The sequence below is a fragment of the Muscardinus avellanarius genome (genome assembly GCF_963383645.1).
Source record: "Muscardinus avellanarius genome assembly, chromosome: 5".
Classification (NCBI taxonomy): Eukaryota; Metazoa; Chordata; class Mammalia; order Rodentia; family Gliridae; genus Muscardinus; species Muscardinus avellanarius.
The window spans coordinates 46360753-47360358 of NC_137790.1; the positions used below are offsets into that span (position 1 = coordinate 46360753).

The window sequence follows — 999606 nt, forward strand, 5'->3', positions numbered from 1 at the left end:
TTCCAAGAAGCACCCTTAATGAACGTGTTAAGTTTAGCTTGAAAGCATTCCTCCCTCCTCTGGCTCCTTTGCCTGTTTAGTCGCCTCCCTCAAGGAGCAGCAGAGGGGTTTTCGTTGTCCACTAACCCCCTCTAGCGCCGAACCCGCAGCATCCTCGCTGCTGCTGCCTAAGAGAGCGCGCCGTCTGCGCCAAGCTCAGGGGCGCTCGCAGCTCCCGGCTCAGGCGCTGCCTCCGCGCCCACCTTGGCAGCAGGGCGAGAGCTTGGGGGCTGCAGGCGTTAAGACCCTCCAGATCAGAACTCTGGTTACCCTGACTCGGAAGCAGGGACCCGCCCTCAGCAGCCTGAGCCCGGGCTTCCAGCGAGCAGGTGCTTGGAGAGGGCACCTCGCCCGGGAGCGCGGTCCATCAATCGAGCTTTGGGCGCAGCTGTGTGAGGCCCTAGAGCCGGTCGGAGCGCGCACTCCGACGTCGCCCACTGAGCTGGCTCTTAAAGCCCCCGGGATCCCAGCACCAGCGCTTGGAAGATGCTCTTGACCTCTATGGGGGAGTCACCACCGCACGGCGACGCAAAGACCTCGGCGATGCCCGGAGCCAGGCACCCGCCGGCTTGCAACCCGATGTGACTACCCTCGGCGGCTGCTTCCTCCCTCCCTTCTCTTTCCAAGGACTCGAAGCAAAAGAGGAGTCCCCAAAGCTGAGACCCCTGCCCAAGTGGGCAAGTTTGGGAGACCACTGCTACTGCCCAGCTCTGCCCCAGCCAAAAGCATCGGCCCACCTCCCTCATCCCCTCCAGCGGCGGAAATGTGCTCCAGCGACGGGAGGCGGTGTCGGGAGCGGATGAGTCTTAAAACGATCTGAGATGCGCCGCGAAATGGGGGGCTAAGTGCTTGGGGGACCAAGTGGGGCCTCGGAGATGCTCGGAAAGCGGCCGCTAAGGCAGGGGCGCGGCACCAAAGAGCAGAGTTGGAAGTGCCTGCGAGAGTAGGAGGTGGGGTGGACGCCACGCAGGCAGGCGAGGGGCCGAGGGCTCATTAAGCGGCTGCACGGACCCCAGGCGGCCCCTCCAACCCACCCCATTCTCCAGGTTTTCCCGACATCAGCCGGAGGAAAGTTCTCCCGTCCCCAGCATCTCTTGACAGCTGCTGCACCTTCTCTGTTCTAGCCTCTGCAAGTGTCCACTTCAGTCCGGAGAGGCGCTCAGGCCGCCTGAACTGCCTGCTCCACCTGGCCACCCCCCCACCCCATCCCCGCCGCGAGGCGCCCCCCCCCGCCCTTACTCCCCTCCCCCAAACCACAGCCCGAGCTCGCTCCTGCGTGCGCGCTCTCCGGGGCCCAAGTGAATAGTCCTCGCGCGAGCGGGACACCGTGGTGGATGCAATTCCCCCCGCCTCCAGCCGCCGGGAGCTCCCCTGCGCCGCAGGCAGCGTCCTCCTCCGAAGCAGCGGCACCTGCACCTGGGCAGCCTGGACCCTCGTGCCCTGCTCCCGGGGCCTCGCGCGGGGGGCGTCCCGGGACTTCCCCTGCGGGCCGGGTGGAGGAGGAGGAGGAGGAAGAAGACGACGACGTGGACCAGGACCCCCGCCCCAACCAGAACACCTGGCTGCGCTGTTGCTACTTCTTAAGGGGGAGAAGAGAGCCAGGAAGAGTCATGGGGGGCTGCGAAGTCCAGGAATTTCTTTGGCAATTTGGATTCTTCTTGCCTCTACTGACTGCTTGGCCGGGTGACTGCAGTCACGTCTCCAGCAACCAAGGTAAGGAAGGGAGGAGGCTGAGAAGCAGGAGGGGGCAGGAGCAGTAGGGTGTTTTGAGGACCGGTGCACTGGTCCTCTTGCAGGTAACTTCATCCTGGGGTCAGCTTTTCTGGACTGGGCACTTGAGTGGGTCGAAGATGTTCCTTAACTAGAGCGCCCACCCTTTCTACACTGCCCTGGCCCTGGGGCCCCACCAGCTATGATGCCTGCTGCTTCCACATTTCTTTAAACAGAGCCATGAGCATCAACAGCACGTGGGTCCCTTCGCAGGTGGCCCCAGGACTGCTAACCCCCTGCACAGTTCTCCAGCGGAGGTCAGGCTTCTCCGCCACGCAGCCTGAATAGAGACTTCTTGGCTTTGGGCTTTCACTTATAAAAGGGTAACATGTGGATTCAACCCCATGCCTTTTTAAAAAGCAGTTCGCTCCAGCTGTACCTTGTGACCATTTATCAACCTTTTGCCTTCAGTAACTCTGGGTCGCCCCACCCAGCCTCAGCCCCCAAACCCTTCTGCATCCAGACCATTGAATATAGATTTGTTTGAAATTATTCCTAGACCAGATGGCTCACAGACCTGTGCTGTAGTTTCTGTTTCTGTGGAGAGTACACTCTTATCTACTTAGGTGTGAATTTCGAAGTCTTAAAGATCATATTCATAAAGTCAAGTCGCTGTCATATTTTGAAGGACTTTGTTTCCGTGGTTAAAGCGTTAAAGAGATAGTTAATAGTATGTGAAAAGTAATACAAAACCCTTAACATATTTGAGCACGTTCTTTTCTTCCATTCAAACAAACCTTATGAAATGTATGTATTTGAATTTCTTCCATGAATATTTAAAGATCCGTACAAAGCATCACCTGTGTGTATATATATATATATATATATATATATATATATATATATATATATACCCTTAGACTAAGTATTAAACAACCATAAGAGTTTCCCACCATGTACTTTCGTAGATGCTTCCATGGGCTGTAACAATAACCAACGTGTCACCTGCTATGTGACACTCTTCTAGAGACTTCAAACGTGAAACAGTTTCTGGTCAATTATAGTTCCCACTTTACATATAAGGCCTAGGTTTAAGGGGCGCAAAATAATTTGCAGATATAGAAATGTAGGTCAGACGACTTAAAAGCACACTTTTGTGTGAAGGGAAGTAGTTTAAGAGAGAAAACAAATAAAACAAGACAGCCTTTTTTTGTCATAAACATATATAACCGTTTAATTTGGTAATAAAATGACCAGTCAGAATCAATGTTCAGCTGTTTTTACTTATGAAATTGGTGTCTTGACACGTTTTTCTAATTATTAGTTTTACCTGACAGAATGAAATTACAAATGCATGTTTGAATTTGGGAACCAGACAACTCCCATGTCTTTTAAGATCTATCACGTAATGAGTGACAGCTGTAGTGTCATGTGCTTCAATGATGGTGTAAAACTTACACTACATTCCACATTTATTTTCAAGAACCATTGGCATTAACTATTGAAGGGTCAGTTACTTTGTCCCTGTGAAAATAGAAAATTATTAAAATAACACATAATTGCTTACTTGACCTTGTTTAGGAGAGAAAAATTAATAATTGCAAAGTTTGACACATATTTTATGCTGTTATCTATGGATGCTAAGATGATGCTTATTTTCTGAATGAAATTTACTATAAGTTTTAAAGTTATTCTTGTGTAAGAATTTTCCTAAGTAGTTAATTTATTTAGTACCTATGATACATCAACAACTATCCTAGTTCCTGAGTTGACTAATATGAGACACATATATGAATTTCCAGGTGATTAAGGTGCCATTCTACAAAACTGTATCATGCTAAATATGATATTCCAGATATTTACATTAAATTTAAGAGCCTAGTGATGTTGTTAACATCTTCCAGTAATTTAGCTTATTTAATGACTTATCCTACTATTTAACAGTGTTTTCCCTAAAATAAATACCAAACACATGTGATTTATTTATTTTTGGCATAATTTTAGCTAATAGGTTTCAGTTTTTCCATCAGTTAAATAGGATCATTAAACTTTTCTACTAAAACTCTTAATTTGAATTTGTATTGATATACCCAAAACACAAGTTATACCTAAGAATAGACATGGATTAAATAGTCTTCAAATGATATATTGGGTAAAATCTAGGTTAATCTCCAAAACAAAAGTATAAAGTATGATAAGATTTTATCAGCCACAAATTATTGTTTAATACTTTGACAGCCTAAACTTATACTGACTAAAAATTTTACTCCAAAATAAATTAGATAATTTTAAAATAATGAAATCATAAACAAATGGTTAATAAAATATTAACCTTTTGAATGTTATTCTTTGAACACTTTAGGGATATTTTCTTTATTTATAATGTCATAAGCTGATAACAAAGCACAGTTTTTGAACATCAAAATCATGGGACATTACAAGATTATTTCAGTTAGCATGGAATGATAAATGTAAAAATAAATTTAATTTTTCTACAAATAAAAATAAATATTTGTATGAATAATGTTTAGTTTTAAGAAAATATATCATAACTTTCATTAATGTTTTATTTTTAATTATTTTGTTGAGAGTAAAATTCCATATTTTATATAACTTTCTTGATTAGAGACATTTACAAAGTAAGATTTGTAGCACTACATGACTTTTTCTACAAAATTATATAAACTTTTTAATGGCTGAAAAGAATATATTTACCCCATTTACCCTTCTCCCCACTACCATCTTCAGTTTCCCATACCTAGGCAAGGTCAAATAATGATAATGCCAAAAAAATGTGAACTACAATCTTCTTTTAATATGGAGTAATTTGACTCCAGGAATAATCTCTCCTCTTTTTTTTTTTTTTTTTGACTAACTATAAAGACAAAAAAGTCATTGTGATTCTTTTTATTACCCCAACTTTTTTTGAATCAATCAGAAAGTAATGGTGCTTCCTAAATCACTTTATCTCATTAAACAGAAACATAATTGATATTTAAATCTCTCATATTTTATTATTTTCCTATATTTAAAGCCACAGAATTCATTAGATGTTTTTAATTATTTTAAATCTGAATTTTATCTGTTCAAAATATATAACACTTGATTTCTGTACTGTTGAATATAAGAGTCTTGCTAAACATTTAAGTTAACCATGTATATCAATTATAATGCTTAGTAGACACTAGGGCTCCATTAATTCAAAGATTACTTCCCTTGTACAAAGACTACTTTAGAGCATAAGTGAATTGATATGTCTCTTAAGATGTGGCTTGTGTTTATAAACATATAAATTATATTAAAAATAATTCATTATGTCAAAGTATATTTTGGGTACATGAGTCTAATGAACTTATTTTATTAGCAATATTAGGCAAATTATTTTTCCCAGACAATTCAGTAAAAAACAAAGTAAACAAGTAAAATGGTAGTGAAACTAACTTCTTTCATTGCATTTATTGATTTTAATAACTTGGCTGCAAAATCAACTAAGTTGAAGGTAAATACACATGAACAAATCTATGCATAAAAATACCTACTTACAAAATTCATGGCCAAAACTGGTCAAATGACTATAAGAATTTTTTTTAATCATAAGATTAAATATTACTGTTGTTAGAAATGCATAAAATAAGGAAAATTTAAGAATACTTGAACTTTAAAAACAAAATATGAAATTGTTTTATATTGAAAATATTTAGTGTTGCTACTTTTATATAATACAACTTAGAATGTAATTTTATTTTATACTTAAAAGTTAAGTCATTTTAAAGTTAGTTTGATTTGCATCCAAAAGTACAAAGATAAAGCATTTTTATACAGGTTCAGCAGTGACCATTTCACTATTTGTTCTGGGTTTGAAATAAAACTATACATAAAGCCTACTTTTTGTACAGAAATTATACAATGTTCATTAAAGTTTTCTGTTTCAAATCACAAGTGTCTTAAAAGAATATTACAAAAACTAATATATTACACATGCACAAGGCACTTTTATATAGACATTTTAATGAAGAAACATTATATACATAATAGTACGAGATAAATTAATGGCTAAACTGAATATTTTTATTTAATTAAGAAAGTAATTAGAAAAACAGCATAAAAGTATTTTCTTTACTAACCATGGTTAGTAAAAACAAGTATCATAGACATTATAAATTTTTCCAATTTTTCACTATCAACTCTCTCTATAACATAATCTTATTATCCACCTGAATTTCTTTCTCCCTCCCTTTCACCTCTCACAAAGGCACAAAAGTACTTCTAACTACATGTTCTATTTTTTCACGGTGAAAATACAGATCCTGCTTTATACCATGCATAAAACAAATCTCAAGAATAATAGAAGTCTCATTATTACTTTCCTTGTGATTGTAGTGATGATTGAGATTAACATATAGTCAAACAGTTAAAACAGGTTCAATTTATCCTATGTACATAGTCATGTAATCTATGTACATAGTCATGTAATCTAAAGTCAAACAGAAATATTAAATTGCTAATTTATCCATAGTGCTATATTAAATGTATTTATGCCTCATTTATCTTTGTACTTTTGTTATTATTTTATTGAATATTACTTTCTAGAATATAAAATTTAGATGATGGAGAAAAAGGAAAGGTATGTAGGTATGTTCTGCACCCTCATTGAGCTAGGGAAAGTAAATAAAACAACACTATTTGTGGAAATTCTATGGAAAATTTTGACAAAAGTAGAATGAGAAAGATAGAGAGATATAGTGTGTTAAATGGGACAGTTAGAAAGGTCTCTATGAGGGTGGGGTGATCTTAAGCCAGACTCTCAGGGAAAAGAAGGAGTTAATTGCTCAAAGTAGCTAGAAATGTCTTAGAGGGAGAAGGCAATGGCCTTGCAGAGAAGTGAGCTTGACATATTAGAAGAATTCACATACTGATCAAGGAAGAGAATTACAGTAAGTGAAGTTGGACAGATAGCAAACAGATTCCATGGAGTAGACCAAAAAAAAAGCTACAGTACTTATTAGAGTTTTTACATCATTCCATGCCAAAAGTGAAGCTAGTGGAAGATTTTGACCAGAGGATTTAAATAAACAGTTTTACTAATTTTAAGAATACTGCGGCAGTGAGCAAAGAAGTGATTGAGAAATAGGAAGAACACAATACATACTCTGCTGTGGTTGTTTAGGAAAATAGTTAACAGTGGTCTGGCCTAGAGTGGTGGGCGGGGGAAAAATCAGGGAGACCGAAGATTTATATTGCATTTAGGATTTATGGGACTCTTTTGTCCCAATAGAAAAATAGATGTAGATATTCAGCATTCTTATCATTTTCTTTTCAAGGAGCTGAAACACATGTGCTATTTTCTGCCATTGAAATGAGTCTTACCATATAATAATTGATAGTTTATGGGATAAGAGGAAGGGGGCAGAACAAATAAATAGCAGGTTGTGACATCCATTTCTCATTTCTTTAAATGTGCATTGTACATAATGCACCTTCTTATTAGATCAAGAAAAGTGATTTATTAAAGCTTTTCTAGTGTCATAGCTTTCCACCTATGTGGTTTTTGTTGTTGTTGTTGGAGTAGATGATAGGCAAGCAGGTAGGGACATTTTCACAATCCAATGTAGTAATCCAAGAAAATCTAGTTTTAGTTAATAAAGAGAAAAATTTGAGTGGTTGCAAATATACTTATTCATCTCTGTTGTGATCAAATTGTTATTATAAAATATAATTGATTTTGAATATAAAATAGCTGTTTTTCAGATCTTTTCTATTAGTTTTCTTCCTTCATTTATTTTAAGTGAAGAGAAGTAAATAAATATTCAGAAAGTTTATGAGACCTAAAGATTTAAATTAAAGATATATGATATTATGTTGGGGGTAGGGCCAAGGGAAGAAAGCTATAGACTTATAAATGGCACAATAGTAAACATCACACGGTTTAGAATTTCCCTGACCTGTTATTTACTTTTTGTTGCCTTTTGATGATAAGTGAAATTAATTATTATATAGAAGCATAAACATTTCTAACTTAAATTATACTCCTATATTCTTCATATATATTTAGATAATTCATACTTTAGAGAGACTTCATTTAAACAATTCTACATATATTTAAATATATATTCAAATGTAGTAAATCTTACATTTTCACGCTTTCAAAATGTTCTGGGAAATATCTTTATAATTGTTCCCTTTAAATAAACATCAGGGATTTTTATGGAATATACAGTTTCAGTCTTCAGTTATAAATATCCTAAAACTAAATGAAAACTTTTATTATTATAAACAGATATTTATTGATGTCTGTTCCATGCTGGGCAGTATATCTCCTATATATTAAGATTCAAGAAGAATTTTACCTCTAAGAATATCTTAACTAGTGTAGTTTACATTCTGTTTCTTTTCACAAAACAGAAGAATTTTACCTCTAAGAATATCTTAACTAGTGTAGTTTACATTCTGTTTCTTTTCACAAAACCAAATCAATAATCAGGTAGGAAATCTTTTAAAACATATATGATATATGATAATATATACCAATACTGATAATCAAGCTTTAATATTTAATCAATATCTAATTGAATAGTGAAGCTAATATTTGTGTGACTTTTATTTAAAAATAGTATCTTTTATTGTATTTCAGTTCAAAGTTAAAAATGAGGTGTTCAATAATCACCTATTATATACTTGGCATCGTGCTAGCTACTGAAGCTATGATGATGATTATCATTACAACGGCTGAATATTAGTCAGCTCTGTTATTATTTTATATATTTAAGAAATGTATATTTACATTTCAATTCCTTGTTTTTGTAAGGTAAAGAATATTTTAGTAAATGGTATTGCATGGTAGAAAAGTGTAAAAAATGCTATTCGTTTTATATTCCTTATTTATAATTACTTCACAAAAGTCTGACACCCTTAATTTTTGATAAGTAGACGTTTTGCTTAATTGTATGAATAGAAAATGTAGAAATATGCATTTTACAAATGTACAGTGTGTACAAAAACGAATATTTACCACGCTTAATGACTTTGTATAGACTGACATATGAAGTGAACTTTTGTTGAGGGATATGAGACTAGCCTATCCTAGTATTTTTATTTAAGGAAGGTTAATCAGTAAACATAATAATTTCTGTAAGTTTCTAGTTTTAAACACCACTATGCATATGATTTAACTGAGCTTTGGAGCAAGGAATGATGAAAGTATGTGTGCTTTCAACCCATTTCCTGAAAAATACATACAACTATGTTCCCAGGGGCTGATAAGTCCTCCAAACCATTTCCATTTGGTGACTTGGTGAATATGGTTGAAAATGATTCCTCTTCTTCCTATTGAAAAATTTCAGGTGTGAAAATCTTACTTTTTGATCATAGGAGATACATTAGAAAATGGATGCTAAGGAGATAGAACTATTATTTTGTTCTTGTAATGTTATATAATGTTGTAGATATCCGAAGCTGTTAAGAATTGACATAAGTAAATATATATAATTTGTTTGCTAGGTTAATTTTCTAAAAATGTAACAGAGTAGGTGTGTTCTTTTAAGTGACTTACCATATTATGATACTTGGTTTTATTTGTGGTATTAAAAAAGTATTGCAAAAGGATACACATTCTTATGAAAATACAGAGTATAACATCTAGAATAATGAAAATATCTGCATTTAGTATTAAAATAACCATCATTTAAAAATTATAGAAGCCCGGAGTGGTGGCGCATGCTTGTAATCCCCACGCTTGGGAGGCGGAGACAGGAGGGTCGTGCAGGTTCAAAGCCAGCCTCTCTGGATTAAGAGACCCTGTTTCCAAATAAAAATATAAAAATAGGTCTGGAAGTGTAGTCCAGAGGTAGAAGGGTTTCCAGGAACCCCAGTACCACCAAAAAGTAATTAAAAAATTAAAATTATAGAAATGTACCCAACTATGGTAATTGAATTAAGTATATTTTAAGCAAGTTACTAAAGAAAAATATTTTGTGACAAAGGCATTGTGTTTGTGTATATTCTAAATAAGAAATATTGAAGGATAATTGAAATAATTGCCTTTAAATTTGAGTTGAATTCTGCCTTGATGATAATTTTTGCTTTTTAAGAGAAATACATATTTTGCTTTTAATGTTGCTATAATAATTTGATATTACTAAATATAATTTAAATCAAGTATTTAGAGAATATTTCTAGATTCCAATAAATGAGTTATCATTAGAAAAGTATCTCAATACTGATGTTGATTTTTAAATATAATGCAGTGGATAAGTAGCAATAAACATACCAAAAGTCAAAGAAAAATCAAGGTAAGAGAAAAGATGAATCACAATGCTGTCTTTGAAGAAAGCTAGCTGGTTAGAGTCTTTTTTGAGATCATATATATATATATATATATATATATTGAATACTCTGATTTCTCTCCCTTGATCTCTGCAAGTATAGAAGTGTCTGTTCAGTAAGATATGCATACCCATGTTTATAGCAGCACAATTCGTAATAGTCTAAATATGAAACCAGTCTAGTTCTCCATCAACAGATGAATAAATTGCAGAATTATGGGAAATACACACAATAGAATTCTACTCAGCTATAAAGAAGAACAAAATCATGTCATTCACAAAAAGATGGAAAGACCTGGAGAACAGCATTGTTAGGTGAGATCAGCCAAGCACAGAAAGAGAAGGGACATATGTTTTCTCTAATATGCCCAAACTAGGGAGCATTGGGGATACCAGAGGGACTCCAGATAATGGAGGGGAAACCTCAGCAAAGCTAGAATGGAAGGATAGGAGAGGAAGAAGGCTGAGGTTAATTAATGGAGGAGCTACATTTGATTATGTGTAAAATTATGAATGTAACATGGTCAACCAGGACACTCACTGTTGGGAGGGGGGAAGGGGAAGGGAGGGGAAGAGCACCAAGCCCTGTCTGAATGGGTGGCATTTTCAATATGATCCACATAAATGTAAAAAAGTAGTGTCTGTTGATGAAAATAATCTTTTTTAAAACAATTTTTAAAAAAGGGCACAAACTTATAAGAATCATATCAATTTCCAAAATTAAATCTACATTTTGGTCCACTTGTGAACAATTGGTACAGTGGCTAAATAAAAACCAAACACTCTCATACCCAGAAAATTTTTACGTACTAGAATAATTAATAAAGAAAATCACTATAATTTTGGCTATATTATACATGAAATTAATGAAGGAACAATTAGAAATCTTAATTTTGTCTAAAAAACATAAGAACTTTGTGTATAATGCTATTGTATAGCATTTTACTTAGCACAGTTTAAAAACTAAGAAAAAAGTTACATGTTCCAATTTTATTTTGTGATATTAGATCACACAGGTACATAGAATATAATGACATCATCTTAGTGTTTTACTATAATTACTTTTACAAATTAGAGAAAATGTGGCATACCTAGCTAATTAAGTAGCACTTTGCTCAGTCATTTAATAAAAATTACATATGTGAAACCTTTATACTTTTCACTAGTTTATGACCAAAAATACTTTAATGGATGCATTTTTTAGATTTTCCATAATCAAATTAACCCAATTCTAGAAATTCTATCAACCCTTAAAATTAAGTAAATTTTAACATGTTTTTATTATAAGGTTCTCTAAATTATACTTCTTTATTGAAATATACAATTATGTTTGGGTTTTTGTTTCTTTTAATTTTTACTGCTTAGATATTAAGATTCAGTTCTTAATTTCTATAATTTGTATACTTCTCTAAAATTTTCAAACTCATTCAATCATAAGAGAACATTCATCTACTTTTAAGATAAAATATATTGACACCATGTTTTTTTTTTTTTATTGTTCTGGGTACAGGAAATACAAAAGCAGATCATAGTCCTCAACTTCTGAAAATTCAAAATTTAGCGAATGAGGCTATTTATATGATATTAAATAACTATGTGCATTTAGTTTTTCTATAGACTCTAAATAAAGTATACAGAGCTGAAAATTACCATGCTTAGATTCTATGAATGAATATATGATAATACTGAGAATAAATATTCACTCAGTATATTGATCATGACTGCATACATACTGGACATGGAGTTGTGTGACTGCTAGAAATAAAACTGTTGCTCTACTCTATAGACACTGTTATGAAATTGAAGAGTATACCTAACATCAGCATACTAGTAATATCACAAAGATAAAATGAAGTAAAAGAAAATAAATCTCCAACAAATAGGAAACAAGTTAATTGTAGGAAGTTAATGAGTCTCACATTTATCAGGATGTATCATTGTGAATACCTGAAAATAATAACAGTTAAATGAATAACTTCTTTGGAGACTTCAATTTTTAAGTAGATATTAATTTTTCTGCATTTCAGTATTACAACTTATTCTATATTTACAGATGAAAATAAATATCCAAAATATAACTTCTTTGATCATAGAATTTATAAGTATACAGGATGATTTTGCTGTTTTTTTAAAGTTTTCATTATATTCTTTAAAAATACTATAATTAATGATAGGCTGCCTTTAAAAATATATTCTAAAAAGCCAGGGATGGAGTCGGGTGTGGTGATGCACACTTGTAATCCTAGCACTTGGGAGGTTGAGACAGGAGGATTGCAGTTTGAGGACAGCCTCAGCTACTTAAGCCTTTTACAACTCAGTGAGACACTGTTTCAAAAGAAAGAATAAAATTAGGGCTGGGGGTATAGTTTGGAGATAGAATGACCCTGAGTTCCATCCTCAGTACCTCAAAACAAACAACCAAAAACACAGACCAAGGATGTACACCTCTAACTACCTGGGAAGCTGAGACAGGAGGATCACAGCTTCAAGACCAGTTTCAGCAACTTAGTGGGACCCTATCTCAAAAATTTTAAAAAGGGGGTTCTGGGATTATAGTTTTAAGGGTAGAAAGCCTCTGGGTTCAATCTTCAGTACCAAAAATAAATAAAATATAGAAGTACAAAATCTAAAATTTTAATAGATTAAAATAGCCCAGGTTATAAGTTTAGATGGATATAAATATGACAATATTGATGTGGTTTATGGTCTGTGTATATTTAAATATTTCTTTGAGCTGTTACTTGCTACCTCCTATAAAGTTGAATTTTTTATTGCAATTTTCTTTTTTCTACTTTTTATTACCAGCATTTCAGAACTTTGAAATTGAAATTGCTGGTTTTCTTTAATATTTGTCTTTATAAATTAGCTGAATTACTGTTAATAGTTCTTATATTTTATATTTGAAAATTGTGCCTCTACAAGCAATAGAAGTAGAAAGTGTTGCCAAAACTTGGTATTTTTAAACAGAAAAATCAATAGCAGATTACCCATGATTAGCTGTTGACATTTAAATTTGTACATTTAGAATGTCAAAAAGCACTGAGAACTATCAATCTAGTTCTTAAATTAAACTAATATTACCATAATTGAATCTAACATCCTATGGCTCTCCCCTTCTCTCATAAAAAAGATTATACTTTTAAAAAAATTATTTAAAATCTTTTGATAGATCTGATGAAATTTAAATATTTTGAATTAAAAAATTTATGGATCTGCTGGTAAACTATTGGCTTCTTAATCACTCAACATGAATCTAGGTTTGTTCCTATTACTCTGCTTTGGTTTGTTTTTTATTCCTAGGAGTAGAACTGGGGGGCATTCTACCTCTGAGAGATACCCTTTTCATTTTTATTTTGAAACAGGGTCTGGCTAAGTTGCTGAGATTGGATTCAGACCTGTGATCCTTCTGTCTCAGCATCCCAAATACTAGAATTACAGGCATGAGTTACTATACTCAGCAGTTAGTTCTTGTTTTTAGAACACCTTAGTATAGGCATTATTTCAAAAATTTAAAACTAAATATTTAAGCGGGGCGTGGTGGTGTATGATTGTAATCCCAAGTGCTTGGAAGGCCGAGACAGGAGAATTACATAGGTTCGAAGCTAGCCTCAACTACTTAGTGAGGCTCTCAGCAACTTAGTAAGACCCTGTTTCCAAATAAAGTATAAAATAGGTCTGGGAATATAGCCTGGAGGTACAAAGCCTCTGGGTTCCACCCCCAGTACCACACACACACACACAAAAAAAAAAAACCCCACTAAATATTTAAGATTTAATTGGTATATTTCTCCCCCATTTAATCATTATGCAGTATCTAGAATATGGTTTATTGCTATGCAATAAAATTATTTTAATTCTTCAGAGTATATGTAAAAATAATTTTATATCATAGTACATTATTAACAGAACCTGACTTACAACTAGACTTTATTAAATTGAAGATCATCTTTTTAGTTTGATTTAATTCTAAAATGTTATGGTTTTATATATATCTAAGACACACACAACACTCAGTGATGTGGATCCCAGCGCTCGTTTCTAATTTCCATACCTGAACATTCTCTTCACATAGCCCCAGATTCTATAAATAGAATCTATAAAACTAAGGGAAAACCACTCATTTCCTGATTACTATCCTTGTCGAGGTAAATTCATTTTGCAAATCTGAGATTAGCCTGTTCAGTACAGTTGCCTTTGACTTTGCAATTAAAATGTGAACTTGTAGCCCAGTGCTAAGGGCATAATTTATAATTCTAGTACTGAGGAGTCTGATACAGAGGGATTGCAAGTTTGAGGACAATCTGGGCCATACCTGAAAATAAAAAAAGAAAAGAATATAAAATATTTTAATGCAAAGGAAATATTTTATTTGGCTATTTTTAAATCTCTGTTAACTATCCTTAAATAAAACTTACTACCTTTTGTATCTTATTTTAGATTTCTTTATATATTTGTAACTAGTAACCAGGTAATTCCAAATATTTTTCTTAACTTCTTTATATACTAGATACATGTGGCATATTAATCCCAAATATTTTCTCAAGTTGTTTGAAATTTTCTTTTTATTGTTTGATGTCAAGATGGGCCTCAAGTTTTGCACTCAATATTCTTTCCCATCTGAGTTTTACTTCAGAAGTGGCAAGCATAGATTAATCCATAAGTAAATGATGAATAAAGTACCTATTTAACAATCACTGTAAAAGTTTATGTACTATTGATAAGCTTCCTGGCAAGAGATCAGTTGTAGAATTACAGCTAATGGAAAATATCCTTAATTGGGGTTTTTCACCTTCCAATTTAAATATAAATCAACCCAAATATACTTATGTAATTTCTACATGAACAAGAATAACTGACATTTTCCTAGTTAGAGGTAAAAGAGAGAAAGAGGAAAAGCAGGCTCAAGCCAACGTGGATCATATACCATAAGGATTGAGGCCAGCACAAAACAGGTGTATGCTACTTTAATGCTGGTATTTGTTGATCTTGAACTTCCCTACACATATACATTCTTCTAATATTGCACAGTTTAGAAAATCTTATCCTTGAGTTGAAAAAACTAGAAAATAGTTGAAATGGATTGAAAATCGGGTAAGAAATTAGTATGAATCTTCACATGAAAGCAAATCTCTCTCCCCAGATTTTATTCCTCAAAATTTACTCCATTGTTGGGCCTGGTGGAACACACTTGTAATCCCAGCATTTGGGACGCTGAGACAAAAGCACTGCAGTTTGCTGACAGTCTCAGCTACTTAGTGAGGTCCTTTGCAACTCAGTGAGACCCTCTTTCAAAATAAAAATTAAAAAAAAAATAAGGCTGGAGTGTAGCTCTGAAGTAGAATACTTCTGGGTTCCAAACCTGGTAACACACACACACACACACACACACACACACACACACACACACACACTACTACATCTACATCAGAGTAGGAATTAGGAATTTACAATTTTGTGGATGATCTGTATTGGCCCCTTATTTAAATTTTTGAGGTTTTTTAAATTTGTTTTTGTGCTGTCGATTGAACCAAAGGCCTGTGCAACCTAAGCATGTACTTTACTGCTGAGCTACATACATCTAGCCTGATATTCAAAGATTTTTTTTTAATGTGTAGAACTTTTTTACATTCATTTAATTGTATTTCCCAGTTACGGCTTCGGGTTAGCAAAATATGCCTTGAAGGATGTATTGACAACAAACATTTCTTTTGAAGAGGTAAAGTGTTCTAGAAAGCAATTAAGCAGAATGTTGAAACATGTTCATACACTTGGATCTATTACTTCCACTTTTATGAATTTAAATTTAAGAGAAATGACAGGGAAGAGACAGGCCAAGATTTATTTACAAGCATTCTTATTGCAGCCAATTTACAAAGTGGAAATACTGGAACCAAGGTAAATACTTCCAAATAGCAAAATCTTTTTAGATATCTTTTGAAAAAAATAAATGTCTTGGTTGAGAGCATATACCTTAATAAAAATGACCAAAGTCGTCCTTGTGAAACAAGTGTAAGAACTTCTTTCTATTTTTTATTTTATTTTATTTTATTTTGAAAGGACATGAAAGCTCACTGAACAACAATGAAAGAAGGCTTATGAGATGACATTATGATGGAGATTCAGAGACTGCTTTAGAGCAGCCAGAAACAGCGTCACAATGATGAGGATTATCCTTAAAGTTGAGGTTGTTTGGAGACTAGAAGTATAATTCCTACCTCATCATATTAACTTGGAAACTTTGCTATCCTTTTATACTCTGGAAAAATAAGAATTTAGAAAATAAGAGTAAGCATTCTCTAAGGAAAGATATGTTGAATCCATGTCTCCCTAAAAAATTCCTCAAGATATCAAATATTTAGCTAAGTTGAGTTCTATAATGACATTGACCTGTTTTTTGTAGGCAACTCACAATAGCATCTGGGTCAGGAATTCTGTTCCCATCTGGTGCTGAGCTTCTCATCTTTTACAAAGAGCTGCCATGGATCTAACTTATGTGACAGCATCCCCACAGCTAATTTACAGACAGTAAAGAAACTGGGTTAGGAAAAGGATCCCTACATCTTTTCATAAGCTCTAGACTCATATTTATTGGCTTTGTTTTGGAGACTGGAAGTTATCCCAGACCAATTCTATAATGATTATGAAAGGGCATACTGGCTTGCTGACCAAGCATCACATACTTCAATGGAGACTGATAAAGTATGTTGTCAATAATATTTAATACTTTTGCCTAAAATTTATGAAGTTGTTTTATATTATTTGATGAGAGTAGGAAAGGATCATTGGTTTTACCTTCAGCAAACTTACAAAGGTAATAAACTTTACATAGTACAGAGGAAGGGAAGTCCACTAAATACAGTCAACTCATTTTAGAGATGAAACTGGAACATAGAGAATAAGGCATCACTATAGAGTTAGATAACGAGAAGCAGAGTCAGGATCCAAATTGTAGGTAATAGGTTACTCTCTGAAATCTGTGTTTTCAACCATCGCTTAATATTCCCTTTCTCATAAAGTTGTACTAGAAATAGCTGGATTGATAGTCCAAACTGTACCTAAATCTCAGTGGAAAAGTGGGACTGTCATTTCATTGTGCTCCTGTTTTTTATACCCATGTTTCTAGCAGCATAATTCACAATAGTCAAACTGTGGGACCAACCTTGGTGTCCATCAATAGATGAATCCAGTACAAAATTATGGGATAGACACACAGTGTTGTTTCTACTCAACAGTAAAGGAAAGAACTATGAAATTTGCAGAAAAATAGAGAGACCTAAAACATTATATTAAGTGAGACACTATGGTAAGTTATATTTTCTCTCATATCCTTTCTTTCATATGCAGAAGCTAAGGAGTCATTGAATAATCAGGATTTAAAAAGAGGACTTTAGATAATGGAGGAGAAACTCCAGTGGAGCAAGGGAAGTAGTCTTGGGAGGGTAGTGAGGGAGGGAGAGGGAAATTAATGAAGGAAGCACATCACTGACATTATGTACACATGTGGGAATACTAATACCAATGTCAACATCTTGTAGAGGGGAGTGTGCAGTGAGAGGAATCCAAGGGAAAACCCACCAAGTGCTGTGTACACATATGTCCATATCCATATAAGTTACATTATTATGTGAGACGATAATGCACCAATAAATGTATAAAAATTATCTTAAAAATATTGGCGTTCAACAAATAATGATTGTTTATATATAGGCCATTTAAATGCTTATTAAATGCTTATGAATATAATGAACAGTACTTGGAACTGTATTTGAGGTAAATTTTTGTTTATTTTGTGTTGCTAATTTTTTTTTTTTTTTTTTTGGTGGTGGTACTGGTTTTCCTGGAAGCCCTTCTAACTCTGGGCTACACTCCCAGACCTACTTTTTTTAATATTTTTATTTGGAAACAGGGTCTCCAAAGCCAGCGCACGTGGCTGGCTTCAAACCTGTGTGATCCTCCTGTCTCCGCCTCCCAAGCGCGGGGATTACAAGCGTGCGCCACCATGCCCGGCTTAATTTATTTTAAGTTTTATATTTAGCTTGCATGGCTCTTACTGAAGTTCTTATAACCTTTTAGGAATTTGTTTATATTATTTTAGTGCTATCTTTCTACATCTTTGCTTGCTCACACCCAATCTAAATGCTATTTTCTCTAAACTTTAACTTCTCTCACTAGAGTGCAGAGGTTCCCAAAATTCTAAGTATTTTGTTTTGGTGCTATCAAAAAATGTTTAACTTTAAAAAGTGTGTACATTTTTATATTTTCTACTGTATTTCAGGTCATAATACATTAACTTTTCCAAATATAACTCACTTGAGGCTAGGTAAACCAGTCCTAATTTAAGTTCAGAATAAATAAATAGCACTGGGTCTTTGTGCATACAGAAGCTATTTCTTTGAAAAACACATACTCGTTTTATAGTCAGCAGCCTTTGCCATTAAAAGCATGTGTAAAAAATATATCTCCAGATGATGGAGGATTTGATACACTAGGAAAACCAGAAAAACTCAAATGCTTTTCAATTATGTATATTAATTTAATTTTACCTAAAGTAGATAAGTAGCATACATTATTATTCTTATTTTGTAATGGAATTTGTATGAAATGTTAAGATACTTGCCAAAGCTGATTGGATAAATTAATATAATAGAAAAAATTACTTTTAAGTCTGTTATTCCTTAAATAGCTTCTAAAAATTTATAAACTTTTAAACATCAAACCTATATTTCTTATACATGACAATCTGTTTTATGTAAATTGAATATTATTTGGAAACATATTTGTAAATATCATTTTCTTGGATTACATATTGGCCATTTTAATCAGAAATTAATAGTTACTTTTTAAGTAATATTTTTTCATGTTAATAAGGTATATATTATTTTATGGCTATAAGGCCATTTCTTACATGTATTTTTGTTTAGCACCTGTTTCCTTGCCATTTTTTGGAGATATATTAAATATTTTAGGCACTGTCTATACTATTTTGATTAATGACCAATAACAAAACCTTATATGCTAATGAGAAACCATACAGTTTAAATTAGTCCCTGAACCTATTCTTTGTGGGCTCAATTTGGCTATAACATAACAACAACCAAGTCTTATTTTCTATAAAGATTGCTATAGAATTTGTTTAGGAGACATATTCCTGAGGCCTAATCCAACCTGTTGGATTAAGTGTGTCTAAAATAGTACTTAAGGTTTATAATTTTTAATCAACTTCTTATGTTTACTGACTTAAACATCACATCTATAGTAATTAAAATTTTTGCAAGTAATAGGACTTGAAGCTATCTAACAGAAGCTGAAAATAATTTTACTTATATGATATTGGGTTATTTCCAGAATCAAAGAGACTGACTCCTAGAAAACCAACTTTGGAAAGGATGGAAATCAGAGAAGCACCTGGGATCCAAGCATCATGAAATCATCATTAGTCTCTTTGGACTAAATTGGTTTCATATGTTTTTTTCCTGCATTTCTCAGCTGAAAATATCAGTCCTGTAAGAAAAAAATTGACTATTCTTTATTGACTCATGTATACCACCATCATTAAAAAAGTAGGGCCCCCTTTATCAACAAACATACTGTTGCTGGATTCTATGTGGGACAAATAATCCCTCAAAAATGCTATCAGCAGTGGAATATCACAATTGAAATGGATAAACCCAGTATATATCTAATTAGTCAACACATAATATAACCATAGAGATAACTTCTTTTACAATTATAAAATATCAGTTAAGAAGTAGAACATATGACTTTGTCTACTTAACATTCTGTAGATTTTCCTGGCTCAGCCCAGAAAAAGTAGGCATAATTTTGCTCTATGCTCAATAGAATATTAGCAATAGAGGATATATTTAATAATAGAATCATGAACCTGTCTTCCCAAAAGATAACATATATTTGCTTTTCCCCAAGTACAATTTTAAACACTCTTTGTAACTCTTATTCTGCAGTATAGAAGATAAAGAAACATGTAAGAAATCTGTATGTCTAATATTTCATTTACAAGAATATTGACTTTAAGTATATGGCTTATGCTCTCTCAAAAATCTCAGTACATTCAAAATATGGTGCAATATTCTGGATATTGGCATTTGCCTGGTTAATATGAGAAAATTTGTGCTACAAAATAGTATGCCCAATATTGATTCAGATTCAACACACATTTATTATGCTTTTAAAAATAAATTGATTCCTAAACTATGGAAAAAATCAATATGCTTCTAAGCCTTCTATTTTAAAAATATCTAGTAACTGGCATTTTAAGGATCCTGGATTTTAAGATTGCCAATTTTTCCTATGAAAAATGAAAAGAGAAGATTATTTACCCATAGGTCACTTTCCCGCAAATAGTTGCCTATATAAACTCTTATTAACTACGTGTTCTTGAGTGCTTACTCTGTTAGGCTGTAATCAATTATGTAATTCTTACAGCAACCTTTAAAGTAGATACAATTATTATCATGTTAATTTCGTAGGTAGGGAAATCAGGACACAAAATCAGTAACTTGGCCAAAAGTTTACATTTACTAGTCACATCATCTTATGAGTTGAATTGTGTACAATTTTTACGTGTAAGCAGAAAACACCACTATCTCAGAATACGACCTAATTTAGAAGGTTGTTGCAGATAGAATTAGATAAGATTTATATTTGAGTGGGCTTTTTATAAAAAATGAAAAATTTTGGATGCAGACATATAAACACAAGAGAGTGCTGTGTGAGATGAAGGTGTATACTAAAGTTATGCATTGACAAGCCAAGAAACTCCAAAGACTGCCAACAACCTGAAGGTAGGAAAGAAGCAGGAAACAGGTGCTCCCTCAGAGGCCACAGAAGGCACCAAATCTGCCCAAAGCCCCATCTCCAGCTTCTAGAACTGCAAAACAACAAATTTATATTCTTCTAAACCACTGTCTGTGATATCTTTTAAGGGATTGGCAGGAATCCAATATATAGAGAAAGAGCTTGGATCTAGGCATTACAGCTCTGAGGCATTTATACTTAATGAATATACTATATTCTACTAAGGGTTGGAGAAATTAAGTAAATACATGAATTCTCAAGATGTGAAAGAGGTCTAGTTTAAGAAAGATAATCCAGATTAAGATAGGGAACATTTTCCCCTGGAGTTTGAAGTGCTTCTTCAAATTGGTGTTGTGTGGGAAAGGGAATAAAGTACAGATTCTGTATCCTTAGCTGAAATTCTTGGGACAAATCCAGATTTTGGACTTTTATGGCTTTTGGAAAATTTACATACATACAATGAGATATTTTAGAAATGGGATTCAAGTCTAAAGCTAAAACTTATTTATGATATATATATATGTATATCTTATACACTTACCCTGAAGTTAATTTTATACAATAAAAATAGTTTCATAAGGGGTGCTCAACTTATTTTCCTTTCCTTTAACATTCATGAATTGACTTACAACCAGACAAAGCTAAAACAAAAAAGACTAACTGCTGCTAAATATGACTGGAGAAATAATTACCTGAGAATTTATCAATCATAAATTTGTATACATTAATATGAGTTTATTTAAATGTCAAAAAGAAGCTGGGCATGGTGGCGTATGCTTGTATTCCCAGCATTTGGGAGGCTGAGACAGGAGGATCACGGTTCACAGACAGACTCAGCTATTACTTAGGCCCTTTGCAACTCAGTGAGACCCTGTTTCAAAATGAAGAATAAATAGCCGGGCATGGTGGCCCACACTTGTAATCCCTGCTCTTGGGAAGCAGAGACAGGAGGATCGCGCAGGTTCGAAGCCAGCCTCACTGGCTTAGGAGATCCTGTTTCCAAATTAAAAAAATATATATAAAAAATAGGTATGGGAGTGTATCCCAGAGGTAGAGGGTTTCTAGGAACACCAGTAACACCAAAAAACCATATATTTAGAGCTGGGGATGTAGCTTGGAGGTAGAATGCCCCTGGGTTCCATCCATACTACCATGAAAAAAAAATGTCAAAAAGAAAGTGTCTGCCTTAATAAATCTCTGGAGGAAGAAAGATTATCCCAAGAAATCTTTTATCCTGTTTAAATGATGACCATTTACATATCCTTCAGTTGTCTGAGGACATAAATTTTGTATACACCCAGACTTTGAATACTAGTGCATTAAGGCAGGGATTGGGGAGAGAACAACATTGTTTTTCTAACACAGACACTATAATGGGAAATCTGCCAGACCTTCTGTCCATGGCTTTTTCTAGATGGAACAAGCAGCTGTGTAACTTAAGTTTCTTGTGCTCAAGAATAAATAGGAGGATAGGAAAAAGAAGAGTTAGAAATAAGGAGGGATTACTTAGAAGGGATAGAGATAGCTCAATTCTGCATAATTTAGAGGCAAGAAAGAAAAGCTTGAGATGTCAGAGTTGTTCTGAATTGAAAAAAAAATAGCTTTAAGCCTAGTAGTCCTGATTTCTTTTCCTTTGACCTATATGGAGTGATTAAAATGAGTTCCGGAGAAATTTCTATTTAGATCTAAATAAAAGTAGTGACTTATAAAAAAGGGATATCTTACTATTTAAGTTTGGTAAGTAAAGTACTTGGTTTGTATCGCTGTATATTTCTTATTGTTTCATCCCCTTCAGAGCTGCATAATCAAATAGGCCTGGGACTGAATCCTAAACCTGTTCCTTATTAAGAATGAGATTCTTAGAGGATATCTTAACATATTGGCTTTTCTTTAATTTTTTTTAAAAAGTAGCTGAAAGGGCACTATTAACTTCTGTTTTGAGAGCTTATAGGTAGAATATATGTAGAGACACCTAGCTATACAACACTAATCACAGTAATATAATAGCATACTTTAATCAAATATTACTAAATTTTGGCATTTAGTGTGCTAGTTCAGTCTTGACATATGAACTAAGGTCGTATTGTTCCAGCTCAACAAATGCAAATATCTGAGAATTAGACAGTTTTAGTAATTTATTCAAGGCACCAAGGACTTTTGGAATAAAAATTAGATATCTACCTATCTTTGAAATTTTCTGATAAAACATGTATCAAATATTTTATTATTTATAAAATATCAATTATATTATAAATTTTATTTATACATTATATTTTTAAAATATATTGATTATATTATTTAAAAAGTCTATTTACAAAATATTTATAAATTGTTGTTTTGTTTCTGAATTTCATTTCTCCATGAACGTATTATCTAGTAGGGACAATTGAATGTGTAGCCCATGTAGGTGTGGTGGGTGATGGAATTATGTACAAGTTAGCAAAAACTTCAGAGGACGGTGTGGTCATATTTACTGACAGGCATCATAAAAGACTTTGTATGGAAAGTGAAGCATGAGATGAGGGTTATAACATGAGGGTTAGCTATTAATTCAGTTACAAATCACTCTAGACAGAGTGTGTATCAAGTACAAAAAATTGGGAAAAAGTATAGGATAGCATTTGGGGAGTTCATGTTAAACAGTTGGAAACAGAAAAAGACTGTAAAAACAAGTAGGGCAGAAGATGCAGTAGGAGACCCAGACAAGATATGAAAACTTTGAGCACTATGATAAGAGCTCTATGCAGAGAAGCCAGAGGTTTTCAACAATAACTCTACAGTGATATCATTAAAGGAATTTTTAAAAATTATCCATACTTGGGTTTGACCCATAAGTAACTTTATAAGCATTATTCGCAGAAGATTTTGGATATTACCTAATTCTTTTTAAAAATTAGCTATAAGCTTATAGTAGTCTCTTAATAAGTATTTATTGATTGACCTCAGTAGTTAGCTTTTGCTGATTGTTACAGTTACTTCAACATTTAGTTATTTCTGTTAGTGTTGTGAAGGAAATATTTTGACATTATTGAAATATTATACTGTTATGAGGATGAAGTAGAGTTCCAAAAACAGCAAAGTGATATATTGATGCTTATTAATGATTTGCTGATAAGTAGCCAAAGAATGCATTTTTTGTTGAGCAATACATTTTCTTCTCTTCTATGCCTCTGTGATGGCCTTAGCAAAAGGCACACTAATTGCATTTTTCTTGATCTTGAAGATAAAATACAGTCTAGTAATTTCCCTATTTCTCCCTCTAATAGAAAATGATAATATCACATAATTTTGTTTCATTTTGTTGCTTTATACAGATTTAAATCTATCATGAGTGTTTTAAAGGCAGAAGAGAAAAAAAACTATTCTAAAATTATTATCTGTTATATGTAAACAATATTTAAGTATGTTATTCTTAGATCATTCAAAGATAAAAGAAAAATAGCTCACTAAGACAAACCAAAAGTCAATTATTGACACATAGTACAAATTATGCGATAACCTTACATAGACCTATTAGCAAACTACTTTATTATAACATTATCTCTTTGTCTCCATATTACCAAAATATATATTATTTCTGAGATGTCTTATTCACTTACATGAATATTATAATTCCATATAAGGTAGAAAATAGATTTTCATTTCAATCAATCCATTTTGCTAATAACTCCTAAATAGCTGAGAACAGGTCATTTACTACTTTAAATAAAATTTCCCTAGCATATATGGGATAAACCATGTTATACACTTTCTAAAATAAGATGAGTAGCGATCTTTGACAAGAAAAGTTATTCAAAGAATATTGTCCAGAATTCTACATTGTCATCGGGAAAATAAGTACTTGTTTAAAAATCCATCTCATATTCTCTTTGGTATATTAAAAAGGAAACTACTCTGAAATAAAATCTAAAAACTGTATGTGTAGAAGTCTATCACTGTTTGAGATGTGTCACATGTGACAAATATCTTTCATTCTGTGATTTTTTTCTATGAACAGGACCTTCGTGTATTCCCTTCTCTCATTGCCTCAGTTTGCAAAATGTACTTTTCTTAGTCATGTACAGGTGCATGAATAACTATAATACAAAATAATTTAGACCATTAATGTTAACCCAAACTTTGCTAACTTGTTGAAATCATAGAAAAGCATATGAAGAAGCTTAAAGAAGCAATAAATCTTTTCCCCAGGCAGGCACCAGAAAAACTAAATAGGTTTCCTGGCTGACACAGGTCTTTTTGTGACCTCAGGCAAATATTTTAATCTCCTTGAGCCATGCTTTGCACCTTGGTAAAGTAATTCTTGAAAGTTCCACTTTGCAGGGTTGTAGTAATGGAATATTGTTTGTCAAAATGTTTTGAAGTTTGTGAAGTGCTACACAATTGTATTATTTCATTTAGTTTCACAGCAGTGCCGGAACTTCTTTACACATTGCCGATCAAGTCATTTAATCATTCATTCCACATTTACTGAACAAACATTAATTGAATTCCAGACACTGTGATTCATCTTAGCATTAAAACAAGAGCCATTCTGCCTCTCTCTTGAGTCAAAAAGGAGAAGAAAAAAATAAAGGAGAGACTGAAAGGCAAGCAGGCAGTCTATCTAGCTTGTCACAGGAGAAGAGTCAGCTATGTGAGGCGATGTCCCGGGAGTTTCCAAACAGGGAAATCCACCTCAGGACTAGCAGGGTCCTCAGCTTATGAGACAGAAAAGAATTTCAGCATACTCTAGCTAGCCATATACACAGAAGTTTATTTATGAGAGTAAGAAATACATATTCAAAGGAAAATGAAAGCTATCTCAAGAGGAAGAGAACTGTTGGGGACTTACTGCTATCCTTGTAAATGAAACATGGAGGGGGAGGGTGTGGGAATGTATGTGAGGGGACCTCAGTCTGGCAGTGGAGAGGTAGCTTCTGGTGGCTGAGTGATCTGCTTGCCTTTAGGGTTCTCAGGCCCATCAAGTCCTCCCTTATCTGATCCATAGAAAGTTAGAGTCTCTGAATACTGGGTTTCTCAAGATGTCTGTCTTGCTAACAACACACCAAGCAATTGTTGCTTTTTGTTATTGTTACTGTTCTTGTTGTTAACTCCAGGATTTACATATTTTCCAGGAATTTGAGTGATACTCGGGTCTGGGGATGAGCATTGCTTTGGAGAATAAAGGTTGAGGAACTTTAATACCAGGTTCTTATATAAAGTTATATTTTACTTCTCCCTCCCACCTGTCTCCTTTCTACCTATGTATTTTTTCTATCCTACATCAATCTGAGTAGCAGGTCTCACTGAGGATGTGCCCATATGCAGGGGATAGGTTTTCCAGCCGTAGCATCTGTCAGTGTGTTCTAGCCTCTACTACCAAGATAAACACTCTGGTCCTGAGTTCTCAAATTTCAGTAGCTCAAAAAGGGAAAATGAAATCTACTGTTCTACAGAGATTGCACAAATTTTACCCAGTCTTCTACCCAAGAAGATGCAATTATTATGTCCCTTTTAATGAATGAGAACAAGAAGACTCAGATAAGTAATGTATGCAAAATCATTCAGATAGGACAAGAGCAAAGTGAAGACAACACTGGCCAGTAAAATGGGGAGGCCAAGAGGGTGCATTGATAAAAGGTCAGGGGATGAAGGTGACTTTTCATAGTGGCTGTCATATGGAAAATGTGTTCTTCAGAGCCAGGTGTGATGGCACATGCTTGTAATTCTAGCATTTGGGAGGCTGAGACAAGAGGATCACAGATTCACAGCCAGCCTCAGCTACTTAGTGAAGTCCCCTGCAACTTAGTGAAACCATGTTTCAAAATAAAGAATGAAATACAGGGCTGAGGGTTTAGCTGGTGGTAGAATGCCCCCATGTTCAACTTACATTCCAACAGACAAGAAGGACTTCTCTAACTGAAAACATGGGGTAGAGAAATAAGATAACTAACTATTATAATTCAGTGTGGTAATTACTCTCACTGGTCCACAGGATTTTCTGGAAGATGGAGAAATGTGGTGACTACCTGGGGAAGGCACAAAAGGCTTTTCCAGGAGACAGTGCTGCTACAAAGGCTTCAGTGGCATTGTGTACAAGGATGGAGAGGCAGCAGGGAGGGCCTCTTCCAAAAACAGGAGAGGTCATTTCAGGAAATAGAGTAAAAGGACTTGGCATGTCTCTGAAAGTGCACCTGATTTGGTATGGATGTCATTTGATGGGACAGGAGAAACTGGAGATGGGGTCTCAGGTCAGAATTTTTCAATAATGTTTTACATTTGGACCCTTCTTACTATTAAAAATATCTTTAGTACCTTTCAATTACAGCCCATTTTTTTTGGTATAATATGACAACTTTGGAGAAAGGCATGTGGTTATTATTAAAACATCACAAAATTAAAGATAAAATATAAGAAACGTTCATTTTAAAATTAATATACATTTAAAGTAATTAAGGAATATTTTTCAATAATTGAAATAAATATATCTTTTCAGTAAATATATATTTATCTTATATGTAATAAAATTTTTTAATATTTTGATATTTGTAATGTATAAAACATGCACTAAACCTCTTAGTGATTCAAATTCATGGTATTTATATTCTAGTTCTAAATTATCAAATATTTTTTTTCAATTACTTATCTGGAAATAATGAATTTTGATATTGTAAGCCATCTTCCTCCAAATAAGTGGTTAATTGCATATAATTTCACTGTATTTATATTTAGTATAACTTTCCATCCATAGTTTTCCTGCTTCCCACATTAATTAGTGACTCTGGTTAGATTTTTTTTTAACTTCACACTCTATTTTTATTTTTTTCATGTAAATGTTTTTTTCTGATTTTATTATTTTTTTGGGTTAAGAAATAACTTTATTATTATTTTTTTATAAGTGGAACATATTGAAAGTGGTTTACATTTAGATTGTACTTCATGCCCTTCCCGCTCCATTTCCCTTTCCCCCTCCCAACAGAGATTGTCTAGGTTAACCATGTTATATTTATACTATTACACATATTCGTTTGTAGCTTCTCCATTGAACAACCTCAGCTTTCTTCTTCTCCTATCTTTCCATTCAAGCTTTGCTGAGATTTCCCCTCCATAATCTGGTGTCCCTCTGGTATTACCACTACTCCCTAGCTTGGACATATTAGATAAAACATATGACCCTTCTCTTTCTGTGCTTGACTAATCTCACTTAACATAATGTTCTCCAGTTCCTTCTATCTTCTTGCAAATGCTATTATTTTATTCTTCTTTATAGCTGAATAGGACTCCATTGTGTGTATTTCCCATAATTTTGCAATCCATTCATCCATTGATGGAGATCTAGGTTGGTTCCATATTTTTGCTATTACAAACTGTGCAGCTATGAACATGGGTACGCATATGTTAATGTAGTTTTCTGATTTCAACCCCTTTGGAAAGATACCCAAGAGTGGTATAGCTGGATCAAATGGTGGATCTATTCCCAGTTTTTTAAGGAATTTCTATACGGATCTCCATAGTGGCTGAACAACTTTGCACTCCCACCAACAGTGTAAAAGAGTTCCTCTTTCCCACATCCTCACCAGCAGTTGTTGTTTGATTTCTTTATACTTGCCACTCTGATTGGTGTTAGATGGAATCTTAGCGTAGTTTTGACTTGCATCTATCTCCCTGATGGCTAGTGATGTTGAACATCTTTTCATGTATCTATTGGCCATTTGTATCTCTTCTTTTGTGAAATGTCTATTCATTTCAGTTGCCCATTTCTTGATTGGGTTATTAGTTTTGCTAGTGTAGAGTCTTTTGAGCTCTTTCTATATTCTGGACATTAGCCCCCTATCAGAGTCGTGGCTGGTAAAGATCTTATCCCATTCAGTAGGCTTGCTCTTTAGGTTCTTGATGGTTTCCTTTGATGAGAAGAAACATTTTAGTTTGAAGAGATCCCACTTATTAATTCTTGCTTTAATTTCCTGTGCTTTGGAAGTCTTAATGAGAAAGTTACTCCCTGTACCTATATGTTGGAATGCAGATCCTATGCCTTTCTCTAATAACTTCACAGTCTCTGGTCTAATTTCTAAGTTTTTGATCCATCTCAAGTTGATTCCTGTGCATGGTGAGAAGTAAGGATCCAACTTTCTACAAATGGATAGCCAGTTCTCCCAGCACCATTTGTTGAAAAGGCTGTCTTTTCTCCAGCGTATGAGTTTGGCCCCTTTGTCAAAGATCAGTTGACTATAGATGTGTGGGTTTGTTTCTGTATCTTCTGTTCCACTGGCCAGTCTACCTGTTGTTGTGTCAATACCATGCTGTTTTTACTACTATTGCTCTATAGTATAATTTGAAGTCTGGGATTGCTATGCCTCCTGCCTGGTTCTTGTTGCTGAGAATTGCTTTGGCTAATCTGGGTCTTAGATATTTAATGCTCATTAAAAATGAACAGTTTCACCTGGCGCCTGGACCAGGCTGACTAAGTGCTCACTTTATCTCTACTTACATTAATCTGTATCCCTATGACTTCCTTTTTTTTTTTTGTGCAGGTCTAGGGATGGAACCCAGAGGCATTTGACCTCTGAGCTACACCCCTTGCCCTATTTTTTATTCTTTATTTTGAAACAGGATCTCACTGAGTTGCAGAGGGGCTCACTAAGTAGCTAAGGCTGTCCAAGAACCGTGATTCTCCTATCTCAGCCTCCCAAATGCTGGGGGATTACAAGTGTGCGCCACCACGCCCGGCTCTATGAGTTATGTTTTAAAAGCACAAGATTTTTTTTGTTGTTGTTATAGAGTCGTTTGTTTTTGGTATGCCTTTTGTGTGTGCATCTTTAGCAAGGCCTAAAAAGACATATAGTGTCTGTAACATTCAGCACACCTGAGAGAAAAAGAGAGATCCAGACAGGGTGAGCAGGTTGAAAGGGGCAGGTCAGGGGACCCCACTCTTAGGTGAAGCCCAGCTGGGCAATGGCCCACAGCTTTTATTAAAGCACAAGTTTTTTTAATATTCTTATGTATTGATCTAAAATTTATAAATTGGAAATAAAATTAAAATTTCATTTTTGTAATTTAATACTTACTATTCCCTAGAAACCCAAGAGTTTTTAACAGACTCCAGTTGGGCGATAGTATTAAAGTTGATTAGATACCATTAATAGGTATTGAGAAATAAATAGCTAATATATTAATAGTATACAATGCTTTCTCTGAAAAAATAGGAAAGTGCAATGGTGAGTAGTCTCAGAAGTGTCATTTTAAAAATAGTTGTGAATAATTCCTCAACTAAGAATGAGGAAACAGAGATTTCTAAGAGGGTGCTGGTGTGTGCCTATAGTCTCAGCTACACAGTCCACTAAGATGGGAGGATGGCTTAAGCCCAGGAATTTTACAGCAGTCTGAACAATACAGATCATATTTATTTATTTATTTATTTATTTAGGTAGTAATGGGGTTTCTGGAAACCCTTCTGCCTCCGGGCTACACTCCCAGACCTATTTTTTATACCTTTTTATTTGGAAACAGGGTCTCTTAAGCCAGCACAGCTGGCTTCGAACCTGCACAATCCTCCTGTCTCCATTTTCCAAGCACGGGGATTATAAGCGTGCGCCGCCACGCCCAGCAGTTATCAGTAATTTAAAAAGTTGCATTTTATATGTTTGGGCTTTGTACCGGTATCACTTTATGGTGTCTTCAAGTAAACAAACATGCAATATGCTAGCTTTGTAGCAACAACTAGGAGAATAAATGAAGGAAAAGATTTCCAAAAATACTTGTAAGTTTAAGAAAGATTTGGCGAGTTGATCCTAATGATTATGTGGGTTGTTTATTATAGGCACTTACTCCTGGTTTAGTAGGAAGATGACAAATATTTCTGTTTTAGTTTTTCCAAGTGATTTATTCTGACCACAGAATGAACAGGGTTGGAGAAGGCAGGAATTGATAATGAGAGGTCATTTAGGTCACTAGTGTCATTAATCTAGGAAGGAAGAGTGATTTACTCAAGAACAGTGATAGTGAATAGCACTGAGTATCTGTACTGAGAGGGTTTTGCAGTGGCCCTGAAGTGTTTCAGTTCAGAGGTAATGTGTGAGAATTAGCTCTCATTTCAATGGCAGAACTAATCACAGTCTGGGCCCAACCACCCAGCTATAAGACATACAATTTTCCACATGTCTGTGCCTGGAATTTGTAGATATGTATATACTTTGTGAGGAGTGAGAATGATATCCTTCATTTGACCATCTGGTCACCAGATAACCAACTTATTTGCCTCTTGTTGGCAAAATACACATTGGAAATGATTAGAGGTATCTATAACATATCTTCCCTTGCTCTGTTCAGAATTACTCCTTTTTCCCTTGACTCTTGATTACTATAAGATCATCTGAGCCTCTGCAAAGTTATAAACAACTCATATAGAACACTGAAAAGTCTATTTTTATTCTGGACCTTGGACCCATTATTGTAAATAAGAGTGATAGCAACAGCATTTTAGTGATCTGAACAAAAGCAAGAGTAGCACTGGTAGTAGAGAAAAGACTGGGGCAGCTTGCTGGCTGCCAGCTGCCTGGGTTTGGTGGTGTGAATTCTCCCTGACTCAAATGTGATGCTTCATATGGTTGAAGGTGTGATATAAAATGGGCAGGGAAAAGCACAAATTCAATGCAGTGATAAAACTGAACCCTGATTATTGGACAGAGTCTTGAGTTGAAACAGAAATTGGAACCTGATAAAGCTGAGTCATTACAGTGAATGTTTAGGAGAGGAGATTGGAATGTGCTTCATTTGGCCTCACTGTTGCAAACAAATAAATTGACAATATAGAATTAAAAATACATTTGTGTTTCAAAGTTACAAGGAAATCTATCAGAACTTTAAACATAAAAATAAAACTTAGAGCATTAATTCATACTGTTTGTACAGTATGAATTAATTTACCAAACTTTCTAATTTACCAAACTCATGGTGGAATTGAATTTTCTAGCTGCCTTTATGTAAGTGAGGTCATGGAAATAGCCTAGCCATGGAGTTCAGATCAGAAACAGTGCACATCTTCCACTAAATGTAACATGACACTCTGTAGGGGCTCATTTTACCTCTTTCTTGGTGACTACCAATGATCAACTCAATGCCTTCTCATTCAGCTCTAGTTTCTGAGTAACTACCTGTCAACCACAGTAGAAAAGTCATTTCTGATAGAAATCAGGACCTTTAGTTTTAAGCCATTTAAACTGCCCCCTACACACACAACATACCTTGCCTATTTCGTATACCTAACAGTACGTATTTGAAAACTCATTGATCACTTTAATATCACATTTAAGAGCTTGTTTCATGATGTACTAATCTGCATTTCTTTATGAGGGCAGTTTAGCACCAGATGCTGCCAGCACTGCCTTGCGAACAATAAAGTCTGTTCTTAGCACCACCACTGAATTTAATTCTGTCTGTGCTCTTACCATCACTCATTCCAGATTAAAAGTCTTGGGCTGGAACATTCTAGTGTGTACTCTTATATCATGCAATTGGGTTACAGCTGCCAAGAAGCCAGGAAGAGGAAATGCATGTCCTCCTTCAGATCCTCCTGCAAAAAGCAGCCTCCCATCTATCCTGAGATCTCTCCCTAAAGGGAAGATAGGATACAGGCAAAGGCACCCCTCCAGGCCTGAGGTCTTAGGCAAAAAAAAAATGTCATCTCTGAAAATTTTCAAGTTTTACTTTATTTTTAGTTGACAAAAATAATATGCATTTATGGAACACTGTGATATTTCAATACATGGATACATTGTGGGATGATCAAATCAGTCTATCACCTCAAATATTTATCATTTATTTGTAGTAAGGACATTTTTTTTTACTCTATTTTATATTCGGGTCTAGGGATGGAACCCAGGGGCATTTGACCTCCGAGCTACACCCCCTGCCCAATATTTTATTCTTTATTTTGAAACCGGGTCTCACTGAGTTGCAGGGGTCTCACTAGGTAGCTGAGGCTGTCCGTGAACCGCGATCCTCCTATCTCAGCCTCCCGAATGCTGGGATTACAAGCGTGTGCCACCACGCCCGGCTATAGTAAGAACATTTTTAATCCATCATCTCAGCTATTTTTTCATTGGTCCATTGTAATTATACATGATAGTGAGGTTCAGAGTAACAAATACATAGGTGCTACAGTATTTGTTGTTGTTGTTTTTCTTTCTGTTTCTCACCTTGACTCCCACCCACAGATACCCTTTACATCAATACAAGTAACCTCATATATTATAGGCAGATTATCTGAATATATAACATAATCAAATCTTCACATCTTTCCTTCCTCACCTCTCTCTTTAGAGTCTGCTTCTCAATTCCATTAGTGTCTCTCTTTCATTTACCTAAGATCTTGTTTTCCAGTTTCTCTCTAACTTCCACATATGAATAAAAACATATGGCCATTCATTTTCTATGACAGGCTAATCTCACTAAGCATAGTTTTCTTGAGTTTCCTACATTTTTCTACAAATGACATAATTTTGTTATGTTTTATGGCTGAGTAGAATTCCATCGTGTGTACATACCATAATTTTGTAATCCTTCTTTTTACTGATGGATAACTAAGCTGATTCCATAATTTGGCTATTGTGAATTGTGCTGTCATAAACATCGAAATTAGTACATCCCTATAGTAATATAATTACAATTCCGTTGTCTGTGTCTTATGGTGACTCTATTTCCAGTCTTTTTAGGAGCCTCCATAACAACTGTGCTAATTTGCAATTCCATCAAAAGCGTTTAATAATTCCTATTTCCCCATTTCCTCCTCAAAATTTATTATCTGTATTCTTGATAACTTTCCTTCTAATTGGAGTTAGAGTCTCAGTGTTATTTTGACTTGCATTTTCATTATTGTTAATAATGTTGAATGAATATACATGTACGTGCATATAGATATAGGCCAGTTTTATTTCATTTTTAACTATAGTCATCATGCTATGCAGTAGAACTTGAATTCTTCCTGGCTACTATTTTACACCTATTGACTAATTTTACCTCTTTCCCCATCTGTATCACCCCTAACCCCAGCATTTGGTATCACTTTTCTTCTCTTTACTTTTATGAATATTACACGTTTAGATTCCACAAAGCAGTGAAATCATGCAGGATGTGTATCTCTCAGCTTGGCTTATTTCACTGACTGTAATTTTCTCCAGTTCATAATATTGCTACAAATGATAGAATTTCCTGTTTTTGAAAGGCTGAATAGTATCCCACTGTATACTACATTTTCCAAATCCATTCCCTTGTTGATAATCTCTTAGGTGTTGTCATAATTTTGCTACAGTGAATAATACTGCAGTGAACACAGGAATGCAGGCATCTCTTAATATACTTAATTTATCAGGCTCATACAAAACTAAAAATTAAATAAATGCAGAACTCCATGCCAACCTCAGGGTGAATTAGTAAAGATTATATTTTCAAGAACCAAGATTGCACCTACTAAATCAAGAAAAGTGTTAACTCCCGTTTTACTGGCCCTTTATGTTTTGTAATCAGTGTGGGAGGAAAAGGATGAGAGCTGTCTTTTATGATGACAGAAAAATAAACTGATACTGCTCTTCAGATAATTATATTAGGTTTCTACAAAGTATGGCTACCCCCTTTAGCCTCTAATTGTTTCTTCAGCACTATATCTTAACTATAACCTTACAAACAGGCTCATTAAATTTAGATTAAAATACATCCTAAATTTAAACTTTATGATAACATTCTTCAAGTAATTAATCCATTACATATGGTGATAGGTAGTAAGACCTTTGAGAGTTTATTGTATCTAAACAGTTTTTAGTTTTTTCTTTTAGAAAATCTTTAATAGTATTCAGATCTCTCATTCCTAGTGCATACACTTTCAATATAAAGGATAATTCTTCAGAAAAACAAATCCAGCACTGTCAAATTCTCTAGTTTGGATTGTTACAGCACAATCATTTTTCTTTAAAATCTTGGGTTGAGAGTGTTTTGTTTTTCATGTAGTGGCTATTTATTCTTGATTTATATTTTAAAATATCTGTATTGGCTTTTCTCTGAGCTGCAATTTTCAACGTAGTGCTTTGAAAATTGGGAAAATAAAAAAAATCATTGTGGTATTCTACTATAACCAACATGAAAAAACAGACATGCATACTTTTATCATACAAAACTCCTTTTGAGCATCTATGTCTAGGTGAAGGATTTTATTTATAATAATTGAGACACATCCTCCAATGTTGCCAACTTCTCAGCAAAACTGTTAGTCCTTGGGTTATTATTACTCTTTTATATTGTCTAATACAAATATAATGTAGAAAAATGAATTGAATGGAGTCATCTTGATCAAGTTGTACTCATTACTTTATCTATTAACCAGAATGTTTGTTTAGAAACTTTCAAAACAAAGGAATCAGGATTTAGTTTGCGCTATAATTTTTGAGCTTTAAAATGACGCAATTGCATTTATTTATTTATTTATTTATTTATTTATTTATTTTTATGTGGAACATATTAAAAATGGCATACATTCACACTGTGCTTGGTGCCCTCTCACCCCCTACTTCCCCTTGTCTGTTCCCAACAATGAGTGTCCAGGTTGACCATGCTACATTCATACTTTTACACATATTTGAATGTAGCTCTTCCATTAAGCAACCTCAGCCTTCTTCCTCTCCTATCCTTCCTTTCTATCTTTCCTGAGTTTTTCCCTCCATTATCTGGAGTTCCTCTGGTGTTCCCTAATACTCCCTAGTTTAGGCATATTAGAGAAGACATATGCCCCTTCTCTTTTTGTGCCTGGCTAATCTCACTTAACATAATGCTCCCAAGGTCTTTCCAGCTTCTTGCAAATGACATGATCTTCTTCTTCTTTATAGCTGAGTAGAATTCCACTGTATGTATTTCCTATAATTTTGCAATCCATTAAATCTGTTGAAGGAGACCTAGGTTGGTTCCATATTTTGAGTATTAAAAATTGTGCTGCTATGAACATGGGTATGCATATGTTACTGTAGTTTTCTGATTTCAAGCCCTTTGGAAAAAATACCCAGGAGTGGTATAGCTGGATCATAATTAGTGATATATATATATATATATATATATATATATATATATATATATATATAGTATTTTTTTTTTGCGGGTATGCGGATGGAAACCAGGGGCATTTTACCTCCAAGCTACAGCCCCTGCCCCATTTTTTATTCTTTTTATTTTGAAACCGGGTCTCATTGAGTTGCAGAGGGCCTCACTAAGTAGCTGAGGTTGTCCTCAAATTGTGATCCTCAGGTCTCAGCCCCCCGAATGCTGGGATTACAAGCGTGCACCACCACGCCCGGCTCTAGTGCTATGTTTTTAACAAAAAATATTTGGGGTTTTGATAGTTGAGAGAGTATTTGAAGACCTAAAATAACTGTATGACATACGCTGCTTGAAACATGTTTATTTAAATAACACTCAAATTATAGATTAGAAAGCTTTATAAAACTCTTTCACAGGAGTCAGACTTAGGAAAAGAAGGATATCTGTTAAACTTGTGAAGTAATTCTGTCAGTGAGGTGGTAGTGAACACTAGCAATAGTAGTAATGGTGGTTAGCCAGAAGAACTCATGAGCTGCTTTCACTAGCAAGGGAAATTCAGCCATAAGTTTTTAAAATAAAAAGCCTGTATTTAAAATAGAAGCAAGGAAGCTGGTTAGGATACTTACTCAAACAGCCATCTCAATGTTGGCAACCTTGCAGCATATGTGTTGTGGCTATAAATATACCTTGGATTAGCTATTGTTTAAAGGATACCATCAAGAAAGGTTTATTTTAGAAAATATAATTACTAATAGTAAAAATAAATATTAAGAATTAGTCACCTATCCTACTTGTACTTTACAGTATTTTTAAAAATAACATACCAGTATTGCTTAACAGATTTGCTTTATTTGAATATATTTATATTTATATAAAATATGCAAAATGTGTTGCAACCATAAAAATTCTTTCCCACTGAATCCTTCTTTGCTTGGACCTGGGCCATTTGTGGCCCCATAGTACAGGCATAGTTCTTTGAGGCTGAAGGGAAGGAGTAGCCTTGAATGAATAGAATAATATCAAGTATCTTTAAAACTATTAGAGACAGCATCAGCTCACCATTGATTCTGCTGTTAGGTTAATCTTATTCATACTAATCTTTAGGCTCTCCTTTTCATAACACCAAATCCTCATGATTTTCTCAAACTTTATGTCCCAGTATTTAACTTATATCTATAAATTCAACCCCTAATCACCTACCTGTTCAAACTTCTGTCCACGTCAAGTTCAAAGTCTCCTGTACTGCGTGTTACAACTGCACTTAAACCGTCTTTGATCCTGTGAATAGATGAAAAAGTATGTGTCATGCATTTTTCCTTTGTCCTTCTAAGTTATTTATATGTCCAATGAGAATAGCCTCTGGATATATATGCTAGACATTCTGTGGCATTCATTGCATTTGCAACCCAAAGATATAGGTCTTGCTGTGTTTGGCTTATCTTACAGAGATGCCAATTATGATGAAGCATTATAAATAGAGTTTACTTAGGTATAATAAAATGTGTCTAAAGGAAAACGAAAAGAATATGATAAATAAATTTTTCTTTAAAGATTTAATTTTTAAAAAATTGTCTAATTATTCTAATTCATCCTAAATTATCTTTATATATGTTTATTCTTTTTTATATACTAAAACAAACTTGCTCTTATTGATTTATTTAATTTTAAGGTATGAACTGAGTTTTAATTAGCTAGTTGTGCCCTGATTTTTTATAAAAATGGTAAAACTCAGATAAAATATAAAATTGTCATGATTTAGTTAGGATTAGATAAATATGAATACTTTCAGTAATCAGTTATAGTGTACGGATGATGGTAATTTCAACAGAACTTGTCCCATAGAGGCAAACAATATAAAATAGTACTCACAGGGAAGAGGTCAGAAGCATTAGGCATCAAAACAGGTAGCAAGAAAGAGGGAATACCAGCTGAAATAAAAATTCAGCCAGGATGATTTCAACAAGACATAATTATATTTAAAAGAAGCTCAAATCCAATTCATCTAGTCTATTTGAGACTAAGTGACCAAGTGAAGTACAAATCATGGAGTAAGGCCAAATCTAAAAAAGGGTAGGTAAATAATTAAAATATACTCTATAATATACTCTACATTCTACAAAGATGCATTTATTTGTCATGTGACTTTTGTTTGTATCCAGCTAGAATGCAGTCAACTCCACACATCTATCACTTCATTAATGTGTTTCTCCTGATGTCAGTCCATATATTTTGGTGATTGTCCTCAATAGATTTTGCTAAAGGTGTGTGTGTGTGTGTGTGTGTGTGTGTGTGTGTTCTTTGTTCTGTTTGTCTTGTACCTTGATAGCCGTCAATGAATTCTAATGATAAATTTCTAATTTTCACCTGCATCAAGAACTAATATATTAGTATATCAACACTAGATAAGTCTTCCTTGATTTGGTTTTCTAGAAGAAGGGAACTTAACAAATTTCTGTATGTATGTATGTATGTATGTGTATATATATATATATATATAATATATATATATATATATATATATATATATATATATATATATATTTTTTTTTTTTTTTTTTGGTGGTACTGGGGTTCCTGGAAACCCTTCTAACTCTGGGATACATACCAAGATACCTTTCTTTTTTATATTCTTATTTGGAAACAGAGTCTCTTAAGCCAGCGAGGCTAGCTTCAAACCTGTGTGATCCTCTTGTCTCTGCCTCCCAAGTGAGGGGATTACAAGTGTGCGTCACCATGCCTGGCCAAATTTCTGTATATTTTTAAAAGATCATAGGCTAAGGATATTTTTTGCATAAAGGCTAAGATTTCCTGGTAAACTAAATTCTATAGTATCTTTCTCCTGATTCAGAACTAACTTCCAGTTGTAGTTCCAATTCAACGATATATTATGGCATTCAGGAATGGTTAGCTGACTTGGCATAAGTGGTGATGAGATGTTAGAATGTTTGAAGTACGGATGAACCCACACATTTTACTTAATATTTAATAGTAAAATGATAGGATAGCAATTTTTTGATTTATGAGTATTTGAAGAAGACAAAACAAAACCTACATCTACTGAAGTGTTTTTCAGTCTTGTGATATATGAGTTAATAAAATAATATTTAAAATAAAACAAGAAGAAATAAAAAATATAAAGTGAAATCCAAGGAAAGTTATTTTATGAAACTTGGTTTTATTTCTTTATGTGCTGGCTCCTGAGATAAACTGTATTTTGATTGTAAATAGCAGAAAAATTGAAAGCCACTGACCCATGGCAATAGTCTCAAAATGTAACTCACAAAAATATTTCCAAAGAAGTTTGTTTAAAGAGATATGAATTAATAGAAAAAAGTTAGGAAATATACATACTCCTTGTTTCCTCCTATATAATGCTAATTCAGCAAGAATGATATGAGATCATCTTTCCTTTATTAGCCAACATTTCTGATGACAGTAATGCAGATGATCATGTGTGACAATCTGAAAGATCAATGTTCTTGTAGAAATAGAAGAAAGTAACTATGAGCCTAAACTTTCTTTAGAAACAAGTAAAATATCCTCTCTCCTAATTTTTTATTATTCAAATTATTTTATTGGCTAAATATATTTGGATAAAATAAGATAGAATGAAGTTATTAAATAATTTTGTCCATTTGATAATGTGGAAGTGATGTATAGTCTCCCTTCAGTAACTTGATGAATTGAATTAATTAACCCATCCAGATTTTCCACATCATTTAAACAAAAACCGAACTTAGAATAAACCAATACAGGATTATTTTTTGTATTGGATGTTTCCATGAACACATCTTGTATCTCTGACTGAAAGGCAGTTAGGTGTTACTGTATCTGTAGCTAGAAATGGAAGCAGTCCATTCATAGATCCTATCCAGACTGCTCCTGGGTCTCACATTTAATTGTTGCTTCTTTTTTTTTTTTCTTCTTGTGGTTATGAAAGTGTCAGTGGAAGTATGTTGACTTTCGTGTCTGAGCTGTCCAGTATCTGTCTTTCTCCTTTGATCTTGGTGCATCTCCCTCAGGGTGGGCAACAGCATCCGCTTTTCTATCCAACAGTACATGCTAACTGCTATGTCTCAAAAGCCTGGTTTCTCTGTCATTTTTCTCCCAAATCTACTGTAGATTTACTACAAACCTATTGTTAATATAATCTGTTTTTAATATTTTATATTGTATGAAAAAGCAGTGTGGTAAACACCTGCAATCCCAGTACTTGTGAGACTGAGACAGGAGGGTTGCAAGTTTGAGGCAAGTGTGCAGTAACCAAGGAAGAACCTGTTTTAATAAAAAAAGAACCTGCTTCAAAATTAAAAGGGTTGGGGATGTAGGCCAGAAGTAGAAGCCCCCTGAGTTCAATCCCCAGTACCATATAAACACACAAAATTCAATGCTTAATCTTGGTTATTAATAAGTATGTTAACTAGGTTCTATGTATTATAAAAATTATATCTGACTTATGATAAATGGTTTAAAATGCCTAGGTATCAACCTGAAGTAGTCAGAAATTTCTTATATCTATTATCCTCTCACTTTTGCATTTGAAGAAAGATAAGTGTAAAATAATTTTGGACATTTACCAAAACATGGATTGTCACATTTGTTTCTTTCTCTAAGATATTATGAAATTACCCAGTGAAAACTGTGGAATTCCCCCAAAACAAGGCACTTAATATACTTTTCAGCAGTGGCACATGCTTATAATCCCAATACTTGGGAGGCTGAGACTCTCAGCAATGTAGTGAAACCCTGTTTCCAAATAAAATATAAAATATAAAATAGGTCTGGGAGTGTAGCCCAGAGGTAGAAAGTCCCTGGGTTCCATTCCTAGTAATATATATATATATATATATATATATATATATATATATATATATATATATATATATTCCTAGTAATATATATATGATTTTAAATATGGTTATGCAAAATAGATTAATTCTTTTCAGAAAACATGCTTATAGAATTGTTTTAACATGCTATGCTTAAAGAAATATGTAAGTATAAAAATTTGAGATTAGGAAAGAAAAAATTCTTGAATCATAAGTATAATATTTAACAAGATCATTTTAACAAGTTATTAATGCTAAATATATTAAATTATAAATTATATAAAATAATTATTTACATAATTCTGGATACATGAGACCTGATTACGCTTGTAGAATCCAAAATTCGGTTTCAAAGTTATTTCCAGTCACTCACAATATTATTTGGGTGGGGAATATAGGAGTAAGTAGAATTAAAGGGCCATGTTGGTTTATTCCATAGATACTGTTATTTGAGATAGCTATTGTACTAAATGCCAATGTGAAGAATATGAAAATTTGGGGAATGTTTTTATGTTCTTTTTTATTTATTAAAAAAAATTTATTGGTGCATTGTAGCCATGCATCTTACTGGGATAAAAGATGGTGGAGTCATACATGCACACATCACCCAATTAGTCCTTAACCAATTAATATATTCATTTATTGCACATAGGCTTGCAATAAAAACTAATCACCTTTCAAGATGATGGTATGTTTACATGTATATTGGTGTACATTCACGTCTATATATATTTCATCAAATTAATGGTCAGGTTTTACTTCATTTTTAATGTGCTATAATACAATAATGAAATTATACTGTGTATAAAAATTCTAAATGGGTAATAACAATACTAGATTATGCTTTTAATTATTTTTAATATTTTTTCTTTAAAATATTTTTGTCAAGTCCAACTGTTTCTACAAAAACTCAAGAAAACATGAAATAAAAAATTGTGGAAACTATTAGTGATCACATCAATTGTTATAAAAATATTTAATCCTTCATATTTTTTAAGTTTTATTTGGTAATTTGATGTACTTGGCTATGTTATATATTAATAAATTAATTTTTAAAATGTGTTTATGAATTCCTTTGAGATTGGGTACATTGGCTGTGCTTATAATCTTAAAAAAAAAAAAAGACTTTTTTTGTCCAGTATGTATTGCATGCATTTTCCTTATTTTTAAATTGTGTGGATAGTTTATTTCTTGTAAAATTTTCTAAGGCTTATAATTTAGCTTAAACACACTACAATATTAATTTCTAGACATTTAAAAATGATATAACTTTAATTTTTGCTTTTGGGGGCTATATAACACACAGTAACTGCTTTTCCCAGTACAATCTGGAAAAAAATGAAAATTTCCTAGGGGAAAATATGTGCTTATCAAAAGTTAGAGCTGTCTTCTTAAGAAACCTTCAAAGCTGAAGTAAATAAGACATGAAGTTTAGCTTCCTAGCAGGCTTTAATTCAGAAATTGCTGACTGAATACAAATGTCCATAGCTTTCTGTCATAAGATTTGTTCATTACCTTAGTCCAGTCAAACATATTAGGTGTGAAATATACAATTCATAGGTAATGCCTTAAAAAAGTGTCAGCTTAAATTTTTTATTCAGTAGAAGTGTGGCTGACTCTGGTTCAGTATATATTCATTTCACACTGTGGGAGATTAGGCAGTAAAATGGTACTGCTTATAGAATCTGCTTAACTTAAAAGCAAATTTTATGATGTTTTATTTCTAAAATTTAAATATTATTAAAGTAATTATTGTGTTGTTTTTATATCAGGATATGATTCATATAAAACCATGTAAACGTTTAAGTCTTGTTGTGTTAAATTTTTATAGCTCCTTATTACATCTTTCAGGCAGGAATCAAATAGCGTACAGAATACCTCTAAAATCTCCTGTCTCAGAAATCACATTTTCCTTTCATTCTTGTGCACAGAAGACTGTATTCTTGTGTTCTATTTCTCGTACTTTTCTACTTTCTTGTTCTCTGGTCAATCACAAGATCAGAGAGGCATCAAACATAGTTTTTAGGTACTTGGGCTTTATTGTCGTCGTTAAGTTAAAATGCTTTTCTGCCTTTTACTGATTTTGATTCCTATATTTTAACCTCTTCAAGATTTAAGTTTTTTATCTGTAATATTGGGATAGCAATTAGATTTTTAGTTGTAATAAATGTACAATAAATTATAAATAATTTAGAATCTACCGTGAATGCAAAGTATATTTAGCAAAGTATTCAACAGATAGAAATTATTCCAAACATGTCAGGTAAATTTATTATAAAAATACAGGATTTACCCCCATTAAAATATATGACTACAATGCACCAATATAAAAGATACAGGATTTAAAACTGAGACTGTTAAATTTGGCTAAAATTCAAAGGCCATGGCCAATATATAGATGCCAGTAATTGCAAATCTAAAAGTTAGGAACTTGGCAATTTCCAGGATAGCTTTTAGTCAAATATTTTTAAAACCTATCTGTCCATCATTAGAGATGTCCATTTTTGGTTATCACTAGTGACTGAGGTTGGGAAATTTGGAAGAAATTTTGTTTTGTGGGAAATAGGAATGTTTTAGCATCTAAGACTTCAAAAGGATGACTCAGAAGTTAATCTTTAACTGCAGGGACCTAAGGACAGTGAGAAAGGCTGTGACTAGATGTCCTGAGAAAACACAGTAGAGAAAGAAGAGTGACAGTGTCTGGGAATCAGAGGGTCGTATTCTATATTCTATATGTGGAGAATAAGAATGAGACTGTACTGGATCCTTTTAGAAAGAATTTTGTCTTCAAAGCTCCCTTGACTTCCTGGTATTGTGTGATTTAGGAGCTAAGGAAGAAGTTGAAAACCACTATCCTGTGAAGGCACTGTTTTCTTCAGAATTGAGAAGTTACTAGCAGGAGAACTTTCTTAAAATGATAACATAAGGGAAAATCATTTTGGGCCATCTTCTAGTCTCAGAAAGCACCCAAACTAGGTCAAGACAGAACAAGTCTTGAAAACTGTACCCCTATCTACTTAATCACTCACTGTATCTGCTTGATTTTTACTGATTCAGTAAGAGTAGGTGGAAGTGGTAGAGAGTGAGGAGAATCTGAGCACATATTCCTTCCATACGGCAGGCTTCCAAACCTTAAGCAAAATCAGATTGGTGAAGGTAAGAACTAATTGCAAATTTATGTAGGTTATTTTCTTGAACTAAATATTCTAAATTTTTGAAGTGGCACATTTTATGGCTATAAAGGCATATTAATACTAAGGCCTGAATGCCGGGTGTGGTGGCACACACTTGTAATCCTTGCACTTAGGAGGCTAAAACAGGAGGATCGCACAAGTTCGAAGCCAGCCTCAGCTACTTAGTGAGGCTCTCAGCAACTTAGTGAGACCCTGTTTCCAAATAAAACATAAAAATGGGTCTGGGAGTATAGCTTGGAGGTAGAAAGCCTCTGGGTTCCACCCCCAGTACCACCAAAAAAAACCAAAAAACAAAAAACTACAGCCTGAGATGTCTATTGAACCATGGAATAAAAGTAGATCATAGACATTTTTTGAAGGGAGAGTAGCAGAAATATAAAATATACATAAAATAAATGACCAGATAAAAATCTGTAAAAATAATATTAATTCCAAGCTCTTTCAATAAGAATCACAAAAATAAAACCATATATTCCCACCCAGGCGTTGTGACACACATCTGCAATCCCAACATTCTGGAGGCTGAGACCAGAGGATAGTGGTTTGCGGACAGCTTCAGCTACTTAGTGAGGCCCTGTGCAACTTAGACCCTGTTTCAAAATAGAGAATAAAAAATAGGGTAGGGGGGTGTATCTTGGAGGTCGAATGCCCCTGGGCTCCATCCCCTAACCTGCAAAAAAGAAAAAAAAAATATATATATATTAAAAACTTTATGATAAAATATATATACAAATTTATGTAATATGATAGGAATAATGCATTATAGTGAACACTTTGGAGTTTATCTAAAGCAATTACAGTACTGATTTGCTAGAAATGCTATTTCTTCTCAACATGTGTTTAATACTACACAAAGAGAGTGTTCATTGAAGTTTAATCTTCTGGACCAGATGAATTGAAAATCGGGTCTTAAAGTCACTCAGTTTCACAAGTGTAAGCAGGTTTCTAGATGTTTTTTTAGTTGCTTTGTTTCTCACAATTTTATGGAGAGTACTCTTAATTACTTTTTGAAGTATCTGACTCATTTACCAAAAGAGTCTCTTAATTCAACCTGTATTGTTCTTTATTGCTTGTTGCCCTCTGCTCCACATTTATTTGAGTGCTTTGGGTAGTTCTTAGGCTTCTAGTGTCTGTGTTCAGTAGGTGATCATCAAAGGTTAGGAGGAGGAGGTGGAAGTAGTTATCTGCCCTGTTGGTATTTTTCACATTAGTAGCTTCCTTAGCTGGGACTAGGGACTTAAGCAGAATCATTCATTTCATAGGTTTTCCTTACAGTTGCTTTATGAATTTCTTCAAGTAGCTAAACTTTTTAAGATAATATCACCTATTTCCCTGTAAATAAGATGACTATAATAGAGAATATACCAGATAATTATTACTGTCCCCATGGTCATAGTATCCTGTGTCTTGCAGATTATTGTCATTTTGGCTTCCTCACTCAGAAAACAGAGGACACTTTATTCAGTAATAATGTGAAATCTTGGCTCCACAGGGGCTCCTATACTTTCCTAAATGTGCAACTCACTCCTCTAAGGAACAAAAGCATATCATCAAAATTTATAACTGTATCTCAAAGCAATAATAAGTGTGAAGATGTATGAATATTTTCTTTCCTGAGGTTTCAATATATTCAATATCTAATAAAAGTACCTTTACCAAAAAAGTTTAAATATATATGAAAACTCAACCAGATTTGAACTCAGTAAAAGATATTATTCTGCCCACTTCAAGATGAAAGTGTCGGATCAGTAGGATCCCTATATAGAACTTAAAAGATGTGGTAACCACTTCTGTAGCCCTTTGTAAATGCTTTTAAATGTTTTTCCATGTTCATTTTCTTAGTCATTCTTCAAACTTAGTTGCCATAATGTATTGACTATTTTCTATGTCAAGAGCATCACCTGATTTAGTTTATTCTAGATAAATGTTTCTCACTCTTCATAGAGTCTTTTTCTTATATTTGAAGTTTCCATGGGTGTATGTTTGCAGTGTAGTGTTCATAGATAGATAGATAGTTAGACAAATTATTTCCCTGAGTTCCCATTAAAATATATCTTGCTCACATTTTTAAAGCACCCATATTTTGTTTTGCTTTGAACATTTTTTCTTCCCCTATGGTCAGAATTTCAAAATTGTAATTGTGGTTTCTTGTCGGTCGCAGTGACGACTCTTACACGATCTTCCTCAAGCAGTTTTATTACCCCAGGTTCTTGTACAGTTCCCGTAGATCTTCTCCATCTTCTTCTCCCATCACTCCACCAACCCTCTTAGCTCTCCCGCTAGGGCATGCGCACTTTTTAACCTTCTCCTGGGCGGGCAGGTGGTAGCACGAGGCGCTGCGTCACTAATCATCCGTAAGGCGCCTGATAGGGCTCACTGCGCAGGCTCAGGGCACCGCCAGCCTCGTGAGCCTCGTGACTTGGCTGCAAGCCCAGGCGCCATCTTGAGTCCATGCTGACAACAAGCCTGGGTGCCACCTCGGTCCTGCCGAGTGGGCCCCGACATATCTCCCTTTTTGTTTTATTAAAATAAGGCTCGGGATCGTGCCTGTCTTAGGTTGCCGACCCTCAAGGACCATTCTTACCCGTCATTGGGAGAACAATAGCATGATTGTTTCCCTGTCTTAGGTTGAAAGGTCCCGGGGACGATCTTACCCGTCACTGACTACCGATCCAGCATACTGAGCCATACATGGGGAGATAAGCCAGCTTCAAGGGCTGCCATAGCTTGCACCAATATGCGCTGTTGTTGAAGTGTGCGTTGTCGAGTTCGCCTGATATATCCAACCATGAAACATCATGCTACCACCAGCAAGAATGCCCAGAACGCCATGCCACCCCAGTCTTTTAAAAAACCCAATGTTCCATGTATCAAGTCCATCCATTGTTGTACTGCGGCGACTTCTACGCGGGTAGAATTAATTGCAGCGATGGACGCTCGTAGCTCAATCATGGTGTGTTCAAATTCATGGCTCCAAGTCCCCAGAAGCATCTTGCTTAATTGACGAGACAAATTGCCTGTATGGGAGAAATTTACTGCACATACGTTATATATATAGTCCAGATAATTGAGCTTACTGAGCCATGCCAGCAGCCACATGTGAGGATAGAGCATTCATAGTGGCTGCAATAACTGCCACGGCCACAGAGGCCACAATTACAGCAATAAGAGCAGAAATTCCAAAGTCTCCAAGGGTGCATAGAAGCATAGCAGAAAGTCAGAAAACAGGTATCAATAAAACAACCTAAACTATCATTAACCAAGGTAAAGGAAGAGGGAAAGTAGAAATAATTCCCCAAAGATCTTAAAGAAAACAACTCATCTCTACGGTACCGAGCAGCAGTTTCTTCCTTAGGAAACTTAACACAGAGCATATCTTCTAACATATATGCAAAAAACAAAAAACTTATTTTTTGACCCATTGTATATTTTTATAACTCTTACGTTAGGAACTAATCTTCTGACCTATCCTTTATTACTATTTACACATTAGGCGCCTTCATTTTCTATCTTAGTTTCTTTCTTCATTTTCTAAGTTTTTTTCCAGCTAACCTCAGGTGTCTTCCATCTATGGTGGCGGATTAGGAGAGGGAGGGGGAGGAGCGGAAGGTTTAGGGCGTTTCATTTTTTCTATGAATTCTAACAGAGCTTCTTCCTTCTTAGAAATCTCGCTTTCAAATTTTCTAAAATGGCTGCTTTCACTTTAGCAACCTTAGACCTTTTCGTCGCAACACCTGCGAACCTTCACAGCGCTGTCCCTCGCTTATCCGCGAGCCTTGCTTATCCGCGAGCCTTATTTACTTCTACACCCCTATCATCGCAACACCTGCGAACCTTCACAGCGCTGTCCCTCGCTTATCCGCGAGCCTCGCTTATCCGCGAGCCTTATTTACTCCTAACTTGTCGAATCAGGACCAGCCCGATTCTCTAACTTGCTTACACTAAAAAATATCCTCCTTAATGGAGCCCCCTGTTGATCGGGGAAAATAACCCTCCGTAAACGGAGCCTCCTCCTCCCTTTTCGGAGTCAAAGGAGTACTTACCAGCCAGCTGCCCTGGACTGCCGAGGTTCTGATCAAAGCGAAGGTCCCCGTACGGGCCACCACTTGTCGGTCGCAGTGACGACTCTTACACGATCTTCCTCAAGCAGTTTTATTACCCCAGGTTCTTGTACAGTTCCCGTAGATCTTCTCCATCTTCTTCTCCCATCACTCCACCAACCCTCTTAGCTCTCCCGCTAGGGCATGCGCGCTTTTTAACCTTCTCCTGGGCGGGCAGGTGGTAGCACGAGGCGCTGCGTCACTAATCATCCGTAAGGCGCCTGATAGGGCTCACTGCGCAGGCTCAGGGCACCGCCAGCCTCGTGAGCCTCGTGACTTGGCTGCAAGCCCAGGCGCCATCTTGAGTCCATGCTGACAACAAGCCTGGGTGCCACCTCGGTCCTGCCGAGTGGGCCCCGACAGTTTCTTCCAGTGCTTTAACTGTGCTCTATTAATTTCCTTTGGCACAATCTCATATTAGAGTATAGGTATTTCACATACATTTTTTAGTCACTTCTTGCTTTTGGACTGCTGGATGTGTGATCATAGATCTTTGGCTTCTCCTTCTCAAATGTACTATTCTCATTGTTTTTCAGCTACTGAAAGTATACCACATTTTTTGTTTTATCTTAATGGTTCATTTTTGCCAACATTTCCAGTCACTTACTAACTTCTGAATTATTTTATGTAATTTATATATACATCTATATGTAGTTATTATATATTTAGTTGTTTAAAATTACTCAACTACTTATTTTTAGGTCTATTCAACTATTTGTATTTTGAAAAGAAAATTTTATATTTTAGTTGCAGGTTTAGGTTCACAGCAAAATTGAGAGAGTTTTATTTACTTATTGAGCACTTAATCCTAGAGAAAAGTATGGTGTTAGAAAATAATAGTCTGGCCTTCAAGGATTTCAGTCTATAGTAGAACTGTTACAAAAAGAAATGCATATATCATAGTAAAGTAAAATAATTACTCAGTGAATTAGTGCATGCAGTTTTATTTATTTTTTTATTTTTATTTTTTGCAGTACTAGGAGTAGAACCCAGGGACATTCTATCTCTGAGCTACACCCCTGGTCCTATTATTTATTCTTTATATTTTTTGAAACAGTGTCTCAATGAGTTTTAAAGGGCCTCACTAAATAGCTGAAGCTGTCCATGAACCATGATCCTCTGGTCTCTGTCTCCTGCATGCTATGATTACAAGTGTGCACCACCACACCAGGCCAATGCATGCAGTTTTAAATAAAGCATAAAAGTAAGACCTTCTAAATCATTTGAGGATAAACTAAGGAAGGCTCTTTAAGAAATAAAAAAAAATAAAAAAGAGAAATTGCGTGTAGGCAAATTCAATGGCAGGGAGCAAAGAGATTTTAGTTTCAGAATGGTGAAGGGAACACTGAGTTGAAAATAACTATTTCTTATTTCATGTCTTCTATAATTTATTTGTATGTAATTCATGTCATGAATTTGACAGCGATATGTACATAGTTCAATTCTGCTGAATAATTCCTTTCTTTATCCATGTATCTGAAGTCTAAATTAGATTCATAGCACTTCTCATAATATGTAATTATATATTTATTTTATACTTTCTTCATATTATTTTTTTATATTTCTTTACCCTGAAGGCAGTATCTTTGTTTATATTGATTCAACTTTATTATCAGAACCCATTCTGTCTCCTTTATTTTTGTGTGTATATTTATGTAGAAGAAGGAACAAATTCAATTCCTATATACATATATGTGAAGGCACAGATTTATATTTTGGGTGATATTTGGAAAATTTTATAATTAAGAGGAATTTAAAGGCAAAATACAAAATTCTGAACAAAAGACAGAGGAATCAATTTTTTGTTTTAGGCTGTCCAGTGATGCTGCAATGGGTTCAGTAGGATGAATAGTACCAAAGGACTACCGTCTTGGTGAAAGACAAAAATAGGTAGAGGATTAAAAAATGGAAAGGAAGGTGGTTTAGAAAGTTTAATGTACTCATCCTTTTTTTTTTTTTTTTTTTTTTTTGGTGGTACTGGGGTTCCTGGAAGCCCTTCTACCTCCGGGCTACACTCCCAGACCTCCTATTTTTTACATTTTCATTTTGGAAACAGGGTCTCCTAAACCAGCATGCACGGCTGGCTTCGAACCTGCGCGATCCTCCTGTCTCTGCCTCCCAAGCGCGGGGATTACAAGCGTGCGCCACCACGCCCGGCTTAATGTACTCATTCTTTATTGCTGCTCAAAGATATTACCACACTTAGCATCTTTCACAACACAAATTTATTTTTATAGTTTTATAAGTCAGAAGTTTGATCTGAATCTCCCTAGACAAAAAGAAATTTGTTGGTGGGACTGTGGTCCTTTCTGTAGATGCTTCAGGAGAATTATTTTCTTGCAAACTTGGTTCAATATTCAAATTCAGTTTGTTTTTGCTCTGTAACTGCATATTCATAAGTTTCTAGAATTAATACATAAACAACTTGAGGGAGGGTTTATTTTGCCTATAATATCCAATATGTAAACAAATTTATTACAAATGGTGAAGGATGAGTTAGGGATGACACTATGTCATGAATATGCCTTCTCCAAAATTTATGTATTGCAAATGTGATAGTATTGGGAGGTAGAACCTAGAAGAGGTACTTAGGTTATGAAGGCTCTTCCATTGTGAATGGGGTTAGGTGCCCTTCTGAAGGTCTTGACTAAAGTGGTTGGTTTTCTCTTGCCATTTCACATCTTCTGCTGTGTAAGAACATCAAAATACGGTTCTTACTAAACAGCCATACCTTGATATTAGAGTTTCCAATCTCCATAACTATGGAAATAAATTTCTTTTCCCCATAAATTTGCTAATCACTGGTATTATCTTTCAGTAGCATAAAATGTACTATGAAAAGATGGATGGAGCCTGGTATGGTGGCACACGCTTGTAATCCCAGCATTTGGGAGGCTGAGACAGGAGAATCATGATTGATTTGTGGCTAGCCTCAGCTACTTAGTGAGGCCATATGAAACTCAGTGAGACCCTGTTTCAAAATAAAGAAGAAAAAAATAGGGCTGGGGGGTGTAGCTTAGAGACAGAATGTCCCAGGATTCCATCCTCAGACTGCAAAATAAATAAATAAATAAATAAATAAATAAATAAATAAATAAGATGTAATAGAGGTTCAGAATTTGAGGACGAGGATTTGGCAGATGCTGTGTTCAAGTCACTGAAATAAAATTAAGAAGTGAGGTCCATTTGATATAACAGTGAGCTCAGATGTAGACATGTGTTAACTTGAGGAGACTTTGAGGTAAGATGATGCTGCTTTGGAGGTTGATAGCACTTAAGTAATAGTTGAATCCACCATGCTGATAAATTTTCTATATGGAGGCATTAAAAAACAGAAAATACATAAAGAATATGCAATGTACATATGGCAGTTTTAGAGTATAGGATGAAATAAAATTATTGATATAAAAGAAAACTATTACTGTTAAGATAAATTGCTCAGGAAATATTTTTATAAATGATAAACATCAATGATTTTAAGGTTTAAAACTATTTTTATTTTGATCAAAATGAAATGAGAAATGTGGAATATTTATATTAGTAAAGGGTAATCTAAAACAAAGGTAATCTGGTAAATCATCTGTGAGATTCATGCATAAAAGTTTATATTCTTACCCAAGTCATGGGGCATGATTAGAAAATGTCATTTTTGTCCTGATTTAATGCCATATACAAATATGTATATAATTGAGACTTTTAATTCACATGTAAGGATCCTGCTTGGAAAAATAATATGCACTACTTTATAATAGAAGTAAATGCAAACATTGAAACGAATTTCAAAGAATCAAAATTTGACTTTGCAATATTCATTCAATAAAGGTGGGGTGTGACTATGGACACTATAATGTATCTTGTAAATAGTGTTTGGAATGCCAAAATTATACCTTACAATTAGGTATTTGTTTGTTTGTTTGTTTATTTATTTGGTTGTGTGTTTGTGGTACTGGGGTTTCTGGAAACCCTTCTACCTCCGGGCTACACTCCCAGACCTATTTTATATTTTTATTTGGAAACAGGGTCTCTTAAGCCAGCGTGTCTGGCTTCAAACCTGCTCGATCCTCCTGTCTTCGCCTCCCAAGCGTGGGGATTACAAGTGTTCACCACCATACCCGGCACAATTGAGTATATTTAATAAGCAATTTAAGTAAAAAAAAACTTCTTAATGCTTCTTTATCACTTTCAAAACTGAGAACTTTAAAATGGGTAGATAAATTTCTTTCTTTCTTAAGAGCGATGAAGAGCATTTTTTTAAAAATCAAAAACAGGGTCACTTCTTTCCTGTAATTTAATACTCTTAAAGAAATCTTTGATCTAAAATTTGGTTTCTTAAATGAATTTGCCTGCAGGAAAAGAAATTCCCTGAAAAAAATAATAAGTGAATAAATCCTCCTTCTCATTTATAAATTTGCCTTCTGAATCCCTGATTAGCAAGAGTCAGTCTTCTAATGGAGGATGACTCCCTCATCGAGATATAATACTGAGCTCCATTATCATGAAAGCTGAGGATTTCACCAAGAGTTTCTCAGCATGAGCCATTTCTTCTCCTTATCCAAGGTTCTATGTAATCAATAAATTAAGAAAGTTGATCAATGCTTTATGAATGCCTAAATCTGCTTTCTTATGCTTAATTAGACTTGAAAAAAACCAAGTTGAATAAAGTATTTTCCAATTGCCTAAATGTTAAAATGTCATTATCATTTCTGTTGGATTCAGTTTATTGCAAAGGATCTTGGTAATGAAACAATTTGATAAGAGTTCTTAACGACTTGCCTTCCCTATGGGTAATGATAATAACAGAATTTTTTATTTTATTTTTATGCAAATAATAAAGCTTCCATCTGTCATTTTCCTGTGTACTGAAGTAATACTGATCCTGGCATGGGTCACATTTGTAAATGTTTCATTTATGAGCCATTCCTCCTCCTGACTCCTCTGCTGCATTGAACTATACTGGAAAAAAAATGCACTGTCTTGTAGTTCCTGTGCCTCTCAATTTGGCATTACATTTGTTCTGACATTTCTTCAATGGATTCCAGCAGGAAGTTGTTCCACAATTTTCTCATGCCTTTATTTATCAAATAATTTTGCTAAAAGCTTTTTAATGTGTATATGATATGACAACTGGTTGTCTTAAGTATTTTATTTAAGCATTCATATTTTCCTTCTAATATTTCTTGTTATAGACATTCTGTCCCACAGGCAAAATTACTTACCACATTTTGCAGTACCATTCAATTTAGTTATTCAGAAGACTATACACATCTTTTAAGCAGTCAAGGATGTAGAAATTGTGGGGAAAATGTTAGGAAATTAGAATTTTATTTAAATTATTATTTAAATTATTCTTTTGTAGCATTTCTCCAGAATGCATAATATTTTATGAATAGATTATCGAGTTTCATGACCTGATAACCACATTTTATGAGCAGTTGGCTGTGAACTATGAGTGTACATGAACAGACTTAGTTGCTTTAGAAAACTCTTCAGTATTGGCAATTTGACTCCACCTGTTTTAGAAACTAATGCAGCTGGTATGGATAGTAGTTATGGAATCAATTGAAGAGCCTAGATGGGGAAATATAAGAAAACTGTGTTGTGCTTAGATTTCTATTGAAGACTCCTTGAATAGATCAATCATCAAGTGAAAGGCAGAGGAAGAGGCAATTCTGACCCATGACTTAACTAAACTTTTGATAGTTCCTCTAACTTTTATAACCCCTACCAACCCCAAGTAGAGTAACTAACACAGTTATCACAGCTAACAAACTGATATTTATTGAGAAATGGATCAAGTAGATACTTAACACTTAGAAAATTATTTGGAGTAGAACAGAGGACCTTTCAACAATTAGGATAAGATTTATGGCTTGACCAAAACTACACAAACAGACAAAAGCAGGGCCATGTATAACATACAAGATAGACATAGAAGATAAAATCTAAATAGTATCAGTTCTTGTCTAAATTCTTGAGACGTGACAAAAATGAGAGATTATGGTTTCGATAATCATTTCATGTATATTTTTATAAAAATTGCTTTAGTGTGATTTTATATCATCCAAAAATTTCTATAATCAATTCATATTTAAATAAATAAATATAGCAGAATAGGGAGAAATGAATATTCATAAGCACACTTCTGTGCTGTTTTAGTTATATTGTTTTCTTCATATGATGGATGCTTTCAGTAGGGTTGCCAGTAAGATGAGGAAAATCAGTAAGATGAGGAAAATTGGAACATTGTTCACAGACAGAGATGAGGATAGATGCAAAGGATTCAAGCTGAGAGTGAGAAGCCTGAGAGTACTCCATACCAAAACGTCTGGTAGCACATAGGAGCATAAAAGAGGGGTCCAAAAGGTGCAACAGATGTGTATCTTACAGCTCATTCTGTGCTCAAAATACATATTTATTTTTAACGGTGCTGGGGATTGAATTCAAAGACATTATAACACTGATCTACAATCCCAGCAATTTTTTTATTTTTAACTATAATCTCACAAAGTTGTTGACGGCCTTTCTAAGATGCTGGGGCTGACCTAGAACCTGTGATTGTTCTCTTTCAGCCACCCAAGTACTGAGATTATAGGCATATGCTACCATGTTGGGTTTGACTTTATTTTTTCCTAGACACTGCTTTGTCTATTAATTTTGTCTCAGAGAGATCATACCTAAATAGACCTTGCCCATCTCTATGATAAACTAACCCATGGCCATTTATATTTCAAGTACCTGGTTTCTTACTTATTCTGCACTGCTTTTTCAATAGTTTGTTAAAAATATTTTATTTTTTCTTGAAGAGGAGGTTCCTGACTATACCTCCCTTCAATTGACTTTACTCATTCATTCTTGTATTTTAGGCAACATATATACATACTCACACACACACACACACACACACACACACACACACACACACACACTTACACATAGTCTTTGACCCTGAGGAATTTACACTTTCTTGGTAGAATTAATATCAATAATTATGGTATTTTGATTTTACTATGTTTCAAGGGACATGATTTTGTCCTTTTAGAGTTGTTTAATATGTATATATTTCAAAACTATGACAACACTGTTAAAGATCTTATTTCTGATGACTAAAATTTGGATTTTAACAAGATTGACTTCTAAAAATGTTCAATTCATTTCTTTAAATCTTCTATGTAAAATACACTCTTCAGAAAAAAAAATTAATAGACATTTCTTGTACTAGAGATTATTTTGGAGAGTATTTTACAGGTAGAGAGTTATTATTTCCCATCTCTGACTCCTGGGATGCATTCTACAATCTCTTCAGTCCTTAACACTTCTATAGAAACTGAGATAAGTGGTCAAATTATGTACAGTTTTGATGGTGATGTCGATGTGAAATTGGATGTCTGCCCTTTTAGAATAGCAATTTCTACACAGTCTACTAATCTAGCTGCAGCTTTTCTTTGTCTGCACTTCTAAATAAGGGCATTTTAATCTGTTCTGCTATTTACATGTTTGAATAAACTATTCTAGAAGAGTTGACACAAAATCCTAATAGTGGAAAAAATAAAATGACAATCACTACTTCTCAAAGGTAGACATCACATTTTATAAACTGTCAATACCATACAGTGTCTTAGTATAGAGTCTTAAATATAACAGATTCAATAAATACTGATTTAAATGATATCAAAATATTTTGTGAATATTTTATAATAATATCAAGTAATATTTCTGGATTATTTTTCTTTATTGAGGAAAGTTAAAATTTATTTCCATTAAGTTCATGCAAGTAAAAGAAATAGAAAAAAATCAATTTTCAAGGAGAAAAATCCCATTTATTTATGTAATTCTTTCTTAAATTCAAATAAAAATTATTTTTTTCTGAATTCAAACCCACTATTGTTTCTTTTTAAAGAAAATGATTGACTAGGCTTTTTATGCTTTTTATTATACAAAAATGGTTTTACATTGAAACAACCATTATGTTTTAGATAGGACTTTGAATTAAATAGTCCTAATCTCTTTTACCAGAGGTATAAAAACAATGATTTAAGTGTATTTTAGAGCTTAAGTTTCATAATATTCTTTTAAAACATTGGAGATAATCCAAAGCTCATGAAAGACTAGTGTGAAATGTAAGAAAAGGATAGAACTAGAAAGACAGGAGGCATATTTGATGCTGTGGAACCATTGGGGAACAGGTTCAATGGACTCAGCTAAATGGGGCAACTCTACATGAAATATGAGAAACTCAGGACATATATTCATTATATCATAAGACTGAATAATCTATGACTAAACCCAAATGGTACGTTCTATATATTTAAATTTGTTTGATTAAAAGAAATATGATACAAATTCTAAACCATGGGATCTAATATATTTATATGTTTGACTGATAAGACATCAAAATAGAAAAAGTATATATTGCTATTGACTAGGAACTTGCCATATTTTCTGTCCTTTTATTATTTTCTAGCCATAGAGATAACAGAATCTTTTGATGGACAAGAACTACTTTCAGGGTGTTACTGAATAGTTTAACGACCTTGTTCAGGTAACCAAGAGTGAACTTGTAGAGAACTGACCTTTTGATAGATCATATCCACACTCTGCTTCTAGAGCCTCTATGTAAGTGTTGACAATGATAAACAAGTAAATTGTATCAAGCAGGATAAGCAAATTAAAAGATGTAAAAGTGAATATCAACATTACTAGTTATATTTAAATCAATTATTAACTACTGTTACTTAGATAAGGATTTCAGTGGCAGATCCTGCTATACATTATAACTTATAACAGCAAACGTATTCAGTTGACTTGATTTATCCTCAAATACACTCATTAGGTAGGATATTATTTAGCTTGGATTTCTTGTCCTTTTTATAATTTATAGCTTATTTTCACATCAGAACTAAAAAAGAAGTGTTTTGTTTTACAGAAGGGATAGAAACATTCCTTCTGGAAAAATATATCATTTTCTAATGGAGCAGAAAAGACTAAACCAATATACTTCTAGAACTGATCAACAATTTCAGGCAAATATCAGGATACAAAATCTATAGCCTTTCTATACGCCGACCATTAATTCACTGACTAAAAAAGAAACCCATAGAACAATTACATTCATGATATCCTCAAAAACAATATACCTATGAATAAACATAACCAAGGAGGTAAAAGACCTCTACAATTAAAATTATAAAACACTAGAGAAGGAAATTGAAGATCATAAAATGTGGAAAGATCTTTTTGTTCTTGCATAGACAGAATAAATATTAACAGAATGGTTATTCTACCAAAAGTGATCTACAGAATCAATGCAATCCTTATCAAAATATCAAAGACATTTTTCACAGATCTAGAAAAATCAGTCCAAAATTTCCTATGGAGAAACAAAAGACCCAGAATAGCCAAAACAATTCTCAGCAATAAGAACCATAGAGGAGGCATCACAATTCTTGACTTCAAATTATACTACAGGGATACAGTAATTTAAAAAAATAGCATGGTGTTGGCACAAAAAGAGACAAACAGACCAATAGAATATAATAGAAGATGCAGAAACAAATTCACACACTTACAGATAATTGATTTAAAGAACATTGCTAAATACATACACTGGAGAAAAGAGCCTTTTCAACAAATGTTATTGGAAAAACGGGTCATCCATTTGTAGAAAATGAAATTAAATCCCTACCTCCTACCCTGAACAATAGTCTACTTGAGATGAATTAGACCTGGGAATGAGACCAGTAACTTTGACCTTACTGGAGGAGAAAATAATCTCAACACTCCAACATATAGGCAGAGGTCAAATATTCCTCAATAGGACCCTAAAATCTCAGGAAATGAAAACAAGGCTGAATAAATGAAATGGCATTAAATTTAAAAGTTTCTGCTCATCAGAAAAAATCATAAAGAGACTAAAGAGAGACTCTGCAAAATTAAATGAAATTTTTGTCATCTATTCTTCTGATAGAGGAATAATATCTAGAATGTGCAAAGTACATAAAAAGACAACATTTAAAAAATTTCAATAAAGAAATGGACAGTTGATCTAAATAGATACTTCACAAAATAAGAAATACAAATGGCCAATAAATACATGACAATTTTTCAACATCATTAGCAACCAGGGAAATACAAATTAAAACTCTCTTGAGATTCCAGAATGACAATCATCAAGAAATCATACAACAATAAATGCTGGGGAGGATGTGGAGAAATTATAACTCTTCTACACAGTTGGTGGGATTGCAAATTAATATGGCTGGAGTGGAGAACATCGTGAATATTCCTCAGAAATCTGGAAATAAATCTATTTTACCACTCATGGGTATATTTTCCAAAGACTGAAATAAAAAATATCATAGTACTATAATAGATAAATAGTAATATATATGTCCATATATACATATTTATTGTAGCACAATTCACAAGAGCCAAATTATGGAACCAACCTAGATGTCCATCAAGAGATGAGTGGATAACAAAATTATGGAATATACACACAATGGAATTCTACTCAGCAATAAAGAACAAAATGATGTCGTTTTCAGGAAAATGGATAAATCTGTTATGTTAAGTGAGATTAGCCAGTAACAGAATGTAAAGGGTCGTATATTTTACTCATAGGTGGATGCTAGGGAGAGTCAGGATACCCAATGGAATCAGTTAATGGAGGAGAAACTTGAATGGAGCAAGGAGAGTGCTCTAGGGGAACGTGGGGTAAGGAAATACCAATAAAGGAATAATTTTCCTCCATCAGTATTATGTACATATATGAGAATACCAATGCCAACCTCAATATCCTGTATAGGGAAGGGGGAAGTGGAGAAGGGCCAAGAGAAAGCCCACCAAGTGGCATATGCATGTATGTCGCTATCACTGTGCACTACATTATGATGTGAGATTCTAAAGAACAAAAATGTATGGAAAAAGAAAAAGAAAAAATTGTCATTTGCAAGGAAAAAATACTTGGTTAGTCAGTGTAAAAGCATTGAAACAGCCGGGCGTGGTGGCGCACGCTTGTAATCCCCGCACTTGGGAGGCAGAGACGGGAGGATCGCGCAGGTTCGAAGCCAGCCTCGCGCGCTGGCTTAGGAGACCGTTTCCAAATAAAAATGTAAAAATAGGTCTGGGAGTGCAGCCCGGAGATAGAAGGGCTTCCAGGAACCCCAGTACCACCAAAAAAAAAAAAAAAAAAAAAGCATTGAAACAATATAACATTCAAATAGACTGTTTCTAAAAATTAATGCATAAAAAGGTTCATTTTGATTATAAATTTGTAATTTAAAATATTATTATATCTTGTCATGATATTAGATATATTTCTTTTGTTGTTTTTTCAGAACTAATGAGAGGTGGCAGGAAGTCTTTTAGTAGAACCTAGAATATCATAATGCTCTACTACTGTTTTATTACTGAGTGATTTAGAAACTTTCCTTGTTAGGCTTTCAAGTCTCTAACTTGAATGATTCTATGAAAAATATGTTCTCTTTTTATTTTCTTCTTTTTTTTTGGTGTGTGTGTGTGTGTGTGTGTGTGTGTGTGTGTGTGTGTGTATGGGCTCATGAACATGCATCTGTTACACTCTCACAATCTGAGCTTTAAAGAATATTAAAAAATTCTAGTACTCAGTTCACACACCATTAACTTGAATTTTCAAATCAAAATTATTCTAAAAGAAATATTATTCTAAAATAATAATTTCTCAGTGAGTTAATTTACTTCTTGTTTAATTTTTCAAAATCTTATATAAATAAAATCTCTTTTTATTGTTTCATTTGAATAATGATACATTATATACTATAAATCAATACACTAATTGTTTTTAAACTATCATCCCAAAATTTACTACAAGTGACAAAGATGATAAATTATTGAAAGGCAAAAATTAATCTTGAGCTTTTAAATGTTAGGTACTCATTCTTACACATTTAACCCGATATCATCAAAGTTCTCTTTATTGCTTAAGATTTTCTTTGAGAATACAATGACATTTTTTATAATTTCCAAATAATGAGTAAAGTTAATACTAAAATATTAAAATATTTTTTTAAAAAAGTGGAATATACGAGTAAATTTATCAAAAAATTAGTAGAAAAGTTGCTGTAATTTCTAAATGTATTCTATGAGTTAAGCTGTTTATTAAGCACAGTACATACTTTCAGAAGTTTGTTTTGATATCATCAGCCTAATTATTTTTGGCTCATCAAAATTCTCATTTACTATGACATAAATAACTTTTCAATTGTACTCTTTAAATAAGTAATATATGTTAATATTTCTATTTAAAAATGTCATTAAACTTATACTGAAGAAGTATTGTTTTTTTTTAACTAGGGTTAATATCAATATTTTCTTGCTAATGTGTTTACAGTAATTTTGCACTTTGGTAAGGACTAGATAACTTTTGTTTAAGGCCAGTAGGAGGAGCTCTCACCTTGCTGGGTTCAATGTAATTAGAGTGCCTGGAAAACCTGAATTTGTGGGGGTTTTGTACATGAAACAAATAATAAAATTAAGATATTTACTACATATAATGGCATTAAAATATTAAAAATATTCAGTTTCATTTGAATATCAATGCATCATTCACTTTCTAAAATGAAAATTTAAAATATTATTTTTCTTAGGATTTTTAAAGTTATGATTGCAGTATAATAAAAACAAAAATATTAAGTAAATCTTGCATCTGTAAGCTACCAAAAACAAGTAGTCCTTCTAAAATATGTATGTTGTAGGAGTATGTGTGTGTATGTGCATACATATATACATATATATTTGAAGTGAATATACTTCACAGTTTTCAATTATAAATATCAAAAAGCAGCTGAAATATGTTTTAGAAAGAATAGTAATTATTTTAACTAATTAGTTCAACTATTGGCTATAATTTTATGTTTGATTCATCAAAAGGAAATCTCTGGTGTTAACTTTCAGTACATGGCAGGAATTTTTGAGCACTATCAAATTAGCCCCTTATTTGAATTTCTTCATTTGTAGATAGTACCTTTGAATTTTCTATACAAATATCTGATAAGGAATCTATACTCAAACTTCAAAAGATTTAAAATATATAAAGAAAATTGTAATGTTTATCTGCAGAATTAAGATAAATAATAAACGGATTTTTATATTTGAAGTTAAAATGGTTGGGATAAATGCAATACTATTAAAAAGTTTTTGAGCCTGGTGTTTAAGAATCATTCTCCTTGACTGTAATAAATATTTATCACTTTGTGATTTCAAGAAAAATTCAGTATTTTTCCCTATACCTCATTATTATCTATAAATTGAATGTTAATAAAAATCATTGGGTCTCTATGCAAAATATGTCAGAAACTCTTGTAGCTCATAAACAGAAAAAATCCAATAATTTTTTTTTTTTTTTTTGGTGGTACTGGGGTTCCTGGAAGCCCTTCTACCTCCGGGCTACACTCCCAGACCTATTTTTACATTTTCATTTTGAAAACAGGGTCTCCTGATCCAGCGCACGTGGCTGGCTTCGAACCTGCGTGATCCTCTTGTCTCCGCCTCCCAAACGCGGGGATTACAAGCGTGCGCCACCACGCCCGGCCCAATAAAATTTTGAAAAAGTACTTAATGCATATTTCTGAAAAAAAAAAAAACATCAAAATGGCTAACAGTATACAAAAAGTGCTGCACATCACTAACCTTCAGGGGTATGTAAATCAAAACCATAGTAAGATATCAGAATGCACCTGTTAGGGTGCATTAAAAGTCAAAAGAAAAAAAAAAGTGTTGGCAAATATGTAAAGAAAAGAGAACCAAGTTTTACTGTTAGTGGGAATTTAAATTTACTCAGCTATTATGGAAAATAATAGGGATTCTTCTCAAAAAATTCAAAACAAAATCACCATATAATCTAGCAATTCTACTTCTGAATCCAAATCAGGTCCTTGAGAGTTATCTGCACTCCCATATTTATTTCATCATTATTCAAAATAGACCAAGTACGGAAACAATGTAAATGTTTCTCAAGGAATAAGAACATAAATTATGGTATATGCCTACAGTGAAATATGAGTCTACCTAGAAAAGAAGAAAATCGTGCTATATTAACAACATGGATAGACTTGGAGGGTATTATACTAGGTGAAAATAAACCAGTCACAAAATGATAAATCCCACATGAATCCATTTAGATGAGCTCCAAACAGATTCATAAAAACTGAAGAATAGTGGTTGGCAGGGCCTGAGGGGAATATAAAATGGGAAGATGCATTTTTTATTTTTATTTTGAAATAGGGCCTTCTAGATTAATGAGAATCTTATTATTTGCCGAGACCGAGACTGTCCTCAATCCTGCAATTCTCCTGTCTCAGCCACCACACCCAGCTCTAAATATCTTGTTTTTTTTTTTTTTTTTTTTGGTGGTACTGAGGTCCCTGGAAACCCTCATACCTCTGCGCTACACTCCCAGACCTATTTTATACATTTTATTTGGAAACAGGGTCTCTTGAGCCAGCACGACTGGCTCCCAGCCTGCACAATCCTCCTGTCTCAGCCTCCCAAGCGCGGGGATTACAAGTGTGCGCCACCACCCCCAGCTCTCTAAATATCTATTTTTAAGGCCAAATAGACCTATGGCACTGTTTGGAGATGCCTTGAAGAAAAGTGTATTAAGAAAGTCCTTACTAACTTACTACCTTGAGTATGAACTGGTATTGTCGTTTTCTCCACCTTTTAGAGAAAGAATGACATATTTAAGAAATATGAATATGTTGGATAAATATTAAACTTGAGTGCCCCAAAGAAAGAGATTATATACTTCTATAAAAATACTTCTGTATTTTTAATAGTAAACCCCCAAAATGTAAAGGACATTCATTTAATAAGATAAACTTATTTTTCAGCATTTATTATGGTGAAATATTGAGCTTTTTCTCTAATATGTGAGATTATTTTTGTTACATTGAATGAATCCAGATGTCATTGTACCTGTACCCTCCACTGCATTTTTATCTATTATTTCTGCTACTTCTAATATAGAGTAAATTAAACTATAAAGAAAACCTCTTAAAAAGCTCTAGCCCTTTATCATGCCTTTTATTTCTTTTTCTGGTGTTAGCAGACATAAAAAACCATTAGTTAAATATATCAATTAATTAGCAGTAGCAAATTGTATAACCTAATTCAGTCATTCCTTCTTCATTTATTAACTGGAATATTTCCATAAGAGAAATGTCCTTCATTAACTATTTTGTTATGCAAAAGTAGTTCATGTAGAGAAAGCAAAATAATGTGTTTTACTTTTTTCAGTTTATTTTCCAGTTTTAATATAATGCTTTTATAGCATTTTACAAAAGTTAGAACTAGGTATAACTACAGATGCATGGATTTAAACATGTTTGAAGTGTCTCGGTTCTTTACTGTCATTATCCTTGTGTATGGCCTAATTATTTATATTTCACTGTGGAAGCCTAGTGGAAGTTCATTCCTAATTGCTTTTGTTGTGTTCAAAGTGGACACTTCCCTACTTTCTGATAATATGGCTGTGAAGCACCACCAGCAGAGTTGGCTGACAAATAATAAAAATTAAAATTAATGAAACCTGACTCTGATAAAGCTATGAAATATAACCTACCAGGAAAAAAAAAGATACAGGAAATAAGGGAGTATTTTGTCTTATGGTCAGTTAAAAAAAAACCTAGAATGTGGGATAAAATTATCTGTTATTTTTTTCTTGTTTTTCTAACAAATCAATTTCACCTGATAATAAAAGTAATTGATTAGTATTAAAGGGAAATGCACATCAAAACAACAATGAGATATTATTGAACACATGCTCAAATAATTTAAAAACGAGCTAATACCAGGATCTGATATATTGGAGACATTATAAAACTATACATTCAGCTATTGAAGATGTAAAACTCCATAGGCATTTTGGAATCCAATTTGATTCTTTCTTTTTAGAAAATAAACCTTTTCTATATAAGCTTATAACCCGAACTCCTACTTATTTCTTCTAAAGTAATGAAGATATAGAGTCATATAAAATTCTGCGCATGAAAGTTTTTAGTGGCTTCATATATAATGTGCTCAGCTAGAAATAGCAAAGATGTCCATCAGCTAGGAAATTCTATGTAGTGGAATTATTTTCAGCAATCAAAATGAACTGGCTGTTAATCCATGGAGTAACAAAGATGGATCTCAGATCTCAGATGCATTGTACTAAATGAAATGACCCAGGCTAAAAAAAAAAAAATTGTGTCATTTGCAAAAAAAAAAAAAAAAGAAAAGAAAAGAAAAGATGAATCTGCAAAACATTCTATTAAGCTGTTGCAGGAAGCTAGGTACCCAAAAGACAGTGGCTAGAGTTGAGTAGTGTGTTACTTTATTAGTTGGTGAAGGCTCAGAAGCAAAGCTTTTGATCTGAGCCCAGAAATAAGAGCATTTTATATATTAGATCATCTAATTTTAGAAGGAACAGGTAAGCAAGAATCTTGTTTTGTTTCTAGTGTGAGCAAGATGCAGAACAATTTTCAGTACATTGCTTCTCTCTTTTTCAATCTGTTCTGTGCCTTATCTTGTGGGCTGCCTGAGGAGGCTCTGCTTTTTAATTTCTAAGGGGGCCTATAAAGTAGCTTCAAGGACCTAGAGAAGTTTAGAGAAACGTCAGGACCTAACTGGGCTCCTGTCTTAGAATAGCTTCAAGAGTCAAGTAGGGCTCCTGCCTCAAAGTGAGATCAGCCAATCATAGAAAGTGAAAGGTCATATATTTTTTCTCATATTTGGAAGCTGGAGAAAAATTGGGATAAAAAAGGTACTTATGATCATAGAGAAGAAACTCCAGTGAAGTGAGGAAGGTGATCTAGGAGAAGCTGAAGACTGGGGAGGAAGAATTAGTGAATGAATCACTTCCATTGATAGTATGTACACATGTGAGAATACTAATGCCAATCTCAGTATTCTCTATGGGGAAGGGATAGCGTGGGGAGGGAACTGGGGAAAGCTCATCAAGTGTTGTGTGCATGTATGTCACTATCACTGTGAACTACATTATGATGTGAGATTATAACACACCAATAAAAGCATAAATAAAAAAAAACCAAAAAGCCGCCTGCCACATGATTTCAACATTTGATATTCAGGAAAAAAGCAGTATTATAGGGACAAAAATTAGTGGTTTCCAGAGGATGGGATGGAAAAGGGATATACTATAAAAAAAAGAGTTAAAAGAAACATTTGGGAGATAATGGAAATAATTTTAAGGTGATTCTAGCCATTGTTATTATATGGATGTTAAGGTTCATCAGATTTCATGGAAATTTGAATTCTAAAAGGTTGAGTGTTACAAGTAAAACATTCTTCAGTATGATTAGATGAAAATATATAATTGGAGAATATAAATGTACTCATACTTTTGTTTCTGACTTTGTTAAATTAAGACAATATGAAATATTAAACATGACTTGATATTTGATAACTTTAAGGAAATATTTATATTAATTAAGATATTGTTATATCAAATATTTGTTTTAGCAATAAAAGCTTAAATTTTTATGGATAAAATTATAAAATTACCAGAATTTGTTTAAATATTCCAGTTGGAGAGAAGTAAGTATAGATAGATGATAAAAGATCTATTACAAATTAGTAATAAAGCTGGTGAGAAGTATATGAGGGTTCATTAAACATTTTTCTTTTTTTAAAATGGTTGAAAATATCAACAATAGAAATTAATTAGAAATGTATAGCTTAGTTTTACTAATGTATATTTTGTGTATAAATTTTAGCCATACTTAAATAATATTCTGATAAAATAAGCACATAAAGTTTGAAATTTACATAAAGCCAGAAATTTTATGATAGTTTCATATTTTAAAATGTATTAGTAAAATGTATCACAGTGATTGAACTAAGTATAACCATAGAATTCTTACGATAGACACTAACGAGCAGATGCCCAATGACATAACTCAATGTCATTATTTCTTTAAAGTTAAAAACAAAACCTTAAGGTATGTGGGTGACCATTGAGTAAGTCTAAAGAAGAAACTGAAATAAAAATTTACCAGCAACAGTTAAAAATACATAAAAATACAATAAATAAAAACAAAACCTATTTTGGAAAAAGAAATGAAGTTAAGCAGGAGATGCCAAAGCATTGTTTCTCAGAGTGATGTTCATTTGTTACTGACATCTTGGGGTCTAGAAAGTAATAATTAACAATATAGATCAGTGGAATCTTGAACAGTATATTTTTTCCTGTTGGAAACAGGTCAGGTCATATACTCTTCTCAGTTGATTTCCATCTTTCTTTTTTTTTTTTTTTTTTTTTTTGGTGGTACTGGAGATGGAATTGTTCTACCTCTGGGCTACACTCCCAGACCTATTTTATATTTTATTTGGAAACAGGGTCTCTTAAGCCAGCACAGCTGGCTTCAAACCTGTGTGATATTCCTGTCTCCGCCTCTCAAGTGTGGGGATTAAAAGTGTGTACCACCACGCCCGGCTCTTTCTGCTGTCTATAATTGTTTTTATATTTCCACTTTTCAAAATAATCCCCACTCTTATTTCCCACTCCAGAAATGGAAAATGGGTTGATGTAATACTCATAGCTCGGTTTCTTTTAGATGCTGTTGTGAAATAATAGCAAAAGCCGGGTATGGTGGCACACACTTGTAATCCCAGTACTTAAGCAGCAGAAACAGAAGGGTCATAGGTTCGTGGCCAAACTCAGCTACTTATTGAGGCCCTCAGCAACTTAGACCCTGTTTCAAAATAAAGAATAAAAATAGGGCTTGGAATGTAGTATGGAGGTAGAATGCCCCAGTAATGCAAAAAATAAATAAATAAATAAATAAAATAAAGCAGCAAACTGTTTCTATCACATCTGATTGAATACCAACCCTCATCCTGGTGTAGCTCAAATTTTATCTTTTCTATAGTGGTGCATGGATTTTATTTTTTAATTTTTTTATTAGTGCATTGTAGTCATACATCTTAATAGGAGAAAAGACTTGTGTAGACATACATGCACACATCACTCGATAAGCCTTTACCCACACCATTCCCTCCCCATACCTGCTTCCCATGCTTCACTTATTGATTGATTTTGATAGGTTTGTTTAAGTACATCACGAGCTTTAGAGTGTTTCTCTTTTCCACTCTCCCATCTGCTCAGTTAGGCCATCTTATTTGTTCCTCTATAGGATCTCCTTTTTTATCTAGAGTTCTTCCTGGTACCCATTTCTCCCTATCTTTTGCATAATAGGGATATCATTTGATTTCTTATTTTTTGTGACTAAGTAATCTCATTTAGCATAATGTCCTCCAGTTTCATCCATTTTCCTGTAAACAATGTAATTGTGTTTTTCTTTATGACTGAGTAAAATACCACTGTGGACATATCCCACAGTTTTGTAATCCATTCATCTGTTGATGGACATCTTGGCTGGTTCCATAGTTTGGCTATGGTGAATTGTGCAGCTATGAACATAGAGACACATGCATTAGTTTGGTAGTTTGGTTTCATTTCTTTTGGGTAGATACCCACAAGTGGTATTGCTGGATCAAATTGTAAATTTGTTCCCATTCTTCTGAGAATCCTCCATATATTTTTCCAAATTTGAAATCCCACCAACAATGTTTTATTTTTATTTTTTTTCAATAAGATGGTACCAGAAGGGATTTTATTTATAAACAGGGCCCTATCTCTTATTTCAGTGGGATGTCGATCTTTTTTAAGTACATGTGGGAGAGGAATGGAATGAAAATATATATTAAAAAAAAGGATAGAGGGAATAGTTTTGAGTTCCCACTTCTCCACATCCACGCCAGCATTTGTTGTGTTATGAATGGTTGCCATTCTAGCTGGAGTTAGGTGAAATTTCAGTGTAGTTTTGATTTGCATCTCTCTTATTGCCAATGATGTTGAGCATTTTTTCATGCATTTATTGGCCATTTGAATTTCTTCTTTTATGAAATGTCTATTTAATTCAATTGCCAATTTTTTGATTGGGTTATTTGCTTTCTTAGTGCTGTTTCTTGAGTTTTCTGTATATTCCAGATATTATTTCTCTATCTGAGGAATAGGTGCCAAAAATCTTCACCCATTCTGTTGGCTCTCAATTGAGGTTCTTCATAGTTTTCTTTGATGTACAGAAGCTCTTCAGTTTCATGGAATCCCATTTTTGATTCGTCTTTTAGTTTCTTGTGCCTTTGGGATCTTGTTGAGAAAGTTTTTATCTGTGCCTATGTGTTGCAGTGTTGGACCTATTCTCTCTTCAAGGAGGCTCTGGTCTTTTTTCCAGTGTATGTTTTTGGCCCCTTTGTCAAAAATCAATTGGCTATAAGTTTGTGGATTTGTGTCTGAGTCTTCTATTCTGCTCCATTGGTCTATGTATCTGTTTCTGTGCCAGTTACATGCAGTTTTTATTAAAATTGATTTGTAATATATTTTAAAGTCAGGTATTGTTTATTCCTCCTGCATGTTTTTTGATGCTGAGAACTACTTTGGCTATTTTGGTTTTTTGTTGTTCCAAATGAATTTAAGGACTGATTTTTCTATGTCTGTGAGAAATTATCTTGGTAATTTTATGTTTTCTGTACAGCCCTTAAAACTGCCTTTCCAGCGTTAGCCTGAGTTATTTGCAGGATTGCTATATAGTCATTGGTTTTAGACTTTAAAAGAACATTATCTTATTTTTTTACATGCCTGCCTTTTTTTTACCATATTTTGAAATATATATGTGGGTAGAGAAAAGAGACAAATAATTTTATTTTTGTTTTTGCTTCCTTTAAAAATTATTATACCACCTAATATATGTAGTAATAAAATATGGTGGTTTATTAAAAATAAATTGTTTTCATACTTTGCTGATTATATATAAGGATACTTAATCATTTAAAATCAAAATATAGAAGCTTTATTTAATACAGTTACTTTTATTTAGTGTATTATAAAGTATAAAATAAAGGAAATGATCAACGATGGTTATCTTATTAGTTTTAAGATTTATTATTACATTTAAATTATTTTCAATTATTTATTTCAATGCTATTCAGCATTTTAAAATTAAGATACTTTATGCATTTTGTCATTGCTTAATATTATTATTTACTAATTTATATTTATATATGAAAGCATTTTAGTAATAATGCAAACTAAAGCTAATGTGATGAGTAATAGTAAAGGTCGGTGATATTAATGATTTAAATAATATTAGTTTATATTTGCATCAGTTGAGAAATTTATGTAAGTTTTATCTATTTAATTCCAGTTGTGTTGCTTGATACAACAACTGTGCTGGGAGAGCTAGGATGGAAAACATATCCATTAAATGGGGTAAGTTTAAATACCTTTAAAAATTTTTCATTCTTGTTAGGTTTTTAGGGTCTCTCATAAGAGTGAAGGAACAGTAGATTTTTTGTCTCTATTTAAATGGATTTTGGATTATAATTTAAGTTCTATAGAAAAAAACAAAACACAGTTAATTTGGCAATCATTGGGAATAATATATAAATATCCATTCATTTAAATTTAAAACACTTTTTAATTTTGTGTTTTATACAAAGTAATATTACAGTTATCCCATATATATTTTTTCTTCAGAAATAAAATTCTATGTGTAATTCCAAAATACATTATATATAAGTCAAATTTGATAATTGTATGTATATTTCCATAAAAACTTTGAATATTATAATAATATACTAATATTAACAGCTTTGTTTTTATTGAAAATATGAATCTACTAAAGCAGTATATGTTTTGTGAACTTGGTAAAAAATGTGTCATGATTAATTTTTTGTTCATTGGAAATAGTTGCTTTGAAAGCATATTAAAATGTATAATTTATAAAACATAATTTTTCAGATACCAATATTTAGCTGTGTTTGTAGTTGAACTTTTTATGTTTTGATCCGTTTTGTATTATTTTAACATTGAAACATGTTTTTCTATACCTTTTGTTGATATTAAGCTAACATAAAAGGGTGGTTTGTGAAGATTTTAAAATTTTTTATACTTAAATTTAGCTTTTCTTTTTTACTCAGAAATTATATTCTCTCATTCATCATAATCTTTGTTGATCTTCTTCTATACATTATTTTTACTGCTATATCTTACTTTTAATCTAAAAGAAATAATTAACCCAAAGATGTTTTTATCTTTTGTGAACATGTCACATATTGCTAATTGATTTTGACATTTCTTATCAAAAGTTATCCATTAAATATTCCCTTTTAACTAAAAAAAAAACCCTTACATATTGTTAGATCTTTATTTCTTTACTTAATATCCTAGTTTCTTCTTTGGATGTGTTTCTTTTTGATTCCTTGATTCTTCATTAATTTTTTATTTATTCTAATAGAGCTTTCATCAAACTATTTCTGAGAAATGTTTCCAAAAGTAAAATGTCCTCATCCTATTATTTCCATAAAAATTATTAAATATTAGCATTGAGCTAAACTCTTGAGTTAGTATCTGTTAGTTGGATATTAGGTATGTCATATTTGTATATAAGAATTAAGTAAAAGTTTTTATAGAATACCCTTCCAAGGAATATGTTTTTCTTTCTCTTTATCTCTCTTTCTCTCTCTCTATGTATGTATGTATGTATGTATGTATATATATATATGTATATATATATGTGTGTGTGTGTATGTGTGTATATATGTATATAAATGTATATATGAGAGTATATATATATGTATATATGAGAGTATATGTATATATATATTTACTTCAGCAAAAACAAAATAACTTCAAGCACTTACTCAATTATTAAGTAATTTAGAATCCCCTTTTCCCTTTTCTCAATTATCTGAAGAAAAAAAAAAACCTAGAAACATCCTATGACTGGTCTCATTTATCTAAGAATCACGGAAGGAACAGATATTGTGGCTGTGCTCTAGGTATTGTTTGGCTCGATTAAACTTTATTTCAAAGAAAACTGATTACCAGGAGATGCAAAGGCTTAGAGTGTCACACATGAGATTGCTGCTATCATTTTAGTAATGATTTTTGTCGTAGGTGTTATTAAATGGAATATTCTCTACTTATGATTTGTTATTATGAAAGGAGAGGACAGGAGAATTGACTGGAATAGAGTAATCTATCTCATATATTTCTAGTCACCAGAAGCTTCCCTAAACATTTCGCATTTTAATTTCAAAATAGCCCTTTGAGATATGTCCTAATTTAGTCAGAGAATCTCAGTCTTAAAAAAAGAGTAAGAAACAAAATATTACTAGGTATTATAATAAAAGCGAAATTGCTAGTGATGGATTCTCTTTCAAAACCAGACATTTCTGACTCTAAAGATTTTTTATTTACCATACTACAGCTAGTTAAAGAACACTGAAAACTGAAGCGTCAAAGATGTGTGCACTATCTTTTTTAGATTCCTTTTTTCCCTTTCTAAATATACTACTAGTATAAGATTTGCATTTCAGATAGCACATCAAGATTACCAAAAAGAGACAACAAGGAGTGGAAAGAGAATAATATACTTCCAAATAAATATAAAAGAAAACGTAGATAATGAAAACCTGGTTATGATTTTTTGAATATTTGCCACATACTAAACTTTGCTAAAGATCCTTTGCTTACATCAATTGTATAAATCAAGTATAATTTATCCATATTGATAGATGTAGAAATTAAGACTCAGGTGCATTCAATCACTTTCACAAGGACACAAAGTCAGGGAGTACAAAAGAAGTCCAAAGCCAAGCATATTCTACTCTTGATATTTATGGATGGCCATTTTACAGCTAGCTGCCTTTTATTTCTTACAGGAGTCTACTAGGTAACAGTAAAGGCTGATGACCAATATACTAGACTATGAAGAGAAAATAACATGTGGATCCCAACATTAAAGAGAAAATTAAATACTTACCTATCTTGAAATACTAAAGTTGGCATGAACTATAGTACTCATAATCTACATATGACATTACTCATAATCTACATATTACTCATAATCTAAATATGGCAATTACATAGACTGTGATTACTTATAATTATATAGATCATGATTATATAACTCACATTAGTTAATTATAATTATCATATTATATATAACTATTATATATATAATATTTAATATGATAATTATGATTCACTATATTATTATGCTATATCATATTATATAATGATTATATTATATTAATAATTAAGTAATTATTAATAATTATATAACTCAATTATAGATAGATTGTGATTACTCATAATCTACATATTACTAATATTCTACATATGGCAATTATAATAAGTAAGAATACTTAAAACTGGAAGCACATGGACATATTTTATATAGCAAATCAAAGGGAAATGGAAAATGGATACAACACATTCGTTTTAAATAAAACATGTAATTTAAATTCTTCTTAAATGAAGAGAATGAATTAATAACAACAAAGAAGTTTTGCTTCATGCTATTTATAGTCTAAAGTAAGTAAGGCCTTTGAATACAGGCTTCTGAAACTCTCAAGATTAAACATAATTTTCATAGTGATGTTGGTAAATAACCTATAAGATCCATGTGAACCATTTATCAGTTTATAACATTTAAATCATTCATAGCTATTTGTTAATATTACATATAACCATTTATTAAATGTATTTATTTTATTTTTAAATTTTATTGGTGCATTGAAGTCATAGATCTTAACGGGGTACAAGATGGTAGAGGCAAACATGTACACATCACTCATTTAACCCTTCCCCAATTCCCACCCCATTCCCTTTCCCTCCCTCCTTCTCATATTTGGCATACTGATTGACTTTGATATGGAGTGAATGCACATCAAGTACATTAGGGAATTTCCTTCTTCCATACCGTCCCCCTCAGTTCAGTCACCTTAATTGCTTATCTACAGTATCTCATTCTTCGTCTAGAGTTCCTTCTATGACCCATTTTCTCCCTAGCTTTATCATATTAGAGAAAGCATGCAATTTTTTAATTTTAGTGACCCATCAATCTCATTAAAGATAGTGTTCTCCAGTTCCATCCATTTCCCCACAAATGATGTAATTTTATTCTTCTTTATGGCTGATTAAAATTCCTTTGTGTCCATATCCCATAGTTTTGTAATTCATTCATCTGTTGAGGGACATCTTGTCTGATTCCATAATTTGGCAATTGTGAATTGTGTGGCTGTGAACATAAATATACATGCATTAGTTTGGTATTTTGGTTTTCATTATTTTGGGTAGATATCCAGAAGTGGTATTGCTGGGTCATATGGTAGGTTTGTTCTTATTCTTGGGAGGGTGTTTCATACTGTTTTCCAAAGTGGTTGCATTAATTTGCAATCCCATCAACAATGTATTAGAGTTCCCAGTTCCCCATATTCTTGTATCATTTATTGTTGTTTGTGTTTTGAATGATTGAATAATTGGAGCTAAGTGAAATCTCAGGGTAGTTTTGATTTGCATCTCTCTGGTTATTAATAATGTTGAGCACTTTTTCATATATGCTTTGGTCATTTGAAATATATTTATTTTAAATTACATTTTTCAAGTTCTCAGTTTTATTTAGTCATGCTAATTTGAATGGCTAGTTTTAATAAAATTTTCAGGTGATATCTAGTTAGTCTTATAAATATCTTATGGATAAAAAAGATAACTAGATTATGTAGTTTTAAACTTGTGCCAAATTATATCTAATATTTGTGTGAGTAATGTATTTCTTAGGAATAATTTTTTAAATTGAAAGTATTTTCTTTCTGTAATTCTATCAGCTTGGCTCCCTTCTTCCCTCTCTCCTTCCCTACCTCCGATTCTCTCCCTCTGTATGTCTCTCTCTCTCTTAAAATTGTCATTAGACCAGTAGCATTATGTTGATTCAGCCATAAAAGTAGGCAACGTGGCATGCCTGTGAACAGAATCTCTTGTGGTCATTTGAGTGAGAGGTGAGTGTTCTTGTGGAGAAAACTGAAAATGGATAGTCTAGAGCTAATGGTATTTTAGGCTTGAGAATTGGTAATAGAATATACAAATTTTCTGAAACAATTACTTGTGTAAAAGTTTAATTATAATTCATTTTTAAGCATTGTTGGTAATTCATTCCATCCTACTTCCATTTTATACTTCTCTGTGCCATGTTCCCTATCATGTGCTTAGAATAGATTTTCTATGACCAGGCAGGTTTTTACCATAGAAATCATATGCTGCATCATAAGAAAGTATCTTAATGTAGTCTTGTGTAAGGTTTTATAGAAAAACATTAAGTGAAGAGAGAAAATTTTAATGTCTTAGTTAACCTAGATAATGCATATTTCAGTTCCAAACAGTAAAAATAAAAATAAAATATTTTTGAATTTACTTAAATAAAAATTACAGAAGTTTTCTTTTGTCTAATACAATAATGTAGATCCTTGGAAGTGAAAGACACTTTAGAAAATTGAAAATAAAAAATGTTTAAAATATAGGTGACATGGTATTTTACTATATTGAGAATAAAATGAAATTGAATGAGTTTATTTGTATAGAGGTTGGAGACTTTTTTTAGAAAATATTGGATGCATTAGAGAGTTTAGGAACCAGTAGTCATCAAATCTTAAACCTGTGCTCTGTCCAGTGTTAAGAAATTCATGTCTACATAATGCAAAACTCTAAGAAATATATCCTATGAGTCTATTTTATTCTATATCTGTCAATTTAATACACTAAAAATAATGATGATTTAGCAAAATAGCTAACACAATCCCATGTAATCAACAGAGAATTATCATGAATAAGTTTTTTGTGTGTAGCACTTAAAGCTATAAATAAATACTGAAAAAGTATTTTCACAGACACTGTGTATAGGCAAATGTTCTTGCTTTTCTATTTGCTAATAACTAATAATTGTTTAATCCTAAATCTTTATAAAACTAAAGAACCTATTTTAGTTTTTAAAATCTGGAAGTAAGACAATTTGTTTTAAAGAAGTCATACCATTCTAAGGCCTAGGAAAACAACCTTACAAAACCACTGCAAAAAAGTAAATATGTACAGAATAAATTAAAATATATCTCTCCTGGGCTTGTTCTTGTAATCTAAAAATGAATGAAAAAAGTATATACGTGTTTTTGAAATGTTAACTCTCATCCTTACCCCTTGTATTGTTTTTTCAAACTTGTTTTAATTTTAGACAGTATATAAAATTATAAATGAACATAAAGTATAGTTATAAGAGGACCCGAGGTTAAACATATCATTTGAAATTCTCAATACCCATTACGGTCTGTGCCACTTTATTGCCACACATCAGTGGGCATGTCATAGTAGAGTGGCTTTGCTCAGTATTAACTCTGAGTGATGATATGTAATGGCTATAAAACTGAAAAATAAAAGAATTTTCACAACATAAAAATGTAATTTCATGATAGAACCCTATTTTATTTCTATTGAGCTTTAGTAATTGTGTGTGTGTGTGTGTGTGTGTGTGTGTGTGTGTGTGTGTTTAATTTAATAGCCAGGTATTTAGCTTTTTAGTTTTTATACTATAATTAAAAAGACAACTAGCTTTGTTTGGAAAACCACATACTGGTTATTAAGAGTAATTATATATGAACAAAACCTGGTAATTATAAAATATAGTTATTTGTAATATTCTATAAGGTACTATTTAATCTATACTTAAATTTACATATGCCATTGTACTTAATGTTGATATAAAGGACATTTTTGGCGCACACTACTGGGATTGACCCCAGGTACATTTTACATTTTACTTCTGAGTATACCTGCGATTCTTTGTGTTTCAGAACATGGTCTAAGTTGCTGAGGGATCACTAAATTTCTTTAAATAGTTTTATAAATTATGATTTTACTTATCTTTGATAACTTTTTATTATATTGAAGTTAATTTATAATTTTTTTAAACTTCCTCTTTACATCGGTCTCTATTGGCATCTGTAAGCTTGCATTTTCAAGTCGATTCTATCTAAAAATAAATCAACCTTTTATGGCTTTGTTTGCAAAACATTATTGTCATTATTCATTACAAATAAATACAGAAAGGCTTCAGAGATTTTCTATAGTTTTTATCTGAGGTAGTGGACCGTAATAATCTCAAGAGTTCCTAAAAAGTTAGTTTCTCCAATTTTGACTTCATAGAAAGACCACGTAAATTGCTGCCCCCAGAATATTTAAATTATTAACATGTTATTAGTGGATAATGAGAGGTACACTTATGCATTTTATATTCTTTTCATTTAATCTTAATAATGTCTATATAAAGTAAATATTTTTCACCATGTTACAGATGTAATATGATACAAGTTTCAAAACCTTCCAAAGTTTATGGTAACATTAACTGTGGGAGCAGGTATTAAAAATCGGGGCCATCTCGCCGGGCATGGTGGTGCACACTTGTAATCCCTGCGCTTGGGAGGCAGAGACAGGAGGATCACGCAGGTTCAAAGCCAGACATGCTGGCTTAAGAGACCCTGTTTCCAAATAAAAAAAAAAGTATAAAAATAGGTCTGGGAGTGTAACCCCGAGGTAGAGGGGTTTCCAGGAACCCCAGTACACACACACACACACACACACACACACACACACACACACACACACGCAAAAAAAAAAAAATCCCAAATCCAGGACTTTTACTCATTATAGGATATTTATAAGAATGGATTTACATCAACAATGATTGATGCTATTGAAGGTATAAAGTATCTTGTAAGACTGATCAGGTTCAGGCTTAATCTAGTTAGTCTTTTTAGAAAGACATACTTTTTGTATAAGATAATACATGGTTGTTGAAAAGTACTAAAAAAGTTAACTCATCATTAAAACAAAAGGATATTTCACAGCAAAATGTGGTTAACTATTATATACACAGTTATTAGTGTAGTAAAATATTCGATCCATGTTTACATTGTTTTGATAGTTGTTTTGCTTAGAGAAGAACTTAAGTATTTCTTTTGTGTGTCTTAGTTTTATTTTTGGGGCTTTGTATATGGTAACTATGACTTTTGTTTTTTTGAATTTTTATTTTTTATCTGGATCATATTGAAAATGTTATACATTCAGACCGCTCTTGGTGCCCTCTCCTCCCCCCACTTCCCATTCCTCCACTCCCAACAACCTGCTTGATCCTCCTGTCTTCACCTCCCAAGTGGAGGAATTACAAGTGTGCACCACCATGCCCAGCATAAAACCATTCAGTATATTTTCTAACCAGCTACCTGTCACTTCTCTCATATGTATTTTCATAGATGACTAAACTAATCAGATTTTCCATTTAGCCATTTAGAGCTTCTAATTTAAGAACACAGAGGAAATGGAAATTAGAAACCTCTGCAGTAAAGACATATCGAAAGATAAATGTAGAAGGGTTAGATGAAGGGGACTATCATAAACCAATCATGTGCTAATTAACAGCTCTGTAAGAGAAAAAAAGTAGTTAAAGAATACTATTCAGTAGTAAGAGGAGAGCATACCAGTTTTGAGGAAAGAAAAGATTGGGGCATTAGCTATCTCTAGAGCAAACTGTGTTTCTGCTGTATGTCCAGACCCACTTCTTAGGTATTCTTAAAGTGATTACTCTGATTTTTATCTTAAAGAACATTCCCATGAATTAAACCATCACATGGTACTCTGTAAGTACATATAGAGGTGTTATGTGTCAAGTTTTATTTTTTTATTTTTTTGGTGGTACTGGGGTTCCTGGAAGCCCTTCTACCTCTGGGCTACACTCCCAGGCCTATTTTACATTTTTATTTAGAAACAGGGCGCGGCTGGCTTCGAACCTGCACGATCCTCCTGTCTCTGCCTCTCAACCGTGGGGATTACAAGCGTGCACCACCACGCCCGGCTTATGTGTCAAATTTTAAAAAGTGAATTCTCTTAACTTAGATTGTTAGATTATAAATGCAGATTGTAGTGCTAAAAAATGAATAATGGTAGTAATTACAAGAAGTGAAACAGTGGCTTTATTTTGGGAAAAGCAGGAAACCTGAACAAGCCATGGAAGGTAGAATTTCCTTGAGGAGAACATGGAGATACAAACCATCTAGAGATGCTGCCTTCTTTTACAAACTCCTGCACAGATAAATGATCTCCCCTGAAGGAAGCCATGTGGTAAAACAGGTGAATGAATATGCATAGTTTATTGGAGTCTATAAATTTAAAAAATATTTAATAACTAAGGAACTGTAATTTGTGTCACTCCTCTCTGCTATCTCAGAATAACCCTTCCCCTAAAACATCCTCTGCAAAGAAAATGGATTGCTAGCATATTTTTCATTAGTTGAAAGAGCATGTAATAGATAATGATGAAATTAATTCTTGGTTAAGGAAGAGAAGTATTGGGAACTCAAGCAATAGTGATTTAAAAAATTAGATGTGTTTTCTGATGATTGTGAATATGTAATTAGCCTCATATTCTTTGGCCAGCTGAAAGTATATAAATATGGAATTCTTTGTTTCCAGTATCTCTGCTATTCTTTAATAGTCTTGATAATGTTTTCCCATAAACAAGTACTTTTAAGAAAATATGGCTTCTTTAAGCCAAATTTCCTTAATTTATATAACATAATGTCTTTAATTTCCTCTCTCCCTCTTTTCCTCCCTTCCTTCCTATACTGAAGATTAAACCAAAGGGTGCTTTACCAATAAACTACATTCCTAGAACTTCTTATTTTTATTTTGAGATAGATCTCACTAAGTTGCCCAGGGTGGCCTCGAACTTATGACCTTTACGTTTCAGTCTACCAAGTACTGAGATGACAGACATACACTAATATGCCTAGCTTAATATAGTTTTTTTTAAATAATTCTTTTTATACTGCTACTCACATACCTTTATCTTCAAGTATCTACTTCCAAGGGAATTTTCAAGTTCATTTTTATTTCTAACAAGGTTCTATATTATAAAATTCTAAGCTAAAACTCTGGTTTTATCACCGAGTTTTAATTATTTAAATTTAATTATTGAAATATTAGTGAATTATTTCATTTATAAATAAATATTTATTATTTTGTTATTGTTGTTGTTGGTACTGGGGTCTCTGGAAACCCTTCTACCTCCGGGCTACAATCCCAGACCTATTTTATATTTTTATTTGGAAACAAGGTCTCTTAAGCCAGCGCGGCTGGCTTCGAACCTGCGCGATCCTCCTGTCTCCGCCTCCCAAGCGCGGAGATTACAAGCATGCGCCACCACACCTGGCTAATAATTCTATATTTAAATTAAAAGCAAAGATGTACAAATACACTAAGAGATTATTAGTAAAAGACTAAACAACCATATAAGACATGTTAGATTTGATATTTTACTAAATTTAACTATTTACTAGTTTAAGTGATCGATTTATTCTTAAGTTCCAAGGGCAATCATATGTTGTTGGTTCTGCCTCTTAAAGCTCTTTCAGTCTCTATCACTAGTTTCACCTATTACTCTATCATTATTTTGGCACTTCATTATTCTCTAAATCACCATGATATTTTTTCTTAAGTTTTCACTTATTTTAAATTTCTCTCCAGCTCCTTCCTTCATTCTTTCCAATACGTCTCTTACTCAGTTTCCAAAACGTATCTTTTAAACTGATGGCGTAACTGCATCCATGCCCCTATCCCTGTATACCCTCCTCCCCTTACCTCCCGCTGGCTAACAGCTGCCTTTTTCTTATGACATCCTTGAAGGTCAGCCATATCATTTCCAGCTTTTCCAAAGCTGTTAGTTTCTTCCATGTGAGTTGCTTCTTATTTATGGACATAGGATTATGTTGCTGAGTCTGTTGAAAAAGATTTATTTATACTTCCAATGAGGCAATGAGTCTATCTGGAAAGGCCTCTTCTCTCTGTATCTCTCTTTCTTTTCTTATTTCAATTTTTGCTTTCTCCTATTGGTCTTTAAAGATATGGAACATTCTTTCTGTTTTCTCAAAGTCCTATACTATGAAGGTAAAATTTTAAACAGTTTTCTTTGAACACCTGAATTTAGTACTTATCATTGCATTTATCTCACACTATTGAAATATCTGTCTCTTACTAGATTGTGAATATTTGGGGTAATAGACGGTTTTATCTCTGCTAGTTATACAGCATAATGACTGCCATTTGACCGATGCTTAATAGTCAAATAGATATATATATATATATATACACACAATTAATGCTATTTTAGATAAGAGAGAGAGAAACAGAGAGAAGAGGCCTTTCCAGATAGACTCAGCAACATAATCCTATGTCCATAAATAAGAAGCAACTCACATGGAAGAAACTAACAGCTTTGGAAAAGGTGGAAATGATATGGCTGACCTTCAAGGATGTCTTAAGAAAAAAAGGCAGCTGTTAGCTGTTAGTAAGGGGAGGAGGGTTTACAGGGATAGGGGCATGGATGCAGTTACACCATCAGTTTAAAAGATACTTTTGGAAACTGAGTAAGAGACGTATTGGAAACAATAAAGAAAGGAGCTGGAGAGAGATTTATAATAAAGGCTGCTTTGTGGCTCTTACTGGAGCTGGAACAATTTGGTATTACTTTGGGGCAGAATTAGCTGTAAAAAAAAAGGCTGAAAAATTGAACTGAGTTTTTATTCATCATTTGTCTTGAGTATATGTAAAACAATTATATATTTGCTTTGAATTTTGTATTTTAGACACTCCAGTTTGTTTTCTCATTATCAATACACTTACTACAATTGAAGTTCAAAGGTTGAAGGGAAAGGTATTTACCTGAAAAATAAAAAGACTATAAAAAGCTTATAAGCTATTTAAGTAATACCAATAAAGGCATAATACACTTTCAACGAATTAATGACCATTTAGAAGAGTTGATGATCTGAATCACATTTGGGAAATATTAACCCCAAAAGGTCATTAATTCTGCACCTTGTTATTAAGATGAGATTAAAAAGTATACCATATGGAAATTTGATGGTTGATAGATGGACTGCAAATTTTAGAGAATTTATACTAACCAGTCAAGCTTTCAAAAAGCCTAGGTCAGCGTTAAATGCTAAATAGGTTTTCAAAATCAGTATTCCATGCAATTAGTATTTTGAAGTAATGTACCATAGTAAGCAACTTGGCTCTTAAAATGGTTTAACTTTGTTTTATTTTAGCTATGCAAAACTTGTTAGCGAGTAAATGTAATGCTTAAATTAATTTTATCTCCCCCATAATTAAGAAGCAATACATACAAAATATTTTTGTAAAATTAGTCTTTCAAGTAGCTGTATGAAACTGGGATTTTTGAGTGCCTGTTTGTGTCTGTGTCTATAAATGTGTGTGTGTGTGTGTGTGTGTGTGTGTGTGTGTGTGTGTGTGGGTGCACACACATTTATTTTCCTTGAATTTTTATGGAACCCATGGATCATAATTTTTCAAGGTAGAATTAAAACTGTATTGTTGAATTAGACATCTCAATTTAATGTTTTAATTTAATCAAATCTATGCTTACTTTAGATACAATGCTTTCTAGTGCATATTAGAAAAGATTTATTTATACTTCCAATGAGGCATTGTTCTAAGAAATTTTCACATTATAATATATAGTGAAGAAATATGTAAGTCCAACATCTTATACTTCTTTTTATTCCTTATATTGAGAAGTACTCTATTCACTGTTTGGATGATTATAAGCCCTAGTTTGACTTAAACAGTCCTGGTTTATTTCTGTTGCCCTAGAATAACTATCAATTATGTCATAATCATTTTAAAAGTATAAAATGACTCTTAGGAGGGAGAAGATGCACATAGATCACTCTGTTCTTTGTCCAGACTTGACATATAATTTCTCAATGGGCTTCAACCAGAAATAGGCATGTGTCAGTTTCCATCAAAAAGAGTCAGACATGGAGAGTTTATGGAATAATCTGTGAGTTCATTTGTCTGTAGAACTTCAGCCTAATTTCAGAATTCTCTTTTAATTTTACAACTCAAGGGTTTTTCTTGGTTGCATTTCATTCTCCTTAAAAAATTTCAAATGACTTCCTTAAGATAAATGTTTGAACCTTTCAGTCTATCCCCTATATTTCTTAACAGCTCTTAATTAAAAGAATTTTTAATTCTTTGTCTCTTCTAGATAAATCAGGATAAATTGTTAATATTATATTTCAGTATATATCCTAAAATACTAATCACTCTTTTCCCAATCTACTATTTAGCCCTAACCTGCGTTTTGTTCCAGTTGATGTGTATACATGTATGAAATTCCATTTGGGTTTGGGTAAATTCTGTTTGTGTGTGTGTGTGTGTGTGTGTGTGTGTGTGTGTGTGTGTGTGTGTATGAGAGAGAAAGAGAGCGCGCATGAGCGAGAGCGCGGGAGCGAGAGAGATGCTGATGATTAAATTTAGGGACATTTATCTCCGAGTTACACCTCCAGACCTATTTTACTTTTTGTTATGGAGATAGATTCTTACTGTGTTACTGAGGATCTCACTAAGTACTGAGGCTAGCCTTTAACTGTGGACTCTCCTTTCTCAGCTTTCCAAATACTGAAATCCAGGCATGCACCAACACACCAAGCTCCAAACTTGTAATGTTTCTGACTGATTCTGCTTTCTATCATTCTATCATCTCCTTTTTTGCTTAATTTCACTCTGTGCCCCATTTATATTATTTTTATAAATTAGTTTTTTATAATTTTTATCATTTACATTTTAAATGTACTTATTAATCTATTCAGAAGCAGGGTGAAATACTTTTCATTTGTGTTTACTTTATATTCGATTACTGATTCACTTACTCACATCCCTCTCAGATTTCTTCAGCTTGGTTAAGGCTGTAGCTGTCAAGTTAGGTCTGTAGACTGCTCAGCACCTATTGTTTGCTTGTTTTTATATTTTTTGCATGTGCTAAAGTAAGGAAATTATATAGAAAGTCAGGCTTCTTACAGCTGTCAGGATCACAGGAAGGATATTTTTTAGTTTGTTGACCTACTGGAAAAATTAAAACTACTTTTTGTGAGTCTTGGTCTTTCTTTCACCAAAGTCTCTTTCATCTTGTGGCATTAAGTTCTTTATCACTGTGTACCTGTGTTACTTTTTTCTCTAATAATTTATTATTTTATTTTTATCCTAGGTTTGTAATTTTTATTTTGTGGTTTTGTCTTTTATCATTTTTTGGGAAAAAAGAAAGGCCATCAAACAAGGTATTATACCACAACCATTATGGGAAATTATTAGATAGAGGACCTTTTATCTACCTCTTAATATTTGCAAATTTTTAATTTATTAGAGTCAGATATTACAAGGCCTACTCTTAAATTTGTAGAACCAGTCTTCTTACAAAACAGTATTCAAGTATATGCTAAAAAGAAGGCTGGAGATACTTCAATTAGTCATTAACTAGCTATCACAAAATTAGCTCAGCTCTTTCCCCAAATATTGTTATAGCATTTGAGGAACTAAGTCATTTTGAAAATATGTTTTAATTTTAATATAATCAAGAAATAGTAAGATTGTTTTAATTTTTTATTGGTGTACTGTAGTTGTACATCTTAATGGAGTACAAGATGGTGGAGGCATACATCCACACATCACCCAATTAGCCATTACCCAATTCCCACCCCATTCCCTTTCCCCTCCCTCCTTCTCATGTTTGGCTTAGGGATTGAATTTGATATGTTTGTTAATGTACATTCTGTACATTAGAGAATTTCCCTCTTCCCCCTCCCATTGAGGAGATAGAATAGGATGTAGGCAGATAGGGAAGAGGCCTTGGTAGAAAAAACTTAATTTCCTGAGGGGCGAAGAATCCTAATTATCTTCCAAGGCTCCTAAAAGAGATCAGTTCTTCCAAGGTTCAGAGATAAGAACGACCAAAATTTCATAAAACCATCTGTTTATTAATCAACCAACCCAGGATGCATCACTGGAGCAAGTCTGACGCTCCTACTGAAAGGAGACCCTTCAAAGGACATGCAAATGACATTCCTACTGAAAGGAGACCCATCAAAGGACATGCAAATACCCTATGCAAATTTTGAGAGCTGTGTCCCAAACTCCAAGCAATAGAGGACATGCATATATATATATATATATATATATATATATATATATATACACACACACCTAGAGCAGTCACCAGGATGGTTACCCTCTCTGGGAACCCCTCCCTGTTGGGGAGCTTCTCTCTCTCTTGCAGGTCATGTTAGCTTTGAGAGAAGGTGGAGTGCAACTAAAGGTACTTGGCCCGGGCTACACTCGGGTAGTGACCTGAAAGCCTCTGCTGGACATCAAGGCCGACCAGGGCCCCTAGGGGTGACCTGCACTTCCTTTCTGGCAGATCACATGGACTTTGGGAGAAAGCAGCTTGCAACTGAAGGCCCTTGGCCCGGGCAACACTCGGGTAGTGACCTGAAGGCAGCTGCTGGACATCAAAAGTTCTGACAGCCCTTAGGGGTGTTCGGCCACTTTTCCCTATTCCCTGCTGCTTCCAATAAACCTTTTACTCCCCTTCCTGCAGTCTGCGGGTGTCATTCTTTGCTCGCCGCAAACAAGAATACAGTAAGGAAACTCCGAGTTTCTTCTCAAGAAACTCTGTTTCATCTTAAGGAAACGCCATGTTTCTTCTCAAGAAACCCCGTTTCACCATCACTCTCAATCAGGTCACATTATTTGCTCATCAGTAGTAAGGTATTTTTTTAATTAGTACATAGTAGTCATACATCTTAATGGAAAACAAGATAGTAGAGTTATATGTGTGAATATCACCTATTTAGTCCTTCCCTCCTTTCCATCCTGAAGTAAAATTTTTAGAAACATTTTATTATTATTCCCTGCTAACATCATCATATTTCAATGCACATTTCTACAAATATCAGTTGGTCTTTAGCAACAATAACCTATTTTACATTTTTATATGAAGCTTTGGGCTTGAACACATATACACACGTACATAAACACACACAAATACACACACACTCCCATGCACATGCACACAAAGCATTCATCAATATTCTTGATACTGAGGAATGATCTTGCTATCTATATATTAACAGACCAAATTTCTTCTTACAGCTACTATTTGCTTATTATCTTACTCGTTTTCAAGCAGATCTTGGTAAGAATCATCACCTTACTACACAGAGTAGTGGCAGAGCATGTGCTGTCTTTTGTTTTTGACTCTTCAGGTTTGCATTGAGGAAGTAGAGATGTTATTCACTCACAAAAATATATATATTCCTTACATATTCTCATTCCTGGGATGTCTTTTATATTCAGAGATTCACTCTCTTTTAGAAAGACTTTCTGTTTACAGTGCCCTTAAGATGTACTCTTCTGCCGCCTGTTCCTTCTGTATTAAACTAAATACTTAATTTTTCCCTGAGTAGATATTAACAAAAATAAACAGGAATGCTAGTACAATACATATATAGAGACAATAGCAAAATAAAGAGGGGTGCTAATAACTAAGATTAATGTAAAATTTAGTGACTTCCTTTATGTGATTTTTTCAAATGGATTCATAATTTATAATTATTTTAATGCATTTAATGACATTGTGAATCATTGTAATGGAAAGCTTCACAGCAAATCTCAGCATTTGAGGACATACAAATTTAATCATTTCTCCTTTGCCCATAAAAAATATCATATGATGGAATAAACTAGTTCTCATTGGTGAGATAACTATGCTAACATTTAGTCCCAGAAGATATTTCTCAAAAAAAATTTTTTTGTGTGTGGTACTGGGGGTGGAACCCAGAGGCTTTCTACCTCTGGGCTATACTCCCAGACCTATTTTATATTTTATTTGGAAACAGGGTCTCACTAAGTTACTGATAGCCTCACTAAGTAGCTGAGACTGGCTTTGAACCTGTGCAATCCTCCTGTCTCAGCCTTCCAAGTGCAGGGATTACAAACGTGTGCCACCATGCCTGGCTTACAAAACATAAATTTTAAATGCCACAATATCAGGATTTCAAATCTTAAAAATGAATAAAAAGAACATTAATTTTATAATGTTTTGCACTACTTGGATTTTAAAGAATTAATGCTGCAGTTGTGTATTTTGAAGTAAATATTGCTAAGAATAAAATCATTTATGAATACTGATGATACATAGTTGAAATTTATCCCTCATATGGTTTAATACTTAAAGTGAATTACAGCCTTTCATATTAGAAAATAACTGAGACAATTAACCTATCAGCAGAAAGAGCTTATGTAGCTCACAGTCTGAAGGTTCCAGTCAAATACTGGGATGTCCCATTCTTTTGTGTCTATGGTTAGTAGGTTGTGGGGCAAACCACAAACCATTGTGAGCCAGCAAACAGGAAAATAATGAAATCAGACTCTTTATTTCCCATGAGGGCATGCCCCCACTGATCTATAGACCTCATATAAGGCCCTACTTCCTAAAGTTCCACAGTGCATCAGTGCTATCCTGGAAACCAAGCCTTTATTTAGCTCAGAAATTTAGCTGGGAGACACTTACTAAGCCATAGAACATATGTCTATCTTTTAATACATATTATTCAAGCTACTTAAGCTACTTTAAAAATATTAAGTCAATGGTCTCTGCATGCATAGTTTTGAATAATTGTGTCATAATTTACAAAATTGTTGTGGGGAGCTAAGGATAAGAAACAGATTTGTAATGAAATGGAAAAAACATTGATAGAAAAAAATCTGTATTGATCAGTATAATAAAGAATAACTTAGCAACCTTAGCAAAACTTTCCAGTGTTATTCACTTTCTGTTACTGGAACAAATTACATGAGATAATCAACTTATAAGGAAGAAAGATGTATTTTGGCTCATGGTTTCAGAGATTTCAGTCCATGGTTGCTAAAGTCTTTTGCTTTGGGCTCATGGTGAAGGAGGGCTTTATGATGGGAGTACATGGCTGAGGAAACTGCTCACTCAAGTAGACAGGAAACAAAGAAAAAGAAAAGAGGGGGCTCTCAATATCCTCCAATTCCTGAAGGACATTCTACCAGGGACCCAAATTCTTCCCAGTAGGTCTTATCTACTACAGTTTCCACCAACTCCAAATATCACTCAGATTAAGGACCAAACACTTAACAATGAAATTTTTGGGAATATTGAAGATGAATTCTTCATTCCCACACTACAACTATTATCTCATTTGCGTAATCAGTTATTATTTGAAATAACAAAAGATTATTTCATTCTCAGTGTTTTCCATTCATAGATGATTTGAGTGATATGACCAATGATTTTTGCATATATATATATATATATATATGAAGTTTTGTAGATTATTTCAAAAACTGATTATATATAGCTTAAGGTATAACCTAATCATGAGGTATTATATGTACAACATTATGTATTATGTTATATATTAATTTTTTTGGCTGCTTTGATAAATTATAACAGTGTGGTAGTTAAGAAAATAGGAATTCAAGCCTGGCGTGGTGGCACACGCTTGTAATCCCAGCATTCGGGAGGCTGAGACCAGAGGATCGTGGTTCGCAGACAGCCTCAGCTACTTAGTGAGGCCCTCTGCAACTCAGTGAGACCCAGATTCAAAATAAAGAATAAAAATAGGGCAGGGAGTGTAGCTAGGAGGTAGAATGCCCCTGGGTTCCATCCCCAGAAACGCAAAAAAAAAAAAAAAAAAAAATAGGAATTCATTTTCTCACAGATCTAGAAGCCAAAACTCTGAAATTCTGAAATTAAGCTCTGGACTAGGCCACGCTTCCTCTTAAAGCCCTAGAAAGGTATCCTGTTTTTTCCTTCCAAATTTCTGGTATTTTTTAGATCTTCATCATCCTTTGGCTTATAGTTTCATCAATCTACTTTGGGTCTCTGACTTCAAATGATCATATACTCTGTGTAGGTATCTCTGTTTCACAAGGACTTCTTATAAGAACACTAGTTATTCCAGTTAGGGTCTCCTCTAATTCATTATAATCTTGATTACATCTGCGAAAATGCCTTTTCAAAATAAGGTCACACTTACATGCTCTAAGTGAATACTAAATTTTGTGTGACACTACTTTACCGCTGCATGTCAGAATATTAATTTTCATAGTGTTATAAAATTTAAACTCATCATTTAAAGTAGAGCAAGGTGACAATCAAATATAGCCTGAATCAGTGTGAAGTTGATACATTTATTTAGTGTCTGTCTTTTTTTCAATGTTAACACTTGATCTTCTGAGTAAACTTATTCTCATAAAGGAGTACGAAAATTACCAAAGCTAAGGACAGTTAAATATATAAGCATTAGTTTAATAATCTGTGTGTGTGTGTGTGTATGTTGCTGTGTGTATATATGCATGCGTGCTATTGAAATGATTGCTCCATGTCTGTCTTTTAGTATTTTATTATAATGCAGTATGTTGTGGTGCTACTTTTAATGAAATATGAAGAAATGCTACTAAATTCAACATACAAAAGAAAAAGTGAATCAGGAAAAATGGTGTCTATGGAACACAGCCTATCTCAGTAGCTGTAACAAAAGAAAACTACCTACTGAGAAGGCAGCTCCTTGGCAAGAAAAACAGTGAAGATACATGTGAATAAAAACACAAAAGATGGAATAACAGCAGAATAAAACCCAGTAGACAGAACACAAGATAGCAAAAAGCCCCTTCACACACCTGACCTGGTGAACACCATCCCTGTGGAGGCCCATGCCATCTTGGGCCACGTGCCTGAGCTGCAACCATGGGCTCTGTGGCCCCAGGAAACCCTCAGCAAGGAAGCCATGGACTTGAGGTGAAGTAAGTGGAGGCAGAACTCCAATATCTTAAGTGATCACCACCTTGCTTCAGGGACAAAAAAGAAAAAAAGATCAAATAGCCCATGGGCTCATCAGAATCCAGCACCTACAGCAACACACTGTGCCCTCCAGAAACCTTGGCCTGCAGAACAGTAAAATTAACTGTGTTTCTCAGCAGAAGAACTCTCAGAACACCTTCAGGGACCCTGATTCTGAGATCTGACAGTCCACCCCTAAAGTAGTCATGTTATAACTACAGAGACACAGGAGAGCCCCAGAGTGCCCAGAGTGCAATACCCACTCAGGATCATAGGGGGTCACACCAAGATTACAATGAGTACCCTCCACCAGCATGAGTAGGAATATGCAAACCCAGTGCCAGAAAGTGCAGAAGCCTGCAGGACTTACATAGAACCCATTTACAGTGACACTTGTCACCCTGAGACCTAAAGCACAGAGTGATGAGAGGTATGAGAAAGGGGCAGGCACCTCTGTGCCAGCTCTGACAGTAACACTGAGTCTCAAACATTGCAGGAGACCCAAAAGTGGGGCTGTAAATTGACAATAAGTTACCATGCAAATGAGAGATATTGGAACATGCTCCAGAACCTGCTATAATGAACAGATATAAAATGGTTGAAAGTATCCATGCAGATCAGGAGGACTGCAGAAGTTAAGTTGGCACTTTATTTGTATATCTGCCTTATTGTTTTCTATTGTTGTTATTTTGTTTAGTTTTGTTTTTGATTTGCTATGTGGTCAATGTTATTTGGTTGATTGTTTTGTTGTTTATTGCATGTTTATTGCTTACTCCCCATTCCTTTTATAACCTTCCTCCTTCTCTTCTCTCAAAACAATTTTCTGTATCCTTGTCTTATATTTATTCTATTTTATATCACTATACCTAACTACACTAACTACAAGACTCTTACTATATATTCACTATCTCTTATCTCAACCAGATACTAACTTGTTATACTTAAACTCTTATTCAGCTCAATCACATTCTCTACTTTGCCCGATTCTTGTACCCATCATTCCAGCTCCTCCCTCTCAACTAAGAATTAACTTTAAAAACAGTACTACTTCCCCTTGCATAAACTTCTTGTCACCTCTAAATTCCTATGGCAAAGATTGGATCAGAGAGATGACACAATGGAAAGAACTGACAGACATTAAAGATAAATTAATCACAGTGATAGGAGGAAACTCTCAACAGCACACACATCAAGGTTTAAAAAATGTATAGGTCACAACTATTCTGCTCACACCTGAGGTGACTTTTAATAAAGGTAGTGACAGACAAAATACCTGACCTTAACACCTGAAAACTATCACCACCACCATAGCAGTAGGCAGAGAAACTCAGTATTGATGATCTACAAGTAAAACAACAGTGAAGTGATAGTAGACACAGCCTTCAGGGTTGATATCAAAGTGTGAGTGGCAGTTGGAACCATTTCTTCCAACAGCAATCTGAATCAGAACCTATTCACAACTCACAAAGAGAAAGAAGATGACAAGACAACAGAAACACAAACCCAGGAATTCTGAAAATATGAAAATGAGAAACAGTGAAGTATCAATAAATTCCCACAACTCAACAAAGGAAATAGCCAATATTTATCTACAAGAAATACAAGAAAGATAATTCTGAATTATTATCTTCATTATGATGAAAAGCTACACAGTAAGTATACAGAAAATGAAAGAGGAAATTTAAACCTTAAGGAATAATCAAAAAGACACCTGGAATAAAATGAACAAGTCAATAAAAATGAATATGGCAATAGAAAGAAATTTTGGTAAGATTATATGAAATGGAGCCGGGCATGGTGGCACACACTTGTAATCCCCGCACTTGGGAGGCTGAGACAGGAGGATCACACAGGTTTGAAGCCAGCCTCAGCTGGCTTAAGAGACTCTGTTTCCAAATAAAATATAAAATAGGTCTGGGAGTATAGCCTGTAGGTAGAAGACCTCTGGGTTCTAGTACCACCAAAAAAAAAAAAAAAGACTATATGAAATGGGAAACAACATCAGTGCTAGAAGACATTTCATTCAAAACCCAAAGCATAGTCAACAAAACTAAAGAAAACTATATACTAAATGGACCTAATAGACATTTACAGAATATTTCAATCAGTAACATCTGAATACACATTCTTTTCAACTGCCTATGAAACCTTCTTCAAAATAGATCACATCTTGGATCACGAAACAAGTACTAGGAAATTCAAAAGATGTAATAACATTCCCTGTATCTTTTCAAATCACAACAGAATGAAAGTAGAAATCACCAACAGATCTTTACCAGCTATCCCTCTGATAGAGGGCTAGTATCCACAATATATAAAGAGCTTTAAATACTTTACACTAGACAAATAACACAATCAAAAATGGGCAACTGAATTAAATAGGCACTTCACAAAAGAAGAGATAACATGAAAAAATGTTCAATATCATTAACAATCAGGAAGATGCAAATAAAAAGTACACTGAGATTCCATATAACCCCAATCAGAGTATCAAGCACAAAAAAAGTCAAATAAGAATAAATGTTGGCAAGGTTGTAGGGAAATAGAAACTTTTCTACACTATTGTTGGGAGTGCAAACTAGTTCAAGCACTGTGAAGATCAGTGTTGAGATTTCTTAGAAAACTGGGAATGGATTCACCATGTGATCTGGCTATACCACTCCTGGGTACCTTTCCAAAGGGGTTGAAATCAAAGAACTACAGTAACATATGCATAGCCATGTTCATAGCAGCACAATTCACAGTAGCCAAACTATGGAACCAAAGTAGGTGTTCATCAACAGATGAGTGAATTATAAAATTATGAGAAATACACACAATGAAAATCTACTCAGCACAAAAAAGAAAACAAAAATTATGTAATTCATAAAAGATGGAAAGACCTGGAGAACATTATGTTAAGTGAGATTAGCCAAGCACAGAAAGAGAAGGGACATATGTTTTCTCTAATATGCTCAAGCTAGGGAGCATCTGAGATACCAGAGGGACTCAAGATAATGAAGGGGATCCTCAGTTGATGCAGGAAGGAAGAGTAAGGGAGGGAGAATTATTTGGTTCATTGATTGAAATGCTATCTGTGATTACATGTATATATGTGAATATACCAGTGTCAATCTGGGTACTTGGTATTGGGAGGGAGGGAAATGAGGCAGAGAGGGCACTAAGTTAAATGAGATTTATGTCATTGTCAACATGATGGACATTATGATGTGAGACTATAATGTACCAATTTTAAAAAATAGGAATAAAATTATTTGGAAAATTTGTATTTTTAATCTTAAGAAGTAAACTTAATTCTCAATTTAATTATACCCTTCAATAGCCCTTTTATGGCAGTTGAAAATTTTCTGAAATAATTTAAATGTTTAATAATTTTCCATTATTGCCTAGTGATCTTATATGCTTTTCCTACTATGAGGCATAGGACTGCTCTCTACTTCAAATAGTGATAAATTAGAACACATTATTATCCAATATGGTTCCTCTTGAGAATAAAGTTGGTACTGTTGATAATTACAGTGGGGAAAATGAATAGAAACAGAATATTCAGTTCTGATGGCTATTTATTTATTGATCTTTTATTGGCATTTGGAACAATTGCTCCTCTTACATGCTTCAACATAGAAAAAATAATGAGAAGATATAACCTCTTTAGTCATAGCTAATGTCTCACAGTCACTGAGCAAAGAAGTAAAGTTCTAATTCAATGAGATGACTTTGCAAATTGGTATTATCTATTCATTAAATCCCACAGAGGGAGAGACTACATGTGTAATTTGAAGAAAAATGTGAAGGCTATTGTGCATTTAATTTAAATTTACATAATGAATTCAGTATTTTTCTGGCACACATGTCTTTTTCATATCAGCTCCCTGGATCACTACAGATGAAATTAAGTGGGACTGAAAAATCATAAGAATATCATGAAAGAATTCTGAAGGTATACTTAATTTAAAGTAATTCTTTTACCAGGGTGAAACTTCTTTGTAGGAAAAGAATCAGGATTTTTAATGAAATTCTTAGCTCTAAATAACTTCAAATTCAGTTTTTCAAGATCATTTTATTGATCATTATTTAGAAAGAATTACATGGAAAATAATTATTTCAGTGATATGTTTTTGAAGTTGTAACTATAAGAAAAATAAAAAATCAAAATAAAGAAAAGAAATAAGAGAACAACAAATATATAAGAAATAGGAAAGAAACAGAGCAGGCATGTGAGGAACAAAGAATTTGGTTGTAACAGAAAGCTTGAAAATAAGTATTTGATTTCACAAAATCATCATTAACTACAGAATATGACTCAATAAGTTTGCATGGAATGCTTTGGCCACAGAAATATGATCTAGGATATCTCAATGCAATTAATCATCTTGTTCCTCTCTGTCAGTCATGAAACCTCAAAGACTGATTTCAAAGTATTGTTATAAGAGGGAGAATGAAGCAGGTGTGGTGGTGCATGCTTGTAGTCCCAGTACTTGGGAGACTGAGACAGTAGGATTGCAGGTTCACAGCCAGCCTCAGCTACTTAGTGAGGCCTTCTGCAACTTAATCAGATGCTGTTTCAAAATAAAGAATAAAATATAGTATTGGGGTATAGCTTGGAGGTAGAATGCCCCCCCAGATTCAACCCCCAGTACCACAAAAACACAGAGGGAGAACATGAGGAAAGTCTAAAAACAGTTAATGATGTCATTGCTGACCCTTGTAGGTATTTACAAAGCCTACATGTGTAAATTAAAAAAATGAGAACAACTAGAATACCTGTGAATTTCCTCATTATGAATCTTTGACCCAAAATACATTAACATAGCACACCACAGGTTAAATAGAAACTTTATTTCCTGGCTCAGTAGAAAGTAGCGATCGCCATTGGCTCTAGATCCACCTTTCTCTAGGAGAAAAAAAGAGCTAATGTAATTTTTGTTGCATTGGTTTGATTTTGATAACTGGAAACAGCATGCAAGGAGAGAATACAATTTGTAGATATTGAGGTCTTCTGAAAGAAAAACAGTTATATTTTTTAATCAATTTATGAGACTCATCAGCTGGGGATTTCTGAAGCTCTTTGATCTATGCATTGTTTTGTGTTTTTTTTTTTTTTTTCCAGATCTGGGGATGGAACCCAGGCACATTCGACCTCCAAGCTACACTCTCTCTGCCCTATTTTTTATTCTATATTTTTGAAACAGGGTCTCACTAAATTGCAGAGGGCCTCACTAAGTAGCTGAGGCTGCCTGCGTTCCGCAATCCTCTGGTCTCAGCCTCCCGAATGCTGGGATTACAAGCATGGGCCACCACATCAGACTTGACTTATGCGTTTTAAATTAATACTAGTTTAGTAATGTGATGAGAAGAAGTCCAAAGCATTTGACCATTTAAACTTAATCCTAAACAGTGCATATACAGGCAGTCAAAAATGGTGAAATAGGTAGACTTATATGTACAGATTTGAGAAGATAGTGATTATGTATATAAAGTAGAATGAAGAAAAATATACCATGACTGTATGAAATAACCTTATTTTGCAAAAGCAATACCTACAGAAAATATTGGAAACACATAGATATGTGAGATATGTAGCAGGGAATGGTGGTGCTCCCTTGTAATCCAGGTATTTGGAAGACTAAGACAGGAGGATCAGGTTTACATCCAGCCTCAACCACTTAAGCCCTTTGTAAATCAGTGAGACCCTGTTTCAAATTAAAGAATAAAAAGGAATAGGGCTGGGGTGTAGCTTGGAAGTAGAATACCCCCTGAATTCCATCCCAAGTACCTAAAAAAAATGATATGTATATAACCAAATAAGATTTGTCTTGTAGTTCATGATAATACTATAATTCAATTATATCTTATATTCAGGATTGAATTGAAATCATTTAGAGAAAAGATATATTTGAATTTTTTTACTTTATATCTATATTTTCCTTTCTTTCTTTTTTTCTTTTTTTTTTTGAAGATTTAAAGAAGTTTATTAGAAAGATAAAAATACAGAAAATAGAAATACAGCTCCATACCAGACTGGCATGGAGGGGTGACTCAAAATGAATACTCTTTCTTTTCTTTTCTCTTTCTTTCTTTCTTTCTTTCTTTCTTTCTTTCTTTCTTTCTTTCTTTCTTTCTCTTGTTTGCAGTACTGGGGATGGAACCCTGGAACATTCTAATTCTGATAGATGCCCTATTTTTATTTTTTATTTTAAAACAGCGTCTCGCTGAGTTGCAAAGGATCTCATTAAGTAGCTGAGGCTTACTGTGAACCACAATCCTCCTGTCTCAGCCTTATGAATGCTGGTATTACAAGCATGTGCCACCATGCCTAGCACTATATTCTTTTCCAAAAAGTAATAGAATTATTAAAACAAAAAATATTAAAATTATTTTAGTTAGGAAAAAATAAAATCACATGGTTTATAACAAATCCACTATGAAGGGACCATGCTGTCTTGTGTGGCAACTGGGTAAGAATTGTGTTTTGGTTCTTTTTTAAATCTAAGAACACAAGTTTCTATTTGAGTCTACTTGATCTTTAATAATTTTGAACATTGAGAAGATATTTGCAGAAAGTTATTTTTTAAAAATATGCCAGTTTTAGCTATTCAGGATGATCAACCCTCCCCAGGTAATTCAGGAATAATTTTGTTTTATTTCATTAATTCATTTTATTTTTGCTGAACTCAGAATGGAATCCAGGGACATTCTATCTTTGAGCTACACCCCCAGCCCTATTTTTTAATTTTTAATTTTAAAATAGGATCTCACTGAGTTGCAAAGGGCCTCACTAAGTAATTGAGGCTGGCCATAAACTGAGATCCTCCTGTCTCAGCCTCCCAAATGCTGGGATTACAAGTGTGTGCCACCACACTCACCTCTGGAATAATTTTAAATGGGAAAAAGTTTCCCCAAAATATTAAAAAAAAACTGTAAAAGTTAAAGGGATGTAAATATATATATATATATCAGTAACTGCAGAAAAATACTTTTATTCTAAGACTGGGATAAAAAACAAACAGGTGATTATATGGAGATCTATGGCAGAATACTCTATTGACATTTCTTCAGACCCTCTTTTTTCTGCAAGTAGAACCCACACACTCACAGAAGCTATAGGAATCCTAGTATCCAGAATCTCGCCTCTGCTTGTGGACTCATCTCGACCACATGTGAGATGTGCTGGAGCCCATGTCTCACTTGCTGGTGCAAAAATTCCTGAGTAGGAGCCGGTGAGCACTGGGTTCCTGAACTGTTTAATTACTGCTTCAAGTCTGCCATGGCCAGAAGCAAAAGAAGGAAGAAAATGCCTTTCTCCTCTGGCTTTATAAGAAATAGTTTATTGAAGCACAGCAGTTCCTTTATTTATATATGATTTTCTTGCTTTAAATTTGTATAGGATTAAAATAATTTCTAATGGCATATTAGGATAATCTCTGAGTACAGAAATACACTTGTGGTTTCTAAATGAGGTAGGGTATTCTTTTATAGTTCAATATTTCAAAGAAATCAAAATGAGAACACTTTGATTTTTTTTACCAAAAATTTAGTTTTTAAAGTAACTCACAAAAAAAAAACAATAAGCTGCCTGTGATAACATAAATATTTGCAGTACTCTTTTTAGAATTAAAAACTATCAACTCATTTTGTATATGACATTAACTGTATAACTTGAAATAAATTCAGATTATAGATAAATACAAACAAATTTCTCTAGAAAATTGAGATTCAGAGAAATTGTAAGTTAGAGAAATGGTGCGTATGTATATCCATCCTATTTCACATGGGCAACCATATCTACACTGATCCTTTGTCAAAAGTATTGACTACTTGACTTAAATGGAGCAAATATTATGGTTTATGAAAACATGTTAAATTAAGCACGATTAGCCACCAAATCATCTAGATTAAAAATTCTCAACAAGAGTGCATTAAAAACAGTTTATCCTCTTAATTAAAATACTTTGTGGATCCCTCTTTGAAAAACACAGATAAAGCAGCGCATGGTGACACCTGCTTGTAATCCCATTATTGGGGAGATTGAGACAGGAGGATCACAGGCTCATAGTCAGCCTCAGCTATTTAGTGAGACCTTGCTTCAACATAAAGAATACAAAATAGGCTGGAGATGTAGCTCAGAGGTAGAATGCCCCTGGGTTCAATCCCAGTATGGCAAATAATCAACAAACAAATGGTGGTTTGGGGAGGGAGGGATAGAGAGAATTAATGAAGAAAACACTTCCATTGACATTAGATACGTATATGAAAATACTCAGGACAATCTAAGTATCCTGTATGGGGAAGGAGAGAATGCTAAGAGTAGCTGGAAAAAAAACTCACCAAGTGTTGTGTGCATATTGTCACTATCACTAGGAACTACATTATTTTATTTTTTTGGTGGTACTGGGGTTCCTGGAAACCCTTCTATCTCTGGGCTAGGAACTACCTTATGATAAGAGACTATAATGCATCAAAAAAAGTATAAAAAATGAAAAGGTACAGAATGAATTTGTAGATATTTTTCTTGATTTCAAAAGAATGCTATTTCTAATTCTGATATACAGGATGTTGATATGTGTAAAGCTTCTAGCATGTATGAAAAGTAGCTATAATAGACATGACAAGCCATGCGTGTAGGCACAGGCTTGTAATCCTGGCGCTTGGGAGGCGGAGACAGGAGGATCGCGCTGGTTCGGAGCCAGCCGCGCTGGCTTAGAGACCCTGTTTCCAAATTTAAAAAAAAAAGAGAGAGAGAGAGAGAGAGAGAGAGAGAGAGAGAGAGAGAGAGAGAGAGAGAGAGATGACAACTGCTGGGAATGGTAGCACACCCCTATAATTCTAGTATTTGGGAGGCTGAGACAGGAGGATTGATTGCAGGTTCATGTCCAGTCTCAACAACTTAGTGAGGCCCTCCACAACATAGTGAGACCGTGTTTCAAAATAAAAAAAAAAATAAAATAGCGTCACGATATAGCTCAGAGGTAAAATGTCCCTGGGTTCAATCTTCATTACCATAGAAAAGAAAGAAAAACTATATTTCACTTGTTACATTAAAATTTTAAACAAATAATATTAAAAAGGGCATTAAACTCAGAGTTTTATTCATGCTGATAGCCATTGTGTATGTTAAAAACAAATAGAGTACAGAAATTAAAAAACTGACAGCAGCTGCATGTTCTTTCATGGTATTGCTATTTATGAGAATCTTGACAAGAAAATGAAAAATTTTCATGTGTGATTTACTAAGATGCGAATTGCTTAGTGTGTTCATCAGCTTTTTGTGACTGTGACTAAAATATCTGACAATAACAAGTCAGAGGAGAAAATATTTTGGCTCGCCATTTGAAATTTAGTTCATGATTGGACAGCTTTAAGGCAAAAACATTACTTTAGCAAAGCATGGCAGACAAGCTGTTCAGATAATGACATCTGGAAAGGGGAGAGAAAGAAAAAGAAGAAGGAGAAGGAGGAGGAGGACAAGGAGAAGGAGGAGGAAGAAAGAAAGAGGGGGGAGAAGAAAGAAAGAAAAGAAAGAAAGGAAGGAAGGAAGGAAGGAAGGAAGGAAGAAAGAAAGAAAGAAAGAAAGAAAGAAAGAAAGAAAGAAAGAAAGAAAGAAAGAAAGAAAGAGGAAGGAAGGAAGGAGGGAGGGAGGACAGGAGGGATTGGGGACAAATGTAGTCCCCAGGGCCAAACTCCTATTAACCTATATCCTCTAGTCATAACCCACCTCTGAACCTTGCTAAATTGGGGACCACACTTTCAAAACATGAACTTGGGTGGGGACAGCTTAAATCCAAACTATAATGCCTGGTATTTAAAAAATTTTATTCTTTTAATTTATTATATATATGTGTGTGTGTGTGTGTGTGTGTGTGTGTGTGTGTGTGTGTGTGTGTGTGTGGTGAGGATGGAACTCAGGGGCTTTTCTACCACTGGGCTATTCTCCCAGACCTATTTTATACTTTATTGGAAACAGGGTCTCACTAAGTTGCTGAGAGCCTCACTAAGTAGCTGCGGCTGTCTTTGAACCTGTGTGATCCTCTTGTCTCAGCCTTCCAAACGCTGGGATTACATGCGTGTGCCACCACTCCTGGCCATGTTATTTAAAATTTGAAAGAGGAAAAACATAAAAATGGCTTCAGAATACAAAGTATATCCTTCATTGAACATATTTAGATAATTCATATAGTTTAAATTATAGATGTTTTGTGGTGAATTATGCTTGTTAAAAAATTCTTTCTTCCTCTATAAAGATCCACCTTTATAGAAATATTTTGTATTAAATTAATATAAAATGGTTAAAGATCTTTAAAGAAATATTTTGTATTAAATTAATAGAAAATTGTTAAAGATAGCAAATGTTGCTCTATTGTTTGACATTTTTCTTGTAATGTTAATGTTAAGAACAATTAGTCTGAGCTTGTTGTTACTTATTCCATAGCCCTTAATCTTAGCATTCTGAATTCTTCAATTATGTGTGCAAATAAATATTTTTTAAAATCCATTGTAAAATTATATCTACTGCAAAGAAAATAGATACGAAATTAAATTAAAAATTATAAATGTGATCTAAACTAAGTATTATAAAATTTTATAGCACTGAATTCTGAAGTGGTTGATATGCCTGAATTGATATTGCTTATGTTTTGTCACTTTTAGAAAAGCTGGTAAGTTGTAGAAAAAAATGTATAACTTAAGATCACTAATTTTTTTAAAAGTTAATTTTAAAATTTTTTATTTTTATGTAGATCACATTGAAAATATCATACATTCAGACTGTACTTGATGCCCTCTCCCCCAATTCTCCCGTCTCATTCCCCCCTTTCCAACAATGAGTATCCAAGTTGACCATGCTACGTTTATACTTTTAACATATTGGAATGTAGCTCCTCCTTTGAGGTGCTGGGGATGGAACCCAGGGACATTCTACCTCTGAACTATACCTCCTTTTTCTCTTTCTTTCTATTTATTTATGTATGTATTTATTTATTTATTTATTTATTTATTTATTTATTTATTTATTTTTGCTGGTCTGGGGATGGAACCCAGGGGCATTCAACCTCTGTGCTATACTCCTTCCTTCCTTCCTTCCTTTCTTCCTTCCTTCCTTCCTTCCTTCCTTCCTTCCTTCCTTCCTTCGTGGGGTTGGGTGTGGAACCCAGGGGTATTCAACATTCGAGCTACACCTCTGCCCTACTTTTTATTCTTTACTTTGAAACAGGGTCTCACTAAGTTGTGGAGGACCTCACTAAGTACCTGAGGCTGTCCTCGAATCATGATTCTCCAGTTTCAGCCTTCTGAATGCTAGGATTACAAGGGTATGCCACGACGGGGTGCTCCTTCTTTATTTTAATACAGGGTCTCATTGAATTGCAGAAGTTGTCAATAAGTAGCCAAGGCTGGTGGTGAACCATGATCCTCTTGTCTCACCCTTCCAAATGCTGGGATTACAAGCATGCGTCACCATGGTCAGCTTTAAGATCATTAATTATTCTTGTTAGATTTTTCTTGCTGTTGTAGTGATTGCCAAGAATAATGATCTCTACATATGGTAGTAAATTTTGTGCTAATTTTTCATACATCTTGTAAATATAGTCAAATCTTTTTTTATATATATTTTTAAACTTTAATTTTGTTTTATACAAGTTAAACATGTCTAGAGGAGACATAGAAAATTCAAACATGCAAACTGAAAAGAAATGAAATTATTTGCAATTTCACTACCAAGAGATGACTACTTTTAACAAAATAACCTTAGTTCTTGTCTAGATTATGTATTTGTATGCAGATGTTTGATAAACAATTGAACAAAAAATACTCATATTTATTTGATAATAATTTATTATCACTATAAATATTTCATATTTATAGGCTAACACAGTACTTTCATAATTCTACTTTTACTAAAATTATAGAATCTACCATACTGCAGTTTAGCATAGCAAATTTTTATTATCGACATTTTATATTTTAAAACTAAATTAATTTTTGTTGACAGGTAGTATTTGTACATTTTTTGAGGCATGGTATGTCGTTCTGATTTATATACTTATTGGGTAATAATCAACTCAAGATATATCTGTCACCTTAAACTTCTTTATTTTTTGCACTACTGGGGATGGAACAGGGGCATTCCACCTCCAAGATAGACCCCAACCCTTTTTTAAATTCTTTTTTTTTCTTTTTTTTTATTGGTGCACTGTATTCATACATCATAGTGGGATAAAAACTTTTGTAGACATACATGCACACATCGCCCAGTTAGCCCCCACCCGATCCCCACCCCATTCTCTCCCCATCCCTCCTTCCCATGCTTGGCTTAGTGGTTGACATCTAGTATTATAGCAATTTATCCAAAATTAAAAATGATAATCTCACATAACAGTTTCATTTGTCTGATACCAAGCTTTTGATGACTTAAAGATAACATTTCAATATTTATTTTTGCTTTCTTTCTTACCAGAGAATATTTTTATTCTATTTTTTAGGTGAAACTATCATATATTTATATATTTATTTTTCAGAAAAAAAATCTATCCTAATATGGAATATGGATTCTAGATACCCAAAACGATCTTGAAAAAGAACAAAGCTAGAAGATATATATTTTCTGATTTCAAACCATATAAAGCTACAATAATTGAAACAGTGTAGTACTGTTCTAAAGGCAGATATATAAACCATTGGAGTTAAATACAAGCCTAGAGCTAAATTCTTCCCTATATTGTCAAGTTATTTTTGACAAGGTTTCAAATCTTTTAAACATAGCAAATTTATAGGCAACAAGAATAATAAATTTTATAATAGTTTAAACATTGTATAATTCATAATTTAAACTTTATTAATTAGAATAACTTTGTAAGTTTATTTCTAATCATTGTAGAAATGTGTGAGTGCAAAAGCACTTGTATTTATATATTTTTTTTCATAGTTTAGACTCCAAATCATGAAAACAACCTTTTATACAAAAAATTGTCTTGACATCTTACTAGATCTGAATTAATAGGAGTGCTAAGTGCAGATCATATTGAGAAATAAGTGGAAAATTTAATGAACTAGTAAAAATCTTTTTCTTTTGTTCATTTTTTGAAAAACAGAATTATCCAGATTCATTTATCAAAAATTTGCTAAGTATACTAGCAAGAGAACAAAGTGGGAGATAACTTCTGTCCCCCCTACTTTCTCTTTCTCTTTCTTTTTCTCTCTCTTTCTCTCTCTTCTCCCTCTCCTTTCCTCTCTTCTCCTCTTGTCTTCCTTCTCTTCCTTTCCCTTCCCATCCCCTCTTCTCTCTCTCTCTTTTGTTTTTACTTTTCTCTCTGCTACTCCTGCAGTATTAGATTTCCTCTGTGTTCTGAGACCAACACTGTATGTAAAGTGGCTCAAGTGTCAGCCACCATTGGTAAGTTTTGCTTAAACACAAGCTTTTCTCTTTCTTGGTTCTTAGTTTGTTTACTCTTGGAAGCCTGTTCTTCATACTCAAACACCTACTCACAATTCATCAATGCATTCTTGTCCCACTTATTCACACATTTAGTATCTGGACACTCTTTCAACAAGAAAACTCATTGGATCACAGCTATTTTAGTTCAGACACCCTGCCATGCCTTGTCATAGATTATTTAAAATAACTCTGTGTCTTTGCATCTTTGTCTCCAGTTTCCAGCCACAACATTTATTTTTGTTTTAATTTGTTGTTGTTGTTCATGTAGGTCCATTATCAGCAGCACTTATTCCACACTAGGTGACTTAGGATCACCATTGAATAAGAGGCTAAAAACTCTTTAAGATTATCTTGTTCTCTAGAAAGTTAAAATTTAAAAAGAAAAAAGTAGTGCAGAATATGAATCATTGAAAGTAAATGGATGAAGCCAGAACATGAGGAAGAATGGAAGTATGAGAAAGGACACAAGTTCTTTAAGGATAAGTTATGGAGCTAAGCTTGCATCACAAAATAAAGATTTCTAGACAGTCTCTGGAATTTGAGAGGAAGGAATTGGGTATTAAGAAAATATTAATGGAATAAAGTAGGCTGGCTCCTGAGTTGGCATTTATAAATAGTGATTCCCTACCATTTTTTGTTCTACATTCTTAATAAAATAAATATTATGGGAGTTCACAATGAAATGAGCAGAAATTAAAGGAATACAAAACTATCAGTAATGGGCATGTGTTTGTTTTCTATTATGCCTCTAAGTAACATGTGTTTATCATGTGAAATTTTTACTTGAACAAAAGTCCAATGATTTACTTGATTATAAATATTTTAAATTTCCCCAAATAAGTATTTTACCTTATTTATTTATTTGTTTGTTTATTTGTTTATTTATATCTTCCTTATGCTGATCATGTTCAAGGGACAGTAATAGGTGTTATTTATTATATATACCTGAAAAATTTTACTTTTATTCTTCTGAATTATTCTGATTATCTATTAATTATAATGGTAGAAAAAGAAGCAAATATTTATTTACTTTCAATGTCTCGGAGCTATTTCTAAAATCTTACCTATTGTTAATAAATAACTAGAGATAAAGTCTTTTGATTTTTTTCTTCTGATGCTTGATAACTGCCTTAGTTTCACTTTTCTGTTTGCAGGCATAGTATCTTCTGTATGAATTTTGTTCATATTGATCATTTCAATATCTGTAGTATTTAGTAAAAGATGTCAAGTTAGAAAAGAGAGATATTTTATTGCTTTAAATTTTACTTTCAGTAATTAATAATTATTTTTATCAGTTTTAATTTATCCATTAGTTCCTCACCAAACTCACATGTACTTTTCATAAGGTGAAAAAAAGATACAATGAGCTGGGCATGGGGGCACATGCTTGTAGTTATAGCATTTGGGAGGCTGAGACAAGGAGGATCATGTTTTGAGGACAAACTCCAGCTATTTAGTGAGGCCCTTTGTAACTCAGTGAGACCCTGTTTCAAAATAAAAGAATAAAAAGTAGGGCTGGGGGTGTAGTTCAGAGGTAGAATGTCTCTGGGTTCAATCCCCATTGCTCCAAAAAAAGAAAAAAAAAAGATACAACTTGTCTTAAATCACTCCAGACTTCCCAAACCAAGTCATGAGAGCCAGAAGGGCTTGGAGTAACATATTCCAAACTCTGAAAGAAAACAACTTCCAGCCAAAAATTTCCTACCCAGCAAAACTTTCTATCAAATTAGATGGAGAAATAAGAAGCTTCCATGACAAACAGAAACTGAAGGAATTTTTGTCTTCAAAACCAGCACTAGAGAAAATACTCAAAGAGATTAACTACAAAGAAGAAATAGGTAACACACACCAGAACCAGAGAAACAAGAGTTTCCATCCAACAGTCAACTAAGATTGGTTATCTGTGGAGATTCATTACTTATGTTAGTCTTTTACCTATCTCTAAATGGTATTGTTTGCCTTTATTGTTGTTAATTTTTAGGATTTCTAGTTGGAATATAAATATACCTTCAGATATAGCATTTGGAAATATTTTATCCCATTCTATTAGTAACTGTTAACTCTGTTTACATTGTCTTTGGCTATACAATATTTTTTTTTTTTTAGGGAGTTTGTATACTCTTCTGTTGCCTGTGCCATTGAAATCATATCCAAGAAATCACTGCCAATTTCAGTGTTGTGAGGTTTTATGACCCAGATTTTCTCCTAAAAGTTCATAGTCTTAAGATTTATATTTAGATCTTTTATCTATTTTGAGTTAATATTTGTATATGGGATTAGGTAAGGGTCCAACTTTATTCTTTTCCATGTAATTATTATGTCTCAACAATATTTAGTTAAAATATTATTATTTCTACCACCAAATGTTCGTGGAAACCTTGTCAAAAACAACTTGACAATATAGGGAAGAATTTAGCTCTAGGCTTGTATTTAACTCCAATGGTTTATATATCTGCCTTTAGAACAGTACTACACTGTTTCAATTATTGTAGCTTTATATGGTTTGAAATCAGAAAATATATATCTTCTAGCTTTGTTCTTTTTCAAGATCGTTTTGGGTATCTAGAGTCCATATTCCATATTAGGATAGAGTTTTTCTGAAAAATTAATATATAAATATATGATAGTTTCACCTAAAAAAATAGAAAAAAATATTCTCTGTTAAGAAAGAAAGTAAAAAGAAATATTGAAATGTTATCTTTAAGTCATCAAAAGCTTGGTATCAGACAAATGAAACTGTTATGTGAGATTATCATTTTTAATTTTGGATGAATTGCTATAATACTAGATGTCAACCACTAAGCCAAGCATGGGAAGGAGGGATGGGAAGAGAATGGGGTGGGGATCGGGTGGGGGCTGACTGGGAAAAGTGTGCATGTATGTCTACAAAAGTTTTTATCCCACTATGATGTATAAATACAGTGCACCAATAAAAAAAAATAATAAATAAATAAATGAATAAAATTTTTGAGTTTATGCTATCATCCAAACAAAAAGGTGAGATCAGCTTTTTCTGTATTTTTTCATATGAATCTGTACGTATTTTTTATTTTTTTTTATTTTTATTTTTTTGGTGGTACTGGGGTTCCTGTAAGCCCTTCTACCTCCGGGCTACACTCCCAGACCTATTTTTACATTTTTATTTGGAAACAGGGTCTCCTAAGCCAGCACGCGAGGCTGGCTTCGATTCTGCGCGATCCTCCTGTCTCTGCCTCCCAAGCGCGGGGATTATAAGCGTGCGCCACCACGCCCAGCTGTACGTATTTTTAAATGTCATTTTATCCACAGGTAAATAAAACTAAGTCCTATTTTTCTATTCATATAAAAATAAGACTGAATAATCACAAATTTTTGCGAAATTTTTAAAGTATTTCACCAAAGACTTATTATGAATATCATACTTTATGGGCTTGGATGGCTTGGTTAGTTTTTATCTAAGGTCAGGGTGGTAAAATTATATTTCTCAGTTTGTTTTTCATTCAGACTTTATCAGTTTTCATGGGGTGTTTCTTGTGCTAAAAAAAAAATCTAGCCATTGCTAACTCAGTAGGTCTATGAATTACCATGGCATTACAGGGTAACAGTGTGAGAGTTGGTTGACTGAGAGAATTGTTGCACAGAGAAGGAAGTAGTAAATATCTGATTTCCTTTTAATTTTTTTTCAAAATAGAAAACAATTTTCTCTCTTTGCCTGTTATTGTAAACTGTTGATGACTTTGAAAGCAAAAGCTATTTGGATTTATTTGGAGGCACTGTAAGATGAAAGGATTCTCCTAATCTAGTTTTAAGGATATGACTTCATGAGAATTAATCTGCTATGAACCCAGACGTACAGTTTTCAGAGCTTTATAAAGTAATTGAAGTAGTTGGGAAAGATAGAAAACAGGAGTTGAAGGTTTCTTTTGCTTCTATTGATTCAATTAGTGAGAAATAGTCTCTAGGGGTTTGGCAGCAGATAAAAAGAGATGGAGACACAGATCTTTGATGGCAGATATGATGTTTTTTCATGTTAATTGAGCTGGCTATTTTTGCTCTAGTTTTGTCTTAAAAATAAACAAATATGTTTCAAGAAAGAGATAGATGTATTAACTCGTATAGAATTGGTTTTTAAACTAATAGGGTATACAAGAGTTATTTGAGCATATTTCTCAGATAATTGAGGGAACAAAATTCATATTAATTTCATAAATTGGTCCAGTAGTAGACTCAGTCATTGAGATAGTTTTTAAAATAAGTACCAGTGAAAAAATGCTGGCAAAAATAAAGAAAAAGAAAAATTTACTATGAGGCTTATTTAACAAATATCTTTAACACTGATTTGTTTGGTTTTTATCCTTTTCTGTTATCTTCTTATAGAAGCTGGGACTCACAATATCCAACCATGAGATATTAAACTCACTGTACAAAGTATATATGTTAGTAATAAAAAATCAAAAATTTGTGGTTTTACCTACTGAACTTGTTTATATATTGTCTTTTTTAAAGAAGAATATGTGACAACTGATCATTAGACTATGAAATTTTCAGTGTAATTTTTTTTATAATTTTGAAACTATTGTTGAAATAACTTGAAACATTTTCACTATTGTATTTTACAAAAGAACTTTCAATGTAATTTATGTTGAAGATAGTCAATCAAAATATATGTGTATGTGTATGTACATCTGTGTGTATGTGCGTGTGCATGTGCGTGTGTGTGTGTGTGTGTGTATGTGTGTGTGTGTGTGTGTGTGTGTAATGAATGAATAAGTGAACCCAAAAGACAAAAAAATTTCAGGGGTTGAATAACCTCATAATTATATTATTATAATTATTAAATCTACTTTCTTTTTTAAACTTTTTTTTGTGGTACTGGGGATGGAACTTGCGGGCTTTTCTATCTCTGGGTTAAACTCTCAGACTGATTTTAAAATTTTTGGAAACTGGGTCTCACTAAATTGCTGAGAGCCTCACTAAGTAGCTGAGGCTGGCTTCAAACCTGGATGATCCTCCTGTCTCAGCCTCCCAAGATCTGGGATTACAAGCGTGCACCACCAGGCCTGGCTTAAAAGTTCAACTTTCTTAACACACAAATCTAGATGGAGTTGTAAATTTTGGGTTTGCTCCTATTTTTATGCTTGACCTTGAGCAAGGTCATGTGTGTGCTCAGGCCTATATTTCCTTAGCCATATAGTGTGAGTTGGCCTAGATGCAATCTAAGCCTCTGCTTCTCCCTTGGTGATATGAGCAGCCTATTCATGCTTGCACAGTCTCATAAACAGCTTATTAATGAATGAAGGTTTCCAGTCATTCTTACAATGATGTGAATATTATGATGCGTAATATCAGCCAGTCTCAGAAAGTCAAGACATGAATGTTTTTTCTTATATATGGAAGCTAGAGAGAGAATAGAAATCAAACAGGACCATAGATAATTGAGAAGAATGAGCAGTAGACTACTGGAAGGAGATGGATGTAGGAAAGTGGGGAGTAGGGAAAGAAGAACTGATAAAAGACACAGCTCAAATTATGCTGTGTCTATGAAAATATTACTACCAACATCACGATTATGTTCAGGAAGAGATAGGATAGTATGGTGGGATCTGAAGAGGAACTCATCAAGACCTGCATACACGTTAATTTGTATGCCCTTGCACCTCACTATGATGTACAATTGCAATACACCAATAAAAGTATTAAAAATAAATTAAAATATATATTTATAAATTCTGCAGTGTTTAAAATTGTACCAGGCAGGTTCTGGACATATTCATATACATTTTTGTAGATGTAGTATACAGGACTGGACAAGGCACTGTATTATGGCTATATTTTTAAAATAACAAAATGTACCTAATTGCTCTGTTACCAAATTTGTGAGTTTGTCTCAGTATCTTCTCTAACAATAATATATAGCTTCAGTTTGACCACTTCCTAACATTTTATCACCACTATCTTAGTCCCAGTCTAGCAGTAGCTGGATAATGGATTCTTCTTCTATTTCTTCTCCTTACTATACACAGTAGCCACAACATTCCTTTAAATTGTTTTGCTCAGAACCTCCAATAGCTTCTTTTAACTCTCAGAGCAAAATTCAAAGGACTTACATGTTTCATAGAAGGTTCCAATTGACAAGGCCTGTGATCCCCTATGTTATTGGTTCTGATCCAACCATACCACCTTTCTTTTCTTGAACTTTCTTTAACCTTATTATGTTCTTTATCTTAGATATCCCTTGGGTTCTTCTCACTTCATTAAATACTTTGGTCAAATATATCTTTGGAAAAGGATTTACTCAACCTGTCTAAAATAACCTTCCAAATTTATCATTCTCTCTTTATCCATTTTATTTTATTTTATTTTATTTTATTTTATTTTATTTTATATTTCAGTACTGGGGATTGAACCCAGAGACATTCTATCTTAGAGCTACATCCCCAACCCTATGTTTTATTCTTTATTTTGAAGCAAGGTCTCACAAAGTTGGGAAGGGCCTCACTAAGTAGCTGGGACTGGCTACAAACCTGTAATTTCCTTGTTTCAGCCTCCTAAGTACTGGAATTATAAATGTATGTCACCGTGCACAGCCTTTATTCTTTTCTTGAAAACACTAATTTTTATTTTCCATAACAATGTAAGCTCCATGAAGTCTACCTTGTTTACCAGTGTATAAAGAATTCCTGATACAATTTGGAGTACAACTTTCATTGATGATTGAAAGATATCCTTTTTTACTTACATAATCTTATTTATATATTGCATTTACATTTTGTAAGGTTGAGTGCCTTATTAATTTTTTGGCATATTTGAAAAAATGAAATGGTGAAATTTTGACTTTTATTTGTAAAAATCAAGTTGTATTTAGAGAGGGATTATTGATAGCTACTATATTAAAATGTTACCATATAAGTATTCAAAATATATATTTGGAAGTACTATTTATTATATATAGGTTTTCTATTAAATCTAAGGAATATATATTAGAACCATAAGAGTTAAAATATTAGGAATTTGTATATTATTGAAGATTTCTATTTTGTAGAGTAAGAAACTTGATATTATTTTTATTTGTTCAAATTATTCTTTTAGTATTTAAAGATTCTATAAGTCCATCTGAATCTTTTTCATGTGAATCTCACTTAAATGAAAGAATATGGTCATTTTTCATGTGGATGGCTTTCACTTATGAACACATTTTAATAACAATTGTATATATGTAGTACAATATAAAAACTACACATTAACTTTGAGTTAGCAATTTGAGTTTGCATGTGCTTATGAAATAGATCATGGAATGTGATCTTTCGTGGTAATGCTAGAAATTCATTTCTTAAAGCAAAATACATAGAAATAATAAAATACATGTTTAATATTTGTTCAAGCATAGTGCTGGGCAAGTTCTTTTTTGTTTCATTTTACTTAAACTTTCTATATTTTAAAATTATTTTAATTTTTATGATATGCTTTTGCTGGTGAATTATAGTCTCACATGATCATGTAAAATATGTTGGCAGTGACATGCATGCACACAATGATTGGTGCTCCCCCTCCCCTACCTCTCCATTTTTCTCCTTTGCAATAAAGAGTACTGAAAATGATTTTGGTGTATTCCCTTATGTACACATAGTCAATGGTAGTATTTCTGTAAAATCAACCTCAGTCTTCCCCCTCTCTTTCCCTTATACCACGTGCCTGGCTCCACTGAGATTTCTCCTCCATAGTCTGGAGTCCCTCTGATATCTTATTACTCTCTGGCTTACACATTTTAGAAAAAACATATGACTATTCACTTTCTCTGACTGGCTAATCTCACTTTACATAATGTTTTCCGGGTTCTTCTATTTTCTTCAAATGAAATAATTCTGTTCTTTATTGCTGAGTAGAATTCCATTATGTGTATTTTCCATAATTTTGTAATCCATCCATCTGTTGATAGACACCATGGTGGTTCCATAATTTGGCTATTGTGAACTATGCTGCTATAAAGATGGGTTTGACAATTGAGTTGAATAGACACATCACAAAAGAAGAGATAAAATGGCATAGATACATGAAGGAGGAGGGAGAAAGACCAAAAGAATACATGAAAAATGTTCAGCATTATTAGCAATCAGGGAGAGTCCAATCAAAACTACACTGAGGTTCAATCTAACCCCAATCATAAAGGCAGTCATCAAGAAGTCAAATTACAATAGATGTTGGTGAGGATGTGGGGAAATAGGAACTCTTCCACAATGTTGGAATTGCAAATTAGTTCAGCTAATGTGGAGATCAGTGTAGAGATTCCTCAGAGAGCTGAGAATGGATCCACCATATAATCTGGCTACACTACTCCTGCGTATTTTTAAAAAATATTTTAATAAAAATAAAACATTTCAAAATAAAAGATTAATGTTACTATGTTACTATGACATGAATTAATCTATGTTCTTATAATTGTTGGCTCTATTTATAACTTGAATAAGTTTTCTAATGTTAAAATTAATATATTTTAAAAAGAATACATTTTAGTATACCTATATCAATATATAAATAAATTCTATTTTTATATTTTTGATATTATTTTACTAAAATTTTTATTTTCCTACATTCTATTACCTTTTATTTATTGAATATAAGCTGTCTTAATTTGATGCCTCAGAAATGGATAATACAAGAAATATGAACAAAATCCACCATCTTAAATAAGTTCAGATAATTTTTGAATGGAATGGAATATAAGTAAATGAAGTATTCTTCAACATATGAAGATTCACTTTCTCAAAATTCTGTTCATTTTTAGCATCACCATTACTCTTTGTGGCTTCAGTCTCCTCTATATCTCATTTTAAAGTCTTAATTTCTAACTTCAACTTGTCATTATATTCATCATTATATAATATTATTATTTTTTACCCATCATTATTATATATCATTGCCATAATTCTATGCATGTAGTGTAAAATTCAGTTGCCCCATACAGAGTTCTGTCATGTGGAAGTAAATAAATGAATAAAATGGCAATCTGAGAAACTCAGGATTCAATTTTCAGTCAATAATGAAAACAACAGCCATATGTCAAGAAATTTATACCCTTGGAGGGGGTATTGAACAGTAAACAGGAAATTTCATATTATTATGTAAGCGTATTTCTTTGAAAAATAATAGATACCGTGAAATATTAGGGTAATCACCTATTCCAACCACAGAGGTTATGAAAACTTTTTAGCCAATATAGTATATAAGGCCTGAAGAATGAGTGAGAGTCAGCCAGGCAAAAAGTAGACAGGCAAAAGTTTATTCAACATATTTAAAGGTCTAGAAGTGGAAGAGAGACAGAGAGAGAGAGAGATAAAATAACTAATAGAAACAGAGCAAGGTTTAATGTACCAGTGGTCTGGTTTGTGAGTGAGGGAGAAGCAGTGCAAAGTGAAAATAAACCCAGGTACAATGGCTCACACTTGTAATCTCGGCATTTGGAAGGCTGAGAAAGGAGGATAACGATTTAAGAACAGCCTCAGCTACTTAGTGAGGCCCTTTAAATCTCAGTGAGAGACCATGTTTCACAATGAAGAATAAAAAATAGGGCTGGGAGCATAGCTCAGAGGTAGAATGCCCCTGGGTTCCCTCCCATTACCACACATACAAAAAAAAGGTGAAACTGAACATCTCCAAGGGTTATGAAATTTCTACGGGTGCAGGCCCAGCTTCATTTTCACTTCCAAAGTTTTATCAAGGAGAAACTACTTTAATTTCTAAAACTTGATCACCTCTCCTTTACATATTTTCTTCTTAGTCTTTGTGCTTCACCTTCAGAATAATAATGCAGTAACAGATTCCAAGATTAACTGACTGAGTCTACCTCCTGCATCATAAATCCTCAGATAGTAGGAGAGGTGATGCTGTCTGAGGTATTGCTAACTTGTCAGAATTTGTCTCTATGTATTTTATCTATCTATCTATCTATCTATCTATCTATCTATCTATTAATTTATGCAGTACTGGAGATAGAACTCAGGGGCATTCTACCTCCGAGCTATACCCCTAGTCCTATTTTTATTCTTTCTTTTGAAACAGCTCACTGAGTTGCAAAGAACCTCACTAAAGTAGCTGAGGAAGTCCACAAACCATGATCCACCAGTCTCAGCCTCCCAAATGCCGGAATTACAAACATGTGCCACCATGTGCGGCTGTCTCAGTGTTGTTGATATGGTGCAGGCTCAATATGTTTGTATTGAATGAATAATCTACAGACATCTAATTACTATAAATAAGACCCTGTTCAAGATTAACAAAAGTTTAGCTCAAAATAATGAAAAATTATTTCTGATTTTAACCACTTTCTCATTCATCACCCTATGAACACGTTTAACAAACATCTATGGGGGGTCTTACTATACCTATTATTATGATGGAAACTATGGAAGACAAGTGACATGATGTGTGAATTATAAATATTTTTAAGTAATGGCTATAATTCAAGCAAAGTGTATAATTGAAGTACAATCAGAAAAAAATAACATACATAGCTAAAGATACAGATATATGTTTAAATATCTATACATCTATATATATATATATATATATATATATATATTTCTTATACAAGTTTTTAAAATTTTTTCATTTTTTTCATTTTTTTTTCTTTTTTTTTTTGGTGGTACTGGGGTTCCTGGAAGCCCTTCTACCTCCGGGCTACACTCCCAGACATATATATATATATATATATATATATATATATATATATATATATATATATATATATATATTTGAAACAGGGTCTCTAAAGCCAGCGCGGCTGGCTTCGAACCTGAGCGATCCTCCTGTCTCTGCCTCCCAAGCGCGGGGATTACAAGCGTGTGCCACCACGTCTGGCCCTATAGCTACTTTTTTGCTATTCATAAACATCTACTTAGTTTTCTTGACTATTAATGAATGCTTCTCTATTTAGAAAGGTTTTAACTCAAATAAAAATGATTTTTTTTAAGTTAGAAAATTGAATGAGTTTAGACAACCACTAGTAGTATTCTTATTTTAAAATATATCATGTTAATCTAGGAGTTGTGGCACACACTTGTAATCCCAGCATTCAGGAAGCTGAGACAGGAGGATGGTGGTTCATGGACAACCTCATCTACATAGTGAGGCCTTCTGCAACTCAGTGAGACCCTGTTTCAAAATAAAGAATAAAAAATAGGGCAGGGGGTGTAGCTCAGAGGTTGAATTCACCTGGATTCCATCCCTAGACCTGCAAAAAAAAAAAGAAGAATAAATAAATAATATATCATGCTAGTTATAAAAAACCACCAATGTATTTGTAAAAGTACCTCAATTTAAATGAAATATATGTAAAATATTGGCTTTATAATTCAATATTGCACTGAAATTTTTCTAACAAAAATTTTGTCAACTGTTGAGGTTACAGGCTGTGCTTAGTAAAGAGTGTGAGTTTCAGATAGACTTAGTAAAATTTGGTTCAGTATATTAATATACTAGTTCATTATCTTTGCAAGAACTAAATGGCAGCATGTTTAGTAGGAAAAGTAAAGTTTAATAGAGAAATCTCTATCGAAAATGATGCAGTAGTTGGAAAAATAAAACAGCATCGAGAAAATTTTCATGTTTGTCATTTAAATTTATGGACATAACTATTCTAGAATAAAATTAATTACAGTAAATTTTACCCTCACACTCTTTTTTCCTAATAAAATAAAATTAATAAAATCAACAAGCATGTGTTTGAATAATATAAATTCACATGTGGGGTTAGGGAGAAGAGATTTAGTAGCTTTTTTCAATTTAACAAAATTATACATTTTGATTCATTTTTAATATTTTATTTTACTTGGTCTACTTTTTCTGTTTATCCCACCCCACTCTTGTTCACTTCCTTAAACATTCAGATTTATTATTAAAATACAGAAAAATCTAGCAATGTTATGTGGCACACTCTTATAATGCCAGCTACTTGGGAGACAAAGGCATCAAGATCTCAAGTTGAAGGCAAGCCTGGGCAATTTAGAGAGACCCTCTGTCAAAATAAAATGAAAAAAAAAAAAAAGACTGCATATATAGCTCAGTTGTAGAGCACTTTCCTAGCATGTGCAAGATCCTGAGATCAGTTTCCAATAAAATACACATACACATACATACACTAAAATAACAAAGGACAAAATATGTCAGCGTTTACACAAAACAGAATTTAGACTGATAATTTGCTAAATAATTTTGTGTAGTATTACTTTAATTTAAATACAGGCATTATTATATCCAAATGCTTATTAAACAAAGCATAGACTTTTTAAAAATATACTTTTTATTAAATTGTAATTATGGATCATATTGGTGAAAAGTGATAAAAACATACACGCACATAGCACTTGGTGTGTTTCCCTCTGAATCACAATCTGCTCCTGTGCTCCCTACATGTTAGTGAGATTGATGGTAATCGCTTTATATAAAGATACAGCATTATTTGAACTCTTTCCTTCCTCAATCCTTTTTTTCCCTTACCACCTACATCCTCAAAGTCCCTTCCAATGTTCTCCTAACTTCCCTCCTCATTTATCTGAAGTCCTTTTTATTTCCTGTTTTTCTTTAACTTCCAGATATGAGAGAACGCATAAACCTTGACTTTCTATTTTTTTTATTCAGTATAAACATTTTAACTATCATTTATTTATTTTCCTTACAGGTACTTAGGAGTGTGTGTCACGTATTCAAAGTTTACCTTAGAAATAGCACCATAACCAAAACACTTGCATGAGAACGCTTTCCCCACAGCCCTCAGTCTCACTTCAGAAGCGGGGACTCATCACAGTCAACCTCATCAGGCCCATTCTCACTTTTTTCTGATGAAACCAAATCGGATTAAACCAAAATACTCCTTCTATGCATAAGGGCCTAACCATTTCCTCCATAGCTTACTCTGAAACAGAGGAGCTTGTGTGCCTTAGACTTAGGGAAAGTGTGTCTTTACTAGAATGTACAGGGATAAAAGAGTAAGTTTTATGTAGAGTTCTCCCCATCTGTATTTGATTTATAGAGCTGAGTTTGGTTAAAGAGTGCAATTGCAGATAGCATGTATGTAGGAAAGTCGTTCAATGTCCTTCTTCCTCTCTTTGTTCTCACTTCTGCTGCCAGGTGCAGTCCCGTGTGTTCTTTGCTGGGGCAACTAAGAGTATCTGTAATAGTGACCTCTAAATATAAGAAACGGTCATGTTTTGTGAGAAGATAATTTTGGAATCCACTTAAAGTGAAGCTTTATCACATGGTCCCAGATCTCACAGTACCCGAGTACCACAATGAGAACTCTTATTTTTAAGCCACATGCTTTAGTCTGAACCGTGTAGTGGCTGTTCCTAGGGTGCTTGTGCCTGCCTGGTTCACATGCGAGTAGTAAGATTCTGTTACACTATCTGTGTCTGTAACTTATTTTTCAGCCTCAATTGGGTTTGGTTTTAGACAAAAAACCTTGACTTTCTGAGAATGGCTGATCTCATTGAGCATAATATTCTCTAGGTCCATCCATTTTCCTGCGAGTAACATGATTTTGTTCTTCTTTAAGAAATGGGCTTTTTAAAGATTAAACTACTGTGTAGAAATGAGATATCTCACGTTTAAAGGAAATATAAGAAAAATAATTTAAAATGTACTGGCAATGAACAGTATGATTTAATATAAGACAAAATACCACACATTCAAATACTTGCTTCTTTTATCTTTTATATTCCTTTATTCATATATGTTAATTATTTATATTTTAATATTACAGACTTTATGGATCATGCTTACATTTTTTGTAAGTGGTCCATAAAGTAATTTAGTCTATCTATACTAGAAGAAAACCATTATTCCATCGCGGAAGCTATAATATTACAGGCTAAATGTGTGGACATGGTAGCAGGTTTATTTGTCTTGAATTGAAATGTAGAATAAATTTGAGAAACACCTATTGTTTACCCACCATTCTGGATATATTTTTAAATTTACTTCTTGCAGGAATTTTATTGTTTATCTTATTGTATAGATAAGAAAACAAGTTTATTATGTCTATGAAAATGACTTCTGTAACACCAGCACCTCTTTTAGAGAGTTAGAATTTAAATGAAAATGTCTCTTACTCTATACATGTTTATTTATTTGGTGCTGCATAGACCTCTCATATGAGGTTGATAATGTAGCAATCACAGCAAAAGTGGTATTAATTACAGTGATAGCAGACACTTATTGTGCTTACTGTGTTTCTGATACTGTTCCTAGCACTTTATATACAAAAACACTGTTTAATTGGAAAAATAACTCTGTTAAATATATATTATTTTATTCCAGTTTTACAAAAATAAGGAAAAATATGAGTAATTAAAGGAGCATATGAATATATACACACACACATATATGGAGAGAGAGAGAGAGAGAGAGAGAGAGAGAGAGACTCTATGTATATCAGTGATTCCAGAGATGCAAATTGGAAAAATGTAGTACTTTAATCAAACAAAACTTGAAACATATTTTCTATTTTGATATGTTGTTTTAAATATATGTCTTCATTCAATAATTTATTATTTAAAATGCTACACATCAAGCCATATGAAGTCAAATACTAACATATTCAATTCCTAAATAAAGTGAAAATAAAGAATATACCTTTTTGTATTCATAGATTGTATGAGAATGTATGGACATAGTTGAGTTTTCTGGTTCCAAAGATACTTAAAATGAGTAAATAAGTATATATATTGATTTAGGATCTTGGGACAGTTCCTTTGGAGAGCAATCCGCATCATAAACAGGCTTCTGACTATTGTTAGAAGAGAGTAGTGATCCAGATCTGTGAAAGTAAAGGAGACTGATGACAAAATTATAATTTTCAAAATTGCAAATACAAGGAGAAACTGACTTCTAATTTTTTATTTTTATTCATGAATTGTAGTAATACATCTTAATGGAGTACAGGATGGTAGAGGATGACATGCACCATCACTTGTATATTTCTTCCCCAATTTTCTACCAGTTTCCTCTACCTTTCCTTTCATCTCATATTTGGCTTAGTGATTGATATGTTTGTGAATGTACCTTATGTACATTAGGTAATTTTCTTCTTCCCCTTCTTATCCCCCTAAGTTAGATAACCTTATTTGCTCATCTATAATTTCTCCTTTTTCATCTAGCATTCCTCTTATGATCCATTTTCTCCCTAGCTTCCACATATTAGAGGAGCATTCAATTTTTTACTTTATGTGACTGACAAATGCCATTTGGCATAATGTTCACTAGTTCAATTCATTTCCTTGTAAATGACATACTTTTTTTCTTTATGTTTAAGTAAAATTCCATTATGCCCATATCCCATAATTTTGTAATCCATTCATTTGCTGATGGACATTGTTGCTGGTTCCATAGTTTGGCAATGGTGACTTGTGCAGCTATGCACATAGATAAACATGCATTAGTTTGGTAGTTAGTTTGGTTTCCATTGTTTTGAGTAGAGACCCGGAAGTGGTATTGCTAGATCGTATGGTAAGTTCATTTCCACTCTTGTGAGGATCCTCCATACTGTTTTCCAAAGTGGTTGCATTAATTTTCAATATCATCAAAACAGTATTATATTTCCCATTTATCCACATCCTTGCTAGTATTTGTTGTTGTTTGTGTTTTGAATGATTGCCATTCTAGTTGGAGTTAGGTGAAATCTCAGGGTAATTTTGATTTTCATCTCTCTGATTGCTAATGATGTCGAGCATTTTTCATATATTTATTGGCCATTGAATTTTTCTTTTGTTAAGTGTCTATTTAGTTCACTTGCCCAACAAATGATGTTGGTAAAACTAGTTAAAACTAGTTTCTATGAAGAAACGTGGAAATAAACTCCACCTTCTCACCCTGCAGAAGAGTCAATTCAAGATGGATCAAAGACTTAGAAATTAGACCAGAGACCTTGAGGCTCTTTGAAGAGGGCATAGGTCCAACACTGCAACACATAGGCATAGTTAAAAACTTTATCAAAAAGACCTCAAAGGCAGATCTGTAAGTGGCATTGCATTAAACTGAATAGTTTCTGTACAGCAAAGGAAACTATCAAGAATGTCAACAGAGAGCTGACAAAATGGGGAAAAAAATTTGACACCAACTCCTCTGATAGAGGACTAATATCTAGAATATACAGATAACTCAAAAAACCAGCACTAAGGAAACAAATAACCCAATCTATCCTTTTTTCTATTTCATTCTTTTATCATCTCTCCCCTTCCACAGTCCCCTAATAGTGCCTGCCCCCCTCTCTATCCTAGTTCCGACATATGAGAAAAAAAATATATGGCACTTATCTTTCTGAATCTGGCTTATTTCACTTAACATGATATCATTGTTTCAGCTCAGTCTATCTGTTTTTCTGCAAAAGGCATGATTTCATTCTTCTTTATGGCTAAATTACACTGCCATTGTGAGTATTTTTTATCCACTTATCTGCTGATGGACACTTAGGATGATTACATTTCTTGGCTACTCCTAATAGTGCTGCAATGAACAAGGATACGCAGCTCTCTCTATTGTATGATGATTTTATTTCTTCAGATAAATACACAGGAGTGGTACAGTTGGATCATATTTTCAGTTTCTTGAGTAAAGTGCATAATGTGTTGCATAGTAGCCATACTGTTTCATTGGTGCCTAATAATGACATGGAATAGTGAGTCTTATTGTGGCCATTCCTACATGGACATAACATAACTTGATCAGTTTCAATTCCCAGTACTTCCTCTTGCCTACTCTTCCTCCTTTCCCCCTGGATCCCTTCTTCTTCCATATGGGTCTTACTCCTATTTTCATGAGATACGCCCTTTTCTTTCTTTTTATTTTTAGCTTTCAATGAGAGAAAACATATGACCCTTAACTTTCTGCATCTGCCTTATTTCATTTTACATGATGCTCTTCAGTTCCATCAATTTCCCTGCAAAGGACACAACTTTGTTTTTTTATGGCTGAGTAAAACTTAATTGCTTACCACATTTTCTTTATTCATCTGTTGATGAGCAACTAGGCTGGTTCTATGAATTGGTTATTTTGAATCGCACTGCTATAAACATGGAAGTGGCGAGGATCTCTACAGTGTTTACCTTAATTCTTATGGATAAATACCAAGAAGTAACATAGCTGGATCATGTGACAATACTACTACTAGTCATTTCAGGAGCCACCATACTGTTTCCATAGTGACTGTACTAATTTACATTGCTACTAACACTGTTTAAAAGCTCCTTTATCATCACATTATTAACAGCATTTATTGTTATTTTTTTATTTTGGAGGGGTACTGGGAATTAAAACCAAAAGAATTCCACCTCCAACATACATGCTAAGTTTTTTTTTTATTTTTTTATTGAAATAGGGTCAACATGATCATCTTGTTATTTGTATTCTGATGATTGCCAGTCTAACTAGAGTGAGCAAAATTTCTGTGCAGTTTTCAATTTTATTTTTCTGAGAGTTAAAGATGCTGGACAATTTTTTTTCATGTAATTGTTGTTCAGTTTTTCAAATACAGGCAGATATTTTTTTTTCTGCAGAACTCCTTAGTTTTCCCATACAGTGTTTTCCATTGTAGACAAGTACACACATACACATACATACAAACACACACACACAGATTTATGTTTTTAAAATAAAAAATATTACTTGTCTTTAGTATTTCATATTTTAATTATTCTAGTGTTCTTTTCCCCTCCTATCAGTTTAGCAGTTATGGCCTTCTATATTATTTTGATGGCCCAATCATCATTGCAATTTTAGGATATAGACATTGGAGTGCAAAAGATTATAATTTTTGATACTTTTTACTGAATTGACACATATGCAGAATGTTAAATTTACTTTGAAAAGAATAAGCAACTAATGCCATAACTTTCCAACTAGATAAAATTACTTTAGTTTTAATATTAAACATTTGTACTCTAATGTTATTTAAAATGAAAGATATTATTTTATATAATTAGTTTTAAGATTGAAGAGTTGAGTTGTGCCAGGCATGGTGGCATACACTTGTAATCCCAGCATTTGGGAGGCTGAGACAGGAGGATCCGGGTTTGCAGACAGCCTTAGCTTCTACTTAGTGAGACCCTCTGCAACTCAATGAGATCTTGTTTCAAAATAAAGAATAGAAAATAGGGCTGGGGATGTAGCTCAGAGGTAGAATGCCCCTGGGTTCCATACTCAATACCGCAAAAAAAAAAAAAAAAAAAAAAAAAGAATATGACAAAGACTCTTATCATGCAGTTTTAATTTTACCCTAATAAGAAAAATGTTTATAACTATGAAACTTAAATTACTTATCATTGTATTAATAGGACTGCCATATTTTATGTAATGAGTAGCTCAGAAAGAAGAAAGATAGGTCAGAATGTACAAAGTTTATTATTTTGGAACATTAAGCACCACTGAATATTTTTGTAGTTAGGCATACATTTTCTTAATTTTTATAAAATAGTAATTTCAAAATTATTTACCCTTTTTAGGTATACTTTACTCCAGTCCATTTTATCAGTCTTTGACTATATACTTAGTGGTTATAAATGTTTATTTATGATTAAGTAATATGATTGATGTTGTCATTTAATAAAATTAAATAATATTTATTTATAATTAAATATGTATATACATAGATTTTAACTTGTGTGCTCAGGATAGCAAAACAAGCATAGTGTTGGACAGTATAATAAATGACTTGTGATTCATTATGTTATTTCACGTTCTTTTATACTTAGATTTCTGAATAATAAATATGTATTTTATGAGAGAAAATTCTTTATGTTCTAATAATACAAAATGGACTTAACATATTTGAAAATGAAATTTTAAAGTAAATCCAAATACATAAGTGAAATATTACTTTCATAAAATATTCATGTTATAATTTTTATGAGGCAAATTTTATAGCTAACATATAACAAATCTAAATTGTTCCTCACTCACTCTTCTGCATTATTCATAAACAATGGGCAAAAAAGTATACAGCCGTTGTTCAATAAGTGTGAAATTGAAAAGGTTTAATCTTTGCTAGGTTGTAGAATCTTATTTTTCATTAATGTCAGCAGTAAATAGTATCACTTATTAGGGTACTATTTTACAACCCAAGGAAAATATAGTGTCATTAATTTCAAAATTCTAGAATATTTTGGGGAACAATGTAACCTTATACATGGAAGTTTGAGGGCAAGAATTAAATTTATATATCTGTACATAAAATATATAACAAATGAAGTTTCAAGAAGAATTCAATTAAAATTCTGACAGGATAATAGATTTCATATAAATTCATAAATGCACATTAATATTGTCTATAAAAAGTTGTCTCTTTCAAAAAAAGGACTCCTTTAGTCACTTCATTTAATTCAGCTTTAAGGAATTTTTTTTTTTTTTGTAGTACTAGAGTTGGAAACCAGGGGCTTTTTACCTCCAGGCTATACTCCCACACCTATTTTATACTTTATTTGGAAACAGGGTCTCATTAAGTTGCTGAGAGCCTCCCTAAGTAGCTGAGGCTGGTTTCGAACCTGTGCGATCCTTCTGTCTCAGCCTCCCAAGTGCGGGATTACAAGAGTGCGCCACCATGCCCGGCCTTAGCTTTAAGGAATTAAAAAAAAAATCAATTTTAATAAAAGAAACCATCTTTTTCAATATGCTGAGGAAAGGATTATAATTTACTATAATAATTTTTAGGTTTTGGATACTATTTAAAGTTTCATAGATATGAAAAATCTATGCCTTGGGCAAAAGTAGACATGAGTGTCCATTTCTAATAACAGTTTTCTTAATATTTCTTGTTTTGACAAATCACTTTTTTTGTGGTGGTACTGGGGTTCCTGGAAACCCTTCTACCTCCGGGCTACACTCCCAGACCTATTTTTATACATTTTAAATTTGGAAACAGGGTCTCTAAAGTCAGCGCGGCTGACTTGGAACCTGCATGATCCTTCTGTCTCTGCCTCCCAAGCACGGGGATTCCAAGCATGCGCCACCACGCCCAGCTCATCAAATCACTTCTGAGGCTCTGTATACTAGTAAGTATATTTTGGACTTTTTATTATTTACAATTCTGTTTAGCTCAAGTATTATTCTACTTTATGGGAGAATAAAAGAAGTGTCTACATATCATCATGCATTTCTAAAAGTATATATGAAATTTGTAAAGGTCTCCTTTGTCAAATACCCACTTATTTTACGCAGTTATCATTAAGATTCCATTTTTAGGTAGTTAAATAAAACGTAAAACTATCATGTGTCTAAGACACAAAAATAATAGAAGAATATATTACTTTCAGGTAGGAAAGACTTCTTAAAGAGTATTCACAATACTTCATAAATCCAGTAGTAAAGAGAAAACCAAAGTCATTTTCTTTTCTAATCATAACAAATGATTGTTGGAGGAGAATATTAACAACATTTATGAGGACTAGATTTTAAATGTGAATTTTATTAATTTTCATATGAATTTTTATTTTCAGTGACTTTTTTACAATAATAAAAATATTTAATTTAAAATTTATAATAAAATTATTAAAAGAGAAAAAGTGTAAAAGGAAAAGAATTTAACCAGGCGTGGTGGCGCACACTTGTTATCCCAGAATTCGAGAGGCTGAAACCGGAGGACTGAGGTTTGCGGACAGCTTCAGCTACTTAGTGAGCCCCTCTGCAACTTAGTTAGACCGTTTCAAAATAAAGAATAAAAATAGGGCAGGGGATGTGGCTCGGAGTTCAAATGCCCCTGGGTTCCATTCCCAGACCCTCAAAAAATAAAAAGTATGAGAATTTAAGGATATAATTCTTATATACTTATTAGAAAAATAAACGTTCACTGTAGTAAAGAAAGTAAAAATGTGCTAACTAAAACATGGGTTCACATAAGTATTGTCTTAATTAAGATTTATTTACTGAATGCTTACTTAGTGCTTAAATGCTAGTGTTAAATGTCTCGTGGCCAATTAAATTCTATTTACAAAAGTAAGCAAACTAGGAAGCATATTTTTATTTATTTTTATCATTTATTTATTTTTTTTATTTTTATTTTTTGCAGGTCTGGGGATGGAACCCAGACCTGCCCTATTTTTTTTTTATTCTTATTTTAAAACAGGGTCTCAATGACTTGCAGGGGCCTCACTAAGTAGCTGAGGCTGTCCAAGAACCATGATCCTCTCTTCTCAGCCTCCCAAATACTGGGATTACAAGCATGTGCCACCATGCCCAGCTTACATATTTTTATTTAAATAAAATATCCTTGTGATTATTTGTACATCTTTCTTTTGTAATTTAATTATTTTAGTACCTTTGGAAAGAACTTTTTATTTGATGTTCTTAAGTGTGTTTATCTACATATTTATTATGGATATTGATTTTAGGAGGTGTATATGTGTATATATATATATATATTTGAGTATTTAGGGGAAGACCCTATTTTACTTAAGTATATAAAGCTTAATAAAATAATTAAGCATTAAAATTAGTGATTTTCCCTTGTCTAAATAAAAATTTAAATAACTGGAATTTTCAGACATAGTAGAAAAGTGGTCTGATTTATATAGTCTTTTAGAAGAACACAATTATATTTAATTTAAGATGTTATGGATTACTGAAAGACACTAATTTCCTCTTTAAAAATTTTTATTGGTGCATTGTAGTTATATATCTTAATGGAGTACAAGATGTTAGAGTCATTCACCACACATCACTAATTTAAGCCCTTCCCCAATTCCCACCCCATTCCCTACCCCTCCCTCATTTTCATGTTTGGTTTAGTGAAATGTTTGTGAATGTACATCATGTACATAATTTTAAGTCATCTTCGTACATTTTTTTCTTTATTTGTGATTGGGGTTTAAACCCATGGACTCAGACATACTAGTTGCATTACTGAGTCACCTCTTTAGCTCAGTCTATACTTTTTAATGCCACTAGTTAATTGTATTAAAAATAGTCAGTTTTAATATATCAACTCAACAATAATATCATTGCTTAGCTTGGGGGGGGTGGTACACGCATATAATCCCAGTATTCCAGAGGCTGAGACAGGATATCTTGGTTCACAGAAAGCCTTAGCTACTTAGTGAGGCCCTTTGCAATTCAGTGAGACCCTATTTCAAAATAAAAAAATAAAATATAGTTCTGGGGGTATAGCTTGGAAGTAATGTGACCCTGGGTTCTATCCCCAGTACTGCAAAAAAAAAAAAAATCACTGTTTATACCTATTACACTTTAGGACTAAGGAGTATGCATATCATTTAATCTAGAGCAATATCTAGGGGAATACTACACACAATTCCAGTTCAGTGGTGGTATCACACCATATTTTAATTGTCTTTCATGATCAACAGTATAATATTATTTTCTATCAGTAAATAAAATCATGTGGTATTTAGCAATTATTTTTCTTTTTCAGATCATATCCATATGGTTATTGAGAAGTGAATTAGCAAACAACAAAAGTGATTTTATGTTTACTGATTATAACATTATTTAAAAATATGTTTGATTATATATTTTCACATTTAAGTAATGAATTTTAATGCTAATAACTTTTCTCCTGAAATATGTAAAAATCCTTATGATTGCCATGAGTTGTCCATGGTTAATATTTTAATGACTTCATAAAGATCTTCAAGTAGAATTTAAAAATACTAAATGAGTTGTTTTTCAGACTTGATTTTAAAATTCAAATAAATGTGATAACTTTTAATGCACTTTATATTTGTGATAGCATAGAAGTTTGTTTAATGAGGATTTTCTTAAACAAGATTATGACAATATAAGCATCAAAAATAGTAACTAAAGTTGACAGTAACATGTTAACTATTCTAAATTTCATGAATCTAATTTTGAGAGAGCATCTAATTTTTTATATTGTCTATTATACTAAGTCCTTGCTCTGGATATTTTTAATTAAAGGGTAGAAATAAGCATTTATGTTCATTTTCCAATAGAAAGTCTATTTTTCAGCACCTAATGATTCTAGTTGATGAGGAACAGATTTCTATTACAGAAAAAAATACTCCTATTAAAAAGAGGCAGAATGATAAATCTAGAAATCCCCATTTTCAACACCTAATGAAACAATCAATACAACAAGAATTATCATAGGCAAATAAAGCCACTAAATGAAATATTTATGAAAAATGCCTAAATAAAATAAAAGATAATTAAATGGAAGATATAGAATTTGATTCACTATATAAGTAAATTTTAAACTAGCCTGCATTAAATAATCTGTTTCTCGTTTTTAGTTATGAAAATTGCATTGTGGTTATATAGAAAACTATCCTTACTTTTCAAAGAGACCAACTAAAATATTTCTAATTAAAATGTTATGTCTAATATATACTTTAAAATACTTCAAATGGCAAAAACAGATATTTGTAGTTATTAAATGTGAAAAATGCAATTCATTTAACTTTATAGCTTTCTTTATTCATACTGTTTTGATGGAATCTTTTAAAAATCAAATATTTAAAAATAACAACAAATGCTGGTGAGCATATGGGGAAAGAGGAACTCTTTTACACTGTTAGTGGGAGTGCAAACTAGTTCAGCCACTATGGAGATCTGTGTGGAGATTCCTTAGAAAACTAGGAATAGATCCACCATATGATTCAGCTCTACCACTCATGGGTATTGTTCCAAAGGGGTTGAAATCAGAGAGCTACAGCAACATATGCATACCTATGTTCATAGCAGCACAATTCATAATAGTCAAAACATGGAACCAACCCAGGTCCCCATCAACAGATGAATGGATTGCAAAATTATGGGAAATGCATACAATGCAATTCTATTCAGCTATAAAGAAGAACAAAATCATGTCATTTGCAAGAAGATGGAAAGTCCTGTAGAGCATTATGGTAAGTGAGATCAGCCAAGCACAGAATGAGAAGGGACATATGTTTCAACTAATATGCCCAAACTAGGGAGCATAATGGGGATACCAGAGGGACTCCAGATATTGGAAAGGAAACCTCAGCAAAGTTTGAATAGAAAGATAGGAGAGGAGGAAGGCTGAACTTGATTAATGAGGGTCCACATCCGAATATGTGTAAATGTATGAATATGGTATGGTTACCCTGGACAATCATTGGTGGGAGGTGGGGAAGGGAAAATGGAAGTGGTTGGGAGAGGACCCCAAGTACAGTTTAAATGTATACCATTTATTTTCAATAAAAATATGTATAAAAAATAAAAATAATCTAAAACAAAAAATAAACAGCATTATAAAGTACATGTTATTACTTTAACAAAAGTCTATAAAAAGGACTATTTTCTTAATACTCAATATGTTAACATTACTTAAATTACACAAATTAAAAATTATGAAAGAATGATACCCTATATAATCTGTAGGATGTAAAATAAATTAAATTGCCTTAGCACTTTTCTTTATACCAATATTTAATTATTATATTTCTAGTTTCAAAAGTTGCAGACCTTCATTATGCACCATTTGTTAATAATTTCAGCTAAATTGTTTGTAAAAACTTTAAATATATTCATACTTTCAGAGTACAATTTGCCATGGGTAAATATCTAAATAGAAAATAGCTCAGCTTTTAGGATTTTAAAATTTAACTTTGCTTTTCAAAGCTCTCCAAATAAAATTATCCATGTTATAACAGAACTCTCTTGAAGCTGTCTTGTTTAATTAACACCTTACAAGAAGTGGGAAAGTAAGAAATATTCAGAATCAAGTTGAAAATCATTATAAAAGTTTGAGGCAGTTTAAGACATATTAAAATTTCTTAGAATCTCTAAGTTATTAAATTACAAAGCTACTGGATAAGTTTGTGAGTATATTTTTAACTTAAATTTAGAGAAAAGCAAAACATATGAATCATATCTAGTTGTAGATGGAGAAGTCCGTGGAGATAAGAATGTGGCTGTTTATTGAGCCAGAATAAACAATAGTGTGATGATCATCCTGTTAAGTAATTGGAAACTAACAGATTGTATTACTAATTATTTGTAAGAAATGCCTTTGTTGCTATAATATTTTATAACAATTTTTAACAATTGTTGAAAAGGCTCTGTAGTAATTTGAGTTGTTAGTAATTTAATGTATAGAACAGAGAAATTTAAGTATAAATCATCTTATTTACTAATATTTTACCAAATATTAACAAAATCATGGCGTTTCTCTTTTGTATACCCTCCAATTCTAAATACACAAACATACTCTCTTTTCTTGATGGTTTAATTTTTTTTTAAATAGCTCTGGTCTTTTAATGAACTTATAAATTTGAATTTATGTTTTACCTGTCTGGGTTTTGGAACTGATCCTGTAAGACTAACACTTGTAAAACTAATACCTGTAAGACTAATATTAGCCAATTTAATATATTAGAAATGTTTTTATAATGTTTTGCTTGTTATTTGATCATTGGAATTGACCATTATTATTTCTTTTTCATAAATTATCTGATAATATCTGTTAACAGTTCTCAAAATTTCTCCATTCTCCTTATATGTTAGATGTATCTCACATTTGTCTGAACTTATTATTCATTAGCTGAAATTTTCATCCTTTTAGGTAGATTCTACAGCAAGAAAAAATACAGTACAGTATTCATCAGAGATCTTGAAAAAAGAATGGCATATGCCAAAATAATGTTTTAAAATGTATTTATAAAATGTATACAAAAGATGCAAAAACTATACTATAGACTTCATTTTTTTGTTTTTTAACACTAAGAATAGAACTCAGGGGCATTCTACGCCTGTGATACACCCCCAGCCCTTTTTTTTTTTTTTATTCTTTACTTTTAAAAAGTTCTCACTAAGTTGCAGAAGGCTTCACTAATTATCTGAGGACGTCCATGAACTGCGATCCTTCTGTCTCAGCCTCCCAAGTACTGGGATTACAAGTGTGCACCGCCACACCCAGCCATAAATATTATTTTATTCAATGTATATTAACACTTCTCAAGAATTATTTTAAAGTTATTATCATCATTTTAACTCCATTCTTTAAATGCTCACATAAGTCAAATCTCTGATGTACCTCAGTATTCAATTCTGTTAATTCAGCAATAGCCTACTCTTCCAATAACCTCATTCCTTTGTAGCCATTCAAAAAATGGCTCATCCTAGTTTTCAGTTTGTTTTTAAAAAGCCAGCGATACTTTTAGTTAAAATTCCCCATGTCCATAGTTAAATGAAAAACACTACTGCCTCTTATATTACTTTGAATTTACTGAGAATTTACTATGTGGGCTTCTCTTTGATGAAATTTTAGAAAATTGTGGTCATTATTTTAAATTTATTTTCATAATTTTATTGGCCCATTAGCCTCACAATATAACATAGTTCAGAGTGATAGCGCCAAACCTGAACACAGTACTTGATGGGCATTCCCCAAGCTCTCTCCCCACTCCACCATTTTTCCATATAAAATATTGAGATTGGCATTGATGTTCCCATATGTGTATATAAGTGGAAGTATTTTCTTCATTAATTCTCCCCCCTCACTTTCCTATATGAGAGAAAATATATGACCCTTCACTTTCTGAGACTTTCTAATCTCACTCAACATAGTAATCTCAAGACCTATCCATTTTCCTGCAAATGAGATTTTATTCTTTTTTATAGCTGAATAGAATTCCATCATGTGTAATTCTATAATTTTGTGATCTGTTGAAAGACAGCTGGATTGGTATCATATTTTGGCCATTATGACTTGTGATGGTATAAACATGAGTATGCATGTATTACTATTATAATCCAATTTCAGTCCCTTTGAAAAGAAACCCAGGAGTGATATTATTTTTAAAATAATATTTAAGCCACAGTTTTTTTTTCTTTTGTTGAGATTCTAAATACCTGTGTGCAAATCATCTTTAATCTGGTCCCAGGTCACTGAGATTCTCTTTTTCTTTTTTATTTCCTCATTCTACTATGGTGTGGATGATCTTATTAACTTGTATTTTAGGTTCACTAATCTTTTACTTTCTATTTTTCACAGTATGGGTTTTTTTTTGTTTGTTTGTTTGTTTGTTTTGTTTTGTTTTGGTGGTACTGGGCGTAGAACCCAGAGGCTTTCTACCTCCGGGCTATACTCCCAGACCTATTTTATATTTTTATTTGGAAACAGGGTCTCACTAAGTTGCTGAGAGCCTCACTAAGCAGCTGAGGCTGGCTTTGAACCTGTGCGATCCTCCTGTCTCAGCCTCCCAAATGCAGGGATTACAAGCATGCGCCACCATGCTTGGCTTCCCAGTATGTTTTTTTATATCAACTAATGGATGTTTTGTTTCAGTTGTTGCCTTGATCTGCTCTAGAATATTCTTTGTTTTTTGTTTATTTTGTGTTGCTTTGTTTTGAGGTACAATTTTTATATTCTGGAATCCTTTTTATCATTTATTATAGTCATTTTATGAATTTTTAAGAGATTTATTAATTATTTTAAATCCTCTCCACTTTACTTCACAATTGTTATTTGTTTTAATTAACACATTTTTTACTTTAAACTGGGTCACATTTCTTCTCATATTTTATAATTTGTATTGTATCTTAGACACATGAATACTATATTTTAGAGACTCTGAATATTATAATTTTCCCCTTTTGAGTTTTCTTTTTAATATGCTATTTATTTACTCACAGATCACTTTGGTGTTTTAGACACTTGGGTTTAAATTTCCTTAGGGAATTTTTAGTTTATTTTGGTTTGTTATTTAGTTGTAGAGATAATCATTTAGTCTGGGAACAAGTTTTTATTCCTAAAACATGGCTCTTCTGATATGTCAGTGAAAAACCAGAAAGTTTACAAAGCCTCAAGTTAGCTGGGCTTTAAACTGTGAATTCCTGTCTTCCATAGTGTAGGGTGCTAAAATCCATCTTAAACTCTTTTAGAATTTCAGCTATTTTTCCCTAGGCTACTTTTATTTTCATCTAGCACAAAAACAATTTGACTCAGGTAAGGACTGAGGGTATAGATATGCAGCTTTGGGTTCACCTTTCTCTGGCTCCTCCTTTACAATCCATGCTCTGCACCTATTTTTCATGTGCCCAAAAGTTTAATCTCTGATTCCTCAGGACAAAAATCAATAACACTGCAACTTTATGCTGGAGTCTTTTTTTTTTTTCCTTCTCTTCCATCCACTGCCCTCTCCTGCATTGTAGACAAGAGCGTGTGAACCCACAGTTAGCGCACGGAAATAAGTGTCTTTCAAGCACTCTCATTTTTTCCCATCCCCAGAGTATATTCTCATAGTTAGCAAAAAAAATATATCTAGCCATATGTAAGTGATTATATCACTATTGGAAGCTGAAAATATCTGTGTAGTCTCTTCTTCCGCTCTTTACAAAAAATTAATATCTAATAATACACTTAAAACCATAAAGTTGTATAATACTTCAATCTCAGCTTCCCACCTGCTGCTATTACAGGTGTGTGTCCATGCACCTGGCCTTTACTTATATCTTCATTTGAATTTTTTCTTTCTAGTAAATTATATCTTTAATATCATGCCAGAAGTTTAATTTTAGAATCTTTTATTTTTGCTTTATGTTTAGGTCACAAACATAGTTAGTTTGCCTGTAGTTCAAAGGAGTTATTATTCTATGATGTTATATCTAAATAAGGAAGTTTTCTGGTTGAAGGGGTATTGTTGCACTATTACCACCTGCTCCTAATGGGGAGTAGAGCAATTGATGAGTGATTAGCATCCTTTCATTCCTAGGTTTAAGGACATAGCCCTGTTTATACCTCTTGAAAGCATCTCAAAATCAAGAAGCCCTTGGATTTAGCCAGGCCCATTATTAAACTAATAAGAGCTACAGTACACTGGATTTGAATATTACTTTTTTGACATCACAGTATTTGTAGTGCCTCTCTCTGGGCAAAATAATTTTGTCCTCCCCAAACCCAAATGTTGAAACCCAAACCATAATTTGATGACACTGGAATAGGGGGCATTTGAGAAGTAATTAGGTGATGAAAGTACAGTCCTCATAAATGGTATTAATGCTACTGTAAGAAGATACATGAGGGTATTTCCACACTCTCGCTCGCTCTCGTGTTTTTTTTTTTGTTTCTCTCTCTCTCTCTCTCTCTCTCTCTCTCTCTCTCTCTCTCTCTCTCTCTCTCTCTCTTTCTCTCATCTGCCATGATGTGAGTATACAATTAGAAGATGGCTATTTGCAAACCAGAAAGTTTCCTCACCAGACCTAAATCTTCAAGTGTCTTTATCATGGATGTCTAGCCTTCAGAACTATGACTATGAAAGCCGGGCGTGGTGGCCCACGCTTGTAATCCCTGCGCTTGGGAGGCAGAGACGGAGGATCGCGCTGGTTCGGAGCCAGCCTCTCTGACTTAAGAGACCCTGTTTCCAAATAAAAAATATAAAATAGGTCTGAGAGTGTAGCCCGGAGATATAAGGGCTTCCAGGAAACCCAGTACCACACACACACACACACACACACACACACACACACACACACACACAGAACTATGACTATGAGAAATATTGTTTAAGCCACCCAGTCTATAGTATTATATCTGTATAAACTAATATAGAAAATGATACTGAGAAATGGGAAAATGGGAAAATGCTGTGATAAATATACAGATATAGTGGATTTGGAATTAGGTAATGCATAGATGCAAAAAAGTATTGGAATATGAAAGAATAATTCAGCATTTCTACAAAGGTATATTTAAAGGTATTTTTGTGAGGAATCAGGAAAAATGATCTATTGGAAAAGCCCATATTTTCTTATTGTACATAAATAATGTATAAATAATTCTGTACATAAATAATAATGTACAGAATTTTGGTAGAAATGCAGACTGAAGCACCATTCTAATGAGGTCTCTGATAGAAATGAGAAATATGTTTAGGGCAGTGGCAAAAAGGCAATCCTTATTATTAGGTGACAAATAACTTGGTTGAATTATGTTCAGGTTCTGAACATAATTTTGTTTTGTGAAAAGCAGAACTTGCAAGTTATGAAATTGGATTTTTTTTTTTTTTTGCTGAGGAAATTTCTAAGTAAGATTTTGAAAGTTCCTTTTGACTCCTTATTGGAAAATGTGAATAGAAATAAACATATTAAAAGTGAAATTTTTAAGCAAATGGAACTAGAACTCAAAGATTTGGAAAATTGTCAGCCCATCTATAATAGAGTTAGACAGCCTGATCAGAAGAGGATTCCAAGGTTGTACTGATCTCCATTTGATAAGGAGATTAGTCACAGATCCAGTCAGCCATCTTACCAAGGGCAGTAATAGAAATTGAATCATACCAGCAGAAACATTGTCATTTTTGACTAAAAGAAAAAAAAATGGAACAGGATGAGGGAAGGCTTAGAATGTGTACTGTTCTACACACACATACACACACACACACACACACACACACACACACACACACACCAGTAGCCCAAAGGCAATGCTAAGATCACCATCACAGGATGACAGCCTCCAAATGAAGTTACATAGAGCCATCAAGGTATGACCCTTGTCCAAAAGGAAGCTGAGTTATGAAGAGGGCCACACCACTGTGTAGAGAGCATGCTGCTGATCCCTGGGTGTGATCACTTAAGGAGTCCCTGCAACACTTAACATCAAACCAAGAGGGATTATCTCACAACTTTAAATCCCACTGAGTTTTCTTGACTTGGTTTTCAACTTAGGATGTCCCCTTCCCCCCTTTCTTCCTAGTTCTCGCTTTTGGAGTGGAAATGCCTATGTCACGCCTGTCACCCATCATGTTTTAGACACATAACTTTGATTTCACAAGTTTGCAACTGATAAATATCCCCTCAGAAAAAATACATCCAGTTTTCCAGGCCTGGTTGGGCATGCTTGTAATCCAAGTATTTGGGAGGCTGAGACAGTAGGATTATGGTTCAAGGACAGCCTCAGCTACTACTTAGTGAGGCCCTTTGTAACTCAGTGGAACCCTGTTTCAAAATAAAGAATACAAAGTAGGGCTAGGGGTACAGCTTGGAGGTAGAATGCCCCTGCGTTCCATCCCCAGTACTGCAGAAAAAGAAAACACATCCAGTTTTATGTGTGTCTGGTTTAGATACTATTTAGATGTGGTATTGGACTTTATACATTAGAATTGATGCTGAAACAATTTAAGACTATAGGAGTTATTAAGATCAAACGAATATATTCCCATGCAAGAAGGACATGCATTTTTAGAATCCATGGGTGAAATGTAGATTAAATGGGTTTCCCTACAATTTATATGGTTGTAGCCTAATATCTATTGTGACAGTATTTGAAGATGAGGCTTACAGGAGGTAATTAGTTCATGAAAATGGAATCCTCGTGATTGAGTTTTTAATCTATGTGCTTGCATTTTGTCCTTGGGCATCTGAGGATATTAGAGAAAATGGCTATCTGAAAACCAAAAGAAATGCCCTCATCAGATAATGGCTTTGCCCTTGATCTGAGAATTCTCAGCGATTAAAACTCTGAGAAATAAACAGTTGTTTTTTAAGCCACCCAATTTATGGTAGTCAGTTATTGCAAGCCAACTGAGACACCATGTTGTTTTTCTGTCATAGTATTTTAGCATAACTACCTATTACATTTTTCATGGTAAGGCAATGCAATCTAAAGTGTACGCTGCAGAGAGATATCCTATGAAGTGTTTTACCAAAAAGAGGAGCATATAGCGCAGCATTCCCAGTAGGTACTTGTCTGAGATTGTACTTCTATTACAAAATACTATAGACTTGGTGATTTACAAACCACAGGCATTTGCTTCTCTCAGTTCTGGAGGCTGAAAGCCTGAGATAAAGGTCCATGATCAAGTTCTGGTCATCATAGTCAGGGGTTGATGACGGTCTTCTTCTGTGTTGTACCATCACATGTTGGAAAAGCAATGGGGCTCTCAGAAGCCCTTTAAAAAAAAAAGCACCAGTCCCTTTTATGAAATCTCCATATTTATGACATAATTCCTTGCAAGAAATGCCCACCTTCTAATGTTACCACATTGAAGTTTAGATTATTGGTCTATGAATCTGAATAGTATCTGTGGGGAAAATCAAACTTTCAATATTTTGCAATGTTTCCAGGTCAAAGTGATATTGTAAAGGTTCTGAATGTTTTTAATTATGAAACTAATCTAATACATACACACATACAGCATTTACATTTGAGTTTCTCAGGTTTTTCAAAATTTACTTCACCAAATCATTCTCCTTGATTATTGTTTCTGCCCTTTGCTAAAAGATTATTTTTGTATGGTGCTATTAAATTCAAGTTGATTTCACCCCTTCACATAATTTATCAGTTGTCTTTTATTGATTCTTCAGTGCCCTCCACTATCACTGTAACCTTAAAGCACTTCAGTAACAGCTAATTGCATTAATCTTTCTATCTAGAAACATCTGCATTTAAGAATGTTCATGAGATTGCTCTCATTCTTTTGACTCCTTGTGCTTGAGATACTGATACGCTTAGAAGATTTCACCTCCCTTCCTTTAAACTGCAATTCATACTCCTCGAGAACATTGTCTTAAACTCCCTAAAGAAATTTTATATATTTAATTATTTTCATATATTATTATACATATGTGTTTTATCTACTGATTTGGCATAATTACCCTAAAAGGAAAGTGAATATTCATGTACTACTATGTCATTTTTCTCCTGCTTACTCTGTTCAGACTGTTATAGTAAATTCTCAGAAGGTGATATATATATATATATATATATATATATATATATATATATATATATATATATATATACAACAAACACAATTTATTTCTGATGTTTTTTGGAGGCTTGGAAACTTTAAGTTCAAGGCATGGGCGGTCTTGGTGACTGGCAAGGGCCTGCTTTTCATTCATACATAAATGTTGTATCCACTGTGTCTTCACATAGTAAAAAACACAAGGATGTCTCTGGAGTCTCCTTTAATAAGGGCGCTACGTCTATTCATGTCAGATCTACCCTCATGACCAAATAACCTCTCAAAGACTATTTGAACAGTCTGAACATGATTGCATTGGTGGGCAGATTCCAACATATTTTGGAAGAAAATCTACATTCAGATTATTGAAGCACCTCCAGTTTTGTAGAATCTATATTTAGTGCTTAAGTCATGAAGGTGAAGTTTGCACTAATATAAGCCAACTCTAAAACATGTTTTATTTACTTATTATATCTCTAAAAGTTTTCCCATGTACTGTTGTGTTCTTTTGTTAGACAACAATATTTTTGTTTCCTTTTTTAGTTTTCATCTACATTTTGTTCTTTATAATCTTTTGAATTCTGCTTTCCTGTAAAAACTGACAATATATTGGGCAGAAATTTAAGAGATCTCTGTTAAAAATCAACTAATATTTAGAGTTATTTGTGTTTTAACTATGATCTTTTCATGTTTGAATGGAACCTTAATTTATAGATAACTTTATAGAGAAATATATATAACTTTTGTAGACAAGTTGGAAATTATGTTCAAAAGTTTGTATTTGCTTAACATAACAATTTAAGATATCACATTCTGTATGTAGGGTTTTGGTCACTACCACCTGTCCCTGACTACATTTTTAGTTTAGTAAGCTTCCTGATTGTATCATGTAAAATTAATTTTCTTTAAATGTTTACTACAATTTAAAGAAAATTTACTTTAGAAGTTTCTGTCATTAAATTACAAGTCTTGTCCTGGTAATATCATATTATCTTTAAAAAGCCATTAATATACTCTCTACTTCAAAATGTAAAATATAATTTTTGTTTTAATTGGTTATTCACAGGGAAAAATAAATTTTCAGGTATTTAATCCACAAAGAAATTTCTTTGTAAGTAGAATGCTTCACTTTGGATCTTTTTTTTAACGTTATAGGTCTGGAGGAGAGTGTCAACTTTTATCAGATTTTCATCTATTGCAAAATTTGTATTATTCCAATTTTTAGAGTTTTTTCTTAACGATCAGTTTTGGTTTAATCTTATTCTCTCATATTATTAAAAACCAACACTCTAGATAAAGAAGGAGATCCTATAGAGGAGCATTAAGGTGACCTAACTGAGAGGATGGGAGGAGGGAAGAGGGAAACTCTCTAAAACACATGATATACTTAAACATATCAAAGTCAATCACTAAGCCAAGCATGGGAAGGGGATGGGGAGGGAATTGGGTGGGGATTGGTAAGGGCTAATTGGGTGATGTGTGCATGTATGTCTACACAAGTCTTTTATTCCATTAAGATATATGACTACAATGCACCAATAAAAACTTTATAAAAAAAACAACACATTTGGGATTTCTAAGTTTAGTTGTAAATTATCACTTTCACTAGTGATAATTTTTTTTACAATAAAATTTTAAGCATATATTTTATTAATCATGGTTTGAAATAATCAAGTCTAAAACTTTCAAATTTTTAGAGAAAATATGTAAAGCAATCATAGATCTTTATAAGTTTTGTGGTTTGATAAATAACTACATATTGACTGCAATTTTTCTTTATATATGACTGCCAAAATCAAATGGTAAGTGTGTATAGGAATATTTATAAAAATTAGAATCAAATTATTTTATGTTTTCAAATATTAGTAAAATTTATACAAAATTATAAGAGGAGAAATTTCAGAAGGCAAATTAAATTGAAATAAGTATTAGTGAATTAAGGGAATCACATAATTCAGATGTTCCTAACAGGTTATTAATCATAAAATTGAAAACATAGTTTAGGAAAAAATGCATTTTAAATATAATAGCTTTAAGTGATTATCTTTGCTCCTAGCATTACAAAATATTCTTTATTTTCTGTGTTTTTAATATATTGGTATCAAAAAGAAATTGATTCAAAATATAAGGATTCAGATAATATTGGTTTTCTATTGTTTACTCAAGCCATGTACAAGTATTAAGGGCCTAGTCACCATAAGAACATTTAGTGGAAACAGTTTTGTCACCTTCTTCTTTTAGATATTTATTACCATGTTCTTGTCACTAAAACTGATGAAAATACTCATATTAATACCATTTTTATGTATTCCAGAAAAAATACTATGAGCAAATCATCAATAGCTTAACTACCTGTCACATCGTAAATATTGGGTAGAAATACTAAGTTCAAGTATTTCGTTATTACTTATACTAGTTATGTGAGCAAAATAAAAACTTGCAGTATTTCACAATATAATATTTTTTCAGTAAATATTAATTAGCTATATTTGAATTTTCAAAATATATGAGACATATGTTTATACATAGGATATATATGTAAACGCATTTATATGTATAAAATATTCTCTATAGTATATGTGAGAATAATTACTATGAGATAATTTATTTTTATTTTTTAGATTATATAAGAGCATATAATATTTAAATTTTTAAATCCAACCTACAAAGATAGCATATCAAAAGTTCAAGATTGTCCTGAAGCATCATTTCATTTCACATAAAGAATATAATACTAAATAGTTCAGTTTTTTTAATCAAAATTGTATCTATGGATGTGTACTTCTAAGAAATCATTTTATTTAATTAACACATGCACATTTTCAAATACATTAACTTGAATTAATGATGTAATTTTATTTATCTTGAGGATACTGTTAACTTGACAAGGGAGGAGTCATTAGTGAAAAATGAATATTTAATGTCATACCATATAGCACCTTCACCATACAAAGTTGCTAAAACAATATGGAAAAAACCTCCTAAGGAAAATTTGATATAGCTTTCCTATGCTTTTCCAGACCTATTTTCAACACTGCTAAAAGGGGGGAAATTCAAGAAGGCACTGAAGAGACCGCCTCACCAGACCCCGATGTTACTTCTCCTCTGGATGTACTTGCTGCAGCTCCATAGGAGCCAGGTTGGAAAAGTTTCTAGGAAAACAGCATATTCATGTATAACATATTTTTTAAGTAGAAAGATTCTTTTTCTATGGCAGTTTGTCTTTTTAGGCCCCAGCATTGAGTACATTAGAAAGTCCACATTTCAGTTTTAACATTTGATTTTTTGTAATATCAATGAAAACGTTTGACTTTTTAAAAATGTTTGAAATTAAATGGTTTTAAAGCATGCAGATTTAACTAATTAAAAACTTCATGTGTCTATTTGATTAAAAAAAACCTTTAAGAAAAGAATATCAAGCTGTTATGAATTCATTATGATAGACTATGAAGCTAAATTATAAATTTTTATCAAAAATTTTATCTCTTTTCTGTATACTATATAAATAACAGCAGCTAAGTACTAAAATTCTCTTTTCACTATACCCTAAGTTCAAGGATGCTTATAATATTGCTTTTAGTTTTGAGTTTAAAAGTAATAAATATCCATATGTTGTTTGTTTTCTAAGTTTGAGAGAACTCTGAAGATAAAACTAGGGGATTGGCATTGAAAGAACATTTCTCTTATAATTTATGTTTTATTTATTTTTAATATTTTTGTTTGTGGACATTATATGGCCTTTTTCTCAATTCAAAATCTCAGTTTCATACTTGTATACATTGGAAAATACAACAAATTTCTATCCAGAATATTAAAATGTATTGCGATGAAGATGAATGATAGCCATTTTGTGAAAAGACTTTGCACATAATAATCATGAGTATAAATATAATTATTTAGGTCACATAAAATTAAATTATTTAACAATATAATCTCCTAGAAATAACAAACTTATAAACATTAAAATATTTTAAAAATTGACTATAGAGACATAATTTCAAAACTAATGAATGCAGTTAATTTTTTTGTTTGTTTTTTTGTTGGTACTGGGGTTCCTGGAAACCTTTCTACCTCTGGGCTACACTCCCAGACCTATTTTATACTTTTTTAATTTGGAAACAGGTTTTCTTAAGCCAGCGCTGCTGTCTTCGAACCTGCGCGATCCTTCTGTCTCTGCCTCCCAAGCTCAGGGATTACAAGCGTGCGCCACCACGCCCAGCTTGAATGCAGTTAATTTTTAAGTAAAAAATCTCAATAGTATCTCTATTTTGAATTTTGAAATAATAGGTGAATACAAAATGAGAATTATCTTTGCATTTATAAAATCTGTTAAAACAATAATAGTCTACATATTAAATTAATGAAAGTGGTGTTTTAAAAGCTTAATATATTTGAGCATATAAAATGTGTATTAATCTATACTTTATTTATTGCCTTTATATATTTACATTCTTACTGTAATTATTGTATTAAGGGGATATGTTTGTATTAGTCATTCCTTTAACAAGAGAGGTAACCAAATTTCATGCCATTGATATTTCTGTCTCCCATGAACCCCAAGAAATTGACTTTCAAATATTAATTTCATATAAAGTTTGTTGCTAGAACTAACTGTACAAAAGTAGTCATTGAAAGCAAGTACTTGGCTAAAAAATGCTTTATTGACTTGTTTCAAAATAGGTCATTTTTATAACATTTCTGTTAATTTAGAGATGTTTGTGAGTCCATCTACCTGCAATCCTTAAATCAGCTTTGGCAAATGTGGATACTCTTAATATTCTAAGAGAGTGTTGGTGTAGATATACCTGGAATGGTTAGAAAGGTTATCCAAATAGTATTTTAACATTCTGATAATATTGTGTTGCAGTAATCCTTAATGAGACTAAAATGTTCATTTTTGAGATTTAGTAAACATAAAGTAAATAAGAACATTGGATTCATTTAATGAAACATCACTGACAAATTCTAAGTTTTAGCATGGTATGAATTTCTGAAATTAAAAAGAAGCAACAACTGTAAGAGAGAGGTACAAACGAACACAGATTTCTAATAGGTTGAGATATATAAGAACTAACTTCACCAACCTGTTAATCAGTAAAAATTTTGAATTGATGTGTTAAACTTTTTTTTTTCTAATAAGAAAAACCCACCATACATAGTTCAGCTTTGGGGGTAATGACATATGAAAATTAGTTAGAGTGCCCCAAACATCTCCCATTGAATACAGCAAATCTCCAAGAAAGCTGTTTGAAAGGGTTATAGTCCCTTAGAAACAGTCTAGTGGATAACAGATAATTTAGTTTAGCCCATTCATTTTGTCTCATAATATAGACTATGTCTGTCTGTCTGTATGTGTATGTATAAGTGTGTATGTGTGCACATATATTTGTATGTATATAATACATGCAGCTGGGAGTTTGGGAATATATAAAAACATTTGTATGTACACAGAATTTTTTTTTTTTTTTGGTGGTACTGGGGTTACTGGAAGCCCTTCTACCTCTGGGCTACACTCCCAGACCTATTTTTACATTTTTATTTGGAAACAGGGTCTCCTAAGCCAGCACGTGCAGCTGGCTTGGAACCTGCGCGATCCTCCTGTCTCTGCCTCCCAAGCGCGGGGATTACAAGCGTGCGCTACCACGCCCGGCCACAGAATGGTTTTAAATATTTTAGTTAAAAGGCTAGCAGCCCGCGTTATTATATAAGTAAAGAAACTGTAAAAATTATTCATGAAAGGAAATTATGGTTTTAACAAGAGTGAATTTAAGATTTTAGATATTATCACTAAACTGAAAGATAAAGTACTTAATTTGTGATACATATTATATCAGCAATGTTTTACGTCATTGCATTATAGCCATCAGTCCGTAAACATGATGTGATATTTTTGTTCCTTTTTAGTTACCACATTTTTCTTTATAAAATTTCCTAAGAAATCATCTGTGTATTGTCTCCATGTAAAAATTATCTGTACTTTTCATCTTCTCTCAGAAAATCACTCCAGTAAGACTTTTGTCCACTATTATACCAAACCATCTGAAAGTCACCTGTAATGCTAATTGTCATAATAAGAAGTCAAATTTAGCCTTCATTATATCAGTAGCCTTTATCACATGCAAATCTACTTCTACTTAAAACAGTTATGTCACTTGTATCCTCTCACTTTATTTAATGTTTGTCTCCTACCTTTTCTTTACCTTATTTCTCCTCCAGGAACCAGAACATTAAACCTTATGTTGTCCTTTATGCTTTATGTGATCTTATTCAGTCTGAATTTTTAAATTATATTATTGAATCTTAAATGTGTATTTCCAGACTTGACTTTTATTCTGAATCCAAACTTTGATACCAAGAATTGTACTTATTATGTGGGAAATCTATCAGGTATTTTATCCAATATAAACAAAATTAACCGACCCATATTAACCTGATCTTTTCTCAGCCTTCATAGTTTTACAGAAGAGAAATACCAGGCTCCCATAACTTTATACAATAAATCATATTTTACTCGATTTCACTTTTTCAAAAACTCTACACAATTAACAACATATTTTTTATGACTTTGCTTTTAAAACCATTCCTAATTTGATCATGTTTTAATACCATCATTATTATTACCCAGATCCAGGATACCATCATCTTTCCCCTGGATTAATAAAATGTCCTTATTAGTGGTACTTCTGATTTCGTACCCACCATGCTACTCAGTTATCTATTTCCGGCATATACCTTTGCTGCTCAGTATGAAATCCAGAGAGATAGATTCCCTGAAATGAAGTATTCTTCATTCATATTTGCACTGCCTGAATTGTACAGCCAGGAAAATTTAATGCTCAGCTAATTTATATATGACCAAGCTAATGCAGACTCTAGAAGCCATATATTGAAGATATAGTAGGTTTTAAACTTAAATCAGTAACATATATTACTAGCTCTAAAAAACAAAAACAGACCTTTTGACTCTTTTGGGTCATTTAACTTTTATACTTATTTTCCTCATCTTTAAAATAAGTAAAATATACCTTCATAGATTGTGGGAGTTTTTTGAGAGTTAAGTAAAATTCATTGTAAATATTTATTACGGCACACAAATTCCATTACAGATTTGTAGCTTTAATTAATTAAATAATAAAAATATATAAATATATAATTAATAATGAAATTAGTAGATTTAGGTTGAAAATATGTTATAAAGATCACAGAAAAGTGAGATGAAACAAATATATTATTGACAAGTCACTTTAATTCTAGAATACAGGAAAATATTATAGCCTTCAAATATATATATAAAAAGGAAGAAATTTAGCAAAACTATATACTAAATCATCATGTTCTCATAACATTATTTAAGAGTTTTTTTTAAATGCATTTTTGGAGCATTCTTACATTCACAGCAATATGGAGCAGAAAGTAAAGAGATTCCCTATATATCCATAACCTCACCATGCACAACTTTCCCCATTTTAAAATTCACCATTAGAGTTATACATTTGTTGCCACCACTGAACCTATTTTGACATATCAATATCACTCAGAATCCTAATTTTCCTTTAGGATCCACTGCACTGTATGTGTTTGGAGAAATATAATGCCTTGTTTCCACCATCATAGCATCATATTGAGTAGGTTCATTGTCCTAAAAAATTTTCTATGCTTTGGCCCTTCATGCTCCCTCCTGCTTAACCGGGAAACTGCTATTATTTTTTATTTTCTGTCCCACAATTTTTCCTCTTGCAGAATGTCATGCAATTAGAATTATACAGTGGCTGCCTTTTCAACTTATTTTCTTTCATTTAGTAATATGCAGTTCAATTTTCTCTATGTTTTTAAATGACTCGGTACCTCATTTCTATTTTGGCACTGAATAATATTCTCTTGAAATTTTTAAAAACTAGAAACCTGTACAGGTTTTGGATATTTTTCCAACCATTTTTAATTGAATATGAGGGGAAAAAATTGGAAACTTTGTTTGCACTGTGAGAAAATGTAAATGTGTCTTTCTATATATATATTTCAAAATGGACCATTTTATACATCAGTGATTTTATAGATACTTCATTTGCTTCTGCATGCCCTGTAATTGATTAATAAACACACTCTTGCTTGTCAGATATCACTTAATGGAAAGGAAAGTTCTTGGTGACAACTCAGCCTTTACTCTCTTATGGTTCGTGTCTGACCTTGGTATAATTTTTTTATCTTAAAATATAGAGATTATTTCTTGCACATAAGTTTAAATAATATATTAAGTTATATGGCAGATACAAAATAAGTGAGAATCTGGCTAGGTTACTATTTGTTGAACCAAATACATATACCTAATTTTAAAGATGGTTTACTATGTAATAACCATCTTTAACCACTGGTTATAATACAATAATAAATACAATATTGGTAATTAGCCAATATTGTTATACCAGAGAATTAGAATAAGGCGTAAAAGATTAAGGGGCTGCAGATCAGATGGGTTTGCTGAATAGACACTGCACTCACCCAGTGACACTCTTTTGACTCTGTGCATCCTGAGTGGGCAGGATATTTGAAAGCCATACTTTGGAGTCTCCTAATACCCTGTTGCCTGTTTTCATATATAGTGTTTTCTGTATACGCTCTATATCCTTTCTCATAATGGAAAATAAACTTGGTGTCAATGAAGCCTTTGCCTTCTGTTACATTTGATTGTCAAATCAAATCCAAAAATAATATTAATGTATTTATAAATGTATGCCAAGTACATGTTACACAAGAATATGGCAAGTTATTGATTCATGGGAACTGTAGGAAGTTCCTGTGAATGTAATTCTCCTATAGAATGTAACTGAATTTATTAAAATGAAGATAATTTAAAACAAAAATAGTTACTGGTTATAACAGTTATGCAGTGAATAGGAAAGCACTGTAATTCATCCATTTAGAATGAGATATGATTCAAAGCTATGCTTCTTTATTTACTATATGTGTAATTTAGGATGCATTAGGGAACAAATCTATGCCTAAGTTTTTTATTTGTAAAGTTAGGTTAATAATTAATGGCTTTATTAGAGTGTTTTGAAAATTAAATGAGATATTTTTGAGAATGCATATAACATTGCTATATAAGTTTACTATTATTATACAAAATTAAATTTCTAGAAATAATAGGAATTTTAACTCAATGATATAGGATCAAAATAGATAATAATTTCAATAATCAATAACTACAAAAAGGAAAGACAAGAGGTATTTGGGGACGTTGTTTTATTCCTGAAACATTTATCTAAAAACAAATACAAATAAGATTTAGATTAAATTTATTTACTTTCTCTGACTGTTATTTGAATATATTTTTGCCAGTTTGTTTGATTTTACCACTTTTCCTCTAAAGTGCAAGCTCACTACCTCTGGGACATCATGTCTATGGCTACCATGGTCATAGACGGTTCAGACTGTGAGCCTTTATAGAAAAAAATATTTTCTACAGGCCAGAACTTTAATCTGAGACCAGCACCATCCTAATTTCTGAAAAGTCAAGTCTTATCATTAAACCCTTTGCATCTTCCAGTTCAAAAGCTTTAGCATGAAGCCCTTTGTGTCCTTCATTTCTCTTAAAATTTATCCTTTCATTTAATGTCTTCCCAGTAATAAAGTTCTGTTAAGAACACCTCAAGTTTAAAACCTTCAGTGAGTTCTAGGTCTTCCAAATTACTGTGACTGGCAAAGGTTAAATATGTTAGTGGGGACCTGGCTTATGACTGATTTTTCATTTCATAGCCTTTCGTTCCATATTAACCTTATGCTCCAAACACAACACCCATTTTAATATCCTGTGAGCAAAATTTCTCATGTGCTTTTTTTTTTATACCCGCTAGAGTGTGTCATTTTCTAGTTCTTGGTCTGACCTCAAATATTTAGTTCAAATTCAGATTCTTTGCCCTATTCTACAAAGCCTGTGACTTCCTATGTAGATGGTCACAGATATTCCAGAGAACCCTGTGTAAAAATCTGTTGTAACCTCTGTTGCCCTCGCTGTTCTGAGGTGCACTGAATCATGTCTCTCTCGCCTTTATAAGGATGTACTTCTGTGAAGTCAAAGATTGTCTTTTTCTTCGTTGCAAAATATTAGTTCATGGAAAAATGACTGTGGTAATTGGATTTTTAAAATTAAAACAACTGAACAATGGAAGTTCAAGAAAAATGCATTATCATTATTTACAGGTAGTAATCTACCTGAGATTTTCTAACTCCTTCATAGCTAACTATTTGTCATCTTTGGAGTCTTCTGATTCTATAAAATCAATTTTCAGTATTAACTGTTTTAGTTCATATGTCCAAGGTCAGTTTTATCCACTTACTAATTTTATAAATCTGTATTACTACACAGATGTTATAATTGTCATTCTCCATATTGATAATGTTATTTTATGCCAATGCCTAATATGTTGAGCTACATCTTTATTATTAAATCTTCAGATATTTCTGTTGAAATTAATGATTTAAGAGGTATGGTAGTTGTTAAATAATTTTTTAAAATAATTTATCCCAATTTTGTTAATTTACTTTTTGTTACTACTTATAAACTATATTTTGGTGACAACTCTTGGACTTTATTTATTGATATTTTACTAATATTTATTTTTGGTAGTGATGTTATGAGAGTAAAAATATTCATTCCTTATTACTTAATTGCTTTATGTTTCAAATCTCATTTTTATGAAAAAATAACTGAGAAATCTTCTGATAGAAGACAACTTTTTCCTGAATGGTCAATATTATTTTTATAACCAAGACACTACTTCTATTCTTTTATAGTACTATTTTAATATATGACTTGAATTTCTTTTTTTTACATACCTTATCATATTTGTGACAAAAATATCAAAATATGCCTGTGAGTTTTATTATCTTTCACGTTATCTGATAAGTGGGTAATATTTATAAGTACTCAATGCTCCCTATTTTAATATATTTTATTGGTGCATTGCAGTTACACATCTTAATGGAGTACAAGATGGTAGAGGCATACATGCACACTTACTGGTGCAGGGTAGTCACATATCATAATGTAGCTCTGAGAAATAGAGACATATGTACACACAGTACTTGGTAAACTTACCTCCAGTTCCTCCTCAACCCCATGTATGATTAGTGCTTGTTAGTAAAAATGTATATAATTCATTTGCTTAGAGAATTCAGGTATTTAACAGATAATCCCTGACATGAAGATGCATGTGATGTAATTTACCTGACGTAGTCATGATAAGTGCCATGGTCTTTAGGAAGGAAGAAAGATAAGAGTCAAAGAGAACTGACAATGCCAAAGAGAGTATTATATACTTGTATTGATCTAAGGGCAAAGAAGTAGGTAGCCAGATTTTTGGTAATACTATCCCTTCTAATCACCAAAGCTGGCTATTCATCTCCTTGTTCCATGATGCACCAGGAAGACTGTCATCATTAAGCACACATACTTTACCCATGCATCCCACAAGGTATGCTTTTGTGACCTGGCACTTCTGAATGGCCTCATAAGCATACTTAGCACAGTACTTGGCAAAGAACAGATAGGCTTTCTAAATTTATTTTTTATTACCCAGTGTCAGGGACAATTTTTGAATCCAGGAATTTTTGTTTCTCAATAGCCTATTTTATCCACCATACCATGATGCTAAAAAGGTTTCTTATGCTGCTTGTTTTAATAATCAAATATATTATTTTTCAAAGAGTGATAAATTGCATTTGGAAATTTAATTAGTATTCATATCTTTGAAAAATAAAGATGATATGATTTATATTTCTAATAATTCAGTCAGTAGTGAAGAGTTCTATTTAGAAATTCATTTAGTATTTATAGTATTGAAAATTACAAGTCATTGATCTGAATTAAATTAACTTCTGATTCCAAAGCTCATCATACTTATTATTATCTCTTCTTTCTTCTAGTGAGATATGCTTGTGAGACTGTATAAAAATTGGACAAATAAACTGGATGCAGTGGTGTATACTTGTAATCTCAGTACTTGAAAGTTTGAGACTGTAGGACTGCAGATTTGTGGCCAATAGTGCCAAATAACTTACAACAAACTTGTTTCAAAATAAAACATAAAATAGGGCTGGGGATATAGCTCAGTGGTAGAGTACTTCTGAGTTCAACCCCCAATATTAAAAAAAGAAAAAAATTACACAAGTAATACATGCTATCATACTCTGATAATACCAAAATCCATGCAGTCAAGTATAATGTTTCTGGCTCCTGCTAACTTTCTTAGAAGGAGAAACTTTGTATCTATTTTTCTTTTCAGGCCATTGTTAAAAAAAAATTGTACAAGCTCTACACATTTTTTCTGCTGTTAAAACATGATATCTATTTCTCCAGACCTCTTTTTTAAAAAATAAAAATGGAGCACATGTACACATTTTTTTGCCGACTTCTTTTATCTCACCTGACAATATATCACAGACAACCTTCCATATCAGCACGTGCTAATCTATCTCATTCTTGACATTCTCTCCCTTTCTCTTCTATCCCATACCCAAACCATTAACAAATCATGTCCAACCGACCTTAAGATCTATCTAGGATCACACCTACCCAGTATAACAGCTGTCCTAATTCAGAATCTCTCTCCTTTCACCTGATGTCTTAACTGATGTCCATTCCTCTCTTGCCTTCTTCAATCTATTACCCAGACAGCAACCTGAATGACCCACTTAAAATGTAAGCCAGATCTTGTCATTCCTCATGACAAAACCCTACAGTGGTTTGAAATCTTATTAAGAGTAAAAGCCCAAATCCTCTGGATAGCCTGCCAGGGCCTGAGTGATTTTACCTCCCCAACTATGTCTTTGAATTTGGTTCTCATCACTCTCACCTTTGCATGCGTAGCTCTAGTGCATGGATTCTTTCTCATTTCTCAAATAAACCGTGCTTGCTCTTAGCCTATGTCCTTTGATCTTACCATTTCCTCTTCCTTTTGATTTTTTCTAGATTTCTTTTTGGCTGGCACCTCAGGTTTCAAATATCACCACATCAGAGAAATGCTCCCTGATTATCTCCTGTACATGAACACCTCCCTCATTCCCTCACACTTACCTTTTCTCACTGAATGTTTCTTATATAGATTTTTATTGCCAATTCTTTATGAATCTTTTCTATTTTCTTTCTTGGCAAGCTATCTCAAAATAAAATCCCATAAAAACAGATAATGTGTCATATTTTCACTGATGTGCACTCTATTTCAAGGACCCTGTTTTGTGTAAAACTGTTCCTTAATAAATATATTTTGAGAATTTTTAAATGATTTGAACAATTAAGAAGCTATGTTAATTTATATGATATTTGTATAAATATAAACATTTATCAGTTGCTCTAATGTAGATATCACCTTTGTTTCTAATTTTTCATTATTAGAAATACTAAGTGAACATTATTGTGATATATTTTATAGAACATATCTTTAATAGTTAATATACTGTATCAAATAATATAAGAGATATAAATTTGATATGTGCTAACAAGATGCCCTCCAAAAAAGTGAATCATATTTGTCTTTAAAGTACTATTTTTTATCCATGGATAGCATGTATATCCTATAACTATTCAGAATTATATGTATTTTAACATACATTTTATTGGTATATATCTATAGGTATGCTATTAATGCTCCTTATCATTTTTCAGTTCATATAAAAGTAATATTTTTAGTCTTCAGTAACATATCTCCCAGAGAAGCAAAAGGAATAATTTTTAGATGTAAAATTTTTCAATAATATTGTAGAAGTTAGGTTTATTTTATACACTTTTGTATTTCTCATGTTTTTCTATTATTCATCTATGTAAATTTCAAGATTAATTTCCAAAAAATTCATAATCTCTTTTTTAATCCAGGGGCATTATACATCAGAGCTATATTCCCAGAACCTTTATTTATTTATTTTTATTTTGAGACAGTTTTTCTGTGTGGCTGGTTATCCTGCTAAGTTGTTGAGGTTGTTAAGGCTGGCCTTAAACCTGTGATTCTCCTGTCTCAGCTTCCCAAGCATTGTGATTACAAGTGTGCACCACAGTACTCAACTGGAATCTATGATCTTTAAAAACCAAGTTGCACTAATTCATTGCAGAAGTAGATAAAACTTGTAAAAATATGGTGTTGTTGTTAGTTTTTGTTGAAAAATATTTATTTTGGCATCACAAATGGAATTCAATAACCAAAAAAAAGTATAATGAACAAAACTCATTTTGATTATTCATGTCACTTATTCCAACATTTCTTACCTTTTCATGCATTATGCTAAAGACTTTTTCAGATGAATGCATTTTAATTAAAACAGTTAGTTGAAAAGTGTTACTCATATGTAAGAGCAAATACAAATTATGGTTTGTGTGATATAAAAATGCTTGAAAAATCAGCAGAGGAATGATTTACTGGTTGCTGTATGCAATAAAAATGTTTAAAACACATCTTTTCCATACTTACACAAATCAATATTCAATAGAAATGGAGTAAACATGTCTTTTAGCTCAGCAAATATTTCAGCAGCTCTATATCAGAAAGGTTGTTAAACTGAAAAGCGTTCCATAGTATAGAAAGAACATGAGCAGAAAATTTATAACGCAATTTAATACTTCCAAATCTCTTTGCTAGTATCTTTTTGAGTTTTCTAAACTACCCTAAACATTGAGAAATGGATTAGAGAATGGTAATTATAAGAAAACCCTCCTTTTATATTCTGAAAGGTTATTCTGAAACTATTAGTAAGGAGCACATAGGAGATAGCATCTACTTCAGATGAGTGAATTACAAAGTTTAAGTGTGCTTATGCAGAGATTGAACTAACTAAACAACTGCTAACAGTTTTCTTTCAAATAGAAACAAATGTTGTACTTACTCCACAGCTGGAATAAAACTATCATAGTGTCCAGATACCAAAAGGAAATCTGAACACTCAGTTGATGTTTTTATTCTTTCTGAGTGTTACAATATTGGAATGAAGATAAAATATGTATAAATATCACACATTACAAATTTAGAATTCCATAAACATTCTTTCTACAACCTAGAAGATACATTTTATAATGACCTGGATACATTGATAAAGCAGAAGAATTGTCATTTTTTTTTCCTCAGGAAGGCACTGAAATAAAATTTAATACAAGTGGGAAAAAGTTGCATAAAGCACAGTACAGAAAAGCAAAATTAAAAAACAGAAAACATCTGAACCACAGTGATGAGAAATTTGGAAATTGGATGAAGTAAATGACTTAAGAAATTGAAGTATCTTGATCAGAGTAGAAATAAATAAGCAAAATATTTTGAAAACTTAAAAATAAGTGAATGTGAATAAGGAGTCTGATGAGATGTGGATAATGGTAATACATTAACAATGGTAAATCACAACATATAACTTCTAAGTGGGAATATGGTGTTACATATCTATAATAAACATAGTTGAAAGGCTGAGACAAGAGGACTTCAGGTTCAAGGATAGCCTCAGCAACTAGTGTTATTCTCAGTAACCTATGAAGACCCTGTTTCAGAAGAAAAGCTTTTTTAAAAAGGCTAGGGTATAGTTCAGAGGTAAAATGTCTTTTAATCCAACCCACAGAAACAACAATGACAACAACAACAAAACCATGTAAGACCCAAAATGGAAGGAGGTTCGTGAAGTTGTGGAATATTTGAGTAATACAAAAAGGAGAAAAATTGAATGTTGACCATGTGGGATGGCCAAAACATATTAAATAGGTGGTTCAATATTTTGAAAATTAAAACCAAATAAAGATACAAAATATGGGTTCTAATATTTAGAAACATTTTCATATAAACAGAAGCATGCTTTATTATATTCAAAAAATACTATCCTATTTTGGATTGTTGAGAACCTGTAACTGGAATGCATCAGAGACCAAGAGCATCTTGTAACTGACAAGTGTAATGGGAGTTATTAAATTTCAGTCTCTTGTTGATTCTTGTCAACCTAACAAATATCACTGTTATAATAAAATCCTTGAGACTAAATAACCAAGTCACTGTGTAATTCTCAGTAGTTAAGAAAGTAAGGAAATTGAAAAAGGTAATAATTTATTTATGTTAATTACTAATTACTCTACATAAAGAGAGGTATTCTAAAGACAAACATGCATGATAAGATTTTCCTCAAAGATGAACTATTAGGACAGAAGAAGAGACAATGTAGTAAAATGAGAGCTCACAACAGTTACGTACTCTAGGTCTCTGAAGTCTCACAAGTGCGATGGTGTAGCTTTGCTCTCTGTTACAGGATAATGTGACTCCACTCTTCTTTTGACATTGGACTATTTCTCCAAGCTCCAATGTCATGATTCTATTGATATATCTGACTTTCAGTTTATTTGCTAGTTCTTTGATTTTAGGATGTGATACTCAACTTCTCTAAGACTCAACCTTCTCGTATATTAAATATGGATTACAATATTACCTATCTAAATTTTGTGAGGACTACCAGTGTCATTTTATGCAAAGTCTTTATTGTAGTAGATAATGTTATTCAATAAATAGATTACTTATATTGATCTGCATAGGTATTAATTTTGATGTTGAAATATTTATTAATTTTTCTTGTACTGGTTACTTGCATGGCATTCTAACTCTTTTGTAGTGGGAGAGAATGATGGTAATGAATTATTACCATGAAATATACAATTGTTTATTATTTCTGTGGCTAAATTTTACAGCCTTCAATTTCATATTGGTAATTTACCCCCAAACGTTGTCTGTCTTATGTTTATAAAGGTTACTTTTTGTTCACTATGATGGAAAATTAGAAATCAAGAATGGCAGTAGTGGTTTTGTTTCGGGGAGGGGGGTAATAGTAGTAGTTCCAGTAAGAGATGAAGATGGGTTGAACTAAATTTTAAGAAACTCAGATAGGAAAAAAAGAATGTATGTTGCATATGTATAGGAAGCAAACCTAATAAGACCAGCAGATGAATATGTACCAGATATAAGGGCAAAAAGTTAATGAAGGTTCTCTTAGAGACTTTGGCCTTGGCCATCAGGAAAACTGTGGCAGTATTTGCTAAATGAGTAAGACTAGTAGAAGAAAATAAGGTGGATAGATAGAATCAAGAGAACTGTTACAGCTTCTTGAAATTGAAGTGCATCCTTTGTTTATTCTCCTACCACCTCCTCATATGCCCACCACTGTCTTCCCCTGGACAACCTATCTCACTTCACTGAGTTTTCTCTCCCATTATGTATAGTTTGTCTAGTATTTTGATTCCACTCTAGCTTCTGCATGTGAGAAAAAATATGTGATCCTTCACTTTCTACAGTTGGCTAATGTCACTTAACAAAATGTTCTTTAGTTCCATCCATTTCCTTTCAAATGACATAATTTTATCCCTTTATGTCTGAGTATAATTGGCAATATGTACATATCCCATGTTTTTGTAATTCTTCATCTGCTAATAGACACCTAGGTTGGTTCCATAATCCGGCTATTGTTGATTGTTCTGCTGTAAACATGGATATTCATGTACTGCAATAATGTTATAATTTTGGTCTCTCTGTAAAGATACCCAGAAATTATAAAGCTGAATCATATTGTACATCCAGTCCCAATTTTTTAGTTATCGCTAAACTGATCTCCATAGAAACTGTAATAATTTGCAATCCTATCAAAAGAGTATAGAAGTATTTACTAGCCATTAGTATTTCATCTTTGGGGATGTGTCCATTTAGTTCACTTGCCCTTTTTTTTTATTTAGTTGTCTGGTTTTGGGTAAGTTTTTTGTATATTCTTAAGTGCCTGAGGTTTTGTATATTCTTAAGTACCTGGAGGATGAAACCCAGGGGTGTTTGACCTCTTAGCTACACCCCTGCCCAATTTTTTATTCTTTATTTTGAAACCAGATCTCACTGAGTTGCAGAGGTCTCACTAAGTAGCTGAGACTGTCCGCAAACTGCGATCCTCTTGTCTCAGCCTCCCGAATGCTGGGATTACAAGCGTGCGCCACCACACCCAGCTTTGTATATTCTAGACATAAGTCCTCTGTGGGAGAATAGCTGTCAACGATCTCCTTTTCTGTTGACTCTCTATTTAGTTTCTTGATTTTATTTTTCTACCCAGAAGATATTTAATAAATTTTTGTTATTAATAACTCTTGTTTTAATTTATTCTACTTTGGGTTCTTTCTGTATTTATACATTGGGGTATTGGACATATACCCTTCTATGGTAGCTTCAAAGTCTCTAGTCAACTTTGCAGATATTTGATCTATCTCAAGTTGAGTCCCATGTAGAGTGATAAATAAGAACTCAATAACATTTTACTACAAGTGGATAACCAGTTTTCCCAACATCATTTGTTGAAAAGCCTCCGTTTTCTTCAACATATGTGTTTGACACTTTTGTCAAAAATCAATTGGCCTTACATTTGTGTATTTGTTTCTATACCTTCTATTCTGTTACATTTGTCTATGTTTTTATGCTAATATCATGTAGTTTTTATTACTATAGCTTGTAGTGTGATTTAAATTCAAATATTGTTATGCTTCCTGCATGGTTTTTATTGCTGAAAATTTCTGTAATTATTTTGAGTCTTTCCATTTTCAATTTAGGACTGATTTTTCTAGCTTTGTGAAGAACGACATCAATATTATTATACATATTACACTGAGTCTGTAGATCACTTTCGGAAGAATAGCTGCTTTGATAATATATATTCTGCCTATCCAAGGACATAGGATATATTTCCATCTTTTAAAATCTTCAATTTCTTTTATTTGTGTTTTATAATTTTCATTATAGAGGTATCTTACCTCTTTGGTTAGATTTATTCCAAGGTACTTTTTTGTTGTATTTGAGGTTATTATGAATGGAATTATTTTCTAGATGTTGTTTTCACTGGATACATGGTTGTTGTACATAAAAGCCACTGCTTGTTGTAGAATGATTTTGTGTCCTTCTTCTTTGCTAAATTTGTTCATCAGCTCTAGGCTTTTGCTTAAGGTTTTTGGGTCTTTAAAATTATGTCATCCACAAATAGAGATGATTTCTGTTTCCATTTTTATTTGTATTAAATTTACTTCCTTATCTTGCCCAGGCTAGAATCTTGCATACTATATTGAAAAGGAGTGGCATCTTTGTCTTGTTCCTAATCTTTTTTTTTGGTGGTACTGGGGTTCCTGGAAGTCCTTCTACCTCCAGCTACACTCCCATGGGCTACACTCCCAGACCTATCTTATACTTTTTTTAAATTTGGAAACAGGGTCTCTTAAGCCAGCAAGGCTGGCTTTGAACCTACGCAATCCTCCTGTCTCTGCCTCCCAAGCGCTGGGATTACAAGCGCACGCCACCACACCTGGCTGTCTTATTCCTAATTTTAAAGCGAATTCCCACAGTTTTTTTCCATTCAATATGATTTTGGCTTTGAGAATATTTTGTATTCTCTTAAAATATATTGAGAGAATTCCCTTCTATTTTTAGATGAATGCATGTCGGATTGTTTCAAGTGCTTTTTAGCATCTATTAAAATACTAATATAATTTTTCTCTTAATTGTAATCATGTGGTAAATTACATATTTTGATTTATACATGAAGAACCAGCTTTGAATCCATGGAATTGGCTATGATGTATAGTTTTCTTGATATGATTTTAATGTACATCACTAGTACTTTGGTTAAAATTTCTGCATCAGATTAATCAAGGATAATGTACAGTAATTTTGTTTTTTGAGGTATCTACTTGATTTTGATATTAAGGTGATGCTCATTTTATAAAAGGAGTTTGGAAGGTTTCCATCTCTATTTCACAGAATAATTTGTAAACTTTTTGTTTAATTATTCTGCAAAGATTTTGTAGAATTTAGATAGAAATTCTTATCCATTTTGTTTTTCCTTAATATATAAGGAAATTTTCTGATTTTAATTTTCTTTCTCTTCCCTTCTTCTTCTTCTTCTTCTTCTTCTTCTTCTTCTTCTTCTTCTTCCTCCTCCTCCTCCTCCTCCTCCTCCTCCTCCTCCTCCTCCTCCTCTTCTTCTTCTTTTCTCTCTCTCTCTCTCTCTCTCTCTCTCTCTCTCTCTCTCTGTCTCTCTCTCTCTCTCTCTCTCTCTCTCTCTCTCTCTCTCTCTGTTTTTTTTTTTTTTTTTTGCAGTACCAGGGATGAAACCCAGGGGCATTATACCTCTGAGCCACACCCCCACCCCTAATATTTTAGTCTTTTTTTATTTTTGAAACAGGGTCTCACTGAGTTGCAAAGGGCCTCACTAAGTAACTGAGGCTTTCCACAAACCTTGATCCTCTGGTCTCAGCTTTCTGAGAAAATGTTCATTCTGGCATTTTCTGCAGATCTGTATTGGTGATCACTACTTCTGAGTTATGTAAGTTTATTGTTTCCTCATTGGTCTTTATTCTTATGTCAAGATTCTTAGTATTGTGTCTCTATTAGTATCCTTTTACTCTTTGTATATATATCCTATGTCTATTAATTGTTCCTTAAGGATACATCCTATGTTGGGAATTCATTGAGGATGGATATATATCAAGCAACAGTATGATTGGATGTAGGCTTTTATACTCTGGCCCAGTCTCAGGAATACCAGAGACAAATATTTTCAGCCTAAGTCGGGCTGGCTGAGATTTAATGTTGTAGGGACACCACTGATGTTCTAGTGTTTGCAATCACATAAAACACTATAAACTTCTAGCTTTTAGCTTCCATGATCAAAGGGCCTAAAGCTCAGCGGAATCAGAGATTCTGAGATTCTGAGTTTCTGAGTCTATCTAAAAAATTATGTAAGTTCTGTCAACCACTGGCCTCAATGGTTACCACCAGGTCCATAATCTGTTAGCTCAGAGAGATTATAATGATTCCAATTTTTAGTGTGACTATTTGAGTCAAACTGCCCCCAGAACACTGCTTCTGCTCTAACAACTATGCTCATTTAATACCCTGCTCACCTCAGCCTCCCTGCTGGGAGGGTCCAAATTCTACATGGGAGAGAGTATACTGTTCTGAGCCTGGGACATATGTGGCTGAGTTATGTCAATCCTCAGACACCACTGCTAATGATCCTTTGGTCATCACTGGAGACAGGAGCAGGTAGACTTCTGACTCTAGGTCTTACTTGAGTGTCTTTAGAAACTGTCTGCTAATTAATGTTTCTGCATTGTTGAGCTGTACATCCCACCCCCAAATTTAAAGAGATGGTTTGCAAACTCACAAACCTCACACTTCTATTCCTTACTTGTGAGTTTCTGCATCCACACAGGCTTCTGCTGAGATGTTGTATAAAGTCATGGTTTTAATGAGATCAAGTGAATCCCTGTGATTCCCTGCAGGAAAGATTTATAGTTTCTTGGTCCTGATGAGGTAAACTGCTGCCACAGGGGTTCTCTGTGCAGTTTTGTTGGGTGGCCTGGAGATTCTTCATGATCTTGATGAAGTCAATTGTAGCAACTTGGGTTCTTTTAGGAACTTTTGGTCCTTCCTGTAAGTGTGGAGCATGGAACTCAAAACAACTTTAGGAACTCATAAAAAATTAATTCAGTCATACTAATTGTATAAAGCATGGAATATACTATCAGGAACTTAATAAAGCAACTTGTTTGGACATGCCAGTATATAGTTCAAACTAATGCATATGTGCTGCAGTTAATAATGGACCCTTATGTCATGAGCAACTACCACAGGTCCTAAGAATCATAAATTATATTTTTATGGTTTGGGTGAACCCACCTTCTGTTCTTTTCCTTAGCCAATATAGAAATGATGAGCAAGGACAACCTTTAACTACAATGCTTGAACAAATATTTATGACAGACACTAAAATAGAAAGAGAAGGGAGGGGGAAGCATCATTTCAGCATGATGAAGAGCTTGAAACTGAGACTTTACTATTTCTGGAAAACTCTGATCTTAAATAGGACCTCTGTTGACTTTCTTATCTGGGTTGTTAGGCCAATGGAGCAATAGTTTACTTTTCTAGCCAATGCAGGTACAGAGAGGCTGCCCCACATACCAAGATTGTGTCACAGAGAAAAGAAATAGGGAAACACTGAGGGGTAGCAGTGCATATAATCCCTCTGCTTAAATGTAGAAAAAGTGGTTTTATCTTTTTTGCATTCTTGCTTTCTTCTCTGTACAGGAACAGGCCAGTCTTTCATCACAAATCCAGGTTTTGCTTCATATGAAGACACATTTCTTTTAGTTGACCTATTAAAAGAATCTTTTAGGTTTCACAGTTTGTAACTTTCTCCTTTTAATTTTTTATGGTACTGTAGATGGAACTCAGGGGCTTTCTACATCCAGGCTACCCTCCCATACCTATTTTATATTTTACTTTAAAACAGGATCTTATTAAAGTGCTGACAGCTTCCCTAAGTTGCTGAGGCTGGCTTTGAACCTGTGCAGTCCTCCTGTCTCAGCCTCCCAACTACTAGGATTACAAGCATCCACTGCCATGTCTAGCTTCTAACTTTCTTATCTTGTTTCCATGATGTGTGGAACAAACTCAACTGTGAAAGAAGCTACTTGATTTAATATTTTCTTCTTTGCAGTACTGAGAATTGAATCCAGGAGCATTCTACTTCTGAGCTGCACCTCCATCCCTATTTTTTTATTGTTTATTTTGAAACAGGGTCTTACTAAGTTGTGGAAGGCAACCCTAAGTAGCTGAGGCTGGCCACCAGCCTGCACTCTTCCTGTCTCAAACTTAGAAGTATAAGATGTTTTAACCGTTTCAATGCCTGGTCTCCTTACAGTTTTAATGACACTGTGGGCTCTTTTCCTTGACTAAAATAGATTTTGAATTGGGCAATTAAAACTAATAGCTCAGTTACAGCTTCAAAAATATTTATTCCAAAGTCAGTGAGAAACAGAAAGGAACGAGAAAAGCAGCATGCCTGGAAGGCATGGTGGAGAGGCTGAAAATGGAATTTTGCCTCCCTTCTACAACCCTAGATCTTAAATACAGTTTCCTTATTAGTATGTTCTTTGAGCATTAGCAAAACAATAGGTTAGCAACTTATTTCTTATGTAGGTGGTACATTTTTGTCCCCAAACAATATACTAAGAACAGGGGTTAATAATCTATCTTTTTCTACCTCTGTTCTATTGGGTTATATCAGTGGCCTATTAATTATTGATGCTTTGAAGTAAAACATGGGGCTTACATTTTGTATACCAAGGCTGGTTTCAAAGAAGAAGAGAGAAACAGAGACACTAAATGCAGCCCAGTGCAGCTGTGTGTAATTTTTAAGAGCAAGGCATGAGGCTCTTGCTACCTTTATGGCTTTAAAATGTGCCAGGCAGAGTCAATGTGATCATAGAGCTTTTGATTTTGCTTTTATATATTTTTAGGGGTAGAGAATTTGTTTCTATGTAATTTTAAGGCTAAATACTCTGTCTTTAAATTCTTACTATAGGTTAACATCACGAAAAAGGAGAGGGAAGGGTGAGTTTTTAAGTAAAACAGGCAAAGTTGTATTTTTCTCTGCCAAAGTGCCTTCATAGCATCCTGACTCTGACTGTATTTTGCATTTTTATTGAAAATCAATACCAGAGCAGTTTTTCAGTACCAGCATATTTTTTTTGGATAGGACATGGTATAAAATTAGCTACCTATTACCAAATTATCCCTGAAATCTTCTATTAACTTGCTTACACCTGTAGGCAATAGAATATAGGCATCATGATTAACCTAAATGTTTCTGTTCTTAAATGGGGCTATGTGGAGCCCAAGTCTTGAGTCTGCATGAAAGTATCCTGTTTTGTAGTAATTAGACCATCCAATACCCCACATCACCACAATCATGAACATACAAAGATCTCCAATAAATGTTCATTTTAGGTTCCATTTTCAGTGGCATCTGGAGCTTAGTAACTTCAGTGCTGTTGGAGCAAATATTTCTACAAGTTTTAATAGGTATGACTCAAACATGAATATAAGCAACTAAGGATCCAAAGAGAGGTGGGCTTAATAGAATCTCACTGTAAATTTTTTTAGCTAAGTTTTAAATATAGCCACTTTTATCACACAAGCAACATTTTTCATAAGCTTTATCCTCAATGGACATTTTGTGATGTTATTCAAACCTTTAAAGACTTGGTTTAAACTGATTTTATCTTAGTCTTTATTACAATATTAGGATAAAATTTACTTTATTATACAATATGGTTTCTTATCCTAAAATATTCTTTTTAATACTTTCTTACCGAAATCTTCTCATACTCATATACCTTTTACATTTCTTTTTCTTTCTACATATGGTTCATTTCTGTCTTATATTCTTGCTTGACTTTACATTTTCAACAATTTAATAGATTTTCTGGCAAAATAAGAAACAAATAAAAATCATACATCCTAGCTTTACAGTGACCTGGACTTTAAAAATCTACCATATTTCTTTTTAAATATTTATATTTTATATGGGACAGACTGTAATAACAAGTATTCATATAGCCCTATCTTAGCACAGATAACAAAATAAGAAAAGGGGAGCTTAAGGGATTTTTTTGGGGGGGTTCTTTTTTGTTGTTGTTTTTGTGTTTTTCTCTTTTAGAGAATTTCTGAACCTAAATTACTAAAAAGGAATAAGACAAGTGAACTTAACCCTAAGAGTAGGCTAAATCATGAGTAAAAAAGTGTTTAATATGTCCTGAACAGTAACTTTAAAAGAGGATTTGGGGCCAAAGTCAAAAGAAAATGTGGAGTATCTGGCACCTATGCTCATGATGAATCATACAAATTCCTCCCACATTTAGGGTTCAAGGTTCTTCAGTTTTGAACCAGGTGGTAGAAGCTTGAAGAGATGATTCTGGGGCCTATCATTGGGAACATGTGGTTGCTGACCTCAGATTCCTATAAATCTAGGACAATCGGGCTTCCAGTTGTCCCCCTTATACTATGAGCAAGGCCTTAAAAGAAATTTATGTTCTTGGAGGCATTCACATCTGAAATGCCCTGGCTTTCCAAACCTGAAACACACTTGCACCTGAATTCCTATGGGACTGTTGATTATATGTACAGTAGACAGAACTTTTCTGCAGTGTTTCTCTATGTTTTCCATTTCTCATGTCTCTGTTATAATAAAAACAAAATGACAGCCTAACTTAGTTGATCCAAAAGTATATTGTTCTGGTTCTACCATCAGTTTTTGAAATTTTCCTTTTACATCAGATGTAGATTAAATCAGAACTTTATTTCAAAAGATGGCCTTCAATTTTATTGATTCTGAGGTCAAATAATAAATTTAACTATGGCTTTCATCAGTCTTGATAGGAAGGTCATTGGGGTGTTCATTTGGGTCTTAATGTATGCCTGCTAACTGCCAATATACCTTAGCTTTTTTAGTCCTTTCAGGTATACAATATAAATAATACTTGTTTTCCACCTCTTGAGCTCCCTGATAAATGCTCATGGATGTTAATGTTTGGTCTAAGAATAACTGTATGTTCCTAAAAATGAGGTCAAATAAGGAGATAAGTAACTCAAAGACTTGCACATATCTGTCATGATAAGCCATGTAACTCCTAAGTCTCTTTTGATCTTTTTAAGCTTGAACCATGAGAATGTTTTGTGTGTAATCTATGGACCAATTATTTTTTTCTATTGTGACCAAATAGAACATTCCTCTGGGTATCAGGAGAAGCTCCTCAGTTGCTTAGTTTCTGTGACTCTTATGGTTTTGTCATATTGTTTTGTTGAAGTTAATTGGTCTCTGTGCTCTGCCTTAACTGTCACCACGTAAACTGTCTCAACTCTGTAATTTTTAAATAAATTTGGATGGGTATGGAGGTAAAAGAATAATTGAATATACTGCTGTGATCCCATCTAAGTGAGACAGAGTGTGCTTACTGGTTTGTAATGGGGAGGTTTTCCCTTCCCAACATGCCCTAGCATTGTACTCTATGAGAGAGATTGAACTTCAGCCAGGAGTGGGTATGCTATGAACCTGTCATGGGCTTCATGAGTCCGGATCATGATGGCCCACCAGGAAAGTCAACTTATAAGCATAAGGATTTTATACTCTTGCCTCTGCCTTGGTTTATCTTTTTCTGCCTATTTTATTTAAATATCATTAGCTTAGTATTCTTACATTTTATATTTTGGAAGTCCTGTATATTTTGGAAGTACAATTATCTAAAACACTCTAGTCGATATATAGCAGAAAACACAGAAAATTTCTTAATAAAAGGTAAAGTTTTGCTCTCTTGGCTTGTTTTTGATAAAATTTTACCAAAAGCAGATTAATATCTTTAAGAAAACCAAGTTGTTTTTAAAAATAGAACCAATGCATTTAATGCAACTCTTGGAAAACCCTTTAAGTAATTTATCTTTATTGTAATTATATTACATAAATTTTAGGCTATAAATTTATAGAGTAACCAGATTAAAAATAGATAGTTGTTTCTTACAAAGCAATCATACAAAATTAAATATTTACCCAAACCCTGATTTTTAGTGGCCTTTGTTGTCTTTTGATAAAGACTCAAAAACAAAGTCATTTGTCAATATTGTTTTCCTATATACGGACAATTTAGAAGTCTATTTAAGCAACTAAAATGTTATGCTAGATCCTAAGAAACCAAAAGTATTTAAAGCATTAATTGTATTTTTCACTTACCTAATTTAAAAGTTATTGATTATTGAAAAATCGAGACATCAGATAAACAGCATTGGTGTCTCAAAACATTTTTCTGCCAAAGAAAGCCTTTAAAAATAAACATTGCATTTGGAAACATCTTATAAAGTCAAATATACTCTTGATTGACCATACTTAGTAAAAAAAAGGCATGTGTTAATAATTTTGAGTACATTTTTACATTAATTTCATGAACAAGTCTTAAATTTACACAGTTGTTAGATTTATTTAAGTCACATAAAATCAGAGGCATTTGATTTTATGTTTTTTTTTTAACTTGTATGACCACTCATTCATTCTGATGCTACTTTGTGGTACTATGATGACAATATACAAATTCATAAAACATACAACATCAACAGGTAAAGGACAAGAGAGTTGCATGTTTTATATGTAACATATATATGTAACTTCACATATATTAACTTACATATGTAACTTCTGAGTGAAATCAGATCTAGACCTCTTAGAAACTAAACATATCATGTCATTGAAATGAGGAAAACCTGTACAGTTGATAATGCATCTTCTATTTACCAGACAGAAGATTAAAACTTGAATAGCCACTGAGTAAAGAAAGGAGGGAAAAAACCGACAGTTTAAGAGAACAAAATTAAATAAAAACAGATTTTTAAAAAATCTATGAGCTCAAGAAATGGAAAAAAAGGAAAAAAGGCCAACTTTGTAGTAATTAAAAGCTATATATTACTGTATATATGTCTTATTTTTTTCTTCTTGTCAGAGAGAGGTTAGATTTCAGAGCCCTAGGATCCTAGAATTGGCTTTTAAAGTGTAAGAAAATGAACCATCTTAAATAATATATGGTAAAATTTACAAGCAGGAAAGGGATAAATGTAATTCAATATTTAATTGAATAAGGTTATTAGAGATATAATTACATAGTATTAAAATTATTTGAATTAAAGTGAACAAATCAGTCATTTAAGTATATTCACAACAACACATGGTTTATTTTCATAATGCTAAGAAGGACACTCTGCCCATTAACAACTAGTCTGTACTAACACATAGTTGGCCCTAGGAAAAAACTTGTCTGCTTTTTATTTATTTAGGTTTGACAGTTCCTGACACTTCATATAAATGGAATAGTATATGTGGGCTTTTGTTCCTGGATTCTACTTAGCACAATGTTTTCAAGATTAATCTATGCAGCTAAATTTATTTTTATTTATTTAGGATATTTTAGTAATGCATTCAATTGTCAAATACTATTAAACTGCACTTCATTTATTTATTCTTTATTTAATGGACATTTGTACTTAAAACATTTGCCTAGTATGAGTAATCCTACTGTGTATATTAATGTAGAAGTCCTTGTGTCTTTTACCTTCAAGAGAATTTATGCTTTACATTATTTTGAGTATATATTTAGAGTGGAATAATGGGTCATATGATAATAGGATGTTTAACATTTTGAAGAACTACCACATTATTTTTTACAGTGGTTGTACCATTTTCCATTCTTACCACCATTGTGTGAGAAACTCATCACCCATGATCTCTTATTATTACCACTTGCTATTATTTATATTTTATTGGTCTTATATACATCATAAAGTAGTAAATAGTGACAGTGACATACATGCACACAGCACTGAATGGGCTTTCCCCTTAGGTTTCTCCCTACTCCTCCTTCCTCATACATGATATTCAGATTGGCATTGGCATTCTCAGCTATGTAAATAATGTCCATTGAAGTATTTATTTTGTTGATTCTCCCTCTCCTAGCTTCACTGAGATTTATCTTTCATTATTTAAAGTTTTGTTTGTATTATTATGCCCTATCTTCTGCACATGAGAGAAACATATGGCTCTTTATTTTTCATGTCTGCCTATTTTACTTAACATAATGTTTTCATGGTCCATCCATTTTTCAAAAGATTACATAATTTTGTTCTTTTTTAGTGAATAGAATTACCATAGATTTGTAGGAATCCCCAAATTATATGGTATACCATAATTTTGTAATTCATTCATCTGTTGATGGGAACCTAGATTGATTTTATAATTTGACAATTGTAAACTGTGCTGTTACAACATGAATATGCATGTATTACTGTGTCATTCTGATTTCAGTCCTTTTGGAAAGATACCCATGAGTGGTATAGCTGGATCATATGGTGGATCAATTCCCAATTTTCTGAGTTATCTTCACATTGATATTCATAACAGTTTTACTAATTTGCAATCCCACCAAGAGTTATAATCATTCCTTTCTCCACATCATTGCCAGCATTTCTTCCATTTAACTCCAGTTAGAATGTCAATAATTAAGAAGTCAAACAATACTTATTTTGTTTATAAGTATCCCGTCATATATGGAGGTATTTTATATTTTTGGCTTTGGTTTATGCTTTCCTAATGGCAAAAATACTGAGAAATTTGTGTATGATCATTAATTATTTGTCTATTTTTTAAGAAATATCTACTTATATTGCTTTGCCAATTTTTAAATTGAGTTATAAATTATACTTTATTGTCTAGTTGGCAGCCAACTTACATATACACTGATTACAAGTCCCTTATTAGAGATACCATTAGCAAATATTTTCTCTCATTCTGTGACTTGTTTCTTTCTACAGGGTATTATTTACAGCACAAATATTTTTATCTACATTATACAAAACCTATGGTTTTTATAGCGTTTTAGCTAACAATGCTACATTATTTAATGAATAGTTCAAAGTGAGAAATATTTATTTCTACATTTTCTTTTCAGATTTTTATAGCTATAGGCCTTTTATTTAATCCTATAAACTACTCTGCATTAATATTTATGTATGGTGTACAAAGAGTGTCTGTCTTTGTTCTTTTTCATGTGGACATCTAGTTAGTCTAATATGTATGCTTTGCAGAAATAAGTGTATTTACTCATAAATCAGAAAAGCAAGCAACCCCCCAAACAAATAAAAACATACATTTATGGAAAAATTGAGGAAGTTTTATTTAATATATGGTTTTCTGAACTGAGAATGTATAAAAAGAAATATCACAAGAAAATGATAAAAATAACATAATTATTTTATTTTTCTTGATAGTACACATTGCAGAGAGTAAGCATATAACCCTGACAAATCATAAAAGTGCAACCAAGCCGAGTGTGGTGGCGCACACTTGTAATCCCCGCGCTTAGGAGGCGGAGACAGGAGGATCATGCAGGTTCCAAGCCAGCCTCGCTGGCTTAAGAGACCCTGTTTCCAAATAAAAATATAAAAAATAGGTGTCTGGGAGTGTAGCCCGGGGGTAAAAGGGTTTTCAGGAACTCCAGTACCACCAAAAAAAATTGCAACTAATGACTTGAGAGGGTCTGATAGCCCAAGGCTTGTGAATGGGCATTTGTAAACTGATTCTCTAGTGTCTGTTAGGTAAGGACGACTCTGAGGTGTGTGTTAAGTTTATGAACTTGTGGTATATGAAAACTGGTGCACGGTAAGAGTAGTCTAGGACAGTGATACCAAAGAGTTAGAGCAAACAGCCTGCGCTGTCTTGAAATTCCTTGGTTTTGTAGGTACACCAGTGCCCTCATTTGCTTCTCATCTATTCCATATCTGAGAACATGATCTGCTCGCTGGCGTCTGCCACACATCCTGTGTCAGTGCCACTGGCTGTTGTTCAAGTTTCGCTGTTCATTTTGAGATTTAATGAAATTATACTCTCCTCCCTCCTATGATTTAGTTTAATATTTTACCTTTAATATCCCCAAATCTCATCATTTATATTGAAACTAGGGAGTAGTTTGAAAGCAAAATCTTATTGCAACTATCAGATCTGGTCTATAAAGCATATCCAAGACTATTTTTCAAGATGAGTGTTCTTATCTCTATTTTTTTCTGTTTTTTCCTTTGTGTTCCCCCCCTCCCTCCCTCCCTCCCTCTCTCTCTCTCTCTCTCTCTCTCTCTCTCTCTCTCTCTCTCTCTCTCTTTCTCTCTCTCTCTTCATCCCTCCCTCCCTCCCTCCCTCCCTCCTACCTGCTCTTCTTCCCTCCCCTTTGTCTTTCTCTCTCTTTCTCTTTCTGGAAGATTTTATTTTTTAGAATGATCACAGGATCACTGCATTATTTAATGCTATTTAATAAATCCATCCTGGCACATTCTCTCTATTGGAACTTTTTATCACTTTATCAAAACTTTATTTTTTAATTTATTTTTAGTTTTTATTTATTTTTTTTCTCAATGTCTGGGGATGGAACACAGGGGCACTCGACCTCCGAGTTACACCCCCTGCCCTGTTTTTTATTCTTTATTTTGAAACAGGGTCTCAGTAAGTTGCAGAGGGCCTCACTATGGAGCTGAGGCTGTCCATGAACCCCAATCCTCCAGTCTCAGCCTCCCAAATGCTGGGATTACAAGCATGTACCACCATGCCAGGCTCTTTTCAAAACTTTAAATCAGAATTTTTTTTTTACTCTAGATTATCACCTTTTTTCTCCTATGCTTTGAAAATATGTCTTAATGGTGTGTTATCACTGTGTCTGTTGCCATAAAATTCTAAATCATTGGATTATAGAGCCTATTAGTCAAATATTTATCTGCCTTATTATTTACCTGTTGCCCTGTTATCCTGAGATCCATTCCTAAGTATGTTTCCCACTCTTGTCTTTACGTATTAGACAGAACATGGAGTCCTTTTGATGAATCATCCTTTCTCTCCAAATGAGGGTGCAATCTCTTATCTCCAAATAAGTTGAGTTACACTGAGAATTGACTCTAGTTATTGGCTTTGAAATCTTAAGGGAGAGAGAAAAGACAGCTTGAAAGGGACAAATAATATTTTGCCAGGGATAAGACTTAAGTGTTCCCTTTGAATATTCTGAGGGCAAAGAAAGTTTTCTGATCCTCCAGAAAATATGGGGAAGCTACTTTTGCTTAGCGAAATTCAGGAATTTACATCTCAAATGTATCCACCTATGTTCATTGTAGAACTTAAATCTTTCACTGATTATTTCTGGTTTTAATGTAGTTAATTCACTGTGGCTGCAAATTTATCCTCATCTACACTTTGGTTCATTGTAGTCAGATCCTGGTCTTGTTCTGCATGCCTAACTACTCTTTTGCCACAAACGATTACTGTTTTTATAAATGATATTATTGACACCTCATAATTCAAACCATATTATGAATTGGAGCTTGGCTCAGTAAAGTATATAATTGTCATTTTTTCATTGCATAGGTGCCATTTAGCACTAACATTGACCATTGACCTTTGCTATCACAAGATAACTTTTCTTATTTATGTTACATACTCAAATTTTATCCTTCCAAATATGTAATATAGCCATATGCTATGAGTAAGAATGTTAGCAAATGCAATATTTTAGGATGTCAGGGTTTATCACTATCTCACCACCAGCAGTGACATCTTTGTGGCTGTATTGATGATGCATAATACAAGTAGGGGGAGCATGTGTTTTGTATAATCATTTTTATACCAACTGATTCAGTTTTAGGTCCCCCATAAGCTGCTACTGGGACAATATTTTGGTATTTCATTCATAAAATGCAGAGGACATAGGTTGGGGAGGGGAAGTTATATAGAAAGAGTATGCTGTTAGCAATAAAGGGCACTTTATTGAGCAGCTTAATATCGTGGGTCACTGGAGCTTAATCCCAACAAGACATTCAGAGAAATTCTATAAAACATGTTTCCTATGCTAAATTCTATGAGATATTTATTGATAAATTCTTTCCATGGAGGATTAATTCCTTAGCACTGGTGACCTATACACAGAAAAGCCTCCTGTAGTTTGAGATCAGCCTATGTGTATAGGGTTGATGTCAGGGCATTCTGAAGGATGTGAGAGTACATGCAGAGCTCTGTCAGCATCTGCTGTAGGGAAGAATTGAAACTAAAGTGATCTGATGCCAGATCTTGGAGAACACTGAGTACTATTTATGCAAGGCTCTAGACCTGTTTTTCTCAAGGGCATGTATTTAACTGTCAAAGAGTTGTGTTTTGAGAAATTTATGCTGGTGTGGCATGTGGTATGTAAAACAGGATGGCGAGCAGAAACTGAAGTGAAAGAGAGAGGGCACAACATAAAGATCTTTCTATTTACGGTTCTGGCTGGGGCCTGCTCCCAGTCCACACACTAGCTTTGTTTTTAAAAGGCCAGCATGTGGAGCATACTCTAGCAATCATTTCAGATGAAGAGTTCCAATTCCCCAAATAACCGAGAGTTTAGAATGGAGGCACGAATTCCCCAGGTTGCTTTCCAAGGTTCAATATAAGAAATCTTTAGACTTAAGTTTGTTGTTTCAGTTAAAACAAATTAACCTCAAACTGATAGAAAATTTCTCATATGGAGAAAAGGAAATTTGTTTTTGCCTACATTTTTTAGTCTATTATACTGTTCAGTCACCTCTCTGTGTCCTTTAACACTATTTAGTAATTCATCATTTTCAGTGGCTGCTTACCAAAGAAAAAGGAACAGAAATTAGGTAAGCAATAAAAAAGGAAGAAGTTTTAAGCCTACTTAGAAATAGAGAATATTTTTTATGAGTTAAGTGCTAACCTAGTAATTGTTTCATTATCTTACAATTCTCACATAAATCACCAATAGACACATTTCAAAGTAGAATAACTGAGATCCACACCCTCTCTTAACACAAAATTTAATCCCCTACAAATCCTTACCAACCTCTGATTCTGGGACTAATACTCAAAAACCATTGTTTACTCTCTCAATGTTGAGAACTTTGATACTGGGACAGTCTACCTTCTTTATGTTTGAAAAAATTTCTACTAGTGTTTTCATTAATTAACAAAATCTACTGAAAAAATTTTATAGGGTGTGGCTGTTTGTCAGATATGCTTGCGTATTTCACAGTATAGACAACTTGAGTTCATTTCCAGAAAATTTATTGTGTGTCATGTAGTGGGCTTCTTTCAGTTTTCTCAGGCTTATTAAGAAAAAGTAAAAAGATATGCCAAGACACAAAGCAGCAGGAAAACATGTGATCTTTGGCATCTCTGCTATCAGTGTTTGTAAAAATTAATAGCAGCATCTTTGTTAAGTGGCATATACAAAACTTTAACTTTGGATAAAATAATACCATCCTTTCCTCAGTAAAGCATTTTTTTTCTCAGCTTTCCAAGTATAAGAGGAAGCTCAAGCATTTCAAGGAACTCTTCCATTTCTCCAAATATCTAGTATGATTTATTCATGTGTAATAAGATCCAGTCTGACTTGTTGCTATTAGAAGAGGCCCAAAGTCCTAATCACAGCTACCTGTTAAAATTTATGGCTTAGTTCAGTTTTTTCTTATTATTATTTATTAGTGAAAATTTTCTCTTGCTTTTGTTATTTATTTAATATTACTACCTACTCACATTCCTCGTCTTTCATGTGTTCTTCTATATTTGATTTTAAAATTTTTATCATGTATATATTCTTAAACAATGAAAAATCTGGGGAAAATATATGTTATTTTGGCTTTTATAAATGGCATTGTACTATAGATCTCATTTTTATTGTTACATTTTTATCAGCTTCATATTTTAAGATCTGTCTTTGCTGCTGGATATACATTTTCTCTGATCACTAGGGAATATGTATTATTTCACTGTCTGTTTTCACCATATATTATTTATTTTAGTTATTACCTTGAACTTCTACTTATCACAAAACATGCTATGATGAATATACTTATACATTTCCAGTTATGAATTATTTATCTTGAGTATATGCATCAGTAAGTGTATGCATGCATGTATATATATATATATATATAATATATACATTTTTCTTTTTTTATTGGCACAATGTAATATCACATCATAATGTAAATTATGTGACAATTACATACATGTGCATGCTCTTGGTGCCCTCCTCCCCATTTCTCTTCTTCCCAATAATGAGTACCCAGATTGATATTGGTATATATTCACATGTATACACATAGTCTATGGTAGTATTTCTTTTTTTGTGTGTGGTAATGGGAGTGGAACCCAAGGGCTTTTCTACCTCTGGGCTGTACTTCCAGACCTATTTTATACTTTATTTGGAAACAGAGTCTCACTAAGTTGTTGAGAGCTTCACACAGTAGCTGAGGCTGGCTTCAAACCTGAGTGATCCTCCTGTCTCAGCCTCCCAAGTGCTGGAGAAAAGACCCACTTGTAGAAAAATGGAAATAAATTCTTACCACTCACCCTGCACAGAAATAAACCCAAGATGGGTCAAAGACCTGGAATTTAGACCAGAATCTATGAAGCTGTTAGAAGAGGGCATAGGTTCAACACTTCAACATATAGACACAGGTAGAAATTTCTTCAACAAGACTTTCAAACTCAAGTAATTAATACAAAAATTAATCAGTGTGATAACATCATTTGCTCATTAAAGGAAATCATCAAGAGTCTAAAGAGAAAACCTACAGAATGAAAGAAGATATTTACCAGCTATCTCTGACAGAGGTATCTAGAATATATAAAAAAAAATAAAAATCTTTACACTAGAAAAACAAATCAAGTAATGTCAACTAAATTGAATAGACATTTTACAAAAGAGGAGAGATATGCATTCTTAATTTATTTCTCCCTTAAAGATTGCTTTCTATAATATCTGCAGGCATAAACTCTCATCAATACTCTTTGAAATTTCATACTTAACTACATTCCTAAAAAAACTTGAAAAAAATTTTTTTCCAAATTTTCTAGACTAATTATTCAAAAATTTTATTCCAGTGTTGTTTCTGTTGCTTTAAATGTGTCTGTGAATCTTTTTATATAGCCAGTCTATGTTGTCTTTCTTCTTTTTATAATTGTTCTTTCATATTTTTAGTACTTTTTAATCTTTTTTATTGGTATATTGTAGTTATTCCTCTTATTGTGGTACAAGATGGTAGAGGTATACATTGCACGTCACTCATTTAGCCTTTTCCATTTTCCACCTAATGCCCTTCCCCCTCCTTCCTTCTCATGTTTGATTTAGTGATTGACTTTGATATGTGTGTGACTATTGGTGTTGCTATCATTTTATTACTGATTTGCAAGAACTCCTTAAGTAGTGTAGACATTTTTTCTGTATAACTATTAACAATACAACAAGCATATCTAAATTTGTTATCTATCAATTTTGTCCATTGTGCACTTTGCTTAGTAGATACCCTTAATTTTGATATAATCAAATTCACTAGGATTTTTTTTTTGCACTTCAGGTTTTCATTGAAGTTTTTCTCAGCCCTAGGTGGTAGACATTTATTCACACTATGAATTAAGTTTATATTTGTACCTTTCATACTTTGATTATATGACTTTGAGGATAAGCCTTAATATACAGCATTTTCTGAGATCCAGTTTTATTTTTCTTCATATAGTGAAACAGCTTTTCTACTGATCAGTCCAAAATTTGCACCATAAGTTTCATTTGTCTTTTGTCTTTTGTGCAAGCACACACTATTTTATTACTACAGAATTATAATATATTGTAATTCCAGTAGAACAAGTCATTTATGATTTTTAAAAATAGCTTAGGTATTCCAGAAATTGTATATTTTTGGAAATTCTAGAACAAGTAAACTGAGATTAAAAAAATATTTAATTAGCCAAGTATGGTGGTCCATGGCTATAATTACAGTACTTGGGAAGATGGATCAGGAGGATCATATCTTGGAAGCCAGCCTGGGCAATATTTAGAAAGCCTGTCTCAAAATAAATTTTAAAAGGGGGATGGGGATGTAGTTTAGTTTTAAGATATCTCTGGGTTCAGTCCTCAGTACCCTTCCCACAAAATTATTAAAATTAAATCCTTTTATTTACTATTTTCTCTTTCATTGATTCATTATAATTATATGTTATAATGAAATATAGAGTTATAGGAGCATACATGCACACACATACCTAATGAAGCATTCTATCTGGGTTCCATCTTCTCTTCCCTCTCTTACACATGACTCTAAAATTAACATTGATAATTTAATATGCATATATAGCATTATTTCTTTGTGTTTCGATACCTTCCTCCTCCTATTTCCATCTATCACTCCATTGGAGTATCTGTTTTTCTGAGGTTTTTTTTTTCTCATTTTCTATCTAACTTTCACATATGAGAGAAAACATACAATTATTCACTTTTTGAGACTGACTAATCTCACATATAATATTCTTAAATTCTATCCATCTTTTTGTGTAAATGTAGGGAAACTTGTACCCCTTAAAAATTAATGTATCCCATACCATCATTACAGATAATAGCAATCCATCAAGTGGGCTTCCATTTGTTCAGAAGTCTTGTGAAATAGACAACATTAATATTTCACTTCAGCTGGCAAAACACAGATGTAAGTCCACAGGGTCCTGTCAGGCTCTACAAAGCAGAGAATAGAAAAAAAAATGCCTTTGAAGCTGAGAGACAGTGACTTAATGATGGCTTATATAAGAACTTACGGTTTCTCAAAAGTTTTTTTGAATTCATATAAGTCTATCTGTTTAAAATGTAGAGTATTTAAATATCTTCTTGCAAATTAATTCAAGTCATATTTTATTGCTTTTAGTTTTTATTAGGGAGAAATCTAAGGGTTTTTTGTTGTTTTTGTAGTAAATAAAATTACTATGTACCATTGGAATTGTACAAAAATTTTAGAATTAATTAGGGATAATTTAAGTTTTCTGAGTTTTAAAACTGTCTTTTAATGAATTATATGGTTACATATGTAATATAGATGTCATTCCTTGCCTAAGTATAAAATTAGAATAGCTTAAAAATTTATATATCATAAAGAAAAAGAAAATTCACTGCCTATTTGTTCTTTGAGAAATAATGACTCATTTTCGATTTTTAAAAGATTGTCCCTCAGTTCTGTATGTGCATCCATATTTTCTCCTCAGTGTGCACACAGTGTTTTTACCTATAAATAATACCATATTATATAGGTACATATGTATATATGTGTATGTATATATATAATAAATTAAATATGTGTAATTTTAGATAACATATGACATGTATAATAAAAATATTTTTTCAAATTTAGAATTATAGTTTTCCCAATTTTATAAGCCAGTTTTCCTCTTTAGAGTATATCATAATTTTTAAGCCTTTGAATAATATTTTCAAATCTTTATGAATGAATGGCATTTTTGTCATTTTCTTATTTCATAGTTTTTTTTTATCTGTTTTATGATAAAATTGTGGAAGTGGTATTACTAGATTGGCATCTTAAATACCATTTAAGAATTCTTAAATATGTTCTGAGATTGTATTATTGGAACCAGATATCATGTATGATATTTTTTCAAGTAGTACTGTTTTCCCTTTTCTTTCAAATATTTTTAACCACAATTTGTGTAGTGTGTGTGTGTGTGTGTGTATGTGTGTGTGAAACACTATTGGATTTTTTGTGTGCCTCCACACAAAAAGTAGTATGGAGACACACAAAAAAGTGGTGTTAAATATACTGAATGAATTTGACATTCTTAAAAAGATTTTGGAAAGAGTGTATCCATAGGTAATATATGTGTTTTAGCTGAATTTTGTTTAAGATCCAGAAATATTTCTTCCTTAAAATACAGGTATTTATCTGGAGTCCCTGTGTAAAAGAATGACTATACCATGGCTAACCTGGACACTCTTTGTTGGGGGGGTGGGGGAGGGAACCAAGCACAGTCCAAATGTATACCATGTTCAATATGTTCCAGATATAAAAATAAATAACTGGCAGCAAAAAATATAGGTATTTAGCAATTAGTATTTGATAACTCCCATATTTCTTCTGACTTCTGTCATGAGTTGCTGTCATACAAGCCTTCTATTTTGTATGCTAGTTTACTGTATTTTCCTTTCTTGTCATTCTTTCTTTCTAAAATTCTTTTTATATTACATTCAATTTTATTTCTACTTTTTCATACTTTATTTCTAATTTTTTTTAAGTTGGCCTTTTAATGCGGTGACCAAAATACATAACATGAACAATTTAGAGAAAGACAAGTTTATTTTGACTCCAAATTTTACAGGTTTCAGTGCAAGGACACCTGGCTTTAATTGCTTTAGGCCTCTAATGAGGCAGAATATCATGGTGGGAAGGCACAATACAGAAAAGCTGCTCACACCATAGCAGCAAAGGAGAGGGAGATGGGGGAAGAAAGAGGAAGAAGAAAGGTGGAGAAGAAGCGAGGGTGGGTAGTGTTAGGAGTGAGATGATTTTAGAGAACATGTCCTCAGTGTCTAGCTTTCGTCAACCGTGCCCCAACTGCCTACACCATGATAATTCAACAGTCCATTCAGTGATCAGTAGATTAATCTACCACTGAAGTGAGATCCGTTATGATACAATCTGCATCCAAAAACTCTACCTTCAGACATCTCTGCAAGAACCAAGCCTTCAATAAATAAACCTTTTAAGAAAATTCTAAATTCAAACCAAAAATATACTCATTTTTCTAAAAACTGTTACATTTTGTTTAAATGGTTGTTAAAAATATTGACTCTTTTAAGCATATGTTCTATACTTGAGGTATATATTAGAAATATTATTGATTTAATATGTAAGTTTCTTCAGTGTGGAACCCATATCTATTTAGTAAATTTAACACTTAGCTTAATTGCATGCCCTTTTAATTTTCAACTACTTAAAATGTACATTACTTTATTATTGGATTTAACGGTATGCTCTAAATTGAATTTTAATTTTGATCTTTCATAAAGAAAACATCAGCAAATACACAAATATCAACAGATGCATAGTTTTCATGTATTTTGAGAGTGACTATACATAAAAGCTATTATAAAAATTTTTGATTAATGTTCAGTACTGATTCATTGATTAAAGATTCATTTATTAAGAATATTGTATTAATCACAGTTTATATGATAATTAGTATCCAATAATTTTATTCTCTTACAAAAAATGTAAGCACAAACTAACAAAGGATATTGGTTTCACATAATGTATTTCAATGAGGAAAGATTTTTGTTCTCAATATGAGCTTAAAACTCTATGATAAATTATAAGGCATTTTATTGCTATGCTAACAACTATTTAGTTTATTATTCTGTGGAATATAATGTTAGATATTCAAGGATAGTTTTTTTGAAGTCTGCAAAATGAATGGTTGTTAAGGTTTGTTACTGAGTCTCAAATATTCTTTTTCTTTTTTTTTTTTTTTTTTCTGTAAGAAAGACTAATGAGTCAGGCATGGTGCCACAAGCTGTAATTCCAAAATTTGGGAGGCAGAGACAGAAAGATTGAAATTTCACGACCAGCCTTAATAGCATAGTGAGATCTTCAGAACTTAATGAAGCCCTGATTCAAAATAAAAATGAGCTGGGCGTGGTGGCAGATGCTTGTAATCCCCGCGCTTGGGAGGCCGAGACAGGATGATAGCACTGGTTCGAAGCCAGCCTGGCTGGCTTAAGAGACCCTGTTTCCAAATAAAAACATAAAATTGGTCTGGGAGTGAAGCTCAGAGGTAGAAGGGTTTCCAGGAACCCCAGTACAACCAAAAAAATAATAATAATAAAAAATAAAAATAAAATAAATTTAAAAAAATATATATATATATTGTTAGTAGTATAATTTTGAAGGTAGAATGTCCCTAGGTTCAATCCTGAGTACCAAAAAGGAAAAATAAAAATGTGAAACTTTTTCTAAAAGTTGTTTGAAACAGGGTAAGTTTATTATAGTATAAATGTATAATTATTTTTATTAATTTTATATAATATAGTACATATCAGCTTTACATATCAGCTTTACATTGGGTAATTAATAATTTATAAGATTAAAAATAGACTGCAGAGGAAATCCTCAGTTATGTCAGTAGTTAGTAGGTAAGAATCCTCAGGGTTTAATCTCCAGAAGTAAAACACAAAACAATCATGAAGATATATTTTTTAAAAAAATTAAGTCAACCTACATTACACAGTGAAACATCAATGCAATATTAGTGGACCAGAATATAATCTAAAATGTGGAGAATTATTTTCTTATTTTATTTTATTTTTTACTTATTTATATTTTGGTGGTACTGGGGTTCCTGGAAGCCCTTCTACCTCTGGGAGACACTCCCAGACCTATTTTTAACTTTTTTATTTTTAGAAACAGGGTCTCTTAAGCCAGCGTGGCTGGATTCGAACCAGCGTGATCCCCCTGTCTCCGCCTCCCAAGCGCGGGGATTACAAGCGTGCGCCACCACGCCCGGCTTATTTTCTTATTTTAAAAATTGTTTACAAATTAATTTTACATATATGTTTGTAATCAATCATGTTTGACAGATTTCTGCATGAAGATTGTTCTGCCCATACTGACATTCCACCAATACTTTTCTTGTTGTGGCCCTCAAGGACTTTTCTGTTAACAAATCAAGCATACTTCAAGCTCTTTATTTAATACATTTTTCAACAATATTTAACATGCTTCCGTGTTTTCCTTAAATAATCATTTGCTCCTATAAAATGTACAGAGCATCACAGCCTCAGAACTTTCATCTCTCAGTTTGAGTTTTACTTGTACAGTTTGCATATTCATTTATTTCATACTTAATGTTTGCAAGTATTAACAATTCATACTTTAATGTACTTGAATAGTATACCTTTTAGTTAAAATAGAAAGTTAATTAAAGTTAGAGCTATGAACTTCATTAGTAATTAGAGCAAAGATAGATGATCTGCCTGAATCTGTTAAGTAGTCCTTTTTTTATTATTAATGTCCTTCTCTATTAAATGCTACCTTCTAAGCAGCCTGGAGATTACATCATCCCTGTTCATTCTCTGCCCTGATGCAGACTCATATTATTAATACCATTTTCTCCATCTTGAAAACACATGTGCACAGACACAGACACACACACAAAAGGCAGAATTCTAAATTTAAATACTAATATTAAAAAATCATCTGCACTAGGATAATGCCCAGTGAGTCAGCTGATGTATTCAGTCTTCTGCCAAGTAGTCTGAATTATCTGTAATTAGCTAAGTCACTCTGATATGTTTAAATAAGATGCTAATTACAATATTTCTGTAATTTACATGTCTCTCAAAAATGTGATATTTATTTATTATTTATTTATTTATTTACTTACTTATTTTGAGGGTCTGGGGATGGAACCAAGAGGCATTCAACCTCCGAGCTACACCCCTGCCCTATTTTTTATTTTTTATTTTGAAACAGGGTCTCACTAACTTGTGTAGGGCCTCACTAAATAGCTGAGGCTGTCTGTGAACCATGATCTTCTGGTATCAGCCTCCCAAATGCTGGGATTACAAGTGTGCACATTTGCCACCATGCCTGGCTGATATTTATTGGTTTTTATTGGTACATTGTAATCATACATTTTGATAAAGTTTAGGTAATCGAGATAGATATGTACATGGCATTCATTGTATTCTCAGTTTCTACCCACTCCCTTCCCCTTTTCTCCTTACTGTGATCAGCATAGTGATTGCTTTGATAAGTTTGTATGGGTACATCATGTCCATGAAGATATTTCCCTCCTTTCCTCTCCCCCCCTCAGATAGGTCATTTTCCTCTCTCAACTCAGTTTTCTCCTTTAGAGTCTTTTCCACATCCCAATTTCTCCCTAACTTCTACATATGAAGGAGAACATCTAACCCATGCTTATATATTGAAATTTGATCCTTCAGGAAGCTATGTGCTCTCTGGTCTAATTTCCAGGTATTTGATCTATCTTATCTTGAATTGACTCCTGTGCAGAGTGATAAAATGAGTTTTATTTTGAAAACAATTTGTTAAAGAGGATATTTCTTTTTCTAGTGTATGTTTTTGGACCCTTTGTGAAAATTCATTTGGCTCTAAGTGTTTGTGTGTGTGTGTGTGTGTGTGTGTGTGTGTGTGTGTGTGTGTGTGTGTGTGTTGAGTCTTCTATTCCGCTCCATTCATCTCTGTATCTGCTTTAGGGCCACTACTGTGATGATTTTATTATGGTGGCTAAGTAGTATAGTTTAAAGTGAGGTATTGCTGAGCATGGTGGTGCACACTTGTAATCCCAGCATATAGGAGGCTGAGACAGGAGAATCAAAGTTCATGGACAGCCTAAGCTACTACTTAAGTAAGACCCTTTGCAACTCAGTGAGACCCTGTTTTAAAATAATAAGAAATAGGGCTAGGGGTGTTGTTTGAAGGTAGAATGCCCCTGGGTTTCATTCCCAATACTAAAATAATAATAATAATAATAATAATAATAATAATAATAATAATGATGATGATGATGATGATGTCAGGTATTGTGAAGCCTCCTGCATGGTTCTCAATTATGAGAATTTTTTTTGTTTTTGCTGTTGTTTCCAATGAGTTTAAGCAATGGTTTCCCTATATCTGTGAATAATGAGTTTGGTATTTGTGTGTGTGTATGTGTGTGTGTGTGTGTGTGTTTTGTGTACTGGGCATAAAACCCAGGGGCATTTCCCCTCTGGGATACAATCCTAAACCTATTTTATATTTTATTTGAAAACACGGCCTTACTAAGTTACTGAGAGCCTCATTAAGTAACTGTGCCTGGCTTCAAATCTGCACAATCCTCATTTCTTGGCCTCCCAAGTACTGTGATTACAAGCTTGGGCCATCACAACCAATTGACCTTAGTATTTTAATAGTTATTGCATTGAATCTGTAGATTATTTTGGAATAATGGCTATTTTGATGATACATATTCTGCCTGTCAAAGAGTATGGGAGGTCCTTTCACCTTCTAAGATCTACTTCAATTTCACTATTAAATGTTTTATAATTTTTCTTTTAGAGGTCTTTTAACTACTTGGTTAGGCTGTGGTGACTTTTGCAGCTATGAACATAGAAATGCATGGATTAGTTTGGTAGTTTGGTCTGCTTTCTTTTGGATAGATACCCAGAAATTGTATTGCTGGGTCACCTTCTCACCCTGCACAAGAGTCAATTCAAGATGGATCAAAGACTTGGAAACTATACCAGAGACTTTGAGGCTCCTTGAAAAGGGAATAGGTCCAACACTGCAACACATTGGCACAGATAAAAATTTTCTCACCAAGACCCCAAAGGCAAAAGAAACTAAAAGGCGAATCAATATGTGAGACTGCATGAAACTGAAGCACTTCTGTTCAGCAAAGGAAAGTACCAAGATACACAACAGAGAGCTAACAGAATGGTAAAAGACTTTTGCCACCTATTCCTCAGATAGAGGACTAATATCTAGAATATACAGAGAGCTCAAGAAACTCAACACCAAAAAAGCAAATAATCCAATAAAGAATTGGGAAAGTGAACTTAATAGATACTTCACAAAAGAAGAAATTCAAATGGCCAATAAATGCATGAAAAAACGTTCAGCATCATTGTCAATCAGAGAGATGAAAATCAAAACCACCCTGAGATTTCACCTATTCCACCTAGAATGGCAATCATTCAAAACACAAACAACAAATGCTGGCAAGGATGTGGAGAAGTGGGAACCCTAAAACATTGTTAGTGGGATTAAAAACTAGTGCAGCCACTTTGGAAAACAGTATGGAGGATCCTCAGAAGAATGGGAACAAATCATTAGTTTTGTTTATGGGGTGAATTATGAGTAAAGCTTTTATTATTTTCAACTAACTTTACATCCATGGAATAAACCAAACTTACTCATGGTGTATAGTTTTTTGTTGTTTTGTGTGTGTGTGTGTGTGTGTGTGTGTGTGTGTGTGTGTTTGAATTTGCATCACTAACATTTTGTAAAGAAGTTTTGTATTTAAGTTCATATTGGTGTATTGTTGTTTTATTTTCTTGAGCTCTCTTTATTCAATTTTGGTATTAATGTGATGGTACCCTTTTAGGATGTCTTTGGAGATTCCTGTCTCTTTCAATTTCATGGAATAAATTGAGAAGTATTGAGAATAGATCTCCTATAAAGTTTTATAAAATTTGCCTGAGAAACTATGTGGACCTGGGCTTTTCTTTTATTTGTAGATTCCTTATTGATGCTTCAGTCTTTTTGATTGTTGTTGGTCAGTTTAAATTTTCTATATCTTCATGATTAAATTTAGAAAGTTTGTGTCTAGAAATTTATCAAAATTTCTTTTAGGTATTCTATTTTATGAGCATATACTTTTTCAAAGTAGTTTCTGATAATCCTCTGAAATTCTTCATTACAGTAATATCATATTTTACATATGTTATTAGGTCTCTTATTTTATGAATTTTGGCTGGATCTCTGTCTTTTGCTTAGATTGCCTGATGTATCTATTTTTTGAGAAACCAACTTGTGATTTTGTTTGTTTTTAGTTTTGAAATCTACTTCATTGATTTCTGCTCTGATTTTAATGTTTTTATGTCTTCTACTGCCTTTGAGATTAGACTGTTACTGGTTTTAAAATACTTTGAGGTGTGTCATTAGGTTATTTATTTGGTGATTTTTTTGTTCATATGTAAGCACTCACTGCAAGGAATTTTCTGCTTAGAACTACCTTCAAAGTGTTCCAGAGACTTTGATATTTTGTGTCTCTAATTTCATTTGTTTCTAAGAATTTATTACTTTCTTTCATTATTTCTTCTATGATCCCTTCCTTATTCAACACTGTGGTTAGTGTTCAATCTCCATGTAATTATGAATTTTCTCTGGGCCAATATATACTTGATTTCTAATACTGTTTTTATATGATCTGAAAAGATACAAGCAATGTCTTGTCACGTACTTGGAATTTGCTGGTGCTTGCTTTATGGCCCAGGGCATGGTCTCTTCTGGAGAACATTCCATAAACAGCTAAGTAAAATGTAAATTCAGCTTTAGTTGGGTCGAATATTTTTTATGTCTAGGAGGTTCATTTGTTTGATAGTATTTCATAGGTCTGATACATCTTTACTAATTTTTTATAAGATCAATCCAGTGGTATGAGAGAAGTGTTATAGTCTCCAAATATTATTGTATTGTAACCTATATGAAGCTTACTATTATGAAAAATGTGTTTTATAAAAGTGGTGGCACCAATGTTTGGGACATAAATATTGTTTATAATTATATCTTCTTGCTGGATTTTTCTTCGTAGTCTCTCTGATAAGCTTAGGCTTGAAGTCTATTTTGTCTGATATAAGTGTTGCTACCCCTGCTTGTCTTTAAGTTCCATTATCACGGATTACCTTGTTCTACTCTTCAAGTTTAGTTTTTATCTTTACTTATAAAATATCTTCTAGCAGATAGTCTATAGATTAGTATATATTTATGTCTTTTGCTCTTTTGCTTGGGGATTTATGGCCATTAGGACTCAGTGGTATTATTTGAAATAATTTTTTTATATTTCACATGGTTTTTATTTTTTTTACTTTTATTGGTGCATTGTACTCATACATCTTAATGAAGTACAAGATGGTGAGGCATACATGCACATATCACCCAATTAGCACTTACCCAATTCACACCTCATTTTCTCCTACTCTGTCCTCATGTTTGGCTTAGTGATTGATTTTAATATGTTTGTTATGAACATGAACATTAGAAAATTTCCCTCTTTCTCTCTCTCAACCTCTCAGGTCACCTTATTTGTTCATCTATAGTATCTCCTTCTTTGTCTGGAGTTCCTCCTGTCATCCATTTTCTTTCTGGCTTTTGCATATTAGGGAGAGCATCACATTTCTTATTTTCTGTGACTGACTAATCTCACTTAGCATAATGTCCTCCAGTTACACCATTTCCCTGTAAATGATGTAATTGTGTTTTTCTTTATGGCTGAGTCAAATTCCATTGTATATATATATCCCACAGTTTTGTAATTCATTCATCTGTTGATGGAATTTTTGGCTAGTTCCATAGTTTGGCAATGGTGAATTGTGCTTTTTCAACATCTATTGAAATGATCATGTGAGTTTCTTTGGTTCTGTTTATGTGATGAATTACATGGATTGACTTTTTGTGTGTTGAACCACCCTTGCATCCCTGGAATGAACCCTACTTGGTCATGGTGTATGAATTTCTTGATTTTTTTTCAGATCTGGGGATGGAACCTAGGGACATTTGAATCCTGCCCTAGTTTTTATTCTTTACTTTGAAACAGGGTCTCACTAAGTTGCGGAGGAACTTACAAGTAGCTGAGGCTGTCTGTGAACCATGATCCTCCAGTCTCAGCCTCTCAAATGCTGTGATTACAAGTTTGCATCACCATGCCCAGCCTTTGATGTGGTTTTGAATGGGTGCTGCTAGTATTTTGTTTAGCAGTTTTGCATCCAAGTTCATCAATTATATTGTCCTGTAGTTTTCCTGCCTTGAGATGTCTTTGTAGAGTTTTGGTTTAATGTGATGTTGGCTTCATAGAATGTATTTGGGAGAAACTTGTTTCTTTCTATTTCATTAAATAGATTGGTATTAGCTCTTCTATAAAGGTTTTATAAAATCCACTTGGGAAACCATCTGATCCTGTGCTTTTCTTTAATGGTAGGCTCTTTATTGCTATTTCAATCTCTTTGATTGCTATTGGTTGGTTTAAATTTGTTTTATCTTTTTGATTTAGTTTATGAAAGTTGGATTTATCAAGAAAGTTGTAAAATTCTTCCAGATTTTCCATTTTGATGAAATATAATTTTACAAAGTATTTTCTGATAATCCTCTGAATTTCTATACTGTTGGTAGTAATATCTCCTTTTTCATCTCTTTCTTCATAATTTGGGTTAATTCTCTATTTTCTTTTTTTGTTAAGTTGGCTAATGGTTTATCTCTCTTATTAATTTTTTTGAGAAACCAGCTTGTGATTTTGTTGATTTTGGTATTTTTTTTATCCTCTACTTTGTTGATTTTTGTCTGATTTAATAATTTTCTGCCTTCTACTGGCTTTGGGATTAGACTCTTCCTGTTTTACAAAGGTTTTCTGACGTGCTATTAGGTTATTATTATTTATTTTTTTTTTTTTTGGTGATTTTCTGTTCTTTTATGTGGGCACTCAATGCTATGAATTTTCTTCTTAATACTGCCTTCAAAGTGTCCCAGAGGTTTTTATATGTTATATTTCTTTTTGTTGTTGTTGTTGTTGTTTCTAGAAATTTCTTGATTTAACCCCTTATTTCTTCTATGACCCATTCCTAATTAAGCATTGTGGTATTCAGTCTCCACTTGTTTGTGTGGTTTCTCTGGGTCTTCTTATACTTGATTTTTAGTTTCATTCCATTATGTTTTAAAATATACATGTTAGTATGCCACATATTTTGAATTTGCTAATTTCAACTTTGTGGCGTAGAATGTGATATATTTTGGAGAAGGTTCTGTGAACTCTGCTTTAGTAGGGTGGAATATTCTATATGTTTCTAATATGTCCATTTCATTGATGGTGTTCTTTAGGTCTGAGAATTTTTTTTTTTTTGTGGTGGTACTAGGGTTCCTAGAAACCCTTCTATATAATATAATAAAAAATATAATATATATATATATATATATATATATATATATATATATATATATATATATATATTGGAAACAGGGTCTCTTAAAGCCAGCAAGGCTGGCTTCAAAACTACGCGATCCCCGTGTCTCTGCCTCCCAAGCATGGTAATTACAAGCATGCACTACCAGGCCTGGCTCTGAAAAATCTTTATTGAACTTTTGTCTAGAAGATCAATCTAAGAGTGTTAGAGGTGTGTTGAAGTCTCCCAGTAATATTGGGACTTATGTGTGACTTAAGGTCCCAAAGAAGTTGTTTTATGAAAGTAGCTACACCTGTGTTTGGGGTATAAATATGGACTATCCTTATTTCTTCTTGATGGATTGTCCTTTTTATCAGTTAAAAAAAAAATGACCTGCTTTGCCTCTTCTAATAAGTCTAACTTGTCTGATATCATCGTTGCCACTCCTGCTTGTGTTTGAGTTCTGTTGGCATGGATTGCTTTGCTCCAGCCCTTTAATTTTAGTTTGTGACTATCTTTACTTGTGAGGTGTGTTTCTTGCAGGCAGCAGATAGATAGATTTGGGGTTTTAATACATTTTGCCACCTTATGTTTTCTTATTGGATAGTTGAGGCCATTTATGTTCATTGTGATTATTGAGAGATGCTTTTTAATTCCTAACATAATGAGATTTAGTTTCTTTTTGAGGTAGTGCTTGTTTTTCTTCTTGGCTTAGTTGTTTATTGGGTGGAAATTTTTGTTTCTCCAGTTTTTGTGTGCATTACTTATTTATTCTTTGCATATAATTTCTTTGAGTATTTTCTCTAGTGTTGGCTTGGAAGACATAAATTTCTCCAGCTTCTGTTTGTCCTGAAATATTTTTTAATTTCCCCATTTAATTTGAGAGATAGTTTTGCTGGGTAGGAAATTTTTGGCTTCATGTTGTTTTCTTTCAGAATTTGGAATATGCTACTCCAGGCCCTTCTGAATTTTATTACTTGGTTTGGAAGTCTGAAGTGATTCTAATTTGTTTGCCTCTGAATGTCACTTAGTTTTTTTTGTTGTTGTTGTTGTTGTTTTTTTTTTTTGCCTTTAAGATTCTCTCCTGAGATAAATATACCAAAAGCAGCAAATACAAATTTCTGAAATCATGGCTTTTACGTTGGTCAGTTTGAATATTATGTGGCCTGGTGAAGCTTTTCTCTAATCTTGTATAAAGGGGGTTCTACAACTTTCCTTTACCTGTGTATTGATTTCTTGTTCTATGTTTGGAAAAATTTCAGATATTACTTCCTTGAAAAACTTGCTGATCCCTTTGGTTTCACTTTCTATTCCCTTGTCTATGCCAATTATTCTTAGGTTAGCTCTTGTAAAATGTCCAATATATGCTGTCAAAATTATTTTCTAAGTTATATACTATGCATTTGTTTTTGGCATGATCATCTTCTAGGAGAAAGATTCTATTCTTCATGTGATCTAATTGATTGTTTATAATTTGAATTGATGCCTTTTCTTTGATGATTGCATCCGTTATTTCTTTCTCTAAATTCTTTTTGAAAGTCTTGTTTTATTTCAACAATTACATTCCTGATTTGACCTTCTGGAGATCTTTTTGATTATATGTTGTCAAGTTCTATTATTGTGGGATTGTGGGAGCTCATCGCTTTCTTGTTATTTTTCCTATTTATGATTTCAGAAGTTTATATTTGTTTCTTTTTGGTAATTTCTCTCAGTCTCTAGATGTCAGCTAGTATATCCAAGGGTACCTTGTGTTGTATTCTACAATGAAGATTAAGTGAGAAAGGAAGTGAAGTCATAAATGCAAGAATAGGGTAAATCCATAGAAAGGATCAAATAGAACAAGAGTATGAGTTTGGTAAGTTAGTATATAGTAGAGAGTGAATATTTAGTATTATTCTAATATTTAGAGGCACTGAATATTTAGTAGTGTTCTAATAACCAATGGATAGTTTTTAGAATAGTTGTATACAGTGGATTTAATACAAGACAAAGAAAAGGAGAAAGAAAAAAGAAGAAAAAATGGATGGAGAGAAGAGAGTAGGAATGTACAATGGAAGAAGGGTGTTACTGAGCACTGGTCTGGATCTCTTGAGGGTGAGGTGAGCTCAGCCACCACTGCTGTAAGTTGTAGCCGGTGCTTGTACAGAGGAACTAATGGCTTACAATTCAAATAATCGGCAGCTGTTTACTATAATACCTTGGTTGTTTTTCTGTTTGTCTCTGGAGTTGTGAGCAGTGAGGCAAGTGGTGAGGTGGGGAGGTTTCTTTTATGGTGTTGTTGAGTGCTGCTCTGGATCTCTGGAGACCATGGGATGAGCTCGGCCACCACTGCTGGAAGTAGTAGCCAGTGTTTCCAGAGAAGAAACTGATGGCTTACAATTCTGATGATCTGCAGCTGCTTACTTCAGGTCCTTGGTTGTTTTCCTGTTTATCTCTGGAGTCAGGTGCAATGAGGCAAGATGACACCACCTTAGCACCCACAGTCACAAGGTGGGCAGGAATTCTTTCTGCTCTCTGATTTGTCTCCTAGCCTATATTTCCTGCTGCCTTTGTTCCTTTCAATATAGTGGTGTTTTCTGGCTTTTGTAAGAATACTGTTTTTAAGGCAATGAAGATTGGGTGTCAGCAGAACTGATATGTGCTGCTTCTCTCAATTTGAGAAATAATTTCTGAAAACTAACATTTTTAGTTGTAAATTATAGTTGAGGTAGTGTTTGTTAGTTTTTGGTTTAGCTGTTAATTGGATGAAAATCATTGTTTCTTTATTTCAGAGATATTTATATCCTTTGTAATTTATCTCTTTGAGTATTTTCTCTAGTGTTGGTTTGGATGACATACATTCTTTTATCTTCTGTTTGTTATTGAAGATTTTTATTTCTCCATCAGATTTAAAAGATATATTTGCTTGGTAGAGGAGTCTTGGCTGGAAGTTGTTTTCTTTCAATGTTTGAAATTTGTCATTCCAGGCCCTCTAGCTTTCATGACCTGATTTGATAAGTCAGGGGTAATTCTTATTGGTTTTTATCTGAATAACACTTGTCCTTTTACTCTTATTTAATTTAAAATTCTCTCCTTTGTCTCAATATCAATCAATTTGATTATTATATGACATACTAAATCTTTTATCTTATTTTGTCTCTTTCAGGTTTTTTATGTTTTCTCTACCTGTGTGTTGGCCTAATTTTATTTGTCTGAAAATTTTTCTGGTACTAATTCTCTAAAAAGATTTTTTCTTTGGTTTTGGCTTTTGGCCTTCTTCTAGGCCAATTTCTCTTAGATGTCCAACTCATGCTATAGAATTGATTTCTCTAAATTATATACTATGCATTTATTTTTGGAGTGGTCATCTAAGTGTAAGATTTTTTTCATGTGGTCTAGTCTACCATTTTTAGTTTGCATTGATGTCTGATTTTCAATTATTTTATCCTTCCATTTTTCAATTTCTTTTTGATTCTTTTCAAGGTATCAAGTTCTTTGTTGATTTGATCTTTTACTTCATCCAGGCTCTTTCTTGACTATTTTATTTTTACCATATTTTTATCTGTTATTTTTATTTATACATTTTACTTTTTGTTGGTGCATTGATTTTATATATAGCAATGTAGTACAAGATGATAGAAACATACATGCACACATTACTCATGTAGCCCTTACCCAATTTCCATCCCATTCCCTCCCCCCTTCCTGCTTCTTATGTTTGGCTTAGTGATTGACTTTGATATGTTTGTGAATGTACATCATGTACATTAGGGAATTTACCTTTGATTTTCTGTATTTCTGCTATTGAAGTTCTAAATTCTATTTCTAGTATTCAACTCTGTGTTGGTACAGTTTCTGTTAGGTGAGATTGTGGGAATTCATTGATTCCTCACTATTTTTCTTTCAATTATTTCAAGCTTCTTAGGTTTATATCTTTGCTACTTCTGATAGTTATTTTTTGCTCTGTGGGTTTCCTATGTCTAATATCTATCCTTTAATAGTATCATATTCTGGAGACAGATATTAACTTCAGGGTATACCTTAAAAGTGAATAGCCTCTACCATAGGAGTACTACTGAATTTCTGATAATAATTTATTATTCTTTACTACTGATTTTTGAGTTTGTGTCCTGTATCACCCCATTGTTGGTCTACCTCTAGATCAACAGTACTAGTTGCAGTTATTCCAGGAGACCTGTGTGTCACCTTTAAATTCAGAGCAAACTCAGAGGTATGAGCAGGGCAGTTGGTACCCTGTGTATTATTAAAATTCAGTGTGTGCAGACTGTTAGAAGGTTCTGTCAGAGCCGGGCGTGGTGGTGCATGCTTGTAATCCTCACGCTTGGGAAGCTAAGACAGGAGGATCATGTAGGTTCAAAGCCACCCTCAGCTGGCTTAAGAGACCTTGTTTCCAAATAAAATATAAAATAAGTCTGGGAATGTAGGCTAGAGGTAGAAGGTCCCTGGGTTCTGTCCCAAGTACCATCAAAAAAAAAAAAAAAAAAAAAAAAAGAACGTTCTATCAGCTATGATTAGTTTCTTTCTTAGTATTTGGCAGTTATTTCTGGTGACTCAGCTATTTGGACCAACTTCAGCAATAAGGACTTAGAGGAGTCAATTGATATATACAATTGTATTGTATTAAATGGTGAAAGTTGAGAGAGGATGAAGGGACTAAAGGATATAATAATAGGGTAAGTTAGAAATTAAATCAAGTAGAATAAGAGTTTGTTTTATCATTTGTTTTATCATTTTATCATTGTGTCCCTGGGGACCCCCATTAGGGTCCCGGACACAATTTCCCTCAAACCACAGAAAGATAAAAAGTGTGGGTTCTTGTCCTGAGCTAAGTATAAATATACATTAGCCTGGACTCTTGCTTAAGATTTAAAGAAGTTTATTAAAAAGATAGAAATACAGAATACAGTTACAGCCCCATACCATTCAAGACTGGCATGGGGGGGGAGGGGTTCAAACAAATTCACCAAAGATACAACATGTAGACCATTCTTATAACCAGCCTGACCAGATCTGTAGCACGTCCTTTGATATGTAGATGTGTTGCCATAGCTCTAACCCAGGCTCTGTCTCCAACCCAGCTAGAACTGCTTCCTCTGGGACAGGGGGGTAGCTCTGTCTCTGGCACAGACCCCCACACCTTTTGTTACACTCCCAAAATGTATTAAGTAGCTTCTCCAGAATCTGGGATTTTCTCACATCCTTGAGGAACTTTGCCTATCTTTAAAAATGTAAAAAAGCCCTTTTTCCTGAAGCTCCTGGCTTTCTTTACTACAAAGATGTATCTTAAAATTGGAAATCTTTCCCAATACTGGTACATTAATACATTTTGAAACCTCTTCCTAATACTGGTACAGTTTGAGTATAGTTAGGTGATATATAGTAAAAATTAGAGAATGTAAAAATAAAGGAGCATTCTTGTAGCCTCTAGAATATTAAAGTATAGTAATAGAAAATGGATTTAATGCAAGGCACTGGCAGACAAGTTCATTAGGAATCGGACAGACAAAACAGATCACAGGCAGTCTCTTGCTTGTTCACAGCAAGAAGAGAGAAAGAGCAGGTGTGGTGGTGCACGCTTGTAATCCCCACGCTTGGGAGGCTGAGACAGGCGGATCACACAGGTTCGAGGCCAGCCTCAGCTACTTAGTGAAGCTCTCAGCAACTTAGTGAGACCCTGTTTCCAAATAAAATATATTTAAAAAAAATAGGTCTGGGAGTGTAGCGTGGCAGTAGAAAGCCTCTGTGTTCTACCCCCTTTACCACCAAAACAAAAAGAAAAGGAAAAAAATATATAAAGTAATCTTAGGTGTTGCTTAATTGGGAATGAATAAAAGTGTCTCACTGAGAAAGAGCTAATTTCCCTTGTGGCTTTGGATGTTCCCTTGCTATTCCCCCCCACCCCCCGCCCTTGGGGCTTGCTTAAGAGATGTGAAAACTGTTCCAAAGCTCTGTTTCAAGCCTGCTCTCCTGCTCCCCTGCTCCACCTTTCTCCTACTTTGCTTAGGAGGCAAATTAGGAGATACAGGGAGGGGCTGGCCCTTGTTGGTTGCTAGGAGGGGGATTTTCAAGGCTGGACTTTGGGAGTGTGTCTCAGGGTACTTACTCAGCATTCACTAGCGTCCAGGAGATAGGAAGGAGAACACACAAGAGGGTTAAAAAAAATACTACAAATATACAACTTAAGAGCAGCAACATCAAACAAAGAAACATACAGAACAAAAAAGGAAAAGAGAAAAGAAAAATAATAAAACAACAATAAAAACAAACTCTTGCAGTTGGTCTGTGTAGCCCTCTTGGGTCTGAGTAGATGCTGATTAACGTCTAATTATTGCAGTAGCAGTAGGTTCTTGAGCATGATTCACACATTCTGGGAAACCTAGAGAAAAAGAATCAGTTTGCAGGCCCAAAGCCCTGTCTTTTGTAGTGAGTCCCTGGCCCGGTGTCTCTGCTCTGATTCCAAGTGCTGGGCCCTAGGGCGAGCATCCAAAGGCAGATATGGGACTCCATGGTCTCCACAGAGACTGCTGCGTTGGTCTGTAGCTTTCCATCCTGTGTATTCCTCAGAGTTTCATGTGTAGTGTGCTGCCATAGTCTGCTTTTATTCCCACCTTCTTTTTATGGTCTCTTTTTTAGTTTCCCCATGAGGCAACTACATTCACCTCCCTGAAAATTGTGCCTTCACCTCTACACTGGATGGGCAGTGAAACGAGGGTTGGGAAAGACAGAGAAGTGGATGTAGCCGTCCGTCTCTGTCCTGTCCTTGCAGGGCTGTGTTCTGTGGCTTGTGATCTTGATATCTGTGAAGTAGGCCTCAGGTTGCTGATCATAAGACTGTTCAGGTCTTCCAAAGCTCTGCTGTTCAGCAAGGTGGATCCACAGCACATGCTATTGTTCTCCTATCTTCATTTTGTTGCTGTTTTACTTTATTCCTATATTTGTATTAATAATGCATAAATGATTAATGGACAGGCATCACCAACTTGACTGACCTATCTTAGCTATCTTGTGGGGAAGGACTTTCTATATTATCCAACTTAATGATTATTTATAATTCAAATTGTTATATTGGATACCAAATTTATACACAATGAACCTAACTTATACAAATTATCCATTATATCTTTATAAAACAAACAATGTCACATATTTCAACTTTTAAATATTTGCCCAAGATGCTTGCTGGGTTTAGAAGCAAAGAGATAACAGGAAAAAAATAAAAGAGAAGGATCTGTGTGGTTGACCATCGTTGATGCTTTCCTAATGGCCAGAGTTCTCATACTGATGTAAAAAAAAAAAAAATACATTCTAAAGAGTACTGAGAAAATACCCAGTTTTCATAAATTTCTTTCCCCTTAAGTATCCGCATTAATAAATCTTAGAGTCCATATACAATACCATAACATGTGAGTTATGTAATATACATATATGAAAGGACAGATCATATAGCAAAGGGCTTAACAGTTCCGGCAATGTTATTCAGCCTCTCTTTTCAGTTTTATTGACCTCGACATGTGTACACATGTTTCACATGCCTGGAAACAAAATACAAAATCTTGCTGTATGCCTACAATGATAATAATTTATTTTCCCACTGGATATTTAATGGTGGCCTTGTAGGTATTTTTGAGTTTCTCTCTGTTTCGTTTCTAGCTCCCATTAAGTCTGAGATGTGGAATTTTGCTCAGTTTGGAGCTCTGCAAGACAAAATAGAGACAGGCTCATGCAAGTGCCCTGACTTTGTCACCATATTCCTTTCTCTCCCTTGTATATGTCATCAACATGTGACATTGCTAATCTTGACCTATAAATGGTTAATTAAGTATTCAATCTTTCTATTATTTATTTTCACATTCAACAAAATCAAGAACTTACTATGATTCTAGAGTTATATTCCCCTGATAATAGGGATACAGAAATGAAAAAGGCAAAGTGCTTACCTTCATAGAGCTTGAATTCTACTTACATTTATTTCAGATTAAAACCTTCATATGAATGATTATGACTATACAAATAGTTTTTGTGTCAAATCTTTTCTTTGTAAATACAAATGAATCAATTTCTTTAGTTCTTTCAGCCATAAGATCAATATGATATACTGTATTTTCTTTACCATACAAAATACAATTAAAATGGATTATGAAAATATTCTGTTTTCTATATTCATTAAGTCCTATGATACCTAGTATAGTACTCATATTTTATACATCTCTTATTATAAAAATTCCATTTATATTTGAAGGTGATATGTTTAGTATCTTATTCACTAGTTAAATAAAATTTTAAATTTTGATAATACCATTTAATGCGTTTGGACATGTAGAAGATAGACACTATTGAAAATGTTTTAATCTTTATGGATATTTGAAAGCTTTTAAAATGGTGCTTATCATTTCTTCTTAGTGGAAATTATTTTTATTGCTATAATATTTTGGTCCTATTACAGAAAAATATCCACCCAAAGTAATAAATTTATTTGTAAAACTTACATAGTCTCAGCAGTTGTCTTCTAGATATACCACTGAATTCATACCTTTTTAAATTAAATATCTTTGTAGTGCTAATAAAAAAGTTTTATGTTTGCCCAAAGTGAAATAGAAATGTATCTGCACATGATACATTTTGCTTCTTGTTTTATTATCCGAAACTAGTTATCATTTAAATGCAGAGCCTTCACTTTTCTGCTGCAAAAACAGATTTATGTTATTAACTACATGCCTAGCAGCAGAATTCGGAGCACTAATTTTCTAAGTTCATGTCAGTATATTGACTCAAAGTGAATATTTAAATGGCTGTGAGGAAAATATCACATTAGAATACGAAGCCCCTTTTAAAAGCTCTACTTTTATAGAAAATATGAGAGGCATATGCTTAATAAATTAAGCCACTACAAAGTTACATAACAAAATGCCTGTATACATTCAGCAACTGTAGTTAATTTGGCTTATACAAGATGAGAAAAAGAATATTTGGAATGAATACAATATATATCATTTTATCAAATGAAAGCTTCTCTTGATTCTCAAGCATTCTTAAAATGAAAGTGAAGATTTCCTTCTTTTCTTCATTTCCTATTTCCTTTTAAATTTAGTTATCTGAGAATGATTACCTATAGTCACTAGTTAAACTACAAAATATTTGAGAACAAGTTTTATCTTATTTTTTTAATTGGTGCACTGTATTCATACATCATAATGGGATAAAACACTTGTGTAGACATACATGCACACATCACCCAGTTAGCCTCTACCCAATCCTCACCCCATTCCCTCCCGATCCCTCCTTCCCATGCTTGGCTTAGTGGTTGACATCTAATATTATAGCAATTTATCCAAAATTAACAATGATAATCTCACATACCAGATTCATTTGTCTGATATCAAACTTTTGATCACTTAGAGATAACATTTCAGTATTTCTTTTTGCTTTCTTTCTTACCAGAGGATATTTTTTTAAAGGTAAAACTATCGTACATTTTTTAAGAAAAAAATCTATCCTAACATGAAATATGAACTCTACCCAAAACAATCTCGAAAAAGAACAAAGCTAGAAGATGTACATTTTCTGATTTCAAACCTTATAGAGCTACAATAATTGAAACAGTGTAGTACTGCTATAAAGGCAGATATATAAACCAGTGGAGTAAAATAAAAAGCCTAGAAATAAATTCTTCCATATATGGTCAAGTTATTTTTGCAAAGTTTCTAAGAACATTTGATGAAGGAAATAATAATCTTTTCACTAAATATTGTTGAAAAATAATAATTACATGAAAAAGAATAAAATTGGACCCTTACCTAACACCATATACAAATATTAACTCAAAATAAATTAAAGACCTAAATGTAAATCTTAAGACTATAAACTTTTAGAAGAAAACCTGGGTCATGACACTTCACAACATTGAAATTGGCAGTGATTTCTTGGATATGATTTCAAAGGCACAGGCAACCAAAGAATAAACAAACTTCCTAAAAAATAAAAAAAAAAATTGTACATCCAAATATAATGTAAACAGAGTTAAAAGTTACTGATAGAATGGGATAAAATATTTCCAAATGCTATATCTGAAGGTATATTAATATTCCAAATAGAGATCCTAAAAATTAGCAACAATAAAAGCAAACAATACAATTTAGAAATACAATTTAGAAATACAATTTAGAAATAGGTAAAAGACTGAAATAAATAATAAATCTCCAAAGATTTTAACCTATAAACATATGAATATATTCTTCTTTGCTTAGTTGTCTGCTGGATGAAAAATCTTGTTTCTCTGGTTCTGGTGTGTATTAACTATTTCTTCTTTGTAGTTAATCTCTTTGAGTATTTTCTCTAGCACGGGTTTTGAAGACATAAATTCCTTCAGTTTCTGTTTGTCATGGAAGCTTTTTATTTCCCCATCTAATTTGATAGATAGTTTTGCTGGGTAGGAAATTTTTGGCTGGAAGTTGTTTTCTTTCAGAGTTCGGAATATGTTACTCCATGCCCTTCTGGCTTTCATGACTTGGTTTGGGAAGTCTGGATTTTCCTCCTCTATTCTGGATTTTCATCCTCTAGTCTGGATTTTCCTCCTCTATTCCAATTATTCTTAGGTTAGCTCTCTTAAAATGGGCCCATATTTCTTCAATGTCAGATTCTTGCTATCTGATTTCTTTTCTAAGTTATAAATTATGCAATTGTTTTTGGAGTGATCATCTTCTAGGAGCGAGAGTCTATTCTCCATGTGGTCTAATCGATTGTTTATATTTTGAATTGAGGCCTTTACCTCAATGATTGAAGGCTTCCTTTATTTCTTTTAGACTCTCTCTAAATTCTTTACAAAAGTCCTGTATTATTTCTACAGTTATATTCCTGATTTGCTCTTCTGGAGTTCTCTGAATTTCTGTGTTATTGGGTTCTGATAATATGGGGTTGTGGGCATTCATTTCTCTATTGTTGTTCCTCTTTCTGATGATTCAGAATTTTGTGCCTTCCCTGGGTCCCTACGACTTCACTTATTGTGCTATCTCGAGTCTATTGTAATCTCAGCCGCCACTACTCCTTTACTGGGTTGTATCACAAAGTCTCCTACCCAGGAAGTTCATTGAGGCTACATGAGACCGTGGGGGTGCCAGGCTAAGTGTTTTCCCATGGGGAGCTGTGACTAGGGTGTGGTATCTCTACTCCTTCACTGGGTTGGACTGCAAAGTATCTGACCCAAGGAGATTATCAAAGCCGTGCAAGTCCCTGGGAATGCAGTACAGGGATTTCTCCTTTAAGGGCCACAATTTTACTCATGATTATTGTGCGTGCAAATCTGGAGCTGTGGTGGGGTGCAGTGAACTTGCTGTAGCTGCTGGCAATATGGTAGTGTTGTCACGCTCTTGGCCGTGAGGCTGGCATATTTCTTTTCTGGTTTTGAGCTCCATTCTGAGTCCCTGGAAGGCGTGATGAGCTTTGCCACTGGGAGTTTTAGGAGTTCTTTGAGCTAAAAGAACTGCTGAATTATACCGAATGATCCACAGCTACTCACTTCAGCTCCTTGTTTACCTTTCCTCTCTGGATCCTGGTGCTGTTGAGAACAAGTTTTAAAGAAAATTGGAATAATAATTATAAATTTATCATGACTTTGTTATTCTTTCTTTGTTATTTTTAACCTAAATTTAGATCAATGGTTATTGGTAATAATTGAAAAATAAACCATTTTATTGCCATATTAGTTAATTATCTGCCTATGTAACAATAGACAATTTAGAAAGTTATTTGGTCTTGTGAATTTATGTTTTGTAAAAGATAGTTTCTTATAAACTATTTCCTTTGCATAGCCCCTTCATGCATATATGTATCACAACCACATTTTGAGTAATATAAAACAAAAAGAATTGTTACACATATTTCTTTATTTGGAATCTGATACAAATGGAGGCATAAATAAATTCAAGACTTAATAATGTTGATCCTAAGGTAAATAGTACAAAGAATTTTACTCAGCAATAAAAAGAACAAAATAATGTCATTCCCAAGAAGATGGAAATACCTGGAGAACATTATGTTAAATGAGATCAGCTAAGCACAGAAAGAGAAGGGACATATGTCTTCTCCAATATGCCCAAACTAGGGAGTAGTAGGAATACCAGAGTGACTCCAGATAATGGAAGGGAAACCTCAGCAAAGCTAGAATGGAAGGGTAGGAGAGGAAGAAGGTTGAGGTTGATTAATGGAGGAGCTACATTTGAGTATGTGTAAAAGTATGAATGTAACATGGTCAACCATGTTGGGACCAACCATTGTTGGGAGAAGAGGAAAGGGGAAGTGGGAGGGGGGAGAGCACCAAGCACTGTCTGAATGTATGCCATTTTTAGTATGATACATGTAAAAAAAAAAAGCATTATATTAATAAAAATAAAGGATAGATAAAAGTGAAGAGAGGAAAGAGATTTACCATACTTATAAATAAGTACTTATTCATTTAGGAAAGAAAGGTAAAAATACTTCTCTGTAATATCTCCTACTTCAAGGCTATTATAATGCCTCTTGCACTATTCCCTACTTTCAGTACATAGAATCTCAGATTTTTACTGATTTTTTCTTTCTATTCTTTCTCCCCCTTTGAATCAGACTATACCTGCAGCTGTGTAGTGTCCCAGGTTATTTAACTTCTGATTCCCTCCTCCTCACTTTCAAGAGATACAGAGGCAAGCATAGTAGTCAGAGAGTAACTGATTTTTTTTTTCTGTACCTAAAGTTTTCAGGACTTATTACTGACCTTTGAAAATACATTAGGGTTTTCTTTCTTTTTTTTTTTTTAAGCCAGCACGGCTGGCTTCGACCCTGTGCGATGCACCTGTTTCCACCTCCCAAACGCAGGCCTTACAAGCATGCACCACCACACCCAGTTACATTACAGTTTTCAACAGTCAGTTTTATTTTGAGAAACAAACTATCTACTTACATCTTAAAATTTCTAAGTTTGTTTTGAAATCAATGTCTTTATTTCAGTTGAATTCTCAAGATTTTCAAAAGGAAAAGGTATAAATTTGAGATATTTACTTTAGGGCTTTGGATATATAGGTCAATTTACCCATATATCATCCAAACAGTCTATGCCTAGAAAGGTTATGTGATTGCCTTATTTTATTCTCTGAGAAAAGAAAGCTGTCTTATTCTTCAATGACTGTTAGTTTCCTTGAAAATTCATTTTCTTGTTTTATCTTCCTAAGCCCAAAAGGAATTCAGCTTTTTGGCCTAGTTTATTTAGCTTTCTATGGAAACAAAACTTTATATGTGGGTGGAGATGGATTTTTAAAGAACCCTCAGGCATAAATGGACTAAGAAGTAAGTGCTCAAAGCTCTTATACCTCCATCACTTCTAGCAAATGTTCACATCGAATAGGAATTCAAGAAGATCTTCAGTATAAAATCATTCTTATTCCCATTAAAGCACCAAGTTACATGCATATATTTTGGCAAATTATTCCATGTATCATATACATTTATATATAGTGAGTGAAAATTGCTACCCCTATTTAAAACAAACATACTTATAACTTGTTTTCTTGCTGTGAAATATTTATATGTACATAAACCTGGTAATTGTAGAAATTATAGGGTGAAAATAAGCAAACCTTTCATTAGTTCTTTTATTAAGTAGTTCAATTCTGTAAGCTGCTTGCTTTTATATAATAAGCACTGCACCAAAATAGCCCAATTCTTTCATTAGATTTTCTTTTTTCTTCTAATATCTTATATTTTTAGTAATAAATATAAAATGTTCCACCAACATGTAATATACAAAATATCTCAGTAAAGTAAAAATAAAATTATATTTCCTTCTGCAGTATAGACCATTTGGAAACTATAGCTTTTTTATAGCCTTCATGAGTAAAACAAAATTTATTTTTTCTTATGATTATTTTATGAGTTGCTTTCTTTGGATTGAGGAGTGGACATATGAATTACAGGTGATGAATGGATGTTTTGTCTCTTGCAGTGCCTTGCTTGATGAAGACACTACAAGAATTTGTCTTAGCACAAATTTGCTGTCCTTCAAAGGTTTTTCAGGGAGAACGTTTTAAGCCATATGACTAATTTATTCTAAGAATGTATATTTTGGATGTGGTATGATATAGTTACTCTGTCCACCGGAAAATAAATAGAAGAAGGCTTGGAAAAATGTAGTGTGCTTGCAAGTCTCAGAGAGAAAGTAAAAATATGATATGAAAGACCACAGACCTTTAGGTCAGCCTTGAAAGGAGACTTCTGAGGGAAGGCAAGGCAGGGCAGATTAAACACCTACAGATGACTAGTTTAAATAATTCCTTTGTGCTCCAAGTGTAATCTCTAAGTGCCTGACACCCAGCCTTAGGTGATTTGGGGAAGGGGATATACAGGTGCTATATGAGAACTGAAAGGAGGTGTTTAGGATTTAGACTCCAGACTAGCAGATTTGCTTATGAAAAGCATGCTTCAGGCCCAGCCTTCTGTTGTTTAAGAGTCTGTCACTCTTGGTAATGGCAGTTTTTCCATCTTCTCAACTTTCTCCAGAAAATTTTTGTAAGATCACTTAATACAGAAAATAAAGTTACAAGACTTATTTCTAGCCCTTAGAGCATCATTGGACAATTGCTTTAATTTATATTAGTTGGTTTTCTTTCAGGTATCATGAAAATGAAGATATCTGTCTTACTTTTTTGAACTGATGAGGTCCAAATGAGTTTAAATTTTGTATAGTAAGTTCACTGTATGAACAGTTTTCTCAGTAGTCATTACATACAAGGTAACAGTGTAGAATGTGGAAGAATTCCTTGGAGTACAACTCAGTATTACTTAATGAAATCTCATTGAACACAAAACTAGAAATTTATTAAAAAAAAACTGTTTATTCAATCACTTTGAAACTTATATATCTATTCCTTGATCTAAAGAAAGTGCTCATAAGATAGCCATAAGACAGAAGTAGTACTCTGTAGTTTTCCTCCTGGCCATAAAAAGACAAATAATTTGCAAAATATTCTCTGCAAAAATACGAATGATTTGTTTTGCCTTACTGAGCATTTTTCTTCATTGTATACTGGTGGCTTATTTTATAAGTGTGTTAAATGTATCTTTATCACTGTGACAAAACACCTAGATGACCCACTTGTAAGGAGGAAAGTTTTATTTTGGCTCCATTTTAGAGGCTTAAGTCCATGGTAACTGGCTCTGGTTGCCCTTGGGTCTGGAGTGGCATAGTACATCATGTATGAGTGTGTGATGGAGGGTCTACTCACCTCATGACAGTCAGGAAGCAAAGAAAGAGAGAGAGGAAGGATCTGGATGTCCTAATATCTTCTTCCAGGACAGCCCCTCACTGATAAAACTTCCTTCCAGTAAGCTCTACCTTTAACAGTTTTTACCATCAAACAAGATTCACAGTGTTATTTCATGAGGTAAAAGTTTTTAATGTAAATATTTACATGAGCCGGGCATGGTGATGCCCACTTGTAATCCCTGCACTTGGGAGGTGGTTACAGGAGGATTGAGCAGGTTTGAAGCCAGTCTCACTGGCTTAAGACGCCCTGTTTCCAAATTAAAAAAAAATATATAAAAATAGGTCTGGGAGTGTAGCCTGGTGGTAGAAGGGCTTCCAGGAACCCCCGTACCACACACACAAAAAATTACATTAGCCACCTTCTGATGATGTAGAACCAAGAAAGTTTTGGAATATTTCATTTAACTGTGTTATTAAAAAGCAATTAAGAATTTTCACATTCCAAACTGAATTTTTTATTACTACCATCATTAAACCCAGGAAAGGCAAACATGCTCTGTGTGTAGAGCTCTACATGGTCTTGCCCCATATCTTCTCAAACTTCAGTCCTTTCATGAAGCTGAGGAATGAGGAGATTTGCCTCTTCAATCCTATGCTTTCCTTTTATACTATACCATAGGCATTAGAGATTCCATAATTTTTTGTTCAAATGGGCTCAAGTGTGCTTTCATTAACTCCACAGCTTTTTGTTGGGATCTTCCTCCAATAGATGGCTGGGCACTGGTATGTTCAACTCAAGTTGAATGAAGGAACAAAGTTGGCAGCTTTTTGGGGCACTATAGGGGCACCACCTGTATGTGAAGGACAATGTGCTCATGTCTATGCATAAGTGAAGCCTCCCAACAGTAAGAGATAGACGAGAGTCAGGGAATGAAACAGAAAAAAGCAGCATTGAAGGTTAGGAGCTGACTCTCAATGGACCCCACACACTTCTTTGCAGTTCTAAAGAGTACAAATATTTACATATGAACTTGGCTTCCCAGCTGATTATGAAGTTGTATTTACAAAGTAAAAAATAAAGCATATTTAAAGTTTTATTTTACTTAAAAATTATCATGTACGCAGGCATGATGGCACATGCTTGTAATAGCAGCATTTGGGAGGCTGAGACAGGAGGATCATGGTTAGCAGACAGCCTCAGCTACTTAGTGAGGACCTTTGTAACTCAATGAGACCCTATTTTAAAATAAAGGATAAAAAAATAGGGCTGGGCGTGTTGTTCAGCGGTAGAATGCTTCTGGATTCCATTCCCAGTAACACACACACACACACACACACACACACACACACACACACACACACAGTATTTAGGCACAGTATTTGAGCCCTGGACTAACATTTTTGCCTTGGTCTTCCAATTTATGCCAAATTCATTTATATACTTAAAATTATAACTAAAAGATTGTATACTATATTAACATACATATATGTACATATAAATTTATTATTTTCAAAGAAAACATTATACCTATAATATATAATTTTTATAAAAAACTTATAAGAATATTATTCCTAAAATATAGTACAATTCCTATATATACTGAAATTAACTTTTATAATAATTTTATAGAGTTTTACATTTGTGCCAATCTTGAATTTATATTCTTCATTTAGGGAATCAGATTCAAGTTTTAAAATCTAATATATATTACTTCCTCTATTTTTGGTTAAGATGAAATTTAGCAATTGATCTGTTTTGTTTGCTTTAGTTCCTGAGTCCAATTTTAATTTCTTTTTAATAGAAAAAAGACTCTCATTCATGAGAGAAGAAATAATATTGTTCCTCAAACATCACAAATTTAACAAAAATGATCCACCATGTTAATATCTTTGTGCATTGTATTTGAGAATTTTCTTGTGTGATTTTTCTCCAGTCTCTGCTCTTCCTCTTAATATTTTTCTAACCCAAAATATTTTAAAGCAGTATAATAAATTTATAAACTCTTACCAAACAAAAGGCAATTTTTCATATTTTATGTAAATTAATTTCAAATTTAAAAATTTTTTTTCTTTTATTTTTGCGGGTCTAGGATAGACCCAGAGGCAATAGACTTCTGAGCTACACCCCTTGCCCTATGTTTTATTCTTTATTTTGAAACAGGGTCTTACTAAGTTTTGGAGGGCCTAAGTAGCTGAGGCTGTCGGAGAACTGCAGTCCTCCTGTCTCAGACTCCTGAATGCTAGGATTACAAGCATACACCACCATGCTCGGCTAAAAGTTGGTTGTTTGATGCACATGTTATTATTTTTTGTTAATATGAAGAAATACGTTCTGGAGGTATTAAAAGTTAATTATTCAAATAGAATTTAAAGGTAATATACCTTTATACTCCTATATGGAAGAATGGAGGATGTTGTATAAGCAATAATTACATATACTTCCTGGGAAATAAAGTTTGATCAGCAATCTATCTAAAATAATAAAAATAATAAATGAGGACTTTGGAAGTTCTGTATATAAAGTGTTGGGAATTTTGCTCATTGGTCTTGATAGTTCTCAGATTTTATTATTATATTATGTCATATATCTTTTGTGTGTGTGTGGAACTAGGGATAGAACCCAGGGCTTTCTACCTCTGGGCTATACCCTCAGCCCTATTTTATCATTTGTTTGGATACAGCATCTCACTAAGTTGCTGAGAGCCTCATTAAGTAGCTGAGGCTGGCTTCGAACCTGTGCGATCCTCCTGTCTCAGTCTCCCAAGCGCTGGGATTACAAGTGTACGCCACCACACCTGGCCCATCATATATCTTAATATTATCTTGCTTCATAGATATATTTGTAATGATTAGTTTACAGTCTTAATCAGCTATGAGAGCATTGGTTTGCTTTTAATTTAAATGTAAAAGTAACATAAGATCCATGATAGGCTAAGATCAAAAGCATTTAGATGAGTAATTTCATATAAGTCGATTACCCCTGATGAACAATGGACATATTTTGTAAAATTATATCCACATTGGAAAGGAACTCATTTTTCTAGAGAATATACTCTGAATTTCAGGGAAGCTACTTACAAATGAATTTTTAAGATAAAGATTGTATTTAAGTTTCCTTGAAGGATAATTCAATTATTTGTAGAAATTTACAGCACATAATTAAAAGTGCTTAGTGCCCCAACAGTCCTACATGCTGAAGAAAGTAGTCATTCTTTTGGAAACTGTACTAATTGAAATTCAACCAGCTTTGATTAAGTGACTCTCTATAACCAATTAAAATGAGAAACTGCAAACAGAATGTGTTAAATAATCTTATTATAAATCACTGAAGTATGGTATCAAGAAATAGAGCTTTTATTCACTCTAAGAAGTGGTTAATCATTTCCAGTATACTCTAATAGAAATGATAAACTCAGATGAATGTCAGGTTTTTTTTTTCAAAAAGAATATAAAGATACTAGAATGTCTTCTTATTTATTGAAAATTCTGTTATGTGCAGTCTGAATTCACAGTAGAGATATATGCAGTAGAAAACACATAAATAAATACTCATAATACCAATTGATTTCAGATATTTTATTAAATTTATTTTTAAAAAGGTAAAGGAGTTTTCCAAACAATTTAGTGGCAGAATGTTTGTATGTAACACTCAGGAATCAAGTTAGTCTAGTGATCTGCCTCCAAGTAAAAGCCAGAGTGCTTAAGATATTTATAAGTACTGGTGGCTTAGCCTCTGACTTTCTTTTTACCTAGTGTGCTTACAGGGCCCAGTCAGTATTCCTCAGTATATCCTTTAGTGCCTTTCATGTTTGAATTCTCTCTTCCATACTGCTTCCTTAAAACTCTTCCTCTTCATATTTGTGCCACTTATCTCCATTATACTTTCTACCATATTATTTTCTTTAGTCACTTTTGCAGTTATTGTCTTCACACTTTAGAGTAAGCTCCAGAAAAGGCAGGGATGTTGTTCACTAACTGCTGTACTTTCGTGTAAATCTGAAGTTGTCTCTTTTCTCTCAAGATAAGCATGTAAATATTTAATTGAATACCGATAAACATAGTACAGTCTATGGCAAATTGGGTATAAGGACAGATGGGAAAACAAAGTGCATGTTTCATCATGTGTAGTTATTTTAATCAGTGGCTATTATTTTGTGTTCTTTTACTGTGCCAAGAACTATTTTAACTACTTTGTGTGTGTGCGTGCACACACACAGAAACACACATTTTGGGGGGCAGTACTGGGTATGAAACCCAGGGGCATTCTACCTCTGAACTACACCCTCAGCCCTATTTTTTTTTTATTCTTTATTTTAAAACAAGATCTCACTGAGTTGCAAAGGGCCTCATTAAGTAGGTGAGGCTTATAGAACCGCAATCAGCCTCAAATGCCGAGAGGACAAACCTGCGCCACCACGCCCGGCTTACTTTACATATATTTAAATAGTTTATGCTTACAGAAATTTTATGCAGCAGGTAATATTATCAGATCCATTTTACAATTGAGGAAATTAGAGATATTAAAATTAAGTTGCATTAGGTCATGTAATTATGATATGTATAAAAGCAAGATTCAAACCAAGATAGCTGATGCCAAAAATCATATTCTTAACCAAAGGGTTATGTATAAAATGTATGGCATTGTTGCTTTGAATAGCTTCATTTTCATCTTTTTCTTTTGTAATTTGGAAGCAATTTGGAAGTAATAATTTCTGCTTAATCATTGCCATTTTACAATCACTTAATTAATTTTTACTTCTTTTTGCAGTGGGATGCCATCACTGAAATGGATGAACACAACAGGCCCATTCACACTTACCAGGTTTGCAATGTAATGGAACCAAACCAAAACAACTGGCTTCGTACAAATTGGATCTCCCGGGATGCAGCTCAGAAAATTTATGTGGAAATGAAATTCACGCTGAGGGATTGTAACAGCATTCCATGGGTCTTGGGAACCTGCAAAGAGACATTTAATTTGTATTATATGGAATCAGATGAGTCTCATTCAATTAAATTCAAGCCAAGTCAGTATACAAAGATCGACACAATTGCAGCTGATGAGAGTTTTACCCAAATGGATTTGGGTGATCGCATCCTCAAACTCAACACTGAAATTCGTGAAGTGGGGCCTATAGAAAGAAAGGGATTTTATCTGGCTTTTCAAGACATTGGGGCTTGCATTGCCTTGGTTTCTGTTCGTGTTTTCTACAAAAAGTGCCCCTTCACTGTACGAAACTTGGCCATGTTTCCTGATACCATCCCAAGGGTTGACTCTTCCTCTTTGGTTGAAGTTCGGGGCTCTTGTGTGAAGAGTGCAGAAGAGCGTGACACTCCTAAACTGTACTGTGGAGCTGATGGAGATTGGCTGGTTCCTCTCGGAAGGTGTATCTGCAGTATGGGGTATGAAGAAATTGAGGGTTCTTGCCATGGTAAGAAAAAAAAAACATTTAAATAATTTATCAGGCATTTAAATGAGTTTTGAAAGTGTGTTCTGCGATCATTTTCAAATAAGTTTTTAGGTGTGGTTTCTCATAATCGTGGAAGAAATAGACTTCTGTAAGAAATTCTGACTATTTTATCTTCTTGGGAAAGGTATGTCATATTGCTTTTAGTAAAAGTTAAATGCTATGAGTTGCTCTATTCACTTAATTATTATAAAGGAAAGCATCAACAGCAGCAACAAAAGCAGTGAGGATTCACAATAGTCATTTGCCTGCAGTTCATGCTATGATGATTTAGAAACACTGACATTTAAAGATAGCTTCAAAATAATCATTTAATTTATATTGAAGTATAACAAATGAATAGTATTTAAGTGAAACTATATTTAAGCAAATAAAAAATCTTGTATGTTTTATTTGAAAAATATATACATTATACACATTTATATGTTTATAAGTTTAGGAATTTTATGGCTTAATTTGTCTTTTGCTACTACTAAGTACAATTTCCAGGAATATAACACATTTGCTTTTTATTTTACTAACAATATTTGTGTAAGATCTAATTAGTAAGAAATATTAACACTACACAATGCTAGTTAAGTTTAAAGCTATTTCTTTAGCAGACATATGACCATGAAGTAACTATAATTTTCAATATGAAACATTTATCCTTTTTTGTTCATTATAAAGATTAAATATAATAATTATATCCATTTAAAATTGTATATGCTCTTAGTAAAAATCAACTGTTCATTCAAACACAATATTTGGGTTCAGGAATCTTACTCCAAACATAGATCTAGAAATAAAGTTACTTTTTGAGTAAACAGCAATTACAGATATTTGTCTCTCAGTGTAAAATATTTATAGAGTTTTTTTCTATAGCATGCTATTGAATTAATTGACTTTGAGGCTACATTCAGACTCATTAAATTGTATAAGCAAAATAAATACAAAAAGATCCATGCATCCACAAAAGAGTCATAGGTGCTATACATGAACTTTTAAAAGGTTTTATCTGCTTATGGAATGCTGTGCCTTGACTTTTGAAGAGTAAGTTAGATGCTCCACTATTTTTATGGCACTGACCAGAAGACCAAAGTCACCAATTATGATTAAAGGTTTCATCCTTATTTCTGTGCCTTAGAAATTCTTTAACTTTTTGGCAAAGGAGATTTGGGAAAATTGATAAACAGCATCAGTTTATCCAGAAATTTGCTTGTCTGTCTTATGTGTCATTGGCTCTATTATTTTTATCTGTTTGCAGAAACTTGGGGGTGTGGGCAAAAGTACAATGTACAAAATATACAAATGTACAAAATCATAGTTTTGGAGAAACTGGAAGAATTAAGCTTGAATCTTATGTCCATGGCTTAGTATCTTTAAAATCAGTTCCCTTATCTATAAAATAGTTATTGTAATCAAGATAAAGTACATGGCAGACTTTATGGTTTCAATTAAACAAAAATTGCTATTTATAAACAAAATGAAAGTCAGAATGGACCTGGAGACTTTTTTTTTTCTTTGGTGGTACTGGGGATGGAACTCTTCTACCTCCGGGCTACACTCCCAGATATATTTTATATTTTTATTTGGAAACAAGGTCTCTTAAACCAGCAAGGCTGTCTTCAAACCTACGTGATCCTCCTATCTCTGCCTTCCAAGCGCGGGAATTACAAGCGTGCGCCACCATGCCCAGCTTATGTGTTTCTTCTTGATGTTTTGTATGTCTCTTTCTTTCCTTTGTAATAAATTTTTACTATTGTTTCTGTTGATAATTATAAAAATGTTATAGCAAATTCTCTGAGTTGCACATACATAAGTGTCAAATTGATAGGAATGAACCATAGATCAAATAGTAATGTGACTACATGTATATTGGGAAAATAAAAAATGGTGTCATATAATATATATATATATATATATATATATATATATATATATATATATATATAATCATATCCTTTCTTCATTTTTTAAAACAATTTAAACTATTGATGTTTGATATATTTCAAAACACCCACTCCACTTTAATCTTTGGTAGGTTATAGAGATAACTAAAAACATACATTAGGGCACATTTTTCATTTTTCATATTTCCAAACACCCACTCCAATTTATATTTGGTAGGTTAGAGATAAATACAAATATAAATTAGGGAACATTTTTTGTTTAACTATTAGACAAAACAACACAAAATTTACTAGCTTAAAACCACAATAATGTAGTGTGCAATAGTAGCTAGGCTTAATGTTGAACAGAGGTTTTTTAAAACGCTGAATTCTGCTGAGCGCTTGACTGGCCCTGGAGTATGCAAGATGACCTCTCATGTCCTGGGCCTTTCTCTTAATGGACTTATATTCTTAAAGAACATGACCCGTGCTTTTCTACAGTATAAGAAAAAGGGAGAATGAAGTAAAATCAGGAGAAAGGAACCTTCATAGCCATAGCTACATCCCCTCTAGATCCAGAGGATGAAAAGAATAAAAAGAGAAGGGAATGTTCTTCACACACAAAGAACATATAAGACAGAGTCAAAATGATTCAAAAGCATTCTCCCATTCCAAAAGGGTCTACTGTCATGCTGAAATTCATCTTGTATTGTCAGAAACCCATACTAAAGGGATAGGGGATGTTCTCTGATTTAGCCCAGATTTCCTCTCTGGAGTTGGTTATCTTTGGCTTCTGGCTCCATCACTGGTCTCTCAGCAATTCTGTCATCCTCCTGATTTATTAGAATTGCCAGTGTTCCAGTTGATAATTTCAACAACTGTGTAGAAACCTCCATAGTTTTATCAACAGCATTAAGAGGTGTTCAACATCATTAACAATCAAAGAGATGCAAATCAAAACTACCTTGAGATTTCACTCTACTCCAATTAGAAGGGCAATTATTAAAAACAGAAAACAACAACAAATGCTGGTGAGGATTAGAGAAGTATAAACACTAATATGTTGTTGGTAGAATTGCAAATTAATGTAACCACTTTGTAAAACGTATAGAGGATTCTCAAAAGAATGGAAAAGAGTCTACCATATTATCCATACCACTTTTTGGTATCTACCTAAAAGAATGGAAATAAAACTACCAAAGTAATGCATGCATATCTATGTTCATAGCCACACAATTCACAATTATCAAACTATGGAACCAGCCAAGATGTCCATCAACAGATGATTGGATTACAAAACTATGGGATATGTACACAATAGAATTTTAATCAGCTATAAAGAATAACAATTGTGTCATTTGAAGGAAAATGTATGGAACTGTAGAACATTCTGCTAAGTTAAATTAGTCAGTCACAAAAAGTAAAAAAAATAAAAAAATCAATTATCTCCCTAATATGCAGAAGCTAGGGAGGAAAGGGTCATAGGAGAAACTCAATAAAGTGAAATCATAAATGAACAAATAAGGTGACTGAGCTGAGGAGGATGGAAAGAGGGAAGAGGGAAATTTTGTAAACTTCAGGATGTACATTTACATATTAAAGTCAATCACTAAGTCAAACATGAAAAGCAGGAAGAGGGGAGGGAATGGGATTGAAATTGGGGAAACGCTAAATGAGTGTGATGTGTGCTGTATGCCTCTACCATCTTGTACTCCATTAAGATGTATGACTATAATCCACCAATAAGAAAAAAATATTTTCTCTCTCTGCCAGATTATCATAGCAATCTTCTCACCAGTTATTCCTTATATTACATGGGTTATTGACCTTTTATTTTCCCCATAGGAATATATTTTCTGATCTTCCATATTTTACTCACATTCTTGCTACCCTTCCATTTTCCACAGTCAATTTAGTCCCATAGCAAATGTCACATATTTAAACTTTTCTTATGGCAGTACTCTACATCTGGACTTGTTGGTTCCTTTGTAATTATTTAAGGTTTAACTAGTCTTTATATATAATGTTCCATTCAGATATTTGAGGCCCTAAAATGGCTTCTTGTCTACATCCTAATAGCAATTTTAGTATGTTTCGTTGCAGTAAATTATTCTGCTGTTTTTCCTATGTTGTGTATCCATGGAAAGTAGTTTATTCCAAGTGGCATCCAAGGGATTTTGAAATTTGGCTGTGTCTTGTTCTTTCATTAACCTTGGCATACTTTATCTGCTATTTTGTTTGTATTACTTCTAAATATTTTATTTTTTAACAGTTTGCTTTTTATATTTGATCAGCACCCTCTTCTTTCTTTTTCTGTTATGGAATTCCATTCATCTTTCAAGGTCAAGCATAAATGTCATTTATAAGTTTTCACAAGTTTAATCCTTCCTTCTCTTTTCTGTTCCACAGGTGGGTTTTTTTTTGTTACTATTTATTTGTCTCATGACAGCTGTTAGATGAAAGAAAGATATTTAAAAATTACATGTGGCCAGGCATGGTTGCACACACTTGTATTTGGGAGGCTAAAACAAGAGGATCTTCAGGTTATATACCAGCTTCGGCAATGTAGCAAAACTCTCTGAAACCTAATGAGACCCTGTTTCAAACAAAAACTAAAAAGAACCAGAGTATAACTTGGAGGTAGAACACCCCTGGGTTCAATCTCCAGTAACACACACACACACACACACACACACACACACACACACACAATTACATATATAAGGATAAGAAAGGGTAAGAAGCTGATGTGAGTGGTCACTGGGTGATGATCAATGAGGTCTGCTGAGTAAAAGTAGAATATATCAAGATGCACAGGTAAAGTGTTTCTCTTAATTTCTGTGAAATAGGATAGTTTGCTTTAGTGGGGGTTGCCATATTTTAAATATGAAAGGCCTTAGAAAGTACTGATATGCATCATTTTATGAGTCACTACCATAAATTACTGAGAATGGAAATGTTCTGGAGCCAAATATTAGTAACTAATAAGAGATTGAAAAGGGAAACACAGATATTTCTCCATTTGGCCTATGAACATTCTCCCTCCTTTCCTTCCTTCCCCCTCCCTTCCTTTCTTTTCTTCCCTTCCTCCTAACTTCCTTCCCTGCTTTTCTTATCTCTATCAAACCCAAAGCAGAAGAGCTCTGTCCCTCATTATTCAGGACCCTGTTTGCCTGTATTTTCTTTCTGTAGTCTGACATGGGTACTGTTAGAACAGTCTTGACACATTCTCTCTGAAATACAGGCTGCTGAAAAATGATAGAGGAAAATGTATAAGTTTATGTTGGTAGTTACTGTTAAAGATGATAAAATAGAGTCGGCGTGGTGGCACACGCTTGTAATCCCCGTGCTTGGGAGGCTGAGACAGGAGGATCGCACAGGTTCAAAGCCAGCCTCGCTGGATTAGGAGACCCTGCTTCCAAATAAAAAAATATAAAAAATAGGTCTGGGAGTGTAGCCCGGAGGTAGAAGGGTTTCCAGGAACCCCAGTGCCATGCACAAAAAAAGAAGATGATAAAATAAAAAAAGTATGTGAGTGTTTGGTTATTTTCATAACTTATTTGAATGAATTTGAGCACTCCTAGCTTTCTATATGACCAAGATGCAATAAGGTGATTTAGAATAGAATAATCTCATATCTATGTGTATTATTCATATCTATAAAAGATTTATATTTACTTGTATTTAAATTTTTTGTAAGATTGTATCCTAAAAGTTATATTACTGAAATTTTGAATTTCTTATTCCCTTGTTCATACAGTTGCTAAAGTATACCTAGATCTGAAATATAGAAGCACTAAAGAGTGAAGAATTCTTATTCTTGCTTTATAAATCAAGTTTAAAAGGATGGAAACATTATTTTCATCACACACTTGATAAAATATAAAACCAAGCACAAGCATTTTAACTTCTTTTATTATACACAATAAGCAGTTTCCTAACCGTGGCTTAAATATCAACTATTTTTCATAACTATATTAATTTTATTTCATAAGCTCCTAGTTGAGACTGTCGTATTGGGCATTTTGATGTTATGGATATAATTTTAATTGTCTTAATTTATTTTACTTGATGTCAGTTTTTTCTAAAGATTTGAATTAAAGATAAAGTTGATATTTAAAATACTAATTTGTATCAAATAGTCTTTTACGTCATATATCTAAGACTATTTTAACACTTTTTAAGAAATAACTGAAAACAACATGCAAAATTTAATGCCATTTTTATTCAGTTGTACAAGTTCTGAAATGACATGAATGCTAATGAGCCCATCTTCCACATTTTAGTATAAATCTTATTAAAGTAGCTGCATCCACAACATAGAGATACCAGTTTTAATTTAGAATTTTAGACTGTTGGGGATACATACATACTCAAAGGATACTTTCATTTTCTCTAAATATGATATGCTATAATTAAACAAAATAACATTTGGCTATGGAAATTAAAGTTCTGAAAAAATTTTTAGAAACATTTATTTTCCCTCTGGTGCAGCTTTAAGAGTCAAGAGGTAAGGATGGTGGTGCTTCTCAGACCATTGCATTATTGTTAACAGAGGTGGGATATCCAGGGCCTTTGGTGACTTAGCTATTGATCTGATCTCCTGAAGAGTACTGTTATTAAGGCTTCCTGGCACAGTTCCTCTGCTGCAGTTCAGAAACGTTTATACTCAGAGTTTATGATCTTTCGTCTAATCATGTTATCAGAGATGGCTGTGGAAGAAGAAAGCAAAAGGAAATTGGAGATACCAGGATTTGCAGGCATTAAATAATGGGGTCTGAGGACATGATGGAAAGCTGAAAGGTAAGATTGGGATCAGGAAAAAAAAAAAAATAAAGGGCCAACTTACCGGCCCAAATAGTATTTTCACTTTCGAAAGGTTTTCACACAGTAAATATAAACTCTTGCAATATAACCTTCGATTCCAAACAAAGCTGTGTTTTTGTGTGTTTGAAGCAATTCCAGGCTTTCATCTGGCTTAAGGAAGAATATGAAATCAAGAAGCTTCCAGGAGTCCAAAAATAGAATGCATTATTTTTAAGCAAGACAGTAAAGGTGAATAATTATATTATACCACATTCTTTGACACAAACTAAAAAAGTGAGTAAAAATATAAACTGGCTTGAAATGGAAATATTTAGGAAGTTACTTAAACTATATTTGACATGAATTTTATTCCCTATATTCCTCAGCTGGCTTGAAAACTATAAGCTATATTTTTATTGTAGCTATTCTTAAATTTAAAATAAATTCAGCACATAAATTTTTACAAAGGTATAAACTGACATACTATCCCATCCACTGAAATTGCTACTTTTCTTCTGAATGCTGCCTAAAGTTTAATTCTACCTTTCAAACAAACAATACAAGCAGTATTATGAAGTCAATACTTATATGTAGTCAGTCAGATTACTGTTTTAATGCTTATTATCTTTTCTATGATTATCTCTTTCTTTTGGAATAAAATACTATTTTCCCCGAAGAATATTCTTTGGTAGTTCTGTTTGTAAGGTTTATGAATGGTTAATCTCTATCTTAAATAGATATCTAAAAATATGTTTAGGGCTGGAGTATTGTTCAGGATAGAGCATAAATGGAGGTCCTGGGACCAGTTTTCAGAACCACAAGAAAGATAATATTTTGAGTTTTTCTATTTGATATTTCTAGAATTATTTTTTGTTGTTCTTGTACTGGGGTTCCTGGAAGCCCTTCTACCTCCGGACTATACTCCCAGACCAGTTTTTATATTTTCATTTAGAAACAGGGTCTCTTAAGCCAGCCTGCGCAATCCTCCTGTCTCCGACTCCCAAGCATGGGGATTACAAGCGTGCGCCACCACACCGGCCTCTAGAATTCTTATTAGATTCATTGAAAGACATCCAATCTATCCTTCAAACTTTAAATCTGTCCTTTCCTGAAATCCTATTTTGAAAGATTCAACCTCAATGCCAATTTCCAATTTAATGTAGTTTAATATTTGTGTTAATTAAAAGTTTATCTCATCTATTGGATTTTTGAAATTTTTAATTTTCAGTTTTTTACTTACTTATTTCTGCATACTTTATTTCATAATTTCTTTTTCTCTTTTATGATTGTTATTGCTTAACAGATTTTTAAATCAAATTTATTTGGGGCCTAAAGTAATCTCATAATTTTTTATTCTGCTGGCTATATTTCTAAGCATTGTGTCCATTATGAGCATTAGTAGTATAGCTTATAAGCTGTGTTATGTGGAGATTTCAAATTTCTTTGTTTTCTGTATATTTTTTTTTGTTGTACTGGGATTAAACCCAGGGACATTCTACTTCTGAGCTATACCCCCACCCCTATTTTTAATTTTAAATTTTTTGAAACAGGGTCTCACTAAGTTGCTGAAGGCCTCATTAAGTACCTGAGGCTAGCTGTGAATCAGTGATCCTCCTGTCTCAAACTACCAAGTACTGGGATTATAAATATGTGCCACCATAACCAGCTGTCTTATTTTTTCAATTTGGTAATTTTGTATCAGCAATGACCTAGTTAACTGAGGTCTTAAGTAGACAAAAACAAAACAATGCCTAAGAAATGCACTACCATATTCATGTTAGTATTTCTGGTTGACAGGTAACTACAGAGTGATTTGGGAATCCAGACTTCTTGCATTTAGTAAAGCAGCCATTCACTAGAGCTCGGCAGGTATGAGCTCAGAGCTCACAGGAGGTGCATGTCTTCTCATTCAATTCCCATTTAAAGAGGCATATATTAATTTTCTATCACAGACCAAGACTAAAAACAATCATATGGCCACATCTGGCTGTTAATAAGAGTTGTTGGAATGTTGTTCAGTGGAATATTTTTATTTATTTTTTATCCTGATTATGAGGAATAAATTCTGATAACCAGTTAGTATTTTCAGACTGAGCTTTGTGTAAACTATTGGTTTTAGAATGAGTCTCAATAAATCAGGAATATAGTATTTCTGAAAATGTTAGTCTCAGTTTTAAAGGGAACTAGAGTAGTGATAAATTTAAAAGAATGGAGATTCCCAGATTCCAGTTGCTCTGTACAAGAACTAGCATCACATAAAGAAGCATACAGTGGCAACAATTGATGGTAACTTTGGAAGCATAAAAACAAGCTCTGTTTTATCGTCCACAGTAGACAAGGAAAAGCATGATTTATTTCTATTTTTTGACAGTATTTAAAGTGACTGCTATAAAAAGTCATGAAGATCTCTTGAAAGATGAAAACCCTGTTATATTGGGCAGAGATAAACAACCATTGTCTTAGATGGAAATCTTTAAATAAAATAACAGTATTGTTGATCTTTTTCTTAAAATGACTAATATCCTTATTTCTTTGTTTTATTTTTATTGTTGCTTTAAAGTTAACTGCTATACAGATTTTTTTTATTCTACTGCAATGAAGAAGCCTATGTTATTTCTATCTATGCTGGCTAAATATTTAAATTAATCAAATATAAAGATCAATTTGTAAAAATTTATAGTAGCAATAAGGATGGATTATGTAAGAGTTTTTTTCATTTACAGTAATAATTGCATTATGACCAAGAGTTTAAATAAACTCTTTTAAAATTCAATTTATTTGAATGTTTTCACATTAATTATAAGTTGTTAAAGTAAGCTAATTTGCCATGCATAGGAAGTAATATACTTAATTATATAATTTTCAAAATTTCTCTATAAAATAAAGAGTACACATACATATTACATAAGCAAATTCATGAGAATTATTATACCTTTTTAAAAATTCTTTGTGTTTATTGAGGTGATCATTAAATTACCCTACTTATCTATTCATGAGTATTATAATATATTTGATTAAATACATATTTTGATCTTGATGGAAAGTACTATGCTATGTTACATATTTTCCATAAAGTATTAAAAATCAAAATTAAAATATTCTATCTAATTCAATGAATTATAGATTTGTACTAGTGATATAAAGAATAGAATAATAAATATAATATTGAGTTTTTGAATATGAAGTTTAGATTTTTAAAAGATATAAATATTAATTAAGAATAATAAAATAATCACACCCATAATACTTACTGCTTTTGTCAATTTGAACTCAGTAGAAATTATTTAAAATTTTATATGAAATAATAAATGGGATGAAATATAGCAGATTATTTATTAAAATAGAATAATATCACAGGCTGATATTAATATTTATTCAAGAGAAAAATATTAAAATATGCAATATTACTACTTAAAAAGAAATATGTATTAATATTTCTTAGTAGGGAGAAAACTAGATTAAATTATATGATATAGTTAAATTATGATAAACATGATAAACTATATATAAATAATGGAGAGAAAAGATATATTTTTTAATTTTCTTTTTTTTTTTTTTTTTTTTTTTTTTGGTGGTACTGGGGTTCCTGGAAGCCCTTCTACCTCCGGGCTACACTCCCAGACCTATTTTATATTTTTGAAACAGGGTCTCTTACGCCAGCGCGGCTGGCTTCGAACCTGCGCGATCCTCCAGTCTCCGCCTCCCAAGCGCGGGGATTACAAGCGTGCGCCACCACGCCCGGCTAATTTTCTTAATTTTAAGTGGCTCTTCCTAGTGGTTAAGATTTGGGAGGGGCAATGTTAATTTGGATATAGGAAAAGTACTGCCTCTTCTTATTAAGCCCCAAAGAAGTTACTGTCAAAACTGAAATGAATTCTCTTTAGAATGTGGAAAATTAGCATCCACTGTGCAAGGATATGTCAGAAGGCAAAAGATGTCCTTCAGAGGATTTAGTGTTACAGTAAAATGATGCCTAAGGCAAAATTTTAACAAAAAGGTACTAATTTGTAGGACACAAATTGGGGTTTTTATGGTGGCTTACAACTGTGATAAAAAGTAATATTTAAAAAATAACAGGGAAAAACATTACTAAAATACTAAAAATTAAATGTGTAGCCAAATTTGTTTTTATCTATTTATTTTTTATTAATAAGTCATCACCCCTGGTATTTAATATATATTATGATCAATTTAAGGCAAATTTGGGATTATGTTATATCATTATTATATCTGAGGTTGGTATATTATAGCTTGCTTACCAATCCTAATTGTTTTTATAATTAAGGGTTTTGAAACACAGCCAAGTCCATTTGTTTATATATTGTCTCCCTTATCCTTAAAACAATAGCAGAGTTGAGTAGCCCTGTGGAAGACCATGTGGCCTATGAGGTTTGAAGTATTTACTATTTCATTCTTTATAGTTAATGTTTATGGACCCTTGTCCTTTGGGCAAAATAATGTGAATTGGAAAATTCAAACAAGTTCAACCAACTTGATATTTTTTACCAGTCATTTGTATGAGGCATTTTGACATTTAAACATATAATAAAATTCAAAGTAGGAATACTGTCCTCAAAGTTGTTTTTTTTTTTTTTTTTTTTTTTTGTGGGTCTGGGGATGGAACCCAGGGGCATTCGACCTCTGAGGTACAGCCCCTGCCCTATATTTTATTCTTTATTTTGAAACCGGGTCTCACTGAGTTGCAGAGGGCCTCACCAAGTAGCTGAGGCTGTCCGCAAACTGCGATCCTCCTGTCTCAGCCTCCTGAATGCTGGGATTACAAGAGTGTGCCACCACGCCCAGCCAAAGTTATTTTTTTTATACATTCATTTATTAAAACATCTGTGCTTAACAAATAAAATTTCAGAAGCATTCGATAAAGGATTGCATAGTTGTCCATTAAGAGAATCTGAGAGAAAAGATCATATTGGAAAAAAAAAATTGTGAGAGTACATGTGTATATGGGGTGTGTGTGTGTGTGTGTGTGTGTGTGTGTGTGTGTGTGTTTCCATTGGGGATGATTAGTCTGGTGTTAGCTATTGATTTAGAAGACCTTTCTCAAGAACTCTCTTTAGTACTAGTTAATTATCTCCTGTAATATCTTGAAGATTTTCTCTTCAAAACACTAAAAATATCCGGCATGGTGGCCATGCTCATAATCCCAGCATTTGGGAGGTGGAAACCTGAGGACAGTAGTTGTGGTCAGCCTCAGCTAATCAGCGAGGCCCTTCACAACTCACTGAGACTCTTTCAAAAAACAAGACTAAAAATAGGGCTGGTGTGTAGCTGGGAGGTAGAATAACCCTGGGTTCCATATCTGGTACCACACACACACACACACACAAAAAAAAAAAAAAAAAAAAAAAAAACTAAAAATATATTGGTTACAAAAATTGGTGAAGTAATAGTTTATATTCTTTGTAAAAGTATGTACAGAAATATATGATAAATAACAGTCAGGATATCTTTTTGTTAAAAATTATAAGAAAGCATATTTTACATGAAGCGGACTCAAATTTCAGAAATGTCTATTTTAAGTTTAGATTGAATTTCAATAATGCAGGAAAAGTGTTTATTAAGATGTGGTGTGGGATTAGCAAATATATGAATTACTATTTATTGTCATAGTCTATGTCAAAGAATTACACACAGATCTTGCCGCACCATAATTTTTAAATACGTGTGTGATTTTTATGTCACCTACATAGAGGTCATGACTTTACATACTTTCCTTGTTATATTATAAAACAAATTTAATGTGAGAATTCTTTGAAGCTTTCCCCAAGTTGATAACTTTAAATATATTTTATAAAGATATTTCTAAAATAAGCACTGTCTTGTACTGCTTAAGGGGTAAATAAGGACCTTTGTTTCAGCCAAAACTGTTTATTTCAGATTATATACATGCTATGTGAAATGCTCTATTTATGTGTAAGAGTTTTTTTAATTTTTATTGGTGAATTATAATCATACATCTTAATGGATTATTTTTTGGTTTGTGTGTTCAGCAATGCCCCCTTACAGAATGTATTTTTACATTCTCATATGCTTCCTTTTCTCTTTCTCTATCACGAATCCCTTTATTTTTGCACTTTGAAGAAAATAAGCTGAATAGTAAATATTTTATCATTATTTTTATTTACGTATTTAAAGTGTTACTAGTGTAGAGTTAAAATAGTCTGTGGAATATTGATTTTATTTTTTAATTCTTATACATTTCATTTTTATATATGTAAAGAATAAACTATGTGAACATATATAAGTGTATGTAATGTACCTATAGAATAAACTACATGAACACACCCATATATATAGTATATATCTGTATTTTCTCAAGTAAATATTTGAGAAAAATAATGAGACATCTAAACTTAAACCAATTTTGTACGACTGGGATGTAGCTCAGTGGTAGAGTGCTTGACTAGCCTTTACAAGACCCAGACTTAAGCCCTAGTACCACACATACACACACACACACACAAAAATAATAGTGTTCATGGTGGATATTTCTATCTCAGCTTAAAAAGGATCAGTCTACCCATGCTGTTCTCAATTTGTATAGTTTTATTCTTCAAACAAAAGATTGATCCTTCCTTCCTTCCTTCCTTCCTTCCTTCCTTCCTTCCTTCCTTCCTTCTTTCATCCCATCTTCATGTGGCCTGGGATAAATATGCAAATATAGTTTGAAAGAAATAGAATAAATAATTATAAAACATGACTCTTCTTCCACTGAGATTCTTTCATAAGTGTGAATACATGGCATTCTTTAAAAAAGGAGTATTATCTTTGAACAGATATTTGTGACACTCATTTAATTTAATGATCTGCTTAATAAATGGTAAATTGTAATCATTATACCTACAATGAAACATTGTGGAGAGTTCAACATTGGAATGTCTCTTTTAATTAATATTGCTTCAAGGGACTGATGGTCAAAGTATGTAATAATTCCTAAAGGAGAAATCAGTGCTTTTTGAGAGAATTCTTTTTTTTTTTTTTTTTTTTTTGGTGGTTTTGGGGTTCCTGGAAGCCCTTCTACCTCCGGGCTACACTCCCAGACCTATTTTTATATTTTGATTTGGAAACAGGGTCTTTTGAGCCAGTGCAGCTGGCTTCGAACCTGTACGATCCTCCTGTTTCTGCCACCACGCCCAGTGAGAGAATTCTTTTTAATGTAATAAAAATGAATGTTTATTTATTAACTTCAAAGTAGTGATAGAATGGTAGAATTTAATGAAAATGCATTAATTTTGCTGTGACAGGATAACTGTTCCCAGTCAGCATTTTAGAGTTTCCCTTATAAGTATTCATAAGCATGGCGAAAGTGTTAATTCTAATTAAAATCATCTCAGTATTAGACTTAATAAACCCTCCAAGGATGTTAAGTAAACCTTAAAATATTGACAAAAAGTTATTAAGAAAATAATTACCCAAACATGGAATTATGGTTGGTCAGCATTTTCACAGAAAATTATGAATTAAAATTAGGAGTAAATACTCATGTTAAAAAGGAAAACAACATGATACAGCAAAGGTATTATATAAAATGTGCCCCAGGACCCTGTGTGACTCTCAGCTCCTGAGAGTGTTCCTATATTTGTTGAGCTCACAAAAGGTGGTGATTTATTATCATTAATTTTAGAAACATAAAATTTTGCTAATATAAGATCTATAGAGAGTAAAATTTTTGAATTAAGGAAAATGATTGAAGGGAATTCAACACCTTCACGTTCTATTTTAGAAAGGTTTCAGTTACTACCTGACCTTGCTGTACTTATACCATAGGCTAACTTCCAGCTTCGTTATTTCACTGTCCATTCTTTCTGAAGAAAAATCAACATCTTCATTAATCTTAAAATTTCAAAGTAGCGAATAAAATAAATATTGAGGATGTATACTATGCTAAAGGGGCTTCTTATAGATTTGGGTGTTCTAAGGTGTTTCGGTCTGTAGTGGTTCACATTACAAATACACTATTTTGACATGAGATAATGTAGGTCCAGTAATAAAAAGAGTATAAGGGAAACCAATTAGGATTGGACTGTGTTGTAAAGATACCTTTGCTGTATCATGTTGTTTTCCTTTTTAACATGAGTATTTACTCCTAATTTTAATTATTTTCTATATTTTCAACAGAATCTATCTGAATCAACATTTTAAAATTTTCTCTACATGCTATTAAATTTATTAATTTTCAAGTATCTTGTTTTGGTCATGGTTACTTGATATTAATTTTCCATTGGGGTTTATTTTCATACTCCATTTTAAAGATATCTTACCTGCAATACATTAATTTTTTGCAGTGCTAGCAGATTGAACCAGAACCTTACACATACTACATAAGTGGTGTACGAGTTAATTATTTTTTAAATATATTAATAATGATGAAATATGCTAACACATTTTCATGTAGCTATAATTTATCCACATGGCTAGGAGAAGTTCCTTCAGTGTGTATTTTCTTTCTCTGAAACATCTTGTTCTGCATAGGAGTTGATGCTCCGTGAGCCTGATTAATAGCATTTCTCATTTTGAGTCCCCAATTGCTGGTTAGAGTTATGGAATTCTTTACTTTCTATCCTTGTTAGGATTGTTTTGATCCTTTATCTATGCTTCAATAGGCGTAGAAACTCAGTCAGCCTGTTTTATCTTCGACATAAATTTTCTTTGATATTCCATTGGCTTCATATTTTTTAATAAAATATTAACTTATGGCCATGGCTTAGTATCTCTCTGCTCCTGCCATCACCATTCCTTTGTGCACACACATTAGTTGTGTCTTTTCATCTTTTATAAAGTATTTGTATTTGGCTCCATTTTTTGACCTCACATATGTTTAATCACCTGTATAAAGGTCCTGTCTTGCAGGAGATTAGAGTTTCAACCTCTGCATTTTTTTTTTTTTTTTTTTTTTTGGTGGCAGCTTTAGATCTAGAACAGCTTTCCTTCTTCCCTGACATGCAGGTCATCACATGCTGATGTCTTTTTATTATCTCACTTCCAATATCACTTCTTTAAAAAGTTTTTCCTTGACTATGGTCTACTCCAAGGTAATGTAACTCTATGGGACAAAACACTTGCCTGATTCTGCTCCCTTATCATTAAGATGTAGACATCTACCATCTTGTACCCCATTAAGATGAATGATTACAATGCACCAATCAAAACTGAATAAAAATAATAAATAAATAAAAAGTAAGGAGATTATTAAACAAAATATTGGCCTTGGAACTTATGAAGCATTGAGAAAATATTTTTAATGAATATAGGCACTCTATATGCTGTTTTATAGGTATAATCATTTCTGGGTATTCCTTAGACTTTAACAAAGCACTTTTGTTCCATTTTCCAAATATAGAAGCTAGAACTTTATGATCTAGCTTATTATCCACAAAGACAGAACACAATAATGTTATTCTAAATATATCACAGAATAGGATAATTTCTTGATGAATTACATGTCATTATCTTAATAGATTAATAGCATTTTCATTTTTTCCAATAATTGCCCCCAGCTATGTTATAATGGAATTTCTCTTTTCTCTAACTAAGAAGCAACTTTCTTGACTCTTTCTTGGATAGATGCCATAACTTCTTAGCAACTTAGGATATTAGTTTATTCTATTGCTTATTCATTTTAAAATGTCAGCCTCAAATTTCACTCAAAGCTGTTTCTACATTTACCATCTGTGATGACAGCTCTTGTAGCTTCAAGAGTTCTATGGTGTGGGTGGGCTTCTAGATACCTCTGTTCTCATACATATAGATGCCAGCTCCATCCATGAGCGACAAGAGCAGGTGAATTTATTCTTGACCTGACTCAATGAGATCAGACTCTTCTTTATTCTTTCTGTAGACCATTTCTGCTTGTCAGAATGATACGCACTTTTCATGTCCTCTGTTTGACTGGCCTCCCACAATGTCTCTATTCTCCCATTCTGTGTATGTGCTTTTGGTTAAGATCTCTTTGTTCTTTATTGAAACTCAACAAAGAATGATGTTAGGGTATCTTCACCTTGTAGTTTCACTTGAGTGAGTAGAGCAGGTGAGCTTAAGCTCCTCAGCCTTATTCATGTCCATCTGACCTGAGAAATTCATAGCTTTGCTTCTTCATAAAGTAGGAAGGCAGCTTACCAGAGCTCCTTATCTCTGTTCTTCCATTTCTTTATCATGTACATTGTTGTCATACCTGAGCAGCCGTGAGGCATCTGTGAGTCCAATGGCTCATCATAGAAGAGATCGATCTGATTTAACAAACTGAAGAAGATATCATGTTAGTTAGTGTACCTGAAATAACCAACTTATGAGGATGAAAGTTTTATTTATTTTTCTTATTTATTTGTTTGTTTTTATTGGTTCATTGCTGTCATATATCTTAACTAAGTACAAGATGGTAGAGGCGTACATGTACACCTCACTCTTTAGCCCTACTGTAATTCCCACCCCATTTCTTCCCCCTTCCCTTCTCAGAATCTCAGAATTATGACTTCAGAGGTTCCAATCCATGGTGCCTGTGCCCTTTTGTTTTGGGTTCATAGAAAATTATGTCAACAGCACAGGACAGAGAAGGCTTCTCACTTAATAGCAGCCAGGAAGCAACAAAAGAAAGGGAAGAAGGAAGCCAGGAGTCCCTATATCCCCCATAAAAGCACACCCAGGGTGACCCAACTTACTTCCACTAGGCCCCAGCTTCTAAAGGTTCCACATCTCCCAGTGGCCCCCTGTGCTGGCAACCAACCCTTTAATTCATGGGCCTATGGTAAAGATTCCAAATAAAAACTACAGCAGACATTTTAGGCAACTCTAAATATAACAAAAATTATTTGACCAAACTTCACTTTATGTCACCCTTAGGACCAGTCTCACTCATTGCTTATTATTGCCATGTTGACTGAGAATCCTGATAAATAGTTCTTCGAGTTAACTTGCCCTAGGTATTACAATTGTTCAGTGTAGATTTCAAGAAGTGTTTAAATTCAGCTTGGGCCTTTGTTGAAATTGCTAAGCTATGAGATGATTCCCACTCAACATTAAGCTACAGTGGCATTTTACAGCATAAGGCATCCAGTACAAATCTCACCTAAAATTGAATTTTATATGAAAACATTTTCTTCTTTTTCAATTTTATTTTAATAGCATAGCCATTCATAATCAAGTGCTGTGAGATTAAATTATGTCAAGTATTTTCAAGACATTTTTATGATACTAGGGATTGAACCCAGAGGCATTCTACTTCTGAGCTCCACCCTCAGCCCTATTTTATTCTTTATTGTGTAAAAAAAGATCTGACTAAGTTGTGGGGGCCTCACTAAGTAACTGAGGCTGGCCGTGAACCCCTGATCCTCCTGTATCAACCTCCCAAGTACTGGGATTACAAGTGTGTGCCACCACCTTTTCAATTTCTAATTTTTATATATTTTAATGTTTTAATTACACTCTAATTTTATTTTTCCATCTATTTTTCAAACTAAAAATGTATTTCCCAGAAAAAATTTTACCTAACCATAACCCTATTTAGATTTCAAGCATTTTATTTTTATACTGTTCATTTTAATCTTTATATCTGTCTTCTACAACTTGTCAGTCATATTCTGATTTTACTGCTATATCTATTTGCTTGGTGAAATGTTGAATATAATATAAGCTATTAGGAATAAAAACTCTTTCAGGAAAAATACATCTTTTAATTTTATATCCTATAGACTTTAGAAATAAAATCTTATATTTTTAACCAGATTACTCATAATATTTTTACAATTATTTCTATGTATAACCACACAGATAAAAATGTCAAATAGAGAAATCTCACTTTCTCTAATGAAGAGATATAAAATTTAGTTATGCATAGAGACAAATATTACCTTGAGTAAAGATTATCTTTATGATTAGCAGAATGAATCTTTTGTAACACTTATACCTAATACCCTACAAATAAATTTTATGCATTTTAATAGAGGTGATATGTTGCATTTGATCACATTGTATTTGGAGATGAAATGGCAAAGTGTATCCCTCTTAGAGTTCATGGTCTTTGTCATTTTTTAATGTGTTTTTTATTGGCACATTATAGTCTCACACCATAATTTAAATCATGTTGACAATGACAAACGTGTACATGGCACTGGGAGTTCCCTCCACCTCTCCATTTCCCCCCTTCCCAATATAGAGTACTGAGATTAACGTTGGTATATTTACATATGAACACAAAGTCGATGGTAATTATGAACCTCAACCTTCCTGCTTTTCTTTCCTTAGACCACCTCCCTGGCTCCCCTGAGGTTTCTCCTCCATTATTTGGAATCCCTCTTGTATCACAATTAATCCCTAGCTTGTGCACATAGGAGAAAATATATGATTATTTTCTGTCTGTATCTCTTTCTCTATCTTTTAGAGCAGTTTCTCATGAGAAGATCTGGTCACTTCATTTCACATTCTTTTAGAACAATAATTTGCATATCAAAGTCCAGATACAAATAAACATACTCTGTGGTCCCATCTGTTGATCTCACTCTACTGAGACCTAGAATATGAATAAGGCAATAGGTTGTAAAGACAGTTTAGTTTTTCAGATACATACCAATTTCTACCAAGTTGCAAAATATACAAATATTTGCTGTATATTTAAATTATTACTTATTTTAAATAACAGATAAAATATTTTTCCAAGTTATGGGAAGGTATGGTAAGATGTGATTAGAAGGTCTTTATTGCAGCTTGCTATAATGTCATATACAGAACATTGTCATTTTATGACTATCAGTGGAAATCATTTTAAAAAATCAATTTTTAATCTTTAGAATTAACACACATGTTCTGGCATATTTTATATCGAACTGAAAAGAAAATTTTTCTAAAAATAAATACTTTACATTAATTAAACAAAATTTGAGCAATGCATGGAGTGAGCACAGAGATCTTTGTTGTTTGTTTTTTATTATTTAAGAAGCGAGATTTAAAATCTGAATACAGAAGAAAATATAATCCAAATTCTCAAAATCATGCAATTAAGAAAAATGTTTACATGATTCACTTAAATCACATCAATATGAGCCAAGATAGTATAATGATTGTCTCTGCAACAAAGAGTTATCATTCATATATCTGCTCCCTTATTGGTCCTAGCTACTTTTCTTCCCATTTTAGTGAAATATTGTTTTAAGTAAATCTTGATACTGTTTTGTTTCATTTATGCAAATACCTAAAATAAAACAAAAACATGATTTATGGTTTTTTAAGTCATTGCAGAGTGTAAGTAATTTTCTTTAGCAATAAAACCATGTATGGAGTTGTGATTTTATTGAAAGTTTTGCTTCTGTAGGTATAATTTCAAGAAGAAAACTGTCAAGACAGATTGGCTGAGCTGAAAGCTAAGTTTTCCCAGTTATAAAACAGGCTGTTGAACAAGGCAGAAGAGATAGTAGTACTTAAATTGTGAGGATTTTGTTAGGATTAAATGAGATAATCTATCTAGAGGATTAGAATATTACTTTTTACCATGTAAACACTCACCATTATTATGCAAAATTTTATAATCTTTTTAAAAGTTGTAATTTAAAATAGTACTAAGGAAGAGATGAGAGGAAGAGGAAGAAAGAGGGAGGGGAGGGAGAGAGAGAGAAAAAAGAGAGAGAAAAGACTTGGAAGGAAAGAAGGAGTGAGAAAGGGGGAGATAGAAATTAAGAGAGTTGAAGCCAGGCATCATGGCCCATACCTCTACTCCCATCACTTGAGAGACTGAGACACGGTTAGTTTTGAGGCTAGCCTTGGAAACTTAGTGGAACCCTTAGCAACTTTATAAGACTCTATTTAATAATAACAACAACAACAATAATAATAATAATAATAATAATTAATAGGGTAGAGGTATAGCTATGTTGTAAAATGTCCTGAGTTCAATCTCCAGTACCAAAAAATAAAATAATTTTTAAAATATTTACGGAGTGGAGTGGGGATTAATGTAAGGATTAATTTAAAAATATAATTGCAGTATAAGTTTGAAAATGGATAGAAGAAGTTAGGTCTGGTGGTGCACACTTGTAATCCCAGTATTTGGGAGGCTGACACAGTAGGATCACAGGTTCATGGACAGCCTCAGCTACTTAGGCCCTCCACAACTTAGTGAGACCCTGTTTTAAAATAAAGAATAAAAAATAGGGCTAGGGTATAGCTCTGAGAGGGAATGCCCCTAGGATCCATTCCCAATACCACACAAACACAAAAAAGAAAATGAATACAAATTTTTATATTTATCTTTGACCAGTGAATGTACTCATTGTCCTGAAGAATACTGGTCTCCAAAGAATTTCGGCTATTTTTAGTTATATTAAGAATTGGCATTGGCATGAATAAAAATTAACAGGTTAATGAAACCTATCTCTTAAAATAAGTGAATCTAGTTACTTCTTTAATGATCCCAAACCAAACCTTCTAATGCTTTATAATGTCTCAGTTGCTCTTAGAACTGTCAGAAAATAGCTTTTGTCCCAGAGGTATACCGCCTTTAAAGAAAGTCTATTTTTATTAACATCCCTTTGTGGCTATAAGTAGTATTCTGTGGTTGAAGTAAAATATTTTGCTGATGACCCCTTTCTAGTAGTTCTTAATCAAGAAAGATTTGCCCCAGATGCAGATTTCTCTCCTTTTAGATTTATTGCTATTTGCCACAATCTTGTCCCTTAAGTGGAATCAGTTGTCTGTAATTCCCATTACTCATCGGTGGCCAAACTTTCTCTTGTTACTGTCTAGCATTTAAATATGTGTAGCAACAGTTCAGAATTTTTATAATTTTTTTTTTGGTATTTCAAATGTGGAAAACATGAAAAAATGAGAATATATAAAGGTTAGAATTAAATCAAGCTGTGATCAAAGGAATGCAGAGAGATGAAAGTTGAAGATTGGATTAGATTTTTAAGTTAAAAGCTATATAAAGGACAAATCTAAATTGCATTTTTTTTTTACTCCTAGGGCAAACTTGTAATACTTCCTTATCCATTTTAAATAAGGGTTCTTCATTTGCAAAATGTAATAATACTTCTGCATTATGACTAATGAGAAGATTGATTGAGATGATATAAATATTGAGAATAGTGTCTGGAAATAATATGAACTCAATAAATGCCTTCTTTTCCTTTTTATTCTTTAATATGTAGAGTGATGAGCATGAATATCAAATTAGGATATTTCAGTTGTGTTTACTTAAAACATTCAAGAAGATTATCTGTGACACAAAGGTTAGCTGTGGGATATCCTTTCTTTCTCTCACTCTCTAAGGAAGAAAATTTTAAAAATTGATTATTTTCCTTTAACAACAGAATAAAATGCTATTTCTTGTTTTTATTAGTACATTTTAATTGAATAATGAGTTACATTATGGTATATTTTACTGCATTATTTATAGTAAAAGTGTTCCAAGAATGTGATGTTAAAGTGATTCTAAATATAAGAAAATTTGTTGATTGCCAGGCGTCGTGGCATATGCTTATAATCCAAAAGCTGAGATAGGGCCGGGCATGGTGGCACACACTTGTAATCCCTGCTCTTGGGAGGCGGAAACAGGAGGATCACGCTGGTTTGAAGCCAGCCGCACTGGCTTAAGAGACCCTAGTTCAAAAATATAAAATAGGTCTAGGAGTATAGCCCGGGGTTAGAAGGGCTTCTCAGAACCCCAGTACCACCAAAACAAACAAACAAACAAAAAAACTGAGATAGGAGGATCATGGTTTGTAGACAGTCTCAGCTAAAAATACTAGCAACACACATTCAAAATCACATAAATCACATCAAGAAAAACATACACATCCATGTAATTCATCATATAAACAGAAACAAAGAAAATCATTACATGATCATTTCAATAGACATTGAAAAAAGCATTTGACAAAATCCAAGATTCATTTATGCTAAAAGCACTGCAGAGACTTGGAATAGAAAAAACATACCTCAACACCATAAAGGTAATCTACAATTATCCCACAGCCAAAATCATTTTAAATGGGGAAAATTTTTGAGAATTTCCCTTAAAAACAGGAACAAGAGAAGCAAGTCCATTATCACCACTACTCTTCAATATAGTACTTGAGACTCTAGCCAGAGAAATAAGGTAAAAAAGGAAATAAAAGGAGTACAAATAGAAAAAGAAGAACTCAAACTTTCACTATTTGCAAATGACATGAAATTATGTTTAGAAGACCCAAGAAACTCAACCAAAAGGCTTAGAGAACTGAACAAGAAATTCAGCAAAGTATCTGGAAATAAAATCAATCTTAAAAAATCAGAAGCTTTGCTCTGCACCAACCATAAATCTGCTGAAAAAAGAAATTCAGAAAATATTTCCACTCAGGAATTTCCACGAAAAATAAAATTCTTAGGAATAAACTTAACCAAGGAGGTAAGAGACCTCTACAAAGAAAATTATAAAACATTGAAAAAAGAAATCGAAGATCTTAGAAGATAGAAAGATCTTCCATGTTCATGGATAAGCAGAATAAATATCATCAAAATGGCTATACTTCCAAAAGTTATCTACAGATTCAATGCAACACCCATTAAATTACCAAGATCATTCCTCACAGACATAGAAAAATAAGTCCTTAAATTCATTTGGAACAACAACAACAACGATGAAACAAAACAAAACAAAACAAAACAAACAGAATAGCCAAAGTAGTTCTCAGCAACAAAATTGATGCAAAAGGAATCACAATACCTGTCTTTCTGCTACAAAGTCATAGTAATAAAAACAGCATGATACTGGCACAAAAAACAGATACATAGACCAATGGAGCAGAATAGAAGACCCAGAAACAAATCCACACACTTACAGCCAATTGATTTTTGACAAAGGGACCAAAAACATACACTGAAAAAAAAAAAAGATAGCTTGTTCAACAAATGGTGTTGGCAAATTTGGTTAAGTATGTGCATAAAAATGGAAATAAATCCCACTTTCTCACCCTTGTACAAGGATCAATTCAAGATGGATCAAAGACTTGGAAATTAGGCGGAGACCTTGAGGCTCCTTGAAGAGTGCATAGGTCCAACACTGTAACGAATAGGCACAGATTTAAAACTTTTTCAACAAGACCCCAAAGGCACAAGAAACTAAAAGACAATTCAATACATGGGAATGCATGAAACTGAAGAGCTTCTGTACAGCAAAGGAAACTATTACAAACCTTAACCGACAGCCAACAGAATGGGGGAAGATTTTTGCCACCTACTCCTCTGATAGAAAACTAATATGTAGAATATACAGAGAACTCAAGTAACTCATCACTAGGAAAACAAATAACCCAATCAAAAATGGGTAAGTGAATTAAATAGACACTTCACAAAGGAAGAAATTCAAATGGCCAATAAATGCATGAAAAAAATGCTCAACATCATTAGCAATCAGAGAGATGCAAATCAAAATTACCCTGATATTTCACTTACCTGCAACTAAAATGGCAATCATTCAGAATGCAAACAACATCAAATGCTGGAGAGGATGTGGAAAAGTGGGAATTCTACAACATTGTAGGTCAGAATCAAATTAATGTAACCACTTTGGAAAACAGTATGGAGGATCCTCAGAAGAATGGGAATGAACTTACCATTTGATCCAGCAATACTGCTTCTGGGTATCTACCCAAAGAAAGGAAACCAAACTACCAAACTAATGCATGTATATCTATGTTTATAGCTGCACAATTTACCATTGCCAAACTATGGAGCCAGCCAAGATATCCATCAATAGATGAATGGATTACAAAACTGTGGGATATGTACACAAAATATTTAGAGATCACTAAAGAGAAAATAAATAAAAACAAATTCTGAATTTAACCAGGAAAAATGGTAGCAATATGGTGGTACCTGGCTGATTAACAGTAGGATAATGTTAAGCATGAGAAAATATGTAAAGTTATTTACTGTCCTTGAACACTCCATTTAGTATAATGCAAGTAGTTGGACCATCTGAATCTCCAGAAAAAATTGCTTTTATTAGATTCTCTTTCAATTTCAACATCATCAAATGTGTTATTTTGAAGGTATTATCCCTTCAAAACCTCTAGGAATAAATACTTCTAGGAATAAATTGTTATTTAAAACAAGTATAATTCAGTTGTATCTCAGCAGATCATTTTTTTGAATTTTCCTTTATCTGATAGCTTAAAATCATACATGTTTAGCTATTATTTTATTAGATTGTGTATGCCAGTTGTTTTCAAAGTAGCATACAGTCAACTAAAACTATTATGCACCACATACTGAGCATTGATTTTAGTTTTTCAATTGACTGTTCATCAAACTATAATATGCAAAACAGTTAGATAATGAGATCCTCTTGCAGTTTTCTGGAAACTCAGAGCAGCTAAATTTTATTCACCCATTTTAGAAACTTCCTTTGCCATAAGGTTAGAGTGGTGAAAATCTTTTTGGAAGAAATAAATTTACTGCTATGGTTTCACATTCAATTTTATTTCCAGAATATAATTCCAGGCTGCTACGAACAACTTAAAAGTAACTGTAAATTCTACTGTTTTCAGCATTTTGTTCCTTATTTCTCTTCCAATTAAGATTTAAATTTTCTTTAAGTATCATTTTTAAAGTGAAATCTTGTTACAAAACAGCTAAACAGTTCTTTATATAGTATAATTCATATAGGTCAGCAGCTTCCCTGTTTTCTCCCTAAGAAGGGCACACACAGTCTTGCATGTCCAGTTATTTTGTTGTCTTCTCTTTTTGATTGATTTCCACCTACCTTTCTCTTGTCTTCTTTTTCTTATTCCATGGCATGCACTTTACCTTTGCAGCAGATCAAGTACCTCAGCAGGATGCTTTGTAGATAAAATTTCTCTTTTGTACAGAACACAAAGTAAGCTCTGTTGGTTAAAAACTTACAGATACTAGGACTTTCTATAAATGTCCTTTTCTTATTATTACCTTTGTTAAAATCTCCCAAGTGTACTTGAAATACCAATATTGTATTCCAGTATTTTAAATATTTATTATTCCTTGATTCTTTGGTATTCAGCATTTGATCCATGTATCTATGACAGTGCCTAAGATTTCATTTTTAAAAAATGCATGGATTTATTAAAGTGAATGAATTGTATATTAGTGATAAAAATGTTATGATTTTGGACAGTGTTATTTTAGTGTTAAAATTGCAAGACTTTTTAAGCATATTGCATACTATAAAATAATTTTAAATTATCAATTCATTTGTAAAGATGATTTTTTTTCAACTGCTTTCAGGTCTCCACTTTTGGAGTTATGCTTTTCTTTTTGAGTAACTTAATAATATATCTGAAGTTTTGTACATTTGTTATAACAAAACATATTGTAGATTTTTATTAAATCCTCTTTATTTATCATTATTATTATATTGAGGACTGAATAAGTTCCCTCTCATTTATATTGAATTCAAATTATCAATGTGATAGTATTTGGAGGTGTGGACTTTGAGAAAGTCATGTAGGCAGAACTTTCATAAATGTGAATAGTATTCTTATAAAAGAGAACAGAGAAAGTTCCTTTGTACTTCCTACCATTTGAAGACATAGGAAGAAGATTGCATCTATGAACCTAGATAAAACCCCTCACCAGAAACTGAAACAGTTAGTACTTTGACATAGAACATCCAAGCTTGAGAAATGTGAAAAGCAAATTTTTTTGTAGACCACATTGTTTATGATATTTTTGTTATAGCAACTCAAACATATAGAATGGTTTAAAAATAAAATATTAATTATAAAATTTTCTTAAAAAATACTACTCTTATAGTCTATTTGTACTGCTCTAATGAACTAACTGAGACTGGGTAATGTATAAAAAAACAAAAATGTATGAATACATAGTTCTGGAAACCAAGAATTTTAAAAGCAAGATGCAGGTAGATTGAGTTGTCTGGTGAAAACTTTATCTTTCAGAGAAGAGGACCCTGAGACCTCATGATGGAAAACAGAAGGGAAGCTAGCTGCAGAAATCTGTGTGAAATATTTTATAAGAGCCTTAAACACCTTGAAGAAGGAGGAGACTTCATTGCCCAATCATCTCTTAGAGGCCACACCTCATAATATTATCATGTTAGAAACCTTTATTTTGAGAACTCATTTAAACCATAGGCCATTCTCATATATTGAGATATTTTTGCGTGTGCTCTCTCTCTTCTCCTTCCCCTCCCTCCTTCTTCCTCCTCCTCCTCCTCCTCCTCCTTCTTCTACTACTACTTCTTCTTCTTCTTCTTCTTCTTCTTCTTCTTCTTCTTCTTCTTCTTCTTCTTCTTCTTCTTCTTCTTCTTCTTCTTCTTCTTCTTCTTCTTCTTCTTCTTCTTCTTCTTCTTCTTCTTCTCATGAAAGTTATATCCTAGCCAGGTATAATAGCATACACCATTAACCCAGTACAAGGGAGACTGAGTCAGGAGGATCACAGGATCAAGACCAGCAATTTAGTAAGATTCCCAAAAATTTGCAAGACTGTTTCAAAACATAAAATTAAAAAAGTGGAAAGGGCTTAAAGCTCAAAGGTGGAACACCCTTGAGTTCAATCTGCAGTACCACTAAAAAAATATAGCCTAAAAACATAATCATTTTCCATGTATGGAATGAGATAAATGGGTCTATTTTACCAGTGGTAGTAATTAGTAACACAGAATCTAGTATCAAGTTGGGCTAGCATGAGTTCAAATCCAGTTGTGCTGCTTTTTGTTTATGTTCTTCAGGAAGACAAAAATTATATGGCATTTTTACTCTGTATCTTTTTAAATCTATTAAATATGAATGACAATAGTGTAAATTCCATTAGACTATAGGAAAAACTAAATGTGCAATTACTGTCAAAGTTTTTAGCATAATAAGAAGCATGTAGTAAGCTCCAAATGGATAATAGTCAATATTATCCCCATTATTAATATGGTGGTATTCTTCAAGATGAGCACAACCAAATCATTTATTAAAAATTAAGCCATAGCCAGGTGTTGTGGTGCATGCCTATAATCCCAGTACTTGCACAGGTTCGAAGCCAGCCGCAGCTACTTAGTGAGCCTCTCAGCAACATAGTGAGACCCTGTTTCTAAATAAGATATAAAATAGGTCTGGAAGTATAGCCCAGAGATAGAAAGCCTCTGAGTTCTATCCCTAGTTTCACACACACACACACACACGCGCACACACACACACACACACACACACACACACACAGATACACACAAATAAATAAAGCCATAGCCAAGCATTGTGGTACGTGCCTATAATCCCATTAATTGGAAGACTGAGTCAGGAAGATTGCAGGGTCAAGGCCAGCCTCAGAAACATAGTGAGACCATCAGTGGCTTATTGAGACCCTGTATTAAAATGAAAAATAAAATATAGGAATGTAGCTCAGAGGTAGGAAGCCCTAGGGTTCAATCTCCAGTACCATAAAATCAAACAAACAAACAAACAAAAAACCCTAAGTTATGAGTATTTTGACATTTTAATCTTTCTGGTTATTTCCATATATTAGGTTCAAAAGATGTCTATGGTAACTGATTCAGTTGCTTTTGTCTATAATTCTTTGCTTCTGTTTGAGTACCTTTGTAAACATAAGCAATGTTAAATTGAGAGAAGGCTTGATTTTAGATTGACAATCTTGGATTCCATTCTGAGCAGTACCATTTCTTGAAGTTCTCTCTTGAATTATTCAAATAATATTTGACATTTAATTACATTGTTATAGAGATCATATTCTTATTAGATATTATTATCATTAAATGACACTATATATGTAATGGTAATGATACTTTAGGTATCTTTGCAATATTTCTTTACTGATGAAGTGTTATATCCTTCAAAGGAGATTATTGGCTATAAATGGATCTTGGTTAACTCGTTCTTTAAGAACTTCTCTTGACTAAAAGATGTCAGGGACATAATCTGCCCCTACAGTAGCTTGAGAAGACCACAAATTTTACAGACTGATATGGAGTTTCAAAGGGCCAGATACCTTCCCTTAATTACAAACAAACAAACAACAACAACAACAACTCTGTACAACAACAACAACAACAACTCTGTGATGTAATTTGTATTCTATTGTTTGTGTGAAATTCTTCTAACTAGAATCAGAGTGTCAAGCATAAAGAAGTGAAATAACAAAGGCTGGTAAGGATGCGGGGAAATACAAACTCTTTTATACTGTTGGTGGGAGTGCAAACTAGTTCAGCTGCCATACAGATCAGTATGGAGATTCCTTAGAAGACTGGGAATGGACCCACCATATGATCTGGCTGTACTACTCCTCAGTATCTTTCCAAAGGGGTTGAAGTCAGAGACCTACAGTAAAATATGCATACCCATATCCATAGGAGCATAATTTGCAATATCCAAAATATGGAGCCAAGCTAAATCTCCATCATCAGAAGAATGGATTGCAAAACTATGGGAAATACACATAATGCAATTCTACTCAGCAATAAAGAAGAACGAAATTATGTCTTTCACAAGAGGAGGAAAACCTGAAGAACATTATGTTAAGTAAGATCAGCCAGGCACAGAAAGATCAGGGACATATGTTTTCTCTCATATGCTCAAACTAGGGAGTATTAGGGATACCAGATGGACCCCAGATAATGGAGGGGAAACCTCAGCAAAGCTAGAATGGAAGGGTAGGAGATGAAGAAGGCTGAGGTTGATTAATGGAGGAGCTACATTCGAATATGTGTATAAGTGTGAATGTAGCATGGTTAACCTGGACACTCATTGATGGGGGAGCAAGCGGGGGGGGGGCAACAAACAAGTACTGTGTGAGTGTATGCCATTGCCAAATGATCCATGTTATGATGTGAAACTATAGTGTACCAATGAAATAAAAAACAAAAAAAGTATTCATAGAAATAAAAAAATTCAACTAAAGCTAGAATCTGAGCCTATTTCCTGTTTCACTTCTTTTGGTCTGTTCTAATTTTTTCTCTTTCCCATCTTCAATGATATATCACACGTTTCTGAATCCCTTTCTTAGTCATTGTTTCTGGAAATTATATCTATATATCTACATATATATGTAGATATGTATGTATGTGTATATATATATATATATATATATATATATAATGCATGTATTTGCATATAATAAAATGCTTTGGCATAATAGTAAAGAGATTTAGCTAGATAATTTAATACATAATTGAGTATTGGAAAATTTTAAAAATACCTCAAAAACTGAGATTTTTAAGTTTTCTTTAATTGACAAAAACTCTGCATTTATGGTATAAAATAATATTTTAGCCAAGTATGGTGGCACATGCTTTTAATCCCAGCATTTGGGAGGCGGAGACAGGAGGATTGCAATTCACAGACAGCCTCAGGTACTTAGTGAAGCCCTTTGCAACTCAGTGAGAACCTGCTTCAAAATAAAGAATAAAAAATAGGATTGATAGTGTAGCTCAGAGACAGAATGACAGTGGGTTCCATCCATAGGCTGCAAAAAAAGTAAAAATGAAATGAAATTATAAATTATGCTAATAAATCTAGGCATTGCCTCAAATGCTTTCTTATTTTTATAATAATAATGCTTAAAATTTCAGCTATTATTAACATACTAAATGGGCAAACTTTATGTGTATTCATTAAAAATTATAACAAAATAAAAACCTGTATTTAAGCAAACTAGATGCTGGATTTCTTAACAAAATGAAAGTACCTACCATGTGACAGATCTGTACTAGTTACAGAGAATAAAATGACTAGCAAGACAAACATGGCCCCTATACTTAAAGACCTTATATTTCAATGGGCTATATATATATATACACACCCACACACAAATACAAAATACTAATAGAAAAATCACTACAAGTCTTTGAAATATCTATAAAGCATTAAAATTTTAAAGCAAAGTATAACTAGATAACTAAACTTAAGATATACAAGGTATTCTTTATTATAAATATGCCAGATTGTCTGAAATCTGAAGAATTTAAAGAGGATATTGACAGAGAATAACAGCAGAAAATATAATTGTGTGCAAAGGCCTTTATGTAACGTATTTTTGCAAGATAATACCAGTGTGCCAGGAGTAAAGTAAGTAATGTTGAGAATAGAAAGAGATAAAGTCAGAAAGACAAGAAAGGATAAGATCACACAAAATTGATTATATGCCATGCTAGGGAGTTTAGATTTTGCTACATGCGATGAGAAGCCACTAAAGGATTGCAAATGGAGGAAATGGGGAGTAATAAGATTTGATACGATGATAGCAAATCAATCAGAAGAGGCAATAAAGGAAGCAAGGAAACAAGTTAGGTTATTGTCCAAAACTGGGTGAAAGATCACATTGGACAGAGAAAGAGTAGTGACCATAGAAGATGTTTCTAAGAGTAGGACTGGGAAGTGATTTAAACTTACATAGGAAGAGAAAATGGGAAGAAGCAAGGATATAAGAGCAAAAATTGGTGAAAAAATGTTTTGTTTTGTTTTTGGAGTAAAAAAAAAGAGTTTGTAGGCAAATTAAATGTGAAATGTAGTGGGACAGTAAGATGAGTTATATATAATAACCTAGATAGGGTAGAAATATTTAATAGTGTGCAGCATAGACATAGTCTTTGAAACTTGAGAATCAATGCTGCCCCCTTAGGGAGGGAGTACAGAGAATTAGAATATGGCCTATGATTCTACACATAAGTTGGCAAATAGAAGCGTTTAGAAAAAAATTATAGAGAATAGTTATTAAAGACGGGGAGATAGACTATGAAAGACAAAAGAGTAACAATTCAAATTTATCAAATATATTCAGCTACATTGAATGCTGCACAAAAGTCAATTAAAATTAAATTTGGCAATGCTCCATTGGTGGTGTAATTTACAGGAATTTTATGACCTTGAAATAAAATGTGGATTGTAGTAGAGACACAAGGAGCTTGGAATAGATTGAAGAATGAATGAGGAATGAAGAAATGCACATAGTCTTCATAGGAAAATTATGGAGAGAGTAAATAGAATAAAATATAAGAGTTATGGAAACATTTTCTTTTTAACTGGGAGATCGCAAAATCGTAGTGATGTGTTTTGTTTCGTTTTTACTTCTAAGTTTTTTCAATAACTTGTATTTTAACTTTTGGTTTCAAATATCCTGAAGAAATAAGATGGTTTTTAAATACACATCAATTACATGTAAAACTTACATGTAACAGGTGGTAAACAGTTAAGAAAAAAAATAGTGGCAACTTTTGCTGCAAGTTCACAGTTTTTAATCTTGACTGCTTTATTGCAGCCAAGGGACACTTTGAAGTAAGCTGTTAGGCAGTAAGTCCTTGTAATATAATTGGACACTGAGCAAATTGCAGTCTCAAAGTGAACCCTTATAACCTTTATACTACAAAGTTCAATAAAACTGCAGAAGACAATGAAGAGGAAACATGGCTCAGAACAAAAAAAGAAAATAGAACAATCTAATCTTGATTTGTCTGCCTTTTGTTTGAGAAGTACTAGAGACTACAGTAGGACATCTACTAATTACAGTGCTAATAAGAATGATCCTACTTATTGTATGTGCATTTATCAAAACGATTCTTTATTTCCATTTGAAATAGTATATTTAAGTATATTCAACTCTTATTTTCATATAATATCCATTTATGTCTCAAATTTAGAGAGATTATAATTGAAATATATTCATCAAAGAGCAATAGCATATAATATGAATTCTTATATGGGCCCGGGATTAACATCCTAAGTATAGATCATATTTTATAACATCCAACAACCTCATTATACTGAAATATTTATCAGAATAGGCTATTAAAATAAGAAATAAACACAAGATAATATAACTTGATTAAAGTATGCAAACCATTTTCAATTTATCATGGCCTTTGCTATGGAGATAAAATAGCTCATTATAAATTCTTCATGTTAGGGGAATTTACACTCCTTGGAGTGTTTTTCATATTATTATCTCAACTATCTTTCTCTGATCAATCCAAATTGATTTTAGCATAGCTATAATGATCCAAGAATTCATACTATCCCCGGAGATGATTTCTGAAGTAAAATAATTTGATTCCTTGGCTATGTCAAATCCTCAAGAGATGATATATTTTATAATCAGTAAAACCAAAGAAGTGATGCTATTGTTTACTATGATTTGGGGGAAATGAATTAACTATTTTATTTCTGTCTTACCTGTGATTTATGTATGCCCATGAATTCAAAATTTTACATATTACTGATAAGTATTTTGTTAACTCTGATGTTTGATATTTAATGCTGACACTTTTGAAAGGAATATTACACCAAAGGACCTATTTACTAAAGAACTGTAATGACCTTAATTTTCCTCCTCCTCTAATTACTTCTTTCTATTTTTGCTTATTTATAAAAGGTTAAGATGAATTGGCATTTCATTTTTTTTTCTTTGCTCTATATCAAGGCTCCAGACAAAAGCATCCAAGTTGATTTGACCAATGGAACAGCTTTCTTTTTATTCTTACATTTGTTACATATATTTTTCTTTAACACTTTTACCCCTTACAATTGTATTGTACTGACACTTAACCATTAAATCTTTGAAATCAAATACTCTTCCTGGTTCTTTAAAACAACCGTATTCTTTTCTTTCAGTGTCTGGGGTTTGCAAATATAACTGAAAATTTTGAGTCTATTGAGCACTATTCAAAAAGCCCTGACTGTTTTCTTGTACTAATGTATGTATAATGGTGTAATGTGTATTAAGTCATTTGCAAGAATTTTGCCTTGTTTTTCACTCAGACAAATGTCTCCTACAAAAGAGTGTAGGAGACTTCAGTGACTGCTCTCAAACATGCATTGTCATAGCTACTGTTTAATAATGGATCCTTGCTTTTTTGATCATAGAGTGAGCTGGTACTTTACGTATCTGGAGACAAAATTTAGTGCCTCTGGACTTATAGGTAGCTTAGCTATCCAGGGTGTAATATCAAGGTTCTAAGTAACTTTGCTGAGTTGGTGTATGCTATAATTTGTACCTTGGATGCACCCCAAAGTCATACATGTGTTGAAGGGTGGAGAAGTGGGGGAGCCTTTAAAAAATTGGGTCTTCTGGGAGACCAAAAAGTCACTGGGGGTATGTGCACTTGAAGAAGCTTTCTCCTTGCTCTCTTTTGTTTCCTGGACATGGAGGTGTAGTCTTGTTCCCCCACACACTCCTAGAATAATGGTGTTTTGGTCAACATTCTGAACACCACAACCCAATACCTGAGACACAAAAAACTAGAGGAAGGAGATTTATTTGTGCATAGTTCTGGATATTTTCAGTTTATGTTAGAACAATTTCCAAGCAGGAATTGGTGCTGCAGGTCCTAAAGGCATAATTATGAGGATCAGAGAGAAAGAGGGAGCTTCTTATCAGCTTATGGCTTCATGGCAAAGCAGGAGAGAGAGTAGCCTGCCTGGAAACACTGTCCCTAACCAACATCTCCAGGGACCCCTCCAAAGCAACCAAGCCCTGCATCCAACAAGGCTACCTTTTCTACTAGGTGCATTATGGCAGAAATTTTAAATCTAAACCATAATAGATGTGCTGTCTCTCCATAGGCCCAAATGACGGGATTAATTAAACATCGAATAAGACCTCCAAATCAGTGAGCTAAAATACACCTGATTTTTTGATAAGTTGGTTATCTCAAATATTCCTTATGGTGATGGAGACTGGAACAGTATAGCTCTCATTTCAATCTCTATTAATTTTTGAAATTTTACATCATCTTAATCCCACCCTTGAAGCAGTTTGCCTGTTAATAGTGATCATTACAGCGATTACACATTCCCATGTCTCAGATCTCTGTAGGACTGGAAAGCAATGCTAGGTGGATATCTCCTTGCAGGTCTGTCCTTGGTTCTGGCTATTAGAAAACTCACTCCACTTTCAAGTGGGTGCGGCTACTCTGCAGGAGGAGTTTTGAATCTCAGTGTAGACACCGAGTAGAAAGGCAGCACTTAGCTACATCCAAATTGGAGCAATAAGATCAGACATACTGCCCTTTGTACAATAAGATCAAACTAAAATCTTGACAACCCTCTTCCTGCTCAGATTCTCTCCAGCTGGCAGTCTAGAGCCTGGTGTGATGACTTGCCCTACTAGTGTAGCTACCTGCAAGTTTGATCTCAGCAGGTGAGCCCTTAGAGCAGACAGTAGGTTGCAGAAGTTAACTGTGATAGCAGAAGAGCAAAGTGAAGCAGCTTCTGCCATTGTAACCACGCAGTTACCTTATTAAGCAGATCTATCTATCTGTCCTTTTTCATCTATCCATGTAAAGTGTTTTTCCATAAGATAATATTAAAGAGATTTTGCAAGATAAAATAAATCACCATAAATCATTAGAAAGTTTTTCAGGAAGATGGCAACCAAGAAAAGCGGAGCTTAAGAGCCCCGCTAACAACCAATCTCCAGTACCACAAAATCGGCGCCTTTCATAGCCAGAAAACACCATCATCAGAGAAACAAAAAAATCACCAGGCTCCAGAGAGAAAGCGGACTGAGAACAGAGCTCAGAGCCACAGAGGAGATACACTGGCCTCACGCCTGAGGACGCGGCAGCAGCGCCATACTGCCAGCGGCAGCGGCGAGTTCACCGGACGGCTACAGCAAGCCGAGGTGAGCCGCTGCGGAACAGCCAGGTAGGATTTTTCAGCTCAGGGAACATCTAAAGCTCCCAGTGGCTGAGCTAGCACACGATGCAAGGACTCAGAGTGGAACTCAAAACCAAGAAGAAATAAGCCAGCCTCACGGCCGAGGGCATAGCAGCGGCGCTATATTGCCACCAGCGGCAGCAGCAGCGAATTCAACAAGTCCAATACAGCTACATCTGCGAACCAAAGAACAGTGAGTCAAATTGTGGGCCCCAGAGGAGAAATCCCAGTACTGTACTCCCTGGGACTTGACCCAGTCAGTGGGGGAGTGGCGGTGGCAGAGATATCACACCATAGGAGAACGTGCAACCTGGCACCCCCCATAGTCTAAAGCAGCCTCTATCGAATCTTTGGGTCAGAGACTCTGTGATACAACCCAGTAAAGGAGTAGTGGGGTCTGAGATACTATAGACTCGAGATCCAGAGCACCTTAAGTGAAGTCATAGTGACCCAAGGGAAGAACCCAGAGAAGGCACAAACTTCAGAAATCATGGGAAAGAGGAATAACACTGGAGCAATGAATGCCCACAACCCCACAACATCAGAACCCGATAAAACAGAAAATCAGAGATTTCTAGAAGATCAAATCAGGAAAATAACTGTAGAAATATTAGAGGTGCTTCGAAAAGAACTCAGAGAGAGCCAAAAAGAGATAAAGGATGCAATTAATGAAGTAAAGGCCTCAATTCAAAGCACAAACAACTGATTAGACCACATGGAGAACAGAATCTCGCTCTTAGAAGATGATCATTCCAAAAATGAACGCATGGTTTCTAATCTAGAAAAAAATATCCAACAGCAGGAATCTGACATTGAAGAAATATGGGCCCATTTTAAGAGAGCTAACCTAAGAATAATTGGAATAGAGGAGGGAAAAGAAAGTGATACCAAAGGGATCAACAATCTCTTCAAGGAAGTAATAGCAGAAAAGTTTCCAAACATAGAGCAAGAGGTTGATACACAGGTCCAGGAAACTTATAGAACTCCCTTTAGACAGGATCGGAGAAGAGGATCCCCATGCCACATAATTTTCAAAATGACCAATGTGGAAGCCAAGCAGAGAATCTTAAAGGCAACAAAAACAAAGGGCCAAGTGACATTCAGAGGCAAACCAATTAGAATCACTCCAGACTTCCCAAACCAAGTCATGAGAGCCAGAAGGGCTTGGAGTAACATATTCCAAACTCTGAAAGAAAACAACTTCCAGCCAAAAATTTTCTACCCAGCAAAAGTTTCTATCAAATTAGATGGAAAAATAAGAAGCTTCCATGACAAACAGAAATTAAAGGAATTTATGTCTTCAAAACCAGCACTAGAGAAAATACTCAAAGAGATTAACTACAAAGAAGAAGTAGGTAACACACACCAGAACCAGAGAAACAAGATTTTCCATCCAACAGACAACTAAGATTGGTTATCTGTGGAGATTCATTATTTATGTTAGTCTTTTACCTATCTCTAAATTGTATTGTTTGCCTTTATTGTTGTTAATTTTTAGGATTTCTAGTTGGAATATTAATATACCTTCAGATATAGCATTAGGAAATATTTTATCCAATTCTATTAGTAACTTTTAACTCTGTTTACATTGTCTTTGGATATACAATATTTTTTTTTTTTTTAGGGAGTTTGTATACTCTTCTGTTGCCTGTGCCATTGAAATCATATCCAAGAAATCACTGCCAATTTCAATGTTGTGAGGTTTTATGACCCAGACTTTCTTCTAAAAGTTTATAGTCTTAAGATTTATATTTAGGTCTTTTATCTATTTTGAGTTAATACTTGTATATGGGATTAGGTAAGGGTCCAATTTTATTCTCTTCCATGTAATTATTATTTTTCAACAATATTTAGTTAAAAGATTATTATTTCCACCACCAAATGTTCGTGGAAACCTTGTCAAAAATAACTTGACAATATAGGGAAGAGTTTAGCTCTAGGCTTGTATTTAACTCTAATGTTTTATATATCTGCCTTTAGAACAGTACTACACTGTTTCAATTATTGTAGCTTTATATGGTTTGAAATCAGAAAATATATGTCTTCTAGCTTTGTTCTTTTTCAAGGTCATTGTGGGTATCTAGAGTCCATATTCCATATTAGGATAGATTTTTTTTCTGAAAAATAAATATATAAATATATGATAGTTTCACCTAAAATAAATAGAAAAAAATATTTTCTGGTAAGAAAGAAAGCAAAAAGAAATATTGAAATGTTATCTTTAAGTCATCAAAAGCTTGGTATCAGACAAATGAAACTGTTATGTGAGATTATCATTTTTAATTTTGGATAAATTGCTATAATACTAGATGTCAATCACTAAGCCAAGCATGGGAAGGAGGAATGGGGAGGGAATAGGGTGGGGATCGGGTAGGGGCTGACTGGGCGATGTGTGCATGTATGTCTACAAAAGTTTGTATCCCACTATGATGTATGAATACAGTGCACCAATTAAAAAAAATAAAAAAATAAAAAAGAAAGTTTTTCAGAATTTATCTAATACTGAGATTTTAAGCAAATATGTCACTGATAAATTAACTGAGTAGGAGTTTCACATGTAAATGAGATCTCTCAGTCTTATTTAACATAATGTTCTCAAGGTGCTTTTTGTTGCAAATAGTAAGATTTGTATCTTTATATAAGGCTGCAAAATATTTGTATATATATATATATTATATATTATAATATGTGAAATATATATATGTATATATACAATGTATGTAATTTGTTATTAAGAATGATACAAAAGTATAGATAAATATAGTATAAAATTCTAAAATGTTTAACTTTGTTTTCTGATTAAAGAGAATATATAAGCCTTATAGAAGTTTTATAAAATAAAGACTAGTGTTAAAACACTACTAGCCGGGCATGGTGGTGCATACTTGTAATCCCAGCATTTGAGAGGCTGAGACCAGAGGATTGCGGTTCACAGACAGCCTCAGCTACTTAGTGAGGCCCTCTGCAAGTCAGTGAGACCTGGTTTCAAAATAAAGAATAAAAAATAGGGCTGGGGGTGTAGCTCAAAGGTAGAATGCCGCTGGGTTCCAACCCCAAAACCACAAAAACAAAAACAACAACAAAAACACTATTAGCTGGGCATGTTGGTGCATGTGTGTAATCCCAGTACTTGGGAGGCTGAGACAGGAAGATTTGGGTTTGCAGCCAGTCTCAATTAGGGAGGCACTCTGCAACTTAGTTCAACCTGTTTCAAAATGAGGAATAAGAAATCAGGCTAGTAGTATAGCTCAGCTGTACTATGCCTCTGGATTCAATCCCCACCACCACCTCCCAATAAACACTATTAATTATAGTTCCATTACACATAGAATACCTTATTTTTCTATACATTTTTGGAATAGTTGTAATTTTTAAATAGCTATGTGTTTATCAGAAGTATGTGACTACTTCCCTTCTTAAAAGAAGCTGTACTTCTGAGTACAGCTGTAGGCATGTGGTTATTTGTAGTGGTGGAAATTTGTGGACATTGTTTTTTTAATTGCTATCATTTTCACAATGCAATATGAAACAAGGAAATGAACTAAAAGAGGTCATAGGTTGAGTGTAAAAACAGAATGTATAATAGACATTGAGGCATTTGGGAATAAATAAGAATATGAAGCATAGTGTGCTATCTGAGAAGCATTCAAGAAATATTCAAGGCAGAAAATCCCTACTGTATTATAAGTTCCTCCATTAATTATAAAAGGAGGGATTCCTGGTATTTAGCTTATATAGCTGATATTAATATTAAACATACACAAGAGTAGCAAAAGCAAGACATTTTTTCTGTTTGAACAATGACATTACAGACCTAAATAAAACAGAATACAGAATATAACACATATAAAAAGTAGCCTAGCCTGGCTTGTTGGCTTTATCCCAGGGATCTAATATATTTTTAACCTATCATCCTTTGAAGTGATTCATCACCATATCAGATTAAAGGAGGCATATGATCATCTCAATAGATGCAGGACAATCCTTTGACAAATTTCAACATCTTTATTTTGAAATAAAGGTCGATAGCAATATAGAAAGAAATGTTCTTAACCTAATAAAGGACAGATTTCTAAAACCTACTTTATGGTGGAAGTTGTGATGAATGGAAGGATGTGACAAGATGTCCATATGGCTACTTTGTTGAACATTTTGATCTAGGCCCTCATTTTTTATTTTTTATTTTTTGGTGGTACTGGGGTTCCTGGAAACCCTTCTACCTCTGGGCTCCACTCTCAGACACCTATTTTTTATATTTGTTTAAGTTGGAAACAGGGTCTCTTAAGCCAGCACAGCTGGCTTCGAACCTATGCAATCCTCCTGTCTCCGCCTCCCAACTGTGAGGTTTACAAGCATGTGCCACCACACCCGGCTAGGCCCTCATTTTAAGGATGGAAAAAAACAATCTAAGATTGAAAATAAAATAAGATTGTCTATAGAGAAACTCCTAGATAATGACCATTAAGCTACACAATTCAGTAAGAAAGCTCAGCAGTATCACTGAACATAATTAATTTACAAAAGCCAGTGGTCATATTTATATCTACAACAAGAAAGTAGAAGAAAGTATAGTTGAAAATAGATTTTATTTCTCATGTTATCAAAAACTATTCTGGTCCAAGAAAAAGATTAAACAAGTCCTTCAAATATTTTTAAATAATTAGAAATTTTTATTGAAGGTCAAAAAAAAAAAAACAACCAAACTAAATTGCCTTTTTAATAGATGAGAAAATTTTTTACTCTAAATATGTCATTACTGTTGATAAACTCTCAAACAATTTGTCTATATGAGTATTTCAGTTCATAATTTGCATTGCATTGTTTTTCCTAATCTGCTTTGTTTACAAAATCCATATGCAACACATCATAGATACTCTATTTCCAAAGTGTTTTACATATTTGATTTTAATATTAGGATCTAATTGACCTATTTTTGAATTCCATACAGTATGATTATATGATATATATGGCTTTCTTAAATAAGATTAACCAAGAAATATTAAATAAAAATATTTATCCTATTTCCCTGAATTTTCAAAAATTTTAAGTAACGAGAAACCAGAAGAAATAAATTAAAAATGCTATACACGATCTGATTTACATTATTTGTATCACACATCACATGCCTGAAAGCTAGAGATAAGAAAACCTTGCACAGATTATTTTAAAGTTTAAATCTGCAGTGTAGTATGCTTGGAATATAACTGATATTTGTAAAAAAAAAATAATAGGATGGGTTATTAAGTAATTGTTTTATATCACTAAAATGAACAACCAGGGACCATTGAAAACATAATTTCATGAAAAGTAAATCATATGTAAGTAACTGAATTTTCCTTTTGATGAGTTTCTTGAGAAGAGCTGTAGTCCACGTCAATTTCAGTGAGACATTTGACATTCACTCGCACCGGCACTATCGACAAAGGAAGCTCTAGTATTGTTGAATAATGGATCAATGTCTACTTTAATGGAATTCTCTAATGTATAGTATGGAGCTCCACTCACAGAAAAATTGTGCTAGTTTGATCAATAGAGTTGATAAAGATATAAAATTTATTTTGATAAAATCAAGAAGAATGCAAGTATGGAAAATATAGATAATGCAATCAAATAAATACAGTGACTGCTTAAGATAAAAATATTTTTGACATTCCAGATAATGAGCTCATAAACTAATAAGAGAGCTCTGACAAGCATATCTAATTTTGCTATGGTCAAATATGTCATGAGGAGAAAATTGTTTTAGGCAATGGAAAAATCTTACTATGTAATAATTGAGCAGTGGCTTCAGGGAGAACTTGTTTTTTAGCAGAGGTTAGAGTGGAGCTTACTTCAGGTGGAGGATACTGCGTGTGAGCAAAGACACAGAGGTGAGAAATTGGGAGGCATTCATCAATGGCTTGAGTTTGATGATTGTTACGGTTTGAGATGATATGGTTTTGGGGAAACTGTCCCCGGGGACAGTTAGCATCCCAGACACAATTTTCCTCAAACCACAACAAAACACAAAAACAGAAAAACCACGGGTTCTTGTCCTGAGATAAGGTAAATACACATTAGCTCAGACTCTTGCCGAAGATTTAAAGAAGTTTATTTAAAAGATAGAAATACAGAAGACAAAAGAAGTTTATTAAAAATATAGGAATACAGAAGACAGTTAAAGCCCCATGCCATTCAGAAATGGCACGGAGGTGGGGGGGGGGTTAGAGCGAATGAACCAAAAATCCATGCATGCCCAGTGTTCTTATTCTGACCAAGTCTGCTGCAGGTCCTTTGATATGTAGATATGCTGCCCTATCTCTAGCCCAGGTATCTGTTGTGTCTCCATCTCAGCCAGGTCTGCCCCTTCTCTAGCAGGGACTGGGGGTGTTTGTCTTTGGCACAGACCCCCACACCTTCTGTTACATTCCAAAACATGTTAAGTTGCTTCTCTGGAGTCTGGAATTTCCTCCCATCCTTGAGGAATTCTGCCTCTCTTTAGAAATGTAAAAAAACCCTAGGCTTCTTCTATTATTTTGCTAATTATCCATGGAAAAATCTGCAGGCCCTCTACCAACAGCCTCTGGCTTTCTTCACTACAAATGATATATTTTGTAAATTGGAAATCTTTCCCAATACTGGTACATTAATACATTTTGAAACCTCTTCCCAACACTGGTACAATGATGAGATATCATATTTAAAGATGATTGAATGACATGTTGTAAAGTTTGGGCTTTATTTGTTAAACAGAGGCATAGTACATAAAGTAACATAAAACTTATTCTTGAAGCAGAATATATTATGCAGTGGATTAGTGAGAGACTTCATGAGAAAGAGTAATTTAAAAATATATTATTATTACTACTACTAATATTATTATTACCAAGCTATGACATTGGTAGTAGATGGGATTCATGTAGGAAAAACTGAAAGGGTCCCATCATTAGAATTCTAATATTGGTACACAGAGAAATAATTCATTTGATGAATATTAATTCATTGGGTGTTAATGAATATAATATTATGAAGAAAATCATGCAAAACATGCAACACTCTCTACTTTTTTTTTCTTTTGGTGGTACGAGGGGTGGAACCCAGGGGCCTTCTACTTCTGGGCTACACTCCCAGACCTATTTTATATTTTTATTTGGAAACAGGGTCTCTTAAGCCAGCGAAGGGTAGCTTCGAATCAGCGCCATCCTCCTGTCTCAGCCTCCAAGTACAGGGATTACAAACGTGCACCACCATGTCTGGCTAAAACTCCCTACATTTTAAAATCTTACAGTGGGGAAGAAAGATGAGAGGTAAACAAAAGACACAAATGGGACTTATAATAAATCATGAGATAATTGCTGCAGAGAAACCCAAAGTAGGGAAGAGGGAAAAGGGAAGTGTGTGTGTGTGTGTGTGTGTGTGTGTGTGTGTGTGTGTGTGTGTATGTATGCATGTGCCCAGGGAGACAGAAGAGTCTGCCATTTTACATAAGATGACTAGAAAATACCTCATTGTGAAGGTGATATTTGAGTGAAGATAAGATGGAGATGAGGAAGCAGGGTTCTTGGATGTCTTGGAAACAGTTTTTCCTGATAGAAGTGTTTAAAACAAATGCCCAGAGGCAAACACTAAGATTTTGAAGAACCTCAGAAGCAGTGCAGTTAGGAGGATTGAGTGTATAGGACACAAGTTCAGAGAGGTGCCCAGGAGCCACCTCCTATGTAAGTCCAGCACAAGGGCTTTGGTTTTCATCCAGTGAGAGACAGGAGACATCAGAGAGCTTTGATCAGAGAAGTGTCATGATCTGACCCATAGGTGAACAGGATTGCTGCAACTACTGTGCTGAAAATTGGTTGAAAAGAGGAAAGTGGACACAGGGTGACCTGTTAGGAGGTACTAGTCAGTACATTGGAACAATGAAACATTATTCTGGCAGTCTAAAATGGAGTGCATATGGCTATTAATTTGGTTACTCATAAAGAAATTAGGGGGAAAAAACAGATTTTTGCTAAGTGTAATATTGCAGGTATTGGTTCATGTTAAATTTTAAGTACAGATCATTCTTTCAAATAGATTTAGTAATGCTTTCAAGTAGATTTATTAATCTGTGCTTTTAAGTAATTGGCACTCATAGCTTATAAAAGAATACACAAATTATTTGGAAAATATGCTTAGTAAAAATTCATTAAAATTTCAAAAAAGAAAAAGCTAAAATTATTGAGGGTAAGAAAAGGTAACCATCTTTAAATAATTTGAAAGCAATCAGAAAAGGATAAATGTTATAATTTATTGTCTTAGTCTTTCTTTTGTTGAGGGACCTGGGGCACTGAACAAAGACCCAAGCATTGTGTCCAGGCAGGCTCAGTCAGCTTTGGGGCTCAGCATCACAGGACATTTCAAAGAAAGAACCTTCCAAGTACATGTCAGATCCATATGAGACCAAGACAAGAGAAACTGGATATGAACGCAAATGTTTTCAAGGGGACTTTACTACAGAAAAATTTTAAAACAAAAAGTGTGAAGCAAACATTCCAGAAGTAATTCACATACCAATTAGTACCCATAAGAACATTTTATAGACTCATGTGCTACGTGTGACATTTGGGTTGGGATGTATGTCAGGAAGAAAGTTAAAAGAAAAGTCAGTACTAAGCCTAGGAGAGAGTATGAATGCTAAAATGTCAGTTGCATAATAGGAAGCCCATGTTTTCCTGGAATGGATTGTGTTGCCTTCTGAAGCTTAAAATTACTGGTAACCTAAAATGGAGATGTGCCCATGAGAAAGACTTTACATATTTATTCAAGCAAGGTTAAGAAAACAGATTTAATGATTTCTGTATTATTCTGCAATTTGAAAAATATATGCTATTTCTTATATTGAACACAAAAATTGCCTGTGATATTAGCCTCCATTTTGATCCTCTATTTGTTTATTTTATCTGTAACTTCTCATAGACTTCCAAGAAACTAAAAGATTGCCAATCACTTGTTGAACATGACCCATGTGGAGAACTTCAATATGAAATCATCATATTAATGATCATCATAGGAATAGTGCAGACTTTAAAATGTAATTCCTAGAATAACCTTGGAAATCACTCAATGAATTTATGTACTAATATAGAACTTGAATTTACTTAGCTAAGTTATGAAAAAATATTTTTGAACAAGGCTTCTATTGATTAAAAATATGGATCTTGTCAGAAAGAATAAGTTTATCCAGAAAACATGTCTTAGCATATTATTTCAGACAAGCTTGTCAGGACCCAGAGAGAATTGTAAAATTGAGAATGGCAATATCTACTAGAGGCAATTTGTGGGCTAATTAATAAGCTATGAATTACTTACTCATCTATCCCTAAATAGTCTTAATATTTTTTAAATTATTTCTGACAGAAATATCTCAGAAACAACCGTTGGGACATGCACAGTTTGTATAGTGATACCAGAGATCTGCCTATTTTTTCTTAAAAAATTGAGCAAAAAATTTATTAGCTGTGGGTGAGGGGTACACACTTATAATCTCAGTACTTGGGAGGCTAAAACAGAATAATTGCAAATTTGAGGCCACCCTGGACAACTTAGTGAGACTGTTGAAAGAGAAAGGAAACTTTGGGGAGCGGTGCAGCACCCCTGAATTCAATTTCTAGAACCACATACACATACACAAAAAAGAAGTATTTATTAATTCTCTTCTATAAGGAACCATAGTATGTTTGTTTACAAGTAGCGTGGGTTTTCTTAGTGCTTAAGCCCTATCTCCTGTTCTCCAGAAAACTGCAATTTTATCAGATGAAGTAAAGTTGTAAATAATAATTTTAATGCAAGACACTATATATTCTGTGCCATAGCTGTGATATGCATGTGTACAAAGCCTGATATGCATGTTGCCTATATCGGAGTATCATGGAATTTTTTGTAAGTATTAATATTCCTTCACTTCATACAATCTAGAACCAGGGAAAGAAAAAAAAAATCTGTGAGTACAATTTAGGCATTTGTATTGTTAAAGCTTATTTGCTATTAGACTTAGTATTTCAACATTATGCTATGAGTGCTACAGTAGTTCTCTGGAGGGGAGATCATTTCCAGTTAATTCAGCAGTTCTCAGAATGAACACAGGAATTAGTTGGTAAGCTTTAATGATGTTTAGGTCTTGCCCTCAGAGTTCTGGTGTAATTGTTCCAGAATACAGCTTGATTACTGGTATTATTCAAAGCCAAACATAATAGATGAGTCTACATAGTCTATTTATAAGACATTCATAGCCAGGTGTGATGGCATACACCTGTAATCCCAGTATTTGGGAGGCTGATACAAGAAGAACACAGGTTTGAGGACAGTCTTAGAAATATAATGATATTCTCAACAACTTAGTGAAGCCCTGTCTCAAACTAAAAAAATAAATAAATAAATAAAAATAAAAAATAAAAAGGGCTGGGACTATAGCTCAGAAGAAAAATGCCCCTGTGTTTGATATCCAGTACCAAAAAATAAAAAGACCATTCATAATATTATATATGTGAATATGTATGTCTCTTTTCACTAGCCATGATGAACTATATAAAAACTCCCAAATGATGAAAATTAAAGTAATGCTAACAATCAACATATATTTTGTTATGTGCCAAGTATACATTTATTTAATCCCCATAATAACTATAAATTGAGTGTGATTATCATCTTCATTTTATTTATTTATTTATTTATTTATTTATTTATTTATTTATTTTTGCAGGTCTGGGGATGGAACCTAGGGACATTTGACCTCTGAGATACTCCCCATATCCTATTTTTTATTCTTTTCGTTTGAAACAAGGTCTCAGTAAGTTCCTGATGGCCACACTAAGTAGCTGAGGCTGTCTGCAAACTTCGATCCTCCGGGTTCAGCCTCCTAAATGCTGGAATTACAAGCGTGTGCCACCACACCAGGCTTATCATCCTCATTTTAGATTAAGTACAGAACTTTGGTGACTTTCCTAACCATACCCAACTACTAAGTGACAAAACTGTAATTGGAATCAAATCATATGGCTTTAGATAAGACACACTCAATACTATTTTATCTATACATATGCTCTAGCTCTCCCCAGATGCTTTCTTCATATTATCTAACTATGTCATAAGTGTTTTCATTGCCTTGAAATACTTTCCTCCACCCTCTTGTATGATAATTTTACCAACGTCTATTTTGTTGCTCGAATTTGATCTTTATAGGATGTCCTCCTTACCTTTTTACTATAAGAAGAGATACTTCTATTATAGGAGCTGTGAGAGGCTTTCAATACTTTTTAGAGTGTGACTCAAATTAGTGTGTGTGTTTATTGAGGGAAGAGATTGTTCTGCATGATTTTTGTAGCTGCCTTAATAGTGTGTGGAGTTTAGTTGCCCCTTAATCTATGTTGACTAAATGAAGGCTATATCATTGAGTGTATTCAATAATGAAAACAAAGATGTGTTTCAGTCTTTGAAATAAGTTAATTTGATTGAAATGGTTAGGAGGTAATTGAGACACAAGGGGGACTTTAGATAATGTAAGAGAAATTCCGGTGGAGCAAGGGAGGTGGTCTAGGGGAGGGTGGGGGACAGAGAAATTTAATGAAGGAAATTGATATTATGTACATATGTGAGAATGCCAGTGCCAATCTTAATATCTTGTAGAGGAAAAAAGAGGAGAGTGGTTACGGAGCTAGGGGAAAGCCTACCAAGTGTTGTGTGCATGTAAGCCACTATCATTATGAGCTACATTATGGTGTTAGACTATGATACACCAATAAAGGTATAAAAAATGAGGTCAAGCCAAAAATGTGTTAGAAGCCATTATAAAGCTGCTTCAATTTCCTGATTGCAGATAGGATTTCATTTGAAGATAGAAAAGGATTATCAAAGATTTTAGGTAAAGAAATCACATAATACATCTGGTTTTCACCAGAAGAATTTAGTAAACCCAAGGAGATTTTCTGGGTAATCCTATAAATAACCCTTTACTCCCCATACATCCTGGATGCAATGTCATCTCTGTCCAGAAAGGTTTGCCTTCATCTAACCAAAGATATACAGTGAACTGAAGTTGAGGCATAGATATAAAGAAAATGTTAAGGATGAAGGGGCTGTGGTAAGCACAGATTCAATAGTTTAGCTAAAGGTAAAATGAGTTTCATGTGCTTCAGCCAGAAATTTAGGGTACATGTTGTAAAAGAAATAAGAATATTTCAGAATGTAAGCCAGGAAATCTGTCCAGATCAAAGGCTCATTTGTCGTTGAGACTGTGTGAGAGGGAGGGAGGGCACCTGGAGGTTTAACAGACTCTTATGTTCCTGGTTACATTGCAATGGGCCTTGTCTGAAGGTGAAACTGGCAGTACTGTGTAAGAGAGTCAAGAACAAGGATTGGCAAATAGGAGCTCTAAGAATTATTTATTCAATTCTAAGTGCTTGGAAAAGTCATCATATGTGGATATTTAAAAAGTTAAATTTAAGAGACCATGAATAAGGTTTTATTGAAACACATTCATGCTTATTCACTTAAGTATATGCTAAGGCTGTTTAGATTGTGCTGAGAGGCAGAGATGAGAATTTCAAGAGAGGCACATAGACGTCAAAGCACCAAGTGTTATTGGGCCATTTACTGCTGAGGCTTGACGAAAGCATAGGGATTCACTAAGAACCTTCTCTAGCGTGTTACAGCAAACTCTGAATGAATTCATGGGAATATTTTTATCATGAAGCCCTATTAAGTTGAATCTGCCAAAGCCAATGTTATTTCAGGGAGACGAGGCCAAGGGTATAGAAGAGTGGGATATTGCAGTAAGGCTAGTGGTAGACATCTGCATTAGTCTCGTCTGGAGAAAGACTAGCGAGATGAATTGAGCAAAGCCATAAGATGGAAACAGTGACTGGGGACTGTGCTGGTACAAAGGGAGAGCCCCTGAGGGAGCCAGAGTCAACAAGACTTAAGAAGGGATAGGAATTTTACCTTAGTAGGCACTTGCTAAATGATGACTCAGTTGATAAAAGTAGATCTGACCAAACAATGTTGAAATCTAGGAAACCAAGGAAAGTAAGGAACCAAGAACCCAGAAAGGTGAGGCAAGACTGGACACGTTCCGTGTGGTCTCAGGCTGGGCTGCTAGCAGCAGTCAGCCTTAACATGAGCCACTGTTAACTATGCCACTTGCATTAGTAAGGCATTCAGTGTACTTCTGCGTATTTTATTTATATCCCTTACACTAATAGTGTATGTGATAGTATGTTGGTCAGACATCATGCATACATTTTACATATATCCAAAGTGGTGATAATTAATGACTCTCTACAGAGGAACATTTGAAATGTGACTAAAAAGGGCTTAAACTAAATACCTAATTTTCATAAGTCCCTTTCAAGGCCCTATATTTTTAGCCTAAAGAAAGCCCCAAATAATATAATTTTAAGACTAAGAAATCCCTTATGTTTCACTAACTTAGGTGGTACTGGATGAATCTGTAACCTAAAATCCAGTATTCTTTCTTATAATAATAGCCCTCAGACCACGAGCTGCCTTTTTTCTTTTTTCCTTTTATAGATAAGTGCTAAGTGTTAACCACTTCTTCTGGGGCTTACCCTACAAAAGATAACAAAGTTCTGAACAATGGCAGATGGAAAAAACATAGAGAGTGAGTACAGCAGATGTATATAGCTTTTTAAAGAAAAACACATTAGGAAAACGACCTGAAACTTTAAAAAAAGACATTCTTTTTTCTTTTTTTTTTTTTTTTTTTTTTTGGTGGTGGTACTGGGGTCCCTGGAAGCCCTTCTACCTCCAGGCTATACTCCCAGACCTATTTTTTTATATTTTTATTTGGAAATAGTCTCTTATGCCAGCACAGCTGGCTTCGAACCTGCGCGATCCTCCTATCTCCGCCTCCCAAGCGCGGGGATTACAAGTGTGCGCCACCATGCCCAGCTAAAAAGAGACATTCTAATAAAACCTGAAAGTTTAATATTTCTTTATAACCATTTGTTATATATGGTTGGCTAAAACTGGGTTTCCATTTAATCTCTCATATTCACAAATACATGATTGTTATGAGGTACTGAAAATATTAGTTATAAAGAAAATATATTGAGCTTTAGTGGCAATGAGGGGCAATCCTATTTCACCTTCATGCATTTTTTCCTCTTAAAATAATATGTGCATAATTATAGAATTATTATGGCACAAAATATGAAATACAGTCAATAAACTGATCTATTTTTTTACTTGCAAACAGAGACTCACTAAGTTGCTGAGAGCCTCACTAAGTAGCTGAGGCTGGCTTCAAACCTGTGAGATCCTCCTGTCTCAGCCTCCCAAGCGTGGGGATTACAAGCGTGCACCACCAAGCCTGGCCAATAAAATGATTTAAACAACTCCTTAAATGATATTAATAAGTAACATTTACTTTTGAATAACTGTTTCACTAAGCAACAAAATAAAAAGAAACTGCATTTTTATTTTTAAAAACACCTTGGATATACCAACATTAATTATGTTTTGCATCAGGAATGTCACCCAGAAAAGCTTATGTGTTGGCAATGCATCAATGTTGAAGATGACATACTTGAATCAGGGGGACTCTGACCTCAGCAGTGAATTAATCTACTAATACATTAAAGATTTGAATGGAAATAACTAGGTAGTTTGGGTAGGGGTGGAGAAATAGGTCAATGAGGAGTGTGGCCTTGGAGTGTATTGGTCCCAGTCCCTTCTCCTTTGGCTTTCTATTGCTTTGTTCTGACATATGCTGAGCAGCTTTATTCTACTACACCATACTACCACAATACTTCTGCATTGGAGTTAGGGGACCATAAACTGAAACCTCTGAAACATTGAGTCCAAGTCCTTGTTTTTTCTCTTCTAATTTGCTCTTTTCATATATTTTGATCAAGATAATTTAAAGCTAACTAACAAAATAATCAGAAAAGGTATTATTCTACAACAATATATTAATCAAGAAATATATAATGATTAAGAAATCTATAATCCCCAGTAAAATAAAATCTTTTTGATTTTTGCCCAATACTTATAATTTAATTTAACCTCTTTTTATGGAAATGATGACTTTGTGTGTGTGCTTAAAATTTCTATGGTTTTTATTTTTTTATTAGTGCATTGTATTTATACATCATAATGGGGTAAAAAAAAACTTGTGTAGACTTAAATGCACACATCACCCAGCCAGCCCCCACCCAGTCCCCAACTCAGTCCCTTCCCACCCCTCCCTCCCATGCTTGTTTTAGTGGTTGACTTCGATATAAATAACTACGTCATACACTTTAAAGAGTTTCCCTCTCCCTACCTCCCATCTTCACAGTTAGGCTGCCTTATTTGCTCCTCTATAGGATCTCCTTTTTCACCTGTAGTTCCTCTTATGACCCCTTTCACCCTAGCTTTCACATATTAGGGGAAGCATCCAATTCCTTACTTTTTGAGACTGACTAATCTCGCTTAGCAAAATATCCTCAAGATCCATCCATTTCCCTGAAAATACCGCAATTGTATTTTTTTATGACTGAGTAAAATTCCATTGTGTACATATCCCACAGTTTTGTAATCCATTCATCTGTTGATGGACATCTCGGATGGTAACACAGTTTGGCTATGGTGAATTGTGCAGCTATGAACATAGATACACATGCATTAGTTTGATAGTTTGGTTTCCTTTCTTTTGGGTAGATACCCAGAAGTGGTATTGCTGGATCAAATGGTAGATTTGTTCCCATTCTTCTGAGGATTCTCCATACTGTTTTCCAAAGTGGTTATACTAATTTGCAATCCCACAAACAATGTTTTAGAGTTCCCACTTCTCCACATCCATCCCAGCATTTGTTGTTGTTTTTGTTTTGATTGATTGCCATTCTAGTTGGAGTTAGGTGAAATCTCACAGTAGTTTTGATTTGCATCTCTCTGATTGCCTATGATGTTGAGCATTTCTTCATGCATTTATTGGCCATTTGAATTTTTTCTTTCATGAAGTGTCTATTTAGTTCGCTTGCCCATTTTTTGATTGGATGATTTGTTTTTTTAGTGTTAAGTTTCTTGAGTTCTCTGTATATTCTAGATATTAGTCCTCTATCAGAGGGGAAGGTGGCAAAAATCTTCTCCCATTCTGTTGGCTCTTGATTGAGGTTCTTGACAGTTTCCTTTGCTGAACAGAAGCTCTTCAATTTCATGCAATACCATGCATCGATTCATCTTTTAGTTTGCTGTGCCTTTGGGGTCTTCTTGAGAAAGTTTTTATCTGTGCCTATGTGTTGCAGTGTTGGACCTTTGCCTTCTTCAAGGAGTCTCAAGGTCTCTGGTCTAATTTCCAGGTCTTTGATCCATCTTGAATTGAATCTTGTGCAGGGTGAGAAAGTGGGATTAATATCCAATTTTCTGCATATAGTTAACCAGTTTTGCCAACCCCATTTGTTGAATAGGCTATCTTTTTTCCAGTGTATATTTTTGGCCCCTTTGTAAAAAATCAATTGGCTGAAATTGTGTGGACTTGTTTCTGGGTCTTCTATTCTGCTCCATTGTTCTATGTATCTGTTTTTGTGCCAGTACCATGCTGTTTTTATTACAATGCTCTGTAGTATAGTTTAAAGTTTGGTATTGTGATTCCTCCTGCATGGTTTTTGTTGCTGAGAACTACTTTGGCTATTCTGGGCCTTTTGTTATTCCAAATAAATGTAAGGACTGATTTTTTTTTATGTCTGTGAGGAATGATCTTGGTAGTTTAATGGGCATTGCATTGAGTCTGTAGATCACTTTTGGAAGGATGGCCATTTTAATAATATTTATTTTGCCCATCCATGAACCTAGAAGATCTTTCCATCTTCTAAGATCTTCTTTGATTTATTTTTTCAAATTTTTATAATTTGCTTTGTAGAAATCTTTTACCTCCTTCGTTAAGTTTATTCCTAAGTATTTTTTTGTGTGTGAGTGATCCTGAGTGGAAGCGTTTTCTGAATTTAGAAGTTCTTTGTTTAATTTTTTATTGGTGTTTTGAAGCCATATGGTTTAATGGGTTGCAGGATGGTAGAGGCATACATGCACACATCACTCACTTAGCTTTTCCCAAATTCCCTGCCTATTCCCTTCCCCTTTCCTCCTCATGTTTGGCTTACTGATAGACTTTGATATGTTTATGAAGGTACTTGTAGATACTTTTCCTCATAAAAAAGAAAATTTTGTAAGGCTAATAATACCTTTATTTCCTCTTCCTACACTTTTTATTATTTTATTTTGTTTTATGCTATTTTGGTGGTACTGGGGTTCCTGGAAGCCCTTCTACCTCTGGGCTACACTCCCAGACCTATTTTATATTTTTATTTGGAAACAGGGTCTCTTAAGCCAGCGCAGCTGGCTTTGAACCTGCATGATCCTCCTGTCTCTGCCTCCCAAATGCCACTTTTCATTATTTTTCACTTTACCTTTTTTTTTTTAATTGCCACTTTCAGCCAGGTGTTGTGGTCCATGCTTGTTATCCCAATACTTGGGAGGCTGAGACAAGAGAATCACATAGGTTCGAAGCCAGCCTTACTTACTGAGGCTCTTTGACTCAATAAGACTCTGTTTCCAAATAAAAATTTTAAAATAGGTCTAGGAGTGTAGCCTGGAAGTAGAAGGTACTGGGTTTCATCCCCAGTACCACATAAAATAATATGCCACTTTAGAAACAAACAATGTTGATGCTGCTTAGGTATATTTTTGAAAAATTGACTCTAAATAACATACGCTTTCATGGTTATAAGTAGTGAAGTGGGATCTGGGCCAACACATTTAGCTTACTTTTTCCTACAAAATATTGCAGACTAAGTCTTTAAAAGAACCACACCAGAAATATAGTCAAGGGCAACCTGCATCCGAATGATTTGGGTTGCTTATTAAAAATGAAAGTTTTTGTCCTAGACAAAACCTACTGAACTTGTACCTCTGAGGATGTAGAGTGGGAATATGCATTTTTAAAAGGCCTCGCAAGTGATTCTTATTCACATTAAAGTTTGAGTACACAGGCTTATACATAGCTTTCCTTATTTTAATTCATAAGAGTATTGCAAAAAATAAAATAATATCTGTCATCCATAGAGGAAACATGTAAAAATTTAGCTTAAAAACCTTTTCTAATTAAGATTCATGAGTGGAAGCAGTTTGTTTATAGAAATACTTTTCCCTGGATCATTAATTTTTAGAAAGGTTTATAATCTTTCAGGAGTCAGATTTATCAGGAAATACACAAGTGCTTGCTGACTGGTACTAAAATGAACAGCTGAGCGCATGAGTGTGGTAAGAGACATTAAGAAAACAGAATGGTTGTTATATAAAATGTAATGTTGGGGAAAAACTGTCCTCCAGGCATCTATTTTCTTATAACACACTTGAGAATGATTTTTTATAACAGTAACTCATATATGCAGATTTTTGACATTATAACTATTTTAAATAGCATTCACACATTTTTCTTTGCACTCCTTTGTTTTCTTTATATATATGTGTGTGTGTTTGTGTGTGGTGTGTGTGTGTGTGTGTGTATTTATTTATTTATTTATTTATTTGCCATGCTGAAGATAAAACCCACAGTATTGTACAAGTAAGACAAATGTGCTGTCATTGAGCATATCACCAGCTCTGATTTTTTTTAAAATAAAAATAATATATTTTCAGAGAGAAAACAATAATGAAAATGTTCATACTTAAAACATGTTTCTTTTTTGCATATATATATATTTATTTATTGGTGCATTGTAGTCATACATCACAATGGAATACAAGACTTGCGAGTATATACAAGCACACATCATCCAATTAACCTTTATCCAATCCCCATTCTGTTTCCTCCCCCTACCTCTATCCCATGCTTGATTGGTGATTAATTTTGATACATTTGTTTATGTACATCATGAGTTTTAAAGAGATTCTATCCTCCCCCATCCCATCCCCTCTGATTGGTCACCTTAATTGCTCCTCTATAGGACCCTTTCTTCAACTAGATCTCTTCCTATTACCTATTTCTTCCTAGTTTTGGCATATTAGGGAAACCATCTGTTTTTTTATTTTCTGTGTTATTTCTCTGTGTATGCTGCATTGCAAGTTCCAATCCCACTCTTGAAGGCCCCAGCACTGGACTGGCCACCAGGCAGACTCTGATCCCAGCCTCCCTGACTATAGCACCGACCTTGCCTCATGGCAGGCCCCATCCCAGCCTTACTGGTCCTGGCACCAGCCGCACCCCTCTGAAGGCTCTGATCCCAGTCTCAGAGGCTCCAGCACTGGCCTTGCCTCATGGTAGGCTCCAATGCCAGCCTCCCTGGCCCAGGGACCAGCCTGAACACTTGGCATGCTCCAATCCTGACCTCGGAGGTCCCAGCACCAGCTTTGCTTCATGGCGGGCTCTAATCCTGACCTTGCTGGCCCCAGCACCAGCCTCACCCCTTGACAGGCTCCGATCCTGGCCTCGCTGGTCTCGGCATCAGCCTATCTCCTCAGCAAGCTCTGATCCCAGCCTTAGAGGCTCCAGCACCAGCCTTGCCTCACGGCAGGCTCCTATCCTGGCCTCGCTGGTCCCGGCACAGGCCTAACCCCTCAGCAGGCTCTGATCCCAGCCTCGGTGGCCCCAGCACCAGCCTAACCCCTCAGCAGGCTCCGATCCCGGCCTTAGAGGCCCCAGCACTGGCCTTACCTCACAGCAGCCTCCTATCCCTGCCTTGCTGGCCCTGGCACAGGCCTAATCCCTCAGCAGGCTCTGATCCTGGCCTCGGTGGCCTGACACCAGCCTAACCGCTCAGCAGGCTCTGATCCCAGCCTCGGAGGCCCCAGGACCAACCTTGCCTCACGGCAGGCTCCTATCCTGAGCTTGCTGGTCCCAGCACAGGCTTAACCCCTAGGCAAGCTCCAATCCTGGTCTCAGAGGCCCCAGAACCAGCCTTGCCTCACAGCAGGCTCCATTCCTGGCCTCGATGGCCCCAGTACCAGCCTAACTCCTCAGCAGGCTCTGATCCTGGCCTTGGAGGGCCCAGCAAGCCTTGCCTCATGGTGGGCTCCAATTCTGGCCTCGCTGGCCCCGGCACCGGCCTCACCCCTCTGCAGGCTCTGATCCTGGCTTCAGAGTCCCTAGCACTGGCCTTGCCTCACGGTAGGCTCCGATCTCGGCCTCACTGGCCCTGGCACCAGCCTCACCCCTGAGCAGTCTCCGATCTCATCCTTGGAGGTCCCAGAACCTGCCTTGTCTCACGGCAGATTCTGATCCCTGACTTGCTGGCCCCAGCACCAGCTTAACCCCTCAGCAGGCTCCGATCCTGGCCTTGGAGGCCACAGCACTGTCCTTGCCTCATGGCAGGCTCCTATCCAGGCCTCACTGTTTATGGCACAGGCCTGACCCCTTAGCAGGCTCCGATCCCAGCCTACATGGCCCTGGCACTGGCCTATCCGCTCAGGAGGCTCATATCCTGGCCTCAGAGTCCCTGGCACCGGCCTTGCTATGCATCGGGCTCTGGTCTCTGTCACTTTGAGCAGGTCATCTACAGATATTCCTCTTTCTTTCTTTCTTTCTTTCTTTCTTTCTTTCTTTCTTTCTTTCGTGGTACTGGGGTTCCTGGAAACCCCTCTACCTCTGGGCTACACTCCCAGAGACTTGGCTCTTTTCTTTTTTTTAATATCTACTTTATTTGGAAAGAAGGTCTCTTAAGCCAGCGACTCTGACCTCGAACCAGCGTGATCCTCCTGTCTCTGCCTCCCAAGGGCTGGGATTACAAGTGCATTCTTCTATTTTTTTATTTTAATATGAGAAAGCAGAGCATTGTTTTTGCAAAAGCTGGGACCCCAAATACCTAGTGGCAGTAAATTTTGTCTTCCCTTCAAAGGCAGAGGTTCACAGCTTCACTTAAGAAAGTGGGCTCTGCTCTTCCACGTGCACCCTGGGCTCTCACTCTGTGGTGAAGACTGCGGTGGCATGAGGGCTGATGACTCCCAGAACATTCAGCCTGTAGGCCCATTCTAGCTATGCAGGGCTCCCTCTGATACCCCCCAAGCCCTTTTGCCACTTAGCATGTTGTCCAGTCTTCTCGAGCATGTGTCACAGAAGGAGCCAGTCTACTTTTGGGGAGATCTTCTCGAAAGCTCAAGATGGACTGGGCTGGATTTGTCTGCCCCTCCAAATTCTACCTTTGGGACAATTTCTTCAAGAGATCAAGTTGGGTTGAATCCGATGTCTGCCTCTCCAAAATAATAGCCTCCACCTCTGCTGCTAGCACCAGCACCAGGGCCTTTGCACTGCCACATAGCCACACTCCTGCTCCACTGCTCTGCAGGCTCTGCCGCTCCGCTGCTCCACTGGTGCTGCCACGCCATTGGCATCGCCATGGGGCCGCCTTCCGCCTGGTTCTATGCTGAGCTCCCTCCCCACATGCTGTGATGTCCAGAATTCCTGAGCCTGTATGACAGGAGCAGTCTCCCTTCATGGGGATTTCTCCTCCCAATAGTTCCAGGTGAATTGGATAGAGTTTGTATGCATACCCTGAATCCTGGCTGCCGCCACCACCATCTTGGTCCCTCTCCAATATTATTTATTTATTTATTTATTTATTTATTTTTGATGGGGTTGTGAGATCAAGCACTCAGCAGCAATGAATTTTATCTGCCTTCCAAGAGCGGAGGCCCACAGGCTCACTGCAAAGAGCAGGATCTGCTGTTCTTGGTGCACAGTGGCCCCCAGTATAGCAAAGGAGCATGGCAGCCAGGCAAGCTGAGTTCCCGGGACTTGCGGCTGGGCTCCTCACCCAGCACCGCTTGGCTCTCTCCACCACACCTGGATCATTTTTCTCACAAGATATGATGTTGAGTCCCCAGCATGCATGGCTGAAGTGGTCTTTCCTCCAATCCCTTCTGGAATGATCCTCCAAAAATTGCTTTTCTTGCATGGCTGGCACCTCCTCATCATCTTGCTTCCAATTCTGCCATTATCCACTCTCTCTCCTGTATTTTAGATAGGAAGTTGTGGCTAGAAGTGTCTCCTTAAGTTGTCCCAATCCAATATTAAACCAAAATCTGGTATCCAGGGTTTTCCCGAGGAAAGCTTATCTTTATTGGCGACCATGGCCACCGTCATCTTAACCTCTCCTTAAAGCATATTTCAAAGGGCAAAATTAAGCTATTTTAAAAAACTTATTTTTGCATTTTTAATTTTTGAAATTTTGATCTGATATAGAATTTTTTGTTAATTCACAATTTATTAAATTTTATATGCAATTTAAAATATATTTATCTTTACATATTCTGTACCTATTATTATTAATACTTTATTCTGGAAAATATATTTATTTCACTATCCTGAATACCATATTTTCAGTACCTTTATTATTGAAAAAATTAAGACTAACTTTACCTAAAATTAATGAAACACTATTCATTTAATAAATAATATCATTAGAATAAATAGGGTAGCATTTCAACCTATCTCAAGTTCATTTGACTATTTGACTATGGTATAATCCAATGTGCCTTAAATAGTCACAGTGAACACCTGTTATCCAACACACTTTCTTTTTTTTTTTTTTTTCAATACTGAGGAATTGAACCCAGGGGCACAAAATCTCACCAAATTGTAGAAGGCCTCACTAAGTAGTTGGGGCTGGACGCAAACCTCTGATCTTCCTGTCTCAGCCTCCCAAGGACTGGGATTACAAGCATGCACCACTATGCCAGGCCCCAACACACTTTTTTAAAAAAAATATTTTTACTGGTGCATTGTAGTCATACATCTTAATGATATTAAAGATGGTGGAGACATACATTCACACATCACCCAATTCACCCAACACACTTTTAATAGTACCCCTTCATTCTTAAATATCCTGATTTAGATAATAAATTACTTGCTGATCCTAAATATTATGTTGTTATGTAAAGGCCCATTCTTCCATTCAGGAGTTCCCATGAATCCTTCCTTTCTTTACCATCGCATGATAGGTGGCAGCAGTAGCATCCCAAGAGTTGAGAGAAAGAGCTTTTCCAATTTGACTTCTCTCTCAGTTTGGAGATATTTGTGCTCTAAGTCTTACTATCTCTTAGTGGCTCTTAATTCTTTCATTGCATAAAATCTTCCTGAACATAGAAAAATATCAAGTAAATCTTTGCTCTTAAAATATCAGTAAACAGAGTATTGCTTGTCCTTGGACTCAGACTTCCCAGAGCCCTATTTCAATAGTGCAAGTGAATATCAAATAGTGGATATGTTCAGAACAGTGATTGAGATCTTAGATTGTGATGCTAAATAGACCTGGGTTTGAAGTCTGATATTTTCATTTAAACTTCAATTTATCTGTAAAATTGGAATATAAAAGTCCCTACTTTCTTTCCTTATACTATTGTGAAGTTTGGTTGAATTAAGAAATTTATTGCTGTACATTAATATAGTTTTTATTATTTTGATTGCTAACACAACTACAAGTATTCTTACTTCTTATAGATAAATTGTACTCTTCTAATGGAAACGTTTGAAAAAATATTTTAAGGACAGAAAGAATATATGTAGTCACTCTCCTTGTCTGTTGCCTTATTATAAGTACAAAAATTACAGAATGTTATAAAAACATTATTGCATCCAGGCAACAAATCATACTGATATAAACTAGAAAAAAATATAAAGGTATGTATGATTTTGCTTTAATCTGGATGCCAAGAATATTTCATTACAAGCACATGTGTCTATTATCCTCCCTATTCTTTCTCCATATATTTAATTATTAAAATTGCTAACTCTGAGAACTCATTACTCTATCTACCTAATGAAGCAGGTATTAGGGCAAGTTCTTTTTGCCAGTTCATATCACTGGTCTCACCTGGGTTCATTGATGTAGGTATATACATTAAGAAGATGGCCTTGAAACTGTGTTAAGCTCCTAAAGTTGGAATTTCTCTACTTATCTGTGTGGACTTTCCTCTTGAATGAGCTTTAACATGGTGATGACAGTGTTTCAAGTGAACAAACCGCACTGTGGAAGAATACTCAACTCTGCTTGGGTCACCTTTGATAGTCTCACATCAAGTCAAAGCACATTATCTACCAAACCCAGTCACTGTACAAGGGGAAAACACAGGATAAAAGCATCAGGAGAGTTGATTATTGAATATCAATAATATAAGCAGCTACCACAAATATTATAAGCATAGTCATTTAAAAATGCTTTTATTAGTGCATTGCAGTTACGCATCATAGTGAGGTTTAATGTGCTGTAAACATAACTGCACACAGCCACCTTGGAATATTTCCTTCCACATCTACAAATTCTCTCCACTCCTCCCACATGTTAGTATAATTGATAGTAATACGTTCATTTATTGTTATAGTAATATTTTAACTGTTTTCTTCCTCAATTCCCCCCTTTTTTTTTCTCCCTTTCTCCCCCAATCCCTTTCCAGTATTCCACAGGTCTCCACATTATGTAACAGTTTTTATGTTTTCTATTTTCTCTCTAGCTTCCACATATGAGAAAACACATACAACTCTTGACTTTCTGAGACTGGCCAATTTTGATGGAAAGGGTGTACTCCTAGTTCTTTGTACAGGGATATGTTGGATACTCTTTATAGCTAGGCTACATATTCTTTCTTCAACTTTAGGCATGAAAGAACTTCCTGTTTTATTTCTTAGAACATAGGGTAATGAGTACTATTGTAATGAAACCTTAACTTAGATTTTGATTCCTTACCATTGATAAGCAATAAAGTTTCTATCTCTGTACCAAAATAAGATGAATAATTTTGTTTTATATTTTTCTTTTATTTATTATATGTTGTACTCTCATTTTTTCCTAAATAGGGATATTGACTTATCTATGGATTTTCTATTTTAATATAAGAAATATTTTATCACTTTTATTTGCAAGAAAATGAGAATAATATATTGTGTTCACTTGCATGGCAAAGAAAAATTGGCAATCAATGACATTCTAAAATATAGCAATCTTTATTTTCTTTTAAATTAACATTTAAAATATTAATATATTTTACTATTAAAATATTGTCAGATATACATGTACAAAAGTATGCATGGATATATTTGTAATATACATTAATAAGGTGCAATATATATATATATATATATATATATATATATATATATATTGTGTGTGTGTGTGTGTGTGTGTGTGTGTGTGTATGCATATAACTCACATGTACCTTATACTTGGAACATAAAGTAGTATAATCAAGAGTAAGAAATTCTTACTAAATCCTTTTAACAATTATTTTCAGTAGAGGTATTCAAGTGATCAAGAGAATTTTTAATCAGTATTTTAATTTCTCATTTATAAAGGACAAACAAGTAATAATGGATTTTTCCTAATAATTTTTAGCCGGCAGCTTGGCTTTTAAAATTATTTAAAAATCTATGAATCAATTCTACTGATTAAAGAGTGATCTAATTCTGGTTGATTGAGAAAGTCTTCCTAATGACTTATGTCAGTAAGATTATTTTTATATTTTCATATATGAAGCAATTTCTCAAACAACACAAAAGCCTCAGAATAATGCTGGAGGGAAAATGTCTCTCTGATCTCAACTGAAAGCTCGCCTTCAGAGCCTGTGTTTTTTATTCTATAACTGGGGCAGTGGGAAGTGGACGTGGATTATCTCTGCCTGAACAGTAGAGTGTTTAGATCAAACACCAAGAATAGGAGATAAGGAAAAAGACAAGCCTCCAGTAAAATATACAAAAGCAAAACAAATAGAGAATACAAAAAAAAAAAAAAAAACTATTGTTTCATGAATGTAGGAGCAAAAAGAGTAATCTGAGAAGAAAGGAAAGCAAATGCACACCTCTAAGTATCTGATTTTTAGAGTCATTGAACCTGGTATCTGAAAATCAAATTTTTCTTCCCAAATGACTTTACAATAGTGGTCTATGCAAAATAAAAGCAGCTGCCTCATAGGAAAACACACTTATTTTACTTGTATTTGAAAATGTTTTCTTTGGAAAGCAAACCTCAGACCCCATAGGGCAATCCAGTCTCTTGGGGAAGTTAACACACATTGCAATTCCTTCAAGATTCTTGACTCCTATAGTGCTTTAAACTTCTCATTTTCTTAAACTTCTTATTTTTTCCAGCTATATCTTCATCAAGAATATTGTGATGCCTGGGCAAAGGAAAATCCACTTGTTACTCACAAGTCATTACCAATATCTATGTATTTATGAAAACTATAAGAAAATTAGCTCATCACAAATAGGCTCATTTTTCATTTAAATGACATGACTGTTGAGAGTTTTATTGCTAATCAAGAATTTAGCACCACATTTATTATAGATTTACCCCCAAATAATTTAAAATAATTAGATTGTAATAAATATTCCTATAATTTAAGTTTATTTATTTAGTATCATGAGACAGATGAATCTGTTAAGTGTATCTATGGTAAAATAAGAAATAACGTTTATTGAACACTTCTGTGTTCAAAACATTAGATCCAGTGATTTCATTATTTCATCCATTCCTCTCCTAGATATTATCCCCCTGATGTAGAAAAGAAAACTGAGGTTAAATAACCAGTATAGCATTGGTCTCTACATTTGAGTTAATCTTTTTAAATACCTTATCATATCTTGTAGCTATAATTTAAGGAAACTAAGGAATTACATAGCACATATACAGAACAAAGTAATTTTTTCACCTCATCAAATGAACCTATACTAAAAAATAATATTTAATTAACATAGTGCTTCCCCAATAGATATTTTTTTGGTGGTACTGGGGTTCCTGGAAGCCCTTCATCCTCTGGGCTATACTCCCAGACCCATTTATACTTTTTTTTATTTGGAACCAGGGTCTCTTCAGCCAGCACAGCTGGCTTTGAACCTGCATGATCCTCTTGTCTCCACCTCCCAAGCATGGGGATTACAAGCATGTGCCACCATGCCCAGCACATAGATTCCCAATAGATTTTTAAAAACCTATTTATGACTCATTTAGATAACACAAACAGGTGAAGAAAATTCAATGAATTTCTTATTTTATTCTTAGATGAACACCTTCAAATAATTAGTTAATTGATATCCTGCATTATTAAACAATGTCAGATAACATGTAGTCCAAGGGCCTAATTAATAAACCCTTTAATAGAAACCATGGTATATAAATTCAGAAAATGTTGGCTTGGGTCAAATAGCAATTTCATTAAAATGAAGGGTTGCAAAATGTTAGTAATAGATGATAGACAACTGTGTAAAGAGGTAGTTAAAGATTTTCTTATTTAAAAAAACCCAACCAACAAAGGTATGCTGATGGGGATTGGATGTGGTCTGTGGGCTCCTTGACAAGTGGAGGTAGACAGGAGTCAGAGATAGAACAAGGATTTGATGGAAATGGGAGCTATATAAATTCCATTTTTAAGGAGAGAAGAGGAAATGAAAAGGAGAGTTTTGGGGGAAGAAAACAGACAAAATAAAGTTGTATGAACCATTATTAATCTCACCAACATGTATGGGGAGTGAGGAAGGAGGAGGAGGCAGTATGGAGAGGGGAACACACTAATAAATAATGTACGTATATGTAAATGCATCACTTTGAATCTCACAATGATGCATAATTTCAGTTCAACAGTGGAAAAATTAAAGACATTTCTTGACTCACCGAGAGTGGTTGAACATTCCTGAAATCCTAAGATTTGAGAGATTAAGTCAGGAGGATTGCAAACGCAAGACTATTTTCAGCAATTTAGGCCCTCAGCAACCCAATGAAACTCTGTTTCAAAAATTAAATAAATAAATGAAAAGGACTGGAGGTGTAGCTTTGAGATAGGATGCCCTTGGGTTATATCACTTTAGAATTTGCTAATGTGTTCTTGATAGCCTAAAAGTTTTCATCTATTTTTCTTTTTTTTTTTTTTTTCCTTTTTGGAGTGGTTGAAAGAAAGGCAAACTCCCTTTTCCCACTACATTTGTTTTACTTTGACTACTGCCTCAGATTTCCTAACTTCATTGATCTGTTCTTCTTCCAGAAAGCAAATAAAAGGGAAAAGGGAAAAGTCTAAAATAAATTATTTTTTTTCATATTTATATACTGCTCTAACCAATTCAGGTGACGTATATTTAGGTTTTGAAATTTTTCTGCCAATAGAATATTTATATCTAGTATGAAAATTAGTATCTTGAGCTTCAACGGTCAAAAAATTGTTAAATAATGGGTCTTTATAGGAAGTATAATATTCATAATAGTTTAAAATATGCAAACAGTGCACAAGGAGATTTATAGGCAATAAAATTATTCTAAGCCAGAACAAAACTTCCCTGATCTTTAAAAGGATTTAGCTATTAATTTTTAAATGCTGAACATAGTTGACATTTCAAATTGAATTGTTACTGAAGTAATCACATCAAATCTCTTGGCTAAATGTTCAAAGTAGAGTCCATGAAATATGCATGTTGCCAAATCAAGGCAAAACCTTCCTCGGAATGCATGATTTCAAAAAATAAAATAAATATTAGATGCTTTCCTTGGTGGTAAGATGCATTTACTCTTCAAATAAATTTTGAGTATGAGAAAGGAAATCAAGGGACTTATTATAATGTTGATTTTATAATTCGACTATTGTGTATCCATTGTTTATGAGAAGTAATTTTCAAAATTATAAGACTAAATGTCTGACATTAAGATACTATGTGATAGTTAATATCCTGAAAATACACTATTTTAAGACAATATTTCATATCACAACACTCTTCCAAGGCAAATATCCCAAGGTGTATAATAAGTATCATTATTGTTACAGTAAATCAGTTTATAGGGCACAAGGGGCAAATTTTTATAATTTTGTTTCATTGTAATTGTGTGTGGCTGTCTTTTAATTTATTCAGAAAATATGATGTATTTGTTTATATTAGTAACTATGAAGTCTTTTAAAATAAGTTTTTATAAAAGTTACTTGATTTTCTTAAAATAATCAAATCCAAATAATAATCAAATGCAAATAATATGTATGAAACAGATGTTTAAAACCATATTATTATTACTTAATGACTGATTATTGAGATAATATCTAAAACTACTTTGCATTTAAGTTTATAATACTCTTTTCTATGTTAATATTACCTTTATTTATGAGATTATAAATACTCATAATAAGTTTTCAATATTTACTGAGTAAATGAATAAGATGTCTTTTTATAAATCTATTGTTTCCTTAAGTAATATAAAGGAGGTATGCCTAGGGGATTTATTTTTCTTGTTAATTTTTAGTGATGTGTTGTTTCTAATCCACAGTGTTTCTTCATCTCCCATCAGCTGAGTGGTGCATTTGATGAGGCCTGTTTTTCAGACACTTCTATCAGTAGGATCTCCTGTATAGAACCTACACAGAAAAAAAAATATATATATATAACATTTACAAAGCAATTCCAAAAGTGCACATTTTATCATGAAAACTAGAGATAAAAACTGCACAACATATAAATTAAATGAACTTTTTAGATATTCGAGAATCTAAAAGTCATTTATACTGTTGACTTCAGTTGTAAAATAGACCTTATGTCCTGGGATTTCTAGGTTTTAGGAACCTTAGGGAACAGAAGAGTCTCATAAAAATATTTTCAGGCAAGTTCTACAGAAGACACACTAGTTCCAAATGGGATGAGTTGCCATTGATAAAATTCAAAAGAAGCAGAAGTTTATCTTATCAAAACAGATGCCTGTGACTACCACCTTTTCCAGCCTTTTGCAATAATCTGCCTCATTGGCTTCATTCCCCACCCTCACACAATAAATATGGAGTCAGTTAATTCAGAGACTACAAAGATTTCAGAATATAGATTATTTACTTTCAAGTATATGGTTTTTATTTTTTGTTTTAATGAAGCTAGTCCAAAAATCAAGCATTTACATATGATTTCTCAGTGTTTCTTCAAGTAAACCCACGCTAGTGCGAGAGAAGAAAGGACTTACACAGAAATGATTAAAAAGTAGAGTCATCCTGATAATGCACATTGATCTGAAATGGCAGGTGGAGTACAAAGGCAGAGGCCAAGTTTAAGAGCTTAATACATGAAGAGGGGAAACTTGCCTTTATTTTTCTGCACTGAAATTTCTTGTAATGGTGTTAGAATTCATTCGGGATTATTAAGTTTTCCCTCAGTTATATTCTGTAAATAATGGCAAAGTTTAGAAGCATTTATTATTGTGTTTATGCTTCCTGCAGGGTCCATTTGCCTTAGACAAGAATCTAAATAGTGTATTTTACCTCTTAAACTTACATTATAGAATCACTGAATATAAAAATTGTTCAAATATTTATTCAGTCTGTATCATGCAGTAGATACTGTGTTGTTTCAGGAATACAAAGGTGATAAGACACAATTCATGTTGTAAGGAGCTTCAGATTCAAGTAGAGAAAACTACTGTTTTCCATTGCATTCATTTTAATTTCAAAATAGTAAAATTATTATAATTGATAAATAAAAGATGAACATCAGCATCTGGTGCTGAAAGAGAAGTTTTGTTAAAGTAAAAAGTTAGATATCAGACTGGGCATGCTGGCACATGACTCTAATCCCACTGCTTGGGAATCTGAGAAAGGAGAATTGAAGATCTGAGGGCAGCCTCAGCAATTTAGTGAGATCCTTAGTAACTTAATGAGACCCTGTTTCAAAATTTAAAAATATATGAATATCATGTTCGGAGAAGGAGCTGGGGGAAAGCTCACCAAGTACTATGTGTATGTATACTCTACCATTCAAGTACATTATGATGGGAGACTACAATGTACCAATAAAACATAGTTTGCTTTATTAAAGAGTTGGGGATGTTGCTCAGTGGTAGAATGCCTCTGGGTTCAATCCCCAGTACAAGATAAAATTTGTATCAGTAGAATATAGGTAATTGTTTAAGAAGTTATTAAGGTTAAAATTATCCATGAACAAAATATATTCAGAAGAGAAACAATGGTGGGAAAGAAAGGGAGCCCATAAAGGTGTGAGAGAACCCAGGCCCCACAGCATAAGCAAACCAAGAGAAGTGTGCAGCACTATAGAAACATGGAATATAAAGAATCAGCAAGGTAAATTAGAATGAGCACTAAAAATAAGACACCTATAACTGTGCCAGTTGCATTAATCTTTGAGAGGGCCATTTCTCCAACAAGGGGACTGGGTTGTGTGGGAAGGAAGAAGGCTGGTTGCCACAGTGTGTCAAGAAGAGAGACATTAGTGGCATCCACTCAATAAAGAGTTTGAGATAAGGAAGTTTCTTTGTTGTTGTTGTGGTTTGTTTAATGGTAGAAGAATTGCAGTCAAGTATTTTTATAAGCTGGTGAGAAAATAGAGTGAAAAAAGAAATGGAAAACTCTAAGTTAGGACAGAGAAGTTTGGAACATGGTAGAGTATGAGCAGAGGTGTTCAGTGAAGAAGGAAATTGAGGGGTCTCTCCCTCTGAGCTGGAGGACACTAGAAACATAATGTTATGAGCAACTCTGGAGGTAAATAGTAAAGCTAAGTGAGGTTTATAACATGACAGGGAATGGAAGGATGATAATAGAGGCTTATAGAATTATAAAAGGAAACTAAAAGTTTGAAGTAAATCCATAAGAATAAAAAGTTAACAAGTCAGAGATGAATAAGTGTCTTTACTAGAAGCACCTAGAAAATGAATATATGGATTTCCACTTTATTTTGTGTGTATTCATATATATGTGGTAATGGAGATTAAACCTAGAAACATTCCATCTCTGAACCAGACCTTCAGCCATATTTTATTTTTTATTTTGAAACAGAGTCTCACTAAGTCACTGACATTGACCTTGCATTTGTGATCTTCCTATCTTAGCTTCCCAAGTACTGGGATTATAGGCCTGTACCACCATACCTGGTTTCATTCTCACTATGAGCAGTCTGCATTGTACTAGTATTGGGAAGAGGTTTTAAAATTTATTAGTGTATCAATATTGGGAAAGAAGTCCAATTTTAAAACTATATCTTCTTTACTAAGAAAGCCAGGGCTAGCTAACAGGAAGAAGGAGACTTGTAATTTACATTTTAAAAGAGAAAGAAGGCTGGAGCCAGAGATGGGAGGAAATCCCAGATTCTGGAGAAACAAGTTCACACATCTGGGGGGATGGAACAAAAGGTGGTCAGAGATGAGGTTGCCCCCCCTTCTGGGGCAGATCAGCCTGGAGACAGCAGAACCAGGGCTGGAGATAAGGGGTAGCATTATCTCCAGATCAAAGGATCTGCCGGGACTTGGTCTGAATAAAACACTGTAACTATCTCTATATTTCTATCTTTTTAATAAACTTCTTTAAATCTTCAGCAGCTATCCAAGTGATGAATATTTATTCTTAGCTTAGGATAAGAAGCCACAGTTTTTCTGTTTGTCTGTTTGTGTGGTGGTGGTGGGGGAATTACTTCTCCCCACACACACACCACGCACATTTCACCCGCCACATGCATGGGAAAGGAAATACTTCTTGCCTAAAAATAAAGAGGTCAGAGTTTTCAGAAATATGGACACAAACACACACACACACACACACACACACACACACACACACACACACACTGTACAGACTAGATGTTTATGTCCCCCTAGATTCATAGTTTGAAATTCTAAGCCCAGTTTGATGGTTTTAAAAGTGGGGCTTTGCATAAAGAAATCAAACAACAACAAATGCTGGTGAGAATGTGGGGAAAGAGGAACTCTTTTACACTGTTGGTGGGAATGCAAAGTAGTTCAGCCATAATGAAGATCAGTGTGGAGATTCCGTAGAAAACTGGGAATAGATCCACCATTTGATACAGCTACTCCACTCCTGGGTATCTTTACAAAGGTTGAAATCAGAGAACTACATTAACATATGCATACCCATGTTCATAGCAGCACAGTTTGTAATAGCCAAAATATGAAACCAACCTAGATCTCCATCAACAGATGAATGGATCGCAAAATTATGGGAAATGTTGCGGGGGGTGGGGGGAAGGTGCGTGGTGTGTGCGTGGGGAGAATTAATTCCCCCACCACCACCACACACACAGACAAACAGAAAAACCGTGGATTCTTGTCCTAAGCTAAGAATAAGTATTCATCGCTTGGACAGCTGCTGAAGATTTAAAGAAGTTTATTAGGAAGATAGAAATACAGAAAATAGAAATACAGCCCCATGCCAAGATGGCATGAGGGGATGACTTGAATGAGTACACCAAAGGGCTTACACGTGGACTTGGCCTTTTATATCCATGACCTCCATCTTGTTACGTGACTCTGACATAGTGAAAGTCCCTGTAAGATACCTACCCTAGCAAGGTGTGGTGAGGTGTCTCCTTTTATAAAGGGCAAGGTCAAACCCTGCCCCATCCCCCGTAGATCATGTAGATCTGTCTTTAGAAAGAGGAAGCCCTAGCTCTCCTCTATTGACTTGTTAAGTACTTTGAGCTAGGTTGATTTACACTGGAATAGCTGCCTGTTGTTAGGCCAAAACCAACTCCTTTCTTTATCCATGTCTGTCTCCATTTTGACACAACTATTTAGAAATATACCAATTATTTTTTTTTGAAATATATTAATAATCAGAGCTTTCCCAAATCTTCTTAGGTCATTCCCCATACTGGCACAGGAAGTACACACAATGAAATTCTATTCAGCTATAAAGAAGAATAAAATAATAGCATTTGCAAGAAGATGGAAGGAACTGGAGAACATTATGTTAAATGAGATTAGTCAAGCACAGAAAGAGAAGGGACATGTTTACTATAATATGCCCAAGTTAGGGAGCAGTGGTAATACCAGAGGGACTCCAGATGATGGGGGGGAAATCTCAGCAAAGCTTAAATGGAAGGATACTAGAGGAAGAAAGATGAGGTTGCTCAATTAAGGGGCTACATCCAAATATGTGTAATAGTATAAATATAACATGGTTAACCTGGACAATTTTTATTGGGAGGGGGGAAGGGAAATGGGGGAAGAGAGCATGAAGCACAATCTAAATATACACCATTTTCAATATGTTCCACTTATAAATAAAATAAAATATGAGAAAAAAAAGAAAGTGGGGCTTTGAAAGATAAAGAAGTCATTAAGATGTGCCTTCATGATGGGATTGCTGCCCTTAATATACGGACACAAAAGAGCTCTTTCACCCTCTTTCCACCATAGATGGACAGGAAAAGTCCTCAGTCTGAAATGTGGAAGAAAACTCTTGCCAGAAGCCAACTATACTAACACACTAATTTCCAGAAGTATGGAAAATAAATTTCTGTTGCTTTAAGCCACCAGTTTATGGTTCTTTGTTATAGCAGCACAGATTGACCAACACATGCGCAAGTTTCATGCATTATTTTGGTATGCACTTAATGTCAGAAAAATGAAAAGCCCCACTTCTTTTCTTTCAGTTCTGGGAGTTGAATCGAGAGCCCTATACATGCTTGGAATGCTATCTACCTCTGAATTATGTCCTCCTCAGCTTAGAGACATAATTTTATTTTTATTGATGCATTGTAGTCATACATCTTAATGGGGTGCAAGATGGCAGAGGCATACATGTACACATCACTTACATTTCAAAGTTAGGATAAATTTACATTTTGAAAATTTCTGACTTATTTGGAAAGAACTTCTGATTTTTCATTGGAAATAACTCCATGTAAATATTTCCGTCAAAAACATCTATTTGACAGTCTAATGATATAGCATTTAATAGCTGTAACCCAATAAAGTGTTTCTGGCAAAATTAACACATATTTTGAATTAAATACAATGTCAAACATTCAGCTTTTATATTGTTTACTCTTAGAGTTTGTACACTTAAATGATTTACTAATGGACTATGTTTAATGGATATTAAATCTTAGAATTCAACATATAATTAAACAAGAAAATTGATGAGGGAAGTACCTACTAAAATATATTTTCTATTTATAATATAATTATGGTGTTTCCAGAAATTTGACTGGCTTCTGTTTCTCCATCATATCTGGCTGTTTTATGCCTCATGGTCATACTTTTGCTCTTTCCTGTGCTTGGGATGTTCTGCCATGGTTGTTGTATGACTGACTGTTCTCAGGAAAACTTCCATTGACTCTAAATCTAAAAGAGCTTTCCTCCTACTCCACTACTCAGTCACTCGGAGTGACTAATTTTCTTCAGAGTTTTTTACCATTAATCAAGATTATCTCTGTCATCTATTTGCTTGTTGTTCATATCCCCAACTTGTAATTCTACAAGGGCAGGGACTAAGTGTGTGGAGCATAGTCCTCTCTATAAAATGTTGCCTAGATAATGAATGAGCAATATTTTACAATGGGAAGTGTACTTGACTCTACACATTAGAACATGTAACATTATCCTAAATATGGTAATTGTAGATGGGAAGTTGTGAGAACCATCAACAGTCAGAGAATCTTAACTTGGCATCTTTATGTACTGGTTTGTCTGCGTCAGTTGTGAGACACATGAAAAGCAATGTATGACTTATAATATCAGGATTTATAGTTATTTTTTAAAATATTGTAGAGCTAACATTTTATCTAAAATGTCTCTCACATATTTCTGTATGGAGCAAAAGAGGTGTCATACATAATCAGTAAAGCATCCGTGACTTTCTTAGGGAAGGTTAATATGGCAATGGTATTGAACTTCTTAGTGTTTTAACTCGAGTTTTTTTTTAATTTTGTAAAAGATGCGTATGTGTTTATGCAAGTGCTTTGTGCATTATAGAAACATCTTCCATATGTGCCAAAGTAGAAAGCAATTTGAAAGCAGTAAAGTTACATGTGTTGAGAAATGGGTGTTTGGGGAAGGCTCAGTCATGTAAGGTATAATTTTAAGAAGAGAGAGAAGACATTCTATATGTCTGGATGCCTGCAGTGCCTTGTACATGCCTAATATCATGCATATGATCTCAAAATTATCTGAAAAATAAAATATTTAATGAAGTAGACAAATAGTATGATGTAATTAGCATAACGAGGCCCTAGAAGATACTTTCCATCAATGGAAAGGATTAACATTGTTAGTTTAGACTTTCTCAGGCTAATTGTAGTGATCATTATCCCCAAAGTACCCCTTGTTTTACTTAGGCATCTTCCACCAGAAAAGTAAAAATGGGTTCCCTATTCCCTAGTGCTTAAAAAGAAGGTGGGGGCACTTTCCTAGCCAGTGTTGTGTTTATTACAATCAAGGCCACTTTTTTCCAACTTCATATTTTCATCACTGTTTTTTTTTTCAGGTTTGAAAATTTTTCACTAATTACCTTTCTTTTTATACAATAAATATAGCTAAAGTAATTGTTGTTATTTATAGGTGTGTGCCTTTTCAGCATTTAGAGACTGTTATAGGTTGAATTGTGACCTCCAGAAAGGTATCAAAGTCTTATTTATATATACTTTTATTGGTGTACTATAATCATACATTATATTGAGGTTTAGTGTGATAAAACATTCATGTACATAGATATTAAAAATCTTAATCCCCTGTATATATAAGTATGACATTTTTTAAACTAATATCTTTGAAGATAATCAGAGTTAAGATGAGGTCATTAGGGTTTGTCCTAATAAAGTATAACTAATAGAAACGGGGACTTCAAGCCCAGATACAAAGAGGGAGAATAGTGAAAAGAAATGGCGGTATCTATAAGCCAAGGAATTAGGAGGGAGTTATGGGACAGATTCTTCTGCAAGCCCCCAGAAGGAATCTTCCTATGTATGTCTTGATTTTGGAATTTTTGATTCCAGAACAGTGAAATAATATTATTCTACTTTTAAGTCAACCAGTTCATTATATTTTTTTTCTGCAGCAGCATTTGGAAATTAATTTCAGGAGAGAGACTAATTGAGAAACACAGGTTAGATAATAACTGATTACAATAATTTAAACACATGCAGTCAGTATCAGGGCATAAAAGAACAAAAAAGATATCTTTATTAATGATAAAAGTAACCTGAAAATCACTTATTTTTATACAAACCTTTATTGACAATTTTGAAAAGAATTAAAAAATGCAATTTGCTCACTACTTCTGTGGACTTTTGTCTGAGTGTCAACTGTTGTCAAACACTTCTTAATTTAACCTTAGATTTTCCCATTAGGCATGGTACAGATCAGCTCTTGAATTAGCTATGGATTTTTTCCCAGGTTCAGGAGCCTACTGCGAGGTGCGTTTTGCTCACAGCATGTGGGTCTTCCACTCCAGGCTTCAGATTAACTTCAACATCAAAAGCTCTGTAACTCTTGCAGAGCGAAGAGGCTTCTCCTATTTATCCTATCTTCTTTTTCTTTTTTTTTTTTTTAATAAGGAGAAACTGCTTTCTATTTTACATATAGCAGTCCAAACCATATGCAACTTAGGTTTACAGTAAAATAAAAAAGATGATATAAAACTGTTCTAAAATAAATATTATACCTATTGGTACATGATAGTCTCGCATCACAATGTGGTTCCCAGTGATAGTGACACACACGCACACAGCACTCGGTGGGATTCCCCCAGCTCCCTACTCACTCCCCCGTACAGGAAATCGAGGTTGACACTGGTGTTCTCGCATATGCATATAATATCAGTGGAAGTGATTCATTCCTTCGCTGATCCTCTCTCCTTCTCCTTCCCTTAGACCACCTCTTGGTTCAACTGCAGTTTGTCCTCCATTATCTGAAGCCCCTCTGCTATCCTGATTACTCTTTAGCTTCCACATCTGCAAGAGACATATGGCTCTTCACTTTCTTGCTGGTCAAAGTCATATGTCGCCAAAAATGTCTTTATTGCTAGGAGTGATGGCGCATATCTGTAATCTCAGGATTTGGAGGACTGAGGCAGGAGAATCTCAGTTTCCAGGCCAGCCTCAGCACCTTAGCAGGACTCTCAGAAACATAGTGAGATGCTGTTTCTAAAAGGTATTTCCAAGGGCTATGGATGCTGAGGGTCTAGGTCAGAGGGAGAATGTCCCAAGGCTACATCCTCACTAACATAAGAAAAACTTTATTGAATGATGTTATAACCACTTTTTTAATTTTCTCAAAGGCAAATTTCATTTGAAAGTTACCCATTCATTTTTTGCCTGAATATTTACAAAGACTGTTAAGCAAGAGGGGTTGAAGAAAAATATGTACAATTATTTTCTTTAAATCATGGGTGCCCCAAATATCTTTTCCACTTAATCTGGGATTTCCTACCATTAAAATGGATCTTTGTCTTGAAGGTAAGTTTTTGTTGGGAGACACAAGAATTAAAGGAAAGATAAAAGCTAACTTATTTGATCTTATTATTTCACTTCCTACATTCACAGTATTAGATCACTTACCAGGAAGGAGTACATATATATAGTCCAAGTGCAAGAGAGACAGCTCCCTCTTACTAATACTGGAAAGGAACTTCAGACATTTTATCAATATGTGAATACTGCTTTATTACATTTACACAACTATTCTTCTTCCTGTGTTAGAAAGATATTACTTAGTTCACATAGTAAAAACCTTGTCACATAATTTCTCTTACTATGTCGGCAACCAGTCTAACTTTTTAAAAGTAATTAAAACTTTGATGAGCAGAAACTTATTTGTTTGATGCCATTCTACTTGTTAATTCTTGCTTTAATTTCCTGCATTTTGCAGGTCTTGTTGAGGAAGTTACTGCCTGTTTCTCTATGTTGTAGTGTTGAGTCTATACCCTCCTCTAATAACTTCACAGCCCCAGGTTTAATTTCTAAGTCTGATCCATTTTGAGTTGATTCCTCTACATGATGAGAGGCAAGGATTTATTTAGTTCCATCTTTCTTTTCTTTTTTTTTTTTTTTTTTTGGTGGTACCGGGGTTCCTAGTAGTCCTTTTACCTCTGGGCTACACTCCCAGACCTATTTTATACTTCTTTATTTTTGGAAACAGTGTCTCTTAAGCCAGCGTGGCTGACTTCAAACCTGTGTGATCCTCCTGTCTCCACCTCCCAAGCGCGGGGATTACAAGCCTGCACCACCACGCCCGGCTTAGTTCCATCTTTCTACAAATGGATAGTTAGTTCTCCAACACCATTTTTTGAAAAAGCTGTCATTTTTCCATCATACGAGTTTGGCCCCTTTGTCAAAAATCAATTAACTCTAAGTGTGTGGGTTTGTTTCTGTATCTTTTATTCTGTTCCATTGGTCTGTATGCCTGTTGTTATGCCAATACCATGCTGTCTTTTACTACTATTGCTCTATAGTATAATTTGAAGTCAGGGATTCTAATCCCTCCTTCCTGGTTCTTATTGTTGAGGATTGCTTTGGCTATTCTGGGTCTTTTCTTTCTCCATATAAAGTTCATGACTGATTTCTGTAGGTCTATGAAGAATGTTGTTGATATTTTCATATAAATTGCATTGAATCTGTAGATTACTTTTGGCAGATATTTATTCTGCCTATCCATGAGCAAAAGAATCTTTCCATCTTCCAAGGTATTCAGTTTCTTTTTTTAATGTTTTATAGTTTCTATACCACTCCTGGGATTCTTTACAAAAGGGGTTTAATCCAGAGAAGTATAGTAACATATGCATACCCATGTTCATAGCAGCACAATTCATAATAGCCAAAATATGGAACCAACCTAGGTCTCCATCAACAGAAGCATGGATTGCAAAATTATGGGAAATAAACACAATGGAATTCTGCTCAACTATAAAAAAAACAAAATCATGGCAGAAGATGGAACCACCTGGAGAACACTATGTTAAGTAAGATCAGCCAAGCACGGAAAGAGAAGGGACATATGTTTTCTCTAATATGCCCAAACTAGAGACTATTAGGAATACTATTAGGAATATAGGGACTCTAGATAATGGAGGGGAAACCTCAGCAAAGCTAGAATGGAAGGGTAGGAGATGAAGAAGGCTGATGTTGATTAATGGAGGAGCTACATTCGAATATGTATAAAAGTATGAATGTAGCATGGTCAACCTGGACACTCATTGTTAGGATGGGGGTAGGGGAAGTGGGGGGAGGAGAGGGCACCAAGCACAGTCTAAATGTATGACATTTTCAATATGATCCACATAAAAATAAATAAAAATACATATCAAGACAAATATATACTCTTATTGTCCTCTAGAAAAACTTTAGAATGTGTTTTCTTAATAAAAATTGAAACAGTTTATATAAAATTGTGGACGTTGTTATATGATTTGTTAAAAAACTTTCTGAGAAAGTCTATGCACATATAAACATATAAGAGGTTATTCCTATTTTTAACTAACAGATAAGCATACTTTCCTTTGTTAAAACTGTAAATTGTAGTTTTTAAACAAAATGTATGAAAATTTACAAAAAACTAGAATCTCATGGATGGGTTCATTTACATTTATTTGAATCCTGGCAAAACTTTATGTTTTCAACATGTTAATTGGCCATTTATATTCTTTATTTATGAATTGCCTCTTTATGCCCTTTATTTCCCTTTTACTCATTAAAACTATTTTATAAAAATATGTTATTTTTCTTACAAATCAAAGAATATTATAAATATATTTCAACTTGAATCCTTTTTTATACATTTACAATCTGAGGGCACCCTCATTTATTTTGCCAGTCTTCCTATTTATGAGAAATTCAATTCTTTCCTTGCTTCCTTGTTTCCTTCCTTCCTTCCTTCTTTCCTTCCTTCCTTCCTTCCTTCCATCTGTCCTCCTTTTCTGCTTTCTCTCTCTCACTTCTTCTCTCTCTTTCTCTTCTTTTTTTTACTTTTGTCTATCCCTAGTATAAAAATCAATACACTTACATTGGAAAAGAAAAAAATTTGAAGAGGTTGAAATTACACAGAATAGAAGAGAGAAGGGCAATGGTAAAATTTGAACAGATGGCATATGGCACATGTTTCGTATTTATGTGTATTTTGCATGTTTGAAACTTTTGCTCATTTAAAAATGAAGAATATTCATATATATGTATGTGTATACACACACACACACACATATATATATATATATATATATATATATATGAGAAACTGGATATGCATAGATGATAGGTAGGAAGGTAGGTAGATAGATAAATCATATGTTCAAAGTATTTTCTAGTGCCAGGTGTGGTAGTGCACGCTTGTAATCCCTGGGCTTGGGAGGCGGAGACAGGAGGATCGCGCAGGTTCGAAGCCAGCTGTGCTGGCTTAAGAGACCCTGTTTCCAATTAAAAAATATAAAATGGGTCTGGGAGTGTAGCCTGGAGGAAGAAGGGTTTCCAGGAACCCCAGTACCACCATGTATGTATGTATGGTATGTATGTACCACCATGTATATATATATATATCCTAGTTTTTCACTTGAACCTTGCATTTTGTGAGTTATACTTTACTACCCCAATAATTTATTATGGGGCTTCTAGGTGTTATATTACACTTTATTATTTTATTGTTTTATTTCTTCACTGCCTTACTTTTTTTTTTTTTGTATTGGGGATGGAATCCAGGGGCATTCTACCTCCGACCTAGAACCCCAGCCTTGATTTTGTTGTTGTTCCTTATTTTGAAACAGGGTCTCACTGAATTGCAAAGGGCCTCACTAAGTAGCTGAGACTGTCCGTGAACCATGATTGTCCTGTCTCAGCCTCCCAAATGCTGTGATCACATGCCCGGCTCACTGCCTTACTTTAAAAAAATATATATATTTTTTGGTTCATTGAATTATTACACAATAGTGGGATTCAGAGCCATACATTCATATATGCACATGACATTATTTGGCCCATTTCTTTCCCTTATTTCTCCTTCCATTTCCCCTACCCCCTCTCTCTCTACCCCTCTTTTATGGGTTGCTGTCATAATTTTCATGAGGTCTCTTTTCTTTGTTTCTCTCTAGCTTCCACATATGAAAACACATGTGATGCATCCCATTTTTAAAGACAACATTTTATGCTTATCTTTCAGAAAATCTATGGTACTCTCTTTCTTAAAATTTCCTACTCCTGAATAAATTCTTAAGATTTTTCAACTTAATAGCAATCATTGTGAAAAGTATACTTTCCCTGACATCATGTATATTGCATAGTACATTTCTCCTTTGTTATTTTTATTACAGTCAATAAAGTTATTAATTTACTAGTACTTATGTGTCACATTTTAAAAGATAATAGAACTTTCCAGTGAGTGTCTGTGTTAATACTGCAATTAATAAAATAGTGTGACCTTCCCAGACATTGCTATAAAATGTATGACAAAACTGTGGTACTGGAAATGATAATGGTATAACTCAAGCCACTACTGCTCAGTTTGGGGTTGCAAGGGAAAGAGTGAATGGCAAGATAGATATTGAAGCCATTTTATATATTGGTGTTTTATTCATCAGGGCAATTAAAAAAAAATCCCACTGGAGAAATAAGTGGTTTTCCGCTTGTAAATCCAGACAGTTCTCTCAAGTACAGAAAGCCACTCAAGCAGGGATAAAAATATTCTCTTAAACTGTAAATTTAATAATACTCAGTATTTATACATAAAATATACATGTCCTGGACACATATGATATTTCACACATATTGTTTTGCTGATATGGATATTTCCTTGTTTAGAAATTTATATACTTTTATATTGAGATAGATAGATGGATACACACACACACACACACACACACACACACGGAAAAATGGGTAATTACATGTCATTTGTTTCATTTTTTTGACATATAAACTTAATTTGAGCATTTGTGACAGAACACAAAGACATATGCTTATATTTTTTCATAATTATAATTACAGCACAAGGTAGAAAACAGACTAAGAAACTGTGACCTGCTATTCTATAAAAACTAAACTGTCTTGGTGTAGTCCTGTGACTACTATTTTTATTAAAAGTGGAGGTATTCTGACATAGTTTTGTTTTCCTCAGAAAAGTGTCCTTATACTATGTAGAAATAAAACATTTTTGGCAAATTGGCACTGAAGAGAGAATGTGGGAAGCACTATGCAGGATATTTTTGCTCTAATCAGAAGCTTAAAACATGTCAATGCACAATAAATGAATATACTGAAATTAGTGACAATCCGGCGAAAATTTTAAGATATCTTTCAAATATCATAAGAACACTTAGAAAAAATGATAACTTTGTATAGAGTTGAATGTTTTAGCATGTAAAGGGCTTTTCTAATTTTTAAAAATATTATCTTCCCAATAGAAAAATTAAGCAGATGAAACACACCAAGTGCTATTGTACAGGAATGTTTCTATCATTCTGGACTTTATTGAGACGTATAATTACAATGCACCAAGAAAAGTACATTTAATAAAGAAAAACCGAGCAAAGACAAAGACAATTCAAATAACATAAAAATATAAATAGCTGACTGTTGAGTTAAGTGAGATTTGTCAGGCACAGAAAGCGAAGGGCCATATGTTTTCTCTCATATGTAGAAGCTCGAGGATACAGGAAGAATTTTAGATAATGGAGGAGAAACTCGGGCGAGGGTCTGGGCTATGGGAAGAAAGAAACATTGGAGGAGACACCTCCATGGACATTACTTGCTTATGTTAGAATCCCAATACAGATCTTGTATGGTAAAGGGGGTCCGTGGGGAGGGAGCTGGGGGAACCTCATCAGCTGCTCCATGCATGTATGTCAACATCTCTAGGAACTGATTATAACGTGAGAGTGTAATGCACCAATAAAGTACTTTAAAAAGGATAAACATGACAAGTATAATAAAATGTTCAATTGCTGTGATCAAATATAACATTCCAGTGTGACAGCTGTTTCTCACTATCAAGCTAATGCATATTTAAGAAGTGATTTTATATTTTTTTCTGGACAGAGTAGACTAAAATGGACACACTTGAACACTTAAAAGGCAAATGTACATTAAAATAACCATATCGGGACAGAATTTGATATTATAGCAGGAGACCTTCAAAGTGCATACATATCAACCATGTGAGTCCACTTCTATTCTAAGGATATACATAATCATAGAAGTTAGAACTTAAGTTTATCATAATATAGAACAAGAAAAAATAGAATAAATGACATGTCAAATGTGAAATTTTCATCAAAATTTGAATACACTATAATAAGTTATTCATATATAATTTGTAATCATAATTTTAAATATTAAGAAAAACTTATTTATCTTGATAAAATGATTTAAGAAATAAAATTTAAATATCAACTTAAAATTATTTTTAAAACTTTACTCAAATATTCTGAAAGAAAGTATACTAAAATATTAAGCTTTTTATCTTTGTGTATTAGAAACTCATAAAATTTTATAGTTACAAAATTAGTGTACTTTATTTGAATATCTTTTTTTTTTTTTTGGTGGTACTGGGGTTCCTGGAACCCCTTCTACCTCCAGGCTACACTCCCAGACCCATTTTTATTTTTATTTGGAAACAGGTTCTCTTAAGCCAAGCAGGCTGGCTTCGAACAAGCAAGATCCTCCTGTCTCTGCCTCCCAAGTGCGGGGATTACAGGCGTGTGCCACCATGCCCGGCCTTATTTAAATATCTTAATCTTCCTTTTGAGCTAACTTCTAGTTTTACTTTAGTTTTTATTGACTATAAGAACTGTTAAAATTTGAGGACTAAATGATACTTTTATGCATGTATATATCATGTACTGATCAAATTGGAGTAAATATAGGTTTTCAAAATGCTGTGTTTTAGCTGTTTTGAAATACACAACACATTATTGTTAAATATAATAACCCTACTCTGCAATAAGATACCATAACATATTCCTCCTACCTAACTGTAACTTTATCCCACTGACTAATCTGTCCCACCCATCTGCCAATAGTAGTAACAGCTCTTATACTCTGTGTAGCTATGGGACCAGCTTCCTTAGGTTCTGTAGATAAATGTGATCACACAGTTCTTGTCTTTCTGTGTCTGTGTTATTCTATTCAACACATATCCTCCAGTTTTATCCATGTTGTGACAAATGTTAAGACTTTATTTTTTGTGGCCCAACAGCATTGCATTAGCCATAAACATTATTGCATTTATTTTTGTGGCTATACATTTTCTTTATTCATTCAAATGTTGATGTGTATTTAGGTTGCTTCCATGTCTTTATTCTCATAAATAGTACTGGTATAAATATGGCGCTACAGATATCTCCTTCATGTTGATTGTATTTCCTTTTGGTAAGTACCCAGTGATGGGCTTGCTGGATCATATGGTAGTTTTATTTTTACCTTTTAGAGAAACATTGATGCTATTTTCTATAAGGGCTATACTAATTTATATCTATACTAACAGTGTGTAAGAGTTCCCTTTTCTCCACATCCTTACCATCCTTTTTTATGATAATAAAAATGAGAAAATATCATTGTAGTTGTTTTACATTTGCTTAATGACCAATACTCCTCTTTGACAATTTCTATTCAGATTTTCAGATCAATTTTTATTTGGATCATTTTTGTTTTGCAATTGAGTTGTCTTGCTTCTATGTTCTTCATAGTAACCCTATATTCTCTTTATCAGATTATAGTTTACAGTTATTTTCTCCTGTAGGTTGTCTTTTTTCTCAGTTGATTATTTCCATTTCTGTGAAGAAGGTTAGCTGTAATCCCATTACTCTATTTTTGCTTTTGTTGCTATGCTTTTGAGATCTTATCAAATAAATCCTTGCCCAGACCAATGTCTAAGACTGCCCCATGTTTTTATCAAGTGATTTTTATCATTTCAGGTTTTATATTTAAGTTTTTAATCTATTTTGAGTTGACATTTGTATATGGTGAGAGATGCAGGGATTGTTTCATTCTTTATTCTGCAAGCTGGCCACTCAATTCTCCTTGCACATTTATTTAAAGGGATAAACTTTCCCCCAATGTGTGTTCTTACATCTTTATTGAGAATAAGTTGGTTGTAGATGTGTGGCTTTATTTCTGGGTTATTTTATTCCCCTGTTCTGTATGCCTGTTTTTTGAACATGTGACCATACAATATTTTTGACAAATAAAAAATACATTTATTGCATGCAATATGATGTTATGAAATATAAATACATTATCAGTGGCTCTCTTGAGCTAATTAACAAATGAACTATCTCAAATATTTATCATTTTTGTGGTATAAACACTTAAAATATTTTAGCAATTGTGATTTTCTTCATATTTTATCAATTTTATATTTCTACTTTTCAAAAATTAGCATATATTATTTTTAATCTTTGAACTATACAAGGCACTATTATGAAAGATTATAAATCAAAATAGTATTTACACATGTAGAAAGAAAAATATGCCAAACAGCCTGTCATTTATTTCATTTTGCTTTCCTATTACGTATGTATTATGATTATTTTATGAATATTTTGTGTTAAAATGATAACAACCATTAAATATAAATTGGTTTTTGCCATTCTGAAAGTTGCTTTCCAAATCAGTTTGTCAGTTGTGGCATATTTTCTTCCCTGCTTTCATCCATTCATATCACATGTATTAATATATTTCCCAGACAAATTGTTCCTTTACTGTGTTCATTGAGAAAATTGGTATTAAATTTCAAGACCATCAATCTGTTGCCATTCACATTAGTATAACACTCTATTGTTTGTGCTATTAATTTTTTTTTAGAAACTGCCACTCACCACTTATAATAGGTGATCATGCATGCCATGCCCATAAAATAAAAATGCCCAGAAAAATTTACTCTCATCTCTGTCCTAGGGTACAATCAGTATAGAATATTTGTTTTTTTTTTTCATTTTTCTTCTTAATCTGCCACTTCACACCATTACATTTATTCAGTATTCACCCAAACTCGTTTTCCTATACTTAAAAAACGATGTGTTAAGTATTAAAAGTTCAGAGACCTTTAACTATATGTTGAGAGTAGTCTTGTAAAATTTAACAAAAATTCTCATAGCCTCATATTTCTTGTCCCATTAAAAATATGTGATTCAGAAATACTTCATTTATATAATAAAGTTAAATATACATGTTTATAGGTAATACTGATTCACACATTTTATGAAAGTCTTCCTTTTATTAGTTCCAGGGCATGAACCTTGTGTGGTAGATACCAGTAACTCTATAGTGACTGACAGTGTTCTGTGTACTCAGTGTTAGTGGCGATAGCAGGATCAATATGCAATATAGAGACAGTTAGCATAGAAATCATTTATATATCACACTTTCTTAGCTCAAACATTTATTTAGCTGAGCATTACATAGACTACCTATTAGTCTACAGATATAATTTTAAAAATATCTTAGGAACCTTAGCAACATACTTCATGGTTGGACTGATTATACAGAAATACTTTCAGAACTTTGAAGTTCTGTAAGTAATTCCAGCTTACCATGAAAATATTTTAAGATCAGAAGATGCATGATTACTTCAAAATATTCTACTCTGAAACAACTTGCAGTGATAATTTATAACTTTATCCTATACTTGACTTAATATCACCAAGTAAATAAAAATCTAATAAGGAAATGTTTCTTATGCCAAAATGCAATTTACACAAGTTATATGCATGGCTGTCATGTGGAGGCTTATTGCAGTCTTTAAACATTATTACGTTAATATCAAACTTTAGGAAATATTCTTTTTCATGTCAAATCTAACTTTGCTTCTCTAAAAATCATGAGCGATGAGGTTGAAGAACTTTGACCAACTGAGTCATAAAATTTATATCCAACTCAAAGTAATGCTGCTATAAACATAAATTGACAAAGCACAGGGCCAACATGTTCATGCACAGTGATTTGCTGATAAAATGGCTGCATGTGACCTTAAGCAAGTTACTTTGGAGGTACTGAAGAGCATCCAGTTGTCTCTGATTTATGCTTTATGTGAATTAGATATTACTGAGTCTCTTTTACAGCCTAATCTCATATATTTTAAAAGTTTACACTTCATATAACTTAAAATTGTATGCAATCCAATTTACTATACTCAAATAAAATAGACTAAGAATATAAGTTAAGTGGAATTTGTTGTTTTGGTTTCCTTTACACATTAATGATCAATTCGCAGAAACAAATTTGAACGTTGATTTGATTTTTACTTTTAGTTCAAAATACACTTTTCATCTTTCTTTAGTTATCTAGAATATTTTTAAACCTCAATATAATAAAATGAGAAGTATTTGAAATTGATGAAGTAAAATGAACAATTCCCATTTGAGAGCTATTTCTATGTTATCATAAACTAATATTATTTTAACTTTTTCTAGATATTATTAGATTAATAAAAATCATTACATAATCTTAAACTCTTGAGTTATAATATTGTCCTCATGCTAAAACTCTAAACTTTTGGGGCTTAACAAAGGCATCATCTCCTTTAGTATTTATACTTAATTATAGTTTAGATATGTGCTGAACAAGTATTCCTCAAGTTGTAGTTTACTTGATTATACTTACTAAAAAAATGATTGGAAATTCATTGATTTTATAGAATTTGGAATTTTTTTCAAGTAATCTTCTTTCCCCCACCCTTACAAAATTTAGCCCATTCACAAAGCTGTTAGTTTCCTTTCCAAAATTAATTCCAAATCCAACTCTCCAAGTTGGCTTTCTTTTTTCTTTAAATTTGTATTGGTTCAATGTAGTCATATGGTAGAGAGAAATACATGCACACATCACTCAATTAGCCCTTACCCAACTCCCACCCCATTTCTTCCCTATTCTTCCTTCCCATGCTTGTTTTAGTTATTGAATTTGATATATTTGTTTAAATACATCATGTGATTTAGAAAGCCAGCCATAGTGGTGCATGCTTATAATCCCAGCATTTGGAAGTCTGAGAAATGAGGATCACAGGTTCACAGCCAGCTTCAGCTACTTAGTGAGGCCCTATTCCAAATAAAGAATAAAAAATAGGGCTGGGGGTGTAAAAGGCCGCTGGGTTCAATCCCCAGCACCACCACCAAAAGAACAAAGAATTTGAAATTTTAAAGTAACATAAACATTAATGTCTTTATGTAGTATATCAAGTTATTAATAAAGTTTTACAATATTAAATTTATTGTACCACTTAAAAATGGAATTTTTAAAAATTTATATAATATACTAAAAGATACAAATATGTATACCTACACATATATAAATATATGCAGTGATGTTTTAATTTTATATTATTGAATTATTTATTAAATTATTAAATAGTATGCAATTATTAGTAGAAAAGTAGAATTCATCCTACTTTTTTTTAGAATCTCTAAAAAACATGTCTAATATAGTCTGAAAATTACTTGTGTTTGCTTTTCCTATTTTGTTTGATTTGTTTCTGGAATGTGTTCACAGTATGTTCTCCCCTATACAGCAGATCCAGAGGTGACACTTTTAGGCTATGACCCTATCTAATAAGGACTATGGATTAATGTACTGATAGCTGAATGGATTTCTGGGAAGTTGTCATAGTTACAGAGAACAGGTCACTAGAGGTATACCACTGAAGAGTTTACCTCCTCTCCTCTCTCTCCCTCTCCCTCTCCCTCTCCCTCTCCCTCTCCCTCTCCCTCTCTCTCAATCTCTTTTTCTGGCTGTCATGAGCTGAGCCATTTTCCTCTGCTATACCCTTCTATCATGATGCTCTGCCTCACCTCAGATCCAGAGAAATCAGGCTGACCATGGACTGAATTTTCTGGAACTCTGAGCTAAAATAAATGTTTCTTCCTCTAAGCTGTTATTCCCAAGTATGTTGATCATAGAAACACAAATCTGACTAACTCCTACAGATACATCACAAGTAGCCTTGCCTTCTTTCTACGAACTGTACCTGCAGGACAGAAGTTAAACTGCCTAAAGCATACCTAGACTGTGCTAGAAAAAGACCTGAATTGTTAGAAGGGCAAAAATTATTTTGGCCCTAGGTGAAGTGGATGTCTAGAAACTAAAAAGAAAAGCTGTGGGGAAGGTTCTCTATATAGAGTCTCCTCTGTTCTTAAACTGAAACAGACAAATTGCATCCATATTTCTGAAGCAGGTGGATGTCTGTAGACCGAACCTTAAGTTTTGTGGCTTAGGATAGGATCAAAGGTCTTCTTTTTATTAAATTTAACCTGAGAGTTGACATGTTAATTAGCTTTAGAAGATAAAAATTTCAGTTGAACTGAAAGTTTATCTCATCTTCACAATTTTCAGAATATTTAAAAAGACAGATACATTTTGGTTATCAAAGAGGAGAGAAACAATAAACGAGGCAGATGGGTATTTAAAACCATCTTTAACTGATCTAGACAACCCAAAATGAAAAGGAATGAGTTATTGTCTACCGGAGTCAAGTGTTGCAAACTCACTGTAAGGGACTGGATAGTACATGGAATGTGTAAATTGCCTCCTCAATTAAAGCCTTGTCTCCAATAAGAGTAGCGAGTGGCCAATTACCTCTCTCTGTTCCTCAGACCAGAGAGGTTTAGCTGACAGAGAATCAGAGTTCTGGTAATGTGTCTCTGTACTGTTTGATATAATCATTCTTTTTTTAGTGGTGCATTATAGTCATACATCTTACTGAAGTGCAAGATGGTAGAGGCATCATGCACCCATCACTTGTTCTTGGTATATATGTTTAATTTATTAAGTTCTGACAGATCCAAAGCAGTTAATAAATCTTATTTTTTCATTTTTCATTAAAATATATTTTCAGTTTCAGAAACATATGCAGAGATATTAAGTTGCTTGATTTTTATTAAGTCACAAAATTACTGGAAGCCTCAGGATTCAAGCTAAAGTTTTTTTGTTTTGGTTTGGTTTGGTGGTACTGGGGGTGGAACCCAGAGGCTTTCTCCTTCAGAGCTATACTCCCAGACCTATTTTTTATATTTTATTTGGAAACACGGTCACATTAAGTTGCTGAGAGCCTCACTAAGTAGCTGAGGCTGGCTTCGAACCTGTTCAATCCTCCTGCCTTATACTCCCAAGCGCTGGAATTACAAGTGTGTCCCACCATACCTGGCTTAAAGTTTTATCTAGCTCTAAATTCATACTGAAATTCTAGCCATTATGAACTTGATGGGCAATTAATAAAAAATCAAGTGTTTTGGTTTTTTTTTACAAATTTTGAGAAAGTATTCTCCATGAAAGGTTATTATGGAGGGCATATTATGCCTCTATTGTTAGATCTCTAGAACTGTTCTGTGCCTGAAAGCTGTCTCATCTCTGGAGAGGTATGCTTGAACTCTGTCTCCATGGCTGGGATGTGCTTTCAGGTTTTATAATTCTCTGCTAATCCTACTTCTCATGCATCCTTATCAATCTGATGATACAAATGTCCTAGAGCATACTATGTATTTGACGTTTCCATTCTCTTTGCCTCAGCTTTCCCTCCACCTTCTTTTCTTCTTCTCTTCTGGATTATTTCCTACTATGATTGCAAATCATGCCTGGGAAAGAACTGTGTTTTTCCCTTCCTTTTGTGCCCCTGAATTCCCACAAATGCTAAGCACTAGGTATAGCCACTGGTGCCTTTTCTGTCTTAAGTCCCAGCATTTCATATAAAAAGGGTCCTAGTTTAAACAGTAAGTTTGACTCACCAGACACTATGGAAGTTTGAGAGTAGGGTTACTGGTGGTTTAGCACAGCATATTTCTTCCTTCATTCCTCCCTTCCTTCTTTCCTTCCTTATTGACTGATTGATTGATTGATTGTATTGGAAGTGGAACCCAGGGGCTTTTCTACTCCCAGCCCTATTTGTACTTTATTTAGAAACAGGGTCTCACTAAGTTGCTGAGAGCCTCACTAAGTAGCTGAGGCTGGCTTTGAAACTGTGCAATCCTCCTGTCTCAGCCTCCCAAGCACTGAGATTACAAGCGTGCACCAGCTTAACACAGCATATTTCTAAAGGTAGTATTCAATATACTTTGAATACTACTTTTTTTTTAATAAGGCACTGAATAGATACTAGCTTTAGAAAAGCACCAGAATCCTTACTGCTATCCTTTAGGCAAAGATCTTTTGACAGCTCTTAGAAACGATAAGATATAGAAACCAGGATAGAGACTACTGTTGTAGAAAAGCTTTTCATAGTCTAATGACCTGTGGGGCAATACCAGTTAGACCTAGCTAACTATAAGGCCCAAGTGTTATATGTCTAAAAAACAAACAAAAAAGTAAATACTTTTGTGAAAAATGATAAATACTAAGCTTATTAATAATACTCTATTTTCATTGTTGGCTTTAATAACTATTAAAATTTATAAGTGAAAATGGTACCTGGGTCAACAATCTAAGTTCTTATTTTCTCTCATCTTTTTGTCCCATGAAAGCATCTCCACAAATCTAAATTTATGCAAACTTAGCTTTACCTTTTATGTCCCTCCTCAAAATGTAGAGAACTCCAGAGTCTTAGAAATCTGTTATGTTCTACTTTTATATATAATTTTCAAGGAACTTCCTAAATAAATTAAAATCAAAACTATTATAGACCAGTTTTTCTCTATATCTGAGTGTCAGTATCCCCAAACTCTTTGGTAATGGGTATAGTCGTGAGATCTTCTATCATTGTTCTTATAGCTCCAAGCAAGGCCAGCTTCCATCCTAGGGAGCTTTAGAAGTGAAAAAGGATTTCTCCAGAACATTTCGGTGAACCTATCAAAGTATAAACACTTAGAGAGCTAAGATATACATAAATTTTATGACCTGTCTAGCTTCAAACACAGCTGGAAAACTGATGCAAGGTTGGTATAATTTAAAACATACAGGGTACTACAATGCACCAATTTAAAAAAAAACACAGGGGATTACTTTTACTACTTTCTGAATAAGGAACAGAGCAATATAAATTATATTAAAATTTTGTGTTATGTATTTAATTGCTGAGTAGTATGCTGCAATTGATATTTTAAGTACTAGTTTAATACAATTATATTTAATTATTATAATTGCTATTCATATGTCTTAATAGAGAAATATCGAGGGTCCTTTTATACTGAGTTACTATATCTCCTTCATGCTGGAAAACAAAATAGAAACTTTACCTTCATTTAGTTGAACAAAGCTATGTGCTGCTTTAGGTATTTCCAGATGAAATAAGTAACTAATTCTTTTATCATTTTAGTTAAGTTTTTAGAAAAAGATATTTTATAAAAATGATGTAAAAAGCCTTTGGAATTATAAAAATAGAAATATTGCACAATCTTTTTATGTGAATTATAGCTTCATATATTTCATTTATTTGTGGATTACACTATAAATTTATATCCTTTTTTTCTTCTGAAGGGTATTAGAGTGTAAAGAAAAGGGTTACTAGACATTGTGATTTTTTTTACTCTTAATTATAATGTGTGACAATATATTCAGCTCAGTTAAGTGTGTAAATTATATCACCTATAAGATTTGAGAATTCAATAAATTGAAGGGAAAAGGCAATCTACAGAAACTAAAAGCAAATTTTAATTTATTGCCTCATTTGACCCAAGTTTAATTTGTTTATATTTCACAAGGGAAACATCTGTGTATTATGTTCTCTTTGATATAATACATAGAAATCTGAAATACTGTATTTCAGCTTGGGTAATGGAGTCATTACCTCAATTTTAAACATTCTGTACCTGAAATTGGGATTCCTAATAGACTCCTTGGCTAAACAATTTACCACAAATAAAAACAACTTCCAGAAACTTAGAGACTTGAGATTTAGTTTTTAAGATTACTTTTTTAGACAATTTAGGGAATATAACTCAGAGAAATTATAAAAATCATATTTTTAGAACCAATAAAAACACAAAAATATATGTTGTAGAGAATAAAGGAGATATTTAACATCAGCCTAGAGCTACTAATAATTATAATATCTACCATTGATGGTATATTTAGCAAATGCTCTCATTTGCCAAAGACTTTAAATGTATTGTTATATTTAATGTCACAGAATACCTGTGATTAAGACATTATTCCACCCTCCTGGTTTTACTGGGACAAATAGGCCCAAGATAACACTGCCTTAAGATAACTGGGCTAGATATCTTCCCATCACGATCAATTTTCAGACAGGAGAGTGATTTTGAAAACAAGTTTTATTTTATGTTTCCTGTAAAAATATATTAAAAATTATTTGATAGCTTTTGCTATTAGAACCCAGGCAATAAGTATTTCCAAAGCATTAAAAATGACTTGAATAGAAACAGATATTCAGATAACAGTATCAAAAGTAAACAGTAACTTTTAATTACTTTTCATTCTCATCATATTCCTGTCATAAGAACTATTTTCTCATTTTTTGAATGGCAGAACAAGCAAGCGACAGTTTAACGTCAGTTGTCATTGTCTCCTGAAGATTGCGTTGTCAAGTTAGTTTAACTTCAAATCAAAGTTTAGAAACATTAGTGCTAGGCAGCTATTTATCTTGAATTTATAACATTTCTCAGTCATTAAAATCTGTTTATTTCTTTGAAGTTTCAATGATTGAAGAATAAACAAGAAATAGAGGAAAATGTCAAGTGTATCTTATTCTGATTAGTTTATAATTGTAACGTTCTTGCTTTACCACGTAAACTATTATTTTAGCTCTCACATTTTAAAAGATTTCAATATTTTCACAGGAAAAGTTTGTAGAAAAGTAAGAAAAGAGGAAAGCTAAGATTTGAAGTAATTGAAAAGTGTAAGCCAGGCACCGTGATGCACACCTGTAATTCCAGTACTTGAGAAGCTGAGATGGGAGAATCTGTGTTCAAGGCCAGCCTCAGAAACTTAGTGAGACCATCAGCAGCTCAGGGAGACTGTGTTTTAAAGTAAAACATAATAAGGGTTGAGTGCATAGTTCAACCTTGTATTCAATCTTCAGTACCAAAACAATAACAATAAAGAAAAAGTGTTGCCTTCACTAGATAAATGTGATAAAATAAATGTGATACAATAAGAAGTGTTCTCATTGGCTTTGGGTAAGGGAACCTGATATGTAGATCTGACTGTTTGTCCTACCCAGGTGTTAAGTGAGGTTGTGAATATGATCTGTAAATTAGAAGTGTTGTTTTTCATATATGTAAAAAACTGGAGAAATTATCCATACTACCTATGATTATTTTGAGATTTTAAAAATCCAATAAGAGAAAAGGGCTGCCATTAAAATCACTAAATACCCAAAAAGTAGATTTGTTTGTTCAGTTGTTGTTGTTGTTGTTGTTGTTGTTGGTTGTTGTGGGAGCTTTTTGTGTGTGGTACTGGAGATTGAACTCAAGGGGTGGTCTATCTCCAAGCTACACCCCAGCACTATTTTATTTTTTAAAGGTCTTCCTAATTTGCAGAGAGCCTCACTGAGTTGTTGATTTCGGCTTCAAACCTGAGATCCTCTTGTTACATATTCTTTTTTAGCCAAAATCATTTTCTTAACAAAAGTTAAGAATTTTTAATAGAAAAAATACCCGCGATAACATTTTGCTTTCTCTTGTCAAAATTTGTAACTTCAGATGATAATGTGGATCATTATTCAGATTCTTCTTAGATTAATGAAATACCTGGGTTTTGCTAGTCATTTTATTCTTAAAATAATACAGCATTTTCTAAACTTTTCATCTCTATGTCACCAAGTGACTAAGTTTTAGCCAACAGAATATGAGGGAAAGTGATTCGTGTAACTTCTGGGATATATCCTGAGAACAATGATTCCCAAATTTTACTGGTATATCACTACCACTTGAAGAACTTATTTAAATTAGGATGGCAAATAAATAAATAAATAAATAAGTACGATGGCTGGGTTCCATAGCTTCAGATTCAGTAAGTCTACAGGGGGACTTGAAAATATGAGTTTCTATTAAACTCTCAAATGGTGTTGCTGCTGCTGATCTAGAGACTACCTTAAAGACCCTGCCTTCTTGTTTTTCCTTCCCTTGTAATGTTGGGAACATGACTATGAAAGCTCTCAATGCATCTGAAGCCAAGAAATTTAGGACCTTGGTCTAGAGATGGTGGATAAGATATAGTGCTGAGTAACAAATACATAATTTATTGTATGGTAATTAAAATGCATATGTTTAGATTTCAATGAATTTTAATAATTCAGTTATTTCTCATTTTATTCCTCCAAATTTATTTTATGTGTATCTGAATATATAAAATGTGTTTGTGAAATAAATATATATAAATGTATATTAGTATATATAAAATATATATTATATATAAATAAAATGTGTATATATATATATATTCTGTATTTGTGAAACCTGCATGTCTATTTATCTGAATATATATATATATATTTACCTGAATATATAAAAATATATTTGTGAAACCTGTATGTCTATTTTAGGCTATATATATCCTGAAGTTGAGCACCAGGCTTTTTGTAGCAAGGATATATTTAGAACAGTTTAGAATTGCATTACTGTGTACATATATATTTTCTATCCATAAGCATTTCATAGCAGAATATAAACATGTTCAAGAGTAATGAGATTTACTGACTTCATAAGTATTGAGAGCGCTTGGCCTTCCACCTCATGCCTTACGATTTTTCTAAAGCACTAAATATTACTCAAAAGGAGAATATAACCTATCATGAGTTATGCTGACCTGGGCATTTAAATTCTCAGTGAGACATGCAAAATAAAATCAGTATATTCAGGTATTTGTTACTAAAAGCTAAGATTAGTGGTAAAATGCTGCCCTCTTTTACATGCTTTTAAAGTTTAATCTGAAGATGCTTACATAATTAAATGCTAGTTTTAATTAAAAATTGAAAACAATGTTGGTGCCTAATATAAGGAAAGTAAATAAGTTTTAGTTTTAGTATTCAAATTTAGACCAATATTGAGAACAACATCACTATAGTTTGGATCTTGAATGTCCCCAAAATGTACATGTGTTGAAATCTTACTTTCATGCTCTCTGCAGTTCTGCAGAGTGGAAGTCTTTAATAGGTGGAGCCTAATGAAAAGTCTTAGGTCATTGGGGGAATGCCCTTGAGAGGATAATTGAACCTGAGTTCCTAGGAAAGGGTTATTTTGCATTTGTTGTGAGATGAATGAATCTCCTTCATTGCCTATTCCCACCATGATGTACTGTGCATCCACAGGCCCAAAGGGGTCCAATTGGTCATGAACTGAAGCTTCCAAAATTTACACAAATAAACCTTTCTTTTTTGTAAGCTATTTTATTTCAGAGTACTAGAAAGCTAACTAGTACAAGCATACATATCAAAATCATTATTATCTATTAGCAAATTTTAGATTTAACTCAACAACTCATATCTACTGCTTTTCTACTTGGAGCTAAGTGAAATTAGTCATTCACAAAAAACAGAAAATCAGTTGCTTTCGCTAATGTGTGAAAACTAGGGAGAAAATGGGTCAGAGGAGGAACTCTAGAAAAAGGAGGAGATACTATAAAGGGGCAAATAAAGTGACCTGAGAATATATACAATCCTAATCATTTAAATAAAAATTTGGAATGATTAGAAAAATTTTCAATTTTCAATTTCATTCCACTAACATTTTTCACTAAAACCATAGTATTTTAATGTTATAAAAATACAAAATGCAGTTTAAGAATCTAAAAGAACATTTAAATACAAATATTGCATGCTAAAGTTACATTTTTTAACTTTTTTTTTTTTTTTTTTTGGTGGTACTGGGGTTCCTGGAAGCCCTTCTATCTCCGGGCTACACTCCCAGACCTATTTTTACATTTTTATTTGGAAACAGGGTTTCCTAAGCCAGCGCGTGCGGCTGGCTTTGAACCTGCGCGATCCTCCTGTCTCTGCCTCCCAAGCGCGGGGATTACAAGCGTGCGCCACCACGCCCGGCTCATTTTTTTAACTTTTTATTGCTGCATTATAGTCACACATCTTAATGGAGTACAAGATGGTGGAGGCATACATGCACATATCAACCCATTAGCCCTAAGCCAATTCCTGCCCCATTCCCTCCCCTTCCATCCTTCTCATACTTGGCTTAGTAATTTACTTTAATATGTTTGTTAATGTACATCATGAACCTTAGATAATTTCCCTCTTCCATCCCCTCAGGTCACCTTATTTTCATCTATAGTATCGCCTCCTCCTTCTAGAGTTCCTCCTCTGACCCATTTTTGCCCTAGCTTTCACATATTAGTGAAAGCATCCAATGTTTTGTTTTTTTGTGACCGACTAATCTCACTTAGCATAATTTTCTCCAGTTCCATCCATTTTCCTATAAATGATATAATTGTGTTTTCTTTATGGCAGAGTAAAATTCCATTGTGTACATATCCCATAGTTTTGTTGTAATCCATTCATTGCTGATGGACATCTTGACTGGTTCCATAGTTTGTGAATTGTGCAGCTATGAACATAGATACAAATGCATTAGTTTGGTAGTTTGGTTTCCATTCTGGGGTTAGATTCTAAGAAGTGGTATTGGTGGATCATATGGTAAGTTCATTCCCGTTCTTCTGAGGATCCTCCATACAGTTTTCCAAAGAACTATCTCAAAATTAATTTATTTTTGTTTCTTTTTTATAATAAAATCATCATGTGACAATTTTAGCATAATTATATGTAACGATTATTTGATGAAAATTCATATCTTTACTGTCAAAGTAAAAGATTCTCTGTTTATCTTATGTAAAATAATTTTTTAAATTAATTTATGAGTTAAATTTAAATGCTAAGAAATTTTCCCGGCATGTTAGTCACATAGTAGATAAATCAGAAGAATGTTTTCAGTTAATATATAAGTAGTTATTAAATAACATGTAAATCGTGGCACTGATGTAATATTAACAATACCACACTTCTCCTTTTAAACCAAAGTTTTGTAAGTACACATTAAATATAACATACACGTTAAATGGAGCAATTTGAATTTGAGAAACTTATGTCATGAGATCAGATGATAGTAATAACAATCACTTGGTATTAGGATATACCAAGCCTTCATCTCAGCAATTTTTTTTTTTTTTTTTTTTTTTTTTGGTGGTGGTACTGGGGATGGAACCCTTCTTCCTCCAGGCTACACTCCCAGACCTATGTTTTAATATTTTATTTGGAAACAGCGTCTCTTAAGCCAGCAAGCCTGGCTTCCAACCTGCGCAATCCTCCTGTCTCAGCCTCCCAAGCACAGGGATTACAAGAGTGTGCCACCATGCCCGGCTTTCATCTCAGCATTTTAATTGGAGTTATCAGAGCTCTCCTAACAGCTTTTTGAGGTGGCACCATCAATGTTTACATTTTATGGATAAGGATACTGCAGCAGAGGAAGCTAAACTAAGGTCACATCACTAGCAAGCAGGAGGAGTTGAACCAAGTCTGGTATCTTCTTTGCCGCTTCCTCAGGTCTCCTTTCCAGACCTAAACATAACTAAACAATTCAACTTATTTTTGTGTCTGATTATTTCAGATTATTTGAATGTTATCCCACTTTTAGAACTATTGAAAATAGTAAATTTAACTTGCTGATTTAACTTTTAATTCATAGGATACTTAAATCTCCCTGCTTCTTTATATAACCCTCTCATGTGTACCATCTGAGTAAGTCCCACAATGCATGGGATAAACAAAACAGTTCCAGGTAAAGCATGGAAAGATATATTAAAGCAAAGAGGTCTATGTAGATTTGACATGTGAATTAGTTGATGCCATATGGCCAAGAGTTAAAGCATAATAGTTTGTATTACATAAAATGTCTTGGTTTAACTTATGAAAAAAAAGTTGGATTATTTCTAGGATCTCTTTGACAAAGAAGGAAGGAAGATGGGAAAGGATAATGCTTTTTGTTAGAAATCTACAATAAAAGAGCTGGGTATCTGAAGCATATTGTAGCCTTCATCATAATTTACAATAGTACAATCTCTATGTCTAGCAGGAGAAAAGAAATATAATTGTCATGCTGTCCTGCCTACCACTGATGAATGTGTTTGCTGTTGTTTGAGGACTGCTAACAAATTGGTGGCTTTGGCTGTCAGCATTACTCTCAGAGAGCAGTTCTATTATATCCTCATTAACATAATGATAAAATTAACATTAAGAAACTACATTCAGTAAGAATTTATGAGATTCTGTGCAATTAAGCATGTAACAATATGGGCAGAAATTTAGCAGAAGGCTGTGTAATAATAAAAATTGTTAAAAAAAATAGTATAATTGTAGAAGTAGTCAGTGACCTGAGACTTTAGACTGTTGATTAGTGGCTTGTTGATATGTTAATGTGAAGTAATTATTCCAGTGAATTGAAGCTTAAAGTCAACATGTTTATTCATTAATTAGGTTTAAGCCTTCTTATTGTTAATCACTGTTGGGGTATCTATTTTCAGCAGACTGATCCACAGCTTTCCCATCATGCTCTGCCAACCATAAAATTCAAACATTTTTTCCCTTGCCAATTTTCTAATTTTTAAATAGGACACACTTTTTTGATCATTTTAAATCATTTTTAAAAATTTTTTATTGGTGCATTGTAGTCATACATCTTAGTGGAATAAAAGATGGTATAGACATACGTGCACACATCACCCAATTTTAAATCTTAAGCACTATTTTCTTTAAATTTAAGGACTAATTTTGTCATAAATTTGTTTACTATTTCATGTAATATTAAGTATTCCCAAGTATTTTCACATTTCTCTCTATAAATTTATTTACTAAAGGATTATATCTTCCGTAGGAAGAGAGAAAGGCTGAATAATGGGAATTGAACCCAAGGGCATTGTGCCACTGAGTTATACACCCAGCCCTTTTTATTTTGAAACAGGGTCTCCCTAAGTTACCACATACTGGCATGAAACCTATGATCCTCCTGTCTCAGCCTTACAAATACTGAGATTGCAGCTGTGCACCACCACACATGGCTATGATTATTAATAAGTAGCTCTTAGTAACCAATAGTACATTGCATCAGAAACAAAACTGTGTTCAGAAATTCCTCTTCTTTTAGCCGGGTGTGGTGGCGCATTCTTGTAATCCCTGTGCTTGGGAGGCTGAGACAGGAGGATCAAAGCCAGCCTCAGCTACTTAGTGAGGCTCTCAGTAACGTAGTAAGACCCTGTTCCCAAATAAAAATATAAAATAGGTCTAGGAGTATAGCCCAGAGGTAGAAAGCCTCTGGGTTCCACCCCCAGTACCACCAAGAAAGAAAGAAAGAAAGAAAGAAAGTCCTCTTCTTTTGCCTGTCATGTTTGTGCATGCCTGTAATCCAGTATTTGGGAAGCTGAGAAAGGAGGATCATGGTTTATGGACAGCCTCAGCTACTTAATGAGGCCCTTCACAACTTTGTGAGACCCTGTTTCAAAATAATGAATAAAAATAGGGCTGGGGTTGTAGCTCATAGGTATAATGCCCCTGGATTCAATAACCAGTACTGCAAAAAGAAAAAAAGAAAAAAAAAAGAAATTCCCCCTTTCCTCTTTCTATTGGTCATCAATCTGAATACACTTTTATAAAATGCTTTGCATTTGTGTGAATCATATGACTGACCTTTGGGAAATGAAATATTGAGAAAACCAATATATGCCTCTTTGAGGTTTATACCATGGTAAGCTTCCACTCTTATTGGTAGTTTTTTATTTTTCCATCTTTTTCCTCCCATGCACCCTGATAAAAATCCAGGGGAAAAATCCCAAACTCCTGTGCTATGGAGAAACAAAAGATGGAAGTAGCCCAGATCATTGAATGATCATAGAAAATGGAGTCCCATTTCTATCTACATTGAATTATGAAATGATGAGAAATAGGCATATTAAACATTTATGATTTTGTATTTGCTAAAATCATTGTAAATACATTGACAGATATATATGAGAATGGTAAAACATTAACTGTTGAAGGAAGTTATGAATAAACAGGTTTGCCAAGAGTATATATGGATGTTTTTGTAAATGGCAATTTAAACATCATATAGAACACCATAGTGCACAGTGGGGTCACTATTATATGGGCCAAAGCAACTGTACTCTAAATACAAGAAAAACTAGCAAAAGAGGAAATTAATTGTTTAAATCAGTTTTTCACTCCAGGTTTTAATTTTATGTCTCTAATCCTAATATGATAAACATTATAAATAGACATATAGCAATCAAATCACACACTGTATATAGATGGCACACCTATAGCATAGTGGTTGGTAACTGTGTTTAAACAATTGTGATGAACATAAGTAATAGTTCAGAGGTAAGTTATTTGAAGGATGCTATAGCTGGTCAGTGGGAATCAGAGAAGATAACAGAAGTTACCAAAGGCATATGCTGCAAATACTTTACCTTTACTGCAAAATCTTTGTGAGTTATTACTCTGACCATTCTAAAAATTATATAAGTATTTATTTTTCATTTTTATTGGAGATGAAAATTCATATGTTTGAGACATTATTCTTTGTATTTATTTCTCCACAATCTGTCCTAATACTCATCCCTTTCTGAATATTGTTTTGAGGAAAGTAGTGAGATTTGTTTCCAAATAAAAAGGAATAAAAATAGGTCTGGGCATGTAGCCTGTAGGTAGAAGGGTTTCCAGGAACCCCAGTACCACCAAAAAATAAAATAAAATAAAAAATAAATAATTCTTTATTCCTAAATAGAGAAACACAGAAAATAAATGTAGTACCCAGAAATAAAAATGAATTAATCATGAACTTTGAAAATATCTAGTCTAACTGTATTATTTTACATAAAGTATACAGAGACATTGTATGTCACTTTTAAAATGTCATAATTGGTGAACATAGAATCAAATGCAAACATATCAATGTAATAAACCAAGCATGAGAAGGAGGGAGGAGGAGGGAATGGAGTGGGAACTGGGTAAGGGATAAATGGGTGATATGTGCATGTATGTCTCCACATCTTGCATCCCATTAAGATGTATGGATACAAGGCACCAATAAAAAATTTAAAATAAATAAAATAGAAATCTTTAAAAGAAAATCTTACAAATTATCTACAATAATTTTTTGCTATTTCTAAAATTAATTTATGATTTCATAAAAGGATAAAAATCAGTTGACAGAAATTATCTTCCTTAGTTTTATTGTGAAAGATTAGTTAATATGGTACCCTCATCCTATTTGTATTTTGTTGGAATGTAGGTCTTCAATCAGCCATATCTTCATTCAGATCATTCAGATCCAGCTCCGTCACCTCACTCATTATGAATAGAAAAATAGCCTAATTACTCTAAATCTCAGTTTCTTCTCAATTGATGAGGAACTATTATCTCCCTATTGGTAGTCTTTATTTCCTTTCGTTTGGCTTCTCAATTTGTTTGGTCAATAAAAGTTACTAGAAGTGAGATTTGGAACTTCAATGTGTACACCATCAGAAGCTGGGCCATTATTCCTGCGTCTCTTGGGACTTGGAACTCTCTGAGGCATTAAGCCACCAAACAAGAGGCTCTCATATTCCTAGCCCTATATATTGGAAAGGGGGCCTATAGATAGTTCTTTCAACAGCCCCAGATGAGCCTTTTATTACAGTCATCCACATCAGGACTTGGGATATGTGAGTGAAGCAGTCATGGATTCTGTAGCCAGGTCTCTCCGTATCAGAAACTATCACAGGGATAGCCACAGATATCCATGTTACGTTAGCAAGCATCTCAACTGAGTCCTCTTCAAATTCCCCACCAATGAAACTGTGAGATACTAAGAAAAAAGCATATAGAACTTTCAAACATTAGAACTTTACTTAAATGTGAGTTTTTAAAAGTATCTGTCTACTGAAAGAAAGGAAATGGAGAGGCGTAAGTTCCCTAAGTGCTGTGTGCCTGTATACTATCATTTTCAACATGATTTACATTATGATGTGAGGCTATAATGCACCAATAAAAGAAAAAAGAAAAAAAGAAAAAAATCTGCCTCAAGTTAAAAAAAATGATATCTACATCAAGTAAATGTGGAAATGTTTTAAGAAGTTAATGGGCATATTAATTTGCTTATTTAGGGTGATTATTCTCATGTCACTAAACAGCTTAGTATAGTAGAGAGTTACTGATCTGCCTCAGTGTATCCAATATTACTGAAAAAGTATTCAAGACTATAGCACACTCAATAAGACTCAAACTTTTTTCTGTGGCTTTCAAATCCTCTGAATATCCCAAGCCTTACTTCCAAGTTCATAGGCATGTTCTTATAACAGTAATTTAAATGTTAGAATAGTTCTCAATAGTTTAAAATGGTTTCAAATATTTCTAAATCCAATTGTGAGCATGGCCTGTTTAGAAAGGGAGGGAAAGAAAGAAGGAAAACCCTTATAATGGAAATAAAACATGTTCTATCCTTGTGATCTGGCAACAGAATTACCAAACACTTGAACATTCCTTTAGAAGCCTAAATCACCAGAAAGAATGGGTTTTTTAAGAGAGCATAAAAACTTAAGATTTTGGTGTGTACAGTCATATCTCCTTACAATGAAACTTTTTCCAATAATGAAGTACATTAAATGTGTACTTTTATTGGTTCATCGTAATTATACATTATAGTGAGTTTCAAAGTGATACAAACTTACCTGCCCACAACCCTTGATATAATTTTCTCTAGATACCATCCCACTGCCTCCCCCTCCTCATACATATTAGAGATGCTGGTCATGGCACCTTTATATATGGTCATAACATTGTTCAAACTGTTTCCTTCCTCTTTTCTTTTTCTTTCCCCACCTCCTCCAACGCCCTCCTTCTATTCTCCTAGTCTCTCTCTTCATTCATCTTAAGTTCCTTTTCTTCCCTGTTTTCTCTCCAGCTTCCAGAAATGAAATAAAACATTGACTTTCTGTGTTTGATTGATCTCAGTGTAATATTCTCTAGTTCTCTTCATTTCTCTGAAAATGGCATGATTTTGTTAATGAAGACAAAGCAAACTTCTGCTGATGAGGATGAGAATCTCACTTATGCCTCAGAATTCATTTGGAGACCTACCTTCTTAATTTGTTGAGATGCCAGCTCTTCCATCTGCAGCTCTCTCTATGTTTTAGGAACTCTTACAATTGTGCATTGTTTAATGACAAAGTTGTGTCTGTGAAGTGTATCATCAGCCAATTTTATGATTGTGGGAATATCATAAAGTATACTTAAATGAACCAAGAAAGCTACAGTATCACTAAGCTGTATAATTGTACAGTATTACCTTATTATATGCAGCCAATAACTGATCAGAAAACATTTTAGATAATACATAACTAGATATAAAATATAATAAGTCAAATATAGAAACAGAAATTAGATTAGTGGTTGTTTAGGGGAATGGAGAGTGATTATAATGGGTATAAGATTTCTTTTGGGAATAATGATAATGTACCAAAATTAGATTTGGGGGATGATTAAACAAATTTATAAATATACTAAAAGCTATTAAATACTGATTATACAATTAATTGAGTGAGCTTTGTGGTATGTTACTCATATTTTTATATAGCTCTTAGAAATAAATAAATTTAAAATGTCTACATGTTGATTAAATCATTTGTTTACTGAAATATTTTAGAACTTCTATGCCAAGACATGGTTGGTCAGTCTCTCTCTCTCTCTCTCTCTCCTCTCTCTCTCTCTCTCTATCATTTTTTCAATACTGGGGATTGAACTCAGGAGAATTCTACTTCTATCTCTGAGCTACATCTCCGGCCCTATTTCTCATTCTTTATTTTGAAACAGTGTCTCACTACATTGCAGTAAATTTATAAAAAGAGGTAATATTTGAATTTTCCCTTAGGTATTACAAGTATTTTCCCACAGGCTAAAAAATGGTGGGAGAAGAAGAGATAAGATCATAAAGGTAAGAAGTCTGAAAAAGTAATAGCTTTGTGAGATTACAATGCAAGCAGAAGACTGGAGAGAGTCATGGTGTTAGGCCATAGTGCTAGGTGGAATCTTTTTTTATGAAAAAGGGGAATCATGGGTGACTTTTAAATATTTGTGGATATATTTATTTGAGGATGCATGTACATATATGTGTATAGGTATGTATACATATAATATATACTTATTATAATATATAATGAATGCATGTATTAAAATCACAGGGTATCCCATAAATATATACGATTTTTAAATAATTTTATTTTTAAAAAGAAGAAAAAGATGAAAAGAATCAGATTGTTTTCTGAAATCTCTTTGTGACAATGAAAAGGATATATTAGAAAGAGAGGAAATTAAATATATGGAATAGAACAAGCCTGAGGATCTTATTAGAGTCTTTTCATAAGGATACAGCAGTTAGATTTGCACAATTTTTCAAAAGTACAAGACTTGATTCACCAAAGCTGTGTCTAGGACATGTCATTCAAGTGTCTGGTATTAAAGTATTCTAGTTTAGCTAGGTCATCAGGGTGATATTACTGAAACAAAACAAAATAAAAAACATTGTAAAAATGTTATCTTCCTATCTTATTATTATTATTTTTTTTTGGTGGTATGGGGTTCCTGGAAGCCATTTTACCTTAAGGCTACACTCCCAGACCTAAAATATATTTTATATTTGGAAACAGGGTCTCTTAAGCCAGCGTGGCTGGCTTTGAACCTGCACGACCCTCCTGTTTCCACCTCCCAAGCACGGGGATTACAAGTGTGCGCCACCACACCCGGCTTATCTTCCTATCTTCTACATTGTGGTCATTTTAGGTACTCAAATGTTAAATGAATGAATGAATGGATGGATGGATGAAATGATTGAACCTGAAAACACTATCCTCCTTCCATGCTTTGAAAACCCCTATATATTAATATTATAATTTTTACAAGTGAACATTCACAAATGACACTTTCATTGAGTAGTATTTTATAGTGGCTCAACAAATGGATTGTAATAAAACTGCAGCCTCCTCTGGCCTTTACAAACTAGTTTGTACCTAAGGTCCCTGCTGCTATACCTGTTCTTTTCCATAACTGAGTCATCCTGGGTGATAGCTATAGGTATGAACATTTTTATCCACCATTTCCCTCTTCATGTTGTTTTCCTGCTGTCTACGGAATCAAGTCTATACAACTCTACTGTTATTCAAACTTCTTTCATAACCAGAGACTGTTGTCTCTATCTAGCTCTAGCTCCCATAAAGATACTTCTTTGTGACTCACTGTACCCATTGCCCCTCCCATATACAGATTATTCTAACTCTTGTTTAGATATTTTTGATTATATTATTTCTGTTCTGGAATGGACAGAGCAGATCTTAATCAGAGACCATCTCATGTCCATAATATTTTCTTGACTCTGTTCGAATAAGAAGGCCAACTCTCTAGAGAGCAAATATAGAACTGACCTTGTTATTTATCACTTACTAAATGTTATCTTCTGTTGATCTTCATTCTCTTTCTCTGCTTTATTTGCTAAATTGAGTAATAAAACTCTTTTGGCCTAAGTGCATCTTCTAGTCCTCAGAGGTCACTTATATTGACAAAATTATATGTTGGAAATTTTAAACATTTTATTTTAAAGCTAAGTCTTTGGTTTTCAAATAAAGCTACATGATACTTTTCTAAGTTCCAGAACTGTTATTGTACATAAGAGACCTAAGTTTCCTTCACTAAATTTGGCCTCATTCAAAACATAGCAGGATACCTTTTCTTGTCTCTGAAACCTTTATAATTCTAGCTGACACATCTTAGATCATGCAGGGCAAGCCTAGGTAAATTGCATGCTATGTAAAAGCTGCCATGGTGTTAACCACCACAGGAAGTGGTAGGATCTGAGTGTTAGTGGAAAGTCAGTGGAGAGCTCAGTAGGAAGGTGGACACATGAAAACAATATGCTGGTTATTATCCGTAGTTAAAACCAAGTGTGTGGCAAGTGTTTCCATTTAAAAATCAATCAATGAATTCCAAAATTTCTTAGTCAGCATAAATCATTGATATTTGTAGGTTTTATTCACTCCAGTTCTAGTATGGGATTAGTTAAAAATGGCACTGAAAAGATTTAAGTAAATTACATAAACTTTATTGAATTTATAGACCATGTACATCCTAATTTTTAAAAATGACCACATAGCCAAGAAAGAAAGACAGCACACTGGAAATGAGCACAGTGTTTAGCCCCAAAACATAATACTTTATTATATTAAAATATAGACTCCATTCATCTGTTGATGGACATCTTGGCTGGTTCCATATTTTGGCAATTGTGAATTGAACAGCTATGAACATAGATATGCATGCATTAGTTTGGTATCGTGGTTTCCTTTCTTTTGAGTAGATACCCAGAAGTGGTATTGCTGGATCATGTGGTAGGTTCATTCCCATTTTTCTGAGGATTTTTTTTACTGTTTTCCAAAGTGGTTGCATTAATTTGCAATCCCACCAACAATGCCCACGATGTATTATTGTTTCCACTTCTTCATATCCTCGCCAGCATTAGTTGTTGTTTGTGTTTTGAATGATTGCCATTCTAGTTGGAATTAGGGGAAATCTCAGGGTAGTCTTGATTTGCATCTCCCATATTGCTAATGTTGTTCAGCATTTTTTCATATACTTATTGAGCATTTGAATTTCTTCTTTTGTGAAGTGTCTATTTAGTTCACTTACTCATTTTTTATTGGGTTATTTGTTTTCTTGGGGCTGATTTTCTTGAGTTCTATGTATATTCTATATATTAGATATATGAATAGATTACAAAACTACGGGATATGTACATAATGCTATTTTACTCAGCCATAAAGATGAAGAAAATTTGTTACTTACAGATAAGAGGATGGAACTAAAGAACATTATGCTAATTGAGATTAGTCAGTCAAAAAAGTAAGAAATTGATGCTCTCCCTAATATGTGGAAGCTAGAAAGAAAGTGTGTCATAGGAGGAACTCTAGACAAAGAATGAGAATCTATAGATGAACAAATAAGGCATCCTAACTGAGGGAGAGAGGAGAGGGAGAGGTAAATTCCTTAATATACATGATGTACACTCAGAAACAGAAGCCAATCAGTAAGCCAAACATGAGAAGGAGGGAGAGGGAAGATTTGGGGAGTGAATTAGATAAAGGCTAAATGAGTAATATGTGCATGTATGCCTTCATTATCTTATACCCCATTACGATGTGTGACTACAATGCACCAATAGAAAATACAAAAAATATAGATTCATGAGGTGAAGGAACTAACTTTTTAACTGACCTCCCAGTTCTTATACCTCTGGCAGAAGCTACTGCTTGAAAGAATAGAGGCAACGAACTTGCCTTCTTACAAGGAAGCCTGTCTTATTTTTTAATAGTTTTGCTTTACTGGGTAAGGTAAACATTAGCATGCTAGGGTATGTCTGTCCCACCGATTGTCCTCTTTAAGATTTTGAGCTCACATCCAAATATTCTGTTATGTTTTGGAAATGTCCAGGAGTTGACATGGAAGTATTCTAAGGATGCCTTTGACAGCTACCATGTTACATTCAAGATTCTCCACTCTTGCTGTGACTTCCCATAGGGAAGTTCAAGGCTGTGCTAGACACCACATGTAGGAGAGATTCCAATAGCATTTATAAGACTTGGAGGGCTGAGCAGAGAGCTACCAGAATAACATACAGCAAGCCATCCTCATAGCTACTCTTTTGTTCTATAGTATTTGAATCACTCCTTTGTAATTATTGATGTGTTCATAAGCTTTTCCCATTTTTTGTATAAGATGCCTGAAAGCAAGAACCATCATTTATTTTATTTGTACTACAAATATTTGTTGAATGAATGAGCAACTCTAAAAAATTTTTCCCTCAGACAAAATTATGCAATATTTGCTTTTATTTGTGTATTTTTCTAGAAGAGGCTGCCTTATCAAAAATAAAAGATGGATCTCTGTGCTTCTGCCTTATATGCATCAGTAACTAAAATTTATGATGAAAACCTTTAAAACTTAGGTAGAATTCATATTAGAGTTTTAAGTTAGTTTCATTTTAAAATAAGATTATCTCATGTGGGCTTAGTTAAGCGCAGTGCAACAAGAAAAAAATAATACTCCATGTCCAGGGAAAGAACAGGTGTGCTTACTAGGGCCTCAAACATACAGCTTCAGCCAGGCATGGTGACACACGCTTATAATCCTAGCGCTTGGGAGGCTGAGACAGTAGGATCCCACAGGTTCGAAGACAGCCTCAACTACTTAGTGAGGCTCTCAGCAACTTAGTGATACACTGTTTCCAAATAAAATATAAAATAGGTCTGGAAGTGTAGCTCAGAGGGCCCTGGGTTTCAGGGCCCCTGGGTTCTATCCCTCATACCACAAAAAACAAACAACAAACAAACAAACAAACAAACCAAAAAGATACTTGCAAAAATAATTGTTAGTAACTCTACTTGATGTAAAACCAAATATATTAAAACCTGCTACTTCTTCAGCTTTTATAAAAATAGTCTTGTGTTTGTTCATCTTTACTCATGTACTGGAGTAAGCTAGGGAAAAATCATGAGAAGCAGAGACCTTGGAAATTGTCAAGATGTTCCAATTCATTTGTTCATTAACTGCAGAATATGTGTCAATAAGGTACCAGAAGAGGTGCCAACAGCAGTGAACAGGACAGAAAAATGCTATTGACTGTGAAGTTTATGTTCGAGTGAAGGAAATACAAAATGTTACAATTACTTAAATCATTACTGATAAATTGTGATAACTATAAAAATGATCCGACATCAGCTAAATGACTCCAACCAAAATAATCAACAAGGCTGGAGTGGGCAGGGTATAGGGAAGGCATCCATCCTGTCAAGAAATAGATAAATTGAAAAAAAATTTCTGAGATATTGAGGATCATTGAAATATTCTTTACTACATTTCTTGCCTCTTGAGAAATTGAAAAATGAAATAACTTGTTAAAAATCTTTAACTATAGTATTTAGATACTTTGTATAGTCATTGAATTTTAATATGACCCAGTGAAAAATGTTAGATTATTTTCATTCATAGGGATAAAGTAATTAAAACAGTTGTAGTGAGGATGGATGACAGGCACAAATTACATAGCCATTGCACTTTGTCTAATCAGATTACTTCCCTGATGGTAGCTTACCATTTGCACAACTCTCTCTGAGGAGAAATTTCAGGTAACAGCACATGGTCACATAGCTAAATTGTAATCGGAAATCAAACTGGGCTCTGTTTAATTGTTGTATCTGATTCACTTATTGAAAAATTATTTTTCTTCCTAAACTTTTTTTTCCAGATCTCATTCATTATTGTTGTTATTGTTTCAATTTATAAGCCCAGAAATGAAGGGCTATAAACCCTAGATTTTAAAAAATGAGGAAATTGAAATACAGATCATACAACTGGCTCATCATCTGAAATTACACATGTGTTGACATAATTTGTAGGAATTATTACAACATACGTAATTATTAAAATATTTATATTGAAACAAGTATTCTAGTGAGGAGACATTTTTTTTTTCTGGAAATTTTCTTACTGGAGGTATTAAGGAGAAAAGTTTGAAGAGAACTGTAGATATAAAAATGATACCACATTGTAAGCATTTCCCCTCCCCCTCTCTTTCTTGATTAAGAGTGTTACAGTGCATTTGCAACTCTCAGTGAAACCTGCACCAAACTCAGCCAGGAATCAAGGTTCTAATTTATACACCCAGAGGTTTCTGTCATGTATAGACTCAGGTTATTTTCAGCAGAAGCAATAATCCATTTACAAATGTGGAATTCTAATGTGAGAATAAAATTGGTCTTTATTCATGAATTTCTTATTTGCATGTTATAAAATATATTCTGTGAATTGAGTTTTCAAGATCTGTTATTGTGTTCATTTGTTGTGAGTGAATTTTTTAAAAATTGTATTTGACATGTACCTAGTTAAGTACTTGTTTTCAGCTTTTAGCATAATAAGCAATATGTGCTATCATAGCTTCAATTTTCCTGCCAACTAGAGAGTGACAGCTGTGTGGCAATATGTAATGCATATTTTCATCTACAGATAAATTGGAAGGAAGGAAAAACAGCTTCTGGGTGGGCAGGTCAACATCATTTAAATGAATCGTTAAAATTTTATTTTTCCCTAGAAACAAAAATGTAATTGCTTTTTTGGTTAGATGCACACTGAAAGACCTTATTTATATTATTGTAACATATTTTCTCTCAATTTACAACTTTCCCAAGATCCTTTGGATTTTTTTCATTTTTGTTGCTTTTCTTCATTCAAACACTGTGCACTTACTTCTGTGTAAAGCTCCACAGAATTTGCAGAAATGTTATCCCTGAAGGACAGAATTGTTCAGTACGTAGCATTATAAGAAAGACCAGTCTATTCCACATTCATCTGATTGGCAAGAAGGGAATTGAAGCTAAGTAGACTGCCACTTAAGGAAGATTCTAGTGTTCACCTTGATTGAGGGAATGTTACAGCCCTGGGTTCAGTATTTTAAATGTACCATATTTTAACTTCATTTCAAAGTAAAATAAGAAATGTCATTTTCTTATTACTCTTTTATGTGTTATAATTTTACGCTTTACCATAAATTATAACATAGTCATCCACTTTGAACATGGCTTAAAAATGCCCTTAACTATATTCCCAAACTGTGTTCCAGGGCGGTTGCTTGAAATTTAAAATTCACTTAACAATATATGGTTACAGCATTCAGTTGCTGATTGGCAAAAAATTGCAAACAAGAATAAATCTCTTTTGTGCCCTGCTCTCGGGTTTGCTTGTATAAAAATGATATTTTGATATTTTGTGTGCTTGCATGTCTTTATTTTGAAACTAGAACAACATATATAGTTTTTTGATACTCTGAAAATTGTACTTTGTACTGGTATGATGTCATTTGTAATTAAAAGAGTATTACTGAAATAAATTTGTTATCACGAATGACGTATAATATTTAGGCCTATCAGATGAATAGTATCTGGGAACATTATAGATGAGCCAAATAAAGAGGAGACAAAAATATGAATGCTATTTCTTCAGAGATCATTTAGGATTTGAGAATTTTATTAAAGATAATAGTTTTTGTTGTCCATTAAATACATGAACAAGTTATTATCTTTGTATGTGAAGTTAAATCAGCATAATCTCACATTCTGGTTACAGAAATACACTATTAGGAAATTTCTTCCAGCCTAGTTTGATGACTTAATAAATATGTTGGACCTTCTTTTTTTGGCCTAGAATATTTCATAAGACTTTCTTGAAAAAACTCAAATGTGGATCTGTTTTACATATTCTTAGTGTAGGCCCTTTTGTCCCCCCCCCCCCTACTATCTTTCTCTTTGTAGTACTGGGGATTGAACCCAGGGACATTCTACTTCCTAGATACATCTCCAGCCCTATTCTATTTTTATTTTGAAACAGGGTCTGCTAGGTTGAAAAGAGTCTCACTACTTGTTGAGGCTGACCTACAACCTGCAATCCTCCTGTCTAGGCCTCCCAAGTAAGGTTACAGACATGTGCCACTCCACCCAGCTTTTTCCCTTCTAGTTTGTACCATGGAGATAAATTTCTGTCTCCCCCATGTCATTTCCATTACAGTAACTGGTAGAATTACATAAGAATTTATCTGTCCAGTCATACCTGGGACCTTATGAGTTCAACACCCAGGTAGTATTTCTAGTTTATTGTTCTTTCAGCATACTTGACTTAATTTGAGTTATTCATTTGAAAAACAGCTTTCAGCTGGAGTTGCTATGTTACCTGACAGCCTTCTTAGTGACTCCTTCTGCTTCCTTTAAACCCAGGTTGACAACTTCTACAAAGGCTACCTAGTGATTATATTTCATGTTATCTTGGACAAAAAGAGTTAACTCTGTTTTAAAATTTTCAGTAAGAATAATGACCCATAAATTTGTTCTTCACTATTAATTTATAAAAAATAAAAGCTGAGTATGCTGTTGCACACTTGTAATACCAGTACTTGGGAGGAAAATTGCAGATTCTAGACCAGCAGCAGCAGGAACTTAGTGAGGCCTTGAGAAACCTAGTGAGATCCAGGTTCCAAAAGAAACATAAATGTAGCTGGGGCTTTTGCTCAGAGGTAGAATGCCTCTGGGTTCAATTACCAATGCAAAAGAAGAGAAAACACCCAATATTTTATGCATTTCTAAAGTTATAGGAGATATAACAGGGAATATAAGAACTTTATTTTAATTTTAGGCTAATTCTATATATTCTCTGACCTGAAATACTATGGGAATATTGCTATTTTTGCTTGGAGTATCTTGAAACAGATGTCCAGTCCCCAGTCGCTATGAGGAAGGAATTACTACCTCTATCATATCAGCTGTTGCTATCAATGCTGATCATTCAGAATATATGAATAAACACTGAATGTAGAGAAAATAGTGTAAAGACAGAGGACCTGCTTCATAAATAGGGCCTTTTCCTCCTCATGTCTCCATTCAGGCCCTTGCTAAAGCTTAACCATATTTAGGAGACGTTGCCACATCAACTACATCTAATAATGATTCTTTAATAATTATTATAATTAGTTTACATGGAGAAGGTTCCATGAGCAACTGAGAAAAATGTGAACTCTGCTGTATTTGGGTGGAATATTCTCTGTCTAATAGGTCCACTTGGTTTATATGAAAAGAAACCTGAAATCTCAACATGTCTTTAACAACTAAAATAAATTGTGATGGGCAATTTTACTATTTGTAAATATTTTTAATTTTACCAGGAAATATGACTGCCTTACTATAATATTAGATTTGCTTGACTAATACTCTTACCATTGTTCCATCACTATCAAATCTTCTCACATGTAAGAGCATCTGCCAGACCGGGCGTGGTGGAGCACACTTGTAATCCCCGCGTTTGGGAGGCAGAGACAGGAGGATCGCGCAGGTTCGAAGCCAGCCGCGCGCTGGCTTAGAAGACCCTGTTTCCAAATAAAAATGTAAAAATAGGGGTCTGGGATTGTAGCTCGGAGGTAGAAGGGCTTCCAGGAACCTTGGTACCACCAAAAATAAAAAATAAAAATAAATAAATAAATAAAAATTAAGAGCATCTGCCTATATTACCATCAGTACTGTTTTATTTTACAATTTCAGAGTTTTGATGATTCTAAGCTTGCTATCATTTTGTTTTCAAATAGCCTTTTCCTATAGTAAATATAAATAAATGATAATTAAATAAAATCCAAATAAACTATAGTCATGAGGCTCCTATAGTTGCCTATTTAAGGCATTGTTAACACTTTATTAGAACAGTATGGATTTTTTTTCTCTCCACTAATTCTTACTATGAATCCACTCACTTATTCAGAAACCATTTTGAGCCTCTAATGTATGTAGAGGATAAAAACATTAATAAGTTGATTTCTTTTTTCTTGTAAAATTTTAACAAGTATTGTGGAAGCCATTTACTTGTAAGCAGATCTAATGCACTTGGTTAAATGATTTCTCACATGGTGAAAAGTCATGTTGTGAGCTTTAAAATTAGAACTAATTCCTGACATGGATTTACAGGATCTTAAGTTAGTTAATGAGTCATATTTTAACTAATCCTTTATAAACAAAACTATATCTGATTTGCATCAGAAATGTGGATGCAAAAGCCTTCCAATCTAGCTAGAAAATAGTCTTCATGATTGGTAGCAGAATATGATAAGGAAAAAACTTAAAGCCAGATAACAAAGGACTTTAAAATAATTTTATTCTGTATTTAATAGATACCTACTTAAGGATTTTTGTTTGTTTTATTTTTGAGAAAGTGACTGAATCACATTATTATCTTAGAAAGGCAGTTTTAGCCATATTATTTGGATAGACTATCAATTGAATATTATTAATACTGATATTATCATCAATAAAATCATGTAATGTATAATCAAATAAATATATAATATAATCAAGAATATTATTAACATCAACATTATATAAGACAGATTATTAACAGAAGCCCAAATAATCCATGAATGAAAGTGTCTAAATAAGAACAAGGTAAGGAAAACTAAAAGAAATAATACTAAGTGGATGGAAAAAATGCATGACAGGAGAGGTGAGGAATTATTTCAGTGAATAGTGTTGGAGTAGCTGACATAGGTGAAGAGGACTTTTAAACAGAATCACTCTTATATTAATTGCCTGAAGAGAAATCACACACATATCACCATCATGTATGTATGTATGTGGTCTAGTTGCAACAGATGATAATTATTTAAATTGTTATTGTTTGGGTCCAAAAGCAGATAAATCAGCATTTGAACTTTTATTCTTAGTATTATTTAATATCTAAAAAGGTATTCTTTTATAGTAAAAGCATATATGGAGAAAGCAAGCAAGTAAAATATACAAAAACTAAAAAAATAAGAGGCTATTTTTATAGGAAACTATTTTTAAAACACTGGTCAATTTTGAATATTTTGTTTTCAGTTAAAGGTTTATGCTGTTTTTTTTCCTTCCCCTAATTTTTGAGTTAAAATTCACAAGTAAAAGTCTGTATTTTTTTTTTAGAGTGCGCTATTTACACATGGCATTGTGAACTCTACCAAAGTAAGGAAAATTAACATATCTACCACTTCACATAGTCTTTTTGATATTTCCATGATAAGAAATTTAAGAACCATTCTCTTTGCAATTAAATAAAGAATTAGTAACTTTAGTCACCATGTTGTACAATAAGTATCAAAAATATATTCATCCTAACTAAAACATGGTATCCTTTGTCTAACATATTACCATTTGGCTTCTTTGCCTAGGACATGGCAACTACCATTCTATTATTTCTATGAGTCACACTGGGTTTTTTTTGTGTGTGTGTCTGTGTGCTACTGAACATGGAACCTAGGGGCATTCTTTCTCTGAGTTATACCTTCCAATACTATTTTTATTATTTTAATTTTTAAATTAGAACTTACTAATTTGCATATGGCTTCATTAAGTTGCTGAGGCTGGCCTTGAACCTGTAGTCTTCCTGTCGCATTCTCCCACATACTGGGATTACAAGTGTGCAAACATCATGCCCAGTTCTGACTTTTAAAATATTTTATGTATTTTATTACTTTCCACATACAAGTGAAACCACATTACATTCATGTTTCATGCCTAGCTTATTTTGCTTAGCACAATGTCCTCCATATTCACCAATATTATTGTTAATAATAAGATTTCCTTTTTATAAGACTAAATAATATTCTTCATAGATATATGTTTATGATTGTCAGTCTATGCACATATAGACTGTGTGTGCATAGACTCATTATATGTGCATTGATGTACATATAGACTAACTGTATCATGGCTTTTTGTGAAGAGCAATAAAAATACACTGGATTTTACATATCTCTTTGATGTATTGACTTCATTTTATTTTGATATATACCCATAAATAGGATTGTTGAATCATATAGTAGTTTTATTTTCCTTTTTAAAGAACTTTCATACAGTTTTTCATAGTGGCTATATCAGATTCCATTCTCACTGTTGTAGGAGACTTCCGATATGTCTATATCTTTGCCAGCACTTATCTTTTGTTTTTTTTTTTAAGATACAAGCCATCCAAACAGGTATGAAGTGATATCTCATTTTGTTTTAACTTCACTTCCCAGATGATTAGTGATTTTGAACATTTTCTTATGCCTGTTGGCCATTTATACTTCTTTAGAAAATAATTTTTTAGGTCTTTTGACCCCTGTGTACTTGGGTTATTGGTTTACTTGATATGTTAGACAGCTTTCTATTACTGTGATAACTTACCTAAAATCATCAAGACAAGTTTGTTTTGACTCGCAGTTTTGCAGGTTTCACTCTGTGGTTGGTTGTTTTGGGGATTGAGGTCAGAACAGCATGGCAGGAACTCATGGTGAGATACAGCTGTTCATCTCAGGATATCTCAAAATTAAAAGAGATGTGGAAGAAGAGGGTAGGGTCTCAATATCCCCTCAAAGGGCACCCCCAAATAATCTAACTTCCCTCTATAGATCTCACCTTCTAAGGATTCCACCATTGCCAAATAGCACCACATGCTGGTTACCAAGCATTTAGCACATTGTCTTTATGGAACATTCATAAAACCATAGCGGTTGTTTTGAGTTAATTGAGTTTCTTATATATTTTATATATTAATGTTTCATCAAATCGATGGTTTGTGATAGTTTTCTCTCATCCTGTAGGTTGCATTTTCACTCTTGATGGTTTCCTTTTCTGTATAGAAGCTGTTTAGTTTGATATAATCCCATTTCTCTATTTTGCTTCTGTTGCTATGATTTTGGAGTACTTTCCAGACAGAACCATTGCCTGCACCAATGTCAGGAATGTTTCCTCATATTTTCTTTCCTATAGCTTTGCAGATTCAGATCTTACAGTTAAGTCTTTAATCCATTTTGAGATGATATTTGGGTATGGGATGAGATCAGAATCTACTTTTATTCTTCTGCAGATAAATATTCAGTTTTTCTAAGCATAATTTATTGGAGAGTGTTTTCCCCGTTGTTTATTCTTGGCATATTTAAGATTCACTGACAGAAAATGTATAGATTTATTTATTTATTATTTTTAATTGGTGCATTGTATTCATACATCTTAATGGGATGCAAGATGGTGGGGACATACATGCACACATCACTCAATCAGCCCTTACCCAGTTCCCACCCCATTCTCTCCCGGTGCCTCCTTCTCATGTTTTTCTTAATGATTGACATTGATATGTTTGTTAAAGTATATCATGTGCATTAGAGAATTTCCCTCTTTTCCCCCTTCTATCCCTTATAAAATAAGATTGCCTTATTTGCTCATGTATAGAATCTCCCTGTTGTATAGACTCTAGTTACACCAGTGCCATGCTGTTTTGATTACTATAGCTTTGAATCAAATACATCTAAATCCAAGATTTCCTATGCCTGAAATTAAATTGATCATAAGGAGAAAGCAAATATGAGATGAATGGTACAGCATAATTACTTTATTATTAAAAGTAAAACAATAGCCAGGCGTGGTGGCACAAGCTTGTAATCCCTGCTCTTGGGAGGTGAAGACAGGAGGATCGCACAGGTTCAAAGCCAGCCTCGCTAAGAGACCCTGTTTCCAAATAAAAATATTAAAAATAGGTGTCTGGGAGTGTAGCCTGGAAGTAGAAGGGTTTCCAGGAACCCCAGTACCACCAAAAAAAGAAAAAGTAAAACAAAATATATTTTTATATATTGTGGATAGTTACTTAGCATGCAAAGACCCATGTACTTTTATTATTATATTCTATTCTTTGTATTTGGCACAATGTAAGAATACAATGAGTATCAATTTTAAAATTCCCAGTGAAAGGATAAGAAATTACATTTTAAAAATCACCTCATGGTCTTTAAATGCTATATCAAATAATAAAACTGTTAACTGTTTCAATTATTTGATTTGAATTAAATAATTATATGAATATACTGGATTAAGATTTAATTTCAATTTATTAAAGCCAGAGAAATTTTATATATGAAGGATTATTTCAAAGTCTTTTGATTTTTTGAAACTTACTTTAGAGTATCCATCAAGTTCTAATTCAGAGTACTCTCTAGCTCATTCTTTAATATTGTTTGATTACTTTTATCAAAACTGTGCCTTCTAGTTCAGTTCTCAAGGCCTTTTATTCATAAATACTTAGGAATCAGTGATTTTTTAAAATTATATCTTAAATTCTGCTGCATCAAATTAACTAATTCCTGTGACCAGTACATTTAAAAATATTAAGTTTATTTTTAAACCCCAAGGACTGGAAATTCTGTATTTTTTGGTACATCCCAATATAAAGATCTTATTCAACATAAATTTTTTATGTACTCCTTTTCTATAAATCTTTTGGCAAATGATTCCCAGTTTTCTCATCATATTTATTTTAATCTGAGTACATGCTAGGATCTAACTTTATAAGGTAGGTCCCATATGTTTTAAAATCACAGCCATGGTTTATACTTCTATTTTCAGATTTTATACCTATGATCTTGATAAAATTGTTTAAATTTTCTTACTTTCAATTTTCTATCTGTAAAAATGGTACTAAAATCAGATATAACAGTTGTAAAGATAAAATAAAAAGCTTCTAAAATACGAAGACGAGCAAATAAAGTAAAATAACTGAAGGTGGAAGAGTGAAATTTCCTAATGTATATGAACATACATTCATAAACATATCAAAGCCAATCAGTAAGCCAAGCAAGAGAAGGAGGTGAGGGGGCAGGAATGGGGTAGAAACTGGGGAAGGCCCAAATAAGTGATGTGTGCATGTATGCCTCTACCATTTTGTACTCCATTAAAATGTATGCCTACGGCCAACGAGGCCGGCAGCGGAGCCTGCCGTGAGGCATGACCAGTGCTGGGGCCTCCGAGGCCGGGATCGGAGCCTGCCGAGGGGTTAGGCCGGTGCTGGGGCCAGTGAGGCCGGCATCGGAGCCTGCCTTGAGGCAAGGCTGGTACTGGGGCCTCCAAATCCATGATCGGAGCCTGCCAAGGGGTTAGGCCGGTGCTGGGGCCAGCGAGGCCGGCATCGGAGCCTGCCTTGAGGCAAGGCCGGTACTGGGGCCTCTGAGGCCAGGATAAGAGCCTGCCGAGGGGTTAGGCCAGTGCTGGGGCCAGCGAGGCCGGCATCGGAGCCTGCCTTGAGGCTAGGCTGGTGCTGGGGCCTCCGAGGCTGGGATTGGAATCCTGCCAAGGGGTTAGACCGGTGCAGGGGCCAATGGCCAGCATCGGAGCCTGGCGTGAGGCAAGTTCACTCCTGCGGCCTCCAAGGTCGGGACCAAAGCCAGCTTAGGGGTTAGACCAGTTCAGGGGCCAGCGAGACTAGAACTGGGGCCTCCCATGAGGCAAGGCCGCTGCTTGAGCCAGCGAGGTCTGGATCAGTCCACTGAGTAGCCAGGCCACTACTGGGACCATCAAGAGTGGGATTGGTACTTGCAACGCAGCATGCACAGAGAAATATCGCAGAAAATATAAATCAGACGCTTCTCTTAATCAGCAATAACTAGGAGGAAAAGGGCAACAGGAAGAGGTTGAGCTATAGAAAGGGCCCTATAGTGAAGCAACTAATGTGACCAATCAGAGGGTATGTAATACTGGAGGACGGAGCCTCTTTAAAATGCAGGAGGTACATAAACAAATGTATCAAAGTAAATCACCAAAGAAGTGTGGGATGGAGGGAGGGGGAGGGGATGGGATGGGGGCTGGAGGAGGGCTAATTGGATGATGTGTGCTTGTATATCCTCTCAAGTCTTGTACTCCAATGTGATTGATATATGACTACAATGCACCAATTTAAAAAATAAATTAATTTAAAAAAATGTATGCCTACAATGCACCGATTAAAAATTAAATATAAGAAAATAAATAAAATATCAAGTACAGTATTCTTGCTGTTTAACATATTTTTTATTTTCTTACTTGTGATGGTTATTGACAGGTTAATACCATCTTCTCAAGTATTCTATATACTACTAAGTGATCCAAAGATTGCATTAATTTTTTGGGTCTCTTTGAACTATTTACTCACAAGAAGCTAGCAAGAAAAATGTAACTCATTTTATGCAAGAAATCCTGGCCTTAATATCAATATCAAACATAATACATTTTAATGTTATTTGTAGTATAATGATTCGTGTTAGAATGTGCCTGTGGCTGCTTGTTAAGAAAACTTTTAGCACTTTATTCAGTTACTGCATTGCCAGGTTCCCAAAAGTGTCTTTTGTCTATTTGATAACACCGCCCCCCAATCAATGCTAAAACATTGAAACTAAATAGCTATGGTGTAGAGTTAGAAGTATAGCTTGGTCATAAAGTGCTCACCTATCATGTACCAGGCATGGGTTTGGTTTCCACCACCACCCAAACAAAACACAAAGAATTGCAAAGCAGGAATGGGCAGACTCAAACCAGGCAACTAAGAATAAATGCACCCCTCGAATCCAACCACTTCCAAAGCATCTGGTGTTACCAAGATCTAACAGACATTTCTCTAGCTGAATGTTGCCTGCAAAGTCATGTGAGGGGAAACTCTCAAATGCCTTCCTGCAAAACATGGAGTGATTGTTCCTGTTGATGTATCTCAGTGCAAGTCAGAAGGACCCATCACCTAGTTGGCTCCTGACAGACTGCAGATCCTCATTAAGGCCTCATAAATAACTAAAGCCAGACCTAAGTCTTAATGGGGTAACAAACTCAAAGCCACAGAAACTTAATGTGTCATCTGCATGAACAGACCTAAAATCTAGAGTAATCCAGCAGTTGTAACGAAGAAAAGAAAAAGAAAGAAGAATGGAATTGAAAGAGATTGGGGGGAAATAAAGCAGGAGGACTCTGAGTGATCATTATGAGTGAAGTACTTTTGCATTTCCTATGTAAATGGAGTTGTTCAGTTTCATGGGCCAAAACAGATCGAATGTATATACAGTTAGCCATGTTTTTGTTTTATTTTATTTTTGTACCATAGTGTGAAAGGGGGCCAAAGAGCATTTAATGTCAGATAGCTTATGGAAAACCCATTGGAAATAATTATTTATTCACCATTCCTTTACAAAACTCTTGAAAAATAATTTATTTATAGTAGCATGTAATTATACTCAGAACCAATATGAAAATCAGTCTTAAAGAACAACCCCTTGATTGCCATGATAATATACTACTGTAACTCCAGTACTTGGGGGGGCTAAAACAAGAGGATCACTGATTAATTTTGAAACTCAGTTTCAAAATTTAAAAAAAAATTAAAGCCGGGCGTGGTGGCGCACGCTTGTAATCCCCGCGCTTGGGAGGCAGAGACAGGAGGATCGCGCAGGTTGGAAGCTAGCCGCGCGCGCTGGCTTAGGAGACCCTGTTTCCAAATAAAAATGTAAAAATAGGTCTGGGAGTGTAACCCGGAGGTAGAAGGGCTTCCAGGAACCCCAGTACCACAAAAAAAAAAAAAAAAAAATTGGCTTGGAGGAAGTTTGGCTTGGAGGAAGAACACCCCTGGGATGAATCCCCAGTTTTGAATGCTGAGACAAATTTTCTCAATTCCAAAATTACAGCCTCATTTCTTCTTTCATTATTTCCCAAGGTCTAGTGATAAAACCACTGGCCCCCATGGAGTTCTTGTTACACTGGGATGTAATTTAAAAAGTGGGTTGGCTAAGGGTTTATCAATCTTGTCAATCGTTTTGAAGAATCATTTTTTTTAATTTGGTTGATCTCTTGTATTATGTTTTAGTTCTCTATTTTCTTGATTTCTAGTCTGATTTTACTAACTCCTGCTTTCTACTAGCTTTAGGGATAGTCTCTTCCTGTTTTATAAAGGTGTTGAGGTTTGTCATTAAGTCATTATTTGGTGACTTTATGTTTTTCTTATGTGGACACTCAGTATTATAATTTTTCTCTTAATACCTTCAGCTGGGTGTGTTGGTACATGCTTGTAATCCCAGTACTTGGGAGGCTGAGAGAAGAGGGTCACATTTTCGAGGACAGTGGCAGCAATAATGAGACTCTCATCTCTATGGAGACTCTTTTTCAAAATAAAAATAGTTCTATGGCTATAGAATCCCCAATAATGTGAGCATGTGCATGCACACACACACACACACACACACACACACACACACACACAAACACACACAGTGTGTGTGCTTCAAAGTGTCCCATAACGCCTGGCGTGGTGGCGCACGCTTGTAATCCCCGCGCTTGGGAGGCCGAGACAGGAGGATCGCGCAGGTTCGAAGCCATCCGCGCTGGTTTAAGAGACCCTGTTTCCAAATAAAAATATAAAAATAGGTCTGGGAGTGTAGCCCAGAAGTATAAGGGGGCTTCCAGGAACCCCAGTACCACCAAAAATAAATAAATAAATAAATAAATAAATAAATAAATAAATAAATAAATAAATAAATAAATAAATACAACAAAGTGTCCCATAAATTTTGGTATATTTTGTGTATATTGTGTCTCTATTTTCTAATCCTATGATTCTTTAAATATCTTGCTTTATTTTTTCTATGATCCAGTCCTCACTCAAAAGTGTATCATTTTGTTTCTGTGTTCATGTAATTTTTTTTTGGTCTTCTTGTGGTTGATTTCTACTTTCAACTCATTATGATCTGAAAAGTTGCAAGGAATTATATTTTTTGAATTTGCTATGTGGCCCAGAACAGGGTATATTTTAGAAAAAGTTTTCATGAAAAGCTGAGAAGAATGAGTATTCAACTGTTTTTGGTTCAGATATTCTGTATATGTCTATTAGGTCCATTTGATTTGTAATTTTCCTTAGCTCTGAAGAGTATATATATAGTTTTGGTGATCAATCTAGTGGTATGAACAGTGTGTCGAAGTCTCTCAATATTACTTTATTGGGATCTATTTGAGATCCAATATTTCAAAGAGTTTCTTTTATAAAAGTGAGTGAACCTATACCTATATTTGGGGCACAAGTGTTACTATTATCATTATATCATTTTTGGATTATTTCTTTTATTAGTAAGAAGTCACCTGCTTTGTCTTTTCTAACAAACTTTACATAAAGTTTACTTTGTTGGATATAAAATTTACTACCTCTGCTTGTTTATGGTCTTCATTTATGTGAAATATTTTCAATCCTTTCACTTTTAGCCTATGAACATCTTGCATGTAAGATGAGTTTCTTACAAGTAGCACATAGTTGTATTATGTTCTTCAATTGACATCGCCAGTCTATGCCTTTTAGTTGGGGAGTTTAGACCTTGCTATTCAATTTTATAATTGAGAGATTATTTTTTGTCATTTTAAATTTTATTTTCTGTTTGATAGTATTATATCTTTCTCACTTACTTGCTCATTTGTGGAATTATCTTATTTTGTGTATTTTATTTCTTTAATTATTTTCTCTGGTGCTGGCTTTGTAGTTATGAATTCTTTTAGTTTCTGCTTATCTTGGATGGCTTTTATAACACACTGACTCTATGACTGATATGTAAATATAAAATTATTAGTTCCTTTATTTTGTAAACCAAAATAATAGAACTTTAAGCATTCTAGCATCTTAAAATATAAATGTGACTGGTTCAGAGCCAGCCTCACTGGCTTAAGAGACTCTGTTTCCACATAAAAATGTTAAAAAATATGTCTGGGAGTGTAGCCTGTGGGAGTGTATACCGGAGGTAGAAGGGCTTCCAGGAACCCCAGTACTACCAAAAAAAATAAAATAAAATAAATAAATAAAATAAAATATAAATGTGAGCATGTTATATTTTGTTTCTTCCAGATAGTTACAATGTAAGCAAAAATAAGCTACATTAAATATATGAAATAATTTATCCAATAGTTATAAATACTTCATCTTAAATGCATTTGTTTGGAATTTATAAACAAAAAAAGCATATTCAGAAAAATATCATGCCAAGATCACACATTTATTGAGAGAAAAAAATGAGTTAAGCCAAAGTCAATACTGTTTTCAATATAATAAAATGCTTCAAATGAAAAAATATTTTCCTTTCCCTTTATCCACTGATCTTTAAAGTCTGAAGCATGTTGATCTCACTCAACTTCACAATACTCTAAGGAAGTAGTTTCCAGTGACTATAATTTTTTCTTTTTTATATTTTTCATGTTACTTATTTTTTATTGTTGGTGATTTTTATTTATACAGTATAATAAAGTTAAAAGTAAAAAAAGTAAACATTCAGATGATACTTGATGTGTGTCCCTCTAAATTCTACCCCATTTTCTTTCCCTCCGAATTGTTAAGGTTAGTATTAATAACTTTGTATGTGGCCGGGTGTGGTGGCGCACCCTTGTAATTCCTGTGCTTGGGAGGCAGAGACAGGAGGATCGCGCTGGATCGGAGCCAGCCTCGCTGGCTTTAGAGACTCTATTTCCACATAAAAATGTTTAAAAAATAGGTCTGGGAGCGTAGGCTGTGGGAGTGTATACCGGAGGTAGAAGGGCTTCCAGGAACCCAGTACCACCAAAAAAAAAAAAAAAAAAAAAAAAAAAAAAACTTTGTATGTGTACCTAGCCCTATTTGAACTATTTTCTTAATCAATTTTTCTTCCTTCCCTACCTCCCTGCCCTATTCCCTTCTTTTATTCTACTGGTATCTTGCCTCATTTATCTAAAGTTTCTTTGTTTCCTCGTGTATTTCTAACTCCCATATATGGTAGAGAACATATAACCCTACGTATTATGATACCAGCTAATCCCACTTAGCATAATATTATGTAGTTCTGTCCATTTTCCTACAAATGACATAATTTTGTTTTTCTCTATGGCTGAGTAAAACCTCATTGTGTGTATACACCGCAGTTTTGTGCTATATTCATCTATCGATAGGCACCTGTACCAGTTTCACTATTGAACTACTATGAAGTGTGCTGCTATAATCATGGATATGCAGTTATAACTATAATAAAACAGTAAAGAAAAAAATTAAAGATCTTAGAAGATGGAAATACCTCAAATGTTCTTAGATAAGCAGAATAAATATTATCAAAATGTCCACAATACTAAAAGCAAGCTATATATTTAGCACAATCTCTGTCAAAACTCCTATGTTATTCTTCACAGAGTTAGAGAAAAACAATTATAAAATTCATATGGAAAAACAAAAGATCCTGAAATAGTCAAAGCAATTCTTTGCAATAAGAATCATTCTGGAGGCATCACAATACCTGATCCCAAATTAGACTACAGAGCTATAGTAATCAAAACAGCATGGTATTGACAGAAAAAAGACACAGAGTCTAATAGAATAGAAGACAAATAAATCTTCACACTAATAGCCATTTCATTTTTGACAAAGATATCAAAAACAGAAACTGGAGAAAAGACAGCCTTTTCAACAGAAGGTGTTGGAAAACTTGTTATCCATATGTAAAAAAAATAAAATTAAACCCCAATTTTCACTCTGTACAAGATTCAACTCAAGAAGGATAAAAGACCTAAAAATTATGCCAGAGACTATAGTTACTTAAAGAGGGCATAGGATCTACTCTTATAATAGATCCTATAACATATAGGTATAATTACACAATATAGGTAGAGACTTCCTCAATCAGATATCCAAAACTCAGAATATAACAATGAGAATCAATAAATGTGATGACAGTGAATTTAAAAGCTTTTGTGCAGAAAAGAAAACAAGCATGGGAAGAGAGAGCCTACAAAGTCAGAGAATTTCTTTGCTGCCTACTTCTCTAATAGAGGACTAATATATAGAACATAAAAATAACTAAAAAGAAAATTTAATACTAACAAAACAAATAACCTAATTAGAAAGGTCCATTTATTCCTAATATACATGTTGTTCATTCATAAACATATCAAAATTACTCAGTAATCCAAACATGTAAAGGAAATATGGGGGAGGAGATGGGATAGGAATTGGGGAAAGGCTAAATACGTGATATGTGCATGTATGCTCCTGCCATCTTGTAAACCATTAAGATGTATGACTATAATGCATGAATAAAAATGTAAAAAATGGTCATTTGGATATTTTTCCAAAAAATAAATATAAATAACCAATAAATAAATAAAATAATCTCCAACAACATTAGCAAATATGGAAATTCAAGTCAAAATTACACTAAGATTCTATCTCTAGTTAGAATGGCAATTATTAATAATACAAGCCATAATATAAATTCTGGACAGGATTTGGGGAAATAGGAACCATAATACACTGTTGCTGAGATTTCAGTTTGAGTTTTCCTCAGAAGACTGGAAATGGAACCACCAGTCTTCAGCTCTAGCACTCCTGGATATCTTTTCAAAGCACTTACTGAGATTCTAACCCCTCAGAGAATCTCATACAAACTATGTAAACTTGTTCTAAAATACATAACAAATGAACATTGAGGAGCCAGATTAAAGCAGTGGAAGCTGTCTGTGGTGCAATTCTAAGATTATCAGTAAAATGTTACTGAGAATAAGTTTAGCTAGAAAAAATTGACTTGCAGGGCTACTTTTATATGTAGCTTGCAGTTTAATTTCATTTTCATGTCTCTTGGGGAAGGAGAAGTGAATTAGTGAACCTAATCAGTGATTAGGTTCATCTCTAACTCTCATGGCACATTGTATAAATTTCTGCTTCCAGGTGGATCCATTTGGGCAACATGTTGTATAACTTCCAAATTCAAGTGCAAACTGGTTTTATAGTCCCATTTACCCCTTGGCTGGGTGCTACATCAGGGAGACCTTGCTCAAAAGCAAACTCTTTAAGAAGCAACACTAGCTTCTTGGCGAGTTTTTTGAAACTAAAATTTGGGAGATTTGGGACCTGATTCTAAAAGGTTTTGGAACCAGTTTAATAGAAAAGTTTCAGTTTTACTGATAGTTTTATGCTATTTATGGCTGCAATCCAGTATAGGAAATATAAGATGACTTGCAACCAGTGCCTCATTTATTCCCGTAAAGCAAAATAATTTGATCTAGCTCTAAAATAATGCTGGACTATATTGAAGAACATCAAATCAACAGCCTGTTTAGCTCTTTAAATTGAGTGGGATGCTTTGGCATTTTTATTTGACCCTGAGCATACATTAACTATTTTCAGGAAATTTATAATCATTTGATGCTTAAAGGTATTACTATATATTTCTTTATTAGCTATTTATTCAATGAGACTATGTTATATTAAGAAATAAACGTGTCTATAGATATGTTCTAAATAACAAGTAGAATAATTTGCTAGTACTTGCCTTAGGTTATAATCAAGACATTTATTATAATATAAATGTGAATCTATGACCGGGGGACAGGAACCGGGGTCCTCTCCCTTTAAAACTCTTCACAGCTGCTTATCTGACTTTGTGTTTGATAGATAAATTATCTTGAAATTTGTGTCTTTGTACTTAACAATAACCATCTCTCCTAACATAGTCATAAAAAGTCTATGAGCTTCATTTGAATTTACCCATATATTTTAGAAACCAGATTATTTTAATGGATTTCAGAATCACCTGCTGTTATACATTATGTTGGTTTTGTAAGCATGGAAATCTATTGATTTTATGTGTTCCAATTTTCTACTGAGTGGTTAATCCTTTTATAAAACAAAATGTATTTTAGAGGAAAGAAAGAAAATACTACAAATATTTTTAGGCTGATAAGATTTTCCTGGCATCAGAGAAATTGAATGATTCATTATGAGCCTGTACACATTGAATTGGTGAACACTAAGCAATGACAAAAGTTGAAATATTGTAAGAGATTGAATCATCCAGAGAATATTATTACCAAGTGTCTTAAAAGTCACTTAGGAACAGCATTAATTGCATGGAATTCTTATATAACTGCCTATGAAAGTGGAGAATCCATAATCTGATTATATGATTAAAATATGATGTTCTTATATGAATATATGTATTTTACCTATCTATAGATACAGCCACATTTTATAACAATACTAGGAATGATAATATTTGGTGATGAAATACTTGATAAAACTTATAACTCCTATTTATAGCTCTTATACAAACCATAGTTCTTATTTATATGCAGATTTTCCCAGAATATTACTTTATCTGATTGTGAAATGATTATAATATATGCTAAGTCTAAGGTTTATCAAAAAGCATACTAATGTATGTAATTTTTATTTTATCATTTATCCAAGGATAAATGAAAATCGCAAATTAGATGCAAATCCACAATAATTTTTAGCAATTAAAAACTGTACAGTAGTAGCACATGTAGCTGATATCATTAGTTCCACTAGTACTTGGGTTACATTAAAGCATTCTTCTCTTTAAAATTTTAATAATATCTTTAAATATGTATATGTGTCACAAAATATGCTCCCCTAGTTAATTTTTCACATATAGCATAGTCCAGCTTTTCATCTTTATTTTCTGTATACTAATACTTAGGTTCACATAGCCTTAGGTAACATTTCTGTCTTGTCTGTATAATGTGCAGTTTTATTGCCATTAGCACCTGTCCTTCCCATAAATTTCATAACATATGAAGGATAGTTCAAACCACTGAGATAATACTTCAGAAAATTGAAAGTGGGAACATACAAAGTATGTTAGGTGCCTGTAAGTTACAGAAATGTTAAATAAGTAGAGTTGGGGCATGGCCGCCTTTTTCAGGCATGAACTTAATGACTAGGTCAGAAGGGAAAACAGTCTTCAGAGAATAGCAAAATTAGTTGAACTTGTAGGGAGAAAGGGTCAAAGACCATGTGTATTAGAGCAATGGTATAACAGAGTTATCTTATTATAACTCACAGCAACCTATTGCTAGATTTTCAAAAACTTTTGCAAGTTAGTTGACTTAAAGTGGTAGTTTGAGAACAGCCAGAGGCATATATTTAGACTGTGGAACTGGAGCTTAGCCAATAATGCAAGTGTGGATCTTCCTGTTCCTGAGAGTTGGTTGTTATATATTTAGCAATTTATACTGCCAGAAAGCGAGACCCCTAACAACTACCTAATTTCCAGCTTCAAATCTTTGAGAACTAGCAAAGCATTATTTCTATGGAATGAATTCTCAGCCTTCGTAAACCCTGCATTTATGTAAATTTCACTTAGTTGCCATAAAAGTTAACTAATTGCCATGATTCGAATCAATAAAATTAAAAAATAAGGAACTGGGGTTGTTAATAATCATATTCATGTGAAATATGTACCTTAGTCTCCATTTTTTTATTGACCCTATGGAATTTATACTCAGTTCTAACTAACATTAAATGTTAACTATGTTGGGACCATGGTGAGACTTTTCTTTCCACATGCATTTCAGTGTTAATCTGATCACCAATTAAAAAAAAAAAAATTAGGCTGGGCGTGGTGGCGCACGCTTGTAATCCCTGAGCTTGGGAGGCAGAGACAGAAGGATCGCACTGGTTCAGAGCCAGCCTCGCTGGCTTAAGAGACCCTGTTTCCAAATTTTAAAATATATATAAAATAGGTCTGGAAGTGTAGCCTTGAGGTAGAATGGCTTCCAGGAACCCCAGTGCCCCCCCCAAAAAAAATTAGGGTGAAATGGGAAAAGACAATAAAAGTACTATCTTGAGAAATAGTCGATATTCAATTTTTTTTAATTCTGTGCTTTTAAATACAGAGCTGTGTCCAGTCTCTACCATCAAAGACATAAGAAATTGGTTTTGATCAATTGGAGAATTAGACTGCAATGAGAGTCAGAGTAAAGAAGGAGGGAAGGAGGGAAGGAGGGAGGGAGAGGGGGGAGAGAGAGACACACACACAGAGAGAGAGAGAGAGAGAGAGAGAGAGAGAGAGAGAGAGAGAGAGAGAGATAATGAATGAGAAAATGAGAACAAATAATAAAGAATAATGTTAATGTTAACCAGGTAACCATGATTGTTTTTCTGGACTTTCCTAGTTTTGATTTCACATCATTTCTTTGAGTATCTTTCAGAATAAGATTAATAAATATCTTATCAGAGATTATTTTTAATTGGCTGATTAAATTTTTAATTCAGTTTTTGTGAAAAACACAATGAATAATTACTACAAATGGTATTTTTCAATGATTCGAGATCTTATGGCTTAAATGACTTTCTTACTATCTTATGTTACCATTTTATTTTTGTAGAAAAATAAACTAGTTGTTTTTAGATTGTATAAAACCATTTGTCACACATACTTCATTCAACTGCCAAGTAAGGGGGTGACTATTTGGGTTAACAAAGTGACTTTATCCATAGATAAAATGCAAACACAAACAAATATACCTTCTTATATCTTGAAGAGAGGAGGTAGTTCTGCAGCTTGGATGAAGGCTCCCACTCGCCCATAGAAACAAAGAGGTAGTGGCCCTAACTCCCTTGATTTAATTTTCAAAGGATTGCCCCTGAGTCCTTGAGAAAGACAGGCATTTGTGGATTATAAAGCTGAAAAAAAGATGCATTTATTTTTTTATTGAACCCAGGGACATTCTTCCTCCAAACTATACCCTCAGCTTTAATTTATCGTATTTTATTATTTTTATTGTTACATTGTAGTCATACATTTTAATGGAGTAAAAGATGGCAGAGACATACATGCACACATCACTCATTTAGCCCTTCCCCAATTCCCACTTCATTCCCCCCTCCCTCCTTCTCAGGTTTGGCTTAGAGATTGACTTTGATATGTTTGTTAATATAGATCGTGATCATTAGAGAATTTCTCTCTTTTCTCCTCCCATCCCCTCAGTTAGGTCACCTTGTTTGCTCATCTATAGTAACTCCTTCTTCCTCTAGAGTTCCTCCTATGACCCATTTTCTCCCTAGCTTTTGCATATTAGGGAGAGCATCCAATTTCTTATTTTTTGTAACTGATTAATCTCACTTAGCATAATGCCCTCCAATTTCATCCATTTCCCTATAAATAACATACTTTTCTTCTTCTTCATGGCTGAATAAAATTCCATTGTCTACATATCCCATAGTTTTGTCATTCATTCATCTATTGATGGACATCTTGGCTGTTTCTATATTTTGGCAATTGTGAATTGTGCAGCCAAGAACATAGATATGCATGCATTAGTTTGGTAGTTTGATTTTTACTATGGAAAAAAGTATGGAGGATCCTCAGAAGAATGGGAACAAAGCTGCCATTTAATTCAACAATACCACTTCTGGCTATTTACTCAAAAGAATGGAAACCAAACTACAAATTATTTTAAACAGACTCATTGTTGGAAACTATTTTGAGATTAGGCAACCATTCTTCCTTTCCTCCATTCTCCCTGTTCCATTTCTACCTCAGCTAGCTATTGGATACACATAAAGTATAAAATTCAGGGAGCATGAGAGACATTTGCAAAAATGAATGCTTAAACCCAGGAGTTACTGAAGTCTATGACTGCTACAGGCTCTATTTCCCCTGTCTTTATTGACCTCAGAAATTTTAAGCTTAGATATCGAATACCAGAAAGAGATATTTTCAGTTCCAGTTGTATCTTTCAACTGGCTTGAAGAACCTTTACTAAAATACAGATACTGACCCACTTTTTCAAGACTTTTATAAATCTTAATTGGGAGTATCTTGACCCTTGAGTGCCAAATGAATGATTTTACCTCATAATGAGAAGTCCAGAAGTACTATTTAGAGAAATGCAGGCTGTCATAAAGGACTCTTACAAAATGACATGCCTTTGGGCTTTCAACTTTAAAGACAGAAGAATCCAGCATCCTGTTTGTTTTGTGTTTATTTATAAAATGCCACCAGAAGAGATCATTATTTTCCTCCTTGAACTAAAAGTCTAATGATGTTTTGGGGCAAGTGTTAACCTTTAGCTGAGAAAGCATTTATCTGGAATATATATTGAAACATGCTTCCATCGATTGCTTCTGGCATATTGCATAAAGAGCAGAACATAGGATTCTATAGAAGAAATGGATCCGATTCAGCAAGACTAGGTTATTGTTAGTTATACTAAAATGCAAGTGAAATGTTCTACTACCATATAAATAAAAATATTTCGAAAAATTTAAGATTATATCTGTTTTCACTATGTATGTTTTGGATTTATTTTTCCCAGACATGTAAGAATAGACAAGTATTCATCAGGGTGAAACATAGTACTATATATAAGTTTATCTTTCTAGCTCATAAACATTTAAGGCACAGATCTGGGGTGGTGGTACATACCTCTTATCATAGTACTTAGGAGGCTAAAACAGGAAGATTGAAGTTTGAGGCCAGTGTCTGGAATTGAGGAAGACTTTCAGAAACTTAGCAAGACCTTGTTTCAAAATAAAAAAATAAATAGGGCTAGAAGTATAGCTTGGACGTTGAATGTTCCTGGGCTTAATACCCAGTACACCTCCAAAATTAAGGCAGGTTACTTTATGGCATCTTAATCTTTCTTTTTATATGTGTGTGTTCTGAAAGATTTTTATTTATAAAAATGGGCAGCCTAATGGATATGTACTATTATATAATGCATCTTAAATTTCCCAAAGTTTACCTTCAAGTAGTAGCATACTAGATTGTACTTCCCAAATAAATAGAAAAACAATGATAAACCCTTATGATTATGTGGATAAATATATACATGATTAAAGTAAAATCAATGTTTTCAGACAGTGGTACTCAAAGAGATAAGGAAAGTGTGAATTATTAATGGAGTCAAAGACTGCTGACCAAATAGTCCAGAAAATGGTCTCAGATACACACAAGTCTTTCAGTGAATTTCAAACTCAGTGTTCAGATTGTTTTAGAGTGTTATCACTTCATTCATAATAAGGACATGAGTAAATGCTACTGGTGTAATTCAGACGACTAAAAAGTGGCTTTAATAAGAGGCAAATATCCCACTCTGCTTTGGTTTAGTGAATTGATTATAAAATAATATTTATTCAAGATCGACCTGCAAGCAAGTTTGTATCCTAAGGTTGTGATTACAGGGCAGAAGCCTATCTTGATACAGGTATAGGATTTCCTACTGCTTAGAGACAACTCTTAGAGCCTTCACAGAAATGTTGGGCTCTCAAACTTTTGAAAATGCACTTCACTTTTCTCCCTTGCCCCAGGCTTGAGATGCAGTGATTTAGAGCTGGTGGCCACATTCACAAAATTGTTACTCCTTCCTGATTTTTATCACCAGGTGACTGGAGTTCCCTTGTCCCAGAATCCTCAGAACAATGCTGGCAGCTTGGAACTCAGCCCAGGAAAACTAACTCCAGGTGTGAGGCTGCAGCCTGCATTCCCCCAGAGATGAAGAAAACAGTAATTTTCCCACTTTTCTAAACAGCTGTTTCAGTCCAAAAGCAAGCAAAATACAAATATAAAATTCATTCAAGATTGCTTTTTTCCCCCCGCACAATGCAACTACAAAACGTCTCCCAAATAATTATATAAAGTAGCACAGTAAGGAATAATTTACTATCACATCAACACTAAACAGCTTTATCCTAGGAATTTAGATATGCTACATCAAAAGGTAGCAAATTATTTCTCATTAAACTCATATAAGTGCTACTCGGTTTTTTATGAACTGTACATCTGTTCAGCCATGTAGTCTGTAATAAGTAAGGGTGAAAATGTAGAGCCTTCACCTGTCAAAAATGTGTATGCAATAACAGAGGACAACCAAATTAAATCTTTCAGAACTGAAATGAGCCTGTAAAGCGGGTTCTGCTGATACTTAACTGACCAGTATTTACTGAAAATCTCTTCACTAACAGCATTACAAAGAGGATGGGCTGGCATGTTGGCACAGGCCTATAATCCTAGCTACTCAGGAGGCCCAGGCAAGAGCATCACAAGTTCAAGGCCAGCAGGGCAACTATCAAGAACCTGTCTCAAAGTAAAAAAAAAAAAAAAAAAAGGGTGAGGGGCAAGGATATAACTCAATGGAAGAACAGGAGAAATTTGTTTCTTCATCTATCTTAGGTTTCGGCTAAGACCCCTATAACAGAGATAGATTAATAGAAGAAAAGCATACATGCTTATTTAATAAGTTTTAGTTGGCACAGAGGTCTACTTAAGTAAATGAAGACTTCAATAAATAAGCAAATATTTTATACTAAATTAGATGAAGAATAGACAGTAATGGAGAAATGCCACTATACAAAGAGGGTATAATTTAATGTTGATAAACTTGGGAAAGCTTACCAAGGCCTGATCGCTCTTCTGTGGGTTCCTGTGTCTTCAGAGATAAGCATGTCTCTTTTTTCCAAGCAAAGAGTATCCACCTCTCAAGGGAGGGTCCTAAGATCTGCTTGAGGGCACAAGAAATCCTGTTTCATGACTTGCTTCAAGGGAGAAGTGAAATCGGAGAGATAAAAGTGATCTTACTTGTGCTTTTTCCTTAGGTTTCTTCAATTTAAAATATGCATTTTTTCCAATGTGCTTAATTCAGGGGTAGACTATACTGAATCCCATCAGGACAATTCCATAATGTTCTTGATAAAAGGGTTATGACATTCTTTAATTTAATCTGCTTCTGTGTCAACCTCTTGAGATATAATACTTAAAAATTACTTTGTTGGATTAAAAACATTCTGAACTACAAAGGCTAAAAATAATCTTTTTATATGAATTTTTTCTTTTATTATTTCTCCTATTACCTGAGTAATATGTCCCTATTTTAATTATCTGGCTATAATTATTTAGAAATCAGCTCCTTTGTATGCAAAATTAGAATAGTAAATTCTGTGCTCTGTGCAGTACCATTAAAAACTAAATGTTTCTGATACTTGTAGAAAAATACTAAATCAAATTTTTATTTAAGACTATACCAATAACTATAAGGATTACTTCAATAAGGTTTCAAAAATTTCTGAATGACTAATATTTTCTAACTATCTGAAATTCTATTTTTGTCATTCTTCAAAAATCAGTTAAAATATGCCCATTATCTTAAATAGACTTCATGAATTATAAAATTTCCATTCACATATATCACATATATCTATTTTCTAACCCATTGATATATCATTTCATTTTGACAAATTCTTTTAGCCACTTTCATTTCAATGTGCACATTAATTTATCTGACATTATAGGAACATTAAGCACTGTAGACATGAATCATTCCATGACTACATAAAGCTTCTCATAAAATAAAAACTGTATCTATTGTAGAATATGTCTACTATATATGAAACTTAGAAGTTAAAAGTATTTCATTAATTCTCCCATAATTTGCCCTTGTTATAGATAAACTACATTTTGGTCCTCCTGAGAAGAGCTAAATTTATTTCTTTTCTTTTCTTTTCTTTTCTTTTTTTGTGGTGGTACTGGGGTTCCTGGAAGCCATGCTACCTCTGGGATACACTCCCAGACCTATTTTATATTTTGAAACAGGGTCTCTTAAGCCAGCCCTGCTGGCTTCGATCTTGTGCGAACCTCCTGTCTCTGCCTCCCAAGCACGGGGATTACAAGCGTGCGCCACCACGCCCGGCTAAATTTATTTCTGAGAGGATAGTTTACTGTAAAAGTTTATTACTGTTATACTTATTATAACCATTCATATGGCATCTAATTTACACAAAGTAATCTGTAATTACTCAATAGTTAATTCCTATACATTGTATAAGTAGAAGTCAATAGTTAGTTGATTTGCACTGCAAAACCTTAATAATGTAAAGGCAACTTAAAATTGCCATAATAGAGAATTAAAATAACTACTCTTTTTTAAAAAGTATTATGAAAATTAATTCCCAATTGTATGCTTTGCTTGATTTTTGGACATGATTCACATAAAATATACAGGAGTTCCTTTTATACAGTGCACATGGTTGTATTTATAAATATTAGTAAGAGTAGTAATATATTTATGGGTTTATATAGAAATTCATTGACAGATGATAGATAATAGATTTATAATACACACTTGGAAATATCCCCAAATCCATAAATATAGAAGTAGATCAAGGTTTACTTAGAACATTTCTTAGTCATTATAATAATTAAACTACAACAATAATAATGTAAAATAGTTGAAACACTGAGATTCCAATATATATTTCTTAGTAAAATGATAATCTAATTAGTATTAAAATATTTAATAATTCAAGAATTTTTATTATAATTATTTTTTGCATAGAAATTTATCCCATCCAAGAGAGGATAATGAATATATACATGACCTTACTCTCAAATGGATGCTAAAATAACCTAACTAGATGCCTTGGGTTTTTATCGAGGAAATTTGCCAGGGTATTGGCAGCCAAAGGGGAAGATCAGAAAAATTTCCACTCAGTCAAGGCATGTGGAATAATGAATATTTTTCTTTTGTTTCACTGTTACTACTAAAAATAATAAGCAAGTAAAGCTATTATTTTCAACAAAGTGTGTGGTTTTCTGCTTGCACGTTAGTATACAACCTATGTGTTAGCAAATCATTCAGAATAGTTATAAATAGCCTCTGGTGGTTTTAATCATAATTTAAATGAACTACCATGTTAAAACAAAACAGGTAGTTTTCCACTAAAGATTAGAAAGGGAAAAAGTGATATTAAGCAAAAACCTGAATAAAACCTGTAAATTATGTGGTGGTTGAATCACACATTACCCATATGTGAAAAACCCATGAATACCATTTTACCAATCAAAGAAACTAGCCCTCAAGTTACTTTGATAGTAATAAAAATATTCTGATCTAGATATTATAGAGTTTAAATCTTTGCTTTGCAAAGCATTCATTATCCACTTTGAAATCAATGAACATATTCATTGATTCAAAAAAACAAGTACTTGATGAGCACTTGCTATGTGCCAGTAATTGTTTTAGGATCTTGAGTTAACACATGCAGTACTTTTCAAGAGAAGTACTCAGCATTGATTAAAGTGTTACATATAAAATTCTATCATACTTTAATTACTTAATTTTGGGGTAATCCAAATTATGGATAGCAGAAAACTGTGAAGTCTTTCATTCAATCTTTCTTAACATGTTAGTCTCTCTATATGAAGTCCTGTATTGTATTCAGTCCTGTATTAGTTTAAGGACTTACTGACATGTTATCTTTCTTATATCTATACTTGCTAAATTTCCTCCCTGAAGTAGTATCCTCTAAAATCACAGTGTGCTTTGGAGGGCTTAACACATTAAGCTATTGTCTTTTGTCCCTATGATCCCTAAAATAATAATTTATCAGATAACATTACCATTAGCTAACAAAGAATAAAAACTGAGCAAAGGGACATTTGTAGAATTTATAAGATCACTAGAAAAATGTAAGTTTGAGTGGAAAGTTGTCATCAAAGGAAATAGATAGAAACTCTAAGTAAACCAACAATAATACATGTGTACACTCTCCTAGAAATAGGATCACTACTAAATTGAATGCATTAATATAACAGATTATTGGCTCTGGAATACATTATTCTTTAATCACTCAAGTTAAATTTTTTTCCACTTTTAGAATACAACAACATTATAAAATGTCATATATTCATATGTACATATCGTATAATTTTAAAATAAAACATTAAATGATTTTCTAAGTAGTGATAGAATGGAAAATAAAAGGTAATGGGTATACGTAAAGGCTTCCAGTGATTGGTAAGGGTTGAGATTCGTTTTCAAAGACATTAGGCACCTACTCTAGAAGCATGTCAACTGATGGGAGTGAGTAGCCAGACTAAAATGCCTTAAAAACAGAGATGGATATAGTAGGGAAGGGATTTATGTCAAGTCTGGCATAGTATATGGTTCCCTGTGTTTTTCATGCCATAATAATTGGTAGAAAATAATTGCTCAAACCTAAGTGATAAGTTTCATTCTGATGAGTGAATCATTTTTAAAAGACTTGAAAATAAGTTTGTACAACATAGTTATCACTAGATTTTTCAGATAAATTTTATCACATCGACTTTGTCTGCTTTCCTATAAAAAATCAGAATTTTCATTAAATATTAAAGTACAATTAACAAAAGCATTTACAATAACTCTGGAAGCCATAAGTACTTATAATCTAGAGTTAAGAGATAGTTACAATTCTGAAATATGACTACGGCTAATATGCAGAGAGTAATAATGTTTCTAGTAAAATATGAATGTACAGACTAGGAATGGGAAATTACATCCTTGATATTCTTCATACTTGGAGTGGCATAATGGCATTCCCTTCTAAAATTTATATTAACATTTCAATGTTAATTATTGATATTTAATAGTAAAAAATGATGAGAATACTATTTAAATGTCCATGCCTCCTAGTGATAATGTCAAAATGTCTTCTCCAATAATGAGTTTAATTTGTTCCTGAGAGGAAATTCTAAGTTTTATCATTTTAAGCATATCAACATAATTCAAGCTGTTGATTTCATAGTAGATTAATGATACTGAATATGGTATATAAAATTCTATTAGCAACTCAGAGGGTGATTTCAGAAAACTAACCTCATATTTGAAATAAAAAAAATTGCTTTTGCCTTTGTTTTCCTGAAATTAAAAAGAAAGCCACATAAATAAAACACAGTGCAGAAAATTAATATGAAGTCAGATATCACTTAAAACAAATAGTGACTTAAGGTGAAGTTTATACTTAATATTCATTATACTCAGTAGACAAATGAGGTTATCCAACTGAATAAAATATTTTATCAACATAAAAATGGAGATTCAATATACTGTTTCTGAGGTTATGTATTTAGACTACATATTTGATATTGTTTCAGATAGAATTGTTTTTGAAACCTTAATAAGACATATATGTGATTTGTTGTAGATAAACATTAGAATAATGAAGGGCGTGCTTTAAAAAGTACTGATTTGTATTCCTCACCCTTAAAAGACTCTGAGGTAGATGATTTTATGAGTGTTTGGCAAAATGGTTTATTTGAGTTTTTGCCAAGGTGATTTGTGAGTCTAGATACAGTTGCAAACAATTGAGAGATAGCAAGTTTTATCTATTCTGAAATATGAAAAAATTCCAAGATGTTAATTTAAAATTTGATATTAAAACAACTACCCAAGTCATCTTTTAAAACAATTATTCTCCTTAATACTTTTATGCTCGCCGGGTGTGGTGGCACATGTTTGTAATCCCGTGCTTGGGAGGCAGAGACAGGAGGATCGCTCAGGTTCAAAGCCAGCCGCGCTGGCTTAAGAGACCCTGTTTCCAAATAAAAATATAAAAATAGATCTGGGAGTGTAGCCTGGAAATAGAAGGGCTTCCAGGAACCCCAGAACCACCAAAAAAATTTTTTTAAATACTTTTATGCTCATGTTTGATGATTAAAAGGTAAAATATATTTCAAGTTAGGAAAAAATTATAAGAAAAATGTAAAATATTCTCCATTCTGTTGGTTCTCAGTTGAGGTTCTTGATAGTTCCCTTTGCTTTACAGAAGCTCTTTAGTTTCATGCAATCCCATGTATTAACTTGCCTTTTAGTTTCTTTTGCCTTTTGGGTCTTGAGAAAGTTTTAATCTGTGCCTATGTGTTGCAGGGTTGGACTTATACCCTCTTCAAGGGCCTCAAGGTCTCTGGTCTAATTTCCAAGTCTTTTATCCAACTTCATTTGACTCTTGAACAGGGTGAGAAAGTGAGATTTATTTTCATGTTTATGCATACATACAGAGAACTCAAGAAACTCAACACTAAGAAAACAAATAACCTAATAAAAAATGGGCACGTCAATTAAATAGACATTTCATAAAGAAACTCAAATGGCCAATAAATGCATGAAAAAAGCTCAACATCCTTAGCACTCAGAATGATGCAAATCAAAACTATGCTGAGATTTACCTAACTCCAACTAGAATGGCAATCATTCAAAACACAAAAAACAAATGCTGGCGAGGATGTGGAGAAGTGGGAACTCTAAAACATTGTTGGTGGGATTGCAAATTAGTGCAACCACTTTTGAAAACAGTATGGAGGATCCTCAGAAGAATGAGAACAAATGTACTACTTGGTCCAGTAATACCACTTCTGGGTATCTACCCAAAATAAAGGAAATCAAACTACCAAACTAATGCATGTGTATCTATGTTCATAGCTGCACAATGCACCATTGCCAAACTATGGAACCAGCCAAGATGTTCATCAAAAGACGAATGGATTACAAAACTGCAGGATATGTACACAATAAATTTTATTCAGCCATAAAGAAAAACACAATTACATCACTTACAGGGAAATAGATGGAACTGGAGGACATTATGGTAAGTGAAATTAGTCATTCACAAAAAAATAAGAAATAGATGCTTTCCCTAATATGTGAAAGTTAGGGAGAAATGGGTAACAGGAGAAACTCTAGATAAATAAGGAGATTCTATAGATGAGCAAATTAGGTGACCTAACTTAAAGAATGGGAGGGTGGAAGAAGGAAATTCTCTAAAGCCTCTAATGTACTTAAACAAACATATCAAAGTTAATCACTAAGACAAGCATGGGCGGGAGCAGTGGGGAGGGAGTGGGGTGGGAATTGGGTAGGGGGTAATTGGATGATGTGTGCATATATGTCTCCACCATCTTTTATCCCATTCAGATGTATTACTACAATGCAGTAACAAAAATTTAAAAAGTAATATGCATTAATATTATGAAAATATTCAAATAATAATTCCAAATTTACTGATTTTATATATTTGGTTAAAAAGAAACTAAGTAGTAGAATACAATCAGAATAAATGAAAATAAAAACTTCAAGTGATAGCACTGAATACATGTTTGTAGTCTAATCAGATTTTATTGGTGTGTTGTAGTCATAGATCTTAATGTGGTAGAGGATGGCAGAGGCATATTTGCATATATCACTCCTGTAGCCCTTCTCCGATTCTCTCCCCATGTCTTCCCTCTCCCTCCTGATCATTTTTAGCCTAGTGAATGACATAATATGTTTGTGAATGCACATCATATACTCTATGAAATTTCTTTCTTATCCCTCATTTCTTCCTCAGTTAGGTTGCCTTATTTGCTTGTCTATAGTTTCTCCTTGTTTAGAGTTCCTCCTATGACCCGTCTTCTCCTTACCTTATCCATATTAGAAGAATATCCAATTGTTTACTTGTGACTGACTAATCTCTCTTAGCATAATGTTCTCCAGTTCCATCAATGCAAATGAAATAATTTTTTATGGATGAATAAAATTTAATTATGTACATATCACATAGTTTTGTTTTGTTTTGTTTCTCTTTTGGTGGTACTGGGGTTCCTGGAAACCCTTCTACCTCTGGGCCTACATTCCCAGACCTATTTTATATATATTTTTTTATTTGGAAACAGGGTCTCTTAAACCAGCGAAACTGGCTTCTAACCAGCGTGATCTTCCTGTCTCTGCCTCCCAAGCGCGGCGATTATAAGCGTGCCACCACGCCAGCCATATCTCATAGTTTTGTAATGCATTCACCTACTGATGCATATCTTGGCTAGTTCCATAGTTTAGCAATTGTGAATTGTGTGGCCAAGAACATAGACACGTGTGATAATCATTTTAATTTAAAAGTCCTTTCCTGAAAATTGAAGTAAGAGGCACTGTACCTCCAAGCTACACCTCAACCTATTTTTTGTTGTTTCTTAGGGAACAAGGTCTCACTAGGTTCCTGAGAGTCTCACTGATTTGCTGAGGCTGTTATTAAACCTGTGATAATTCTCTCATCCTCCCAAGTACTGAGATTAAAAGCATACGCCACTATGCCCAGCTAAACGTATATAAGTTAAATAATTTTAAAGAAAGCTAAACACATTAATCAAAATTTTAAACTTGTCATATTTATTATTTTATAAAGTATGAATTTTAAATGTTTAAGCAGATATTTAAGAAAAAACAAAGTATGAATGATGTTATATTTACTGACTTTAAAATTCTTTAGCATTATAGCATTGTATTTGAGATAAATATGTTCATCTTTATAGCTTTTAATATTACCAAAATAAAAATTACAAATATATTCTAATCTTGCATGGATTTAGTTGGTCCAAAGTTATTTTTGACTATATGCAGCAAGTTGAATAAACAGAAAAGATAAGTCTTGACTTTATCTTTGTATTTCATAAGAAATTGAGTGTGAAATAAGTAGTTCTATTTTTTCCTAAATTCAGCAGGGAGTGTAGACATGATTGGAAGAAAAACTTTACCCTCTAAATTCTACATTTGATAGCTTGGTCTGTGAGATAAACCAACAACAGGTAAATTCAGAGATGAAAAGGTGAAGAAAATATATTAATTATTATTATATGCAGGGGGTCATCACGAGAAGAAAAGTGGTATTCCAAAAATTCAATAATCATTGAAAACTGATGAACAGTCTTAATAGAAAAAAGGAAGGAAGAAGAGTACTACCTAGAAGAAGTAAATTACTTTTAAAATAGATGAATGGCCCTTAGAAGAACAGATGAGAGAGATTATTGTATGAGAAAGTTTGAGTGTACTGTCAATTTCTGGTCTCCTTTCCAGTGATAAGCAACAATCTTCCCTGGTAGATGAAACTCCCAGGGAGGAGATTTATGGCTATAAATTTTATTTTGGAGAATCTGTGTTTAGGCAGATAAGGGGAGTTCAGATATACCTTATTTCCTACTCAAAATAATCAGTGTACCAAAGTGGCATGTTTGAGTTGACATATATTCAGATGTTGACAAACAAATTATAAATAAAACAAATTATAAATAAAACAAATTTATAATTTTATTTATAATTTGACAAACAAATTATAAATAAAAAACTTGAAAATACATGCATATTTGTGTTATTCAGCTATATTTTAACAACTCAAAGATATAGCACAATGGCACAAAAGTTGAATTTTTCAATAACAAAACTATGAATTTGAGAAAATCAGGAATCTATTCAAGGCTATACATTTCAGATCCAGCTGGGCTTTCTAATCCTAGAGTCTCAAACCTTACTTGTTATATCTAAGCACACAACCAAATATGCCACTTATGTTTTATACATCATTATCTGAATATTTTAAAAATTCTACTTCAAAAAATCCTAGTGACACACAAATAAGATGATGTACTCAATTAAGATACTAATTACTTAATGTATGTTATATAATGTGCATCTATATGTCAACTTTTATTCATTCATTTTTAAAATATTTAATAAGCACTTTAAGAGTCTGTTAGAGCCATGTCCCTCAAACTTAAATTATAATTGTCACCCACAAATCTTATTAAATTACAGATTTTGATCCATAATATCTCTACTGTGACTAGAGATTTTTACATTGCTAACAAGCTCCTAGGTGATAACAACATACTGATTGCTATGCCTTATCTAGAGTGTGAAGGTCTAAAAGTACACATTAACTAGCAAGCTGAAACCACAACAGAAAGCTGTGAGTGGTAAGAATAAAATGAGGTTATAAATAAATAATAAATAAATAAAATTAATAATAAAATGAGCACTGACATATCTCAGTGCTGCAACAGATAGAGCCTGGAACCCCAAGCAAGGTAGCATACGTATCTATACTTAACATTTCTACCTAAAATTTGAGGGTGTGTGGAATGGAAACCTTCGAAAACAAACTGAATAGGACATAAAATGTATCTTTAATTTCATATTCATTTTAGCTTTTCTTAAATTTTATTTGGTAAGTAAAATCAAACAATAGACATAGCCGAGCGTGGTGGCGCATGCTTGTAATCCCCGCGCTTAGGAGGCAGAAACAGGAGGATCGCGCAGGTTCAAAGCCAGCCGCTCGCGCTGGCTTAGGAGACCCTGTTTCCAAATAAAAATGGAGAAATAGGTCTGGGAGTGTAGCCCGGAGGTAGAAGGGCTTCCAGGAACCCCAGCACCACCAAAAAAAAAAAAAAAAAAAAAAAAAAAAAAAAAATAGACATATATACATTGAAATATAACTCTTTCATTTAAAACTTTTAACACATGTAGAAGCTTACTGTAATTTTTCTGCACCTGTTTTTTTGACTGTATCTTAGAAATCTTCATCAGCAGCAAATATAACCTTCATTTTCCTACATCTTAAGAAGTGTTAACACAAAAGCATCATGTTCAATAAATGTTTTCTAGATACTCTCATATTGAACACTCTCTTTGATCCAACTGGGTTTTGTTTTTCTATTTCTTAAAGATAATTTTAATATTAAAAATGTGCTCTTAAACGTTTATGGCTACTTTTCTTTTTTCTTATCTACTTTTATGTCTCCTTGTTTTTTCCAGTACTAACTTTAACATAACTATTTAGCTTTTGGAAATGACAACAGTAAAGGAAACATTTTAATGTGCTTTGATAATTTCCTATTTTATTACCACTTGTTCTTATTTTTACATAGGGGAAACAATTTTAATCAATTTTCATTAAAAAATTGTCAATTCTCAATCAGTTATAAAACTCTAGTACATGCACCTTTGATGTTATGTCAAAGAATGTTTATTGAAGAATTCTTTGTGTGGTGTATATACTGGAGGTTGAAACCAGGGGTGTTCTTTCTCAGATACACCCTCAGCCTTTTTGATTTTTTTTTTATTTTGAATCAGGATCTCACTAAATTGCTGAGGTTGGCCATGAATCTGTGATCTTCCTGTCTCAGCTTTCCAAGTACTAGGATAAGAGGTAACTGCCACCATGCCTGGTTGAAGGATTTGTTCATAAATGTGAAGATTGCATAGTGATAACTGACATATATATATATATATATATATATATATATATATATATATATATACATCCAACAAAATGAGTTTGTATTTCTACAGAAATGAGTTTGTATTTCTACAGAATAATATTGTGGGTACAAATCTTAGTCTAAAAAGAATAGCAAATGTATCATATAAGGAGTAGAGCACTTTCCACCAATTTCAACAATGATTTGGTTACAAAATTCCTTATTTAATATATTGTCTATATTCATCTGTATTCATTTTCCTTCATTAATTTTTGCATTTTAAATATTTTGTTTCATTATAATATTAGAAAATGAGTTTCCAGTGGAAAGTGATAAATACACTGAAATATTCCTATTTAAAACCAAATATTTGGCATATTCTTTAATTGTTCCTTTCAAATTATCCCAAATAGACATCCTGTCAAATATTATTTTAGAAATATATATTTTACCAACCTGTTTGTAAAGCTGACATTGTTGACGGTCTCTCCTCTTTGAGTCTCCTTTGAAATTTTGTAGCCTCCTTCCTAGGGTCTCTATAAAGTTCTCTTGGCTTTTCTCTACACATGTTCATCATTCATTATTGCCATGCTTTTCTCTCTAGTTTGCCTCTGCCCATCAATGAAATGTGGGAGTTCTAACAGCCACCTTCTTTTCCCATTCTCTATGCTATTGGAGGGTATCATTCAGATTATTGTTTCCAATATCATCTATCTGACAATGTCTCCCAAAATGTATCTGTAACCAACTCCCTTCAGCTCCATTTCCAATGATCCCCATTCTATTATTCATCTATAGGTAGTATCTTTAAACTCAGGCATCTCTAACTCAAACTGTTCAAAATGAAAATTATTTTCCTATCTACCCACTCTTCACCTCTTGCTTCTTGGTAGTCCTCATCTTAGGCAGCTCACAACAGGAGCCATCTTATCAAACAGGCAGATTAAAAAGTTATACCTCCTGTCCCCCTACTCTCTTATTTTTCACATTCAACTTTATGTATGTGGTACCTTTCTTTATAAACTCTGCCCCACTGCTAGTTCATAGTGTTACTATTTTGTCTTGATTTAATAAATTTTCTAATTCTTCCCTTTTAATTACTTTTTCCTTTAGTTCACTATCTACATTACCAAAAGATACTCTTTATAAGTCGTAAATAAAGTTTTAAAAGAAATGAAAAACATTTGCAATATGTGAAGTGATTTTTTGTTCTTTAAAATTAAAAATTCAATAAACGTACAAATGTAAATCTTATTTGTTATGCTCTTACTTCAAATCAATAGAGAAAGATAATTTCTCTTGACTTTTCTCATCCTCACTTTAATCAAATCCAAAAGACACTGGCAGAGCATACAGGAATCATATATTGTAGCCACACACACACATACACACACACACACACACACAAAATTGTTTTCTTTGCATAAATCCCCACCCACCCCTAGTAAAAAAAAGAAAAAAAGTGAGCCTGCAAAATTTATCTTGAATGTTAACTCACCAGCCTGAGCCGAAGACTTTTACATTGGTTTCTGACATAGTGAAGTGCAGGTAATATGTATAAAGGTAATGAGGTATATTGAAGTGCATTCAGTTCTTTTATAGTCATGCGCATCTGTCTATGTGGGCTTTATGGCCTAAGCAGATCTCTAATATTAACCTCCACACAGCTCCTCATATGCACTAGATAATTTTATGTCTACTTGACTTTTTTCACTTTCTGGATTATGACCTTTGAGAAAACAAACGTCATCTTTTATTTCTGTATCTTTTTTATAAAACACAATGCTAGGCACAATTTGAAATTAAATGAATGCTTATTTTTTAATGAAAGAATCTCAGTCTGATTACATTCTTAATACAAAACTATTTAACTCATAGAAAAATTACTAACAAATCCTTATGAAAGTACTCCTCTTTTGTAAACGTGTTTTATTATTTAAGTAGTTATGCAGCCATTATGCATAGGCCTGCATAAATTGATAGGATTAAAAGGCAATTGTGCAAGCCCAATTGGAAGAGGTTCTATAAGATACCCAATTATTATTCTCCAAAACAGTCAAGGACATAAAAATCTCAGAAAGACTAAAAACTTCACAGACCAGGGGAGACATGACAACTAAGTGCAATGTATAATACCTCAATTTTATCTTTGAAAAGGAACTAGAAAACTTATACAAACACAGGCTAGAATCTAGTTAATAGTAATTTGCTAATGTCACATTTCTAGTTGTGACAAGTGTAGTATGGTAATACAAGATGTTCACATTGTGGAAAAGTAGAGACTGATATTTTAAACTCTCTGTACTAATTCTAAATTTATTCCAAATGAAAACCTTATTTGCAGAAATGCAATTATGATTTAACAAATTAATTTCTGGTTAATGTAGCAAAATATGATATTCGAAGCAGTATTGGCACTTCAGAGATAGTTACAATAAAAATGTACTAAAATTTTTTTAAATTCATATTTCTTTAAGGATTTTAATAAAAATTTAGATTATTAAGATGCACAATTCCTTGAAATAAATACTATGTGCATAAGATTTATTTTAAATTGAGATCCAAATGCTTTCATGATCACATATTACTCTATTAATGATGTATTTTACATGCAAATTTGAAATAATTACATGATTTGATAAAAATTTTTTCATTTTTTATTGGTGCATTGCAGTCATACATCTTAATGGGATAAAAGACTTGTGTAGATATACATACACACATCACCCAATTATCCCTTACCCGATCCCTACCCTATTCTCTCTCCATCCCTTCTTCCCATGCTTAGCTTAGTGATTGACTTTTATATGTGTGTTTAAGTACATTATGTTCTTTAGAGAGTTTCCTTCTTCCACCCTCCCATCCCCTCAGTTAGGTTGCCTTATTTGTTCCTCTATAGGATCTCCTTCTTCATCTAGAGTTCTCCTGTTACCCATTTCTCCTTAGCTTTAACATATTAAGGAAAGCATTTGATTTCTTGTTTTGTATGTGTGGGACTAACTAATCTCACTTACCATAATGTCCTCCAGTTCCATCTATTTCCCTGTAAATAATGTAATTGTGGGGTTTTTTATGGCTGAGTAAAATTCCATTGTGTACATATCCCACAGTTTTGTAATCCATTTATCTGTTGATGGACATCTTGGCTGGTTCCATAGTTTGGCTATGGTGAATTGTGCAGCTATGAATATAGATATGCATGAATTAGCTTGGTAGTTTGGTTTCCTTTCTTTTGGATACATACCTAGAAGTGTTATTGCTGGATCAAATGGTAAATTTGTTCTCATTCTTTTGAGGATCCTCCATACTGTTTTCCAACGTGGTTGCACTAATTTGCAATCCCACCAACAATGTTTTAGAGTTCCCACTTCTCCACATTCTTGCCAGCATTTATGTAGAACTCTGACCTTGAAATCAACAGAAATATATGTTTATTTTTGTCTACCTGAATACCAGGTCCAATTTCATATTTTTTACTTTAAAATCCCTCACAGCAAAATATGTTTTAGCAATTGATTTTTTTATCTTAACAAAAATGAAACATTCTATTTCTTGGTATCAGGGGACATATTTGAGGAGTGGGCAAGCATACATTTGTTTTTCTTTTTTATTAATGTTTTGCTGGAGGGCAAATGTTGGTGTAGCCACTTTTATTTTTTTACCCCTCTTACTAAAAGCTCCTGTAGGAAAATTCTGTGCATAGATTTCTTTGATGGTTTTTTTCATCTTTATCACCTGCTGTGACTTTGACAGTCAGACTGGCAGTAGGAGACAGAAATAAAAGAAGAAGGCTTAGAGAAATGTTATAGCTTCATGCTGTGAATTTAGAAGATGACAGGGTTTTCTGGCTTGCTTCCTATGGCCCATGACTAAAAGAAGAACTGTCACCAGGTTACAGTGCTAAGGGGAAGTAATGAGAACATATTTTCTCATGCAGGCTACCTAGAGGACTTTGATGCACATAGCCCGCCCAAGTCAATTTGAATCTCTGAGACTAAAAATTGCTGTGGCTGGATCCAAAAACACATGGTTGGAAATAAAGATCAGCAATCCTCTGTGTAGAGTTTTCATACAGTAGTCATGTAAGAAGCCTTTATTAATGATAATGGCATGCAAATTTGCCATTCTACAATAATCTGTCAGTTTGTCTGATTTATTTTAGCTAATGTATTCCTTTAAAATGATGAAATCACTGAGGTGGATTTGACCTTCCTGTATTTCTTTAGAAAGATAGAATTCTAACATTTTCATTTTGTTAGCCAAAAAGAGATTGCATTTTTACTAATGAGACTGTGTATTAGCTGATGATTTTCTAATTGGTGAACTGAAGGATTGCTTTCATGTAGAGTTCATCATTTGAAATATCTTAAGCTTACAACAAATCTATAGAAATGTGTAAAAGTAAAATCACTTAAAGTAGCAGTGATGAAGAATTATCCTTTGGTGGTTTTAAAAGTCACATTTTAAATTATCTTAAAGATGTACTTATTTTAAGTGAGATTTGGTAAATTTTTAAAGTGGTACCTAATAATGCTCTGTCTTTAAGATAAATAGGATTTCAACAGACATGTAGTGAATTTTTTTTTTTTTTTTTTTTTTTTTTTTTTGGTGGCACTGGGGTTCCTGGAAGCCCTTCTACCTCCGGGCTACACTTCCAGACCTATTTTTATGCTTTTTTATTTTTGGAAACAGGGTCTCTTAAACCAGCATGGCTGGCTTCGAACCAGCATGATTCTCCTGTCTCCGCCTCCCAAGCGTGGGTTACAAGTGTGCGCCACCACGCCTGGCTGACATGTAGTGAATCTTGATAATTTTGTTTAAATGACATTCAAATTATGTTTGGAAAAACAAATTCTACAATTTCATGGAAACACATATATAAGTTCACGCATATTTAGCTGTATATTATAAAAATGGAATGTTATTCATTACATATTATCATATAAAAATAATTTTAATTATGAAAATGTAAAATAGATACCTCTCGCGTTCACAATTTTACCCTAGTTCAGTATCCTTAGCATAAAAATCTGAACTCTTAAATTTCTCAAAATCCGTAACTTTTGAATTGTGACATGATGTTACAAGTAGAAAGTTTCACACCTTACCTTGCATAATGGAACCCAATCAAAACAGTAGGGCATTAAATTATATTGTATGAAATGATCTCACATATGCACATAGCTGTGCAAAAAACATAAATGAATTTTATTTTAAGATTTTGTTCCCAGCTTTGAGACATCCCATTATATATATGTAAACATTCCACCTGCTTAAAATATCTAAAATACTTGTAGCCCATGCATTTTAGATAAGAGATACTCAAACTGTAGTGGGCTTCATAGAACTCATTGAAAGATGTTGTACCCACAATCGCAGTTTATTTAGTCAAAAGATACAGATTAAAGATAGATTAAAGAAGAGCTTAGAGTGGTCTTATGAACTAAAAAGTTGTGTTTTGCTAATTCATACATTGAAGCCCTGACCCCCACTGATACATACATGATTTTACAGCATGTGTCCTTTGGAGTAATTAGTTTATGAGAATAGCATTCTCATGAATGGAGTTAATGGCATGATAAAAGAGACCCTGGAGTTCTTTCCCAATTTCTACCATGTGAAGTAATGGTGGTAATTCATCCAATCTGAAAACCAGATATAGTGCCCTTGCCAGATGCTTAAGCTGTCAGCTACTTGGTCTTGGCCTTCCCAGACACCTGAACAAAGAGAAAGAAATATTTGTTGATTTAGACATTCAGTGTTTGATATTCTGCCATTCCAGTCTGAACTCACTAAGACAAAATCTAGGAGGATTCCAAATGTGGAGTTTCCACTTATTCTCTTCCTGTCAAGACAGCACTGCTAATCAGTGTGGGATGGTACACAGAGTATCACCAACTAAAGCAGCTCACACAAGTCTCTATTTCCAGGGTTTACACCATTGCTCTGTCACACAGGTGTGACTGATGCTATGGTTTGAATGTGTGTTTCTTCCAGTTCAGATTGAAACGCAAACTCTATTGTGGTGGTATTAAGAGCTGGGGTCTTTGTGAATTAATTTTTATATAAAATATAAATGAATTTCATTTAATTCCTATACTTAAGAAAAGTTCATTGTTAAGTTCTGATTTGTGATATATTTTTGTAAAAATTTAGCATTTTCTTTTTAGATTAAGATGAAGTTTGGCTTAGATGCTGTGAAATAATTATCCTTTATACTAGTGTTGAAAAGAGGTAATATAACAAGAAATTTTCTCCTGCTGTAGATAAATATTTGATCTTTAGACTAAATAAAAATACAAAAGCTTGCCATGATTAGTGATTGCTTGATGGGATTTTTACTAACCCCTTCTAATTCAGTCCTTCACTATTGGAAGATAAGTTTCTATGGTCTTATGTTTCTATGCATCTTGAAAGCTGCCTTTGTTTTGAGCTATCTTTCAAATATGCATTATATCTAATAGCTTTGGACTAAAGAGATAGTGGCTCCCTCTGGAGCAAAAGGCAGATTTGCTTACTTTTCAGTAAAATTAAGTTAGTATTTAATTCAAGGGCAGAGTTGAGACAAACTTACTACCTGTTTTAAAAAAATATTCAAATTTCAAGTTTGTCGTTCCTTTTCTGTGAGGAATTGGGAGCAGAAAAAAAAAAAAAATGCTGGTATTCTGGCTACCTCTCCAGCCAGGAGTAAGACAGTCCTTTGTCTTTGCTCCAAGAGTTTCTTGTCTCCTGCCAACACCCTGGAAATTGCTAAAGGCTAATATGTAAGGTTTACAGTAGAATGAATCTCAGCCCCTTTACAGACCTTGATGCTCACTTCCCCTTCCTTTGCCTAAAGTAAAAAAAAAAAGTTTTAATATGTTCTCTAATTTCAAACTTGTTTAATCCATCCTAAGGTGCCACAATCTGATTATTTACTTCTATGCTCAGCTTTGACCTAAATCTCATAGTTCCCCATTATGTGCTGATTGAGGTACAGGTTCTAATTCACTGACTTTTTCACATATAAAAAATTTTGAAGTATTTACTACCTACTTTCTAGGTGTTTGAGATGTGGTTGAGAAAGTAATTATGAACCGACTCCCATGAGTTTAGGGAGAATTGCAATACTTGAAGCTGGAATTCTCCAGTATCAGCTTCCTTATCTAAATTTGCACTGTTTCCTTCAAAGAATCAGTATCCCAGCAACTGGGATTGGGTCCTTAAATAGATACCATTATTTTCCAACTTTGTGCTTCTATTCATCCTTATTCCTGAAATACTATACTTCTGGATCTCCACCTACAGAAAAATGATATCCATGGTATACAGCCCTATATAATTTCTTCATAAATAAATTTTTCTCTTTTAACTCATTTAAAAGTGTGTGTGTGTGTGTGTGTGTGTGTGTGTTACCGTGGATTAAACCCAGAAGCATTCTACCTCTGAGGTATACCTGAAGACCCAATTCATTTTTTCCTTTTGAAGCTGGGTCTCACTAAGTTGCTGAGAGTCTCACTAAATTGATGAGGATCGCTGCAAATATGCAATCCTCCTGTCTCAGTCTCCCAAATACTGCGATTACAAATGTGCCCCACTATGCCCGGAGAGAAGTAACCTTTTAATTTATCTCTTTTCAATTGGCACATACTCATATTGTAATCATTAAGTACATTCATGTGTCTGGTACCATGATAATAGATACTGAAGGAAACAGAAAATATTTTGTGTGCTCTTTATGCCTTGCAAAGCATTCTACTTAGGAAGTGCTCAACAAAATTGGAATAAATAAAAAAAATACAGATATGAAAAGAATCCCAAATCTCATTAAGCAAGCCACATCTTTTCAAAATTATTATCATCTGCCAGCCACATGCAATTCATAGATCCTGATTCTTCCCTCAGACCTGGCCATTTGAGCATCAGCACACACAATCAGCACACAGCTGGTGTTCTAAATTTAGCACTGTCTAGGTTTTCCTAGCCTCATCTTTTAAACCTAAATAACCATTGTAATTAGATTTTGTTCCTCACTGAGAGGCTACGGAGCTCCTTAGAAGTAGCAACCTGAAACATATCAATATAATCAAATTATCTTTGCATAAAAATATAATACTAAGATTATTTTATTTCCTTTTAAATCAATGTAATAACTATAGGCTTGATATCACTACTAAAATTACTATTATTTTTTATCAAAAATAATCTATAACTTTGTTTTTACATTAATAGTGTATAACATTCTTATAATATTTAATAATAGTAATTTTTCTTGAATAAATAAAATATATTGAGTGCCTACTATTTGTCAAACATTATGCTAGATGTTATGGATTGGGAGACTATGGTTTGGGGAAGCCATTCCCTGGAAACCCCTGCTAGGGTCCCGGACACACTTACCTCAACCCATAACAAAACCCAAAATGGCCCCAAACAGAAGGAAAAAATGTGGATTCTTGTCCTAAGCTAAGAATAAATATGCATAGCTTGGACAGTTGCTGAAGATTTAAAGAAGTTTATTATAAAAGTATAAATACAAAAAATAGAAATACAGCCCCATGCCAAAATGGCATGGAGGTGGGGGGGGGGGTGACTCGAAATGAATACACCCAAGGGATTACACGTGGACTCAGCCTTTTATACCCATGACCTCCATCTTGTTTGTGTGACTCTGACGTAGTAAAAGTACCTCCCCTTAACTCTGAAAGGTACCTCCCCCAATAATGTGTGGCAAGGTGTCTCCTTTCATGAAGGTTGACCCCTCCTACCATTTTAGCTTATCCAATCATGTAGATCTGTCTTTCTTTAAAGGCCTAGTTCTCCTCAACTAAGATCTGTCTTTAGATAGAGACAGGCCTAGTTCTCCTTTCCTATTGACTGGTTAATTGCTTTGAGCTAGGTTAATTTACATTGGAATAGCTGCCTGTTTTAGGCAGAAATCAAGTCCTTTCTTTACCCATGTCTGCAGCCATTTTGACACAACTATTTTTGAAATATATTAATAATCAGAGCTTTCTCAAATCTTCCTAGGCCATTCCCAATACTGGCACACTAGATGTTTCAGAACTCATAGTAACTCCAAAAGGTAGATATTATTTTCATGCATAGTGTGGGAAGAGAAATTTCAGTGTGGAAATGTTACATAATTTACCTAGTAAAATAAATTACCTTTAAGATTAATAATGATAATTATTTGAGAAGCAGGATGTTAAGAAGTTAAGAATAGGGCTTTATTTGGGTAAAAAATTTATGGTACTTTTTTACCATAACTTTGTTTTAGCAAGTGTATTTCCTGACAGGAGAAGTAAAGAAAAGTTAATATTAACACATTGTCATTATTTTTTTCAAGGTGTTGGAATCAGTAATGGAAAGTAATAATAAAATTTATATTAGCAGGTAGAGCTGAAATTTAGAAGTAGCTATTTCTCCTTAATATTCTATAAGAAAAATGATTTAGGTGGGAAACTTGATTATAGAAAAATCATTTCCATAAATAATAAACTAATATTAGCTATCCCATTCTTGAACAATATATATCCAATATTTTATATGACTAATTTTGAATACTTGAGAAGAAAGTAAGAAATATTACAAAAGTAATATTAAAGTGTATAGAATAGCAGCACTAAAATATTCTCTCTAGTTTTGACTAGAGAAAGGTTATCTATGTACTGGTAAAATTAGATTTTTATCATCTTCACCATGCATTCAAGGCCTACACCATATTTGCTATCCTTTATTTTAGTTTCACTATACAATTAATATATTCTCAAGTCTATCCATGAGAAGAATGGTTTTAATGATTACTTTTTTCTATATAAATACTTCATTGCCCATTTCTGTTTCTTAATAATAAGAAGGCAAAGAGGAGAGCCAACATACTGTCTCTTTCTCCCCAGATTAGATAAAGTTTGAGTATGCATAAATTAAGTTTTGCAATATAAAGGCAATTCTTGGGCAGCACTTGTTCACTATGTTCTATGAATTCCCTTCTATTATTACTTCATCTGCCTTGTATTTTATGAGGCTACCAAGACGTTTTGCTGATGGTTTTGGAAACTCTAATAAAAAAAAAATTCTATCACCTAATGATCATTCTAAAAATCGAAATAGGTACTGGTACCAAATGAGAAGTGGAGAGGAGTGACCCTGTTACCTACCTAGTAATATTATAAACTAATTAACTCTATGATAGAAAAATAGAGATTTTTAATTAATGCACAACACAGATACAGCCTTGTTAATTTGGTAGCTATTTTCAATATTCTTTATGTATACTATTCTTGATAAAAAGGCAATGTATATGATTTCTAAGAACAGAATCAACATGTATCATTCATATATTATAGTTTTTCTTCTAAGTACTTGTCAGGCATGACATAACTGTAAATAAAGTAGTAAACAAATTATGATTGAATGTGGAGATTCTTCTCTGGGACATGGGAGGGAGAGACTGAAAATGGAATCACCCGACAGCTGCCTGATGAGCAGCTGCCCTGAAATGAAAGCATGGACAGTTGCCTGATGAGCAACTGACAAATTTATTCTCTAAAACTAGGATTCTTATACCCCTTTCCAACTAAGTTAAGTATTACATTTTCATGGGAAAAAACAAACATCACAATGCCAATGGGAATGCTAGAGATTAGGGAGGATGTCATAAGTCACTAAGATACAGTCATCAAAAGAAACTAACAAATCAACAAATGTAGGGCTGGGGGAGGCCAGAGCAGCTCATTAAAGAATTAGGATAAGCTCCCTCAATCACTGGGAGCCTTGAGGTGAATTCCGGAGGGACTGGAGTTCTGCCTAGAGTCTTGGGGAAGTCTGACCTTTCGCCAGCCCCCCTTCTAACTCCTTCAGAATCTTTCATTCCTCACGCTTTGTCCATGTCTTCCGTCAATTGAATAAATAGCTTAACCCCCACACACACAAAATCATCTATTTCTTTCATTTCACTCCATGCAATGAAATTACTCCTCGTCATCATTCAACTTTGTGTTTTATTGGTTATTATAATAGAAAATCAATTGGTGCCTTTGAAAAGTTTTCTGAGCAAAAAACATAAATCAATTTTCAAAAGACTGTAAAATATACATTTAAATTAGGAACCTAGGAAGGACCCCACTTTCAATCATAAATGGTAGTTGATAAATGTTTGTCGAACACAAATCTCAGTAATAGAGTTCAAAGGGTAAAACGAAAGTAGTTACCTGAAGAAATTTTTCTTACTTAAAATTTTTTTTTCTGGTAGAAACTGTAAAAAAACCTTAGGAACAGAAAGAAATATTATATTAAAAAAACATGATGTAATGTACCTCAGATATGCATATAAGTATTAAAATTAGAATGTTTTATTGTGAAAATTAAAAAAGCATAATGACTATTCTCTTGCAAAAGCCATTTTTAGGACAATACACATTTTGAACAGGAAATATCTTTCCATTTTTGATTAATTATTTAATGATTAAGCTATACTTTAACTAAAGCTAAAGTATAATGAGCCATCATATCATTAAATATTCAAACTTTGATGGGAAGTGACATTTAAATTGTCAAATACTGAAAAATATATAGTCTTATTGTCTAAATATTAGTGAATAAAGTTTAGTATTGTTTTTTCCTTTAAGCATACATATTTTTCTTTTTTTTTTTTGTTGCTATGTTTTGAACCTAGAGTGTCACATATGCTAAATAAGTAGTCTACCTCTGAATTACACTCCCAGCCCCAAATGTCATATTTCTTTGTCTTTCTTCTCTCTCTCTCTCTCTGTCTGTCTGTCTGTCTGTCTGTCTAACAGAATCCTACTTTGTTCTTCGTTGCACAGACTGGCCTCAAACTTAAATTACTTCTTTGCCTTAGCCTCTCAAGTTGCTGGGGCTACAAGTGTGGCTTACCACATACATCCTATCTATATTTATATGCACCTTTTAAATTTTCTCATTGATAGAGAAGTTATACAATATGAAAAATTCTATATAGCACAATTAATCAAATATTAGTTATAAATACTACTGCCATTTTATCAGATATCAATTGTTCCTAGCAATTTTATTTATTTATTTATTTATTTATTTATTTATTTATTTATTTATTTATTTATTTGGTGGTACTGGGGTTCCTGGAAGCCCTTCTGGGCTACACTCTCAGACCTATTTTTTTTTTAGTATTTTTATTTGGAAACAGGGTCTCTTAAGCCAGCAAAGCTGGCTTTGAACCTGTGCGATCTTCCTGTCTCTGCATCCCAAGCACGGGGTTTACAAGCATGTACCTCCACGACCGGCCCTAGCAATTTTAAGTAAAAAAATATTTAGATAACTATGCTTTTGATCCTCTTTGAAATCTTTTTGTATTTTTAAATTTTATTTTAATTGACAAATAATTTTACATATTATATAAATTGATACAAATGTGGTATTTTATATATGCATACATTATGAAATTATTAAATCAAAATAATTAAAACAACTATTACCTCATATGAACCTTTATAATACACTCTTAAAATTTTGAAATGTCTTTTACATTATTACAAACTATGCTATGCAGTTAGCCTAAAAACTTAATTTCTTGTTTAATTAAAATGTTGAGCTATTTACCCAACATCTCCCCTTCCACAAAATTTAAAATTCTTACTGCTGTTAACTTTTAATATTTATAGTAAAACATTACTGTGAACATTTAACTCACTCATTGTTTTGAAAAGATTGGCTATACATTCAAGAACAAACCCCAGTGAAAACCCTCAATTATATTACAGAGCTAATTGAAGTGTCATAAGTTTTCTCTCGTATGTGGAATCTAGGGAGTATCTTAGCTAGGAAAGGTAAGGACTTTAAAAAATGGAAGAGAAACCTTAGTAAGCATTGGCGGTGGCACAGGGGAGCTTGGTGTTTGATAGGAGGGAAAATCAACGAAAAAAACATTGCCACTGAAGGTATGTACATATGTAAAATCACCAGAGTCAATCTCAATATCCTATATACAGAAGGAATAAGAATGGGGAAGGAGTGGGGGCAGCTTGTCAGGCACAGTGTGCATGTATTTACCCATCACTATGAACTGTATAATTATGTGAGATTGCAGTAGACCAGTAAAAGTACAATAAATAATAAAATATAAAATATTAAGAATTCACAATCCTCTAGACTCCCAGTTTATGGGACATAGTCTTAAAATTACATTGGATGAAAAATATTATAGGCATTTAAATTATTTCAGGCAATTTAACTAAAATATATATGTCATTTATTAGCCCACATTTGATTATCTAAATTGCATGATAATACAAGGAAACCAACAAAGCTTTATAAAGATGCTCTTCTAATTGCAATGTAATTACCTCTCAATAACTGAATGGTAATTTTAAAATATGTTAAGTGAAAAATTTATATAATATACCAAACCTACCAAACAATATATATTAGCAACACAATATTTTTAGAGGACTGCTTATTTTATGATCACATAGCTGACTGGGAGCTATGGCTTGCAGCAACTACCTGCCATTGCAAGGGAGAACTCATATTACATATCAATAACCTGGGGAAAGATTAAATTAAAAAATTAAAATGTAGAAATAGGATTTCTTTCTTTCTTTCTTTCTTTCTTTCTTTCTTTCTTTCTTTCTTTCTTTCTTTCTTTCTTTGTACTTGGGTTTCTGGAAAACCCTTCTACCTCTGGTCTACACTCCCAGACCTATTTTTAATATATATTTTTATTTGGAAACAGGGTCTCTTAAACCAGTGAGGCTGGTTTTGAACCTGCGCGATCCTCCTGTCTCCGCCTCCCAAGGGCAGGGATTACAAGAGTGCGCCACCATGCCTGGCTTAGAAGTAGTATTTCTATTGAATATGCATTAGTGTTGCATCATTATAAAGTTAAAAGTCAATTGTAAGTTAAAACATCATAATCTGGGTTACTTCTATGTACAATGTAAGGGAAAGAGGGTTATATTTTATTGTACTCTTCTGTATGTTTTCCAGGGAATTTTAATACTTTCAAACTTTTGTATTACTATTAAGTTGTTTTTTTTTTTGTTGTTGTTGTTGTTCGGTGGTACTGGGGTTCCTGGAATCCATTCTACCTCCAGGCTACACTCCCAGACCTATTTTTTATATTTTTATTTGGAAGCAGGGTCTCTTAAGCCAGCACGGCTGGCTTAGAACCTGCGCGATCCTCCTGTCTCTGCCTCCCAAGCGAGTGGATTACAAGCGTGCACCACCACGCCCAGCTACTACTATTAAGTTTTAAAATAGCTAATCAGAAATTGGAAGACCAAACTTTGTATCTTAAATGAGAACATTGTTCCTTAAATTGTTTTAAAATGTCCAGAAAAGCAGCATTGGGGAAAATATTCCAACTATTTCTGCATTTATAATACTTGTTATGATTTGAATCTGGAATATCATCTCAGAAAGCTCATGTGTTAGCAATTCAGCAACACAAGAGGTGAAAAAATTGAATCACAAGGGACCTAACATCATTACGCGATTGATTAATCCACTGATGGATTAAAAGTTTGAATAGATATAATAGTTTGAATTGATGTAAATAGATTGACTATTTGGATATTTTGAATATATTTATATGCATATTTGTGTGTATGTGTTTGTGTGTGTTTCTCAGCTACTACAGCTGAATACCTGACCTAATTGTTTTCTCTGCCATGCTCTGCAAACATGATGTTTCTTAGAGCCAGCTTAACCTGGGTTGAACCTCTGAAATTGTGAACCAAAATAAACCTTTCTTCCTCTAAATTATTTTTGTTAAGTATTTTGGTCACAGGGATTCACAATGTACATTGTAAAAATTGGTAAGGAGAATTGGGGTTGTTGCTATGACTAACCTCACCATTTGGTTCAGAATCCTTTGAAATTTGTTTGCAGCAAGTATTTGGAAATGTTTGGGATGCAGGCTGGGTGGTGTTTGGATTGTTGTAAAGCAGAGCTTAATGGAAGATTCTTTTGGGAGCTCTGAAGATGGAAATGGCAATAGGAAAGTGGAAAGAAAAGGCTCTGCTTATGGAATTTCAGATAGACATAGGGACTCTGTTGAGAATTGGACCAGAGGCCATTTGTGTTACATTGTGGCAAACAAATTGTTTGCATTTTACCCAAGACCTAAGACTTTCTGTTAGGAGGTATGTAAATATGATGGAACCATTAATCTGGTAGAGGAAATTTCAAGGCAGAACAGCATTCAGTCAATGGTTTTAGTCTTGCTGTTGGTTGTTAGGCTGGCTTAGTGGAAGAATCTGGAGCAAGAAAAATTGAAACAAATAAATGAAAAAAAAATTTAATTAACAGAAAACTATGTAAAACTCAGGTCCCAATATCTCAGAATAAGGATCATCATGCCATATCATTTTCATACTTAAAATCTCTCTGCCTCATCCACTATTCTTTCTTCAAGATGGAGAAATTTTTCTACCTTGAAGTCCTCATGTGAACTGATTGGGGCCACCTGAATAAACAGTTTAAGATATTATTTTATTATATGAACTTTTGGGGACAAGGGGTAAAATGTTATGATTTAGATCTGGAATGATTTTTAATTGTCATTCAAGGTAAAATTGTCATAATTTCCAAGGATCAGAGCATCAACATCTTTGGCATGTCATTATTCTGCTAAATTCTTAGTATAATACATATTTAACATTATTTTATTAGCTGTGTAAATGGAGATAAAATAATCTTGAAAATTAAAGTGATACTTGTTAGAGTCAAGGGATTATTCATGTCTTTTAATCAGTGTCATGGGTTTGATTTTAAATCTGATAAGAAGGCTGGAAAGAAAGATGACATTCATTTTAAAGGGCCAGAGCTGAAATAGGTACCATGTTGAAGATTCATTCTTAAAACTTGGGAGGTGGAGACAGCAGGATCACGCAGGTTCAGGGCCAGCCTTGCTGGCTTAAGATACCCTGCCCTGTTTCCAAATAAAAAATATAAAATAGGTCTGGGAGTATAGCCCGGAGGTAGAAGGGTTCTATCCCTAGTACCACCAAAAAAAAAAAAAAAAAGATATAACTGAATGTTGAATGTTTATAAGATGTCCCCAAAATGTAATTTAATAGAAGTACTGTTAATTAAGCAGATTAACATAAACATGTCATGTGTTGACTGATAATTTATGTTCATCCCCATTTAAAATAACACTGAGTAACATAATGAAAAACATGATAGAACTGAGTAGCTGAGATTTAATTAACTAAAAATGTTAATAAAACTTTGTTAGCAAATTTATGTCATGTGAAAGTGCACTTTTTAATTTACAACACAGGCGCATTTGCTTTCAAATAGTTTTTAGTAAATCTAGTATTAACATAAATTATGTATGCATGATATTTTGTTATGTAATGAAGAAAAGGCTAATTGTACTTCTTACAATACAAGAACATTGCTTGTTTTACCCTTAGCTGCTTTTAATGTCTCTTTAATATTGTTGTGTTTGAAGAAAGGACCATGTCCATTTGAATAGATATCTCAGTGTTTAGAAATTCAGCCCTATGGTCACACATATTTGAATTATATTTTTAATAAAGGTTAAAACGTAACATTAAATAAAAAATTAGACATCAAATTTCAGAAGAAAATTTATGCTGTGTTTAATATTTAGATCAGCAACTTTTAGAGTTATCACTATTCTTGTTTTAAAAACAATTATCGCTGGGCATGGTGGCGCAGGCTTGTAATTCCCATGCTTGGGAGGTGGAGAAAGGAGGATCGGATCGCGCAGGTTCATAGCCAGTCTCGCTGGTTTAAGAGACCCTATTTCCAAACAAAAATATAAAAATAGGTCTGGGAGTGTAGCCTGGAGGTAGAAGGGCTTCCAGGAATCCCAGTACCACCAAAAAAAATTATCATAAGGCAAGATGATAACAAGCTTAGAGCCAGGTTGGGCAACTTAGTAAGACCCTACCTCAAAATAAAAATTTGCAAAAGACCAGGAGATGTAGCCCAGTGGTAGATTACTTGCCTAGTATTTGTAAAGCCCTATGTTTATTCCTAATAATTAAAAAATGAAGATAAAAAGTAATTAAATAAATATGTTGATGAAAAGTAGAGGTTATATTTAGGAGTATAAAATATCTTACCTCTCTTGCAGTGGATCTGAAAGCTTCAGTATACATGAAGTAATCCTTAGAGTTAATTGATAAAGGGTTAAGTTTTAAAATGTACATTAAATTCTGCAATCTTAATCCCTTAGTCTAATTTCATGTAACTTTGTAAAAAATTATTTCTCAGTTGCAAGTTGAATATAAAATTCACATTTTAACATGTTAATTCCTCCACACTTGCTCCACCCTACTGCTTCAAACATGCTTGTTGTTGCCTTCCTATACACAGGAGGGTAGAGCAAAGTTAACCAGTTTATGGGGAATGGAGCGGTGTGTTTATTTTTCCAGTTGAATCTTTTGTGTTCATGCTGTTGTCCCTTGCTGCACTTCCACATTCCTTTTCTGTGTTTCCTTCCTTCGAGGCATCAACTAGACGCCAAGACATTTCCTCAAGTGTCTCCTGACTTCTCAAAAAAAAAAAAAAAATAAATAAATAAATAAATATATAACCTCCCAGTTTCTTAAATCTCAAAGGAATTTGGCTAAATTTTACCTCAGAAATTTATAGAGTATTATAGTATTCCCAACATCAGATTGCATATATTTGAAAAATGAGTACCAACAGTGTTTCTTCTGTAGGGTATACATATTGCCTTGCACTTAACAGGATATGCAATAAGGTTTTCTTAAGTTTAATTAATTAATATTACTGGTTGGTAAGCTGCAGGTTACATTAAGTTCATGGAACAAAGAAAATCAGAGCAAATATATCTATAATACTTGGCTCTAGAAAGAAATGAAAAATGTATGAGCCTGGTAATGAGCAGAGAAGTAAGGTGTAGGGACTGAAGTAAGGAAGACTAAAAGTGTATAGAATCAGCATGACTCTCCCAGTTGAGTTTTTGTGAAAGGTAATGAAGCTTTAATTAGCATAGACAAGCCCCATTGTGTGGGACAAATTATACAGAAAGTAGTACATAAAGGAGCTTCATATTGGAAGTTGGAGTGGTATTATCTTTTGATGATTAATGATTTATTTGAAAATATATTTTGAAGTGTTCAATAAAATTTGCATCATGTCTATACAGAACAAGTCTTCAATGCTGTCTGACAGTATGCTTGGTTTCAAGTTAAAAGGCAACTGCAAGACTGGATTTCTGCAGACCTACAAAATATGAGAAACTATTTTTTCCCATTTAGAATAGGTTTGCCTTTTACGGGACCTCTATGTTACTTAATATTGAATTCGAGCAATTGTCTTACAGTAGAAAGCAATTACTCTCCCAAAGGAAGTTTTAAATTTAATGGAACAAGCATTTGGTAATACCATCTGTTGTTATTATATGCAAATATATGTGCTGCTATGAAGGACACCAGATATGGTTCTTAGTTCTGAATATTCTAAGAAATCAATTTTACTAAAAATAATTTTATAGTCTTATAAATGATAATAATTAGCAAGATGCCTATGATTTTACTCTTTATAGGTAGTAAAAAAAAAAACCTAAAACATGTTCTGTTTTTTTATAAGTTGACAAATATTTTTGAGTATTTGTTTCTTTGCAGGACATTGGGAAGGATTCTACCAGTGATCTTATATATGCTGAGTAGATGATTTATAAAAATAAAATTAAAATAGAAAACAAAATTGTTCTGTCATGATTAACAAAATGCATATTTATTCATTTTCAGCAATTGTTTTCAAATCATTGTTTTCAAAGGAATTTTTAGAAGTATATCGAATGAGAATGCAGTTCCAGGACTGCCATGAACAGTCATTTAGGCTGCAGATTGCTTAACTCCAGGGTCCCCATATTTCTCAGTATGGAACAAGTAGTTTTACAGTAACAAGGACCTCCAAATCAGAGTGAATTATCAAAGCAACATTTTGTTTCTTTCTCATACTCGATGACTACAGCTGATAAGCTTCTCCTCTATTCAATGTCACCTTCATGCCAGGCTCTTAGTTGAAGAAGAATCCTCTATTATGCATTTCTATTCATGACAAAAGGAGGAAAATAAAGCAAAGCAAAACTTACCCAGGTTCCTAATGTTCACATTCAGAAACATTATAATAACTTCAGATAATATTTTATTAGAGAAAGTAATTCAAATCCTACTGCATGCATGAATAAATATACTTTTTTCACAGGATAGGCCTTGGGATTTGGGCAAACAATAATACAACCCACTATAGGCATCATTCATAAGTAGTTAAATAGCTCTATGTACCCTTGTTAATACAATCTAGTGTTTCACAAGACCAAACTTCATCTCTTTCAAAGGTCCCCATCACCTATCTCTTTCCACTAGTCTCTTCCGATTACAGGTTACACCACCCCAACACTGCCAGAATGAAAACCTAACCTCCAACACATGAACCCTTGGGAGATAAACTATACCAAACCATAGTATCATTTAGGTTTCATAATGCAATTGCCCTAGGTGAGATACATTCTGTACATTTGTATTAAATCAGTATACTATATTCTGTGCTTGATTGAATTAGAAGGAAGAAAAATTTGGACTGGATAAAAGATAGTTTCAATAAAAAAAATAAAAGCATAGAACTCTTTCCTTAGAAGATTAATTTTCTGTATGTAAATAATTTTATTTGTATATTATAATTATATATTATAAATTATATGTAAGCATAGTGAGATTCAAGATTATACTTTCGTATGTGCACACATCACTTGGTGTGTTACTCTCCACATCCTTCCCCACTTCCTCCTTCTTCCTCCCCTTACATGTTAATGAGATTGGTAGTGGTACCTTCATCTATGAACATAATATTATTGGAACTTTCCCTTCTTCAAGCTTCATATTTTCTCTCCTCTCCTCCCTCCCACAGTGTTCTTCCACTATTCTAATAGTCATTTTCCTCATTTATCTGAAGTCTGATTTTCTCTCTAGCTTCTATGTATGAGAGAAAATATATGATCTTTAACTTTCTGAGACTAAATAAACTCACTATAGTTCTAACTATTTTCCTACAAACAACATAATTTCATGTCCTTCTTTATGGGTGAGTAAAATTTCATGATGTAGATATACCACATATTCTTTGTCTATCTGTTGATGGAAACCAGGGTTGGTTCCATAAATTTACTATTGTGAATTATGTTGCTATAAGTATGAATATAAATGTAAAATATATTATTATTATCTTAATTCTTTTAGAAAAGTGCTGAGGAAGAGTGTAGACAGTTCTTATGGTGGTTCTATTCCTAATCTTTTGAAAAACATTCATACATATCCCCATAGTTGTCCTAGTTTATGATTCCTCCACCAGTGTGTAGAAATTTTCATTTCCTTGTGCTCTACTATACATTTATTAGTATTTGCATTCTTGATTATTTCATTCTTGATGATTTCATTCTAACCAAATTAAGTGAAATTTTAGTTTAATTTGATTTGCATTTACCCAATTGGTTTTTGAAATTTTTTCTTCTATTTGTTGTTTATTTGTGTTTCTTTTTAATATAATTGTCTAATTAGTTCAATTCTCTGTTTTAATTAGGTTATTTGTTTTTTGGATTCTTACATTTTGGGGTATTATATATATTCTGGATATCAGTCCTCTAATAAAGAAGTATCTGATAAAGATTTTCATCTATTATGTAATTTTTCTTTTATTTTTTATTGGTGCATTGTAGTCATACATCTTAATGGGATAAAAGACTTGTGGAGACATGCATGCACACATCACCCAATTAGCCCTTAATGGATCCCCATCCCATTCCTTCCCCATCCCTCATACCCATGCTAGGCTTAGTGACTGACTTTGATATGTTTAAGTACATCATGTGCTTTAAAGAGTTTCCCTCTTCCCTCCTCCCATATTATGTAAATCTTCTTTTAATACTCTTGATTGTTTCTATTTCTTTTTTTCATAATTTATTGGTGCAATGCAAATTAACCTCATACTAAAATTCCATTTGTTCCAAACATATATTCACACATCTCTTTGCGTATTTGTCTCCACAAACCTCTCCATACCTTCCTTTCTTCACACGATTTAGTGAGATTGCTTATAACACATTCACATATAGCCATATTGTTATTTAACCTGTTTTCTATTCATGTTCTTCTACTCTCAACCCCCTGCAACTACTCCACCTGTCTTTGCATTAAATTTTCTCACGTTTCTTATTTTCTCTCTATATGTATATGCATATCTATATGTATATATGTATATGTATATATATCTATATCTATATGTATCTCTATATATGTATATGTATATATATATATGTATATGTATATATATCTATATGTATATATATCTATATGTATATGTATATCTATATGTATATGTATATACATATACATATTCTTTCTGTATATGAAAGAAACCTTATGACCCTTGACTTTCTGAGACTGAATAATCTCACTTAGCATTATATTCTCATGTTTCATCACTTCTTGCAAATGAAAAGATTTTGTTCATCTTTATGGATGAGAAAAATTTCATTGATATATATACCACCTTTTCTTTGTATGGTTATCTGTTGATGGATAGCCAGATTGGTTTCATAATTCGGCTATTGTGAATTGTGGTGCTAATGACATATAGATGCAGGTATTACTATAATATTATTATTTTTAGAAAATGCCAAGGAGTCATATAGATAGATCACATGTTGGTTCCATTCTTAGATTTTTTTCCTTTCTTTCTTTCTTTCTTTCTTTCTTTCTTTCTTTCTTTCTTTCTTTCTTTCTTTCTTTCTTTCTTTCTTTCGGCACTGGAGATGGAACCCAGGGGCATTCTACCTCCAAGCTACACCCCCAGCCCTATTTTTTATTCTTTATTTTGAAACAGGGTCTCACTGAGTTGAAAAGGGCTTCACTAAGTAGGTGAGGCTGGCTGTGAATCGCATTCCTCCTGTATCAGCTGCCCAAATGCTGGGATAACAAGCATGTGCCACCACACCTAGCTTCCTTTCCTAAATTTTGAGGAAGCTCCATTTGATTTCCATAATGGTTGCATTAATTTACAATTCTGCCAACAGTATATAAGAGTTCTTCTCCACCCACATCATAACTGCATTTTGTTGTTATTTGTATTTCTGATGTTTAGCATTCTAATTGGAGTTAAGTGAAATGTTGGTGTGCTTTTGATTTACAGTTTCCTTATTTCTAGTTATGCTGAACATTTTTTCATGTATTTACTGAACAATTATATTTCTTCTTTTGAGAATTGTCTATTCACTTCTGTTTCCAATTTTTATTTGGATTGTTTTATTTTTAGTGTTTTCATTTTTTTTAGTTCTTTACATGTTCTAGATATTAGTTCTCCATTAGATTACTTGTCAAAGATTTCCCAACATTCAGTGGGCTCTCTCTTTAAGATCGTGATTGTTTCCTTTACTGGGCAGAAACTTTCTAATTTAATGCAATTCCATGTATGATTCTCAATTTTAATTTCTTGAGTTTTGGGAGTCTTATAGAGTAAGTCTCCACTAGTGTTTATATGTTGGAGTGAGTTGGTCCTATGGTTTCTCTGGTAATTGCTAAGTTTTTTATCTAAATTTTATGTCTTGATTCATTTTCAGTTAAATGTAATACAGATGAGTGATAGGGATAATTTCAGTGCCATATATATTATATATTATATTACATTAAAAATATATATGCTATATACACAGCACCGTTTGTTGAAGAGGCTCTTTCCTTTCTCTGAAATATGTTTTGGCTCCTTCATTAGAAATAAATGATATAAATGGTCAAATTTGTGTCTATATATTCTCTTCCATTCGACAATGGAATAGAATGTGTCTGTTTATCTGCCAGTACCATGATGCTTTTGTTACTATAGCTCTGTGATATATTTTTATTTATTTATTTGTTTATTTATTTATTTATTTATTTTATTAGTGCTACGGGGGTTCCTGGAAACCCTTCTACCTCCAGGCTACACTCCTAGACCTATTTTATATATTTTTTTATTTGGAAACAGGGTCTCTTGCTGGCTCCGAACCAGCGCGATCCACCTGTCTCCGCCTCCCAAGCGCAGGGATTACAAGCGTGCGCCACCACGCCCGGCTCTGTGATATAATTTTAGACCAGATATATGATTGATTCCTTTTCTGTGCAGAAGATTTTTTAATTTGATATCACACTATTTATTGATTCTCAATTTTATTTAATAAACTTTTGAGATATGATTATGGAAATCTATTGCTAGCTACATATTGGAGAGATTATCTTTTATATACCACTATTTTAAAGTGAAATGCAAAGAAAACACACATTGTATCTAATCAAATTATTTCTCAAAGTTCTGTAGTTGGTACAGCCTTGTCATAATGAAGCCATATTTTTATTTCACTTAGATTCTAATTTTTATATTTGGACCTTCATGTACATTTATTTTGTTTTAGTTTAACTTTTTTTTTGTGGTACTGGGGGTGGAACCCAGAGGCTTTCTACCTCCAGGCTATACTCCTGGACCTCTTTTTTTTATATTTTATTTGGAAACAGGGTCTCACTAAGTTGCTGAAAGCCTCACTAAGTAGCTGAGGCTGGCTTCGAACCCGTGCGATCCTCCTGTCTCAGCCTCCCAAGTGCGGGGATTACAAGCGTGCGCCACCACGCCCGGCCTTAGTTTAACTTTTAACTTTACTATAAAATACTTGGATTTTTAAACTTTTGTTTAAAAATAATTACTATAATTTAACGAATATTGAGTTAGACACAATTTTATTTGAAGTTCACAACTTTGAATATTAATAAAAACCTACTCAACTGATAACTGTTTTTTAAGATATGTCAAATGTGATTATTTTGTATTAGACTTTAAAGAATAAATGGTCTTCATTGAGATGCTTTACGTAAAGAAGCTTAATTTACCCATGTCATATTAGTGTATAATCTATTTAAAGTCAACTGTACTATTTCTTAGTAATTTATTCTAACAGATAATAGGTTTTGGACATCATCATATTTTGAGGCTTAAGCTCCTTAAAAGAAAGAGATAACTCACCACTTCCAATATTAGTTCCATAGCATTAATTTTAATGCTATGAAGTTTAATTACTTATTTAAGATTACACAAATTAAGACATTTAAGCTTTATCTAACCCTGTGATTTCATAATTAGCAATGTTTAAAAATAGTTTGGAGGCTTTCATATAACTCTATTTGGAAGGATTTAATATAGAGAATTCACTTCTGGGTCATTCTTAAATAGAGTCAGTCATTCTGTTTTCTTTCACAAAATGACAAATATTTTAAAATAATTACTGTTATAGTTTTTGATAGGATTAGGGGTATTGTTTTGTATATATTTATTATAAAAGGATAATATTTTATTGTGTTTCAAAATAACATATTTAGAAATTCTGATATCCATGTTCTCAAATGATATTCTTTATTCTGATGCACTTATTTTTAGAATATATCAAGTAGCATCTTATATTTGTGTATGCTTATTATACATAGCTATTTTTCTGTGACATATCAGAGACTCTTATACTCTCTAAAGTGTCTAAGAGTTTTTCCTTCTGCTTTGAAATAAATTGTTTCTTAATTAGAGCTCAAGATGATGTTGTTTGTGTTTGTTTAGTAATTAGTTTAGTGGTCAGCTCAGTGGAATGCTCACATTTTCAAGCCCTCAAATTGCATTCAGTGCAAAATCACATGTGCTGAGGCTGGATATATAGACAAGTGGTAGTTTAGAAAATATACATGAAGCAATAGCCACTTCTTTTCTACTTTATATTCAGTCTGAAAAATACACTATTTCAGTGCAGTAGCCAGCAGAATTATCTTTGATGTTGACATAATTTAGCTCTTTTATATTTTCTCACACTTCCCTCTTACTATTTTTACTTCTTTTCCCCATCTAGTTGAAACATCACTGGTGGGGTGTGTGTGTGTGTGTGTGTGTGTGTGTGTGTGTGTAAACAGGGTTCCATTATATTTCTTTAGATGATTATTATTGCCTTTGTTTTATAGACTAATTTTCTAATATCGTCCCATGTCACCTACAGGTTCATAGAAACATGGCAAGACTAACATGTTTTCATTGGTGCTTATTCATACTTTGGTGATTCATAGAAGAGAGTCACTTATGTATTAGGTTTCTTCTTTAGTCTTTCTTCTTATTCATAGATATTATAAACCTGTATGTATTTATCTATGATAAATTGTATATGCAATGAAGAATTTAGATATAAGCAAGGAAGCAATAATTTTAAGAATAAACAACCGGAGGATTGCGGTTCGCGGACAGCCTCAGCTACTTAGTGAGGCTCTTTGCAACTCAGTAGGACCCGGTTTCAAAATAAAGAATAAAAAATAGGGCAGGGGGTGTAGCTCAGAGGTTGTAATGCTCCTGGGTTCCATCCCCAGACCCACACACAGTAAAAAAAAGAACAAGATAAGCCAGGTACATGCTTATAGTTCCACGTATCTGTGAAGCTAAGTAGGGAAGCTCACTTGAGTCCACAAGATCAAGAGAAGCCTGGTGTAAGGTTGGAATTTAGAATGCTCTTATCCAGCCCTTATGGAAACAAGGTAGCAACCATGGAACTGGAGCTTGGTTGCCAAGGTGGGGTCCCTAGGGGTGTGGTCTTGGGATTATATACCCTTTCTTATCCCCGTCCCGCATATCTTCCCCTTGATAACCATGATGTGAGAGCAGAGCCTTGCTTTCTCAGCCTCTCTTCTTCTTGTTCCCATTCCCTGAGCTCTACATATGTAAAGCAACATGATATTGACTGAAACTCTAAGATCTCTAAAGAATTGTGAGCTAATAAGTTTTCTTTCCTGTAAGTTATGTTGTCAGTTATCTTAGATTGTAACACTGAGAATTTTGACCAAGACACCTAAGAAACAGTATTATGACTATAGCATGTCCATTGAAGATCTCATGCATTACTGTTCATTAATTGATCCACTGAATAATGGCATCATCCATATACTTTCCTAGTGCTCAAATGAGCAATTAAATTATATAACCAAACTTGTAGTTTCAGGTAATCAAGGATATTCACATTTTTTGTGTATGTTACTTGGTAACTGGACCAAGGGGTATTCTACTTCCCAGCTCTTTAATTTATTTATTTATTTCATTTGGAAGCAGGGTCTCACCAAGTTGCCAAGCACTGTTCTAAAACCTGGAATCCTCCTTTCTCAGCCTTCCAATAATGATATTACAGGCATGTACCACTGTGCTGGCAAGAATATTTACATTTTTATTGGGCAAACAGTATGCTATTCATGATTCTGACCTTGGGTTATAAGGGATCCCAAAAGTGATTCATGGCTAGCAACAACAGAATTATTTCATGAGGTCACAGTTGTCCATAGGATGTGATTTTATGTCTTAATCTGACTTGCTATATTTTGTCCTCTTCTATTACTTCTCATGCCATATACCTATCAGTATAATAAATGTGTTTTGAAATGTCTTAGAGGTTTGAATATAGGCTTACATTTGGACAAGTTAAATAACCTACTGGTAATAATAATTGTAAAATAACAAAGTTCTTTTGATACATACTTTTATTGTATTAGTCAGGGTTCTGTAGAAAGAAAGACTTGGTAGGTACATAGGTAAGGAGGGAGGGAGGTATAGGTAGAGATTATGTACCTTTATGAGAGTAGGTTAAGGGAGTCAGTTTATGTGATTATAGGGGTGGAGCAGAGCTATAATAGGCCACCTGTCAGCTGGGATTTCTGTAGTATGGCTCAGATCAATTTTTAAGACCTGAGAAACTAGGATGTTAATGGAATAAGCCCAAGATTGCATAGGGCAGAGAGCCTATGTTGTTCAGAAGAAGAGTATGTTGCAGGTTCATAAGACAAAGACCAATTCACCTTGGCTGCTTTTTATTTTATCTGTGCTACCAGTAATTTGGGTAATATCCTTTCCTGTTTAGTCCACTCATACTCAACATATCAGTCTCTTCTGAAAACACTCTCACAGACAAACCCCAAAATAATGCTTTACCAGATCTTTAGAAATTTCTTAACCCACTCAAGTTGGCATCTAAAACTAAGCATCACAAATATTATTTTTTTTCTTTTAACAATTTTATTGAACATAAATAGTATACATTTAACCAAATTTGGTGCCCTCTCCCCCTCACCCCTGTTTTCCCTTCCCCCCCTCCCACCGATGGTTGTCCAGGTTAACCATGTCATATTCATAATTTTACACATATTCAGATGTAGACCCTTATTAATCAAGATCAGCCTTCCTCCTCTCCTATTTTTCCATTCAAACTTTGCTGGTATTTCCCCTCCATTATCTAGAGTCCCACTGGTATCCTCTGTGTTTCCTAGTTTGGGCATATTAGAGGAAACATATGTACCTTCTCCTTCTGTGCTTGGCTGATCTCACTTAACATAATGTTCTCCAGGGCTTTCCATTTTCTTGCAAATGATATAATTTTGTTCTTCTTTATGGCTGAATAGAATTCCATTGTGTGTATTTCCCAGAGTTTTGCTCTCCATTCATCTGTTGATGGAGATCTGGGTTGGTTCCATATTTTGGCTATTACAAATTGTGCTGCTATGAACATGGGTATGTATACGTTGCTGTATTCTCTGAATTCAAGATACCCAGGAGTAGTATAGCTGGATCATATGGTGGATCTATTCCCACCTTTCTTAGGAATCTCCACACAGATCTCCATAGTGGCTGAACTAGTTTGCATTCCCACCAACATTGTAAGAGAGTTCCTCTTTCCCCACATCCTCGCCAGCATTTGTTGTTGTTTGATTTCTTTATGCTTGCCACTCTGGGGTTCGATGGAATCTCACTGTAGTTTTGATTTGCATCTCCCTGATGGCCAATGATGTAGAACATCTTTTCATGTATCTATTGGCCCTTTGTATCTCTTCTTTTGTGAAGTGTCTATTTAGTTCATTTGCCCATTTCTTGATTGGGTTGTTTGTTTTGCTAGTGTAGAGTCTTTTGAGCTCTTTGTATATTCTGGATATTAGCCCCCTTTCAGAATGGTGGCTGGTAAAGATCTTTTCCCATTCTGTAGGCTTCTTCTTTAGGTTATTGATAGTTTCCTTTGATGAAAAGAAACTTTTTAGTTTGATGCTATCCCACTTGTTTATTCTTGCTTTAATTTCCTGAGCTTTGGAGGTTTTGTTGAGAAAGTTACTGCCTGTGCCAATATGTTGTAGTGTTGAACCTACTAACTTCACAGTCTCAGGCCTAAAAGTGACATACTAGCATATTTTGGAAGTATAGCTGACTTTAAATGTTTCCAAATATCAGCTTTATAGGTATATAACAAATATAAGCTGAAGAATAAAAGGAAAGTTTTCTTTTCTAGACACATCCCAAAGTTCAGACAAATGTGGAAAAATGTTAAATTTTTAAAAAATAATCAGACATCCTTGTATATGATTACAAATTTAGTATTGTGAGTGTGAGAAGATAGGAAAATCCCAGGTTCAGGATGAGCTTCATCAGCTTAGTGAGACTCTTATCAACCTAGCTAGACCCTGTTTCAAACCTAAAAAGCAGTAAAATGGGGTGGGGGGTGTAGCTCAGAGGTAAAATGTCTCTGAGTTCAGTCCCAAGCAACAAACACACACATGTACATGCACAAACACAATGAAATAATGTGAAATAATAGCAGTCAATAAAAAAGAGGCCATTGGACAAAGAATTGAATTTTTAAATGGATAATTTGGATTTAATCCTAAAATTTATCAGGAGAACAGAGTGAGAATATTTTGGGGAAACTACAGTGAATTATTGTATCAAGGAGCACATTAATTGTAGTCACTATAGCTATTTCCAACAAATTTCCTTGTGCTGCTTATCTTTATAAAATCATCAATCTTCTCTTTCAAACAAATAAAATCTATAATTTATGAGGTAAAAATAGTTAGTTGATTTAAATGTGGAAATTTTTAATTATTAACCATCTTGCCATGTGTCACATGTGACAAATTTAAATGCAAGCATGTAATGTGTGGAAAATTTCCCAGCTTTTTACTTTTCATTTTTTATAGACACTGCTTAGTTTGTGAAGTGAAGTAGAAAGCTGCCATGCACAATAATTACTGCTTCACTTTGATGAGTTTGTTCTAAAAAGTATTCAGGTAATAGAGAACTGATTCATTGAGGATAGATAGATATGATATTTTTAACATTGATGAATTAAACTTTATAAATTTAAAGTTATCTAAAATAATTCATTCATAACTAGAAAATGTGGTGAATTGATGTTGACAGTGAACCCCACGCATTGGTTGATGATCCTTTTCAAAAAGGGAAATGGAAAAGCTTGGTTTGTGGCATGTCAGCAGTTCTACTTTAGGCAACCTACAGCTTTTCCTCTTGCATATCACCTTTCTTTGCATACATAGTGGATATGCCCAGAAGCTGTCCCTGTGCTTTCTGACCTCTGGACATTGCCAAGAGCAGACACTTGACAATGCTGGACCATTCTTTCTTTAAATGGAAACTTGAGATGAAGAAGTGTAACTTCAGAAGGTAGTTGAAGATAAATTATGCTGGTGGCCGTACCCTAGAGAAGGCCTCTGCTATAAAGGTCCTCATGAGGAAACATGGCACATAACCTTTGGGAAGCTATCTAATATAGCCCAGTGGGTTTTATTTTTAAATTGCATACAATGTTTACTTTTCATTTTGCCTCTTTGGCCTATTAATTCATTAATGCATCTTTCTAATTTAATCTCATGAAACAGTAATTTTTCTGAGGCAAATAACTGATTCTCATTGATATTCTCTGAAAATATTAACTTTTTACTCTTATTGATTATAATTATACAATTATAAAATTATTGTGATAGACATATAAAACTATGCTTATCTAAAGAAAAATAATACTTAAAATTTAAATAACACAGAATTGTCAAATTCTGGATATTATAGATTCCTTCTCATTGATTGGCTCTTCAGAACTCAGGAGGTTAAGATGGGAAGATTAAGTTCAAGACCAGCATGAGCAACATAGTGATACCCTGTCTCAAAATAGACTAGAAAGGGCTAGGAGTGAGATTGGGAGTGGGGCTCAGTGGTCAATCAGTTGTCTAGAATATAGTAGTTCCCAAGTTCAACTCGAAGAAGAAGAAGAAGAAGAAGAAGAAGAAGAAGAAGAAGAAGAAGAAGAAGAAGAAGAAGAAGAAGAAGAAGAAGAAGTAAAAGAAGGAGGAAGAGGAGGAGAAAGAAGAGGGTGAGGAGGAAGGACAGCTCTGATTTTTTATTGTTAGCATATCATTGTATTCCACTGGGTCGTAAACAGTAATTTGCAGGATTAACCAGGGTGATAGAATTGAATCTAGTTTTGTAGAATACATCAGGGAATCAGTCTAGTTTCAACAAACCCTAGTGCTTTTGTATAGAAGAAAGTGGCCCCCAGGAAGTTTGGTCCAGAAGAAAGTGACTTTAGGTGTGTTAACATTTCCTACTTTGACATAAAATGTATGTTTTCTATAAAGCCAATTTTACATTAATACCAAAACCAAACAAAGACAGTTCAAGAAAAGAGATCTATAAGCCTATATCTTTGATGAATTTGGATGCAAAACTGCTAAACAAAATATTAGCAACAAACATTCAAAAACACATAAAGAAAATCATACATCACGACCAGGTAGGGTTCATCTCAGGGATGCAAGGCTGATTCAACATACAAAAATCAATTCATGTAATTCATCATATAAACAGAACCAAAGACAAAAATCACATGATCATTTTGATAGATGCTGAAAAAGCATTTGATAAAATCCAACATCCATTTATGATAAAAGCACTGTTGAGAATCGGGATAGAAGGAACATATCTCAACATCATAAAGGCAATCTACAATAAGCCCACAGCCAATCATACTAAATGTTTTCTAAAGTACTTTTATAAGAGGAAAGACTCAATTTTAAGTAAGAAAATTTGAATTATGTAAAGGGACAAACATGAAGCCATACCCTTTGTTTTCCTAAAATTGTGCAACTGCCTGGAATTTTAAAGCCAGAGGGACTGAAGACAAAAATGTACAATGAAAATGTTTAAACCAGCCAGGCATGGTGGCATATGTCTTTAATAATGGTATTCAAGAAGATGAAACCAGAGGACCACATGCTTCAGACTAGCAACTTTCAGAGACTCTATTTCAAAATAAAACAAAATGTTTTTTATAAAAAGGGCTACAGGTGTATCTCAGGGATTAAACCCTACCTCTGATATTCTTCCACATTACCCATCCCCAAAGCACATACAGTTTAAATATGGCTGATTGACCTGTGTTTTCTTCCTTTTTAATGGAAGCAAAAACATTAATTTTAAATCTAGTTCAACTTACAAGACTGTTTCAAAATAAAAATAAAATAGGGTTGGGGGTATATCTCAGAGGCAGAACACCTCTAGGTTCAGTCCCCAGTACCACAAAAAAATAACTGTCAATGCTATATAGTAATACAAAGGAACACAATACAATACATGCTACAACAAAACACAAAAAATAAATATTATGAAAAATGAAAGGAGGGAAACACAAAACACTGTATATTTATGGTTCTATTTATATAAAATTTCCAGATGGATTGTTTGCAGGTTATTTAAATCTGAGAATCATATCTAAGTTTCTGATTCTAATCCACTAATCCACACATGCCACAAATACAGGGAATATTTGTTGATGATACACTGATTGTGGTGAGCACTGTCTTTTAAAGTTACTTTCCGACACACCTATAATACATAGCATCAAAATTAAGAAATCAACATTAAGAAATATAACCATCTTCTCTACAGACTTTATTCAGATTTTGCTGACTGTCCCAGAATGTTCTCTGTAGGTTCTGGATTTGATCCAGGATTGTAGACTTCATGGATCTTGGGTTTTCTTCAGTATGGAGCAGTTCCTCAGCCTTTCTCTGTATTTAATAGCATGGCATTTTGAAGATAAACTAGTTTCTTTGTGAAATATTCTTTGGTTTGATTTTGCCTGATGTGTCTTTGTAATCTATACATTTTGGGAAATTCTGTGTTCTTCTCAGTGTATCTAAATAGAAGCCATGTGATGTCAGTTTGAATAAATGTGGTGACAGAAAAGAAATAAATATACTTCATTTTTTTAACTTGAGTTTCAAATTTTACAGTGTTTCTTATTTCTAAATTTTAAATAAAAAGGAGAGTGTTCATATTATTTATTTAATTTTCATTTTATAATGCTTTGTGCATTACAATTCACAAAGACTTTTAACATGTTCAATATTTTCATTTCTATGCTGTGATCATTAACACAGCATGTGTAAATACAATAATTCCCCATCTGTAAGGTTTAAATTCTGAGGTTTTATTTATTTGAGATCAAACAACTTTGACTCAAAAGTATTAATAGGAAATTTCAAAAGTAAACATTTCCCAATGGATTGTGTTGTGTTTTTTTTGTTGTTGTTTATTTGTCTTCTGGTGTGTGTGTGTCTGTGTGTGTGTGTGTGTGTGTGTGTGTGAGAGAGAGAGAGAGAGAGAGAGAGAGAGAGAGAGAGAGAGACAGAGAGAGACAGAGAGAGACAGAGAGACAGACAGAGAGAGAGACAGAGAGAGAAATAGAGAGACAGAGAGACAGAAAGACAGAGCAAAGGAATTGAACCCAGGGTCTCATGCAAATATCCTAAATCCTAACACTGAGCCACATTCCCAACCCTATTCATAAAGTTTAAACTGTACAACATGGTGATATCTTCTACTGTTCTACCCCAGCCTGTCTCGGATGTGAACCAGTTTGTCCAGCATATTAATACATATTCATACTGATAATGCTACCTGTCCTGTGGCAGTTAAGAGAGACTTCATTCACATAGCTCTCATTATAGTATATTGTTATGATTATTCTATTTCAGTGTTAGTTATTGTTAACTTTACAGTGTGCCTAACCCATAACTTAAACTTTATTAAAGGTGTGTGTGTATAGAAAAAATGTAGTACATATAGGATATAGTACTAACTACTTTCAGGCAGCCAGTGAGGGTCCTGGAACATATCCTTTGTATATAATAAGGGGTTGCTATATCTGAAACTGGAGTAAAAATCTTAATATCTATAATTAGTATGACTGCATTTACAGCTAAAAATTAAAGCAGATGAGAAAGCTATGTTTTCTGGACTGACTATATTTTATGAGTTTAAACAACATAATGTCAGAACTCTTAATGGAAGTCTTTCACATATGCAATTTGAAACTAAAACAAAATAATTTATCTTTAAAGGTTATTCATAATTTTTGCTAATTCACGTGAAAAATGGCAATTTTCTGCAGTTTTATTTTGTCGATATTTTTTGTCTTTTTAAAATGACAAAATTAATGTCCTTACTATATAATTTTAAAGGATTAGAAGTTATCACAGTCTTGATATTGTGTGTGTGTGTGTGTGTGTGTGTGTGTGTGTGTGTGTGTGTGTGTACATGCACAGAACTGGGTGTTTTCTTGGCAATAACTTCAGGTCAAATTTTGTCAAGTCAGCATTATAAATTTGTTCAGACTCCAAATTTCCTTTTTTATTAAATTAAGCAGTCAACATGTGATACGATCAATGAATTTTACAAAAACTGATATGCCTTTAGCAGCACTCCAGTAGGGAAAAAAGTGGCTCAATTCTGTGTAACAGTTTAAGATGAATCAAAATTTGGTCTTCTCAAAATAGTATAATGCTTTCTCTGTTTACCTGAAGATTTAAATTTATTTTTTGTGTACATGTGCAGTAGAGATGGAACCAGTACATGGAGATGGAACCCAGGGGCATTCTATCTCTGGCCTACACTCCCAACTCTTTTTATTTTGAAGTAGAGTCTTGCTAAATTACTGTGCACTGGCCTCAGGTCTTTGATTTTTCTTCCATGTGCTGAGATTATAAACATTCATCATTATGCCTGGGTTGAAAATCATTCTCTAAAAATAATACTATATGTAGATATAGTTTTATAGGTAAACTTGTAAAATATATAATGGAAATAAATTTGTATACCTTTATTTTGGAATAGAGAGAGATTTTTTGCCATGATATTTTCTAAATTCAACTCAATGGTTTTTATTTCTATTTTTAATATTTTTAGATTAGGAATATCACTCAAAAAAAAGAGGTAATCAGGATTTGTTTTAATACAATGGCTACTAACAATGTGATATGTTTTCAGAAGAAGGTGGTTTTCCTTGATCCGTAGGTTGTACACACTGGAGGTAACACCTCCATTGGCACTGTTCCCTCCACCCATGGCAGAGCCTTTCTTCCCCCAATATGCTCCACAGCCATATTTGATAGCAGATGTTTGGAAACATGCCACCTTTGGGAGCTAAGCAGACCTATCAACTTGCTTTCTAACTATAAAATTTAGGACTAAAAAGTTTTTTTCTTTTAAAGTTTTTAACTCGTCTATTCCTGACTGGTGACCTTCATATAATTCATAGCTTCAAAAACTTTGTTTTTTGTCTTTGTATCTGTTAGTTCTAATCTGTTCAATGTGTCAATATACAGACTCAAAAATTCTGTTGAGCTATGCTTTTCTCAACTTAACTACAAGTACCTTGATCTCTTTAGGCTTCTTGGGAAATCCAGCCTTTAGAATATTTTCCAGAAGACTTGTCTAACAGGTTTTAGAGGGTCCCAAATTTTAATCCCTGAATCTTTGTTGTGTAAGGCATTTGTCAATAGGCAGAAATGAGAAGCAGTTGATTCTTTTCAACCCAACTAGACAAACATTTTCAGATTTTATTTGTTATAGCAGCAGCATATTGTCATTACCTATTTCTAGAATGTCTTATACCTTAGTTCTATTTATGATAACAACTCAAAATTTCAGTGGTGGCTTGCAACAAGTTTTACTTTTTATTACATTATGCATTAGATATGGGGCTTAGCCATTTGCCTTTTTTTCATTCCATAAATGCATTTTGAAGTATCTCTTTTTTTCTGGGACCTATTGATATGTGACAGAGGGAAAGAGAAATGGTAGAAGGATATAATGGCTCTCAAAACTTCTACCTTAAAATGCCATGCATAATTTCAATGTCTATTATATGTGCAAGACACAAGATCAAGCCTTAATGTCAATGAATTGGTAGGTTGGGAGAAGTGTAGTCCTTTTGTAATTTTGTAGTAATGGATTATAATGATGGTGTTTTTTTTTTAGGGTCTGGGGATGGAACCCATGGGCATTCAATCTCTGAGCTACACCCCCTGCCCTATTTTTTTAATTCTTTATTTTGAAACCAGGTCCCACTGAGTTGCAAAGGGCCTCACTAAGTAGCTGAGGCTGTCCAAGAACTGCCATCCTCTGGTCTCAGCCTCCCAAACACTGGGATTACAAGTGTGCACCACCATGCCCGGCTATGATACAATTTTTTAATCACTTCCTAGAGTATAGAAGTGAGTGCAAATAAAAACAAAAGTTTGATGCCATTTTATATGTTTCTAATTTGCAAAAGGCCAAAATGTTTATTGTGCCAAATATGTTTGAAAATGTGAGAAAATAGAAAATCTTATTCCTTGCTTTTGAAACTATTAATTGTTATAAATTATTAGAGAAACATTTGACAGTAGGCAGTAAATTTAACAGGTATATAGTTTGTCATATAGAAATTTTGAATTTTCTAGTAAAGTTTTGTACATGTATATCTCAGAGTATACAAAAGAAGGTTCATCACAGAATCATTGGTAACCTGATTAGTTTAAGAAAGTGAAAATGAACAAACAAAATGAAATTGATAAATTACTAATTTATGTTTGAGTATTTTCATATGATGAGAAGCTAAATATCAGTTGAAATTAATAAAGCTGCATCTGCATGCATCTGAATAATTTTTTATAATTATAGTGCTAAAAACCAATTTCAAAAATATATGTATACAGTAATTTTATGCATAAAACATGATACTTGTCATATACTTATATATAGTTATAAAAGCAAAGACAAAAATAAAATCAATCAAGCTGAGAAGAGGTAGCAGAAGAAATAAAATGGAATGATTCATTAGTATCATTAACATTCTTTTAGCAAGAAACAGACATGCTAAACTGTTAGTATGGAGAAATGTTTCCACTTGTTACACCTGGAATATGTAACATTTATTGTATGTTTGAAATATTTCTCGTGTAAAAATCAAATAATGAGAATAAGTTATATGAATTAAAGTAAATTCATACAATGTATTCAATCTATATTTGGCAATAAAATGTCTCCAACAAATAAAATGTTAGAGAAAAATGTATAAGGAATTGCATGTTGATTTCTAACAGCACTCAACATAAATGGTCACACATAAGTTTATAAATGTATAGGAAAACATCTGAATAAATATAGACTGGATAATACCAGTGGCTGCTCAAGATGACTAGACTGAGATTAGGTAGGAAAGAAAGTGACATTTCCTTTATATTGTATTAATTTTAAAAATAGTGTTATTTATTATTATCTGTTATTTTTGTTATAAAAATAAAATAATTGAGTACTAAAAGCTCAGCAGTAGTGAGCATTATCTGTCACCATAACTTTATTGCATTCTCTTTGATTGAGGATTATGTTAAAAAAACTCTTCTATAAGGTATCCATAAAGTCTGAAAACATAAATATTATATCAACAATGTCTGCTTGTGAAAAATAAAATATTATATCTGTGTTTTTAGACTTTTTTTTAACACTTTATGATGCTAGAAAGTATGAGTAAAGATCATCAATAACCCAAAATGCTATTTAATTACTTTTTTTTTAATTGCTTAAGAAACATACCTTGGAAAACACTGCATTCTGAGATAATATTTTTACTTATGGAAGACAGTGAGTAGTGAAGTTAAAATAAAGACACTATAATTTTTAGTCATTTTCTACAAAATAATGTTTTTTAAATATTTTGAGAATTTATGTTTCTATTTTTGATTAAAAATGAATAAAGCAATGTAGAAAAGAATCCAAGTTATAGCTTTGTAGAAAGTTAAATGTAGCCTCTGAGATGTCCTGTGTCTCTAGCTCCCCACTTTTTACTGCAGAGTTCTTTCATTGTAGCTTTTATATGCTCAAGACTTTGAAGATTGGTCATTATTATTTTTGATCCAAGGAAAGCTTAGGAACTATCCTAGGCTCACTATTCTCCATTTGAAATTTTAAGTTGGTGTATGTCCTCTACTTACTTCAGAAACTAGCTGCTACCACATAAAGTGTTTCCGCTTTTACAATACAAAAAGGATTTTTTAAGTGCATGCAGATCCTCTGATAATGCTGTGTTCTGTTCTAAGAGTTTATGATTTTATACTTCAGTAGAGCTCCTTTTCCTTTGGATGGGAGTGTATATTGCAGTGGAAGAGGATCTTATTACTACTGAAGGAATATACTAGATTCTCTGTAAGATGATCAAGCACTGCATCTAAACAATGGATACTTGAGAAAGATAATGAGCAGAGTCAATAGTACTGCCTAAATCAGAAGACTTTTAGAGTGTGAATGAGGACATTACTATTGTGGAAGAAACAGTATACCACAACAACCCTATACAATCATGGGTCATTTAATGACCAGGATACAGAGAACTGTTGTGTTTAGGTGATTTCACTATTGTATGAATATTTATGTCAACCTTTATATCTGGCATTTTGGGGAGGAGGAGGTGGTTGATACTGAGGATTAAATCCAAGGGCATTTTACCACTGAGCTATATCCCCATATCCCCAGCCTTTTTTATTTATTTATTTTGATTTTGAAACAAGGTCCCTGTTGACCTCAAACTTGCAATCCTGCCTCAGCCTCTTAAGTAGTTGGGATTACAAATGTGTGCCCTGGGCCTGATTTAAACTTGGCCTCTTGAGGTAGTCAAGGTACATGGTAAACACAATTGTGTAAGACTGCTATCAGTACAACATACCATACATTTTTACAGCAAGTTTTTTTTTTGTGTGTGTGTGTGTGTGTGTCTGTATGTATGTGTGTGTGTGTGTGTGTGTGTGTGTGTGTGTGTGTGTGTGCTGCTAAGGATTGAACCCAGAAGTATTCTACTTCAAAGTTATATATCCAAACCAATTTTAATTTTTATTTTGAAAAAGGGTCTAAGTTGCAGAAGGTTTCACTAAATTAATGAAGCTGGGCTGAAAACTGCAATCCTAATGTCTCAGTCTCCCAAATACTGGTGTTACAAGCATGTACCAGTTTAAACCCAGCTTAAATGTTTTTATAAGTAGAAGCAACACATTCTAAGATAATGATTTAAAGTGCAGTATACTAAATATACAAACAAGTATTAAATCATCTATTATCATTATTAAGTATTATGTACTGTACAAAATTATATGTCCATACTTTTACACAACTGGAAGTACAGTATTTGTGTACACAAACATGTAAGTAACATATGCCATGACCCTGGACATGCCTGTGCCATGACCCTGGACATGCCTGAGTAATAGGCATTTTTCAGCTTTATAATAATTTTATGAGACCACTAGAGTGTATATTGAATCATTGCCTTATATTTCTTTCTTTTTTTTGGTACTGGGGATGGAACACAGGGGCAGTCTACCTTCAAGCTACATGCCCTATCCTATTTTTAGTCTTTATATTTTTTGAAATAGGGTCTCACTGAGTTGCAACGGGCCTTACTAAGTAGCTGAGGTTGTCTGCAAACCACAATCCTATGGTCCCCATCTCTTTAATGCTGGGATTACAAGGATATATATATACCACCATGCCCAGCAACTCATATATTCTTATTTGGCATATATGACTGTACTTTTAGCAGGTATTGCTCTAATATACCCTTCTTGTACTCTTATTTGAGAATCCATTGACTCAACTTGCAATTGCCAACACATTTAACTGCTAGTACTATTATGTTTTCCATGAAGAATTTTTTTCTAGTAGATGAATTTCTACTTTATGGGCAATTATTATCACCCAAGAGCAGTCATGAGTAGTAAGAAAATGGTAAATAAATACCTCAACTTTCTCACTTGATTAGGTGAGATAATTCTGAGCTGCATTTTCTTTTTCTTTTCTTTTCTTTTCTTCTTCTTTCTTTCTTTCTTTCTTTCTTTCTTTCTTTCTTTCTTTCTTTCTTTTTTTCTTTTTCTGTACTGGGAATAGAACCCAGAGTCACCTCTGAGTTACACCCACAGCCCTATTTTTTATTCTTTATTTTGAAACAGGGTCTCACTAAGTTGCAGAGGGCCTCACTAAGTGGCTGAGACTGATCATAAATCTGAGATCCTCCTATTTCAGCCTCCTGATTACTGGGATTACAAGCATGCACCAATATCCCTGCTTGAGCTGTATTTTCTATTCTTGTTTTTGTAATTTCCCATTAGGATTAAACTTTAGTTCCTTATAATTATAACTGATTTGGAATGATTCTTTCTATGCTTTCTTCACTGCCTCCTCTCATCTTCCCCTCCACCCACCCAGGACTCTTTATCACTTCAAATAATAAATATACTGAATTTATATCCAGAGTCAACATCAGAAAGAATCCAAATTGAAAACAATATTGTCTCTTTTTTCTATACGCCTTCTCAAATCAGTTTGTAAAGGATTTGATTGTAGTACAAAATGAGACAAAGTAAGACACTGGAACTTTTCCAGTACAGTATACTTTCAAGGTATTCAAGTATTCGGAAACATTAATGGAGCCATAATATCTCATTAAATATCTATTTGTGATTAAGTCCACATGGTTCTCTTATTTATATATAGCACATATTTAATTCTGGATTTAGCTTTGCCCCTAGTTCTTATGTGTTTGCTATTCCAACTTCTTGCATCTAAATTGTAGCCCAGTAGTTACAGAACCGCAACCCAGCTCCACTATTGCCATGTCTGCATAGGATGTGATATAAATAGAACTGCAGTTTGCTCAGCAGCATCACCAGACTACCTAAGGGAATAAGGTAGAACTAGTGAGCACTTGGCTTTGGCCCCTTTAATTCTTGATATTTTCATTTAGCCAAGGAATAAAAAACAAAGTTAATAAAATACAGATTCTGTTACTGTTTCTTTCCTTTGCCTAATTCTATTCTTAAAATAGAAATACTTTTCATTAAAAATGTATAGTGGAAAATTTTTATTCTTAATTTTTTAAGTTTTTCTAATGTTAATTTATATCTAGAAATTTTCCATTTTTATGGGGTACCATACAGTAGTTTGAAGAGACTTTTAGAGAGATGGTGACCCAGGGAAGCAGCACAATTCAGTCTTGCTGACACTCAATTTCTATCACCATGAAAACGGCATCTTGTCAAGGTAAAGAGACCAGCATAAAATTGAACAAAGCAACAAAACTTGAAAGGGAGCAGAAACAAAGCTAGAAGGGAGAACAGAGGACACAAAAATGCCTTACGTGCCTCCAACAGCTGAGGCCCCAGAGGCTACATTTTCACCATCTTGCCTAACCATACTGAGACTGCTGGTGCTGTGGCCTCCAGGGACTCCTAGCGAAATAGCCAAGGACTTAAGGGGAAGTAAGTGGCTCATTGAAATGTTAAGCAGTTGGTTCCCCACCCATTTTGGTTCTCGACCCATTTTTCCACACTGATACTACTGCCACAAAATCCCAGCTAGAGCTTGCAGCAGCAGCACCAGAGTGGTGCTTGCTCACCAATACCATAAGCAATCTAGCTGTCCACACCAGATATGACACAGCACGGCTAGCAGTAGACTCTCAGGATATGAGACTTTGCAGTTCTCTCTGGTGAAGGTGAAAGTAGACTCTGCTAGCCTCCATGGCAGAGGCATGGATAAGCAAAGAGCTCTCAGGGTTATTAGGGCAAAAAGGCCTATATTATACAGGGTGCCGAGACTTAGTTGGGCCTCCAAAGATCTCCACAGACCAAGCAATCATGATGACCAGGGAAAAGACAGACCAACCCAGCCCTATCTTTGGAGAATACAGACTCCAGCATATATACTGGATCTGGTCCCAGAAGAACTGGCTGACTACAAAGATGGGAAAAGACACAAGCTCAGGTGTGGAAAGCGTGGAGACCCATGCTTATACTAGAACTAGCTCCAGGGATATGGGACATAGGTATAGACTGAGAGAGTCTCAGAGACAGGCCTTTTTTGAGGCTTGCAGAGAGAGAGAGAGATCCTGGTGGCACTCATAGTCTACACATACAAAAAGAAACACCATGCCAGTGTCCCAATCATTGAGAAAGATCAAAAAGTGGAGCTACAAACTGACATCATTACTATAGGTTGCAGAGCAAATGACAGTGCTTGGAACATGATAATAAAGAATGTGAACTTAAAATGGCTAAAAGAGTCCATGCAGATGCAGTAGGACCACAGATGATAAGTCTGCTCAGTATTCATATAGTTGTAGGACTGTTTCATTTTACTGTTGTTTTGCTTTTAGTTTTTTGGGTATATGTGCCATTTGTTTGCTTTTTCCCCACCCCTTTTACAAACTTCTTACGTCTTTCATATATACTCTTTTCTCCCCATCCCTTTTTTCTTTTCTTTTCTTTTTTTATTTTTTTGGTCTTGTATTAAATCCAAGTCATACCACAATAACTAAATATTCTACATCGGTTACTAGAATCAGTCTGAATGTATGCCATTTTTAATATGATTCAAATAAAAATAAAAATAAACTACTTAAAAATAAAATAAAATTTAAAGTATATAAAAATAAAACAAGTAACCTAAAAATAATAGGCATAAAAGAGATAGTAGAAGGTGAAACTAAAGATATCAGCAATCATTTCAAAGAAGTAATATCAGAAAATTATCAGAAACTTAGATATATAGGTTCTATACACAGGTATAGGAAATATATAGAACCCTCTTTAGACAAGATCAGAGGAAAGGCTCACCACAACATGAAATAGTCAAGCTGACTAAGATAGAGGCCAAGGAGAGAATCTTAAAAGTGACAAAAGCAAAAGTGAAGCCAGGCAAAATGGCACAATCTTGTGATTCCAGTATTTGGGAGGCTAAGACAGGAAAACTGCGGTTCACAGACAGCCTCAGCTATTACTTAGCGAGGCTCTTTGCAACTCAGTGAGAACCTGATTCAAGCTAAAAAATAAAAAATAGGGCTGGGGTGTAGGGGTGTAGTTTGGAAGTAGAATGCTTCTGGTTTCCATCCCCAGTACCAAAAAAAAAAAAAAAAAAAAAAAGAAGACCAAGTGATATTCAGAGGCAAACCAATCAGAATCACTCCAGACTTTACAAACTGAATAGTGAAAGCCAGGAGGGCCTGATTTTCCAAACTCTGAAAGAATACAACTTGCAGCCAAATTTTCTTTTTTTTCTTTTTTTTTTTTTTTTGGTGGTGGTACTGGGGTTCCTGGAAGCCCTTCTACCTCCGGGCTACACTCCCAGACCTACTTTTTATACTTTTTTATTTGGAAACAGGGTCTCCTAAGCCAGCGCGCGCGGCTGGCTTTGAACCTGCGTGATCCTCCTGTCTCCGCCTCCCAAGCGCACGGATTAAAAGCATGCGCCACCACGCCCGGCACAGCCAAATTTTCTACCCAGAAAAAAATGCCTCTCAAATTTGATAGAGAAATAAAAATCTTCTATGACAAACAGAAGCTAAAATAATTTATGTCTTCCAAACCAGCACTAGAGAAAAGTCTCAAAGTTACAAAGAAATATGTAATAAATGCCAGAACAAAAGAAACAATCATTTCCATAAAACAAACAGCTATACAAAGAAAAACAAATACTACCTCAAATAGAAGTTAAAACTCAAAATATTATAAATTAAAAATAATCTTTCAATAATCATGCTGAATATAAATGGTCTCAACTCCCCAATAAAGAGAAATAAGGTAGCAAGGTGGATTAACTTCTATATGCTGCCAGAAACATACCTATATGTGTCTATATGCAAGAAACATACCTTAAAAGTAAAGATACTCACAAACTAAAGGTGAAAGGCTAGAACAAGGTAAATTAGTGGGAATTGGGGAGAAGCTGATGTGTGCACATATGCCTCTCCCATCTTGTACCCCGTTAAAACGTATGACTATAATGCACCAATAAAATAATATTTTGTTACATGTATACAATGTGTAATTCTCCAATCTATGTAAATTTATCTATTTCCTCAAACATCTTTCCTTTCTTTATTATTAAAGTATTCAAACAAAGACTTAACACTGAAACCTCAATTTCTTAATACTCTTCATATATAAGTGAAAAAAATATTGAGGCCAAAAATTTTTCTTTATTTTGCTGGCTAGAAAGTTTGTTTTTATGAATATGTACTTTCCTTCCTCTTTACTGATGACAGAGTCAGGCAGGTTAGGAATTTACTCAGACTACCCTCTCTATTCACACCTTCCCCATTTGACTCGCAAATATATGATTCTGGTTCTCTGAGTGGATTTACTTATTAACACTTGCAGTGGCCAAGCAGGACACCCAGAGGCATAAAAGCACCAGTGTTGTTAACACATGAGTCAAGAAGAAGAAAAAGAGAATTCTCCTGGTTCCTTCTCCTCCTTAGCCATTAACATAGGTATTTTCTGGAGAAAATAGCATAATAATGAATTTTTCAATTAATATTATTAAATCTGTGATTAGCTACAGCTAGAAGTTATGGCTGACTTTTAATAAAAAGGAATATACAGGAAAGAAATTAGTTTGTCATTAGCCTGGTTATTATTTTTCATAAACTCATTTTTAAATATAAGAACAGACTTATAGGAAATATTAATACACTATTATGGTTCTTCTTATACCTGAATGTGTAATATAATAACTTGTCGAACATTAGAAACTCCTCCTTACCTCTTCCAGAGATTTTTTTTAATGAACACGGCTAAAGTGAACCATAATTTTAGCATCAATAATTTTCAGTTGATCTGTGCCTCAAAATGGGAACCATTTGCTAGAGAAATATAGCATTTTGTAATGGATAGAGTATTGGAATTAAAAGAAGAAAATCTGAGTTCTGAGTGCGGGGATTATAAGCGTGAGCCACCACACCCGGCTGTATATATAAGTTTTTAGCCGGGTGTGGTGGCGCACGCTTGTAATCCCCGCGCTTGGGAGGTGGAGACAGGAGGATCCCTCAGGTTCAAAGCCAGCCGTGCTGGTTTAAGAGACCCTGTTTCCAAATTAAAAAAAAAAAAAAAAGTATATAAGTATAGGTCTGAGTGTGTAGCCCAGAGTTGTAGAAGGGTTTCCAGGAATTCCAGTACCACCAAAGAGAATATGGTTATAGTTATAACCAAACTCTCTCTTTCTGCTCTGAGAACCTGGAGTTCTATTTATCTCCTCTCAAAAAAGTAAGGTTTGATTTCAGACATTCAAATATACTTTAAAATGTAAGAAATTAAATATGAATCTGATATTATCTTTGATCTCAAGCAATTAAGGAATTTGTGAACTGGTGCTAGAGACTGGAAATATCTACAGTTAATGTGAATATTAATTAGTTAATACCAGAAAATCAGATGATAGCAGAAGGAAATTACTATTTATTTATTTATTTTTTGGTGGTACTGGGGTCCCTGAAAACTCTTCTACCTCCAGGCTACACTCCCTGACCTATTTTATACTTTTTTTTTAAATTTGGAAACAGGGTCTCTTAAGCCAGCGAGGCTGGCTTTGAAACAGCGCGATCCTCCTGTCTCCACCTCCCAAGCGCGGGGATTATAAGCGTGCACCACCACACCCGGCGGAAATTACCTTTTAAATAGAAAAAAATCTCTATCTCAGAAAGAAACTAATTTGATCTTAAGCTCAAATAGGCTTGTTCAAGTCCAACAAGCAGCGTTTGCAAGGGCTCTGGAGTACAGAGGACATAGGGTATGTGGGGGACAAAAACTGAATTAAGGTGGTCACTGATTGATAAAATAAACTAAAAATTAAAAGGGCCTCCAGGAGCCAACTGGGAAGGGTCTTAAATACCAGTAACTTATTCATTTATAAGAAGAATAATAAAAGTTTGATAGTTGCATTTTACATTTTGTGAAGTATTTCCCATGTGCTCTCTAGGCTCCTTCCTCCGTCATTGCTATGGGGAGGTTTTAATTGATAAGATCAGGAATCAAACTCAAGCCTGAATAAAGAATCCATAAAGTCTTTCTAAACCATCACACCATACTGCTTCAGGCTCTTCACATATAGAGTAATAAGAAATTCTTTCCACCTTATAAATTTACTGTGATTGATTGAATGAGATGGAGCATGTATGATGTTTCACTGCATGTTTGATACATATTAAGTGCTCAGTAAATTATATATTTCTGTCTTGTGGTGCTGTCAATCTGGCAGCCTCCCTGCCTATGTTCCCTCCAGCAATGCAAGGCTTGCAGAGTCAGCATTTTTTATCTGTGGTGCTTAGTTACAATCCTGATTGACAGTCTCTATTGCTCATATTTGTAGTACAATTTCTCAGTCCTCTCACTCAATTTAACTCATATATTTGTACTGAAAGCTACCAGTGCTCAACAGACCATGTAGGTGGCCCTACATAAGGTGGAAAACAATGAAGAAGATTAATATAGCATACACTTCATTCTACAAGCTTGCAATCCAATAATCGGGAATACATTTATACATAAACATCTATTACAACGCCAGTATAGATATAGCTTTGATTGCCTGTTGGAGGCCAGAGAAGAGGAAGATGTGAAATCTGATGCAGTTTATTTTATAATTAGGCCTTAGCATAATGACTAGTTTAAGTTGTAATCATTTGGCAATAAGCCAAGGTACTTAGGTTCAGAGATTACACATAAATTGTAATTAGACTACATCTTAGGAAATAATGGAAAAGATCTAATTATGCAGTTTGTGAGTTTTGTTTATCTTTTAATAACCACACAACACAAAAACTAATTTACCAGTCATACATATGTACTGCATTTTAATATAAGTGTGTTCAACATATCAAAATATATTTAATAGAATTTAATAAGTGAAAATGTCATTTTCTCAAATAACTTTCCAAGAAGTAACCCTTGTCAGTTGATTTACTATCTCTTCACTCAATTCACTGAAGGACTTTATTTATCAAACATATATATGAAAATGACAACAGTGAAAAAATCATCTTAGTTTTTGGATCAGCATTATTTCTTCAGATTTAAACAGAAAGATTTTGATTTCTTTTTATTGCTATAGGTAATGTAGAAAAATTGAAAGTTACTAAAATCTGACTCTTAATTGAGGTGCTCTTATGCTCCATGCAATTTATGCTAATTGGCAGATTCAAATGATCTTTACAATGAATGAAATGCACAGCCAATATTTCTTTATCAAAGAAAAGCAAACATATCTACAAATTATCATACTTGACTAGGAAATTCACTTGAAAGAAGAGCCTACAGAAAGCAAAGTCCTTTTCAGTCTTAAATGACCTTTTTCTGAGTTAAAGAAACAAATTTCTACACTCTTACATAATGTTGAGATATTATAATTAAACTACTTGCGTCTTGCATTACACTATGCTGCCTCAGTGTTCTCATCTCTAATGAAGTACTATATATTGAGTGAAGCTAAATCTGGCTTCCAACTTTAATTAAGAAAGTGCTGTTACATGCAGCAACACACAGGCCTTCCATTTCCCAATGCCCAGTGAAGACATAAATTCCTCACTGCCTGAATTAGTACTGCCACACGGGTGAATAAGGACCAGAATCCTCATCACCAACCCATAATTTTGATTGCTTATTCTTGGCAAGATACTCTATCTAGGCACTGTAATGGGTATACACATAACCAAATACGCTGATGATGTTGCTTTTACATCTGAGGTTTCCTTGCAAGCAAAAGGAGGCATGAAGAGATAACAGCACGATGGAAAGAACAGCATTTTATGAAGTAAGAAATAATTCTGAACAAACAAAGATATAAATGATAGAACTCTTATCTACTCTTCCTGCAATCATCACTTTAATGGTGCTAAAATACTCTCCTTCTCTGAATAAAGATCATGTTTATAGTAGAGCAAAGAGGAAACTATTGAAATTCATGATCCTCCAGAAGAAATGTGAGGTCCAAGCTCTGGTGGGAACATACTGAGGAAGTCTTGGATGAATAATAATAGGGTATATATCTTTTTTAGTGAGTAATAATAATATACTGAAAAGTGAGCTAGAAGATTACACTAATGTTGACCCTAAGAGTCTCATTCACTCACTAAACAAATACTGAAAAAAAAAAAATCTTATGCCATCATCTGTCTATGCACCAGGGGTAAGTTCTAAGAGTGATGTTGTCTGCTTCCAAAAATTGAAATAAAAATAAATTTTAAAAGTGAATTTAAATTATAATAATAGTATGATAAAATTAGATAATATTATGTGATAATGATAGAGACTGACTGGTTAGGGGATCATTCCAAAGGCACAGACTTTGTTAGGGTAATCTAAAAAGAGCATGAAAGACAGTGTGACTGAAAGAGTATGTAAAAGGAGGGATTGGAGAGGTAGTCACGGGGTTTATCTTATATAACTGACATTTAGGCCACATAAGGAATTTGGATTTTATTTCAAATGCAATTCTAGAAGATAGAGAATTTAAACAGTGATGTAGAGGTGCTATGGAGCCTTATGCCTTTTAAATGTTCACTTATATATTGAAAAGATCACTCTGTCTATAATGTCAAAACTATGTTGTAAGGTGGTTGGGAATAATTCAGTTAAGAAATGATGGCAAGGGAGACTTGGCATCAGCAGGGAAGATGGCTATGAAGAGACACATTTAACATCTCTTTTGGAATTAGAGCCACAGAGCAAATTGCCTCCTGGAGACAAAGTTAGAAGAGTGAATAAGACTTTTGATATCAGTATAGAAAATTCATAACAGTGAAGAAGTTTTACAAAACAAAATATTATACTCAAGTTTGAACAAAATCACTGTGCCCCTGCTCCAGAAATACTACAGATAGCTCTAGTTGGGTACTTCAAGGAAAATAAAAGAGATCAGAGAAATGAAAAGTTTAAAAAAAATTTTAATAGGCCAAGATCTATGAAATAACTGTAGTATTAAAATAGAAAAAAGAAAGATACAGGGAGCCATAAATCTCAAGTTATAAACCCAACTATGCCACTAACCCAACATATAGTTCTGAAGGATGAGCGTTATCTCTCTAAAGTTTTCTCTTCATTTTTTTAAAAAAGGCATGTTATGAAAGATCCTCTCTATCATCACTACCAGCCTAAAAGTTTTGTGAACTCTATTAGTCTTTTGCTTTTGAAAACTAATGCATGGTAAAGGATATACAACTACTTTCTAAGTATTTAAAATTTATATAACATAATTTCTAAATAATTTTATTTAATAAGAAATTAGAAATTTAGAAATGTCTAGAGTTTCGGAAAATAAATTTATTCATGTGAAACAATAATTATTTTTAGAGGGAATAGTGAAATTATGAAATACTGGACTTATATATTGATATAGTTACCTATTTGTCATGTAATAATTAATTTTCTAGGTACTGGGATATAAGAAATATAATATCTTGACATGGATAAAATAATGTCAAAATAAGTCATTTCTTAGCACTTACTATGGCCTACGTCCTAAGTGCTATAGAAATATTAATTCTAAAAATATTCCATAATATGAATGATACTTTAAGAACCATTTCCCTGATGAGAAAATGAGACACAGAAAAACTAAGCTAAACACCTTGCCTGAGACCACATAAATAATAAAAGGATGTTCCAAATTTTGAATAAGGGCTATCTGTGGTCTCTGGATTGTATCTGAGACTAATGAAAGAAAAAAAATGTATTCTTTATGTGAGAATTTAACAGAGAGAAGCAGTTCTTGGAGTTTTATGATAAATTATTCTAAATTATCATGAGTAAAAAATAATGGTATTCAATCTCATAGAAAGGAATCATGGAGAAATACAAAGGGAAATTCATAAATCAAAGATTTTTATGCACTTAGCAGAGTTGCTTTAGTAAACTGGGCGTGCAGCACAGGTTTGTTGAATAATTTCACAATAGAATAGGTTTCAAGACGATTGATTCACTTGTAATAGGCACTTTGTTTATTAATCATTAAACCATTTGATAAAAGTGATTTAAAATATAGTATTCCTAAAGGATAAAAAGAAAAGGGGAGAAATATATCTTAGATAAATTTTATAATAAGATACCAGGCTTATATTTTCATTAAAAGTATACATAAAACTTGGGCAGTTATAGGCAAGTAACTTATAAATCTTGGGCTTACTTCAATCAAGGAATGAATTTACAACAAAATTGAATTATCTTGTTTCAAGCACTTTTTTTCTACTGAATTGAAAGATGTTTAAAGGACTTTATCTTTCATACCAATTTTTACTACAAAGAAAACCAACACAATGTGTATTTTTCTCTGTTTTGTTTGTTTGATTTACTGTGAGGAAATATATAATATAAAAATATAAAATGAATATTAACGCAAACAGTTTAAAACTTAAACATAATTATGTTACATATTAAGTGCTTTTTGATTACATAAGAGAGAATACATTTTACTAAATGTACTTGTCACATTATACTACACTTTAAACTTCATTATTTTATTTGTATACTATAGTCATACATCCTAACAGTGTACAAGATTATTTTAATAGACACTAAAATATCATTCAATAAAACTGAACACCAATCATTCTGAAAGCACTAAAGAGAATCAGAATAGAAGTAACATACCTCAATACCAAAAATGCAATATTAGTATAGGCTCACAACCAACATCTTATTAAATGGGGAAAAACTGTGAGATTCCCCCCTAAAGTCATGAACGAGGCAAGGATGTCCATTATTATCACCACTTCTTTTTAACATAGTACTTGAGACTCAGCACAGCAATAAGGCAAGGGAAGGAAATCAAAGGAGTACAAATAGGAAAGAAAGAACTAAAACCATCCCTATTTGTAGATAACATGATACTTTACATAGAAGACCCAACAAACTCAACCAAAAGGCTTATAGAACTGATAAACAAATTCAACAAAGTATCTTGATAAAAAATCAATCTTAAAAAATCAAAAGCTTTCCTGTATGGCAACCATATATCCACTGAACAAAAAATCCAGGAAACTCTTCTACTCACAATATCCCACAAAAAGTGAAATGCTTTGGAATAAACCTAACCAAGGAGATAAAAGACCTCTGCAAGGAAAACTATAAAACATTAAAAAAAAAGAAATCAAAGAAGACTTTAGGAGATGAAAAGTTCTTCCATGCTCTTGGATAGGAAAAATAAATATCATCAAATGGCCATTTTACCAAAGTGATCTACAGATGTATTATAATTTTTATTAAATTACCAAGATCATTTTTCACAGACATAGAAAACTCTGTCCTTAAATTTGTTTGGAACAATAAAAAATTCAAAATAGCCAAAGTAGTTCACAGCAACTGGATTCATGCATGCAGGAGGCTTCCCAATACCTGACTTCAAACTATTCTACAAAGCCATAGTAATAAAAACAGAAAGTCGGGCATGGTGGCACACGCTTGTAATCCCAGCATTCGGGAGGCTGAGACCGGAGGATTGCAGTTCGCAGACAGCCTCAGCTACTTAGTGAAGTTCTCTGCAAATCAGTGAGACCCGGTTTCAAAATAAAGAATAAAAAATAGGGCACGGGGTGTAACTCAGAGGTCAAATGCCCCGGGTTCCATCCCCAGACCCGCAAAAACAAACAAACAAACAAACACAGAATGGTAGTGGCTCCAAAAAGACACATAGACCAATGGAGCAGAATAGAAGACTCAGAAACAAATTTGCATACTTAACAGCCAATTGATTTTTGACAAAGGGGCCAAAAATATACACTGGAAAAAAAGATAGCCTCTTCAACAAATGGAGTTGGCAGAACTGGTTAACCATATGCAGAAAAATGGAAATAAACATAAATTTCTCACCCTACACAATAGTCAATTCAAGATGGATCAAAGACTTGGAAATCAGACCAGAGACCTTGTAGAGGGCATTATGTCCAACACTTTAACACATAGGCACAGGTAAACTCTCTCAATAAGACCCCAAAGGCACAAGAAACTAAAAGGTAATTCTATACATAGAGTTGCATTACACGGAAGAGCTTCTGTACAGCAAAATAAACTATCAAGAATCTCAAAAAAGAGCCAACAGAATGGCAAAAAATTTTTTCACCTGCTCCTCAGATATAAACTATCCAGAATATACAAAAACTTCAAGAAACTAACAGCTTAAAAAACAAATAACCCAATAAAAATAATGGACAAGTGAACTTGATGTACACTTTACAAAGAAGAAATTCAAATGACCAGTAAATGTTTGAAAAATGGTCAATATCATTAGAATCAGAGAGATGCAAATTAGAACTACCCTGAGATTTTACCTAACTCCAGTTAGAATGGCAGTCATTCAAAACACAAACAACAACAAATGCTGGAGAGGATGTGGAGAAGTAGGAACTCTAATACATTGTCGGTAGGATTGCAAATTAGTGCAGTCACTTTGGAAAACAGTAAGGAGGATCTACAGAAGAATGGGAATGGACTTACCATATGATCCAGCAATAGTAAAAACCAAACTACCAAACTAATGCATATGTACCTATTTTCATAGCCACAAAATTCACAATTGCCCCATTATAAATCCCATTATTTTGAAAATGACAGTTTATAATATACATGATTTTAGTAAGTCATTCCAAATATATTGACAACTAATTTGGTTATATGATTTCTTTTGTTGGTATTGTTAAATGTTGGTGGCTGATTGACTTAAAACTTAGAGGGTTAATCTTTAATCATTGCTTATAACAAGCTAAGCACCACTCTAAATACATTACATAAATTATTCTTTATCTTAACAGGTAGGTACTATTTTCATCTCTATTTTATAGTAGAACAAATTCAGACTTGTTTGGATTGCATGACAGCTTAGGCAATACAGTTTAACCAATAGAATTTGAGTTTAAGATTTTTGCATCAAAAGCCTCAAATGTTTTCTACGATGATTGTCAATATCCTTAAGATTATTAGATATATTTACTGATTTTGTTTAACCTTCACTTTAAGTTTATCTTGATTTTTTATGAGTCTATTTAAATGTAACTTTTGGTACTAGAGATTGAATACAGGCTAATTCTACCTCTGATCAATATTCCTAGCCCTTTTTATTTTGTTTTTTGGTTTTTTTATGTAATGGCTGTAGTAATCAGTTTATTATTTACTTTTTATTTTGAATCAGGGTCTAAGTTGTGGAAGCTTGCCTTGAACTTATGATCCTCTTCTCTCAACCTCCCAAACACTATTAGTATACTGCGGTTCCTGGAAACACGTCTACCTCCGGGCTACACTCCAAACACCTATTTTTTTTTATATATTTTTATTTGGAAACAGGGTCTTTTAAGCCAATGAGGCTGGCTTCAAACCTGTGCGATCCTCCTGTCTCCGCCTCCCAAACACAGGGATTAGGAGTGTGCGCCACCACGCTCGGCAAGTTAAATACTTTTATAAAATATTTCTCTTTGTTATGTCATTTGTTCTTCAACCTGGCCTTCTTTTTGTGACACAAAAATAATATTTTAAAATTTTGTATTGGCACATTGTAGTAAATTTGATATACTAAATAAATTTACTAAATAAATTGGTACACTTAATAAACATGACACGCTATCACCAGACATAATTATATATTAACTTTTCCATTCTCAAAACCTTCTGTGTTTTTTAGTATACATATGACATTATTTGGGTCATCACTTGAAAGTCTTGCTAACTGTACTGCCACTGACTATATTGTGTATCTTTTTTGCCATCAACTCTTTATTTTATCTGTGTTGATTTCTTCTTTGTATATAGAAACTTGTGATACACAGTTCCATTTCCAGATATTTTTTGCTTACTCTAATTTTCACTTTCCAACAAAAGGTCCAGTTAAAGTGCCACAATTCTAGACTAAAAAGCCAACTTCAGCTATTCTATCATAAAATAATGTGTTCCTTCTAAAATTCCAGGCATGAATTTTCTATAACACTCATGATTAATCACACAGTACCAATATTATTATATAACATGAGGTTTATACTTACTACCTCTTAAGGACTTGATTCTTATAAGACCTGTACAGCCTACCTTTCTATTATAATCTAGTGAATAATAATTATGGTTAATTACACATTTATAATATTATTTCACTTGAAACTAATCAAAATGATCATACTTGAAAAAGCACTATTAGCTAAACCATTTCTGCATTAACACCATTATCTTTACTAATTATCCAGCTTATAAATGTGCAGAAAAGAAAAATTACATATACATTCAAATTAAAACATGCAAACAGGAGACAGATATATTCATCAATGTGACAATATGAGGCAAATTTTCTCAAATTGCAGGCATCCACATAAAAGTGTATACATTTACACATTTTTTAAAAATATTCAGAACTTTAATATGCTATTTTTGATATTGAATAAAGTAAAAAGTCATAATACTTCTAGCTTTCCTTTACTTGTGTTCTTGCCTTCTTAAATAAGCTTGTCTCAGAATGTAATTTAGCAAACTTGATTGAATATAAAATTTTTTTAATAAGTAAAGTGTACCTAAGATCAATAATTTACTTATTCATTTAGCAAATACTTACAAAGCCCCTAATATTGCTAAGAACTGTGTTAGAATATAAGAATTTTAATACAAAGATTGTTTCTCATCAGTCTGGTGTTGAAGTGGTATGCTCTGACCCACATAAAATAATCAGATATCTGTATAATGAAGGCACATGCCATGTGCAGTTGGAAAGGAGAGGACAGACAAAATGGTCTATGTTGATAATTCAATTGCTTTTGTCCAATAGCTTGTTTCTTCCATACTTATTAGAGTATGTCCCAGTTTAAGAAAAATATGCAAATATATAATATAGATTAATTACAGTGTTTGGAGTGGCATAAAAAGAAGTCAGCCAAGAATTCCTCTTCTGTGTTTAAAATACTTAGGCATGTATGGACATATATAAAAAGATTTACACAAAATTTTATATGTATACCACTTCCAATTAATGAGATGGATGTATAACTCTGTAACAGAAAATGGTATCTATTTTTCCAAGTTTTACATTAGAAACAGTTATTACAGGCTCATGAAATGCTATACCTGATTTTGCAGAAGAGCTCCTGCTTTCCTTGGAAATTAGATTATCCAAGCACCAGCTCACAGATGATTTGCCTCCTTATAAAAGTCATTCAGAAATTCAGGTTCAGGCCAATAGCATTAATATGTAAAATGGCTCTGTGTGTGTGTAACTACATATAAGCCAAGTTAAGAAACTATATTCTTATCAGACACATCTCATCTGTAAAGCCTGCATGTCCTAGGTTCTGCTGATTACACACCTACAGAGCTACTGCAAGCAATGATTAGAAGTTCTGAATCTTGAGTGTCTGCTGTTACTGCAACCAGGATTTCACCCTTGAAGGTGCCCTTGTGATTCATGAGAATCCATCCTATACAAACCATGCTGGATCAGTATGTGAATCTAGATATATTACACTGTTTCAGGTTATTGCAATTTAGTATTTATTTATAAAACATTTCAAAAATGTAGAACAAAAATTTGAAAGCTATTTTAAAATATAAATGAAAAATAATATATGAATTATTATTTTGGTAATTCTGTGGCTTGCTCATATAGCATCTCAGAGCTCATATAGCACCGTTGTTTCCTCATTTGTGAAATAAGCATCTTAATACCAACATCATTGGCTATTTGCAAGACTTTAGTAGGATAATTCATATAGAACAATGATTTTGTCCACTAATTGGGCAACGAATGATTATTTTTGCCAATATGCTAAATAACTCTCATTAAGAATTAAATTTTTTGCTTTTATTACTCAGGGAAAATTTATAGAGTACAATTCAATAATATTTACCTTAGTCTCTGTACCTTCAGCTATAAAAATGCCAAAAATCCATGACAGTGGGACACTCACAGTTATCAAAGTGCAGATGTATTGTAAGTTTGTTGCAAAGCCAGAAAAATCATGATGTAGAACTTGAACAGTGATGGGTTTGGTTAAAATGTTAAAATCATGCATTCAGTTTACTTCTTCAATTCTTAGTTGAAGGATAAAATATCTTGCTTTCTTTTCCTGTAAAACAATGTGGCCACATAAATTGTTTTAGTAAAGTAAAAGCAATGTCCCAAGCATACCAGATTCAAGAGGAGGAAACATAGACCTAATTTCTTTGTGAGACATCATCAGTTTTGGAAAGTACTGTTGATGCCATTTTTAGAAAACACAGTTTCCACAGTATATTACTTAGTACTATGTAACTTCAGTTTCCTAATATGATGCTAGACATCCTTTTGACCACATTTTCATTCTACATTTATTAATCCTTTTCAACAATACCTATTCATCGTCATACTCCATTGGGATTGATATAGCAAATTATCATAAACCAGGTGGCTTAAACCATAGAAAGGTATTTCTTAGAAATCTAACAGTTGGGAAGTCCACCATCCAGGTGATAGCAGATCTGGTGTCTGCTGAAAGCACTCTTCCTATCCTCACATGGAAGAGAGAAGAGAGTTCTGGCTCCATCACCCCATTCTATGGGCACGAATCCTATTGGTGGTTGCACCATCCTCATAACTTATTCACCTTCCAAAGGCCTCACTGCCAAATACCATCAGACTTTGGATGTTGGTTTCAACATAGGATTTTGTAGGAGAAATAAAACTATTTGTAATGTAAGTGCTACCGTTTACCATAGCACTTACATTACAAATGAGAAAGAAGATGCACAAAAAAAAATTAATCTGCCTGAAGCAAGAGCTAGTAAAATACAGAAACAGACATCAAAGGCATGCAATCTAGTTTCAAAGGCCATGTTCCTTATTTTTCTTTGTAATTATTTTCATAAGAATAACCAAAACATCATATAAAATGCTTGTTAATGTCAACTTACCTGGGTGTGTCAGTGCCTGTATATGACATCCATGTTCATTTTATAAATTAATGTATTAAAACATTAATAAGAAAAACAGAACTGTATGTAATTTATAGTTTGATATCCCCTCTTTATCTAATCAAGCTTAAACCCTCACTGCTAGTCTGAGATCTATCAAAGTGCTGTCTTTTTTAAGTTCTTTTTCTTTGGTATGTTAAATAAAATCAGTTCCACCTAAGTTTTAGAGCAAGCCCCTGGAGTTGATGACAAACTTATGAAATTGCTTTCTCAATCTCCAATCTTACTTCTCCAGAGTGCTTCTGGTTTTTCTGAGTTTCCTCTTTGATATCTTTTTGGTAGAAGGCTGAGGCATTATTTATTCTGCTGTGCACTTCTGCCATTTGATTCACGTCCAGGACCAAGTGAGACAAATGCAGAGAAAAAAAAATGCAGTGGAGTTGAGTGGACCCTCTGACAACCTTAGTTTCAGGGAGGAGAGAAGGTTTTCCTCCAAACCAGTGTTGGCTCCTGTGGGCTGCTATCACTGGCCAACACCAACACCCTGTAATTAAGAGCTGGGCAGGAAATAAGGAGAAAAGAAAAAAGAAAGTCGAGATATTTTGAGCATCAGAAATTTTAATTCCCACTCCTACGCAAAATAAGTAGGCTTGTCCTTGAGCTCTGTCTGTGACCTGATGTCCCACTTTCCAGTTTTAGTTAATTCAGTCCAACGTGGGGGTGGGCAGGGAAAGGGAAAATAGGGAGATAAGGATGTGAACTCATCACCAGCTCAGTGGTACTTCACAGTTTAGTCTTCAGTCTGCCTTCATAAATTTACTTTTCAGAGTCCTCACATAGCTGCTGGGTGTATTCTGCTCAGATTTATAGTTAAATAGGAGAAAGAGAGTATAATATATTTTCCAGAACCAGAGACCTTTCCTCTGATATTTTTGTATGAAGTCATATTCTGCACTGTATTTCTGAAGATCTAGTGGTTTTACTGTTTGCTTGTTCAGGAGAAAGTTTATCGGAGCCAGGCATGGTGGCGCACACTTTAATCCCAGCATTCCGGAGACTGAGACCATGGGATTGTGGTTCATGGACAGCCTAAGCTACTTAGTGAGGCCTTTTGCAACTCAGTGAGATCCTGCTTCAAAATGAAAAGAATAAAAACATAGGGCAGGGGGTGTGGCTTGGAGGTCAAAAGCATTGGCTTCCATCCCCAGACCCACAAAAAAATAATAAAAAAGAGAAAGTTTACCTTAAATGTGTGTGTGTGTGTGTGTGTAGAAAGAAATTATAATTAATAACAGTATACTTTTATATACATTATCTCATATTGTCTTTACAGTGTTCTCCCACGTTCCAGGAATATTAGGATGGCTTTTTTAAAAGTATAACATACAAGCTTATTATTTATTCACTCATATTTTGTGTCTAAATTTTCTCTTCTATTGTTTTATATAGATTATTCTGAGAAAACAAAAATACTGATATGTACTTACCCTTAAATTTTAGAGAGCTTTTCAATTTCTCAATGGTTTCCGACTTCTTTATTCAACTGGAAGTAAATTTATCTTTCAAAATTGTGCATTAACATATAGGAAAGTAATAAGAGACACTGCCTTTGACAATATCTTACATTGTTTATATTCTAATGTTTTAAGAAATGATGGAGATCACAAATTTTAATGATAAATTATGAGGTTCATATAAACTTGCAGTCTATAGAACACAAATAAGGGAAAGGCATTCATTATATTAATGTCAGTTCCTGGGAAACAGATGCAATTTAATGTTTCATCAAAGGTGAGAACTGTACAGCCTGATATGCCAGCTAGGATTACTCATGAGCTTTTGTCTTCTAGGTCTGTTAGTAAAAGTAAGTTTAAAAAACACTGTTAGGAATATCAAACCTAGCCATTTAATTTTAAAAATAACGTATGTATAGAACCGATTATACATCTTTCAACAATTTTTTTTGTTTTTTTGTTTTTTTGTTTTTTTGGTGGTACTGGGGGTGGAACCCAGAGGCTTTCTACCTCCGGGCTATACTCCTAGACCTTTTTTTTATATTTTATTTGGAAACAGGGTCTCACTAAGTTGCTGAAAGCCTCACTAAGTAGCTGGGGCTGGCTTCGAACCTATGCTATCCTCCTGTCTCAGCCTCCCAAGCGCGGGGATTATAAGCATGCGCCACCATGCCTGGCCTCAACATTTGTTTTAGAAGAGGTATAGTTTTTGTTTGTATGTGTGTCTGAGTGTGTAATGAAAGAACTCTTCAACTATTTCAATCAATACTTCAATTTTCTGACTTCATTTTTTTAGGACAAAAAAATTTCAAACATCTGTAAAGGAAATTGTATTGTAAAATATGTACTTCATTGTATTGGTGATATTTTCATCTCTATAAAACACATTGTGGCCGGGCATGGTGGCGCACGCTTGTAATCCCCATGCTTGGGAGACAGAGACAGGAGGATTGCGCAGGTTCATAGTCAGCCTCGCTGGCTTAAGAGACCCTGTTTCCAAATAAATTAAAAATATAAAATAGGTCTAGGAGTTTAGCCCTGAGGTAGAAGGGCTTCCAGGAACCCCGGTACCACCACCAAAAATAAAAAATAAAAAAAATAAAAAATAAAACACATTATGTGTATCTTTAATACTGATAAAATTTTACTTTGAAAAAAATATATATATACATATATACACACACACATATATATATAGCATCTTTGTTGTTTTAAGCAATCACCTAAGGGTCCTCAAACTATTAACATAGTTTTAAAATGGAAAAATATTTATTTTGACTCAAATTATCTACTATATACTTTTTGAGAATGTGTGTTGTGTTTTATAAATTCACCATTTTAATTAATTAATTTACTTATTAATTTATGTATTTTGCAGAACTGGGAATTGAACCCAGGGGCATTCTACCTCCAAGCTACACCCCTAGCCCTGATATTTTTTTTTTTTATTCTTTATTTTAAAACAAGGTCTCACTGAGTTGCAAATGGCTTCACTGAGTAGTAGCTGAGGCTGTCTGAAAACTCTGATCCTCCTGTCTCAGCCTCTCAAATGCTGGGATTACAAACATGCACTATCATGCCTGGCTTATCAACTCACTATTTTTAAAGGCACTATATTTAATATTATAGTATTTTGGGTACTTTAATCAGTAGGTGCAATGCAATGCAAAAATCAATACATTTCACAACTTTTTCACAACAAAGGATCTTATAATTTATTGTTCTCAACTGAATTTACTCACTCCAATTATATAATGAGTTTAGTAAGAATTTTTTTAAGTTTGTTAAAAGTAATTGGCTGAACATGCCTGTTTCTATCTTCATTCATTTAGGATATGTCACTAACAACACTAAGGATGTATAGAAGGCTTCCCTAAGAAGGAAAAGCAAGGGGTAGAAAAGGTTAACATATCACTAGAAGTTCAGAAAATAAGAATCAAATGGAGGAATGATAACTCACTAGTAATTTAACTTATATGACTACTTTAAGAGACAAAAGCACTTTTTCATTGGGCTTTTTTGGGGGGTATATACCAAGAAATGGAATTGCTCTGCCAAATAGTATGTCTGTGTTTATTTATAGTAATACTTCCAAAGAGTTATCCAGAGTATTAGCAATAATATAAACTTCCCCAGCAACAGGTGAGAATTCATGTTGCTCTATATGTTCACCAACAATTATATTTCTCTTTCGCCTTGGACATTGATGTTATACTATTGCATTGTGTTTTGAAGTATGTCCTTAAAGCATGTCCTTGATAAATATAGTAAATAGGGAAAAGATATTATGAGAAAAGCAATGAGAAATACAATTAGAATTTAGATTGACTCAGCAATCTGATTTTTACTTGTTTCCAGAATGGGTTAATAAATATACCAGGAGAAAAGCTGCCAAATACATGACAAAACCATTTTTTAAAACATGAGACAACAAGCAATAGAGATAATAAATAAAAAAGAGTTCTATTACTGTCTTGAGAAAAACTTTAGGCTATAGCACAGAGAGGAAGAACAATGACAGTATTTGGCAGACTCCCTTCCATAGATTGAGAAGACAGATCTGAGAGTCCAGAAAGGTAAGCAGCCCAATTTCACAAATACAGAGTTATAAGAGAGATAACAATACTGTTCTGAAAAAGAACTTCACAGAACTACCTAGGTTCTCTGTGAGTATTTATTTGAATTTTGCTAATAAACTAACGATAGAGATAAAAGGGATCACAAAACTATGCATTTATTCTAAAACAGCATAAAGATGTAATTGGGACAAGTAAAACATAAATATCAAGATAAATTTAACACCTATCTATATCAATAATCATTTAAGTGTAAATAATCTAAAAATCCCTATTAAAGGGCACAGGTTGACAGACTGAATTAAAAACAAACAAAAAACAAGACCCAGCTAGGCATGGTGGTGCATTCTTATAATTCTAGCATCTGGAAGGTTGAGACAGGAGGATAGTGGTTTGCAGACAGCCTCAGCTACTTAATGAGGCCCTTTGCAACGCAGTGAGACTCTGTTTCAAAGTAAAAGATTAAAAAATAGGGCTGGGAGTGTAGCTTGGAGGAAGAATGCCATTGGGTTCCACCCCCAGTATTGCAGGGGAAAAAAAGACCCAGGTATATGGTAGAGGCATATATGCACACATCACCCAATTAGCCCTTTCCCAATTCCCACTCCATTCCCTCCTTTTCCCTCCCTCTCATCCTTGGCTTAGTGATTGACCTTGATATGCCTATCTCCAGATTGTGAAAATCATGGGAACTTGAGGTAAAAAAAATAGTTACAAGCAATAATGGTAAGAGCTAAACAGGTATAGATTGTATATTGTGAACATATGCTATGTAAACGCCTGGATGTATGTATTTCTAACATTTTTATCACCAGAATTGTGTCTGGTTGTGTGTGTGTGTGTGTGTGTGTGTGTGTGTGTGTGTGTGTTTGCATGTACAGTAGCCAGAATGTCCAAATTCATATGCATAATTTTAAATGTAAATTTGATTTTTACATGACCAGTTCACTTTGTAATATTAATCATTTTTTAAATATTTATTTTATTTTTTTTAATTTATTTTTATTGGTGCATTGTAATCATATATCACATTGGAATACAAGACTTGAGAGGATATACAAGCACACATCATCCAATTAGCCCTCATCCAGCCCTCATCACATTCCCTCACCCTCCCTAGATCCCATGCTTGTTTGATGATTAACTTTGATACATTTGTTTATGTACCTCCTGCATTTTAAAGAGGCTCCATCCTCCCCTATTCCATACCCTCTGATTGGTCACCTTAATTACCTCACTATAGGGCCTTTCTATAGCTCAGCCTCTTCCTGTTGCCCCTTTCTTCCTAGTTATTGCTGATTAGGGAAGCATCTGATTTTTCTTTTCTGTGATATTTCTCTGTGCATGCTGCGTTGCAAGTACCAATCCCACTCTTGATGGCCCCAGTAGTGGCCTGGCTACCCGGTGGACTGATCCAGACCTCCCTGGCTCAAGCAGCGGCCTTGCCTCATGGGAGGCCACGATTCTGGTCTCCCTGGCCCCTACACAGGCCTAACCCCTCAACTGGCTCCGATCCCGGCCTCGGTGGCCCCAGCACCGGCCTAGCCTCAAGGCAGGCTCTGATGTCGGCTGCTTGCCCCGACACCGACCTAACCCCTCGGCAGGCTCCGATCACGGCCTCGGAGGCCCCAGCTCTGGCCTTGCCTCACTGCAGGATCCGATCCCAGCCTTGCTGGCCTCGGCAACGGCCTAACCCCTTTGCAGGCTCCAGTCCCGGCCTTGGAGGCCTCAGTAGCGGCCTTGCCTCACAGAAGGCTCCAATCCTGGCCTCGCTGGCCCCCGTACCAGCCTAACCCCTCAGCAGGCTCCGATCCCGGCCTCGGAGGCCCCAGCACCAGCCTAACTCCTCGGCAGGCTCCGATCCCGGCCTTGGAGGCCTCAGTAGCAGCCTTGCCTCACGGAAGGCTCTGATGCTGGAATATTAATCATTTTAAGCCACAGTTTAATAATTTTCTAGAAACTAACTTCTTTTATCCATTATTTATAGTGTAGTAATTCATAAAGGAGAAAAACTACAAAAGTACAGCAAGAAATAAGCTATGATCACATTGTGCTATGAATAGACATGTATCATTCTCTGTAGATATTTAATTATCAGATTATTCATATACTAGTCTACTTAATTAATCATGTATATACTGAATACCTGCTGTATAGCAACACTAAGCTTTATTCCAACCTGCTCCTTTGGAGCTTATATCCATTAAGAAAGTTTTTGCCAATCAATGACAAATATAGAAAAGACACAGATGTTTTGAACAATAAATTAGTCTAGGAGGTCAGATATAGCTTTCCAGGTGTGAGACTTGGAAGATTACTAGGAGTTAACAAGATGAGGGTGTTATGGGGTGGTGATAGAAGAGATTTTCAAAAGTTTGAAAGGCTCAAGGCAGAAGAGCATGGCTAATTCAGAGAAATTAAAAGAGTCTACAGCTCAGTCATTGCCAAATTCTCAGGAGTTCATAATGCCTAGCACTCTTCTAAGCCCTGGAGATGTACTCAGTAACTGACACATCAAAAGTCACTGCTTAAAATAGCATATATATAGCATATATTCTAGTGGGACCTGGTTTTTAAAAATGAATGTGTTATGTGTCAGCTTTTCCTAAAATATTTGGAGGCAAGGAAAACAAGGGGAGTTTCATATAGAATGCCATAGTATAAATGGGGCAGCAATTTCAGTTTGAAAAGGGGATCAAGAAAGAAAGGACCCTTTGACATAGTGACATTTGAACAACGACTTGATGTAAGTAGGAAGAAGAAGATGGAGTAGCTACCTGGGGAAGAGTAAGCAATGAAGGCCTTTGGAGGAAGCCTGCTTGGTGCTAAGCAAGTAAGAACATTCTAAAAGGAAGTGGCATGTTATCTGAAAACTTGTCAAATAAGACATTATGTAAATTCTTGTTTTAGATGCCAAAAATAATTAAGTGGATGGTAACAGTGTTTGGCAGTACAAGAATTATGTTACAAGTATTAGAATTATATAAAACAAGAGTGGTTATGGATGGAACTTGAATTCCTGATAAAAGGAAGAAAGTATTTAGCTTTTGTCTAAGTGTGTGGAACAGGAAGTGGTCTAGGGAAGAGTGGTGGCAAGAAGAGGAATTATTGAAGGCAACACTCCTTTGATGTTGTATACATATATGAGAATGCCAGTGCCAATCTCAATACCCTGTATGGGGAAGTGGGGAGTGGGGAGGAAATTGAAGGAAATCCTACTGAGTGCTGTGTGCATGTATATTATTATTATATAAACTCCATTATGATGTGAGACTATAATGCATCAAGAAAAGCATTAAAATAATAATATTTAAATTTATTTAAAATAGCATTGGAATACTCAAGATGCAAATACCACATTTGGATTTACTCATCTCTACAAATGACCAATTTATTAGATTTTTAAATATTGTAATGTCATTTTATTTACATTTCTAGGCAGGTTCAACTGTTAAACATTGACAAGTGAATAAAGATGTACTCAAAATTAAGTTGAATTGTATAATTATATAGAAATTTTTAATGATAAAATACAAATAAGTTTGTTTTATTGTCTCATGGGCATTGTCTAATTTAATTTTATTTTTCATTGTCTAATCATTTAAAATACTTTTATTCCTGCATTATAGACTCACACAATAATGAAGTTCATACTGCTGGTGACATATATGCACACAGCTTTTCTCCAGTTCCCTCGCCTTTCCCCTTCCTCTTCCCCACACATGATATTGACTTGACATTGGTATTCTCACATATGTACGTAATTAATGTCAATGGAGGTGATTCATTAATTGATCCTCCTTTTCCCTCTGACCCTAGAACATCTCTGTGGCTCCATTAGCATTTCTTCCTCATTATCTGAAGTCTCTTTGGTAATCTGATTACTCCTTAGCTTCAGCCTATGAGAGTAAACATATGACCCTTCACTTTCTGTGACTTGATAACGTCACTTAATACTATGTTCTCCAGGTCCATCTATTTTTCTCCAAATGCTGTAATTCTGTTCTTTATTGTCAAGTAGATTTTTGTTGGGTAGTAGTCCAATAATTTTGTGATTCATCTGTTTATTGATATCTAGCTTGATTATATAATTTGGCTACTGTGAATTTTGCCACTACAAATGTCAATATGAATGTATTACTCTAATATTCTGACTTTAGTCTCTTTAAAAATATACCCAGGAGAGGGATAGCTGTACCATAATTTTTAACTATTATCAGTTTTCTGAGTAATCTCCACACTGATATCCATGATAAATTGTCTTATAATTACTCTAAGTTAAAGTTTTGCAATTCTGCACTTTTAAAGTATACTTTAATTATGTAAACACCATCAGGATTAATTATGTATTATTTTGGGGGGGTACGGGGGATGGAACCCAGAGGCATTCTTCCTCCAAGCTCTACCCCCAGCCCTATTTTTTTTATTATTCTTTATTTTGAAACAGGGTTTCACTGAGTTGCAAAGGGCCTCATTAAGTAGCTGAGGCTGGCTGCTAACTGGGATCTTCCTGTTTCAGCCTCCCAAATGCTGTGATTATAAGAGTGTACCACCATGCATGGCTATTTATGTATTATTTTTATACTCTGAATTTTCACAAGTTTAGGGAAATATTTTTATTGTGTCTCTTTTTTATATTATTGACCATATAGTTCTACTTTATTAGCAAGTTAGAGAAGAAACTCTTAAAATTCATGTACCAGCACTCTTCATTGATATTGATAGTGAATAATTTCTTAATAATAATATATTGTTCAGAATTAATAATTTTTCCTTACTTGAATTATTAGATAATTTATAAAAATATTATAAAAGCAAAATTGCACCATAAAATACAGTTCTAACATGTACAATATAAAATTTAACTACCAACAAATGTGTCAAAGACATACCTGAACCAAACTGGGATTTTGTCCTTGAATACTCAGAAGGACTGTAGGATGAAATGGAATGTAAACATAATTTGAACAGTGTTAATCAGTGTTATTTAATGATATCACCCCACACTACACAAAACCATCTCTTTCACCACTAGTTATGGCCATATGTACACATATGCAGGTTAGCACTGATATTTTGCATGTGTGTTCATGATTGCATGTGAGTGCATATGTTTATGTGCCTGAGGCATACTTTTAAAATTAGCAGGAGGCATCATAATCCATGATTTAAAATTATAATACAGAGCAATAGTAGTAAAACAGCATGGTACTGGCACAACAACAGGCATATAGAACAATGGAAGATAATAGTAGATACAGAAACAAATCCACACACTTACAATTGTTCTTTGACAAAGGGGCCAAATTCATATGCTGGAGAAAAGACAGACTTTTCAGTAAATGGTGCGGGAAGAGCTGGCTATCCATTTGTAGAAAGATGGAACTAAATCTTTACCTCTCACCATGCACAGGAATCAACTTGAGATAGATCAAAGACATGGAAATTAGATCAGAGACTGTGAAGCTATTAGAGGAGAGCATAGGATCAACATTCCAACATATAGGAACAGGCAGTAACTTCCTCAACAAGACCTCCAAAGTGCAGGAAATTAAAGCAAGAATTAACAAGTGGGATGGCATCAAACAAAAAAGTTTCTGCTCATCAAAGGAAACCATCAAGAACCTAAAGAGAACGCCTATAGAATGGGAGACCTTTACCAGCCACGACTCTGATAGAGGGCTAATATCCAGAATATACAAAGAGCTCAAAAGACTCTACATTAGCAAAACAAATAACCCAATCAAGAAATGAACAACTGAATTGAATAGACACTTCACAAAAGAAGAGATACAAATGGCCAATAGATACACAAAAAATGTTCAACATTATATAACATAGGGAGATACAAATCAACACTACCCTGCAATTCCATCTAGTCCCAATCAGAGTGGCAAGCATAAAAAAGTCCAATAACCACAGATGCTGGTGAGGATGTGGGGAAAGAGGAACTCTTTTTATACTGTTGGTAGGAGTGCAAACTAGTTCAGCCACTATGGAGATCAGTGTAGATATTCCTTAGAAAACTGGGAATGGATCAACCACATGATCCGGCTATACCACTCCAGGGTATTTTTTCAAAGGTATTGAAATCAGAGAACTACAATAACATATGCATACCCATCTTCATTGGAGCACAATTTTCAATAGCCAAAATGTGGAAACAACCTAGGTCTCCATCAATAGATGAATAGATTGCAAAATGATGAGAAATATACACAATGGAATTCTACTCAGCAATCAAGAACAAAATCATGTCATTTGCAAGAAGATGGAAAGACCTGGAGAACACTATGTTAAGTGAGATCAGCCAAGCACAGAAAGAGAAGGGACATGTTTTCTCCAATATGCTCAAACTAGGGATACCAGAGGGACTCCTGATAATGGAGGAGAAACCTCAGCAAACCTAGAAAGGAAGGGTAGGAGATGAAGAAGGCTGAAGTTGATGAACTGGAGGAATTACATTTGCATATGTGTGTAACTGTGAATGTAGCATAATCAACCTGGACACTCATTGTTTGCAGGAAGGAGAGGGGAAGCAGGGGGAAGGCGCCAGCACTGTGTGGATGTATGCCATTTTCAGTATGATCCACATAAAAATTTAAAAAATTAAAAGTATATATAAGTTAAAATATGTTGTACAAAAAACAACCATAGCAATAACAAAATCTAATTCTTTTCCTTGTTTTTATAGCTTGCAGACCAGGATTCTATAAAGCATTTGCTGGAAACACAAAGTGTTCTAAATGCCCTCCACACAGCTTAACGTACAAGGAAGCAACTTCAGTCTGTCAGTGTGAAAAGGGTTACTTCCGAGCTGAAAAAGACCCACCTTCTATGGCATGTACCAGTAAGTCTATATATTTTGGATTTGGAAATCCTGTTTTCAATTCCTTTTGGTCCATGTATTTTATATTTTAAACTAAGTAAATATATAAAGTCCTCTACCTTCAATATCATTTGTTTTTTATTAAGAAGAAAGCTCATTGTTTTCTGCATAATGGCTTTTTAAATGCTTCTAAAGAATATATTTCCTCAAAACTATTCTGATCCGTAATGTACAAATAGCAGAATTGGTAGAAACTCTGAACATTTTCTTTAACCAAAATTTACCTTTAAGAAATAACAGCAGCTTAAAATTAAATATGAAGTTATAAATAAAAACTTCTGTTCTTTGCTTTGACTATTTTAAGGCACATGAGTCTAGGAATATAAAATTTACTGTGTGAGGAGCCTAGAGCAGCAAAGTTCCAGTCTCTTAGCAATGGTCATTAAGAGAAGGTATTTTGGATTAATACACATTTTATCTCACTTTCCTTCTGATTTTTTGGTTTGGAGCAATAGAATATTAGATCAAAATGTGAAGATGATTTACTTTAGTGCATTCACCCATATTGTAAAGTATGTTTTCTTTTTTAAATTCAAGTGTTGTGAAATACCTATGATACTGAGCTCTTACTGGGTCCTTTTCTTAAGGAGTTAAAGAATGAAATTCACAGATACCAGGAAAGTGAAAGTAAGAAGTTTATTCTAAAAGAGAAAGCGAACAGAGGGGTAGATCAACTCTAGATGCCTTGGCAGACTCTGGAGTCCAGCAGGACCTTCTAATACTGCTCAAATGTAGCCAAGGCTAAGCACCATCAAAGGCACATCATCTTTTCTCAGAGTTTACTCTATTCACGAAAAAGAAGGAAACAAAAAGGCAGATCACACCTGGGAACCTTAGCAAACTTTAGAATCCAATGGGGCCTTCTGGCACTGCCCAAGTGTAGTCCAGGCCACACACGGTCAATTTCACATTGCCTTTCTCTAAAAAACAATCAATCCACCAAAGAGAGTAACACCAATAAAGCTCCTAGGCCAGAAAGGGTCCTGAGAGGGTAGACAATATTGGTGTCTAGCCTGGGTCTTTATATATGTTTAAAGCACTTTTTATAGACATTAACCAATGAAGAAAGTCCCCATTTTTCATTTTTTCTTTCTTGACTTAATTTGTCATCTATGACTGTTAATTTCTCAAAGTCATGACGTTGTTCTGTATGTTTGTTCCCTGGTCTATACATGGAAACATTTCATGGGTTTATGATTGGTACACATAGATATTTAGTTCTTGACACATTGTCTCTACTTCACATTTAATTGTTTGTGTTTAAGTCTGATGAATAACACAAAAATACCTTTTTTCTTGGGGGGGCAGTATCTGAATAATTTTTTTTCTTAACCTTTATTTCCTGGGAATCTTTTTCCCTCACTGCCTGTCCAATAACTAATTCCTCACCTATATATTTAAAAAATAAAAGTGAATATATTAATACATTGCTGAGGTAGACAAGAGTAAAATGTCACCCCTTAGTTATAAAATTTTTGTTAAAAATCATAAACAAGATGTTTTTGTGAAAATTTGCCCTTCTCAGTGATGAGCTGGTACCAAAATCTTGTTTCTTTTGTGTAATTTCATAGAAGCAAAAATAGGTTGAGAATGACATAGTATCACGTATTCCTTAGACAGTGATAAAATTACTCCATTTTTTAAAATTTTTTTATGGTATTAGGGATGAAACCCAGGGGCCTTCTACCTCCAGGCTACACTCCCAAACCTATTTTATATTTTATTTAGAAACAGGGTCTCACTAAGCTGCTGAGAGCCTCACTAAGTAGCTGAGGCTGGCTTCAAACCTGCACGCTCATCCTGTCTCAGCCTTTCAAGTACTGGGATTACATGTGTGCCATTACGCCCGGCTAAACTACTCCATTTTTATTTATCTTTTTTTTGTGTGTGGGTCTGGGGATGGTACCCAGGGGCATTCGACCTCCAAGATATATATAATAAACAATATGCCCTATTGTTTATTCTTTATTTTGAAACAGGGTCCCACTAAGTTCCAGAGGATCTCACTAAGTAGCTGAGGCTTGGCCTCCCGAATGCTGGGATTACAAGCGTGCGCCACCACACCCAGCTAAACTACACTGTTTTTAACTTTGATGAGTCCACTCATAGATTTGATTTGTCTCCCTTACTACCAATTTTATTTTACAATATTTTTATGGAACATACTTAATGAAAATGCAACACATTCATTAGTGAATATAATTTTTACTCTATAAATGCTGACTATAATCTATTAAAAATTACAATTTATAAAATTAGTACTTAGATTTCTTCCTAAGAATATGTTTTAAGTACCTAAGTAGGAAAATGAAGATTCTGCATATTAGTTATCAGTTATGAAATAGTAGTAACATTAAAAAATTGCCACTAATATACATATGTAAGCCTTCTTATGTATTTAATTTATATTACTACATTGTTCTGTATATGATATTCAGATTAGAAAGATGGTATTATTTCAAATAGCTGTAGTCTTGCCAGGCAGATATCCCTCAAAACCTGTATAAAAGAGTGAGCAAAGCTTCCTGAGTAAGAGGAGCTCCTCTTTTTTATTTTCTTTGGAAGCAATAAATCGACAACTGATAAATTAAGGGTATAAACTGGTTCCCATCAGTTTAGCAGAGTATGTAGCTAAAAGGACATATTGTTTGGAGTGTGAACTAGCTAAGGATATAATATGCAGTGAAATAAGACTCATGAATCTGATAAACAAGTCATTGTATCATGGGAAGATTGATTCTGTGAAGAGTCCAAAGAGTTCCCCCACAAAGAATCTATCTCAGGACCAACAAGGTTCTTGGTTTATGTGACAGGAAAGAATTTCAGCATGCCCCAGTCAGAAACATAGACAGAGGTTTATTTAGGAAGGTAGGAAATACATATTCAAGGAAGAATGAAGATTTATCAAGATGGAGATACATATTGGGAGTCTATGGCTCTTCTTTTAAAAGAAACATAGGGAAGGGTGGGGATGGAAGGGTGTGTGAGGATGATGTCAGTCTGGCAGTCTCTAGGCAGTTTCTGCCAGTCATCCTGAGGGTCCTTGGGCTGATCGAGATCTCCATTACCAGATTAATAGATAAACTAGAAAGTTCCCTAAATTATAAGCTCTTCAATATATCATACTTGTCTCATTAACCATCCACAGGGCAAATATAGCTTCTTTTAGTTAACTCTAGGATTAATATATTCCCAGGAATTTAGAATAGGGAGACCTGGGAAAGATAAAAGTTGAGGAGCTTTATTATAATGTTCATATATCAAAGTTATATTTTCTTTCTCTTTCCTATCTCGCTCCTTTCTATTTATTTCTTCTCTTTTACATCATTTAGATCAGATATTTAGATGTGTTCTTCCTTGTATTTCCTTAATTTAATAATTTACATTAAAAATTACACTTTAAAAATGCTAGTCTGCCTTGGTTAGATTAAGTGGAAGCAGAGAAAAGTTTAATTCTGTCATCTTTTGGCAGAGCTTTTAGACAGGGAACAATGTGTCACTGTTGCTGTTGAAAAGAAAAAAACAATTTCCTCTCTACTTATCATAGTTCTTAGTTTTGGCATGTCCTTGTACCAAAAGATAGGTTAACAAGAGAAAAGCAAAGGTTTATTAGCTTGTATATGTGTGGAATACACAGAGAATGAGTAAATATCAAGGAAATGGATTTGAGCTCAGGCTTAAACACCTTTTTCAAGTGAAATGCAGAAAGAAGGGTATATTGGGAGTGAAAGTATGTGGGAGGGAGGACTCAGGAAAAGTAAGGGAAATGAAGTCAATCTGGAATGCAGGTTTAAGTCAGAGCCTTCTTTATGATTAAAGTCTCGTGATGTAGTTACCTTCTCTTCCTCAGAAGACAAAAACCCTTGGAAATGGAAATTTCCTTTATGTATGTATAGTTCCCTTAGGAAAGGAAAATTTTGTTTTTGGAGTTTCACCTCTATCTGAAATTTTTCTAAACAGTCATCACAAAGAAACCTTTTTATGCCAGTAGGGCATATTTTGAAGTGGTTTAGGTAGTCTCTTAAAATCGTCACTATTGGAGGGTTGACTTAGTCAGTTCCTGAATTCCGCCACAGGAAAAATCTCCTTAGCCGGGCATGGTAGTGCAGGCTTGTAATCCCCACTTCTTTGGGGTCTTCTTTCCTTTGTTTAGTAGATATTTCTTAGTGTACTAGAAAGTACACCAGCTTTTAGAGCCATACTATCTGAGAGTGAATCCTGGTGCTTACTAGCTATACAAGGTTGAGTACATTAATCTCTCTTGACCTCAGTTGCACCATCTGTAGTGATAACACAGTGTGTATTGCTGTGATGATGGTTAAGCTAGTTAATATTTGAAAAGCACTAAAAAACAGTGCATAGCAAATGACACATAAATGATTTTTAAAGAAAATTGCTATTTTAAAACTTATATTAAAAGATTTGCTGGTAAGTTGTTCAGCTATTACTCAATGTTGATACTATTATGCTGTGACCACAGATTCTACCATTTATCATCCTACCACCTGAATGCCATTCTACACCCACATATATACACACACATATGTGTACACACACAAACACTTGCACATTGACTTGTTAAGACCTTTCAATAAAATGTGTCAAATCATGCATCTCTGAGCCTATCTGGTAGCAGTAATGTTTTATAAATTTTCCTGTGACTAGTGCAGGTAGAATTGTTACCATATAGAGGCAAGAGGCTAGGCCTTATTGTTCAAGCTCCACAAATATGGATAGTCAAAACTGGCAGAAAAATAAAGGTTTTATTAAAAACCAGCTTTGAAGGAAGATATAAGAAACAATTTTTTTCAAATTTCCATCTTCTAAGAACTAAAGGGCAAAGAAAGCTCTTGTATGAGAAAAGGCCACAGATGGAACAAAAGGTAAGAAATACACTGATGTAGATCTCCTTTAGCCAGAGAACTATCAATCCCAGCTTCCTGGGCTTCCCATAGGCCTCAGCCCATCAGCCTTTATTCTCATTCTAAAAAAAAATGCAGAAAAAAATGTTATCAAGATGTTCAGAAATTAAAACTATTTGGAGCTGTAATTCTCAGTATGAGGAAGTTATCTTTAATTTCAGAGGTAGTCTGTTTCACCAACAGACCCTATGAGTTATTAATAAATACAGAAAAAGCAAGGATCATAAGTTCCAAAACATAATGGTTCCTAAAGAAGTATTAGATTGTTATAAAGAAATTAAGAAAAATGATAAATTAGGAAGTCACTGAACGATTAGACTTAAGAAGACCATGGTAAGCACAGAAAGATGCAGAATTTTTTAAGCTAAGAATCCAGCCAGCTGTTAGTCATTTCTGGTTTTTATTTAATTGTAAACAGTAGACACACTCTAACCGACACAAATCCCTTTACTTCAAGACCCTGTGTCTCTATAAAATCTTCATTCTTTGTTCTTTTTCTAATAGAATACTATCTAAAAATCAGAATTTGGATCAAGAAACAATAAAGTCTAACACTTTCTGTTGTTTCTGTTGATGCTAGATATTTAAAACAATGCTTTCAGAGAGGCTTCAAGAAGGCTAAAAGTAAGCATTATTTTCCTGGTACCAGTTACAGGTAGATAAGTAACAAAGCCTTTTGGGTGTATGAGATGTTGATTTGTTTGTTTTTGTTTTGAATGGACTAAAACATAGGAAGTGGCTGGCCAAAACATTTGGCTAATAAATGGCCTACTAGAGAAAGATTTTATACATAGGTACAGTATGTGATTTTATTATAGTTGGTATGACTTTAAGAACTCTAAGAAGCCCTGTTACTTACTCCCTTCCTCAAAACAACTCCAAATTTCCTGGTGCAATAGGGCATGTGATTTCACCATAAAAATTTTTATGATCTCTTTGGGTTTGTAGATATAAGTGCCTTTTTCATTTCATAATCTTGTATGTGATTTATTGACATAACGATTTAAAGGGCTTCCAAATGGCTACAGGCTGAAAAATAAATGTCTTATATACAAAGAAAATTATAGTGGGTGATCTTTTCATTTAGACTTCTGTTTGTCAGAAGTAAATTTCTATAGCATCATAAAAGAGACACATATTTTAAAGAAGCTCAGCAAGGTAGATTTTACTGTTTGAATAAAGGGATCCCGCCACCAGTGAGCCAGGTGTGCAGGAACAGCATGGTGGGACTTCTATACACTTTATTTTCAGTGTGGAGCTTCTGTGTTTTGTTCCTATTGATGGAAACAGCTTCACAATCCCTACACCATTGGCTGAAGGGAATGCCACAGGAGAGGATGGCACTCACAATTTCTAGGAAATGCTCTCTTTAAACAAATGCAAGCACACACAAGATTACACCACAGCAGTTTTACAAAATGGAGCCTATGTCAAGCTATTCCTTTGATAGAAAATATCTAATTATACTTTCACAATTCTTCCCTCTTCTTTTTATACACTGCTACTGTTTTCCTCAAATTACATTAGCATATGATAACTTTTGCTACCCAAGGGTATCATCAACTTCAATATTCTCAGCTAAGTCATATCTACAGCAAGGTGATTTTCCTAGATCATCATTTTGGTGGTTGTTTAGCTGTTCTTGATGGCATCTCGGGTATAGGTGACAAATCTCTGTTGATTGTAATATAATTTAGTTTACAAAAAAAAAAAACCAACCCAAAACATAAAAATGACAAACACAGCATACAATTTAGCATAACACACATACAACTTAACATATTGGCTACTACTACCTTGTCCATTAGAACTAATAATTGCTTATAAAAGTTATTTATAGCTGTCTCTTGTTCTCACATATTTGGTAAAGCTGTCTATAAATCAAGCATCTCTGTTTACGTGTCTAGTCGTCTTAGGCCTATAAAACCTTAAGAGAAATAGATTTAATGTCAGATCATCTTATAAGGACTCCAGAAGTACAGCTGTTTCTTTATACCTGAGAATAGCACACTTAGTTTTAGTTATAATTTCCTGCTGGGTGTTCAAGACCAAGTGGTTAGCCCAATGTTGGGTAAATATAAATGATAAAATTTTTACGGTTAAGTTCAGTGAAGGCCTCTCAGGGTTACTTTTAGAGAATCTGTGAGGCTTTTCCTCTTCCTTTTGTGACATCTGCTAGGATGGGTCATAGTCTTGCTGAACATTTGCTTCCCTTGAATCATAGAGGACATTTTCCTGTCCAGTGGTCCTCCTTTATGCAGAGTGTGTGCTGGTGGCTCCCATTCTATGGAACCTTCATGATATTCCTGTTTTGGGAGATCGATTGACTCACTGGCATTACAGGCTTCTTAGTAATGTCTTCCCCTGGGATTAACTTAATATTTCCTGGGATTAACTTAATATTGGTGGGCTAAGGAAAAATATTGGCTATTTTCTTCTTAGCTCTTATTTTCTGATTATTTTCCAAGTCTTAGTTGTTAAGCACTAAGATGGTCATTTTCACCAATTCTTCTTAATAAATTGGGGTCAATATTATGGCCTATTTTTAAGGTAATATCTATCAAAGTATTGTTTAAATTATTCAGTTGAAAATATGAAAAAAACTAGTAGGGACAAAACAAATACAGTTTATAGAGTAGTTTTGATAATATTTGATGACATGAAGAAATTTTCTTTTAAATTTTAATATATATTCTACAAATTTTAGCCAGAACATGATTTTAAACGCCAAGTGTTTCATTGACTCTAATTATCTTTCCTTGAAGATGATCATAATACAATTTAGAAATACAAAAATATAAACCTTAAAAATATATCACTCTCACAATTTGTGTTTAGAGGACATCATCTGGGTATAGTTTTCTCTTACAATTTTCATTTTGAAAGGTATTTAGGAAGCACAAATATATTTAACTTACAAAGAAGGCTGTACTACTTAATATCATAGTATGTAGAAGTTAGCATATATCTTAACAATAACCTTACTATTGGAGTAAAATTTAGTATTTGTGGCTCAGTAAATAACTATATTTACAAATTTGTGTAGGTCAATAGCAATGACAAAAATATCAGTGAACAGCTTTAGGTCTTTAATAAGTTTAGAGAACAGTAATAATAGTAAAAAATAAGCTTATTACTTGATAGACAGTTGTACAATAATATCAGTCAAAGCAAATAAACCAGGTCATAAATGCAGGGGCTTTTTATTTTTTCCCATATTTTATTTATAAATGTAACATATTGAAATGGTGTACATTTAGATTGTGCTTCATGCCCTCTCCTCCCATTTCCCTTCTCCCCTCCCAATAAAGAGTGTCCAGGTTAACCATGTTATATTTATACTATTATACATATTTGGATGTAGCTCCTCCATTAAACAACCTCAGCTTTCTTCCTCTCCTATCCTTCCATTCATGCTTTGCTGAGATTTCCCCTCCATCATCTGGAGTCCCTCTGGTATTACCACTACTCCCTAGCTTGGGCATATTATAGAAAACATATGTCCCTTCTCTTTCTGTGCTTGACTAATCTCACTTAACATAATGTTCTCCAGTTCATTCTATCTTCTTGCAAATACTATTATTTTATTCTTCTTTATAGATGAATAGAATTCCATTGTGTGTATTTCCCATAATTTTGCATCAATTCATCTGTTGATGGAGATATAAGTTGGTTCCATATTTTGGCTATTACAAACTGTGCTGCTATGAACATGGGTATGCATATGTTAATGTAGTTCTCTGATTTCAACCCCTTTGGAAAGATACCCAGGAGTGGTATAGCCAGATCAAATGGTAGATCTATTCCCAGTTTTCTAAAGAATCTCCACACTGATCTCCAAAGTGGCTGAACTACTTTGCACTCCCACCAACATCCTCGCCAGCAATTATTGTTGTTTGATTTCTTTATGCTTGCCACTCTGACTGGTGTTAGATGGAATCTCAGTGTAGTTTTGATTTGCATCTCCCTGATGGCTAGTGATGTTGAACATCTTTTCATGTATCTATTGGCCATTTGTATCTCTTCTTTTGTGAAGTGTCTATTCAATTAATTTGCCCATTTCTTGATTGGGTTATTTGTTTTGCTAGTGTAGAGTCTTTTGAGCTCTTTGTGTATTCTGGACATTAGCCCCCCTATCAGAGTGGTGGCTGGTAAAGATCTTCTTCCATTCTGTAGGCTTCTTCTTTAGGTTCTTGATGGTTTCCTTTGATGAGAAGAAACTTTTTAGTTTGAAGAGATCCCACTTATTAATTATTGCTTCAATTTCCTGTGCTTTGGAAGTCTTATTGAGAAAGTAACTCCCTGTGCCTATATGTTGGAGTGTAGATCCTATGCCTTTCTCTAATAACTTCACAGTCTCTGGTCTAATTTCTAAGTCTTAGATCCATCTCCAGTTGATTCCTTGCAGTTGCTTTTTAATGATACTAAACCCATAATGACAGAAGTTTTAGTAACAACATATTATATGATTAAGGTACAAATGCAATGCACATTGCATAAAGGGATCACTTATTGGTTAGCTTATATATATATATAAAATTCATACACTCTTTTTTTTTTTTTTACAGGTCTGGGGATGGAACCCAGGGGCATTCGACCTCCGAGCTACACCCCCTGCCCTATTTTTTATTCTTTACTTTGAAACAGGGTCTCACTGAGTTGTAGAGGACCTCACTAAGTAGCTAAGGCTGTCAGTGAATAACGATCCTCCTGTCTCAGCCTCCCAAATGCCGGGATTACAAGTGTGCGCCACCACACCCAGCTCTCATACACTCTTAACATTAGAAGATTTACGAAACATTTAGATGAACCACAGATACCTAGCATATTTAGCTCTCATATGTATACATATCTAATCACAGATATATTGGGTGCCAAATATGACAACCCAAATTTATATTTGTTCATTTAGCCTGTTTAAGGTACAGATACTTAAACCTTGATTTTGCTAAGAGATAGCTTTTGAAGTAATCAAACAGTAAACACAAGAGTTTATCTTGATAAAAATCTTTCCATTTGAACAAGTTTTTCTTAATTGCCATTAAGAGCATAGAATGTCAGGTATAGGAATGCCAGGTATGGTGGTGCATGCTTGTAATCCCAGCATTTGAGAGGCTAGACAGGAAGATCGCAGTTTGCGTACAGCCTCGACTACTTAATGAGGCCCTTTGCAACTCAGTGAGAACCTGTTTCAAAATAAAGAATAAAAAAATAGGGATAGGAGTATAGCTGTGATGTAGAATGCCCTGAGTACCATTCCTAGGAACCCCCCCCAAAAGCATAGGAAATTATCTTAATAAAAAGTGCCAGATTCTTATTCTCTAAGCTATTTTTTATAAATTGTTACCAAGAGCAGAGTAATGTCTTAAGAAAACATAATTACTTTAAACATATAATCAATGCATCAAATGTGACTTAAAAAATCTTTAGTAAGCCAGGCGTGGTAGCGCACGCTTGTAATTCCTGCACTTGGGAGGCAGAGACAGGAGGATCGTGCTGGTTCAAAGCCAGCCACGCTGGCTTATGAGACCCTGTTTCAAAAATATAAAATAGGTCTGGGAGTGTAGCCCAGAGGTAGAAGGGCTTCCAAGAACCCAAGTACCACAAAAAAAAAAAATCTTTAGTAATTCCTCATACTAACAAATACATCCTTTTATTTATTGGGTTCTTATATTTAAAGCAATCCTTATAGATTTTTTTTGTTATTAAGGTCATTTTTATTATGGTAAGATAAACAGGACAACCACTCTGGAGATCAGTCCTTATCTAGCTTTGTTTTCAGGGAAATTCTGAAATTATTTGAAATTTGAAATTTGAAATTATTCTTCAGTTTTTAGAAGTGTTTGAGTTTATCCATTCTTCTTTTAATGTTTAGTAAAATTTATCTCTGAATTTAGATCCTTGGATAGAAGATTTTATATTATTGATTCAATTTCCTTTAGAGTAATATATATATATATATATATATATATATATATATATATATACATACACACACACATAGTATGTATATTCCTTGTAGATACACAACCTCTGCCTTTGAGGTATCTTGCATGTATCATCAAGGTATAACAAATGATATGTGTTAACACCCTAGTATCAACCCCCTATTTTTCTGAGTTTCTTGAACTTGGATGCTGCTTCTTCCTCTGGCCAGGCCCCTTTCAGAAAAGCTTTAACCTTTGGGTTCCACATTTGTTAGGCATCTTAAGATGCCCTCGTTATTTCCATACAACCCTCACCCTAGGATATGCCAAAGACCACAAAAAGTGCTCAGGTAACTTTCTATGTCACTTTCTTCCCATTGGGTTGCATGCAGTTACCTGATTGCCATGGGGTAAGCAAGGGTGCTTCTCCCAGGATGACCATTTTGCTTTCCACTCAAGAACTGTCAGCCTAGGAATGGTGGTATTTCCTGTCTTGAGGCTGCCAGCAACTCATCAGTGGGACATGTCTCCCCGAAAAGAAATCCCTATGATTCCTCTGGTCTTTTTTTTTTTTTCTCATACAGGCCATCAAATTGTCAGAAATAAATTTCTATGGAGTTGTAAAAAAAAAAAAGATACATATTTGAAGGCAAGCTCAGCAAAGTGAATTCTACTTTGTACAAAAAGGGTTCCTGCCACCAGTGAGTCATGTGTGCTGAAACAACATAGCAAAAAACTTCTGGGTGTTTTGTTTTCAGTATGGGACCACTGTGCTTTGCTCCTATTGGTGGGAACATAGTCTCACAATCTTTATATTGGCTCTGGGAGATGCCACAAGAGAGTTTGGCACTCACAAGTTCCAGATAATGCTATCTGTAGAAAAATATAAGCACTTGTAAGATTAAATAATGGCAATTTTACAAAATGGAGCCTCAGTCAAGCTATTTCTTTGATAGTAAAGATATAATTATAGTCACATATTTTAGGCCTGGATATTATCGATAATTTACTCTTATAACTTGTTGTTTATACTAACTTCCTTATAATGTCTACTGTACATTCAAATTTCTATTAAATTTATCCAGTTCAATTTTTCTCTCTTCTAAATCAAGTGCCTTGGAAAAACAGTTTTCTGGGACTGTGGCTACTTTCCACATCTTATTTTCTTTTTAAGTTAGTATATTTATCTTCCTGCTGCTCAGTCTACTGCAATTCAATGTTTGTTCTGCATCTTCAAGTAAAATGTATAAGAAAAATTCACCGATGATCTTCATTGCCATTTTGTACTAGAAACTGTTTTCATCTTCTATCCATGTTTTAACTACACAACATTGCAATCTCTATTTCCTCCTCCTAATTTTCTTTCTTTCTTTTTTTTTTTTTGTGGTACTGGGGGTGGAACTCAGAGACTTTTTATCTCTGGGCTATACTCCCAGACCTATTTTATATTTTTATAATTTGAAAACAGGTTCTCACTAAGTTGCTGAGAGCCTCACTATGTAGCTGGCTTCGAACCTGTGCGATCCTCCTGTCTCATCCTCCCAAAGCACGGGGATTACAAGCGTGCAACACCACGTCCAGCTTCATCCTCCTAATTTTCTGACCAATTTCTTATTTTTTTTTTTTTGCCATTAGTGCTTTCTCTTCTGTGAAATGTTAAATTTCCTCATGTTTCTTTTTTGACATTTGTCTTGTCACATGTTCTCATTCCCTTTCATAGTTTCAAATGTTATCTGTGGATAGATGATGCTTATATTTTTATCTCTATCCCAGTCCCTTTTCCTGTGATCCAAAGTCTTCTGGCCACCTGATCATGGGATGAGACAACCTGTGTATCCCATCGGAACCTTGACAGCATCTCAGTCTTTATATCACTAAACTCTCTTTGTTTACTAGGTTTTTGCACTTAAAAGTTACAAAGCTTGTTTTCATCTTGTGACTCGAAATGCTCTTCTCCCTGTAAAATGTATTATGCTATTTTCTTTTTGCTATTCAAGATCCAATATCAGCTCTTAGACCACCCTTCCAAAAATAAAATCCATCCCACTTACTCTTTTTTATGTCATCAAATCTAATGATGTATGGAGTTTATGAGTCTTTGAAAGCCCCTGGTTTATTTCCATACTTGATTCTTCATTGTCACTCTACCCATACTAGACTTCAAAGGCCATGAGGTCATGAATATTCTTTCTCTCCTTCATCTTCACCACTCATAAAAGTAGCTGGCATATAGTGAACGCTAAATATTTGATGAATGATAAAGCTAATAATTTCAAGCTCAAACTCCCAAAGCCAAAACCAATTTTATTACTTTCTATGTTGACTTGCTCATCCACCCTTATTTATTTTTCCTTAACCCAATAAATCCTCATTGACTCAGACTTCTATAAAACAAACCCTAATATAATCCCTGCCCCTGCCCCTGCCCTGACATTTTCTATCAGTTCTAGTTTTTAATATTTATTCTACCTGTTCCTTTACGTCAATTCCTAACCCAACTTTAGTTACGGCCTTTTACTATCCTTTGGAATAATTCAATCTCCTGGAAAGTCCTCTTCCTTTTAGTTTACCATCTCTCCCAATTATTATATAGTATTTTATTTCAAGCAAAAATAACAGCAAAAAAAAGAAAAAAACAAAACAAACCTTGATTATAGACCCTCATAGTCACTCAGAGCCAAATACTAGTCAACTAAATAGTATCTCAATTCGAGAGTGTCAAGGCTTGGCTTATTATCTTCCCCTGTAATTTTAGCTACTTTAGGATCTCGAAAATGATCTGAATATTGACTTATACCAATATACTTGTACATTTGATCCTAGTTGATTTTTTTTAAAATAACAAGTTATATTTATTTTGCATAAACTGTAGGATATATAAAAGAAATTAGGAGTAAGAAATTTAACATGAAATGTTTTCTCTGATGTTGTAGTATATTCGATACAGTCTTAAATTTATTTCTCAGGTGACTCATTATGTATGTTCTGTACTTTAAAGGTTCAGCTGTGGAGAACACTCTGCACTATCAGGTCTTGGTCAATTAGGACTGCTTCTGAGAGCAGTTCAGAGCACAGGAGACCCTGATGCTTGCCAAAAAGTCTGTTATCAAAATAACTGCCTAAGCCTTTTCTAGGCCAAAAGGCAAAATACTAAGTTTGGAGAAACAAAGTAGGAAAATAAAAGTTTCTTTAAAAAAAAGGTACTCATGAAGCAGAAAAGGCTGACCTTGACAGGATGGAGAGAGATAAAATAAGGGTCTAACAGTTGGGTGAATAAGAGGTTAGGAAAAAAAAAGGTAATTTCATGATCTTAGCACTTTTACTTTGATATTTCTCATGTATTTAAATGAATAGAGAATCTTTAAGCTACTACTATATAGGTGTTGGGCAGTAACTAATTTAAAAAAATGATTATGTTGCTTAAAAAAATCCCAAATGTATACCAATAAGGATTTATTTTGTTTTGTTTTAATCTTTCAAACATGTCATCAAATACCTCATGATTAAAAACAGTTTCTTGCAGCCGGGCTTGGTGGTGCATGCTTATAATCCCAGTGTTTGGGAAGCTGAGACAGGAGAATCGGATTTGTGGCCAGCCTCAGCTAGTTAGTGAGACCCTCTGTAACTTAGTGAGACCCTGTTTCAAAATAAAAAATAAAACATCAGGCTGGGGGTGCAGCTTGGAGTTAGAATGCCCCTGTGTTCAATCCCCAGAACCAGAACCAAAACAAAAACAGTGTCTTGCAACTTCATTCTTAAAACACAGGCAAATAGCATGTCTTTGTCCTTGGTATACAATGACAGTGATCATGAGGAAAGCATAAAACTTCAATTTACTTTTGCTCTAAAGCTAACATTGTAAAGCATGGCTTGTTTATTGCTGGAATAATTGGCCGCTTCAGAAAGTCATTATTCTCTCACTCCTATTTTGAGTAGAATAAATAGTGGTGGAGGTGCAGCAGGAGAGTTCTTTCCTCTTTTCAACTGCTCTATTCAGGTCTCCGACTTCTCGTCAGAGACTCACAATCCATATGCCCCTGCTCTGTTATTATTTCTGTGGTTTTTTTCCCCATCTCTCTCTCTCTCTCTCTCTCTCCTAAACTCATATTTTGCATGGGGAAAGCATTCTGCTTCCTTGATTGTTCATCTCACAACTGAAATTCAAAAGCACAACTGATTGGTTAGGTGACTCATTGTAAACAAAATGTAGGATCCATAATTTGGCAGAGGCCAGAAAGGCAGAAGTTGCAAAAATGGATTTTATTATCTCTAGCGGAATGTGTTATATTTTGCATTTCTCTTATTATAGAAAGTAACTCTAAATATTCACTCAGTATGTCACAATGCTCTATTTTTAAAATTAAAATGACCCTAGACGACTGAATAGACACCAACATGGAATGACTCATCATTCTCTCAATACAGATCTCTAATATCACGTGCCATTTGAGTTTCCTAGAGTTCCCCAAAACAATTACTTTAATTTTTATTCCAGCATAAGTTCTCTTACAAAATTATCTGACAAAGTTTTCTTGATGAGAATAAATATCAAGAGGACATCTGCTGATATTGGAGAATGGACATAGCACTTGTTGCCAGTGTGCACTTGTTTCTGTCCTCTCTGTCGACACTTGGGGAGAATTGTCCCACTCAGAACTATCTACCTGCATATAACACACCATTTGCCAAGAACACATCCTCAATTTTTTAGAGACTTGCAATTATCTTTACAGTTTTATGCATATTATTGTCTTGCAGTACTGTGGATTTAACCCAGGGACATTGTACCTCTGAACTACAAACCAAGGCCTATTGTTTTCCTTTCTCTCTCTCTCTCTCTCTCTCTCTCTCTCTCTCTCTCTCTCTCTCTCTCTCTCTCTCTCTCTCTGTACTGGGATTGAACCCAGAGGCATTCTATCTCAAAGCTATACCTGCAACCTTATTTAATTTTTTTATTTTGAAACACAGTTTTACTAAGTTGCAGAGGGTCTCACAAGTTGCTGAGGCTGACTACCAACCTGTAATCCTCCTATCTCAGCCTCCCAAGTACTGGAATTATAAGCATGGATCACCACTGCCAGCTATGTTATGCATTTGAGAAAGGTTTATCAGTTTGCTTTAATCCATTGTTTTGTACCTTACCAAATTATGAAAGTGCTTTTATCTTTTTATATGTATATTTTATTTTTAATGAAAGCTTATTTAAAAGTAATTAGCTCAAACACAGAAAACACTATGTTTAGATATGGCTTTTTCTGGTATTATGCTTAACTCAAAAGACCTACAGCCAGATACTCATTTTTTTAACTGATATTTTGTTGTGGTTTTTACTTTTGTATTTTTTCCTTACTCTTGTTTCTTTCTTTATTTTTATTTTTTATTTTTTGGTGATGTTGTATGGGGGCTGAACCCAGGGGCATTATATGTCTAAGCTACACCTCCACTCCTTTTTTTGATGTTTAGTCTTTAAACAGGGTCTTGCCAGGTTGTTGAGATTCTTGCTACATTGCAGAGGCTGTCCTCAGACTTGCGATCTGCCTGTCTTATCCTTCCAAGTGCTGGGGATGCAGGGATGTACCATTAGACCCAACTTCTTTTTTACTCTTGATCTGAACAGCTACAACACATTTCTATAATTCTTACAATTGGTTATTCTGTGGTTTGCATTAATTATGTTTTTATTTTTCCCTGTATTGATAAGGATAGTTGATAACTACTCTTTTTTCTTTACATGTAGGCTTTATTTTTATGTGGAACATATTGAAAATGACATACATTCAGACTGTGCTTGGTGCCTTCTCCCCCCCCCCCCACTTCCCTTCCCGCCCCTCCCAACAATGTGTGTCCAGGTTGACCATGCTATATTCATACTTTTACACATATTCAGATGTAGCTCCTTCATTAATCAACCTCAGGCTTCTTCCTTTCCTATCCTTCCATTCTAGCTTTGCTGAGATTTCCCCTCCATTATCTGGAGTCCCTCTGGTGTCCCCAGTGTCCCCTAATTTAGACATATTAGAGAAAACATATGTCCCTTTTCTTTCTGTGCCTGGCTGATCTCTCTTAACATTATTTTCTTCAGGCCTTCCCATCTTCTTGCGAATGACCTGATTTTGTTCTTCTTTATAGCTGAGTAGAATTTTTCCAAGATATAATTAGGTCTATGCTCTACTACATAGAAATTTGGAAATGTAAATAATTATATTCCAATTTTTCTCATGTCCAAAGAACTATATTTTGAGAATTTTTTCTTTCTAATATGTAATTGGTAGAGAGAGATGGTAGTTGTCCATTATGTTGTGTTTATTAATTTCAGTTTTCATAATATACACATTCTCTTTCACTTCAAATTATTTTCATATTATGTAGATCTACATTTACTCAGTAACATCAGGCTCTTTTAAATATCAAAATTTTAATGAATGGATGTGTGCATGTATGACTCTACCAGCTTGTACCTCATTAATGTATGACTACAATGCACCAATAAAAATTTTTTAAAAAGCAATTCACCTGTTTCATACAAAAAATTTAAAGCACTCTGCTTTCTAGTATTTTATAAAAATGTGTGCTATTTAAAACATAATCCTTAAAGGACTGCATAAAACCACATGTTCTAGTCATTACCTCAGTTAAAGCACATATTACCTTTGGATCAATCAAGAACAACATAGATATTTGAATATAAATGCAAAAACTTTATATATGTATATAACTTACTAAGATTATGAGGTTATTCATAACTAGTTTAAGGGTTGTGGTGATTTAATGAAAATAATGTGAAATATTAAATATGCTCTGTAGAGTTAGCTGTATATTCTGAACACAGCCATAAAGGTTTTGAAGTGATCATTTCAGTTCTATCTTTGGACAAGCAGGGGATTGTCACAAAGGGAACAAACAACACCTAAATATAAATATGTAAAATGGACAGGAATTTTTCCATAGAGGAAAAAGAAGATAGAAGCAATTCTGGAATAAATTGCATGTAAAAAGTTTTAAAGGCTAAGGAATGGACCAAGGTCTGGTTATGAATACGTGTACTAAAAGCTGAGAATTTTGTTTTTTATTCTAGGAAAGAATGGTACTTGATCTTTTTTATTATGTATAATTTCTATAATTATAAATTTTAGAAATAATAGAAAATATAAAAATAAGTATTTCAATCCTCAGTCATGGAACTAGGAGAAAATTAATTTGCATTAAGTTTAATTTTAGGCAATAGTTTAGTAATTGGAAGTAAGTTCAAGAACTAGAGATAATGAGAATTAATCTCTTTTGTATCCAAAGAATATGGAGTACTTATACTGCTGAATTTTAAAGAAGATTTATTTTGAAATTTTGTTTTTATTTATTTTTTGGTGGTCTTAGGGCTCGAACACAGTGCCTTGCAAAGTGCTATGCAAGTACTATGCAGTACTATGCAAGTGCTCTACCACTGAGCCACATCCCCAGCCCCCAAAATTTAAATTTAAATTTCTCTTATGTATTTAAATTATTTAAATGCTATCCAGTAAGATTAGCTTAAGGTATCTTTTGTAGAAAGGCAATGATGCTTAAAAAAATTGTGTGTTTTTAAATTCTGCTCTTGAAAATAGTTCAAAATACAAAAACTATAAAAGACAGGTTTTAATATTTATTTACCAGTCTTTTTTGTCTATGGAAGAGTACAATATTTTAGAGGTTAAAAAATGTCTAAACATAATATGACTAGAGACCATCTGACCACTAAAGAACTGCATGACCTCCACATAATTATTTTACTTTTTTGGAACTCAGTTTTTATTCACAATGAATTGATAGAGTTCTTTCACTGTGCAGTACTAGAGTTTCAGTTTTGTGATTAAATGTCGTCTGTTTCCAAATGGACATATATTTAATTAAAAATAAGCTTACAAGTAAAGCAACAAGTTGTTTAGAGAAAAAAGAAAACAAAATTTTGTTTATGAATCTTCCTATAAAATGCCCTTTAAAAAATATTACACACCACTTTGTGAGGTGGTGGTGCATGCCTGTAATTGCAGTACTTGGGAAGTTAAAACAGGAGGATTGCAGGTTCAAGGCCAGCCTCAATAATGTAGCAAAGCTTTGAGCATGTTGGTGAGACCTATTTCCTAATAACAAATAAAAATATAAAAAGGGCTGGGAGTGTATATCAGAAGTAAGACTTCTGATAATTTGATCCTCAGCACCAAAAAAAGGAAAAACAAAAAAGTCTACCCAAGAAAGATATTAGATAACAATATGATTATACATAAAAGCTAATATTAATAGTAAACATGCCAAGGATGATGAAACTTCTAGATTATGTCCTAATTATATCTATAGGTCAATCTGAAAACTTATATTTTAGTATAATATTAATAGCAAAGAATACATTTTTTAAATTTTGTACTAGTATATTTATCATTTAAAAAATAATATAATCTTTTTTTTTTTTTGCGGGTCTGGTGATGGAACCCAGGGGTATTTGACCTCCAAGCTACCCCCCCCTCGCCCTATATTTTATTCTTTATTTTGAAACAGGGTCTCACTAAGTTGCAGAGGGCCTCACTAAGTAGCTGAGGCTGTCCACCAACCAGGATCCTCCAGTCTTAGTCTCCCAAATGCTGGGATTACAAGCATGGGTCACCATGCCTAGCTTAATATAATCTTAATTATTTGACAAAATTCTTACTTATTCACATATTAACTCTATTGCTGTAAGTGTGGACATTTCTAGATGGTTCATTATGTTATTTTAATGTCCTCGCCACAGGTTAACAATGAATGACATTCTTACTTATAAACTCATAAACATGAATAAATTTGCTTTCTGTTAGTCAAGTATACTACATTCCTCATTCTCTCTTAATGAAGATAACCTAAGAACTGGTAAAAATATAATTTAATAAGCAATACTCTACGTGACTTGATATCCTCAGGTCAAAGTTTCTTTGTTCTTAAAGTTAAAAATACATCTGCAAAATATCATTATCAATGGAGTTAATATGTGAATAGTCACTCTTTAGTCAATATGAAAAATCCAACTAGGCCTGCTGTGATCGCAGTACTTGGGAATCTGAGTCAGGAAGATCACAAATTTGAGGACAGCCTCAGCAATGTAGTAAGACTTTCAGCAACCTATCAAGGACCCTGTTTCAAAGAAAGGGCTAACGGTGTAGCTCAGAGGTAGAATGTCCCTGGGTTCATCCCCAGTAACACACACACACACACACACACACACACACACACACACACACACACACACACCTCTATTATTTAGTCAACCCTTTTCTGATTTTAAGTATGAAGTATTAATCTCTGTACTTGATGCAATAACTAAACTATGAACCTTAGGCTTGCTGTACTTCTGTGTCACTCTTTGTTTAAGGGTATACTGCAGAATTCTAGTATTCCTCTGGGTGCTTTTTTGGGCAGTAAGATTTTATGAACAAATGTGGGGGAAATGCTAGAGTCAACAATGTGAAGCAATTTTGTTATTTTTGTCTCAGTATCAATCTGCCAGAATAATCTTATTTGAGTCCAGAACTCATTTTTCTTTGCTATTTCATGGGTCTGGAGAAATTATACAGAGATATTTTGAAATAGACAATTATGTTTAAAACAATTTACATATAAAACTTAAAATGAAATAAATGAAACATCATACCTTCTGTGCCCTCTGCTATGCAGAGAGGAAGAGGGAGACCTGAGTTGGTGGAGGCTTTCTTGAAAACAGAGGAGTTTGCAATAGGCTTCTCCTAAGTTTTAATATTATAGAACTTTATATTTTAGAAGTGTACAGTGTGAAGGGAAAGCCAGATTGAAGTAAAAGAACTGTTTTTAAAAGAAGATTAAATTGTGAAAGAGCTAGGAGAAAGAAAGTTGTAATTCTTAATGTAAGGTTCATTATATAATGAACTTGAAAATTGCTAGTTACATGTCGGAATAATTGCCATTTTCTTGTAAAGTTAGTCTGGAGGGTAAAGAGTAAAGATTGCTTTACTTCTATGTGAATTATTTGTTTTCTTCAAAGAAAAGAAAATCAACATGGGGAACTCCCTGAGACTCTCCTGCAAGAGTGCATTGCTGCCAACTTACTTTCTCAATGTGTCACATACTCTTTGTATAATTTATAAATGATAACAAAGCAATCAGGCCACATTCATAAAAGCCCAGTGACATATAATTTAGTTGAATCTAAGGATTAGAATCAATTGTCTCTCTTTGTTCCGAGTTCTAAATCTTAGTAAATGATTCACTGCATGTCATTACAGCTTAATATTTGCATGAAATCACAGTTTAGCTGGCATAATTTAACAGCAATTAAAAAGCTATTTAATCGTCACGTAAATTGGTATGAGAGCCCTTGAGTAAGAAGGGTGTTGGTATTATTTTTTCTTTTTTAAGTATCTCCAGGCAGAGATATATACCTGTAGACACCCATAACATAATTGATAACATTATTCCTAGTTATGGAGGTATAATTTAATAATAATTCATGTTTTCAACTATAAGAGAAAAAACAACAATATGAATATGCCATCCTGTAGGAAGGCATTATTATAATTATGATAATGAATTTTATCTACCAGACATAAGTCTAGGTAGAAGATAAAAAGCTCACATTTATAATCACCTGCATATTTTCTTGCCTGAGGACAGATGTTCTCTAAATGCTTTAAAACATGAGCTGGCATAAATCAAGGCACCTAAGCGTCTTTTAGAAAAATTTTCTGCTATGTCTCTAAGTCTAGCTATAGGTGACGTGAACCGGTAGCTGAGGAGCCTACCCTCTGGGTCGCTCATATCAGCACTGGCAAACCAAAACCGGAAGAGAGATGATAACTCCTCTTAACCTCTCAAGTCCCAAGTTTTTATGTCTGCAAACATGATAAATATTCATGATAAATATAAATAAAACATGATAAATATTCAAATATTATTTCGAAATTACCTTTTATGCTATATTTGTTATGTTTTCATAGATGTTCTTCACCTGGGATAACGGGACAAAATGGTTTAGTATCTCAAAAACCAATGTGCAGCCGGGCATGGTGGCGCACGTTTGTACTCCCCGCACTTGGGAGGTTGAGACAGGAGGATCGCACAGGTTCGAAGCCAGCCTCAGCTACTTAGTGAGGCTCTTAGCAACTTAGTGAGACCGTGTTTCCAAATAAAATATAAAAATAGGTCTGGGAGTGTAGCCCGGAGGTAGAAAGCCCTTTGGTTCCACTTCTAGTACCACCAAAAAAAAAAAAAAAAATGTGAAGGTATGTAGGTTTATGACTAATACTACACTACACTGGTACTGTATACTATATAACAAATTTCACTGCCATTTCTCTGTTCCCACTCATACCATTCAACACACTACAGGCCAGAATGTACTTTTTAAACCATATCACTTCCATGCATAAAATCTGTTTCTTCCTGTTGTACACAGATGAAATTTCAAATTCAATTAAATGAGATTAGTCGTCCTGCCTAGTCTAGCTTCCACCTTGATTATTTTAAGATTTTTTTGACTAAAAACTCCTTGTTTTAACTACAGTATTTTCCCATCCCTCTGCATACCCTCATGACCTTAACAAGACTTCCTCCAAAAGTAGAGGTCCTACTCATCATTCATCAGCTCCTGTCCTTTCATTTTTATGATTATATTCATTATAATGTTTAATTTTATTTATTTGCATATGTTTACCTAGCCATTATACTGCAATGCAAGTAATAAGAACATAGAAATCATATTTACCACATTTCCCACTATAGGCCTAATAGGCAGCAGGGTATCTACCTCACAGTAGTCACTAAATGAAATATTTATTTATGAAGGAGTGTAGTATAAAATTCAAAAGATACCTACATCAAAGCTTTATGTTTCAAAGAAATTCCTTACCACTTTCTAAGCATATTTTCTTGGTAATAGAAATTTAAGATACCTTGGTTATATTTCTTAAACAAAACCATCTAAATTATGGCAGAAATGCTGTTTGATCAGATACTTGGACAACAATTTATTTTTCAAAATAGCTTATCATAAGCATTGGTCTCCTACTGTATGTATTCCTTGGTATTTCACATATACCACTTTGCACAGTGCATGGTACCATCAAGGTAATATTTGTTCAGTGACTAATATAAAAACAAGATTTGAAAGAATGACATAAATGTAAAGGATTTTTGGCACATTTTTAAAAGGCTGAGCTGATGAAAGGCTCTGAAGTGTTTTATGTTATGTGATCGGTACAAAAAAACCAGTGGTAAAAAAGATGTTCCCCCAATCCTAAGAAACAATTTGATTTATTCAACTTTCATGATAGGATAATTTTGTGATTTTTTTTAGGGACATGTTTACTCATGTTTAGTAAATTTGATCTAAAGAAAACTCTAATGACAATGACTATATGTTATGTGTAATTTCATATTATCCCTATCATGTAACGTTTCTATTCTTCAAATTGGCAAGGTGGTATTTAAAGATATTTTCCCTCCAATTTTTATCTCTCTTTCTTCTCTAAATTATCTGCCCTCTCGCCAGGTGTGGTGGCACACACTTGTAAACCCCGCACTTGGGAGGTGGAGACAGGAGGATCCGTGTAGGTCGAAGTCAGCCTCACTGGCTTAAGAGGTCCTGTTTCCAAATAAAAATATAAAATAGATCTGGGAGTGTAGCCTGGAGGTAGAAGGGTTTCCAGGAACCCCAGTACCACCAAAAAAAAAAAAAAAATTATCTGCCCACTCTAAATCTGTGGTCAGATTCTCGACCTTTAGGAAATACAGTCTTAGTGATTTTCTTCTTCTACACACCAATCATAGTAAGCAGAGTATGAAGACAGAATGACTGGAAACGATGTGTTATGTAAATGATGTTACTATTGTTCAAATTTTGAAGATGACAGTGAATTTAAATACTTGTATTATATATTCTTTAGAAAATTTAAGAAGCATAGTTATATATCTTTTAGAGATCTACTGACTTTGACATTCTGTATTGGAATTCATACAACCAATAGTTAAAATATAGACTGTTTTAACCCCCTAAAGACTCCTTCCTCACTAGACTTAATTAAATATTTTAATATGTTTTTATGAATCCCATAAGAAAAAGAGATCAAATATAAAAGACCAACAAATATTTATTGATGAAGCTTTCAATGTAGCACCATGATTCATTGTCCTATACATGTACAATTGTTTTTCAATTGCTTTTCTCTAGGGCCACCTTCAGCTCCTAGGAATGTGGTTTTTAACATCAATGAAACAGCTCTTATTTTGGAATGGAGCCCACCAAGTGACACAGGAGGGAGAAAAGATCTCACATACAGTGTAATCTGTAAGAAATGTGGCTTAGACACCAGCCAGTGTGAGGACTGTGGTGGAGGACTCCGATTCATCCCAAGACATACTGGCCTGATCAACAATTCTGTGATAGTCCTTGACTTTGTATCTCACGTGAATTACACCTTTGAAATAGAAGCCATGAACGGAGTTTCTGAGTTGAGTTTTTCTCCCAAGCCATTCACAGCCATTACAGTGACCACGGATCAAGATGGTAAGTTCCACTGCTGTTCTCTCAAAACAGACTCGTAATTCCTCCTTCTGTATAGTATACCCAATGGGCCAGTATTCACCCCACCTCTAGTGCAAACCGTATGTGCTATGCACTACAGACATGACATTTTGGATTTCGTTCTTGTTTATTCCCAATGTGTAGAAAGACATTTTTATATACTAGTGCAGTTAATATGATAAAATGCTTCTCCCTAATGAATATGTATTTGTATTTTAATAATCATATACAAGTATCTCTTAATGAGTATGTCCATATTACTTAACAGTGAATGAGAGCCATAAATAAAATGTTGACAAATAAATTGAATTTAAATTGCCCCTCTTATGGTGCCATCCCTTTTCTATAACAAGTAAAGCAAAGAGTAAGAAGTTATTTTAATCATAACTCATGTCTGTACTGTAAAAGCGTACCAGCCAGCAGGCTTAACTGGTCCATTCTAAAAAATCAATGATACACACACATATACACAGAAATGTATGCAAATGCAATTTGTTGCAGTTTGTGAAAAGTGAAGTGTCTTTAAAAATACAATAAATTCAGTTAAGGGTTCCCCTTATAACATTATAAATTTTGTTATGATATAGTCAGGTACCAATACTATTATAATTTTTGTAAGTATATACTCTATTTTTATCATTCTTTTTTATCGGAGCACTATAGTCTCACATCATAATGTGGATCACGTTGACAATGGCATATATTCACATGGCACTTTGTGTCTTTCCCTATTCTCTCTTTAAATGTCCTATAACATAATTATATTGCAGAACATGATGCAGAAAAAGATGCAGAAATTGAAAACAATTTCTTTTGAGAAGTGTTTATAAATTATATGGATATACAAGCGATTGCCTTACAACAAAAAGCATTATAAATGGGCCTAGAGATAATAGATCAGTGGTAGGGTGCTTGCCTAGCATGTGAAAGGCCCTGGGTTCAATTTCTAGTACCACCCAAATGAGAAAGTTTTATAAATGAACACATACATAGAATACACATTTATAAAGATAAAACTATTTTTATATACCAAATTAGTTTGCTTAGGCAGCCATTACAAATATTACATAGAGGATAAACATTCATCTCCTCATGTTCTGTAGGCTAAAAGCCAAGACAATATATCGGCAAGGTTGATTTCATTATGCTGACTGTTTTCTTGGCTTATAGATAGCTATCATCTTCAGTGTCCTCACACAGACTTTCCTTTTTGTACTGTCTCCTAATATTCTCTATTTACAAAGATACCCTTTGAAGTCCTCTCTCCAAAGATAGTCAACATTCTGAGGTACTCTGGGTTAGCACTTCAAAATATAATTTTAAAAGGAGATACAATTCATCTCATAAGAAAAACTAGGGTAGCATGAAGTGATATTTAAAATAAAAGTATTTTCCCCATTCAAGATAATGTTGGCTTTGGGTTTGCAGTATATTGCCTTGATGATGTTGAAGTACTTTCCTTCTATCCCAATTTTTTGCAGTGTTTTTAACATAAATGGGTGTTGGATTTTGTCGAATGCTTTTTCAGCATCTATTGCTATGATGATGTGGTTTTTGTTCTTGGTTCTATTTATGTGGTGAATAACATGTATTGATTTGCGTATGTTGAACCAGCCTTGTTTTTCTGGGATGAAACCGACTTGGTCATGATGTATTATTCTCTTGATATAGTTTTGAATGCGTATAGCTAGTATTTTGTTTAGAATTTTTGCATCTATGTTCATAAAGGATATTGGTCTGTAGTTTTCCTTTCTTGAGGTATCTTTATTTGGTTTGGGGATTAATGTGATACTGGCCTCATAGAAGGAATTTGGAAGAGTTCCTTCTCTTTCAATTTCCCGGAACATGTTATGAAGTATTGGTATTAGTTGTTCACTGAAGGTTTTGTAGAATTCAGCTGGGAACCCATCTGGGCCTGGGCTTTCCTTTGGTGGAAGAATTTTTATTGCCATTTCTATTTCTTTGGTTGTTATTGGTTGGTTTAGGCTTGCTATGTACTCTTGGTTGAGTGTAGGAAGGTTAACTGTGCTTAGAAATCTGTCAATTTCATCCAGGTTTTCAAATCTATTGGAGTATAAATTTTTAAAGTAGTTTCTGATAATATTTTGAGTTTCTTCACTATCAGTGGTGATATCTCCTTTGTCATTTCTAATTTTGATAATTTGAGTTGATTCTCTTTTTCTTTTGGTTAGGTTGGCCAGGGGTTTATCAATTCTATTAATCTTTTCAAAGAACCAACTTTTTGTTTTATTGATTCTTTGAATTGTTTTTTGTTCTCTATTTCATTTATTTCTGCCCTAATTTTGATGATTTCTTGCCTTCTGCTGGCTTTGGGCAAGAATTTCAGCTACAGTCAGGAACAAGACAAGGATGCCCACTATCACCACTCCTTTTCAATATAGTCCTTGAGACTCTTGCTGCAGCAATCAGACAAGAGAAGGAAATCAAAGGAATCCACATAGGAAGAGAGGAAGTAAAACTATCCTTATTCACAGATGACATGATCCTTTATCTGGAAGACCCAAAGAACTCAACCAAAAGACTTCTGGAGCTGATCGACAAATTCAGCAAAGTCGCAGGTTACAAAATCAACCTAAAGAAATCAGTGGCCTTTCTTTATGCCAACAACGAATCCACAATGAAAGAAACAAAAACAACAATTCCATTCACTATAACCTCAAAACCAATAAAATACCTAGGAATAAACCTAACCCAAGATGTAAAAGACCTCTACAACAAAAACTATAAAACATTAAAGAAAGAAATAGAAGAAGACCTTAGAAGATGGAAAGATCTCCCGTGCTCATGAATAGGCAGAATAAATATCATCAAAATGGCCATTCTGCCAAAACTGATCTATAGGTTCAATGCAATTCCCATTAAAATACCAGTGACATTCTTCAGAGACCTAGAAAAATCAATCATGAACTTCATATGGAGAAGGAAAAGACCTAGAATAGCAAAAGCAATTCTCAATAACAAGAAACACGCAGGAGGCATTACAATCCCAGACTTCAAACTATACTATAGAGCAATAGTAGTAAAAACAGCATGGTACTGGCACAATAACATATACTGACCAGTGGATTAGAATAGAAGATACAGAAACAAACCCACACATCTTTAGTCAATTAATCTTTGACAAAGGGGCCAAACACATACGCTGGAGAAAAGACAGCCTTTTCAACAAGTGGTGCTGGGAGAACTGGCTAACCATTTGTATAAAAATGAATCTAAACCCCTATATCTCACCTAACACAGGAATCAACTCAAAATGGATTAAAGACTTAGAAATTAGACCTGAGACGGTGAAGTTAGTAGAGGAAAACATAGGTTCAACACTACAACATATTGGCACAGGCAGTAACTTTCTCAACAAAACCCCCAAAGCTCAGGAAATTAAAGCAAGAATAAACAAGTGGGATAACATCAAACTAAAAAGTTTCTTCTCATCAAAGGAAACTATCAATAACCTAAAGAGGAAGCCTACAGAATGGGAAAGGATCTTTACCAGCCACCATTCTGATAGTGGGCTAATATCCAGAGTATACAAAGAGCTCAAAAGGCTCTACACTAGCAAAACAAACAACCCAATCAAGAAATGGGCAAATGAACTAAATAGACACTTCACAAAAGAAGAGATACAAAGGGCTAATAGATACATGAAAAGATGTTCTTTATCACTGGCCATCAGGGAGATGCAAATCAAAACTACACTGAGATTCCATCTAACACCAGTCAGAGTAGCAAGTATAAAGAAATCAAACAACAACAAATGCTGGCAAGGATGTGGGGAAAGAGGAACTCTTTTACACTGTTGGTGGGAGTGCAAACTAGTTTAGCCACTATGGAGATCTGTGTGGAGATTCCTGAGAAAGTTGGGAATAGATCCACCATATGATCCAGCTATACCACTCCTAGGTATCTTTCTAAAGGGGTTGCATTCAGAGAAATACAGCAACATATGCATACCTATGTTCATAGCAGCACAATTTGTAATAGCCAAAATATGGAACCAACCCAGATCACCATCAACAGATGAATGGATAGCAAAACTGTGGGAAATACACACAATGGAATTCTATTCAGCCATAAAGAAGAACAAAATTATATCATTTGCAAGAAGATGGAAAGCCCTGGAGAGCATCATGTTAAGTGAGATCAGCCAAGCACAGAAGGAGAAGATACACATGTTTCCTCTAATATGCCCAAACTAGAAAACACAAAGGATACCAGTAGGACCCCAGATATTAGAGGGGAAATAGTAGCTAAGTTTTAATGGAAAGATAGGAGAGGAGAAAGGCCGATCTTGATTAATGAGGGTCTACACCTGGACATGTGTAAAATTATGAATAAGACATGGTTAACCTGGACAACCATTGGTGGGGGGGAGGGGGAGAAAAAGGGGGCGGGGGGGAGAGGGCACCAAATATAAAAGAATAAAAAAAAAATAAAAAAAATAAAAACTTTTTCCATAAACCAAAAAAATAAAATAAAATAAAAGTATTTTAATACTTTTAATATTAAAATACAACTCAACATTTAAATGAACAACTGTCCATACATGCAACTTTAGACACTATGTTAATTGAAAAAGTTAATCTCAAAGAGATGCATAGTGTAAGATTATAGAACCTTGTGAAAAATAACATAATCAAGTCAGGCTTGGTGGCACACGCTTGTAATCCCTGTGCTTGGGAGGCTGAGACAGGAGGATCACGCAGGTTCGAAGCCACCCTCAGCTACTTAGTGAGGCTCTCAGCAACTTAATGAGACCCCATTTCCAAATAAAATATACAAAAATAGAGCTGGGAGTATAGCCAGGATGTAAAAAGCCTCTGGGTTCCACTCCCAGTACCAGCAAAAAAAAATAAATTATAATAATAACATAATCAAAGAGGTGGAGAATAGTGATTGCTTGGAGTTTGGGATGTGGGAGAAACAAAGATGGCTATTAAGAGGTAACAGGAAGGAAACCGGTGGCAATTATACAATTGTAGCTCTTGATTTTGGTGGCAGTTGCATGAAGCTCTATAGTTTATTAAATGCACAGAGTTGCACACACACAGGTACATAATAGCATGTAGATTCCTCTAATGTCAGCTTTCAGTTTTCCTGTTGTATTATAGTTATGCAAATAGTTAACATTTGGAAAGGCTAGGAAAAGAATATGGATATTATTTTGGTACTTTTTAATAAGTTTTTGAAAACCTGTAATTACTTCAAATTACAAAGTTAAAAAATCATTTTAAACCTACAAAATGTATAGGAAAATACTTTAAAATTCTATTACGTGCTTGTATGGAATGGATGTAAATATTGAACTCAAATTTTATATTTGCTGATAATCTGAAAAATTATCTCTAATAAGTAGACCAAATTAGCCAGGAATGCTGGTGTACACTTGTAATCTCAATACTTGAGGGGCTAAGATGGATATTGCAGATTTGAGACCAGCTTCATTCAGCAATTTTGCAAGACCTCAGCAACCTAGTAAAACCCTATTTCAAATTAAAAAAAAATTAGATAGGGATGAAGATATATCTCAGGGATAGAATGCCCCTAGATTCAATCTCCAGTACCACACACACACACACACACACACACACGCACGCAAGAAAAGTATTTTTCAATTATAATTGAATTTTTCAATTGTAATTAGTATTTACTAATTAATTTTTTCTTCAGTTAAAAAATAGCTCTACATAATAGCATTTGCTTTATGGTCATTCAAAATTGAATTTCGATTTTTTCTATTTTCCCCCTTTCTCCTTCAGTAGGAAAAAAGTTCTTATCAAATCTGTCAACATTGAAAAGCAAATTAGGCTCTTCTGTTATTCTTTGCTTTAGGAGATTACTTGTGAAGCTTTTAATTGCTGCCAATTGATCCAAACATATAAGCCATTGTAACTATTTTTAGTTGTAGGATAAGAATAAATGTATTTGGGAATAAAACAAATATTTTTAAAGAGATATAAATATACATAATTCATTAATATGTTATAGCAGCCTTTTTCCTAGGATTATGAAATAGTATATTTAATCTACTTTCAATTTATCAGAAGAACAGACTATAAGTTGTTTTTCAATCTTAAAATGAGATAATTTATTAAAAGTATATAACTATATATAAAAAAAGATCTGTAAAGCCAGGCATGGTGGCACACGCTTGTAATCCTCATGCTTGGGAGGCGGAGACAGGAGGATCGCGATGGATTGGAGCCAGCTGTGCTGGCTTACGAGACCCTGTTTCCAAATAAAAAGTATAAAATAGGTCTGGGAGTGTAGCCCGGAGGTAGAAGGGCTTACAGAAACCCCAGTACCACACACACACACACACACACACACACACACACACACACACACACACACAAGACATATTAATTTGAAATGCAATATGGTATCTACATATTGTATCTATTCATTCTATAAGGATATTATTAAGTAGTCCTTACTAATACATCTTCATTGAAGAATAATAAAAACACTTTTGTCTTTTTTTCAATTATTTATTTATTTATTTATTTATTTACTTGCTTTCTTATTGGCTCATTGTAGTCATACATCTTAATGGAGTACCAGATGGTAGAGGATACATACCAAATCACTCATTTAGCCCTTCCCCAATTTCCACCCCAGTCCCTCCCCTCTCCCTCCTTCTTATGTTTGGCTTAGTGATTGACTTTGATATGCTAATTTGAATATATCTTAGAAATAAGTAGTAACTAATAATTTAAGTACATTTAAATTTTATTTGAAAGTAAAATGTTCAGCTGAACTAAAATATTACCATGCGTATGATTAATAAAAGAGTATAGCCAGCCTTACATATGAACAACTACCTTCAGGGCATATTTTAAGAGAACAAAAAGGCTCTCTCTCTTTCTCTCTCTCTCTGAACCTAAAATTGTCCAAGTTAGAGAATCACATCTGTGAAAATGTAAGTCCCTATAATGATTTAGATTTAGTACATCCCCCTAGCCCTCATAAACACAAGGTAGCAATGTTGGAAGCAGGGCTTATTTCTAAAGAGTGGTCCCTGGGGAGGTGGCATTGAGGATTATATAAAGACCTTTCTCCCCTCCTCTCTCTGCATCTGGCCTCCGTGATGAGAGAAGAGGTTTCCATGCCATCTTTCTCTCTCTGATTTCTGCTGCCATGCCCTGAGCTTCAGGCCCTGGTCTCACATGTACTGAACCCCTAATCTTCAAAAATATGTGAGCAAATAAGTGTTTCTTTTTCTTAATCATGTGGCCATTTACTGTGGATTAAAGTAGTGCAAATATCAAGGCAGTGTTCAAGGCAAGAGAATCATAATAATTTAATCTATGAACATATCAAATATTCTTCCATATTCAAAGTGGTCAGAGCCTAGTATTGAATTAAAAAATGTTTATAAAAACTAAGTGTTTTAGAACTAAACTTCAGCTGTCATCTTTGAGTATTTACCTTATGATAATTTTACAGCTACAAATAGAAGAAGGAATTTCCTATCACTTATTCTTAGAACATCTTTGGGAATACTCTTTCAAGTGAAGAGACCCACTTCCTATAGTTATTTGATAATAACTATATGTAATAATATTACAATTTCATTGGATTAAGGGGGTCATGATAAAATGTGTTTGCTTTTTTATCTGTAGCTACCTATCAATAATTGATATTAAAACAGACATTAATAAGTGCTATTCATAAATTATCAATTTAGTGACCTCTTATGAACCTTAAAGTCTGATGGGAAAGTCAATAAATAATTTCTCAGAAATGTAACTAGTATTGCTGGGCATGCTGGAGCATGCTTGTAATCTCAACATTTGGGAGGCTACAACAGGAGGATGGTGGTTCTTGGACAGTCTCAGTTACTTAGGCCCTTTGCAACTCAGTGAAACCATAAAGAAAAAAATAGGACTGGGGGTATAGCTTAGAGGTAGAATGCCCCTGGGTTCCACCCCCATTACCACACACACACAAAAAAAGCAATTAGTATTGTGTAAGACTAGTTCAGGAGAAACCTATGATACTCTTAAAGCTAGAGAATCTTCCAAAGAAAGTAACATTTAGATTAAGTACTGTTTTGATGAATAGAATGTGGTTAGGCAAAAAGAAAAGAATATTGAATAGAAGGAAGGAACCAAAGGAAGGAACCAAATACTACACACACACACACACACACACACACACACACACACACATTATATATATGTGTGTGTGTGTGTGTGTGTGTGTGTGTGTGTGTGTGTGTGTGTGTGTAGTATTTCACAGGTACAGCAATTATGAGAAGGAATTGCAGTTTCTCTAACAATTAGAAATATGGGTGGGTGTCTGTAAAATAGTTGGGAAAGGTAGGAAATCAGCCACTTTTTAAAAGATTCTGATACATTGCCAAGGCTGCCATGAGGTCATAGTTATAGTCATGAGGCCATACTTGTACAAGTACAGAAATAAAATGTTAGAGACCAAAAAACATAGGTAATTGTATATGTGTATACAATATGAAGCATGAAACCAGAGAAGTTTATATTGGTTTGCCTTTTATTTCAAATATATATTTTCTCATATTAAGAAAAATGAAGAAAGCTGAATTTAAAAGTCTTGACTTGTGGGCTGTGTTTACAAGTAAACACGTGTAAAAATATAAATAAGAGAAAAAAATTCTTTCCAAATCACTTAGAACCACTTATATATAGTTAGGAAAAATGTTCCTTGATTATTCTGATTTCAGTTGGATAAATAAGATTATAGATTAAGACTATGACTCTCATAATTAAAAATATTTTCAATAAATCTTAATTAACAAACTTCCCCAAATCATAAGAGCTGTATTTGTAATCTTCTTTTTTTTCTATACTTTATTTAAATGGGCTTGAAAGGTATTTCATTTAGAATGAAAAACATGAAAGCAACACCTAAAAGACATTTGGTTTTAATCTTCAGTGTATGATAAGAAAACTAAGGTGTGTAGTGCAGTAAAAAGTAATCATTCGGTTAGTAAACAGTAAAGGCAAATGTTAATCATGGATGGTCAAGCTGAAACAAATTATGTTTGTAGAAATCCTGACATGTGCAAAAACCTTTAAGGACCATGTTCAAAGTGAAAGACATGCTAAATCACAAACTAATTCTGCTGATATATGCTAAAGGGTATTTAAAGCAATTATTGTCAAATGCAAGTTGTCTGACTCATTGGATTCTTAAAATAATACAACATCCCTATTTCTGCCCTTGGGTGACTATTCTTTGTAGGTCTAACTTAGGCTTATGTTCTAATTGCAGATTTCATATATGTGTGCTTTCAGCAATAATTAATTGAAACAACATTAAAAATAGATTAAAATCCACAAAAGTCTCCTTAGGTTTATAAACTTGATATGACTTTTTGATTTACAGTTAACTATATTTTAGAAATACAGTTTATTTCAAATGCCAAACATTAATGTGTTGTTGGAGGAAGGAAATAGGGACACTGTAAACATTCATCAATCTTTATATCTGTATTTAATATACTTATCTTTCAATAACTCAAGAGTCCTCGTTGTTTTGAAATTTTGATAGAAAATATTATTTTATAAGGCCCTTTGCAACTCTATGCAAAGTAAAAAAATCAGTGTGAAAACTTTTAATGCCCACTAAAAATATTACTGAATATAAGGCAGTAAAATGTAAAGTTTTGTTTTGTGTTTTAAAATAGGCTACAACCATACTTTTACTTAATGGAAGGTCTCTTCTATTTTCCTTTTTCACATTTCTTATACAGAAACAAATTATATATTCAAAACCTACAGTTACCTAATATTGAAGTATAATATTTTCCTATCTTCTCAGGAAAACTATTGCTTCCCTAAAAAACACACTGAATGTTTTATTTATGGAAGGTAATTGAAATGTCAGTCTACTCAATCATTACTAAATAACTTTAAAGTTCTACCAAATATTAAATTATAATAAAATATAGGTATTTGTGATTTTAATTTTACTCCAATGGAATATAAAATTATTTTCAATTCTAGCAGCATTTTTAATCATGGATTTTTGAATATCTGAATGAATGATTAAAAGAAGAACTAGGTTTTAGAAATTAATTTGCTGAGAATTGATGGTCAGTACAAGCTCCCAGTAAGTAGCGGTGGAATTGAACAACTTCTCCAAACTGTTGTGTTATTATTTCAATGGAATATAATCATTTTTAATAATTTGCCTTCCCAACCATATGTAAGCTCTTTAAAGACAAAAATGATTTGTTGTAAGAATAACCAGCAATCTCCACCTATGTTGTCCATAAAAATACATCTCTGTGGACTGCATGAATAAAAATTGAAGATGACACAAGGGAATTTTTCATTCATCTAATTGACTCCAAAATATTTATTAAAAATTTTTATATACCAGAAACTGTTCTATGTTCTAGAGATATAACATTACAAGAGAAAAATAAAGTTAACAGCATCTCTGCTTCCATAAACATTATATTTTTATGTCAGATTGTGATATGTTCCATGAAGAAATACTAAGTAGAGTAAGAGATTTGAAAGTTTAAAGGAAGGAAGGGGTATGTAAGGAAACCAAAACTACCTCTCTTGAAAACGTGATATTAAGCTGATCATAAATTGAGGAGAAAATCCTTTGAATGTATTGAATATATTTCTTTTATATATTCCAGGCAGTGAACAATAAACAAGGCAAAGCCATAGATTTAAAAAGAAGTATGATAAAAATGGAAATTAATGAGGAAGTATTATTGTATATCTAATCTCTGGCATGTAATGAATTTTATGTTCATTAAATCCTCTAGAGCTATACCTATGTAATTTTCATTAAAAGGTTTTAATCAATAGAAAACTATTTCTTAAAATAGCAATAATACTCTTTTCTTGGTGATCATGCTTTGCTAAAGAAACATGTTTAATACAAATTGGATGTGAAACCATTCATTTTTAGTGTCATTAGGTGTGTTCTCTGAGGAATTATCATTTGCACATTTGGCAGAAAAGATGACTAAGTATTTTCTTTTCTTTATAATAATAAGACCATATTGCTATTTTGATTTCTCTATTACTCTAATAAATATTTAATGGAATTTATCTGTACACATAGAATAATAGCTGTAATGAGAGATTCATAAAAATGCTTTCAGTCTTGTAAAAGTGAACCTGATCTTCAGATGCTTAACTAAAATGAAGATAAAATGTATAATTATATTCTGCATAATTTATAAATATCATATGCAGTAAGGCTCTACTTTATGGTTTGACAAAACTCTAACAAATTGGTAAGCCCAATTTGAATGCAACTTTTTGTTTTGAAAGTGGAAGCCTATCTGAATTTTTTTCCTAAACTCTGCTGCCAAACCAATTGATTAATTTGAATAACTGATTCATATGTAGTTATTATTCAATACTGGATTTTAATATTTTTTGAGCCGGGCGTGGTTGCTCATGCTTGTAATCCCTGCGCTTGGGAGGCTGAGACAGGAGGATCGCACAGGTTCAAAGCCAGCCTCAGCTACTTAGTGAGGCTCTCATAAACCTAATGAGACCCTGTTTCCAAATAAAATATAATAGGTCTTGGAGTATAACCTGGAGGTAGAAAGCCTCTGGGTTCTACCCCAGTTCTACCATAAAAAAAAAAAAATTTTTTTGAAATATATTCTAAAAGTTTCTACTACTTCAAAGTAATTTTTAACAAGGATTGGAAGCACAGTAATGTTTAAGAATAAAGCAAAAAGTTTTATAAGGTTGACAGATTATATTAAGTAATATGATATTTGACTATTATTAAAAATTAAAAATACTGCATTTCTTTTTATCTTTTGTAGTGAGATTAAAGCCAGAGCATTCTCCCTCAGAGCTACAGCCCCAGCCCTTTATTTTTTTTCAAATTTGATAAAAATTTTCATTGAGTTTCAGAGGGTTTGGCTTAATTACTAAAAATGGCCCCAAGCCTATAATCTTCCTGTCTCAGCCTCTCAAATACTAAGATTACAGGCATATGTCAACATGCCCAGAAAAAAAAATTTCCTTATGCTTAACAAATACTTTCATTTTAATGATTAAAAACATAATTGTCTACCTTTTATTCTAACTTAAATTCCATATAGCATCTTTATATTAAATAGTATTTTTTTCAATCCATGTCTTCCTCAGCACTTTTCTCTTTGGAGTGGATTCTAAAAAAGTTGGTTCCAGCTACATAATATATGATGCACAGTGAAAAATTAGAAAACAGGACCTTTTTTTTTTTTCAAAAAGCAAGGAAAAATGGTCATACATAAATACTAAAATATAAAGCTCTTTATGCTATATCTCTCTCAATTTGTCATAGTACTTTTTATTTTCCATCTGATGTCCTTCTAGGTAAAGAAAAAGCAAAATTTTAGATTATTAGAATAAACTCTACCATTCATCTCTAAACTTTTCAATGCCAGTTTTAAGTGCAAATGTAAGAACATTTAACTAAGACACAAAATAATGGAAATCACATAATTCTTTTTTTCCCCTGTGGTCACCCTCACACCCATATGGAGCCTCCAAGGTTATCTCAAGTGGGCAAGAATAGAGAAAATAAGCCAGACTCAGAGAGGTTGAAACCAGGAAGAAAGAATCCCTCCAGGCATTGAGCCCACCCAGGAAGTACTCCCTCTGCCCAAAGACTACTTGAATAGCAGAATAAAGGGTCCCAGGTTCATGGGCCTTGCCTCTTGACTCCAGGGACATTTTAAACTCAGATGAGAGACACCAATGGTCTTTATTAAACATTTAAAAATAATCTTATACCGGGCGTGGTGGCGCACACTTGTAATCCCCGCACTTGGGAGGTGGAGACAGGAGGATCGCGCTGGTTCGGAGCCAGCCTCGCTGTCTTAGGAGACCCTGTTTCCAAATAAAAAAATATAAAATAGGTCTGGAACTGTAGCCCGGGTGTAGAAGGGCTTCCAGGAACCCCAGTACCACCACACACACACACACACACACACACACACACACACACACACACAAAAAATCTTTGCTAGGTGCATGCTTGTAATTCCCATACTTGGGAGGCTGAGTCAGGAGGATTGTAGGTTAACAACCAACTTCAGCTACTTAGTGAGGCCTCTGCAACTTAATGAGACCCTTTTTCAAAATAAAAAAGAATAAAAATAGGGCTGGCGTGTAGCTCAGAGGTAGGATGATTTAACCCCAGGACCGCAAAAAAAAGGGAAAAAAAATCTTTATTGATAAAAGTTTAGAAAAAAAAAAACTTGGCACTGAATCTTATAATCCATTTACTTCAAAGTCTTTGTGAAAGAATTAAATGAAGGAAATATTTTTAGAAGATATAAAAGCCAAATACACAAAAGCAGTACTGGTACACATAGAACTCTAACTGAATTCCTCTTTACTGCCCAAAAGGATATAGGCTTTTTTCTTATTAAGTCCTTGTCTATGGAATTAAAACTCAACAGACTATAGAAGGGTAGGCATAGAAGGATAAAGATTTATTTAAACCAAGGGATGATAGAAGACAAAAACAGCTCTCCCCACACAGTAGGAACAGATCCTGTGAAGACAGTAATCTTTGAAGCTCTTGGGAGGTGAGCTTTTATCCCTTACTATGAATCCACACATGTGCTTTAGTGTTTGGTCAGAATTGGGTCAGTTTCAGTCTTTAATTTAGATCTTTATTCCAAAGGTCACTGGGTTCTTTAATCTCCTGTTTCCAGCCATATGTTCCCTCATCCTTTTTTTTTTTTTCTCATCACTCTTGAGGTTGAAGTTTTATATTCACCTGTAGTATTGCTTGTTTCTGATCTTTATACAGATGGCCTCTTTTAACCCTTCCTGGACCCAGGTCATCTGCCCTGCCTCAGAACCAGAAGACATATATTTTTAGTTTGTTGAAACTAGTTTTACTTTTATCTACAATACTTTTTTATGTTTTTTATTATTTACTTATTTATTTGTGGAACATCTAATTTTGATGAGATATTTTATAGGCTATAGGAATATATAAAGAGCAAATAAATTATTGCCTTTAAGCAGCTGATGGTACAGTGGAAGACAGACAATGAATAACAAGCAAATGTGGTCCAGATACAGAACCTATAGACAGAACAGGAACAAAGAAAGGGAATGCTTGAAATGAATAATCAATTATTTTAATCTAAATTCTTCTAGCTGCTGATAAAAAATATTCCTCTTGCAATTAATGAATATAATTCTCTAGTCTTGCCCATCTACCTACCTTTACTTCAGATCTTTTTTCTTTCCCAACAGTCTCTATATATCTTCCCTTGAAACTGCTGTTTATCCACATGAGTCAGATGAGAGGCTTTCCTTTAGTAAGACATAACATTTGTAGAGCAAAGATGGTTACACACCCAGACCCACATTTCCATTTAGACATACCAGGTCAAGCAGCCCAACCTATAGCCTTCCAATAGTGTTCACTTTCCACATTTTTATTTTTCCCACTAGAAACAGTGAGCGACCCTTTACACCAACCAGTATAAAGTAATAAATGAATGAACATTGTTATTTTACTTATTTATTTTTATGAAAGAAAATCTAGTTGTCTGACCACACATGTATTCTGTTAGGCAGTGAGCAAAACTTTATTTAGGACAGATCAAAAACAAACACAATTTGAAATGTGATTCTGTAATTTGTTTAAAAATTACTCTGATTATTTTGACTTTGTAATAGACCTAAGAATAGATTTCCTGAGAGTATTGATACCTTTGTGCTCAGTGATATGTATATTGATAAAATAGAATTCAGAATTCCCTAAAACAGAAAAGTCAGGTTTTTCCCTCAAAATAATTATAATGTAACTCATTGAAGTTATGTTCATTTTTAAAGTATCAATCAGCCTATATAAGTAATCTTTATTAAAGTAAAGAATATTTCAAGGACCATAAGCACATTAATAATATGTGAATAGAAATGTAATTTTCTTAACCTCTAATTTTTTCTTTAAAAATATATTTCACTCTTTTTCTGAATCACTAAATTTCTAAAATATCTATTGTTTTTTACTTTATAATGCTCAGGTGAGTGGATGCCCACCTATCTTAAGATTTCTTATATAAATAGATATATGTATATATGTATCTAATCAGTATTGGGGATTAAACCCAAGGACATTCTAATTTTGTGCTACACTTCCAACCCTTATTATTTTAAATTTTTTATTATTTATTTTTTGTCATCCAGGGACCTCTAACTCTGGGCTACACCCCCAACCTATTTTTTTATATTTTATTTTGAAATGGGATCTCACTAAGTTGCTGACAGCCTCACCAAGTAGCTGAGGTTGCCTTTGAACTTGTGCGATCTTCCTGTCTCAGCCTCCCAAGTATTGGGAAGTATTGGGATTACAAGCGTGTGCCACCACATCTGGCTTTTTTTTTTTTTTTTTTTTGAAACAGGATCTTGCTAAGTTGTTGCAGATCTTGTTAAGTTCCTGAGGGGCTGGCCTCAAACCTGTAATCCTCTTGTATCAGCCTCCCAATGTAGTAGAATCACAGGTGTGTACCACCACACCCGGCTTTAAATTGCATTTTGAAAAATTTGTTAAATAGTTGTATTGCATAAGTTATACTTAATATTTTATTTACTTTTCATTAAGTAAATACCTTTATCCATTATGCGTAACATTTCCACAGAGTTTTAGAAATTAGTAATAGTTTCTTCATTCTGTTTTTATTAAAATAAATGTCTATTGTGCTTAGAAGTTTTGAATATTTAAAATGTAACACTACTGATTTTATTTATCAGTTTTATAAGATGTGAGATACTTCTATTAAGAAGAGAACAATTAAACTCTATCTGAAATGCTAATTAATCATATATTTAAATTTTAACTATAACCGATGTGCATAATTATTTCCTAAAATAATTTTCCATCATCTGAATTTTATTATCCTAACTGCTGCCAAGTCACATTAGTTTTACACTCCTATTATAAAGTAATAATTTTTATATGCTTAAAAGAATTTCAGGAGTTTGCAGAGTTCAGTTAGTAAGCATCAGGTGGATGCACATGTAGTACCCTTTTCAAGTAAATATTATTTTTATTATGTTTCAAAGATCTCTAAAGACTATGTCTAGTCCTAGTGTGTCATTTAACTGATTATTTCAGGATGGCCTTCCAAATGTCTTACTAAAAATTGTCTCCTTCCAGTGAAAATGTTAGCCTATTTAAAAGGTAAATTGAAACAAAAAAATGCATTTTAGGAAAATGAAGATCATTTTCTTTGCATCATCACTCAGGCAGGAAGACTGAGTAAAACATTCTAGTTAGATCATTTCTACTCCTTCCTTCCTTCCTTCCTTCCTTCCTTCCTTCCTTCCTTCCTTCCATTTGTGCATTATGGTCATGCATCTTAATGGAGTACAAGATGGAAGAGGCATACATGCACACATCACTTTTAGCCCTTCCCCATTCTCACTCCCCTCCTTCCTTCTCATTTTTGGCTTAGTCATTGACTTTGATATGTTTGTGAATGTGCATCATGTATATTTGGGAATTTCCTTCTTTCCTCTTACTCCCTTCAATTAGGTAGCCTTATTTGCTATGGAACCAGCCAAAATTCCTACTTATTTCTAATTTGTGAGTTTATCATCAAAAGCCCAACCTTATTCAGTCTTCTCCAATTCTGTATTCCTGGTAGACTGTACAGTTTTAGGCATCCATCAATAGATTAATTCATTTGATTGATTGAAAGCTGAGTAGAATACTAGGAGGCAAAACCTACCTGGAAAAAGTAAGGCATGGGGCTCTGCCCTGGGAAGATTCATCCCCCTGGCCCCTCTTGCAGTCTCTCTACTTTCTGGCTGCTATGAACTGAACAACTTTCCTCCACCAAGCTCTTCTACCATATTATTTCTGTCTTGGAGCCAGCTGACCATGGATTGAACCTCTGAAACAGTGAACAAAAGCAAATATCTTCTTTTCAAAGATGTTCTTCTCAAATATTTTTGTCACAGTGTTGAAAATATGGACTAACATAGGCAGTATGACAGCAGGTTTATATACTGCTTTAAAAAAATCAGTGTATTGCATGTTTTGAAAATATCAACTTCTTTCTAGAATAACAAAGAATGTTCCCTTAAACCATGAATTGAAATTATTTAATTATTAATATTAAAAGAGAAATTGAGCTGGAATATTTCCAGAGAGCTTTACCTTAAAAGAAGAATAGCATTTGTATTGATTTACAAGGTGGTTTTAACCTTGGGATTATGAAAAATGCAGTAAGAATAAATTTCCAATTTTTGTTTCTGCTGGAATACTAATAATGCCAAATCCTTTGTGTCCTGTGTCCGTATCTTCAGTGATTTGAGATTTTGACCCCTGTCAGGGTTTGCTCATAAAGTTATAGAATCATGATCATTCAGTTTAGGAGTTTTTTTTTTTTTTTTTTTGCAGTGTTAAGGTCCAGGCCTTAGTTGCAATATTATATTCTGCATCTTCTAATAGGAGCAATATGCTGAAAGAAGTGTTTTGAGTATCAATGATGAAAATTACCAAAAGGAGAAGCTTTCTCTGAAGTGTTGTTATTTTAAGGAAGGCTTGGCAAAAAATAGTTTCCATGTGGGAACAAATTTACATAGCACCATTGCAAGATGCAGTTTTGATAGTGATTTATAAACAGCCATTGGAGTGGAATGCCAGTTGTCTTCCCAAAGCAGAGTCTCTGAGCACAAAGCACTTTTGGGTCAACCCATAGGATTTTAACTGCAGGGTGCACAGTTATAAACCTTTTTTCATTGATCTGAGTTGTTGAATTCTTAACTGTAGCTTCTTTTCCCTTTGATTTTGAAATCCATAAATTCCAGTCACAGCATTTAGGAACTAAAATTATTGGCACAGGAATTTAAATGAAGAGCGATAAATCAAGGCTGCCAGTGGCTACTGCCTCAGCCAGATGCAGACACCACAACCACAGTTTCTAATAGCCTTGCATGCCTAATTCCAAATTAAGTGTGACAAATTAAGGAGGAAGTTAATTACTGTCTTGGAACAAATAGTCTGCTATTGATTGGAAAGGGTATCATAGAACTATGTTTTACCTTTACAGAAAACCCAGAGGAAATACTAGAAAATAGAGATGGTCTAATAACAATTAGTCCATGTAAAAATACATAAATAAAAATAAGGGATAGCAAAACTATGGGAAATACACACAATGAAATTCTATTCAGCCATAAAGAAGAACAAAATTATATCATTTGAAAGAAGATGGAAAGCCCTGGAGAACATTATGTTAAGTGAGATCAGCCAAGCACAGAAGAAGAAGATACATATGTTTCCTCTAATATGCCCAAACTAGGAAACACAAAGAATACCAGAGGGACTCCAGATATTGAAGGGGAAATACTAGCTAAGTTTGGATGGTAAGATAGGAGAGGAGGAAGGCCGGTCTTGATTAATAAGGGTCTACACTTGAACATGTGTAAAATTATGAATAAGACATGGTTAACCTGGACAACCATTGGTGGGGGGGGGAGGGAAAATGGGGGCGGGGGGGGGAGAGGGCACCAAATATAGTGTAAATGTATACTATTTATGTTCAATAAAAAATTGTTATAATAAAAAAAAATAAATTCCTAGCTCAAAAAAAATAAAAAAAAATAAGGGAGAATTTATTATGCATCTAGTTGTTTGAGTCCAGTATATGAAAAGGGGGCTGTCTCTGAGATTAGTCTAAAAATACAGAAAACTGAATTAGCAGAGTATTAGAACCTTGGTTCCTATATAGTGAATCAAGGAAGTGAGAGCCTTAGCTGCTGGCCAGGTATAAGCTGCCTGTCAAGTCTTCTGGAAAATGAACTAGAATGAATAGTGTAGGTGAATATGACCTTAAACACCTGGAGTTGATATAAATCACAAAATTCTTAAATAGTCCCTCTTTCTTTTTCTGTGCTATCTCCATGACCCCTATTGTCTTCAGACATTTATAGGACAATGGCTTATTCTTTGACTTCCTTTGATATATTGAGTTGTAGTGGTATTTGAGGACATTATTTCAAGAAAAAACTTGTTCTCTGGAGTTCACATGAATCTTAGGGAAGATATCCTTCACCCTTCACTTGCTTGCTAGGATAAAGTTACCATGTGCCTGTTACTTATTTTTTCTTCCAAACACTTATATTAAACCTAAGACAAACTAACTCCAAAGTGATGTTACTATTAATATTTTCAAGCTATGGAATCTGAAGTAGAATAAAACTCAGTAAAATGCCAAGATGACCCATCTAAGATATAGAGAAACCAAAATTTGTAACTAGACAGTCTGGTCCAGAAGTTTGAGCTTTAAACCAGCAGGACAACTTTTGGAAACCTGGGCTGAGAGAAAGCAGCATTTTTTTTATTTATAAAATTATTCAGTTTCAAATTGTTAACATCAACCTCATTTCTCCTTTAACTGATAAAAACCAGAAATATACCTTAGTCAGAAAATGAAGAATAAACACAAGTTTAAGAGTCCTTTTATCAGACTCTACCAAAGTTGTGGAGAGTCACCATAGTAAATTTATTGATTTCACCATGGCTTCTAAGCTGTTCTTGATGTAAATATGTGGGCCTTGCCAGCCTCTCACTACAGTGTCCTGCCTGAAGTGGAGGAGACTAAAAATACAAGGAGGATATTAAAACTCACAATCATCCTCTGTTCTTATAAAGAAAAACAATTCTTCTTAGTGCTTTCATTAATCTTAGTTTTAACTTTGAAACAAATGTTTTTGTTCTTCATTAATATATTTTAATATAAGGACAATTTTAAATTAAAAGGTTATATTTAATTAAGGGAAACTTCAAGTTTTAAGTATATATATTCCCAAGTATATCATTACCCATATATAGATATATTGGTCAGTTCTAAAGGAATGATATTTGATACAATCCCACCACTCTACCTAGTCTTGTGGGGTTTTGTTTTATCTTTTGCTGTTGCCCAAATACTCCAGCCATGTTACTGCTGCAAGGTTTCTGTCCATTTTCTCCTTCTTCAAGTCTTTTCTTAAATGCTACTATGTCAAAGAAATACTGATGCTCACTTTATTAATTTATTTTTAATTTTCGGTGTGATTAGACTTATTTGTAAGTAGATATAAAGATAAGAATTTATGTGTTTCTAATATACTTTTATTGGTACATTCTAATTATATATCATAATGAGGTTCAGAGTGATAGGAACATACATGCACACAGCACTTCCTCCCAGATCCCACTCTACTTCCTCCACTTCCCTGTACATGTTATTGAAATTGGCATTGATAAATTGGCATATGCACATAGAGTTATTGGAAGTATTTTCACCATTCTTAACTCCAATCCCTGCCTTCTTTTTATTATATTATTACTTTCTAATCTACTCTTGTATGTAATCTCTGCCCCATACCAAATGTAATGTGAATTCTGTATCTGCAAAGAATTCTGTCATGCTTATGAAATAACCAAGTTTTTATAAAATAACCAAGTTTATACTTAGACACCCAATACCTATTTGTTGAATACAGGAATGGAAAGTACATTAAGTTAATATTACTTAAACTTCATCATTTCATGATAATATTAATAATTTTCTACTTAGGTAATCTAAGTATGTTTATAACTTAGAATTAATATAAAATAACTAACATTTCAAGTATCTCTTTTGACATTTTAATTCTACGCAATTATTAAATGCAAATGCTTTGCATTTATTTTAATGGTAATAACTACTAAACAGTATCAACTGTTGCTAATTAATGAATTGCTTAGTCATTATGTGTTGCTATAACAAAATACCTGAGACTAAGAACTTTTTGAAGGTAAGAAGTTTAATTTGGCTCACAGTATTGAAGGTTAGATTTGGAGATAGCATCTGGTATGGTCCTCAGGTATCCTCAGAGTTGTCATACTGCATCATGTAGCAGGAGAATGTGCAAGATCTGCAAGCAGCATATGGGAAAGATCTCATGGCTACAGAGAAAGAAGAGAGACCAGGCTTGATCTTTTACAAAAGCCCCCTCTTATGGGAACCAATCCACTCCGGTGAGACCTAACCCACTCTGAAAGAATATCAATGATCCCTTCATGAAGATGTTCATGACACAATCGCTTCCCACTAGTTTCCACCTGTTAATCTTCTTACCTCCATGTTTCAATACTGTACATTGGAGCTGGGCAGGGTGGCTCAGGCTTGTAATCCCCATGCTTGGGAGGCGGAGACAGGAGGATTGCGCTGGTTCAAAGCCAGCTTCGCTGGCTTAAGAGATCCTGTTTCCAAAAATATAAAAAGTAGGTCTGGGAGGGTATCCCAGAGGTAGAAGGGTTCCATCCCCAGTACCACAAAAAAAAAAAAGAGAAGAATTTAAAGATATCACAGCCAATTTAAATAGTTCTCACTTCAAAATTATAAATCAAATTAATTGTATATTCTCAAAGTTCAATATAGTGCCTACCACATAAATGTGTCCATAAATTTTTACAAAGTCAATGAATACATGGTTAAGTAAATAAATGCATTTTAAAATTAAATTTTTATAATTTTGAACAAGAGGTTTTCTAATTAAAGAATATATATATATATATATATATATATATATATATATATATATATGTAATATTTGCAAACAAATGTATTCACAGAACAACTACTTTTCTTTTAATAACTTACTAAAAATACCTAACAACAAAAAACCATGTTGTTGTACTTAGGAAATAGCTTCAATAAAGAATTTAATAATTTAAATTTATTTACATGTTTGTAAAATATGTAGAGTGAAAGCATTTTAAGTGCAAATATCAAAGTCATTTTAAGTGTAATTATAACTCATAATTCTTGTAAGAAGAAAATTCTTATAAGAAGAAAAACTGTGACATATAGGATGTGTTCTTAGGGGAGCAAAATGTAGTGCATGGCCAGGAAGCTAAAGGTCTATAGCTCCTGGTTCTCATTATAATTTTTTTTTCAGAAATTTGGGTGGAACTGGGAATCATTATAGCCTTCTCTTCTAAAACTATTTAATGACATAAACAGGACACGCCTAATATTTATTTCAACTGAGATGACAATCCTATGTAAGAGCATGTCAGAACTCTATTATGTTCCCCAAGAATCTCACATTTTCTATAAAAAGACATTATGTATTTTTAGCTGTGCAGGCAACATATTTTCTATCATACTTCTCAGCACTTGGCTTGCAACATAAAAGTAGCCCTAGAAAATACATAGGTGAATGAGCAAGGCTGTGTTCTAGTAAGATTTGACAATAGGCATGGGGCAAGATCTGACCCGGGGGTCAAGTTGGCCAACTTCTGCCCTAGGAAATATACCCTTTTATTTTTAGTTAAAGAAATGAAATGTCTTTGATTGATTTGCCTGTACCATAAAATTTGAAGAAAGTAAAAGAAAAGTTCTCCAAAGAACTAGGATGCTTTTTTCTCCTTTAAAACTTGACAGTTTGAAATAGAGAGCTGATAATTTTGCTTTTAAGAAGTCTAAATAGGGCGGAAGAAGGACACTTATAGAGCTTTTAGTTTTATAAAAAAAAAAGTGTGAGGCATTATAATCTTAACAAACTAAGATGAAAGTGGAAGTACTATCTATTTTTATTTAAATGAATAAATATAATTCAAATAATGTGAATTAAATGAGTTTTCTCCTGTTTAGGGTTTCTTTAGAAGACAAACAATACAAAACTCAATTAAATTTAATAAGTATAGCCAGGCGTGGTGGCGCACACTTGTATTCCCAGAATTTGGGAGGCTGAAACAGGAGGATCACAGTTCGCAGCTAGCCTGAGCTACTTACTTAGTGAGGGCCTTCGCAACTCAGTGAGACCCTGTTTCAAAATAGAGAATGAAAAATATAGTTGGGGTATAGCTCAGAGGTAGAATGTCACTGGGTTCCATCCCCAGTACCTCAAAACAAAAATTTAATAAGCATAATAAAATGTTAATATTTCAAGATAAGAGGAATTATTTTCACGTAAGCTTTACATACAGAAGTCCCATATTTAAGATTCATATCTTTATATATATAATTTATAATGTATATAATTTATCCATTATATGGAGCTTTATCCATACAGTAATTTTCTTAACCTTGTATTAAGGAACTACATATATTATTAGAAAACTAGTTCAACATGTTGCAAAAGTATCAGATAAATATAAAAGAAAAAGGAGATTTAAGAATTGGATATTTGGCTTTATTTTTAAAAGATGCACCTGTATAAAAATAAAAAATAAGCATTTCACCCAATTTTCCATAAAATTATTTACATATAGATAGTCACTTATGTAGAAGATAAATTTATATTCCACTCTCCAATAGAAATAAATAGAAATAAAGAGGTTGTGTCATAAAATAGATTAAAAAATGGAACCGTTTCAAAATGTATGCAATGTTTTGTAGCTGTAGTGATTTTTTATTTTAATGTTCCAACATGAGCTTAATTTTCTCTTAAGTAAAAATTAATTTGCTACTATTTTTTACTACTATTTTGTAAAATTTTTTATTTCAATTGTGAATATTGGTTTTTATACCTGTGAACCTTCCATTGATTTGAAAAAGTAATTAAACAAAAACTATTTCACAAGCCAGTTGAAACAAATATAGCTTAATATCAATCTTATTCACTTTCCATATCTTTTATAGACTCTATATTGGTGAAAAATCTTTTAATGGCTTTTATGAGCACAAAGTACATTGGTCCTCTGTGGTCAGAAATACTTTCTTGCATCCACTAAAATATAGAAATATAATCCAATTTAGAACCTGCTTTCATAATGTCTGTCAAAATCTAACCCCTATTAGAGTAATAGTTTAAGATCAATAGAAGGAAGGAAGGAAATAAAAGTATTATTCACCGCATCTTTTCTCAGTAGTATATGCCATGAAATAGACCTTCAAATAAATGTTGGTGGACTGGCTAAATGAATAAATAAATGAGAAAATCTTGATTATATTTATTCTTTCCATTTCATACTTTAAGTTTGAAGTTCACTTTAGCTTAGAAAGTTTTGTATTTTATTCCCCCAATCCAAATGGAACAAGATAGCAATATTGAAACTTATCAAACTTAAGCACAATAAATTTAGGGAAGTCTTAGCACAAGAAGGAGTTGCACAAGTATCCCTTTACTCTTTTAAACAACAACAACAACAACAACAACAACAACAACAACAACACTCTCCAAACATGTCTTTATTTCCTGAGCAATAGAGAATTTTCCAGGTAATTATGTCTAAAGATTCTGAAAATAAAGAGATGTAACTAATTCTACCAATTAGTGATATACTGGGCTTAAAGAAAACTATGGAATATAAACACAATGAAATTTACTCAGCCATAAAGAAGAACAAAATTATGCCATTTGCAGGAAAATGGATGGAAGTGGAGAAAATTATGCTAAGTGAGATTAGTCAGTCATAAAAAGTAAAAATTTGAATGTTTTCCTTTATCTAAAAAAGCTGGGGAGAAAAAGGGTCATACGTGGAGCTCTAGATGAAGAAGGAGAAATCATAGATGAGCAAATAAGTGACCTAACTAATGGAGATGAGAGGGGAGAGAGGAAAATTTCCTAATAAGCATAATGTACACTCACAAACTTTCAAATTAATCACTAAGCCAAACAGGAAAGGAGGGAGAGAGAAGGGAATGGAGTGGGAATTGGAGAAGGCTAAATGAGTGATGTGTGCATGTATGCCTCTGCTATCTTGTACCTCATTGAGATGTATAACAATGTTCAAAAACAAAAATAAACAAAAAAACAGTTCCTTAAATAAAGAGGAGTGTATTTCTCATATAACAAAAACAGATGGGACCTTGCTTGAGGTAGTAGAACTATTTATTTATAATTCAGGGATTTTGAATTCTTCTATATTTCTAATTAATTGGACAAAGAATGCCTGCTCTTTTTCTCCTGAATGCAAGGATAACAGCTGCTATTTATAAGAAAGAATAACCCTACATTGGATTTAGTAGTAGTAGTTTTGTGCTGCAACATTAGGCATAAAGATGCATCCAGGACAAAAGGTAACTCTTTAATTGATCATGTATTGCAGGGTTTTTTTTTTTTTTGGAAAAAAATTTCTGAAAATATGTTTTAAACATTTTAGGTTGAATAATGAACTTATGAGTTAATAAAGAGATGCCTTGAGGATTATATATGTTTTAACATAGTAAGCTGTCTTTCTAAAAAATGGTTCCCTTGAGTTCAATCAGATCTAGATAGGTGAGTAAAAAATCTTATAAGTTACCAGAAATAGAAAACAGAAACAACAAAGAAGATAGTCACCAGTTGGTCCTAAAACAACCCAAACACTCACACAGATTCAAATATCTCCCCATTTCCATGGCTTATCTCAGGAGCTGTAAGGATGATCAGCATAGCTTAAACCCCAATATAGTAGAAGGTCCTGTGCCTCACTAAGCTTATGATCTAGAATAGAGAACAGTCTTTCTACCAAGAGAGAGACCTCCACATCATTCTCAGAGTGATCATACTTACCTGCTTATCAGCAGCTTAGAGGACCCAACCCTATCTAAAATACTGAATGGGGATAAGCACTGGGGGAGGAAATGAAATAATGGAAGGAATGACAGGAGAGGTCTTGCAACCATAGATTCCTCAGGGACTCCTGATAGGGGGTGTGAGTCAGAGAGCTGAGGAGCACTCCAGGAGCCCCTCATTGTGTTTGGCTGTGGTGTGTGCTAAACATTACCAATAGTCACTAGCTCACAGTGCAGCCAAGCCTAAGTATACCTCTCCTCCACTTTGTTGACCATCCAGTGTTTGGTCCCAGAAATAACCACAGGGTGACTAGTAATTAGAAGTAAGATAATAAGTAGTATTCTAGTTTGATTTAACCTGAAGAAACTGAAGGCAGTTTCCCCATAGGATCTGTCAGTTTCATACAGAACTTTGCCATAGTTCTTGGGGGAACTAGATCCAGGAGAATGGTCTTCAACCAGAGGCCCCAAGTGCCTGGGGTAGCCAACTAAAGAGATCAAATAATAAATCTTTGACCTTTGGAAGACTGGGCATATAGCTGATAACCATTCTGCCTGAGCCAAAGGTTTTCTCTAGTTTGAGTTCAACCTTCTTTTATTTACTTATAAACAGTAATATATCTATGGCTTCACTCTTTATAGTTTCAGTTACTTACTGTCAGGTACAATCTGTAAATTCTAAAGTAAAAACTCCAGAAATAAAGTTTGTAAATTTTAAATTGCATAACATCCCAAGTAGTATAATTCCTTGTATTATACCACTCCCTTCCACTGAAGACATGGATCAACTTTTAACCAGTGTATCCATGCTGTATATACTACTTTCCCATTAGTCACTTAGTAACCTTGGTCAGTAGATCCACTGTGGGAGTATCATAATACTTATTTTAATGTAAGCTTTAGATGACTACCTAACACTACAACATAATGCTTGTGACATTCACCTCACTTTATCTCATCCTATCATCGTTGCGTTTTCTCATTTTATCGAAGTAGAAGGGTGAGTATAGTACAAAAATATATTTTGAGAGGGCATATTCACCTAAATTTAAATTTAGTTATAGCATATTATTATTGCTATATTTTAATAATCTTTTACTTTTTTATAATTTATAAGTTAAACATTATCATAGAAATGTATGTATAAAAGAAAGTGTGTGTGTGTGTGTGTGTGTGTGTGTGTGTTTGTGTTATCCACAGTTTTAAGCATCCACTGGGAATCTTGAAAACATCTCTCAGATAAGGAAGTGTACTACTACATACATAATATGAGATACTGGCATGAACAAAATACCGTGTTGTTCTACAAGGGCTATTTGATTACCTATCACTATCTTGCATAGTGCATTTAGTGAGTATTTGTCCTTACTAAATTGTGTCATAGTGTACACAATACAATAGAAGTCAGTAGTCAAGGAGAGGTTTATGCCATCTTTTACAGTGCATGCATGCTGATGCTTTGTCTGAGGACACAGCAAAGTGGAACCAAATGTCTCTTTTTTGACAAGGTATCTCAGGCAGCCTTTTGATGTGTCAGCAATATGGGACATTCCAATTCAGAGTGTGATTTTGCACAAACGTCTGACAACTATAATTTCTCCAAAATAATGACTCATCCAAGGACAACAGAAGTTCTTTAGCCCAGTGCTGCCCCGCAGAGGAATAAATGATCTTAGAAAGCACATGTCATTACTTTCAGGGAATAGTCAGTGTGAGAATCTGTAGTTGTATAAAATAAGTATCTGCTAAACAATGAGTTATATGACAGGGGATAGATATTCCATGGATGGACTGTTAGGTATTATTATCAGTTTTTAAGGTCTGCATCTAGTTTAATAATTCATATTTGAGATAAGCTTTCTGCATGGGATAATAGGCACCTGTGGAATTGAACCTCACTGAGAGTATCATTCTCAAATACAATCCTTTGAAGGCAAGTAACCCCATCAGGATGGCAGTATGATACATATGGAATATATATTTTTGGAGGAAATACTCTGTATATACAGATGATAGATCCAACAATGTTTCATATCTCCTCTGACCAATACCCCTGTATCTTTGACAATGTTTTGTCAATCAAGATACCATCATATATTCTGAAGAGAAAAAGAAAGAAGTTAATAGTTTCTCTACCAGTTGCTCAATTCCTATGATTAGAGGTGTTCTTTTTCTACTACCTGTGGTACTGGTTGTCCATCTTTTACAGTCTAAGCTATCTGTGTCATTTCTATGTCTTTTGCCTCAGTCCTTCAATCTAGAAAGGGATGTCACACCCTGCAAAAACTTAACATATACAATACCATTGCCAACCAAAATGCTCCTGCCCTCATTAGAAGGACTGCAGTATTCCTTGGTCTCATTACCCATCCCTGCAAGATCACATATAAGGTAGATACTTAGAAGAAATATTACTTCTAGATTAGAGTTACAAGGTGCTGTCTAGGATAATATGATGTCAAGAACCACAAAACACCCCCAAGATGGAAATGAAAACAAAGAATGATTGGGTATACTGAGATTAGGAATTTTCACATGCAGCCTAATTAGACAACTATCTGGTTCATCTCTACTTTTACCAAGCTCATTATTTCTCAACATACACTACAGTGTCATATTTCCCTTGCAGTAGAGTACAATGTTTATGTCAATACTTCCAGAGTCAGGTAGGGATACCACCCTATTAACAAGTTATCTTGGTGTTTTTTCTTCCATGGCTTTTCGAATTAGCCATTCTATTGTTGGATGGTTTCATTCACCTTTGGGTGATACATGGAAAGCTCACTAAATATCATGAGAACATATTCATTATGTGCTTATTGGGAACTAGATGATATTTCTTGGTCAAAGTTCCATATATTATCTAAAGACATAAATTTTTTCAGGGGCAGCTATGATAGTTCCAACATTTACATGTCAAACTGGAGTGGGCATACTGTGATATGAGTTAAGTGTCAACAGCAGTGAGGTGGCAATAGCTTAGGGCCAGTCAATATTCCATACCCAGGTATGTCCCAGTCCTTGGCTATAGGTACCAGTTTTCATCTCTGAATAATGTGGATGCTTTGGCAAGAATCAAAGAATTATGCTTGTGTTTTAGGTTTTGCATCTTCTAGGATCATTCTTAAAGTTCATCTCATAATCAAGAGTTGCCAAGTGTATCTTCTAGGGTCATCCTTAAAGTAGAAAATAGCCTTGGCACATTCTTGATTATGAGATGGACTTCTATGCTCATTCTACTGATGTTGTCCATGTAAATTATTACTAATCAAACACAAATTTGATAATAATTATTACTAAAGTTTGATCACTATGAGAACTTTATTTATTTTAAAAGGCCTCTTATCGTGAGTATCCACACTAGTGATTTGTCTCTCTGACAGCAACCTGCTGCAATAGCTCTTGTCTCCAAACAAGAGATCCCTTAATAGTCTAGTAATTCAGTTGCCATTTTCCTGACCAGATTGGTAGACCATTGATAAAGTTTCTTGAGTTATGAAACTATAACAAGGAATGGTTGCGAATGTGGTCTCTATGGCTATACCACAGAACATAATTTGACCTGTAGCACTTGGTGTAGGCATACTATTCTTGTCTAGCTTATCAAAATAGATGAGATGGTACCATATCCCAGTAGATACTATATGGCTATAGTTTCACAGAGCCATCAGTAAATGTGACACACTCCTGTGGTTTGTGTATATTAGTATGAATCCCAGGGTGCATGTGCTGGAAACATGATCACAATTGTGACACTATAGGTATATTATAAAACTTCTGAGAGGCAGAACCTTACAAAGGTGATTAGGTCATTGAGGGCCTTCCCTTCAAAAAGTTTCAGGTATTTTGCTATAGCAACAGACTAATATATCTATTGATGAGGCACGTCTTTGCTTGTATTTTTGCTTTTTATTTTGGTGTTATGTGTTGAACTCAGGGTCTTCTTAGACAAGTATCCCACCATTGAACTACCTTCCTGGCCTCTGTAGGAAAATCATTGAATCTTAGGATCCAGTTAGCCAAGTGAGGGATGGGGGATCAAAACATTCCATATAAGTTATTTGATCTTTTTTTGGCAAGGGAGTCCATGGAGCCTACTAAATCCTTATAGTCTTGATTGGGCACCATCTTGGTTTTTGAGAATTTTAATGATTGAACTTTGTTGATTATATCCAATATTTAGAAGTTATATTCATGAGCACCCAAGCAAGAATGAGTATTTTAGGTCATATATTGTACTTCAGCCATGAAACACTTACTACTAGTAGTGCCTAATAGCAAACAATGAGCTGGCATTTGAAAGATTTGTATCGAATGACTACATCAGGCAATTTATGTGTCCAGAATCCAAGGAGCCCGAATATATAAGGTTTGGTTGTTTATTTTAATGGAATCCAATCATCATGTATGGAGGTTTGGGGCATATGAAGCTACATGGAGCTAACAGTTTCCAAGAACTGCAAATCCTTCTTGGCTTGAAGTCCCCAAACTAGGCCAAAGCACTTTGTTTTTTAAAACTTGCTGCTACAAAGGCTCCATGTAAAATGAGTGACTCTGCATGTCTAAGGGGCCAAGAGAATATCCAGCTAGGGTGCATGATATCTTTAGTGCTCAAAGAGACCCACTAGTTGTCAAAAATAATTTTTATTAATGGTGCCATCTGGGCCAAAAACAATTATCTAACTATGTGATACTTTTTGGCTTCCCACTCAAGAGGATTCTAGAGATTAGCTGTGCTTTGTCCTGGACTTTAATTGTTGCATCAGTGACTGAATGTAGAACCATGGCCACAGGTTTTTAGTATACAATTTCATCAGGATATTTTCAATGTAGTAATGGATGACAGAACTTTTGGGTGTACTTGGGTTGGTTAAATGTCAAACTCTACATACTAGATGCATATTCCAGGAGAATCAATGTACTCTAAAGAGACATGTTTAAAGAGTATGGCAGAAAGCTTTATGTGCTCACAAGAGTCCTAATCCTCATATCACAAAGATTTCAAGAAAAAGACCTCAGCTAAGTCAAAAGCAGTATACAGTTTTCCGGATGGGTTGTTGATATCTTAATAATGATAATAATATCATGCACCCAAGGGTTGAATCTGTATTTGTTGGAGTATAAACCCCTTGAGGCAGCAATGGTATTCAGTACAAATGTGACCAAAATGACAATAGCTGATATATACTTGGTGGTAGCAATGGTTACCAGCTCCCAGAATGACCAGAAAGGGACCCAGTTACCAACATGTGCATCTTCTTTTCTAACTACACCCCTAACCTTAACTATTCAAAAATCACTATTTTTTTAAATCAACAATATGATGTCACTTGGGTAATCTTGTCTACCAATCCTCAAATTATCTGTACTTCACCATGTTCCCCCTTCTCCTAGAGCTGGAGCATATGGGTGCTGTTCCCCTGAAGAGACTTGAAGATTTTGGCCCCACTTATAATTGAGTTTGTAAGGAGACTGACATTAACAAAAAAGCCAGGGAAGTTCTTGAAGATTCTTCTCTTTGTTTGTCCAGGCTTGTAATTGGACCCATAATTCACTCTGTTATCTAAGCCCAGATGACGATACATTTTGGCCACTTATTGTTTCTTTTGTCTTGGAATGAGACTTACAGGGCAACAACACAAGACTGTATATCCTTCCAGTCTTGTGAGCCCTTCATTGATCAAAGACTTGACTTGTAATCTAGTTGGGCCTCTGTTGACTATTTGGCTGGAAAAGGTTCTTCATAGAAATTAAATCTTTATTAATTTTGCATATGCTTTATTTATAAAAGAGCCATGTTGCAAGTCGAGTGAAAGTGCGTCCTGCAAACTCCGATTGGTATTTTCATTTCTCCTTTCACTGTAGCTTCCAGTTTGGGGATTTTCACATGTCAGGCCTTCTTCTTATAGAGGCTTATATTATTATCATTCAGTCATTTCTTCATTTTCACCTCTTAGATGATGCATTAGAGTTTTTCTACCACCTCACCCACTTTCATGCCAGGGGAGAATCATCCACTAAGGAGACCCATTCTTTAGTGTTTCAAACACAGCTTGGGACAGGTTAGTCTTATCTCTAGTCTGTCTGGAGTCAGAGGCACCATACAAGAATCTACACCCTTAGCTCAGAAGTCCATGATCACCTTTTATATGGTTTCCCAGGATGGGGTGTTACATTTAGGAAATTCTTTCTCTATGATGTATATTTATCTTATATTTTCAGCCACCCAGACCAACAGTGGCATTAATTTTTCTTCTTTCTTGGACCTCTAAGTTGTCCTAGTTGGGGAAGCAGAAATATATAACACATATAAGTCAGTGATTAGATTTTGCAGACTATGCCATTCTACCCTAGACAGTTGGATCTGTAAAGCACTCCTCAAAAAGGAAAACATACCCATCCAGGAAGCACAATATTTGTCTGGGTTTTTTCATATCTGCCCCTTGAATTTTTCTTCTTTGTCTCAGAAAATGACCTCATTTTCAGCAGTCTTGTTTTGAGCTACACCTTTGGAGGTTTAACACTGGATGAAACAGGCCATATTGGAGATATGCAAGCCCCTGGAAGTAGCTGGAACATCTGACATCTGGATCCCTTATTTTTTCTAACATGCAATCTGTGAGACACCATGAGAATTAATCAAGGATGTGAAAATGGCTGGGAGGAAGGGTTTATTTATACTCTTGTATAGTTTCTACTTCCTCTTTCTCAGCCCTTACACATTGTTCCAGATTATACCTACTAAAAAGGATATTGTCCTTCTTATTTATTCCTATGAGGCAAGAGAGAGGCCAGCACGTTAGTCAGCCATCAAATATCAGGGAGCCTGCAGTATCCTGGGGGATTGGGGCTGACAAGCCTTTATATTTATACCATGACTTGGTGTGTTCCATTGATGATCCTGCTCAATTCACCATGCTGTTGAGCAAAACACTGTGAAAAGGTTGTCAATTCCAGTGGAAGTTTTTAAGTACCTAAAAGATAACAAAGATTATTCCTATGCCAACCACAAGGAACAGCAGTCCATATACTTTTGCTCATTGTATCAGTTTCAGTTACCAAGAAAAACAACACAGTCTAGCACTGGATGGAGCAATTCTTTATTCAAATAGAAGAGAGCTTGACTAAGATCACTTCTACTAGTGGGCATAGGTCTCCCATAGCCAGAGTGTTCTTCCCAGAAGCTGATGTAAGGCAATTGGCCTGCAGCAGAAGGACCTGGACCCCTGGTATGAAATAATGAAAGCTGGGAGCATGCCTGAGGACCATTAGTGCACATGCTTAACAGAACATAGGAAAATACTTGAGTCTTAAGCAAGAAAATATAATCACACACAAAGAAATAGGTCCATACAGACTGTGAAGGATCTTTATCTCTCAGTAAAGAGGCATTACAGACTAAAGGCTCATTCCTCTCTATCTGAGAAGGAGTGAATGTCTATGTCCTTGGGCAGCTGGTTCCCAACAATAATAATCCATGTTGCATCTATAAAACTCCTCAGTGGATCTCTTTCAGGATTTTAGGATATTTATAGAATAGTCAAGTCACAAAATGACAAAATACAAATTATTGAGTCAGAAAAGGACCAGACATCCATTCTTGTTTTTAGAATTACCTCCAATATATTCTAAAAATATTTGTTCAGAAAAGGAAGCCATCTTCTTCTACCATATTAGAATCCCTTCTGTGCCAGAACTGCTATTTTATAAGAAATGGATACTTTAACCGTATGACTAGCTTGTAGCTCTATGAAAAAACTCTAAGCCATCCTAAGCATCTTTTGAGTGCTGTCAGATTGCTCAAGTGAAGAGAATAAGGAACTTATAACACAAAGCAGGTCAGAGCAGAGGAAGTGTAAATTAAAATCAGGTAAGGTTTAAGCAAAATGAAAGACCACTTTACAAGAAAGTCCAAATCTAGTTATAAAATATATATAGGCAGGAAGCCAAGCAGAGAATCAATGAAAACTGGTTATGATCAAGGTGGACTCAAGGATAGAATAATAAAGAAAAGAATAAATGTTTAACAGTGATTTTTACTGAAGACATGAGTGGCATTTTTCCTTCTAAATTTTCTTCGGAGAGAAAAGAGATTAGATCAAGCATTGTCCAACTCATGGTTATTGTTAATCCTATTAAAGAACAGAAGTAACTAAAAGTAAATTATATTTGCCCAAGGAGGATAAGCAAGCAAACAAAGAGTGAAACAAAATATACATGTTAAGATTCAATGATATTTGAATAACTGCCATCTGCATGGCCTTTATCAAGATGCTTCATTGCTCTGATCTTTCACTCTTCATTTAATAACAGTGTTCTTACTGTGGATGCTTATAAAATAGCATCCCACACGTTAACAGAACCCCATCTGTGCCAGAACTGTTATTTTATAAATGAAATGATTAGATGAAGTTATATTCACGATCTCTTCTAGCACATTTATTATTTTTAGGACCTCAGGAATCAATAATCTGAAAATTTTTATAGGGTTGATTCTATCAAATATAAATGCTCCTAACTATTTTCATTTTTATACTTTCATCATCTATCTCCTTTTAAGGTCAAGTTCTATTATACCCCCCAAAATATTCTGGAATTTAATCTCAAAGGCATAGTTTTGAGTTAGATCACTATCACCCTTTGATATACAATCATGAACATATTAAATATGTCTTACAAGATAAACAATTTGACAGTTTTACAATTTCAAGCAATATATCTAACGTTTGATACAGTTCATATTTGTCAATTTTTCCTTAGAATACTAGAGAGATTTTGTCCTTTATGTTTTTTATGTACTCATAATTTAGTCATTTTGGAAATTGCTGTATTACTTTTAACTAAGTATTTTAGCAGATAATACTAAGACGTCATAACTAAAACAAGGGAACATTTTGCTTATAATCTGTAAAGATATGATCTAAATTTCAATAATTAATTCTCAGACAGAGTGTACTTGTGTGTGTTTTAAGTCACTACTTTATTAGAATCATTCATTTAAATACAATTTTATCTTCTCTAGAGGAAAGGAATACATATGTCAAAGAGAAGGATGGATCTCATTTTAATTTGTATTTTATTTTGCATTCACTTTATTTTACTTGAATGCATTTTTTCTTCTTCTTTAAGTAAATTCATTTTGCATATTGCTAAGGGAGAGAAAATCCTCGATCTCCTAATCAAATGTGCCAGTTGCTTTCAATAAATTTCTCATTCTGCTTCCAATCATAATCATCAAAACTATAGAAACTTGTATAGGATACCCCGAGATAAGCCTGAAGAAATTGAAATTATAAGGCAAATGACACCAGCTGAAGTTGATATCAACACCATCCTTATTATAATGCATTACACTTATTTAGTTCTTTGTGTGGACAAGATATACTTACAAAGTCTTTATTTATATTAATACATGTTATCTTCACAACATACCTGAGTGGGGGAAAAGTTGTTATGCTCATTTTGTAGGTAAAGTATTGAGGCAGGAAAGAGATTTATAAAGTATACTTTTATCTGTGCACTGTAACCATACCTCATATTGAATTTTAGTATTGTTTAGGTCAACATTCTCACTGCTGTAATCTAAAATGACTGACCATGCAACTTATAGGAAAATTTATATGCTCACAGTTTTTGGAGAATTAGAGGTTCAATTCATGTCGGGCTGGATCTGTAGAGCTCTTAAGAGAAAAAAAGCAAAAGGGCTCTGCTCTGCACATCATGGAGTCCAGAGGCAGAGAGGGAGCAGGGGGAGGATGGACCATATAATTCTTAAGACCACACCCACAGGAGTCCCACCTTAGCAATTAAGCATCTCTTCCATTATTGTTTCTGTGAATACTAGGGGAACAACTTCAATACAAATGCACATAGCACTCAGTTCATTTTTATCTGGTCTCTACCCTTCTTTTTCTTTCTTTTTCTTTTTTTTTCTTTTTTTTGGGGGGTGGTGGTACTAGGGGTAGAACCCAGAGGCTTTCTACCTCTGGGCTATACTCCCAGCCCTATTTTATATTTTATTTGGAAACAGTCTCACTAACTTGCTGAGAGCCTCACTAAGTAGCTGAGGCTGGCTTCGAACCTGTGCGATCTTCCTGTCTCAGCCTCCCAAGCACAGGGATTACAAGCATGCACCACCACGCCTAGCTTCTTGTTTTTCTTATCCATTCATAATATTGAAATTGGTATTGACAGCTTCATGAAAGCACATAGAATCATGTGAATAGTTCCTTTTATCACGTCTCTATTGTCTCTCTCCAAATCCCCTTTCCACTATTCTAGTGGCATCGTTTCTCATTTATTTGAAGTCTCTTTGTTTCTCAGTTTCTCTCTACCTTCTAGATATGAGAGAAAGCACATGACCCTTCACTTTCTGAGACTGGCTAACCTCATTTAGCATAATATTCTTAAGTTATATTTATATTCCTGTATATTGCATAATTTTGTTTGATTTTATGGCACAAAAAATTTTTAATGAGTCAGAGTTCTAGCAAAAACCGGGTTGTATACATGAAGAGAGTTAACTAAAAATAATTTACTTAAGGAACTGCCCATAGAGGGAACTGTTATGAAAGGCTAAGAGAACCAGCAGAAATGGAGAAGTACCAGGGCTTGGCATAATGTGAAATATTGCCTTCTGCAGCCTGAGGGAGAAAGGAAGAGAAACTTTTACAGAACACTGAAACTAAAACATAAAAGGTAAAAAAAATAAAATAAAAACAGAAAAATATAGCTCCTGACACACATTGTAGAGGCAAAAATGGAGCAACAGGGAAAATACACATAGGTGTCTATTGTTTAGCCTCATGCTCAGGATTCTCATTAAGTCAAACCCACCTGGAACAAAGAGGGCAAGGTAACTCAAGTGTTATAAGCCACAGGTGGCTGCCTTCTGGGGCGTCTAACAGAACATAGAAATATGGAGAAAGGATACAAGAGACATTATTTTGTTCTTCTTGATATATTACATATATATACACACATACACATACATACATATGTATGTATTCCACAATTTTGTAGTCCATTCATCTGTTGATGGTCACCTAAGTTTTTTCAATAATTTGGCTATTGTGAACTGTGTTGTTCTGAGGATAGATATGCATATATTACTGTAATTATCTGATTTTAGTCTCTTGGGAAAGATATATAGGAGCATTATAGCTGGATTATATTGTGGATCCATTCGCAGTTTTTGAGAAATATTTGCAATGATCTTCATAATGGTTACAGTGATTTGTAATCTCACTAACAGTGTAGAATAATTCCAATTTCCTTGCATCCGTGCTAGCATTTATTGTTGACTTCTTGATAATTGCCATTCTAATTAGAGTTAGATAAAAATCTCACTGTTGTTTTGATTTGTATCACCCTGATTGCTAGTGATTTTTAACACTTTTTTCAGCTCTATATTGGTTATTTGTATCTCTTCTTCTGTAAAGTGTCTATTTAGTTCAAGTCCCCACTTCTATATTTGGTTAATGTAAATATTTTGGTTAATGTAAATATTTTAAATTATTTTTCTATTCTAGATATTATTCTTTTATCAGAAGTATAGCTGGCAAAGATCTTCTGTTCTGTAGGCTTTCTCTTTAGACTCTCACTTTCTTTTATGAGCAGAAACTTTTTAGGTTAATGCCATTTTACTTATTAATCCTTCTTTTAATATCCTGAGCTTTGGAGGTCTTATTGAGGAAGTTTTTACATGTTGGACCTATGCCTTCCTCTGGTAGCTTCAAAGTCTCTAGTCTAATTTAAAGGCCATTGATCTATCTTGAATTGACTCTTGAACAGGGTGAGAGGTAAAGATTTAATTTCATTTTTCTGCAGAAAAAATGGATGGATCTGGAGCACATTATATGAAGGGAGATTAGCCAGTCAGAGAAAGTGAAAGGTCATATAAAAAAATGAAGGTCTTATATAAGAACACTAGAGAGGAATCAGGATACCAGAGGAACCTCAAATAATGTAAAAGAAACTCCAGTGGATCCAGGGAGGTGGTGTAATAGCAGGGGAGAAGAGGAAGGATCAATGAAAGTATCACTACCATTGACATTATGCATGTATTTGAGAATGCCATATCAGTCTCAATACGCTGTATGGAGAAGGGGGGTTGATGGGTAATAGCAGGGAAGCCTACCAATTTTCATGTTTGATTTATTATCTTTATCATAATATACTTTTATTATAATATACTTTTATTACATAATATACTTTTATTATATAATATACTTTTATTATAAAAATCTAACATAAATGAGGAAAAATAATGCCAAGAATTTCTCAGAACTTGGGTTGGCTTACTATCAATATTAAAAGTTACTTTAATACTTGACACTCCATTTTATCTGCTTCAATTAAAAACCGCAATGAATTCCAACAATAATTATTAACTAGAAGAAGAGAAAAATAACTATGGTTGTGCATGTATGTCACTATCACTATGAATGACATTATGATGTGAGAATACAATATACCAATAAAAGTATGAAAAGGAAAGATGCAAGGGAATCAACCTAATTAGTTATCTTAGTTACAGATAACTGATAAGTGGAGAAACTAGGATTAAGATTGTATTCTAAGAACCTGTCTGCTATGACATCCTTTCTTTCAGTACCATTACAACAGTTTGAGCAAACAAATCACCTCAGGGACCTTCATGTGTTCCAAGAAATTGTTGACCAAAGAAATTGCTTGCCTGTAATACAAAATAATCGTACTTCTTTTTCAGTGTTCTCAAACTGATGTTTATACCTTTGCAGTTCTTACTACCAAATATATCTTAAAACCTTTTCCAGAAATTGCAGCTTCGAGACTTTCACAGAATTTCTCTTTGTACCCTATATTACTTACTTGTCTTTCTAACACCTTTGAAGCCCTGCTAAGACACAGCAGATGAGTTCAGTTACTATGCCTTTTATGGAGAAACAGGCTTTGTTAATTTGGTTTCTGGTTTACTTTTGCTTTTGACAGTTCTTAGCTACTATATTATACTACATTCTCAGTGTAGAACTGCTTTAGGATGAAAACTAGAAAAAAAAATTAAAGAACAGAATAAAACAGGAAAACATACTTCACTGGCCAATTTATGGGACCAATTTGAGAAACAAAAAAATAATGATGAAGTATATTTTTACCCACCAAATAAAAATCAATGGCTCTTTACTGTGTGTACTGTGTGTATGTTTGTGTGTGTATTAGTGTGTGTGTGTGTGTGTGTGTGTGTGTGTGTGTGTGTGTGTTATTGAGAATTCAGCCTAAGGCCTTTCTTCTCCAAGCTATACCCCAGCCTTTTTGCTTTCTTTTTTTATTTTCAATAGGGTCTCATTAGGTTGCTAAGAGTCTCAATAAATTGCTAAAACTGCTCTGGAACCTGTGATGTTTCTGTGTCAACTTCTCAAATACTGGAATTGGGAGCATGTGTCACCATTTACTGCTCTTTTATCATTAAATAAAGATATCTTTAAATAAAAGGAGATTTTTATAATAGAAAGCTTCCCAGAAGGTTTGAAGCAGCCATTTTAGAAGAATATCTGAGTAGTTTTCTGCTTCTTTATCTCTATCTAAAGAGTTTTCCGAACACCAAGTGTCTATCAGCATTAGACTCTTCATGAAAAGATCAGAGAATGAATACAAGCCCTGTTAATGTAGAATACATTTGTATTATTTGATAATTTTATTAAATAATTATATATGTGGTTTTACATGCTTTCTAATTAAAAGAGAAATTTATTCAAGGAAAATTTTCTTTGCTTAACAATTTGTCAACTTATATATAGGTTTCTTGAAACCAAGAATAGAAATGATTGTCTCATTATTGTACTCTGTGCCTAAGTTAGAAAAAAAAGCTTTGTATTAACATATTTCATGAGAAGCAAATGGTCCTTAGGGACCAGCATGGTGAAGTGAACTTAGTCAATAATAGATTGCATGGCTTTGTTTAATTTATTAGCCACCTGTTCCATTCTTACACAATAATAAAAAATGAGGATTCTATTACCACATAGGCATATTTTATATTATGAATATTCAGATGAACATTTCAAATCAGATAAAACCTCAAGAGGTGAATTTAGGGATTAACAACATTCATAACTTTTAAGATTAGTTACAATTTTTCATGTTTGATTTATTATCTTTATCATAATATACTTTTATTATAAAATCTAACATAAATGAGGAAAAATAATGCCAAGAATTTCTCAGAACTTGGGTTGGCTTACTATCAATATTAAAAGTTACTTTAATACTTGACACTCCATTTTATCTGGTTCAATTAAAAACTGCAATGAATTCCAACAATAATTTTTAACTAGAAGAAGAGAAAAATAACTATGGTTGTCCTGGATAAGGAACAGTGTGTCAGACCTCACTTTTGACTTTCATGTAAGCCACCCTACCCTAGTCACTTAGAGTACACTCACCATACAGATAATTACTCATACTTTCCCTTCATCAAATAGGAACACACTTTCACACCCAAATGTGGAGGCCAGTGGATCAACCTAGGCAAGTCAAGGACATATTTGTGGTAACATATCAAATAGTTGTCAAGCACACGACTGGATCTCTGGTTACTTATTTTGTAAATTGTAAGTACCAGGAGATCTAAAATTTTGTCCCAGATTCAGGACCATTCATGAATTTGAATTAGCTCCAACTATTCAGAGCTCAGAGACAGTATATTTGAAGCAGGACCTTACATTTTTAAAGCATGACAGAAGGAAATTGAAAGGCAAAAACAAGTAATGTCATACCTCTGAATTTACCTTGACGTGTGGGATTTGCCTCCTGAGATTCTCCATGATATTGTATACTATCACGCCCTAAAGTGATGAGTGTCCTTCGATGAAGCTCCACTGAAAACAGTGCTTCTTGAATCCTCTGATTCCCTATACCCAAGATGTCTGAAAGCTAAGCCATCCTGCCCTGCTTTTGAGAGTTTTGTTGCCTGCTTATTTGGTTTAAATAGTAATTCTAGGAATAAGTCTCATTCTGGCAATAACCAGTTCAGTATTTCATCCTATTGTTTGGAGATTATCAGATCTTGGCAGGGTGTGTAAGGGAGTGAGAGGGAGAGAGGAAAAAGGAGGAAGAACAAGAGGGGAAGGAGGAGAGAGAAAAGTGAGAGGAGGAAGGAGAGAGAATGAGAATGTCAAATGTTGGATTAGGAACATTTGAGCATGTTAGCATGTTTCAGCTTTACATATGTTTAATTTTCTCTAATTCATAATTCAGAATGTTCTTTTATACTAGTCCTCAAATGCTTACTTGTTTTCTAGCATTTAGTTACATGATAACTATGAATTCAGAATGCTGACTAGCAGTATTTTGTCATTACCTCTTTGATTCTTGAGAATTTAATATTAATACATTTGTTAAGCAAACATAGACTCATTTATTTCTCAAAAAATACTATGAAACAGTTATTATATTTTTTATATTAAAGGGAAAAGAACTGAGGTAGAAAAGAATAGTTTGTTCATCACAGTCAATCACTTGTACATGTTGGAAGCAGGTTTCAAACCAGGCAGTTGGGCACTGAGATGACACTGTTAGCCATTTCAATACATTGTTTTCATGTTTCATCAATTTTCTTTTTTTGGTGGTACTGGGGTTCCTAGAAACCCTTCTACCTCCAGGCTACACTCCCAGACACGTTATTTTTTTATGTTTTTATTTGGAAACAGGGTCTCTTAAACCAGCGAGGCTGGCTTTGAACCTGCACGATCCTCCTGTCTCCACCTCCCAAGCGCGGGGATTACAAGCGTGGGCCAACATGCCCGGCTCATCAAAAATTTTATATCTTCTTCCATGTAATCAAAATGTGATAAAGTATATATGAAATCAATGAAATATTTTATAATAATATATTTGTTTAGATGACTAAATAGTTTACTGTAAAACATTAGCCAAAATGTCATTCTGCATTTTGACTGTTAATTATACCATGAATCAGGTATTTCTTCTGATATATTATTGATCATCAAGCATATGTCGAGCTACATGTTATCTCATTTTAATCATACTTGAAGCTACCTCATCTAACAGACAAAGAACATAGGAATTACAATAAATACTTATACTATCTAGTATAAATGAAGAAATAGTACCTTGTATATGCACAATACTCTCATGAATAAATTTTATTTCCTTTTTTCAACTGAGAGACTTTAAAAAGAGAACTGGGCTTCTTGGTTTCAATTTTATGCTGAAATTTGAAGTAGTTGTCCAGTTCACATGCGTCAATTTTCTGCCAATTTAAGGTCATATTTCCTTTTTCTAAAGTATTTCAGAATAAGGAGCACTGAGAATTTGGGGGCTATTTTTTGTCAAGAATGTGCAATTTAATAATTCTTTTTACAAAAAATTATGTTTTACATTTTTAAATTTTTTATTCTCCAACACTATCCTGAAAGTAAGAAAAATAAACAAAATGTATTGTCATATTAAATATTAAAATAAAGAGTAACACTTGTTTCAACTCCACTGTATATTATGTCCACAGAAATGGTCCAAAAGGCATATATATATATATATATATATATATATTTTTTTTTTTTTTTTTTTTTGGTGGTACTGAGGGTGGAACCCAGGGGCTTTCTACCTCCAGGCTATACTCCCACCCTTTTATATTTTTTATTTGGAAACAGGGTCTCACTAGGTTGCTGAGAGCCTCACTAAGTAGCTGAGGCTGTCTTCGAACCTGTGCAATCCTCCTGTCTCAGCCTCCCAAGTGCAGGGATTACAAGCATGCGCCACCACGGCTGGCAAGGCACTAATATTTTTAAACAGATATTTTATTAAGTAATGGCATTTTTTTTTATGGTACTGGGGTTCCTAGAAACACTTCTACCTCCAGGCTACACTCCCAGACCTATTTTATACTTTTTTTAAACTTTGGAAACAGAGTCTCTTAAGCTGGCTTCAAACCCGCATGATCCTCCTGTCTCCACCTCTCAAGCAATGGGATTATAAGCGTGTGACACCAAGCCCCGCAAGTAATGGCATTTTTAACACAGGTGTTTCATTTTAGTCTCTGTCAAAAGTGAAAGCTTTGTTTAAATGATATATATTGTATTGTCATAGAAAATATTATATTTGGTTTATAACATTAATTATAAATACCAACATTTTAAAAATAAGATGTCAGAAATGTCACCAAACTTTTTACCTCCACAGTAGTTTGGTAGGCAGTTTGATATTTGCCTAGAAAATTAGAGACTTAGTCAGCAAGTCCTGTTACCTAATATATATTTTTTCAAGAAAGCATATTAATTTTTTCATTGAAGAGGTAAGATGATTCTTTATGCTTCTCTGTACTTAATGGAAACATTGATAACTTTAGTATAAACAATATTATAGACTCAGTAAAAGTAATTATCCACTTTATATAGCTTTTCATTAGCTATATACCATAAATTATATAATTGGATTGCCAGAAAATAATTACATATGGCAAAATGTTAGAATCTTTATGTGATAAAAATTGACTTTAATAGAATTTAATGTTGAAGTCAGGGAATATTTACTCAAGTAATGAAATCAAGAGATGGCAAGAAGAGAGCTAAAGAGAGAGAGAATTAATTACTAAAGAAATTAGCATAAAGAAGTAGAATAATTTCATACTAAAACACTTATAAAAGTACAATTTAAAATATTTTGATGTTGGGAAGTTAAGCATTATAAAGATAATATGATCTGAATTAATTGAGAATTACAATGTAATCCTAATCCAAATCTAAAGGGAACATTGTTTAAAATATAGAAAATTAACTGTGAAATCTCCCTGGAATAATGTCACAGGGTAGGAGAGGCTAATACAATTTTTATGAGGAAAGATATAGAAAGAACTTACATATATAATTTGTATTTTTATGTATGCATATATATTTTCACACACATGCTTTTCTGTACTTAATGGAAACATTGAGAATTTTAGTGTAGACTATTATACCATATATATGTATATGAATGTATATATGTACCTATACATAAATATGTTTATGAATTGTATATGTGTGTATGTATGTATGTATGTATATATATATATATATATATATATATATATATATATATTCAAAAATAAAATACAAACATAGTGTATTATCAGATTATTAGTCAGGGTTCTCCAGAGAAACAGAACAAATAGAAAACATGTAGAGATAAATGTAAATATAGGTACAAATAAAAATGAATGACAGGAGGGAGGGAATGATTCACATGGTATGGAGGCTGAGAAACCTCACAGCAGGCCATCAGCACCTGGAGGCCCTAGGGAAGTGAGTCAAGTGGCTCAATCCACATCTGAAAGCCTGACTGCCTAAAAGCCAAAGGCCTGAGAACTTTGAGCGCTATGTGTGCATATCCTCGGGCCCAAAGACTGGAGAATCTAGAGTTTGGAGATCCAAGGGCCAAAGAAGAATGTCTCAGCTTAAAAAAAAAAAAAAGAAAAGAAAAGAAAAAAAGGAATGATTTGCCTTTTCTCTGCCTTTTATTCTATTTGGGCTCTAGCTGATTGAATGGCCCTTGCTTTCTTTGAGGGCAGATCTTTTCCAGTCTATGAACTCATGTGCCATTCTTTTCTGGAAACTCCTCACAAACACACTGTGAAATAATGTTTTTCCAGATCTCAATTCTATTAATCTAGTCAAGTTAACTTCTAAAATATCACAAATAGGAGAAAAAAAAAAAAAACCTATCAGTGAAAACATAGTCTCAGGCCCATTTATTTATAAGAAGATAATAAATGAAAAAGTACTAAAAATTGATAGGAAGGTTAATATTATCTTGAATATATTGTAAGAATCTAAAAACTATTTTGGGATAATCACGTTAGATTTCTACCTTGTACCTTTTGCTTAATCAAATTCTGATGGATTGCTCACCTGATCAATTTTTCTAGGCTATGGTGCTCAGTTCTTTAGATAACATCTATCTAGATGTTGATGTGAACATATTTTTAAAACATGCAAATCGGTAGACCTTAAGTAAAAGAAATTACCCTTAATAGTGAAGTTGTTAAGATCAAAGGCTCAAGTTTACTGAGGAAGGACTAGTCCTTATCACTTTATATGGAAAGCCTGCCTAAATTTTCAGCTTGTTCCCCTGGAGAATCTGAAATCAAAATTACAACATTAGTTTTATCCTGAATTTCCAGCTTGCTGTTCTGCGTTGCATATTTTTGAGCTCCATATTTTATAGGCCATACTCATACGAGTAATTCCTTTTTCATTTTTTAAAATTAAATTTACATTTAACTTAAATATAAAATTATACACATTAGTTAAATAATGTAATATTTTTACACATGTATACTGTTTAATGTGTAAATTAGTATAAATAATATCTTCTAAAATATCAATAATTTCTTTGTGGTAAAATTTTTCAAATTTCTTTCTTCTAGCTGTTTATAATATATTACCTGTTAGTATTATCTCTAGTCACTCTACTAGAAAAGAGTACACCAGAACTTCTTTTCCCTTTAAATTATAACTACAACTTCTTTCTCATTAATTCATTTTACTCAATTCCTTCTTTTTACTCTACTAACGTCTGGTAACCACCGTCTATTCTCAACTTCGATGAGATCAGCTTTCTTAGATTTCACATGTGTGAGATCATGTGAGACTTCTCTTTCTTTAACTTTTAGCATAATTATCTCCAGTTTCATCTGTATTTTTTTCAAAGGACAGGAGCTCATTCCTTTTAATGTTAAATAGTATTCCATGGTGTCTATGTGCCACATTTTATTTATTCATACATAATTTGGTGAACACTTAAGATTTTTTTTCAGTTTCTTGGGTACTGTGAGAGTAGAGCAATAAAAGTGGAAGAACAGATGTTTCTTCAACATTCTGATATTTCATTTCTTTTAAATTCTAACCAGTAGTGGGATTTCTGAACCGTATGTTAATATTATTCTATTTGTTGTATCTTCACTATGTTCTTTCTTTTGATTTGCAAAAGGACTTTGGTTTTATATAACCCCATTTGTTTTTGCTACTGTTTCTTGTGTTTTGGGGATCTTGTTCAAAAAATATTTGCCCATTTTAAATTTGTTAAACGTTTTCCTGACATTTTCTTCTAGTTTTCTCACAGTATAATGTCTTAGATTTAATTCTTGAAAGTATTTTTAGTTTATTTTTTTTACTAGTGAGAGATAGGGGTCTAGTTTCATTCTTCTGCTTGTAAGATTTCCAATTTTCTCATAACCATTTATTGAATATTTTCTTTTTTTCTAACATTATTTTTAGCAACTTGGTTAGAAATCTGTAGATGTCTGTGGACTTATGGGCTTATGTCTCTGTTGTGTTCTGATCCACTAGTCTATTTGTGTATTTGATTTTTATGACATTTGGTTTACTACAGTTTTTTAGTATATTCTGACGTCAGTACAAGGGCTCATAATTTGTTCCTTTTGCTTGAGATGGCTTTTATTATTTGAGTTTCTTTGTGCTTCCATATAAATTTTAGGATTGTTTTCATTTTTCTAGCTCTATGAAGAATGCATTGGTATTTTGATATGGATTGCAATGTATCTGGAAACACTTGGGTAGTATGAACATTTTAATTATATTGATTCTTCAAATCAATGAACCCTGGATGTCATGATTGAATCATAAAGAACTAGAAAACCTGAACAAAAAAGTAACAAGTAATGATATGAATTGGTAATAAAAGTCTCCTGTCAAAGAAAAGTTCAAGAACAGGTGGTTTTACTGTTGAGTTCTACCAAATATTTGAAGAATAACTAATACCAATTTTCCTTAAGTTATTCCAAAACAAGGAGGAATTTTTCCAGACATTCTATGAAGCTAACAATATCCTCATGCCAAAACAGATAAGGACACAATTAAAAAAGAAAACGTGAAGACAATAACTTTGATGGATATAGATTAAAGAATCTTCAACAAAATTTAGCAAGCTGAATTCATAGCATATTATAATGATTTTTCATTATAATCAAGAAACATTTATCCCAGGAATGCAGGATGGTTCAACCTATTCAGATCAATACAAATAATATATCATATCAATAGTGTGAACTGATGCCTTAAAATTTCTCTCAATTTTGTTGGGGTTATGTCCCAATAAACCAATTTTAAGTTGAAAAGTTCAAAGCAAAAAAGCTTTATTTTTTCTTTTTTTATTGGTGCATTATAATCATACATCTAAATGGGGTACAAGATACTAGAGGCATACATGCACATATCACTCATTTAGTTAGCCCTTCTTCAATTCCCACCCCATTCTCTCCCCCCTTTCTCCATCTCATGTTTAGCTTATTGAAATGGAAACAATACATTTAATAGACCTAATTTACTTGACATCATTATATAGCTTAGCTGACTTTAAACGTGATCAGAGCTCTTTTTTACCACTGTAATTTTAAAACAGCATAAGTTAGAACATTGCAAGTTGAAGACTATATGTATTTGGTATACTATTTTAAAACATAATATACAGAAAATACAAATCTAACATTTTTAAAACATTTTCACTGCAACTCTATATATCATGCATTTTTCTTACTAATATTTATTGACTAAAATTAGCACCAATAATATATTAAAATAGTCAATATTTAATTATATCTTAATTAAACATAAAATTAAATGTTTAAAATATAATTCACTCATTTAGTTTTTTTATTTTGCAGAATAAACTATATTAAGGTATTAAGTTTATATAAAGAATATTACTTGAAATAATTCCACCATTTTTAAAGCAGTTATTTAAACCATATATGTAGAATTGAAGACTTATATGTTAAATATGTCCACAATTTGGAGAAGAGAGACTTGTCATAATAAAAAAAGAGTCTCTAAAAAATGTACCTTCCTATTTTACTGGTCATATCCAACTGTTCTTCCATCTCTTGTACTTTACAAACTAATAATACTAAGTAAACTCATAGTTTCTTCAAACACCATGTTGTATCTACTTCACATATCTGTTCTCTGTGCACAGAATTCCTTTCTTCTTCATACTCCTCTGACAACTCCCTTTTACCTTTTTTATAATCGAACTCAAGCTTTACTTCTTCACTAAAACACATACAATAAAATTAATACTCATTCTCTATATTTTCTATACTATTTTTTTTATGTGTGGTACTGGGGTTTCTGGAAGCCCTTCTACCTCTGGGCTACACGCCCAGGCCTATTTATATTTTTATTTGGAAACAGGGTCTCTTAAGCCAGCGCGGCTGGCTTCGAACCTGCGCGATCCTCCTGTCTCTGCCTCCCAAGTGCAGGCATTACAAGCATGTGCCACCATGCCCAGCCTTATATTTTCTATACTATTAAGATTTCTGCTTTGTAAAATATTTTTGTTTTATAATTATCTGTCTATTGGACTGACTGCAATATTAAAAATTGATTGTGATTTTTCATTATTTGAGCACTCAATCCACCCAGGTATGGCACATCATATATACTCAAGGAATAATTTTTAATCTAAACTTAACTCTAGAGCTCAATAGTTGGATAAGTTTAAACTCATGAGATCAGGCAGAAGTGGTAGTTATATACAAATTAACTTTGTGATTATTTTTAATATATATGAGTCTAAATAAATATGCACTATCCTTCAACATTTTGCTTTTTTTTATTTTGTATGAGGTGATTCAAAACTAAACTGATGTAAAATAGCAAAGACAACATGGTCCCTGAATGTTTGATTTGTAGGTTTAATATTTATTTTGTATATACTTTTGGAAAGTTTTGTTACTTGCAAAAATTGAGTTAATATATAAAATGCATGAAATACTTTAAATATTATCCATAACTTGAACACAGAATTTATTTGTGCTTCTGAACCATTAACTGTATATCATATGTGGAATAGAAACTTAAAATAGCATTTAAATAATTTTTTTGGTGCTACTGGGGATATCCCAGCTACACCTTCGATCTCCGAGCTACACTCCAAGACCTATTTTATATTTTTATTTGGAAACAGGGTCGCTTAAGCCAGCGATGCTGGCTTTGAGCCTGCACAATCCTCCTGTCTCTGCCTCCCAAGCACAGGGATTACAAGCGTGCGCCACCACGCCCAGCTAAATAATTTTTTTAACAACCAGTAATCATAACTTATTGAGAGAAACACTGGGAAATTTACTGTTTACTTGTGATAAAAATTATGGCCAGGCTTTCTTAGTTTCCTAGTATATGGGATTGGCACAATATTGTACAAACATCTTTAGAAGACTGAAATGTATTAAATCCATAGTATAAATTTGTTGACTTCAAAAATAAATATAAATTATTTAGTAAAAGTTGATCATCTGTAATTGAAAATTTCAAAATCTCAACTGCTTCAAAATCTAAAATATTTTTAGGACCAACAAGTCATCACAGTGAAAAATTCTATATCATTAACTTGTTTCATATACAACTTATTTAAAATATTAATTAAAACCATATACAGGCTATGTATATTAGGTAAGAATAAAACACAAATCAATTTTGTGTTTAGATTTGGGCAGCTATTCAAAAATTTATAATATCTGAAATTCAAAACACTTATTTTTATTTATTTTTATTTATTTATTTTGTTTTTGCAATACTGGGGATTGAACCCAGGAGCATTAAATTACCTCCAAGCTACATCCTCAGTCCTATTTTTTATTCTTTATTTAAAACAAGTTCTCATTGAGTTGCAAAGGGCCTTTCACTAAGTAGCTGAGATTGCCCGTGAACCATGATCCTCCTGTCTCAGCCTCCCAAATGCTGGGATTACAAGTGTACGTCACCACACCCAACTCAAAACCCTTCTAGTTCCAATCATTTTGGATAGGAGATAGTCAATTAGGAAGAAAAAGTGATATAATGCACTGCTAAAAAATTAATAAATTCAAAATAAAATAGTAAAAAATAGTAAGTAAACGTGAGTGTTCATCCTTAAATAAGAAAGTATAAAACTATGATACAAAAATAGCTTAATGGACTTAAAATATTTTTGTAATAGTGATCAAATGTTTGTTGCGTATACTCTGAAAATAGCTACTGAATTAATTTAAAAATTGCTATTTTTTGGTAATATTTTCAAGGTTTCCTATGTGTTTCTTTTAATTTAGTCCCAGAGCTACTACACTAATTGGAAGATAAATTTTAATACTAAGAAAATTATATAATCAGCAATCATAGATAGAAAGAGACCCTGGGGAAATCTCTAATAAAATTTATGATGAACAAATAAAATCCTTCCAGTGACTACTTTTGCAATTTTAAACAATAAAACAAAATAAAAGATAGTACTTTTAAAAGTCATTGATTTAACTTTTTCCAGTAACCAGAAGTTATCGAATTACCAAATAATAACATCACAATATGCTTTTATAGATCATTATTTAGTCCAAAGATTCCTTTTAAATGTTCACAAAGCTAAAAGGCTCATTATGTAACTTTTTTGCTTAAAATATTTCAGTGGCTGTTTATTTCAGGACAAAACCAAATTCCAAAACTCTCACCAAATGGCTGTCCCTCAGTCCCTCTTTTACTGTCTGGGCTTTCCTATAGTTTGAGACAGAGAAATATTTAATTTAGACCAATTAGTAACACTACATTTGCCTCTGGGTGTTTAATTAAAAGGGAAGCATCACATGACTCAGTTAAAGCTAGAAATTATTAATTCTAGTGAGAAAGATCTGTTGAAATCTAAAATAGGCCAAATGTTAAGCCTCTTGTGTGAAATAGCCAGGTTATGAATGCAAAAGTTCTTAAAGAAAAGTAGGCGTTATTTCAATAAGCACACAAATGATAAGAAAGGAAAAGGCCTATTGCTGAGATGGAGAACATTTTAGCATTCTAAATAGATCAAGCCAGCCACAACATTCTCTTAAGACAAAATCTAATCCACAGTATGGCCCTAACTCTCTTCAATTCCCTAAAAGCTGAGTGACATGCAAAAACCACAGCAAGTCTGAAGTCAGCAGAGGTCAGTTCATGAGGTTGGAAGAAAAGTGGTGGCCATCTTCATAACATTGATGTGCCAGAAGGTGATAGAGAAAATGCTGATACAGAAGAGCTGCAGCAAATTATTGAGAAGACCTAGCCAAGGTAGAGGGTGAATTTGGAGATGGTAAACAGATTTAAAATGTAATTGAATAGCTTTGTCCTGGAAGGATGTTTCATCTAGAACTTTCAAAGTTATGCAGTCAATGCCTGACATCAGCATTTCAGAGGACAGGCTTTTTTTTTTATTATTATTATTGTTGTTAGGAGCTTTCATTTTAGGATCTAATGAAGCTGGTGACTCTTGTATGTCGGGGGAGGGAAAAGAGGATTCAGGGAACAAAACCTATGATGTTGTACATGCTGAGCAAGTGCTCTACCACCAAACTATATCCCAGTCCCAGTTAGTGATTGTTAGTTGAAGCCAATGATGATTTACCATTCTGAAAATTCTAGGACCTGTAATTCTTATAACAAAGCTAATAATCTGCTGCCCTGTAAGTGGAAGAAGAGAACCTAGATGACAGAACCTCTGTTTACAACATGGCTTACTTAATATTGTAAGCCTAATGTTTGGCTCCTAATGCTTAGAAAAAAATTGACTCCGTTCAAAATATTATTCATTGGCAATGCACCTGGTCACCGAAGATCTCTGGTACAGATATACAATGAAATTAGTGCTTTTACACCTGCCAATCCAACATATGTTTTATAGCCAATGGATCAAGAAGAAATTTCAACTCTCAAGTCTTAAATATTTCAAAAATACAATTCCTAAGGCTGTAGATGCCATAGGTAGAGAAAATCTTTCGGAAAGGAATTAGCTTCCAGATGTCTTTAAAAACAATCATGATTAGTGGCAGAAGGTCAAAATGTGAACATTAACAAGGATTTGGAATAAGTTCATTTCAGTCCTCATGAATGATGTGAAGACTTTCAAGACTTCCAAGGAGGAAGTAACTAAAAATGTGATAGATATAGAAAGAGCATTAGAAATGGAACTTGAAGATGTGGCTAAGTTGTTACATCTCATTATTCAACATTTAACATATGAGGAGTTGCTTCTTTTGGATAAGCAAAAAAGGTAGATTTTAAAAGTGGAATCTACTCCTGGTGAAGATAGTATGAGCATTATTGAGATAACAACAAAATATTTACGTATTTAATTATTTATATATTTAATATGGCATAAATTTAGTTGCTAAAATAGTGGCAAGGATTGATAAGAATGACTGCAATTTTGAAAGTTCTCCTGTAGGTAAAAATTGATCCCTCTTCTTCCCTCATATCCCTTTCAATTAGGTCACCTTATTTTCTCACCTAAGGTTTCTCTTTCTTCATCTAGAGTTCCTCCTATAACTATTTTTTCTTCCTAGCTTCCACACATGACATAAATTCACAAACATCAGTCAATCACTGAGCCAAACATGAGAAGAATGGAGGGGGAGGAATGGGGTAGAAAGTGGGGAAAGGCTAGATGAGTGATGTGTGCACGTATGCCTTGACCATCTTGTACCTCATTAAGATGTATGACTATATGATTAAAATGCTCCAATAAAATATCTATAAAATAGCATTGGATGCTACAGAAAAGATTTTCATGAAAGGATGAGTCTATCTATATGGCAAACTTTGTTGATGTCTTGGTGCACACTTGTAATCCCAGCATTTGGGAGGCTGAGACCTGAGGATCCTGGTTCGCAGACAGCCTCAGCTACTTAGTGAGGCCCTCCATAACTTAGTGAGATGCTGTTTCAAAATAAAATAAAATAAAAAAATAGGACAGGGTGTGTAGCTTGGAGTTTGAATGCCTCTAGGATAAAAAAAAAGAAACCATCACAGCTTGCTTTTCTTATCTATCACCATAACCAATCAGCAACCGTCATCACTGAGGGAAGATCCATAACCAAAAATATAACAAATTGTTGTAGATTATCATTAACATTTTTTCACAATGAAGTATATTTTAGAGTTGATGTTGTGACTCAATAACAAAATGTTTGTCAAGCATGCATAGGGCACAGGACTCAATCCCCAGAATCAGAATCACCAAAAATAATTTTAGTTATGTCATGTACAATATTTTTTTAGATATAATGCTATGGTATAGTTAATAAGCTATGCTATAATGTAAAATAGCTTTTGTGTGTATTGGGAAAGAAAAATGTTCACAGATCATATTTTATTATAAAGTTTTATTTATTGTGGTGATCAGAAATCAAATCTGCAGTATCTCCAAGGTATGATTTTAATTTGAATCATCATTTTAGTGATACTTTTACCATAAGCAAAATGATATCCATTAGCTGCTGCGGCTGGTGGTGTACACTTGTAATCCCAGTACTTGGAAGGCTGATACAGGAGTATTGCAGGTTCAGAGCCAGCCTTAGCTACTTGGGCAACTTAATGAGAACTTGTTTCAAAATAAAGAATAAAAAGTAGGTCTGGGGGTGTATCTCAGAGGTAGATTATGCCGGGATTCAATTGCCAGTATATATATATATATATATAACAATGCTACAAAATGTTGGTTGGTATTTTGTCTTATTTTTTAGAGATACAAAGCTGCTTCTACACTATTTACTGGAAAATATTTTTTTCTTTATAATTGCATTGTAAACATGAAAGAAATTCATATGGTTTGATTGCATTTTATCTCTACTTTGTTTCATTAATTTACTTGTCTTTCCATATGCCATAAAATATTAACTTCATTACTGTAGCTTTATTATAACTTTTGAAAGCTTGAGGAAGATTTAGAAGCAAATTTTTGCTCTTTTTTTCCCTAAGATTTGGCTCTAAGATTTTTTGTAATTTTATATTTATTTTAAAATAAGCTTGTCAATTTCAACAAAAACAAAACAGAACAGAACAAAAACCCACTGGAATATAGAGTAAGAATACATTGACTTATAAATTAATTTAGAGAGAATTAACATCTCAACAATTAATCTAATCATATACTTTGACTTCTATTTCTGCTTTTTCTTTTAATTATTGAGCGAGATGGGTTCAAATTTTCAACTATGATTGTTAATCTATCTCCTGTTTTATTTCTGTTGTTTTTGCTTCATGAATTTTGAACTAATGCAATTATTTCCATACATATTTATGATTTCTCTGGCTTCTATTTTTTCTGTGGCTTCGTGATATATTCATACTCATTATTTTTTAGATCCATATTCACTTGTCACTTAATAATCTTAATATTTATTTTGCCTTATATAGATACAGCACCCCATTTTCTTATAGTTTTATGCTTTTTATTCTTTTACTTTTAATCTCTTTGTATTTAAAGTGTCCCTCATATAAACATCATATGAGTGTTATATTTTTAAGCAGTCTAATAATATCTGACCTTTGAATGGAATACTTAGATTATATATTTTATGTAACTAAGATATAAGAACCGGGCATGGTGGTGTACACTTGTAATCCCCGCTCTTGAGAGGCTGAGACAGGAGGATCACACCAGTTCTAAGCCAGCCTCAGCTACTTAGGCTCGCAGCAACTTAGTGAGAGTCTGTTTCCAAATAAAGTATAAAAAATAGGTCTGGGAGTATAGCCCAGAGGTAGAAGATAGAAAAGACCCTGGATTCCACTCCCAGTACCACACACACACAAATAAAAGATATAAGAGAATTTGAGTTCTATTCACACTGTATTCTATTTATTCCTTCTTTATCCCTCTTCTTTTCTGTCTTCTTGTCTTTTTGTCTTCTTTTTAAATAATGAGGTATTTTATTTTATTTTGATATTATATATATATATATATAATAACAATATATATAATATATATTTATATATTTTTGTTTGTTTGTTTGTTTTTTGGTGGTACTGGTGTTCCTGGAAGCCCGAAGCCCTTCTCCCTCCGGGCTACACTTCCAGACCTATCTCTTAAGCCAGGGAGGCTGGCTCCAAACCAGCGTGATCCTCCTGTCTTCGCCTCCCAAGTACGGGGATTACAAGTGTGCGCCACCATGCCTGGCTTGAACTATTTTTTTACTTTATAACTAATTACAGAAATTAGAATTTACTTCTTTAACATATCACAACACATGTCCAAAAACTATACCACTACATTATGAATGTAATAATTAGTCTTAATTTTGTCCATTGCATTATTGTCACCATAAATATTTCATACATACACATACATGCATATATGTGCATACACAAAGCCATGTTATTTTTATGTTACATTATATTTTAATAATCATTATTATTGTAGAGAAACATTTTAGTTGATCTTATAGTTATTTTTGTATTTATATCCTCTAGAAATTTTGATTGTTTCCTTAAGATTGATTTCCATTTGGAATTACTTCTTTTAGTAAAAAATACTTTTCTTAATTGTTCTTAGTATTACATCTTTACTGCTGACAAATGTTTAAATCTTCTAGTATGAATATCTTTCTATTCTTCACTTGGAAAAAATAATTTCCTAGTTGTATAATTCTTATAATTCTTTATTAAGTTTTTCTTCTCAACGTTAAAGACATTTCATTATTTTCTACTTCAGTATATTCTGATGCAAAGTAAACTAATAAGCCATTAATGTCTCTTCTGTAGGTTTGTTTTTTCTTAAGGGTATAGTCATTATTTTTTCCTTTGAATTTGATTTCATAAATACAAATATTTTACTTTGGAATGGGTTTGTTCTTGTCCTACTTAGGGATTGTGAACTTTTTGGATCAGTGGGTTAAAATTTTTATAAATTTTGAAAAATTGATGGCTGCTATATTCTGTATTTCTTCCCAATTTTCTTTTCTCTTCTTTGTCTTTAATTGCACATGCTAAGGTAGTTGGTTGTGGTTCACAGATCTTTAACACTGTTGATTGAATATTGTCATCATTGTCTTACTCATTTTCACTATCGACTTTGGTTTTTATGATGTCTATGATTCATCTTTAATTTCATTAACTGTCCTTTTCCTTTATCCAGTATGCATTAAGAGCCAATATATGTTCACTTTATGTACTAGATTTTTAGGTATAAAAATTTCATTCTCTCTGTTATTCTTACCCTATCCTCCTGTTCCCTTCCATCTCTCTATTTCCATTTAATATTTATACCTGTGTCACTCATTTCTGTTACAATGTGTGTGCATATTACGAATAGCTCTTTCTAGAGATTTACCTGAAAACTTGAATGCCTGGGCCATTGTGCTTTGCTTCTCTTCATTTTTTTCTCTTAATTATGGACCATGTCTTTCTGCTTTCCATAGATTACTATTTTTAATTACGTGTAAAACATCATTTTAATGCTTTTATTCTTGCGTGGAAAATTCCTTTTGTCTTTCTGACAGTAAGTGTGAAGGGTGAATTCACTGATCGTTTTAATAATTAAACTGAATGGATCATAAGTTTAGAAGTGGAATTCAGCACTCCTGCAACATCGTTTTGTCCTTAGAGTACTCCAATACTAGGAACACTCTCTAGTTTACAGCACAGTGCTTGTCTTCTAAGCTTACCATTTAGCAAAACATTCCCATAAAGGAATCCACAAACAAGAATATCAAGCCTGAATAAAAAGCCCCTCACACGTTTCAGCTTACCATGCCAGGTAATATAAGGCTGTTAAAATTTTGCTTGCTTTTTCCATTGTCTAAATAAGGTTCCTCTCTCTGTGGCACGCTTGTGTCTCCACCTACTATGCAAACAAGCTAAGTCCCACGGATTATATATACATACATGCGAATGTATATACATATATATTAATATATGATATATGAATATATACATATATGTCATATATATGTATATAATTCCGTTGGCCATTGATTTCGACTCACCTTGACTCACCTTGCAAGTACTTGTCAACTTTTGATATGTAGTGTTTATGTACTTCCTCGTGCCCTACAGCATATCAGTGGCCTTACATAAAACTATTAAAAATGCATTCCTTTTGTTTACCTTACATTTTCTCATTATTATACTGAGAGTGATGGCTTTTATGACAGTCCATATCTGACTGCAAGTGGCATATGCATTCAAAATCATGATTAATATGGTTCAGAGTAGCATTACTTCTCTCTTCATTTTTAAATGGTACATGCTTTATGAGACTTTTTCTTCACCTTTTTCAAGCTAGTATCAATATTATGGTTTTTAGTCCTATTTTCCTACCCAAAATTACAAATCCCAGGATTCTACTTGAATGTTATTCTTTTCTAACCATTTTAGTCTTCCAAATGGTATTGTTTATATTCAGAATTTTCCACCTGCAAATTGAAATTTAAAAATATCAAAACCTTATGCTCAGACAATTGTGAGAATTTCTCTCCCTTTTATACATTCAAGTATTCATCTTTATAATATTTCTATTAATGTATGATATACAGTGGAGGCTCCTAACTTAATGTATAGTTGTGTACTATAACTGTCATGATTTGGACATGCAGTATGTCCTCATGTATTAATATTCAGAGTTGATACAATTAAGTCATGATTATTGCAATCTCATTATTGGATAACCATTGTTATAGATTTACTGTGTATAAGCAGAATTAATGGGTCAGTGGCGGTGTGGAATTGGGCATTATATGTGGTCTCTCCCCTCTGTACATTTTCATGCTTTTGGCCTCCATGATGTGAGAGCAGAACTCTTGCTCTCTCTGCTTCTTGATGCAACAGCCTGAGCTCTACTGATGCCATTCTAACATGGAATGAAACTCTGAAATCTCCAGAACTGTGACCAAATAAATCTTCCTTCCTCTAAATTGTATGGTCAGTTGGTTTGGATTACAATTGTGAGAATTCTGATTGAGACAATAACATTCTTTTTTTCCAGTCTTAACATTATTTCTCTAGTATTCAATCATTTAAACAACAAACGGACAATAAAAAATATAGTGACTAACCTTATTCCATAGTATCATTACTACCATTTAAAATATTTACTTATGTACCTGGGAGGCTGAGATAAAAGGATGGCAAGGTTAAGACCAATCTCAGCAATTAGCCAGGCCTTCAGCAACTTGGAGACCCTGTTTCAAAATAAAAAATAAAATAGGGTTGGTGTATAGCTTGGAGGTAGAATCCTCCTCATTTCTATCTCATAAAAGTATTTACTCATTTATTTTTATATCTTAATTAAGAATTGTTTATAATTATGGGTTATAATACAATGTTTTAATCTGCATAAATGCATTATAGAATCATTCAAGCTAATTGACATATTTATCACCTCACTGACATTTTTTACTGTTGTAAAAATACTAAAATTCTATTTCTTTGGCAATTTTAAAATGTTCATTATTTTTTTAAATAAAATTGTTGTATTTATTTTCTTTTTAGCTTTTTATCGGTGCATTGTAGTCATATATCATTTATTTATCTATTACTTTATTTATTGTGGTATTAGGGATTTAACCCAGGGATATTCTACCTCCAAGCTACACCCTCAGCCCAATTTTTTTAAATTTTTTATTTTGAAAATGGGTCTTACTAAATTGTGAAAAGCCTCACTATGTAGCTGAGACTGGGCACAAACTTTTGATCCTCCTATCTTACCCCGCCAAGTACTGGGATAACAAGGGTATGCCACCACATCCGGCCGTAGTCATACATATTAATGGAGTATAAGATGTTAGAGTCATACATATGCACATCAGTCATTTAGCCCTTCCCCAATTCCCATCACATTCCCTCTCCCCTCCCTCCTTCTCATGTTTGGCTTACTGAATGACTTTGATATGTTTGTTAGTGTACATCATGTACTTTAGGAAATTTCCCTCTCTTCCCTCCATTGTTACTAAGTGGGGTACACATATGCAAAAACTTAGTCTTATAGAACTCCAGGAAATTTTTTCCCTCTTTTTACAGCTTTCCTTTCACTTTTTTTTTGTATTTGCCTTTATATTTTGTGTTGCTATACGATCAACATTGTTTTGTTACATATATAAATGAGGTTGTGCTGTATTTCTTTTTCTGTCTTACTTTGCCTAGTAAAATGCCCTCCAGTTCAATTTATGTTGTTACAAATGACAAAATTTCTTTCCTGTTTAAGGCAACATAGCATTCAATTGTGTGTGTGTGTGTGTGTGTGTGTATAAAATTGTATATATATTAAAATACAATACATTTTATTGTATATATAAGTATATATAAACACATTCCCTTTTTTCTAAACAAGTTATTTTATTTATTTTAGTCTGATAGAAAAAATTATATGTATTTATCATATAATGATATTTTGATGTATATGTACATTGTTTAGTCTAGGCACTTAGAAAATGTACTGTCTCATATAGTTAACATTTTTTGTTAGAACATTTAACAAAATCCATTATCTTTGCATGTTTTCATAGACACGATATATCATCATTAACCATAATCACCATGCTGTTCAGTACATTCCTTGAACTTATTCTTCCCATCCTATCATATGATCCACAATTCCATTATTGATTATACATCCAAAGGAAACAAAATAAGTATCTCAAAAAGACATCAGCAATGGCGTATTTCTGGCTGTTCACATTAACCATAATTTGAAATCAAACTAGGTGTTCATTAGTCAATGATTCCATAGGAAAAACGGGGTATATATATATATATATATATATATATATATATATGCAATGAAATATTATTTAGCCATAAAATTAAGAGTCCTGTCATTTTCAACAATGTAGACAACCTGGAATATATTATGTTAATGTACACACAGATAAGTACCACATAATCTCGTTCATATGTGTAATCTAAAAATGTTAATCTTATAGAAATAGAGAATAGAATTATGGTTACTAGAGTTTGAGGTAGTTAGAAGGTAGAAGAATATTGGCCAAAGAATATATGTGCCACATTTTCTTTACCCATTTATGCATTTTGTTATTAGAGTCATAAGTATATAAACTACTTATTAACAGAAAAGGCCTATAGAGTCATTTATTCTTGCACACTCCCACATTAAGGCCACGGTGTGCCCTGATCTTCAGTACTCTGAGGCCTCTCAGGGCATGTTGTCTAGATCATCTGCCAGAACCTGGCAATATTTTTATCTTTTATGTCCTCTGTCTGCTCAATAACCATTGTGGGATCTTACAGAATCATTGATTCTACATAGTGGTTTCTTACAAATTCAACCTTATTATCCAGGAGTTCTCAGTTTTCTACCTTCTTTGTCAGTGTCTGCTTTCCTCTACACCACAAAGCATTGATGACAAAGGCTGTTTTCCACCACTCGTCAACATTGTTATCGAGTACTTGCAAAATGTGCAGGGATTTCCCAAGGAGACACAGCAACAGAGGTTGTAGGTGTATGCATTTATCTCTTAATGGACCCATTTCTCCACATTCTCACCTATATTTTCTTTCATTCATCTTCTAAATAATAGCCATTCTAGCAATGAGATGGTATCTCATTGTGGTTTTAATTTTATTTTCCCTGATGTCAAAAATCAATTGGCTGTAAGTGTATAGATTTGTTTTTGAATCCTTTATCCTGCTCCATTTGTTTATGTATCTTTTTTTGGGCCAGTACAATGTTGTTTTTATTAGTATGGCTTTGTATTATACTTTAAAGTCAGGTATTTTGATTCCTCCATCATGGTTTTTGTTGCTGAGAATTACTTTGGCTATTCTGGGTTTTTTTTTGTTGTTGTTGTTGTTCCAAATGAATTTAAGGACTGATTTTTCTATGTCTGTAAGAAATAACTTTGGTAATTTAATAGGTATTGCATTGAATCAGTAGGTCATTTTTGAAAGAATGGCCATTTTGATGAAATTTATTCTGCTTATCCATGAATATGGAAGATCTTTCCATCTTCTAAAGGTTTTCTTTGCTTTCTTTTTTTAATGTTTTATTATTTTCTTTGTAGAGGTTTTTTACCTCTGGTTAGGCTTATTCCTAAGTATTTTAGATATTTGAATAGCTGATCGACAGCTCTAACCATCTGTTGGCCATTTGTATGTCTTCTTTGAGAAATGACTGTTCAAATGTGTCACCTATCTTTTAATCTGGTTATTTGTTTTCTTTTATTTGTATAATTTTATTATTAGACCTTATCAGGTATATGTTTTATAAATACTTTCTTTAAATCCATAAGTTATCTTTATTCAAATAATTAGTTTATTTGCTTTGCAGAAGTCTTTTTGTTTGACAAAATCCTATTCATGTACTTGTGCTTTTGCTGTCTTTGCTTTTGGAATCCAATATATGAAATCATTGTCTAGACCAATGTCATGGAACATTATGCTTAAAACTTTCACCTATTCTTATTTCATTTTTACAGAGTATGAAATAAGGTTATAATTTTATTCTTCTGTGAGTATATAACCAATTTTTCCAACACTATTTACTGAAGAGACTGTCCTTGCCTATTATGTATTCTTAGAATGTTTTTCAAAAAGCAATTTACTATAAATACTTAGGCTTATTTCTATCTTATTCCAGTGAATGATGTGTCTGATTTTATACCAGTGCCATACTTTTTTGATTACAGTAGATTTATAATATATTTTAAATTGGATAGTGTGATGTCTCCAGCTTTGTTCTTTTTCAATCAAAATTTCTTTGCTTATTTGACTGTTATTCTTATGCTATTTTCAATGGTTCTCTCTCAGATGGGATGACTTTTATACATTTTCACTATTCTCAGAAAAAGGACTGTAAACAAGAGATGAAACTTACTCTGTCATAAGTTTTATGGCTGATGATAAAGGATGATAGATGAAAGAAGTATATTTTGCCTTTGTTGGGAGGCAAAATATACACGTATAATGTATATGTTATATAATACAATTCCATTTGTACATAATGTGTTATAAAACAAGCATTATAACCTGGAGAAGAATAACAGTAGTGAAAAGTAATATGCACAAAATAATGTAGAACAAAATGAAACTTTGGTAGATAGTAAGCTGTTAAACCATTTATTAACCCTATAAAATATTTGTTAGCTCCATTTCCTAAGTTAGAAAACTAAGGTTAACACACTGGAATTGAGGTTCATACATACTTACTGTGGAAAATTCCAAGGCCAGTATTTACAAAAGACCTTATTTCACATCTTGTAATTTTTTCCACCATCATTTGCACCTTTCTGTAAGTCTTTATAAAATTTAAATATGAAATAGAAACATAATGCTATTCTATTATTATCTCATTAAACTGAGAAATATTTAATCTGATTCTACATTAAAATGCTTATGAAAATTTATTTGTTTAAATATTAACTAATATAAATAATGATTTTCAGGCAGTGTTTATAACTCTTAATTATTTTAGTTATATTCTCTAAATGGTTTAAAAATAATATAACATTACAATTCATTAAGTTCTATCAATATATTCCCCTCTGGATTTGGGGAAGTACTGAGTTGTTCTCCTAACAGGCTCTTTTATGTAAACCAAAATAACCAGATTAAGAATCATATAATAATTGAGCCAAAATTTCTATAGGTTTTCTAAGAAAAAAAGCTAATATAAACAACTGACTGCTTTCACATTCAGTTTTCTAATATTAAAGAAAAAATCTTAAGATAAAAACACTCTCTAATTGGATACACTGTTATGCATGGCATCCACCTTTATTCCAAAAACAGCAAAAGATAAATAATACATAATGTTCCAGTCACAAGGACAACCTCACAAGTAATGTACCTTTCCAATGGTTGCTGTATTTTCTAAAGTATTCTGTGTTATTTATTCTGATGTTCTTCCTAAAAGCATAATGTTATAATTAAAGTCCTGGTGCTATAAAGTATATTTTATGATTGACCTCCATATAATCCTTAATCATGAATGTACTTGTAATCAACTCAATATCAAATTGTAATACTTAAAACAATAATTCATATGTATGTTATAAACTCAAATAATAGAGTTGCCTAGTCAGGACAGACAAAAAAGAAAAGAAAAAACAGTGACCAAGATTGCCTGAGTAGCAGTGCCATCCCTATTGTGGTTTTCTGCAGCATGAACTTATCTCTAAAAACAGACCAAAAGGGAGCTGGATGTGGTGTGACACATGCTTGTAACCTTAGTCCTGGGGAGACTGAGACAGGAAGACAGCAGGTTTGTGGCCAGCCTCAGCTACTTAAGGAGGCCCTCTGTAACTTAATGAAACCCTTTTTTCAAAATAAAGAATAAAGAATAGGGATGGGGGTGTAGCGCAGAGGTAGAATGTCCCAGGTATTAATCCCCAGGGGGGAAAAAAAGATAAAACGTAAGCTTGAGGAAAGAAATAGATCAAATAATATTTTATGTTCTTACACCAAGGCATCAACTACCAATCTCACTAACTTGTGCTTGGAGAGATAAATGAGGAGTAGAGTGGGATGTGGGGTAAAATACACCAAGTTAATCCATGTGTGGGGCACAAGTTGTAATCCCAGCATTTGGGAGGCTGAGACAAGAGAATCCAAATTTGCTGACAGCCTCACCTACTTAGGAGGCCCTTTGCAACTCAGTGAGACCCTTTTCAAAATAAAGAAGAAAAAAAGAAGGGCTGGTGGGTGTAGCTCAAATGTAGAATGCCCCTGGGTTCCATCCCCAGTACCTAAAAAAAAAAATATACACTAAGTGAATTATGCATATATATATATATATATATATATATGTGTGTGTGTGTGTGTGTGTGTGTGTGTGTGTGTGTGTGTGTATAACTGTATCTCTTTAAGTCTCAATTTGCTCTATAATTACAATACACTAAAAAATTATTTTTTAAAAAACGAGACCAACCTGCAGGGCATGGTAGCTTATGCTTTTGTAATCCCAGCATTCAGGAGGCTGAGACAGAAGGATTGCACTTCAGGCCAGCCGCAGCTACTTAGTGAGGCCCTTTGCAACTTAGCGAGACCCTGTTTTAAAATAAATAATAAACAACAGGGCTGGAGTTGTGGCTTGGAGGTAGAATGCCCTGGGTTCCAGCCCCAGTACTGCAAAGAGAGAGAGAGAGAGAAAGAGAAAGAGAAGGAGAAAGGGGAGGGAGGGGAGGGAGGGGAGGGAGGAGAGAGAGAGAGGCCCCCAACACAATTCCTGATGTCATAGGTTAAAAACCACCAAAATTGATGAGTTTTGCAAAACTCTCTACCGCACTGAATTTTTCTAAGATTTCAGTTACTAAAAATACTACAGAGCTATAAGCCAACATTTCCCTCTCATGTATAACCCAGCCACATAGATGTTTTAAACAAACTACCACAGGTTATTAAAAAATGTATTTCCCTATAATTCTGAAGCTATTTAAAAATTGATCTGTAATTATAATAGTAGGGTAACAAAATTTCATCTGGATGGTATAAGTTTTATGATCATTTCTCTTTACTTTTCTTAAATAGATTTTTCAGAATGAACTGATTGACTAGATTATTTTAAAAACTTATAATTTTGGGGTCCTTTTATATTCATCATTATGCATGTAGTTCTTTTTTTAATAAAGTATGCCCTCATCAAACTAAATTCTATACCCATCTCAGCTCTTCCTAATGCACAATATTTGATATTCATCCAAAGAATCCTCCAGGACACATAGAAGCAGGTGATGGTGGTGGGAGATAAGATAATTAGGAACAGAAGCTGCTGGCTTCTCCAGGGTTCCTAGAGCTTCCCTGCTGGTGTCCCCATGCACAAGGCAGAGAGGAATGACAAGGCACAGAGTCCGAGGGAAACCCAGAGTGTGATTCACTTAGAAACTCAAGAACATTCACACACACACACAGCACTTGGTGAGCCTCCCCCAGCTCTTACCCTGCTCCTCCCCTTTCCTGTACATCATATTGTGATTGGCATTGGTAATTTTGTATATATACATGAGTCAGTTGAAGTGCTTCCTTCATCAGATCTTCCCCCCACCACTTGCCTCCTTCCCTTAGATCCCCTCCATCACTCCACTGGTATTCCTGTCTTTGTCTATAGTTTCTTTTGTATCACAGTTACCCCCTAACTTCTTGTTTGGGAGGAATATATACATCTACAGAACAACCACAGGTTCCATCTAAGCAAAATCCTGTCACCATGAAGCATTATGATGTTAATGTCCTGAAGGATGCAAAGACAACTCAAGAGATCATATTCTATGGAAAGTTTATGAAATATTCATCAGAAGGTATTATTATTCCATTTGAGTGATGAAGAAATGTCAGCTTAGGCCATTCAGTGGATTTGCTTAAAATTAGCAATTTTGAGATAATAGATCCAACTATATACCTAAGATCTCGTAATCTTAATTTACTTAACTCATTCTCTTACTGCCTTTATTCTGGTTGGAACTCGGCTTTTGATGTCTATCCAATGAAGTCTGTTTCCTTTCACATTGGTCTTGAGAAATATATTTTAATCACTGTCTCCCCTTCTTGCTATATTCTGGCTTCACAGCGGACCTAAACTCTACTTAAGGTCTTCTAAAGTCACCATTTTGCTAATCTAATGGGCATTTTCAGCCCCTACTTTAGTTGTTGAAAATTAAATTATCACTTGCCTTCTTTTCACAAGGAGAGAGAAAAAATTTCTTCTCCCCCAGAATGCACACTCCTGTTCAACTGCACAGACCCCCAAGATCATATTTTTGTAGGAAAGCTGGGAAAGGACCCAGAACAGTTTGTGATTCTCTGGAGTATCAGTGGTGAATAACACTCCTTTGGACCAAAGAGATATTTTGCTTTTTCTAGGCTTAGAATCCTAACAGATTTCTGACCTTGAAGGGGCAACTTATTTACCACATCCTTCTCTAATCTCAGGAGGAAGAAAAAAAGTATGAATTTAATTATATCCTTGTCAAGAGGTAATTCCATCTCAAAAATTAATTTTCAGTGCTTTGGAGTTATTGCACATTTAAAAATATTGTCACACAAAAAAACACGAGTGGCCTGTCACAAACATTATGAAACTATTGACCTTACATAGCTTCATCTGCACAACTATTGATTTTTTTCTGCCTTTATTTTGACATTTCATATGATTTCATCTAAGATTCATCACTGTGGAAATGTCAGGTTTAAGGGTGTGCTTTTATTGTTTGGGAAGAGCAATCTCAGAAATGGTTTACTACTTATCTATTAGAGGCAGTAGGCTGGAGTCATCAATGTTGAAATGACTTCAGCATCCAGTTATCATGCTTATTTTTTCCAGAGGTTTCCAGATTGCTCCCCCCACACACTGAGAAATAAATTGGGTTGTCACTTTGGGTTTTAGATGCCAATAATTCCTTAACTGGGCTTTATAACACTAAACCTATGACTACTTTAATTTGAGAACATCCTGGGATATGTATGGTACAATTAACTCTACACAGTTTCTGTTACTTGGGAAAGTGATGGGGATACTAACATACTTCACAAAAATGATTACTCAGGATAGCAAAAAATCTGTACTTCAGTGAAATTTCTTATTTAGGTGTTTTGTCTAGATTTTCAAAGTATAGATTCAATGTTGTCTTGCCTCCTCCCTCTCCACTACAGGAGAAGACCAGTGAAGTTTTAAATATTCTAAATAGGATCTCTGACTAAAATATCTGAAAACATGTGTCTGGTTTTTACTTAGTTGACTTATTTTTGTTTGTTTGTTGTTTTTGGTGGTACTGGGGTTACTGGAAACCCTTCTACCTCTGGGCTATACTCCCAGACACCTACTTTTTATATTTTTATTTAGAAACAAGGTCTCTTAAGCCAGCATGGCTGGCTCTTGTCTCAGCCTCCCAAGCGCGGGAATTACAAGCATGAGCCACCATGCCCAGCTACTTAATTGACTTTTTTAAATGACATTTGCAGTTTGTTTTAAAAACAGCAACAAGAAAAACTTGATTTGAATGGTGAATAACTTATGCATAAATAGATTGGCTTTTATGCATACAATAGTTGAAAGGAGTCAACAAAATATTTGTGCTTCTGTAATCTAGTTCCAAACTAGCCAACAATATGTAAAAATTATATCTCCTGGCATGCTACAGACTACCTAATTTGTGAGGCTCAGTTCACAAATTAACAAAATGAAAATTTGGAGTCCTTTGTTAAAAGTACTGGGAATTCCAAAATAAAGAAAGCAAACAGAAAGTACAGTGCTCTTATAAGCATGAAGCTCCTTATGACTGTACAGGTTGCCAGACCAGACTGAGCTATCTCTAGGTCCTAGCCAGAAAAGGGAAACTTTCTAATTCCATGTGCTAATGAGGAAGAATTGACTTCCAAACACTACTGTTTCCCTTCTAAAGAAAGCAATTTTAAACAGATAATCCATTCACAGATTCACTAAAATACCACTAGCTAAATAAAATTGAAAGATTTGTGAATGCTAATCTGTGCAAAAAACATTTTTCTGGGAGATTTGAAAAATATTTTAAGCTTTGTATTCCACTAGCTAAAATTAAGATAAGAGACAATAAATTTTACTCAATAATTCTTTGCTAACATTTCTCACTGATGGAAGGCAAATCTAGACACTTCAACTATCTTTCCATCTTTCAGAAGATTTGCAGAAAAAAAGGAATATTGATGAAAAGGACATTACACACAGGTGGCCTTTTGAAGTTGCCTGCCCTTCTCAAAATGACATAATTTTTCATGGCAGATAATAAAGTTGAAAAGGAGGATTGAGGAAGGAAACAGTTCAAATAACTTTATGTCCATATATGAAGGCATCATTACTAATCTCACAAACATGTGGGGGGAGGGGCAGTGGGGTGGAAAATAGATGGGAAAACACCCAGTAATATAATGTGTGCATGCTTGTTCTCATACCACTTTGAATCTCATGATAATGTATAAACGCATAGCAGCCAATAAAGAATAAAAAAAAAGAAAGGATGATTTGGATTTAATCTTCTCAACCACTATATACCAAAGCAGTAATTATTTAGTTCAAAGGGCATAAAGCATTGTAAAAAATTTATACTTCATTTACTAATAAAATACTTTTATTGATTGCAAAAAAAATTTTACTTGAAGCAACATTATGCTATAAAGTACATGGGAGAATTATTTTGTATGATTCTTGAGTTCTAATTTGCAATGATTTATAACCAAGTGACTATACTGAAGTCCAATTACATTTTAGTGGCATTTTTCTTTTAATTGAATGGAGAAAACTGAGACTTTTTATTAAAAATCTTTAATATTTTAATTATGGTATTTGATTCAGTGAATAACAATTTCCCTAATGAGAGCTGCCCTACATAATGACATTGCTCAGTGTATTATTTAACTAATCAGTTTTTTCCTTCATCCTGTGCATTTACTACTTTTTTACATATTCAAATCAGATGATCTTATGCTAGCATATGTATTAATGTTAATTTAAGTTATTAAGGTAGGTGACAAAGAAAATTAGACCCCTCAGAGGATCATCTTCTCCTATTTTTTAAAGCTTTCAAGAACCGCTTATATAAGTTTGTATAAACTACTTCACATGCCAGGAATAATTTTCTAAGCATTTAATCATGCTATAAAAAATGTTTGTGACATAAAGTATGTCTCACAAAATGAATTCAAATAATAAATATTGTTTTAGAAAGAAATTTTGCCTCAACTTTGAAATATAATTTTGACTATAAAATTATGAGAAAAATATTTTAATAAGTTCATTCTTGAGAATAAATTTATTCTAACAAAAGAGGAAACACAAATTAGGAAAAACACATATGCATTACTTGTGAGAGGAAAAAATAAATAACCAGGTGAAAAAACCTTCAAAGAGACCGATACGCATTGTTTCGAATAAAGCTCTTTTACTTGGGAATGAGAAATGAATATAGGGGGGAAAGAAAATTGATTAGTTTCTATGTCAAATGGTTACATTTATACAGATCAGTGCCCAGATCTTCTTCTATCATGGGGCTTTTAAAAGAAAAACGCTATGGCTGCAAAACTTATGAAATATTTAAGATCTTTAATATTCTCTAGAAGGCAAAGATCTAGAAGATTGTCCTCCAAAGCATGTATTTAATTCCATACCCAAAACCCCACATAAAAATAGATACTTTAAGAGGTCTGATAAAAATTGCAAAACAAATGGTCTCTGTTGACTTTAAGCAGAATAAAACAGGAAAGAAAATAAAAGCATTTCCACAGTAGTACCACAGGGAAAAGGAAGCACATTTTGAAAGTACAAGAGGAATTACAAATACTAATATTTTAGTGGAAATATAAAAAGCTGAGTTAACTTAAGAAACAGTATAGCAACTAAGAATTACCTCTAAAAATAATGAATTTCAATAGATAGATGGAAATTGTAAATCTGAGGTTGCTTCCCATTTACTCAGTCTATGAACTGGAGCCATTTTTCTTTGTGGATAATGTAGGTTCTGTTGGTTGAATGCCCTTCCATTGTTTTTCCGAGAGCCTCGGGAGTTCCTAAGAAATTCTACTCCAGTTCCATTGTACTTTTCCAAACCTTATTTTTTACTCTGTCCCCTCACACTCTTTTTCTTGTGCTTTTTCCTCACTCTCTGCGCATATAGATTGCCATTTTCCAACTTTGCAGGCAGGCTTATCCCTGGCATATATTTCAAAGGGCAAGTCAAATGCTACCTGTAATTCCAGATTTTTCCTAAACTCTCCCAGAGCAGGATCCCCTTTCTTCTGAATGTACACATTCATGTAGTGTCAGTTTTCACCTCTAAGGACACATTTCTGCCTTCTAACTTCGTTACAAATGTCTTTTTATCTGCCACCAGATTCTAAGATCTTTGGAGGAAAAATAGGTAAGGAATTTGTGCTGATGTATAAATGCATTTTGCACATGCGCACTCATTAAGCGTTTAATAGATAAGTCAAATGTGAGTGTAATTTTTACAGTCCTGTTTTTTACCTCACGACACCCAATTCTGAATGTTGATATTCATGGTTAACTACACTACTCTAGAAATAGAACGGCTGGGTGTAAGTTTTTATTCTCACTGCCTGTGTCTCAGTTTTGTTTACCTGAGAATAATTATATAGGGATCACATGAGGAATTAAATAGATTAGCCATTCCATCCATGTGCTAGGAGAATGTTGAGATGTACTGGAGATTCGGTGGTTTAAACATGAGAAACACATTCCTCATAGTTCGGAGGCTGGAAGTGCAAGATCCAGGTGTGCTCAGGGTTGGTCTCCTCTGAGGGCTCACTGGGGTTTGCACATGGCCACCTTCTTGCTATGTCCTCCCGTGGTCTTTCTCCTGCACATCCCTGACAACTCCCCATGTAAAGAAATGTTCTTTTCTCTTCCCCTCCTAATGTTCTCATTTTAACTTAACCACCTGTTTAAAGGTCCTGCCGCCAAACACAGTCCCAGTCTGAGTTCCTGGCATCTGGGGCTTCAACACATAGATGAGGGAGGTACCAAAGAGCCTATGGCATCACGCAAAGTGCTTGAAACACTCCTAGCTGCAGCACACCCACTCAGCCGGTCCAGTGATGCTGACAGTGGTGTTTCTCTCACTTCAGAATTGTTCCTTGTGGCTTCTGATTGTGTGTGTGTGTGTGTGTGTGTGTGTGTGTGTGTGTGCACGTGCACACATGTTTTGCTGAAGACTGAACACAGGAGCATTTTACCTCTAGAGTATACCCCCAGCCTCGTGTTATTTTTTATTTAGAAACAGGGTCTCGCTAAGTTGCTGAGGATGGTATTGAAGCTGTGCTGCTCCTGCCTCAAGGCCTCCCAAGTACTGGGGTTACAAGTGTCTGCCACCAGACCTGGCAGTTTCTGATAAATTTTGGTATTCTCATCTTATTCTGCCAGTGAATACTTAAGTTTTCTTATAATCTAAATTTAAATCCACATTCTCATCTTTATCTCCCCATCTGCATATTTACCTCAAAAACAATTTTCTCTGTCATTCTATCAACTTTAAATCTTTCATTCTTTGATCACTTGAGGGGAATTTTAAATGTGTAAAACCCTCTCATGTCCTCTCCTCAGTATATTAAAACCTTTATTCCATGTTGTTTACATTGAAAAACATTTATTATTCTAGAATAAATCATAAGATAGGCATAATTGCTGTAGGAGAAATCTAAGCAGTTTGATAGAAATGTATATATTATATATATATATATATATATATTTTTTTTTTTTTTTTTTGGCGGGTGTGGGGATGGAACCCAGGGGCATTCAACCTTTGAGCTACACCCCCCTGCCCTATTTTTTTATTCTTTATTTTAGGTTCTCACTAAGTTGCCGAGGGCCTCACTAAGTAGCTGAGGCTGTCCACGAACCGCGATCCTCCTGTTTCAGCCTCCGGAATGCCGAGATTACAAGCATGCGCCACCATGCCCAGCTTGAAATGTATATTAGATACGATATATATCACACACAGATATGAGAAACACAGTATGAGAACAACTGTTATGGATCTGAGATAAAAGTAAAATACTGAGAGTAATTTGGTCCCAAAGTGCCTATATTCAGAATAATTTGCCATTGTTAGAGAAACCCATATGGCACAAACATTGGAAAAAAATAAATTCATAAGCATATTATAACCTAGAAATATTCATATAAATTCTGTTCAATTATAATACCAGTATCCAAAAGTCTAGTGACAGATTTTTACTTTATGGATGATTAGGGAAAGGCAACTGCTTCCTATAGATTTTTTAAAAATCTTATGTAATATTAGAGTGCTCTGGCTTTGAATTTTTTTTCTTATTTTCAGCAAATTGCATTAAATATTATAAATTTCACATTCTTACTCTGAATGAATTGTTCCTGACTCCAACTAGCTTAGTAGTGAGAAAACAAGGAGATAAAAGGACTTAATCAGAAAAATAATCATACCAGGATATAAAAATTATCCCATCTGCAGAGATTTAACTGCCCTCAGCCCATTCGTGGGGAAAATGGAATTAGAGACATTCCCTTAGAAACCACTTGGAACTTAAGGAGCTTAAACTTTTATAACTTCAGGCAGAAATGTGTGCTCTTTACAGAAGTTTTAGCATTTTAGTCTTCAGCCAAGCAAACAGTCTTGTTAGAAATTGGAAAGCACATATCGTGAAACAGTAAAAGCCTTTCCCACAGCAAAGGACAAAACAATTTTAAACAAAATGTGGAAATGCTAGAATAGTGGAAGAAAGCACTTGAGATCTGATGAAATTTATAAGGAAGATGATTTGCCTCATTGCATATCCTCTGGAATTAAATGTGAGAAATGTCTTAATTTGCATTAAAACTACCTAGCCTGTGCACTGATGCTCCTTAGCACAGCATTGTGTAGAAAAGCTTTATGTATTCAGAGAACAGCTTACATCAATAATTTTCCAATTATGGAGTAGCTTCTCAGTAGAAAGTGTGAAGTTCAATCTTCCATATACTCTGAACAAATCTCTTGCCAGTGAAACTATCAGCTTTTGTTTTATGAGGAAGATTGACCCTGGGAGTTATTCTTTATTTTGAAACAGGGTCCCAGTAAGTTGCGGAGGGCTGCACTAAGTAGCTGAGGCTGTCCGCGAACCATGATTCTCCAGTCTCAGCCTCCCGAATGCTGGGTTTATAAGTATGCGCCACCACACCCGGCTTTAAGCTTTCTTAAGTGCAATTTTTTCTGCAGAAAAAAAAAGATGGTTGACCGGCAATTGCTTTCTCTGAAATGCATTAGCAGTTTCACTTTGCACATATTCACATAAGTAAGGATTTTGTTCTTAAAAGTTATATTTTGATTCATGAACATGAAGTGAGTTAGAATGTAAATGCATATGAATTGTTTTATTTTCCATGCAGTATGCTATAGTATAAACAGAGAAATAACTGATGAATACAAGGCTTTCCAAGTTCACTTTATAAATATTTATTAATTAATCCTTAAAGTTGTACATTCATGTACATGATTAGATAAAAAGTGCCTTTATAAAATCATAACTGCATTTTTCAAATAAAAAATATTTCCTGAGAGTAGTCTTGATTTATCATTTTAATGGATATTTTTATGAAAATAATTTGTAGATACACATGCAGTTGCAAGAAATAATACAGAGAACTTTTATATATTGTCTTGTTTACAGTTAATGATAACATTTACAAAGTTATAATATCACAAGCAAGATATTGTATTCATATAATTCATTCACATTATTCAGCTTTCCCCTCTTGTACTTTATTTTTGTGTATTGGTTTCTATATACCTTTATTACACGTGAATATTTGTGAATCAGGATATTGAACAATACAAACACCATAAGGATCTCTTATGATGCCTTTTTGAGATTTAATTTTTATTAGTGTATTGTCATTATACATCACAGTGATAACCTTCATACTTGCACACAACCTCACTCTTTTCACTTTTTGTACTCACATTGCTCTCTCCCTTCTCTCATGTTCATAATCACTGGCAAACATTAATACATATGCCATTTCTAAATTTTGTTTTTAAAAATAAATTATACAGTATCTAACCTTTTGAGGTTTGCTTTTTTTTTACTCGACATAATTCTCTGGATATTCATTCAGGTTGTATCCGTATTACATTCATTTTTATTGCTGTATGGTATTCCAAGGTATGGACATAACCCATTTTTTTAACCATACATGTGTCAAAGAACATCTTAGTTGATTATATTTTTAGTTACATATAAATCTGCTAGATACACTTAATTATTGTTTTTATTATACTTTCGTTGCTACATTGAAATTATACATCATAGCGAGGTTCAAAGTCATATCAACAAACATGCACAGGTCTTGGTGTGCTTCCCTTCGGGTCACACCCCCCTTATCCATTACCCATCCTTCCCCCTACCTCATAGTGAGATTGGCAGTGATACCATCATACATCAACACAACATAATTTGAATAGTTTCTTTTATCAGTTCTTCTTTTTCCCCTACCCACTTTCCTTCTCTTATCCCCTTCCACTATTCTACTGGTCACTCTCTTACATAAACATAAGTTTTTATGTTTCTGGAATAAATGCCCAGAGGGCAGCTTTGTAGGTCTTATGGTAATTCCATATAAGAAACTCTCAAGTTGGTATCCAGAGTACCTGTACCATTTTACATTCCCACAGGCAGAATACAAATCGTCTAGTCTCTCTGCATGATTTCCAGCATTCAGAATCATCACTATTTTTTCTTTGAAACATGACATTAGGTGCGCTATTATATCTCATTGTGGGTCTAATTTGCATCCTCCTGATGGCTGATGATGTTGAGCACCATTTTCTGGTTACATTTGCCATCTGTATGACACTTAGGCCAAATCTCCTTTCATGTCATTTTCATATTTTCTAATTGATTATTTGGTTTTTTCCTGTTGAGTTTTGAGAATACTTTGCATATTCTAAACACTACTTGTCATTAATGTGGTTTAGAAATATTTTCTCCCACTCTATAGGTTATCTTTTCATCCTGAACACATGGGCTTTCAGAGCAAAAGCTTTTCGTTTTGTTGAGGTTTGACTTAATCAATTTACTTTTTGGATGAAACCTTGGTGTCAAGTATAAGAATTCATTGCTGAGTGCTAGACCCCAATGTTTTTTCTACTTTGATTTTCTTCTAGAATTTTTGTTTATATTCTACATTTAAATACATCTACTTAATATTAAATCTGTAGTTCATTTAGAATTGGTATTGAATTCATGGAAAGATTCAGTTTCTTGCCTTTGGATGTCTACTTGTTTGAGCATCATTTATCAAAAAGATTATACTATGTATATACCTTTCCCACTCAATTGCCTTTCAGCTTTTGTCAACAATCACTAAGGAGCCTCGCGTGGTGGTGCACAGTTGTAAACCCAGCATTTGGGAGGCTGAAGAGGATCCCAGTTAGTGGACAGCTTCAGCTACTTAGTGAGGCCCTTTGCAACCCAGTGAGACTCTGTTTCAAATAAAGGATAAAACAAATAGGGCTGGGTGTGGCTTGGATGTAGAATGCCCCTGGGTTCCATTCCCAGTACCGAAAAAAAAAAAAGAAAAAAGAAAAGAAAATTCAGTTGGGGCCAGGTGTGGTGGTACATTCCTATCATCTCAGTATACCAGCGGCTGATAAAGGAGGATCACAAATTTAAGGACAGCTTCAACAACATTCTCAGCCACCTAAAATGACCCTTTTTAAAATTAAACAAGGCTTGTGCTGTAGCTTGAAATAGAGTACCCCTAGATTAAATGCCCAGTACCACATATCCAAAAATAAATGAATAAATAAATTAGTGAAATTTATAAGAGATACTGGTTTTGTTTTTGTCTATGGTTTTTGCTTAGTTTTTGTATTTGGATAAGACTGGCATTAGTTGATAAGTGTTCCATTCTCTTCTGGAAGATATATTTTTCTGGAAGAGGGTATATACAATTATTAGTTTTTGAATCTTGGGTAGCATTCTTCAGTGAAACTATTTGAGTCTGACTAATTCTATCTCAGAGATTTCTTTTTTCAGCAATGGGGATTAAACCCAGGGGTATTTTATTTCCAAGCCACCCCCGAGCCCTACTATTTTTTTCTTTATATTGAAACAGAGTCTCACGAAATTGTGGAGGGCCTCACTAAGTTGCTTAGGCTGGCTGTAAAGAGGCTGAGGAAGGCTGCAAACCTGCAATCCTCCTGTCTCAGCCTCACAATTACTGGGATTACAAGCATGTGCCACCATGCCTGTCTCAGTGGGTATTTATGTATTTATCTATGTATTTATGTATTTATGTATGTATTTATTTATTTATTTACGGATCTGGGGATGGAACCCAGGGGCATTCAACCTCTGAGCTACACCCCCTGCTCTATGTTTTATTCTTTATTTTGAAACAGGGCCTCACTAAGTTACGGATGGCCTCACTAAGTAGCTGAAGCTGGCTGTGAACCGTGATCCTCCAGTCTCAGTCTCCCAAATGCTGGGATTACAAGCGTGCGCCACCACACCCGGCTGGGTTTTTTAATTAAAAATTCATCCTCTTTAATTGTAAATAAAATTGTTTGTTTTATTTTAGCTGAGATTTAGTAATGTATGAGTTTTAAGGATTGACTCCGTTTTTTCTAAGTTTTTAAATTAATAATTTATCAGCTTTTCAGATAAATAGGTTTTGCTTAAGTTATTTTTCTATTGATTTCCGGGTTTTTGTTATCTCTTATTGATCTTTAATTGATTCTCATTGTGGTTAAATAATGTAATTTATGTGACTTCAGTTCATTTAAATTTGTTGACATTTATTTTATGGACAGTAAATTAGTCTATCTTTGTGAATGGTCTACGGGCATTAGACAGTTCAGGTTGCTATAACAAGATACCATGAAATGAGTGGCTTAAACAGCAGACATTACTTTTTCAGTTATAAAGGCTGAGAATTGTATATGTGTCTGAGAGGGGGGGAGAGGGAGAGGGAGAGAGGAGAGAGGAGAGAGGAGAGAGGAGAGAAGAGGAGAGAGAGAGAGAGACAGACAGACAGACTAGGGATTGAACTCAGGAGTGTTCTATCTCTGATCTGTAACCCTAACCTTATTTTTTTATATGAAATGGTCTCACAAAGTTGCCAGGGCTGGCCTCAAACTTGTAATTCTCCTCTCTCACTATCTCAGCCACTCAAGTACTAAAGACTGAGAATACTATAAACAAGATTCTAACATATTTCCTGATGAAGGCTCACTACATGTATAATGGATGGATGCTTTCTCTATGTAACCTCATGTGGCAAAAAGAAAAAAAAAAGTAAATGAAAGAAGGAAGGAAGGAAGGAAGGAAGGAAACAAGTCCTATGTGGTCTCTCTTCTTGTAAAAGTAGTAATTGTATCTTAAGGACTCCAAATTCATGATCTCATAAAAACCTAATTACAGGCTAGATGTGGTGGTGCACTGTTTTAATCTCAGTCCTTTGGAGGCTGAGACAGAAGGATCATGGTTTGCGGACAGCCTCAGCTACGTAGAGAGGCACTCTGCAACTTAGTGAGAGCCTGTTTCAAAAATAAAGAATAAAAAATAGAACTGGGATGTAGCTCAGTGATAAAAATGCTCCTAAATAAATAAACTAAAACCTACCCACAAAAGATTCCATTTCAAATATCATAATACTGGAGTCAGGGCAGGACTTCAATACATGAAACTTTGAAAAAACAATTCACCCCAAAACATTTCAGTCTTGGTCTCCTAAAATGTATGTGCTCTCACATGCAATCTAGAAGCCTTTCATCCCATAAGCCCTTCAAGTCTTAAGGTCATTCCAGACTAAACTCTAAAGTTTAGGCTCCAAAAGCTCATCTAAATATCATCTAAATTAGATATGGGAACAATTCCTGATACAGTTATACCTAAAGCAAAATTTCTCTTCTACTATGAACCCAAACAACCAGACCAAAACATAATGGTGGGGCTGGCAGAGAATTTGCACTCCCATTCCAAAAAGGAGACCAAGAAAGAAAGAAATAATGTTGGGGCATAAAAACCTAGCACAGCAAGTTCTGTTAGACCTTAAGTCTAATCCTCTTTGGTTTGATATTCTTCATTGGAGGCCCACTAGGTTTAGTAATATCATCTCATGGCTCAGAGGGGATAATATTTCCTCCAGTTGCCACTAAAATATTCCTCATTTCCCCCCTAAGACTCCACCATAATAGCTTTTAGCCTCCACATTTTTACCAATATGTTTTGAATGTGTCCTCTCTAAATTACAAATGATGCAGATGTACTGTTATTAAGAAGTAAGGCACAGTGGGTCAACCCTTCCACTTGTGTTGAATGAAACCTTGCCCATACCATTGCTTCCTGCTGGCATGGTAGTCTTGTCTTTTGACAAGAGTTTGGAATGGGAGTCTTGTCACAGGTAAAGGCAGCCTCCCCCTGTCCCAGGCCTATGTCCTTTGAGCCTGTGTTTTCAATGGCAGCACTAGTTATTTCAAACTTGCCTTTGGGTTTCTTATCCATCATCTTGAAGGTAGTGCACATTAGTTTGAAGCCAAATAATTATATAGTGTGTCTTGTAGAATCTAAGATATCCAACATTCTTCCTTTATTCTCTCCCACTCTCTGATTTATTTTCAGTTTAAACAAGGAGATATCCACTGGTACCATTACATCTGGCCACTGCTGAAATAGCTGAAAAATTCATGAGTTGCCTCTTTGATTTCTCTATGAAGTTATTTCTTGGATATACCCTTCATCTTATCTTTAGAGCAACTCATTGGTTTGCTATTGTTGTTATTTAAATATTATAGTTAGGCTTTGAATATTCTAAATATGTAAGTTTTGCTGCCTTTTTGTGTAACAGTTCTGTTCTCAATTATGTCTCTCTTTGCATTTTGAGAGTCAGAAGAAAGCAAGACACGGGATTGATATTTTCTCTGGAAATCTTCTCAGATATATCAAATTTTATCCTTCACAAGTTTTGGCTTCCACAAAACACTAAAAGATCAACTCATTTCAGCCAAGACCTTTGTGACTGTCAAATAAGGATTTCCTTTCTTCCTTTCTGTTAAGATATTACTCACTTCCCACTGAAACTTCACCAGGATGGCCTTTCATGTCCACATTTTTTGCTTCTATGCTCTGAATGTGTCTCCTGTAAATTAAAGATGTTACCAATGTGATGGTAAGACTTTTTTTTTACATTTTGTATCGCATTATTTTATTTTCATAATATTGAGTTTGCTCTATATGTATTTATTTGCAAGTTTATGATATAACAATGCAATACAATTAACAAATTTTTAGGTAGAAACTATTTTTATCAATATAGTAGTTTGAGTATATACATGTAATATTAGATACAAATTACCAAAAATTAGTAAGAGGTGATCTGGGCCTTGAAGGCGCTTCTATATAGCCAAAGTCACATAAGTAGAAGGTTTTATGTACTGTTTAGCTAGATTCTTTTTCTGCCATGTGAGGATATTTACTTTGTTTTTCTTGTCCTTTCTGCCTTCTGCTGTGTGAGGATGCAAAAAGACATCTGCTACTAGAAAATTCATTCTGGTGCCTTGATCTTGAACTTCTCAGCCTCCATAACTGTGAGATAATTAAGTTTCTATTGTTTATAAATTACCCAATCTCAGCCAGGTGTGGTGGTGCATGCTTGTAATCCCAGCATTCAAGAGGCTGAGATAGGAGAGTTGGGGATAGCCTCAGCTACTTAGTGAAGCCCTTTGCAACTCAGTGAGACCCTGTTTCAAAATAATAAAAAAAAAAAACAGGACTGGGGGTGCAGCTCGAAGGTAGAATGCCCCTGGTTTCCATCCTCAGTACCACAGAAAAAGAAAAAGAATAAATTACTCAATCTCAAATATTTTGCTATAGCAGCACAAATGGACTAATATATCTAACCAACATTTTGCTCATAAATATTTATGTATTCTCTAAGAAGATATAAATTTATTTTATAGCTCTTGGTTTTTTTCTTTTGATCCATTAGCAGAATCGCCTGTCCCTTTATGGCAGTATCAGTTTTTTTGTTTTCCTGTTATGTACCTCAAACTCTTTTCTGACTCTACCCATTACTAAGTTTCCAAAGGTGCTTTTTTAAAATTTGTTTTAATAGCATTTTGCATCTTGAACTTGGTTTCTAAGTCTGTTCACACTGCTATAGCCAAATCCACACTTCGATATCTTAAATAAAATTTATTTCACACAGTTCTGGAGACGGCAAAATGCAAAAGCAAAGTGCCAAAAGATTTGGTTCTTGGTGAGGAACGTCTTCCTCTCTTACTGATGGCCACCACTCCTCTCTTCTTTCTTGTTTTAGGGAGGTATCAATACAACCTTCTCTGATGACTTCTTACAGGGGCCACTAATCATATCATGAGGATCCTATCCCCATGTCCTCCTCAAAATATAACTACTTCATGAAAGCCCCATCTTCAAATATCATCTCATTGAGGGTTACAACTTCAGCATATAAATTTATTGGGGTCACAATTCTGTACATAGGAGGGCAATGCTTGAATAAGTAGAGTATTCTGCTTTCTTTAGGTAGAATGTTCTCTAGATATCTCCAAGTGAGTTTTAATAACCGATTTATATAAAAAAAAGGCAAAACTTAAAAATGTGTCTCTAGTTTTGTCCATGATGGACATTGGCCCTAGTTTGATATAGAACTTACATATGCCTCTATAAATTATATGATTTTAACAAATGTCAGATGGGTCAAAGCATTCTCCTATGGAAATTTATTTTTATTTTTCTGCCTATTCTTCCTGAAGTACTTATAAATATTTTATTTTTAGACAACAAGAGAAAGATCCAGGGACCACAATTTTCTTGTGTTTTTATAAATTTTGTCCAAGAGAGGTTAATGTCTCAGAGATAAATTAATACATTATCTATTTCATATAATACCCATGTTATATGCAGAAAAATTCATGCACTAAATCTAAATATGTTTCTCATTGCCATATACACAAGAGTCAAGGCCCATACATTTCACTGCGGTGTAGGAAATCATTTGTTTTTTTCTTCATAGATTAACTAGTAAATGAGTAAGTTGAACCATTATTATAGAAGCCAACCACAATCCATATATTAAATAAAAGTAGTGAAATGATATTTAACAAAATTTCTCATTATACAACATTCTTTCCATATATCTTATGCTAGAATAGCTCAAGCTTAAAAAAATTATAAAACACAAAGAGAGGGTTCCATATTATGCCTCATTTTGATCACAGGTTGATGAATTTCATTGGCATTCCAGATAATAAAGACATATTGCAATGTTCTACTTTAACCATCATGTGATATACTTGATCTCTCACTTAATATAAAGTAAATTTTCACATTCTTCAAAGTCACTACTCATTTCAAAAGAAGATAGTCAAATAGTAAATTACACATTTAAAGACTTAAGTCACCTTAATATTTTTTTTACTAGCCCCACATAATGTTTATCTTAAGGAGTGCTAAATTTAATTGACCTGACCCATTTACTGTCCTTCTATTTTTTTAATCACCCACACCTTGCTTTTTTTCCACTTTCACTAGGATAAGCACTGAAAATAAATTAAATCCTGCTTTTTTTCATGCCAAAGCTTATGTGGGAGTTATTTTCAAGAAGCGCAACCAAAGAAATGTGACAAAACAACATGTATTAGTATAATCACTTTTAGGCATTTGTTTATTGTTGGTAACGTACAATTTTTCCACTTATAAATAAATGATGAAACTATCTCTTAGGAATGCCAGTGTACTAATCTTGAAGTATAACTGAAGAAATGAATCTGTTAGTTCAGAAAACTTCACCAATTGCCTTCTAATATCATGAGATCCCAAACCTTAAAATGGATGTATTACTAAAGTAAAAATGGGAATTTTTGCTGACAAACTAATAGATGTATCCAAGAAATCATATTTATATTGTGACATTTTATCAAGTCTTTCTTTGACCTTCAAAGAGGACTTGGTTTCTTATGTGTGAATATGTTCTTTATCTTCAGAGAGCATAGGAATCTAAGAAACAAGGGGATTCAAGGATGAGTTGCATAAAGAGAAGGGTCAGATGAAAAGGGAGATTCAAGGATGACTTGATATTTGAGTTGAACAACTCACTGTGTAGATGGCACAGCTATTTTAGAAGCTTGGGCATATTTATACAGGGACAATTAGTTGTATCTTGTCCTGACTAATTTTAGAAGTCTTTCAAATTTCAAAGGGATGATAGTACATATTCTTTTTTATTTCTGAGCTTGGAGCTCAGTAGAGAGACCAGAACTGGGGAAATCTAAAGAAATTTCAGATAATAGTTGTTCTTGTTCTTGTTTCCCAAAAACAAGTAAAACCTATTAGACTTTGACAGTACATCCCCAATAATCTTCTGACCACACAACCCTTCTACATTGTACAAATCTACATGAATACTCATCCTGGACCCTATTCCAGGCAGACCCATACCTGGGTCACAGTCACAATGTCTGATTATAGTAAATATACACTTAAAGATTAATAAATTAAGATGAGCATAATATTTCTTTCATCACAAGCCTGAAGTCTGTGGTGCCTATGAGAAACCCTTTGGCACCTGTGAGGTCTCTGAGATGTCTCCTTACCCCAAATTCTGTCCACTCAGATCATGTGATGACCTTTTTGTTTAATTTATATCGATCACTCTTAAAGTACATGCTTGAACTCCAAATATGTTCAACTGTGTCCTTGCCCTGAGGTCACCAGACTTCTGTTTCAACTCAAATCATTCTCCAAATCTCAGAAATCAGTGCTACCAAACCCATTATAGCCAACTCCAAGTATCACCACAGCCTACAAATAGCAGAAGACTTGCAAACACACAGCATACACTTGCCCAGTTTTCATATTCATCAAATCCCTTGAGAAACTGTGGTTTGAGGTCAGAATGTACCTTGTATCCCCAAAAGCTTCTGTGGTTAGTATTACTTTGCTTGTAGATGATGATTGAATTACAGAAAAAAAGAAGGCAGGAATTCATGAAAGGACACTGGAGCAGTTCACATAATCAAGAAGATTTCTCCTGGAAATGAGTCATCTCCAGGGACCTCCAGGATTGCAACCAGGAGCTCAGTGGTCCCTATGATTGCTTCTCCATCTTATCTTCTGTTATTTTCCTCATCCACTCTCTAACATTATGCACGGTCTCTTTCCAAGCAGGTAGAAACATGGCTATTTATCAGTCCAGTCTTGATTTATTTCTGCTTAATGCTGTCAGATTATTGATTGTCTTGACTTGGGTTATATATGTACTGCTATACCAATATTTTCAGGGGATAAAGTAATGGAATGGTCATTCTAGCCAGTCCAATATGAATAAAGTTAGGTGGTGCTGTTATGTGAGGAATGGGGTCAGGTATACTGGACAGATACATACACTAGACATCATTAAAGTTCCAAAATGATTCGTGATCAAACTTCTATCAGATCCATCACAGCTCATGGAAGACTGCCATAGCCTGGTGTTCAGTCCAAATCAGATTTCTATTTCTTCTTCACTCCTTCATACTCTCTCTCTCTCTTTAAAGTCCTTTTAGACTATCCTGGAGAGAAGAAAGTTAAATGTATCTAAGCATCCCCTGTATCATTATAATATCTTACAGTAGTAATAGATGAAGTATTTAACAGTGCCAGATTTGATATCAGAATAATCTTAGTTTATATACTGAATCCTTCACTTACTGCCTGATGATCTCAGACATGACCCTGTGTCTTTGTAAAACTAAGATAGTAATAGCTACCTTATGATAATTGTAAGGATTAAAATATATAAGAGCTTTGTTTAGGACTTAGGATGAAATCAACCTGTGTTGTTATCAGTCCAGACTACAGGACTGTAGAAATAGCTACACATATTGTAGAGGTCATCAGCCAGTTGCGGTGAGCTCCTCGGACATCCTACAGCTTATGACCCTTCCTGGAAAAAAGCATCTCAAATCTTGAACTATGTGGCAAAGACTTAGAGGAGAACAGGTGGCCATCACTGATGCTGCAGAAGGGCACACAGTATAATGGAACTCTGGTAGTCTAGCTCCTATTGAGCTAAGGAACAAACCTCCTTTCTGCCAAGAAAGGTCACAAGCTGGGCCAATGCCAGCTGGCTTGTCACAATTTTTCGGATCTCTGTGAAACAATGATAACCTAAATATATTTATTTTTCAAAATGAAAGTTTAAAACAAATAAAAAGCTTATAGGATGGATATTTATACTTTATTAAGGACAAGGGCAACAAAAGATATAGCTCTTATTTCACACAATGCAGCATGAAGGATTTAGGCCAAATATTGAGAGGAATTTTCCAATACTGCAAATTACTTTTCAGGCAGTTCCTGAGCAGAAGCCTCTGCAGAGTGAGGTGTCCTTTGGCCTTTGTACTTGCCCACCCACCCACAGGTGGATTAATTGCTGCCACTATCTTTGAAGCTCTGTCAGTTGGGATGTGAGCTGGTAAAACTTCAGCTAAGAAGGGTCAGGCTGGCTGGGCAGGAGTGGGAGGTCTGCTTTATGAAAAGGTTCAGTGAAATCACCCAGGACTCAGATTCTTTCTCTCTAACTAATATTCTCATCTTGATGGCATTTAGACTTGGGCTTTTCAGGCACTTAGGCTAACCAAGAATCTTTAGTCATCACATCTCATTCGAACGTCCCTAAGCATGGAAGAGTAACAACAGTGTTCTTCTCATAGGTTAATCAGCTCAGACTGCCATGACAAAGTATTACAGCCCAGGGGGCATGAACAGCAAACATTTTTTTTCTCACACTTCTGAAGGCCGGACATTCATCATCAAGGTGCCAGAAATCTTGGTTTCTGATGAGGGTTCTCTTTCTGACTAGTAGACATTAACGTTTTGGCTGCATTATCACCTTTCCACTATGTTAGGATGGAAAGTGAGAGAGCATTGGTCTCTCTTGTTCTCCTACGAAGCACCAACCTACTGGATTAGGGCCCACCTATTACCTACTTTACCTTTATTAAGGCCTTATAGGACCTATCTCTAAGTACAGTCATACTGAAGTTTGGGGTTTCAATAAATGAATTTTGGAAGAGACACAATGCAACCCATAAAATTTACTCTTATCTATCTTAAAGCATAAAAAATTTCTCAGAAGCCTTAAGCTGACTCCCCTTCCCACTGATAAAAAAATAAAATAAAATTGCAACACCTGTTTCCCCAGCAGAGGTAGAGTGGGTTTAGCCTCCTTTTAAACACCTGAACACCCAAGTAGTGAATTAAATCTGCCTTTGTTAGTGAGGAAGAATGAGACAGTGTCTATGTGGAGGCAGCCAACAACACTGGGCACCCTGGATATCATGAAAAACAACTCAGACCTTCAATAGGTTCTGTGAATTTAAACGTAAAGCAAGAGAAGGCACTAAGAAACAAAAGAAGAGGTAAGGGCCAACTCAGTGCTGGAGACTCTTGTCTTGCTACGGTGTTGTGCTTGTGCTTTCTGACAAAAATAGCAAGATATTCACCATCAAATTTAAATATGTATTAAGTTATATATGATGGTTATATAATTTAATGTTTTATGTATAATTTATTTTTATGTATATTCTTATAGCATTTGATTACATGAATTAAAAGCTTTCACTTGCTTTGATCATACAGTAAAGATTAATTTTAAGAGATATATGCTCTTTCTCAAAGTAACTTCCTGAATTTCATGCATTCATATATTTATTTTAACACAAGAGAATAATTTTTCCCTATTATATTACTGAAAAAGAATTCCATCGACAGAGATGACAGAGATTGTATTTGGGACCTGGATACATTAAAGATATTCTAAGGTTTCTGGAAGAGAATGATAGCCAAATATAGAGAGAAACATAGAAAAGAAAAATAAATGATTGCAAAGGTAACCATGGCTCTTTCACAAATTTGCCTAAAATTAATATTAGGCCAAGAGCAAATATATATTTTCTTCCTTCCTTCTACTTTCTAATCCACACAGCTCTGTCTTCACAGATCACAAATCAGAGCAAATGTGGCTTATATGTATACTTATGGTTAAATACATATTATCTGTTAATTCCAATTTTTAAATAAAATTAAGATATAGCTTACATATAGTAAAATTCAAACAATTTTATGGTTTGGTGAGTTTTGACAAATATGTAGAGTTGTATAGGCAGAAACACAATCAAGATATAGAATGCTGTTATCAACTGAAATAAATTTTCTTGCGTCCCTTTGCAGTCACCCTTCTGCTCTTAACCCAGCATTGGCATCTAATTCTTCCTGTATAGTTTGATTTCTGCTTGTATAGCTTTGACTTTTCAAGAAGGTTCTATGAATAGAATCATAATGCCCATTTCTAGAACAGACTATAATACCATTTAGTTATTTTTAATAAATTTAATAATTTTATTTTAATTTATTTTAATATTTTAATTCATTTTTATTATTTTATGACTACATGAGATTGTAGTTATACATCTTAATGGGCTACAAGATGGTAGAAGCACACATGCACACATCACTCACTTAGCCCTTCCCCAATTCCCACCCCATTCCCTCCCCCTCCCTCCTTCTCACATTTGGCTTAGTGATCAACTCTGATACGTTTGTGAATGTACGTCATGTGCATTAGGGAAATTGCCTCTTCCACCCTCCCGTCCTCCTCAGGTCACCTTATTTGCTCATCTATGGTTTCTCCTTCTTTGTCTAGATTTCCTTTCAGATTTATTTTTCTGGACTGAAGGTTTATATTCCAAAAAGTTTCATGTATTTCAGTTTTAACTTAATGTGGCAGAGCTCTCATGAGATCTCATGAGCTCCATCTATGAGGGGACACAAGAGAACTTGCTTTGTTTCTTGATTTATCTGTTCTCTGCCATGGAAGGATATAATGTAATAATATTCATCTGAAAACCAAGAAAGGAGCCTAACCATATCCCCAATTAGTGGGCATCTTGATCTCATATTTCCAGCTCTGAAAATATCAGAAACAAACATTGTGGCCTGGCCTGGTGGCACACATTTGTAATTCCAGTACTTGGGTAGGTAAGACAGGAGGATCGCACAATTTTTAACTTAGTGAGGCTCTCAGCAACTTAATAAGACCCTGTTTCCAAATAAAGTATAAAATAGGTCTGGGAGTTAACCCTGAGGTAGAAAGCCCCTGAGTTCTATCGACAGTATCACAAAAAGAGAAACAAATGCTTTGTGTATGTTGTGTAAATGACCAAGTCCATGATGTGCTGGGACTGAGACATAAATTTGTAACAAGAAGTGGGACACTATTATAACAAATATCTAACAAGGTGATAGCAGCTTTGAACTGACTGGTGGACAGAGATCTATGCTACAAAGAGAAAATATTTCTACAAAGAGAATTTAAAAATGTCCAGAAAGAAAAGAGAAAAGCTGTAGATAAGGCTTCTGTCTTCTTAGATAATACACAAATAATCATGGACAGAATGTTAATTGAAACATGGTGGATAAAGGCCACTCTACAAAGGTCTAAGGCAGAGAAGAGAGACATATTGAAAACTGAAGGAAGGTAAAATTTTATTTTCATGGACAAATGACTGTGCAAATTGCTTCCCACCATGTGAGGATATAGGAGAGTGGTCATCCGAAAACCAGAAAGAGCGTCTTTATCTGGACACCAGATCTGCCAATTTCTTGACTTCAGACTTTTCAGCTTCTAGAACTGTGAAAAATGAGCCACCGAATTATCTTACAGGGTGACTTTATTATTTTGTGTTCTCGTTAGCAACACATAAGATTTCTAGTTGCTCCATGTCATTGTTAGCATTTTTTTTATTGTAATCCGTCTAGTAGTTGTGTAGTGGCATATCCTGATCATTTTAATTTTCATTTTCTAATGACTAATAGTGTTATAAAAAACAACTTAAAACTAGTTTGCAAAGAATATTATAGACTTTGTAGAAAAGTTAGGGAGGGAGAAAAAGTGGAAGGGAGGTGTGTTTAGAGTAAATATTAGAATCCTTATTGTTTACAAAGGTCAAGTGGAAGAGTGAGGAAAGGCAAGAGAGAAGACTGGTGAGAAAAAAAAAGCTACAGCCAGCATATGTACTATTTGTTAAATATTTCACTTGTACATAAAACCAAAGATTTTCCCAAATAAAATGAAGTGTTAGTTTTCCATTGTCTTTTTAACTTTAACCATTCTAGTAGTTGTGTAGTGGCATATCCTTATCATTTCAATTTGCTTTCTCTAATGACTAATCGTGTTATAAAAAACAACCTTAAAAAGCCGGGCGTGGTGGAGCACGCTTGTAATCCCCACGCTTGGGAGGCGGAGACAGGAGGATCGCACAGGTTTGAAGCCAGCTTCAGTTACTTAGTGAGGCTCTCAGCAACTTAATGAGACCCTGTTTCCAAATAAAATATAAATAGGTCTGGGAGTATAGCCCGGAGTAGAAAAGCCCCTGGGTCCCACCCTTAGTACCACCAAAAAAAAAAAAAAAAAACTTAAAAAAAACAGCTTATGAAGTATATTATGGATTTTGTAGAAAAGATAGGGAGGGAGAAAAAGTGGACTGCATTAAAATACTTGATCACCTTAAAAAGAGGAAAGTTTTTTGGGGGGACTTTCACTTTGGGGATTTCAATCTATAATTGGATGACTGCTTTACTTTTGGCCTCTGTCAAGGCACTTTGTCACAGCCAATGCAGGAACACACAGCAGAGGAAACTGTTCACCTCATGGTGGCCACAAAACAGAGAGACAGGAAAGAGCCAGGGTCCAATAGTGCCTTTACACATGGACCTTTGAGGGACATTCTAGATCAAAACTACAACAGGCAAATAAATGTACGCTCTGAATGTTATTTGCATAAATTTTGACAGTGTGACACTTAGAATACTACTTACTAGATGCTTTGACAGATATTTGGAGGTCAAAGAAAACTGCTTACAAGTTGACATCATGGGTCAGGACATAATCATGAGAAAATCAAGATGCCAGCCAGGAGCAAGGAAGCAGCAGGAGTGACCTCATGCTGATAATGAGGTACTTCACTAAGAATCTTTTATTTCTAGCTCCTTTTCTTTGTACCTTGATAAATTTTTCAATGTACAAGAGCTCCCTATACATGGATGAATAACAGCTCACATTTTCTAGGTGGGACCCAGAAATGTGACGGGACCCCATGTTGTTTACCAAGAATAGACTTATGTCAAATGTGCTAACCTCTCTAGTCATTCATAAGATATTGACTAGATCAACTTCAGTATCCCCATGAATACAAGTTAATAACTGTTAAAAGCAGATATGGGATAATTATTTTATGTTTAGCACTATATCCTGAATGTTAAATATTTAAGTAAATGAACAAATATGAATACATATATATCACAGCATAGATTTGACTCATGAAGTATTAATAATTTTATGAGATTAAAAATAGGCATCGTTGTGGCTTATGGATCATCTTTTTAGTAGTGATATCTGCTTAGAATGTTAAGTAACTAAAAGAAAAATGATAGAAGTATGTTTCTCAAAATATTGATGGATTTTATTGATATCTCAATACTTACTGACATTATGACAGAAGATCATAATCCTTCTCAAGACTATTATGAAGAGATTTTCACAATTGTATTATTGGTTAAATCTTAGTCCTTATTATATTTTTCACTTCTACCCCTCCATTATGAAAATCCATATTGCTTGCGAAAAACTAGAATAGGTTTTTATATTTTTCTTTTCATTTTTAGAGGTTTGGGGACTTCTTCTTAATCTATTCTCTTCACTAAGAATTCACTAATAATTCTCTTACCTTATCCAGCTTATCAACCAGAGAGTGTTAATATCCTTAACATGCTTGTTTGTTCTTCTCTTTAAACTTTGAGTCAATGTATTAAGAATTCCAAGATGCACAGTTTTGTTTTTTATTTTAACATTATAGCAGGCTTGTATAAGAGTAATTAGCATTGAAAAGACATTTAAATTTATAGAAATCTAAGTCAAAAATCTTAGCCATGAAACCCAAAGAAAAAGGAAGTTAAAAATCAAAGTTGTAAAAGGAAACAAAGAGCCAGACATGGTGATGTACTCTGTTAACCCAATACTTTGAAAGCTGAGCCGTGGGCATCTCAGTTTCGAGACCAGTCTCAGTAGGTTAGTAAAAACCTCAGTATCTAGAAAGATCCCAACAAAAGAAAAAGGTGGAGGGACTTGAAATGTATCTCAGAGGTAAAATTCTCCTAGGTTCAACCTGAAGAAAGAAAGAAAGAAAGAAAGAAAGAAAGAAAGAAAGAAAGAAAGAAAGAAAGAAAGAAAGAAAGAAAGAAAGAAAGACAATAGTATCTTTAATATAGAAGGTAATATATATTTTATTTATATATCTTTAATATAGAAGTTTATCACTCTAAGCAGTACAGGAATGATAAGGTGATCCTAAGACCCAGGCTATTTTTCTGATCACTCTTTTTATTTCATTTTTTCTTTTATTTATAAGTGAAACATATTGAAAATGGTATACATTTAGACTGTGCTTGGTGCCCTCTCCCCTCTCCCCCAACCCCCTCCCCCACAATTATGAGTGCCCAGATTAACCATGCTATATTCATACTTTTACTCATATTTGGATGTAGCTCTTCCATTAATCAACTTCATGACTTCCATCTCCAAATTCACAGTGGTTACTCCAGCTCCTACCATTCTACACAGTAATAAGGGGGAAAAAAAAAAAGGAGAGTCTGCAAAATAAAGTCTTCTCTTTTAAAAATATGACCCAAATTTTCTGTCAGATTTGTTGACATTTCTTACAATATCTATTCACAAGGCTATATAAAAATAAAAAAGAGACTAGAAATATAGTCTTTAGCTGGGATGTAAAATGTCTGTCCTATATTTGTATTATTGTCAAAAAAGGAAGAATAATAATTGAAGTTATTATTCTTCACACAGTTGTCTCTGATCACACCATCCAACTGCACAAATAAAATACTGAGAAGTCACCTTGACCACTTTCACAGGCATCCCTGTCTCAGGGAGTCAACCCATTCCAAACTCCTTGAGATTTTATCACTTGTATTTCACCTTCTAGTTTCTCTGTTCTACTCTTTCTTGTCCAAATTACCAGTAGTTCCCTCATGACGGGTAAAGTATCTTCAAAATGTATTTTCATGTATCTTCTGTACTCTCTACAGTGAGTTTTGAATATTTCATTCAGATATACTTATTGTTCCAAAATTCATATGTGTTCATATTATCAATTAGTACTATTTTTTAGACAAAATGAAGTATTAAAGCTCTACTAGGGTAAGAACTATATTTGGCTTTGATCATCAATACCTCTTTAATTCCTAACAGAGTAAATATACTATAAACATTGTTAATGAATTTAATAAATACAATTATTTAGTAGATTTAAAAAAATACATTAAACACAATAATTCTTAGATAATACAGTTTTAGAGTCCAATGTATATATAGACAGGAGGTGAAAAAATAGACAGGAGGTGATGGAATAGACCTGGCAAGACTTTCAGGTTTAGACTGGTATATAATTTTACTAAATCAACAATTGTCAGAAATCATTAAGATACCTTAATAAATTAGTTAAACATTTTAGTAGCTTCTGATAGCTCTTTTCTTTTTTCTTTTTTTTTTCTTTTTCTTTTTTTTTTTTTTTTTTTTTTTTTTGGTGGTACTGGGGTTCCTGGAAGCCCTTCTACCTCCGGGCTACACTCCCAGAACTATTTTTTTTAATAATTTTGAAACAGGGTCTCGTAAGCCAGCGTGGCTGGCTTTGAACCTGCGCGATCCTCCTGTCTCCGCCTCCCAAGAGTGGGAATTACAAGCTTGCACCACCGTGCCCGGCCTGATGGCTCTTTTCTAGCAATACTCCTTTTGTACTTCTTGTCAAGATAGTTTATGTACATTAACATTTATATAGTACTTACCTGAATACTGAAGCATTTTACCATCACTGCTTTGTACATCCTTAAATTTTACCTTGGTATAAAATTTAGTTATTAAAATACCTCTACAATTTATTATATAACAAACTTTCATTTTATTATTATAATTATTTTAATAAAATTAATAAACATTATTTTAAACTTATTTTCTATGAAGACTTTAGTTTTGGAAAGCATTCAAGTTCCATGACATATAAAGAAAGTAATATCAAATTTCAGGCTTCGGGGTACAGCAAAATCCAATTATGTGAATGATGCTTTAACAATTTTAATCTCCTGGTGTCTACTTTTTCTCTTCACATTAATCTACAACCCCTCATGCATACCAGTGTCTGCATCATCAACCAATATTTATTGATGCAAAAATAATGAGCATTGTACAAAACAATAGGAAGTCAAAATGATATATAATACCTTCCACAATGTACTTACATTACAGTTTTATATATTTATATTTCCTTTGTGGTTTTAGAGTTGTATAAAAATAAGTAAGGAGTCACGGAGAGAAAACATAAAAATTGTGGTAGACACAATTGTTCGCCTACCGCAAAACATTATTTTTTTCTTTACCATCATAAACCCACTTGGTTTAAGTAGCAATTTTCTCAACCCCAAGGGAAGGTATCATTTTTACCCCCAAATAATACATTAATGAGACTTTCTAAGCAATAAAGTCTTCATTGAGCAGGACCCTTATAAAAATAGCATGTTTGTTGTTCTTGACGCCCACAACTCAAATTCAACATTATGTCCCATCAGTGTGATAACCATTAAAAAAAGAAAGAAGGAAAAAGAAAAACTCCCAAGAGTGACCGAGTACACACTGGGGAGAAATATTTTAGAAATAATAGTCTAAATTAATCATAATTCTGTCCTCTTTGCCAATTTCCAATCTACCCACAACCATGTGGCATAGTTCTTACTGATAATATGCCAAGGCAATTCTTACAGGTTGCTCCTGGGAAGTTTTATTTCCTAACAAAAAAACAACATAACAAGTGACAAGCCTTGTCTTGTCACTTCTACTCTTCCAGCTTTGGGTGTAATTAAAGTATGAAATATCTTTAATGTTAGCAGTGACTATCTTATACTTCTAAAGTAAAATGCCTGATCATAAAATGTCTGCATGTTGAGAATAGTGGAGCAAAATAAAATTTTCTAAACCTGTGAATACATTGTTGAATGGCTGAAGCAAGCTAGGAAGATATGTAAAGGTTTTTATTGTGTGAATTTTAATTAGCCAAGTCATCAGTTACAGCACATGAACTTAACATAGAATGGTTTGAAGACTGATCCAATGCATTTTGCATGTTAAACACTTTTTTTTGGTGGTGGTACTGGGGTTCCTGGAAGCCCTTCTACCTCCGGGCTACACTCCCAGACCTATTTTATTTTTTGGAAACAGGGTCTCTTAAGCCAGCACGGCTGGCTTCAAACCTGCGTGACGCTCCAGTCTCTGCCTCCCAAGAGCGGGGATTACAAGAGTGCGCCACCACACCTGGCTTAAACACTTTTTAATAAACCTAAATTTTAGAATATTATTCAAATATTGTGGTCTCAAGAAAAAAATATAAAAATGCCACAATAAAAAGAAGACAAATTAGCAGAATTTATATTAATTCTTTATGAAAATAATATTTTTGTATACAGTAGATAGAGCTTAAAGTAGACTTGAGAGAACGCTTCAGCATAATGTAGTCCAGTCACCAACATTTGCTTCAATATTTGTAGCAGTATTTTCAAAAGGCACAGATTCAAAATGAACACTTGCATGATCTAGAACTTACCTCTAAGACATACCATTCAAAAAAAATTTTTTTTTTGGTGGTACTTAGGTTCCAGGAAGTCCTTCTATCTCCGGGCTACACTCCCAGACCTACCTTTTCTTTTATTTTTGGAAACAGGGTCTCTTTAGCCAGCGCAGCTGGCTTCGAACCTGAGCGATCCTCCTGTCTCTGCCTCCCAAGCGCGGGGATTACAAGCGTGCGCCAACACGCCCGGCTTCCATTCAATTTTTGGACAGCTTTCATCATAGAAAATGTGTCTTGTGTCCATCTCAAATCAGGCTCCCTATTGTTTCTTCTGTATTGTTTCTTTGATTGAAGCTCTAAAGAAAAAATAGAACTGTTTTTCCTGCTAGCAGGGTTGAATTATCCGTGGTTAACCATAGGAAGGAAAAGATAACCTATGTGAGAAATAGAAATGCAGGGTGTCAGAGAATTCCAACCATGCATAGAGTCCTTGCTGAATGACCTTGTACATCTCTTGCTAAGTTTGTTTGGTGTTCATCCTTTGTTTGCCCTTTTAATATAATTAAACCTTTCATCCTCAAGTTCTAAAATTGGACAACACACTGCATATGTTCATACCTATTTCACTTGGTAACAAAACAAAACAAAAAGAAAAAAGTGGCAGCCGTCCATCCTGCTGTTCCTGCCAAAGTGCATTGAAAGATAGAGTGGATTGAACGATGCTAGTTAATACAGTGGGAAACAGCTGGGAGAACTCACTTTGCATGCTCTCATAGCTCTTATGCAATTATTTCAAATTTTAAAAATAGACTGTGGCCAAATTTCAACTCAGAGGTGACATGAGTCAAGGTATTTAGTGCTTATAAAACAGTGACTAAACATGCATTTGAACAAATCTTAAATTCTGAGCAATGTGCATGAAATTTTCAACTGAAAGTAATTCTGTTTTGTTATACTGTCATTTGTTTCTTATAGTAGGCCACTATTAGCAAACTGAGAGGGATGCAGTTCAACTATTGTCAATTTATATAAAAACTGAGGGTTGAACTTTTATTATGTACATTCTTTTGGAAAAATAAACACTGAAGCAAATTATTAATAATAAGTGTATGCAAAACCATTTCATTCTTGATGTGACCCCTTTTCAAGGAAAAATGGAGGCAACTTACTTTAATTCAAAATTAAAAAGAGAAATGAATATTTAACTGCAAGTAATTTAAGTCACTGTTCAATTATTAGAAGATAAGTTTTAATCATTATAAATAATTTTATGTTGACTTAATTATTTCTATAAATAATTTAAAATAATAGAAAGTAATAGAAAGAAACTGTGTATTTGTGTATGTGTGTGTGTTAACCCATAAATAATAGAAATAAATTTTGTTTGGGGAGTACTGAGATTGAACATATTATTTTTTCTTTATTTTTCATTATTGAAAATACATTGGTTGCACTGAAAATAAGTACACATAAGTACACAGACATTTCATTTACTACACACATTTAATGAATGTACAAAAAATCTAAATAGCTTTATACTGTGATTCTTTTTCTAAGTTATTATAGTTACTTTCCAGCTTCAAATTTGGTGACAAATTCTCCACACGAAGTGTCAAGTTATCATATCTTCAAATGCTAATAAGCTGTTACTTACGTCTCACAATTTTATGTCATATACATTGTATATGTAAATTGCCCATCCTTCCTAGCACATTAAACAAAATGACTAAGAGAACTGGTATGCTATGGCCAAACATGTTCGAAAGCACATACAACTCTATCAGGGCAATGACTAAGGAGTGGTTTTATTTAGGAAACAATTCTACTAAAAAAAAAAAACATGGAATACAATATAAAATAGTCAAGGCACTAAATGGATGACTGAGACTCTGAATTGCTTTTTGGTATGCTTTGTATTATGGAATATAAGACCTCTGAGCACCTCTACCATCTTGTACTCCATTAAGATGTATCCCTACAATGTGTCAGTAAAAAACTCAATAAAATAAAGCAATATGTGACAAATTAGGCAATAAGAGGGTCTTAGCATGTAAATATCAAAACAGATGGTCAAATGACCAAGAGTTAAAAAAAATTGGCAAAATATCAGTAGCTAAAGTGACAGTATAGAAAGATTTAGCATGTTATTGGGCATTTCTGTATGTAGAAGAACTTTTAATGCTTACTAATAAAACCTATAAGTGTGAATAATAAAATAAGAACTTTCTTGAGAAAAAATATCTTGTTTGAAAATTAGAAGTTTTCTGCTCCCCACAAGTGTGACTGTTCTTTAATTGAATAGAAGTTTTGATTATAGGACTCTAACCTCATATTGTAGAAATCCCACCAAATTAAAAATGAAAAGCGACCAGAAAAAAAAATTTCCTTAAAATGCCAAAGAATATGAGGTTATTTATTCACTATTTAATAATTGCTTAAATATTATTTTTATATAGTTCCCAATTATGTGAAGTTCTTTGACTAATTCTGACTAGATGATCTGTTATGTTGTATAGCTCTTTTATTAAATTTCTGGGATGTAAAATAATTTATTTCAAATATAGCAGGCTAAAGCAATACATAAATATTTTCCCCAAGTATCAGTAGTCCAGACACAGCTTACCTGGATCTTCTGCTCAGGGACTCTCATGGTTGAAGTAAAAGTATTGGCTGGTTAGTTTTCTTCTGTGGAGCTGAGGGTTTTCTTCCAAACTCATATGGTTGCTAGAAGAACTCAGTTCCTAAGTTCCTGTTAGGTAAAGTGCTAAGGTGCTCACTGTCTTGAAGTTTCTGCTCAACTCCTAGAAGCCCTCAGAGTCTCTGACATGTGGCCCCTCAGGAGCTGAGCTGTTTCATAGCATGGCTGCTTACTACTGCTGCAGCTGGTAAAAGAGGAGTTTTGTGTAACTCAATGTAATCATGGCAGGACATCTTATCAAGTTTACTGCATCCTGTTGACAAGAAGTAATTCACCTGGGAAACCAAGAAGACCTTATATAAGTGAGAAGAGACACTAGTTGAATTGGGTAGGGGGATCCAGAGAGGGAGATGGGAACGAGATAGGGAAATCTGATGCTGAAAACTATTCAAATAATTTTTTGTTCATAAACGAAGCTATATGTATTGGTGTAAAGACTAGCTGTGGAAGAGACAGGAGAGAGGTGGCAACCAGAGAGAAACACGTAAGGAATGATGCCTTCAAGTATGTATTTGTCACAGTGATGTATAATAACAATGCACCAATTTTTTTAAAAATGCAAGTAAATTACTCGTTCTGTCCTTCATAAGGGTAGAGGGATTAGAGAAGGTTATAAGAAGGTAGGGTTACTGCAGAATAAGGCCTACTAAGCTATTAAAAACTAAGTCTGAATGATGTTTTCAGTAGTGGGTTAATGTATTTAAAAATGAAATACACATTTGTGTATTTGATGATTTGAGGTGCTGTTTCAGATCATAGCAGTCCATTTTTAATGTACTAAAGCTAGTTTAGTAATTTTTATATGTACTTGCCTTACTTTGACTTATATTGATATTTTAGAGATTTTAAGTAGAAAACATTTTAGTGAAAAATATGCCTAAGCATAAAAGATTGATAATTTATATGGAATCTTTAACCAACAATATATACATATTTTATTAAAGAATAGTACTGGAAATCATCTTATTACAGTAAGATATTTATAACATAAAATGTCTCATCTTAGCCATTTTAAGTGTTCAGTGGCATTAAATGTATTCATAATGTTATACAACTAAATAAACCATTAATTTTCATACCTATTTTTAACTTGAAGACTGAAATTTTATAGCTATTTAATACTACCTTATTGTCTTGCATCCCTATTTCCTGGCAGCCACCATTTAATTTGTCTCTAAGATTTTGACAATTCTTAGAATTCAAATAAGTGCAATGATACACTAATTGTCTTTTTATGACTGGCTTATTACACTTAGCCTAATGTTTTAGAGATTTGTTTATGTTGTAGCATATGTTAGAATTTCCAATGTCTTATTTGATTTCTGCCATGATATAAAAAAAATAGCACAAACTGGGTAATATGTAAACAGGAGCTGTTCAATTTTACATTCCCACTAACAGTGTACTTCACAACTTCACCAACTCTCATTATTTTAAAGTAATACATTTAATTGGGCCTTAAAACATTATCAAAAGATAGTATTGATAGAATAAGAAAGGAAGACATAGACTAACAAAAAGACATTTATATTACCTATATGATACAAAGCTGCATATTTCTCTACAAATAGGCAAAAAGGTAGAAGTCATAATACAGAGTTGGAAAGTTTCAAGAAAACATTATAAAATTCAAATGATGTTTAAAGAATGATATTTGCTTTTGTTTACCATCCATCCCTCCACACCCCAGGACATCAATCCTGTGCTGGAATATCCAGAAAGATTAACACATTCTTACACATTTTAATAATAGTAGTAGAATCAAATCAAATATGTTGTCCTGAGTCAGTATAAAATAATATGCTTCTACAAGATTATATATACAAACATGTAATATATAAACATGATGGCAATCTTTCAATTCAAATAGGTAAAGATATAAAAGTGATGGGATCAAAATCTATATAAGTATGAATACAAATAGAGAAATCAACAATGCATTTATTACTCTAACCCTGATATAGTCAGACAAAAGGTAAACCCCTGAAACTGTGCAAGGTACATTTAAATAAGTTTCATGAAGCTCTTATTCATATTGAGTAATAAACATTTTGTCAAATAAGTGGTAGGGGCAGAAAATTAAATGGTTTTAAAAGTGATGAGTGATAAACCTATTAAATGTTACTAAGAAAAACATGTATAAATAAACTTTCAAGTTAAAGTAAGCAAAAGTGATCCATTCCACATGAGAGCAGGTAACTTGTGGCAATTAATCATGACACAATAATTGAGTAGAACAGTTGTGTTTTTTAGATATATACCAGCCACAGAGAGCCATTTAAATTCAAATAAATTAAAATGGTATACAATAAAAATTTATCTCTTCTAATGCAACCTACATATTTTAAGCTTCTAATATCTGAGCATGACAAGTGATTTCTGTATTGTATAGCATTGTTTATGTAACATTTTCATTATCACACAAAGTTTTACTGTCCAATGCCAATAAGATGACCAGGGATGCTAAATTTCTCCTGTTTCTTAGATAAAAATTCAAAAAGGAATGGTATAAGTTATAGCTCTTTACAAGACAAATCGTGGATATTATACATGGCTTCCCAAGCTCAATTTAATAGGAAAAGAATATCCCATGCAATGTAAAATGTTTCCTCATGAGAAATAAGTGAGGAGAGTTCTATGCTACAGCACCTCAGAAAAGTACTTTATGTAGTAGATCACATTAGAGAGTCACAAAACAATATGTATTAGTATATTTTAAAAGATACTGCAAAATCTATATAGTAAATATTACTTAACTTTATTTTTTAAATTTTTTATTAGTGCATTGTATTTATACATCATAATGGGATAAAAAAAATCTTGTATAGACATACATGCACTCATTGGCTAGTTGGTGCCTACCCAATCCCCACCCCATTCCCTCTCCATCCCTCCTTTCCATGCTTGGCTTAGTGATTGACATCAATATGTTTTTTAAGTACATCATGTGCTTTAGAGAGCTTCCCTCTTCCCCCTTCCAAACCCTTCACTTAGGTTGATTTATTTGCTCCTCTATAGGATCTCCTTTTTCATCTAGAGTTCCCCCTATGACACATATCTCCTTAGCTTTCACATATTGGGGAAATCATTCAATTTCTTATTTTTTGTGACTGACTATTCTCACTTAGCATAATGTCCTCCAGATCCATCCATTTCCCTGAAAGTGATTAATTGTGTTTTTATGGCTGAGTAAAATTCCATTGTGTACATATCTCACAGTTTTATAATCATCTCTTGATGGACATCTTGGCTGGTTCCATAGTTTGGCTATGGTGAATTGTGCAACTATGAACAAAGATACACATGCATTAGTTTGGTAGTTTTGTTTCCTTTCTTTTGGGTAGATACCCAGAAAAGGTATTGCTAGATCAAATGGTAAATTTGTTCTCATTCTTCTGAGGATTCCCCATACAGTCTTCCAAAGTGGTTGCCCTACTTTGCAGTCCCACCAACAATGTATTAGAGTTTCCACTTCTCCACATCCTTGCCAGCATTTGTCGTTGTTTGTGTTTTGAATGATTGCCATTCTAGTTGGAGTTGGGTGAAATCTCAGGGTGGTTTTGATTTGAATATCTCTGATTGCCAATTATGTTGATATTTTTATGAGTGGCTTATTACACTTAACATAATGTCTTAGAGATTTGTTTATGTTGTAGCATATGTTAGAATTTCCAATGTCTTATTTGATTTCTGCCATGAGCCCTTACCTAATGTTGTAAATAAAATTTAACTCATAATAAATAAAAGAAATACTTAAAACTATAAAAGTATTAGACCTGTGTATCTTCAAAGAGCCTCAAGGTCTCTGGTCTAATTTCCAAGTTTTTAATCCATCTTGAATTGACTCTTGTATAGGGTGAGAAAGTGGGATTTATTTCCATTTTCTGCATATGTTTCTCATTAAGTTGAGGAGGGCCTTCCTAAATTGGTTCTCACAAAGGTGAGGTTCTCACTAAGTTAAGGAGAGCCTTCCTAGATTCTGACAAAGTTAGCAATCTCCTTTGTTAGCCTCCAATGTTCTTGAATTCCAATTGTGCACTACCATACTCACTCTTTTGTCCATTTTTTTTCTTTTTCTAGTTGTCCTCTTAACTTGAAATTCAGATCAGAGAATTTGCAGCTCCTTAAAAAGGCATAGGTCCAACACTTGAACACATAGGCACAAGAAAAAACTTTCTCAACAAGACCCCAGAGTCACGAAACTAAAAGGTGGATTAATATGTGGGATTGCATTAAACTGAAGAGCTTCTGTACAGCAAAGGAAACTAAGAAACTTAACAGAGAGTCAACAGACTGGGAGAAAAATTTTGCCAACTCTTCCTCCATTAGAGGACTAATATCTGTAATATACAGAGAACTCAAGAAACTGAGCACTAAGAAAACAAACAACCCAATCAAACAATGGGCAAGTGAACTAAATAGACATTTCACAAAAGAAGAAATTCAAATGGCCAATACCTGTATAAAAAATGCTCAACATGATTAGCAATCAGAGAGATGCAAATCAAAACTACCCTGAGATTTCACCTAACTTCATTAGTTTGTTTCTATTCCACTACTACACTGTTCTGATTACCATAGCAGTGCAGTCAATTTAGAAATTACAAAGTGTTAGTATGCAGCATTGTATTTCTTTTGTGCGATTATATTGAAAATTTGGCATCTTTGAAAATCCATATAGAATAAGGTTTGCTTTTCTTTTTTTTCTTTTTTTTTCTTTTTATTTTTTTTGGCGGTACTGGGGTTCCTGGAAGCCCTTCTACCTCCAGGCTACACTCCCAGACCTATTTTATATTTTATTTGGAAACAGGGTCTCTTAAGCCAGCGCGGCTGGCTTAGAACCTGCGCGATCCTCCTGTCTCCACCTCCCAAGCGCGGGGATTCCAAGTGTGCGCCACCACACCTGGCTTAGGATAAGGTTTGCTATTTCTGAAAAAAGAACCATTGGGATTTGATAGAGAGTGCATTGAATCTATAGATGCTTTGGGCAGTAGATTTGGCCCTTCTCATTTATATACACGGGTTCTATCTTCTCAGAAATATTTTACTTCCTTGCTAGAGTTAATTTGTGAAAAAGTTGATATAAAAATTATTTTTGTTATTTCTGTTTCTAATTGATTATTTTTAGTATACAGGAATTCAGTGTATATTTGTGTATTGACAAAATATACTAAAACCTTGCTTTGTTGAATGTTTGTAGTTGTTCTAACAAGTATTTTGTGGAATTTTTTTTATTTTATTGGTGCACTCTAGTCTCCCATTATAATGTAGATCAGGTTGACAGTGACATCTATTCACACAGTACTTGGTGCCCTCCCCCCTTGGTTCCCCTTTTCCTTCCCACCCAACACTGAGTGTCCAGGCTAACAATGTTATATTCACATGTATACATATATTCAAATGTAGCTTTTCCATTATTTAACCTCAGCCATCTTCTTCCCCTACCCTTTCTTTCTGGCTTTGCTCAGGTTTCCCATCCATTATCTGAAGTCTCTCTGATATCTCTAATATTCCCTAGCTTGAGCATATTAGAGAATGTTTCTTCTCTTTCTGTGCTTGGCTGATCTCACTTAACATAGTGTTCTCTAGGTCTTTCCATCTTCTTGTGAATAACATGATTTTGTTCTTCTTTATTGCTGAGTAGAATTCCATTGTGTGCATTTCCCATAATTTTGCAATTCATTCATCTGTTGATGGAGATCTAAGTTGGTTCCATATATTGGCTATTGCAAGTTATGCTGCTATGAACATGGGAATGCATATGTTACTGTAGTGCTCTGATTTTTACCCATTTGGAAAGATGTCCAGGGGTGATATAGCTGGATCCATTCCCAGTTTTCTAAGAAATAGTCACACTGATCTCCATAGTGGTTGAACTAATTTGCACTCCCACCAACAGTGTAAAAGAATTCCTATTCTTAGTCTGATGTGATTCTATTTATTTATTTATTCTATTTATTTATTCTATTTATTTATTCTGTTCTTTTGTGGTTTTATAAAAGAAAAAAATTGCCTATACTGATGTTTTGCAGTGATATCTGTATGCATTCTCTGAGAAGTTTATAGTTTCAGGTCTTACAATTAGGAATTTAATCCACTTTGAATTTTTTTTAAATTTTCATTGATGCATTGTACACATACATCTTAATAGAGTACAAGATGGTAGAGGGATACATGTGCACATCTCTCATTTGGCCCTTCCCCAATTCTGTAATATACCTGAAGTTCATTCACAAACATATCAAAGTCAATCACTAAGCCAAACATGAGAAGGAGTGTGGGGAAAGGGAATGAATTTTTTTAAAACAGAATGTAGAGTAGAGATAAATTTAAATCTTCATATGGACATCCAGTTTATCTAGCATCATTTTTGAAGGCTCTGTTTTTTATATAATATATATTTTGAGGTATTATCAAATCAAATATTAGTTGGCTATAGATGTTTGGGTTTGTTTATGGGATTTCTATCCAATTCTATTATTCTATGTGTCTTCTTTTATGTCAGTGCCATGCTGACTGTTGCTATATCTTTTTCCTGTACATAGAACAGTTTCCTCTGATAGTCTACTATTAGTTATATAAATTTACTATTGTTACATCTTCCTATATATTGTTCTGTTTTGTCTCTTAAAATGTATTTTGACTTAAAGACTATTTGGTCTAATATTAATATAGCCACCCCTCCTGTCTTTTGATTACTATTTGTATAAAATATTTTTTTCAACTTTTCATTTCCCATTTATTTGTATCTTCGAATATAAGTTAATCTCTTGTGAAGAGCATATATAGTTGGCTTTGTGTTTATTCTGCCAATCTATCTTTTGATTGGATAGTTTATTCAAGTTACATTTAAAGCAATTACTATCAAGATGGACTTATTACTCTCATTTTCTGTTTATTTATGCCATGTAGCCTTTTTTGTACTTCTTTTCCATATTATAGTCATTTGTACTTCATTAAATACTGATAGTACAATTTTTTAATTATTTTCCCACTTTCTTATTTTTATAGTCTATAGCCATTTTTATGGTTACCAGGGAATTATATTTAACATCTTGAAGTTATAAAAAATTAATTGTAGTTCATACAATGATAACTTAATAACATATAATCTTTGCGCCATTACAGCTTTATCCCTACTTTCTTTCAGATATTGATGTCACAAAATTATATCATTATTCATTATATACCTGAAAACATAAAAATAACTCTTTGAATTGCATTGGTATCTAATTACACAGAAATCAAAATATGAATTTATAGAAAAACTACCAATAATAGTAGATTTTAGAGTGATATTTTATTATGTTAATTACTTTTATCATACAGAAAACAAAAGTGCTAAAAACCATTAGACAATAATACTTGCTTTTATAATTATGTGTTTTCCTTTATCAAGATTTTCTTCATATGGCTTCTAGTTAATGACTAATGTTCATTTCACTCTGCAAAATTCCAAGGATCTTGTCTTGCTGGGAAGATACAATAGCAATAATTTGGCTCTGATTTTGTCATCTGGAAATTAACTAATTTCTTAATTTTTTTCTTACTTTGAAGGAAAGTTTAAAATTTTTTAATGATCTTATTGAGCATCCATCGGATTTGATGAGTGCTTCTCTTCTGCTATACTTAAGATTCTCCTTGTTTTCTGAAAATTTGCTTATAATCTGAATACTTCTTTTAAAAAAAACTCTTGGGACTATATTTAGCTTCTTGGATGTTTGAATGCATGTCTTTTATCAAATTTGGAAGGTATTTAGTCTTTAGTTCTTCAACTACCATTTCTTCTCCTTTCATTGTCTCTTCTCATTCTAGTACTCCCACAACAGTTATATCCACCTGTTTGAAGCTGTTCCACAGTTCAGGCAGGCTATATTCACTTTTCTCCAATCTTTAGATTTTCTGTTCCACAAACTTCATAATTTCATTAATCCTACTTTCAAATTTACTAATCTCTTATTCAAAAATTTTTAAATTCCCTTGCAAATTTTTTATTTCATTTATAGTACTTTTCAGATACAGAATTTATTTTTGATTTAAGATTTTATATATCTTTATTGATTTTTCCACTTTATTCATATATTATTTTTACTTACTTTGGCACCTTTAGACATTGACATCTTACTGCAGTTCTTTGAATAACTTGAAGATGTTTTAGAGTCTTCCTCCAGTACATATACCAGCAGGTTTTATTTTTTATTTCCTTGGACATAGTGCGCTCTTCTCTCTCCCTCTCTCTCTCTCTCTCTCTCTCTCTCTCTCTCTCTCTCTCTCTGTCTGTCTCTCTCTCTGTCTCTCTCTCCCTTCTCCCTCTCTTCCTCTCTCCATATATATAGATATAGATATGCATTTGCATTATAGTCTCACATCACAGTGTAATTCACAGTGACAATGGCATACAACACAACACTTGGTGGCTTTCCCTCGGTTCCATCCCCATCCCCCCTTCTCCATACAATATATTGACACTGCATTGGTATTCTCACATATGGACATAATGTCAGTGAAAATGTTTTCTTAATTAATTTCCCACTCCAACTCCTTCCCCCAAACCACTTCTCTCACTCCACTGGAATCTCCCCCCCATTATCCAAAGTCCCTCTTGTGTCTTGATTACTCTCTGGCTTCCACACATGAGAGTAAACATATGACCCTTCACTTTCTGTGACTGGTTAACTGAACTTAACATAACATTCTCCAGGTCCAACCATTTTCCTTCAACTAACATAACTTTTTCTTTTTGATTGCTGCATAGAATCCCATTGTGTGTATCTCCCATAATTTTGTAATTCATTCATCTGATGGACACCTGAGTTTGTTCCATAATTTGGCTATTATGTGTTGTGCTGCTACAAACATGAATATGCATGTATTACTATAATATTCTGATTTCAATCTCTTTGGAAAAATAGCCAGGAGTGCTATAGCTGGATCATATGTTGGATTAATTCTTAGTTTTCTGAAGAAATTGCACACTAATATCCATAGCAGCTGAACTAATTTGCAATCCCATCAACAGTCTAGAAGAGTTCCTATTTTCCCACACCCTCACCAGCATTTATTGTTGTTTGACTTCTTGTTTTCATGAATTCATTTATTCACCTTTCAAAGAGTTCATACTTTTTTTTTTTTTTTTTTGGTGGTACTGGGATTCATGGAAGCCCTTCTACAGACCTATTTTTAATTTTTGGAACAGGGTCTCTTAAGCCAGCATGGCTGGCTTTGAACCTACATGATCCTCCTGTCTCTGCCTCCCAAGCACGGGGATTACAAGCATACGCCACCACGCCTGGCGTAGAGTTCATACATTTTTTTATGTGCCATGCTATGTTATAGTTGAAAACTGGATTTTTGAATCTAATATTGCAGTAACCCTGCAAATCAGATTCTTCTTCTGTCCCAAGGTTTATAGCTCTCATTGTTTGTTTCTAGGTTTTAATAATTGTAGATTTTTTTATGTGCCAAGAAAGAACCCAAGGTATAAAATTAAGTCTTCTAGGCCTTTTCTGAGACTATGCATTTCTCTAGGAATATATTGTCATGTTCTAATTTTCCCTGTATATAGGTTTAATTTTAAATGTTTCCTTTCTTAATGTTAGGCTCTCAGAGAAGAGAAAAAGGATGAATAAAATGAATAAAATGAGTGCCATTCCTTTAAATATTCCAGAAGTCTTTTCATCCAGGAGGATCATTTGGCCTATCCCTCTGTGACCAAACTCAGCAATGGTCAATTGTGTACAGACCACTGATTTGGGAGGACAGGGTTCTTTTTGATCCCCATAGGCCCCCGCAAGCTGCCTGCATGATGCTCCAGAAGTAAGGATACAGCTGTTTGCTACAGGGCCATGAATGGTGACTGTTTGCTGCGGCTTTGCTAATTGACAGGAATTAACTGCAATTCATTCTGCTAATCTTCCCTTAAATGTTGCAATATTTCATTAAACTCCAGAGTTCCCACATGGTTACATCAGAAATATGTTTCTAGAATACCTGTGGTTTAGGTGGCACTTCCTATCGTATCATCTTCCTAGAATCCTCTGTATATTAATAATTTTCTTATCTTCTCATAAATTTGATGAAAGCAGATTATGAATGTTAACAAAGAATTTATTCAAATAAAATAAACTTGGTCAGACATTGTTCAGTATTTTGAAAACATTTTGTGTGTGGTTAGAATCAAATTTTTTTTATTTTCCTTTTTTAACTTTTCTGTGTGGCTGTTAGAAAGGGTCAGGTCATTTTTCTCTTTTACATCATGAACCTAATAAGATTATAACCACATGTATTTTGCGCTACTTAACTGAATTTAAGCTACACTTGATTGATAGAACTCGAGACAATAATATGTATTGGAAAAAATAATGTATATAACTAACTTAAATCAGAGAAATTTAATAAAGAGGACATCATCATCTCTGATAGTATGACCTGTATTATAAGAGGATGAATAATTATGCCAACAAAAATATTTGCCAATCTTTACCATCTGATTTTTAATCCAGGCTCTGACTACTCATCCAGTGTTCACAGAAAATCATTCTGTGCATGCTTATGCCAGCCCTATTAACTCAATGAAGCTCACAGAGGAAAGTGTCTCTGTAGGACCTATTGCTAAGCTCCTTTCCATAACGATGTACCTTTTTGAGTTGTTTTCTCAGGACTATTATTGTGATGCACCGTGCTGTGTTTCCTCCAATGGAGAACAAGGAATGCTTTGTGGTTACACATCTAAGAACACCCTCATTTTTTGTTCTCTTTTTTGTAAACAGTACAGAAATTTATAGGTATGCATCATTTGTGGCACAAACTAGACAGTCTGCCTCATTAATGTGTGATTCTAGAGTAGCTATGACTATCAATAAGAAACTGTGTTAAATAAATGACTTTGTTTTTTTCACCTGCTAGGCAATAATAGCATCCCCAAAGTAATCTTGGTCTAACAGCTTGAGTCTTTTGCAAAAACGATTAAGTGATCAATTCTTTTTAACATTAAGGGGCAAACTTTAGTGCTGTACAGGATGCCAGGTGCAGAAACAGTTGCCATGGATAACAGAAATTTAATATAAACCATGCAATTTAACTTGGATACCCACTAAGAGATTTTGTAAAATTCATTACGCTATGCCTGAAAGAAATGAAGCAGTATGACTAAAGAAAATCAGGAAGTTGATTTAAAAATGTCTTTATTCAAGCTGGGCGTGGTACCACAAACTTGTAATCCCAGTGCTTGGGAGGTTGAGACAGGAGGATCGCATAGGTTCGAAGCCAGCCTCAGTTACTTAGGCTCTCAGCAACTTAGTGAGACCCTGTTTCCAGATGAAGTATAAAATAAGTCTCGAAGTATAGCCTGGAGGTAGAAAAGCCCCTGGGTTCCACACCAAGTACCACAAAAAAATAATAAAAGTGTTTTATTCATTCAGAAAATGTTTCTTGAACATCTAAGATATACCACATGGTGCTAAGCACGGAAGATAAATGTGTAATTAAGGCCTACATGCTCATTGTGTTCAGGAAACCTATGGAAATCATATACTTTCTCTGCCTTTTGCTGAACTGAGTGCACAGTTAAGTGCACAACCCATTATTTATTTAATATTTAGTAGAAAATATGTTAGAGTACTTCATGTTTAATGGCAACAAATAACTGCCTTTCATTTTCACAAAAATTAATGGTTCTGAAAACTTCAGATTGATTTTGATAGAGATTGACATGTTTAAATTTTTTGTTCAATATTGCCAATCGACCTGCTTATGAGCACATCCAAATGTATTGTTTTTTTTTTTGGTTTTTTTTTTTTTTTTTTTTTTTTTTTTTTTGGTGGTACTGGGGTTCCTGGAAACCCTTCTACCTCCGGGTTACACTTCCAGACCTATTTTATACTTTTTTTATTTGGAAACAGGGTCTCTTAAGCCAGCGAGGCTGGCTTCGAACATGCGCAATTACAAGCATGCGCCACCACGCCCGGCCACATCCAAATGTATTGTAAAAGAATTACTTTAAATCATGTAATTATGATAAAAAAAATCAAAATATATTCAACTCAGAAGTTTTCATTATTTGAATTAAAACCCTTCATATATAATATTTAGGAAATGAGAAAGTTATGGTTTCTAAAAGATCTAATTATTGGTTCATATTTATTTCTTCTTTACACATTTTGAGGCTAAATAGTAATTTAGGAATATAATTTGTTTATAAGGTTTATAGACTGATAAGATTTAATTTTTAACCACTTATGATTTTTCCCTTTAATTCTTTAACCTTAATACTATGTGTTAAAGTCAGTTATGTGTACCTTACTTTATGTTATTTTATAAAAAACATAGAGCAACAAGAACCCCATGGGTTAATTGAATCCACAGTCAAGCATTCACACCTTAATTAACTTGAAGGAAAGTCTATTGAAGTATGCAAACTACTGAGTCAAGGTGTCAATTTCATTTTTATTTTAATCAGATGGTCCAATCTGTGCACGTGTGCTTATGGTCCTGATTAATAAAGTGGAAGAATGTGCAAGATGATTAAGATTGTGATAATGCTTTTGAAAAAATAAAACAAAGCCTAGATTTAAAAAGAAAGTAACTTAATTACTTCGTAGGATTCAAAGGGAATTCATTGCAGTTACGTTTTGTAGATATTTGCCTTTTATGTAAGTGAGTTCATTTAGTATTGTAGGTAATTTGGAAATGTTAATCTTTAAGGTTAAGGCTCTCTACAGACTGTAGTATTTCTTAAATATTAGATGCAAGTTCTTTTTAACAGAAAGCATCAAATGCTATAAATATGCCGCAATGCCCCTGCAATATATGCCAGAAAATTATCAAGATACAAAGAAAATTAAATTATTTCTACAAGTTATCCAATCTTATTTTTCTATAATCATAACAAAGTTTCAAATACAAAACTAAAGCATAGGCTTTGGGGACAAACATTAGCCTAGGAATCAGGAAAATGAGGATTATAGATCTCACAACTTCCTTCTGATCTGTTATCGCATTATAAGTTGATTAATTAACTTCAAGTCACTTTTAGCATGAAAATCTGCAGTTGAGAGTAGCATATAAACTTTTTTCAATTTTTTATATTTATACATTTCAGAATAAAGAAAAAAATTAAAAATTAAAAACAAAGAGAATTACAAATAAACTTAATATGTAATTGAAATACTAAAGATAAAAATGAAAGATATAAATATATTCACATTTTAAAGATTACTGAGGCAAATTGCTCTTTCTTAAAATTTGTGTTAAAATCCTAGTCATAAACATCTTTTTTAAAACTTCTACAATATAAGATTAAAGCTAGACTTACTTTAAAGGTATTCCTTTATTAGCAATAAAGAGATTGTTCTAAAACAATTGAAGATCCAATGGTAGATGAATCTGAGATTCAATAATGTTGTATTTTATTTCTGCTAACACTACCCTGTAATCATCATTAGCATTAAAAAAAATATATGATAGGAAAAAGCCAGGCATGGTGGCACAAGTCTGTAATCCCAATACTTGGGAAACTGAAACAGAAAGATGTAGGAATCTAGGACAGTCTCAGCAATTTAGCGGGACTCTCAACAATCTAATGAGACCCTGTTTCAAAACAAAAATAAGCCGGGTTTGGTGGCACACGCTTGTAACCCCAGCATTCAGGAGGCTGAGACTGGAGGATTGCAGTTCACAGACAGCCTCAGCTACTTAGTGAGGCCCTTTGCAACTTAGTGAGACCCTGTTTCAAAATAAATAATAAAAAATAGGGCAGAGGGTCTAGCTCAGAGGTCAAACGTCCCTGGGTTCCATCCCCAGACCCGCAGAAAAAATAAAAAATAAAAAATAGAGAGGGCTGGGGGTTTATCTCAAAGGTGTCCCCTAGTTCAATCACCATACTAAAACAACAAAATTAAATAAATATGAGAAGATATTGAAATAATATTTCAATAGATTATACTTTTTACTTCTCTATTTTTAAATAAAAGGTTACTTTGGGTTTGTGGGGGTTTTGTTTGTTTGTTTGTTTGTTTGTTTGTTTTTCCCTGTCAGAACTGTTTTGTTTTGATCACCCTTAGGTGAAGGGCTTTTTTTTTTCCACACTGTTTTTCAACAACTATATTTTGCAAAACAAAAAAGATATTAAGCTATGTGGGGGAAAAGATGCATTCACTTTTTGCAGTAAAACTCTAAATTGCTATAATCTTGACTCAAATGGTACCATTGTAACATAAAAAAATTTTCCCTTCACAATAGTTAGAGTAACTTACCTAAAATTTAGCAGAATAAATACAAATCAGTCTAAGAAGATTCAGTTCAGTTTTGCTATTTTGATTTTAATTAAAAGATCACATTGATTACAGCTTTCACTATAGAAACTCCATATTCTAATCTATCAATTCTCTGCCTTTTGATGGAAATCTAGATATTCCTATTTTTCTGATCTCCTAGTATTATAGGCAGGTTACTCCCCTATATGTTAATGAAAGCAATATGTGAGGTAGAAAATTTTCTTAATTAGCTAAGTAATTCAGCAAAACTTTACTCAACATGTACTGTGCACCAGGCAGTATCATGGTACTGATATTAATGTCTGAATAAATCTAATAGGTAATGGTTCACATTTTTTACTAGAGAATATTTAAAGTGGTGGGCCCTTATGCTTTTTTAAATTAATAATTGTATTTATATTTTAATGGAAATTTATATTTTTAATGGAAAGTACACCAAGGCAATATATATATACATGTTTGGAAATGCTATATCTGAGTAGGCTTCTTATAAATAGAGTAACTAAACTCTGATATAAATGAAAAGCACATTACCATAGAATTTACCACTATTTTAATTTCTCTCTCTTTTTTTTTGCTCAGTACTTTATGAAAAGAAAGTGAGTGTAGCAATAAACTGATGAAATAGAGAACAAAACCAAAAAAAAAGAGTTTATGTTTAGAAAAATTAAAACAATGGACTATGATTATATAATTATGTAGAAAATGAAAGCACTGGAGTCAGAAACCTGGGGCCAGTGCTACCTCTCACTATTGGTTGAAACTGTATAGACTTAAATTTCTTGAGTTCATTGAACTTCCTCTCTGTCCCTGTGAAATAAAAGAAACTGGCATTTACTAAGCACATACTCCAGGAGGAGATATATTACCAATTCCATTTTACAGATGAGGAAATGATGGCCAACCAAGTGTAGTATCTGTAAGACAGAATGATCATAAGTTCAAGGCCAGCCTCAGCAACTTAGCAAGACCCTGTTTAAAACATTTAAAAAAGGTGTTGGGAATGTAGCACGGAGAAAGAATATATTTGGGTTCAATCCTCAATACTGAAGGAGGAGAAGGAGGAGAAGGAGCAGGAAGAGAAGAGGAGGAAGAAGAGGAGAAGGAGGAGGAAGAAGAGAAGAAGGAAGAGGAGGAGGAGGAGGAGGAAGAGGAGGAGGAGGAGGAGGAGGAGGAAGAGGAGGAGGAGGAGGAGGAGGAAGAGGAGGAGGAGGAAGAGAGGAGGAAGAGGAGGAGGAGGAAGAGGAGGAGGAGGAGGAAAGAAATTTGGCAAATAATGTAGGAATCTGTCTAGAGTTACCCAGCTAATAAACAGAAACCCTGACTTTAGAACCAATTTAGTGAATTTCAGAATTCACTATATTAACCCACTATATTAACCTACTAATGTTGTTGTTGTTTTTTTTTTTTGAGGTTACATTACACAAGAGATAATAAAAATGAAGGAGCATTGCAATCTATAGTGTTATACAAAGTATAATAATATAGTTTAATCATTAAAGAGTGAATGATTGACACTTTTTATGTGTGTTATGTAGGGGTGTACACTCATTTGTTAAGTATAGTTTGACCTCTTACCTTAGTTAAAACTAGGTCATAATTCTCAGACCTGGCCAAGAAAGCAGCTGTATTGGAGAACGGTCCTGGCATTTATTCCCTTCTTGCCTGGTTATTTTTGACTGGCTTTGTCCCCAGTGGTTCCTTTTCGAGCAGCTTCTCTCTGAGACTATTTCCTTTGGCTTTCTGGTTAACTACATAAGCTCTTCCCGTAAGCCCAAGTTATTAAAAATTTTTTTGTTTTGTTTTGGCTTGGGTTTTTTTTTTTTTTGCTTTGTTTTGTTGTACTTTTCTGATGTTATCCCTGTGATTTTCCTGCACTTTACCTACACCTTTGTAAGCCGTCTTTTATAATGCTTTCTAATTTATCCCAGTTTGATTATACCATATGTTTCCCATTGGTAACCTAGTTGGTATATTATGCTTGTTCTTAGCAGCCTTTTGGGAGGTTTCAGATAACTTTGGCAGGTTTATACAATTAACTAAAAAGTGCCTGTGCCAAAGAAGAACAATTAAAATATCCCATATAAAAGTTTGTTTCGGTAATCTTCATTAAAAAATCAATACATTAAAAATGTAGGAGTCCCAAAGTATAAAGTAGTATAGCATGCATAACTGCTTTTTTCCAACTTACTTTCTTATATAACATAGCATTCCTTTCACTCCTCTTAAATAATTCATATGTACTTTCACAAATTCAATGTGCTGACTTCAAAGCTCAAAATTTACATGTTCTTTGTTTGACAATATTACCATATGTTGGTAAACACTGAACCCATCTGGAATATTTCAAGCCTCTCTCTCTAATATCATAGAGATTCAGATAACAGACACTATGTATTTTTATAAAACAGTTATCAGTTAATATCTGTAAAAAATATTTCTGTGATCTTCATTGTGTTTTGTTATTTGAAAAATAAAACAGAATATTATACACTGAGATTAAAATAACAAATGCATAATTTCTGCTTTTGCTAAGATATTATATGCCGATAATTCTTAGACATATTTAGTTATATATATGTATATATATTGAATATTTCAAAAGAAGTTGACAAGATTTCATTATATACAAATTTACTATTTTTTAAATATTAATGTTTATTCATAGATAAGTAGCATTCTTGCATGAATCATATTGTATATTAATTGATTTCTTTATTTTATGCAGTACATACATACCAAAAAATATGCTTATTGGATTTATATTCGTCAGCTTGTTTCAATAGTAATATTTCTTTTCAATTAACCAATTAATTAAATGAAATAAGATAATGAATCAAAAAAGTAAAATATAAAAGGCTTTGAACATAAAAATATATTCTATAAGATATATAAAAATAGAATATAAAGGCCTTTAAATAACTCCACCGACCAGTTAACCTCCTTAAAATTTTCTAGAAAGCCATGTAGGCACATTCATTGGTTAATTTATTAAACATAGGATCTATTAGTTGTTTATTTTATACAAGGTACAATCCCAGGTGCTTGGGGAAACAACACTGTGGGTGTGGAAAACATACAAAAAAAAAAAGTAAATAGAGTATTTACTCATTATGATTACTACTATAAGGAAAATAATCTGTTATGAGAGGTAGATTACTTATTTTAGAGGTAATATTCCCTTAAAAATAGATATTTAAAATATTATTTGAATAGTGAGAATCACATTCCCAAAATGAGAAAAAAAAAAGCATATGCAATGGTCTTAAACTGGGAAAAGAGTTGTCCATATCTCCATAGAGAACATTTGTAGCCCGATAGATGAAAAGATGGAACAAGGTGACATGAAATAGTGATGGAGTCTGGAGGTCCTGGGAGCAAAAGCATGCAGCTATTTATATTTTAATCATTTTTCAAGATACAGGACATAGTCAAATATGAGGAGATAATAAGTAAATTACCCATTTAAAAATGAGTCTGCAAATGTGTGGAGAACTGGTCAAGTGTGAAAGAAAAGGGATGTTAAAAGACTTTTTATTTTATTTATTTTTATTGTTTTTAATTTTATGTGTATCATATTGAAATTGGCATACATTCAGACTATACTTGGTGCCCTCTCCTGCCCTCCTCTTCCCCTTCCCCCTCCCAACAATGACTGTCCAGGTTGACCATGCTACATTTACTTTGACACATATTCAAATGTAGCTCCTCCATTAATCAACCTCAGCCTTATTTGTTTCCTACCATTCCATTTCATCTTTGATGAGGTTGCCCCTCCATTATCTGGATTCCCTCTGACTTTTCTTAGTTCAGTTAAGAGGAACAGTAAGCTGAGCATGGAGGTACACACCTGTAATCCCAGTACTAAGAAGGTGAGACAGGAGGATCCCAGGTTTGAGGACAGCCTTATTAAATTAGCAAGACCCTGTTTCAAAATAAAAAAAATAAAAAGACATAGGGGTATAGCTCAGAAGTAGAATAGGCTTGGGTTCAATCCCCAGTACCAAAAGAAAGAGAAGAGAAAGAGAGGAAGGAGAGGGGAGAGAGGAAAAGAAGATTGGAAAGGTGGTTTGAAATGGTTTGACAGCAATGGAAGTAGATATAAGTGGATGGAGTCTAATAAATTTCAAAAATAGACATGAGCAGACTTGCTGACAAATGTTGAATTTGTAGAGTAAAGGAAAATGGAGGAGTGATGGTTGGCTCCCATATTTCTGGCTCTATCCACTGAGTCAATTTTGTTTGCAGTTAGTATGAGAGAGAATACAGAAGCACCAGGAGTTGCTGACCTGGCTCAGGTGGGTGGATCAGCTTCTTGTATTATTCTGTTATGGTTGGCATCTTGCCTTCCATTGTTGGCTCCTTGGACTTCCTTCTTTTGTGTGATACAGGATCTTACTGATTGATACAGTGAAACATAGCCTGGAGGCAATATAACTTCTCTGACTTCTTTATACTACTTATATACTGATAACTAATTTAAGTCTTTTATATATTTTGTGAGTCATAAAAATATGTAGACCTATAATTTACAGTTATTTCTCATGTTTGAGGGTTTGTTACCTTTATTTTCAGGTTGTTAGTATTTAAAAAGAATAAAAATTTTTATTTTCTATTTTTTCCTATAAAGATATTGGCTTTATCAAAGCAAAAATCATATATAACATTTTAGTCCTTATAATGCAGAATGAAATAGGAAACAAGTAACTTTTTGTTGTTTTAGAATTTAAAGCAAAACATTAGTGATCCTTTTACCCATCACACTCCCTTTGTTTTTAGCCACACAGAATTTGCAGCTAGTATGACAGCAATTCAAGCCAAATTGGTGTCTATAGCTTATAATTTACTACTTATTATAATGGAGTGGCACAAAAACAGAGACTTCTGTTGCTTCCATTTGTAAAGGTGATTTTATTCTGCTATGGACTATTTTCCATCTCAAAACTCAATTCAACCTGAAAATTAATACAAAAGGACATAGCGTTTCTTCATTTATTCATTTATCTAACATATTAAAAATGCTATTTGCCAAACTTAAGAACATAAATATGAATATGAAGTCCTGTCCTGCCCTAATCAGCTCAAAACAGCATAAGCCCAACAAATATGTCTGATATTTTTCCTGCTAATCATAAACATCGCTGCTGCATTCTGGATATATCCAGCAAGTTAAATATACTTTATAATATATACATCCTTTAAGATCTAAATCTATATAAAAGTGAACTTTCAAAGTCTTGTAAGACAATACTTGTTAAGTTTATACTAATACCCGACATTAGATGAAATACTATGTAATCTCAAGAGAAGAAGGAAAATGCATAGTGGATATTATATATTAAAGAGTTTATTTGATTTTATCAGCTTTAACATGAAAGTTTGTCCAACTCCATACAGAATGACTGATAGACATTCTCTAGCACTTACCCTGTGCTAAGCATTATGCTATATGAATTATAAATGTGACCTGATTTATATCTTTGAAGCAATATTATAAGGCTGCAATTATATTTCCAATTTTTCATAGGAGAATCTGGAGTTCAGAGATTTTTGACTAAGTTGTGCAAGATCATGTAGCTAATGAGAGATGTAGCTAAAATGTAAGGCAAAGCATGCCTGATTCCAGTATATTATAAGCCTCCTGATTTATTTTCTCCCTTGGTGCTTGGGAATTCTAATTCATTTTATTTCTGTGATCATGAGAAAAGAGTGGGAGATTAAATCTGGTCTCTTCTATAGCTGAATTTTGTTGTAAACATGTTTAATTCATGCAAAAAGATCTACATTCATTGAAGGGATTCATGGGACCTAAAACATTTTAATCATAAATACCAAAACCAGAATAGAATAGCATTTTAGCTAATATATTTTATGGTAGAAATATAGTAGTTCAAGCTTTATGTCAATTTCTTTTTGACTGTGTTACTGGGGATGGAACCCAGGGGTATTATACCTCTGAGCTACACCCCCAGGCCTATTTTTTATTCTTTTTATTTTTTGAAACAAGGTCTCACTGAGTTGTGAAGGGCCTGCCTAATTACCTGAGGCTGTCTGTGAACCAGGATCTTCCAGTCTCTGCCTCCCAAATGCTGGGATTACAAGTTTGAGCCACCATGCCCAGCCTTTACGTAGATTTTAAAATTCATTCCTTAAAAATAAGTATATGTAGCTGAGCAGGGCACTACAAACTTGTAATCCCAGTCCTTAGGAGCCTGAGATGGGAGGATCACAAGTTTACAACCATCCATAGCTACTTAGTGAGACTCCCTGCAATTTAGTGAGAACACACACACAAAAATATAAAACAAAAAAAGCATTTGTAAACTGGGCGTGGTGGTACACTCCTGTAATGCCAGCTACTCAGGAGACTGAGACAGGAAGATCACAATCTTGAGACCAACGTGGGCGATTTGGTGAGACTCTGTCACAAAGAAAATATAAAAAGTGGTGTAGCACAGTGGTAGAGCATTTGCCTCGTATTTGTGAGGCCCTGCATTCCACCTCCAGTCAATCCATATCGATTGGTTTAATCACTTTAGAGAACAAGGGGGTATAAAGATACGTATATCCTTCCCATAATCCCGCAGTTCTACTTTCAGATTCATTCTTCAATTGAATGCCCACATGTGGCCAAGAACATGTGGGCAAGAATGTTCAATGCATATATTTATCTTAATAACAATAATTTTGAAAGAACCTACATTGTTAAAGGAGTAAGCAATTATTGGTATGCTTACATAATAAATATTTTACAGAGCTTAAAGTAGATGAACCAGATGTATATTTATTTACAGATAAATTTGGAAGTTAGAAAATATACAACTGGATTAAATATTTAATAAACTAATATGATTCATTTAAGTAAAATTTAAAAGCATTCCAAACAAAATTTTATCATATGAAGAGAATTTAACTAAGGAGGTCATACAAGGGACTCTTACCTGGTAATTTTTTAACTATACAAAATCTTATGTAAACCAAATTTTTCAAATTTTCTTACTTGTTAATGGTAGGTACTGAAACATATGTTCATTTGCATTAATGTAATTTTGTTTGCTGTATGGAATTTCATAATATGCAGAATGTTTGCACTTGAAATTCTCTTTTTAAGATTTTTTATTATTTACATTACAAAATAGATTGACCTTTACATTTTTGTTAATAATTCTTGTTTAAAAATATAATTATAGAATGGAGAGTATATCCACAACCCCTCTGCTTCAAAATACATTTTAATATGCAGTGGCTATAGTAACATTAAGTAAAACCTTCTGAATGATATATATTTTCATTTATATCCCTTTTGAATTTTAAAAAATGTGCCTTATCTATGATCTCATATTTCTACAATTCAGTCTTGTGGCTTCAGATTACTGACAAATTATCACAACAGTATTCTGTGAAAAAAAATAATGATATTCCTTTTTACAATGTGTCCAGTAGTTGAAAATTTGTAAGTTCCTGGGTACTGTGATTATACCTACTTTTTTGTTAATAAGGAAAAAAAGTCAATATAAAAGATGAAGTGAAACAAGAATATTATTTCACAAATCTTTTACTTTTGAAGTCAAAAAATTTATCTCAGAATTTCTTGTTATTTCAAGTCATCAACCACAATGTCAGTAACTATTTGGCCTTTTGAAAGGTAGTATCAGCAATACAAAGTATTGCTTTTGGGAATTATAATGTGATTTTGAATTTCAGAGTTCAGTTTGAAAAGAAAACTTCATTTGATTCTGAAGTTATCTTGTAAGGCTATCTTGCTTTATATTAAACCTCATATAGAGTAATAAATAAATTGTAAAAGCCATGAATTATCTCCATTATGTTCAAACTATTTCTTCAAAATATTTATATTCTGCCGGGCATGGTGGTGCACACTTGTAATCCCAACATTCGGAAGGCTGAGACTGGAGGATCAGGGTTCTCAGACAGCTTCATCTACTTAGTGAGGCCCTCTGCAACTTCGTGAGACCCTATTTCAAAATAAAGAATAAAGAATAGGGCAGGGATGTAGCTTGGAGGTCAAATGCCCCTTGGATCCATCCCAGACCCGGAAAAATATATATTTCTTTGCTTTTTTTTTAATGTCATTTGTATTCTTGGTTTAATATGTAAAATTGTTGAAAAATCTTTTTTTTTTTTTTTGGTGGTAAAGGGGTTCCTGGAAACCCTTCTAAGTCAGGGCTACACTCCCAGACACCTATTTTTTTATATTTTTATTTGAAAACAGGGTCTCTTAAGCCAGCAAGGCTGGCTTCGAAAATGCGTGATCCTCCTATCTCTGCCTCCCAAGCGCGGGGATTACAAGAATGTGCCACCACACCCAGCAAAAAATCATTTAGAGGATACATTTGTTGGGTATATAATATTTAAAGCAAAAAAAAATTTATGGTTTTTTAATAAGAATTGGTTTGATCTCTTGGGAAAAAAGTGTAAAGTGAGAAAAATACATTTTATTGTATACAAAGTGAAAGATATATGAACTATTTAGAGACATCAGAAAAGCAAATCATGACGAAAATAATAAAAATTGACATAAAAGGAAATAACATATAGTAATATCAAAGTAAACCAATAGTATAGTCAAAAAATTACAAAGCTAATCTAATACTTTTAGCATTAGGAAAGTTATTTACATAATGAAGCAAATGTTCATGGGAGAAAACAACTCCAGCACACTGACTGCCTCTTTAGAAAGAATCCAGAATATGGAACCAACCCAGGTCTCCATCCACAGATGAATAGATTGCAAAATTATGGGAAATACACACAATAGAATTCTATTCAGCTATAAAGAAGGACAAAATCATGGCATTTTCCAGAAGATTGAAAGATCTGGAGAACATTATGTTAAGTGAGATCAGTCAAGCACAGAAAGAGAAGGGACATAAGTTTTCTCTAATATGCCCATACTAGGGAGCATTGGGGATTCCAGAGAGGCTCCAGATAATGGAGGGGAAATCTCAGCAAAGACAGAATGGAAGGATAGGAGAAGAAGAAGGCTGAGTTTAATTAATGGAGGAGATACATCAGAATATATGTAAAAGTATGAATATAGCATGGTTAATCTGGACACTCATTGATAGGGGTAAGGGGAATGAGGGGGGAGCACCAAGCACAGTTTAAATTTATACAATTTTCAATATGTTTCACTTTAAATAAAAGTAAAAAAAAAGAAAAATGAAACCAAGTAAAATAAATAAATAAATAAATAAATAAATAAATAAATAAATAAATTAGTGAGATAGTAAAAAGAAATGTGTGGTCAGTGACCAGTATTCCAGGTATCCAAAATATGTGGATTCCTCAGTAGTGGTCAAGAAGAGGACAAAAGACTTGTGTTTGCTTTACAAGATAAAATAGGAAGGTTACCCAGGCTGTCATCATGTCAGATTCCAAAATGCCCATGGGACTGGGTTTGTGTTGTAATCAAAAGAAACCATAAATTGAACCATGTTGTCTTTGCTCGAGGGGGCACGGGGCAGGGGAGGGGGGGAATCCAGAAGAGTTCGGAGGCCTTGACTAAATATAGATCTGAAGTAATCCAACCTCCAATATCTGATTTGTCTAAAAAATTAAAAGATATTCTGCATTCATATTTTATCACCATGATCTGTAAAATGTTTTATTTGTTTGGATATAAGCCAATTAAAATATCGTAGAACTCTGGAAAAGGATATAATGTTGGTAATTGTGAGACATCTCAGACAGTAAGACAGATATACATGGGCAAACAGAGAACAAATACAGCATATCAACTCTTCTTAGGAAACATCCAGTAGAGTATAGAAGCTATAATTACATATATGTGCATGTATGTCTCTACCATCTTGTATGACTACAATATACCAAAAAAAATTTTAAATTCAATAAAATAATTACATACATATATTCCAATTAATTTTAAAATTTATCTTGTATGTTTTGTGATAGAAATGAAATCACTGAAAATGGAGAAAATATTATTAGAATTATACGTACCTAGAATAAACCCTAGAGTATGTAGAAGTGGCTCCCTATATATAAACTTATTCACCTTCTGCAAATACCAACCACTTTTAGAAATGCATATATACTCATATAGCTATATGCACAAAAATGTGTACACATAAGGTAAGGAGACTCATGGTCTGCCCACTAACATTTGTACCCTTCAAATACATCAGGCACTGAGAGGAAAGATGTGGCATGAGACTTTTATATAGAAAAAGTTTCATTTCTTACAGGAAGAAAATGAAAGCAGTTTGAGAAACCCAATAGATACTTATCTACTTAAAGTAAGAAAACTCATATAAAAACATATTTCAATTAAAAGGTTAATAAATATCATTGATATTATGATTACAAAGCCAACTTTCTTCAAATAGATGCATTTTCTCTTCAATCTAATCAACTATTATTTGAAGACTGTGGCATTTTACTTCTAACCTTTATAATTAATATTAGATGACATTAGCTTCAATGTTGTGTAAAAATTCCATTTTTAAAAGCTTTCTAATCTTTCAAAATATTTTATCAAATAAAAAATCAGTAGAACTATATCTGAGCACATTTGAGCTAAAATACATATTATACATATTTCTCAAAATATAACAATTTAAAAATTTTTTGAAAAGACTAGTTAGCATAATAATTATGAGTTGACTATTTCTTATTGGTTCCCAGTATAGTAGAAACAAAGCTAGTTATTATATACAGATTATCTTATTAAATTCCCCATAAAAATTCTGCTAGTTAAGTGCTGTTAGCATTCCCAATTTATAGATGGAGAAATAAAATATAGAAAAAGTAAGCAAATCACTAAGAGTTAAGCTGTTAAACCAAAGTCAAGGAAGTCTAATTTCATATTTGACTTAAAAATATCTGAATTATACACCATTATTAAGCAGGCCATTTCATACTTATTGAAAAGAGAAGTTAAAAAGACCCATACCCTCCTTTCACTGAGTCCCTGTGTCCTATTCAAAAGGACAGTCACATGTATATGCAAAACGATCTTCTAAGTCTCAGCAAGTGAGACTATGATCAGGGTTAGAGGTTTTGCTGACCTGTGTATCTGTCACATACAAAGGCAACATTTTGTGAAAATTTGGAAATGTTCTATGAGTTATGGTTATTTTTTGCTTGACCAACTGAAGATTCCTTCACCATTAAGGACCCAAGGGACTGCTTAATATGAGACCTAGAATTGGAAGCATTTAATTAAGAAAGCATTCCTCCCTCATTTAAATAAACAAAATTAAGTTGTTCATTACTTTATTGTTATTTTTCCTATAGATTTGTATTGAAACAAAAGGAATATTTACTTTGAAGTAAAAGAATGCAGAGTCTAATTTTATACAGCACGGATATCTATCATGTTAACTATTGAGAAATGCACATTTTGAATGAACTATTGTATGGATGATGAGCATGTTTGAAATGAAAGTCTGAAAAGTATATTAGCAAAAGATTTAAATTACAGTAACTGATTTTGACATCCCCAGTAAATGCCAAGAAACATAGCGTTTATAGCAGGTTCATGGAAATGTTCAGATAAAATATTCATGAATTTCTACTAAAAGAAAAGCCTCTTATGGACTTGTTTGACAGAGAATGACCTTTGCTTCAATAAGTTCCCATCTTTGCTGTAACTTAGTGTTTAGATGCTCTGCTTAGATGAATAAAACATAGCATTTTGTTCTTTGTGTATTCTAGTATATGTGATAATTAATAGAAAAGAAGACTTTGAAGCATTAAAATGAAGTAAATGGGTTTTAAAAAAAAGCTTTAAGGAATCATTGAAGATCAATTTCCCAGCAGGATATTTGTCAAAGCAATTAGGATCCACCCTGACTTGGGCATACCCTGTAGTGCTCAACTGATATGCTCTTTCAAATAACTATAAAGATCTTTTTAACTTTAGTGATCTGTCCTAGCCATACAGTCTGCCACTTGATGATTTATACAAAGATAGATCAGTGATTCAGTTACATACATAAAAATATTTTATGAGTATAAAATCAGTGAAATACACAACTTTCAATATCATTAAATCAGAGAAGGAGAAATTGGATAATATTCAAGCTTTTATATTCTACAAATGCAGTCTAGGTTTAATTTAAGTATTCATGTTTCTAATTTTAGTTATCATATTACTTGAGAAAATGTATGTACTCTAGTATATTCAGAGAATAGTAGTAATTAAGGTATATGTGAAATCAAGCAACTGTTTACAAAAGATTTCAGTTGAAAAAGACTACTATCCAACTATAGCCTTCTAGTAAATTATGTACCATATGCTCCAAATCAACTGAAGCATTAGCCTTTGAGGTCAATGGATACCTGTGATGATGACCTGGCCCGGAGTTAGGAGTTTATGTTGTGATATTGAGAGATGAATCCATACCTTTGTGTGTTGATGTAGAAATAAACAGTTGACTCACTAAAGATATTCAATTATTTAATGATACTTATTTAATTATTTGATGAGAAATTTGCTTTTGATATGGATGACATGGCAGCGTGTCCTTCAACAAGGAGTAATTGAACACCTGTGATGGTCAGGTTCCTGTCACTGTAACAAAATACCTGGGAAAAGTAACCTAAACAGTGGAAATATTTATTTTGGATTAAAGTTTCAGGGGCTTCAGTCTATGGTTACATAGCCCCAGCCTATGCGCTGCTGGCAAGGCAGAATATCAGGGCAGGGAGCACAGGATGAGCAAACTTGCTCACCCTATGGTGGCCAAGAAGCAGAAAGAGGGAGAGAGGGCAGGGTGCCCAATATGCCCTTAAATCACATGCCCCTGTGACATACAGCCTCCCATTAGGCCATACGTCCTCCTTTTCACCACCTCCCAATATTCTGTTAAGCTGTGAATCCATTAACAGACTAATCCATTAATTAGATTAGACCTCCATTATCTATTCACCTCCCAGAATCCCCACTTTCTGACAACTGCTGAATTGAGGACCTAACCTTCAACGCACAAGCTTTTGAAGGACATTTCAGATGCAAACTATAACAACCCTTATTGTGAGAATTATTTCTATCTTATGCCCAAACTCTCTGTCACATACTAAACACATCCAGAAACTTTGGAAGAACACTTTCTGTATTTGGTTTTTATGTATTTATAGAATTAAAATGCATAAAATGCCAAATTCATATCATTAATATTGTTCATTAAAAATATGTACACTAAATATTGCAGTCTAAAATATTGGAATGGTGTCTAGCATTTTCAACTAAAAATCTGCTACTATTCAAACTAGTAAAACTACTGTCAAGTACCAGTGGATGACATAAGAGTAGTTTAGGTTCACTAATGTACAGTTAACATGATTTGAAAAATTCCAATAAACCATATGAGTTTAAATAAATGTCTAGATTTCCTTGAATTATCTTCTAGATCAGCATTCCCTAAAGAATTTCTGTAGAAGACTAGTTCCATGACATGCTTTTCAAATAGTAATTCATTGGTCAACAAAGGGAATGTATATGCTATAGTGCTATTTTCCCCATTGACAAAGCAGAGGATGACATTAAAGTCTCCAATTATCCCTTCAATAAGGATACATTTGGCATTTTTCAATCTAGTATTTTTTTTACAAAATGTACTTAAATGCAATACCTTTAAGTTGTACAACATTTATTAAAAATCCTATTCAACTAAATTTCTGGAAGAAGGATTTCCAAAGAAACAAAAACATTTACCAGACAGTCAAGGTTTAAAATCATTTTTAGGAAATATCGATTAAATTGTTTTCATATGTGAAGAAACAAGTTTATTTCTATGTGAGTTTTTTGTATGTTGAATATCTAATCTTGTTATGTATTTGTGGTATTGACTATTATAAAATATTCTGTAGGAATGCATGAAATGGCACTTTTATGACCATTACAATGTTTATTAAAGGTTGCTTTTTGTCAACAATTATAATAATTGCCAACTATTTAGACTGCTTGCAGTCAGGAATTAAGTTCTTTAAATGAACTGATATACTTTTAAATGAAATAATGCACTTATTCCTTACAAAAATTCTGAGTGGTGAATATTACTCCTTCCATTTTTAGAAGATGAAATTGAAGAAAATTGATTATAGCCACATGGCCAGCGATTAGCAGAGCTGGATTTAAACCCATGTAGCCTAGCTCCAAAATCCATGTGTTTAATGGCAATATCATGCTGCCTTATAACCTGAAAAATTGTGTCAATACCCTCCTGATCTTCCTGCCATCCTACCCTCTGCCTCCTCAGGGTGGCCAGGGTACCTCAGTGAAGAGAAAGACTGGTCTTTTATTTTTTATTGGTACATTATAGATTCACATCCTAATGTGTATTATATTGACAATGGCATACATTCAGACATTGCTTCATATCTTCCCCTCCTGCTTCCCTTCCTACCTCCCATCAATGAGTGTCCAGGTTGACCATTCTACATTCATACTTATGCACATATTTGAATGTAGCTCCTCCATTAATCAACCTCAGCCTTTTTCCTCTTCTACCCTTTCTTTCTAGCTTTGATGAGGTTTTTCCTCCATAAGCTGAAGTCCCTCTGGTATTCCTAATGCTCCTTAGTTTGAGCATATTAGAGAAAACATATGTCCCTTCTCTTTCTTTGCTTGGCTAGATTCACTTGACATAATGTTCTCCAGTACTTTCCATCTTCTTGAGAATGACATGAGTTTGTTCTTCTTTATTGCTGAGTAGAATTCCATTGTGTGTATTTACCATAATGGTCTTATTTTAAACATTTGAAGTACTTTCTAGTCCTTCTGACACTTGTATGCCAACAGTGTTGGTAGTCAATACAAACTCTTGAGCCAAAGTCATTTAGGACAAACTTTTCAAATATGATGGTAATATTTCATCCCAAAGTAGTATTCCAGCATTCTGAGAATTTATAAGCATGGTACCATTAAAAGATTTTTGTTTTGTTTTAGGTAACAGGAAACAAGAACATAACATTTCCCATTTAGGTGGTAATTAGAGTAACTTGGCTTTACTTAGCAAATTTCAAACTTAATTTGAAGATAGAATACCTACTACAAGGCATGAGTATCACCATTGAGAGATAAAGCATGTGTTGGATTTTCTCATGAAAATTTCTGAGCCATCAGAACTATCCTCAGTAATAGACACTGGAGTCTTGTCCCTTGCGTGGAAACTGGTGGGGAAAAAAGACTTCTCTGCTACCCTCCTGCTTCAGTGATTCAGGGCCTGCAGATTGAATTGACAAAAGATAGACTAGCATGAGAAAAGACAAAATTTTGTTCATACTTATACACAGAAAAAATGTTCACAGAAAAAAAAATGTGACTCAAGAAGGGTTGGTTAGAATCTGGGAGCTACCTGCCAACTTAACAAAGGATGGGGGAGGAAATCATGACCCTCATGGGAAAACAAATGACTTCTATGAAAGATAAATGGGCTCTTCAGAGGATAGATGGGAGATATGAGAGTTCTGTGACAAGTCTGTTTAGATGATTTCTTATCCTGGTGCTGACTTCTCCCTGGTGGCAGGAGTCAGCCTTTGGTTGTTAAACTCCTGGGGAGGGGATTTATGACAGTTGAATTCTTTTGGAAGCTTTTGATTTTTAGGCAGATAAGGTTAATTTGGGGGGATAAATTTAATTAGGCGAGAGAGGGTATAAATCAAACTCTTCACAGGATTCCACATCCTTTAAAAATTCAACCAGACCAGACAGAGGAGCATGTGGTATATGGTTATAGCTACTGGGAAGGCTGAGGCAGGAGGACCCTTTGTGCCCAGTTGTTCAAGTCAACATAGCCCAACCCTGCCTCTTAAATCAAATAAAATATGCAACCAAACAAACTCAGCTGTACAAGGAATTCAATGCAGACAGACAGGCACTGAAGTAAAGAAAGTGATATGAGATAAGAATATTCTCAGTTTTTATGAAGCTTAGCTCTATGCCAGGAAACATCTTTGTTGGCATTAGGAAAAGAAAATGTTCAGAAGTAGAGGTCATTTCTTTGTAGGTATGTGATGTAGGCCAATTTTGAGTCTGATAGCCACTTAATTTTAAGCAAATATTTGGCTTCCCTGAGAAGCAAAGCAACTAAATTCTGCAAATATAAATCAAAGACAAATATGTACCAACTAGTGTATAAATAGTTAAAAAAAAAAAACCCTGACCACTGATTGAAATTGACCTACGAAGTCAAAACAGAAGACTGTGATAATAATTCTAGTAGAGATCAATAATACTTGAATTCAGGACAGTTTTTAAAATAGTTAAACAATTTATAGCATAGATGTTGCCACAGGACCTCAATATTTTGCCTAAATTGACATGGAATTCCTGTGCCTCAGGGTTCTTCCAGCATCAGCTAGAAGAGAGCTGGCAGTAAAGGACTGACATGGCCCGATGGTATATGCTTACTGAATATCAGTAGAGTACACTTAAAAATTTCAGGATTTTTTGTTTTCTAGTCGTCTCTTATACCTGATGTAATAGAATTTAAATATTCTAAAATTGTGTGCTCTTGAATTACAAATTTTTAAATTAACAATTTTTCATATATATCATGCAAGTAACTTGTTATGTTACTTTGAAAGAAACAAACATTTCTTGATTGCAAAAACTCACCTTGCAAATTCATGGACTAACAAAACTAAATTGAGATTTGGCCACATGCTTAATCCTCGAAATACAATTTATAATATATCAGCCTTACCATGTTAATCAAAGTATGCATTTTGGGTGAGTTATGAAAATCTGGCAAGATTCACAATATTATTTATTATGAATAATAATTAGAGCATAAATATTTTAATTCCACTAATAACTATTAATTGGCTTGTTAACAAAGTAGTCAAAAATCAGGAAAAAGAAGGTGTAGCATATGTGCTGGATGCCTTTGAAGCTACTGGGATAACATGAAATAGAAATTATGAGCTAACAGCCAATATGAAAAAATCACAAGCTTCCTCCCTGTGTGCAGCCAGTGATTTGTAAACAAAAATTACTAACAAGAGAAAAGGAGAGGGAAGCATAGAGCTCAACCAGGTGTTACTTTATGTCCATGATTTACTCTTCTGTTTGATCAATGATGAAAACAAAATTGCCCGTATCCTGGGGAAGCCCAAATGTTCCCAGGCAGCTGGGGGAGCCCCTGGCTACTTGTTCTACACAAAGAGTATTGCTATTGAGGAAGAATCAAGATTTATTCCTTTTGGCTTTAACCAGAAGCAACACCAATGAACTTGCTGTTGAATCCTATTATTTCTTTAGTGAGAGAACCAAAGCAGGTTTGCAGTTCCATTTCTGCGGATTTGGCAGTAATACTTGTGCCTTCCTAAGTCAGCAGGACAGCATCATTTGACAATCTCTCCAGTCCCCAGCAGTATAAATACATTCTCCCCTTTTGTACCTTCTGGGCTCGAATTCACTCTCACTGTATTGTGTCTTTACCTTTCCTTCTCCCCAAAATAATGGAAATAAAGGTGCCAAACATTCAGCTTTTAAACATTTTACAGATCCATTACATAAAACCTTAAAATAATCAGCTGAATATAAAATAACATTATATGTAAAGTCTGAGACTAAGCTGTTATATTGTATAAAACCTATGGAATCCAGAAAAAAAAATTGCCAATTAGAATTTTAATGATTGATGATATTAAACAAGCAAGGGAGAGTGAGATCTCATGGGGCAGTGTCAGACTGGAATGACAAGATTGAGTTGAGAACCAGTGGAAAGGCCAATGAAAGCTACCTGGTGTGTCTGTGGCACTATATCACATCCTGTAGGAAGTTCAGAGCTTTTGTGTACTATGACTGCTGGAGTAGAGATTGAAAGAAATAAGCCTAGATTTGAGTCTGCAAATTGTCATGTTCACAAAGGGTAGATCTTTTCCAGTTTGATTCAAATGTGTCATCTTTATAAAACAGTAATTGTACTCACAGTTACTGTATATGTGAGGCAACTTATCTATGAGAAAGAGCATAGGAAGTTGAAAAGTGCAGTCCTGGGTGTGTGTGTGTGTGTGTGTGTGTGTGTATGAATGAATATATTCATATATATATGAATATATATATATATATGAATATATAGTATATTTTATAAAGAAGAAGAGCAACAACTTCAGGTAATGGCAATCAATTGTTTGAGGTCATGAGGAATAAATCAATAAATGTTCTACAGGTTCAGACATTAAATTCAGTTTTATCCAGGATGATCAAAGAAGTCTTAAGCTAGTCTAGTCCTCTGTCTTAAGGGAGAAAAAGGTAATTGGTGCTATTTTATTTCATAGCATGAATGGAAGTTCTTTAAATGCGGACTCTTCTAAAAGGCCCAAGGTTATTCAAAAGTTGTTTGACAGCCCCAAAAATAAATGAAAATTTTCATGTCTTTTCATACACCTTAAAAGTCCAATAGCAAAAGAACTCTCTTTCAAGACACTCAGTAAATGCATATATAACACAAGTTTAATTTTTTTATTTATTGGTTCATTGTAATAATATATCATCATGAGGTACAGAATGGTAGAGACCTACATGAACACATCACACTGAAAGACCCCCGCCAAGGGGAGACCCTCAATCAGCCTCGGGATAAGCGACATCAAGTACACACGAGAGACTACGTCCTTGATGCAATGAGCAAAAAGGTTTATTAAGGAGCCAGTGCACTGGGGCCGACTCGTATCTCACTTAAGAGCAGAGGAGTTCGGCCCCGAGCGACTGAAACTGAGGGTATTTATAGGGAAAAGACCACTAGTTAGGGGGATTTGGGTCAGATTGCATGCGTTTACAGAACATTACAGAATCATTTGAAAAGTACATTCTGTAGTCAAGTGTTAGATAAGATACCACATGTAGTCATCAGGTTCCCGGCACAGGGCGCGCTGACCCGGTCAGTATAGATAAGATGCTAGGTAGGTTCCTGGAACAGGGTGGGCTTATTGCATATTTCTCATTCTTGAGCCTATACTTCTTAAGCTGCAGTAAAAAATATTTTTCTTTTAACTATTAGCTGGCTGCTAGGGGCTTATAATTTTTCTTTTAAAATGGAGCCTTTCAACACATTTAGCCCTTCCCCAATTCCTACCCCACTCTCTCTCCCCTCCCTCCTTCTTGAGTTTGGCTTAGTGACTGACTTTGATAAATTTGTGACAAAATAAAGTCATTTTTCATGGAAATAGATGGAAATGGGAGACATTATGCCAGTCACAAAAAGTGAAAAGTCAGATGTTCTCTCCCTTATATGCAGAAGCCAGGGAGAAACTGGACACAGGAAGAACTCTAAACAAAGAAGGAGAAATCTTAGATGAGTAATAAAGGTGACCTGAAGGGGTAGGGTGTGTGAAAGAGGGAGAATTAATGAAGGAAATATTTCCACTTATGTACATATCTGAGAATGCCAGTATCAAGGGGAGAGTGGAAAGGGAGCCAGGGGAAAGCTCACCAAGTGCTATGTGCATGTAAATCACCATCACTATGAATTACATTATGATGTGAGATTATAATGAACATATAAAAGTATAAAAATATAAAAGTTAAAAAGTTGTATTAATAAGAAACTGGGAATAATCACTTGTTAACACAATTTAAAAATAATTACTGATTTGACACTTATAACATTTGTTTGTTCTTGTTATACCTAGTTTTACTGAGCTAGCATGATTAATCACTACCAATTAACAGTATGGTGCTAATTAATTCACACATGTAAATATGACTACATAGCCAATTTAGAGGTATTTGCTATTTTTATAAAATGGAATCATAGCTTAAATTATTTTGTGACTTGTGTGTCACTTTACATATTATACTTACTTTCTTATGCCTATACATGTAATCGTTATATAAATGCATAGATTTCTTTTAGATGTAAAAACTAAAGTTCCTCAAATGAATTTCTTTTATTTATTTTTCCCCAATCCCTCGTCTATCCCTTCTTCTCATGTGTGGCTTAGAGACTGACTTTGATATGTTTGTGGATGTACATCATGTATATTAGGGAATTTTCCTCTTCCTCACTCCTATCGTCCTTTGTTAGATCACCTTATTTTCTCATCTATGGTTTCTCCTTCTTCGTCTAGAGTACTTCTTATTACCTTTTTTCTCCCCAGCAACCTGAACCTGGGTTGTTCTACCTTTGAGCTACACCCCCACCCCTTTATTATTTTTTATTTTGAAACAGGTCTCCCTAAGTTGTGGAGGGCCCAGATTGCTAAAGCTCATCTTGAACCTATGATCCTTGTGTCTCACCCTCCCAAGTACTGATATTATTGGGCTCCCTCACCATGCCCAGTTGTACACAAACCTCTTTCAAATGTATAGATTTTTTAAAAAGTGAATGTACAACCTTATCCACTAATTATGCTATAATATTTTAATGAATTATATTTCCTTAAACTTCACTTAGTTGTTTATATTAGTTGATTTTAGCCACTCATAAATTAGTTTTTAGTCACATTTACAAAAATGTCCTCTTTTTGATAGCATTTAAGTAGCTCATTTTTTTCTAGAGCTAAACCTTGTAACCTTTTGTTCAAAAATCTGCTAAAGTTGAGGTTATAAAGCATATTTGAAAATAATTAATATATTTACAAATTCAAAATCTATTACAATTTTTCTATATAATTCACATAATGATGCAGGTCAAATAATAAGCACTTTTAGTTGGTAGAATTAGTAGAAACCAGTCATCTTGATTTTAATTTTAATATAATGAAACATTATAAGTAATTTATTTAAAGTTGCCATGGAAATGAAAAAATTCTAGAATTTTCTCAGTGGCTGAATCAACTTTTTGAGTTTTAGGAAATAGCCGATGCTAAATTCTTTGAAAGTACTGATATAACATGAATTCTTTTTTTTTTAATTATTGTTGTTTTTATTTATTTATTTTTTTATTTTTTAATTAATTTATTTATTTTTATTGGTGCACTGTATTCATACATCATAGTAGGATACATACTTTTGTAGACATACATGCACACTTTTCCCAGTCAGCCCCAACCCAATCCCCACCCCATTCTCTCCCTATCCCTCCCTCCCATGCTTGGCTTAGTAGTTGACATCTAGTATTATGGCAATTTATCTAAAATTAAAAATGATAATCTCACATAACAATTTCATTTGTCTGATACCAAGCTTTTGATGACTTAAAGATAACATTTCAATATTTCTTTTTGCTTTCTTTCTTACCAGAGAATATTTTTTTTCTATTTTTTAGGTGAAACTATCATATATTTATATATTTATTTTTCAGAAAAAAAATCTATCCTAATATGGAATATGGACTCTAGATACCAAAAACGATCTTGAAAAAGAACAAAGCTAGAAGATATAGATTTTCTGATTTCAAACCATATAAAGCTACAATAATTGAAACAGTGTAGTACTATTCTAAAGGCAGATATATAAACCATTGGAGTTAAATAAAAGCCTAGAGCTAAATTCTTCCCTATATTGTCAAGTTATTTTTGACAAGGTTTCCACAAACATTTGGTGGTGGAAATATTAATCTTTTAACTAAATATTGTTAAAAATAATAATTACATGGAAAAGAATAAAATTGGACCCTTACCTAATCCCATATACAAATATTAACTCAAAATAGATAATAGACCTAAATATAAATCTTAAGACTATAAACTTTTAGGAGAAAATCTGGGTCATTAAACCTCACAACATTGAAATTGGCAGTGATTTCTTGGTTATGATTTCAATGGCACAGGCAACAGAGAAGTATACAAACTCCCTAAAAAATAAAAAAAAATTGTATATCCAAAGACAATGTAAACAGAGTTAACAGTTACTAATAGAATGGGATAAAATCTTTCCAAATGCTATATCTGAAGGTATATTAATATTCCAACTAGAAATCCTAGAAACTAACAACAATAAAGGCAAACAATACCCTTTAGAGATAGGTAAAAGACTAACATAAATAATGAATCTCCACAGATAACCAATCTTAGTTGTCTGTTGGATGGAAAATCTTGTTTCTCTAGTTCTGGAGTGTGTTACCTATTTCTTCTTTGTAGTTAATCTCTTTGAGTATTTTCTCTAGTGCTGGTTTTGAAGACATAAATTCCTTCAGTTTCTGTTTGTCATGGAAGCTTCTTATTTCTCCATCTAATTTGATAGAAAGTTTTGCTGGGTAGGAAATTTTTGGCTGGAAGTTGTTTTCTTTCAGAGTTTGGAATATGTTATTCCAAGCCCTTCTGGCTTTCATAACTTGGTTTGGGAAGTCTGGAGTGATTCTAATTGGTTTGCCTCTGAATGTCACTTGGCCCTTTGCTTTTGTTGCCTTTAAGATTCTCTGCTTGGCTTCCACATTGGTCATTTTGACAATTATGTGGCGTGGGGATCCTCTTCTCCGATCCTGTCTAAAGGGAGTTCTATAAGTTTCCTGGACCTATGTATCGACCTCTTGCTCTATGTCTGGAAAATTTTCTGCTATTGCTTCCTTGAAGAGCTTGTTGATCCCTTTGGTTTCACTTTCTTTTCCCTCCTCTATTCCAATTATTCTTAGGTTAGCTCTCTTAAAATGGGCCCATATTTCTTCAATATCAGATTCCTGCTGTCACATATTTTTTTCTAGATTAGAAACTATGAGTTCATTTTTGGATTGCTCATCTTCTAAGAGCGAGATTCTGTTCTCCATGTGTTCTAATCGGTTGTTTGTGCTTTGAATTGAGGCCTTTATTTCATTAATTGCATCCTTTATCTCTTTTTGACTCTGAGTTCTTTTCGAAGCACCTCTATTATTTCTACAGTTATTTTCGTGATTTGATCTTCTAGAAATCTCTGATTTTCAGTTTTATCGGGTTCTGATGTTGTGGGGTTGTGGGCATTTATTGCTCCAGTATTATTCCTCTTTCCCATGATTTCGGATGTTTGTGCCTTCTCTGGGTTCTTCCCTTGGGTCACTATGACTTCACTTAAGGTGTTCTGGATCTCGAGTCAGTAGTATCTCAGACCCCACTACTCCTTTACTGGGTTGTAGCACAGAGTCTCTGACCCAGAGAGTCGTTAGAGGCTGCTTTAGACTGTGGGGGGTGCCAGGTTGCACGTTCTCCTATGATGTGATATCTCTGCCACCGCCCCTCCCCCACTGGGTCAAGTCCCAGGGAGTACAGTACTGGGATTTCTTCTCTGTGGCCCGCAATTTGACTCACTGTTCTTGAGTACGCAGATGTAGCTGTACTGGCCTCGCTGAATTCGGTGCTGCTGCCGCCGGTGGCAATATGGCGCCGCTGCTACGCCCTCGGCTCTGGGTCTGGTGTTTTTCTTCTTGGTTTTGATTTCCACTCTGAATCCCTGCAGCGTGTGCTGAGCTCGGCCACTGGGAGCTTTAGATACTCTCTGCGCGGAGAAATCCCGCCTGGCTGTTCCGCAGTGGCTCACCTCGGCTTGCTGTAGCCGTCCCGTGAATTCGCCGGTGCCGCCGGCAGTATGGCGCTGCTGCCGCGTCTGCCGCGTCCTCGGGCGCGAGGCCGGTTATCTCCTCTGTGGCTCTGTTCTCAGTCCGCTTTCTCTCTGGAGCCTGGTGATTTTTTGTTTCACTGGTGATGGTGTTTTCTGGCTATGAAAGGCGCTGATTTTGTGGTAATGGAGATTGGTTGTTAGCGGGGCTCTTAAGCCCCGCTTTTCTCGGTCACCATCTTCCCGGAAGTCACATGAATTCTTTTGACAGGAACTTGACAGATAATAATAAGGTCAGCAAAATCTCAGACTGGTCTAATTAGAAGATACTTTTTTTCGATTTTGTTTCAAAGAAAGTGCATTTTATAGTTTCTAGTTTCTGTCATATAGACAGTTTTTTTTTTAATGTGTCTGGAACTAAATAATGGTAAGAAAAGGTATGGTATAAATTACTGAAAACAGAAGCTTAAATACAATTTTAAAAGTAAGCATACTAAATCAGCCAATCATGACACCAATAAAAAAAAATTAAGGCATGGATTATGCTGAAAAGAAATTTGATGATAGCTTGTCAGGTCTTACTTCCTATAATTAAGTGCTGACTGCACTGTCATTTTTACTCATCATTAATAAAGTGATTTTTCACTGTGGCCACCACAGGCAGTGAGAGTTTTCTGTGCCAGTATTTCCACACACTTCTCACTAATGTCAAGCTACCACTTAGCATCATGTTAGCATTGCAGGAGAAAGCAAGAAGAGTGACCCAATTTTATGTTATACTATGCTAATACTGCCTTAACAAAGACCTTTGAAATTCAAAGATAAGGGCTTTAAAAATATTAGACCACTATTAATTCTTAGGAAAAACTTCAATACCATATTACTTGTGATTTAGAGTGATATTAATCAGGAAAAGGAAAAGAATCTCCTTTTTCTAATAAGGCAGAGGAGTGAGACACCTGACAGTTATAGGCCAAATAAAGAAAATGTGTAGGTCCAGAATACCCAAAGTATATTTTTATGGTACTAGGGATTGAATCCAGGATCATTTTACCTTTGAGATACATCCCAAACGCATTTTATTTAAAAAAAAAAAAAAAAAACAGGCTTTCACTATGTTGCTGAGGCTGGCCTTGAACCTGTGATCCTCCTGTCAAAACCTCCCAGGTACTGAGATTACAAACTTGGTCCACCACTTCTGGCTCCCAAAATATTTTTTATAAAGAAACAGATTGAGTACTTTCCACCAAGTAATAAGTACATAAATAAGTTATAGATATTTTTCTCACTGACAGATACTTGTTCTTTAAATTTTGCCACTTTCTCTAATCAAATCATTTATTTCAAATTAATATCTTTATGGATTTGTCAGTTGATAAATTAACAAACCATGATGTCATGTACTGATTATAAATGTCTTAATATTTCTGTAACAAATGACCTATTTATATTACATTTCTAGATGTTAGAAAATCAAAATGAGTTTATAGGAATAAAATCAGAGTGTTAGGATCTGGTTCCTTCTTGAGGGACCCCAGGACATACCCATTCCTTCCATCTTCCCGCCTCTAAGGGCTGCCAGCCTTGGCTCCTGACCCTTTTGGCTCTTCTTTATAAGGTTATTTCATTACACTGGGCATACCCCAAAACTCCAGTTTAATCTCCCCACCTCAAAATCCTAAAGTTAATGAAAACTGCAAAGTCCCCATGTCAAAGAACATTCACAGATGTGGGGGACTGCAGTGTGGTATCTTGGGGCCATTATTCAGTGCACTACATGTGCCATATGGATTATCATACCACAGTGTTATTATTCTTAGATATAAAAAAAAGAAACTAGAAAGAACATAAAATTAAGTACCAACCGTGCTGTATATAAGTCTCATGTGTGTATTTCAAGCCCAGAACAAAGTTTCAAGAACATGGGAAAAGTAGATAACAATATATATTACCACTAAAATCTTATTATAAAAAATGACATGAAAATAAAATACATGAACTATTGTTAGAATGTGTGTGTGTTTTTGTGTGTAAAACAAAATCTTTAATACTTGAAAAACAAAATACAAATCAGAAATTATTTGAAGCATGGTTTCAGGTTTCAAAAAATGTCATATCACATGAAAAGCATGTATCATATTACTAAAATTTCACAAGTAGTATTATGGCTTTGATTATAATATCTCTCCCCTAGTATACACAGGAAGTATACACAGGAAGAAGTATACACAGGAAGAAACATTATTACATGTTCTTGCTTTGCAGATCCATCTATTCCTTCACTAGCAATAAAACATTAAAAAAAATCAAATAGTCTTCAAATTCTGTTCTGATTTTCAATCCTAGCTTATATTATGTATTACAGTATCATTTTTATTAACATTTCATTTTATCATGGATTATATTTTCTTTTAACTGCATGTGTACAATCAGATGCACACACACAGAGGCTATTTATTTATTTATTTATTTGGTTTTTGTGTGTTTGTGATTCTGGGGATTGAACCCGGGGACATTCTTCTTCTAAGCTACACCACTAGCCATATTTTTTATTCTTTGTTTTGAAACAGGGTCTCACTAAGTTGTAGAGGTCCTCACTAAGTAGCTGAGCCTAGCTGCAAACCTATAATCCTCCTGTCTCAGCCTGTCAAGTAGTGGAATCAGAAGCACCTGGCTTTTTTTCATGAGATTTTATTGGTGAATTATATGTTCACATCATAATGTAATCATGTTGACTGTGACATACATGCACATAGCAACTCATAAAGCCCCCCCAGCCCCCCATTTCCACCCTTTTCCAATACAGAGTACTGAGAATAACGTCGTTATGTTCACATATGTATACATGGTCGATGGTAATATTTCCATTAATGAATCGCAGTCATGCTCCTTCCCTTCCCTTAGACCACCACCCTGGCTCCACTGAGATTTCTCCTCCATTATCTGGAGTCCCACACAGAGGGTATTTTTGCATTGATTTTAAAAAAAGATAAATGGTTTCTAAGGTCAATTCTAATGCTAAAATTCTACTGTTTAGCATTCACTGCTAGTATTTTTATTGTCAGAAAAAATGTATAGGAGTATGGTCTCTTTCATTCACTCTCCTTAATATGCATTCACACATACACACACACACACACACACACACTGCACATATCCTAATGCGTCAACCTTAAAGTGTGTAGTATGCTCAATTGGTGACTGAAAATTTATAGCATTTAATATTTTTAGAGAAATATATTACCTCATATCCCATATCATAAATCCTGATTAAGCCAGGCGTGGTGGCACATGCTTGTAATCCCCGCGCTTGGGAGGCGGAGACAGGAGGATGGCGCTGGTTGGAAGCCAGCCTCGCTGGCTTAAGAGACCCTGTTTCCAAAAATTTTTAAAAAAAGTATAAAATAGGTCTGGGAGTATAGCCCAGAGGTAGAAGGGCTTCCAGGAACCCCATTACCACCAAAATAAATAAATAAATAAATAAATAAATAATCTTGATTAAAATTTCAATGTAAGTTATATTAATAATAAATCACAGTATGATTTCTGGATAATAGCAAAAGAAAACAAAAACAGATTCAAGAAAAGAGGGTTATTGTGTGATATTGTTTCATTCTTTGCTTCCAGTTTGGGACATCAATTTTAAACTTGAACATATCACAACAGTAAATTAGGGTTAATTTTGAAGAAACTGCAACAATGTTAATTTTTAAATTCTCTCTTGACATTCTGAGTTAATATTAAAATTCACCTAACCACATTCTCATTAAGCAATTGCTCAACTTTTCTGAGCTTCATTTTGCTTATCTTTAAAATGAGACAACCATTATCACAGAGATATATGAAATCAAATACAATATGCAGGGTATATAGTATTTTAATACATAATAAACTGTAATCTGTAGGCAATAAAAAAACTATAATAATTCACACTTTCTTCAGGTATTTCCACATTAGTTTAAGGAAACCAGGCTCCTTACTCCCAAGATCTCTTTTGTTAGATAATTACCCTATGTACTTTTTTCTAAATTTCATTGCATAGTGAACTATTTTAAATAGTGAACTATTTGAAATTCCACAAATTAAGTGACCAAAAAGGCTTGTACTACAAACATTTTCAAGAATGTGGTAAACTAATCAACAGTTGTATTGTTCATAGGTCAAAGCTAAGATTTTGAAGGCTTAAGAAAAGATGTTTAACATAAATTCAATTCTACTGAAAGCTATGCTGATATTTTAATCAGCCTCTGAACTGAAAAATTTTAGAAGATATTATTTCTTGGTCTATTTCTTTCTCTTTCCTGTTACTCAGTGCTGGGGATTACAGGCCCTCAAGCATGTCAGACAAATGTTCTATCATTGAACTATACCTCAGCCCTCTCTGATTTTTTAAAATTAAAAGTAAATAAATAGTTCCCCTTATGTTTCCTTTTTCTCATATGGGTGAATTAAATAATAAGCTGTATTTTCTGCTTTATATCCAGGAGTAAAGCATTGTTATCACAATATGGCAGATGTTATCTAAGCTTGAGTCATTAATAAAACATATTTATTAAACATTCAAAACAATCCTTGTCCTTTCATATATTGAAGCCTCAATTTAAAACAAAATTCTGTATAGATTCAGCTTTTGTGAAATTGGAAATACAGTATTAGAGGGTTTATGTGAAACTATATATCATTTCTCACTTCCTTAGCTTTAATTCACAAACTGTTCAAAATATGTGCTCAAGTATATTGATTAAGCTCTTTTCAAAAGAAATGTCAGTTTTTCAAAACTAGGCTAGGGAAGTGGTGGAGCAATATGTAGCATGGCTCAGAAAATTAAAATTATATGTAACAATTTTCTCAGTATTAAGTTAGCAAGTTGAAATTTTGCATAAATTTTGAGTATTCTAGTAGAAAAATATTGTAAACTCCCATATTCAATATAAGAAAAATAATTTAAGTATCAATATAATTTAATATTTATCCATTATTTCAGAGACTATATGAAAAGAAATAACATTTAGGATATATCATACTTATAGTCCCCAAGCTTGGGAGGCAGAGACAGGAGGATCGCACAGGTTCGAAGCCAGCTGGCTTAAGAGAGACCCTGTTTCCAAATAAAAATATAAAAAATAGGTCTGGGAGTGTAGCCTGGAGGTAGAAGGGCTTCCAGGAACCCCAGTACCAATAACAATAACAATAATAATAATAATAATTAAAATAATGCATATTTAACAACTATATACAATATGGACATTTATATATGAAAGAAATGTACAAAAGTGAAGAGAATTTAGTGCTTAAAATGTTTTTCCCACATGCCTATGTCTAAGTGAAGAATATATAGGTTATAAATCAGATTTTTTAATCTTTATTTTATAAGAAGTGTAGGATTTTACTTATAAAATTTAGGTGGTATCTTTCACAATGAATTGTACATTAGAAAATTTAGAATAGAAAAGTAGCATCTATATTTTACTTGGTTGTTATTCTATTGCTAAGATAATGTTATATAGTTAACTAAGGTAGCTTTGATAACATTTCAATGTCATTAAAATGTCACAGGAACTATATAAAAGAAACAATCCTTGCATTGATTAACAATAATTATTGTAAATACAAAGAATATCCTACAAAGCTCATAAAGTACTAAAATATCTTGAGGGAAAATAAAAGCCTATAATGATCTTAAATTGTATATGCTTTTCCCCCTATGTTCAGTGTGTATGTGTGTGTGTGTGTGTGTGTGTGTGTGTGTGTGTGTGTACAGAACCAAGTATATTGGACTTCATAACTCAAGCCTAATGCCAATTTAAGAAACAATATCCTTCTCTGATAAGACAAAGATGATGAATTCTGGCTGTTGTTCTTGGAATATTTTATTTTTCCTATATTCCTTAGTAGTGTTCTCTCTGTGTTTTAATGCCTTGTTTAGTTTGAATGGAGCACAAAAACTGAATAATCCTAAAGTTTTTATTAATCTGTCATAGTTGTTTTCCTCCTTAATAAGAATTATGTTTTCTTGGGAGATAAATATTAAAGAAAGAATTATGGGAAATGATTCCTGACTATTAATTCTTAGTCATTTCTTTCTTTCAGCACCCTCTCTGATAGGCATGGTAAGGAAGGACTGGGCATCTCAAAACAGCATTGCCCTTTCATGGCAAGCACCTGCTTTTCCCAATGGAGCCATTCTGGACTACGAGATCAAGTACTATGAAAAAGTAGGTCTTATTTGGAGATTTCTAACAAACTAAATCTACATATATATCCATAAATTTATATGTCAAGCATATTGTTATACTTTATTACCTTAAACCAAATTTTTACTAACCTCATACTTAACTTTCTTTGAATCCTCTTTGCCTTATTACCATAATTATAATTTCTTAACCATTTTATATTTTATGAAAGATTAAAGTTGAAGATGCCAAATGTTCTTTTCTGTATGACATACTCTAGGGCATCTTACAATACTATGAGCAATAATAATGCCTTCAGCCTCTACCTTGGTTGCTATAAGATTGGTTCTAAAATTCACTAGAGAAGAAATAGTAAAAGTTAACTGCTACAACCTAAAACAAGTATATAGCACATATCCTTTGTCAGTGAGTTTAAAATTCCTGTCCACTATGATTCGGAAAATATGTCTAAAGTAATAAATGAAAATTGCTAATGAATTAAATATTTTTTAGCATTCAGGTCAGGTATTTTATAAGAAGCCAGCAAGATAAATTTGGTTGACAAATCAATTAATACTAATTTTCTTTTTTGCCACTTAAAATCATTCTCAATTATTTTAATTCCCCAAATTATTTACTTCCTTAATTACATTGAACTCACATTTTTCATTTTTTATTTTTTTTGTGGTACTGGGGTTCCTGGAAGCCCTTCTACCTCCGGGCTACGCTCCCAGACCTATTTTTATATTTTTTTGAAACAGGGTCTCTTACTCCAGCGCGGCTGGCTTCGAACCTGCGCGATCCTCCTGTCTCCACCTCCCAAGCGCGGGGATTACAAGCGTGCGCCACCACGCCCGGCGAACTCACATTTTTTTCATTATGGTTTTCCCTCATAATCTCCACTATTATGATATTCTGGGTCTATATATTATAGCCTATCACATAGTCAAATTTGAAATGTCTCATTACATTAATATTACTTTTAGACTATTGACAAAGCAATATTAAAATTTAAAAAATTAATGTGTAAGTCATATAATTTCCAGTGGTTTACCTAATAAGTAATAATGTCTTACATTTCTTTAACTTAATATAAATGAAGGATTATAGGGAAGTTTATACTTTTCTTCTGAAATTTTGATATTTGAGTAAGCTAAATTAAATTGACAATAGATTAGGAGAAGAAAATGATCTATATTTTTAAGAAGCATGTGTGTGCAGAAGTTATTTACAAAGTATGAAATTAAAGAAGGACCAGATGACTGAGACTTAAATATTCTCTTCATAGGGGTGAGAGTGGGAAATGTAGAAAATTCCAAAGAAGTAGGAAATTATTTTATATGAAAAACAAGTGGATCTGAATGACAGAGGAGAACCTGGGACAAAGTTCCTCTGGTCTCCACATGTGGAGTTAACTTTCAGTCTCTTCCTCTGTGGTGGGAGTTGAGCTTTGTCCTCCTTGGTAAATGAAATTTCAGTAGAAAGATTGCAGGTTATTGGAAGATTCTGTCTTTAGGTGGCTCACAGTTCTCAGAGAAGCTCTTCCTGTGTTTGCTGTTTCTCGGGTGACCTCAGTTTCAAGTCTAAGGCTGCAAATCTGTGGTATTATTGTCTGATCCCCAAAAGAAGCATCATGAATAATTTTAGGTTTCCTTTAAAAAATACATAGGGCAAAATTATGGGAAATACGCACAATGGAATTCTATCCAGCTCTAAAGAAGAATAAAAGAATAGCATTTGCAAGAAGATGGAAAGAACTGGAGAACATTATGTTAAGTGAGATTAGTCAAGCACAGAAAGAGAAGGGGCATACAATTTCTCTAATATGCCCAAACTAGGGAGTATTAGGAATACCAGAGGGACTCCAGATGATGGAGGGAAAACCTCAGCATAGCATGAATGGAAGGATAGGAGAAGAAGAAAGCTCAGGTTGTTCAATGGAGGAGCTACATACGAATATGTGTAATAGTATAAATATAACATGGTTAACCTAGACAATCTCTGTTGGGAGGGGGGAAGGAAAATGGGGGTAGGGGGAAGAGCACAAAGCACAATCTAAATGTACACCATTTTCAATATGTTCCACTTATAAAAATATAGGGTTAAGGACCACTTTTACCTGCATTTCAAAAATATATATATATTATATTTTATGTATTTATATATATTATATATTTATATATATATTTACATATATACATATATACGTATATATGTGTGTGTGTATATATATATATATATATATATATATATATATATATAATAATCAAAGGGAGACATGGAGCCATCCCTTTATTCTACTGTTTCTGAGTAAATGTATTGGACTGAGGGGGAGGTGACTCTTTAGCAAGGTTAGATCCATTTTGGGCACTCTAGTAATTTTAGCAGCACATAGTTAATGTAAGTAACATTATCATTAGCTGATATGGATAAATCCATGGTTTAAGTAAAGAAGAATTTACTTAGTTTAAATTGGATTGCAGAATCTACTCATTAGCCAGGCCTTCTTGTGCTCAAAAATCAGTGTGGCTAGCCTTTCAAATGTCACAGCTAATAGTATGCTGTCACAAGAAAAAATATATTTTATGTCCACTAGATTATATTAATATTCATGTACTCAAAATATATGATTATCAAAATGCATTGCACCCATTTATATAAAAAAACTTTAGAGCTAAAGTATTTCTCTGTTTTATAAGTATATTCTGTTATGTTTCACACACAGAAAAATAACTAAATTTTTTTCTATTTCATATGTTTGAGAACAAAAAACATATACAATATTTTCAAATGAAATCATATAGATCCAAAAAAAGATAAACATACTCATCTGGTTAGATGTTTGAAAATTAGGAAGATGCTAAAAGATAGTAATTAACAAAAAAGAAGAAATTGGATGCTTTCCCTAATATTCAAAAGTTAGGTGCTTCCCCTAATCAGCAAAAACTAGGAGGAAAGGGGCAACAGGAAGTAATCACCAAACAAGCATGGGATGGAGGGAGGGGGAGGGAATAGGATGGGAGCTGGATGAGGGCTAATTGGATGATGGGTGCTTGTATATCCTCTCAAGTCTTGTATTCCAGTGTGATATATGATTACAATGCACCAATTAAAAAATAAATAAATAAATTTTAAAAAATTAAAATTTTTTTTTTTTTAAAGTTAGGGAGAAGTGGGTAACAGGAGGAACTCTAGATGAAGGAGATCCTATAAAGAAGCAAATACTGCGACATACATGAGGAGATGGGAGGGGAGAAGAGGGAAAATCTCTAAAGCACATGATGTACTTAAACATATCAAAGTCCATCATTAGGCCAAGCAAGGGAAGGAGGGGTGGGGAGGATATCAGGTAGGGGTTGAGTAAGGACTAATTGGGTGATGTATGCATGTATGTCTACACAAGTCTTTTATCCAATTAAGATGTATGACTACGGTGCACTACTAACACTTTAAAAAACAAAAATTTTTTGGAGCATTCTTTTCAAGAAATAAATTTATAACCACTAAATTGGATAATCTCTTTAACCTAAAAATCTAGCACTTAATTCTAATATTTCTCAAAATAAATAAAAATTTTGCATAAAAGATACTACCACATCTTGAAGGAGCTATGAGCCCTTCAATATATGTGGATGTTAACAACCACAAAAGTGGTTTTACCCTCAATATCTTAATGCAAATAATGACCTCACACATGATGTTTACTTATATAATGTCTATTATAAGATTTTCAGATGAGTAGAAATATATTTTTTAAAAATAAATAAGTTACTTCACAAGATTTAGTAAACTGAGTTTATTATTCACATTAAATTCCAGTTTGAAATAGTATAGAAAAAATATTTATGACTGTTCTACTATACATATAAGTAAAATAGTTTATTTTATTTTTTTTAGCCAAATAAAATACACATAGTACTGTGTTAAGGAGTTGAAAATACTTTGGTTTAAAATGTATCTTTTATTTGTTTAAATAAAAATTTAAAACAAATCATAAAATTAGTAATCAACATAATTTCCATGTTACTCTCAGCTGTGCATTTTTTGTCTTTAGAATGTTGTTTTAGTGGTGGAATTATAGTTATCAAGGTATTTATAATCTAGTTATAGAGTTATATAGAGATAATTATAAATATGTAAGTATTAAGATATATAGATATATAGTTATAAATATAATAAATAGTTATAGAGGTATTATAGGTGGGGTGGTGCATACCTGTCCTCCTAGTACTTAAGAGTCTGAGACAGGAAGATCACAAGTTCAAAGCCAACGTGTGGTAAATTAGTAAGTCCTACTTAATATAATATATATATATACATATATATACATATATGTGTATATTATATGTGTAATATATATGTTTATTTTGTATGAAAATGGCAGTGACCCAGTGGAAATAGATGAAACATGCATTCGGGAGATAAATATTTCTAATTCACGTTCTGACTCTTATTTATGTTCGTGCCCAGGAAAAAGTCAATGAATCCCCTTGTATCTCAAATATCCCACTTACAAAAGGTAAATAAAGATACCAATGTTTTCATTGGATGATTAAAGATTCATCATAAACAGATCTAAAGATGAAAAGCACTGAGCATCATTTCAGCAAGCACTGGGAAAACATGGAGTGTATAGTGCAACCTAGAACCAGGAAACAATACCATAGAAGGTGTGTACAAGCTAAGTAAAAAATAATTTTCCATACAAAAATAAATGTGAGTCGGGCGTGGTGGCGCACGCTTGTAATCCCTGCACTTGGGAAGCGGAGACAGGAGGATTGTGCAGGTTTGAAGCCAGCTGCGCTGGTTTAAGAGACCCTGTTTCCAATTAAAATATAAAAAAAAATTGGTCTGGGACTGTAGCCCAGAGGTAGAAGGGTTTCCAGGAACCCCAGTACCACCAGATAGATAGATAGATAGATAGATAGATAGATAGATAGATAGATAGATAGATGTGATATGTGTAGGCAAACAAAGATGTTGCAATATCAAAACCTTTCCAAAATAATTAACAGTATTAACATTTTACGTGTTAACACTTCAGATTTAAAGTATATTCTTATATATCTGCCATCTATAATATGATTTCTTTTTCTGAGCATATTTTATAAGTAATAATCAGGATAGTCTAAAATTGAACTCATTTAAAAATTTTATTTTATGTTATTAAGAACTTAAATATCATTCAGTAAGATAAGTAGGATACAGAAAAAATATATATGCATATGATCCCATTTTTAGAATACAAATATTCCCTCATATGTGTATATTTGGGTATGATTATATAAATAATAAAAATACAGTATAGAATAGGATATATACCAGGTTGTTTCAAGAACTATTATTTGGAGTGGGGTAGAAGTACTCAAGGACAGAAAAGAGATAGGGAAGAAGCAAACACAGATAAATATAGGTGGATAAACGGATAAGTGGATGGGTGGGTGGGTGGATGGATGGATGGATGGATGGATGTTAAATAGCTGAGGCTGGCAAGAATCTGTAATTCTCCTGTCTCAACTCCCAAGTATTATTGGGATTACAAGCGTGCACCACCACACCCGGCTAGTTCTTTCAATATTCTGATCACAATGTTTATTCGCTAAGAAATTTCAAAACTTCTCTCTTACCTTCTGAACTTTTACCACAATTACTCTTAATGCTTTATTTACAGAAATCTAGGCTTTTCTCAGCGTGATCCTTAAAATTATTCCGACCTCTACCCATTACTCAATTCTACAACCATTTCTACATTTCCAAGTACTTGTTATAACAACAACCTCTCTCTTGGAACTAGTTTTCCATCTCAATACATTTTGTGCATCTGTAACAGAATACCTGAAAGTGGGAAAATTATTAAAAAGAGGAATTGATTTATCTTAGTTCTGAAGAGTAGAAAGTCCAAAATCAAGGTACTGGCAGACTCGGTGTCTAGTAAAGGCCCAGTCTCCACTTTGTAGATGGTGCTTTGAGTGCTCTCAGCAGAGAAAATACTGCTCTTCACGTGTCAAAAATCTGGAGGGACAATGAAAGGACAAGATGGGTCTGAACTTTCCTATTTGTGACATCACTCAGTAACCCCACCCATGGGAATGCAATCCTCACAGTCTAAAATCATCTGAAGGGTCCCATTCCTTTATACTGCTATAATGACAATTAAATTTCAACATGGGTTTTGGAAGAAATTATTATTCAAACCGCTGCATCTTTCCCTTACCTCTAATCCCCCTGCTCTCTTATTTAACCTGTTTTGTGCACATTATTAACTTTGCTTTTCCTCTTTGTTTTTCTTTATTTTTCTTTTCTCTTCTTTTTCTCTTCTTCTTATAACCAAGATAATCTTCTTTCTCTTGTTTCATTGTTCTTTCATCATCTCTTAGTATATTCATGATGCTTTAATAAAATGCCATAAACTATGTAGTTTATGAAAAAATTATTTTGCACAATTTATGAGACTGGGAAGTCCACGATCATGATGCTGGCAGGTTTGGTGTCTGATGAGGACTCACTTTCTTATTCACAGACCCCTGCCTTCTCATTCTTTCCTCACAAAGCAGAAGGAAAGGAGTTTTCTGGAATTCTTTTATCGGGACACTGATCCCCTTCATGTGGGCTCTAATCCCAGGCCTGGTAACCTCTGTAAGATTCCACATTATCGTATTATATCTTTAGTTATTATTTCAGCATATGAATCATGGGGTGGCACACATTCAGCCTATAACAGTTATTTTATCAAAATTAGTCTTGATTAGTTATATATGTTTGTATCAGACCTTGCCACTAGTTATAAATTCCTCTCAATCACATTCTTTCTGAATTAATAAACTACTCTCATTGTGCAGAACTCATTTGTGTGAAATTGCAAAGTCACTCAGTCATTGTAAAATTACACTTAACAATTAAAAATAAAGAAAAAGAATGAATGCTTCGCGGCTTTCTGCTTCTACCTGTTTGTAAAAAAAGAGTCAGAATGATGCCCATCAGCTGAAAGAGCATTCTGTTCATTAGTAGAATGCGAGTTCACAAACGCAGGGATTTCATTTGTACACCATCATACACCCAGCACACAGAAATGCACACAGCCATAAATAATAGACAACAATTATTCACCAGCTCTATGCCAGATACTTTTAAGTGTTTCTTGATCCATATAACCCAGATAAGAGCCATTTAAGAAAAGTCTAGTTACTCTTCCCATTCTACAGATGAAGAGGTAAGGCAAAGGAGTCAATGTGACTTCACCAAGATCACATAGCTTGTAAGAATTTTTTTTTTATTTAATAGCTGTTCATGATACCTTGGATCACAATGCATGTCCCAGAAAATGAGGGCTTTCTGCTGATGCTTATTTTCTATCTTCCCTGAGGCCAAACACTTCATTACTCTCTGATGCCCTTTTGCATCTGTAAAATGGTAGCAATAAAACATACCTATCTCACCAGGGTGTTGTACAGCTCCACTAATTACCAACTGGTAGCTCATTTTGCAAGCATGAATCCCCCACAATGGTTCATTATTCTTGCATTGAGTATTTAAAGACACTGTGACTAGTAACTCCTTTTCCTTAAAGTACCCTTTTTAATTTTACCACAGTCAGCAGTTTCTTAGATTTTTGTTTAGGAAAACTCATCATGACAAGAGAAACATTTCTCATATTCATGCAGTTAATAATTATCTACATAAAATACTGACTTAATATAACTTGCTATCATTTCACCTATACCATAGATTCTAGAAATGGCTTTCTATGAGCTTTCATTAAAAATATATAATTTCATGACACTGAGAACAGTATATTATTAAAAGGTGATAAGATTTGTGGAAAGAATTTTATTATGGGAAATATTTTTATCACCTATCAGGGATAATTCAAAGCAGCCTCTTTTGAGAGAAGGTTGAAGTCTTGGTGTCCTTTATTAAAGTCACACACTCCTCAAGATTACACTTAGCACAACGTCTCTTTTTTATTTCTTTCCCTTCTTATTCAACTTTCTCAAGGTAGTCTTTTCCCAGATAAAAATTCAATAAATATCCCTCATTTTTATGAGCATATGTAATCTGTAAATATGTATGTTTGAATAAAAATAAATGAAACAAATATAGCAATAGTCAACATAAAAAATACCCTTCCTTCTGGAATGAAGATTTATATAGATTCCTTACTTTCCTTTGTTCTACTTCCTTCATTTAGGTGTGTGCCCAAAGAAAAAAGAGAATTTTCTCTTCATTTCTAGGCATGCTACTCTTCACTCTATCCATGATTTAACTACAGAAACATATATTCTTCATTGTCTGCATCCTTCTTTCCCTATAATCATCTAATTCATACGTTTGTATAAATCTTAATGTAAACTTGCATTAAAACCTGAATGTAGTTTTTATATGCAAATTTAAGAGAAGTGTGATTGAGGAAAGTGCACATAGACCATATGCATCCCATAGAAACCCTTATGAAATGCAGATTATAATTTGAAGGGGCAGTTGAGCTTGGTGCTAGAATGTGATTTTGCATTTCTGATGTGCACGGAAGTCACTTGAGGTGCATGTCTCTAGAGACTCTGCCTTTCCATTGCCATACTTAGTTGTGGAAGAAGGGAAAAATAATCACCACCCTCTAAACATACATGTGAATTTATATGCCCAGGCCATATCTTTATAACTAGTAAAGACCTCTGTAGACGTTACATGATTTATATGATATCAGAATTAATACACACTCAAAATAGCTTTAAAGAAAATACAGTAAAGTACCCACTCACTTTCAGATAAAATTGAGTGTTTCCAATAGAATCAACATATTCTTGAGAGCTGGGATAGGAAATTTTATATTCTTCTTTTTTCTATCATTCTTATTTGTTGTGATGTCCACTGCAGAGAAATTGTATATGAGCATTTGGTACTAATTAAAACAACATTGCCTGAAAGAAAATGGCCAATGAGGGAATTTACTGATATGAGCACTCATTATAAGATTTCATTCCAAATATCCATGTTGTGCAGCAAGTATCACTCTCTCTGTGGATGTCAGTCTAGCATAGTGAGCCCAGGAAGTCCCTGTGATGGTGCTAGGAGCAAAGATTCTCTGTTAGTAGGGCTTGTATAGGGCTAGTCCTATACCACTGTGGCATCTGTGTGATATGAATATATCAAAATAGAAAGAAATTTAAAACATGTTTACACTATTGCATCAAGTGTAATGTCAGCAAAAACATGTTACAAATGTCTAGTAGTTACTCTAGCTCTGAATTCTCTTCAATTTTATAAAAGTTATATTAACCTTAATTGGATTTGAAGAATATTTAAAATTATACAAGCTGGTTTTAGTATATTGAAGATTTGTTATATCTGAGAAATGAAAAATTAAAACTGATAAAACTAAGCCCTCTGAATAAATTTCATTAAAATATTTGAATATATTGTAAGAGAAATGAAATATCTCTTTTTTCCATGGCTAGACTCATAATAAAAGACAAGTTTTACATGATGTGGAAGCTTAAGATACAAAGACCCATACAAAGAGGGAGACCTGTGTATTTTTATCACTAGGCTTGATGAAGAGCAAACAGTAATGCAAAAGTATGTTTGGACAAATGTGGTAATAAACTGAAGACAACTTAGCAGGACTTGTTTGCTTAAATTCTGCCCTGTGTCTCTGTGTCTTCAGAGATAAGGATGCTCATTTCTTTGGAGTCTAGGCAGGGCATCTCTCAAATGAGGGTCTCACGACCTACTTCAGGGAAGAAGAGCAGAAGATCATAGACTGACCTTCCTTCTTTTGTTGTTTACTCAAATGCCAAGATGTCATATTTCAGAATAGCATGCCCTGAACTCCTTCAATGTTTAAATTTGTAGACTGAAATAAAGGTTATAAACATAATGAGTATCAAAAGTTTTTGTTTTGGTTTCTGAGAAAAATAGTTTTGTATATAGATAGGTAAGTTTACCCATTAATTACACTTCTGCTACTTGCTATATTTCAATCAGCTCTAAACTCCACATTTAATTCAACTTAATAAGCTAATATGTTAATCAACTGCTCCATATTCCTAGACATGCATTTCTTAAATTGCTTCCTCATCACTTCCTTGAATTCCATGTCTTTTTTATTTGTTTGAGGTTAGAATCAATAAACTAAATTGTTTTCCAATTCTGAAATTCAGTGATTGCAGAATCTGATTTTTTTATTGTGCATTGTTTCACTTTGCAAGGTGATAGATAATAAGTAAGAGTAAGGAAAGAAGAAAAGATTGCATATTTTAATAAAAATGCCATATATATATATATGAATTTAAAGATAGAAGAGAAATTCAATTTTCCCAGCAATCTGGAAATATCCAGTAAAATTTTACCACAAGGTTTTGAATTTCTGAAAAAAAGAAGAAATGATCAGGCAATTTTTTTTCTTTTTTTAATTGGTGCATTGCAGTCATACATCTTAATGGTATACAAAATGGTAGAGGCATTCATGCACACATCACTCATTTAGCCCTGCCCAATTCTCATCTCATTTCCTCCCCCTCCTCCTTCTCATGTATGGTTTAGTGATTGACTTTGATATGTTTGAGAGTATACATCATGTGCATTAGGAAATTTCCCTCTTTCCTCCTCCCATCACTCCCAGTAGGCCTTCTTATTTGCTCATCTATGATTTCTCATTCTACATCTATGTTCCTCCTATGATCCATTTTCTCCCTAGCTTCTGCATATTAGGAAGAGCATCTAATTTTTTACTTTTATTTTTATTTTTATTTTTATTTTTTTGGTGGTACTGGGGTTCCTGGAAACCCTTCTACCCTCCAGGCTTCACTCCCAGACCTATTTTATATTTTTATTTGGAAACAGGGTCTCTTAAGCCAGCAAGGCTGGCTTCGAACCAGAGTGATCATTCTATCTCCACCTCCCTAGAAGGGGAATTACAAGCATGCGCCACCACGCTCGGCCTTTAATTTTTTACATTTTAGACTGACTAATCCCACTTAGCATAACACTCTCCAGTTCCATCCATTTCCCTGCAAATGATATAATTTTGTTATTCTTTAAGGCTAAGTAAAATGAAAATTACAAACAACAAATGCTGGCGAGGTTGTGGAGAAATGGGAACTCTAGTATATTGTTGGTGGTATTGCAAATTAGTGCAATCACTTTGGAAAACAGTATGGAGGATCCTCAGAAGAATGGGAATGAACCTACTATATGATCCAGCAACACCACTTCTGGGTACCTAACTCAAAAGAAAGGAAACCAAACTACCAAACTAATACATGCGTATCTATGTTCATAGCTACACAATTCACTATTGCCAAACTATGAAACCAGCCACAATGTTCATCAATGGATTAATGGATTACAAAACTATGAGATCAGATTAGTGGGGGGGGGGGTGCTGGAGGTAGAATCTAGGGGTTTTTCTACCTCTGGGCTATACTCCCAGACCTATTTTATACTTTATTTGACAGAGTCTCACTAAGTTGCTAAGAGCCTCACTAAATAGCATAGGCTGTCTTCAAACCTGTGGAATCCTCCTGTTTCAGCCTCCTAAATGCTGAGATTACAAGCATGCACCACCATGCCCAGCAAGATTAGATTATTTTAAAATAACTAATTACATAAATCTCTACCTCATTTTAAAGAATATTTGTGGTTTGGAGAAAATTAATGCAATGTAACAAATAGTTTGAGGAATAAAACTTATACCATCTGAGAATTAAATTATCAGGAGGTCACAATGCTCTTTTAAGTGGGTAGTTGGTAGAATAACAGAAACTGGCCAGGCATGGTGGTGCACGCTTGTAATCCCCGCGCTTGGGAGACAGAGACAGGAGGATCGTGCAGGTATGAAGCCCGCCCTACTGGTTTAAGAGACCTGTTTCCAAATAAAAATATAAAAAATAGGTCTGCGAGTGTAGCCTGGAGATAGAAAGGCTTCCCGGAACCCCAGTACCACACACACACACACACACACACACACAGAATAACAGAAACTGTTAGAGTAAAGCATTTGAGTTAATGCATACCAAGAATCAGCCTTAGCTTGGAGTATGCAAAATTAACAGTTTTCTATTTTATATTCATTTTTTAGAGAAAAATATCATATCCAACTTTCATTAAATTCCTGGTCTACTTTGGTGAAAAATAAACAAGCCACAACTTTTTTATTACTATAACATTGCTATGAATTTAAATTATTATTTGCCTTCAAAAAATCTATTTTTCCATGAATAGAAAATGCACAGGTATCACTGTTAGTTTTGAAAGCCAAATCTGTAAAACAAGCATCTAACTTTCTGTCCCAAAGTAATGAAAGAGTAAGGAATACTATGTAGTTCCTAAAGGTTCATCTTCTAGCCGGGTGTGGTGGCGCACGCTTGTAATCCCCGCGCTTGGGAGGCGGAGACAGGAGGATCGCGCAGGTTCCAAGCCAGCCGTGATGGCTTAAGAGACCCTGTTTCCAAATAAAAATATAAAAAAAAAAATAGATCTGGGAGTATAGCCCAGAAGTAGAAGGGTTTCCAGGAACCCCAATACCACCAAGAAAAAAAAGGTTCATCTTCTAATCTATTTATTATATTTTTAAATATGAATTTTATGATAGCATCTGCAACTAGATTATGTTATTTAACAATTAGCGAGTTTCCCCCTGTTTTGGAGTCTCACGAAAATGCTGACTTGACCATTGTACACAGAAAAAAGAAAGATTCGCTCATTTCAACCACAAGTAAAGACACAACTATATACTTTTGCCTATTTTAAACAATTACTATTCAGGGCCAGAAGTACAGAAGTATTTCTCAGTTCACACATATTTAAGTTCATAAATCTAAGCTTACGAATATCAATGCATAAATTTACTTCTTTTGACACTGTTGCTATTCTCCATAGTCACTTAATCAATCAGTCTATAAATTAAACAAAAATGCATTTATTTCTTCTGAGGATTTTGAAGCTCATGATTGCATGAAAAATTGTGAGTAGTTTAAGAGATTTCTTGAAAAAGGTGAGATGGCTCTATACAGAGTCACATTGCATGGCTCCACTTTTCTTTGGGAATATTTTAGAAAATTCTAATAGGGAAAATATAGTGCATACAGAGACTAAAGCAGTGTAGCAACTTTCCTTTGTAATCAATCAGAAATTTAGTTGGGTATCCTCACTCTATGTCCTTTTCCAATATATACTTTTTTTTTTCTGGATGTTCTGCCAAGAAAACTAGATACAGACCATGGGCCATGTCTAATACAAATATGTAGTATTCACGTCTGACTTCTGTACAGACCGAAGGCAGAGATATGGTTCATTTTACTCACTGGACCCCACCTAAAATGCTCTCTGAGCGGATGGACAAGTGATTAATTCTACTTGTGTGGAAGAGAAATCACAAAGAAATCTAATGAATATAAGCTTGTTACAAGACTGAGTTTAGGAGATTTTTAAAAACATTTCTTGATTTAATTAATGACCAGTGACATAAATATTCTGGGTTAAACTTCTCAGGACAGCTGTAAAAGAGAAACAGATAAAGGATTAAATAGAAAACTGTGGTCAATTTTTTTTTATTTTAATATATTTTTATTGGTGCATTGCAGTCAAACATCACAATGGAATACAAGACTTGTGAGGGTATACAAGCATACATCATCCAATTAGCCCTTATCCTGTCCCTGTCCCATTCCCTTCCCCTCCCTCGATCCCAAGCTTGATTTGGTGATTAACTTTGATTCATTTGTTTACGTACATCATGCGTTTTAAAGAGATTCCATCTTCCCTCATCCCATCTCCTCTTATTGGTCACCTTGATTGCTCTTCCACAGGGCCCTTTCTTCAACTAGCTCTCCTCCCATTACCCATTTCTTCCAAGTTTTTGCATATTAGGGAAAGCATCTGATTTTCTATTTTCCATGATGTTTCTATGTGTATGCCATATTGCAAGTTCCATTCCCACTCCTGAAGGCCCCGCTGCTGGCCTTGACCACTGGTAGACTCTGATCCTGGCCTCTGGCTCCAGCAATGGCCTTGCCTTATGGCAGGCCTCGATCCCTGCCCTGCTGACTCCTGCTCCGGCCTCACCCCTCAGGAAGCTCTGATCCTTTCTTCAGAGGCCCCAGCACCAGACTTGCCTCACAGCAGGCTACAATCCTGGACTCCCTGGCCCTGGGATCAACCTCACCCCTCGTCTGGCTCCGTTTCCAACCTCAGAGGCCCCAACACTGGCCTTGTCTCACGGCAGGCTTCAATACCAGCATGCTGGCCCAGTCTCCAGCCTCGGCCCTCGGCAGACTCCAATCCCAGCTTCAGAGGCCTTAACTGTGTCCTTGCCTCACAGCGGGCCCCAATCCTGACCAGGCTGGTCCCAGCACTGGCCTCACTCCTCAGCAGGCTCCAATCCAGGCCTCCGAGGCCCCAGCACCAGCCTTGCCTCACGGCAGGCCACAGTCCCAGCCAATAAATACTTTTTTGAAAGATGTGTATACATGTTTAAATTTTCAACTTTAAAGCACAATTTCTAATATGTTCCATACTTTTAAAATCATATAATGTTATAAAAATAAAACATTTTAATAAAAAATTATCTTAAGATATATGTGAATACCTCTTTGCCTCTGCTATCTGACTCAGTTTGAAAATTTTATCTACCAAGGAGAAGTTTAATTTTCAAGGTTTGTAAATAAGCAGATTGTGGAAACTTGCCATGTTGTAGCACAGGAACCTTTGTTTACTGCAAGTCCAAGATCAGATTTTGTTGGATAAATTAAAACTAGAATAAAAAATGAGTTATAAACTAAAAATGTTTGCATATTTCAAGTCATTGAATCTAATTTTCTGATTTTAAATGAAAGTATAGAACTAAGCCTTGGAGCTAAAACTTAAATTGTGAAAAAGATAAAAATAAGAATAGTGCTGAGTACATTTCACCAGTATTAACTCATTTTAAGACAAGCTAATTAGTTGCTAGCTAATTGAGAAACATCCTCTTACTTCATGATCACCACTCAAATTTTAACTACCAATTGGCAGCCTAATAAGAAATTATAAAATATATTTAGATATTGATAGAACATTTAAAGTATCTGGACTAATTGCTTATTCATTTTTTCATTTGTATATCATTTAATTTTGGTGGGTGTTTAATCAATTCACATTGATATTTATGAAATAAAGTATCTGACACATAAGAACAAAATGCACTATAAATGAAAATAATGAATCAACTGAAATAAATAACACTTAGCTGGATCACTTTACTATCAAGTATTTTTTCACTTAGCAAAAGGATCTCTTTACTTTTTATTTTTTACTTTTTAAATTTTTTATTGGTTCATTGTAGTCATACATCTTAATGGGATAAAAGATGGTGGAGACATACATGCATATATCACCCAATTAGCCCTTACCCAGTTCCCGCCCCATTCCCTCTCCCTCCCTCCTTCTCATGCTTTGCTTAGTGATTGACTTTGATATATTTGTTAAAGTACATTGTGTGCATTAGAGAATTTCCCTCTTCTACTTCCATCCCTTCAAGTTGCCTTATTTGCTCCTCGATAGGATCTCCTTCTTCATATAGAGTTCCTCCTATGATACATTTCTCCCTAGCTTTCACATATTAGGGAAAGCATACAATTTCTTATTTTTTGTGACTAATATCACTTAGCATAAGGTCCTCCAGTTTCATCCATTTTCCTGTAAATTATGTAATTGTGTTTTTCTTTATGGCTGAGTAAATTTCCATTGCATACATATCAAACAGTTTTGTGATCCATTCATCTGTTGATGGACATCTTGGCTGGTTCCATAGTTTGGCAATAGTGAATTGTGCAGCTATGAACATAAATACACATGCATTAGTTCAGTAGTTTTGTTTCCTTTCTTTTGGGTAGATATCCAGAAGTGGCATTGCTGGATCAAATGGTAAGTTTGTTCCCATTCTTCGGAGAATCCTCCATAATGTTTCCAAAGTGGTTGCACTAATTTGCAATCCCACCAACAATTTATTAGAGTTCCCACTACTCCACATCCTTGCTAGCATTTGTTGTTGTTTGTGTTTTGATTGATTGCCATTCTAGTTGGAGTTAGGTGAAATTTCAGGGTAGTTTTGATTTGCATATCTCTGATTGCCAATGATGTTGAGCATTTTTTTCATGCATTTATTGGTCATTTGAAGTTCTTCTTTTGTGAAGTGTCTAGTTTACTTGCCCATTTTTTAATTAGGTTATTTGTTTTCTTAGTGTTGAGTTTCTCAAGTTCTCTGTATATTCTAGATATTAGTCCTCTATCAGAGAAGTAGTTGCCAAAAGTCTTCTCCTATTCTTTTGGCTCTCAGTTGATAGTTTTATTTGCCGTACAGAAGCTCTTCAGTTTTGTGCAATCCCACATATTGATTGGCCTTCTAATTTCTTGTGCCTTTGGGGTCCTGTTGAGAAAGTTTTTATCTGTGCCTATGTGTTGCAATGTTGAAGCTATCAACTCCTATCACAAAGCTTGGGCAAGCCTTCAAAGTTCTTTTTGCTTCAATTTGTGCCATCCTATTTAAAAATGGTGTTACTACACATTACTGTTAAGCTTTTTAACTCTTTGAGAATCAAAAGAAGTAATCATCTAACTATAGTAGATTTTGACAGAATTTGGCTAGAACTCAAGCTTTAATACTAATTTACTGTATAATGATAGACAACTAGTTTTATTCTCCTAAATTTTAATCTTCTCATCTATTAGGAGAGAATGGATATAAACTGGATAAGCCATGAAAAAGAATAAGCTAAATTAAACTTCCAAATATAAATCATTTCACTTGTTGCATGTAATATATAGTAATCACTTAGTAATCTGTTAACATTGGTATTAGCATCAATATAGATATCAGCTTTGGTTTTAATATGTTTAAACAGTCACACAGAGGGTTGTTTAATTTTTGTCACCAAAATAGAATGGAATTTTATGCCAGCTGAAGGCATGGTTATTAAACAGAATTCTTGATATTCTATTGATTATATAGTAATTAATCAAATTGATATTTATTCACTTATATTTCAAATTTAGAGCAGAATCAATACATTTAAAATACCAATCCACTTCAATATTAGCCAATTAATAGCATACTATAATGTTATTTTATTGCCACTGAAGTTTTAGGTAAGTATAGGATAACATTCTAATTTGAAATAGCATAATCAGCTTATTAAAGTATGAAATAGTAAATTTTATGAACTATAAAATATTTAAAATTCAAATAATACACACAAAAATATCCTTACAAATTAGATATATACAAAAGTACAATAATGTGACCACAAGAACTATGTTTTTCAAGTATATATTATGCATAATGATGACAACACAGACTGTATTTTGCTTTGTTTTAGGATCCTCCTTCTTTATTAAGTTTTATGTAGGAGAACAGTTAATGATGTGTGATATTTTACTTATTTTGGAAAATTTTATTGCTAAATCATCACTTTTATTGGGCTAAGTTACTGTAATATGTCTACCTCTTAATATCTTACTTCATGCCTTTCTTCTTCTTCCTTCATGTTCCTGTAAGGCTAGAGAAGACTGTGCAGGGGATACATGATAGACAGACCTTGTTTTCCCCTCACTTTCCCTTTTTCAATAGCACCTTTGCTCTCTATTAATCATTCATAGAAATAGAGATATATAGAAACCACAAAACATATATATTTGGAAGCTAGACCCAGAGCAATTGGGATTGACCAGGAATAATAGTGTGTGATATTGGCTAAGACCACAGGACAGGTGTATCTATACAAAACCAGTGGTCTTACAGAAAGATAAGGGACATATGTTTTCTCTAATATGTTCAAGCTAGGGAGTAGTGGTAATACCAGAGGGATTCCAGATGATGGAGGGGAAATCTGCTGTGGTCTTCTAATGTTCTTCTATAAAAAATGAACTGCATATTTTCCTCATTTACAGATCAACTCTAATAGTTTTCTATTGTTATACAGCCAATTATGCCAAAACTTAGTCACTTAACACATTTATATATTGTCTCACAAAATTATCTGAGGATAAGGAATCCAGAAGTAGACTAGCTAGATAGGGTGTTTTTTTGTTGTTGGGTTTGGTTTTGGTTTTGGCGTGTGTGAGGGAGGGATACTGGATATTGAGCCCAAGGACTCTCTACCTTTTACCTATCCCACATGCCTTTATATTTTCTTTATTTTAAAACAGGGTTTCTGCATCAAACCTGTGATCCTACTGATGCAGTCTCCCAAGTTCTGGGATTACAGGCAACTGCATGTGAGTAGTTAGATATCTGACCTAGAATCTCCCACAGGTTTTCAGCCAAGCTGTTGTGGGATGTAGTCAGTTGAAATCTTAAAGGCAGGAAAATCTTTTCTCAAGCTCACTCAGTGACTATAGACAAGAAACTTCTTCAAAGAGTCAAGTGGGCCTAAAAGACCACAGCTGTAGTACTTTTTATAATATAATCTTAGAAGCTACCATTGCTTTAGTTATATCCCATGGGTCACACAGATCAACCCTGGTATAATGTGAGAGATAAATACCAGATAGTAGGATCACTGGGATCAGTCTTAGAGGCTAATCACCATACTTGGTTTATGAGCAGAATCTCTGGTGCTTTGATTTGACTTAAACAGGAAGACTTTTTATATATAACTATTGATATACCCATGATTTCTATAAATACTCGAGGTAGTTCAATAATAGGAGTATTTCATTTTTAATTACCCTGGAAGATTGAAATAGTTGTCCAGAATTCATCCTTATAACTTTGATATCACACATAATATATCTGTTTATTTCCAAATAACTATATCACATCATTTAAATAGCCCATGTAGGTTTTTCTTCTCTAAACATAAAAGTAAAACAACCTGCCTAAATTTTCAGTTAAGCTCCTCCACACATGTGACTCATTATAAAGTTAAACAGAAAAACTTACATTTTGAATCTCATATTAATCTCTAAGGATTTATATCACTTTGACTCTTGCAAAACCTTAATTTTTAATAGAGTATAAGGGACCTCATGAAAGCAAAATTTCTTGATTTCACACAAAATAAACCAACTTTATTAACAATAGGAGTCCTCTCTCCCTCTCTAATTATTCATAAATAACAAATATATAGGAAAGGGAAAATGTTCTATAAATATGAAACATTGAATTTATAAAAATTTATTAAACTTGATTATATAAACCAACATAGTATCTTCTGAGGGTCATAAAAATAACATATTTGAGCTTTTTCCAAATCAATACAAATATATCAAAAGTGCTGTGATACATAGTTGTATAAGGAGATGTGAGTAGATTAATAGATCAATTAATAGCTGGAAGAAACCAAAAAATAACAGGAATCTGTGTGTGTGTGTGTGTGTGTGTGTGTGTGTGTGTGTGTGTGTGTGACACACAGAGAGAGAGAGAGAGAGAGAGAGAGAGAGAGGAGACAAGAGAGAGAGAGAGAGAGAGAGAGAGAGAGAGAGAGAGAGAGTAAAAGAAACATTTAAATCCTTAATATAAGCCAGGTATAGTGGCACAGGCCAATGATTCCAGTATTTAGGAGGCTGAGACAGAGTATCACAGGTAGGAGATCACCCTTAGCAACTTAGAAAGACCCTATTTCAAAAGAAAAAGTAAAGGAGGTCTGGGGTTTAGCTTGGAGGTATAACACTCCTTGATATATACCCTAGTACCACAATAAACAAATAAATAAGTAAATAAATAAATAAATACTAAATATGTATATTTAGTTCAACTCTTTCTTTTAAAAATAATGATAAGAAGTAATTGGGTAATGTGTACATGTATGCCTCTATCATCTTCTACCACACTAAGATATATGACTATAATACACCAATAAAAAGCTTAAAATATAAATAAAAATAATGGTAGAATTAATGTCGAGTTTTGAAATATGAAATTAAATAAAAAAGCCATTTCCCATGAAATTGCTATCTAAATTTGTATTACCCACTATATTCAAATAAATGTCTTAATAAAGGGATTGGTGAACACTGAGATATTTCCCTTCTGCAATCAGTTCTCTGAACTTGGTGAGGTTTGGCTCTTCTCTAATTGTTAATCAGTACCTCTCTTTAAAAAGAAAGCTTCTTTTAGAAAATGCCTGACTGTCCTAATTTAGAGAGGTACTTAACATCCTCAAGAAATGCATCAGAACTTCAAAATTTAGGAAAGAAAATAATTACTACGAAAGCACTCTGGGAGTTAAACTATTATAGCAAAATGCTCCTAGCTTATTCCCACATAGTAAGTGAAGTGTAGTAAGTTGCTTCATTTCCCGGCTCTGCTATTATTATCCTTCTTCCTCAAGGGGAGACTTAAGAATCTTAGAGTCTCAAATGAGGAGGAGAAAAACCTAAGTCTGTGTTCTGCTTTAAATAAGGAGAAATAATTATGAGGCTTCTTTGACCAAATACAATTTTTGCCTTAAAGAGGGAAGCAAGGCCCCTTGCAACAGCCATTATTAATGACACTGATATAATTACAATTTGACAAAAGGAAATCTACCCAGAAAAAAAATCAATTATAAACCACCAAATGTTCCTTGGACTTTTTGAGAGGTTCTATGACTATTGTCTCTCATGACCTCTCCATTAAGAGACTGGTTGGCTATACTCCTAATGGGTGCCTTCAATAATTTACAGGGGATTTCTAAGCTTTTGTATTTCATATTAAAATGGTTGTTAGAGTAATTCCTGATTATCTTTATTCTTGCAGAACAGAAGGGTCACTCTGGGGAAAATAGGGTAATCTAGATGGCTCTACTTAAAAAGTAACACAAAATTCTTTGCCATTAGACCCATTTGTCATAGAGATATTGATCTTCATAAAGTGAAGAAAACTATGTATGATAATTCCATTATAACTGAAAAAATTACAGAAATATGCTAATCAAAATGGTCATTAAGAGTAGGTCTCTAATGGAAGATTTGAGCAGCTGCACTGGTCAACTTCTCTGTGTCTAACCTTGTCACACCCCAGTCCTCTTAACATTAGTCTCCTCTTAACATTAGTCAATGAGTGTCCTGTCATAGTCATATGATATTAACTAGTCTCTAGATCTGAGTGGTATTTCATAATCCTGTCTTAACTATTCCTTTGGCACCTTGACGATGGTTAAGTTTTCTAAAAGGAGATAGAGCTGAAAGCAAAATTGAAATTAGTAGAAAGTCTCCTAGGCAAGATCCATGTTGAGGTTAGGATGTGAATTTGTGAAAGGATCAACATATATAAACTATGAATGCTCACTATATTTATTCTTTGATTTAAAATCTATACCGGGCTTTTGGCAAACTTTGTAGACAAGATGTGTTTTTCTTGGTTTGATTTTTTTTTTTTTTTTTTTTTTTGGTGGTAGTACTGGGGTTCCTGGAAGCCCTTCTACCTCGGGGCTACACTCCCAGACCTATTTTATACTTTTTTAAAGTTGGAAACAGGGTCTCTTAAGGCGGCACAGCTGGCTTTGAACCTGTGTGATCCTCCTGTTTCCGCCTCCCAAGCGCAGGGATTACAAGCCTGCGCCACCATGCAGGCTTCTTGCTTTTATTAGAAGAACGTGTTCAGGAATTTGTCTTTGAACTGAATAAAATCCAGGATTTGTAGGAAATTCATTTAAGAAATTTACTTGAAGCAGAACACACAATGATCACTTCAAATCACATTCATGTACAGAGTCAGAATTTCTATCCCTTTGTTAAATTAAATGATCAGAAACAAAGTGTCTACAACACATTACCTGAGCTGTTTTAAAAAATATTTCAGCACATTGAAATTCAAAAATATACTTGTATTCTGCCTTCTGAAAGAGTGGTTGAAGTTATTTTCTGCTGATTCATTCAATAGCCTTTATTTTAAAACAGTTCAGTTTTCCTACTTGGGTTTTGTGCAAATAGAAATATACTTCTCTAGTTCTATAGTCAAGCATCTTCTTAAAAAAATAAAATTATACTTCTTAATTCTTTCTGATAATAAGAATTTTTAAAGCTTTTTTCCGAAATATTGTCATCTGTAGAATAGATATTTAAAATAGCTACTCATTTTATTGATATAAATGAACACTTTATCTTATGTTAATATTTTGTTTTAATATAAAAAAACAAAAGAATAAAGATAGGAAGGCAATGAGATTAGAAGCTAAAGTGTAGTAAATGCCTAGTGTGTGCTTGCTTTTGAAGTACAAATTTTTGTTACTGATCTGACAGAACATTTAAAATCCTTTCCCTCAGACCATTCAGCCCCTTGAAAATTAAATCCAGATTCATTTGCAATATTATATTAAAATTTAGAGTGAAATGTATTTCTGTAATAAAAATCCTTTGTGGATGAAACTGTAAATAATTTAAAAGATGGCACATTTTCATTTTGGGCTCAGGTACTAACCCATGATGATGAGATGTTTAATATTAACAACTGTAGCAAAAGGGAAGAGAAAAGGACACAAGTGTGAAAAAATCAAAGCAGAAAGGAATTTGGCAAGTTTAAGAAAGAGACAGTACACTGCAGCTGGGTAGAGGAAGTAAGGCATGAGAGGTGAGGCTGACACAGTGGACAGAGGAGAGCCAGCACACCATTCTTCTTTCTCTTTAGGCAAATATTTATGCATATATATGATGCATCTCTATTTATGTCTATTTTTTTAGCACCATAGATATATGTAAAACTTGTGCAGTGCTTTATTATTTTGGGTTCAATATGCTTGGATTATAATTAATTCTTTAAAATGACTTGCATTCCATGATTACTGAAGACTTTCAGGTCTTTCGCTAATGCCACTTTGTTTTTATTTCATTAATGCATTTTAACTTTTGGCTATTTTTATCTATTCTGTCACCCAGGAAAATAATCAGTTTTCTACTCCTATTCACTTATTATTTTAAATCTTTAAAACAAAACAGGGGTTTATTTAGTTCATTAGTTAAGAATTTAATACTTTCATTGGTATATTATAGTCTCACATCATAATGTAGTATATAGTAATAATGACATACATGCACACAGCCCTTGTTGAGCTTTCCCCGGCTCTCTTTACTCCCTCCTATTCTACATACAGAGAATTGTGATTTGCACTGGTATTCTTTTATTGATTCTCCCTCTCCCTACCCTCCCCTAGACCACCTCCCTGACTCCACTGGAATTTCTCCTCCATTATCAGAAGTGCTTCTGGTATCCTAATTATCTTCCACATATAAGAGGAAGTAGAGAATTTTACAAATATCTTTAAAATTTTGGAAATCATAAAACAGCACATTTGATTAATAAATTTTATTTCACAAAATATTTAATTCAAAATGAGTTCTTGAAGTTGCATTATTTCAAAAATAAGCATTCCATGGAATATATGTATATGAACAAATATATACCTTAAAATAATGATAAGCCAAGCATGATAGAGCATGCTTGTAATCCCAGCATTTGGGAGGCTGAGACAAGAGGATCCAGGTTTGCTGGACAGCCTCAGCTACTTAGTGAGGTCCTTTGCAACTCAATGAGACCCTGTTTCAAAGTAAATAATAAAAAATAGGGATGGGAGTGTAGCTCTGAGGTCAAATGCCCCTGGGTTTCATCCCTAGTACCACAAAAATTTATAATCCTTATATATTCTTCAATACAGTTTTATTTTATCTTAAACATACATGTCATTTACTAAATAAATAAGATTTTACAGGGATGAAAAGAACTGCAAGTTACTGTAGCCTTCACTCTCACCATGCTTCTCTCCCCACTTTGGGCTGTGGGTCTTCTTGGGGTCATATTTGATGTGTCTTTCCATCCCCAGTAACTAGCACTGCACCTGCCACAGTGTAATCTTTCTACAAAAATTGAGAAATAAGCCAGGTGCAGTAAACTGCACTTGTACTCAAGAAGATGAAATAGGAGAATTTCAGGCTAGAGACCAGCCTCACCAATTGAGCTAGACCCTAAGCAACTTAGCAGACTCTATTTCAAAATAAAAATTGAAATATGTATGTGAGTATATATCAGCGTTATTATGCCCCTGGGTTCCATCCCCAGTGCCAAAAATTTAAAAAATAATAATACGAGGAGGAAGAGAGGAGGGAATGGGGTGGGAATTGGGTAAGGCTAAACGACTGATGTGTTTGTGTGCCTCAACTATCTTATACTCCATTAAGATGTATGACCACAATGCGCCTATAAAAATTAAAATAAAAGGATGTATGTACAACATAGAGTATTATGCATCAGGTGGAAGCAATAATTTGTGCAATGGAATTTTACTCACCCATAAAGAAGAGCAAAATTATGTAATTTGCAGGAAACATGAGATTAGCAAGTCTCAGAAGGTGAATAATTATGTTTTCTCTTATATATGAAAGGTAGAGAAAAATTAAGTTCCAAAGGAGACTTTATATAAATAGTAGAGATTTTAGTATAGTGAAGGGGGTTAGGAGCAGGAATAGTGGGGACAGAGACACAATGAGGATGACATATGTGTTGTTTGCATATATGAAATTATCAAAGCCAATATCAATGGAGTGTATGAGAAGGGGGAGAGATTAGGGTGGGACCCGAGGGAAATACACTGAGGGTAGAGTACATGTAGATTCCTATTACTTTATAACTCAGTATGATATATAATTCCAGTGCACAAATAAAAGTAAAAAAAAATATATAATAAAAATTGAGGTATAAATAATCGTATTAATGAGTTTGTTATTTTCCAATTTTTCAGAACAAATTTTCCTTCCTTTTTCTTATTATTTTTATTGAAAAACAAAATGCTGTGCCACTCTGTCTTCTTGAAAGAAAGTGACTTTTTATTTTCTAAAATGATGCCAGACTAGGAATTTTGAAAAGTTCATCCTTTGAAATATGGCTAGATATAGACAAGTTGTACTCCTGGGAGAAATTTTAGTTTCCTAAAAACCAAAGCAAAATTTCAAGATTCAGAAACCCAGGGCCTGAGACATTAAAGAACCATGCACAGCACAGGTACAAGTATGTCTGGAAAGTGTAAAATTAAAATTAATACCATCATGAAAGTAAGAGAGTCAAAAATAAGCAGACTGGAGAAAATGGACCTTTGAAAGTTGAATGGTCACTTTATATAGGTATATACACATATGTGTGTGCATTTGTCATACATATTCTAAAATATGATACCAATAAACATAATAAAAGGAGACATTTAGTAAACTGAAATATATCTGAAAATTTTGCCCAGCCTTCAGCGTCTGTGCAACTAAAAAGAAAATTGAAAGAGAAAGAGAGTTCTGGAGGATAGATTAAGACTTCACAAGAACTGGAGTGGTGTGTGTGAGTGTGTGTGTGTGTGTGTGTGTGTGTGTGTGTGGTGCATGTTTCATTGAGGATTAACTCAGGATCATTTTGCCTCTGAGCTACAACTCCAAACATATTTTTTTATATTTAAAATGATGTTTCACTAAGTTAACATACGCTGGCTTCTAACCTTCGATCCTCCTTCCTCATCCTCCCCAGTACTCGCTATGTATACTCACTGAGCTGCTTTTTAGGAAGGAAAAATTAAAAACAATACATTAATAATGGCTGTAAACTTTCTTGAAAGGGAGGATTTACAAATTATACAATATCAAAATGGGAAAAATAAGAAACTAGAAACTTTAAACTAGAATTACAGAATAAAAAAAGATACAGAGAAAGGGACAGTTTTAAATTTAGATATATAGAAGAGACTACTGGCAAAGGAATGGCAGACTTTAAGTAGACTTCTCAGCACAACTGTGAACAGGCAACTGAAAAGCATTACCTTCAGGTTTTTTTTTTTTATGGATAGAGAACATTTGTCAACCCAGAAATATCTATGCCAAATAAATGTTTTCAAGAATAAAGATAAAATAAAAACATTCAGATTAAGCAAAAAGAGAGAATTTGCCACTCAAAGACCTAATATAAAGGAACAAGCTTTAGTAACAAGGAAAACAATTCCAAAAGAAAAGCATAAAAATAAAGAAATAAGATAATAAACAAGTACATAAATCTGAAAAACTATTTTTGTATAAAACAATATATATTTTTAGCTGGGCATGGTGGCTTACGCTTGTAATCCCCGAACTTGGGAGGCAGAGACATGAGGATCCTGTAGGTTCGAGCCAGCCTCGCTGGCTTGAGAGACCCTGTTTCCAAATAAAAATATAAAAAATAGGTGTCTGGGAGTGTAGCCCGGAGGTAGAAGGGTTTCCAGGAACCCCAGTACCACCACTATATATATACCACTATATATATATATATATATATATTTTTTTTTTTTTAAACACAGCATGCATAGTAGTATAGTTTGGATGACTGTCCACAAAAGCTTCATATGTAAAGCCTTGGTCATTTCAATAGATGCTGAAAAAAGTACTTGACAAAATCTAACACCCATTCATGCTAAAAGCACTGCAGGAATCAGAATAATAAAATCAAGTACCTAGAGTGACCTCATGGAAGTCAAATCACAAATAATTTATTTTACAAAAGGAGCAACTAAAATATCATATAATATAGGCTATCTTAGGAAATAATTCATTCACTGAAATGAGGTTATTAAATTTTATTGGACAGGTACACACACACACACACACACTATATATATATATATATATATATATATATATATATATATATGTATGTATATATATATGACTTGTCTTGTATATATGTATTTATGTAATGTACATCTTTTCTTGTAAAAATCCTTAAAGATTAGATTTTACCAAAGAATTAATTTCCAAGTACATATTATGTCTAGCACATATTTGATTTTTATTCAGAATAGCTATATAATTCTTTTGGATGGGCATATTTAAAATAAGAAGACTAAATTCATTACTTTAGAAGAATGTAGTTTAAATGAACATCTCTTCATAAAGCATTCATATTGGATACTCTTTAAAATGCATTTGTCTTAATGGTTTCAAAATGTCCTTCCTCACTACTTTTGTAAGGAAGGCTGAGTTAACAACCATTATTATGTACTCCTTACTGAGCTGTTAATAGCTTTACAGTCTTTCAAAGAATACACCTGCTGCTCATAAAAACATTTATGTTGCTACAAAATTTGGCTGTGTTTTAGTATCATATATTTGCAGTGACCTTGTAGAATACATACTGCTCTAATTTTTTAGAGAAAATAAAAACAAGAATAAAAGCCATCTATACTCATTTAATTGAGTATATCAATGGAAGATGTAAAAATAATTTGATTGTTATAAGGGTGATATTTTAAAAAGAGTTTTTCATTAAAAGTTTTTAATTTCTTGGTAAATTTCTTTGGTAAATTGAGTTGGTTTAGATTTTTGATTTTGAAAGTTTGTTATCTCTCTCTCTCTCTCTCTCTCTCTCTCTCTCTCTCTCTCTCTCTCTCTCTCTCTCTCTCTCTCTCTCTCTCTCTCTCCTTATCTATCTATATAGATAGAGAGAATTAATGAAGCCTATTATGAAAAAATGCAAAATTTTATCTAAAGACATATTCTACATTTTTATGGTTGAATAGTTGAATATTATCCAAATTAATTGTTTTGGGATGTTTCAGTTGACAAAAGCAAATTTCTTCCAATATCTGTGTTTGATCCTTTCAGTTTCCTTGAAAGGAAGGTGATCAGTGTAATAATTATTTCTATTTGTCCCTTAATACTTGTGATTCTGTGGATAAACTGCAGCAGGTGAACAGATTATATATTTCCTATCTATTTTAGTTATGCCTGAATGTATATATCTATGCATAATGTAATATATGTATATATTTAAATATATATAACTCATATTAGCTACAACGCCTTGGTTATTTCCTATTTAGTAAATTATACATGATAATATTTTAACTTAGCATGTTCAATAATTTTATATTTTAAAAAGTCAACCATATAGTCTATCTGATAATTTGGTTCAATCATTGGTTAGCTTAGGAGTGAAAATTTTTTATTGCTGCCCTTTTTTTTTTTTTTTTTGGTAGTACTGAGGGTGGAACCCAGGGACTTTCCTACCACTGGGTTATACCCTGAGACCTATTTTATATTTTATTTTGAAACAGGGTCTCACTAAGTTGCTGAGAGCTTCACTAAGTAGCTGAGTCTGGCTTCGACCTTGTGAGATTCTCCTGCCTCAGCCTCCCAAGTGCAGGGATTACAAGTGTGTGCCACCATGCCCAGTTTGCTGCCCATCTTTAACACAGAGGTAGCTGTGTCAGATACATGGTCCCCTTTAGCTTCTGAACATGCAGTATTCTACATCATCCTGTTATGTCAGTGAGGGCTAGATTAATAATAGTTAACCATCCATGCCTGCAAGTACAAGTAGTTGCCTGAGACAAAAATTGATAACTTTAAAGAAGAACCTGCCATCTGAAGAAAAATCTTGATATTAATGTCTCACCTACATACAGACCTTAACTAGAAAATTACCTAATATGCAAAATGTCTGGACATTTGACTGATTTATTTTAATTTTCCTGCCATGGAATTTAAAAGATGAAAATTTTTGTGGCTCTAATTTTTTGACATGAGATTATAAAAATGAAAATTTTGATAGTTTTCAGAAATTAAATTATCAAGTAACCAATGCAATTTCCACACACTACTCAAAATATAGCTCATTATTAAAAATAGCAGATATTTTCACCACCAACAAAGACATCTGTTTAATTACATTAATAACAGCAACAATAAATATTCTGTCTTACATTTGAAGAGAATGCTCCAGCTTAGAAATCACTTCCTATGCATTGCTATGTGATGTATCACAATGCCTTGGGGTAGAAGGTCCAAGGTTTTATGTTGATTTCTTTTCAGAGAATGCTTGAGCTCAGTTGCAAGATGACTTGCTCAATTTCATCTGTCTTGTGAGTCTCAAAAGGACTTTTTTTTCCTGAATTCCAATCCAGCATTGAAAACAGTAAGGCTACTCAGTTTGTCAGTAAATAAAGATTATATTTTTGGAAACTATAAGAGAGTCAGAAATTTTAAATCATTGAGAAGTGCATAGTCTCTTCTTTTGCATTGGTATCCTCCTAAAATCACAAGATAGAAAAACTAAAATAGAAGTGCAAATAAAAGATATTATTTTAGATTATTCTTTCCCATTTGCCTGAGTACAGATAAATAATTTTAATTTCTGTGTAAAAGTATAAGAATTTTTACAAATTAGCCTCTTATCTTACATGGTTAGTATTTAAAACAAACTCGAGATACCTGGAGAAGCTGGGCACAGTAAGACGCTGGGTCCCGGGCAGGGGTCGCGTGGGGCACGCCAGCCGGGGCCCAGGTCACGGGTCTGGGCCCCGGGCCGGACTGTGCTTAGCATGCCAGACCCCTGGAGAAACCGGGCCCAGTACCCTGGGTCCCGGGCAGGGGTCGCGCAGGGCATGCCAGCCAGGACCCGGGCGCGGGACTCTGGGCCCCGGGCCAGACCATGCATAACACGCCAGACCTCTGGAGAAACCGGGCCCAATAAGACCCTGGGTCCCGGGCAGGGGTCGGGCGGGGCACGCTGGACCCCGGAACAGCTGGGGCCTGGGTCACAGGACTCTGGGTCCCAGGCGGAGTAGTGCGGAGCACGCTGGACTCATGGGGAAACTGACCAAGTCACAGTGCTACTGAGTGCTCGATCCCACTACCTCCTCAAACCACATATACTGTCTTCTCTTATTAAAAAAAAGAAAAAGAAAAAGAAAAAGAAAAAATATCTAAGAGGGGTTAAGAAGGCCGTGGCGGATGCCAAGACACTGGAGATGCAGACAAAACTTATCCAAATGCACTGGAACTTATGGAAAAATTCCCCATGAAGGAGGACTGCCATTTCTCTATATTGTTAAGAATCTTGGACATCACCTGTAAGGAGAGAGTTTAGCGGAGACAAAGGAGAAAGGCGGTGTTGAAAGCGGTCTCCGCAATTGCAATGAAGATTTGTATTCAGGAGAAGCAGAAATCGGATCCTACCAACCTTATTTTTTTGGAGAAATTACACCAAATGTCAAATGCTACCATCACGCATGCTTAGGAACACTGGACAATATTCAGAGTGGAAAAAGAGCTTGGGAAGGATTTGAAATGTTGGAGGCAGTAGCAATGGCAGTGGCCAGTACTCAGGGGAGGCAGAGATCTGATTGTTGCATTACACCTGGAACCTTTGAAATAATAACCCCAGAGGCAGAATGCTACCACCACGCACCCTCGAGAACGTGGGACAATTGGTTGGGTGAAGAGGGTGCTTAGATTCAAGCCTGCCGAGGGGTGAGGCTGGCGACAGACACAGCAAAGCTGGGATTGGAGCCTGTCATGAGGCAAGGCTGGTGCTGGAGCTTCGAGACAGTGATCAGAGCCTGCTGAGGGGTTAGGCTGATGCTGGGGCCAGTGAGGCCGGGATCAGAGCCTGCCATGAGGCAAGGCCTGTGCTGGGGCCTTCAAGGCCGGGATAGGAGCCTGCCGAGGGGTTAGGCCGGTGCCAGGGCCAGCAAGGCCAGGATCGGAGCTCACCATGAGGAAAGGCTGGTGCTGGGGCCTCCGAGGCCTGGATTGGAGCCTGCTGAGGGGTTAGGCCAGTGCCGGGGCCAGCAGCCGGCATCGGAGCTTTCCGTGAGGCAAGGCCGCTACTGAGGCCTCTGAGGCCTGGATCGGAGCCTGCCAAGGGGTTAGGCCGGTGCTAGGGCCAGCGAGGCCGGCGTTGGAGTCTGCAATGAGGCACGGCCGGTGCTGGGGCCTCTGAGGCCAGGATAAGAGCCTGCTGAGGGGTTAGGCCAGTGCCAGGGCCAATGGCCGGCATGGGAGCCTGCCGTGAGGCAAGGCCACGACTGAGGCCTCTGAGGCCAGGATCGGAGCCTCCCAAGCGGTTAGACCGGTGCTGGGGCCAGCAAGGCCGGCATCGGAGCCTTCCATGAGGCAAGGCTGCTACTGAGGCCTCTGAGGCTGGATCGGAGCCTGCCAAGGGGTTAGACCGGGGCTGGGGCCAGCGAGGCCGGGATCGGAGCCTGCCATGAGGCTAGGCCCGTGCTAGGGCCCCCGAGGCCATGATCAGAGCCTGCCGAGGGGTTAGGCCGGTGCCGGGGCCAATGGCCTGCATTGGAGCCGGCCATGAGGTAAGGCCACTACTGGGACTTCCAAGGCCAGGATCGGAGCCAGCTGAGGGGTTAGGCTGGTGTCGGGGCCAGCGAGACCAGAGTTGGGGCCTCCCATGAGGCAAGGCCGCTGCTTGAGCCAGCGATGTCTGGATCAGTCCTCCGGGTAGCCAGACCACTACTGGGCCGTCAAGAGTGGGATCGGTACTTTCAATGCGGCATGCATGGAGAAATATTGCAGAAAATAAAAATCAGATGCTTCCCCTAATCAACAAAAACGAGGAGGAAAGGGGCAAAAGGAAGAGGTTGATCTATAGAAAGGGCCCTATAGTGAAGCAACTAAGGTGACCAATCAGAGGGTATGGAATAGGGAAGGATGGAGCCTCTTTAAAACAAAGTTAATCACCAAACAAGCATGGGATTGAGGGAGGGTGAGGGAATGGGATGGGGGCTGGATGAGGGCTAATTGGATGATGTGTGCTTGTATATCCTCTCATGTCTTGTACTCCAATGTGATATATGATTACAATGCACCAATTAAAAAATAAAATAAAATAATAAAAATAAAAACATAAAACAAACTCAAAATCTCATGAATGTTTTTATTTATTATTTTTATTGGTGCATTGTAGTCATACATCTTAATGAAATAAAAGACTTGTGGAGACATTGATGCACACATCACCCAATTAGCCCTTACCCAAATCATATCCCATTCCCTCCCCATCCCTCCTACCCATGCTTGGCTTAGTGATTGACTTTGATAGGTTTGTTTAAGTACATCATGTGCTCATGAAACCTTACCAAAATGCAATCTATATAAATCTTTCTTGGATTATTTTAAATTTCAGTTTCTTATTTTTTAAAATTTTTATTGGTGCATTATAGTCATACATCTTAATGGAGTACAAGATGGTAAAGTCATATATGTTGCATCACTCATTTAGCCCTTCTTCAGTTCCCCCCAAATCCCTCCCTGTCCCTCCTTCTCACGTTTGTCTTAGTGATTGACTCTGATATGTTTGTGAAGGTACATCATGTACTTTAGGGAATTTCCCTTTTCCCCCCGGCCATCACCCTCAGTTTGGCCTTTTTATTTTTTCATCTATGGTTTCTTCTCTTTTGTCTAGAGTTACTCCTATGACTTTTACTCCTTAGTTTCCAAATATTGGGGGGAATATTCAATTTCTTATATTTCATGACTGACTAATCTCACTTAAAATAACATTTTCCACTTCCATTCATTTTCCATTAAATGAAATAATTTTGTTCTTCAAGTATTCCTCTGATAGAGGGGTAACATCTAGAATATAGAGAGAATTCAAGAAACTCAGCAGTAAGAAAACAAATAGCCCATTAAAAAAAATGGGCAGGTGACAAGAATAAGAAAAGGATTTCCATTATCACCACTTCTCTTCAATATACTACTCGAGACTCTGGTCAGAGCAATAAGGCAAGAAAAGAAATTCAAAGGAGTACAAGTAGGAAAAGGGGAACTCAAACTTTCATTATTTGCAGATGACATGACACTATACTTAAAAGAACCAGAAAACTCAACCAAAAGGCTTCTAGAACTGATCAACAAATTCAGCAAAGTTCTGGATACAAAATCAATCTTAAAAAATCAAGTTTTTCTGTACACCAAACATCAATCCACTGCAAAAGAAATTCAGAAAATACTTACACTCAGGATTTCCCACAAAAAATAAAATACTTAGAAATAAAATTACCCAAGGAGGTAAAAAGACCTCTACAAAGAAAATTATAAAACAATTGTAAAACATTGAAAAAAGAAATCAAAGAAGATCTCAGAAGATGGAAAGATCTTCCATGATCATGGAGAGGCAGAATAAATACTATCAAAATGGCCATATTTCCAAAAGTGATCTACAGATTCAATGCAATGCCCATTAAATTACCAAGATCATTCCTCACAGACATAGAAAAATCAGACCTTAAGTTCATTTGGAACAACAATAAACCCAGAATAGTCAAAGTAGTTCTCAGCAACAAAATCCATGCAGGAGGAAGTACAATACCTGACTTTAAACTATACTACAAATCTATTGTAATAAAAACAGCATGGTAGTGGCAAAAAAAAATACAGATATATAGACCAATGGAGCAGAATAGAAGACTCAGAAACAAATCCATACACTTACAGACAATTAGTTTTTTATGAAGGGGCCATAAACATACACTGGAATAAAGATAGCCTGTTTAACAAATGGTGTTGGCAAAACTGGTTAACCATATGCAGAAAAGTGGAAATAAATCCCAATTTCTCACCCTTCATAAGAGTCAATTCAAGATGGATCAAAGACTTGGAAATTAGACCAGAGACCTTGAGGCTCCTTGAAGAAGGCATAGGATCAACACTGCAACACATAGGCACAGATAAACACTTTCTCAATAAGACCTCAAAGGCATTAGAAACTAAAAAGTGAATCAATATGTGGGATTGCATGAAACTAAGGAGCTTCTGTACAGCAAAGGAAACCGTCAAGAACGTTAACTGAGATCCAATAGAATAGAAGATTTTTGCCACCTACTCCTCTGATAGAGGACTAATACCTAGAATATACAGAGAATTTAAGAAACTCAGCACTAAGAAAACAAATAAAGCAATCAAAAAATGAGCAAGTGAACTAAATAGACACTTCACAAAAGAAGAAATTCAAATGGCCAATAAATGTATGTAGAAATTCTCAACATCTTTGGCAACCAAAGAGATGTAAATCAAAACTACCCTGAGATTTCACCTAACTCCAACTAAAATAGCAATCATTCAAAACACAAACAAAAAATGCTGGCAAGGATGTGGAGAAGTGGGAACTCTAAAACATTGTTGGTGGGATTGCAAATTAGTGCAACCACTTTGGAAACCAGTATGCAGGATCCTCTGAAAAATGGGAACAAATTTACCATTTGATCCAGCAATATCAATTCTGGGTATCTACCCAAAAGAAAGGAAACCAAACTACCAAACTAATGCATGCATATCTATGTTCATAGCTGCACAGTTCACCATTGCAAAACTATGGAACCAGACAAGATGTCCATCAACAGATGAATGGATTATAAAACTGTGGGATGGGTATACAATAGAATTTCACTCAGCCATAAAAAACACAATTATATTATTTTCAGGAAAATTAATGGAGCTGAGGACCTTATGCTAAGTGAAATTAGTCAGTCACTAACAAAGAAGAAATTGGATGCTTTCCCTAATGTGTGAAAGCTACAGAGAAATGGATAACAGGAGGAACTCTAGATGAAGAAGGAGATTCTATAGAGGAACAAAAAAGGTGACCTAACTGAGGGGATGAGTGTGGGAAGAAGCAAACTCTCTAAAGCAAATGATGTACTTAAATATATCAAAGTCAATCACTAACCCAAGAACAGCAACGAGGGATGGGGAGGGAATGGGGTGGGGATCCGGTAAGGGCTAATTGGGTGATGTGTGGATGTATGTTTACACAAGTCTCTTATCCCATTAAGATGTATGACTACAATTCATCAATAAAAATTTTAAAAATGGGCAAGTGAACTAGATTGACACTTCACAAAAAAATTCAAATGGTCAATAAATGTATGAAAGAAATGCTCAACATCATTAGCAATCAGAGATGCAAATCAAAACCCTGGGATTTTACCTCACTCCAACAAGAATGTCAGTCACTAAAAACTCAAAAACAAGTGCTCTCCAGGATGTGGAGAAGTGGGAATTCTCATATATTATTGGTGAAATGGGAATGAACTTACCATATGATCCAGCAATACCACTTCTGGGTATTTACCCAAAAGAATAAATACCAAACTACCAGACTAATGCATGCATATCTATGTTCATAACCCCATAATTCACAATTGCCAAACTATGGAACCAGCCAACATGTCCATCAATAGATGAATGGATTACAATACTATGGGTATGTACACAATGGAATTTAACTCAGTCATAAAGAACAAAATAACATCAGTTTCTCATATTATGATTAGGATTGTGGCTTATTTCTGTGTAAAGAATCTTACTGTTTTATTCATATCTGCCCTTTGTCAAACTATTAAAAGGGGAGTATGGGGCCAGGCGTGGTGATGCATGCTTGTAATCCCTGCACTTGGGAGGCGGAGACAGGAGGATCACGCAGATTCGAAGCCAGCCTGGATTGCTTAAGAGACCCTGTTTCCAAATAAAATATGAAAAAATAGGTCTGGGAGTATAGCCCAGAGGTAGAAGGGTTCCATTCCCAATACCACCAAAAAAAAACGGAGGGGTATGAAATTTAGATATTTAGTATATAACATTCTTAGTAACAGTTGTATGTTTCATATTATTACTTGATGTTGAAGTCTATGCAGTGTATGGAGTTTGAATCCATAGTTAAGCTCTTCAACTAACTTGAGTGAATTTTCTTTGCTTTTTTATGTACCTCAGTTGTGTCATCTGTAAGACCTACATCAAACAGTAGCATTAAGAGTTTTATGGATATTAGAAATGCTTATTTTTTACAACCTAGAAAACTGTATGGAAATGCCTTGAAAACAATTTAACACTATGTTTTATTTATACTTTTAGTTTATTTATTTTAGTTTAGTTATTTTGACTAATTTAACTAAAACTTCAGGCTAAAAAGTCATAAATCCTTCAAAAGTATTCAATAACTGGAGTATTTATGTTATTTTTTTTAAGTCCTGGGGATTGAACCCAGGAACATTCTACCTCTGAGCTACACCCTCAGCCCTATTTTTTTTTTAATTCTTTATTTTTTAACAGGGTCTCACTAAGTTGCAGAATACCTCACTAAGTAGCTCAGGCTGGCTATGAACTTAAAAACCTCCTGTCTCAGCCTCCCAAGTACTGGGATTACAAGCCTGAATGACTATACCTTGCTTGATTTTTTGTGTGTTTTATGAGAAAATATCAACTGCCAATATAGTGACAGAAATTTGAATTAACTATTTCTTATTATAGTTGGAGACTATGAAATATAGGTGCTTAATTTATTTGTTCCATTTATCTATTACTGCATAACAAACCACCTGAAATGTACTGACATAAAAATAATAATTTATAAGTTTTATATCTCATTAATATGAATCAGTTATTTGAGCAGGCTATAGCAGGCTCAGCTAATCTCTGTGGCACAGTCTGGGACCTCAGCTGGGATCATAGAAAATTGACTAGGGGCTAGCTAGACATCATTTTACTCTCTTCTCCTCCCCTCACTCCCTCCTTTTCTCTTCCTTTTTCTTTCTCTCTTTCTATCTTCTTATCTTTCTTTCCACCAAGTCCCCTTCCCTTCTTCCAACATCACTTTTCTCTCTTCTTCTCCCTACTATGCCTTGTCTCCATCTCACTCTCTCCAAGGCTTCTTAACATGTCTATCCTGGGTTTCCCCATAGCTGAACAGTGTAAGGCTATTTATACTTCTTAGATTACGGCACAGAGCTCCAACAAAAAAAAAAGTAGCAAGTGCATTTTCTTAGAGGCGTGGGAAAGGACTGGTAACACATCACTTTCATCCTATTTGTCAAACTGTCACAGACTAAACCAGATTCAAAGGAAGGGGACACAGACTAGAGACTTCAATGGGTGGAGTGTAACAGAGTTTGAATCATCTTTATTTTCCTACACTAGCTTATTTTTGAACTTCATTTTAGTAAATTATTTTTTAGTTTCTACTTTTACTAATTTAAAAATATTTTTTTCAGTACTGGGTTAAAGCAAATTCACTGAGTTTGAATATGTGAGAAGGATAGGAAGGAGAGTAAAATTCCCTAATGTACATTATATACATTCACAAACATATCAGAGTCAACCACTAACCCAAACATGAGTAACAGTTAGGGGGAGGAAAATGGGATAAAAATTGGGAAAGAGCTAAATGAGTGATGTTTGCATGTATACCTCTACCTTCTTGTAACCCATTAAGATGTATGACTACAATGCACCAACAAAAAATTAATTAAAAATAAAACTTAAATTTCTATTTTAATAACTTTGTACTTAGAAATATTGTAGCATAAAAGATATTAAATGTTAATCATAAAATATTAGTTTATAAGAATGAATCAAAGGAAAAATAAATTAAAAAGTAGTGAAAATTGCTAGGCATGGTTGCACACACCTATAATCTCAGTACTTGAAATACTGAGACAGGAGGATAACAGGTTTGAGGCCAGCTTCAGCAACTTAGCAAGACCTTGTTTCAAAAAATCAAAAGGGCTGGGTTTGTAGCTTAGAGGTAGAACATTTCTTGGCTCAATCCCCAGCACACACACAAAAGAATAAAAAAAGCAGTAAAAAGAAAGAAAAACTATAAAGTTTTTCATAACTTTGAATATGAACTATATATCATATTTTCCCATGTATTTATAACAAAATAATTACACATATCAAATTATCCAAATTTGAGAATAAGGAGATTTTCATGTATTCAAGCAAAAAAAAATATATTGCTACCATCTCACACCTCTCAGTGTTTAAAATTGATAACTTCTATGACCACTGCAAAGAGAATTCTTCATTGTAGCAGAAATAAATATCTTTTATGTAAAACCTAACTGATTAATCATAAGTAATTTTCTTTCCAATTTGATTTCAAAACCAATTTACATGTCTGAGCAAATGTTTACTGTTTAATAATAATACAGATTAATATAATCTTTCTAGAAAATAACCTTGGGTTGATTTGAATCCATGTACTTGCATTTAAAACTACTTGTAGTTATGTACATATTTAAATGTTCCTTTGATTTCCAAAACCAACATCTAGACTAGAAAATCTTTTGTGGTGTGGGTGTAGTCTTCAGAAAATTGTCAATTATTACAATTTTTTATTATACTCTCTCACTAATAAGATATTCATTCTGTTTCCAGTTACAGCAGCTTGGTAAGTCTATGTTTACTTTATTATAACTCAAGATACTCATTTCATAGACTCTAAATAAATTCAAAATCAATAGGTGAGCTACATCATCACCTGAAAATATTGGGTGATTTACAGTGTAAGAGAACACTTTCCAAGTCAAGATCATATTACTTAAAATATTTAAAATCTCATTTGTGTGAAGGAGGGATGCATTTCGCTTAAATTTGTAGCTTTGTAGATCAATTTTGCCAGTTATCTTTGTTTTAGTTTTGAACAATTTAACTGTATCTGTTATCAGATCACAATTAATACTCATAAGAATATTTAAAAAGATAGAATTTCACCATGGCAACCAAATGTATTTAAGTAGGAAAGTTATAAATAAAAAATAAATCTTAGAAAGTTTTATTCCCTTGCTCTGTGTAAGGTTGGGCAATTCTTATGCTTGTATTTTTTTTTTTTTTTGGTGGCACTGGGGTTCCTGGAAGCCCTTCTACCTCCGGGCTACACTCCCAGACCTATTTTTATATTTTTATTTGGAAACAGGGTCTCTTAAGCCAGCGAGGCTGGCTCTGAACCAGCGCGATCCTCCTGTCTCCTCCTCCCAAGCGTGGGGATTACAAGCGTGCGCTACCATGCCCGGCATGCTTGTATATTTAAATAAATTTCTACTTTATTTTCAGTTCAAAATATAGCTCATACATCAAGATGCATTGTAGCTGATTTAGACATTTTTAAGACTTTACCTGTGTTTGCATCTTCTAGGATTGTTCTGTGGTTACTTTTCTGCAAAAACAAATGAACCCATTTAAAACTATTTGGTACTGAAATGAATAGTCACTTCTTAAAAGAAGAAATAAAGATGGCTAACAAATACAGAAAAGAATGTTTAGTGTTAATAACAATTGGGGTAAACAAAGATTTAGAAAGAGAAAAGTTCAAATAACATTCATACACGAAGATTTCATTATGGTCTCACTGACAGGTGTAGGGAAGGAAAAGGGTTGGGGGCAAGTATATGGAGAGAAATAGACTAAGTAATATGTGCATGTATATTTTATCACATTTAATCATGCTATGATCTATAATCATATTACACTAATAAAAATATAAATAAATGCATATGTTCTCCTATTTTATTAGCATTGTCTCCTATTCTAAAGACAATTCTACCCATTTTTGCCTTCCTTATCATTTACTATAATTTTGTCAGAAAATCTAACAATGAAGAGACACTTGGAGACAAGTTCAACTGCAATTAATGCATTTATTTATTTTTAAATATTTATTCTCTATCATTTTATCTATCCTATAATCCAATTACCATGATGATAAGAACACTACATATTTTTCAATAACAGGGCTTGAAGCCCAAACAGTTTTATTTATATTTTCAAACAATGAAGTTACCCAGGTTGACATTGAAACTATGAATTTTCTATTTCAGCCTCCCATGTAGATGGGTTTATAAGCATGTGCTACAGTTGCCCACTATGTTATTTTCTAAACTATACTATTTTTTCTAATTTTACTTTTTCATTTTTTTACAAAGTATAAAAATACTTTTATGTTTAACTCATTTACATTAATCAGAAGTCAAATATTTTTCTTAAGGTAAAATTTTCAAATTGCAATAATCATGTAATCTAATTAAAGCAAATTTTATAGAATTATAATGTTCTTCTGTACAGTAAATTTCTAAAAAACTTAGAAGGTTTATGTTTGGCCTGTTACAATTTGAAATCTTTTTATTTTTATGTGGATAATATTGAAAATGGCATACATCCAGACAGTGCTGGTGCTCTCCCTCCCTTGCTTCCCCTTTCCCCACAACAATGAGTGTCCAGGTTGAACATGCTACAGTCATACTTTTACACATATTCGAATGTAGCTCCTCCATTAATCAGCCTCACCCTTCTTCCTCTCCTACCCTTCCAATCTGACTTTGCTAAGATTTTCCCTCTATTATCTGAAGTCCCTCTGGTATCCCCAATACTCCCTAGTTTGGGTATAGTAGAGAAAACATATGGCCCTTCTTTTTCTGTGCTTGGCTAATCTCACTTAACATAAAGTTCTCCAGGTCTTTTCATCTTCTTGCTAATGACATAATTTTGTTCTTTTGTATTTCTGAGTAGAATTCCATTGTGCATATTTCCCATAATTTTGCAATCCATTCATCTATTGATGGAGATCTAGGTTGGTTCCATATTTTCACTATTAAGAATTGTGCTGCTATGAGCATGGGTATGCATATGTTACTGTAGTTCTCTGATTTCAACCCCTTTGGAAAAGTGATATACAGATTAAATGCAATTTCTATAAAAATACCAATAACCCTCTTTGTAGACATAGAAAAATCAGTAATGAATTTTTATATGGAGAAAGAAAAGACCCAGATTAGCTAAAGCATTTCTCAACAATAAGAACCATGCAGGAGGCATCACAATCCCTTACTTCAAATTATACTACAGAGCAATAGTAGTAAAAATAGCATGGTATTGGCACAACAAGAGGCATACCAACCAATGGAAGAGAATAGAAGATACAGAAACAAACCCACACACCTATAGTCAATTGATCTTTGATAAAGGGGACAGATTTATACACTGGAAAAAAGACAGCCTTTTCAACAAATGGTGCTGGGAGAACTGGCTATCCATTTGTAGAAAGATAGAACTAAATCCTTACCTCTCGCTGTGCATAGGAATCAACTTGAGATGGATCAAACACTTAGAAATTACACCAGAGACTGATGTTATTAGAGGAGGGGACATAGGCTCAACACTCCAACATATAGGCACCAGCAGTAACTTTCTCAAGAAGACCTCCAAAGCACAGGAAATTAAAGCAAGAATTAACAAGTGGAGTCGCATGTGGTGCCTCACGCTTGTAATCCCAGCATTTGGGAGGCTGAGACCAGAGGATGGTGGTTCCTGGACAGCCTCAGCTACTTAGTGAGACCCTTCAAAACTCAGTGGGACCCAGTTTCAAACTAAAGAATAAAAATTTGGGGAAGGGGGTGTAGCTTGGAGGTCAAATGCCTCTGGTTTCCAGCCCCAGATCCCGCCCCCCCCCAAAAAAAAAAGAATTAACAAGAGGGATGGCATCAATCTAAAAAGTTTCTGCTCAGCCGGGTGTGGTGGCACACCCTTGTAATCCCTGCACTTGGGAGGCAGAGACAGAAGGATCGCGCAGGTTTGAAGCCAGCTGCGCTGGCTTAAGAGACCCTGTTTCCAATTTAAAAAGTATAAAAATGGGTTTGGGAGTGTAGCCTGGAGGTAGAAGGGTTTCCAGGAACCCCAGGACCACCAAAAAATAAATAAATAAAGTTTCTGCTCATCAAGGGAAAACCATCAAGAACCTAAAGAGAAAGCCTACAGAATGGGAGATCTTTACCAGCCACCACTCAGATAGAGGGCTAATATCCAGAATATACAAAGAGCTCAAAAGACTCTACACTAGCAAAACAAATAACCCAATCAAGAAATGGGCAACTAAATTGAATAGACACTTCACAAAAGAAGAGATACAAATGGCCAATAGATACATGAAAAAATATTTAACATAATTAGCCATCAGGGAGATGCAAATCAAAACTACTAAAATTCCATCTAACCCCAATCAGAGTGGCAAGCATAAAGAAATCAAATAGTAACAAATACTGGAGAGGATGTGGGGAAAGAGGAACTCTTTTACACTGTTGGTGGGAGTGCAAACTAGTTCAACCACTATGGAGATCAGTGTGGAGGTTCCTTAGAAAACTGGGAATGGATCCACCATATGATCCGGCTATACCTTTTTACAGTTTACATTCAATAGTGTGGTCAAATTCACCACAGACCATCCCATTCTGTCATGTTGTTGCAATGATATAACTTTGAAAATGTTCAGTTTGATATTGGCAATACGACTTATACTAAAGAAAGCCATCATATATGTATTAATATTTCCAAAGATATTTATTAGTTTTTCGTTCTATGGCATTCATTGCTAACATGCTAATTGTTATAGTAAATGTATTTTACCTGGCCTTTATTTTGCAATTTTATAGATTGACCTAATTTGACTAGGGATTTTTAAACTTTTCTAAAACTATTTAACCTAAACTTAATATAATCTTCAAATATTCTTATAAAAATTTAATTTTCCTTTTGATTTCACTTCTTTTTAGATAAAATAATTTATTTATTGTCAATAGTCCAGTAAATATATGTATTGTTTTGCTGTTGTGTTCTTTGATATTTGATTTTTCTACTTTTTCTATTGATATTCTTAGCATCAAATTTACATGATTTTAAAATTATGATAAATTACCCAAAACTTTAAGAAATGACAAATATAAAGTTGTTGCTTCTTTATAATGTACCTTTAAGAAATATTTTTGAAGCATTTTTGGAATGGAAAAACTTCCTTTAGAGACAAGTATTTAGCTTTAAACATTTCATTTTTACTTGAACGCATTTATAAATATGTATAGAGTGGTAGCTCACAGAAGAAAAATCAATATCCCATCTATATGAAGGTAGGTTACATGAAGACAGATGAGAAAGTTAAAGCTGAATATATACCACGAATATATACTAAAGGATATATCAGAACAAATCTTGTTTTTTTTCAAATGCATACGATTTTATAAAATATCTTTCAGCAAGTAAAATCTTGGACATTCTCCATAATGTTTCTAAGAAAACAAATTGACTATTTGACATAATATTGTTGCTTTTTTATTATGGAAGTAGTATCAATCAACAAACAAAAACAATATTTCTCACCTTTCATTTGGATTATCATTAGTTTATGCAAATAATTTCAGATTGTGATAACCATATTTAAGAATTTAAAACTAAACTTATGGAGCAAGTAATTTCTTTATTAAATCATTTGGATGATATAAGAGCCTACATGATGCTAGGCCTAGGCATACTGTTTTAAGCAGTAGAAATATAAAGGCTGATTGGTAAGCAAAATACGTATATATTTTTAAAAAGACCTTTCACAGCATCTGCAAGATTGCTTCAAAGCATAAACCTATCATTGTCCTGGTTTAAGTGTACTACCTATAGATAATTGCTTCTAAAAAATAATGCTATATTATATGTCTGCTGGAGCCAATATAAGGGTTTTATCCATTATTTTTTTTTCATCTTTCCAACAAGCCTGGCCCTTTGAGGTGGCTATAACCATCCCAATTTTCATAGATGACCTAACTACAAATAGGATTACCCAGGTCTTATTCTAGGAACAGAATATTCTAAAGGTCACACTATAATAATTCGACCATTTACCTAACAGCAAATGTAACCACTATTTTACACAGCTAATTGTTTACATCTAGGTGATCTGTTTTGTGAAAATTATTAATGCTTTATTTCAGATCCGTTTTTTTCTGCCATCAGGTATACCGTGTGCCATCTCCTACTATTGCTCAATGTTGAATCTTCAGGGAATGCATTTAATTTTCATTTTAGGTGAAACAAGTTGAATATTGGAAGAACTATATCAAGAAATCATGTCAAAGTGATTTGGGGTTGTCTCCTATTTTGGATTACTGAGGATAATCAAGAGTTGATTGTAGTAAATTATAGACATAGCATACTAAATGATACTTCTCCACAAGTGCAGTCAGAAAGTATTTGTGTGTTTAAAACAGCTACTTATGTATTTTTCTTACTTATGCATATTTTTGAATTTTTGTCATAGTAGTGGCTAATTTTTGTCTAAGGAAAACATTTCAGAGCACCCTTTCCACTAGTTTAGACCACTCTACCAATGAACCTTTCCCTTCTCAAATAATTCCTTATAGATTTTAATGAAAGAGAAAAAAATGAATATTGGTTTTCAGCAACAAAACCATCTGTGACTGTTATTATGGATCTAAGTATCCAGAATTCGAGGCAGAGTAGAACCTCTCAGTCTCAGGAAGGCAGGAGCCAAGAAAACTGAAATTATTCAGATTCCATGCAGTTTTTCCTGAAGCTCCTCATCATGGATTCAGTCACCAACAAGAAATCTACAGTTATTCAAGCTTGCTTTCATCTCTGGGACAATGGCCACCCATCATTCCCTGTTGGGGATACATGAAGATCTGATTGCAGGAGAATTCTTGTGAGCTGGAAACCATCCAGCTTGGGCCCCTACATTGGAAGAGCAGTTTCAGAGTCCATTCCCAATGAAATGTGGCCAGGATTGTACTATATATGTCCTATATCAAATGGTTTAGGATCTCCTTTGTGTATATCAATCAACAGACATTTACCAAATACTAGCCATGCATTCATCTCTCTTTTGCTTTTTATTTTGCTTTTTTGCTTTCCTTTGTCTTTTGTGGGAAATATAGATAAATTTTTAGGAAAATTGTCATCTTTGTGGAGTTATGTATCGAATATATTTAAAAAAACTAAATGAAAGATGAGATGTTATAAAATCAAGTGCAAAAGGTTTATTAGAATAAAAAATATAGAAATTATTTTATTTAAAATACTTACATTTGCTGGGCGTGGTGGCGCACGCTTGTAATCCCCGCGCTTGGGAAGCAGAGACAGGAGGATCATGCAGTTTCGAAGCCAGCCGTGCTGGCTTTAAGAGACCCTGTTTCCAAATAAAAAGTATAAGATAGGTCTGGCAGTGTCGCCTGGCAGTAGAAGGGCTTCCAGGAACCCCAGTACCACCAAAAAAAAAAAAAAAAAAAAAAAAAAAAAAAAAAAAAAAAAAAAAAACTTACATTTTCCATTTCCCTATCCTATTATATAATTACTTTATAATATTAAAATACCAGTCTTATATACATCTTTATAGAATTTTAATCTAATTTTCTCCAGCTGGCCTTGAACCTCTGATCCTCTTGTCTCAACCTCCCAAGTACTAAAATTAGAGAAATGTGCCACCATGCCTGATTGATTTTTCAAATTTTATGTTTGTAGGCTACATGACTTTTGTTTTTCTTCTAGCAAAAAATATCCTCCAGCAAATGATACAGGATATTCTAAATTTGGTTTTAATTTATTTCTGAAAGAAAAGTTTTGAAAATATCTTCACAGTCTCTATCATTTATTATTTGACAAATGAGTGGTGATGAGAGTAGAGAGAAAGGAAGAGTGAGAAAGAAGACACAGAAATATAGGGAAAAAAGAAAATAGAAAATCAAAGTTAACCTTAGCAGGTCCATTAATGTTCACTTTTAACATTATTTTTCCCCTCAGGCTATCTATATGTTTAATCTTGTTCAATGGAGATTGATTCAAAGAGAAAGAAAAAGGGAAAGGAAAAATAAAACAATGATTCAGATAACAGTACTAAATATTAATAGTTCTTTCACCTGTTCTGATAGTTTAAACTTGGTATTAGTTGAAGCCAAGAAATTACCTTCTTTCATGAAAAATTTTAAAAGAATCTTTTGAGTTTTATCAAGTTTTGTTCTTAGGATGACCTAATATCAAAAGAAAATAAAAATAAAGGTATTTTGCATGAATGCATTAACTTTATCTTTAGAATATCAAGTTAAAACCTCTGCCGATGTGAATACTACTTCCAATTGAGAACTATTTATATAAATGTATTCTAATTCTTAGCCAACAAATAATTCCTCTAATGTACATATGCTATGTTCATTTAAAGTTTTATCTAATGTCCAAATGCTTAATATAGCTTGTAAAATTTACTTTGGCTAAAAGTCGAATACATAGGCATATGTGTTCTGGACACCATCTGAGGATAGTGAAAACACAACATTGTGGAAGGAAGCCCCTGACTAGTTTTACTATTTGCTTTGGTAATTTGCTTATTCTTTCTGGGCCAGATGCATTTAATGTAGATGGGAATATAATATCAGGTGTCCTTTTTGTTTCAGAATTTTTTATGAGAATTACATAAAGAATGTAAACACATCACAGAATTAATAATTACATGAATAATTGCAGAAAGAGTATAAAACAATTTTTAAATTGTAAAGTGGTACATAAACAATAATACTGATAATAGATTCAATTCTTATGTCTGTTATATAGGTATTTTTTATTGCATATGTATGTATATACTTGTATAAATATTACTATATTTAATCTAAGTAATTTTATATATTAAAATACAAAATTAAGCAAAGAGATGACACCTTTTAGAAGTCCCGCTAGATTCAAGGACTTAAAAGAAAGCAAGCCAGCTAAAAGATGACCACTGATGCTATTCTACCGAATCTATTCCCATAAATGGGAACGAAATATCTGAACGAGAGGGAAGAATGATGAGACCAGTTCACAGCAGGAAAGAGGAAGCCTACACATCTGATAGAAAAAGAATAATGGAACTCAATTGAAAAGTAGAAGTTTGGTGATGATATAAGCTAAACATATTAGAGTGCCTTAGAACCTCACAAATAGTAAGAGTTCAATGGATGTCTACAAAATAAAAAAATTTCCTAGATGAGTAAATCCAAGTCTGGAAGATGACTTGCCAAGGTACTTAATAAAAGCCGAATCACGATGGTGTCCAGGAGCTCTCTGACCCAGAATGCTCCCCGTGTTGCCTGCCATGGGGTCGAGCATCATTACCACTGACTGTAGAGTCACTGCAGTCAGCATGACTGTGTACCTGAGCCTGTTTCTTTTCTTTTCAGTTAAGCTAGGAATTTCAAATAAAATGCTAAAGGATCCACACTCTAGTAAGCCTATCTTTTTTGCTTACCGTGAAAAGTTGGCACTTACAGATGATAAAGTTAAATTCAGTTTTATAGGTAAATGAAAAATTCAGAGTCACAGTAATAGATTCCCAGCAGCTTGATCCTCAGCACCTGGGAAGGGGCAGTGCCTAAGTGTAAGCTCCAGGATGTTCTCATGGGAAGGGAACTGTAAGTAAATGTCAGCATCTCTAGAAAACAATGCATGCCCTGTTGACGATGCCCTGTATTCACATTACTTGGTTCTAAACTATTTTTCAAATGTGGATTTGAACCAGTGAAATACAAAGCATAATGTATATTTTATTTTAGGAAATTATATGCATAACAGTATATTAAAGTTGACTGAGCCTAGATGTGTTTTGCCATAATTGGTGCTATATTTTGTGTTTCTCCAAGAAAAAGTAATGCAAACTACTTCCCTTGCAGCCAGAGAACATTATTGCAGTGCTGTCAGTGTTCAGGACCTAGGAGCATCCTCTGTACCATCCACAGCTCAGTTTGCTCCACTGACCATGGGGTTAAGTTTTGAAGCTACATTTTATGTCAGTAGTTTATTTCCTGACAACCTGTCCTGACCCAGAAAGGTTTTCAAGTGACAATCCTGGAAATGCCACAAAGAATTTTTAAAAATCATAGTCGTGGAAATTAGTAGATACTTAGAACTGGTAGATAATACATCATATAAAAACACACAGATATAACCACCAGGGTCATTTAGTATGAAATTGGTAAACTGTAACTCTATATCTGAATCAATAGACTGATAGTAAGTTAAGCATGAAACATAAGAATAGGAGACAACATAATTAACAAAAGAAAGAAGGAAGGGAAATAATTTATAATTAAAGCAGGTATTAAATGTAATAAGTGACAAAAACAGTAGTGAGGAAAGCAAAGCCAAATTGGGTTCAAATCTCTAGAAAGCTTAGTCATGAAAATAAAATACAAAAATAAATAATATTAATAACGAGAAGAGGGATTTTACTACAGATTCAGCACAGATGAAAAACATACCAGAGAATTCTATGAAGCTTGGAATGTATTACCGAGCAGAGTTAATAACATACCTATCATACAACGAGCAATTTTGTTATCATACAAACTTGTGCTTTAAACTTCAGACAAGCATGCACACATAGCCTGTTTAAACATGTTCAGAAACCAGCCTGCCAGGATGAGTAAAGAGATCTAATTGGCTCTGTGCAAAGCACCGTCTCTGCCTACTGACAGCTACTTTGAATTGGAGTTGATGTGTCAGCAGAAAGGCAATTAGCCATAACTCTGAGATAACAGTGCCTTAGACTTGCCGTGGATGAAAGCTAACTGGTTTCACAAGTGCTTAAAAATATTAGGAGAGAGGGTGGCTAGGTACCATGAGAGGAAATCATGAGAGAAAATCTTTCTGAGCTCTCTTTTGCAAGAGACTAGCAAGCAGCAAGATATAAGACAGGCAAGAGCAATGCTGTTGGTGGTGGAAGGCCAGGCTGAAGAATCATTACAGCACACTTTCGCCTGGGGAATTTTTATTCAAGGAATTTGACCACAAATATACTATGTATGAGACAGAAAAATTCTAAAACTTGCCTACAAAAAAAGTGTCCTTTACTCTCAACAACATATTCCCCCTTTACTCTGTAGGAAATTACTATTCTCTATGTTTTGGTAAAGCAATTAAGATATGATGTACAATGATTATGGGGCATTTCTAAGGGTCAAATTTGAATCTGCAATTTATTTCTTTATAATTCTTCTCTCATTCATCTCTTTATATTTTGAAGCACAACTCAAAATACACTGTAACTCTTGTGTTGCAGAAAATTTTGTGAAAGGTAGATCTCCTCTTACATATGAGATTGAAAAATCCAAATCTCCTGAAAATTTCTACTAGAAACAATATAATTTCTGCTAGTAGTCCACAAACATTTTATTATACATAATGGGGGTTTTAATCTCCTTAGTTATAAAGGTCTTGATACTAGCAAGCTCCTTGTTTCAATCCTTAGCAAATGATTGTAGATACCAGTGATTTATAGACATTGTTTAATTTCGTTGGACATTTTGCTAGGTGGATAGATATTTACTTACATTCTAATCTCAAAATTACCAAGGGATATATACAAGTTTCAGTTTTTAGTGTTGTATTTTTATTTAAAATATTGCTCTCATTCGTGCTTTTTTCCTTTGTAGTTCATGTTTAATAAACACTTTTACTACTTGGAGTTTAGATGGCAGATTCAATTCCTCAGACACAGAATAACCATATAACATATAAAGTTCTGACAAATAAGGCTATAAAGTTTAAAAATTATCCTTAAGGAAGATTTTTTGAAAGTAGTTTAAAGGAAATAATTTCCATAGTTCTATATCTTAAAGTATCACCAAAAATAAATAAGAATTCCATGAAGGTTTGCCCATTCTCTGTATGTGTATTTTTTATAACTTTGTTAGCCTGAAATGTCTCCCTAACAGCAGTGCTTTGCAGTCAAACCATGAATAACCATAAATAAAATCTCTGTAGGAATATCATAGAATTTAGGTATAAAATGAGTGATTAAGTTAGTGACTTTGAAATTAATTTTTATCCCTAAAAATTTCAACATTCAGATTTGTGAAAAAAATATATAAATTAAAATTCTGACCTAGTTTGACCTGTGAATTTAGAAGAGTTGTCCATACAAATATAGACATAGACTATCTCTTATCCAAAATTCTTGGTACCAGAAATATTTCAAATTTTGGATTTTTCATGATTTTGGACTATTTACTTAAAGCTAAAATTTATTGATAAGTAAACCTTACACATATAGCTTAAAGGTAATGTTGTATGATATTTTTAGTGCACCTGCATTTTGCTTGCAACACATCAAATGAGGTTGAATGTGGAATTTTCTACTTGCCAAATCACATGGACGCTCAAAAAGTTTTGGTTTTGGAGAATTTTAGATTTGGGACTTTCAGATTAAAGCTACTCAACCTATACAGTTTTTTTTTTCAGATATCCTACTAAATTATTATATAATTATTAAGTGACAACTTCATAATATAAAAACAGTTTTAAATTTAATTTGTATTCATCACTACCCCGAACAAGAACAGGTAAACTGAACTATGCTCTTTTGAAGTGATGGCCAAGAAAGCCCACTTAAAAGACCTTGATTAACTAGATCCATCAGAACATGCTGGCAAATCCATCTCTCATTAGTGAGGTGAAATAGTTTAGCAGGTAACACTGAACACTGAACTGGATACTGAAAACCAAGCATCCATCCCTGCCTCTGATCCTGCAGATGTGGTTAAGTCTTAACAAACCTTTCTATGTTTTCAATATTGCTACATGGGAAAATTATTTTAAAATCCACCTCAAAATTACTATGTGCTTAAAAACAAGGGCAGTATGCCGGAGATAAATTAGTTTTCCCCTGCAAGAGAAAAAGTTCACCAGTTCATTTCTTAAAAGTTGACTCCACTTCGGGTATATCTACTCTGGAATCACAGATTTACAGATCAAAACAGTTGGTTTTTGGATAAAAAGATTCAAACTTCAAAAACAATGTGTTTTTTTTTTTATTTTCTCCATGGGTCTACGCATGGATAGTGCCTGCATTTTGGCCCTGCGTGTGGGTTGAAGTGAGTAGCAGCACTAGATCTCCCCACAGTTGCTCCTTGCGCTCTGCTGGCATGGTCTGATCTGATTGTACCTCTATGGGCCACCTGCCATTCTGTGTAAATTAGCTTTTATACCACCACCGTTCCTTAGAGCTGTACCAGCAGCCTAAATCACTAACAGCCCATGCGCATATTATGTAAGATGAATCATCTTCCCAACTAAATTTCCAAATCAGGACCATGTCATATGCATCATAATGATGAATGGCTAAAATCTAAATTATGGAAAACCAGGCTTTTACTTTTTTGTAATCAATATTTTTGATATCCAGAGCATTTCTTCCTCAGTTTGACTTTGGACTAACTCTAGGAAATGGTGGGGTCATGCTGCCTCATTCTTTCTCTTCTTTTCTGCCCACCAGGAGCATGAGCAGCTCACCTACTCCTCCACGAGGTCCAAAGCCCCCAGTGTCATCATCACAGGTCTCAAGCCAGCCACCAAGTATGTATTTCATATCCGAGTGAGGACCGCAACAGGATACAGCGGCTACAGTCAGAAGTTTGAATTTGAAACAGGAGATGAAAGTAAGTTTTATACAAGGATATAAAGTATGATATTAATTTAGGACTATACTAGTTTGACCTGATATTTGAAAAGCAGGTGTTCCAATTTTTTAATAGCCTCTCCAAGTGGAATTCTGTAAATATGCACACAGTCGTTTGAGAGAATATTTTGGTGCTATCATTAAATACTTCCATGAGTTGCCTAGCTGCATCACAACTGTAATGTGGCCCAAGCGTGTCCATTTATGCGGAATTCATCATTCAAGCTTTTACACACAGTTTCAATAGGTGAGTTTAGCCTACTTGTGTGCCAATCCTGGCATCACATCGTAATACTAATGAAATCTTGAAAGAGATTAAAGCCGTGATTTTAGCAGTTAGTTCAAATTGTGCAGATTTGGCTTGTAATCTCAGGTCAATAAAAACAGTGGTCAAGAGACACATTCCACCAAAATGTACATTTTAAGTTTAAATATAGATGCATTGGCTTCATTAGAACTCACATTAATTCCAAAGCCTCCACATAGAGAAAACCAAAATGGAAGAGGAAGGGAGTGTTGTATCCCAACTTCATGCCAGCCAGGCTATTTCACTCATTCTAAACCTAGCTCTACTACTGAATTAATTTTACTCTCAGAAATCCATCTTTCCACTGTTTTTGTCAGGAAAATAAGGATAAATTTTCTATGCACCTCTATGGGAAAAGGTCCAAATATCATCATCTGATCCTATCACTGTTAAAATTTTATGTTTATGCACTAATTCAAGAATAGAAAATTTACCAAATTTGTTTTGTTTATCAATTTTTTGTTTTGTTTTTCAGTGCTGGGGATGAAACTCAGAGGCATTCCACCTCTGAGCTACACCCCTAGCCCTATTTTCTATTCTTTATTTTTGAAACAGGGTCTCACGGAGTTGCAAAGTCCTAACTAAGTAGCTAAGGCTGTCTGTGAACCTCAATCCTCCTGTCTCAGCCTCCCAAATGCTTGGATTACAAGTGTGCACCACCACGCCTGGCCCCAAAGTAATTTTGATAAACAACAGTAGTTTAGTGAGCCCCTAATCGATGGGAAATTTTATGAAGTATTTCACAAGACTTACCTCACTGAAACCTTTCAATATTCAAAGAGACGAGTACTATTTTCCTAATTTTACTCATAAGAAACAGAAGGTTAAGGAATTGAGCTATTTTTTCAAATCCATGTAGCTGGAAAGAAACTAAGCTAAAATTTGAAACCCAGGGTTATCTTCTTCTAATAACTTACCTATTAACTCCACCATCCTGCCAAGTCTTATCATTGGCATTGTTATAAAATACATAGAAAGATCCTGAAATAGGCGACAATTTATCTAGTTTATCACTCCCTGAAAGGGAAACCACTTCAAATAATATGACAGAAGAAATGTTTTTTCTTGTTGTTGTTATATTGATTACCAATATTGATCCAAATATATGTCTTGGTTAAAATTATATCTATCTAAAATGTGGGAAAGCAGTGGCCTATTTTGTTGACAAGGAATCCAGTTTACGGAGAGAGAGTAAACTACTGAGTGAAATGAATACTTATAACCTGTATGCTCAATATCAGTGTTAGTCATTTATATGCCTGTGGGAAAATAGTGACTTCTCAAGCTAGAGATTAAATTGCTAAAAGTAGACGGTAATGATTTCAAAGCTGACCTCTACAATAAAGTCAATATTACAATATCAAAGAAGTGTTTCTACTGTGTCCTACTCACTTTTTTCCCCTAACCAATTGTCAAGCCTTAGACAAAGTCTAAAGCAAAGACAGTCCATCCAAGGAGACTTTGGTCTAAGAAAGAATCAAGTCATTGTTGTCTTTTTCAGGCTGTTTTTAATGTTTTTTAGACTTTTTTTTTTTCTTTTGGTGATAATGGGGATTGAAACAAAGGGCATTTTGCCCCTGAGTCATACCCCCAGCCCATTTTATTTTGTAGTTTGAAGAATGGTCTCGCTAGGTTGTTGGTGAGGGCCTTATTAAATTGCTGTGGCTGATCTTGAACCTGTGATCCTCCTATCTCAGTTTCCCAAGAACTATGAATATAGGCATGTTCCACCATGCCTAGCTTGTCTCATGTTTAATTTTTTAGTATACAGATTTGTGATTTTTAAATTTTTTTATATTTTATTGGTTAATTATAGTCTTACATAATACTGTAGTTCATAGTGATGGTGACATACATACTTACAGCATTTAGTAAGATTTCTCCTGACTCTACTCCCCCTCCCATACAGGGCATAGAGATTGGCATTGATATTCTCACATATGTATATAATGTCAATGGAAGTGATTCCTTCACTGATTCTTCCTCTTCCCCTCTTCCTCCCCAAGAACATTTCCCTCCATCCACTGGAGTTTCTCATCAATTATCTGAAGTATTTCTGGTATCCCAATGATTACTCCCTAGCTTCCACATGTGAAAGGAAACATATGACCCTTCAGTTTCTGTGACTGGCTAATCTCACCTAACATAACATCTCCAGATTTATTCATTTCTCTGAAAATGACATAATGTGGTTCTTCTTAATTGCTGAGTAAAATTCCATCGTGTGTATATATACCATAATTTTGTAATCCATTCATCTGTTGATGGATATCTAGAGTGGGTCCATAATTTGAATATTATGAATTGTGCTACTATAAATATGGATATGCATATATTATTATAATATTCTGATTTCAGTCCCTTTGGAAAGATATCCAAGAGGGATATAGCTAGATAATACGGTGGATCCATTTGCAATGTTCTGAAGAATATCCATACTGATATCCAGAGCAGCTGTACTAATTTGTAATTCCACCAAAAGCATAGAAGAATTCTCATTTCCCTGCATCCTCACCAGCACTTATTGTTGTTAGACTTATTTCTTAACATTTTGGTTGAGGTTAGATGAAACTCACTGTAGTTTTGACCTGCAGCTCCCTGATTGCTAATGTTGTTGAAAATTATTTCATGTACTTATTGGAGATTTTTATTTCTTCTTTTGTGAAATATTTATTTAGTTAAATTGCTCATTTCTTGATTATTCTTTTTTAGGGCTAAGTCTAATACTTTGTATATACTAGATATTAGTCCTCTATCAGAGGAATAGTTGGCAAAGATATTTTCCCATTCTAAAGGCTCACTCTTAAGATGCTTAATGCTTCTGTTTGATGATCATAAAATTTTAGATTAATGCCAAACCATTTGTTAATATTTTTAAATTTCTTGTGCTTTGGAGTTCTTATTGAGAAAGTTTCTACCTGTGCCTACACATTGGATGTTGGACCTATACCCTCATCTAGTAATTTCAAAGTCTGTCTAATTTCTAGGTCTGTGCTCCATCTTGTGTTGACTCTTGTGCAGGGTGAGAAATAGTGATTTAATTTCATTTTCTACAAGTTGATAGTCAGTTTTCCAAACATGATTTGTGGAAAAGAGTGTATTTTCTGCAATGGATGTTTTTATCACTTTAATAGAAAATCAAATGACTATTAATAGTTGGCTTTGAGCTGGGTGTGGTGGTGCATGCTTGTAATCCCAGCATTTGGGTGGCTGAGGTAAGAGTATCTAGAGTTTGCAGACATCCTTGGCTACTTAATGAGACATTTGCAACTCAGTAAGACCCTGTTTTAAAAATAAAAAGAATAGCCAGGCCTGGTGGCACAGGTTTGTAATCCTCAAGCTTGGGAGGCAGAGAAAGGAGGATCATGCAAGTTCAAAGCCTGCAGAGCTGGCTTAAGAGACCCTGTTTCCAAATAGATTATAGATAGATAGATAGATAGATAGATAGATAGATAGATAGATAGATAGATAAGGAGAGAGTGAGTTTCTGGGAATGTTGCCTGGAGGTAGAAGGGCTTCCAGGAACCCCAGTACCACCAAAAAAATAAATAAATTACTTAAAAGAGTAACAAAATAGGGCTGGTGGTGTAGCTTGAGATAGAATGTCCATGGGTTCCATCCCCAATACCTCTAAATAAATAAATAAATAAATAAATAAATAAATAAATAAATAAATATGTGGGTTTGTTTCTATATCTTCTCACCTGTTTCATTTCTCTACATGTCTGTTTTTGTGCTAGTGCCATGCTGATTTGATAACTTATAGCTATGTAGTATAATCTGGTGTTAGGAATTATGATATCTTTTGCTTGGATCTTATTACTGAGAATTGCTTTGGCTATGCTGGGTCTTTTTTTTCTCCATGTGTAATTTAGGACTGATTTTTCTAGGTCCATGAAGAATTACATTGGTATTTTGATAGAGATTGCATTGAATATGTAGATCACTTTGGAGAATGACCATTTTGATAATATTTATTCTACCTATCTAAAAATAAGGGAGATCTTTTCATCTTCTAAGATCTTTTTCTGTTTCTTCTTTAATGATTTAAAAATTTTCATTGTAGAAGTTTTTATCTTCCTGGTTATATTTATTGCTAGGTATTTTATTGTTTTGTAGGTTCTTGTGAATGGAATTGTTTTCTGGACTTCTTTTCACTAGGTACATAGCAAAACTACTTTTATTTTATAATTCTTATATTCTCCTACTTTGCTAAATTTGTGACTTAGCTCTAGAAGTCATTTGGTTGATTTTTTAGGCCTTCTAAATATAGAATTATATCATTTGCAAATGGAGATCATTTTAATTATTCTCTTCTTATTTGAATCTCTTTGATATTCTGCTCTTACCTTGTCACTCTGGCAAGAATTTGATGTACAATATTGAAAAGGAATGGTGATAATGTCCATCCCTGTCTTGTTCCTGACTTTAAAGGTAATTCCTGCAGTTTTTCTCCATTCAATATGATGTTGGCTGTTTATTGAATATTTCCTTAATGATGTTGAGGAAATTCCTTCTATTCTGATTTTCTGCAGTGTTTTTAATGTGAATAGGTATTGGGTTTTGTCAAGGTTTTTTAAATATATATTGTGATGATCATGTGATTTTTTGTCCTGCAAAAATTCTCTACATGTGATGAATTATATGTAGTAATTTGCAAATGTTGAACCTGCATTGTATCCCTGGAATGAAACCAACTTGACAGAAAGTCACCAAATAAACAACCTAATGACATACTTCAAGGCTCCTGAAAAATAGGAAGAGACTGTCGCGCGCAGTGACGACTCTTACACGATCTTCCTCAAGCAGTTTTATTACCCCAGGTTCTTGTACAGTTCCCGCAAATCTTCTTCCCGTAAATCTTCTCTTCTCTCCCTCTTCTCTCTCTTTCCCCCCAGAAATCTTCCCCTTATATAGAGCCCAACAGCCAATCAGCAGACTGTTCACGTGCACAACTCATGGCAACAGCCAGTCCATTGGCTGTTGCCCTATGGCATGCGGTGTTCCCGTGTATCTCATGCTCTTGTCGTCACTTCCTGAAAGCTGTTTACCACCTAAGTGCTCTGGGGAAGATTTCCGCTCAGCGCCATCTTAGCTCTCGGACTTACTGGCTGATGGGCGGGGCCCGTCACAGTTCCCCCTTTTTTGTTTTTTCAGACAGGAGAGGACAGAGGACTCAACCCCTGTATGTTTGGAAGGGGCTTCTAGGCCCACCACCTTTTGCCAGGGACGGGACAAGAATCAGTGGCAACCCGTATGCAGTTGAGCATGCCCTCCTCGGGATGCACCCTCCCGGGGTCCCGAGTGCAGTCCTAGCTGGCATCCTGTCATTAAGACTTTCCCATCGCCGCAAGCCATATTTGAGGGGATTGTCCCAACTCCATGGCTGCAAATGCCTGAGCTATGAGCACTTGATCTGTAGCGCGCTGACGGATTAGTTTTCTAAGACAGTAGAGACATAAGATACACAGTAAGACCAGACAAAGACCAAGAGCACCCAGTCCAGCCCACTCTTTTAAATGACGAGCTGCTTGTTGGATCCAGGACATCAAGGTGCGGGCCATCACCGGGTCAACTTGAGTAGTATTGGTTTTGATGATCTCCAACCGCAACCGTCTTGTCAAATTGTCAAATTTCGATGACCGGTTATCTGTAGGATATGCAGAAAGCTCGCAAGAAAGATTAGCGGCAATAAACGCATTATCATTAATCATGACAAGGGGAGCTAAATCCGTGCAACTGCCATTTATCCCACAAAGAAGCCACAGATCAAATAGGTTAGAATGAAAGGCCATGGTCAGGCTCTAATAAGTAAAATTATAACCTGCAAAAGTAGAATTTGCTCCTGTGCCAATTTTAAGGGGAAAAGGTAAAAGGATTAAGCGGGGAAGAACTTGAGCAGAATGACTCAAAGGCAATAGAAAAGAAAAAGCAGTCAAAAGCCCCCATTGTGGATCACTTCCTATCCTTGGAATTCCACAGTATCATGGTCCCCAAAAGAATCAGTCGATGGCTCATCATCCTTTTGTTTCACCAGACGAGTCAGCCGCTCTGGAACCCAGACAGGATCGGCGCCGTTCTGTGGAAACACACAAACAGAGCCTCTGGCCCATGTGAGCACTGGGTCAGGTCCCCTCCATTGCCCTGTGAGGGCATCCTTCCAACGCACGAAACCCTGGCTCGTACCCGAGGGGGCAAAATGACGATCGGCAGCAGTCTTGCCATTGACATCTAATTGCAAAAAATTCAAAGTAAAAAGGGCTAAGGATAGGCGCTGCTTCGGTTTCATATTGGTTCCAATTCCCTCTTTTTGTTTTATCAAGCATTCTTTAAGAGTACGATGGGCGCGTTCCACAATACCCTGTCCCTGAGGGTTGTACGGAAGGCCATGCTTTAGAGTTATTCCCATCTGTGAACAAAAGGATGTGAATTTTTGGGAAGTATAAGCCGGGCCATTATCAGTTTTTATTTCTTTAGGCATATTCCATGCTGCCCAGGCCTCAAGGCAATGATTGACGACGTCATGTGCCTTTTCCCCGGCATGAGCAGATGCATGAATAATTCCAGAGACAGTATCTATGGAAACATGGATATATTTCAATTTTCCAAATTCAGATATGTGAGTTACATCCATTTGCCAGAGATGTAGAGGGAGCAAGCCTCGTGGGCAAATGCCCACATGTGGGGGGTGTAAAAAAGGGGCACAGGCATTACAGGTTTTTACAATTTCCCGAGCCTGATGTCGAGGGATTTTAAATCGCTGTTGTAATGTTTTAGAATTTACATGATATTGACGGTGAAACGCCTGTGCCTGTTGCATTTGAGTAAGAGAAAAAATCATATGTATCTTGGTGAGTTTATCTACTAGATCATTTCCATATGTAATAGGGCCAGGTAATCCAGTATGTGCCCTAACGTGCTGGATAAAGAATGGTGTCTTTCTTAAATGTATATAAATCTGGATTTGGCTAGCCATAGAATGAATAGGAGTATGTAAAGAGAGTTGACCCGCGCATTCAAGCGATCTAACCAGATTAACCACATATTGTGAATCTGATAATAAATTGAAAGGAGAAGAAACTCTCTTAAAAATTTCTAAAACAATATTTAATTCAACCAGTTGTGGAGAGGTATGTGAATATTGGATGATAACAGGATCGCTTCCCTCTATTAGGTAGGCCCCCACACCAGTTTTGGATCCATCAGTAAAAATGTTAATTGCATTAGCTACAGGTTTGTTTTTAGTGACCAATGGGAAAATGAGAGGATGTTCCAGAACAAAATGTAACAATGGATCTTTGGGAAGATGATTGTCTATTTCACCACTGAAAGAGCACATAAGTATAGCCCAATCATCAATAGTGGCTACCAGCGTTTGTACTTGCAGAGCAGTGTACGGTACCACCAGCTTATCGGGCGTTCTGCCAAAGTGTTGGATGCACTGCTGAATGGCTTTAAGGGCAAGGCTTGCTACACTGGTGGGATAATATTCAACTACCTTTTGAGGGGAGACTTTGGGGTGAATCCAAAGAAGGGGTCCTTGTTGCCAAAGAACACTAGTAGGCTGTTTTTCAGTGGCCAGGATACAAGCCCATAATGGCTGTCCAGGGGTCACTCGACGGAGAGACGCTTTCGTAAGTGCTTGTTCTACTAATTGTAACGCATGGCGGGCCTCATCGGTAAGGACGCGAGGAGAATCTAATTGAGGATTGCCTACGAGCAGATTATATAAAGGTTTCAAGGCATGGTTAGGAATTTGTAAAAAGGGTCGAACCCAATTAATGTCTCCCAACAGTTTTTGGAAATCATTGAGGGTTTTTAATTGATCAGTGCGGATGATTAATTTTTGAGGCAGGACTGCATGGGGGAGAACAATGTTGCCAAGAAAGTGTATATTTTCTCCTCTTTGTACCTTTTCTGAGGCGATGAATAATTGATGAGTTTCCAAAATCTTTACAAGGTGACAATAAGCCTCCTCAAGTATGGAGGGATTTTTTGTGGTTAACAAAATGTCATCCATGTAATGAATACACCGAATTTCTGGAAATTTGGTTTTTACGGGCTCAAGAGCACTATTTACATATAATTGACAGAGGGTAGGGCTATTGGCCATTCCTTGTGGGAGGACCACCCATTCATATCTACTGTCAATTTCCTCTTGATTAATAGAGGGAACAGTAAAAGCAAAACGAGGAGTATCCGCAGGATTTAAAGGGATGGAGAAAAAACAATCTTTTATATCTATGCTGATAAGTGGCCACTCCTTCGGAATAGCAGAGAGGAGTGGAAGCCCTCGTTGGACTGGCCCCATAATCTGCATTTGGCTATTTATGGCTCGGAGGTCGTGTAATAACCTCCATTTTCCAGATTTTTCTTTATCACAAAAATCGGGGTATTCCAAGGAGAGGTGGATGGCCGGATATGGCCTAACTGTAATTGCTCTTGTACTAATTTCCTTGTTACTTCAAGCTTTTCACGGGAGAGAGGCCACTGAGGAACCCATACTGGATCTCCCGTCTTCCAGGTAATGGGAATTGCCTCCTCAGTGGCTACTGCACAAAACCCAGTTCCTCGCGACCACTCTTTTCTTTAGTAGGAATTGGGCTTTTACGTCCCTGGAGGTGTTTTCCCAGCCCGTAGGAAGGGTGGTAGCCCTGGCGAAGGAGAATATTATGGGCTTGGGGGAAATAAGATGTATTTTGTAAGGAATATCCCATGTCCACTAATAAATCTCTTCCCCAGAGGGAAACTGGCAGCTCCAGCACATAGGGTTCAAACTGCCCCTTATGTCCCTCCTGATCTTTCCAATGTAAAGCCCTAGCACTGAGGTCAGGGGTTTTAGCATAACCCAAACCTCTAAGTTCTCCGGTAGCCTTTTGAGTGGGCCATGAAGATGACCAATCTTTACAGGCGATGACACTTTTATCTGCCCCAGTATCTAAAAGTCCTAGGATTTGCTTGCCTTCCACGTCCAAGGTTATCAAGGGACGAGTTCCCATATCAAAGGCAAGAGATATTAACTCATTTCCTGAAGAACCGAACCCACCAATACCGCGTCGTCCCTCTGCTGAAGGAAACATACCATGTAGACTGGGAAGCAAAAGTAACTGTGCCACTCTATCCCCAGGGGAAATGGCAACGATACCCCGGGGCGCTGAAACCATCACTTTGATGATACCGGTATAATCCTCATCTATAACCCCCGGATGGACTACAAGTCCTTTCATGGTAGAGGAAGACCTTCCAAAAAGTAAGCCAACAGAATTAGGTGGCAGAGGACCTTGAAAATCTGTTTCAATAATTTGAACCCCCATTTGTGGCGTTAATACCAGCCTGGAGGTGGCACAGAGGTCCAATCCTGCCGAACCTGGAGTGGCTCGCCGGACTGTTCCGGAGGCTGTAAATTGGGCCACTGAGGTGGCTGTGTCTCCATGGCCCCATACACCTGAGGGTTCCCATATTTTTGTGGGCCCTGGGAACGAGGGCCCGCCCTCCCGTTTTTTGTCTGAGTATTTGATGATTGCTTTCCAGTATAGGGCAAGGGGTTGCCATCGATATCTTTAACCGAACGGCACTCAAAAGTAGGATGCCTTCCTTTTCTACATCGACGACAATACTCAGGAGGAGAAGGATAAGATTGGGACGCCCTACACTTAGGACAATCTCGTTTTAAGTGTCCTGTCGCTCCACAGGAAAAACAATTGCCATTTTTGGTACTATTCTTACTTTGTTGTCCGGAGGCCTGTATAATGGCTGCAGCAAGTCCTGAATTGGTTAAGGGTCCTCCGAGTTCCCTGCACACCTTCATCCACACCTCTAGGCCTTTATGTTTGTAAGGAGTGATGGCCTGTCTGCATTCTTTAGTGCATTGCTCATAGACCAATTGTTTAATGAGCGGCATGGCCGCGTCAGAATCCCCAAAAATTCTTCCCGCAGCCTCTACTAGACGGGCAACGAAGTCTGAAAAGGGTTCAGTCAATCCTTGAGTAATCTTTGTAAGGTTACCAGATACCTCTCCTTTGTTAGGGAGGGCCTTCCAGGCCTGGGTAGCGAGTCTGTTGATTTGTTCATACACCTGTTGTGGATACCCAAGCTGTTGATTAGCAAATCGTCCTTGGCCCATCAGCATGTCTATATCCCAGGCTGAATTTCCTGCTGCTCGATTACGTGCAGCTTGTTCAGTGGCATATTCTATATAATAAGCTTTCCAATCCAAATATTGGCCAGGATTTAAGGTGGCCCTAACCAAATTTTGCCAGTCTCCTGGGGTCATGGCATAGCGATGTAAACTCTCTATTATTGCTATAGTGAAAGCAGCTGACGACCCATATGTGCGAACTGACTCTGCGAGATGCTTAACTATTTTAAAGTCCAAAGGCTCATGATAACGATTTCCCCCCTCCTGCAGCTGGAAAACTGGGAAAGCTTGATTTGCTAAAAAAATTCCCGCATCTCTCCACATCTGACTACTAAAAGAGACACCTTCTCCTGCTCTGGGCGCAGAAGGGTTATACGGAGGAGGCGAAATTTCCTCTTTAATCAGTTCAAAAGCTTTCACTTGTTTACAAATGGCCTCTAATTCCTCCTCAGATTCATCCTCCCCCTCTGACTCTGAATCCTCCTCACTGGCCACTTTAGAGGAAGTTGAACGTTCCTCTTTTACACCGTCTAAAGCTGCCTGGCCCTCCTGCACAAATTTTCTAAAGCGCCTTTCTTCCAAACAGGCACGAATCAGCCGACAAAGCGGCCGAGTCCCTCCTGTGACAATACCTTGTTCTTCGGCGCGTTCTACGTCTCTTCCCAATTTATCCCAGCTTGCCAAAGAAAGATTCCCTGATACTGTAAACCATGGCGCTACCCTATCTATTTGTTCGAGAAAATCTTGTATTGTCTTGTCCCTAAGCTTTAGGCCTCTACTTTTCAACAAAGCTTTCAATGCTTTATGCAATGGGTGAGATGGACTATTTCCCATCTTGTCGAATCAGGACCAGCCCGATTCTCTAACTTGCTTACACTAAAAAATATCCTCCTTAATGGAGCCCCCTTTGATCGGGGAAAATACAGCGCTGTTCCTCGCTTTTCCGCGAGCCTCGCTTATCCGCGAGCCTTATTTACTAAATATCCTCCTTAATGGAGCCCCCTTTGATCGGGGAAAATAACCCTCCGTAAACGGAGCCTCCTCCTCCCTTTTCGGAGTCAAGGAGTACTTACCAGCCGGCTGCCCTGGACTGCCGAGGTTCTGATCAAAGCGAAGGTCCCCGTACGGGCCAACCACTTGTCGCGCGCAGTGACGACTCTTACACGATCTTCCTCAAGCAGTTTTATTACCCCAGGTTCTTGTACAGTTCCCGCAAATCTTCTTCCCGTAAATCTTCTCTTCTCTCCCTCTTCTCTCTCTTTCCCCCCAGAAATCTTCCCCTTATATAGAGCCCAACAGCCAATCAGCAGACTGTTCACGTGCACAACTCATGGCAACAGCCAGTCCATTGGCTGTTGCCCTATGGCATGCGGTGTTCCCGTGTATCTCATGCTCTTGTCGTCACTTCCTGAAAGCTGTTTACCACCTAAGTGCTCTGGGGAAGATTTCCGCTCAGCGCCATCTTAGCTCTCGGACTTACTGGCTGATGGGCGGGGCCCGTCACAAGAGACTTACTTATCCCAAAACCAGTATAAGGGAGGAGATCATTAAAATCAGAGAAGAAATCAATGAAATAGAGAATAAAATCACAAGAGATCAACAAAACAAAAGATTTTTAAAAAGATTAACAAGTTTGATAAACTCTTAATAAACCTAAGGAAAAGCAAGAGAAAATTAACCTAAATTATTATAATTAGGAATGAAAACTGAGACATCACAAACAATGGGGAAATCCAGAGGATGATGAGAAACTAAAATTTAATTTCAATAAACTGAAAAACATTAGAAGAAATTTACAATTTTCTAGATACATACAACCTACCTAAATTGAAACAAAAGTATATAGAAAACCTAAACCAAGCAATAGCAAACAAAGAGATAGAAACAACAATAAAAACTTCTTCAAGGCCAGGTTTGTGGTGCATGCCTGTAATCCTAATATTCGGAGGCAGAGACTGGAGACCCATTCACGTTAAAAAACAATGCAGAAAATCAGAATAGAAGGAACTTCCTCAACATCATTAAGGAAATATACAATAAAAGAAAGCAAGGTCCTTCACAACTCAGCAAAACCCTGTTTCAAAAATAAAAAACTAAAAAGATAGGGCTGGGAATGTAGCTAGGAGATGCAATGCCCCTGGGTTCTATCCCCAGTATCACACACACACACAAAAAAATTTCTTCAGTAAAAATCTCAGGTCCAGATGGATTCTCAGCTGAATTCTACAAAACCTTTACAGAAGAACTAAATCAAATATTTCACAAGCTATTCTATGGAATTGAAAGTGATGGAATCCTTCTAAACCCCTCCTATGAGACCAGTATCACCTTAATACCAAAACCAAATAAAGATCTCTCAAGAAAAGAAAATTACAGCGCAATATAATTGATAGACATAGGTGCAAAAATTCTAAATAAATCCGAGCAATCTGTATTTAAAACCATACTTAGAAAATTGTACATTGTGTTTACTTTAAATGTATTATTTATGTATAATTTATTGAATAGCCTGGACTAGTTAATAAGGTTCTCAGTTTCTTATTTTATTTCAAACATGAAGCAATTCACCTTACTCTTAAATGCCTGGTATTTTAAAAATTTTATTATTAAGTTAGAAATGCAATCTTAGAAGAACTCATTGTAGTAAAGGTAAATGAGTTATTTAGGTTCATTAAGGGCCTTCTATAAAAGGCAATCTAGTTAAATAAAAATAAATACATTTTGATCTAAATAATAAAGTTTTTATTTGTTTTCAACTCTCAATTTCAACACATCATAATTTCAGGACAGGAATTTCTTCAAATGGAATGTAGAAAAGAACCTTTATTAGCTGAAAGATCCATAGTCACCAATTACTATACAATATTTACTTATCCAACGAAAAGTAACAGGACATTTATATGTACCATTCTCTGTGTAAGGCTCTGATAGCAAAAGAGATGCAATAAAAGAATTATATTGTTCATGTTTCCACAATTTACAGTATAGATCTATAGGAAGAAAATGGAAATTTAATAAAAATTTCTAGATTGGTGATTTTTACTCTCATAAAGGTAGGCAAAGAGTACCACAAGAAAGTAGAGGATGGGCTCTAATTCAGCACAAACTATCATATAAGTCTTTTGGAAGATGAGAAGCTGGGGCTCACTTTGGAAAGTGGAATAATTAAGGAATAGCAAAAGCACTGGGACAGTATTAAAAACTTAGCAAATAATTTGTTGTGGATACCTAAGGAGCTGAATAATAAATGGAGGGAGAATTGTGCATGTTAAGGTATTGACATGTATCTTAAAGATGTCAAAGATGCATGGGAGGACTTCAATGAAGGAATAGCACAGTTAGTAGCATGTGCAAGACTCCATGCTGAGCAATTTATACACACTGTTTCCTTTCATTCCAACAAGATCGTGCCTCTTTTTGGAAATTTAAGTATCTTTTTAAAAAATCTGGTAATTAGTGAGTGGAGTTAAGAGATGAGAATCCTTGAACTATCTGAGAATAGAAGAGTTGAAAACTGCCCTAAATGACTGGTTTGTGAATGCCACAGAAGTGACATTGAGTAGACCCTTAAATAGACAAAATGTTGAGGGAAGATCTGCAAAGTATGTTTGTTTAAACTTAGAGTTTGGGTATAAAGGATGGCTCCTAAGTCAATTTACAGCCTAAGGGAAAATCATTTAGAGGATCATTTTTTATCTGGTTAGCTTTAAATTGCATTTTTAAAGCATGCTGTTTATCCCCAGAAAAGAATTTCAATGAAAAATGTCATGGTAGAATATGGGCAGGTTTACCATAAATTCAGGAATATGATGATATGAATCCCAATTGATGGCATCAGTCTTTTCCTCTTCATACTCCCCTAGCTCGTGTTTACATTTTTATAGCTATTGTTTCTCAAGGAGAGCCTGAACTATTGTGATGTCAACTTTATTAAGTTCTCTTCTGTCTATTCCATTTAATTAAATTTATAAGACATGCATAGAGATGAGGTGTGTGTTAGAGAGGAGAGATTCAATTCACTCTCATTTGATGGTGTAGTTTCAAATTTTTTTTAAGTAAGGAAGATGAAGTAGTTTGCAATCAAATTGTCTTAGGTATGCCTATTTTTTTTTTTTACTTTGCTCATCTTTTAGCTTGTAGATGATCAATTAAGATGATAATGTAAAATATGAAATAAGTCTTTCTAATATTAAAAGGTTTTAAATGACTCGAGATCGAAATCATCCATCCTGGCATCCAAAGATCAATTGTGAAGACTCCTCTTGCCCTTTCAGACCAGTGCTTGGTCATTCTGGATTGTCAGAATAAGCTGGGCAAAACTGGGTGTGGTGGCACACGCTTGCAATCCCAGTACTTAAGAGGCAGATGCAGGAAGATGGCAGGTTTGTGGCCACAGCAACTTGTGAGGCCCTCCACAGCCAATTGAGATCCTGTTTCAAAATAAAAAATAAAAAAACAGGACTGGGGGTTTAGCTCAGAGGTAGAATCCCCCTAGGATCCATCCCCAGTACCACACACAGAAATAAAGAATGTGCTGGGGGAAACTGGCTAATAAATGCAGAGATTACTAATTATGGCTACTAGACTATGAAAACAATCTACTTGAACTAGAGCTGCATGCTTTTTCTCTCCCTAGATCTATAGAATAACCCTATTTCATGTATATATGGTGGAAGGGAAGGAGAGACATTTTCAGTCAGACATAGTCACAAAATATTTTTCTCTTGTGTCTTAATGTTGGCATTTTTGTGTGCTCTAATCTCTTATTAGACTAAATGTATAATTAAATAGTATGTCCACTAATACCATTTATTTTCTATTGTATACTGTCCTTTTTATCAAGTACTCTATTAATTAGAGTGTTTGATCCTCCTCTCTTTTTAGGGTAAATTTAACATTACCAGAAACTATAGAATCAATAGTAAGAAAATAAGAACATAAAAATATTCATTTTTATGAAGATACATGGAAAGTAGTGTTATATAGAAACCAATAAGAATTTTCTAAAAATTAAAATACATTGATATAGTGCTCTAAGTATCAACCACAGCCATATATTTAAATAAACACTGGTTATGAACAGTTCTTTTTGGATCATATAAAGAAGCAACAGGGAACTTTAATTGTGCAATTTTTATTATTTCTGTGATTATTTTCTATACTTTTCAATAAATAAAGAAAAAAGATGAAAATTAAAATAAAAATTAGTCTATATCACTGTCGCGCGCAGTGACGACTCTTACACGATCTTCCTCAAGCAGTTTTATTACCCCAGGTTCTTGTACAGTTCCCGCAAATCTTCTTCCCGTAAATCTTCTCTTCTCTCTCTCTTTCCCCAGAAATCTTCCCCTTATATAGAGCCCAACAGCCAATCAGCAGACTGTTCACGTGCACAACTCATGGCAACAGCCAGTCCATTGGCTGTTGCCCTATGGCATGCGGTGTTCCCGTGTATCTCATGCTCTTGTCGTCACTTCCTGAAAGCTGTTTACCACCTAAGTGCTCTGGGGAAGATTTCCGCTCAGCGCCATCTTAGCTCTCGGACTTACTGGCTGATGGGCGGGGCCCGTCACAGTTCCCCCTTTTTTGTTTTTTCAGACAGGAGAGGACAGAGGACTCAACCCCTGTATGTTTGGAAGGGGCTTCTAGGCCCACCACCTTTTGCCAGGGACGGGACAAGAATCAGTGGCAACCCGTATGCAGTTGAGCATGCCCTCCTCGGGATGCACCCTCCCGGGGTCCCGAGTGCAGTCCTAGCTGGCATCCTGTCATTAAGACTTTCCCATCGCCGCAAGCCATATTTGAGGGGATTGTCCCAACTCCATGGCTGCAAATGCCTGAGCTATGAGCACTTGATCTGTAGCGCGCTGACGGATTAGTTTTCTAAGACAGTAGAGACATAAGATACACAGTAAGACCAGACAAAGACCAAGAGCACCCAGTCCAGCCCACTCTTTTAAATGACGAGCTGCTTGTTGGATCCAGGACATCAAGGTGCGGGCCATCACCGGGTCAACTTGAGTAGTATTGGTTTTGATGATCTCCAACCGCAACCGTCTTGTCAAATTGTCAAATTTCGATGACCGGTTATCTGTAGGATATGCAGAAAGCTCGCAAGAAAGATTAGCGGCAATAAACGCATTATCATTAATCATGACAAGGGGAGCTAAATCCGTGCAACTGCCATTTATCCCACAAAGAAGCCACAGATCAAATAGGTTAGAATGAAAGGCCATGGTCAGGCTCTGATAAGTAAAATTATAACCTGCAAAAGTAGAATTTGCTCCTGTGCCAATTTTAAGGGGAAAAGGTAAAAGGATTAAGCGGGGAAGAACTTGAGCAGAATGACTCAAAGGCAATAGAAAAGAAAAAGCAGTCAAAAGCCCCCATTGTGGATCACTTCCTATCCTTGGAATTCCACAGTATCATGGTCCCCAAAAGAATCAGTCGATGGCTCATCATCCTTTTGTTTCACCAGACGAGTCAGCCGCTCTGGAACCCAGACAGGATCGGCGCCGTTCTGTGGAAACACACAAACAGAGCCTCTGGCCCATGTGAGCACTGGGTCAGGTCCCCTCCATTGCCCTGTGAGGGCATCCTTCCAACGCACGAAACCCTGGCTCGTACCCGAGGGGGCAAAATGACGATCGGCAGCAGTCTTGCCATTGACATCTAATTGCAAAAAATTCAAAGTAAAAAGGGCTAAGGATAGGCGCTGCTTCGGTTTCATATTGGTTCCAATTCCCTCTTTTTGTTTTATCAAGCATTCTTTAAGAGTACGATGGGCGCGTTCCACAATACCCTGTCCCTGAGGGTTGTACGGAAGGCCATGCTTTAGAGTTATTCCCATCTGTGAACAAAAGGATGTGAATTTTTGGGAAGTATAAGCCGGGCCATTATCAGTTTTTATTTCTTTAGGCATATTCCATGCTGCCCAGGCCTCAAGGCAATGATTGACGACGTCATGTGCCTTTTCCCCGGCATGAGCAGATGCATGAATAATTCCAGAGACAGTATCTATGGAAACATGGATATATTTCAATTTTCCAAATTCAGATATGTGAGTTACATCCATTTGCCAGAGATGTAGAGGGAGCAAGCCTCGTGGGCAAATGCCCACATGTGAGGGGTGTAAAAAAGGGGCACAGGCATTACAGGTTTTTACAATTTCCCGAGCCTGATGTCGAGGGATTTTAAATCGCTGTTGTAATGTTTTAGAATTTACATGATATTGACGGTGAAATGCCTGTGCCTGTTGCATTTGAGTAAGAGAAAAAATCATATGTATCTTGGTGAGTTTATCTACTAGATCATTTCCATATGTAATAGGGCCAGGTAATCCAGTATGTGCCCTAACGTGCTGGATAAAGAATGGTGTCTTTCTTAAATGTATATAAATCTGGATTTGGCTAGCCATAGAATGAATAGGAGTATGTAAAGAGAGTTGACCCGCGCATTCAAGCGATCTAACCAGATTAACCACATATTGTGAATCTGATAATAAATTGAAAGGAGAAGAAACTCTCTTAAAAATTTCTAAAACAATATTTAATTCAACCAGTTGTGGAGAGGTATGTGAATATTGGATGATAACAGGATCGCTTCCCTCTATTAGGTAGGCCCCCACACCAGTTTTGGATCCATCAGTAAAAATGTTAATTGCATTAGCTACAGGTTTGTTTTTAGTGACCAATGGGAAAATGAGAGGATGTTCCAGAACAAAATGTAACAATGGATCTTTGGGAAGATGATTGTCTATTTCACCACTGAAAGAGCACATAAGTATAGCCCAATCATCAATAGTGGCTACCAGCGTTTGTACTTGCAGAGCAGTGTACGGTACCACCAACTTATCGGGCGTTCTGCCAAAATGTTGGATGCACTGCTGAATGGCTTTAAGGGCAAGGCTTGCTACACTGGTGGGATAATATTCAACTACCTTTTGAGGGGAGACTTTGGGGTGAATCCAAAGAAGGGGTCCTTGTTGCCAAAGAACACTAGTAGGCTGTTTTTCAGTGGCCAGGATACAAGCCCATAATGGCTGTCCAGGGGTCACTCGACGGAGAGACGCTTTCGTAAGTGCTTGTTCTACTAATTGTAACGCATGGCGGGCCTCATCGGTAAGGACGCGAGGAGAATCTAATTGAGGATTGCCTACGAGCAGATTATATAAAGGTTTCAAGGCATGGTTAGGAATTTGTAAAAAGGGTCGAACCCAATTAATGTCTCCCAACAGTTTTTGGAAATCATTGAGGGTTTTTAATTGATCAGTGCGGATGATTAATTTTTGAGGCAGGACTGCATGGGGGAGAACAATGTTGCCAAGAAAGTGTATATTTTCTCCTCTTTGTACCTTTTCTGAGGCGATGAATAATTGATGAGTTTCCAAAATCTTTACAAGGTGACAATAAGCCTCCTCAAGTATGGAGGGATTTTTTGTGGTTAACAAAATGTCATCCATGTAATGAATACACCGAATTTCTGGAAATTTGGTTTTTACGGGCTCAAGAGCACTATTTACATATAATTGACAGAGGGTAGGGCTATTGGCCATTCCTTGTGGGAGGACCACCCATTCATATCTACTGTCAATTTCCTCTTGATTAATAGAGGGAACAGTAAAAGCAAAACGAGGAGTATCCGCAGGATTTAAAGGGATGGAGAAAAAACAATCTTTTATATCTATGCTGATAAGTGGCCACTCCTTCGGAATAGCAGAGAGGAGTGGAAGCCCTCGTTGGACTGGCCCCATAATCTGCATTTGGCTATTTATGGCTCGGAGGTCGTGTAATAACCTCCATTTTCCAGATTTTTTCTTTATCACAAAAATCGGGGTATTCCAAGGAGAGGTGGATGGCCGGATATGGCCTAACTGTAATTGCTCTTGTACTAATTTCCTTGTTACTTCAAGCTTTTCACGGGAGAGAGGCCACTGAGGAACCCATACTGGATCTCCCGTCTTCCAGGTAATGGGAATTGCCTCCTCAGTGGCTACTGCACAAAACCCAGTTCCTCGCGACCACTCTTTTCTTTAGTAGGAATTGGGCTTTTACGTCCCTGGAGGTGTTTTCCCAGCCCGTAGGAAGGGTGGTAGCCCTGGCGAAGGAGAATATTATGGGCTTGGGGGAAATAAGATGTATTTTGTAAGGAATATCCCATGTCCACTAATAAATCTCTTCCCCAGAGGGAAACTGGCAGCTCCAGCACATAGGGTTCAAACTGCCCCTTATGTCCCTCCTGATCTTTCCAATGTAAAGCCCTAGCACTGAGGTCAGGGGTTTTAGCATAACCCAAACCTCTAAGTTCTCCGGTAGCCTTTTGAGTGGGCCATGAAGATGACCAATCTTTACAGGCGATGACACTTTTATCTGCCCCAGTATCTAAAAGTCCTAGGATTTGCTTGCCTTCCACGTCCAAGGTTATCAAGGGACGAGTTCCCATATCAAAGGCAAGAGATATTAACTCATTTCCTGAAGAACCGAACCCACCAATACCGCGTCGTCCCTCTGCTGAAGGAAACATACCATGTAGACTGGGAAGCAAAAGTAACTGTGCCACTCTATCCCCAGGGGAAATGGCAACGATACCCCGGGGCGCTGAAACCATCACTTTGATAATACCGGTATAATCCTCATCTATAACCCCCGGATGGACTACAAGTCCTTTCATGGTAGAGGAAGACCTTCCAAAAAGTAAGCCAACAGAATTAGGTGGCAGAGGACCTTGAAAATCTGTTTCAATAATTTGAACCCCCATTTGTGGCGTTAATACCAGCCTGGAGGTGGCACAGAGGTCCAATCCTGCCGAACCTGGAGTGGCTCGCCGGACTGTTCCGGAGGCTGTAAATTGGGCCACTGAGGTGGCTGTGTCTCCATGACCCCATACACCTGAGGGTTCCCATATTTTTGTGGGCCCTGGGAACGAGGGCCCGCCCTCCCGTTTTTTGTCTGAGTATTTGATGATTGCTTTCCAGTATAGGGCAAGGGGTTGCCATCGATATCTTTAACCGAACGGCACTCAAAAGTAGGATGCCTTCCTTTTCTACATCGACGACAATACTCAGGAGGAGAAGGATAAGATTGGGACGCCCTACACTTAGGACAATCTCGTTTTAAGTGTCCTGTCGCTCCACAGGAAAAACAATTGCCATTTTTGGTACTATTCTTACTTTGTTGTCCGGAGGCCTGTATAATGGCTGCAGCAAGTCCTGAATTGGTTAAGGGTCCTCCGAGTTCCCTGCACACCTTCATCCACACCTCTAGGCCTTTATGTTTGTAAGGAGTGATGGCCTGTCTGCATTCTTTAGTGCATTGCTCATAGACCAATTGTTTAATGAGCGGCATGGCCGCGTCAGAATCCCCAAAAATTCTTCCCGCAGCCTCTACTAGACGGGCAACGAAGTCTGAAAAGGGTTCAGTCAATCCTTGAGTAATCTTTGTAAGGTTACCAGATACCTCTCCTTTGTTAGGGAGGGCCTTCCAGGCCTGGGTAGCGAGTCTGTTGATTTGTTCATACACCTGTTGTGGATACCCAAGCTGTTGATTAGCAAATCGTCCTTGGCCCATCAGCATGTCTATATCCCAGGCTGAATTTCCTGCTGCTCGATTACGTGCAGCTTGTTCAGTGGCATATTCTATATAATAAGCTTTCCAATCCAAATATTGGCCAGGATTTAAGGTGGCCCTAACCAAATTTTGCCAGTCTCCTGGGGTCATGGCATAGCGATGTAAACTCTCTATTATTGCTATAGTGAAAGCAGCTGACGACCCATATGTGCGAACTGACTCTGCGAGATGCTTAACTATTTTAAAGTCCAAAGGCTCATGATAACGATTTCCCCCCTCCTGCAGCTGGAAAACTGGGAAAGCTTGATTTGCTAAAAAAATTCCCGCATCTCTCCACATCTGACTACTAAAAGAGACACCTTCTCCTGCTCTGGGCGCAGAAGGGTTATACGGAGGAGGCGAAATTTCCTCTTTAATCAGTTCAAAAGCTTTCACTTGTTTACAAATGGCCTCTAATTCCTCCTCAGATTCATCCTCCCCCTCTGACTCTGAATCCTCCTCACTGGCCACTTTAGAGGAAGCTGAACGTTCCTCTTTTACACCGTCTAAAGCTGCCTGGCCCTCCTGCACAAATTTTCTAAAGCGCCTTTCTTCCAAACAGGCACGAATCAGCCGACAAAGCGGCCGAGTCCCTCCTGTGACAATACCTTGTTCTTCGGCGCGTTCTACGTCTCTTCCCAATTTATCCCAGCTTGCTAAAGAAAGATTCCCTGATACTGTAAACCATGGCGCTACCCTATCTATTTGTTCGAGAAAATCTTGTATTGTCTTGTCCCTAAGCTTTAGGCCTCTACTTTTCAACAAAGCTTTCAATGCTTTATGCAATGGGTGAGATGGACTATTTCCCATCTTGTCGAATCAGGACCAGCCCGATTCTCTAACTTACTTACACTAAAAAATATCCTCCTTAATGGAGCCCCCTTTGATCGGGGAAAATACAGCGCTGTTCCTCGCTTTTCCGCGAGCCTCGCTTATCCGCGAGCCTTATTTACTAAATATCCTCCTTAATGGAGCCCCCTTTGATCGGGGAAAATAACCCTCCGTAAACGGAGCCTCCTCCTCCCTTTTCGGAGTCAAGGAGTACTTACCAGCCGGCTGCCCTGGACTGCCGAGGTTCTGATCAAAGCGAAGGTCCCCGTACGGGCCAACCACTTGTCGCGCGCAGTGACGACTCTTACACGATCTTCCTCAAGCAGTTTTATTACCCCAGGTTCTTGTACAGTTCCCGCAAATCTTCTTCCCGTAAATCTTCTCTTCTCTCTCTCTTTCCCCAGAAATCTTCCCCTTATATAGAGCCCAACAGCCAATCAGCAGACTGTTCACGTGCACAACTCATGGCAACAGCCAGTCCATTGGCTGTTGCCCTATGGCATGCGGTGTTCCCGTGTATCTCATGCTCTTGTCGTCACTTCCTGAAAGCTGTTTACCACCTAAGTGCTCTGGGGAAGATTTCCGCTCAGCGCCATCTTAGCTCTCGGACTTACTGGCTGATGGGCGGGGCCCGTCACATATCACCATTATATCCACTGTATTAGTGACTTAAAAACGTATATTTAATACATTTTAGAGAATAATTTGTTAAAATTACCCCTGTATTTAAAAGGGGATTCAAATAATTAAAAGATAATGAAATAAATATCTTATATAGAACATTAACAATATTTACCTAATATAATCAGATAAAAGATCATAGCCAGTTTGAACCTTTTGTTTCAATACTGTAAAAGAGCTTGTAAACTATCAAAAGCCAGATGAATCAATAGCTAAAAGCTATCTTTTGAGTAAAAATTTTAATTTTACATGTAATAATTAGCAATTTATCTCTTCCATTGCCCTAATAATTATCCAAATGACCCAAGAGAATGAATACATTTCCAATATAGAAGTGATGCATTCCTTTTCCCCAAAAGAATTAATTATAACGTAAATTTTAACAACATGCAAATGTAGGTTTCACCTGTAGGCTACATTAAGCAGTTTTGTAACACAAAGGCCACATCTGTTAACATTTTTAAATATATTATTTATTACATGTCATAATAATTGACAAAGTTTTTAATCATATCAAATAAACACAAATCATTATGATCAACATAAAGAAGTTAAACTATAAATTATGAATCATAGTGATATTTAAAAATAAAATCTTATCTCATGCCTGACACATTTATGCAAAAGTAGCATACAAATACAAATGAATGAATTTAACTACTTATTTTGCAAACAACTAGATTTAACTATTTGATGTGGTTTGATATTTAAGAAATTTGATTCACTTTATGGGACTGATCATGAAAATTAAGGTGTCAGAGTAATCTATATTCCTCTCTTAACCTAATGCAATTTTCATACCCCCTTTTGACTAATCTTTCTATATTTCATTTTGCACACTTAAATATATTATGAATGTATATAAATGTTGAAGAGAAACTATTATGTATGATTAATATGTGCTAATAATTCTAATTGAAAAACAAAGGTAGAAAAAAACCAACCCTAATTATTGGGTTTCTCGTTGAATAATATGTGAAATTATCAACAAATATTCGTCTATTCCAAATTGACATCATTCTTCAATTTCTCTCAAGTTAACACATACTCTAGGAAAGTGATATTATTTGGACACTTCATGCACAAAATGTTCAAAATCTTCATCATATCTAAGGTTCTTCAATGACATTTAACCAGAATATTTGGAAATTTTTCACATTTTACACTGTGTAGCTCATGTACTACACTACTTGAAATGTTCCTCAGCATTTCTTCTTGGGAATTTTATAGTATGTTATTATACAATGGCTTAATTGTTTACTAAATTTTGATGATCCATAACTGTTGCCTATGTACATTTGTATTGAAGCATCTTGCACATAGCTTCCAGTATGTATTTAATCAAATAAATAAGAAAACTATAATTTTTAAAAGCTATTACGTGAAAGAATAGTTTGTTGCCTACCAATCCAAAAAGAAAATACCAAATTTTTTATTTGCCACAGATAAAACAATGTTGTTTGTTTTATTTTGAGTAATAAGCTGAAACTATATTGAATTATATCAAAGCATGAGATGGGAGTTTTAATTATAAATTAATTACAAATTCCAATATTTGGAGACATTTTAGGTAGAACAAAATGATGCTTTTGTTGTTAACACATTTCCCTCTTTAGACACCCTTTTTAAAAAGCTCTGTTGAGTGTGATTCAGTCTATTGGTTGAAACGCAATCTGTACTGCTTCAATTACTTAGGATGAAATTAGCTATATAGTTATTAACAGCAGCCAGAAATTCTAGAATGATTATTAATGGTGGAGCATGAAGCAGAGAGAGGACCAGCTGACCCTGGTGGAGTAATAAAAAGTTAATTAATCAAGCAGGAGACAGATTTCATATTTATGAGACTCCCTAGAGGAGAACACATTCCAGTATATAAGACTTTAATTTGACATTATCTCCAATCAATACACACTTTCAATGTTGGCAGCCATAAATATGTAAATGTGAACATCAGTGGGAAAGAAGAATTTCCTAGCAGTTGGGGTGTCTAAACATAAAGTAACCTGCCTTATGTAGTCATAGAAGCCTATTTTAGTAAGAATATATATGATAAATTTGGAAGGATTCTTGTTCAGCAGGTCATAAAGCAGGCTTTATTTACAAGGTTAGGATAGAAGATTAGGGTAACTTCTGACATTGAAATTCCATAACAACATAATGCTTCTTGAATTCTAATTATCTCTTCCAAGCACCATTCTGTTATTTCTGGTTACTAACACAAAGCTTTTGAAATAGAATTATCACACCCATTTGATAGATCAGAAAACTGAAGCACAAAGTACCGTTAACTTAACTAGAACTCTCCCAGTAAATATTGGAATGGAATATTATGGCCTTATACCATAAACTTTGACTGAGTTCCCTTTCTATTCATTGTTTTCATTTTTCAAAGGAATGACCTTGGTGATTCCTTTTAATTTTGTATACAATTATGTGTTATTCTTTTCTTAAATTATTTATCTTCCCTTAAAATATCTTTCCTTAAAATACTCCATGTTTAAATTTAACATAAATTTTCAGAAGACTATACTCTTTTTTTTTTTTTTTTTACAAATCACCATGTATCAAGTAGTGCAGACATGGTAGACAAAGTATAATGTTCCTAAGGGGAAAAATAATGTCGCTAGTATGATTTACTCACAGATACAGGGTCCTGATGAAGAGAAACTATTGTAGAGAAAAAATGGAAGTCTCCCTTTAAGGGTAATCACATTGACACACACACAGAAAAGATATTTCGATTCAATTTTCCTGGCTTAAATAAGAATTTCAAGTGATCAAGACCAGACTTATGTACCATGAGACAGATTGAAGTTCTTAATATGAAAAATATTAAAGATCATAACTTTGCTAAATGGGCTGGAAAGAAAATCATTAACTATTAACAGGTACTTAGAGGTTATAAAACGTGTATTTCAAAGTGCAGTGTTTCAATTTGGCTGGTATCTAAAAGGGAAGTTACAAACAAGAGTGGAACTATTTCTTAATACAGTGGTAAGTTTATTTTAGACAATATACAACAGCATATACAACATGATTTATTTGGCATATGAGCCATTATACCTTGTCTAGAAGTTTATTTCAAGAGCAGGAGCCATTTCATCATTTCATTTTCTCCCATTTTCTGTGAATATGTATTGTGTGGATCTAATATTAGCATATTTAACATTAACATTATTATCAACCGCACTATTGATACTTTACATTAGTTATTCCGAACTTATTTATTTTATAGTTAAAAAATTTGAATCCTTGGCCAACATTTTATTTTTTCACTTTTATACCTTTCTATTGCTTTGTAGGCAAGAGGCAAATAGAAGGAAGGTATTCTATGAATATTGAATGAACTAATGCCATTCAGTAAATACTCACCAAACGTACATAGTCTATTTAAAGCAAATTATATGTATTTTATTATTCTAAGTGTATATTTTCAGTATCTTACTTTTGTTTACTTGGTACATATAGTATTAATAGCAGTACACAGAATGGTTGGGATACATTATGCATGCACACACTATACACACACACACACACACACACACACACACACATTTGTCCTGAAGATTGAGATGAAATATATGCATATGAATATATCTAGTTGTACATATGTGTACATTTATATAGTCTCTGTCTTTAAGAAGCGCACTACTAAATGCCATTAGAGATTTACTAATAAAGTTTCTTATTTGCATTATCCCCAAAGTCTGATTTTAATTTGACTTAATTTTAGATGAATTTTTATACCAGCCATTATATAAATTGCCTGACTTTTTTTTTCCAAGCTCTTTGACTTTACAGCCTTGAATTATTCTAAAGAGCAAAAATGTTTCTCAGACTTTTTAAATTGCTCCCAATTTAGTGAAAAATATATTCTCTGTGCAATACTTGGTGATTTCGAGCCATTCTTCAGATTACACACATCAGCTTTACTAACTTGTATTTTTTAATGTCATATTTTAGTTGTTAGAAAAACATTAAAGGCAAAGTGAAGAAAACCCAATTTCTTACTTTTGCCATAAAGAGGCCTATCCAAAACTGCTGGTGAGATTCAGAGTTGCAGTTAACCCTCACCCTCATCTGTGGCATGATTGTGTACTAAGCTTAAGAAGGGAGTAGGACTGTTGTGTAGGTACTTACAGAATGGCTTTTAAAGCATTAGGGGAGCTCCTGCTCCCTGTCAAGGAATACATTAGTGATATATAGATGTGATTCTATAGGAAAGAGTAAAATCGCATGATGCCAAATGAAGCTGTCCGTTGGGAAGTCACAGACTGGAACTGTGATACAGCACAGGGCTTTCTTTCTGTTTAGAGTTTTATTTCCCACTTGAATTCTATCCACATACTAATGCTTCACTTTTCAGAACAGAAAAAAGAAATGAATAGAATGAAAAAGTTGTCAAGATGTCCAAGATAGAAGTATTTTATATAAAATATACAAATGTTAAATGTTATGCGCCTATGCCAAAAACAAAGACAAGGTTTGAATTTTTTATTTGCACAGTTCTACTCTGCAATAAAAATAATTTTATATTATCTAAGGGAACGTCTTTAAGATTTGTATTAACCTCAATGCAAGCACAATGTTTCTGCTTCATCTCACTATGAGTCACCATACTGAATGGACAGATGTTTCTAAAATAAACCCGCCAGCTCTACCAAGGCCTGTGTGAGGAATTAAGAAGCAGCCTCAGTGTTTGTGCTACACTTTACTTTTTCAAGAGAAATAGTAGTTTAGTGAATTTAAATAGAGCAACAAAAATTCTTGGCAAAATCGCAGGAGCCCTTTAAAAGATTTAGCTGTGTGTGCACAAGACTGAGAGGAACATGTGTGAGCACATTACCTTATATAAAGACAGGCAAAGTCTCAGAATACAGCAACCTTGCTGCCAAATATAAAACAACTGACTCACGGCAAACTGAATTTTATAGTCTCTTATGTATTTGGAAAACTGAGCATCCATTTTCAAATGGTCTTGCACTATAGTAGTTTTAACTGGCTATTTTAAGTTTGCTGAAAACATAATCAGAAAGCAGACTAAATAATTTTTTTCAACAAACCAATTTCAGCATCTGTAAACAATAAACATAGTAATCCTAATTCTTGATGTTTGCATACGTGCTATATATAAGTCACATTTTTATATTCTTTATTTTGAAAGAGGGTCTCACTAAGTTGCAGAGTGCCTCACTAAGTAGCTGAGGCTGTCCATAAACCTGAATCCTTCTGTCTCAGCCTCCCAAGTAATGGGATTATAAGCCTGCACCACCATGCCCAGCTCATTGTTTTTATTGTTGCATAAGGTGATATCCTTGGGAGTAAAAATAATTTATTTGGAAATTTTGTATTTTGGTATTTTGTATTTTGTCCCTAAATTAATATAATAAAGGAAAGAGTAAAGGACAATTGAGAAGCAGTGAAAGCTAAACAAGTAAAAGTATTTAATTGTTCAATTTACTTATTGACCCCATCGCTTAATCCAAGCATATTAATAGATGGGTGCTGAAGATTTAAAATCAAATAGGATAAATTCATTCTCTACTTTCATAAAAGCAAGTAAGTGGTAGGAAAAATGAAAGGAGATTACCTTATAGGACAGTGGAAAATGTGTAGAAGCACAAGTATAAAAATATTAGCAAGGAAATTAAAAAAGATTGATGTCCAAAAGGAGACATAATGTGAAGTATGACCATGAAGAGGATGAAAGGAATGACAGGATAGGACCCAGAAGATTCTCTTCACTCCTGGACAGAAAACGGCATGTGTGCCTGTGAACAGCTCAGAGAGCATGGTGCTTTCTCATACAGCAAGAAATTCAGTGTGTCTAAAACAAATTGTGGGCCCTGCACCAAAGGAATCAGAATCACCTGAGAATACACTAGACTTGCAGATTTTCGGGACTATGGTTCTGTGTTGTGGTCTCTTTTCTGTTGCTAATAACAACAAAAAAAAAGAGTTAGTTATTAAGAAAAGAGATTACGTTAGGCTTAAAGTTCTGGTCCACGGTTGAGGGGCTGGATCTGGTGATGACCTTCTTGCTGGCAGAGTTCCCAGATAGCACAAGGACAGCAAGAGACAGGGGGCATTTAAGACATTCAGTAAAATTGCCTTTTATATCAGACCAACTATAGAGATGACCCATTAACCCATTAACTGCATGGACAGGTTAATGCATTCATGAGGGAAAAGATCTAATCACCTCTTAAATTCTCACCTGGTCCCCACATCTTAATATCTCATAATGAGGCTCAATTTCAACATATGTTTCATAGGAAATAAACCATATTCAAATCATAGCAATGTACTAAAACTCTAAGGGTTGTTCTGTTTTAACAAGCCCTCTGGGTAATTCTGATAAATGCTCTAAAGAACTAGCAGATTTATGGGCGTGTACAAGGTTGGAGGGAAATGATGGGGGAAATGATCTTGACCAAAAAAAATAAATAAATAAAAGTTATGATGGTAGTGGGAACCTGTAGCACTTTCCCTTATCCTGAGACTGAAGCTCAGACTCCCTGGATTTCTATTTTTCTTCCAGCGAACTGTAGTTGAGGAAATAAGCCTGCCAGGAAAAGTGAGCTTCCTGTGACTGACTTTTCTAGAACCACTGTTAACACATCTAATTATTTCCTCACCTTCATTTTACCCACCCTAAAAATAAAACCTTCCAAATATCTTTTTTATTGCCATTCCTATAGCTGTCATAATTTCCAAATTCCCTAGAGACTATTTTAGCCGTAAGAATTCGCCTACTGAAAGTGCAGAAGCCTTTGGGAATTATCAATTTAAATTCTAACATGTGCTGGTTCTGTGCCTGCATGTAAGCCTGCATATCTCTCCTTGACAGTTCATATTTGGTCTTTGGACTTTCAAGACACAGTGAATTATAACCTGCTCACCACAGCCTCCTGAGAAAACTACAGCTGAACAATTCTATGTCAAACTTTCAAAGAAAATTGGTCAGTTGGAAAAATCCTTGAAATTAAGTTATCTGGAGACTTCATGAATCTAGATAGCACAAAAGTAAAGGTGATATGTTAGCAAGGCAGAGTTAGATGCCAACATGAACATGCTACACAGATGTCATGGCTTTCTCAGGCCAGGCCACATAGCTGAATGTTCTTATTGGCAAAGTTAAAACGATACATTCAACTAAGAAGAATAGGATTCACCTCTCTAGAATTGTATTTATTTATTTATTTATTTATTTATTATTGGTGCATTGTAGTCATATATCTTAATGGAGTACAAGTTGAAGGCACACACATACACATCACCCAATTAGCCCTTACCCAAGTTCTGCCATATTCCCTCTCCCTTTCTCCTTCTCATGTTTGGCTTAGTGTTTGACTTTGATATGTTTGTTAATGTACATAAACATTAGAGAACTTGGAACATGTTTCTTCCCTTGTTCTGAAAATGAAAAAATTTTAGTTAAATGTCAAAGACATAGAGCATTCCAATCTGAATCAGCACCCAAATTCTTCTAAACCTAATGCCTTCCCAGGTATTAGGACCTAAGGAAGGCAATTTAGTGGATTTCATCTTTGGTTTCCTCATGAGAGAACTAGACATTTATTTATTTGTAAAATCACCCATTCCACAAGCAAATGTCCGATAGTTCAGATGTATAGAGCTGTGTGTGAAATGTTGTCAAGATCCCCCCTTCAAGACTTATTCTATCATCTAGTGGGAGTTCTGTCTGCTGAAGGCTCACAGATACAGGCCTTGCCCCCCACCCCCGGCCCAAGGAAGCTACATGCTGGAGGTTCATGTCCACCCCCAGAAGTAGAGACAATCCAAAACCAGTAAATATGAGGTACAAAGTCCATGCCCCATTGTTGTAGTTCTAGACAATCCTGAAGGACCATCTCAGCTCCAGAACTCCTCCAAGTCTCCTAAGGTCTTGGTACCTACTACAATGCAATTCAACTGCTATGTCTGTCTATTTCTTTCCACACTGCTCACAGGTCAATGCTAGGGTTGCCCTCTAATAAACCTGCTAAATACAGTGCTCCATTATACAGTGTCTCAGTAAACCTCACCTGAGACAGACTATGAAGGGGACTTTAGAGAAAATCAGAGCTGAGAAGGGGGAGAAGGGGTGACAGCCTCCTGATAGAGGAATGTGCTCAGTGCAGGGTTGGACACACATAACACATGAACACTAAAAGTGGACTGTCACTATGGTCCTAATTGTTATGAAAACTAGTTGGCTCAAGAAATCTTTCTGAAGGAGGGCCTTACCTCAGCATTGAAGAAAATGAAGAATATAAATAAGCAGGAAAGAAGAAAAAAATTTTTATGATGACAACTGATTCATGTAATTCAATTTGGCAGATAATTCACACATAAATAGATGATTGAAAATAACTGTTGAGGAGAAATTTGGTATAAAAGATTAAGCTTTGTACTTAACCCTGAATTTAAATTTTAACTGACATCTCCTAAATATCAGACTTCAAGAGATTCAGTTCTCCACTCTCTTTTGCCCAGTGGGCATCAGACTATCACCTAATGTCCAGTGTTTCGTGAATATTCATTGTTTCAATGCATTTAAAGCACTTAGAGCATTCATCACTCAGGTGGTTACAGTTCCTTAAGTGGTAATTATTAACACTGATACTATTATTATTAATTTCCAACCCTAAAATTCCATTCCAACAACTTAAGTGTTAGATTTAAAACGTTTTTTTTTAATCTTTGTGCATGTAGATACCAGATGGTAGCCATCAAATCATTTTCTTAGTCTTCTCTTGACATTTATTTTTTATACTGATCAGCTAATCTTTAAGGCAACTTGCCTGGTATTGGCATTAGTGTTTGTTTATTTTTCATGGGTGCCATATAAAGGTGAGTGGAATTCCCTAAAATGTGCTAACGTCTCAGGAAGTATACACTAAAATCATGGGGGTTTTCTTTGCAATTTTGGCTTTATTCCCACAGCTTCAAAAGTAGCCTCATTTGGGCCTGCTTGCAGGGATTCTGACCCTGCAACACCTTGCCTGTCTTCCCAGGACCTCCTTTGAAATCTGGGAGGAAGCTCCCATGCTTCTTTTTCTTTTTTTTCTCACCAAAACCAGCATTATCTAGTTGACTCATCACCTCTACACTCATTACAATCAGACTCACAGCCCTGCCTCCATTGGGGCCACCATACTGGTCCTACCTCAATCTGGGTTACCGCTTGTCCTTCTCCATCATGGCCACCACTTCCTCCTTTCTCTTGTCTGTCTTACTTTCTTCCACAACATCATACCTTTGTGGCTAAACTGCAAATCTATAAAGTCAGCTTTACCTTCCACTCCCAAAATACAGTGTAGAATTTGCTAAACGTAGATACCAATAGATATCCATAAAGCAGTTTGGATATTTTATTGTTCTGAGATTTTTCTGCCAAGGCCATTCCCTCAGGGACTCCTCCTTAGCAACCAAGCCCCACTTTCAATATTGCTGCCTTTGTTTCTATGGGGGGCATTCTTGTTTCTTGCTTTCTTGTTTCTTGGGTGGGGGCATTCTAAATCCAAACCATTACAGGAACCTTCTTTAATTTTCAAGTGGAAATGAAAAGACTTATGTTCCTGTTAGTCTGTTTTGTGTTGCTGAGAGTGGGGGTTTAATAAAGAAAAGAAGTTCATTTGGTTTATATTTCTAGAGGCAGGAAAGCACAAGAGTACCAGGATCTGCTGGGCATCTGATAAGAGTCTTCTTGCCATGTCATCACCTGGCAGGAGGCATCAGAGGATAAGACAGCAAGGATTCTAGCCCAGGTGGCTCTTCCCTTTCTTACAAAACTAATAATTCCATTGTGCAAATCCAAACTCAAGACCTCATCTATCCTCATTACCTTCTAAAGGCTTTGCCTTCAGATATCATTGATATATTTGGGGGTTAATTTTCTGACACATAAACTTATTTTTGCTTTATAATCATTTATTACATTTAAACACTTTGAACATTCTCCATGAGTACTCAATTCACTTCATCAATTAAAAATAACAAGACTTTAAAAAAACATTTTTGTGAACTTTAACATATATGTAGAAAAGTATATGAGACATAAATGTACAACCAAAAATTATTATTTTGGTTCTTGGGATTGAACCCAGGGTGTTCTACCTTGGAGCTATATCTCCAGCACTCTTTTTTCCAAGACAAGATCTCGCTAAGTTGATGAAGCTGGCCTCAAACCTGCAAACCAACACAAACTTTTAGGGAACACTTTCAAGCTGTGGAAGTACCTACAATCACCTCTATGCAATTTTAGAAATTAAATATCCACCTAACTGCTTTTCTTAGACAGGAATATGTCAAGAAAAAACATCTTAGCTATATACTGAAAATGGGTTTTGGTTCAGAAGAAATATCAGCTATGCTACTGCTTCCTGAATATAAACACAGAGTTTGAGGAAGGACTTTACTTTTCCAAATGATTAGACAATCACAGTATTGAGAATATTTGAAATTTCGTGAAATCACACTTTTGTCTTACATAATAACTGAAAATAAGGCTACTCTATTCTTTTCCAAATTATTCTAAATTGACTGGCAGAAAAGTAGAGTACCAAGTAGGAACAAACCTGAGAGACTTGGGATTTCCTAATTATCTTTAGCACATTTTTCATTTTCTATCATGTTATGTGATATAACTCAAAGTGCCTTTTGAATCCTTCTAAATCGTTGACAGTTAATTCTTGTCCATTAGGGACCCACTTCTCACTGTTTGTATTTATCCATCTTAGGAGCTACACCTTTTCATAACTAGCTAGCTGTCTTTTTGTCATTTTTTGTCTCTTATCCTGCTTACGTGTCCACTGAGATGATAGATTTCAAACTGTATTAAACAAAAGCATGCAGTTAAGATATCCAATATAGCAACCATATTGATTAAAATAGATATGTCCTTTACAATTGCTTCCAGTTTTAATTCACCAATATATTTAAAAGTTTTAAAAAATGTCTCACTCAAGACTAGAGTTTACCCTACCCTTGAGATTATTAATATAACCAGGTAAGATAAATCTATTATGATGATTTGGATAGGAACAGTCCCTCAAAACTCATGGGTTGATCAATACGGCTTTTTCAGAGGCAGGACTTGGCTGGAGGCATTGGGCCTGGGGACTTGACCCTGGGGACCGTATCTGTCCATGGCTTTCTCCTTCCTCCCTATATACTCTGCCATCACAATTTTGCCTCTGAGCTAGCCTACCATGGACTGAACCCCTAAAATAGGGAGCCAGTAAGCCTCCCCTCCTCCAAGATATACTTGGTAGATGTTTTCATCACAGTGATGGAAAAGCTGACTAAAACATCTATTAAGCTTTCATAAGGTGAAAAAAATACCAGAACACTTTGCATGTGCATCTGTCTCTGTTGCCCTTTGCCCAGTGCCCAAACTCCTTAAGACAGAGGGAAGCATACTTCAGTGGAAAGAAAGACAATACCAAAATAAATAAGAAGTTGATGGGGTTGCTCTATCTTTGCACTAATGAGTGACTTCTAGAAACTTTCAAAGCCTGAAGACTTACATACATAAAAAGCGAAGAGCCATTCCCAGGTGGCCCATGATTTCCACTGGTTGGGGGAGCTTCAGTCATGTCCTTAGTTTAGGGTTTCTACAGCTTGTACCGTGAGGATTGGTGGATCAGGACAGGTGGGGAATGACAAAGCTCAGCTTGGAAAATAAAAAAAATTAGAAAAATACATTTTATCAATCTTTAAAAGAAAGCAGCATAATAACACTCCCTTGTGGCTGGATATATGAATTTCCATTGCTGGACAAAGAAATGAGACTCAAACATAAATTATTAAAGTTGATTTTATGTACATATGTATATATAATGGAATTTAAAAATTCATCTCATGATGTTTAAAAGAGGATTATGGCAGTGAGCTCTATTATGCATTTTGCTAATCATCCAAAATATTTTATCAAAAATGTTGTTGAACAGAATGTTCCCAAACATATATAAACTAATTTAAGTCATTACCATCACTCTCTAGGGATAAGAGAAAATTGTAAGGATAGTTAAATTCCATGTCCTAAGATGAAAGCTGAATACTTTAAGCCATTTGTAGCATACTTTCCCCATATTTCTCCTAGCATATCTAAATTGTCCTTAATTTTATGGGGATGCTTTCTCAGAAAGCTTGATTAACTAAACAGAGGGATATTGATATTTATTTGCACTTCTCCCTAAGAACATCTGAGACAGTTTAAAGCACACAAAAATGTTTAATAAATTAGAACTAGAAATATAATTTCAAACCCACAAAACCAAAAAGCAAGATCTCGTTTTGATAATTATTGCTAAAAATAGACTGCATGAGCATTACCTCTGCCCCTGAGATCCCTGGTAGCATCCAAAGAATAGAAAAGTTCTCACACACTCAAGAAGCACAGACACTGTAAGAAGGTATAGAGAGGACATTCAGAACCAAAAAAGGCCTCACAAAGAGTTTCTTCTATAATTTTTTTTGTACCAAAGTCTTTGAGAGAGCCAAGGTCAACTGTCAGCAGTTGAATATGGTTTATTTCCATGGGAGAAATGAAGAGAGGGGAAAAGAAACGCTACTGAATATATTCCATGCATATGTGCTTCAAAGGAAAAAATAACCATAGGAGGTTATTTAAAACAATCCTGCTTCACATTATGTTTCTGTATATTTCTTCCACAATAGGATCCCAAAATTAGATACCCTAATATGCTCTTATGATTTCAGGAATCAATTGTACTGTGAGCTCAGATCAGAAATTCCCAAACTTATTTGTCTTGTCGCCCCCTTTTCAGAAAAAAAAAAATTACTCAGAAACCCCCTAGAAATATAACTTCTTTAAGCAAATGAACAGAACAATTCAGTGACAAGCGCACATTATTTTATGCATCTGTACTTTGCTCCCGTGCTCCTCTGGAGGAGGCCTCACCCTCTTTGGGAACCTAAGGCAAGTTAAGACAAGAGGTATGTAAGAATGACCCAGCTGAGGCTTCAAACAGGAGTGAACAAGCAAAAATGGAATTCTGTCAGAAACAAAGGCAGACAATCTTCTCCTTGATCTACACAGACTCTCATCTCTGTTTTGTTTCCCAAACAGGAGTTTTATCTGTGTTTATTTAAGAAAAAAAAAATGTTTATGGCCTACAGATTCACCTTTCTCTTAGTTTCAACCATGCACCAGAACTTCTAGACTGACTGTAAATCCTAATTCCCATTGCTGAAAGGGGGAATATGGTCATTCGATTTTGGATCAGGTCTCCATCCCAAATCCAGTTCGTGGATCTGGGTGCCAGAGACCATGAGAACAATTTTCCAACGCCCTATCCTGCAGGTGGAGGCAGTGTTTAAGGAGAGAGTTGAACAGAAACCCCAGAGGATGCTAAGAATGTGAGGTTACTCTCTGGTGAGGACTTAGAACAGAATTTTCCATTTTCATGTCAATAAATGATACAAAATTATATAAAAACTGAGAGTAAAATACATAGAAATCCTCTACTATGAAAGCCAAGAAGCCAAAAAAAATATTTTTGACAAGGCAAAAATTAAACCTCCCTATATTTGCACTGAATCAGGCTGCAGGCAAAGCAAATATTGTCCTTAGGAAGCAGATTTAAATCAGCTCCCACAATTAGATACACTGTAGATCGAGAGACCAGAGTCTCACACCATAGGATACCATGGAAAAAGATGATTCTGGCCTGGAAATTTTTCAAAGCAGGTGTTCTAAGTAATCAGAAAAGGAACCCAAGGAGTAATGTTCCCATGGAAAAAGTTGTGCTGAGCTGCATAACTCTGCAGATGTTTTCTTGGATGAACTATGAGAAAAGCCTGCTTGTACGAAATGGTAATAGCTTGTCTTGTATATCTGTGATCAATTGCCTTTTGTCTTCTAAAGAAAATGATTTTAGTTGTGATAAAGTTGATGATACTCAATTTTTCTGGCAGCAGTAGGATAGTAGAATTATTTGTATCCTGAAATCAATTCTAGTTGTTGAAAAATTAAACTCATATCAACATCTAGGAAAAGGCTGTCTTTCTATCTACCATGGTAATAAATAACTAATTTGTCTAAACTCAGTATGAAGATATTAGTTTAGAAAAGAATATGTAAGATACAATCCTGATTTATACTACATGACATTGAGAATGAATATATTAGAAATTTTCTTTCTTTAGTTCAATTTTAAAGGGATATTTACTCCCACACTTGAAGATCATACTACTAAGCCTTTTCTTTTTTTGTTTTGTTTTTGCAGTATTGGGGATTAAACCTAGGATGTCATATGTATTAGGCAAATATTCTTATTACCGAGCCACATCTCTATCCCTTAGGCCTCATTTTTAGATAACTTGATTCTACAGACAATGAAATAAAAATTTAGTGAAAAATCAATATGCATAGCAAGAATCTTGTTTCTTAAAAATAATAGTAGTACATATTTAGTGGTATAGAGCCTAAAACTATCTTGCTTCTAATTCAAAATATTTAACTTGGAAACTTCACAAATATGGTCTGAGGAGAAGAGTAATATAAATAATTGAGATTCAGAAAAGCGATGGCACCACAGTTTGTGGTAACAGATAACTGAGTGTGCAAGCCAGTTTCGTATGTAATGTCAGTGGCTGGGAGGCTGAGACATGAGGATCACAGGTTCACAGCCAGTTTCAGCAACTTAGCAAGGCCCTCCATAACTTAGTGAGGCCTTTTTTCAAGAATTAAAAATAAAATAGGGCTGGAGATGTATTTCAGAAGTAAAATGCCCCTAGGTTCAAACCCCAGGACCACAAACAAAAAGAAAGAAAATAGAGTGGGCTCCTTTTCAACCTCTCCAGAATTGATCCCTATGATTATGTAAAGGATGCAGGTGTTAAATAATTTGTTTTTCTTCCAAACAAGTATCGTTCAATGATCCAAAACTTTTCTTAGAACTCCTCTTCAGGGGATGGTGAAAGGAGTGCTAGCATCAAGCAAGAATAGGCCCTTGTCAGATATCTAGGCTCCAAAGTACTTGTTACTCTTGGGGTTCATAAAGCTAAGAGATTTTGCCTACAGTATTGATGGTTATCTTTGCCTTCATACATAATTCTACTGAAATCATATAAGGGGCAATTGTAGCATCTGCATTATCATTAACTGTGAGAATTAAGCAAAAGTCTTCTGTAGGGTTTAATTAATTTAACTCCAGTATTTGGGTGATAATGAATTTAATAGTAGATGGGTTTGAATTGGGCAGATTCTCCCACATTCTAATTTTAATATGTTGTCTTGCTAAACTTGCCGGAAATATTATATGCTCATTTGTTTTTATTTTTGTTTGTTTTTGCATCATGCAGTTTTTAGAAATCAATATGAAATCCGTTAAATATAGGACAGACAGAACTGATTTTTCCCTGAAGCTATCACTTCATTAAAGAAAAAATAAATTGGAGTCTCTCCTGACAGAACATTTAATATTTTTCGTATAACAAAAGGCTGTTTTAGAAAGGTAAAAACAAATCTCCACATTATTTCATGTTACCCTTCCAAACCTATTCATCCGTTTATGGGCAAACAGACTAAGGAAACTATGTCTAGCATTACAATACAAAGAAAATTGCAACTCTATATAGAAAATATTCAGCACAAGAGACATAATAAACAATGAGAAGTGAGTAGTATTGAGTTTAGAAATATAAAGAGCTATTTATCCTCTGTCTGCTTCCCTCATGTAAGATATACATATAATCAAATTCTGCCCTTTATGTTTATTATATTACATAGGACTTTCAATTTCAAATGACAGAAACTCAACTGGCTTAATAAAAAGTGGGACTTCATTGCCTCATATAACTAAAAAGTAAAGGGTGTAGTATGAGCTTCACACCAATCTCTTATTTATTTACAAGAATTAACATCTCCAGTACAAGTTGAAATTTTTAGTAAACTCACATCTCCTTCTAATCCTGAACCCAAATGCGAATGGAAACTTGAGAAGAATATAAACAGGCATGCAGCCTATTGACACTTTAAATTTTCCCAATCTAGTTCTTGCCTATTTCTCCACTTCCTCATTTAAATTTTGATATATATCTCAGACACCTCAAAGTACATAAAAACAATTCCTCACAACATTGTGCTGTTTTGATCTCTGTACTATTTGTGGTGTTGTTTCTTCAAACTAGAGTATCCCAATATCTACACACCACTTAGTGAGTTCAAAATACTTCTAATCGTTCTTGATTAAGTCTAAGGATCACTCCCTTTATAACCTGCCGTTTGCTTCTTCCTATCAGAGATATCATTCTCAGGAAGGCATGGTGGCGAATGTCTATTACCCCAGTACTTGGGAAGCTGAGACAGGAGGATCAAAGTTTTGAGGATAGCCTCAGGAATATAGTGAGAGAGACCCCATTTCAAACTAAAAAGTTAAATAGGGTTAGGGGTGTAGTTCAGAGGTAGAATGTCCCTGGGTTCAATCCTCAGTGCCACCCCCCAAAAAGATAAAGTCCATAAAGATGTCATTCTTTCACTCTTTCCTTATGACACTAACATACACCTTCATTATAAATAAAATTTTACGTTATTACAATTAAGAGCTACCTATCTACCAACATCTCTAAAGAGAAACTTCTATGAAAATAAGCCATGCTTTCATTTCATCTCTCCAAGTACTGTGTCACAAAGTTGTAACACACTTTTCAAGATGGATATTTTTGCTATTTTTGAATGACTAATGAATCATTGAATGAAAATTTCTTTAAAAAAATTTTAGAAGTTTTTCTAAATAAACCAATATATGTTTTTAAATTGATATTACTTCATCTAAATACTAAAATATTTCAAATATTATTCTGTGTAATATCTAAATGCTATTCTGTGAAAAATAGATTATAAAAATATCTTTGAGCCCGGCATGGTGGCACATGCTTGTAAATCCCTGTGCTTGGGAGGCGGAAACAGGAGGATCACGCAGGTTCGAAGCCAGCCACACTGGCTTAAGAGACCCTGTTTTCAAATAAAAAAAAAAAAGTATAAAAATAAGTCTGGGAGTGTAGCCTGGAGGTAGAAGGGTTTCCAGGAACCCCAGTACTACCAAATATATATATATAATCTTTGAGCTTATAAGCCTTATGAAATTTGTGATTGCTAATAGTTATATGTTTAATTACAAAACTATTTTCTCAAACCACAGTAAACATTACAGTAAGACACTATGGAGCCGGGCATGGTGGCACACGCTGGAGGCTGAGACAGGAGGATCGCACAGGTTCGAAGCCAGCCTCAGCTACTTAGTGATACTCTCAGCAACTTAGTGAGACCCTGCTTCAAAATACAATATAAAATAGGTCTGGGAGTACAGCCCGGAGGTAGAAAAAAGCCTTGGGTTCCACCCCCCCGTACCACACACACAAAAAAAAGACACTATAACATTAAGTTCAAAAATATAACTTACCACTATGCAGACACCGACTATATGATACATGGTGATGAGTGTTTGACTTTAAAAATAATTGGTTCTAGATCAGTGCACTAGGGAATCTGTGAAACTTATAAAAAAATTTGATTTTACATTGGTTTTTTAAAGGATGAAACGTGTATGAATCAAGACAAAATATTTCAGTTGCGAATTGTTCTCAAAGACCTACCTCAACAACCAGTAGCAGTATGACATATAGATAATTAAAAATTAAGTCTGTGACATTTCCAATGTCAATTAAAGTTCCCATTGTTTAGGTGCCCCAGACACTTTTCTTTGTTTTTGAAATTTGTCACCTGAATCATATCTGGGGCAAAGTATCTTGACCTCTCAATAATGAACAGGAGTTTGTCTCCCCCCACAAAAAAAAAAAAAAAAGAATGAAAGTATTTCATCATGCTGCAGTCCTGCCTCTGCTTCTGCCTTTCCATCAAATTGTACCAAAGTCACATTTTCCAATTATCCCTGTGTCATTTGGCATTTTTATCTGACAAGTAAATTGAGGTCATCAGGAAGAGTGAATCTTGAAATCTTCAGTTGTCCAGTCCCCAGTTTGACAAACTTACTTGCATTGTGTCTGTAGAAGGGGCAGAGCAGTAGAAAATGAAACCATGCAGTGAAACCACATTTAGGGAGAAAAAAGTACTGTCCCTACTAAGGTCTCTACTTCAACACAGATGATCTATGAGACTTATTTCCATTCAACCAAGAATTCAATAAGCACCTAAGTTAAGTGGAATAGAGAATCTGTTGCCATTCTCTCTTTGATATTTAAAGATGTTTGTTCTTTTGGTAAATAGCATCAAATATTAAATGAGTGCAAAGACAGATGGCAATGCAGTGCTGTGTTTGTACATCTTCCTCCAAATATTTATTCCATTTAAACATAAAGAAGTGTTATTTATGAAAAAATTTAACTCACATTGTTTACTATTAACTTGTCATTGTTTACTATTAACTTGTAAACTGAGCATACTCTATTCCAAAAAAGTGCACGAAGGATCACTTATGAAACTGAGACATATTTCGGGATTACTTTTGCCTTATAAATCAAGCAAAAACACTGTTCTTTAGCCAGGAAGATTTTGTCCATATGTATAAAATGAATTCTTTTTATTCTTTTTTAATTAATGACTCTTTTAATTAATGATGTACTTTTCTTAATCTCTATACTACATAATAGACAATGCCAATCTCTTGTAAGATAGACAGTTGAAATATACTTCTTTTCTTAAGAATATAGACATCAGTTGAGATGTGCCAAACTAAAACTCTCAGAAAGTATAAAATTTTTTGATAGTTTAAATTTTTAATCCAGTTTGGTCCTCAAAGTACTGTTTTCATTCAGATGTGGTGTTGCACACTTGTAATCCCAGTACTTGAGAGTCTGAGAAAAGAGGAATTTAGGTTTGAGGTCAGCCTTAGCATCATAGCAAGACCATCAGAAACTTAATGAGACCTTGTTTAAAAATTAAAAAAAATTAAATCTGGCTGAGGGTGTAGCCCAGGGTTAAAATGCCCTGGATTCAATCCCCAGTACCACCAAAAACAACAAATAAAAATAAAGTATTTGTATACTCCTTTTTTTGATGGTGGTGGTACTGGGGTTCCTGGAAGCCCTTCTACCTCCGGACTACACTCCCAGACCTATTTTATATTTTTGAAACACTCTCTTATGCCAGCGCGGCTGGCTTCGAATCTGCACGATCCTCCTGTCTCTGCCTCCCAAGCCCCAAGCAGGGGGATTACAAGCGTGCACCACCACGCCCGGCTGCATACTCTTTTAAAAAGGATTGTTTTAAAACTTTTAAATGTTTTGAAGAGAAAGTGTTTTTCTAATCATACATGCACAAACTCCTGTCCTTAAAAAATATATTGGACTTATCTGAGTATTTTTATTGACCTGGGATAATTATGTCAAAATATTGGGTTAAAACACAGTGAGTCATCTACCTTAAACTCTGTAGAAGTGAGATGACTAATTCCAAATTTTTGGCTTATGTTTAGTGTGCATTTTAGAATTGTATATCATAGTTTCATCTTTCCCTTCTCTTCTGGGAATCTGCCTAGCAGCATGCACTTTTATACACCTTTCTCTCTCATTTCCCAGCTCGCTCTCTCTCTCTCTCTCTCTCTCTCTCTCTCTCTCTCTCTCTCTCTCTCTTTTTGGAAACCCACCTTCCCAAATGGGTGACTTCTAATCTATTGCTACTGTACTGTTTTATAAGTTTGGTAATCATTAAATATGTCTGAAGTAAAAATGTGAGGAATGAAAGACATCAAAGATTTAGTGTGGAGTAAGCCATGAATTCTTAGTATCTGAAGTCAGTCAGATGTCTGTTCAGAGGATCTTTTTAACTTTTTTTCTTACTTGCTGTAATCACATTCAAAATCACCCAGGCTGCCAGCTAGCTGATTTTAAGTAAGCAGATAAGATGTGTAACTGAACTAAGAAAATCACAGTAGAGATTGAAGAAAATGGGATGACCCTAAGGAATACTTAAAAAGTAGAAATGACAGGCCTGAAGATTAACTGGAAGTTAAAAAAGGGATGTGAATGAGGCTAACTCCAAACCTTCATGCCCGGACATTCCTGAAATGGTATATCCATGGGAAGAGATGGTTTTACCCCTTTAGGCAATGTAAAATATTCAGAATGTTTTAAAATATTGTTTTGAAGAATGAGTAACTGACCACATTAGGCAGGATGACTTGGGAAGGAACACTGTGGAATAGTAATTCCTCAAAAAATTATATGATCAGCCTAGTCATGAGGGGCTAAAGCCTGACATTAGCCTGTGCTTGTAGTAATAAAGACAAAACAATGTAAGACATTATGAAAAATTTCATTTGGGATGCAAAGTCGTAGGAAAATCAAACTGATGCAATGCTTTTATGTCCCGGTAGGCAAGATAATAATATCATCTTCAAAGTCATGTGCGTATGCTATTGTAGAAAAACATTTCCTCAGGTCTCATTTGTAGCTTATCCTCTTTAGTGGTACTGGGGATTGAACGTGGGATGATCTACCTCAGAGCTACACCCCTAGCATTATTTTATTTTTTTACTTTGAAAAGGGTCTTGCTAAGTTGCTGAAGATGGTCTTGAACTTACAATCCTCCTCTCTCAGCTTCCCAAGAACTTTTTATAAGGAGTGTGCAGTCACATCTGGCTGTATCCCATACTCATATGTACCTGAAAATGTGGTAGTGATATAGTGCATATTAAGTGATTTCTTTTACATATTTCTGCATGTGTAAGTGTGTGCGTGTGTACGTGTGTCCGTGTGTGTGTGCCATTGTCATAAGGTTAAGTCATTGTTGATTGTTCTATGTGATCCAAGTAGATAATTTTCATGTATTAATTGGAAACAAACTTTAAAATTAATTTATTTAGGGTGTATTCATTCGAGTCACCTCTCCATGCCAGTGTGGTATGGAGCTGTACCTATCTTCTGTATTTCTATCTTTTAATAAACTTCTTTAAATCTTCAAAAAAATTAATTTATTTACTGCAATCCACTTTGTTGAGATTCAGGCTGTACAAAATATTTTTATTCTGGTAAAATGATGAAGAAAATTTATTTCACTGAGGAGTGTTTTTTGAGAAATACTTTATTCAAAAAAACAACAGCAAACATGTAACTGCTGTCTCCATATAACTTTAAAAAGATGTTCGTAACACAAAAGAGTTAACTTTAAAATGCTATTCTACAGAAAATGGCACAGAATACAAATAACAGATTTTACTTTGAAATGTAAATATAAACTAGAATAATCTTGATTACAGAGAGACAAAATCATACGCCTTCATAGAAGAAAATTCTCTGGTTAAAAATAGTAAAATTGCTTTTCTCTCACACTTTCCTGAAGACATGCAATCTATTTTTTCTAAGTATTTTGATTCCAAGTAAAGAAATTCACTTTTTTTCTCTTTAAATAGAAACAACTGAAGCAAACCCCACTTAATAATGTCGTTTGAATAAGCTAGGCGCTAAGTCCTTGCTCGGTAACAGTTTTTTTTTTTTTTTTACCTTTTTTGATAATTGTTTCCTTGAAGAAGTATACCTCTTTCCTAAACCATAAAACAAAATATATCATTTTAATTTATTTAATAATTTTTCTAAGAATACAACCTCATTCCACCAAGCAAAGAAATGCTCCCCATCATTTAATTACAAGGACATTTCATTTCTTACCATGATTCATTTTAAATACATGTCAGCTGTATAAATGCTGCTTATGAGAGTAAATTATGAATACATTTACTCTTACGAGAGTAATTAGAAATAATCTTGTTCTGGGGATTGAAAAAATGTATAGCACTATAGACACGTTTTCATGACTGAGGGATTTTCAGCTATACTGTATTTTTTTGTCAAATCGAGAAGTTTTGTTTTGGGTTTGTAGAAGTGTCTTTCAACGGATCAAGTCATTGAGGCTCTACCTCAGGATTCTTCCTTCCTTCTCTTTCTTTCCAACACATTCCTCAAACTTCCCTGTCAGTTCATCACTGTTGTGGAGTGCCTATTCTTTTCTATTACTTTGCAAATTACCTTTAAGACAATAGTTTGTCTTGTAATTTTATTGTTTAGTGTCTGCTTTCACCACTGAACTAAAAGTCCATTAGCACAGTAACCCTGTGTCTTGTTTGTTTGTTACTTTATCCCCAGGGCCTACCTCTGTGCCTCCTGTGTAATAGTTGCTCAATAAACATTTATTAAATGACTTAAAGATTAACCTACGACTCAAATTTCTGAGCTTACTCTATTCAACCTAGTAAAATGTAAGAATGTGGATTATTTTTTCAGGAAGGGTGTCTCTAAGTATACAGAATAAAGATCCTTGTAATTAAATTAATCTTTGGTACACTATCCTTCACAGACATTGTATAGCTATATTGGAGTCAAATCATCCTCCCATATCAAGGGAAAATGCGCATATGGATTACCTAATGAATCCAAACTTTTCTTATCAGAATCATTCAAGGCAAATAATAATTCAGTGCATCCACTCAACAAAGTGCTAATTATGCTACTACCATGTATCAAGCCCCATCAGCTGGGCACTATGTTAGTTTCCTAGAGCTATTGTAACAAATTATCACCAACTAGCTGGTTTATAACCAAAAAAATCACAGTTCTGAAGGTCAAAACACCCTTCAAAGTCTAAGAAAGAAGCTTTCTTTGCCTCTTCCAATTTCGGATATTCCCCAGCTGCTTTTTGGTTGATGGCAGTGTAATGCCAGCCTCTGCCTCTGTTTTTCCATGGCCTGCTCCTCCTTATCTTCTCTTCTTTATGTCTCTTATAAGGATACTCAGCATTGGATTTGTGACCACCAGGATAACCCAGAATGACTACAATTTCTATTTGCATGTGTAAATTTTCTTTTTGAGAGGAAGAGGAGCATACTTCAATTCACTATAGACAACATAGCAGTTTTTCTGCCCTCGTGACATTTGCATTTCAATAGAAGAGATGGGTTACAAGAGAGTAATTTCAATGAAATATAATAATTTTAATGATAAAAGTTGTTTAGGGGACTATGAGTAATATGGGGATAACAAAATCTAAACAACCAGAGAAAAGTATTTCCAGATGATGCAATATTCATGAAGAAAGACTATAGGATTTAACCAGTAGAGAAAGTTTGGTTCAGTCAAGGAACTGGAGAAAACTAAAAATGATTAGAGAATGATGAGCTTAGCCTGGCAACATATGCTAGAGAAATAGAAGAAAGCTGAGGGCTTTGGAGTTTGGCTGAGATGAAGTCAGAGCTCTATGATGGACCAAAACTACTATGATAATGGGCAAAAGTTATGCCTGTCAGGACCAAGGGCTATACACAGGTCCTGAAGCTTTCTCTTATTCTCTGGCAAATATTCTTCTTTGCAATATTTTATTGGAGCCTTAAGGGATGCATAAGAACACAGTAAGTTTTTTTCTGAAAAATTATGACAAGAATATTCAATCCAGTTCTCAATCGTCCTTATAAATATTTATTGTTGCTTGTATTCTTCATGCTTGCCATTCTAACTGGAGTTGGATGGAGTCTCTGTTATTTCTATATGAATTTCACTGATTTCTATTGATGTTAAAAATGTTGCAATATTTGCAACATTGCATTTCTTCTTCTAAGTGTTCAGTTAAATTGCCCACTTTTCGATTGGATTATGTGGACATCTTATACACTACTGGCAAGATACTAAGATAGTACAACCACTATGGAGATCATTATGGAGGTACTGATCCACCATATGGTACCACCATATCTTCCAGCTTTACTACTCCTCAGTATCTTTCCAAAAGAATTTAAAGTCTGAATACTATAGTATTACATGCATATTTACATTTATAGAAGCACAATTTACAATAGCCAAATTATGGGACCAGGTATCCATCTATTGACAATTAATAAAGACAATGTGATATATACACACAATGGAATTGTATTAAACCACAAAGAAGAAATAAATTATGTCACTTGCAGAAAAGTGGAGGGAACTCTTGAATATTAATTTTGCTAAGTGAGATCAGCCAGTCTCAGATGGTCACATGTTTTCTCTCATATATAGAAGCTAGACAGAAAATAGGAAACATAAGGGACTTCAGGTAAATGAAGAAAGACCAGTAGAATACTGGTAAGGGAGTGGAGGAGGGAGGGATGAAAACAGAAAAAGGAAGATGAAGGAGATAAATAATTTATATTATATGTCCCTATATCAAAGCATCACTACCAATCTCACATGGATATGGAGGGAGAAGAGGCGTGTGGGGTGGGATGCAGGAGGAAATATACCAAGTGATGTGTTCATGTATGTTTGTATCACTTTGAACCTCACTGTGATGTTAGTTATAATGTACCAACAAACATTTAAAAATAAGAATATTCAATCCAACATTTTTATTGTCATGAAACAGATCAGGCAAGGCTTTGATTTTTCTAAGGCAACAGAAAACTGGTTATAGTAGGTTCTCCTATTAGTGACATGGTAGTTTAAAATATTACCCTTAGCATGGACTTAAAGACAGGCAGAGCAGAGTTAGATTGCCAAAGTTCCTGTGGACATCACATGTGACCTTAAGCAAATATTAGAGCCACATATACACATACAGGAATAATAGTAATACCTATCTATCCAGACCATGAAGATAAAGTTGATAATGAATTTAGGAGCATCGTTTACTAGAAAATAAACAATGGCTGGTGTCGATGAAGATGATGATGTTGTTGATGTTTTGCTAATGATCCAGCCTCATAATCTATAACATATTACTCCCATTGTAGTAGTTCATCTCATTAAACACTCTTATTTTCAATGACCTGATTATATATTTTATTTTCCACAGAGGAGTGTTTAGTATTCCTCGTATAGAAATTTAAAAAACAATTATACAGGAATATGCATTTTTCAAAGTGTCACAACTTAATATTTTGTCATCCAATTAAAATTTTAATTAAAGCAGAGTTTATAAATATATAATCACAAGTGTACAAATGGAACCGTATTAGTAAACCTGGCAGTTTACTATGTAATAATTAGTCAACACAATTTTCTATAACAAAGTAATTTGATTTTCAAAAGTCACCCAATTGCGCAATCTTATTCCCCATCTGAACTTTGAATATAGAGTCTCAATAAATTACTTGCTACCTGACTACTGTGAAAATATATGCTCCAGGTTCAGCACTCCTGAACTATATTATATATTTTATAGATGCAGCAGTTCCTAAGTAAATAATGTTTTCTTTTTAAAATGCCATCTTCTTTATCTTCCAAAAGGTAATGTTGTTTTCTAGAACATCAATTTCTTAAAATTTATTATTTAATAAATTTCAATGAAAAAATGTGACATTTTAGAATACAACATTAATTCCCATAATATCATTGCTACTTCCAAGATTAGTAAATTCAGTGAAGACCAAATAAAACAGCTACAGTGAATTATTTATTGGAAAAGGTGTAACTATTTAACTTGTCTCTGCACAGATCATGAGCTAAAACTCAACATCATAACAGATTGCCTGGAAATATATTGATTAAATCATAGTGACAACAATCTAATTTCAAAGCTTAATAAATGCTTCTTACTGAAAAGTGATAATAAATGACTTTTGTTTTTATTTACATTTTGATTTCTTAAAAACTCTCTTAAATGTTGTGACTATTTTGTTTTACTGACTCAAAAAATATCACTGGGAGTTTAAATACTCTCTAGTAGATACATTTTATGAGGATGTTATTGTTCTGGGTATATATTTGCACACAATGTAGTACATACTTAGCTCCCAGGAAAAATCCCAGGGCATTGTACCTCCGAGCTACACTCCACTGCCCTATTTTTTTAGTCTTTTTATTTTTGAAACAGGGTTTCACTGAGTTGCAAAGTGACTCACTAAGTAGCTGAGGCTGTCTGTGAACCACAATCCTCTGGTCTCTGCCTCCTAAATGCTGGGATTAAAAGCATGTGCCACCATGCCTGGCTGAAAAGATCTACTTTTGTCAACCTTAAACTATACAAGGATAATAACTTCTGCATAGAAATTATGCAGTTTTCTCCCTTGTTATATGGTTTTTAAATTCAATTTGCTTCCTATGATTTGTGAGATCAAGAGATATTTATTTGTAGTAATCAAATAAAAATAAACTTTACTCAAGTAAAGTGATATTAAAGAGTCTTACTTATTTAATTTTATAGAGAACTGATAAGTTATATTGTGAATTCCAGTATAGGAAAGAGAAATGAAACAAAAATATAAAGGCTTAAATTCTGTCCATAGTTGTATTTGAGCAAGTTTTCAACTTCTTTGTGTTTCAGTTTCCTTCCATTCTTATGCTGGTTCTCATCAAGTCCAACTAAAATTGTATCTAATTAAAGTTTCAGTGAAATCCCTAGGAACAAACCTAACCAAAGATGTAAAAGACCTCTACAAAGAAAACTAGAAAACATTAAAGAAAGAACTTGAATAAGACCTTGGAAGATGGAAAAATCTCCCTTGTTCATGGATAAGCAAAATAAATATCATCAAAATGGTCATACTGCCAAAAGTGATCTACAGATTCAATGTGATTCCTATTAAAATACCAACAGCATTCTTCATAGACCTAGAAAAATCAGTCATGAATTTTATATGGAGAAAGAAAAGACTCAGAAGAGCCAAAGCAATCCTCAGCAATAAGAACCAGGAAGGAAGCATCAAAATCCAGGACTTCAAATTATACTACAGACCAGTAGTAGTTAACACAGCATGATATTGGAACAACAACAGGCATAATGACCATTGGAACAGAATAGAAGATACAGAAATAAACTTACACACCTATAGTCAATCGACCTTTGACAAAGAGGCCAAACTCATACACTGGAGAAAAGACAGCCTTTTCAACAAATGGTGCTGGAAGAACTGGCCATCCATTTGTAGAAAGATGGAACTAAATCCTTACCTCTCAGTGTGCACAGGTATCAACTCGAGATGGATCAAAGACTTAGAAATTAGACCAGAGGCCAGGTGTGGCGACACACGCTGTAATCCCCGCACTTGAGAGGCGGAGACAGGAGGATCATGCAGGTTCAAAACCAGCCTCACTGGCTAAAGAGACCCTGTTTCCAAATAAAAAATATAAAATAGGTCTGGGAACGTAGCCCAGAGGTAGAAGGGTTCCATCCCCAGTACCACCAAAAAGAAAAAAAAAAAAAAAAAAGCCAGACGTGGTGGCGCACACTTGTAATCCCCGCGATTGGGAGGCGGGGACAGGATGATCGTGCAGGTTCAAAGCCAGCCATGCTGGCTTAAGAGACCCTGTTTCCAAAGATAAAAAAATAGGTCTGGGAGTGTAGCCCAGGAGGTTGAAGGGCTTTCAGGAACCCCAGTACCACACACAAAAAAAAACATAAAATAAATAAAGAAAAAAGAAAAAAAGAAATTAGACCAGAGACTATAAAGTTATTATAGGAGGGCATAGGCTCAAAATTCATATATATATATACATATATATATATATATATATATATATATGTATATATATATATGCACCCACAGTAACTTTCTCAACAAGACCTCCAAAGTATAGGGAATTAAAGAATTAACAAGTAGGGTGGCATCAAACTAAAACGTTTCTTCTAGTCAAATGAAACCATCAAGAACCTCAAGAGAAAGCCTACAGAATGAGAGATCTTTACAAGCCACCACTCTGATAGAGGGCTGATATCCAGAATATACAAAGAGCTCAAAAGACTCTACACTAGCAAAACAAATAACCCAATCAAGAAATGGGAAACTGAACTGAATAAACACTTCACAAAAGAAGAGATACAAATGGCCAATAGATACATGAAAAGATGTTCTACATCATTAGCCATCAGGGAGATGCAAATCAAAACTACCCTGAGATTCCATCTAACCCCAATCAGAGTGGCAAACATAAAGAAATCAAATAACAACAAATGCTGGTGAGGATGTGGAGAAAGAGGAACTCTTTTACACTGTTGGTGGGAGTGCAAACTAGTTCAGCCTCTATGGAGATCAGTGCGGAGATTCCTTAGAAAACTGGGAATAGATCCACCATATGATCCAGCTATACCACTCCTGAGTATCTCTCCAAAGGGGTTGAAATCAGAGAAGTACAGGAACATATGCATACCTATGTTCATTGCAGCACAATTCATAATAGCAAAAACATGGAAGCAACCTAGGTCTCTATCCACAGATGAATGGATTGCAAAATTATGGGAAATACACACAATGGAATTCTACTCAGCTATAAAGAAGAAAAAAAATCAGGTCATTCGCCAGAAGATGAACAACCTGGAGAACATTCTGTTAAATGAGATCAGCCAAGCACAGAAAGAGAAGGGACATATGTTATCTCTAATATGCCCAAACTAGAGAGCATTGGGGATACCAGAGGGACTCCAGATAATAGAGGGGAAACCTCAGCAAAGCTAGAATGGAAGGATAGGAGAGGAAGAAGGCTGAGGTTAATTAATGGAGAGCTACATCCAAATATGTGTAAAAGTGTAAATATAGCATGATTAACCTGGACACTCATTGTTGGGAGGAAGGGAAAGGAAAGTGGGGGGCGAAGGGAGGGCATCAAGCACAGTCTGAATGTATGCCATTTTCAATATGTTCCACATAAAAAGAAAAAAGAAAATAAATAAATAAAAATTAATCGAACCCATATTTTAAAATATTCTTAGGAGATTATGGAACTACGTAGTACATGTACTTTTTTGTTTGTGGAATTTTGTTGTTGTTGTTTTATTTATTTTTATTTTTGATATGTGATTACTGAGGATCAAATAAAGGGCCATTCTACCTCTCAGCTATACTCCCTTATTTTATTTTATTTTTTTTACCTTGAATCAGGATCTCACTAAATTGCTGAGGGCCTTGCTAAATTACTGAGGTTGGCCTCAAACTTGTGGCTCTTCTGTCTCAGCCTCCCAAGAACTGGGATGACAGACATTTGCCACCATACTTGGCTCCATGCAATTTGAAAACATAGTTTTCTTGCCTATCATACACAAAGCCAGCACAATCCCCAGCACCACCCATTCACAAAGATGTGATTTTGTCAATGAAAAATAAGAATATGTTGTTTCCATATGGTATCTGTTCTTTTGTTTAAAAAATGTAAAGTTTTAAATATTATTTTCAATTACTGCCAGTTACACATCTGCACATTTATTATACATCTATCCTTGTGCTGTGGAAGTGGGAATTTATAACTTTAATGTTTGAATTTAATTCTGTGACATATATAGAAGATCATTCTTAAAAGATTTTACACAAGTCTTTTTATTTTGTTGAAATAGACACCAAAAATTTTCAAAAAGCCTGGTCTATTAGCCAGCGTGTTTAAGAGCAAATAAAATGAACATTCATTTAAAACAAAATCCTGTAGTCTGCCAATTTAGTATTTCAATGCATAATTCATCTTGAAATGTTGGGTACTAAGAATCCATCTACTGTATGATATTTTTGCAAGAAAGAAGAAAGGTTCATGGGTGGGTGACAACAATCTTTTTTCCATTGGATAAAGCCCATTTATTTTTGGTTGGCATCCTGTATGGCAAATACTTAAAGGCAAAACTATGTTGGGTTCATTTGGTATACCTTGCCTTATTTTCAAATAGACACTATGTTGTACCATAATTTTGATGGTGAAATACCAGCCAGGGAAATATTCTTATTACATCTGTGTTTCAGCTTCTGACATGGCAGCGGAGCAGGGGCAAATTCTGGTGATCGCCACGGCCGCTGTCGGGGGATTCACGCTCCTGGTCATCCTCACTCTGTTCTTCCTCATCACTGGGAGGTAACTGACGTTTATCACACTGTCTCAAGATTTATGGAAAATCAAACTTCCATACACTGTGCATTGCATTTAGATGCTTTTCATGTAACAACTTGGATAGAAAAGGAAGCCACTGGATCTCTCGCTCTTAGAGTGAGCTGTGTATAACGGCATAACCCCCATCCTAGTCCTCCAGATCCAGGATCCTGGGTTATGGAATCATCCCAAGACTTGGTAAATTCTGATTGTTTCCTTTACTGCAATTAAATTATACCATTTAAAAAGATTGTTTCAGCCGGGCGTGGTGGCTCATGCTTCTAATCCCCGCACTTGGGAGGCAGAGACAGGAGGATCGTGCAGGTTCCAAACCAGCCTTGCTGGCTTAAGAGACCCTGTTTCCAAATAAAAAATATAAAATAGGTCTGGGAGTGTAGCCCGGAGGTTGAAGGGTTCCATCCCCAGTACCACCAAAAAGTACATATATTTTTTTTTCATAGAAAATATACAATTCAGCAGAGAGCAGTTTACATAAAATTTAATCTTTTCATTATAGAAAAATACAGAACTTATCAATTAAATATTAAAACTAACTATAGTAGAATTAGTTGGGCCTATAAATCTGACATTTCTCTACCATATTTAAATATGGATTAAAGTGTAATGGTAAATAAAGCATGGCAAAAGACCTGGGTTTAAATTGTGACTGTGATCAAAGGACTCCGCCCATATTATTCTTAGATTTTTACAAAGGTTTAATATGATGATATGTTATTTTATTTTTTAAATATTAGACAATTCAGAATGAAGATAATATGTACATTTGTGTGTGTGTGTGTGTGTGTGTGTGTGTGTGTGTGTGGTACTGGGGATTGATCCCATGGTAGTTCTACCTCTGAGCCACATTTCTATTTCTATTTTATTTTTTCATTTGAAGCAGAATCTCAGTAGATTGCTGAGAGTTTTACTATGTTGTTGAGACTGTCCTCAAGACTGAGACCCTCTTGTCACAGCCTTCCAAATACTGGCATTATAAGCATGCATCACTAGGCCCGGCTAGAAAAATATTTTAAAATACAAGTGTTATTTCTTATTTATTTAATGCTTGATATTTGGCCAAGACTTTTGTCATAAATTACAAATATATTAAAAATAATTCTTATAGGAGAAAAATATTCCTTTTAGATATCAACAGAGGCACAAAAAATTCCACAAGATGTTGCTGGATAATTTGAAATATAAATGTACTATAAAATACTAATGTAAAAATTTAAATACAATAAGAAATCCAATCAAACAGATTATACATGATGACTTTATTTTTATTTATTTATTTATTTATTTATTTATTATTATTATTATTTTTGGTGGTACTAGGGTTCTTGGAAGCCCTTCTACCTCAGGGCTACACTCCCAGACCTATTTTTAGGCTTTTTTTTATTTGAAAACAGGGTCTCCTAAGCCATCGCGCATGGCTGGCTTCGAACCTTCGCGATTCTCCTGACTGCTTCCCAAGCGCGGGGATTACAAGCATGCGCCACCACATCCAGCTACATGATGACTTTAGATGAAGCACAGAAAACCTACAAAAAAAAATACCCTAATATGTGATGAAGAGCAGAAATGATAAATAGCTACCTTTATGAGCAGCAGTTTAGTAAGCCATAAACAATCTTTATTTTTAAACTCTGCTTAGATTTTTATATTTTATTAAAATTCATTTAAAAATTACTATCATTAACCAGGCGTGGTGGTGCATACTTGTAATTCCCTCACTTGGGAGGTGGAGACAGGAGGATTGTGGAGGTTCGAAGCCAGCGTGCTGGCTTAAGAGACCCTGTTTCCAAATAAAAATATAAAAATAGGTCTGGGAGTGTAGACTGGAGGTAGAAGGGCTTCCAGGAACCTACTACCACAAAAAAATTACAATAAATTATATAACAGATTTTCTGACAGGCTTTATTAAGCACCATTTAGTCCTTTGAGTTTTAAACTAAGATATGCATATATAAAAAGTTATCTACAATTTTAATACCAGACTACAAGGTATATATCAATAGTTTGACATGTACTTAGAACTTATCAAGTGTGGGTTCTTGACAAAATGCAATTGCTATCTGTTAAGATTTTATTATAATAATCCTATGGATATCCTAAAGTGGGTTGGTTTGGGAATAGTTAGGCCCTTATGAAATTAGTTGTAAAGGGGGCACATTTACCAGTGTTCTTTTTAAATACGATTGCAATTGCTCTGTGTTAGCAGATATCTAAGTAATAGATATTTAAGTAATAGCAATTGCCATTGCCATTGAATTTTAAGTTTTCATTAATAACACTCCTTTTATATAACTTCCTAAGAAACAAGGAAACAATGAATGTTCTAAAGTGATTGTATTGGAAATAATTTTTTATGAAATTAATTATAATGGGAGCAAATTTACCACTGTGCCTTACTTAAAATTTCTGTGTGTATATAAACAGACATAGTAATGCTCCTGGAATTCATAGAAAGAACTGTTTCCAGAGGCTGAATAGTTGATAAATAATAGTAGGCACAAATCCCATAGTTTTGTAATCTATTGATCTGTTGGTGGACATCTTGACTGGTTCCATAGTTTGGCAATGGTGAATTGTGCAGCTATAAACATAGATATGCACACATTAGTTTGTAGTTTGGTTTCCATTCTTTTGGGTAGATACCCAGAAGAGGTGTTGCTGGATCATATGGTAAGTTCATTGCCATTCTTCTGAGGATCTTCCGTACTGTTTTCCAAAGTAGTTATACTAGTTCGAAATCCCACCAACAATGTTTTAGAGTTCCCACTTCTCCACATCCTCACCAGCATTTGTTGTTGTTTGTGTTTTGAATGATTGCTATTCTAGTTCGACTTAGGTGAAATCTCAGGGTAGTTTTGATTTGCATCTCTCTGATTGCTAATGATGTTGAATATTTTTTCATACATTTATTAGCCACTTGAATTTCTTCCTGACAGGGAAATGGATGGAACTGGAGAACATTATGCTAACATAATGAGATTAGTCAGTCACAAAAAATAAGAAATTGGATTCTCTCCCTAATCTGGAAAAAAATTAAAAAGCTAGGGGAAAATGGGTCACAGGAGGAACTCTAGACAAAGGAGAAACTATAGATGAGCAAATAAAGTGACCGAACTGAAGGAGATGTGAGAAGGAAAGAAGGAAATTCCCTAATGTACATAATGTACATTGACAAAAATAACAATCACTAGTCCAAGAATGAGAAGAGGAAGGGGGGAGGGAATGGGGTGAGAATTGGGGAAGGGCTAATTGAGTGATGTGTGCATGTATGCCTCTACCATCTTATACTCCATTAAGATGTATGACTACAATGCAACAATAAAAATTTTGTAAAAACTAAAAATAAAAATAAAGTCAAGAAAGAGAATAATACTAGGTGTAGGAATAAAAAAACACACATGAAAAAATGTAGGAAATGAATCATCCTAGTAAAAGTACTAGTTTCCACACACCATTTTGCCACCTTTCCAGCACCCTCGTGTGACTCTTCCATTATTCTTAAAGCTGACCTCTGACAGCGCTTTGCCATCATCACTGATTTAATACACCCACCACCACAAGCAGCATCCTTTTTTTAAGAGTAGGGATTGAACCCAAAGGCATGCTACCTCCAAGCCACACCCCCAGCCCCTTTATTTAAAAAAAAAAAACAAAACAGGGTCTTGCTAAGTTGCTGAGAGTTTACTCATCATGGAAGTTGATGTTAAATATTTATTTAATAGTGAGCCAATAGAAGAATTGGATATAATTTATAAATTATATTGGACTTGTAGAACATGATTGGAGGCTTTATTTTCCATCGTGTATTTTAATAGACAGTGGTTTAAATAGTACATACACATGTAGAAAGGCATTTTCTTAAGATATCAGTAAGCATTGCCTTACCACATAAATATGACAAGCTAAAAACATTTTCATCTCTTTAAGAAAAATAAATTTTACCTAACAAACTTGAGAGACTGGCTCAAATGTTATTCAGTTTGGATTCCTGGAAAAGAATATGAGTACCACTTAAAAACTGAATATAATAATAAAGAAAAATTTATTCAAAATTATTTTAAGTGTTCAATGTCTCTGTTTGCCAATTTATATAACATCAGAAACTGTTTTAACATTCTACATTCTGGAGAGAACAATTTCAATTACATAAGAAAAGAATTTCATTTTGAAGTGTCTCTTATGCACTTTGGTAGAGGAACATTCACCACTGGAAACTATTCTATGAAAACTGTAAGCTATTTCTGGTGAAAAAAAAAAACACTCAAATTGCATAGAATTTGAGGCAAAATTTACACTGAATGATTGAATTGTGTACAGTAGATGTATTTAGTTAACCAACTGGAATTAGCAGTTTGATGAACTGTCCAATCATACAGATGTAAGTGACTTTATTTGTGCTGAAATCATGGACATCTAGTTATCAATAAGGAAACAACAATCTCTCTGTCAAATTTTAAATATTAAAAAAGAACACCACCATGCTGTTTAGCACTGAAAAGGGAAGATGCCTGTCTAAACTTCTGAGATTCTGACTCAAAACTGTCTTTACAGCCAGGTGTGTTGATACACACCTATAATCCTGTAACCCCATTACTTGAGAGGCCAAGACAGGAAGATCACAGACCTGAGGCCAGCCTCAGCAACTTAGAGAGACACTGTTTCAAAACACAAAGTAAAACTGGGCAGAGGATGTAGTTCAGAAGTAGAATTTCCCTGGGTTTACTCCCCAGTACCACCAAAAAAATTTTTTTTTTCATTTTACCTTTTAATGTATTTTACCAACTCTAGCTGTTAGAAGTAATACAACAAAGAAAATAGTGGTTATAGATAATTGTATTTTATAAGATTACTCTGTTTTGGATCAGGGTACCTTAAAGTATTTTATTCTTATCTGGGGCTAATCATAAAAACCTTCTATCAAATATTTTCATGTGTATAAAGATATTTCTAAATGTGGTCTTTATGACAAGAAACTTGTCCATGGAAGCTGTGTATTTTATTTGGTCTTGATTTTTATCTTGCATAATTTTAAAAATAGATTTCTGTTCTTTTGTAAAAAGGTGCCAATGGTACATAAAGGCTAAAATGAAGTCTGAAGAGAAGAGAAGAAACCATTTACAGAACGGGAATTGTAAGTACTCCAGTGACTCCATCTCACTATTTTATACTGGAGCAAACACTACAAAAGCTTATTTAAAACTTGTATCCATTGAAAATCAAACAAAACAAAGTTACTTCCAACCTTTCAGCATTAAAGCTCTCATCTGGCTTCCAGGTTTGTTGGTAGAAATTGCACCTGTTTCTCATTAAATGACATTACCTTTTTCCTATTTCTCCTTATTGAAAACACAGCAGACTGAAAATGCTAAAAATACACATTGACTGAATATGTCTGGTTATTTACTGCTCACAATGGCTCCAGAACATGACTTTGTTTTGTTTACTAGACTAGATATAAGGATGTTAAGGAATCCTTATGCCTTCTTGTAGGAAATGTCATTTAAACCTATAACAAAGCAATTTAAAATTCATTAGCACAAAAAAAGAACATCATCTCTCTAACTCTTAGAATATGTATGAAATCCTTGCACTGACGACAAGGTTATATTCATCTGAAGATTTCTTCCCCAGCAAGCTGTAATTGCTACTATAGTTGGTTTGATAATTACCATTTGCTCCTCCCTAACGCCCACCTCCACCTCCACGTCCAACTGCAAACTACTTGTCAGTTTTTCTACCACGAGATGCTGAATTAATAAGAAAGTGATGTTCTTTAATTAGCTGTAGTATAGATATAATACATGAAACAACTTGTTTAACTATTTAAATTCACCTTTGATTTCAAATTAAGCAAAAGGAGTAAGTTGCTTCTCAATGTATATCATCCTCCTAGGGATTTAAATGAGAAAGTTACAAATTAGTGGGGGTGGTTTAAGGCTATTTCTATGGCTAATGGGGTTTCTTTAAAAGTAGTCTTAATGTCATGTGATTAGAATATTTAAACCTTACTCTCCAACAGTCTGAGTAGGAAGGTCCAGGTTGGGACTAAGATACTTTTCCTAGTGAGTCAGTCAGCTTTCTGTCACCGTAACAATAGTACTAAACAAGAACAGCTTAGGGGAGGAAAGATTTGTTTTGGATAGTGGTTTCAGAGGTTGAGTCCCTCATCAGCTGGCTCCAAGACAGAAACATCACAGCAGAAGGGCTTGGCAGAAGACAGCTTCTCAGCTCATGGGCAGCTGTGAACTAGAGAAAGAGAAGAAAGGAGCAGGGAATACAGACCTCAAAGCAACATCCCCCTGGCCTACTTCCAGCCATGCCCCACCTGTCTGTGATTATCACCAACTTCCAGTAAATTCATTCAGATTATCAAACCATCAATTTTATGAGGCCATAACCCCCCATCAAAGAATCTAAACCTTTCCCCTGTTAATATTGTTGCGTGGTCTAACATACGAGCTTGTGAAAGACAGCCCAGATCCAAATCGTAACACTCAGGTTGTTCTTTGGTGCACTGTGTCTCACTCCAGTGGAAGAGGGGAGAGAGTAGATCCCTGGCATAAGGTAACCTGGAAACACTAGAGACAGATTGCAGAAATGTGGACCCAGACACCTGGACAGACAAATGATGCTGAGTGACATTTGGATTCACTGCAGGGCACTTAGTACTGAGATGCAGAGGGAAACGGGTGCTCCTAGGGCATTTATTATCTGTTTTCTAAGTAGCAGTTCAGTATAAACTAAACCAGATGGGCTCAGCAAGAAGCAATTAAAATGACCTGAGGCAGCTGAACAGGTAGAAGACAGATTAACTGCTGTTTAAGAAGAAAGGGCTAAGTTAAACAGGTAACCAGATATTCAAAATTGAAACCAAATTTGGTCATATTTCCTCTATAGCACAGATTATATTTACAAGATGGAAATTTGACTATTTTTTTTTTACTCTGTAGAAATGTATATCATCCTAAATAAATGGTTTCATTGTTAAAACTCTGTATGAGTTAGTCAATGATACTTGTTCCCTGTGCCTAGTGTTACCAGCATTTCCATATATTCAGTTAGATGCTACTAAGCATCTAACAGTTCACACTATATTTGGGGTTAACTCAATCTTAAATCACAACTCTTACTTACAAAAATGTCATATGGCATATAAATAGGGGCACTGTTTCTCTGTTCTCTCTTCCTCCAACCTCAACTTTGAGAAGCCAGGAAAGGCCTACTATTTCAGAATCAGTATCATATGTAAGTATACCTGGAAACATGGTTTTCATGGTGGTATTTTGAGAAATAGCAATTTTCTCATAAGTTAATATCAAGCATTAAGAAAACACTAGACAGAAGGTAATAAATGAAGGCAATTAGTGTAGAATAATTTATGAAGTAAATTACTGCTAGCAACGGACATTATATCACCTCTTCTGAATTTGCTTTATTACCTTTTGTTTGTTTTTGAAAATTTCCTGGGAGAACATGTTTTTAAAGAGACTCAAATATCACCTAATTCTGGTTTAGAATGGTTTTCAAAATCTTAAGAAGAAACAAAACCAAATAACATCCACTCTGCTACAAATTTAGTGTTGGTCATTGAATTTCTTCAAACTCATATTCAATAAAGACCAGTTATTTTCTTATTGCCTATAAGTTGCCTAAGGTATTTGGAAAGATACAAAAATAGTAAAAAAAAAAAATGATAATTCCTCCAGGGCCCAGAAATCTAGAGTGGAAAACAACTCATGGAACAAAACAGAGAGCTATTCATAGGCAAGCTGTGACTTCTTCAGACACTCACAATAAACAGGGAACTATGCATTTATATTTACTGACGCATCATCCCAACTGTGAACACTCCATCTTCACCAAAGAGCAGCTGCTGCACAATCACAGAGAAGATTTAGGTCTTTCATTCCTATTTTTCCCATAGGATAGACACATTGTTCTTTTGAGGATATTTTCAGTCTAGCCATGAAAGCCACTATGAGAACACAGGAATGGGACATTATCTGTAGTGGCCCTTGCTGTCACTGTGCCGTGAATTCTGCTCTTTGCTGCTAGATAGTTTATAGAATGAGGAGACCACAGTCATGGGGCATGAGTTGAGGAAAGCCTGGTGCCTTTGAATACAAAGGGTCCAGGAAAGCCTCTAAAAAGGGAATATGGGAGGGGGAGAGTTGATACCTTATTTCCCCCACATCCTTAGCTAGGTAAAATATGAAACATATGGGTCTTTTAGTGGATGTGTAAGCTGATTAAACTTTTACGGAAATATAAAAACTGTATTATGGGGAGCCATTAAGGCTTTCCCCTAGATCAGAGTCTCTCTGACTCAGCTGACTGTCCTTCACCCAGAGTCAACAAGGTTTGGGGAGAAGATCAGGTGGTGATGGCACAAGGGTATTGATTAATCTACCCGTAATGTATGTGCTTAGGACTGGTCTGTATTGTATTCCGGTGGTGATGGCACGAGAATGTTGATTGACCTGTGGCTGTGTATAAATACCTCTGGAAAAACAAAACCAGCGTCGGCGTCGACGCAATAAAGATGAGATTGACCCAGAAGTAGGTGTCAGCCAGGAGCGTCGGCGCAATAGAGAATACTGACCCAGGCATGGTCATCGACCTGTAGGAAATATTGACCCACGAACAGGGGTCGACCAGTAGAGATAGTAGGCTGGCGGCTCCCCAAGTTAGAATTAAAAATTCTTCATCCTCAGCCTCTCTTCAGAACCCGTACTCTCACCAGCTGGCTCCGGCACTGTATTTGTTGAGACCTCTCATCTCACTCTCTATGAAACTACCCAGTCATTTTACATTAAAAGTGAGGTAAACAAATGTTTGGTCACAAGTACTCGAGTCTTTTAAGAGGAAAAGGGGCAGGAGAGGGCGGTAAGAAAAGAGGAATTTTAGGAAGTAGCAAGACTGCTTCAGTATGTCCCTCTTGTTAAATATTCACAAGATGCATGACTGCTAAAATATTCTTAAACTAAATCAATCTTTTACTTTTGTTGTAGTACGGTTTCCAGGAATTAAAACTTACATTGATCCTGATACCTATGAAGACCCATCACTGGCAGTCCATGAATTTGCAAAAGAGATCGATCCTTCGAGAATTCGCATTGAAAGAGTCATTGGAGCAGGTAAACATATTTATGCTTTTGAACATATGATTCCTTAATGGCTTTGTAACTGGTTTATGAACATCACATTTTAAAGCCTACTGGCCCCAGTCGCTAAATGTGTTTTATATTACTTTTTTTTTAAATGCACATGCCTATACTCTGTTTGCAAACAATGAGAAAATTCTCAAAAGCTATTTTTAGCACTCAGCAGTCTTCTTTCATAATGAAGACAAATTACAGTGAAACTAGAGTGCTTCACTGTGCCTTATTTTGAAAATGCAATTTCAGGAGTTTGTCATAGGTTATTATGGATTTACTTAAGCTTCAATATCTATAGACATATACTATAATTAGTATTCATAAGGATGACCTTGAGGCTTCAAGATCCAGACATGCTCTGAGAATCTTTGAGGGTAAAATTTGGTTCAAAGTACTATTACATTGTTAAAGGAAAATTAATAAATCATCCTATGTAGAGTTTCCCAACACTTGGAACCCTTAACTTTTCTGAATAAATACAAATTTATTATAAATCAGCCCACAAGTATTTGTGCTGTATATTAGTAATGAAAGAGCTAAGTTCATGTGACAAAGAGACTCAAAAATAAAGACTGAATGTTCATTCACTCCATCTTTACCAAAGAGCAGCTGCTGCAAATTCACAGAGAAGATTTAGGTCTTTCATTCCTATTTTTCCCATAGGATAGACACATTGTTCTTTTGGGGATATTTTCAGTCTAGCCATGAAAGCCACTATGAGAACACAGGAATGGGACATTATCTGTAGTGGCCCTTGCTGTCACTGTGCCATGAATTCTGCTCGTTGCTGCTAGAGAGTGGTCCTTGCTGGTAGAGGAGCTCTCATTCAGAAGGCTAAAAAGTCCTAAGATTCTTGCTCTGCTTTCCTCTGGCATTTCTTCCTCCTCTTAATGACTAAGGATGAGACACCAACACATCTGCTTTCTAGCCTAGGAAGGAAAAGGAAAAAAAAAAAGTCAGTATCTTTATCTTTATGGCAATAACCCAGAAATTGCAAACACATCTTCTCATCCTCAATGGTTCAAAACAACCATGTGGAAATGTGAAAACACATCTACTCACCTCTCAATGGTTTGAAACAAACTGAAATAAGAGAGTTTGAAAATATAAACACTGACAGGGCAACTATATAAGCAGATAGAAAGGTGGTAATGGGTGAGAAAGGATGTCTTTCTACGATAGGGAAAAAGGACTTTGTCCTGACGGGAAGTATAGGCATCCTCCAGGTGTTACATATGTGCAATTCTTTAGAAAGAGCAGAACAGACCCAACTGAGGTCATTTCAGCCAGCTGTTGTGTTTCTGCAAAGTCCCAAAGAAAGGAACTTATTAAACTTTTCCCCCCTCTCAAAGCCCTTTTTCTTGGAAAGTTAGGCCACAGAATTTGCAAAATGAAAGTGTAGGGTCTCTTTTTTAAAAGTTAAGAATCTGAACAAGGTGTAGTGATACATGCTTGCAATCTCAGTACTTGGGAGGCTGAGAGAGGAAGATGGCAGGTTTGTGGCCAGCCTCACTGTTGTGAGGCCCTCCACAACTTAGCGAAACCTTCGTTCAAAATAAAGAATAAAAAATCCAGTCGTGGTGGCACACACTTGTAATCCCCACACTTGGGAGTCTGAGACAGGAGGATCACACAGGTTCGAAGCCAGCCTCAGCTACTTAGTGAGGCTCTCAGCAAATTAGTGAGAACCTGTTTCCAAATAAAATACAAAATAGGTCTGGGAGTATAGCCTGGAGACAGAAAGCCCCTAGGTTCCACCCCCCAGTAGCACAATAAATAAATAATAAATAAATAAATAAAGGCTGGAGGTATAGCTCGGAGGTAAAATGCCCCTGAGTTCTATCTCCAGTACAAAACACACAAAAACTGTTAAGAATTTTAATATGGTAGCAAGAGAGCATTAAACCAACTAAGGACTATTACTATCTCAAAGATCTATGTGACTGCACCGGTCACCTGCCCATGAAAGTAATCCTATTTCTCAGATATTCAAAATGTTAACAGTCTCAAGAGTCGCTGAGACATTTGAAATGAGTCCTTCCTGATTTCATTGCATTCCCTGTACACAGCAGATTATCTCATTGCCTGCATGGCCAGGTGCCCCTCTAAAAGCTGACACAAGGGTTCTAGATAGTTAATCCTAATGCTTTCAGCCAAAGAGGCTGCCTTGTCAGGAAGACTAAGGACCTGAAATAGAACCAGGTTCTCTATTCTCTTCTGCTGAACAAAAAGCCCATCAAAGGCATAATCAAAAAGAGTGACTGTATTTTGTTCATTTTGTTTGGGTATGTGTTTTCCTTACACAGCAGAGGAATAAAGAAGACAGGAGGTTTAATCATTTCCATTGTATATTGTCTTTGGCCCCTGAGAAATGGTGATATATCCTTTTATATGACATGGTTCAATATATGCAGGCATAAAGTAGAATCATTTTCTGTTGAAGCCCTTTGTGAATACATTAAATATCAATGTTTGAAATTATAGTATCAAGAGATAAAAATCAAGTAGGTGAAGTATAAATAAATAAGTTAAAAACATTTCTTCAGCCTGGAGGAGCTTATCTTTATAAAAATATAAATTTTCTCCAAAAGTAAAAGGTAAACGTGATTCTGCCAAACCAAACAGTAACTACTCAAGAGACCATCTTAATATCATATGTCACCGCTTTGTCTCAGCTCAAGTCATAATAGGACTTCCCTCATAGAGCAAAGGAAGAATATGTAAACTAGGTTGTAAGTTCTAAAAATTGGTATCTTTTTTTTTTTCTACCTTCATTCATCTTTAACTATTTCAACTCTCAAACAATCTGATAAGGGTCCCTTTAATGTCTATGTTGAGAGCAATCATGAAAATAAAAGTGCATTGTGAGAAAAAACTGGTATAACCTCATCTTCCTATTTAGACCCCTCCAAGTACTTATTACCCCTTCAGGTCATGTTCTAAAATTCTGTGTGTAAAAAACATAGAGGATGTGTGGACACTTTCCACAGCATCCTCTGTTCAGGGTGAGGAGGGAAGAGTCCAACACGCCCATTGAAAAAGTTAGGTAAACAAAAAAAAAAGCATAGCAAATTTGCTTAAAGTTTTCTGTGAAATGGGAGCCTTCAAAAATGAAGATAAGAAGACCCAGAGAAAGCTATTTCGGGGCTTAGCTTGGATGAAGAATGGACGGCCATCTGAAATGTGATTGGACAGTGGGAAATGATCTGATGATAATCAAGCAGAGGGGAAGCACAGCAAGGCCTGTGCAGGTTCTTCTTGGCCTTTCTGAGTATCTCTCTTCCTCCTGGTTAGGAAGCTGGAGATCTCTGGAATGAAAGTCTGATTATCTACTATCAGACAAGGTAGGTCAAAGAATTCCTATATGGCAAGCTTCTACACAAAGAGGCGGGAGAAGGTTAGTTTAATAACATTAGTTTGTACACCTCGATGGGGAGTTGCTTTATTTTTAATTCCCCTAGGAAGCAGGAGAGCAGGAGGAGAGCAGAGAATTTTCCTGAGACCCTTCCTGTGTCTTTCAGTATAAAACGACATAGCGCCTTTAGGGGCATCATTTTCCGAGCCCCAAGCCCAGTCAGTTTTTTGAAAACCTAAATGACTATGACATATTTGCCTCAAACCATAAACTGTAAAATATTTTCTTTCGGTTGTCTCCTGGCCTTTATTTTCTTCCCCACCTGTTTATTTTTTTTTTCTCAGACTCCATTTCCACATCATCTAGGTGCACGAGATAGTTCCTATGGAAATGTAAATAAAATGACTTCAGAATTAGTGTAAATGCTGGACAGAAGTGGGTGGAATGGGGGAGATAGTAGAGGTCAGATATCAGGTCCTGATAAATGTCAGGTGAAAGACCCTCAGACAGAATGAAGAGATAGTGAAATTGGAGAGGAATAAACAGATGTGCAATTCATTGCCAAGGAAAAGTCTATAAGACCAGCAATTTGGGGTTTGTTTGTTGCTTTTCTGTCAAAGAAAAAAGCAGTTATGAATTCTTTCCAGGTTTCTAGGTAAGAGGCAAAAAAATACAATCATTAAACATTTCTTAAATTAGTAAAAATAATGAATATCAAAATAGCCACATTATAATTTTCTAAAAGAACATGGCAAATGATACTACACTTGACCCCTGAAATTTCTTAAAACAGTCACTGGACATTGCTTATTAGATGGTTAAGATTTACTTATGAAAGGCAATGTCTAATTAGTGTTTTCATATGAAATCACTGTGCTCATCCGAGGCACATGTATTCAACCTATCTTCTTCAGCCTTCGTCCTAGGATTTTTCAACTTTGTAATCATTTATATACTATTCAAAAGAACCTTAGAAAAAAAATTTATCTTTATAAATATGTTCATATATACATACATATACAGATAAAAATGTATATTCTTAACATTTCCTTTCTTTCACTATAAATTTCACAGCCTTTCTGTGAGTTCTCTAGGACACTTTTTTGTACATCACTATTCTACTTAATAGTGGCAGCTTATCTTTGTTCATCAATACAGGCCTGAATTTCCATGAAAATGCACATTTCCATTTAAATGAAGTGAGCAGCTCTGTTGCATAGGAGACTATCAAGATCATCTATCTCCTTTGACTTTTTTGCATCCTAAAATGAAATACTATGGGCAAAGGACTGTAAAACAGAAATTCCCAGGCTAAAATAGCCAAGTCAGATTAGGGTAGAATCATTATTTTACACATATCTTGAGAGATAATGAGAAAACTGGTAAACTGAATTTTAATCTTGGTCTGGAAAAGGTCATTGAAAGGCTATCCCTTTTTCAGCACAGTACTGAACCTACCATTATTAAAAAAAAGTTATTAGCAAGGTATATATAATTTTGAAACATTATTCCATGAAAAAAAATCATTCTTGTGTCTCTAAGCACATAGGGCATCCTTCTCAAATTTGACCTTCCTTCTTTACCTAGTCACAATGGAAATGCATAATATTATCCCGTTATTCGCATTCTATCCCTTTATCTATACAAAACTCATTATTGCCTCTGCTATCAGCCTTCTCTTCTGGCTTAGTGTCACCATATTTTTTTTCTCTTTTTAAGTAGTTCAGAAAGTTTTAACTGTTGGTTTTTCCAAAGTCATCTGCAGGTAAAAGAAAATTGAAAAGACAACAAAAAAGATTTTAAAAGTGAAGGTCAACACAGCAATTTATTCAGCCTAAGACTTGTTAATATTCTGCCCTTGATGATGAGCAAGGCAAGCTGTTAATTTTTGAGGGTCTCTTAATTTTTCTGCACCTTCAACCCAGCCAGCCTCTTTGTTTTACTCTACAATCTATTGTTTTTCAGTTATCTTAAATTCTCTTATCACCTTTATTATATTTTCCCTCTTTTATAGTTGTATTATACTTTTCTGTAACATGACAAGAAATATAGACAGTATTCCAGAGATGTGTCATGATTCTCTTTTTACAAGAAGAAACTTGAGGTTAAGGTCCATTTCCTTCATATTTGGATGAAATGATCTTTCTCAGATGTGGGTTTTATTCTTCTCCATTAATTTAAAGAATTTATTTACTTTTGAAATTTTGAATACTTCCTTGCATAATCAATAGACAAATAGAATAAGATCACTGGAAGATTCTTGCAATGCCTTTGTGCCTTTTACTCTGCAATTTCTTAAATTTATGAATCAAAGCTGGGTGGTGTGGTGACCCACACTTGTAATCCTGGTATTTGGGAGGCTGAGACAGGAGGACTGCGGTTTTGCAGCCAGCCTTAGATATTTTCTGAGGTCCTTAGCAACTTAGTGAGATGTTGTTTCAAAATAAAAATGAAATAAGTTTAGGGGTGTGGCTCAGAGATACAAAGCCCGGGTTTCAGTTCTCAGTTCCTAAAAAGCTTTTTAAAAAACTTAATCAAAGAAAATATTAGCATTACACATTTATTTTTGTGGGGGTGGGTACTGGGGATTGAAACCAGGGGCGCCATACCTCTCTGAGCCACACCCTTAACCCTATTTCATTTTTATTTTGAAACAGCATCGCACTAAGTTGCTAAGGACCTCAGAAAGTTGGCGAGGCAGCCCCTGGCCATGAACCTATGATATTCTTGTCTCAGCCTGCCAAGTACTGGGATCACAGGCATGTAGCACCACCCCAGTACTTTATACATTCTCCATAGACAATACGATGTGAAGCAAGAGAGCTTTTCTACTATCTCAGTCAACATCCTCACTGCTGGTATCCAATGCAAATGATCGCAATTTAGAGGACGGAAGACTTATCTGCCCATGATTTGGGGGAGCAGGATTCAGACATTCAGTCCATTTCAGGCTGGTTTTGCAGAAGTCAGGCATGGCTGGGGGAAGAAGAGAAAGGGAGGGAACAATGATCTTACTCTCACATCATGGAGGCCAGAAGCAAGAGAGGGAATATGGGGAGGAGAGAGTTTACATAATCCCCATCACACCTCCAGGGACCCAGGCTGGAGAACCAAGATCCACTTCCAACATGGCTGCCTGGTGTCTGAGGATTAGGGGAAGCTCTACATCCAAACCATTACAGTTGCTAATTAACTCTGCAACCTTCAGAAATTTAGTAGTTTTTTAGAAATGCCGTGTACTTGAGTACCTATAAAATGGATTCATAATCATAACATATTTTTCAGTATTAAAGGAAGGTTTAGAAATGACACATATTGAGGACCAGGCATATGGTAGGCACTACTGAAAGGATTAAGGGCATGCATATTACGATGAAAATATAGTTTCTAAGATGATATATGAAAATAGAAGGGAGACCATAATGCAAGAGGAAAAAGATCACAGCATATCATATATATATATATATATCAAAACAAAACCCATTATTCTCTACAATTAATGTGCACCAATAAAATTTAAAAATATAGTTTTATATTTCATTTTGATGGCTGATGACAGTCATGCCCAACTCTCAAAATACTCTGACCTAAGGATCTACCCATAAAAATTCTGTCAATGCTTCATATGAACAGAATATTTATGATGTTCAGAGATAATTGAAGATTAGTAATTAAAATGAAATGTCATTTCTGTTAGCACATTAAGTTATTTGTTATATGAATGAATTCTTTTACTTTATTATTTTAATTAAGGAAAGTCAAAACTTAATTTTCCCTATAACATCTCTTTTTTCATATATTTATTATGTATGTATATGTTTGGAGAATTCTTCCCACTTTCTTATACTTTTATTTAATCTAGGTTAATTAACCTGTTTTTACTCATACAAAAAGTTTCAGCTATTTTAATAAGAGTAAGTTATGTCTTGAAGTTTATGAGACTTGTATCTATTCAAAAGTGGTCTTGTATCTAGAGAAACCAGGGTTTTTAGATCCCATTGTCATAGGAACCTGGTAATCTCCAGGTCTGGTTTTCTCATAATGTTAAGTGACATGTAGTTTCAGTCTCGCAAGATATTTGAGTGGTGTTTGTCATTAACATCAGTGTAAAAGCAATTATATATGTTTTGTAGCATATCCTCTGTTTCTAGACTTGAAAATCTTTTGAAGTTTTAAGCTTACTATTAAATAGGCAAGATGGTAATATTTTTTTCAGAATACAATTTGGAGAATAAGTTTAAATAAAAATTGGATGCAGTTCTGAATCTCTCTCTTGTAAAGAACTACAAGGTCATTTGTGTTGTAAGTTTATTCCACAATGCGATACACTCATAAATGCCGCCTGTGCATTGTACCTCGGTGAGTAGAAAGATGGGGATGAACAACGCCATAAATCTAATCATGAGACTGGCTATGTCATACTATCATTCCTCTAGCAGGAGATAATTAGTTGACGGTTCCCACAGTGATGCTTGTGTTCTCAATCTAATTGTCTATATATTTAACTAATGACTTTTGTCTTTGTAACCTATCCAAGTTTTATATTGCTATGTAACAGACCATTCAAAAACTGGCTTCAATAACTATTTACTCATGATTCAGTGGGCTCTGCAAGAGCTGAGGGTGTTTTCTGTCAGTCTTGCCTAAGGTCCCTCCTGTGACTGCAGTCATCTGATGGCTAGATGGGTGTGGGCTGTCAGGGGGCTGATCTAGAGGTCTCAGACAGATGGCTCATTTCTACTTCTCCTTTGAATGAGCTCTTCCCCACTGACAGGCTGGACACAGCAGTAGGGTACTGCTCAAAGTAGATGAGAGCTAGAGCTAAAAGGCCATGTGAGCCTTAGCTTTGAACTTCCATGGGATAATTCTCACAGATTAAGTTGGCCATCACAAGTCACAAAGCCAGTCCAGAATTTATAAGGAGAGAAATAGATTCAATCTCTGGATGAGAGAGATAAATAGCAAAGTCATATTATAAAGGGGCATGCATACACATTATGAATCTATTTGCTCTTTTTTCTCTAATACGATTTTTGTTTTGCATCCCTAATAAATAATATACACGTTTTCCTTATTTAGCAACTACAAAGTAAACATCTTTGCATTAGGTATATGAGCTTAAGGAAAATGCATAGCAAGGCAGCTCAGATTCAAGAAAGAAGCTAAAAGTACAATGTAAGTTAAAAAAGTATAAAAGAAGTAAAAAAGACAAATTAGAAAGACAGGGATCATAAGTTAATAAGACATGCATATAAGGTGCTATTCAAAGAATCCAGACTTCACTACAGAATGGAACAGCAGATTGCATTAAGGAAGCTGAATGGTAGACAAAGTAGTAGAAATAGTAGACTAAGGTGTGGTGATGACAAAGGAGAATTGGGGGCATTTTTAAGATAGTTTAGAATTTTATGACACTGGCTTCTTATTGTATCCAAGTGTCTTTTTTATGCATAAAGAGGAATATGTAAATGGAGACTGTGGATGGTTTCAAACCTGTAATCCTCCTGTCTCAGCCTCCCAAATATTGGAATTGCAGGTATGTACCACCTAACTTGGCTGAAATCTTTTCATAAATCAAGTTGTTTCTATTTTATCAAAACCCTGATTAATATCAGTACATAGTGTGTATTGACTGTTCCCTCATTACATTGGAGAAAGGTCTTCATCTGATCAGGAAGCAATTTATGGCATATAGAGAGATATTTGCTCCCCAATATTTCCTCCTCCATAACCAGTTAATCCATCCACATTTAGAAATTGTATAACATTCTCTCACAAGGAGTGGCACTTCCTGACTTGAGTCTTGTTCCTACAATTTAGGATTCACTTGATACTTCCCCTTCACAGTGCCCTGTACCACAGGGTACCTGTAAAAGTGCTCACCACCTCGCCCACAGCCCATTCCCCCAAGATCAGTTTTGGACCATTGAGGATCACTGAGAGTAAATGTAAGCTTTCCTGCAAAGCTGTTTCTGGGTGGGATATTTTGAAATTATTCTGCAAAACTTCCCATCCTCGCTTATCTGTGTGGATAGCATTCAAATGGAAAGCACAAACACAGGTTTATGTAGAGAAGTGAAGGCTGTGTGTAGACGGGAGAAGGTCTTGCTTCAGGAAAGCATCTGGAAAAGGCCATTGTGGGGAATGGAGCGGTGGCCTGGGGCTGTGGAGTTACAATCCAGAGGCCTGTTCTGGAGCAGTCCATTTCCAGAAATGGAGAGCTGTATGGAGTCTTCCATGTGGCATGATTTACATTTTCTCTGGATGTCTTCTTTATTCATATAACATATTTAATACATGGTCCAGTGCCCTTTTCGTGTTGTACCTTAGTCACCCTGAGTTGTTTTTCCACCTCCCTTCTCACAAAGGAGAGAGTCAAAGTGATTATTTGCAAGTTATCTTCTGGTCAATCTCAGTTGATCCCACCAGATGTCTAGCCAGCTAACTAAGGATGCTATATACACTCTTCCTATACCACCCACTGGTACCCATTCCACAACGCTGAACTCATACCAAGTAAATATAATCCTTCCTCTACCCTACACTATACCTTTCAAATATTTGAAGACAACATGTGAGCCTAGTAATCTTCCTTTACCAGCGTAAACTACTTGAATCTTCCCACCATTTTGGTCTGACGTGATTTCTGGATACTTCATCATTCTGTTCGCCTTCCTATGGAGAAGCCGAGAGAGTTTTTCTGTAAGTGTTCTCAGAAATGAACCCAGTATTCCAAATGTTTTCTAATCAATGCAGAAAACACAGAACAAGCACCTTCCCTGCTGTGCCTCCATTAGTGCAGCTTGAGCTTGTACTTGCTTTGTGAACAGCTGCTGCATATGGTTGGCTTTGGAAGAGCTTCCTACCAGCTCACCCCCAACTGTAGTTCTTAGATGAGTTGCTATTAATGCAGGTCTGTACTATTATTGTCCAACTTTATTATGCTGGATACAATACTGCATTTTAGCTATATGTCTACACTATATATCTATAAAAATGATGTTTTCATTCTATCTGAACAGATTATATTTAATAGTTTTATAATTTCAGGTTATAGTTATTCCCATTAAGTTTTTGTTGTGTGTTTATAGGGGAAATATCCCAACCTGTCTGTGTCCACTCCCATCTTAATTAGACCAGCCAATGCAATTATTATTCTATCTAATATCATCTTTGATGTTTTCTGCATTGCAAGTTAACTCTGTCTCTTTATCATTATAATTCAGAGCTTTCTATGCAGCAATATTTCAACATAAACTGTAATTTTCTTCTTCACTTCACAATAAAAATTGTGTTCATGTTGTTGGAAGTATGCATTTAATAGATTCCTGTTCCTCAGTCTTTTAGAATCTATGATCATGGAATGCTACCTAACCCAGGAACATTGTTTTTAACTGATACCCTGAAATCTAATATCCACAATTATGGACAATGCTTTTTTCCTAGGTTGCTAGGCATCTTAAATTGAAAATGGTTAGTGTTTTTTTTTTTAAAGTTCCCACCCCTATATACTTCACTGGTTTCTATACAGAAGTAATTTCAATAATAACGGTTCTGTTGTATTTTTGAAAGATGGAAACAGCAACAAGGTAGATATATATGATCAATTATAGTGTCTCATTTACTGCTTTCATGGTGGAGTAAATAAATTCAAAGAACAGGAAAATGTATTCTGTAAGGATTATTTGAGGCTTGAAGAATATGAGCTTTCTATGTGGTCCAATGCAGTCCTTTGTTTAGAAGGGCAACTCTTATATTCTGCTCCTGCCAGAATTTTTCCATGCACCTTTCTATGTTTCATCCTACCAAGAAACATAGTCTATTTTATATTAATATTGGACAAGAGTTATTAAATATGTATGTGTCATGTTTTAATATATTTTTTTCTTTACAACCCAAAAATCACATGAAAAATGACTCATATGTTCATTTTATAAATAAAGGAAGTAATTAGAGAGATTAAATTATTTAGTGAAATGGAACCAATTTGCAACTTGTAGAGCAAAATTTACTCCCAGATAATTCAAATCCAGAGACCATACTCTAATTAAGCATCACTTCATTACAAATAACATTTTTTTTTTTTAGTGGTACTGGGGTTCCTGGAAGCCCTTCTACCTCTGGGCTACACTCCTGGACCTATTTTATATTTCTTTTATATGGAAACAGGGTCTATTAAGCCAGCAAGGCTGGCTCCGAACCAGCGTGATCCTCCTGTCTCCGCCTCCCAAGCGCGGGGATTACAAGCGTGCGCCACCACACCCGGCTACAAATAACATTTTATATATTGAGATTATGTGAAAGAATCACATAGACTTCATGCTACAAATGAAAGTCTGTGCATTTTTATTGTTGGATGAAAATAACTATGGTATGTTAAATAATACCTTTTACCCCTTTATATTTTGATGAAGACAATACATGAATTTATACTATAATGAGATTGGTTGTAACTGACAGCACTGCCTCTTGGGGAGCAAGTTTATAAGACACAAAATGCAGGTTCTAAATGTACAAGACAAAGAGAGGACAAAAAGTAAATTCTTCCCTTATTTGGCAATGATGTTTATCTTGCTTGCTGGAGAATAAAGAAGTCTAGAATGCCTGGCTAAGCTCTTCCTCCAGTAGTAAGCCCAGTTATAATCATAGCATGTCTGAAGAGGAAAAATGAAGAGGTAGGGAAGAGTTTAATTTCATTTAAAAAGTGAATTTGAAAAACAATACGTATTGTTTTATGTCTGATTCATTGGAATGTTACGATTCACTTGGTGAATGGAACCAGTGTCTAGCACTGGAGTACAGTGGTCTTTATGGAGTTGAACACCACTTACTTCCTACAAAAACAAGGTAGAAAGGATTGTGGATGACATATTTCCATCACAGTTATAGACACTTCTTTATTTTTCTCTTTTTAAGGATATTAACTTTGAAAACCAAAATAACTTGCACATAAATACAAAAAGAAAATTAAAGACTTTGTAATGAAAGAAAAAAGGATATCATTTCTACCTTTAAATCCCTCTGTTTAACCCCTTTTTTATTCATTTGTGACAATTTGTGTGTTAATATTTACAGCAAAATATTACATAGTGTGATTACAAATTTGAGAAAATATAAACTCTACATTTAGGAAGTATATTTTTAAAATACATACCAAAATGAAGTTATATTTCAATTATTTGGCCTCTGGGTTATTTCTTTTCCTTTTTTTTTCTTACTATTGAAAATGTTTTTGACATGTTACAAAAAGATTACTCTTGTATTTTAATAGGTTCTAGCAGGTTAATATTAATAATATGCTTTGGAAATAATTAGATGAAATATGAAAATATCTAGAAATTAAGGGAATAACTATAAATGCTATAGAACAGAATTTTATTTATTTATTTATTTATTTGTTTGTTTATTTATTTATTTATTTATTTTGGTGGTACTGGGGTTCTGGAAACCCTTATACCTCTGGGATACACTCCCAGAGCTATTTTATACAGTTTATTTGGAAACAGGGTCTCTTAAACCAGTGCGGCTGGCTTCAAACCTGTGCGACCCTCCTGTCTTCACCTCCCAATCATGGGGATTACAAGCGTGTGCCACCACACCCAGTGAACAGAGAATTATCTTTAGACACAATTTCCCAGTATTTTGGAGAACTGAAAGTTTCTTATACATATCAAATTAAGTCTTCCTGGTATTATGTTAAAAATAGTAATATCAAAGTATATTTAGAAATATACATATAAATATAATGAAATTATTGAGTATTCTAATATTTTCTTAAAAAGATCTTACAAAATTTATTCTTAAGCCAACATAAAATGAGAACTTGGATAGTCATTAATGCTATCCAATTTTTTTTTCAGTATTGGGGATTTGAACACAGGGGCATTCTGCCTCCAAGATACACCACCAGCCCTATTTTTTTTAATAGATTCTCACTAAGTTACTGACAGCCTCACTGAGTAACTGAGGCTGGCCACAAACCTGAACTCTCCTAAGTACCGGGATTACAAGAGTGAGCCACCACACCTGGCTCCAAACACATATTTCTAAAACACAGATAAATCTAATTTTTCACAAACCCTTTTAAGAATATTGATTTTACTCCCCAAGCACAACTGTTTTAAACAAAGTTTGTTTGCCTTGCCTCTCTCCTTCCAAGATATAAAATATTTACATATTACTAAACAATCTCTTTATTTATTTGTGCCAGGTTATAAATCAGTCTTTGTCTTCTACCCATTACCAAAACAGAAAACATTCCTACAAACTGGAATTCACTTTGAAAAAAAGTATTGAGGCAACAGATGCTATACCTGGGAGAAATATATATTACTGTGGATATATACACATATATACTACAACTTATTCCCTTGATCTACATGTTATCCAACTTCTACTTATTTTCCTTCTTCCAGCCGTTCACATTCTCCAGTAATCAGTATTACACATTTAGATCAACTGTTTTTAACTTCCACATATAAGACAGAATAAGTGATATTTGTTGTCATTCTATGTCTGACTCATTTAATTTAACATAATTTTCTCTAATTATATTCATTTTTCTACAAATAACAGAATTCATCTTTGTTATTGCTGAATAATATTCTATCATGTATATATACCACATTTATTTATCCATCAGCGATTAATGGGCACCTAGGTTAGATCCATATCTTTACTATTGAGAATAGTGATTGTGATAATTATGAGAGTCAAAGTATCTCTTTGATATGCTAATTTAATTTCCTTTAGAAAGAGACCCAAAAGTAGGATATCTGGGTTATATGATCTATTTTTAGTATTTGAAGAGTCTCTATATTGTTCTACATAATTGCTCTACTAATTTATATTCCCTCCAGCAGCATGTAAGAGTTCTTTCCCACATCCTCACCAAGATTTTTTATTTTTTATATTTTTGATAATAGCCATTCTAACTAAGGTAAGATTTCAGCTCTTTCTGATTTTGATTTTCATTTCCCTGGTAGTTAGTGATATTGAGGATTTTTTCATATATGTTGAATATTTATATTTATTTTTGAGAAATGTTTATTCAGGTAATTTGACTGGTTTTTATGGGGTTTTATTTTTTAGGGTGTTTCAGTTCCTTATATATAATTCTGCATATTACATTGTCAGATGAACAGTTTTCAATAATAGTCTTCCTTTTGTCAGTTTACTATGTTGACTATTTCATTTACTTTGCAGAAGCCTCTTGGTTTTATAGAATCACATTTGATATAATCACATTGACAATGTTCACTTTTACTTTCTATGTTTTTGGGATCTTATTTAAAAAAAACTCATTGCCTCGAGCTTGGCGTGGTGGTGCATGCTTGTAATCTGACTACTTGGGAGGCTGAGACAGGAGGATTACAGGTTCAAAACCAGCCTTAGCTACTTAGTGAGGTCCTCTGCGACTTAGTGAGATCCTGTTTCAAAATAAAGAATAAAAAATAGGGCTGGGGTGTAGCTCAGAGGTAGAATGCCCCTGGGTCCAATCCCCAGTACCACACAAAAAAATTAAAACCTAAAAAAAAAAAAAACTCTGCCTAGCCTGGCACAGTGGCACAAACCTGTAATCCCAGTACATGGGAGGCTGAGGAAGGAAGTTGCAGGTTTGAGGCCAGCATTTAAAGGGCTTGGAGTATAGCTCAGCCAGGCTCAATCCCCAATGACACACACACACACACACACACACACACACACACACACACATGCACGCACACACACATGCACACACACGCACACATACACACACACATACAATTATTGCGTATACCAATGTTTTAACATGTTTTTTGTATATTTTATTCTTGCAGTTTTGTAGTTCCAGGTTTTACATTTAGATATCTGACCCATTTGGAGTTGATTGTTGCAAACCATGAGAGATAGGGGGAAAGTGTCAATTTTCTGCACATGTATATCCAGCTTCCCTCCACCATATATTAAAGATGCTGTGCTTTTTCTTACGCGTATTTTTGGAGCTTTTGTCAAGGACCAATTGGCTGTAGATGTGTAGGCTTATTTCTGGGATCTCTATTCTGTTCCACTGGCCTATGTGTCTATTTTTGAGGCCAGTTTCATGTTGATATATTGCTATGGCTCTGTAGTATCTTGTAATCTAGGATCATGATGCCTCCAGCTTACTTCTTTTGATCAGGATTGTATTAGCTATTTAGAATCTTTTGTGCTTCCATATAAATTTTGGTATTATTTTTCTAGTTCTGTGAAGAAAGTCATTAGTATTCTGTTGAGCATTCCATAGAACCCGTAAATTGCTTTGGGAAAAATAGGCATTTTAACAATATTAATTATTCTAATCCATTAATGTGTAATTTTTTTTCATTTTTGTCTTTCAATTTCTTTCAACAGTGTTTTTAAATTTTCATTGTAGAGGTCTTTCACTTCTTGGTTAAGTCTATTCCTAGATATTTTGAGGGGGTAGGTGTTGTGAATTGGATAGCTATCATGATTTTTTTATTAGCAATGTTACTGCTTATAAATATGCTACTGATTTTTGTATTTTGATTTGGTATTTTATAACTTTACTGAATTTATCAGTTCTACAAATCTTTAGTGGAGTCTTTAGGTTCTTCTACATATAGAATTATCAATAAGCAGAGGTGATTTGACTTTCTATTTGTATGCCTTGTTTTCTTCTTGTATAATTACTCTGGCTAAGTCATCCAATAATATATTGAATAAGTGGATGAAACTAAATATCCTTGTCTTGTCCCAGAGCTTAGAGTACATGCTTTCAGCTTTTTCCCATTCAATGTGATATTAGCTATGATACTGAAATATAAATATTTTTATATTAGTATGCATTTCTTCTATACCTAATGTGTTGAGATTTTTTATCATAAAGGAATTTCAATTTTATTGAATTAATTTTGTATTTATTGAGATAATCATATGGTTTTTATCCTTCATGCCATTGATACAATGCATTATATCTATTTATTTGTTGAACTATTGATGCATCCTTAGGATAAATCCCACTTGATCATAGTGAATGCCTCAGTGTGCTGGTGGATTCCGTTTGCTAAAGAATTTTCAAATTATGGAGAATTTTGGCATCTTTATTCATCAGGGACATTGATTTAGAATTTTGCTGTTGTCATAGCCTTGACTGGGCTTGGTATCAAGACTAATAGCAAATGTAGCTCTTCATTTGTTATTCTGATTATTCATTTTGAAAGAGGGGAAGCTGAGCACTGGTTACTTCTGTTCTTTAAAAGTGCCTAAATTTTATGTTTAGTTATTTTTCTATTGTTTATTTATGAATCAATTGTATTTTACTTAAAAAGGCTTTTCATAAAACCCCAAGTTTCTAAAATTGGTTGGAAATGGCATTGTCACATAGGATACATCATACACTTATACATATGTTTCTCCCATACATCTATTTTGCTTTCTTGAGGAGAGTGTGATTCTGAAAATATGAGTTTATTATTCTTCATCTATTCATTAGGATTGGTTAATTGTATTATTCCTCTCCTCTTAGGCTTATTGATTTTTTCTATGAATCTTAGCAATTATTAAATAATGTATATAATAATCCTATAACATTGGCAGGTTTGTCAATTTTTTATTGTACCACTATGGTCAATTTTTGTTTCATAGTTCTTGCATATATTCTCTTTTGTTTTTTGTGGTACTGGAGATGGACCCAGGGGCATTCTACCTCTGAGATGCACTATGATGAATTATTGCAATGCACGAATAAGATAACCAAAACAGGGAAACTTTGAAAAAATTTATTTGCAGCCATGTTATCCTATAGGCAGAGCACATAACAATGCTAAATACTTGTTTTTCTTGACATTTCTTTTTTTCTCTTTTTAAAATAATGACTTGCTAAATGATTTAATGTGCACAGGATATCATGAATAAAAAATTCTGACAGTGTTCATATTAGTGCTATAAATGAAAACAATATGTCACTGGTCACCAATGCTACTTTTTTAACTAGGTAAAAATAGGTGTAAAAAAATTTTGTGTATTTTATATATAGACAAAAGGTTTCATACAGCATATTGTAAAACTGTTACTTCTAAGCTGGGTGTGGTGGCACATGCTTGTGATCCCAGCATTTGCAAGGTTGAGACAGGAGGATCTCGGTTCCCATACAGCCTCAGCTACTTAGTGAGGATTTATAATTCAGTGAGACACTATTTCAAAATAAAGAATAAAAAATACTGTTACTACTATGCATTAGCTATCTTTAGCAGCAAACTGGCCTGTTTTTCCTTTATTTGCTTTTATGTTTTATTGCTTTTATGTTTCATTGCTTTTATATTTCATTATTTTAGGTTTCATTTCATTATTTGCTTTTAAGTTTCATTATTTGCTTTCATGTTTCATTTAAGTAAGGCTGACATGTTCTTTAAACAAAGAATTAATAATATGGCCTATTAATTAATTTTAAATGTTAAATGCTTAAAGTTTATCTAGGAAGATGCATTATACACAATTATTTTAGTCTTGTTTTAAATCATAAAAATGGAATATGGAATGTGTTTAGGATCAAAAAGTAGAAAAAATTTCAGAAATCAACATAGATTAGAAGAGCATATTTATTTTTTAAGTATCTTCAGTAGTTATCTCATTTTGTAGATCATTATTTCTGGTTAAAATGGTAAGAATGAGTTTTATCTCCTTTATATTTGAAGACCCTCTACTAAGATAGAAAAGAAAAATACTAGGTATAATACTTGAGAACAAAGAGCATAGAGATGGGACTTTAGTAGGTAAAAGGCCAAGAAAACACTTCAAAATTATCAAAGCAATGTCCATGTTCTGTTCAGGGAGGCAGGAGGAGCAGAATGGGAGTTGGAGGAGGCCTACATCCCGAGTGCTCTTTGCCTGTATGTCTCTTTCACTCTGAACTTTATCATGATGTATGATTACAATATACCAATAAAACATTTTTAATTGATTGAAAAGACTAGGGAGTATTGTTGGGCATAGCAGGGCAAACAAAGAAGACCAGAGGTTACTTTTGTTAAGAAGAGAGAAACTCACATGGAGAAAACACAGATAAACCACTGGCTCAATGAACTCATTCTAGCAAAAAAAGTCAGGAGTAAGACATGGATCCCAGGATGGGAAAGGCTATAGTATGAATGTTTTACAAGAGTTGACCATTATTTCCCCAAAAATATCACAAAAGAAGCAACAATAATGTTTACAGGGAAAAAGAAAATACAAACCAAACACACACACACACACACACACACACACACACACACACACACACCACACACAGTGCATTTTGGCACTTAGGTATCTCTAATAAAACAATACCCTCACCACAGAAAGTGCAGCCCACAGTGGATATGCTTGCTTTTTCTCACAGTGCCTCCAATCTGTACCTCAACTGTGACTGTTACTCAAAAGCCAGGACTCATGAGAAGAGTCCCAGCAAATAAAGGAGTCAAGAATAACCTAACAAAATCAAAGTAACTAGAAGAAATGATACCTGTATGTTACAAAATATTTAATCTATCATGAAATACTTGGATGCTGAAAGAAACAATCAGAATATTAGGGAGATATTTGGAAACTTAAGCCATAGCAGAAAACATTACTGGAGAAGTTTTGAAACATGTATACATATAGCTTTCCAGAATATAGATAACATTTGTCCCTACAAAGAACAAACACAAACACCAGGTATCTAACTATAATCCTTAATATTAATAGCTCACTCATGGGGTTCAGTAGATGACTGATAGGAATTTTTGAAGTAGAACATATGCAAGGAAATTAGTAAAGTAATAATAATTACAATTTTTCAAGAAATAACATCTCTATATTTATAAAGCCTCTATGTGTATAGTATATCTATGTGTAATTGCATAGCAGAATCCTCCTTACACAGACATTGCCGGCAGAGATAGTCAGTACTATCACCTAAAGCCAATGAAGCAGTGCCTTTAAAACTCTGAGGAAAATATCATTCATTTTAAATTATATACCCAGACCAATTATTTATTGTATTTATTGAAAAAAAGCATTTTCAGGCATAAAGAAATTAAAGTATAATTCCTCTACCTCACATTCTTAGTTGGAAAACCAATAAAGCAATTGTTCCAGAAAAATTAAATGTTAATTGAGATACAGGGAGATTGTGGGATGAAGGAAATGATGGCTCCAGCTTAGTTAAGTGACTAGGTTAAAGACCCATGCATTAGCTGGAATGGAAGCAGATGGAAAGTGGCTTTGGGAATGCCATCAATTGCTATCCTGGCAGAGTCTAAATATACCCAATGATGCTCTAGTCTAGGCTTGTGGGCATTTCTGTTTCTCTCAGAACTACTTAATTCTGCTCTTGTAGCACAAGAGCTGCACTAGACATTAAGTAAACATGGTGTGGCTATGTTCCAATAAAACAGGCAATTTGGCCTTTGGGCCACAATCGTCAAGCCTGCTCAAGAGCTGTTCAGCCATGGATTTCCAGCCACATACACCTATAGGACACTAAAAAACAAATCTACTCTGGAGAAAGAGGTATCATTAAAAAGGACCTACAAACTTCAGCAGACAGGCCAGTAAAGGATAAACATTTTTCTTTCCAGCTTAGCATGAGACAGAATCTATCAGGAGCTCCCATAATAAAACTTTTAACATTATGGCCAAGATATTTTACAAATATGAGTGGGACAATTTGAAAATAAGTTGTTTTCACATTTACATATAAGTTAGACATTGCCATAAATTTAAGAAATAGTGTCTTAGTGTCTGTATTTGTGGTAACAAGATATAGAGACTTAAATATAATTACTTTATTATATCAGTTACAAAAATAACAACCATCTTGAGAGAAGAGGAGAAATGGATATTTAAAGAAGCTATATCTGTTAGATATTAAGAAAATCATTGGAATTAAATAAGAAATTAACTAACATGAAGTTTTTGTGTTATTAGATAAAATAAAACTTATTTTTAACAAATCTCTGTTTTAGAAACTTTAAAAAATTTCTCAGGTTTCTATTATTTTTAAACCAGATTCTATCATTGAATGTTGTGAGGGTCATTTGTAAAGTAGTATTTGTGTAATTTAAAATTTGTTTAAATTTTAATTAATTATAGTATCTGTACAATAAACAATATTCTTATTGAAACAAAGAATGTTATAAAATTGTTTAATAATCTATCCAACCTAAGATATTTTTCTCATTTTAACATCACTGAATTTGGGTTGCTTCTTACAATAACAGTAATTATAGTTTAATTGGTAGCATTATTTTTTCTTTAGCTATGTATAACAATGACAGTATAGGTCTCAATGAAAATCAGTGCTTTTTAATGAGTAAACTAATGAAATATACACTTTTTTTCTAAAAGTATAATAAAAGTCCCTGAGAGACAAACTAATTGAATGAAATTTTAACTAAAATAATGTTTACTTTGGTGAAAATGAAGCTTTAACCTGACAACATACTTTCTCATATCTATTATTGTTAGAACATCTGCCTATTATTATCTCTAGAGAATAAATAAAATCACATTAAAATGTCTAACACTTTGAACAATGGTTTAATTTACAGAGGTGTTAGTGATTATGTATGTGAATATTTCTTTAGCTCAAGATTAAAGGTTCTAATAATAGTTTTATTTATAAGCCTATAGTATATTAAAGCTGCTAAAAGTCTTTATTGCTATTAAAGAATCATATCATATTGTTTTTCTTTTTTCTTTTTTTGTGGCATTGGGGATTGAATCCAGAGGCATTCTACCGCCAAGCTACAACCCGGCCTATTTTATTTTTTATTGTAGAACAGGGTCTCACTAAATTGCTGAGGCTAGCCAGCCTCAAACCTATAATTCACCCAAATACTGGGATCACATGTTTGTGCCACCACACCTGACTATATAATTTCATTTTAAATAGTAATTTAGGACACTCATTGATTTTTTTCAATCAAAATAAATATCTATGTATTTTTTGGGGAAAAAACTGTTTTCCTCACATTTTAGAGTATTTTGACTGCTAAAGCCTACAACTCATTAATTTATCTGAGTCATAGCTTTCTAAACACAATTTATTCACTGTAACCACGGGTCATTTTTATTGCCTGACTGAATTCCAAACTGGCACATTTTTGAGTGTAGGAATTCTCACACACTGATAGGTTTTATAAAAAGTAAGCAGAAGCATGTATACTCTAGACTTTCCTGATGGGCTGCCCCAAAGAAAGACCTTGGGAAGACTCAGGGGACAGCTGCTCACAAGTCAGGAAGAGATCCTCCCTGGACCTGAGTCCACCAGCACATCTGGGACTTCCCACCTTTCTAAATGCTGAGAAAATAAATTCTTTGTTTTTTAAGACCACCAATCGATTATATTTTCTTATGTTGCCTGAGCAGACTAATACTGGAGATGAAATGGCCACTAGGAGACCTCCAGATATTAATACATGTTGAGAATTCAAGAGAGAGAGCTGGGCTATAAATATAAATTTGTAAATTCACAGCCTAAAGGCAATAGTTGGTGAGGCATTAACCTGAGATAGTATATAGGCTAAAAAGAGGATATAGCTGGAAAGGGAACTATGATTTTATGGTAACACTACTATCCATGTCCTCAAAAGTACGTATTAGATGGTTGAATTAGCCCTAAATTTCAATTGTGGGGCATGTAGCTGAAGGGCAGCTAGAAGTGGTGATAACAATAATAGAAGCTGCTAGAGTCAGGGCTATGTGTTTTATGTACCTTTACTGCCTATAACTCTGCAAAACAGATAGTTAAGTTTTATAGACAAAGGAAACTGGGACTCAAAGACATTAATTTTCCTGGATCACAAAGATGTTTTCATTAGATTTGATTTCTAACATGATTTTTCTGATAGCAGAATGGAAAAATCAATTTTGATACAGCATCAATCAGAGCTCATTTTGAAATGCAAATATTTTTTAGTCTAAAGAGGAACTCTTTCAGTATTCCTCCAGGCAAGAAGTGAGTTGATATGAGAGGTCATCTGGTGATACACTAAAAAAGGTGGCGTAGGGGTAGTGTGGTCAGTGAGTTTTAAAAGTTGAAATATCATTAATCATAGTATTCATAAAGGAAGCAAAGTATTAGACTTTATTATTTCAGTTAAAGGAATTTTTAATCTCCTTGAAAACATTACTGTATTTGTAGCATAAGTTAGAAGAAAAGAATTAGAACTTTCCCAAATAAATTGATTATTTAATGTTTGTAGTGTGGGTTTGGAAAATATTTATAATGTGTTATTTAATTTAGTCACTGAAAAAATTCTTACCCCATTGTCTGATAATTTTAAAAAACTCCTTATTCTAAGGTCTTAAAAAAATTGTGCTTCCTAGCCTTAACTGTATGGACCTATCAATGAAGATTTCTCAGTGTGGCATATATTACATATATTTTATGGTATCGATATGATTTTAAAATACACAGTAGTTACATGAAACTTCTGAAATTAAAATAGCTTTGGCACTATTTAAACATTAATCTTATAACTCTCAAGAATGAGATAGGTGGTAGGTATTTAAACCACCCACAATGATACAAAAGCAGAAAAAGGTAAAAGAACCTCCATTAATGCTATAAAACAAATTTGTAATGAAGCCGGAAATAGAGGCCCTAACTTTGAAGATCCAGCCCCGCCCCTGTGCTAGTCTAGTCTTCCTATCGACAAGCCTTATTAAGCAGGAGAACTCTTGCATTCTGTTGATCCTTCCTGTGAAGCTGAATCAATACAATTGGTGTTTATTACATCTTAAAAACACTCTTTTTGTATGTATAATGTATGCTATACATCAGAAAGAAATCAGACAGAATTAGTGATTAGGATGCTGGTATTCCGTTTCTAATGATAGGCAGCAAGTGAGTATAGCTGGGTAGATACCTCTCCTGATACCATTAATAATAATGGGATTTACCTTAAGACCTCCAGTAACTAATGTATCCCTCTGGAACTGTATTAAAAATCTAATGTTATACATTTTTCCCCTCTGGGCCTCTTTTTTTCTTTTAACTCTTTCTTTATATGAGGCTTAAAATATTTTCCCAATAGCTTTTGCACTTAGAAAAGAAACTGGGTAGTGTGATGTTAAATTTTTAAAATATGAAACTGAAGACAAAAGGTATTGAGGCATTTCCTAACTCTACACATGAAAAGCAAAAAATGCTATGTAGTTGGGGTTTTTTGTTTGTTTGTTTTGGGTGTTTGTTTGTTTGTTTGTTTTGCAGTACTGGGGATGGAACCCAGGGGCATTCTACTTCGGAGCTACACCCCCAGCCCTATTTTTTATTCTTTATTTTGAAACGAGGTCTCACTGAGTTGAGGAGGGCCTCACTAAGTAGCTGAGGCTGTCCTTGAACCATGACCCTCCTATATCAGCCTCCCAAACTGGGATTAGAAGCAAGCACCACCACGCCCGGCTGTTATGTTGTTTTTAAAAAATATTAGTAGGTTGGAAATTCCCTGACCTCAAAATCTATGCTAAGATGTCCTAATTTTGAACTAGAATTGATGGTCCAGCCTTCCTAGATACACACATTTATTTACATCACTCATAAAACAAGCATTATCCCCATGCTTCTCGTATACTCAGTACTGTGAACACAGCAGAAGTGTCAAGGCTCATGACTTCATTCCTTTGGCTACTGTTATCAGGATGAGGGTCCCAGGGAATTACTAAGTCAGATAACAAATGAGTACACAAAAAATAAATTTCAAAGATAATTTCAAACGGTCAAAAGTATTATGTAGTAAATATGCTAGTATTCTTATTAGCCAAAGTCCACCAGGAACATTCTGTAGTTAAACAAGTTCTGCTTGTGGCCCATTAAACAAAGGAAAACATGTACCATAGGGAAGGAATTGAGCTTTGATCAGGTGATTTGGGAGGGGGGCTAAGGAAGCAGAAATTTGCTTTAGATTACATGCCATCAGAAAGTAAAAGTATTTATATGATTAGGTATCTGAGGGGATGAGTTTTTACTTTTATATTTTTCATTGATTAATAATTTTACATGTTTATGGGATATGATGAGATATCTTGATAGGCAGGTATATTGCCGAGTGATTAAATCAAGCTAATTTGAAAAAATCTGTCACCTCACATACTTATCAATTTTTAAGTGAAAACATTTAAAACATTATTTTAGCAATTTTGAAATATGCAGTGCCTTATTATTTAGTATAGTCACCATGCAATGCAATAAATCACTGAAAATTATTTTCCCATCTAACTGAAACTTTGTACATGTTGATCAATACCACCCCTCTGCCCATTCATCCACCTCCCCCAGCCTCTAGTGATTACCATTCTGTTCTCTACCTCTATTAGTCTGGCACATTCCACATACAAGCCAGATCATGCAGACTTTGTCTTTCTGTGCATAGATTCCACTTATCATATGTCCTCCAGGTTCATCCATGTTGCCATGAAATGATAAAATTTACTCCTTTTTAAAGGTTGAGTAGTATTCCATTATATACAGGTATCACATTTATCTTATTTTATGTACTCTCCTACAGAAGCTGTCTCCATTGTATTTAATTTCATGTAACTAAAAATGTATCACAAAGTCAAGTATGAAATAAAGAAAATACTTTTAAATTATATTCAGGAGAAAAATATCAAGTGGGACATATAATTATTTGTATAATGTCAATAGATCATAATGTAGTTTCTATCTCGAGTCAAATACAAAAACATTTTCCTATTAAGATATTTTTAAATTAATATTTTAGGCATGTGATAAACATAAGCATAATATTTGGGATAACCAATGTTAGTAATTTGGAAAAATTGTAAATTTGTCAGCTTAAAGCTTTTTATGGGTATCATTTTGTATGGCTTCCATGGTGGTTGCTCTTGGTATTTTAATATACATATGACTTATCACAGTCTACTGGTATCAGAATTATACGACTATGGGTAAAATGTGAAAACCTTCCCATGTATTCCTTATCCATTTATTCCATGATGAACAACAAGGTTGCATGCATATCTGCTATTGTGACTAATGCTACATTGTTAGTTCATTGACTTTACTTCCTCTCTATTTATATCCAGAGGTAGAATTACTGGATCGTATACAAAATGTCATTTTCTATTGAATCTTTATAGTGTTTGCCATAATGTTTCCACCAACAGTGCACAAGAGTTCCCTTTGCTCTCTATCCTGCATAAGACTGTTTTCTATGCTTTTCACAGTAGCTATTCTAGCAGCTACAAAGTGATTCTCCATTATATTTTTAATTTGCATTTCTCTGATAAAATTTCATATATCTGTTGGTCATTTGTATGTCTTCTTTTTGAAATGTTTATTAAAGCCCTTCATTTATTTTTATTGGTTTCATCATTTTCTTGCTGTTGAGTTTTATGATATTGTATGTATTTTGGATAGTTCTCCCCTATCAGATGTATACGGTTTGCAAATCCATGGGTTGTCTTTTTGTTCTGTTGTTTGCTTTGCTCTGAAATTCATGGATTTGCATGGGTTCTTTTTTCTGTTCCATTGTTCTGTTTTATATTTTATACTTGTAGCTAGCTGTTCTTAATTCTATAGCTTTATATTATATTTTGAAGTTAGTGTGAGTGATGCTTCCATATTTGTTTTTTTGTCATCAAAAAACAATAAATAAACCACTTAATGTATATTTACTTTTGTATATAGACTATTATGCAAGAAATACAAATGGTAAATTAACATTTCATATATCTTAGACAGAACTTGACTTCTGGACTTCAGAAAGATGTGGAAACTTCTCCTGAAGAATCTTTTCTTTCTTTTTCTCTAAACTTCTTTCTTGCATTGATGCGGGCTTGTTTCTCAAGTCACAGTCTGAGAAAGTGATCCACATAAGGCAATGCAAAGAATTTTTTCCTATTGTATCTTTTATTTAGATGCCAAGGTATAGGCCATTGCTTAAACTTGTGCCAGATGATTCTTCCAAAGATATCTCTTCTCCAATACCAGGTCTGGCATTTTCCTGACCAGTCTGAAGAAGCCTTAGTGCATCTTCTCTTTCTTGGACTTTATCTAATGCATCCATTGAATCAACTACCTTTTCCAACCGCTCTGGACTTGGCATTGGCAATCTTTGCCGTTTGGCTTCCTGCTCTAGAGTGAGAAGCATGTTTCTTTCTTTCAGTAGGACATACCAAAGTTTATGTAAATCTTCATTACTTTTGTTCCTTAATTGCTGACAGGTCCATGCAGCTCCAGATTTCACTTTTTCCTCCCCCCCAATTTTTTGGGTCATCAAAAAACTCTTCCAGTCCTTTCCTTGACAATGTGGCATGAAATAATCTACACTGGTTAGAAGATGTGACATTTGGTGCATTCTTAAGCAATATACTAAGAGAAAACCAGCAAATCACTTGCCCGGTGCAAGCTGGGGCCTTGGGAGTTATTAACAACCCAGAAGCCTTCAGAGCCGCTGAGACTCTTCTACACAGACTGGCCAGACTGGCCGCTGCCATTTCTCTACGTAACTTAGCCACCATATTTGTTTTTTATGCCCAAATCACTTCTTTGGCTGTTCAGTGTCCTTTATCGTTATTTCCTCTTACTTTTTGGAAAATTATATTGGCGTTTCGATAGGAATGACATTGAATCTGTGGGTTGCTTTGAGTTGCATGACCATTTTAAGAATATTAGTTCTTCCATTCCATGAACAAAGAATACCTTCCTGATTACTTGTGTTATTTTCTATTTCTTGTAACAGTGTTTTATAGTTTTAGTCTACAGGATACTTACCTCCATAAGCTTCCTCCTTTGTATCTCATTTTATCTTGCTTGTTGATATGATCTTGAATGGGATTGATTTCTTTAAAAGACTCAAGATCGAGATAAGTGCCAGTTTTCTTTCTTCCGTATGCCTGTTAGTTATACTTGCTTCAAAGTATGGTTTAAATATGGTTTTCTACTTGTATTATATGTCCATTATTGAAAATGGACTACTGAAGTTGCATACTAATTTCATACTGCAAACTATCTTATCCTTCAGATCCATTAAAATTAGATTTATATGTTTAGATCTGCAGTGTTTGGATACCTATATTTTAACATGATATACTCAGCAGGGCACAGTGACACATACCTGTAATCCCAGTTCCTTGGGAGGCTAAGGAAAGAGGATCACAAGTTTGAGACCAGCTTGGGCAACTTCATGAGACCCTGTCTGAAAATTAAAAAAAAATAAATAAAAAGGGGATGGGATTAGCTCTGGTAGAACACCCCTAGATTAATTCCAATACTACAAAAATTAAAGTATATTTGTTATATATCCATAATTATTGTGATCTCAATTGTCTCTTTTTCCTTTTATTTACTTATATTTTGTCTGATATAATTATATTCACTCTTGTTCACTTTGGGTTACCATTTGCCTATTTTTCCAACATTTTACTCTCAATCTATGTGTGTCTTTAAGGCTAATTTCTTATAAGAAACATAGTAGTGTTGTTAATTTTTGTTGGTGCATTACAACCATAATATAGTTCATAGTGTTTTTTCATTGGGGAATTTAATGCATTTACATATAAAGTAATTACTAATAGTTAAATTCTATCTATAGGCTTTTCCTTTTTGGTCGTACTGGAGATTGAACTCAGGGATGTTCTACCTCTAAGCTACTTAATTTTTTTTTAAATTTTAAACAGAGTCTCAGAGGGCCTCGCTAAGTAGCTGAGGCTGGCCCGGTGCCTCTGATCCTCCTGTCTCAGTCTCCCAAGTACTGGGATTACAGACCTGAGCCCCCATGCCCTGCTGACTAAAGATATTTTGTTAATTTTTAATATATTTTAATTGGTACATGGTAATTATGTATCATGGTGAGGGTCAAAGTGATTGGAACATACATGCACACAGCACGCTTCCCTCTGGATCCTGCCCCACTCACCATATAGGTCATTAAGATTGCCATTGATACGTTTTCATATGTACAGAGAATTATTTCCGCTGCTTCCTTTATTAGGTCTTCTCCACTCTTCCTGTCTCTCTCCCCTAAATCACTCCACTGTAGTCTCTTTTATATGTGAAGTTCCTTTTGTTACCCAATTTCTCTCTACCCTCCACATATCAGAGAAACAATACAACCCTTCATTTTCTGAGACTAATCCCACTTAGCATAATATTCTCTAGTTTTCTGCAAATGAAATGTCACGATCTTCTTTGTGGTTTAGTAAAATTTCACTGTGTATATACCAGTTTTGTAATTCATTCACCTGTTGATGGACACCTAGGCTGGTCCCATAGTTTGGCTATTGTGAAAGACACCCAGGAGTTATATGCCTGGGTGATGTGGTGGTCCCTGTTCTCAGTCTTCTGAGAAACCTCATGCTGATTTCCACAGCACCTATTTGGAATCCCACCAACAGAATATGAGGGTTCCTATTTCCCAGCGTCCTTTCCACTATTCATATTGTTTATATTCTTGATGGTTGCCATTCTCCCTGGGGTTAAATGGAGTTTCAGAATCTCAGTATAGTTTCAATTTGCACTTTCCTGATTGCCAGTGATGTTGAAAATTTTTCACATATTTATTGGCCACGTGTATTTTTAGTGACTGTTTTATAGTTTTTCTTCTTTCTTCCTGTTCTATTCGTGATTTTATTTATGTTTTAAATAATTTAATTTCATTCATTTCTCTTTTTTTGTATACATACTCAAGATTTTTCTTTGTTACTATGAGATCTACCTAAAGCATTCTAATATAATAGGATATTTTATAATCTCCATAAATTATCTGGAAGTACCTTAACTTCCATGATCTACTATATGCCTTTCTCACACATTCTTTTTTCCAGCACTGGTTGCCGCACCCAGAGCTACATAAGAGCTCTCCCAATGATCCACATCCCCAGCTCTTTCTATTTTTATTTTGAGATAGTGTCCCACTCAGTTGCTCACGCTAGCCTCATAAATTGTGATTCCCTAGCTTCAGCCTCATGAGTAACTTGGGTAACAGGTGTGAGCTAACACATCTGGATAAATCCAGGGAGTTATATTGTATGTGTTAACTAATTATAGCTATAGTTGTTTTAATACACTACTAGAGTTGTAACTCTTATACTGTTAACTTTTATTCTACAGTTATACAAAGTTAAGATGATATACTTATATATCATCTTTATAGCAGTAGTGTCTTTTGAATTTGGCTATGTTTTACCATTACCACTGAGTTTTATGCTCATATGTTTTAATATTACTATTTACCATTCATTTCTTCAACTCAGCTCCCCATAGCTTTTCTTGGAAGGCCAGTTTTATGATGACAAACTCCCTCAGCTTTTGTTTCTCTTTGAATGTCTTACCCTTCGTTTCTGAAGGACAGCTTTTCCAACTATAATATTTCTAACATTGTTTTTGTGTCTTAGCACCCTTGAGTGTTTCATCCTACTTTCTCCAGGCTTATAGGAGAAGTCTTCTGATAGCTTAATGGTAGATCCTTTATTTATGTGATGAATTTTTCTCTCTTGCCACCTTCAAGATTTCCTCTTTGTTTTTAACGATTTGGTTACAATATATCTCAAAGTAGTTTTTGTTTAATTGATCTTGCTTCAGGCCCTTTGAACTTTCTAAATATGTAGATATCTTCCCAAAATTTGGGAGGGCTTTAAACAATATTTGGGGGGGTACTGGAAATTGAATCCAGAGATGTTCTTCCTCTGAACTATATTCCCACCCTAATTTTATTTGTGTACTTAGAAAGGAGATCTAATGAAATTTTTAAGGACCTCCCTAAGTTACTGAGGCTGGCCTTGAAACTACTGTCTTTGTTTTCCAAGTACTGGGATTACACCAGCTCAGTATTTTTCAAACAAACATTTTTCTCCTTGTCTTTTTCTCTTTTTCTTTTGACATGCACATAATTTGTATCTTCATCTGTTTGGTGATCCCTGTAGGTGTCTTATGATTTCTTCACTCCTTTAAAATCCTTTTTTTTTTTTTATTCTTCTAATTATGTACTTCCAAATGACCTGCCTTTAGGTTTAAAATTTTTTTTCTTCTGCATGATCGAGGCTATTAAAGCTCTTTATTGAGTTTTTCATTTCTGTCACTTTATCATTAGCTCCAGTATTTCTCTTTGGTACATTTTTAAGGGTTTTATTATTTCTATTTGTGTGTGTGTGGGGGGTTACTGGGGGTAGAACCCAGAGGCTTTCTACCTCCTGGCTATACTCCCAGATCTATTTTATATGGAAATAAACAGGGTCTCACTAAGTTGCTGAGAGCATCATTAAGTGGCTGAGGCTGGCTTCGAACCTGTGAGATCCTCCTGTCTTAGCCTCGCAAGCATGGGGATTACAAGCATGTGCCACCACACCGGACTTATTTCTGTTTTTGTTCATGCATTGATTTCTAATTTTGTGTAGTTGGTTACCTGTAATTTCTTGCATCTCATTGTGGGTTTGTTTTTGTTTGTTTGTTTTTGTTTGTTGTTTGTTTGGTTCTCTGTGTGTGTATGTATGTGCGTGCGCGTGTGTGCTCGAGCAATGTGTATACACACACCTGTGGTTGGAATTGAATTCAGGAGCATTCTATCTTCAAGCTACACACCCAGACTTATTTTATTATTTATTTTGAAAACAAGTCTCATTGGTGAGGTTCTTTCTAAGTTGCTGAGGTGTTCTTGAATCTGTTATCCTCTTGTCTCAGCTACCCAAATACTTGGATTACAGGCATGTGCCATTGTGCTTGCCTTCATAACTTTTTTAAGATGGTTTTATTTCTGGCAATTTATGTATCTCTTTTCATTGGGTTTTTTCTTGGTGGTGTCATGCTTGCTTGAATTTTTTGTTACTCATGTAGCCTTTCATTAATGTGTGAGTATTTCAAGAAGCTAATCCCTATTTTGATCTTTACAAATTGGTTTTGACAATTTAAAGTCTTCAATAAAGCCTCTGGGCCAATGGTATTGCTTTTGGGATCACAGTTGAGAGGGTATGGATCTGGGTCTCATGGCTGGTGTTGGATCTGCAATGGAGACTGCATTGGTGGGACTGTTATCTGCAATGGAAACGGCATTGGCAGGGCTGTTCTAGTAGTTATGGGTTCTGTTTCCTGGGTGGAAGAGAATGTCTCCAGGACATTGGTGTGTGAGATGGTAGCAGGGTGATGAGGAATGGCTTCAGGGTGCACAGAGAGGGGCCTTTCACGTGTGCTAGTGGGCGAGGTTTCATCATATGTGCTAGTGGGTATCAGTGGGTTCACACCTGGTCATACTCTGCTGGTCTATGGCCAAAATGAGTTTGAAATGAATGCAAGATTGTTTCTAGGTCTACATCCAAAACTGAAATCACTAGGCTGGTCTCCAGGGAAACATGCATGCCTGTATGCAGGTGATTTTCTGGATAGTAGGCTTGCTCTCAGATGGCAGTTGAGAAAGGCTGGAGCCAATTTATAGTTCATTTCAATATCCACACAAGGTCAGGGCATCAGCCGAGGGGGGCATTGCTGGATGTGTCATTTTCCTGCTCTCCCTGTGGACTGAAATGTTCTCTGCAGACAAAAGTGGTCAGAACCAAAACCCAAAGCTCCTTGAGAACCTAATGAAGACAAAGATTAGAATGGCAGTCAACGAGACTCAAATAGGAACTTCTCCTACTGGTACTAAAGCTTTGTAGATCAGCTCCCAGGCAACATGGTAAGCCTGACACAATAGCACCAGTGGGCAAAAATTCCATCAATCCTCTATATGGGCTTGATATTCCTCGATTTCAAATAAAAGAGGCTCCAGAAGAGCTTCAGGGCCCTTCAGGATCTGCTCTGGAGTAGAATCCATGAATGGTTTTACAGTACTAATCTGGGACCTCAATGTATGGGGAGATAGAACAGAATCACAGGATATTATCCATGGTCTACTGCCAAGACCAGTGTTGGCAGGTAGGCAGATCTATCTGTCCCTGATTTTCCCTGGACATTTGGCTGATGGTTTTATTTGTAAGCTCAAGGACAAAGGATTTGGGAAGCTATAAGCCCAGCCATTTTAGAATGATCATTAAACATAATTCAAACCATTTAAGGAATAAGGTCATTTCTAAGTCTGAAGTTACAGCTATGGTAATTGGATCTACCACCTGGGTGTGGGTCTGTACTCCTAAAGTGGCCCTCCTAGGTCTCAGGCTCCAGCAGTTTTATAATTTCTTGACTGAATATAAAAACTCCCATAAAGGGTCCTCTGTCCACCGATGGGTGCAGAATTCTTGTCTGGGATGTGAACCTGTTCAGTGTCTTACTCATCTCTCTCTCTCTCTCTCTCTCTCTCTCTCTCTCTCTCTCTCTCTCTCTCTCTCTATATATATATATATATATATACAAACACACATATATATGTTAAAATTACATCATATTCACGCTGTTGGTAAGCAAAGGATTCCAGCCTCCTTGTCATGAAGATGGCCAAACACACAATACTTTACCTGGGACAGATGACATACCACAACATTCATTACTCATTTATACTCACTGGGAGAAAAGGAAGACAGAACACAGGAGGCAGGTCATATGGAAATTACACTTGGGAACAAAGGAGCAACTAGGTTCCTGGCACACAGGCTTCCTACATCAGAAGCAAGGAAAGGGCAGCCCCTGATTCACTCAGGAGGATGCACTTGGCTTGGTTGAATCATTCCTCAGGCTGGGATGGAACTGAAACCTGCCACTTCTGGATAAGGAGGAACCGCACCTGGTCTGTCTGATTCAGGGGCTGTTCAGCCAGGAGGCCCGATCTGCAGGAACAGAGAGGAGACGAGAACCTACAGATAGGCTGAGTCCCTATCCCAGCTTCTTCCAGCTATTGAAGCAGCACATGATATTCAGCCTTAATTTAAGGCCCTTTGTTTTAGTGATATAATAAATATTAAGTATAAGGGGGGGAGACTAGAATTAGGATAAAGCTATGATTTTTCTAATATAGTAGGACCAGAATGCCTAGGTTCAAATGATATCTCTATAATATTCTAGTTGTATTATTGCAGAGAAGTTACAAGACACAGGGATGTTTGATATTTGGGTGTGGCAAAGTGACCTTCCCTCTGTCCCAGCTTACATAAACTTATGAAATGGCCCTGCTCTTTTTCATTTTATCAGGATTCCTGAGTAGCTCTGTCTGAGGTTGGTATCATATCTGATAGGATAATAAAATTGTCTAACTCTGAGAGCCAGCTTCCAAATGTTAGAGACTACAAATTTTTTCCCACTTCTCTTGCATTTAATACCAATTGATGGCAAGATGCTAAGTTAGATGGAAGATGGATCAGGGAAACTCTTCTGAGAGAGAAAGATCAAAGCTTGGCCTTTAGTAAGGAGTCATCTACATAGGGAGGGAAAGAAGGTGGTGGAGATAGAGAAGGAGAGGAGACAGTGCATGGTGGAGAACAGTCCTGTCAGGGAAACAGCAAGTATGAGGGAAAAACTATTCATCACATATGAGAGATATATGTTTTATTTTGTAACTTATTAGTGCATTTTAATAATACACAATTTAAAAATTTTAAAAAGCCAGCAGTGGTTGTTTGCTTCTTTGACTTTCAAGAGATTGGAGGTAAAGGGGAACCAGAATTTCAGAAAATGGGAAATAAAACTTTGGAAGTAATCACAACACTACGGTCTTTCACTGCTCTACCCTCCCCTCACAGTTTGAGTTCAATTACATAGGCCTTATGTGAAAAATCCAATACTAATTGATATTTTAATATGACCCTGTATATCATACAACAAAATTGCTTGTCCAGAAAGGTTTTACCACCATCCAGGGGGATAGATGGGGTTGTTAGCTAGTGAATGCTCTGTCAGTGGCAGAAGATCAATTATCCCAGATAGAATTTTCTTCACTCTCTTGAAAGTAAATAGACTGCAATGATTTTTTCCAGACTATCTAGCATACAACATAGCTAGACCTTCATTTCCATTTAACAGTGAAGGATTCATAGGATATAGTTTTATCATTGCCTCCACCTATTCATCCACTTTATGTTTTTAAACATTTTGCAATAGTTGGTTTGAAGACATAATTGTTACCAACGGAGAATTTAACCTAACACACACATAAAAATAAATAAATAAATAAAATAAGTAAACATCCCAGATAGCAGAGAGCATTGATTACCATGATGGCCTCTGGAGCCAGACAACTTGAGTTCAAATGACAACCATTCAATTTTCTAGTTGTGTGGGAGTGTGCAAAGTGTGAACAAGTTACTTAGCTGAAGTACCTTGCTTTACTCGGGTATAAATGCAGTTCTACCAGTACCAAACCAACTTCAAAGGTTTGTAAAGTTTAACATACACATACACACACAAAGGTCTTAGACTTGTTCTATGATAAGCACTGTGGAAGTCCTAACACTGCAATAATGACCACAACTATGTATTGGAAAAGAAAAAAAAAAGGTAGTTAGTACCGTATTCCTATAATCAATGAATGAGTTATGAACTAACCAGTATTTATAAAAGTTCACAGGCCTCAGTGAGGAATGACTTTTATTAGGGTTAAGTTACATACAGGGACTATGCTCTTGCTTCACAGTTATATAAGGAATTGGCCTTTGGCAATATCTAAAATTATACATTTAATTGAAAATATGATTTCTTGTCTTCCTGGTATGTCTGGTATATCCAGGCCTACTGAAAATGAAGGTTTTAATATATTCTGTGACTGAGCTTTTTGGACTCTGCCTGAAGAATACAGTTGGAGTCTCAGATCTTTAATTGAGGTAGCCACATTTAGTGCCAATAAAATAAGTGTGATAACAGCTTGATCATGCGAAGCTTGACATGAAGAAAACACCTGCTTGGTGCTAATAAGATACATGAATTTTAGACAACAGACAACCAAAGAAAATTACCACTATGTCTGTCTTGATAAAATACCAACAGAGTTCTCATTTATTTTATTATATTCAAAAGTTTATTTGAATTCCTATGAAATGTTAATAGAAAAACAACATAGATTATGGACTCATGCCAAGTGATGGGTTTTAAAACATTGCTGAATCTTTACAAATACTAACAGATTTTTAGAGGCAAAGTAAAAGAGAAGAAAAACAAAGGAGTGTGTGGACTTTTCTGCACAATCATTAGAAAAAAATAGTAATATGAGGATGAATTTCAAGTATCTTAGTATACATATTATATATATATATATATATATATATATATATATATATATATATGTCATCAGTTTAAACTCATATACACACCTTTTCAGGGCTTCAATTGGAAAATGCTGAAATTTCCTATCAGTTGTCATATTTTATGCATAAGAAAAAATCTTTTTAAAAAATCAAAGGCATTATTGCAGTGACAGTTTCATTTTCCTGTAAAATATGAACATTCATCTTCCAATAGATTGAAAGCAATAAAAACTTAAAAAAATAATTTTTTTCTTGTTTTTATGCCAATTTTATGCAAGATTTGTAAAACCTCACTATCATATGCACTAAATTTTCCAGGGACAACAGTTCAGCAGACACATGTGCTGTCCTCCTTGGGGTCATGCCCCAAGTGCTGGGGAGTACTCCAATTCCTATGGATATCCAAGCATCCCCTTTGGCTTTTATTTTCACTGTACAGGTTCAGGGACTGGGTAACTGGATGAAGTTTGTGTGATGTCAGCTCCTGTGCTCGTTTGTATTTGAAGTTCATGGTCAATGTTCTTATTGCAATGGCTTGACATTTCCACTCCATGAAAGAGTGCATTTTATGATACTCTGTAGTGATGTTGGGTGGATTTAATATCTCAAAGAGTGGTAAATCTGCACAAAGTATTTCTGCAGAGGATGTTAGAGATCTGACTGGTTCTGTTCATCATGACCATGAAAGTTTGGGGATATTTGGAAATGTCATCCACATCTCCAAAACCCGATGTGCCCCCACTGTGATCTGAGTGGTAATGTGAGTGTTCTTTATAGTTGCTTTAATTCTTCCAATAGTGTTCTTTATAGTTGCTTTAATTCTTCCAATAGAAGTTCTACTTGATGGAGCTGGGGTCTGCTCTGCCCAGCGCCCAGTTTGAGGTCATGAAATTCACACTGTGAACACAGAAGACCAGATTTGCAGTGACTGCCTTGGGTTTTTTGTCTTGTTCAGGAAACAGAATCCACATTAAGAACTGGGGATCTTCCACACTAACTAGAATTTGTCACTCTGTATAATAAAAGTATATCATAAAAGTAGTGCATATTCTCTTCTGTCTGCACGGTTTAATCTGAATCTTTGATGCACCAAATCTTAGAAATATTTCTATTGAGATCCCAGGTTAATCTGCTCTTTCTCTGTTCTGTTCTTCAGTTCTGATTGGTGTTTTGAATAGCTGTAGAAATCTCAGGCCTTAGTCAGCTGGATTCAAGGCAGAAACATCATGACAGAAGCTGCTTATTTGTTTTTTTCTTCTTTTCTTTTTTATTGGTGTATTGTAGTCATACAACTTAATGGAGCACAAGATGGTAGAGGCATACATGCACATCACTCATTTAGCCCTTCCCCAATTCCCACCCCACTTCCTCCCCCCTCCCTTCTCAGGTTTTGGCTTAGTGATTGACTTTGATATATTTGTGAATGTACATCACGTACCTTAGAAAATTTCCTTCTTCTCCTCTCCCCTTCCCTCCTGTTAGGTTGCCTTATTTGCCCAACTATCGTTTCCCTTTCTTTGTCTAGAGTTTCTCCTAGGTTCCACATATTAGGGAAAGCATCTAATTTTTCACTAATTCTTACTAATCTCACTTAGCATAATATGTAAAAATTTGGTCTTGTTTGACTGTTTTTCATGTTTTTTTTTTCTGTACCGGGGATGAAATCCAGGAGCATTCTGTCTCTAAGCTACATACCCAGCTGTATTTTTTATTCTTTCATTGTGAAACAGTGTCTCATTGAGCTGCAAAGGGCCTCACTAAATAGCTGAGGCTGTATGCAAACTGCAATCCTCCTGTCTCAGCCTCCCAAATGCTGGGATTACAAGCCTGTGCCACCGCACCCGGCTCCGTTTTTCATTTCTAATGGACCTGTATATGAATAATTTTTAAGAAGCAGAGCTTTCTATTATTTAATTCTTAGTTTATGTTTTATTTTTAAAATGCCAGATGTGGTAGTGCATACCTATGATTACAATACATGGGAAGCTGAGGTAAAAGAATCTCAGGTTGAGATAGGATAGCCTCAGTGTTGTAAAGAGACTCTCAGCAAGCTAAAGAGATCCTATTTCCAAACAGAAAATTAAAAGACAACTGGGGATATAGCACAGACGTATATAATGCCCCTGGGTTTAATCATGAGTACCACACACACAAAATAAAAGCTTACCATCTACACAAAATCAGTTAATTTTGAATGTACAGTCAATATTTTGTTAATGACGTTATGATAAATTGGTCCAAAGAAAGTATGGCTAATTGAAATCTAAGGCTCTAAGAATTTTTAATTTGATCGTCTACATTTCAAATGATATTGTATTCATAACTGGCTAAACTGCTAATAGACCAACTAATATTAAAATTTTATTTTCTCTCACCCTTCCAAAGATGTAAATAACTGAATGCACTCAGGAATAACACCTTACAGTTTATAAGCACTTTCAAATATATTCACACAGTTGATCCTCCCAATATTCTTGCAGGAAATCGACACTAGACTTACAGGAAGTTTTATTATCTTTGTTTTATAAGTGAATCAGTGATCAATCATCATGCTCTTAGAAATGCAGGTAATGGCCCTAGAAAAAATGAAAAGTCTGGAATGTCATGCATACTTGAATGTATTATGTTACACTAAGAAAGCCTATGGCCTCTTTTCTCCAATCACCCCTCCTTCATCCTTGCTGTGCTGGGTCCACATTGTTGTATTTATTGTTTCTTACCTATAAATCTTTTTCTTCACCTTCTTTACTAGCTCCATACAACCCTATCTTGAACGCCTCTATTTCTCATGAATTTCCAAATCCTGCTCATCTTTCATCCACTGTTAAGTTCCAACTCCTTCAGGATCTTCTTTCCCCCGCTGTTCTTCACGGACACAGCGTTTACACAGATTGGTTCTCAAATTCCAAGTGTTTCATTTGTGTTTATCTAAGTGGGTAAAACCACTGCCCAGAGAGGGCTGGAACAAAATATAGATGCATAACAGAATGCTGACTTGTCGCTCCGTCATTCTGCTCATTTACTTAAAGAAAGTAGATTTCAGGGGGGTACTGAGTAATTTTGTTTTCTAAAAAGAAGGTGATATGATAAATAAATTTGAGAACCTCCGAAATTTGCCTAGCAGATTGAACTCAGAAGACCAGAGACCGAGTTTTATACTTCCATGAAACTCATAGAAACCTAGCACTGAATATATAGGCAGTAAATGCTTGCTAAATAAATATTTGTTTATTATTTTATCATCCAATGAAACTTGTGTAGAGACATAACTCATCATACTGTATTTGTATATCCATTCATGTAGCATGGATTTAGCCTACATAATCACTTATTGTAGTTGAGTTCAGTGTGGTTGTTTTTTTTTTCAATATGTTCATACATTAATTGACCCTGACATTGATTTCTGTTGGTCAGTGAAGCCCAGAAATATGGCATGGGGGTTGAGAGGAACCACACAGGCCTGATGGATTCCCTGAATAGAGCAAACATTTGTCTCATATATAAGAACTGAGAACAGGAACAGGAAATGTTATGTAATGATTGCTTTTCTATAGAATTACATTAACATCACCCATTCTGCTGGTCATAATTTCTCAGAGTCAGATAAATCTCTCAATGGTAGTTCTTCAATGATAATATAGCATTTAATCAAGCATATTATCCATACACACTTAATATTTTTTAAAATTGTGTGAAAATAATGCACTTGAGAGTCACTTTTATAAAATGGCATTGTATAGTTTTTTCTGAAATATAAGTATTCTGTTTAAACAAATACTTGCTTTTTTTTTTCTTAAGGTGAATTTGGAGAAGTCTGTAGTGGACGATTAAAGACACCAGGAAAAAGAGAGATTCCAGTTGCTATTAAAACTTTGAAAGGTGGTCATATGGATCGGCAAAGAAGAGATTTTCTAAGAGAAGCTAGTATCATGGGTCAGTTTGATCACCCAAATATCATTCGCCTGGAGGGTGTTGTCACAAAAAGTAAGCTCCTTTTTTATTTTTCTCATTACATCTTTTTATATATCAATCTGTTTTTTAAACTTAATAACAATACTACATCATTAAAGGAATAACTTAGTTCAGATATCATCTTCTTATCACCCTCTGAGTCTTGACAATATACTATATCATATCAGAGTTTGCACTGGTCACCAAATAGCTTGAACATGGTATTAAATATCAATATTAATAAAAGAAACGATTTCAATATTTTGGGATATTAACGTATACTACTACTACTTAGAAGTAAATTTCATATGCGAAAATAGAATGCTTTGTCTGAAGTAAGACATTTCAATAAAAAGTTCTGTATGAATCCCTTCTACATAAATAGCATTAGGTATAAATTACTATAATTTATGTGAAATGAAAAAGATTATAATTTCTGAAGTAAAAAAAATCCTGCTTTTACATGTATAATGGAATCAAGACCATTCTTTTAAAAGGAAATTTCCAAAAATAAAGATCCCAAATTAGTCATATACTCCAAGAAATAGATTGCTATATATTCACTTTTACTTGAATAATGATAAAGCATAAAATGTAATAATATTTCTTTGGATTTTATTCAATAATGACTTAAGCATATAAAAGAAAGAACAGGCTAGCATTAAAATTTTCATGAAAATAATTCAGAACTTCGAAAGATTTTTTTGTCACAGAACTGAAATTTCTTTTAAATCATTTGAATGAAGTTGAAATTTTATTTCATATTTGGAATTAGGAAAGAATAAAGCTTACAAAAGCATATACTTGATTCTGTGTCTGAAACTCCTAAATCCTTTTCATGAGGCATTGCTCAATATACTATTCAAGGGAAGCAGATTACTTATAGCCATGGTGGTGTGAAAGGCAGAACTCCCACTGATGTTATATATATATATGTGGACTTACAAATGCTGATCTCAGTATCACATATAAGGAAGGGAAGGAAGGAGGGATGGAACTAAAGGGGAAGCTCACCAAGTTCCATATACATGTATGTCCCTATCACTCTGAACTACGTTATGATGTGAGACTGCATTGCACTAATGAAAGTTCATTAAAAAATAAAAAAGTATTTTTGATAACAGTGGCAACAGGGGCCAGTGGCTTCCCTGGCCTTCATGGGGCCTTTCACTATTCATGTTCCTGTGTTCTTCTCTCCACATTGATGCTGAGCTTTTCCATATGATTAATAATGGCCAATGGAGTGTTGTGAAGTGTGATCCCAGGCATTTTACATATCTGTACATTGGAGCTTGTCCTCTGGCAATACTCCCTCCTGGAACCCAGTCTGTGCTGAATGAGGTCAATCCATATGATGAGGCTACATGTAGGAATACAAAGAAAATATTTGAGGTGTTCCTACCAACAGCCTCATCTGAACTCCCCAAAGACAGAAACAAATGCCAGCCTTTTGAGCAAACCATCTCAGACGTTTCAACCATACTTTCTAACCCCTGAATCCACCACCCCCAGCTGGCTACAATTATGGCCACCTTGTGGAGCATAAAAATCACCCCACTTAGTCCACTCAACCCATGAAATCACAAGGAAAACTAAAATAGTTGTTCTCAGCCCCTACATTTTTTAGGACTTTTTACAGAACAATAGATAAGCAAAAAGATTGGGCTGTTAGATCTCAGCCATTTAAGAGTATAGAGAGTATAGAAGCTGGGCTTGGTGGCACAACCTGTAATCCCAGTACTTGAGAGACTAAGAAAGAAGGATTGTTGGTTGGTTGGTTGGTTGGTTGGTTGGTTGGTTGGTTGGTTGGTGATACTGGGGTTCCTGGAAGCCCTTCTAACTCTGGGCTACAATCCCAGACCTATTTTATATTTTTATTTAGAAACAGGGTCTCCTAAGCCAGCATGCTCGGTTGGCTTCAAACCTGCGTGATCCTCCTATCTCTGCCTCCCAAGTGCAGGGATTACAAGTGTGCACCACCACACCCGGCCTAAGACAGGAGGATTTGCATGTTTGAGGATAGCTTCAATAACTTAGAGTCTTTCTGCACCCTAACAGGACACTGTTGCCAAACAAATAAATAAATAAATAAAAAAGGCTGGGGTGTTTCTCATAGGTAGAATACCTTCAGTTTTACTCCCCAGAACCCTCCCCACACACATACACAGAAAATTAGTACTGTTTTAGGTAAACTTTTTCACATCACTATCCTTCTATGTCTATAAAATGGGATCAGAATAGCCACTATATCATTGATTAGAGGACCTCTCCTCGTTGCAGTGCTGCAAAGAAAAGCAATGAGAATTACATTTGTAAATATATAATGTATTTAGCATCGTATGTGGTTCGTAGAAAGCCACTCTAAGCACTTACCATTATCATTAGTATATATTCTAGGCATTTTACACATACATTTTGCCATTTTATCTCCACAGCATCTCCTGCAAATGTTACTATCCACATTTTCAAGATGAGACACTGAGGTTCAAACAAGTCAACAAACCCACAAAAAGACCTTTAACCCAAAGTTGCATGACTAGTATTCAGACTGAAGTCTGTCTCAATCTAAGATCCATGTTTTTCTCGTTCCTCATTTCTTTTTCTATATCACAGTGAGTCTGAGTTTTACACTTTAGTCATCTTAGGTAAATTAAAACAGAATGCAGGTGATACATGCCTGTAATCCCAGCCACTCCAGAGGCTGAGGCAGGAGGATCGAGAGTTAGAAGCCCACCCGGGGAATTTGGCATGACCCTGCCTCAAAATAAAAATGAAAAAGAGAGATAGGGATGTGTGTAATGAACGCTTGCCTAGGGATATGAGGCTCTGCACCTAGTAAAGAATCAAATCTAAATAAAAGAATCTGAGAAATAAGAAAAATTGCATGTTATTTCTTTTTTACTTTCTGACTTCTCATTAATTTAGCTTGATAATTTCAAGTTATTCCATCTGGTCTATATGACAGACAAAAGATAATTTTGAAGTTGAGTTTTGAACCTTTGTGGAACATTTAAAATAACAATTTAAGCATGCTGAAGTCTTTTGTTTGTGATTATGCATGAAATGTCTGGAAATATATGTCCAAAAATAAATTCAAAGACTGAAAAGCATCAGATTTTATTTTCTCCTTTTAAGAAATCAGTGTCATGTAAGCCTGTATTTTATTCACATATTCATATACATATGAATATATATACACATAAATACATATACATACTTATAAATTAGGGTTTCTGGTAATGAAAAGGATGTATGGCCCTATGAAATAGCGGGGTTATGTAGTCTAAATTAGCTTAATTGATTTAATGAGATAATCTGCCAATGTAAAATAGTTTATTTCACAGAAAATCTGAACTATGAACACTTTGGTTACTTTACGTCATTTGCAATCCCACCAAATAATGAAACCTCTAACCTCTACTTAGTCAAACTTCTGTGATCTACAAATCAAAGTTGTTATCCCATTTCTTAAGGAAAATAAGACGGGAAAACAAAGAACTATTACACTTATAAGGAAATTAAATGATAATAGATCGAGTTAATAGGCTTGTGAATGACAATCACCATTGTAGGCTGTGTGTGTGTGTGTGTGTGTGTGTGTGTGTGTGTGTGTGTGTGTGTGTGTGTGTGTGTTACTGGGAATAAAACTCAGGGGCATTGTATCTCTGAGCTACACCCCTAGCCCTATTTTTTATTCTTTTTTTGAAACAGAGTCTCACTGAGTTGCAAAGGACCTCACTAACTAGCTGAGGTTGTCCATAAACCTTTATCCTCCTTTCTCAGCCTCCCAAATACAAATCCAAATACAAGTGTGCACCACCATGCTTGGCTACCATTATGGTTTTAACCTGCAGGAGGGAACAACTCTTAAGGGTGGTGTGATTCTGACAAAGTACGTGATAGAAAGGACTAATTCCTGCAAAGATAAGTGGGCATGATTACACTGTTATCTTCCTGACTCAAGTGCTATGGGATGGTTATGAAAAAAGCAATAAATAAATTAATGCCTCATTCCCATAAATACATGGTAATTGTTCCAAGATTGCCCTTAAGTAGCTAAGAGATAACTAGCAATTAATGTTCCCTAAAGATTACCCCTTTGCATAAAAGATAATACTGATGCAGATAAAAATGCAGTGTAGGATTATAAGGGCATGCTGTAGAGTATACTGAGGTTTCAGAAACAAATGCAGATACTCTCAGTTAAAGTAATACAAAATTATAGATGAAAATCTTCATAAAATCCTCCTATAAATTCTTAATATGCACATTTTTATCTTGTATAGATTTTATCTGAGAGCTATGTATTATAAAGTTCTAGGGAACACTTTTGTTCTCTTTCCTCTTTGTGAATATAACTGCTCTTATTTTAAGCTTGAAAGCTAATGATTAAAAGCTATATTATATAAAAAGTGTTTCTGATAAAAGCAGAACCTATTTATATGATACACATCACAATTTCATTAACCTGTTAAGATACAACTGATATAAAAAGAGATTAATCGGCCTATAACCATATGCTTAGCACATATTTTTTCTTCGCAAAAGCAAATAGAAGCCATCAGTTAGATGACAGAGTTGTAGCCATTAGAAGCATGGATAGTAGCACTTTGTAAGGGACTATGTATACAGCGGTGTCATTAAGTACATAGCCCCCAAAGTAAGAGCAATCCTTCTATAAAAAGAATTGTGGTATAATAATGAAGAAAAGCAGTGTTGTAACTATACTTCAGGAGACTGGGCCCTGCAGTTTTAATTCATGCTGGAGGAAACTTCAAAAGAAAAATAATAATAAAGTGTATATCTTCTACCTGACTGGGTACCAAATGTATTTGGGTACACCAACAATATCTTAACTAAATCATAACTCGAATAAGGAGTAATAGAGTCAATCAGGATAGCAAACAAATTCTCAAACAACTTCATTTTCCTTGTAGGACATTCTATAAAGTTCCATGAGACAGTGTTAACAGCTACAACAGAAAATACTGGACCTACTCAAACCCTCTTGAAATATAAATAGTGTGAGTTACTTCCAGGGAGTTTTTGGTGGGTTCATATAGAATCCAACAAAGAGAGTAAATAAATTAAAGCCTGTCAAATATATTGTGGTACATGAATAGGAACTGCTTGTCGGATGCCAAATTTGTATTCTGCCTGTCAAAAAATAGTTATTCCCCAAGATTTCCACTATTACTTCTGCCACTGATGTATCTGCTTCTCTGCTTGGTTATGTTGGAAAAAGCTGAATGACCTTTTTAGGCCTCTATTTATTCCTCTGAACAAAAGACGGAAAAGTACAGATTGGGCTAGAAACCAATAAAATTTACATCTAGCTCTAATATTTTGTAATTCCTTTTCTTCAACAAGAGAGTCGTGAAACGTTGGTGGGTAATATTTATGCCTGTGATGACTTATCACCCCACCTTTAACTTTATTATAAGTTAAGATTCATATTGATGATCCAGGAAGATAGAAAAGTTCAGGAAGAACCTTCCCCCTAAAAGGTGGCTTTAACATAAAGTTTCCAATTTGTAACTTGTTAGGTAGAGAATCAAGAGGGTAAAACTTTCCTATATGAAAAGTCAAGGTTTGTATATTGTGTTAGCTTTTCATCTGCCATTGTTGAGGTCTGAAATGTCCCCCAAAGTTCCTATGTTGAAGACTTGGCTCCTAGGGCAGCAATGTGCATAGGTGGTGCTTTGAATGGATCAGGAGACCTATGACCACAGCAGTTTATTAATCCACCTGATGGGTTAATGATGTGGAGGAGGTGGACATTGTAGGCCGGTGGGGCACAGTTAGAGGGGTGGTTCCCTAAGGGCATGGCCTTGAGAACTATATCTGTCCCTGGCCCCTTACACATACACACATTTACATTCTCTCTCCCTCCTTCCTGGCTGCAATGAATTGACCAGCTCTCCTCTGCCCTGTCATTCCACCATGATTTTTTTTTTCTTCACCTTAAGCCCAAAGCTTAAGCACTAGCCAACCATGAACTAAAATAAGTATGGACCAAAATAAATTGCTCCTCCTTTGAGTTGTTTATGCCAGGTATTTTGGTCACAGCAATAAAAAGCTAACACAAAACTGTCACTATAATAAAATACCTGAGATGGATTAACTTATGAAACAAAGGGTTTATTTTGATCCACTGTTTTGAAGGTTCCAGTTCATGACTGATTGTTCCTATTGTTTTGGGCCTGTGGTAAGGCGGCACAGCCTAGTTGGCCAGAAAACAGAAGAAGAAAGGGTCAGAGTCCCACAATCCCTGTTATGGGCACACCCCTAAGGACCTGCCACTAGGTTCCACTGCCTCCCAATAGCACCACCACTGGTCCGAAGCCTTTAGCAACTGTGCTTTTCAGCAGATAATCAACATCTAAACTAGCAGATATGTAGAATATAATTGTACAACATAAATATTCTATAATTCTGTTTCTAATAATTGGCATCAGATTCCTTTTCTGATATTCAGATACTTTGCTAGTTAAAGTAGGTTAAGGGTTTAGGGCTTTTGTTGTTATGGTTTTTTCTTCCACAAAAGTATGTATTAAACTCCACCAGGCATCAGGCACTAATGTACCAGTGCTGCTTAAAACATAAAGCTATAGAAAAAAAAGGGATTGAAATGTGCTCCTGAGAATCTCATTTGTTGGTGACTGTCCACCAGGAGCAACAAATATATAGGCCATCATTTCCCAGTGCAATGTGGCGTATACTATTTTTGGATGTAATTATTAATTTATTCATTCATTAATTCAGCAAGTATTTATTGATATCCCTTTACTCTAGTCACTGTTAATACAATAGTGAAAAAGAGCTATCCACTAAAAGAAACAAAATAATTCTCTCTATATAAATGTAAGGTAAAAAGCAAAAACCAAATGAAGAGAAGGAGCAAACCATGTGTAGGATTGGTGGGAGAATATACCAGGCAGAGGAAGCAGCCAGTTCTAAGCTTTGTGCTAAGAAAGGATTTGGCATGTTAGGAGAATATTTAACAAGGCTGGAGTAATGTGATGACACTATAGATTACATAATAAAGGAAAAGCTAAGGGCAGGCAATGCCGTGAAGAGGAGAGTGATCTAATTGAAAAATAAGAAGAAAGTATATTAAATAAGTCAACATAAAAAAGGGAAAGATTCAAGGCCTATTTCCAAGGATAAGAGATTTTAGTGACTACTTGATTGTACGGGGGGAAAGAAGGAGGGGGATAGTTTCAGATAACTTCCAAGTTTATGGTTTCCATTAGAAAGTACAGAGGAACTACTGGAGAGAACAGATGTGGAGGACAAATAATGGTTTCTGATCTGGACATGTTAGGTTTGAGATGCCTGGGACATTTTGTTAAAGATATGCAGGAAGGTTCAGGAGCCCCCTGGGCACGGGAGCAACCGGTACAAATGAAGGCGTGCTCAAGAGATAAGTGAGGGCTGGTAGTTGAAGTTGTTTGGAAGATGAGATTGGCTTGGTGGAGGAGAACCAGCATTAGGAAACACACTAAAGAGAGGCTAAGGAAAGAGACAGAGGATCAGCCTCAAAGAGGACGAGCAGGATTCTAAGAATGAGAAAGAGGTCAATAGAATAAATCGATCAGGGAAGCCAAGTATGTTGAGAACTGAGAAGCAAACACTGGAAAGCACAATCAAGAAGGCACAGTCCATTAAGCTTACTGTGAGGGTGGAGACCTGTCTGCAGTGGACTATGGAGTAAGATGTGTGCATCACAGCGAGACTGTTTGCTTTAAAATACAAATCGCATGCTGTTGATGTCTTAAATTCCAAATGTTTCACATACTTTTCGCTATTTTCATTCAGTTGAAATTTATTAAATGCCAGTTTTCTAGGCATTAGGTTTTCAGCAGTGACAAGGAAAGTCCCTGTACATGGACTTCTGGGTCTGATTCCTGGACTAATCTCTGTTTTCACTCTTGAATTCTAAATTGCATTTATTATGAATGGCAAAGGCATCTCTGAATTTGCTCTCATTTCCCCCACGTTTCTCTTTCTTTGCTAAATCCCTGAACAGATGAAATAGAAATTACCAGTTGATCTTAAGGGGCACAGAAGCATTATCAGTGTTGATAGGAAGACTGTGGTCTCTGGAAGGCTCAGCTTCCCTGGAGCTCCCAGCTTTCCCCCCAGTCCCCAATGTTGTAAGAGGCGAGATCATTTGCTGAGGTGGTGGAGAGAAGGCTGAAGTGTTAGTGAAAGTTTGAAACAATTCTTGAGAAGCATATGTAAAACAGCTGATTAGGAAAGGTTGGAAAGATCGTGGGCATCACTGAGGACTCAGGAGCCTGGACATTGTGAAACTGCCTGCTGCCCTCTAATCAAGGAAGTCAAGCAGGATAGGATGAAAGCGGGAAGAGATACAACCACAATCCAAAGAGAAAGGAAAGCCAGACAGGGTGGTGCACACTTGTAATTCCAGTACTTGAGAGGCTGAGGCAGGAGGACCAAAGGTTCAAAGCCAGTCTTGACAACTTAAGGAGGCCATCTGCGACTTAATGAAGCCCTGTTTAAAGGAGAGAGCAGAGGCAGCAAAGAGAAGAAATTGTGCTTTTGGCATTCTCTCTTCTACTGTCCTTAACTATTTACTCATTGCCATTACTGATAATAATGATGAATGATTCTTTGGCAAATTCTGGAGCCTCAAGGGATTCATAGAACATTTCCTCCAAAGTATTTGCTCTTTGGAATTATAGTATAAACATATTGGTAAACATAAAATGAACCGAATGTGAGTGTAACAGATAATAACAACATGGAATAGCCTGGTGGCCTGGCATCAGACTCTGTTCAAGCAGTGCGGAGGCTAATTGAGATCAGCGGCATCTTTTCTATCTATCAGTGTATGAAACTTTTTCTGCAATCAGGAAAATTTATTTCTGTCCCTTCAGTGCTTAAGCATTTCAATTTTCTCAAGTTCATTCATTCTAGTCACCACCAGAGGCCCACCTCTCACCTGCTCCTTCCTCCTGTGGTTCTCTCCTGACTCCAGGCATCCTGATAATTATTGGGTAGTTCCTAACAAGGAGTAACAGCTTTTAACAAATCTAGTAATGAGTCACTCAGTGTTCAGGGAACACTGCAAACTGTAAGAACTATGAGAGAGAAGAGAATGTAAGTATAATTTTATGCACACATAATATTTCCTTTTAATATCCCCAGATAAAATTGAATGAAGTCGTCTAGAGGGTAAAAACATACTCATTTCAAAAACAAGGACAAAAATTCCTTCCACACCATGCATATGATAAGGCTTGTTCTGAGGGAAGAGTATGATAAATCTGAATTTAGGAAGGGCTGTGAATAAGGTATATAAACTCATGTTGCCAGCTGCAGGATAAAGAACTCATTACTGGGGAACTTTCACTAGGTTTCTTAAAGTTTTATGTAGGGCTGGATAAAGATCAGTAGAAGTATTAATTATAAATTATTATGGTCCCCTCTGTATGTGATTTCTTGTAAAAAAAATGAATGGAAATCTAACAAGATCCTCATTGAATCTCATGAATATGGGTGCACGTGTGCTCACAAGTGCTGAGAATTATACCCAGGGCCTAACACATGGTACGCACAGCCCTTCCAGTGAGCTACATCCCCAGTCCTCACTGCTTGTTTAGTGCTGTTGCTATTGTTATTGTGGCTTTTACTATTGTTGGAATATGTTATTGTGATTTTTCTCACATTTTCATCTTGATATAATTTCACATTTAGAGAAAATTATGTGAAAATAACATCATTCCTATATAATTTTCAATCAATCTCCCCCCAGATATCAGAATTTTATATGGCCATGAGACTATCAGAACAAAAAATTACTAGTACAGTAGTATTTGCTAAACTATTAACTTCCATTATGATTTTATCAGCGTTTCCATTTATGTATTTTTTTCTCTGTTTTGTGATCCAATCCAGGATCCAAAGTGGCATTTAGTTAGCACAGATCCTTAATATTTTTTATTTTTTTATTTTTATTTTTTATTTTATTTTTATTTTATTATTTATTTATTTATTTATTTATTGCAGGTCTGGAGATGGAACCCAGGGGCATTTGCCCTCCGAGCTACACCCCCTGCCCTATTTTTTTATTCTTTATTTTGAAACCGGGTCTCACTGAGTTGCAGAGGGCCTCACTAAGTAGCTGAGGCTGTCCACAAATCACGATCCTCCAGGTCTCAGCCTCTCAAATGCTGGGATCACAAGCGTGCGCCACCACGCTCAGCTCCTTAATATTTTTTAGTCCCAATCACTGACAGTTCTTCATTCTTTCTTTTTTTTTTTTTTTTTTTTGTTGTTGTTGTTGTTGTTTTGTTTTGTTTTTTTGTTTTTTTCTTTTGCAGGTCTGGGGATGGAACCCAGGGGCATTCGACCTCTGAGCTACACCCCCTGCCCTATTTTTTATTATTTATTTTGAAACCGGGTCTCACTGAGTTGCAGAGGGCCTCACTAAGTAGCTGAGGCTGTCCACAAATCACGATCCTCCAGGTCTCAGCCTCTCGAATGCTGGGATCACAAGCGTGCGCCACCACGCCCAGCTCCTTAATATTTTTTAGTCCCAATCACTGACAGTTCTTCATTCTTTCTTTGTTTTTTTTTTTTGTTTTTTGTTTTTTTGTTTTTTTCTTTTGCAGGTCTGGGGATGGAACCCAGGGGCATTCGACCTCCGAGCTACACCCCCTGCCCTATTTTTTATTATTTATTTTGAAACCGGGTCTCACTGAGTTGCAGAGGGCCTCACTAAGTAGCTGAGGCTGTCCGCGAACCGAGATCCTCCAGGTCTCAGCCTCCCGAATGCTGGGATTACAATCGTGCGCCACCACGCCCGGCTTTTTCTTTGTCTTTCATGACCTTGACACTTTGTAGAAATATTGATCAATCTTTTTTTTGGTCAAATGTCCTTCGGTGTGAGGGTATCTATTGTTCACTCATGGTTAAGTTGTGGTTATGCATTTTTTGTCAGGAACATTACAGAAATTGTGTTCCCTTCTCAGTGCTTTAGATGAGGGAGTACATGATGATGTTAACATAGTTTCCTTGCTTAAAAGAGTGTCTTCTAGATTACTCTACTGTAAAGTTACCTTTTTCCCTTTCGTTAATAATATGCATATTAAGGAAAGATAGATTGTGAAAATATCACATTCTCCTGAATTTTCTGCTTACTCATTTTGTCATCCGCAAGTAGATCTTGTCTGCAACAATTATTTCTGTCATAATCTAATGGTGATTTTCTTCCATTTCTTTCTTCCTATATTAATTGAAATTACTCTTTAGGGAAGAACTACATTTCAAAATGTATAAATTGAATAATACAGGTAGCCTTTTTGGTCTGGCTTCATATACTCAGTATGCTTAATATACTTCATACACTTGGGTGCTGTATGAAGAAGGTACTTGAGATTCATCTTTTTGTTTGTTTCTTTTGAATATTAGTCCCTTGTATGCATGTATTATCACTTGTTTTCAATGGTTAAAGGGATGTTTCCAATTTAGGTGATTATTAATAAAACTGTTGTAAACATTCATGTTCAGACTTTTAAGTAAACGTGTATTTAGATTGATCTTGAGTAAATACCTAGTAGGAGGATGACTGGGTCACATGGTAAACATGCAGTTGTACTTTCAATAAACTTCCAAACTGTTTTCAAGTGAATTGTTACATTTTACATCCCATTAGTAATTATGAGAACTTAAGTAGTTCTGCATCATTTAAAGTGCATGGTATTGTCACTTAAAAATTAACCTTTCCAGTAAATTTACTGTAATAATTTATCATTTTACTAATGACTATTGATTTTGAGCATCTTGTATAAGTTATTATTGAGATATATATTTTTTAATTTTTTATTAGTGCATTGTATTCATACATCTTAATGGGATAAAAGACTTGTGGAGACATACATGCACACATCACTCAATTAGCCCTTACCCAATCCCCACCCCATTCCCTCCCCATCCCTCCTTCCCATGTTTGGCTTAGTGATTGACTTTTATATGATTGTTTAAATACATCATGTGCTTTATAGATATATTCCTTTGAGATGTGTGTCTTAAGGATTTTGCTCATTTTTTTAAACTGGTTATTTTTTTAAGAATGTTTTAAAATGTTTTTTAATTTTCTATAAGTAATGAGATTTTTAAGTGTTTTTTTTTTTCAGTTTGTATCTTGTTTGTTCATTCTCCAAGAAATATCTTTTTTGGAATTTCCTTTTCAAATTTTAAAAAATTCAATTCATTATATTTTAGTGGATTCTTTTTTTGTGCTATATATCAAAACTCTTTACCTAAATCAAATTTTTCTCCTCTACTGTCCTCTAGAGGATTCATGTTTTAACACTTTGCATGTAGGTCTGCGATCCATTTTGAACAACTTTATATAATTTATGTAGTATGGGTCAAGATTCTTCAATTTTGGGGACTTCCGGGAAGATGGCGACCGAGAAAAGCGGGGCTTAAGAGTCCCGCTAACAACCAATCTCCATTACCACAAAAAGAGCGCCTTTCATAGCCAGAAAACACCATCACCAGAAAAACAAAAAAACCACCAGGCTCCAGAGAGAAAGCGGACTGAGAACAGAGCTCAGGGCCACGGAGGAGACACACACGCCCGAGGACGCGGCAGCAGCGCCATACTGCCGGCGGCAGCGGCGAACTCAGCGGATGGCTACAGCAAGCCGAGGTGAGCCGATGCGGAACAGCCAGGCGGGATCTTTCGGCGCAGACAGCATTTAAAGCTCCCAGTGGCTGAGCTCAGCACACGCTGCAGGGATTCAGAGTGGAAATCAAAACCAGAGAAGAAAAAATACGCCAGCCTCATGGCCGAGGGCGTGGCAGAGGCGCCATATTGCCACCGGCGGCGGCAGCAGCAGTGAATTCACCGAGTCCAGTACAGCTACATCTACGTACTCAAGAACAGTGAGTCAAATTGCGGGCCACAGAGGAGAAATCCCAGTATTGTGCCTCCTGGGACTTGACCCAGTGAGGGAGTGGTGGTGGCAGAGATATCACACCATAGGAGAGCGTGCAACCTGGCACCCCCCATAGTTTAAAGCAGCCTCTATCGACTCCCTGGGTCGGAGACTCTGTGATACAACCCAGTAAAGGAGTAGTAGGGTCTGAGATAATACAGACTCGAGATCCAGAGCACCTTAAGTGAAGCCATAGTGACCCAAGGGAAGAACCCAGAGAAGGCACAAACCTCCGAAATCATGGGAAAGAGGAATAACACTGAAGTAATGAATGCGCACAACCCCACAACATCAGAACCTGATAAAACAGAAAATCAGAGATTTCTAGAAGATCAAATCAGGAAAATAACTGTAGAAATAATAGAGGTGCTTCGAAAAGAACTCAGAGAGAGCCAAAAAGAGATAAAGGATGCAATTAATGAAGTAAAGGCCTCAATTCAAAGCACAAACAACCGATTAGACCACATGGAGAACAGAATCTCGCTCTTAGAAGATGAGCAATCCAAAAATGAATGCATAGTTTCTAATCTAGAAAAAGATATCCAACAGCAGGAATCTGACATTGAAGAAATATGGGCCCATCTTAAGAGAGCTAACCTAAGAATAATTGGAATAGAGGAGGGAAAAGAAAGTGATACCAAAGGGATCAACAATCTCTTCAAGGAAGTAATAGCAGAAAATTTTCCAAATATAGAGCAAGAGGTTGATACACAGATCCAGGAAACTTATAGAACTCCCTTTATACAGGATCGGAGAAGAGGATCCCCACGCCATATAATTGTCAAAATGACCAATGTGGAAGCCAAGCAGAGAATCTTAAAGGCAACAAAAACAAAGGGCCAAGTGACATTCAGAGGCAAACCAATTAGAATCACTCCAGACTTCCCAAACCAAGTCATGAGAGCCAGAAGGGCTTGGAGTAACATATTCCAAACTCTGAAAGAAAACAACTTCCAGCCAAAAATTTCCTATCCAGCAAAACTTTCTATCAAATTAGATGGAGAAATAAGAAGCTTCCATGACAAACAGAAACTGAAGGAATTTATGTCTTCAAAACCAGCGCTAGAGAAAATACTCAAAGAGATTAACTACAAAGAAGAAATAGGTAACACTCACCAGAACCAGAGAAACAAGAGTTTCCATCCAACAGACAACTAAGATTGGTTATCTGTGGAGATTCATTATTTATGTTAGTCTTTTACCTATCTCTAAATTGTATTGTTTGCCTTTATTGTTGTTAATTTTTAGGATTTCTAGTTGGAATATTAATATACCTTCAGATATAGCATTTGGAAATATTTTATCCAATTCTATTAGTAACTTTTAACCCTGTTTACATTGTCTTTGTATATACAATATTTTCTTTTATTTTTTTAGGGAGTTTGTATATTCTTCTGTTGCCTGTGCCATTGAAATCATATCCAAGAAATCACTGCCAATTTCAATGTTGTGAGGTTTTATGACCCAGATTTTCTCCTAAAAGTTTATAGTCTTAAGATTTATATTTAGGTCTTTTATCTAGTTTGAGTTAATACTTGTATGTGGGATTAGGTAAGGGTCCAATTTTATTCTTTTCCATGTAATTATTATTTTTCAACAATATTTAGTTAAAAGATTATTATTTCCACCACCAAATCTTCGTGGAAACCTTGTCAAAAATAACTTGACAATATAGGGAAGAAGTTAGCTCTAGGCTTGTATTTAACTCCAATGGTCTATATATGTGCCTTTAGAACAGTACCACACTGTTTCAATTATTGTAGCTTTATATGGTTTGAAATCAGAAAATATACATCTTCTAGCTTTGTTTTTGCTTCGAGATTGTTTTGGGTATTTAGAGTCCATATTCCATATCAGGATAGATTTTTTCCTGAAAAATAAATATATGATAGTTTCACCTAAAAAAAAGAAAAAAATATTCTCTGGTAAGAAAGAAAGCAAAAAGAAATATTGAAATGTTATCTTTAAGACATCAAAAGCTTGGTATCAGACAAATGAAACTGTTATGTGAGATTATCATTTTTAATTTTGGATAAATTGCTATAATACTAGATGTCAACCACTAAGCCAAGCATGGGAGGGAGGGATGGGGAGAGAATGGGGTGGGGATCGGGTGGGGGCTGACTGGGCGATGTGTGCATGTATGTCTACAAAAGTTTGTATCCCACTATGATGTATGAATACAGTGCACCAATAAAATAAAATTTAAAAAAAATTAAAAAATAAAAAGGGCCGGGGTGTAGGTCAGGGAAAGATAACACAAAATTGGATTTTTGAAATAAAATACGGGGAAAGTGAAAAAAAAAAAAAAAAAGAACCAGACTGGAAGAAAGCCAGTGTGCCCGAAGCACAGAGAGCAAGAGACAGCGGAGGAGGAGGCAGTGCTGCAGACTGACCACACCAAGCCAGGCACACCTTCCCAGCCCAATGTCAAGAGTTTGCAGATATCACTATAAAGTCTGAAGTCAGGGAGTGGGTGGGGCACGGTGGGGTGGGGAGGAAGAGGAGAAAAGGGTGAGGAGAGACGTGATGTGCAATGGTTCTGTGCTAAGAGGGATGATTCAGAAAGAAACCAGAGTTGATGCTTGCACTCTTGGAGTCCAGGTGAGAAATGAGAGTTCTTGGACAAGGGCAATAGCAGCAAGTTTAGAGGGGGCTATGGATTTGACAAGGCTGCAGAAGGTAAAAGCCACAGGATACACTGATGGATAAGGAAGATGAAGTCAGGGTTGCTGACTTGCACGATTGCATGGATGGTGGCACAAGGAGAGGGACGGCGCGTGAAAACTAGGTCTTTGAGGTCAAAATCTCTGACATGGTTTGGAACTTGGGTCTGGGTGACTTGAGACATTCAGACAGCAATGTAAAGTATGGGTTTAAGTCTGCGGACTTGGAGCTGAGCGGAGAGGTCTAAGGCTGAATGAAGTCTAGACCCAAGTACACGGGGATGAATCACAGAGAGAGGGTGGAATGGAGGCCTGGCATGGGCCCTGGAGAGCCCTGACGTGGCAAGAGAGAGGATGCACACAAAAAAAAAAAAAAAAAAAAAAAAAAAAAAGATTCTTCAATTTTGCATAAGAATTTTTTACAATTTGCTAAATAAAAAATGAAATATAAAATTATTTCCCGACCATCGTTTTGAAGTTCTATTCTTTGAGGGAAAGTCAGTGAAAGATTTTAAATACCCACAAGAGAAAATTCAAGTGCCTGCATTTAAATGCAAGGTCCTGGATGACTGTTTCCTTCCACAACAAACCTTTAGCTTAATCTCTTGCCTTCTCTATATTTACTAAAATCTACTCTTCTAGTAACAGTTAATTGTTAGTGGTTCCTCAAACACACTATGCTTTTTCTTATCTAAAAATATTATACTTGGCCTTCTGCTTAGAAAACGTTTCACTCCACTGTCCCATGACCCCTAGTTAAGCCAACAAACCCTTCCTTTCATGGAAGACAGAGCCTATACAGAATCTTTTTATTTTCTGTAAGGAATTAGATACCTACATTGTATTTAATGTGTTGTGTGTTGGACTATAATTACCATTTATATGCATGACTCAAAATAGGCTGCTTTCTTAGCCTTCACTCCCATATTAGGTCTTGAGCCATGTTTTTCAGATGCCCCTTACATTTTTCTCGGGCAGTCCTTCCAACTCATTAATTGAAGCAATATGGCATCTATACTGTCTTACTCCCCTGTCAGAGCTCCTTCCCACCTGCATACTGCCTGCCAGAGACTTTGAAAGGCTCTGCCTCACCCAGGTGCCCACCAATAGGACAAAACTAACTGTCACTTATGAATTTATCCAGAGTCTTCAAGACCCCAAAGTTGTGTGGGCTCAGTAGTAGAATGAGAATATAGGCCTTCTACATCCATGTCGTGGTTCAGTTTGTTACTTGGGTACCAAAGCTGTTCTTTTGTCCTCAGAGCATCCCAACATTCTGGACCAAATGTTTGTGTTTTCTGAGGTCCCTGATAATAAACACAACTCAGTGTGTTGTTTTGTTATCTCCATTTTCCCCCTTGACCTTAGTTTTCTATTCTATCTCATGATGTCCTCAAACTCACTCTTCACAAATCTCTATTGTATACCCCACAATGTGCACTTTATATTTATTTACTTTTGAATATAGAAGGAAATTCCATTATATTGGAGTGGAGATTTTAGGTAGCCATGATCTGTTGAATGCAGATTTATTTCTAAGCACACAGCAAATACTAAGTACATATGGATCAAATAAAATGTCAAGAAAAGTGAGAAAGAAAAGAGAAAGGAAAGATGAAATAAGAGGGAAAGAAGAAAGAAAGAAGTAACCTATTTTTTTCAAGGACTTCAAGCTCAATTCTTAATTTTAAAATTCTATGTTAATCATGTTTATATGAAACTGGCAGCTTTTCTCATAATTATACTTCTCTGTACTTTTGCAATTTCTCTGACCTCTGAACAATAATCATATTTTAGGTGTGTTTCCCCTCTAAAACTTTAACTATTTCTATTATAGTTATTTAGGTACATATCCTTTTAGACATGAATCAACTTGAAAGTAGGACCACAACTAATTCATCTTCATACTCCCCCACGTTACATAGGTCCTATCTTATATATACTCAGACTCAACTTCGGAATGGATATATAAGTACAGTATTGTATTTTCTAGTCTGAGGAATAAAAGTCGGCACACATTAGTCTAGTTTGATGGGGATAAAGCGACAGAATGATGTGGATTTATCGATATTTTTATTAGGTTCCATCAGTCACTGTGAGTGTATTTGTTCATTTCCCTCTCATCACAGATGTCAACCAAAGACATTAGGACTATTTTCCTCCTTTTCATTCAGATGCAATGGCTGCTTCAGGATTCTTAGCTCTGAATATAATGCATTGACCTTTCCCCTAAACATTAGTAAGCATGATTCTTTTGAAATAAGTTCAGTTTTCATTTTGGCATGGCCATCTATTATATGAGACATGCTATTGTATTTGGTATAGCAACTCCATAAATATAACAAGCTATATGGCACCTTTGTGACTTTACTGTTATTTCACATGCCTAATGACTGAACTATTCCACTGCACTGAAATGAAAGTGTACAGAAATGCTTCCATTAGCTACAGTTCCTATGATTTAATGATTTACTTAATATAGATTTTATTTCATGGCAAGAATTTCCAGGATATTTCCTGAAGAAGATAGGTATAGAAAGGAAGAATAGATTGCTGAACAGACTTAAAGAGTGAGGCTGCTTAAGAAGAGAAAGAATCTAAGAAGAACTTATTGAAATTTCTTAGTTTTTTTCCTAAAGATGGAGAAAGTAGTTATTTCCTTTATATGATATTCATAATTAATACAATTATTATTTACATGCTTGCCAAATGAAATTGCTAAAACAAAACCAAAAAGCTTTTTTATAACAACTCTAATGTTCCAAATTATTTTGCTTGAATAAAATAATATTTCTAGGTCAGAGAGTATGTAACAGACAGAGAAAATACTTCACAGAAACTATTTCCAAGTAAAATATTTGGGCAACTGTGTTTATCAAATTATGAAAGTTTTAATTGTACCACATGTGAAGTTTAAAATGACTACTTTTAAAAGATGAAACAAATGTATCACTTCATATAACCAAAATAATGCTATTGGTTCTTTGGTATGTTCCACAGATGCTGCAAGAAAATCATTAATTACTGGGGAGGTCTACCCTTTACTAAAGTTAAAGGGACCCATTGTTTTTTACTAATTAATAAAGGACTGGCCAGGAAAATAGGAAGAAAAATATTGGCATAAAGTAAACTTTTAATTAATCAAATCTGAATTCCTTCAATGGTTTGTGATGTATTTATAAATGTAAAATAATAAGGTTTATGTTTTTGCTTATGTTAGTAATGTTTCCGTTGCAGTAGAAAAAATAGTCATTAACAATGAAATATTATACAGAGACATCTTAAGAAAAGCCACACTACAATTTAGAATCTTAATATATTACTCATGGAAAGACAAAATAAAACTAAATGATAACTTCAAAAGATAGGATTAGATATAGATATCATAGTAAATACTAATTTTGTAGTGTCTAAATTTTGCCCATAAAGCACCACTTCACTGATGCAGAAGTAATAAAATTATACTATCTAGAGATAGTATCTATTCTTATTTTTTTAAAGGCCTAACTTCTTTTATGTATTATTAATGCCTAATAACTTTTCTTTTTTTCTTTCATGTATTGAGCTTTGTCCTACAAAACATTGCTCACAATAGTCAGGTTAGATTGAGTTAAATGAACACATTAAAGAATCAGTTAATGTCTACTTTGTGACACTCTAGTAACATGAATTGAGGAAATCTTTTCTAGACTAATTCAATTCCCCCACAATTGCTCATCCTGCCTTTCACTCTCACCCTCAATACAACCCATTCCTGTTTTTCAACCAGAGTGATCTTGGCTAGAAAAAAAATCATATGAGCGTGAATTCATTTGAAACACCCTCCATGGGGCTGTAACTGTCTTCTGTATTTCTTTTTAATAAACTCCTTAAAATCTTAAAAAATCATATGAATAGAGGTTCAATATCATTAGCAATTGAACCCAAGTGAGAATGACAATCATCAACAATACATTCGTAGTAAATGCTGGAGAGTATCTGGATAAATAGGAACTCATACACTGTCAGAGGTATTATAAATTAGTGTAAGCACTATGGAGATCAGTATGGAAGTTCCTCAGAAGACTAAGAATGGAACCACCTTATGACATAGCTTATAGCACTCCTCAGTTTCTTTCAAAAGAATTGAAATAAGAATACTATAGTGATAAATGTGTGTTCATATTTGTAGCAGCACAATTCACTATAGCCAAATTATGATACCAACCTAGGCTTCTGTCAACAGTTGAACTGATTTAAAAAAAAATGTGGTACATATACACAGTGGAATTTTACTCCAACATAAAGAAAAACAAAATTGTGTTACATACAGGAAATTGGCTGGAACTGGAAAATATTATGTTAAATGAGATCACTCTGTCTTCCAAAGTGGGTCAAATGTTGGGCTGGGATGTAGCTCAGCGGCAAAGCTCCCGCTTTGCAGGTGTGGTGCTTTGGATTCGATCCTCGGTTCCAAAAAGACAAATAAAAGAAGCCCTTAAAAAAAATAAGCTAAGAAAGTGGGTCAAATGTTTTCTCTCATATGTGGAAGCTAGAGACAAAAAAGGAAACAAGGTACAGTGAGGAATGTTAGTAACCGGTAGAATAGTGGAAGGGGAGATGGAGATGGGGGTAGGGAGGGGAAAGGAAGAACTGATGAAAGGAACAATGATCATTATCACTACCAATCTCACTGTTATCTACAGGAATGAGCAGGTAGAAGGGTGAGACCAAAAGGAAAACACATCAAGACCAGTGTGCATGTTTTCTTGTATGACTTTAAAACTCACTGTGATGGATAATTACAATACACCAATAAAAGTATAAAATAAAAATTTGGCAAGCTACTTAGTAAAAACAGAAACAAACACCCAAAACTTTTACTTTGACCTTTGCGATGATCTAGACCCTGCTTTCTTCTCAGATGTTATCTTCCAACTCCCTCCCTTCCAAATCCACAGTGTCCACCCTAGCTGAGTGCCAGGAACATCCAAGCCCTTGCCAGCTCAGGGCTTGCCCACGTTTTCTCTAACTGCCAGGACCTTCCCGCAGAGCCCCCAAAGGGTGGGCTTTTGGAATATGGCTGAAAACTTTGAAAACCCTACCTAAATGTAAATGGGACCTTCTCCTTAATTCCAAGACACTTTTTCTTCTATTTTTTTTTTGTTCCGTTTTCTTTTCTTGAAAGTAAAATTCCATGAAATAAAAATTCCATGACATAAGCTTCATTTCTAGGCATTGGAAATATCCTGCACCAGGGAATTCTCTCCACATGCAGAAGTGGGCACACAACAGGGACTGGCTCTATAAATAAATGAGCCATTTTAAGCACAATATTGTTAAAGGAGTTTCTAGAATTTTCAGTTTTACCCAGGCCTTTATTTTGGTACATTTCCAAATGAAGATTATTATACCAAATAAGTTTTTCAGTTTGAAATAAAAAAATAAAATGTAGACAAAATGGAACTATGTATACTGTTAAATATTTTTGTATATTTATGTATCAAACTGGATATAACAGTATTCTTATTCTTTTATAATTGTCTATAAACCAGACAGATAATTAATCTAAATTCTCTGGAATTAGGATAATGTAGTAAATGATGGAATAATCAAATCTATCATTATTTTGTATGCAAAAGTCTTTTCCACTTACATGAATTAGAATGTATACAAATTAGTTAATAAAAAGCACCTTAAGGAAAAGCTTAAAGTAGGATATTTTCTAAAAGTAAGTTAATTTTACAAGCAAGAAAATTTATTTAGCTAAATGTATTCCCAAAATAACAAACTTGTCATCAACATAATGATTTTTAGTTCAATAAAATTACTTTCTAAGCCTAGTTTATTGTCTGAGAGAAATCACACCATAATTTTAATAGTGTTTATCTGTGGATTATAGCTTCAGACATTTTTTTCATTTTTATATCTGTATGTTTGCATATAATCTATGTTTTCTTCAATTAACAAAAACTATATGGGTATTTTGTTTCTAAGATATCATGAGATATTTATATTAAATTAAATATTCTTATGAAATTGCCGTTTTATAAGGTAAAATTAAATGTAGAAAATTTCATTTCTATAACACTCAATTTGCAGGTTAGTTGGCCAACTTACATGTGGCATTAGGAATATTTTTATTATAACTGAGCCCTGAAACAGTTGAGGGAAACACCTTGCCAAAAAAGATAGAAAATTAATTAGAGACATAAACCTAACTCAAACTAACTTAAGGAATAGCTACATCTAGGGGCTTAATTTATAGTAGAATTACACATAGATGTATATCAAATTAAATAGTAAATTAATTAGTGACATAGATTTAACTCATACTAACTTATAGAAAAGCAAAAATAATTTATTGCATCATATAATTGAAAAATCCAAGAGTAATCCAGGAACAACTATATTTAGAGCCTCAAATGACAATGAAATTGTATATACATATGCAAAAGTTGACCTCTATTCTTCTCATTTACATGCTGTCTTTGGCTTCCTTTTTAGACTGATCTTTTCCATTTGTTAGGGAAAATGAGTCTCTGTAGATCTAGTGACTAAATTGTCCTCACTGGGCCACATGTTCATCTTTGGTGTAATTACTGTGTCCAGGGAAATGAGATTTTCTAGTGAGGCTAGTCACAGTCTTCCCCTATGGAAATAGGGACTGCCAACAAAAATGAAAAAAGTTTGATATCGTGAGAGGCCTTTTCCAAATGGAAAGACAGAAAAAATAATTAGTGGCCACTATAGGGATTTCAGGAAGAAATCTCAAAATACATGTCTTGTTTTGGTAGTTACAATCATAATTCTTTCTGTTTATATGCATAATCTATATATAGCAATAATATACAACATCAGCTTTGAGATATGATTCATGAAATAAGAAGGAAAATGGAAAGCAAATATTTTAGGAACTCAAGTATATATTAGCCAACAACAGCTTAATGTAAACATGATTGAGTTATCTATTAACTATAATTTATGTTTTTACAATAGCTACTTATAAAAGGAGCTAAGAAAATGAATGGATTTTTAACTTACATTGCAACAAAATAAAAATACAAGAAGTGAAAATAAATTATAAATTTATGATTAAAACTAATTATTACATATAAAATATGATTATCTTTCCAACCAGTTCTAACTTCTAAAATTAATGCCTGTTAACAATGCATAGATGGGCTTTGTAATTTCTCTATAAATATATTCAGAAACATCTATACCTATTCTTCTCTATATATTTTTACCTGAATAGAAATGAAACGGTTTGCAGGTTAGTTGTAATCAATCTTTCATTCTTTCTTTTTTCATTCTATTCTTTCTTTCTTTCTGTCTTTCTTTTGTGGACTGAGAATGAAACCCAGGGGCATTCTATCTCTGAGCTACACCCCCACCCTATTTTTTATTCCTTATTTTGAAACAGGGTCTTACTGGGTTGCAAAGGGCCTCACTAAGTAGTTGAGGCTGTTCGTGAACCATGCTCCTCCTATCTCAGCCTCCCAAATGCTGGGATTACAAGCATGCACTACCACACCTGCTCTCTTCTTTCTTTTTTTTGTATCTACCTTATGATATAAGGGTGTGTTACATTTTGTTCAGCCTTTTATTTTAAACTGTGCTCTAATTTATATTGTTTATACCTAGTTATACTCCAGAAATAGTTTTTGAATCAAAGTACATGTAATTTTCTTTTAAAATTCTTCAAGTTATTTTTCAAAATATTGAATCAACTTAGAATTCTCTTAAAAGAATAAACATGCTCATTGTTTTTACTTAGCTTCATGTAATACATATTTTTTAAAAGTTTGCCAACTAAGCCAGGCATGGTGGCGCACGAATCCCCAAACTTGGGAGGCAGAGACAGGATGATTGTGCTGGTTCAAAGCCAGCCTCACTGGCTTAAGAGACCCTGTTTCCAAATAAAAATATAAAAATGGGTCTGGGAGTGTAGCCCAGAGGTAGAAAGGTTTCCAGGAACCCCAGCACCACCAAAAAAAAAAAAAAAAAAAAAAGGTTGCCAAGTAATATTATTTCATATGTTTATTGGCCATTTTCATCTCTTTTCTGGCAATTGTCTATTTGTGTCCCTAACCTTCTATTAACCTTGAATATAAAAATTAACTGGGGACATTACTGTTTCTCTGTTATCACTGTCTGTAATTGTACACAAAAGCCTTTTTATCTTAGTGTCTCCAATACATGTCGAGAATGACCTTTTCAGTATTATTAATATATTTATTATCTTGATTTTTGTGATTTGTTTCTGATAAAGGTTGATTTTTATTCATGTTATTTTATTTTTAGAATTGTATAATAAGATTCAAAGTGATATATTCATACATGCCTACAACATCTCTTGGTGAATACCATCTCACTACTTTCCTTCTTCCTCCTTGTACATTCTTAACAATAATCCTTACTAACTTTTAGTGTGTCCTTGAGAACTGAAAACTCACTCTTTCAGAGTAGTTTTCTTTAGTTCTTTCTTCAGGATGCACTCATGGATGAGTAGGCAAGTCTCACTAGCTTTTATTGTGTTTCATACCATTCTGAATCATTTGCATTTTTGTGGTACTAGAGATTGAACCCAGATGCATCCTACATCTGAGCTATACCCCCAGCCTATTTTTTATTATTTTTTTTTGAAGCAAGGTCTCACTAAGTTGCAGAGGTCTCACTTAGTACCTGAGGCTGACTTTGAACCTGTGATCCTTCTGTCTCAGCCTCCCAAGTACAGGGATTACAAATGTGTACCAGTACACCTGGCAACAATTTTATGTATGTTTTGCTAGAACATGTAGAGTCGGGTTAAAAAAAATAAAAACAAATAATTATTTAGAGATGGAAGAATAAAGAGTCTTCATATCTGAAGTCATTACCAAAATAATAAAAGACTTCATAAAAAAGGAAGAATTAGATTCCCCAACAAAGTAGTATAGAGACAATAAAAGAAATCCCAAGAAGACAGCTATGTAAAATGTATCAGTTGACCTAAGAATAGGCCTCTGACTTCAAAATAATGTCCTTAAATTTAATAAAATTGGTTTATTCAACACATATTGAAGAAATTAGAGCATCTAAAGGTAACTACTAGGTTTGTGTGCTTATGAACATTTACATTGAAATTAAATAAAATTTACACTTAGTTTCTATAGTTTCACTAACCACAGTTCCAGTGTTTAATGGCCACTTTGGCTAGTTTGGATATAGAAATTTCATCATCGCTGAAATAGAATTTCGGTTTGACCTTGGCCAAACAGTAAGCATATTTCTTTCATTCATTGTTCAACAATATCCACCGAGAAGCCTAATTTTGAGGAATAGACAGGCTGCAAATACAACATTCATATAGAGATAGGAAAGGCTTTGTCCTCATGAGGTCCTGGAGTCTGATAGACAGACAAGAGACAAATAATACATAATATAATGTAAAGCATTGGCAGCTGCTAAAAGAAAAATTAAGGCAGAAAAAAGAGTCAGAGAGGAGTGAGGGAATTCACTGTTTGAATTTTGATGTGAGGAAAGGCTTCTCTGAGAAGGTAATATTGGAAGGAGGCAAGGTTAAAAAGTCACATGAAATTTGTGGAAAACATATTCTAGATAAAGAGAAAGCCAGATACAAAGACCTTAGGTAAAACTTTGCGGAAAAAAAGAATACTGTGATTAAAATAGCCAACAAAGAGAATAAGGGCAGAGAAGTAGGCAAGCATGCATGTTAGAGATATATTTATTCTAGGGATAATGGGAAATGTTTGAGTGTGAGATGTGGCATGAGCACATTTACATGTTCAAACCACTTTAAATGTTTTTCTGGAAATTAATTATAGGAGTGCAAGATCAGAAGTGAACATGTTCTAAAAAATGTTTAAGAAGTGAATATAAGCCGGGAGTGGTGACACATGTTTGTAATCCCAGCATTCAGGAGGCTGAGAGGGGAGGATTATGGTTCATGGACAGCCTCAGATACTTAGTAAGGCCCTTTGCAACTCAGTGAGACCCTGTTTCCAAAATAAAGAATAAAAAAATAGGTCTGGGGTTGCAGCTCGGAGGTAGAACTCCCCTGGTTTCCATTCCCAGTGCTGCCAAAAATAAAAAAAAGAATATATTTACTAGAAATTTCCTGGTCCAAAGGTGAAGCAAATGAAAACTATTTAATAGGTGGCATATAGAAATGATACCTTGCCGGGCATTGTGGCACACACTTGTAATCCCCGTGCTTGGGAGGTGGAGATAGGAGGATCGCGCAGGTTCGAAGCCAGCCACACTGGTTTAAGAGACCCTGCTTCCAAATAAAAACATAAAAATAGGTCTGGGAGTGTAGCCCGGAGGTAGAAGGATTTCCAGGCACCCCAGTACCGCCAAAAAAAAAGAGAAAGAAACCTTCAACCTTGAGACTCTTATTCAGTAGACAAGTTTACTTATACTACCTTCTCTAAATCCATCTCACTACTGAATTTTTCTAAAAATATTTTTGTAAATGTTTATCAATCTTTTATCAAATGTTTTGATCACTCTACAAGAAGAGTATGAAACAAATCATGTTAAAATTTTCAAGCTGGGCGTGGTAGTGCACGCTTGTAATCCCAGGACTTGGGAGGCTGATACAGGAGGATGACAGGTTCATGGTCACTCTCAGCTACTTAGTGAGGTTGTCTGTTTCAAAATAAAAAACAAAACTAGGGCTGGGGGTATATAGCTCAGAGGTAGAATGTCACTGGATTTAATCCCCAGTACCACAAAAAAAAGAGTTTCAGACATAAGGTTATACAAATTTGAAAGTAATTGGATAACTGAAAAATCAGAAGGTAGAGGCCAATGTTAGGGACATGAAATGTTTTTGTCTTTCTTAGTGAAATATTGGTTAGTAGAACAATTTAACAGAAGCTGTAATGTTATTCAAAAGCACTGAGTTAATTAGTAGCAAGGAAACTAAAAATACTTAACAAAAACTAACAAAACTCAGGAAGAAATTTATAACCTAGCAGGGAGTCAATTGATTCTTTCTAAATCTGCTAAATCAAGAAATACCAGGGGCCAAGGATATAACTCAGTGGTAAAGTGCTTGCTTAGCATGTACAAGGCCTTGGGTTTAACTGACAACATCAGGGGAAATATAAAACAGCAAAAATATACTACTAGAATTATTTTAATTCCTAGAAAAACAAGTCAGAAATTCATAAAAATGTTTCCCTTTAAGGAACAAGAGGATTAAATGGGCTGGTAGACTTTTTTTTTTTTTTCTGTTTAATACCACTGAGAAGCATTTGCATTTTTATTTATGTGTTTGTCATACTTTGTAATAATAATGATAGTTATTTTATATAAGACTTGTAAACACAAAATGTTATGTCATATTAAAAGTATTCTAAGCTAGGCATGTTGGTGCATGCCTGTAATCCCAGTACTTGGGAGGCTGAGAGGATAGGCTCAGTAAGTAATAAGACCCTCATCAACTTAGTAAGACCCTTTTTCAAAATAAAATCGGACTGTCCAGGCACGGTGGTGCACTCTTGTAATCCCTGCACTTGGGAGGCTGAGACAGGAGGATTGCACAGGTTCAAAGCCAGCCTCAGCTACTTAGTGAGGCTCTTAACAACTAAGTGAGACCCTGTTTCCAAATAAAATATAAAATAGGTCTGAGAGTGTAGCCCAGAGGTAGAAAGCCCCTGGGTTCTACCCCCAGAACCACCAAAAATAAAAAATTACAAAAACAAAATAAGGCTAAATAGGGCTAGGGGTGTATCTTGGAAGTAAAATGTCCCTGGGTTCAATCCCCAGTAACACATACACACAAAAATATTTTATTATGTTATATTTCTTTCACAATAAAATTGATTCACAAAACTACATATTTTAGTTCTTGACTAAAGGGGTCATGTTTAAAAAAAAAAAAACAGCAGAAAAAATGCAAGTCACACTATTAAAAACCTCTGATAGCCGGGCGTGGTGGCACATGCTTGTAATCCCCACGCTTGGGAGGCTGAGACAGGAGGATCACACCGGTTTGAAGCCAGCCTCAGCTACTTAGTGAGGCTCTCAGCAACTTAGTGAGACCCTGTTTCCAAAACAAAAATATGAAATAGGTCTGGGAGTATAGATCGGAAGTAGAAAGCCTCTAGGTTCCACCCCCAGTACCACCAAAAAAAAAAAAAACAAAAAAAAAAACAAAAACCTCTGATAAACAGGCCATGACAAAATTGCCATCCAATATTTTTTTCCAAAACTCTAACAATTCATATATGACAGATCATTTGCAGAAAGAGAAGAGTAACATTTTATTATATTTTATCAATATAAATATTTACCAGCTGGGTGTGATGTTGCACGCTTGTAATCCCAGCATTTGGGAGGCTAAGACAAGAAAATTGCAGTTCACGGACAGCCTCAGCTACTTTGTGAGGCCCTATGCAACTCAGTAAGACCCTGTTTCAAAATAAAGAATAAAAATTAGGGTTGGAGGTATAGCTCGGAGATATAGCTCAGAGGTAGAATGCCCATGGATTCCATCCCAGTACCTCAAAAAAATACACACACACACACACACACACACACACACACACACACACACATACAAAAATCTGTGAGGCAAATGTTTAGTCACTAAAAGTTGTCAGCAGCTCTTAAAAACTTTATGACCAGTGCTGCATAATCAGAGGTCATAAGAGAATGAAAGCTTAGACATGTTCCAAGTAAATGTCTGGCATATACAGTTCCTTAGAGACAGAAGAAGAACTTGAAAAAACACCATTCCCAATGTCAGGAAAAAAGGAGCAGAAAATGAAGGACAGAGGACCAGCAGAGAGATGATATCCAACCCGTGTAGCAAAGGAAAGGAGCTTCCCAGCAAAGTAATGAATACCTGTCGTGACCCTCAGGAGTCTCCTGCCAAAATTCATAGAAAAAATAGACAACTTAATTTCACAAGCACATAAAGGAGTGAATAAACATCAGAGGGATGCTGAGCAGTCACACTGCACCTTGAAGTCCCCTACATTAACCAGATGCCATGGTTTATAAAGCACACACTATAAATATTCAAGGAAAATTATCCTAAAGAAAAGAATTAATGTGCATCTGAAGGAATATTAACAGCCCTATTATCACAGAAGATAATTATAATCTATGATTACAACGTTTGAAGAGAAAAATCTATTTTGGCATAACTATGATTTTTTGGCTTATTTTACCCAGTAGTTGAACCTAGGCTCATTCTACTCTGAGATACACCCTCAGTCTTTTGTTTGTTTGTTCATTTGCTTTGTTTTGAAACTGGGTCTTTCTAGGTTTCTGAGAGTCTCACTACTTGCTGAAGCTATTCTTAAACTTGCAATCCTCCTGTGTCAGTCTCCTAAGTACAAGGATTACAAACATGTGCCACCACACTCAGCTTGGAGTGAAAGTTTTGAAATTTATCTTTCTAAATAATTCTAACTATGACAAATCATAACCAGTAAAGACCGATGGTAATGAGCATCAGACTCTGCCTTGAATGAATTAATATACTATAATATCAGAGTTTGCAAAATATGAGTACAAACATATATATCCCCAATTTTATTAACATTCAGACCATAGTACCAAGTAAATACTGTAAGAAAACCTTAGTACTAAAGCTATGTAGTCAAATCTTAATTTCAAATGACAAACATCAGACTCCAAAGAACAATTCCACCAAAAAAACAAAAATTATTAATAAAGCTAGGATTATATATATAACATTGATTTGGAATCTAGCCTTGTTCAATGAAGTCGTATTTATTCTGTATATATTTTCAAGGTTTTGTTTTTAGAATGTTCATGTGGGCGTTTTTGGTGAAAAATGACAGAAACTCAAATTATGCTGAATTAATTCATTGTTTGTATTGTATATTGTAACTAGAAATGCGGGAACATTTTGCTGCAGGTACAGCTGGATTTAGCTTCTTTTTTTTTTAATAACTGAGTAGCTGTGGGGCTGTTGGCTCTGCTTTCTTGTACAATGGCTTCACTGTCAGGTGAACTGTTGCTATGTAGCAGCCACCTATTTCTTGTGGCTGACTATCTACAATTAAATGAATAGCAACCTTTTTTCCCTAATAATTGTAACTAAAGTTCTAAAGTCAGGCTGCATAGGTCTGGCATGTCAAGGACCCACCCTGAAGCTCAGGAGGGATGGAGGGATGGATGTGAATCCTACAACAAACAAATAGGAACCACAGGAACTGAGAAAAAGGAAAGGGTGATATTTAAGAAAAAGCAAAGCAAAGGAAAATGGATTGCAGTCAAACAAAAGCAGATGTCTATATAATTTGGTTCATATTTTTATTCTACAAATGATATCGCATCTGGCACACTTATTATAGTAGTGTTATAGAAAAGGCATTGAAAGTAGAAGCAAAGAATATAAATTTATAACCTTGAGTAAGTTCTTAAGACTTTCTAAGTCTTTTTGCACTTGTAAATTATTTCAAAAATAGGATGGGCATGGTGGCACATGCCTATAATCTCAGCAGTTCTGGTGGCTAAGGCAGGGTGAACACAAGTTTGAGGCCGGCATGTTTAACTAATCAAGACCCTTTGTCAAAATAAAAAGAAAAAGATAAAGTGCTGAGGATTTAGCTCAGAGGTAGGTTGTCCCTAAGTTCAATCCTCCTTACTGAAAATAAATAAACGTATCCATCACTGCAATCTTATAAATAAATTGAAGGAAAAGAACTCAGTAAAGGCTCAAGGCTGAAAGTAAGATGAGGTCTGCCTTTTGCACAATTTCAGAGGCCAGCATTATCACAGAACATAATAGAAGGAATCCACCAGTATTATCTCTAAAATGAGGCTAATTATTTTAGCCTAAGAAGCCTAGGAAGGTTTAACATGACGTTTTGAAAGTCTCCAGAACAGTTTTGGCTGCTGTTATAGATTGGACTGTGTACCCATAAAATATATGTTGATGTCCTCCCAATCTCCTGGTACCACAGAATGTGACCTTACTTGGAAGTATATGTGGTTTCAGGTGTAAAGACATCTCATACCTGAGGAGGGTGAGTCTTAATCTAATCTAACTGCATCCTTTGAGAAGAGAGAGGCACACATCGAGGAGAGCGCTAGTAGACAAAAGGGGGAAAGCCCTGTGAGCGTGGAGGCAGAAGTTGCCAAGGTGCATCCACAAGCCAGGGAGTAGCGAGTGTGCCCTGATATCACCAGACACTGAGAGATGCAGGAGCAAATTCTACTTCAGAGCCCTTAGGAGGAACCAAAGCTGCGTACACTTGGATCCTGGGCTGCTAGCCTGCCTTAAGTAAGAAAGAATAAATTTCTGTCATTTTAAACCACTCAGCTCAGGGCACCAAGTTACAGCAGCCCTGGGAAGCTAATATACAGCAACCACATTAGAATCGGTCATGGTTAGTTAAATTTGAAAGCATTCTACTCTAGTGTTTCCAAACTCTAGTATTACTCACATATTTTAAGTTTACTGACATTGTGATAACAGATATTCAGTAACAGTTGGATTAGTACTGGTCATCTTGTATCTCTTTACAAGACTTGTTACTTTTGCCTATGTCCTTTGAGGAAGTCTCTCTTGTCTTACTGGATATCCTTCTCTTCTCTTTCTCTGAGTAGCTATTTTCTGTCTTTATCATGTTTTATTTTTAATTTTTTTGCCTTTCAATGTTGGTAGAATTCAACACTTATCCCTTAGCCCTCATTTAGTGAGGGCCAATCAACATTTGTGAGTTGTCAAAATCATAGTTATAGCTGACATGACTCTCCTGAGTTTCCAAGTTCACAGTGGCTAGTTACAGTTCTGTTCAGTCATCCACTACACTGCTCAAACTCAGCATGTCCCCAACAGTAGTTATGGGTTTTCTCTGCAAATATACTTCTCGAGCCAGGGGCCTGCAGATGGTCCATTTCTCATCTTCTCATTCAGAACCAAGCTGTCTTATTTCTACTTTATTCACTTTCTCTCTTCTTCCTTTTCATCTCTGTTACTCTTTTGTATTTTTATATGAGACAGTCAGATAGATGTGGCCACAAGAAGAGATATGGGAGAAGCTCAGAAAAAGTAAAGTTTATTATTCTCACGGGTCCTAAAATCAGAGGCACAGTAAGCTGCACAGGGACTTGTGGAAAAGACAAAGACAGAGGGTAGAGAACGTCAGGGGGCAGAGAAGACCAGAGCAAGTGGAAGTTGCAGATCGTGGTCTTGCCTTCACTGGGGTTTCCACACGAAAAGAAAGGCAGGACAGATGAATGATTTAGGATGGACTGCCTACTTTGAATCATTTTGGTGGGCTTGGTGGAATAGGAGTGATTCTTGGTTGCCTGGCACCCTGGCCTGTGAATGATAAAGGCAGAGGGATATTGTCTCCTGGTATAAAATAGGAGGCTTAGCTCTAGATAGGTTCATTTAAATATCAAAGGCCTGCTTTACTCTCTGTAGCAATTAGCTAGGCATATGTGGGGCAGTTTCTCAACAGCTAGAGAGATTTTTTTAGATGTCAAAACATCATAATACATAGGATACTTAAAAACAAGTTTTTCTTGAATTACAGAGGATGGCATAATTTTTACGTTTCCATTTTTGCTATCCCCCAATTAATCCATAGAACTGCTAGAGGAGTGATCTTTAAAATATGCAAAGCAGATAACTATACTCCACTGCTTTAAAAATCTTCAAGCTACCCCACTGAGATGAGGAAAAAGTCCAGGTTCTTTGGCAGAGTATTTAAAGCCCCAACTGATCTGGCACTTGCTTCCTCTCTGGGATCATTTTTGCTAATGACTGTGCCAGTTTCAGCTCTACTCAACCACTTAAAGCTCTTACAGAGCACCAGTGCTCTTAAAAGCAGCTCATTTTGCCTGCAGCGCCCATCTTCTCAATCTTGGTGTAAATACTTGTCCCTTTTAGGTTCAGATCAAGACTTTCCTCCTCCAATTAGAGTCAAGACTATCTACAGACACACACACACACACACACACACACACACACACACACACACTGTACTGTATTCAAATATCTACTCACAAGAAAAAAAGTATTCATGACATTCATTACAGGAGAACCATGAGAAAGATATAGATATAGAGACCAATGTAACAAACATCTCACAGTGGGGCCCCTGCCTTAGAGGACAAAAATTTGACTCAACTCCTATAAAGAAAAATTGATAACCAAGGAGCAGGGTGGGGATCGTAGATGGAAAAGTTTTTAAGAGGGGACATGGAGGCTATGGATTTTTAGCTAAAATGATTTGATAGGACTATGTCTGTGAAAGTAGGCTATAGTGATAAGATACAGAGGGTGCTCGGATACCAAGTGTGGGGGATTTTTAATAAACAGACAGCAAGATGTTTGCTCAAATTAGATTCTACAGGAAGTAAAAGGGAAAGATTCTAGGAGACTGAGTTTTGATCAAAAGAAAGAGCAGGAGAAAGGTCAGAATGAAAAAATTGTTCACAGATTCAGGAAAAACGAGAAATTGACTTACTGATTAACTTTGATATTTGTGCATGTATGCCTCTATCATCTTGTACCCATAAGATGTATGACCACAATGCACCAATAAAAAGTTTTTTTTTGAAAAGAGAGAATTTGAAGCTAGAAGCCTAAATTTCAGGGTGGAGTCAGGAATGGAATGAACTGTGCCCACATTTATGTTATCACATGTAAGCATATCATGCCTGTCACTTCAGGAAGTTGTTACTGAGGATAGCAGTCTAACTTCTTACAAAATAATCCCACTAAGTAATCTGGAAATGCATTAAACCCTCATCAGGAAAGAGTAGAAGCAGAGGGACCTGTTAAGCAGATCTTTGCAGTAGTTAAAATTAAGAGTAGTAAGGGCCAAAGGTGGGAGAGTGGAAATGAGATTACAGGGGTAACACAAAGAAGACTCAAGAGAAAGACATTCCTTTTGAAAAAAAATTTAAATCTAAAATCCCTTTCATATGAAGCAATTGCATATGTCAGGCAATTTCTCCCATATGAGAGTGCTAATTGATAGATTCTGAAATAGACTTACCAGCTAAATTCTAATGCCTTTAGAAAAGTCATTCTTTCAGTGACCTGGCCACTGCCTTATCATCTCAAATGTCTTTTATTTTTTTTATTTCATTTCATTGTAACCTTCAAAGGACAAAATTACACAAAAGTCATAAATTTTATTTCCCTGAGACCAAAAGAGAGTCTGGCTTTAAGCTTCTAGTGAAACTCTTTCCTCTGTAGCATACCACGCAACAGACACACATTAGATCCCAATTTTTCTGTTAATATGATTCACTGTGAATTTGCTGTTAAATAGCTTTTAATTAAGATTGAACATCAAGGACCTACAAAAAAGTGAGTTCTCAGTTCACAAAGACTTACTAATTGCTGAGCCCCGCAGCATTTATAAACATCAAGGTCAGTGTGAAATGGGGAAGGTCAGTGAAAGTTGTTTGCAGAGGTCCTGCTCTGGGTTGAGCAGCGCCATTAGGATGTATAGAGCACTAGACACTGCTCAGTGAACCTCTGCTGCCGCTTTCTGTTGAGAAACCCATAAAGTTATTTTGATCCAGTTTTACTATTTCGCCTCACTCAGCATTTTAGGTATGTATGCAAGCTATCCTTTTTATCTTAGCAATTTATCTAACATTGAAGTTTTCTTGGACCAAAAATCCATATTGTTCTGATTAATGCCTGTGTCACCTTAAAAACTGATCTCTCCCTTCCTCCTTTTTTCTGTTTTCTGGTTTTGCTTTATAAAGATGTTTCAACAGGTTTATTGAGTAATGTGGCATTTTACTAATAGAAGTGTAAAGCTAGGTAATAGAGTACAAATATAGTAAATGATACTCCACATGGTTGGTGGCCTTCTGGTCCCAGATTTTAAGCGTCAAGAAGGTGTGCAATTCTGACATGTTTTTATATTAGGATTCCTCTAGTACTGTATATCTGGCCCAGTAAAGATTAACTTTCTTCATGTGATTTTTTTTGTCTATTGTTTTATACCTTCCATGTGTTAGTTACTATGTTATGCACCAATTATAGTAGTTTCATCAATCCACATTAAACTAGAGCTGTGAGCGACTCATTCAATATCACATGGCTAGTGAGTAGCAGAGTCATGAAGTGATTCTGTCCATCTGACTCTTTGCAAAGCCTATGCTCCTTACATTAGGTTGTTTATTTTCTTATTTACTGTCTAGGTTTGCAGAACAAAACTTACAGAGATCATATTGTACTAGTGTATGTGAAACACTGCTGAACTAAGGCAAGAAAATATTCAAGTTTCTTCATAAGGAAGAATATCAACCCCTCATTGTAGCTTTTTACTAAAAACCTGGTCTATTTTGAATCATGTACCTCTACTGGCTTGATCTGATAAATGTTGGCTTATTTAAGAGACAGAGAGTGTTAACCAAGTTCTCTGATTCTTGTGTTCTAGCAATTCAACATTCTTGACTACAACTAAAGCAAGCACACAACACTTAAAAGGAATAAAAACAAAGCAGTGCACCTTTACATCGTATTAAGTAGAGAGCAAAGCATTAATCTAGGTCAACTGAAAAACTGGAATGGATTTTGAGGCTACAAGTTCAGTAATAGATAGTGGTATGAATGGCTACTACCTAAAAAGCTAACTGTAATTTAAGTTGCATTTAATATGAAAAGAGGACTTTTGAAAGGGATTAAAGGATACTTTTATAGTATACTTTAGTTAGTCCACATTTGGTGCACACTGGTCAGTTTCCAGGTGACACATTTTAAGGGTAACATTTTAAAGTATGATTTGTCCAAATGTAGAGAAGCCATAATGGTGAGTTTTTCAAGATATATTTAACTTATATTCAAAAAACAAGTTAGAAAATAGAAGGAGAAATAATAGGTCTCTCTATTTCCCTTTTCATTTGTCTCCTACCATTTCTCAGGCAAAATTCAGACAAATAAATGGAAGAAAAGTAGATTTTTCATGAACGCAAATTCTTTATTTATTAATTAGGAAAGTCTAAAGTGTGGAGCGGATAGTCACAGAATAGTCACAGGGATGCAAATTAAAAATAGTTCAAGAATGTCCAGCATATTTAGGCTCCTTTGAATTCTAAACCCCCTTGCTTGAACAATACCTATGATATGTTTCTGTTGTTTTATCTGCTAACAAATCAAGTAATGTGAACCAAACCACTTTTTACCACGTCTGTTTTAAGCAATTCATAAAAAAAATTATCTAATGACTGTGAGAAAGAATTGTGGATTAATATTGGAGAAATCCAAATCTTATTATAAAATAGAGGAATATTTTTAATGATCTATCCAAATTTGAATTCAGAGTCATTCATTCAATAAACATCTATTGAGATGCTAATGGGATGCTAACACAGGTAAGACTCAGTCTGTACTCCCACAGGTACAGAAGTCTACTACTAAATGTGGCAGGTAGAGTGCTAATGTGAGCTCAGGGATATGTACTAGATAAATGAAAGAGGTTCAGGGTAAGCACATTAAATTTGTCTGAAGAATGAGAATTAAAGAAAACTTTCTAGAGAAAGTCACAGTTTAAAAGTCTTGAAGGATGAAGAAAAATTAATGTGGTTAGAAAGGTAAGGAAAAGACACTTTACTTGCAGACTAAAGCATGGAGAAAGAAGCTATAGACAAATGCCAGATCTTTTAATTTTTTGTTGGCACATTGTAGTCACACATCTTAATGGGGTACATCACTCATTTAGCCCTTCCCCAGTTCCCACCCTATTCTCTTCCTCCTTCTCATATTTGACTTAGAAATTGACTTTGGTATGTTTATGAATGTACATCATGTACATTAGAGAATTTTCCCTCTCCCGTCCATCTCAGTTAGGTAACCATATTTGCTCATCTATGATTTCTCCTTCTTTGTCTAAATAAAGTTCATCATATGACCCTTTTTCTCCCTAGCATCTCTGTATTAGGGAGAACATGATTCTCTACTTTTTTTGACTGACTAAGCTCACTTTAAAATGCTTAGAGACCTGCAAACATTTTCTTAATATGGGAGCAAAGGTTGTATGAATTTAGTTTTGTGAAATGTGGCCAGAGAGTTTAACTAACAAATGGTTAAAAAATGCAAAATTTATTTAACAGATTAATATGTAAATTACATGATCAATTCTTATGAGTCCTCTTTTATAAAAAACTACACAAAAATGAGTAAAAATATAAATTAAATATAATGATCAGTTAAAATATAAAATATATTCTATTTTCCTAGTACCCAGTAATAAGAAAATTAAAATGAAATATCTTCATTGTTTACCAATTAGTAAAGATTTAAAAGATTGATATTGTTGTGTTAGTGAGCACATGAGAATATAGATTTGCTTGCAATTCACTACTGATAGTGATATTTTATCTCAGAAACTATATCTCTGTAACTATGGATACATATGTAATGACCTAAATACTCATCAAGAAAGAAATGATTATATAAACTATTATATATCTGCACTAGTGAGAAATATGATTCAAGTAGAAAGGGAGGTTAATATCATGAGTGGTCTTCAAAACGTGCAGTCACATTTAAACATAAAGGGCAAGTTAAATGCACTATAAATAATTTATCTTTTTGTGTGGAGGGGAGTCTGGGGATGGAACCCAGGGGCATTTGACCTGCCCTATTTTTTTTATTCTTTATTTTGAAACAGAGTCTCATTAAGTTGCAGAGAGCCTTACTGAGTAGCTGAGGCTATCTGTGAACCATGATCCTCTGGTCTCAGCCTCCCGAATGCTGAGATTATGAATGTGCACCACCACGCCTGGCTTAATTTCGTGTGTGTGTGTGTGTGTGTGTGTGTGTGTGTGTGTGTGTGTGTGTGTTACTGGGGATTGAACCCAGGGCTACACCCAAAGTCCAATTTTTTATTCTTTATTTTTAAACAATATCTCACTAAGTTGCAGAAGGCCTCACTTAGCTTAGACTGGCTGTGAACCTGAGATCTTCCTGTCTCAGCCTCCCAGGTACTGGGATTACAAGCATGCACCACCACTGCCAGCTTCAAAAAAGTTTAATTTCTATTCCTCTCTCTCTTTCTCTACATATATGTACATAGGATATGAAGCATCTGAAAGGGCACACATAAAAATAATAGGGGGCTAGTATTAGCTGAATGATTAAAAGGAATTTTCATTGTTCTAAATTGTTTATATATATATATATATATATATATATATATATATATATATATATATTGGTGGTACTGGGGATGGAACCCTTCTCTGGGCTACACTCCCAGACCTATTTTATATTTATATGTGGAAACAGGGCCACTTAAGCCAGCAAGGCTGGCTTCGAACCTGCGCAATCCTCCTGTCTCCACCCCCCCAAGTGCGGGGGATAACAAGAGTGTGGCACCACGCCTGTCTAAATTGTTTAAATTTTAATAACAGTTCGTGCATTGTGGTGTTATACAAACTGTAAGAATTATTCTTAAATTTGTGGAGAGTCTTTGAAAAGTCTTAAACAGGGAAATCACACAAGCACACTTGTATTTTAGGAATAACTTTCTGCAAGTTGAATATAAGAAACATTGATGGAAAATTAAACTGGAGACAGGGAAGTCAATAAAAATGACAATGATCCACAGGAGAAATGGGGGTGGTCTTGAAAAGGCTATTTGATTTTAGTTATGATGAAAACAAGTTGAAAGACTAGGAAAGATATTTACTGCATAGAATTCATAGGATACCGCCCCTGGCAGAAGGTGATCTAGAGGAGAAATATAAACGAACTTCAAGTTGCCAACTTTGCAGTTGGCTGACTACTGGAGTCTATTTACTGAAATGAACACAGAGAATGGGGGGGGGGGGTGAGGAGATGATAAGAAATGCGACTTAATTTTTTTTTTTAATGTGGAACATATTGAAAATGGCATACATTCAGAATGTGCTTGGAGGGCACCACACACAGGCTGAAATACGACTTTTAGATCCTTGCTTTTCTGAAGAATTTGGGATTTTGAATAGGAGAGCTAACTCAGAGAGCTATTTCTTGTTAAATCTTTTTATTTATTAAAAAGGTGCTTATTTTTATAGAAGGGTCACTAGCAAATAAATTTTACCTAAATATGCTAGATTTCTATAAGGCTTCAAGAAATTTCTAGAACACACACACACACACACACACACACACACACACACACAGTCTAATATGTTTTTCCCTGAGTAATCCAGTAATCCAGGTAACAGGTATTTGCTATTATCATTCTTATCACCAGGGAAGAAAGAATAACAGTCTCATCTACTAGAGTTTTCCAGCCACATCTTTTTTCCATCCCAAACTCTAACCATCCTGACCAAATAACATTCAAGTTAGAGCCCATCATTGTGAGGAATATTTTCTGTCAAAATGGTCCAAGTGTAGATTGACAGTTGAGTCTTGACAAGTTTGTGTTCTTTGGGTCAGCAGTATTTTTTCCCTCAAGTTGATTTCATGGCTATAAAATGTAAGTTAAAAAAGGATTTCATTCAGGAGGCCACTTGCTTTTCTAAGTACAAACTATATACAACTTACACACAAACACACACACACACATACACACACACACACACACACACACACACACACTTTGTTTTACTGATAAAAGATGAAAATAGAACCTCATTTTTGTGTTAAAACTACATACTTAAGATTTGGTTAGTGAGATGAAATATTTGAATTCAGTAATAAAAATGTTTATCCTTGTCAAAAATTAAAAGTTTTATATCAAAAAATGGTAGAATAATATGATTAATTCAGTCATCCATCAGTTTTTAAGTGCTAAGGCTACAGTGGACATAGTCACATCACATTAGCCTTTATGGACATAGTCACATCACATTAGCCTTTATTCTAATGGTAGAATTGTGATAGCAAAGGGACTAGCAAATGTGAAAGCACATCTGAATAGCACCTATTTTGAGATGCAGTGATGGAGAACAATTCAGGCAGATGGGTGGGTCAAAGCTGATGGATAGACTGTGGAATAATTGCTTAGAAAACTGCAAAATAGTCTTGAACAGCCAAAAAGATAACCATGAAAGCTGCTTCCAATTATAACTGTAAGAGATAAAGTCATTATAGAGTACTGACAAAGTTCATTTAAGGACCACAAATCTTGAGAGGTCAAATCCAGCCATCATTTTAGGATTATGATCTGTTGTGAGCAACAGAAAACCCCAAATAACAGTGAATATTAAATTTTCAGGATTATTTATCTCACACAAAAGCAGCATTTAGAAATAAGCCCTCTCTTACTTCATCATCCTCAAAGACAGGTTTTCTTCTATCTCTTGAACAGCTGTCATTAGCACACTTCCCAGGATGGCTACTTGAGCTGTATGATTTAAGAAAGAGGAAGGACAGATGGCCACATTTCCCTTTTAGGGACACTTAAGAACTTGATCCCTTATCCTCATCTAAATACATAAAGTTTTAAATGCATGCATGCATGCATACCCAAGCACACAGTGTTATCTCTATGCAACCATTTTTTCTTGATCTGTATACGTCCTTCACTTCAAAAACTATATACTCTTCATTACTTCTTGACAAGCCTATTCCACTAACCAGTATTTATCTTTACCAACAGTTCTTTTCTATAAATATGATATGCTAGATGATAGCTAAATCTATACTTCACAGACTCTCTGGGACTCTCTCCAAACTCTGAGTTTGTGATTACACTTAAGCAGTGATATAGTCTTTTGCTTATTCCTTTCCTGAAAAGTCTTCATCTTCTAGTCACTGCCACTCAGCTCTATGAGTGTGTGATTGGAAAGCAAGTTCAAGGGAGGCTTTCTTGTTAGGCCCACTCATTTATCTTTTTCAATCCTGTACCCGTTATCCCAGCATTATAGGCACCCAATTAAAGAACATACCACTTGAGATCTATATGCCTTTGAATGTGAATTGCTAACTCTCAGTAATTGAGCTTGATCCAACTGATCATTCTGCTGAATTAAGTCTCCAAGGGCACTAGAGTACCATTTACTCAATTACCTCATCTAGCACAGTGAATTTACCTCACATGGGTGAACAACTACCTTACAGGAAGTGGGTCCATCTTCCCAGTTCTCCTCTTACTGATGCTATGAGTTGATTCATATGATACGGCGCTTGCCCACAGCCTCAGACAACAGGACTGCATGGTGACTTGCTCCTTTTGAGAGCATGCGTGCCAGTATATAAAGGGTAAATTAAAGAATTGTTTGGAGTTTTAATAAATCAAGTCAGAACTCTGAAGCTCTAAAAATTGATGATGAATACACTAACAATAAGCATCTTTTTTGAACACTTAATACAATAATATGTATGGAAAATGAGCCTATTTAAACAGCAGTAAAACTGAATGTAATACTTAGAAAGCAGTAAGTTTTCATTTTTTTTTACTTCCAAATATAAATGTTCTTTTAATTTTAATTCAGTCCAAGTCTCTTGAATATTAAAACTTCGGGCATTTATTAGTTCCTCTTTCAAAACCTAGCAGCTAGAGCATAAAACAGCTTCTGTAGTGCTATATTTTTAAAATAATACTTTGCAAGTGGCTGAGTGCTCAAAAAGAGTCTATGTAAAAATAAAATGTAGGCAACGACTTCCAGATATGTTTTCCTCTCTGCCCATCACATGTTGGACACTGCCCTTTCTCTTGCTGTCACTCTATCCAGGATGCTACAACCATGCACAACTCCCCTCAGAACTGCTTAATAAGCTACACAATCTTATATCCAGGCCAGTGTTTAAAATGTAATTCAAAGCATGTACATTAAGCGAACTAATAATATAATGAAACAGGGTCTGAAAGTGTCTTGGGACCAGCTCTACAGAATACATTAATGGAGACATTTTCAATAGTGAGCAACACCCACTAGCTCTTTTTCTCACATTTTTTTCTATAAAATCCTTGTGTCTCTTTTAACAATATTCTTATGGAACAGGATGTGCTCAGACCCTCATCTTGAAATCGGTCGAATGCCCTTTCAAGGACAGCCTAATGGTAAACAGAGTTGAAAATGGTGGCACAGCAAGAGACTAGAAGATGGGGAATGGAGAGATTATTTCAAGCAGTCTCGACATGCCCCGTTAATGCAGCTTAAAAGTAATAAGAATCAGGCTTCTTTGTGTCCATTTCCATTTTCTCTTTTATTATCAGGAATGAGTGTTACCTCAGATCAGATCTGAAAGTTAAATTAATATAGGCCTCAGTGGTATCCAGCCTAAAGAAAGGAATGGCCTCAATAAAAATTTTAAAAATGCATTAAATTGTATCACACCAGACTCTGCAAACCCATTTCACACTTATGACCTTACTTAAAAATAGAACCCAAAGCACCACGATTGCTTTCCCCCAAGGCCACATTTCACAGGAAATTGCAGACTCATATCCAGAGAGTTAGACCCATGGGGAATAATTGCTGAGTCAGTCTCTTCTTCACAGAATAATATTTCTGGCTCAGTGTCTCACTTTTTCTCTCTTGCTAATAGTCCTAAGTACTCAGATTTCCAAATCTTTTCTCCCTTCTTCCCTTAAATCTGTAAGTGAGAAGAGCCGGATATGGTGGCTCATGCTTGTAATCCCAGTACTTGGGAGGCTGAGACCAGAGGATCGCGGTTTGCGGACAGCCTCAGCTTCTTAGTGAGGCCTTCCACGACTTAGTGAGACCCTGTTTCAAAATAAGGAATAAAAAATAGGGCAGGGGCTATAGCTCGGAGGTTGAATGCCCCTGGGTTCCATCCCCAGACCCCAAAAAAATAAAAATTAAAAAATGAGAAAATTCATGTGCATACCCTGAGAGGACGCAGGAAGGTGCGAGGCCTGTGTGGGTGTCATGGACCTTAGTGTCCATCTATCTAAGAATGAAAGAACTCATGAGCTATTGGTGCGGCTTTACATATGTAACATGCTAATGGTGTTCAGACTAATTTCCCAAACTTTGCTGAATGAATTTATCACTTCATTTTTAGATCAAACTACCAGTAACATTGTCACAAATAAGGAAAACATGGATATGCTTTGTAATTCACAGTCAATCCCTGTAAGCAAAATAACCTGGCAACTTCTAATACAAATATAAACGAGAAGCTTCTTCATTAAATTTACAGTAAGATATTTCGTGAAGAAAATAATTATACTACAATGGAAAATATACATTAATGAAAGAGAAAAAAGGCAAGTACAGTAGGTATATAGGTCTCAGGCCTTGTGTGACTGTTTTGTGCCAAGCAGTTCATAAACACTGGCTTAAATAACTGTCCATAATTATTCAAGTGTACTGCTTCCTACATATTATGAAATGGAAACTCACGAACAGAGAGTTTGTAAGACTTGTACTGGTCATTCATCAAGCTCTGGCACAGCAAAGAGTTGAAACCTGCTCCCTCTATCTCCAAAATCTAAGTTCTTCCCACTCGTTGTAGCTTTACTGTTAGGCAAGATGATTCCAAGTGATGAAATTGAAAGCCTTTTAGAGGAGGTGGCATCTCAGCAGGCTGTTTAGAATGAGTCACATCATCCAGGGACATCCTCACTTTGTGCTAGAAAAGGAGAGCAATGCATTCAGACAACAATGAATCTTGTAGTGCATACATCAGTTCTGTTTGGGGTTTCTCTCCACTCTGGTTCAATGTGGAAAGATTCTGAAATTGTTTAAATGAGCAGTAACATAATCTGAACAGAGAGCACTGAGAGAAATGTCCACCAAAATGTTTGCAATATGCGTGGAGCACAGAAAGAAATTCCACAGACTCACCTCAAGCAAAAGGCAGAGACCCGGGAAAGTGGACGTGCTCTTGTAGCCAACACACTACCAACGTTACCAGAGTGAACCATCTCCATTCTGCATTTATCACAGCAAAAGTGACATAAAGTCATATTGAGGTCTAGCTTAGTCCCATTCTCTGTTGGCTGCTCTCAGTCATTTTAAAGATTCTGTTCCCTCATAGTTTTTTAGACCAAATGCTAAGTATGCTAATTAGTAAACTAAATTATCTTACCATGTCTTCCACACCATACAGATGCCAGATGTGTACTGCTCTGGCCTGGAAAAGCCAACACCACCTTTGAAAGGAATTTAAATCTTTTAGTCTTAAATGAGAAATGTTTGGCAGGTATTAACACATCTCTTTGTAGATAAGGCTTCCAAGGGTGTAATGATACCTGTGAGTGAAATTAAGTCCAGAACTTTCTTTACAGACTTTGTATACCACAGAGCAACAATGTAGTGTACGTAACAGCAGGATATATCCTAGAAATAAATGACCGGTCTGTTCTGTGGGCAGTTTGATAAGTTACAATAGGGCAAAGGCAGCCTGCCTCCTGACCTCTTTATCTTGTTTGCTAAAGGTGCAAACCACACTTTAATCATATGGCAGCTATACCCAAAGTTCATAAATATTAAATACATAACACACTTTGGCTTCAGAACTAAATAAATCTAGTTCTCATACATGTTGATAAATACCGCTTAGCAACTCTTAGCTGACTCCTTAGCACCTGAGGTGTAAAAGTATTTTTTAAAGTTTAAAAATGTAACCCTAGAAAGAAACAGCTGTGTAGAAATTTGCTCAATAAGGCAGCCTATATGGCTGGAAGGACATGCTTTGCAAATTCAATTCACCGCATATTACTTCTTAGATAAAATAAACTTCAAAATTTTAGAATTTTTAAAATGTATCCTGTCCCCGATTCCAAAATAGTAGTTTTTATTAAGTAGTTAAAGTAGAAAGTCCTAAATATCATTGAATTGTAATAATTATATAAATTTTGGATGGTATTTATATTACTAGAGTATACATGGTTTTGAGAAATCACTCTATTGTTTGTACAAAGTCAAACTGCCTTTGAACTATTTATATAAAGATAATTTTAATTCAAGTTGATTAATATTGCATTGAGCTCCCACCATGTGCAAACTCTAGGGCTGGACATGAAGAGGAGAATGAGTCATGTATTGATGCCTCCCTGTTCCAAGGGTTCATAGACACAGACAGATGAGTGATTCAAAGTCATAGCCATAGCCTGCACACTGAGGTCATCCAAGAGGTGTATTATTTGATTACTACATTGTTTTTTAAAGCATTTGTATTCATTGTGTTTAATCACAACTGTTACCCTTCAGTTCAACTGAATACACCTGATGGGCCCCTCAAGACATTTGAGTTTGATACCCTTAAACTGAAAGCAAATATATACTGTACCTATAAAGGTATTCTATCTCTATTATTATATCTAATATATAGTGGTACACAGGAGGAAATGCTTCCCACATATATTGTTCACATTTTGATGAAAGAAGTAAAACAAGAGGGACTTTCTAAACCAAATATATATATATGTATATATATATATGTATGTATGTATATATATATATATATATGTATGTATGTATATATATATGGCATGCAGAAATAAAATGGCACCTCAATTTCATGAAATTAAGAAGAAAACAAGGGAAAATATCTCCTTTCTACCTATTGAACACTTACTGTTAGACCCTAATAGACACTTTCCACATGATACACACACACACACACACACACACCAAAATGTTCACTATTATTAGCTCCAATGTACCCAAGAAGAATCAGTTAGTGAGTGGTAGAGTTGGAATTCAAAGCTTTGCCTGGACTCAAACCTAAGTATTTTCACTTTTAAACCTCTCATATTGATTAGCAGGTTACATTTTTATTGAGGACACTATTTGGGAATTCATTTTCCACATCCCACAAATAAGAGCATAGTTAAAACACTGGATTTAATCCCCATTTGGAAAAATATAAGCTTCATTCAAAATAGCAAATTCAATTAAAGATACATAAGCAGGCTTTCAGAGCATAAAGGAAAATTAGTGAAGTTGTAGTTCAATTAAGGCAATTCAGGCTTTTAAAAAAGCAAGAAAGTTCTATTTTAAATATAAATTAACAGCCAGGTGTGGTAGCTAATGCTTGTAATCCCCGTGCTTGGGAGGCGGAGACAGAAGGATCACACAGGTTCGAAGCCAGCCTTGCTGGCTTAAGAGACCCTGTTTCCAAATAAATATATAAAAAATAGGTATCTGGTAGTGTAGCCCAGAGGTAGAAGGGTTTCCAGGAACCCCAGTACCACCAAAAAATTAATTAATTAATTAATTAATTAATTAAAATATATTTTCCATAAGGCTCTTAACCAGCTTCAAAATATTTTACTTCTACTTATTAATGTTTCAGTTTAAAACTAATTTACGACCATATATATATTTTTTACCTTTTTACCATACACCAATTTAACATTTACATGCTACAAATATGAAAAGTTCAAAAAACTCATGCTAAAAATTATGTTAAAAGGATCTGAAGAAATTACTCATAAAAACCTAGCCATGAAACTGACCTTTTTACTTTGATACATTTATTATGACCTATTGAACAGTAACTGGATGAGAAATCTATAAAATCCATATTGTAGTGACCTGAAGGATTTTTCAAACAGTCAAAAGCAAAACTATTATGCTCACATAATCTTTAATTGCATTCAGTTCTGAAGAATCTGAATTGAAGTTAACTATTCAAGTAAAGAAGAAAACACTAATTTTAGGGATATTTACATTTATAAGAATTTAGAGAGTAGATAAAATTTTATGAATCATTACCTAAAAACAATAATGTAACATCAAAAATTATTTTATTTTTCATTGTGGATATTAAAGATGGATGTCATAACTAAATAAAAAATTAATAAATATTTCCTGAATAGCCTGGTGTGGTGGTGCACACTTGTAATCTCCCGCTTGGGAGGTGGAGACAGGAGGATCACGCAGGTTCAAAGTCAGCCTCAGCTGGCTTAAGAGACTCTGTTCCCAAATAAAAAATATAAAATAGGTCTGAGAGGGTAGCCCGGAGGTAGAAGGCCCCTGGGTTCCATCCCCAGTACCACCAAAAAAAAAAAAAAAAAAAAATCCTGAATATATAAGTAAATAGGTAAAAAGAAGAATAAATTAGTTGTTCTAAGCCTAATTGAAAATTACTTCCCTTTGGAGCAATGAAAATTTCATTGGTCTAGAAAACAATTGAATAGGCTAGTACTTCCTTAGATCCTAACAAGATACCTACCTAAAGAGGATTTTGTGGCTTTTGGGGGGAGGGACTAAGAATTGAAACTAGAAGCATTCTACCTTCAAACTAGGCCCCCAGATTATATATATATATATATAATTTTTTTTTAATTTGGATTGAAAAAAAGGATCTCACTAGGATCTGAGAGCCTTACTACATTCCTGAGGCTAGCTTTGAACCTGCGATGATTCTCCTGTCTCAGCTTCCCAAGTACTGGGGTTACAACCGTATACCACCATGCCTGGCTTGTCACTTTTTATTTAACCACTTATGTGTCTGCTAATTCAGCTTGCATTTAGTGGAACCCTACTTCACACATCTTTTGACCACAGTTAGATCTTCTGCTCACAGTGATCTGATCAGTCTCCAAGGAGACCACCTTGGACCACTAGTTGGTCCACCTCAAGCATAATAATAAGGGAGTTGTTCTTTCTCTACCAAAATAAAGAAGGACAGCTTGGTCTTCCCTGCCAGTTAAAGAGGCCCAACATTAAGTCTCCATGGAGTAATGGATGTATACTTCCAATGTTTTACATGAAAATGGTCTTCTTACCTTGTCCTAATTCCTCCCTAGTGGTATAAACTGGAAAGTTCTGCTGCTGACCTACCATCACAGGAAAATAAAGGGCATTTGCCAGAACTTAATGGGTTTATGATTTTCTTCTTTACTTCTCTTAGTGAAGGAGAGAATATAAACTGTTAAAATTGAGAAAACAAAAATGTCATGTAGAAAACATCTGTCATGCAAGGAGTAAGGAAAACAGGCAGTTTGACAATGAAAAGGAGTGAAATGAAAAGGGATGAGGAGGCAGATGATCTTTGAAGGTTCGGAAGTGAGCATTCCTCAAGGAAAGCAGCCCTTGGCATAGCGTTTGATTTAACAAACTATGTTGTCTTGGCAAAGTAAACTAACTGGATTTCTGAAGTGCCATCATTAAATTAAAAGATCATTATGGAGTAGTTTCTATGTGCCAGTTATAGAACTCAATGGTACAAACTCAAGGGTTAAGAAAGGATACCTTTCTCTCAATGCATATAAACTCAATGCTCAGTTCTCAAAATTTTTGGCCATGTGCCCATCAGCAAATATTTTGGGGCCCAAACTATACAATATATGGGCATTTGTTTATTTATAATAATAATTATTATTATAAACACTCAAAATATAAAAGAGAAGAATTAAATATTTACCTATTTACCCACATATATTAATGATATAAAATTTAATAAGTTAGGGTTTAATTTTAAGTTTAGTTTCTTTCTTTCTTTCTTTTCTTTTCTTTTCTTCTCATTTTTTTTTTTTTCTGGAACTGCAGGCTGAATGACAAGCATTTGACCGCCAAACTGGAGGTTGAACTAGGGCCATTCTCTGTGCCACAGCCCAGCCCTATGTTTTTTTATTTTGAAACAAGTTCTCACATAGCTGTTGAGAGCCTTGATATGTTGCTGAGGCTATCCTTAAGCCCATAATCCTTTTGTCTCAGCCTCCCAAGTACTGATATTACCTGTGTGTGCTACCATGCACAGTTTTAAGTTCAGCTTATTCCAATAATTGATTTCAAATAATAATTATATGAAACAAAGGCACAACATATATAAAATGCTACATATTAATGGCCAAATTTGTTATGATATGAGTAAAATTTTGTGTATGTGTGCTACTGAGGATTGAACACATGTTGCTTTCTACTTCTCATGTATACCCCAACCCTATATTTTTGTATTTTTTTTTTGGAAGGTCTGGGGATAGAACCCAGAGACATTCAACCCCCAAGCTACACCCCCTGCCCAATTTTTTATTGTTTATTTTGAAACAGGGTCTCACTGAGTTGTGGAGGGCCTCACTAAATAGCTGAGGCTGTCCACAAACCGTGATCCTCTGGTCTCAGCCCAAATGCTGAGATTTCAAGGGTGTGCCACCACGCCTGGCATACACACACACACACACACACACACACACACATATATATATGAGACTCTCATCAACCTAGCAAGATTTTCTTTAAAAAAAAAATATATATATATATATATATTTTTTTTTTTTAAAGAAAATCTTGCTAGGTTGATGAGAGTCTCACTACTTACTAAGGCTACCTTTCATTCTGGATCCTCCCAATTACTGGGATTACAGGTGTATATCACCACCATGCCTGGCTGAAATCCTTACTTTTAATACTGTTTCCAGATTTTCTCTCTCTCTCCATATATTTTTCTGAATGCATATAGATGTGTGTGTGTGTGTGTATGTGTGTGTGTGTGTATAATATATATATTGGGTTGTTTTTATTTTCATCCTTCATAATATTATATATACATTATATAATATTATACATATACTATACTATTTTGCATATATATATATATATATATATATATATATAATTTAGGAAGAGAAAAATCAAAAGCTAAATATATATTTTTTCAGCTTTGGTCAGAGCTTCTTGTATAAGCAAAGAACTCAGAATCTACTATGAAAAGTAGGCAATGGCAGGCGTGGTGGTGCATGCCTATAATCCTAGTACTTTGGAGGCTGAGACTGGAAGATTTCAGGTTTGAAGCTCACCTCAGCAACTTAGCAAGGTCCTCAGCCAAATTAATGAAATGCTGTTTCAAAATAAATGGGGCAGGGGTATAGTTTGGAGATAGTGTGCCCTGGGTTCCATCCTTAGCAACACAGACACACAAACACACACACACATAGACACACACACACACACACACACACAATGATAGCGATCAGTTCTAATTTACGCATCGATGAAAAAGTGGCCACAATCAAGATGATAAATGTGGCCTTCACCCTCCAACCTCTGCATGTGCCCTTTTATAATCTCCCCTCCTTCCTCTCCACGTGCAGTCACTGATCTGCTTTCTGTTGCTGGTATTCGCTCAAACACACTCATGTGTTCTACTTTTTGGTTTGATTTCATTCACTCAGTATAATTTTGAGATTTTTCAGTTTTGCACCTGTGCTGACCTGGATTTTTGTGAATTAACAGTAGTTACTTATTTGGGATTTGGAATTTTGGTCAAATACAGTTTTTTTTTCCTTTTTTATTATTTTTATTCTTATTTTGAAATGGGGTTTCCCAGTGTTGCCCAGGCTGGCTTGAAACTCCATACAAGAGATTCTCCTGCCTCAGCCTCTCAAATAACTGGCATGTGCTGCCAGGCTGGCTTTTTTCTTTTTCTTTTTTTTTTTTTTTCTTTTGTGTGTGTGTGTGTGTCTGGCAATGGAACCCAGGGTCATTCAAGCTCTGAGCTACACCCCCTGACCTATTTTTTTATTATTATTATTCTTAAGGGCCTCAATAAGTAGCTGAGGCTGTCTGAGAACTGCAATACTCCTGTCTCAGTTTACCAAATGCTGGGATTACCAGCATGCACGACCACGCCCAGCTGCTTTTCCCTTTCTTAAATATGAAAATAAGTCAGGTGTGGTGGCGCATGCTTGTATGCTTGTAATCCCACATTCAGGAGGCTGAGACAGGATTACAGGTTCAAGTCCAACCTCAGCTATTTAGGAAGGCCCTTTGCAACTATGTGAGACCCTGCTTCAAAATAAAGAATAAAGTAGGGCTGGGGTTATAGCTCAAAGGTAAAATGCCCCTGGGTTCTATCCCTAGTACCCCCCAAAATAAATAAATAAATAAATAAATAAATAAATAAATAAATAAGAAAAGAGCAACTTTTGATTGTCCACCCTTCCATCCTTATCTTTTTTCTCCTTTCTTCTCTTCCTTTGGGAAAGGTTACCAGGGGTTGTCCAGATCTTTATTTGTAGATGTATGATTCCCCGAAGTATTATCATTTAAATTATTTAAGTGCCAGTTACTGGGCAGAAAATTAACAAGGTTGTTTAATTTAATGGAAAAAGCTAAATACAGGATATATAAGCATGCATATGTGTACACACACACACACACACACACACACACACACACACACGTCCTGAATATACAGGGTGTCTGGCAACCTCAATCACCATTATTTGGATGTTTAATGAGTCTTCCCTTCCTAGGTTATGGGACAGGTGGAACTGTGGTTTTCCAGAAGGCTGCCTTGCCCAAGCCCCAGCAGGATCCTGGCCTGGGCCCCCCAGAGATGACAGCAGGTGCTCTTCTCCCCACACCTGCACAACCCAAGTTTCCGGGGACCCATGCAGGAAAGCAGGCAGGCAATTGAGGGCTGTTGGTGATTTGGTTCTATCCGTGCCTAGCAGCTGTGGTCTAAATGAGCCAGGCTGCAGCAGGGACATCAGCACAGGGCTGCAGCCAGCCAAGTCCAGTGGCCTCTTTATAGATATGATTAGAGCATTCTTGGTTTTCATTATGTGATTGATGAAGAGTCCATGTGAAGAGTTGAGGAGAGATGTTTCATGTTCTCTCCGCTCACTTGGGTCTTTTAAAAAATATATTTCCTAATACATATCCAAGATTGAGAATCACTGTGTAAGGAAAAACATGGTTTTCTAGGATCACTGCCTGGGGCCAAGTATAATTGAGGTCTTGCTCTAACTGGTCAAGTCCTTGAAATAAATTATTTACTTTCCCTCTACTTTGGCATTTTCCCCTCACTATTCAATTGTTTAAACAATAGAGCTCCAAAATTCCCTAACACACCACTAACAAAAATATTTAAGCAACTTTCTGAGGAAGTATTATGGATATGAATATTTTATTTATATAAACTAGTGTTATATATATTTATAAAAGATACAAAAAGTAGCAAATTGCTAAAGGATGGGATAAGGACATAAATTAACTTCTTAGTATTTACTTCCTTTTTTTTTTTTTTTTTTTTTTTGGTGGTACTGGGGTTCCTGGAAGCCCTTCTACCTCTGGGCTACACTCCCAGACCTATTTTTACATTTTTATTTGGAAACAGGGTCTCCTAAGCCAGCATGTGCGGCTGGCTTCGAACCTGCGTGATCCTCCTGTCTCTGCCTCCCAAGCGCGGGGATTACAAGCGTGCGCCACCATGCCCGTTTTAATATTTACTTTCTAATGCCCATCTTCCATGCCCTCTGGAGGTCTAAACACCACCCCATTTTTTCATAGTACTGGGGATTGAATCCAGGAACATCATACCTCTGACCTATAGTCCAGACCGAATTTAGTTTTACTTTAAAACAGGGTCTCCCTTCATTGCAGAGGACCTTGCTAAGTTGCTGAGGATGAACGCAAACCTTTGATCCTTCCATCTCAGTCTCCCAAGTACTGGGATTACAAGTGCACGCAACCATATCCAGCTTCCCACCGCTCCAATTTTGGAAAAGTCTGGTATAAAGTAAACTCTTAACTGAACAAGGTTTAACACAGGAGGATCAAACATAGTCATGAGCAACTTAATCCTTCTGGAGCACCTCAAACGTGTGTTTGTGTGTAGCATTTTAAAACTTCAATTCTTAATTGTCCTTAAGTCAGTGTTCTTATTTTCTATACATAGATCATTTGCAAATGCAATCTAATGAAAACAGTGTGAAGGAGCCGTGTATTAAAAGTTTGTATTATAGGGATGATACTCTTATTACTAAACTTCTTGGCATTAAAATTAAATTATTGATGTAGTCTTCAAAGAAGGAATTTTTTACATTAGTGGTTTGTATATATGTGTGGAGGGGAGGAACTAGACAATTTTGTCAATTTTTATCTATATTTCCTATCTAAAGAGATGATTTTTTTCTAAAAAAAAATCTTAGGACTATTGAGTAATAACTTTGGCTTATATTTACATAATTTGCTTTTGTTTAATCCTCACAAACATCCCATAAGATAGAGTCAGCTATAATTTTACATTTGGCAAAAGAATAGAAATTGTGGTATAATTAAGGTTATAGTTTGTTATCTTTTGCACAAATTCTTTATGAGACCTAAATTTTGCTATAAGGTTATTTCCAAGAGACTGCCACATTATCAAATTAAAAGTGAAATTTTATTTCAGAAAACTTGTGTCAAAAATATTTTAATTACTTGAAACAAGCTACTCTTCAAGGCAGTTTACTATCAGAAATGATCTTGTGAGCAATAAAAAAATCTTCCATTGATTGATCAAGTCAGATATCAGGATTTATGCCATATTAACATCTTCTCTCTTTTCACTTGTACTCTTAATATATAACCTATGAAACAGCAACCATATTTTTAACAGTTGGTTACTGTTGTAAAATATTTCTTTGTGGGTGCTACCAACATTTGGAGAAAGAAATCTTTAGACAGGAAGGATACACATAGAAGCCTTTAGGCCTCTACCCACCAAATGGCCGTCACGCTTTCCCCCACTCATAGAACTCTGAAAGAAAAGGTATCACCAAGGTTTGGACCTACTTTTCTATGAAAGACTCCAGATGAATAACAACCAGGAAACTCAAGTATTCCAGTTAATTAAGAAATATATTTTCCAAAAAATATAACTAATGCCAAAATACTCATGAAATTGACATTTCTTCTGCTATAGGTCTTATGCATTGTTTATTAATCAATTATGCTTTACCTCAGAATTAAATAAATAATTTAATTTTATGTAATTTCCCAATTACATAAAAAAATAAGCTAGAAAGGGCCAGCCACTTGGCCAATTGAGAACAAAAACAGACCAAAATTATTTTATATCAAATACTAAAACTTAATTTCCCATGAATTAAGAGACAAGGTAATTTTAAAACTGTAAATTTCCTAAGTGAACTGTGAAAATATTGAGCTGTGGTGTTTCATGCTCTCTCTAGTCATAACTGAACGTAAGAAGAATGATAAGGGACTATTATCCCATAATATGTCTCAAATAAATATGTACTCATGTTCAGAATTTTTTGTTTCATTTTTGTATTTTCAGCTATCAAAAAATCGGCAGTTCCTTAAGAAAGAGACACCCTAATAAGTGAAAGACCTTTTATCTATGGTAAAGAAACATAACAGACATTGTGAAGGATACAGCAGTTAAGGAAAAGGAAAGCTGCTATTAAACCTGACAAGCTGTCATAACCACAAAAACAGTAATCAGTGTGATCACAGCAATAAAATAATATTTGTATTTAGTTCCTTTCAAGGAGTTAAAATAATAGGCATCTTTTCCAAGTTAGCAGTTTCTGATAATGTTGGCAAAAAGAGAAAAACTTATAAAAAGAAATTTCTAGCTGTGTGGCATATTAACATTATTTATAATCTGCTCTATATTCTTTGGTTTTTCTTCATGTTCCCTTTAATATAATTTCAATTATATCCTTTTTTCTTGTTTTACATGACTAAGTTACTCTTTTTTCTTGACAAGTTAATGTTCTTGAACTGAGTTTTTACTTGGCTTTACTAAACCCATAATCTAAAATTGCATTACTTTAGTTTTACATACACTAAAATCTGCATTCCCTATAATAACAATATCATATCTTTAAAAATAAGAATATGGGATAATATTACTTCCACTTGGTACTAAGTGATGGTCTCTATTAGTAATGAGTGTTTTTCCAGACAATGATGAAACATTGCAACATGGAAAGCCCCCTGTGTGGTAGACATTACATACAGGCATATATTAGTGTTCAATGACAAATATTCCATATACTCATAAGGAGAAATTAGTTTCATTCTTCCTTTAATGTTATCTCAGAGCACTTTCTGGCCTCCCCTTGGCATTTTAGATATCTTTCTTAATGTTTAATAGACTCCATCATTGACTGATAAAAACAGTTACTAAGACCTCAAAACTAGTTTACTGTATGTGATTTTTTCTGTCTGTTTTTCCAGTACATAAGCTTCACCCATTAAAATCCACTTCAGAACTCTGCCAGTTTATACAAATGTGAGGAAGAGGGGAATTTTCTAATGTACATGATGTATATTTGCAAACATATCAAAGTTAATCACTAAGCCAAACATGAGGAGGGAGGGGGAGGGAAGGGGTGGGCAGTGAGGAAATGCTAGATGAGTGATGTGTGCATGTATGACTCTACCATCTTGTACCCCGTTACGAAGTATGACTATGCACCAATAAAATTTTTGTGAAGAGCTAACAGATACCAGCTTACTTTACTTTACCAATGACTATCTTCATAAAAGTATGAAAGTAGTATAGGTCATGCTAATCCTGGCCCATATTCAAAGATGCCTCCAAATTTAACTTATTTCTGATAGAAAAGTTGTGTCAAGAAACAGAGTATAGTCTCTCTCCAACAAATGCAGGATGTGCTAAATCTGAGTGTGAGAAGAGTATCTTATTCCATGATATAACAGGTGATGGTGCTCAGCCCAGCATGTGATTCAGAGAGCCCAAATCAGAGAAATGCTTGCCTTTAGGGTACTACTGTGATTACAGCTTGGGTTGGTCATTTCAATGACCAGTTTTGCCCGTTCACTGGTAGTGCATGTACATTTAGTTTTCTTCTGAGTGTTTTTGCTACTTTCAAGTCATTGATACACTGACTTATGATCTTGCTACTTCACAATGCATGATTTTTAACTCAAATGCAGAGGATGGTACTATCTCAAATAGGAGTTGGTTCATTCTTCTCATCTCTAGGGGAGAGAGCTTGTCTGTGGAGTTTGTCACGTGTGTGACATCACTTTTTTCCAGGACTCAGTAAGTTCATTTGTAAAATGAAGGTCATTGATTGGATGATCTCTAAAGTGGTTTTCAGCTCTGATATTCTTTTGTTCCATGACTCCTCATATAATTTTATGAATATATTTCCAGTTTACATTTTTTGGCTTCACAGTAGCCACTATAAATGAAAAAGCACATGATTCTACCTTTGCAAACTCTCCTGTCTTACTCCTAACAGAAAAGTATAACACGTTAAGAATTGTATATATTGATTGTTTTATCCTTGTTTTAAAAAATAGTTAAGTAAACAATATCATAAAAATGTTCCTCATTTTGAGTACTAATACTGATACACCTAAAGAAAACACTGTTCCTTTTGGTACAGATCTTCTGTTCCTATGATGACTATTTTCTGTGTATTTATAACTGATGTGGTTGTAAATTTTGCAAATATTTATCCGTGACTAACATTTATATTCACCTTGGCATTTCATAGCATGACTTTATCTTCTAAATGTAGATTTAGAAATTTTACCCTAGCAGTATGATGCTTTTACTCCTCTTTAATTTTAACTAGAGGAGCTTTCTTTTCAAGAAATTAGGCTGAATTTTATAAATTTATAAGCAAAATAATACATCCTAATCTTTTAAGTGCATAGCTTCTTTGTAAGATTTGATCTTTGTCGGTTTTAAGATTTATTTTCTGTAAATGATCAATAACATTTCTATACAGAGAACTTTGACTAATGTTAATTTTTATCTCTTGAAAGGATCCTTTCCAGCAATTGGAGTGGAGGCATTTTGCCCCAGCTTCCTGAGGGCAGGGTTTCTAAATAGCATCCAAGCTCCACATCCAGTGACAGGAGGAGGATCTTTGCCCCCCAGGATTCCTGCTGGTAGGTATTTCAGGTGAAGTTTTTGTTTGCCATCGTGTACTATAGTTCATAGAGACTTAATACAAAGTCAATAGTTTAAAACTATACTATTGAGAAGAAATATAAATGATTTTTTGTTACAGAAATCACTTGTAATATACCTAGTGCTTTGAAAATAGCACAGAGCAAGTGAAGTCTGCGAAGTCTGCGACTGAACCTCAAGTATCTGATTAGCCTAGTGCTGCATCTTCTGGGAAAGTTTTGACATAAGTAAGAACTAGAGTGTCAGACTCCTAATTTGTAACTTAAATAAATAAAATAAAACAAGTGTGGATATAAGTCACTTTGCCACTTGAAATTGGCCAAAATAGGGAATTAAAAGCTAAATGCTCTTAACAGAGAGAGTAATTCCATATTTGGGTGAGTTTAAAGAGACTTAATTTTTCATTTCATTAAAGAAAAATGATGTGAAGAAAAGCCAGAGAGTAGCAAATTTGGAAGAAATTTTTCAGAAAGAAAATTAGTGTGCAGCCCTCTCTAAAAATGCCAATCTCACCAAAACCATGAAACAAAAGTATAAGATATTAAGCATTTCAAAATTCAACTTTACCTGCCCTATTTTTTTCTTTATTTTGAAACAAGGTCTTTCCAAGTTGTGGAGGGCCTCCCTAAATAGCTCAGGCTGTCTGCAAACTGTGATACTCTGGTCTCAGCCTCCCAAATACTGGGATTGCAAGCATGCACCACCATGCCTGGCTATTGTTTACTCATTTAGTAAAATAACTACCTTCTTTCTCTACTATATGTGATGAATTCAAACCCCTTTATATTTTTATATGTCTTCACAAAGCAAAAGCAGAATATTGATTCTTTAAATTTTGCCATAATTCTTATGTTTTATCATTATTTTAATAATATTACAAATTATGATAACATCAATATATTCAAAAGGGTTATTCCAGCCAGCAATGTTATTGTATTTGAAAAGACTGAAAAATCCAATAAAAACAAAAATTCCAGCATGCATATGTTTTGCTTTTCTTAGAATAATTATACCAACAAAACCTAAGATTATAATGTTGATTTTTTTTGCCTATCAATTACCCTTGTTTATTTAAAACATAAAAGTAAACTATAAATATGATTTACTGTCACTTGGTTTTATTGTTGGAAAATTTGCTGACATGTTTAGAGAGAAGAACCAAAATTATGTGAATTAAAAAATTAGCAATTTTAATTCTAATGGTGTTATGCCACCTTCTTTTCTCCCAGAAAGGGAAATTATTATCAATTGCATAGAAACTTTTGTTACTGTTGCAAAAGATTAGGAGGGAAATCTGTATATGTATAAACTGAGCTGTCAAAACTAACTGCAAGAACATAGCTTCCATATAATATTTAATTAATATCTCAGTTACTAGAATTGAGAAGAACAGTTGATTTGTGGTTTAATGACTCAACCCTTAATCTTAATGACAAATCTGGTGAATTTAGATATGTTTGGCAGAGACGACATTATGAAGTTCAGTAGTGAGCTGAATTATTCAACATTACTGGTAAAAGAAAAAATATATAAGACTTGTCATTTAGTCACTGGGAATGATGGCAGGAAAATGATCTTTCCGTACCACAAACAAAGAAACAACTTTCCAGAGAGGAATCTGAAAGAACACTCCAGTGCTCTGTTCTTCTAGGCTTTATGCCAAATTGGCCTCCAGCTTTCATAGAAGAAAAATACCTGTTCAGTTTTCATGCCTTACATACAAATCAGGAGTAACAAAATTGCTTCATAGAAAATTTATAGCTCAAAACTTGTTTCTGTTCCCTCAAACTGCAATTAACTCAGCTCACTTTCTGTAGTTAATCTCACTTTGCTAAGTGATCCCCGTACACTTTGCCTGTAACTTTTCAGTGAGGCTGCTATGATTTCAAAGGGAAAGTTATTTTCTCCCATTCAAAATAGATTATTTCACAAAAATTTCCTTTATAATTTCTGTAAAGAGGAACGAAACAGTAATCATGAGAAATTTTTATTGCTTTTTATGTTTTAAAACTCCTAAATATTTCTTCACCATCTACAAACTTAATGGGTTCACTTTCTGGCTTGAGCATCAATTTGAGGACAGAAAACCACGTTCTTCCCTTGGCTAGCACCACACACTGAAAAGAGTTTGCTAGAGCTAAAGGTCAATGCTGCTCAGCAACAACTTACTGTGGACCAGCGGGCTGTATGTCACAGAACGTTGAGGGTCTCATAGGACATTTCCCATGTCAATCAAGGAGGTACCAAACCTGGTCTAGTGATGATGTTAATTTAGTTCACAGTTACTTATCTGAATCAAATTTAAATGAGATATGTGACTATGTGATATGGAATAGTCCCTTTGCTTCATATCACACTGTACTAAGGAAGGGCAATATTTCTACAGTGTTATTTATTTATTTATTTTTATTTTTGTGGTACTGGGGATGGAACTCAGGAGCATTCTACCTGTGAGCTACCCCCACAGCCCTATTTTTTATTCTTTATTTTGAAACAAGGTCTCACTGAGTTGCAAAGGGCTCATTAAGTAGCTGAGGCTGTCCTCAAAACGTGATCCTCCCATCTCAGGCTCCCAAATGCCGGGATTACAAGCATGTACCACACTCCTGGCTCCAGTGCTTTATTTTATACTAACTGCAATATTAAGATAATCACTGATTTATGAGACTCAGAAAGCAGATAAGCTTCAAACCAACATTTATGTAACAGAAGTCAATTGTTATAAATTTCTCACTTTGATTAAGGTTATAGTAAAAGGTTTTTTATTCTTGGTTTCAGATAGAGTAAAAAGACTAGCTGGACACAGAATAGCAAGAAAACAAGTAGCATGTACAATCGAGAAGTTGTTGAGTCCTGAAAAAAAAAATTTTCAGGGGTGAAGATCTCCTAAATATTTTCTATATGGTTAATCTTGGAAGCTCTTTTGTCGTTGAGGGAATGTTCTTCTGAAGCACCATCTCAGTTTTCTAGCCTGTGCTCTAAATGCAATGCCACAGACATAATAATTCTTTAGACATTTTTATATGAACTTCCCCCCATTGTATGACTTGTGTGAGGCTCAAATCAGGTGTAACAAAGATGCAGTGAGACTCCCTCTCTGCTTACTCTGAATCAAAATGATAAATATGAACACCTGGGCATCCAAAATCAAGATTTTCAATAACTGAGAATATAATTAATAATATTTATTTAATATTATTTATTTATTTATTCTCTGAAAAGAGATCTTGGTGAGCTTTAAATGAAATAGTCCTATCTCACTATCATCCCCTAATAGCTATGTTAGGAAGTGGGTTCATAATCTGGTTTTCTATAAAGCAGTGATATAACAAACTATAACACCATTTTTATCACAAAGTGCTCACAGTCCTGAGTCAATATTAAAATGTGTTTATGTTCCATTAACAATAATTATCAACTTTTTTCCATATTTCATGTGAACTTTCATCTGATGAGTCAGGGCAGAAATCGCATGCACTGTTATCCAGTCAAATTTTTTTCCAGAAAACATATGGTTTAGGTGGTGAAAATAAGCAAGGAATGACAAATAAGTTAAAAGCTACAGAATGTATAGGATCTTGTACAAATAATATCAAGTTTTGACACATATTGAGATCTACAGAAAATGACTAACATTTGGAACTAGGTGGCAAACTCTGAAGGAATATACAGTAAGTTAAAGGAATTTGTCATGAAGTTAATATGCCAAGTGACAACAGTGAAATATATATATATATATATATATATATATATATATATATATATATACATGTGAATCTCACCAAATGCTATGTGCATATATGTCCCATTCACTTTTTTTTTTTTTTTTTTTTGCGGTACTGGGAATGGAACCCAGGGGCATTCTACCTCTGAGCTACACCCCTGCCCAGCCTTATTTATTATTCTTTATTTTGAAACAAATTTTCACTGAGTTGCAAAGGGCCTCACTAAGTAGCTGAGGCTGTCTGTGAACCTGGGTCCCTCTGTCTCAGCCTCCAGAATGCTAAGATTACATGCTTGCACCACCACGCCCAGCTTCCCTATTACTCTTAACTACATTATGGTGTAAGACTACAATGCCCTGATAAAAGTATGTTAATAAAAAAACAAAAAGGGGTTAAACAAAATTGGGTACAATAATAAATAAATAAATGCAATCAAAATGCAGTTCAGTAAAATCCAAGTAAACCATTTATGTCTTCATATATTCAGGCATCCAAAAAAGTAACTCTTTTAGATATAAAATTTGACATTATAGAACAGCTCACTACCCACAAAACAAATTCTGTGGTCTGTAGTTCTTCCAATGACTATCAGTTCTTTGAATATTTTTCTGTAGCATATTCAAAATTTTGTTTCATTTTATTTTATACCAAGTATTGTGGTAGTAAGTATAAAGACTGCCACAGTATAAATGTATATGTATAAATAAATATATGTGCTTGTATATGTATACATGTATAATAAAATACTACAGTAATATAATATATTATAATATACTTTAATAACATGAGAGTAATATATTATAATTAATATTATATTATTTATAGTAGTATATTACTGTAATAATATATTACAGTAATATTTTACTTTGCTATTTAATAATATATATATATACATTACAGTCACTTATTGTAAGAAAAAAACCCTTGTCTTTAACTGAAGGATTTTTGTAATTGAGAATGTTGCCCATGACCATTATCAAGGTGTATATGAGTACCTACATAAACCAAGAGGCAATTATGAAAAGATTTGCAAACACTAGACTACATGATCAAAGTAAAATCCCAAACATATCATTCAAAATGCACTACAGTAAGAAATTTCTTCATGCAGACCACTAGTGCCTAACGTCTTTATTCTTTGCTATTTACATTATTTCAACCCCAAAGCAACCCCTACTCAATGCCCATCTGTACAGCTCTCCCTAGAGAACTCGCCTCTAAAAGTTTTGCAGCTTCAGGCTTTAGAAGACACCCTGCAGAAAAGCAATCATTAGAAAAATTAGGACAGGGACTCTGAGGCAGGTCTGGGCAGAAGATCAAGATTATTGCTTTTTCAGATGTGGAGAGAGGCATAGAGAAGATAGGATCACTGATAGAATGATAAACAGAACACATCAAGCAAAACAAAACAGAAGGAACAATTGTAGTTCTACTCATTTGAAACTAAAGATCCCCTTTAAAATATGTGCAGCATTTTTAAGTTAGAGGAGTATTTTAAAATACCGGTTTAGAGTTAAGTTGTGCAATGAGTCAAAAGAGGCTGTACATACAATCTCAAGGTTGCATTCAGTCTCCTTGCTCCATTGTTAAAAGTCAATAGGTGCCTGGCGTGGTGGTGCACGCTTGTAATCGCCGTGCTTGAGAGGCGGAGATAGGAAGATCACTCAGTTTGGAAGCCAGTCGCGCTGGCTTAAGAGACCCTGTTTCCAAATAAAAATATTTTTAAAAATAGGTTTGGGAGGGTACCCCAGAGGTAGAGGTAGAAGTGTTTCCAGGAACCCCAGTACCACCAAATATATATATATATATATATATATATATATATATATATATAGAGAGAGAGAGAGAGAGAGAGAGAGAGAGAGAGAGAGAGAGAGAGAGAGAGAGAGTTTGGTCACGACTGTAATCCATGTACTTGGGAGGCTGAGACAGAAGGATGCCAGGTTAGGGGCCCAGCATTACCAATTAAGCAAGGTCCTCTTCACCTTAGTTGAGATCCTGTTTCAAAATCTAAAAAAAAAAAATAGAGCTGAGGGTGTGGCTTAAAGGTAAAACACCTTTGAGTTCAATCCATAGCACCACCACAAATAAGTGGGTTCAACCCAGAGAACATTATGCTAAATATAATAAATAATATAAATAAGACAGAAACAGAAAGATAAATAGATTCCTGAAATCAAAGAGCAGAAATGCTACAAAGAGTCAGTCGTGTAGGATGAATAAGTTCTGGAGATCTAATGTACAGCAGAGTGGACATAATTAGGAATACCATGGAGCATAATTGAAATCTGTTGCGGATTGATCTTCAGTGTCCTTACCACAAGTCATAAGTATAACTGAAGTAAAGTGCTAATTAGTTTGACTGTGATGATCATTACCCAAACATAACATTTCACCGCTTAAACATATTTTTTAATTTGCCTACTATAAATAAGTTCTTTTAAGAAAAAAGAAGTCAGTGCATTCAGAAGACCATATAGAGTATCCTTTGGTTTATTTGAGGAGAAACACACAAAAGGTAGAAAAGTCAGGATGGGAACACACACAAAATTAAAGGTTTAAGCCAAGCTCTCCGACATTGAGTTTATAAAAACTTTATTGCAGTTTATGAGTTTAAAGACTCCTGTGGACAGGGAATTCAGATATGTCAGAACAGGTCAAGGATTCAGATTCCTTCTGGGTTGTACTTGTTTCTTGGTTCAAAATAAGACTCCTCACTATCCCAAGAAACAAATAAAATCTTGTTGATTCTTTAATTCCACCCCCCAATCCCAGCTTTAAAAATCAAAGGATGGCTGCAGGTTTTCTTTCCCAAGATAATTGAATATGATCATGATTATGTACAATTTCTGGAAGTCCCTGGACACCCTGAAGCCCATAAATGAAAAATTCCTGATTCTTAAGAACTCAATGTTCAGGGTATAAAATTATGCTTAACTGACATAAGTGAGCATTCCCATCTTTATATAAGACTGACAGTACATTTAAAAAAGAAAGAAAGAAAACAGCTGCAGGATGCATTTGATAGCAAGCTCTTGAGCATTTATGATGTGAAATTTTTTTTTACTGCCAAGAAAGACATGAAAAATCTTAAAAGAGCCTTTAAATAATCTCTTACTAGTTTTTTTTTACTTCTCTATTCAGAATCTTTAAATAGTTTCAGCCTTTGACCTCAGCTAAGCCTTCTTATTAACATAATTGCTTCTTTTACCTTATTATCATTTAAAGAAGTCTGAATATTAAAAATATAAATCACATATATATGTATATATTTAAATTCTCATTGAGAACATATTGAGCCCCTAGACATCCTCATGCTTTATTATAACAGATTTATTTTGGTTCTATTCAAAGAAACAACCAATACATTAAAAAGATTAATTCAGGAATCATTTTCGTCTCACAAAGAAAAATTCTAAAAACCTTACATAGTTTGATAATTTAGCTGAATTATCTGTGTGGATCAGGATCAGCATTTAATCTTAGTGTTGACAGGGTTGTTTAGTCTGTGTTTTCACCTTAATTAGAAACATGATAAGGAACCAGCTGCTCAAATTCCTCTTTTTCTCCAGAGCATGGTTCCTTCAGGCTGGCACACATGCCTCCTCGTCTGCTGGGCCACTTAAAAACATAAGTAAGAGATATAATAACCCTGTTGTACATGTCTGCTCCACCGTTCATTCTTTTTCTTTATTAAGAAAAAGCACTATGGAAGCTTTGCTATGAATACATACGGGCTTCAGTTTATAGAGGTCTTATAGAGAGTATATTTATCAAAATAAAACTTTTTCAAAAATTAAACATCTCATAAGAATGACATAAGAGATTAAAAATAGATGATAATTTGCCTGAAGAGAAAAGGAAAATTGTCAATGACTTAATCATATCATATACGAGGCATATTTTGTCCATTGTGATTGAAATCTCATCATAACCTACATAGCTAAGATACATTAAATATGTCCTATTTAATGTTTTGTTTTATTTCTAAAATTTTCTGATAACTTTCTTTTGATCACGAATGATAAAGAAGTGCAGAAAACTACATATTTTATCACTTATGTAACTATAAGACACTTTGGACGCCAAAAGTTAAGCTTAGCATTTAAATCACTACTGGGAAATAGGATGCTTTCTGCTAAAAGCTTAGGGACTTTTAAAATATTCAGGATGTAACAGTTCCCCAATGACTTCTCCAGAGGTTTTACAGAAATATATCACATTGCTGCTCTAAAATGTAGTCATATTGCCTCTTGCGACTGAAATTCCTACTGCTAGGCCTTGTTCTAAAAAGGCTGATATGAGAATATTAAAGTAACTTCAAATAAATTGTTTTGGAAATGAACCTTAAGATAATTATGTCAATAGAGAATGCACAATCTAATGTATTTTGAGCCAGCTTTCTTAAGGCATATTTGCTGTTTAGATAGAATACATTAGAATATTTAGGCCTTTAATATTCTAAAACTTCTCAAGAAAACCTCATTGGGAGCCACATAGCATGTATATCCTAATATCTTCCCAGGACATTTTTTACAATAAGACACATATATTTACTTTTATTCTTTACACTTTTCAAATTACTAGTTGATACTCAAGTGTGATTTCAAGATATATCAAAATAGTCAAGCATTCACACTCTGGAGGGAGACTGCCTAGCTTCAAACCCTGGCACTGCCAGTTGCTAATTCTATGTTGATGTCTGACAAATTGCTTAAACACTAAGTATATCAGTCATCTTATTTCATAATCTAAACTGATAATTACTCTCACCACAGATTTGATATGAGAATTGGGTTAGTACCCAATCTTTCTTCAGCACACTGAAGAACTCATAGTTTATTAATACATATATTTTATTTAAATGTAGAATCTGTTTTAAGATGATCCACACAAAAGGTTTTTAAGAAGAAATCCCCAAAAAAAACATGGATACTAGATTTGTATAAAATTAATAAAAAAATAAGAAACTCAAGAACTAAAGCCACATGCAGTTACTAATTTGGCATGAAGCTTAATGTAGTGAATTTAGACATTATACATTATTTCAAGGCATGAGAAATTTCTGCTGGTTTTCTTTATTGCTACTAAACTTCTGAGCATTTTGCAATCAACTATTTCTTTTGTAATAACCAGAAAACAAGAAGTCACAAATAATTTCAAAATGTATGATTTAAATTTGGTCATTATTATATATTACGCTTCTAAATATAGATGTAATACAAAATCAAGAAAACAATTCCTAAAAATGCCTACATTATTAAAATTTTGCAATATGGTTAGTGTCTCATAGTGAAAATACAGCTTAACATTAGGCATTTGGGGCAGTAACTTTCATTGCCAACAAGACACTTTTAGTTTAGGAGAAATATTTTTGCCCATATGGTAATTTCTAGCAGAAAGAAGGACATTACTGAATATTACTGAAGTTAATTGATGCAGATGGTATACTACTGTTTCCTGGAACTTCAGGAGAATTATTTTTCTTTTTTTTAAGCCTAACACCTTTTATTTACTTTAAAATAAATACAGATCAATAAATGCTACTATTTTCATAAAGGCAGAACATCCCTCCTAATTTTTGCTTGATTGTTTTTTCTTTAGGTAAAAAATGTTATTCTTCAGCACTTCTCCAAGGGCATTTGGATCACCTCTAAATTTTAAAAAATCAAGAAAAAAAGAAAATTAAGATGGAAAAATGGAACCAAATAATTTTAGCTATTATAGAAACACAGAGGTTTCAAACTCCTCCAAGGTTAAAATAATTCCAAATGAACCACTAGATATGTTGTAACAGGTATAAATATGTTCATAGAGTACAAAAGATACAATGCAGTTAAATAGGAATAAGAACCTACTTCGAATAGAGCTATTTTGGGGTTGGGAGTAGATAGTACTGAGGGTTGAATCCAGGGACATTTTACCTGAGCTATACCTCCCTCTATTTATTTTTGAAACAGGATCTCATTGCTAAACGGCTGAGACTGATCTTAAATCTGTGATCCTACAGTCTCAATTTCCCAAGTACTGATATTATAGTCTTGTGCCACCACACTTGGCAAGTAGAACAGTTTTTTTAAAAAACTAATCTATTATGGTATGTTACCTAAAGTAAAAAATACCCGTCTGGATTATTTTACTTAAGAAAAATCATTTTGTTCATTAAAGCAACTCTCAAATCTATTTATTTAAGTTGCATAAAATTTAAATAAATTTTTGAGACCATCAGGAGAGCTCCTAAAATACACTGAGATTAGTCATTTTCAGTAATATATCTCAGCATCTAGTCAGTAAGATAAAATACTCAGTATATATCTATGCTTTTGTTAATGAAACTATTATTGTGTGATTCCATATTTATATTAGAGGCTAATGTCTGTGTTTTAAACACAATATTTATTTTAATCTCACAGACACTCAGTGGAGAAAGCGTTATCATACAGTATGTACAAATGTACAAATGAATCAGATGCTCTTCCTAATATGTGGAAACTAGTGAGAAAATGGATCATAGATACTATAGATGAGTAAATAAGGTGACCTAATTGAGGGGGAGGGGAAGGGGGAAGAGGGAAATGCTCTAATGTACGTGATGTACATTCACAAACATATCAAAGTCAGTCACTAAGCCAAACATGAAAAGAAGAGAGGGACTAGGAAATGGGATGAGATTTGGTTAAGGGCTAATTGGGTGATGTGTGCATGTACGTCTCCATCATCTTGTACTCCATTAAGATGTATGACTACAGTACACCAATAAAAAATTTTAAAAGGAAAATTTACAGTATGCAAATGAGTAAACATAGACAGTGAAATGAAAAGTGTGGTATGAAAGAGTTCACTTATTCAAACTGGATGAAGCTTTTAGTATAAGGCTCTATGAAACTAATCCAAGAACTTCTAACCACACCCTAATGAGTGTACAAGGTGGAAGTTAACACTACGTCTGTCTGAACAAACACAAAAATATCAGTGTTAAAAAGGGAAATTATAGCCAGGCAAGGTGGGCACAGTTGTAATCCCTGCACTTGGGAGGCTGAGACAGGAGGATCACGCAGGTTCAAAGTCAGCCTCACGAGACCCTGTTTCCAAACTTAAAAAAATATAAAAATAGGTCTGGAGTGTGGTCCGGAGGTAGAAGGGTTTCCAGGAACCCCAGTACCACCAAAAAAAAAAAAGGAAAATTATTGTATTAAACATGTAACTTGTAATCATTTTAAATTTTTTTTTGCCATGGGAGATATTTTTCATGTCATACTTGAAAACCACAAGATATAGAAAGGATCCATTTGCAAGCAACATTTTGCTCCATAGTGGACAAATATAAGAGGGCAGCAGAAAATTATTCACAAAAGAAAGGAGATGTACAACATATCTGAATGACAGTTATTGCCAGATGCTATGCTAATTATATATGTTCTTATATAATATTATCCTTATTTTAAAGGAACAAAAACTCAAAAAGCCAAATATTTTGTCCAAGATCGTGAAACTAATAGATACCACAGTATAAATTTTAATTTTGCTCTTTTAACAAAACTAAATTTTTATTATGCAAGTAATATAGGATTAAAATAATATTACTTTACCATTTGATTATTTCAATAACTGTTTTATGGCTATCTTCATATTCTTAGAGCACATTTTATGTTCATTTTGACATTCACCTAAAAAAATTGAGTACTTATTCTGCATCTAGCTTTGTGCTAGATAGTGAAAATTTAGAAAAGAATTAAGCACAAATCCTGGGCTCAAGGCTACATTGGCATGAGAGGCACACACCTTCACTGCTAACATCAATATCATACAAATTACAGAAAAGGGAGGAGAAGGTAAATGATGAAGACTCTCTAAAAGGGAATGTAATTCATATGAGAATTTAGAATGGAGATGGTATTAGAGGAGGAACAAGAGGAGAAATATTTAGGGAGATATGAGTCACCTAGAGAATTCAGAAAGCATTAGATATGGAAATATGAGAAGAAAAAAGATGACACTAGAAATGAAGGTAATAAATAGATCACAAGGGAACTTAGTTACCAAGTAGTTTGGACTTTAATCCTACAGCGCACAGTGCAATCAATAACATGGTCATTAAGTGGAAGAATGAGACATCGGCCCTTTATAGTAATTGACTACTTATTTCTGTTTCCCTTTCCACTGTGCAACCCACGAGAGCAGAGATCTTGTATTGATTGAGGGTATGTTTCTAGAACCCAGAAGAGTACTTGAAACATTAGTAGACATTTTTTTTTGTTAAATAAATTTGTATTGGTGCATTGTAGTCATACATCTTAATGGGATAAAAAAAAATTTGTGGAGATATACAGGCACACATCACCCAATCGGCCCCTACCCAATCCCTAACCCTTCCCTCCTCTCCCTCCTTCCCATGTTTGGTTTCCTGATTAACTGTGATATGTTTGGGGTTTTTTCTTCCATATATGGTCAAGTTATTTTTGACAAGGTTTCCAAGAACATTTGGTGAAGGAAATAATCTTTTCACTAAATATTGTTGAAAAATAATAACTACATGAAAAAGAATAAAATTGGGCCCTTACCTAACACTATAACAAATATTAACTCAAAATAGACAAAAGACCTAAATGTAAATCTAAAGACTATGAAATTTTAGAAGAAAACCAGGGTCATAAAACTTCACAGCATTGAAATTGGCAGTGATTTCTTGGATATGATTCCAAAGACACAGGCAACAAAAGAATAAACAAACTTCATAAGAAATATAAAAATATTGTACATCAAAAGACAATGTAAAGAGAATTAAGTTACTGATAGAATGGGATAAAATATTTCCAAATGCTATATCTGAAGGTATATTAATATTCTAAACAGAAATCCTAAAAATTAGCAACAATAAAAGCAAACAATACAATTTAGAAATAGGTAAAAGACTAAAATAGATAATGAATCTCCAAAGATTTTTATATGACCAATAAACACATGAATATCACTCATCATTATCATAATATAACTAATAACTAAGGAAATACAAATAAAAACTATAGTGAAATACTACTTCACATTTGTTAAGATGGCTACTTACTTAACATGAATTACCTTGATCCAGCCCTTTACCTTGAGTTTGTTACTATCTTTACTTGAAAAGTGTGTTTCTTGTAAGCAGCAGATGGATGGATTCTGGTTTTTAATCCATTTTGCAACTGTATGTCTTTTTATTGGGTAATTGAGGCCATTTACATTCAGTGTGAGAGAGATAACTTTTAATTCCTAACACGTTAAGATTTTATTTCTGTTTGAAATACTGTTTATTCTTCTTTGCTTAGTTGTCTGCTGGATGGAAAATCTTGTTTCTCTGGTTCTGGTGTGTATTACCTATTTCTTCTTTGTAGTTAATCTCTTTGAGTATTTTCTCTAGTGCTGGTTTTGAAGACATAAATTCCTTCAGTTTCCGTTTGTCATGGAAGCTTCTTATTTCCCCATCTAATTTAATAGATAGTTTTGTTGGGTAGAAATTTTGGGGCTGGAAGTTGTTTTCTTTCAGAGTTTGAAATATGTTACTCCAAGCCTTTCTGGCTTTCATGACTTGGTTTAGGAAATCTGGAGTGATTCTAATTGGTTTGCCTCTGAATGTCACTTGGCCTTTTGTTTTTGTTGCCTTTAAGATTCTCTGCTTGGCTTCTACATTGGTCATTTTGACAATTATGTGGTGTGGGGAACCTCTTCTCTGATCCTGTCTAAAGGGAGTTCTATAAGTTTCCTGGACCTGTGTATCAACCTCTTGCTCTATATTTGGAAAATTTTCTGCTATGATTTCGTTGAAGAGATTATTGATCCCTTTTGTTTCACCTTCTTTTCCTTCCTCTATTCCAATTATTCTTAAGTTAGCTCTCTTAAAATAGGCCCATATTTCTTCAATGTCAGATTCCTGCTATCTGATTTTTTTTCTAAGTTATAAATTATGCGTTCGTTTTTGGAGTGATCATCTTCTAGGAGCGAGATTCTATTCTCCATGTGGTCTAATTGATTGTTTATAGTTTGAATTGATGCCTTTACTTCAATGATTGCATCCTTTATTTTTCTTTAGACTCTCTAAAGAAGGTCCTGTATTATTTCTATAGTTATATTCCTGATTTGATTTTCTGGAGATCTCTGAATTTCTGTGTTATCAGGTTCTGATATTATGGGGTTGTGGGCATTCATTGCTATATTGTTGTTTCTCTTTCCTATGATTTCAGAAATTTGTGCCTTCTCTGGGTTCTTCCCCAGGTCACCACGAGTTTACTTAGGGTGCTCTGGATCTGGAGTTTGTGGTAATCTCAGCCACCACTACTCCTTTTCTGGGTTGTATCATAAAGTCTCAGACCCAGGGAGTTAATTGAGGCTGTGTAAGACCATGGGGGTGCCAAGCTGGACATTTTCCCACGGGGAGCTGTGACTAGGGTGTGGTATCTTTGCCACCTCTACTCCTTCACTGAGTTGGACTGCAAAATCTCAGACCCAGGGAGATTATCAAAGCTGTGCAAGTCCCTGGGGATGCAATGCTGGGATTTCTCCTGTAGAAGCTACAATTTCACTTACAGTTATTGTGCATACTGATCTGGTACTTTCACGGGCATGGTAAACTCACCGCCACTGCTGACAGTATGGTGCTGCCATGTGAGACTGGCATATTCTTTCCTGGTTTTGAGCTCCATTCTGAGTTTCTAGAAGGCATGATGAACTTGGCCACTAGGAGTATTAGACATTCTTTGCACTGAAAGAACTGCTGAATTACACCTGAATGACCCGCAGCTGCTCACTTCAGCTCATTGTTTACCTTTCCTCTCTGGAGCCTGGTGCTGTGAGGGAAGATGGCACCAGCACGGCTCCACAATGTGGGCTGGTTTCTTTTCGGGTCTCTGGTTGTTCTTCTAGTCTTCTTTTTCTCTGTCCCTTGTGTTTACATTTTTTATTTTTCTGCTGGTAGTGTGTTCTGGCTATGGAAAGCGCTGATTTTGTGGCAATAGAGATTGAGTGTTAACAGAACTCGTAAACACTGCTTTTCTCAGTCACCATCTTCCCAGAAGTCTAGTAGACATTTTAAAAAGTATATTTGATGTGTCACTGAGTATTCAAAATTAATGGGATTCAAAGGTTATCTTCCAATAGAGAACAAAAATAGAAGCAAAGAAACCATTGAAAGATGGTTGTAATAGGTCAAGAAGGGAGAAAAGGCAGAATGTGGGCACTATCAATACATTTTGTGTAGAATCAAAAGAACTTAATAGTGCACAGACAAATAAGGTTTTAATAAGCTAAGAGGACTAGTATTGCAGAAGGGCCTCAGATCAAGGTAACCAGATATATAGTAATGTTTTAACTAAGACCAGATTATATCAGGAGAAGACTATCTAGAGGAAATGTAAAAAGTTTGCAGCAGTACAGATGGATCTGACACATAACATAATCCAAGCTCATAAAAACAACTACTGTTTGTTCTCACATATGTACTATAAAAAGGAGATCTTATAGAAGCATAGAGTAGAATGGTGCTTACCAGGGACTGGAGAGAGGGGGCAAGGAGGGTAGGTAAAGCTGATCAATGACTACCAAACTACAGTTAAAAGAAAGAAGTTTGGTGTGCCCAGTAGAGTTAGCAAACATTATATCATACTTTACATCTCAAAAATCCAGGAGAGATTATTTGGAATGCTCTTACTATATAGCTATATAGAAATGGTAAATATCTAGTTATATTTTATGTGCTTTAAACATTATATTATGTGTATACATATTAAAACATCACTTAGAACCCCCTTAATATGTATGCTTTTTGTAATTGTAAATATTGGTTAAAATTCATTTTAACTTAAAAATTAAAACTTAACAAAAACATTTGGATTCAAACATGCTGAGAATGAGATGTGTTTGGGATATAATTTGATAATTACCAGGCAACCATATAAGAGTAAAATAATTCTCCAACTTTAGTACTTATGTAAATAAAACAATGATTTGATATAACTGTTTAAATTTATGTCACCTGTATCCTTTGAATGTATTAGCAGGATAAGGAAATGATTTCATTTATTATCAAATCCATTTGAGATTATTTGTAATTCACTATCTGTGCAGTAGAAACAAGGGAGGTAGGAATAGATTAAGTGACTGTCTCAGAGATTCCTGAATTGCATCTAAGGGAAATATACATGCACTTTATCTATCAATCCAAGTTATCACCACACATTTTATTACCTAGTAGACAAAATATAGACCTGGTAGAATGTTAAATAAATGAAAATGATTTAAATCTGTAATAGAGTTTTGAGGTTGTTGAGATTTCTTTCAATTCTTCATTTTACTGACTGTACATTAGAAATTGCCAAACTGATACCGAATATTACATCCAGCACAAACTCATTACTTATATGAAAATGTTAAATCTCTGTAATCCCTTTCTTTCACAAATCTGTGACAGAAGAAAGAAACTATTTCACTGGCAAATATATTCCAAAATATCTAAGAAAAATGTAAATAATATTTTGTTTTTTATATCAGCATAAGAAAAATGTAGTTTTATGACCAGTATAGTTTCTCTCCATTACCTTTGTCAAAATTATTATAACTGGAGAGTATTTGAATATATATGTCTATATGTGTGTATGTATAATATGCATATATATACATAAATATACATTTATGTATATAAATATATATACACTTAGGTATATAAAAGTAATTTCTAAAAGTCCCATTGAGAGGAAATAGTTCTCATTTAGAACAAAAAATGATGACAGGAATTTTGTAATTAGCTCCTTTTAGAATATAATATATGATCTATTAGGAGATTTTTTTTCTGGTACTGTGGATGGAACATTCTACCTTGGAGGGACATTCTACCTCGGAGCTACACTCTAGCCCTATTTTTTTTCTTTATTTTGAAACAGGGTCTCACTAAGTTGCGAAGGGCCTCGAGAAGTAGCTAAGGCTGACTGTGAACCTGCAATCTTCTGTCTTACTTTTCAAGTACTGGGATTACAAGTATGCACCACCAAGTCCAGCTCTATTAGATCTTAATCCTAATGCAGTTATAAATATCTATAATCATCTGTATTAATTATGAGAGAAAACCTAAAAATATTAACTTGGGTGGCTTTGAAGATCTTCTAAACTCCTAAGTCTTCCATGAAATATCTAAGATTTTTGAGAACTTACTGACACTCAAGAATTTTGGAGAAATCCATTGTCTTTTATAATTCAAATACTAAGATAGTGTTGTGACATTAGGCCTTTGAGGTAAATGGTTAAAAATATACAAAAAGAAATAATCAAAAACACTTTGAAATTTTAGAAAGATAATTATTACCAAATACATTCTCCAAGAGAAATAATGTACTATATAATTTTAATATATTGAATATTGAGAAAGAAAAAAGTAGTTACCAATGGACTTTTCTCACCTAAAACAAACTTAATGAATAGCACCCTGATATATATTTGGTACTATAGATTGAACTCAGGGGCATGTTATCTCCAAACTACACACTCAGCCCTTTTCACTTTTTAATTTGAAACAGGACCTCACTAACTTGCTGAGTCTGGCCTTGAACCTGTGGTTTTCCTACCTCAGGTTCCCAAGTTCTGAGATTAGAGTCATGCACCACCGTGCTCTAGTTTATCATCCTGATTTTAATAATTTAATTTATACTTATTTATTTTCTTGATTATCAATGTAATAATGAACTGTAAAGTTGCTTTTAATCTTCACAGTATAGCTGACTTACTCATAGAAAACTACTAGGAAATAAATTACAGATTAGTTGTCATCAATAATAATTCAAAATTTAAAATGCCATTTAGTTCAAGTGGTAGCTTCTCTCAATTGATGATACTACACAAAATACAAAAGATGAAGAGCTCAAATATGAAACTTCTAATTCACAAGAAACTGAGAGAGTATTTGATTCCTTATTATTCTTAATGAGAACTGGAATTTGTCACTGATGAATTTTAAGACTGCCCAAAATGTCAACTGAAGAGTTATAGTTAGAAGTAATTTCAAAGAATTTTGTATTCACATAGATAATAATATTTCTGAAATATTCAGTGTTCATATCTTAAGAATAGTGAAATCTATAAAAAAACAAACTTGTTTTTATGAAGCACCTACTTAGCTTTATGGGAAATGAACTTTAGAAGCCCAGTGAATGGGGACACAAAGCATCTATGGAAAGATAAGAAAAACAATAATATAATATGAGGCCAGATACATTTTTATAGTATGTATGTATAGTATAACAAAAGATGTTATGAGAATTTATAGGATATATCCCTGGGAAAGACCTTCAAGGATAAGGTGCAGTGTATAAATTCTGTCATGGAGGGTCCCATGAGAAGTTATTAGAAAGAGAAACAAACTCAAATTAATCCTGGTTTATGAATACATTAAAGAAAAGACAGAGAAAGACAGGAGTGAACAAGAATATGGAAAAGACAGCTCACAGAGCAGTGAAAGTTAAGACTAGTTAGAAAAGATGATGCCTTTCACTGGAGAAAACTGGCTAATGGGATAATACATAGATCTTTTAGGTACAAATCTTTCTTGAGATGCACTATAAGGTTAAAGATACAAAGTTCTGAGAAACTGTCTGATATTGCCACTTACTAGATATTTGACTGTGTAACAGGTAGTTTAATTCTCTTTCCCTCATTTTTTTATTGGTGTATTGTAGTATACATCTTCATGGGGTGCAAGATGGTAGAGGCATACATGTACACATCACTTATTTAGCCCTTCCCCGATTTTCACCCTATTCCTTCCCATTTCCCTCCTTCTAATGTTTGCCTTAGTGATTGACATTGATATGTTTGTGAATTTACATCATATACCTTAGAGAATTTCCCTCTTCCTCCCTCCCTCCCCCTCAGTTAGGTTGTCTTATTTGCTCATCTAAGGTTTCCCTCTAGAGTTTCTCCTATGATACTTTTTCATGTTAACTTCAGAATATTAGGGAGAGCATCCTATTATTTTACTTTTCATTTGATTTCACTAAATTTTGATTTATTTTGATTTCATGAAATCAAGCATGGGATCCAGGGATGGGGAAGGAATGGGATGGGGATCAGATAAAGACTAATTGGATGATGTGTGCTTGTATACCCTCACAAGTCTTGTATTCCAATGAGATGTTTGATTACAATGCACCAATAAAAATATTTTTAAAAAAAGAATATTAGGGAAAGTGTCCTATTATTTTACTTTTTGTGACTGTCTAACTCACTTAGCCTAATGTTCTCTAGTTCCTTCCTTTTTCCACAAAAGACATAATTTTGTTCTACTTTATGGCTGAGTAAAATTCCATGGTGTACATATCCCATAGTTTTGTAATTAATACATCTGTTGATGGAGTCTTGGCTGGTTCTATAGTTTGTCAATTATGAGTTATGTGTCTATGAATATACATATGCATGCGTTAGTTTGGTATTTTGATTTTCTTTTCTTTTGGGTACACACCCAGAAGTTGTATTGCTGGATCATATGGTAGGTTCATTCCCATTCTTTCAAAGTGGTTGCACTAATTTGCAATCCAACCAGCAAAGTATTAGAGTTCACACTTCTCCACACCCTCCCCAGCATATGCTGTTGTCTGTATTTTGAATGATTGTCATTATAATTGGAGTTAGGTGAAGTCACAGGGTATTTTAATTTGCATCTCTCTGATTGCTAATGATGTTGAACATTTTTTCATACATTTATTGGCCATTTAAATTTCTTCTTTTGTGAAGTGTGTATTTAGTTCATCTACCCATTTTTTGATTGGGTTACTTGTTTTTTTAGCAGTGAGTTTCTTGAGTTCTATGTATATTCTAGATATTAGTCCTCTATCGGAAAAATAGTTGTCAAAACTTTCTCCCATTCTGTCAGCTTTCTGTTTGGATTCTTGATAATTTCCTTTGCTGTACAGAAGCTTTTCAGTTTCATGAAATCATACTTATTGATTCTCCTTTTAATTTCCTGTGCCTTTGGGGTCTTGTTGAGAAAGATTTTTTACCTGTTCCTGTGTGTTGAAGGGTTGGACCTATGCCCTCTTCATGGAGCTTCAAATTCTCTGGTCTGATTTCCAAGTCTTTGATTCATCTTGACTCTTGTGCGGGATAAGAAAGTGAGGTTTATTTCTATTTTCCTGCATATGGCTAACTAGTTTTGCCAACCATTTCCTGAAGAGGCTGTCTTTTTTTCCAATGTATGTTTTTGGCTCATTTGTCAAAAATCAATTGGCTATAAGTGCACAGATTTGTTTCTGAGTTTTCTATTCTGCTCTATTGGTATATGTGTCTGTTTCTGTGCCAATACAATGCTGTTTTATTACGATGGCTTGGTAGTATAGCTTGAAGTCAGGTATTGTGATACCTCCTGCATGGTTCTTGTTGCTAAGATACATTGGTTAGTCTGGGTTTGTTTATTATTTTTTCTGGTACTGGGAAGTGAACCCAAGTGTATATTACTCCTGCTACACTCCCAGCCCTATCTTTTAGTCTTTATTTTGAGACCCTGTTCTCACTACATTGCAGAGGGCCTCACTAAGTAGCTGAGTCTGTCTGCAAACCCTCAATCCTCCTGTCTCAGCCTCCCACATTCTGGGATTACATGCTTGTCCCACCAAACCTGGCTTAGTCTGGGTTTATTGTTGTTGTTGTTGTTCCAAATAAATTTAAGGAATGATTGCTCTATGTCTGTGAGGAATGACCTTGGAAATTTAGTGGATATTGAATTGAATCTGTAGATCACTTTTGGAAGAATGGACATTTTGATGATATTTATTCTGCCTATCCAAGAGCATAGAAGATCTTTCCATTTCCTAAATTCTTTGATTTTTTTCAATGCTTTTTAAATTTTTATTGTAGAAGTTTCTTACCTCCTTGGTTAGATTTATTCCTAAATGATTTTTTGGTGGCATATTGTGATAGTACTTGAGACTCTAGCCAGAGCAATTAGGTAAGAGAATCAAAGGAGTAAAGATAGAAAAAGAAAACCTAAAACTATCCCTATTTGCAGATGACATGATACTATATTTAGAAGACCCAACAAAATAAAACAGAAATGCTTATAGAACTGGTCAACAAATTCAGCAAAGTGTCTGGATACAAAACTAATATTAAAAAATCAGAAGCCCAGCCGGGCGTGGTGGCGCACGCTTGTAATCCCCGCACTTGGGAGGTGGAGACAGGAGGATCGCGCAGGTTCGAAGCCAGCCACGCTGGCTTAAGAGACCCTGTTTCCAATAAAAAGTATAAAATAGGTCTGGGAGTGTAGCCCGGAGTCAGAGGGCTTCCAGGAACCCCAGTACCACCAAAAAAAAAAAAAAATCAGAAGCCTTTCTATATGCCAACCATAAATCCACTGAAAAATAAATCCAGAAAACACTTACAGTCAGATGTCCCTCAATTTCCTGATGTGCATAATAGGTATAATCATATCTAGTAATACAAATAAAGTTCTTTCAAGCTTTTTTTTTTAAATTCTAGTAAGATCAACATCACTAAGAAGAAGATACATGCTAAACAAATACAACCTGAAGCTCCCTTTGTACACAGTGGTCAAGACATATTTTTTAGTAGAAAAATAACCTTTTATTTTTCTCACTTTGCTACCTAAGTGTTTATATCAGTCCCCTTTCTCTAAATTCTCTGATACCAATGGCCAAATAAAAGATTTCATGGTGAGCTTTCAGGGTTAAAACCTGAATCTTCTAGATCCCTGCCCACATGAGTACTGACCCTTAATCTGACCTCAATAATTGCTGATAAACCTCTTTATCTATTTTGGGGTAAAATTAATGACTTTGAGTAACATCATAGAATATAAGTTAATATTCACTACAAATGAAAACTTCTTTGGGTTCAAATTCTATGCATGATAAATTGGAAGCTTTATTACTACATTTAACCTTTAGCACATCTTCCTTTAAAACTAGATTCAAGTGTAAAATCTAGCATTTGCATACATGGTAGTAATTTACGATGGTCACCCTTTCTAACCTGCAAGGCTTTGAGTTCATAAAAAAGACATGAATTACAATGAGATCTAATATTTCCATCTTTGGCACTCATACACAGTTTTTTCCAGACCATTTCATGTCATAAGGAAAAATTGTGCATAGTCCAGATTGACTTGCCAAAAATTCTAATAGGAATAAAGAAATATAGAAATAAAAATAAGTATGTCATATATACTTATTTCAAGTAAATATTATTTTCCCTTCATCTGAAATTTTATTCTTTAAACTTGGGCAATTGGGCAGAACAAATGCTTTCGCTTTGAGACAAATGAAAGTTATTTATATCACATATTTTACTTAATAGAGGTGTCCTGAGAACTGTTACATTTGATAGGATAAAACAAGAAATAAATGATGTGCAATTTAGTTTCTGATTTCTGCACTACAGAATCAGAGTTACTTATTTTTTATGTACCGCTTTGTTGATCAAATCTATATTCATTAAAAAAGTAAGTAAAGAGATGATTAGGGGCTTTTACAAATCCTACCAACTTCGGGGCTTTCATAAGCCTACTGAAGTGTTTCTGCTACAAACCCCTTAAAAACAGAATATATCTGATATTAATAAATGTCTTCATTCTGCTTTATTTTAAAAATGCCCATTCTAACATAAGTCTTCTCAAATCACTTCACTACCATGGAAATTGCACCACAACTGCAAAAACAACAATGGCAACTGCTAAAACCCTGCCTTTAGCTTGTTGATATCCAGAGGGACTCCAGATAATGGAGGGGAAGCCTCAGCAAAGCTGAAATGAAAGGGTAGGAGACAAAGAAGGCTGAGGTTGATTAATGAAGGAGCTACATCTGAATATGTGTAAAAGGATGAATATAGCATGGTTAGCCTGGACATTCATTGTTGGGAGGGGAGGAAGAGGAAAGGTGGAGGAGAGGGCACCAAGCAGTCTGAATGTATGCCATTATCAATACGTTCCTCAGAAAAAAATAAATAAATAAATAGCAAATATTAAAAAAAATAAAAAAGCTGTGGTACAAAAATTGCATGAACTAAACAAGTGATTGCAGGGAGTTTAGGAAAATAATGCATAATTTCTTTATAATTTATATTGTAATTCATGTTCATTTTATAAACTCAAGAGGAAATAATCCTATAATGAAATGGAGAGACGCATATGTGTAATATGTATACTTTTATAGAAGCAAGTTGGAAAGTGAAGTTCCTATTAGTAAAATAAAATTAATTTAGCCACCACAGCTAGAAATCTTTAACTGCACCACACATTTTTATAATTGTTCTAAATCTTGTGTTTTCTCTTGTTCTTTTGCAGGCAGACCAGTAATGATTGTGGTGGAATACATGGAGAATGGATCCCTAGACTCCTTTTTGAGGGTGAGGTGCTTTCTTTTGATGGCATTTAAATAAGCCATTCTGAGTTCTAGATTTGAAATCATTTATCATAAATTAATTTTTGCATAAAGTTATACATGAATTTCTGAGAATAGCAGCATTACCTCAAGGGTACATTTCTCTGAGGCTGATACATCAGAATGTTACTAAGGGAGTAGGATATAAATAATATAACTGATTTCTTCTATATTTCACTTGCCATATATATGTGTATATATGTATAATTATATGTATGATTACATAGATGAATATATATATATATATATATATATATATATTCATTCCACAAGTGATGCTATCATGAAGAAAGAAACTAAATGAAAATCAACTCACACAGCCATTTTTCTGTATCACATTTAATACAATTTAGTATGGTGTTTTATGTACTGTATATAATGCTGAGCCCTTTAAATTTCTATATATTTACCAAGCATGACTCAAGCTTATTTCAGAAAAGTAGTTCAATCAACTTTGTCCTTCATTAATTCATTGACCGACTATTCAGAAAACAAAAGAAGGAATAAAATTCCTTCAGCAGTGATTTTAGAATAAAAATATGAAAACATTCTTTTATTTTTTATTGGCGCATTTTGATCATACATTTTTACCTCCTCTTTTATTTATTTTTTACACATTTTTATTGGTGCACTGTATTCGTACATCATAATGGGATTAAAAAAAAAAACTTTTGTAGACATACATGCACACATCGCCCAGTTAGCCCTTCCCTAATTCCCGCCCCATTCTTTTAAAGTGACTTCTCCTTAAAAAGTATAATGTATGCAAACAGTCGCTTGTTTTCTATAGTGGTACAAAATTATAAAGCTGAGATGGCACCAAGAAGTTGTATGTCTACGGTGATTTCATATGTTTAAGATTTAAAAAGCTACCATGTGTTTAGAAATAGCTCACTGATGTTGAAAAGCCTAAATATAAAATAATCACTACAGTACATATTTTTCACCCCAGCATAAGTCATATATTTGCATGCAACTGTATTCTTTAATATGTATTTAATAATAGAGACATAACCATTTACTTGTCTACAGAATGGCTGAAATTTTGCCACTTGAAATGTGCTATATTATCTTTCGCTTTATTTTCAAGTGAACATAAAACACTCGTTCTTTGCTTCATTTTTGCCCCCGTCATTGGGACAAGTTCCATTTACATCCCATCTTTCTCTTTTCATCTCATTTTCATTTATTTTTCTTGATTCCTTGCCCTCTTATTTCAACCACTCTCAACATTGGCGCTGATGATATATTTATACTGTGACTGGACATGATGTTCTGATTCAATACCAGAAGAAGCTGCATTCAGCAAAATCTCCAGGTTATTACAAAGCAATACTACTTTCACAAGACATACTCTCAACCAAGTGGGATCTTTAAGGCAAAATGAAATTCATAGGCTTTTGGGACATGAACTGTTTGTTCTTTTCCATAGCCATTTTAGAATGTGTAATTTCGTGGCTTGTATTCATTTCACCTGTAAATGTTCTAAATTACTTTAGAATAATGTACCGGACCACCTATGGTACTTGAAATGCATGTATACTTATGCCCTTCCATTATATTTATTTAAAAATACATTTTTATCACACACATATAGAAATGAACCATTCTCTAATGATGTTTGGGATAGGTTGGTTTTCTTTTCTTTCCTTTCTTTGGTATCAGCTATATCCAAAAGCAGAATATAATGGCAAATAACAGAGCAGATATTCAATCTAAATTGCCACTAAAATTGGATCAAATGACCGCCACAAGAAAATTAGGTGAGAAATGTTAGGTTCATATATACTTTTTATTCTGCTGAATCATGAATCCATTAAAAATGTTATAAAGAAACAGTGATGTTATAAATAAAAGATTTTTTACAAACATACTTCTACATTATTATTAGTGGTATATTTTATGATTTAAATTTTGAAAGCTAACATTTTTCAGTTCTCATTATGTTCTATGTAGATAATACATTACCTGAGCATTTGGGTAAAAAATATAAATATTTAACTGATGATAATTACCATTACTAATACTATAAAAAAAACTGAACACCTAAGTACTGGTCTTAGTACTGTCACCTTGCTAGCTTTGTGAACTTGAGCATGCCTTTCCAACTTCTCTGTACCTCTGCTTACTCCTTTATAAAATGGAAGTATGAACAGTACCTATCTCTTACATTTAGTATAAGGATTAACTTAATTAATTATATAAAGAGTTTAGGAAAGCATGTGATATATTGTAAGTAAAAGGTTAAGAGTTCCAACTCAAGTCTCTATGACTCAGTAGCCATGTTATCATTTATCATGAGTTATTTAAAATAGATTAAAATATGGAATACTGCCATATTTCCATATGATCTATATCAGTTTTGCACATATAATTTCTACACTTAATCATATATGTTATATATGATTAAATATTTTTAAATGGCTGGGTATGTAACTCAGGGATAGAGCATTTGCCTAGTATGCAGAGGGTCCTGATTTGATCTCCAATAGCTCAAAAAATCATTTTTTAAACATGCAAAAAATCCCCATAGCAATGATGGGAAAATGAGGTCGATACTCCTGTCTTACCTTGCTTTAATATTCTTACTCTTCTTTGTAATCATATCCCTTCTATGTCAGAAACTGAAAGTGCTTTATAAACTTTATGTCAATAGCAGGCACTCAACTCCCCATGGCAAGCGGAAATAAAATACGTAAGTATATATAGCCCATAAATTTTCAGAAAGCAGAGTCATTTTTCAAACTACTGCTTTAGAATTTGGTAATCACAGCTTCTGTGAGCACCGAATGGAGGAGGTAGCTAAATGCATTGCATAGTAGGGGAGCCATCGTAGCTCATTAATAGCCTTCTGTGCTTACTGGAGGCAGAAAAGATTTCCCTTTGGTCTCCTACACTATTTGAAAATCACTTCAGTTTGCTATTTTATTATGAAAGAGTGGTAGTACAACTAAGTACAAGATTACTGTCTTGTGCCAGTGCTAGTGGCTGGCCGGCTGTGATTTTTGCACTGAATTCATAAATATCAGGCTGCTAGGGATCCTTGAGAATATTCTTCCAGATATATGTTGGCAGTGGTGACATATAGGTCAAATGTGAGGGTGTGTGTGTGTATACATACATGTGTGTAGAGGAGAGAAGGTATAGGGGTCTATTTGCACCTCTGTGTTTGTTTCTAATTTTGAAATAGAATGAATTTCCAGCTCAGTAAGCAAAGCATTGGCCTGAATGCCCAGAGACATGACATCACTGATGTGATTGTTCTAAAGAAAAAAATGTTTTCCTAGGAAACACACCAGTGTGAATTAAGTGTAAGCTTGACCACTATCCCTGATCTCTAACTACACATAGTCATTTCATAAATTTCATGGCACTTACCTGGAAACCATCTGCCTCTGAATCTTAGGAATTCCATTTTTATAATAATATTAACTAACAATTCAAATAAAGTTAACTATAAAATAATTTAAAACATTAAGGTGTTATATATAATCCATAATAATATATTGTGTTATCCTATAATATTTTTGAATATGAATATATTTATCACAAATTTTGGTTAGACTAAATATAGTACAACTATCATTTCATATGTTTTGTTATTATTTTATTACTTTAAATATGTTATTATTACATATGATATTTATACTACCACAGTACATCAAAATGGTGTTCTGTGTCCATACTGCAGCCCTGCTCATTTCTTAAATCACTTGACATGATAGAAGTGTATTTACTTTTTTTTTTTTTTTGCAAAGCACAATCACTTGTGAGAACAAGAAAGGGCATCATCCAAAAACCAAAAATCTAAGAAAAAAATTAAAAAGTCAAGAAGCAAATAGAATTGATTAAGGAAACTAAGGTTCAAAATATGCTCAGAGACAGATGGCTGGAACCAAGAAAAGTGTAGAAGGTGGTGCTTCTACCTAAAGTGAGTGAAGACAGGAGGAATGGGATGGACTGGTAGTTGGAAAGAAAGGATGAATTTTAATTTTGATTACGTTATATTTGAGATGACAGTGAATAGATGGTGAAATGTCTATACAGTTATATATTTACTACTTCTTTTGTGTGTTGCTGGGGTCCCTGGAAACCCTTCTATCTCCGGGCTACACTTCCAGACACCTATTTTATATTTTTATTTGGAAACAGGGTCTCTTAAGCCAACTAGGGTGACTTTGAACCTGCTTGATCCTCCTGTCTCTGCCTCCCAAGCACGGGGATTACAAGCATGCGCCACCATGCCCGGCTTACAGTTATATATTTAAAAATATAAATCTGAAACTCAGCCGAAAAATCTTGACTAATGTTAAAAATTTACAAGTCCATGACCTAAAGGTGATTTTTAAATATTTTTGGTGCATTGTAGTGTCACATCATCATGCAGTTCGGAGGGATGGAGACACACGTGCACACAGCACTTGGTGAGCTCCTTCCAGCTCCCCTCTCCAGCTCCTCCCCTTCCCAGTACAAGATATTGAGGTTGGCAAAGGTATTCTCACATATGTGCATAACATCAATGGTAATGTTTCCTTTGCTAACTCTCCATCCCACAACCACCAGCCTCCTTGGGACCTCCTTCATCACTCCATTGGAGTTTCTTCTTCATTATCTAAAGTTCTGTTATGTCCTGATTACTCCCTAGCTTCTGAATGAGAGAAAATATAGAACCTTTCACTCTTTGTGACTGGCTAGTCTCACTTAACAAAATGTGTCAAGTCCATCCATTTTTCTGCCAATGACATAATTTTTGTCTTCTTTATTGCTGCAGAGAAAACTCCATTTTGTATATATCCCATAATTTTGTAATCCATTCATCTGATGATGAAAACCAAGTGAATTACATAATTTAGCTATTGTGAATTGTGCTGCTAAAAACAGGGATATGCATATATTATTATAATATTTTGATTTCAGTCCCTTTGAAGAAATACCCAGGAACAGTGTAGCTAGATTCTAGAGTGGATCTCTTACCAGATTTTTGAGGAAACTTATTAGCCCCAAGCAATGATATGTCTTAGGAAGAACTTTTAGAAAAATAAAAGAAAAAAGCCGGGCGTGGTGGCGCACGCTTGTAATCCCCGCGCTTGGGAGGTGGAGACAGGAGGATCGCGCAGGTTCGAAGCCAGCCGTGCTGGTGTAAGAGACCCTGTTTCAAAAATATAAAATAGGTCTGGGAACGTAGCCCAGAGGTAGAAGGGCTTCCAGGAACCCCAGTACCACAAAATAAATAAATAAATAAATAAATAAATAAATAAATAAATAAATAAATAAATAAAATAGACAAAAGAATCTTAAAAAAAAAAAAAGAAAAAGAAAAGAAGTTGAAACTCTGTGCTATACCAACCTGAATGGCAGCTGGGCAAAGTCTCTGAAGGTGACTAAGAATGAGAGTCATACAGGAAGGAACAAGGAGAGGACAGCATATAGTACCAAAACCCAAGGCAACATGAAGAAGGAGAAATTAAGCCATTGTGTGAAGCACAGCTGAGATATTCTGGAAGACAAAGTCAGAGAAACATTATATATTAGCATTTAATAAGTCCTCAGGGATCTCAACAAAGCAAATTTAATAGCTTGGTCCCAGGTGGGGGCCAGATTGCAGAGAGCAAACTGAAAATTCAAGAATATCAAGAATTAGTTGATGTAGAGCATTTATTTGGGGTAAAAGTGGGTACAGTGCCAAGGTAAAAAATAAATCAAATACTAGTAAACTAAAAGACAACAAGCCAAAATTATTTTGAATTATTTTTGTAATAAAATACCTACAACATGAAATTTATTATATTAATTTTTAATTATTTTATTAGTACATTGCAATTATATACATACCTCTGAGAGCCAATGTGATAAAAACATATATGCACACAGCTCTTGGTATATTTTTCTCCACATACCACCTTGTCCTCCCTGTTCCATTCCCGCTTCTGTTAGTGAAATTGATAGTAATACTTTATATATTGCCGTAATATTATTTAAACTGTTTCCTTGCTCAATTTTCCTCTTCTTCTCCCCAACTGCTGCTCCCAGTCCCCTTCCACTACTCTACAGGTCTCTCCACATTATTTAAAGTTCTTTATATTTTCTATCTTCTCTCTAGCTTCCACACATTAGAGAAAACATACAACCCTTGATTTTGAGACTAGCTGATTTCACTTAGCCTAATATTCTTAGGTTCTGCCCATTACTCTGTAAATGACATACTTTTATTGTTCTTTATGACTAAAGAGTATTTCATTGTGTGTATGTATATGTGATATGTATATGTGTGTGTGTATATATATATATATATATATATATATATCACAATTTTGTTATCCATTCATCTATTTTCAGATACATGGGTTGGTTCCATAATTTGGCGCTTGTGAATTGTGCTGCTATAAACTAGAATATACAAGCATCTATATAGTATACTTATTTTAATTCTTTTGAGAAAGTAGCCAGGAGTGCTATAGCTGGTTCATACATTGGTTCTATTTCTAGCTTCTTGTGAACCTCCACACTGATTTCCATAGAACTTGTACTAATACACCACTATGTATGTATCACCAACAGTGTATAGAATTCCAATTTCAGCCAATGTGGTGGCGCACGCTTGTAATCCCAGCATTGGGGAGGCTGAGACCAGAGGATCGCGGTTTGCAGACAGCCTCAGCTACTTAGTGAGGCCCTCTGCAACTCGGTGAGACACGGTTTCAAAATAAAGAATAAAAAATATGGCAGGGGGTGTAGCTGGGAGGTCGAATACCCCTGGGTTCCACCCCCAGGCCTGCAAAAAAAAAGAAAGAAATAAAATAGAATTCCAATTTCCTCCTATCCTTACCAGCATTTGCTTTTGTTTATATTCTTGATGATTGCCATCCTAACTGGAGTTAGATGGAATCTCAGTGTAATTTTAATTTGAATTTCTTTATTTGCTAGTCATGATGAAATTTTTTCATGCATTTATTGACCATTTGTATTTCTTCTTTTGAGAAGTGCCTATTCAGTCTATTTGTCTATTTAACAATTGGATGATTCGTTTTTCAGAGTTTTGAGTTTTTTATATATTCTAGATATCATTCATCTATCAGAAGAATAGGTGGCTAAGATTTTCTCTCATTCTGCAGGCTCTCCTCTTAACAATATTTAAGTGTGCATTTCAATTTTAGTGGTAGTAAGTACATTTATATCATTGTGAAACCTTCACCACCATAAATCTTTCTTTGTAACTTTCCATCTTTCAAAACTAAAACTCAATATCCATTTAACAATAATGCCTTATTTCTCTCCGTTTTCAGCCATTGGAAATCACCATTCTACATTCTGTCCTATGATTTTGACTATTATAAGTATCTTTTTAAATTTTGTGCTATAATTTAATTCATGACCATATTGATATTTTTCTTTTTTATTTTCTTTTATTTATTTTATCATTTTCATTTTTACTGTTGCATTAAAACTTTACATCTTGATGCAGTTCAGTATGATAGAGGCATATAAGTGGAAATAATTGTCTTTTTTGTGACTGGTTTATTTCACATACAATTTTCTCAAAGTTTAGCCATATTGAAGCATATGTCAGACTTTCTTTTTATTGATGAATAATATTTCATTAAATATAAATGCCATATTTTACTTAGTTATAAATGAAAATATCAATTACCTTTACATTTTAGTGACTGTGAAAAAACTACTATGAACATGTATATACAAATATCTCTTCAACATCTTGTTTTCAATTAATTTGAATATATATCCAGTAATAGAATTACTAGATTCTAATCCTAATTTTAATTTATTATGTAACTGCTATACTGTTTTCCATATTGGCTATATCATTTTACATTTCTACCAAGAGAACACAGGGTTTCAATTTCTCTACAACCTCACTAACACTTTTTTTTCTATTTTGTTTAGATAGAGACCATTTTAATGGGTGTTACAGGGTATACTTTGACTTATATTTCCATAATAATTAGTGTTGTTCAACATCTTTTCATGTGCCTATCAGCCATTTATATATCCTATTTCAAGAGGTGTCTTTTCAAGATCTTTGCCTATTTTTGAATGAGGCTGTTTGATTTTTGATTGTTGAGTATTGGTAGTTACGTATACAGGCTGCATATTAATCTATTAGCAGATAGATAATTTTCAAATATTTTCTTCCATTCTATAAGCTACATTTCTACTCAGTGGATAGTATTTTTTCATGCACAAAGTTGTTTCTGTTGTGTTATATTTTGCTGGGTTTTTTGTTCAATTTTGTTATTGTTTGACACAGGGCCTCATTGTGTTGCCCAAGTGCATTTGGAACTTCTGGCCTCAAGCAATGCTCGTACGTCAACCTCCTACACAGCTAGGACTACAATGCACATCTTTAGTTTGAATTTTCAGGAAATTCAATATGTTTCTTCTTTCCTTTGTCTCTTTGCGTTTGCTGTCATATCCAAGAAATCATTGTCAAATACAATGTTATAACATTTTGCTCAGGGGTTTTTCCTAATCACTTTTATGTTTAGGTCTTTGACCATTTTTATTTTACTTTTTATGTTACTTTTATACTTGTATTTGTGTATTATAGTCCCACATCATAATGTAGTTTATGCTGATAATGTCACACAAGCACACAGCACTTGGTGAGCTTTCCTGGCTCCCTCCCCACTCCCCTTTTTCTCTTACACAATATTGAGATTGGCATTGGTATTCTCATTTATATACATGTCAATGGAAGTGATTCCTTCATTGATTTTCCTTCTCTCCACTCTGCAACCTCCCCTACACCCCTTCATAGCGCCACTGGAGTTTTTCCCACATCATCTAAAGTTCCTCTTATATCCTCATTATCCCTAGCTTCTGCATATGAGAGAAAACATATGACCTTTCATTTTCTGTGACTGGTTAACCTCACCTAACATAATGTTCTTCAGGTCCATTTATTTTTCTGCAAATGACATAATTTTGTTCTTCTTCATTCCATTGTGTGTGTATCTGATAATTTTGTAGTCCATTCTTCTGTTGGTAGGCACCCAGATGGGTTCTATAATTTAGCTATTGTGAATTGTGCTGTTATAAACATGGGTATGCATGTAATTACTATAATATTCTGATTTTAGTCTCATCATAAAGATACTCAGCAGGGGTAGACATGGATCATATGGTGGATCCATTCTCAGTTTTCTGAGGAATCCTCACATCGATCTCCATAATAGCTGTACTAATTTGCCATCCCACCAACAATACAGAAGAGATCCTACTTCTCCACATCCTAGCCAACATTTATTGCTCTTTGCTTCTTGATTGCCCTTCTGATTGGAGTTAGGTGGAATCTCAGTGTTATTTTGATTTACCCCTCTACAATTTCTAATGATGTTGAGGGTCTAACTTCATTCTTCTGCATGTGGATATCTTGCTTTCCTAGCACCATTTGTCAGAAATACTGTTTTTTTTTTCCAGTTGAAAGATCATGGCACTATGTCAAAAAAAATCATTTGTTATTGTCGTCATTGTTTCCTGGTGCTATAAGAAAATATCACAGGCTGAGGAAATTTTAAGTATTGGAAATTTATTTCTTACAGTCTGGAGGCTGGAAAATCCAAGCTAAAAGCACTAGCAGATTAACTGTCTGGTAAGGGCTGGAACACTCTAAAATGGTAGCTTTTGCTGTATCCTAACATGGCATAGGGACAAAAGCTGTGTTCTCATACAGTAGAAGAGTATAAATATAAAAGGGTTAAAGTACTTTCTTCAACCTCTTTGGTAAGAATACTAATCCCATTCATTAAAGCAGAATGTCCATGCCTTAATACATCCCAAAGGGTCCTGCCACTGGATATTTTAACACTGCATACTGGATTATAACATATGAATTTTGGAGGGACATATACAAACCATAGCCACCATACTTGCAAAAGCTTATTTCTGGAACAGCTATTCTCTATTTCACTTTTCTCAACTCTACTACTTATTATTTTCTTTCTTCTATTAGCTTTGTGTTGAACTGTTTTTCCTTTACTTGTTCCTTAGGTTGTAAAGTTAGGTTGCTGATTTGAGATTTTATTTTCGAATATAAACATTTGCAGTTAAAATATCCTCCTTAGCACTGCTTTTCTGTGTCTTAAGTTTTGAAATGTTGTATTCCCATTTGCCTCTAAGTATTTGCATTTATCCTATTTTTTGATGCACTGATTGTTTTAAAAGTATGTACACCTCTACTATCTTGTACTCCACTAAGATGCATGACTATAATGCACCAATAAAAAAGAGCATATCATTTACCCAGGAGTGGTGTCCCACATCAGTAATTACAGTATTTGGGATACTGAAACAAGAGGATTGAAGATTCAGTGCCAACCTCAGCAATTTAGCAAGGTACTCTCCTTCCAAAAGAAATAAAATAAAATAAAATAAAATAAAATAAAATAAAATAAAATAAAATAAAATATGGCTGGGGGAATAACTTGGAGATAGCCTTTGGGTTCAATCTCTAGTACCATACACATACAAAAAGAATATGTTTTTTAATTATTCACAAGTTTATAGGTTTTTCTTAGTTTTTCTTCTCTTCTAACTTCATCCATTGCAGTCATAGAAAATCATTGGTATATCTATTTTTAAAATATTTTAAAATTTTCATCTGTGGACAAAAATATGGCCTATCCTGAAAAATATCCCATAGGCGAATGGGAAGAATGTGTATTCTGTTGTGTCTAGTAAAGTTTGTATAGCTCTTAGATCTAGCTGATTTGTTGTGCTCAAGTCCTCTGTTTCCTTACTCATATTCTCTCTAGTTGTTCTATGCATTATTGAGAGTCAAGTATTGAATTTTTTTTTTTGGTGGTACTGGGATTCCTGGAAGCCCTCTACCTCCGGGCTATACTCCCAGACCTAATATATATATATATATATATATATATATATATATATATATATATATATATATATATATATATAATGTTTTTTTTTTGAAACAGGGTCTCTTAAGCCAGCGAGGCTGGCTTTGAACCAGCGTAATCCTCCTGTCTCCGCCTCCCAAGCACAGGGATTACAAGCATGCGCCACCACGCCTGGCAAGTATTGAAATTTTAATTATTATTGCACAACTGTTTCTCCCTTTAAATTTAGATCTTTGTTTTATATAGTTTCAAGGTTTTCTAATAGTTTCATAGTTTCATAAGTTTTCATAAATGTATCTTAAAATCAAGTATTTGTTTGTTTATTTATTTATTTATTTATTTATTTATTTATTTATTTTTGGTGGTACTGGGCGTGGAGCCCAGGGACTTTTCTACCTCCAGGCTATATTCCCAGACCTATTTTATACTTTATTTGGAAACAGGGTCTCACTAAGTTGCTGAGAGCCTCACTAAGTACCTGAGGCTGGCTTTGAAACTGTGTGATCCTCCTGTCTCAGCCTCCCAAGCGCAGGGATTACAAGCGTGCGCCACCACGCCCGGCAGAATATCAAGTATATATTTAATATAGAATAAATTTAGGCAATGCTCTGAAACAGAGGAAAAGGAGGAAATTAAAGAAAATAAATAGTTAAAGCAAAATAACTCAGAAGATGGATTACTGTAAGATTTTTGGACAACAGAAGCCTCCCTCCTTCCAAGACTAAAGAGATTATGTTATGGATCTAGATGAGTTTATGAAGAATAACCATGGAATGAATGAATTTGCAGCTGATACTGTTGCATTACTCTACAATGTAGGAAGAGAGTTTATGTGGTAGTTTGAGAAGAACTCTCCATTTAGACTGAGTGCTTGGAATACTTGTTGAAGTTAAGAGTAACTGTTAATAAAAAAAGCTAGACCATCAAACAGGTTCTGCTTCGTAAACCGTCTTTTCAGGCTTCAGCAAGAATAACCAGATAACAGTCTTTAGCAAGGTTTTTAATGCCAGACATTACAAGTGGCTAAAGAGAAGACTTCATAGTTTGATGGCCCAATTATGAATACTGGTACATGCACTCTTCCCTTTGGTCCTGGAAAATAAACTATCAATACTTAAGAACATGTATGTGTTATGGTAGTGGTGTGTATGCTTATGTGATTTTCAACACAAACTTCCCCAAAGATAAGAGTGGAGATAGCCAGGCCTGGTGGCACACACTTGTAATCCCAGCATTCGGGAGGCTGAGACCGTAGGATAGCAGTTCGCGGACAGCCTCAGCTTCTTAGTGAGGCCCTCTGCAGCTCAGCGAGACCCAGATTCAAGATAGATAATAAAAAATAGGGCAGGGGCTATAGCTCAGAGGTTGAATGCCCCTGGGTTCCATCCCCAGACCCGCAAAAAAAAAAAAAAAAAAAAAAAAAAAATGGAGATAATGCGGACCCTAGATTGTAGAACAAGTAGAATAAGAGTAATAAAAGGGAATTGGGGTTGGTAGTGAGAGGATCTTTCAGGGAAGTAATCAGTGAATCCATCCTGGTTAAAGAATAAAGAATCTGCTAAATATAAATAGATTTTTTGGGGCAAAATGCCTTTACTTTGTAGAAAAGGAAGTACAGTTGCTTTTGAGGATGAGACAGCTGAAGGAAAGGAAGAATGCAGGTAACAGGATGTTGAGAATAATCTGAAACAATCAGTCAGCAAAGGGTGCTTACCAGACAGTTAAGAATGCTATCGACTGGTTAATTTTTAGAAGCTTAAGATTTATGCCACCGAAATTAGCAAATACTACAAACAGATTTATTGGTCTTATTTTTCTCTAGAGAGTACATTTAGCAACCTAATACTAGGCTACTCTTTAAAATGTTTGCAGTGATGCAGTTTCAGGGATGACAATTTCCAAGTGTCAACTATGTGTCAGTGGCCAAAGTAAAAATGAAGATTAATATATTTAATTAACTAATACAACCAACATTTATATATGCTTTTGGAGTCAGGCATTATTCCAAGCTCATCCATTAACTTAACTATTGCTTACAACAACACTCTTAATTAATCATTACTATTGTCCTCATTTTACTAATGAGGATACTTAAGAAAAGTAAGTTAGGTAATTTCCCCAGTGTCAAATAGCTTATAAATTGTTTATTCATTTTTTGTACAGTGATAAATGGATGATAGATAGATGAAAGAAAGAAAAAAGAATATGGTAAGTCAGGTACTTTTTTTGGAGCTTGGGAAAATAGTAAAAAACAAAAAATCAGTTAAAAATCTTTTGGAGGAGAAATGTATTAGCAGAGTGTATGGTATATCAGAGGATATAATTGCTATGGAGCAAAATAAAGCAGAGCAAGTAGAGATGATGATGAGTGGGCTTCCAGTATTGAACAGGAACTATCTCACTGAAAAGATGCATTTGAGTAAAAATTGAAAAGAGGCTAAAGATCAAGACAAACGGCTATCTGGGGATGGGAGCAGTAGTCCAGGTGGTAGCAAAAGCAAGTGACAATGCCCTGAGGTGGGAGCGTCTTATTGCTAAAGAGCTAAAAATATGTCTTTGTACTTAATGACCACGTGCCTGTTTTTTCTAAGACAGTGCCAATGCATGCCTGTTTTTATAATTATTAAGCATGACCCTTGCACTCAGCTGTAAGAATATAAAACATTTTAATAAGCCGGCCATGGAGGGGGGGGCACACTTTTAATCCCAGCATTCAGAAGGCAGAGACTGGAGGATCGTGGTTCATGAACAGCCTCAGCTACTTAGGCCTTTCGCACCTCAATGAGACCCTGTTTGAAAAAAAAATTTTTTAAAGACTAAAAATAGGGCTGGGGGCATAGCTTGGAGGTGCAGTGCTCCTAAGTTCCATTCCCAGTACTGCAAAAATAAAATAAAATAAAACATTTTAATAAAATATGTTCTCCCTATTATTTTGTCTACAGTGAAATGGTTAAGGGGGAAGGTAGGAAAAGAAGAGGTCAGATAAATGATAGATTATTTATCAGATAAATGAAAGACGGAAAGGGGAAGAGTCATCAACCTTGGGGAGCAATGGTACTCGACCCTGGCTGTACATTATAACCAATTCATTTGAAAACCTTTTAACATTCCTAAGTTCTGAGGTGCACCCTAGAGCAATTAAATCAGAATCCCTTTGGGGTAGGACGTTCAAATTAATATTGGTCAAAAGTTTCTCCAGGTGAGTCCAGTATGAAACCCAGTGGAATAAACCACTGAAATGGCGTTTTATAGACCATTGTAATAACTTTAAATTTTATATGGGTTATATAGGAAGTCATCATAGGGTTTGGAATAAAGGCATAAAATGACTGAATCTTAAGATAATCACTCTAGTTTCTGTATTGAGAAGAGGCTGCAATTAGGCACAGATAGATGCAGGAAAATTGGGCTTTTGTAATAATGTGGGTAAGATATTATGATGGCTTTGAAAAGAATAAATGCAGAGAAGTTCATGGGAAATAGTTTCTGTGATGTGTTTTAGAAATAGAGCCAGGTATGAAGGTAAACACCAGAAGAATCACAGGTTCAAGGCCAACCTCAGCAACTTAGCAAACCATTAGCAATTTAGCAAGACTCATTTTTTTTCTTTTTTTCTTTTTGGTGGTACTGGGGTTCCTGGAAGCCCTTCTACCTCCGGGCTACACTCCCAGACCTATTTTTACATTTTTATTTGGAAACAGGGTCTCCTAAGCCAGAGCGCGCGGCTGGCTTCGAACCTGCATGATCCTCCTGTCTCTGCCTCCCAAGCGTGGGGATTACAAGCATGCGCCACCACGCCCGGCCTCAGCAAGACTCATTTAAAAAAAAAATTAAATAGCTGGGAATGTAACTTGGAGATAGAATGGATTAGGGTTCAATCTCCTGTACCCAAAAAGAAAATAATAAAGTAAAGCCAATAAAAATTTCTAGTGAATTTAGTAAAGTATATATAAGATAAAATGCAAAGACAACTCTCATCCACAATATAAGGTCAATAATAGGCAATAATACCTTCCAAATGTTATTGTATTATGTTTTAAATGGCCAGTAGACATAAAACTAATAGAACAAAGGCTTTTACATAGTGAGGAATATGTAATATCTAGCATTTCTATTATATGTTTCAGAATATGTTATTAAGAGTTTTGCCATTGTTTTTGTCACTTCCTGGTATGTTTTAGCAGATGTCTAAAAATAGTTTTAATTTCCACCATTTAAAAACATATACATGTACCTCAAGAATATGAATATTTAATAATGCATATAAGTTCATATTGGCATTTCCAAAGCAGTATGAGTCATTTGAAGAATTCCTTGAGCAAATATAAAGCAAATATTATTTTAAAAAATTAAAGGAGACTTTTAAATATTTATGTAATCAAATTATAAATCTAGTAAAGATGGCATTTTACCTTATGCTAGTTATTTGTTAATAATGATAATTAGATTTTATTAGCACAATTTTCTTGTAAATTGTTTGTGTGGTTATAATTGTACTAACAGATAAGAATAGAATGAATCCACATCACATCCACTTTATATTCAACAGCAAAAAAATACAATTGTACTTATTGAACAATAACTTTTTATACCATAAAATATTCAAATATATAAAAGCATAATCCAGTTAGAACCAAGTAAAAAGAAGATAAACTTTTATTTGTGTACTTACTTATTTTGTGGGCCTAGAGATTATACCCGGGGATGCTCTGACCTCTGACTATACCCCCAGCCCTATTTTTATTTTTTACTTTTAATAGGGTCTCCCTACATTACCATGTGCTGTCCTTGAACCTGTGATCCTCCTGTCTCCGCCTCCCAAGTACTGGAATTACAGATGTGATCCATCAGTCTTGACTTCAACTTTTATTTTTATTTTATTTATTTGTTTGTTTATTTATTTGTTTATTTATTTATATTATTGGTGGTACTGGGGTTCCTGGAAACACTTCCGGGCTACACTCCCAGACCTATTTTAAACTTTTTTTAATTTGGAAACAGGGTCTCTTAAGCCAGCACAGCTGGCTTCAAACCTGTGCCATCCTCCTTTCTCCGCCCCCCAAGCACAGGGATTACAAGCGTGCACCGCCATTCCAAGCTTCAACTTTTAATTTTAAATTAGGAGTTAGAGCATCACTGTCCAAGAACCTGCATTTATCTCCTCAGACACTTTAGTTCTGTAATTTGTAGAATCATTTGTACTGTTTTCATAAAAAATTACATTTTATTATTCTCCCTGTTAATTCTGTTTATATAGAAGACCTATACTATTTAATTGGTATGTAATACATAATTATACTGACATATAGAGTTTTATGCATTTTCCTGAACTCCTCTATGGTCTTTCCTCTTTCCGTGTTTGAATCATATAGGAGATTATAGATTTAATGAACTTAATCTTAAACCCTAAACTTATTGCTCTGAACCATGCATGAAAAACAGAATCATCTTCCTGGAACAACTTCACAAGATATATATGCCGTAGATATATTATATATATTATATATATATGCAACTCCACAAGATATATACATATATATATATATATACACAACTTTACAAGATATATATGCAAGCAGATATATTCTATAAAGTCTTCCCTGGACAGTTCTGATGCACACTAAGGATGCTCCATCAAGATAGCATTCTGTAATGATCTGTCCCACATACCAGCCAAAACAACTTTAAATTATTCTCATCTTTATATAAATTCAGCACACAAAAGCTAGCATAGATTTCCTTCATACAACCCTGAGTACAACGTTTAAAAAGAAGATAACAAATTCAATAGTAAGCTTTGTAAGTTTAAGCTATATTATATTTAGATTCATTCTAAGCTCTTAAAATGTAATTCTAAAATCCTACCACTATATTTTACAAATCCATAGCTACTTCATTTCTTCCCAGATTTTTTTTTAGGTATATTGGAAATTACATTCTTCATTTCCTTATGATTAAAATTTCTGATTCTACTCTTAGTAACCTCCTTCTTTTATAACTAAAATCATATATCTGCCTAACTTCAAAATCTATGATGATTACAAGAAAAAAATCTTCAAAGATTTATCAAATATTTTACATGAAATAATAATAAAATTTTCAACCAGGAAGACCACAAGAACCAAGACATTTTCAGTAAAAAGAGATATTGATTTTTTAATTATTATTTTAAAACAAGAGTGATTTGATCTTTTCAAGTTTGTAAATAACCATAGTCATTTATTTTTGAAATTCAAAAGCATGTTAAAAAACCATAGCATGGCCAACTTTCTGATTCAGAAAAATATAAAAATGACATTTTAACTTTAAACTTATGTTATGGAAGTAATCCTTCAAGGAAATTTTTCTGTAAAGTAATTTATAAATCAATTGTTTAGAACTCAGAATGCATTCTCCCAAAAGTATGTCTTTTAAAGATATTGCTTAAATCCCTAGGCAGACCCATAAAAGTCTCTTTAACACAGACTACACCTAAAGCATCTAACTTCTAAAAGTGTTGGAAGTTTCCTTCAAAACTGGGAAAAGTGTGTTTTTCGTCCTTCTGCGTGACTTGCCCAAGGCAAAAATATCTTATGAGCCATTTTTCTATGTCATATTCCTCCTTCTTTATGCTCATTTCTTGGATCCTCAAGTAACCATCTTTTACTGCAATACATCGCATGGGGTATCTTCCATCTCAAGAGGTATCTTCCCCATCCTTTGATGCTGTCAGGCTAGGCCTTTGTCCCCATCTCACACATACATCTAACTTGGACCCTCACTCTAAGCTCCCATTCCTTCATTGGTCCAGATTTTATTTTATTTTACTTTATCTTATTTTATTTTGCAGTACTGGGGTTGGAATCCAGGGACATTCTACCTTCAACCTACACCCCAGCTCTATTTTTCTTCTTTATTTTGAAACAGTGTCTCACTGAGTTGGAAAGGGCCTCACAAAGTAGTAGCTGAGGCTGTCTGAGAACCACACTCCTCCTGTCTCAGCCTCCCAAATGCTGGGATTATAAGCATGCACCACCATGCCCAGCTGGCCCAGATTTTTAGCTGGATATAAGATTAGACAAATTCATACGAATACATTACTAAAAATTACTCTTCTCATTCCTCCAGAAGAGTTTGCATATTTAACATACATTTGTAAACCCAAATAGAACTTTGTTAGTGGAATTCCAGGTAGCAAAACCAAAAGAAGTGAAAAATGAGGACAGTGTGATTGAAGATATTTTTGAATCAAGGAACAATCAGAAACCTAGAAGTTAGCTTCTTTCTACGATTATGTGCTTCATATTATCTCATGTTTTGGCTCTTGTGAACTCCATGTGTTTCTGATAATATCTCATTTTTCAGTGACCTCTAGCAAGAGAGAATCCAGGAGACAAGATACTTATGATGTCCACTGTTCACACAGCTCCATCTTCTAGAACCCATTCAGTAAGACACATTTCCTGAACAGCAATTTCATAGCCCAAGTCTGAAATTTGTTTTTTTTTTAATATGGATCATATTGAAAATGGCATACATTCAGACTGTACTTGGTGTCCTCTCTCCCACCCCACTTTCCCTCCCCCCCAACAATGAGCGTCCATGTTAACTATACTACTTTCATATTTTTACACATATTTGGATGTAGCTCCTCTATTAATCAACTTCAGCCTTCTTCCTATGCTACCCTTCCATTCCAACTTTGCTGAGGTTTCCCCTTCATTATCTGGAGTCCCTCTTATCTTTGTAATAGTCCCTAATTTGGGCATATTAGAGAAAACATATGTCCCTTCTCTTTCTGTGCTTGGCTAATCTCAGTTAACAAGTCTAAAATTTAGCTGTAATCACTTTACATTGCTTCAGCTAGGCCTCTATTTTTGTCATGTTGTTTTGAAAGGCTGGTGCTACTTCCTGTGAATTGTGTAAGTGAACCAAAATTATCTTTCTACATACAAATGAACCAAATATCATTATTTCATTTTAAAGTTTCAACTGTCATTACCCAATAGTGTTTATTGTACAATGTCTTTGAATAATCTTTGGAAGTTATTTATTATATATAGTTCACCAAGGCACTGAACCGTGAATTGGATCCTCTGTAAATATTTGTTGAGTCATGTATAAATTTTATTAATTCTACTTGATTAACAGCTTATCATCTACTAGTTATTTATCACTTCTATTTAACATTTTCTTAGGATATGAATCACTATCATCATTTACTTTTTATGAAGAGCACTGTATATTCTTTCCCAAAGAGTTTGTGAACAGTGATTTATATTATGGTCCACAAATTTTTGATAGTTTCCAAGGCTATTTGGTTGACAAGCTTAATATGAATATGATTCTCCAGTAAAGACCTAGAAAGATTAATCGCTGACCTAAGGTATTTGAATCCCTTTTGCACATTATGTGGCCAAAATATAAGTATCTGGTAGTCATTATAAAAGAATCTTTACCCCAAAGTAGATGCAAATGTAATCAGGACTTTGATACTTCTTGTTCACTCACTATATTCTTGAGAATATCCTTTAGTACAGATAACTTAAACATAATTTAAGAAAATATTTTACTATTTACTAAAAGTTTGAAGAGCTTCAATATTCTAAGATAAAAATAAGTACATTCAGTTCAGTTCAATTTACTGAATATCAACTGTGTGCAAGTCATGATTTTAGACTCTGGAATTACAAGGATGAATGAGATAAAGTATGCTTATTTCTTTGAAGATATTATATTCAAGTTTGTGACAGACACAATAATATATGTATACTGCTAGGGTCAACATGAGAAACATGACTCATATGTCAGTTATTCAGTACCATTCGTTTTTCACACTGAAGTTTTAGACTTTGTTTATATAAATAGAAAAGAAAGAGAGATGAGGAATTTTGGGGAAATTTTCTATTCAAGGTCCACCGCCAGATATGAGTTTGAGTAGGACTGGCCTGTTCACTTTTGTTATGGTCTAAAATATGGTTTTGGAAGAACACAATGATTGGTTTACTACAGCCTCTTGGTAGGCATGAGGCAACCAGCTCAAGGAGAGAGACTCAAAATTCCATGGTGAGCAGGTAGGAAGATCAAAAGAGCCTGGCTCTTTGATAAAACTGTTGATCTTTCCTATTAAGACAGAAAATTTAAATATATGTAAATGGTTTTTGGCACTATTAGTTTAGGCTAGGTGCTTAGAAAGCAGTAAAAAGAGAAAATTTATGGTGGTATACATTTATAAGCCAGGTACTTGGAAGACTCAGACAAGAGGATCATAGGTTCGAGGCAAGCCTCAGCAACTTAGTGAGACACTATTTCAAAATTAAATATAAGAAGAGCTAGAGATATAGCTTGAGTTCAATCCCCAGTGGGATGGGACAGGACAGGGGAGACTGAGAGAGAGTGGATGAGAGAAAGGGAACAAGCCAGGTCTGGTGGCACATACTTGTAATCCCAGCATTTGGGAGGCTGAAAGAGGAGGATTCAGATTTGCAGCCAGCCTCAGCTACTTAGTGAGGCCCGCTGCAACTTAGTGAGACCCTGTTTCAAAATAAATAATAAAAATTAGGGCTGGGGGAGTAACTCAGAGGTAGAATGCCCCTGGGTTCAATCCCCAGTACTGAGAGAGAGAGAGAGAGAGAGAGAGAGAGAGAGAGAGAGAGAGAGAGAGAGAGAGAGAGAGAGAAGAAGAAGAAGAAGAAGAAGAAGAAGAAGAAGAAGAAGAAGAAGAAGAAGAAGAAGAAGAAGAAGAAGAAGAAGGAGAAGAAGAGAGAGACTGACTCTGACTTTTCAGCTAACTTTATTCCTATACTCTTTTTCCAGTTCCTCTGTCTTTCTGATTAATTGCAGCGCCTGCTATCTATACCTCCAGAGTAAATCTTAAACCTTGTTCAACTCACCAATGTCTCTCTTCTGCATTATTCTAATAATTTCCAATTGGACCTTTCTAGTTTCATTCTAAATATGCAAATCAGAAGCATCACTCCAGGGTTGAAATTCTTCTGTAACTTCCCATTACACTTAAAACAAATTTCATACTCACCCTTTCTGACAGGTGGAGGTTAAACTGCTCCTCAGCAGCATGTAAAACAGCTTCCAGACTCCTTCTAGTGGCACTCCTAGTTCTCACCTCTGCCTACCTGTCTTACTCTTCCTACTCAACAAACCCCAGCTTCATTGGCCTTTATTTCTCAAGCACTACTAATTCCTCATTTAAGCTATTTGCACACACTAAATACTTTTCCAGACACCCCACCCCCAATGGCGTCCTTCTCTTCATGTCACTCCATTTTACTTACACCATTCATTATTATTTAAAATTTATTTTTACTATTCTTCCTGCCTCCATTTCAGTGTGGGTACAATTGGAACATAGGAGAGCCCAACTCTTCACTGAATAGCTAATTAGACACAGAAGTAAGGTTTTTTTTTTCTGTCTTAATATGGAAGATCAACAATTTTATCAAAGAGCCAGGCTCTTTTGATCTTCCTACCTGGTCACCCTCATCTCTTGAGTCTGTCCTCTGAAGCTGGTTGCCTCATGACTAACAAGAGGCTGTTGTAGACTAATCATTGTGTTCTTCCAAAACCATATTCCAGGCCATAACAAAAGTGAACAGGCCAGTCCTAGGAAGCTCTCCACTCAAACTCATGGCCAGTGAACTTTGATTAGAAAATTTCCTTTATGTTCCTCATCTACATTTCCTTTCTATTTATGTGAAGTAAGTATAAAACTTAAGTGTCAAAGGAAAATGGTATAAGTAAAACTGACACGCAAATTATGTTTCCCACGTTGTCCCCTAGCAACTAGAGCAATGATCGGTCCACGGTAGATACTCAGTGAGAGTCGTTCAAAAGAATGAATGTGTTGATTCTGAAAAGGCCTCCAAGGATAAATGGTACTTGTCATGAGGAGTTCATGTGACACAAGACTAGAATGACATTTCTGGAAGAGGAAACTCTAAAAGCAAAGCACATTTGATATAAAATAACATGTTGTAGGGGTATACACAAAAAGTGTGAAGCAAAATAAGATTAATAAAAACATAAGCCAAATTCAGATCTTTGCCTTAATGCTTAAAATATTGCATGTTATTCTGTCACAGATAACTGATAGGTTTTAAGCAAGTGACAGCGTGGTGAAATTGATGTTTTAATAGGACCTGAGTATATGTACATGTATGTCCCTTTCACTCTGAACTACATTATGATGTGAGACTACAGTGCACCAATAAAATAATATTCACAAACATCATTAGGCAATATTGTGTTGGCTTCGGGATAGCATGACACTCAAATCTTACATTTGTCCTAAACCCAGGCCAAGTATTTGAGCTAGCCTAAGAAGAATGAATGCCAAGTTGTCTATCGGTACAACTCATAGGACAGGGCCTTGACAACCGTACGAAAGAGACTATGTTACTGTAGAGACGATGTGACACTCCAGTGACTGCTCAGATCTGGTGGATGCTCTGCTCTGGGGCCTAAGCAGGATGTGATGGAGCTCTGCAGCTTTCAGAATAGCAGACATTATTATATATCACGTTCAGAAACCCCTTCCAATCAGCTTCACTCTTTCTGACAGGTAGAGGGTAAACTGTGTTTCTCAGGAGTCAGATTGAGAGAGCAAAGAAAGAGAAAGATGAAGACAAACGGAATTCCAGCTCCCAAACTCTGAGATGTGGTGCGTAAATATGCCACATTCAGTCTCTTTTATTTGAATCTGCCTTCCTGGGAAGAAACCACATGTCATAAAAAAATTCATAGTTTCTTTTTGATTAATCTCCAGTAGGAAGCCCAGAGATATTAAATCTCAGTGTGCTCACATTTTTCTCCTCCCCTCATAAACAATTCAATTCAATTTGAATTAATATTTATCGGGTGCTGACAAGGCGTAGCGGCACCATCGGTGCCATAATAGAACTGCGACATGAAAAGGGTAAAACTCATGTCGGGCCTGAAGAGAAGAAAGCGGCGTATTGTATACAAGATAATAAGAACAATATAGCAATAGCAATGGGCACACTGCAAGATAGTATCAAAGGTTGTTTAATTCAGTCACCATTTATTAGCCATCCACCATATTCAAGGAAACAAGGATATCTTAAGTCAAATTCCAGGAGGCTGTGTTGACAAAGAACTAGAAAAAAGAAGAATTTTTTTTCTTAAAAAGGAAACCTGCATTATTTCTAGGGAAATAGATCTGTGCTATGCTCATTCATTAATAAATGGTGCTCTTCCTCTCAGCCAGGGATAGATGAATGCATCTTCATGTGTTAGTTTTTCTGGAGTGGTCTTGCTGTTTTGGTTTTGGTTTAATGGTCTCAGAGGTCTTTTAGATCTTGTTTTATTATGTCAAATGATGCTGCCCAAACCAGTTCAGACTAAGGTAAAGTTTGGAACCACTCTTTTTCTGATCACTTCAGTAGACAAATATACAGGTAGAATGCCCCTGGGTTCAATCTCCAGTACCACCAGAAAAAAATTAAAAAATACATATTCTCTAATTAGATTTTTTCTAAGTTTAAATTCTGACTCTACCATTTATTGATTATTAAGTCTCTAACTTGGTTATCTACAAGAAAGAGTAACTACACTTAGATGTCATGGTTTTTGTGAGGATTAAATGAGATAATACTTACAAAGAGCTTAGACCATGACTGGTTTATAGATTTTTATGAGTGGTAGTTACTTCTCCCTGCCCCCAGCATAGGGCAGCAATTAAGATATGCTGCCCTAAAACAACATAGATCTGTTTTGGGAGCTTCTCTTTCATCAACCCTCATTTTATAAAGAGTGGACGGATGGGCAGGCAGGTGGACAGTCAGATACAAAGATTATCACAAATTTTCTCCCCAGAAAATAAAATATTAAAAGGAAATTCTGTATGCAGAAACTTTATTGGGTAGGCTATCAAAATCAACCCTTTTATTGCTATGGTTTCTGGAGTTTTAATAAAGCACTCATAGAATGCCTGGTGGCATAGTGGATGCTGTAAAAAAAAAAATCTTGCTACATAAAATGGGTAAAGTTCAGGTCCAGCTTTAAGAAAATAAAGCAGTCTATTTTATATAAGACAATAGGGATCATAGAGCAACAGCAACTAGTGCATCCATCAGGGAAATGTCCTTGGTGAGAGAAAGCCACTTTAGCCAAGACCATGGCACTGGCCCTGGCTCAGGCTGAATCCAATGAGTGACTGATGCAGGTGTACAAGGTTCCAGTCCTTTTCCTCCTATTTTGTCCAACTCTGAAGGGTTATTCTAGAGGAGAGGGCTGGTTGGAAGCCTTTGATGTATGATGTAACTTCCCTGCTGCACAGTCCTGCTTTCTTCTCTTCCGCACTGATGTTGATCCTTAGAGTGGGTAAATACCAATCTAGAACTAATGGAATTAGTAAATGTTACTGCTTCACCTAGGACGTTCTTAAATTATTAAGATATTAGCTGAGTTTTCTTTTCTTTTCTTGTTCTTATGAGTTTATGTGGCAGATAATGATTCTTGTAAAGGATCTTGTAGTTTTACCTTATCAGAGCTTCGTACTATAAGCACATATATCAACCTAGTAAAAGAAAAAAAAGAGAAAATACTTATCTTAATGGTATTAGAAAAATACTTTTGATCTCATAATCTCCAAAAAAATTCTTGCCAATTAAATTAGAATACAAAAAATATAATGATATAGTCCATGAAAGAACACAAAGAAAGTAGATTAGACTGGTTTTTTGCACAACAAAACCTCACTTTTTAAATCATTTCACTTTCTGTTTTCAGAATCCAAACTGTCTGGTGCTTGATATGAAAGTAGTTTATCCAGTTCTCTAAGAGTATTTAAAATAATATATTAAAATAGCTTTCATATAAGCTAAAAAGTAGAAGTAAATCGACTATAAACTGATGAATTAACAAATAAAAATTATTTAACAATAAGAAAAATCAAATACTGTCATGATTCAATGTGGATGAATCTTGAAAATATATTGAGTGAAAGAAGATAGTCACAAAAAATATGTTGTAGGATTACACATATAGAAGGTATCCATCACATGCAAGTCTGTGAAGATGTGAAGTAGAATAGTGTCGTGGAGAACAAAGGGGGAATTTGGGGAAGTAAGAGTGTTTGCTAATGAATATGGGGCTTATTCATGGGTATTTGTACGTATTATGGGTATTTGTCCCAAGGGGTTGAAGTCAGAGAACTATGGTAACATATGCATACACATGTTCCTAGCAGCATAACTTGTAATAGCCAAAATATGAAAACAACCCAGGTCTCCATCCACAGATGAATGGATTGCAAAATTATGGGAAATACGCACAATGAAATTCTACTCAGCTATAAAGAAAAAGAAAATCATATCATTCCCAAGAAGATGGAAAGACCTGGAGAACATTATGTTAATTGAGATCAGCCAAGCACAGAAAGAGAAGGGACATATGTTTTCTCTTTTATGCCCAAACTAGGGAGTATTAGGAATACCAGAGGGACTCCAGATAATAGAGGGGAAACCTCAGCAAAGCTAGAAGGATAAGAGAGGAAGAAGGTTGAGGTTGATTATTGGAGGAGCTACATTCGAATATGTGTAAAAGAATGAATATAGCATGGTTAACCTGGACACTCATTGTTGGGAGGGGGAGGGGTAAGTGGGAGGGGGAGAGTCTGAATGTATGCCATTTTTAATAAGTTCCACAAAAAATTTTAAAAAATTTAAAGTTATAAAATGGACTTTGGTGATGATTTGCAGCCCTTCTAATACACTAAAGGTAAATTATATGATATAGGAATTATATTTTAATAAAGCAGTTAAAAATTTGGTCGTTTATGTCACTCTCAGAATAGATAGAAAATTAAATTTTCATTTGGTCTTATGATATAAGTGTATCTCTTTACATATGCAGGAGTTTATTTTCACAATTGATTTTTCAGAAAACTGAGAGGACAATTTTCTGGCTCATTAAAATTTTAACATCATACAACAATCACAAAAATTATTAAATAATAACTATCATTAAAATAATTCAGAGGGGGTGTAGAGCATTTTCCTAGAATGCTAAAGATCCTGTGTTCAATCCCCAGCACAGAAAAAAAGGAACTGGGAAACAGGACCTCAGATAAATGAGGGGGAAACACTAGTGGAATGAGGGATAGGGCTGTGGAGAGGGAGATGGGGAAGTAGGGAAGAGAAAGGAAAGATCTGATGATGGAAGCTATTCAAATAATCCTTTGTTCATACATGAAGTTATTTTTATGGATGTAAATACTATATGGCAGGATAGAATTAGAATAGGAACTGGAGAAAAACACGTGACAACTATGTGCGTATGGTATATGTTTGTCTCACTGCATCTCACTATGATGTGTATTTGCCATGCACCAATGAAATAATAATAGTAATAACAATTCAAGATAAATTTTATGTTTGATTTTCTCTTCCATTCTGAGTTATATAACTCTATTCTCATGATCAAAATAAGAAAACTGTGGTAGCTTTCAGGTATTTTATTAACATTTCCTACTACTTAGTAGTTCTGTTTGACCATAACCATGGTATGATGAAACTTTATGTTTTTAAGCTATAAAAGAGGTACCTTTTTTAATTTAGTGAAATTCTTTCTAGGCCACAAGAATTGATGTTTACAAGTGTACTCAGAAGTTTTGAGATTCCTAATGGAGGAGAGATAGGTGGAGTACATGATAGAATAGGTAGATTTCATCTAATAGCGTGCTGTCTAAGAAAATGAATTAGAAACATAAAGAGCTAATAACACTAAAGGTTTTCTTTGCTAGGTTATCTTTTACGCATTAATTATACAGAAGAGCTTGCTTAGATAGATGATCTTGCTGGAAAGGTGCTTTTGTTACAAAACAGTTCTTTTCTTACTCTGTACTTGAGTTGAGAGATATTATCAGGGAGCCATCAGTGAGAAAGGTTGATATAGTAGGACAAAGTTTATTTTATTTGTAGTATAAGTTTATTTGTTTAAATGACCAATGAATCATCACTTTATCAGATGCTGTTACACTGTGACACAAATAGTTCATCTTGTGATTTTTAGTCAAACATCTATGAAAACTGCTCTAACTTGGAAAAAATTATAAGATACTTTTATTTGTTCTTCTACTATATGGTTTAATGCAATATAACCCTATAGTCTCTTCCTAGAGTTTATTTTATGTCTTCCATAAATAAATTTTTCTGGTATAAAAACCAACTTGAGTTTTTATGTTTCTCTATGACCCTTTTAAAGGCAGTCATCTCCAATGAACTAAATAGAACAATTTTCATTATTTTTCAAATTGATAATTACTTTCATGTTTTAGGAGTACCTTTTAATCTTTTTTTAAAAAATTTTATTGATGCATTGTATTCATACATCTTAATTGGATGCAAGATGGTGGTGACATACATGCACACCTCACCCAATTAGCCCTTACCCAGTTCCCCCTCCATTCCCTCCCCCTTTCTCCCTCTCATGTTTGACTTAGTGATTGACTTTGATTTGTTTGTTAAAGTATATCATGTGCAATAAAGAATTTCCCTCTTCCCCCCCCCGCCATCAATCTTAAAAACTCAGAACCTTTTTTGTATACCAACCATCAATTCACTGAAAAAAATCCAGAAAACACTTCCACTCAGGGTTTTCCACAAAAATTAAAATACTTAGGAATAAACTTGACCAAGGAGGTAAAAGACTTCCACAAAGAAAATTATAAAGCTGGGCGTGGTGGTGCACGCTTGTAATCCCAGTATTTGGGAGGCTGAAACTGGCGGATCACATTTCGTGGACAGTCTCAGCTACTTAGTTAGTTTCTTTGCAACTCAGTGAGACCCAGTTTCAAAATAAAGAATAGAAAATAGGGCAGGGAGTGTAGCTCAGAGGTCGAATGCCCCTGGGTTCAATCCCCAGACCCGCCCCCCCCAAAAAAAAAGAAAAAGAATTTATAAAACATTACAAAAAGAAATCAAGAAAACCTTAGACGATGGAAAGATCTTCCATCTCATGAATAGGCAGAATAAATATCATCAAAATGACCATACTACCAAAAGTGATCTCAGGTTCAATGCAATACCCATTAAATTACCAAGATCATTCCTCACAGACATAAAAAAATCAGCCTTTAAATTTATTTAGAGCAACAAAAAACCCATAATATCCAAGGTAGTTTTCAGCAACAAAACCATGCAAGAGGAATCACAATACTTGACTTTAAACTATACCATAAAGCCATAGTAATAAAAACAGCATGATAATGACACAAAAACAGATACATAGACCAATCGAGCCGAATAGAAGACTCAGAAACAAATCACTTACAGCCAATTGATTTTTGACAAAGGGGCCAAAAACATACACTGGAAAAAAGATAGTCTATTCAACAAATGGTGTTGGCAAAACTGGTTAACCATATGCAGAAAAATGGAAATTAATCCCACTTTCTTACCCTGCACAAGAGTCGATTCAAGATGGATCAAGGACTTGAAAATTAGACCTTTCTAATCTTAAAGATGCTCTTTTATGTGGTTTCATCAATACATCTTACACAAATGACAATTGTGGGCATTTGGAGGTGTTTTATTTTTGCTTTTTTTGTAAAATCTACACTGTTTTTAAATCAAGGTAAAGAAATATGATGCTATTAATTATTATAAAAATGTACTTTGCCTTGCTCATTATTCATATTATAGTATTTAATTTAATAATAACCTGGAGTTTAAATCACTATTTGCACTCTATTATAAATTTGTGTTCTATTTGTCCTACTTACTGTAAAAATGCTTTTTTTCTTTCTGCTTAAGCTTTCCTAGATTTGTTTTTTTTTTATGCCATCATAATTTCTTTATCCTGAGTGACCTAACCTTGCTGACATTTCTCACAGAATTTCTAGTTATCACACAGGTTTCATCCAGTTGTAGACTTTGCTCGCCTTCTGCTCACCTCTACAACTGGCCCAAAGCTTACCACTGTGGAAAGTACATTCTATTTTCTCAGAAACCTTTGATCTCACTTTTATTTGATGTCCCCCCTTTGATAACAATCAAAAGTTTTTTAAATTGTTTTTCTGGAAATTAATTTGGTTGGCTCCCTTCTGTCTTTCGTTCAGTTGTCAGCACTTCTAGCTAGATTTTCCCCTTTCCCTTAAACGTCAAACAAAACCTTATATTCTGTTTCGATCATAGTCAATGTTTTGCAAACTTGATGCTTATCTTCATTGATCTGATAAAATGAACACAAGTGTTTTGGTTACTGCCCATGCATGTGAGCACACACGCGCGTGCATGCGTGCACACACACACACGCACACACACATACACGCACACACACACACACACACAGAGAATTAAAATCAGTCCGTTTAGAGAACTGTGCTTCTCTTGCAGAAACATGATGGCCACTTCACAGTCATCCAGTTGGTGGGCATGCTCCGAGGCATTGCATCAGGCATGAAGTATCTTTCTGACATGGGTTACGTTCATCGAGATCTGGCAGCTAGGAATATATTGGTGAACAGCAACTTAGTATGCAAAGTTTCTGATTTTGGTCTCTCCCGGGTGCTAGAAGATGATCCAGAAGCTGCTTATACAACAACTGTAAGTTTATATGTTCTTTTCCAATATTGTTTGTTCACTTTTAAAATAGGTTTTTTTATTCTGATTTATTTTTTTTACCAGCATATGCTTTCATTTCTCATTTTTTAATTTAAATTAAGTATTTAACTGAGAAGCATTTGCTAAACCTAAGGGCATAGTTTAGAGGGAAAAAGTAACTTCTCATCTGACTATTTTCTTTCTAATGCACTGTAGTTTTACAATCCTGCTTGAATTCTGTGCCATGCCTTCCCTTGATACAAATTTCACTTTACCTGACATAGTTTTGATGCTCCTTTAAATAGTGCCCTGTATAAGCCAAGAGTGCAAACAACTCAGGCATGGTAAGGAAACCAGTTATTATGAAATGACTATTATAATGTTGATTACTATTATTACTATTATAATGGAACGATCTGATTATAATTAAAAATGGGCAATATAAATTCCTTTGGTGATATGTAAGAACTTGCTAAACCTTCCAAATGCTACTTGCAAAAAATGTAAGCAAAAGTAAAAGGCTAAGACTTTGGAACCAAACTATCATACACAAATTATAGGATATCAATTTGACACCTGAATGGTTTAAATATTTTTGAATGCTCCCAAGCCAGTTAATTATATTGATCACTTTGGATTTTTTGTTTGCATTTGTTCTTTGAGTAATTCAATTTTAAAGTATCTGTGCAAGTCTCTTTAAAAGCTACTCACTTATAAATTTACCCTGTATTTTATTTCTTAAGCAAAATTCTCACCACATTCATTTGATAATCAGCTTTAATGAAAAATGTCAGTAAAACTATCCAAGATAGTTCCATCTAGTTTTTTTCTACCTTATACATTCGTTTTTGAAGACAACTACATTGTTTAATTTATTTCTCCTTCATTTTCTATGAGTTCTTTAAGGCAATTTTACTATATTTAATTACTCAAGAATGAAAGCAAATTTAATGTTACAAATGAATTTTTCTTTTTACTTTTTTTCTTTTCTTTTTTTCTTTTTATTTTTAGCAGTACTGGGAATTAAACCCAGGGGGAATTCTACCCCTGAGCTATATGCCAATTGTATTTTACTTTCTATTTTGAAACAAGGTCTCACTAAGTTGCAGAGGTCTTCACTGAGTAGCTGAGGCTACTGCAATCCTGCAATCCTCCTGTCTCAGCCTCCCAAGTACTTGGATAACAACAGTGTGCCACCATGCTCAGCATAAATGAAATATTTTTATACTCTTACTATGTCTGCTTTGTAGAAATGTTCTATGTTAATTTGTCAATATTTCACAATTTATTCAAAAATAGAGTTCTAAGGAAATAGATTTTTCTTTGGGTTTGATATTTAAAGTAGCAATGTCTTTGAATCTTTTAGTTTAACCAAACCACTTCATAATAGTCTATCAAAGGTGGTCCAGATAAGGAAATAGAAAAAGACATGAAAATGTGAATAAGTGAATGGGCAGGTGGGCGGGAAAGTGGACAGTTTGGAATAGAGGTCAAGAGAAGTAAAGAGGCCAAGCTTCTTAGGAATCATTGTGAAGATATTCAAGTGGCCCCCAAGAAATTTGCCTGTTTTCCTAGAGTAACTATGAGATATTGACTTATTCAAGTAGAGGAATAACAAAAATAGTTATATGTCTTAGATTATATTATTGACAATAATGTAAATAAAAGATTGATGGACAAGAGGAGTGCTAACAAGGAGGCCAGTTAAACATTATGCCGAAGATTAGAAAGGTCATGTGGCTTTATTAGGGTGGTGGCGATTAGAATAGATGAGGGGATAGAACTGAAAATAATTATGGACATATATTTTATAAGTCATAATTGGCTATAACTTATAAGAAGAAGAATTTTAATGTGATGTTAATATTTCTATATTAAGCAACTAGTTGAGTAGAGATGCTATAAATCAAGGCATAGAATAACTATTCGAGATGGCCTGCTTACTAGCATTATATTACAAAGCAAAATTATAATAAAATGTTACAAATACTCTATCTCAGAGCCATCAAGATAATGCCATTGAGCATTAATATTCTGTAGAAAATTTTATATAAAAGTTTTTAAACTTTGTTTAAGTATACTTAGCTTCCAAACACATTTTTGTAGTTACATTTAAAAGAAATGAGATAGCCAAAAAGAACCTTTACTACCTAATCAAAATGTATCTTAACTTGAGCAAACTCTGTCTAATAATATGCATAACAGTTATGTTATAGAAGAAAGAGTTGTTGTATAAAAACATTTAGATGACATTTAAATAGCAAGTTTCCACTTGCTATTTAAAGTAGTGGTATACATCTATAATCCCACTACTAGGCTGACTGAAACAATAGAATAGCAAGTTCACAGCCAGCCTCAGCAATTTAGTGAAGCTCTCTGAAACTTATTGAAACCCTGTTTCCAAATAAAAAATAAAATATATCTGGAAGTGACTGCTCCTGGGTTTCATCCCCAGCATGGAAGGAAGAGAGGGGTGGAGGGAGGGAAGGAGGGAAGGAAGGGAGAAGGAAAGCAGGAAGGAAGGAAGGAAGGAAGGAAGGAAGGAAGGAAGGAGAAAAGCTCCTTTGATATATTAAAAATAAGTTTGATTTAATTTTTAAAATTTTTTCTGCATATTAATTTATTGTAATATATCTTTTGCCATAAATGATGCTGAGATTTTATTGTTTTATAAATATAATTGCTATTTACTCATTATTTTTAATTTTTTTTGTAATCTGGTTCAGAAAGACTTTGGAGAAAAGGGAGGCCTTGAAGGTTAGGAAAATAGGAAGACATCATGGATAAAGATTGTATTCTGTTTTGTTTTCTTTTCTTTCTATTTTAATCTTTAAGAAAAATAATCCTTAGAGCAGTATGCCACATGGGAGTTATCTCTTCCTAATCAAGTAGCACAGAATAAATATGTATCTGCCATTTAGATACTTCACCTATTTAAAGAGCTGCATATCATAACAAATAACAATCAAAACTGATAGAAAAAATCAGGCTGGACACCAGACATAGTATTAGACTGGGCCACAACTGGAAGATAAGAAGAGTGACTCTGGGAGCCAAGGTCGTCAAACCAGGGAAAAGGTAAGAAAAGAGATGGCTGGCCCTAGAAAAAATGAGTGGGCCCTTTTAGGATCCTATTTGAAAGTCAGATTGTTCTCTATGACAGTATCATCTACAGTATAAAATAAAATATATAAAAAGATGAAGTTTAAATATAGCTCGAAATTCTAATATTTTTCTACAATTTTAGCACTTTATATGCCCTGCTTTAGGTCTAAGACATATTGCTTTACTGTATATTCAGCAGTTTATTTTGCAGCTACTCTATTGGGGTCATTATTCTTTAGTGGGCCAATTGCAAAGTAGTATCAATGATTACCAATACCAAAAGAAAGAAAGCTTAGATTCCATGGAGAGTAGCAAAGATGATTGCTATGCCAGTCTCCAGAAGCAAACGCCCACATACTTATGCCTGCTGTATTTTGGTCTACACTTTAGGCCCAACATGCACTGTTTCACCTATTTGAGTCCAATGAGAAAGGACATACTCGTACACAAAACATATGATGTAGATTTACGGCTTATACACAGACAGCAAGAGATAGAGGAAGTCTCAGGCGCACTGTGTGCTAGTATCCTGAGGCACTAGAAAGCTGCCCAGGGTAGACAACTGTCCACTGCACAAGTCACACTTTTCATCAGGACTGATGGACCCTGAAAGGCAGCCTACCTTATGTTACATACCTCAGTGACAAAATGCCCACTGGGTGAGAGAGGAACAAAGCTCAGAGGATCCTGGGCAGCTCCTCCCTCACTCAAGGCATTACCTTCCCTAGAAGGGACAAGAATAAGGCTCAGAGAAGGCAGTTTCTCTGGATCTCAGGCTACCGAATTTCCTGTATGTGTAAGTTATTCTTGATATTCTCGAAAAAGAAAAGGGAGAAAACTCGATGCATTCAAGGCCTTCCAGAGAATCACTCTGCACCAATCACTCAAAATAGAAAATTAATGAGAACATATAAATGGCTATATAGAGAGAGGACTAAAAATAATGAAATATAGCATATTATATAACTCATATGTGTGCAGACACCACCAATGGACAAGGAAACATGAGAGGAAATACAGTAAAAGCAGATATTTCTGGTAAGGCATTGAAGCCCTGTCCTAAAATACATCAAGTCTTTGCAAAGGGACTGGGAAGGATACAAGAACTAAAAAATGTGACTTGACCAAATGTAGAATGAAAAGAATAATGCCCAAAAAATTCTCCTCAAGGACCAAGGCTTTGCTTTTACCTGCCAATTCCATGACTTGCTCATCAGGTACTTAGTGAGGAGGGACTCGGGAATGAACATGACCCACACCTAACAATACGTATGTAATTAGTGTTATTTGGCTAAATTTTTCTGCATAGAAGTTCCTGATAGTTTGGGTTGCTTTGTTCTGATTACAAGGTATCCCACTTGGTTAAAATTTAGGTACAAAGAAAACAGTTCCTTTTCTGAATGTGACACATTCACATGCATGATGTTTTATAACCAGTTATAAAAAAGAGAGACTCTCACTCATTTGAATATTGCTAAGCAACCTCATCTTACACTGACATTGAAAATGCTAAGCCTCTTTGCTCTCAATTATGGAAATGGGGTCCTATTTACTTAAAAAATTAAAAGATACATATGGCTCACACTCACTATTTTTGAAAAATACATTTTATTTAAAATATAATGGTAGTGTTGAGATTTTTTTTAATTATGATGGGCAACTTCTTATATTTTAAAGACAAAAGAAAAATTAAAAATTTATTTTATCATAAGACCTGCTTACACATATATTATTTTTCCATTTTAATTTTCTAATGTATTCATTTTGAGTTATCCATATCAATTTTTTTATTTTTTTCTCTTTATTAGAAGAAAAATTCCTTGTAACTATAGTTGAGATACAAAGCCTTGTTACTGACAACATATAATCTGTATAATCATGGTTCTGTTAATAACTTAATTCTATTAACTTTTCATTCTTGGGACTTCTCCAGGATTAACACTTAACCTTCCCTATCCCACATAAAATATGAGAAAAGCCAAGTCTCCTGTCAGTCTAAATAGGAATGGCCAATACCTCAGATTGAGATAATTAGAGTTAAATGTTTATTCTTTAAAATCTTACCACGGGATTTTCTGTTCATCCGAGCATTGATGGTGGAGCTGATGTGGTGCTATGATACAGTATGTGGTAATATTCACTTTACTATAAATCTCCTCTAGCTCAACGAGAGCCAAAGTAAAGAATGACTTTTATTTCAATGTTTTTCTTTAAGTCTGTGCCAAGCTAAAAATGAAGGGGTTCTGAAAGCTTTGGCCACAAAAGCTAACCCCCAGACAAAAACTGTGAAACCTACTGGCCCACATAAAGCTACAGATAGCAACTTAAATAGAATATAAGGACAGGCTCTTGTACAGACACTGAACTTTTCAAGTAAAGGAAATGGCGGATTATTTTAGACAAACCTAAATTTAGCGATGTGAGTATAATGAAAAGCAGTGAGAAAAAAAATCCCAGTTATCAGAATACTATAATGTGAAAGTATAGATGACCTCTTGCTCAATAAGATGACGATGAACAAATTAACTTAGAAGAGTGAAAAACAATCAAATTCAAGCTGAATGAACCAAACTTGTCATCAAGGAAAAAGCTATGCCACTTGGGAAAAACAACTAAATGACTCTTCACAAAGACAGTTCCGACACCGCAGATACTATGATGGCACTCAATCAAAATTACTCAAATACATAGACCATTATAATTAGCTGAAAAGGAAGATAGACATAGATGTGTCAGTCCAAGATTTCCTAAATTAAAAGGAGAAAAAGTACTCTCTTAAGCCAGCAACTAGTTGACAGACTGATTCACAAAAATAAAATAAGAGTTCTTATTTAACTTTTTAGTATGGGGAGGGATACTAGAGATTGAAACCAGGATATTCTACCTCGGAGCTACGTTTCCAGCCCTACCTATTTTACTTTTTTATTTTGAAACAGAGTTGGTCTCTCTAAGTTGCTGAAAGCCTTGCTGAGTGACTGAGTCTGGCTCAGAGCCTGCAATCCTCCTGCCTCAACTTCCCAAGTACTGGCTTAGATGTGCTCCACTCAGCCCTGCTTTATATACATTTTTTTTGGCCCATTTTAATTATGCATCATAATGGGTTTCAAAGTGATAGAAACATGTAAGCTCAGAGCACTTGGTATGTTTCCCTTCATATCCCAAAACAAAACTCCCTGTTCCTTTATATAATATTGAAATTGGTATTGATAACCTCCTAGATTAACATTATTAGAACTATTTACTTCACATAGTTTCCTCTTTTATATCTTCACCCCATCCTCTTTCTCTATTCTCTCTCTCTCTTTTTTTTTTTTTTTTTTGCATCTAGTGATGGAACTCAGGGGCATTAGACCTCAGAGCTAAAACCCTTGCCCTATTGCCCTATTTTTATTCTTTACTTTGAAACAGGGTCTCACTAAGTTATACAGGGCCTCACTAAGTAGCTGAGACTGTCTGCAAACCATGATCCTCCAGTCTTAGCCTCCAGAATGCTGAGATTACAAGTGTGCGCCACCACACCCTGCTCCCCTTTCACTATTCCACTAGTATCTTCCCCAATTATCTGAAATCCCTTTTGTTTTGTAATGTCTCTCTTGCTCCCATATATGAATGAAAAATATATGGCCCTTCACTTTCTGAGAGTGACTAATCTCACTTAGCATAATATTTTGTAGTTCCATACATTTTCCTGCAAATATAATTTTGTTCTTGATGATAAAAAGGCATTGTGTGTGCATATCATAATTTCATAATAAATTCATGTGTTGATAAATGCCAGATAGTTTGGCCATTGTGGATTGTGCTACTATAAATATGAATATGTGCCGGGCGTGGTGGTGCACACTTGTAATCCCTGCCCTTGGAAGGCGGAGACAGGAGGATATCGCAGGTTCGAAGCCAGCCTCTCTGGCTTAAGAAACCCTGTTTCCAAATTTTAAAAAAATATATAAAAATAGGTCTGAGCATGTATCCCAGAGGTAGAAAGGTTTCCAGGAGCCCCAGTACCACCAATAAATAAATAAATAAATAAATAAATAAATAAATAAATAAATAAATGCATGTATCCACTATAATATTCTGACTTTAGATATATAGGTTTAGAGACTCCAGTGAAACGATGGGAGGGGGTTTAGGACGGGGAGGAGGAGGATAGAAATATAAGGCAAGTAACAATTGAAATAATGCTATGTATATATAGGTATGTTAAACTAGGTATGCCAATCTCAAAGACATGATTAGGAAAGAGAAAGAATGGAAGGGATCCAGAAGAACATGTATGAATGCTCTGTGCAGGTATATTCCTATCACTCTATGACTCAGTGTGATGTAGCATTGCAATGTACCAATAAAACACTGAAACAAAGGAAAATAAAGAGAAATGGTAACTTAAAAAAAAAAGAATTATTTCCTGGGCTTGGGTTGTAGCTCAGTGGTAGAGTACTTTCCTAGCTTAAGGAAGGTCCTGGATTTCCTCTCTAGAAATATAAAAAAAAAAAATCAAGAAACACGCAGGAGGCATTACAATCCCAGACTTCAAACTATACTATAGAGCAATAGTAGTAAAAACAGCATGGTACTGGCACAAAAACAGATATACTGACCAGTGGATTAGAATAGAAGATACAGAAACAAACCCACACATCTTTAGTCAATTAATCTTTGACAAAGGGGCCAAACACATACGCTGGAGAAAAGACAGCCTTTTCAACAAGTGGTGCTGGGAGAACTGGCTAACCATTTGTAAAAAGATGAATCTAAACCCCTATATCTCACCAAACACAGGAATCAACTCAAGATGGATCAAAGACTTAGAAATTAGACCTGAGACTGTGAAGCTAGTAGAGGAAAGCATAGGTTCAACACTACACCATATTGGCACAGGCAGTAACTTTCTCAACAAAACCTCCAAAGCTCAGGAAATTAAAGCAAGAATAAACAAGTGGGATAACATCAAACTAAAAAGTTTCTTCTCATCAAAGGAAACTACCAATAACCTAAAGAGGAAGCCTACAGAATGGGAAAGGATCTTTACCAGCCACCATTCTGATAGGGGGCTAATATCCAGAGTATACAAAGAGCTCAAAAGACTCTACACTAGCAAAACAAACAACCCAATCAAGAAATGGGCAAATGAACTAAATAGACACTTCACAAAAGAAGAGATACAAAGGGCTAATAGATACATGAAAAGATGTTCTTCATCACTGGCCATCAGGGAGATGCAAATCAAAACTACACTGAGATTCCATCTAACCCCAGTCAGAGTAGCAAGCATAAAGAAATCAAATAACAACAAATGCTGGCGAGGGTGTGGGGAAAGAGGAACTCTTTTACACTGTTGGTGGGAATGCAAACTAGTTCAACCACTATGGAGATCTGTGTGGAGATTCCTAAGAAAGGTGGGAATAGATCCACCATATGATCCAGCTATACCACTCCTGGGTATCTTTCCAAAGGAGTTGAATTCAGAGAACTACAGCAACATATGCATACCTATATTCATAGCAGCACAATTTGTAATAGCCAAAATATGGAACCAACCCAGATCACCATCAACAGATGAATGGATAGCAAAACTATGGGAAATACACACAATGGAATTCTATTCAGCCATAAAGAAGAACAAAATTATATCATTTGCAAGAAGATGGAAAGCCCTGGAGAACATTATGTTAAGTGAGATCAGCCAAGCACAGAAGAAGAAGATACATATGTTTCCTCTAATATGCCCAAACTAGGAAACACAAAGAATACCAGAGGGACTCCAGATATTGAAGGGGAAATACTAGCTAAGTTTGGATGGTAAGATAGGAGAAGAGGAAGGCCGGTCTCGATTAATAAGGGTCTACACTTGAACATGTGTAAAATTATGAATAAGACATGGTTAACCTGGACAACCATTGGTGGGGGGGGGGAGGGAAAATGTGGGCGGGGGGGGAGGGCACCAAATGTAGTGTAAATGTATACTATTTATGTTCAATAAAAAAATTGTTATAATAAAAAAAAGAAATATAAAAAAAAATCATTTCCTAAAAAGGCTTGATTGGGAAACAAGTTTGTGATAATTATAGATCTCTTCATAGAGAAAGAAGGAAGAAAGGTATTTGAAGATCACCATGTATAGAAGAGAAAATAATTAAATAAAAGGAAAGTTCTCTCAAAATGTTTGATGATAGTACCATCTTAGCTCAGTCATACAGGCTATTAAGAAGTTAAGCCATAGGCCGGGTGTGGTAGCGTACGCTTAAATCCCCGCACTTGGGGGGCAGAGACAGGAGGATCGCGCAGGTTCGAAGCCAGCCTCTCTGGCTTAAGAGACCCTGTTTCCAAGTAAAAATATACAAAAAAAAAAAAAAAGGTCTGGGAGTGTAGCCCGGAGGTGGAAGGGTTTCCAGGAAGCCCGGAGGTGGAAGGGTTTCCAGGAACCCCAGTACCACACACAAAAAAAAGAAGTTAAGCCATGCTTAAAGAAACTTCTCTTTCTTTTGTGCAAAGCATGTACTAAAAGATAAAAAAAAACCTTCCTAGATGTAAACCTTTTGTCTCTACAATATATATTTTCAAGAAAAGGACCCTAAAGCCTTGGACCTGGAAGGCATTATTTAAGACAAGTTTATTATTTAAGAAATGAACTTCCTACTCAGTGCCCTAGATATAGTTTTATTTTGCTCTAATGTAATACATCTCTTTAGATATATGTAATATACTGGGAATAAGAGATTTACCTGTTGTAATTTTGAAATCTTTCCAATACAGTATTATGCTACATAATGGCTACTTAATTAATTGTGAATACTAAAACCAAAAAAAAAATAAGTAGAAAGTGATTGAAGCCATAAGTACATTAGTCTGCAGTAAAATTATATACATTTATTTCTGATATCACTGCTAATCATAAAACACCTGAAGAGTAAGGCTAAAACAACCCTTAATATATTCTAATGATATGAAAATTTTTCTATAAAAAGAAACATACTTAACAAATGTTAAAGCATTTACAATGATGGATTACAATATTCACAAGCAGAGAGGAATTCTGTTTTAAAATCTCTGGAATCATTCTAACAAATGCTTTGAGCACAAAAGGCTGCCTACAACGTGGATAAGCTCTAAGGCAGATGGTTCATAAAATCACAGAACACAGAATATTTTAATACCTACAGTCATCTGAAATGCATGCAGTCCTTCCAACCTAAATGCTAATCAGTGAGGAATAATCAAATGTCAGTCACAATCCTCAAGATACTCGAAATCTACCTCAGGGATTAACTAAGAGCCACAGAAAATACCAATCATTATTTGTTTTTGTGTTAGCAACATCTAACACTGTCTAATTAGACAAAGTTACTCTCCTTGGGCCTCATGATTTTGGAACAAACTAGACTAACTGATTTACTGGGAAGGATCAGTCAGCAGATGTCCAGCAAGTAGTGCATACAGTGTTCACTTGGCCCCATTTCTTGTTCAGGAAAAAGACAAAATGAGAAAATGTACACAACCCTGCTTGCTCTAGGCCTAGAGTTTTCAAGGGCACCAGCTGAAGCAACAAAGTCATTACTAAGGCTTAATTTCCAGTTTTAGATCTATTTTCAAAAGAGTGCCTTTTTTTCATTTGACAATAAAAAACTGAAAAAAATAAATAACATGAAAGCTCTGTAAGAAACCTTCCTTATTCCCATTTTAATGAACTCCACATTGGTGGCAAATAAATTTGAAAAGATTATCAGTTGTTTATACTGTTTGTGGCAGACACTATGAGCTGTCTACCAAGCCTCTCTTGTTATTTCTTCCTAGCTAATGAAATCTTGAAATTTGTCTGCAGTGAGCTCAGATTAAAGTTATAAATCATGATTTATATGTGAGTTATGTTTATACTATTCTCCTTTGACACTTAAGTTTTACACTTTGTACACATAAATATGAAGGGAAGAAAGATGAGGAATGTCTAAGGTCCACAAGAAATGAGTTTGAGTGGAGAGCTTTCTTTCTTTTTTTAATTTTTAAACTTATTTTTATTTTTTTATTTTTTATTTTTATTGGTGCATTGTAGTCATACATCTTAACGGGATAAAAGATTTGTGGAGACATACATGCACACATCTCCCAATTAGCCCTTACCCAGTCCCCACCCCATTCCCTCCCCATCCCTCCTTCCCATGCTTGGCTTAGTGATTGACTTTGATATGTTTGTTTAAGTACATCTTGTGCTTTAGAGAGTTTCCCTCTTCCCCCCTCCCATCCCCCAGTTAGGTCACCTTATTTGCTTCTCTATAGTGTATCCTTCATCTAGAGTTCCTCCTGTTACCCATTTCTCCCTAGCTTTCGCATATTAGGGAAAGTATCCAATTTCTTAGTTTTTGTGACTGACTAATCTCACTTAGCATAATGTCCTTATACTAATAGCTGCACAATTCACCATTTCCAAACTATAGAACCAGTCAAGATGTCTATCAACAGGTAAATTCATTACAGCCAGCCATGGAGCTTAGGAGGCTGAGACAGGAGGATCGCACAGGTTCAAAGCCAGCCTCAGATACTTAATGAGGCTCTCAGCAACTTAGTAAGACCCTGTTTCCAAATAAAGTGTAAAATAGGTCTGGGAGTATAGCCCAGAGATAGAAAATAGGTCTGGGAGTATAGCCCTGGGTTCTGCCCCTAGTACAAAAACAACAACAAAAATAAATGGATTACAAAACTGTGGAATATGTACACAATGAAATTTTACTTAGCCAAAAAGAAAAACACAATTACATCATTTACAAAGAAACGAGTGGAGAGCTTTCTAGGACTACCCCATTCACTTTAGTTATGGCCTAAAATAGAGTTTTGCAAGAACACAATGATTAGTCTACAATAGCCTCTTGTCAATCATGAGACAAGCTCAAGGACACAGATTCAAGTTATGTGGGTGACCAGGCAGAAAGTTCAAAAGAGCCTGGGTCTTTGATAAAATTGTTAATTTTCCATATTAAAACAGGAAAAAAAAACATTCCCTGTGTTTAATTAGTAAGTCAGTGGAGAGTTGGACCCTCTAAGATTTGTATTAGAATACATTTTCACAGAGCAATCAATAAATTTTAAAACCACTATATTAATAAATAACAGAAATAAAAAATAGCAAAACCAAGGATTTAAAGTATCACCACAGTCTTACAAACTGAATCATATAGGGAAACTATACAGATACGGTAAGTTTGAGGATTCAGTAATAATAACTCGTTCATGTCAAATGTATTTCTTAATGTTATTTGACATTGAATATTAAACAATGGAGATAAAAATACAGAGTCACAATAAGAAGATAAGTGAACAGGATTTCATCAAACTAAAATCTTCTTTATAGCAAAGTAAAAAAAATCCACAAAGTAAAAAGTCATTCTATGGAATGGAAGAAAATATTTACAAACCATATATCTAATAAAGGAATAGTATAAAAAATATGAATCATAAAATATAATAGAAAAATCACTAATATCACTAATATTCTGATTTAAAAATAAGAAAAAAACATGAGCAGATACTTCTGCAAAGATGACATACAAATGGCCAACAGATATATGAAAAGCACTTAACAAAACCACCATGAGAGATCATTTCACATCTGACAAAATGTCTTGATCAAAAAGCTAAGTGAAGCCAGATGTGGTGACACATGCTTATAATCCTAGCATTTGGGAGGCTGAGACTGGAGGATCACCATTCAAAAACTGCCTCAGCTACTTAGTGAGGCCCTATACAACTTCGTGAGACCCTGTTTCAGAATAAAAAATAGGAGTGGGGGTGTAGCTCAGAGGTAGAATGCCCCTGGGTTCCATCCTCAGAAACACACAAAAAAAGATAAATGATATGGTGAGAATATGGGGAAAAAATAACCACAGCATACCGTTTGTCATAATACAAATTGGTACAGCTATTATGAAGTTCTTATAAAATTGAAACTACCAAATGATCCAGCTATACACTTTTGGGTATAAGCCCAAAGGAAATGAAACCAATATCTCAAAGATGTATCTGGACTCCTGTGTTTATTGCAGCACTAATCAAATTAACCAAGATATAGAAACAACTCAAATGATAGTTGACCAGTGCATGCAAGGAAAAAATGGGATGTACATGTATTCACACACACACACACACACACACACACACACACACACTCAAACGCACACATGCAAAAAAATAATATTTGCCTTAAAAAAGGAAATTCTGTTGTTTGCAACAATATAAATAAGCTTGGAGAATATTAGGCAAAGTAAAGTAATCCAGACACAGTAAAATAGATACTGTCTGATCTCATTTGTATACAGAATCTAAAACACTCAATCTCACAGAAGCAGAGTAGATTGGTGGTTCCCAGAGACCAGGGGAGGGAGAAATGGGAAGATGTTGGTTAAAGAGTACCAAGTTTCAGTTGGACAGCAAGAATAAGTTCTGAGATCAAATGTACAACATGGTATCTATAGTGAACAATAGTGTATTTTATCTGTGAAATTTTATGTAAGGATTGATCTTAAGTCCTATCACTAAAAAAGGGGGGAATTATGTAAACTTGTTTGACTGTGATCATTTCACATATTTTACCATGTATATCAAAACATTAGTTGTACCCCTTAGATATATAGCATTTTATTTGTCAATTATACTGCATTAAACTTGGGAATAAATTGCTTAAAATTCAGAATTGAGATATCCTGTGGCAATAGCACTGCTAGGAGACAGAGAATAGATAGATAATGGACTAACAGGTGTTTTGTATATCATTATTTTATTTTTACAGATGAGAAAATTGAGGTCTAAAGAAATTTAATAAAGTGACCAATTCCATGGTAAATCCATGAGAAGCTATGTCACTCCAGTAATGACAATGTTAAAGAGAAGTGTCTAAACCACAATCAAATCCTCCTCCTCAACACTTCTGTCCACAAATTCTCTTCTGTCATATGCAAACTCCTTTCCAACTTTCACTTCAGAGACTCCTGTAAAAATGATGGCTGAGGTTTCCCCTCCATTATCTGGCATCCCTCTGGTATTCCTAATACTCCCTAGTTAGAGAAAATATATGCCCCTTCTTTTCTGTGCCTGGCTAATCTCACTTAATATTCTCCAGGTCTTTCCATCTTCTTGAAAATGACCTGATTTTGTTCTTCTTTATTGCTGAGTAGAATTCCATTGTGTATATTTCCCATAATTTTGCAATCCATTCACCTATTGATGGAAACCTAGGTTGGTTCCAAATTTTGACTATTATGAATTTTGCTGCTATGAACATGGGTATGCATATGTTACTGTAGTTCTCTGAGCCAGGAAGGAAGGGTAGAGGAGGAAGAAGACTGAGGTTAACCAATGAAAGAGCTGCTACATTCTAATATGTGTATACATATGAGTATAACATTGTTAACCTGGATACTCAGTCACAGGAGGCAGGGAAATGGGGAAGTGGTGGGTAAGGGCACCAAATACTGTGTGACTATATGCCATTGCCAACATGATCCAAGTTATGATGTGAGACTATAGTGCACCAATAAAATAAATAAATAAAGTTATGGCTAGCATAGAATAATTCTTTGAAATTTGGGAAATAGAATAATCTCTTCTTTGGGCGGTATATATTATAAATGTAAACATATCTAATTTTTAAATTTTTGCTTATGGAGCTTTAAAACTAATTCTAAAATGTGTGTTTACTTTTATGGTAAAAGAAAAATTATGTCATAAAAGAGAATAAAAGTTTCTTGCTGCGTTTCAGAATATTCTTTTCTTTTTACCAGTAGATTTCAAATTTTTTCTCTCTGATATTAGTGGCTACACAAGCTCCTGAATATTTTAATGTGACTTCTATCATCAAAAAGATAGCTAGAGGTTATTTCACTGGGCAACATTTATTTTAAATGAAAGATAAGTAGATTAAGGAAAATATTTCTATCAGTGATATTTTTAAATGGAAGTCTGGGCACAATTTTAAGAAACCTCAAATTCTTCAGAAACTTAAAATTTAATACCTATTTTTCATTGTCATAATGGGCTTACCAATAAGCCCCACAATCATCATCTCTTCTAGGTGTATAAGCAAGAATTAAGGAATCCAAATCTAGAGAAAGCACTACAGAATATTGAAGTATGCTTTTTAAACATAAGAACTGAATTTCAGCTGGGCATGGTGGCGCACGCTTGTAATCCCCACACTTGGGAGGCAAAGACAGGAGGATCGTGCAGGTTCAAAGTCAGCTGCGCTGGCTTAGGAGACCCTGTTTCCAAATAAAAAGTATAAAGATAGGTCTGGGAGTGTATCCCAGAAGGAGAAGGGCTTCCAGAAACCCCGGTACCACCAAAAAAAAAAAAAAGAACTGAATTTCAAACATTATAAAAATTTATCATCCTATTCATGAGCAAGGGAAATATTTCCATCTCCCAAGGTCTTCTTCAATTTCTTTCTTTAATTTTATAGTTTTCATTGTAGAATTCGTTTACATCTTTGGTTAGTTTTATTCCTAAGTATTTTATTGGTTTTGAGGTTATAGTGACTGGAATTGTTTTCTTTATTTCTTTTATTGTGGATTCATTGTTGTCATATAGAAAAGCAACTGATTTTTTTAGATTGATTTTGTATCCTGCAACTTTGCTGAATTGGTTAATCAGCTCCAGTTGAGTTCTTTGGGTCTTCGAGATAAAGGATCATGTCATCTGCAAACAAGGATAGTTTTAATTCCTCTCTTCCTATTTGAATTTCTTTGATATACTTCTCTTGTCTTATTGCTGTGGCAAGAGTCTCAAGGACTATATTGAAAAGGAGTGGTGATACTGAGCATCCTTATCTTGTACTTGATTTTAGAGGAAATTCTTGCAGTTTTTCCCCATTAAATATGATGTTGGCTTTGGGTTTATTGTATATTGTATGTTGGAAGATGGAAAGATTTCCCTTTGCTCATGGATAGGTAAAATAAATCTCATCAAAATGGCCATTCTGCAAAAAGTGCTCTACACCCAATCAGAGTTACAAGCATAAAGAAATCAAATAACAACAAATGTGGCGAGAATGGGGGGAAAGAGGAACACTTTTACACTGTTGGTGGGAATACAAACTAGTTCAGCCATCATAGTGATCAGTATGGCGATTCCTTAGAAAATTGGGAATGAATCCACCATATGATCCCTCCATACCACTCCTAGATATCTTTCCAAAGGGGTTGAAATTAGAGCACTAGAGTAACATATTAATATCCACGTTCATAGCAGCACAATTTGTAATAGCCAAAATATGGAACCAATCTAGGTCTCCATCAAGAGATGAATGGATTGCAAAATTATGGGAAATATACACAATGGAATTCTACTCAGCTATAAATAAAAATATTATGTCATTTTCAAGAAGATGGAAAGAACATTAGTGAGATCAGCCAAGCAGAGAAAGAGAAGGGACATATATTTTCTCTAATATGCCCAAACTGGGGACTATTAGGAATACCAGAGGGACTCCAGATAATGGAGGGGAAACCTCAGCAAAGCTAGAATGAAAGAGTAGGAGATGAAGAAGGCTGAGGTTGTTATTGAAGGAACTACATTCGAATATGTGTAAATGTATGAATGTAGCATGGTTAACCTAGACACTCATTGTTGAGAAGGGGAAGGGGAAGCAGGGGGGGTGAGAGGGCACCAAGCACAGTCTGAATGTATGCCATTTTCAATATGATCCACATAAAAATAAAAATATTAAAAAATTATCATTATCATTGTTAATAAATAAATACTTTGTCCCCATTTACCATATTTTCTCACCTGGCAGTCCTTTGGTTGGCTTGTGCTGGATACTTATCAATTAGTCAGATTTTTCATAGGTCAAATTTTTGCATCCATAGTTCATTACAGGAAAGCAAAAGGAGGCCACTGAAAAATGACTTCGGGGCTCTTTTTGAGATGCTTCTCTCTGCAAGAAACAGCTCTGAATGCATCTATGATCCATATTATTTTTATACATTCATATCATTCCCTATTTGTGTTAACATAAGCACACAAACTTTTATTGTACCTAGTTTTTGCTTCTTTAAACTTGCAATAAGAAAGATTATTATTATGTGAAACATGCACATTATTCAGTTGTTTAACCATGCTCTTAATCAGTGTATAATATGTGTCACAAATAAGCAGCTGCTAAATGAATTATACATAAAGATAATGTTTTCTAGATTACTTTTGCCTGTATATATTGCATAATTTAGGTTATAACATATTCCAGTCCTTAATCTCTTCTTTTTATAGAAACTGAATCATTACCTTGTTCTTTTAGTGTTGCAAAAGTTTGTTTCCCACATATGTTATAAAAGTAAAATCTCTTTAAAGGAAGGCAACTTGTTTAAGTGTTTATAGCATATATACTTCTAAAAGCTTAAGATTTTTTAAGTAAAGTTTTTGGCTCTGATTTTTCATTAAGGTGAAAATATATTTGCATTTGAAAATAATAGCCACTAAGAGAAAAAAATAAATTCAGTAGAACCAAGATATATTCTTACATAAATTAACAACTAACATAGAAGTAAAGTAGAAATTTATTTCCCCCTCTCCACCCTACCATTCATAGGTTTCACAAGTCATTTAGCACCCCAGTATGTACTCAAAGCCATTAAGTAATGGAAAAGAACACTGTAGACACAATACAGTAGAGACAATAGTGGGTTATAAACTTGGAGCTCTGATTTTAATCTCAGTTTGGCCATAATTCAATGAACAACATAAATCATTAATTTAAAATCTCTGTGCTTCAGTTATCACATCTTGAACAAAATTAATATGACTATCCACTCTCTTCTTTACAGAAATATTATAAGAACCAACACGATAATAAATAAGCTAAAGTGTAGATTGTGGCCACTATTGAGACTAACAGCATAAGAATTGCCTGAAACACTTATGCAGATTTCCAGCTTCAGCCAAGGGGTTCATTTTTATTTAGTCGGTCTGGGAAAAGAACAGCACAGTATGGTCTGCAAACTTGAGTTTTTGATGAAACAACCAGGGGATTGTGAAACAGGTTATCTAAGGGCCCCATCTTGATTAACTGTGCTAATGTAATCTAGATTTATATCCAATTATTTCCTCCTTCAGCCTTTATACATCATTAAATAAGACAGAAGTTACAAGCAGATAAAAGATTTGTCAATACAGTTAGAAAAACGATAGGAGAGAGAGAGGGAGGAAACTGGACAATGGGAAGTTAGAGAAGTTACATCTTGTCAGGTTACACAGATAAGGGAGCACACTGCACAACTAAAGTTAGTAAATTTAACATTTTTAGCATATGTTATTCCATATAGTCCACATTTCTTGTTTTAGGTTTCTCATAAAGAGAGTTTAAAAATAATAAAAAGTAAAACTTTTTTAACCCTAATATTAAATTTTAATTGTTGGGCTTAATATTCTCTAATCTGCTACATTCCTTTTTAGCTTTCTCTGTGATGGCCCAACATGGTGACACATACCTGTAATTCCAGTACTTGGGAGGCCGAGACATGAGGATTGTAGGTTTGAGACCATGGCAGTATAGCTCAGTGGTAGAGTCCACTTGAGTACCGTCTCCAATTCCATCAAAAACAACAACAAAAATGGACGTCTGCATACTGACAAAACTGATAAAAATCTGTTCAAAATCTGTCTTGGCACTTATTAAAGTTATGTAAAATTTCGTGTAAATACTCTAAACTATAAAACTATAGCTTGTAGCCAAACATAAGCAACTTTTTCAGATAGCAAAGTCATTGAAGTTTTCCCAAGTTGTTTTGAATTTCATCTCAGAGTTTTAAAACAATGACAAAAAATTCAAACTATGTCACTGAATGTTTAATATGTCTAAACTGATGGGATTTGAGGTACTGGGAATCATTAGGTTTTGCTTGAATTCCAAGGTGCCTTATGGGAATAAAAGAAACTGCTGGAATTGCAATTTCTAGAGTTTTGACCTAGCCTATCTCTTCTGTTTCTAAAGTGAAATTCATTCTCCACATTCAACCTTAAAAAATATGGTGTTTTTAAGATCCATTTATCCATACTATGAATGCTGAGGAAAAAAAGACATAAAGCAGAATTAACACCTTCATGATATCATCATCAAATGATGCCATCAAACAGAAAGGGTATATTTATATTGCTGCACCCTCTTGTGGTCCATAAATGGGACATAAATCATTTGGAATTTTCTGGAAATCAAAGAAGATTTGGATTTTCTTAGTTAAAAATTATTCTCATGGGTGCAGCGGGGCATTCCTGTGGTTCCAGCTACTGGTGAGGCTGAGGTAGGAAGATCAAAAGTTCAAGACCAGCCTGGGAAACTTAGGGAGATCCTTTATCAAAATAAAAAGGATTACGGGATGTAGCTCAGTGGTAGAGTGTTCCTAGATTCAATTTCTTGTGCCACACAAAAAAAAAATCAAAAAGAAAATTATCTAAGATATAAGGCACATATTTAATGATTCCTGATAAATAAGAATTTTATTTATGTATATGGTTTAAAGATTAATAGCCCCAAAGTTTTCTCAAAAGAGTTAAAGGAACAGAAGAAACTATTTTCTAATGTTTAACTTAGATGTTTCTCAGATATATACTGGGATTTCAATAGCAGGGTTTAATAATTTACTCTCTGTTTTTAATCTATAAAACTTAAGGTATAGTTTGTAACATAAGCTCTATGAAAAATCAGGTGCAAAGTCAGAGAAAGAAATTGTTAAGGTCTATGAAAAAAGCATGTGTTTAAAACAAATCCAGTGGGGGGTGTAATGAAAAACTTATATGGAAAGAAAAATAAAACATGCAGACTTTCAGTGACATTTTCAAATTTCTGTACTAAGTTCTCTCTCCTTAAAACAAAACTCATAGCTGTGGGAACATAAGAGACCTTCAGAACTTCCCATGTGGCAAGAGGGCAGCCATGATTTTAGAAGAGGAGATGTGAGACAAGGAGAGGTGTTGTAGACTTGGGTGTAGTCACTTAAATGTCCTGCACATTATAATGGAATTGGTACATGTTAACTTATATACTAGTGAATTTTTAATAAAAAATTCTAATTTTTTATTATTGCAGATTATAGTTTAAGTTACATAATCACAGAATTTAGACCACATTTGTTCAAGTAAAAGCTTCCCGTCCTATCATGACCATTACAATTTCTTTTATTATAGCAAATGACCCAGAAAAATAGAAGGCAAGTTAAGCACCTAGTAAGATCATATGAGAACTGTCAATGGCCCATTTTAATTTTAAAACAGAGGAATAAAAGGAAGTTCAAGCATAAAGCAGTAAATTTTCTGATATTTCATTTTATTTTATTAATTTTTATTGGTGCATTGTAGTCATACATCTTTTTTTTTTTTTTGGCAGGTGTGAGGATGGAACCCAGGGGCATTTGACCTCCGAACTATACCCCCTGCCCTGTTTTTTATTCTTTATTTTGAAACCGGGTCTCACTGAGTTGCAGAGGGCCTCACTAAGTAGCTGAGGCTGTCCGCGAACCGCGATCCTCTGGTCTCAGTCTCCCAAATTCTGGGATTACAAGTGTGTGGCACCATGCCCAGCTCAATAGTCATACATCTTAATGGGATAAAAGATGGTGGAGACATATATGACACATCATTCAATTAGCCCTTACCCAATTCCCATCCCATTGTTTCTGGTTGAGGATTCCTTTAAAAAAAGAATCCTGCTCTTTAAAACCTGTTATATAGCCAGGTATGGTGGTGCACACTTGTAATTCCCGCGCTTGGGAGGCAGAGACAGGAGGATCATGCAGGTTCAAAGCCCACCACGCTGGCTTAAGAGACCCTGTTTCCAAATTTTAAAAAAGTATAAAATAGGTCTGGGAGTATAGCCCGGAGGTAGAAGGGCTTCCAGAAACCCCAGTACCACCAAAAAATAAATAAATAAATAAAAATAATAAAACCTGCTATATATTACAGGAAGATTGTAATAATCATATATAATACCATTTATTTTACTCCTTTTAGTAATTACTTGATTTAAAAATATTACTATATATTGTTTTCTATTTTCAGTTAATCTTGGTCACATTTTCATCAATAAAATTTCTAGTAAAAAGGTTATTTTTAATTCATCATGTCTCCCTTTTCCCTAAATTATCACCATTGTGCCATTCATTTGGCAGGAGACGCAATGCATGTGAATCTGGGCTTTGTAATTTGGAAGGTGCCTGGACCAGATTGTAAAGTCCAGCATCACTCACTATATGTAGTTTGATTTAGCTTGCACTGGAAAATGCAAGATAGAAGTAAAGTCGGCCATTAATTTAAAAGAGGTAGACAAACAAGAATGAGAAAAACATGAATGATGTGACACACTCTGACAGAAATATGCCCCATTACAACAGTACTCCTTAAGGTGTATAGAAACTGATTTGCCCAGGTTGGCCCCAGAATCAATTTGTGTGTGTGTGTGTGTGTGTGTGTGTGTGTGTGTGTGTGCATGTGTGTGTGTGTGTGTGGCTCTGGAGATTAAGCCCAGGGATACTCTACCTCCAAGCCAAACCCCGTCATTTTTTTTATTATTTTGAAACAGGGTTTCACTAGGTTAATGAGTATCTCACTACTTACTGAGGCTGTCCTTGAACCTGTGGTCCTCCTGTCTCAGAAGTATTAGGATTACAAGTGTTCTCCAAAATTCCTGTGACATTCTTCCTCTGAGCTACACTTCCAGCCCTACTTTTTATTCTTTATTTTGTAACAGAGTCTCACTAAATTGTGGAATGTCTCACTCAGTATCTGAGGCTGGCCAAGAATCTACAATCCTCCTGTCTCAACCTCCGGAGTACTGGGATTACAAGGTATAGACATTTTTTAAAGTAGGAATCAGAAGATATATGTAGATAGGGACAAGCTGATTACCTAGGCACTAAACAGGGAGGTTTGACATTTGTTTCTACATCCTCATCTCCCTTTTCCCTGTAACCCCTCAGTTCTATGGAGCCAGCCATGGTGATGCACACCTATAATCCCAGATAGGTAGATTTCAGAGTTGAGGCCAGTCTCCACAATTTATTGACCTTAAGCAATTTAGCAAGACCTTATTTCAAAATCAAAAAAGGGCTTATATATAGAATTTCACTGGATTTAGTCTCCTCAGTACAAGAGAGAAAGGAAAAATAATCTTATGGCATACTTGTGCTATTTCTTAAATCACAAAATAAAATAAAAATAATTTTAGGGAATGTCTTTATAGATGCCTGTTTCTTAGGACCTACCTTTAGTATCTACTGTTCAAAAATGGAATAAACACTTTAATTAACATCTATGAAGAAGAACACAGATAAAGTGTGTTGTACTCACATAACAGGGCATGTGGCAGATCTTAATAATACACTGCCCGCAATTCTTCACTTCTCTTTTAACTTTTGTATGTACACAGGCTCCCCATATGCATATATTCTAACAGTCAGTACCCAGGACTTATCAGGAGGCTGCCCTCAAAGCTGGCAGCACCCAATTTTTAAAAGACTGATAAGGCAACAACTTCATGTTTTTATTAGAATATAAAACATATATCTACTATTTAAAATGATTGAAAGATCCAGTTCCTTCACATTTGTCCTTATAGAAGTCACATCTACCCAAATCTAAAGTCAAGAGAAGTCTTTAAAACAAAATTCCAAAGCATCTACTCTTCCACTTCTCCCACACACCCAACTTTGCCTGTGTGATGCAATCCATCAGCACACACCCTCCTACATGGTCTTCTCGTCCTCCCGGCCTGAAAGCACAGCCCACCATTCAAGAAATCACATTAATGCCTTGACTCATTCTTTCTCTTTATATCCACCCTCCTAAAAATTCAGTCCTGGATACCACATGCTTCTGTTTTTGTTTGCAAACTTTCCTGGGTGGTCCTGTTTATCTGACAAAACACTATCATATCTTTTATAAACTTGTGCAATAATATTACTATTTATAAATGTTTCGAGGAAAGAGATTGTGTCTTTCAAGTTGTTTCCATCCCTGTATTAGTGCGCTAGGGCTGCCATAACAAAGTACCACAGCTGGGTGGCTGAATGCATACAATTTGTTCTCACAATGCTTAGGTTAAAAATAGGAGATCAAGGACTCTGCAGGCTTATTTCCATCGGTGAGTCATGAAAAATAATGTTCCCCCCTCTCCCTTTTCATGTTCCTTGTCATAAGCATCACCCCTATCTCTCCCTTCATATTTACATGGAATTTTCCTGTGTCTGTGTTCAAATTTCCTTTTTCTAAGGGTATCAGCTATATAGGACTAGGAATTTTCTCTATTCCAATATGACTTTATTTTAACTGGGTTACATCTACAACAACCCTATTTCTAACAGGGTCTATTCTGAGGAACTTGAGGTAAGGATATCAAGGTAAAACTTTTTATATATAACCCAAAACAATTCACTATGTCTAAGACCAGAAGGAATGAAAGATTGTCTTTCCTTTATCTAAAGATTCCTATTGGAGAAGAGACTTTAATTAATTAATTTAAAAAACTTTAATTGGTGCATTGTAGTCATACATCTTAATGGAGTACAAATGGTAGAGGCACACATCATCCAATTAGCCCTTACCCAATTCCCACCTTATTCCTTCCCCCCTCCCTCCTTCTCATGTTTGGCTTAGTGATTGACTTTGATATGCTTGTGAATGTACACCATGTACATGAGGAAATTTCCCCCTTCTTCCCTCCCATCTAGGTTACCTTATTTGCTTATATATAGTTTCTACTTCTTCATCTTCAGTTCCTCTTTGACCCATTCTCTCTACAGCTTCAGCAAATTAGGAAGATCATCCAATTTCTTATTTTTTGTAACTGACTAATCTCACTTAGCATAAAGTTCTCTAGTTCCCATAGATGATGCAATTCTTTCCTTCTTTATGGCTGAGTAAAATTCCATTGTGTACATATCCCATAGTTTTGTAATTCATTCATCTATTAATGGGCATCTTAGCTGGTTCCATAGTGTTGCACTTGTGATTTGTGTGACTATGAACATAGATATGCATTCATTAGTTTGGTAGTTTGGTTTCCATTCTTTGGGGTAGATACCAGAAGTAGTATTTCTGGATCATGTGGTAGGTTTGTTCCCATTCTTCTGAGGATCCTTCATACTGCATTCCAAAGCAGTTGCACTAATTTGCAATCCCACCAACAATGTATTAAATTTCTCACTTCCCCACATCTCGCTAGCATTTTTTTTTTTTTTTTTTTTTTTTGGTGTGTGTGTGTTTTAACAGTACTGGGGATAGAAGCTAGGGGCATTCTACCTCAAAACCACATCCCCAGTCCTATTTTTTATTCTTTATTTTGAAACAGGATCTCACTAAGTTACAAAGGACCTCACTAAGTAACTGAGGCTGGCCATGAACTGCAGTCCTCCTGTATCAACCTCCCAAAAGCTGGGATTACAAGCTTGTGCCACCATGCCTGGCTGTGGTTTGTGTTTTTAATAATTGTCATTCTAGTTGGAGTTGGGTGAAATCTTTGATTTGCATCTCTCTGCTAATCGTGTTGATCATTTTTCACACATTTATTGGCCATTTGAATTGCTTCTTTTGTGAAGTGTCTATTTAGCTCACTTGCCCATTTTTGATTGGGTTATTTGTTTTCGTAGTGCTGAGTTTATTTCTTTTGTGTGTGTGTGTGTGGTACTGGGGATGGAAATCAGGGGCATACTACCTTCAAGCTACACCCCCAGCCCTATATTTTTTTATTATTTATTTTGAAACAAGGTCTAACTGAGTTGCAAAGTGCCTCGCTAAATAATTGAGGCTGTTAACAAACCGCGATCCTCCTGTCTCAGCCTCCCAAATGTTGGAATTACAAATGTGCACCACCACACACAGCAGTGCTGAGTTTCTTGAATTCTCTGTATCTTCTAGATATTAAACCTCTATCAGAGAAATTGCTGACAGAATTTACTCCCTTTCTGTCAACTCTCGGTTGAGGTTCTTGATAGTTTTCTTTGCTGTACAGAAGCCCTTCAGTTTAGTGCAATTCTGTGTATTGATTCGCCTTTTAGTTTCTCGTGCCTTTGGGGTCTTGTTGAGAAAGTTTTTATCTGTGCCTGTATGTCTCTGGTCTAATTTTCAAGTCTTTAATCAATCTTGAATTGACTCTTGTGCCGGGTGAGAAAGTGGGGTTTATTTCCATTTTTCTACATATGGTTTAATTCATATATCTTCCTTGAACTCCACTTGAATTAGTTGAAAACTTTATAATTTCTTTTTCAACTTGAGTCGTTTATTTCAGTTTCCTGTTGTCAGACACAATATTCCAAGTAGTTTTTATGTATTCTCTTACCTCCCTCATTCTATAGAATTAGAAAGCCTTATTTTCCACACAATGTAGCCTTGGGATGGCATCATAATTGTTTCCTAATAGGTTTTTCTGACTTACAAATGCCAGGTTTATTTTGGCTTGCATATGAAGTTTGATTGCATGCATTCATAATTGAGTTTTCCTTTTTATATATCAATCTGAACCATCATATCTCAAGATGATAATTAACTGAAAAGTTGTAGCAAACATATACAAAGTTATTTATAGATACCTCTCACTTTCTTTTTGCATGTTAACATTGTCTAATAAATCACATATCTGTAAAAGTGACAAAATGCCCAGACTAAATGACATAACTTTATTGAAAGTGTGACATTCTTAAACCTTCACAATGTCTGTAGTTTAATTAGTCTGCTGCTTCATAATTCCACTCTTCATATTTGAAATGATCTCACAGATATTTTATCATTTATCACGGAAAGATGTTGGTTTACATATTCCAAACTTATTTTGCACAATATTACCACAGAAACGATGTTTCTAAAAATATGTAAACACAGCATTTCTATTTTCTAATTTACAGTTTTATGTTATAGAAGAACAAATTATTATACAAACCATTTGAACACATTTATACCTAACCACCTGAATATAAACAAATATGAAATGGATTAACAGATACAACTTCTTTTCTAGGCAGACTTGCTGATATCATCTGGTTACTTCAAGATATTTAAGCAGAAAAAATTGAATAAGCCGCGCGTGGTGGCGCACACTTGTAATCCCCGTGCTAGGGAGGCGGAGACAGGAGGATCGTGAAGGTTCAAAGCCAGCTGCGCTGTCTTAAGAGACCCTGTTTTCAAATTTAAAAAAAGTATAAAAATGTATAAAAATAGGTCTGGGAGTGTAGCCCGGAGGTAGAAGGGTTTCCAGGAACCCTAGTACCACCCAAAAAAAAAAAATTGAATAATTTACAACTAGAGTTTTCTGATTAGCTTTTAAATCACTTTTAAAAATCAGCAATTCCTTGGGGGTAATGGAGCAGTGGGATGGATATATATATATATATATATATATATATATATATATATATATGATATATAATGTATGTGATATATTTAATATATATCATATATATATTCCGTGGAGATTAGATTGGGAAAGCTTTTAAGTAACACACAAATTATGATTTTCCTGGAAAGCATAGAAAGTACAGCAGACCAGTTTCTAAAAAGTAAAAATTCTATGTAAAACTCTTTTATGTTTGCTGTTTTATAGAAAAAATAAGAGAATGGTAGCCTAGAAGAAGTGACCTCTTGAGAAACTACTTCTATTCAAGTCTCTATTAACCTTTTCATATCTTTTTGGAACAAACCAAGCAGGAAAAAGAGAGAGTGCGAGAGAGAGAGTGCAAGAGAGAGAGAGAGAGAGAGAGAGAGAGAGAGAGAGAGAGAGAGAGAGAGAGAGAATGAATATGAGAATGAGAGAGGGGGGCAGGCTTACAGAGAAAGAGAATAAAAAGAAGAGACAAAAAACTAAATAAACTATGTAATATTGCTTCATCTATTTTCCTTATAGAAATCATTTATTATATATTCTGGAGCTCTGTGTATCCAGAATATATAATGGTAAGATTCCTATTAAACATAAACTTAGTATAGGTTGATTTTGTTTTCATTTCACTTGAAGCATCTATTTTTCAGCCCACTGTGGAACTTTCATAAATATTCAGTAACTGTAAAGCAAACTTTCAATTATTCAGGTGTAAATTAACTAGCTGATGGATTATCCAGGACCTTGAGTTCTTTTACTTCTCCTTAATTCATATGGCTATTTCTTTGAAGAACAAATAACTTCTTTTGTAACTTGTTACCAAGTTTAATGTAAGAATCAGTTTCTAAGCAAATTTAAACATGATTTGGGTATTTTCTGTGTAATAAATTTATACCTGAAAGGACTATCCCTTCTATTAAAAAATAAGGAGTTAGCCATTATATATGCCCATCAAACAGGGGAAGAAAAAATAACCTTACCATTTTCTTAGAAACAAAATATTTTACAATTAGTTTTACAACTTTTACAGGTTATAGTGCATATTGCTACATAGAACAGAATAAATACAACTGGAATATTGAATAAGTATGTTGTAAATAATTGCTTTCAACATGGATTTGAATATACCATTGACTTGTATCTTCAAAACTTGGAAAAGTTAAGTAAAAGGACAAAAGGAAGCCCTTCAACTCAAATACAGTCACAAAAGTAAAGATGTAGAAAGTAGGGTATTGGCCATCTCTAACATCCAGATAAGGACTTACCTACTTCACCACATTCTCCATTTCTTTTTTATTTTTATTTTTTTGTTTGTTTGTTTGTTTCAGACATCCACAATCCGCACGGATGGCTCTTCACCTTCAGACAGGGATAACTTATGCTATCTTTTTATAGGGTTTTCTGAGGCCTCCTGAGAAAACATTGCCAAACCCAGACTGAACTTTTTGTTATATTTATATCAAATTACTCAATGCAAACTTGTACAAATGTCTGGTCATATGATATGTAGGGAATAGATGACTCACTTCAAGTAATTCATGAACAAAACATGAGGGTTTATAAAGTCTTCAAAAAATAACTCTGGTTAGAATAATGTCTACTAACTTAATGGATTTTTCTCATGTGGTATAACATTCTACTCTAGTCTCTTCTCTATCCAAAAATATTCTCTGTGAGTCACCATCACCACCACAAACACCTCTGTTTTTAATTATATCACTACAATTTATCTATTTTAGTCCCTAGACATTCCACAAGAAAGAATTTCATCAGATCTGTGATCTGTGGGAAGGCTAAGGCTTCTAAAGGCACCTACATTTATATTATCATAGTGGATTTTCTAGAAGATCTATATTAGTTTCATTCAGGATCCTTAGCTGTGCTAATATGATGCCAGCTTGCTTACTTACAGTAAGTTTTTAATATATATCCCAAAGTCTATTCCCCATTTGTGAAAATCTCACTGGTACTCTTCATCTAATTAGTGTAGGTCATTCTAAATTTGGCCTATCACAAATTGCTTCCCATGAACAGAAAACTGGCCAAGACCAGATGAATTGGGCTTTGACAACAAATATACAAATAGACACTCACTCTGCTTAATGATCTTTTCTCCTTCTCCCTCTCTCTCCCTACCTCTTTATTCTTTTCCTTCCTTCCCCCCTTTCCTCTATTTCTCCCTCTCCCACCTTCCTTCACTCATTGACAATCTCCCTCTTTCCTCTCTTATTTTATTATCTCATAAAATCTGGGGTAAGTTTGTGCGAGTGGAAGGAGAATAATGACAGTTAAGAAGACATACAGAAGCTGAGCGTGCACGCTTGTAATCCCCGCACTTGGGAGGAAGAGACAGGAGGATCGTGCTGGTTTGAAACCAGCTGTGCTGGCTTAAGAGACTCTGTTTCCAAATTTAAAAAGTATATAAAATAGGTCTGAGACTGTAGCCCAGAAGTAGAAGGGTTTCCAGGAACCCCAGTACCACCAAAAAAAGAAAAAGACATATAGACTATTATAATAAGAAAGTAGTAGATGAGACAAATTCTCATATAGTCTCTATACTTTCTAATTGGTGTTAGTTTGGTCTTTGGTCTGACTGTATAGGAGCATATGAAATCTATAATTTTGAAAGGATGGTCTAATGAGCACATTCAATTGGATTATATAAGTGCATAAGTCTTGATAAAAGTCAAATATAATATGCCATATTATTCTGAATGTGATTTTGGTATTGTTTACATGGAAGATATTACTTTAAGAAACTTTTGACTTTGTATAGACTCAAGCCAAAATGATTTAATAATTTAAGTATTCTGCGTAAAGAAGAATTACTGCAGGAGTCTTGGGGCAATAAGAGAAATAAATTAAATTCCAACATATATTTTCAATGTCAAAAAGAAAAAAAGTGGAAATAGAAGCTATAATTCTGACCACTTTCTGTCTAAAAGTCTTAACTTCCTTCCCTATGCAGACTGTAGAGCTGTTTAGATTCTCATTTCAGTCTAAGTCCTTTGACTGCCTCATGGTGGCTGTTGAGAACTTGATTTAAGATGCTCTCTGCACTGCTGGATTATGCTGTCCATCACTGTTCCTAAAAGGATAAGCACTTTGTGCTTTCCAGGTGAAAAATGGAAAAATTCCAAGGAATCTAGTTAAATCCCAATTAAATTTAGATCTAAAATTGTATTTTTCCTCTCCTGGCCAGAGAGACTAAATTATATAATAAGTCTTTTTCAATACCAATTTCAAGATCTTTCTTATCTATTAAATCACCAAAAGTACTTTTTCAGGTCTACTAAATAATACTCCAACTTTTTACTCAGAAAGTAGTAAAAATACTTTCTGCTGGATATATTTTACCTTCCTATGATCACACCATGCTTATCCCTCCTTTTCTCTATGAATAAGGTTTTGCTATGACAATTTTTTTTCCAACCTATTCCTATTTTTAAAAATTGGGTAGTCTTTTTGGCTTGTAAAGTCATGAGTATATTTACTGTAATTCTTTCTTTTTTTTTGTTATGGGTGGGAGGGGGAGAGGAGTTAGGAAAACTAGGTGGAAAAGAAAAATGGCGCTATTAATAAATAAACTAGTGAGGGTCATGTAGAGTCCACACTGCCAAGTGCATGGTAAGGAGTGAAAGCATGTTAGTATATTCTGCCCCCACCCCTGTTCAAATACAAAAAGGAAAGGAAAAAAAAGAAAAAAGAAATAAAAGAGGATGGAGAAAGAGAGGTAAAATACCTTTGAAGATCTTAGAATGAGTCTCCCTTAAATCCTGGTGAGACATATTTTATTATTATTTTGAATAAGTTACTACTTTCAGGGTCATATGAAAGCCGAAATCTCTTTATCTAAAGACTGAACTATTTTTCCTTAAAAGTTGTTTTGATGAAATAGGTCTTTCATATCAAAATCTCAGCTTTGGAGCTAGGAGCCTTACTGAGTGGTGGAGTGCTTGCCTGGCACGTGTAAGGGCCTGGGTTCCATTCCCAACAGTATGGGGTCAGGACTGTCTCAGCTTTGATATATTAGTAGTTCAAAATTAAAATTATTTCAGTAGTCAGAAGGAAATGAAAATTTTGCCAGGTAAACCTTTCCCCATACCTCATAATAGATGTGAGCAGATCTGAGTCTTTGTAAATCAAATTCTAGTACATCTGAAAATTCATAAAATCCTTCAGGAGGATGATATTAACAGAACCTTGTAGACAATTCTCTTTTAAATGAATAAAACTCTGTAAAGAATAATTATTCTCATCTACCTTCTCACCACCAGTTTGTTTCTTTCTTTAAAGTCAGAATTGAATGTATTTGGTTTGCAAAACTCCATTTCTGATGTATCATTTCAATAAACCCCCTGTGAAAAACCTTACTGAAAGGAAACATAGAGATAGCAAGATGAAGAAAGAGAAGGGGAATAAAAAAGCAATTGCTTTTATCCAGGAAGCAGCATCATGAATATTCTAGCAAATTCCATACACAGGCGAGAAGACAAGAAGAGGTAAAAATCATGGATTTGAATAAATAAGTCCTCATCTGCTCTTCAGTGATAGAAGACAAACAGAACTAGCATTTTAGTTAGTGTGGACATTTTTTGTGCTTATCTAGCCACATGTTAGGATGTCTCTCCAGTAGCCCAACCTAAAGTGGTAAAAGAGAATCAAAGGGATTGCATTAAGGCAATTGACCCCGCTCTGTGTTATATGTCAGGGTAGATGTGCTACAACTTGGAACGCTCAGACAAGCTTTCCCAAGACAAGGCCCCCTGAATCAGGGTGAAACTTATCCCATGGTCCTCTATAAACTTGAACTATTGACAAGACCATCTTTGTTGGAACCTATTTCCATAGGATTTAATGCATTCCTGAGGGCATTGAGGATCAAAGGGTTCACTCCCACCAGGGCAAGCCAAATCCACCTTAGCTGGCTGTAGCCTGACATGTATCTGAGTATTCTAGCAACACTATTTCTTGTTTCCTGCAATTGGTTTAAATTAGAACTTTGTTTACTATTAACAAGACTGCATTTTATCCTTAATCTCTATGATGAAATTTATGTAAGCAGTATGGTATATAAAAGCTCTTCTGAAAAAGATTTTTAAAGGAATCCGAAGGAAAATGATGCATATTTTGAATTAGAGTTAGCCAGGTGTGGTGGTACACACTGTAATCTCAGTATTTTGGAGTCTGAGACAGGAGGTTTGCAGGTTCTAAGCCAGCTGCAACAATTTATCCAGTCCCTTAGCAATTCAGCAAAACCCTGTTTCAAATTTTTAAAAAAGCCGGGCGTGGTGGCGCACGCTTGTAATCCCCACGCTTGGGAGGCGAAGACAGGAGGATCGCGCTGGTTCGGAGCCAGCCTCGCTGGCTTAAGAGACCCTGTTTCCAAATAAAGAAAATATAAAAAATTGGTCTGGGAGTGAAGCCCGGAGGTAGAAGGGCTTCTAGGAACCCCAGTACCACCAAAAAAAAAAAAAAAAAATTGAAAAGGGCTGGGGGCTTAACTCAGAGGCAAAATGCCTTTGGGTTCAATCCCCAGTAATATACACACACTCACACACACACACACACACACACACATACAGGGGGGTGGGGGGGGGGGAGAGAGAGAGAGAGAGAGAGAGAGAGAGAGAGAAAGAGAAAGAAAACTATACTTAAAACAATATGTATAAGAACAGCAGAAATAACTTAAAGCTAAGCACAATAATATACTAAGAAAAATAAAAATCTACATGATAGAGTAGTGATTTTTGCCCTAGAAATAATGTCTATATGTCGATATGAATAGTAATAGATGTATATTTACAATTCTCTGTTTCTTATGTATAAATACATTCCAACAAAGTACACATATGGTCTCAATTCTACTACCCACCTATGGATTCTAAGGAGGCTGCATTGATTTCATGCCTGCTATTGCAATGAACTTCTTTTTAACAGTTCAATTTATCCAGTGTTTAAAGACCATTTGGGTCTTTCTTGCTATTCAAAATGTTTCCTATTTAAGCAACAAAACAACTTACCTAGTCATTATAATAATTAATTAGGCTCATATTCTGTATTTTTAACCAAAAGAGATAAAAACAAATTTTCTCTGGACAGAACTAGCTACTGCTGGTTTCTGCCAGTGTTACAGCCCTTGTGACTTAGAGGGATCTAGAAAATTCAATTACTGAGTTTGAATCAAGTCTTTGAAAAGTACAGTACAATGGCTTCTGCATACTGCAACTGCTTTAGGAAATGGTTATTTGAGACTAATAACTGACTGATTCAATTAAAAGGAGACAGGAAAACCATTTGCTGAAGCAGGCTCAGCACTTTTTATCTATGGTCTAAAGCATACCTCTAAAACCACAACCTTGTAAGTCAGTGGTTCTCCACCTTGCCCATCCCAGTCTATTTGAAGGCTGAAGCACAATCCGTTTTTTATTCACTTCATCAAAAATTCTCAGCCAGGTGACAGGATATCCACTGAAATTTAGGGTGAGGTGAGTAATTAGAAACTTACAAGGTTCAAATATATCAAGATTCACAGTCATCTGAGGAATCTTGTTCCCAATCACATGAAAATAGCATCTCTGGGACCTTTTGTTTTCAGGGGACAAAATAAAAAAATAGCAATGCCTTGTTGTTCTCTTAATCCTCAACAAAAACTGCAGAAAACAACTAGAGATATGTTTCAAACTGCTTTTATAATTAAGCAAAACATGCTAAACTTTTATGGAAAGTTAAAAGCGCATTAAAAAAAAACCAGAAAGTGATATCCCTAAGAATCTACATAGCAAAATCCTTATTTTGGATTGCAGTAGACCAGAACTTAACTTTATCAATATAACTACTAGATTGCTTTTATGATACAGGGGGTTGTAACCTTATCTGAAAGGTTTGTTCTTTGTGAGCTCTTAATATGTATTTATATACAGTGCCTTATAAGAACAAAACTAATTTTTCCATCAGAGTTTTTAATTGAATGTCAGAAATTCTTAAATAGATAAATTGAAACTCACATCAAAAATAGACTATTATAGTGAATGTCTGCCTGCAATCTTTTATCTTAAAAGGTAAAAGAATGGGTGCCTTCTTCAAATTCTTAAATGTATGCAGGAATAAAAAATAATTAGAGGGGATAAAAAGAGACTTTTTAAAAGTAGAAACAACAGCATTCCTACTGCATTGGGTATGAGAAAAAGGTAAAGGCATAAAGGGAAATTTCAAGACTTACTGGGAAAAGTAAGAAATAATGGAATAACAGTCATGGAGAGAAAATTTTGCTCAATTTTGAATATGTTAAATGGGATGTGCCAAGTTGAGAAGTTGTGTGTGTGTGTGTGTGTGTGTGTGTGTGTGTGATCAACATATGTGAAGGAAATATCTCAAAGAGGAAGGAAATTATGAGAAAAATGGGGATTGATAATTGATCATCTGATTCAGCAATAAAATGTAATTGGTGTCTTTAAGAACTCAACAAGTACTGTGTGCATAGATGTTGTTATCACTGTGAACTACATTATGGTGTGTAAATGCACCAATAAAACTACTTTGAAAAAGAAAGTATAGATTCAGTGACATAGTAGCAAAAAAAGGTTTAATTAGAATGAATTTAAGAGAAAATGAAGATACATACCTTGAAACCAATAAATAAATATAACTGTTTTAAAGTCTTTGTTATGAAAGGAAGCAGAAAAAAATGGGTGCTGGCTAGAGAGAAATGAGGTTAGTAAAACTTAAAAATGCTTATATGCTAATGGGAAATAAAAGCAAGTAATATGTGAAAGAAAAGGAAGACTTTCTAAACTTGTCTTTGAGTAGACAAGAGAGATTAGAATGCAGTGAACACACAGAATGATTGGCATTGGATCAAGTATGTATTGTTCATCTCTGGTACTGGGAAGAAAACAGAATACATTGATATGGAGGTGGTCATGCTATTCCCTGGAAGGTCTCTACAGATGGTTTCTATTTTCTCAATCACATTGGAGATATAACCAGTCAGAATTGAGGATGAAGGAGGTGGTGTTCACAGTTTAAGAAGAAATGACAAAACAATGAATCTAAGAGAATGGAAAAACAAGTGGTCTGGGGTTTGGCTGTCCTTTGTGACAGCCCCTAGCCATACATATCCATTGAATACTAAAATGTCACTTGGGAAACTGAGGAAATAAATTTTTAATTTCACTTAATTTTAACGAAGTGTGTGTGTGTGTGTGTGTGTGTGTGTGTGTGTGTGTGTGTTTTACTGGGGATTGAACCCAGGGGTGTTCTACCTCCAAGCTGTGCCCCAGCCCTTTTTTTATTTTTTTTTGTTTTGAAATGGGGTCTCCCTAGGTTGCTGAGGCTGGCCTTGAACCTGTAATCCTCCTGCCTCAGCCTTCCAAGCACTAGGATTACAGGCATGTGCCACCGTGCCCAGTTAATTTTAATTTGATTTAAAACTTAATACTCATTTTCAGTTTTTTTCAAGAAAATGTAAATGTCTGAAAAAGTGTGAATATGTTAACTGTGGTTTTAACTGTAAATTTTATCAAATGCATACCAGATTTCATAGAAGAGAAATTTAAATATCTCATTACTATCATATGTTATTATATGTGGAAGTGATAATAAATACATTGGATTGGGTTAAACACTGATATTAGTTTAACTTTTTCTACTTTCACTGTGCTTTCTAAAAGATTTTAAATTACACACAAGGTGCACATGATATTTCTGTTGGTAATTGAACCAAAGGAAAGGCAATATGGCTGCTAGGCAGTGTTAAAGGCTTGGTTGAGGGTAGTGGTCACAAACTTAAAGGGAAACTCATCAGGTTGTATGCTTTCTCTCAACCATGGTCAATGGCATGTGTGGGTTAGGTGTAGAGGGGGCATACAGCTATATCTAACTAGGGGTCAGTCAGCTTTTGGGAAATAAATACAACAAACCAAAAGAAAATTCAAAAAGCTGAAAGTGCTTTCAAGGGAATTATATAAATAATTTATATATATTTTACATTTTACATAGCAAAATTATGACATGAAAATGTAAAAGGGAAAAAAATGATTGGGTTGATGGATTCCTGGACTTGGTGGAGTTGGAAGATTATTGGTGGTTGTCAGGGAGCAGGCTGCTTGAAATTTTGATTGGGAAGTGGTATACTGTTGATAATGACAAAGTCTAGAATATGACCAGGAAAGTGAATAGCTGATATAAGGTGGAAAAGAAGTAGAGTTAGAACTGTAATTAAACAGAGAATTAAAATCAAGGAGTAATATTAGGAAAAGGGACTATATTTCAGAAGCAAAAGTCTATGAAAATGAGCTGGAATTACTTGGGCTATTGATAGTTTATGATAAATATAGAAAGTCTGGTTACCTGAGGGTCAAAATTGGAAATGTTAAGATTAGATGAAGAAAAATCCTTTCTCAGCCCAGTATATATGGCATGGAGGACTAAAATTCAGATATGAAATAAAAATTTTGTGGAGAAACACATGTTCTCAAGGGAAATTAGGAGGGTTATTAATAAATTGGATGAGCCGGGCATGGTGGTGCACACTTGTAATCCCCGTGCTTGGGAGGCGGAGACAGGAGGATTGTGCAGGTTCGAAGCCAGCCGTGCTGGCTTAGGAGACCCTGTTTCCAAATAAAAATATAAAAAAATAGGTCTGGGAGTGTAGCCCGAAGGTAGAAGGGCTTCCAGGAACCCCAGTACCACCAAAAAATAAATAAATAAATAAAATAAATAAATTGGATGAAACATCAGAGACTGATGCTGGGCTATGAAATCCAAGGGCCCAACTGAAGACTTTCAAAATTAGAAATCAGAATGTAGAAAATGAGGATTAATTTAGGACACTGGAGTTTCCTGCAATGAATGACATACTAAGGATAAAGAGTCAATAAAATTATCCTACTGGCCAGATGCAATGGCACAGGCCTGTAATTTCAAATACTTAGGAGGCTGAAGCAGGAAAATGGCAATTTTCAAAATAAAAAATAAAGTGATCAAAGATTTGCTCAGAAGTAGAGTAGCCCTGGTTTGAATTTCCAAGGTCCTCTCAAAAAAGTCTCTTTATTCTTAAGAGAATTTTTGAAGGCAAAGAAATCTAGAAAGATGATTTTGTTATTTATTTTCTTACACATTAAACTGAAACCATGGCACTTAAATTGGGAAGAAATCTTCATATGATTGTGTTTTTGTTCATCTTTCCCAAGGACCCTAATAGTTATGATTTATATATTTTTCTGTTGCTACTTTATATGCAAAATTATATAACTATTATTTTCATTCTTTTTATATGAATAATACAAACCCTGATTTCTCTTTTGTTTTTATTGTCCTGAAATACCTTATACCTTCTTCTATATTTAACCTGAAATCAGTTTGAATCATTTTTATTATCTGGATATCTCAAAAATAACATAAAACTAGGTCAGGGGATGACTATGTATGTGCTTGAGACTCCAACTGAGAATCTCTATTTTTTAATAGAGATTCATCCATCTCCATTTATTGTGGTAACTGATATGTGTAGTGTTATCTTTGCCATCTTGTTTTTCCAACTTACTTTTTTATGTTTCAGATTTTTTTTAAAGTAATCCAGAATAACTCTGATTACTTATTGTTCATTAGTGGTTTAAAAGTCATTCATCACAATTTCTGCCAGTGATTACCTATAATTTTATTTTTTTGGGTGGTACTGGAGTTCCTGGAAACCCTTCTACCTCTGGGCTATTTTTTTATATTTTTTTTTAATCTTAAAACAGGGTCTCCTAAGCCAGCAAGGACCTGCGCGATCCTCCTGTCTCCGCCTCCCAAACAGGGATTACAAGCATGCAACACCATGTTTTATAAATTGTTTTGAAAACAAATTTTGTATTCCTACCTATCCTGAAAATGGAATATCCCTAGCTTTTGCTTCTCTTTCTCCATAATTTCTTATTGAGTAAATAGTCTGGAATCTATATAATTTTATTTTCTTTTTTCAGTAGAAATTTGGAATGTGGAGGACTTAGACTAGTAGTAAGGTAGTTTGTGCCTGAACTGGAAGCTACTCTTTGTGTAGCTGCATATAAAGTATCTTAGTCCTCCAAAGCTCCTAAAGCAATAAATCACTGCTTCTAATAACTGAAGTTCATTCTATGGTACTTGTGGGCAGGATAAAAGAAAGTTTCAGGAAGCTTTCTAAAAGTAACTTTAAGTATCTTTTGCCTGATTAATGTACTGTAATATCACACATGCTTAATGAAAGGATCATTAACTGAGATATAATTAGGTGTTTAATTCAGTCCCTAGTCAATTATTTACTTTTAAATATACCTAAGAGTAAATAACCTCAGATATTCTGTTTTTAACTTTATCCTTTCCAAAATAGAAATAACATGGAGTCCATGACCTATAGTTAGAGATGATATAACATTCACTATGTCAAAACTTCTTTCCCTGAGAAAGATTTCACTAGGAAACCCCACAAAAGATTTTGTGTTTAAGTTATTATTAGTTCAAAATTAAATTTGAACCCAGCATTTTTCTCTTGGTGATTCACCAAGACACGTTAACTTATTAAAGATTCTCAGCAGAGTCAGTATTAAACGGCCGTTTAACCCTTTGTGAGCCCAAATTATTTGACATGTAAACTTCTTCTTGCTCTACAGTATCAGTTTATCAGTGGAGTATATTTAAGAAAAGCAACTAACATGGTATTCTATTATAAAACGGTTAGGGAAATTTCACTATTTTTTATTGGTGCATTGTATAATACATCTTAATGGGATACAAGATGGTAGAGACATACATGCACCCATCACCCAATTAGCCCTTACCCAATTCCCACACCATTCTCTCCTTCTCATGTTTGGCTTGGCGATTGACAATAATATGTTTGTTAAAGTACAGCATGTGCAATAGAGAATTGTCTTCTTCTCTTATCTCATCCCCTCAGTTAGGTCACCTTATTTTCTCATCTATAGAATTCCCTTCATCTAGGGTTTCTCCTATGACCTATTTTCTCTCTAGCTTCCACATATTAGGGAGAGCATCTAATTTCTTTTTTTTTTTTTTACTAACTAATCTCACTTAGAATAATGCCCTCTAGTTCCATCCATTTCCCTGTAAATGATGTAATTGTGTTTTTCTTTATGGCTGAGTAAAATTCTATTGTGTACATATCCCATAGATTTGTAATCCATTCATCTGTTGATGGACATCCTGGCTGGTTTCATAGTTTGGCAATGGTGAGTTCTTTTTTTAATTTTCATAATTGATGCATTGCAGTCATACATCTTAATGGGGTACAAGATAGTAGAGGCATACATGCACACATCACTTATTTAGCCCTTCTCCAATTTCCCCCATCCCCTCTCCCCTCCCTCCTCATATTTGACTTAGTGATTGACTTTGATATGTTTGAGAATGTACATCATGTACATTTGGGAATTCCCCTGAGCCCCCTCCCATCCTCCTCAGTTATGTCACCTTACTTGCTAACCTATAGTTATTTCTCCTTCTTAATCTAGAGTTCTTCTATGACTCTTTTTCTCCCTAGCTTCTGCATATTAGGGACAGCATCCGATATTTTACTTTTTGTGACTGGCTAATCTCACTTAAAATAATGTTCTCCACTTCTATCCATTTCTCCACAAATAACATAACTTTATTCTTCTTTATGGCCAAGTAAAATTCCATGGTGTAAATATCCCATAGTATTGCTCCATTCATCTGTTGATGGCATTTTGACTGGCTCCATAGTTTGGGAAGTGTGAATTGTGCAGCTATGAACATACATTAGTTTGGTAGTTTGGTTTCCATTCTTTTGGTTAGATATCCAGAAGGGTATTGTTGAATCATATGGTAGGTTCTTTCCCATTCTTCTGAGGATCCTCTATCCTGTTTTTCAAAGTGGTTACATTAATTTATAATCCCACAAACAATGGATTAGAGTTTGCATTTCTCCACATCCTTGCGGGCATTTGTTGTTTGGTGTTGTTTAATGATTGCCATTCCAATTGGAGACATATTCTGAGTACAAGGCTCCCAATGTGTTCCTTGTTTGTGATGTCTTAGACTTTTAATGAAAACTTTGGTCAATATTAGCTTTTAGTTCCTACTTCCTCTTTCCCTATTAAGCTCTGCACACAGCTCATGTACAAATAAAATGGAGTGATGGATCAAGAAATTACAGCCACAAGTCTCTATAATCAGAAGCTTCCCTCTTCTCTGATATATAAGAATGTCATAACTTGGATTATTAATACCCATTATCTTGTCCCTTCTACATTCTAAAACTTCCCATATGGAATGAATTCTGGCAGGCCCTGCCCACAAATGCATCACCAACTGTGGCCAGTGTGCCCTCAGATCTCTCTACAAGTATAGACATGTCTATCTCTGTGGTTATATTCTCAGCTTTTTTTTATAACAATTTTTTTATTGAACATAAATAGTATACATTTACACTATATTTGGTGCCCTCTCCCCCCCGCCCCCATCTTCCCTTCCCCCCTCCCACCAATGGTTGTCCAGGTTAACCATGTCTTATTCATAATTTTACACATGTTCAGGTGTAGACCCTCATTAATCAAGACCGGCCTTCCTCCTCTCCTATCTTACCATCCAAACTTAGCTAATATTTCCCCTTTAATATCTGGAGTCCCACTGGTATTCTTTGTGTTTCCTAGTTTGGGCATATTAGAGGAAACATATGTATCTTCTTCTTCTGTGCTTGGCTGATCTCACTTAACATAATGTTCTCCAGGGCTTTCCATCTTCTTGCAAATGATATAATTTTGTTCTTCTTTATGGCTGAATAGAATTCCATTGTGTGTATTTCCCATAGTTTTGCTATCCATTCATCTGTTGATGGTGATCTGGGTTGGTTCCATATTTTGGCTATTACAAATTGTGCTGCTATGAACATAGGTATGCATATGTTGCTGTAGTTCTCTGAATTCAACCCCTTTGGAAAGATACCCAGGAGTGGTATAGCTGGATCATATGGTGGATCTATTCCCACCTTTCTTAGGAATCTCCACACAGATCTCCATAGTGGCTGAACTAGTTTGCATTCCCACCAACAGTGTAAAAGAGTTCCTCTTTCCCCACATCCTCGCCAGCATTTGTTGTTATTTGATTTCTTTATACTTCCTTCTCTGACTGGGGTTAGATGGAATCTCAGTGTAGTTTTGATTTGCATCTCCCTGATGGCCAGTGATGAAGAACATCTTTTCATGTATCTATTAGCCCTTTGTATCTCTTCTTTTGTGAAGTGTCTATTTAGTTCATTTGCCCATTTCTTGATTGGGTTGTTTGTTTTGCTAGTGTAGAGTCTTTTGAGCTCTTTGTATACTCTGGATATTAGCCCCCTATCAGAGTGGTGGCTGGTAAAGATCCTTTCCCATTCTGTAGGCTTCCTCTTTAGGTTATTGATAGTTTCCTTTGATGAGAAGAAACTTTTTAGTTTGATGTTATCCCATTTTTTTATTCTTGCTTTAATTTCCTGAGCTTTGGAGGTTTTGTTGAGAAAGTTACTGCCTGTGCCAATATGTTGTAGTGTTGAACCTATGTTCTCCTCTACTAACTTCACAGTCTCAGGTCTAATTTCTAAGTCTTTGATCCATCTTGAGTTGATTCCTGTGTTAGGTGAGATATAGGGGTTTAGATTCATCATTTTACAAATGGTTAGCCAGTTCTCCCAGCACCACTTATTGAAAAGGCTGTCTTTTCTCCAGCGTATGTGTTTGGCCCCTTTGTCAAAGATTAATTGACTAAAGATGTGTGGGTTTGTTTCTGTATCTTCTATTCTAATCCGCGGGTCAGTATATCTGTTTTTGTGCCAGTACCATGCTGTTTTTACTACTATTGCTCTATAGTATAGTTTGAAGTCTGGGATTGTAATGCCTCCTGCGTGTTTCTTGTTATTGAGAATTGCTTTGGCTATTCTAAGTCTTTTCTTTCTCCATATGAAATTCATGATTGATTTTTCTAGGTCTCTGAAGAATGTCACTGGTATTTTAATGGGAATTGCATTGAACCTATAGATCAGTTTTGGCAGAATGGCCATTTTGATGATATTTATTCTGCCTATCCATGAGCACGGGAGATCTTTCCATCTTCCAAGGTCTTCTTCTATTTCTTTCTTTAATGTTTTATAGTTTTTGTTGTAGAGGTCTTTTACATCTTGGGTTAGGTTTATTCCTAGGTATTTTATTGGTTTTGAGGTTATAGTGAATGGAATTGTTGTTTTTATTTCTTTCATTGTGGATTCGTTGTTGGCATAAAGAAAAGCCACTGATTTCTTTAGGTTGATTTTGTAACCTGCGACTTTGCTGAATTTGTCAATCAGGTCCAGAAGTCTTTTGGTTGAGTTCTTTGGGTCTTCCAGATAAAGGATCATGTCATCTGCAAATAAGGATAATTTTAATTCCTCTCTTCCTATGTGAATTCCTTTGATTTCCTTCTCTTGTCTGATTGCTGCAGCAAGAGTCTCAAGGACTATATTGAAAAGGAGTGGTGATAGTGGGCATCCTTGTCTTGTTCCTGACTGTAGCAGAAATTCTTGCAGTTTTTCCCCATTCAATATAATGTTGGCTTTGGGTTTGTAGTATATTGCCTTGATGATGTTGAAGTACTTTCCTTCTATCCCAATTTTTTGCAGTGTTTTTAACATAAATGGGTGTTGGATTTTGTCGAATGCTTTTTCAGCATCTATTGCTATGATGATGTGGTTTTTGTTCTTGGTTCTATTTATGTGGTAAATAACATGTATTGATTTGTGTATGTTGAACCAGCCTTGTTTTTCTGGGATGAAACCGACTTGGTCATGATGTACTATTCTCTTGATATAGTTTTGAATGCGTATAGCTAGTATTTTGTTTAGAATTTTTGCATCTATGTTCATTAAGGATATTGGTCTGTAGTTTTCCTTTCTTGAGGTATCTTTATTTGGTTTGGGGATTAATGTGATACTGGCCTCATAGAAGGAATTTGGAAGAGTTCCATCTCTTTCAATTTCCCAGAACATGTTATGCAGTATTGGTATTAGTTGTTCACTGAAGGTTTTGTAGAATTCAGCTGGGAACCCATCTGGGCCTGGGCTTTTCTTTGGTGGAAGAATTTTTATTGCCATTTCTATTTCTTTAGTTGTTATTGGTTGGTTTAGGCTTGCTATGTCCTCTTGGCTAAGTGTAGGAAGGTTAACTGTGCTTAGAAATCTATCAATTTCTTTCAGGTTTTCAAGTCTATTGGAGTATAAATTTTTAAAGTAGTTTCTGATAATATTTTGAATTTCTTTACTATCTGTGGTGATATCTCCTTTTTAATTTCTAATTTTGATGATTTGAGTTGATTCTCTTTTTCTTTTGGTTAGTTTGGCCAGGGGTTTATCAATTCTATTTATCAATTCTATTTATCAATTTATCAATTGATAAATTTATATCTATTTTTATCTATTTATCAATTTATAAATTTATAAAAATTTATAAAAATTTATAAATTTTTATCTATTTATCAATTGATAAATAGAATTTATCAATTCTATTTATCAATTCTATTAATCTTTTCAAAGAATCAACTTTTTGTTTTATTGATTCTTTGAATTGTTTTTTTGTTCTCTATTTCATTTATTTCTGCTCTAATTTTGATGATTTCTTGCCTTCTGCTGGCTTTGGGAATAGACTGTTGCAGAATTTCTAGATCCTTGAGTTGTGTCATTAGGTTCTTTACTTGGTGGTTCTCCGTCCTTTTTATGTGGGCACTCGATGCAATAAACTTTCCTCTTAGTACTGCCTTCATGGTGTCCCATAGGTTTTGGTAGGTTGTGTTTCTGTTTTCGTTTGTTTCCATAAATTTCTTTATTTCTTCCCTAATTTCTGCTCTTACCCATTCGTCGTTCAATAGTGTATCATTCATTCTCCATGAATTTGAATACTTTCTTTCAAGTTTCCTGTTGTTGATTTCTACTTTTATTCCGTTGTGGTCTGAAAAGATGCAAGGAATTATATTACATTTTTTGAATTTGCTGGTATTTTCTTTGTGTCCCAGGATGTGATCAATTTTGGAGAAGGTTCCATGGGCTGCTGAGAAGAAAGTGTATTCTGTAGTTCCTGGTTGAAATACTCTGAAAATGTCTATTAGGTCCATTTGGTTTATGGTTTCCTTTAGTTCTAAAACGTCTTTACTCATCTTTTGCCTTGAAGATCGATCCAGTGGTGTGAGAGGCGTATTAAAGTCTCCCAGAATTATTGTATTTGGGTCTACTTGGGATCTTATGTCCAGAAGGGTTTGTTTTACAAATGTGGTTGCACCCATATTTGGGGCATAAATATTTACTATCATTATATCTTCTTGGTATATTGTTCCTTTTAGTAAAAGGAGGTGCCCTGATTTGTCTCTTTTGATGTGTTTTAGTTTAAAGTCTGTTTTGTTGGATATTAGGGTTGCTACCCCTGCTCTTTTTTGGTCACTGGTGGCATGGTATATCTTTTTCCATCCTTTAACCTTCAGCCTGTGAATGTCTTTGGCTGTGTTTCTTGCAGACAGCATATATTTGGATTATGTTTCCTAATCCACATTGCCAGTCTATGTCTTTTGATTGGTGAGTTAAGTCCTTTGACATTAAGAGATATTATTGAAATATGATTTTTGTTTTCTGCCATTTTGTGTTCTGTCTACTCTTGGGCGGTGTGATCTTTCTTCTTTACTTAAGTGGCCCACTTATTAACTTCCTCTCTTCTCTGATTCTGAAGTCTGCTTCTTTTTTCTTCCTTATGGTTTATTTCTTTAAGAATTTTCTCTAGTGTTGGCTTTGAACTCATGAATTTTTTGAGAATCTGTTTATCGTGAAAGACTGGATTCACCATTGATCTTGAATAGTAGTCTTGCTGGATAGATTAGTTTGGGCTGGAAGTTATTTTCTTCCAGGGTCTGAATCACGTCGTACCAGTCTCTCCTAGCATTCCTAACCTGGGTTGTATAGTCTGGGGTGATTCTTATTGTTTTGCCTCTATATGTCACCCGTCCTTTTGTTCTCGCTGCTTTTAAGATTCCTTCCTTAGCCTCTATATTGGTCATTTTGGTTATTATGTGGCGTGGAGTGGTCTTTCTTTGGTTTTGTCTCAGTGGAGTTCTGTATGCCTCCTGGACTTGAAGATCGAAGTCTCTTTCCATATTTGGAAAATTCTCTGAGATTATTTCCTTGAAGATATTACAGATGCCCTTGGTCTGTACCTCTATCCCTTCCTCAATGCCTATTATCCGTAAATTAGGGCGCTTCATATTATCCCATAATTGCTGGATGTTTAGGTTTTGTTGCTGTAAAGATTTCTGTATATCGCTGACTGTGTTTTCGGTTTGGGATGTACTGTCTTCTAATATTGATATTCTGTTTTCCATTTCATCTAATCTTCCAGAGTTTCTTTCAATTGCTGTCTTCATTTCACTTATTGCCTCTTTCGTTTCATTCCAGACCTCTTTCTGATTCTTTTTTAGTGTTTCTATTTCACCTTTAACCTCCTCTATACTTGTTTTAAATCCTTTCATCATATTGAACAACAAGATTCTGAACTCCCCTTCTTGCATTTCTAGTAGGTCAGTATTCGTGATTTCTGCTGTCTCTTCATAATTCCTGGTTCTCATATTTGTAGCGTTCTCTGTCCTGTTTTTCTGGTTTCTACCCATCGTTCCTGAGTATTATGCTTAGTCAAATCTTAATATTAGGAGTTGGGGTATCGGCTAGTCAGCAGAGCCTTTCCAGTGTTGAGGGTGGGTGATGTGGGAGGAGCTGGGGTGATTAGTAAAGGAATCGGATTAGGTAGAGCATATGTTTAGGTTGAGAAAGACTTTAAGTATGGTAAGGTGAAATCTTGCTAGGAATGAGAGAGAGTTAACTACTAGGACTCTTGTCGTTCGTGGAGTAATTATGGATGTAAGAAATACTTAGAGTATTAGACCAGGAGGTATATTATGTGGAAAAGTTTTGGGGGGGAAAAGTGTGTAGGGTTAGTGTGGGAAGGTTTGTAAATAGGGGTGATGGAAGGAGCAGACAGACATAAAAAAAGAATAGAAAAAAAAATCCACACAAGATACCAAGACTATTATGTAATCCAAGAAAAAGGGAGGAAAACCAATCAAAGGAGGAGAATGAAAATAAAGGAAGGAAAGAGGAAGAAAGAGGAAAAAAGAACAAGAATAAAATAAAAGGAACTAGCAGCTGTGTGAAATAAAAAAATAAGGCAAACTGTCCTATATATATATAAAAAAAAAACATGTGAAAGTAAGAGAAGTGTGGGTTAAAAGAAAAAAAAATAAAACAGCAATAACCATACCAAAACAAAAGCACTGTAAAAGCGAAATAAAACAAAACATCCACATTAAAAGTAAAATAAACAGTCCTCCTTATTTACGCATATGGGGTCAGGTCTATATAATATGTGCGTATCTGATTGCTTTGGTAACTTTCAGAATACCATCCAATGTCTCTTAGTTTTCTTTGTACTCTATTTTTTATCTTCTTAGGTCACTCTGGGTGTTTGGACACCTTCTCTCCTTTAGTTGCTTTAGGTTTATGTGTCCAAATGTCTGGTTTCACTTTTATTTGATTCTGTACAATTCACAGGTTCTGCGAAATTCTAACCTGTGGTCAGTACCTCTGCACTCACCACCCTAGACTCCAGCCTGTGCTTCCCTACAACATGGGTGGAGCATGACCAAGGTATAATTAGAACCTCCCCCTGAGGTCCTGTGCAGATATTGTGGCCTGATGGATTTTCCTGTGTCTCTGGAAATTCCAGCTGAGTTAGCCGGTGTGGTCCCAAGATGTACCCTGGGCAAATGGGTGCTGGTTCCTGGGTGCCCACGCTTGCTGCCAGAGCTCTGCCTATTCCAAGAGTGCAGGCTGGGTGTGCTGCTTTTACTGGACCCAGGAGTGAGTGGATGCAGCTGTCTGTTGCTGCTGGTATGCTCTTCCAAGGTGTATTGAGCTGAGTTCTCTCTTAGAACTAAGCATCTGGCTACCAGGAGTGTGGGAACACCCAGTGGTGGGCCAGGAGTGCAGGATAGGTGTTCAAGGATCCAGTGCGTGGTGCCCAGTAATGGTCTCTGCCTCCCGCGGGATGTAGAAACTGGGGGTGCCCCAAGGAGATTTCCGGTTTACACAGGGCTTTCACAGCCTGGAAGGCAGTCTCTGGCAAGGTGGCAGGGGGGCTAGACACACAGGCAGGCTCCAATTTAGTGGAGAGAGTGGGACAGGCACTGACTGCTAACAGGGGACCGGGGCGCAGACAAGGTGCGCAGAGGGGAGTGCTCGGGTCTGAGGCTTGGGCGTGCTGGGGGGTTGGGGTGCAGCGCACGCTAGGGTCCGCACTTCCCTGGGTGCCCGCAGGTACCTGTCTTCCTTGGTTCAGGATTCGTGGGAGTCTCTATGCTGTTGTGATCCAGTCGCTGGTGAGCACACAGAATTCTGACGTGGGTGCTGCTCGCTGTTTTCAGTCCCGGATTATCTTGCTGTGGGACTATCGGGACTATCGGGCAGGCAGCTCCGCGGGCCCACGAAAGCAGCCCGCCACCGGCGATTGTATCTGCAACTGGTCCGGTGTCCGATCTATGTTCTTCTTCTTCAAGTTCAGAGTTCCCCCGAGGTACCAGGATTTGTTTTGGTTCCTGGTATGTATTTATTTTGTTGATTAAGACACAGCTTTCTAAGTATTTGAACTTTATTTGCTTCAGCTACTGAGGAGTGCTGTGTCCCTCAGTCGCCATTTTGAAAAAAAAAAACTATTCTCAGCTTTTTGAAGGAGACATCTAGTGTTGTATTAATTTTTATTTCTCTGTTCTTTGCCATATAGATATGAAAATGTTGTTGAATGAATGAGTCATCCAAAAATGTGAAAAATCAAAGAATAGTTGGGTTCCCCAACTTCTGTGGCATTTGACCTAAAAATACCAAAATATGATTTCACTGTATTGTGATGGTTTATTGATATATCAGTGCTCCTTTGTTCAGGATAATATCCCCCATGCCAAGCCCAGATTGTGGAGCACATATTGTTTAAATAAATGAATGAATGTACAAATAAAACTTGGACTTGAAAATTTTATCTTTATCCCATAAATATTTGACACACTGAGGTGTTCTAAAGTTATATGGTCATTTAAACTACTTTTTAAAATAAAACTTTGTTCATAGAAGTCTTTGCACACCTATGATTTTAGCTCTTATAATGAGAACCTATTAAACACTTTTCATAACTGCTCTAACACACACACACACACACAGGGGAGAAAGAGAGATAGCAAGTGACCTGGAATTAGCATCAGAATTAACAGTAGACAAAGATCCATAAGTAAAGAAAAATATGATAAGACATTAAGTTCATAGGTCACTGGGAAAAGAGCAAGTCATCAAATAGAAAGGAATTGAAAAGCAAAAAAATTCACAGAAGAGGAAATACACAAATTACAGTAAATAAGAGGAAATATACAAAATATAGTAAATATATGAAAGGCTGTTCAGCCCACTAATAATCAGAAAAAAACTATTAACTGAAACAAGATTGTGTTTTCAACCATTGATCTAGCAAAAATTAGCAAGATTTATAATATTTATAACTGGCAGGGATAAATGAAAATATGCACTTGCATACACTGTGGGTGGAATGTGAATTGATAAACCTGCTTTGAAAAGCATTTGGCAGCATCTCAAATATTCAATTTGGAACTTTTAGCCAATAAGGACTCTCCTCTACAGAAATAGTTTCATGGGAGAACAAAGACTTATGTATAAGATATTGATAGCAGAAACCTGGGAAACAAATTAAACATTCTCCAATGCAGGGATAGCAAATTAATTATTGAACATTTATATCATGGAATATTATGTAGCCATTATTAATAAGGTTAACTTTGATGAATTAACTTGGAAATGTCTCCAAAACCTATTGCTAAGTGATAGGATCAAAAGCATATTTGAATTAAAATTTTGAACATATTACTGTCTATATAAATTATGTGCACTTATAGAATGAATAAATCTGTGACTTAGAAAGTTCTTGAAGCTTTTCTAAATCTCATCTTATGCAAATATCTGGTGTATTGATCTGTTTTGAATAAAATACTGCATCAAGGATAAAGAAGTACTACATTAAAAATGCAGCATTAAGCAGGAGATGGTGGTGATGCCTGTAATCCCAATACTTCAGAAGCAGAGACAGAAGGATCACAGGTTCAAAGCTAGCACAAAATATCTTAGTGAATTTCTGTTTCAAAATAAAATATATGAAGGCCTCGGTGTATAGGTTAGATGTAGAATCCCCCTGAGTTCAGTTACCAGGACCACACACACACACACACACACACACACAATGTAGCATTACATTTGCTGAAACAGAGTTGGTATGATATTCACCAAACTCAAAGTTGCCACTGATTGTAGAATCCCCCTGAGTTCAGTTACCAGGACCACACACACACACACACACACACACACACACACACACACACACAATGTAGCATTACATTTGCTGAAACAGAGTTAGTATGATATTCACCAAACTCAAAGTTGCCACTGATTGTGAATGAGATTAGCAGGAGTTAACATGTTTTAGTCTATATACTTATGTATAGTCTTAATCTATTATAAAAGTGCATTATATCTATATTTATTTACTTTTTGTTTATTTATGTGGGAGGGTACTAGGGATTGAACCCAAGGGTACCCTATCTATGAGACACATCCCAGCCCTATTTTATCTTTTATTTTAAAACAGGGACGACTCACTATGTTGCTGAGGGCTTCCTCATACCTGAAATCCTCCTGTCTTGGCCTCCCAAGTACTAAGATTACAGGTGTCATTTTAAGTTAAAAATTTTATTTGCCCCTGTTACATAAGGTTTCTCAGAATCATTACATAAAAACTGCCCAGCTTCACATTTATATGCCAGGCAGTTGAAAATTTACCATAACTGATAACAGAGCTATGAGCAACACTACAAATTTTTCAGCTCTAAAAGCAGCCAAATGGTTCCTTAATAATGGATGGCTCATCAAATTTAATGATTAAGTTTAATTAATCTGTTTCTTTCCCTTTTGCCTAGACCCCATTTTGATCGCCTGATAGGCACTGAGTCAGCCAACACTCACACACAACTCTGTCCTCTCAGTGGAAGGCAAATGATGTAATGAAAACCATCATGACAGTCAACAATTCAAAGACAAGTGGAGGTGATACTAAAATGCCCTAACTCTGATCCCTCCAGATTCTTTTTTCCAAAACAACCTTAGAAGATAAAAATAAAATGGTTTAAGGAAAGTAAATAATTTCTAGGAATTAATAAGGATATTTAGAATTGTATGTATTGACAACCCACCTGAAACATGTTTTAATTGACCCTTTTTCTTATTGACATGAAGAACAGTACCTATCTATACTGCAAAACAATTGTACCATGCTGAGCAAGTGTTGTTGTAATTTCCTTCCATAAACCACCACTCCTCACTGCTCATTGTGAATGAAAATCCTTTGGCAGAAGTAATGATCCCCCTATTAAAGGGTGGTTGAATTCTTTGTGTTCAGTAGAGGGTACATTTAGTTCAACCAATACATTTTCCGGCAGTGTGAACACCAACATAGATGCCCACTGGTCATAGCACACATGTCACTTGGCTATTTTTCCAGTGAAGGACCCTGAAAAACTATCTTAAGAGCTCATTTTCCTCTTGATCTGTCATCTGTATACGCTATGGATAGCTTGTCTGTCACTATTCAGTTGTTCAAAAAACAAAATATCTTCTCCTATAAGAATGGAAGAATTGATAAGCATGGAAATGACTACTGAGGTACAGATAAAATTAACAAATGTCAGCAACTTGCTCTGACCTCACTACATCTTAATTTTAAAAAACCCAACAACAAAAAGCTTTCCTTCTATTTTTAGTTTGTTCTTCTAAGATTTATAGAAAAAATATATAATGCTTTATTATGTGTAGTTTTTATTAAGTCTGTCTACATATTTCCATCAGAAACATTTAGAAGAAAATTGTTTGAGCTGGATGTAATGGTACACCCCTGTAATTCAAGCTCTTGGGGAGCTGAGATAGGTGGATCACAGGTTTGAGAACAGCCTAAGCAGTGTAACAGACTCTCAGCAACCTAGCAAGACCCTGTTTCAAAACAAAAACTAAAATATGCTTGGGGATACAGCTCAGAGGTAGAATACCCCTGAGTCTTATCCCCAGTACCACAAAACAACACAAATCAAAAAAAAGGAACAGCTTCTCCTTTAAGAAACATTAACGCACATATCAGAGTCAATCAACTAAGCCACACATGAGAAGGAGGGAAGGGGAAGAGAATGAGGAAGGAATTGGGGAAGGGCTTAATGAATGATGTGTGCATGTATGCCTCTATCTTGAACTCCATTAAGATGTATGACTACAATGCACAAATTTACAAAAATTAAAAAGAAAATAAAAAGAAAAGTCTCTGAATACCTTTGATTTATGATTTTAATTAAAATAAATTTCTCTAATTTCACATATTCAGACGATTTGCATCAGGCTCTTGAGAATATGTATAATTGTAATCGTATCATGGTAATATCTTAGTTTCTTGACCACTATATAAAAAAGAGGCCTTTTCTGTCCTTGTCTGCCTTATATCACTATATATTCTGCTATATGCAGCAACCCTCATTTAACAAAGATAGCTCCTGGTAATAACTGTTAATTGGGAAAAATTACAGAGAGTAAACAACATAATAACCCCCAATACATTAGTGCAGATGTTGTAACTATAAAAAGAATAATCAAATCGCCCTTTGAGGTATTCAGTTACTTTTCCTGTTTGAAATAGAATTAAAGTAATGAAAAATGAAACTTTACAATTTTACAGAGAGAAGAGTGGCTGGCAAAAATAAACTTGTCATGGTTTGTTTTGAAGTTTTCTAGCTTATTAAAATTTCTTTTTTTAAATTCTAAATTCTCTGAAGCATTGTTAAGACAGAGAAGGGTGGTTTGAGGTTTACTTAGTTTCACTGGTTGCTATCTCATAATATTCAAACTGTTTTTTCCTTAATCCTCCTTTTCCCCCTTCTACCTCCTTCCCTCAATTTCTTCCCACTCTTCTACTGATCACTCTCCTCATTTTTCCAAAGTCCCTTATGTTTCCTATTTTCTCTCTAGCTCCCACGTGTGAAAGAAAACATATGGTCCCTTGACTTTATGAGAAAGGCTTATGTCACTTAGCATAATACTAGTTCCACCCATTTTCTTTTAAATGGCATAATTTTGTTCTTTTTGGGCAAATAAAATTTCATTGTGTATCTACACTACCTCTATGTTATCCATTCATCCATTGACAGGCACCTAGGTTGTTTGATCAATTTGACTTTTGTGAATTGTGTTGCTACAAACATGTATATGCACCTATCACTATAGTATTCTGATTTTAATTCCTTTAAAATGATACTGAGGAGTCGGATGGCTGGGTCATATGGTGGTTCCATTCCTAGCCTTTTGAGGAACATTCATACTGATCTCCATAGTGGTTGTACTAATTTGCAGCCCCATCGACAGTATAAGAATTCCTATTTCCCCACATCCTTACCAGCATTTATTGTTATTTATAGTGTACTGATGTATTGTAATTATACATTATAGTGAAGTTCAGAGTGACAGAAAAATACATGCACACAGCATTTATTGTATTCTTCTAGGTCCCACCGTGATCCTCTCTCGTCCCCATAGATAATATTTACAATAATATGGAAAACTTCATATATAAACAAAGGATTATTTGAATTGTTTACATCATTTTATCTTCCCTTTCTCCTCCTCATCTCCCTCCAAAATTTCTTTGCATTATTCTTATACTAGTGTCTTCCCCTCATTTAGCTGGAAACCTCGTTGTTTCCAGTTTCTCTCTAGCTTCCATATATGAGTTAAAACATATGATCTTTCACTTTCTGTGACTGGCTAATCACACTTAGTATAATCGTCTCAAATTTTGTCCATTTTCCTGAAAATTACATAATTGTATTTTTACAGCTGCATAAAATTCCATAGTGTGTATACACCATAATTTCATATTTGTCTATTCATTTACACATAGTTTGACTATTATAAATTGTGCTGCTATAAATATGGAAATGCATGTATCCTTCAGTTCCTTTGTGAAGATCCCCAAGAGTGGTATGACTGGAGTATATGGTAGCTCCATTCCTAATCTTTTAAGGAATCTTTACATTGATTTCCATAGTGGCTGCACTAATTTGCAATCTTCATGTATAAGGGCTCCTATTTCCCCATATCCTCAACAACATTTATTATACTTATATTCTTGATTATTTTCATTCTAACTGAAGTTAGATGAATTCTTAGTGTCAGTTTTATTTGCATTTCCATGATTACTAATGATATTGAACATTTTTTCATCTGTTTATTGGCTGTCTGTATTCTTGATTGCTGTTCTAATTGGAGTTAGATAGCATCTCAGTAAAGTTTTGATTTTGCATTACCCAAATTGATAATAAAGTCGAATGTTATTTTGAGAAGTGTCTATTCAGATCCATATCCCATTTTCTAATTGAGCTATTTGTTTTTAGTGTTAAGATTTTTTAGTTTCTTATATATATTTTAGATATTAATCCTCTACTAGGGGGTAGCTGCAAAATGTTGTTTCATTCTGGAGGATTTCTATTTAAACTCCTTGTTGTTTTCTCTTAATTTTATGTTATCCAATTTATTTATTTAGGTTTTATTTACTGACCTTGATTTTATTTGGTGATCTTATTGAGGAAGGCTCTACCAGTGCTTGTCTGTAGAAGAGTTGGTACTATGCCTTCTACTAGTAGATCCAATATTTCTGGTATAATTTCTAGGACTTTGATTTACCTTGAGTTGACTCTGATGCACAGTGAAAGATAGAGCTCTAATTTCATTTTTCTACATATAGATATCCAGTTTTTCCCAGGGCCATTTGTTGAAAAAGCTGTCTTTTCTTCCCCATATCTTTAGCTCCTTTACATAGATCATCCAGATGAAAGATCAGTGAAGACTTTTAGATCTAAACAATACTAAAAATCAAAAGAACTGATAGACATTTACAGAACATTTTACCCAAAAGTAGCTGAATTCACATTTCTCTCGGACATTCATGGTACATTCTCCAAAATAGACCATATTCTCTACCACAAATCAAGAATTGGCAGATTTCTTAAATGATATAATACCTTGCATCTTTTCAAAACATAATGGGGTGACCTTAGAAATAAATAGAAAAAAAGATATAGAGGAATTACATAAATATATATAGATTAAACAATATACTTTTGAACAAAGATGAAATCATTGAAATAAAGGGAGAAAATATAAAAATTCCTAGAATCAAATGAAAATGTTGATACAATTTATCAAAATCTCTAGAACAGCATAAAAGTGGTTTAAAGAGCAAACTTTATTGCATTGAGTACTCACATTTAAAAAAATACAGAAAAAGATTTCTAATTTTTTTTAATTTTTTATTGGTGCACTGTATTCATACATCATAGTGGGATACAAACTTTTGTAGACATACATGCACACTTCACCCAGTCAGCCCCCACCCGATCCCCACCCAATTCTCTCCCCATCCCTCCTTCCCATGCTTGGCTTAGTGGTTGACATCTAGTATTATAGCAATTTATCCAAAATTAACAATGATAATCTCACATAACAATTTCATTTGTCTGATACCAAGCTTTTGATGACTTAAAGATAACATTTCAATATTTCTTTTTGCTTTCTTTCTTACCAGAGAATCTATTTTTTCTATTTTTTAGGTGAAACTATCATATATTTATATATTTATTTTTCAGAAAAAAAAATCTATCCTAATATGGAATATGGACTCTAGATACCCAAAATGATCTTGAAAAAGAACAAAGCTAGAAGATATATATTTTCTGATTTCAAACCATATAAAGCTACAATAATTGAAACAGTGTAGTACTGTTCTAAAGGCAGATATATAAACCATTGGAGATAAATAAAAGCCTAGAGCTAAATTCTTCCCTATATTGTCAAGTTATTTTTGACAAGGTTTCCACGAACATTTGGTGGTGGAAATAATAATCTTTTAACTAAATATTGTTGAAACATAATAATTACATGGAAAAGAATAAAGTTGGACCCTTACCTAATCCCATATACAAATATTAACTCAAAATAGATAAAAGACCTAAATATAAAGCTTAAGACTATAAACTTTTAGAAGAAAATCTGGGTCATAAAACCTCACAACATTGAAATTGGCAGTGATTTCTTGGATATGATTTCAATGGCACAGGCAACAGAAGAGTATACAAACTCCCTAAAAAATAAAAAAATATTGTATATCCAAAGACAATGTAAACAGAGTTAAAAGTTACTAATAGAATTGGATAAAATATTTCCAAATGCTATATCTGAAGGTATATTAATATTCCAACTAGAAATCCTAAAAATTAGCAACAATAAAGGCAAACAATACAATTTAGAGATAGGTAAAAGACTAACATAAATAATGAATCTCCACAGATAACCAATCTTAGTTGTCTGTTGGATGGAAAATCTTGTTTCTCTGGTTCTGGTGTGTGTTACCTATTTCTTCTTTGTAGTTAATCTCTGAGTATTTTCTCTAGCGCTGGTTTTGAAGACATAAATTCCTTCAGTTTCTGTTTGTCATGGAAGCTTCTTATTTCTCCATCTAATTTGATAGAAAGTTTTGCTGGGTAGAAAATTTTTGGCTGGAAGTTGTTTTCTTTCAGAGTTTGGAATATGTTACTCCAAGCCCTTCTGGCTCTCATTTTTGGGAAATCTGGAGTGATTCTAATTGGTTTGCCTCTGAATGTCACTTGGCCCTTTGTTTTTGTTGCCTTTAAGATTCTCTGCTTGGCTTCCACATTGGTCATTTTGACAATTATGTGGCGTGGGGAACCTCTTCTCCGATCCTGTCTAAAGGGAGTTCTATAAGTTTCCTGGATCTGTGTATCAACCTCTTGCTCTATGTTTGGAAAATTTTCTGCTATTACTTCCTTGAAGAGATTGTTGATCCCTTTGGTTTCACTTTCTTTTCCCTCCTCTATTCCAATTATTCTTAGGTTAGCTCTCTTAAGATGGGCCCATATTTCTTCGATGTCAGATTCCTGCTGTTGGATATTTTTTTCTAGATTAGAAACTATGCGTTCATTTTTGGAATGATCATCTTCTAAGAGCGAGATTCTGTTCTCCATGTGGTCTAATCGGTTGTTCATGCTTTGAATTGAGGCCTTTACTTCATTAATTGCATCCTTTATCTCTTTTTGGCTCTCTCTGAATTCTTTTCGAAGCACCTCTATTATTTCTACAGTTATTTTCCTGATTTGATCTTCTAGAAATCTCTGATTTTCTGTTTTATCGGGTTCTGATGTTGTGGTGTTGTGGGCATTCATTGCTCCAGTGTTATTCCTCTTTCCCATGATTTCGGAAGTTTGTGCCTTCTCTGGGTTCTTCCCTTGGGTCACTGACTTTGCTTAAGGTGCTCTGGATCTCGAGTCTGTAGTATCTCAGACCCCACTACTCCTTTACTGGGTTGTATCACAGAGTCTCCGACTCAGGGAGTCGATAGAGGCTGCTTTAAACTATGGGTGGTGCCAGGTTGCACGTTCTCCTATGGTGTGATATCTCTGCCATCGCCCCTCCCCCACTGGGTCAAGTCCCAGGGAGTACAGTACTGGGATTTCTCCTCTGTGGCCCGCAATTTGACTCACTGTTCTTGAGTTCGCAGATGTAGCTGTACTGGGCTCGGTGAATTCGCTGCTGCTGCCGCCAGTGGCAATATGGCGCCACTGCCACGTCTCGGCCGTGAGGCTGGCGTATTTTTTCTTCTCTGATTTTGATTTCCACTCTGAGTCCCTGCAGCGTGTGCTGAGCTTAGCCACTGGGAGCTTTAGATGCTTCCTGCGCCGAAAGATCCCGCCTGGCTGTTCCGCAGCGGCTCACCTTGGCTTGCTGTAGCCGTCAGATGAACTCGCCGCTGTCGCAGGCAGTATGGCGCTGCTTCCGCGTCCTCGGGCGTGAGTCCGGTGTATCTCCTCTGTGGCTTTGAGCTCTGTTCTCAGTCCGCTTTCTCTCTGGAGCCTGGTGATTTTTTTGTTTCTCTGCTGATGGTGTTTTCTGGCTATGAAAGGCACTGATTTTGTTTGTGGTAATGGAGATTGGTTGTTAGCGGGGCTCTTATGCACCGCTTTTCTTGGTCGCCATCTTCCTGGAAGTCAAAAGATTCCTAATTAAGAGCAGAAATTAATAAAAAATAAAAATACAAAGGATCCATCCATAATCTTTGAGAAGATAATATTGATAAGCCCTTAGCCAACTTACTAAAAGAAATTACCCAAATTAACAAAATAAGAGAAGAAAAAGGAGGTGTCACCAAAAACAGCACACACATTCAGAAAATGATCAAGAACTATTTTGAAAACATATATTCAAACAAATCTGCAAATATAAAGAGATAGAATACTTCTTTCCATATCTCTACTTTGCTCTTCTATACTTAGTTTAGTTCTCTTTCCCTTATAATATGGTCATTGTGATTCCAATTTATCCTACCCTTAACAATTCCAGAGGAAGAAGAGAAGTTGTTTAATGAGCTGTCCTGAAAGTACCCCAGGTGACTTTCTCATTCTCATATATTGCACAACCTAATGCCTGCTTCTCAGTTAATCATGGACAAAGAGAAAAGGATCAACACAAATTGTTTCATATGTGTGATTATATGGACCAGAGCAGATTACCCAACACAATCCCCATTTTGTTTGAAAATAATAGTTTGTCCAGGTATGGCGGCACATGCCTGTAAACCCAGTAGTACTTAAGAGGCTGAGACAGGAGAATTGCAGGTTGGAAGCCAGTCTTAGCAAATTTGTGAGGCCCTCAGAAAGACAATGTTTCAAAAAAGGGGTCTTGGGGGTACTGCGGACTTGAACTTCTGAGTTCAATTCCCCAGTACCACAAAAGAGAATAATATACTGGATGTTTATTGGATAGATATCAAATAGTATCTGCTACTCCCTAGATTTACAGATTGCTATAAACATGTGTACATCCCACAAAAAATATATGCTCACAGAGAATAGGTGCGCATTAAAATATATTTGAAAGCACTAAATTTTTATACATATTCAGTTCATATTATACATTTAGTAAATGTTTTTCATTGAACAAGTGAATGAATGAATATATAAGTAATCATAAGTATAGAAGCAAATTTGCATTCAAATTAACAAAGCTTCAGTTATAGAGGCCGTTTGGTCCCAAGAAAAACTTCAGAAGTCTGTTCATATTATAATCTGCTATAAATTTTGCAAAAGTAAGGTATTTTAACTGAAATTGGTTAAAGTCAATGATTCCACTCGACCTTTCTCTTTAAAACATTTTTCTCAGTATTTTGATCTACAGTATGTACTATTCTAATATCACCATTTGTTTTTTTTTCTAGTGAGTATTACATAAAAAAGAGTTTATCAGAATTCCTGTGTTTGTAGGGCACAAATCAGTATCAATACTCCAGATACCAAGTTTTCCTGTAGCAGTTAAAATATTAAGGAAATTTGATAGATTTCCCCAAATTAGCAAATTATTTTTTATAGCAGTCATCAAAAAATTACAGGCTATCACTCATAAAATGTTGGTAAATTGAAACATATTTTAGTCAACAATACTAGAATAAAGATGCTTTCTTTTTGTATTTTCCTTATAGAATATGATATAAAATTTCTAAAAGTATACAAATGAGCAAAGTATACCTAGCAATGGTCTAAAATGAGAATAGAAATTAATTTCTATTCAATATTTTCTAAAGACTTCGTGTTTCCTTCTATGAAAAGATAACAACTCAGTGAATAAATTATTGTATTTGTATGAGCAGAACAAGCTAGATTATATCTCAGTGTCATATAACCTCCCAAAAGGTTGGCAGATTTGTACAATAAAGTGTATTTCTTGCTCATTCTTCATATTCTGCAGTTAGAAATTATACTGTATATAGTCAGCACACAGAGACTTAAGATGGCAATGTCTCCCCCATATGGAATATCTCTAGTCCCTGTCACAAGGAGAAAAGAAATGATAAATAGCACTTTGTCTCTTAAAAGCTTTGACTGAAAGTGACATCCATCATTCCCACTTCCATTTTGTTAACCAAAGAAAGAGAAATGGTCATGCCTACCTTCAAAGAAGTGGGGGAGACCAGTTCTTCTGTTGACTTACAGACAAACAGGTCTTTGTAGACAGACAAGAATGAGTACTACACGTGATATTATCACTAGTTGACATATGGGAAACTGAAGCAGGAAGAAAGCTAAGTAACCAACCGAGATTACACAAATAATAATATGCAGAGCTAAGATTCCGATCCAGGCTCATGTCACATGCCTAGCCACTGTACTTCTACCTCCTTTGATGTAATTTTTTTTTGGATAGTTCCCTAAGTTCTGGAAAAACAAATTGCATCAACTTTAAATTATATGTTTTCTACTATAATTTACAATAGCCAAGTTATTAAATTAATCCAGGTGTTCATCAACAAATGAATGGATCACAAAATTATGGGATATACACAAAATAAAGTTCTACTTAGCAATAAAGAAGAATAAAATTATATAAATTACAGGAAAACTGAAGGACCTGGAGAACATTATGTTAAATGAGATTAGCCAGTCACAAAAAGTGAAGGGCCATTTGTTTTCTCTCAGAGTAGAAGCTAGGGAGTAATCGGGATAACAGAGGTACCTTATTTAATGGAAGAGGAACCCCGGGGAAGCAATAGTGGGAGTCTAAGGGAGGATGGGTATGAGGGAAAAGAATTAAAGCAGGAAATATTTATATTGATAGTGTGTGTGTGTGTGTGTGTGTGTGTGTGTGTGTGTGTGTGAAGGCCAATTTCAATGTCCAAATGGGGTAGAGGAGGGGGTGGAGAGGAAGCCCAGGAGAGCTCATCAAGTAATGTGTGCATGTGTTTCACAATCACTACACACTCCATTTTCATGTGAAACTACAATGCACCAATAAAAATATATTTAAAATATTATATGATTTCTGAGAAACTATAAAGGATAACACAGCATGATCCACATGTTCTCTAGTTTAATGAGCAATGCTACCTAAACTTGCATTCGTTATATTCATCTAATAAATACTTCTAAATCACATTTAGAAATTGTGATTGAATATATTCATTTATGATGTTTTGTTGCATTAGTTTCATGGTGAAAGATAAAGTGACGGAATCTCTCCTAACATTGATTGGTGATAGGAATTATGTAGGTATATAAGGATCATCTATTGAACATCTAAAAGCTAGAATGGCTCATTGCAAATGGCCTATCTTTAATTCATTCCTTGTCTCTCTCTTTCTTCCCATCAAACCGCTCATCTTCTTTTTCACAAAAAAAAAGTTACTGCATAGGTAGATGGCAGGCACTAAGAATTGGAGAGATAAACAGGATTAAGATCTATTCCTGTCCCCAAGTAACTCAGTAACAGCCATAAAGGAGATACATAAATGCAATATAAGACTCAATGAGACATACTCAAAATCTTCTGAAATTCAAACTCTTTATATATGCCCAATTTTATAGTGCAGGACCAGACTGTAATTTGCCAAGATATGTTTATTACAGCTCTCAGCCTGTGAATTTATTAAAAACCTCTTTAATGCTAAGACCTTTCGGCTTCATTCACTGATATATTTACAGCTGACAGGCATTATCTTTTCTGGCTTTTGTGCCCACATTTGTTTACGCTGACACATGGTGCTATAGCTTTATGTCTAGATAAGATTTCAAGTGTTTTCACTGAAATCACTCAGAATTATAGTAAAGAGATGCATTTATAACCATCAGGGAACATTGGATCTTAGAGTCTGTGTTCTTTGGCATCTGTTAGTAAATATCTTACGACCTTCACTGGCTTTAGGGTATACATTGTTTACCTGTGGCACAGCAAAAAAAAAAAAAAATACCTCCCATATATTTAGGGAAAATTCTGTGTCTGGCTCTCATGGTTCTGAGAGTTGTTTACAGCCATCTGGTGGAAAGTGTTCCTTGCACTTCACCTGCAATGATTTGTGTGTCAGGCTTTTTGTCTCTTATGGTGCATGAAGAGGACAAATGAAAGTCTTTTTCCCTGCAATATCTTTCCTGCACATAAAGGTTCTTTTCCAAACTTTAATTACTACTTTGATAGCCTACCCCCCTTCTCAGTGTCAGAGGTCTTATTTTGTTTTCTTTTCCAATTACATCTTTTTCAAGTTCTTTATATATTTTTAGTCTTCCATAGGTCCTCGATTATACAAAAACAAAGATAACATTTGTGTTTAAGTTACAAAAGCTGGAGAGGGTCTATTTTATCTCAATCTATGGTCTTTGGTGTTCTCAGTACAAGCACAGGTAGTTATATGTTTAATAAAATATTATAGAACACTTTGGCTATAATGTTGTATTAAAAACACTAGCATTTGCCCGGCGTGGTGGCGCACGCTTGTAATCCCCATGCTTGGGAGGCTGAGCAGGAGGATTGCACAGGTTCGAAGCCAGCCTCAGCTTTTTAGTGAGGCTCTCAGCAACTTAGTGAGACCCTATTTCCAAATAAAATATTTTTATAAAAAAAGGTCTGGGAGTATAGCCCGTAAGTAGAAAGCCTCTGGGTTCCACCCCCAGTACCACCAAAAATAAATAAATAAATAAATAAACAAACAAACAAACACTAGCATTTTGTGAGATGTTCAAACTGGAAACAAAATCCCCCCCTTTCATTTTAAGTTGACAGAGATTGTAACATAATGAAATATAATAAGCACATTTCAGAATGAGACTCAGAAGAATTGTGAGGATGGGTTCTGAATTAAGGCATTTTGTACTGTGTTTTTCTTGCTGAGCATGAAGTATATACATGTAGTTTCTTTTACAGAAGATACCATACAATTTTGTTGAAACCATTAATATTTTAGTATTAACATTAAACACCTTACATTTAAAAAACAAACAAAACAAATAAAAAAGAGAGCCTTTTGTGACAATTCTGACTAACAAGCATCATCAAAACCCATCAGAGGCCTTCATTCCTTACTCTTGAGCCAGCAGCTCAGTAATGTTTATAGAGAAGGTTCAGTTCAGACTTGCTCTGCATTTCTATGCTGGGGCCTAGGTTGGAGGAGGTGTATCTGGAGCATGTGCAGGGCTAGACCGCGATGCTCAAAGGTGGAAATGAATCTGCCCCAGTCAGATATGACCTACATTACCTCACCCACACTGCATTGGCCAACCAAGTCTCCTATCAAGCTCCAAGTCAGGGAGGCAGGAATTCTGCTTCATTTCTAAGAAGGAGTGGCCATGGTAGGGAGTAAAGGTCAATTGTATTATTGTGACCAAAATGTAATTAACCATAAGTATCACTTAGAGTCATTTCCATATACAAAAGAATTTGCCTGTGGCCTGCACTTAAGAGTGAAATCAAGGCTGATTGTCAGCCTCTGAGATTTATAAGGGGTTGCTTGTTATGTGGCATTATTATAGAACTAGCGGTTTAGTTTTTCATTCTTTTCATTTTCCTAAATTTTCCATAATACTAAAAATGCTAATAGTGTTAAAATTATACAGCATTTGCTATAATGAATAATATGGGAAATTACTGTATTTGGTCATTGCCAGTGGATATCGCTAATCACATATTTCTATGTCCTTCAAAAAACCTTTCTTCTCCTAGAGTATATTTTTTTCTGTTATTTGCTGTATAATTGTCTACTTCTGTTTGTCCTTCATATCTTCAACTTGGGCCAAAGAATAATTTATATTGTATCATGGTTTATTGGTATAAAACCACCTTATAATATGAAGAAATATAATTCTTTCCAATTTTTTTTAAATTATTTTGAAACAGGGTCTCACTAAGTTGCTGAGGCTGACCTTGAACCCACAATTCTCCTGTTTCAACTTCCCAATAACCAGGATTGCAGGCATTTAGCATCGTACCAGGCTTTGCGTAATGTTGTTTTATTTTTTTGGTGGGTGGGGGCATACTAAGGATTGAACCCAGGGACAGTCTCCCTCCTGGCTACATCCCCAGCCCTGTTTATTTTTTATTATGAAACAGTATCATCTCACTAAGTTGCCAAATTATTTTTAAATAACATGTACTTTTCCCTATTTTTCTTCTAAATGAGAAAAAATACTGATTTGGGCTTTGGCCCAATTCTAAATATAAAAAGGGAATAATTATTTTACTAAAAGATTCAAGTTTCATCCATTTAGAGTTATACCTCTTATCCTAATTGGAGATTTTTAAATGTCTCTATAAATTTAAATGTATTACTATGTATGACTAAACTACATGTATACAACATATCAATATTCTAAATGCTCAGTATTGCTTTACCTTCATTTCCTTAAAGGTCTCCTTTCCTAAGAACTTTGTAATGTCTCATGTTTGCCATATTTTATAATTCAAAATTAAAAGATTTTTTAAATGTTTGCTTTAGTTTTACATATATTAGATTCATAACAACAGATATTATGTGAAGCAAATGCATCTTGCCAAATAGTACCATCTGCAGATAATGAGGACTTATGAAATCATCTGAAAGTTCACAGAATGATAAGTAAACTTTGATGTTCTCATTAGCGATTGGCCAAACGGTTCATGTTCATTCAAGCATCTGTCATGTTCAGCTTATTCGCAAGTCTCAGAAAATACAGTAGTCAGAAATGTGTCCTCAGAGCACCAATAGATGTAATAGTAACATGTATGTTCAATTTCATCAAAATTAATGATGTCTTGAAAAATGTTAAATTTCATTTGGACTAAACATACAAAAATTATTTTTACCCAGAAAGATTGTTTTGGGGATGTGCCTCACCTGCTCTGAGAGGCATGATTTGCAGGCAGGGGGTTAGACATCTCCATCACCCCCTGACTCATGATGAAGGTTAAGGCTTCCTGGTTCTAGCTGCCCAATTTGTGTTGTGGCTGAGCAGCTAGGAACCCAAAATCTATTTCCAGGGAACTGGACAGCAAGCATCCCTCTCACTGTATTTTGTTTGTAACAACTTTATTAAGATATAGCATCCATACCAAAAATTCACTCATTTAAAGTGTATCATTCAGTAATACACTCTGTGCAATGATCACCATAATCTAATTTTGTAGTATTTTCATCATTTTCCAAATAACCCATATCTATCAATAGTCCTTTTCCATTCCCTTCTTACTGTACTGCAGCCCTGGGAAACTATCAATCTATTTTTTCATCTGTACATATTGGTCAGTTATGGGCATTTCATTCAAATTGGATCATATAAATATATATATATATATATATATATATATATATATTAGTTTTCCTCTAAGCATAATAATTCAAAGTTTACATTCGTTGTAGCATGTATCAATATTTCATCCTTTATTACTGCTGAGTAATATTCAGTTGTATGAAAGTACTGAATTTATTCATTAATTCATTTGCCATTTGAGTTGTTTCCACTTTGGGGTGTTACAAATAATCTAGCTATCACCCTTCATGTACAAATTTTTGTGAATATGTATGTTTTCCTTCCCCTGTGTATACACCTAGAAGTGAAATTACTAGAATATGATAGAGTTATAATTACTTTATATTTTAGAGTCTATGTTTGGAAAACTTCTTCATTTTGAGGAACTGCCAAATTGTTTGCAAAGTGGTTGAGTCATTTTACAATTACACCAGTACTGAGTGAGAGTTCTAATTTTAACACATTCTCACCAGCATTTGTCATTATCTATCATTTTAATTCCACTCATTTCTAACAGATATGAAGTGGCATCTCATTATGATTTTGGCTTGCATTTTCCTAATTAGTAACAATGTTGATCATCTTTCCATATGCATATGAGCCATCCATATACTTCTGAACCTTTCCTACTTATTTGACCTGTTCTACTCAAGTCATTTGCCTACTTTTTAAAGTGAGTTATAGGTCTTTTTATAAAGGGGTTGTAAGAGCACTTTATATATTCTAGATGCAATTCCCTTATCAAACATATGATTTGTGAATTTTACCTACCGTACAGATTTTTATCATTTTATTGATATCACATGTAACAAAAAAGTATAATTATTATGAAGTCAACTTTCATTTTTCTTTAAGTTTAATTATGAAGTCAATTTCAATATTTTTTCTTTATTTATGCTTTTGCTATTATTTGTAAGAACACATTGCCTAAACCATGAAGTTTTTACTACTGTATTTTCTTCTATTATTGTTACAGTTTCAGCTTTTACATTTAGATTTATAATTCATTTTATTACATTTTGCATATGGTGTAAAGTAGGAGTCCATTTTCATTCTTTTTCATGTAGAAATTTAGATATATCACACCATCTGTTGAAAGACTACCCCTGATTGAACTGCATTAATTTCTTTGTTTACAATCAATTGACCGTACATACATATTTGTTATTGTTTATTTTTGGACATTCAATTTTATTTTATTTACTTATATGTCTATTCTTATACTAATACCACACTTAAATATTTAGTATTTAAACTTAATAAGATTTTAAGTCTAATAGTATGTTCCACTCACTTTATTCTTCTTTTATAAGATTGTTTTTTCTGTGAGGGGCCCATTTCATCTTGGCTTAATTGTTGAAGTAAAAGTGAAATATACTTTTTAGTCCATATCTTTTTTTTCTTTATTTGTCTTAGTCATATATAACCTAGTAAATTATCTCATAAAATGAGTACTATGGTTGTGGTTATGGGAATGGTTGTTGACTTTTATAAATACACACATATTCACATAGTATTCAATATCATCACAAAATTCTTGCTTAAAGGAAAGTATATAAATTTTATCCCCTAAAACTCCTAATATTCAATTCATACAGCAACTTATTTATTTCATTGCATTAAAATATTCACAAAAACAGTAGTTTAATATTGATATAAATATGATTATATTTAGGAAAAATACAAATCACGTGACATAATAATTAGAAAAAGGAGAAAATCCACTTGTAATACTTTCCAATATTTTTGCATTGACCTTTTAACAATAATAACTTATTTTGTTAACAAAATTGGCCATTCCCTTAAAACCAGAGAAGAACAGTCCTAGTAAGGGGTCATAGAACTGGGGAGCTGGTTGATAATTTCATTCTGTAACTAACACTCAAGGTCTTTCCTTGGATGTGAGTTTACTTGGACACAGAGATGCTTCAGAAACATTTATATGATTTATTATATAATAATTATGACCATAAGAAATTAATAAAATGACTTTTTTATTACCAGTGTTTGAAATTTTATACCATTAAACAGAGATTATCAGTATTTTATATTGATGGCAATTTTAAAGTTAAGTTGTATCTTATTGTCAATTTTGTTAAAAAATGTTATGTTATTTTCTTTTTTTTTTTTTTTTTTTTGGTGGTACTGGGGGTGGAACCCAGAGGCTTTCTACCTCCGGGCTATACTCCCAGATCTTTTTTTATATTTTATTTGGAAACAGGGTCTCACTAAGTTGCTGGAAGCCTCACTGAGTAGCTGAGGCTGGCTTCAAACCCGTGTGATCCCCCTGTCTCAGCCTCCCAAGCGCGGGGATTACAAGCGTACGCCACCACACCCGGCAAAACATGTTATTTTCAACTGTATTTCCCTTTCCTATATTTAAGACTTAAACAGAATTTGTCTAGCCGAATATAACCTTCTGATTCTTTAGGTAAGTCACTTTGCTGATAGATTATTTAGAAGTTCTTCTGGAATATACAGTAAGCCTTTTGCAAATGATCAGTATTTAATCAGAATTTTTAAAGAAGATGCTTGGAGGACATTTCAAAAACAAGGCTTTGTTTTATTTTTGCTGGCTCAGGTTTTTTTATGGTACAGTTGCCAAAATGCCATGAATCTCAAAAAGGCCATTCTTGTCCTAAACCGATTGACCTTCCAGTGCTGAATCCTCAGCTAGCTCAGGCATTCTACTGTACCCCAATGCCACTCTGAATAATTTATGTGATTTACAGTGCCTTGTAAAAAGCATTGAAACAACTCTGTGTGTGACTCGTTTGCTTCTGATTTACAGTGACATCTTTTCATACTAGTGGAAAGTTGCCGAAAAACTTTTTTGAAACATTATGCTTTCTCATTCATACTCAGATGACAGTGGCTCAGTTATCAGTGACCTCAATTTTCTGCCCTGTTGTTTTTCAAATTAAAAACTACATATGGGCCTTCTCTTCACAAAGTCACACATTAAATAACATTACCCAATAGATTATTATCCTGTGTGCACTGTACCATTACCAATGGTTATGTGACCTTTAGAATTAAGAAGAGCATTATGAGCATCTATTGAGAGAGTGAGAGCTGTCACATTAGTAGCATTTTCTAGGGTCAGCTAGAATGTTTACATTGCACCACTCCAAGAGTAGCATGTGTGGTTGGTTGTCACGGCTTCATGTTGGCCTGATGATAATAATAAAGAAAATAAATGAGGAAAATGCTGTCTGGTTGAGTGAGATAGGCATTTGTAAAGAAGATTGAGCACATATGAAATGCTCTGCCCTACATAGAACATAAGAAGATATGGAGGGCCTGCCAGGGTGGGTGCCTTATCATTTAAATTAGGCAGCCAGGGGAAATGCTTAGGAGCATCAGCTAAAGAGGGAGAGGCACATAAATTATTGGCAGAGAATGCCAGACATCTGGGATCAGAAGCACCAGTTTACATTCAAACAAAGCCATTTTCTTCTCAGAAGCCTGGAATAAATAAACAAAATCAGGGCCAGTCTTCTGAGGGACAATTACTTCTACTCTTTAAAGAATAAAATTAGGGTAATTTCATGATATAATTACCAGAAAAAGTGATTGCAACAAGAACATATGAACCCTGTGTATTTCACTGTTGATCAGGCTTTTGTATGGAAGAAAATAAAAAGTTGATAAGATCGTGTTTACGGAGGTAAGAACATTGTTTTCTGGAATCCATGTGTCAGAGTAAATGTTTAGACAAATAGAAAAGGCAAAATAAAGTAATATTTGCAAAATGCCTAGCAAAGTATCCAGTTAGCATCAATAAATGTTATCTATTTTATTATAATCATTTTTCTTCTACTTGATGGTTATAATTGTGCTTAGTCAAGTGTACATTGATTTTCATGGAGCTCTTTATCAAAGATAATAAAAATAGAGAACTCCTTTGTACGCAGTATATCATCCTCACACTGGTTATATCTATTTATATCACAAATTGTCCATAATTAACCTTAATGGTTTTATATCAAACACGAGAAGAGTTACCAGATAACATAGTTTCCAGTCCCACTCTACTATTCACTATTGCATGACCTAGAGTAAGTCTTATTCTTCCTAGGCCACAGTTAGAATAGATGATATCTATGAGTCACTTTCATATCCAATATTCCATGGGGTAGCTCAAGGGGGAAAACGGCAGGGAAAAGTTTTACAATATATTGCATTCACTTTTAATCTGTCCTTGGAAGTCACCTCACTTCTGCCCCAAGCAAGCTCCACATCTTGTTTAAGAGTGTCATTTTATCAAGTAGTCCTGAGGGCCGCAGAAACTTGCATTGCACAGTGTCAGTACTGTGGCTATTAAATATTTACTAAGGATAAAAACCTGCCTTAACCTACTTGCAACTAAAAATTGAACTTTGAAAAACTGTAACAGAGAGATACTGTTGTCTTCAAACCATCTTTTAGTATTTGTGGTACCTTTGACCTTCATGTGAAATCTATAGCAAATGAAGTCAAAAGATTTTTTTCCACTGTTTATCCCTGGGCAGTACCATCTGATATGAGTAGTACTCCATCAAAACGTGTTTTTTCCTGAGGAAGTCTTGCTATAATACATCATCAGAGTGACAGCCAGTGTATTATACATTACAATAAAATATCCCCAGAGCAAAGGTACATGTGATGATGAATTATGCTAATATGTTATTGTCATTACATTATCAGCATTCAGAGAGTGATTTACTGAGATACATCATCAGTGAGAGATTATCTGATTTCGTATTACTCAAAAAAATGACACCACCATGGAAAACCACTAGCAGATCCAGCTGATTAATAGGGTGGGTGATATTCTAGTGCCAGAACTCATGTACAGTGGTATATTAAAATGTCCTTTGAAACTGAAAACAAGTTAAAGAAAGATGAGTCCATGAGGTGAGGTTGTAAAAGCACTGTCAATTTAAATATTGTTATGGGAGACAGAGTGGACAGTTAAGTATAAACCAAACATCACCCTTTGTCCTTTATTCAAATATTTGACAAAGATTTAGTCCTACTTAATTATATTTAAGAAGCCTGAGAGCATCTTACAAGAAGCTACCTATTGTAAAACCACTACACTAGTTATCCTATAAATCCAGTCTAGAGGTGACATTTTACGATGATATGCATTATGACCCAAATCACTACCCCACCAGACATGTCACTAAACGTTATTGTTGACAACTAATATTTTTCAGAATCTAAACTGATATCTTTTGTTGCAACACCTTTGCATAAAACCTTGTACTCACTAGTCACTCAAAACATATTTGCTAAATTGAATTCATAATGATTAGTTATTAACAACAAAGTTTAGTAGCATGTCTGGTTGGGACCAGAGTACTTGCAAGGTGAGATCTCTTTGGCTGCGTACTTCTTCTGTTCCACAGACCCTCTCTGATTATGAATGTGTCAGAGATCTTAGCTAGAAAGCTATGGGGAGAAAGCAGAGATACTAATTTTCGAGATCCTGAGGGAACAAATGATCTATGATATTGACTCTTTTAATGTGTGATATCAGACTTCTAATTTCTATAGTTTTGAACATAGAAAATTGTAAGAATAGCCAATCATCACATACCTCCTTTTTAAGAGTTCTTAATAGATACTTTGTCTTTAGAGCTTATGATTTATGATTATCTCATTAGTCTGTTTTCCAGCTTTTCCTTTCTTTAAAGGCACCACTTTACCCTAATAAACATCTCATACTATGAGACAAGATTTTGTTTTGTTTTGTTTTGTTTTCCGGGGGAAGCTAGTCCCATTCCAAAGATCCCATAGTTAATCCTCTGGGATTTTATACTCCTCTGCCCTTTTGTCAATAAAATCACAGTGGTATATTGAGAAATCATGATTATAATAACTTCTGCTGAGTGTTTAATATGGTGCACACATTGTTATATATAATCATTTATTAAATGTCCCCAAAGATAAGAGGGTAGTATTATCATTCACACTTTACATATGAAGAAACTGAGGCATAAGAAAGATAAACGTGTTCAGTAAGACTCAGATTCTGTAGGAAAAACACTGGTGGTCATAGCTTCATTGAGCTCCAAGTTATTATACTAAATTATATTATTCATATATACACTAAATATCAAACTTGGTTTTAGAACTATAAACTTTATTCTCTCATTAGAACATGTACCCTCTGATCAGTGTCTCACCTTTAATCTTTGCCAAGCATAGATTCAAAACAAGTGTGTCTCCTATTTCTCCCAAATTTAATGGCAAATAAAATTTCTCCCAGTAGTCTCATCAAAGCCCCTCAGTAGATCTGAGATAAGGGCTGCCACAGTTCTACAACTATGTTTTCTAGGAAAGAACTCTTCCCATCCCAGCCTCCTGTGCCTCGGTGATCTAGATATAGAGCCACAGACCACAAAACCATTGTATTTGAGCCGGGCGTGGTGGCGCACACTTGTACTCCCCGCGCTTGGGAGGCTGAGACAGGAGGATCACACAGGTTCTAAGCCAGCCTCAGTTACTTAGTGAGGCTCTCAGCAACTTAGTGAGACCCTGTTTCCAAATAAAATATAAAAAATAGGTCTGGGAGGATAGCCTGGAGGTAGAAAGCCTCTGGGTTCCACCTCCAGTACCACCAAAAAAATTGTATTTTTTCTTTGTTTTTTACATCTTCTTTTCAAGCCTTGGGATAATATAGGTAGGACAGGTATGTAATGTTGGCTGCTTGCCAGGTATTATGGTTTCCTCCTTGGCCTTTTGGCACTTAATCCAAAACTGAGACAAAAGAGTTCTATTTTAACATCCTTTTAGAAAGTAAAGGTTATTTTCTATAACCTAAAGGGCAAGGAGAGGTAGGTGCGTGGCTTCTAGGAATGTGCCAGTGTGTCTCTCTGTCAGTAGTAAAAACTTCAAAAGATGAATGTGTCACAGACCTCAAGGAATGTTTTAGGGCCATGAAAGGAGTTTTTACTTCAGCTGATTTATATGTGCAATTCCAGCAGGGTGCCTATTCTAGAGTGCTTCCAGGGATCCTCTAGTTAGATCATGATGAAGTTGGCATCAACCTGTCAGTGTTCAATTTGGCCTGGAGGTGTGTTATCAATTCCCAGAGCATCTAATATTCTCCACTGAACTGACAGCATGTGGAGCACTCTGATCCAGCAATCATCTTTTGGCACTCTAGCCCACAGGTTACGGTGCTGCTAGCTCTCTTCCCAAACTGGGTCCATCTTCCAAAAAAAAAAAAAAAATAACTGACTGAGCATCCACACCCTTTTATACATGGTGGCTCAGCTTAGCTTTATTGATATAGTATATTAAGTGAAATATTGATGAACTTTTAAAGATAAAAGCAAAACTTTAAAACAGGTAGTGTGTATTTTATTCAACTATTTATCCACAAGGAAATAGTTGCTGTCTTAAGAAGAAGAAAAATGAATGGTAATCAAACTGCTTCAAAATCTAATTCTTGACCTGAAGGTTTTGGTAAAGCTGTGTTTTGCCACCTACAAATCTCTCTTCTTTTTGGAAAGTTTACTTCAAGTTGTATTTTACCTCTAAATGCTGAAAGAATAAATTCTAGGGCTTAAGAAAGTGAAACAATAAGTTTTGAGATAATGACACAATGGAGTTTATGTACAAAGCACTTCACATTTATGTAATATATTTGTTCATAATCTTTTACTAGATTTTAACACAAGAATAGCAGCATTATATAAGAGGAAAAGTACTGGTTTGAAGCAAAGGCCTCCATCTAAATCTTGGATCTAACCCTTCAGCTATGTTGCCTTGGTCAGTTTTCCTGCCGTGTGTGTGTGTTTGTGTGTGTGCGCGCGCGCGTGCGCGCCTGTGTGTGTCTGTGTGTATGTCACTGATAATTGAGCCAAGGGGCATTCTACCTCTAGGCTTCACACAGCCATATTTATTTTTAATTGGAAATAGGGTCACACTAGGTTGATTCAATTCTCACCCCTTGCTGAGGCTGTCCTTGAGTCATTGAACCTGCAATACTCCTGTCTCAGCCTCCCAAGTACTGGAATTAAAGATATGTGCCACAAGGTCCAGCTTTTTCATGCCTTTATTTTTTTTATTTATTTATTTTTTTTTTGGTGGTACTGGGGTTCCTGGGAGCCCTTCTATCTCCGGGCTACACTCCCAGACCTATTTTTACATTTTTATTTGGAAACAGGGTCTCCTAAGCCAGCGCGCACGGCTGGCTTCGAACCTGCATGATCCTCTTGTTTCTGCCTCCCAAGCACAGGGATTACAAGCGTGTGCCACCACGCCCGGCCCTGCCTTTTTTTTACCTTCATTTTCCTAGTCTGAAAATGGTAACATCAGTTTCCATCAACCATGTGTAAACTGAGTAAAGGATCTGTGCCTTGTTTGTGTCCACATTTCCCAGCTCAGTGCCCAGAAGTAAATGCTTATGGTGAGCAAATGAATCTGTGAGGAATTGTTATTTTCTACTTATAAAGGAGCACATGGAGATGCAACAATTTTAAGCAACTCAGTGTCACACGGCTTCTGTAGAAAAACACAATGGTAGTTTGTCAGAACAGGAAAAATTTTAGAACTTCTGGCAAATGCAGAATCTGAAAAAGAAGCATTAGTCACCATAACATCCTCCGGGTGTATTTAGACAAAGGATTTCAGAAGCAAATACTTCAGGAGGGGTTCCACCTTGAGAGTTAGATGAGTCCCCTCTGCTCCCTGCAGACACTGTCATTTAGCAACAAGTACTCTGATGCAACCGCTCCTGGTGGAGATAAAGAACATAGGAGAGTGTATCGCATTGATGTGAAATGACAAACATTTTTTCTCACTAATATATCCTATACGGTGTTTAGCACAAAGACTAATATAAAAAGAAATCAAACTGATAATTACTTTCAGGAGAGCTAAGCACTATCATAAACATTTTAGATGCATTCTTCTTTTATCCACATGACAGCCCTATAAAGTATTGTCATTACCTTCATTTTGTAGGTAAGAAAATTGAGGGATGGAGTGGTAAAAAAAAAAATAATAATTGGCCAAAAGACACAGAGCTCATAAGTTGCAGAACCGGGGTTCAGAGCTAAACAGTGTGACCCAAGAGCCTGAGTCTTTAACTTACATGTAACTGAGCATAATAAAAAGTTTGAGAGAGAAAACACAAAAGCAGGGCCATAATATGTAATTCTCAAATTCAACACAGAAGTTAAAATTTAAAAAAAAAGAAGTTAAAATTTAAAATTCAGCAACAATGCAAGGTCTAGAAGAATCAATAAGTTATGTTTCAGAGAATAGCCAAGAAATGTGTAGAAAACATACAAAAATTAATTCCTTTTTGCCAGTATTTTCTTAGGCTACTGTTTTCTATTACACATATTCAGATAACCATATACTAAATGTATTTTGCTCAAAGTTGCATATGGCTAGAATAAGTATGCTGAATTCTTAATGAATAGCAGAAATACTGATTCTGTGGCAACTGCCACAGCCCAGGTAGCCTAGAAATGAATTTATAAGAATTTGAAATGATAATGCTTTATATTTTTGTGGTACTAGGGGTAGAACCCAGAGGCTTTCTACCTCTGGGCTATACTCCCAGCTTTATATTTTATTTGGAAACAGGGTCTCACTAAGTTGCCGAGAGCCTTACTAAGTAGCTGAGGCTGGCTTCAAACCTGTGTGATCCTCCTTTCTCAGCCTCCCAAACACGAGGATTACAAGTGTGCACCACCATGCCCAGTGATAATGCTTTATTTTTGAGGAACAAACTGTGGCAGCTAGATGGAAGTAAAGTGGGAGTGTGGAGCAAAGGAAAGCGAGCGTGAGACAGTGCCATGGTGCGTGGCTGTGCCTGTTACTTCCTCATAGGAACCTGAAAAAGACACATCCATTGGGAAACATGTCCACTACTCATGCAGAGCTTTTCCACATGTGCTGTGTGGAGAAATCAGGCTATGAAACATCTTCTCTGAAAGAGTGAGATGAAGGGCAGACAGTCCCTGTGCCACACTTTTGTGTTTTCTATTCTCTGTTGATCCCCTGCATTGTGAGTTAAAATCCCTCAACTTCCAAGTGGAGTGAACGGACACATTCTCTGGCCCATGAGGTACTGGATTTCACATTCCTCGGAGTGGCGGTATCCTTCAAATCCACAAGTGGTGCAAGTCACAAATGCTGAGCCTGTCACCAATGGACCTGACTGGTTGGGGCAGACATGGCACTTGCAAGGCAAGTGCCTGGCCAGCCCTCAAGGGTGAACGTATGGTCCAAGCAACAGATGAACGAACAGAAACTGACACAATCCCTAACATTTGTGTCACAAAATCAAACTGTTTAGTTAAACAGAATATCTAAAGTCAAATTCACTAAGAAAAAGTATCTCCTTTAAAGTATGACAGGATCTAGGCTATGAGATATAGAGAAAAAGAAATTGTAGATAGATATCTTTATTTATAAACATACTACATATATATGTATATGTATAACCATCTAGCCATACAATTCCTTCCAATATTACAAAATATTAAGTCCTGCATAGTATAATCGAGTCATAACTAATAGATTTTCAGAAATGTAATTCTGAAGAGATGTGTTTTTAGATCCAGTATTCCACTGATAGTAGACCAGGCATATCAACTCTAACACACAAAGAAAAGGCTAGAAAAGGTTTTCGGAAAGAGCTGAACAGTAGCAACCACACAGGTCATATCACAAGACAAAAGCCAGGCAGCAGGTGGATTGTGTCCAAGGGTGAAGAGAAAGATTTCCCCACTGGTGGGCAGGGCACAATGTCCACAGAATCTGGCAGCAGGTCATGAGTACGACTCGGGAAGATAGAATTTTTTGTACTACTCTAGATTTTAGGGCTAAGGATTCCAGTATCAAGTTATTCTGATGAGACCTATAAACTAGAGAGAGGTAGAACAAGCATCCATAGATGAGAACTGGTTAGTGATTTATCTCAAAAAGACAAGCAGAAGCTAATGGACAAAAGTCTCATCCTTTAGAGGTCCCCTTCTAGGACTTGTTGTGGCCTCAAAGCCTAAGGAAACACTTACCAGGTATGCCAGTAATGGCAGAGTTTCTATCTCAAGAAGGTCAGAGGACTGTGGAGGCATGAAGGCAGGTTAAAGGCCCAGATGAGTCAGTTAATTAGTAACTGAATTGCCTAAATTGGAATAGATCAACAGTTATATCCTTTCAGAAAATATGTATTAAGTACTTTTTCTCATATTACATATTTTAAGTGAGAAAAATTCTATAATTTATTGCAAATATTTGATAATGCAATTTTCTTTATTAAGAATGATTTACAGCATTTGTAACATATACACAATTGCCATCAAATAAACTTTTCTTCCAACATATTTCTATACAATACTTAACATTATTGAATTTAAAACTGTTATACTATATTGTTGGCTTTAAATTGACAATGATTTGTAGTTACTTAAGTGATATATATGGTTTCATAGCCACATATTATACATAAAAGTGACAGAAATAGCATTGTTACCTTTTAGTAGGAAAATAAACACTAAAAAATCCAAAGTTCATCACCCTCCTCCCATTTTTACACACCAAAAACATATAGGGCCAATATTCAATATCTTAGCATCTTCTCCTAAACCTAAAGGCAAATTGCATCTTTTAATTCAACCAAAGAGAAACGGCAATTTCTCCTCATTCTGCCACTCATCAATGAGAAAACGAAATGCACACAACATTGTTACCAAATATGCAAACATCTATGATTCTTAGCTTTACAGCTTTTCACATAAATATCTGTGAAAATATGAGCAGTCTGGCTAAAGGTATTCCATTACTTCTCATTCAAGTATCAGCATGGAAATCAAACAGGAAATAATGACTCTGCCATATTAAGAACTTTTAAAGTATAGACAATAATAGCAATTCAGTAGCTGGATGACCTTTCCATTCATTTCACTTAATCGGACCAGCAAAACCCAAAGGCATGACACTGGCAATGGTACGCAGAATGTTTTTGAAAGATAAAAAGAAAATGCTGCTGTTGGTAATGACCTTTGAAATTGTACTTTAAGTTCACAACACTGATTTACTTGCCTGTGTGCCTATTACGCTTTCTTTTTACAATATTTGTGGGGTTTTTTCCTGGTAACATGAAATTACACAGGCACAGTCAACAAAGAAGTAAGTAAAACAATAAAAGCCAACACATGTCACAGTTTTTGAAGCACTGGCTAAAGGCAGAATTATAAGGTACATCCACTGAAACATAACCTATGATTCTCCTCTCCAACTTAAACCATGTGTATCAAGAATGAGTTTATACTTTACATGAAAACATGAAGTAGGGATGGAGAATTTATAAACTGAATGTTATAATACCTATTACATGTTTTGAAGAAATGGTAGTTCCAGATTGTGTAGAGAGAGATAATTTCTTATATATTTTAATATCCTATTTTAACATATTTCTCTTTATAGAATGCATATATATAATTTCATATAAAATACTAAAATTTAAAATTGAGTACTACTTAGTTTTGTTTGACAATGATATATAATATACCTCCTTTTTTTTTTTTTTTTTGGTAGTGCTGGAGATTGAACCTAGGGGCATTCTACATCTGAGATACACCCCTAGCCCTATTTTATTTCTTATTTTGAAACACGGTCTCACTCATTTGCTGAGAGCCTCATTAATTGCTGAGGCTGGCCCTGAACCTTCCTTCAGAACTCCTGTCTCACCTCCCAAGTACTGGGATTATAAGTGTGTGCCACCACACTCTGCAATATATATACCTACCTTCTGGAAAGTTGTGTAGTACAACTTGTTACCCAATATTCAGATTTACCTCTACTTTTCATCTCCCATTAAGTATAATACAATCAAATACTTAATCATAGATGATTAAAAACAAAGTAGTATGAAATACCTAGCCCTTTACCCAAATTTATAAATTGAGAACCCAGTCAAAAGTCATGTCAGGTATCTGCATTCCCAATTCAGTGTTCTGAAAGGTTATCTCCTCCTGGCAACTGGGAAGAGTATCCTGTTCTGACAGTCTGACCCTTATATTCCAATTAAGTATAAAAACAGATCTATATCTTTTTCACCCAGTTGTACTGTCAAGGCTGGTATAACTTGACTGTCATATAAAGCTTTTTAAATCAGCCTGCCAAGAAAATATGATTGTAGTACAGATTTTAACATTCAGAAATATTCACTCCCCTTTCACTTACACAGATTTTGAGGGTCAAAGCTATGCATTTTTATTAGACATTTTATTATCTTTCAACCTTTGTGAAGATCAATGTATTAGAAAAGAAAAAAACTTCTTTTTCCTTTAATGCTAAAGTGATTTGATATAAGGGAAATACTAATGAGGATTTTTATTACTTATTGAAAGTTCCCAGTTGACAAAATGAAAAAGTTTTATGTTAGAGAGGGATGCAGTGTTCAAATTTTATAATTCTTTTGAAAACTAAGCATCTGGTCCAAATAAATGAGAATTTAGAATAGGGATAAAAGTGCGCAGTTTTGAATTTTCTTAAAAAACATTTTGCTTCCAAGAAGAGCTGCGGCATATTTTAGCAAAAAGAAATTGAATACTAAGAATTCTGATTTATAAATCTTAGTGTAGAGATCAACTTTTCAATGTAGATTTTTCATTTCTTTTTAATGCAATATAATTCTCATTATAGTGCCTAAGGATGGTTAACTTTTCACCTTTTTCTGTTATATAATGCTACACACAGCAACTTAACTATGTCCGTTCTTTTGTCATCTAATAATCATGTTTCTAGGAGGTAGCATGCAGGTCATTCTGGTTTCAATCCCATGCATAGGCTCATTGAATCACTTTTTCTTTCTTTTTTCCTACATGTTACATCATAAACCGCATCACTTTAAAAACATACTATTAAAATTCCTTGAATTAGCCATATGTGGTGGTGCAAGCTCGTAATCCCAGCATTTGGGAGGCTGAGACAGGAGGATCAATCGCGGTTCACGGACAGCCTCAGCTGTTAGGCCCTTTTCAACTCAGTGAGAGCCTATTTCATAATAAAGAATAAAAAAAATAGGGCCGGAGGTAGAATGCCTCTGGGTTCCATCCCAAGTATCGAAAAAAAAAAAAAGTCTAAACTCTAAAAAGTCAAGTTTAATGTTATTTTGCTATCTTCTTCGTTTTACCATCAACAATATGAACTCTCACTGTTCAAAATGTAAGATGCCTTTTTTTTTTTCAATTTTAAAAGTTAACCTTCCTGTTCTAAGAGATACTTGGGGCAGGAAGGATGCTATCATTTTAGGGCTCATGAAAGAAAGATTGACAGTACTGGCTGAAGTCAGGCAGAAAGCAGTCAGCCCTAGGGAAGCATTTCTGACAGCCACACTAATGCACTACAACGCTGACGTGAAGCTAGTTCTGGATTCCAGAAAGAAGCTATTTGGGAAGAGCCTGTCAGTAATGCAAAACTGGGCCAAATGGTTCTAGTCGTGGATAGATAGTAAATGTCTGCCCAAGATTAATTGGAGAAGACTGAGCTCATGTTTCAAAGGAAAAATATATGAGCAAATGAAAGATTTTCTGAAAATTTGGATTTTTTTAAATAGCATATTGGAATCAGGTGTGTTGGCACACAGTGGTAACCCCAGTACTTGGGGGACTGAGACGTGAAGATAGCAGGTTTGTGGCCAGCCTAAGCTACTTAGTGCGGCACTCTGCAACTTAGTGATATTCTGTTTCAAAATAAAGAATAAAAATAGGACAGGAGTTATAATTTGGTAGTAGAATGCTCCTGGGTTCAACTCCCTAGTACTGCAATGAATGAATGAATGAATGAATGAATGAATGAATGAATGAATGAATGAATAGAATATCAGGTTTTAACATATCAGATTGCTGGGCGAGGTGGCGCACGCTTGTAATCCCTGCACTTGGGAGGCTGAGACAGGAGGATCGCTGCAAAATCACCAGGGAAATAAAACACAAAGCAAAATACAAAAAGTCACAATGAAGTGAGTAGATGAAAACCACTGCATCAAAAACACAATCAAGTAAATTATCTTGTTTTGTGCTTAAATAATGGATGAAGTGCATGGTAAACATAACTGCTGTTTTGTATTCCTTAAATTGCTTCAGCAACTTGACCTCAGGTCTTTTTCTCTGGAGTATAACATTGAGTCCATGTGGAAAAATTCTCCTTAAGCAACTTTGTTATCAAGGAGAAACAAATAAAAATTGGCCCTATAGAATTTTATAAAAGAGAGCACTGGAAAAAAAAAAAGCCTTTCTAAGTGACTTTTCTTTCTTTTGTATACTCAGTACACATAAAGATAGCAAAACAAAACAAGTTTGACCCTTTTAGGTAAAATAACTAAACCAGAAATTTAATATGGACCAAATCGCACTAAAACCATTATGAATTAATTGGGAAAGGGTGGGTTGTTTTTATTTTTATTTTTTATTATTTAATTTTTATTGATGCAATGTATACTGTATTTATACATCATAATGGGGTAAAAAAACTTGTGTACCAGCCAGCCCCCACCCAGTCCCTACCCCACTCCCTCCCCATCCCTCCCTCCCATGCTTGGTTTAGTGGTTGACTTCGATATGAATAAGTACACCATGCGCTTTAAAGCATTTCCCTTTCCCCCTCTCCCATCCCCACAGTTAGGTTGCCTTATTTGCTCCTCTATAGGATCTCTTTTTTCACCTGGAGTTCCTCCTATGACCCCATTCACCCTAGCTTTCACATATTAGGGAAAGCATCAGACTCCTTACTTTTTGTGACTGACTAATCTCACTTAGCATAATGTCCTCAAGATCCATCCATTTTCCGGAAAATGCCGCAATTGTATTTTTTTTATGGCTGAGTAAAATTTCATTGTGTATATATCCCACAGTTTTGTAATCCATTCATCTGTTGATGGACATCTTGGCTGGTTCCATAGTTTGGCCATGGTGAATTATGCAGCTATGAACATAGATACACATGCATTAGTTTGGTAGTTTGGTTTCCTCTCTTTGGGGTAGATACCCAGAAGTGGTATTGCTGGATCGAATGGTAGATTTGTTCCCATTCTTCTGAGGATTCTCCATACTGTTTTCCAAAGTAGTTGCACTAATTTGCAATCCCACCAATAATGTTTTAGAGGTCCTTCCACATCCTCACCAGCATTTGTTGTTGTTTGTGTTTTGAATGACTGCCATTCTAGTTGGAGTTAGGTGAAATCTCAGGGTAGTTTTGATTGCATCTCTCTGATTGCCAGTGATGTTGACCATTTTTGCATGTATTTATTGACCATTTGAATTTCTTCTTTCATGAAGTGTCTATTTAGTTCACTTGCCCATTTTTTGATTGGATGATTTGTTTTTTTAGTGTTGAGTTTCTTGAGTTCTCTATATATTCTAGATATTAGTCCTCTATCAGAGGTGTAGGTGCAAAAATCTTCTCTCATTCTGTTGCCTCTCGATTAAGGTTCTTGACAGTTTCCTTTGCTGAACAGAAGCTCTTCAGTTTCATGCAATCCCATGTATTGATTCACTTTTTAATTTGTTGTGCCTTTGGGGTCTTGTTGAGAAAGTGTTTATCTGTGCCTATGTGTTGCAGTATTAGACCTATGCCCTTTTCGAGGGGACTTAAACTCTCTGGTCTAATTTCCAAGTCTTTGATCCATCTTGAATTGACTCTTGTGCAGGGTGAGAAAGTGGGATTAATTTCCAGTTTTCTACATATGGTTAACCAGTTTTGCCAACACCATTTGTTGAAGAGGCTTTTTTCCAGTGTATTTTTTTGGACCCTTTGTCAAAAATCAATTGGCTGAAAGTGTGTGGACTTGTTTCTGGGTCTTCTATTCTACTCCACTGGTCTATGTATCTGTTTTTGTGCCAGTACCATACTGTTTTATTACAATGGCTTTGTAGTATAGTTTAAAGTCAGGTATTGTGATACCTCCTGCTTAGTTTTTGTTGCTGAGAACTACTTTAGCTATTCTTGGCTTTTTGTTATTCCAAATAAATTTAAGGACTGATTTTTCTATGTCTGTGAGGAATGATCTTGATAGTTTAATGGGTATTGTGTTGAATCTGTAGATCACTTTTGGACGAATAGCCATTTTAGTAATATTTATTCTGCCTATCCATGAGCATGAAAGATCTTTCCATTTTCTAAGATCTTCTTCAATTTCTTTTTTCAATGTTTTACAATTTTCTTTGTAGAGATCTTTTACCTCCTTGGTTAAGTTTATTCCTAAGTATTTTATTTTTTTGTTTGTGATCCTGAGTGGAAGTGTTTTCTGAATTTCTTTTTCAGTGGGTTCATGGTTGGTGTACAGAAAAGCTTCCGATTTTTTAAGATAGATTTTGTATCCAGACACTTTGCTGAATTTGTTGATCAGTTATATAAGCCTTTTGGTTGAGTTTATTGGGTTTTTTAAATATAGTATCATGTCATCTGCAAGTAGTGAAAGTTTGAGTTCTTCTTTCCCTATTTGTACTCCTTTGATTTCCTTCTCTTGCCTTATTTCTCTGGCTAAAGTCTCAAGTATTATATTGAAGAGAAGTGGTAATAATGGACATCCTTGTCTTGTTCCTGTTTTTAGGGGTAATTATTGAAGTTTTTCCCCATTTAGTATGATGTTGGCTGTGGGCTTATTGTAGATTGCCTTTATGATGTTAAGATATATTCCTTCTATTCCGATTCTCAGCAGTGCTTTTATCATAAATGGATGTTGGATTTTATCAAATGCTTTTTCAGCATCTATTGAAATGATCATGTGATTTTTGTATTTGGTTCTGTTTATATGATGAATTACATGGATTGATTTTCATATGTTGAACCAGCCTTGAATCCCTGGGATGAACCCTACCTGGTCGTGATGTATGATTTTCTTTATGTGTTTTTGAATGCGTGTTGCTAGTATTTTGTTTAGCAGTTTTGCATCCAAATTAATCAAAGATTCAGGCCTGTAGTTCTCCTTCATTTAACTGTCTTTGGTTTTGGTATTAATATGATGTTGGCTTCATAGAATGTATTTGGGAGAATTCCGATTTTTTCTATTTCACGAAATAGATTGAGGAGTATTGGTATTAGCTCTTCTATAAAAGTTTTATAGAATTTGCTTGGGGAACCACCTGGTCCTGGAGTTTTCTTTGATGGTAGGTTCTTTATTGCTGTTTCAATCTCTTTGATTGTTATTGGTTGGGTTAAGTGTTCTATATCTTCTTGACTCAGCTTAGGAAGGTTGTATTTATCTAGAAAGTTGTCAATTTTCCATTTTGTTGGAGTATAGTTTTTCAAAGTAGTATCTGAAAATCCTCTGGATTTCTACACTGTCAGTAGTAATATCTCCTTTTTCATCTCTTATCTTCATAATTTGGATTGATTCTCTCTTTTTTTTTAGTTAGGTTGGCTAGTGGTTTGTCGATCTTGTTAATTTTTTTGATAAACCAGCTTTTAGTTTTGTTGATTTTCTTTATTTTTTTTATTCTCTACTTCATTAATTTCTGCTCTGATTTTAATAATTTTCTCTCTTCTACTGGCTTTGGGAATAGATTGTTCCTGCCTTTCAAGGGCTTTGAGGTATGTCATTAGCCTATTTATTTGATGATTTTCTGGTTTTCTTACGTGAGCACTCAGTGCTATGAATTTTCCTCTTAATACTGCCTTCAAAGTATCCCAGAGGTTTTGATATGTTGTGTCTTTATTTTCGTTTGTTTCTAGAAATTTCTTGATTTTACTTCTTACATCTTCTATGACCCATTCTTCATTCAGAAGTGTGGTGTTCAGCCTCCATATGTTCATGTGGCTTCTTTGGGTCTTTTTATAGTTGATTTCTAACTTCATTCCATTATGGTCTGAAAAGACACAGGGAATTATGTCACTTTTTTTAATTTGCTAGTGCTCATTTTGTGTCCCAAGATGTGATAGATTTTGGAAAAGGTTCCATGAGCAGTTGAGAAAAATGTAAACTCCGCTGTAGTTGGGTGAAATATTCTATATGTGTCCAACAGGTCCATTTGATTAATGGTGTTTTTTAGTTCTGAGGCATCTTTACTGACCTCTTGTCTAGATGATCTGTCTAATGGTGTGATAGGGGTGTTGAAGTCACCCAGTATTATTGTATTTATGTGTAGTTTAATGTCACAGAGTGTTTTTTTATGAAAAACACCTATGTTTGGGGCATAGATGTTGATTATTGTTATTTCCTCTTGTTGGACTGTTCCTTTTACCAGTAAAAAATGACTTTGTCTCTTCTAATTAGCTTGGGCTTGAAGTCTAACTTGTCTGATACCATAGTTGCTATTGCTGCTAGCCTTCAAGTTCCGTTGGCATGAGTTACCTTGCTCCATCCCTTTACTTTAAGTTTGTTTCTATCTTTACTTGTTAGGTGTGTTTCTTGCAAGCAGCAGATTGATGGGTTCTGTTTTTTAATCCATTTTGCCAGTTTATATCTTTTTATTGGGGAATTGAGGTCATTTACATTCAGTGTGATTTTTGAGAGATTATTTTTAATTCCTAATATGTTAAGATTTTATTTCTGCTTGAAAGACTGTTCTTTTTTGCTTACTTGTCTGCTGGATGAAAGTTCTTGTTTCTCTGGTTCTGGCGTGTATTACTTATTTCTTCTTTGGAGTTAATCTCTTTGAGTATTTTCTCTAGTGCTAGTTTTGAAGACATAAATGCCTTCAGCTTCTATTTGTCATGAAAGCTTCTTATTTCCCCATGTAATTTGAAAGATAGTTTTTCCAGGTAAGAAATTTTGGCTGGAAGCTGTTTTCTTTCAGAGTTTGGAATGTGTTACTCCAGGCACTTCTGGCTTTCATGACTTGGTTTGGGAAGTCTGGAGTGATTCTAATTTGTTTGCCTCTGAATGTCACTTGGCCTTTATTTTTGTTACCTTTAAGATTTTCTCTTTAGCTTCTACATTGGTCATTTTGACTATTATGTAGCATGGGGAACCTTTTCTCGGATCTTGTCTAAAGGGAGATCTATACGTTTCCTGAACCTGTGTATCCACCTCATGCTCTATGGTTTGGAAAAATTTCTGCTATTATTTCTTTGAATAGATTGTTGATCCCTTTGGTTTCACCTTCTTTTCCCTCCTCTATGCCAATAATTCTGAGGTTAGCACTCTTTTGATATGCCCATATTTCTTCAATGTCCAATTCCTGTTTACAAAATGTGTTTTCTATGTTATGAACTATTCATTTTTGGAGTGATCATCTTCTAGTAGCGAGATTCTATTTTCCATGTGATCTAATTGATTGTTTATAGTTTGAATTGATGCCTTTACTTCAATGATTGCATCCTTTATTTCTTTCAGACTCTCTCTAAATTCTTTTCGAAAATCCTGAATTATTTCTCCAGTTACATTCCTGATTTGGTCTTCTAGAAATCTCTGCATTTCTGTGTTATCAGTTTCTGTTATTGTGGAGTTGTGGGAGCTCAGTGCTCTGTTGTTGTTCCTCTTTCCCATGATTTCAGATATTTGTACCTGTTGATTTTGGTAGATTTCTTTCAGTCTCTAGGTTTGTACAAGGGAAGAAGCTTGTAGGTTTGTACAAGGGAAGAAGCTTGGGAGAGGATTTGGTATTTGAACCACAAGAACTCAGACTCAGAGAGTTTATCAAAGCTGGTTGAGTCCCTGCGGATGCAATGCTGGGATTTCTCCTGTAGGGGCCACCATTTCACTTACGATTGCATTGGTGCTCTGCTGGCGCTTTTGCTGGAACCTTGCGAGCATGGTTAACTCACTGGCTTGCTGGCAATATGGCGTCTCTGCCACTCCCTCAGCAGTAAGGCTGGTATATCTCCCTTCTGGTTTGAGCTCCGCTCTGAATCCCTGGAGACAGTGATGGGCTCAGCCACTGAAAATTTTAGCTCCTCTTCGCACTGAAAGAACTGCTGAATTACATCCGCCTGGACTGCATCTGGTCGCTTCTGCTCCTTATCCTCCCTGGAGTCTGATTTTGTGAGTCACGGTGGCCTTGGCAGTTTTTTTCTAGTCTTCCTTTTTTCTGTCTCTTGTATTTATAGCTTTTATTTCTCTGTTGATAGTAGTTTCTGAATCTGTAGGGCATTATTTTTGCCACTATGGAGATAAGTGTCAGCAGTGTTGATAGAAGCTGCCTTACTCAGTCACCATCTTCCTCCAGATCCAGGTGGGTTTTTTTTAAATATGGTACTGAAATCTTTCCACTAAAAATAACAGATCACAGAGGACTTAATGGTTAATTTTATGTGTCAAATTGGCTCACCTAAAGAATACTCATATAACTGCAAAACATATCTTTGTGTGGCTGTGAGTATATTTCCAACATAGATTGGCATTTGTATCAGTAGTATATGTAAAGAAAACCCAACCTAACCTGGATGGTTCTACACATCTGATCCATGGAGGGCCTAGAGAGAACAATAAGGTGGAATAAGGTGAATCTCTTTTCGTGCTAACACATCCATCTTCCCCTGTCTTAAAACATTAGAACTCCTCATTCTTGAGCTGTCAGACTCCAGGACAAACACCAGTATCCCCCAAGCTCCATCTTCCCACCCCCGGCCTCAGGGCTTCAGGTTCACCCTGGGAGTTACACCATGGCCCTAATGGTTCTCAGGGCTTTGGACTCAGACTTAATGACACCACTGTTTTTCCTGGTTCTTCATCTTGCTGATGGTCAATCATGGAATTCTTAGCCTGCTACTCACATGAGCCCTGTCTTATAATAAATCTCATTTGTATCTGTATATACAGGGGATTTTCCCTAAATATAAACTCAAAATATACATAAATGGTGCTTTTATAGAATGCGCTGACCCTTGAAAAGAGAATTTTCCAAAACTAATTTTAAAATATTCCTCAACTTTGTTTACATGATCGATTTGGACTCTCTATTAGGTTATGTTAAGCAATATCATCCCTTTCTTCTCTGTAATATGGATAGTATCTAATCAGAGGAATTAAAATAAGGCTTTTAATATGTGTGGGACAGTGGGGTAATTGGGAAATAAGAGAGACTCCAGATGATGAGAGAAGCCTCAGGGGAGCCAGAGAGGAGATATAAGGGTAGGAGTGGAAGAAGACTTAGGTTCATTAATATAAATACTACCATAAACTATGTGTATATATATGAATAAATACCAACGTCAATCTGGGAACTCTGTATTGAGATAGAGGAAAATGGGGAAGGAGTGTAGCAAGAGCATGTGCATGTATGCCAACATTATTTATATTATAATGTGAAACTATAATGTACCAATAAACACAAAAAAGAAAAAATAAGGCATTAATGTATTAATATTTGTTATCATTATAATTCTTGTATATTAAGAAACAAATGTCACTAACTTTTTAAACATGGCAAGATTTTCCTGCTTCTACTCATCCCTTTATTTCCCCTACCCCCACATCTATAACTTCTGGTGCAGTAGTGCAGAGTAACCTAAAAATTAAAATACAAAACATGACTTCTTCACCCCTGGGCATGAAACTCTTCAGTGGCTTCCCATTGGCACAAGATAATGTCCCAGTTCTTTAAATGACTTAAGAAGCCCTTGGTGACCTCTCCTATATCTCTGACTTCATCTCTCCAGTCCTATTTTACACTCTCGTCTCCAAGTATACTCAACTTCTCTCAAAACCTCTAAATCCATATGCTTTCTCTTCTCTCTACCTGGACCAGTCTTCCCACACCCCATCCCTGGCCCCTTCTCCCACACCTCTTTCATAATCTAACTCCAAACTTAAATAAAGTCTAAACATAGTCGTCATTGTCTCTTTGAAGTTTTCCCTGATTCTTTACTATCATGGCACCTATCACAACTTGTGGCATCATGTAATGTGTTTCATTTATCATCCATTGGATGATTAGCACCATTGTGATTTTACCCTCCATCTCCAACATCCATTTACCTAATATTAATTGAGCACCTATGGTGCTCAGACTCCTTTGAAAGCACTGAGAAAATAGCAGAGAACAAAGCAAAGTCTGCATCAGAAAGTCACAGTCTATACACTCAGTATTTGTCAGCACAGAGTGAAAAGAAACAGGAGAGTATAGAACATGAGAAGAGATTTTTAATAAAGAAGAAAGCATAAAGTAAAATAAGAAAAAGCCAAAGACTTCAAGACAAAGATGAAACTGGGACTCAGAAATCTGGATTGATCTTTTAAAAGATCCCACTCTCATGACTGGATAGGTCTTCCTTTATTTAAAACTATCCTTTGTCGTTGGCTTGTGCTATCATCTGAAAGCGATAAAAATTGTTTCTTTATTCTACTTGCAGCCAAGTACATCCAGATCCTGTCATGTAATGCCATTCAGCATTCCAGCAGTGTCCTCCGGAGCCATCTGCTGTCCACAGGAACAAGGCTTCAGAACCCAAATGATATACTAAAACCTGAGCAAAACAAGCCGGAAGCTTGTTTTAAAAAGCATTGCTTTTTCAAAATGTATTCACTGGAAAAATCTGCTACAAAACAGTGAATATATTTTGCAAGTAAAATTAAACCTTTCAACCTGTTAGCATGATGCATGATTGCCCACACTTATTGCAGGTGATTCTGGCAGAATTAAAGTGATTTCATTCTCTTATTAGGCAAAAGGTCAAAGAAAAGATTTAGGATCTTTGTCATACTTTATATTAAAAAAAGAACTTATTTACACCAAGTTTTAACATAAGATGCAGATATTTAAGCCACAAAAAGTAGGACAAAAAGAAAGAAAGAAAACTAAGTGGTATATGATTTTTCACATAGAAATAGTTACAGATACAACCCAAATTGTAGAATTCAGTTTTCTAAGAACATGTACCAAGTGACAATAACATTGTGAAATCCCATTGCCTGCCATTCTAAATGTCTAACCAAGTTGCCCTGATAGCTCTAACTTCAAACCCTTGGCTTCCTGTTTGTACTGTAAACAGCAGAAATTTCAGAAAATATAAAATTCCTTGGACTCATAATGGTGTTAAACCTCTCCATGCCACTGAACTGTTTTTTCTGAAGAGATTCCCTGGCTTCTTTGCCTGACTAGCCAGTCTCCTAGTTCTTTTTCAACTCTGCCTGAATATTCTCCCTACTGCACACCCCTTCATCCTTTCCCAACAGTCATCCCCAAAATATGTTCCTTCCTTTTTTTACTGCCAAGTGAATCTGGTACAGACTTTTGTCAGAGTCCTTACCTTCTGAACAATTCTATCACTTGTTTACATCAGTGTCTCTCCTGGTATAACAGGGAGCACACCTTTTTTTTTTTTTTTTTTGGTGGTACTGGGGTTCCTGGAAGCCCTTCTACCTCCGGGCTACACTCCCAGACCTATTTTATTTTTGGAAACAGGGTCTCTTAAGCCAGCGCGGCTGGCTTCGAACCTGCGCTATCCTCCTGTCTCCGCCTCCCAAGCGCGGGGATTACAAACGTGTGCCACCACGCCCGGTGTAGCACACCTTCTTTATAACTCTAGCATTTGGCATGAGAGATGTGTCCAAAAATGTTGAATATATGTTAAGAGAATTAATTAATGAAGAAGGACCACCAGTGGCTCTCAGTGCCTCTTTGGTGATGTTCTTTGTGAACTGAAAATTTAAATTGATAAATTTCCTGTCTTCTTTCCTTATCATTCACCAAGTTCATGATGATGACTAAGAAGGAATCAAACACAAAATCTGAATTCTACTTACATGGTATGATTCTAAGACTGTGCTTTTTATTTCATGTTATTTGCCTAAATCATCACATCCAGTCAGTCATCTCCTTAGCAAATATTTATTGAATTCTTATTACAATCACAGTAACATACTAAATAACTGTAAAATAAATTACAAAAAATAATAAAAGACCTTGTAGGATTTTTGTAACTTTTCAAATAACAGTCTAAACTTATTCTTGGGGATATGTTGCAAGATCACAGGTGGATGTCTGAAATTGTGGATAGTACCAAGCTCTACATTTATTGCATATTTTCCTATATATAAGTATGTTAAATTATAACTTATAAAGTAGGCACACTAAGATTAATAACCGTAATAGCAATTATAACAATATCCTCATATAAAGGCCAGTGTGGTCTTTCTCAAAATATCTTATTGAACTATATTTTCCCTTTTGTGTTGATATGAGATGATACAATGCTTATATGATAAGATAAAATAAGGTCAATGATTTATATGTTGTAATGGCATTGGGGCCATTATTAAACTATAACTATTCCAGTATTGCAACAGCCATCTGTTAACCAAGATGTCTACTAAGTGACTAATAGGCTCATATCATACACAATGTGGGAATGCTGGACAAAGAAATAACTCACATCAGGGACAGAAAAAAGCAGGATAGCACAGGATTTCATCATGTTACCAAGATGGCAGCATTTTTCTTTTCTGTGTGTGTGACGGGGGGGGGGGGGGGGGGGGGAATAGGTCTTACTGTGTTGTCCAGGATGGAGTGCAGTGGCTATCCACAAACTCAGTGCCACTACTGATCATCACATGCATTCTGGTGCTTCCCCCTGTTCCCAGTAGGTCAGAATTATTGGTACCAAACTTAATGTATAACTTACTACAGCCTCAAACTCCTGGGCTCCTTATCCTCCTGCCTTAGCCTTTGGAATAGCTGGGATTACCAGACACACGACCATATCTGGCTCAGCATATAATTTAAAACTTATGGAATATTTATTTCTAAAATTTTCCACTTACTATATTTTGAACACAGTTGAACAAAGGTATTTAAAACTATGGAAAGTGAATCGTAGATAAGGGGGAGAGATTGTGCATCCATACTTTAAAAGCTGAACAGCAGTACGTAGAAGGTACATTATGCTAATGCTGAGTGAGGCAGATGGAGGTTTTTCCAAGCAGGCAGAAGCAATCACTTTGGTCACAAAAAATTAGGTTTGAAAAGATAGATTAGCCATAGATAGAACTGAGAAGACAACATCTAGTGTCAGAATAGTTAAACAAAGATGCAAATTTTTTCAATATTAAACCCAAAGATAACTGTCCTACATACTTTAATCAGTTTAACCTCCAATTTTTTTTTTTTTGGTGGTGGTACAGGGGTTTCTGGAAGCCCTTCTACCTCTGGACTACACTCCCAGACCCATTTTTTCTATTTTTATTTGGAAACAGAGTCTCTTAAGCCAGCGCGGCTGGCTTCGAACCTGCGCAATCCTCCTGTCTCTGCCTCCCAAGCTCAGGGATTACAAGCGTGCGCCACCACGGCCAGCTGTTAACCCCAGTTTTTAAACCTATTCAAAATACTAGCATTTAATAAGTGTCTCAGCCAAAATCTACTTATAAATTTACTCATGTTAAGCTCTTTTCTATTTCTCATGCCAAATACTTCCAAACTTTTTGCTTAATTTTTATTGGTGCATTTTAATGATACATCATGATGTAGTTCAGAGTGATAGAGATATAGGTGCACACAGTCCTCAGTGAGCTTCTCTCTGACTCCCACCAATCTCCCCCTCCTTCCGCATACATGATATTGAGACTGGCATTGATAATTTTGTATATGTTTATCATGGTAATTGAAGAGTTTCCTTCACCAGATCTCTCTCCAGTGTCTGCCTCCCTCTCCTGTCCCCTCCATCACTCCACTGGGGCTTTTCTTCCTTTGTCTAGATTCCCTTTTGTATCCCAGCTTTTTCCTAGGTTCCACATATGCCTGCTCTTCCCACAGAGTAATGCTTCCTCAGTCTCTCAGGAAGTTGCTGAACACTCTGCTGAGTATTCATCAGTCCTAAATAGACTGCTTCTACAGATGCCACCATGTCATCTTGTCTCTCGTGGGATTCCACTCAGAGTTAGCCTTTCTGACAATTTGTAATTCAAAGTCAAAGTTCCACTCTGAACCAATGCATCACAAGACTACATGTAGTAGCCGCAAAAGAAGACCTGCTTCTCAGATATGTTCAAAGTACAGTGGATTTGTGAGGAACAGTCCAACTAAATGTATAAAGTGCCTGTGGGCATAACAACAATGCAGGAAGCAACCGATCCTGGCTCTAACCCTTTTGTCTATTTCCTTAGATAAAGTGAAGGTTGTTTCTTCTGTTGTAACTCACTGGGTATTATGTTTATCAACAAATCATAGGCTTTACGCCTTTGCATGAACTACAAATCATAAAACCCAATCCCCTCAATTTATAGAAACACATATAAGTTGTTCATACAATAAATTGATGAAAAAATACAGATGAAAAACCAGGTAGGCAGCTTCGCAGTGGATTTCTCTTTCCATATCACACACTATTTCTCCAAAGTAAGCACCCTGGAATTTTTAAGAGTAATCTACCTGTGTGTCTCCAAGTCCTGTTTACTTTCATCCTCCTTTTTTTAGATATAGTTTACAAATAATACTAGTATAAATATAAGCATGTTTTATGTTTCTAAATGTACTTTCTTAATGATAGAATATAAATGTGTTGCAAAAATAAATAGCATGAATAGAAATAGATGACATAGAAGTCAGGATTCTTAAGGGAAACAGGGCCAGCAAAATATACATAAATTTCTGAGGAGGCTTTAATTGGACCATGAAATTGTGGAAGTTAAGGAGGCCCAGAATATGCCGTCTGCAAGCCAAAGAACCAGGAAAGCCAATGATGTAATCTGGTCTGAGTCCAAAAACATGGCCAGTGTCCTGGCACTGGGCTCTATGTAAGTGTCAAAGTCTGATACCCAGGAATCTAGAGTTGTAACGTCCAAGGCAAGAGAGAGAACATTTATCCTTTCTTTTTCTTCTTGTTCCAGGCCCTCAGAGGATGAGGAAGGAGGGCTCACCCCCGGCCCTTTTTTTGTTTTTATTTTGAAACTCGTTTAAAGACATTACTATTTTTTTTTTTTTTGGACCTCACTAAGTTGCAGAGGGCCTTGTTAAGTTGTGAAGTCTGGCCACAAACCCGTGATCTCCCTGTCTCAATCTCAACCTCCCAAGCACTTCCCATACAAATGTGCACCACACCTGGCTTCCTCAAGGGATTTTGATGATGCTGCTCTAAGGTGAATCAGTATCAGTAGTCTACCTGATTCAAGTGGTCATTTCTTTCTACAGGCACATTATCAAAGCTACACTGAGAAGTAATGTTTTCCTGGATGCAGTGGCCCATGACTGTGATCCCAGTACTTGGGAGACTGAGATAGGTAGATCACAGGATTGAGGCTAGCTTATGATAACTTTGCAACACCGTGCTTCAAAATAAAATAAGTCTGGGTTGGTCAGTGGTAGAATGTCCCTGGGTTTAAGCTCCATTACTAACACACACACACACACACACACACACACACACACACACACACACACGTAATGTTTTACCATCTATATAGATATTTCTTAAGCCAGCCAAGTTTATATATAAAATTAGCCATCACAAATGGTATAGGTTTTAATCATTGTATTATTGTCATAGCACACCCAGATAAGAAAGCAAATAATTCACTCTTCAGGGTTGTACATCAGTTTGAGGCCACTTAGATTAAAAAAAATTCTTTGTAAACTCTCAATTATTATATACATGAAGAATTTTATTATCATTAAAGATTCAGTATATTAAAATTTTCAGTATTAACAGTAACAAATGACCTAATGTAATTAATCTCTCACTCCTTTCTATGATTTATGGAGTACTTTTTTTAAAACCATTAATTCTGTGCTAATTTCCATAGTTTACAGTTTCATAAACTATAGATGAGAAGCTTTAAAAAGCTTCATTAAAATATACTGGGGAGGAAAGGCTAGGATAGCTAGTCTGAAAGAAAAAAAGAAAAAGAAAGAAGAAAGAAAGGAAGGAAGGAAGGAAGGAAGCAAGGAAGGAAAGAGAGAATGCTGTGGTCTGGGGAAGAGTGGCAATACTATTTTTAACTCTATAATCACCAGCTATTCCTCTGTGACTTTACCATAAAGCATATTTTCAAAGCCATAAAGAATTACAGGTTATTTTGAAAAAAATAATTGCCCATACTGTCACCAGCATTTAAGTTATCTGCACTAAGATATAATGGCAAGTTTCATAATAATGTATACATTTAATTCTCCCAGATTATCATAGCATTATGTCCTGCATTATCTGCCTTCAAGGATGGAGTAGAAAATTTAATTTAATAGGACTCCCCCAGAATGGTGTTATTCACTGAATGATGTAGCACCTATGTTCTCAGTGAAAGAGAATACTGAGAAGTAGATCTCAATGAATTATTTTTTGGAGCAATTTAGGAGAAAGCAGGTGAAAATGATACTAATTATTGGGGCTTTGAGCAGCAAGATAAGCACTGTTCTATTATAGGAACAAAAACATTATCATTTACTGAGTTGCTTATACATGTAGACAAGGAGTTAAAATGCAGTGTAGCTTCAGGTATAGAGTGTGAGAGGAGGATGAGAAAACCTTTCTATAATTCAAAATTCTTTTAGCAAGTGGAAAACAAATCTTGTGATTCAGCTATTCATGTTGATTTGAAATCATTTCTCATCTGCCCCTATTCTTCATGAAAAATACATTCTAAAATAAATTTCAAAAGTAGAGCCATTGTTTATTTTACAATCAGAACAGAGATGATAGTTTGGAGTCAGAGTGCAGGCAGGAGTCTAAAAGAGATGTCCAGGCTGGGTGTGGTGGCGCATGCTTGTAATCCCAGTGCTTGGGAGGCGGACACAGGAGGATCACGCAGGTTCGAAGCCAGCCGCACTGGCTCAAGAGACCCTGTTTCCAAATAAAAAAAATATTAAAAAATAGGTCTGGGAGTGTAGCCCAGAGGTAGAAGAGCTTCCAGGAACCCCAGTACCACCAAAACAAAAAAATAAATAAAATAATAAAAGAGATGTCCACAGGACCAGGTAGCTCATGGAAATAGAACAAGTGTGGCCAGTGAGCAACTTGGCAAAAGGGTGGAGTGCTGGAGCTCCTGAGAGCATACTCCCTCTCTAGAGACATTTATATTTGCAACAACAACCACTTAGCTATGAAAAAATTAACTGCAAGCCTATTACAGACCAAGTACACACAATTGATCAGTTCTGGGTTGATGAATGCTGAGAGCCTGAGACTTCAGGGGATACTCTTAGAGAAGTCCTCGGCACCAGCAGTAAAAGCCTGGAACAAGGGACAACCATCAGGAAGTCTTTGTCATATATATATAAGTATGAAAAAGGCTAGTTTCATGTATTGTTGTCTACAACAGTGCTTTTTACCTTGGCTTTCTATGGTACTTTTCATCCTATAAACATTAGTCATTGCTTTAGTTTGTTTTGTGCTATTGTAATAGAATACCTAAGATTGGATGATTGATAAGGAACAGAGATTTATTTCTTACAGTTTTCAAGGCTGGAAAGTCCAAATTCCTACAGCCCACATTTGGTGGTTAGGGCCCTCTGCTGCTCATGTTGTACTGGGGCAGAAGAGCAAGAGCAAGAAAGCATGACAGTGGGCACGAGAGAGAGAGAGAGAGAGAGAGAGAGAGAGAGAGAGAGAGAAGAGAGAGAAGAGAGAGAAGAGAGAGAAGAGAGAGAAGAGAGAGAAGAGAGAGAAGAGAGAGAAGAGAGAGAAGAGAGAGAAGAGAGAAAGAAAGAAAATGGGAGACAGGAGAGCAAGAGGGGGAGGGGAGGGGGAGGGGAGGGGGAGGGGAGAAGGGAGAGGAGAGGGAAAGGAGTCACCCCAAACTCATTTTTTTATCAGTAACCCACTGCTGTGATAATGAACCTACTGCCACACCTAGAACAACATTAGTCAATCCCTAAGGGCACAGACTTCATAAATTAATCCCCACTTAGAGGATCCCTTCTGCATTATGAACTTTGGAGACACATCCAAATGACAGCAGTTACTAAAAACTAATAACTTGTAGAACCACGGAAACTAAAAAGTCAATTTCATAGTAGAACAGAGTGGAATTGTGGATGCTAGTGACTGAGAAGGGTGAGGAAAATATATAGAAGTTAAATAAGGGATTACAAAACACAGAGAGGAGTTAGTTTTTGTTATTTACAGCACAGAAGATTAACTATTGGTTTTAAAAATCTATGACATATTTCAAAATGTCTAGAAAAGTAAGAAACTCTCAACACATTAAAATGATTAACATTTGAAGAGATGAAAGTATTATTATCTTGACTTGATTATTACACATTTTATACATCTATAAAATTATCATACCATACCTCGTAAAGACATACGAATATAATGTCTCAATAATAAGGGAAGCAATGACATTTTTAAAATACTATGTTAAAAAAGAATCTTTTTCATGTGTGTCCTCTAACCTCTAACTTTGTTCTTTTCTTCTCCAAGATTGCCTTGAGTATTTAGAGTCTCTTAAAATTCCATATCAATTTTAAGATCAGCTTTTCTATTTTTGGGAGGGGGAAACTATTGTGTGTTCTAGGATTGCATCATAGTTAACTATGGAGAGGACTGCTCTCCTAACACTATTAAGTTTTTCAATTGATGTATATCAAGGGCCTTTCTATTCATCTGGGTCTTCTTTAATTTCCTCCAACAATATTCAATTTGCAAGTCTTCGCCTTCTTGGTTGGAGTCATTTCTGGATATTTTGTTCTTTTTGACATTGTTGCAAATATAATTACTTCTTTCATTTGCCATTCAGATCGTTATTGTTTGTGCAAGAAATCACAACTGGCTTTTGTATGCTTTTTCTGTATCCTGCAACTTGTTTCTCAGGTCTAACTGTTTTTGTGTATGTTGATTCGTCAGGATTTTTTCACACACAGTATCATCATCTGTGAGGTTTTACCTTTCTAGTTGGGATGATTTGGGTTCTTTCTCTTGCCTGGTTGCTCTGCCTATACTTCCAGTACAATGTTGAATAGTCATGGGAAATTTAGGCAACCTTGTCTCATTTTAGATATCAAGGGGAGGCTTTAGAAGATTTTATCATACCATCCTGAGTGACTTGGCTCCTCTGCACATAAGTAGAACCCAGTTATTGGGAAGGAATCATTGAAAGATGCCATGCTCAACTGAGAGCCATTAAAGGAAGGTCATAAAAGGCCAGAGGATTGGATTCATGTTTTGGCCCCATCCAGTGATACAGATGTGCAAATGAAGCTCACAGTTCCCATACTTAATCTTATACTTCTCGGGGATTGCATAATCTTATGGGACCTTGTTAAAGGTTTCCCTCTACCAATCTAGGTATAATATCCTGAGTGTTCACTGAAATGATTGTCTACAAATGAGAACTCTTTGTTGATTAACATAATTCAGATCAGAGATAATTAAAGTGTGGATATTTTTCTAGAAATTTCCCTCTATCAGCTATAGCAGATAGTTTGCAATGAGAAGATACCATTCACTTACTGACAGTAAAATACATTTTAGTTTATCATAGCCAGAGTCATTTTTCTAAGATGTTGTTTTCTCAAGAATTTATCTCACTATAATGTTGGGACCCTAATTCAATTTCTTGAATAAATTAGAACTAGTATTTTAAATGATTTGCTGGTGGGGTTTTTTTTTCTTTGCAAAAGAGTCTTTTGCTTTGAGTTAAGAGTGTTTTCTTGTCATTGTTGTTGCTGTAAATTGAACCCAGACGTGTTCTTTCTTTGAACTACACCTCGAGCCTTCTTTTTTAAAAATTTGAAACAAAGTCTTGCTGAGTTGCTGAGGCTGACCTCAAACCTGTGGTCCTCCTGTCTTAGCCTCCCAAGTACTGGGATTACAGGCATGAACCAGTACACCTGGCAGATGTGTCTTAATCTAGACCTGTGAGTGCTATGAAATGGATGCAAAGGCTTGCATGTATATACATGTGTGACAGTTTCTATGAGGTGAATATGTGTGTATGTGCATATGTATTTTACTAGGAATTGAACCCAGAGGCTTTCTACCTCTAAACTACATACCTAGCCCTTTTTTGTTTTGCTTTGTTTTGAAACAGGATCTTGCTAGGTTGCTGAAAGGCTTGCTAAGTTGCTGAGGCTTTCCTTGCACCTGCAACCCTCTTGTCTCAGCCTCCCAACTACTGAAATTACAGATGTTCACCACCACACTTGGCCTCTATGAGTGCATTTTGAAGGTAGATATTGAATAGCTTAACCAGGGTGCCACAGTCTCACAAAGAGAATAGAATCACTTAGGAAAGGCAAGTCCAGACCATCATTATGAGTCAAGTAAAGCTGTAAGCAAAAGGCTGGCCCATCAGCTTTCAACCATAGTTGATGATCTTTCTTGACAGAATTCTACTGTGAAATATTAAGATGAATATTCTCTGTCTAGTTTTAGGACATGTCCAGGACAGTGGCAGGAATGCAAGCATAGGCAAGCTCACTGGACCAAGACACACAAATTTCCACAAGCCAGGCAACACAAGGCCTAAATTAGTAAAACTGGGTCAGATCCTGCCTATGGGTGACACTGCGTTGATACCTCTCATTCTTAAAAGCCTTGAGAAGATCACCCGTGAGCTTGGGCACTATAGAGTGGGATTTCAGTGGCTCCAAAAAAAAGGGATCTGAAATGCCAATTCAGTATCCAGGATGGAAACTGAGCATGAAAAAAAAATGTTATAAATGTATAAACTAAGAAAACAGATAACATTTACTGAGTGTCTGCTAGGTAATAACAGCTGAGAAGTGAATTATACATTATCATTGCAGTTAATCAATTTAATAAATGCTATCTAGAAACCAAAATATTAAAGTGTGACACCAAATGAATTCCATCATTAGTCCTTGATCATTCTTCAGATGAGAACATATTATCCCCATATTTCAGAAAAGAATGAAATCTCACAGAATACCAGGTGCCCTAAATTCTCTGAGAGGGTGGGAGTTTTAAAAAGGCATTCATGGGGGCTGTAGTACTCAGTCCCCATGTACTCAGGGGTCAGGGTACCTGCCTGGCATGTTTGAGAGAAGGAAGGAAAGAAGAAATAGCATGCACAACCTAGTTTTATACCTAGTGAAATCACCATTGTAACTAGTGTATGTGAGGTCTTTCCATGATTTCCTAGGATTTTCTAGGGCATCATAATGAAATAGGATTGAGTTCAGGGAATGCTGAGTCTCTTACCAATTCTGAAACTAGACCACTTCTGCTACACAGATATCCCAAGAACAAGAAATTAAAATGTAGGATAATCATTCAGTATAGTAGTGTCTCATTCTTCTGACATCAATACAACTTCATATAATGAGTTTTCCAAATAACCAATATTTACCCATTAAAAGTTAAAAAAAAACTGTAAGTGGCAGAGAAGTCCATTTCTTGGTTTTATACCTTTGTAAGATGTTATTTATTCACACTGTTGCCTTTTTAGAGCAAAGAAAATTAAGTTACTTTACCTCCTGAATGCCATTTAGAATGATCACTGTGACCGTTGGCCTGGGACATAACTCAAGGATGTGCTTGTCTTTTTTTCTGTTTTTCATCAAGCATCTGGTCACACAGTCTAGATACCAATGTATGTCGTCTCTCCTTACAGTCTAGTGAGAGGGAGCTGAAAAATTGGACAAATATTAAAAAATCATTATAGTTTATATTTTATGGCTACTAATTTATTCCACCCCATTTACCAGACCTTAAATCAAAGATTCAAAGGATTAGGAGTTGCTCAGGGTCACAGGGGCACTTATGTCTCTCTTAGTTTGTGGTACATGCCTGTGATCTCAGTACTTGGGAGACAGAGACAGGTGTCTTGCAGGTTTCAGGCTAGCCTCAGCAACTTACTGAGACACTCAACAACTTAGTGAGACCCTGTTTCAAAATAAAAAACAAAATAGGGCAGGGGTACAATAGGGCCTCTGAATTCAGTCTCTAGTACCCCAAAAAAAGAATTTGTAGTTCATAAAGAAAATTATTGCTTAGTAAAAATTCCTAGAAATTTCTTATTATTTTAGCAGTGTGTGTGTGTGTGTGTGTGTATGTGTGTGTGTGTGTGTGTGTGTGTGTGTGTGTGTGTTCTGAGCCATAATTCTTATTGAAGTTAAATTACCTCAGATTGACTGAGAAAATAAGAAAAGGAAGTCTTCTGGCCTCCCAATGTCTATTCAAAACATCTGCCTTTAAGATAACCATCAAATCCAATGAATGAGAAAGAGACTTTTTAAAGTGTTATTGCTTATCTTTATAGAATCTCCTATTGGATTTCCATATTAAACATCTTTATTTCATATCACTTGTCTGGTCAATCCTCTGAAGACTAGAGGGTTAATTTCTAAAACTCAGATGTTAATTAAATTTATAATACAACAAAGTTTATGGTACACAAGACTATATGTGTATTCACACAGAACCCCCCCACACACACACACACACACACACTACTGCACTACTGGTTCCCTTTTCATTTTCTCAGCTACAATCTAACAATCTCTGAATATGATTTGAAAAATAGGGGGGAAGGGTTTACTAACAACAGTTTCAGTAGCAATCTAATTTGCTAACCTTCTGTTTCTCTTTTATTTTCTAAGTGATTAAACCTGCTGTATAAAAAAGAGATTCATAAGTGAAAATGCTTTTGAGTTATATCCAGTCATTTTGACCAGCGTCTTTGATAATTTTTTCTCTCGTAGACATATGTAAAATTATATAAAATGTTTAAATGATTGTGATTTCAAATCTAAAATACTATTTTCTCATTCCTGAAACCTGAAACTGCAACAAACATCTGGTGGTTAAAACTTGAAGGAGAAAAAAAAAAAAAAACTTAGTCATTACCTATGGCTCTATGAGCCAAGATCAGGGTAAAAGCATGTAGTCAAGATGAAACCACAACTGTTTAAGTTGTTCTATTTTTAAAACCTAAGTTTCTATTTCCTCTACTGTAAGAAATAGAGACTATGAGAAGTCTTTAAGGCATCTTCCTTTCTGCCTCATCTTGCAATTAAATTTAAACTATATCCAGTATATATCCTCCCATTGGAAGAAAAGACTTGAATACTTCCTTATCTCTATCACATATAGGCTCAGAATTATTCCAGTTGGTGCATACCATCAGGTTCATGCATTTTAGTTATTTTGAATTGTACTTTCTACATTATACTTCTATCCCATTTTTGTCATATTTTATTTTGAGATGTATCCTAGCTCACAGTTTCCACTTCAAGATAACACTTGGAAATAGATTTTGAAATAAAGATGTACTGTTCATTTTGCAATGGTATTCCTTTTAACAAATACTTTGGGAAAATGTTAGCTTATCATTAAGACAATGTATTAATTAGTCTTCTGGGGTTACCAGGAGACAATACCACAGACTTAGTGTTTTAAATAACAAAGAAGCCAGGCATGGTGACACACACTTGTAATCCCAGCGCTTGGGAGGCGGAGACAGGAGGATCGCCCAGGTTCGAAGCCAGCCTCTCTGGCTTAAGATACCCTGTTTCCAAATAAAAATACAAAATACGGCTGGGTGTAGCCCGGAGGTAGAAGGGTTCTGTCCCCAGTACCACCAATCAATCAATCAATAAATCAATAACAAAGAAATTTATTTCTCACTGTTCTGGAAGCTGGAGTCAAAGACCAAGGTGTCACAAGTCTGGTTCCTCCTGCAGCCTCTCTGAGTGACAGATGGCTGCTAAACTCTTGAAGCTGCCTTCCTATGGACTTTCTCTCTATGCCTGATGCCTCTATCAGAGACATCTCTTTGTCTTCTCATAAGGACACAAGTTGTGGATTAAAGCCATACCCTTATAATGACACTTAACCTTAATTATCTCTTTAAAAGTATGTATAGTCACACTGGGAATCGGGGCTTCAGCATATGAATTGGGGAGGGGACACAATTTAGTTCATAATGGGTAGCAGTGCTATTTATCAAAATTCTGTAATCTCTCCCCTTGGGGGGAAAAATGAAATCTCATGATGATAAAGTCATCATTTATATATATCAAGTTATAGTTATTTGAAATACAAATTTATATGTGAATCATTTATATGAGCTATGAGAGATCATTTATAAAATTGAGTGTGTAAGTGAACATGAAGCAACCATTAAATTTGGAAAATTTTTGGCCTATCTTAATAGAATTCACAAAGATTTAGCAAAGGAACCACCAGGCTGACTAGAACTGCCAGTCAGCCAGGCACATTAGCATTTCACACTTCTACATACTGTTTGCCAGAACGAAGATAGATCCAGAGTTAGAAGCACCAGCTGAGACTGCTGCTCTGCTCTTCTGAGGCCAAATCTACAGATTTCGTCTCTATTCTCTGGACATGTTCCATATATGAAATAAGCCCACATTCTACTTAAATGGCTTCAACAGGTAGGGTTACAAAATGAGACACTTTAGCCCCAAACATACAATAAAACACAGGATGCTGTAGTTTGGGTATACAAGTACATGTAAGACTATCCTATGCCCTCTTAAAAGACTACGCTGATCTCTTCAGAAGACTACTTTATGTTCAGTTGGAGCATTTACAGTGTTAACGTTTCTGCAGTTTTCTAGTGCCTTAGATGAGTATCCCAGATTTAGCAAATAAAAGCATAGAATGTCAGTACTAGGTGTGATGGTGCACACCTGTAATCACAGTACTTGGGAGGCTGAGACAGGAGAATCACAAGTTGAAAGCTAACCTAGGTAACTTAGTGAGACCCCGTTTCAAAACGAAAAAAAAAAAAAAGTGTTGTGAGTATGCTCAGCGGTAGAGTACCTCTGGGTTCAACCCCAGCAATATATATAATAATTTATAATATCAAGACCTCTTTCATATCTGGAATACATTTATACAAAAACATTACTCATAGGATATTCTTTTACTAAAAATAAATTATTTATCTGAAATTCAAATTCAACTGTGAGACCCATGTTTTCCCTGGCAACCCTACATTAAAAATAAAAAAATGAATCCTTTTACCTTGCAACTCCCTGCGACCCAACACCTTTTTAGCTGCTATTACTGACTTTATACGTTTAATTTTCTGGTCTTAATTTGAAGCTTTTAACCTCTCCCAAAGCATGAAAACCTCAGTCCTCAGGTCCCTTCTGTTATGCTGCTGTGATGCATAGTTACAAATATCTGTAATAAAAGCATTACAGTTAGTTGTGACCAATTTTCCCCCCAATGCTGAAATATTTACATTTTTACATTAATGTCTCATAATATGATTGTGATAGGACCAGTAGGCATTCGCCCTCCCCCCTCCAATAGTGTGTGAGGAATCTCTAAGCCTCTCAATCCTAAACCCTAGGCTCAGTTTCTTCACCTGTAAAATCAAGGAATTGGATTCAAGGTGCTTCCTCCCCGGGCTCTTCCTTATAGCTTCAAAGTTGGAGCCTTTGAAATGAGGCTTCTGTTAATTCTCTCATTTGCCTTGTGAAACTTAAATTGTTCCCATTTCGAGTGAATCCCTTTAACTCTTTGAGGATGTAGTGTTTAGATTACTAAATATGTAAGGATTAGATTACCTGATTAATAACTTTCACCTTTAAAGATGATGGTTTAACCTAAATTCCTAAGGACCCTAACTGCATCCTTTCTTCACCCCCGCGGGCCCACCGTGGCTCCCTTAACAACAGGCTTTGAGCATAGTGGGTGATCTGTTTCTATAATCATGAAAAACCACTGATAATGTTGAAACAATCCCATTGCAGCGGGTTCTCCTTTTGTTGTGAGCTGAAGCCATCCGCTGCAGTTGGAGAGAGGCAAAGAGCAGCTCCTTGTTCTATATCCCCATCTAGCGGCGCCAGGGTCGTCCTCACCAGCTCAATTGGCCAATTCCGAGCTGCAAAAGATTTTAAAGATGGTAAATCAAATGGATGAATTGTTTTATTCTTGTCATTACAGTAAAAAGGGATTTATAGAGTTCTTCAGCAGATAAAATGTGATAAATGTTAATAAAAGATAAATATAATACAATTGGCAGGCTTTAATACTTGAACAGAATAGATTAAATTCATGCAATTTAGTCCCTTTAGTATGCCTCAAAGTTCACTTGAACACTGAAGACAGAAAATATAAACTAGCCTAAAGAAAGATTATCCTTCTCAGGTGCTCTTGTATAGTGTTAAAGACTACTTTTCTTAAAAAAAATAGACACAATTTTAGATAAAAAGTAAAGAAAAGGAAAAAGAATTAAAATTCTGATAAACATTGAGTTGGTGCAGAATGGCACAGTTCTGCATTTAACTACTCTTCTTCAATTAAATTAGAGCTTTATTCTCATTATTATTTATAAATGCAATACCATGTTTAATGAGTGTTGAATGATATTAAGTTTAATATCCTATAATCTGGAACTTTATTCAAATGGCTCAATACTGAGCTTAATTGTGTGGATCTAAAGTAAAAATAAATTTTCCTAATGAAGAAAATAACATATTTTGGAAGTGCGATATTTCCCATTAAAACTGTTTCACACTGAATAAAAATTATTACAAATTTTGTTGTTGTTGTTGTTGTTGTTGTTTTGTGGTGCTGAGGATGAAACCCAGGGACATTCTACCACTGAGCTACATCCCCAGCCCTCTTTTATTCTTTATTTTTAAATAGAGTCTCATTAAGTTGCAGAGGACCTCACTAAGTAGCCAAGGCTAGCTGTGAACCTGTGATTTTTCTGACTCAGACGCCCAAGTACTGGGATTACAAGCATGCGCTACCACGCCAGGGCCTAGCAAAAATAATTCTGACATTTTGGCATTGCTCTGGCTTTGTTTTAATTTTTTATACTTTTATTGCTGCATTATCGTCTCTCATAATAATGTAGATCATAGTGATAGTGGCATAAATGCACATACTTATGAAGTATTTAGGTTTTTCTTTTTTTTTTTTTTTTTTTTTTTGGTGGTACTGGGGTTCCTGGAAGCCCTTCTACCTCCGGGCTACACTCCCAGACCTATTTTTACATTTTTATTTGGAAACAGGGTCTCCTAAGCCAGCACGCGTGGCTGGCTTCGAACCTGCGCGATCCTCCTGTCTCTGCCTTACAAGCGCAGCGTGCGCCACCACGCCCGGCCTTTAGATTTTTCTAACAAAGGGTGTGTGTGTTTTTTGTGTTGTGTTGTACTGGAGATGGAACCCAGTGGCATTTTACCTCTGAGTCACATCCCATTCTTTTTTTTTTATTTATTTATTATTTTTAGATAGTGTCTCACTAAGTTGCTAAGCCTGGCCTTGAACCTGTGATTCTTTTGTCTCAGCCTCTTCAATACTGGGGTTACAGATGTATGCCATCACACCCAGTACAAAAAATATTTAATTGTAATAGCACTTTTTTCCTTAATACACTTGCGAGCCAGCTGAGAGATTTTCAATTTTCTTTTCAGGGTGGGAAAATCCCTATTAGGTGGACAGCCCCAGAAGCCATCGCCTACCGAAAATTCTCCTCAGCAAGTGACGCCTGGAGCTACGGCATCGTCATGTGGGAGGTCATGTCCTATGGAGAGAGACCTTACTGGGAGATGTCTAACCAAGATGTAAGTTTAATCATTTTGTGAGTATAAACACCTTAGCTCTGAGGGAAGAATTTGCCTGTAATCCTCACTCAGATTAGCCTTCCTTGTCCTGAGAACTGATTGGGGTAGAGACGAAGTTTGAGAAGCTGAGCGCCCTGTCACTCTGGGCTGATGTGGGTGTCCTGGGACCAGCGACAGGCTCTAGCCCGTGAGTACCTGACCCACATCTTACATCTGATACTTCTTCCTTGCTTTGATGAAACAAGACTGCTTATCCATCAGCCTTGACCTACAAGTAAAACAAAAAAGAGTGGTGTTTATTTTTCACTTCTTCCATAGGACAATTCAGTGTCCCATTATAATGAGAAAATGAATCAGGCTTAGAAATACCACTTAGATTATGAGCAACGCAGCATGCACAGAGAAATATCGCAGAAAATATAAATCAGACGCTTCTCTTAATCAGCAATAACTAGGAGGAAAAGGGCAACAGGAAGAGGTTGAGCTATAGAAAGGGCCCTATAGTGAAGCAACTAATGTGACCAATCAGAGGGTATGTAATACTGGAGGACGGAACCTCTTTAAAACGCAGGAGGTACATAAACAAATGTATCAAAGTAAATCACCAAAGAAGCATGGGATGGAGGGAGGGGGAGGGAATGGGATGGGGGCTGGAGGAGGGCTAATTGGATGATGTGTGTTTGTATATCCTCTCAAGTCTTGTACTCCAATGTGATTGATATATGACTACAATGCACCAATTTAAAAAATAAATTAATAAAAAAATTTAAAAAAAAGAAATACCACTTAGAAGTAAAAGGGTGAATGATTTCCATATCAGCATGTCATCTGGCATGGTTCCTTTGAGATAGATGGCCATTTGTGCAGTCTGTTTTGTTTATGTTTTATCCATGACAATTACCTTCTGAGTGATGCTGTAGAATAGGGCAGTTCAAATTTAACCCCTGTGACCTGCCCACAATGATAGAAACAGTGATCAGAATCTGCAGGTACCCCAACAGTGCAAGTAAGTCCACAGTCAGACCTGACAGTGTAGCTTCATTTCTCACTGCCTCATCTCAGAGTTCAGGTTTGTCTACTCACTTGCCTTCCTCAAAGCAGCTGATGGTATCTGAGAGAAGGGTGATCAGAAATCACCTCTAATGTGATATTGAATGTTCATAAATGCAAACAAACACTATGTAGCCATAAGTAATCCCTAAAGGCACACACAATACAACTACTGCAACATCCCATTCCTTCTTTCCACTTAATCACATTAGCAGTCTCCACAAACCTCCCCCGCCCACATTTTATTACTCCATCCTAACTTTAAACCATTCAAGTCTCTTAAGTGTTTAATCGCAGAGAAAGCTTATCCTCTTCTAATGCCAGGCATACACAAGATCAGACTTTGGTTAGCTGGCCACGACTAATGATTCTCCTTGATGTATGGTATGGCTTTTACAGCTCAGTCCTGCCTGGCTCTGTGGGAAAAGTCAAGTGCAGGGACCACATGGCAGCAGAGTGGAGGTCAAAAACATTGCTCACTGCTCTGTTGGGTTTCTTCAAAACACAACATCAAAACCCAAAGCCAGCCAGGCGTGGTGGCGCACGTTTATAATCCCGGCGCTTGGGAGGCGGAGACAGGAGGATCACACAGATTTGAGGCCAGCCTTGCTGGCTTAAGAGACCCTGTTTCCAAATAGAAATAAATAGGTGTCTGGGAGTGTAGTAGCCCAGAGGTAGAGGGTTTCCAGGAAACCCCAGTACCACACACACACAAAAAAACAAAGTCAGTGTGCTGGGGTCCTGCAGAACATCAGGCCTTCCAGACAAAGGGAGCCATATCCAGCAAGCTCTGCCTTGATACCCTCCCCTTAGACCCTTTAGAGCCAGGCCATTCGCCTAAGAGTTTCTTGTTCTCCGCGGAATCTTATTTGAGGGGCCTTACTGCTCTTCTCTACCACTGGGCCTTATTTGGGGGCAATTTCTGACCACCTTTCTAGCTCTTCCTAATTTTGAATTCCAAATACAGAAGTTTGTTCCTTTACTCCCAAATGGAACTCACATTTTGAGTTGTAGTTTTGTTTTGTTTTTGTTTTTTTCATTTTTTTCTAACCAGTTTACTGAAATAATAAATGTTCTCAATTCAGTCACTATATTTCTGTTTTACTCTAAATTCAAGGTATTTCTTGTCTACTTGTCCTATTTTTATACAACTGGCATAAGACATTAAAACAAATCCCCAGAACTAAGTCTTTTCCAGCTTTACTTTGAGTACCTCCTGATTTAGTACCCCCATGTAGTCTTAGTCTTAACCAGTATCTTCACAGACTTAAAAGGTTTTTGAATTACCTAACAATGAGAGCTCTAAATTTTATACTAATATTATCCTCCTAGGAGTAAAGAGTTCTTCAGCATCCACAGATGACATATATAAATTTATGTGTACATTCCATACAAGCACTGCTGTGCTAATATATTCATTTAAAATATTTATTGGTGCTTTTTCCTGGGAATGGGAGATACAAATTAGAATGAATGTTATATACCTGGAAAGGATCATAACAATATTTTTTGTTCAATCCCTTTGTTTTGTTGGTCATTTGTATATTAAATGACTTTCCAGTGTTCTTATAAATTAATTCTAGTTAGTTTCTGAATAAATCATGGCCAAGGAGAGGAGTGATGGGAACAATTGTGTCTTTTGAGATGGTTTGGTTTGAAGTCCAGGTAGCCTCATATGTAGAGCAAGTGATCTTCTGCCTTCATGGAGCTTACATTTTAATGGAAAGTAGACAGATTGCAAACAAAATAAATCAGCAAAAATAAAATATATGACATGATAATCACTATTATGGGGGAAGTGCAAGAAAGGACGGTAAGAAATTCTGGGGTTTTTACTTAAGTAAATTACATTTATTGTAAAATACATTTATAAAAGTGCATTTATTTATGGTTATGAGTCATAATTAGTTATTCTTATTAGATGATTGTAAATTATCATTCTTATAATATGGTGAGACCAAAAAATGCCTTATAATATGGTGAGACAAACAAATTTAAAGAGTAGGCCCATGATTTTTCCTCCCTCTAAAATTTTCTTATTTTCTATGTACACTGTAGCCACCAAGTTATTAACTGTGGCCATGGTTATGTGGACTATAATTTAACCATTAAAGTCACTTAATTTTTCAAAGTGCCTCAGTTTCATGACCAATAAATATAATAAAGAGACTTGGGTTAGAAGGTTTTTAATGTCCCTTTTAACAATAACATGCTATGATTTTATGGTCTCTGAAGAAATAGTTATCACACTTTTCTCAGCAAAGGGATGATTCAATTTGTTCTTTGCTGACGGTTAGGACTTCTCTCATTTTTGTGGAGGTGCCAAGAATCAGACAGGATTTTCACAGTAGGGAGCAGGTATAAGTGAAGATGCCAGCCTACAAGACAGATTTTTAGGAGAGCAGCTTCTACAGAAAAAGGCCCAAATGTGCAGTTTTCAGCAGAGACCACCATTTAAATTGTTCTTAATGGTTGCCCAACAGTTGTACAGCCTCTCCCTGCCTGGATCTTGCCCAACAGTTAACCCAGCCATGCTGGCCATGGATCTTGGCGATCTGTGTCTAAGATGACCATTTAGAGAGCTATTTTGTGTATTAAGCTTCATTTGGCCACAGAGACTCTATCTGGAACAGAAGAAGCTATTGCAACCAGGAACAGACTCCTAAAATTATGCCCATTCTCATTCATTCAGGGTTGCCAGTGTTCATGGCACAAAGTTGAGCTATTCTTCTACCCAGGGCTTGGTTGTTTGTCCAGGCCCAGATAGGGTCTAAGTTGGGATATCTTCATAATCTTGGTATGAGTTACTAAAAAATATTAAAGCAAGAATTGAGAATAAAGATAAAATAGGAGTGGGGGACAAACTTTGAGACCTACAGATCAATATAAGCCTAGAGGAATGTAGTAAGAGCTAAAATATTTTTGTATCTCATGAATACTTTTTGCTGCTACAGTAAGGAGAGTTGGGATTCTGTTTAGCTAAACACATTGAAAGCATATCTGTGACAGATCCTGAAACTAGAATTTCTGTTTGGAAGCAGAAATAGCTTAATCAGTAGTTTCCCCACTGCTCTTACCAAACATTGGTTCAATCTATGTGTCCTGCATTCTTCATTTATTTGGTCAAAGTATAATCATATGTTTGACTTAGTCCGATAAAAATGCATTCTAACTAAGGAAAGTAATGTGAGATAAATAGAAATTCAACTATGTCCTATTTGAACATTTAGTAATTTTACTAGATTTTTGTGAATTTAACAAAGCTATAGGCACAGATCAACTGGAATGTTATCATGCTTTATGATTTTTAACTGAGTTTAGGAAATTTCAGATAGTTTTTATGAAATAGTTCCTCTTCCACAGACTGGTATATTTTGTTAGATTGAACAACTCTGAGTTTGCAGAATCTGCTTTAGTGAATAATATAATGGGTTTCATAAAGGTCAATAGTACTGTATAGTAGGGAAAGGAAATGAGAAAAAGCAGAAAGTACAAACTAGCCCATAAAAAAGCTAACAAAAGATAATCACAAGTGCCATCTGCTAAGCCATTCAGCAAATACTTACCAAACTCGTGCCATTCATTGAACCAGGAGTGATGTGGGGAAGGGATGGAGAATTCAGAAACTTAGTCCTCCGTTATGTTAAGTGAAATAAACCAGGCACAGAAAGACAAGTACTGAATGCTCTCACATGAAAAAGCTAAAATTGTTGATTTCATAGAAGTAGAAAATAAAATAGCAGTCACGAGAGTTTAAAAAGGGAGGCAAGAGGGGGCTCAGAGGAAGATCTGATGACAGGCACCAAGTACAGTTAGGAAGAATAAGTACTAGTATTCTGTACAACACAATAGGATACCCATAGTCTACAACAAACTACTATATATTTTATTTAGAACTAAAAGAGAAGAATTTGAAAGTTGCCAGCCCAAAGAAATGGCAAACTTTTATAGAGATGAAAATGTGAATTATCTTGTTCGGTCATTACACATTGTATACATGTATGAAATATTCACACTGTATTACATAAATATGTACAATTAAAGAAAACAGCAAAATGGGATGGCAAATGCCTATAATCCCAGTTATTAGGGAGGCTAAAACAAGTAGATCAAAAATTAGGCCAGCCTGGGCAACTTACTGGTATCCTATATCAAAAGAAAAATAAAACATAAAAAGGACTGAGGATGTAGTTGCCTAGTGAGAATAAAAAGAAAAAAAATAAAGATAAGAAAAAAGGAAAGCAAAGGAAAGGAAAGAAAAGGAAAAAGGAAAACCAGTCCTCACTTACAGAACTCATTATTTAGGTAAGGAGATGACATTGCAATATTTCTAAGTCTTATACCGACCTCCAACTAGAGTGACACTTATCAAGGTAGATGCTGTAGTTTGTATTTTTTAAATAGGGAAAACTTTGTGTAAATACAACATACTTAAAGTATGCCAAGAAAGCAAACTCTATTGCTCATCATTCTTTTGATTATAAATGACAGTTACACAACCCCAAAAAACTTAACCAAAAATAAAAAAATGTTTGCATAATAACACTTAGAAGGTAAATTATTAGTCTGGATCAAGGGATCATGCAGTATTTTCAGTGCTTCCCTGGGTTTCCTAACATCATTCTCTCTGAATGTTAAGTTCTTTTCTACTTTCTTTATATTCCAGGGCTCAATATTAAGGCTTGGCAATCCTGGCACAGGGAGACTTCTCTGTATAAGTTCTTGTATTCTAGTCCCAGAGGTGACTTTGTTAGCCCTCTGCTCATCTTTGAACCAAAACTACATCAGGGAAATGGACACTGTGATTGGCCCAACTAGGTTTACATGCCAGTGTATTTTGAGATGGGTAGAACACTGTGATTAGCAATTTCCCATAATCACATCTAATGTGGGAGGAATTCCCCAAGAGAATGCACTTGTGCTACCAAAAGGGATATTTTTTTCTGGTGTATAGCATTTCTAATAATAACTTTATTGCAGTATCAGATGGTGCCAAAATATTAACAAGGCTAATTATTGTATTCTAATAAGGTAGCAAGTTATATTGGAAAGATAAGTAGGGCAATAAGTTTGCACAAATTCAGAATTATTTACATGTTTAGCCAGACAATTCTTTGCTGTTAAGGGAATTTTCTGTGCATTGTAGGACATTTAGAAGCATTTCCAACCTCTACTCAATAGATGCCAGGAAGCTGGGCATGGTGGCTCACACTTGTAACCCCAGCATTCAGAAGGCTGAGACCAGAGGATCGTGGTTTGTAAACAGCCTCGGCTACTTAGTAAGGCCCCCTGCAAATTAGTGAGACCCTGTTTCAAAATAAAGAATATAAAATAAGGCCGGGCGTGGTGGTGCACGCTTGTAATCCCCGCGCTTGGGAGGCAGAGACAGGAGGATCCAGCAGATTCGAAGCCAGCCTCACTGGCTTAAGAGACCCTGTTTCCAAACAAAAATAAAATAGGTATGGGAGTGTGGCCCAGAGGTAGAAGGGTTCCATCCCCAGTAACACACACACACACACACACACACACACACACACACACACACGTATACAAAATAAGACAGGGGGTGTAGCTCGGAGGCCGAATGTCCCTGGGTTCCATCTCTAGACCCACACACACCAAAAAAAAGCCAGAATCACTTTACCAGGTGTAATAACCAAAGCAATGTCCCTGGATATTGCCTTTTCAGAGATGGGGGACAAAATCACCTCTAGTTAAAAGCTACTGGTATATAGATATAAAGATCTAAGTTCAAATCCCAACTGCATTATTCACTGCCCATTTAATCTTAGACAAATGGCTTAAGGTTCCTGAGATACTGTCTTTACTGGGGTTCAAAATGCTCAACTGCAGCATTTGAGAGAATTAGAGATAATGTACATATGGCACTAGGTACCTCACTATTTAATCAATAATAATAATAGCTTGAAATTTCTGGTCTTATTATGATCCAAGTATTTTAGATTGCTAGCTCATTTAATATCCAAGATAATTCTGAGGTAGATTATAACTCCCATTTCTAGGTAAGAAACCTGAGCTTTAGAGGCAGTGAGCGGTGAAACTGAAGTGCTTACTCCAAAGCACATTTCTATCCCTTAAGCTCTACAGCAGAAGTCAAATTCTCAATGGAGTCTCCATAACATAAGAGTCCAACATGAGAGACCAAAGCATTTTTTTTAATGGTACTGGGGTTCTTGGAAACCCTTTTACCTCCAGGCTACACTCCCAGACCTATTTTTATACTTTTTAAATTTGGAAACAGGGTCTCTTAAGCCAGCGCAGCTGGCTTCAAGCCTACACGATCCTCCTGTCTCTGCCTCCCAAGTGCTGGGATTACAAGTGTGGGCCACTGGCAGCATTTTTCGATATGTTACACTATCATGACACAGTGTTTCCATTCTTTCCTATTAACAAAAGAATGGGGATAGACTCAGAACTATTTAGAAATATAAATTATTTTGGCAGCATTTCTGGGTTTGGTGTTAAAGACTTATAAAATGTACCACCCTGTTATTACATTTCTCAAAAATATATACTCACATTTTAATGATTGACATATTTAGCCCATTACCAGAAATATTTCACAAACAAACACATTGAAGGTACATGACTCCTTGCTGCTTTCGAACATATGAAGTTTATTTTTTTCCTCTTTTTAAAGATATTTTATGGAAAGGTTGTATGTTATTTTCATCCAAGTTCAAAATAATTGTTCTTTACAACATCATGGGAGTACGCTCTAGTGCTGGGGCTGCATGAGCTCACAGATGACAGACACCAAGGACACTGCAGGTCTTCCCTCCAACACTTAACACCGGAATGTGCTTAACAGGAGAAAATGGAAGCAAAACATGAACAGCAGGCAGCATTAAATAACCAAATCCCCGCAGAGTCAGTACTGAGGGAAAAAGCCAGCGCCGCTTAGATGAGAGGAGACTTAGCTTGGGCTAATGATCTGAATGCAAGACTAGAGTCTTGGGTTTTATTCTATTTTGTTTCCCTGATGTGATGCTGGGTTTTTTTTTTTTTTTTTAAATCACCTTGAAGCAGTTTGAAACCCAAGTGCCTTCTGGGTATGGCATCATTTAGGTATATGCTACTACACTAGTTAAATTTCTAAAAAACATACCTGGGAGCATCTCATTTGAGGCTTCCTAGGAAACATAATGCTGTCTCAGTCCCCCCCTGCCATGGTTTTATCCTTAAAACAGCTTTCGTATAATAATGGGTTTTGCTTTAGGTTGTTTTCTGAAGATTACCTGGGGGAGGAGAGAGTAGAACTTATCTTTTAGGTTTTGCTTTTAGAGGAGATGTGGTTGAAAACAATCTTTTGACTTTATGCAAACTGATCCCCTTTTTAAAAATTAAAGAAGAAAGAAAATAACCGTTTGCCCCATTTCCTGTTTTTCCTCATAATTCCACAACCTTTCTCAATTATAGGTCAGTAGACGTCAGTCAAGAAAAGTTTATGTGTAGAATCCACACTTACCTAGAAATGCAGTATGATTTTATGATTCAGAAAGTCCAGTCATTTGCAATTTCTATCTCTGATTAGATTTTCCAAACTCGACTTTATTATGCAATGGTCTTTGTGTAATGATCTGTGTAAGATACAGTAAATTGCTAAAACCCCATTCCTATTATTTCAACCTTCCATATTACAGAGAGAATTTTGCCTTTATTTGAATATGTATTCTGCTGAAGCGATTTTCAAAATGGCCTCCCTCTTTTCAGTTTTTCAGTAGCTCCTACTATTGGTGCATAGGCAATAATAGCATCTTAACTAAACAAATACTAATTATGCTAACATGATGTGTATCTGCCATAGACGGAAGAGTAATAGAGAATATTAAAAGATGCAACCAGTCACCATCGTAAATAATTCAAATAGTAAATTTCCAAGTGGAGGAAATCAGTAGCCAATATGCTACTCCCACAGTAATAATTTTCAAATGAAAATTGTTTTTAACTAACTGACCACAAACAGGAAAATGTATACATATCAGCAATAATTTTCCTTTAAAAAATGAACTCTACCTTCAGTTTCTATTTATGGAAAATATATTTACTCTTTTTAGGTTTTGTGATTTTTTTCTTTTTGTTCTTAGAGCATTTACAGAGAAAGCATTTTGAAATCCCCTTCCCGTTTGTACTCATAAACTTTTTTTTTTCCCTTGGCTAGGGAAATGTATTATTTGGAGTTGCCTAATTCCCTTCTAAAATCCAAATAAGTTCCTAGTGAAGAAATGTTTGTTGTCCCCCCCAGAGAGTACTTAGAAAATTGGCCTTGAGTTTTAAGAACATTGGCTTCTTAAAGAAAAATTGTTTCAAAAAAGTTAATTTAGAATGTGTCTTCATATTTCCCAAAGGTATTATTTGTTGAAAAAGAACTAGCAAAGTAAGAAATTAGCATGGTTCCCTAAATCTCCCCAGTTTTAGTGTATGAGAATACACCTTGACCCAAACCGTATTTTTGTTTCCCTACAGAACTGCCTCTGAGCATTTGGGGCTCTGTTAGAACCAGCCTTTTCAGGGATAAGGCTGAACTCTTTATTAAATTTGTGAAACTCTAGATCTGGAGATATTACCAAACTTCCTTCAGATTCAGTTTTCAGTTTCAATGTCTCTGGAAACATAGCTTCTTGAGAAAAAAAAAAAGTACAATTTCAGGCAGAGTCCAGAGATTTTCTTTTTTTTATTTTTTATTTTTTATTGGTGCATTGTATTTATACATCAGAATGGAAAAAAAAATTGGGTAGACATAAATGCACACATCACCCAGCCACCCCCCACCCATCCCCTCCCCATCCCTCCCTCTCATGCTTGGCTCAGTGGTTAACTATGGTATGAATAAGTACATCGTGGGCTTTAAAGAGTTCCCTTCTCCCCTCCTCCCATCTCCACAGTTAGTTGCCTTATTTGCTCCTCTGTAGTATCTCCTTCTTCACCTGGAGTTCCTCCTATGACCCTGTTCACCTTAGCTTTCACATATTAGGGAAAGCATCAGATTCCTTACTTTTTTGTGACTAATCTCGCTTAGTATAATGCCCTCAAGATCCATCCATTTCCCTGTAAATGCTGCAATTGTGTTGTGCATTTTAATGGCTGAGTAAAGACTTTTTCTTTATTGATGCAAAGGCAGAGACTTGGTCAAGACAGAGCTTATAAATGATAATTTAGGGCTCTGTGTACTTCAGGCTCCTTACGACCAGAAGTTACATACCAGACGTCAGTTATCTCAGCCTCAAGAAGTGTGACTTTCAACTGCTAGGAATGAAGATGTTCCAAATGATAAATCATGTCACCAACAACCTTGTAACCTGTGAGAGTCCTCTGCTTCCTGTTTGCTCATTTTGTCCACTCATTCAACACACTGAAAGATAGTGAGCTACTCAAAAGCAAGCTCTCTCCATCTCATGATCCCTGTTGTTCTAAGGTGATTTAAAAAGGGGGGGGGGTCAGGAGAATTGCAAATTCAGTGTAAGGTTTTAGATAAAAGCCTTTAAGAGTTTTTATCTTAAAGTTAAAAGATTTTATTTATGTGTGGTACAAGAAATTGAACCCTGGGGCACTCTACCTCTGAACTGCACCCCAACCAAGCTCGATTTTATTTTGAAACAGGGTCTCATAGAGTTTCTGAGGACGTGTCTAAATTGCTGGGGAAGTAGGGAGGGAGAGAGGGCACCAAGCACAGTCTGAATGTATGCCATTTTCAATATGATCCACATAAAAATAAAAATAAATAAATTGCTGAGGTTGGCCTCAAACCTGCAATCCTCCTGTCTCAGCTTCCCAAGTACTGAGATTACAGGTATGCACCACCACACTGGGCTCTAAAAGGAAATTTTACATTAAATACCAAATTTTAAATTAGTCTTTGAAAATTACTTTTTGTATCCTATTTTTTCTTATTTTTCTTACATCTTATTATTATTATCCTTTTATTATTCTAATTTTTTTTAATTTTTATTGGTGCATTGTAGTCATACATCTTAATGGAGATAAGATGGTAGAGGCATACATGCACCCATCACTCACTTAGTCCTTCCCCAGTTCCCACCCCATTCCTTCTCCCCTTCTTCTTCTCATGTTTGGCTTAGTGATTGGCTTTGATATGTTTGTGAGTGTACATCATCATGTACATTAGGGAATTTCCCTCTTTGCTCCATCCCCCAGTTAGACCTTCTTATTTGCTCATCTATGGTTTTCTCTTCCTTTGTCTAGAGTTCTTCCTATAACCCTTTTCCTCCCTAGCTTCTGCATATTAAAGAGCATCTGAGTTCTTACTTTCTGTGACTGACTAATCTCACTTAGCATAATGTTCTCAAGTTCCGTCATCTATTTTAGTATACTGAGTTCATTTAATTACTGATTAATTTAACTAAATTATAACTTCTGTATATTAATAAATATTGAACAAGAAAGTGAATATATTTATGTGTATTATTTATAATCACATATTATCTCTTGATCGCGCTTCTCCTTTCTCTCTTTTTCTGTTTCCATGTAGACACAGCCTTTATACTGCACACTGGAAAATTCATTTTTAATGTTATCGCATTCTGAATCTAAATATCCTAATCTGGATAAGTAATCATTATCACAAAAAGTGCATACTGAAGCCAGATGTGATGGCACACACCTAAAATTCCAATACTTGAAAGGCTGAGGTAGAAGGATCACAGGTTCACAGCCAGTCTCAGCAACTTAGAAAAACCCTTAGAAAAATAAAATGTAGAAAGGTCGGAGGTATATAGCTAAGAGGTAGAATTACCTTGGTTCCGTCCTCAGAATGAATAAATGCTCCGTGTTGGAACTCCTTGCCTTAACATCTCTCTTCTATCAGAAATTGCAAGTTTCCCGCCTAGTCCTGATAAATATTTAGAGGAAAGATAAAAATAAATCCATTTCACATTCCATTTACTAATATGTATTTCAGCCCTTGCTAAATTTTGAGAGTTTCTTTTAAAAGAAAATATGAATAACTAAACTCAATATGCTTCCTTCTTAGAGATGTTTAGCAGTCATATAAAAATGTGACATTCTGCACAGCCCAAGCAGTTCTCATTCAGTCGTATAGTTCAGGAATATCTCTGCATCTTAATATTCACTATCTAATCTTTGTTCGCCTGGTTTAATAAAACATGTGCAATGCCTGCTTTGATTCAGAAATTATAAACACAATTGGAAAACTCATCAGATTCAGCAAAAGCAGAAACCGTCTACTACCTGCCCCAACTCAGCCTTGTGTTGATTTTAGGCTATTAAAAGCTTGCAGTGTTGAGGAAAAGGGATGGGTATGGTCTATTTTGTGACAGAATCTAATTTCTTCTACCTCTGCATGAAAATTATCATTGCAGTCACTTTTATAACTTTTCATTTTATTTTAATTTTTCTTACATATTTAAATAAAGATATAACCTTATATAGCTCTTTTCCCAAAGGATGACAGCCTATGAATATCAGAAAACCAAACTGTTACAAAATTTGCTCTAGTTAATTATCACTCCTTCATCTCTTAAAACAACAAAATTCAATTAGTCTTTTAGACAAAACACTCCATATGCTTCTCCCTGTCAGTTCTTAATTAAGGAATCAGAAAGTACCTATAAAGCAAAATTCCCACAAAAGAAGTATTTGTGGAGATCAAGGTTGCTCAAGCTATGCCTAAAATACAGCTTTCATCAGTCATGTATGTGACAACTAGCATCCCACTGTTTGACTTGACAAGGCACGACTCTCTGTAATGCCAGGATTATATGGAAAGAAGAATCACCAAGAGCTCAGCTCACCTACCCAGCTGAGAAACTGTGTTTTGTAATGGCCAGGTCAGCGGCTCAGATGGGACACGCTGCAGGCAGGGGTGAGGACTGAGGGCCAGGACCATGGTGAAGCAATCCAGAACCTCAGGTGTGGGAGGAACATGGCCACAGTCCCACTTCAGTAGATTGCTTTCACTTCACTGTGGATGAATTATTGCAGGAGAGAAAGGGCAGGCAAGGATACCAGGAGGAGATGCCATGATCAAAATGGGAAATAAGTCACTTGGAAAGAAAATATTTTTAATTTTTATTGCTGCATTGTATTCATACATCTTAATGAGATTCAAAAATGGTAAAGACAAATATGCACACATCACACAATTAGCCCTTTCCCAGTTCCCACCCATTCCCTCCCCCCCCTTTCTCATGTTTGGCTTGGTGACTGATATTGATATGTTTGTTAAAGTACATCATGTGCATTAGAGAATTTCCCTCTTCCCCTCTCCCATCTCTCAGTTAGGTCACCTTATTTGCTCATCTATAGAATCTCCTCTTCTCCATCTAGAGTTTCTCCTTTTATTCATTTTCTCTCTAGCTTTCGCATATTAGGGAGAACATCTGGTTTCTTATTTTTTGTGACTGACTAATCTCATTTATCATAATCTCCTCCAGTTCCATCCATTTCCCTGTAAATGACATAACTGTGTTTTTCTTTATGACTAAGTAAAATTCCATTGTGTACATATCCCATAATATTGTAACCCATTCATCTGTTGATGGACATCTTGGCTGGTTCCATAGTTTGGCAATGGTGAATTGTGCAGCTATGAACACAGATACTCATGCATTGGTTTGGTTTTCTTTATTTTGGGTAGATACCCAGGAGTGGTATTGCTGGATCATATGGTAAGTTTGTTCCCATTCTTCTGAGGATCCTCCATGCTGTTTCCCAAAGTGATTGCACTAATTTGCAATCCCACCAACAATGTATTAGAGTTCCCACTTCTTCTCCACATCCTCACCAGCATTTGTTGTTGTTTGTGTTTTGAATGATTTCCATTCTAGTTGGAGTTATGTTAAATCTCAGGGTAGTTTTGATTTGCATTTCTTTGATTATTAATGATATTGAATATTCTATGCATTTATTAGTCATTTGAATTTCTTTCTTCATGAAGTGTCTATTTAGTTCACTTGCTCATTTTTTGATTGAGTTGACCTCTACAACAAAAATCATAAAACACTGAAAAAAGAAATAGAAGAACTTAGAAGATGGAAAGATCTTCCATGTTTATGGATAGGCAGAATAAACATCATCAAAATGCCCATACTTCGGAGGTGTGGGGCGCCCAGGAAGCCGGTGGGAGTCCAGCCCAGAGCACCCGCACTCCACGCCCAGCTCCGGGCGGTGCAGGGAAGGGGCGTGGCGGGGAGCGGGAGGAAGATCCAGGTTACACAGCTTTCTCTGCAGATCTAGTGTGGTTAAGCACTATGAGCACACATTAAAAAAAAAAAATAAAGAAATTAAGACTTAAAGAACTAGAGAGTCGCCTGCAACAAGTGGACGGATTCGAAAAGCCCAAGCTACTTCTAGAAGAGTATCCGACCAGGCCGCACATTGCAGGGTCTCACCAAGTAACAAAGGTCTTCACTAACTAGCTGAGGCTGTCTTCGAACCTTGATCCTCCGGGATCCTCTGGGATTACAAACTTGTACCACCAAGCCAGACTGCATTCAAGTTTTAACAAGTTATCTGAAAATTGACATTATTGCTTTATTTAAGAAACTAAGAGCACAGAAGATCCATTCATATTCACATGTATGCTCTATACAATCCATAACACATATGATGACATTGAAAATAAAGTGGTTGCAGACCTTGGATGTGGCTGTGGAGTGCTTAGCATTAGAATTGCAATGTTCGGAGCAAGGCTGTGTGTTGGATTCGACATAGATGAGGATGCACTGGATATATTTAATAGGAATGTGGAAGAGTTTGAGTTAACAAATGTTGATATGGTTCAATGTAATATCTGCTCATTACCTAACAGAATGTCCAAGTCCTTTGATACAGAAATTATGAATCCTCCCTTTGGGACCAAAAATAATAAAGGGATACATATGGCTTTTCTAAAGTCTGCTTTGGAAATGGCAAGAACAGCAGTATGTTCCTTACACAAATCTTTAACTAGAGAACATATTCAAAAAAAAGCTGCAGAATGGAAAATCAAGATGAATATTATTGCAGAACTTCGATATGACTTGCCAGCACTATACAACTTTCATAAAAAGAAATCAGTGGACATTGAAGTGGACCTAATTCGGTTTTCTTTTTTTTTTTAAGCTTCCAAAGACAAAAAGCAGCTTAAAATCTAACTAAGATGAATAAAAAAAAATTCTTACTAAAAAAAAAAATGGCCATACTTCCAAAAGTGATCTATAGACTCAACACATTACCCAGTAAATTACCAAGATCATTCCTCACAGACATATAAAAATCAGTCCTTAAATTTGTTTGGAACAAAAAAAAGAGCAGAATAGCCAAAGTAGATCTCAGCAATAAAAACCAGGCAGGAGGAATTATAATACCTGACTTTAAACTATACTACAAAGGCATTGTAATAAAAACATCATGGTACTGGCACAAAAACGGATGCATAGACCAATGGAGCAGAATAGAAGACTCAAAAACAAATCTACACACTTACAGCTAATTGATTTTTTACAATAGGGCCAAAAACATACACTGGAAAAAAGATAGCCTGTTCAAAAAATGGTGCTGGCAAAACTGGTTAACCATACACAGAAAAAAATGGAAATAAATCTCACTTTGTCACCCTGCACAAGAGTCAATTCAAGATGGATCAAAGACTTTGAAATTAGACCCAGAGACCGTGAGATTCCTTGAGCAGGGCTTAGGTCCAACACTGCAATACATAGGCGCAGATAAATACTTTCTCAACAAGACCCCAAAGGAACAAGAAACTAGGGGAATCAATACTTGGGATTGCATGAAACTGAAGACCTGTACAGCAAAGGAAATTATCAAGAACCTCAATCAAGAGCCAACAGAATGGGAGAAGATTCTGGCCAACTACTTCTCCGATAGAGGATTAATACCTAGAATATACAGAGAACTCAAGAAACTCAGCACTAAAAAATAAATAAATAAATAACCCAATCAAAAAATGGAAAGAATAAATTTTTTTGTGGTACTGGGGTTCCTGGAAGCCCTTCTACCTCTGGGCTACACTCCCAGACCTATTTTTATATTTTTATTTGGAAACAGAGTCTCTTAAGCCAGCAAGGCTGGCTTCAAACCTGCGCGATCCTCCTGTCTCTGCCTCTCAAGCACCGGGATTACAAGCATGCGCCACCACATCCAGCAAAGAAGATATTTTTAATGGAGCATATTTTAAATATATTAAGGTGGTGGAATCAGGATGACTTAAGTTAATATTGAGCAACAAAGAAGGGAGAGGCCCAAATGTTTCTCTGACCATGGAATTGAAGGAAGAGTGGTGGTAACTTATGCAAAGGACAGAAATTCCAAAGGAAGGAAAGGTTTAGTGTTACACAAAATAAATCCAAGACTCTTTAATGAAGTGATGTGTCCTATAGGTGATCAATATAGAAATCTGGAGAGAAAGCTGAGTTAGAGATGCAGATATGGAAATCATAAGCAGATAGTGCAGTAGTGAACTCGGGGAGTATACAAGAGCAGAGAAGTATCAGGATCTGATTTGCAGAAAATGAGTTAAGGATAAAGCTCAAATGATAATTATTTTTTCTACCATTATTATGATTCAGAGACTACTGTGATGACAACAGTTTTCTATTCTTTGAAAAATTATTTGCTATGTGACATTGACCAAATCTGCTTATCAGTTTGAGCTTCAATTTTCTTTCCTATAAAATGTAGACCACCATACTCAATATAACCTACGTGAGGTAAACTCTTAACGCACCTCACTCAGAATATATGTGGCACATAATAAGCTCTTGAAAGTATACATATGGCCTGGATCTAAAACTAGAAAAATACCCCAACCCCAAATCACTTTTCCTCCTTTATCTTATAGATTTACCAAGCCCAAATTCTAGGTTATTACTGTCCCTTCTCTCCATTGCCATGTCTAACTTCAGCCCAATTCTCTATCCTGTCGTGTCAACCCACCCTTCACACCACCACCTTTGCCTTCCTAGAGCCATCTAATCTACAGCCTGGATCACTGCAAACCTCCTCTGACTCACCACATTGTGACCGGAGTGAGCTCTTTACAGAGGGCAAATCTAATACCATTTATTTGCTAAAACTTTTTCCCTCTTTGCAGAAATTTTAAGTTTACAGCAATAAAAGAATTAGTCATTCTCTTAAGAGATATACTTTTTACTTAATCTTCCATGCCTTAGCTCTTCTCTTAGAAGACAGTTCTACCTATACAAATCTACTGTCTTTCAGGTTACATTTTTTTTTCTAAACTCACCCACTACAACCCACTAACTAGTTTCCACATGCCTTTTAGGACTCAGCTTACCTCCTCTGAGGGGCCTTCTGAGGCTGATTTATTACTCTCGTAGGCTACATACGTAGCATTTTGTTCCATGTGGTGCTTACCATGTTAGCCTCCTTCACTAGATAAAATGTTTTCTAAAGAGAGAGATATGTCTTTTTTACTGTTATCTCTTACACATCGAATGACCAATGTTACACTTCAAGTTATTGATATATATTTATTTGGATTAATAAATTAAAAATTTACTAGAAAAGATATACCTTTTAAGAAATCACGTGAATTATGTATGCTGTTTATGTCTCTTCATCCTACCTTTGAAGCTAGGATTCTTAGGTACATGACCTTGGATAAGTTCAACCTCTCTGATAAAGTTCCTTGTTTATAATATGGGGATAATAATTGTACCTGACCCACATGTTCATTATAAGAATTACAAGAATCAGTAGAGATACATCATTTAGAATCAGCACTTTAGAATTCCTTAAGAGGTCTCAATAATTAACTGTTTTTATCATTGCTGATGATGCCATTGTTATTATAATTGTCCTACAGGATGATTTACTTTTGTGTTTGACACCTGCCTTGAACCAGGACTCAAGACAAATTTCACAAGTCATGAGTTAAAGAACTGAGGAAAATTAAAAGTTAGAAATCAGCAAGAATAGCTGGGCATGGTGGCGTACGCTTGTAATCCCCGCACTTGGGAGGCTGAGACAGGAGGATCGCACGGGTTCGAAGCCAGCCTCAGCTACTTAGTGAGGCTCTCAGCAACTTAGTGAGACCCTGTTTCCAAATAAAATAAAAAAAAAAAAGATCTGGGAGTATAGCCTGGAGATAGAAAGCCTCTGGGTTCCACCCCCAGTACCACAAAAAAAAAAAAAAAAGAAAGAAATCAGCAAGAAGAAAATCTACTGGTCCACGATCCTCCCACTGTCTCACGGGCAGGGTAGCTGGTACCAAACACCCTGCTGAGGCAAGGTCCCAGGCACAGGACTCCACACTGTAGTCAAGCTGTCCTCCTGGAGAAAAGGCACTAGAACAACTCTGTCAAGAAGAATGAACAGCCTGACCAATACCATGTAGTCTGGATCTAGATGTCAACTGTTTACAAAAGTTATCTGGGAAAATTCACTCCCCCATAATGGGCCAGGGAAAATGGTAACTCGTATGGACAAAAGAAAGAAGATGCCAGTCAAAAGTTCAGTTTGCATATAAAGTTCTTATTTCTTAAAGAATAAGCCCAGAGTCCCCTGACTGTCTAATCAAAACAGAGTGAGACCACACGAACACGTTTGGATGGTACTACTTGATATTCATTTTTATTTTTAATAATATTTTCATGAGCTGGGAGTGGTGGCACATGCTTGAAATCCCAGCTTTCGGGAGGCTGAGACCTGGAGGATCATGGTTCGCGGACAACCTCAGCTACTTAGTGAGGCCCTCTGCAACTCAGAGACCCGGTTTTGAAATAAAGAATAAAAAATAGGGCAGGGGGTATAGCTCAGAGGCCAAATGCCTCTGGGTTCCATCCCCAGACCTAAAACAAAAAAAAATTATATATATATGATTTTCATGATGTAGCTTCAGATGCTGTCATCCTTGTGCTTTGAATTTAGTTTGGATACCTAGATACTCCAATCTTTCAAAAAATTCTTCCTCTATCAAGACAAATCAAAAAATGACTTCTAATAGCTCCTGTTAGGTCAATAACATTTACTACTCTGTCACTGTTCTAAATAATGAGAATGCAAAAGCTAGAGGTGCAATTCTTATCTGCAAGTAATCAAAGCCTTAGAAGAAAAGCAAATGAAACAAGAGCAATACAAAGTAATAGCGGCAGTAATAGAAATTTACAGAAGATTCAGAAGCATTAAGAAATGACTACTCAGCTAAATATTACACTTCACAAACTATGAAGTATGTTTTTATTTACCAAGAATAATAAGCAGGATCCAAATTTAAAAAAAAAAAAAACTTGAAGTCCAATTAACATACACTCTGACAAAAGATAGCATGGTCAGTACTCAGATTGTGCTGGATGATATAAAATTGGAGAGGCAGCTGGGCAAAGTGGCACATGCTTATAATCCCAGTACTTCGGAGAATGCAACAGGAGGAGCACAGGTTCAAGGCCAACCTCAGGAACTTAGCAAGATCCTTAGCACTTAGCGATAGATACCTGTTTCAAAATAATAAAAAGGGGTGGTAATGTAGCTCAGGAGAGAACACACTTGAGTTTGGTACCCAGTATCATAAACTAAAAATTAGAAGGATGTTTTATCCTAAAAACTGAAAAACATTGCTAGGGAATGGCCAGGGGATAATTTTTGAAGTTGTAAGAAACTAAGTTCAAGTTCCAGTTCTACCACATACTCTGTGAATCTACTGTGTAAGTCTAAATTTTCTTATTTTGAGAAATAAGGATAATCTTGACTATCACACTGAGTAATTTTAAGTATTGAATAAAGAAAAATGTGAAGTGTGTAGCACATGGTAAATATTCAATAAAGGCAACTAATTTTCTCTTATAACTTCACTTCTCACTTATTTTACTCCATGCACTTATAATTAGGCAACTGGGGCGAATTGACTACCAAGCTTTCCTAGAGTGGGACTTCAAAGATATTCTCTAATGTAATTCTGCACTATTTTTCTTAATTACTTTTCTAAGCTATCCACATTAATTTTGACATATTAAAAGCATTTTATACACTCCTGTTTTACTAAAACTTATTTTAAAAATCCAAACCTAGTTGGTGCAAAAGTAGCCAGAAAACAGAAGATAAAAAAGCTTGTTCAATAATGAAACATAAAATTAATTGAAAAATAGAAATATCCTTACATTTAACTAACTCTGGTCACAAAACACTTATGGAGTAAGAAATGTCCTAGTAATAAATGGCTGAAATTTAGCAGTTAAAAGGTTCTCAATGGCCAGGCGTGGTGGCGCACGCTTATAATACCTGCGCTTGGGAGGCGGGGACAGGAGGATCGTGCAGGTTCGAAGCCAGCCTCGCTGGCTTAAAAGACCCTGTTTCCAAATAAAAATATTAAAAAAAATAGGTCTGGGAGTGTAGCCCGGAGGTAGAAGGGCTTCCAGGAACCCCATTACCACCAAAAAAAAAAAAAGGTTCTCAAAGATCATTGCTTCTTTTTAACATACTGTCTCTATCATAAATTTAGAATATTAGAGTCATGTCAAATAGTTCCAATTAAAAGTAAAATTAAAATTAAATGTCATTATTTTTAATTACAGAAAAAATGTATAGAAGGTGCTGAAGTAGAATTATTGTGAACCATATTAACATTTACATTTTTATATTTTGGTTATTGGAATGGAATGAAGGTGAAGTTAAATTGTGCCTGGCTTTTAATATTATTTTTATTCTCAGCTTTCCAACTCAAAAATGGGAAGAATAGTTGGGACATGATGGTACACACCTGTAATCCTACTACTTGGGAGATTGAGACAGGAGGATTACAGATTCAAGGTCACCCTCAACAACTTATCAAGACCCTGTTTCAAAATAAATTAAAACAGGGCTAAGAGTAGGTGTGGTTTGAAGATAGAGTACCCCTGGGTTCAGTCCCTACTAAAACACACACACACACGCACACACGCACACACACACACACACACACACACACACACACACACACACACGGAGAATAAGCCCTTTCTTTTGTCTTTTTTTCTAGAAGTTACAAAAGATAAAGTTTAACATGAATACCTTTGAATATTTCATTTAAAACTATGCTCCATGAGTTCAGGACCATTTTTGTTTCATTCTTAGGAAATTCCCAGGTGGGTCATACATTAAATAGATGAATGTCCTCCCTGGTCCTGTGTGATTTTCTCAGTACCAAGAAAAATACTTGCGCCGGGCGTGGTGGCGCAGGTTTGTAATCCCTGCGCTTGGGAGCCAGAGATAGGAGGATAGCGCAGGTTCAGCTGCACTGGTTTAAGGGACCATTTCCAAATTTTTAAAAAAAAAAGGTCTGGGAGTGTAGCCCGAAGGTAGAAGGGCGTCCAGGAACCCCAGTGCCACTAAAAAAAAAAAGAGAGAGAGAGAAAGAGAGAAAGAGAGAGAGAGAGAAGAAAGAAAGAAAGAAAGAAAGAAAGAAAGAAAGAAAGAAAGAAAGAAAGAAACTTGTCATCTTCTTGTTACTCTTAAATTTGCTTCCTTATGCAGATTTTTCCTAGAACTGCTATTTCATAGACTATGGCTATTTAATTTGAATTTTAGTGAATTAAAACTAACTCAAATTAACTGATGCCTTAAAAGCCTGTTACACACTCCAGTTTTACTAAAATTTATAATAAAATGTCTTAAAACCCAAACCTACCTGGTAACAAATGTAGCCATAAAACAGATGAATTCCTCATTCTTACTAGCTGTTTCAAGTAAGTACTCAAAGGGTTCATATGACCATCTTGTCACAGACAGGGCACATCTTCATCAGCACAGGAGGTTCTACTGGTACTCAGGCTGACTGTTCTATTGTTTGGTGACCTTCAACTAGCTATTGTTAGCATTTCAAAGATTAAACAAATTTAGAAGTTATTGGAGAGTAGCTTTATTGTCAGTGTGAGACTTAAGGGAAAATAGAAGTAAGTGAAATTAACTACATGAGAAAGAAGGAATGACATAAAAGAATACACATTGACATTATTAAAAAGAGGATAAAAGATTCAATAAATCATCCCTTAGCAGAATTTTACTTAAATTTTACTGAAAACAATTTTCACATGTAGTTTGCACCAAAAGCATAAATCTCCCTCTTTCTGATGTTCTGATTGGGTTTGAGATGTTCCAGATAAATTACACATAAAATTCTGTTTTTAGATTGTGATTAAATTTAACTGCTTTATTTATTCCAGTATCACAGCATGTCTAAAATGTATTTTCCTCTAATAGGGGCCATTAGGTGGTGTGGAGCTACTTGCGATTCTTGTTCATAACTGTAGTATTTACCCTTGCTTGGACCCTGTGTATTCAAAAGTAGTTATCATGTTTACCAATATTTGGGCTTCTACTTCTTGCATATAAAAATTATTACTTGGCATATGTATTATGTTCCCCCAAAGTGAGAGAATAATCTGTGTTTGTTTGTACTTAGGTCATTCTGTCCATTGAAGAAGGTTACAGACTTCCGGCTCCCATGGGCTGCCCAGCATCTCTACACCAGCTGATGCTCCATTGCTGGCAGAAGGAGAGAAATCACAGGCCCAAATTTACTGACATTGTCAGCTTCCTTGACAAACTGATCCGCAATCCCAGCGCCCTTCACACCCTGGTGGAGGACATCCTTGTGTAAGATGCATAATGTTGATTTCTTTTTTACCCCTTGACAATCATAATTTCTTCCAGGCTACTGACAAAAGTACTAGGTAGAATAGAAAGAGTCTGCCTTGGTAAATGTCTAGTTTTTGACCTTGTAGAAACAATTTATCAGCCAAACAGACAAATTATTAACATTAAAAACAGCTTAAAAAACTAACATTACAAGAAAAAAATGTAGCTTCCCCTTCTTTCTTTATCTTTCTTAATTACTTTGTTATTATTTTTATTTTTTCCCAATTGGGTCTAGGATATTGATATTTTTTCCTTACTGACCCTTCCTTACCATTATAAGTAGAGTTTGTGTATACATGTGCAGTCCCTCTAATTTTTTCGTCCATTCTATGTTCTGTCCCTCTACTTGAAATGGCAAGCCAGACAGGGGTAATTTGTAAATCAGCCAGGAGTAAGGATGTTTCCTGCTAATATGATCACACCTAGCTACCGCTCCTTTCTAACTTCTGAAGCCAGAAAAGGACAGATGACGAGACAAGAAAATAAAGGCACTCATACACCATTTTATACAAGTCAGTAGAGCTAAGAAGTCTACTCAAAACTCTCTGAAAAACAATTATAAGAAGAGTTGAAGAAAAAGACTGTCCTCTATCATTGAAAATGTTATACTTAATATTAAATTGGAAATATATTTCTTATTTTAGGAAAAATTAGAAATAGCCAAAGTATTTCCAAAGCTCACTTTAACAACTCACGAAATACAAGAGGATATACAGATGCTCAACTTTAGGTCATAGGTTCAAGTCAGTGCAGGGTGTTAGTAACAATAAGGCCAAGACTCCTCAAGGACTATTTGAAGCAGGCTCAGTTCACAGCAGAGCACATAAGAGTTCACCTCTAAATCACTAATTGGCAGTCTCAGTAAAGTGAAGCCAAGCATGAAATAGCTAGAGATTAAACTATTACTCTAGCCCATCTTCCCAAAAGCAATCCAACATAAGAAGCAGTAAAGAAATGCAGGGTACGGGAGGAAGACACTTTAGATTTTATCATTAAAGCAATGGACAGTCATTCAAAGATTTTAAGCGTGAAAAATGACATGATCACATTTACATTTATGAAAGATCACCCTAGGGTAGATTTAGATTGTGAGTGCAAAACAAAGAACAAGACTAGAAACAGAGACATTTGTGTATTTTTGCAATATAAGCTAAAAAATGATCAGAGTCTGTATTATAAAATAGAGATAAGCTTGGGATGAGGAGATAAGAGAGTAGGTTTATTGTTAGACATAAAAACCAGTATTTTTATTTGCTTTTATTATAAAAGAAGTCTCTTACCTGTGTACCTCTATAGTCATAGCATTGTTAATCAGCTTTGTTGATGAGTACTTGGCTGAAAAGTACAAAGCTGGTTTTGTACTTTTGTACAAAATTTTGTCAGAATTTTCATGAGTAGGAATGATCATCACATTTTGAAAATATGGACGAAGAGGCTAGAATTTTTAAAACGTCAGGAATGATCCAGGGGTCAAAATGATGGGCGGAGTCTCAGAACCAGAGGCTAATGATTTACTGATGTACAGAAATCCCGTGCCAGGAGCCACTGAGTGGCAAGCTTTGTGCTGGACCTGCCGCACACAGGCCAGGAGCCTGTGCTTTATATAAAGTTGGCAGTTTGATTCATTTCTAAAGCCTAATCTCTCAGAGGCCAAATAGAAGTTTTTGTGACTGATTTGCTATCCTTGTTTCTGACAAAGATGTATGTGCAACTGCTTTTGCTCCTAATATACTTTTGAGAAGCAAAATGAACCAGAGTTCTAAGGGTATCACGCCTGAGCTTTATCAGCATTTTTATTTTTACAGCAACCCGAGTGGGCTTCCCTTGCCACCCCCTTTACTCTCAGTACCACACGCTCACCCTTTCCCTGATCCCAGAGAACTGACACTATTGGGGAGAAGAGGAGACAAGGTAGATTAAAGAATAGCAATAATAGCTAACACTTCCTTTGTTTTCTGCCCACAAAATGTGGCAAGCCCCCTCCATGCAATAAGCGTCTCCATCTCCCAAGACGCAGAGCCCAGATGTCTGTTCCAGAGGGGTATTGGATTAAGGAAATATAACAGTGTAAAATTTTAATCTTTGCACTCATGTCTCTTAAACATATTTGATCCTAACTGTATAATCCAAAGCCACTCTTATTAGACTCTCTTGCGCCCTCCTCTTCTCTAGGGCCCCCAAATCCCACACTTCTCACATGTCTCATTTTCTCTGTCCCCATGGTTGTTGTTCTATTCCAATTGATTTTTCAAATCAAATATTCTCCTGAGAAGCTTTTCTTCTTTGTCTTGACAGAGAAGTAAGAGGGGAAGAATCTAAGAGATGAGGAGGGCTATGAAACTATGATTTAACAATTCTATACTAGCATTTTGGAAATTCCATAATCCTCATATCTGCAGTCTTTCCATTTAAAAGGCAGAGTATCTAATTGAAAACAATGCCGATCAGAGAAACCTGCGTTATTTGGAGCAGCAGTCCGCACTCTGCCGACATTCTTGTGCCTGACATCGTCCTGTGGCAGTGTTCAGAGCCCTGTGTAGTTTCCAACATATTTGCTTTCTCTCCTAGTTAAGAAAGGATGTGGATATATGAGTGGACATAGTTATAGGTATAACCTTAAATCCAGTGAGCTGTAAAAAATATAATTGTCCAAACCACCATATGCAGTCATCCTTCCATAAATGCAATTTCAAAGTATCCTCACATTCATTCACTTTACAATACTTTATAATTGCCTTTCAAATAATTATTTGTAGCTGTCAGGTGGTGCACAGCTCCTGGGAGAAAGGAGGCCAAGTCTGAGGCCAAGGTTGTATGTAGAACAACATCTGGAACAGTGTTTGGTCATGCACTTTGTAACAGTATTTGCTCCCCCTCTCCCAACTCTCAGGAGCAACCTTGCAGCTGCTCCCAACTGCAAGTAAGTAGAGTCTATGGTTATGTCTGGTGATCTGTGGTTTCATAGGACAAAGTGACCCAATCACTTTATGGTGTCTCTTCACCCAGTCATACCCACCTCTCCCATCCCAGCTACATAGTCCTACACACTCATTTTCTATGCTCTTAACCCTCACCTCTGCCTCCCTGCTCTGAAGCCTTCTCTGCAGACCAGGCTGAAGTCAGTTTCTCAGTACTCTTGGGTCCAGAGCAACAAAGTAATGGGTAAATAACACTATCGTCCAATACTGCCCCAGGTTCCCAGCATGTCACTAACAAAGAATTTATACAGATTATAGGCCTCTTGTCCATCAGTTCAAGGATGGCATCCAAGGATCCAGAAAGACAATGCCAGTCTATAGTCAATGGCCTCAGAAATGAGGTTCTGCCCAGACCACGACACCTTATGAATATTCTCACTACCCACTGGCACACAATTAGGAATCCTTTAGAATTTTAGCTCTGAGGAAATTCACCTACCACTTTCTTAGTTTATATAAATCTCTTGGTGAACTTTTAAGCATTTGACTTCCAATAATGTGTAAATGATAAAAATAGAGCAAAGCTCCTGCCAACACCATAGTTAAGAATCTTTGCTCTAAGAAACTGAAAGAAACATTCTACAACTGAGCATTACTAACATACACTCAGTTATTAATATAACAAAAATGCTATCTTATAAGCATAATAACTTCCAATACTTTAATATAAAATCTCCCATTCATTTTGTTAAGAGATATTTCTCAATGCTGCCAAGGCAATATATAATCATCACTTCATGGACAACTTACTGTTTTGATTTTTTAAAATTTTTATTGGTAGAGCCAGGCGTGGTGGCGCACGCTTGTAATCCCAGCACATGGGAGGCTGAGACAGGAGGATGGCACAGGTTCAAAGCCAGCCTTAGCTACTTGGCGAGGCTCTCAGTAAGTTAGTAAGACCCTGTTTCCAAATAAAATATAAAATAGGTCTGGGAGTATAGCCCCGAGGTAGAAAGGCCCTGGGTTCCACCCCTCGTACCACATATAAGAAAAATGTATTGATGATTGTAGTCATGCATTGTAACTACATACAAGATAAGAGGTATACAAGCACACATCATGCATTTAGCCCTTCCCCGTTCCCCACCTCAGTCCCTCCCCCTCCCTTCTCATGTTTGGCTTACTGATTGACTTTGACATGTTTATGAATTTATATCATGAACCTTAAGGAATTTCTCTCTTTCTCTCTCCCTTCCTCCTCAGTTAGATTACCTTATTTGCTCATCTATGGTTTCTCCTTCCTTGTCTTGAGTTCCTCCTTTTTCTCTCTAGCTTCCACATATTAGGGAGAGCATCTGATTTTTTAATTTTTGTGACTGACTAATCTCACTTAGCATAATGTTCGCCAGTTCTATTTCCTCCTATTTCCCCACAAATGATGCAATTTTGTTCTTAATGGCTGAGTGAAATTTAATTGTGTACATATCTCATTGTATTGTAATTCACTCATCTGTTGGTGGACATCTTGGCTGGTTTCATAATTTGGCAACTGTGAACTGTGTGGCTATGAAGATAGATAGGGATGCATTAGTTTGGTAATTTGGTTTCCATTCTTTTGGGTTGATACCTAGAAGTGATTTGCTGGATCATATGGTAAGTTCATTCCCATTCTTCTGAGAATCCTCCATACTGTTTTTGAAAGTGTTTGCACTAATTTGCAATCCCACCAACAATGTATTAGAGTTCCTACTTACTGTTTTTTGTTGCTAGGGCTTTTAATGATTTTTTTTTTTTTTTTTTTTTTTGGTGGTACTGGGGTTCCTGGAAGCCCTTCTACCTTCGGGCTACACTCCCAGACCTATTTTTATGTTTTTATTTGTTTAAGTATAAGTTTAAGTATACGTATAAGTATAAGTTTAAGTATAGCAGGGATTACAAGCATGCGCCACCACTCCCAGCCTTTTAATGATTTTTTTGATAGATAATTGGCTGGCCAAATCCAGTGTTGAAATTGAGTGATATTCAAAGTTGTGTGGCTGGGTATGGTGACACATGCTTGTAATCTCAGTAACTGGTCATCTGAAATAGAAGGATTGGAGAATCATAGCCAGCCTCAGCTACTTAGTGAGGTCCGTCATATCTTAGTGAAACCTTGTTTCAAAATATGGCGGGGTGTACCTTAAAAGTAGAATGCCCCTGAGCTCACACATACAAAAAGTTCTGTGGAAGAAAAATAGAATAATAAACATTGATCAGAAGATATGAAACTTCTACCTGTCCAATAGAAAATCTAAATTTAATTTCCATGAATTGTTGGTAGGAGATAATGTAATACTAATGTTAATAGCTATAGGAATACTGATACAAATTCTAATATATATATATATATATATATATATATATATATATATATATATATATATTCAACAACAATAATTACTGCTATTCATTGAGAGCTTATTTTGTGCCAGATATTCTACCAGGTACTTTTATCATTTAATCACTGCTATTATTATCCTCTTTCCTCAGATATGGAAATGAAGACTCAAAGAGGCTAATTTTCTCAAAGGTGCACAGCAAGTAATTAGGAGATCAGGAACAAGAGTCACCAATTCCATAGTCTTGTTCTTTCTACTATATAATATAGAATCACACAGAATTACAAGATGTTTCCTAGTATAGCACTTTTTCAGAAATATAATCATATTTCTGAAAGAAGGTACATTTTTACATTTCCAGCTAGACTCACCCTGAGATAAATAAGACTTCAAAGATGGGATATATTAAAATCCCCCAAATAAGTTTAAGTATAGCATAAACTTATTTTATGTTTCCCTGAAAAATATACTTACAAAGATATAGAAGATATGCCCTCATTCACAAGAATGTGTAGCAAATACGGAGTCCATATATTCCCCAAATATTCTCCCATGGTGCCCAGCCACATGAAGAATATTAGTTGAAAAAAGAAAGTAAACCCTACAATAGATAGAAATCAGGAAAATGAGGCAAGAAAATAGTTTCAGAACTATATCCTCAGGCATTTCTGGAACTGAAGTTTTCTGGCATTATTAAATACACATTTTACTTCTTTATCCTTGCTATGGCCGACATTATTGATCATCACACCCTCTTTTCCCACTGAGCTCAGATGGTACTACCATATCCTGTTCATGACCACATTTTAACAGCTACTGTCAATGCATTACTGCTGGTATGAGATATTAAATCATTTTCTGACATGATTATATCCTCACAAAATAAGGCTTCCACTGAGGTTCACTGACCTATTATTTTGGATCTAGGAAGCACATGTTTAGTAGCCTACTCAGACTTATTGATTTTTTTGAAAAGTATTATTCCTGCTCTGCATCTATCCCTCCTAATGTTCAAACACACTTTTTAAGATTTATTTATTTTTACTGGTGCATTGTAGTCAGACATCGTAATGGGGTATAAGATGGTAGAGGTATACATGCAGATATCACTTATTTAGCCCTTCTCCACTTTCCACCCCATTCCCCCTCCCCTCCCTCCTTCTCATTTTTGGCTTACTGAATGCTTTCGATATGTTTATAAATGTACTTCATGTACATTAGGGAATTTCCCTCTTCCCCGCTCACATCCCCCTCAGGTCGTCTTTTACAAAATTGCGTTATTTGCGGGGAAATGGATAGAACTGGAGAACATCATGCTAAGTGAGATTAGTCAGTCACATAAAGTAAAAAATCAGATGCTCTTCCTAATATGTGGAATCTGGAGAGAAAAAGGGTCATCAGAGGATCTCTAGACAAGGAAAGAGAAACCATAAATGAGCAAACACAATGATAATATGTAAACTTACTTTGAAATTTTAATTCATGTTTTTTGCCAGTTTTCAGTCTTGTTATAGAAATTGAAGATTCTTAACAATTAAAAACTGAAAATAAGTTTGAGAAAAATTATTTAACACTGGAGAGATTAAGATTATTTTGAAAAAACAGATGATCCCTACAAGTATGAAATGTACAAAAGCTATATGGCATGTTTCTATGCATTTGAGATTTTATAAATTTTTCTTTTTTGTGTGTGCTTTTATTGGTACATTATAGTCTCAAATCACAATTTAAAGCAAATTGACAATGACATACATGCACACAACACTTGGTACCCTCACCTACCTCCCCATTTCCCTCCCTCCCAATACAGAGTACCCAGATTAACATTGGTATATTCACATATATATACACATAGTCAATGGTAGTATTTCCATTAATGAACCTCGATCTTCCTCCTCTCCTACCCTTAGACCACCTCCCTGGCTCCCCTGAGGTTTCTCCTCCATTATCTGGAGTCTCTCTTGTATCCGAATTACTCCTTATCCTGTACATATTAGAGAAAACATATGACCTTTTGCTCTCTGTAATTGGCTAATCTCACTTAATATTCTCCAGGCCTTTCCATCTCCTTACGAATGATATGATTTTGTTCTTTATTATTGAGTAGAATTCCATTATGTGTATTTCCCGTAATTTTGTAATCCATTCATTTTATGATGGACACCTAGGTTGGTTCCATAATTTGGCTATTGTAAATTGTGCTGCTATGAACATGGTTATGCATATATTACTATAGTTTTCTGGTTTCAACCCCTTTAGAAAGATACCCAGATCATATGATGGATCCATTCCCAGTTTGCTAAGGAATCTCCACACTGATCTCCATAGTGGCTTAACTATTTTGCACTCCCACCAACAGTGTAGAAAAGTTCCTATTTCCCCACATCCTTGCCAACATTTATTGTTATTTGACTTATTTATGCTTCCCACTCTGATTGGGGTTAGATGGAATCACAGTGTAATTTTGATTTGCATCTCCCTGATTGCTGATGATGTTGAACATTTTTCTATGTATCTATTAATCATTTGTATTTCTTCTTTTTTGAAGGTCTATTCAATTCAATTGCCCATTTTTTGATTGGGTTATTTGTTTTCCAGTATAAAATATTTTTTAATTTTTTTTCAGGTCTGGGGATGGAACCCAGAGATATTTGACCTCCAAGATATTCCCCCTACCCAATTTTTTATTCTTTACTTTGAAGCAGGGTCTCACTGAGTTGCAGAGGGCCTAAGTAGCTGAGGCTGTCCACGAACCATGATCCTCTGGTCTTAGCCTCCTAAATGCTGGGATTACAAGCTTGTGTGCCACCACGCCTGGCTTAAAATATTTAATGTTCTTTGTATATTCTAGATAATAGATCTCTGTCAGAGGGATAGCTGGCAAAGATATCCCATTTTGAGGCTTTCTTTTAGATTCTTGATAATTTCCTTTGATGAACAGGAACTTTTTAGTTTGATGCCATACGACTTATTCTTGTTTTTATTTCCTGAGCTTTGGGAGTGTCGTTGAGGAAGGTTCTACCTGTGCCTATATTTTGTTTGTTTGTTTGTTTGTTTGTTTGTTCTTGCAGATCTGGGGATGGAACCCAGGGGCATTCGACCTCTGAGCTACACCCCTTACCCTATTTTCTATTCTTTATTTTGAAACCAGGTCTCACTGAGTTGTAGAGGGCCTCCGTAAGTAGCTGAGGCTGTCCGTGAAGTGCGATCCTCTGGTCTCAGCCTCCCAAATGCTGGGATTACAAGCATGCGCCACCACGCCCGGCTCTGTGCCTATATTTTGGAATGTTGAACCTATGACCTGCCCTAATAGCTTCACAGTCAATTTTATAGAATTTTGAGATTATGCTTTAATTTTTTATTGGTGCATTATAATCATACATCATGATGAAGTTCAGAGTGATAGAGACATATGTGCACACAGTATTCAGCATTCAGTAAGCCTTTAAAACTCCCATCCCGCTCCCTCACCCTCCTTTTGAACAACATTGAAATTGGCATTGATAAATTTGTGTATGTGCATTGTCCATTGAAGTGTTTTCTTTATCGCATCTCCCTCCCTGTCTGCCTCCCTTCATTAGGCCCCCTCCAGGACTCCACCAGGACTCTCCTTTGCCTACAGTCTTTCCTGTATCCCAATTTCTCCTTAGTTTTCACATATGAGGGAAAATATCTAACTTTTAACTTTTGTGACTAATTTTAGTTAGTATAATATTCTCCAGTTCCATCCATTTCCCTGAAATTGACAGATTTTTGTTCTTTTTTATGGCTGAGTAGAATTCCATTGTGTGTATCACATAGATTTCCTAATTCCATTTGTGTTGAAGTTGAATATGGTACTTAATTGTGAAGGAAGCATTGATTTTTTTAATCTGATTAAATTCTTCCTTCACAATTTACTAATTTTAGTCCCTTCTCACTTATCCAGGGAAAAAGCAGACCCTTGACCTTCTGTTCTACAATAAATACTTTTTAAACTGTGAGCTTCTGGATTTGCTATAAAAACATTTCTCAGATGGACAGCATCACTAATCACCAAATAACAGAAATTTCTACGTGCTCAGCAAATAACAGACTAAATTTATCATTGCATGTGTTTGATAAGAAAAGGCATTTATTGTTTATTAGGTAGTGTTGCAGAGAATTCATGTAAGGTTGTTGGTATCAAGCCCTTGAAGCCAGAAAATAGCAGCATTTTTCAACTTCGTTATAAGATAAGGTGAAAGAAAAGTTATTGCACAGTGGCTATGAACAATGAGGGGTCCCTGACCGTACTAAATCAACTGCCAGTGCTGTCGTATAAAGGCCAAAGAGTAACTAGGTTACTAAAGATGTGAGGAGAGAAAAGGAATTATGATATTGAAACATTCTGAGAGTAAATTGTAGATGCTTTTCAACAGAGAATTAGGCCATTTCAGACATTTAGTTTACAGAATGTCCTTCATTGCTTTTCTATATTAAAGACATAAAATTAGCAAATTACATTTTCACTTGCCAATTATAGAAAATTGTGAAAGCTCAAGAATTATTTCAGCATTATCTCAGAAAGTGGAAGTGTGGAAGTCATCTATTTGTGTATCAAGAATAGCACCAGGGTATGAAGAAAAAGTCAGTTAAACACATTTTTAATTTTGTTCAGTTTCAACAAACAGATTTGACAAGTAATAAAGATGTGAAAGTCACATTGCTTTAAAATAGAACATTCAATTTTCTATCATGTGATTTGATTTGTGTGAATAATAAGTCTATCCTAGTCATTTTGATATTTAAACTTAATCAGTGAAGTGCAACAGTTATTTCCCAAAGTATTTTTCATTGAAACTGGTCGAATAATTTAGGAAAATAATTTAGAACTTATTCCAAATTCTCTTATGTACTTAATATATACATTAGGTAATGACAACAGTGAGAAATGCTGCAATTGAAGAACCTATTTTACTATATTTGCCATGGAGAACTTTATTATATGTATCTATACAAGATATGTTTATTAATACTAACATGATCACCTCTAATGTTCATGACAATTTGGGAAAACATAGAAATAATAAAAATATTTATTGGTATATAGCTATTCAACTTTTGTTCATGACTAATCTTTGTTTGCTATCAAATCAGGATCCATTCTTATATTAACTAGAATAAAACAGCCTATAGTCAAATAGCACTATAATTCACAGAATAGGAAAAAAAAGTTTATCCTCCAAAAGAGTAAATATGGTAATAGAATTGAATAGCAGTTAAAAAATAAATAAAAAATACCAAGTCACTGTTAATGGTAACCAGACTCAATATGGTGTACAGAGTAAACACAAATGCATTCTTTAAATTGTAAAATCAATTTACATATAAAAAAATCATATGGTAGGTTCATTTCCATTCTTCTGAGTATCCTCCATACTGTTTTCCAAAGTGGCTGCACTAATTTGCAAACCCACCAACAATGTATTAAGAGTTCCCACTTCTCTGCACACTTGTCAGCATTTGTTGCTATTTGTGTTTTTAATGATTGCCATTCTTATCAGTTAGAATGGAGAGTTTTGATTTGCATCTATCTGATTGCTACCATATGATCCAGCAATACCACTTCTGAGTATCTACCCAAAAGTATGGAAACCAAACTACCAAACTAATATGTGCATATCTAGGTTTATAGCTGCACAGTTTACAATTGTCAAAACTATGGTACGTCCATCAGCAAATGAATGGATTACAGAACTATGTGATACGTACAAAATATGTGGAAGCTAGAGAGAAAAAGACAAAAGAAATTATTTATTTTATAAATAAGTTTAAGTTACTGATTTGAATAAAAGAAATATTTCTTTTAATAGAGAATAAAACATTTTATAAAATAATGTGGTTAAAAAGAAAAGGGAAATGGGGTAATTCTTGCTTTACTGGGATTCTAAGTGGTCTCTTGTGGTCTTGTTCTATTTCATTTTTCACTTATAGAATGCCAGAGTCTCCTGGTGAAGTTTCTGAATATCCTTTGTTTGTCACAGTTGGTGACTGGTTGGATTCTATAAAGATGGGGCAATATAAAAGTAACTTCATGGCAGCCGGGTTTACAACTTTTGACCTGATTTCAAGAATGAGCATTGAGTAAGTTGTACTTGGGTTATTATTATAGATTTTATATCAATATAATTTTACCTTGGTGCATATTTTTTACTCATCTATACCTAATTCCTACTACTATCATCAAATTAAAACAATATATCACCTTAGAGCTCCTCTTGTATAATTGTTAGCCATTTCCATTGTCTCAAAGATCATCCTTTGCCTATGTACAATAGAAATGCTCAACATTATTGGTTAAAAGACTAGATGCTATAGGGCATAGTGGCTCACATCTGTCATCCTCCTAAATACTGACTTGGGAGGTTGAAACAGGAGGATCACAGGTTTGAGATAAGCCTCCACAACTTATTGAGACCCTTTTTCAAAATTTAAATAATAAAACAAAAAGTGCTGGGGGGTATAGCTAAGAGGTAAAACCTTGGGATCAGTCCCTTGCGCGTGTGTGCGCGCGCACACACACACACACACACACACACAGACTAGATTCTAAAACAAATTTAGTCATGAAATCACAATTGTTTTAATACAGAAATAGCAATTTCATATGGTTCAATATAATGGCATTTCTTTGGGATTGTTGAAAGGCCATGAGCACTCACATGGCATCAACATGATACATTCTTTCCTTCATACTCATAATTTTTCTACTATTGGTGAAAATTTATACAACTGCCTAAATCACACATAGCCTCTAGGTCTACAAAATGTGTGAGAATTACATGGGTACCTAGATAGAAAAATTTTCCTCATATCATTAAATCTGATGTTAATTTGGTATATTCTATAGAACCAGAGAGAAGAAAACAATAACAAACTCTTGGTATCCATTTATATTTCTGCTAACCATCAGTCTACACAATTTTGGCAAACATGACATGATGAATATATCTATGCATTCATTTTCTCTCATATTTACCAAGTCTAAATGTCCATGCTGTTTCTTTCTCCTCCCCACACCTTTTTTCTTCTCCTTCTCTTCCAGTGACATTAGGAGAATTGGAGTCATACTCATTGGACACCAGAGACGAATAGTCAGCAGCATACAGACTTTACGTTTACATATGATGCACATACAGGAGAAAGGATTTCATGTATGAAAGTACTGCAAGCACCTATGTTCTGTGCCTCAGCATTTCTAAAATGAAAATATCCTCTCTACTGCCCTCTCTTCTGACTCTCCAAATATCACTTCCCAATCTACCATCTCCTGTTCAGACTATGGCTGCACACCTTATGTTTATGCTTCCAACATGGATTTTAAAATCATGCTACATAGGTCCTCTCTTAATAGCCTGCAAATAAAACCCTGGCCAACTGCAGATTATCACTACACAACGATCAGTAACTCAGCATGGATGCATAACTTTGTATAGAAGTGTTTGGGAAATGTCTGAGGATTTAACCTAAAAGGAACTTGTCCAGATGTGGCATCTTTAATGCTTATGTAGATGATTTGATGGTAGGTGAGAAGGAAATAGTTGATCTTTATTTCATGTTTTGTGATCAAGTAGTTTCCAAATAGACATAAATGATTATTTTTAGATAGCTTTCCTCAATCCTATAGGTTGTATTATTGCTTATATTTTTTAATGATTTAACTGTTGGTGTCTGCTATTGTGAGACTGATTTGCAGAAATGACCAATGATTCCATGTAGTGCATTCTTGTCAGGTGTGGTTGTGTTGAGAAGAGGGTTATTGGGGAGGGAGAGGGAGAGAAATACTGTGCTTTTAAACTCTTTGAAGGCTGGGTTTGTCTATATTTTTTTAGTTAACTTTATAGTGTCCTACACATTTCATAGCAGGTGGTAGTTTAGAGGTTTTTCCCCTCTAATTTTTTTACTAACTATTGTGTATCTCTCTACAATGTTATGAACATCACTTCTGGAAAGATTGAGAATAAGTTTATTGCTCTATTGGCTTTCACAGAATGAAGCATGGCGTGAACCCATGACTGCTTCCTTGGTTCATCTTTACAAGTTCTCAAACACACTGAGAAAATTTGTTTTCAGCAGAATTGCTTTGAATAAAGGATCTAAGATTAGAGCCTTAGATTTAATATGAAATGATTAAGTAAATTTAAGCAAAATTTTTATGATAGCTATATCGTGGCCTAGGAAAATAAACACATTTAGATGACTGATACTGATACATGTTAGAAGTTTAAGGATTCTTATGTTTTGCTCCCCCCCCCCAAAAAAAATAGTTACATGAAGATATTGAACTGCTTTCCAAACATTCTAAGAAATAAGTATGAATACTCCAAACAGGACCTAAGTAGATTTTACTCTTGAACATATATATACTGTGTCAGCCTAGGTCTACAAGACAGTTACATAAAAATATGAAAACAGCTATTGTGTGTTGTTGTCATAATCTTTTCAGAAGCTTGAAACAAAAGGGCAAATGTGTTTCTTCAGTGAATGATGCTGAGTCAGCTTACCTAAATTGTGCTGACTTATGAACAAATTCAATTATAAAACAAGTTTCTCCTTGTGAAACTATGAAAACGACTGCCCTGCTATGTGGAAGAGTAAGGAGAATGTGTTAAGGGAGAAAAAATGTCTAAAGATGCTGATTTAATAAATCAGTTTTATTTCACCTCAGAAATAAGATATTCTACCCACATTCCTAAATTCCCATCTAAATTACATTTTTTGGTCATGGTAGTGTTCTATTTAGTGAGTTGCAATTTTTTTTTGTTTTTTAAGTTTTTTTGATTATTCCATTGTAAAAAGAACCTTGAAAATATTTTCTTTTGCTGATTTATCTCCTGGGTTTTGCCTACCACTGCTTAATTTTTCTCATTTCATAAAAAGTATGTGTAAAGCTAGAAGAAAGTCTATAGAGCATTCCTTAAACATACTAAAAAAAAAGGAAAAAGTGGGAAATGCATAATTTTTTTAAGTAAGTGTGTCAGAAGTAGCTAACCACATTTTGTAGCAGTCCTCCTGCATGGTCATAATCACTCATAGACTACCTGCAGTTTGCTTGATATATTTACACAGATCTGGATACATTTAGAGGAAATATAGAATTTCCATATTTACCTGTCTTCAAATATATATTAAATAAACAGATGTAAACAGATAAATTTATTAATCATATATATTTATTTTTATAATACAACAAAAAGGTATTTAGAAAAATAAAAGAATAATATGGTCCTCCTTGGGACTCTGTCAGCAACATCTGTATACCTTGGTTAAATAAATTCTACTTAAACTTCTATACAATGGCCATTCAGTGATTGCAAGAATAAAGATCTCTGTTAAAAATATTTTTCTTAAAAGTCTGATGATGCTATTCAATTTCTGGCTAATTTGTATTTCTTTTTCTTCTATAACGTCTTAGGAGTATTAGGAAACTCTCCTTTCAATTTGTCTCTCAATCCATATCCCCTTTAAATTTTCTTTTAGATTAAATTTATATATTATAGAACTATAAGTGTGCTAAACTTTATATTTAGTGTAATTTTGGACTTCCTAATAAAGCAAAGTTGAAATACATGTGCATAATTAAACAGAAGCATTAAAACATATGGATATCTGCTTCTTTACTTCCTACCAACCATGGGACCCATGATCCATTATAATATTCAGGAATTTTGACAGATAAAATGCCAAATTTGTTTGGACATTTTACTTAAAACATTTTGAGATTTACTGGTGCATATATTCACTAATTAAGTCTGTTTAATATGCATAAGCATAGAACTTAATTATATAAAAATAAATTAGTAACTTCCATACATCACAACTCTTCAGGAATAATCTTTGATAACTAAAGCATACATATACATGCATTTACCTGCTTTTTTAAAATTTCTTGATTGAGTTTTTGAAATTTTAAAATCAGATTGTTGAAGAAACCATTTTTATGTTATTTTCTGGATCATCAATTTCCAGTCTACAATCAACTCATTATCTCATGATATAAGGCATATGTGGAAAAATATAAAAACAGTTTATAATCAAAGAGAGAGATGAGGTACTTTAAAAAACTAAACTAAAAAAGCAGACAGAAATCATTAAATTCATCCTAACAAGAATCAAGAATTACAGCATTATAGCAGTTTTATAATAAGTTATAACTATTGTTAAATAACCTATGCATGACCTAATTGTTTTTGTTTTTGTTTTGCAGTACTGGGGACAGAACCCAGGGGCATTGTACCTCCAAGCCACACTCCCAGCCCTATTTTTTAAATCTTTTTATTTTTTTTGAAACAGGGTCTCACTGAGTTGCCAAGGGCCTCACTAAGTAGCTGAGGCTGTCTGCGAACCATGATCCTTGTTCTCCACCTCCCCAATGCTGGGGTTACAAGCCTGTGCCACAACGCTATGCATGACCTAATTTTTAAAAAACTTATTTACTCTGCATTACTTCTTAAAATTGATCCAACTGTAATCTGAATAAAGCAGTCTTCCAGGTAAAATTTTAAGGTTGGTCTTAGCCCATGAGTCAAAAACAATCCAAATTCATTCCTTGAAAATCCAGTTCTTCATAGGAGGTCTTTATAGAAGTGATAATGAAGAATGAATTGCATTACATATCTTCAACCACATTTCCTAAAAATCTGTTTTATATCTTTCTCTACTAAATTTCTGCTCTTCAAGGCAGTCAGTTAAACCTCTCAAGAATTTTACCAGTCAGTACTAGATCTCTTTTTCTATTTCTACATTACATTTTCTAAAACTTTATTTTACAGCCCCCATTGTTCTCCCTTTAATTCCCCCATTTTATCTTTTCCTCTTTCTTGGTTTCTATCACTGCATCCCTATCAGAATAAAAAAAGCACAGGAAATATAAAATTATATTCTTCGGTTTCCATAAAAGAGACTGAAGAACAGGAAAACTCGCAAATTATATATATATATATATATATATATATATATATATATTTTTTTTTTTTTTTTTTTTTTGGTGGTACTGGAATTCCTGGAAGCCCTTCTACCTCCAGGCTATACTCCCAGACCTATTTTATATCTTTTATTTGGAAACAGGGTCTCTTAAGCCAGCGAGGCTGGCTTTGAACCTGCGCGATCCTCCTGTCTCCACCTCCCAAGAGCAGGGATTACAAGCCTGAGCCACCATGCCCAGCACAAATATTATAGTTTTAATGTTGGGTCTTATCACATAAATGGGAACATTTGCTCTCACAGAAGATATGAGTTCTGGCTTTACCTTACTGAAAATTAAATATGCTGGAAAGTAATGTTAAAATGAGAAATGAAGAATCTTTTCTATAGCTTTAGCTAAGGAAGCTTAATACTAATTTTAAAGAATTTAGAGGCTGGGTGAATATACTTCAGTGATAGAGAATTTGCCTAGCATGTGGAAGAACCTTGGTTCGATTCCCAGCACTGAAAAAGAAAGGAGGAAAAGAAGAAAAAAAGGGAGGGAGGGAGGGAGTGAGTGAGGAAGGAATTTCAACAGTCAAAATCTGTTTTAAGTTACAGGTGATGTCTATGCCAGATTAAAAGATATTTGAAGCAGATGTATCACTTTTCCTTAGTTTTTCTAAGATCAAATTTCATATAGCAGAAAAAAATATTACTTCACACTTAATGAAAAATAATTTAATAATTTTCAGATAAAGAGTCCAAAGGTAGAGGAATATTCTGGATACAGTTGATAATGTTCTTCTCTCAGAATACCCAGCACTAAAGTTGCCTAACTTTTTCTTTTTATCATCATTTCCAACACTGTTTTGAATTTTTATAATGTTCAGCAAAGGCAATGAAAACTATCCTTAGTTCAGTTTACAATTATCTATGTATTGTCTTCTATATGTATCAATCATTTTGCAAAGATGAATTTGAGCATACCATTCTTTCCTTGTAATAACTCTCAAGCAATAATAGATTTCAATGGTTGCATAAAATCTCTTCAAAAATTATTCATGGAAAAATATAATTACTCATAACTAGATCTAACACACTACTAAGAAAATAAAGGAAAAGAAAATCTTACATTGCATAAAAGCAAATACAAGATTTATTTACAATTTATTGTTCACTTAGAAAGTCAAATATTAGGCAGGTGTTTCAAAGACTTCTTAGAATAAACATATATGCTATATATATTATAATAGGATATAAGAGGATAGAACAAACATTCACCCACGAACACACACACACACACACACACACACACACACACACACACACACACACACACACACACATACACACACACACATATTTATCTTCTATCTTATGGAAAAACAGATCAAAAGATCCAGAAGATTATGTTATCAAAATGTAATCTTAACTAATCCTTTTTTCTAACTAATAATTAGACTCAAATTATTACTAGATGAAATTATTGTGAGTTATTTTTAACTTAATTGAAAGTCTTGAGGATCTTTAATTTTTTGCTGGTGTAGGGATGGAACCCAGAGACATTTGACCTCCGAGCTAAACCCCCTGCCCAATTTTTTATTCTTTATTTTGAAATAGGGTCTCACTGAGTTGTGGAGGGCCTCACTAAGTAGCTGAGGCTGTCTATGAACTGCGATCCTCCAGTCTCAGGCTCCCAAATGCTGGGATTACAAGCATGTGCCACCATGCCTGGTTTGAGGATCTTAATTCAAAAGAAATTTTGTTTGGTTGGCACTTACTCTTAGGAAGTTTAGAATATATTGGAAAGTTTGCCCTCAGCTTATCAGTGTTGATTCAAAAGTACTACATTTTTTAAAAATAAAACAAAATATAAGTAAAGCTTTTCACTTACTAAGGAAGGCAAAGTGCTACTAAATTAATACACTACATCTTTTAGAAAGGCTCTTGACAACTACAAAGTTTGTGTATTTCAATGCCATCAAGTCACTTCTATTTTTTGCACTTTCCCATTGAAAGAAAAATGTCCTTCTAAACAAAACAACGTAATGTTCTGGCTTGAATTTCCATAACTGTTAGTCAGAGTACCAAATCTCTACAACATTAAGGTAACTTTTGGTTTGTTTCATTTTTTAAAGAAAATCAAAGAATTCCACTACCCTTAGATATGTCTGATCTGTTCTTAATAACACAAACAGTAAAAATATTGCCATCCATAGTAGAATTAAAGATAGCTCTTATATGTAATATAAAGATGTGGTTTCTACTTTTATTTTTTCAATGCTAGAAATTAAATCTTGAACCTTGCAGATGTTATGCAAGTACTCTCCCACTTAACTAACCCACTTTCATGGTTTCTTTTGTTTTGTTTTGTTTTGTTTTGTTTTGGTGGTACTATGGATGGAACCCAAGGGCCTCTACCTCCGGGCTACACTCCCAAACCTATTTTATATTTTATTTGGAAACAGGGTCTCTTAAACCAGCTGAGGCTGGATTGGAACCTGCTTGATCCTCCTGTCTCAGCCTCCCAGGGATTACAAGTATGCACCACCACGCCTGGCTCTATTTTTTGATTAGTAAATAAGGTACAAATTAACAACATAATTTTCCAAGCAGTTGTAAATTATAAAAGCATCAGAATTAAGTTGGTTGTGGTGGTGCACTCTTGTAATCCCAGCAAGGATCAGGGTTCAAGGACAGCCTCAGCTACTACTTAGTGAGGCCCTTTGCAACTCAGTGAGACACTGTTTCAAAATAAAGAATAAAAACAGGGCTGCGGGTGTAGCTTGGAGATAGAAATCCCCTGGATTCCATCCCCAGTACCACAATAAATCATAAATAAATAAAGGCATCAGAATTAGTGAAAATCTTCTCAGTAAAATCTGTCCTTATCCATATTTCTCTATCATTTGTATCCTTTGGCTACCTTTGTCACAATAACTCACTTTTAGTTAGATAAATTATCAACTCAAATCAGACATATGTGGCTTTAGAGTGATCCACTAAGTAATACAATAAAGACTATTCTACTTTAAAATTCCTATTTGGTTGGTGCCAGAGTCTCCATCTTATTAATCTTCACTGAAGGAAGAACTGTCTTTACTCCCAAATAATACATTATTATAAACAAAAATAAAACTTAAGGACATAAGAATCATGATTTATTATTTCTCCATCTTAGATTTTACATTTAGGCATTATTGTTTTGACAATAGATAACCTTATTTTCATGATTTATTTATGAGCTTACATATGGCATGATGCTTACATATAACAAATGCTATGACATTTCTATACAATTTTTCACATTTATAGTTCATCTTCAGGACAGCCTTCATTTTCCTTTGTTCTAGAAAGACTTTGCATCACTTAAGTTTTTGAAATCATTATAGGTGGTGTAAATAGTGCTAATTTAAAAAAATGAGTGGACTGTTTATTGTTAGGATTTTTTACATAATTTAAAACTTAATCTACTGATTTTATGATTATATATCATCTTTTACATTTAGTTATTTGTAAAGTAAACTGCATGCATTTTAGAAAGAAATTGCTTTTGAAGAATTTTTATTTGAACATATAGTCACTTAATCAGAGAAGCCAGAATATAATTAATTCTATACATTTTTCATACAAAGTTTTGCTCTTCATAATTCTCATCTATCCAGTAATATTATTACTAAGTCATGTTTTTCTTTAAATTTGCATGTTTTATTGCCACATTTTTTGTCTTAAAATAGATCTACTTAAAATGTGGTCTTAGAATTCTTAGTACAAAATCAGTACACACTGACTTGCTAACATACTTGTAACTGAACAACTATATTTTTGTCAATGAGACTGATGTGAGTGAACATTGTTAATCTTACTTGAATATACAGTGATATATCATCATGAAGAACTAGTATTGCCATATCCATAAAGTATCTTTAAAACAATGTTGAATATTATGTACATGACTGGGGTTTTTTTAAAAGTTTTCAGTACTATATGCAAAGTAAGGTTTAATGTGTATAAATGTTTTGCATTGGAGTTTTTAACTTAATGTATTCTTTCCTCACATGACATATATGTCTTTAAAGAAAATTGTATTAATATATTCATACTATGCAAAAATATTATTTTACTTACAAAAATGGAGACTTGATATAATTCTAGGACTTCAAGAGCAAAAAAAATTAAAACATAAAATAGGAGCATTTTGGGGAAAGAAGTGGGACACAATCAGCATTAAGAAATATAAGCATGAGTAACACTTGATTTTAAAAATTACTATCTAGATTTATGATACATTTTTAGTCATTCTGTTACTCAAGCTCCATCTTAGGTTGTGACATTTAAAACAAATATATACAGGATGTAAATGCCTTTTGGACTCATTTTATAAACATACTTGGTTTTAGTTTTGCATGGAATGAAAACTTCAGCAATCAAATTATTAATTTTGATGGAATATTGTTAACTATCTAGTTATACCTGCTGTAATATCTTCATTATGAAAAATCAGAGGCAGAGCATGAATACAGAACATGGCAACCAATCAATTTCCCCAATTAAACTTAGGAAAATACAAAATATAATGTAAAGAGAAGTCATCTTAAAATTGTTAACTATCTCATTTCACAAAACAAGAAAAGACTAAATAAAAATCATGTCATGTTACTCTTACTTATTATTTTGAAACTAGAATTCATTATGAGGATATGAATCTCTAATACAAATACATATAGTAATAGTCATTAAAATCTACATATATCAGTATATGAAATTATAAGAAATCTTATGAAAATATAAAAATAGTTTTTTAAATTTATTAATAAGTCAAATTTTCACAATTCCTTGCAATTTTAAATTCTTGTTTTTTATTTCTAGGTATGTAATTTTTAAATTTGCTTAAAATCAAATTATACATCAAAATTGGACTATCAAAACATTTTATGCATATTCATGAATTATCTGATTAATGGATTTTCTTGTATTATTATATTAAAATAGTATTTATAATATGCAGAAAAAACTGACTTGGAAGGTTGTCTTTGAGCATCAATTTATGCTTTTAAGAACTTATATAAATTTTAAACATAGTATTAAATGCTTTAAAATATGATACTACATATTAATTTTATGTGATATCTTTTAATCTCTAAATTTTTATATTCTTTCAAGAAGGCCTTCTTTTTCCATTGTTTTAAGTATTTATAGAGGCATTGCATATTTTATATTTCCAAGCAGTTTTATAATACTTGTAACTTTTCAATTCTCAAAGAATTTGAAAGCAAATTCCATAGCTTGGTAGGTAGAAGGTATTCTTTTTGAAGTTATTCTTTTTTTTTTTTATCTGATACACGTCAAATATTCCATAAAGTCTGCTAGAGAAACCAGACTCTTCCTTTCTCATGGACTGAAGCATAAACACACAATCTTGATCACTCTACAATAAATAGAATAATTTTGTATCTGTAATTTAATATAAACAATAGAAAATCATTTTCCAAAGCTCAGTATTAAATTCTTTACACTATGCAATAATTACAACAAAAATAGTCATGTCTGTTTGGTCATCCAAAATTATATAATTTCTAAATTTAAAAATAAGTATATACACATACTGATTTACTTTAAAAATATATGTACTGTAAATCCATTCATCCAACCAACTAATGTTTATTGAACACTACTACTACATATTAGTGTCCTCTTCGAACCAGTGAGGAAATATTGTGATTAAAACAAGCAAAATCTCTGACTCATGGAATGGACATTTTAGGAGTAAAGATATATGATTTAAAAATAGTGATATGTTGTTTTGGTGATTGAACTAGTAATGTTAGATAGCATGATTGTGACTCCTTATTAAGTGGCAAGGGAATCACTAAAGTCATGGTATATAAAAGTATAAAAAAAAAAAAACAGCCATGAAAAAAATCCAGGGGAAGAACATTCCAGGCAGAAGGAACAATAACACATTGGAATTTGGAATTTTGAGAGTATAGAAAATAATTATACAGAATAATGAGGCAAAAGAGGAGCCAAAGGAAGAGGCAAAAAGGAGGTAAGGTTAAAGAACATGGATAAAGCTATTGAAATAGTTCAAGTAAAAATCACTGACTTTTTTTTTTTTTGGTGGTTCTGGGGTTCCTGGAAGCCCTTCTACCTCTGGGCTACACTCCCAGACCTATTTTATATTTTTGAGACAGGGTCTCTTATCCCAGCGCGGCTGGCTTCGAACCTGCGCGATCCTCCTGTCTCCGCCTCCCAAGCGCGGGGATTACAAGCGTGCGCCACCACGCCCAGCAAAATCACTGACTTTTGGTTGGAGTGGAAATAGTGAAGATGGAGATAGTTATGTTTGGGATATTAGAAGACAAGTTTTGCTAATGGATTTGGGATGAAGAAGATGATGGTGGAGAGGAAATTCAAGAGTTGGTTTTAGCTATTGAATGCCTAAGATAGCTGTTAAAATAGCTGTTAAGCAGAGAGTTCCAAGGAGCAATTAGGGCTCAATATCAAGATTTCAAAGTCAGAAATTTATACATGTTATATAAAGTTTTGAGTCCTAGAAAAATGCTTTACCTAAAGAAGTAGGCCCAGGATTAAGCTCAAGAATTCTCTGATGTTTAGAAGTTAGGCAGATTATTAGAAGCCCACAAAGAAAACTGAGGACTATAAGGTAATATAGAGGAAAAGAAATGCAGTTGGTCATCTAGACCGAATGTTTTTAAGAAGTCAAGATTAGAACAAAGGAACGGCCATTACATTTGGCAACCTTGACAAGAGAGGTCTCTTTAATGATTTTTAGTCAAACCTGACTGAATTGTATTAAAAGAAATATAGATAGATAAAATAATAGGTAAAATATAGATAGAAAAAATAGAGTTGAGTCAGAATCTATAAACAATCATTTCAAAATATTCTGTTATAAAGAGGGAAAGAAAATAGGACAGTAGGTGAAGGAAGATGTGAAATCATAAGAGTTCTTTGAAGTTTTATTCTTTTGTTAGAAGTATGCTAAAGCATATTTATATACTAACAAGAGTGATTTGATAGAGAGGAAAAATTGATTATGCAAGAGAGATGATAATTATGGTAAAGGTCTAGGATGTAGCATCTAGAGCTAAATAGAGAAGTTAGTTTTGGATAAGCACAGGGACATAGGACTCTAGTAAGAGGGAAGGCAAAGTTTGTAACATGCAGATAGATGGGTAGGCTGTGGTAGAAAAGTAAAGATGTTACTATGTGAATAGTTAAATTGTACCAAGAAAAGTCATGATGGGGGTGGGTGGGAAGGAAGTATAGTTTGGAGGAGATATGTAAGTAGTTGGAGAACAGGAAAGTAAATATATATGTATATCTATATGCATACATAGTCAAAGAGTATTTATTTGTGTGTAATACAAATTGGGAAAATCCTATAAAATCTTTCAAAGTCATTATTTTTAAGATATCTTTTTTGAAAACCTGAAATTTTGTTTTTCAAGGACTCTTGAGAGTCCTCTGTTTCCATCAGGTCGAGAATGAGGAGATAATGCCATAGATATTTCTCATGGTTTCTTATTTTTTTTTCTATTACAGAGTAAAAGTTCTGTAAAACATCATGTAGCTATTCTAATTCAAGCCTATATAAATTTAAATCAGTTTAATCCTGAAAGATGTATATTGCATACCAATCTTGTCATTTTTCTCAATATATTTTAGGATTTTGAACTCCCACCTGAATTTTTAAAAAGACAAATAGACACTAATAATTTAGTAAAACGATTTTGTTTTGTTTCCATATGGAAAACATTAGTATCTTCTGTCATTTAGAAAAAGCACATGGGCAATGTGGTTATTTTTTTTGTGTCCCTCCCGAACCTAATAAGAAAGATATGATCGTGTGTGTGTGTGTGTGTGTGTGTGTGTGTGTGTGTGTGTGTGTGTAAGGGATGAGGGATGGAAGCCAGGGGCATTCTACCTCTGAGCTACACCCCCAGCCCTATTTTTTATTCTTTATTTTGAAACAGAGTCTCACTAAGCTGCAGAGGGCCTCACTAAGTAGCTAAGGCTGGTCATGAACCTGTAACCCTCCTGTCTCAGCCTCCCAAGTACTGGAATTACAAGTGTGTGCTACTATGTATGCCCAGCTGATATGATCTTGTAATAGTGCTTTTTGTTTTATTTCTGGATAGGTTATATAGAATTCAATGTGTTGGAATTTAAAGATGCATATCTGTTCTTGGGACTTGATGAGAAATTCAATTGTGAATTATGGAACAAAATTGTTATCTATTTTGTTGTTCAATCATCACCAAAAACATAAAGCTACATATGTACATATAAATATGTACTTGATTAAATACTTTAGATATTTAAATGGCCATATCAAATTTTTAAAGGTAGATGATTTCAACAGTTGCAATGCACTCAATAGTTATAAAACTATTTGTAGCACAGATTCTAAAATGCTTATTACTAAATAGTATATTTCTATAAAATAATTAGATAATATCTATCTTAGTTGAGATATTTAATTTCTCACATAGCTATATTTGACTAATGAAAAACTGCAGCTGAAAATATTTTTCCTTCCTGTAGCTATATTAATTTTAAAACTCTCTCTTGACATGAAGCTATTTATCATTAAGATTAGGCACTATACCCATCTACTCTTACAAAAGGGGAAAGGGAAAATAAGGAAGTGTAGCACTCCATTATTGTTTTTGAATTTGGTATTACATCACCATGAAGTCAATATACACCTTCCACTCAGGTTCATTACACAGCTTATGTTCTCTTTTCTCGTTATAATTATAATGTGGTAGAGAGATAAACACAGTAAAAGGGTTTTAATTGAACTATAATCCTACCTATTATCTACTTTACTATGGCAGTGAAGTAGTCCAGACTTATTTGATAGTGGTATTGTTTTCATTCTATAAAATTCTACTATAATATTATGATGTTCCATGTAAATTTTCATGTGCTGGCATGCTTAAAAGTTAATAGTATTACAGAATGCTCAGCTCTCAACATGAGAGATTGTTTGTGGTGAATTGCATTACATATGTCATCTATTTGCTGAAAGAATATGGTGTTTAGCAAAACTAACTGCTGAGCAACATAGTAAGATTTTTGTACAAAGTACAAATTACTAATTATTGTATTTTATTTTTCTATGATTTCCTAAGAGGCATTATCAGGGTCTTACAGATGGAGTAAGCCTGTTTATTAAATATCTACTATTAGCAAATAAAAGTTACAGTTCCAGTGGTTGAATTTGTGATGTTTTTGTATTATAATGTGTACTCAATGTAGTTTATTCTTTAATCTATTTAATCTAAATGCTCTTTAACAGTTATAATTTTTGAAAATAATGACATTCACATAAATTCACATAAATCTTTGTAACTAAGTGGTATATACTTCTGTAATGACTTTATACCGGCAAAAATATGTTGTGAGATTCAAGTGAATTGAATTATTCATTGCAGAGGTAGTACTGTACACAAAGACCAGATAACAAAGACACACATAACATTTAACTCTTCAAAGTAGTCTTAGATCATCAGTGTTCATTCCAAAAACTTACAGTAAATTATAAGTCAGGGATTTCCTAAATTCTTTTAAAAGCTGCTGGGAAGAAATTACATTAAAAGTATCCTGAAATAATCAAAATAGTGCTATGTCAATATATCTCAGGTTTTATAATTTTCCTACAATTCCAGGAGGCAGTATAAAATTAAAACTGGTAAGAAAGTACTTAAAGCTCTCCTCTCTCACACATTCATCTTAAGTAGCCTTAAGAAAATCACATACCATTTTTAAAGCTTGTTATTCTCGTAATAAAATGAAAGCCAAACTAACATTTATTCTTTCTCAACATTTATTTTTAAACTTTTATTGGTGCATGTAATTACACATCATAGTGAGATTTGAAGTGCAGACTAACTACTTAGATCTAATGGAACAATTTAATGCTGAGCCTCTGAGTGTATTCAAGAGCAGTTCCATTGGCAAAAGCACCAAAACAGCAGATTCAATCATATAAAATATTTACAATTTTAAGGTTGACACTTTTTTTTTTGGTGGTACTAGGGTTCCTGGAAGCCCTTCTATTCTCCGGGCTACACTCCCAGACACCTATTTTATACTTTTATATTTGGAAACAAGATCTCTTAAGCCAGTACAGCTGGATTTGAACCTGCGTGATCCTCCTGTCTCTGCCTCCCAAGCGTGGGGATTACAAGCGTGGGCCACCACGCCCGGCTTAAGGTCGACACTTTCAAGAGTAATATTTTCTAGATTATTGAGTAGGTTGTGAGTATAATGACAACTATTTACCTCTAATAATAATAATTACACTTATCTAAGATAACTATTTGTCTTTTATTACCGTACTGGGCATTGAACCCAGGGGCATTCTACCTCTGAGCTACACCTCTAGCTCTATTTTCTTATTATTTATTTTGAAACATGGTCTCACTAAGTTGCAGAGGGCCTCACTAAGTAGCTGAGGCTGTCCAAGAACCTGTGATTCTCCTGTCTCAGCCTCGCAAGTACCGGGATTACAAGCATGTGTCACTATGCCCAGCAACTATTTACATTTATCTTCTTAAATAATTCTCTCTCTGCCTAAGTTTACTGAAAAGTTGGTTGTTCAATCAGCCTATTATCTTTTACACTAGGTAAAAATAGGTGAACTCAACCTAGGTGAGAAAATATTAACTCCAAATAGGAAAAATAGGTCTGTTCAAGAAAATTTCCTGGAACACAGGATCTCTGCTTATCTTTGAGGAAAAATATTATATCCTGCCTATATGCAGATGAGTTTCCATGTCTTAACACAGTAAATCACAATATTTAGATGCATAAGAGAGTGAACAACACCTCCCTACAAATGCATGCAGTGTCAGAAATTAAAGGACTAGGCCAGTCAGAGATTGGGCCAAACTTGTCCATGTAATAGGAAAAAATCTTAGGGCAGAAAAGATAGAAAATTATTTATTGAACACCTATTTTGGGGCCAAACATTCACTTATCTCTTAATTCTTAATTCCACTAGGAAAGATAAAAAATATTTTCCAAGCTAAAATTTAGAGAAGCGTTAATTGGCTAAGACCACGCCATAAGCACAGTATATTTCCACACTCCATTTTGACAAGGACATTTTGCATACTTTTAAATATGCAACTACAGAGTTTTTATCTGTTCATTTTGTTTTTGACTTGCAACAGTCTCAAACCCAGAATAGTATTTCGCTTTCACTGTAAAAACTACACTTAGAAATTTAGAAAAGCAACTAAGGAAAAAGGACCCCATAGTCATACACATACAACCTTCCTCCCCATCATCATCTTTTTAATATATTTTCTTCCAGTTTCTTTTTTCGCCTTCTAAGTCGATTTAATAGGCCAAATTAGTTGATAGCTATAAAGAAGAACAAAATTATGTTATTTTCAGGAAAACGGATGGAACTAGAAAATTCTGAGATTGAGCAGTCTTAGAAAAGGGACAGTTGTATGTTTTTTCTCATATGTGGAAGCTAGAGAGAAATACAGTAACATAGGGGACTTCAGATAAAGTAGAGACTCCAATGCAGCAATGGAGGGGGTTTAGGGGAGAGGAAGAGGTGATGAAGACAGCAGGTCAAATAATGCTATGCACATATACAAAATTATCAATACCAATTTCAATGACACATGAGGGAGGGAGCGGAATGGTATTTAGAATAAAACAGACTGTGTGCATGTCTGTTCCTATCATGCTATACCTGGTTATAATGTATAGTTACAATGTACCAATAAAAGTATTTAAAAAAAAAAAAAAACAGGTAGAAAAGGAAACATAATACTAGTGGGGAAGGGAAAATAAAATCCCATACCCATGGCTAACAAGAAAAATGAAGAAATGAAACCCTCCTTTATGAAAGTCGTTCATTGAGAAGTGAGGTTAGTGGAACAGCATAGATTGGAAGCCTGGCTCCCCCCCAAAAAAAATTCCTAGATTTTTAAGTGACTGCATCATGCAGTCTGTATGCTGGAAAGTGGAGTACTAAAAATGAGGACATAGGTGTAAATATTTTCAATTTGCGGATCTTTTGTTACTTGTTACAGTACCACACCAAAACTGTAATGGTGCCCCCCTTGGGCACCGAAATTGTAATGGTGTGAGATGTAGCCGCAGTTTCTTGTTCTTGGCTAATCTTAGAAAAGAATAGCCAGAACTCTACTGCAAGCTTAAGCAATTTTTATTATTACAACGGCAGAAAAAAAAGAGACAGAAATTACAAAGCACTGCATTAGAGGTGCAGTGGAGTAACTTGAAAATAAGTCACTGAACTTTTGAATATTAGAACGATTTTTATAAGGATTCATTATCTCCTTTCTCCCATCCTGCTTAGCCAATAGTCTATTCGCCTCTCCCTGACCTAATGCTGGCACAGGCCCACCAGTGATCCCCACACAGCCCCACCAATTATCTCCATGGTGTTAGCCTTTCTTGTTAGATTTATGACCAAGATGTAAAAGATGTGTTACTTGGTTAATGAGGTCAGGGGTTACATAGTATGTGCCCACTTTAGAGGAGGCCTGTACTATCCACCTGTGTCCTTGGCGAGTTCTCAGCCTTTTTCTGTGTCTATCTGCTAGAAGTTATTTATCATGTTGAAAACTTGTCTTTAAAGTATGGAGGCTTTGGGCTATAACTCTTTTGTGTAATTGGTAATTAGTATAGGTTCTCTTAACCTTAAACTATGGTAAGAATTTAGTGTTTAACATTCCATGTTTAGCTGGGCTAACAGCTAACTTTTAGCTGATCCATGTCAGTATTGGCTGCAGCTCTTGGCTGACAGCTTAGAGGCAGAGAAAAGGATTTTATTGTTTTGCCTAAGTGTGAAAGCTTATTCTTATTGGAACACAGCTCTTATTAACAATCAATATAGGCTCAATCCCCATCATTACTATTCCTATAAAATCCGAGTGCAATTTCAGAAATTGGCTATTTTTTTTTTTTTTTTTTGGTGGTGGTACTGGGGTTCCTGGAAACCCTTCTACCTCCGGGCTACACTCCCAGACCTATTTTTTTATATTTTTACTTGGAAACATGGTTTCTTAAGCCAGCAAGGCTGGCTTTGAACCTGCACGATCTTCCTGTCTCTGCCTCCCAAGCGCGGGGATTACAAGCTTGCACCACCACGCCCCGCAGAAATTGGCTAACTTTTAAGTATTAACTATTAATGAGTTTCCTAACCACCAACAGATGCTGGGGATTATAATCCAATCACGAGAGATTATGCAGGGTGGAACTCTATCTGGAAGACCAGACAGCTAAGAAGCAGAAGTATAGGCGAATTTTCCCTTTGCCAAATAATGTCTTTTTAGTTTTTTTCTCTTATCTTAAAAAAAAAAAAAAGGCTAATGACAGTTTATAATTCTATGAATTTTTACACCAGTCTCTTCTCTCCCTATCCATGTTAACAGCCTTACTTCTCCAGGACTGAGGGTAGGAGGCTTACTAACCAAGCCCAGGGGAGGGTGGGTGCGATATACAGCGGAACAACTCTGAAGACATCTGCCCTAGTGGCACAGCTTTGTCCTGTCCTTGCCACCACGCTGCGACTGTGCCGAGCGGGTCGCAGGGACTCAGGGTTCCAGGCGCCACACAGAGGGTAGACCCCTTAGGAGAGCAGGGCGGGAAAAGCCAGAGCCAGGAAGCGCATGCGCAGAGCACTGGCCGACACCAGGCGATACCCAGCAGGCTGTGCGCGCGCTCTCGACTCCCGTCATGCTCCAGCGGTGGCGGCATAGCTGCTTGCAGGAAATCGGCGGCACACCTGGTCACCTGGGCTCACGTTTTCCTAACAGAGCTCTTCAGCGAGTCTCTGGGCTGTTTGGCCTCAGCTCTTCAATCCCCAAAGCGATAGCACAACGGCCGAAAGCCCCCGAGGAGGCGGGGCTTAGGACCGGAAGAAGCTGCTGTTGCCAAGGGAACGCGGCGCCCGCCCGCCCCGCCCCTGATGCTGCTGCTGAGGCCGCAGCTGCCACATCCCGTAGCTCCTGGGGGCGGCTTTGCTCAGGACCAAAGATCTTTCTTATGGAGGCATAGAGAAGAAGGCTGAGGCAACCCCGCGCCAGACTTCCATTCAAGGGACGGATAGGAGCGAGTGCATCCATTCCTGTTCCTCGCAAGTTCCTGGACCATCCAGACTCTCCGCAAAGGTCAGCTCTCTCCCGATTTCCCCAATTTTTATAGCCTGCAGCCACCCTCTTCCCGTCAGTTTTACAATCCCGTTGGCTCTTTCTCACGTTTTTCACTCCACGCGAGTATTTTTTTTCTGATGTGTTGGAGATGAAAAAAGAGACCTGAGCTTGTGTGGTGAGTACTAAGGACACTAAAAGACGCAATGAACTCGTTTAGGATAATATGTGTGGTTGGTTTTAACAGTGGCTAACTTGGGCGTTTTTATATGATGTGGAAAGTGTAATTGAAATTTAATGATCAAAAACTGAAAGCCGAATGCTTACTCACTGGAACTAAGAATGTGTAAAAATTCACTCGACAAACATTTAAAGTTTACAGAGTACCATTCATGGATTTTCTCTGCCTATCTCTGTCAGTAGTTTAAATTTCAAGCTGTTACTGGTGAATAACATTCTAATTTTTCTGGAAACTATGTAGTCCTTTCATAAACGGATTTTTAGCGAGTAGGCAGGAGAATTTGGCTGGTGTGTAAAGAGAACAGTGAGACGAGATTGAAAGAGCAGATTGGAGATGGGAACTTAAAGGTCACTCTAAGAGACCACTGCCTTAGACATCATACAAAGTTCAGAGAGGCTAAACAACTCACAAAAGCTAAACACCTCAAAAAGTCGCACAACTAGTGACAGGGCCGGTACTCAAATCCAAATATTCTTGATTCAAGTACAGGAGTTTTTCATTTACCAAACTGACCCCAGGTGTCTTCATGCAGCCACTGTCAGTACATAAAGATTTTAAGCTAAAGATATATTTTGTTTCTAAGCTCTCAGATGGTGGTGTTCTGCCTAGCTAAGGCTTCTTATCTTAACTTCAACTTTCTACCTTTTTTTCTAAATCAAGATTATAATTTTTAAGATAACTTTAAACTTTAGTACAATTCTGACAACTAATAACTTTGAGAAGTGAAAATAGCTAAGCATACTTTGTGACATGTGCCTCTCTTATTGACTGTTTCTTATTATCCAACTCTGAATCCTGCTAGCTTACGCTCAGTGTCTACATTTGTGATTGTCAGATTGTCCTAGCCTTCCCATCTTGTATCAAGTTATTAACTGGTTTCTCTTGGCTTTGGAAGTTTTTTATTCTTAATAAAAATTACCTGGACTAATCTCAGATTAGTCATAGTCTTTAGAAAACCATATTGTTGTATAAACTTAAACAAAGAGAAGGAAATGGAAGGGAAAAAGATATATCAGACAAGATCTCTCTTATAAAAAAAAACACTTCACAGCAAATTTTTCCCTCATAAATGAAAAAAAAAAACATTTGTTCTGAAGGTATACAGACTATTTAAGAAATCTCTCATATTCTTTTAAAAAGACACTATTGAGAGGTAACAGGCTTTACCAAATGATGATCTATATTAGAATTGTATTTGAATTAAAGATGGTCTAGGCATAGAGAGACCAATATAAAAGAGTGGATCAAATTTCTGAAATTATGTGCAACTGAAACACCTCCTAAAAGGTTTCCATGGAAAAATGTTCATCAAAAATATTACTTTCAGCTGGGCATGGTGGCACACGCTTGTAATCCCTGCGCTTGGGAGGTGAAGACAGGAGGATCGCGCTAGTTCAGAGCCAGCCTCACTGGCTTGAGAGACCCTGTTTCCAAATTTTAAGAAAAATGTAAAAAATGGGTCTGGGAGTGTAGCCTGGAGGTATAAGGGCTTCCAGGAATGCCAGTACCACCATATATATATATATATATATATATATATATATATATATATATATATATATATATATATGTATTCCTTAAAGGACTGCAACACATTTTAGCACATTAAAGAGTCTTAGGAATATTGCTGTACAGGAACCACATTTAGCTAATAGCATCAAAACTTCTCAAACTTATGTAATCTTGAAATTCTTTTAAAGATAATTTCTAAAATCATTTTCTAAAGGATACTATTTTGAATATGCTGGAATAGAGAATATACTAAAAGACCCAAACATGTATACAGATAGACAATGTGAAAAAAGTTGAGAGAAAATTTAACTAGTAAGGGATGATAAGAAGATAAATTATACCAGAAAAAAAAATTATTAACTGTATTTTTAAAAAGACAGCTAGTTCAGCCGGGCATGGTGGCGCACGCTTGTAATCCCCGCGCTTGGAAGGCAGAGACAGGAGGATCGCGCAGGTTCGAAGCCAGCCGCGCGCGCTGGCTTAGGAGACCCTGTTTCCAAATAAAAATGTAAAAATAGGTCTGGGAGTGTAGCCCGGAGGTAGAAGGGCTTCCAGGAACCCCAGTACCACTAAAAAAAAAAAAAAAAAGACAGCTAGTTCTCTGCCTCACTTCTTATACCCAGATTTTAAAAAAACTTAAAATACCAAAACTAAGACTTCATAAGATAGAAATGGTCAATATGTTTAAAATATTGAGGAGGAAAAAATCTTTCTAAGACTGACATTGAAGAAGTAAACTGAAGAAAACTATAAATATCACTAAAGAGTTGATACTTCTATACAGCACAAAACAACATAGTAAAAGAAAAATTTAATTAGTTAAAACTATTTACAATTAATATGGCATAAGCAAGTCTCTCACTTGTCAGAAGTAAAAAGAAACAAAAATTAAGCACTAGAACAGAGATAATTCACAAGATAATAAAGTTAGTGGCAATTAAATTCTGAATTGACCTTCAGTTTTGCTAGCAATGAAGTAAATGCAGATGTAAACAATACTGAAATACCATTTTTGTCTTTTCAGTTTAAAAAGATTTGAAAGAAAATCAATCATATCCAGTATTGGTAAGAGAATAAAGAATAGAAGGCATCATCCATTGTTGGTAAGTGTTGATACAAGTTTCTGAGAGAGTTCCACAGAATCTGTCAAAATTTAAGAGGTGGGTACCTTTTGACCCCACAGTTCTATCTCTAGAAATATATTTCTAAGAATATATGTAACAGATGTTTACCATTGATGGTTGGGCATGTTGATTAAGGATATGGATTTTAGAGTGTAAAAACATGTACTTTTTCTCTTTATGTTTTTTATAGATACTTACTAAGTATATACTTTATGTGAGACAGTAGAGGTATGGATATAACCAAGATGATATTGAAGCTCAGATCATAATTCCCCAAATTATAGCATTTTGATATACTGAATACCTTGAACTGAAGGACACTTGAAGAGCCTCTGAAGCAAGATGTCTCTGACCTTTTCCTGCCTATCTTTCTCCCTAGCGAGAGTCTAAGAAACCAAAATTCCAAAATTCCTCTTTCTCAAGACAGATCATAAAAACTAGAACCCAGATAAACCATAAAGCCTATAAAAGTCACTCTTTTCTCTTGAAGATTCTCATTTTTGCAAGGTCCTGTCCCATATTTAGGGAGAAAGAATGATACACAAAGACAAAGAAGAATCTGATCAGGGAGGCCTTGTTGGGTTTCTCTCTGTTACAATTAGACCATACCCTTTTGTCCAATCACATGTTTATACTCTATTTGTATTTCATCACATTTAAACATAAAAATGGACAGATTTCACAGGGCCTTTATTTCTAAAGGTTTCTATGTTATGTTATATTTTTCTGTTGAAAAAAAAAAGCTATGCATGGACTTTATCCTGAAAACTAGTAGTACTCAATAGTGGCTCTTTATCAGAAACACTGTATACCTGTATAGCCTTTTTTCTTTTTTTTTTTCTTCTTTTTTTTTTTTTTTTTGGTGGTACTAGGGATGGAACTCAAGGACATTCTACCTTTGAGCTTCATCCCCAGCCCTATTTTTTTAATTTTTATTTTGAAACAGGGCCTCACTGAGTTGCAATGGGCTGAGGCGAACCACGATCCTCTTGTCTCTGCTTCCTAAATGCTGGGATTACTGTGTAGCTTTTTTGGTTTTTTTGTTTTTGTTTTTGTTTTTTTTTGGTGGTCCTGGAGATGAAACCCTTCTACCTGCGATCTACACTCCCAGACCTATTTTTTATATTTTATTTGGAAACAGGGTCTCTTAAGCCCCTGGCTGGTATTTGCAATTTTAAAAGCTACACAGGCCGAGCGTGGTGGCACGTGCTTGTAATCCCCGTGATTGGGAGGTGGAGACAGGAGGATCACGCAGGTTCGAAGCCAGCCGTGCTGGTTTAAGAGACCCTGTTTTCAAATAAAATATAAAAAATAGGTCTGGGAGTATAGCCCAGAGGTAGAAGGACTTTCAGAAACCCTAGTACCACCAAAAATAAATAAATAAATAAATAAATAAATAAATAAATAAATAAATATAAAATAAAATTGAAAATACCTTAGTTTTATCCTCTGAAATTCTGATTCAAGAGTTGATTCCAGAATTCAGTCAGGATTGAAAATCAGAGCTCCAGGAGAGTAGAAAGCTATAGAAAATTTCGGATGTATCTCTGACTGTGCTTCTAGTGCATGGTAAATACATATTTATCAACATGAGTTATCTTTTGTTGGGGGGGTAACCAAGAATTGAACCCAGGTTATTCTACCTCTGTCTGAGCTATATCCCGAGGCCTATTTTTAATTCTTTATTTTGAAACAAGGTCTCACTAAGTTGTGTAGGTCCTCAATAAGTCGTGAGGCTGGCTAGGAAACTATGATCCTCCTTTCTCAGCCTCCCAAGTACTGGGATTACTGCACGACCACTCCTGGCTTAAATTATCTTTTATTTCTGTCATTTATGCCTGCAGAAAGTAAGCTTATGGAAGGGAAATTATAGTTACTAAAAAATAGAGGTGTTTATAAGGCTATTTCATATAGAACAACTTCAATAAATGCAGTTCTATCCTTAGAAAAAAATTGACTTCTCTTTTAAACTGTATATCCCAAAATATTTCAGTAACAAATGTCAGGTGTTTTATAATTCATAGAAAAGACATGAAAAGTCACAATATAAGGTACTATGAAAAATGAATGTCAAGCACCAGGCTTTTAATAATTTTTAATAGTAGATACCCAATTAAAATCTGAAATTATCTAAAAAGTGGTTTTAATTTTAAAAATATTTTCAAAATTATATGGAAAATGAAAAGCATACGCATATGTATTAGTATGCTTAGTGTGAAAAATAGAGTAATGGCAAATTTACTTTGAATGAAGATATCTGTGTGAATTGTTTCATATCAGAAAATTAAATTCTACAAATACTAGTTCCTAAGCTGGAATTAAAAGGAATATTTTGAGTGAGATTTGAATCCCTGATAGGAAAAGGTAATTCAGCTGGCCTAAATAAAGTACTCAAGAGCAACCTCCCCCGACCATGTAATGGATAAGACAAGGATGGCTTTGTTACAGGCCCCAACCTTGAATGGAGAACTATGCCTTCCCTTTTCTACACATCACTGAAATTAAGTTTTAAAGTCCATACCATAGTGATCTCCCACGGGCTTAAGGAAAATATTAAGTATGCAACCTCCTTTCAAATGCAGCTGTCGTGAAAGCCTTCTCTTGATGCTACAGCCTCACATCCTTCAAAGTTGGCCTTGCCTGGGATGATATGGAATAACGAATACTGAATTAGCCATAATAGGTTTACAGAACCTTAAATGAAGATAGGAATAAGTCTATTAAATGAAATTAATGTTTAGAGAACTTTGAAAATAAATGTGCAGAGAGTAATGGGAAATATTTGGTGCACTGGTATATTTTGACAGTGCCAGCAGCACTTAAGGGTTGATCAAAGGAATATCTCTTGAAAAGAAAGTGATATGGGGGGTAGTAAATCCAAAGCAAGTTCCTTTGAAAAGTTTCATTTAAAACCTGGAGTGTAAAATTAACAGCATTTTGGATATGAACAGTTATAAAGTTATCACATAACAAGGATTGTGTCAACAGCAGTTTTTTGGTTTTTTTTTTTTTTTTTTTTTTTTTTTTTTTTTTTTTTACTTTAAAATACATCTATCCTAGCCGGGCGTGGTGGCGCACGCTTGTAATCCCCGTGCTTGGGAGGCAGAGACAGGAGGATCGCGCAGGTTCGAAGCCAGCTGCGCGCGCTGGCTCAGGAGACCCTGTTTCCAAATAAAAGCGTAAAAATAGGTCTGGGAGTGTAGCCCGGAGGTATAAGGGCTTCCAGGAACCCCAGTACCACCAAAAGAATAAAAATAAAAATAAAAATAAAATAATATAAAATAAAATACATCTATCTTAAATTGAGACACAGAAGGGACTCCAGACAAAGGAGGAGAAACTTTTGTGGAATGAAGGAGGAGCTCTAACTGAGGGAGACAGAAGAGGGGAGGAAAACTTGAAGAAGGAAACACCTCAGTGGACATGATGTACATACACAAACTTATCAAAGCCAATCACTGTTGAGCAGGAAAAGATGGGGAAAGAGAGGGAGTGGGGTAGAACTGGGGGAGGGCTTAACAGGGCTTTACATGTATGTCTCTATCACCCTGAACTTCATCAAGATGTATGATTACCATACACCAATAAAAAAGTAAATAAAATATATCTATCTTGAATTGCTGATAGAACTTTATATTTTAAGTTTGCTTTATAATGTGCTATGGTTTGGACCTTAAATTGCTACCAAGGGCCCATGTGTTAAAAGCTTAGTCCCCGGCTTTGTACTTTTGGGAAGTGGTAGAGACTTTAAGAGGTAGGGTCTAGTGGAGAATCTTTCAGGCACTGGGGATAGCTGGACCCAGCTCCTTTTTTTCCTTTCTTTTACACATTTGGGCCATAAGGTAAGCAAATTTGCTTTACCAAATGCTCTCTACCATGAGGTACTGCCTCACCACAAGCCCCAAAGCAATGGGGCCACCCTGTCACCCACCAATCCTCTAAAACTTTGAGGCAAAATGAACCTTTTCTCTATAAAACATCTCAGATATTTTTTTACTGTAATGAAAAAACCCACTAACAGAAAGGTTTTAGGTTCCCTAAAATCTAAAATTTGATACATCTGAACAGTAAATACTTTAGGGACAGGTTAACAACAACAACAACAACAAACAAACAAAAAAACCTTACAATATTTAAGACAAGTAAATTAAAATCTAAGATTAGCATTTACTTATTTTATATTAGTATTAAAGTTTCTAAAATAATAGAATGTTTCAATAAGTTTACAATAAGAAAACATTCAGTGAAGTTCAGTAAAATTATGTGAGAGTATATCTCTTATTTGCAAATGCATTTGTGGTGACTTACAACAAAGATATATGTAAAGGTTGAGGGGAAACGAGGATAAGTATATCAGGATCAGAATTTGTTTTTTCTAGTGATAGAAAACCCTGCCCAAACTGGAAGTATCCAAGCAAATAAAACTAGTGAATTTTATATTTTCATATTACTGCAAAATATAACAGTAGTCTTGTTTCCTGTAAAAATTTAGCTAGTGATTCAAATGATATAGCTAAAATCTGTTTCAAAGTATTATAATTGGCAAACTCCACATGATACGGGGGCTAAGCACACTTTTTTCTTAAATATTATAAATTACAATGAGAAAAGGTGGTTATTTCAAGGACATTTTCAGTATTGCTGGAGGTTA

General features: G+C 34.6%; 2 protein-coding genes and 1 pseudogene across 4 annotated transcripts; 2 read left to right on the plus strand and 1 right to left on the minus strand.

Moving 5' to 3' along the window:
* Positions 1-1373: 1373 nt before the first annotated feature.
* Positions 1374-974162, plus strand: EPHA6 (EPH receptor A6; the record flags this gene model as incomplete). 2 transcript variants are annotated; one of them, XM_080695858.1, is made up of 18 exons in its annotated part: positions 1374-1752; positions 69305-69369; positions 202694-203357; positions 410933-411088; positions 435178-435513; positions 574387-574511; positions 625069-625231; positions 677488-677596; positions 682690-682760; positions 686641-686766; positions 726068-726253; positions 782211-782340; positions 805397-805454; positions 834720-834929; positions 938853-939002; positions 961450-961643; positions 972853-973086; positions 974048-974162. In XM_080695858.1, the coding sequence occupies 18 exons, from the start codon at positions 1374-1376 to the stop codon at positions 974160-974162; spliced, it is 3471 nt and encodes a 1156-aa protein (XP_080551984.1). The 2 variants fall into 2 exon arrangements, with proteins under 2 accessions (XP_080551984.1, XP_080551985.1); XM_080695859.1 differs by having other exon boundaries at positions 972937-973086.
* Positions 712849-713611, minus strand: LOC308263024 (large ribosomal subunit protein uL29m-like; annotated as a pseudogene). Its single transcript has one exon. The product of its transcript is annotated as a large ribosomal subunit protein uL29m-like (transcript).
* LOC308263105 (rRNA N(6)-adenosine-methyltransferase METTL5-like) lies at positions 951197-954154 on the plus strand (the record flags this gene model as incomplete). Its single annotated transcript, XM_080695978.1, has 3 exons — positions 951197-951349; positions 953333-953436; positions 953629-954154. The coding sequence occupies 3 exons, from the start codon at positions 951197-951199 to the stop codon at positions 954152-954154; spliced, it is 783 nt and encodes a 260-aa protein (XP_080552104.1).
* Positions 974163-999606: the final 25444 nt, after the last annotated feature.